Source organism: Bos grunniens, chromosome X (genome assembly GCF_055505025.1).
Source record: "Bos grunniens cultivar Pamir isolate PY7600 chromosome X, Bosgru_T2T1.0, whole genome shotgun sequence".
Classification (NCBI taxonomy): domain Eukaryota; kingdom Metazoa; phylum Chordata; class Mammalia; order Artiodactyla; family Bovidae; genus Bos; species Bos grunniens.
In genome coordinates, this window is record NC_141194.1 from 122,003,849 (window position 1) to 123,082,202 (window position 1,078,354).

At 41.0% G+C, this 1,078,354-nt stretch overlaps 4 protein-coding genes, 1 non-coding gene and 3 pseudogenes across 8 annotated transcripts; 4 read left to right on the forward strand and 4 right to left on the reverse strand.

Annotated features, from left to right (window-relative positions):
- Positions 1–9,146: 9,146 nt before the first annotated feature.
- On the reverse strand, positions 9,147–43,126 carry F9 (coagulation factor IX). The gene is made up of 8 exons (XM_086388800.1): positions 42,991–43,126; positions 36,557–36,720; positions 36,334–36,358; positions 32,036–32,149; positions 24,812–24,940; positions 22,235–22,440; positions 13,346–13,460; positions 9,147–11,215 (listed from the first exon to the last, which is right to left on the reverse strand). Exons 1-8 carry the CDS (start codon positions 43,076–43,078, stop codon positions 10,668–10,670), a joined length of 1,389 nt encoding a protein of 462 aa, XP_086244926.1. The 5' UTR covers positions 43,079–43,126; the 3' UTR covers positions 9,147–10,667.
- On the forward strand, positions 19,236–19,954 carry LOC147341278 (uncharacterized). Its single transcript, XM_086388801.1, has 2 exons — positions 19,236–19,444; positions 19,531–19,954. The coding sequence occupies exons 1-2, from the start codon at positions 19,312–19,314 to the stop codon at positions 19,815–19,817; spliced, it is 420 nt and encodes a 139-aa protein (XP_086244927.1). The 5' UTR covers positions 19,236–19,311; the 3' UTR covers positions 19,818–19,954.
- Positions 43,127–128,554: 85,428 nt separating the features above from the next.
- LOC147341279 (RNA polymerase II subunit A C-terminal domain phosphatase SSU72 pseudogene) lies at positions 128,555–129,198 on the reverse strand (annotated as a pseudogene).
- Positions 129,199–264,741: 135,543 nt separating this feature from the next.
- On the reverse strand, positions 264,742–300,875 carry LOC147341280 (uncharacterized; annotated as a pseudogene).
- Positions 300,876–318,420: 17,545 nt separating this feature from the next.
- Positions 318,421–336,984, forward strand: LOC147341281 (endoplasmic reticulum resident protein 44 pseudogene; annotated as a pseudogene).
- Positions 336,985–414,171: 77,187 nt separating this feature from the next.
- On the forward strand, positions 414,172–956,517 carry FGF13 (fibroblast growth factor 13). 4 transcript variants are annotated; one of them, XM_086386532.1, is made up of 8 exons: positions 414,172–414,265; positions 414,959–415,171; positions 540,962–541,028; positions 737,276–737,443; positions 883,711–883,821; positions 889,210–889,313; positions 953,619–953,817; positions 955,115–956,517. In XM_086386532.1, the coding sequence occupies exons 4-8, from the start codon at positions 737,314–737,316 to the stop codon at positions 955,249–955,251; spliced, it is 681 nt and encodes a 226-aa protein (XP_086242658.1). In that variant the 5' UTR covers positions 414,172–414,265; positions 414,959–415,171; positions 540,962–541,028; positions 737,276–737,313; the 3' UTR covers positions 955,252–956,517. The 4 variants fall into 4 exon arrangements, with proteins under 4 accessions (XP_086242658.1, XP_086242656.1, XP_086242659.1 ...); XM_086386530.1 differs by lacking the exon at positions 540,962–541,028; XM_086386533.1 differs by lacking the exons at positions 540,962–541,028; positions 737,276–737,443.
- On the forward strand, positions 539,298–540,687 carry LOC147341283 (RNA polymerase II subunit A C-terminal domain phosphatase SSU72-like). The gene is made up of 2 exons (XM_086386535.1): positions 539,298–540,033; positions 540,120–540,687. The coding sequence occupies exons 1-2, from the start codon at positions 539,647–539,649 to the stop codon at positions 540,438–540,440; spliced, it is 708 nt and encodes a 235-aa protein (XP_086242661.1). The 5' UTR covers positions 539,298–539,646; the 3' UTR covers positions 540,441–540,687.
- A 120,244-nt stretch (positions 956,518–1,076,761) lies between the features above and the next one.
- On the reverse strand, positions 1,076,762–1,076,896 carry LOC147341284 (small nucleolar RNA SNORA48). The gene has a single exon (XR_015160013.1). It is a non-coding gene; the product is annotated as a small nucleolar RNA SNORA48 (small nucleolar RNA).
- Between the last annotated feature and the right edge of the window lie 1,458 nt (positions 1,076,897–1,078,354).

The window sequence follows — 1,078,354 nt, forward strand, 5'->3', positions numbered from 1 at the left end:
TAACAGATAAACAGTACAAGAGTCAGATGATCCTATGCTGCCAATGACATTCACAGAATTTCCTCGGGACTGAGGTGAACTTTGTCGTTCACAGTTTGTGTCAGTCTTGCAAGAAGCCATCTTCACACCCTCCATCCCCTCAGGTGAAAAGTGCAGTGTTATTTTGTTTCCAAGTAGGGTTTTTCATGGCATGTATTCAGATTTCCATCTGAAAACCACATTATCAATTATTCTGAACATTTACAGGCAAAAATTAGGGGGGTAACTTTTCAGTAACAAAATAAAAATCCAAAGAGAGATGAGAGATAATCAGAGATTTTAAACCCCTTTGGTAATTGATAGTTTATTATTTAATTTCGTTATCTTTGTGACTTTATTATACCAAAGGGATATGTTCTGAAGGACCTCTTTTGCACTTAGACTGGTATTTAGGGTTGTCAGAGCTGTCTTTGAAAGGCCCAAAGCTAAAAATCCTGCAGTTAGGATGTGGAAGTTTACATATTATGCATTGAAATTTAGAATACATCACAGCTTTAAGTTAAATATTAGTATTTGCACAAGAGGTGTTCTTGTAACAAAGCTCTGCTTTCCGGTGTCTTTACTTGCTTTTGAATTTTTTAGAAAAATCTATTCTAGTGCAGGGTTTCATAAGTTATATTGTATTTCTTTGTGTGCCTTTTCTTTAATAATATATGTATATGTATGGATGTCCTTTTAAATATGTAAACGGTAAGATCACTTGTTTTAAAGCAGAGGCTCAGTTGTTGCATGCAATGTTGAACTTAGGCTTGGAGTATTTTGTATTATGGGCCACTGAAGTCAGTGGTTTGAAATTGCTGCCTTTTGAATCATGGATCGTGAGTTTTACTATCAAGTTGGCATATTAGGTGCATGGTTTTTGATGACTGGTTTTACAAAAAATAACACAACTATATAATACACAAATTATTTATCTTTTAAAGTAGTTTTGTGTATTATGTCAAATCATAGTTTGTTTCAATGGTATCATTTGATGTAACCATTTATATGACAAACCAGTTGTATTTTATTCAAAGGCACCTGTAAATTATAAATCTTCTAATGTCCAATTGCTAGAATTTGTGATGGCTGATTTATAACTAACTCATGAAACTGTCCATATGTTTGATATTTCACTTGATTAATGCTCCTGAAACAACAACAAAATATTAAAATACACTTACTTTGTTTGCTGATCCTGTGGCTAGAAGATAGAGTTAGGAGTGAAAACCTTCGAATAATGGTGCCCCTCTGCACAAAACATTTAATTTTCGTGGTATTAAATTAAGGATTTTAATCATTTAAGAAAATACTGAGTTCTATAGATTCAAACATACAGTATAGCCTTTTAATGTTTTAATCACTGGACAATGAATGCTATATTTGTACATGTATTTGTATATGTAACTGCACTGTATTGATTTTATTGGACTTATGTGTGTTACTATGAAACATAGCAGCAATTTCCCTTTAAGTCTTTGAATTTTAATTACATTATAAATATACTAAAAATGTTAATGTACTTGCATTAATTCCACATTAAAAATATCCAACCTTAAACTCGTATATTTTTTTCATTTAATATCATTGAAAAAGCTTTTCCTTTCTTTTTTTTTAAATTGAAGTATAGTTGACTTACAATATTGTGTTAATTACTGCTGTACAACAAAGTAATTCAGTTATATACACACACACATATATATTTTTTTCCATTATGGTTTATCTTAAGATATTGAATACAGTTCTCTGTGCTATACAGCAGAACCTTGTTTATCCATTCTATATATAAAAGCTTACATCTGCTAACCCCAACCTTGCACTCAGTCCCTCCCCCAAGTCCCTCCCTGCTTGGCACCCCCAGTCTCTTCTCTAATCCATTATTCTGTTTCTGTTTCATAGATAGGTTCATTTGTGTCATATTTTAGATTCAACATACAAGTGATGTCACGTGGTATTTGTCTTTCTCTTTCTGACTTCACTTAGTGTGATAATCTCTAGTTGCGTCCATGTTGCTGCAAATAGCATTATTTCACTCTTTTTAATTGCTAAGTAATATTCCATTGCCTATATGTACCACATCTTCTTTATCCAGTCATCTGTCAATGGACATTTAGGTTGTTTCCACGTCTTGGCTGTTGTGAATAGTGGTGCTATGAACATAGAGGTGCATGTATGTTTTTGAATTATGGTTTTGTCCTGATATGTGCCCAGAAGTGGGATTGCTGGGTCATATGCTAACCTATTTTTAGTTTTCTGAGGAACCTCCATACTGCTTTTCACAGTGGCTGTGCCAACTTATGTTCCCACCTACAGTATAGGAGGGTTTCTTTTTCTCCACACCCTCCCCAGCATTTGTTATTTGTAGACTTTCTATGATTGCCCTTCTGACTGGTGGTACCTCATTGTAGTTTTGATTTGCATTTGTCTAATAATTAGTGATGTTGAACATCTTTTTATGTGCCTGTTGGCCATCTATATTTCTTCTTTGGGGAAATGTCTATTTGGGTCTTCTGCCCATTTTTGAATTGAGTTTTTCTGGTTGTTGTTATTGTTGAGTTGTGTGAGCTGTTTGTATATGCTGGAAATTAAGCCCTTGTCTGTTGCATCGTTTGCAAATATTTTCTCCCATTCTATAGGTTGTCACCATTTTGTTTATGGTTTTCTTTGCTTCACAAAAGCTGATAAGTTTGATAGGTCCCATTTGTTTATTTATTTTTTAATTTCTATTGCCTGGAGGGAGTGACCTAAGAAAACATTGGTATGATTTGTCAGAGAATAGAAAACTCCTTTCCTTTCATTTATAGGTGATACACTAAAGACACCATAATTATTTTGAGTTACTTGCTTACCTTCACTTTTGTCATAACGTTGTAATAAATAAAACAAAGAAAATGAGCTCAATGATAGACAAAATACCATAGAACAAAGAAAACCCAGAAACAGAGTCTTATGTGTATGTTATTTGCTGTATTGATGGATGTAGCATTGCATGTGGGGAAATGAGAGACAGTTTAATACATAGTGCTAGGAAAGTTGTAAAAGCATGTTTACTTGTAGCCTTGCTTCTCTGAGAGAAACAGAGACATCTAACCAGACCTAGGGTAAAATATTTTGCTCAAAAAGTTTCTTTACCCAGATCTGTAGGATGGCAGTACATGAGGTTTCAGGGGTTAGATAGCCATAGTTGTGAGAGGGTATTTCCACACACTGAAAAAAATCTGCTTCCGTTTGATGAAGACCAAGGAAAGCTGGAAAGCATCTAGATACCCACAGTTGTTTTATGAACTATTGATTTTGCAAAGGGCTCTTAGCTGGGTTTGCTAGACTTAATCTTTTCCACAGCCCATTAGGGAGTTAGAACTTATGCATTAATATAGAAAGAGAATCAAAACCTATCACATTGGTTTGGTTGGGTTGTTTTAGTTGTTTTAATGACTATCCCATCACATATTCAGCTATTTCTTTTGGCCTTTAAATTTGTTTTTAGCTTTTTTGAGGAAGCACCAGCAGTGAACTGCTTAATCAAACATGTAATTCATCTTCAAGAACTCCCTGAAAATTAAAATGTGTGTTCAAGTTTTTATTTATGCATTGGCTGAGGAATAAGTATTGGGCTGACCAGAAAGTTTGTTCAAATTTTTCTGTAAGAACTTAAGGAAAAACTTGAACGAACTTTATGGCCAACCCAATATTATTGTTGACATTTCCACAGTTACGTATGAATCTCACAATATACAGTATGTAGTTGTTATAAAAGACTTCCCAACTTCTAGGCTATGGTATTCTCTTAAGAAGAGAGAAAATTTCAGAGTATATTTTTGAAAGTATAAGAGAGTATGAGAAATGCTCCACTTGAAGAGAAATTAGGTCAGTGATTTTGTTTGAGGTTTAGTCAGAAATCAATCCAGTTTCACTTAACAGACTTTCTCTGAGAAAAACGCTTGTTATTAGTAGGTATTAGAACACAGGAATGGTCTTCCCTTAGGAGCAGTAGACTCCAGAGTGCTCAGTGAATCAAGTCTCAAGCAATTAATTGTCAAAACAAGTCATTTTTATTACATTTCAGTACACTTACCCTTTGTTGATTTGGGATGATCAGTTTGTAGTTGGTCTTATGGGGTCTGCTCAAGGACAGCAAGCAAACCAACCAACCAATGTTACAGATAAAACTAAACCCTTAATATCATTCAAAAGGAAATTAATAGAAGTGACAATTGGATTTTTTTTTAAATTCTCTTTAGTTAAAAATGTATTTTCTATGTTAAAGCTCAAGACATAACTCAAGTCTAAAATTTTCCCTTAATAGAGTCACAGATGTAGAGAGCAAACTTAGGGTTACCAAGGGTGAAAGGGGGGAATGGGATAAACTGGGAGATAGAGATTGACATATATATACACTAATTATGTGTAAAATAAGTAACTAATAAGAACCTGCTGTATAGCACAGGGAACTCTACTCAATACTCTTTAATGGCCTATATGAGCTATATGGAAATAGAATCTTAAAAAGAGGATATATGCATATGTATAACTGATTCACTTTGCTTACTAACAACATTGTAAGGCAAGTATACTCCAGTAAAAATTAATTTAAAAATTTTAAAAGTTTTCCCTTGTACTTGATGAGAGGCTACCTTTTAATCGTTGATCACCTCATTTCACATATGTGAATTCACCATTAAATTCTGAAGTAAATGTATACAAAATAGGACTAATAATGTGTATTGAGAACAGCCCATGAAGCTGGACTTTGTGAAAAAGGTAAATGAAACTTTCCTTAAGCCCAAAGCAAATAAAATGTACACTGTTTCAAAGATACGTTTCGTCTAAGTATTCATGAGATAGACTCACTAACTCAGTTACTCCCAATATAACCAAACAAACAAAACTCAGGCTGGAGAATAAATTAAAACATCATAATAGAAAAGAGGAGCAGGGTAGAGTGAAAATCAGAAAGATCTGAAGCATGAAAAGAACGTGATGTGCTGAGAATTATCTTAGTGAATATTTTTTTTATCTCAGTTTGATAGTGAATGTGCTCTTTTACATGGCAAGCTACAAGAACAAATAAAATAAGTGAACTTTAACTTCTCAACCATAACAAAAATGACTTGGAAAAATCCTAGTGGATGTTTTGGAATCTAATATTAGAAGCTAAAGTGGTCTCTTTACTGACCTTGGGGAAGACAAAGCTACACTTATAGATTTAGAGCTAGTTTCAAAATACCTGAATTCAATGCAAAACAGCCATTTTACATATGAGAATTTGTAGCTTTAAAATCTGCTTGTGTTCCTCAAAATACCAAGTGTTGGAAAGGATGTGAAACAAGAACTCCTACATGATGTTACTGGCACATAAATTGGTACAACCCTTTGATGAACAGTTTGCTAATACCAAATAAAGTTGAAGTAAATGCTGTATAGCTTAGCAATTCCACTCTGAAGTATCTACCCCTGGGAAACACTGACACATGTGCTCAAGGAGCTCAAGACTATAACCACGGGCCTAAGGCTAATCTGTTTTACATTTCCTAGAAAGTAATGATACCGCCTCTCATAATCCTTGGAAGGATATGAATGTAGGCATTCTATTTATCTGTCTCTTTTTCTATGGCATATTCCCTGTGTTCAGGGTGAATTTCTCATTCTTACCCTAGATGACTGTGTTTTGCTTTGATGTGGTCAGTAATAGGTTGTTTTTCTGCCATTTCATTTATCCATTGGTTCATTAATTTAACAAGCATGCACTGAGTTTCTCGGGGCTTCCCAGGTGGCGCTAGTGGTCAAGAACCCGCCTGCCAATGCAGGAGACAAGAGATAGGACTTCGATCCCTACGTCAGGAAGATCCCCTGGAGGAGGGCATGGCAACCCACTTCAGTATTCTTGCCTGGAGAATCCCCATGGGCAGTCCATAGGGTTGTAGAGTTGGACATGACTGAAGTGACAATGTGCTGTTTCTCAGAGACCTAGTGTATTCTTAATTTGGCTACTTACTTTCGAGCTGAGTTTTAATATCGTGAAAATGCATGCTTATTTTTGTCATATATTCCAAGAGGAAAACAGATTTTTATATACAGATCTTCACTAAAGCATGTCATGTGTAAATCCTGGGACCCTTTTAGCTTTATGAGGTCAACACCTGAGCCACTACATGATTATTGATTTGCAGAAGCTATCTACGACAGCATGCTGGAAGCATCAGCAAGTTTTTATAGATTAGGATCTCATATTTAACATTGCGAAGAAGCAACGTTTTGAAAAGAAGTCCTTGGAATCAGTAATATCCCTGTGCCTATTTCCATCCTTCTCTAATCAAGAGGTAACTCTCTGGGACAGGGTAGGGATCAGGATGGGGGGAAAAAGAGGTCAGTCTCCTACCAGGGTGAAATGATCTGGCCAGGAGTTCAAAATATTACTTTCATTCTGTGACAGGTCCTCAGCTCTGTTCTAGAAGCAATTGCCTCTTTATCTATAACAAAGTTTCTGCCTGCTGTTTTTCCCTTCTGATAACCTTATCCCTACTAGAGGCTGAAATTAACTGGAAATCTCTAGGCAAGCCATAACCCCACAGACACAGTGGAAACAGTCTACCTTGAAAGTACTCTTTGAGAAAATGAGTAATCTGGATACTTGGCTTGGTTGGAAAGGACAGGGGTCCCAGGCCAAGTTTTTTGCCTGCTGTAACTTCAGCAGTCTCCATAGTTTCCAGAACATGATTTTTGTGGCTTTAACCATGAGATCCCCCACCCCCCACCCCCAGTTTTTATTTTGTATTAATCCACTGACCCTAACATTCTTTTTTTAATCCTGAGATTTCTAAATGGCATCAGCCTCAGATTCAAAAAGAGCCCTGAGTGCTTTGCTCAGACAGGCCTGTCAGCTGCTGAAGTCTGTTTCCCTTGTCACCCAGGACTGTATGGCATTGTTAGCACCCCAGCTTCGGCTGGCTTTTGAAGCCTTCCTTCAGCTTTCAAACAACAACTTCTGCAGTAGCCTGCTGTCTTGGCGTGCTGCCTATGTTTTACCCCACACGGTTGCAATCAATCGAGCTGAAATGTTTCCGGGATGACTGTGTGCCAGATGACAGTGATCAACTTGCTGTGGAAGTCAAATGTCACACCTGGTAGGCCCAGTTCTCTCAGCTTGGCTAAAAGCCAGACACCAGCACTGCAGGTTCACTCCACAGGTGCTGCCCTGAGTCCAGGACTGCGGTTCCAGTTTGTTATTGGACGGCCACTCTGCCTTCCCTGCTGCCCGATGGTCTTGTTGATTTGGTCACTTGTTTGTCAATTAGAGCGTCACTAATAAGAATTTCAGGCAGTGTTCAGTCCCAGGTTTGCTGAAAGGGTTTCCACCAATGCAGAATGCCCCCCGCTGCCCTAAAAACACAGACAAAGCTCTAATTAAAAGCACTTCCATGTGCTTTTCACATGTGGAAAGTACTTCCACATGTGAAGTGGAAGACCTGGGTCTGGCCTTATCTTGGCCTCAATTTCCTCATCTGTTAAATGGACAGAGTGATTTGGATGGTGTCTAAGGGCCCTTGCAGCTCCAACTTTCTTAGATTGGACTGTCAGCTTTCAGAAGTGGTTTAAGAATTATAATTAAGCAATTTTGTGAACTGGTCTGTCACAGTTCAGTAAAGTAAGGGAGAAAACCTTTCTCCCTTGGCAGAGAAAATTGGACATTTTGTTCCTGTCACCATTTAGCAACTAATATTCAAAAGAACCCAAAACAATCATACTTAAACAGCAACTTGAAATGACTGCACTACATTAACACACTTTTCTCCACTCAGCAAGAGTTCTATTTTAACCTGTCACTTCCAATATTGCAGCAGCATGTTTCAGCCCATTTAGACTAAGTAACTACAGCGATTTTGAAAGCATTAATCATTCTTATATGGCGACTGTAAATGCTCTAGGTAGAATCTAGTGAGGGCCTGGCTCCGAAGCTCTTAGGTGGGCTTAAAGGCCCCAAATGTTTACTGGCGGCAACATGCCTCAGGTGGCTCTTAAAGAATGCAGTCATTTTTGAACTCAGGGGATAAAAGACTGTGGCTCGAGACTGGTGGGCCCAGGAGCTCCTCCCTCTGCCACAGGGAAGACCAATCACAGGAAGTGTAAGACCACGTCCCCATTGCTCTCTTTGTAAAGGGTGGTCTCCATGGCAACAAGGCCAGTGGCTCTCTTTCACTGATCGCAGAGCGCTGGGGCTACAGACCTTGCTTCCTTCAAATGTGAAGTAACGCGTTTCCATACATGAATCAGTGTCCTACTGAAACCTAAGGTGGATAATCACAGTGTCTCCTCTCTCCTTTAGCCAACAATAAGCCAAATTGATTTCTTTTGTTTGTTCATGAAACCTTAATGGTAGGCATTATTTTTATTTAAGTTTGGCCTCTTCTGATACTCAATACAAGAGTAATTCCTATTGTGGGATAAACATGGATTCAGATTTAGCTAACATTTACTGAGGAACTATTGTGTAGTTGCATAGTAGACAACAAGGCAATTCACATACATTATTTTAGTTAACTCACAAACTATATAAATGTGAACTCAAATGTAATAAACACTATTGGAGGTTGGCATACAGTAATCACTCCTTGAATATTTATTGACTAAAAGAATGGAAGAACGTGAACTCACTATCACAAGGTCAACAAGGGCCCTTGGAGAGCATCCTGTCAAATCTATCATTACATAATGCAGAAGTCAAGGCACAAAATGTAGAGTGACTAGGACTTCCCTGGTGGTCTAGTGGCTAAGACTCTGTGCTCCCGATGCAGGAGACATGGGTTTGATCCCTGGTCAGGGAGTAAGACTTCACATGCTGCAACTAAGACCTGGCACAGCCAAGTAAATAAAAATCTCTTTTTAAAATGTGGAATGACTTATCCAAGGCCATATTCACAAATATTTAGACTCAGTTCTGTTCTGTGTGGATCCAGACCACTGTCCTCACCAGGACACAGCACACACTGCCTCCCATGAAAGCTGCGTGACAACAGAGCATCAAATCTCTGCTGTGTCATATGGCATTTGGATGCATTCTTTTGAGTGTCCTGCCAAATGTAGTATTTAGGAGCCCTTTCTTTGAATGATTCAACAAAAAACACTTTTTGAGGAATTGAAAACTACATTTATTGGTATTTGTATTTTAAAAACTCAAGGAAAAAAGGGATTAATGAGAGTAAGTTGAAATAAATCAGCAAGTGTGAGGCCTGGATGGGGGTAACATGTGGGCAGGGGCAGCAGCAGATTGGTTGGGTCAAAGTGGTCCAAAACATGGTGTTGTCAGTAGTTTCGCATGTAATCACATGCAGGGTAAATTATTCACATCAACCAAATTAATGAAAAGCCAAGGTGTGAATCAGAACATCAATTTAATTCACAAAGGGAAATAGTCTAATAGATCAAAATATTGATGTGATTGATTGATATATTGGTTGGTCAATAACCCTCTAGAGAATATAATATAGAAGGCCTAATTATAATAAAAAAAAAAAAAGTGGTCTGGTGAGCATGGAACCAGCAAAAGGGAGTTTGCTGGCTCATGGGAACGATACATGTCTGTAAGCCTGGTGCAGCCCTCTCCACTGTAGCGATATGCCAGTTGAGGAGGCATGATGCTCGTATTTTCTGGTCTGAGCAATTTCTTCCTTAGCCATGAACAACACTGGAGACACACCAATGAGTTTTCTTGAAGACACTATTCGCTCTACTTCCAAACTGACTGTCAACTCACCTGGCTATATGTCTGTTTTCTTGGTTATAATAACATGCCCGTTTGCCTTCATGGAACCATGTTTAGTCAAACCTCCATAACAACACAATTACAAGTCCATAGGAAACTACTCTGATGGGTCATTCCTTCCATTATGTATTATTTTAATAATGTGACTGTCTGAGAGGAACTTTTCCTCCAAGATCAGGCACCTTACTTTATCTCTGTGTGATGAAAAGGTTGCCCAAGACCAAACTGAGAGCAAGTCTGGGTTTGATAGGTGCACAGCAATAAAACAGTACAACGCTTCCTTTCCCTCCTTTAATGCCTATGTAGGGAAAAGGGGAGAGAAAGAGAAAAAGTGATTTGGGCATTAGGAGGTGGAAAGGATAAAGGATGCAGGAATAAGGATATTGAAAAAGAAGTAGTGTTTCCCATGACTTTTAATCTCTCAGCTGCTCCTGTGTTCTTCCTGGATGAATGTGGAGCTGGCCTTATGATGGACTAGACCAAATATCCTGGATACAGATCCAATAAATTTTAACTTGGTGGGGGGATGTTAGAAAGATCTGGCATGTGGAATGCTGCTAAGGACAGAGAAGCAATGAGTTGCTCCGCTGGAGAACTACAATGCCTGATGGGCAGGATGAAGAACTTAACTTCACAATTTGGTCAAGGGCTGGACCTGAAGGAATGGCCACAATTTCCCACCACAGTATGTTTCTCTAGTGATTACATTTTCTTATCTACTTATTCTAGTAAAATATGAAGTCTAGCTAGACTTCTCCCCATAAAGAGAAAAAGGAATATTCATAGAAGGTATACACTCAAATCTAAAGAGATGGGAAAGTGATTAGTTAGTAAAGGACCTTGTCCATGTTCAATTCCAAATATGTCAGCCTTGGAAATACATTTTTCTTTATGTGAGCTTTGTTTTTTCCTTAATCCAGTTGACATACCGGGACACCTTGGTATATATGCCATATTTTCCTTTCATTGCACACTCTTCACCCCAGCTAATAATTCCAGTTAAGAAACTGGTACCTTCCACTTCGGTAACATGGGGTCCCCCACTGTCTCCTTGGCATGAATCTTTACCTCCCTCATGGTAGCCAGCACAGAACATGTGACTGTAGATGCTGAACTTTGTGGATCGAAGACACGTGGCTCGGTCAACAAGTGGAACTTTCAGGTACTGAAGAATTGAGGCTGACCTCCCTCTGTTGAAGACTTTGCCCCAGCCACTCACATAACCATAACCAAATTTAAGGAAGATGTTCGTGTAGTCCCTGTCAGCAATGCAAATAGGGGTTACATAGCTATTTAGCTCTAAGGGTTCATCCAGCTCCAGGAGGGCAATGTCGTGGCTGTACTTATTAATAGATGCGTTGTAGCCGTGGTAAGGAATAGCACGGATCACATTTCGCTTTTGCTCTGTAGGTTCTGGCTTCTCGGTGTTATGCTCACCTATAGAAAATAAATGTCTTTTTGAGCCACAGTCTCTCCCACAAAGAAACACATTTTCCAAGTGTCCATCTAGCATCACTTCCTTGTGGTGGTTTAGTCACTCAGTTGTGTCTGACTCTTGGGACCCCATGGGCTAGAGATCACCAGGCTCCTCTGTACATGGGACTTCCCAGGCAAGAATACTGTAATGGGTTGCCATTTCCTTCTCCAGGGCATCTTCCTGACCCAGAGATCGAACCCCAGTCTCCTGCGCTACAGGCGGTCTCCTGCATTGCAGGTGGATTCTTTACTGACTAGGCCACCAGGGAAGCCCCTGTCCTTAGCTGGCAGCTTATATTCACCCACTGAAAATAAATTTCTCTTCAGTCACATATCACCTTTCACATAAAGAAGCAGATTCTTCAAGTGTCCACTTGGCAGCATTGAATTATCTACCAGTCAAGTGTCAAATACCTTATTCTTGTATTGTTAGGATTTTGGTAAAACTTATTTGAGGGCCAATGCATACTTTTCAGAGCAAAAAGCCATTCAGGACCATCAGATAGATGGATCTGTTTACCCATGCTGTTTATAAGTCTCATCCTGTTCACAGGTGATAATGAATTGACTTGTTATGAATTATCTTCAGTTCAGTTCAGTCACTCAGTCATGTCTGTTTGCGACCCCATGGACTGCAGCACATCAGGCTTTCCTGTCCATCACCAACTCCTGGAGCTTGCTCAAACTCATTCCCAATTTCAAGGATTTGGACTGCTTTTTTTGAGTACAGATAATACATTCATTTAGTCATTCATTCAAATGTCAATTGAGGGCAGGTTACAGCTTGTGCCAGGGGTAAGGATACAAGCACCAGTGATATGACATGGCTTTTGCAAAGGCTCAGTCTGTTGGGGAAATGGACACATCAATAGATAAGTATATTTGCACTGAGATGAGTGCTAGTAAAGGTCTGCCAAAAGAATGATGCAGAGGGATTTCCCTGATGGTCCAGTGGTCAAGAGTCCACCTTCCAATGCAGGGGGCTCGAGTTTGATCCCTGGTTGGGGAACTATCTAGGTTGGTCACAACTTCCCTTCCAATAAGTAAGTGTCTTTTAATTTCGTGGCTGCAATCACCATCTGCAGTGATTTTGGAGCCCCCCAAAATAAAGTCTGATGCTGTTTCCACTGTTTCCCCATCTATTTCCCATGAAGTGATGGTACCAGATGCCATGATCTTCGTTTTCTGAATGTTGAGCTTTAAGCCAACTTTTCTACTCTCCTCTTTCACTTTCATCAGAGGCTTTTTAGTTCCTCTTCACTTTCTGCCATAAGGCTGGTGTCATCTGCATATGTGGTGTTGGAGAAGACTCTTGAGAGTCCCTTGGACTGCAAGGAGATCCAACCAGTCCATCCTAAAGGAGATCAGTCCTGGGTGTTCACTGGAAGGACTGGTGCTGAAGCTGAAACTCCAATACTTTGGCGACCTCAGGCGAAGAGTTGACTCATTGGAAAAGACTCTGATGCTGAGAGGGATTGGGGGCAGGAGGAGAAGGGGACGACAGAAGATGAGATGGCTGGATGGCATCACTGACTCGATGGACATGAGTTTGAGTGAACTCCGGGAGTTGGTGATGGACAGGGAGGCCTGGCATGCCGTGATTCATGGGGTCGCAAAGAATCAGACATGACTGAGCGGCTGAACTGAACTGATCTGAACTGGTGAACTAAGATCCCACATGCTGTGTGGTGTGGCCAAAAAATAATAATAAAAAGTAAGGATGGAATAAGTTGGATTTTGAAAAGATGGCCTCTCTACCACTAGTTCAACTTATTTGGCAATGATCTTAATAGACTCTAGTAAAATATGATATGGGCTTCCCTGGTGGCTCAGTCGGTAAAGAATCTGCCTGCAATGCCGGAGACGGGGGTTCAATCCCTGGGTCAGGAAGATTCCCTAGAGAAGGAAATGGCAACCCACTCCAGTATTCTTGCCTGGGAAATCCTGTGGACAGAGGAGCCTGGCAGGCTACAGTCCATGGGTCACAAGAGTTGGACGTGACTTACCGACTAAACCAACACCCAAATGATTTAGCAGTCATATAGAAGATCTAGGGCTGTTGCAAACAATTACCATCCCTTGTTTATTTACCTGCAACAACAGTAATTTTAACACCAGGCTTGATGCAGTGGGCTGCAGTTACAACCCATTTTTCATTAACGATGGAACCTCCACAGAATGCAGCAATTTCACCATGCAAAAGGACCTGTGGAAACAAAATGATGAATCTTACTACATAATATATTTGATCTACAACAACAACAACAAAACACTTGTGCTGTTGAGAGGAGTGAGCAAAAAGTTGGCTTCTAGGTGCTGGCTGAAGTGGAGTGTTTCTGGCAAGTGTCAGTTTTGAAGATGTCTTAGTGTTCCTGGAGCACAATCAAAAAAGCCATTTCTGAAACTGTCTTGAAGAGAATGAGTAGTGATAGCCAGTGAGCAGTGATAGCCAGGGGGAGTGCTAGAAGAGGCAACTAGGAGGAAATAGCTTCTTTGGATGATGTGGGGTCCTTGGATTTCTTTTCCAGGCAAGTCAGGTTCTCTGATAGCATAAATTGCTTCTTGGGGATATGGCTGGTACATTCAGAAACGCACTGACTTGACTCCTGGAGATCAAGTGATTACTGTGTCTCCTGTCCATGCACGAGGAAATCTGCTTGCCATAGAGCATTTGAAAGAAAAACTACTGACTTTTCCAGGAGATCTTTTCAAGCCCTTTCTCAACAAGAATGATATGAAATGAGACTTAATGGCTGTGCTATGCCCATTCAGGCAGGGGGCAACAGCCAAACTTGTGCACTCCTTCCGGTCTCCCCCCTACTATCTCCACCTCCCCTCACTGGATCTGTAAGCTGCCCTGTCCTAAAAGATCTACTAAGCTATGTTTGATTTGGGGACAGAGATGTTTGAGCACTACCTTGAGCCTGGGTGTGATTAGATAAGAGGCCAATCCATTCTTTCATCTACACATTCATCATATAACCAGAGTGGACTACGGATATTTTCACCACCTCAATGTCTAGATCAACTTGGAGAATTTTCACTTCCTGTGTATGCAAGGGCTTTGGTCCACCTCTTCAGGAAGAAAGCTGGGAAGTGTGAACACTAGAGGGCACACTCAACATTTGGTAAACCCTTTGTGGGTACTGCTGCCCTTTTACTGAAGCACATACAGCCTCAGGCATAAGCCCATTCATAGTAAACTAGGAAAAAGGGGTGGTCACTCCTTTCCAGTGTGAGTCTGAGAAGGTCCCTGGGGGCATATTCTAGTGAAGATGCTTTTTGTCCTGAATTCTGTTTATTGAACCCTGGCTAATCCTAGACACTAAAGCACTAGCCTCCCACATGGAGACCTATGGGGCTGACTCATTGCAAGCCTCTGACCCTCTTTTCTAAACACAGGTTTCCCTCTCATTCTAGCTGTCATTTTTCATGTTGAAAAATAAAAATATAGGAAAACTCACACAACATAATAAACACCAGTTCACCCACTGTCCAGACTCAACAATGATCTTAATTTTTTTTTGAATCTGTCTTGCTCACTATGGACAAATCATTGTGCTAAGTGTTTCATGTACATTTAATACTCACAACACTTTGTGGAGTGACACATCCATACAGATGAGCAAACCGAGGTTTAGACATGCAGTTAGTTAAGATTAGTTAGTGGTGAGGCTTCTAAGCACCCAGTATTTCTCCTAGTGTGCTTGGTGGACCAATTGCATCTGGGGTGCTTATAAAATGCAGCTTTGGGAGCCCACCCAGATTTCATCAGAATATTTCCTGAGTGAGATAGGAGAAAATGCAGATCGCCAGAATATCCTTATGCATAATTAGATTCGAGAAATTCTGTTTCAGAATTTCCATGGCTTGGTGACCTTTATGTTTTAAAAGTGATTACTCCAGGAGGAGCTGGCTACATAATTTGCAGGGCTTGTTGCAAAATGAAAATGCAGGTCCCCTTGTTCAAGCTAGGAAAAATTGTCATGGAAGATACTAAAATAAAACAGTTTTGCTTGTTTTCTGTGGTCTCTCACAACCTATCATGGTGTTGTGAATTTACTATTTAAAGTTGGGCTCCCTCATGTGTGGGGTATAGCCACTGGGTGAGCACAGGCACTCACAGGTGCCCAGGGGCACTGAACAGGCATTCACAAATGCAGCTCTCAGCTGCCAGGTCCCCTCTCCCACCAGCCCTGTGCTGGTGCTCTGGTGCCATCTTCCCTTCCCACTGGTTCACTGAAGCCATCAACAGCCAATGGTGACTCCCAGGGGATTTCAACTTGCATGTCAGGATATGTTCAGTTCCTGGAATGAAGGGAGGCAAGAGGTTTGCCCCCGTTACTCCCCCTCCAAATGTGCTAGGACGCATTTCTGGCCATGTGAGATGCCATGTAGTCATGCCCCTTCCTCAAATGGCATAGAGTCTGGGCACCCAGCTTCAACTCTCTGTGTGCCTATGCTGGAGGAGGATGACAACAGTAGCTGCTGGCAGTGAGGAGGGGGCATATGGCAGTGTGCCAAAGGTTGGCGGTGGCATGGTCATTGGGCGGCTGGGGAAAGGGAAGACAGAGCTAGCCAAGGCACCAGAGGACAGAGGAGAGGGAGGTCAAGAGTCCACCCCTGCGTGGTACTGAGAGGTGAGCCTGCAATGACTTGAGGTTCCAGGTTACCAGAGCATGCATGCTCCACTGTCTCATTAAACTTGAGTTATAAAACACAAATGCAAAGCATTGAACTACAAATGCGGGACCCTTTGGAAGACAGGGCCCTGCAACTGCAGTGGTCACCAGTTCTTGAAACTGGCCCAGACCTCAGGTGAGTATCCTCACCAGGCGAATTTACACAACACTGTTCTTTACTGGGCCTCATGACTACAACTGAATACATCTGCTCAAGTGACAGGAGTTAAGCATTCTTATACAATGATATAATGGTGCTTATCCTCTATATTAGAGGCGAATTGGACATCTCTCAGCTTAATGGGCTAGTTAGGCCAGAGTGAATGATAGCCACAGCCTCAAGCACAGAGACTATGTTGTAGCTAGTCTGATTCCTGCCAAAGACTTGCTGCCTGGAGCTCCTACGCTGTTCTGGTGGATGGCTGAGAAATACAGTTGTGTCCTTTCAAGCCTGAAGAGTGTTTTGGCTTTTTTTTTTGCCCATTCCTGATTAGTATTAGAAACTTTGGTAAACATCTTTGCCAAGAAAAAGCCCTAAAATACATTTGCATTTAAAAATATTTCAAGTGACTTTGTTTTGGAATGTTTACTTGACTACTTCAGGATCACAGCTATCTAAATGTTAGCTGTTTGGGGATGAGCTGTCTGCATGGCCAAGGACAAGTTCTTACATGACATCACTTTGGAGAACAATCGGAAAAATGGGAAAGCATATGTTCTGAGCAAGGTGTCCGAGTGCTGATTTGTCAAACATTTTAATGTTTGTCATATCCTAACAGGAGCACATTTTCTCTTTCACACACACACAGATACACACCAAACACACCCACATACATCTGCAAAATACACATTCACATATCTATTGTGATGTTCTTCACTGACAATGCCAGCCTAAAGTAATAGCTGCTCCCCTGTTGTTCCTTTTTTAACCTTTTAACCCAAACTTGACCTTTCTCTGTCATTTCGGTAAACTCTTACTCTCCCTACCTAGCCACCTCTTAACAATTTTTCTTTGCATACTTGTTCTCTTATGTATAAAGAGCAAAACCATTTCTACATGATGTATGGCTTATTAAGCCTACAGGTGTGATTCACCCAGCCCTTGGCCCTACTTCATTTTTCTGAGCACAGAGGGGAGGATCACTTTTGGCTTTTAATGGTTAACTAGACTAGTATTGACATCTGCATTGCAGGCAGATGCTTTACCATCTGAGCCACCAGGGAAACCCAGTCACTGAAATAGACTTCATCAAACCATCCTAAAGAAGAATTCTCTAAATGTTCTGTCCAAAATAGTTTTGTGGGGCCAGATGAGATTACATATGTCATATTTTCATTTCTGCTAATTGGAACTGTATAATCTGAGCTAAGAAAAATAGAGGATTATCTTTTCAAGTGAAGATATATATATAGTCTTAGGAAGTTCATGTTATATCTTATCTTCCTCCCAATATCCACCCCCACCCACCCACCCAACAGGAGAAAGAGAAAGTTCCGGTGTATACAGATGGTAACTACTTGTTGTCTGCCATGGGGGTGTGTTCTAATCAAATGGAAAGAATTGGGTCTGGGTAGGTACAACCCACTCCAGTATTCTTGCCTGGAGAATCCATCCCATGGACAGAGGAACCTGGCGGGTTACAGTCCACGGGGTCACAAGAGTTGGACACAACTGAGCAACTAAATAACAACAATATAAAGGATTAAAGAAAGCTTAACCACTTGTGAAGAAAGCTGAGAATTAATGCTTTTGAACTGTGGTGTTGGAGAAGACTCTTGAGAGTCCCTTGGACTGCAAGGAGATCCAACCAGTCCATCCTAAAGGAGATCCAACCAGTCCATCCTAAAGGAGATCAGTCCTGGATGTTCTTTGGAAGGACTGATGCAAAAGCTGAAACTCCAATACTTTGGCCACCTCATGTGAAGAGTTGACTCATTGGAAAAGACTCTGATGCTGTGAGGGATTGGGGGCAGGAGGAGAAAGGGACGACAGAGGCTGAGATGGCTGGATGGCATCACCAACTCAATGGACATGAGTTTGAGTGAACTCTGGGAGTTGGTGATGGACAGGGAGGCCTGGCGTGCTGCAATTCATGGGGTCGCAAAGAGTTGGACACGACTGAGCGACTGAACTGAACTGAACTGAACCATTTGGTTTCCATTTGTATTCTGGTGTTCTCAATCTCACAGAATGATCTTCAAATGATTAAGCGTACAATGAAAAGTGAAAGTGTGAGTTTCTTGGTTGTGTCCGACTCTTTGCGACCCCATGGACTGTAGCCTGTTGGGCTCCTCTGTCCATGGGATTCTCCACACAAGAATACTGGAGTGGGTAGCCATTCCCTTCTCCAGGGAATCTTCCCCACCCAGATATCGAACACAGGTCTCCTGCATTGCAGGCACATTCTTTACCATCTGCGCCATGTAGCTCAGCTTAAACATACAATGCTGCTGCTGCTGCTAAGTCGCTTCAGTCGTGTCCGACTCTGTGTGACCCCACAGACGGCAGCCCACCAGGCTCCCCCATCCCTGGGATTCTCCAGGCAAGAACACTGGAGTGGGTTGCCATTTCCTTCTCCAATGCATGAAAGTGAAAAGTGAAAGGGAAGTCGCTCAGTCGTGTCCGACTCTTAGCGACCCCATGGACTGCAGCCCACCAGGCTCCTCCGTCCATGGGATTTTCCAGGCAAGAGTACTGGAGTGGGGTGCCATTGCCTTCTCCGATACTTATGGCTAATACGGAACCTGAGGCCCATGATAAACCGAAAGAGAAAGACCAGGCACATCCCATCCAGGACAGACAGATCGTAACTCAAAGCAGAAGAGGAGGGTGGAGCTCTTGGGGGCAGGTTCACGCATGCTCAGAATTATTGGCTGGCAGGGTCAGGTGAATAGGACCAAAAGCAAGTGAGATGTTTAGAAAGCTGAAACTCAGTGCTGCTTTCTCCAATTTCTGACTTTTAAGCTGTTGATGAAGGTAGTCTTGTAATATAGGTGTTGCGATTTCCCTGTTTTCTCTAATGTTCACATCTTTCATAGCTTCCCTTTGTAGCTCTATGAAATTCGAGTTCTGTTTTAGTCGCTCACCCTACCAAGGATATACCGACTCTAGGAAATAGCCTTTCTGTTCCCATATACTGCAGTCAACCCTCTAGCTTCCTCTCTCGGCTCCTGAGTGGCTCTGCAGAGTACCCGAGTTCTCCAGGGACCCTGAACCCAGAGCTGGGCATCTGGAAGGAAAATGCAAGTAACTGGTCTCACGCCTCTGCTTCTCTCTCAGACCCTCTGTCACTGTGATGTGGGATTAGAGGTCAGAGATCGGTCAAGTCTGCCTGCGCCTTTGACCTTGGGGGTCGGAGGTCAGAGCAGCCGGAAATGCAGGGGGTTCTGGGAAGCGCCTGTGGCCAACCCGCTGCATCTGCAGCGGCTTTGCCTCCAGTGGGCAAGTTGAACCGAAAGCCCTATAATAAGGTAAACATGCACGCGGCCGCTGACAGCCGCGCAAAAGGTGAGCTCGCTTCTTAGGGTCTCAGAGCGGGGGCGGGGAGGGGGGTGGCCACGGTCTCTAGCCTGCCCTGTCTCATCTCCCATCAGATGGACCCGGTCCCTCGATCGTCTGGGATGGCCTTGTCCCGCTGCTGCGGTTCTTGGGACAGAGCAGTGCCTCAAGTCAACAATTCGACGAGCATCTGCTCCACCAGATGTGCTCCCCAAGCTGCCTGGCTCCCGTGACTGACCCAAGTGGCCGGAACGGCCTTTCTTCACCAGGAACAGGGTCCACCTGCCTGCCTGGAACTTGCATCCATAAATCCTCCAAGAAAAAGTCGTCACCCCCTTGCTCTTGTGGCCCTTCAGCTCTCGCCAGCCAACAGCTCACCTAACCCTTTTCTTGAACAAGTTAGACGTTTCCAGTTCGTTCAAATTATTCGTTCAGATCAGATCAGATCAGTCGCTCAGTCGTGTCCGACTCTTTGCGGCCCCATGAATCGCAGCACGCCAGGCTTCCCTGTCCATCACCAACTCCCGGAGTTCACTCAGACTCACGTCCATTGAGTCAGTGATGCCATCCAGCCATCTCATCCTCTGTCGTCCCCTTCTCCTCCTGCCCCCAATCCCTCCCAGTATCAGAGTCTTTTCCAATGAGTCAACTCTTTGCATGAGGTGGCCAAAGTACTGGAGTTTCAGCTTTAGCATCAGTCCTTCCAAAGAAATCCCAGGGCTGATCTCCTTCAGAATGGGCTGGTTGGATCTCCCCGCCATCCAAGGGACTCTCAAGAGTCTTCTCCAACACCATAGTTCAAAAGCATCAATTCTTTGGTGCTCAGCCTTCTTCACAGTCCAACTCTCACATCCATACATGACCACAGGAAAAACCATAGCCTTGACTAGATGAACCTTTGCTGAACCTTTGCTGAACTCCATCTGGGCCTCTTTGCCAGACTACTTCACCCATGTGGTCGTGTGATTCCCCATCCCCTTTTACTGACACAGCAGCATTTTGAATCTTTTCTAGGTGGTGTTGCAACTACAGCTGTTGCTTACTTTCTCTTGATGCTTGGCCTTCAGCAGGGGTGTTGCAGTCAGGTCTGCAATCAAATCAGATATTTCCACCTTGTAGATTAACTGTGAAATGGTGGTAGTTGGCTCATCCATAAATGGGGAGACATTCTGTTTTTTTTTTTTTTTTACTGTTTTGTCTGTGTCTAAAAGTGAATTTAAACTTTTTTTTTTTTTTTTAAATTTCCATTTGGCTGTGCCGGGTCTTAGTTGCAGCATGCAGAATCTTTAGTTAAGTCATGTGGAATTTAGTTTCCTGACCAAGGATTGAACCTGGGCCCCCTGCATTGGGACTGTGAGTTCTTAATCACTGGACCACCGGGGATGTCCCTAAAAGTGACTTGTATATTCAGTTTATCTCCTGCTTTTGAAACCCAGTCACCATTTGTGAGAAATTGGGTGCAGTGGATGTGGAGAGAGAGCTTCTCTGGTGAGGAAGGAATCAGTGTGAAAGTGTGACAGGGTCTTTCTGGAGTATCCTAGAGAGTAGGATGGCTCTTCACATTTGGAAAAGACAAGACTGAAACCTGGTGCTTGGTACCTCTGCAGTCAGTAATCTTACTTCATAAGGATGAAATAGCGAGTAAATGCGTGTGGGGATGAGTGATCTTGAACACTCCAGATGACCTTACCTAGGCTGATAGGAAGGAGACAACAGGTGCACTCACTATTAAGTGTGCAGCAAGGAAGACATGAAAAGATTTGTAATGATGGGTCTCAAATCTAGCCCTTGGTTACCTCAAAAACATGGACAGGTGATTCTCATGTGTGTTGTCTGCAGATCACACCTGGAGAAAGGTGGGACTAGGTACCATGAGTCCACTGTTTGGTGTTTTGGACCCTAGCTGCTGGGCTTCCCTGGTGGCTCAGATGGTAAAGAATCTGCTTGAAATGCAGGATACCTGGGTTTGATCCCTGGGTCAGGAAGATCCCCTGGAGAAGGGAATGGCTACCCACTCCAGTATTCTTGCCTGGGAAATCCCATGGACAGAGGAGCCTGGTGAGCTAATGTCCACGGGGTTGCAAAGAGTCGGACACAACTGAGGCACTAACACACACACACCCTAGCTGCTATAACAAGTTTGTTTCCTTTGGACCAGTGAGTTTCCAATTGTACAGTGTGTCAGAATAACCTGAAGGGCTTGTTTGTGCTCAGATTGCTGGGCCCTACCCCCAGAGTTGCTGATTCCTGTAGGTCTGGGGCACAGCATGAAAATGTACAGTCCCAACAAGTTCCAAGGTGAATCTGATGCTACCACACCTTGAGAACTACAGCCTTGGACCAAGCCCCTACCTCTTATGCCCTGCCTGGGTCCAGTACCCCAGTTCTTGCCTTAATCCTTCCTGAGTTCTTTTAAAAATGCCTTCGAAATACTCCAGTTTCTCTGGACCTAGAGACTTTCTGACTCTGTCCAGTTCTCCCAGGGGCTGAAGCTGAAGTAGTACCCAGAGCCCCAGTACTGGTGACCTCGCTTCCAGACATCCTTGTTGCTTGTTAGAAATCCTGTTATGCCATGTCCTTGATGCCAAACTCTCCTTGGCCTTGTGTGGTAGCTGTCCCTGGATTTCTCTCTGAGCAGCTCCTCACCTATGGGAATTTCCTCATCCTACTTTGTGCTGAAACCTGCCTAAACACTTCCCTCATCCCAATAGGTCTGACTGATGTCTAGTCTCAGCCTCCCACCTGGCCCGTCCCTTTTGCACTGGGCTCCAGTTTTGACACACCATCAACACTGAGTACCTGCCAAGGGAATTGACCTCTTTCAGCATCTTCTCCACCAACCACACGACTGAACTCATCGAATGATTGGTTGCTTTGAGTGACGTTATTCCAAATTATTTCAGCTTCAGAAGAATTTTCATAGTTCGTATTGGAAAAAATAGTCTCAGCACGGGTGAGCTTCTTAGAAATATGTGAGACAGAGACTCGTCCACAGGGAAATGGCACTAGACAAATGGAAAAAAAAATTAGTACTCTAGTATTTCTCATTGGCTAGCAGACAAAAGTCTGGCCCATCCTTGTCATGTCTGAGAAGCAAGCCCATCGATAGTTTTTAAAAAATTGAATCAATGAATATAGTCTCAAACTAAGAGGTTAATTGCATTATTTCCATGGAAAAGTTTTCAAACGCTTCATGAAAAGGACATTTGGCTCAGGAATCTGTCATCTTTACAGAAACAGAAGAGGTGTTCCCAAATCAAATTTCCTAAGACTTTATCTTCCCTGGTGGCTCAGACAGTAAAGTGTCTGCCTACAATGCGGGAGACCCGGGTTCAATCCCTGGGTCGGGAAGATGTCCTGGAGAAGGAAATGGCAACCCACTCCAGTATTCTTGCCTGGAAAATCCCATGGATGGAAGAGCCTGGTAGGCTACAGTCCATGGGGTCACAAAGAATCAGACACGACTGAGAGACTTCACTTTCACTTATATGAAGTCCAATGACTTCCTGTTTCTTTATGAAAAAGTTTTGTTTCCAGGTACTGTCCTTGAATGGAAGTCTGGGGATTGGTGCCATATAACCTTGATTTTAGAATTTGGTAAATGGGATGTCTGCTCCTTATTGTTAACAAGATTTCATTTTTGAGGCCACACTGCATGGCTTTTGGGATTTTAGTTTCCTAACCAGGGATCAAACCCAGGCCTCTGGCAGTGAGAATGCAGAGTCCTGCGCACTGGACTGCCAGGGAATTTCCAGGACTTCTTTTGTAGACCAAAATGCCTTCAAAAAATCCATTGGGGAGAGGTCGTGATTTAATTACCTGGCTGTTGAGTATTAACTAAATAAATTATTAATATGATTATAACCACCACATCTACCTGGGCACTGGCTACCTTTTACCTTGGGTTGGTTTATTTCCTAAAGAAAAGAAGTCATCTACTGATACACTGGGGACAAGCAGAATGGAAATTTGTAGTCAAGCAAAATCACTTCACATTTCATTTCTCACTTTCCTTTTATCCACATTCCTTATAACAGACATTTCTATAGCAACCAGCTGTGGCAAAGTATCATGAAGACAGCATGTGGTTGGGAAAACAGGAAATTAGTTCAAAATACTTATGTATAAATATAAATCATCAACATTGGCTCAAGAAAAGGGACCATTACTATTGAAAGGCAGAAAAGTTTATTTTAGGTTTGGCTTATTTATTCTGCTAAAACTAAGGCTATATTCAGAATAACACTTAATAGTTGGAGGTGGTTCTCTGTTTTTTCTCTTTCTTATAACAGAAAAGGACTTAAAACGATTTAGCTACTATGCTGTCTGTCTACACTGGAAGTTAGGTTTCAAAGGTAAAAACAGATACACACATACTTCTCCCTAGGTAGGCTAGTTTGAAGCTGTGTATGTCAAGAACAGGTAGAAGGATGGGAGACAGGCAGGTCTTTGAAGCAGTAGACTCTTTATTTTAGTGCAGTCTATATACTCTTGTCTTCTGGTTCTTTCTTTAATCTCCTCTGCCAGGTTCATTGCTAAGACAGGTATCAAACCCAGTTACAGAGGAATGGTGTGTGATATAATGTATCAATTTAATAAGCTATCAGGCTTTGGAAATGCAAAAGAAATTATATCTAGTTTGCTTCAAAAAAGCCCTTCATTTATCAAATATAATAGATCCTGTGGAGCCTACATCAAAAAAAAAAAAAAAAAAAAATCCAAGTTTCTGCTGCCCTCATTTCCAGAGAAGAGCAGTGTGAAGAGTGGAGATGACCTCCACACACCAGTCAGCTGTCAATATGGTGGCATGGTTGACATAACTGGGAAACATTGCTTTGTCCACTGCTGTATAGATTGACTGTGCTGATCAGCTTGACGCAACTCAGAACAGATAGTTGTCAGAACTATTCTGATGCCAAGCGTGTAAACTCAGGCTGAGAATGAAGGATAGAAAATAACTTTCTCAGTGTAAACCAGCCATGCTAGGACAGATCATGCTTAAAATTCACCAGCCTTGTACTAGAAGCCTATCAGTCAAGCACATATGTATCTTCTATTTTTTTATTACAGGATTACTACATTAATTTGACTTCATGAATTATAGATATACATGCAGAAATCACACAAATCAATTGCTTCATGATATAAAGGTCAAAGAAGAAAATTGGGTGCAGAAAAGAAGATGGAAGACAATTACAGAATTTCTATTAAAAATGATGGTGCAATTTGAAAAATTAATTTGCCCATGCTACTAGTCTTTTCTGTGATTTCAAAAGGAAGTAAAAACAAGGAACGAAATTATGTAGGGTGCTAAAAGTTCAAATATGGATTTGGAAAACATATCTGCTGAACTAAAAAAACAACTTAGATTTTGACCTGCTGGTTCGCAGGACTTTTGGTCTTCTGCAAGTCGGTATCCGTCAGTACAGGAACAAACCACCTTGTTATCTGTGTCCCTTTTACAAAACTGCTTGCATCTGCCATTCTTAATGCTGCATGTTGCATCTGAAAGAAAGCAAAATCCACAGCAATAACATCAAGTAACATACAATTCTAAAAAGTACATGAAACCACTAACTCTGGTACAGGTCAAATATAAGCTGGGAGCATTCGTGGAGAGAAGTTTGTGAGCCTTGAGCTAAGAGTGGGGGGGGGGAGGATAAAATTCTTAGTATGGCATAAAAATGGTGGCAGCAATATATGTGATTTGGTATAAAACTGAAGGTGTAGATATGCTATTTTCACAAAATCATAGACTGCAGTGAAAAAAAGCTGCTTATTAGAGTATAACAGATCCCAGAAAGTACCCAGAACTTTGGTATGAGTTTTCACAAGGTGACTTCACTTGTTTAAACAGTAAACAGATCAGTACAGAGGACCTTATCAACAGCCCAGAAGCTCTCCTAATTCCCCCTTCTGGTCACTACTTCCTCCTTCCCAAAGTTACCATACTCTGACTTCTAACAAGGAATTAGTTTCACCTGTTCATGAACTTTAAGGAGACGCTCCCATTATGTACTCTTCTGTGTTCCTCAGTTAACATTTTGTTTGTGAGCTTCATCCATGTTGTTTTGTATAGTCATAGTTCATCTACATGCTGTGTAATACATTCCATTGTATGAATATTACTACCTCTGTTCACCATTTTATTGTGGATGAATATTTGAGTTTCCAGTTTTTGGCTCTTATGTTTAATGCTGTAATGAACATTCTTATACATATCTTTTGGTAACATATGTGTGCATATTTACTGGATCTGTACTCATGAGTGCAATGATTGGACCATATGTTCAGGCTTAGTAGATATTGCCAAATAGTTTTCTAAGATAATTATACAAATTTAGATTCTCACCATCAGCATATGAGAGTTCTAGTTGCTGGATATATGCATTGTTGATACCTTCTCCCACTCTGTGACTTACCTTTTCACCCTAAATAGTATATTTTGCTGAATACAAGTGCCTACTGTTAATATAGGAGAAGGAAATGACAACCCACTCCAGTATTCTTGCCTGGAGAATCCTCTGGACAGAGGAGTCTGGTGGGCTGCTGTCCATAGGGTTGCACAGAGTCGGACACGACTGAGGCGACTTAGTATGCATGCATGCATTGGAGAAGGAAATGGCAACCCACTCCAGTATTCTTGCCTGGAGAATCCCAGGGACAGAGGAGCCTGGTGGGCTGCCATCTGTGGGGTCGCACAGGGTCAGACACGACTGAAGTGACTTAGCATGCATGCATGCACTGTTAATATAATCCAGTTTTTCAAAGCAAACTTGAAGCTGGCCCTGGTGGGTATGTATCAACACAGGAGAATGAAATAAGGTCCTTTAAGGGAGCTAAATGCCAAAAACACTATGTGTTGGCAATGATAAGCAGTCTAGTGGCCCATATTTTCTTTATTCTCCTATACAATCTCCCTTATTCATATAATATATCTTTCTCTGTCTCTTGTAATGCTTTTGGTCAGAATTCTATTTTATCTGATAGTAAGATGGCTTTGCCAGTTTCTTTGTGTTAGCATTTACCTGGCAAATCTTTTTATATCCCTTTATTTTATCCTCCTGGTATAGTTTTATTTTAGGTATCTCTTTGATCAGCAGCATATAATTAGATTTTTAACTCCAGACTGAAAATTGTCATTAACTCCAATTCACATTAATTGTGATTCCTGATATATTTGGCTTGTTCCTGCCATCTTATTCTGTATTTTCAAATTCCTGTGCTTTCCCTTTGTTTCTCCAGTGCCATCTCAATAACAGGAAGTACCAGGGTTCAGGGCTTGCTAGCTGAGACCTGCTGAGTTAAGAGAAATAGGCTCTGTCCCAGGACCGATTTCTGTCTGTAGAGCAGTGCTGGAATACAGTGAATGGAAGGCACCTTCCCGTTACCTACAGGCCTAACAGCAGTAGAGCATTCAAGAGAAGTGCTTGTTTGTCAGTGCAGTTAGAATATGTGCGGCTGTGTTAGCCACCTGTTATGGGCCACCTTAGTCGCCCCCAGCTTCACCCGCGTCTGTCCCAGCCCCGTTGGTGATTTGCTCTGCGTGGACTTCCCTTGGCTTCATCTAGGTACTGCCTTGAGTGGCCTGGCTCAGATCTGTATCGTGGGCCTCTGGTCTCTTTGCTTGATGCTCCCAGATTGATGCTGAGGCCCGGGATGCCACGTGGCCTCTCAGGGCCCCAGTGTGTACAACGTGATGATGCCGGGGAGTTAATGCCGCACAGGCTGAAGTGTTGACCATCGAGAGATGTATACTGGTGGACAGATTCTTTTACTTCTCCTCTCTGAGACTGACTCTCCTGAGGCCAGCTCACGTGGCTTCTTGGAAAACAGTCCCCAGAGATCAAGCAGTTAGTTGCAGGTGAGGAGAGATGACTCCTACTCTTGGCTCTCCTTTCCTCATTTCTCACTCCCCCATCCCTTACTCTTGCCCACCTAGAATCACACCTTAACGCATAAGCTTGTGTCATAGACTCTTTTTTTTTCCCTTTAGATTTCAGGCTAACAGAACAACTGTATGGTCTGTGAGTATATTACGGATTTGTGAGTGACAGATCTAAATTTTTGAATTCCATTTTATGTAGGTAGCATAGGCTAGAGTAATGATTAGTTCATGTTCCTTACTGATCTTCAGGAAATGAGGGAAGGCAAATCAACTGTTACCAGGTAGACAAAGGAACCAGCCTAAGCTTTACCCTTTGCTGCCAATAATCCACTAAGTGCAGAAGCCAAAAAGGTGGCACTTCGTCTTTTTATTTATTTATTAAAGACCTTTCTCCTCACTAATGGTAGTTACATCGCTGGCTCTTCTCATGTTACTAGCAATCATTTTGTTGCTACAAAGCAATACTAGAGTGTGCAGCCAAATCAAATACCCCTGTAGGGAATGTTCAGTCAATATGAGAATGTTCGAAGTTCACAGAGGTGGCTGGCAGGTGCTGACCAGTTTGGACCTGGCCATGCACAACAGGAATGGGTAAAGTTGAGGTGCTTTTCCTGATTCTGCGTCCTTGGCTAAGTAACTAGACCACTCCATCCTTTTCCCCATTTGTCACTGCTCTTTGTGGCCTAGTATGTTGCTGCTGCTGCTGTCCTGTGGCTTGGTTTGTGCACACAGTGGGAAATATTGCTGTCCGACCAGCAGTCTTTTGACCTCAAGTAAAGATCTTGAGTCTGGAAAGAAAATAACAGCACAAGGAGTTCCAGTGGAGACGTCTGTAGTCCTGCACCTTGGGGACAGTCACTGTGGGACTCAGTCATCAATTGTTTCTGGAGCACTTGGACATTAGGCCCCGTGTTGGGTGTAGATTCTCCCTGGTTCTTTGGTTGGTTGGTTTAGTCACTCAGTCGTGTCTGACTCTTGCGACCCCCATGGACTGGAGCCTGCCAGGCTCCTCTGTCCATGGGATTTCCCAGGCAAGAAAGTGGAGTGGGTTGCCATTTCCCTCTCCAGGGCATCTTCCCAACCCAGGGATTGAATCCAGGTCTCCTGCATTGCAGGCAGATTCTTTACCGTTTGAGCCACCAGGGAAGCCCCTAGAATATCTGTGGATGGACATCTCACAGTGTCTGTTCTTCTCCCTCTATGTTAGCACAAACACCTCTAACTCCCTTCCTGCCTATAAGTTAGTGTGTTCTGCTTCATTTTACTCTGCCTTCATCTGCCATGATATATTCACAGACGGGAGAACCAAAACTGGGATGAACGATATTCTCTTTAACAAGTTTATCAACTAAACTCAAGGTATTTTCTTTTTTTTTCTACTCCATAGAAATACACAGTATATTAGTAGTGTCTGTGATTTACCAAAATGAAAAAAAAAAAAGTGTTTCTGTGCTTGTTTTTCTTTCCATCTCTCTTACTGTGGGGAAATGCCTCTTGTACTCTTTAGAAGGGACAGGAATGGCCGAACTCTTACGGACTTCAATTTATCTGAAAAGGACTCAGATGGGATGTGTATCTGGGGACACTCAAGTGATCTTTATTCCAGCCAGAGGGACACAGTAGCCAGTTAATTGTTCTAACTAGAAAGCATTCCCTGAATGTTTGCACCTCTCTTCCCTGGAGAGGAGTCCAATGAACAAGAGAAGAGGAAAAAGAATAAGGTCTTAACAATGGAAATTTCCTTCCCTTTCAGACACTGGGTGAGGCCAGGGACTTGGGGCACAGATACTCCATGAACTGTGCTTTTTTTCTAGTGGCTTCTAGTTCAGTTTGAAGCAACAGCTTAAATGGGAGTTTGTATATGCTTTTGCTTTCCTCTAGTGCCTGAGGTAGAGTTTTTTGAGAGAATTCCCACTTTGTTTCTAAACTAAGCAAGCTGGGAGGATTTTACTAAACCTTGGTCAGCTGGGCTCAAGATACCCTAGAGGCTAGGGTTGTTGGTGGCTGCAGTGTCTCCACAGAGCCATGACCAAACCAAAATGTGGTGAACCTGAAGGGCCTGAAAAGGTGCCCATTGTAGACTTAGCACTTTTGCTGTATGGACCATAGCTTCATGCACATAGCAAAACCTATCATAGCAGTTTGCTGCTTTTATAACTACATTCCTCTGGGCTCTCTGCCTCTTTTAAAGTGTCTTTATGTTAAAACTAAAGACATTTTTTTGTTCAATTGCTAAGTCATGTCTGACTTTTTGCGACCTCATGGACAGCAGCATGCCAGGCTTCCCTGTCCTTCACTATGTCCTGGAATTTGCTCACATGTTCATCGAGTTGGTGATGCCATCCAACCATCTCATCCTCTGTCACCCCCTTTTACTTCTGCCCTCAATCTTTCCCAGCATCAGGATCTTTTCCAGAGAGTTGGCTCTTTGCATCAGGTGGTCAAAGTATTGGCGTTTCAACATCAGTCCTTCCAATGAATATTCAGGATTGATTTCCTTTAGGATTGACTGGTTTGATCTCCTTGCTGTCCAAGGAACTCTTAAGAATCTTCTCCAGCATCACAGTTTGAAAGCATCAGTTCTTTGATGCTCAGCCTTCTTTATGGTCCAACTCTCACATTTAGGAGTATTTAACATTAAACATTATTTTCAATTTTACTTTGCCACGACATGCCCTTCATTCTTAATGGAACCCAATTGAGTCTTTCATTCCATCAGCTCTAATAATTATATTATTTAAGGTGATATTCAATCAGTTTCCATAAGCTTCCAAGTAGCAGGATCAGATTTATCTAGGTCCATCTGAATTTGAAATTGTAACCTTTCAGATGCTAGTAGCACTTCGGAGATGTTGAACCAATGAACATGCCCATAGGAAAGGGAACCCAGGCATTGGAGTGTCCCCACACTGTAAAGTCTGAGGGAGTGGGAGTCCAAGCTCAGGGTACCAGTTCACCCACCTGCATCTCCTTTTTTTCTTTCTTTTTAAATGTTTTTGCCCTGCTGCCTTTTCTTTTTCCTGTCTTCTATTCCTTTTAATCTTTTGGAACTCAAAGGAAGATGATCATTGGATTTCTCTTTAGCAATGAAAGGATTTCTGCACAGTATTAGAGACAACTTTCCCCCTTCTCTATAGGACAAGTGCAGCTGCTGCATTTCATTTTGTTTTAATGCCCTTTTCATCTGTGTCAGGTGGATTGCCATAATGCCTAAATAGAGTCCTGCTAATTTTCTACTCTTTTCCCTTAGTCATGTAGTCTGTAGTGTTGAATTCTTTCCCTAGGACTGCACCTCTATTCTTCTTGAGTTTCAGAGTAGAAAGAGAATCTGTCATTAGCACTGTATGCTTTTCACAATCACAGTACCAGTAATCCTGCATCCAGAGGTAATAAACAAATAGGTAAAGGACTTTGGGGTTTACTGTTCCAACTGCCAAAATCTCAGAAAAAAGGAAGCCTAGGCTATGCAAAGAAAAGATGCACAATGACCCTAGATTTTCTATATAACTCCAGTATATCAATTTAGTCAAATTCAGGAATGAGTTCTGAATTTTGTCAATAAATTTCACATGTGAAGTGGTTCTTATGGGTGGAGAAGAACCTATTATAAAGGAGACTTGGCCTTCCCTACCCTAATTCTGTACTTAGTTGACTTCTACTGCTTTGTTGATATTTTAGTTATGAGTTCAAATGGTTTTATTGCTCAGTTTTCTTTGCATTTTGTGGATTGCAATTAGAAGCATGGGTTTTGGTCAGATAAATTGGGAGTTCAGGTCCTGGCTGAACCGTTTACTGCTTCTGTGATTTTGAAATGTTTGAGCTGCACTTTCCTCATCTGTGTAGAATGGGGAGAATAATGGTTGTATTGAGGATGAATAAGATAGTGGAACACCACTACCAGTTCTGTGCATGCATGCGTGCTAAGTCACTTCAGTTGTGACCAACTTTTTGCGACCCTATGGACTGTGGCCCACCAGGCTCCTCTGCCCATGGGATTCTCCAGGTAAGAATACTGGATTGGACTGCCATTTCCTTCTCCAGGGGATCTTCCCAACCACAGGACTAAACCTGGGTTTCTTATGTCTCCTACATTGGCAGGCATGTTGTTTACTACTAGTGCCACCTGGGAACCTACCACTTCCTACTAGTTACCAAATACTACTGTTGCTCTTCATATGGTTTCTTGAACTCATCCTGGAAACTATGACCACAGATAAAATGAATTGATCATCTTTACAAGCTTTATAAGTATGTTTTATACAATGGAATATTATTCAACCTTCAAAAATAAGGAAATTCTGTCATATGCAACAATGTGGATGAGCCTGGAGGACATTATGGTAAATGAAACAAGGCAGTCACAGAAGGACAAATACCACATGATTCCACTTATATGATGTATCTAAAAATAGTCCAACACATAGAAGCAGAGAATACAATGGTGCTTGCTAGGAGCTGGGGGGTGGAGCAAGTGAGGAGTTGCTGTTCTCCAGGTTTCAGTTATGCAAGAGGAATAAAGTCTAGACATCTGCTATACAGAGTTAGCAATATGGTATCATAAACTTCAAAATTTGTTGAGTGTAAATCTCATGTAAAGGGTTCTTTACCATAATTTAAGAGAAAATTATGGTACATACATATTGCATTTTCCAGTTGCATCTGGTTTCAAAGGGAAATTTGGAACCACCAGTAATCCAAAGATAGTTACTTACCTAATTCACAGTTCGTTCCTTCAAATCCAGCTTGACACCAACATTCATAGGAATTAATGTCATCCTTGCACATGCCGCCATTTAAACATGGATTGGATTCACACTGATCTCCATCTTCGAGGTAGATTAAGAAGATGAATTAGCAGGTGCATTGGTTAGAATACCCAATCCTTCCTTCACAGACTCATAGAGAGGGGAGCCTAATTTTAGGGTCAGAGCAGGACTTCTGACCTGGAGATCAGCTGCTTATGGGATGCTCCTGTTTTCCTAAGTTTCTAAAAATTCTAATAAAGGTTTTTAGGCTAACATTGTTCTAGGAAATGGCCCTAAGGAAGGCATGTGGATTGTTTATGAAACTGAAGGGAGGAAGATGAGGGAGAAGAAAGTCTGAGTGTAGAGATATACTCAGCAGAAGGTAAGAGGAATTTTCAGTCCTTCTTTATAGAATGATGATGGAGTTACTTCTAAATAGAACCATGTTGTTTCAGCAATCATCTACGTGTTGTACCCAGCTTGTTCTATTGCATGTCTTGTAGAGCAAATTGAGCTAGGTAACAGCAACTCCACTCAGGGAACTGGCAGCCTTGGCATGGCACACATGCATCTACTTCCTCATCTCATCATTTCACTGTTAAGTAGCCAGTGATGGTTCCAAACAGCCCAAAAGGTGCTCGACTCCTGAAGGATTTTCTACTGTCTATGATTAGGTCCCAAATGGTTTGGTAAAGAGACAAACAGCTTTCAGTACAAAGAATTAAGAAAGAAAAGCTTCTGAAAATGTGCTATGTTTTTATATAGATTGGCTATGTTTCCTTCCTATCTTTCCTGAAGTTTCTACATTCGTAGCATTCTGGAGAACCTTTGAAGACACTGGTCATCAGAAAACAGGAGCAAGGAATAGGTAAGAGGGGAAGGGTCAGGATGAGAAGGGAACCCTTCAGTCGGATTTCTCAGAGCTCTGCCTCAACTCGTAACTCTAAGGCAGCTTCAGGGGAAAGGGGTGAAGAGAACCAAGAGGGAGGCTGGTGTGTCCTCTGAGCAGAGGAAGAGCCCTGAAGAAAGCCAGGAGCGAGATCAGTAAGGCTTGATGTGTGAGTAACCAAAGAGTAAGCTGTAAAGATGACACAAGAATAAAACAGTGAGTGAAAGGGGGCAATTCAAGAGGAATTTCTAATGGTCAGTCATATTTTAGAGCCAAGATTCCTGACTGGAGCCCTGCCTGCTGTAGGACAGCAGTAGTGTGTCTATCATGCTCACTGTCAGGAGCGTGTATCCAGGTCCCACTGGCTGAGGGCTAATAACCTTTTCTCAGAAAGAGTCCCTCTCTGGAAAATCTGCTTGTTGTAAAAATTAGACCTTGTCCCCTCTGCCCCTTGATCCAATGTGCTTTTGCACAGATACTTCAATTTGTTCCAATTCTGTGAAAACAAAATACGTTATCTCTGGTTTATTATTATTGATGTTCAGGACTGGTCTAAAAAAAACGAGCCACATTTGCACTTTATATTGCAGATGAACAGAGCTGAATTATTTAGGATGTTTCACTGAAAAGCTCTGGGCTTGCAGCCAGCTACACAGCAACTCATTTGCTGAGACATATCTTTAAAATGAGTGTCATTTTATCCTGCATTTAGTCCTCCTTTGGGTGCTTGTCTGTGTATACTTTGGGCTGAGGCAAAGCCACAGACAATAGGGGTCAAAGACAGCAAGGGAGAAGACCTTGCCAAGTGAGAGCTTCCTGTTTAAGGCTACTCAGTGGTGGTTTAATGAATGTTGCGATCTGAAGGCCGGCAAGGGCCATAGAGAAAGTGGGGGTTGGGCAGTAAAGAATTTGGCTGCTCTTCTGGGCTCCATGACTCCCCAGCTGCATGACCTTTGGCAAGTCATTTAACTTCTCTAAACCTCAGTTTCTTCTGTAAAATGAAGTTCATAATGCTTTGCTCACAGGGATGGTGTGAGGATTAAAAGTGATAGCCAGTCTGCTGGGCAGACTCTGGCTAATGTGGTTGGGCAGTTTTTCTCCTTCAGCCAAATTCTTCCCATGGTAAAATGATGGCAGAGGGTAGGGCAGGAATGAGGGACCTGCATCCCCATTGTGTGAGAAGGCCCACACAGGAGAAAACAGCAGAGGCTATTTGGGGTGCTTGGGAATCTCAACTGCAAAGTGAAAAGAAGCATGGAATTGGGTTTTCTTTTTCTTTCTTCTTGTTTTTGTCTTGTTTTTAGTAGACAAAGCAGTACTGACAGTGTAAAAAATTAATAAACAGAAACCTCAGTTAAATAGAATTGAGAGATCAGAAGGGAGAGCTCTCACGCCCAATGATGGCAGAGCCCAACAGGAAGAAGACCGACTCCATCTCTTTCTTGGCAAGGAGTCAGCCAATGACAAGCCAGGGACTCTTTGTTTACTGTACCAGGTGGCACTAGTGGTAAAGAACCCGTTTGCCAATGCAGGACATGCAGGAGACGTGGGTTCGATCCCTGGGTTAGGAAGATCCTCTGGAGGAGGGCATGGCAACCCACTCCAGTATTCTTGCCTGAAGAATCCCACGGACAGAGGAGCCTGTGGGCTACAGTCCATGGAGTCACAAAGAGTAGGACACGACTAAAGTGACTTAACACGCACTTCCTCCCCACTTCCTTTTCCCCTCTTCAAAAGAGTTCTCTGCCCTCTGTCCTCCAGGAACTTGCACATGGCTCCCAGTGGTTGAAGACCCTGAATTATGATTCTCCGCTGATCCTGAATAAACCCATCTTTGCTGTAGTCTTTTTCTTTCAGGTCAACAGCAAAATCATGCCCTTGATGCCCTTCCAGGCATCATGCCCTTCCAGGTTTCTTTACCTGAGTTACAGTAAACAACACAGCCTGTGGCCTAGAAGGCAGGGGCCCAGCTTCAAAATATGGTGTTAAAGAGGTACTGATGAAAGGCCACCTGAGGAGGGTATGGGCAATAAAGGGAACAAGAGAGTTTTTTAAATGCAGCCAGGACTATATGCGGAGGAAAAGTAGAAATTGATTTGCTTTTAAAAAAGACAAGATTCAGAGTTTTAAATAGAAATAGAGAATGAAAAGACTTGTTTGGACTAACTGTAGTGGAATACCTCAGTAGAAAGTTGGCACGGTAGCATTCATTATTAAGGACAAAGGCAGATAAAGCAAATGTAACAGAGTGGACCTCTTCTTCCCTCATGATTTAAAAACAAAGTGGAGAGATAATTAGTCACAAGAATATGAATAAGTCCATTAGTGTTCACAGAATGGAATCTGGGAAAATAGAACTGATGGAATTCAGTGAATTGGCTGTCCAGGGTAGTTTCTGTTCATGCACATGGTCTTAGGTAAGTCAAGCTGGGAAACTTAACACTGCCTCAAAATCCTGCTGCTAGATTTTAAATTAGTGTTAAAACTTAGTTGTCATTAAAGTTGTGACGTTTACTCCTTTTTCAGTTCATTCAGCAAGTATTTTCTCAGTGCTTCTGTACCAGATACTGTTTGAGATACTAAGACTGTATAAATAAACACAACAGTTGAATACACCTGCCAACATGAAGCTTTCATTCTAGCAAGGTGGGAAAAAGTAATAGTATAAGTAAGACTATTATATGATACCTCAGATGGTGAAAAGTGCTATGAAAAATAATAGAACAGGATACAGTGTCTAAAGTGATGGGGTTGTGGGGGGAGGCAGGTTGACATATTAATAGACGATCAAGGCAGGCGTCATTGAGAGAGTGATATTTGGGTAAAGACCTGAGAGGAGGTGAGGGAGTGAGCCTACAGGAACCTGGTAGAAGAATCTTCAACATGCAAGGAACAGTCAGTCTAAGACTCTAAAGTAGAAGCAGTTGTAGCACGTGCAAGGAATAGCTGCAGGGCCAGGATGGTTGGTGACCTGAGTGTGAGGGGAGAGCAGGAGGAGTGGAGGTCACAGGGTGGGGCAATCGGGAGGGCCTTGTAGGCCACCAGAAGGAGAAAGGCTTTTAAGCAGTAAACATTTAAGTCAATCAGCATTTTCTGATTCTTTACTGAGGATTGTAAACTCTCATTCAGTCCCAGATACAATTCTCTTTGGTTTCTTCCTTCTGGATTCCTGAGGTGGAACCATGTTCCTTTTGAAGCCCTAGGGAGGAGTAAGGTTTTCTGCCAGCAGATATCTCCATTATCTCGGATAGTTACCATTCAATGTTGGGTAAAAACAATTTAACTTATTTTTCTGAGCCCTTTTGACACAGAGGAAAGCAATACGTAAATCTCGAATGTTTAATATACCCGGGAGAGGATAAAATGAATTGCTTACCAACATATTGCTTCCAAAATTCAGTCTATAAAGAAAAAGAGGACAAATTAATGGTACTATTTACAGTGTTTTTGATTCCTTCTCTATTATAGTATTTATAATATATATACATGTATAGATTTTTAAAATTCTAAAGGGAAATATGGTTTTTTTTCCCTATTTTTCAAAAAGGTTTTTCTATTCTTTGTTCTGCATCTGAAGGGTATTATGTGGAAATACTCACAGTTTTCTCAGTGTTTTCAAAAACTTCTCGTGCTTCTTCAAAACTACATTTTTCTTCTTTACATTCTCTCTCAAGGTTCCCTCGAACAAACTCTTCCAATTTACCTGAATTGTACCTCTTTGGCCGATGGAGAATTTTGGTGGCATTTTCACGGTCAAGAAAAACTGAAATTTAAAAGAACTGTTTAGCTTTAGAGGAAAGAAAATATCATGAAAATTAAATACATCTCTTAAGAAAGGCTTTGTTTTTTAATCCAAGTAATCCCCAAACCAGTTTATCTTTGGGGCATGGAGCCAAAATCTATGATGTTCTCATGAAACTGTATACATATTGAGATTTAGGAATTAAAATTCAGTTTTACTTTTAGTCAAGAGAGCTCCAGTAATAAAAGGTCAGATTTTCAATCGTATTTGAATTTACTCTGGATGAAAAAGAAAGTTCTCAAGTAAGCAGTTAACTTCACACTTCGTCATCATTTGAAAATAGCTAATTGCAGATCCTTGCAAGGTGATCCATCACCCTGGCCGGGCTGTGTTTACAGGACGCAGTTGCCCAGATGACTCGGCAGCACGTTTCTTTTGGAGGAGCGGAGGCCTAAAGACAATCCCGGTGTCTCACTAGATATTAAAGAGAAACCCCTGCATTCATGTTTTTTATTTTTTCAAACTTCAGACTCACAACCCCTTAAGTTTGCATGTGTTCTAGGAATTTCAGTGACATATGTCATTCTCTCGGATTCAGGATGTGATTTATTTTAGCTTTGACTGCCTAGCCTGTAGGAACACTCCTGAACACTGGAGGATTAAGGTCTCTAACCTAATTCTCCACCCCTTCCCCCACCACCACTCTCCAATCTCAGTCTCTTCTTTCTGTTTCACTCTCTGTCTCTGTGCATGTGTCTTTTTCTAGATAGAGAGATATAGATATAGTATCTATATTTATAATTAATGACAGGAACTCAAGAAGCTGCCTAGAGTTATTCCTTTCCTTAGGAGAACATCTGATAGCATCTCAACAGGACAAGGTGTTTATAACATGAACTTTCCAGGGCATTTTGGGACTGTTTTCTTGTTAGTGCCAAAGAGGGAAAAAAAGAAAGGAGAAGAAACAACTAAAGTCCTTTATTTCCATTGCAGCTGTTTGCTTTATGGAGCCTGCTGATCCCTTGATAGTCTCTCCCTTTTCTCTCACTCCTCAAGTCCCCTTGGGCTTTACTTTCCCCCCGAATTTAGCTTAGACTTTTTCTCTTCAACTCTTCCTTTGTCAACTTTCTCTATTTCCTTCACCTCTTCTTCAGTACTTAATGCCCCACAGTCCCAACTGCTACGTCAGACAGCCAGGTGCCCTGGGAGAAAGCCACAAGCTGCCAATGGGTGCCATGGCATATTGATGCCTCCCAGCCTCCACCATGCCCTCCTCTCTGCTCCTTAGTTCTGTGCTTGGCCCTGGGCACTCCTACAGTAGCATCTGTGTCTGTATCCATTTACAGTGCGATCTAGTGGAAAAATAGGGGTTTGGAGGCAGAGCAGACACACCTGGATTTGAATCACATGTCTTACCAGTTATTGGCTATGAGACCTCAGGCAAGTCACATAATCTTTGCAGCTTAACTTTGTCAAGTGTAAACAGTAGTATCATCAGACTGTCTGCCTCCCAGCATTGCTGACAGGATCAGTGAGATCCTGTGCAGGCTGGTGTGTGGTGGTTATCTCTCTTCCTTTCTACTCCTGTGTCTGGTCTGCCTTCTTCCTTTTCTCAATTTCCTTTTTACTTAATGCACTTTTCTGTGGCTCTTTCTCTTCTTTACTCCATCTGTATAATTAAATGACTCCTGTCAAGATCAGCACTGACTTCCTAAAGGATAATTTTGAACTTCTCTATTTGCTGCCTCCTCTGAAACACTCCTAATTGTTGATCTCTCCCTTCTCAGGGTGCTCTTTCCATGAAATCACTCTCTCCTGGTTCTCCTCTTTGCACTGGCTCTTGCTTTTTTTAATTAATTATAATGAGAGGCTAATTATTTTACAATACTGTGGTGGTTTTTGCTATACATTGACATGAATCAGCCACAGGTGCACATGTGTCCCCTCATCCTGAACCCCCCCGCCACATCCCTCCCCACCCCATCAATCTGGGTTGTCCCAGAGCACCAGCTTTGACTGCCCTGCTTCATGCATCCAACTTGCACTGGTCATCTATTTTACATATGGCAATGTACATGTTTCAATGCTATTCTCTCATATCATTCCACCCTTGCCTTTTCCCACATAGTCCAAAAGTCTGTTCTTCACGTTTGTGTCTCCTTTTCTGCCCTGCATACAGGATCGTCATTACAGTCTTTCTAAATCCCATATATATGCATTAATATACAGTATTTGTCTTTCTCTTTCTGACTTTCTTCACTTTGTATAATAGGCTACAGGTTCATTCACCTCATTAGAACTCACTCAAATGCATTCCATTTTATAACTGAGTAATATTACCATTGTGTATATGAACCACAACTTCCTAATCCATTCATCTGCTGATGGATATCTAGGTTGGTTCCATGTTCTAACTATTGTAAATAGTGTTGTAATAAACGTTGTGGTACATGTGCCTCTTTCAATTCTGGTTTCCTTGGGATGTGTGCCCAGCAGCAGGACTGCTGGGTCAGATAGCAGTTCTATTCCCAGTTTTTTATGGAATCTCTACATTGTTCTCCATAATGGCTGTACCAGTTTGCATTCCCACCAACAGTGTAAGAGGGTTCCCTTTTCTCCACATGCTCTCCAGCATTTATTCTTTGTAGACTTTTTGATGATGGCCATTATGACCAGTGTGAGATGATACCTCATTGTAGTTTTGATTTGCATTTCTCTAATAATGAATGATGTTGAGCATCTTTTCATGTTTATTAGCCATCTGTAAATCTTTTTGGAGAAATGTCTGTTTAGTTCTTTTGCCCACTTTTTGATTGGGTTGTTCTGGTATTGAGTTTGATTGGGTTTTCTGGTATTGAGCTGCATGAGCTGCTTGTATATTTTGGAGATTAATTCTTTGTCAGTTGTTTCATTTGCTATTATTTTCTCCCATTCTGAAGACTGTCTTTCCACCTTGCTTATAGTTTCCTTCATTGTGCACTGACTCTTGTTATTCACCCACCACTTGAATCTATTCATTCCCCTTCTTCTGCCTGCCCCATGAGGTTCAGTGTTCTCCCAGGCTCCAGCCACCAGTTTCAGCCTTGTTCTTCTTCAATCCATACATCTTTGTCAGGGCCAGGACTGGGTGAGGTGAACAAGGCCCCTAGGACACAGAATTCAAGGAGGCATGCTTGCTCAGGGTATGCAAGTATTTTTATGCCCTTCGTGCCCTTCTTGCCTCACCCTAGTCCAGCCCTAAAGTGTTAGTCACTCAGTTGTGTCCGCCTCTTTGTGACCCTATGGACTGTGTAGCCTGTCAGACTCCTCTGTCCATGGGATTCTCCAGGCAAGAATACTGGAGTGGGTTGCCATTCCCTTTTCCAGGAAATCATCCTGACTCAGGGATCGAACCTTGGTCTCCTGCATTACAGGCAGATTCTTTACCATCTGAGGCCCCATCTGAGTCCTTTCTTGATTCAACACAATTTTCTGTGCACTTACTCCTGCCAGGCACTGTACTAGGTGCCACAAGATTCATGCTCACTCCCTGGATCCTTACACACACACGTTGTTGTAACTGCCGTGTATATGACAGTGAGTTCCAAATATCTACCTCAAGTCAGATAGATCTTTGGAATTCCAGATCATCTTTCCAACTTGAAACTGTACATCACCATGTGGCTGGTAAGACCTGATGTTTCCTTAATATTTCTGTCATGCTGGATGGACAATGTGCTCAGTGTTTGCATCCATTATTTCATTCCCTCCTCACAGCTGTTTCATGAGATAGGTGCTGTCATCTCAGGTTTATAAATCAGAAAAACAGAGGTTCAGAGGTTCAGTTACTTGCCCCAAGTAACTCATTAAAGTGTGACTGTCAGAATTTAGTCGTGGGCAGTCAGACTGCCCACAGTCCATGCTCTTAGGCACTGGGCCATATCCTAGATGCTCAAGGACGTGTTCTTTCCACTTCCTCTAAACCCTTTCCCTATCCATACCCAGATGGTTAAGTCATGTCATTTCTAGTCAATACTTCCATAGTGTCACTTGAATTCCCTTCCCTCTTCTTGTGCCTTCCCTGGATGATTGCAGTGGCCTCAAGACTGGTCTCCCTGTGTCTGGCCGTCCGTTCCTCACACAGTTCATGAGAATGTTGCCACGCCAAGCAGCCTAAGTCAGCCGTCAGTGGTATTCATGTTTACACTTCTGATAACTCCAAATTGCATTCTTTTGTCCAAACTCCTTAGTTTAGGGCCTTCCTTACCTGATGCCCTGACCCTGCCTCACCTGTCATATTCAATATTGAAAGAATACTGAGTTCCTGAAAGATATCACATTTGTTGTGAATCTAGACCTCTGCACATGAGTGCTCCTCTCTGCATAGAATGCCCTTAATCAGGCATTTTAGTAGAATGAACCTACTCATTTTTTAAGACCCGCCTCAAAATATTGTCCCTCTGTCAGTGTCCCACCATTAATATGTTCCTTTCTCTATGCCCCTTTAGTGCCTGGTATGCATCTTATCACGTATTGAAATCTCTCACCTGGCCTCAGGGTACTTTATATCAGAGAGGGAATCTGATTTATCCCCAAGCCCCTCGTACCTTGTGATGGTACCTGGCACCGTAGTAGCCACTGTGTTATGGACTGAAGCTGTCTTTCATTTTATTTCATTCATTCATTCTGAATGAAAGGCAGCTTGTAAAGTCCATACACTTTACAAAACTGAATTGGTGGCACGAAGTAGTTTTGATTGCAAAATTCTAAATTGATGCAGTAATACCTAAGGGCAGCAGCCATGAAAATGCAACATCTCTGTGAAAATCATTCATAGAACCTGCTTTTAGAAGCCAGTGACAGTTTAACAGCAGAGGAGAGCACTGCACCGACACTGTCCATCCTTAGGGAAAGCCCCCTGGTGCTCTGCTCAGGGACCTAATATCTCTGACTATGAGGACTCCACTGCCTTTCTCCTTACCATTGTCAGAGGGTCATATATTTAACCCTTCAAGCTTATTTATTCTTTTCATTATTTACCAAGTTTCTGAAATCCTAGTCCTTTTTTTTCTCTGAATCTGTCCTTTTTTCCTACATCTGAGATCTTCAAGTGTGCAGCAGCCTTCTTAAAACCTCCATCACCTCACCACTTATGTCGAAGGAAGTTTGGATCCTTTGTCCTCCTAGATCTCACACTGATGAGATGTGTATAAAGACTTAGCTTTATGTTCTACTTTGTGAATGTTACCAGCTAAATTTCTTTATTGCTTGACACTGCCCAGTTTGCTGGTTTAATTTAACCTCTGCATTCATGTGTCATTATTTCTGCATTTCAGTGTGACATCATGTCTGGAGTGGGAACCACAGGGCCAGTCTGCTTTCTGGGGATGCTTCGGGTTGGCACCCCTGATCTTGGCACTGTAGATTTGAGTATAATAGGTTGACAAGTAAGTGTGATAAATGCTTCCTGTGAGAACATGCTGTTTGTCTAAATGGGGTAGTTTCTTCTCTGTGTGCCTGCCTTTGGGGAATACATAAAGTCACTGAAGTTGTGGAAGAAAACCAAGTGATGTAAATTGCATTGACTAAATTTGTACTCTTGATGTCAATTCTTGGATTTGCTTTGATGTCCTAAGAGCTCAAGTGAGCATTGAATTTCCCCCTGTGTCAACTCCGAGATGTTTGGAATCAGACAAAATAATTTCTTTCTAACCCATGGAAAACTTCAGTGATAAATAACAACTTATTACTAGAAAGTTTGTTTGTATTCTAAGACTATCAGTTGAAGGTGTATGATTTTATAGACTTTAAAAATTAGAGGTCTGACTCATTAAACAGTTCTAAAATTTTGAACCATGTTATATGTCTTAAAATCAAACTTTTTGTGTAAGTAAAACCATTGTTTTTGCTCTGTTTCCCATTTTGCTTTCAAAGTAATGAGTAAAGAACCCACAAAATGACAATTAATTTTTCTCCAAATTCTGCTGTTTCCTTGTTAAAGCATTTTCCCCCTTTTAATTTTTTTTTAAACCAAGGAGACAACTATTGTCTAAGGAATTACATTGTCAAATCATAAGCCCAACAGTGTCCATTTAAAAAACATACTATAAATATTGTAAATCTATTTAATTTTTAAAATGAGGAAGACATAGCTACCAGAGAACCAGTACTTACTAACCCATAAGCTAACTACTAGGATCATAAATATTGTGGTCAAATCCTGTAATCATTATATAATGAAGAAGACAGCCCCAGACGTTTCTGTATCTAAAATACAAGCACATTCAATGTAACTTTATAAAGGAAACAAACCTGTACATTCAGCACTGAGTAGATATCCTAAAAGGCAGATGGTGACGAGGCCCGGTGATTCTGCCATGATCATGTTCAGGCACCACATAACCTTTGTTAGTAGATTGTGCAAGTAGCAAGGTTGACCAATTGTTCCAAAGTACAAGCTGAGCTGTATTTACTTCTGGGAAACAGCGTCTATCTCCCTCAGTGGGCTGTTTCCAACGACCTCTTGGATTAAATGGAAAGAGGAGGCAGTGGCCATCGTTAAACTTCACCTCTGATTCCATGGGCTTCTGTCACTGTGGCTGACCTGGGACTGAAGCTTGAACTGACCCATTGTTAGAATAGGGGAAGGTACAATGGCTGCTGTTGCTGTGGCAGCAGAACTCATCTTAGGATCCATTTTGTCCTTGTCAGGGAACACTAATGTCATATAGTTGAAAGGTAAAGAGATTGAAAGAATGAAGTCATTTTGTCACCCACCTTAAAACGTTTCCACTGCTTATATCTGTTGAGTCACCTGGTGGATCTTTTATCTTCCTCCTCATAATGAGGAGTTTATAAACTTCACTGTGCTGTGTACGCATATGGTGAAGCAGATGGGCTCTGTCTCAGAACATATGTATATATGTTTGAGTGTATATATGTATGCATGTATACTTATGTATAGAAAATAAATGTATAAATATTATTATATAATAGTTCATATTTATATACCACTTCACATGTAATATAAAAAATTCATAATAGTATGGCAACATTTACCTGCCATTCTTTGTGCTGCTGTTGTGATACATTTTATTTCCAAATGTTATAAACCCTATATTATTATTCTGCTTTAAGCAGTCAACAGTCTTTCAAAGAAATTTTAAAATGAGGAAAAATATATTTAGTCACATGTTTACCATTATGATATTCTTAATTTTTTTGGTAGACCCAAATTTCAATCTGCTACAATTTTTCATCATTATGAAAAATTTTCATTAACAATTTTGATAATATAGGCTATTTTATGACAAATTTTCTCAACTTTATTTGAAAATGTCTCCATTTTACCTTCATGTTTCAAATTTGGCTGCATATACAATTCTAGGTTGAAATTTTTTTTCAGCACATTAAAGAAGTTATCCTATTGCCTTCTGGCATGCATTGTTTCTGATGATAATGCAGTGAATATTCTTCTCATTTATTTTTAGCAATTTGACTACAGTGAGCCAAGGTATTCTTGGGGTTCATTGAGGTTCTTGAATCTGTGGCATTAAAATTAGGAAAATTCTTGTACCTTATTTTTTCAAAATTTTGTTTTAAAATAAAAACAGTTATAGGAAATTGCAAAATCAATACAGAGAGGTCCCATATACCTTTCCCTGTGTTTATATCTTATATAAATATAGTAGTATAATATCAAAACCAGCTAGTGGACATTGAGTGGCTTATTTTATGTATATAATTCTAAGTGATTTTATCACAGGTATAGAAGAAAACTTCTGTCATCACAAACATCTCCTTTGTGCTACCTTTTTTATGATCACACCCCTCCCCCTCCTTCCAATTATTTCTAACCCCTGGCACAACTGATCAGTTTTCAGTCTCTATAGTGAGAATGTTGTATAAATGGAATCATAGGGTATGTGACCTTCTGAGATTCGCCCTTTTCATCCAGCACAATGTCTTTGAAATCCATCTAGATTGCTGCATGTTTTAGTAGTTGTTTTTTATTGCTGAGGAGTATGGATATGTGAACCACGAACTTCCTGATGTTCAAGCTGGTTTTAGAAAAGGCAGAGGAACCAGAGATCAAATTGCCAACATCCACTGGATCATGGAAAAAGCAAGAGAGTTCCAGAAAAACATCTATTTATGCTTTATTGACTATGCCAAAGCCTTTGACTGTGTGGATCACAGTAAACTGTGGGAAATTCTGACAGAGATGGGAATACCAGACCACCTGATCTGCCTCTTGAGAAATCTGTATGCAGGTCAGGAAGCAACAGTTAGAACTGGACATGGAACAACAGAGTGGTTCCAAATAGGAAAGGGAGTACGTTAAGGTTGTATATTGTCACCCTTTTTATTTAACTTATATGCAGAGTACATCATGAGAAACACTGGGCTGGAAGAAACACAAGCTGGAATCAAGATTGCCGGGAGAAATATCAATAACCTCAGACATGCAGATGACACCACCCTTATGGCAGAAAGTGAAGAGGAACTAAAAAGCCTCTTGATGAAAGTGAAAGTGGAGAGTGAAAAAGTTGGCTTAAAGCTCAACATTCAGAAAACGAAGATCATGGCATCTGGTCCCATCACTTCATGGGAAATAGATGGAGAAACAGTGGAAACAGCGTCAGACTTTATTTTTTGGGGTTCCAAAATCACTGCAGATGGTGACTGCAGCCATGAAATTAAAAGACGCTTACTCCTTGGAAGGAAAGTTATGACCAACCTAGATAGCATATTGAAAAGCAGAGACATTACTTTGCCAACAAAGGTTCATTTAGTCAAGGCTATGGTTTTTCCTGTGGTCATGTATGGATGTGAGAGTTGGACTGTGAACAAGGCTGAGCACCAAAGAATTGATGCTTTTGAACTGTGGTGTTGGAGAAGACTCTTGAGAGTCCCTTGGACTGCAGGGAGATCCAACCAGTCCATTCTGAAGGAGATCAGCCCTGGGATTTCTTTGGAAGGAATGATGCTAAAGCTGAAACTCCAGTACTTTGGCCACCTCATGCAAAGAGTTGACTCATTGGAAAAGACTCTGATGCTGGGAGGGATTGGGGGCAAGAGGAGAAGGGGATGACAGAGGATGAGATGGCTGGATGGCATCGCTGACTCAATGGACATAAGTCTGAGAGAACTCCAAGAGTTTGTGGTGGACAGGGAGGCCTGGCATGCTGCGATTCATGGGGTCGCAAAGAGTTGGACACGACTGAGCGACTGATCTGATCTGATCTGATGGATATGCCAATTTGCTTGACTCTTCACTTACTAGGGACATTTTTATTGTTTCCAATGTTTGCTATTGCAATAATGTTTTCAACATTCATGTACAGGTTTCTATGTGGACATAACTTTTAAATTTCTCTGGGATAAAAGTGTAGGAATGCAGTTTCTGGGTCATGTGAGAGTTGAATGTTTGGTTTTTAAACAAACTGCCAAGCTGTATTCCAACATGGCAGTACCACTTTACATTCCAACCAGCAATGGATGAGTGATCCATTTTCTCTACATACTTTCAAGCATTTGGTATTATCATTTTTTATTTTATACATTCTGATAGGTGTGTATTTAGACCATTTATATTGAAGATAATTATTAATATGTTAGTACTTAAGTCTGCCATTTTATTGTTTGCTTTTTCCCCCTTCTTGTTCTTTCCTCTATTCTCTTTACATGCCTTTTTGTGGGTTACTTGAAAAAAAAATTTAGAATTCCATCTTGATTTATTTATAGAGGTTTTTAAAAAGTGTATCTTATTGTATAATTATTGTAGCTTTTGCTCTGAGTTTTACAATATACACATGTGACTTATCAGAGTCTACTGGTATCAGTATTTTAACACATAAGTATGAAGCCCTACTTTCATCCATTAATCTTCTCTACTTTTAAATATCACTGTCATGATAACCAGATAATGCTATTTTTGTTTTAATTATCAAATATCATTTATAAAACTCATGAAAGCTTCCCTCGTGGCTCAGATCATAAAGAATCCGCCTGCAGTGTGAGAGACCTGGATTTGATCCCTGGGTCGGGAAGATCCCCTGGAGGAGGGCATGGCAACCCATTCCAGTATTCTTGCCTGGAGAATCCCTGTGGACAGCAGAGCCAGGCAGGCTACAGTCCATGGGGGTTGCAAAGAGTTGGACATGACTGAGCAACTAAGCACAGCACAGCACATGAGGAGAGGGGTAGTCTACCAAATATATTCATATCTCTGCTCTTTCTGTTGCTAGATCTTCCTATCAATTCTTTTATCATTTGCTTCTCATTGAAGAATGTCCCTTAGCCATTCTTTTAAGATAAGTCTGAAAATGCTTCTATTTCCCCTTGATGGTTGAAGGATAGTTTTACTGGATATCAGATTTGTGGTGGACAGATTTTTTCCCTGTAGTACTTGAAAATGTACCATTTCCTTCTGGCTTCCATGTTTTCAAATGAGAAATCTACTGTCATTCAAACTGGTCCTCCTCTACAGGTATTGTGTCAGAGTTCTCTAGCAGCAATCAAGCTTTTGTTTTCTTTGTCTTTAGTTTTCACAGGTTTAGTTATGATGTGCTTTGGTATGGATTCTTTTGGCATTATACTGTTTGGGGTTCACTCAGCTTCTTGAATCTATAAATTTGTCTTTTTTCCAAAATTTGGAAAATTTCAGCTATTATATCTTTGATTCCACTTTCTTTTTCCTCTCCATATAGGATTCTAATGACACAAGTGTCGCATGTATTTTATTGGTCCACAGGACTCTCAGGCTCTATTAGTCTGTATTTTCTCTCTCATTAAGTACATTCTGTGAATTCACTTTCTGGTAAGCCCTCTTTTAAGTTTACTGAGTCGATCTGTCATCTCCACTCTGATTTTGAGCCTCTCCAGAGAGATTTTTTTTTAAGTTATTCTTTTCAGCTTTATATTTTCCATTTTCTTTTTTTTTTAATAAGCTTTTCCACTTTTGCCGAGATTTTCTATTTTAAAATTCTTTCTGAGATAATCTGTAGTAGATTGTTGAAACATTTTTATGATGCCAGCTTTAATATTCTTTTCAGATAATTCCAACATTGATTCATTTCAGTATTAGTGTCACTTCATCCTCTTTTCTCATTCAAATTGTGATTTTCCTGTTTCTTAGCATGATGAGTGGTTTTCAATAGTATTCTGGACATTTTGCCTATTACGTTAATAGACGCTGGGTCCTATTTAGCAGGCAGTCACTCTGACCTATGACCCAGGTCATGGGATATTTTTCTGGGCTTTGATGCCAATTCAACTTTTAGATCCTTTTGGGATTATTTTGGTAAATAAAATTCCAAGTCAGTTAATATTATGATATGGAGGCTATCTGCATGTGCCTGACCCAGTTAGCCATATCCTTTCAAAACAGAGAGCTTTCTCCAATTGATAGCAAACGGAGAAGCCAGAGATGTTCAAAGTATGTGACAGATTTGATGAAGCATTGGTGGCTTTGAAGTTGCCTGGGAGGTGATGGGACGTGTGGAAAGACCAAAGAGTGGTCTCTAGAAGCTGAGAGCCAGCAAGAAATCAGGGATTTCAGACCTATGTGAAGTGTGTTAGTTGCTTAGTCATCTCTGACTCTTTGTGAGCCTGTGGACTGTAGCCCACCAGGCTCCCCTGTCTATGGAGTTCTCCAGGCAAGAATACTGGAGTGGGTTGCCATTTCCTTCTCTCAGACCTGTAGCAAAATGGAATTCAGTTCTGTCAACACCCTTAACAAGTCTGAAAATGAGTTATTCCCCAGAACCTCCAGATATGAGCCTAGTTGTCTGACACCTTGACTTAGGCCTTAGGAGATCCTAAGCTCAGATCTTACTTGAAATCCCTTGCTCTTTCGTTTACTAAACTGTGACATAATAAATGGGTATTGTTTTAAGCCAATATGTTTGTAGCAATATGTTATGTGACAATAGAAAACTAAAACTCTATCATTAGTATTTTCATTTGTGCTAAACTTTGCTTTCTTCCTGAAGTTCTTTTTGAACTGTTGGTACCTCTGGGAGGATAAACAGATACCATCTTGAGAACATTAATTTGAGATTATAAAAGCTTTATAGTTTTAGCTTTTATATTTTACTCTGTGATATATCTTGAATAAATCTTGTATATGAAGTGAGGTTAATATTTGAGGTTAATTTTTTCTTCTTTATGAATATGGATTGCTCCAGCACTATTGATTGATAAGACTATTCTTTCCCCCTCATTTTAGCTTGCTGCCTTGGTCAGAAAACAATTAGTTCTGTTCATGTGAGTTTATTGCTGAACTCTGTGTTCTGTTCATTTTGCATACATTTTAATTTATATGAATGAGGGTATAGTAAAAGTTTTAAATTCAAATCCATCATTTTAAGATCCATTTTTGGGACTTCCCTGGTGGTCCAGTGGTTAAGACTCTATGCTTCCATTGCAGTGGCCATGGGTTCAATCCCTGGTTGGGGAGCTAAGATCCTGCATGCCACAGCCAAAAAAAAAAAAAGTTAAAAAAAGACCCATTTTTATTGCTCTGCACACATCTAGTCTGATGCTTCTAACTGCTGCCTGGTGTATATACATCATTTTTTTCCTAGCTTTCCCCCCAGTGATTGGCATTTCAGTTCAGTTCAGTTCAGTTGCTCAGTCATGTCTGACTGTTTGTGACCCCATGGACTGCAGCACACCAGGCTTCTCTGTCCATCACCAACTCCCAGAGTTTACTCAAACTCATGTCCACTGAGTCAGTGATGCCATACAAACATCTCATCCTCCGTCATCCCCTTCTCCTCCCACCTTCAATCTTTCCCAGCATCAGGGTCTTTTCAAATGAGCCAGTTCTTTGCAACAGGTGGCCAAAGTATTGGAGCTTCAGCTTCAGCTTCAGCATCAGTCCTTCCAATGAATATTCAGGACTGATTTCCTTTAGGATGGACTGGTTGGATCTCCTTGCAGTCCAAGGGACTCTCAAGAGTCTTCTCCAACACCACAGTTCAAAAGCATCAATTCTTCAGTGCTCAGTTTTCTTTATAGTCCAACTCTCACATCCATACATGACTACTGGAAAAACCATAGCCTCGACTAAACGGATCTTTGTTGACAAAATAATGTCTCTGCTTTTCAATATGCTGTCTATGTTGGTCATAACTTTCCTCCCAAGGAGTAAGTGTCTTTTAATTTCATGGCTGCAATCACCATCTGCAATGATTTTGGAGCCCAGAAAAATAAAGTCAGCCACTGTTTCCACTGTTTCCCTGTCTCTTTGCCATGAAGTGATGGGACCAGATGCCATGATCTTAGTTTTCTGAATGTTGAGTTTTAAGCCAACTTTTTCATTCTCTTTCACTTTGATCAAGAGGCTCTTTAGTTCTTCTTCACTTTCTGCCATAAGTGTTGTGTCTTCTGCATAACTGAGGTTATTGATATTTCTGCTGGCAATCTTGATTCCAGCTTGTGCTTCATCCAGCCCAGTGTTTCTCATGATGTACTCTGCGTATATGTTAAATGAGCAGTGTGACAATATACAGCCTTGATGTACTCCTTTTCCTATTTGGAACCAGTCTGTTGTTCCATGTCCAGTTCTAACTGTTGCTTCTTGACCTGCATACAGATGTCTCAGGAGGCAGGTCAGGTGGTCTGATGTTCCCATCTCTTTCAGAATTTTCCACAGTTTATTGTGATCCACAGAGTCAAAGTCTTTGGCATAGTCAATAAGGCAGTAGTTTGGCATCTAGATTGCTTAAAGCATCCTGTTTCCACAAATATTGCCACATTGGACACCTTCTTTTGAGTACTCATATGGAAAATGTGGTCATTTACTTAGGATATATATTTAGGAGCAGAATGTCTGGGTCTTGGGGTATTCCTGTTCCTGATTTGTCTAAGAACTGCCAGATTGTTCTCCAGATTGGCTGCACCAACCTACACCCCCAGAAGCAGTGCTTATAGATTTCTATATTGCACATTCATACCAATTCTTGGGATTAGCCTTGTAAAATTTTTGATAATTGAAATTGGCTAAAGTACCATCTTGTTTTATTTTTTTAAATTTTTTTGCCACTAAATCTTTCTTTTTTTATTAACATACTAAGCTCAGTTCAGTTCATTTCAGTTCAGTTCAGTCACTCAGTCGTGTCCGACTCTTTGCAACCCCCTGAACTGCAGTATGCAGGCCTCCCTGTCCATCACCAACTCCTGGAGCCTACCCAAACCCATATCCATTGAGTCAGTGATGCCATCCAACTATCTCATCCTCTGTCATCCCCTTCTCTTCCTACCCTCAATCCTTCCCAGCATCATGGTGTTTTCAAATGAGTCAACTCTTCACATCAGGTGGCCAATGTATTGGAGTTTCAGCTTCAACATCAGTCCTTCCAATGAACACACAGGACTGATCTCCTTTAGGATGGACTGGTTGGATCTCCTTGCAGTCCAAGGGACTCTCAAGAATCTTCTCCAACATCACAGTTCAAAAGCATTAATTGTTCTGCACTCAGCTTTCTTTATAGTCCAACTCTCACATCCATACACGACTACTGGAAAAACCATAGCCTTGACTAGACTAACCTTTTTTGGAAAAGTAATGTCTCTACTTTTTAATATGTTGTCTAGGTTGGTCGTAACTTTCCTTCCAAGGAGCAGGTATCTTTTAATTTCATAGCTGAAGTCACCATCTGCAGTGATTTTGGAGCCCAGAAAAATAAAGTCAGCCACTGTTTCCACTGTTTCTTCATCTATTTGCCATGAAGTGTTGGGATCAGATGCCATGATCTTAGTTTTCTGAATGTTGAGCATTAAGCCAACTTTTTCACTCTCCTCTTTCACTTTCATCAAGAGGCTCTTTAGTTCTTCACTTTCTGCCATAAGGGTGGTGTCATCTGCATATCTGAGTTATTGATATTTCTTCCGGCAATCTTGATTCCAGCTTGTGCTTCATTCAGCCCAGCGTTTCTCATAATGTACTCTGCATATAAGTTAAATAAGCAGGGTGACAATATACAGCCTTGACGTATTCCTTTTTCTACTTGGAACCAGTCTGTTGTTCCATGTCCAGTTCTAACTGTTGCTTCCTGACCTGCATACAGGTTTCTCAAGAGGCAGGTCAGGTGGTCTGGTATTCCCATCTCTTTCAGAATTTTCCACAGTTTATTGTGATCCACACAGTCAAAGGCTTTGGCATAGTCAATAAAGCAGAAATAGATGTTTTTCTGGAACTCTCTTGCTTTTTCCATGATCCAGCGGATGTTGGCAATTTGATCTCTGGTTCCTCTGCCTTTTCTAAAACCAGCTTGAATATCTGGAAGTTCACGGTTCATGTATTACTGAAGCCTGGCTTGGAGAATTTTGAGCATTACTTTACTAGTGTGTGAAATGAGTGCAATTGTGCAGTAGTTTGGAGAAGGAAATAGCAACCCACTCCAGTGTTCTTGCCTGGAGAATCCCAGGGATAGAGGAGCCTGGTGGGCTGCCATCTATGGGGTTGCACAGAGTCAGACATGACTGAAGCAACTTAGCAGCAGCAATGCAATAGTTTGAGCATTTGAACATAGATGCAAAAATCCTTAACAAAATTCTAGCAATCAGAATCCAACAACACATTAAAAAGATCATACACCATGATCAATTGGGCTTTATCCCAGGGATGCAAGGATTCTTCAATATCTGCAAATCAATCAATGTAATACACCACATTAACAAATTGAAAAATAAAAACCGTATGATTATCTCAATAGATGCAGAGAAAGCCTTTGGCAAAATTCAACATCCATTTATGATAAAAACTCTCCAGAAAGCAGGAATAGAAGGAACATACCTCAACATAATAAAAGCTATATATGACAAACCCACAGCAAACATTATCCTCAATGGTGAAAAATTGAAAGCATTTCCCCTAAAGTCAGGAACAAGGCAAGGGTGCCCACTTTCACCACTACTATTTAACATGGTTTTGAAAGTTTTGGCCACAGCAATCAGAGCAGAAAAAGAAATAAAAGGAATCCAAATTGGAAAAGAAGAAGTAAAACTCTCACTATTTGCAGATGACATGATCCTCTACATAGAAAACCCTAAAGATTCCACCAGAAAATTACTAGAAATAATCAATGACTATAGTAAAGTTGCAGGATATAAAATCAACACACAGAAATCCCTTGCATTCCTATACACTAATAATGAGAAAACAGAAAGAGAAATTAAGAAAACAATTCCATTCACCATTGCAATGGAAAGAATAAAATACTTAGGAATATATCTACCTAAAGAAACTAAAGACCTATATATAGAAAACTATAAAACACTGGTGAAAGAAATCAAAGAGGACACTAATAGATGGAGAAATATACCATGTTCATGGATTGGAAGAATCAATATAGTGAAAATGAGTATAGTACCCAAAGCAATTTATAGATTCAACGCAATCCCTATCAAGCTACCAACAGTATTCTTCATAGAGCTAGAACAAATAATTTCACAATTTGTATGGAAATACAAAAAACCTCGAATAGCCAAAGCGATCTTGAGAAAGAAGAATGGAACTGGAGGAATCAACCTACCTGACTTCAGGCTCTACTACAAAGCCACAGTTATCAAGACAGTATGGTACTGGCACAAAGACAGAAATATTGATCAATGGAATAAAGTAGAAAGCCCAGAGATAAATCCACGCACATATGGACACCTTATCTTTGACAAAGGAGGCAAGAATATACAATGGATTAAAGACAGTCTCTTTAACAAGTGGTGCTGGGAAATCTGGTCAACCACTTGTAAAAGAATGAAACTAGACCACTTTCTAACACCATACACAAAAATAAACTCAAAATGGATTAAAGATCTAAACGTAAGACCAGAAACTATAAAACTCCTAGAGGAGAACATAGACAAAACACTCTCCGACATACATCACAGCAGGATCCTCTATGACCCACCTCCCAGAATATTGGAAATAAAAGCAAAAATAAACAAATGGGACCTAATTAACCTTAAAAGCTTCTGCACATCAAAGGAAACTATTAGCAAGGTGAAAAGACAGCCTTCAGAATGGGAGAAAATAATAGCAAATGAAGCAACCGACAAACAACTAATCTCAAAAATATACAAGCAACTCCTACAGCTCAACTCCAGAAAAATAAACGACCCAATCAAAAAATGGGCCAAAGAACTAAATAGACATTTCTCCAAAGAAGACATACAGATGGCTAACAAACACATGAAAAGATGCTCAACATCACTCATTATCAGAGAAATGCAAATCAAAACCACTGTGAGGTACCATTTCACACCAGTCAGAATGGCTGCGATCCAAAAGTCTACAAATAATAAATGCTGGAGAGGGTGTGGAGAAAAGGGAACCCTCTTACACTGTTGGTGGGAATGCAAACTAGTACAGCCACTATGGAGAACAGTGTGGAGATTCCTTAAAAAACTGGAAATAGAACTGCCTTATGATCCAGCAATCCCACTCCTGGGCATACACACTGAGGAAACCAGAAGGGAAAGAGACACGTGTACCACAATGTTCATCGCAGCACTGTTTATAATAGCCAGGACATGGAAGCAACCTAGATGTCCATCAGCAGATGAATGGATAAGAAAGCAGTGGTACATATACACAATGGAGTATTACTCAGCCATTAAAAAGAATACATTTGAATCAGTTCTAATGAGGTGGATGAAACTGGAGCCTATTATACAGAGTGAAGTAAGCCAGAAGGAAAAACATAAATACAGTATACTAACGCATATATATGGAATTTAGAAAGATGGTAACAATAACCCGGTGTACGAGACAGCAAAAGAGACACTGATGTATAGATCAGTCTTATGGATTCTGTGGGAGAGGGAGAGGGTGGGAAGATTTGGGAGAATGGCATTGAAACATGTAAAATATCATGTAAGAAATGAGTTGCCAGTCCAGGTTCGATGCACGATACTGGATGCTTGGGACTAGTGCACTGGGACGACCCAGAGTGATGATATGGGGAGGGAGGAGGGAGGAGGGTTCAGGATGGGGAACACATGTATACCTGTGGCGGATTCATTTTGATATTTGGCAAAACTAATACAATTATGTAAAGTTTAAAAATAAAATAAAATTAGAAAAAAAAAAGAAAAAAAAAGATGATGCTGTGAAAGTGCTGCACTCAATATGGCAGCAAATTTGGAAAACTCAGCAGTAGCCACAGGACTGGAAAGGTCAGTTTTCATTCCAATACCAAAGAAAGGCAATAGCAAAGAATGCTCAAACCATCTTGTTTTAATTGATGTTTGCCTTACTATTATGAGTTGAACATGTTTCTGTATACTTTTCAGACTTCTAAATTTCCCCTTTTGTAAATTGCCTGCTAATGACGGTTGCCAGTTTTTCTTCTGGGGTTAATTTGAAGACTTTCCTTGAATATTCTAGAAAATTAAGATAATCCATTATCGGTTTTAGACATTATTTATAATGTTTTATAATTATATAAATTATATATAATTTTAATGTTTATATAATTATATCAGAGAAGACAATGGCACCCCACTCCAGTACTCTTGCCTGGAAAATCCCGTGGATGGAGGACGCTGGTAGGCTGCAGTCCATGGGGTCGCTAAGAGTCGGACACGACTGAGTGACTTCACTTTTACTTTTTATTTTCATGCATTGGAGAAGGAAATGGCAACCCACTCCAGTGTTCTTGCATGGAGAATCCCAGGGATGGGGGAGCCTGGTGGGCTGCCATCTAGGGGGTCGCACATAGTCGGACACAACTGAAGTAACTTAGCAGCATGTAATTATATAATGTTATATAATTTTAATTTTTCCCATTCTGTCATATGTCAAGTAACTCTGATTTTCTTATACTTTTTTGAGTAGATGTTCTCAGTTTGAATTATTAAATGCATCAGTTTTTGCTTTTATAATCTGTGATTTTAAAGTTTTGAGTATTGTTTCTCTGTCTCTTGGTCAAAAAGATATTCTCTTATATTTTTATACTAACTTTATAGTTTTATTTTTCACATCTAGGTTTATAGTCTAATCTGTAAGTCTAAAATTTGATAACAAAGTTGATGAGGGTGTGGGGAAAGAGTATTTGCATTTGCTGTTGGGGGGTATACAGAGTCTTGGAGGTCATTTAGATCTTATCAAAAACTTTACAAATTCATTCTTTTGATATAGAAATGCAGCTGATTATAAATGAACAAAAAATTTACCTCCAAATTATATTTTTAAAGTTATTATAATAGTGAAATGCTGAAAATAAGCCAAATATTCAATAATAAGAATTGTAATAATTAAATAATGGTATATTGAACTCTGACATGACACAGCTCGCCAGAAAAGCAAAAACAGTGGGCAATTGTTGTTCAATGGGTATAAAGCTTCAGTTATACATGAAAAATAAGTTCTAGAATTCTGCTGTAGATCATTATGCCTATAATAATAAATAATAAATAAAATTGCTACAAAGCTACAGTAATTAAGAAAATGTAGTAGTAGCACATGGATAGACAGATTAGTTTCCTATTACTGCTGTAACAAGTTGCTACAAATTTGGTGGCTTAATGCTTCTGAAGGGGGTCAGAAATTCAAAATCGGTCTCAGTGAGCTAAAGTCAAGGTGTTGTCAGGGCTGGTTATTTCTGGAAGTTCAGAGAGAATAGTCCCTTTTCTCTGTCTTTTTTAGCTTCCAGATGCCACCTAAATTTCTGGCTTATATCATTTCCTTATATTGTTCCAACCTCTTGCTTCCATCATTGTTTCTCCTACTGATTATGATCCTACTGCCTCTCTCTTATAAGAATTCTTGTAATTACATTGAGCTCACTGAATAATCCTGGAAAATCTCTCCATCTTGAGATTCTTATTAGTAATCACATCTGCAGTCTCTATTTTTACCAGAAGTAAAAGTTCTGTCATAGTTTCTGGGGATTAGGACCTGGGATTATTTGGGGGCCAATATTAAGCCTACCATACATATCAACGAACTAGAGAGTCCTTAGGTAAATCCTCAATTTTATGATCATTGATTTTGACAAGGGTATTGAGACAATTTGATGGGGGCAAGTAACAGTCTTTTCAACAAATGGTTTTGGGACAACTGGGTACCCATGTGAAAAAGAATGAAGTTGAAAAAAAAAAAGAGTGAAGTTGGAAAAAAAGAATGAAGTTTAATCCCTACCTCATATCATATGCAAAAATTAACTCAGAAATTGACAATAGAACTAAAACTATAAAATCTTAGAAGAAAACATATGTAAATCTTCATGATCTTGGTTTAGGCAATAGTTTCTTAGCTATGACACCTAAAGCACAAACAACCAAAGGAAAAAAATGGATAAATTGAATCTCATCAAAATTAAAAATGTCTGTGCATCAAAAGACACTACTAAAAGAGTAAAAGTATTTATATAACCCACAGAATAGGAGAAAAAAATTTGCTGATCATATATCTGATAAGAAACTTTTTAGTAGGACATATAAAGAACTCTTACAACTCAGCATTAAAAAATGCAAATAACCCAATTAAAAATTGGCAGAAGACTCCCCCCCCCCCAATTGGCAGAAGATCCAAGTAGATGTTTCTCTGAAGATACACAAATGACCAATAAGGACTTGAAAAGATGCTCAGCTTCATTAGTCATTAGGAAAAGACAAATTAAATTTACAATTAGAGACAACTTCAAACCCAATAAGATGGCTATAATAAGCAAAACAAAATAAGTTTGGTGAAGGTGTGGAGAAGCTGGAACCCTCATACATTGCTCTCTACATAATGTAATATGGTACAGCCTCCATGGAAGACAATTTTTTGGTTCCCAAAAAAGTTAAACACAGAATTACCACGCGACCCAAGAATTCTACTCCTAGGTAGAATTTCATTTAGTCAGGAAAAATGAAAATTTATGTCCACACAAAAATTTGTACATGAATTTTAATAACATTAATTTATAATAGCTAAAATGTGCCATTAGCAGATGAACGTTTAAGCGAAATGTTGTAAGTTCATACAACTGAATATTATTCAGCCATAAAATGGAAAGAATCCATACATGCTACAATATGGGTAAACCTTGGAAACATTATGCTAACTGATAGAAGCCAGTTATAAAAGGCAACGTATTAAGACTTCCCTGTTGGTTCAGTGGTTAAGACTGCAGGGGGCATGGGTTCAGTCCCTGGTCAGGGGAAGTAAGATACCACATGCTGCATAGCCAAAGATAAACAGAAAAACAATAATGGGGAAGTGTGTTTGACATGGACAGTTGCTTTCAGTTGTCAGTTGAGGGGAAAGCAGCATGTTAGTGTGATAGCATTCACATATGTGTGTTCTTATGTGTGTAAATGATGTTAACACACACATGCACACTTACAGTCACAGTGGATTACTCCAAAATTTTCAGTGTTTTTTTTTTTTCCTGGTTTTTGATTACAGGTTTTTATTTTCCTTTTTTCCTTGTTTATAATTTTTTGGAATGAGCATGTCATTTTTTAAAAAAGTTTTTGACTGCACCATGCAGCATGTGAGATCTTAGTTCCTTGGAGTCTTAACCACTGAACCTTCAGGGAAGTTCCTAAATTTATTTTTTATTTTTAAAAATTTATTTTTAATTGAAGGGTAATTACAATTTTGTGTTAGTTTCTGACATTCATCAACATGGATCAGCCATAGGGATATATATGTCTCCTCCCTCTTGAGCCTCCCTCCCACCTTCCACCCCATCCCATCCCTGTAGGTTGTCACAGAGCCCCTGTTTGAGTTCCCTGAGTCATATAGCAAATTCCTACTGGCTATCTATTGTACATGTATTAGTGTATATATTTTCATTCTACTCTCTCCATTCGTCCCACCCTCTTCTTCCTACTGCCCCCCCACGTCCATAAGTCTTTTCTTTGTCTGCATCTCCATTGCTGCCCTGCAAAGAAGTTCATCAGTACTATCTTTTTAGAATCCAATATATGCATTCATATAAAATATTCATTTTTTTTCTTTCTGACTTACTTCACTCTGTGTAATAGGCTCTAGGTTCGTTCACCTCATTAGCACTGACTCAAATGTGTTCCTTTTTATGGCTGTGTAATATTCCATTGTATATGTACCACAGCTTCTTTATCCATTCATCTGTTGATGGACATCTAGGTTCCTTCCATGTCCTAGCTATTGTAAATAGTGCTGCAATGAACACTGGGGTACATGTGTCTTTTTCAGTTATGGTTTTCTCACAGTATACGCCCACTAGTAGGATTGTTGGGTCATATGGTAGTTTTATTTCTAGTTTTTAAAGAAATCTCCATGCTGTCTTCCATAGTGGCTGTATCAATTTACCTTCCCACCAACAGTGCAAGAGGGTACCCTTTTCTCCACACCCTCTTGAACATTTATTGTTTGCAGATTTTTTGATGATGGCCATTCTGACTGGTGTGAGGTGATATCTCATTGTGGTTTTGATTTGCATTTCTCTAATAATGAGTGATATTGAGCATCTTTTCATGTGTTGATTAGCCATCTGTATGTCTTCTTTGGGGAAATGTCTGTTTAGGTCTTTTTCCCACTTTTTGATTGGGCTGTTTGTTTTTGTTATTGAGTTGCATATGCTATTTGTATATTTTGGAAATTAATCCTTTGTCAGTTGTTTCATCTGCTATTATTTTCTCTCATTCTGCCTAATTTTATTAAATAAGAAAAAAAAAAAAAGAAAACTGCTAGCACTTATGGACTCAGATACAGTGGCACTGAGGAAGGAGAAAAGTCCATTAAACTTCAGTTTTTCCCCTGAATATCTCCTCTGTTCCAGGACAAGTGGAAGGAAGGCAGAGCTTGCATCATTGATCAGAATGAATGAGCCTGTTCTTTATCCAGAGTGCAGGGGAAGAAGTGGGGGGGGGGTAATGGGCACAGTGTGGTGGCACCCCTGCTTTGTATTTTAGGTGAACTCTCAGAACAGCAGGCATATCCACAATCAAAGGTAAGCGCCCAAACACCCTAAGCTGAGTGGAAATGCGTTTAACAATGCTTATTATTTGTCTGATTGAATTCTCTACATCTTTAATTTGCATTAGTACAAGTGACCTGTTGTTTTGCATTTGCTTGAAAGTAATTTCCCTTGTATATGTTTGGTGTCCTGGAGTGGCTTGTGAGCTTTCCTGGGCATGGGATCTTGGCTTTTCTTCCTGTTCTTGCTCTCCCAGAGTCTGGTAACAGTGCTTGCACACAGCAAGGACATAGCCAGTGTGGATAAAATGGTTGTATTTGCAGAAACCAGGAGAAACTTTAATCATTAAGTAACTCTGCTATCTATTTGCAGCCGGAAAGATATTCTGTTTTATTCTAAAGCCAAAGATTTTTCTCTTTGGTAGGTGGCTCCCACCGTTAAACTGTTTTATAATTAAGAAATGAACTCCAAAAGACTGTTCTATACATCAGTGTCTCTTTTGCTGTCTCGTATACAGGGTTATTGTTACCATCTTTCTAAATTCCATATATATGCATTAGTATACTGTATTGGTGTTTTTCTTTCTGGCTTACTTCACTCTGTATAATCATGTTGATATATGGCAAAACCAATACAATGTTGTAAAGTTAAAAAATAAAATAAAAAAAAAGAAATGAACTGCTGTTTTGGCACACATTTTCAAACAAGTTTGTCTTTTTATATTGAGTACCTTTTTCTGCACCACAAATTACCACAAATTTAATGGCTTAAAAATAACACATTTATTATCTCACAGCTTTTGTGGGTCAAAAGTGTGAACATACCTTAGCCGAATCCTCTGCTTAGGGTCTTAGCCGGTTACAGTCAAGGTCTCAGCCAGACTGTGTAATTATTTAACTGGGGAAGAATCTGCTTTCAGGCTCACTTGGGTGGTTGTCAGAGTTCATTCCCTTGGTGGTGTGAGGACAGAGGGTCCCCTGGCGCTATGTTGGCTGCCCTCACTGCTAGGGGTTGCTCACAGTTTTTTGCTTTATGGGTTTCCCCAATATGGCTACTTAGTTCTTTAAGCTTGTACTGTGCCCTGGTCCTGCCTGCACTCAGGGTAAAGGGATTATATAAGAAGGTGGCCCCTAGGAGGAGGGTATCATGGGAAACCTTATGATTTACTTATCAGCCACACTTGTGATTTATTTTAAACTGTATACCAGGAATTGATGCTGTCCTAGACTAGACATTTCATGATTATTTTATGTTTTTAAAATAACTAACATGAGTATTTGACTTACTATAGCTGGACTCACTGCTAAAACACGTGCTTAGCTGGTTGTCTAAAGGAGCTCCGTTTCCGTGACTTGTCAGGGAACATTTGCTAGGAATTGCTGATGCCAAAAACCAAAACTCAGTTGTTGGTATCATATTTATGGAGAATGGCCCATAAGTTACGTCAACTACCCATTCCTAAAGAAATTCTAAAGCCTCTGTAAGCCAGACCTTTGCAGAGCTGGTCCCATTTCTCTGGCTCCCTTAGAAGTGCTTTGACCTGAAGTCATCAGCCTACAGCAAGTGATCCTATAGGAAACAGTACTAGGAAGCATGTTGCTCATGGATTGTGTAATGTAATGTCTAGTCTTAGTACCAGAAATACCTGTCCTTCTCTTGTTTGGCTTATTTCCTGGAGGCACTGTAAATCTTGTTGCTGCTTTTCTTCCTTCACACTGGCTGATTTTATGACTGGCATGCTGTTGGCAGGTGTTCTGGACTTTCAATAGGTGTTTTGTGTATTAACTTGACTCCTGACCCTGTTTTTACCTTCTACCATTTTTTTTCCCACCTTGCTCTGATTTCCTGACCTTTTACCTTCTTTTTACCTACAATTTTATCATGAAATAAAATAAATAAAAATCAGTCATATCATATAAATCCTGTTGGTAATAAGGAAGAGTATAAATATCAATAATTGGTTTGAATGCTACGGGAGTCTCAGAGTGAGCCTTGTAGTTGTGCCTATAGAAGCCAAGAGCCATTTTTCTTAAATGGAAGGGTAGGTGTTGTGCTGAAGCATTTGAATGCACTGGTGCGTTCAGTAATGACTCAGAGATAGTTCTTCTGTGACTGCCACTTGTGTTGGCTGATGGGAATACCAATCCACATGGCTAGGTGCTAGCAAGAGTTAAAAGAGGAGGCATGAGGTTTAGGTGGTGGGGATTGCTCTTACAGAGGAACTAGAATGGGTACAGTGCAGGAGGAAGGGTGAAGCAGAGATGGAGAGGCCCTAGGAGGAAAATTTATTTCATGAGAATCCTACTTGTCCTCAAGTTCAGACTTTTTGCAGGGATGGTTCTTGGGTTGCTAGGAATCATTCTTGGGTTCCCTCTCTTAATCATCCCTATCAGGCCAGGGCTCTACACCAGCTGAGACAGAACAGGTTTGGGAAGCTGTGTACAGGGGCAGTGCATGGACAGAGTATTTCTATGGAGACAGATTGGTCCACAAAGGGCACTACCCTGTAAGTTGTCAGCTTGAGCCAGAAGGGGAGATGATAGAAACATTTGGCCAGGAGGGAAGCTGGGGCTGAACGTTTGAATGGACTAGATTATCTGTCCTGTTGAAGGGATGACTTGAAATGGTTGGGGCCTAGTGGGTAAAAGAAGTCAGAGTGGGAAAAAAGGTATGGAGTGGAGGAGGGGCAGGTAGCGTGTTGAAGAAATAAGTTTGTATCCACTGGGCCCTTGCAGATTGTTGCAGGGGCCACTTGTTAAAGTTCTATACAGGCCTACACCTTGTATCTTCCTGGAAAAGGCCAGTTAGAAACTTTCTGGGAACTGGCAGTTGTGGCTTGTTGTCATTAAGATGGAGTTAGCCACTGGATTGATTTCTGACTCTGCCTGACACCTACATTGTCTCTACTTGGCCAAAAAGGAGCAGCTAAAAATGGTTTATTCAAATGTCACAATATGCTTTCTTCCAGTAACCACGACCTCCATGAAGAACTATTGAATCAGTTGTCAAGTGAGTAAAATTGAGAAATAACACATCATTCAAGTAAAAATAGCTCTATTTTCAGGACTAGTATTGGAAAAAGCTAAGATAAAAATCTCCTTTTAGCTTTCTTTCCATTCCCCGCCACACTCCACACTTCTTCCAAGATGGTTTGGTTTTTATTTTTTTTTTCCTCTACTAAACTGCTTCCTACAAATCTTGGCTTCATTTTTAGATTTAAGGAGTGATAAGGTAATGTACAGACTCATTCATTTGCCCTTTTCTTAATCCATGGGGTCGCAAAGAGTCGGACATGACTGAACTCCTTGTGTGTGTGTCTGTGTGTGTGTTAAATTTAAGTGAAGAAAGTCTAACATTACACACCTGCATGTGCCAGGAACTTCATACATGTGATCCCCCCTAAATCCTTGCAATCCATGAAGTAGGAATGATATGTTTTACATATGGGGAAATTGACACTCCATGACAGACAGGTTCTATAGGCTTGTTCAAGCTTATGCAGATATTAAGTGGAGGAGCCACAATTCAAATCCAGCACTTTCTGATCTCAAAACCCTTTTGGTTGGCTTCTATGTTGATGCCTACTTCTTAAAGTTGTGGTCAGGATTAAATAAGATAATACATGTAAGGTACCTACTTAGCAGAGCAGTATACATAAATAGATCAATAAAGGGCAGCTATTACCAGCATTACAACCACCACTATTCTGCCTTCCATATAGTTGAGGTTCCCTGGAATACAGGGTGTGTGAACAACTCCCTGCAGGGTCTGTGCATAAGTGAGACAGTTTTAACTGTATAGTGATGCTCATTTACTGAATGTGAACCATATATTAGAGCCTTTTTCAAGTTTTCTCCTTTATTATCTTTTCATCTGACAACATTGTTAAGTTGGTATTTAAAAAACTTTAAAAAAATATAGTTAATTTACAATACTGTGTCAGTTTCAGATGTACAATTATACAAGTGATTCAATTATACATATATAAACATATATATTCTTTTTTATATTCTCTTATATTTTTGCAATAGCTTCCTTTGCTATACAGTAGATACTTGTTTATCTGTTTTATATATAGTAATGTGTATCTTTTAATCCCAATCTCCTAATTTATCCATCCCCTTCTGTTCCTTTTGGTAACTACAAGTTTGTTTTCTATGTCTATTCAGAGTATATTTATATTTTGTAAATAAGTTCATTTCTGTCATTTCTTCAGATTCTACATATAAGTGATATCATATGATCTTTGTTTTAGTTCACTTAGTATGATAATCTCTAAGTCCATCCATGTTGCTGCAAATGGCATTATTTTTTCTTTTTTTATGGCTGAGTAATAGCCATGAAATGAAAAGACGCTTACTCCTTGGAAGAAAAGTTATGACCAACCTAGATAGCATATTGAAAAGCAGAGACATTACTTTGCCAACAAAGGTCCGTTTAGTCAAGGCTATGGTTTTTCCAGTGGTCATGTATGGATGTGAGTGTTGGACTGTGAAGAAAGCTGAGTGCCGAAGAGTTGATGCTTTTGAACTGTGGTGTTGGAGAAGACTCTTGAGAGTCCCTTGGACTGCAGGGAGATCCAACCAGTCCATTCTAAAGGAGTTCCACCCTGGGATTCCTTTGGAAGCAATGATGCTAAAGCTGAAACTCCAGTACTTTGGCCACCTCATGTGAAGAGTTGACTCATTGGAAAAGACTCTGATGCTGGAATGGATTGGGGGCAGGAGGAGAAGGGGACGACAGAGGATGAGATGGCTGGATGGCATCACCGACTCGATGGATGCGAGTCTGAGTGAACTCCGGGAGTTGGTGGTGGACAGGGAGGCCTGGTGTGCTGTGATTCATGGGGTCACAAAGAGTCGGACACGACTGAGCGACTGAACTGAACTGAACTGAATATTCCGTTGTGTGTGTGTGATATGTGTATATATATACATATACCACATCTTTTTTTATCCATTCCTCTGTTGACGCACATTTAGGTTGCTTCTACGTTTTGGCTATTGTAAATAGTGCTGCTATGAACATTTGGGTGCCTCTAAGTGTGTCCTTGAGGTCACAAAGAGTTGGACACAACTGGGCAACTGAACAACACAAGTGTGTGAAAGAGTGTCACTAAGTCATGTCCAACTCTTTTGTGACCCCATGGACTGGTCAGGCTCCTCTGTGCATGGAATTCTCCAGGCAAGATTACTAGAGTGGGTTGCCATTTCCTTCTCCAGAGTGTCTTCCTGACCCAAGGATTGAACCCGGGTCTCCTGCATTGCAGGTGGATTATTTACCATCTGAATTACCAAGGATATAATTATTGCTGTCAAATGGCCTCCTGGTTAGCCAGACAAACCAGTATACTTGGAAGATGAAAGCCCAAAGAGTGAGTCTGTGCAGCTGGGCAAGAGAATCTCATGCCAAGGATGCTCTCCAGAGACTTTGCTGGCAGAATTTCATCTTTTTTACTTCTCTTGGTGTCTTGCCTCACTCATAGACAAAGCTTCCAGAATTCTCTCCAAGTTTGTATCTGCTAGAACACTCTCCTGCATTTCTCGAAGAGAAGCAGCCACAAGAAACGATGGAGGGATGTCTAAAAAGTAATCGCACTGGTTTTTAGAGATGAGTTTGTGTTACAGGGGCACACAAGAAGGTCACAGAATTGTTCCAACCCCATATATCAAACCCTGCAGAGAAACAATATTAGTTTCTTCTATTCAATAGACTGCTGAGCATTCTTTCTGCCCAAAGACAGCTCTGATTGTCAGCCTCTGCCTTCTTCAGTCTCCAGCCCATGGACTCAGCCCCAATCCACCATGAGGCAGAAAGGATATTAATCATTCCATCCCTATCATCAGGTGGGGTCTGGATCTACTTTTATTGCCAGGCTTATATCCACTTTGCTTGAGATGAACCCATGCAACCAGGCCATGTGACTGGGTTGTTGCTTTGTTTTTATCCACCTGGCCCACCAGTTCTCCACGTTCCTCTAAACCATCTTCTACCAGTCTATAATCCTTGACCCACTCTTTCTCTGGAGCCTGGACCTGGCCCTTACAATCTCAGCTGCTCAGTTTCCACTTCTCAGGTGCTGATGTGTGCTGCTAGCTGCCTTGGCCTATGGAAGCTGGCCACACTTGAGAATCATAGCTCCCCACATAAGCTTTTGGGCTAAGTGTAGTGGACTGTCCACCACTCTGTTCAGAGACTAGACCTTTGCCTGTTCACAGCTTTCTTCTCCCCTCGACTAGCTCACTGCAGTGGTCCTTTTGGCTCCTGTCTGAATTTGTACTGCTTATACATCATGATACACAGACGAGTACTCAACCATCTTTGTGATGTGATGAATGTGTTGTGTTATCATGGAGAGAACTGGAAAAGAGTGATTTTTCTAACCACAGCTAGCAACTGCCTTTTTCTTTACACCTTTTGTGTGAGTTGGAACAGCTTCTCTTTCACATGCCATGTAGTGACAGCTCTCATAACTTTTGGTGTATTAGTGAACTCAAGGTATACTGTTGGGACAGAAGACACGGGTTTGAGTTTGTAGATCTGTTATTGTGTGGGACCTTGGGTATGATGCCCCACCTTGCTGGATCCTAGTTTCCTCATCTATAAAAAGTGGGGGTGATAATGGTTATATATTTCATGATATATAGTGATGAGAAGATGAAAGAATGAATGTGAAAATGTTTCATGACATACTCTTTATCCTGTAGAGGAGAACCTTGCAAGTTATGAAATTTTATGACCAGAATTTTATGTTTTGTTTCTCACATGTGAAGATGTGCATGTGGGTATCAGGACATCTAGTGGCCAAAAAGTCTGACCACCAACTGATGGATGCTTATAAGACATCCAGTGGGCTTTCATATCTTAGATTTAGCTGTGGCTCTGTGACTTAGTGCATAGAAAATCAAACATTACACATTTGATTACAGCCAAATCCATATATGAGGAGGCAGCATGTAGTAGTGAAAAGAACATGGACTTGAGACAACCTGAATTCAGATTTCAGCTTAGCTGCTTAATGGTTGGGTGAACTTGGGCATATTAATCGATCTCTTTACATCTCAGTTTCATCACAATAATACCACCCACAAATGATTGATTTTTTTAAAGATCCAATCCAACCATTTTGGTCTATTGATTGGAACATTCAGCTCACTTATACTTAATGTATTTACAAATATATTTGGGATTAAACTTATTATTTTATAGTATTGTTCTTTGTTTTCTTCTGTGCCTTTCTTTCAGTTAATTATTTTTAATCATGCTATTATTTTCCCTTTGCCACTTAGAAAGTTATATACTCTATTTATTTAGATGTTAGCCTGTAAATTAAAACATGCCTAAATAACATCGAATTCTAAAGTGAGTCTAAGCCTTTATCCTACTCCCAGATACTGTAAGAATTTTGGAACTCATTTATATTTTGTCCTCTCCTCCTCACCTCAAGCTTATATACTTTTTGGTATTAAAATCTATTGCATTTCATTTTTGTTTTTAATACCTCTAGACATTATTATTATTGCTTTTATAGTTAATGTTCATTTATATTTGCCCACATTTTTATTACTTTATTTTTCAGTCTTTTTTACACCTCAGATATTCCATCTGGTATATTTTCTTTTGACTTTAAATAAATCTTTATTAGTAAATACTTTTTAGTAAAAGTATACACTAATGCTAGATCTGACAGACTGCCTGATGAACTATGGACAGAGTTTCGTGACATTGTACAGGAGACAGGAATGAAGACCATCCCCAAGAAAAAGAAATGCAAAAAAGCAAAATGGCTGTCTGAGGAGGCCTTATAAATAGCTGTGTAAAGAAGGGAAGTGAAAAGCAAAGGAGAAAAGGAAAGATATACCCATTTGAATGCACAGTTCCAAAGAACAGCAAGGAGAGATAAAAAAGCCTTCCTCAGTGATCAATGCAAAGAAATAGAGGAAAACAATAGAATGGGAAAGACTAGAGATCTCTTCAAGAAAATTAGAGATACCAAGGGAACATTTCATGCAAAGATGGGCTCAATAAAGGACAAAAATGGTAGGGAACTAACAGAAGCAGAAGATATTAAGAAGAGGTGGCAAGAATACAAAGAAGAACTGTACAATAAAGATCTTCACGACCAAGATAATCACGATGGTGTGATCACTCACCTAGAGCCAGACATCCTGGAACGTGAAGTCAAGTGGGGCTTAAGAAGCATCACTACGAACAAAGCTAGTGGAGGTGATGGAATTCCAGTTGAGCTATTTCAAATCCTAAAAGATGATGCCGTGAAAGTGCTGCACTCAATATGCCAGCAAATTTGGAAAACTCAGCAGTGGCCACAGGACTGGAAAAGGTCAGTTTCATTCCAGTCCCAAAAAAGGCAATGCCAAAGAATGATCAAACTACCACACAATTGCACTCATCTCACACGCTAGTAAAGTAATGCTCAAAATTCTCCAAGCCAGGCTTCAGCAATACGTGAACTGTGAACTTCCAGATGTTCAAACTGGTTTTAGAAAAGGCAGAGGAACCAGAGATCAAATTGTCAACATCCACTGGATCATCAAGAAAGCAAAAGAGTTCCAGAAAAACACCTATTTCTGCTTTATTGACTATGCCAAATCCTTTGACTGTGTGGATCACAATAAACTGTGGAAAATTCTTCAAGAGATGGGAATACCAGACCACCTGACCTGCCTCTTGAGAAACCTGTATGCAGGTCAGGAAGCAACAGTTAGAACTGGACATGGAACAACAGACTGGTTCCAAATAGGAAAAGGAGTATGTCAAGGCTGTATATTGTCACCCTGCTTATTTAACTTATATGCAGAGTACATCATGAGAAACGCTGGACTGGAAGAAACACAAGCTGGAATCAAGACTGCGGGGAGAAATATCAATAACCTCAGATATGTAGATGACACTGCCCTTATGGCAGAAAGCGAAGAGGAACTAAAGAGCCTCTTGATGAAAGTGAAAGTGGAGAGTGAAAAAGTTGGCTTAAAGCTCAACATTCAGAAAACGAAGATCATGGCATCCGGTCCCATCACTTCATGGCAAATAGATGGGGAAACAGTGGAAACAGTGTCAGACTTTATTTTTGGGGGCTCCAAAATCACTGCAGGTGGTGACTGCAGCCATGAAATTAAAAGACGTTTACTCCTTGGGAGGAAAGTTATGACCAACATAGACAGCATATTGAAAATCAGAGACATTATTTTGTCAACAAAGATCCGTTTAGTCGAGGCTATGGTTTTTCCAGTAGTCATGTATGGATGTGAGAGTTGGACTATAAAGAAAACTGAGCACCTAAGTATTGATGCTTTTGAACTGTGGTGTTAGAGAAGACTCTTGAGAGTCCCTTGGACTGCAAAGAGATCCAACCAGTCCATCCTAAAGGAGATAAGTCCTGGGTGTTCTTTGGAAGGACTGATGTTGAAGCTGAAACTTCAATACTTTGGCCACCTGATGGGAAGAGCTGACTCATTTGAAGAGGCCCTGATGCTGGGAAAGATTGAAGGTGGGAGGAGAAGGGGAGGACAGAGGATGAGATGGTTGGATGGCATCACCGACTCAATGGACATGGGTTTGGGTGGACTCTGGGAGTTGGTGATGGACAGGGAGGCCTGGCGTGCTGCGGTTCATGGTGTCGCAAAGAGTTGGACTCGAATGAGTGACTGAACTGAACTGAACTGAATGCTTATTATTATTAATATTATTATTATAATTGCCTGTAGTTGTCTGTGTTTTGCATTGATTCAAAAAAAATATTTCTGTAGCCTGTAGAATTCTAGGTGGATAGTTATTTGGGGGTACTCCCTGGTGGTTCAGTGGTTAGGACCTTTCACTGCTGGGGCCAGGTGTGATCCCTGGCCCAAGAACTAACACCTTCAAGCCATGTGGTATGGACAGAAGGGAAAAAAAAATTTTGTTCAACATATTGAAATAGCCTATTGTCTTTTGTTGCTGGTTTTGAGAGGTCAGCTATCTATTTGGTTATTCCTCTGAAGTTGACTTGTCTTTTTTATCCTACTTTTAAATTCATCCTCCCACACCACACATACCTCAAATCTGTCTCTGTATAGTTTCATTACTATGTGTCTAGGCATGAATTTCTTTTCCTGTAGCCTGCTTGGAATTCACTGGACCTTTTGAATCTTAGAATTTTGTCATTATTCTGCCTATGGTGACCATGTGATATCTTCTCACAGCCAGGACTCTTCCTAGAGTGAAAGGAGGTGATATTAATTATTAAACTGGCATAACAGGCCTAAGGTACGACTATCCCAAGCAAACAGAATACATATGGTCACTATACCCCTCTCTCTCTCCAGCCATCTTATGCTTAATACAGTTTGCATGGTATTTTTTTCCCCAGTCATTTACTTTTGACCTGTCACAGTTTTATTCTTAGTTTGTATCTTGTTGGCAGTGTATAGTTCAGTTTTGCTTTTTTATCCATTCTGAGAATCGGATTTAGGCTTACCATTTTGTTGTTTCCTGTTTGTCTCGTTTCTTTTTGGCTGCTGTTTTTATCCTATTTTCCGCTTTCATGTTGATTATTTGAACATATTTTAGTATTCTATTTTATCAATTGCCTTTTTAGCTGTAATAATTTATATTAGTTTTTAGTGATTGTCTTAGCAATTAAAATATACATTCCTGAGCTTTACCAATCTATTTAGAATTAATACGATGCCATTTAATGTAAAATGTAGAAACTTTTTAACCATATAGATCCCTTTAATCCCCATTTCATCCTTTATGTTATAATTGCCATATACCACATCTACCTACATTGAAAATCAGAAAAGAAAGTGTTATACTTTTTTAAAATAATCATGTATGATTTAAAGAATTTAAGAAGTAGACCACTTCTAATGCTTTTCATTTGTTCTTGAAGATCCAGGTTTTCCCCCAGTACTGTTTCCCTTTAGTGTAAAGAACACTGCAATGTGTCCTCTTAGTTCTCCTTTTTCTACAAATTTATTTATTTTGCCTTCATTCCTAAGGGATATTTTCACTTGATATAGAATTCTGGGTGACTTTCTTCCCTCCCATCACTTTAAGCATGCTCCACCATCTTATATTCTTCATATTTTCTGATGAGAAATCTATGGTCATCCTGCTTCACTGTCATCAGATAAATGCAAATTAAAATCACAGTATGGGACCAGTAACTTCTGAAAGGGGTAACTGTTTACTTGACAAAATACAAAAGCTACCTGAGGATTCTGATGTAAAAATATAAGTAGAAAAACTGTGGAGGAGACCTGCAATTCAAAGAAGCAACGTGCCTGGGCATGAGTTTTGTGCTATTTGTTTCTGTCTTCATAGCTTTGCCCCAAGGGCAGGCACTCAGTTGTTTCCTGAGGCAGGGCAACAAAGGCAGCTTCCATTCTGATAGAAATGGTTCTGATTTCTGCCCAAGAGAACCAGGGAAAGAAATCCAGACAGTCATGACTAGAGTGTGAGGTGTAATTCCCAGAGGGGAGAGTTGGAGAAAGGGATCTCCTATTTCTGTGTATGAACACCAGGGACGTCTCAGGCTGACTCCTGAACCAGTAGTTATAGAGCAGACTTAAAGAAGCAGAGTGAAGACTTAAAGACTTAATAGTTAAACCACCACCATGCATGGGCCATGGTTATTTTGTTTGTATTATGTAATCTCCACTCAGTTGGTTTTTTTTCCTGTTTTTGATTTTTATTATTAATTTATTTCTGTTATTAATTTCTGTTTATATTTCTGTTATTAATTTCTATTCTATTTTAGTTAAAAAGCATGCTGAATGGTTTTAATATTTTATAATATGTAGAGGTTTTTTTCATGGCTTAGCATGTCAGTTCAGTTCAGTTCAGTCACTCAGTCATGTCCGACTCTTTGCAACCCCATGGACTGCAGCATGCCAGGCCTCCCTGTTCATCACCAACTCCTGGAGTTCATTCAAACTCATGTCCATTGAGTCGGTGATGCCATCCAACCATCTCATCCTCAGTCGTCCCCTTCTCCTGCCTTCAATCTTTCTCATTTTCAGTCTTTTCAAATGAGACAGCTCTTTGCATCAGGTGGCCAAAGTATTGGAGTTTCAGCTTCAACATCAGTCCTTCCAATGAACATTCAGGACTGATTTCCTTTAGGATGGACTGGTTGGATCTCCTTGCAGTCCAAGAGACTCTCAAAAGTCTTCTCCAACACCACAGTTCAAAAGCATCATTCTTCAGCGCTCAGCTTTCTTTATAGTCCAACTCTCACATCCATACATGACTAGGCTCAGCGTATAGTAGATTTTAATAACTTCCAGGTGCCCTTAAAAGAATGTGAATTCTGGCTCTTTTGGATGCAGGGATCTGTAAATGAATATTGCATCGCCTTTGTTAATTGTTCTCTTTGGAACTTTTATGTGTATACTGATAGTTTTGTCTGCCTGGTCTAACTATTAAGATTGATGGAGATGGGCAATAAGATCCTACTGTATAGCACAGGGAACTATATTCAATATCCTATGATAAGCCATAATGGAAAAGAAAATAAAAAAGAATATATATATATATATATATATATATATATATAACTGAGTTACCTTGCTTTACAGCAGAAATTAACTGTATATGAACTATACCTCAATTAAAAATATTGATGGGTAGTATTCCTTTATTATTGTGGAGTTGTCTATTTCTCATTTTAGTTTTCTCAGGATTTTTGCTATGTGTAATAAACTTAAAAGCTATATTACTATGTATATACCATTTTAGGATAGTGATATCTTATTGATTATATTGAAATCTTTGTCATCATAGAGATATTGAGGAGGTATTGACCTCTTTTTAACATTTAAAAAATCTTACTTATTTTTTAACATTAAAAAATTTTAATACAATTTTTAAAGGTTCCTTTCCATTTACAGTTATTACAATATATTGGCTATATCCCCCATGTTGTATGATACATCTTTGAGCGCGTCTTACACCCAGTAGTTTGTGCCTTCCACTCCCCCACTCCTACACTGCTCCCCACTGGTAAACACTAGTTTGTTCTCTGTATCCATGCATCTGCTTGTTTTCTGTTATGTTCACTAGTTTGTTGTATTTTTTAGATTTCACATATAGGTGATATAGTATTTGTCTTTCTCTGTCTGGCTTATTTCACTTAGCCCTCTAAGTCCATCCATGTTAGTTCATTCTTGGGTTCTTCATTCTTTCCTGCATTTCCACATTTCTGTCTGGGGTCCCTTTCTTCTGCCTCATGGACTCCCCTTATTCTTGTTGTAGTGCAGGGCTTGGAATGTTTGTATACTCCCTAGAATATTAGAGCATCTAGTCCTAGTTGTTACTGAAGCTCTCTCAGGCAGTTAAACTAGGATTTTTATAATGTATCCATATTTAATTAGTTATTGCAACAGGAGTATTTATTGCCCATGATTTATTACATTTTACCTCAAGGTTGAAGTTGTGTGATTATTTTTAATGTCTCTTTCTTGAACTCAGTTGTAAGCTATGTGAAGGTAGGAACATTGTCTGCTTTGCTGATTTGGGGTTGTCTGACATTTATAGGTTATTTGTGAATAAGTGAATGCATGATTAAGGGAGATGATGTCTATACAAATAGCTGGTTACATTGTAGGTTCTTGATAAAATTAATGGTACTTTTACTTCTTAACTCTCTGATTTCTGTCAACTGTGTATCATACTAGAGTGGAGGCTAAAATCTGTACCTATTATCAGATATTTTTGCCTGCCTTTTAATAGAGGGAGTAAGAGAAGGTGTCAGGGGAGGCTACAGAGCTGGGATGTTGAGATACAACTGGCTGACTTACTTATATAGGTTTACTGGAGCTCAGTCTTGTAGCTGACAGTATGAGGATTTGACTCATTTCATTCTATGGTTTTGAGATTTGGGTTACACCAGTGGATGATTTGTGAAGTAACCACTCTCATACTTCAGCAGCAGAAGCATCTTAAGCTGTACTTAATCTATTTATGAATTCAACTGGAGAATGTCATGATAATTACTTAGCATCCTCTGTGTGTAAGAATCTGCAAATGAGCAGAGGCACCCAGGGAAAATGAGGTGCAATTGTATAGCATAATGTGACCCCATGGATACAGGAAGCAGGGAGACTACTATTCTACTCAAGTTAGATTAATAAGGTTTTTGATATATATGAAAATAGTGTTATATAAGTATCTGGCTTTCAATATGTGTCTTAGGGCCTTGTAAAAGTTTTGCTGCTCCCCTGCATTCTAGAATCAAGAGCCATATTAGTAGGATATAGCCAATTATAAGTGAGACAGCCACTCTGGTTATCAATTGTTAGGACACAAATTGAGAGTAGAGGATTTATACTTGGTCATTTTTCAAAAAGGAGGTTCTAAGAGAAATTCATTGGCTTGTCTGAAATTCTTAAATTATTATCCTCAGAGCTGTGACATTTTTAGAAGAGGAGCATCATATTGCCTCCAAAGATAATACATCATAGCAGATGAAACATAAAAGGAATTTTTGAGTGATTCAATACAACGATGTTCTTTTGCTTTTTAAAGCATTTCATTTTCTTTAAAAGCCAAAAGTTTCTACATTTTAACAATTCCATTTGCTCTCCCATCTTGGGAATAAGGTAGAAGCCAGTTCTTCCAAGTTCTCTGAGTCATTTGGCTTATACGTGGATAGCATTTTACAATTGACAGAGCCCACTCCCATTTATTTTCATATTTGGTTTCATAGTAATCCTTTGAACTAGGCAGGGGAAAGAGATGATATCTGTCTTATAGATATGGAAACCAAGATTCTGAGTCCTGGCCAGTGTTCTTGCCTTTATTCACTCTGCCACCCCAGAAGCTGAGTTTATGTTGGATCTAACTTCATTATTATTTGTTCAACCATCAGTTGAAAGTGAGTGTTAGTCACTCAGTCATGTCTGACTCTTTGCGACCCCATGGACTGTAGCCCACCAGGCTCCTCTGTGAATGGAATTTTCCAGGCAAGAATACTGGCATGGGTAGCTATTCCCTTCTCCAGGGGACTTTCCCAACCCAGGGATTGAACCCCGGTCTACCACATTGCAGGCAGATTCTTTACCATCTGAGCCATCACTCAAACCCCTACATTTCAGCTTGTAGTATATAAGAAAGGAAACACAGATAAATTTTTGAATTCTTGCTGGATCAAAAGACCTATTTTCTCAAATATTTAATTAGATTTGTGTATAGTAACCTACCTTGAACTCTGCTTTCATCTGAGAAATACTGTCACAGTAAAATATGTCTGGGAAGAAAAATATCAAAAGTTAAAAAACATGCAGGTTGAGATGAAATGCCTGACTTAAAAAAAAAAAAAATTCTTGCAAAGATAGCTTTCCCATTCAAATGACAGAAATGAGTGGTGAGACAGGGAAAAGTCTACAGCAGAGAGGACAAACATGATTATTAATTCATTAGTAAACTGCCTTTTCCTCCTGTAGCATCTGTCATTTTCCTTCTATCAAGTCTAGTCTGTTTTTCTATTGATGATGAACTCTCAGATAAAAAAATAATCAGACTTGGTAATTCTGTTTATAACTGAGTATAGCCATTTTATGTTGCACAATGAAAAGTTTTCAGCCAGGGGTTAGATGAATCTGCCTTTTTTGTGTGGCTAATTGAATTGTCAATAGTACTTCGTCATAAGCTTTGCAAGTTATTTTTATAAAGCATTAGGCCTACAGAATTGGCCTTGGCGATGCCCCAGGGCCTGGGAGTACCTCTGCTCTGCCACTCCACCCCCATTCCTGTCCCTATTGCTTTATTGCCAACTAATGTAGGTTCTCTTTCTCTCTGTCTCTATGTATACACACACACACACACACACACACACACACACAGAGTTCCCAAATAATTGCCTGGAGTGAACATTTTATTTAGTGTTCAGTTCAGTTCAGTCACTCAGTTGTGTCCAACTCTTTGCGACCCCATGAATCACAGCACGCCAGGCCTCCCTGTCCATCACCAACTCCCAGAGTTCACACCAGACTCACGTCCATCGAGTCAGTGATGCCATCCAGACATTTCATCCTCTGTCGTCCCCTTCTCCTCCTACCCCCAATCCCTCCCAGCATCAAAGTCTTTTCCAATGAGTCAACTCTTCGCATTAGGTGTATAGCTACTTTAATACATTTACCTTATTTTTATTCTGAGTTGACTAGTTGATTTGGGATTTTAAATCATTTATTCAAAGAATATTTATTGAATACCCACTGTGTGCTAGGTACTGTTCTGTGTCCTATGGATAAAGCAGAGAACAAGACAGGAAGAAAATCTCTGATCTCATAGACTCTGCAATTCAGTGTCAGAGGAGACAGAATTAAACAGTAAAGAAAATGTAGAGTAACTCGGTGATGAATGCTGTGAGTAGAATCAGGGAGCACAAGCGGACAGGGAACACACCTGTGGTGTGTGGGAGAGGGTGCCATTTGGAATTGGGTGGCAAGAAGAGGTCTCACTGACAAGGTGCCATTTGAATGAAGATTTGAAGGAGCTGAGAGAATAATGCATGCAGACATCTGAGGAAAGAACATTCTAGGCAAAGGGAGAGCATCCAAGTGCAAAGACCCTCAGATGGACCTGTGCGTAGCTAGGTCTGTGAAATGCCAGGTGACTGGAATTGAGTAAGGGAGGTAGAACCTGGCTGGAGGCCTTAAGATGTCATGGAGGACTGTTGGGAGCCAGTAGGGAAGTGATATGATCTGACATGTGTTTAATGGATCACCATGCCCACTGTGTTGAAAACCAATGTTAAGCAGCAAGGGCAGAAGTGGACCAGTGAGGAGGCTGCTGCAGCACCCTAAGGCAGAGATGCTAGGGGCTGGAACAGGTGGCAACAGGGGCAGAGGTGAGAGATGATGGGGTTCTAAGTGTAGTCAGAAGCTATTGCCGATAGGATTTTCTTACAGAAGGCTGAGCGCTGAAGAATTGATGCTTTTGAACTGTGGTGTTGGAGAAGACTCTTGAGAGTCCCTTGGTCTGCATGGAGATCAAACCAGTCCATCCTAAAGGAATTCATCCCTGAATATTCATTGGAAGGACGAATGCTGAAGCTGAAGCTCCAATGCTTTGGCCACCTGATGCAAAGAGCTGGAAAAGGCCTCAATGGAAAAGGCCTTGATGCTGGGAAAGACTGAAGGCAGGAGGAGGAGGAGATGACAGAGGACGAGATGGTTGGATAGCATCACTGACTCGATAGACATGAGTTTGAGCAAGCTCCGGGAGTTGGTGATGGACAGGGAGGCCTGGTGTGCTGCAACCCATGGGGTCGCAAAGTGTTGGACACGACTGAATGACTGAACAACAACAGATTGTGTGTAGATATGAAAGAATGAGAGGAGTCAGGATGACTTGAAGGATTTGACCTGAACAACTAGAAGGGTGGGGTTGTTATTAACTTCAATGGGGAATATTGAGGAGGAGCAGGTTTCAGGGGAAGTCTGGGCTTTGGTTTTGGACATGTTAAACTTGAGATACCTGTTAGATATTCAGGGGGAGTTATTGAGAAGGCAGCTGGACACACCTGGGCTTCAGAAGATACATATATGTGCATTGGAGAGTTGTCTGCATAGAGAAGGAATTTAAAGACAGAGGACATGATGAGATCATGAAGGGAGTAAGTGTAGAGAAAAATGTCCAAATACTGGGCCCTGAAGTCTTTTGACATTTAAAGGTGAGATAGATGTGAAAGAGCTAGTAAAAGTGACTGAAATAGAGATGCAGGTAGGTGGTCTGAGAGACCCCAAGTGTGTGCCTGACAGTGCATGCAAATGCAGCAGTCACTTCGTCTATTAGGCCTTGCTTCCTCCCTCAGCTGGAGGGACTTCACAGAGTCAACTGTATGTAAGGGGTCTCCTCACTTATTTTTAAAGTTTAGTCAGATATAATTCCCTTGCAAGGCGGTTGGTACAAGACGGCAAAGATATTGGGCAGTCACAGATGTGTCAAAGCAAATATTGTAATGGAACCACTCTTTGTTCCAGTGAATGCAGCGTGTGACAGTGAAGACACTGTCGTATTCTGTCATCATGACGGATTAACTTAGTGCTTTGCCCATTTCTTTTTCATTTGGGGGATAGGGTGTGGTAAGAGAGAAATGGAAAGGTCAGCATGAGGCAAGAGAGACTAACCATTTGAACATTTGACATTGTTTATTCTGACATACAACAGTAGGTCACACAAAAGAGGACCCAGGAGCTGTTTTTCCCCTCTGTGACCATTAAATGTCATGTCACCAGTGACAGCATGTTGGCTGATTCCATATTCCTGTTTGTTTGAAGAGCCATTCTTGAGACATAGATTTCTTCTGAGGCAGAAGGTTAAGGCCACATGAATTGTGAATTGAATACTCAGCTCAACTTTTGGTTCTTTGCTCTTTGGCTTTTACCTTCCCTGAACTTGGCTGCCAGCATCTGTCATTTGTAAGAATCAATTTAGAAAATTGGTGAGCAGGTGTGCATTCTGAGCATCCCTTCAAGTCCCAGGTGAGCCCTCCTAGAGCACAGTGGCGCTGCAGCATCCTTGCTGGTACCTAGGAATAGGACTAATTAATTTTCAGTGCCTTTCCCCATCTGAGAATTTTGGTCAGAAAGACTAATTTCTAAAAGATGGCCTGGAGCAGATTTAAGCACAGAGCCCTTTAATTGGCGTGAGCGAGCAACAGTTGGACTTTGTGAATTGAGCTCTTCCACAGTAAGCCAGAGTGCATAGAGACAGCTCTAATTGCCTCTCAGCTCCCCAGAGGAGGAGACAAAAGAGAAAAAAGAAAGCAGAGCAGTGAATGGCCTGACCAGATTAGCCCATGGGCATTGTTTCTGCAGCCTGTTTCTGCAGGTGAACCCTACTTTGAAAATAAAATGTTAGAATTATAAACAGGCACTGTAGCAGCTGGACTACGTCATCTTTTTAAAATTTTGATGTAAAGTTTCAAAAATCTGTTTCTGTGAATCATACCTCAAAGGGAGCAGGCTTAATTTTTGGACCTGTCAGATTTTCTGAAACCTTCATTTTCTTTTTGGGATAGGCTTATCAAATTTAGGCCCCTGTAGCTTTAAATACTAAAATATTCTCTTGGTTATTACACACACACACACACACACACACAGTGTGCTGGTTTATGAGAGCTTTTTATTTCAAAGGAGAACTGTCAAATTAGTGAAAGAATAAAGAGTATAGAGTATGCACTCAATGATAAGATGTCACATTTTATACGGAAGGAATCATGCTTTTAGACAGGTAGGCTATTAATAAACTCTTTCCATAAATATATACTATGTGTATGAGTCCAAGAAAAATTGTGAAGGAGAAATACTGATAGTGCTGCCATACTTGTCTTCTATGTTGTAGTCTCTTCTTAAGGCCATTGTAGTTCATGGTTAGGAGACTAGCTGGGCACCCTGGGGGCTCTCCATCACACTCTACACCCTTGCACTGATTTGCTGGAAGATTTTGGGGAACACATTTCAGCATTCTCTAATGGGCTTTCTTCATTTACTAAAAGGAATGTGGTGAGATGACGAAAGCCATGCTTTGCCACATTCCAGGTCAGCAGTACCAGGGCTGAGTCCATGAAGCACTGCTGAAACCCCTGGAGCTCTAGGGGCTGGTGGGTCAGCAGTTTCAAAAATGCCTGTTGTGCACTGAGTTTTAGGACTTATGCCTTCTCAGGTAGCTTCAGATTCTGACAACTGGGTTGAAATACTGAAGGTTTAGGTGATAAGGCATCCTTTTTGTTCAAGCTGCCTGTTACATGATAAGATCCTTGGGGCCACCCTTCACTGCTCCTCACCCTGGCAGGACCTGAAGAGGTTTTGGAATTGTGTTCTCTGAGGGCCGCATGTCTTGGTGCCACTGTGGGCTCATCAACACCTTGGCTGGACACCTGCTTCTGTCTGGGGCCCACAGACCTCAGCCTCTTTATTTACCTCAGCCTGCTGAGTGCCAGGTGGAGTGCAGGTTAAGTAGTGTCAAGATTCGATTGTTCCTCACCAGACTGTCTTCTCATATCTATGTGTTTATTTATTTACTTAATCATTCAAACATTTTCTAGAAATAACTGTGAGATAGATCCTGTGATACTTTATATCAAGTGCGAAGCGGTAGTGGAGAATTATAGCACTACAAATAAAGCTGATCTAAGTTACAAAGCTATAATTGCAAGTTACTGAAGAAATATGAAGCAGGGTTCTGGAGACTTTGGGCTGAGGTTTAGGCTGAGATGCTAAAGGTGTCTTCAAAACTGCACACCAGTATCAGTTATTTAAATCTTTTCTCCCTTTCTCCTTTGTTTCAAAAGTGACTGGCTCCCATCTATCTGACGGTTTATGTCCCCTCCCATTTCCTGCCTGACTCTGCCCGTTGGTTATCTTCTGTCCATAGTTCTTGAAAACTTCCTTTTCTCCTGGGGTCTCTCTCTCACATGGAGGACATTCTCAGGCCTCTTCTAGCTTCCAGCCAATTCTCGTGACCTTATCAAGTCCCAGCCCTTATGCCCTTTCTGTCCACCTTCTGTAGTTACTGCTGAGCTGAAATTGTGCTTTCCATGGGTGCTGTGGGTTTAAGGGTCTCCTCCCCAAAATAGGTATGTTAAAGTCTTAACCTCAGCACCTCAGAATATGACTTGTTTTTGAAAGCTTTCTTTTTTCTTCCAGTTTTATTGAGCTATAATAGACATTCAGTACTGTATAAGTTTAAGGTATACAGCATAAAGATTTGACTCACATATGTCATGAAATGATATGACAGTAAGTTTAGAGACCATCTATCATCTCATATAGATACAAAACTAAGTAAATAGAAAAAATATTTTTCCTTGTGATGAGAACCCTTAGTATTGACTGTTAACAACTTTTGTATATAACACACAACAGTGTTAATCATCCTTATCATGTTGAGCATTATATTCATAGTATAATACTTTTTTATCTTACAACTGATAGTTACCTTTTCACTGCCTTCATCCAGTTCCCCTCTCTCTACTCCCTGTCTCTGGTCACCACAAATCTGATCTCTTTTTCTATGATTTCTCTGTTTTTGAGGCATAAGGGCTTCCCTGGTGGCTCAAGCAGTGAAGACTCTGCCTGCAATTCAGAAGACCTGGGTTTGATCCCTGGGTCAGGAAGATCTCCTGGAGAAGGGAATTTGCAACCCACTCCAGTATTCTTGCCTGGAGAATCCCATGGACAGAGGAGCCTGGTGGGCTACAGTCTGTGGAGTCGCGAAGAGTTGAACACGACCAAATGACTAACACTTTCACTTTCACTTTTGACCTACAACTCTGTTAGTTCCTGTTACACAACATAGTGACTTAATATTTCTCTAGATTTCAAAATGTGAAATAGAGTACAGGGGTGATCAAGTTAAAATGACATCATTAAGGTGGGTCCTAATCCCATATGACTGGTATCCTTATAAACAGAGGAAATTTGGCCACAGAGACAGACATGTACAGAGGAAAGACTACATGAAGATCCAGAGGAATACCATCTATAAGCCAAGGAACCCTGGAAGCTACCAGAAGTTTGGAAAGGGACATAGAAGAAATTTTCCTTCACAGCCCTCAGAAAGAACAGACCCTGCCAATGCTTTGATCTCTGACTTCCAGGTTCCAAACTATAAGACAATACATGTCTGTTGTTTAAACCACCCAGTTTGTGGCAGTTTGTTATTTGAAAGCCCCAGTGCAATGACCACAAATATGATTTCCTGATGCTCAAAGCCAAAGGCCCCTTCTTACACACTCTGATTGACCCATCTTCACTTTTTAACCCTGTTAGCCACTTTCCTTTTTAAAATTTGAGTGAGATGGAGTAAAATTTGAGAGTGAGGATGGTGAGGTGGAATAAACCAGAGCTCTAGAGTTAGGCCAAGTGTTAGTCGCCCAGCTGTGTCTGAATGTTTGTGACCCCATGGATTGTAGCCCGCCAGGCTCCTCTGTCCATGGAATTCTCCAGGCAAGAATACTGGAATGGGTTTCCATTTCCTTCTCCAAGAGTTAAGCCAAGCTGGGCTCAAATTCTTGGGTAATTTTATTCCTCTTCTCTGCACCCATGAAATAGAATTTGTATCTACCTCATATAGTAGTTGTGAGGATTACATGAGATGATGCATGTAAAATATGTCATACAACTAAAGTGAAGTGAAGTCACTCAGTCGTGCCCAACTCTTTGCGACCCCATGGATAGTAGCCTGCACCAAGCTCCTCTGTCCATGGAATTTTCAAGGCAAGAGTACTGGAGTGGATTGCCATTTCCTTCTCCAGGGAATCTTCCCAACCCAGGGATTGAACCCAGGTCTCTCACATTGTAGACAGATGCTTTATGGTCTGAGCCACCAGGGAAGTCATACAACTAAGCACAACATAAATAAAACCTAAATGTTAGCTCTATAGTCAAGCTGGGAAGAACTTAGAGGTTGAGTGGTCAGCCAGGGTACCAAGCCAGATGGTAGGACCCTGGAAGTGAGCCCCTGATGGTGATTTAGCAGGGTAGGTGTTTGTCCCTTCTCTGCACTCTGACCTTTCTACTGTACTTAGCAGGCTGGGCCCTCTCATTGGTGCATTGTTTGTCTCATTAGATTTTAAGATGATTGATGGTAGACATATTAACTATTTCAAGAATGAAGGAATGACTGAGTGGGGCAAATCTAATAGAGCATTCTTGGCCTATCCAAGGGCTCAGTGTTTGTGCTGTTGTGTCAAGGCTCATCATGGAAAGCAGTGAGCTGTGTGAGTCTGCAGGATGACAGAAGCTGCTCTTAATGAGTTGATTGTTTGGACTGAATTGTGTTTTTCTCAAGTTCTCAACAACCCCCTCTGCCAGGACTGCATAAAAAATTCTTTTTTGTAAATCACTACTGGAGCCAACCCGAATGAGTGATGAAAATGCACTTTCAACATATTGTTTGAAACTGTAGGCACGAGGGCTGTGTATTACTGTCATTTTTGTGATTTCATTATCAGAATTGTCCACTTGTGCTACACAGATGCAGAGATAACAGCAAGACTGACATTTTAGAAAAGCAGTTTGTCACTTTAAGAATGCAGAAGGCCAAACCAGAAAGAACATTCACTTCATGGGCCAAAATTCTATGGCAGTAATCCTAGAAATCACAAATGTAGGTAGATCGGAACTTGCTGGTTCCTGTGTCATTTCATAAATGTCATTCAGCTGGCTGTGTAGAAGAATGGGCTTCCTCAGCAAACACTAATTTTCTTTAATGAACAATCGAAAAGCTCTTTGTATTCCTTATTATATGAGACTCTGAGGTGGGTTTGCATTGATTTTGTTGTAATTCAAACATAAGCTTCTGTTTGACATCAATCTGAGGGCTATCTTTTCTAGCTGTTCAGGAATCTGAATAGCTTTTTCAAACAACTCCATATTTACTCAGTTTACCCACGTCCCCACCCCTACCCTCCATTTATTCTAGTCTAGAGACAAATATTTCTCAGGGCAGATGTGCTGCTAAGTCACTTCAGTCGTGTCCGACTCTGTGCGACCCCATAGACGTCAGCCCACCAGGCTCCCCCATCCCTGGGATTCTCCAGGCAAGAACACTGGAATGGGTTGCCATTTCCTTCTCCAATGCATGAAAGTGAAAAGTGAAAGGGAAGTCGCTCAGTCGTATCCGACTCTTAGCGACCCCATGGACTGCAGCCTACCAGGCTCCTCTGTCCATGGGATTTTCCAGGCAAGAGTACTGGAGTGGGGGTGCCATTGCCTTCTCCACAGGGCAGGTGTAGAGAGAAAAAAAATCATGGTAGATTTTTCTAGTGCTATTCAGGGAGCTTAAAATTAAAAAAGCTGTATTTATACTTCATTGAGTAAGAAGGTTGGCTTGGCTAAAAAAGCTGGCAAGCATTAATAAAATACAAGATTTAAAAAGAGGCAACAGTTGTGTTACCGCCCCCACCCCCTTGCAAATAAAAAACACAAGGCAGGGAGTGGCAGGAGATGAAGCTGAATAATGAGGCATTTTTCTAAGAAAAAGAAGGAGTAGTAAAGTGATTCTCAACTCTGGGCCAAATCCTTGGCCTAACCCTGGCCTGATTCAGTGCAGTCCAGTTTACACTCTACTGTAAGACTCAGAGAAGGTAGGGTGTACACAATCAGTATCCTTTTGTGTCATCCCTTTTATAGGCCCAAGTTGTCTTGAAATACCCTGACATGCATGTTCTCATCTCAGTGTTACTTATAACACTGAAAACTTGGGAACATTTCAAGCATCAAACAGAACAGAACTGTTTAATTAAACTGTGATGCAGCTAAGTGATGCCCATGTTTTAGAAAAGGAATTGAATGACATGGGATGATATTTACACTATATCAATAATTAGAGAAAAAGCAGATTATATGATAATCCAGTAGGAGCTTCATAAACTGTGTACAAATATCCAGAGAAGTCTGGAATATAATTTCTCAAATTGTTAACAATGGCTGTTTCTGGGTTGTAGAATTAAAGATGGATTTTCTTTTCCTTTGTGCTTTTAAAATGTTCTCTACGATGATAATGAATGTGTATTAACTTTATAATCAGAAAAAGAGAGGGTACCTCTTTACCCCTTGTAAATGCTGTTGTAGTGGCCTGAATGGTGGCACATCACCCACCCCCCCACCCCAATATATGTGAGTTTCCTAGTCTTTAGAGCCTGTGAACGGGACCTTATTTGGAAAGAGAGTGAAGATGTAATTAACTTAAGGGTCTCAAGATGAGATCATCTTGGACTGTTCAGGTGGGCTATAAATCCAGTGACAAGTCTCTTTATGAAAGAAAAGGAGAAGGTACAGACGCAGAGAAGAAAGCCATGAAGCTGAAGTGGAATTTGGCCATAAACGAAGGCATGCTTCCAGTCACGAGGAACCAGAAGAGGCAAGGAAGCATTCACACCTAGGTCCTACTGACACCTTGATTTTGAACTTCTAGAAATGTGAGAAAATTTCTGTTGTTTTAAGTTTGTGGTAATTTGTTACAGGAGCCATGGGAAATGAGTATGCATTACAGCAGGCCAGATAGTTTGTTGACTATTCCTTCTGCACAGATATCTCACCAGACTCCTCTCTGGCTCTCCTCAGCCCTGGACCACAGTTTTCACCATCTTCAAGGCATCATGCTGAGCTCTGTTGTCAGCTCATTGTCCATCCATGTGGCATGTCTCCTCCCTCCCTTAACTCTTCACTCTTGTTTGTGAGACCTTCCTTTGGTCACTACATACCTCCTGTGTTGTCTGGTCCAGGCTGCGAGCTTGTCCTCCAGGTGTCTCTGCCAACTGGACAGTTGTTGCTGCACATTCACAAAAGGGCCCTGGTGGCTGCTGAAGGCCTCTGTATTTTCAAAGGAGATCCATTGACTTTCACTGTCCTTTCAAATATCTGCAATGACTTCAAGAGGCACCCACATGACAGGGGCACCCAGGATACTTCGGCTACATCATCATCCAGTTAGAGGAGAAAGGGAAATTCTTTATAGCAATGTGAGGAGAAATCATTCCCAAAGTCCCTGAAGAGATTTCCCAGAGACCAGAGGTAGATAGTTTGCAGATCCTTTGTTGTTCCTGTTGGCAAAGCAAGTGAAGATAGCCCACTGGTGACTTGACTGTGTCTAACATGGCGGCTTCATCTCCCATTCCTTGCTGATGGTCCAGTAATCCCTAGGTGCCAGGTTCTCCCCTCCTGCCATTGTTCCCACTCTCAGCTCTGCCTGGGATGAGGCCCTCATCCAGCATGGTCCTCTTAGCCTGACTCATCCCCTGCCTCCTGCCCCAGTCCTTCAGATCTGGCTCTGAGCCCCACTCTCCATTTTCCAGGCCTAGCCTCTTGTGTCTCTTTAGCAGCATGGCCTCCCCTCTACCTCTGTTCCAGTATCCATGTGTGGAAATGATCTCTTTGTGGAGGTGGGATGTTTTCAAGTTCATGTTACCTGATGATATGATATCCACAAGATGAAGGAAAGAAGAAATGAAGCAAACCCTCAAGTGAATGAAATTATTGTCTGTGGCTGAATAATCTCTGTGAAGAAAAGGCTGTAGTAAATCACTGCCATGAAGATCTTTTCCCTTCTGCCCCCTGGATCCACGTGATAATTCCCTAAGCAAAGCTCTCATTTTATTTTGCAAGGGAAAAAAAAAAGAAGCTGATGAGAAAAGGTTGAACAGGGGCCTCCCAAATGTGAGAAAATGCTTGCCTCGTATGATCATAATAAAAAACGAGTTGATCTGTTTGGCTCTTTCTTCCCTACTGCACTAGGAACTACTCGAGGCAAGCAGCTTCTGGATTCCCAGCACTTAGTGCAGAGTTGCTGCCCCTTAGATATTCATGGAATGGATGAGTAAATATTTTGTTCACAGCCCTGTGCTTGTAGTTCGGGAACTGTCAAGAGAGAAGCAGAGCAAACACACTGATATAAGATCTACCGTTTGTCTGGATTAGTGTCCTGAAGCCCTTTAGACAAGACCTTCCTATCACCCATTTCAGAAGCATAAAAGATTTTCAGCAGGTGAGAATGGGGAAAAGCTGATAACGTTTTCTCTTTTCAGTCTAGAAAAAGTATCAGCAAGGAGCTTTATGCTGGGAGGTGATAAGAGATGCCACTCACAATGGGGCAGATCAATGCCCAGTCCCTCAGTGGTCAGCAAACATGGTGGTGACACAGGAGGTGGTGCTGAGAGACTAATCAACTTAGGTCCTGACATTCCTCCACCACAGGACCCAGGATTGCAGGAATAATCGATGCAAGCTATACTGCTTGTGCTAAGACAAGACAGGACAGGAATTGGTTTTCAGTTGCTGCTATCAGCCTCTAGAACACAATTGGAAGCCAGCTCCAGAGTGGTAGATTCCTTCCTGGGATGGAATAGAAGGATGATCTTCCTAGTCATGAGTCTTGGGGGCCAAGCAAAATGGTGTCTTGTAACTGAATTTCAGAAAGTTTTGCATCTGGAAGAAAAAAAGCAATCTATATCTGGGAAGGAAAGCCAGAAAATCAAGAGCTGAACAGTTAGTCAAACAGGTCACCATTTTGGAAGTGTTGTATTCTCAGCTGTAAGCCAGATGAGAATAAGGGAGCAAGCAGAGAGAACAAGGTGGCAGGGGTCAGAACTGGTGTCTAAAGTAATTTCATGAACACAGCCTTCCTCTGCATGTCCCCGCATGCTTTGTGGGGCAAGGGGCAGGCTCTTGAAGCTCTAGAATGGCTGTTTTCCCCATTTCCTGGCCCAGTCAGATTAACCCAGGGCTGACAACCATGAAAAATGGCAGGTTTGGGGCGGGAATGGGATTAGTATACCCCTGCTGAAGACAGTACCATGTTGAAGGGTTAATTTGAGGATTAATGATACGATATGCTTTGTGAAACACAGAACACTACACACTACAGGTCAACAAATATTTACTGAACTTATTGCATGTAAGACACTCTCATTAATGTAAGGATGGTATAGAGATGGGTATCAAATTCCACATTCTCCCTAAATATAGAGTGTCTTATCTTAGATGATAAAGACATGGAGAGAGATGGGAAAACACAGGTCATGTTCCAAGTACAATGCCAGGTAAAGTGGGGTGGGGACAGGAAATGAGGCAGGAAACATATGTTAGGGTAGATTCCAGTGCCAGCCACCAGCAAGTATTACTTAGAACGCTAGTTGGATAGTACTGTGTAGACGTGTGGAAGGCACTTGGGCTAATGCAGTGGTCTAGGTAGGGATGATGTGGGTCTGACTTAACTCTGGTGGCACTGGGACAAGAATAGAGACAGGACTGATGGACATTGGAGAGGTGAATTGGCTCTGATTTGGTGACTGATGGACTGTTGGGAATAAGGTAGAGAGGAAACAAAGATGACAGCAAGCTTTCAAACTCAGAGGAGTAAATGAATAGGATCACTCATAGAAGTTGAGAAAGCAGCTGGGGTCATGATTTGAAAGTGGACATTTGTTTGGTTTTGAACATGCTGGCTTTGTGCTAGTTGAACATCTGAATAAAGGTATCCCAAATACTACTGGAAATGTGAAATGAGACTAGCGCAGACCCTCTGCCATAGGTTCCCTGTGTGCTTCCTACCTGCACACCACCTTCCCTTACAGCTATGTTTGTAACAAGTTTCTGTTAGCTCTGTATGGAGAAGGACTTTGTTCAGTGTCCTTTGTTCAATAAGAAGTTATAGGTTCACAATATGGTGTTTTTTTTTTTTTAATTAGTGAGCTAGTGATTAGGAGCGAGGTCAAGGCTAAGTCTGATGGATAACAATGACCAAAGTGATCATTCAAACCACTGAAATCAGATGAAATCAGTGAAGGGGTGTTTTGGGTTGAACTGTCTCCCCAAATTCATGTGTTGAAGTCCTAGCTTCCAGTACTTTGGAATATATGCCCTTATTTGGAGATAGGGTCTTTATAGAGGTACTCAAGCTAAAATAAGGTAAAGAGGGTGGGTCCTAAACCAATATGACTAGTGTCCTTATAAAAAGGGGAAATTTGGACAGATACAGGCATGCATACATAGGGGAGGAAAAATAATTTTCCCTTTATCCTTTTAGGTTCTTGGCTAAGACCCTGTATAACAGGAGAAAAGCAAACAAGTTTAATAATGTGTATACCTCCTGTATGCATGAGAGATACCCAGGAAAACAAAGCAGTTCTCCCAGATGGCCCAAGCCATCACATTAAATACCATCTCCAGGTAAAGAGAGAAGAAAATGTTAGGGACAAGGGAATCAGTTATGAGAGGTGACCAGGAAGAGCACAGTGAACAAAGATACCGTTATCGTGCAGCTTTAAGTCCATGCCTTCTCCATAGATTTTTCTGGAAATGTGGACATTTTCCTCTTGGTATACAGGGGGAGACACACTTATAAGTGGAGGTTTCCCTTATTTCTCTTTTTGTAAATCTCTCTTACAAAACAGTAACTTCTAGTTGACTTTCAGAGCTTCTCCTGTATCTGTTATTTCTTAAAAATAACCAGTTTAAGATAATCGTCAGGTCAAAGAGACATATTTTAGGGTGACATATCTTCTTGCTTCCCTTTGCATAGAAGGAAGATGATATCACAGGGATTCAGAACATGTCTCCCCAAAATGTGCCACTTTGGCATGTGGATTATTTGGAGCCTGAAGACAATCAGGCTTCAAAAGTTTTAGGAGGAGCTTTTTACCTCCTCTGAACTACACAGTGATTCAATTATGCATATATATATATGTGTGTGTGTGTGTGTGTGTATTCTTTTTCAGATTCTTTTCCCTTCTAGGTTATTACAAAATATTGAGTATAGTTCTCTGTGCTATACAGTATGGCCTTGTTGGTTATTTTAGTGTGTACATGTTAATCCCAACCTCCTAATTTATCCCTTCCCTATGCCTTTCCCTTTGGTCACCATAGTTTGTTTTCTGTTTCTGTGGGTCTGTTTCTGTTTTCAAGCATCTGTTCTTATTGTCCAGTGAATTACCCTCCTCCTTTCTGAAACACCAGACCCCCATCCCATCTCTTAGCTCAGGATGGCATATAAGCCTCAACTGCCCAACTTGCCCTTAGGTATCATATCTTTGGGGCTCCTGTACATGAGTCATGAAATTTGTTTTTGTATGGTTAATCTATCTTATGCCAGTTTAATTATTAAACCAAGCAAAGAACCCAGAAGGGTAGAGGAACATGTTTTCTTCTCCTTCAGTATAAAGAGATATAAGGAAAAGATGGCTATTTACAAGCTAAGGAGAGAGGCCTGAAACAAATCCTTCCCACATAGCCTCAAAAGAAACCAACTCTGCCAACACATAGACCTCAGACTTCTAGCCTCCAGAGCCGTTAGGCAGATTTCTGTCCTGTCTGCCATCTTGTTCGTGGGGATTTGTTATGGTGGCTCTGGCACACTAACAGAGGGTGAACATATGTAAGGGAGAAAAGAGCAGAGGACTCAAGTTCAAAGCATAAAATCACATCTATGCAGAATGAAGGAAAACAGGAAATAGGAAGACCCAAAAATATATTGGCTATTATAAAGCTAGAAGGAGAGCAACAGTAATGTCATGTCACGGAAACTTTGGGAGGCAAGAATTTCAAAAAAGGGAGTGGCAGATAACAGTGCCAGATGTTACCAGGAACACGAATAGGACAGACTGAGGGGTTTTGTCATGAGGAGATTGTGGAGGTCTGACATGGTCTGTGGTAAGGGGCGGGGGATGATGAAGGCAGGTAATGTGTAAACAGGAGAGAGGAGTGGAGATTGTGGTACTCAGATGTGTCTGAAGAGTGGGACAGGTTGGCTGCCTCAGAGTCAGCTGGGGAGACAATAAAAAACTGGATTTTTAAGCCTCAACCCCCAAATTGTATTCAGACTCCTCGGGTGTGGGGTAGGTTTAGAACTCTGCTTTCTTAAAAGCTCTCTATGTATTTCTCATACACAGGTAGATTTCAGAACCACATGCTCGACTTTTATTGAAGGGAACTGGTAGTAAAGTAGAAGCGAGGGAGAAAAAAAGACTGTTGATCAGGATTGATTAGAAAAGATTGAACTAACAGCCCCAAACCTCAATGTTTTTAACTCTCTGTCAGTGAGGAATGCTGATTTCTTACTCCTGCTGTCTGATCATCATAAGCTAGGGGAGAGGTCTCTGTTTAAGTCAGGCTGACAAAGCCTTAATCATCTTGCTGCTATATCTTCTAGAATGTGAAGTTAGCTGCTCCTTCAAGGAAAAAGTGCATGGACATTTTATTGATATGTTTGCTCTTCTAAGCAAGTGATGTGTTAGCTCCTTTCACAATTCATTGGTCAGAATGAGTCACATGAGCTTTCCTAACCACAAGAAGTGGGCAGTATGGACTGTTACATATCTCGGAGGAGAGGAGAACTAGGTGAAGACAAGTCATGTTTGCTTGGAAAGAAGCAGAGAAGTGGAAAAGTGTTTTCCACTTGGGAGAGAACTGAGCATGTGTGTAGGGCAAGAGAAGGGTGCCAGAGGAAAGGAATTGTAAAGGGGAAAGGAGGAGGGTGAGAAAAAACAAGAATCAACAGGGTAAAGTCCTAGAAGGGGGATGGGCACAAAAGTGCCAGTTAGGGTGGGCCTCACCTTGGACAAAGGTATGTGTTTCTTCCTTAGAGTCAAACATGCCCTAAAGACAGAGAATGACACGTCTGTGTGATTTTGAGGGCATGGAAATTCTCATCATCGCTATTACCAATATTATTCTGAGACTTGACCTGTCCTTCCTTTCTCCTGTTCAGATTTCTATTTACAATTCTTTCATATGAGAGTTCAGACAGTTCCAGCATTTCCAAAATTAACCCAAGACGATTAGTCAACAGGACTGAATTAGCAGGGCATTCAAGAGTCAATTGTGTCTCTCTCATCTTAAAGGTAAAGTTGAGCATTGAATCAAAGCATATACTTCAGGGTCTCCTATGAATGGGCAGTTTGGGGCTTTTGGGGCTGCATTTTCTTGTGCAGGTTCCCAGAAAATGGGAGTGGCCATCAACAAAGCATTACAATGTGAATAGTGTGTTCCCCTACCAGCTAGGGAAATGGTCATACTATGGCTTCCCCTGTACTTAGGATTCAAAGTTGTGAAAAGCAGGATTTCCATTTGCGGACCTTGAGAGATAAGACCATGATAAACTGACTAAAGTGAAAAAAATTGTTTCTATTTTTGGAAGCCCACATCAGAGACTGATTACTTGGTGACTTCCATTCTTGCTTTTGGCTAGTTTACTTCCCTTGCCTTGCATTTCAGATGCCTCTCCTCTTGTTGTGCTCTCTATGGACATGGAGAATAATCCCTTATATACACAAAGACATTCTTATACTGCCCTATAGCCCTCATTTCAAACTCAGAACATCTTTTCTTGTTCCCATAAATGTATCCCAGTGGCTAATATGTGCCAGTTACTGTGGCTTTAAAATTAATAAGTTAATAAATCAGTCTTTGCTTTCAAAGAACTTGTAGGCAGGAAAAAATATCCCTTGGCTGAGTGCCCACCCACCCTCCGCCCCCTCCCCACCCCCCGCTGCCAAGCCAAGTGATAAATCACCAAGTAATAGGAGAAAGCAAATTTAGTGACATGTATCCCTTTAATATACATGGGAGAGACGGAGGAAAACTGAGTAACTCCTCCAAAGGCCCAAGTCACCACCTTAAATATCATCTACCATCTCCAGCTAAAGACAAAAGGTGATGTTGGTAATTGGAGTCAGTTGAGGGAGGTGACTGGGAAAAGCCCTGTAAGGCAGGGTGAGAGAGTGAGAAAGTGAAAGTTGCTCAGTTGTGTCCGACTCTTTGCAACCCCACGACTATACAGTTCATGGAATTCTCCAGGCCAGAATACTGGTGTGGGTAGCCTTTCCCTTCTCCAGGGGATCTTCCCAATCCAGGGATCGAACCCAGGTCTCCCACATTGCGGGCACATTCTGTACCAACTGAGCCACAAGGAAGCCCAAGAATACTGGAGTGGGTAGCCTATCCCTTCTCCAGGGGATCTTCCCGATCCAGGAATCGGACCGGGGTTTCCTGCAGTGCAGGTGGATTCTTTACCAACTGCGCTATCAGGGAAGCCTGTAAAGGAGGGTAAGGTTGGGCAGATTGAAGTGTCTGCCTTCTCTATTGATAAAGTTGTCTAGAGAGAGTCTTCCTCGTCTTCCTGGTTGGAGAGGGAGACACCCTTACAAATGGGGATTTACCTTGTAAATGTCTCTTACAAGAAGGTAACTTCTAGGTTTTCAGAGCTTTTACTTAAAAATAACCAGTTCTAGATAATTCTTCTGCCAAAGAATCATTTCTTTAGACTCCTGATCTAGTTAGGGGGAGACACACACACACTCTTTCTTTCTCTTTGGATTCTGACTGTTTCTTTCCTGTGGTTTAACAGAGGTAGGTTGCAGGAACAGGGGAGCACAAAGAAGGAATGAATCCCGGGGAATCCCGGGCCTGGAGCCATCAGGAAAAGCTTCGCAGAGCGGGTAACAGCTAACCTCAGTCTCAAAGTCTTGAGTCAGGATTTCTCTTCCTATGTAACCACATTGATATGCCCAAATTCTCCCATCTTTAGGTTGTACCCTGTCCTTTATAATCAACTCTAATCCTACCCGATGCAAAGTGGGCAGCCTAGAATCCCTCCAGCATTTCTGAAGCCTCTTCTCTGGGGCCATTATTGAATCCTTGATCTTTGCTGTGTGTCTTATCTCTTGAAATAAGCCTGACAGATTTTTTTTCCTGCATTTCTCCATGCAGATCCTGGACTGGGCAGGAGGCGGGGGTGGGGGGGGGGAGGGAGGGTTGCAGAGGACTTCAGTGCCTCCTTACCTTTGACTTGGGGCTGTGTGCAGCAGACTTTGCTAAAGGTTTGAAGACAGGGAAAGGGCAGGATTGAGGGGAATGCGGGCTGAAATTCAGCCCATGAGCCACTCACCAAGCTTTGTGCCCTAGCTAGGTCCTGGGAGGAAGGGTTAGTTTTTTCTATTATAACTAACCCAAACCTGTGTTATGGATTAGGTGGCATCTTTGAGGGGGATTACACTATAGTACAGCTAAACAACCTCAGATTGAAATTCCTAGAGTATTTGTCATTTCAAAATGCCCTGGTAGGATTGTCAGATGTAGCCAATAAAAAAATACAGGCTACCAGTTAAATTTGAATTTCAGATAAACAATGAATTTTTTTTTTTTTTTTACTATAACTATGTCCCAAGCAATATTTGGGACATACTTAGACTAAAAATTATTCCTTGTTCACCTGAAGTTAAAATGCAAGGTATCCAGTTAAATTTGATCTGCAAGCCCAGCTTCTGGGAGCTATTCTTGAGACCCCCATTATATGTGTGACTCAGCCTTCCATTGTGCTACATGGCCCCTGCCTCCTGCCTTCCACCTCTTTTCTTTCCCTCTTCAGTTCCTTTCTTTCTGGCCACCTGCATTTCTTCCCTTTTCTTATAGAGAGCAGATTAGCTGTTAGGCTGGTCTCAGTTCAACCCATTCAGACTCTGCCCTGGGAGCTCATCTTCATAACCAAACATAGTCTTTGTCCTAAATCAAAACAGTTTTTTTCCCAGAGAGGCATTCTGCAGCCAGCCAGCACAGGTTCCTGTTCTTTATATAGTTAAATATTGCCCAAATATGAGCACAGTTCATGAGGGAGGGCTGATTAGTTATGATAATTGGCCCATCTTTCTTATGATGAATAAACAAAGAAGTGGGACAACCTTAGCTTCAGAAGATAATCCCACTCACATAGTTTCAACCTGGCAATTGAATCCTAGAGCCCAGGCTGTTAGGACTGAGATGGTTTTAGAGACTATTTTGCAGACAGAGGAACTGAAGCCACGAGAGGGGCTGTGACTTGTTCACACAGCAGGTTCATGTTAGAGCCTGGACTTCCGCCAGATTTGCTACGCTTTGTCTCTCAGGAAGTGCAAACAATTTGGCAGAATGTGCATTTTTCAAAGACTGACCTTTCTCCCTGTGGTTGTGGTGGTTCTTCAGTTTTGTGCTAAGGTGAAGGTAACTTCACAGTTCGTTATTCAGCCTCCCTGGAGAATCTCCAGTGCTATGCTCCTTCCCAGGCCCCCAAGCCCATCTTTGCTGGAGCCCAATGGCAGCTGCAGAGGGGAGCTGGCTTCCCTCTGCCCAGCCCCTTGGTCCTGCCAAGGAGTTGGAGTTACCCATGGTGAGTTCCACAGAAAAACAACAGCAAATGCCTCTGCATCATCGGTTTCATTGCAGCGAAGAGAAAGCACTCAGCTGTCTCTTGAGTTGATGTGTAGATGTCTTCTCACTGTAAAAACATATGCCAAGTGTGAGTTCAGGGCAAAAACGATTTCTTGGCAGTGGTGCAGATGTTGCAAAGTCTCCCTCTCAGCTTTTCTTGAAGCCACTGTGTAAGGGCCAGTCCTGCTGAGAGTGTTTCCTTTTGGCCACTTTCGTTTTTCCTAAGTTTGTTGCCTTAGTAAATGTTGAACACGATTTCCTGACCTTTCTAAATTAGACCATGCTGCTTACAGGAGTCAATCAGTCACACTGCAAAATGACTCAGCCCCTTGGGTGAGGACTTGGGACATTTTTAGAGCTTCCTTGTATTAACCTCCCCCTGCTGGTGAAAGATAATCCAGGTATAGTCTGTTCAGGAGCTGAAAAATGTAAGGGGAGGGAATTTCAGTCTCACTGTAACACAGTGCCTTCCCTCCCACAAAGGTAATTCTGCCTTTTAAATACAAAAAGATAAATGAATATCTCTTCCAGCAGCCATAGTCTGATCCTTTGCAGCTAAGAAGGAACCCTAGTTCTGCACAGTGTGTTTTTATGTAACACATGTCACAAATATAATGAAGATCCATAACCCATAGACGGCATTGTCATCTTTCTTGGGCATTTATGAGGTACACCTGTGGCTGTTGGCATTCCAATGAACTCTGAAAATGGGGGAGAATAGCCTCCTTCTGGCCAACCTTTTCCACCTTCTGTTTCCTGCATTTCAGTGGCTATGAGACATGAAAATTTGACACCTGTTAGAAATGTGCCCAAACTAAGAGTTAAGAGCCCCAGAGTGAGTCACTTGCATACAGAAAGCATGAGCCCTCAGGCCCTACGGAATGAACAAACCAAAGAACCAGTGCAGTGTATTTCTTCAGTGCCCATACTTTGTAAGATAGATTTTAGCTGCTCAGAGGAATTTTCTGCATTCTTTAAATTTTAAGTGCCTTCTTCAGGGTTGAAGTTGATAGGTAGGTAGCCTTGAGATAAGTTAGGTATTAATATGCTATTCGTAATTCTGGGGATTGAATTAAGAGGGGATAACAATAGAATACTGCAGGTTATTATAGAAAACAACATTTTCTGTTATTAAAATATGTGATCTTCCCTACAAGCTTGGCTCTGCAGTGTCCATCCATAATTTATGAAAGCTCCTTTGCTAAGGAATGAATGGTGTGGGAGAATACTTTGAATGGTGATGAGAGGGTAACAGGCAGGAAGGCCAGGGGTCTCCAAACGGAAGAAATAGCCTGCAAGTGTCAGACATTTTTATCTCTCTTAAGCGGCATGAGGAAACAAACTAATGATATTTTTTTCCTTCTCTATACAAATTTAAAAAGAGGTTTCTCTTAAAATACTGTTTTGCCATAATGACACCTGGTTTCACCTGAAGTTAACTATTCTCAAACCTGGAGATAACCAATGCCTTTTTCTTATGGAAATGTTTGTCTTAAGCTATGCTAATGTACTATGCATTTACCCCAGACTCTGTCTTCAGGTCGGTTCCACCTCTTGGCTCAAAACCTACTTGACAAACCAGTATGTTATACTCAGATATTGTTCCCCTAATCTATGTAAATGGAACTATTTGTATGGTGGTCTGCCCTTCTTCAAAATTCAAGTTAATCATTTTATGGCCCAAGATAAACCATTTGGTGCCAAGATTATCCCAAAAATACATCTTACGGGTGAGGGGCCTGGTGCCATTCTGAATTTTAAGACATTCCTTTTTTTCATTAACAGACTGCTAGTGACTATATAACATCCAGCTGAAGACTAACAGGGGGGTACTCTTCTGCCCCCTTCTGATGCCTATGTCAGAAGCTTTCTCTATCTCCTTTATACTTTAATAAAACTTTATTACACAAAAGCTCTGAGCGATTAAGCCTTGTTTCTGGCCCCGGATTGAATTCTTCTCCTCCGGGGGCCAAGAATCCCGGTGTCTTTTTGTGATTCAAGAACAACCTTTTAGTGACATGCTTTATAAATGTTAAAGATCTTTTGTCTAATGCTAACATGCTTTATATATGTTAAAGATCTAGTTCTTTTGTCCGTAATAGATCTTTCCTGTTTGCCATGTCCCTTTTTTGGAACACCTGTGCTCATGCTGAAGGATGAACAGAGATGACTAAGGCACAGTTTCTCCCGTCAAGTTGCTGAGAGCCTGTGAGGGAAAAGATGCCATGGGCACAGCTAAAACTGATGAGCAGTGTGGATGGACGCTTATGAAGGCATGACACTTAACTTCATGTGTGTGAGTTTACTCATCTGTAAAATAAGGGCTTTTGATAACATGAAATGTAAAACTATCATTCTGATTTTATGATACATACTGCAAACATACTGTTCCCATGTGGCACAAGTGGTGAAGAATCCGCCTGCTGATGCAGGAGGCACAAGAGATGCTGGTTGGATCCCTGGGTCGGGAAGATCCTCTGAAGGAGGAAATGGCAACCCACTCCAGTAGTTCTTGCCTGGAGAATTCCATGGACAGAGGAGCCTGGACAGAGGATTCCATGGCAGAGCCATGCAATCCATGGGGTTGCAAAGAGTCAGACACGACTGAGCACACATGTATGTACTGCAAAGGTACACAATCCATGGAATCAATGTCCTTCCTGTGTCATTCACTGCTGTTTCTGCAGCACCTACCATAGAAGCTAGCACACAGTAGATACTCAGTTGTTTCTTGAATGACTGAATAGAGAACATGCTAAAGAAATCTGAGTAAGGAGAGCTCAGTTTTGGAGTGAGTGATCAAGAACTTTATGCAAGATATTATATTTAAAACAGACCAAAAAAAAGACATTTTCATAGGTGAAAACTTGGAATGGGGTACAGTCAAAGCCACTTTGTATCCCAGGGAAGTTGCGTGGTGTAGTGGGAAGAAATGTGAGGCTCTGAGCCTGAAGATTTGAATTCCAGTGCAAGCTCTACTGAACAAAGCTAGTGGAGGTGATGGAATTCCAGTGGAGCTATTTCAAATCCTGAAAGATGATGCTGTGAAAGTGCTGCACTCAATATGCCAGCAAATTTGGAAAACTCAGCAGTGGCCACAGGACTGGAAAAAGTCCGTTTTTGTTCCAATCCCAAAGAAAGGCAATGCCAAAGAATGCTCAACCTACTGCACAATTGCACACATCTCACAGGCTAGTAAAGTAATGCTCAAAATTCTCCAAGCCAGGCTTCAGCAATATGTGAACCGTGAACTTCCTGATGTTCAAGCTGGTTTTAGAAAAGGCAGAGGAACCAGAGATCAAATTGCCAACATCCACTGGATCATGGAAAAAGCAAGAGAGTTCCAGAAAAGCATCTATTTCTGCTTTATTGACTATGCCAAAGACTTTGACTGTGTGGATCACAATAAACTGTGGAAAATTCTGAAAGAGATGGGAATACCACACCACCTTATCTGCCTCTTGAGAAATTTGTATGCAGGTCAGGAAGCAACAGCTAGAACTGGACATGGAACAACAGACTGGTTCCAAATAGGAAAAGGAGGACGTCAAGGCTGTATATTGTCACCCTGCTTATTTAACTTATATGCAGAGTACATCATGAGAAACACTGGGCTGGAGGAAGCACAAGCTGGAATCAAGATTGCTGGGAGAAATATCAATAACCTCAGATATGCAGATGCCACCACCCTTATGGCAGAAAATGAAGAGGAACTAAAAAGCCTCTGATGAAAGTGAAAGTGGAGAGTGAAAAAGTTGGCTTAAAGCTCAACATTCAGAAAACGAAGATCATGGAATCAGGTCCCATCACTTCATGGGAAATAGATGGGGAAACAGTGGAAACAGTGTCAGACTTTATTTTTTTTGGCTCCAAAATCACTGCAGATGGTGACTGCAGCCATGAAATTAAAAGACGCTTACTCCTTGGAAGGAAAGTTATGACCAACCTAGACAGCATATTCAAAAGCAGAGACATTACTTTGCCAACAAAGTTCCATCTAGTCAAGGCTATGGTTTTTCCAGTGGTCATGTATGGATGTGAGTGTTGGACTGTGAAGAATGCTGAGCGCCGAAGAATTAATGCTTTTGAACTGTGGTGTTGGAGAAGACTCTTGAGAGTCCCTTGGACTGCAAGGAGATCCAACCAATCCATTCTGAAGGAGATGAGCCCTGGGATTTCTTTGGAAGGAATGATGCTAAAGCTGAGACTCTAGTACTTTGGCCACCTCATGCGAAGAGTTGACTCATTGGAAAAGACTTTGATGCTGGGAGGGATTGCGGGCAGGAGGAGAAGGGGACAACAGAGGATAAGATGGCTGGATGGCATCACTGACTCAATGGACGAGAGTCTGAGAGAACTCCGGGAGTTGTTGATGGACAGGGAGGCCTGGCGTGCTGCGATTCATGGGGTTGCAAAGAGTTGGACATGACTGAGCGACTGAACTGAGCTGAACTGATACTGTATTGGTGTTTTTCTTTCTGGCTTTCTTCTCTTGGTATAATAGGCTCCAGTTTCATCCACCTCATTAGAACTGATTCAAATGTATTCTTTTTAATGGCTGAGTAATGCTCCATTGTGTATATGTACCACAGCTTTCTTATCCATGCATCTGTTGATGGACATCTAGGTTGCTTCCATGTCCTGGCTATTATAAACAGTGCTGCGATGAACAATGGGGTACACCTGTCTCTTTCAATTCTGGTTTCCTCTGTGTGTATGCCCAGCAGTGGGATTGCTGGTCATAAGGCAGCTTTAGATCCAGTTTTTAAAGGAATCTCCACACAGTTCTCCATAGAGACTGTACTAGTTTGCATTCCCACCAACAGTGTAAGAGGGTTCCCTTTTCTCCAAACCCTCTCCAGCATTTATTGCTTGTAGACTTTTGGATAGCAGCCATTCTGACTGGCGTGAAATGTACCTCATAGTGGTTTTGATTTGTATTTCTCTGATAATGAGTGATGTTGAGCATCTTTTCATGTGTTTGTTAGCCATCTGTATGTCTTCTTTGGAGAAATGTCTATTTAGTTCTTTGGCCCATTTTTTGTTTGGGTCATTTATTTTTCTGGAATTGGGCTGTAGGAGTTGCTTGTATATTTTTGAGATTAGTTGTTTGTCAGTTGCTTTATTTGCTATTATTTTCTCCCATTCTGAAGGCTGTCTTTTCACCTTGCTTATAGTTTCCTTTGTTGTGCAGAAGCTTTTAAGTTTAAATAGGTCCCATTTGTTTTTATTTGCTTTTATTTCCAATATTTTGGGAGGTGGGTCATAGAGGATCCTGCTGTGATGTATGTCAGAGAGTATTTTGCCTATGTTCTCCTCTAGGAGTTTTATAGTTTCTGGTCTTACATTTCGATAGTTAATCCATTTTGAGTTTATTTTTGTGTATGGTGTTAGAAAGTGTTGTAGTTTCATTCTTTTACAAGTGGTTGACCAGTTTTCCCAGTACCACTTGTTAAAGAGATTGTCTTTAACCCATTGTATATTCTTGCCTCCTTTGTCAAAGATAAGGTGTCCATAGGTGCGTGGATTTATCTCTGGGGCTTCTATTTTGTTCCATTGATCTATATTTCTGTCTTTGTGCCAATACCATACTGTCTTGATGACTGTGGCTTTGTAGTAGAGCCTGAAGTCAGGCAGCTTGATTCCTCCAGTTCCATTCTTCTTTCTCAAGATTGCTTTAGCTCTTCGAGGTTTTTTGTATTTCCATACAAATTGTGAAATTATTTGTTCTAGCTCTGTGAAGAATACCGTTGGTAGCTTGATAGGGATTGCATTGAATCTATAAATTGCTTTGGGTAGTATACTAATTTTCACTATATTGATTCTTCCAATCCACGAACATGGTATATTTCTCCATCTATTAGTGTCCTCCTTGATTTCTTTCACCAGTGTTTATTATAGTTTTCTATATATAGGTCTTTTATTTCTTTAGGTAGATATATTCCTAAGTATTTTATTCTTTTCATTGCCATGGTGAGTGAAATTGTTTCCTTAATTTCTCTTTCTATTTTCTCATTATTAGTGTATAGGAATGCCAGGGATTTCTGTGTGTTGATTTTATATCCTACAAGTTTACTATATTCATTAAAGTCTCACTGTTTGCAGATGACATCATCCTCTACATAGAAAACCCTAAAGACTCCACCAAAAAATTACTAGAACAACCAGTCCACTCTAAAGGAGATCAGTCCTGGGTGTTCTTTGGAAGGACTGATGCTAAAGGTGAAACTCCAATACTTTGGCCACCTCATGCGAAGAGTTGACTCATTGGAAAAGACTCTGATGCTGGGAGGGATTGGGGGCAGGAGGAGAAGGGGACGACAGAGGATGAGATGGCTGGATGGCATCACTGACTCGACGGACGTGAGTTTGAGTGAACTCCGGGAGTTGGTGATGGACAGGGAGGTCTGGCATGCTGCAGTTCATGGTGTCCCAAAGAGTCAGACACGACTGAGTGACTGAACTGAGTGAGATCTCTATTCTAGTAACACTGACTTGAAGCCCTGGATCTTTCCCTGTTTATTGGCTGTTTCAAGTGCCAAGATCCTTGGGTCTCTCTCCAGAAAGCTGGAAGTCTTGGCTAATTAACACAAGTGGAAAGTACAAGAATATCCTTCATACTCACTCAGAACATGCACCTGAGTGTCTGTTGAATTGAGATTTACCACCTTTTACATCATCTATCTTATTCCATCAGAATTCATAGGAGGTAGTACTGGCTATCTGGAAGTCATTCTGGGCCTCTTATTGAAACCATTTTACCTCTCCCCATTAGAGCATTTGTTTTAGATAAGACCTTCAATCTAATTTGTTAATAGTATTATCATTCATGTAGTCAATAACATTGAATGCGCCCCTCATTGTTATTTTTCACTAATGGTAGCTCAGGGCTGTACTAAAAGTAATTATGATTATTTCCTGGTGAAGGTACATGTGAGGAGTATAACTAAGCTTTGCTGCCCAGAGGGCTGCAGCATATCAACAGGCATGTCATTAATAATTTGCTTTATGCTGCAGTTATTGAGAAGAGTTCCAAGCTAATGCTATGGATTTATTTAGTTGACTTTTGGGTCACAATGTAATCTTCTTTATCTGGTCATCAGGCATCTCATTTTTAAATCACAATTTATCTCATATGACTTATAACTGTGAATGAGAGATTCATTTGACTATTTTATATGCTAGACTTCTAAATGGAATGTGGTAGAGAGAGATTAGTTTTTTGTACCTATAGTTATTACTATGGCATGTACAGTATGGAAACTGAAATAATTAAATACTTTGCTTTGAGGAATTTGTGTTATTGTCAGAAGTTGAATGGTTTATACCCTTTGAGTTCTAGAAGGTTCTGTTATTATGTTTCTATTTGCTCTTCATATTCCTGACTGAGACTTGCCTAACCTGTGTCTTGTTTGGATTTTCATTATCAACAGATCAATTCAGTCAGTTTTAGCTAAAGTTTATTTGCCTTTCTGCCTGTGTACATAAGACTTTTAAGAACAAATTTCAAAACAGCCTAACCTCTTTTACTCCTGTTCGTTAATTTTAATTAAGCTTTTTATTTTGACATAATTGCAGATTCAGATGCAGTTGCAAGAAATAATACAGGCTACCCACTTTTTCCAAAGGTGACATCTTTCAAAAACTGTGATATGGTGTCACATGCAGGATATTGACATTGATAGAGTCAACCTACAGAAGAGTTACAACCCCACAGGGATCCCTCTTGTTACTTTTTTATAACCATGCCTACCTCCCTCCCCCATTCATTTTATCTAGAATTATTCACAGGTGTATATTACCTCAATTCTTTTTATAAGTAGGTCGAGTTCTTCCACCATCCATAAATCCTGGATTGAATGAGGTATTGGTAGAAGATGTACTCTGTAACTTTCTCATTATGTGTGTAGTGAATTGCATGTAGCAAACCTCAGGTCTGAAGTAGCAGAAAGCATTTGAGTGGAACTTCTAACTGGCTTTAGCTCATACCTTGGGGTTAGAGGAGTGAGGGGACTCTTGGAGGGACTTACTAGAGCCTCTGCCATGAGCAGGTGCTGAGGGAACAGCAGGAGAAATAGTGGGACAGGTTATGAGACAAGGCAGGGTTACAGGCTCTGTTGCTAAGGCATGGCTATCCAACAGTGAAAAATGCAGCACCCAGTGGAGTGAGTGAACTCTTCCTTGACCAAGACTTACATGAGAATCTTCAAAATTCCAATGTATATGTGTGTAAGGGTAGGAGGGGGCATGTCAGGAGTGAGTGATGATCTGAAATCAACTGAAAAATGCTTTGTTTCTCTTGGAGAAGGTTCTCAAGCAAGAGAAGGATCCACTGAGAACAGGGTTCAAAATCCTGTAGGAAGGGTTGACCATCCTGGGGTGGAGTGTGGCTTGTTTGCAAGCCTGATTACTTAGTTGCTCAGTGTCAGGATTGAACCCAGCTCTCTACATTTTAGGCAGATTCTGTACCACCTGAGCCACCAAGCCTGATAGCCCCAGTAAGAAACTGAGGCAGAAGCTCACACAAACAGACTTTACCAACTGAGAAAGCATTCCAAGAAAATCATGACTTGGAGCATTCCAGAACTTAGTTCTACTCACTGTACATTTGTCAAGTACTTGCTTTGTGCCAGTGTCTGAGCCAGACATTGAGGATATAATTCCAGTAGACTAAGGAACTGAGAGGCCAGTGGATATAGTACCAATAGACTGACCTAGGATCATTCTAGGGCAGCAACACAGTCTAGCTTCCATTTTTGGTTGTGGCTGGGGTTCTCGTAAGACTCTCTGTCCTAGTCAAGACTGGTTTTAGCATTTAGTATAGTAGCTCAGACAGTAACGCATCTGTCTGCAATGCACAAGACCCAGGTTCGATCCCTGGGTGGGGAAGATCCCCTGAAGAAGGAAATGACAGCCCACTCCAGTATTCTTGCCTGGAGAATTTCATGGACAGGGAGCCTGGTGGGCTGCAGTCCATGTGGTTGCAGACAGTCGGACATGACTGAGAGACCAACACACACATACATATTCCCTGTGTAGCTCCTTACTAGGGCTTAAAATTAATAGATAAGATATATACATATATAGATTGAGAGATAAATGGGAATGAAGCTCAGCAATTCCAGCAGAGCAGGGCTTCAGAAGGTGAGGGCCAACAATACCAATTCAGTGCTCTGTCCTTGGGGAATAACACAAAGCACATTTAACACTCAAGATATCAGTAAACAGATGGGTGCAGCTTCATGTCACTGTGAATGTTTCCAGAGCTCTGAAAAATCTATAGCTGACTGAAAAACCCTGACGAATCTTGCTTTGGATCAAAAAGCTTTCGTTAACATCTTTAATCTGTGTGATGAAATCTTGAACTATTTTTCATGCCTTTATTGTCGCTTCAACCAGTAACCAAAGTCTCAAGAGAACTCAGTGAATTAGAATGTGACCTAAAAATCAAGAGTGAAGAGTCATCAATCAATAGGGGAGATTATTTAGGAAACAGAAATGATTTGAATACCAAAGAAACATTGCTTGTTGACAGAAATATACATTTGTAACTAATGTTTCATTGGTCATGTAGGCCATGGAACACATCAAAAGTCCAAGTCAGATCAAAACGAAATTTAATTTTAGACTTCCCTCTGCCACCTTGATTTTCTAGAGCTTTGATTTAGATTCTCTGTGACCATATAAACTTTAGTGCTTTGTCTTCTTCTTGCTTTGTCTTTCCCGTCTTTGTGTTCTCTATTTTTTTTCTTCCCAGTTTTATTATAAGAATGATGTTTTCCATCTTGAAGAAGTACTCCACACTCATCTTTTCCCCCATGCTCTGTCTCTGCTAAATCAGGTTGTCAGATAGGAGAGAGGCCTTTTTCGTGAGTCCCTATTGAGACAGTCTGATGAATTTAACAATCAACCCTCAGATTTCAGTGGCTTAACACAAGAGATATTTCTTTCTTGGTCACACAAGATCCAATGTTGATGTTCCTGGTTAATTAGTTGTCCTAGGCAGCTCTCCTCTAAATGGTGACTCAAGCATGCAGCCCCATTCCATCTTCTGATGCTGTCATCTTCAACGTGAGCCTCCATGGTCACTGCAGAAGAAAAGAAAGTACAAGGAACCAAGTGACACTTGGTCCAGAAGTGGTACATTCTCTATTTGTTTCATTCCATTGGCCAAAACTTCACATGGCCCCACATAGATGAAGGAAGGACTGAGAAAAGTAGCCCGAGGCTGGGCAGTCACTTCCCAGTGACAACAGTACACTTTGGTGTTCTGCTGCCTGTTTCTGTTTCACTGTGCTTTGAGAACATTGTTCCACGAGGGTGTCCGAGCTCTCTTCTGTCTCCTAAGTGACCTGCTCCGTTCCACATTCCGACTGAACTGTGTATAATCATGAAATCTTCAAGTCTTGAGTCACCAGTTAGAAATACAGTTTTTTTTTTTTTAATTAATATATCTGGAGAAGAGTGGGTACCTCTTCATAGGCGGTGCTACAACAGCTTACCATTTATGATTTCTAGAGCCAGGAATCCCCCCATTAAAATTGGATCATCATTTAGAAAATTTAAAAAAACAGATGCAATAACTGATAATAATTTCAACTCAAGGTTTTGTTAAATATTGTGAATATAGGGAATGAACACCTTGATTTAATTTTCTTAGAAGCTGGGTTTTGATTGGTCCAGTTGAATTCCCTGAGTTCTATTCTCTTGGACTGGTTTCTGACCAGTGCAGATATGAGAGCCACTCTCACCATTCTGGTAAGGAATCCCTGTCTTAAGTGCTCTGATCTAGGGGCACCTTTCAGCATAACACATCAGCAAAAAAGCTAAGTATAGATACATATGGGTGAATACTTCTAAAGGCTAAAAATACTGTGTTGGTCCTGGCTCTCTTGATTCTATTAAGTTGCAGAGACCAAGGAATAACCTAGGGTTCTTAATCTTCTGTACTTAATTCAAGTCCTGTTATTTACACAACGATTTATTTCCTGACCAAGGCTTGCTGTTCTCCAAAGATAGGGGAATGGTTAAATAAATAATGTTTCATCTGTATGTTGGAGAATTAAAAAAGATTTAAATTTTGTCTCTTGGAATTTTTAATGACCACTGTAAATGCTCATCAGTTCAGTTCAGCTGCTCAGTTGTGTCCGATTCTTTGTGACCCCATGAATTGCAGCATGCCAGGCCTCCCTGTCTATCACGAACTCCCGGAGTTTACTCAAACTCACATCCATCAAGTCGGTGATGCCATCCAGCCATCTCATCCTCTGTTGTCTCCTTCTCCTCCTGCCCCGAATCCCTCCCAGCATCAGAGTCTTTTCCAGTGAGTCAACTCTTCGCATGAGGTGGCCAAAGTACTGGAGTTTCAGCTTTAGCATCAGTCCTTCCAAAGAACACCCAGGACTGATCTCCTTTAGGATGGATTGGTTGGATCTCCTTGCAGTCCAAGGGACTCTCAAGAGTCTTCTCCAACACCACAGTTCAAAAGCATCAATTCTTTGGCACTCAGCTTTCTTCACAGTCCAACACTCACATCCATACATGACTAGTGGAAAAACCATAGCCTTGACTAGATGAAACTTTGTTGGCAAAGTAATGTCTCTGCTTTTTAATATGCTATCTAGGTTGGTCATAACCCTCCTTCTAAGGAGTAAGAATCTTCTAATTTCATGGCTGCAATCACCATCTGCAGTGATTTTGGAGCCCCCCCCGAATAAAGTCTGACACTGTTTCCACTGTTTCCCCATCTATTTCCCATGAAGTGATGGGACCTGATTCCATGATCTTAGTTTTCTGAATGTTGAGCTTTAAAGCTCAACTTTTTCACTCTCCTCTTTCACTTTCATCAAGAGGCTTTTTAGTTCCTCTTCATTTTCTGCCATAAGGGTGGTGGCATCTGCATATCTGAGGTTATTGATATTTCTCCCGGCAATCTTGATTCCAGCTTGTGCTTCCTCCAGCCCAGCATTTCTCATGATGTACTCTGCATATAAGTTAAATAAGCAGGGTGACCATATACAGCCTTGACGTACTCCTTTTCCTATTTGGAACCAGTCTGTTGTTCCATGTCCAGTTCTAACTGTTGCTTCCTGACCTGCATACAGGTTTCTCAAGAGGCAGGTCAGGTGGTGTGGTATTCCCATCTCTTTCAGAATTTCCCACAGTTTATTGTGATCCACACAGTCAAAGGATTTGGCATAGTCAATAAAGCAGAAATAGATGTTTTTCTGGAACTCTCTTGCTTTTTCCATGATCCAGTGGATGTTGGCAATTTGATCTCTGGTTCCTCTGCCTTTTCTAAAACCAGCTTGAACATCAGGAAGTTCACCGTTCACGTATTGCTGAAGCCTGGCTTGGAGAATTTTGGGCATTACTTTACAGCATGTGAGATGAGTGCAATTGTGCGGTAGTTTGTGCATTCTTTGGCATTGCCTTTCTTAGGGATTGGAAGGAAAACTGACCTTTTCCAGTCCTGTGGCCACTGCTGAGTTTTCCAAATGTGCTGGCATATTGAGTGCAGCACTTTCACAGCATCATCTTTCAGGATTTGAAATAGCTCAACTGGAATTCCATCACCTGCACTAGCTTTGTTTTTGGTGATTCTTTCTAAGGCCCACTTAGTTTTTAAACATGTATTGCTATTGCTAAGTCACTTAAGTCGTGTCTGACTCTGTGTGACCCCATAGATGGCAGCCCACCAGGCTCCCCCGTCCCTGGGATTCTCCAGGCAACAACACTGGAGTAGGCTGCCATTTCCTTCTCCAATGCATGAAAGTGAAAAGTGAAAGGGAAGTCGCTCAGTTGTGTCCGACTCTTCGCGATCCCGTGGACTGCAGCCTACCAGGCTCCTCCGTCCGTGGGATTTTCCAGGCAAGAGTACTGGAGTGGGGTGCCATCGCCTTCTCCATTAAACATGTATAAGTGATCTCAATGTGTGTGTAAATATATGTTTAGCAAAAAGATTGGAAGAAAATATGTCATGATTTTAACTAGGATTGTCTCTGGGCAATGGGATTATAGATGATTTTCATAATCTTTGTATTTCTTTGTGTTTTCCAAAGTTTAAAAATGAGCATGAATTATTCATGAGAAGAATGTTAGTCACTACACCTGTCAATCCATTCCAGTATTAACCATTCTTGTGAAAATTACTGGAGGCTAGCAGAAAGAGGAACTTTGGCTGCCTTAAAGTAGTTGAATCCTCTATATTTAAAAAAAAAAAAAACTTTTTTGACCACATTGCATAGCTGGTGGAATCTTAGGTTCCCAACCAGGGATCAAACCTGGGGCCTTAACAGTAAGAAAGAGTGGAGCCCTAACCTCTGGAGAGCCAGGAAATTCTCAAATTCTCTATCTTTAAATGAAAAAAAAAAAAATGTAGAGTGACCTAGTATCCAAAAAAATGGTTGTGTCACTTTTTCCCGTTCCAAAATTTTTACTGGGGAAAGTTACTGGTCCTCACAGATAAAATTAAGTCATGAAATTTGAACCTCAGAGTGAAGAGCATTAGCCTTTGATTTCCTGCCTTCATAGGAGGAGCCATAATGCACTAGTTGTGTGACTTGTAGCAAGTTACTTTAAGTTTCTGAAATGTGTCCATATCTACAGACTGTAGATAATACCTGTCTTGCAAGTCACTTTTGATGATTAGAGATGATATAAGCCTAACTCACGTACTTAATCCCTCAATTGCTTAACTAGCTTAATTGCTGCTACTGCAGCATTTGCCACTACTAATTACCTTCCCCTCCACCAGCGGAAGTGGTAACACTGTACCTTGTAGCTGTGTTGAAGTTGTTGGCCAGGTTAGTTTGACTGATATAGACTAATTTCCAGTCCTACAAAGGCAAGACAAGCTTTCTCAACCTACCTGTGCTCCCCCACCCCCCAATCCAGCAACTAAGGGGTTAGGTTCTAGTGAATCAGGGAACTTGCAGTAAGTAGCTGAGCCCTGAGGTCTGTATCTTTTTAGATTGTTTGTTGCCTGTGGTGTTCTGGTTGTTAAATATTTTGAATATTATACTGGTTCTACAAGCTCCAGGAGTTGGTGATGGACAGGGAAACTTGGCGTGCTACAGTCCATGGGGTCACAAAAAGTCAGACATGACTGAGCAACTGAACTGATACTGGTTCTAAGGGAAGTCATTTATTTCCTCTGTTTCTGAAGAATAGAATACCATAATGGCCAACTGTGTTTGAATATTGAAGGCCTGGAAAGTGAAAGGAGATTTCCAGTACATGTAAATTGATGATAAAATATTACTTCTCTTTTCACTTTGTGAATTGCTTGCTCAGATGGCTCTGAGATCAGGAATGTATTGGTGAGTACAGCTGCCTTGGTCCTTGGGAAGCATCTTTATGGAGAAGGAGGACATGACTGACACCAACAGGGGAATCTTTCATTTCCAATTTCATTTTCTAAGAGATGTAAAATGAACTTCATCAAAAACAAACAAAACCAAAACCCTGAAAAGCAAACAAACAAAAACATAACTTCCATAGCCTTCTTATCTCCCTCTTCTATGGCTGGAAATTTAGGAGAGAAGCCAGAGACTGATCAACCCTGACTTGACGTGAACTTTCTGTGTGGTCAATTCTGTGTGTGATCTGGCCCCAAAGCAAGATCAATGAAGACAGCCTAACTCAAGTATTCAGTTCTTGGACTGTCACCCATATTTCTATGCATTTTAATTTGAGAGCTCTGGTATAATTGCATCAAGAAGGGAGAGATATAAATCTTGCTTGAATTAGCTGATCTGGGTGGAATATTTGCCAAAAATAATTTTAGCCTAACTCAAGCCCTTAGAGTTAAAATATCTTGATTATATAAATTTGTCTTCTGTTCTCAACCCTAGAAGGACAGTAAAGGATGAGATTGCCTTGTCTCTGCCAAGACTGAATGAAGTAGAACTCTCTTATGGATGGAATGTTTGCATCTTCTCGAAATTTGTATGTTTAAGTCCTAACCCCGTATGCGATGATATTAGGAGGTGAGGCCTTTGGGAAGTAATTAAGATTAGGTGAGGTTGTGAGGGTAGAGCCCCCATGGTAGGATTAGTTCTCTTAGAAGAAGAAGAGACACTGGAGCTTCCTCTCCCGGCCATATGAGTACATGGCGAGAAGGTGACTGTCTGCAAGTTAAGAAGGGAGCCCTTATCAAGAACCACATCTTGCAGCACCTTGCTCTTACACTTCCCAGCCTCCAGAACTGAGAAATAATGTCTGTTGTTTAAGCCCCCAGTCTACGTTATTCTGTTTTAGCAGTCTGAGCACACGAAGACAAATTCCACGACACCCAACCTTTCTGAAACATGGATTCAGTTATATTGCAGGCCAAAGTATGCACTCAGATGTAGCAGCTCTATAAGGATGTTGATAGCAGTACTCTCCTTCAAGACTAGCATTAGGGTTGTAGGTGTCCATTTTGGAGGGATACGTTTCTTGTAGGAGAATGAATTTGTATTTTACCTTGCTATATATACAGTTAGTGATGCCAGACATGGCAGGTCTGTGCTCTGAGAAGTTCTTCAGTAAGATCAGTGCATTTGGACCGTGGTTAGACTAAGCTGTTCATGATAAAAGCAGGTACTAGAGCTGAGAGTGGAGACACCATCTTTTGAGCATCTATGCCATAGAACAGCATTAGGCACTGTGGACTCTCTAGAGTGCTAGCAGCCAGAAGAGGCCCATATCCATAGCTGTTCATCCTGACAGCTGCTTAAGTGCTTCTGCTGGCCTTAAAGGTGAACTATTTCAAGCCTCTTCAGCCTAACCAGCCAGCCAGCCAGTCTGCAATTAAGATCAGATTATCTCAACTTTAGTTTCCAACACTTATGTGCTCTTTAAAACAAAGTTTGCTCTAAATTCTTAATCACAAGAGTGTATCTTGTTTTCTGACTCTTCTTTTATTATGATAGCATTGCGTTCTTGTACATGTGTCCTCTTTTTACTCCTTTACCCTCACTTTGTGCTGTTTGGGAAGGAAATAGATACAGCAATGTGAGATTTGATTCACTGCAACCGGACATCTTCCAGCATACAACATTTTCAGCTGCTCCTGGGGACTGACCGGCTCCTTCCCCATCCACTCAACTACTCCTCCATCACATTTCCGCCCATGCTCATTCTAGCCTGCTGGCCTGTGTTCCCTGATGCTGTAGCTGCTACAGTTGAAGGAGAGGACCTGTTCCACACAGAGAAACCACTCAGACACGGGTCTGCTTTCTCCCCACTCCTCGGACAAGTCTTAGTCAAATGGATTTTGGAATCAGATAGAAGTTCTTGCCTGGAGAATCCCATGGACGGAGAAGCCTGGTAGGCTGCAGTCCATGGGGTCGCACAGAGTCGGACACGACTGAAGCGACTTAGCAGCAGCAGCAGCAGAACTAAGTTCAGATCATGGTACTGTCATTTACTTACCACACAGCATAGGAAAAATCAGTTAACTGACCTGAGCCTGAGTTTTTCTCTCTGTAAAATGGGCCTGGTATCTGTATCTCAGACTTTTCTGAAGACTACATGAGTGAAATTTTAGCCACACTTAACAAGTTACCTAAGCTATAATAGATTCAAAGAAGGAGAGTTCTTATATTTGTTTTAGGCAGGAGTTGAGGCTGAACAGCTATTGGTTACCTCCACAGGACAGAAAACCAGGCAAATCAGCTATTTGATACTAAATAATTTTTTTAAAGTATCTGATTTACTAGAAAGGCTGAACTGACTAGTCAGTTTAATCAAAAGAGACGTTTTTGTGGAAAATTTCCCTAAATTAAAACAAACAATTTATTGGATTTACCAACACATCAGCATCTTTAGATTAGTGGCTTACTAAAGTGAAAGCACTCTACTTGAAATGTATTGACTATTTGGGTGTTTGGAAGTCTATTTCAAATTCAGTGAGAATAGAGGATTCATGTGGCCCTTTTCTAGACCCTGAAATGAGAAGGTGGAGGGGGTAGGTGGTAAATAAAAAATACACAATCTGGCTCTGCAGGAACTTGCAGGAAGGGTGATGAGATAGATACTTAAATCACTATAATAAGCATAATACACTCTGGTTACATTTGAAGAGCTCACAGGAGTCAGAGTTTGTTTGTTTTTTCCCCCTTCTGTAGTTGACAGAGAGAGGTGGGGTGGGGATGGCATTCTGGAAGGAGTGACTTGTAGTTTTTTTTATTTATTTAAATGTATTTATTTTAATTAGAGGCTAATTACTTTACAATATTGTATTGGTTTTGCCATACATCAACATGAATCTGAGGAGTGGGCTTTCATCTGGATTCTTTTTTAAGGTGGAAGCTCCTTGATTGTATTCTTTTATGAGATGGTTAGTCAGGCACAGCCACAAGAGGAGACAGAGAATAGGCTCAGGGAACAAAGATGATGATACTCTTAGGTGCTGGAGAGGCCGGTGGGGTGAGGGGCCACCCTGCTCCTCAGGCTCCACATATGAAAGAAAAACACGGGGTGGTTGGGAGGTGCAGAAAACAGGAGGGAGGGGAAGGTTGAGGCAAGGTGAACAGTTTGGGATGGGCTAGTTGGAAGAGTTTCCTTGGGCTCTGGGCTAGAGGGGTCGGTCCTTACTTGTTTGACACCTGGGGCTGAGTGATTAAGTCAGAGGAATATGTCTCCAGGGGTGTAGGTGCCAGACAGAAGGAGATAGTCTCTGGATTAGATGGTTTGCATATCAAAGACATACTTCTGCCTGGATACTTTATCTCTGAGAATTGGCTAGTCCCTGGAGGGGCAGGCTTTTTCCAGGCAGAAAGATTTTTTTTAGGATGTCAGAACATCATAATATACAAGAAACTTTAAATATTTATAATAGACTTCTTTAGCTGTTCCTTTGGCTTGTCCACGTTTTGACTTGGAATGTGTTGAAACCACTAGCACTCTTGGCAGGAAAACGCAGGAGGCCAATGGGTAGCAGGAGTTCTAACAAGAGAAGCAATGCTGTACTTCAATGTGGTCACAGATATTAAGGCTGATGATATACAGCCCCATGGCTGCCTCTGTCAGGATCTGGAGGGTTGGGTCAGCCCATCTCCGACAGGCCCAAGGCAGCTGTTCTGTCTAATACATCTTTGCTTGAACAACTGGATTAAGGTGATGTTTTGATATATGGCTAGTCATCTTTTATAGCCCCAAATCTCTGACACTCTTGGCTTCCTAGATGATTGTGTTCCTGCTGGCTGTGGCAGCCCTGTGAGTACAGCATGTTGAGAGTCAAAAGCACATAAATCCACTCCCCTCCCATCTCCAGGAGTGTTGTGAGACTCTGCTGAGAATAATCAGTGGTAGGATAGGTGTTTGGCTTTTGCTGGCTGTCTTTCTGATGAAGTACAGTAGGAAGGAATACTAATGACTCAACTCGCTTTTGTTTTTTTTTCCTACAGATTGGAGTGTAACAGAGAGTAAAATGTTAGCATTAAAGAAGTTTTCAAATCATATAGACCCAGATACCTCAGTGGCTTATCTTGTTAGGTACTTGTTCCTTGCTTATTAAAGTCCAGTTGGCAATAGTAGGGGTGAGACAGTATCCCACAATCAGGGACTCAGACTAACAGAGATTCTGTTCTTTTCAACACATGATTTCGTTGTATTGACATCAGCTGGCAGACAAGGAAAGAAATCACGTGGGAGATGGGTGTGACCCAGGCAGAGAGGTTGCTCACATAAATTCTACACAATTCTATTAGCCAGAACTCAGGCACATGGCACTGCCAGGATGCCGGAGGAACCAGGAAATGCACTAAGATAGAGCAGCCACTTCTCAGCATCAGCCCACTTTAGAGCAGGTACACACGATTTTCACTTTGGCAGCATTGTAACTGTAATCATTTTGTATCCTGCTTTTTCACTTCCCATATTTCATTGACCAAATACCTCATTCATGTTTTTCCATAAGATGTTATGGGAAAACCTGAACAAACATTTTGGCCAACCCAATATATTCAAACCATTCCTGTCTGCAGAGTTTGCGCAATTATTTTTAGTTGCAATATAGTACTCTGTTCTGTGGATGAATCATAATTTATCAGGCCATCCCTTATTGGATATTTAGATTATTTTTCTGGTTTTGAAGATTATACATTTTATTTCTATTAATATGAACATCCCTCTGCTTCAAGATTTATCTCTCTGTTAAATGACTTTCTTAAATTCCTATGAGTTGAATTAGTGAGTCAAAGGAAGTGGCTCTTACATAAGAGCCACTTTTAAGATGATGTTTCTGGTCAGAAGGCTACTAGCAGAGTGTGGAGATTCTAGTTCCATTTCAGTTTTATCAGGCAATGAGAATTGAAACACTACTCTTCTAATCTGCAGAGTAGCCTAGAGGAAACACAGTCTTCTTCCCCAGTTATTACTTTAAAATTATCCTTAAATATTTGAAGAACGTTTCTTGGTCAAAAGGGGATAGTCAAAAATTCCTGTCCCTGAGTGGTTGGATAAAGCATGACCCATCCACACAATGTTGTCTTAGGCAGCAGTTTAAAAAAGTGAGGGAGAGTCTAATGAACTGATTTGGAATCATTTCAAGAATATACTCTTAAATGGAAAAAGCAAAGTGCAAAAGCCTATACCCTTCATGTAAGGAAGAAAGGGATTTAAGAAAATATAGACATATCTGCTCATGTGTACAATATAAGCAGGAGGGAGGGAGAAACTGGAAACTGAACAGACTGATTACATGCAGGGTCTGGGATGGAATGAAGAGAAGGATGGCCATGAGGTAGTAGGGATGAGGGGGCAGTGACATTTCTCAGGGCTGCTCCTTTGGTACACCTTGGGTTCTTAGAACTGTGGTAATGTTCCCAATACCCTGCCAAAAATGAACTGATAATTTAAATCAACCAAGATGTGGGGAGAAGGAACTCAATTGGAATACAAACAGTATTCCAACTGTATTTCAAGACAGTATTCTTAACTTCTGTCTTGGGCACCCTTCTTCCTTTCTCATCCTGATAGAAGCTGGCTGTGAGCTGTCTGTAGAGAGATTCTTGTGGCAAGGAACTGATGTTTCCAGTTGACAGCTGTGGAGGAACTGAGGCCTGCTAGCAGCCACACGAGTGAGCTTGAGATCACTCAAGCTGGTTGACACCTTGACTGCAGCTTTGTGAGAGACCAGGAGCCAAAGGCATCTACCTAAGCTACCCAGACCCCCGACCCCACAGAACTAGTGAGAAAAATGTCTGTGGTTTTCAGTTGCCAAATTTTGGGGAAAATTTGTTATGTAGCAATAGTTAACTACTAAGATCCCCTGGAGAAGGAAATGGCAACCCACTCCAGTATACTTGCCTGGAAAATCTCATGGATAGAGGAGCCTGGTGGGCTATAGTCCATGGGGTCACAAAGAGTTGGGTACTACTGAGCGACTAACACATGTACACACACATAGTGACTTTGGAAAACAGCATTCTGACTGGTTACAGTAAGATTAAAGACAAAAAAACTGTACCCAAATACTGCATTCCTTTTGGTAACTCTTATTTGCAAGGTATTGCTTAGCAATTCTTTAACAACTTTATGTGGTCAAGATTGAACAAATCAAATGAATCTATTGTAGATAATGAGAGCCTGTTTTCTCACAGGTGGAGAAAGAAGTTACAAATAAGGAAAGAGGGAAGGCTAGAATGATTGACCTGTTAGATTGGACTTAGCATTATCAGTGTGAACTCACGATTTGATTTCTGTTCGTTTCGAAGGCAAATCATTCAATATCACAGTAATCCAAGTCTATGCCCCAATCAGTAATGCTGAAGAAGCTGAAGTTGAAAGATTCTATGAAGACCTACAAGACCTTTTAGAACTAACACCCAAAAAAGATGTCCTTTTCATTATAGGGGACTGGAATGCAAAAGTAGAAGTCAAGAAACACCTGGAGTAACAGACAAATTTGACCTTGGAATATGGAATGAAGCAGGGCAAAGACTAATAGAGTTTTGCCAAGAAAATGCACAGGTCATAGCAAACACCCTCTTCCAACAACACAAGAGAAGACTCTACACATGGACATCACCAGATGGTCAACATCAAAATCAGATTGATTATATTCTTTGCAGCCAAAGATGGAGAAGCTGTATACAGTCAACAAAAACAAGACCAGGAGCTGACTGTGGATCAGATCATGAACTCCTTATTGCCAAATTCAGACTTAAATTGAAGAAAATAGGTAAAACCACTAGACCATTCAGGTATGACCTAAATAAAATCCCTTATGATTATACACTGGAAGTGAGATATAGATTTAAGGGCCTAGATCTGATAGATATAGTGCCTGATGAACTATGGATGGAAGTTCATGACATTGTACAGGAGACAGGGATCAAGACCATCCCCATGGAAAAGCAATGCAAAAAAGCAAAATGGCTGTCTGGGGAGGCCTCACAAATAGCTGTGAAAAGAAGAGAAGTGAAAAGCAAAGGAGAAAACGAAAGATATAAGCATCTGAATGCAGAGTTCCAAAGAATAGCAAGAAGAGATAAGAAAGCCTTCTTCAGCAATCAATGCAAAGAAATAGAGGAAAACAACAGAATGGGAAAGACTAGAGATCTCTTCAAGAAAATTAGAGATACCAAGGGAACATTTCATGCAAAGATGGGCTCAATAAAGGACAGAAATGGTATGGACCAAACAGAAGCAGAAGATATCAAGAAGAAGTGGCAAGAATACACAGAAGAACTGTACAAAAAAGATCTTCACATCCCAGATAACCCTGATGGTGTGATCACTGACCTAGAGCCAGACATCCTGGAATGTGAAGTCAAGTGGGCCTTAGAAAGCATTACTACAAACAAAGCTAGTGGAGGTGATGGAATTCCAGTTGAGCTATTTCAAATCCTGAAACACGATGCTGTGAAAGTGCTGCACCCAATATGCCAGCAAATTTGGAAAGCTCAGCAGTGGCCCCAGGACTGGAAAAGGTCAGTTTTCATTCCGATCCCAAAGAAAGGCAATGCCAAAGAATGCTCAAACTACCACACAATTGCACTCATCTCACACGCTAGTAAAGTAATACTCAAAATTCTCCAAGCCAGGCTTCAGCAATACGTGAACCGTGAACTTCCTGATGTTCAAGCTGGTTTTAGAAAAGGCAGAGGAACCAGAGATCAAATTGCCAACATCTGCTGGATCATGGAAAACGCAAGAGCATTCCAGAAAAACATCTATTTCTGCTTTATTGACTATGCCAAAGCCTTTGACTGTGTGGATCACAATAAACTGTGGGAAATTCTGAAAGAGATGGGAATACCACACCACCTGACCTGCCTCTTGAGAAATCTGTATGCAGGTCAGGAAGCAACAGTTAGAACTGGACATGGAACAACAGACTGGTTCCAAATAGGAAAAGGAGTACGTCAAGGCTGTATATGGTCACCCTTTTTATTTAACTTATATGCAGAGTACATCATGAGAAACGCTGGACTGGAAGAAACACAAGCTGGAATCAAGATTGCCGGGAGAAATATCAATAACCTCAGATATGCAGATGACACCACCTTTATGGCAGAAAGTGAAGAGGAACTAAAAAGCCTCTGATGAAAGTGAAAGTGGAGAGTGAAAAAGTTGGCTTAAAGCTCAACATTCAGAAAACGAAGATCATGGCATCCAGTCCCATCACTTCATGGGAAATAGATGGGGAAACAGTGGAAACGGTGTCGGACTTTATTTTTTTTGGCTCCAAAATCACTGCAGATGGTGACTGCAGCCATGAAATTAAAAGACGCTTACTCCTTGGAAGGAAAGTTATGACCAACCTGGATAGCATATTAAAAAGCAGAGACATTACTTTGCCAACAAAGTTCCATCTAGTCAAGGCTATGATTTTTCCTGTGGTCATGTATGGATGTGAGAGTTGGACTGTGAAGAAAGCTGAGCACTGAAGAATTGATGCTTTTGAACTGTGGTGTTGGAGAAGACTCTTGAGAGTCCCTTTGACTGCAAGGAGATCCAACCAGTCCATTCTGAAGGAGATCAGCCCTGGGATTTCTTTGGAAGGAATGATGCTAAAGCTGAAACTCCAGTACTTTGGCTACCTCATGCGAAGAGTTGACTCACTGGAAAAGACTCTGCTGCTGGGAGGGATTGGGGGCAGGAGGAGAAGGGGATGACAGAGGATGAGATGGCTGGATGGCATCACTGACTCGATGGACGTGAGTCTGAGTGAACTCTGGGAGTTGGTGATGGACAGGGAGGCCTGGTGTGCTGTGATTCATGGGGTCACAAAGAGTCGGACAGAACTGAGTGACTGAACTGAACTGAACGAAGAGATAGATATAAAAGTATATTGATTTTTTTATATGTGAGTTAATATACACACCTATATCTCTAGCTTTTTTTCTCTGAAAAGACCTAGGGCTCGGGACAATCCATTAGCAGTAAGTGCACTTAGTGCCCAGACTTGATTTTGAAATAATAGTTTTCCAATAAAAGGAACCAAGGCTTCTCAGAGAAGTGACTGATTTCAGAGTTGAAACATAAAAAATATCACATTAACCTGGAGCATCTTGTGGTAAGACAATTAGAAAATGTTCACACAAAATAAGCATGTCAAAAGGAGATAGGATCCAATCTGATGAGGCTCCCAATGGCCAAATTTGGGACAAGTTGAGCAGCAAAATAAATGATGATAGTATAGTAATATTATAACCTGTAGAATGCAATAAATATCTATTTGTCCATATGTAAATGAATGAATGAATAAGTACCTGAAAGATATCTTACTTCATTTGGAGTGCTATAACAAAGTACTGTAAATTGGGTGACTTATAAACAACAGAAACTTATTTCTCACTTTTCTGGAGGCTGGAAATCCAAGGTCAGGTTGCCAGCATGGTCAAGTTCTGGTTAGGACCCACTTCTGGGTTGCACACTACTGACTTCTTGTTTCCTCTTGTCGAAGAAAGAGAGCAATAAGCTACCTCCTGACTCTTGTAAGGACCTCATGACCTCATCTAGCCCTAATTACCTCCCAAAGGCCCTACCTTCTAATATCATTACATTGGAGGGTAGGTTTACAACATATGAATTTTAGAGGGACTCAAACATTCAGTCCATAAGAGAAGATAATGGGCAGCTCTTTCTTACAGAAGAGTTCCAATTAATATGTATAGAAGGAATGAGCAAAATGCAGAATCACCATTAGGCAAACAGCACAGGGATAATTATTTACAGAAAGAGCCACCAATGGATAAAAGGAAAACAGTAGGTGGGAATTTGAGGAGAAACAAGATGTTGGCATAGTCTCAAAATATCTCAAAGATGTTTACCAATTGCAAAGAGAAAAGAATATTAATATTTCTGTGGAGAAACCAATCAAATACCACCTAAACTATCTAATCAGGATTAACATCAAGGGTAATAAGACACATGGGCCTGATGGACCTCCTGATACAATGCACTCAGGTAGGTGGGGCACAATGTGACTTCTATGGCATTCATACCAACACTATATAACCTCAGTCTTGCCATAAGGAAATACCAGCCAAACTCAAATTGAGATCCATTCTGCAAATTAACTGCTCGGTATGCTTCAAGTGTCCAGGTTATGACAGACAAATGAATTCTGAGGAACTGTTGCAGATCGGAGAGGAATACAGAGAACTAACAATTGAATGTAAGGTGGGATTGTGAAACAGATTAAGAACATTAGTGGAAAAGCTGATGAAACTTGAATGAGACATGTAGTTAATAGTATTTCATTAATGTTAATTTCCTGGTTTTGATCATTATATTGTGGTTGTTTAAGATGTTAATTAGGGGAAGCTGGATAAAGGGTAGACGTGAACTCTATTATTTTTGCCACTTTTGTGCTAGGAAAATTCCTTTTTGAAGATCTCTGTTCCTGTCCCTGGAGGGCAAAACTTGCCTGGTTTTCAAGGAGAGGGACTGGATTCCCAGTCTAATGAATGTTTCTATAGGACACATACCTTTATTAGTTATATGTTCAGTGGGTTGGGAGTTAATCTACAGATATGTAAGTCTATACATAAAATCGATCCTGTATCACTTGACTTATAACCTCAGAATTATGCTCTTTCTGCATGCTTCTAAATCTGTGTTGTCTCTCTCAGGCTCTGCTTTGGATTATGTATGACATGTGAGGTCGTTTTATATTGATAGAAGCCCTAGACAGTTACCATGTTCTCCAGCAGCCTCCAGTAGTGTATCACAGAGCTTTTGCTACCACGATCCTTTTCTCTGCACAGTTCCTAAACTTGCAGACGGTAAAAGCCTTGGTTGCCCTTTTTAACTTACAGGATAATTGATGTCTTCTGTCAGTGTTCTCTTGGCTAGGGTTTGTTTCATCACAAGCAAGAGGAGAAAGAATCACATGTTGGAAGAGTACAGGCAGCACATGCATGTTCAATAACCTAAATCAATTTGAAATTACCCTAAGTGATGACCCTGTAAAGTAGTTCTGACATGGAAGACTTACAGTGAAAGCCTCATTTTAGGGTCAAAACTAAATATTCGGCCAACTCTTTCTCCCTTTCCTGTTTATCACACAGTGATACTTTAATAGGAATGAATATTTTTTATAAAAATGAATCAGGCAAGCTATAAAAATTCAAGCAATATAACAAAGGACAAAAACATGTTTAAAAAAATCTCAAATCTCAGTGCTCAGAAATGACTGATGTTATCATACTTTGTGGCCATGATTATGGATACTGCTACTGCTACTGCTAAGTTGCTTCAGTCACGTCCAACTCTGTGCGACCCCATAGACAGCAGCCCACCAGGCTCCCCCGTCCCTGGGATTCTCAAGGCAAGAACACTGGAGTGGGTTGCCGTTTCCTTCTCCAATGCATGAAAGGGAAGTCGCTCAGTTGTGTCCGACTCTTAGCGACCTCATGGACTGCAGCCTACCAGGCTCCTCTGTCCATGGGATTTTTCCAGGCAAGAGTACTGGAGCGGGGTGCCATTGCCTTCTCCGATAAAAACAGAAGGATGAATGGATGTGTGAATGTGCAGATAAAAAAATGTAAAAGAGAGGGGCGGTCCTAAGATGGCAGAGGAATAGGATTGGGAGACCACTTTCTCCCCTACAAATTCATCAAAAGAACATTTGAACGCTGAGTAAATTCCACAAAACAACTTCTGAATGCCAGCAGAGGACATCAAGCACCCAGAAAAGCAGCCCACTGTCTTCGAAAGGAGGTAGGAAAAAATATAAAAGGCAAAAAGAAAGACAAACGAGGTAGGAACAGAGCTCCATCCCAGGAAGGGAGTCTTAAAAAAGAGAGAGTTTCCAAACACCAGGAAACACTCTCACTGCCCAGTCTGTGGCGAGCCTTGGAACCACAGAGAGCAACATAATCGGGAGGAAAAATAAATAAATAATTAAAACCCACAGATTATGTGCCCAACTGTAACTCTCAGGAGAGAAGCAGCGCAGACACCTGCATCCACCACTAGCAAGTGGGGGCTGGGCAGGGAGGCGCGGGCTGCATTGCTTAGAGTAAGGATCAGGCCTGAATGCCCCAAGGGCAGTCTGAGGAAACTAACTTGGGCTAGCAAAGCAGACTGTGGGATAGATACCACGCGAAAAGCCCTAACCTAAGACACCGCCAGGCCCAGCCCACTCACAGAACAAAGGACTGACTAGAGCTACACGAAAAGCCCTAACATAAGACACCGTCAGGCCTGCTCACAGAACAAAGGATGAGCAGAGCTAGCTGGATGCAGGCCAGCCCATCCCCCTCCAGTGACAGGCAGGTGAGAGCAGCCAGAACTGGAAGGGGGCAATCATGGCCCCAGAGAAGCATTATCTACCAAACTGCAAGCAGGCTTTGTTGCTAACCAAGACTTCTTGGGATTCTGGACGGTCAACATCTGCCTGAGAAGATGCGCCACTTGTACACCTAGAAAACTTAGCGGCAGGGATGGGGGAGGCGGTAAGTCGCAGCGACCGCGCTCGGCAAACACTTGGTCACCTGAGCTGCTCGGATCTGGGAAGGGCACAAAACGCAGGCACAACCGAGTCTGCGCTTCTGAAGACTGCCTGAGTACCTGAACCTGAGCTGCTTAGACCTGGGAAGTGCATACAACCCAGGGCCGGCCTCAGACAGTTCCCGGCAGAGCAACCTAGAGCCTAAGCAGTGTAGACAGGGAAAGCACACACGCCGTGAGCAGGAGCAAACCCAGTGTGGCCGAGACACTGCGAGCACACACCAGTGTTATTTGTTTGTAGCGTCCCTCCCTCCCCACAGCAGGACTGAACAAGTGAGCCTAAAAAAGTGTCCACCACCGCCCCCTTGTGGCAGGGTGGAAATTAGACACTGAAGAGACCAGCAAACAGAAGAAGCTAAAACAGAGGGAACCTTCTTGGAAGTGACAGGTGCAATAGATTAAAGCCCTGTAGTTAGTACCCATTACATAGGAAGGGTCCTATAGGTCTTGAGAAATATAAGCTGGATCAAGGAACTATCTGAAAATGAACTGACCCCACACTGCCCACAACACCAGGGAAAGTCCTAGATATATTTTTACTATCATTCTTTAATTAAAAAATTTTTTTTATTTTTAAGCCCTCTATTACTCCTTTAATTTTCATTTTATAACCTACTATTACTTTGCAAAGAAAAAAAGAGAGACCCTATTTTTTAAAGCAAACTACATATATATATATATTGTATAATTTTTGTGAGTTTTTTTTTCATTAATATTGTATTTTTGAAAATCCAACTTCTACTCTAGATTTTCAATCTTTGCTTTTTGGTATTTGTTATCAATTTTGTACCTTTAAGAACCCAATTTTCGGTACCCATTTTTACCTGGGAGCGAGATTACTGGCTTGACTGCTCTCTCCCACTTTGGACTCTCCCTTTTTCTCCACCAGGTCGCCTCTATCTCCTCCTTCCCCCTTCTCTTCTCTACCCAACTCTGTGAATCTCTTTGTGTGTTCTGGATGGTGGAGAACACTTAGGGAACTGATTACTGGATGGATTTGTCTCTCTCCTTTTGATTCCCTCCTTTATCCTCCTGGCCACCTCTGTCTCCTTCCTTTGTCTTCTCTTCTCTGTGTAACTCTGTGAACATCTCTGAGTGATCCCGACTGTGGAGGGCACATAAGGAAGTGATTACTGGCTAGCTTGCTCTCTCCTCTTTTGATTCCACCTCATTTCATCCTGGTCACCTCTCTCTCCCTCCTCCCTCTTCTCCATGTAACTCTGTGAACCTCTCAGTGTCCCTCACTGTGGAGAAACTTTTCATCTTTAACCTGGATGTTTTATCAACAGTGCTGTATAGATGGAGAAGTCTTGAGGCTACTGTAAAAATAAGACTGAAAACCAGAAGCAGGAGGCTTAAGTCCAAATCCTGAGAACACCAGAGAACTCCTGACTCCAGGGAACATTAATCAACAGAAGCTCATCAAACACCTCCATACCTACACTAAAACCAAGCACCACCCAAGGGCTAACAAGTTTCAGAGCAAGATATACCATGCAAATTCTCCAGCAACACAGGAACACAGCCCTGAGCTTCAATATACAAGCTGCCCAAAGGCACTCAAAACCCACTGACATCTCATAACTCATTACTGGACACTTCATTGCACTCCAGATAGAAGAAATACAGCTCCACCCACCAGAGCAGCGACACAAGCTTCCCGAACCAGGAAACCTTGACAAGCCACCCATACAAACCCACCCACAGCGAGGAAATGCCACAATAAAGAGAACTCCATAAACTGCCAGAATACATAAAGGCCACCCCAAATTCAGCAATATAAACAAGATGAAGAGACAGAGGAATACCCAGCAGGTAAAGGAATAGGATAAATGCCCACCAAACCAAACAAAAGAGGAAGAGATAGGGAATCTACCTGATAAAGAATTCCAAATAATGATAGTGAAAATGATCCAAAATCTTGAAATCAAAATGGAATTACAGATAAATAGCCTGGAGACGAGGATTGAGAAGATGCAAGAAAGGTTTAACAAGGACCTAGAAGAAACAATAAAGAGTCAATATATAATGAATAATGCAATAAATGAGATCAAAAACACTCTGGAGGTAACAAATAGTAGAATAACGGAGGCAGAAGATAGGATTAGTGAGGTAGAAGATAGAATGGTAGAAATAAACCCAATCAGAGAGGAAAAAAGAAAAACGAACTAAAAGAAATGAGGACAATTTCAGAGACCTCTGGGACAATGTTTAACACCCCAACATTCGAATCATAGGAGTCCCAGAAGAAAAAGACAAAAAGAAAGACCATGAGAAAATACTTGAGGAGATAATAGTTGAAAACTTACCCAAAATGGGGAAGGAAATAATCATCCAAGTCCAAGAAACCCAGAGAGTCCCAAACAGGATAAACCCAAGTCAAAACACCCCAAAACACATATTAAGCAAATTATTTATTACTTATTAATGCAAATAAAATGGACAACTTGGAAGAAATGGACAAATTCTTAGAAAAGTACAACTTTCCAAAATTGAACCAGGAAGAAATAGAAAATCTTAACAGACCCATCACAAGCACGGAAACTGAAACAGTAATCAGAAATCTTCCAGCAAACAAAAGCCCAGGACAAGACAGCTTCACAGCTAAATTCTACCAAAATTTTAGAGAAGAGCTAACACCTATCCTACTCAAAATCTTCCAGAAAATTGCAGAGGAAGGTAAACTTCCAAACTCATTCTATGAGGCCACCATCACCCTAATACCAAAACCTGACAAAGATCCCACAAAAAAAGAAAACTACAGGCCAATATCACTGATGAACATAGATGCAAAAATCCTTAACAAATTTCTATCAATCAGAATCCAACAACACATTAAAAAGATCATACATCATGATCAAGTGGGCTTTATCCCAGGGATGCAAGGATTCTTCAATATCCACAAATCAATCAATGTAATACACCACAGTAACAAATTGAAAAATAAAAGCCATGTGAATATCTCAATAGATGCAGAGAAAGCCTTTGACAAAATTCAACATCCATTTATGATAAAAAAAAAAAACCCTCCAGAAAGCAGGAATAGAAGGAACATAACTCAACATAATAAAAGCTATATATGACAAACCCACAGCAAACATTATCCTCAATGGTGAAAAACTGAAAGCATTTCCCCTAAAGTCAGGAACAAGGCAAGGGTGCCCACTTTCACCACTACTATTTAACATGGTTTTGAAAGTTTTGGCCACAGCAATCAGAGCAGAAAAAGAAATAAAAAGAATCCAAATTGGAAAATAAGAAGTAAAACTCTCACTGTTTACAGATGACATGATCCTCTATACAGAAAACACTAAAGACTCCCCTATAAAATTACTAGAGCTAATCAATGAATAAAGTTGCAGGATATAAAATCAACACACAGAAATCCCTTGCATTCCTATACACTAACAATGACAAAACAGAAAGAAAAATTAAGGAAACAATTCCATTCAGCATTGTAACGGAAAAAATAAAATACTTAGGAATATATCTACCTAAAGAAACAAAAGACCTATATATAGAAAACTATAAAACACTGGTGAAAGAAATCAAAGAGGACACTAATAGATGGAGAAATATACCATGTTCATGGACCAGAAAAATCAATATAGTGAAAATTAGTATACTACCCAAAGCAATGTACAGATTCAGTGCAATCCCTATCAAGCTACCAACGGTATTATTCACAGAGCTAGAACAAATAATTTTACAATTTGTATGGAAATACAAAAAACCTCGAATAGCCAAAGCAATCTTGAGAAAGAAGAATGGAACTGGAGGCATCAACCTTCCTGACTTCAGGCTCTACTACAAAGCCACAGTCTTATCAAGACAATATGGTACTGGCACAAAGACAGAAATATAGATCAATGGAAGAAACAGAAAGCCCAGAGATAAATCAACCCACCTATGGACACCTTATCTTTGACAAAGGAGGCAAATATATACAATGGAGAAAAGACAATCTCTTTAACAAGTCGTGTTGGGAAAACTGGTCAACTACTTGTAAAAGAATGAAACTAGGACACTTTCTAACACCATACACAAAATAAACTCAAAATGGATTAAAGATCTAAACTATAAAACTTCTAGAGGAGAACACAGGCAAAACACTCTCTGACATAAATCACAGCAGGATCCTCTATGACCCACCTCCCAGAATATTGGAAATAAAAGCAAAAATAAACAAATGGGACCTAATTAAACTTAAAAGCTTCTGCACAACAAAGGAAACTATGAGCAAGGTGAAAAGACAGCCTTCAGAATGGGAGAAAATAATAGCAAATAAATCAACTGACAAACAACTAATCTCAAAAATATATAAGCAATTCCTGCAGCTCAACTGCAGAAAAATAAATGACCCAATCAAAAAATGGGCCAAAGATCTAAACAGACATTTCTCCAAAGATGACATACAGATGGCTAACAAACACATGAAAAGATGCTCAACATCACTCATTATCAGAGAAATGCAAATCAAAACCACAACCAAATTCACGCCAGTCAGAATGGCTGCGATCCAAAAGTCTACAAGCAACAAATGCTGGAGAGGGTGTGGAGAAAAGGGAACTCTCTTACACTGTTGGTTGGAATGCAAACCAGTACAGCCACTATGAAGAACAGTGTGGAGATTCCTTAAAAAACTGGAAATAGAACTGCCAATAGAACTCCTTCCACCAAGGAAACCAGAATTGAAAGAAACAAATGTACCCCAGTGTTCATCGCAGCACTGTTTACAATAGCCAGGACATGGAAGCAACCTAGATGTCCATCAGGAGACGAATGGATAAGATAGCCGTGATACATATACATAATGGAGTATTACTCAGCCATTAAAAAGAATACATTTGAATCAGTTCTAATGAGATGGATGAAACTGGAAGCTATTATACAGAGTGAAGTAAGCCAGAAAGAAAAACATCAATACTAACACATATATATGGAATTTAGAAAGATGGTAACTATAACCCTATATGCGAGACAGCAAAAGAGACACAGATGTATAGAGCAGTCTTTTGGACTCTGTGGGAGAGGGCGAGGGTGGGATGATTTGGGAGAATGGCATTGAAACATGTATAATATCATATGTGAAATGAATCACCAGTCCAGGTTTAATGCATGATACAGGATGCTCAGGGCTGGTGCACTTGGATAACCCAGAGGGATGGTATGAGGAGGGAGGTGGGAGGGGGATTCAGGATGAGGAACATGTGTACACCCATGGCAGATTCATGTTGATGTATGGCAAAACCAATACAATATTGTAAAGTAATTAGCCTCCAATTAAAATAAATAAATTTATATTAAAAAATAAAGAGTGTACATACACATTCATATAATGTGCAAAGTATACCAAAATAAGATGAAAAAAGTCTATTCATCAATAATGATATCACAATAGTTTCTATAATTAGCACAGTGCTGTATCTCAACAAATGTATGTAATTGTAGGTTCCCAGAATGGACAGAAAAGATTCAAATAAACACACAATTCAGTCACATCCTATCATACATGCAGAGAGGATTTTAGATCAAACACCAGGACCCATGAATCCTACCACCTAAAATATGGCAACGGGAGCCTGGGTAGACACATGAGATGAGATCCTGATTTGATCTATGCTGGTGGCCCTTTCTCCCTTTGAAAGCTATACTGAGTTCAAGAGGATTAATCAACTGAAAAGTTACTCTTCAGAACTGCCTTCATCTTTTATGTTCTAAGATAGGGGAAAGAAAGGGAAATGAGGAGGGGAGAAAGTATTTTAAGCATCTAAGCATCACTTTCATTATTAATAGAGCCAAGGTCTGAAAATTCTACTGAATATTTAAGGAAAGACTTTTTATTCTTGCACAAGAACCAACCCAAAGTTAGGTGATTAAAAAAATAAACACTGAACCCTTTCAGTTTTCAGTGATATATAAAGAGAGGGAAGAAAAATACACAATTTGTTTCAGCGATAAACTCAGCCTCTTCATCTACAATCCTGAGTCACCTGACCCTTCTACTCTCCCCAGCAGAGAGCCACCACACTGCATACCTGAGTCACTGCCACAATAATGGATGGTATGACACCAGGCTTTTCTATAAGACAAAGAAAGATTTCTTCAAGGTAAGAACAATAACTTAGAATATTTTAAGTGAAACTGTCCAGGAGGGTCTGCCTGGTCCACTTCAGATTCATCAGACTCCAGGAGATAGGACTTAACTTTTCCAACCATCTCCTCAGGGGAACCTTCTGAACTATGTGTGGCCCACTACCCAAAGGCCCCAGGAAACCCCTTGGCATGGCAATGTCCATTTCCCTATTCTTTTGCACAAATGTAGCACACGTCCTTTTCCAGATCACTTTGTACATGCAACACTATTTTCCAGATTCATCTTTATTGATGAATGGGTGAATACCATTCAATCATTCAAAGTGCCATTGATAATACTAATTCATTCTCATATCTGGCCATTCACTTTTGATAGAGCAATACACATTCTGGTTTATGTCTTCTCACACATGCAAGGATTTCTCCCTGGTAAACATCTAGAAGAGGGACTTTGGGACCATAATAAGGCATGCACACCTTTGCTAGATATTGCTAGTGCTCTCCAAAGGAGCTGTATACAATTATATTCCCACTAGAACTTCAAGTTCCCTGCATCTTTCTGTGGAATGACCACTTGGTATGATCATGCTTTTTAATTTTTGCTAATTTGACCCTCCCTTGTGAAAGACAAGGGTCAATGTCTTTTATGTTTGCTAATTTGACCCTTGTGAAAGTTATGTTGAGTTTAACTTACCTTTTCCTCATTACTTGAGAGGTTGAGAACCTTTTCTCATTTGTGGATCAGCCGGTAAGGAATCCATCTGCAATGTAGGAGATCCAGGTTTGATACCTGGGTCAAGAAGATCCCTTGGAGAAGAAAATGACAACCCACGCCAGTATTCCTTTTGGTAATATTATTACTAATGACCATCCACATCTATTTATTGGCCAATGGCAGGATCCTTTACAAAAGTGGATCCTGTTGCTTTATTCAGGAATTCTTACATTATAAGCAGTTAGGGAAGCCGGAAAAGGGACGTTCAGTGAGAGGCAGATGTCTTGGGGGAAATGTGCTATCAACCATTTTATCTTTTTTGGTTAAAGAAAAAAAAAAAAAAAAAAAAACCACAGTCAAGATTCTACTCATAAGGGAAAGTGGGATGGGAAAAAACGTTTGTTTTGTGATCTGGCATTTCTGTATCTTCTCACTGCATACAGTACCATTTACTGGGTATTGCTAATGTCCACCAGCAGAATACCTAAAGGTAAAAACAAATATCAGGAAGGAAAAAGTACTACCAAAAGGAAACTGAAGAAAATGGCTTCATGTGGGTGGTGGGCCGGGCATCAGGCTGGGCTCAGTAGAAGCAGACGGTGTGCAGGAAGCTCCTGCCACTCTTTTCCTGGAACACCTGCAGCAGCTTGCTGATCCCATCCTCCATGTCCCCCATGAGCTGGACGCACTGGCACAGGTCGCAGATGAGGAATGCTCCCAGCGTAGCCTCTTTGTGGGTGTCCACGTTGATCACATGCACAGGCTGGCAGGTCTCCTGCTCCCCGGAATTCATAGCTTCCACTACCTGGTCATACACTCGCTCTTCACAGGAGAGGATGAGGTCAAAAGGATCTTTGCAGTCCTGGAACCTCTCTGGCCTGGGCTTGATACTCTTATTTCTTTCCAGCATCCATAGAACGCCATTCTGCATATGGAGTTCTTTGTCTTTCCTAAGAAGGTCTTTGTACATCTCGTCACACGTGGTTCTGAAATCATAAACGTTTGGCCTGTCGTGTGCTGGTCCTGGAAGCTTCACGTTTGTTCCTGTTCTTCAGGACCGGACACTGAATCCTCATTTGCTAAGGATGTCGTGCACCTCCATGCTCCGGTTCTGGTTGTTCGAGCATACCACAGTGAGGCGCAGTGACAAAGACGGCATGACTGCAGCTTCACTCACCAAGACTCCCAGCTCAGAACTTTTGCGTCTGGACTCCTGCTGCTTCCATAAAAGCAAGATGGTGGCCTTGACGCCTGGAAGTGGAAGCTGCGGCAGCGGCAAAGTAGAGTGTCAGGACTTATGGCCTGGGCACGTATAACTTGTCCTGGCAGGCTCCTCGCACAGGCCCAGATTGCTGGGTGGCAAGGTGAGCGCCACTGCGGTATTCTTGGCTTGGAAATCACATGGACAGAGGAGCCAGGGGTGCTACAGTCCATGGGGTTGCAAAAGTCAGACACGACTGAGCAACTAAACGACCACCACTACCACAGTTGAATCAGGTTATCCCTCTGTAAAATGCCTGGTCATATCCTTTGTATGTTTTTCTAATGAATATCTGTCTTATAATGATTTTTAGAGTACAGATTCTAGATATTCTATTCAGTTGCTCAGTCGTGTCCAACTCATTGCGACCCCATGGACTACAGCATGCCAGGGTTTCCTGTCCATCATCCTGTCCATCAGGAGCTTACTCAAACTCATGTCCATCGAGTTGGTGATGCCATCCAACCATATCATCATCTGGCGTCCCCTTCTCCTCTAGATATTAATGCCCCCTCTCCTTCTAGATGTTAATCCTTCCTTATTTATAAGAGCTAAAAATAGCTCCCACCAACCTGTGGCTCATTATTTAAAATTTTCTTTGTGATATACACCTCATCAACTAGTCTTTACTTTTAATGAAGGCAAATGTATCTATCTTGTATAGTTTCCATTTTGTGTTTTTAAGAAACCTTTCCCTACTTTGAGATCATTAAGGTATTCTTCGTCTTTTTCAAGATCAAATAATTCTTGCTTTTAACATTTATATCTTTAATCCATCTTGAGTTTACATTTCTGTATAGTATGCTGCTGCTGCTGCTGCTACTGCTAAGTCGCTTCAGTCGTGTCCGACTCTGTGCGACCCCAGAGACGGCAGCTCACCAGGCTCCCCAGTCCCTGGGATTCTCCAGGCAAGAACGCTGGAGTGGGTTGCCATTTCCTTTTCCAATGCATGAAAGTGAAAAGTGAAAGTGAAGTCGCTCAGTTGTGTCCAACTCTTAGCGACCCCATGGACTGCAGCCTACCAGGCTCCTCTGTCCATGGGATTTTCCAGGCAAGAGTACTGGAGTAGGGTGTCATTGCCTTCTCTGTCTGTATAGTATAGGGTAGGAATTTTTTTTACCATCTACATAGCCAATTTTCCCAGGACTATTCTATTGGTTTGTAATGTCTCCTCTGTCATAAACCAAGTCCTCATTTATGTATGAGTTTGTTTCTGAAATTTCAATTTTGTTCTATTGGTACACTTGTCTGTCCTTGTACTAATATCACACTTTTGTAATATAAGTGAATAACAATTATTAATATCTTATAGAGCTAATCTCATATTGTTTTTCTTCTGTAGAGAATCTTGACTAATCTTTACCCTCTTTCCACATAGATTTTAGGGCAAGTTTGCCAAGTTCTAGGGGAAAAAAAAACTGTTGGAGAGTTTGATTGGAATTGCACTGAACTGCAAGTTAATTTGTGGGGAATTGATTTATGTATGATATTGAATCTTCCAAACAATTTAAAAGGTATATATCTTCTATTATTTAAATTTTGTTCATTGTTTATGAAATTCAATAAAAGCTCATAATATTTCCTTAAAAGACATACATTTTATTAGGTACAGCTCCAAATTTATTATGGGTTTTTCTACTATGTAAATGGAATTTTTTATCCATTCCAATTTTGCAATTTATCTTGCAAATAAACTCTAATTCTAGTATTTATTCATAAATTACATAAATAACTAAGGAAATAGAGCTTATGTGCTTGAAAGTAGCTGACAGTCTGAGCTCACTAAAATAGAGTCAAGTTTGTCCTTTCATTAAACAAAGTGGGATAATTCCTATTATGTTCAGAGACTGTTTTAGTTAGTGTGACAGTGTTTCCATGTTTCAGAAATGATATTTTTTCCTATGAAAGCTTCCACTTTTCCTACCAGGGACTCACTCCATTATAGTAGTTATAAATACAAAGCTTTTTCTTATTCTTTACAATATGTTTTGATCCTTTATTTTCATTTAAGGTATATACTTGTTCAAAGTCATGGTTTTTTTGTCCTTAGAGGATTATTAGTTTAGAGAGCATACACACACATACACAGGCAAACATACTTTATCTGGGTTCTTTTATATATATGAAGTGTTTCTTCTTTGTTAAAAATTGAAATAGAATTGATTTACAATGTTGAGCCAATCTCTGCTGTACAGCAAAGTAACTCAGTTTTACATAAATAAATATATATATTTAAAATATTCTTTTCCATTATGATTTATCTCAGGAGAATGGATGAAGTTCTCTGTATTATACAGCAGAACCTTCTTATTTACCAGTTCTACATGTAATAGTGTATACTTACCAACCACAAATGCTGAGTCCATCCTTCTCCCCTCCTCCTCCTTGGCAACCTCAAGTCTGATCTCTATGTCCTTGAGTCTGTTCCTGTTTTATAGATAGGTTCACCTGTGTCATACTCTACATTCCACATATAAGTGACATCACATGGTATGTCTTTCTCTTTCTGACTCAGTTCACTTCATATGATAATCTCTAGTTGCATCCATGTTGTTGCAAATGACATTATTTTGGTTTATATGGTGAGTAGTAGTCCATTGTAGTAATAAAAAGTAAGTAACTTGATAGATTTCTTGCTTGAATACACTCAAGTTGAGGGAGTACATTCTATAATGAGCTGTCAAGTCCTTTACTTAGAGATAGGAACAAACTGAATTTTGAATAAGCTGGTACAGAAGCAGTAGCTATAGCAGAGTCGCTATGGACCTGTAAGAGAAACCACGGGATAGGAATATTCTCTAAATTCTTCCCAATGATCCTGTCTCCTCTTCACTTGTTCTTTGGTCTAAATTAGTTGATTTCTTTTTAAAGGGCCTAGAAGAAAGGAAGAACAAACTTCTTGATCCAAACATACTGGGGGCAGAGGGGCAAACCTTACAAAAACAACATAGGACCTGAAACAAGTGAAACATGGGAAAAGAGATACCAATATTGGGTGCCATGTTGGTTGTCAGAATTTGTCTTTATAACATTTTCTCCTTGATTCTTCCTGTTGAAGAGGATCACTATTGATTTTTATATATTGAGCCTATACCCAGAAACCTCGTGGAACCATATATTCATTTCAGTTCAGTTCAGTCGCTCAGTCGTGTCCGACTCTTTCTGACCCCATGAATCGCAGCACACCAGGCCTCCCTGTCCATCAGCAACTCCCAGAGTTCACTTAGACTTACGTCCATTGAGTCAGTGATGCCATCCAGCCATCTCATCCTCTGTCGTCCCTTTCTCCTCCTGCCCCCAATCCCTCCCAGCAGCAGAGTCTTTTCCAATGAGTCAGCTCTTTGCATGAGGCAGCCAAAGTACTGGAGTTTCAGCTTTAGCATCATTCCTTCCAAAGAACACCCAGGGCTGATCTCCTTCAGAATGGACTGGTTGGATCTCCTTGCAGTCCAAGGGACTCTCAAGAGTCTTCTCCAACAGCACAGTTCAAAGGCATCAATTCTTTGGCGCTCAGCTTTCTTCACAGTCCAACTCTTACATCCATACATGACCACAGGAAAAACCATTTAGTTATACTCATTTGTCTACATATTTTAGTACATTATCTGTGTAGACAATCATCCCATCTGTGAAAATAAAAATGTTTTCAACCCTTATATTTTTTTTTTCCCAATGAGATGTTTAAGATCTCATTTATAAAGCTGAATAAGAACAGTGACTACAGATATCCTTGTCAGTCTTGCTCCTGACTTGAAAAACATATGGACATCTTGAAGAAATGTCTAGTCTTTCCCCTTCTGTTGTTCTCTATTTCTTTGCACTGATCACTGGAGATGGCTTTCTTATTTCTCCTTGCTATTCTTTGGAACTCTGCATTCACATGGGTAGTCTTTCCTTTGCTCCTTTGCCTTTAGATTCTCTTCTTTTCTCAGCTATTTCTAAGGCCTCCTCAGACAGCCATTTTGCCTTTTTGCCTTTATTTTTTGGGGGGATGGTCCTGATCACTGCCTCCTGTACAGTGTTTCTTGTACAATGGCACTCTATCAGATCTAATCCCTCGAATCTATTTGTCACTTCCACTGTATAATCATAAGGGATTTGATTTAGATCATACCTGAATGGTCTAGTGGTTTTCCCTACTTTCTTCAATTTAAGTCTGAATTTTACATTAAGAAGTTCATGTTCTGAGCCACAGTCAGCTCCTGATCTTGTTTTTGCTGACTGTATAGAGCTTCTCCATCTTTGGCTGCAAAGAATATAATCAATCTAATTTTGGTATTGACCATCTGGTGATGTCCATGTGTAGAGTCATCTCTTGTGTTGTTGGAAGAGGGTGTTTGCTATGACCAGTGCATTCTCTTGGCAAAACTCTGTTAGCCTTTGCCCTGCTTCATTTTGTACTCCAAGGCCAAATTTGCCTTTTACTCCAGGTGTCTCTTGACTTCCTACTTTTGCACGCCAGTCCTCTATGATGAAAAGGACATCTTTGGGGGGGTGTTAGTTCTAGAAGGACTTATAGGTCTTCATAGAACTGTTCAACTTCAGCTTCTTGGGCATTAGTGGTTGGGGCATAGACTTGGATTACTGTGATATTGAATGGTTTGCCTTGGAAACAAAAAGAGCTCATTCTGCTGTTTTGAGATTGCACCCAAGTACTGCATTTTGGACTCTTGTTGACTATGAGGGCTACTCCATTTCTTCTAAGTTTTTGCCCACAGTAGTAGATACAATGGTCATCTGAAATAAATTTGACGATTCCAGTCAATTTTAGTTTACTAATTCCTAAAATGTCAGTGTTCACTCTTGCCATCTCCTGTTCACTTGTTAGCTCCCCATCATTGCCATCACCAAAGATGTCTAGGACAAAGTACTGTCCAGAGAACCTTAGCTACAACAAAGGTCAATCACATGGAACCAAGCCATTTGACAGGTTTAGGCGTGTGTCTCTTTCAATTCTGGTTTCCTCAGTGTGTATGCCCAGGATGGGGAACACATGTATACCCATGGCAGATGCATGTTGATGTATGGCAAAACCAATACAATATTGTAAAGTTAAAAAATAAATAAATAAAAAATAAAAAAGGTTTAGGCATCTAGTTTCAATGTTTTCCTACTCTCACCAGGAATGTTGCTGGAACACCTAGAATCAAAACTTTACTCACAGACTGATTTGTTCCCTACTGAATGAAGCTTGTGTAAGTTTTATGTAAGTTTACAACAGAGCTTAGTGTGATGAGCTGGCAAGAAATGTTTGCCAAGTTTCAAAGGCTTGGAGGGAAGATATCATAACCCTGAAAGGCATTTTCTTTTCAGTTTTGTTTGGAAGTGTTTTTAACTCTAAGAACAAAAGGTAGTCCTTGGACTGTCTCTTTTCCAGATAGCTGACACTACATTTCTCTACTGTTATCAGTTTCCTAAATAAGTGTAGCTGTATTTAATTACTGCTGAATACAGGGAAGACATGTGTTAGTCCTTTTGTTTAGTACTTTAGGATCAGAGGAATAACAGGTGTGGCAGTGTTTCTTCGTTCATTTAAAAGTCACCTGTATCACCAAAATGTACAACTCATCCAGCCCACCAATGTTAAGGAATTGCAATAAATACAATTCTAAAGAATTCAAAGCTAGCTCTGTCTTTCCCTCAGATATCAAATGTGGACGAATGTTTTGTTGAATAGTTGCCATCTCAAGAGAGATTATAGCAGGCAGATGATGTGAGTGAGCAAAGCATGCTCTTAAATCACTAGATATGACAGGCCCAACCTGAAGGAAAATAAGCCTGTTTAGGTTCAGAGAGGTGAAGACCTGCCCAAGGTCACACAGTACATCCATTTTTCTCTTCCACTGCTTCCATCCCAGTCTAAGTCAGCTGTGCCTGGTCTAGTCCACTACAGCAGCCTCCTAAAGACTCCCACTACCTCCAGTGGGGCTCCTGCTTTGATCCATTCTTCACCTCCTTATAGCTGGAGTCAGCTAATTAAAACATTGTCTTACTGAAAACCTGCTAATGGCTTAACATTGTTATTACAAAAATGTTTCAACACTTTCTTTTTTTTTTTTTTACCATGAACAGGTAGGCCTGGAAGGGGCTGCCCCCTTCCTATCTCTTCAGTCTCAGCTTTACTCACTCCCTCCATCATGTGCTCTGCTTCAGACATGCTGGCCTTCAGGTAATGTACTAGAACCTACTGGATTATCTCCTTATACCTGCTCATCCATCTTTGGGGAAGGTTCCTTTTATACACCCTTGCCTAAATAGCTCTTCATTCTTCATATTCATTTCTGATATCTCACCTCAAGTCTCACTTCTTTGGGTTGTGAAATTCCATCAGTGGATTTCACCAACACTCCAGGTGAGGTCAGGTCTCTCAAAACATGTACTTTTTCTTCATAGCACCCACCATGTTTGTTACGTAGTAAGTTCAATACCTCTTTGGTGAATGCGTGAAGCATCTGATTGAGGTCTGTCTTCTTGACTAGATGGGAAGCTCCAAGAGCATCACTACTGCCATCTGTTAGATGGAGGAAGTAGATACAGGACTTGGATTCAATCTCTCCTAAATCCCTCCTGTTCCCCAGACTTTACCTTCCCACTCTGCCTTACTCCTCTGCTCCTCTGCCCCCACCTGTCAGAACAGTGGCCCTCTTCCAACAGACACTGCCTAATTCCACTGGTAGCTCAAGGGGCGCTATTCCCAATTTCACCTAGTCACTCACTGGCAATTACTCCTTGTCTAGGGACAGCCTTCATCAGGGGCAGAAGCAGCAGTTACCTGCTAGTACCTCAAAAGCCATCATCAGGACATTGTTACTTCCCATTAAGGATAGCTCTCTCCATGCAGTCCTCTTTTTAAATGCCCACAGGTCCATTACAGGGAAGGTAACATTTGCCCAGTCCATCCCTCAGTCAACATGTTTGACTGCACACTCTTCACCTGACTCAGAGTTGACTGAGGTGCTCATACGGTTAAATGGAAGAAAGAACTGAAATCAGAGAGAATGGATGAGAAAGAAAAGGCTCTCAATTTGGCCACAGGCTGAATCTGACTTTCTCTTCTGGCAAATGTCCCCATGAATTTGTAATGGATAACTTCATGTTAAACAGGTACATACCTGAATATTAAATTACCTATCCCAAAACAATGGCAAATGGTATGTATGTATCTCTCCAGTTATAAGGTTGGCCAAAAAACTCATTCACATTTTTCCACAAGATGTTATGGAAAAAACAGTTTGGCCAACCCAATACCTTCATTTACATAGCTTGAATCTATAATGACAAGCAAACATTCCTCATAAGAAAAAGTGCTCTCTGATGATTATTTTGTTATTCTTGTTGTTCAGTCACTAAGTCATGTCCAGCTCTTTGTGACCCTATGGACTGCAGCCCACTATCCTTCATTATCACCTCCCCAGTAGAAAGAACATTACACTTTTCTGGTCACCTAATACCAAAGCACTCTATAGGCCATTAGTGCATTCTGGATTAGAAAACCCAAAGTGTGTAGAATGGGGATTTGTGATCTGAAAGGGAAAGTGAAAGTCGCTCAGTCATATCCAACTCTCTGCAACTCCATGAACTATATAGTCCATGGAATTCCCCAGGCCAGAATACTGGAGTAGGTAGCCTTTCCCTTCTCCAGGAGATCTTCCAAACCCAGGGATCGAACCCAGGTCTCCCACATTGCAGGTGGATTCTTTACCAACTGTGCTATCAAGGAAGCCCTTTTGTGATCTGAATGTGGCCTAATTATCACATGGTCAAACACAATCAGTGCAATCACTGGAATAAATGCAATGGTATGGAAGTGTAATTTGCACTCATGTGAATACTGAACTATTTACCTGAAGCAGCATCTGTTTTTCAAGTTCACCAGAACCAAAAAAGAAAAGGGAATGGAACCCACCATGATGGGAAGGGAAGAACCCACCATTTTTAGCAAGTACAAAGATTAATGAATTTGATTCCATACCAATCTGACTACTTCAGAGGTGAAAAAGAATCTGGACTCTGATTCTCACCTGGGAACCCAGGAGGAGAAAAATTCCCATTTTTTCCTCAGGACCCTGACCTGATCTTTTGACAACTCTGAGAACTCAAAGCCTGGAAGGTTGTGAGGTCACTTGGCCCAGGTAACAAATTGTGCCTGTGAGGTCTGCCCAGAAGTATCAGAGGAGAACTTCAGCCCATGAAGAAAACAGTGTCTGGCACAGGGGTGTTGATTTGATGACATGGAAGAGGAGAAAGAATGGTCTTTCTGAAATGTGCAGATTTGAAGAGGTGGGGTTGTGTGGAATGGCAGGATTGTTTTTCCTGTACCGCTGCACCTGAGCTGTTCTGGGGAATCGATTTCTTATGCTACAAAAGGATAGGACAGTGTGATGGTGACTGGCCCTGGGGACACAGCTTCAATTCAAGTGCATTGATTCAACAAGGATGACATTGTTTTCTAGTAGGATCCAGCTGCCCACTTGCCAGACCCCTTGGTGATCCTTATTTAAAAAGCAGGAGGCATCTCTGAAACTTTAATATGCACTTTTACAGAACAATACAGGACTAAAATGTAAAGCACATCATTTTGCTTGTGTTGTTTTTAGTATTTGATTCAAGTGCATGTAAACTGTGAACTATCTCAAATGTATGGTTCAAGCAGAGGTCACCAGGAGATGACTTAGTTGAGCTGAAGGATGTTTAAATAAATTAATGGTGTTGAGGACCACACAGTTGATAACCACCAATGATTCATTCAATTCATCATTTCAATAATTAAGATCAACTGTGAAAAAAAATTGGATCCATTCAGTGGAAAAAGAACCTGAGAGAACACACAGCCCATTCTTGACATTATAAGTGATCTCTAAGCCCAACACCACTAATGTTCCTTGAGAACTTACATGAATTGATCACAATTAGCTATTTTGCCTTCTTTACAAAGATTAGCCAAGATGGCCCTTCAACTGTGCTCAGTAATTAGCTCCCATCTTTAACTCCTACGTGCATCAAGGAAGGATGGACAGAAAATGTGACTTAGAGTCAGACAGGTCTGGATTCAAATCCTGATTTCATCGCTTATGGCTACATGACTGTGAGCAAAACATCATGAGGACGATTTCATAGACTGTCACAAGGATGGAAAGAAAGCATCAGTAAAAATGCCTGGCATATGGTATTAATAAATGCCAATGGTACCTCCACTTAAAAAGCCACTGGAACAGAATTAAAATAAAGATTATCAATGGAACATTTCTTACTGATTAGTTTAAAACAATAATGTTTGGAGAAGTGTAGGTTCCTTTAGAAATCAAACCCACCTTTGAATGCCAAGGGGAATTTTTATTCCTGTATTTAGACATACTGGGCCACCTCATTGCAGAACAGAAAGCAGAATTAGGCAACTCGATTCTTAAGAGTAGGGACCATGTTTCATGGTCTTTGTGTCCCCAGTACCTAGGCACAGTGCCAGGAACAACATCAATACTCAATATATACACACATGCCTACCTATATACATACATAGCTTTATGAAGTGGCATCATAGCACAGAATCTTAACCAGCTTCTAAAACAGATTTGAAGCAGATGCTTCACTTTTCATATTAAAAGCTATCTTTCAAGAACGTTTTAGGAGCAGAGATTCTCAGTGGGGATAGAACTCCAGATAACCTGTGAACTTCTTAAAATGGAGACGGCTAATCGCTACCTATGAGTCAATAATAGTAAGCACTCAAATAAGAGATGTATTTTTTACCTACGTACTGTCCCCTGTATGTCAACTCATTCACCCCTTTCAACAACCATATGAAGGCAGTGCTAACATTTTACCCATTTGACAATAAAGTGACGGGACTTGGAGAGGGTAAGTGATTTGCCAAAGAGCACGTGACTAGCAGGAGACAGAATCAGTATTCATACCAAAGTCCATGTGACCCCCTCCATTGACCTGATCTACCTGAACAACACCCATAAGGCTGCAGCTTGTGCATTTCTCTTTCTTTTTCTTAAAGTTTCCACAATGGCTCTGATTAATATGCCTAGTTAAGAGTCAGGTAATCAAGGAATGACTAGATAAAAAACATGCAAAGGAGGGACTTCCCTGGTAGTGCAGTGATTAAGACTTCACCTTCTAATGCAAGGGGTGCAGATTTGATTCCTGGTCAGGGAGCTAAGATCCTACATGCCTGTCAGCCAAGAAAGCAAAGCATAAAACAAGCAATACTGTAACAAATTCAATAAAGACTTTAAAAGTGGTCCACATAAAAAAAGTTTAAAAACATGCAAGAGAAAGAGAAGGAAACCAAATGGCCCAGGCCATTAGTGCAGTTCTCCAAATCCAAATAACAGTATGTGAAATAACCTATCCCTGCGACTCAAGCAGAAATTAGACCTTCACAAGGCTACAAATCACCTTTACAAGCTTTTGAACTCTTCTGCCACTATTGGCTCACTCTAAACAATCTGTCACCACACAGCGAGGCTGGCCCGGCTGTTTCCAGAAGGGCACAATTGTATGGTGTCCACCAGGCCTGATAGATGGGATTGTTAAGGACAATGACAGTTCTATGAGGTATCCTAACTTACTACCAAAGAGTAGATGTTATTAGCAGTTAATATTGTCTATTCTTTTCCCAGCTGAATTTTTAAAGACTGTGGAAAGTGATCTAAACCTCAATGCTATTGCAGAATCAAGAAGCAACTACCTCCCTAGTTCCATAATGAATGCTGATCAAATACATGTGAATTGGAAAGGTATATTTAATTTGAAGGTTTCTGTCTACATGGTCTGCTTCTATTTTCTTTGATAAGATTAGTGAACAAAGTTTAGAGGACTTTTTTTAGTTCAAACATTTTCCCATAATGGCAAATCAGTCTGCTTGGGCAAACAGAACATCAAAACGTTAACCATCAGGAGCTAACATGGGAAGTTGATCTGATTTACACATAAAAACACCTGCTAAAACTTAAATGAAACTTTATAGAGGAACAAAACTGGATAAAGGATTTTTTGCATCTTTTCAAGCAGTGACTACAATAATTGCAAGAGTATGGACAAATGGTACCAAGTCTAATCAATCTTGTATATTTCTTCTGCACTGTTGCAAAATACATTTCATACCAGGGTAGAGTAAGTACACAGCAGGCAAAATGTGGTAGCTGAAGTCAAGCATAGCTAATATGCTGCTTAGAACAGGTGAGATCTACAGAATTCCCTGATCCATCCTGATTGGCTCTGGTATAGAGGACCGATTCCTAGCATGCTTTTCTTCTATGACTTTTATGTCCATGATATATATAGGCTGCTTGGATCTAAACAGATACAGGAGATGGTAGCAGTATGTGAGCAGAAAGCTTACTCTATTTTACATGGCAGTATTATGTATGATAGTAAGGCAATTTGTCATGCCAAGACTGGTAGGTGGGAGCCAGCAGCAGGTCTCAGACTCTCCCACCAGAGTTAATAACAGCTTAGAGAAATGGGCCAGGGCAGGGGCAGGATGGTAGCATGGAGAATAACAAAATGGAAACCTGATACCCACTGAGCCAGCAACACTACAAGATGTAACAAAGTCTCAGAGATAAAGGAGGCCAGTCATCAGAATGGGCTCCTCAGGTGGCTCCATGGTAAAGAATCCACCTCCAAATACAGGAGATGTGTGTTTGATCCCTTTGTCAGGAAGGTCCCCTGGAGAAGGAAATGGCAACCCACTCCAGGATTCTTGCCTGGGAAAGCCCATGGATAGAGCAGCCTGGAAAGCTACAGTTCATGGGATAGTAAAGAGTCAGACATGACTTAATGAATAAACAAACAAAAAATAAAGTCATCAGAATATATACTAGGAGCCCAGAACAAAAGATTCTAGAACAGCTTCCCTGGAAAAAGACCATTCCTCCTCTAGCTCCATTTATTATTATTTTTCTTTTTTTTAAATTTTATTTGATTTAACTTTACAATATTGTATTGGTTTTGCCATACATCAACATGAATCTGCCACAGGTATACATGTGTTCCCCATCCTGAACCCTCCTCCCTCCTCCCTCCCCATACCATTCCTCTGGGTCGTCCCAGTGCACCAGCCCCAAGCATCCAGTATCGTGCATCGAACCTGGACTGGCAACTCGTTTCATATATGATATTATACATATTTCAATGCCATTCTCCCAAATCATCCCACCCTCTCCCTCTCCCACAGAGTCCAAAAGACTGTTCTATACATCAGTGTCTCTTTTGCTGTCTTATATACAGGGTTACTGTTACCATCTTTCTAAATACCATGTATATGCATTAGTATACTGTATTGGTGTTTTTCTTTCTGGCTTATTTCACTCTGTATAATACGCTCCAGTTTCATCCACCTCTTTAGAACTGATTCAAATGTATTCTTTTTAATTGCTGAGTAATACTCCATTGTGTATATGTACCACAGCTTTCTTATCCATTCATCTGCTGATGGACATCTAGGTTGCTTCCATGTCCTGGCTATTATAAACAGTGCTGCAATGAACATTGGGATACACATGTATCTTTCCCTTCTGGTTTCCTCAGTGTGTATGCCCAGCAGTGGGATTGCTGGGTCGTATGGCTGTTCTATTTCCAGTTTTTTAAGGAATCTCCACACTGTTCTCCATAGTGGCCGTACTAGTTTGCATTCCCACCAACAGTGTAAGAGGGTTCCCTTTTCGCCACACCCTCTCCAGCATTTATTGTTTGTAGACTTTTGGATCGCAGCCATTCTGACTGGCGTGAAATGGTACCTCATAGTGGTTTTGATTTGCATTTCTCTGATAATGAGTGATGTTGAGCATCTTTTCATGTGTTTGTTAGCCATCTGTATGTCTTCTTTGGAGAAAGGTCTATTTAGTTCTTTGGCCCATTTTTTGATTGGGTCATTTATTTTTCTGAAATTGAGCTGTAGGGGTTGCTTGTATATTTTTGAGATTAGTTGTTTGTTGCTTCATTTGCTATGATTTTCTCCCATTCTGAAGGCTGTCTTTTCACCTTGCTTATAGTTTCCTTTGTTGTGCAGAAGCTTTTAAGTTTAATTAGGTCCCATTTGTTTATTTTTGCTTTTATTTCCAATATTCTGGGAGGTGGGTCATAGAGGATCCTGCTGTGATGTATGTCGGATAGTGTTTTGCCTATGTTCTCCTCTAGGAGTTTTATAGTTTCTGGTCTTACATTTAGATAGTTAATCCATTTTGAGTTTATTTTTGTGTATGGTGTTAGAAAGTGTTCTAGTTTCATTCTTTTACAAGTGGTTGACCAGTTTTCCCAGCACCACTTATTAAAGAGATTGTCTTTAATCCATGTATATTCTTGCCTCCTTTGTCAAAGATAAGGTGCCCATAGGTGCGTGGGTTTATCTCTGGGCTTTCTATTTTGTTACATTGATCTATATTTCTGTCTTTGTGCCAGTACCATACTGTGTTGATGACTCTGGCTTTGTAGTAGAGCCTGAAGTCAGGCAGGTTGATTCCTCCAGTTCCATTCTTCTTTCTCAAGATGGCTTTGGCTATTTGAGGTTTTTTGTATTTCCATACAAATTGTGAAATTATTTGTTCTAGCTCTGTGAAGAATACCGTTGGTAGCTTGATAGGGATTGCATTGAATCTATAAGTTGCTTTGGGTAGTATACTAATTTTCACTATACTGATTCTTCCAATCCATGAACATGGTATATTTCTCCATCTATTAGTGTCCTCTTTCATTTCTTTCACCAGTGTTTTATAGTTTTCTATATATAGGTCTTTAGTTTATTTAGGTAGATATATTCCTAGGTATTTTATTCTTTTCATTGCAATGGTGAATGGAGTTGTTTCCTTAATTTCTCTTTCTATTTTCTCATTATTAGTGTATAGGAATGCAAGGGATTTCTGTGTGTTGATTTTATATCCTGCAACTTTACTATATTCATTGATTAGTTCTAGTAATTTTCTGGTGGAGTCTTTAGGGTTTTCTATGTAGAGGATTATGTCATCTTCAAACAGTGAGAGTTTTACTTCTTCTTTTCCAATTTGGATTCCTTTTATTTCTTTTTCTACTCTGATTGCTGTGGCCAAGACTTCCAAAACTATGTTGAATAGTAATTGTGAAAGTGGGCACCCTTGTCTTGTTCCTGACTTTAGAGGAAATGCTTTCAATTTTTCACCATTGAGGATAATGTTTGCTGTGGGTTAGTCATATGTAGCTTTTATTATGTTGAGGTATGTTCCTTCTATTCCTGCTTTCTGGAGGGTTTTTTTTTTTTATCATAAATGAATGTTGAATTTTGTCAAAGGCTTTCTCTGCATCTATTGAGATAATCATATGGTTTTTATTTTTCAATTTGTTAATGTGGTGTATTACATTGATTGATTTGTGGATATTGAAGAATCCTTGCATCCCTGGGATAAAGCCCACTTGGTCATGGTGTATGATCTTTTTAATGTGTTGTTGGATTCTGATTGCTAGAATTTTGTTAAGGATTTTTGCATCTATGTTCATCAGTGGTATTGGCCTGTAGTTTTCTTTTTTTGTGGCATCTTTGTCAGGTTTTGGTATTAGGGTGATGGTGGCCTCATAGAATGAGTTTGGAAGTTTACCTTCCTCTGCAATTTTCTGGAAGGTTTTGAGTAGGATAGGTGTTAGCTCTTCTCTAAATTTTTGGTAGAATTCAGCTGTGAAGCCCTCTAGGTCCTTTTAAAATTCATTGTTCGAGAGGAGTTGGGAGATAAAGCCCTCCTCACCCACATACATGCTCTCCCTACCCAGCAACTATTACATGCCTGGAGTGAGCTATGGAAGAGTTCTACTGAATGGAGACGTATAAGCAATCCAACATGCAAATGCATTGAAGTACAGTGCAGAAGGGATTAAGAGTGTAGACAGGGACTTCCCTGGTAGTCCATTGGATAAGACTCCGTGCTTCCACTGTAGGAAGCACAGGTTCGATCCTTTGTCAGGGAACTAAGATCCTGCAAGTCATGGACCAGAAAAAAAATGTGGACAATTTAATCACAGAATTAAAACCTTCTGCACAACAAAGGAAACTATAAGCAAGGTGAAAAGACAGCCTTCATAATGGGAGAAAATCATAGCAAATAAAGCAACAAACAACTAATCTCAAAAATATACAAGCAACTCCTGCAGCTCAATTCCAGAAAAATAAATGATCCAATCAAAAAATGGGCCAAAGACCTAAACAGACATTTCTCCAAAGAAGACATACAGATGGCTACCAAACACATGAAAAGACGCTCAACATCACTCATTATGAGAGAAATGCAAATCAAAACCACTATCAGGTACCATTGCACACCAGTCAGAATGGCTGCGATCCAAAAGTCTACAAGCAATAAATGCTGGAGAGGGTGTGGCGAAAAGGGAACCCTCTTACACTGTTGGCAGGAATGCAAACTAGTACAGCCACTCTGGAGAACAGTGTGGAGATTCCTTAAAAAACTGGAAATAGAACAGCCATACGACCCAGCAATCCCACTGCTGGGCATACACACAGAGGAAACCAGAATTGAAAGAAACACATGTACCCCAATGTTCATTGCAGCACTGTTTATAATAGCCAGGACATGGAAGCAACCTAGATGTCCATCAGCAGATGAATGGATAAGAAAGCTATGCTACCTCATTGTGGTTTTGATTTGCAATTCTCTGATAATGAGTGATGTTGAGCATCTTTTCATGTGTTTTTGTTAGCCATCTGTATGTCTTCTTTGGAGAAATGTCTATTTAGTTCTTTGGCCCATTTTTTGATTGGGTCGTTTACTTTTCCGGAATTGAGCTGCAGGAGTTGCTTCTATATTTTTGAGATTAGTTGTTTGTCTGTTGCTTCATTTGCTATTATTTTCTCCCATTCTGAAGGCTGTCTTTTCACCTTGCTTATAGTCTCTTTTGTTGTACAGAAGCTTACAATTTTAATTAGATCCCATTTGTTTATTTTTGCTTTTATTTCCAATATTCTGGGAGGTGGGTCATAGAGGATCCTGCTGTGATTTATGTCGGAGAGTGTTTTGCCTATGTTCTCCTCTAAGAGTTTTATAGTTTCTGATCTTATGTTTAGATCTTTAATCCCTTTTGAGTTTATTTTTGTGTATGGTGTTAGAAAGTGTTCTAGTTTCATTCTTTTACAAGTGGTTGACCAGTTTTCCCAGCACGGCTGGTTAAAGAGATTGTCTTTTCTCCATTGTATATTCATGCCTCCTTTATAAAAGATAAGGTGTCCATAGGTGTGTGGGTTTATCTTTGGGCTTTCTATTTTTTTTTTTCTAATTTTATTTTATTTTTAAACTTTACATAATTGTATTAGTTTTGCCAAATATCAAAATGAATCTGCCACAGGTATACATGTGTTCCCCATCCTGAACCCTCCTCCCTCCTCCCTCCCCATACCATCCCTCTGGGTCGTCCCAGTGCACTAGCCCCAAGCATCCAGTATCGTGCATCGAACCTGGACTGGCAACTCGTTTCTTACATGATATTTTACATGTTTCAATGCCATTCTCCCAAATATTCCCACCCTCTCCCTCTCCCACAGAGTCCATAAGACTGTTCTATACATCAGTGTCTCTTGAGCTTTCTATTTTGTTCCATTGATCTATATTTCTGTCTTTGTGCCAGTACCATACTGTGTTGATGACTGTGGCTTTGTAATAGAGCCTGAAGTCAGGCGGGTTGATGCCTCCAGTTCCATTCTTCTTTCTCAAGGTTGCTTTGGCTATTTGAGGTTTTTGTATTTCCATACAAATTGTGAAATTATTTGTTCTAGCTCTGTGAAGAATACCGTTGGTAGCTTGATAGGGATTGCATTGAATCTATAGATTGCTTTGGGTAGTATACTAATTTTCACTATATTTATTCTGCTGATCCATGAACATGGTATATTTCTCCATCTATTAGTGTCCTCTTTCATTTCTTTCACCAGTATTTTATAGTTTTCTATATATAGGTCTTTAGTTTCTTTAGGTAGATATATTCCTAAATATTTTATTCTTTTTGTTGCAATGGTGAATGGGATGTTTCCTTAATTTCTCTTTCTATATTCTCATTATTAGTGTATAGGAATGCAAGGGATTTCTGTGTGTTGATTTTATATCCTGCAACTTTACTGTATTCATTGATTAGCTATAGTAATTTTCTGGTGGAATCTTTAGGGTTTTCTATGTAGAGGATCATGTCATCTGCAAACAGTGAGAGTTTTACTTCTTCTTTTCCAATTTGGATTCCTTTTATTCCCTTTTCTGCTCTGATTGCTGTGGCCAAAACATCCAAAACTATGTTGAATAGTAGTGGTTAAAGTGGGCACCCTTGTCTTGTTCCTGATTTTAGGGGAAATGCTTTCAGTTTTTCACCATTGAGGATAATGTTTGCTGTGGGTTTGTCATATATAGCTTTTATTATGTTGAGGTATGTTCCTTCTATTCCTGCTTCCTGGAGAGTTTTTATCATAAATGGATGCTAAATTTTGTCAAAGGCTTTCTCTGCATCTATTGAGATAATCATATGTCTTTTATTTTTCAATTGGTTGATGTGGTGTATTACACTGATTGATTTGCAGATATTGAAGAATCCTTATGTGGAGAAAAGGGAACCCTCTTACACTGTTGGTGGGAATGCAAATTAGTACAGCCACTATGGAGAACAGTGTGGAGATTCCTTAAAAAACTGGAAATAGAACAGCCATACGACCCAGCAATCCCACTGCTGGGCATAAATACCGAGGAAACCAGAATTGAAAGAGACACGTGTACCCCAGTGTTCATCGCAGCACTGTTTATAATAGCCAGGACATGGAAGCAACCTAGATGTCCATCAGCAGATGAATGGATAAGAATGCTGTGGTACATATACCCAATGGAATATTACTCAGCCATTAAAAAGAATACATTTGAATCAGTTCTAATGAGGTGGTTGAATCTGGAGCTGATTATACAGAGTGAAGTAAGCCAGAAAGAAAAACACCAATACAGTATACTAATGCATATATATGGAATTTAGAAAGATGGTAATGATAATCCTGTATGCGAGACAGCAAAAGAGACACAGATGTATAGAACAGTCTTTTGGACTCTGTAGGAGGGGGGGATGATTTGGGAGAATGCCATTGAAATATGTATAATGTCATATATGAAACGAGTCACCAGTCCAGATTTGATGCAGGATACAGGATGCTTGGGGCTGGTGCACTGGGATGACCCAGAGGGATGGTATGGGGAGGGAGGTGGGAGGGGGGTTCAGGACTGGGAACACGTGTACACCCATGGTGGATTCATGTTGATGTATGGCAAAACCAATACAATATTGTAAAGTAATTAGCCTCTAATTAAAACAAATAAATAAATAAAAAGAAAGCTGTGCTATATATACACAATGGAATATTACTCAGCCATTAAAAAGAATACATTTGAATCAATTCTAATGAGGTGGAGGAAACTGGAACCTATTATACAGAGTGAAGTAAGCCAGAAAGAAAAACACCAATATAGTATACTAACGCATATACATGAAATTTAGAAAGATGGTAACAATAACCTTGTATGAGTGTCAGCCAATGAGACACAGATGTATAGAACAGTCTTTTGGACTCTGTGGGAGAGGACAAGGGCGGGATGATTTGGGAGAATGGCATTGAAACATGTATAATATCATATGTGAATTGAATCGCCAGTCCAGGTTTGATGCATGATACAGGATGCTCGGGGCTGGTGCACTGGGATGACCCAGAGGGTTGGGATGGGGAGGGAGGTGGGAGGGGGGTTCAGGATAGGGAACACGTGTTCACCAATGGTGGATTCATGTTTATGTATGGCAAAACCAATACAATATTGTAAAATAGTTAGCCTCCAATAAAATAAATAAATTTACATTAAAAAATAAAGTATAAAAAATGTAAAAGAATTGAATCGTATGGAAGCATGTTATTATTTTAATAGTAAAATATTAGATATACATTTTTTCTTAAATTTAATAAAAGAAAAATAAAATAGAACTGAATAATTCACTGAACGTTAGGTAAAAGTTTCTTTGCCCTAAGAGATGTTGGTTCCTGAAAGATTTCTTTCAGATGAACAGATTCTAAAGGTCATTATGAGACTGAACTAATATTTGTTGTAGGACTCCATAATCTAATTTTTAACATATAAGTGACCTTAAAAGACCAGCTACTTAGTTCTCTTACCACTTTTCTCACTTCCTTCCCCTCTACCTCTTGGTTTCCATTGCTTGTCTGGGTTTCGTGTTATTAGAGCTTATAATATTTACATTACTATTCTGCAATCACAATTCTCTCAGTTAAATTCTAGTTTAATTGAATTTGATGCTTACTGTCCCATTACCTTATGTTATCCTATCCTGAGTTCTTCATTAGACTCTCCTCTTGGTTGGCTGAGTTTCATTATCAAGTAGTATTTCTTTTTCAAGGAGCTCATTAGGGCTACATTTCCTGAGTGTTTAATTTATTCATGTTTGAGAATATCCGCCTATTATTTTCATACTTGAACAACTTGTCTTGGTAAAGCATTTTGGAGTCACGATTTGGTCTTTCTTCCAGCACGGAAAGTTTTCCAGGGAAGAATCTGAGGCCAGAATGTCCCCCCTTTGTGGATGACTTGCTTTTTCTGCTTGGATACCTAAATAGATTTTCCTCATGAAAAGTTAAAGTGTTAGTTGCTTAGTCATGTCCAACTCTTTGTGACCTTAACATATAAATGACCTTAAAAGACCAGCTACTTAGTTCTCTTACCACTTTTCTCACTTCCTTCCCCTCTACCTCTTGGTTTCCGTTGCTTGTCTGGGTTTCATGTTTTTCGTGGACTGTAGCCCACCAGGCTCCTCTATCCATGGAATTCTCCAGACAGGAATACTGGAGTGGGTAGCCATTTCATTCTCCAGGGGATCTTCCCAACACAGAGATCTAATCTGGGTCTCCTGCATTGCAGGCAGATTCTTTACCGTCTGAACCACCAGGGATACTTCAGGTTTAATAACTTAACCAGAATACCTACCTTTGTCCTCTCCAGTTTTTCCTGCATTAGTCCATTCTGTTTTCTTGTTATTTTTAATTTATATATTATAATGTGTATTAACATTTTATTTTTTACTTTTTTTAGCCCCCCCATCTCTGTCCTCTGATTTTATCTTATATTTTAACTCCTGTTTTATTTCCTCTTTTTTTTTTTTTTCCAGCATGAAGTCCTTCCATAAGACATTTAAACATGACTGTGTTTTCTTGTTTTGTTTTCCTTCAGACTTGCTGGGTCTTCCCTTCATTCACCTCTCTCTCTTTCCCCTCCCTTCTTCTTTGTCTGCAGTAGTACGTTTGCATAGTTGCTTTGTCACCCCTGCTTATTTTTGATGGCTTTGTCCAAACCTTCAGTCCTAACTGATGATGATCTTATCTAGGTCCGTCTGCTCTTTCCTGGTCCGTGATTGCACCCACTCTTCCAGATGACTGTTTCACACATTCTCCTCTCTCCAACACCTAACACCTCCTCCTTCAACTACTCTCTCAAATAGTGTGCTTGTTTCCTTCTCTATTGAGAAAATTGAAGCAGTCTGAAGAAAACTGCAGACTCCTACCAAAACATCTACCCACACACATTCATGTCTACTTATATTTTCAGCCTCTGTACAGTGACTACAGATGAACTTCCATTGCTTCAAAAGACACCCCTTCCAGCTCTGCATTAGATCCTATCTCCCCATTACATTCTCCAGCAATTCTACCCTCTCCTTCATGTATTTTTCCTTTTCTCTTTGATCACTTTCATCACCATAAAGACATGTTATTACTCATCTCAGTTTATGATAGTCTTCTGTTCACCCCACTCACTGCCCCATTTCCTTCCTTCAGTTTACATGAGAATACATAGAGTTGTCTACACTAGCTGTCTTCACTTCATCTCTTCCCATTCTGTCTTGAACCCACTCTAGATGAGCTTTCACTCCCACTGCTCTACTAAACTGCCCGTTTCAAGGTCATTGTGACAGACTTGTTTCAAATTCAGTGATCAATTCTGTCTTCATTTCACTTGATCTGTTAGCTGGCTTTGCCACAGTTGATCACCTCCTCCTTTTGGAAAACCTTTCTTCACTTAGCTTCTAGAACAACATAGTCTTTTTCTCCTGCTTTACTGGTCTCTCTTTCTCAGTCTCCTTTGCTTGTTCCACATCATCTTCTGACTTCTTGACTTTGGCTTGACTCAGGCTTAGGCCTTGGACCTTTTTTCTTTATTTATACTCATTCCCTTGGTAATTTATCCAGCCTCATGAATTTAAATAGCTTACATAGGCTTTCAAGACATGTATATCTCTTGCCTGAATCTGTCCATTAAACATCATCCTTGTATATCCAACTTCCTACTTGGCATACCTATTTGGTTAATAGCCATCTCAAAACTAACATGTTGTAAACAGGACTTCTAATCTTCACCCACCTTCACACCTTCTCTACTAACAGTCTTCCATAAATAATTCAACACCAATTCCATCCTTCCTTTTTATTATTAATCAGTTCAGTTCAGTTGCTTAGTCTTGTCTGACTCTTTACGACCCCATGGACTGAAGCATGCCAGGCTTCCCTGTCCATCACCATCTCCTGGAGCTCCCTCAGACTCATGTCTATCAAGTCAGTGATGCCATCCAACCATCTCATCCTCTGTCATCACCTTCTCCTCCTGCCTTCAATCTTTCCCAGCATTTGGGTCTTTTCCAATGAGTTAGTTCTTCACATCAGGTGGCCAGACTATTGGAGCTTCAGCTTCAGCATCCGTCCTTCCAATGAATAATCAGAACTGATTTCCTTTAGGATTGACTGGTTTGATCTCCTTGAAGTCCAAGGGGCTTTAAAGAGTCTTCTCCAACACCACAGTTCAAAAGCATCAATTCTTTGGCACTCAGCTTTCTTTATGGTCCAACTCTCACATCCATACATGACTACTGGAAAAACCATAGCTTTGACTACAAGGACCTTTGTTGGCAAAGTAACATCTCTGCTTTTTGATAAGCTGTCTAGGTTGGTCATAACTTTTCTTCCAAGGAGCAAGCGTCTCTTAATTTCATGGCTGCAGTCACCATCTGCAGTGATTTTAGAGCCTAAGAAAAGAAAGTCTGTCACTGTTTTCATTGTTTCCCCATCTATTTGCCATGAAGTGATAGGACCAGATGCCATGATCTTAGTTTTTTCAATGTTGAGTTTTAAGTTAGATCAGGCCACAAACCTTGGAGTTCATCTTGGTTATCCTCTGCTTCATATTTTCTTATACTCTATATCCAATCCATCAGAAAATGCTGTTCATTCTAGCCTGATTGACTCTTTTCTCCCTCCCTTCCTTTCTTTTTTCTTTCATTCTAGAATCTGACAACTTTTTATCACTTCCATTGCTATCATCCTAGTTCAAGCCACCATAATCTTTTAGCTATATTATTGCATTCAGTTCCTTACTGTTCTCCCTTCTGCCCTGCCCCAACAGTCTATTTTCTGAGCAGTTGCTTTAGTGGTACACTCCTTTACTCAAAACTGCAATGGCCCTACATGAACTGGTCCCTTGTTGCCTCTCTTAACTCATCATTGGCTTTTCTTTCCTTCCATCACTCCATGTTAGCCTCTTTAGTCTCCTCACTATTTCTCAAACATGCCAGATACACTCTTCCCCATGGCCTTTGTAGTTGGAGTTGCCGTCCACTTGGACTATGCCAGGGCTTCCCTCCTAGTTCAGTCAATAAAGAATCTGCCTGCAATGCAGAAGACCTGGGTTTATCCCTGGGTCGGGAAGATCCCCTGGAGAAGGAAATAGCAACCTACTCCAATATCCTTGCCTGGAAAATCCCATGGACAGAGGATCCTGGTGGGCTGCAATCCAAAGGGTCACAAGATTCAAGCACAACTGAGCAACTAACACTTTCACCTTCACTTTTTCTAGACGATGCTGATACAGGTTAGCAGTACCTGGTATTAGTAAGCACTCAAATGTGTTGAATTGAATTTGCTGAGGTCTCAAATTAAGCAATAGATTTTCTGAATGTAGAAGTTATAAGAGCACTCAATGGATCCAAAGGATCTCTTAATTCATTGTACTTTATTTTGGCTTCATTCTTTCCTACAACTCTTCTTTCATGTGTTCAGCAAGGAGAGGAAGTCAGAAACTAGCTCTTTGAGATTGAGACCATAACTCCTTTCCTCCTGTATGAGATCTGACCCTCTCTGCATGTTCGGCACAAAAGCCAAAGGTTTCTCTGGCTGACTTGAGCATTCTTGGGCATCTGGAAAATATGATTGTCTTCTTGCTTTCCAGTTAGAGCAACAAATTATTGCTCAGAGGGCATATTCAATCAATGTTCTATCTGGATATCCTTTGTGGAACTCATAATCAGCCATTGTGAACATTACTCAACCAAAACACTGCTTTAATTTGGAGAAGCAATGTTCAGATTGCAGTCTCCCTCATCCTGCTGGGTTAAGCCATTGCCTTTGGTCTAGCACACATGTATTTCCACTATGTTTCATTGAACAAACCCTGACTTAATTCCTGGGGAGGCACACTTGGGTGTTAACAATTAACAGCATTGCTTCCAACTAATTAAACTCATTCTTAACATTTTTTCTCAATTGACTTTTCCTCATTTAACATGTTTGTGCCTGCAGGTTTACTCTGCTAAAAAAATCGCCTTAAATTGCCAATGCCAAATCTGAAGACTACATACCTTTCTGACTGTTGGTTGCCATTTTAACACTGCAATGAAGTACAATGGGTATTTAGTTTTAAGCCTAAAATGGCATTACCTTGATGGAGAAGTTGTGTTCATTGGCAAGGAAGATTTGGAATGGCAGTGGGTCTGATTGCAGTGTACTTCCACTCTTTAGAATCTTTGTCAGGTATATATTGTGGGTGTAAGTGGAGAGACAAGTGATAAATGAGGAGGGTAAATTTGCTAGGATTTCTTGTCCTTTGAGCTTATAAAAATGGGTTTTTAAGAACACTGCTCATATTCATTAGGTCTAGGAGAAAGTAACTTTATGTCAAATAGCTATTGATATTACTTGGGAACCAAAGATATAGCTGTGGCCATTAGGACATATAAAAAATTCATTCTGCAAACACTTTTATTGGTGCAATCATCACATTTTTTTTGCCTTTTGATTTTTTGTCTTATTTGACTAACCTGTAAAAGTGTTCAGCTAGGGAGAAATCCATTTATTCTGAAGAAAGTACTTAGAGAGTTTATTTGGCAACAAGCACTGGGACTTTTAAAACTGAAAAACTGATGAAATGTTGTTACTTTCTCAGTTAATTTGTTTTCTCTCTTGCTATGTCTTAACCTCTATCTCAGAAACATTTCCTTAGTAAGCTGAAAAGGTTCTGGGACCCTATTTTTACATGGTTATATGGCATTTCATTATAGTTGTAAAGCACTGTTAGAGACTCCAAAGCATTTCACGTACACAAAAAATATTCATCTTGGAGGTTTCAAGGGAATGCTGTGGTCATATCAAATAGCAATCAGGGTAAAGAATTGTAGTGTATATCAGCAAAGATATATGGTGGGTATATCTATCTATCTATCTATCTATCTATATATCTTAGTTACTGTTATGGGTTAATTGTGTCCCCACAAATGGATGTGTTTGAATCCTAACCCCCAGTATATGTGAATGTGACCTTATTTGGAAATAGGATGTTTTCAGATGTAACCAAGTTAAGAGGAAGTCATGCTGGAGAATGTAGGGCTCTTAAAGTTCAGTATGACTGGCTTCGTTATAAAAAGAGAAGGGATGTTGGTGCATATAGAGAGAAGATGGCTATGTGAAGACAGAGGCAGGGATTGGAGGTATGCTGCCATGAACAAGGGATATCTGGGAGAGTCAAGGAAGCATCATTCGTTGGAAAGGTTGAAGGGAGCATGGCCCTGCCAACATCTTGATTTTTGACTTTTGGCCTCCATAACATATCTAATAAACTTAAGCCACCCAATTTATGGTACTTGGTTACAACAGTCCTAGGTAATGGATACATTTAATGAGAAACAGGGCCTAGCTCTTCTAAAACTGCCTACCTGGAGGCATAATTCATTGAGCAACAATGTGTATTGCTGGATAAATCTCTGGATTTTGGAACTCTGCATATGTTCCAGAAATAGAAGACAACTGTTTCTGTTTTGATGCTTCCCACCTTGCTTAGACAACAAGCAAAAAATTGTTGTGCAAATATGAAAGGGACGTCAGTGAATTTGATGTTCAAAGATAGGACCTGGTTTCCCATAGCAATGCCATCTTATAATACTGGGCATCTTGCTTTTAGTCCCCAAGTCCCCTAACCACATTGGTACCATAGCAATGATGACAGCATCTGTCTGAATGAGACAATGCAGCGCAATTGACTCAAATCACTGTGTTGCAGAAAAGGCAACATAATTAAAGTTGAAGTACCAAAGTTCCAGGATTTCCTATCATGGAAAATATAACCTTTACTTACAGGAGCAGAAAAATCAGACAGTTTAGTCAGCCCTTGGTCTCTCTTGTACTGCAGGGTTGCTTGCTAAAGTGGAGCAGGCAGAAAGGTTGTGCCGATTTTATGAGAGCTCTTTGAGATGCAAATGTCCTACCTGGCCTTCTCAGGAACCCTTGTCTCCACCATCTTTTTAAAATCCAAATTTTGGAAAAGAGGGTAACATAATTTAGAACTTGACTTGTTTTCCATAAACATTAGCAGAAAAGGGTTTAGCCATCTAGACAAGTGAGCTTGATTTACTCTGTCAGCCAGAAACCCAATTTTAATCCAGCCTCTTTTGTAGACTGACTGGTTTTACAATGTTGTGCCTGATAGGGACTTCCCAGGTGGCTCAGTTCAGTTCAGCTCAGTCATGTCCAACTCTTTGTGACCCATGGACTGCAGCACGCCAGGCTTACCTGTCCATCACCAACTCCCAGAGCTTACTTAAGCTCATGTCCATTGAGTCAGTGATGCCATCCAACCATCTCATCCTCTGTCATCCCCTTCTCCTCCCGCCTTCAATCTTTCCCAGCATCAGGGTCTTTTCAAATGAGTCAGTTCTTCCCATCAGGTGGCCAAAGTATTGGAGTTTCAGCTTCAGCATCAGTCCTTCCAATGAAAGTTCAGGAGTGATTTCCTTCAGTAGTGAAGAATCTAACTGCCAAGCAGGAGACTTGGGTTTGACACCTGGGTTGGGAAGATTCCCTGGAGGAGGAAATGGCAACCCTCTCCAGTACTCTTGTGCCAGGGTCCAGCCCCGGTGGATCCAGGGAATTCGAAGCGGGGATGGCGTCGGCGAGGATCAGGAAACAATTGCTTAATTAAATGTTAATTAAGTATATAAAGAGTAATAGAATGAGGATAGCTCAGTAAAATTCAGTGAAGAAAAGAGGCTGAAATAAGGATAGCTCAGTGAGGAAATTCAGTGGAGAAAAGAGGCTGAATAATTCAGCCAGAAGGTAAGAGAAAGAACGACATGGTGAGACCAAGTTTTGGTGAACAAGGCCCGCACTTTATTTTCCAAAGTAGTTTTTATACCTTAAGTTATGCATAGAGGATAATGGGGGAAGGGGTAGAGTCTTGCAGCAAGCCAGGCTTTCTTCCTGCAAACTTACCATATGCAAAAGCTTAGGTGATTTGCATCATCTTCTGGCCTGGAGGCCTGTTAACATTTTAAGACCTTTTCTTCAGAAAACTTATTTTTCTCTAAAGGTGGTTGGTCAGGAGCCACCCTCCAAAAGCATTAGATAAAGTTGCATTCCTACAGAGCAAAGGTGTGGTGGGCTATAACAAGAAAAAGAATTAACTCAAGGGTCCCAGGTTACAAACATTAAAGCTACTATTTACACCAATTATATTAATCAATACACTGCCAGGGACACAGCAGGTAGGGGATATGGAGACTTAGCAGCAAACATTGGCCCAACAAGTGAAAATCCCTTCACCAATACAATTTCTAATCAATCTTTTAACTGCTCAAAGGAATCTGTATTTAGACAGTTTAGAACATCTCATGCCTCTCAGTTAGGAGGCTCTGAGCAATCACATGTGGCCGGAAAAACCTATTCAGGCAGGCTAGAGGACTTCCAAGGGAGTTTGTAGGTTGAAACACTGTCACGCCCAGGAATTATTAACTGGAGCTGTAAGCTAACTCTTTTTTCAGAGAGAGGTAGTGGGGGACAGCCCCCCGTAAAGTCAGAGGTGTAGGTGAAAGCACAAAGCAGAAAGTAGGCAGACTCTGGTTTTGGGGGTAGATTGCTCGAGAATTTCCAGGGAGACTCCTGAGGCTTGATCCCGCCTTTGCGTATGCCAAGCCTCCTTCCTCATGACCTTTTCCACGGGCGGAGCTCGCTCCCCGCATCTCCCCCTTTTTTATTTCTTAAAACAGCCATATGCAGCTCAGTCGTGAGCTTCTGAATGTTCTGCCGAAGAATCCTGACAATACAAGGAAGAATGATTATGAGAAGCAAAATTAGAACTAAAGATATTAGACAGAATGTTTTTTCCAGAAGTAAAGTTAGAGAAGGTGTGAAATAAGTCATTAGCTGCTCCAGCTGTGGTAAAATCCAGTCTACAGTGTTCCAGGGTCTGTATTTGATTATGAAATTTCCCTAAGTCCAGGCCAATGTCAGAGCTGTTGCAAACACCTGAGATATGTTTTTTGATTTTTTCCCATTCATAATCTGTCTCGTTTACCTTTAAAGATGTCACGCATATCCACCGGTAATCAGCGTGGCATGACAGAGCCATTTTCACTTTTAAAGCCTGTAACTCAGTCCCAATACGCATTATTGCCTCTTCTAAGGTGTCTACTCTCATCTCCAATTTTCTATCTATAACTTCCTGTGTTGCTAGACTTAAAGAGACATTTTTAGACATAGCATCAACATATTGGGCAGTATGCACTTGTTGAGTCAATGATATTGCTGCCACAGTAACAGAAGTAATTGCTGCTATTAAAGCTGATATTCCTAAAATAAGTACCCACAAATTGTCATGATCACATTAAATCTTGTAGTTGTTGTAACACAGCAAGACTATAGTTATATAAATAAGTGGTTACATCATAAGATAAGGTGGACATTGTAACACTACCAAAGAGCAAACATTATATTGAGGATTTAAACAAAATGAGAGCATGCATTGTTCACAAGTCACTACATTGGGTCCACCAGTGAAAGTCACATGTACATTAAGTTTTCCAGAATCGTTGGTAAAGAGAAAAAACATAAGGAGAGGGTAGACAAGCCAAAACAGAATAAGTAGAATTATTTTCTGGTTGGAGTTCGCACTGCAGCAGCCCCGTCAGTCTCGCCGGGATCTCGATGTTTATCTTGCCTCCCCTTCCAGCGGGCTCCTCTTTTGTGATAGAAGCAATGGGGGAACTGGATGTCTGGGGGTCTGCAACATGGAGAATCAACCTGTCTTGGATCTAAATTGGAGAATCTGCATCCTGTGGAAAAATACAAGCACATCCTCCACCGCTAGTTAATAAGGGGTCAGGACCCTTCCATTGTCCTGAGAGAAGGTCCTTCCATTTGACTAACGGTTTTGCATTTAATTGCTCCAGGCACCAATGACGAAGCATTGCAGTAGTTCCAGCCAGATCAGTATTTAGAATATTTATTACGAAAAGAGCATGTTGCAAAATTTGATGGGGAGAACTATACTTAAACTCCCCTTCTTTTAGTTTTTGAATTTGGATTTTTAATGTTTGATGCGCTCTTTCAACAATGGCCTGTCCCTGGGGATTATAAGAGATGCCTGTATTATGTTTAATTTGAAACTTTATACAAAATTCCTGAAAAGACTTAGAAATGTAAGCAGGAGCATTGTCAGTTTTCAAAGCTTTTGGCAGACTCAAATATGAAAAACAAGTAAAGAGATGTTGTATTACATCTTTAACTGCCTCTCCGGTACAAGCAGTTGCAATAATAAAATGAGAAAAGGTATCTACAGTTACATGAACAAAGGACAGTTTTCCAAATGAAGAGATATGAGTTACATCCATTTGCCAGAGTACGTTAGGTTTGAGACCGCGAGGATTAACTCCCATAGGTAGACTATTATAAACAGTGGGGCAATATAAGCAAGAACGCACAATTTCTCGAGCAGTCTCTCTGGGAATTTGGAATTGATATCTTAAGGCAGTAGCATATTGACGATAAAGTAAGTGAGAGGCTCTGGCCTCCTCAATCACAGTAGCCACTGTATTTCTGGTTAACAAGTCAGCCAAATCATTAAAGGCATTTAAAGGGCCGGGCAATCCGGAATGAGCCCGAATGTGCCCAATGAAAAATATTTTATTTCTTTTCCAAATTTGTTGTTGTAATTTAGTTAACAAATGAAATATGGTAGTTTTATTTTCAGGCAAAACCGCAGTTTCAATGTGTGGAAACAACCTGACAATATACTGAGAATCAGAATAAAGGTTAAATTCCTCATCTGCAAACATAGCAAAAGCCTCTATGACTGCTGTTATTTCAGCTCTTTGAGATGAAGTTTCCCGTGTTTCTAAAACCTTTTGGTGATTTTTAGTAACTATGGAGGCTTTACTGTTTGCTGCCCGTCAGTAAAGTTTATCTGAGCATTTAGAATAGGAGATTGTTTACATCTGACAGGAAAAATAACTGGATGTCTGGATATAAAATTCAGCAAAACATGTGAGGGTAAATGATGCAAAATTTTGACCAAAATAGTTTCCTATAGCAATCTGCCAATTTTCATCAAACATTAGAAGAGCACCAAGTTGTTCTTTATTATATGGAATTACAATTTCTGATGGCTCTTTACCAAATAATTCAATGTTCCGCTTTTTTCCTTTAATATCAAAGTAGCTATCAATCCCGGATAAGAAGCTGCTACTTTTTTAGTTTGAGCGGGAAGATGGACCCACTCTAGGGGACCGTTTTGCTATAAAACCAATTTTTTGTCTGGTTACCCCAATTACACCTATGGGGGTTTTATGGCAAAGGAATTGTCAAACAGTTGTCAATTTAATTTTTAAAAATTTTTTTAAAATTTACATTTTAACAACATAAATTTAGAGATATGTTAATTTAGGTCTAATGTTTAGTTTAGGTCCCTGTATAAATTTAAATAATAAATGTATAACCTCCTTATCTCATTTTGATATACAGATATACCTAAATGCAAAATGTATTTATATGTATATATGGCAACAAGTATAAACTTACTGACATAATATACTTGAATTAATCTTTATAATTAATGTTAATTAATATATATTAAAACAATACAACACGTACACAGCCAATACCAACCAACACAAACCAATGTACTGTAATAATACATGTCACACATATATAATTATACAGCATACAGAACATATATCATCACAGCACATCAATCCATACCAATTAATATCAGCCACACACATTATATTACTGCAATATACATTTAATTATACAGTATATATATATAATACATATATTGATTTATATATAATTAAGTAAGTATAGATCTATAAATAGAATTAGGTATACCTTTATTATGTTTTATTTATACCCATACCTAATTAGGCAAACTGTAATTAGGCAAATATATTATGTATTTATAACAATATATAAAGTATTGTTAATTGTACCACCTGTTGATAACTAAGAAATTGAGAAAACCCTTCTCTGAGTATCTCCTATTTGAGACAGCACGTCCCTCCCCCATAGGGTAAAGGGGAGCGTAGGAACTACATACAGTTGGAAAGTTCCACAGGTATCCTCAAACTGCCAATCTAACATTTTTGAACTTTTAACGACTGTGGGGGCTTGAGGGCAAATGAAACAAAATTTGACCCCTGAAATCTATCAGGGCAACTTGCCAATTATCACTATTTCATAAAAGACTTGCAGTTGATCCTTATTGAGTGAAATTATTATATTTGCTACTTCTTTTCTAAAAAGTTCCACACTTCTTTTTTCCTCCTTTTATAATGAATTGTGCCACCAAGCGGGGATAAGATAAAACTATATTTCTTGGGGTCACTGGTAGGTGGAACCAATGGGCCTTTTTGTCACAAGCACCCTGTAGGTGTATGTTTTATGGCAAGAATAATTTAATCTCATCTTTTGGTAATATTAATCCTAATTAACTGATCATTTAAAGTCTCATACACTTCAACAAGAGCTAACTCTGTCTCATTAGTCAACTTTCTGTTAGAACTGGAATTAGGATCAATTTTTAAGCAATCAAATAAAGGCTTTAAATCTGCAGTAGTCAGTTTTAAATGAGGGCGTATCCAATTAATGTCCCCTAATAATTTTTGGAAATCATTTAAAGTTAGTAAACAATCTCTCCGCAGCTTCAAAGGGGCATTTTCTCCTCTTGCCTGGAAAATCCCATGGACAGAGGAGCCTGGAGGGCTGCAGTCCATGGGGTCACAAAGAGTTGGACACAACTGAGCAACTAACCAATGACAACTTTGCAATAAAGCAGACATTAGGGCCCTTGTCTAACTCCCTGTCTAAATAAGATTGTTGTCATTCAGTTGGCAAGTTGTGTCCGACTTTTTGCAACCCCATGGACTGCAATACGCCAGGTCTCCATGTCCCTCACCGTCTCTTGGAGTTTGCTCAGGTTCATGTGCATTGAATTGGTGATGCCATCCAACCATCTTTTCCTCTGCCACCCTCTTCTCCTTCTGCTTTCTATCTTTCCCAGCATCAGGGTCTTTTCCAGTGAGTTGGCTGTTCAAATCAGGTGGCCAAAGTACAAGAAGAAATAAAGCCATGTTTCTAAGTCCATGTTTCATAAGCCTGTATGTAACATTCATCCACAGCCTCTGTTCATTCTAAAGAATGTAGTTAATCTTTTTGGTATTGATGTTCACTTTCTGTTTAACATTAGGTCTTCTTTGCAGGAGGAATTATATGAATGGTTTTCCTAAATTACATAAAAGTTAAAATCTAGCTGTTTTGTTGTCAAGATTGGCAGGCATAAGGAAGAAAGTGTTGTAAGCATCAGCATCATCATGTTCCCAGTCATCATCAATAATCATTTATTTAGGGTCTTCTGTGTAAAAGGCAATAGGTAAACTTCTTGGGAATACGAGGAAGTGTAAGACATGTTATCCTGGCTCTCAACAACTGAGAGTCTGGTTGGAAAAGTAGAACATATAGAAATGAGGTAGCCAATGCATTATAGTTTGGCATATTAATATTTGAGCAGATGAAACATTCAATAAGTATATGAGGAGTTCATGGGACAGAGCTTTGCACTGAGTTGTAGAGGTAGCAAAGACTTCCTGTGGAGGTGGGACTTGGGGTGAATTGTAAGTAGAGTGTTTTTAAGGGGAGATGATAGGAGAGTCCATCTCCTTCCACCTGGGGAAAGTAGTGAACAAAAAACTGGATCAGAGAATGCAAGCAGCATGTTTAGGAGACCATGACTAGATTCATTTGATTAGACTGAAAAGTTCCTCAAGGGGAGCCAATGGAGGCTGGATTATGAAAGATCTTGAATGCCTGACTTGGGTCTTTGGACCTTACTGTAGGAAACTAAAAAACATGGAAACGATATTTGCAAAGCAGTATTTTCAGAGATGTGCTGAATGGTAAGAAGTAGAAAAGTTACATGACACTTTGAAAATGTAGACTATGGTACATTTTTTTCTCTACTTTTTCTATAAGTTCTGGGGGAAAATGTGTTGAAATCTCTGACTAAAATTGTGGGTTTGTGCATTTCTCCTGGATTTTGAAACTCTATTATTAGGTACATAAACAGATGGGATTGTTATGTATTTGATGAATGATCCCTTTTTTCATTAGGAAATGATATTATTTGTCTTCAGTTCAGTTCATTTGCTCAATCATGTCCGACTCTTTGCAACGCCATGGACTGCAGTACGCCAGGCTTCCCTGTCTATCACCAACTCCCGGAGTTTACTCAAACTCATGTCCATTGAGACAGTGATGCCATTCAACAATCTCATTCTCTGTTGTCCCCTTCTCCTCCTGCATTCAATCTTTCCCAGCATTGGGGTCTTTCCAAGTGAGTCAGTTCTTCCCATCAGGTGGCGAAAGTATTGGAATTTCAGCCTCAGCATCAGTTCTTCCAATGAATATTCAGGACTGATTTCCTTTAGGATGGACTGGTTGTATCTCCTTGCTGTCCAAGGGACTCTTAAGAGTCTTCTCTAACACCAAAGTTCCAAAGCATCAATTCTTTGGTGCTCTCAGATTTCTTTATGGTCCAAATCTCACATCCATACTAGACTACCGGAAAAACCACTGCTTTGACTAGATGGACCTTTGTTGGCAAAGTAGTGTCTCTGATTTTTAATAAGCTGTCTAGGTTGGTCATATCTTTTCTTCCAAGGAGCAAGCATCTTTTAATTTCATGGCCGCAGTCACCATCTGCAGTGATTTTAGAGCCCAAGAAAAGAAAGTCTGTCACTGTTTCCATTGCTTCCCCATCTATTTGCTATGAAGTGATGGGACCAGATGCCATGATCTTAGTTTTCTGAATGTTGAGCTTTAAGCCAACTTTTTCACTCTCCACTTTCACTTTCATCAAGAGGCTCTTTAGTTCTTCTTCACTTTATGCCATAAAGTGGTATTATCTGCATATCTGAGGTTATTGATATTTCTCTTGGCAATCTCGATTCCAGCCTGTGCTTCATCCAGTCCAGCGTTTCTCATGATGTACTCCGCATATAAGTTAAATAAGCAGGGTGAAAATATGAAGCCTTGACATTCTCCTTTCCTGATTTGGAACTCGTCTGTTGCTCCATGTCCAGTTCTAACTGTTGCTTCTTGACCTGCATACAGATTTCTCAAGAAGCAGGTCAGGTAGTCTGGTATTCCCATCTCTTGCAGCATTTTCCACAATTTATTGGGATCCACACAGTCAAAGTCTTTGGCATAGTCAATAAAGTTCTCGGTTCATGTACTGTTGAAGCCTGGCCTGGAAGATTTTGAGCATTACTTTGCTAGCGTGTGAGATGAGTGCAATTGAGTGGTAGTTTGAGCATTCTTTGACATTGCCTTTCTTAGGGACTGGAATGAAAACTGACCTTTTCCAGTCCTGTGGCCACTGCTGAGTTTTCCAAATTTGCTGGCATATTGAGTGAAGCACTTTCACAGCATCCTTTTAGGATTTGAAGTAGCTCAACTGGAATTCCATCACCTCCACTAGCTTTGTTCGTAGTGATGCTTCCTAAGGCCCACTTTACTTCCCATTCCAGGATGTCTGGCTCTAGGTGAGTGATCACACCATCGTGATTATCTGGGTCATGAAGAATTTTTTTGTATAGTTCTTCTGTGTATTCTTGCCACCTCTTTTTAATATCTTCTGCTTCTGTTAGGTCCATACCATTTCTGTCCTTTATTGTCCCCATCTTTGCATAAAATTTCCCATGGTATCTCTAATTTTCTTGATATCTTGGTATCTATGTCTTTGGTTGTCTTTAGTATCTTTGTCTTAGGTTCTCTTGGTATCATTGTCTTCAGTTCATTTCAGTCACTCAGTCGTGTCTGACTCTTTGCGACCCCATGAATCACAGCACGCCAGGCCTCCCTGTCCATCACCAACTCCTGGAGTTCACTCAGACTCACATTCATCGAGTCAGTGATGCCATCCAGCCATCTCATCCTCTGTCGTCCCCTTCTCCTCCTGCCCCCAATCCCTCCCAGCATCAGAGTCTTTTCCAATGAGTCAACTCTTCGCATGAGGTGGCCAAAGTACTGGAGTCTTAGCCTTAGCATCATTCCTTCCAAAGAAATCGCAGGGCTGATCTCCTTCAGAATGGACTGGTTGGATCTCCTTGCAGTCCAAGGGACTCTCAAGAGTCTTCTCCAACACCACAGTTCAAAAGCATCAATTCTTCAGTGCTCAGCCTATCCCTCCCAGCATCAGAGTCTTTTCCAATGAGTCAACTCTTCGCATGAGGTGGCCAAAGTACTGGAGTCTCAGCCTTAGCATCATTCCTTCCAAAGAAATTGCAGGGCTGATCTCCTTCAGAATGGACTGGTTGGATCTCCTTGCAGTCCAAGGGACTCTCAAGAGTTTTCTCCAACACCACAGTTCAAAAGCATCAATTCTTCGGCGCTCAGCCTATCCCTCCCAGCATCAGAGTCTTTTCCAATGAGTCAACTCTTCGCATGAGGTGGCCAAAGTACTGGAGTCTTAGCCTTAGCATCATTCCTTCCAAAGAAATTGCAGGGCTGATCTCCTTCAGAATGGACTGGTTGGATCTCCTTGCAGTCCAAGGGACTCTCAAGAGTTTTATCCAACACCACAGTTCAAAAGCATCAATTCTTCGGCGCTCAGCCTTCTTCACAGTCCAACTCTCACATCCATACATGACCACTGGAAAAACCATAGCCTCGACTAGACGGACCTTTGTTGGCAAAGTAATGTCTCTGCTTTTGAATATGCTACCTAGGTTGGTCATAACTTTCCTTCCAAGGAGTAAGCGTCTTTTAATTTCATGGCTGCAGTCACCATCTGCAGTGATTTTGGAGCCCCCAAGAATAAAGTCTGACACCGTTTCCACTGTTTCCCCATCTATTTCCCATGAAGTGATGGGACCAGATGCCATGATCTTCATTTTCTGAATGTTGAGCTTTAAGCCAACTTTTTCACTCTCCACTTTTACTTTCATCAAGAGGCTTTTGAGTTCCTCTTCACTTTCTGCCATAAGGGTGGTGTCATCTGCATATCTGAGGTTATTGATATTTCTCCCGGCAATCTTGATTCCAGCTTGTGTTTCTTCCAGTCCAGCGTTTCTCATGATGTACTCTGCATATAAGTTAAATAAGCAGGGTGACAATATACAGCCTTGACGTACTCCTTTTCCTATCTGGAACCAGTCTGTTGTTCCATGTCCAGTTCTAACTGTTGCTTCCTGACCTGCATACAGATTTCTCAAGAGGCAGGTCAGGTGATCTGGTATTCCCATCTCTTTCAGAATTTTCCACAGTTTATTGTGATCCACACAGTCAAAGGCTTTGGCATAATCAATAAAGCAGAAGTAGATGTTTTTCTGGAACTCTCTTGCTTTTTCCATGATCCAGTGGATGTTGGCAATTTGATCTCTGGTTCCTCTGCCTTTTCTAAAGCCAGCTTGAACATCAGGAAGTTCACGGTTCATGTATTGCTGAAGCCTGGCTTGGAGAATTTTGAACATTACTTTACTAGCATGTGAGATGAGTGCAATTGTGTGGTAGTTTGAGCATTCTTTGGCATTGCCTTTCTTTGGGATCAGAATGAAAACTGACATTTTCCAGTCTTAACCTTTGTCTTAGGTAATATTATTTGCTGTGAAGGCTACTTTGTCAGATAATAATATAGTCACCTCACATTTCTTTTGATGACTATTAGGATGAGATATTAGTTTTCATTATTTTAATTTTAATTGATGTGTGTTTTTATGTTTACTATGACTTATTTTAGGAAGGGTATGATTGAGTCTTGCTTTATTATCTAATTACACACACTCTCTTTCCTTATTGAGGGGAGGGATTTCAACCATTTGCATTTAATGTGATTAGCAATATGATAGGATTTAAATCTACTATCTTGCTATTTGATTTCTCTTTTCTTACCTGTTCTTTGTTCCTTCAATTCTTTTGTCTGCATTCTTTTTGATTAGCTGAATACTTTTTATGATTCCATTTTCTTACCTTAATCAATTTATTAGCTATGATTTTTGGTTTTGTTATTTAAGTGGCTAAGTTGGCTTGTAGTGTATATCTTTGATTTTTCATTCTACTTTTAAGTGATGGTATATCACTTAATGATGGCTACTCCATTTCTTCTGAGGGATTCCTGCCTGCAATAGTAGATATAATGGTCATCTGAGTTAAATTCACCCATTCCAGTCCATTTTAGTTCGCTGATTCCTAGAATGTCGACATTCACTCTTGCCATCTCTTGTTTGACCACTTCCAATTTGCCTTGATTCATGGACCTGACATTCCAGGTTCCTATGCAATATTGCTCTTTCCAGCATCGGGCCTTGCTTCTATCACCAATCACATCCACAACTGGGTATTGTTTTTGCTTTGGCTCCCTCCCTTCATTCTTTCTGGAGTTATTTCTCCACTGATCTCCAGTAGCATATGCAATATCAAAAACGACAGCATGATCTCTGTTCGTTTCCAAGGCAAACCATTCAATATCACAGTAATCCAAGTCTATGCCTCAACCAGTAACGCTGAAGAAGCTGAAGTTGAACGGTTCTATGAAGACCTACAAGACCTTTTAGAACTAACACCCAAAAAAGATGTCCTTTTCATTATAGGGGACTGGAATGCAAAAGTAGGAAGTCAAGAAACACCTGGAGCAATAGGCAAATTTGGCCTTGGAATATGGAATGAAGCAGGGCAAAGACTAATAGAGTTTTGCCAAGAAAATGCACTGGTCGTAGCAAACACCCTCTTCCAACAACACAAGAGGAGACTTTACACATGGACATCACCAGATGGTCAATACCAAAATCAGATTGATTATATTCTTTGCAGCCAAAGATGGAGAAGCTCTATACAGTCAGCAAAAACAAGACCAGGAGCTGACTGTGGCTCAGATCATGAACTCCTTATTGCCAAATTCAGACTTAAATTGAAGAAAGTAGGGAAAACCACTAGACCATTCAGGTATGACCTAAATCAAATTCCTTATGATTATACAGTGGAAGTGAGAAATAGATTTAAGGGCCTAGATCTGATAGAGAGAGTACCTGGTGAACTATGGAATGAGGTTCGTGACATTGTACAGGAGACAGGGATCAAGACCATCCCCATGGAAAAGAAATGCAAAAAAGCAAAATGGCTTTCTGGGGAGGCTTTACAAATAGCTGTGAAAAGAAGAGAAGCAAAAAGCAAAGGAGAAAAGAAAAGATATAAGCAACTGAATGCAGAGTTCCAGAGAATAGCAAGAAGAGATAAGAAAGCCTTCCTCAGCAATCAATGAAAAGAAATAGAGGAAAACAACAGAATGGGAAAGACTAGAGATCTCTTCAAGAAAATTAGAGATACCAAGGGAACATTTCATGCAAAGATGGGCTCAATAAAGGACAGAAATTATATGGACTGAACAGAAGCAGAAGATATCAAGAAGAGGTGGCAAGAATACACAGAACTGTACAAAAAAGATCTTTAGGTCCCAGATAATCATGATGGTGTCATCATTCACCTAGAGCCAGACATCCTGGAATGTGAAGTCAAGTGGGCCTTAGAAAGCATCACTACGAACAAAGCTAGTGGAGGTGATGGAATTCCAGTTGAGCTACTTCAAATCCTGAAAGACGATGCTGTGAAAGTGCTGCACTCAATGTGCCAGCAAACTTGGAAAACTCAGCTGGGGCCACAGGACTGGAAAAGGTCAGTTTTCATTCCAATCCCAAAGAAAGGCAATGCCAAAGAATGCTCAAACTACCACACAATTGCACTCATCTCACATGCTAGTAAAGTAATGTTCAAAATTCTCCAAGCCAGGCTTCAGCAATATGTGAACCGTGAACTTCCTGATGTTCAAGCTGGTTTTAGAAAAGGCAGAGGAACCAGAGATCAAATTGCCAACATCCACTGGATCATGGAAAAAGCAAGAGAGTTCCAGAAAAACATCTACTTCTGCTTTATTGATTATGCCAAAGCCTTTGACTGTGTGGATGACAATAAACTGTGGAAAATTCTGAAAGAGATAGGAATACAGACCACCTGACCTGCCTCTTGAGAAATCTGTATGCAGGTCAGGAAGCAACAGTTAGAACTGGACATGGAACAACAGACTGGTTCCAAATAGGAAAAAGAGTACGTCAAGGCTGTATATTGTCACCCTGGTTATTTAACTTATATGCAGAGTACATCATGAGAAACGCTGGACTGGAAGAAACACAAGCTGGAATCAAGATTGCTGGGAGAAATATCAATAACCTCATATATGCAGATGACACCACCTTTATGGCAGAAAGTGAAGAGGAACTCAAAAGCCTCTTGATGAAAGTGAAAGTGGAGAGTGAAAAAGTTGGCTTAAAGCTCAACATTCAAAAAACGAAGATCATGGCATCTGGTCCCATCACTTCATGGGAAATAGATGGGGAAACAGTGGAAACAGTGTCAGACTTTATTTTTTTTTTTTTGGCTCCAAAATCACTGCAGATGGTGACTGCAGCCATGAAATTAAAAGACACTTACTCCTTGGAAGGAAAGTTATGACCAACCTAGGTAGCATATTCAAAAGCAGAGATATTACTTTGCCAACAAAGGTCCGTCTAGTCGAGGCTATGGTTTTTCCTGTGGTCATGTATGGATGTGAGAGTTGGACTGTGAAGAAAGCTGAGCGCCGAAGAATTGATGCTTTTGAACTGTGGTGTTGGAGAAGACTCTTGAGAGTCCCTTGGACTGCAAAGAGATCCAACCAGTCCCTTCTGAAGGAGATCAGCCCTGGGATTTCTTTGGAAGGAACGATGCTAAGGCTGAGACTCCAGTGCTTTGGCCACCTCATGCGAAGAGTTGACTCATTGGAAAAGACTCTGATGCTGGGAGGGATTGGGGGCAGGAGGAGAAGGGGACGACAGAGAATGAGATGGCTGGATGGCATCACTGACTCGATGAATGTGAGTCTGAGTGAACTCCAGGAGTTGGTGATGGACAGGGAGCCCTGGCGTGCTGTGATTCATGGGGTCACAAAGTGTCGGACACGACTGAGCGACTGAACTGAACTGAACTGATGTCACTTCATGTGGTGGTGGTTTAGTCACTAAGTCATGTCCAATTCTTTGCAACCCCATGGACTGTAGCCCACCAGACTCCTCTATCCTTGGGATTCTCCAGGCAAGAATATTGGAGTGGGTTGCCATGCCCTCCTCCAGGGGTCTTCCCAACCCAGGGATCGAACTGAGGTCTCCTGCATTGCAGGTGGACATTGTTCTAATAATAACTTTGTAGTAATCTTTATCTTTTCTCTTGTGTATTTAATGTGTATTTTTTCCTCTGGCTGCTTTTAAGCGGTTTACTTTTGCTTTTAAAGAATTTGACTGTGATGTGCTTTACTGTTGCTTTTGCTGTGCTTCTGAAATTTGGGATTTGTTGACCTTCTTCAATCTGTTGGTTTATACTTTCCATCCAATATGAAAAATTTTCAGTCACTGTTTCTTCATATATTTCTTCTGCTCCCTTTTCTCTGCTTCAGAGATTACAGTTACATAAATATTCAGTTGCCTGGAGTTGTCCCAAAGCCCAATGATACTCTGTTCATTTTTTTTTCAATTTTTTTGATCTTTTTTTAAAAAAATTATTTTATTTTTTAATTTTAGTTTTTAACTTTACAATATTGTATTGGTTTTTGCCATTTATTTTAAATTGGAGGATAATTGCTTTACAATATTGTGTTGGCTTCTGCCATATATCAACATGTTTCATTTTTGATAGTTTTTATTTCTATTTCTCCAAATTATCTGACCTTTCTTTTTGTGATGACTAGCCTGGTGTTAATCAACTCTAGTCTATTTTTCATTGTTTTCATTTCTAGGGGTTTCACTTAGGTATTTTAAAATATCTTGTGTGTCTCCACTATCATGTTCAATATTTTCTCCAGCTTCTTAAAATATATGAAACACATGTATAACCAACACCTGTTTTGATGTACTTGTCTACTAATTCTGTCATCTGTGCCACTGGTTTTAAGTTGATTTTTAATTTTCTTGCTTTCTTGCATGCCTGATCATTTTTGATAGCAAGACTGATATTTTGAATTTTATCTTTAGAGTGCTGGATTTTAAGAAATATTTTTGAGCTTTATACTGGACCACAGTTATGTTAATCAGAAACAGTTTGATCCTTTTGGCCTTGCTTTGGTAGGCAGCATCAGAATAGCATTTAGTTCAAAGGCTTATTTTGCCGTGAAAAGTGAAAGTGAAACTCGCTCAGTCCTGTCTGACTTTTTGCGATCCCATGGACTATACAGTCCATGGAATGCTCTAGGCCAGAATACTGGGGTGGGTTGCCATTCCCTTCTCCAGGGGACCTTCCCAACCCAGAGATCGAACCCAGGTCTCCCACATTGCAGATGGATTGTTTACCAGCTGAGCCACGAGGGAAGATTTACTATTTATTTTTGCCTTACTACTGAGAAGAACCTCTCTGAGTACTCAGTGCCTCATGACTTATGAGTTGTCCACTCTGCCTTGTGGGAACACGAGCTTTTCCCATCTCTGTGCAAGAACTGAGGACTGTTTGCCTAAACGTTTTGTGTGGTTCTTTCTCTGGTAGTTTCCTCACACACATGTGCTGCTCAGTACTCAAACCGCAGATTCAGCAGATCTCCAGAGTTCTCTCTGTGCACCTTGTTTCTCTCTGTTACTCTGTCCTATGAACTCTTGCCCCCTTGGCTTCTCCAGGCTTTTATCCCTGTCTCTTCCACTCAGGGGCACCATAGGGCTCTTATTGGGTTTCCCTTCTGTGTTCAGTTCAGTTCAGTTGCTCAGTTGTGTCCGATTCTTTGCGACGCCATGGACTGCATCACGCCAGGATTCCCTGTCCTTCACTATTTCCCATAGTTGCTTAAACTCATGCCCATTGAGTTGGTAATGTCATTCAACCATCTCATCCTCTGTCGTCCTCTTCTCCTTCCGCCGTCAATCTTTCCCAGCATCAGTCTTTTCAAATGAGTCAGTTCTTCGCATCTTCTCTGCTCAGCAGCCTGGAAACTCCCTTCAGGCAATAAGCATGGGAAATTGTAGGTCTCATCTCATTTGTTTTCCATATTTCAAGGATCACTGTCTTTTATTGGATCACTTTCAATGTCTTAGAAATAGTTTTTTTTTTTTTTTTTAATATATTTTGGCCAACTTTTTAGTTGTTTCAAGTAGGGTGGCAAATCCCATTCCTGTTACTCCATCTTAGATGGATGTGGAAACCCAAGTAGTGTGAAGTAGCTAGACTAACATTTGCAAATATCCTCCATATCTGGTGCTTTGGGCAATGGAATATGGGTGATATGGACAGTGTGGAAGCTCCAAGTCTAGATCTTAGAGGCAGGGCCTGTGTCTTCTTGCCCTTTTGATAAGTTTTAGCTTCTGCTGTGAGAAGAACATGAACCAGGTAGTTGCTGCCTCTCTGACCTGGGCTCCCTTCATGAAACATGCAGCAAGCTGGTTCTTTGCCTGTGGTTTGAAACAGAATCACCCCATCTGACTGAAAACACTTATGAGTAAGAAATAAAGACTTTTTGTTACATGCTATTGAGATTTTGTGAATGCCTACTAAGTTCTTACTTGGTCTGCATAAGCAGAAAAGTTTTAGGTCAAATGAGGAAAAATCTTAACCTGAATCATAAAAACAGAGAGTCATGGTCCCTTAATCAATTCCTAGACTTGAGTCACTTTATAGATGCAAAACATCTTCAGTGAAGGAGGGGCCACTTCCCCTTGAGAAAAGAGCTGCCTGCACTGACAATAATGAATACTGTTATTGAGTAGTGGGAGAAGGTAGTTATGGATACCAGTTATGACCATGTGACCAGTTTCAGAAATGAGAACTATAATTATATGAATATTTCCTTATTTTGTTGTGCATAAATATGTGTTATATATACATATGTATATGTATTTATATACTATACATATATATACTAAGCAAATAATCTTTTCTTTCTTCCTTTTCTTATTCCTTTATCATGTAATATATATTGAATTAGTCATAGTATTTCTTATTGTCAGTTTTATAGCATAGTATTTAAGTGTCAGGATATGAAAGATAAAAGTAAGCATCCCTCAAGGACTTTAGCTCTTCTTCTGGGAAAGAGATTAGTGTATTTTCAGTTCAGTTCAGTTCAGTTCAGTCGCTCAGTTGTGTCCTACTCTTTGCGACCCCATGAACTGCAGCACGCCAGGCCTCCCTGTCCATCACCAACTCCCGGAGTTCACCCAGACTCACGTCCATCGAGTCAGTGATGCCATCCAGCCATCTCATCATCTGTTGTCCCCTTCTCCTCCTGCCCCCAATCCCTCCCAGCATCAGAGTCTTTTCCAATGAGTCAACTCTTTGCATGAGTTGGCCAAAGTACTGGAGTTTCAGCTTTAGCATCATTCCTTCCAAAGAAATCCCAGGGCTGATCTCCTTTAGGATGGACTGGTTGGATCTCCTTGCAGTCCAAGGGACTCTCAAGAGTCTTCTCCAACACCACAGTTCAAAAGCATCAATTCTTCGGCACTCAGCCTTCTTCACAGTCCAACTCTCACATCCATACATGACCACAGGAAAAACCATAGCCTTGACTAGACGGACCTTTGTTGGCAAAGTAATGTCTCTGCTTTTGAATATGCTACCTAGGTTGGTCATAACTTTCCTTCCAAGGAGTAAGCGTCTTTTAATTTCATGGCTGCAGTCACCATCTGCAGTGATTTTGGAGCCCCCAAAAATAAAGTCTGACACTGTTTCCACTGTTTCCCCATCTATATGCAAATAGTTGCATCAGTTAGATGGAGTTATGACCTTGTTATTGTCTTTACTGGAGATTAAATGTGGTTTAAGAAGCTGCCTATGGTGCCACATTGTGGAATTTGTAGGCTTGTGATGGTTAATATTATGTGTCAACCTGACTAGGCCACAAGTTATCCAAATATTTGGTTAAATTCTATTTCAAGTATGTCTGTGAGGGGGTACCTGGATGAAATTAACATTCGAGTTGGTAGACTGAGTAAAGCAGATGGGCCTCTCCAATATAGATGGGCCTTATCCATCATCCAATCCTTTGAAGGTCTGAATAGAACTGAAAGGCTGAGTAAGGGGGAATCATTCTCTCTTCTCAACTGTCTTCCAGCTTGGACACTGATCTTCTCCTGCCTATGTATTTGTACTTGGACTGGAATTTATACCATCGAGTCTACTGGTTCCTGGGTCTTCAGACTCCGACTGGAACTCCCACTATTGGCTCTCCTGGGTCTCCAGCTTGCCAACTATAGCTCTTGGGACTTTTTAGCCTCCATAATCATGTGAGTTAATCACTCATATAAATATTTTTATCCAATTTATATTAGTTCTGTTTCTTGGAAGGACCCTGACTAATATAAGTAGTAACTTGCCAAAAAGTTTAAGAAACCTTGCAGTACTTAGCTTCCATTGCTTCTTCAGTTAGTGATCTTGTGCCTGAACAAACACTCCTTTCACAGTGTTGCCCTTTTGTGACTCCAAAGTGAAAGTGAAAGTCGCTCAGTCTTGTCCGACTGCAACCCCGTGAACCATAGCCCATCAGGCTTCCCTGTCCAGGGAATTCTCCAGGCCAGAATACTGGAGTGGGTAGCCTTTCCCTTCTCCAGGGGATCTTCCCAACCCAGGGATCAAACTCAGGACTTCCACATTGCAGATGGATTCTTTACCAGCTGAACCACCAGGGAAGCCCTTTGTGACTCCAATCTGTGCTCAAATGTGTTCCTAAGATGCTTAGAGCTTGAACTTGGATGAGCTCAGCTAGAGGGCTTCTTGGATATTCAGTGAATGACTGAGAGCTAGCACTGAGGGAACTTGGGGCAGGGGCAGAGAGGAAGGGAGGAGCCAGAGGTACAGTGTGCACTGTTTTAGGGTTTTCCATGAGGTCAGGTCATGGCAGTGACCATGACATCTGGTAGCTCAAGAAGTGAAAGAGTCAGCATGAGGCCACAATCAGATAAACCACCATGGCTTAGATTTGAGGCAAAAGCCATGGCCCTCTCATCTGTCACTTCATCATTTCATTTTGGTTGGAGGGGGAAATTTGGTCCTAGGTAGAAGAGGATGCCATAAACTAGTAACTTAAAGGAAGAATTACCCTAGGGCTGCTAGGGTGCTTCATCCCCACCCAGTCTCCAGGTTTACCCCGAAACCACAGAGATCTGTCAAGGCACAGTAGGTGAGAGGAAAGTATTTGGCCTCAAAGCTTGGGAAAACCATGATATATGTTTTTCAACTCTGCTTATGACTTGGTGTATGAACTTGGGCATATCACTTAGTCTTTCTGGTATCTTGTGGTTTATGAATTCAGCTTCCTAATTCATAAAATGAGGATAATATCACTTTTTGTGTCTACCTCCCAGGGCTATCATAAGGATCAAATAAAGTGTTAGACAAGGATGTGCTTTTGACCTGTAATATGCATTGATAACGTAAGGCATTGCCCCACCACTGCCTAATCATGCATTCATTTAACAAATGTTTATTGAGGACTGACTATATAATGACACTCTTCTAGGTCCTGAGATAAAGCACTGAAAACAATATACTTTCTGTAATGGGACTTTTATTCCACTGGGTAGGAGAAAGAGAATAAACCGTATTTATGATATCATCAGGTAGTGATAGGAAGAAAAATAAAGCAGGTGAGGAAGATAGATAAAAATGGATGATAAGCCATAGCACTATTTTAGATAGAGTATGTGTGGATTAAGGGGCCTGCTGCTGCTGCTGCTGCTGCTAAGTTGCTTCAGTCGTGTCTGACTCTGTGTGACTCCATAGACAGCAGCCCACCAGGCTTCCCCGTTCCTGGGATTCTCCAGGCAAGAACACTGGAGTGGGTTGCCATTTCCTTCTCCAATGCATGAAAGTGAAAAGTGAAAATGACGTTGCTCAGTTGTGTCTGACTCTTAGCGACCCCATGGACTGCAGCCTACCAGGCTCCTCCTGTCCATGGGATTTTCCAGGCAAGAGTACTGGAGTGGGGTGCCATTGCCTTCTCCTATTCAGGGGCCTACATAATACCAACTGAGAAATTAAAGGGAAAATGAGGAAAGCATAGGGAAGATCAAAGACAAAGGAATAGCATAGTCCCTCACAAATTGCCTCCCACAGCACAATCATATTTTCATACTAGGTGAGAAAAGGTCATTGCATGTTCACACACACATAAAACGAGTTTCATGTAAAAACAAACAAAAAAGAGTTAGTTTATTTGGTGGTTTGCTTCCTGTCTTCCCAAACACAAGGACTGGTTTCAGAGTTAATAAGTACACAAGGAGGAAATTCAGAGTTTATAGAGTGATATTCCTTTGAGGGTTTGTGATCTCAAGAAGAATGCTGGGGCTTCTAAGTGGTGATGGGAGAAATCATTTAGTGAGTAAACAAAGTTGTAGCAGCGTATTACAAAACAGAGCATGTGGCAAAAAACATTTTGGCAATTGATACTGTAGAATTGCCAATTGGGAGAGCCTGTTTTTGCAACTAGTTGAAGAAGTGAGAAACCCAAATGACAAGATATCACTTTGTCTTTTGCCAAACAAATGGAGCGAGGTGGTGGATTCCCTTTAGTGAAGATGGTTGAGACTGGTGGGATGTATTATACAAACCAGACCACATAGGCCCAGCCTCCTGGGAGGATTACTTGGCTTCAGAGCCCAAGTAGTATGGAGCCTGGCATAGAGGATGCCCTCAGAACATGTCTGAGGAAGAAGTGAGGTCCAGAATCTCCTCAAGCAGCTCATTCTTTAATGATTTAGCTCTGGGAAAGCTGGCTTATGCCAGTAAAGCTCAGACTGTGAGTTAGAAAATCAACCTATTAATTAACAGGGAAAATATAAGTCAAATGATGACTCATGTTCATATTAGCACCCTCTCTCCAGGAAGGGCAGCCTTCTCCAATGCATTGGGGGTGTGCACTTGGTCAGTTATTTCATTTTTACTTTGACATAATTTAAAACATAGAAAGATATTGCAAGAATAGTGTAAGGAACTACCCTGCACCATGTATCCTTTATTCCCTCTACCCCGATCCATCAACCATTTACATTTTGCCCCATTTGTATGTACTTATCTCTTGTCTTTCTTTCTCTTTCTCTCTCTGCCTGTACACAGACACATGCACATGTATTTTCCTGAATCATATGGCAATAATTAAGAGATATGGTGCCCTGAAAATGCTTCAGGGTATATTTCCTGAAAACAAGGATAAACACAGTACCATTATCAAAATCTTCTGAAAATTTAACATTGATACAAACCAATTCTGTTTTTTAATTCATAGTCTGTTTTCACATTTATCCAGTTATCCTAATAATGTCCTGTGTAGCTATGTTTTGCCTGATCTAGATTATAATTCAGTGTCATGCATTGCACTTGCAGTCATGTGAATTTAATCTACTTTATTATTTTTAACTGAAGTACAGTGGGCAGATGACATTGTATTAGTTTCAGGCATACAACATAACGATTTGATATTTGTATATATTGTGAAATGATCAACAAGTCCAGTTAACAGCTATCACCACACATAGTTACAGAATTTTTTTTCTTGTGATGGGAACTTGAGATCTAATCCCTTAGCAAACTTCAAATATACAATACAGTATTATTAACCATAGTCATTATGGTGTACATCCTGTGCACCCTTATGACTTATTTTATAACATGAGTTTGTACCTTTTGACTCCTTTCACCCATTTTGCCTACCCTCCACCACTTGACTCTGGCAGTCACTAATCTGTTCTCTGTATCTACAAATTAGGTTTTTTGTTTTTTTTTTTAAAGATTCCACACATAAGTGAGATCATGAGGTATTTGTTTTTCACTGACTTATTTCACTTAGCATAATGCCCTCTAGGTCCCTCCAGGGCATCACAAATGGCAAGGTTTCATTCCTTTTTAATGGCTAAATAATATTCCATGTATATATACAATGCTTCTTTACAACAATATACAACAGCTTCTTTATTCATTCATCTTTTGGTGGACACTTAGGTTGTTTCCATGTCTTCTTTTTAAATTAGTGTTTTTAATTTCTTTGGATATATACCCAGGAGTGAAAATGCTTATCCTATGGTAACTCTCTTTTAACTCTATTTTTAATTTTTTGAGAAACCTCTGTACTGTTTTCCACACTGGTTGCACCAGTTTACATTCTCACCAACAGTGTAGGAGGGTTCCTTTTTGTCCATGTCCTTATCAGCACTTACTTGTTATCTGTTCTTTTTGATTCTAACAGGTGACATTTCATGTGGTTTGACTTACATTTCCCCAATGGAATTTTATCTTCTTTAATCTGGAATAGTTCTTCAGACTTTCTTTGCTACCTTGATCTTGAGATTATTGAAGAATATATGCCAGTTATTTTGTAGATTGTCCCTCAATATAAGTTTGTCCGATGTTTCTTCCTGATTAGATGCAAGGTTATGTATTTTTGGCAGAAATACCACAAGAGTGATATTATGGCTTTCTCAGTGCATCATATAATTTTGATGCTAATGTAAATGGAATTGTTTCTTTTAAAATTTCATTTTACAACTTTTTCCTTTTAGTATATAAAGATACAATTGATCTTTGTGTATTGATGTCATATCCTGACACTTCACTGAATTCACTTATGAGTTCTAGTAATTGATTTGGAAATTCTTTTTAATTATCTGTGTAAACAATGATGGCAACTGCAAATAGAGATTAATTTCTTCTATTCCAATCTTTAATTTTTTTCTTACTATATTAGATCTTCTAATACAATGTTGAATAAAAATGGCAAGAATTGAAAATTTTGCCTTATTACTAAAAACAGGGTGCAATATTAGCTGGAGGGTTTTTTAAAGATACATAATTGACCATTGAACAATGTTAGGGTTAGAGAGACAAGCCCTCTGCACAGCTGAAAATCTGCTTATAAAAGGCAGCCAGCCCTCTTTAAACACAGTTCCTCCATATCTGTGGTTTTGTATTTCCTGAAACACAGTTCCTCCATATCTGTGGTTTTGTATTTCCTGAAACACAGTTCCTCCATATCTGTGGTTTTGTATTTCCTGAAGCACAGTTCCTCCATATCTGTGGTTGTATTCAACCAACTGTGGTGGGTATAGTACTGTAGTATTTACTGTTGAAAAAAATCCAGGACTTGTGCAGTTCAAGCTCAACTGTTCAAAAATCAACTGTACTTTATAAGATCAAGGAAGCATCCTTCTATTCTATTCCTGGCTTTCTGGGAGTTGATATTATGAAAGGGTATTTAATTTTGTCAAGATACTTTCTGCATCTATTGAGATAAACGTGTTTCTTACTTTAGTCAATTAATATGTTGGTTAATGTTGGTTGATTTTGAAGTGTTACTCCAACTCTGCATTCATGGGATAAGCCCCTCATGGCCTTGATGTATTATCCCTTTTATGTCTTGACTGAATTATCTTTAGCAACATTTTGTTGGCTTCCCTGGTGGCTCAGATGGTAAAGAATCTGCCTGCAATGCGGGAGACCTGGGTTCTATCCCTGGGTTGGGAAGAGCATCTGGAGAAGGAAATGGCAACCCAGTATTCTTGTCTGGAGAATCCCCATGGACAGAGGAACCTGGCTGGCTATAGTCCATGGGGTCACAAAAGCATAGCTTTCTCTTTTTATAATGTTTTACCTGGCTTTCATATCAGGATAATGCTGACTTCACAGAAAAAATTGAAAAAGTTACTGTCTCTCCTATTTTTGAGAAGTGTTTGACTAGAAGGGGTGTTTTTTGAGACTTCCCTGGTAGTCCAGTAAGACTCTGAGCTTCTAATGCAGGGGGCCCAGGTTTGATCCTTGGTCAGGGAGCTACATCCCACATGCCTCAACTGAAAACGTCCCACATGCTACAACTAAGACCCAGTGCAGCCAAATAAATAAATGAATAAATAATTTTTTTTTTAAAGAAATGGTACTTTTTCCTTCCTTAATTTTTAGAATTCACCAGTGAAGCTATCAGGGCCTAGAGTTTTCTTTGTGAGAAAGTTCAATGTGTTAATAGATACTGTGATATTCAGATGCTATATTTCTTCTTAGATGAGCTTTATATTTCAAGAAATTTGTTAATTCTGAGATGTTGAATTTTGATGTGTAAAACTATTCATGAAAATTTCTTTTTATCATTTTAATGACTTTAGGATCTATATTGATGTCCCCTTTCTTATTCCTGATATTGGTATTTAGTGTCTTTTTTTTTTTACTTTTTCCCATATTGGTATTTTCTGAAAACATGTTTGTAGTTTTATTGATTTTTCTCTATTATTTTTCTTTTTTCTATGCAACTGACTGATTTCTGCTTTATCTGTGTTATATTTTTACTTCTTACTTTGGGTTAAAATTTGCTCTTGTTTTGTTTGTTTCTTAAGGTGGAAGTTTAGATCATTGAAATGAAATCATTCTTTTTTTACTATAAGCTTTCAATGCACCAAATTTCCCTCTAAGCACTGCTTTAGCTGCATCCCACAAAATGTAATCTTTTGTATGTTCGTTTTAATTTAATACAAAATATTTTAAAATTTCCCTTGCTCAATAAGAATCATATAGAGCCATATTTAGAAGTATTTGTTTAATTTGCAAATATTTGAAGACTTTTCAGATATCCTTTTAGTACTTATTTCTAATTAAAATTTATTGTAGTCAGAGATTCATCATATCAGTTCAATTATTGAAAATTATTTAGACTTATTTTATGGCCCATAACATAGTATATATTGGTAAATATTCCATATGCTATTGAAAATAATTTTTACTTTGTTATTTTTGGATGGAATATTCTACAAGTGTTAATTAGGTCAAGTTTATTGATGGTACTATTCAAGTATTTCATATTTTCTGTCTAATTAGTTCTATAATGATTGAGAATTTGGTGTTAAAGCATCCAACATAATTGTAGTCTGATCTGTTATTTCTTTCAGTTTTATTAGATTTTTCTCATGTATTTTGAAACTCTGTTGGCATACATATTTAGAAAAGTGAAAGTTGTTCAGTCATGTCTGACTCTTGGTGACCCCATGGACAGTAGCCTGCCAGGCTCCTATGTCCAAGGAATTCTCCAGGCAAGAATACTGGAGTGGGTTGCTGTTCCCTTCTCCAGGGGATCTTGCCAACCCAGGGATTGAACCCAGGTCTCCTGCATTGCAGGCAGCTTCTTTACCAGCTCAGCCACAAGGGAAGCCCAAGAATACTGGAGTGGGTAGCCTATCCCTTCTCCAGAGGACCTTCCCGACCCAGGAATTGAACCGGGATCTCCTGCATTGAAGGTGGATTCTTTCCAACTGAGCTATGAGGGAAGCCCCATACATATTTAGAATTGTTCTTTATTTTCAATGATTTAGCCCCCTTTTTTTTTCACTCTTGATAATATTTCTCATTCTGAGGCCTACTTTGTCCAATATTAGTATGGATAGTCCATCTTTCTTTTGATTGCTGTTTGCATGATATATCATGTTCTATCATTTTACTTTTACCCAACTGTGTCTTTACATTCAAAATGGGTTTCTTACAGAGAGCATATAATTGAATCTTGCTTTTTTATACAATATGTCCACCTTTGATTATTATTTGGTAGTTTTAGACTATTTGCATTTAATGTGTTTCATTATTTTTCAATGAGTTCTCTATAGATTACAACATGTATCTTTAATTTATCATGGTGTGCATAGAATTAATACTATGTTATTTCACATAAAATATTATACACTTTTAACTGCACAATTCCATTTTACTTCATGTCCTTTGTCCTATAGTTTTAATGTATATTACATTTATGTATGCTATAAAATTTAAGAGAAAGTTATATGGTCTTTATATTTACTAACATATCAATATTTACTAATTCAAGAGCTCTTAATTACATTCTGGAGATGTCAGTTATCATGCAGTGTCCTTTCTCTTCAGTCTGAATAACTTTCATAGGTCTAGTGGGAGCATAGTCTCAGCATTTTTTCTTTATTTTTTTTCAGTTTCATTTATTTATTTTACTTTACAATATTGTATTGGTTTTGCCATACATTGACATGAATTTGCCATGAGTGTACATGTGTTCCCCATCCTGAACCCCCCTCCCACCTCCCTCCCCATCCCATCCCTCTGGGTCATCCCAGTGCACCAGCCCTGAGCACCCTGTATCATGCATCGAACCTGGACTGGCGATTTGTTTCACATGTGATAATTTACATGTTTCAGTGCTATTCTCCCAAATCATCCCACCCTTGCCCTCTCCCACAGAGTCCAAAACACTGTTCTATACATCTGTGTCTCTTTTGCTGTCTCATATGCAGGGTTATCATTATCATCTTTCTAAATTCCATATATATGCGTTAGCATATTGTATTGGCAGAGAAGGCAGTGGCACCCCACTCCAGTACTCTTGCCTGGAAAATCCCATGGACGGGAGGAGCTTGGTAGGCTGCAGTCCATGGGGTCGTGAAGAGTCGGACATGACTGAACGACTTCACTTCCACTTTTCACTTTCATGCATTGGAGAAGGAAATGGCAACCCACTCCAGTGTTCTTGCCTGGAGAATCCCAGGAACGGGGGAGCCTGGTGGGCTGCTGTCTATGGGGTCGCACAGAGTCGGACACAACTGAAGCGACTTAGCAGCAGCAGCATACTGTATTGGTGTTTTTCTTTCTGGCTTATTTCACTCTGTATAATAGGCTCCAGTTTCATCCACCTCATTAAACTGATTCAAATGCATTCTTTTTAATGGCTGAGTAAGATTCCATTGTGTATATGTAGCACAGCTTTCTTATCCATTCGTCTGCTGATGGTCATCTAGGTTGCTTCCATGTCCTGGCTATTATAAACAGTGCTGTGATGAACATTGGGGTACACGTGTCTCTTTCAATTCTGGTTTCCTTGGTGTGTGTGCCCAGCAGTAGGATTGCTGGGTCGCATGGCAGTTCTATTTCTAGTTTTTTAAGGAATCTCCACACTGTTCTCCATAGTGGCTGTACTAGTTTACATTCCCACCAACAGTGTAAGAGGGTTCCCTTTTTACCACACCCTCTCCAGCATTTATGGCTTGTAGACTTTTGGATAGCAGCCATTCTGACTGGTGTGAAATGGTACCTCATTGTGGTTTTGATTTGCATTTCTCTCATAATGAGTGATGTTGAGCAACTTTTCATGTGTTTGTTAGCCATCTGTATGTCTTCTTTGGAGAAATGTCTGTTTAGGTCTTTGGCCCACTTTTTAATTGGGTCTTTTTTTCTGGAATTGAGCTGCAGGAGTTGCTTGTATATTTTTGAAATTAATTCTTTGTTGCTTTATTTGCTATTATTTTCTCTCATTCTGAAGGTTGTCTTTTCACCTTGCTTATGGTTTCCTTTGTTGTGCAGAAGCTCTTAATTTTAATTAGGTCCCACTTGGTTATTTTTGCTTTTATTTCCAATATTCTGGGAGGTGGGTCATAGAGGATCCTGCTGTGGTTCATGTCAGAGAGTGTTTTGCCTATGTTTTCTTCCAGGAGTTTTATAGTTTCTGGCCTTACATTTAGATCTTTAATCGATTTTGAGTTTATTTTTGTGTATGATGTTAGAAAGTGTTCTCAGTTCAGTTCAGTCGCTCAGTCATGTCCGACTCTTTGCGACCCCATGAATCACAGCACGCCAGGCCTCCCTGTCCATCACCAACTCCCGGAGTTGACTCAGACTCATGTCCATCGAGTCAGTGATGCCATCCAGCCATCTCATCCTCTGTCGTCCCCTTCTCCTCCTGCTCCCAATCCCTCCCAGCATCAGAGTCTTTTCCAATGAGTCAACTCTTCGCATGAGGTGGCCAAAGTACTGTAGTTTCAGCTTTAGCATCATTCCTTCCAAAGAAATCGCAGGGTTGATCTCCTTCAGAATGGGCTGGATGGATCTCCTTGCAGTCCAAGGGACTCTCAAGAGTCTTCTCCAACACCACAGTTCAAAAGCATCAATTCTTTGGTGCTCAGCCTTCTTCACCGTCCAACTCTCACATCCATACATGACCACAGGAAAAACCATAGCCTTGACTAGATGAACCTTTCCTTCGAAGGAGTAAGCGTCTTTTAGTTTCATGGCTGCAGTCACCATCCGCAGTGATTTTGGAGCCCAAAAATATAGTCTGGCACTGTTTCCACTGTTTCCCCCATCTATTTCCCATGAAGTGATGGGACCAGATGCCATGATCTTCGTTTTCTGAATGTTGAGCTTTAAGCCAACTTTTTCACTCTCCACTTTCACTTTCATCAAGAGGCTTTTGAGTTCCTCTTCCCTTTCTGCCATAAGGGTGGTGTCATCTGCATATCTGAGATTATTGATATTTCTCCCGGCAATCTTGATTCCAGCTTGTGTTTCTTCCAGTCCAGTGTTTCTCATGATGTACTCTGCATAGAAGTTAAATAAGCAGGGTGACCTTATACAGCCTTGACGTCCTCCTTTTCCTATTTGGAACCAGTCTGTTGTTCCATGTCCGATTCTAACTGTTGCTTCCTGACCTGCATACAAATTTCTCAAGAGGCAGATCAGGTGGTCTGGTATTCCCATCTCTTTCAGAATTTTCCACAGTTTATTGTGATCCACACAGTCAAAGGCTTTGGCATAGTCAATAAAGCAGAAATAGATGTTTTAGTTTCATTCTTTTCAAGTGTTTGAACAGTTTTCCCAGCACCACTTGTTAAACAGATTGTCTTTTCTCCATTGTATATTCTTGCCTCCTTTGTCAAAGATAAGGTGTTCATAGGTGTGTGGATTTATCTCCGGGCTTTCTATTTTGTCCATCAATCTATATTTTTGTCTTTGTTCCAGTACCATACTATCTTGATGACTGTGGCTTTATAGTAGAGCCTGAAGTCAGGCAGGCTGATTAATCCAGTTCCATTCTTCTAACTCAAGATTGCTTTGGCTATTTGAGTTTTTTTGCATTTCCATACAAATTGTGAAATTATTTGTTCTAGTTCTCTGAAAAATACCGTTGGTAGCTTGATAGGGATTGCACTGAATCTATAGATTGCTTTGGGTAGTATACTCATTTTCACAATATTTATTCTTCCAGTCCATGAACATGGTATATTTCTCCATCTATTAGTGTCCTCTTTGATTTCTTTCACCAATGTTTTATAGTTTTCTATATATAGGTCTTTTATTTCTTTAGGTAGATTTATTCCTATTTTATTCTTTTCATTGCAATGGTGAATGGAATTGTTTCCTTAATTTCTCTTTCTGTTTTGTCACTGTCAGTGTATAGGAATGCAAGGGATTTCTATGTGTTGATTTTATATCCTGTAACTTTACTGTACTCATTGATTAGCTCTAGTAATTTTCTGGTGGAGTCTTCAGGGTTTTCTATATAGAGGATCATGTCATCTGCAAACAGTGAGAGTTTTACTTCTTCTTTTCCAATCTGGATTCCTTTTATTTCTTTTTCTGCTCTGATTGCTGTGGCCAAAACTTCCAAAACTATGTTGAATAGTAGTGGTGAGAGTGGGCACCCTTGTCTTGTTCCTGACTTTAGGGGAAATGCTTTCAGTTTTTCACCACTGAGGATAATGTTTGCTGTGGGTTTGTCATATATAGCTTTTATTATGTTGAGGTATGTTCCTTCTATTCCTGCTTTCTGGAGGGTTTTTTATCATAAAAGGATGTTGAATTTTGTCAAAGGCTTTCTCTGCATCTACTGAGATAATCATATGGGTTTTATTTTTCAATTTGTTAATATGATGCATTACGTTGATTGATTTATGGATATTGAAGAATCCTTACATCCCTGGGATAAAGCCCACTTGGTCATGATGTATGAGCTTTTTAATGTGTTGTTGGATACTGACTGCTAGAACTTTGTTAAGGATTTTTGCATGTATGTTCATCAGTGATACTGGCCTGTAGTTTTCTTTTTTTGTGGCATCTTTGTCAGGTTTTGGCATTAGGGTGATGGTGGCCTCATAGAATGAGTTTGGAAGTTTACCTTCCTCTGCAATTTTCTGGAAGATTTTGAGTAAGATAGGTGTTAGCTCTTCTCTAGAATTTTGGTAGAATTCAGCTGTGAAGCTGTCTCATCCTGGGCTTTTGTTTGTTGGAAGATTTCTGATTACCGTTTCAATTTCCATGCTTGTGATGGGTCTGTTAAGATTTTCTATTTCTTCCTGGTTCAGTTTTGGAAAGTTGTACTTTTTTTAAGAATTTGTCCATTTCTTCCAGGTTGTCCATTTTATTGGCATATAGTTGCTGATAGTAGTCTCTTATGATCCTTTGTATTTCTGTGTTGTCTGTTGTGATCTCTCCATTTTCATTTCTAATTTTGTTGATTTGATTCTTCTCCCTTTATTTCTTGATGAGTCTGGCTAATGGTTTGTCAATTTTATTTAACTTCTCAAAGAACCAGCTTTTGGCTTTGTTGATTTTTGCTATGGTCTCTTTTGTTTCTTTTGCATTTATTTCTGCCCTAATTTTTGTGATTTCTTTCCTTCTACAAACCCGGGGGTTCTTCATTTGTTCCTTTTCTAGTTGCTTTAGGTGTAGAGTTAGGTTATTTATTTGACTTTTTTCTTGTTTCTTGAGGTAAGCCTGTATTGCTATGAACCTTCCCCGTAGTACTGCTTTTACAGTTTCCCATAGGTTTTGGGCTGTTGTGTTTTCATTTTCATTCATTTCTATGCATGTTTTAATTTCTTTTTTGATTTCTTCTGTGATTTGTTCGTTATTCAGCAGTGTGTTGTTCAGGCTCCATTTGTTGGAATTTTTAATAGTTTGTCTCTTGTTAGTTAGTTCACTCACTCAAACGTGTCCGACTCTTTGCGACCCCATGAATTGCAGCATGCCAGGCCTCCCTGTCCATCACCAACTCCCAGAGTTCACTCAGACTCATGTCCATCGAGTTGGTGATGCCATCCAGCCATCTCATCCTCTGTCGTCCCCTTCTCCTCCTGCCCCCAATCCCTCCCAGCATCAGAGTCTTTTCCAATGAGTCAACTCTGTGCATGAGGTGGCCGAAGTATTGGAGTTTCAGCTTCAGCATCATTCCTTCCAAAGAACACCCAGGACTGATCTCCTTTAGAATGGACTGGTTGGATCTCCTCACAATCCAAGAGACTCTCAAGAGTCTTCTCCAACACCACAGTTCAAAAGCATCAGTTCTTCAGCACTTAGCCTTCTTCACAGTCCAACTCTCACATCCATACATGACTACTGGAAAAACTATAGCCTTGACTAGATGGACCTTTGTTGGCACAGTAATGTCTCTGCTTTTTAATATGCTGTCTAGGTTGTTCATAACTTTTCTTCCAAGAAGCAAGTGTCTTTTAATTTCACTGCTGCAGTCACCATCTAGTGATTTTGGAGTCCCCCCCCCACACCAAAAAATAAAGTCAGCCACTGTTTCCACTATTTCCCCATCTATTTGCCATGAAGTGATGGGATGCCATGATCTTCATTTTCTGAATGTTGAGCTCTAAGCCAACTTTTTCACTCTCTTCGTTCACTTTCATCAAGACGTTCTTTAGTTCTTCTTCACTTTCTGCTTGCCCATGTATAATTTTACAGCATTTATAAGGTTTTTCTGAAGTATTAAGGTTAACTTTTTAAAAAATTAAGACTTTATTTTTAGAGCCATTTTAGATTCAGAGCACAGTTAAGGGAAATGTACAGAAATTTCCCATATACTCCTGCCCCCACACATGCATGCTTCCGCATTATCAACATCCCGCACCAGAGTGGTACATTTGTTGTTTAATAAATTAACCTCCATTGGAAAATCATAATCACCCAAAGGCCATAGTTTACATTATCGTTCACTCTTGGTGTTGTACGTTCTATCCATTTAGAGATGGGAATACCAGACCACCTGATCTGCCTCTTGAGAAATTTGTATGCAGGTCAGGAAGCAACAGTTAGAATCGGACATGGAACAACAGACTGGTTCCAAATAGGAAAAGGAGTTCATCAAGGCTGTATATTGTCACCCTGTTTATTTAACTTCTATGCAGAGTACATCATGAAAAACACTGAACTGGAAGAAACACAAACTGGAATCAAGATTGCCGGGAGAAATATCAGTAACCTCAGATATGCAGATGACACCACCCTTATGGCAGAAAGGGAAGAGGAACTCAAAAGCCTCTTGATGAAAGTGAAAGTGGAGAGTGAAAAAGTTGGCTTAAAGCTCAACATTCAGAAAACAAAGATCATGGCATCTGGTCCCATCACTTCATGGGAAATAGATGAGGAAACAGTGGAAACAGTGTCAGACTTTATATTTTTGGGCTCCAAAATCACTGCAGACGGTGACTGCAGCCATGAAATTAAAAGGTGCTTACTCCTTCGAAGGAAAGTTATGACCAACCTGGATAGCATATTAAAAAGCAGAGACATTACTTTGCCAACAAAGGTTCATCTAGTCAAGGCTATGGTTTTTCCTGTGGTCATGTATGGATCTGAGAGTTGGACAGTGAAGAAGGCTGAGCACCGAAGAATTGATGCTTTTGAACTGTGGTGTTAGAGAAGACTCTTGAGAGTCCCTTGGACTGCAAGGAGATCCAACCAGTCCCTTCTGAAGGAGATCAGCCCTGGAATTTCTTTGGAAGGAATGATGTTAAAGCTGAAACTCCAGTACTTTGGCCACCTCATGCGCAGAGTTGACTCACTGGAAAAGACTCTGATCCTGGGAGGGATTCGGGGCAGGAGGAGAAGGGGACGACAGAGGATGAGATGGCTGGATGGCATCACTGACTCAATGGACGTGAGTCTGAGTGAACTCTGGGAGTTGGTGATGGACAGGGAGGCCTGGCGTGCTCTGATTCATGGGGTTGCAAAGAGTCGGACACGACTGAGCGACAGATCTGATCTAATCTGATAATGGTCTTTGTCCATATGTATTGTATCTTATAGAGTTTTCTCTGCCCTAAAAATTCTTTGTGTGCTGCCTATTATCTATCCCTCCCTCCCCAACCCCTGGAAACCACTGAGATTTTTTACAGTCTCCATAGTTTTGTCTTTTCCAAAATGTTATATAGTTGGAATGATATAATATATAGACTTTTCAGATCATCTTTCACTTAGCAATATGCTTTTAAATTTCCTCTATGTCTCTCATCTTTTCATGGCTTGATGGCTCATTTCTTTTTAGTGATGAATAATATTCCATTGTCTAGATGTACCAATTGGTTTGCCTGTTGAAGGACATCTTGGTTGCTTCCAGATTTTGGCAATCATGAATAACGATGCTGTAAACATCCATGCACAGGTTTTTGTGTGGTATAAGTCTTTACTCTTTTGGGTAAATACCACGAAGCATGATTCCTGGATCATATGATGAGAGTATGTTTAGTTTTGTAAGAAACTGCCCAACAGTCTTGCAAAGTGGCTGTAGTATTTTGCATTCCTACAAACAGTGAATAAGAGTTCCTCTTGCTGCCTGTCCTGGCCAGTATTCAGTGTTGCCAGTGTTCTAGATTTTGGCCATTCTAATACGTGTGTAGTGGTATCTCATTGCTGTTTTAATTTGAATTTTCCTGATGACATGTGGTGTGGAGCATCTTTTCATATGCTTATTTGCCATCTGTATATCTTCTTTGGTGAAGTGTCTGTTAAGGTCTTTGGCCCATTTTTTAATCGGGTTGTTTATTTTCTAATTGTTGAGTTTTAAGATTTCTTGTATTTTTTGGATAACAATCCTTTATCAGATGTGTGCTTTAGAAATATTTTCTCCCAGTCTATGACTTGGCTTCTCATTTTCTTGACATTGTCTTTCCCAGAACTATTCAGCTTAACTTTTATACAAAGAACAACTCACACTTCCATTTGATTCAATTAATATTTTAATTAAACCTGTTAGTTATAATTAACCAGTAAAATTTGAATAAACAAGTTTGGGAATAAATGGAACTTATACTTAGTATGCACACAGCCTAATGGTGGAAGCAGAGCAAGTGGATGTGCTAGAGTACAGTTTATTATCCCTGGGGATTCAGTGTACCATGGCCATTGGACAGAACATTTTACAGATGGATTGAAGTACTTGATTGATTTTCCAAGTAATTGAAATGGAGATTGTTTTAAGGGAGATTGTACTTCACTTAGGAAATTTTGTAAGAGCAGAAGCATGCATGATTAAAACAGTCATGGCAAATGGATTTGAATAATCCTAAAGTGCATATTCCACCAGCGGTTGTGACCTGGTAAATTACTCTTTTACACTGTAGGAATATTTACATTTGCCAATTCTTCTGGATACCTAAGTCACCAAGATGTTGGAGACAGTCACGTTGATTAGACTGGGAAGATTTTGGACTGAAGTTGATGACAAGGGAGACAAATGTCATGAATTAGATTCTTTGGAGGAAGAATAAGATAATGTCAAATTGTGCCATGTGACACATTTGTGCTATGTGTCAAATGTGCTTTCTGAGTCTGAGGAAATAGCTTTGGGACTAACACAGATGGCGGAGAAGGAGTGGGAAGGGAATAGTATAGGTGAAGCTTTAGATCCTCTCCCCTTACTTAACTGGACCAAATGTGATTTTTGTCCATTTGTCATTTGAGCTTATGCACTGTAGAAGGAAAAAATGAAAGAAGTTTCCCAGTAATCCTAAAAGTAAAAGCATGAAGGCAGTTTCTCATTACTTCAGATGTTAATTTACAATGTCTGGAATCATGAGCAAAGTGATCTTAAAGATGTCATATACGAAGTTAATATTATCTCGTAGGTTCTGGTGAGGTATATAGAGTTGAATTCATGATTAGAATGCTGTAATAGATGCTTTATATAAAAAACTCATCTTTGTAAGGGTTAAATGTCACAAGTTCCTTACAATCTGAATCTGTAGACCAAAGGAGAAATGTAACGAAATACAACTGGGAGATGATGTTTTTGGCAGAATACTATGAAATTCTTGAATTGATACATGACTGCTTTGGATGATGCTTCATAAGACCAATAAAAACTAAGAAAAGCAAGATAGAGCAGTGATGGCACATTTCAACTGTAAGAGAGGCCACATGCAGATGGGAGACCAGTGTTCCAACTGTGTATGACATTGGGCATTTACCGTTAATGTTCTGTCCTTTTATGGTAGCAACAGACAATGGAACAAAATCAGTGATTGACGGAGCCTCAGCTTGGATATACCATACTAGAATTAAGAGAAGCAATGATAAGCATAAAAGAGAGAGGCTACCATAGTGTTGATAAAAGCAAAGAAAGGGGAGGCTGTGCACAAAAGCCTATTATAGAGTATAATTCCAAAAAGTTCAATATAAAGTTAAGTATGAATGCATGGCCCACAACTCTAGAAAGGAAGATAAAATCAGAAATCAGGAAGATTAAAGCTCTGATTTAGTTGAGAATGCCAAAAGAAAAAAAAAAAAGAGGATGTCTGAAGTGCTGAAAGGGAGAATGTAAGAGATGGATTTAATTTCCTTTTTTCTTTGGCCACACCACATGGCTTATCTTACTTATTACTTAACCTACCAGGGATCATGGAGTCCCAACCACTGGACCCCCACGGAATTCCCTGGATTTAATTCTTAAGACAAATGGCAGATGATAAAAGATTGTTCTCAGAAGGCTGATTTACTTACTTTTGTATGTTACTCCTCTCCTTTCTCTCAAGAGAAATGGCCATCAACATATTCAACGCTGCTTGAACAAATTCAACAACAATGCTTGAATACTCCTTGTTTCTTAATATCATCATAGACTTGAGAACAACCAGAGCATGGGCTGTGATTGTTCTCTGCTCTACTGCCTGCATTCTTGGCCCACCACCACCACCACTGCCATGCTTCTGCCACTGATAAGAAGGCAATAAGAAACTTGATCATCCCACTCCCACAACCAACCCTGGTGTCATTTGCTGCCAGCCGTCTGCTCTCTCTCTCACTCTATCTGACAATGGGGCTAAATGGCTTTGGTTACCTAGCAATTTAATGGTTAAAAGCAGGGGCCTTGAATCAGAAAGACCTGGACCCCGGGTCTTTACTGCCTACTATTTATATGAACTTAAAGGAAATCAGTCCTGAATATTCATTGGAATGACTGATGCTCAAGCTGAAACTCCAATACCTTGGCCACCTGATGCGAAGAACTGACTCATTTGAAAAGACCCTGACACTGGGAAAGATTGAAGGCAGGAGAAGAAGGGGATGACAGAGGATGAGATGGTTGGATGGCATCACCGACTCAATGGACATGAGTTTGAGTAAACTCCGGGAGTTGGTGATGGATAGGGAGGCCTGGCGAGCTGCAGTCCATGGGGTCGCAAAGAGTTGGACATGACTGAGCTACTGAACTGAACTGAACTGGACAGTTTCTAAACTCCATGCCTCAGTTTCCTAATCTGCCAACATATGCCCTACTTGCCAAGGTTTGTGTGAAAACTAGAATGTTTAAAAACATCTAGAGTGAAGTAAGCCAGAAAGAAAAACACCAATACAGTATACTAACGCATATATATGGAATTTAGAAAGATGGTAACAATAACCCTGTGTACGAGACAGCAAAAGAGACACTGATGTATAGAACAGTCTTGTGGACTCTGTGGGAGAGGGAGAGGGTGGGGAGATTTGGGAGAATGGCATTGAAACATGTGTAATATCATGTATGAGACGAGTCGCCAGTCCAGGTTCGATGCACGATGCTGGATGCTTGGGGCTGGTGCACTGGGACGGCCCAGAGGGAGGGTATGGGGAGGGAGGAGGGAGGAGGGTTCAGGATGGGGAGCATGGGTATACCTGTGGCGGATTCATTTCGAGGTTGGACAAAACTAATACAATATTGTAAAGTTTAAAAATAAAATAAAATTAAAAAAATAAATAAATAAACCTTTTTGCTGTGCTCAAAGACTCTGCATCACCATCCTGCTTTAAAAAAAAAAACAGAGTATAGCACTGGAACACTACATCTTTTTCCCTTTCATTTCCTTTTATAATAGTTGAAAATAACATGAGGTGCTTTGGCCGAAAATCAAGCTTGTTCTAGACCCGTGACTACCCTATAAAGCCAGAATTACACAAAGGCTCTGCAGAGCTCCACCCTCTCACCCCACGGCACAAACCCCAGTTCCTAGCTAGAGACCTAGGTCAGGAAGCATTTCTTGGTCAGCCTGCTCTCTTACCTTCTTCTAAGCAAAAGCAGGAAATCTGGAAATGAGTTTTCTAAAATAAAGCAAGGCATGTTCAGGAGATGGTTAAAATGGCAATATTTTCATACTAATTATTTTTCTAGATCACTTGAGGTGCTGGAGAAGACTCATTAGAGTCCTTTGGACAACAAGGATTTTGGCCAACTGATGGGAAGAACTGACTCATTGGAAAAGACCCTGATACTGGGAAAGATTGAGGGCAGGAGGAGAAGGGAGTGACAGAGGATGAGATGATTGGATGGCATCACCGACTCAGCGGACATGAGTTTGAGCAGACTCTGGGAGATAGTGAAGGACAGGGAAGCCTGGCATGCTGTGGTGCATGGGGTAACAGAGTCAGACACAACTGAGTGACGGAACAACAGGAACAAATGAGGATTAAAGGCATGGACATTGGATGCTCAGTGTATGGGACCATTGAATAAATTCACTCTGTTACTGTTGAAAAAAAAAAAAAACATCTAGAATAGTATCTGAGTCATAGTAGGAGCTCAGTAAATATAGATTTCCCTGTCTGATGTATCTCTGGATACTTGGTCCTTAAGAGATGGCACTGTGTTCACATAGCTGCTATTTATCTTAATTGCAGGCCCATTGCCTGGTAGGAAATTATGTCTCATGAGTCTTAGCCTGAATATCTGAAGCTTAAGTAGCCTCTGAAGCAGTTTTTCTATCATTTATTTTATTGCCACCTAAACTCAAAAGTGTGCCAGTTTAGTTCAACTTCAAAGACTGCCAAATAGACAAAGTCTTCCATTTGGAAATATATTTTTGAAGACTCAATTTAATTTAAAAATTATTGATGACCCTCTATATATTTGTCTACATTCTTTGGCATATCAGAGGGGCTGGCTGGCTGGCTGTATTCTTCACAGATGGGCTCTGCTTTAAGAAAACCTAATAAAGGAAAAAAAAACGTGAACTTACAGAATGTAACATTGTACCTTGGTTGCTTCAGGGGTTTTCAGTGAGTGAGTATGTATATAGATGTGTGATGTGTGATGTGTGATATGTGTGTGTAAGGGGCAGGTTTAAGATTATCCTGTGGGGCTTTGTGAAACTACACACATTCCTACATTCCTCCTTTCTGCTTTTACAGTTTCTTTAAATATCCTCGCAATAAGGCATCTAGATGCTCAGGGAAAAGCATGAGTAGCTTAAAAATTCCAAAAAATCATAGATGACTCTGAAACACGTGTAATGTATTTACCTTACCAACATTTTGGTTTACAAAATTACTTGTCAACAATGCCACAGGGAAGGTATATATTATGACTGCACTCATTGGGAAAACACAGCTAAATTTATGATGACTCAATTCACTCTTTAGAAACAGATCTACTGCCTAGTGCAAGGGACATGTGGAAGTGTGCTGTCAGGCCAAGCTCTCCAAAGCGTTCTTTCAGTCAGCGCCATTTCCTTACTCCTGTCAGAGAGGGGTTGGATGCTAGAGAACAAGGTAGGCACAGCAAAAGGAGATTTCTGGAAAGGGATTTTGGGTGAATATACTGATTCTACCCATACTCCACTTAGTTTCCATCCATCAAGCATAGAAAAAGGTGATACTTCACTGAAGCTGTAACATTTAAGTTAAGGCTCAAAGGAAAAGCATGTTGGGGACAAATGACAACCAGCGGAGTGGGACTGGTAGCTCCATCAGGAGCACATTACCACCTTGTCAGCTGTTCTCCAGAGAAACAGAACCACTAGAAGATGTATATCTATATAGCTATAGATATCTACACACCTATAAACTCTCTCTCTAAAGAGAGACAGACCGACTATGTACTGTGTGCTCAGTCATGTCCGACTCTTTTCGACCCCATGGACTGAAGCCACCAGGCCCCTCTGTCCATGGAATTTTCCAGGCAAGAATACTGGAGTGGATTGCCATTTCCTTCTCCAAGACAGACTATAGAAAATAGGAAAAGAAGGGAGTGAAATAAAGAACTACTTTTGAGCACTTGCCACTGTAAGGTTTGATCATATGACACTGCAGCATGGCCCTTGTTTCTAAAACAGCAGTAACATTAGTATAGCCTGTTTAAATCCAGTTAGGTACCCTCTGGCAAGCAAGAATATAGACTTAAATCAACATACATAAAAGTTCAATACATGTCCAGATAAATTTAACCAAACAACAGGGAAGGGTTCATTTGCATAAATGCTGTTAAAATAATGTGACATTACCATGGAGAAACATTAACTTAAACCTATGCCTCATGCAATATTTCACAGTCAACACAATAAAAATTCATGTCAACTATTTAGAAAATTTTAATTATGGTGGAAACAGAGAAAATGGAGCACTTATTCAGTTGTGAGAGGGAGATAATGCTTGATTAAAGGAGAAAAATGAATTACAAAGGAAAAGATAAGCAGTGTGATTATACAACAAAAATTAATAAAACTAAACCACAACAAAACCAAGATAGAAGTCAAGTGACAAGATAGAAATTACTTTTATTTTTATTTTTTGTGAGGACAGATATCAGCAGAGGTATACTAAATCATTTTTTTTAATTTTTTTTAATTTTATTTTATTTTTAAACTTTACATAATTGTATTAGTTTTGCCAAATATCAAAATGAATCTGCCACAGGTATACATGTGTTCCCCATCCTGAACCCTCCTCCCTCCTCCCTCCCCATACCATCCCTCTGGGTCGTCCCAGTGCACTAGCCCCAAGCATCCAGTATCTGGAGCTTATTATACAGAGTGAAGTAAGCCAGAAGGAAAAACATCAATACAGTATACTAACGCATATATATGGAATTTAGAAAGATGGTAACAATAACCCTGTGTATGAGAAAATTACTTTTAATACATATGATGACATTTCCAAAATATGTTGAGTTTTACAAATTTATGTTAAGTTCACTATGGACGGGCTTCCCTGGTGGATCAGAGGTTAAAGCGTCTGCCTGCAATGCGGGAGACCTGGTTCGATCCCTGGGTGGGGAAGATACCCTGGAGAAAGAAATGGCAACCCACTCCAGTACTCTTGCCTGGAGAATCCCATGGAGGGAGGAGCCTGGTAGGCTACAGTCAACGGGGTTGCAAAGACTGAGCTAGTTCACTGTCACTTTCACTTTTCACTATGGACAGTGGTCTAAGAATCCTTACATAAGATGAAACACCATTAGTAAATTAATATAGGAAACAGTATTAAGTCTTGCCAGCTATAGAAGAGGTACAAATTAAAATGATGCAATGTCACTTTATAACTCTAAAATTAGCAGCAATAAAGGAACATTAGTAAAACTAGTGATAGAACTACTGGGGAAATTGAAACATTTTTACATTTCTAGCAACACTGTAAATTATCTTAGTCAATATGATGAATAATCTGGCAGTTTTTATCAAGAGTCATAAAATGTTCCTATGTTTTTACTGAATAATCTCACTCCAGGGTATTTATTTTAAGGGTATAACTCAAAATAAGAAATGCATTATGTGTTATTTATTATCATGGAAAACTGCATACAGCCCAAACAACCATTAATAGAGGGATGGTTATAAAATCATAGTATTTCAACTTAATGGAATTGCTTGAAACCAATGAAAATGATGGATATGAAGATTATTGAGATACATGGAAAAGTATATGTAAAATTTTAAGAATGAAATAAATTAAGTTATAAGAGCCTGTATTAAGAAGGTCTGAAAGGGCTGGAGCTCTATATTCTCTATGCTTCATTAAGTTGATGCACTAGGAATCTCCTTCCATGATGGAATGTGGTATTGAAGAGAAACTCCTGGTAGTTGAATAAAATTTAAACATGTAGGAATAACAGAGATGAGGGAAAGATAAGGTCCAAATAAAAGTTGGAGAGGGAAACAGATACAGTAAGTCCCCACATCCAAACAAGTTCTGTGGATTCACAAGTCCAATTTTGTAAGTCCAACAAAGTTAACCTAGGTACCCAACTAATAGAATCAGCTATATAGTACTGTACTGTAATGGGTTTATAATGCTTTTCACTTATATAACACATTAAAAACAAACACAAAAACAAAATATTTTAATTTTACTGCACAGTACCTTGAAAAGTATAGTAGTACAGTATAACATCTGGCATACAGAGGCTGACATTAAGTGAACAGACAAAAAGAGTTACTGACTGGAGGAGGGAGAGAAGGTGGGTGGTAAACCATATGAATCCAAGGAAATGATTACTATAAAATTGAGGATAGAGGTTATATTTGGGGGGGCTGTATAAGGATTGGTAATTTGGAGGAGCTTCTGGCATGGCTAGTTTTCTAGCCTGGATGGTGCTTATGAAGGTATTATTTGTATTATAATTCCCTGAGCTCTACATTTTTTTCTGTGGTTTTATATGTCTTCATTTTAAAATAAGGTTAAAAAATGACCTATGCAAACCTATAGGTTGAAAGAGATTAGAAGAACAAAAATATGGGTTGTGGGCCTATTTCTTCAAGAAAAGTTAATAATAATGATAAAGACTAAAGATTACAAATTAACTTTCTATCCCATCCTACAGGATATTGTAATAGAAGAACTGCAAAGGAGAATCACCTCATACTATATCTAGAATTATGATTTTTTTTAAAGAGGAAATGTGTTCTAACTCTGCTATAAGTGGCATCTGTATAAGTGGGCCACTCTACTCAAAGAACATCCGTCTTTATAGCCATGAATCATGCAGGATGAATTTTTAATTTAGTCAGCCTCTATAGTCATTTTTGAAAAACTACAAACAATGGGACTTTTATTTAAGGATGTCATGTTGATTCAGGATCCTTGATGCAGAGTTTAATCTTGTCAACACCCAAGGGAGTTCCTGACACCAGTTATTGGAGATGTCCTCTCCTCAAAGTCCAGCCACCCAATACATCCTTAGCAAATGACCTCTCCTACTTTGCTAAGACTAAGTCCCTTGAATATCCTTTTTTCTCCACCTCAATTCATTGCTGCCTCTATCAGTTCAGTTCACTCAGTCCTGTCCGACTCTTTGTAACTCCATGGACTGCAGCACACCAGGCTTCCCTGCCCATCACCAACTCCTGGAGCTTACTCAAGCTCATGTCCATAAAGTCAGCAATGCCATTCAGCCATCACATCCTCTGTTGTCCCCTTCTCCTCCTGCTTTCAATCTTTCCCAGCATTAGGGTCTTTTCCAATGAGTCAGTTCTTCGCAGCAGGTGGCCAAAGTATTGGAGCTTCAGCTTCAGCATCATTATCTCCATCGAATATTCAGGACTGATTTACTTTAGGATTGACTGATTGCATCTCCTTGCAGTCCAAAGGACTCTCTCAAGAGTCTTCTCTAACACTACAGTTCAAAAGCATCAGTTCTTTGGTGCTCTCAGCTTTCTTGACAGTCTGACTCTCCATCCATACATGACTACTGGAAAAACCATAACTTTGACTAGATGGACCTTTATAGGCAAAGTGATGTCTCTGCTTTTTAATATGCTGTTTAGGTTTGTCATAGCTTTTCTTCCAAGGAGCAAGAGTCTTTTAATTTCATGGCTGCAGTCATCATCCGCAGTGATTTTGGAGCCCAAGAAAATAAATTTTCTCACTGTTTCCATTGTTTTCCCATCTATTTGCCATGATGTGATGGGACTGGATGCCGTATCTTCTTTTTTTGAATGGTGAGTTTTAAGCCAGCTTTTTCACTGTCTTCTTTCACCCTCGTCAAGAGGCTCTTTAGTTCCTCTTTGCTTTCTGCCTTAAGGGTTGTGTCATTTGCATATCTGAGATTATTGATATTTCTCCTGGTAACCTTGATTCCAGCTTGTGCTTCATCCAGCCCGGCATTTCTCTTGATGTACTCTGCACATAAGTTAAATAAGCAGGGTAACAAGATACAGCCTTGACATACTTCTTTTCCAATTTGGAACCAGTCCATTGTTCCATGTCTGGTTGTAACTGTTGCTTCTTGACCTGCATACAGATTTCTCAGGAGGCAGGTAAGGTGGTCTGGTATTCCCATCTCTTGAAGAATTTTCCACAGTTTGTTGTGATACACACAGTCAAAGGCTTTAGCATAGTCAATGAAGCAAATGTTTTTTCTGGAACTCTCTTGCGTTTCCTATGATCCAACAGATGTTGGCAATTTGATCTCTGGGTCCTCTGCCTTTTCTAAATCCAGCTTGAACATCTGAAATTTCTCAATTCATATACTGTTGAAGCCTAGCTTGGAGAATTTTGAGCATTACTTGCTTGTGTGCTAGATGAGTGCAATGTGTAGTAGTTTCAACATTCTTTGCATTGTATTTCTTTGGGATTGGAATGAAAACTGAATTTTTCCAGTCCTGTGGCCAGTGCTGAATTTTCCAAATTTGTTGGCATATTGAGTGCAGCACTTTCATAGCATCATCTTTTAGGATTCAAAATAGCTCAGCTGGAATTCTATCACCTCCACTAGCTTTGTTTGTAGTAATGCTTCCTAAGGTCCACTTGACTTCACACTCTAGGATGTCTGGCTCTAGGTGAGCGATCACACTGTCACAGTTATCTGGGTCATTAAGACCTTTTTTTAATAGTTCTTCTGTGTATTCTTACTACCTCTTCTTAATATCATCTGCTTCTGTTTAAAAATTAAACATATTTTTAATTTTTGAGTATAGTTGCTTTACAGTATTGTCTTAGTTTCTGCTGTACAACAAAATGAATCAGCTCTACATATACATATGTCCATTCTTTTTTGGATTTCCTTCCCATTTTGGTCACCACAGAGCACTGAATAGAGTTCCCTGTGCTATACAGTAGGTTCTTGTTAGTTATCTATTTTAGCACAGAGTTGGACATGACTGAAGTGACTTAGCAGCAGCAGCAGCTGTCAATCCCAATCTCCCAATTCATCCCATCCATCCCCTCCCTACCTTGGTATCTATAAGTCTTTTCTCTACATCTATGTCTCTATTTCTGCTTTCCAAATAAGTTCATCTGTATCATTTTTCTAGATTCCACATATAAGCAATATTATACAATATTTGTTTTTCTCTTTCTGACTTTCTTCACCCTGTGCGACAGTCTCCATCCACGTCTCTGCAAATGGCAAAATATTGTTCTTCTTTATGGCTGAGTAATATTACATTGTATATATGTACCACATCTTCTTTATCAGTTCCTCTATTGATGGACATTTAGGTTGCTTCCATGTCCTGGATGTTGTAAATAGTGCTGCAATGAGCATTGGGGTGCATGCATCTTTTTGAATTATGGTTTCCCCCAGATATATGCTAGGAGTGGGATTTTTGGGTCGTATAGTAGTTCTATTTTTAGTTTTTTAAGGAACCTTCATACTGTTCTCTATAGTGGCTGCACCAACTTACTTTCCCACCAACAGTTGTAGGAGAGTTCCATTTGGGATATGATATGAAGAATACCATTTGGGATATGATCCATTTGGAAGAATGGCAAACCAGCACAAACGTCCACAGCTTGTGGTATATCTGCTGTTAACTCATCACTGTTTTTTTTTTTTTTTAATTATTTTTAACAGTGTTTATTGCTCTCTTAGTATGTGCCAAAAGTAATAATACACTGGGTACTTTGAGGGATGGCAAGCACCAAGATAAGTGAGATGTAGTGCTTGCCTTCAAGAAAGTAACATTGAACTTATTTTAAGTAATATACAAGGCAATTGATAAAAGTAAGCGTGGGGTAAATGTTGGGGATCGATGGGAGCAAACAGAATGCTGAATGTGGGCAAGCAAGCACTCGCAAATTTTCCAACTTTAATGTTTGAGGCAGCATTGGTCTATTCTATACACAAGAATACTTCAGGACAGCTGGAAGAAAGAAGCAGCTCTTCTGTGCATTATTTAACCCCTCTCTCCTCAGTATTAAATATTTCTTTTTCTCCACAGACACTGAGAAGTAGCTACAAAGACATAGAAACCATGGCACCTGACCTCAAAAAGCTTACATGCCAGCTGGGAAGATGAGGCACACCTGTGGAACTAGAGACATCCTGACTGCAGGGGTGCTACATAAATAAAACTATTGGCATACCTGTTATGCTGCTGCTGCTGCTAAGTCACTTCAGTTGTGTCCGACTCTGTGACTCCATAGACGGCAGCCCACCAGGCTCCCTGTCCCTGCGATTCTCCAGGCAAGAACACTGGAGTGGGTTGCCATTTCCTTCTCCAATGAATGAAAGTGAAAAGTGAAAGTGAAGTCGCTCAGCCGTGTCTGACTCTTAACGACCCCATGAACTGCAGCCTACCAGGCTCCTCCGTCCATGGGATTTTCCAGGCAAGAGTACTGGAGTGGGTTGCCATTGCCTTCTCCATACCTTTTATGAGTTGAACACTATTCCAGGCACAAGGAGATACCAGGATGATGAAAACATATTCTTACACTTACTATGGTTAAGCCATTTTGATCTGGTTTTTATTCCTGGGACATGCCAAGCAATGAAAAACAGCTAAGATTTAGAGAGCAATGAATAAGCTTTTAGTAAAAGCCAATCTTTAGCAAGATTAATCTGAAAACTGTTTATAGTAAAGGCTGAAGAGAAACTTCAGTAAGGCATTGAAGTTGGACAAGTGAGAGTTAAGAAGGGTCTTTAGCTGCCATAGTGCCTGAATATGTGCTTTGATGTCAGATATATGTGGACTGTGTATAACACTAGCTCTGCTGTCCATGAACAGTGTGATCCTGGGCAGGTCACTAGCCTTGTCTTGAATCTCAGTCCTAGTATTATTCAGGATTTGATAGATAGATAAATAGATTGATTATAGGAATTGGCCCATGTGATTTTAGAGATCCAGATGTCCCACAGTCTTCTGTCTGCAAGTTGGAGAACCAGGAAAGTCAGTGGTGTGATTCAGCTCTGATCTGAAGGCCTGAGAACCAGGAGAGCTGATGATGGAATTTGAAGTCCAAGTCTGAAGGTCCAAGAGTCAGGAGTTCAAGAATCAAATGTTCAAAGGCAATAGAAGGTAGATGTCCCAGATTAGAGAGAACCAATTCATCCTTCCTCTACCTTTTTGTTCTATTCAAACCCTCAATAGATTGGATGATGCCCACCTATATTAAGGAGAGCAATCTTCTTTAGTCTACTGGTTAAATGCTAATCTCTTCCAGAAACACAGATGTGCCCAGAAATCATGTTTACCAGCTCTCTGAGCATCTCTTAACCCAGTCAACTGACAGACATTAGCCACAAAAGTCCACTCAGATATTATAGATGGAGAAGATGGAACAAATGGGCCAGATACTCTGAAGGTTTACTAGTGAAGACATGGCAGTTAAATAGAGGTGGGGAGCAAGGAGAAGCCCCTTCATGGATCACAGCCATGTCGTGGCAAAAGAACTTGAGTAACTCAGTGAAGCTGTGAGCCATGCCATGCAGGGCCATCCAGGACAGACAGGTCATGGTGTAGAGTTCTGACAAAATGTGGTCCACTGGAGAAGGGAATGCCAAACCACTCCAGTATTATTGCCATGAGAACCACATGAGCAGTATGAAAAGGCAAAAAGATATAACACTGAGGCCCCTAGGTCAGTGGGTGTCCAATATGCTACTGGGAAAGAGCAGAGAAATAGCTCCAGAAAGAATGAAGTGGCTTGTGACAAAGCAGAAATGATGCTCAGTAGTGGATGTGTCTGGTGGTGAAAGTAAAGTTTGATGCTATAAAGAACAATATTGCATAGGAACCTGGAATGTTAAGTCCATGAATCAAGGTAAACTGGACATGATCAAGCAGGAGGTGGCAAGAGTGAACATTGACATTTTAGGAATCAGTGAACTAAAATGGACAGGAATGGGCAAATTTAATTCAGATGACCATTATATCTACTACTGTGGGCAAGAATCACTTAGAAGAAATGGAGTAGCCACTCATAGTCAACAAAAGAGTCCAAGATGCAGCACTTGGGTGCAATCTCAAAAATGACAGGATGATCTTGATTTGTTTACGAGGCAAACCATTCAACATCACAATAATCCAAATCTATGCCCCTACCACCAATGCCAAAGCAGCTGTAGTTGACTGGGTCTATGAAGACCTACAATACTTTCTATAGCTAACACCAAAAAAGATGTCCTTTTCATCACAGGGGGTCAGGATGCAAAAGTAGGAAGTCAAGAGATACCTGGAATAACAGGCAAGTTTGGCCTCGGAGTACAATATGAAGCAGGGTAAATGCTAACAGAGTTTTGTCGAGAGAACACATCGGTCATAGCAAACACCCTTTTCCAACAACACGAGAGATGACCTTATGCATGAACATCACCAGATGGTCAATACTGAAATCAGATTGATTATGTTCTTTGTAGCCTAAGATGGAAAGCTCTATATAGTCAGCAAAAACAAGAGTGGGAGCTGACTGTGGCTCAGATAATCAGCTTCTTATTGCCAAATTCAGACTTAAATTGAAGAAATTAGGGAAAACCACTAGGCCATTCAAGTATGACCTAAATCAAATCCCTTATGATTATACAGTGGAGGCAACAAATAGATTCAAGGCATTAGATCTGGTTGACAAAGTGCCTGAAGAACTATGGACAAAGGTTTGTACCATTGTACAGGAGGTGGTGACCAAAATCATCCCAAAGAAAAATAAATGCAAGATGACAAAGTGGTTGTCTGAGAAGGCCTTAAAAATAGCTGAGGAAAGAAGAGAAGCAAAAGGCAAGGGAGAAAGGGAAAGATATGTCCAATTGAATGCAGAGGTCCAGAGAAGAGCAAGGTGAGATAACAAGCCCTTCTTCAATGAATAATGCAGAGAAGTAGAGGAAAGCAATAGAATGGGAAAGACAAGAGATCTCTTCAAGAAAATTGGAGATATCAAGGGAAATTTTCATTCAAGAATGGGCATGATAAAGGACAGAAACAGTAAGGACCAAACAGAGGCTTAAGAGATTAGGAAGAGGTGGCAAGAATACACAGAAGAACTATACAAAAATAGTCTTAATGACCCAGATAACCACGTTGGAGTGGTCACTCACCTAAAGCCAGACATCCTGGGATGCGAAGTCAAGTGTGCCTTAGGAAACATTACTATGAACAAAGCTAGTGGAGGTAATGGAATTCCAGCTGAGCTATTTCAAATCCTAAAAGATAATTTTGTGAAAGTGCTGCATTCAATATGCCAGCAAATTTGGAAACATCAGCAGTGGCCACAGGACTGGAAAGGGTGAGTTTTCATTCCAATCCCAAAGAAAGGCAACACCAAAGAATGTTAAAGTTCAGTTCAGTTCATTCACTCGGTTATGTCTGACTCTTTGTGACCCCATGGACTGCAGCATGCCAGGCCTCTCCGTTCATCACCAACTCCTGGAGTTTATTCAAGCTCATGTCCATTGAGTTGGTGATGCCATCCAACCATCTCATCCTCTGTCATCCCCTTCTCCTCCTGCCTTCAATCTTTCCCATCATCAGGGTCTTTTCAATGAGTCAGTTCTTTGCATCAGGTGGCCAAAGTATTGGAGTTTCAGCTTCAACATCAGTCCTTCCAATGAACATTCAGGACTGATTTCCTTTAGGATGGACTGGTTGGTTCTCCTTGCAGTCCAAGGGACTCTCAAGAGTCTTCTCCAACACCACAGTTCAAAAGCATCAATTCTTCGGCACTCAGCTTTCTTTATAGTCCAACTCTCACATCCATACATGACTATTGGAAAAACCATAGCCTTGACTAGATGGACCACTGTTGACAAAGTAATGTCTCTGCTTTTTAATATGCCATCTAGGTTGATCATAACTTTCCTTCCAAGGAGTGTCTTTTAATTTCATGGCTACAGTCAAAGATACCATACAATTGCACTCATTTTACATGCTAGTAAAGTAATGCTCAAAATCCTTCAAGCTAGACTTCAGCAGAATGTTAACTGAGAACTTCCAGATGTACAAGCTGGGTTTAGAAAAGGCAGAGGAACTAGAGATCAAATTGCCAACATCCTTTGGATCATATAGAATGCAAGTGAATTCTAAAAAACATCTACTTCATTGACTTCATGAAAGCTTTTGATTCTGTAGATTCCAATAAACTGGAAAATTCTTAAAGAGATGAGACTACCAGACCACTTCACTTGTCTCCTGAGAATCCTGTATGTCAAGAAGCAACAGTTCCATGTAAGGAACAACTGACTGACTTTCAAAATTGGGAATGGAATAATGCAAGACTATATATTGTCCCCCTGTTTATTTAACTTATATGCAGAGTACATCACGTGAAATGCCAGGCTAGATGAATCACAAGCTGGAATCAAATTGCAGGGAGAAATATCAATAACCTCATATATGCAGATGATACCACTCTAATGGCAGAAAGTGAAGAGGAACTAAAGAGCCTCTTGAGGGTGAAAGAGGAGAGTGAGAAGGCTTGCTTGAAATTCATTATTCAAGAAAACTAAGATCATGGCAACTGGTCCCATCACTTCAGGGCAAATAGAAGGGGAAAAGTAGAAACGGTGACAGATTTTATTATCTTGTGCTCCAAAATGACTGGATGGTGATAGCAACCCTGAAATTAAAAGAGGCTTGCTCTTTGGAAGGAAAGCTTTGACAAACTTAGATAGCATATTAAAAAAGCAGAGACATTGTTTTGCCAAAAATGTCTGTATAGTCAAAGATAGGGTTCTTCTGGTAGTCATGTATGGATGTGAGGTTTGGACCACAAAGAAGGCTGAATGCCAAAGTATTGATGCTTTCAAACTGTGGTGCTAGAGAAGACTCTTGAGAGTCTCTTGGATAGCAAGGAGATCAAACCAGTCAACTCTAAAGGAAATCACCCCCTGAATATTCGTTGGAGGGACAGATGCTGAAGCTGAAGCTCCAATACTTTGACCACCTGACATGAAAAGCCAACTCATTGGAAAAGACCCTGACACTGGGAAAGATTGAGGGCAGGAAGAGAAGGGGACAGCAGAGGATGAGGTGGTTGGATGGCATCACCAACTCAATGAACTTGAGTTTGAGGAAACTCCAGGAAATAGTAAAGGACAGGAAAGCCTGGTGTGCTACAGTCCATGGTGTCACAAAGGGTCAGACATGACTTAGCGACTAAACAACAACAACAAAGCATGGAGAAGGGAAGAATCAACGATGAGTCTTTGGGCCTGGATGACTGGGAGAATAGGGCTTCCCTGATGGTTCCATTGTAAAGAATCTGTCTGCCAATGCAGGAGAGGTGGGTTCAATCCCTGGGTTGGGAAGATCCACTGGAGGAAGAAATGGTGACCCACTTCAGTATTCTTGCCTGGAAAATCCCAGGGACAGAGGAGCCTGGCCAGTATAGTCCATGGGATGGCAAAGAGTCAAAGAAAACTGATAATGCACACACAAAGCACGCAAGTTCTGAGAATGACAATTTGTCATTCACAGAACTGAGAAGCACATCAGAGATAGGTGAAGGTGGCCAGCAGAAACCTGGAAATTTAGAACTAGGAGTCAGGAAGCCTGATTATGGATGCATGATTATGCATGATATTTTTTTCTTCACTTTCTTGGAACATTCAATAATGTAGGCAGAAATAAGAAAATCTGTAATTGAGGGCATGTGGGCTACTTTAAGAATCAGCTCAAAGGACAAAAATGAAATAGTGATTTATTTATTTATTTTTTTAATCTTCATTCAGAAAACAGTTTTATTGTCATACATAACAGTAAGAAAATCTCTATTGGAACATACACTCAGTTCAGTCTCTCAGTCATGTCTGACTCTTTGCAACCCCATGGACTGCAACATGCCAGGCCTCCCGTGGACCATGATTAACTGCAATCATCCCACTTAAGACAAATAGTGAAGTAGATACTATAAACCAGGAAGGCAGAGGTATTGAACATCAGCCTTCTTAAGTGCCTAAGATTACCTATTGCTGTTTTTCAATCTGAGAGTCCAAACTGTGTCTATCTGGTTCATCATTACATTTGCATCCTCTAGCACAAGCTTGGTACATAACAAGGGCTCAATAAATATCTGTGGGATGCATGATTATGGAATTAATATAGATCCATTAGTCCTGATGATTCTATCTTAGAGCTGTCTGTTCCTCTTCTTCCTACAGCCATTGTCCAAGCTCCAGAAATAATGAAAATTATTTCTCATCTGGTCTCTGTGGAGTCAAATAGGCCTATGTTTCTGGTCCTGGCTCAGTCACCTACAGCTGCCTGACTTGATAGAATATGGTTTTGATTGATCTTTTTTTCTTGATATGAATATTAAATATTTCTAAACTAATGAAAACATGGCCTAAAAGACACTGTGAATTGGTAAAACCCATGATTGGCACCAATGTCCTTGACAGAGTGCTACTTCTGCTTTTGTGTTTCCACAATACAGCTGATAGAGAAGAGGGAGCATTTTTTTAAAAATTTCTCAACAGAGAGGAGTAAAATGACTCCTAGTCCTTTATACATTGGATGATCTACAAATAAAGGGAAACTGTAAGTGCTCAGTGACCGAAATGAGGTCCTTTGGACTCTTGACAGTACTAGAATACTGATGGTTTTGGTGCTAGTGCAAATGAACCTCAAATATGGTTTGTAGCTATGGCAAGTGGTTTACAGTCAGGAAGCAGCCATCCTAGGAAGCTTCCAGGAAGACAGCTCTGTGACCTTGGGAAAAATCTCTTTTGCTCTGGGGACATCAGCTAACCCATCAATGTGAACTTGATTTCCAGTGTTCTTTGTGTTCTCAAATTCTGCAGCTGGTGATTCTTCACAATAAATCTACAAAAAAGCTCCCTGATTCAAATGACCTCAAATGTGACAAAACAAGACAGAGGAGCAGGCTCCCTCAGGCTGAAAGTTACATAGTACCATTCTGGCTTCATGTCTGTGCCTAAAAATGCCAGCTTCTCTGTGACCAGAATGTTGGATGGTTGTGGTACCATATTAAAGGACTGTCTCCTTATCAGGATAGAGACATGGCCTTCTGCAAAGCCTTACTACCAAACAAAATCTCCAACTGCAAGCTAAGCAGTCATTTATTCTTGAGGCCATGGCTTCAAGACATTCCACTGATGTAGTAGTATTTTGTCAGTGGCATAAAGCTATTTTCCGAACTGTTAATTAGAATAGAGGCTCTTAATAATAGACCCATTCAGTGTTAGCTGCAGGGGACTCCTAATTCATGTTGAAAATTCTGTTCCTGCTTTTAATCAAGAACTAAGCTACCCAGACTTTTTTCCCAGTTGCTACTTCACTAGGGAAAGAACAGTGCAGACTTTGGCACTTTAAGATGACTTTCAGCTTTACAAGGCATCATGGGAACTTTTTCCCCAATGACCCAGAGCATGCATCCCCAAATAATTAGAACGGGCTTGTGTATCTTGAAGCCTTATCTAATTGGTGTTCAAACCTGTTGCTGCCTCTTCTCCTTTTCCCTTATCTCTAAGGACTCCCAGAAGAGAGGAGAACATATCCATTAATCACACCTTCTCTCTCCCTGCACACACTCTCACGTGCACATGCGCACATGAAGACCCACACACAACACCTTTCATCCCCTCCAACTCCAATCCCTGCAGACACTCAGGATCACTCAGGAATAGAATTGTGTTCAATCTGGAATGGACCGGAAATATCATCTAGGCCCGCTTTCTCATTTTATAAAAATGGAGAAGCTGAGGTTCAAAGACAGGTGGTACACAGCAGAGCCAGGACTCAGATCCAGTTCTAACACCATCAGCCCCGTGTTTCCCACCAGGAGCTCAGGGTTTCAAGGAAGTGCAAAAGCACCTTGATTCAACTCTGTATATCTGCATTCACTCTCTTTGTATATGAAACATTGTGCTGAGTTCCAGATGTGTTTTTATAGGGGAATGAGCTATTATCCTGGTGCAGTGAGGGCCAATGGAGATGCATGTAAATACATCAAGGGCAAGCAGATTGCTAAGTCTTCTCATAGAGGCATCAAGTAATTTGGAGATGAGAGTCAGAAGAGATTTGTTCAAATTGAATTATTGGTTCCAGGTGCCCTTTCTGAGTTCCATGGAGAGGGTTTTCACTGTGATTTGAGAGGCTAAAGATTATATTAAACTATCAGCATTCACATTGCTCTTTCTGCCCTTGTTTAGAGAAACTTCGGAAGTGTTTCCAATTAAAATAAATACTATGTTTTTGCTTCAAAAACATCAAAAATAAAAAGAATGAAAATATGTAGGTTTGAGGAGGGCAAGAGGAAATGGGAATGGTCATACATTACTACTGACAATTATGATAAACATATAAGTATGTGTTGGGAGCTTTAAAATGTGCATATTTTCTAATCCAGTATATTTGACTTATAGAAATAACATCCTGAAGGAATGCATGAGTGTTTGTGTGCATTTAATTATGTATATAATTTGTGTCTGTGTAAAGAATGAACACAAGAAATGCTTGTTATAGTGCAAGGGAAAAAATATCAAGGGGCAAGACAATATATCTTCTATCAAAATCTTCTTTTGTGTATTTTATAGACTCACATATATCATACATAACCCAAATTTCAGCCTGGCTTGTTTCCACCAGGTGTCCAGTTTGAGGTCAGTGACATATATCACATTAAAATACAAACGCCCACAAATCCAAGTCTAAAAATAGACAAATGCTGTGAGTTTTATCCACAATTTCATGACAAGATGGGGTAGGGGAAGAGTTATTTCACATATGAAATAGTAAAACCTTCTCATTTACTTTCCCTTCAAACATTTCTCCCTTGTCAAAGTTTAATGTCCTTCTCCAGCCACTGTTCTCCCTTCCCTTTCCTCTCAAACCCCTTCAGAGACTCTCCCCTTTCCTATTGCCAATGTCTCCTCCTCCTCTTCTTACTCCTCTACCACCACCATGACCATTGCCACCACCATGCCCCTTCTGTGATGCCCTAGTTAAGCATTAACCAACAGAATGTTCTGTAATGATCAAAAGGTTCCATAAACTTCTCTGTCCAAGATAGTGGTCACTAGCCACACATGGCTCGTGAGCACTTGAAGTGGAACTGTTATGATTGAGAAAATAAGTTTATATGTTTCTTTAATTGTAATTGATTTAAGTTAACCACATGTGGCTAAGAAGCTTCTGAAATATGGCTGGTGTAACTGAGGAAATATATTTTAACTTTTATTCTAAGGTTGCTGCCAAGTCACCCCAGTTGTGTCTGACTCTGTGTGATCCCACCAACGGCAGCCCACCAGGCTCCGCTGTCCCTGGGATTCTCCAGGCAAGAACACTGGAGTGGGTTGCCATTTCCTTCTCCAATGCATGAAAGTGAAAAGTGAAAAGTGAAGTGAAGTCGCTCAGTCGTGTCCGACTCCTAGTGACCCCATGGACTGTGGCCTACCAGGCTCCTCCATCCATGGGATTTTCCAGGCAAGAGTACTGGAGTGGGGTGCCATTGGTATTTAAACTCAATTACCCATATGTGGCCATGGGCCACCATATTGGGCAGCAAAGCTCTAGTTCTTTCTTAGGCAGAAAAAAGTAGGGCACGTCTGGGTCTTTAACTTCACTTTGTTGAATACAGGAGATGTTAGGAGTGATTCAGTGACTTCCTCAGAATCTGCCTTGCTTAGGAAAAACTGGAAAGGGTGGGGAGATGGAAAATAACTAGCATTTTCTTTATTTTCATAGGTATGTACAGAAAAACCTAGAAATACGTAAATGAAATTAATGTTTAGGTTAATTTCTAGTAATTAGCTAATTGATGACTTCTTTTTAGTTTTTCTTTTTACTTTGTGTTTCCCAAGTGATGCAGTGTGGGTGTTTATTACATTTTGTTATTTAGAAAAAAATATATAACATTATTAAAATATCTCTTCTGTATGATTTTTGAAAAGCAAGTTAGAGGAGGTATCTCTTCTAAGGGTTCTGTAACCAACTCCCAGAGCAGCCTCTCGTTTGGTGAATGGGGAAGAGGCTGATAGATGTGGGTGGGGGTTTGTGTGCTGGAGTAGGGCCCGGGAACTGTGTGTGTGTGTGTGTTCTCCCAGCTGCTTCCTCACATCAAATAGCTAACCAACCAGAGCTCCAAAACCAAGCCAATTCCTGCTGTCATCATTGATGAAGCCTGTACACAGATGGAGAAGTAAATAAAAGGGAGAGGTGGTGAATTTTCTATATTTGACCCAGTTACTATTTTTGTTGAATAAGGAGAGAAAAGCTTGGGATTTCAAGCATGAAGAAATAGATCCTGATTTTGTGAGCAAAATCTTGCTGTTCTCTTTTAGCCTGTTCTGGATATGCATATCCTTCATGGAATCTGGGCAGAATTTAGCAGAATCCATTTGGACAGAGGAGCCTAGCAGGCTACAGTCCACAAGGTCACAAAGAGTCAGACATGACTGAAGTGATTTAGCACGCATGCATGTGGACTCCAAGTTGTGACCTTACAACCCAGACCAGAAGAGGGGCTGTTTGAGGTCAGCACAGCGGAGCCACCCAGAGGGTCTGAAAAAAGGCAACAGATCTGGGCTGCCCACAGGGTTAGCCTGGGGTCAGAACTTTCAGTTTAATAGAGTTGTCATGACATAGCCTGAAATGGCAACCCACTCCAGAGTTCTTGCCTGGAGAATCCCAGGGACGGGGGAGCCTGGTGGGCTGCCATCTATGGGGTTGCACAGAGTCAGACATGACTGAAGTGACTTAGCAGCAGTAGCAGCAGCAGCCTGAAAATTTGGACTCCAAAGCTGCTTAAGGAAAGGGGTCCCTTCTGGAAATGGCAGGCACCAGTAGGATCAGTGAAGTGTCTTTATGCAGTCTTATTTCTGACTTAGCCACATTCAAGCCAGCTCAATGGTCACACCTATGGCAGTATCCTGACTCTCTTCTCAGCAGCTCCTCCCCAGAAAACCATGCCAGCAAATCTCTTGTGAGCCTACCCTCTTCCTGGTACATGATAAATGTAAGGGTTCATACTATGATGCCCTCCAGGATTTCTCATGTTTATTTCATAGAGGGCTCTAGAAGGCTGAAAAGCTTTATGGGATTCAGAGGAATAAAACTAGAAAAGGAAATGGTACTGTAAGTGGGAAGTACTCAGGGGGAGGGGGGCAAATGGAATCTTTCCAGGGCTTTCCGCCCACACCCAAGCAAATATTTTGCATTCCACTTGGTTGCTGACTGAGTTTCTAGGGACTAATGTCTTCTTCAGTGAGGCAGAGAGGAGGTGAGCTACTGTATTCTGGTCCTTGTTGTGTAGCAACAGAAACCACATTTCGACTTCTGATTTTGTGTTTATTTTCACTGGTTATTTTTAGTTGGTTCAAGTCTAGAAATACTTAAAGATCACTCCTTCCTCAAATAGGTTTAGTTCTCTGAAATTGGAAAAATAAGATGCTTTCAAGTTGCAAATCATTGCATTGATGATTATAAGACATTCTTTTTATTAAACAGCCAGAGATTAAGTGAGCAGGAAATAGGCCCTCTGGAGTCCTGAGATGTTCAGTGCCTCTACTCAGCTTGATCATACTGCATTTGAATGAGTGCCCATGGAGCAGTTTCTAAAATATTTCCTTCTGGCAGATTTCAAGTGGCTTGAGAAAAGCTAATGCACATATTCCTTGTTTATTATATACAACATGGCTACCAATAAGTTCTTGACATCATCCATTTTACAAAAGGCTGTCTTAGCTCTAATATAGAAGTGCCTTGAGGATATTATTTATAGCAAATCCACACTGGGCCAGTCAGCTCTCAGTTGGCTAGAACCCAGAACCTAAGAGGCCATGGTCATAGATTCAATCTCAAATGGGCCACTTAGCTTTAAACAAAAGATGAAAGTTAATCTTTGTGTGTGTGTTTCCAAATTGCAGCTCTCTCATTGCCTTCCTAGTTGCAATGCAGTGTGTTAATGAATAAGACTGTAGCTTGATATCTGACCTGTTAGAGGATCTGTCAGAGCTTTTTCCAGTAGGAAAACAGGGCATGAATATTTAGAACTCTAGGCCACAGTAGAATACGACAGTAAGAAGATGGTGGAGTTAGAGACCAGAGATGAACCCAAGTGCAGTTCGGAGGGGCAGAGCCAGGGTCTGAAGTAGGTATGGTACCTAGAGAGCAGCAGGTCAAGGAATAGTGAGCTTATGTGAGGGAATCACCAAGGTTATATAAGGAAAGTCTGGAAAAACTTGCTGTGGTTTTGGAATGTTTCTTTATCCTTTATTTCCCAATTTTATTGAGATTTGCTATTGTTAGAATTCTATAACATCATATAATGGGATTTTTTTGGTGTATATATATGTACTGAAAAATGATTACCACAGTTGAGTCAGTTAACACATCCATCGCTCAGATAAGTTGCCATTTTTTCAGGATTGGGGAGGGGGATGTTGAGAACTTAAGATCTACTCTCCTAGCAGCTTTCAAGTATTTAATACAGTATTGTTAACCATAGTCACCATACTATGAACTGGATCCTGGAATAGTTATTTTGGTACTTCAGGACTCTGTTGGTGTCACCTCTTTTGTTAGACTTCCAGACCACCACTCCCCTTGCATCCAGGCAGAGTTTGGATTTTCTAAACTTCAACGGGCATAAAACCCTGTGATTATCTCTATTATATCACTTACAATATTATGTTTTAACCTTTCATTTGTATTTCAGCCTCTTCCATATAAACAAAGAAAAACAAAGTGTTGCTCATCATCCAGTTCTATAAGGGTTAGTTCCAGCCCCTGTAGTCACCGACTGATGTTGCACCCTGAGAGAGACAAATTCAGGATGAAAAACAGGGTACTCTGAGCTTTGGATGACGAGGCCTCATAGGTAGATGTATTTGTCTTAAGAAAAAAAAATATAATGATCCCAGATTCTATTTATATCCTCCCATGCATAGAAAAGGAATAAAATGATTAATTTGAGATATCTGTTCTCCGTGAAGAGCAATCATCTTTTACCAAGAATGTATGCTTGACTGCACCTATTCCTTAGCCAAAAATCATATTTAAACTGGCTTCTCCACTACCTCTTTGGAGCAGTTCCCTCAGAGCTGTAGTCTTCCTAGCCATAGTCCTCAGCAAGATGCTGAATAAAACTTAAACTCACAGCTCTTATTCTGTGAGTTTTTCTTTCAGTTGACATCCACTAGACAGCAAGCTTCTTTATGTTTAGATCTCTAGCACCCAGCAACTATAGGTTTAATGCATGCTTGTTGGCTAACTGAATCAGTGATCAAATGAACAGAAGAATGAAGAAACAGGGAAGAAAATGCCAAGGAAGAGATATGGGTGGGTTCTAGATATGGGTGAGTCAGTGTTTGATAGGAATAACATGCCACATTTTGGAGAGAGGGAGATATTTAGTGTATCTGGTTCCCTGAATGCACGCAGGAAAGTCAGGGTAGTGGAGACTAAAGGGGAAGTTGGGATCAGAGAGTGAAGAACCTGTGCCACCTCCTAAAGAGTTGGAATCTTATCTCTAGCAGTGGTTCTCAAACTTCAAGGTGCACAGTAATCGTCTGGAGGGTTTGATAAAACACAGATGAGTGGGCCCCATTCCTTGACTTTCTAGTCTAGGTTGGAGCTCGCAAATTTTCTTTTCTAGCAGGTTCTCAAGTGATGTTGATACTGTTGGCCTGGGATCAAAACCCTGCTCTAAGCTGTGGGCTTGGGGCTGTAAGGAGACTGATCAGAAGAAGCTCAGACCTGGAAAAAAGTACTGTGAACTGGAGGCTAGTCACAGAAGTCCATTCATTCACTCATTCATTCAGTAAGTATTTAATAAACACCAATTATGTATGTGAGCCTGGTGGACTACTGTCCACGGGGTCGCAAAGAGATGGACACAACTGAGCAACCTAAGCACATGTACTTGGCATTGTTTTGTGTTGGAGACACAATAATAAACAAAGGATTGTTAAGATAGGATTCAGGATGAGTTTCTATGCAAATTCACTTTATCCCTGAGTCATCAAAGGGGCAGACTTGGTATTCTAAAATTTTGCCTCCCTCAGGTCAAGATTAGTCTCGGATTCTGATTCTCCTGGTCGCAGTCACAAGACATTCAACTCTTGTGAGAGACAGCAAGGAGTCCTAGTACCATTTTAGGGGAGAAGTACCACAGACTATGGTGGCCCCCTGGTGGCTCAGTGGTAAAGAACCCTCCTGCCAATGCAGGAGAGGCAGATTCAATCCACGGGTTGGAAAGATCCCCTGGAGAACGAAATGGCAACTCACTCCAGTATTCTTGTCTGGGAAATCCAGATTCATGGACAGAGGAGCCTTGAGGGCTACAGTCCATGGGTTGTGAAGAGTTGGACATGACTGAGCAACTAAGCAACTACCACCACAGACTATTTTGGAACTCTAGCAGAGGAAGGCAGCCCTGTACTACTTTTTATATGAATCCTGTTTTCATAAGCTTGTCCAGATGCAAATGTTATTGGTTTCTCCTCAGTGTGGCTTCCATGTTTGAGGGTGTTGGAGGAGCCTTTGTAAAAATCTCAGTGTCTAAGCTGTCTCCTCAGTCAATTAATTCAGAATTTATAGGGCAGGATGCAGCCTAGGTACTTGGAGAAATTCCCCAGATGACTCTAATGTATAGCCAGAGTTGAGAGCCTCTTGCTGTTGAATAATCCGAATCCTTAAGAGCTGAACGTAAGCACTTGTGACCATCATAGATCACCAGAGACTTCTGTTGCTAGAGATGGAACCTCAAGGGTCAGGGTGGCAGAAATTCCAGGTGACTTCCTAGAATCTGATGAGCCACTGGAATATAATAAATCTTTTGATTTGCAGTGTGTTGTGCATAGCCATTGACAACTTGAAAAGTTTTGGAAACTATTGGTCCTTCACTAAAATCTAATTGTGTTGTTTATATTTGCTCATCACTGGTCCCCTCTCCACATTTTGTCTCTGGAGTACAATGTCATGATTAAGAGTCTATGGTTAGAGAAGAGCTGGTTTTGACCCCTGGCTCTGTCACTGTCATGTGTCCTAACTTTGTGACATTCTCTGAACCTCAGTTTCCTTACCTATAAAACAGGGGTGTGAGTACCTACCTCATGGGATTAAAAAAAATTTATTGGAGTATAGCAGTTTCACAATGTTGTCTTAGATTCTGCTGTACAGAAAAATGAATCAGCTGTATGTATACATATATTCCCTCTTTTGGGGGATTTCCTTCCCATTTAGGTCACCACAGAGCACTGAGTAGGGTCCCCTGTGCTATACAGTAGGTTCTCATCAGTTACCTACTTTATACATAGTAGTGTATATATGTCAATCCCAATCTCCTGATTCATCCCACGCCCCTTTCACCCCCCTTGGTGTCAGTACCTTTGTTCTGGACATTTATACCATTTTTCTAGATTCCACATGTGTGTTAATACACAATATTTGTTGTTCTCTTTCTGACTTGGAAAGAGAACTTTCTTTCACTTACTTCACTAGGTACTTGGAGAAATTCCCCAGATGATTCTAATGTATAGCCAGAGTTGAGAGCCTCTTGCTGTTAAATAATCTGAATCCTCAAGAGCTGAAGGTAAGCACTTGTGACCATCATAGATCACCATCATAGATCACTGACTTCACTCTGTACAGCAGTCTCTAGGTCCATCCTCATCTCTACAGACAGGGTTATTGTTGACGGTGAGGGTGAAATCAGCAAATATCTGTAAAGTATAGCTCAGTGCCTAGATCACCTAAATCTCTGGAGACGAGGTGTCACATCAGGTAGCTTCAGTGGTCACCTCAGGGTTTGGGAGGGTGGAGGAAATGGAAGAGTTTCACATTTTACTTTTTACCCTTCTGTATTAAGTTTATAGATGGAGTAATTTACCTCTGTAAGTTTTTTTTTTTTTTTAATTTTAGTTTTAAACTTTACATTTTGAAAGTGCCAAGAAAAGACAAAAGAAGCTGACCCCCTATCATGACCCCAGAGAGTCTCCAAAGAGGCTCAGAGGTCATCCAGACTGTGGCCCTAATGAGTGCAAGAATCTCTGCTACCATCACCCTCTGAGGGCTTGTTCAATTTCCACCGCACATTCTCCAGGGCAGGATTTCATGTCCATGCCATTTCATTTTTCATATAGCTCAAAATGCTGGAGAATTATCTCCTTCTATATTGAGCCCAAATCTGTCTGCCTGGGATGTCCTTCCATTAGGCCTGCCTAGTTTCACCTCATGGAGCCACTCAGAGTAAGCTAAATAGAATCTCCTGTACCTAATACTTCATGACAAGCCTTGATATATTTAAAAAGAGTTCTCCTGTCAGTTTGAAATTTGCTCTTTTCAGAAAAATCCCCAAATATTTCAGCTGTTCCTCAGAGGACATCATTTCCCCACACAGTCACAGATTGAGTTCTGTGGAAGGAGACATCGAACAGACTGGAGGGTGCAAGGTGTTTATTATGGGTCAGTGCTTACAAAGGGATTGGGGAAAAATCAGACAGGGGAGAGGAAGAAGTTGAACTCCAATTCAGGCTCAGCAAAGTGTCAGCTAACCAGGCACAGGAGCTCTAGAGAGGGAGTTGTCTGTCAGAGTTGCCCAGCAGTGGACGATATGCCCTGCCTCCCTCAGTCCTCATTGTGGGACATGTCACCTCGGGTGACAGCTCTCTGCAGTCGAGTCTGTCTGCTGACTGCACTCCTCACAACTGGGCAACAAGTCCTTCCTTGGAGAGGGATCTGAATTAGCACATTCCCACGTCTATCAGCGGAGAAGGCAATGGCACCTCATTCCAGCACTCTTGCCTGGAAAATCCCATGGATGGAGGAGCCTGGTGGGCCGCAGTCCATGGGGTCACGAAGAGTAAGACAGGACTCAGCGACTTCACTTTCACTTTTCACTTTCATGCATTGGAGAAGGAAATGGCAACCCACTCCAGTGTTCTTGCCTGGAGAATCCCAGGGACAGGGGAGCCTCGTGGGCTGCCATCTATGGGGTCACACAGAGTTGGACACGACTGAAGTGACTTAGCAGCAGCAGCAGCAGCATGTCTATCAGAGTCTATCCATTGTGCCATCTGGATTCACTTCTTCACACAAATTCAAGGGACAGATCTTCTGGGAACCAGGGGAGTCAGTGGGCCTCTCTTCCTGAGGGAAAACAGAGGAGGTGAGGAAGGTTAACTGGATGAATTGGATGAACTACAGTCCCTGCTACTACAGTTGGTCTCAGGACCGTGACTGGTACTTGGTTCTATACCCTTTGTGTGACAGCATCCTGACTGCTTCCTGGTGACCATGTCAGTTGTCCTGTCAAGACATGGTTCATTCTTGTCCAGGTGTCCCTAGTAAGAAGTCTGAAGTGCCCAGGTTGCAGCTGTGCCTTATATAATTCAATGTGATTCTTGTTGTATCCTCTGGAAGAGGTGTTCCCCTTTGGGAATCACAGCCTTGAAGCTAACAAAGCCCTGAGGTTCATGGATGGAAAGCATAGATTCTCCCAATGGGTTTTGTGAGTGATAATAAGTAAGTGGTGTGTTAGTTGGATAGGGCTGCTATAAGAAAGCACCACAGGGACTTCCCTGGTGGTCCAGTGGCTGAGGCTTTGTACTCCTAGTGCAGGGGCCCATGTTCCATCCCAGGTCAGGAAACTAGACCCCACATGGCACAACCAAAGATCCCCACAACTAATACCCAGTGCAGCCAAATAAATATTTTTTTTTTTCTTTTTAAAGAAAGCACCACAGACTGAGGGGCTTAGCAGAAATGTATTTTTTCATGGTTGTGGGGCCTAAAAATATGAGATCAAAGTGTTGGCAGGGCTGGTTCCTTCTGAAGGCCATGAGGGAAGGATCTGTTCCAGGCCTCTCTCCATGAGAAACTACTGGTCTTTCCAAGTAAGGAAAGCTCAGTGTGGTCAACATGCCTTCCAGGTGGCCAGGAGGACTCCTTAAGGCCTAGTGCCATGGCCGGGGCTCAGTGTTGGCCTCCACTGTTGCCAAGTTGAATACTGAGAGGCCACAGTAATTAGATCCATGCTTTCTGAAGTGGGAGTTCATGCTGTTGGGCCACGTGCAGGCTTCATATCTGCCACCAGAGCCACTCCACTCATGTCCCCATCAGGCCACTTTGGAGACCCCAGAAGGTTGACTGAGGTTACCTGGCTGGGTCATTCTGTCAACTTGCTTTTTCAGTGCCTCTCTCACAACAGATGCTTGCTGGCAGAGATTAAAATGGGCTACAAAGGTCTTCATATTTGGGTCCCACTCCCAGGTGCCCATCCATGTGCCTCTACTGCTGAGCTCCTTGCTCTCTGTACTCCTGTCTTTCTCCTTTATGGACCCTATCCAGCTGGCCAGACCATTCACCTCTTCTTTTTCCAGAGACAGTGGTTGCCTAGGTACATTGTCCAAAACTAGCCCATTGCAATCTCTTCCCTGCCCACTGTCTGTCAAGGCCTTCATTGAGAGAGGCCACACTAAGGTACTGTCCATGTTTCCCTGGCATCACACCCACCCACACGTAGATGCCTATGCTTCCATAAATCAAGCGCAGGCTTTTTCCTCCTCTTCCAGCTGGTGGTGTGGGATCCCGCATATGGCCTCAAATGTCAGCTCATGGAGGGCTTGGGGGCAACACTGGTGGATGCCACAAGGATCTGGGCTACTTATTTATGCATCATTCTTCTACCCTGTGGCCTTGTTCATACGTAATCCAAAATGTACTCCTTCCAGCTTCTTATGGATTATTGATTGGCTCACCTCATCTTGTGACTTGGGGCCCCTGACAGCATACAGACTATCAGGGAGATTCTGGACCCATGGACTTCTGGTGTCTAAGGGTTGGGCATTCTGTCTGTACCACTAGCAACCATGAGGAGTTTTTAAGTTTTTCAGGTCTCTCACCATGGTCTTGCACTAGAACTCCAGCAGACCGTCTTGTGGCTCTTCCCCTGGGGCTTGCCAAAATCTGTCGGTGGCCATTGTTCTCACCATGGACCCTCCAGCATCATAGCATCTGCTGAACCAAGAAGCAGCATTGCTTACACTAAAGCCTGAACCTGATGCAAAGCACTTCTGTAAGCTCAGAAGTGTCTGTAACAGCCTGAGGCCTCCTGCCCGCTAGCAACTTCCTCTCCACAGAACCCAGTCTTCAGATTCTGGTGACTATTCTAACGACTGGACCACCACTTTGTGCGCTCCACCTGTCACTAGTGAGTGGATTCTCAATGCCAGCCTGGCAGCCAGTGATTCCACTCTGGAGACCTGATTACTCCTCACGCCAACTTCCTCATTCTGGGTTTTCTGGAAGCAGACACTGAGATGGAATTTAGAGGACATGACATTTTTTAGGGACTAACACCTGTGAAAGGAAGCATGACTGAGGAGAGGAAGGAGTCCCAGTGCAAGGCAGACTTGACTGCACCTCGGCCCACCTCGCCAGGAGCTCTGGAGCCAGTGCTGCCCTTCACAGTTGCCCTGGGGTAGGTGAAAGTGTCCATGCCTTTTTACCCATCACCCTTTGCCCACTTGGCCCAGCCACCTGCTGAGGGCAGACTCAGGAAAGGCAGTATTTTGGGTCCCTCTGCTCTGCAGACCTGACCTTGGCAGAGGCAGCTCTCAGCGCTGGTGGCTGCATGTAACCATGCACCCTGCAGGGGCAGCAGGGCCTTCCTGGAAGCAGAGTCTGACCAGTGTGTGTCCCTGTCTCCACCTCCTCCACCATTTTGATTATCTGCGTCAGCACTGCTTACAGGTTGTGAACTGTCTCATGAATCAAAAGCTCCCGAGCAAAAAGCAGTCTTATTACCCCAATGATTCTGAGACCAGTACCTCATTTTCAGCAAGATCCAACACACTGGTCCATGCCCCCCAAGGTGGCATGTTCTTTCCTTTTTTTTTTTAAAGTCATCTCACATTATCCAAATATACAAAGCTGCTTTGGAGCAGAGGAGTTCAAGCCATAGGTATGAAAGCAGAGCACAGCGGGAAGAGTGTGCTGTCGGATCGGAAGGAGATGAGTGAAAATCTCTGCCCTGCTACTCACTGACTGGCCAGCATGTATTTGCTTGTGCAGAAACATTGGTGAGAGAAGGTTTGAAGTAACATAAGTTCTCTAAGCCTCTTTTGTTCTCTAGAAAATGGGAGTCATAAACACCTACCACGTGCTTGTTCTGAGATTTAAAGAAAATAAGATAATTATGAACAGTTGTTCACTGCTATGTCCCCAGCACCAAGAACATCTGGTTCTGAAGTAGCCTTCAGATGTGTGCATGAGTGTTGATGAATGAATCAAAACCTTTGGTATAGAATGAATGCTGGCTTTTGTGATTATTATGGACTAAACACTTTACATGCGCTAACTCAGGTACTCTTTGCAACAATCCTATGAGTATCTTCCATTTTACAGATGAGGTAACTGAGGCTTGGAAAGGGGAAGGTCATGTTGCCAGTAAGTTGGTGAACCAAAATGGGAGCCCAGATCTTTGTGCATCAGAAACCTGTGCTCTTTCCCACGTGCAACTTGTGGTTTTCAGCCATGTGTGTCAGCACACTGAGGTACTGATCAGGGAGTAATTTTCTGTCAGAAGAAAAGCCATGGTTGACCTTTTCAGAGCAGAGCGCTCTCATTTTCAAAGGCTGAGGTTGCTGGAAATTTGATAGTTCTTCAGGCTCTTGTGAAAATACACGCCTTACCCTGAAGGATCAATCCACTCCTCTGTCTTTTCTTTTTTTCTTTTTTTTTGCAATTTTTTTTTTCCTAATTTTATTTTATTTTTAAACTTTACATAATTGTATTAGTTTTGCCAAATATCAAAATGAATCCGCCACAGGTATACATGTGTTCCCCATCCTGAACCCTCCTCCCTCCTCCCTCCCCATACCATCCCTCTGGGTCGTCCCAGTGCACTAGCCCCAAGCATCCAGTATCGTGCATCGAACCTGGACTGGCAACTCGTTTCTTACATGATATTTTACATGTTTCAATGCCATTCTCCCAAATCTTCCCACCCTCTCCCTCTCCCACAGAGTCCATAAGACTGTTCTATACATCAGTGTCTCTTTTGCTGTCTTGTACACCGGGTTATTGTTACCATCTTTCTAAATTCCATATATATATGCGTTAGTGTACTGTATTTATGTTTTTCCTTCTGGCTTACTTCACTCTGTATAATAGGCTCCAGTTTCATCCACCTCATTAGAACTGATTCAAATGTATTCTTTTTAATGGCTGAGTAATACTCCATTGTGTATATGTACCACAGCTTTCTTATCCATTCATCTGCTGATGGACATCTAGGTTGCTTCCATGTCCTGGCTATTATAAACAGTGCTGCGATGAACATTGGGGTACACGTGTCTCTTTCCCTTCTGGTTTCCTCAGTGTGTATGCCCAGCAGTGGGATTGCTGGATCATAAGGCAGTTCTATTTCCAGTTTTTTAAGGAATCTCCACACTGTTCTCCATAGTGGCTGTACTAGTTTGCATTCCCACCAACAGTGTAAGAGGGTTCCCTTTTCTCCACACCCTCTCCAGCATTTATTGCTTGTAGACTTTTGGATGGCAGCCATTCTGACTGGTGTGAAATGGTACCTCATACTGGTTTTGATTTGCATTTCTCTTTTTCAAAGAGCAGTCTCTCAAAATATAGACTTTTGATAATAGAGCAAGAAATCAGTCAAAGGTGTAGGGAGAAGGTTTGTTCATCAGTCAAGGTTTAATCATAGCTGTGAGCCAACACTAAAATGAGTGCATATTATATAAGAGGCTTTACACACTTTAAAATGCACATCTTGCTACTGCCCCAAGTTTTGCTTGCACTCATCCTTAGCTTTCTCCTGATGCTTGCTGGTAGCTTGGGGAATGGAGTGGGCTGGGGGAAGTCTAGGCAAAATGGCCCCTCCAAAGACCATGACCCCAACCCTACCAGCATGCTCCATTCACCAAGCTCAAGTCCACTAAACACCTTCCTGTGAAACACTGATTTCAAGACACTCAAAAAGTCAGTTTGGATCTCTTCATTTTCCTTCCTCTCCTATGGCCATTGAATCCTGAATCTGGCAAAATGGCGCTCCCTCTTGCCAGGTGGAACTAGGTCATGATTAGCCTGGCCCAGGGCTCTCAAATGCACAGCCGGCCCTGGATCTTCATCTTTAATCTCAGGACCACGATGTGATGTACTTTTGATATCATAATGTCATGTTATATAATGCTCATTTTCATCTGGACTCACAGCTGAGATTAAACCTTGATTGATGAATGAAATAGCTAAAGACGATAGCTGAGTATTAAAAACCTTGAACTGGCAGCAGTATGATAGCGCACATGCTAGGAAAGTGTAAGGAGCTTTAAAAACAAGCATTTTCTGCTAATTTTAGCTTTCCTGTGCTGTAAGAAGACTCACCAGCTCTGTGGCTCCATTCTTCAGAAATAATGAGAACAGCTCTGCTCTTACTCCTGGCAGTTGAAGCTTGGGCAGGGGTGTGGATGTGCACCATATTCTTCATTTCTGCACAGAAGTGCTAACTTTTTCCAGTCAGCCAGCCAGTGTTGCATCATTAGCTCCCTGTCTGCAGGCTATATTGTCATCATCATCATCATTATCATCATAGAAAACGCTCATACCCCCAACTGAATATATTCTCCCCTAAGCCTGCTTTCTTCAGGACCTTTAACTAAAACACTTCAGAATTCTTCACTCTGACAGTTTTTTGCCATCATTCATTCAAAATTGAGTGATAGTATGTTCTTTTGAACTAGTGTATGCCTCTTTTCTTCTATTTTGACTCTCATGAAAGAGAGAAGAAATATATGTATAGATAATAAACGTACAAATAAACGTGTGTGTGCGTTAAGTCACTTAATTGTGTCTGACTTTTTGTGATCTTGTGGACTGTAGCCCACCATTCTCCTCTGTCCATGGGATTCTCCAGACAAGAATACTGGAGTGGGCTACCATGCCCTCCTCCAGGGGATCTTCCCAACCTAGGGATTAAACCCAAGTCTCTTATGTCTCCTGCATTGCAGACTGGTTCTTTACCACTAGCACCACCTGGAAAGTCCACCAAGCAAATATATATATGTATATATGTACATATATACATACATATATACATATACATATATACATATACATATATATATGTAAAACATTCACCAGCAATTCCAGTTGCCTTCACCTTCAAAAAAATTCCAGAATGTGATTACATTTATTCAGTATATATGTGTGTGTGTGTGTAATCTCTAGCCTGCACCACAGCCATAGCCTCCTAACTAGTCTCTGGTCACGCTAAGTGATCACTCCTGTCCTGTGCAATCCGTTCCTTCTCTAATAGCAGTCTGAATAATCCCTTATTAATCTAAATCAGATTGTGTCCCTCTCTGGTTCAGAAGCTTCTAACCACTTCTGATTACATCCATACCTCCTGCCACACCCGCTGAGGCCCTGCATGGTCTGGGCCCTACTGACCTCTTAAACCTCATCTCCTCTCTCCTCCTTTCTCACTCTGCTCCATCCACACAAATGAAATCAGGTAAAGTGAATGAGGTACATGAGGGGACTTTTCCTAGAGTCCTGGATATTTGGCTGAAGTGCAAAACTGGGGGCTATGGGTATTAAGTAATTTGATAACAATGGAGGCTTACAATCCTTCATCACTGACTATGTGCCAGGCATGCATCTAAGCACTTTGGCATGGATGGACTCATTTAAACACACCCCGTCATTTGGCAAAACTAATACAATTATGTAAAATTTAAAAATAAAATAAAATTAGAAAAAAAAATAAATAAAAAGAAAAATACAAAAAAATAAAAAATAAAAAGCAGAGATATTACTTTGCCAAAAAAGGCCCGCCTAGTCAAGGCTATGGTTTTTCCAGTAGTCATGTATGGATGTGAGAGGTGGACTATAAAGAAAGCTGAGCACCAAAGAATTGATGCTTTTGAACTGTGGTATTGGAGAAGACTCTTGAGAGTCCCTTGGACTGCAAGGAGATCCAACCAGTTCATTCTAAAGGAGATCAGTCCTGGGTGTTCATTGGAAGGGCTGATGGTGAAGCTGAAACTCCAATACTTTGGTCACCTGATGAGAAGAGCTGACTCATTTGAAAAGACCCTGATGCTAGGAAAGATTGAGGGCAGAAGGATAAGGGGACGACAGAGGATGAGATGGTTGGATGGCATCACCGACTCAATGGATGTGAGTTTGGGTAAACTCTGGGAGTTGGTGATGGACAGGGAGGCCTGGCGTGCTGCAGTCCATGGGGTCGCAAAGAGTCAGACACAACTGAGTGACTGAACCGAACTGAACTGATAGAACCCTGGATGGAACTCAGGAACAGAACCTGAGTCTTTTATTTATTTGTTTGACTGCATTGGGTCTTAGTTGCAGGGCACAGGCTCAGCAGTGAGATTAGCTGCTCTGTGTCATGTCAGATCTTGGCTCCCTAAGGGATAGAACCCACTTCCCCTGCATTGCAAAGCAGATTTTCAACCACTGGACCACTAGAGGTCCCTGTGCGTGCTCAGTTGCTCAGTGGTCCTGACTCTGTGACTCCATGGACTGGAGCCTGCCAGATTCCTCTGTCCATGGGATTCCCAAGCACGAATACTAGAGGTGATTGCCATTTCCTTCTCCAGGGGACCTTCCTGACCCAGGAGTTGAACCCTGGTTTCCTGCGTCTCATACATTGGCAGGAGGATTCTTTACCACTGCAGCACCTGGGAAGTCTGGAGTTAGGCACTAGTATTTTATGAAGGCTTTTTACCTGTTTTTCATAAGCAACTAAGGCTGAGAACCACTGAGCCAGACTTTTCTTGCAGGAGAACGAATACCGTATTTAAAAGGATCACTGTTAAAACCTGGGCAGGGCTCAGGGCTCAGTCTACAGAGGTGGATGAAATATCTTCAACTGTTGAAAAGCCTAGGTGACTAGGCTTGGTAGATCTTATTCACTCTCTCCAGTTTAATGTGTTTAACTGCAGTTTTTAGCAGTCTTAGGATTTTATGCTATGATTATATTAATAAGTTTGCAAGACAAGAAAAGGAACAGAAAAAAAGAATTGACAAATTGCAGAACTCCTGTTTGTTTGTTTTTTTAACTTTTCTTTCATTAACAACAAAAAAAGAGGAAGTTTTCATTTGCTGGTTCCTTTTTCACTCTTTAAAAGCCTTCTATTAATATTGTGCTATCTTTTGAGATTGCCAGTTATCGCTTGGGAACATTAGCAGTTAGAGGGAGGACCTTTGTGGAGGTCCTTCAAATACCTGAAAACAGTACCATGCTTGCCTTTCCTAAATCCTATACAGAGTGGGCAGTGAAGAGTTACAGGTCAGCCTGCTGCCCTGCTCTGGAGTTCCCAGGCAGGCAAGCCTCTGTTTCTGCAAGCTCTTTTGAGAGAACCTAGAAGTATTCTAGAGCGGGGATCCGCAACCTTCGAGACCTAATGCCTGATGATACAAGGTGGAGCTGATATAATAATAATAGACATAGAGTACACAATAAATGTAATGCACTTGAATCATCCCGAAACCATCGTCTCAACCCCAGTCTGTGGAAAAATTGTCCCTCCACAAAACCAGACCTGGTGCCAAAAAGGTTGGGTACCACTGGTCTAGAGAAAGGCTTTTCTTGGCTTACTGGGCCTGATCTTCCCAAAAGGTTCTACAAGCATAAAACATCCCTCTGACTGTGCAAAGGGTATTTATGCTCAGAGTATTCAGAGTGCATGCACAGATGGTACCAAGAGGGCCTTTAGCATTAGTGATGCTTACTAATGGCTGAGCTGCAGCCATGTTGATATCTGTCCTACAATATCTGAACAATCCTCATTTTTGTTATAATGTCACTGCTTCCTATTGAAATAAATGTTAGATAATGAAGTATGACTTCAAAAAAAAATAAATAAACACACCCCCTCGAAGCAGGTACTATTGTCATTCTTATTGTATAGAAGAGGAGACCTAAGTACAGAGATGACAGGTTGTATTGTGTTAGTCTCTCAGTTGTGTCTGACTCTTTAAGACCCTATGGGCTCTAGCCAGCCAGGCTTCTCTGTCCATGGGATTCTCTAGACAAGAATACTGGAGTGGGTTGCTGTTCCCTTCTCCAGGGGATCTTCCCAACTCAGGGATCAAACCTGGGTCTCCTGCTTTACAGGCAGATTCTTTACTGTCTGAGGCACCAGGGAAGCCCAAGTCACAACACAATGGTGAATGCTGGGGCCAACCACACACTTTCAAGGGATCAGTCAAGGAGCTACCAAAGACACCTTTCTAATACTTCTCAAAGGCAGCTAAGCTGCCCCTTTAGACACTTATCCCCACTCCATCCAACATAAAAAAGCAGCAGATGGGGGCTTTTTGAAGGTAGGGTTGCCTTGGAAGAGGGAATTTGCATTAGTCGAGAGTCGTCAGGCCAACTTGAGGACCTTTTCCTTCCCTCCTCATGGGGATCAAAGGACTCCTTCAAGCTAAATGAGATAGGACTGCTGATATGTCCTATAGGAGCAGTTGAACTGAGCTCTTTACTGGCAGGGGCTGTGTCTTTGGGGGTCTCTGGATCTGCAGTTCCTAAAACTGTGCTAGCCACAGGGTGAGAGTTCTGTGCACCAGTGAGGGACTCCTAGCTGTGCGGGAACCTTTCTTTGTATGCTTCCACTGGCTGAGGAATACCCAGAAAGGAGATGAAAGTTTTGGGCTTTGACCTTCTTATGATCTAGACAGGGAAATTGATAGCAGAGAGCAACTGGGAAAAGAAGAAGAAAAAAAGAGAGACCAGCACAAGAAGACAAAGAGAAAATTCCAGTTGCCAAGTATGAAAACTGAAGGCCATCTGGAAGGAGGGCTTCATAAAGGTTGCAGTTATTACTACCTTCATTTAGCAGATGTCAAAACAAGATACAGAAAGATGATGAAGGGCATGAATTTATGCCCATTGTGCAATCGGACATGCCAGAAAGATTCAGTCACTTTGATTTGCTGGGGCCCATCTCCCAGTCCTTATGAGTGACTGGGGCTCAAAGATATGGGATTATTATTGCAGGAAAAACCATGGAGAATCGTGACTATGTCTTATAGCTGCATCTGATTCCACTGTATTTGTTCCCATCGACTCAGAGTCATTTGAGTAATTGAGCCCAAGTTAGGGAGGCTGCCAGCGACGGGCCTGGCAGCAGGCACTGGATCTGAGAAAATGGAGTGAAGAGGTGGAGAGGGATGAACTTTCAACCAGAGCATTGGGCAAAGGGATTAGAGAGGCCTCTTTACAAATAGGGAGCAGATTTGTGCAGACTGTTGTTTATGAGTGAGGGCCTGGGAGCCATACTGTCTGGCTCCAGATTCCGGCTCTGCTTAGTGACTACAAGTAGCTTATTCATTCTGGCACCGGCATGTGGCATGTTGATTAACTCCTATACGCCTCTGTTCTTTTGTCCATAAAATAGAACTGTTAACAGTGCCTACCTCACTGGATTGTCGTGATTGTTACATGAAATAGTGTATGTAAAGTCTTTGACATTGAGCTAGTGCTTAGCAAATGTTTGCTATGATTGTTATCTCTTGCCATATTTTTTACACTGTGGTTTCAACCCATTAATAGATGAGAAAAATCATTTAAGTAGTCATGACTTGGGTATTTCTTTAATAAAATAGCATTGCATGAAAAATGAGTGCCTTGAGTGTTGTAAATGTTTCATGAAACTTTTTTAAGGGGTTTATGTGCATGTATAACATAACTGTATACACATAAATACTTATACACATGTATGGGCATATGTTAAAATATGTATATACTTATATCTGTAAATATATACATGTACTTGTACAAACCCATAAAAACACTTACTCACATGCATACACAGATTCACATAAACACTGGCATATCCATTCACAGATACAAAAGCATGCATGTGCAGACATGCACACACATGCACACCTACATATATACAGATACATATTCATGTATATACACATACATATACAAACACATAATGTCCTAATAAATGTAAACACTCTCATAACACATATAAAGCCATATATACACACATTGATGTATATATACACACAAAATGCAAATGAATACACACATATCTAGACATGCACAAACATACACACACAGATACTTGTTCACTCATGTGATGATACACACATATATGTATAGATATACATTCACACACACATACATATATACCACCTGCTCAAATACAAACACACACCCACATATACCTATATAATACATACAGTACTCTTCTGTTGGCATGAAAATCAGATTCTAGATTTCAGGTCTGCCTTTGCAGACCATGTTTAGACTAGATCAGTCCTCAGACCCTAGCACACTTGATGCCATTGGAGAAAAACATCTGATCACACTAGAAGCATTTTATCATCATTATTGGCAGATTTCAATACTGCTTTGAAACCATTTATCCATATTACCTACTCAGAAAAGACTTGTGACATCATTCATGTTCAGTTCCTTAACTTCTGGGAGGTATTTGGACTTGGGTTATATCACCAAAGCCTGATTCCATGGGACAGACCAGTGTTTCTGGGAATTGTTTCCACTGTCTAATTTTGGAACAGTTTATCCCTTACTAGAATTCAAAGAGAAGGGAAATTTGTGTGAATAAAACCAATAACAAAAGCCCCAAATTAGAGACGAGACCTTTAAGATTTAGGCAACATAAAGGAGTTTTTAAATGTGTGACTAGAAAAGATAAATTGTACTTTCAACCTCTTTCAAAAAAAATGTGCAAATGAGCAGCCTACTGTCTTCATTAAAACTTCAGAGTTCAGCCCACATGTGAACATTGAGGATTGAGAGTACCAGGTAGACCCAGTAGAGATAGCTGATAAGAAAGAAGAATGGGGATTTCCCTGATGGCGCAGTGGGCAAGAATTCACCTGCCAATGCAAGGGACATGGTTTTGATCCCTGGGTTGGGAAGATTCCACATGCTGCAAAGCAACTAAGGCTGCGAGCCACAATTACTGAGTCTGTGTGCTGCAACTACTGAAGCTTGCATGCCCTAGAGCCCATGCTCTGCAACAAGAGAAGCCACTGCAATAAGAAGCCCATGGACTACAATGAAGAGTAGCCCCCACTTGCTGCAACTGGAGAAAGCGTGCACAAAGCAATGAAGACCCAGAGCAGCTAAGAATAAAATAATTTTTAAAAAAAGAAGAATTGGGCACTCTGTTGGCATATAGCCAACTCGATTCTTTTGTCCTCTACAAAGATATCATCCCTGTGTTGAGTTCTGAAGACATAGAGAAGAGTAAAAGACAGCCTCTGACCTCTAGAAGCTCAGAATCTTAACCCACCCTTACTCTGCCAATTTTGAACTTGTTACCCTAGAGCCAATGGTAGAGATGGCTAACCATCCAACCAAATTCATGTTCCTCTTCCATTGTGTGGAGTGGTGTCCTGTTGGGAACTACATTCCTAGTCTTCATTAGAGTTTGATGGAGTCATCTGGCTAGATCTCACAAATAGCATGTGAGTAAAGAGTGTGTATCATCTCTAGGCAATCGTGCATTTTCTCCACCCAACTTTCTCTTTTCACTGTCCTGATACAAAGGAGTATAGTGATCGAGGAAGCTGCATATTGAAGATAAAGGAGCCACAGTGTATAAGGAGTCTGGGTCCCTGAGTCACTGCTTAGAAGAAAGCTGCCTGTCTAACATGAACACCTGTTTGGATTTTTAAATGCATGAGAAGTACAGTTTTATTGTGTTTGAGCCAATCACATATCTGAGTCTGCTTGCTTTATCAGTTACCTTATTCTGGGGCTTCCCAGGTGGCACCAGTGGTAAAGAATCTGCCTGCCAGTGCAGGAGACACAAGAGATGCAGGTTTGATCCCTGGGTCAGGAAGATCCCCTGGAGAAGGAAGTGGCAACCCACTCCAGTATTCTTGTCTGGAGAATCCCATGAGCAGAGGAGCCGGGTGGGCTACAGTCCATGGGGTTGCACAGAGCTGGACATGACTGAGCACACACGCACACCTTACTCTAATACAATTACCTTAGGTGAGATGCATCTTTCTTGATCTATTATTTAGATTATACACTCCCTAAGTCTGGTGGTTCTATTAGTCAATCCAGGCTGCTGTAGCAGAGTTACCATGGAATAGAAGCTTATCAGTTCAGTTCAGTTCAGTCACTCAGTCGTGTCCGACTCTTTGCGACCCCATGAATCGCAGCATGCCAGGCCTCCCTGTCCATCACCAACTCCCGGAGTTAACTCAGACTCACGTCCATCGAGTCAGTGATGCCATCCAGCCATCTCATCCTCCGTCATCCCCTTCTCCTCCTGCCCCCAATCCTTCCCAGCATCAGAGTCTTTTCCAATGAGTCAACTCTTCACATGAGGTGGCCAAAGTACTGGAGTTTCAGCTTTAGCATCATTCCTTCCAAAGAAATCCCAGGGCTGATCTCCTTCAGAATGGATTGGTTGGATCTCCTTGCAGTCCAAGGGACTCTCAAGAGTCTTCTCCAACACCACAGTTCAAAAGCATCAATTCTTTGGTGCTCAGCCTTCTTCACAGTCCAACTCTCACATCCATACATGACCACTGGAAAAACCATAGCCTTGACTAGACGGACCTTTGTTGACAAAGTAATGTCTCTGCTTTTGAACATGCTATCTAGGTTGGTCATTACTTTCCTTCCAAGGAGTAAGCGTCTTTTAATTTCATGGCTGCAGTCACCATCTGCAGTGATTTTGGAGCCCCCAAAAAATAAAGTCTGACACTGTTTCCACTGTTTCCCCATCTATTTCCCATGAAGTGATGGGACCGAATGCCATGATCTTTGTTTTCTGAATGTTGAGCTTTAAGCCAACATTTTCACTCTCCTCTTTCACTTTCATCGAGAGGCTTTTTAGTTCCTCTTGACTTTCTGCCATAAGGGTGGTGTCATCTGCATATCTGAGGCTTATGGGAAACAGAAATTTATTTCTCACAGCTCTGGAAGCTGGCAAGTCCAAGATCAATGTGCTGGGAGATGTCATGTCTGATGAGGGCCACCTCTCCGGTTCATAGATGGCCTTCTCAGTGTGTCCTCACGTGTTGGAAGGGGAGAGAGTGAACTAATCCCATTCAGGGAGCCTTCATCCTCACAACTTAATTGCTTCCCAAAGACCCCCACATTCTAATTCCATCACCTTGAGGGAGATTTCAACATATGAATTTTGAAGACAAAAATATTCTATCTGGCACTCATGAATTCACAGTAATGTGAGGTTATCTACAACCCTCTCTACTGAATTTGGCCATTAGTACTTGTGCTCTGCATGTCGTTGTTCAGTTGCTCAGTTGTGTCTGACTCTTTGCAACCCCATGGACTGTAGCACACCAGGCTTCCCTGTTCATCACCATATCCCAGAGCTTGCTCAAATTCATATCCATTGAGTCGATGATGCCACCCAACCATCTCATCCTCTTTCATCCCCTTCTCCTCCTGCCTTTGATCTTTCCCAGCATCAGGGTCTTTTCTAATGTCAGGTCTTTGCATCAGGTGGACAAAGTATTGGAGCTTCACCTTCAGCATTCGTCTTTCCAATGAATATTCAGGATTGATTTCCTTTAGAATTAACTGGTTTGATCTCTTTGCTGTCCAAGGGACTCTGAAGTGTCTTCTCCAACACCACAGTTCAAAAGCATCAATTCTTCAGCACTCAGCTTTCTGTATGGTCCAACCTCACATCCTTACATGACTACTGGAAAAACCATAGCTTTGACTAGATGGACTTTGTTGGCAAAGTGATGTCTCTGCTTTTTAATATGCTGTCTAGGTTTGTCATAGCTTTTCTTCCAAGAAGCAAGCATCTTTTAATTTCACGGCTGCAGTCACCATCTGCAAGGAGGGGAAGATTTTAATAAAGGAGAAAAGCACTTAAATTATTATTGGTCTTTAGATACTTTAGTTGGTGCCAAGCATATAAAGATTATTTTGTTTAGTAAACAATTAAGAAACACTAGGCACTGTTATAAATACTTTATAATTATTAACATTAAATTTTCTCCAACATTCTATGAGCTAGGCTCAATTATTTCCTCCACTTTACATATGAAGAAACTGAGGCACAGTGAGGTTCAATAATGTGCCCAAGGTCACATGCTAATAAGCAGCAGACTAGGGAGGAAAACCCAGGCAATTTGGCTCCAGAGCTCTTACTTTTATCCACCATAACAGATTGCCTCCCATTCATGGATGAATGATTTTCTTCCACCCTCTTCTTGGTGGGAAGCAGATCTGGTTTCCTTCCCTCAACCATAAAATAGGTAGTAGTTTTTCAAGGAGTGTTAGAGACTGTGGTTTTGCTTTGGGCAGAAGATGGCCTTCTGGCCCTGGACACTTCCTGAATTAGAAAGTAGCTGACTGCCACCTACTGCCTCCGCGATCCCATTTTGAGCATTCCTTGGAGGTTGTGCACGCATGCACACAGAGGGAGGCAGCCAGCCCCACTGAGCTGCTTTGCTTGTGAGAATTAATAGGATCACAGCACACAGTGGTATGATTGCAAATAGAAATACCGCTCTGTTCAAACAAATCTGTTTCTTGCTTCATGCCAAGAACTACAGTGGGTAAACTTGCATTCAAATTGGCCTTGATGCATGGAATGTTGTTTCTTCTATAACAAACCCTTGGCCTTGGTCATATCTCCCTAGTCCAAGATCCCAGTCAGGGAGCATTCAGGGCAGATGTGGCCCATGGCTCTGAGATGTCTGGGGTCTGCTGTGTCTTTGGGTGAGATGAGTGAGACAGGTCAATACCCCAGAAGTAGCAGGCATCTCTTGTCTTCACTGAAACTGATCAAAGTTGGGTTATTAATTCATATATACCCCTTTCCTTACTCCCTACTTAGATGTTCCTATGGGAGTTTTTAACTCTTTTCTCTATCACTTTTTATTCTTAAGGGTTGAACTCATCACTGCCTCTACTAACTTCATCCCTGTCTGTGTCTGTATCACTTATTTAAACATTTCAAGAACATAATGTTTCTACATGTTTATGTCTCTAGGTATAAAACCATGAGGACTTAGAATATCAGAGCTGGGAGCGCCCTTAGAGTTGATCTTCTCCCCAAACTCCTTCATTCTATAAACAAGGAACCTGCGGCCTAGGGGAGGGTGTGTTCCCAGAAGTGGAAGTGAATACAATGGCTGTTGAGAGTTGACCTATGACCCTAAGTCAAGGCTGTGACACTAATGAGCCACATTTACGTGGACAAGATATTGGTGTACTTTGGTGTTGGCCTCCTAAACAGTACGCTTGGCAGCAGAATCCAGACTACTGTTCAAAGGACCACATGATTTAGTGAGGGTTCTGAGCAGGTAAGAAAAAGCTGTAACCCACGCTAAAGAGAAGAAATAGTAATATATACTAAACATCAAGCCCCCTCCTCTAGGTCAGCAGTTGTGCTGTGTGCTTATGTGCTCAATTTGCGAAGCAGTAAAGGGTTAACTATCTCAGCTGTATTACCTCATCTTGAGCTCCACTGTAATCTCCCAAGGTTGGTTTTTTATCTTTATTTTACAGATGATAAACAGAAGCAGAGAGATATTAAATATCTTTCCAAGGGTCACAGAGCAAGTAGTTGCAGACTCAGGATTCATACTGAGTTGATGTCACAGTCTGTGTGTAAAACACTAAGCCACGTGACTGCTTGGCCACAGTGTGAGACTCTCAGATGCACCTGGAAGTGTACCTCGATGTCCCCCTTCACTAATCTGATAACACTTTGCCCATTTTATTTGGGAGAATCAGTAGTAGCATCTTAGAACCATGCCTTGGCTGGCAACCAGGCCTTACTATGGACCCTAGGAAGTGACAGGAGGAGAGTGGTTTTCATAGCCCATTGTCCCCAAGTAACTGATCATTTCCCCAGGTGACTCACTGTCATATGGCCTTCTGCAGTTACTCGACAAATGATGTGCACCATAAACCCCTTCACACTAAGGAGTGTGTGAGGCTGCAATGCTTGTCCCTACCAGCTAGGTCTCATCCTCTTCACTCCTTCAACCACATAATGAAGAAGAAAAATGAGAATTAAGTTTGTCTCTTCTGAATATGTTCTTGAATGAAGCTATGTTTCCTGATACTTGAGAACTGGGCAAAGTCTGGTGATAATAGCTAATATTTATACAACACATAGTATATTCAGTTGCTAACTTTAGTGCATTATATAGCCATTAATTCACTTAATCCTCACAAGGACCTTAAGAGGGCAGTTCAGTTCAGCTCAGTCGCTCAGTCGTGTCCGACTCTTCGCAACCCCATGAACCACAGCATGCCAGGCCTCCCTGTCCATCACCAACTCCCGGAGTTTACCCAAATCCATGTCCATCAAGTTGGTGATGCAATCCAACCATCTCGTCCTCTGTCATCCCCTTCTCCTCCTGCCCTCAATCTTTCCCAGCATCAGTGTCTTTTAAAATGAGTCAGCTCTTCGCATCAGGTGGCCAAAGTATTGGAGTTTCAGCTTCAACATCAGTCCTTCCAATGAACACCCAGGACTGATCTCCTTTAGGATGGACTGGTTGGATCTCTTTGCAGTCCAAGGGACTCTCAAGAGTCTTCTCCAACACCACAGTTCAAAAGCATCAATTCTTCGGCACTCAGCTTTCTTTATAGTCCAACTCTTACATCCATACATGATCACTGGAAAAACCATAGCCTTGACTGGACGACCTTTAAGAGGTCAATATACTTTTATTATTATCACCATTACCATTTTACAGATTTAGAGGGTTTCCCTAGTAGCTCAGTTAGTAAAAAATTTGCCTGCAATGCAGGAGACCCCAGTTCGATTCCTGGATTGGGAAGATCTGCTGGAGAAGGAATAGGCTACTCACTCCAGTGTTGTTGGGCTTCCCTTGTGGCTCGGCTGGTAAAGAATCCCGCCTGCAAAGCAGGAGACCTGGGTTCGATCCCTGGGTTGGGAAGATCCCCTGGAGAAGGGAAAGGCTACCCACTCCACTTTTAGAAACTGAGGCACAGAGAGGTAAGTTCACACAGCTAGGGAGTGGTGAAGTCAGCCTTGTAAACCTAAGCAGTGTGACTCTGGAGTACGTACCCATGATCATCACACTGGCGTACCTCAGGGACAGAAAATGTGGCCTAATTGTGAGCCTGCACAGCTTTTGAGGACAGGCCACCTGTGCTCTGACTCTGACTTGGTCTTGGCAGGTCATTGACAGAGACTGGAGTGTGGTGCACTGACCCTGATGTATGTATGGTTGTTTGTTCATCTGCCCTCTCTGTCCTACGACTCATTCAGGGCTACCAAGAGCAAGAACGGTCAACATCCAGGAAATTAACACTCTGAGCTTATCCTCCTTTTCCTGCAAAACCGGAAATTGATCCCTTTTCCGTAGTCAGTGGGTTCTACTCTGGCTGATTCTTTTGTAGACCAAGTCAATCAATTCACATGAAATGCAGGTAAAACTGACACTCACCTTATTATGTCTTGTCTCTGGAGAAAAGTGAGCAGACCCATTCATCAGTTGTGTAGTAGTCAAATCATCTCCAAACTGGAGTGGTCCCAAGAACCTTCAGCTAGCAAAAGTATATGATTATGTGGGTGAAGATCAGGACCCCTAGGCATTTTTGCAGTTACCACCAATTACCAAAAAATATTTGAAGCTCAGCCTCAACAAGTTCAGAGTCCAGAACCCCAATGTTTAACCATGAAGGAGAAGCCAGGGGAAAGTAGACTTTGGTATTTGTTGTCCTTACATTCCGGAGAAGGCAATGGCACCCCATTCCAGTACTCTTGCCTGGAAAATCCCATGGATGGAGGAGCCTGGTAGGCTGCAGTCCATAGGGTTGCTAAGAGTCAGACACGGCTGAGTGACTTCACTTTCACTTTTCGCTTTCATACATTGGAGAAGGAAATGGCAACCCACTCTAGTGTTCTTGCCTGGAGAATCCCAGGGATGGGGAAGCCTGGTGGGCTGCCATCTATGGGGTTGCACAGAGTCAGACACGACTGAAGTGACTTAGCAGCAGCAGTCCTTATATTCAGAAAAACTAGTGGTTTCAAATATTACAAGCTGTTATTTTTAGAGGCTCCCAAACTCTTACTCACACTAGGTTTAGAAGGCTGATCTAAAAAAAAAAAATAACAATAGCTTCTGCTTAAATTAGGTCTGTCTCAGTTTCCATGGCATCTGATCTGTTAGAATCAGTATTCTCACCTGGATCTCTGCTTAGCCTTTGGGATGGCAGTGTTTGCTTTTAGGTTTATAGGACTAGCATCACTCAGTGGATTCCATTACATTCTTGGAAACAGAGGATTTGTGGAAACTCGTTGGTGGTGCTGTATTTGATTCCTGGCATCAGTGTTTGGTCCTAGTCTTCACATGACTCTGTGGGTAGCCGGGACTTGATAGAATCATAGATGATGAATTTTCAGCAAGTTCTTGGCCTCCAGCTACATTGATCTATAGCAGCTTCTGCAGGTCATATTCCCAGGCTGACCCTAATAAGCAGATACCTCAGGGAAATAATTTCAATGCAGAGAGTATGGAAGCAACTAGGGTTTGGACAATGTGTAAATCTTCATTTTGCCCTACAAGAAACTTAACTGCAAGGGAAAAATCTTTTCATATGTCAGAGGGTCCACACTAAATTTATTTCCTCAAAAAAATAGACATACAAACAGGTAACCATACAAACAGTACCTCTGGTAGGCCTTCCTTAGAATGGGAAGAAAATATGATTAAACTGATAAGTGCAAATTTCCAAAGAAACTAGCAAGAAGGAAAGTGTAGACTTCTATGTTACAATATACATGACAGTGGGAAATGAAAGAATGTGTAGCAAGGTTAGCAGATGGAATGGCCTTAGTCCTTCTTTGGGCATATCATGTAAAAATAATATTCCATTTAGAAAATACATATGCAAGTACCATAGTTTAAAATCATTCCCAACTCTCAAAGTTTTTTATAGTGTTTTTTTTTAATAAGGTGACAATATTTAACTTCCTGTCTTCTGTTTCTTCTTAAAATTGTCTTATTTTTTAATCAGATTGCAATTGGAGCAGCATCTTTGGGAAGATCAATCTAGATAGATCTTTCCCTTTAGTGTCCTTATCTTTCAAAGGAAAAGTCTGCATGGGTACACTTCTTAGTCTGGGCTCCATGGATGGGCTTCCTGGCTGTCTCTAAACCCCAGGCAACTGTATGTAAGATTGTGTGTGTGTGTAAATACACATGTGCAGTGTTCTGAGGAAAGTGTCTATGGCTTTCCTCAGAATCTCTGATACTCACGTAACCCCAGAAAATTGAGAATTTCTGAGTTAGATCCTTTCTGAGTTCCTGTGTGACTCTAAAGTTCAAAGAGATTTGCTAAGCAGATTCATTACAGCTTGTCCTTAGCTGAGTGGAGGGTAATAGGAAATTCAACAGGTAGCCTGGTGAAGGTCATATCATATTTGCCATCGTCAAGCATAATTGAAGGTCTGACTATGTAATGAGATAATCTACTGTGTGATCTTAAATTGGAGACAGCAAAAGTAGTAAAGACTAATAATTTGCATGCCCAAATAATTTTCAGTCGTTTGAAACACTGAAAGATCTTCAAGTCCATTTTATTTTCAGTGCTGTTTATTATCATGCTAACTGCCTACTTCTCATTCTTTTTGCATTTCCATGGATATCCTGTGGACTTTCAGAGTAAGCTACCCAAATACAGAATAAACATGTGAGGGAGATGAGATGAGAATGAAGCTGACTATAATTGCAACTAGGTCAAATCTATTAATATGTGATATTTATGTCTCTGCATGGTTGAAGCTGCAAATCCTTTTGCATAACATTTCCTCTTGCTTTGATAGAAAATTTCTCACTCAAAATACTTCAAAACCAGCATTTTAATTTTTATCACCCCTGAAAATTTCATTCTTAACCAGAGAACCAAGTTATCATGCTAAAATAGATGTCATTGGATTACATCACTTGGCCTGGTGTGAAACTCTCTCTCTCTGTCTCTCTCGTTAATTTCACTGCCTATCAGAAATGCACCTGTGAAGTTGGGGGCCATTAGAGGATAGAGCTAATGAGAACCAAGGTCATGGAGTCAGTCTCTGTAAGAGTATTAACTTCGTTATGTTTCCTGGCCACGGACTGTACCCCAATCTTAGCCAGAGGACTCTTGGGGTCAAGGGAATCCAGGAAAGAGATGACTCAGTGTAAACCCATCCCCCATGACCAGAGAGACAGCTCAAAGAACACCCATTTCAGGATCTTCCAATGTCCGTGTTGGAAAGAATCTCAGGCCTCTTCTTTCCTCCCCATCTGACGTGCAGCAATTTTGTAAAAGGATTAGTCAGTCCTCTCTTGAGTACCTCCAGTGACAGAGAACTCATTGCCTTCCATTGCCAACCATTCAATCTTTTTTTAAAAATTTTATTTCATTGAAGTATAATCTATTTACAATGTGTTAATTTCTGCTATACAGCGAAGTGTTTCAGTTATATAGATATATATTCTTTTCCATTATGATTTATCACAGTATATTGACTATCATTCCCTGTGCTATACAGTAGCCAACCATTTAATCTTGAAGCAGTTCTGATGAATTCTTTCTTATGTGAATTACAACCTTCTGTCATTCTGTAAACTGGTCTGAGGCCCTCCCTGTGAGATCAAAGGAATAAGACTCCAAACCAATCCTTTACAAGTTGGAAAATAGCAAAAGAATTGAACTTAGGGCTTATGGTTGTCCCTCCACATGGCTATTCTTATTGGCTTTTGTCAGCAGAGAGAGTCCTTGGTCAGAGAAGCAAGCATTTAAGCAGAAGTTTCGATTCTTTTATATAAGGGACTTGATATAGCATTTAGGAAATGAGTTTAAATTCCCTTTCCATTTTTGAGGCCAGTTTCATATGTAGCACACACAGATGGGTGATATAGAAAAGATCACTAGAGAGCTATCCATCAGCCCTCAGCCGTCAAAAAAACTTGCAATGGGGCACTGCCTCCAAGCTGAAGATTTTGATATTTATGAGTAGTTTAGACCAATCTGTCATTGAGGGCCTATTGGAAAGACCTTTGAATGACACGATTGACTTTTACTCCCATCAGAAGACGTGTACTCACTCATTCATCCTTTCAAAAAGCACTTATTTAGGACTTTCTAAGCCCTAGATGTTAGGGATATGATAATGGTCAGCTGGGGGGTATATATGTCAAATAAGGAATCACTCAAAGTAATAGATCATTACAGACCATGATTAGTGATATAAAGGAAAGTGACAGATTATACTCAGAACATTTATCCTTCTCCAGGGGATCTTCCCAATCCAGGGATCGAACATGGCTCTCCTATATTGCAGGCAGACTCTTTACCCTCTGAGCCACCAGGGAAGCCCTTAGAACATATAACAGGTCTCACTTACTTGAGAATTTTGAAGAAGCCTTGCCTGACATTTGAGTTAATATATAAGGGGTGAATAGGAATGAATAGTAAAGGATACAGAGATGGGGGAAGCATTGCAGGCAGAGGCCCCATGGAAGAGAGGTATAAGAAGAAACAGAATATTCAAGGAACTAACAGAGGGCTGCTGTTGGTGAAATTCAGAGATGAGGATAAGATATAAGGTGAAGAGGTCTTATGATATAAGAATGGAGAGGTCATCTCTACTCTTTTCAGCAAATGCCATGAGCATTCCTCACCTTCAGTTCTTTCCTTGTTCTGGGAAAATTCTCCTGGTCATCTATCTCTTAAACAAAGCCTTACTCATCTTGTTTTCTGAACTTTGGCATCCAGAAAGTGGGGGTGAAGGCAAAGGGCTCTCATGTATATTCAACACTTGCCATTCACCAAGCTGAGTCCTTTATACGTATGATCTTTAACACCCTTATCCTAACACTGTGAGCTAGTGCCCTTTCTACCATCTTACCATGGGAGAAATTTGCTCTCAGAAATCCTGAGTCATTGGTCCAGTGTCAGATAGCTTAACTAATAAGCCCAGATGAAAATTCAGGTTTGCCTGACTCCAAAGATTCTGCTCTTTCTCATACATTGACTTGCTTGCAAGGACACATTCAAAGAAAGAGTATTCTGAACATCAAGAAAAAAATGTGTAAAACAATGTAATTAGCATTATAGATGTTGTCTCAGATGGAGCCAAAGGTCCCCATTCCAATCTCAGTGTGTTGCACCTTCATGAAATTCTTTCTAAAACTTCTTCCTCCATGTCTTTCTCTCAATTACTTACCTGCAGCACAGATGTCCCAAACTCTCTCATTTTTCATTCCCAATCTTTCCAAAACTTTCCCCAAACCTAGTCTGTGTTGCTGACGCTGGTCTTTTTTACTCTTAACTCTCATCTTCAGGATTTATTCATCTCTTTCTTACGGTACCTTTCTCCTCTGTCCAATGTTAATCCTGGTGTGGTGTCAGTGATCAGGGTGGCAGAAAAAGGATCTTTACAAATCAGGAGGAGCAGGAGATGACCTGAATGTCCAAATGGTTTAAAGTGGATAGTAGTTCATTTTTTTCCTTTACATTTATTTTTTTCTGTATCCACTTGAAAATTCTTTCAACTCTCAAGTGTTAAAGAATCTGCCTGCAATGCAGGAGACACAGGAGATGTGGGTTTGATCCCTGGGTCTGGAAGATCCCCTGGAGAAGGGAATGGCTATCCACTCTAGTTTTCTTGCCTGAAGAATTCCGTGGACAGAGGAGCCTGGTGGGCTATAGTCCATGGGGTCACAAAGAGTTGGGCACAAGTGAGCCCCGCCCCCACCACACACAAACACAATAACTGTCCAAAGTGATTCATAGTTTGCTTTCTGTTTCCTCATCTTGGGAGAGTCTGTTAGTGCCCACAGTCTTGAGCTACTCTGCACTTCCCAGCATCTCTTTTGCAGCTGGATTGGCCATGGACTAGTTCTACTCTATGGAGTTTGAGCAGAAATGATATGTGTTACTTCTGCACTGAGATGGGTGAGTATCCAGTTTGTCTTTTCCAAACTTTTTTCCCTGTTTGCTGTTTGGATAATACTAGGTGACCTTAAAGCCACCATATGGAAGCGCTCTGAGTCCTTGAGTCATTGCTTAGAAGAGAATCAATCCACATTAGACTATAATGTGAGTGAGAAATAAACTGTTGTTACATTGTTTTAGTAGTGCTAATTAAGCTAATACTTTATTTTTTAATATTTTAGTTAAAATCATCAATAAGTTCATAATTATAATGAAGTCCACCTTATCAGTCTTTTCATCTGTAGTTAGTATTCTTTATGCTCTGTTTTAAATTTTTGTCTAACTCAAGGTCATGGAGGCATTTTCTGATACTCTATTTTAGAAATTTTATTGTTTTGCCTTTTACATTTTGGTCTAACTAATATGTATATCAAGTTAATTTTTGTATAAAATTTGAGGATCATGGTTAATTTTCCATATGGATATGCAATGAACCCAGCATCACATATTGAAAAGATCATCCCTCTCTCACTGGGTTTCAGTAGCCCCTTCATTGAGTATCAGATATAGCAGATAGTCTCTAAAACGGCTTCATGGATCCCCACGTTCTTTTCTTTCTTTTTTTCTTTTTTTGGCTGCACATACAATATTGTTAAGTTTTAAAATAAAATAAAATTAAAAAAAAAAAAAGCTTATGGGATCTTAGTTCCCCTACCAGAGACTGAACCTGTGCCCTGGGCAGTGAAATCACAGAATCCTAACCACTGGAACATCAAGGAATTCCTGTGACTCACCTCTAATGAACAGATATGGCAAAAGTGACTAGAGTTCCTTCTGTGATTAGGTTACCAAAGACCATGAGTTCCATTTACCCTCGCTTTCTCTCCTTCTTCAGTAAAGAATTTCGTATTTTCCTCTTGTAATCTAGTGTGTGCTGTGCTGAGGTTGGAGGGAAGTGATGTCATAGGTCTAATGGTCTAGTTTGGTTGATATTGTGCAGAAAAAGATGACACCAGAAAGGTCCCTGACACTTGAACTGTTAGAAGGAGCCTCGCCTGGTTACCTGCAGGACAAGACATCACAAACGAGTGCTCAGGTGCAAGATAAAATCAAACCAAATTTCCAGGTGCTACACTAGGTTGGGTCAGGATGCCTTGTATGTCAGAAAGGGGAGAGCCTACCCCATCTGAGTTACATGACAGGAAGCCAAATTTATCCAGATTTTGTTATCTGGAGTTAACCTTCTGTCAGTAGTATTACCACATATAAAATTGACCTCTTTTTTCTGTTTTTATAAGATTCTGCTTAAGAAAAATCTGAGCTATAAAATTTCATTTTCCAGCAGCATCAATTTTCTGCAAGATAAGACATAAATCAAATAAATATTTCTTTGTCCCCTCCCTTTCATCCTTCTCCCATCTGGACGTAAAACATGTATTTAGAATATAAACATAAGAGATGGGTAGGCAGGGCTGTGAAAGAGTCAACATGCCTTTGGCTAGAGAGTTACTACGTTCATCCTTGGAAAAGAAGGGAAAAAGGATAAAAAGAAATGACTTGTTCAATGTCCAAATTCTTATTTTATGGATGTAAAATGTCCATGTTGCTACAGGATTTCCATGGTCTACAGCCATTCTCAGATAGTGGTCCTCTGTGCAGCTTGTTCAACAGAGTTGTACCAACCTACGGGAGGGAAGGCCAGGCTCACAGAGGGTGTTCATATAGAAGAAAGCAACACTAACGACCCACACAATTTCCTGAATTTGAGTGATATCACAGAAATCAGTTCCGTATCAGTTCCTTATCAGTTCCATAATTCTACTTAATCTATCAAGATAAGGTAATTACGTTTAATTTTGTAAGGGATACAGCAGTGACCTCCTGTTTTGGTATTAACTTTTCAATAAAGTGTTGATTATGGGCAAAAGCCAAGAACATTGATTTTCAGAGTCCAGAGAACATGCTTCTTTTCTTCTTGGTAAGTGAGCTAGTCTACTGCTGCTTCACCATTTTCTTGATTTAAGACCAAGGTTCCAGACAAAAGAGATACAAGCCACAGTGGTGGCTGGAGTGTAGTTGACTTTTTACATGGATAATTTTCAATCAAACCACAGCCTATCACTTTATTTCGCAATTTCCTGAGGTTCTAGAAACTCCGCAGTCTGCTAGTCCTGGCAGGAGGAGCAGAAGGTATTTTTAAGCTTCCATCTTGTCATTTATTCAGCTAATGTGCTTGGGCGCATCTTTATTCCTCTTCACCAGGCACGTGCAGCTGCTGACAGAGTGCCGGGGTCCCAGATTCCATCAGAGTCTGTGCAATGGGAAAGTCACATGAAAAAGAAGGGAGAGGTTCAGTTAAGTCTGTATGGGTTGGCATATGTGCTTCTTATGAAGTATTGCCAGGGAGGGAAAGCTTTAGAGAGTGACTTTGCCACTTCGCACAAAAGCAAAATAAAGCAATTTCACTTCCATTTCCTAGGAGCATGGCAAAATCCCAAGCCCCTTAGTTCCTGTCATTTATTCCTCCCTACAACTCTGTGAGGCAGATACTATTATTTTAGATAAAAAACTGGGTTAGACACAGAGTAAGAACTGGTATGAAATTCCATAGGTTGTAAGTAGTTAATCCAGGGTTCAAACCCAAGTCTATCTGATTCCAAGGTCCATTCCCACAACTCACACAACACTGATTTGTTATAGTAATAAGATGTTCAAGGGAGCGAACAATGGTGCATTTTACAATGGGAAAATATGCAGAAAAATGATAAAAATATGGAAAGATATCCAGTATATATTTTTGTCTATTTATATATTAAAAATGACCAACATTCACCTACTATGTGGCAGCCACAGTTTTAGGTGCTAGAAAATACAAATACCTTGTCCTCCCAAGGCCTGTTGCAGCAAGATTTGGCTCAAGCAATAACCTATCATCAACACTGTTATTCCTGCCCACAGTAAGTGCAGGGAACACAATAAATTGGAGCTCTGTGACTGGAGGGGATGTTTCAGCTTGAGTGGAGTAGAAGGACATCTCCAAGGAGGTGAGATCTAAGTGATGAGAAGAAGGCAGTCATTGTGCATTTCACAGTCGGGGAGGACAGCAAGTACAAGTACACAGAGAAGTGGAAAACATGTATGTCAGCTGGGATGGAAATAAGGGAATGGGGGCTCAGGCGTAACAGTGGGGGGGATACTGGGAACATCAGTGGGGGGAATGGTAGGAGATTTGAGGGGCTAGCAGGGGCCAGATCATACAGGACCCTGTAGACCACATTAAGGAGTTTAGATTTTATTTTTCAGTCCAGTTCAGTTCAGTTCAGTCACTCAGTCATGTCCAACTCTGCGACCCAATGAATTGCAGCATGCCAGGCCTCCCTGTCCATCACCAACTCCTGGAGTTCACTCAGACTCACATCCATCGAGTCGGTGATGCCATCCAGCCATCTCATCCTCTGTCGTCCCCTTCTCCTCCTGTCCTCAATCCTTCCCAGCATCAGAGTCTTTTCCAATGAGTCAACTCTTCGCATGAGGTGGCCAAAGTACTGGAGTTTCAGCTTTAGCATCATTCCTTCCAAAGAAATCCCAGGGCTGATCTCCTTCAGAATGGATTGGTTGGATCTCCTTGCAGTCCAAGGGACTCTCAAGAGTTTTCTCCAACACCACAGTTCAAAAGCATCAATTCTTCAGTGCTCAGCCTTCTTCACAGTCCAATTCTCACATCCATACATAACCACTGGAAAAACCATAGCCTTGACTAGAAGGACCTTTGTTGGCAAAGTAATGTCTCTGCTTTTGAATATGCTATCTAGGTTGGTCATAACTTTTCTTCCAAGGAGTAAGCGTCTTTTAATTTCATGGCTGCAGTCACCATCTGCAGTGATTTTGGAGCAAAAATAAATAAATAAATAAATAAATAAAGTCTGACACTGTTTCCACTGTTTCCCCATCTATTTCCCATGAAGTGATGGGACCAGATGCCATGATCTTCGTTTTCTGAATGTTGAGCTTTAAGCCAACTTTTTCACTCTCCTCTTTCACTTTCATCAAGAGGCTTTTTAGTTCCTCTTCACTTTCCGCCATAAGGGTGGTGTCATCTGCATATCTGAGGTTATTGATATTTCTCCTGGCAATCTTGATTCCAGCTTGTGCTTCTTCCAGCCCAGCATTTTTCATGATGTACTCTGCATATAAGCTTATTAGCAGGGTGACAATATACAGCCTTGACGTACTCCTTTTCCTATTTGGAACCAGTCTGTTGTTCCATGTCCAGTTCTAACTGTTGCTTCCTGACCTGAATACAAATTTCTCAAGAGTCAGGTCAGGTGGTCTGGTATTCCCATCTCTTTCAGAATTTTCCACATTTTATTGTGATCCACACAGTCAAAGGCTTTGGCATAGTCAATAAAGCAGAAATAGATGCTTTTCTGGATCTCTCTTGCTTTTTTGATGCTTTTATTGTGTTTTTAGTGTTATGGAAAACCAGTGCTGTGTTGTAAGTAGGGAAGGAATATGATCTGGTTGCTTTGTAAGGACTGAAATATGATAGTGCAAGAATGCAGCATTAGAGGAGGAGCCAAGATGGTGGAGGACTAGGACGGGGAGAACACTTTTTCCCCCACAAATTCATTAAAAGAGCATTTAAACGTCGAGTAAATTCCACAAAACAACTTCTGAATGCTGGCAGAGGACATCAGGCACCCAGAAAAGCAATCCAACTCTTCGAAAGGAGGTAGGAAAAAATATAAAAGACAAAAAAATAGACAAAAGAGGGAGGGACGGAGTTCCGTCCCGGGAAGGGAGTCTTAAAAAGAGAGAAGTTTCCAAACACCAGGAAACCTTCTCACTGCCGAATCTGTGCTGAGCTTTGGAAGCACAGAGGGCAACATAACAGGAAGAAAATATAAATAAACAATTAAAACTCGAAGATTGCAAGTCCTACGGTAACTCCCCCAGCGGAGAAGCAGCGCAGACGCCTGCACGTGCCATTAGCAAGCGGGGGCTGGGCAGGGAGGCGCAGCACGGGCTGCATCGCTTAGAGTAAGAATCTGGCCTGAATACCCTGAGCGCTATCTGAGCGAAATAATTTGGGCTAGCAAACCAGACTGGGGGATATCTACCACGCGAAAAGCCAGCCCCAACCTAAGACACTGCCAGGCCAGCGCACGGAACAAAGAATTGATCAGAGATAGCCGGCTGCAGACCTTCCCCCTCCGGTGACAGGCAGCCAGAGCCGGAAGGGGGCAATCACAGCCCCAGAGAGACATTATCTATAAAACTGTAAGCAGGCTTCTTTGCTAACTAAAACTTTTTGGGGGTCTGGACGGTTAACATCTGCCTGAGAAGGTGCGCCGGTTTTACACCCAGATAACCGAGTGGCGGGGAGGCGATAAGTCGCAGCATTGGCGCTCGCCAAACACCTTATCACTTGAGCTGCTTGGACCTGGGAAGAGCACAAAACTCAGGCCCAACTGAGTCTGTGCCTCTGAGGACTACCCGAGTGCCTGAACCTGAGCGGCTTGGACCTGGGAGGTACATGCAACCCAGGGCCAGCCTCGGATTGTTCCCAGTGGAACAACCTAGAGCCTGAGCAGTGTGGGCAGGGAGGCTACACGCGCCGTGAGCGGGGGCAGATCCAGTGTGGCTGAGGTACTGCGAGCGCACGCCAGTGTTATTTTTTTGCAGCATCCCTCCCTCCCTCCCCACAGCGTGACTGAACAAAGAGAAGAAATACAGCTCCACCCATCAGAACACTGACACAAGCTTCCCTAACCAGGAAACCTTGACAAGCCACCTGTACAAACCCACACACAGCGAGGAAAAGCCACAATAAAGAGAACTCCACAAACTGCCAGAATACAGAAAGGACACCCCAAACTCAGCAATTTAAACAAGATGAAGAGACAGAGGAATAGCCAGCAGATAAAGGAACAGGATAAATGCCCACCAAACCAAACAAAAGAGGAAGAGATAGGGAATCTACCTTATAAAGAATTCCGAATAATGATAGTGAAATTGATCCAAAATCTTGAAATTAAAATGGAATCACAGATAAATAGCTTGGAGACAAGGACTGAGAAGATGCAAGAAAGGTTTAACAAGGATCTAAAAGAAATAAAAAAGAGTCAATATATAATGAATAATGCAATAAATGAAATTAAAAACACTCTGGAGGCAACAAATAGTAGAATAACAGAGGCAGAAGATAGGATTAGTGAATTAGAAGATAGAATGGTAGAAATAAATGAATCAGAGAGAATAAAAGAAAAACGAATTAAAAGAAATGAGGACAATCTCAGAGACCTCCAGGACAATATTAAACACTACAACATTCGAATCATAGGGGTTCCAGAAGAAGAAGACAAAAAAAAAGACCATGAGAAAATACTTGAGGAGATAATAGTTGAAAACTTCCCTAAACTGGGGAAGGAAATAATCACCCAAGTCCAAGAAACCCAGAGAATCCCAAACAGGATAAACCCAAGGCGAAACACCCCAAGACACATATTAATCAAATTAACAAAGATCAAACACAAAGAACAAATATTAAAAGCAGCAAGGGAAAAACAACAAATAACACACAAGGGAATTCCCATAAGGATAACAGCTGATCTTTCAATAGAAACTCTTCAAGCCAGGAGGGAATGGCAAGACATACTTAAAATGATGAAAAAAAATAACCTACAGCCCAGATTATTGTACCCAGCAAGGATTTCATTCAAGTATGAAGGAGAAATCAAAAGCTTCTCAGACAAGCAAAAGCTGAGAGAATTCTGCACCACCAAACCAGCTCTCCAACAAATACTAAAGGATATTCTCTAGATAGGAAACACAAAAATGGTGTATAAATTCTAACCCCAAACAATAAAGTAAATGGCAACGGGATCATACTTATCAGTAATTACCTTAAACGTAAATGGGTTGAATGCCCCAACCAAAAGACAAAGACTGGCTGAATGGATACAAAAACAAGACCCCTACATATGTTGTCTACAGGAAACCCACCTCAAAACAGGGGACACATACAGACTGAAAGTGAAGGGCTGGAAAAAGATTTTCCATGCAAATAGGGACCAAAAGAAAGCAGGAGTAGCAATACTCATATCAGATAAAATAGACTTTAAAACAAAGGCTGTGAAAAGAGACAAAGAAGGTCACTACATAATGATCAAAGGATCAATCCAAGAAGAAGATATAACAATTATAAATATATATGCACCCAACATGGGAGCACCGCAGTATGTAAGACAAATGCTAACAAGTATGAAAGGAGAAATTAACAATAACACAATAATAGTGGGAGACTTTAATACCCCACTCACATCTATGGATAGATCAACTAAACAGAAAATTAACAAGGAAACACAAACTTTAAATGATACAATAGACCAGTTAGACCTAACTGATATCTATAGGACATTTCATCCCAAAACAATGAATTTCACCTTTTTCTCAAGCGCACATGGAACCTTCTCCAGGATAGATCACATCCTGGGCCATAAAGCTAGCCTTGGTAAATTCAAAAAAATAGAAATCATTCCAAGCATCTTTTCTGACCACAACGCAGTAAGATTAGATCTCAATTACAGGAGAAAAACTATTAAAAATTCCAACATATGGAGGATGAACAACACGCTGCTGAATAACCAACAAATCACAGAAGAAATCAAAAAAGAAATCAAAATTTGCATAGAAACGAATGAAAATGAAAACACAACAACCCAAAACCTGTGGGACACAGTAAAAGCAGTCCTAAGGGGAAAGTTCATAGCAATACAGGCACACCTCAAGAAACAAGAAAAAAGTCAAATAAATAACCTAACTCTACACCTAAAGCAACTAGAAAAGGAAGAAATGAAGAACCCCAGGGTTAGTAGAAGGAAAGAAATCTTAAAAATTAGAGCAGAAATAAATGCAAAAGAAACAAAAGAGACCATAGCAAAAATCAACAAAGCCAAAAGCTGGTTCTTTGAAAGGATAAATAAAATTGATAAACCATTAGCCAGACTCATCAAGAAACAAAGGGAGAAAAATCAAATCAATAAAATTAGAAACGAAAATGGAGAGATCACAACAGACAACACAGAAATACAAAGGATCATAAGAGACTATTATCAACAATTATATGCCAATAAAATGGACAACGAGGAAGAAATGGACAAATTCTTAGAAAAGTACAACTTTCCAAAACTCGACCAGGAAGAAATAGAAAACCTTAACAGACCCATCACAAGCACGGAAATTGAAACTGTAATCAAAAATCTTCCAGCAAACAAAAGCCCAGGTCCAGACGGCTTCACAGCTGAATTCTACCAAAAATTTAGAGAAGAGCTAACACCTATCCTGCTCAAACTCTTCCAGAAAATTGCAGAGGAAGGTAAACTTCCAAACTCATTCTATGAGGCCACCATCACCCTAATACCAAAACCTGACAAAGATCCCACAAAAAAAGAAAACTACAGGCCAATATCACTGATGAACATAGATGCAAAAATCCTAAACAAAATTCTAGCAATCAGAATCCAACAACATATTAAAAAGATCATACACCATGACCAAGTGGGTTTTATCCCAGGGATGCAAGGATTCTTCAATATCCGCAAATCAATCAATGTAATACACCACATTAACAAATTGAAAAACAAAAACAATATGATTATCTCAATAGATGCAGAGAAAGCCTTTGACAAAATTCAACACCCATTTATGATAAAAACTCTCCAGAAAGCAGGAATAGAAGGAACATACCTCAACATAATAAAAGCTATATATGACAAACCCACAGCAAACATTATCCTCAATGGTGAAAAATTGAAAGCATTTCCTCTAAAGTCAGGAACAAGACAAGGGTGCCCACTTTCACCATTACTATTCAACATAGTTTTGGAAGTTTTGGCCACAGCAATCAGAGTAGAAAAAGAAATAAAAGGAATCCAAATTGGAAAAGAAGAAGTAAAACTCTCACTATTTGCAGATGACATGATCCTCTACATAGAAAACCCTAAAGACTCCACCAGAAAATTACTAGAATTAATCAATGATTATAGTAAAGTTGCAGGATATAAAATCAACACACAGAAATCCCTTGCATTCCTATACACTAATAATGAGAAAACAGAAAGAGAAATTAAGGAAACAATTCCATTCACCATTGCAACGAAAAGAATAAAATACTTAGGAATATATCTACCTAAAGAAACTAAAGACCTATATATAGAAAACTATAAAACACTGGTGAAAGAAATCAAAGAGGACACTAATAGATGGAGAAATATACCATGTTCATGGATTGGAAGAATCAGTATAGTGAAAATGAGTATACAACCCAAAGCAATTTATAGATTCAATGCAATCCCTATCAAGCTACCAACAGTATTCTTCACAGAGCTAGAACAAATAATTTCACAATTTGTATGGAAATACAAAAAACCTCGAATAGCCAAAGCGATCTTGAGAAAGAAAAATGGAACTGGAGGAATCAACCTACCTGACTTCAGGCTCTACTACAGAGCCACAGTTATCAAGACAGTATGGTACTGGCACAAAGACAGAAATATAGATCAATGGAACAAAATAGAGAGCCCAGAGATAAATCCACGCACATATGGACACCTTATCTTCGACAAAGGAGGCAAGAATATACAATGGATTAAAGACAATCTCTTTAACAAGTGGTGCTGGGAAATCTGGTCAACCACTTGTAAAAGAATGAAACTAGAACACTTTCTAACACCATATACAAAAATAAACTCAAAATGGATTAAAGATCTCAACGTAAGACCAGAAACTATAAAACTCCTAGAGGAGAACATAGGCAAAACACTCTCTGACATACATCACAGCAGGATCCTCTATGACCCACCTCCCAGAATATTGGAAATAAAAGCAAAAATAAACAAATGGGACCTAATTAAACTTAAAAGCTTCTGCACATCAAAGGAAACTATTAGCAAGGTGAAAAGACAGCCTTCAGAATGGGAGAAAATAATAGCAAATGAAGCAATCGACAAACAACTAATCTCAAAAATATACAAGCAACTCCTCCAGCTCAACTCCAGAAAAATAAATGACCCAATCAAAAAATGGGCCAAAGATCTAAATAGACATTTCTCCAAAGAAGACATACAGATGGCTAACAAACACATGAAAAGATGCTCAACATCACTCATTATCAGAGAAATGCAAATCAAAACCACTATGAGATACCATTTCACACCAGTCAGAATGGCTGTGATCCAAAAGTCTAAATGCTGGAGAGGGTGTGGAGAAAAGGGAACCCTCTTACACTGTTGGTGGGAATGCAAACTAGTACAGCCACTATGGAGAACAGTGTGGAGATTCCTTAAAAAACTGGAAATAGAACTGCCTTATGATCCAGCAATCCCACTGCTGGGCATACACACTGAGGAAACCAGAAGGGAAAGAGACACGTGTACCCCAATGTTCATTGCAGCACTGTTTATAATAGCCAGGACATGGAAGCAACCTAGATGTCCATCAGCAGATGAATGGATAAGAAAGCTGTGGTACATATACACAATGGAGTATTACTCAGCCATTAAAAAGAATACATTTGAATCAGTTCTAATGAGGTGGATGAAACTGGAGCCTATTATACAGAGTGAAGTAAGCCAGAAGGACAAACACCAATACAGTATACTAACGCATATATATGGAATTTAGAAAGATGGTAACAATAACCCTGTATACGAGACAGCAAAAGAGACACTGATGTATAGAACAGGCTTATGGACTCTGTGGGAGAGGGAGAGGGTGGGGAGATTTGGGAGAATGGCATTGAAACATGTGAAATGTCATGTATGAAACGAGATGCCAGTCCAGGTTCAATGCACGATGCTGGATGCTTGGGGCTAGTGCACTGGGACGACCCAGAGGGATGGTATGGGGAGGGAGGAGGGAGGAGGGTTCAGGATGGATTTTCTTTTAAAAATAAAAAAAAATTTAAAAAAAAAAGAATGCAGCATTAAAGGCTATGGTGAGTGATGGTCAAAGGAGGTCAGCAAATACTCTTTCCTAAAAGCAATTATTGGCTTCCCTGGTGGCTCAGACAGTAAAGAATCTGCTTGCAGTCAAGGAGACCTGGATTTGATTCCTGGGTCAGGAAGATCCCCTGGAGAAGGAAATGGCAACCCACTCCAGTATTCTTGCCTGGAGAATCCCATGGACATAGGAGCCTGGTGGGCTGCAGTCCACAGGGCTGCAAAATAGTTGAGCATGACTGAGCAACTGAGTATGCATGCACAGAAGCAATTATAGCTCAGGCCCAAACTGATAAGACACCCATCTCTGGACCATGGAAATCGACAAAGAGTGTATAATAAACTTAGAATTGTTTATTATTTATTTATGAAAATGACTGAATCTCAGGTCAGAACTGTAGGAATTCAACGTTTTTAGTGTGGGGCTGCTTCTCTCCCTTCCATCTATTAGCACAGCAATTCTATTAGGGTAGGACCAGCCATACAAGCAACAACTTTGTGGTCAAATGTGGCTGAATTGGTTTGGAGTGCAGCAGGAAAAAACCCTGTACTCCTAGGACTCATAGGAAACAGAGCTGATCTTGGTGACAAATGAATGGGGGGACGACAGGACAGCCTGCCTAGCTAGACTGACAGACTAGCCTTAAACTCAACTGGAAAATCCAGGAAATGAAAAACTGTGGTGGGCTTTGCCCAACTCCCACATGTCCCTGGCAGTCTAGAAGGCCGTGCTCATGCTCAAAGCTGCCTGAATGCTAAGACAGCAGAGAGAGTCCTTGCTCCCCTTAAGTACCTGGTGAAATGCAACAGAGGAGACATGAGAGGGCCTGATAGAAAATAGAAGCTGAGACATACTTTTAAACTGCCTGAACTTTGAATGTAACATCCAACCCACACAGAAATCCATCCGAAAAGGTGGAATACTTAACCTTCTCAGGACTTTTAAGCATATGTCTAACCAGTCCTTGCCTGCTCACAAAGATATGGTGACACAGGGCTGACCCCTAAGAGACAGGCTTAAAAATTAAAAACAGAATTTTCTAAAACCTGAGCAAAGACATTAGTAGCTACATGCTTTAGAGACAACAGACTTTACACAATGAGCCTAGAAAATCCATTAACTAAGTAACTAACAAAACATGGCCAACAACAGCCTCTGGGGAATCAATCTAGAGGTCCTACACTTTTGTTGAAAAATATCCAGTTTTTAGGTAACCAACAAAGATCTCCTGTATTGCACTCCATTCAATATTCTATGATAGCCTATATAAGAAAATACTGTGAAAAAGAATGAATATATACATATGTATAACTGAATCACTTTGCTGTACACTGTAAACTAATACAACATTGTAAATCAACTATACTCCAATAAAATTTTAATTTTTAAAAGTGAAAAAAATACTCAGTTTTGAACAAAAATGGTGAGACTTTCAAAGAAACAGCAAAGTGTGACCCATATTTAGGAAAAAAAAAAAAAACAGTCAAAGAGGCTGACTCTGAGTTAGCTTAAGATGTTAGATTTAGCACCAAAGACTTCAAAGCCACTGTTATAAATATGTTCAAAGAACTAAAAGGAATGATGTCTAAATGATTAAAATATGGTATAACAAAAATAACTCATCAAACAGAGAAACGAGAATCCTCAAACAGTTGTGGTGAAGATGTAAAAGTGTTTCAGTCATTTTAGAATCAACTCATCAATTTCCTAACATATGATGCAGCAATTTCACTCCTAGAAATCTGCCAAAGATAAATGAAAAACATGTGCCCACACAAACATATAAGTTCAAATGCTCATACCTTCGTTATTCATAATGTCCCAAACTGAATATAATCCAAATGACCACGAATATGTACATAGTACATAAAATGTGGCTTAACTAGTCAATGGAATATTATTTGCAATTATTAATAAAAGGAATGAATAACTGGTATATGCAACAATATAGCGGAACCTGAAAAACATTGTGATAAGTAGAAGAAGCCAGGTATCAAAAAACTCGACATATTGTATGATTCCCTTTATTAAAATGCTATTAAAAGGCATATTTACAGAGACCTGAAGCAAATCAGTGGTTGTCTAGGGCTATGGGTGGGAGTATGGATTAGTTGTAAACATATAGGAGCAAACTGTTTGGGGTGATGGAAGTGTTCTAAAACTGAATTGTGGTTCTGGTTGCAAAACTTTGTAACTTTACAAAAAGTCATTTTTAATGCTTACAATAGATGAATTTTATATTTGTAAATTATACCACAATAGTAGTGTTAAAACTAAAATTAACATTTTTTTAAAGGCTGACAGAGGCCCCGTCTGGGAAACATCTTTGCCCTAATGCACCGGAGACTTCTCTCCCCTGCTGAGAGACACCAGAGCAGGCGGGAGGCACTGGAAAACAATCCAGACAATCGCAAACGGTCAGATCTTGGAAACCTCTTTATCTTAATAGTTAAAAAAGTCTTTACCCCTACCCAGAGACACCAGAGAGGTTGGGGACATCAATAAGTGGATCTCAACACACCCTTCCCTTCTCCTACTGGGAACACCTTGCAGCCTGACCTTATGAAACCGCCAGTCATCACTAGCAGGAAACTCAGAAAGCCCTAGGGGCACAAGATGAATGAAACAGACCAAAATAACAGGACAGAGTCTCTGAAATCAAACTGCCATTGGAACCACAGCCCACAAAATTAGGTCAAGACCTGCATACTAAACTAAAACAGGGTGAATGCCTGCTGAAATCAAAGAAGTAATAGTTCTCAGAGTCCTAACGTAATGAACAAAATGTCCAGGAAACGCTTGAAAACCACCCATCATCACAAGAACTAGAAAATCACAACTTGAGTGAGGAATAACAATTAACTGATGCCAACACTGAGATGAATCAGATGTTGGAATTATCTGACAAGGATTTCAAAGCAGCTCTCATAAAAATGCTTCTGCAATCAATTACAAATTCTCTTGAAACAAATGGAAAAATAGAAAATCTCAGCAAAAAGTAAAGTCATAAGAAAGAACCAAATGGAAATTGCAGAACTAAAAATTACAATAACTGAAATAAATAACTTGCTGAATGGGTTTAATAGTAGACTGAAGATGACAGAGGACATAAACTTGAGGACAAACTATACAAGTCACGCATTTTGAACAACAGAGATAAAATAGACTAAAAGGAAACAGACCCCGAGGGACTTGTGGGATTATAAAATATTCCAATGTTTGTATAATCAATGCCTCAGAAGGATAGGAGATAAGGAGGCTAAAAGAGTATTTCAAGAAACAATGGCTGAAAAGTTCCAATTTGGCAAAAAACACAAAGCTACAGACCCAAGAAGCTAAGTGCACCATAAATAGGAAAACCAAAGAAAGATAATAAGATATGTCATAATTAAACTTTTGAAAAATTAAGGAAAAAAACTCTCAAAAGCAGCCTGAGAGCCATGGCATATTACCTATAGGGGCACACCAATTCAAAAATGTATTTCTCATCTGAAAACACAGAGGCCAGAAGTGACACAACATTTTTCAAATGCTGAAAGAAAAGAATTATCAACAGTAAATACTGTTTCAGGTATCTTTCAAGAATGAAGAGAAAATAAAAATGTTTTCAGGCAAAGGAAAACAAAAAAAGAATTTATCACTAACAGACATACCATTAAATATTGGTTAAAGGAAATTCTTCAAAAAGAAAGATAATGATAAAAGAATGAAATTTGATGCATCAGGAATGAAGAAAGAACAATGGAAAGAACAGAAGTGTGGGCACATATACTATCTATTTCCTCAGGAGTTTTATAATTATTAGTAGTGGTGAAGTCAAATATAACATTATCTAATACTCAAAACAGTAATATTTAAAAATGAGGAGGGTAGAAAGACCTAAATGGAAGTAAGGTTTCCAAATCTTAAATGGTAAAAAGTTGATACCAGGAAACTGTTATAAGGCATATATTTATTTATTCTTTTAAATTTATTTATTTGGCTGCATTGGGTCTTAGTTGTGGCATGCAGGATCTTTAGTTGCAGTGTGTGAGATCTAGTTCCCTGACTAGGAATTGAATGTGGGCCCCCTGAATTGGGAGTGTGAAATCTTAGCCACTGAACCACCAGAGAAGTCCCTAAGGCACATATTTATATTGTGATACACCAAGCAACCACTACACTTGTGTAATGAAAACTACACAAAGAGAGACTTAAAAACACTGTGAATGCATCAAGATAGATAGTAAAAAAAATGTCTAAGCTGTCCACAGGAAGAGGAGAAAAGAACAGAGGAATGAGAATCAGAGGAATTAAATAAAGAAAACAAATAATAAATTCAAGTGCTAATATATCCATAATTACATGAAATTACACCTTTTATAAAAGGTGTAAATAAAACAATTAAAAGAAAAAAAATTAAACGAGTAAAAAAACCATGACACAAATATAAACTCCTTAGAAAAACTTTAATGCTTTTTATAGTTTCTTGAGTTTGGAACTTAGGTTATTGATTTGAGACCTGTGCTTATTTCTAATGTAAGCATTTAATGGCTTAAATTTCCTTCTCAGCACTATTTTTCAATGTCATAAGGAAATTCATTGGCATAAATAAGTTGAAAGTAAAAGAATGGGGAAATACGCAAATGCAAATATTGAAAAACCGGTGGCTATAGTAATATTTGATAACATAGACTTCTAAATTAAAAAGTTACTACAAATAAGGACATTGTTTAATAGGGTCAATCAGTCAGGAAGATATTACAGTCCTAAAAGTGTGCATACCCAAAATCAGAGTCTCAAAATACATACAGCAAAATTGATGAAGTTGAAAATAGAAATAAGCAAGTCCAGTACTACAGTTGGGAACTTTATTTATTTATATTTTTTTTAATTTTAATTGGAGGTTAATTACATTATCGTGGTGGTTTTTGCCATACATTCACGTGAATCAGCCTTGAGTGTACATGTGTTCCCCATCTTGACCCTCCCTCCAACCTCCCTCCCCATCCCATCCCTCTGAGTCATCCCAGTGCACCAGCTCTGAGCACCCTGCCTCATGCATCGAACCTGGACTGGCAATCTATTTCACATATGATAACATGCATTATTCAGTGCTATTCTCTCAAATCATCCCACCCTCACCTTCTCACACAGAGTCTAACAGTCTGTTCTCTACATCTGTGTCTCTTTTGCTGTCTCGCACATAAGGTCATCGTTACCATCTTTCTAAATTCCATATATATGCGTTAATATAGTGTATTGGTGTTTTTATTTCTGGCTTACTTTGCTCTGTATAATAGGCTCCAGTTTCATCCATCTCATTAGAACTGATTCAAATGCATTCTTTTTAATGGCTGAGTAATATTCCATTGCTTATATGTAGAACAGCTTTCTTATCCATTCATCTGCTGATGGACATCTAGGTTGCTTCTATGTCCTGGCTATTGTAAACAGTGCTGTGATGAACATTGGGGTACACATGTCTCTTTCAATTCTGTTTTCCTCGGTGTGTATGCTCAGCAGTGGGATTGCTGGGTCATATGGCAGTTCTATTTCCAGTTTTTTAAGGAATCCTCACACTGTTCTCCATAGTGGCTGTACTAGTTTGCATTCCCACCAACAGTGTAAGAGGGTTCCCTTTTCTCTACATCCTCTCCAGCATTTATTGTTTATAGACTTTAGGATAGCAGCCATTCTGACTGGCATGAGATGGTACCTCATTGTGGTTTTGATTTGCATTTCTCTGATAATGAGTGATGTTGAGCATTTTTTCATGTGTTTGTTAGCCATTTGTATGTCTTCTTTGGAGAAATATCTGTTTAGTTCTTTGGCCCATATTTTGATTGGGTCGTTTATTTTTATGAAATTGAGCTGCAGGAGTTGCTTGTATATTTTTGAGATTAATTCTTTGTCAGTTGCTTCATTTGCTATTATTTTCTCCCATTCTGAAGGCTGTCTTTTCACCTTGGTTAGAGTTTCCTGCCGGGAGCCAGTGTGAGGAACTCCACCCGTGGCAAAGGTCATAAGGAAGGAGGCTCGGAATACGCAAAGGTGGGATCGAGCCTCAGGAGTCCCCCTGGAAATTCTCAAGCATCTACCCCAAAAACCAGAGTCTGCCTACTTTACTGCTTTGTGCTCTCACCTACACCTCTGACTTTATGGGGGGCTGTCCCCCACCACCTCTCTTTGAAAAAGAGTTAACTTAGAGCTCCAGTTAATAATAATTCCTGGGCGTGACAGGAGTGCTTCAACCTACAAACTCCTCTGAAGGTTCTCTAGCCTGCCTGACAGGTTTGTCCGGCCACATGTGATTGTTCACAGCTTCCCAACTGTGAGAGGCACGAGATGCTTTAAACCTAAAAACAGGTTCTTTAGAGAAGTTAGAAAACTATTAGTATAGTATAGTGGGCTGATTAGAAATTGTACTGGTGAAAGGTTTTTTCATTTGTTGAGTCAATGTTTGCTGCTAAGTCTCCACATCCCCTGCCCTTATACACACTGATGAATATATAGAAGAAATAAGTATTAACCTTTGATATTAATCACGTTGGATCTTAGGCTAAGTAAATTCTTTTCTTAATTAAAACCCACTACACCCTCACCCTATAGGAATGCAACTTTATCTGGTACCTTCGGAAGGTGGCATCTGTTTTAAGAATAATCACCCCTGGAGAAATAAGTGTTCTGGTTGACTGACTGCTGTCACAAGGAGAGGGTCATAAATTGTTAACAGGCCCCCTGGCCAGAAGATGATGTAACACCTCTGAGACCCTTGTATACATTTGTATGAAGCACCTGACTTTAATAAAAGTCAGGACTGCTGACCCCGCATGACTTTTGTATAATATCTCAGTGTATAAAAACAGACCCTGGAAAATAAAATAAAAAATGGGATCAGTTTCTCGAAAAACTGGTCTCCTCATGTCATTCTTTCTTTCACCTTCTGGCTGAATTCCCATCTGGAACGCAGAGGCCCGCCAAGCCTACTAATTTTGCCTGGGCTTCTAAGATCTGACTGGGGAGGCCTTAGTGTCTTAGTGTCTCCTCTCCCTCGGGAGAACGGGAAGATGCCTTGGCCTACGTGGGTGGCGCAGACTTCTTGTGCTAATGTTTTATTGGTTTTCCACGTAAACCAAGTTATTCAGCCTCTTTTCTCCACTGAATTTTCCCACTGAGCTATCCCTATTTAACCACTCTTTATATCTTTAATTAACGCTTAATTGATCTATTGTTTCCTGATCTCCGAAGCCATCTCCTTCGAATTCCTGGATCCACTGGGGCTGGACCCCAGCAGTTTCCTTCATTGTGCAAAAGCTTTTAAGTTTAATTAGGTCCCACTTGTTTATTTTTTCTTATGTTTCCATTACTCAGGAAGGTGGGTCATAGAGAATCCTGCTATGATTTATGTCAGAGAGTGTTTTGCCTATGTTCTCCTCTAGGAGTTTTATAGTTTCTGGTCTTAGGTTTAGATCTTTAATCCATTTTGTGTTTATTGTTGCGTATGATGATAGAAAGTGTTCTAGTTTCATTCTATTACAAGTGCTTGACCAGTTTTACCAGCACCACTTGTTAAAGAGATTATCTTTTCTCCATTGTATATTCTTGCCTCCTTTCTCAATGATAAGGTGCCCATAGGTGTGTGGATTTATCTCTGGGCTTTCTATTTTGTTCCATTGATCTATGTTTCTGTCTTTGCGCCAGTACCATGCAGTCTTGATGACTGTTGCTTTCTAGTATAGCCTGAAGTCAGGCAGGTTGATTCCTCCAGTTCCATTCTTCTTTCTCAAGACTGCTTTGGCTTTTCGAGTTTTTTTGTATTTTCATACAAATTGTGAAATTATTAGTTCTAATTCTCTGAAAAATTCCGTTGGTAGCTTGATAGGGATTGCATTGAATCTATAGATTGCTTTGGGTCGTATACTCATTTTCACTATATTGACTCTTTTGATCCATGAACATGGTATATTTCTCCATCTATTTGTGTCCTCTTTGATTTCTTTCATCAGTGTTTTATAGTTTTCTATATATAGATCGTTTGTTTCTTTAGGTAGATTTATTCCTATGTATTTTATTCTTTTCATTGCAATGGTGAATGGAATTGTTTTCTTAATTTCTCTTTCTGTTTTCTCATTATTAGTGTATAGGAATGCAAGGGATTTCTGTGTGTTAATTTTATATCCTGCAAACTTACTGTATTCATTGATTAGCTTTAGTAATTTTCTGGTGGAGTATTTAGGGTTTTCTATGTAGAGGATCATGTCATCTGCAAACAGTGAGGGTTTTACCTTTTCTTTTCCAATCTGGATTCCTTTTATTTCTTTTTCTGCTGTGATTGCTGTGGCCAAAACTTCCAAAACTCTGTTGAATAGCAATGGTGAGAGTGGGCATCCTTGTCATGTTCCTGACTTTAGGGAAAATGTTTTCAATTTTTCACTATTGAGGATGTTTCCTGTGGGTTTATCATATATGGCTTTTATTATGTTGAGGTATGTTCCTTCTATGCTTGTTTTCTGGAGGGGTTTTTTTTTTATCATAAATGGATGTTGAATTTTGTCAAAGGCTTTCTCTGCATCTATTGAGATAATCATGTGGTTTTTATCTTTTAATTTGTTAATGTGGTGTATTACTTTGATTGATTTGCAGATACTGAAGAATCCTTGCATTCCTGGGATAAAGCCCACTTGGTAATGATGTATGATCTTTTTAATATGTTGCTGGATTCTGTTTGCTAGAATTTTGTTGAGGATTTTTGCATCTATATTGATCAGTGATATTGGCCTGTAGTTTTCTTTTTTTGTGGCATCTTTGTCAGGTTTTGGTATTGGGTGATGGTGGCTTCATAGAATGAGTTTGGAATTTGACCTTCCTCTGCAATTTTCTGGAAGAGTTTGAGTAGGATAGGTGTTAGCTCTTGTCTAAATTTTTGGTAGAATTCAGCTGTGAATCCATCTGGTTCTGGGCTTTTGTTTCTTGGAAGATTTCTGATTACAGTTTTGATTTCTGTGCTTGTGATGGGTCTGTTAAGATTTTCTATTTCTTCCTGGTTCAATTTTGGAAAGTTATAGTTTTCTAATTAAGTTAGAAGTTATACATTTCTTCCCAGTTGTCCATTTTATTGGCATATAGTTGCTGATAGTAGTCTCTTATGATCCTTTGTATTTCTATGTTGTCTGTTGTGATCTCTCCATTTTCATTTCTAATTTTGTTTATTTGATTCTTCTTCCTTTGTTTCTTGATGAGTCTGGCTAATGGTTTGTCTATTTTATTTGTCTTCTCAAAGAAACAGCTTTTAGCTTTGTTGATTTTTGCTATGGTCTCTTTTGTTTCTTTTGCATTTATTTCTGCCCTAATTTTTTGTGATTTCTTTCCTTCTACAAACCCAGGGGTTCTTCATTTCTTCCTTTTCTAGTTGTTTTAGGTGTAGTGTTAGGTTATTTATTTGATTTCTCTCCTGTTTCCTGAGGTAAGCTTGTATTGCTATGAATCTTACCCTTAGCACTGCTTTTACAGTGTCCCATAGGTTTTGGGTTGTTGTGTTTTCATTTTCATTCATTTCTATGCATATTGTGATTTCTCTTTTGATTTCTTCTGTGATTTGTTTGTTATTCAGAAGTGTGTTGTTTAGCCTCCTTAGGTTTGTATTTTTCATAGTTTTTTTTCCTGTAGTTGACATCTAATCTTACCTCATTGTGATCAGAAAAGATGCTTGAGATGATTTCAATTTTTTTGAATTTACTGAAGCTAGATTTATGGCCCAGGATGTGATGTATCCTGGAGAAGCTTCTGTGTGCACTTGAGAAAAAGGTGAAATTCATTGTTTTAGGGTGAAATGTCCTATAGATATCAATTAGGGCTAACTTGGCCATTGTATCATTTAAAGTTTGTGTCTCCTTGCTAATTTTCTGTTTAGTTGATCTATCCATAGGTGTGAGTGGGGTATTAAAGTCTCCCACTATTATTGTGTTACTGTTAATTTCCCCTTTCATATTTGTTAGCATTTGTCTTACATTTTGTGGTGCTCCTATGTTGGGTGCATATATATTTATAATTGTTATATCTTCTTGGATTTATCCTTTGATCATTATGTAATGTCCTTCTTTGTCTCTTTTCATGGCCTTTATTTCAAAGTCTATTTTATTGATATGAGTATTGCTACTCCTGCTTTCTTTTGGTCTCCATTTGTGTGAAATATCTTTTTCCAGCCTTTCACTTTCAGTCTGTATTTCCCTAGGTTTGAGGTGGGTCTCTTGTAGACAGCATGTATAGGGGTCTTGTTTTTGTATCCATTCAGCCAGTCTTTGTCTTTTGGTTGAGGCATTCAACCCATTTACATTTAAGGTAATTATTGACAAGTATGATCTCCTTGCCATTTACTTTATTGTTTTGGGTTCGAGTTTATAAACCTTTTCTGTGTTTCCTGTCTAGAGAAGATCCTTTAGCATTTGTTGGAGGGCTGGTTTGGTGGTGTTGAATTCTCTCAGCTTTTGCTTGTCTATAAAGCTTTTGATTTTTCCTTCATATTTGAATAAGATCCTTGCTGGGTACAGTAATCTGGGTTGTAGATTTTTCTCTTTCATCACTTTACGTATGTCCTGCCATTCCCTTCTGTCTTGAAGAGTTTCTATTGAAAGATCAGCTGTTATATTTATGGGGATCCCCTTGTGGGTTATTTGTTGTTTTTCTCTTGCTTCTTTTAATATTTGTTCTTTGTGTTTTATCTTCATTAATTTGATTAATATGTGTCTTGGGATGTTTTGCCTTGGGTATATCCTGTTTGGGACTCTCCGGGGTTCTTGGATTTGGGTGGCTATTTCCTTCCCCATTTTAGGGAAGTTTTCAACTATTATCTCCTCAGGTATTTTCTCATGGCCTTTCTTTTTGTCTTCTGGGACTCCTATGATTCAAACGTTGGGGCATTTAACATTGTCCCAGAGGTCTCTGAGGTTGTCCTCATTTCTTTTAATTCTTTTTTTCTTTTTTCCTCTCTGCTTCATTTATTTCCACCAATCTATCTTCAACCTCACTAATTCTATCTTCTGCCTCCATTATTCTACTGTTGGTTCCATCCAGAGTGTTTTTTACCTCATTTTTTGCATTATTCATTATATATTGACTCTTTTATTTCTTCTAGGTCCTTGTTAAACATTTCTTGCATCTTCTCAATCCTTGTCTCCAGACTATTTATCTGTAACTCCATTTTGTTTTCAAACTTTTGGATCATTTTTACTATCATTATTCTGAATTCTTTTTCAGTTAGACTCCCTATCTCTTCCTCTTTCGTTTGGTGGGCTTTTATCATGATCCTTTACCTGCTGTATATTTCTTTGCCTTTTCATCTTGTTTAGGTTGCTGTGTTTGTGGTGGCCTTTCTGTATGCTGGAAGTTTGTGGTTCCTCTTCATCGTGGAGGTTCCTCCTTGTGAGTGGGGTTGGACTTGTGGCTTGTCAAGGTTTTCTGGTGAGGGAAGCTTGCATTGGTGTTCTAGTGGGTGGAGCTGGATCTTTTCTCTCTGGAGTGCAACAAAGTGTCCAGTAGTGAGTTCTGAGGTGTCTATAGGCTTGGTGTGACTTTTGGCCACCTGTATTTTTGTGCTCAGGTTTATGCTCCTGCTTTGTTGGAGAATTAGCTTGGTATGTGTTGCTCTTAAACTTGGCTCTTGGGTGGAGCTTGGTTTCAGTGTAGTTATGGAGACTTTGGGATGAGCTTTTATTGATTAATGGTCCCTGGAGTCAGGAGTTTTCTGGTGTTCTCAAGTTTTGGATTTAGGCCTCCTGCCCCTGGCTTTCAGTCTTATTCTTATAGTAGCCTAAAGACTTCTCCATCCATACAGCACTGATGATAAAATATCTAGGTTAATGGTGAAAAGATTCTCCACAGTGAGGGACACCCAGAGATGTTCACAGAGTTACATGAGGAAGACAAGAGGGAGAAAGGAGATAGAGGTGACCAGGAAGAGAAGAGGGGGAATCAAAAGGGGAGAGATCAGCCTAGCCAGTAATCAATTCCTTATTTGCTCTCCACAGTCTGGAATACTCAGAGAGGTTCACGGAGTTGCATAGAGAAGAGAAGAGGGAGGAAGGAGATAGAGGTGACCATGAGGAGAGGAGGGGGAGTCAAAAGGAGAGAAACCAGTCTAGCCTGTGATCGGTTCCCTGTTTTCTCCACAGCCCAGAGCATCCAAAGAGATTCATAGAGTTAAGTAGGGAAGAGAAGGGGGAGGGAGGAGATAGAGGTGATCTGGGGAAGAAAAAGGAGAGTCAAAAAGGGAGAGAACAGTCAAGCCAGTAATCACACTCCTAAGTAAAAATGGGTATTGAAAACTGGACTCTTAAAAGTACAGAACTGATAACAAATACCAAAAAGCAAAGATTAAAAATCTAGAGTAGAGGTTAGACTCTCAAAAATACAATATTTAAAAAAAAAACCAAAACCACAAAAGTTAGACAAAAAAAATATGAAATTTGCTTTAAAAATAGGGTCTTTTTGTCTAGGGAATAGTAGGTTTTAACAATGAAAATTAAAGGAGTAATAAAGAACTTAAAAATAAAAAAGTTAAAATTAAAAAATGATAATAGTAAGATATATCTAGGAATTTCTCTGGAGCTGTTGAGGGCAGTGTGTGGTCAGTTCAGTTTCAGAGAGTTCCTTGTTCCACCTTACACTTCTTCTTAAGGTCTATAGGTCCCTTCCAATGTAGCCAGTGCTAACTACAGGGTTTCAATCTGTTGCACCTGTCAGTTCCAAAGCTGTTCCCTCTTCGTTTATTTTGGCTTCCTTTGTTTGCAAGTCTTTTCAGTATCTAACTTCCGCCCTGACACATTTCCGCCCCTGGTCATGTATTTAGTCTCACTTGTTCAATTGTGCTTCAGGGATTGATAAACACTGCAAACAAATATCACTGGTGTGTGTGGGGAGTGCTCACAGTGTCTGGGCCACACTGGGTTTGCCTCCGCTCACGGCAACTGTGCTTTCTCGGTCTATACTGCTCAGGCTCCAGGTTGCTCTGCTGGGGAACTGTCTAAGGCAGGCCCTGGATTGCGTGAACTTCCCAGATCTACGCCACTCAGGTTCAGGTTCCCGGGTACTCCACCAAGGCACAGATTCAGTTGGGCCTGCGTTTTGTGCCCTTCCTAGGTCCTAGCAGCTCAGGTGAACAGGTGCTTGGCAAGCGCACTCTCCCCAGGTACAGTGCATCTTATCACCTCTCCAGTCCCAGCCTCTCAGTTTCCTGGGTGAGCAGCAGGAGTGCTGTCTCAGGTGTGCCGTGTGTCTCCTCTGGAGAGCTGATCTCTGGCTGCAACCCTCCAGGAGGATGACAACTGTCCAGGATCCCAGGAAGACTTGGTTAGCAACTGGAAGCCTGCTGGCAGTTTGGTAGGGGATGCCGTCTCTGGGGCTCAGTTAGCCCCTTTCTGGCTCTGGTTGCCATCTGTCTGCCTCCCTGCCTCCAGCAGGGGATGGGCTGGTCCACTGCCAGCTAACTCTCCTCTGGTATTCGTTCAGTCCTTTGTTCTGTGAGTGGCCCGGCAGAGCCTTAGGTTAGAGCTTTTTGAGGGAAAGTTCTCTCTCTCTCTTTCCTTTTTTTTTTTTCCCCCCTCTCTGGATATCCCATGGTTTGGGTTACTATCTCATGTTAGCTCCCTCAGGTTGCCCTTGGGGCATTCAGGCCCAGTCCTTACTCTAAGCAATGCAGCCCATGCCACCCTCTTCAGCCCCCGCTTGCTGGTGGCAGATGCGAGCATCTGGGCTACTTCTCCACTGGGAGTTGCCATTAGGCAACTGTAATCTGGGTAATCTGTGGGTTTTATTTATTTATTTTCTTCCTCTCAGTTATGTTCCCCTCTGAGATTCCAAAACCCCCCACAGACCCACCGGTGAGAGGGTTTCCTGGTGTTTGGAAACTTCTCTTCTTTTAAGACTCTCTCCCCAGGACAGATATCCATCCCTAACTCTTTTGTCTCTCTTTTTATCTTTTATATTTTGTCCTACCTCCTTTCAAAGACAATGGGCTGCCTTTCTGGGTGCCTGGTGTCCTCTGCCAGAGTTCAGAAGTTGTTTTGTGGTATTTGCTCAGCATTCAAATGATCTTTCGATGAATTTGTGGGGGAGAAAGTGGTCTCCCCATCCTATTCCTCCACCATCTTAGGACCACCCACTACAGTTGGGAACTTTAAAACCTCCCCTCTCAGCAATGGATAGAACTTCCCACAGAAAATCAACAAAGATATTAAAATTTTAAACAATACTATCAATCAATCAGAATCCAGTTGACATATACAGGAAATTCCATCCAATAACAACAGAATGTACATTTTTTTTTCAAGCATATGGAAAGGGAAAGGCCCTAGGATAGATAAAATAATACTGATAAAGAATAAAGTGGGAGGAATAGCTGTACATGATAATAAGGCTTACTCTACAGTCCCTGCTTTCCTGGTCGCTCAGATAGTAAAGAATCCACCTACAGTGCAAGAGACTTGGGTTTGATCCCTGGTTCTGGAAGATCCCCTGGAGAAGGGAATGGCAACCCACTTCAGTATTCTTGCCTGGAGAATTCCATGGACAGAAGAGCCTGGTGGGCTACAGTCTATAGGGTCACAAAGAGTTGGACATGACTGAGCAACTTAACAAACATAGCTACAATAATCAAGATAGTGTAGTATTGGTGAGTGGATAGACAAACACGCTGGTCAATGAGACAGAATAAACAATCCAGAAAGAGATCAACACAAATCTCCTCAGTTGCTTTTAACAAATGTTCAAGAGTAATTCAGTGGAGGCATATCCTTCTCAGCACACAGTGCTGGAACAATTGGACATCTTCAGGCAAAAGCCAACAGCAAAAACTTTCACCTAAATCTCATACTTTATATAAAAATACCACAAAATGGGTCACAGATCTAAATGTAAAACAGAACTATAAGAGCCTGAGAAAGTACATTATTGTTGTTGTTCAGTCACTAAGTCCTGTCTGACTCTTTGCAACCCCATGGGCTGGCACGCCAGTCTCACCTGTCCTTCACTATTTCCTGAAGTTTGGTCAGATTCATGTCCATTGAGCCGGTGATGCTATCTAATCATCTCATCCTCTGCTGCCTGCTTCTCCTTTTGCCTTCAGTCTTTTCCCAGCATCAGAGTACTTTTCCAATGAGTCAGCCAAATTACTGGAGCTTCAGCTTCAGCATCAGTCCTTCCAATGAATAGTCAGGGCTGATTTCTTTTAGCATTGACTAGTTTGATCTTCTTGCTATCCAAGGGATTCTCAATTTCTGGAAATAGGCAGGGTGACAATATACAGCCTTGATGTACGCCTTTTCCAGTTTGAACCGGTCTATTGTTCCATGTCTGGTTCTAACTGTTGCTTCTTGTTTTACATACTGGTTTCTCAGGAGACAGGTAAGGTGGTCTCTTATCCCCATCTCTTGAAGAATTTTCCACAGTTTGTTGTGATCCACACAGTCAAAGGCTTTTGTGTAGTCAACAAAGCAGAAGTAGATGTTTTTCTGGACTTCTCTTGCTTTCTCCATGATCCAACTGATGTTGGCAATTTGATTCCTCTGCCTTTTCTAAACCCAGCTTGTACATCTGGAATTTCTTGGTTCACATACTGTTGAAGCCTCACTTGGAGAATTTTGAGCATTGCCTTGCTAGCATGTGAAATGAGCACAATTGTACAGTAGGGTGAACATTCTTTGGCATTGTCTTTCTTTGGGATTGGAATGAAAACTGACCTTTTCCAGTCCTGTGGCCACTTCTGAGTTTTCCAAATTTTCTGACATGTGAGTGAAGCACTTTAACAGTATCATCTTTTAGGATTTTAAATGGCTCAGTTGGAATTTGATCACCTCCACTAGCTTTGTTTATAGTAATACTCCCTAAGGCCCACTTGACTTCACACTCCAGATTGTCTGGTTCTAGGTGAGTGACCACACTACAGTGGTTATCTGGGTCATTAAGACCTTTTTTGTATAGTTCTTCTGTATATTCTTGCCACCTCTTCTTAATCTGCTTCTGTTAGGTATTTACCATTCCTGTCCTTTATTGGGCCCATCCTTGCATGAAATGTTCCCTTGATATCTCCAATTTTCTTGAAGAGATCGCCAGTCTTTCCCATTCTATTGTTTTCCTCTATTTCTTCACATTGTTCATTGTTCTTATGTCTCCTTGCTATTCTCTGGAACTCTACTTTCAGTTGGGTACATCTTTCTCTTTCTCCCTTGCCTTTTGCTGTGATCCTTTAAGGGGAGAAAGTACATAGGTGACAGTATTTAGGAACTTGGGCTAGACAAAGACTTTGTAGACTTGAAATAAAAAGCATGATCCATAAAAGGAAAAATAGAAAAAAAAATTAAAAACTTGTTCTGTGAAAGTCTGTGTGAAGACAATGAAAGATAAACTATAGATTGGGAGAAAATATGTGTAAACAACATATCTGACAAAGGACTAGTATCAAGAATATATAAAGAGCTCTCAAGACTCAGCAGTTAAAAAATCCTGTTGTAAAATGACCAAGAAACATTTCACAAAAGTGGATATACAAATAGCACAGAAGCACATGAAAAGATGTCCCACATCATTAGCCATCAAGGAAATTCAAATTAAAATCAAAATGAAACATCACAACACATCTATCAAAATGGCTAAAATAAAAACCAGTGACAACACCAAATGATGGTGAAGATCACTCTTGTATTGCTGTGTAAATGCAAATAAATGGCAGCTACTTTGGAAACTAGTTCTTTCAAAACTAAAAATATGGGATTTCGCTGGAAGTCCAGTGGTTAAGACTCTGAGCTTCCACTGCAGGATGCACGGGTTCAATCCCTGGTCAGGGAACTAAGATCCAACATGTTATGTGGTGTGTCCTCTCCCCCCAAAAAAGACTATACACCCAGTTATCATACAACCCACCAAAGGCACCCTTGGTCATTTACCCTAGAGAAATGGAAATTTATTTTCACACAAAAACCTGTACACATATGTTCATAAAACGTGTACACACATGTCCATAGCATCTTTATTCTTAATAGGCAAAAACTGGAAACAGTTCAGGTGTCCTTGAACAAGTGCTGGTTAAAGAAACTGTGGCACATCCATACCACAGACTACTACTCAGCAGCAAAAAGGACTAAACTATTGAAACACACAGCTTGAATGAACCCCTAGGAAATTATGCTGAGTGGGAGAAAAGAAGCCAATTCCAAAAAAAGTTAAAAATGCATGATTCCATTATTTTCTTCCTTTTATTTTATTTTTAAACTTTACAATATTGTATTGGTTTGGCATATATCAACATGAATCCGCCACATGTATACACGTGTTCCCCATCCTGAACCCTCCTCCCTCCTCCCTCCCCGTACCATCCCCCTGGGTCGTCCCAGTGCACCAGCCCCAAGCATCCAGTATGTGCATCGAACCTGGACTGGTGACTCGTTTCATATATGATATTATACATGTTTCAATGCCATTCTCCCAAATCATCCCACCCTCTCCCTCTCCCACAGAGTCCAAAAGACTGTTCTATACATCATTGTCTCTTTTGCTGGCATTTGGTCCCACCACTTCATGGGAAATAGATGGGGAAACAGTGGAAACAGTGTCAGACTTTATTTTTCTGGGCTCCAAAATCACTACAGACGGTGACTGCAGCCATGAAATTAAAAGACGCTTACTCCTTGGAAGGAAAGTTATGACCAACCTAGATAGCATATTGAAAAGCAGAGACATTACTTTGCCAACAAAGGTTCATCTAGTCAAGGCTATGGTTTTTCCTGTGGTCATGTATGGATGTGAGAGTTGGACTGTGAAGAAGGCTGAGCACCAAAGAATTGATGCTTTTGAACTGTGGTGTTGGAGAAGACTCTTGAGAGTCCCTTGGACTGCAAGGAGATCCAACCAGTCCATTCTGAAGGAGATCAGCCCTGGGATTTCTTTGGAAGGAATGATGCTAAAGCTGAAACTCCAGTACTTTGGCCACCTCATGCAAAGAGTTGACTCATTGGAAAAGACTCTGATGCTGGGAAGGATTGGGGGCAGGAGGAGAAGGGGACGACAGAGGATGAGATGGCTGGATGGCATCACTGACTCGATGGACGTGAGTCTGAGTCAACTCCGGGAGTTGGTGAGGGACAGGGAGGCCTGGCATGCTGCGATTCATGGGGTCACAAAGAGTCGGACATGACTGAGCGACTGATCTGATCTGATCTGATACAGGGTTATTGTTACCATCTTTCTAAATTCCATATATATGTGTTAGTATACTGTATTGGTGTTTTTCTTTCTGGCTTACTTCACTCTGTATAATAGGCTCCCGTTTCATCCACCTCATTAGAACTGATTCAAATGTATTCTTTTTAATGGCTGAGTAATACTCCATTCTATATATGTACCACAGCTTTCTTATCCATTCATCTGCTGATGGACATCTAGGTTGCTTCCATGTCCTGGCTATTTTAAACAGTGCTGTGATGAACACTGGGGTACATGCGTCTCTTTCAATTTTGCTTTCCTCAGTGTGTATGCCCAGCAGTGGGATTGCTGGGTCATAAGGCAGTTCTATTTCCAGATTTTTAAGGAAGCTTGATTCCATTTCTATAGCCCTTTTGAAATGACAAAATTTTAGAAATGAAGGACAGAGTAATGGTTGTCAGGAGTTAGGGACAGGAGAGGAGGCAGTAGGAGGAAAGTGGGTGTGATTATAAAATAGCAACAGGAGGGATCTTTCTGTCATTGGGACTATTCAGTATTTTAACTTTTGTGACAGCAAACCTACACAGGAGAAAAAAAAAGTATAGCATTAAATACAACACACACACACACACACACATGGGAACCATTATAACCAGAGAAATCAGAATAAGCTTGGTGGATTCTATTAATGTCAATATCCTGGTTTATAATTTTGTAAAATGTCTTTTGTATAAACTGAGCAAAGTGAACAAGCAGTCTCTCTGTATTTCTTACAACTGCCTGGAATCTTCAGACATCTCAATAAGAAACATACTACTGCAGAAGTTGAGAGAACAGAGGAGGAAATTGGACTTAGGTGATAATGGAGATCTTACCAGGGTGTTATTCAGTGAAAAGAAACAAGGTCCAGGGTAGACTGTGCAGCATGTTCCAGCTTATGACTTAAAAGGATGCATCTGGGACTTCCCTGGTGCTTCAGTGGCTAAGACTCTGTGCAGGGGACCTGGGTTTGATCCCTGGTTGAGGAACTAGGATCCCACATGCCACAAGTAAGAATTCACATACTGCAACTGAAGAGCCTTCATGCTGCAACTAAGCCATGGTGCAGTCAAACAAATAAATAGTTTTGTTAAAAAGATGCATCTATACATTTGTATATGAACATTGAAAATTACTGTAAGGAGATATAGGAAATTATTGAAATAGTGGCCACTGGAAAGTCTAGCATGGGAGGAGAACTATTATTTTTCAAAATAGGCCCTTTTGTGGTACTTTATTTTTCTTTTAACTATGTGCCTGTATTGCTTGTGATAATTTATACTAAAAAATGCATAGAAACTAGAATATCTTACATAGAATGTGAACTTCAGTGTTTTAGGATATGAATTTTTATACTCAGTGCTGTCATAATTATCACAGAGACTCTGTGGGGAAAAATCTCACAGGGGGCAAACAAATTTGCTAGTTTTGCTGGAGGAGGAAGCTGTCATGAAGAAATGATTGCCATTGCTCTGATACTCCTGAAGCCCTAGACTCCAGGCCAGAGCCAGTTGCAGAGGGAGCTATCACAGGGGAGTGAGGTGAGTTTTGATATGAGGTTGATGGTAGTTTTAAAAAAAAAAAAAAAGGTTCCTGAAGGCACTGTTAGTTTGGTGTCAAACTGTACGGAAGCATTGAATCCTTTGTGCTAGTGTTTTGCCATTTATCCTGATCACTCTGATCACTGACCACATTTTAAATCTGTTCATGAAAACTAACATTATAATTTAAAAGTTTATATCCTCCTAATGCTTCCTTGTAAATATCAATGAAGTTGGTAGTAGTTGGTGTCTGAGATTTCCTACAGCCCACCAGCAGGGAAGAGAGAAACTTACAGGCAAAATATAATAAATCAGCTGGGCCTAATTCTGGGTGCATCAGAACTCCTGAAAAGGCTGATCTATTCTGACTAAATGAGGAACAACCAGGAAACAAGTCTGCTGTACAATTAATTGATGTGTAAAGTCTCTGACACCTTTTGAGCTAAATGTAATCCTCAGCCATAAACAGAGGCAAGACGGCACAAACTATTTAATCTGTGGATAGCAAAGGAGTTGTTGGGGGGTGGTGATCACACTTAGGTTACCTTGGGCCAATGTGATTTTAAAAATATTTGTTTTTTGACACTAATGAAAAATCACTATTCCACAGCAACATTTTCATCATAAAACTGATCTGGTTTAGCCCCTTATTTTTACTTTTACGTCCTGCTCTATATCTTAGGAAGGTGTTGACAAGCAGCTGTTTCAAACAGCTGGGACAACTTTTAAAACAAATATCCTGGGCCTTTGGCTCCCTTTTCACATACCTCAAGGGCTGGAAGGCATCACTTTGCACGGACAGTGAAGGATCTCAAATAACTTTTGCATTTGAGCAATGAGTTGGATGATGACGGTGGTGAATTTTCACTGGTGAATGCTTAAAAGAAGGAATTTCACTAATTATACACAAACCTGTTTAGGAAATGGAAGAAGAGGTACACTTCATACATTTTTTCCTATGAAGCAGCAAAACCTTGTTGCCAGAATCTTGCAAAATGATTGATTTGAAGAGAACTACAAACCAATATATTTTGGGTACATAGTTGGAAACATCCTTAAATAAATATTCAGCTGAAACCAACAATATATTAAAAGAATAAAGGAAAAGGGGGGTGGGATATGATCATATCACTAGAGTAATGAGATTTTGACAAAATCCAATACCTGTTCATGATAAACAACAACAAAACCTCAGCAGACTGGGTACAGAAGAAAGCTTCCTCCACATGAAAAAGCTACAGTCTCATGATATTTATTGATGAGATACAAACACTTTCCCACAAATTTAGAATTAGGCAAGGATGCCCAGTCTCACTGCTTCCATTGAGCATTGTTCTGGACATCTTAACCAGTGCAATAAAGGAAAATAAATGTTAAAAAGGAAAATTTTAAAGCATCTGTATTTGCATACAATATGATTGTTTACCTAGAAAATTCCAAGGGATCTACAAAATCATGCTTCAGACTAACAAGTGAATTTACCAAACTGACATGACTCAATCTACAGCAAGGGTAGTACATATTTACAGTGGCCTGAAACATTTGGGAAAAATTTAAGAGAATAATTTTGTTTACAATAGCATCAAAAACACAATATAATTTAAAAAAAACAGACATATGTGATTTCTACTTTGAAAAGTGTAAAAATTGCTGGATAGAGACTAAATAGTGGGATTTCCCTGATTGCCCAGTAGTTAAGATTCTGAGTTTCTACTGCAGGAGGAGCAGGTTCAATCCCTAGTCTGGGAGCTAAGATCCCACACACCACTCAATATGACCAAAAATAAGAAAAAAAAAATTATTTAAGGGTGATACTAGCCTACAGATAGAAAAATAAATCAGTGCAAGAGAATAGGAATTCTAGAATTTAAACCTAAATTTCTAAATTCAATTGAATTTTGACAATGTGCCAAAGTAGTTCACTGGCAAAAATGAAGTCTTTTCAATAAATGGTACTAAAACAACTGAATAACCATATAAAAAACATACTTTACCTCTCCCTCACACCATGCAGAAAATGTAATTCAAGAGGGCTCCTAGATATAAATATAATGCTTAAATTACAAAGCTTCTAAAACGAAGCACAAATGAATATCTTTGCAATCTAGGGATACCCAATGTTTTTGATAGATATGACACAGAAATAAATATATAAGCACATACTTGGTCAACTAGACTTATTAAGAATAAAAAACTTATGTTTATTAAAAGATACCATATAGAAAATGTATAGTCAAGTCAAATGCCTGGATGAAATATTCACAAACCATATTAAGCATTAAAAAGGTGGAAAAGACTATGTTTTTCCCCCAATCCATTATTCTTTATGATAGTTCCCCAGTTTTTCTGTTTTGCCATTTATCACAATATGTAGACATCCATTTGCTTGTTTGATGTCTTGTGCACAAAAATGTAATCCCTCTGAGAAAAGGATCTTCTACCAGTTTCTGTCTCAGTGTATACAGTAAGTGCTTAAGAACATTTATTGAATAAATAAAGACTATTTATCCTTTGATCTCAGAGGGGCTGGGGTTGTCCATTCATTCACTAGATGGAGATTGGCATCATTCAAAGAGACAACTTAGCTGTGTGGGGGACACTCGAAATGTGTATCTTGCACACCTCAGGCTAAATCTGCTTTGATATTTCCAGTTATTGTTAACTTGAGATATCTCTCTTCCATACCTCTGCCTTAGAAAGTGAACTTTGATACTTGTTAGTCATCAGGAAATGGATCCAATCTTTTAAAGGCTTGTATTATTCTTTGAGTAATTCAACTATGTTAAGCTAGTTAGAATGGTCCCCATTGGAATAGTCCTAAATTTCTTGGTAAGTCTTTTGGATTAGAGTATGGCAGAGCCCAGCACTTCATCATGGGTTTAAAGTTGCTTTCACATGTTGATGAGGGTATCAAAGTATTTCAAGCTCCAGATGAAGCACTTAAGTGAATTGCACATCATCATGGTGTAGAAAGAATTGACTTTGGTGCTCATCACAGGTAGGATTTATCAACCTCATTTTACATCCTAAATGTTAGTGAAGATGGCTAACACTGAAAATACTTTGGCTATTGGTTGTTTATATGCCAGCCAGTGTTAAAATTTTGCTTTCAAATTGTCAAAGTCTATTTCCATTTATTTGCACACAAGTAAAGGGAACAGGATTTTGAAGTCAAATTGGCACCTAAATAAATGCCCCTGATAAATGCTTGCATTTGGCCAGCCTTTCTAACCACCATCTGGAAGGGGCAAAGTGGGTAATTTTCAAAGCTGTGTTTACTTTGAATAAATTTGAGAAATTCTATTTCAGCCTATTATATACTTAATAATAAAATACTGGATTAAACAAACTGAAGATTACCATTACAGAGGGTTGTTAGAGATTAGCCAACCTCAACCATGGTTTCAAAAAGTTAGAAAGGATAATAAATAGCATGCTGTGGGGTGTCGAGAGAAAGCCACTGGCTGCCTTTGAAGAGAGGATTCATCTGGGCTCTTATTTCACTGTTCAACAGCCCAGTTACCCAATCACTGGAGAGCTTCCTAACTCACATTTCATCACAACTATACATTTTTGGAATGCTTTCTATACGTCAGGTACTAGGCTACCTATTACATTTTATACATTTCCCAAACTATTTTAAGTACATTTCCTCATGCGGTGCCCATAGATGCCCATCAAAGCAAGCGTCATTAGCCCTTATTTAATAGATGAGGAATGGAGAAGGAAATGGCAACCCACCCCAGTATTCATGCCTGGAGAATCCCATGGACAGAGGGGCCTGGTGGTGTACAGTCCATGGGATCACAAAGAGTTGGACATGACTGAAGCTAATTGGCAACAGATGAGGAAATGGAGGTCCAGAGAGGGGAGCCAATGATTCCACATTGTCAATGCGTGGAAGAATCAGAGTCTAATTCTTCTGTGTGTCAGTCCAGAAGCTTGCCTTGTTTTTTCTTCCTGATACGGATACAGTAACATTAACTAAAGATGTGACAGAATGAGGTGAATGGTTAGAGACGAAAGTAGCAAGGTACATTTCAGGAACCATTATTGAAGGTAGGTGATTCCCAGGTGGCGCTCATGGTAAAGAACCCGCCTGTCAATGCAGAAGACACAAGAAATGCAGGTTCAATCCCTGGATCAGGAAGATCCCCTGGAGAAGGGAATGGCAACCCACTCCTGTATTCTTGCCTGGAGAATCCCGTGGACAGAGGAGCTTAGCAGGCTACAGTCCATAGGGTTGCAAAGAGTCAGACATGACTGAGGTGACTTAGCAGACACACACACTGAAGATAAGGACTTTCTCTGAGAATTGCCCCAGCCTACTGATTTCTCAGGGAGCCATACAGGGTGATCCTTGAGTTCTCCTTACATGCACTCCAGCTTGCCCAAGAATTTCCAAGCCTCTGACTCCCAGCCTGGGAAGGAAAAGCTTCAGAAATGAAAGGATGGTCAGCCCGTCCTTCTCTGAGTGGACTCTGTCTGCTTCTGGCCTTCAAGGCATCCGGACTATCTATGACTCTGGCTTTTTGTGCTGCAGGAAGGAAGCCCAGTGAAAGCAGAACCCATCCTCAGGGGTCAGTTGAGGCTTCTCCTGAAGAGTCAGTGCAGAGGGTATCAGAGCACTGCCATGATCACCAGTAACCTTGCCTGTACCCTCCATGTGCATGAGCTCTGTGAGAAATAGAACTGAATCTAAGTTACCATGTGTCTGGTGCCCATAATGTAGTTAGCACCCACTGAATGTTTGAATACTTAAACTGAAATATCAATCAGTAGATGACCATGAGCCCCTAGGGCTACCTGACATTCCCATCCCCAGTACCTACTTGCTGACACCTGCTCCTCCATCTCAGACAGCCCTGGAAGTCCTAGTTAAGGATATAGGCTTCAGACAAGAGAATGTGATGTTGACTCTAGTTCACTTGGTCAATTTTTGGTTTTGTTTAGTTACTCAGTCATGTCTGAGTTTGCGACCCCATGGACTGCAGCATGCCAGGCTCCCCTCTCCTTCACTATCTCCCAGAGTTCACTCAAACTCATGTCCATTGAGTCAGTGATGCCATCCAACCATCTCATCCTCTGTCATCCCCTTCTCTCCTGCCTTCAATCTTTCCCAGCATCAGGCAGGTCTTTTCTAATGAGTCAATTCTTCTCATTACGTGGCCAAAGTATTTGAGCTTCAGCATTAGTGAATATTCAGGACTGATTTCCTTTAGGATTGACTAGTTTGATGTCCTTGCAGTCCAAGAGACTTTCAAGAGTCTTCTCCAGCACCACAGTTCAAAGGCATTAATTCTTCGACACTCAGCCTTTTTTATTGTCCAGCTCTCACATCCATACTCAGTCAATATGTGTTCATTAAGAATCGTTGAGAAAAGCAGTCTTGTCTGTGCTTGCAAGTCTTTTGACTCCCCCTCCCAATTTGGCCACATAAGAATGGGCTTTGGCCTGGAACACTTCCTCCCCACACCTCATAGGAGAAATCTTCCTGTTTCAGACTTCACGTGTATTCCTTTGTTCTGTTTAGCATGGGTGTCATACAGTGCCTTGTCAACTCCACTGCACTGTCTGTTCCTAATGGGCAGGAATGGGGTCCTTAGCTTGCAGTAAGAGAGTGGTGGGTGCAGATCATCTCCCTATGGGCCAGAACCTGCTGGCCAGGAGGGACTGATGCCCACCATGGAAGCTGATGTGTCTCTTCTCCATGCCAGTGAAGCGTGGCTCCATCCTGTGCCTGTGTGAGTCATCTTGGCAGCCTCAAGCCATGGTTGACCTCCTGGGACTGTGGTTCCTGGTGGCAGGTGTCATTTCAATCTTTGCTGTCCTCCATATAGTGGGATAACAGCCCTGGAAGTGGTAACAGGTGTCACTTTCTGGCCAATTCAACAAGCCTTTCATGTTTTCCAGGTCTCATGTAACAGAGGTTCTGAGTAGGTGGAAAAATAATTAAAACCTAGTCTTTCCACCCCCAGGGGCTTCCCAGGTGGCACAGTGGTAAACAATCTGCCTGCCAATGCAGAAGACCCAGAAGATTCGGGTTTGGTCCCTGGGTTGGGGAAGATCCCCTGGAGAAGGAAATGACAACCCACTCCAATATTCTTGCCTGGAAAATCCCATGGACAGAGGAGCCTGGAGGGCTAGAGTCCGTGGGGTCACAGAGTTGGACACAACTTAGCAACTGAGCATGCATGCCTAGCTCTTCATCCTAAGAGGCTCATGATTTCTTAGGGATACAGGTACACAAAAATTACAGTTATCATGTACTAAATACCTACTATGTGCAAGGGCTGCATCTGAACCAAAACTCTTTCTCATTCCATTAAACCTAGAGTTACTTTCATCTTGGTTTTGTTGGGACAGTCCTGGTTTATTCTTGTTATTCCAGTGAAATGATTAATGGCACCCTCTTCACTCTCAAAAGTGTCTTGATTTGAACAATAAATTATATGGTCATTCGAACTAAGCCACATGGTCCCTCATATATGCTGACTCAGGAGTCTAATCAGAGTACTGTGGGACTCCTGAAGAAGAACCAGTTACATCTCCTCAGGAGTGATGTGGGAAGAGGGTCATTGGAAAGGATGGAATTTGAGGAAGACTTAAGTAGAGGTGACATCTTTTGACGTGTTTTTCCTTTTCTTTATATAAGTGTCTATGTACTTGGATGTTCAAAGACAAGATCAATGAGTTCTGGTACAAAACATAGGGATTTCCATCTAAGCATATGAGTGAAAAAATAGGACATAATGTTTATCGATCACTTATTAGGCACCAGATATTGTGCTAAGTCAGTCATGTTCACCGTCTCATTGAATCCCGACAAACCTGTGGGAACTTCCGTGGTGGCTCTGTAGGTAGAGAACCCTCCTGCAATGCGGGAGACCTGGGTTCGATCTCTGGGTTGGGAAGATCCCCTGGAGAAGGGAAAGGCTACCCACTCCAGTATTCTGGCCTGGAGAATTCCATGGGCTGTATAGTCCATGGGGTCACAAAGTGTCAGGCACGACTGAGCAACTTTCACTTCACTTCACAAATCTGTGAGATGGTGCCTGTGAATGCTAATCCCCTTTCTAAGGAAAGGAAATGAAGGTTTCTGCTGCTGCTGCTGCTGCTAAGTCGCTTCAGTCATGTCCAACTCTGTGCGACCCCATAGATGGCAGCCAACCAGGCTCCCCCGTCCCTGGGATTCTCCAGGCAAGAACACTGGAGTGGGTTGTCATTTCCTTCTCCAATGCATGAAAGTGAAAAGTGAAAGTGAAGTTGCTCAGTTGTGTCCGACTCTTATCGACCCCATGGACTGCAGCCTACCAGGCTTCTCCGTCCATGGGATTTTCCAGGCAAGAGTACTGGAGTGGGGTGCCATTGCCTTCTCCGAAATGAAGGTTAAGAGGGGCTAAATGACTTATTCAGGATCATACCACTAGGAAGTTGTGGAATCAAGATTCAGACACAGGTATTTCTAACTTCAGAGTTCCCATTACTATTTTTTTAATTGAAATATAATTGACATTTAACATTGTATAAGTTTATGGTGTAGAATGTGTTGATTTGACACATTCATGTATTGCGGTATGATTACCACCATAGCATTAACCCACACCTCTCTCAATATCACATTTTCATCATTTTTTTTTTTGTGGTGACAACACTTATGATCTAGTGTCTTAGCAGCTTGGAAGCATATAATGTTGACTGCAATCACAATGCTGTGCATTAGATCTCCAGAACTCACTCATCTTCTAATTGCAAGTTTGTACCCTTTGGCCAGCATCTCCTTAATTCCCTTATCGTCCAGCCCCTGGTAACTAATACTCTACCCTCTATTCCTGTGATTTTGGCTTTTTTAGATTCCACATACAAATGATGTCATATATTGCAGAATTTATTGCAGAATTATTCACAGTAGCCAAGATATGAAAACAACCTATGTATCCATGAACAGATGAATGGATAAAGAAGATGTGGTGTGTTTGTGTGTGTGTATTTGTGTGTATATGTGTCGCTATATATCTTTATATATATGTATATATTCTATCTGTGGGTATTACTTGGCCATGAGAAAGAATGAAATTCTGCCATTGGGGACAGCAGGGATGGAACTTGATGGCATTGTGCTAAATGAGATAAGTCAGACAGAGCTCACATTCTTAAAACCTTTACTATCCTACTTCCATACTGTTCATGGGGTTCTCAAGACAAGAATATTGGAGTGGTTTGCAATTCCTTCTCCAGTGGACCACGTTTTGTCACAACTCTTCACTATGACCCATCCATCTTGGGTGGCCCTGTGTGGTATGGCTTATAGCTTCTTTAAGTTACACAAGGCTGTGATCCTACTTCCAGATATTTCTATAACCTGGAATCAAAATTTCACTGTTGTCCATGTGCCTGTCAGTTTCAGTGGGTTGTGAGAACAGTGCTAGGGACCACCATGTACTGAGCATCCCTGATGTGCCAGGCACTGCATATAATTAATTTTGAATCCTTGTAACCACCCTGCTAAATAGATACTTCTCATTTTATGGATGAGGAATATTTCATGTTCTTTATGATGGGGAGGGATGGTAAGTGTAAGAATGCCTTTGGGTAGCATGAAGGATATGCACTGCTGGATTTCATTACACACCTCCTGAGCTGGTAAGAAAGGCAAAATCCCCTGTTCTTTTAATCAGCAGACCTCTGAGAAATAACACAGAGTGCTACTTCTTTGCTTCCTCAGAGTCATAGCCTTGTCACCCTGGGCAATTTCGTTCCTCCCTACGAGTTGGTTTCTTCATCTGTACAGTGGAGATAACTCCTACATCACAAGTTTGCCAGCAAGACTAAATGAGAAGGTGCTTGCAGACTATCTAGCCCAGCATCTCTCTGCACATGACCCTTCTGTTTCCAACAATTATTGATCTTGTCTTTCTGTGGACGGTTCACAAGTATCAGTTTCACCTTTGCAGTAGTCATGGCTGAAATTTAGCTCAACCGCTTTTCACATTAGGAATGTGTGATCTTTCTACATTAGAATTTGCATACACTGGGGAAATTAAGCTAGAAGAATTTTGTGTCTGATTTTTCCCCACCCCCCAACATTCAAGAATTCTGTTCTCTGGGTGCTTACATGAAAATGCTAGCTTCCCAAAGAATGTACATAACAGAGGATTCCAAAATTTTACCTTTTTTCTTACTTTATATTTTTCATAATACATGCACTTGGGGGAAGAGTAAAATGGTTATACATTGAATAAATTGTTCTTTCTCACCACCCTCAATCTCCTAGTCACTCATCTTAGAAGTAACCACTGTACTTATTTTGTGTTCCTTTCAAGAGAGGTACTCTGTTTGCGTATAGGCATATCTGTATACTTTTTTTTAATTTAAATTTATTTATTTTAATTGGAGGCTAATTACTTTACAATATTGTATTGGTTTTGCCATACATCAACATGAATCTGTATACTTTAATCTCCCTGATTTTTTTTCACAAACAGGATAGCATAGTCTATACACTGTTTGAACCATATTTTTGTTATTTAACAATGTGTCTTGGCAATCTTTCCATTTCAGTATGAATAGATCTCCCTCATTATTTTTAATGGCTGTGTGGTATTCAAACATATGGATACCCTATAATTTATATAAACAGCCCCAGAGTTGTTTATGGTCTTTTGCTGTTACAAATAATTTGGAAGGCATTATCTTCACTCACACATCATTGTGCACGTGCATGTAGAATCTTAAGATAAATGGCTCTTACTAGAATCACTGAATCAAAGTGTATATACATTTACAATGTTGATAAATATTGTCAAATTGTCCTTCAAAGAGGGTGCCCCAGTTTAATTACCACTAACAATGAACGAGGGTGTTTCTTTGCATCCAAGAATACACTATAGCTTATCCTTTTCAGTTCTAGTTGGAAGAGGATCATTTGTTTTAATTTAATTTTGTTTTTCTGTTGCTATGAGTTGATTGATCATCTTTTCATATATTTGAGTCATTTTTTTCTATATACATGTTCCTTACCCATTTTCTTATGGATTATTAAATTTACTTTCAGTTCAGTTCAGTCGCTCAGTCGAGTCCGACTCTTTGTGACCCCATGAATCGCAGCACGCCCGGCCTCTCTGTCCATCACTAACACCCGGAGTTCACCCAAACTCATGTGCATCGAGTCGGTGATGCCATCCAGCCATCTCATCCTCTGTCGTCCCGTTCTCCTGCCCCCAATCCCTCCCATCATCAGAGTCTTTTCCAATGAGTCAACTCTTTGCATGAGGTGGCCAAAGTATTGGAGTTTCAGCCTCACCATCAGTCCTTCCAATGAACACCCAGGACTGATCTCCTTTAGGATGGACTGGTTGGATCTCCTTGCAGTCCAAAGGACTCTCAAGAGTCTTCTCCAGCACCACAGTTCAAAAGCATCAATTCTTCAGTGCTCAGCTTTCTTCACAGTCCAACTTTCACATCCATACATGACCACAGGAAAAACCATAGCCTTGACTAGACGGACCTTTGTTGGCAAAGTTATGTCTCTACTTTTGAATATGCTATCTAGGTTGGTCATAACTTTCCTTCCAAGGAGTAAGCGTCTTTTAATTTCATGGCTACAATCACCATCTGCAGTGATTTTGGAGCCCCCAAAATAAAGTCTGACACTGTTTCCACTGTTTCCCCATCTATTTCCCATGAAGTGATGGGACCAGATGGCATGATCTTCGTTTTCTGAATGTTGAGCTTTAAGCCAACATTTTCACTCTCCTCTTTCACTTTCATCGAGAGGCTTTTTGGTTCCTCTTCACTTTCTGCCATCAGGGTGGTGTCATCTGCATATCTGAGGTTACTGATATTTCTCCCGGCAATCTTGATTCCAGCTTGTGCTTCATCCAGCCCAGCACTTCTCACGATGTACTCTGTATATATAAAACCTCTTTAAAGTTTTAGATTCTTTACCATAGACATTGAAAGTATTTTATCTGCCACTTATGTTTCAATTTTATTCATAGTATCCATGGTATTTTGATACATAGAATGTTTTATGTTTTAATGTGTTTGTCTCTTGTTTAATGGTTCTTGGTATATGTGTCATACTCACAAAACATGTCTAAGAATGTAATAAATTTTTCCTGTTTTCTTTTGTTACTTTAGTGGTAGCACTTTTTAAGAAAACATTTAGCATTTTTATCCATCTGGTATGTATTTTAGTATAAGAAATGGGGCAGATATCCAATCTACTTCTTTTTTCAAATGTGTAGCCAGTTGGTCCAATACCATTTATTGAATAATTCATTTCCCCCTGTTGATTTTAAATGCCTCCTTAATAATAAAGCAGGTTTTAAAAAGCTGTATTTTGGTCTATTTCTAGATCCTCTGTTCTGTTCTATTGATTTGTCCATTCATTTAATGGCATCAAACTGTGTTAATTACACAAGTCTTATGATATCTTAATAGGTGTTATTGCTGCCATCCTCACACAACTCTTCTTTTTCCAAAATTTCCTTGAGTTTCTTACAAGTCATGTTTCTATTTGAACTTTGACAAGAAGTTGGGCTGCTTCAAAATATAATTGTATTTGAATGTTATTTTGAATTGTTGAAATTTATAAATATTCTTGAAAGAATAGTTTCAGTAAGAAGCATTTCTGTTGTTACTTTAAATGGATTGTTTTCTGTGATTTTATTTTCTAACTGATTATCTATATATAAAGGAAATTAAGTAAAGTGAAAGTAAAGTCGCTCAGTTGTGTCTGACTCTTTGCGACCCATGGACTGTAGCCTACGAGGCTCCTCCGTCTATGGGATTTTCCAGACAAGAATACTGGAGTGGGTTGCCATTTACTTCTCCAGGAGATCTTCCCAACCCAGAGATTGAACCCAGGTCTCCCGCATTGTAGGCAGATGCTTTACCATCTGAGCCACCAGGGAAGTCCCATATATAAAGGAAAGTGGGTGTTAGCTTTATTAAAGAATCTCCTATGCAGCTATAAAAATTGTGGTGGGAAACCATGTGTACTGAGTCTACATGATGAACACTCTGATTCCAGTTTTGAAATGTAGACAAATATAGAGACTCCTAGGAAACATATTGACAAGACATGAGCCAAAATCTCAACCTTGATTATCTCAGAATGGATAATAACTCTGAATGTCTTTTGTTGTCTTCTTTGTGTTTTTCAGTGTTTCCCATATTTCTTACAGTAAGCATGTATTATTATTATATCGAGAAGAAAAAAATTTTTAAGTTGATGGCATAATTAAGAGATATAAATTTGGAGTATACTTGATAGGGAGAAAGGGAACAACATAATTAACTAACTGCTTAGGGTAGATTAACTGCTGTAGTAAACTACCCTCAAACACTCAGTGGCTAGAAACAGTAAAATTTCTTTCTTAGGATCTAACGCAGGTCCACAGAAACTGGGGCAGGGAGAGGTGAACTATTGCATATAGTTGGTTTTAGGGTCACTTCCTCTCACATTCCATTGGCCTACACTCAGTCGTATGACTATATCCAACTGCAGGCATGGCTGGGCAATGTCACCTAGCTGTGCACCTAGGAAGGAGAGAGCGTGCAGTCTGGTGAGCACTCCCAGACTGTAGTGAGCTATTGACCATTTACAGTTGCACTAGTGTTTTTGCATCATTTTCCAGGGTAATTATTTGGGTTTGGGAGTGTTTTTATCAGGGACCTTTCTTAAAGTTATTGAGAGTACCCAGATTGTACTTGAATACTGAACAAGCAGAGGTGTGCCTCCCTCCCATGCAAACCTCTTGGTATCTTATTACCCATGTTCAACCTTTATGTGCACTAAGCCACCTCCAATCTGAAGTTGAATCCTCAGACTCTGATTACCCACCTTACATCTGCTCTGGTGTGGTATCTTCAGTCATTTAACTCAGTATCTGACATCATCTATATTGGTTGCTGCTATCTCTATGTACAGTGGTTTGGTGAGCTGTCAGACACATTTCTTTCTGTATCTGAACTCACTTCATTTCCTGCTTCCTGACCTGACACTGAGTTGTGAGACTGACATCTCTAAAGGACTCTGCATCATCTTACCTATCTATGGCTGATTACTTCCTGGAGAAGAAGGGAATCATTTTCCCTGCTCTGGTTTGTGGAGAGTGATTGATGAACTACTTACTGTTCAGTGCATGTTGCTCCTTGTCCAGTGTCCTTTGGTACCCTGAGTTCATGTAAAGAAGCTGATGGATGTATGCAGTACAGCCCGACATGGCTTATCTGGAAAGGATTACACCTAGCACCATCACTTTCCCACAGAATATAAAAAATGCAGGATATGGTGAAAACATTCAGTGTGGTCACAAAGGACAATCCTTAAATAAATATCCTGGGAAGCCAAGGTCTGAATTTGCTAGCTCTGTACTCACCCTGAAAGAAACTCTTTGTTTCTTTCTCATAGGGCCTTTGGAGTATAATTCCTTTTTCACCCAGGATCAGTTTTCCATGTTGTGTTTCTATTTGCAATGCAGGAGACTGGATTCAATCCCTGGGTGGGGAAGATCCCCTGGAGAAGGGAATGGCTACCCACTCCAGTATTCTTGCTGGGAAAATTCCATGGACAGAGGAGTCCAATGAGCTACAATCCATGGGGTCACATAGAGCTGGACACAACTGAGTGACTAACTTAACTCTTTTATTTGTGTAGTTTCTGTGCTCTGCTCATCCAACAAGCTGCTAGGAAAACAAAATGCCTGGGGCCTATGACCAGCCTTAGGTATTGAAATTCAGAGCTATTTTTAAAATAACATTTTCTTTCTGATTCTAAAAGTAATACATAACAATGACTTATGCTTTTGAGTACATGCTAAGAACTCAGTACTGGGTTCTGTGCTTTGCATGCATTGACTGATTTACACAACAAATTTCTGTGGTAAATATTGTGATTTCCATTGAACTTAGAAGGAAACTGAAGTCCCAAGTAATCCAGCATCTTGTTCAGGTTCACAGAGCTGGGAAGTGGTAATGCTACAATTAGAACCTGGGTCTTCTGACACTGGAAACTTCACACTTTACTGCCACCAAATCCTACCTGTATACATAACTATTATGGCAAATTTTAAAAAGATAAAATAAAATGAAGAAAACAGCAATAAGAATAAAAAGTATCTATAGTACTTTAACTTGGAGATACATATTATATTTGGCACATTTTCTCCAAGTCTTTACCCTGGATGAGAATATAGATAAAAATTTTTTCTATATTCATGGTTTTGTATTCATGGTTTGTATGCTATTCTCATGGTTGTATTCATGGTTTTGTATGCTATTCTCAACAATTAACCTCTTATTGTGATTGTATTTCCAAGTCATTAAATTTGGTTGAAAGCATTTTCGTGGTTGCTTTCCACACAATTCTACCATAATTCATTATTCAATCTTTTATTACTGGACATTTTTCTGCTTTCAGTTTTTACTATTACAAAACCAGATAAATAGTTCTACCATGAATCAATTTGATTATATTTTGACTGATTATTTTCTTGTTATAAATTCCTAGTAGAATTACCATTTTAAATATATGTATATAAATAGATAAATAAGTGCATATATTTAAGGACCTTGACACACAGTGTCGAATATAATGGATTATTGATAGTATCTATATCCTCAGCCATAATTGACTTTAATATACTTCAAAATTTATTTTAACCATTTCTAGAGGCATCTTTTTTATACAGTAATTGAATATAAAATAGATTTAGATTATTTTTAAGTGTCCTGTCTTCTTTCTTATCTAAATTTCTATGTTTAGGGAATAAAGCAAAGATTGGACTTCAACACTACCAGTTCAGAAAAGACATGATGATCTCAGGAGACCAGAGATAGCGTGTATGGTATCTCCAGTAGTACATGGCCATCATGAGGGAAGACCTGCAGAACAGAGACAGAGGAAATTCTGTTTACTATAATGGTTTTACATGGATACAACTTTTGCAGCTACAATCCATGTGTGAGATTGGCATTGTTGAGTAAGGAAGAGAGGTAAAAATAACTTTGAGCACTTACAGCTTCTTCCAGCTTAAAAACTGAATTTAAAGTACTACACATTTGAATATGTCATGAGCTTCCCTGTGTAATACCCTTGTGACAGCCCTTTATGGCACACAGATTAACTACTATCATCCTCACTTTACAGAAGATAAGAACAGTAACAATGGAAATTTATCAAGTATGTACTAGGGGCAGGCATTGTGCTAATACTTCACATGTATTATTCCCCTTAATGTACAGAAGAACCCTGTGAGATAGGTACTATCTTTAATGGATAGGGACATTGAGACTCAGTAATTTGAAATAATTTATTTAAAGTCACAAATTTATCAAGTGGCAGAACTGAGATTCAAACCCACTTAATTTGTCTCCAGAGAAATCTCAGAGAGATTAAGTGCCTTGTTTAAAGTTTCCCAGAGTAGTACCTCACACCGATCAGAATTGGCCATCATCAAAAAGTCTACAAATAATAAATGCTGGAAAAGGTGTGGAGAAAAGGGAACCCTCTTACACTGTTGGTGGGAATATAAATTGGTGTAGCCACTATGGATGGAGAAGGCAATGGCACCCCACTCCAGTACTCTTGCCTGGAAAATCCCATGGATGGAGGAGCCTGGTGGGCTGCAGTCCATGGGGTCGATAAGAGTCGGACACGACTGAGCGACTTCACTTTCACTTTTCCCTTTCATGCATTGGAGAAGGAAATGGCAACCCACTCCAGTGTTCTTGCCTGGAGAATCCCAAGCACGGGGGAGCCTGGTGTGCTGCCGTCTATGGGGTCACACAGAGTTGGACCGACTGAAGCGACTTAGCAGCCACTCTGGATACAGTATGAAGGTTCCTTAAAAAACTAAAAATAGAGTTACCATGTGATCCAGCCATCCCATTCCTGGGCATATATTCAGAAAAGACAAAAACTCTAATTTTAAAAGATACATGCAGCCCAGTTATTCATAGCAGCACTCTATGCCAAGGCATGGAAGCAACCTAAATGTCCATTGACAGAGGACTAGATACAGAAGATGTGGTGTATGCAATGAAATACTACTCAGCCATAAAAAGATGCCACTTGCAGCAACTTGGATGGATCCAGAGATTATTATACTAAGTGAAGTAATTCAGACAGAGAAAAACAAATTTTATATGATATCACTTACATGTGAAATCTAAAAATATAATACAAATCAACTTATTTACAAGACAGAAATAGAATCACAGACATAGAAAACAAACTTGTGTTACCAAAGGGGAAAGGAGGAGGAGGGATAAATTAGGAATTTGAGATGAATATACACACTCTCCCATATATAAAATAGATAGACAATAAGGATTTACTGTATAGCACAGGGAACTATACCCAGTATCTTGTAATAAACTATAATGTAAACAATCTGAAGCCATACACCTGAAACTAACACAATATTGTAAATTGGCTATAGATAAATTTTTTTGAAAGGGAAAAAGCTGTGAAAAAAATAAAGTCCTGAAAAAATAAAGCCTCTGAGAGACTTAAGCAGTGGAACTGGAGCCCACATCCAGGCCTCAGTATTCAGCGATCTTTCCTCTACATGAAGACTTCACTGTAGCTATTTGGATTCCGTTGACAATGTCAGCCCTCATTTGAAATACCCAACACTGTTAAGAGTCTCTAAAATGCAGACCAGTTTGCTCACAGATACATGGTGACAAGCATTGTTTTTTTCCCCATGCTATTAGTGTATTCCCCTGCGTATGTTTGTACCTGTGAAGACCTGACAGTTCTTGTAAGTGCCATTTTCCCAATGAGTAGGTACAGGAACTTAGAGATAAAATGATGTAGTCAAAGTCACATAGCTGGTAATAAAAGTAGAAATCATAATACTTTATCTCCCAAAATTGTTGAGAACATTATATGCATGTTCAAAAGTGTCTATCATAAGGTAGGCATTCAATAAATAATAGTAAATATGCATAGCACTGTTGATGATAATTATCCAGTTACCATGATAGGGTAATGAGTTCTTCTGCTTTCTTAATCCTTATGTCCTCAATTAAGGACCATTGTAGTCATTCATTGTCTTACTGGACCGAACACTACCTTCAAGATTTGCAAATACTAATTCCACTTTGTATGAAGACTGTCTCTGCCGGATGTCACTGATTAGTTAGAAGAAGCTGGATAACTTTGAGATCTTCAGATTTGTACTGATGCTCCAGAGGCTTCTAAGCAGAGGCATTATTTTCGAAGTGTCAACCTCTCACATATCTTTGATAAACAGGGACACTTCTACTTTTGCACACTATTCTTGGATACAAGTCTGCTTTAACATGATAGGAAGCCACATGCTACCCTCCGCCTCTATTTTAAGTAAGAAATAGCAAAATGTTGTGGCAGTCTAGGAAACTTACCTCTGCAGAATGTGCTGACACAGTAGAATGGAATGAATGGGACCTCACGCCTAGTGTATTTCTCCACCAGCATGTTTTATTCATCCTTGCCTGGCTGTATGAATGGGCAGTTTTCCTTCCAGATGAAGAGACACTATAGTAACAGAACTATAATTTTCCAAGGAGAATTACTGGGCCCCTGTTTAGAAAGAAGAGGTCATTTCGGCGGGGAGAAATTATTAGTTTCCTGATGTGGTATTCCCTTTGCTATTAAAGTACATAGTGTGGAGATTCCAGCTGGAATTTTGCTAGGAACAATGAATGCCAAAGAGTGAGACTCTTTAGTCCTGCGTTATCAAAGCCATATGTTCTAGCAAGGCTAGACCCAGACATGGCTCTCTGTTGAAGTCCTGGCTATAATTGTACTGGGGAACACATCACTGCAGTGTGCATTAGTCTGCTCATCAAGAAATGGGAAAACAGAGCAAGCCATACCCCCTCCAAGAGGCCTAGTGAAGAAAGTAGGTTTGGGACTTCCCTGGCAGTCCAGTGGTTAAGACTTTGTGCTTCCAGTGCAGGAGGTATGGGTTCGATCTCTGGTCAGGGAACTAAGATCCCACATGCTGTGAAATGTGGCCAAAAACATAAAAATAAAAAGTTTTTAAAAATAAATAAAATGTGCTGTATGCAATTTAAGGTTTTTAAAAAAGAAAAAAAGATTTGTGTCATCAGCCTCAGACCACTGAAGGCAGTGTACTGCTAGGCCAGGGCCAGTCATTGCCATGAGAGCAGGCAGAGTATGGCAGATACAATAAATCCATTCCCACTTCCAAAATAAAACATAAGATAGAATAATTAATGGAAGACTTGATTTTTGTTGGGCATCAGTTATGTGAAAGAAAGAATCAAGCACCTCAGATGTGCTTGAATATTATAGTGGATGCTTTAGTAACCATATCACCAAACCTGAAAATAATCATATGGACTAGGCAGTATTATTATTGCACCCATTTTTAAGATAAGTAAACTGAGGCTCAGAGGAATAACTTTCTAAGAACAGATGGTAAGGAACAAAGCTGAGATGGAACCCAAGTAGTTTAATTTTAGAGCCTGTGTTCTTAATCACTAAGCCCGGTTACCAAAAAAATAGGTGTATTACTGTGAACATCAGATCAATACAGAAGTTTTACAGTGTATTCATTAGAATACCTGTGTTGAGTTCTGTGTGGAACACTCCATTAAGGAAAAAACCATCACAGCAGCCTTAAAAATTAAGTACTATTATCATGTCCATCATACAGATAGGGAAACTGGGAACACAATAACTTTAGGGTACAGAGCTGAGATGCAAACTCCAGTTTTTTTTATTTTAAAATACCAACCTATAAAGTGACTCTACAGATTAATCAAACAAGGCTTTTCCTTATTATGAATGTGTGTTCTCATAAGTGGGAAACGGACCCTGGGCATGGATCACTGTAATACCAAGTCCAATGTAAAAAATTTCATATGGGTAATGCAAAAGCAGAAGGAGAATGAAAGGGAGGGGAACAGGAGAAAGGAACAAAAGGAAGGAGGAAGGGAAGAAAGAGGGGATCCTGGGGAAAAGCAGGATACCATTTCTCTTCATGAATGGCTCTGTGGAAGAGGAGGCAGGAAGTACATCCTTCAGGGATGGATGAAACTGGACTAGACAGCTCCTCCTTGTCTTTAGAGCCTGCTGTATGTATGCCAGACCTTGCACTCGGGACTTTTCCTCCATTAAGACTTGGTCTCACAAGAACAATGTCATGAGTCCCAACTTGTAGACGAAGAAACAGAGGCTGGCAAGAGATGATATAGCCAGATGTGGTGAATGGCATGAACAAGGGCCTGGTCCAGGGAACATGAAGAAAGATGCTGTTTTTACAGAAAATGCACAGTAATACTGGAGAGGTCCACCAGACTCAGATTATGGGAGTTCTGGGACTCCATTGAATTGACAATAAAGAGTCGGTCATTTCCTGAGAAGGCAGAAAGGAGATAATGAAAGCTGTGTGTTAGGAAGATTCTCAGGCATTGGTATGCAAGGATGAATTGAGTGACAGGAAATCAGTGAGTAAAGACACTTTCTCTACTCCAAGCTCAGGACAATCAGCACAGGCCCCAGAGGCCTGAGTCTGAAGCTGAGCGCAGCCATTGATTAGCTGTGTGATCTTAGGCAAGGTGTTCCATCTCCCCTGACCCTCAACTGTCTCAGCTGTGGATGAAGATGATAATGGAAATGTATGTATCTCATAGGGAGGCTGTAAGGAGTCAACAGGACAAAATATGTGAAATACTCTGCTCAGTGCCTGGCCCGTAGTATCATGCTGTAAATGGAAGCTCTTATTTTTTTTTTTTTTTTTTTTCATGAAAAGAGAGCAAGACCAGCTTGGAGGCTGTTTTAATCCATGCATGGGATGATAAGGGACCAGCCTGAGATGATGACAAGAGAGATTCAGAAGGGGAAAATAATTATGTTAAGTGTAAGACAGTGACTAGATTGTTGAGGGGAAAACAAATCTTTCCTAAGCCAGAATATTCTGTTGTCAAATGCAAAACAGATTTGAAAATGAAAATTATCTATCATGTGCAGTGTAGTATTTGTCGGGCTTTTGTTAGACTGCAGCACATTGACTCCAATTTTGTAATATCTATATCTATCATTCTTTAAGCATTCAGCATGTTGAGTTCATATCTCTCAAAGCCTTTCCATTTTGTAACTACTGAAATGAAAGGTTTTGAGATAAAGCAAGGGATTTGAGTATATATGAAAATGAATCCTAAAATGGAAGATTGAGTTTCATGTTTATAACCTTTTATTCTGTTTCCAAAAGGCTTGCAATTTCGTCATTTCCATTCTGTTTCCTGAAATGGCATGAATGTTATAGATATTAAGTCTGGTATTCAATTAAAGGGAGGTTGTCTATTCATGTAATTGCTGTCTAGGGTAATTAGTCATTTGTCTTAGATAGCTAGAACGGAATGTGACCACCACAAACTCAGTTATTTATTTGTCAGTTATTTGATACATAAATAAGGCCCTGGAGACAATGAACTTAGGAATTCAAAACGTGGGACCTGCCTTTGGTTTTAATATTCAGCCCACAATAAAAAGTCCTAGAATGCCAACCTCCAGCTCTTTCTTAAAATAGGTTTATTGGTAGATCACTAAACATATGGTATATGCCACATAATTAATTTTATAGTAAAGTTGGTTAAAGCCTGAGTAAATGGACAATTACCCTCTCCTCTGTGAGCAGATCCATTATCATAATTGCTAATGAAACAAAATTCACATGCATACATAAGACAAAAATAACCCTTCTCTCTGATATGACACAGAAGCAAAAAGCTCAATCTGTAATATTTAACAGGAATAATTCCTTCATTTCATTCTTTATCTTACAGTGATAATCAAATCTTCTTATAAAGCCATCCTATCTTGTTTGCATTTAATTCTCCAACTTCCCTTATTTGAAATCTAAAGCTTGTGTTTAACACCAGAATATATTATTAGTTAGATTTCAAATACATAGATAAAATAGAGAGCATACAAATTTCATCAGGAGGTTTGAAAAACATAATTAATATAATAGATCATTTATAAAGTGTCTATACAGTCATAGGTTAAATATCTCTCAATGAAAAATAGGAGAGATGACACATACTTTGAAATGGCACATACTTTGGTAACTCCTCTGCTGTAGACAGTAGAATTGATGGATAATATACAGAAAAGATAAAGAAAAAGACACATGGCCTTGGATAGAAGACAGGTATCTCCATGAATCAGATGCAGAAAAGCAAAGTACAGGTGTGAGCATGGCTGAGTGTTGCTGGGGTCCTGCTCTAGTAATGGGCAGTGATGGCCAAGTGGTTAGGTGCTTGGTGAGGCATCTAAAGTGCTTCATATATAAAGGGGGATCAGGACTAACTGGGTGTTTAAAAGCAAGAACTGGAAACGGAGGACAGAACACCTTGTCTCATAAAAGGAAGCTGTGAAATGTTACCTGAGACCACATCCCTTGCAAGACGCAGGCCTTGGGAACTAGGAGGACACAGATACAGCCTCAGGACCTAGGTATAAGCCAAGTGGCCCATTTGTTCAGTGAAAGCATCTGCCAAGTCCCTAATATTACCACTGGACAGAAACTTCAGACTGACTGTAAGACCGAGTTCTAGAATAGGGATGTGGGGCTGGGTGGAGACAACTGTAAAACTGCTAGATGGGAAGAGATGAGAATAGACACAGAGTTGGAGGGGGGAAAGGCTCTAGGCTGTTGCTTTTAAGATGATGTTTGCACAGCACTGAGGATAAGTGCCTCCTTAAATTTTGTGCCCCAGCTGCCTTATTCTCCTCACCTAGGCCCTGCTGTGAATCCACAAGTTCATACAAATATCAATATAAATAAACAAATGGAGAACTTGTGAAAGTTCTTCTTTACAGGAAATTTTAATAAATATAGGTGGAATCAGAAAATCACCATTTGGTAATATCGTTAATAATGCTAAAGGTAATAGGTTAAAATTTTGGTGAGAAATGGCATATTTACATATTTTCAAAGAGTTTCCTTTTATTTTATTTTTAAACTTTACATAATTGTATTAGTTTTGCCAAAGAGTTTCTTTTATAAGATACTTAATAACAAAGAAAAACATAGTAAGGAGAAGCCTGGAAGATACCACTGTAACCAAGTGAACAGACTTTATATCACCAGTAATGGGACATAGATAACATGTGTCTCCTAAGTTGCACTGAGAAGGACACATCATTTGTGTGACATCGCTGCCATAGTTATAGAAATAACCTGAATTGTTTTTAATGAGGAAAGATCAAACAAATCCAAACTGATAGACATTCTCCAGATTAAATGGCCTGTACTCATGAAAGACAAAGAAATGCTCAGCTACTCTTCTAGATTAGATACCAAAGAAATGTGACAACTAAATGCAATACCTAATCCCAAATTAGATCCTTCTGCTATAAGGAACATTAGTTAGACAACTGGTAAGAATCCCAGGGATGGGGGAGCCTGGTGGGCTGCTGTCTATGGGGTCACACAGAGTCGGACACGACTGAAGTGACGCAGCAGCAGCAGCAGCAGCAACACATAAATAAGATCTGTAGATTATAATACTGTATCAATGCAAATTTCCTGATACTTGATAATTGTATTGTAACTGTGTAAAAGAATGACCTTGTTTTTAGAAAATACACACTAAAATATTAGGGAAAAAGAGACTTTATGTCAGCAACGTTCTTTCAAACAAACCTGTTTAGAAAAATATATAATATTGAGTTGGCCAAAAGTTCATTTGGGTTTTCCAAACTTTTTGGCCAACACATTACATACAATTGTGTGTGTGTATGTGTGTGTGTGTGTATGTATGATGGGCTTCCCACCTGGCATTAGTGGTAAAAAGCCCCCCTGCAATGCAAGAAATGCAGGAGACCTGGGTTCAATCCTGTAGTGGGAATTTCTAATACTGTACTTTCACAGCCTTGAGAAATTTCATAGAAATAGTACCTGGAAAAACAGCATATATCAAGAAACTGTGTTGATGATTATTTTTCATGTTCTTCTTAGAATAATAGCCTTGTTACAGACCCCAAGGCCAGACCCAGAGGGAGTATGACTGGGATCGTGAAAACATGGACCTTGGAACACCGGGTCAGTGTGAGGTATGAACACTGCCTACGCACTTGCTCATTGTTCCCAAGACTATCCCAGAAGGGAATGGCCTGGGGTAAAAACAAGGAGATCTGGACTATGTCAGTGTAGTGTCTTGGAAAAGATAGATCAAAGACAGTTTTGTAGTCTGCAATTAGAAATAAAGGCTGGACTCAGAATGAACTCTACACCTCAGTCCAATAGAGGCTGCAGATCCCCTGACCCATTGCACCAGATTTCGTGTTCTGTTTTCATTCTCATCGCTGGCTCCCGGACCTTTAGGGCAACATGATCCCTGGGTTGGGAAGATCCCTTGGAGGAGGGCCTGGCAACCCACTCCAGTATTCTTGCCTGGAGAATCCCATGGACAGAGGAGCCTGGTGAGCTATAGTCTATAGGGTTGCACAGAGTCAGACACGATTGAAATAACTTAGCGTGTGTGCACTCATTTATATATACATGATAACCTTTGTGGAATTTGCGTTGTGGTACATGAGAATTATTTTATTATTTTTGCAACTTTTCTGTCAGTTTTAAATTATTAAAAAATAAAAGATCTGCCAAACATTGAAATGAATCTGCCACAGGTATACCCACGCTCCCCATCCTGAACCCTTTAGTTTTGGCAAAACTAATACAATATTGTAAAGTTTAAAAATAAAATAAAATTTAAAAAAAAAAGAAAAGAAGAAGGAAAAAAAGAAAAGATCTAATGTTATCTTGCTGAAGTGATAAAGGTAATTTTACAGTCTTAACTATATTTAATCTAAAAATTAAAGCAAATTGAAAATAATTGAATTAAATGTTTAACTCAAGAAACCAGGAAAAAAAGAAAAACAAAGTATTTTAAAAAGAAGAAAACTGTAAGGAGCAGAAATTAATGAATTCAGTAGAAAACAAATCAGAGAGAGGATCAACAAATTTTAAGAATTGGTTCTTTGAGGAAAATAGGGATGAATATAGTGAGAAAATAACAACAGTAGTCAAGAAAAGACAAATAATTTTAGGAACAAAAAAGGGACTATGACAGTTGTACTAGTGAATTAGAGATTTCAGCGATAAGATAAAACTACAATCAACTTTATGCCTATAAACTTGAAATCTTGAAAGAAATGAATATTTTCCTAGAAAATGTATCAAAAGTGACTCGAAGAAAACATACCTCTGTAATGCAATAAAAATTAATGGAAGTGAATTTTCTGTACCTTAAAAAACACTAGGCTCAAGCAGTTTTATAGAAAAAAAAAATTACCAAACCTTCCAAACCCTCTTTTACAAACTGCTGCAGAGAATAGGAAAATATAAGAGAAATATCTACAAGATTTTGGAAGAACTAAGTACAGTATCTTGCTCTACCTCATATAAAAACTTCTTATAAAGCTGCATGGATATTCTCTGGTAGTCCAGTAGTTGGGCCTCCATGCTCTCACTGCCGGTGTGCATACAGGCTTAGTCATTCAGTTGTGTCTGACTCATTGTGACCCCATGGACTGTGGTGTGCCAGGGCTCCTCTGTCCATGGGATTCTCTAGGCAAGAATACTGGAGTGAGTAGCCATTCCCTTCTCCAGGGGATCTTCCCAACCCAGGGATTAAATCCCAGTCTCCTGCATTGCAGGCAGAATCTTTACTGTCTGAGCTACCAGGGAAGCCCCCTCGCTGCCAGGACTGAGTTCAACCCCTGGTCAGGGAACTAAAATCTCACAATCCATTTGGCACAGCCAAAAAACAAACAAATAAAACAAAACTTCCTTTAAAGCTACAGTTGTTAAGACACTATGCTTGGTGCAGGGAGGGACAAAAACATTGGAACAGAATAGAGAGCCCAGAAGTATATTCAGATGAGCATGGACCCTGGATATATGTCAGAGATGGGGTGTCCAATCAGCAGGGGGATGGAAGCATCCCTCAGTATATGCTTCTGGTAGAATTGGGGATAATTTGGGGGAAATAAAACTAAACGTCCGTTATATATAATGTGAAACCAAACCCAGGAGAAAATCTTCATGACCATAGAACAGGGAGTATTCTTAAACAAAACCAGACAAAACAAAAAAGCACAAATGATAAAGGAAACAACTGATACATTTGATTTTGTAATAAAAAAAAGAAACTTGCACAGAGACACCATCTAGTATCTTTAATTTATATATGTTTTATTACTTACTTTCATTGCAGGATAATTGCTTTTCAATGTTGTGTTGGTTTCTGCTGTACAACCACATGCTTCTGCTGCTGTTTTGTGACTAAGTCGTGTTTGATTCTTTGTGACCCCATGGACTGCGCCTGCCAAGCTACAATCCATGGGATTCTCCAAGCAAGAATACTGGAGTGAGTTGCCATTCCCTTCTACAGGAGATCTTCCCAACCTAGGGATCTGTAACCAGTGGCTCCTGCCATCTCTCCTGCATTGCAGACAGATTCTTCACCCCTGAGCCACCAGGAAAGCCCCTATACATCAACATGAATCAGCCATAAGTATACATATGTCCCCTCACTCTTGAACCTTCTTGCCATTCTTCACCCTATCCTACCGCTCTAGGTTGTCACAGAGCACCGAGTTGAGCTCCCTATGTTACATAGCAACTTTCCACTAGCTATCTATCCATTTAGTATCTTGAAAACATAATGTTGAGTGGAAAACCCAAATTGCCTTATTATACAGTATAACCTCATTTGTTAAGTGTTGAAAAATACATACATTGTTTATGGATGTACATGTCTGGTGATGATTAAAAATGTGCATGGGAACTTTAATACTGTGTTCCTAACTACAAGAAGAGAAAAGTAGGGACTAGATTGGGAAGAGTACAATGGGGTTCTCAACCCTATCTGAAATGGGTTTTGTTTCTTTGCCATGGCTTTTCAGGGTATTCTGTGGTTCCATACAAACTTTAGAATTGTTGCTCTATTTCTGTGAAAAATGCCATTGGAATTTTGATAGGAATTGCATTGCATCTGTATTATGGGTTGTATGAATATTTTGACAGTATTAATTTTATCAGTTCATGAGCATGGATTATCTTCACATTTATTTGTATTTTCTTCAATTTCTTTCATTAATGTCTTATAGTCAATGTACTATAGTCAACCTCAGTGTATAGGTTCTTTCACCTCCTTGGTTAAATTTATTCCTAGATATTTTATTCTTTTTGATGCAATTATAAATGGGATTGTTTTCTTAATTTCCCTGTCTGATAATTTGTTATCAGTGTATACACACACAACAGATGTTGTATGTAGATTTTTATATCCTGCAGGTTTGCTGAATTTATTTATTCTAACAGTTTTTTGGTGGAGTCTTTAGGGTTTTCCATATATAATATCATGTCATCTATAAATAGTGACAGTTTGGGCAGTTTTTTGGGGTAATTTTTCATTTTGAAATAATTTCACACTTACAGAAATAGTTACAAAGAACTCCCATTTACCCTTCCACCTTAATTTTACCACAATCATTCTATTATTAGGATCAAAAAAGCCTTGATGAATAGGAAACCAAACTATCATATAGCCTATTCTATGGTAAAACAGGACTATTTGGAAGGCAGTATATAACCGTGGTTAGGAATGTAGGCATTACATGTGACAATATGGATGGACCTTGATGGCATTATGCTAAGTAAAATAAGTCAGACAGAGAAAAAGAAATATCATATGATTTCACTCATTTGTGGAATATAGAAACAAACAAACAAAAATACATTAACAAACCAAACAAAACCAAACATGTAGATACAGAGAACAGAGTAGTGGTAACCAGAGGGGAAGGGATAGTGAAAGACAGACAAAAAGAATAAATGAATTAGAGGAATCCATTGTCTGGTGACGGATGGAAACTAAATTTTTGGTGGTGAGCATACTGTAGTGTACACAAAAGTAGAAATAGAATGTTGTACACATGAAACTTAGATAGTATTATAAAGTGATAGTATCTTAATTTTTTTAATAAAGTGTGTACCCATTGTATTTTGACAGTCCTTAATGGGACCTCAGCTTTCCCACTGACCAACTTGTGACTTTGGGTCACCCAAGTTCTTTGAGTCCATGAGGGAAAAAGTCAACACAGTGTGGCAACACTGGTCATCGATCCAGGCTTTGAATCAGCAAGCAGCCCCAACATTACTGAGTTGGGACTATCTGTAGCATTTTCGGAGATGCTTAGAGAGGCCTACCCTCCCTAAGGGGCAGAGAGATCTGGAGTCTGGCATTTTTCTCTGTGAACCAGAGTCACATGAATGAGACCCAGCTTCAGATGCCTGAGGCCAAACTTCAAATTTCCTAGATGCTTCTTTCAGAATGCATGCATGGGCACGCACAGGCACAATGCGCCACACGTGTCCTTTTGATTTGCTTGATTTTTTTCCAACTCATCAAACCTAGCTTCCTTTGCCACTTTAGTCTCTGTCTTGTTCTCTGCTGAAGCTTTTAGACATAGATGTTGTTTTCCTTCTGGGGAGGAAGAGGCCAGTAGCATTCCCCTTGATGAGTTTCTGACTGGTGCAGCAGTAAGCAGGCCTGGCGAAAGAAATCACCCACCCAGGGTGAATTTAGGGGACAAATAAGAAAGTTTTGGTGCCATAGAGCATGGAATCCCAAAAGTGGATCTGATGAGCTTTGCCAATCTTTAACAGTCTTTCTTTTCTTTCTTGGGCCACATGACATGTGAGACCTTAGTTCCCCAACCAGGGATCAAACATGTGCCCCCTGCAGTAGAAGTGCGGAGTCCTAACCACTGGACTGCCTGGGAAATCTGGACAATGATTCTTATGTGTACATGTTGCTGAGTCCTGTCCAACTCCCTGCAACCCCATGAACTGTAGCCTGCCAGACTCCTCTGTCCATGGGATTTCCCAGGCAAGAATACTGGGATGAGTTGCCATTTCCTTTTCTAGGGGATCTTCCTGACTCAGGGATTGAACCTGCCTCTCCTGCATAGGCAGGCAGGTTCTTTACCACTGAGCCACCTGGGAAGCCCAATGTTCTTATATCTGTATCTAAACGAGAGAGAGAAAAAAAAAAAAATAGACAAGATAGTGAGTTTTTTATAAAGCTAAAAGGATTCAACATAATGACCTGTTCTCTATTTTGAGATGATGCCCTTCCAAGTTTTTTTGGTGATAAAATGTCTTTTCTTGTTTGAAAGTATTGTGGTACCTTTTAAAAATGCCTTCACTAGGCAGTCAAACTTTGTAAATTCTATGTATGTCTCCAAAATGTTCATGGAAAGTGTCATTGGTCCATGCAATTCAAAAATCTGGGAACCATTGATTCAGACTGCCAAAGATGAAAAGATTCTTTGATGTTAAGGTCCCTATCCCCATTTTGCAGATAAGTCAACTGAGGGACTTGAACTCAGAGCAAGTTGGGAGCAGAACCAAAATTAGGATCACATCCCTTGGTATCCAGCACACAAAGCCTTCCTGTCCCCTGCCCTGCTGCTCCAAATGGGAAGAGGCATTGAAGAAAAAAACTCTGTTGACCTAACTATGTAACAAGTTTTTACTGTGCAGTGTTTATTTCCCGTTTCATCTTAAATTCAGGAACCAAAAGAACAGCCAAATTCCCAATGGGAAATGATGATGACTGAGTTCCCTACTTCATAATCGTTAACCCTGTCAATGTGGAGGCGGGCAATGAAGTGCTCAATTAAGGATTTTGCTGACTTGCTCACTCTTAAGTTGGAAGAAGTGCCTACCCAGAGCATTAATTTCTGATTAGCTGTTAATCCGACCAGGTTGGAAAATAAGATGGTGAACAATAAGGCTTCCTGTATCCTTTTCATATTGTTAACTAGCAACGGCTTGCAGAACTGGGTCAGTGCTATTACAGAGGGGAAACTGGAGGCTTCCGCTCTCCTTAAAGCAAGAGACAAACAAGTCAGAGTCTGGCCTGAGGAAGCTGATGGGGGGTGGGGGAGTAGGGGGGGGAACCAGTTCAAAATTAGGGCACTTGCGTAGCTCACACCAAGAATTCTAACTGCTGTGCCAGGATTCGAGGGACCCTAGAAAGAGTCATGATGAGTCACTGCCCTGGAAAAATGTCTCTCTGCCTCTGGGTTAAAGGAAGCATGGCTTTAAAAGCTTCATGATGTTTTATACTAGCATATTCATTATTTATATTTGCTGTAACAAATCACCACAAACTTAGGGGTTTAAAACAATGCAAACCCATTATCTTACATTCTGGATGTCGAGAGTAAAATGAGTCTCAATGGAATCAAATCCAGGTGTCAGCAGGGCTTCTGCAGGCTCTAGGGCAGAATCCATTCTTGCTTGTTCCAGCTTTCAGAGACTGCCCACATTCCTTGTCCCGTGGTGGCATCACTTGAACTTCCACTTCCATTGTCACATTACTGTCTCTCTTTCTCACTTTGACCCTCCTGCTTCCTTTTTTAAGTAAGAAAGAAGGATTTATTTATTTATTTATTTGGCTATACCAGATATTAGTTGTGGCATGTGGGATCTAGTTCCCTGACCAGGGATTGAACCTGGGCCTCCTGCATTGGGACCATAAAGTCTTAGCCACTGGACAACCAGGGAAGTCCTGAGTCCTTCTTTTGAGGACCCTGTGATTACATTAGTCCTACCAGGATAGTCCAGGATTACTTAAGTACTCATCTCAAGATCCCTGATTTATTAATAAAACACATCCAGGTTAAGAATCCATTTTCCAATGTGTGGGATGCAAGTTCAATCCCTGCTCAGGGAACTAGAATCCCACGTGCCAAGGGGCAACTAAGCCTCTGAGAGAGAAGCTGGCTTGCTGCAACAAAAGATCCCATATGCGTGCATGCTGTGACTAAGACTCAACTCAGCCAAATAAATAAATAAATATATTTTTTAAAAAAACACATTTGCCAATCCCTTTAGCCATTCAGGTAAATTCACAGCTTCCAGGGACTGAGATGTGGACATCATAGGGTGGGGGTGGGCTTTATTTAACTTATTACAACTAATAAAATCATTTTTTCAAGTGAAATCATGTAAGGAACCCCAATACATAAATTACATCAAAGCAGAACAGCTATACTTTAAGTCTTACTCATTTAACCTCTAGTATTTTCTAACCATGATGGTCCCAGAAGCACCCAAGGAGAACCTTATGGCTCTAGGACTGGTTTAAATACAACTGATTTATACCTGAAAGGAAGACACTATTTGGAAATACTTCAGCCCCAACATCCTTGTGTTCAGTATATTTTTCAGTGAGACCAGATGCCTCTTAATATTTGTCTGTGAACTTGACAAGAGATCTTGTTCATTTAGCTCAGCATCACCAGAATCTGAGGTGTTAGATGTTTGTTGAGTGAACGAGTGCATAATCAACTCATGGTGAATGAAAAATGCTTAGGCAGCATCCGTTTCCTGTTTCCCTGCTAACAATTATTCATGAGTCAGACCTGTACCTCAGCATTTTTGGAAACAGATCAAAATGGAATGGTGCCACCTTGCCGTCCCTCACTATATCCTGTCCCAAACCACTTGTGCACATGGATACACACTGAATTTAAGTGCTTGTCATGAGCCTTAAAAAAATGTATTATTTCAAATCTTGACCATGGACATCTTAGCTGCACATCATAGAAGTAAACAGTGGTAGTCTAATATATTCCTCTTCCTGTCTCCTAGAGCCTCATTCCCTGAGGGCAAGATTAGAAATGGAAGAAGCAGCTTAGAGATGAAGGTGTTCTGGTACCTTAAAGGCTGTTTAAGGCAGGCAACTTTACAGATAACTAAAGAAGACAAGGGATTTATCCAATATCACTTTATTTACAAGCACATTTTGTAGGATCAAAACTAGAACCAAGTCTTCTGTTTGTGAAAGCAGTGTTCCTTCCATGGTTCCACAGTTGTGCAATACTGAACAGTTCTATCTAGAAGAAGTTCAGTTCAGTTCAGTTCAGTTCAGTCGCTCAGTCATGTCCAACTCTTTGTGACCCCATGAATCGCAGCACGCCAGGCCTCCCTGTCTATCACCAACTCCCGGAGTTCACCCAAACTCGTGTGCATCGGGTCGGTGATGCCATCCAGCCATCTCATCCTCTGTCGTCCCCTTCTCCTCCTGCCCCCAATCCCTCCCAGCATGAGAGTCTTTTCCAGTGAGTCAACTTTTCACATCAGGTGTCCAAAGTATTGGAGTTTCAGCCTCAGCATCATTCCTTCCAAAGAAATCCCAGGGCTGATCTCCTTCAGAATGGACTGGTTGGATCTCCTTGCAGTCCAAGGGACTCTCAAGAGTCTTCTCCAACACCACAGTTCAAAAGCATCAATTCTTCAGTGCTCAGCCTTCTTCACAGTCCAACTCTCACATCCATACACGACCACTGGAAAAACCATAGTCTTGACTAGATGGACCTTTGTTGGCAAAGTAATGTCTCTGCATGTGAATATGCTATCTAGGTTGGTCATAACTTTCCTTCCAAAGAGTAGGCGTCTTTTAACTTCATAGCTGCAGTCACCATCTGCAGTGATTTTGGAGCCTCAAAAAATAAAGTCTGACACTGTTTCCACTGTTTCCCCATCTACTTCCCATGAAGTGATGGGACCAGATGGCATGATCTTTGTTTTCTGAATGTTGAGCTTTAAGCCAACTTTTTCACTCTCCTCTTTCACTTTCAACAAGAAGCTTTTTAGTTCCTCTTCACTTTCTGCCATAAGGGTGGTGTCATCTGCATATCTGAGGTTATTGATATTTCTCCCAGCAATCTTGATTCCAGCTTGTGCTTCTTCCAGCCAAGCATTTCTCATGATGTACTCTGCATATAAGTTAAATAAACAGGGTGACAATATACAGCCTTGACATACTCCTTTTCCTATTTGGAACCAGTCTGTTGTTCCATGTCCAGTTCTAACTGTTGCTTCCTGACCTGCATATAGGTTTCTCAAGAGGCAGGTCAGGTGGTCTGGTATTCCCATCTCTTTCAGAATTTTCCACAGTTTATTGTGATCCACACAGTCAAAGGCTTTGGCGTAGTCAATAAAGCAGAAAGAGATGTTTTTCTGGAACTCTCTTGCTTTTTCCATGACACAGAGGATGTTAGCAATTTGATCTCTGGTTCCCAAGATTTGTCTTGGGATCCACCAGTTTGCCAAACTTAGCTTTACAGAGATCAAAGATAATTGTATCACCCTTGAAACCTCAGGTTTTATAATCTTTATAGCTAACTTCTTCTTCTCTCCTATAGAGATTATAAAACCTGAGGTTTCAAGGGTAATACAATTATCTTTGATCTCTGTAAAGCTAAGTTTGGCAAACTGGTCGATCCCAAGACAAATCTAACCCTCAGACCTGCTTAATTTGTCCATAGTTTTGTTTTCATTGAATTGGTATGTGTTTAAATAGAGTAGTCACACTCCAATTTCCCAAATGTCCCCAGCACTCCTGTTATCTTACACTGAGTCCATTTCACTCATTTATGTTTTATATGTGACCTTTGCAGACATGTAAGTTTCTTTTCCAATCTGCAAATGTGGATCTACAAATTTATTTATATACTGACATTTGAGTTTTTAACCCCTGACATAAACAATCAAAATATACAAGACCTGTTCATCTTTGGAGTCAGAATTTCTAAGTGTTTTTAATACCATAAGTGATACAAAAGTCTGACAGACCATGTGTCTTGAAGACTGATGATTTAGAAAATAATCACCACAGTTAACCTGTAAATCAATCAACGCATGAGAGGGGAAAGATGCTAAAGCAGAGCGTGTCTCCTTCCCTTCCTCCAAACCAGTCATCCCTACCTCCCCACCTGGCTCTCTCTCCACCCACCCCTTTGGAATCTTTAGGTCTGACTCTTGTTGAGATTAGCCTTGGCTGACATGTGACTGTGACTTTGGCAGGCTAACCTTATAGCGTGTGAAAGAGATAATTAGAAAGCCTGTTATCACATGAACTCTTGAGCATGAGATAACTGTTCCTAGTGGAGGAAGAGCAGTGTTCCAGTACCAGTGGGGAGCTGGAATGGTCATTAGGAACTGTTGTTGGGCACAGACAATGAGATTTGGCATGGAGGCCATATTTTAGTTGGCATAGAGAGCCATAGTCTCTTCTCCAGTACACCAGAGAGCAAGTGCCAGCTAGCAGGACTGAGACTAAGCCTACCTGTGGTGGGCTTCTGGTATCCTACTTGGCATAGATTTTATAGGTTTTTCATACATAAAGCTGGCAGAGCTTGGCAAATAGGAGATGACCATTATCACCCTTCTGGGCACATCGCTGGTACCCAGTCAAAGCATATTGATTGAAAGGATTTATTGGAAGTAATTCCAATCTACCCAGTAGAAATAGAATCTGGTTTCAAGTTGTGGTTCTGGACTTGCACACCTAAAAACATTGAAACAACTTAAAAACTTTCAGCACGGTGTACCACACAGAATATTCTTGGAAACTCTCTGGTGTTATTTGGAAAATTATATCTGCTGTTTGGTCAGGTTTAAAGTTTCCTGGGCTTTGAAGTAATGTTGAATCCTAAACAGTGTGCCTTCAAAAGCTTTGACTGTTACAGGGCATTAATGTGATCTATAAACAAGAAGAGAACTGTATTTGAAAAAGGAAAAACAAGTGCCAAGTTTTTACATTATAATAGGTAGGATTCCTTCTCTGTTTCAGCAACAAATACAACTCTGAGCAAAGATATATCAGGACAAGGCATGAGCAGGGAAGCAGGACAGAACGTCGTCCTGGATATGCTCCTGATGTCCTCTGTTGGGGGACTGTCCCAATCCCCTGTTCCACAAAGATAGCATGCTACATAAGTGATAGTGGCAGAAAGGCAGTTTACACCAGAAATGTCCCCTGGGAGGCTTAGACATATAAGCTCCATGGAGAAAGAACTATGTTTATGATTCTGTTCTACCCTGTGACTTAGACAGTATGCGTGGCACATGGTTGGTGCTTATGCAGTGGAGCAAAGGGGGTCCCAATTTCAATTTCATCATCTAGATTCTGAGCAAGTTGAGAAATACACAAAACAGTAAATACGGGCTTTAAAAGATCACTTCCTTGCTCATGGAGGCCATCCTAGAAGACTGAGTTTAATGAGTAAGTGAAATGTGTCTGTTAAATGAATTGTAAAAATTAGACAGACTTGCCCACTTCAATATAAGCAGCACAGAACCAGGGCAGGCTGCCCACACAGAGGAGCAGAGAACAGCTACTCCCAGGAGTACAATTGTTCCCAAGAGAAAGGAGGACTGTGTTGAGTTGAGCTTGTCTAGTAATCTACCCAAATGTACCCATTAAATAAGTATTCATCACTTGTGATGCTCAAGAAATACTCTGTGAAGGCATACATGTATGGTACCTGTGGAAGGTGGAATGTGAACTTGAACTGCGAAAGGTCAGAAGCACCCCCTGTGATAATTTGCTATTGTTGTTTAGTCTCTCAGTTGTGTCTGACTTTTGTGACCCCATGGACTGTAGCCCTCCAGGCTTCTCTGTCCATGGGATTCTCCAGGCAAGAATACTGGAGTGGGTTGCCATTTCCTCCTCTAGGGGGACTTCCCGACCCAGGATCGAACCTGAGTCTCTTTTGTCTCCTACACTGGCAGGTTGATTCTTTACCATTGCACCACCAGGGAAGCTCCCTATGATAATTGGTATAGCCCAAAGACTGCTCTTCATTTTGGCCTGAAGAGCCCTGGGGTAGCCAGAGTGGGGTATTGGTGTAAAGACCGCTTTAGAGCTCACAGTAATTTTCTGGAGTACCAGGCTTGAGATCCTCTCACATGCAAATAAGTGCAGATAAAGGCTGCTGTGATTTCTCAAGAGGATGTCATAGGAAAATCTTTTACCCTGAGACAGGGAAAACTCAACTGACAGTCAGGGCAAAGGGTTACTGATACGGCTTAAATAAGAGGGATCAGCTAATTCTTTCTTCCCATAACAAAGTGGATAAAGAGAAAGAGATTCATTAAGCCAAAGCAAGTTTCAAGCTTTGTTTTGCTTTGGGTTATTGGTAAGACACCTGTTGATGTCACTCTCTATTTAGCCATGTTTCTCACTGAACTAATCCAAGGCAACAAAAAGAAGAGCCAAGAGGCCTCATGTTACTAGAAGGAGATCCTCAGAAGGAGGCTACTTTGTCCCTAAAGACCTCTATGATTGGGAGCCACAGGCTTGAAAGGAAAAACATTTGAATCTTCTCCATTTTTCTAAAGTACTGAGTTCATTCATTGGAAATGATTCAGAGGACTTCCTTGGTGGTCCAGTGGTTAAGAATCCATGCTTCCAATGTAGGGGGCCAAGTTCACTCCCTGGTCAGGGAACTAGATCCCACATGCTGCAACTAAGACCCGATGCAGCCAAGTATATAATAAATATATAAGTATTTTTTGAAATATTTAAATAAAAATAAATAGTTTTTAAAGTGATTAGAAGGGATTATCATTGTGTGTCCACGTTTTTGAGGTCAGAAGCCCAGCAGGTTCTGCACTGGCACTATTTTTCCTTTCAGGTAAGTTGTGTGCAAAGAGGTCACACCGTCACCCTGTGCCCTGGTATATGACCCAGATTTCTAGGTCATAGCAAAGCAGAGTTGACAATCTTAACATTCCTTCATGGTCATCTCTCACATTTAATCAAGTTCTGTTTTTGCTCACAGACTTAGATGAGACCACCCTTGTTAACTCTAAATGAAATCTGAGAATCAAATCTTCCTGGGCCTAGGATTGAAAGGTTGTTGTTGAATCACACTAATACACCGGGATTCTTGGCCCCCGGAGGAGATGAATTCAATCCGGGGCCAGAGACGAGGCTTGATCGCTCAGAGCTTTTGTGTAATAAAGTTTTATTAAAGTATAAAGGAGATAGAGAAAGCTTCTGACATAGGCATCAGAAGGGGGCAGAAAGAGTACCCGCTTGCTAGTGTTAACAATGAAGTTATATACTCTCCAGTGAATCCAAAGAATGTCTGGAGGTTGTAAAGACCTCATCAGACCTACTCCCATAATTTACATTTTAAGATAACAGAATTAGCCAGAAGGTTTAATCCAAAGACTGTCCTTAATCCAGAGACTGTCCTCAGGCAGGATACATTATTGTTATATAATCCTAAGGAATGTGGAGAAAGAAAAAAAGTTTGTCCTTTCTTCCTCCTTGAGAATTCCAGACCCCTCTCTCCTTGGGGACCCCTAGATTTCCTATCAACCTGCCTAGGAAATGACTCTCTCAGGATTTGCATCAAAAGCCTAATGATGTATGCAGTTTTCTGTCACAACCATCAGTATTCTTTTTTTTTCCTCTGACATTTCTTTAATTTCCACCAAAGTACTATGAAAAGTTCTGATTATATTTTCTGATCTTTCTTTTGGACTGTAGATAAAGAGTACAGTCAATTTTAATTTGGGGGCTGCCATTATCCAGTTCACACCTTGAATTCCAGGGCATTATTTAGTCTTCATCTCTCCACATATCTTCTCATGAGATGGTTCTCTTACTCCATGCTAGATAGCAATAGATTCAGTTTTTTTTCTTTACTTAATGACTATCAGTATCCTCTTGATCCTGCTTAAGCTTTAGAGTGAATTAAAGGGACAGCCTCAGAGAAGGCAATGGCACCCCACTCCAGTACTCTTGCCTGGAAAATCCCATGGACGGAGGAGCCTGGTAGGCTGCAGTCCATGGAGTCGCTAACAGTCGGACACGACTGAGTGACTTCACTTTTCACTTTTCACTTTCATGCATTGGAGAAGGAAATGGCAACCTGCTCCAGTATTCTTGCCTGGAGAATCCCAGGGCCTACGGAGCCTGGTGGGCTGCCGTCTATGGGGTCGCACAGAGTTGGACACGACTGAAGTGACTTAGCAGCAGCAGCAGCAGCAAAGGGACAGCCTTAGTTTTGATATTCATAAATGGGCATTAATTCCACATTTATGGAGGGCCTACTTTGTATCAGGCTCCATACTCTTTAAGCCCTTTACATACACTATCTCATTTAACACTTACAACACCCCTGTAAGGTTGATGGTATCCTCCCAATTTCCGAGATGAAGAATCATCTCATTAAAGAGATGGAATCACTTGGGCTGGTTCCACAGAGAATAGATGGTACGATTCACACCCAAGTCTTCTGAGCTGCCAAGCCTCATAAGCTCTTTCTAATCATATGTTCATCTGCTTCCAGCTACCTGTGGGCTCATCTCCAGATTAGGGGGACTGAGTCCTGCTTTATGTGATGTTTACTTTGTTTCTTCTCCCAGTTAAAATAGAAGAAGCTGCCCATCACAGTAGGATTGGGCCCCTTAATGGTAAAATATGCTCACTGATTTCCTCTTCGGGTAAGAACAGCAGGATCCTCTTTTTGTTATCTGCTTCTTTGTCTGGAAACTACCAAGTGTGAAGAGATGGAACATCATTAAACTACACTTTAAAGCTTCCTTCCATAACTGCAGAAACTAACAAACGGCCTTGTTTGGCAGAGCTTCCAGACACGAACTGAGGCTTGTACCATGACAGAACTTTGGAGCCATTTTAATCTAATCATCAACAAAGTTGTTTTTTGTTATAAATGGAGACTTTAAGCAGCTTCATCCAGGCCTCAGATCCAGAGGGATATCCACAGATCAGAGTTCAGGTCAAGTCCAGTGGCTCTAGGAGTCCTGACCACCCAACTCACCCATCCTGATTTTAGGGGGTCAGATGTCAGGGAAATAGGAGAGCAGAAGGGTTGTGATTCCTTGATATGTGGGTTAAAATGTCCCCAAAGATTGCTTTCTGAGGACACTCTTCCATACATATGCATTAACAAAACAGAAGAGTGGAGCATCTGGGGAAAATGAGCCCAGAGTTACCCAGTGGATTCCAGAGTCCTGGCAGAGTCAGCCGTCACAGTCCCAAGTGTGGCCTTCCAGTCTAGCTGACCTGAGATAAATCATCTATTATAGAGTGGCTCTCATATTACCCACTGGAGAGTTCCTGTAACTCTGGTACAAGTTGATGTTTTTATTTTTGTAAACAAGAATCTTGTACAAATATGCTCTCATTTAAAAAGAGAATGGTGAATCCTTTCGTCAGCTAAAGAGATCTTTTGTCATGCAAATAAGCTCCCTCCAATCTATCCTCATTGTTTCTGAGTTTTGTGTTTAGGATTTTCTTAAAGAGGATGTATTAGTAATGCCCCAAATCACAAATATTGTGTTTATTTATCAGCTATTCATTTGAGCACACAGCCCACCTAGAAATTCCTATCCCATTGTTTCTCTTTATCGTTAATGAATCTTGCCAAATACTGACTGTATTTTAGAGCCGCTTCACCTTGTCACATCAAGCTTTGGAGACTTTGCAGGAGATTTTCAAAACTAACAAGGACAAAATCAAGCGGATCGTGAAATAAAAGGGAAGGCAGATGTCAAGGATCAGGACAATGACACTGAGATCTTTGGTTTTGCTTTTCGTTTTTGTTTTTCCTTTGAAAAAGGAAGTAAGTGGTTGGTGCATTACAAGTAGTGGCACAATGACTTTTCTCTTCCTCAGTTCTCAGGCTGGAGTTAGGGCTCCAAAATCTTGTAAAAAGGAATCTTTCAAAATCCGAAAGCTTTGCTTTTTGTTTTTTCAACTTCAAATGTCTGATGGGTGTTGACGCCTCTTTGTTTCTTAGCTGGCTCACTTGCCAACTAATTTATCCTGTGGTTCCCTCAGGATAGCTGAGGCAGAAACCAGGCATCTGGACCAGATGCCTGATATTGAGGGTAAAGGCCTCTGAAAAAGAAAGGAGCAATTTTGAAATGAGATTGGAAGGACAGTAAGTTTGGGCTATAGCATTGATCACTCTAGCTGGGTAGTTATTGTTCAGTCACTCAGTTGTGTCTGACTCTTCGTGACCCCATGGACTGCAGTACACCAGGCTTCCCTGTCCTTCACTGTTTCCTGGAGCTTGCTCAAACTCATGTCTGTTGAGTCGGTGATGCCATTCAACCATCTCGTTCTCTGTTGCCCTCTTCTCCTGCCTTCAATCTTTCCCAGCATCAGAGTCTTTTCCAATGAGTCAGTTCTTTGCATCATGGCCAAAATATTAGAGCTTCAGCTTCAGCATCACTCCTTCCAATGAATATTCAGGATTGATTTCCTTTGGGATTGACTGGTTTGATTTCCTTGCTGTTCAAGAAACTCTCAAATGTCTTCTACAGCACCACAGTTCAAAAGCATCAATTCTTTGGCACTCAGCCTTCTTTATGGTCCAACTCTGACATCCATACATGACTACTGGAAAAACCATAGCTTTGACAATACAGACCTTTGTCAGCAAAGTGATGTCTCTGCTTTTTAATATGCTGTCTAGGCTGGTCAGGGCTTGCCTGGTAGCTCAGTGGGTAAAGAATCCACCTGCAATGTGGGAGACCTGGGTTCAATCCCTGGGTTGGGAAGATCCCTTGGAGAAGAACATGGCCAACCACTCCAGTATTCTTGCCTGGAGAATCCCCATAGAAAGAGGAGCCTGGCAGGCTACAGTACATGGGATCACAAAGAGTCGGACATGATGGAGCAACTAAGTACAGCACAGAACAGCAATAGGTTTGTCACAGCTTTTCTTCCAAGGAGCAAGTGTCTTTTAATTTCATGGCTGCAGTCACCATCCACAGTGATTTTGGAGCCCAAGAAAATAAAGTCTGTCACTGTTTCCATTGTTTCCCTGTCTATTTGCCATGAAGTGATGGGACCAGATGCCATGATCTTAGTTTTCTGAATGTTGAGTTTTAAGCCAGCTTTTTCACTCTATTTTTTCACCTTCATCAAGAGGCTCTTTAGTTCCTCTTCAATTTCTGCCCTTAGGGTGGTATCATCTGCATATCTGAGATTATTGATATTTCTCTGGGTAATCTTGATCCCAGGTTGAGCTTCATCCAGCCTGGCATTTTGCATGACCTGGGCTTGATCCCTGGGTTGGGAAGATCCCTTGGAGGGCGGCATGGCAACCCATTCCGGTATTCTTGCCTGGGAAATCCCATGGACAGAGGAACCTGGCATGGGGTAGCAAAGAGTCAGACACCACTGAGCAACTAAGCACAGCACAGCACCCTGCATAGAAGTTAAATAAGCAGGGTGACAATATACAGCCTCAACGTACTCCTTTCCCAATTTTGAACTAGTCTGTTGTTCCATGTCCAGTTCTAACTGTTGCTTCTTGACCTTCATACAAGTTTCTCAGGAGGCAGGTAAGGTGGTCTGGTATTCCCATCTCTTTCAGAATTTTCCAGTTTGTTGTGATCCACAGAGTCAAAGGCTTTAGTATAGTCAATGTAGCTGAAGTAGATTTTTTTCTGGAATTCCCTTGCTTTCTCTGTGATTCAACAGACGTTGGCAATTTGATCTCTGGTTCCTCTGCCTTTTCTAAATCTTTTGTACATCTGGAAGTTTTCAGTTCACGTACTATTGAAGCCTAGCTTAAAGGATTTCGAGCGTGACCTTGCTAGCATGTGAAATGAGTGCAACTGTGTGGTAGTTTGAACATTCTTTGGCATTGCCGTTCTTTGGGATTGGAATGAAAACTGACCTTTTCCAGTCCTGTGGTCACTGCTGAGTTTTCCAAATTTGCTGGCATATCAGGCTCCAGAAACGGTAATGGAGACCAAGTGGATTGTTCTAAGGGTGTGGCATCAAATTATAATTGGCTTTTAAAGTTATTTGTGAATTGAGCTAATGAGTTCTTCAGAGGAAGTGCCTTGCTGACTGAGAGGGTATTTTCCCCAAGTTCCTGAGTAGGTCGTGGAGCCCAGAACATCAGGCACAATTCCCTGAAGAAGTCTCTAGACTCATCACGTTTGGTCTTATCTTCCTTACCTGTAAACTATATGGCATTTTTGAGATGCCAAACTGGGTAGGTAATTTTCAGTTACGTTCCTAATAAATTCAAACACAACTAGAAAGTAAGAGGAAACCATTTTGTCCAGATGTTAAGTAGTCACTAATGGCATCTTTGAAACTAAACTTGATGAGAATCCTCAAAGGAGACATTAATGGATGAATTTGTGTACTATAAAATATAAATCCACCCTCACTTATGCTCTGCTTTCCTGTATAAGAAAATAACAACTAATTTGGAAACAAATTGAATTGTGATCCTGAATTTGGTTTAATTATGAGTCTCTGTGGTTTGAAATAACTGCTCATTTCTCAATGACATCTGCATCATCAAATTTCCTACCTAGGATGGACCTGACAATTTGTGTCTGCCACTTTAGTAATCCAGCCTGATGCTTCATTTTTGTGTATCCATATGGGGGTGAGGGAGGTGATTGGGAGGTACCTAAAAAGGAGGGTATCTGGAATACTAAAGAATAAGATGGGCTGCCTGGAGTCTAATCACATTTTGCTTTGGATAATTTGCTTGTTCATTTATTTATATAATTCTATGATTATAAAGGCGTCAGAAACACATTTGATAGTGTAGGATTGAAAAAGGCTATCATTTCTGAGCCCTTGAAAAGTGATTGTAGGAATAAATTGTAGCTAATGCCTAACTATTAGCCTTCAATAAAAGGCAAACAACATGAAGTCAGCATGAGGATCACATTAGCGATAAGTGGTAGTTAGAAAAATGATGCCTGGAACAGCAAGCAGTTGGGAGTTACCCTGAGATCTGAAGGACCAGATGAACTGTACTCAGGAAGGTTCCGCTCAGCCACTGAAGTTCTCAACACGTGGGTGGGTCTGGGAAAGGGGCAAGGGGACGTGTGAAGAATTTGAGGTTGGATTCTGCACCTTAACTATGGTCATATCATACAGTCAGCCCAAGGGGGAGCAGAGCTGATTCTTCATTGTCCCAAATCACCTCTAGTTTCCTAAATCTAATGGACATTTTCCCATCCTCATCTTACAGGGCATCTGCCCCAGAGCTACTGTTGATGACTCCCCCTTTTTAAAAATTTATTTATATTTTAATTGAAGGATAATTGCTTTACAGAATTTTGTTATTTTCTGTCAAACATCAACACGAATCAGTCATAGGTATACATATGTCCCCTCCCTCTTGAACCTCCCTCCCATCTTCCTCCCCATCCCACCCCTCTAGGTTGATACAGAGCCTGCGTTTGAGTTCCCTGAGACATAATGCTTGCCATTGGCTATCTGTTTCACATATGACAATGTAAGTTTCCATGTTGCTCTCTCCATACAGGTCTCCCTCTCATCCCCTCTCCCTGTGTCCATAAGTGTATTCTTTATGTCTATTCCTCCATTGCTCCCTTGCAAATAAATTCATTGGTACCATCTTTCTAGATTTCATATATATGTATTAGTATACAATATTTATCTTTCTCTTTCTGACTTACTTCACTCTGTATAATAGGCTCCAGGTTCATCCACCTCATTAGAACTGACTCAAATGCATTCCTTTTTATGGCTGAGTAATATTCCATTGTGTGTATGTACCACAGCTTCTTTATCCATTCATCTGTTGATGGACATCTAGGTTGCTTCCATGTTCTAGCTATTGTAAATAGTGCTGCAATGAACATTGGGATACATGTGTCTTTTTCAATTTTGGTTTCCTCAGGGTATATGCCTAGGAGTAGGGTTGCTGGGTCATATGATGGTTTTATTCCTAGTTTTTTAAGGAATCTCCACATCATCTTCCATAGTGGCTGTATCAATTAACATTCTCATCAACAGTGCAAGAGGATTCCCTTTTCTCCACACCCTCTCCAGCATTTATTGTTGGTAGACATTTTGATGATGGCCATTCTGACTGGTGTGAGGTGATATCTCATTGTAGTTTTGACGTGTATTTCTCTAATAATGAGCGATGTTGAGCATCTTTTCATGTGTTTGTTAGCCACCTGCATGTCTTCTTTGGAGAAATGTCTGTTTAGGTCTTTTTCCTACTTTTTAATTGGGTTGTTTGTTTTTCTGGTATTAAGTTGTTTGAGCTGCTTGTATATTTTGGAAATTAATCCTTTGTCAGTTGTCTCATTTGCTATTATTTTCTCCCATTCTTGAGGGTTGTCTTTTCACCTTGTTTGTAGTTTCCTTTGCTGTGCAAAAGCTTTTAAGTTTAATTAGGTCCCACTTGTTTACTTTTGTTTTTATTTCCATTACTCTAGGAGGTGGGTCATAGAGGATCTTGCTTTGATTTATGTCATCAAGTGTTCTGCCTATGTTTTCCTCTAAGAGTTTTATAGTTTCTGGTCTTACATTTAGATCTTTAATCCATTTGAGTTTATCTTTGTGTATGGTGTTAGGAAGTGTTCTAATTTCATCCTTTTACATGTAGTGTTAGTTTTCCCAACACCACTTATTGAAGAAGCTGTCTTTGCCCCATGGTATATTCTTGCCTCCTTTGTCAAAAATAAGGTACCCATAGGTGCACGGTTTTATTTCTGGGCTTTCTATCTTGTTCCATGATGACTCCCTCCTTGACACCCTCGCTTTCCTAGCTCCCAGCCTGCTTTGTTCTTCTTAGTCTTCTCAGTCTGTCCTCTCCCTGACGTTAATCTGATGGAGGTGATCAGTGTTATGTCTTCTGTCCTCCGTGCTCAATTCAGTGCCCCGCTGGGGAGCTCATTCGTGCCTCACCTTCAATTCCTGCCTCTATACTGAGCTGACAGAATTTATATTTCCAGCTTCTTTCCCCTAAGCTCCTGATCTATATATGCAGCTGTCCACTGCCCTGCTTCCCAGGCATCTCAGTTCAACTCATCTCAAAAGGAACTCCCCGTCCTTCCAGCCCACTCCACACCATCACTTCCTCTGGGGTTTCCCATCCCCGTGAATAGCTCCCAGCATCCACCAAGGGTGCCAGCCTGAGAAGGAGTCACTCCTGACCCCTCCTGCTCCCTCACACTCCACATTCAATTCATCGCATCCCCTCTTCCTGCTCTCCTCCTCTGAGTAGCTATCACCTCTTCCTGGACAATAGCATCCATGCAGGTCTCTGCGCCCTCACTCTGGTCTGCCTCCCCACAATCCATTCTCTGCATGGCAGCCAGATCTTTCAAAACCTAAGTCAGGTCATGTCGCTCTCTGGCTTAAAATCCATCAACTGTTCCCCACTGGCCTTTTTAAAAGCAAGTCTAATCCTGGACCAAAGACCTTGAGTGACATGGGCCCACTGACCTCATCACCTCATCCTGTACCATTCTTCCTTTTCCTGATTACCCCAAGCCTAACTAACAATCTATCAACTCCTTCAACTTGTCACAAGCTTTCCTTTCTTGGGGTCTTCCTTAAAGTTTCCTCTGCCTGTAAGCCTTTCTCCCACCTACCACCCTGCCTTCTGCAGTCTCTGCCTAGAAAACTTCACATCCTTTAGTTGTTGTTTAGTCACTAAGTCATGTGTGTCTCTTTCTCAGACCCCATGGACTGTAGACCACCAGGCTCCTCTGTCCATGGGATTTCCCAGGCAAGAATACTGGAGTGAATTGCCATATCCTTTAGAGCTCAGACCAAATGTTACTGCCTTCATGATCCTCCAAGCCCAGCCAAGCCTTCATTATCTACTCTCCTAGCAACCTGGTTCTTTCCTTCCCATCACCTACACACCTAGCAAGTAATTAAAACAGGAAGTATATGGTTTAAATTAGGCAATCCCTTTCACTATGTTGTAAGCACCTGATCGTCAGGGATGCTGTCTGCTTTTATATCACCAGCACCTCTCTAACACTAAGCATAGGACTTGGCACAAAATTTTACTCAATTCATAGTGGTTAAATAAATATGTGAATATTGTTATTTCTCGCCCAATTGAGTATTGTTTGTGATCACTGAGGGCCAAGCCAGCATCCAGCTTGCATACCACTGTAGTCTCTGCTCCCTGTTCCATGCCTGGCCAAGGAGCAAGTCTGGTTTAGGGATGGGCATGGCCTCACCTCAGGGACACCTGGACCTTCTGCCAAATGCCAAGCCTGTGGCAGGCCTGGCTCAGTCATCTCTGCAGGAGAAGCCACAGCTGGTGAGGAAGATCCCCCTGGAGAGGGCTCCTGGAGGCTTTTGGAGCAGGAAAAGTGAAACAAGACTGCCATTTTCCAGAGTCCTCCAGAATTAGTACCACCAGGCCCTGATGTCTCAGCAGGTAAAGAATTACCTGCAATGCAGGAGATGCAGGTTCAATCCCTGAGTTAGGAAGATCTTCTGGTAAAGAGAATGGCTACCCACTCCAGTATTCTTGCCTGGGAAATCCCAGGGACAGAGGATCCTGGGGGGCCATGGTCCATGGGGTCACAAAGAGTCTGACATGATTGAGTGAGCACTAGTAGGGAGGACCCACTGTCACAGGACCTGGTGCAAGCCAGCTTATTTTTATTTATTTATTTATTGACCATGCTGCACAGCTTGTGGGGTTTTAGTTCCCTGACCAAGGATCAAACCTGTGCTTCCTGCATTGGAAGCACACAGTCTTAACCACTGGACTGCCCAGAAATTTCTGAGCCAGCTTACAGGGCGTGCCAAGCACTGTGCTGAGAGTTTTACAGGCATTCTCTAATTTAATCCTTGAAAAACTCTGTGCAATACATAATCTTTTATAGGTGAGAAAATTGAGGCATAATGAGATTAGATAATTTTGTCAGGCTCATATAGCAGTGTCATTTTGAACTCCAGTGTAGACACTTGTTCTCTGGACATAAAATAGACTCCTGCTCATGGGGCCTTGGTGTCCCCAGGTGGACAGTGAAGAGGTTGGACAAGAGTGCCGTCAAGGGCCTTTCTTAGTGTTTCCATCTGGCAGCAACAGCTTGTTTTCCAGGGAGAAATTGCTGAACTGAGTCCCTTTCAGGGCCAGTTGTCACCTCCCGGGTCTCATTGTTCTGTGCGGTTAGTCTGTCCCCTAGATCCCTGCCACGGTACCTTGTATGAACCTCAGCTCCACTCCCACTGCGAGGAGTGGGTTGATGGTCATCTGCCGCCCTGGCCCTGCACTCATGGTTCTGCCTCACTCGCCCGCCTCCTTCCCGCCCACACACACACAAGCTGATGGAGGTCCCCTCTTCCCTTGGCAAGCCACTTGTCCTGCCTCCATTCTCCCACTCGGGGTTGCTGGGAGGTTGTCAAGGGACAACCTTGACAGGGGAGCTGACTCCCTCCAACAGTGGCCAGCGTCACATTTTACAGTCTCCTGGTAGGAATTGCTACCCTGTGTTGTGTGTGTCCTCCGTGCCAGGACATGTGCTGAATGCCATCCTCGTGTCACCACGTGGAATCCTTGCCATCACACTGTCAGAGAGAGGCCATCCTTTATACATAAGCAAACCAAACCTCAGGGAAATGACATCACAGAGCTCACCTCTAAAAAGGGGCCCCAAGCGTGGGAGGTGGGAGGGAGGTTCAAGAGGGAGGGGACTCATGTGGCTACTCATGTTGATGTATGGCAGAAACAAAAGCAATATTGTAAAGCAATTACCCTTCAATTAAAAATAAATAAGTTAAAAATAGAAAGTGGCCCCAGTGGAGGTCCAAGGCCAATCATTTTCTGCCTGTGCTGCTTTCCTGTCACTTCCTCTCCATGTGGGCTTTGGCCAGGGACCTGTCCTCCCCAAGCCTCAGTGTCCTCATGTGTGAAAGGAAGATGATGTGAGTGCCCATCTCATAGAGTTGCCAAGAGGCTCAAAACACAAGCTGTGTAGACCTAGCCCAGAGGAAGTGCTCCGTGTGTTTTAGCAATTACACGTGTGGTGGTTGTAGTTAGTGATGTAACCTTACGCCTCTAAGCTGCACCCACTGAGCTCTTCCAGCCAGCCCTCTTCCTCTGAACAGCCAGGAGGCTAGGGCGTAAGAGCCGAGCCACTTTGTGACCAGGGAACATGGTGGCTTTTCATCTCTCCACAGTCCCCTTCCCCAACCCATTCCGTCTGCCCTGGGAGAGCTGGCTTTTGAGTCATGACTCTGCCCAGGTAACGAGAATAATGAGGTGATCCACCTAGTAGGCGACCGAGCCGCTCATGCCTAATAAAAAAGACAAATTCCCGAGGCTAGGCAGCCAGTGCCTTTAAATAAAACTGAAATTCAGTGAAAGGAGAGATCTTCACAGTTGTTGAAATCATGGCCTCCTGCACCTGCAGAAGGGAATATGTGGCACTCCCAGGTTGAAATCTAGTACATGGGCTCCTAATCTCTTAGAACTGATTACTTTAATGAATTTTAAAGGTAGGGCTTTAATTAAAACAGGTCTTTGTGGACAGAAAGCATGCTATTTTGTGAGCTCGGTAAATATTGCCTTTTAAACTAGTAAGTTCAGTTACCAGAAATACTACTGCATATAAACAGTTGGTTTTTTTCATCCTGTGCTGTGGAAACATAACTAGATATTGAAGAGAGGCTGGCTGCATTTCAAAGCCTGGCATTTGGCTCTGCAAATAATAGCGACTTAAATGTACAGGACATGTTTCTCCTCTGGAGCACAAAGAACTTTCCAGCCATGATCTCATCCTGTCTTCAGACATTCCCCTCTGAGGCTGGACTGAGGAAGACAGTGTTCATGATGGCAGCATTGCCAGGCCTTTCTGACTCCCCCAGGACCCCTACTGCACCCCCCCCACCCTGTACATTACAGAGAAGAAGGAGACCACCCAAAGGAACACGACGATTTCTTCTCCCTTTCTCCTTACCCAGCTGGTAGGTACCACTCTTCTTTGTTCAGAAGAAAAATAAATAATATGAGTACTCAGGCTGACGTTATGTGCTAGGCACTGGGCTAAGCATGAACGTATTATTTCATGTAACACTCAAAACAATCCTGGGACATAGGTACTAATATTATCCGCAAAGGTTCCTCCACTTCACTCACTAACAGCCTTGCTGTGGCCTGCCAGTCCCCCCTGCAGGTCCTTCTAGCTCTCTGTTCTCATTCCCTCCCCTTTCTCCTTTGTCTGGTGGGATATCTGAGAGTCCAGGACAGGCTAGAGCAGTAGGCCCCACATTGACAAATTGCTTGCCAATATTTTTTTTTAAAAGAGACCCTCTCTTGGGCATCTTCTCTGTGCCAAATTTCATGCCAATCAATTTTACATTAACTATTTACCTTTCCCATGAGCTCTGTGAGGAAGGTATCATTATTATACTCATCTTAGTGATGAGAAAACCAAGACTTAACAGAAGCTGATATCTTCTCCCAAGACCATAGACTTGGTAAATGGCATGTCCTGGCCTTCAAACCAAACTGTCTACCTCCAGAAGCTGCTCTATTTCCATTCAACTCACTGCCTCCCAAAGTCTAGAAATCTGCCTGCAAACATATATGGAGTTCTGCACCTTTTCCCATTGCATATCTCCAATTGGTCACATTTGTAACTTCCCCTAATAGCAGCATAATTTATAGGCTGAGAGGCAGTGTGCGTGGCTTGTGTCACCTGTCATTCACCTCTAATTATGTGACTCAGCCGTTGAGTGCTTCATTGTCAGAAAGCAGATCCTTTCTGTCAGTAGAGTTCTGTCTTCATTCAAGTAACCTCTAATTTGTGAGCCGGCTCTTCCCTTTGGATTATTTAGAGAAGGTATAAGTCATGTTGTGGTCAGTTTCAGGAAACCCACTTATTTTCCTTTTGTCTTTTCTTATCTCCAGATTTATTGTAATGACTTAGGGATTTGCATTCCTAATTGAAAATCAAAGAATGGAGGACTTGACCTTGGAGGATGTTGCAGAGATCCCTAGCACTCACCAATATTCATGTTCTACTCTTCTTAGGCATGTAGTTCAACTGTTGTTCCTAGGCTCCCCTGCAATAAGGTGTGGCCATGTGACTATTCCACATAAAACAAATGTAAATGATGTGAACTTTGTCCAGAGTTGGCCCAGAACAGCTCCAGGTAATCCTCAATCCTTTTCCCATATCTCAATCAGATTGATGGAGAGAACTCTAAGCACTGGGCTTCCCAGGTGGCTCAGTGGTAAAGAATCCACCTGCAATATGGGAGACACAAGTTCGATCCCTCAGTTGGGAAGATCCCCTGGAGAAGGAAGTGGCAACCTACTCCACTATTCTTGCCTGGAAAATCCCATGGACAGAGGAGCCTGGCCGGCTACAGTCCGTGAGGTCACAAAGAGTCGGACATGACTTCATGGCTAAAACAACAAACAACAGCTCTGAGTATGGGAGGAGCCTGGATACAGGATAACAATGAGAGAGCTGCCTGACCAGGAATGCTTGCACTGGGTTATGACATGAATGGCAAACAACCCTTTTTTTGTTTTGCTACTGAATTTTTAGTTACAGAGGCTAGCTTTACTGACCTTAACTAATATAGAGGAAAGCAATAATTTCTGGATATCCAAAATACAGATGGAAAGGAAGGATGTATAATAAGCCAAGAAAAGCAGAATCACTGATGAGGAGGAATCTGATAAACAGTGAATGAATTACCTCCTTTCTCCATGTCCATATATCCTTTTATTTCTCTCATCTCCCTCCTGCAAAGGAATCAGCACAACTTTGATCAAGATCATTTCCTCCCCTATGCTGCTGCTAAGTCACTTCAGTCGTTTCTGACTCTGTGTGACCCCATAGACGGCAGCCCACCAGGCTCCCCCATCCCTGGGATTCTCCAGGCAAGAACACTGGAGTGGGTTGCCATTTCCTTCTCCAAAGCATGAAAGTGAAAAGTGAAGGGCTGATTGAAAACAGTAGACACCAATGGATGAATGGCTTCTATGTATGTGCAAACCCATTGATCAACCTCAGCATCTCACCAATTGGTGGAATATACTAGATGGAGATTTTTTGAGGAGGAGTCTAATGTGTGGAGGTCACTGCTGAGCAGAGAGAGGTCTTCCTTTCTCACCACCAGTCGTCATGGGTCTCTGGAGATCAGCTTGTCTTCCCAATCCTTTCAGTGGTGACTTTGACCCATGAGAGTCAGCACAAGCAGAATCATCCCATTGAAGAAAGGGAGTTATGCATGTTTAATACCAGAAACCCTCATGGAGCCAGGGCTTTGGGTGGGAATGCAAAGAATCTTCTATATTTTTAACAGGTGACACAGGGGCTTGTTGTAACTTTTATCCACTGTGGAGACCTTTCTGTTAGATATGGAGGAGGTCTTTAGTAGATTGTATAGATGGAGACATGGAGGCCTCAGGGGGTGGGGTGGACATGACCTGTTGAACACCTCCTGGCTGGTCAGTACCAGCAGGAGAACTAGATTAAGGCTGACTGCTCCAGATCCTTTCAAAGCAAGCTTGGGTTTAATCATTTTATAAAAATGAGAAGTAATTTTAATGTAATAAATCTTTTATAGTATGGTAGGCTTAGAGGCATATCTTCTCCCCAGCCCAGAGTAAGTTATGGAAATATAACAGGGTGAGTCATCTCTTTGTGTGTATATGTTTATTTGAAAGTATCAGAATATTATAAATGAAGTGTTTTTCTGAAATATTAACTTGGAGATTTGCCGGAAATCATGCAGTTTTTGCCTCTGCTGTGTTATGTAAAAAAAAAATGTTCCTTGATGAGTGACTAATAGCTGTGTATCTGTTTATCATTATTCAGTCATTAAACATTTACAGAGCACTTGTTGGAGAGTTGGATTAGGTGTTGTTTGGAGGGTTGTGTGGATATGTGGGCCAAAGACATGCCTTGCTCTGGGACACAAGCCCTTCAATTCTCAGTACCCCTCCCCTATATTACCCCCACAGAAGCCTTCCAGAAAGTCAGAGCAGCTCTGATCACAAAGAAAAGTTCTGCCTTTCCCCTGTCAGCACTGCTTCATCCAAGATCCATCCTTTCAGCTTCATTCTCATAGTCTCCCCTGCTTCTTAGCCTCTTTTGCTTTATTTTTTAAAGTGATTTTAATTTATTGTTATTATTTTTTGACCATGCTGTGCAGCTTACAGGATCTTAGTGCCCAGACGAGGGACTAAACCCAGATCCCTGGCAGTGAAAGCACCAAGTCCTAACCACTGGACCGCCAGGGAATTCTCTAGCCTCTTCTATTTTAAATGGTCTCTCTTGCTTTTTATTAAGCACTGAACTTTTTAATTATTCAAAAATGCCATATTCTTTGTAGAAGGTATATAAAATATAGACAAGAAAATTGAGAAAAAATTGATTAACTCCACCAACCATAAGAAACCACTCAACATTTAGTGAACATGTTTTCAGTCTTTTTTCCTATGCATAGAGAGTCACATGTGTTTTAAATTTATACACATGAAATTATATTTCAGACACTATAGCTTGCCTTTTGATCAATTGTGCAAAGATTTCCATGACCACAAATACTGCATTTTTACTTTTGGTGTCTGCAGAACATTTTACTGTAGAGAGGAACTATCATGTACTTAACCACATGTTGGTGAATATTAAATTATTTCCAATTTGTCTCTGTAATGAATTGTTTCTGTATTTATCCTTGTATACACACACGTTGTTTTCTGGTCACTAAGTTGTGTCCAACTCTTTTGTGACCCCATGGACTGTAGCCCATCAAGGTCCTTTGTCCATGGGATTTCCCAGGCAAGAATCCTGGAGTGGGTTGCCATTTCCTCCAGGGGATCTTCCTTACCCAAGGATCAAACCCATGTCTCCTACATTGGCAGGTGGATACTTTACCACTGAGCCACTAGGGAAGTCCTATATACACACATTTGTATGTTTATCTTATTATTTCCAAAGAATAAATTCCTAGAAACTGAATTTCTACATCAAGCGGTGTATACTTTTTTGAGGTTTTTAATCCTTATCTGTTTAGCCTTTGAGTCTATGTCCATAACACCCTGAACCTGCCCGATCTTGTGTCTTTAGCTTTTGATCCATCTTCTCCTAAAAATATTGCCTCCCAGATTATTCCATTTGCACTTCAGAAACCTCAGACCAAGTATTGCCCCACCAACCAAGATCTTAGGTCATACAGCCAGCCAGATATTGTCAGAGCAGAAGCTAAAACCTTAATTTTCTGACCCAGTTGACTTATAAACATTTGGGTTACCACTAAGGGACTTCCCTGGTGGCTCAGTGTTAAAGAATCTGCCTGTGAATGCAGGAGATGTGGGTTCAATCCCTTGGTTGGGACAATCCCCTGGAGAAGGAAATAGCAACCCACTCCTGTATTCTTGCCTGGGAAATCTCATGGTTAGAGGAGTCTGGTGGGCTACAGTCCATAGGGTTGCTAAAGAGTTGGACACAACTGAGCGAGTAAACAATGACAAAGGGCTAACAATGGCCACCACTAGCCCACTCTTTCTTGCCAACAATGATCTGGCTGCTTGCTGCCTGGAAGGAGAATCTGGCTTGCAATGGGCCTCTGGCTTATCTTCGCATTTTTACTCATGTCCAAATGGAAATCACATTACTTAAAATACAAACATGATTTAATGGTTTTTAAAATGTGTAGCTGTCTCCATTCTAATTGCCCATTAAGGCAAGGAACACGACTATGGAATGATAGGGAAAAATGATATGCAGATAAATGTGAAGCTGAGAGGAAAGGGATGCAAGAGACGTAGCCTAGTAGAGAAGAGCAAGGAACCATGGTTCTAAGTTTCATTCTGCCACTAAGTCTCTGGGTCATTGAGAAATCCTTTTGTAGAGGAGGGTGGACACTGATCTCTAGGCTTCCTGCCAGTTTTAGTGATCTAGGATTAAAAATCAACAGGTTTGAAGTTTACCCCTTTTCCCAGGTTTATAAAGAAGGGGGTGTTTGAGAAGTCTAATAATAGATCCAGGACCCAGGGCTTAAAGCTTAAATCAACTGGCCATGAATTTAATGAGCCTTAAAGCCCCTTTTTTCACTTTCACTTCACTTTCAAAGCCTGAATGTGACTAACTTAATGTATCTCATGGAATCTAAAATGCCATACTAGTAAGATGCTCTCTTATATACCACTAAGAAATGTTTTTTAATGCTTACCATTAAACTACGAAACAATACTGTTTTATGTTTCAATGATAACTTACATCCTAATCTCAAATCTTAAGATTATCTGGCCTTCACACTCACAGACCCCTTTACGTTGTACAGAGGAAGAAAGCCTGGAGAAGTAACATGAGTAGCCCAAAGCCACAGAGACAGTGTGGGACTAGAACCAAAAAGCAATAGAGAGAAGCACTTGCAGAATAGAGGAGTAAGGATGTCCAAAAATCATTCCTTCGTGAAAGCAGGGAAAACACTGGCAAATTTATCAAAGTCAACTTGTTCACAACTTTTTCTAGAAATTAACCAAAGGCTTCAAAAATCCATGGAGAATTTTATTCAAGAAAAATAGCTGGGCTTTGATAAGAATAGAAGACTTTGTTGTGTTTTATCTTTCCCTACTTACATCCTCCTCTCCCCAACTCAGTGGCAGCCTTGAAAACCAGTAGCCTAGGAAGAGAGCCAGTGTTAGAAGGAAAACAACAGAGCATCACACTATGGGAGGCAAAAACTAATAGAACTTCCAAGAGAAATAGATAAATCTATTATTATAGCTGAAAATTTCAACATCCCTCTCTCAGAAAAGGATAGATCCAACAGACAGAAAATCAGTAAGAACAGAGTTGAACTGAACAATACCCATCAGTCAACTGAATATAACTGATATCTCTTGACTACATCTAACAACAGCAGAATACACCTTCTTATCAAGCTAACATGGAATAGTCACCAAGATAGGCTACAATTTGGGTCATAAAACACAACTTAACAAATTTAAAAGACTAAGTCATACAATGTCTGCTTTCAGACAACAAAGGAAAATGATAATGAAGGAAGACTATGAACAACTCTAAGCCCACAGATTTGATAACCTAGATGAACTAGACCAATTCCTTGAAAGACACAATTTGCCAAAGCTCACACAAGAAGAAACAGACAACAGATATGCCTGTATGTAAAGAAACTGAATCAATAATATCCTTCCAAAATAGAAAGCATTGGTCCCAGATTGGGTTCACTGCTGAATTCTATCAATCATTTAAAAGAGAAATTATAGCAATTCTTTACAATCTCAGAGAATAGAAGCAGAGGGAATACATCGTAACTCATTTGAGGGCAGCATTGCCCTAATATCAAAACCAGACAAGACATTACAAGAAAACTGCAGACCAATATCGCTCATGAACATGGAAAAATCCTCATCAAAATATTAGCAAATTGAATCCAACAATGTATAAAAAAGATTTTATACCATGACTAATGGGATTTATCCCAGGTGTGCAAGGCTGATTCAACACTTGAAAATCAATGTAATATATCTTATCAACAGACAAAAAAGAAAAAGTATCACATGATCATATCAATAAATGCAGAAAAAGCATTTGACACATCCACACTGAACTCTTAATAAGCTGGAGTGGAACTTCTTCAACTTGATAAAGTTGAGTGAAAGTCATTATACAATTGTCCAAGCCCATAGAATATACAGCACCAAGAATGAACCCTAATATAAACTATGAACTTTGAGTGATTATGATATGTGAATGTAGGTTCATTAATTGTAACATATAAACCACTCTGGTGGGAATGTTGATAATGAGGGTAGATATGCATGTGTGGGGCAGGGGATACATGAGAAATCTCTGTACTTTCCCCTCACTTTTTCTGAAATTTCATTAAAAACTTTTAATGAAAATGATCCAGCTATATTCACTTTACAAGAGGGTCACTTTAATTAAAGAATCATTATAAGGGACAAAGTATGACACTATTCATTGATAAAAGAAGTAGTCCATTAAGAAGATCCAATAATATAAATATATACATAGCTAATAATAGAACCCCAAAATATAGGAGCCAAAAACTGACAGAAATGAAATAGAATAGATAGTTCTCCATAATATTTGAAGACTTAAATACCTCACTTTCAAAAATGAATAGAATAATGAGAAGATCAATAAAGAAATGTTACACACCAACTAGACCTAACAACACTGTATGCAATAGCAACAGACTATACATTTTTCTGATGTGCACTTGGAACACTATCTGGGAGACATAGGCCATAAATTAGGCTACAAAACAAGTCTCAGTAAATTTTAAAATATTGAAATTCTGTAAAGTAATTTCTCTAACTCAACAGAAACTAGAAATCACTAAAATAGTAAATCTGAAAAGTTCACAAATATGTGGAAATTAAACAGCACACTCTCAAACAACCAATGGATCTAATGAAATCACAAGGGAAAATGTAAAACAATTGGAGGTAAATGAAAGTGAAACGATATTATACCAAAACTTAAGGGATGCAATGAAAGCAGTGCTCAGAGGGAAATTTATGACTATAAACACCTACATTACAAAAGAAGAACGATCTCAAATCAATAATCTATATCTTTGCACCATAAAGGCAAAAAAAGAGAAAACTAAACCCTACTGTAGCAGAAGGAAGGGTTGAGTTTAAAGTAGAAAATTTTCAAAGTACACAAGAGAAAAGCAATAGAATCAATAAAACCCAAAGTTGGTTCTTCAGGAAGATCAATAAAATTGGCAAACCTCTAGCTAGACTGGCCAAGAAACACAAAAAGAAGATTCAAATTATTAAAATCAAAAATGAAGTTGACATTACTACAGACCTACAGAAATAAAAAATATTGTAAGATAGTACTGTGAACAATTGCATGCCAAAAAAATTAGATATTCTAGACGAAATGGATAAAGTCCTAGAAACAAACTACCAAACCTGACTCAAGAAGAAATAGAAAATCTAAGTAGACTCATAACAAACTGAGATTGAATCAGTAATCAAAAACCTCTCCACAAAGAAAAACCTAGGACCAGATGAATTCTACAAAATATTTTAAAAAGCACTAACACAAATTCTTCGGAAACTCTTCCAAAATATGTAATTTTGAAGGGATTGTTCCCTAATTTATTCTTTGAAACCAGCATTCTCCTATCAAGGCCAGACAAAGACCTCACAAGCAAAGAAAACTACAAATTGATATCCATTACAAATATGGATGTAAAAATCATCAGCAAATTACTAGCAACCAAATCCAGCAGTATATTAAGGGGACTCTAAACCATGAGGAGTTGCGATTTGTCTGAAGAATGCAAGGAGTTCGACATTAAGGAAAAAGAACAGTCCGTATATATTAGTCTACTAGGACTGCCTTAAAAGAATGCTACAGCCTGGGTGGCTTAAATAACAGAAATTTATTTTCTCAGATATAGAGGCTGAAAGTCCAAGATCAAGGTGCTGGTTGGTTTCTAGTGAGCCTTCTCCCTTGCTTCCTTCTTGCTGTGTCTTCACATGGCATTTCCTCTATGCTCATGCACTCCTAGGGTCTCTTCCTCTTCTTGTAGGCATACCAGTCCTATTGGATTAACACCCTGTCCTTATTACTTCATTTAATCTGATTACCTCCTTAAAGACCCTATCTTCAAATACAGTCACATTGAGGGTTTGGGCTTCAACATATGCTTTTTTTTTTTGAGGGGGACATGATTCAGTTCAGAATTTAATATACCATACTAACAGAATGAAGGAGGAGAAAACTCATATGATTATCTCAACTGAGGCAGAAAAAAGCATTTGATAAAATTAGATTTCGATATTTATGATAAGAATATTCAACAAATTAGAAATAGATGGGCGCTTCCTCAACATAATATAGTGCATTTATGAAAAACTCACAGTGAACAACATATTTAATGGTGAAAGACTGAAAACTCTCTCTGTAAGATCAGGAACAAGACATGCAACTTGCTTTCCCCAATTCTGTTCAACATTGTATAGGAAGTTCTAGCCAGAGCAATTAAGCAAGAAAAATAAAGAAAAGATATCCAAATTGAAATGAAGTAGAACTATCTCTATTTTCAGATGACATGATCGTATATATAGAAATTCCATGATATTATATATAGAATTCCTAGAGCATCCGTAAAAACTATTAGTGCTAATAAACAAATTCAAAAAATTTTCAGGATATAAGTTCAACATAAAATGATCAATTGTAACTTTATATGCTAGTAATAAATTATTCATAAAGGAATTTAAAGTAAACAGTTTCATTCACAATAGCAAGAAATTTAACCAAGGTGGTACAAGACTTATACATTGGAAATTACAAACATTGCTGAAAGAAATTAGAGTTAAATAAATGGAAAAATATCTTGTGTACATGAACTTGAAGATTTAGTATTATCACTATCTAATACTTCCTAAATTGATCTAAAGATTCAGTACAATTCCTGTCAATATCATAATAGCCCCCTTAAGTTCAGTCACACAGTCGTGTCTGACTCTTTGTGACCCTATGGACTGCCGCATGCCAGACTTCCTGTCCATCACCAACTCCTGAAGCTTGCTCAAACTCATGTCCATAGAGTCAGACGTGAAATACCCGCCTTATTTTTACATAAATGGAAAAGTTGATCCTAAAATTCATATAAAATTTCAAGGGACTCTGAGTAGCCAAAAACAGTTTTAAAGACACAAAACAAACCTGAAGGAGTGTCTCCATCCGTTCAGGCTGCTATAACAAAATACCATAGACTGAATGGCTTATAAACATCAGAAATTTATTTCTCACAGTTTTGAAGGCTAGGAAGTCCAAGAATGTAGCACAACAGATTTGTCATCTGGTGAGGACCTGCTTTCTGGTTCATATATAGCTATCTTCTCAGTGTGTCCTCATATAGCAGAAGAGACAAGGGAGCTTTTCAGGGTTTCTTTTATATGGGCACTAATCTCATTTATGAGACCTCTGCTCTCATGAGCTGATCACTTTCTAAAGACTTCACATCCAAGCACCATCACCCTAGAGGTTAGGATGTCATCATGTGATTTTGGAAGGATACAAGTATTCAGTCAATAGCAAGGAGTCACACTTCCCTGTTTTGAAACTTGACTGAAAAGATACAGTAATTTTTAAAAGTGTTGGTAGGAGCTTCCCTGGTGATCTAGTGGTTGAGAGTCTACCTGCCAATGCAGGAGGCATGGGTTCAATCCCTGGTCCAGGAAGATTCCACATACCACAGAGAGGCTAGGCCGATGTGCCACAACTACTGAACCCACACTCTAGAGCCTGCAAGCTGCAACTACTGAGTCCATGTGCTACCACTACTGAGCCCACATACTGCAACTACTGAAGCCTGCATACCTAGAGCTGTGCTCCACAAGCGAGATCACTGTAATGAGAAACCTGTGCGCCACAATGAAGAGTAGCCCCACCCCCTCGCCACAACTAAAGAAAGCCAGGGCACAGCAATAAAGACCCAGCGCAGCCAAAACTATTAAAAGAAAAAAAATGTCGATAAAGGAATAGGGATAGATACATAGATTAATGGAATAGAACTGAGAGTCTAGAAATAAATCCATATGTCTAAGGTCAATTGATTTTTCACAAGGATGCCAAGATCATTCAATGGGAAAATGACAATCTTTTAACAAGTCATCCTGGGGAAGCTGGATATGTTTATGTATTAATAAAAGAATGAAGTTGGATTCATACCTCATATCATATGCAAAGATTAACACAAAGAGGATCAAAGACCTAAATATAAGAACTAAAATTAGGAGACCCTTAGAATGAAGCATAGGGGAAGCCTTCATAAAAGTAGATTTGGGAGTGACTTCTTATATATTACACCAAAAGCACAGGCAACAAAAGAAAAAATAGATAAACTGAACATCAAAATTAAAGTCTTCTGTGCATCAAAGAAATACTATGAACAGAGTAAAAAGGCAACTCACAATGTCAGAGAAAATATTTGCAAATCAAACATTTAATAAAGGATTAATATCCTAATATCCTGAAGCTCCAATACTTTGGCTACCTGATGCAAACAGCTGACTCATTGGAAAAGACCTTGATGCTGGGAAAGATCAAAGGCAGAAGAGGTGACAGAGGATGAAATGGTTGGATGGCATCACCAATTCAATGGACATGAACTGGAGCTAACTCTGGGAGATGGTGAGGGACAGGGAAGCCTGGCGTGCTGCAGGCCATGGGATCACGAAGAGTCAGACAGGACTTAGCGACTAAACAACAACAATATCCTAATAAATTAAAAAAAACTCATAGAGCAATAACAACAACAAAAGAACTAAAAAATTGGTAAGGACTTGAATGTACATTTCTCCAAAGAAGATATAAAAGTGGGTGACAAATATATAACAGATACTCATTACCCAGATTCAATCTCTGGGTCAGGAAGATCCCCTGGAGAAGGGACTGGCTACCCACTCCAGTATTCTTGCCTGGAGAATCCCGTGGAAAGAGCAGCTAGGCAGGCTACAGTTCATGGGGTCGCAAAGAGTCAGACATGACTGAGCAACTAACACTTCACTGTCACTATTATTCTGGAGAAAGGAATGGCTACCCACTCCAGTATTCTTGCCTGGAACATTCCATGGACAGAGGAGCCTGGTGGGCTATATTAGGGAAATGCAAATCAAAACCATAATGAGATACTACTTCACACCAATTAGGTTGTGTGTGTGTGTGCGTTAGCTGTTCAGTCGTATCCGACTGTTTGCAACGCTATGGACTGTAGCCCTCCAGGCTTTTCTGTCCATGGGATTCTCCAGGCAAGAATACTGGAGTGGGTTGCCATGCCCTCCTCCAGGGGATCTTCCCGACCCAGCGATCGAACCCACAACCATTACATCTCCTGCATTGGCAGGCAGATTTTTTACCACTAGTGCCACCTGGGAAGCCAAGTGACTAGGTGGAGATGTAAATTAGCACTTCTCAGTCTATGACATGCTTTGGAAACACCTGGGATCCTGTTAAAATGCAGATTCTGATGTAGTAGATTTGGGGTGAGGTTTGAGATTCTGCATTAAAAAAAAAAAAATTAGCCATGTCACACAGCATGTGAGATCTTAGTTCCCAGACCAGAGATTGAACCCGCATCCCCTGCATTTTAGGGGGACACAGTTCTAGGGGGCAAAATCTTAACAACTGGACCACCAGGCAAGTCCTGAGATTGTGCATTTTTAGTAAGCTCCCAGGTAACACTGATGTTGCTGATCTCTGAAGAATATACTTTGAGAAAGAAGGCTGTAAAGGAATGACTGTTCACCTAGGTTGTCAGTTAAAGCCTTCATTTAGCAATTTTTTGAAGAAACAACTGTACTAGAAAGTCATAGAGGCATGGTTTGTTGGGAATAAGGCTTTGAATAAAGTTGAGTGTGTTTTTGTGTAAAATAGCAAACACTATTTAGTACGTGTCAATCACAGTGCTAAAGCATCTCATTGATTATCCCTTTCCAGTCCTTTGAACAATTCCATGAGGAAGTCACTTGTCTTTTAGACTGGGTGGCTTATAAACAAGAGAAATTTGTTTCTCACAGTTCTCAAGTCTGGGAAATCAAAGATCAAGTTGCTGGCAGATTCAGTGTCTGATGAGGGCATACTTTCTGGTTCATAAATGGCCAGCTTCTTGTGGTGTCTTCACATGGTGGAAGGAACTAGGGAGCTCTCTGGGGTCTCTTTTGTAAGAGCACCAGTCCCGATCAAGAAGGCTTCATTCTTAAGACCTAATCACCTCCCAAAGGCCCCACTGCCTAACATCATCACACTGGGAATTAAGTTTCAACATATAAATTTTAGGTGGACACATTCAGTCTATAGCAGTGCTATTATAGCTGAGGAACTGAGCACAGAGAGGTGAAGTGATTTGTCTATGTTCATGTATGTAGAACATGGCAGAGCCAGGAATTGTACACAGACAGTTGAACACCAGAGCCCTTTAACCAGGGCAGTACCCTAAACTTGCATATCAGTATCTACCTAGAACTCATACACTTCCCAATGGCAAGCTATCATTTATGTGTTTATCTGTTTATTCTTCTCTGCCTCCTATACTTAAAATCATATAAAAATGTCTTTTAGAAAATGATAGAAGAACATGCTTTCAGTGAATGCTTATTCTGTGCAGGTCTGACCAGGACCTATAACATAAAATCATCTCATTTAACTTAATTCTCACAACAGTCTTTTCAGATAGTTATTATAACCCCCTGTTTATATGTGATCACACCAGGCTTTGCATAGCTTAAGGAACATGTTCAAGATCACTAAGCTAGCACACGGTAGGAGAACCAGGGTGGAAACCCAGGTCACCAAGCCTATCAGTCTGTACTTCTTTTCATCTAACAGACTGTTTTTGCAATGATTTTCATAAACCTTGGTGTTGTACTACTCAATGAACACTTCTTGGCTTTGGGCCATCTAAGCTGTGTAGTCAAGGTTAGTATATATCATTTATGGCCTCTTTCAGGCCAGGTAGTTTCAGAGTGGTTCTTTTTTGTTTTGTTTTGTTTAGTTTTCATCTTACTTTATATGACTTCAAATTTTAATAAATAGGGTGAAGGAGAAGGAATGTAACTTCTGCTATTAATAATTTTATATTAAGCTGTAGCCAATTAATGATGTGATCATTTCAGTTGAAGAGCAAAGGGACTGAGCCACATATATACATGTATCCATTCTCTCCCAACACCTCCCCACTCCCAGTCCAGGCTCAGAATGGTTCTTTACACTATCCCAACCTCATCAGTTCCCAAGGCCAGATATCCTAGTTATCGAACTTTGGCTATAATCCTGTTCTCAAGGATCCTACTACACAGCAAATTTTCAGTGTGTGTGGTTGTGGTTATGGTGAGTGGTGATGGGGTGGTGGTGGAGGCTGGTTAAACATAAACACCCATCAGCCGTATTTGGGGCTTTCAAACTTGATAAGCCTCCACATTCTCTACACACTTTCTCAGTGGATTTGAGAATAGTTATTGTAAATGGTTGTTTTAAAAAAGTACATCTTGAACTTCACAGTGAAGTCTGAGAAGTCTAAGCAACTACATGCCACAGTGGAATCAGGTGTGCTAGATAATGGGTGGACTTGTACTCAAACTTGAGCAAAATGTTCTCATTAGGTTCTTTTAACCATTGTCAAGATGAAATGAGTTATGTTACATGAGACAGTTTAAATTCAGAGAAAAGTATACAGAGTACTTGAAGAGACACACCCATATACCATATCCAATATTAACAAATGTTAACCTTTTGCTTTAAGCTTTTTCATTTTTTTAAATAAAAAATTATATTACTGAAATTTCCAGTTGTAAAATGGTTGAATACAGTTTTCGAGTTGGGGTAAATAGACCCCTGGGAATACAGAGGTACTCTGTATCTATTTCCATATCCTCTCCTTATATATTCTTTCCTGAAATTAATCAGCCTGAGTAAAGATAGTAGAAGGTTTAATAAACTTGCCCACTGATAGATCATTAAACATAATTTTTTATGAAATATGAATAAGTGATTAGGGTATATGATTCAAAAGGAGTTCAAGCAATAGAGTGACTTTGCTATACCAAACTCCTTTTAATACTTGCTTATGTGAACAAAGTTTCCTAGCCCTCATGCATACAAAAATGTAAAAGAGGGATAGAATTGATGCTGAACCTTATCTAATTCTGTCAGAAAGTAGTATCAGTTAAGAGATACCTAAGTTAACGGAGAACCTATCCTCATCCAATGCATTCAGAAATGGATTTGCAATAAAATTTTATTTTTAATAAATTTAGTGGCTTAATAAATAGTATATGTTTTATTTAATATTATAAATAAAATGATGAATAATTAATCATTATTTAATAAAATATTTAATATTTAATGAAATAATCAAACATTTTATATTCTTTTTAAAATTGTGTAATAGTGATAATTATAATTATAATGCAGTTCAGAAGAAAGGCATATAGAACTTTGCACCAATAGAAAATTTTTAATTTCAATTTACGTATGTATTTTAATGTGACTTAATTATAGACATTCAAGTATAAAAATATATTAGGATAGAAATACTGGGGATATGGAATGGATATGTGAGGTCAAAGAAAAATAGGAACTGTGTATATTTAAAGGAGATAATACTTCAATGGTTTTTATTTTACTCACAATCTGTGGAAAATTATATTCCTTGTACTTCACACATGTAACAAAAAGAGTCAACATTAAAACATGCAAAGATTTGAAGACAAATGAAGTAAAGATTTTATTGCCTCCTTCTTTCAGAAATCATCTCAAATTAACCAGTATGAAAAGAAATCAGTATACACTCTGTAACCTACAACAAAAATGTATGAAGAAGGGGTGCCAAGTGTAACACACGCAGCTATGTAGGCAGGTGTGAAAGATACCAGGTGAGGTTAGGTGGGACAGTAAAATTCAGTTGAAGCTGGCAGAAATGATACATTGAACATTCTCTGATCAAAATGAACTATATGTAGAAAATTTAGATACAGTAACAAGAAAACACTATCACTTGAAAAATATGAATTTTAAGATCAGTAGGTCATGGAGAAGGAAATGGCAACATACTCTAGTATTCTTGCCTGGGAAATTCCATGGACAGAGGAGCTTGGCGGGCTACAGTCCATGAGATTGTGAAAGAATCCGACATGACTTAGAAACTAAACAACAACAATAGTCATACTTCCAAGGAATTTATAATTCAGTGGAGGGGGGAGAAGGTATGTGTGTAAATAATTAGAATTCCAAAGTGAGAGTGATAGGTGCCCTTAAGGTATTTGTAGAAGTGGGTTGTAGATCTTGCTTCTTCCAGTGTCCTCACCTTAGGCCTACTGATTGAGAACTGGCACTTTAGCAGTGTACCTGGCTGATTCATATATGCCCATTAAATATGAGAAGTACAGCTGTAGATTTCTGAAAAGAGGAAAATTTCTTCTCATTGGCAGAATCAGAGAAGTCTTCTTGAAGGAATAGGAGAATAGAGCCTTGAAATGTTAAACTGATGTTAAATTTTCAGTGTTAAGTGGAATGAATAAGGTAGCTTGTTCCCTTCAATAACTTAATAAATCTTTATTATGAATTGGTTACCTTCTTTTTTGGTTTTATATTTTTAAGGAGTCTTATTGTGTGACATGCTGACATGGCCAGATGTCAGAACTGGCCCTAAAGAAACTGGCAAAGCCCTTGGCCAGTTTCCATTAGGATGGCTCTTTATTATCTTAGCCAAAATAAAATCATGGTCTTTAGTGGATTCTCAGTAGCCTTCCAATTACTCCACTCAAGAGGAGAGGGACAAAAATGGGGCTTTGGAGAAGTTTCTTGTGTAATGCCATGGATCTCAGGTCTTGGTTCAGTTCTCGTAAATATTACAATGCAATTCTAACTGCTTTGATTCCCATGATGATATTGTGATCAAGATCTCTGATTCCTCTAATTCTGGGATTTTCTCATTATGTGAAACCTTGAACATTATACTTTAATGTACCTAATTTTTATTCACCTGAGTTTGTAGACATGAACATTACTAAAGTAATACAAAAAAGAAGAAAACAATGTAAAAGAAGGAAAAAAATCTTAGAAAAATATGCAAGTATTGGAGCCAAAGAAAACTGTCAGAAAGTGTCATGGAATATTGCTAGTCTAGAGCTTCGCTCTTGTCTGTCTCAGAAACCAAGACAAACGAGGTATTACTTGCATGCTTCCATGGTTCTATGGAACAAAAAGTGGTAAAAAAAAAAAAAAAGCAGATTGTTGCACACAATTTTTGAGGAAGCTTCCAATGTCATTAAGGAAGAATATACAAATGCAAATCAAGTAGTGTTTGCCAAAGTTGATTGCGATCAGCATGCTGATATAACACAGAGATACAGGATAAGCAAATACACAACCTTCAAATTGTTGCATAATGGGAAGATGATGAAGAGAAGATACAGGGGTAGTGATAAGAGAAAGAACTTGCAGATTACATCAGGCAACAAAAAAGTGACCCCTTCAAGAACTTCATGACTTAGCAGAAATCACCACTCTTGTCCGCAGCAAAAGAAATATCATTAGATATTTTGAGCAAAAAGATTCAGAAAACTATAGAGTTTTTGACAGAGTAGCAAATATTTTGCATGATGATTGTGCCGTCCTAGCTAGCTGCATTTGGGGTTGTTTCAGAACCAGAAAGATACAATGGAGACAACATAATCTACAAACCATCAGGGCTTTCTGCTCCAAATATGTTGTACTTGGAATCTATGACAAATTCTGATGAGATATATAATTGGATTCAAGATAAATGTGTTCCTCTTGTCTGAGAAATAGCATTTGAAAATGGAGAGGGATTGACAGAGGAAAGACTGCCTTTTCTGATATGGTTCCACTGTATGAAAGAAGATACAGAAAGTTTAGAAATGTTCCAGAATGAAGTAGGCCAACAATTAATAAGTGAAAACGGTACAATAAATTTTTACACGCTGATGGTGACACATTTAAACATTGTCTTCCGCACATACAGATTGCCCTGTGAAAGCTATTGACAACTTTAGGCATATGCATGTGTTTGCAGACTTCAGTAATGTAGTAACTCCTGAAAAACTCAAGCAGTTCATATTTGACTTACATTCTAGAAAACTACACAGAAAATTCCATCATGGTCCTGACCCAACTGATACAGCCTCAGGATAGGAAGTCCAAGATGTAGTAAGCAGTCCACCTGAGAGCTCCTTCCAAAGCACCCAGTGAATATAAGTATACTTTATTGAGGGATGGAGATGAGCTTTAAAAACTTTAAAAAACAACTTGCAAGCCTTTCAATTATGAAAATTATATTTTTATAATTCTATGTTTGTTTTTATTTTGAATAAATTGAAAGATTTGGGGTTTTTTAGTTAACTTATTTTTTAATTGAAGGAAAATTGCTTTACAGAATTTTGTTGTTTTCTGTCAAACCTCAACATGAATCAGCCATAGGTATACACATATCCCCTCCCTCTTGAACTTCCCTCCCATCTCCTTCCCCATTCCACCCCTCTAGGTTGACACAGAGCCCCTGTTTGAGTTTCCTGAGCCATATAGCAAATTCCCATTGATCATCTGTTTTACATATGGTAATGTAAATATCCATGTTACTTTTTCCATACATCTCACCTTCATACATCTCATCTTCAATTTTTATTTTGAATAAACTGAAAGAAGATTTTTTTTTTTAAAAATCAGTAAGTCAAATTCTATGGAAACTTCTATTGGAGTTTTGATTGCGGTTGCAATGTATTCATAGATTACTTTGAAGGAAACTGACATCTTAATTATTTTGTGTCTTCCCATCCATGCCTACTTCTTTATTTAAATCTTCTTTTAAGTGATTCTGTAAAAGTTTATATAATAATAGATTACATATAACTGTGATGTACCTCTTTTGATGTAATTTATCCCTTATATTTTATAGTTTATTTTGTCTATTTTTTCCTTATTTATAGATACATTTACTTATTTTTTTTGTTTGTCTTGATTCTTGAATCTTGCTCATATTATTTTTGGTCATTTGTCTTTAGATTTTCATGGATTTTCTAATATAACCACATCACCTGTAAATAATGAAAATTTTATTTTTCCCTTTATAATCATTTTAATTGTTTCTTATCTTCATCAGTCATGATCTCTAGTGAGTGGTGAATGCATTGAGATAATCAACTTCTTTTCCTTGTTCCTGATTCAATATCAGTGTTTCTAACATTTTGCTACATAGCATGAGGCTCACTATAGTTTTTTGTAGACATCTGTTATAAGGCTAAGAAAATTTCTTTTATTCCCATTTTGCTAAGAATTTTTAAATCATGAATTTGTGGACAATTTATTGAAATAACTTCTCTGAATTCAGTGGGATGATTTGATCTTTTCTTTGCTTTTTCTATAATTCCTCGAACAAATTCAACTTGGCTTAGTCATGATGCAATTTTTTAAAAAAAGTTTGGCCACACCACATGACATTTTAGTTCCCCAGCCAGGGACTGAACCCCCAGCCTCTGCATTGAGGGCACAGAATCTTAACCACTGGACTGCCAAGGAAATCCCTCTGATGCAGTTTTTAGAAAAACTACCTCATTGGTTGGATTCATCTGGCAGACATTTTAAGACTTTTTCATTTATAAGATTATGTTGAATTTGCCTATAATTTTACTATGTTTTTTGGTTCTTAACTTTTTTATTGGTTTATTTTGAAAATTAGGTTGTGATAGGATCGTAAAGGAATTGAGGACATTGCTTCTTTTTCTATTTATCTCAAATAGTTTTTAGAAGATAGGAGGAATTTACCTGAACATAATAAAGGCCATATAGGAAAAGTCCACAGCAAATGCTATACTCAATGGTGAAAAACTGAAAGTCTTTCCTCTAAGACCAGAAACAAGACAAGCATGCCCACTCTTACCACTTTATTCAAGTACTGGGGTCCTAGCCAGAGAAATTAGGCAAGAAAAAGATATAAAAGTCATCCTAATCAGAAAAAAGAAGCTAAATAGTTGTTTGCAGATGGCATGATTTTATGTATAGAAAACTATTTATATGTAGAAAAGATTCACAAAGAAGCTGTTAGAACAAATAAATGTATTCAGTAAATCTGAAAAATACAGATTCAACATAAAAAAATCAGTTGCATTTCTATAATCTAGCAAAAAGTTATTTGAAAATAAAATAACTTACAATAGCAAAAAGAATAAAATACTTAGGAATAGCCTTCAGCAAGAAGGTAAAAGCCATATACTAAAAGCTATAAAATATTGATGAAAGAAATTAAAGAAGACACAAATAAATGGAAAGACATCCCATGTTCATGAACTGGAAGACTCAATATTGTTAAAATGTCCATAGTATTCAAATTGACCTACAAATTAAATGTTATCCTCATCAAAATCCCAATGGCATTTTTTTTTACAAAATGAGGAAAACAATTGAAAAATTCATATGGAACCCACAAAAGATGCCAAATAACAAAGCAATCTTGAAAAGGAACAAAGCTGGAGACATTATACCTTCCTGGTTTCAAAACACATTACAAAGCTACAGTATTTAAAACAGTATAGTAATGGGATAAAGACAGGCATATAGACTAATGGAACAGAATAGCTGCTGCTGCTGCTGCTGCTAAGTCACTTCAGTCGTGTCTGACTCTGTGCAACCCCAGACACGGCAGCCCACCAGGCTCCTCTGTCCCTGGGATTCTCCAGGCAAGAACACTGGAGTGGGTTGCCATTTCCTTCTCCAGGAACAGAATAGAGGGCCCTGAATTGACCCAATAAAGTCATGGTCAACCGATCTTCAACAAGAGTGCCAAGAATCTACAATAAATAAAAGTCTCTTCAACAAACAGGAAAGTTTGGAAAGCTGTATATCTGCATTTCATACACAAGGATGAAATTGGACCCTTTCCTTACTCCATATACAAAAATCAACTAAAAATGTATTAAAGACTTAAGCATGAGACCTGAAACTACAAAACTCCTAGAAGAAAACATTGGGGAAAACCCCCCTGACATTGATTTTGGCAATGACTTCTTGGGTATGATGCACAGGCAACCAAAGCAAAAATTGACAAGTGGGAGTACATAAAAAAACCCAAATAACCTGATTTAAAAATGGGTAAAGGTCCTGAATGGACATTTTTCCAAAAAAGGCATACAGATGGCCAACACTTATATAAAAAGATGCTCAACATCACTAGTCATGAGAAAAATCAAAATAAAAACCACAGTGAGCTATCACATCACACCTGTTAGAATAGCTATTTTCAAAAAGACAAAAGATATTGTGGAGCTTACAATGAGTGATGTGGTAGGGAGGGAAGACAGATGTTTAAAAAAAGATGAAAGTTAAATGTCAGTGAGGATGTCAAGAAAAGTGTTGGTGGGAATGAATGATCCAGTAATCCAACTTCTGGATACATATCCAAAGGAAATGAAAGCTGAATCTTGAAGAGATAGCTGCACTCCCATGTTCATCACAGCATTATTTAAAATAGCCAATATATGGAAACAACAAAAATGTCTATTGACATGTGAATGGATAAAGAAAGTGTGGTATTACACACAATGGAATATTATTATTTGGCCTTTTTAAAAAGGAAAAAAGAAATCCATCTCATACAACAACATGGACCAACCTTCAGGATATTATACTAAGTAAAATAAACCGACACATAAAAACAAATACTGTGTGATCCCATTTATATAAGATATCTAAAATAGTCAAGCTCATAGAAGCAGATAGTGGAATGGTGGTTGCAAAGGGTTGGAAAGAAGAAGTAGGGAGTTACTGTTTAATGGCTTAAAGTTTTAGTTTTGTATGATGAGTAAGTTCTAGAAAGCTTTCTATAACACTGTGCCTACAGTTAATAGTTCTGTGCACTTAAAAAATTTGTTAAGGGGGTAGATCTCATGTTAAGTACTCTTACCAAACAAACAGGCAAACAAAATGGGGTAAGAGAAAACTTTTGAAGGTTATGTATGTTTATTACCTCATTTGTGGTGATGGTTTCACAAGTATATGTTTATGTCCAAACTCACCAAATTGTAAACATTAAATATATGCAGTTTTTTGAATTTCAATTATGCCTTAGTAAAGTTGTTTAAAAATATAATAAATACATACATATTATTTTATTTTTTCCTTTAAAGTTTGGTTTGGAAAATAGTCCTGAAAATTCCTTGGCTTAGTGGTTAGTTTTTTCTTTTTTTGCTACTATTGAATTTCTCTAGTACTTTTACTGTGATATTCTTCTTGATTGATTTAAGTACATTTTTAAAGGAAATTATTCATTCTATCTACATTTCCAAATGTATTGGCCTACACTCACTGTTCACAGTATTATTTTATTATCTTTAAATTTCTATAAAATCTATAGTAATGTCCTCCAATATTTATTTGTCTGTAGAGAACCAACTTCTCATGTTGTTGATCATTTCTGTTGTTTTTATTAATGTTTCTTTTTGATTTTTATTATTATCTTTCTTTTCTTTCTGCTTTAGTACTGCTTACTGTTATTTTTCTTTACTCTTTATTTGAACTTTTACCTCATTAATTTCAATTTTTTTCTATTTTCTAAATATGTATTTAAAACTATAAAATTTCCCCCAAATACTCCCCTTAAACCAAATCCCACAATTTCTATAAGTATTCCTTTCAGTGCTGTTTATTGCAAATACTGTATCCATCATGATCTCTTCTTTAATCCATATTTCATTTTTAAGTTCTTTAGAGTCCACATTTTTGCTATAATTATTGACTTCTAATTGCATTAGTTGTGGTTAAAGAAAGAAGTCTATATGGCATTGTATTCTTGGAACTGATTGAATTGGCCTTTGTGGTGAATTACTTGTATTTTTTTCTCATTTACTTACTCATTGGAGTAATTAAGGATTCCTTATTCCTTTTCTCCCCTCTCTTGGTTTGATACACATTTTGTTTCTATTCTTTTGATGGTTTTATCTTTATACTTAATACAGATTAAATTTAATCTGTATTTCTCTCCTCCTAAAAAATAAAATGCTTTTAGGGTACTTTAATTCCTTTTTTTTTTTTTTTTAAGATTTCTTTATTTATTTATTTTTGGCTGTGCTGGGTCTTGGTTGCTGCATGCAGGCTTTCTCTAGTTGTGGCGAGCCGGGGCTAATGTCTAGTTGTAGTGCATGGGCTTCTCATTGTGGTGACTTCTCTTCTTGAGGAGCATGGGCTCTAAGGCATGCAGGCTTCAATAGTTGTGGCCCACAGGCTTAGATGCTCCATGGCATGTGGGATCCTCCTGGACCAAGGACTAAACCTGTCCGCTGCATTGCAAGGCAGATTCTTAACCAGGAGACCACCAGAGAAGCCCCTGCTGCTGCTGCTGCTGCTACTGCTAAGTCGCTTCAGTCGTGTCTGACTCTGTGCAACCCCATAGACGGCAGCCCACCAGGCTCCCCCGTCCCTGGGATTCTCCAGGCAAGAACACTGGAGTGGGTTGCCATTTCCTTCTCCAATGCATGAAAGTGAAAAGTGAAAGTGTAGTCGCTCAGTCGTGTCTGACTCGTAGCGACCCCATGAACTGCAGCCCACCAGGCACCTCCTTCCATGGGATTTTCCAGGCAAGAGTACTGGAGTAGGGTGCCATTGCTTTCTCCGAGAGAAGCCCCTAGAATGTTTTAATTCTGAGCTCACATGTTCCATCTTCTATGTTACCATTGTTTAGATTTTTAGTTTCATTTTATGTTTACCATTTTTATTAGTAATTTATTAGAGAGGCAATACAGCAAACAGGTTTATGGGCACAGATTCTGTAGCCAGACTTTGTCACTTATTAGCTATGAGACAGTGAACATGTCACTTATCCTCCCTGAGTCTCAGTTTTCTCCTTTATAAAATAGGATTATATCAGTACCTATCTCTAAAGATTCTTGTGAAGTGCTAAATATAATATTTGGCTCATAGCAAGTGCTGTATAAGTATTATATAATAGTAGTAAGTAAGTAAATAAGGTTGCTCAGTCGTGCCCGACTCTTTGTGACCCCATGGACTGTAGCCCACCAGGCTCCTCTGTCCATGGGATTCTCCAGGCAAGAGTACTGGAGTGGGTTGCCATTTCCTTCTCCAGGGGAACTTCCCGACCCAGGGATCAAACCCAGGTCTCCTGCATTGCAGGCAGATGCTTTAGCCTCTGAGCCACCAGGGAAGACCACATAATAGTAGTAGATGTAATATTATTTAAGTATATTGTTTAGCACTTTATATGTTTACAGTGATTTTTGTAACTAAAACTTCCCCTCTAGTTTTATTTCCTTTTTGTGATAATGTGTCATTTAGTAGTTCTGTTAGTGATGGTCTGTGAGTAATAAACTCAGAATTTATATGCCTGTAAAAGTATTTTATGCTCCTCCAAGATGAGAGCTTAGCTGTGTAGAGCTTATTAGATTGTTATTTTCCTTCAGCACTATGAATATATTATTTTTTCTGACATCTCTTATTGGTGATTCAATATCTACAGCAACTGTGGCATTCTTTGTTTTTCCCTTCCATTTTTATTGAGATACAGTTGAAATACACTGCACTGTGGCTTTCCTTCCTTAGCAATTAATCTATCTTTTGTCTGTGGCTGCAATTTCACTACAGTCATCTAGTTGTGATTTTGTTGTAACATAACCTTCTAGGGATTCAGTTACATTATATATGCTACTTGAATCTGGGGACACTCACTTTTCTCAGTTCTGAAATTTTGGGCAAATATTATCTTGAAGATTGCATCTACACTGTCGGTTCTAGAACTCCCGGTGGCTAAGTGTTGGCTATTCTCATGCTCTTTCATGTCTCTTCACTTCACTTTCATATGTTCTTTTTATCTCTTTGTGCTGCATTTTCAGTGATGTCCTCAGCTTTATCTTCCAATTCATTTAACTCTTTTCAATGATTTCTAATATATTGTTTCATATGTTGAGTTTTTTAAATTTCAATGGTTATATTTTCCAAATTTGGAAGTTTTTATTTGGATCATTTGTAAATCCACTTATTCTTATTCATTTTCTCTCTTTTAACAAAATAATTTCAAAAAGAGCTTAAATTAAATACATTTTAAATGCCGAATTATTTCTAGTCTTGAGTCCAAAATCTCATTCACAGTGTTTTGTTTTCTTGTAAGTCTTGAATGTGAACTAGTCTTCAGAGGAAGTTATTTTAGTAGGTATCCTAGACCCTTTGGTAGCAGATGAAATCCTGTAGGTCAATTTGGCCCTTTTTTTCAGATCCCTATAGAATCTTCTTGCTTCAAACATATTTTTTTATTTCTTGCTTCAGTTTCCTGAACCATGCAAGTACCATGAATTTGAGTCTCACTTCCATGGATAATGCAGATTTGGGAACCCATTCTTGCAACTGGCTCTTTTCTTTATCCATACTGACAAGAGTATGACAAGCTATTCTGCTTCTTCCATTGGCTCCTAGGTAGAGTTTTGTGGTTCTCTGTTTCACATAAAGGACATGTTTTTTTTTGTGGGGGTGGGGAGGGGCATGTAGCTTTAGGGAGGAAGCTCAATTCTAGCTTTCTACATGGTCCTGAACCTTTATTTGCTATCCTTGAATAGATGTTAAAATACAAATACTCCAAGACCTGTCCTTGTCACCTATAAGAGCTGTTCTATGTCAATATCTGCCTGCCATTCTAACTTTTGAGTTCCTTCTTGGTTTTTATAAAGATATTTTCTCTTCCTATTTTTAATCTTGACCAGGCATTTTTAAATGATTTTGTCATATTTTATCTAACATCTATTTTGTGTTTGAGGCAGAAGGTTGCTTTTGTTTTCATTTTTACTATTGTCTCAGTACACCATCTTGACAAGGAGTACCTTCCGTTTGATATGTACAGGTACCAGCAAGCTGATAAGGGGACTTAACGGTTCACTTGATCCCAGATCAAAGCTTAAAAGATAAAAGTCCTGTTAACCTACTTTTTGCTTTATAGTATTTAGTCCTACTTATTTAAAGCTAAACTCTTATTGTATAATTTGCTTCAAAGAATTTTCCCCAAACATAAATATAGACTAATTACATTGCATTATTACTTAGATTTGAACATTTAATATAGCTTCCTCAGAGGACAATTCAAATGAAGTATGAATGTGCAAGGTTCAGAATGTAGTAAACATTATTTGAGGTTTTATTTTTTGTTGAGTTGTATGTATTCTTTATATACTTTGTATATTAACCCCTTATATTTTTTGTTGAGTTGAATGTATTCTTTATATACTTTTTATATTAACCCCTTATCAGATATATGATAAATATATTGCAAATACTTTACCCCATTCTGTAGGTTGTCTTTTCACTTTGTTGATGGTTTCTTTTGCCATATAGAACCTTTTTAGCTAAATATAGTCCACTTGTTTTTTTCTGTTTGTTTTTGCTTGTGCTTTAGGTGTGATTTTCAAAAAATCATTACTATGTCCCATGCCAAAGAGTTTTCTTCTGTTTTCTTTTAGGAGTTTCATGCTTTCATGTCTTATAGTTCAGTCTTTAATCCATTTGGAGTCAATTTTTTGAGTAGTGTAAGGTAGAGATTAACTTTGATTCTTATTCATGTACATATCAAATTTCTCCAGTATCACTTATTGAAGAGAATCTCTCTTTCCATTAAATATCCTTGGCTTACTCATCAAATATTGCTTGACTGTGTATGCTTGGGTTTATTTCTGGGATCTCAGTTCTTTTCCATTGGTCTATTAGTCTTTTGTTTGCCAATACCATACTATTTTAATTACTATAACTTTATGGTATACCTCAGCCATCAATGCAAAGAAATAGAGGCAAACAACAGAATGGGAAAGACTAGAGATCTTTTCAAGAAAATTAGAGATACCAAGGGAACATTTCATGCAAAGATGGGCTCAAAAAAGGACAGAAATGGTATGGACCTAACAGAAGCAGAAGATATTAAGAAGAAGCGGCAAGAATACACAGAAGAACTGTACAAAAAAGATCTCCACTACCCAGATAATCACGATGGTGTGATCACTGACCTAGAGCCAGACATCCTGGAATGTGAAGTCAAGCAGGCCTTAGAAAGCATCACTACGAACAAAGCTAGTGGAGGTGATGGCATTCCAGTTGAGCTATTTCAAATCCTGAAAGATGATGCTGTGGAAGGGCTACACTCAATATGCCAGCAAATTTGGAAAACTCAGCAGTGGTCACAGGACTGGAAAAGGTCAGTTTTCATTCCAATCCCAAAGAAAGGCAATGCCAAAGAATGCTCAAACTACTGCACAATTGCACTCATCTCACACGCTAGTAAAGTAATGCTCAAAATTCTCCAAGCCAGCCTTCAGCAATATGTGAACCGTGAACTTCTGATGTTCAAGCTGGTTTTAGAAAAGGCAGAGGAACAAGAGATCAAATTGCCAACATCCGCTGGATCATCCAAAAAGCAAGAGAGTTCCAGAAAAACATCTATTTCTGCTTTATTGACTATGCCAAAGCCTTTGTCTGTCTGGATCACAATAAACTGTGGAAAATTCTGAAAGAGATGGGAATACCAGACCACCTGACCTGCCTCTTGAGAAATTTGTATGCAGGTCAGGAAGCAACAGTTAGAACTGGATATGGAACAACAGACTGGTTCCAAATAGGAAAAGGAGTATGTCCAGGCTGTATATTGTCACCCTGCTTATTTAACTTATATGCAGAGTAAATCATGAGAAACACTGGGCTGGAAGAAGCACAAGCTGGAATCAAGATTGCCGGGAGAAATATCAATAACCTCAGATATGCAGATGACACCACCCTTATGGCAGAAGGTGAAGAGGAACTAAAAAGCCTCTTGATGAAGGTGAAAAAGGAGAGTGAAAAAGTTGGCTTAAAACTCAACATTCAGAAAACAAAGATCATAGCATCTGGTCCCATCACTTCATGGCAAATAGATGGGGAAACAGTGTCAGACTTTATTTTGGGGGGCTCCAAAATCACAGCAGATGGTACTGCAGCCATGAAATTAAAAGACGCTTACTCCTTGGAAGAAAAGTTATGACTAACCTACATAGCATATTGAAAAGCAGAGACATTACTTTGCCAACAAAGGTCCATCTAGTCAAGGCTATGGTTTCTCCTGTGGTCATGTATGGATGTGAGAGTTGGACTGTGAAGAAAGCTGAATGCCAAAGAATTGATGCTTTTGAACTGTGGTGTTGGAGAAGACTCTTGAGAGTCCCTTGGACTGCAAGGAGATCCAACCAGTCCATTCTGAAGGAGATCAGCCCTGGGATTTCTTTGGAAGGAATGATGCTAAAGCTGAAACTCCAGTGCTTTGGCCACCTCATGCAAAGAGTTGACTCATTGGAAAAGACTCTGATGCTGGGAGGGATTGTGGGCAGGAAGAGAAGGGGACGACAGAGGATGAGATGGCTGGATGGCATCACTGATTCGATGGACATGAGTCTGAGTGAATTCCGGGAGTTGGTGATGGACAGGGAGGACTGGAGTGCTGTGAATCATGGAGTCGCAAAGAGTCAGACACGACTGAGCAACTGAACTGAACTGAACTATGGTATACCTTGAAATTAAAAAGTGTGATGCCTCCTGCTTTGTTCTTCTGTTCTCAGAATGTCTTTTATATATGAATGGCCAACAGGTATCTGAAAAGTCACTAGTTAATAAGGAAATGCAAATTAAAACAACAGTGAGCTCTCAACCCACACCTATTAGAATGGCTATCATCAAAAATCCAGAGATAACAAATGCTGGCATGAATGTGTAGAAAAGGGCACTCTTGTATACTATTCATGAGATTGTAAGTTGGTCTAGCCACTTTGGAAAAACAGTATGGAGGTCTCCCAAGAAATTAAAAATAGATCTACCAAATAATCAACAATTCCACTTCTGGGAATATGTCAAAAGGAAATGAAAACAGTAACTCAAAAAGATGTCTGCACTGCCACATTCATAGACGCATTTTTTATAATAGTCAAAATATGGAAACAACCTTAGTACCCGTAGATAGACGAATGGATAAAGAATTTGTGATACACATGCATGCGTGCACACACACACACACACACACACACACGTAGGTACAGTGGAATATTATTCAGCCGTAAAAAATCAAGGAAGTCCGACCATTTGTGACAACATGGATGGACCTTGCAGACATGCTAGGTGAAATAAGTCAGACAGAGAAAGGCAAATCGGATATGATCTCGCTTATTTGTGGAATCTAATTTAAAAAGAAAACCAAAATCACCAAACTCACAGAAAAAGAGATCAGTTTGTAGTTACCTGAGGCAAAAAGGGGAGTGATTAAAAGGAGGAATCTAATTTAAAAAGAAAACCAAAATCACCAAACTCACAGAAAAAGAGATCAGTTTGTAGTTACCTGAGGCAAGAAGGGGAGTGATTAAAAGGAAGGTAGTCAAAAGGTACAAACTTTCGGTTATAAAATAAGTACTAGGGATGTAGTGTACAACATGATGACTATAGTTAACACTGCTGTATGATGTACAGGAAGTTGTTAAGATGGTAGATCTTAAGAATTCTCATTACAAGAAGGGTGTGTTTTTTTTGGTATTTATATGAGATGACAGATATTAACTAAACATAATGTAATCATTTCACAATATATGTAAATTAAAGCATCATCCTGTACACCTTAAACTTATACAGTAAAAAATATCAATTATTTCTCATTAAAACTGGAAGAAAATGAAGTAAAGAAGCATTAGACTTAGCCACCTCCTCTCATTGTTTTCCTGGGTTGTCTCACCACATTTGGTATTCTTGCTAAAATGTTTCTCATGACGTTTTTGACTTCTGAATTTTGCTTTTCAAAGTTTTCAAAAAGAATTAATCACATTGTTCAAATATATCAAAGATTGCAAAGAACATAACCAATCTGATTTCAGTGTTGACCATCTGGTGATGTCCATGTGTAGAGTTGTCTCTTGGGTTGTTGGGAAAGAGTGTTTGCAATGACCAGCATGTTCTCTTGACAAAACTCTGTTAGCTTTTGCTTTGCTTCATTTTGTACTCCAAGGCCAAACTTGCCTGTTATTCCAGGTATCTCTTGACTTCCTACTTTTGCATTTCAGTCTGCTAGGATGAAAAGGACATCCTTTTTGTGTTAGCTCTGGAAGGTGTTGTAGATCTTTATAGAGCCATTCAACTTCAACATCAGTGATCATGGCATAGACTTGGATTACTGCAATACTGAATGATTTGCATTGGAAACAAACCAGGATCATTTTGTCATTTTGGGGATTGCACCCAAGTACTGCATTTCAGACTCTTGTTGACTAGGAAAGCTACTCTGTTTCTTCTAGGGGATTCTTGCCCACAGCAGTAGATATAATTGTCATCTGAATTAAATTCACTCATTCCCATGCATTTTAGTTCACTGATTTCTAAGATGTTGATGTTCACTCTTGCCATCTGCTGTTTGATCATGTCCAATTTACCTTGATTCATGGACCCAAGATTCCAGATTCCTATGCAATACTGTCCTTTATAGCACTGGAGTTCACTTTCACCACCAGACACATCCCCAAGTGAGTGCATTTCTGCTTTAGCCCAGACGCTTCATTCTTTCTGAAGCTATTAGTAATCACCCTCTGCTCTTCCCCAGTAGCATATTTGACACTTTCTTACCTGGGTGGCTCTTCTTCAGGTATCATATCTTTTTGCCTTTTTATACTGTTCATGGGCTTCTTGAAGTGAGACTACTGGAATGATTGCCATTTCCTCTGCCAGTGGTCCGTGTTTTGTCAGAACTCTCCACTATGACCCATCCATCTTGGGTGGCCCTGCACAGCATGTTTCATAGCTTTATTGAATTATGTAAGCCCCTTCACCATGAGAAGGGTGTGATCCATGAAGGGGCCCTATTTAATCTGATGACTATGTAACAGGCAAAATGTACCAACATTTACCTACTGAGTACTGAATTCCATATACCTGTGCTAATTGCTTTGGCATTGCCTTTCTTTGGGATTGGAATGAAAACTGACCTTTTCCAGTCCTGTGGCCACTGCTGAGTTTTCCAAATTTGCTGGCATATTGAGTGTAGCACTTCCACAGCATCATCTTTAAGGATTTGAAAGAGCTCAACTGGAATGCCATCACCTCCACTAGCTTTGTTTGTAGTGATGCTTTCTAAGGCCCACTTGACTTCACATTCCAGGATGTCTGGCTCTAGGTGAGTGACCACATCATCATGATTATCTGGGTAGTGAAGATCTATTTTGTACACTTCTTCTGTGTATTCTTGCCACCTCTTCTTGATATCTTCTGCTTCTGTTAGGTCCATACCATTTCTGTCCCTTATTGAGCCCATCTTTGCATGAAATGTTCCCTTGGTATCTCTAATTTTCTTGAAGAGATCTCTAGTCTTTCCCATTCTATTGTTTTCCTCTATTTCTTTGCATTGATCACTGAGGAATGCTTTCTTATCTCTTCTTGCTATTCTTTGGAACTCTGCATTCAGATGCTTATATCTTTCCTTTCCTCCTTTGCTTTTTGCTTCTCTTCTTTTCACAGCTATTTGTAAGGCCTACCCAGACAGCCATTTTGCTTTTTTGCATTTCTTTTCTATGGGAATGGTCTTGATCCCTGTCTCCTGTACAATGTCACGAACCTCATTCCATAGTTCATCAGGCACTCTGTCTATCAGATCTAGGCCCTTAAATCTATTTCTCACTTCCACTGTATAATCATAAGGGATTTGATTTAGGTCATACCTGAATGGTCTAATGGTTTTCCCTACTTTCTTCAATTTAAGTCTGAATTTAGTAATAAAGAGTTCATGATCTGAGCCACAGTCAGCTCCCGGTCTTGTTTTTATTGACTGTATATAGAGTCAACAAATCCCAAAGAAAGGCAATGCCAAAGAATGCTCAAACTACCACACAATTGCACTCATCTCACACGCTAGTAAAGTAATGTTCAAAATTCTCCAAGCCAGGCTTCAGCAATACGTGAACCATGAACCTCTGATGTTCAAGCTGGTTGTAGAAAAGGCAGAGGAACCAGAGACCAAATTGCCAACATCCGCTGGATCATCCAAAAAGCAAGAGAGTTACAGAAAAACATCTATGTCTGCTTTATTGACTGTGCCAAAGCCTTTGGCTGTGTGGATCACAATAAACTGTAGAAAATTCTGAAAGAGATGGGAATACCAGACCACCTGACCTGCCTCTTGAGAAATTTGTATGCAGGTCAGGAAGCAACAGTTAGAACTGGACATGGAACAACAGACTGGTTCCAAATAGGAAAAGGAGTATGTCAAGGCTGTATATTGTCACCCTGTTTATTTAACTTATATGCAGAGTACATCATGAGAAACGCTGGGCTGGAAGAAGCACAAGCTGGAATCAAGATTGCTGGGAGAAATATCAATAACCTCAGATATGCAGATGACACCACCCTTATGGCAGAAAGTGAAGAGGAACTCAAAAGCCTCTTGATGAAAGTGAAAGAGGAGAGTGAAAAAGTTGGCTTAAAACTCAACATTCAGAAAACGAAGATCATGCCATCTGGTCCCATCACTTCATGGGAAATAGGTGGGGAAACAGTGGAAACAGTGTCAGACTTTGTATTTTTGGGCTCCAAAATCACTGCAGATGGCGACTGCAGCCATGAAATTAAAAGACGCTTACTTCTTGGAAGGAAAGTTATGACCAACCTAGATAGCATATTCAAAAGCAGAGACATTACTTTGCCAACAAAGGTCTGTCTAGTCAAGGCTATGGTTTTTCCTGTGGTCATGTATGGATGTGAGAGTTGGACTGTGAAGAAGGCTAAGCACTGAAGAATTGATGCTTTTGAACTGTGGTGTTGGAGAAGACTCTTGAGAGTCCCTTGGACTGCAAGGAGATCCAACCAGTCCATCCTAAAGGAGATCAGCCCTGGGATTTCTTTGGAAGGAATGATGCTAAAGCTGAAACTCCAGTACTTGGCCACCTCTTGCGAAGAGTTGACTCATTGGAGAAGACTCTGATGTTAGGAGGGATTGAGGGCAGGAGGAGAAGGGGATGACAGAGGATGAGATGGCTGGATGGCATCACTGAATTGATGGATGTGAGTCTGAGTGAACTCTGGGAATTGGTGATGGACAGGGAGGCTTGGCGTGCTGTGATTTATGGGGTTGCAAAGAGTCGGACACGACTGAGCAACTGAACTGAGCTGAACTGTGCTAATTGCTATCTCATAGTACTATGTGGTTTAATGTAATCTTATCAGACAAGTATTAGCATCTCCATGTCATTTCATAACACAGTGGTAAGAGTTCAGATCAAGAATCAGATTTCCAGGGTTTTAATCAGGGCTCTAGTATTCACTAGCTACATGATCTGGGACAGATCACCTGAACATTCAAAGTTTCAATGTCCCCATATCTAAAGTGTGAAACACTTCAAGCAAAAGGCCAGAATCATAGTGTACCTGTGAGGTTTAAATGAGTTAATACATATTAAGGTCTTAGCACAATGTGTGGCACATAGGTGATCAAGACTGCTGAGATGTTATTATTGCTACTAGAACAGATAATCATAAATATCTAGTCCCAGGTCACAAAGCTCTCTAATTCTCTATTTCCTATTCTTTGCCTGGTTCTGTGCTGCTTGTGATGGCAAGTCACTTCTCCTTTTTTGGTTTAAGTGAAGGTCCTCATTAAAATATATATATATATATATTTGGCTGCTCCAGGTCTTAGTTGTGGCATGCAGGCTCTTTAGTTACGACATGGAAGCTCTTAATTGTGGTATATGGGGTCTATTAATAGTTCCTTGACCAGGAATTGAACCTAGTCCCCCTGTATGGGGAGCCCAGAGTCTTGGCCACTGAGGGAAGTCCCAAGAGCGTCATTTTTAAAGTAAACATTGTGATCTCTTGCTATACTATAAATTCGTCTTTCTGTTCTAAAAACAAAAACAATGATTTCTGGAGAGATTTATATAGTCTAAGCCAAAAGTTGAGCAAAGAGCATTCTTTTCCTGGAAGCACTTAGCATGACAGCACAGATACAAGGCTGAAAGGGGGATACCAGTAAATATGGCACTGTGACCTAAAGTACAAGTATCTGCATGATTTGTGAATTATTTTGAGTTTTTCTAGTTGTTATAAGAGTATACAGCATATATGATCTGATACACTCACAAAGCTTATTACTGAGAAGCACTGGGAATGCTCTTCTGTCCAAGCCAAAGGCAAGATAAATTTGGTTCTTGGCCTTCCTCTGTATAAGGATGGGAAGAGTCATGTCTAAAGAGAGAAACAAAAGCATCAAAATCCACTCTCATGAGGAAATTTTTCTATGAAGATGATTGAGGAGCTTGTCTACACCCATTAGATCTGTTCTAACAGAAATACCATGGACTGGATGACTTAACAACAAACATTTATTTCTCACAGTTATGGAGTGTGGGAAGTCTAAGATCAAGGCACTGACAGATCAATGTTTGGTGAGTGCTCACTTCTTGGTTCATAGAAGGCCATTATCTCCATGTATCCTCACATGGTGGACAGAGAGAGCTCTGGTCTCTTCAACCCCTTACAAGGGCACTAATCTCATTTATGAGTATTTATGACATAATTACCTTCTAAAGGCCATACTTCCAAATACCATCACAGTGGAGATTTTATTTCAACGTATGAATTTTAGGGGGATACAAACAGTCTTTAGCAGAGCTCCAAGGAACAATCTTCTCTGTACAGGACAGGACACAACTTAGTGGCTGAACAACAACAACAACTTAATTCACTGTTCATTCCATCTGTTTCTTAACTGACTTCACCTCAAACCATCAGTTTATCAAATAATAGATAATATTTACTGAATCCTTACAACCTGCCAGACACTACTCTAAGTGCTTTGAATGTAGTGCTTTAATCAATATATCATTCCTCTGAGGAAGAGACTGGCATTACCCTTATTTTATTTTTCCATTCTGGGACATCTTTTCATTTACACTACTCTTATTTTAAAGGAAGGAAATAGAGGCCAAGAGAGGGTAAGTTTCCCACATTCTCTGGCTAGTAAGTCAGGATTTGGAACCCAAGCAATCTCACTCCATGGCCTGTTCTCCTAAATGCCATGCTATAAGCAGAAGATGTGTCATAATTAACTCAGTTATCAATATTTTTCACTCAATTCCATAATTATATGCTAGAGTCTTGGACCGGTTTTCTCTTTCAAATCTAGTGACTGACCAGTGTGTATTGATTTCCATAATCCTTTAACAGAGAGGGTATAATAAGTGACTTTTAGAAATAATATCAGGCAAAAGACTTTGTTGACAGTTCAGGATCTGATTTCTGCTCAGAACATTTTAACATAATAATTCTGAGATGTAAATTAGTGATTTTTTCCAATGCAGACAGTACAAGTAAAACAGAAATTATGTTTCTCAGCAGTATCTGAATTAAATATATACATGATGTGAATGCTTAAAGGATATTTTAAAATGCAAGTAGAAATTTGATCACTTAAAATATTGTTTGATTAAAACTAATCTTGGAATTAATGATGTTTTAGATTGTCATACCAACTGCACTAGGAATAAAATAAAAGAAATTTCAAAAGGCAGAATTGTATATGAATGTTAAAATACTAGTGTATCTCAAAGTATTGGGGGAAATAGGAAATGTAATTGAGATTCTAAAATGTTGAAATTACAAAGATCAAATCGAACCAAATCTCACTATACTTACATGAAAAGGTCAGGACCTAAATAAATTTTAGAGGGTTTACTTAGATGAAGATGAAAAAGATGAAGAGAAATTTAAAAAGATGATACATTTATATTATTCTGTAATATTACTTCTAAACTATACAAGAGATCTGATAGAGACCAAATTTCATATATTAAAGTATTATTTATTTTTATGATGTTAGCTATACAGCTCATGTATAAAAATGAAGAAAAGCAGATAAGTAAATAGATGAAAAAGTTTAAAATACTCACAATCCTATAATTCACAGCAAGTTGTCATGTAAACCTTGATGTTTATCTACTGCAGCTCATTATTATGCACTGTGTATAAGATAGTTTTAAATAAAGTTTACTGCATATATTATTTTTAACTTTTAAAAAGCATAAGATATTTAAAATACATTTGATAAATAATAATCTACATTGTCTTTTTTAGAGATTGAATTATTGTTGCAGTTCAGTGGCTAAATTGTGTCCTACTCTTTGTGACCCCATGAACTGAAGCATACCACTCCTCTGGCCTCCACTATCTCACAGAGTTTACTCAAATTCATATCCACTGAGTCAGTGATGCTATCTAACCAACTCATCCTCTGCTGCCCCCTTTTTTTTTTGCCTTCAATCTTTCCCTGCATCAGAGTCTTTTCCAATGAGTAGGCTTTTTGCATCAGATGGCAAAAGTATTGGAGCTTCAGCTTCAGCATCAGTCCTTCCAATGAATATTCATGGTTGATTTCCTTTAGGGTTGACTGATTTGATCTCCTTGCCGTCCAAGGGACTCTCAAGAGTTTTCTTCAGCACCACAATTAGAAAGCAACAATTCATCAGTGCTCAGCCTTCTTTATGTTCTAAGTCTCACATTGGTACTTGACTGCTGGAAAAACCATAGCTTTGACCATACGTACCTTTGTCAGCAAATTAATGTCTCTACTTTTTTAAATGCTGTCTAGGTTTGTCATAGCTTTCCTTCCAAGCAGCAAGCCTCTTTTAATTTCATGGCTGCAATCACCATCCTCAGTGATTTTGGAGCACAAGAAAGTGAAATCTGTCACTGCTTCCACTTTTTCCCCTTCTATTTATCATGAAGTGATGGGACTGGATGCCATGATCTTAGTTTTTTGAATGTTGAGTTCAAGCCAGCTTTTTTATTCTCCTCTTTTACCCTCATCAAGAGGTTCTTTAGTTCCTCTTCACTTTCTGCCATTAGAGTGGTATCATCTGCATTTCTTAGTTTTTAATATTTCTCCCAGCAATCTTGATTCCAGGTTGTAATTCATCTAGCCTTGCAATGTTTCACATGATGTACTCTATATAAAAGTTAAATAAGCAAGGTGACAATATGCAGCCTTGATGTATTCCTTTCCCTATTCTGAATCAGTCTGTTGTTCCATGTACAGTTCTAACTGTTGGTTCTTGACCCCTATACAGGTTTCTCAAGAGATGGTAAGAATTTAAAGAATTCCCATCTCTTGAAGAATTTTCCACAGTATGTTGTGATCCAGTCAAAGGCTTTAGCATAGTCAATGAAGCGGAAGTAGATGTTTTTCTGGAATTTCCTTGCTTTCTCCATGATCCAACAGATGTTGGCAATTTGATTTATGGTTCCTCTGCCTTTTCTAAACCCATCTTGTACATCTGGAAGTTCTCGGTTCACATAATGTTGAATTCTAGCTTGAAGAATTTTGAACATTTCCTTGCTAGCATGTGAAATGAGTGTAATTGTATGGTACTTTCAACACTCTCTGACATTGCCCTTTTTGGAGATTGGAATGAAAACTGACCTTGTCCAGTCCTTTTGCTACTGCTGACTTTTCTAAATTAGCTGACATATTGATGCAGCACTTTAACAGCATCATCTTTTAGGATTTGAAATAGCTCAGCTGGAATTCCATTACCACCACTAGCTTTGCTTTTAGTAATGCTTCCTAAGGCCCACTTGACTTCACAATCCAGGATGTCCAGCTCTAGGTGAGTAATTATACACTGCAGTTATCTGGGTCATTAAGACTTTTGTATAGTTCTTCTGTGTATTCTTGCCACCTCTTTTTAACCTCTTTTGCTTCTATTAGGTCCTTATCATTTCTGCCCTTTATCATGCCCATCCTTGCATGAAATGTTCCCTTGGTATATCTAATTTTCTTGAAGAGATCTCTGTCTTTGCCATTCTATTGTTTCCCCCTATTTCTTCCCATTGTTTATTAAAGAAGGTCTTCTTATCTCTACTTCCTATTCTCTGGAACTCTGCATTCAACTGGGTATATCTTTCCCTTTCTCCTTTGTGTTTTGCTTCTCTCTTTCCTCAGCTATTTGTAAGGCCTCCTCAGACAACCACTTTGCCTTTTTACATTTCTTTTTCTTTGGGATGGTTTTGGTCACTGCCTCCTGTACAATGTTATGTATGAATCTCTGTCCATAATTTTTCAGGCACACTGTCTAGAGTTTCTCCATCTTAGGCTGCAGAGAATATAATCAGTCTGATTTCGGTATTGACCATCTGGTGATGTCCGTGTCTAGAGTCATCTCTTGGGCTGTTGGAAAAGGGTGTTTGCTATGACCAACGTGTTCTTTTTGCAAAACTCTGTTAGCCTCTGTCCTGCTTCATTTTGAACTCCAAGGCCAAACTTGCCTGTTATTTCAGATATCTCTTGACTTCCTACTTTTGTATTCCAATCCTCCAATTCCAATGAGGAAAAGGAAATTTGTGTGTGGGGGGGGGTTGATGTTAATTCTATAAGGTGTTGCACATCTTCATAGAACCAGTCAACTTCAGCTTCTTTGGCATCAGTGGTTGGGACATATACTTGGTTCCACTTTTCCCCTATTTGTGATGAAGTGGTGAGACTAGATGCCATGATGTTAGTTTTTTGAATGTTGAGTTTTAAGCCAGCTTTTTCACTCTCCTCTTTCACCCTCATCAAGAAGCTCGTTGAAAAAAAAGTAGAAAAAGTAGCAGATTTTGTTTTCTTGAGCTCCAGAATCACTGTGGATGGTGACTACAGCCATGAAGTTAAAAGAGGCTTGCTCCTTGGAAGGAAAGCTCTGACAAACCTACGAGGCGTATTAAAAAGGAGAACCATCACTTTGCCAACAAAGGTCCAAATAGTCAAAGCTATGGTTTTCCAGTAGTCATGTATGGATGTGAGAGTTCGACCATAAAGAAGGCTGAGCACTGATGAATTGATTCTTTTGAACTGTTCTGTTGGAGAAGATTCTTAAGAGTCCCTCAGACAGCAAGGAGATCAAACCCGTCAATCCTAAAGAAAGTCAACCCTGAATATTCATTGGAAGGACTGATGCTGAAGCTGAAGCTCCAATACTTTGGACACCTGATGTGAAGAGCTGAAACTCATTGGAAAAGACCCTGATGCTGGGAAAGATTGAGAGCAAGAGGAGAAGGGGGTGACAGAGGATGAGATGGTTGGATGGCATCACTGACTCAATGGACATGAGTTTGAGTAAACTCTGGGAGATAGTGAAGGACAGGGAAGCCTGGTGTGCTGCAGTCCATGGGGTTGAACACGACTTAGCAACTGAATGACAACAACTGTTATGTTGAATGGTTTGCTTTGGAACGGAACCCAGATCATTCTGTTGTTTTTGAGAATGCACCCAAATACTGCATTTCAGACTCTTTTGTTGACTGTAAGTGATACTTCATTTCTTCTAAGGGATTCTTCCCCACAGCAGTAGGTATAATGGTCATCTGAATTAAATTTGCCCATCCCTGTCCATTTTAGTTGACTGATTCCTAAGATGTGGATGTTCCCTCTTGCCATCTCCTGCTTGATCACATCCAATTCACCTTTATTTATGTACCTAACATTCCAGGTTCCTATACAATATTGTTCTTTACAGCATCTGTCTTTACTTTCACCACCAGACACATCCACAACCAAGTGTTGTTTATGCTTTGGCCCAGCTGCTTCATTTTTTCTGGAGCTGTTCATAACTGCCTTCCGCTCTTTCCCAATAGCCTGTTGGACACCTTCCAACATGGGGGGCTCGTGTTTCAGTGTTGTATCTTTTTGCTTTTTCATACTATTCATGGGGTTCTCAGGGCAAGAATTGTTGTTGTTGTTTAGTCACTCAGTCATGTCCAACTCTTTGTGACCCCATGGACTGCAGCACACCAGGCTTCCCTGTCCATCACCAACTCCCAGAGCTTACTCAAACTCATGTCTATTGAGTTGGTGATGCCATCCAACCATCTCATCTTCTGTCGTCTCTTTCTCCTCCTGCCTTCAGTCTTTCCCAGCATCAGGGTTGTTTCTAATGAGGTGGCTCTTCGCATCAGGTGGCCAAAGTATTGGAGCTTCAGCTTCAGCATCAGTCCTTCCAATGAATATTCAGGACTGATTTCCTTTAGGATTGACTGGCTTGATCTCCTTGCAGTCCAACAAATTCTCAAGAGTCTTCTTCAACACCATAGTTCAAAAGCATCAATTCTTTGGTGCTCAGCCTTCTTTATGATCCAGCTCTCACATCCATACATGACTACTGGAAAAATTATAGCTTTGACTAGATGGACCTTTGTCAGCAAAGTAACATCTCTGCTTATTAATATGATGTCTAGGTTGGTCATAGCTTTTCTTCCAAGGAGCAAGTGTCTTTTAATTTCCTGGTGGCAGTCACCATCTGCAGTGATTTTGGAGCCCAAGAAAATGAAGTCTGTCACTTGTCAGGGCAAGAATACTGAAGTGGTTTGTTATTCCCTCCTCCAGTGGACCACCCTTTGTCAGAACTCTTCACTGTGCCCCATCTGTCTTGGGTGGCCCTGCATGGCATGGCTCATGGCTTCATTGAATTATGCAAGCCCCTTTGCCACAACAAGGCTATGACCCATGAAGGGAAGTGATTGGATAGCATCCCTTTATTTGAAAGAACCATGTATAATTTACCCATACCTCTATATTGGCATTTATGTAGTTTGAGGTTCATATCTATTAAAAACAATTCTACAATAAAGATTTATTTTCAGGGTACAGATCTGTATGTATTTTGGTGGTATTGTAAAAGTTAATACTTGTTTTAAAATTTCAATTCCAATTGTTCATTGCCAACATATAGAAATATATTTTTGTGAGTGAATCTTACATCTTATGACTTTGATACAAACTCACTTATTAGTTCCAGAAGCTTTGAAATTTTTTACAGTTTCCAGCATGAATGAAAATTTATTTCTCCCTTTCAAATCTCTAGTAAATGAGTATCTTCTTCTTTTGTATTTGTAGTTAGGACCTCCAGTGAAATGTTGAGAAAGAGAGATGAGACTGGACATTCCTGTCTTATTCCTAATCATAGGGGGAAAAACACATAAACTCATCATTTGACTGTGATAGAGCAATTTTTTAGAGAACATCTACTGGCTGAGGGTTTTTAAAAAATAAATACTCTATCAGTTTTAGAAATTTCTCTTTTATTCTTATTTCTTGAGGGTTTTTAACTGAATAAATGGTGAATCTTGTCAAATATTTTTGCTGCATGGAGTGAGATAATAAAAAACAATTCACTTGTTATAGTGAATTGCCTTACTCGTCTTTGAATTTTTTATTGACATATAGTTGATTTACAATGTTGTGTTAATTTCCACTGTACAGCAAAGTGATTCAGTTATACATATATACATTCTTCTTTAAAAATATTCTTTTCTATTATTATTTATCATAGTATATTGAATATAATTCTCTGTGCTATATGCTAAGACCTTGTTGTTTATCCATTCTATGTATAAAAGCTTACATCTGCTACCCCCAACCCCCTACTGCATCCCTTCATCAACCCTTTCCCCCTTGATAACCACCAGTCTTTTTCTAATGTCCATCAGTCCGTTTCTGGTTTGTAGATGGGTCCATTTGTGTCGTATTTTAGATTCCACATATAAGTGATATCATATGGTATCTATCTTTCTCTTTCTGACTTACTTCATTTAGTAAGATAATCTCTACTTGCATTCATGTTGCTGCAAATGGCGTTTCATTCTTTTTAATTACTGAGTAATATTCCATTGTATTTTTGTACCATTTCTTTATCTATTGGTCTTTGAATTTTGAACTAAACTTACTATCTTGGACCAAATTCTACTTAGGTATGATAGTTTATCTTTTATATATTGTCAGATTAAATACGTTAATATACAGTTAAGGATTTTTACATCTGTATTCAAGAGGGATATTATTTTGTAATTTTATTTTAATGCCTTTGATTTGGTATTGGGATAAAGCTGGACTTACAAACTGAATTAATTATTCCTTCCTCTTGAGTCAATAGTTTTCTTTGGGGAGGTTTTCAAACTAGGGCTAGAGTTTTCTTTGTGGTAAGGTTTTGACTATAAATTTTATTTCTTTAATAGCCATAAAAACATTCAGGTGATCTGTTTCTTCTTGAATAACTGGAGGCTTGTGATCTTCAAAGAATATCTAAGTTACTAAACTTCATCTAATTTACTAAATGTACTGGTATGAAGTTATTCATAATATAGCCTTAATATCTTTTAAATATCTTTAGAAGCTATAGCTATTACACAATCTATTTTGATGTTGAAAAGTTTGTGTTTTATCTCTTCTTTTTTGAAGTCTTGCTAGAGATTTATCAGTTTTATTCTTTTCAAGGAAACAATTTAATTGATTTTCTCTATTATTTGTTTTCTATTTGATTTATTTCTGTTCTTATATTTATCATTTCCTTCATTTTGCTTCTTTTATGTTTAATTTCTTCTACTCTTTCTAGTTTTTCAAAGTAGAACTTAGTTGATTGATTTTAGACTTTTCCTCTTTTCTAGTTTATACAATTAGTGCTATAAATTTCCCTTTTAGCACTACTTTAGCTCTACCCACACATTCTGACTATATTATGTTTTATTTTTATTCAACTCAAATTTTTTTCTGACTCTCCTTGTGACTTACCTATTGTTTCATAAGTTATTTAAAAGTATATTTCTTAATTTCCAAATATTTGGAGATATGCTAGATATCTTTCTGCTATTGGTTTCTAGTTTAATTCTTTTGTAACCAGAGAACATGGTTTGTATAATTTTAATTCTTTAAATATTTTTGGAGGACTTCCACTTTTGAGAAGATGGACATACTTTATTCTCTTTGCCCTGCTAAGTGCAACTAAAAGCCCTAGAAATTATATATAAAAGAAATGTAAGAAGACGCTGAAATGTGGAGAGACATGCAAACCATGTATGGACTTCAGGACCTGAGGTACAACATGGTACTGAGTTATCTGGGTTTTGTTTTTCCTCATACATCCCAGACTTGAAGCTGGAGAAGTCAGTAACAGAGAAATAATAATGGGCACATACCAAGAGAAAAAAAGACCCAGTAGAAGCATGCCTTCTCTAGCCAAAGGACTAGGAAAGGAGTAGCCTAGGAAGACAGAAACTTTTAGAGAATACTGCTCTCCTCCAGCACAACATCACAGATAAAACTATGAACCCACCTCCAACTCATATCAACAAAGGCAGAATGGGGAGCGTAGACCTCCGTCCTTGCAGACTGCTAGAAGGTGACCCAAAACTCACATCAAGATGATATTAGAGAAGGCCATATAGGGAGCAGTGTTCATTCCTGATGGCTAATAGTGAGCTCCACACCTCCTGGTGTCAGTCAAGTTTATTTGGGGAGCAGTAACAAAGAACTCCTACCCTTCCAAGGCAAGAAGGTATCAATGGAGGCCTCATGAGGAGCCAGAAATCCTACTCACCACTCAACATTAATGAGATACCTCCTCTTGACTGACAGCAGAGGTCAAGTAGGAAAGTTGGATTTCTAACCCCTGTTATCAGCAATGAGGCTGAGTCATCCTCCCTCTGCCAGTGTGGTGTCAGAGAAAGCCTGCTAAAGTTTAAATAAATTAGATCCAAAGCATTATAACACATTATGAAATTCTTCAGGTTTCAATAGAAAATTCAGTTCAGTCAGTCGTGTCCGACTCTTTGCGATCCCATGGACTGCAACACTCCAGGCCTCCCTGTCCATCACCAACTCCCGGAATTTACTCAAACTCATGTCCATTAAGTCAGTGATGCCATCCAACCACCACATCCTCTGTCATCCCCATCTCCTCCTGCCTTCAATCTTTCCAAGCATCAAAGTCTTTTCCAATGAGTCAGTTCTTCGCATCAGGTGGCCAAAGTATTGGAGTTTCAGCTTCAGCAGCAGTCCTCCCAATGAACACCCAGGACTGATCTCCTTCAGGATGGACTGGTTGGATCTCCTTGCAGTCCAAGGGACTCTCAAGAGTCTTCTCCAACACCACAGTTCAAAAGCATCAATTCTTTGGTGCTCAGCTTTCTTCACAGTCCACCTCTCACATCCATACGTGACTACTGGAAAAAACAGCTTTGACTACACGGACCTTTGTCAGCAAAGTAATGTTCCTGCTTTTTAATCTGCTGTCTAGGTTGGTCATAGCTTCTCTTCCAAAGAGCAAGCATCTTTTAATTTCATGGCTGTGGTCACCATCTGCAGTGATTTTGGAGCCAAAAATAAATAAAAAATAAAGTTAGCCACTGTTGCCATTGTTTCCCCATCTACTTGCCATGAAGTGATGGGACCAGATGCCATGATCTAGAATGTTAAGCTAACTTTGTCACTCTCCTCTTTCACTTTCATCAAGAGGCTCCTTAGTTCACTTTCTGCCATAAGAGTGGTGTCTTCTGCATATCTGAGGTTATTGATATTTCTCCCAGCAATCTTGATTCCAGATTGTGCTTCATTCAGTCCAGCATTTTGCAAGATGTATTCTGCATATAAGTTAAATAAGCAGGGTGATAAAATACAGCCTTGACGTACTCCTTTCCCGATTTGGAACCAGTCTGTTGTTACCTGTCCAGTTCTCACTGTTGCTTCTTGACCCACATACAGATTTCTTTGACCCTCATACAGATAAGGTGGTTTGGTATTCCCATTGCTTGAAGAATTTTCCACAGTTTATTGTGATCCACATAGTCAAAGGCTTTGGCATAGTCAATAAAGCAGAAATAGATGTTTTTATGGAACTCTCTTGCTTTTTCCATGATCCAGCAGATGTTGGCAATTTGATCTCTGGCTCCTCTGCCTTTTCTAGAACCAGTTTGAACATCAGGAAGTTCACGGTTCACGTATTGCTGAAGCCTGGCTTCAAGAATTTTGAGCATTACTTTACTAGCGTGTGAGATGAGTGCCATTATGCAGTAGTTTGAGCATTCTTTGGCATTGCCTTTCTTTGGGATTGGAATGAAAACTGACCTTTTCCAGTCCTGTGGCCACTGCTGAGTTTTCCAAATGTGCTGGCATATTGAGTGCAGCACTTTCACAGCATCATCTTTCAGGATTTGAAATAGCTCAACTGGAATTCCATCACCTCCACTAGCTTTGTTCATAGTGACGCTTTCTAAAGCCCACTTGACTTCACATTCCAGGATGTCTGGCTCTAGGTGAGTGATCACACCATTGTGATTATCTGGGTCATGAAGACTTTTTTATACAGTTCCTTTATGTATTCTTTCCACCTCTTCTTAATATCTTCTGCTTCTTTTAGGTTCCCACCATTTCTGTCCTTTGTTGAGCCCATCTTTGCATGAAATGTTCCCTTGTATCTCTAATTTTCTTGAAGAGATCTCTAGTCTTTCCCATTCTATTGTTTTCCTCTATTTCTTTGCACTGGTCACTGAGGAAGGCTTTCTTATCTCTTCTTGCTATTCTTTGGAACTCTGCATTCAAATGGGTAAATCTTTCCTTTTCTCCCTTGCCTTTAACTTCTCTTCTTTTCTCAGCTATCTGTAATGCCTCCTCAGACAACCATTTTGCTTTTTTGCATTTCTTTTTCTTAAGGATGATCTTGATTCCTGTCTCCTGTACAATGTCACGAACCTCCATCCATAGTTCTTCAGGCACTCTGTTTATCAGATCTAATTTTCTGTTTTGTACATGTAAATCTTCCTTTTACATGTACAAAAAGAAGATTTGAAACTGAGTAAAAAATGTATTCAAGAGGTTCCAATTCCAGAACTTCCCTGGTGGTCCAGTGGTTAAGACTCCATGTTTACAATTCAGGGGGCATCGGTTCAACCTCTGGTCATAGGATCCCACATGCTGAGAAGTAAAGCCACAAAATAAAAATGAAAAGAGGTGCCAATTCCAAGATGACATAGGTGTGAGAAGTATCTGATGAAAATTTAAAGGCAGCCATAATAAAAATATTTCAAGGAGCAGTTTCACTTGAAAAGAATGAAAAATAAAATAAAATAAAACTCTCAGCAAAGAAACAGACAGTTTCAACAAAGGTATAGAAGATGCACAGAAGAGCAAAACATAAACTTTGCAACTGAAAAATACAATAACTGAAATAGAAAGTTTAGTGGGTGGGTTGAATAACAAAAGGAGGAGATCGCGGGACGGATCAGTGAACTGGAAGACAGAATAATATTTATTCTATCTCAATCTGTACAGCGCTTCCCAGGTGGCTCTAGCAGAAAAGAACCTGCCTGCCAATGCAGTAGACTTAAGTGACGTGGGCCTGATCCCTGGGTTGGGAAGATCCCCTGGAGGAGGGAATGACAACCCACTCCAGTATTGTGTTTTTCTTTATATATTTTAATTGGAGGATAATTACTTTACAACACTGTCATGGCTTTTGCCATACATCAGTATGAATTTTCTTTATATATTTTAATTGGAGGATAATTACTTTACAACACTGTCATGGCTTTTGCCATACATCAGTATGAATTGGCCATACGTATACATATGTCCACTCCATCCTGAAACCCCCTCACACCTCCCTCCCCACACTGTCCCTCCAGATTTTAACCACTCCAGTATTCTTGCCTGGAGAGTCTCATGGAGTGAGGAGCCTGGTGGGCTACAGTCCATAGGGTCGCAAAGAGTTGAACATGATGAAGCAACTGAGCACACATGCATACAATTTGTACAACAAAAAATCTAGTACAAAAATGAATGGATCCTCAGAACCCCATGAAACTATAACAGAATATCTAACATTAATGTAATAAGAGTCTTGGAGGATAGGAATAAAAGCTGAAAAATACTTGAAGAATAATGGCTGAAAACTCCTCAGAGTTGGCAAAGACACACAGATTCAAGAAGCTAAACAAACTACAAAGGGGTACACTCAAAGAAAATCTATGCCAAGACACATTACAGTTAAACTTCTGCAAAATAAAGACAATCAAAAATCTTGAAAACAGTAAGAGAAAAATGACACTTTGTTTGTAGGGAGAAAACAATTGGAATAAGGGATTTCTCATCAGAATCCACAGAGCTAGAAAGGAACTGGCACAATCTTTCTCAAGTGCTGAAACAAAAAACTGTCAACTCAGAATCCTCTACCCAATGAAAATATACTTTAGAAATAAAAGAGAAATCAAAATATTCTCAGATAAAGGAATATAAGAATTTTTCAACAGCAGACCTACCCTAAAGGAAAGGCTAAAGGAAGTTCCTTCAACTAAAAGGAAATGATTTTTTTTAATTAAGTAATAAATAAATCTTGGAGCATCAGGAAGGAAGAAGGAATACACTTAGTAAAAATGCAAGTAAATAGACTTTTTTCCTGTTCTTGAGCTTTCCAAATTATGTTTGACAGTTGGAGCAAAAATTTAAACAGTGTCTCTTGTATTTCTAACTGTATGTAGAAGAACTATTTAAGGCAACTCTATCATAAATGGAAAGAGTAAAGGGATGTCAATGGAGGTACAGTTGCTATACTTCATTCAAACTAGTTTAATGATGACACCAGTAGACTGTAAAGACATTCCTGGTGGCTCAGACAGTAAAGTGTTTGCCTACAATGCAGGAGACTCGGGTTTGATCCTTGGTTCGGGAAGATCCCCTGGAGAAGGAAATGGCAATCCACTCCAGTACTCTTGCCTGGAAAATCCCATGTATGGTGGAGCCTTGTAGGCTACAGTCCATGGGGTCACAAAGAGTTGGACACGATGTATCTAGAGAAAATACTAAAAAATGCCTATACAAAGAGATCCAGTCAAAAATATTATAGATAAATCAAAGTAGAATTCCCACAGGAATGCAAGAAAAATAAAACAGAGAAAAAAAATACAGAGGATAAACAGAAAATGAAAAATAAAATGGCAGACTTAAGTGCTAGCATAGCAATAATTAAGTTAAATGTAAATGGTCTAAATCCACCAATTAAAAACATAGATTTTCACTGTAGATTTAAAAAATATGACTCAGTTATATAGTGTCTATAAAAACTCACTCTATAATTAGAAATAAGTTGAAAGTAAAAGGAAGACAAAAAGAAATCAGGAGTAGCTATATTAATATCAGAGAAAGCAGACTTCAGAGCAAATAAAGTTGCCAGAGAATGACAGAGACATTATATAATGACAAAAAGATCAATCCACCAGGAAGATCTAGGGAGGACTTCCCTGGTGGTGCAGTAGATAAGAAGCTGCTTGCCAGTGCAGGGGACATGGGTTCAATTCCTAGTCTGAGAAGATTCCATGCGTCTTGGAGCAACTAAGCCCATGCACCACAACTGTTGAGCATGTCCTCTGGAGCCCAAGGGCCGAAACTACTGAGTCCACGCGGCACAACTCCTGAGCCTGTGCTCCACATCAAGAGAAACTACCACAGTGGGAAGCATGTGCACCTCAGTGAAAGAAGAGCAGCCACTGCTCACTGCAACTAGAGAAGGCCTGCATGTAGTGGCAAAGACCCAGCACAGTCAAAAGTAAATAAATGAATAAAAGAGAAGACATAGAAACCCAAAACAGAACTGCAGGAAAAAAACCAGAGCTATAAAATTTGTGATGGAAAAAAGGAGAAATAGCCAAATCCACAGATATATTTGGTGACTTCAACATCCCTCTCTCAACAACTAGAGAGAAAATCAGGAAGAGTATAGAAGAAATCAAGAATTTTGTCAACCAACAGAATTTAATTGAGATTTATAGAACTGACAGAGCATGAGATGGTTGGATGGTATCACTGACTCAATGGACAAGAGTTTGAGCAAGCTCTGGGAGTTGGTGATGGACAGAGAAGCCTGTCGTGCTGCAGTCCATGGGGTCACAAAGAGTCGGACCAAACAACTGAACTGATAGAACACTTCCCCTCAAAACAGAATAATACCTGTTATTTTCAAAGGTCCACAAAACATTTATCAAGATAGTTCATATCTTGGGCCATAAAATGAACCTCAACAAATTTGAAAGAACTAAAATAATGCAGAATGTGTTCTCCTATTACAATGGAATCAAATTAGAAATTGATAATAGAAAAATAACAGAAAATTCTCCCAACATTTGAAAGCTAAACAATACACTTCTAAATAAACCATAGGTCAAAAAGGACATCTCAAGGAAACTTTTTAAAATACACTTTGCTGTACATCTGAAACATGTACAACATTGTAAATCAACTATTATAATAAAAAATTTTAAAAATAAAGCAATGTGAAAATAATATATTTTGTTTACCTTAATTTTTGCCATTTTCCACTTAATTTATCTTCATATATCCAAATTTCCATCTAATATCATATTCCTCTGAGTCTCTGTGTGTGCTAAGTTGCTTCAGTCATGTCTGACTCTTTGAGACCCTATGGACCATAGCCTGCCAGGCTTCTCTGTCCATGGGATTTTCCAGGCAAGAATACTGGAGTGGGTTGCCATGTCCTCCTCCAGGGGATCCTCCCAACCCAGAGATCAAACCCATGTCTCTTACATTGGCACCACTAGCACCATCTGGGAAGCCCTCCTCCGCCTTTCAGTTCAGTTCAGTTGCTCAGTCGTGTCCGACTCTGCAACCCCATGAGTCGCAGCATGCCAGGCCTCCCTGTCCATCACCAACTCCCAGAGTTTACCCAAATTCATGTCCATTGAGTTAGTGATGCCATCCAGCCATCTCATCCTCTGTCGTCCCCTTCTCTCGCCTTCAATCTTTCCCAGCATCAGGGCCTTTCCAAATGAGTCAGTTCTTCGCATCAGGTGGCCAAAATATTGCAGTTTCAGCTTCAACATCAGTCCTTCCAATGAACACTCAGGACTGATCTCCTTTAGGATGGACTGGTTGGATCTCCTTGCAGTCCAAGGGACTCTCAAAAATCTTCTCCAACACCACAGTTCAAAAGCATCAATTCTTCGGCGCTCAGCTTTCTTTATAGTCCAACTGTCACATCCATACATGACTACTGGAAAAACCATAGCCTTGACTAGATGGACCTTTGTTGGCAAAGTAATGTTTCTGCTTTTAACGTATTATTAATATTTATTTTAAAGTCTCTGTTTAAAAATTCCTACAAGTGGGTTATCTCTGAATCTAGTTCTGTTAACTATGTAATCGCCTGAAAATGTTTTTTTTTAACTTGCTTTTTTGTGTTTCTTAAAAATTTTTTTATTGAATCCTGGGCATCATGGTTAGAACATTAGCCTGCCAATGAGTACACCTCTTCTTCTGCTAGGCCACTGGGGCTTGAGTCAACTTAGTTGGGAGTTTAGCAGGGTTTGTGTTGTTTTGTTGTAGCTATCTTTACCTAAGTGTGCTACAGGCTTCAAATTTCTCCAGATCTTGGCTGTTGTTACCCTGTTCTTAGAATGGAACTTGATGCTCATGGGTTTTTCTCAATGCCTCCATTATCCACCCATAAGGGAATTACTAGGTTTTATACACTTGCCCTACAGAGGTTGACTGACTGTCCACTCTTGTTAAACTGCTATTGCTTGTTACTCGATAGTCGGCTTGTGGTAGGGGGTGGACACGTTTTCTGTTGTCTTGGTCCAGCCCCTTTCTTAGGCAAGCTCTGTGTACTTGGTCTTCAAGGGTAGTGTTTTCTCAGTGTTCTTGCCCTTCTTCCCTATGGCACCAGATTCTGCCTTGTTTTCAGCGTTGATCTGGTATAGGAGTTCCCTTCCCCTCTCCCAGATGATGTGGATCTTTGCTTGGTATCCTTGAAAGCTCCTGAGCTCGAGATGGATTCCTGCCCCTCCTTCAGGGTCAGGAGGTTTTTGCTTCTACCTTCCTCCTGAGGCAAGAGATTTCGACTTGGAACCTGGGAGCAAAAAGATATGTCACCATTCTCCCAGTCACTTAAAGCTTTTGCTTCATTAAAAAAAAAAAAAGGTTCAGGGAAATAGATGAGACTTTGTACTGGTCCCCCAGCATCAGTCATCACTTCCTGCAGGCCTCTTTCACCAAGAGGAGTTCTTTCCAGTCTCCTGCCTTCCCTTCAGTCTTTCAAGTCAACCCCCAGTGAAGGTTTGTGGAAGTGAGTGTGAGATCTGTTTATGTCTGCGCTCCTTAGCTATTTTAAACTGATGTGCTAACCCAGACTTGGCCTTTAAGAATTCGTTAAATTGTTAGCTGAGGGGACTTCCCTGCTGGTCCAGTGGTTAAGACTCCATGCTTCCAACGCAGGGGGTGTGGGTTTGATCGCTGGTCAGGGGACTAGATCTAACATGTTGCACAGCAAAGAAAAAAAAATGTTAGCTGATACCACTTGTGTTGCCAACTCCTTTTTCCCTCTGCTCTGCCAAAGATGAAATAGATCAGCTGTCTCATCTCTTCTCAGAAGGTTTGGTGATCCAAGAACTCATTTTACTTGCTTTCCCTCTGACTTCAGAGTTCTATTGGGATCAAGAAATGTTATGTTTTTATAAATTACTCAATCTTTCTCATTGTTAGGGTGGAAATCACATTCTCATGTGTCTTTCTACATCCTAAGTGGAAGTTCAGTCTCTGTGCACACATCTTTATTTCTTACTATAAATTCCTAGAAGTGCAGTTGAAACAAAGGATATGAATAAACACATTTTTAAGATTTCTTTCTACATATGGCTAAATTGCTGTTGGGAGAATTTTGAACATGTGCTTCCTTCAGCTGTTGCTATAGTAGTTCCACATTATAATTCCCATATCACAAAAAAGCTATCCATTTATTAAGGTGTGTATATGTTCGATTTAAAAGTTTCGTCTGTGGAACTAAGAAAAGATGTCTTAAAAAAAACAATTTTATAGTTCTAAACTTCTGGGAAGGACCACATGCTAGAATTGTCATCATTAAAACATTTGATAATGAGATTCTTTGAGGTCTTTGATAATCAAGTCTCCTCAGAATGTGTAAAGATCAACTTACATCAACTTCTGGCTTGTGGGAAAAAGTGCTTCCTTGAAATGCCAACATAACTGAGATGAGCTAAAGCCAAAACAGTACAGAAAGAGAGGGAGAAATAATGGAAATAACTAATTGATAGCAAGTGAAGAAGAAAGCTCAATTGGTCCCTAGATGTAACAAAGGGTTTGTCCAGAGCCCCAAGGCTACCAACTTTCAACAGGTTCTTAGTGCTATAAGTCCTTGAAGTTGAAATCATTTCCAAAAACACTGGCCCCAGATCCCTATGTGATCAGTCCTCCCCTGGTGAGATGGTCTGAATGACACAGACTCTTTTTACCCAGACCAGATGCAGGGTAAATGACTTACTCCTTTTCCTCTTTTCCTTTGGAGCCACTCTTCTTCTTTCCTTGCCATCTGAGGATAGAGGCATCTTCTGATCAGGAGATATTCTGGGGCCAGTAGAGAAATATACCTGTACCCCACCCCACCTTGCCAACACCAAGGGTTGTATGGAATGATTAGGAAGACACTGGCTTACATACTCTTCTAGCTCCTGTTACTTTGGGATAGGACTCTACTGTAGGCAAACAGACCTGAGGAGGCTGCCCAGTTAGACAGAGAATGGATGATTCAGAACAATCTGCAGGGTCCATGGCAATAAAGATTAGAGGAGGCTTGGGCATTTCAGTGGTGGGTGGCAGCAACGTCCACTCACGTCTGGGCAAATGTCACCCTACTGTGTTTCCTCCTGCCCTTCCATTTATGGAGCTGACTGTCTCTCTTTCCTCACCCTTTGTGTTATCCTTGTAATTCAGCTTAGGGGAAAGAAGTAGGATGTCCTTTGCCAAAGGACTGCAAAGAACACACAGGATGAGTTACATGGCCAGTAAATGCCAATTTGGGACTGAAACTGATCAGAGACAAGAAGCAGATCACAGATGTCTGGACCCTATGAAACCATCCGCTGCCCACCTGACATGAGGAAGGAGATAAAAAATGGGGGAGAGAGTATCCTGGATTGTTTAAATATTTACTTGAAATAGGCATTAAAAAATGACCAAAAATCAAGAAATAATAAGTTTACTTTGAACTGGTAAGGTTAAATTTTTTGTCTTCAGCATAAATAGGAGGCCTAAGGGGTCAGTTAAGCTTTAGAAATGTGAAGTTTTGTATTTATACACGTCATTGTTTCCGAAATTCATGTCTACAACACATAACTGAGAATTTTCTGTTCTCTTGACACACACTGCCATCCATCTAACAGCTGACCAAAGGTTTGTCTACTGTTTCTCTGCAAGTTGCAGATCATGATGTTACTCTGGGTTTTTTTTTTTTTAAATTTTTTTTTAAACTTTAAAATATTGTATTAGTTTTGCCAAATATCGAAATGAATCTGCCACAGGTATACCTGTGTTCCCCATCCTGAACCCTCCTCCCTCCCCCCTCCTCCCTCCCCATTACTCTGGGTTTTTAAAGCTTCAGGATTCTAAGTATGACTGTTTGGTGTGAGTTTAGTTTTATATTTTCTTCCCTGCAGCCCAAAACAGAGCTAAAAATCCCCAAAGAAGGATCCTAATTCTGCACTCTCCCTTTGGTGATGAATTTGTGGGAAAAAACCCAAGCCTGGAATTCCTGAAACATACAAATATGATCAGGGCTTGTCAATTATCTTTAGAGGATGTGTGGGCTTTGCACTCCCCATAGGTGATCCCAGGCTTTTCCCTGGTTTATCCAACCATTCTCATCCACAAGGATCATGGCTTTTTTTTTTTGGCTGAGCTTCCCAGTTTGTGAGACTTTAGTTCCCTGACCAGGGATTGAACCTGGGCCCTCGGCATTGAGAACACAGAGTCTTAACCACTGGACAGCCAAGGAATTCCCACATCTTTCATAATATACCAATATGCAAGTAAAAGATAGGCTTTTTAAATAGAGAAAACAATGGATGTTCCAAGGTAACTTTTGGAGAAAGTAGTTTGTTCTAAACCGTGTGTGACATTCCATAAGTGTTCTTGGCACCCATGTGTGCCATGCCACCATAACAGATAGCTCATATCATTCTCACAATAATTGTACAAAGTAAGTATTGTCATGCTCATTGGACATATCTTTGGGGCAGTCATTCAACCCACTGCACTGCTGAATCACCATCAGTGCCTGGATTACAGCAGGCATCAATAAAACTGTGTGATATGCTGCTGCTGCTACTGCTGCTAAGTCACTTCAGTCGTGTCCGACTCTGTGTGAGCCCATAGACGGCAGCCCACCAGGCTCCGCTGTCCCTGGGATTCTCCAGGCAAGAACACTGGAGTGGGTTGCCATTTCCTTCTCCAATGCATGAAAGTGAAAAGTGAAAGTGAAGTCGCTCAGTCCTGTCCGACTCTTCGCGACCCCATGGACTGCAGCCCACCAGGCTCCTCCGTCCATGGGATTTTCTAGGCAAAAGTACTGGAGTGGGGTGCCATTGCCTTCTCCAGTGTGATATGAGTAGATGCAAAAAAATAAAAGATATGAAGATGCAGGTGGGATCACCTCAGAAGAGAATGCTGAAAGAGAAGAGAACTTAAAGGCAGTCTGGCAGAGTGCTTACGAGCACCTAGCCCAGGGTTAGACTGCCTGGGTTTGCATCCCAGCTCTGCCATTTACTAGCTGTGTGATCTCAGGCAAGTTGCTTAAGTTCTCTGGGCCTCTGTTTCTTCAACTCTACAATAAGCATGACAATACGTACTTTGTAGAATTATTGTGAGAATGATATGAGCTATCTTGCATAAAATTCTTAGAATAGTGCCTGGCACATTGTCTAATACAACTTACTACCTCTAGCACAAAACAGAGGGCCAGTTGTGGAGAAGGTGCTCAAGAAAGGCACAGACCTCATCTTCCTGACACTCTTGACTTGGTAAAGATTTTGAGGAAAATCTCAAGATCGCTATAATATCCAGTGCATGTGCGTGTTGTTGTTTCACTTGTGTCTGACTCTTTGTGACCCTATGGACTGTAGCCCGCCAGGCTCCTCTGTCCATGGAATTCTCCAGGCAAGAATACTGGAGTGGGTTGCCATGCCCTCCTCCAGGGGATCTTCCCAACCTAGGGATCAAACCCACGTCTCTTACATCTCCTGCATTGGCAGGTGGGTTCTTTACTGCTAGCACCACCTGGGAAGCCCATAATATTCAGAAGAGTATGAAAAGTGCCTTAAAAGGGGAGAATGAAGGGTCCATCAGGATTCTGAGAGGGTACCGTAACATAAAATTAGTGGCCTTGGGAAGGCTTTTTCTATGTACTAGTGTCTGAGATGGGCTTTAATGAACCGGGTGGGTTTCCACAGTGGGCACAGGGGCAGTTCAAGTGGAGAATTTTCTTGAGTGAAGGGCTAGGGATAGGAGTGTAAGGGCATGTCTGGTACAGCTGGAACCTTGACAGTGGGTATCAGGAGAAAGAAAGAGAAACATGCAAGGGTTGATTAGGCTCAGAAGTTAGTTGAGTAGGCAGTGGGAAGGACTGGACCACTTTTTAACTGAGTAAATTACACAACCAGTGAGTATGGTTTAGGAATCCTGACCTGAATTAGTGGATTGGAGACGGGGAGAGGCAGAGGAGCTGGTTAGGATGTTAGCTCACTCTATTAGGAGAGGGCAAAGAGGCCCTAGGCAGATGGTACAGTGGACAGAAAGGAAAGCAGGACTGTGATGCATGCTGCGGAGGTTAGGTGAGTAACTTTGAGGAGCAAGGGTGGGGAAAGAACACAGATTCTAGGCTTTGCTTCTCACTTGCTGGGGGCCTTCAGACAATTCAATTCTCCGTGACTCAGCTTCCTCCTCTGTAAAATGGGGCTAGCTGCCTCAGAGAAATGTTATGAGGCCCCTAGTGCCGTGGATTAAATAGGATAGTTATGACTCTTCTTGGCATATGGGGGTGTGGATAAGGACTGTTGAATTGAAAGTGACAGAAACACCATTCAATTCAGCTTAAAACAAAAAAGGGAGGAATGTGTTGGTTCCTGCAATTAAGCTGGGGAAGGACAAGAATGGAGCTAGCCCTGGAGACAGCTGGAAAGCAGGAAGAAGAATGCTTGGACAAGCTAGTTCTGCCTTTCCACTCTCTTTTCTTCATGGGGCAGCTTCATTCTTTCCTGCTGGAGGCAGCATCCTCCATGAGGTGAGAAACTGGACTGCGGGGACCCAAGAAAACAAAGATGGTCCTCCCCTCCAGCTCCAATTTGAAAAAGCCCAGCAGAAGCCCTTGATTGGCCAGACTTATGAGTGTTATTAGGGGCTTCCCAGGTGGCGCTAGTGGTAAAGAATCTGCCTACCAGTGCAGGAGACACAGGAGATGTGGGTTCGATCCATGGGTTGGGAAGGTCCCCTGGAAGAGGAAATGGCAACCAACTCCAATATTCTTGCCTGGAGAATCTAGTGGACAGAGGAGGCTGGCGGGCTGCAGTCCATGGGGTCACAAAGAGTTGGACACGACTGAACACACACATGAGCACTATTTGGACTGACCTCCATGGGCACAGTAGGATGGGAGGTGGGGTGCTTCCTGGATCACATGTCACAGCACAAGAGGAACTGTTTCTCACAAGAGAGATGGAGCCATAAGCACAGCAGGTGAGGAGACTTCTAGAACCTGGGCAGTGACCACAATGCAGGCTCCACGGGAATTAAGGGTGAGGAAAGAATGAGACAGGCTAAAGGTTCAGGCTTGATAGTATCCTTCAAAATGAAGCACTGGAAAGGCAGGAGCTGGAGCTGGAGCTGGGGTGTTGAGGCATGTGCCCCAGGCAAGGGGGTCCCTGCCACCCTTGACCTATAGCATTTCTGGTGACATCAACTCCAGCTTCCCCTCCATCTCCAGCCCTACCCCAGTGTTGTTAACAGCTGGGCCTGACTTGAGAAGCCCTTGGTGACACGTGACTCTGTGAAGCCTGCATAGTCTACTTGCTCAGCTCCTCGTGTACGTTGGGATGTGTTAGTTCTGTCCTGAACCTCTCCATTGTCAGGAGACACTCCAAGCATGACGACAATGTGACCAAGCTGTGTGCCTTATGCCAGCTCATCCTTCTTCCCTCAGGTTGTATAATATTTTCCTCAGGAGTGTCAGGATCAGGTCAGAGCGGTGCAAGCCAGTGGCACCCCCTGGTCATTGCTGACCCTGTCCTTGGACTTCTCAGGTTGGGTAACTGCAGAGGTACTTGGATGGTGCTGACAGCACTGGTTATTATGATGAGGAGGAAGAAGAGGAAGTCTATAAGAATATGGATAATTACTTTATTTTCCATGGGACTTGTCTTCTTTTCAAAGTGAGTTCCAGTCACATACATCATCTCCCGAGATCCTTCCCACGACTCTGGGAGGCAAGGAGTTGTTGTTGTTCAGTCACTCAGTCATGTCCAACTCTTTTTCCACCCCATGGACTGTAGCCCACCAGGCTCCTCTGTCCATGGGATTTGCCAGGCAAGAATACTGGAATGTGTTGCCATTTCCTTCTCCAGGGGATCTTCCCAACCCAGGGATCAATCCCATGTCTCCTGCTTGGCAGGCAGATTCTTTGCCACTGAACCACCAGGGAAGCCCTTGGACAAGTTACTAAATCCCTCCATGTCTCAGGTTCCTCATCTCTAGGAAAAGAAGGGACTGTTAATAACGTATTTAACTGGTATGATCATTATGAATGTTACTTATTTATTTATTTGGCTGCTTTGGGTCTTAGTTGCACCAGGCTGGATCTTTCCTTGTAGTGCACAAACTCTCTAGTTGTGGCACATGTGCTTTGTTCCTCTGCAACACGTGGGATCTTAATTCCCCATCCAAGGACCGAACCTGTGTCCCCTGCATTTTAAGGCAGATTCTTAACCACTGGACCACCAGGGAAGTCCCAGTTATGGATGTTAGATGTGTTTGATTTGTCAAGCACATAGGAGAATGCCATGCCCAGGCTCAGTCCTCAATAAATGAAATTTCAGAATCTGGCGGAGATGAGTTGGAATGCACCTTCACTATGTACTAACTGTATGACCTGGGGCTAATGACTGAAGTACTCTCAGCCTCATCTGCAAAATAAAGTTGACCTGAGCATCTGCCTTCTATAGACACTGTGAGGATTAAGCGACGGAATGCAGATACAGCCACCAGCCCTGGGTCTGGCACCAGTTAGTATCGGATATATTTTTCTCCTTTACTCAAAGGTAGTGACATCATGAAAAACCAAAATCGCCAGGCTTGAAAAAGGTAGACTTTGGTCATGGAATGAAGACCTGTAGTGGATTGAATGGTGATGCACAAGAGAACATCCATGTCCTAATTCCTAAAACCCGGGAATGTGACCTGATTTGGGAAAATGGTCTTTGCGGATGTAATGAAGTTAAGGATCTCCAGATGAGATCATTCTGGGTTGCCTGGATGGTCCCTAAATGCAACAAATGTCCTCCTAAGAGAAAGGAGAGAGATTTGACACAGAGCAACACAGAGAAGGAAACGTGGGATTTCCCTGGTGGTCCAGTGGTTAAGACTCCTCACCTTCACTGCAGGGGGCGCAGGTTCAATCCTTGGTAGGGGAACTAAGATCCCACATGCTGCATGATGTGGCCAAAAACCCAAAAACAAGCAAACAAAGAGTTTGACAAGGGAATGGGAAGATGGCGGCAGAGATTGGAGTGATACCCACAGGAGCCACTGAATGCCAAGGAACGCCGGCAACCCCCAGAAGTGAGGAGAGAGGCAGTGAGTGGATTCTCCCTCAGCACCTCCAGAAGGAATCGCCCCTGCCAACGCTTTGATTTCAGACCCCCAGCCTCCAGAACTATGACAGAATACATTTCTGTTGTTTAGTGCCACCCAGCTGGTGGTACTTTGTTATAGCAGCCCTAGGAAACAAATGCAGACTCTAGAAGTTAAGAGATTAGTTGGGGTTGTGTATTTTCCTGCAGGCCTGACATAGCACCTCTAGCCCATGTCCCTGTTAGAACTGCTACTCTATATATAGCTGGAGATTTCTAGAAGCCCTAAAAGAAACATTAAAGTCCTTTCACCCCTGTATGTGAGACAGCAAAAGAGACACAGATGTATAGAAGAGTCTTTTGGACTGTGTGGGAGAGGGCCAGGGCGGGATGATATGGGAGAATGGCACTGAAACATGTAAATTATCTCATGTGAAACGAATCGCCAGTTCAGGTTTGATGCATGATACAGAGTGCTCGGGGCTGGTGCACTGGGATGACCAAGAGGGATGGGATGGGGAGGGAGGTGGGAGGGGGGTTCAGGATGGGGAACACATGTACACTCATGGAGGATTCATGTCATGTCAAACCAATACAATATTGTAAAGTAAATAAATAAATAAATAAATGAATAAAACTGAGATTAAAAAATAATAATAAAATAAAGTCCTTTCACGTAGAGAAGAGGATTCCCAAAGGGAAAGAATGGCCTCCTGGCCTAAGCAGGGATCACATCTCTAAGGTCCCCTGAGGGACTCCAGATAATCTAAGAGGCTGGCCATAAGAAGCCACTTGGGAAAATGAAGCCAGACAGACTAATCTGCATGATGGAAGAGGAAAAAAAAAACAAAAAACCAATAGACTCTGTAGGAAACAAACAAACAAAAAAAAGATCAATTTATCTCTTGGCTACACTGTCATCTCATTGCTTTCGAAAATTAAATTCCACTTAGGAGAAGGAAGGAGAATGACCATTTATTGATTGCCAAGTCCCTGTAGGTGCTTCACAGGCAATTTTGCGTTTGATCATCGCAACTACCCTGAGAGGAAGAATAGTACCATTGTTATTCTCATTTTACCAATTAGAGAGCAGAGGTTCTAAGTCTCACAGCTAGTGAGTGATGCAGTTGCATTTTAAACTCACCTGTGAAAGGGTAAAATGTGCATATAAGTAGACACATGCCCTTATCTAGAGAGATATACTTTTCATCAGATTTTCCAAGGGTATTTTTACCCCAGAAGAACTCTTGCTGAGGTCTCCTACTGTTATTTTCCTGGTCTCTTCTGAGGTGTCACCTTCTTAAGCAAGTCTTCCTTAATACTCCCCACTGAAAATAATTAAGCCAACAGACTTGACAAGGTACCCCTCCTCCATGCTTTTATGCAACTGTTCCACAGTGGTTTCCATTTAAGTTCCTACTTATCCCTCCTCTCCCCACATTGTGAGCAACTAAAGCACAGTAGTGTATTCTCTTCATCTCTGTATCACTAGCACCAAAAACAATGCTTGGCATATGGGAGGAATGTGGCAAATGTCAGATGGATAGATGGGTGGGTGGGTGGGTGGCTGAATGGACAGATGGATGGGTGGGTAGATGGATGGTTGAATTGATGAGTGAATGGGTGGGTGGGTGGGTGGATGGATGGATGAGTACATGGGTAGATGGATAGATGGATGGATGAATGGATAGATGACTGGATGGTAGTAGGACCTCTCCAAGGTCAATATCCAGGCCTCTTTCACTGTTTGAAGCTTGTGATATATTAAGAAAAGAAGAAATGCCAAAATAGGGTAGGAACACTTGTGTTATTTTTAAAAAATCATTCATATATTAACACTTTAGCATGCACTTAAAATATCATTATAGTATAACTTTGGATTATATGAGTTTTTGTCAATAAAGATCTTGGAGTAGAGTCTGATACATACCAAATACAGTATGTTTGTTGTTGTTGTTAGATGATATAAAAAGTTGAACTGAGACTCTCTGTGAATATATGGCTTAGGCCTAGTGGCTTCCTTCCCTCACAGCCCCCTACTCCACATAATCAGCCCTGGTTGGATAAGTACTAGCAGGATGATTTTTTTCTTTGAGGAACAGTTATCATTTAATCTTTTTGCCTTATCTCTGAAAACATTTATTGTAGATGCATGTTGAAAATAAGTTAATTTAGCTAGTAAAGTATACTACATTTTGTGAAAATAAAAAAGGTTTATAAACAGCTGTGTAGCAACAGAAAGAGCACTGGTCTTTCAGCCCTAATGTCTACTCCTGACTCTGTCCCTAAGATGCTGTGTGACCTCAAGTCAACTAATTTCCCCCTCTGGGCATCTGTCTCTAATTTAGTAATATGGGAGAGATAATTAGGCCAGGTGACCTCTCAGGCTCACTTGAGTTTGGGGAATACTGTTGTCTTGCTGATCGCTGAATCCAGGGTAGACAAGGCACAAGCAGGAAAGCTGGAAGAAAATGTGAGGAGCCATAGGAACTACAGACATGCTTTATTTGCTAATGGCTGATGCAGCACTGAGGCAGCCATGCTTTATTCTTTTGTGACTGACACAGACGCAAAGGCTGTTCAGGTGGTGCTTATATAGGTATTCAGAACAAAGGTGGCACGTGGCCAAGCGAGTATATCATGATGTACATGTGCATTGCTATAAATGATCTCCACTGTTATGTAACCATGCAAAGTTATTGTTTATAGAATGTGGGGTGAGAGTGAGAGAACGTGGGGCAAGAGAGCCTGACCATCACCATCTTGGCTAATTGGCACTTCTCTACAACTGTGAATCTGTCAGTCCTGGTATAGTAGGATGATCAGAGTGAGCAGACAAGTAACATCCCTAGGTTCCTGGCTAGGATAGGGTATGACTCTTTCCACTGTTCTACAAAATAAGAGGGAATAGGCCTTAGGCAGTTTCCAGTGACACCAAGAGGTCAGAAGAGCCAGCGGGATAAGGTGGTTTAGCTCTGGTTTCAGGATTTTAGGCTGTGGTTCAGCTGATGAATTAACAGATGCTTTCAGGAAGTACTTTGAAAGTACTTTGTAGGAAGTGCTTCCATGTCACCTTGGAGGATTTGGGGTAGAACAGGAGAAGAAATGGTCATTTTTGAGAATTTACTGTGAGCCAGATAGGATGCTAGGCATTTCCAAATACAGTATTACAGTATTATCTCTACTTTACAGATCATAAAACTAAAGCTCAAAGAGATGGAGTGACTTCAACAGGCTGATAGACAGCTTTTCAGTTTCTCATTCCTACTGTCTTACTCACCTTGGAATCAGAGAAGTCAGATTGTGGCTGGTGGTGCAGAAGCCCTTTCCTGGTATGATGGCTCAAGGATCTCTATTGTACAGCACTAATCATTTTAGCCTTTACAATAGCTGAGATTCTTGAAGGAGGCTGGACTAGAGTGATTGGACAGGAGAACTAAGGATACAAACAACAACCAACACTTGCTTGGCCCAAAGTATAGGTGTTTTGCCGTTCCCTAACATGTGACCAGGCTGAGGCCCTCCTTTTAGGACTAGCCCAGCAGAACATTTTTCTTCAATCCTAAGAAGAATTCTGTTGCTGCCCTAAGCATAGGGCAAAAGTCTCTGAAGACCATCACACTTCTGTCTCTCCACTGACAGGTCTCCTTCATCCTCCCCATCCAATGATGTTTCCTCACCTCCTGGTAACATCTCCTGCCTGGGCTCATTCCCCTCAAGGGGGAATGTCATTTAATTTTTTTAATTTTAATTGAAAAGTAATTGCTTTACCAAATTTTGTTGTTTTCTGCCAAATATCAACATGAATTAGCCATAGGTATACGTATGTCTCCTCCCTCTCCCCTCAAGGGTTTCGAGTGGATTATTTTTCTACAGTCTTGTCCTCCATGCACTGAATTTCTGCTGTTTTTGCCTCCTCAGCTTTCATTTCCCCATTTTTTAAAAAATATTTTTGTTGGAGCATAGTTGCTTTACAATGTTGTGCTAGTTTCTACCGTACAGCAAAGTGAATCAGCTATATGTATACATATATGCCCTCTTTTTTTTGGATTTACTTCCCATTTAGGTCATCACAGAGCACTGAGCAAAGAGCAGTACTCTTTTTTTTTTTTTATCTTATCTTTTGGCCGTGCCTCATGTGGGGTCTTAGTTCGCTAACCAGGTATTGAACCCAAGTCCCCTGCAGTGGAAGTGTGGAGTCTTAACCGCTGGACTACCATGGAAGTCCCTCTCCATCTTCTGATGACACTAATTTTTCATTGAGAAACATTAGGCCTCTATTCTCAGTCCAATTGGTTTGAGTGGGATTGACCCCTATCTATACCTCACATGCCTACTCATGTGACCTGGGCCTGGCCTACTGCTGAATTCCAAGCTTTTGGGCACAATGCTAATCCAGTCCAATGAGACTCAACCTGGAATTTGGTTTTATTGTAAAAGAGGTAGGTCTGTTTCTAGACTTGTGTCTCTGAGGTTATCAGAGAGGGACCCACCTGATGGGAGAAGCCTGTTCAAGTTGGGTTTCTATTACTTTCAATGTAAAGTCTTTACTAATACATTCAGGGAAACCCCCTCTGTCTTTCCCCCTTACCTTTCAAACCAGAAATCCATTGGCCCCTTGGTAAGGTTGCCTTGTCCTCATGCAGACTCCAGCCTGAGGGACCTGAACAGCTCCAGAATAGGCCTGCTCCTTGGATCTGGGTCTCTGCTTCTCTGGACCCCCTCACAGGGACCCGTTTTCCTCCTTTACCATATCCTTCTAACCTGGCCTCCCTGTCTCCATCCCTGACTGTTCTATTTCCATCCTCATAGGATGTTTATGACCCCAGGCTCCCAGGATGAAGGCTTGCTGCTTTCCTTGTAAATCTCATTTTTCCCAGATGACAATCTCTGTGCCTACTGAAGCAACTTCCTTGATTAAATTCTTTTTAACTGTGGATCATGTGGCTTCTGGAAGGCTAGGCCCAAGTGTTTACTACATTTGGCTTTTTGAAATTTCATATATATATATATATATATATATATATATATATATATATAATAGGCTTCCCCAACGGCTCAGTGGGTAAAGAATCCACCTGCAATACAGGAGATGCAGGAGATGTGGGTTCAGTCCCTGGGTCAGGAAGATCTCCTGGAGATGGAAATGGCTAGCCAATCCGGTATTCTTGTCTGGAGAATTCCATGGACTGAGAAGCCTGGGGTCTCAGAATCAGACACGACTGAGCAACTAAGCACACACATGCACACACGTATATATAAAACAAATGACAATGAATAAAAGCAGTACCCACCCCCCCACACACACACAATTACCTGTTTTGTAGGGTAAGTTGTGTGTTTCTGGATAGAATGTCCAGACAGCCTTAGATAGGAACTTTAGATAGTATCTGGACAGCTTGGGGAAGGTGCTGCAGTTTCCTATGTTTAATTAAAATGAATGATAGCATTTTCTATCTTTCACCACATGCTTGCTGGGTCCCTTCTCTGTGGCAAGCTGTGTGCTCAGTGCTGGGGTACCGAGGGTGAGAAAGAGGGAGAGGTAGACAAAGACATCACGGTCCCTGTCATCAGAGCACACACATTGTCCACATCTGTCAAAGACTTCATTTCCTGCTTTTGGCACAGTGTTGTTGTGAAGAACAGATGGGCTTATGGCAGGGCAGGTACTTCAGGAGTCTCTCCACATGGGAGGTGGGGGTGGCAGTGGTCCTGTGGTCTGTCTTAGCATTTCCAGGCTGATCTGGAGTATCCTTGTCTTTTACTCTGCCTGGTCCATCCTATCAAGCCATTGGACCCATCCCTGCAAGGTACCTGGAAAGAAGCTCCTGGAAAGCAGAGATCACAGAGAACACAGACCCAGCATGGTCATCTTGGAAATGGTCCCAGGAGCAGTAATGAATGGGGCACCATGACACGCCAGGTAGCTCAATTAGCTCATGGACTGAGGATGTTAACACAACTCAGCCCTCTGCCTGGTGAAGCCACTCCACCCTCGTTGAACTGCCAAGAAAGCATTGGCCACCAGATCCAAAACTAGTCTCTTGATCTTCCTTTTCTCCTAAGGATGCTCACCCCACCCTCATCCCTGCTCCTAGCATCTAGCTGCTCAGGACAAAAACTTAGGAGTCATCCCTGACTCTTCCTACTTCTTCACCCCCACTTCCACATCGGCACCTCATTCTGTTGATCATGTTTCCTAAATTCTTTTTTAAAATTTATTTATTTTAGGCTGCTCTGGATCTTCATTGCTGAGCAGGCTTTTCTATAATTGTGGTGAGAAGAGGCTATTCTTGAGTTGCAGTGTGCGGGCTTCTCATTGTGGTGGCTTCTCTTGTTGCAGAGCATGAGCTCTCGGATGCGCGGGCTTCAGTAGTTGTGGTTCCCAGGTTTTAGAGCACAGGCTTAGTAGTTGTGGTCCATGGGCTTAGTTGCTTCATGGCATGTGGTATCTTCCCTGATGAGGGATTGAACTCGTGTCTCCTGCATTGGCAGGCGAATTCTTAACCACTCACTGCACCACCAGGGAAGTCCTTTTTCCTAAATTCTTATAAAATCTGTTCACTTCTCTCCCATCCTAACCCTATTCCAGAAGAGGCCACCATTGTCTCTCATGGTCCTCTCTAATAGTCGGCCAGTGGGCCCACTGCTTCTACTCCTATCTCCACCATTACATTTCCCACCATGTTGCCAGTAGGATATTTTAAAAATGCAAATAAAAGCATATTAGCTGTTTGTTTGGAGCACTTTACTGGCTTCCCACTGCTTTCAGGGAAAAGTCCCCACTCCTTACCATGGCCCATGAGGCCTTGTGTCTAAATCTGCTTCCCCTCCTCCTCTCTTACTTCATATCCGGTTGACCTTGTGTTTCTTGATCTCAGCTGATGTAGCTCAGAAGAGGTTGAAAGTGAAAGTGAAGTCACTCAGTCATGTCCAACTCTTTGCGACCCCATGGACTGTAGCCCACCAGGCTTCTCTCTCCACGGGATTCTCCAGGCAAGAATACTGGAGTGGGTTGCCATTTCATTCTCCAGGGGATCTTCCCAACCCGGGGATCGAACCCGGGTCTCCCGCATTGCAGGCAGATGCTTTAACGTCTGAGTTGGGCGTATCATAAATGGCTATAAGTTGAGGTTTCCAGGTGATTCTGACTCTGTTACAGAAATTTTCAAGCATACACAAAACTGAAAAGTCCAGCGAACTACCTTGTACTCATTACCCAGCTCCAACAATCATCAACTCAAGGGCACTCTTGTTTCAACTGTATTCTTGCTCATTTCCTATCAGTCGTGTATTGTTTGAAGCCAGTCTCAGATATTATATCTTTCCACTTGTAAATGCTTCAAAGTGTGTCTTTAAATGGTAAGGTAATTTTATTAACGTAATTCTATCTCATTAAAAATATTAACAATTTCTTAACTATCCAACATTGAATCCATATCAAAAGTCCCCCTGGCATTTCATAAATGTGTCCCTCTGGTTGGTATATTTGATTTGGGATCCAAACAAGAATTTGGTTTATGTGTCTCTCGAATCTCTTTTCATCACAAGTTCCCCCTTCCTTCCTTGTTTCCTAGAAATTTATTTGTTGAAGAAACAAGAGACCAGAAACTTGTTCTTCTCTGTTTCTGTGATGTCTAGTGTAGTAGCTAGAAAAGTATCAAAACTTAATTGATGTCACAAGAATGAATGGATGAAGGAGTGAAGGACCAAATTCCTCAGCCTGGTACCTGGTTTGGGTGGGCTTCCACTTCTTGTCTGCCTTTGCTCATTGTTCATCCTTAAAATAGTATCCTCTTGATCAATCCCTCAGTCTCCTGGTCTGCGAAGTGGAGCTGCTAATACCTGCCTTCTGCTCCATTTCCTGGGGAGGTTGTGACAAAGGCTGGGATTTTAAAAATAAAGCCTAAAACAGCTTTGAGCAATTGGTGCTATAAATACCAGACGAGGAATTCTATTATTAAATGTCCTTTGTTCATAGAAGCTCCAGGCAGAGAGGTAAGGTTGAGAAGTGGAACCCCTTGACTTTGTCCTTCCTGCCCTGCTTCGGTGGGTGTGGCCACTAGAGAAGGCAGGGCTGGGGCACATCCTGGGGTGGGGAGCCCCAGGGCTCCCTTACAACAAGGCAGCCCTGCTCTGGCTGGGGCAGGCCTGCAATATCTTATTCCATACCGGCAAAAATAGAATAGCCAGGATAATGACAGCACTGAGACAACTGTTCCTATTTGGAAGAGTGTCAGAAGGATGTTGCTACAGGTGGGGGTACATGTCGGCCCCTGAGAGTGAAGTCCCGCCAGGAAGGGGCCAGGCCCCCAAGGTGCCCAGCTGAGGTTTGGGCTGGACACCTGCCAGTGCCTGTGGCCACAGGGTCTGATCAGGTCACTGGTGACAATGGAGAGCTTCTTGCCTGGAAATTGTATACGTGTTTATTAGTCAGTTAGTTTTCATTTCAAACAAAAAGATCAGAGAAGCTCTGATGAGTGGCCAGAAACTACTACAGAGAAGTGAATAGCCAGTGAGGTCAAGTTTTAGGCTCCCCTGCTTGGGAGAAAATTGTCTTCTGAAGCCAGCAGCCAGGTGGTATTGTTTGGGCCCATGCAAGCAGCCAGGAAACAAAAGGAAGGCTTGCCCTTTGGGGCATTTTTCACTGAACCTGCACTAGGCTATATTTGGTACTTCCGCCCCTATTCAGCCCCACCCCTTTTACTGGCACTTGTGGAGGCCAATACCTCTGGTCTACAACACGAGGACTCAGCGCATAGGGTGTGGGCTGTGGGAATTACAAAAATGACAACAGAACATCGGAGCCTGCAAAATGAGCAAATCACTAGGAATTTTAAAAGTAAATTTAAAAGTAATGAGGGCCTAAAAGTACCCATATGTGAAGTGGGAAGTTTTAAGTTTCAGCCTTTTCTGAGCTTTCTGTGTGCCCAAAAGAGGAGCTTATTTTGGAAGTGGAAGAAGTATGTGTTTTTTTTTTTTTTTCCTCATCAACTCAGAAGTGGTTGAACTGATTTAGCTCAAACTATAAAAAGATGAACACCAAATGCGGCCTGCTACAAGATTTCTGTGTGGAATAGAGTGGAAGCAACTAGAGGGGTAAGACCGTGAAAATCTAGTGCCTGGAAGTCATATGGTTCCAGCTGATTTTTCAGATGTCTGGAAGCTGTGTGAGGTGAGGGGTTCTGAGTCTAATAGGCAACGAATTCTAATTTGAAATGAAGCCCTCTTTTCTGATAAGAGTTTACCAGAAGCTTTTGGAAATGTGAAATTATTTTTCTAAATATTTTCATCTTATTTTATTTAAGCCACCAGCACATTTAAGCTTTTCATATGTGTTTAGCCCAGGTGCTGCTAGTGGTAAAGAACCCACTTGACAATGCAGGAGACATAAGAGACCCGAGTTTGATCCCTGGGTGGGGATGATCCCCTGGAGAAGGGAATGGCAACCCACTCCAGTATTCTTGCCTGGAGAATCCCATGGACAGAAGAGCCTGGCGGGCTACGGTCCATAGCGTCGCAAAGAGTTGGACACAACTGAAGCGAATTAGCACACACACAATGAATTTAACCATGTATTGACCAATTAAAGAAGGGAGTGGTCTAAAGTGGTTAAAAACACAAATTTCGGAGATAGGTAGACCTAGGTTTATACCCTGACTCTTCCATTTACTTGCTGTTTGAGCTTGCTACTGAGCTTTACTGCTCTTTCTGGAGAATCGGATAAATTTACCTCAGAAGATTGTGGTAGGGTAGACAAGATGATGAACATGAAGTGGAATGGTGCCTGACACATAATGACTCCTCCCAAATAGTGGTTATAGTTGTATTAATAGTAATATTTATGAAATTGGGGGTTGCCCAAGGGCTTTTCTTCATGCTCTTTTCTACCAAATCATGTAGCTCACTGTTCTTCAAACAAATTTTATGATGACCAGCAGTAAGAAATACATTTTATGGAGTGATTGATACACATACCCATAGAAGAAGCAAGTTTCACAGAACAATATTCCCCTTTACTACGTGGAATGTGTTCTATGATATTCTAGTCTAAATACCTATTCTACTCTGTTTGTTTTATTTCTTTTCATTCTTAAATACTGATTACAGCCTGGTAAATAGCTTTTACTACTGTATAATGGGTCATGGCCCACAGTTTGTAAAACGCTCACCTAGATGGATCTGGGAAATGCAGTTAGCACACTCAGGATCTGTCTTCTTCTGAATTAACACCTCGGCCAAGGTTTGGATCCAAAATAAATCTTCCCCATTAGAACTCCCTCTGAGAACAATGACAGCTGCAAAGTGACTAGACACCAGCCCTCATACTTTCACCTCTGGCCTGACTCCTGGATCATGGCATTGTTTTCTAGACCCTTCTAACAACAAGTCCGGACCAAGATCGGGTTTGGCCTGCAGGACCTGCCATGCATTTGAGAATGCGAGTGTGTGTGTATGTGCATGTTTATGTGTGTGTATGTGAGAGAGAGTGTTTGTAGGAATCGGGGAAGAGAGGAAGGACTGCCAACTTCTCAATTTTTCCTGCTGATGTCATCTACCTCTTAGGTTTCTGCCAGGTTGGAGGGGAATGCCCACTCCCTCCGGAGATGCCTGAGACGGCGAGAAGGAGCCACAGCGCCCACAGTCGCCAGCTCTTGGCTCCACCTCCCAGGTTTGTTTCCTTCGCCTTGACAGAGCCTTGGTCCAGTAAGATGATCTGACCACAGCTGGTCTCCTACACTTAGAACAAGTTGGAAGCAAGAGAACTTGGGGAAGGAATTTGGTTTCACTAAAAATAGCTGCTGTATAGACCCTGTGACTTACCACTCCTCACAACAGTCTGCTATGCACCGCATGGGGTCCTCTAACCCCTGCCATCACTTTGGATGATTTGCCTGTTCTGCCCGGAGCCCTTGAACCCACGAGGGGCTTAGGGAGCTGGGAGTGCTTTGGCTCAGATGCAGACTCTTGGAAATCTCAGACCTGCATGGTGATGATACGATCAAGAAGCTTCCTCCCCCGTGGGAGCGCGTGACCGTTGGCACTCATAACAACAGGTCCCTTTAAGAGTTTGGTCCATGGTGGGATCCAGCTTCTTCCTCACCACTGGGCCCATTGCATCTCCACTTCTAAGGTAAGTGAAACCAAAGTCTTTGGGGGAAAAGCCACTGGAATTGTGATACTCTTGGGTAACCTCGACCCAGTTTTCCTCCGCCTGGGCCAGGGAAGCAAATGTCAGGGCAGGACGTACCTTAGGAAAAAAAGTCTGAGTCCATGCTCCCAATCATGGTACTGTTTGGCAATTCTTTCCCTTCTTTGTCCCCTCCTGCCCAAAAGCCAAGATATTAGCCGGCAGGAAAGCAGCTCAAATGTTAGATTTAACCCTTTCTTGACTTCTCAACTTAGAGTTGCCTTTTTTTAAAGTTGCCTTGTGCTTTCTGCCCTGTTACTAACACTGAGAATTTGAACTTGGCCCAGGGCACTGGTTATCTGTGTTTGTCTTTTCTGCTGGTACAGTGACAGAGAGTGACACAGAGCTGCCTAGAGCAGGGATTCCTGTGGCTCAGGCAGGCCCTGTGACAGAGGGAATCCACCCCAGGTGCACAAAAGACTTGCTTGGATTCCCTTTCCTCCCTGCAAAACCCCGGTCAGGGCACATCTCTGATTTCCAGCTTGTTTATAGCTACAGGCCTTGGGGAAGGAGTTGGAATTGAGGGGAGCTGGAAAATTCTGAGGGTGAGGTTAGGAGACCTCTGAGAGAAAAAGAAGTTGCCTTGGCGGTTGGAAGGTTAAGCACTAACAATTTCTTGCTTAAGGTTAACTTTTGAGCATTTGCTATGCAAAGTACTATGCCAACATTCCAGCTTGCCAAACCAAGGTGTTTTTATGAAAACGAAGAGACACTTTAGTAACAGATATGCTTACTTTAAATGAAAACTACAATCTTAAAATATTACATGGCTGGCAGAGACAAATCTTTTGACTCAGAATCATCATTTGTGTACATTTTGTAGAAGAATGGATTACGGACGGACACTTGAACATTATATCCCTACCTTTTTTTTTCCTTTTACCCATCTTTGGGGTAGATGAGTGTCTAAATATCATAAATTTGAAATCTTAAACCTAGGGAATGCCCTAGCAGTCCAGTGGTTAGGACTCTGTGCTCTTACTGCCAAAGGCCTAGGTTCAATCCTTGGTCAGGGAACTAGGATCCCACAAGTCACATGGCACGGCCAAAAAAACCCCCCTTAAACTTAGAGGAAACATCTTGGAAGTCATCTTGTCTGATCCTTAGAGGGGCATGAATTAGGTTGAGTGACCACCTAGTCTGTACCTAGATTGTTGCCTCAGCTTTCCCTGTGACCTCCACATGGATACATGGTGGATATTTCCATTTTGAAGCCACGGTTCTATTGACATCACATCTTACTAGTACTTTCTCCTTTCCAATAATACTTTAAGGTTTATTCATGTTGCTTCAAAGCCAGATGAAACTAGAATGTTTTGAAGTATTTTCCCCATGTTGAATTTGTGTAACCATATGGCATCATTAATGCCAGATGCTGGTCTTACCACCCAAATGTGTTGTCACATTTCATCGAAAGTCGTCAGGGGTTTTGCATTCAAATTGGGTATTCATTTTACTGAAACACTCTAGAGAAGGTGATTTGCTGGATGTTGCCTCTAAATAGTGCACTTGTCTAGCACTTTGAACAAATGACTCCTCTAAGAAAATCGCCATGAACAAACAACTTTTCAGGAATGCATTTGTCAGTAAAGCAATGCTTCTCATATTCTACTTTATGAACCAATGCCAGGTTGGCTGCCCAGGAATCACCTGGAAAGATTGTTTAAAAATATAGTTTCTGGGCTGCATCCTTGGAAATTCAGATTCAAAAGGTCTGGGAGTAGAGTCCCAGAACCTGGACTTTTTAGCAAGCCATCCTGATCATTCTGATACATGGCCAGATTTTGGAGGCTCTGTGAAAGTCAAGGTTGCCCTGCTTTTGTTTCTTTGTCCCACATCTCTTAATGGTTTTCTGTTGCCTTCAGGAAAAAGTTCATACTTCATTTGGCATTCCCCAGGCCCTCCATGTTCTAGCCCTAACCCACCTTTCCAATCGGATTCCTTGTTTTTCCTCTTCACATCCACTCCCAGTCAAATTGAATTGGCCACTCTTCATTTTACTTCCATGCCTGGGCACTTAACTAATGCCTTTGACTGCTGCATCCTTCCTTACATCTCTGCACACCCAAATCTGCCCTATTTCTCGTGGTCTAGGCTTCACTGTACGTAAGAAGGACTCCGAGGGCGTCTTTAAAATACCAAGTCCTAAATCTCACTTCTGGAGATTCTGATTCAGCAGGCCTGGAGTGCTCAGGAGCCTCAGAGGGTCTGATGCTGGCACGCTTTCAGAGACATTACATCTAGCTCAAATGTCATCTCTTTATAAAACCATTGCTCAAAGCTTTCATGCTTCTCCACTCCAAATCCTAAAGCATTTTGTTTATAGATCATAATTTAATACTTCACTCTTTACCTTTTATTTGAATCATTCCTGTACATCATAATTTCTCTCACTCAACAGACATTCACTGAGTGCCTAATATAAAGGTATATCTTTCCTCGAGAACCCACGCTCCTTGGGAGAAAGGATCTGTGTCCGTTTGTCCATGTGAACACCCTGAGCCTGAGTGTGCAGAGTCAGTGGACATCATGAAGTTTAAATCACTCTGCAGTAGATGAAGCAAGGCAAGAAACCATCCCAAGGATAAAGCTTTATTTTCCCTCAGAAATGTGAGTGTAAGGCAGACCCTTTCTGTCTCTATGCCCAAAATCTGAGATGTATGCACCAGAAAGGGATCTGAGAAGACTTCTGGGGTTGGAAAATCTCAGAGCAAAATGATGACTGGGTTCCAGGAAGTCTCTTGGCTTAGGTAGCATGGAAAAGCACCTGGCATTTCTAAATACAGTAGTTCTGCCATAAGGGAGGGACGAGCAGAGGAGGGGCAGGAGACACTGGGTGATGGAGATCTGCAGGGACTTCACTGGGGGTACACTTCCCTTCTGTCCTTCACCTGGTGTAACAACTGCAGCTCCTCTAGAATCATCCATTATTGAAATTCTGTGGCTCTTTAATTATTTGGAGTTTACCTAAACACATACTAATATGTAATTGTGTAAAAATAATATATAATTATGTAAAAATACATAACCCACATTACTAGCCTTGTAGGTATCATTCTATATTTCTATTCTCATATAATTATATAAAACATGCATATGTACACATAAATACATTTTTGTTATAGATTATTTTACAAAAGTTATGTCATGTTACTTAAACATTCTTGCATCTTATTCTTCTTGCCATGTACTAGCTGTGTGACTTTAGGTTCTCTGGTCTTCAGTTTCCTCATCTGTAAAATGAAGATAATAATAGTACTTACCGCTTAGGGTTATTATGAGTATTCATGGAGTTAAAATACATAAAGCACTTAAAATAGAGCTATATAGGAGTGCTTATTATTAGCATTATTGCTATTATTCTCATTCAACAAAACATACAAGTCATCTGCAGTTGCTGGACTTCATTCTTTTTAATGGTTGCACAGAATTTTGTGATGGAGAACAATTTCTCTATCCATTTGACTTTTAGTGGACATTCACTTTGCTTCCTTTTTTTTTTTTTTTTTTTGGTCACAAGAAAGCAACATTGCAACCTTCCTATATGTAACCTTTTGCTTTGTTGTTCAGTCACTCAGTTGTGTCTGACTCTTTGCGACCCCATGGACTGCAGCACACCAGGCTTCCCTGTCCTTCACCATCTCCCAGAGCTTACTCAAACTCATGTCCATTGAGTCAGTGATGCCATCCAAACATCTCATCCTCTGTCATCCCCTTCTCCTCCTGCTTTCAATCTTTCCCAGCATCAGGGTCTTTTCTAATTAGTCGACTCTTCACATGAGGTGGCCAAAGTATTGAAGCTTCAGCTTTAGCATCAGTCCTTCCAATGAACGTTTAGCACTGATTTCATTTGGGATTGACTGATTTGATCTCAAACCAGACCCTTAACCTGCACTTTTTTTTCTTACTCTGGGACAGATTCCCAGGAATGGAATAGCTAGGTTAAAAAGTGCATGTATATTGTTTTAAATTTCATTAAAGGTCACCATGTTGCTTTCTAAAAAGCATGTAACAAGTACACAATTACATCAGTAAAGTATGGGTGTACACCATTTCAGGCAATCCCATCAATTGTTGATCTTTCTGCTGTTTTTAAGTTTTAACAGTTGTATGAAAAAGATCATCTCATTGTTATTTTAACTTGAGTTTCTATGGCTACTCATGAGTCTGAGTATCTTTTGAAAAAATTGTTGGCCATTTGGATTCACTTCTTAGTGGCTTTTCATATCATTTGCTTATTTTTTGAATGGGTTGATTCTCCTTGTCAGCTTCTAAAAACTCCTCCTATGTTATTGCTATAAGCCCCTCATCTATTACCTGTGTGCAGCTTTGTGTCCAGTTTCTTGTTTTATTGATTTTACTTATTGGGCCTTGTGCCAAAATTTTGAAAAAAAAAAAATATATATATAGTTAAATTTCTTTTATAACTTCTGAGTTTTAAGGATTGGTTAAGAGAGTTTTCCCACTCCTAGCAAATTTGGAAAACTCAGCAGTGGCCACAGGACGGGAAAAGGTCAGTTTTCACTCCAATCCCAAAGAAAGGCAATGCCAAAGAATGCTCAAACTACCGCACAATTGCACTCATCTCACATGCTAGTAAAGTGATGCTTAAAATTCTCCAAGCAATACATGAACCGTGAACTGCCAGTTGTTCAAGCTGGTTTTAGAAAAGGCAGAAGAACCAGAGATCAAATTGCCAACATCCGCTGGATCATCTCAAAAGCAAGAAAGTTCCAGAAAAACATCTATTTCTGCTTTACTGACTATGCCAAAGCCTTTGACTGTATGGATCACAATAAACTGGGAAAATTCTGAATGAGATGGGAATACCAAACCACCTGACCTGCCTCTTGAAAAACCTATATGCAGGTCAGGAAGCAACAGTTAGAACTGGACATGGAACAACAGACTGTTTCCAAATAGGAAAAGGAGTATGTCAAGGCTGTATATTGTCAGCCTGCTTATTTAACTTATATGCAGAGTACATCATGAGAAATGCTGGGCTGGAAGAAGCACAAGCTGGAATCAAGATTGCCGGGAGAAAAAAAAAAAAAGATTGCCAGGAGAAATATCAATAACCTCAGATATGCAGATGACACCACCCTTATGGCAGAAAGTGAAGAGGAACTCAAGAGCCTCTTGATGAAAGTGAAAGAGGAAAGTGAAAAAGTTGGCTTAAAGCTCAACATTCAGAAAACAAAGATCATGGCATCCGGTCCCATCACTTCATGGGAAATTGATGGGGAAACAGTGGAAACAGTGTCAGACTTTATTTTTTGGGGCTCCAAAATCACTGCAGATGGTGATTGCAGCCATGAAATTAAAAGACGCTTATTCCTTGGAAGGAAAGTTATGACCAACCTAGATAGCATATTAAAAAGCAGAGATATTACTTCGCCAACAAAGGTCCGTCTAGTCAAGGCTATGGTTATTCCAGTGGTCATGTGTGGATGTGAAAGTTGGACTGTGAAGAAAGCTGAGTGCTGAAGAATTGATGCTTTTGAATTGTGGTGTTGGAGAAGACTTTTGAGAGTCCCTTGGACTGCAAGGAGATCCAACCAGTCCATCCTAAAGGAGATCAGTCCTGGGTGTTCTTTGGAAGGACTGATGCTAAAGCTGAAACTCCAATACTTTGGCCACCTCATGCGGAGAGTTGACTCATTGGAAAAGACCCTGATGCTGGGAGGGATTTGGGGCAGGAGGAGAAGGGGACGACAGAGGATGAGATGGCTGGATGGCATCACCGACTTGATGGACATGAGTTTGAGTGAACTCCGGGAGTTGGTGATGGACAGGGAGGCCTGGCGTGCTATGATTCATGGTGTCGCAAAGAGTGGGACATGACTGAGTACTGAACTGAACTGAACTAAGAGAGTTTTCCTACTCCTAGGTTGCACATATAGTTTCCTAGATTTTCTTGCAAGACTTTTACTGTTTTTATATTTAAATATGTCCTTACCTGGAAACTATTAATTTTTGGTATAAAATATAAGTCCAGTTTTTTTCCCAAATATTTAGTTTTATTTATTTGGCTGTGCCAGGTCTTAGTTGCAGCATGCAGAATCTTTTTTTTTTTTAATTGTGGCATGTGAGATCTAGTTCCCCAACCAGGAATCGAACACAGGTCCCCTGCATTGGGAGCATGGAGTCATAGCCACCGGACCACCAGGGAAGTCCCAAAGTCTAATGGTTTATTCTTCCAAATTAATAACTAGTTCCATCTCTATTGTTCACTAACAATCCATCTTTTTTCCACTAAAATGAAATACTTTTGCCATGTATTAAATGATTATGTACGGGACTTAATTCTTTATTCTCTACTTGATTCCTCTGTTCTAATTGCCTGTTATTCCCATGCCACTACCATGTTTTGACTTCATTATGTTGACATTAAGGTATATCTGATATCTGGTTAAAATATTTTTCTCTAATTATTCTTATTTTTCATGGCTATTCTAAGGTTTATATTTTTCCATACAAATATTAAGGTTATGTATACACATCTTCCTCAACTTATGATGAGGTTGCTAAGTTGCTTCAGTCATGCCCGACTGTGCAAGCCTATGGACTGCAACCTGCCAGGCTCTTCTGTCCATGGGATTCTCCAGGCAAGAGTACTGGAATGGGTTGCCATTTCCTACCAGCGGATCTTCCCGAACCAAGGATTGAACTTATGTCTTCTACATCTACCTGCATTTGCAGTTGGGTTATTTACCACTAGCACCACCTGGGAAACTCTATGATGGGATTCAGTTCAGTTCAGTTGCTCAGTCGTGTCAGACTCTTTGTGAACCCATGGACTGTAGCACTCCAGGCTTCTCTGTCCATCACCAACTCCCGGAACTTGCTCAAACTCATGTCCGTTGAGTCAGTGATGCCATCCAACCATCTCATCCTCTGTCGTCCCCTTCTCTTCCTGCCTTCAATCTTTCCCAGCATCAGGGTCTTTTCCAATGAGTCAGTTCTTCACATCAGGTGGCCAAAGTTTTGTAGCTTCAGCTTCAGCATCAGTCCTTCCAGTGAATATTCAGGACTGATCTCCTTTAGGATGGACTGGTTTGATCTCCTTGCAGTCCGAGAGACTCTCAACAGTCTTCTCTAAAACCACAGTTCAAAAGCATCAATTCTTCGGTGCTCAGCTTTCTTTACGGTCCCACTCTCACACCCGTACGTGACTACTGGAAAAACCATAGCTTTGACTAGATGGACCTTTGTCAGCAAAATTCCCTTGTGGCTCAGCTAGTAAAGAATCCACCTGCAATGCAGGAGACCTGGGTTCAATCCCTGGGTTGGGAAGATCCCCTGAGAAGGAAAAGGCTACCCACTCCAATGTTCTGGCCTGTAGAATTCCATGGACTGTATAGTCCATGGGGTCACAAAGAGTCAGACGCAACTGAGTGACTTTCAAAAAAAAGAAGGAACCTGGAACATTGATTCAACAAAAAGAGAGAGGCGACCCTCCTCTCTTGATTGTCCATGGGCGAGGAGCTGCATTATGGGGTTATATCCTGATAAATCCATTCTAAGTTGAAAATATCCTGTTAAAAATGCATTTAATACACCTAACCCTTCATAGTATCATAACCCAGTCTACTTTAAACATGTTCAGAATACTTACATTAGCTTATAGTTGGACAAAATCCTCTAACACAAAACCTATTTTATAATAAATTGTGGAATATCTCAGGGCTTCCCAGGTGGCTCAATGGTAAATAATCTGCCTGCCAATACAGGAGCTGCAAGAGACAGGGATTTGATCCCCGGGTCCAGAAGATCCCCTGGAGTAGGAAATGGCAACCCACTCCAGTATCCTTGCTTGGGAAATAGAGGAACCTGGTGGGCTACAGTCCAGGGGGCTGCAAAGAGTATACTGGGTGACTGAGCACATACACAAATTTGATATCTCATGTAATTTATTGAATACTGTAGGGAAAGTGAACAACAGAGTGGTTGTATGAGTACAGAATGGCTGTAAACATGGATTATTCATGCTTGTGATCATCTGACTGACTGGGAGCTGCAGTGGGGGCTGGTGCCCAGCATCACTAGAGAGTATGGGACCACATAGTTCTAGCCCGTGAAAAGATCAAAATTTGAATTACAATTTCCAGTGAATATATATTACTTTTGCACCATTGTATGATCAATAACTCATAAGTCGAAGCATCATAAATGGGGGACCATCTGCAAAAATAAATTCCCTCTCTTTTACTTGAAAAATCATGTTGGAAATCTAAACTGGAATTTTAAAATGAACATTGGTTTTGTGAAAATTGACATTTTATGATATAAAATCTTATAATTCTTTAATTCATTCCCTTTTTCAAGATTTTGTTTTATGTCCTTCAGTCAGCTATTGTAATTTTCTTCCTACTGGCCTGATGTTTTTCTTGTTATATAGGTTTTTTTCATTATTACAAATATAATTTTTCTCATTTTCATATCTTGGTGTTGATTGCTTGAATAGAGAAATGCTATCTGTTTTGTATAGTAACCTTGTATTCTTTACCATACCAAATTCTCTAAATAAGTCTCACAGATTTTATCAGAGTGTTCTGTTTGGGTAGCTGTACAAATATACCCCTAGCAGACAAAGAAATAGATGTCTTTTCTGATATTTGTTAGTTCTTTCCCTCTTTTTTTGGTCTTTTTTATAAGCTAGAATCCCCAAGGCAATGTTGAATAGTAATGAGGATAAGAAGCATTCTTGTCGACTTCTGAATTTTATTTGAAGAGGTCAGTGTTTTGCAATTTGAGATAATATTTGGCATCCATTTTTGGTAAACAATCTGTATTATTTTAAGAAATTTCCTTCTAATCCTGTTTCACTTAGAAATGTATTAAGAGTGCAGCTGAGTTTTATCAGTTGACTTTGAAGCCTTTCTTGATACCATTATTAAACCAGTTTTCTTTTTTAATTTACTAATGTAATGAATTATGTTGATAGATTTGTTGATACTGAACCTCCTTTGCATGTCCAAATGTAATACTGTGTATCAGTAATTTCTGTGAAACAAACCAGCCAAAATCTCAGTGGCTTCAAAAACAACAATCATTTCTTCCTGTTCATGGTTTCTTCAGGCTAGTTGGAGTCTAATTAGTCTAGTCTGGGCTCAACCAAGTGGCTCTGCTTGTCGCTTGCAGGTCTGTTGGTCTAATGGGGCTGCTTTGCTTCAGGGAGTGGTGGCTGGAGCAGCTTTGCCCCAGGTGACTCTTATCCTCCTCCTGGGGAAAGCAGGCAGCCCAGGCTATTTCAAAGTGACTGCAGACGCACAAGAAGGGAGACAGAAGTGCATAAGGCCTCTTGAAGTGTAGGCTGGGGACTGGTACCCTTGGACCTCATTTTATTCCCTCAAAGCCATTTGGCTTCCCTGGTGGCTCAGTGGTAAAGAATCCACCTGCTAATGCAGGAAAGGCAGGATTGATCCCGGGGTTGGGAAGATCCCCTGGAGAAGGAAATGGCAACTCACTCCAGTGTTCTTGCCTGGGAAATACCATGGATAGAGGAGCCTGGTGGGCTACAGTCCATGGGGTTGCAAAGAGTCGAACATGACTGAGTGACTGAACAACAACAAAGTTAAGGTGCGGGGAAATATATACCATGTTGATGGCAGAAACTCCAAAATCAAATGAAAAAATTCTTGGACACAAGGAGGGGGCGAAGAATTATGGCCCTCGCTAGCCATAACTTTACTGAAAGATTGTTGGATTATATTTGCAAGTGTTGTATTCAAAATGTCAGCATCTACATTTTAAAAGTGTTTATGGATTTCTTCTTGGTAGCCTCCTTTGTAGATTTGGTTATTTAATTTAATTGGCTTCCTAGAAAAGAATTAAGGGGGTTCCCATTAACCTACTCTGTAGATGGCCCCAGCAGCTTTCTCCACTGAAGAAACCAGTGGCTACAGGAGTGCAAGGCACAAACCTAGACCACCCCCCCCACAGCTGACCCATGCCACTATGTGTGCTCTCAGGGCTAGACCCTCCAGCTGTGCTCTTGCACACTGCTGGCCTGAAACCCATCACCAGCCTTCACTGCCATGTGTGCATCTGTGTTGACATCCTACAGCCATGAAAGTGTATGCTGATAGCCAAGGCCCCTGCAGCTGCTTGTGGGCCTGGATCTGGCCCTTTCTCCTATCACTAACCTGTACCACTAAGCTCACCTGCAGCTAGGCCCAGCATTTATGCACCTGTACACCTCCAATTTGGTTTCCACTGCTGTGCATCAAAAATAATAAAATACTTAGTAATAAATTTAACCAAAAATCTATTTACAAAGCTAAAAGACATTGATGAAAGAAACTCAAAATGATAAAAATAAATAGAATGATATTCTACATTCATGAATCAGAGGAGTTAATATTACTAAAATGTCCCTACTACACAAAGCCATTCATTGCACCCTCTATCAAAATTCCAATAGCACTTATACAAGAAATGTAAAAAAATCCTGAAATTCATATGGCACCACAAAAGACCATGAATACACAGAGAAATCTTGAGCTAGAAAAGAGCTGGAGTCCTCACTCTTGTTGATTTCAAACTATATTACAAAACTATAATGATCAAAACACTATGGCATTGGCATGATCAAGGAAACAGACTTGAGAGGCCACTAAGGAGACTAGAATATTCAGTGGAGAATGGATAGTCTCTTCAATAAACAGTATTGGGAAAACTGGATACCCATATGCAAAAGAATGAAATTGGACCTCTATCTTACACCACTTACAAAATGTTAACTCACAATGGTTTAAGAACTTAATTGTAAGACCTGAAACTGTAAAATTCAAGAAATCTCCTAGACCTTGGTTGCTGCTACTGCTGCTATTAAGTCACTTCAGTCGTGTCTGACTCTGTGTGATCCCGTAGACGGCAGCCCACCAGGCTCTGCTGTCCCTGGGAGTCTCCAGGCAAGAACGCTGGAGTGGGTTGCCATTTCCTTCTCCAATGCATGAAAGTGAAAAGTGAAAGTGAAGTCGCTCAGTCCTGTCCGATTCTTCACAACCCCATGGACTGCAGCCTACCAGGCTCCTCCATCCATAGGATTTTCCAGGCAAGAGTACTGGAGTGGGGTGCCATTGCCTTCTCCGAGACCTTGGTTATGGCAATGATTTTTTGGGTATGGCACCAAAAGCATAGGCAACACATGCAAAAATTAACCAGTGGAATCATATTAAACCAAAAAGCTTCTGCATAGCAAAAGAAATAATCAACAAAATGAAAAGACAACCTATGGAATGGGAGGAAGTACTTCCAAATCATGTATCTGATAAGGATTAATATACAAAATCTATAAAGAACTCATACAACTCAGTAGTGAAAACACCCAAACAATCCAATTGAAAAATAAGCAAAACACCTGAATGGACATTTTTTTCACAGAAGACATACAAGTGGGCAACAGGTATAGGAGGAGGTGCGTGAAGTCACTAAACATCAGGGAAATCCAAATCAAAACCAAAATGAGATGTCACCTCACATCTGTGTGATTGACTACCATCAAATAAACAATAGATAACTAATGCTGGTAAGGATATAGAGAAAAGGGAACTCTGGTGCATTGTTATAGGAATATAAATTGGTACAGCCACTATAGAAAACAGTATGGAAGTTCCTCAAAACAATTAAAAAGAAACTGCCATATGATCTAGCAATTGACTTCTGGGTCTATATCTGAAGGAGATGAAATTACTATCTTGAAGCGATATCTGCATTTCCATGTTCATTCCAGTATTATTCACAATAGGCAGGACATGGAAATAACTCACGTGTTCACTAATGGATGAATGGATAAAGAAGATGTGGTATATATATATACACACACACAATGGAATATAATTTGGCCATAAAAAGAAGGAAACCCTGCCATTTGTGACAAGATGGAAGAACCTTGATGGCATTATGCTAAGTGAAATAAGTCAGGTAGAGAAAGATATGGCATCTGGTCCCATTACTTCATGGCAAATATATGGGGATAAAGTGGAAACGGTGGCAGAATTTATTTTCTTGGGCTCCAAAATCACTGTGGATGGTGACTGTGGCCAGGAAATTAAAAAACAATTGCTCCAGCCTTGTGGACTCTGTGGGAGAGGGAGAGGGTGGGATGATTTGGGAGAATTACATTGAAACATGTATAATATCATATATGAAACGAGTCACCAGTCCAGGTTTGATGCACGATACTGGATGCTTGGGGCTGGTGCACTGGGATGACCCAGAGGGATGGTATGGGGAAGGAGGAGGGTTCAGGATGGGGAACACATGTATACCTGTGGCGGATTCATTTTGATATATGGCAAAACCAATACAATATTGTAAAGTTAAAAAATTAAATTAAATTAAATTTAAAAAAAAACAATTGCTCTTTGGAAGAAAAGCTATGACAAACTTAGAGTATTAAAAAGCAGAGACATCATTTCACCGACAAAAGTCTGTATAGTTAAAGCTCTGGTTTTTCCAGTAGTCATGTACAGATATGAGAGTTGGACCTTAAAGAAGGCTGAGCACTGAAGAACTGATACTTTTGAATTGTGGTGCTTGGAAGATTCTTGAGAGTCCCTTGAGCAAAGAGATCAAACCAGTCAATACTAAAAGAAATCAACCCTGAATATTCATTGGAAGGACTGAGGAGGAAGCTGAAGCTCCAATATTTTGGCCACCTGATGGGAAGAGCTAACTCATTGGAAGAGAGTTAGCTCTTCCCATCAGGTGGCCAAAATTGGAAGAGACTCTGATGCTGGGAAAGATTGAGGGCAAGAGAAGGGGAAAACCGAGCATGAGATGGTTGGATGGCATCACTGATTCAATGGACATGAGTTTGAGCAAACTCCAGGAGATAGTGTAGGACAGGGAAGTCTGGTGTGCTGCAGTCCATGGGGTTGCAAAGAGTAAGACACAACTTAGCAACTGTACAACAACAAACAACAATAGAGAAAGACAAACACTATGTGATCTCTCACTCTCTCACACACACATATGCACACACAGAGAACTTACACAATGTTATTTGTCAATTATATCTCAATAAAGCTGAGGGAAAAAGAATTGAAGAGCTTTCCTTCTATTTTATGGCCTGGAATAATTCCAATCATATTAACATTACTTGCTTTAAAAAAAAAAAAAAGTTGAATTGAAACAAATGAACCACTCTTTTGTGATGACTTTTTCAGTGGTAGATATTTATTCACTTTTTCCATCTCCTTTTTTGATAATTAACTTATTCAACACTTCTTGTTCAGTTAATTTTGGCTCCTGAAGAACCATGCTTTTTTCCTAAATTTTCAAATTTGCTGCTATAGAGTTTAATGTAGTGTCATTTATAATTATTTAAATCTTTTATGTATACTTTTCCAATTCCAATGTTGTCAATATTTATTCTCCCTTTTTCCTTAATGAGGCTTACAAGAAGGTTACCTGTTTTGCATGTCTTTTCAAAGAACAAGTTTTGGTTATCTCATTAATTCCACTTTTTTTTTTTTTTTGCTGCTAAAAAGACTTTTCCTAGTTTTTGCATATTTGTTTAATTTCTGGTTCTTTCCCACATATCTTGAGATGAATACTAAGTTCCTTTATGTTTGCATCTTTGTTTGTTAATACTGAGATTGAAGAAGATAATTATTTTTCTGAATAAGGTATTTACTGTGCCAAGTAGATTTTAGAATAAAGTGTTCTTTTAAATTGCTTTCTAGATAGTTTGTAATTTCACTTTTTATCCAGTGGTATTCTAGGAGTGTATTTCTTAATTTCCCAAACAGTTATTCTTTGCATCTTTTACATTATGTAAATTTTATAGCTGTTATGCTCAGAAAAATCTATTGTATTTTAAAAATATTACTGCCTTTCCTCTGTGTCTTCCCTCTTCTTCTAGAAGACTATTCGTCAAGATCTACAACTCTCATATTTTCCTTCATGATTCCATGTCTTGGTATTTTTGACTTCGTGCTCTGTGATTCTTCTTTCACTTTCTCTTACAGGTGACTATTGGGTCTCAGCAGTGATCATCCTCTCCTTCAATTCATCCCTGAACTGTAGTTGGGGAATTGCATTTTGTAGTTCCAGAAAGTCTCTTTTTAGTTACACCTGAATCTCTGTATGAGTTCTTCTTTTGTTGTTATAGCTGTTGTGGTTGTTCAAGTTGGCATCTGTCTATCTCCCAATCGGTTAATTTCTTTAGACATGCATTGCTTCATCAACCTGCCACTGGGTGCAGGTTGGGTATAAAGGATTTATTTGTTCACTCATAGCAGTCAGCTCATGGTGGAAGGGGGTCTCTGAGAGTCCCACAGAGGCTAGGAGGTCCTTAAGTGGTGAGAAACTAAGTACCTGAAGAAAGCTGCCCTCTTCCCAGGTCTCCTTGCAGAGTCCCCCTCTGCTCTTTCATTCCTTTTTGGTCTCTAGGAGGCCTAGGTGTGAAAGTGAAAGTCGCTCAGTCCTGTCTGACTCTTTGCAACCTCATGGACTATACAGTCCATGGAATTCTCCAGGCCAGAATACTGGAGTGGGTAGCCTTTCCCTTTTCCAGGGGATCTTCCCAACCGAGGGATCGAACCCAGGTCTCCCGCATTGCAGGTGGATTCTTTACCATCTGAGCCACCAGGGAAGCCCAAGAATACTGAAGTGGGTAACCTATCCCTTCTCCATTAGATCTTCCCAACCCAGGAATCAAACCAGGGTCTCCTGCATTACAGTAGGATTCTTTACCAGCTGAGCTACTAGGGAAGCCTTAGGAGGCCTAGGAGACCAGGAATATAGGTCTGATACTGTTTCCTGATCTCCTTGCACCAGGCTTTCCTGGGGCTGCATCCAGCTTTGCTTAGCAATCAAAGGATTTTGCTGAGACTCCCACAATGCCTAGGGCTTCGCTCATATTTGGTAGCTTTTTGGTTAAGGAGAGCCAGGCAGCCTGGAGTTAAGGATGGAAACAACTCATGCTTAGGTCGCTATCTTCTCAGGATCTTCTGTGGTTTCTAAAGAAAAAGAAGAAAGCCTTTTATATGATTGGACCTTAGTTACACTGAGTCCCAGAGAGTTGCTCTTTAATAACACAGGGCTGACAATGAGGCTCGGAGTGGAACCTATATCAGTTTGGGGGCAATCGTGAAAATAGAACTGAAATGTCACAGTAAGAAGGGATCTATCTATCTATTTATGTATACATATTTATAAAAAGTGGGAGTAGCTAGGAGAGTGAAGGTCCAGAAGGTTCATGCCAGAGGATCAAATGTCTCTAGTAACTGCAGCTCGCCTGCAATACAGGAGACCCCGGTTGGATTCCTGGGTTGGGAAGATCCGCTGGAGAAGGCATAGGCTACCCACTCCAGTTTTCTTGGGCTTCTGTGGTGGCTCAGCTGGTAAAGAATCTGCCCTCAATGCGGGAGACCTGAGTTCGATCCCGGGGTTGGGAAGATCCCCTGGAGAAGGGAAAGGCTACCCACTCCAGTATTCTGGCCTGGAGTCCATGGAGTTGCAAAGAGTCAGACACGACTAAGCAACTTTCACTTTCACAAAGTATTGGAGGGGGTGAGGAAGCCAGAACTCACTGGAATTCTGAGAAGTTACCAGGTCTCAATGCAAAAGGTGACCTGGAAGTGGAAGCTCAGAGAGAAAGATGTGTGAAGTCACACTGAATGTCACAGCGTCCCGAGAATGGTGACTTTGCTTCATTCCCACCTTCTAAGTCTGTTTCTCTCAGTGGCAAACTCTACCCTGGAACCACACAGTGAAGGGGCTTCTGGGTAACCTAGTTACTGGCCTTGGTCAGGAGTGACAGTGGTCGCTGAGCTGACAACAGACAGTTGAGCTCAGTATTCCAGCAGGAAGAGCAAAGAGGAGCAGGGTAGGACTGTGGCTGTAGAGAAGTGGCCTCTGCAGACTCCTCTGCCTTTGGCCCCAGTGCCGTAGCCCTCTTGACTGCATGCTTTGATCTGTCTCTCAGAGACATCCTCTCTATTAACACCAAAGCCACAGCATCACACACTTACTGGTCGTGAATTCTTCCAGAATCCTGTGGCCCATGCTAACCGGGGCAAGGCTGGTATGTGAGCCTTTCAACTATGTCAGCATCTGTCAGTGCAAAGTGCCCAGGCTTTTGCAACAGAAAGACCTGTGTTCAAATCCCTCTACTGCTATCTACTACCTGGGCAGGTAAATTACTCTTTCTCAGCCCTTTTCATTATCTCTAAATGAAGGGTAACAATCTCTAACTTTTAAGACAGTTACAAGTATGAAATGACAACTTATGTAAAGCACCATCTATTAATTACCGCTCCTCATTTGGTCACTGCCTTAACAATGCTTCTAGTGCTTGCCTACAGAGAAGAAAAATGATGCTGTTACTTCTTTCCTTGTAGTAAGTGGGGACCACAAAGGGGCTCCTCTTTTGCTGGCTGAGTGGCAGGGAGGCAGATCTCCTTTCGTTGATCTGAGAGGCTCTCTCGAGAAGAAGACACAGTAAATCTTGACTTTTCAGTCTGGGTAAGGTACACAGAAGGTAGGCTTTATGTAATAGAGTGGAATGAATACGGAGAAGAAAGTAATAGGGAGCAGTCAGGCTAGACCCTGGGAGTAGGAGAGGAGGGTGAGAACATGGAAAGGAAAATAGCACTGGAGGCTGCATTGGCAGAAGTGGAATGCAGCAGAATAAAGTATTTCAGGGGTAGGACTCCCCTGGTGGTCCAATGGTTAAGACAGCAAGTTTCCAATGCAGGGAATGTGGGATTGATCCTTGGTCTGGTCGGGGAGCTAAGATCCCACATGCCACGTGGTGTGGCCAATGATAAATAAGTAATAAAAAACAAATAAAATCCCCTACATATAAAGATATGTACATGCGTGTATGCTAAGTCGTTTCAGTCGTGTCTGACTCTTTGCGACTCTATGGACCATAGCCTGCCAGGCTCTTCTGTCCCTGAGATTCTCCAGGCAAGACTACTGGAGTGGGTTGCCATGCCCTCCTCCAAAGGATCTTCCTGACCCAGGGATAGAACCCGCATCTTCTAAGTCTCCTGCCTTGGTGGGCTCTTTACCACTAGTGCCACCTGGGAAGCCCAAAGACACTGAATGTACACATTCATTAAAAAAAAAGAATTGCAGGACTGGGAAACTGAGTCCAGTGCATCCCTTAGAGAACATAGCCACAGACTGGCAGGTAGTTATACCCACAGGGTGATGGGTACCAGCACACCCCAGCTATGTGCTAGGTGCAAGTCCATCCTGTGGCAGGTAAAAATCACACCAACTGGGTACAGTTTCACGGAAGGAGAGTGCAGGTACAACTGTCTCATCATTAGAAACTCAGCTTGGTATTTCTGAACCATCTGCAAGTTATCCCTCTATCCCTAAAATGTAACTGTTCTAGACTGTACCAGCAGTGTATCAGAACTCTGTGGGCAGGTATAAATTCAAGCCCAAACTCCGGTGCTCCAAAGAGGGTTCTAAGCAACTTTCCAGGAAAATGGAAGTTGGAGGCAAACAGCACTAGCCACACAGTGATGGTCACTTAAACCACCAGAAGAAGAGAAAGATTCTCAGGATCTCTCTTTAACAAAAGCCTGGGCAGTCAGACAGCATTGGAGAGAAAAGGAAAGAGGAGTCACAGGCTGTGATCTCTGAAGGCAGATAGGGTTTGTGCCAGAAAATGCTCACTCGGGTTCAACAAGTTTTAAAGGAAGAGGGAGGAGGTGGGATCAGGCAGAGGGAGAAGTTGATCTTGATGCAAGTGCCTCAAAGCCTCAGCCACCAGGTGGGGAGCTGTGGCATGAGAGGCCATCTGCCAGAGAACCTACATTGAGCCCAGATGGCCAGGCCTTGCCATTCAGATGTGGGCCATCCCCGGAAGGACAGGATTTCCAGTGAGGGTCAGGGCTGTGCAGCAGAGGCAGACCCTGAAGGAAGTGACCTCTGAGGCTGCCCCCTGACTCACCCCCTCACAGCTGGCTAGGAAGCCCTTCCGGGAAAGGGAATCCCTCCCATGGACACACTTCCCTGTCAACCACATGGCAGTCAGGTATTGACAGGAAATGCATGAAAGCCCAATCTGCCCTGAGATCTCTATTCTCATTCTAATACTTGTATTTATTTAAAAATTGTAACGTTTTAAAATTATTTTAAAATTTGTAACATTTGTAAATTATTTTTATTTATTTATGTATTTGGCTGTGCTAGGTCTTAGCTGCAGCACAAGAGATCTTTAGATGTGGCATGTGAACTCTTAGCTGGGGACATGGGGTCTAGTTGCCTGAGCGGGGACTGAACCCAGACCATCTGAATTAGGAATGAGAAGTTCCAATGGACCACCAGGGAAGTCCCTGGCTTTATTTTTGAATAAAGAGACATTTTAGAGCCACCAATGATGTTGTAACATTTATAAAATATGGAGTGTCACAGAGTAGAAAGAGTTGGGCCTTTGGAGACAGAAGGTCCTACTTGAGTCTCAATTCTGGGTGTACCTTTTTACTTCAATCTTGGGTCAGTTGTTTCACCTCTCCAAGCTTGTTTTCTCTCGAAAATGGAGATAATCATAGTCACTAATTCAGAGGGTTGCTGTAAGTATAAAATTTGGATAAATATTTAGTACAGAGCTGGAAACCCAGTCAGTTAAATCACTGGTGATACAATGATGAAGTTATTTCCTGTGCCTTGGATGTGCCAGGTACTATGTAAACCATGGAGTGGGCATGGGGGCAGTTAGGAGAGTTTAACCCAGTCCTTGTCATCTAGGAATTTACAGTTTCCTTGAAGATTCAAGATATGGGCAAATGGGAGTAAGTAGTAGTATTGTGCTAACAACTTACTACCATATCCAAGAATTTTGTAAGAAATATCTTTTTTCTGCCTGACATGTTTTCTGTTAGTATTGCCATGTAACCAGTAGAATGGAGGCAAGAACAAGATTTGACAATCTTCTGGAAGCTGACCTTGGTCAAAGTCTCTTGTATGTTATTTACCGAGAGAGATGATGGCTAGGTCTTCTGATTCGGATGGAGAAAATGCCAGGAGCATGCTGTGGGGAAAAGGCCACCTTTGATGACCCATTCCTCTTGACTTGGGAGATTCTGAAGGCTGTGGACTGATAGGGATTCCGGCTGGGGACCCGATGCTGCCCAGTGATGTCCCTCGTATGAGAGCAAGAGTGAAATCCTTGAACAAGTTCTCCCTCATTGTTTCCTCCTTCACTGGAGAAGAAAGTGACAGAACATTTTAAGATGTTCATTCCTGACAGGCATCCCAACATTGCAGTTGCTGCTGCTGCTGCTAAGTCACTTCAGTCGTGTCCAACTCTGTGCGACCCCATAGACGGCAGCCCATCAGGCTCCCCTGTCCCTGGGATTCTCCAGGCAAGAACACTGGAGTGGGTTGCCATTTCTTTCTCCAATGCATGAAAGTGAAAAGTGAAAGTGAAGTCACTCAGTCATGTCTGACTCTTAGAGACCCCATGGACTGCAGCCTACCAGGCTCCTCCATCCATGGGATTTTCCAGGCAAGAGTACTGGAGTGGGTTGCTGTTGCCTTCTCTGAACATTGCAGTACAATGTTCTAAATGTTCAAGTTCAAGGGAGACAGAAGATCGTGCATACTCGGTATAGATTGGAAAGGTCTTAGTGTTAAACTGTTTTTGGATAAATCATTGACATCTCTCTGTCTTGTAACCTTTCCCTACTTTCAATTCTACTCACAGTTCTGTAGGTCAGAAATTTGGACCAGGCACTGCAAAGATAGCTCTTTTCTGCTGCATGAATTCTGGAGCCTTGCAGCTGAATGGCTGAGCGCTGGCTGGATGGCTTGACTGGGGTCATGTGTCTGGAGCCCCGTGCCCGCCATCAGCTGGATTCCTCAGTTCTTCTTCACGGGGTCTCTTTGCCTGTTTGGGCTTCCTCGCCATGTGGGTGTCAAAGCATCTGCCTTCTTATGTGGTGGTTGGCTTCCCCCAGAAAGAAAGTAGAGCTATCAAGTCTCCTAAAGTTTGGCCAGGAACTGACACGGCATCACTTTGGCCACATCCTGTTGGTAAAAACAAGTCACAGGATTTAACAAGACATTATCTCTAGACGGTGGCATAGCATATATGTATAGGATTAGGAGAAACTGTTTGTCGCTAATATTTCAGTTACTATTTCTGCACAGCTTAGTACCCTCAAATGTAGCAGCTAAAAAATCCATTTAATTTTGCTCATAAAATTATGGGTCAAGAGTCTGAGAAGGGTGCCATTGAATAGTTCAGCACTTAGGGGTCTTTCACAAGGTTGTCATCAGAGGTCACCAGGACCTGCAGTAATTTGGTGGTTTGACTGGGCTGGACATCCAAGATGGCTCGGTTGCTCGATGGGCAGCCAGCACTAGTTGTCGTCTGGGAGCTCAGGTAGCACTGTAAGCTGAAAAGCCTAGATGTCACCTCTCCCCTGTGGTAGTCTGAGGGTAAGCTGACATCATGCTGGGTGGTTGGCTTTTCTGAGAGCAAATGTCCTAAGAGGGCCAGGCAGGAGCTGCATGGCCTTTTCTGCTGCTGCTGCTGCTGCTAAGTTGCTTCAGTCGTGTCCGACTCTGTGCGACCCCATAGACGGTAGCCCACAAGGTTCCCCGGTCCCTGGGATTCTCCAGGCAAGAACACTGGAGTGGGTTGCCATTTCCTTCTCCAATGCATGAAAGTGAGAAGTGAAAGTGAAGTCGCTCAGTCGTGTCCAACTCTTAGTGACCCCATGGACTGCAGCCTACCAGGCTCCTCCATCCATGGGATTTTCCAGGCAAGAGTACTGGGGTGCCATTGCCTTCTCTGCATAGCCTTTTCTAACCTAGCCTAAAATGAATACAGCATCGCTTCCACCATTGAAGCGGTTACAAGGCCCCTAGAATCAAGGAGAGTACTCATGGTGTCCACTTCACAATGGCCATGCCACAGTCACCATCTTTGGAGGCTATTTTGTGCTGTGCTAAGGTGCTTCAGTCATGTCTGATTCTTTGCAACCCTATGGACTGTAGCCCACCAGGCTCCTCTGTCCATGGGTTTCTCTAGGTGAGAATACTGGAGTGGATTGCCATGCCTTCCTCCAGGGGATCTTCCCAACCTAGGGGTCGAACCTGTGTCTCTTGTTTCCTGCATTGGCAGGAAGATTCTTTACCACTAGCACCACATGGGAAACCCTTGGAGGTTATTTACCCAGCTCTTTTAAAAAAAAATTTATTGGAGGCTTCTGTGGTGGTTCAGTGGTAAAGAATCCGCCTGCCACTGCAGGAGATATAGCTTTGATCTCTGGGTCAGGAAGATCCCCTGGAGGAGGAAATTGCAACCCACTCCAATATTCTTGCCAGGAGAATCCCATGGACAGAGGAGCCTGGTGGGCTACAGTCCATGGGGTTGCAAAGAGTCAAACACAACTGAAGTGACTTAGCACTTAGCATAGTTGATTTAAATGTTGTGTTAGTTTCACATGTGCAGCAAAGTGAATCAGTTATACATATACCTATATCCACTCTTTTTAGATTCTTTTCCCATATAAGCTATTACAGAGTATTGGTTAGAGTTCTCTGTGCTATACAATAGATTCCTACTATATTTTACCCAACTCTAATGTTACAGAAATCCACCAACTTACCTATGATCTTGCTAGAAAGCAACCTTAAGTTATGACATGGACAAACACTGTAGGGTTTGCATCAGAAATGAATCCTTTTAGAGCTCTATCATTTGTTTCTCAAACAAAATTCCTGAGATGTGAACTTAAAAATTAAAGGGACTTCCACCTCTCAGATCTTGGCCCAGTGGGCCTTTCTTTATCTCAAGTATTCTGGCTGGAAGTATAGCTTTTGCCAGGCTGCCTCCTTCTGAACTGGCTTTCTGCTGTGAAGTGTTTTCACAAACGAAAAACACATTTGGTCCAGTGAGATGCAGTATTGTCACTGAAGCATCTAATTTGGTGGTTTCTGATGACAATGGCTCTATACTCAGCTAGTCCAAACCTGTCAGGAAGAAGCCCTAAGTGCGTCTGTCCTCCATGGCCCCACTCACCCTAAGCTTACCCTTCTGCGCAGACAATGGAACCGTGTGGCATCTTGCCCAGAAGCATTGCTCAGAGCTGCTGGAGGACGAGCAAACCTGGAATCCAGAGGCTGGTATCTTGAGGCATTTGGGAACTGGCATGAAACAGACACCAGGGAGGTGATAGGGCCAAAAGGATGAGATGCTCAGTAACTTTTCCACTTTCCTATCAAAGATTCATACTTGGTCCCACCCTCCAGAAAACAACCTGGCCCTCTTTAGGGGTGTGGCCATGTAGGCTTTTGTTTTGGAATATTGCTTTATTTCCAGGGCTGAATTACTTGACTCTACAGGGTAACCCCTGTGCCCCATGTTGTATTAAATGTATAGAATTCTCTCTCATAGGAGGGGCAGAGGACAGAAGGGACCATTTTACTGTGGTGACAAGTCAGGAGAAATGAAGGGATCAGATAGCGCCAACTGCTAGACTGAAAGTGAAAGAACTTTCACCCCAGGAGAACAGGGCAGAAGGATCTGGGAGGGGCAAAGAAGTGCTACAAACTAAGCCCAGGTTTCATTGAGATGCTTTAACACTAGTGTCTATTTGGTGGTGGGGAAAAGACCACCCTCTGAATGCCCTCTGATAGCATCACCTACTCAATGGACATGAATTTGAGCAATCTCCAGGAGATGGTGAAGGACAGGAAAGCCTGGTGTGTTGCAGTCCATTGGGTCACAAAGAGTTGAACATGACTGAGCGACTGAACAACAACTGAATCCCCTCATGTGGATGTCAGATCTTCCTGCAGCAGATCATCCCAAATTACCAAGGAGCTTGGGGGCTGGACACAGCAGTATGGATTTTTCTGAGCCACTACCATTTTGTTCATATGAAACATCTCACGGGGCTTGGAAAAAGGGAAAGCCTCCATGCCTTTCACAGAAGAGGCTTCTGTGACCTCCCTAGCAGAATCTCCAGAAGCTTTATTTAGAGGAGATAACTTGCCCTGGTCCTTAAATATTCATGATCCTTGGTCTCTCGCATGAATATCTTTATGATGTCATTGATTTGCCCCCAAATGAACACACATCACTGTATTGTTCTTTCATGAAATGTCTAGTTTCTTTATCTTCTGATTATTTCTTTTGCAGAGTGGTTTGGAGTGAAGAAACACACTTTTTTTTTGGTCTGTTTGCATAGACAGGCAGACTCCACTCATGCTCCCAAGCAGATGTCTCTTCAATTCACCACAATCATATAAACTCACCTAGGTTTACTACTGCTACTAAGTCGCTTCAGTAGTGTCCAACTCCGTGCAACCCCACAGACGGGAGCCCACCAGGCTCCTCTGTCCCTGGGATTCTCCATGCAAGAACACTGGAGTGGGTTGCCATTTCCTTCCCCAATGCATGCATGCATGCTAAGTCGCTTCAGTCGTGTTTAACTCTGTACGACCCTATGGACAGCAGCCCACCAGGCTTCTCTGTCCACAGGATTCTCTAGGCAAGAATACTGGAGTGGGTTGCCATTTCCTTCTCCACACCTAGGTTTAGTCATATGTTAACTATTATTGTCCTTCAAGGAACAGGGTGATATCTGGCTTCCAGCTTGAAGTTACCTGTGCCAGAGGTGTCATTGGTAATAGGGCTTGGGGGTGGGGGAGTCTTCTCTGTGCAGAGAACTTTCTGGAAATTTTAGTGTGTCAGGAAAGCTTAGATACTCAGGATGCACACCATGCTTAATAACCCCCGGGACAGAGACTGACCCTTTTCCCCAAAGAGGGTCTTGTTGCTTACTGGAGTTATGTAGACAAAGTAAATGTTACATGCACACAAAAGAAGAGTGTGTGTGTGTGTGTGTGTGTGTGTGTGTGTATGTGTGTGTGTGTGTGTTGAACATGCTGAGTTAAGGGAGTTTGAAAAGACTGAGGGGTTTCATGCTTGGCAGATTTCAGTGAAAATCTGCTTCCTCCCCTCCTTTTAAGATGCTGATAGGAGTGTTGAGATACCGTGTTGTCTAATAGAAGAGCACAGAAAAGACAGAGACCCACCTGGTTTCCTATTTGCTCTCCTAGTTTTTTATCCAGGCTCCACCACTAGGAGGTGTGACCTCTGAGAAAGTTACTTAACCTCTCTGAGCCTCAGTTTCCTCATTTGTAAAATGGAAATAACACTTCCTAGGCTTGTTGTGAAGATGAAATAAGATAATGATGTAAAGCATTTAGCCCGCTGCCTGGCACAGGGTAGTTACTAAATCCATAGTAACTGACTATTATTGGGTGTAAACTGAAGACTCAACCCCTCTCTCCTTCATCTTTCTTCTAAATTCACCCAGGTTTCCATCCCTTTTGAATTCCGGTCAGTTGAAGAGAAATTCCTTCTTTCCCAGAGTACTGATATTAATGATCTAAACTTGGGTTGGATAATCACATTGTGTCATCAACTTCCAGATTATTAGATATTATTTACAAGAAAAATAGGCCTGGAGTTCCTTCCAGACCAAGGACAGAAGCTGCAAATTGAATTTAGAGGCTTGCCGACCTTTAGACCCGGGGCTGGAGGCAGGGGCAACCCACTCTCCTGGTCTTGAAAGACACAGCAGGCTCTCGTAATTGAGTTACCGCCTGGGATTCAGTAAGACTAATCCATCTATATAATTTCTTCGCCTGGTTTAATGACATTAACGAAACCGAATTAAGGAGCGGGTGGAGTTGGATGGGACGAGGGGAAACGGATTTTCTGTATGGTAGTCGCTGCCGCGTCTCTGCCGCCAGGCTGGAGCCTATGGTCTGATTAATGGACCGCTCTGAGGACCAAGTCCTGCCAGCGGCCACCCCGGTCCCATGCCCTTCCGGGTATCCACGTGCCGAGAACAGAGCCATCGTGCGCAAAGGGTTTCCCAGGATGTCCCAGGGCTACCCTGTCCCCCTTCCCTATTCCTGGCTCTCTCATCTTCCCCATCACCCCTCTCTTGTACAATTTTTGCTGTTTCCCTTTAGTTCAGATCTTCATGGACCGTCCCTCTTTGGTCACTAGCGTGCTCCAGGCGACAGGCCGATCTGCTAATCCCTCTCCAGCACCGGCCCCCAGTCCCACCTCACTCGGTTTATCCGGGGTTGGCCATTCCGCGTGGTGGGCACTCTGCGCTTAGGTTGCCAACCAGAGCGCCCAGCCCTAGGAGGAGGGGCCTGTGTGCGGGGGGTGGGGGTGGGAGGCGGCCGCGGCCGCTGTCAGTTTCACTCTCTGCCCTACTGACACCCAGATCCTAGCGCGCCCTCTTCACGGAGAGTCCAGCTGGCTCAACTTGGGCAACTGGCCGGAGGCGAGGAGTCGCCGACTCCCGAACTGAGATTCCATCGCTCGGTGCAGGCACTTGCCAACAGCGGAGTCCCCAAAGTGTAGGTGGTGACCAGCGCGGGCCCCGGCAGCGCTGCGGGGAAGGCGGGCGCCCAGATCAGAGGGTGGAGGGTAACGGGGGACGGGGTAGGTGGGGGACGGGGGGCCCCGGGCTTCGATCTCGGCGGCCGACAGTGCGAGTCCGCCCTGGCGGCGCCCGCGGGTCCTGCCCGCTCCGAAGGGGCCGGAGGACGCCCGGCCGACACGCTTGCCGGCGCTCCGCTGGCCTCGCGGGGCTTTGGCCACCCCGCGGCTGACGTCGGCGCGCCCCTGCCGAGCTATCCTTTTACTACAGCCCGCCGGCGGCTTTGTGCCGGCCCCGCCCTCACCGGCCCCCGCCCCCCGCGAGCCCGTACCTTGTGGTCTATATAGAAGGCGCTGCCGCGCCGATTCTCGGCTCTCCGGGACCGAGAGTTCTTTGGAAGCAGAGCGCGAGCGAGGGAGCGGGCGAGCTCCTAGGGGGTGTGGGTGTAGGGAGAGAGAGAGCAGGTAAGGGCCGTCGCATCCCGCTCCTCTGCCCGCCAGCAACTCGGGACCCCCTTTTGGCAAAATCATAGGAACCTGGAACGTTGGTTCAACAAAAAGAGACAGGCGACGACCCTCCCTTTCTCGATTGTCCGCGGGCGAAGAGCTGCGCGGCTCTGCGGTGTAACAGGCTCACACGTTGCTCATCACATGTTCAAACATTTCCCTTTCGGGGAGCCTCGTTATTTTTAAGTGAATATTTTCGTCTTTGTTTTGATGTGGTTTTTTTTTTTTTTTAACCTTCCTCGGGGTTTTATTTTGATGGAGTTGGCGGCCCGCAGCATATGGGGAGAGTAGGGGAAGCGGCCCGCTGGCGCGCGGGTAGCCCACCCCCAGGCAACTCCCCGGGAGGCCCGCGCTGGCCCGGCGAGCGGCCGGCGCGGAGCCCAGGGAGGCCCGCGGCGGCCGAGCCGGGGAGTCCCGGCCGCACGTCTCGACGGCCCCGGGGGTGGCGAGCGCGGCTCTCCGCGGGCGGGCGGGTGGGCAGGAGTGGCGGGCGCGGGGCGCGGGGGGAGCGCCGCGCCGCTTTGTCTCTGCACTTCTGGAGCCAGGCGCGCGGCTCCTCCCGCGGCCGGCCGCTCGGGCTCGCGGTGGCGGCGGCGGCGGCGGCGGCGGCTCCTCCTTCACCCCTCTCCTTTCCTCCCCGCTCTCTCGTAGGCAGAGGCGGCGGTGGCAGAGCTGGGGAACAGCGGATTCCGCCCGGAGCCACACCGAGGGGAGCTTGCGGTCGCGACTTGCCGCCCTAAGCACTGTCCCAAGTCCGGCCCGCTCGGCGAGGACTTCCGTCTCCTGGCCGAACCCTGTCAAGCAAGCTGGGATCTATGAGTGGAAAGGTGACCAAGCCCAAAGAGGAGAAAGATGCTTCTAAGGGTAAGCCCGCCCGCCGAGTCCGCCTGCTTCCCTTCCCTTGGTTTCCCTCGCCCGCTCGCGTGCGCGCCGCCCTCCGGCGGCTCCCGGCCTCCCTCCCAGAGCCTAAGCTGCTGGTGACCTCTGCGACCCCGGGCGAGAAAGGGGCGGGAGGGGGCCCGGGCCGCTGGGGTGGGGGTGGGGGGCTCTGAATTTGCACCACTTTCCCTCCTTCTTCGTGGGATTGTCGCCCCGCGAGTGCCAGCAGCCTCTTCACTCCCCCCTCCGGACGCACCGGGGTGGCGCTGCGGGCAGACGGAGCTGCTGCAGCCCGGAGCGCCGGGAACAGCGCTGCCTGCCACCGGCCGGCCGCCTCTCGGTGCGAGTGCCTGTGTGTTGCGTGTGCGCGAGTGTGCATCTGTGTGCTGCGCGGGTGCCACACGGTGACATACTCAGGAAGGAATCTGCCCCACTCTTAGAACCGGTGCTCCGATCCACCTTTCCGCCCCCCCCTCCCCGCCCCCAATGCAAACAAAGAGCCTGGCCGCGACACGCACCCCCTTCCCCCCACGCTCCTTTTCCCCTCACGCCCCCTGCTCCCCAACTCTCCCCGTCCCCTCCCCAGAAGGCAGGAGCTTGTCACCTTCCCTACGCCGCGTGCAAAAGTGAGCAATCCCGGTGCCCCGGCGCCGCCCGCGCTGCGCCTCGGCAGCGCCGCCTCGCCGAGCCCCGAGAGAACAAAGGCTCTGGTCCCTCGGCCACTAGTGCCCGGTGGGAGCGGGCCTCCGCGGGAGGGGAGAGCTCCGTCCCTCCACTCTGGGGGGTGTTCAACCACCTGGCCCGCGGCGCCCGGCCGCCGGTCCCCGCCCCCCCCCGCCACGAGAGCGCTTCTCGGCCTGGGGCCTCCCACCGGCGGGCTGGGGAGGCGCAGCAGAACAGGGCGCAGGCCGGGGAGAACTCAGGAGCAGGAAGGGGCGTCCGCCCGAACTCCCACCCGTCCTAGCCGTGGCCTTGCTAAGGGCCCAGCTTAGCTCCCGATTGTAAACCCGAGACAGCATCCTGGAAGCCCCGGGTGCGGAGAGGGGCACAGAGAGGGGGGTGGGGTGGGGTGTGGTAGAGCCGTGGGGAACGGCAGGTGCCTGAGGTGCAAGTGTCCGGAAGGGCCCCGGAGCGGACGCCGGAGTGGGCTGGACCGGCCCGAGGGCCCCAGGCTCGCCGAGCCGCAGCGACCCACGCCGGGTCCACGCGGCTGCAGAAGTTGGGGCTGCCGCGGGGGGAGCCCCAGCCTTTGTTCACGGGCCCCGATTCCTCCTGGAGCCCTGGGGCTCCCTTCCCTCCCACTCCTTCCCTTCTTCCTTTTTCTCTTCTCCTCCTTCTCGCCTCTCCCCATCTCTCCGGAGCTTTCTTTCCGGGGAGATTCTAGGGCAGCGTCAGCCCTCCCCCGCGGAAAGTTGTCAAAGTCTTCAGCTCAGGGCCTTTATCCCTTGTTTCTAAATGGAGCCGCTTCTCCCAACTAGGCAAAGCGTCGACGAGAGGCTCTAGAAGTTTGAGGTGGGGAGGTTTAGATCCGTGGTGCTAAGGGTCAGTGTTGCCATCGGCCTGCCTCAAGGCTCGAGGTCACCCCCTTCGGACCTACTGATGCCCGCTGGCTGTTTGAAGCGCACAGATTAATTGAACCGGTCACCCAGAAAGTAGAACTCCTGCTACACTTTTCCAGAGCTTTACTCATTGTTGTGCGTTTTAAACAGGTATTCGTGTGATAAGAGAAAGTGACTTCAGGGTCGTTAGACTGTTTTGTTTGCCCTCGAGGGGCCCGGAAAAGTAAATGCAATTGAAGATGGTACCACCAAAATGACTTAGGCAAGGGATTCCTCTTCTGCATCTGGGTGTATTTCAAGTTTGTTTCTGAACTTTGGTCCTTGATTTCCATCAGGTGATTACCTAAGGCTTATTTCAGGCTACCTTTGGGCATCCTGAAACCAAATTCATTCACAGAAAATGAGATGCTGCTCTAGGAATATAATTTGTAACTGTCCAGAAGGGGAGTAACAAGTCTGGAAACATTATTGGCCCAAGTTTCTGTAACCCAATAATGAAAATTTTTACTAGGCATATGTCATAACATTTTCTTATGTTGATTCACTTGAAACGGAATACCTCTCTGTAGGAACTGTGTAATTAGCATTTGGAATTATGGCTGTAATTAGAATAAATTAGTGTAATTTTACAAGACAACTTTTAAGAAGAGAGTTTACTTCCCCAAGGAGATGGGACTCTTATGACTGTGAACAGAGTTTCTAGACTTTTTAAAACATAGGTAGTAGATAATTAGTAAGTTATTTTGTGCTCCTTAATGAAATGTGGCTTTCAGAGCATCTAAATTGCTCTTTGTCTTTTTAAATGATGTTTTTCAACTCACTGAGGTTAACACCAGTGATGGACAGTGATCTTTTCTGTAACCTTTTTCAGTAAGGTAGGCAGACAAGATAGACTCTTGGAGGTAGGAGGGGAATCTTGATTGCATTTGAAAGTATTAAAATGGCCTCTTGTGCAGCAAATCATCTTTTGTGTATTTATTTAGGCTTTGCACAAACTTTTAAATTGGCAGATGAATATATAGTCTGGGGCATTCAGCTCCTGAACAGGAGGACCTAGTTCTGTTTCAGGGAAAAAGAAAGCATAACATTTGTTTAAGTACATACTTGCTTAGCTTTGATTCACTCTTCTCTACCTTGTCACATAAGATCTTTTCAGCAGTTCTCTGTTGGAAAAGTACTCAGGGAAGGCTGTGTCTGGTTTATGGCAACCGTGTTCCTGTGGCTTTTGGAAAATGTGTGGCCTCTAACAGATAAATGCAGATCATTTGTGGATTGAGTGAAAGTGCTAGCCAGTTGTGGATTTCAAAACTGTTATTTGGTTTGGGCCATCCCTGGTGGTCCAGTGGTTAAGACTTCACCCTTCCACCGTAGGGGGCATGAGAGTGGAAGCATGAGTTCAATCCCCAGTCTGGGAGCTAAGATCCCGCGTGCTATAAGATGTGGCCAAAACCACTGAAACTGTCATTTGGTTTGTACTTGGAGTTTGGGTTTAGTTGGCTTTGTCTGTGTTTTGTCAGCAACCCCTTCCCTTGTGCTTAGCCAGAGAGCCATCATTTCTAGACAAGTTTCAAGGCCATGTGGGCTGTGGGTTGTGGGTTGGCTGAGACGGCCAGCACTCACATCAGGCTGGGTTCCTACTGGCTGCTGGGCAGTGCGGGACAATTCCAAGCATAGTCCGAGAGGCCAGCCACTTGCACAGCTGTTGCTCTCAGATTATGGTGCCCACATGCATTCACAGGGACAGCTCATTTTCAGCTCACTTCCTGGCCTTTTCCAGTAGCCCTTCCAACCTTACCTAAGAAAGGCCATTGCAGTCAGGCAGCCAGCATCTCACATCTTGAACTCTGAAGGCCATTCCTAAAGCTCATCTTGGTCTTGGTGGATTACTGCGATTTCTTCCGTCAAGTGTCTTTCTTGGGCTTGGGCCAGGCCAACCAGCTGTTGAGAGGTATTTCACCCATAAGAAATCATGATGCTGGTGACCTCTTATTAAAAACTAGCAATCATAACCTCCCTATTACTCATGAAGGGACTTCTTTTTTCACCTGGTGAATCAGTCACTGTGGACCAGTGTGGTTTGAGGGTCATCAGCCCCAGGTCGTTTCCTGTGTCTAAGATGGTAATGACAGCTTCAGTGAGGGGTTGTGACCAGGGAGATCTCTGATCAGAATTGTTAGTATGTTCCTGGGGATAGGTGCAAGAGATAAGTGAACTAGATCCTCTTCATTCTTATTTCCAGTGCTGTGCCTCTTCTTAACCCACAGGCTAGAGCAGGAGGGGGATATGGGTTGGGGGTGCTGTATCTTCTCTCTTAGTTCTGCTTCCTCTAAGTCTCTTTCCAGTACAGTTCAAGTCCTTTCAGAGGGTTCAGATGCATCCTCGGGCTGGCAATGTGAGGGAGGTTAGAGTGGGAAAGCATGTTGCCTGAGTAATGAGAAGCAGAAAGTGAGCTGTAGGGTTGAGATCCACGCCTAGTGCTGGGCCATGTAGAGTGGCCCTGAGCACTGGACCAGAGCTGGTGAGAGAACTGGAATCAGGGTCTGGGTGGTAAGCTGGAGAGCTGATCTGTGTGTGAGGCAGTCACTAGGGAGACAAAACTGTTAACATTCCAGGTCTTTTTGCAGCTGTGCTATTTTATGTTCAAATCAACTACTCATTCTGGGAATTACAATCAACATAGAACAACCAGAATGTGTTGCAGCTCCTCGAATATATCCAATAAAAGGGCTTTCTAGTGTCTGCTTCATTATGGCTCGTATTTTTGGAGTTGAGAATTTGAAAGGAATAGAAGATAATTGCCAAGATTAAACAATTCAAGGAGGGGGAGAAAACCTCCCATGAATTAAAGTGTGGCGAGTGAAGGGGATCCTCCATGTTTATTACCTTGCTAAGCTTAACATGATCTTTGGAAGGTGAAGATTAGGCACATAAGTATACTCTTAGCCATTAGTAGAGAAGACAAACGTCTGCAGAAATCACTGTGTCTAGTCACCGGTTTATGTTTCCCTATCCAGAAGCATCCAGAAAACACATTCACAGTAGATTTGTTGCCCAGGCTGAGGAGCGGACTTTAGGCTCATCATCCTATGCAGTGTGGTTTAATCTAGTTGGTCCTCACCAGCTCAACAGGTAGCTTATCTGTGATAGACCAGTTCTATGAACTTATTTGAATCAGAATTCTGACATTTTTAAACATGGCACTTCGTCACTTTGTTGAATGCCATATCCTGATGAAACATTTCTTAGGGGTGTGGATTTCTGGGTAAATGGCACTAATTTCCTAAAGAAAGTGAAATACTATATAGTAATCATTCTGACCCCCACTCCAGCCTGCAGTTCTAATTTCTAATTGGATGGCCATTTGTTTTTCTCTAAAGCCCTGTTTTCCAGGATATTAATCCTAAAGATGAGGCTTTTATATTAGAAAATAGAGATGTTCTTGATTCTTGGGGCACGACGGAAATGTGAAGGGCTGTTTTATTAGGGATCTGAGTTTGTAATAAACATTAAGCCTAAATTACAATTACTGTAGGTTGAGTTTACTGTCAGACAGTTCTCAGGCCCTACTCATGCCTCTGCCCTTGTAAATTACTTTTCGCATTGCTTTTCAAATGGAAATAGTATTAGTGTCACTGGCTAATGACCGTCCCCACAGGCAGTGGGCAGAGGGTAGTAGGTGTCCATGCTGAGTCTTTAAAACCCTGGCAGCACCCTTGGCTTCTGTGGGTGTAAGGTTTAGGTGGACAGTCTAGGGGGTGCATCAGGGCTGGACTGAGCTGAGGCGTTTGCTTGACCTGACTGCTCACAGCCTTCTGCAGAGACTTAAGATTTGTTCTGGACAATCACTATTGCCCAGAGGCATTCTCAGGTATATATGTCTGTCCTTTCTGGACCCTGTCAGTGGGGTCTGAGAAGAAAGAAAAAAAAAATCTTCTGGTAAAAGGCAGGCCTGGTCAGAGGCCAAAGTATAAAAGAGTTATTTTTAAAAAATGGTATGAACCCAATTTCCTTTTGTGTAATTAAAGATTATATACAATAACATGTACAGATCTTAAGTGTACATCTCAATAGATTTTGACAAATGATTACACCCACATAATAGAATATTTTCATCACCCCAGAAAGTTTTCTTGTGTTCCTTTCTAATCATTCCCCCTTAGAAGGCAACTACTATTTTGATTTCTGTCATCACCTTTTAGTTTTCCCTTTATTGATCTCACAGAATGCCACTTGTGGTTCCTGAGACCTAGAAACCTCTCCAGGCAGTGGGCTTCCTGTCCCGGTTGACACCCCTTCTCCTTGTCTTGTCCTCTGGTTTCTTGGAAGACCCCCACCCTAGAACAGGGTCTTGTCCTTACCTGGCCCAAAAGGAGTATTTGTTGAATGATCTAGGCAAGGTAGGAAATTCATTTAAGCCTGGGTGTCTATTCATCATTTAATAATAATGATCGTAGTTATTATCATTACCATTACAGTAGCTTCTGAATTATGGACCATTTACTATTTACTAGGCTTGCATGATTTATATTATATATATATATATATATATATAATTTAATTCTCATGGCAGTCAAATGAAGTGGCAAATAGTATTTATAGATGTTAGAGATGAGAAAATTGAAGTTTAGGGAGATCATGTAGCTTGTGTGAGCTCACACAGCTAGTGGGACCCAAATTACTGGCACAGTACCTGGCACTGAACAAAGGATTGCCAGAGGCAGTGCCTCTTAACACCAAGGAATTAATGTCAATGGGTGAGTTTTTGACATCTACACAGGATGGAGAAGTTATTTTGGTTGGGGTCTTAAAATACAATGTAACAGGAGCAGGACCCTGTGGGGTCTGCCCCTGACAGACCCCTCCCCCATAGCCTCTGTGGTAGTTCCTCTCTGAAGTACCCAGATAATAGTATCTCATGCATATTTCCTGAATTTTTCAGATGCTAAAACCCACCACCAAATGGAAGAAGTTAACTACTTGATGATCAGGTGCAAGTACCCCCCAGACCTTTGGCACCTAAGGACTGATAAAGTTAATCGCCCTGTTACCTCACCACCAAGAGAATTATGCTAGAGCTGATCACCTCCCCCAACCCACCCTCACCTGGGCTTTAAGGATGCTTAGCTGAAACCCTTTGGGGAGTTTGGGATTCTCTGCTTCAGACTCCAACGTTGGGCACACGAACTTGGCATTCGGTAACAATAGTTTTTTTGAGCACTGACCATATGCCAGGGATTGACATGAAATCGTTCAAGCTATCCAGGATTGATATACATAACACTGCCTTTCTAGGCAACACAGTTGATTCTTTTCTAATCCAGGTTTGCACAGGGACAAAATTACTTGCCAACTATCAACACAGACATGACTAGGAAGAGTTTGCCTATACTGGCACGATTGCTACAGGGCTGTGGTCTTTGTGCACCCAAAGAAATTTCTGAACAGATTTCTTGAGTGACTTATCCATCCCAGGCACTGTACTGAGAGAAACCTAGTCCTACCTTAAGCCTTAGGGGTACCCTTGTGCCCTTTTCCTTCCTCCTTGGCCTTGGGCATTCTGACTTGTAATTTCTGAAGTGCAGCTCCCCTCAGTTGGCCATGACTCTTATTTTTCAAGATCTAAGCATCTGTCAGTTTGAAAATAATGGTGTTTTTTTTCCCCCTTAGAACTGTGTCTGAGAGCTTATTTCACCTGTGTTCTAAGGCTACTCTTACTCGTAATTCAGGACTGGGTAAAAGTCCTAATTATTTATTTGTTTTTCCCATCAGAATCATCTGTCTCATTTCCCTTCTCTTTCTCTCTCAACCCCACCCCCTCCTCCCTTTCTCTCTCTGCCTCCTCCCCCTCCCTTTTCTGCACACCCCCACTCCTTTTCTTGTGAACAGACGTCAGTGGTTTTCATTAACTGTCTGGATTTTCTCCTGTAATAGCTATATTAACTTCAATTAAAGAAATCCTTACCCCCCTCAAAGAGTTGCTTCATGGAAGAAGCTTTTCATTACTTATTATGTAACTCATTTTAAATGGAAAAATAAAGTGCGAGCTTTATTTCTTATCTGTTTATGTTGCCTTTAGTTAGAGAATACTTCCAAAAATATATCTTGTTAACAGAGATGCACGCCTTGAACGAGCATATTAATTATAGTTCTCCAAGTTAGGACTCATGTAATGTTTCTCTTGTGCTGCAGAACCTATGTTTTAACAGCCGTAATTAACAGTGATGAGTCTATTGCAAGGTTATAGGTAAGTTTAATAACAAACGTGACACCCAGTTTTTAAAAAAAGAAAATCCCTCAAAATTACGGAGGTAGCATTTCTTCTGCTCTTGCGCTGGGGGTTAGTAAACAGATCGAGTTCTTAAAATATTTATCCTGCTGTTAAAAGTAGAAGTAAACAACCTAAAGAAGGCAGGCTGAGCGCAGTTCTTGAATATGCCTATGGATATTTTCAGAGTCTTCTTTCAACCACGACTTTGAAAGTATTGTGAATTGACCTGCTTCTTTTGCCTTTGATTCTCCGTGCGTGAGCTCGCCTCTCCCCCTGTTGCGGGGCGGGGTGTGTGGGGGGGTGGTTATTGAACGTTAAGACTTATACAAGAGCTCTCGGATTTGCGCGTGGTTTTTGGAGCCTGGGAAACAATGTGAACCGTTCTCCTGGAAACGGGGCCGGCTCTCCTCGCGGCTCTCGCTCCCGGGAGCGTTGGTTTTCCTACTGGCTGGGACCCGACTTTGAGGCGAGCGCCGAACGGCCCGGTGAACCGGCGACCCTCGGTCGCCGCGGATCCGACCGGCGGGTTTATTACCAACCTGTGTGCTCATGAACCTCGTGATGCGGCAGCTGCCGAAAAAAGAAACACGGAAAAGTTGTGTCACCGAAAGTGAAAACTTGGCGAAGAAAAAGTGCTCGGCGCCCGGCATGTTTTGTAACTGCAGTTTTGTAACTGCTCTGCGGCCGACAGCGGCGGCGGGCAGCGGAGGGCTGCGCCCACCGGCCCCGGGTGCTCGCGTGGGGACACCACCCCGCGAGCGCCGCCGGGGCTGGGCGCCAGGGCCGGCGGGGCGGGCGGCTGAGCGCCGGGCGAAGGGGGCGGGCGGCCCTGGGCCTGGAGGTCTAAACCGCGGGTTCTGTGCAGCTGATGGGAGGCGGGCGGGAGGGGCCGGAGGAAGAAGGTCCCGCCCCCAACCATCGAGGGGGTTCCTTGCTCTGCCTGTACCTGACCTACCGGCTGTGCCCCTCAAAGGCGGATACCCGTCCAAGCCTGGAAGTCTGGACTTGGCCCAACACAAGGGCTTTGCTTCCTCTGTCTTCTGGTCAATGCTAATTCGGTTTCAGCTGTTCAGAAAAACCTAGGCTGCGTCTTGAACAGAACGCCCTGGACCATGTCGAGTTTGCTTTTATATGGTTTATGTTTCCGTTGCGTTGGTTCTTTTCAGATTACAGAATAATGCATGTGATTCGGAAAATCATAAAAGCATAGAGAAGAAAATATCCCCCCAAAGGTTGCACTCCTAGGTTCTTTTTGAGATTTTTCCTTCCAGTCTTATTTCTCTGATTTCATCTTTAAGTATATGTGTGGGATCACATAGTAAATACTATCACATGCTTTTTTTTTTTTTTAACTTCAACACCCTGTTAGAATGTTTTCCGATGTCATTAAATAATCTTCCATAGTATCATTTTTGGTGTGTGCAGTGGTTGTGGATTTGGGGGTGACAAAGGAAAGATGGTGATTTTGTCCCTGTGGTTGTGAAAAGTTTTTCTCTACTGCCTTAAGATCTTTCTCACTGGGCTCCTCTACAAACATCATTCGTGTTTGGGTGCACTTTTAAAGATACATATATGCATGTATAGGGCTTCCCCGGTGGCTCGGATGGTAAGCAATTGGCCTGCAATGCAGGAGACCCAGGTTCAATCCCTGGGTCTAGGAGATCCCCTGGAGGAGGGCATGGTAACCCACTCCAGTATTCTTGCCTGGAGAATCCCACGGACAGAGGAAGCCTGGCGGGCTACAGTCCGTAAGGTCACAAAGAGATGGTCAGGACTGAAGTAATCTAGCATGCACACATATGCATGTATAAATCTATAAATATAAAATTAAACGCATGTAGACAAATACGTATATGTCTAAATAAACGCAAACACAATTATGCTTAGAATACATCCTGAAAGAATATATATCAAAAGGAATCTTGGGGTGATTGGCTTATAGAAGATGTATAGAGGATGTGTATGTATATTTGTGTCTTCTATTTTCTCTACAATGGATGTATATAATGATCATAATGAAATAATGAAAATGGACATTATATATTACTTATAGATTGTCTTCAAACTGACTTTTCTGCTTCAGCTCTTACCATTCCTTTTTTTTTTTTTTTTTGCTTACCGTTTCCTGACCTGGAATGCTCTATTATTTCAACATTTTGTGATCCTTTATGTCCAAGCTTAACCCACATCATCCAGGAAGCATCTCTTCCACCCTTGTTACAAAGAACTGCACTGGACTTCTCAGTTACCCATTTGGCAGTGTCCGTGGATAAATCTCATGATTAACTTTTCATCTATTTAGGTGTTTTATCTCCCCAGCTAGATTTTAACCTCCTCAAGGGCCTTTGTCACCAAAGAGATACTGAATGAATGTGTTACTTAACCATCAAGCTCAGCATCCTTCCTAGATTTCTTTAAATGCTTTTGTACCTTTGAAACTCCAAACCATATTAGAAGCCCTTAGGATGACGGCAACAATCTATCTGGATTTAATACTGCTAATTTAATTAGGGGTATAACTTCCAATTTCCAGTGGGCCATCTTCTATGTAAAAGTGGCTGCATGGTTAAAAGCATGGATTATAGAGACTTGTGTTCACATGTATGTTCCTCTGCTTAGTTGCTATGTGACATTTGGCAAAGAGGCTTTCTAAGCCTCTCTACAATGGAGATAATTATATTTATCTCATATGCTTATTTTAAAGATAGAATGAGATAATGTATGAAAAACATACATGGAATTTGGTCAGTGGTGATATTGATAGTATTGTTAAAATAGTAGTGATCTTCATATTGATTATTCAAGTTAGAGGGTTTTTGTTAAAGAGCTTGTTGGCCATAGAAACAAATCTGCAGAGTCACACATCTGTCTGACAGTCATACTCTGATTTAATGGATTTTAGTTATATAGTTACTAGGCTCCTGAACCATGGGTTCCTGGACCCTCCCAGATATCAAAATCTGTGGATGATCAAGTCTCTTACATAATAGCTTATTTGAATATAACCTATGCATATCCCCCATACTTTAGCTCATCTCTAGATTACTTCTAATACCTAATGCAAATGTAAATGCCCTGTAAACAGTTGTAAATACAGTGTGAATGTTATGTAAATAGTTGCTGGCCTATGGCAAATTCAAGTTTCGCTTTTTGAAACTTTCTGGAATTAAAAAAAATTTTTTTGGATCCACATTTGGTTGAATTCATAGATGCAGAATCTGTGTATACAGAGTGCCTACTGTGCTAATTCATGTATTAATTAATTCATTACTTTACTCAATAGATACTTGTTGAAACTCCTATGACAGCAGTGAGCAGAACAGATAATTACCCCTGCCTTCATGGAGGGCTTCCCAGGTGGCACAGTGGTAAAGAATCTGCCTGCAATTCAGGAGATGCAGGTTCGATTCCTGGGTGGGGAAGATCCCTTGGAGAGGGAAATGGCAATGCACTCCAGTATTCTTGCCTGGGAAATCCCACGGACAGAGGAGCCTGGCAGGCTACAGTCCATGGGGTCGCAAAGCATTGACTAAGACAGCATGGACGCATGCCTTCATGGAGCTGATGTTTTAAAGGAACTGGATTTTTCATGCACAAAACACTGTCCGATGTTGGCGGTGTGTAAAATGACCTGGTGCCCATCATAGCCATCTGGGCCCTGGCCAATCCACACTACCAAGGAGGAAGCTTGGATGGAGTTGGACATAGGTCATTCATTCATCTTTCATCCAGGGACCACTAGAGCTGAGGTTCTTGAAACTGCTTGAATGTCAGCAACACCTCCCACTGCATACATCCCCACCATGAGAATTTGACTTAGTAGATCTAAGTATGGGGCTTGTGAACCCATATGGTTTATAAAACTTAAGTGATTCTAATGCACAGCCAATTAAGGGGTTACTGCACCTGAGCAATGTTTCTCAAGGTTGCTGGAAGTTAACAGTCACCTGTAGGGTTTGTTCCCCCCTGGCCTGCTGAACCACAACTTTAGGAAGAGGGTTTGGTAACGTGAATTGTAAATAAGCATCTAAGTGATTCCTGTCATTGGGCAAGTTGGTGGGGCATTGTCCTAGAGACATCAAAGGACCCCTGGAAATAGTGTGTAAATGTGCATGTTTCAGGTGGTAGCATCCATAGTTTTCAGCAGATTCTCAGAGGGGTCAGTATCTCCAAAAACAGCCCTGAGCTCTGTCCTCAGCTCTGTCCCCTCCATGAACTGTGTGCCTTGAGTCCTTGGTTTTCTCTATCCTATTCACTCTTCATAGTCTAATGTTCTGTTTGGAAGTTTCCTTTCTCCATTCTTGCTTCTCTTTTCTCTTTTTGCCAGGCTGGCCTCCAGTCTTTCTCTTGCTCCTCTAGAATTTTAAAGACTGGGCCCTTTCAGAGAGGGAGGGAGGGAAAAGCCTGGAGGGAGCTTTGGGGACATGAGAACGGTGGAGATCAAGGCTGAAATACTTTGACCCTTTTAATGGCTGCACCTCAGTGGGTCTTAATATAGTGGGATAAGGGCCTGAAGTGGGACTTCTAAGATAACCCTTTGCCAGTCTGGAGTAGGTGGGCAAAGGAATTTGCCCTTCTTGGTGCCATTTTCCTGCCTGTATCAGGCAGAAGGTGGAGTAGAGTAGGAGGGTGAGAGTTAAGCTAGATCTAGATGCACCCCACTTCTCCTCCCCCAGGTACCAAGCAGTGTCACTGTCACTGGTTCATGACCAATCAAGTGCATTGACCTATTACTGCTGCTTACTTTGAGTTATAAATAGTTTTTATTCCCCCTGTGGAATTGGGGGTTCAGGCTGTATAGAATGACCCGATTTGTATCACAAGAGTCATTGGGACTTTGACAGATTTCACCATTTTAAAAAACACAGCTTTTTGCCTCCACCCCACTGGACATAAAAGCAACCTTTGAATTTATGGAACAAAGAACATGTCTTTAAAGGGCAGCGGGCACAGAGAGGGAGGAAAGGGAAGTAAGACAGTTCACCCTCTTTTCTGAGGCCATTGTCTCCAGACAAGTGACAACACTGAATACCTTGAAAAATCTTGTGTTGATTTTTAGTACGGAGGCATCTTCCTAGGATCTGGAAAATCCAGGTAAAAGACAATAAACTTGTTCTCCTGTCTTTGGGCCAGAAGTTGACTTGCTTCATTTGCATGGCTGGAGGAGATGAGAGCACTTGCTCTACTGAGAGTGAAATTTTGACCAGGGCAGCATATTAATAGAGATGAAGCTCAGTTTCTGAAAGCCTGATATATACAGATGGGACTCAAATGGTGAGTGGGCAGGTCATTGCAATATTGAAGGAATTATTGTTTTATGAAAAGGTTTTCTTTTCATAGCATCATCTCTGGTGTATCTGAATGTTTCTTTAGGGATCAAGTATTACTTGATTAAAAATAAAGAAATAATAAGCCAAGGCTAGAGGTCTTTTGTTGAAGAATTTGAGTTTCCTGCAATTCTCATTATAAGTTACTGCTCACAGTGACTGTTTCAGCTTCCCAGGTTCTTTTTGAAAATGTTGATTGATTTTTACTTTTTTACTGTGGGAAAATAGTGATTTTTTTTGTAAGTGTACAGTTCTGTGTGGCATCATGTGCATTCAAATTGCTCTGTGACCATCACCACCGTACTTCCAAGGTTTTTAATGAGAGATTATAATGGTTGGTGCATGCGTGCGTGCTAGGTCACTTCAGTTGTGTCCGACTCTGTGCGACCCTATGGACTGTAGCCCGCCAGGCTCCTCTGTCCATGGGATTCTCCAGGCAAGAATACTGGAGTGGGTTGTCATTTCCGTCTCCAGGGGGATCTTCCCAGCCCAGGGATCAACCTCGCATTCTTTACGTCTCCTGCATTGGCAAGCAGGTTCTTTACCACTAGCGCGCCACCTGGGAAGCCCCTATAATGGTTGGAAGGGACCATAATAGCCATTTGGTTCAACCTTCCCATTACAAAGAAGAGGGAATCGGGCCCACGGAGAGACAGTGATCTGCCTAAAGCCATAAAGCAAGTTATGGACAGGGGCCTAGCCCAGTGCATTCGTGTGTGACCACACTGAAGGTAAAGGTGGTCTCAGACTCTACTGAATCAAGGATCGGCATAAATATTTAGGATGTTTCCCTGATTTTTTTTTAAAATCAAGTAAGCAATCAATCACTATGATTTAGAGCCATAAATCAAAAGGCCATCTAGTCCCAATTGCTAATTTAAAATATTGGCTCTATTTGCTATTTCTAGATCCACATTCAACTATTTAATACAAAAAGGTGCTAACATTCTAATTTCCAAAATTCAGACAAATTCTCCCCCAGCCTTCCTTCCACTGACTCCAAGACATTCCATGGTTGAAACCAGGTCCTTTGTGGGTGGCTGTTATTAATAAGCTTTCTTTGGGATGTTTACAGTAACTGCTGTGACCTAAATAAGATTGCTTGTATTGTTTTCCCCCAACAAAGCCAAGAACAGTTTTTAAAAGTGTGTTAATCTCTCATACCATTGTATTTACCTGTGACTAACAGAACCAAAGCATTATGTTTTTTTTTTTTTTCCTGTTTATTACATTAGATGATGGAACTCCATCCACTACATTAGATGGAGTGGATGGGTCAGATGGAATAGAGTGTTTCTACACAAGTTAAACTGTTTGGGGCCTTTGTATACCATAACCACTTTTTCTTGGAGTGGAGTGTCAAGACAGTGTACCCTGTAGCATTATAGCATGATCTTTGTAAAAATTTTATTTCAAATTGTGGTACAATACACATAATAGAAAAAAAACCATCTTAGCCATTTTTAAGTGTACAGTTCAGTAGTGCTAAGTATATTCACATTATTGTGCAAACAATCTCTAAGATGTTTTTATCCTGAAAAACTGAAATAATACTGATTAAACAAAAACTCCCCATCCTTACTCCCCCCAGCCCCTGGAAACCATCTTTCTGCTTTCTATTTATATGAGTTTGACTATTTTAGATAGTATGTATCTTTTTGTGACTGGCTTATTTCACGTAAGATAATGTCCTCAAGGAGCATCCATGTTGTGGGGTGTGTCAGAATGTCCTCTTAAAAGGCTGAATAATACTCCATTGTGCATTTTATTAGGATTCTCCAGAGAAACAGAACCAACAGGATATCTGTACATTAGACAGTGATGGAGGATATTTATTATAGAAATAGGTTCATGTGGTTATGGTGGCCAAGAAGTCCCACAATCTACCATCTGTAAGATGGAGAACCAAGAAAGCCAATGGTATAATTCAGTCTGAGTACAAAGGTTTGAGAACCAAGGGAGCTGATGATGTAACTCCTAGTCCAAGATGGAAGCTGGTGTGGTGGTGGTCTAAGTCCTGAACTTTGAAGGTCTGAGAACCAGGAGCTCAGATGTCCAAGGACAGGAAAGGGAGGACCTCCCAGCTCCAGAAGAGAGAGAATTTGCCTTTCCCTCACCCTTTTGTCATATTGGGGGCACTCAAGGGATCCGATGATGCCTGCCCACATTAGTGAGGGGAATCTTATGAACTCAATCTGATTCAAATGCTAATCTCATTCAGAGGCACCCTCATAGACACACCCCAAAATAATGCTTTACCAGCTAACTGGGCATCTCATAGCCCAGCCAAGTTAACACATAAAATCAACCATCACATATGTATGTACCACATCTTCTTTTTCCATGTTGTCTGCTGAAGGACATTTGGGTTGCTTCTACCTTTTGGCTAATGCTGCTGTGAACATGGGTGTTCATCTTTTGTTGTTGTTGTTTACCTGACGGGAGAAGTCTTTTTTTTTTTTTTGTGGTGGGGAGGGGTTCTCCACCACATGGCCTGGGTGATCTTACCCAGGTGATCTTTCCCCAACCGAGGATTAACCTGAAAGCACCGAGTCCTAACCACTGCACTGCCAGGGAATTCCCAGGAAATGTTGTTTTGACATACTCGATTTGTTTCTTCAATCTTAGTCCTAGGTCATCAAAGTAACATGTTGAATAAAGTGAAGAAAGAGCCCAAACCATCAGGGGTCCTGAGGATGGAGGTGTTAATCCAAATGGCTTGCAAGTTTGAGAACTATGAGAGGAGAGATTGGGGCTTTTCTTGGCCTCTTCTGTCTATTTATTGTTTATGGTGTGGATTTTTTGTGCAGTGATGTTTTGGTAGAAATAATGGGGTTTCTCTGTGATGGCCTCCATGACCCCTCATCTCTGCATTGGGAGTGGACTATGCCTTCCAGTGACCTTTTGCAGTTTATCTCCATTTCCTTTTTGCTTTGTTGTATGTCTCTCCCACTATACTGTAAACTTCTTGAACTCAGAGACCCTGTCATTCATCTCTGGATGCCCAGTACCTAGGACAGAGCCTGGCCCACAAAGAAAAAACAGTGAATGCTTATTTGAATAGAAATTTGACTCTTTCTGTCATTTGGAAAAACTTTAACTTCCTAGTTAGTCTTGGAACAATTTGACATTTTTATTTGTTTTTCTCTGTTTCTTTGATGTGTGAGACATGTCTTCTGTTCAGGAGCCCAAATCAGGTTTAACTATGTGGCAATTAAGTTTTTTTCTTTTCTTCTCGATCCTTTGTGGGGAGTGTGAGAGACAGTTGCTAAATATTTGGCATGAAGTAGAGGAAATATCCAGGCAAGGACTTAAGTGTTGACCACCACGCCACCCCTCTGGGGCTCTTCCCTGGCTTTTAAGGGCCCTCATGGCTCAGACGGTAAAGAATCTGCTTGCAATGCAGGAGACCTGGGTTCGATCCCAGGGTAAGGAAGATCCCCTGGCGAAGGGAATGTCTACTCACTCCAGTATTCTGGACTGGAGAATTCCATGGACAGAGGAGCCTGGCGGGCTACAGTCCATGGGGTCGCAAAGAGTCAGACACGACTGAGTGACTAACACATCATCGGCAGCCCCTTTGAGCATCTTCACTGTGCATCCTCTCTCCTCCTAGCCCCTCCAAAGATGGTTTGTATAGGTCTTGCATGTGGCTTGGATTGGGCAGCCAGTGTCGTCCGTGCTGTGTTTATAACCAGGGCACAGATTTCCCACTCTATATATTGGCTCCTAAGCCTTGTTTTTCATGCCTCCTGCCATCTTCAAAACTCTCCCAAGCATCTTTATATGTTTCCTGAAATAGAAATGTCCCCAAGTGGACTCCAGTTTCTAATAAAGGCCCTGAAAGTGAAAGTGCAAGTCACTCAGTCAAGTCTGAATCTTTCTCCCCAGGCCAGAATACCAGAGTGGGTAGCCTTTCCCTTCTGCAGGGGATCTTCTCTACCCAGGGATCAAACCCAGGTCTCCCACACTGCAGGCAGAGTCTTTACCAGCTGAGCCACCAGGGAAGCCCAGGAATACTGGAGTGGGTAGCCTATCCCTTCACCAGCAGATCTTCCCGATCTAGGAATCAAACCGAGGTCTCCTGCATGGCAGGTAGATTCTTTACCAGCTGAGCTACCAGGGAAGCCCTAGCTCTGTTTAATATATTCTGTTGTGAAGGCCCTACATTTTTTTTAATATATTCTGTTGCCCATTGATGAGCAGAGAGCGTGCAGATACACTTATCGTCAGGTGATAGACAATGCTTTAGAAACACATGCCTGAGAATCTGGCCACCATTCATTCAGAGAGCACCAGCCATATGGCAGGCTCAGTGCCAGGCACTGCGGAGACACTGAGAAGGCAGAGAGTCGCTGTTGTCGCTCCCTTGGAGCTGACAATGGGAAGGATGGAGAGCTGGGGAAAAAGCTTGAAGAAAGGGTACTGACCTTGTTGAGTGGTAATTAATGGTGGGGACAATACCCTGATACCTGCAGGTGAGCAAGGGCTCCTGAGTTGATGAGAAGGAAGAAGAATGTCCTGGAAAGCGGGAGTACTACATGCAGATGCTGGCAGACAGTGAGAACAGGGCTTACCTTGAGAACTGAGAAGTGATGGAAGTTCAGGGTTCCTGGATCAGCAAGTCAACCTAGTGTCAAGCCAGGCCTTGCATGTGCCGAGTTACGTTGCTCACGTGGCCGTGGACATTCTTATTGATGTCCACCTCTTAAGAAGCAATTTCAAAAATATCATTTCTCTCTGCATTCACAAGCAGGTTCCCTGATTGGAAGAAATATATGAAAAGACAAATCACATAGAAGTCAAGCAGGCTCATGATAACAATATATGTGTTTAAATGCCTATTGTGAACAAACTTAAGGGATACAATCTTTTTAAATGAATAAAACTTGCTAGATTTCAAAGTAGAAGCTTGTTGGTTGTTGGTAATGTTGGGTTTTTTTTTCCACCACCAAAATTTTGTTTCCATGGGTCACCATATGGTTGATCCTTTTGCATACTTTTGCCTGCCACTCCCCTCTCTGATAACTGCTCTTCTGTTCTTTATATCTATGTGTTACTGTTTAGTTTGTTCATTATTTTATTTTTTGTTGTTGATTATTTTTTTAGATTCCACAGATGATGGATATCATGTGGTATGTCTCTGACTTATTTCACTTATCATAATGCCCTCAAAGTCTTTCCATGTTGTCACACAGAAAGATTTTATCATTTTTATGTCTGGATAGTATTCCATTGTATATGTATCACATTTTTCTTCATTTATCTGTTGATAGTCACTTAGGTTGCTTCCATATCTTGGCAATTGTACATAATGCTGCTATGAACATCAGATCAGGTCAGATCAGATCAGTCGCTCAGTCGTATCTGACTCTTTGCGACCCCATGAATCGCAGCACGCCAGGCCTCCCTATCCATCACCAACTCCCGGAGTTCACTCAGACTCACGTCCATCGAGTCAGTGATGCCATCCAGCCATCTCATCCTCTGTCATCCCCTTCTCCTCTTGCCCCCAATCCCTCCCAGCATCAGAGTCTTTTCCAATGAGTCAACTCTTCGCATGAGATGGCCAAAGTACTGGAGTTTCAGCTTTAGCATCATTCCTTCCAAAGAAATCCCAGGGCTGATCTCCTTTAGAATGGGACTGGATGGATCTCCTTGCAGTCCAAGGGACTCTGTGCATATATCTTTTTGGATTAGTGTTTTGTATTCTTTGGATACCCAGAAGTGGAATTGCTGGATCCTATAGTAATTTTATTTTTAATTTTTGAGGAATCTCCATATTGTCTTCCATAGTGGCTGTACCAATTTACATTCCCACCAGCAGTGCACAAGGGTTCCCTTTTCTCCACATCTTCTCCAACTCTTGTTATTTTTTGTCTTTTTTATAGTGGCCATTCTGTGAAGTGTGAGGTGATATCTCATTGTGATTTAATTTATTCTGTGCTGCTAAGATCAGAGGCCTTGGAGTTTTTTGAATCCTTGTCTCAGTGATTAGAGATTCATATATGTGTTTGCAGTTATTTAAAAAATTGATAACAGGAGTGAGAACCTCCAAGCTATCCAGAATATGGATTGTTTAGCAGTCAGATACTACCAGCCCAGAAAGCAGCTTAATTGACTTTATTCATACAAACTTTATTAGTACAAACTAATATGGCTAGTATCAATAGGTTATGATTTTTTATTAAGTCAAAAAAGACCTTTGGTATTTAACAAATAACATCATTCTTGAGAGTTTGGAGTATGGCCAGGCAGGAGGCAACTCATTTCTGACTCCAACTTACATCCACGGTGACTCTTAACTTTGACTTCAGCAGTTGCAGAAAAGTAAATATACTTTCACAAATCTTACAGAAGCTGCCACATAGAAATTTCAGGAGAGTTCCATGTATTTCACTTATCCATTCATTGAATGTGTGTTGGGTGCCATCTCTGTGTCAGGCTTGATTCTAGGTGCTGGTGATACAAAGGTGAACAAGCTACAGATAATCTCTTGCACTCATAGGGCTAACAGTCTAGTGGGGAAGATACACAAGGCCAAAGTCGATCAAGATAAACACAGCATGAGCAGTGCTGTAATAGGAGAAGCCCAGGGAGCAGTGCAAGCCCAGAGCAGGGCAGCTAACTCAGCTTGGAAAGGGCAGGGATGGCTTTCTGAGGAAGGAGACCGTTAACTGGGATCAGAAAAATGTGTGATGAGTTGGCTGGGCAGAGAAGAGGGGAAAGAGAATTTCAAGCAACAAGAACAGCACATCTGAAGACAAAAAAGGGAGGGGATGGAGGGAAGGGAGAGGGGGAAGGAAAAAAAGAGGGATTGCAAATGTAAGTGTGAATAACTGAATAACATTCATTATGACTAGAGAGGCATGGGGTGTACCTGGAAATGTAGGCAGGGCCAGTGCAGAAGGCATTGAGGGCTTTATCAGGATGAGGAGTTTGAATGTCATTTTTCAATGCACTGGGAAACCTTAGGAGGGTTGCATGGTGGAGAGCCTTGTGACCTGATATGTATTTTGAAAAGCTCTGGCTGCCTGGGAAAGCAGCGGGAAGCTGATGCAGTGGTCCCAGCTTAGACTCAGTAAGGTAGGAATGAAAATGGACAATGTCTAAAGGTCTGAGGGCACTCTTCAAGGTGGGGAGGAGATTGGGTTTAATGTTAACAGTAATGAGTGGTCTGTTTACATCTCACTTAATTAAGGGGGCGAGAGGAGTCCAGAATGATAACCCTCATATTTCTGGAATCCACTTCCATCTCTAGCACTTAGGAAGTATGTGATTGGACAGCATCACTTCTCTCTGGATCTACTTCTCTTCATCTCTTTAAGTTTCCCCAATGTGACTGCAGAACTGTTTTCAACTGTGATTGATAATGACCCTAATATCATATCATTTACTTCTAAGGTATATAGTAGACCCTCATCAACGTTGGGCAAATAAATGAACTGACATTGGTCAGCCATCCCTCATTTCTTATGCAGGCTCAGTTTCTGCTTAGGTGCATGTTAGCATGTTTGGTCTCTCTTATCTACAGCGTACTGATGTAAATATTATTTTAAGATGAGGACTAGACCAGTCAAAAGTGGAACTCAAACCTTAGAGGATATGTGTCATAATGTTCCTCATATTGCACTGAGACCTGAGAACTGCTTTGCTGGCATTATTTATTACCTGTTTTACTGTTAGCCTTTTTTGGCCTCACTGCATGGCATGCCAAACTTCCCTGACCAGGGATTGAACCTGCACTCCCTACAGTGGAAGCATGGAGTCTTAACCACTGGACCGCCAGGGAATTCCTTGCTTTGCAATTATCTTGCCTTTCTTTATTTAATGAAAGAGAAAATCACTTCAGAACTTCATATCAACATTCATGTCTGTAACATGTAGAGGATAATGCTAGATCCTGACTTAAGATTTAAGGATGCTGTAATTAACAAGAAAATAGCTTTTGAGCATCTAGTGTTTATAATAGACCATTCCCCTAAGAACTTAAGGGTGGTTGTTATTGTGGGTGGGCTAAGACAGAGAAGCCTCTGAAGAGCTGTTTCAGAGAATCTGTGTCCTGGCTGTGGTATATATACTTACTGTAGTGATGGTGTGGGCTGGACCGGGCCAGTGGGCTATAACTGTGCTAGGAATCCCCCTGCTTATTCCAGAGGAGAGACTTCGCTCTGCAGTCTCACACAACATGGTCTTGTTTCAGAAATGCCAGATGTAAAACCAAAGCTACAACTGGTAAGAAGCTCATCCCAGGTCAAGGGAAATATATGGGCATTGGTAATACTATTGACAAAGGCTAAATTTTAAGGTCAATACTGTGAAGTCACTCTGCTGTGGAATCAGGGGATTGGTGTCTTCTGAAGAGAAGAAAGAAAGTCTCATATCAGATAGTGGATTGAAAGAAATACTTGCTTATGGACAAGTCTCCAAGTATATAAAGTGAGATGAACTTCTAGCGAAACAAAATTTTATAGAGTTCATGGATTTTGTGATTTTTTCCATAATGAATAAATACAATCTTTTACTATTTTCTTATTGTTTTTAGAAAATAGCTATTGGGACTTCCCTGGTGGTCCAGTGGTTAAGACTCTGAGCTCCCAGTGCAGGGGGTGTGGGTTTGATCCCTGGTCTTGGAATTAAGATTACACATGCTGCATAGTTCAGCCAAAAAATAAGATAAAATACATATTAAAAATAAATAAATACAATCTATCCATTAAAAAAGGAATTTTATTTAAGAAAGAAAATAGGTATTGTCAGCCCCTGGAGGAGGGCATGGCAACCCACTCCAGTATCCTTACCTGGAGAATCCCATGGACAGAAGAGCCCGGCAGGCTACAGGCCATGGGCTCGCACAGAGTTGGACATGACTGAGCAACTAAGCAAGCACACACACACACACACACACACACACACACACACACGCAGAGGTATTGCCAGAGCGGTTGAACAAGTGTCACAATGTGCTCAGCATACCCTGGCCCTGTGGCTGGTCCAGGCTTGGCCCCTGTGAGATATGAATTCTGTATCACTGAGTCTCATTTAATGAGTTTTCCTCCAGTACCAAACAAAGTTAGTACAGGTACTGCCCAGGACCAGTTTCACCTGTGCGTGAACTAGAGCTAAATGGTTTACATTAAGGCTCTAATGGTGAGAGTTGTCCCAATAAAGTGTCCTGGAACATGTGTCTTGAGTGCTTCCTTTGAAGAAGACGGTCCTGCTAAGTCAGAAATGCTTAGTTGAAGAAATAAAGAAGTGTGTTCTTTCTGAAGTAAGGGTTCAAGTTGGTATGGAAAAATTTTGTTTAACTTGGAAAGCAAGGATTTTCTGTATGACATTCATCCACCAAATGCATATTGAGTATGTGCTGTGTGCTAGGCAGTGTTCAGGCGGAAGTGATGGAGCACCAACTAGAACTGAGATCCCCACCCTCCTGGGCTTACATTGCTGTGTGCATGTGCGTGTATGTATATGTGTATGTGTGTGTTGGGGGGACATACAACACACAGAATGGTGGCAGTCGGAGTTTTTTTTTTTTTTTTTTTTTTACCGAGGTCCTTTCTGCATTCCTGGATACATTCTGGGAGGCAGAATTTCAAATGTAGTCTACAGTTAATTTGAGTCTTTAAAGTACACAAAGAGCTTTTTAAATTGCAGTCTCTAAAGTGTGTGTATGTGCATACATATAATAGCCACAAGGATTAAATTGGTCCGTACCGGTTTCTACATCTGCTTTGGTGTTGAAAACCACTTGCTGATTTGCAGATGCAAGCATGCCAAGTTTTCGTTTCTGCAGAAGAATGCCTGAACCATTCTGATATCTTGGAAGAAGAGCATCTCCTGGTCTGGAGATCAGCTGGACTCTTTGACTTCTCAAGTTCGGAGGGAGTGGCAGCCGTGAGAGCAGCTGCTCCTGAGGACCTGAAAGGGGCGGGGGGAGCAGTGTTGGGCCACTTGCCTGGAGTAGTGACTGGAACAGAGGTTCTTGGTCAGTATTCACTGTGGGTTAATGTTGGGACTAGTCAGTGCAGATTTTTTCTTCCTCTCTCCACAGTGCTGTGCTTAACCCTTGCTGCTGGCAAGTAGATTAGGAGGGAGGACCCAGTAGGTCTAGAGAGGGGAGTTGATCCTACCGTGGGAAGACCACCAACCCAAAGTGAGAAGTGGTTGCTCCAGCCTCTCTTGAACAAGATCTGGGCGTATGATATTTGTTGAGCATGACCCGCCTGCTGATGTGTGTGATGAGACGGAGCAGGGAATGGGTGTACAGGTTCAGGCTGCAGATCAACCAAGTGTTCATTAGTTATATAAAGATTCGAATGGGATGGGGGTAGGGAGGAGGGAATGCAGTGTGTTTGTGGAAAGAAGACAGGAAATGAGTGCCATTGGGTGAGCCTCTTTGCCTCCCTGGGTCTTAGTTTCCTGAGCCTGTACAATGAGAATAATAATAAGATGCACCTACCAAACTTCATTGGAGAATAAAACGAGATGTGCATGCATGCAGGTGAATGAGATGTGGCACGTGAATGCAGGTGTAGCACTGTAGCTGTTAAGTGTGCCTTTAGAACTGGTTTTTCCCTACAAGGCCTTTATTGGTGGAATATTGTTCAGCCATACAAATGACACGTGGCCTTTTGTTGGGAAATGCCCCCAAATTAGCGTTATTCACATTTGAAGTCATCTGTTGGCTTCCTAAGTGTTCATCTCCCAGATAATTTCATTTTAACACCTTCTCCACTGCACCCCAAGGGAACCAGTGGACAATTTACTGTTGACAAATAAAAGATAATGTACTGTGAAAATGACAGGTACAGATCAGCAGGAGAACTGTCATTCAGTGATGGAAATATTATAGAACATTTAATACTATATGTACTAGAACAATATGCAATTTTGAAGAAGCAACCTTATGACATTTCAATTTATTTTACAGAAAAGATTGATGGTCCTGTTGATGTCCAGAGTTGGGATGTTTTTCACTGAGGATAATTTAGCATATTTAGCATTTGCCTTCCAGTGTGGCCTTTCAGGCCTGACCCTTTGATACTTAGGCAAAGGTTCCCCCTAAGACTGCTCACCAGAGTTACTTTTGCCATGTGGACCTTTAACATCTCATAATAAAGAGATAATAGGTTACAGTGGTGAAGTGTCCAGAGCTTGTGCCTTAGTTTTCTCATCTATAAAATGGGAATAACAATAATACCTACTTCATTGGGTTGTTGTGTGGATTAAATCATTTAATTTATATAACACTAAGAATAGTGACACACATATAGTGAGCACTATATAAATGTTTGCTACTATTGTTATTGTCATGATAAACTCTCATCACTGAGATTAGATTGGCTTAGAGGGTTTCTGTCTAAAGGAAAAGTCTCAATAAAGTCTGGATTGTGTTAGAGAGGGAAGAGGAGATGGTAATGAAATTGCATTCAGTAAGTAACCAACAACATCTGCCACAAAAGTTCTTCCCCATCTCACCCACTGGGCAAAGCCCTTCAGGTCCCTTCAAGGCCCACTTCAAACATCCACCCTCCCTACCTTCTCCCTAAACCAAGCAGATGATTCCCACTGCAATTGCAGCACTTTATCCAACAGATGATGTCGTTTATCACACTGTGTTCTATTACCTGTTAATGGTCTGTCTCCCTCACAGGCCATGGGTTCTGGGAGAGGGGGGACTGGTATAATCAGAGCATAGTACCCTGGTGCACAGCAGATGCTCAGTTTGAGCTTGTGGATTAGCAGATGGGAGCTGGGAAGGCCATTTCTCTTTCAGGGCTGCCCTTCTTTATGGTTGCTGCCTTCAAGATTAGACAAGAGCAAGTGCCAAGTGCCTGCGATCTGCTGTGGGGCCAGAGCCCAGTGTCTAAAGAAGGCCGGACCTAAAGAAGGCCATTGGCGTGACCAAGGTGGGCGGCGGGGCCATTGCTGGGGCAGAAGGGCAAAGAAGAGGCAGCTGGAATGACAGTCCATCTCTGCCTTCCTGGGGTGGGGGTAGGGGTGCTTTCTCTGAGCCCCCTAGCTTGACTGAGTTCATCTAGGGCAGGGCTGGTCTCTCTATGGCCTTCTCAGGAGCCCCCAGACAGACTAGCTACTGCTCCTCCAATGTGTTCATAAGGGGTTTTATTGCATAATAGGGCTTCTCTTGTGGCTCAGCTGGTAACGAATCTGCCTGCAATATGGGAGACCTGGGTTTGATCCCTGGGTTGGGAAGATCCCCTGGAAAAGGGAAAGGCTACCCACTCCAGTATTCTGGCCTGGAGAATCCCATGGACTGTATATATAGTCCATGGAGTCACAAAGAGTCGGACAGGACTGAACAACTTTCACTATTGCGTAATAAATAACTAATAATAGTACATCAGCCATGGTGTGTTTGCCTGTCTATTCCTCCCTAGACTGTGAGCCACAAGACGGCAGGGACTCTGTTGGTTCCGAGGAGCAGCCTGGGGTCAGTGGTTGTTGGGCAAGTCAAAAACAGAATCGCTTTATCTTTCTGCTGCTACTTGAGCAGTCTGCCTGAATACTGTGGAAAAGCATATCCCATTATTTATCAGCCATCTTTGCTGTTTTAACTTGCAGAAAACTGTGGAACCATTCTCTCTCTCGTTGGGCACCTGGTGATAGGAGGGCTTCAGTGAATGCTTGGTGAATTGAATGGTACTTGAAAGCAGCACAGCCAAAGAGTTCTATTTTCTAGGTGACCCTGGGGGCAGGAATACACAGCAGCAGTCTTTTACATAGTAGTCTCTTGGGGAGGGGTCAGTGTGCCAGGCTGTGCAGTTTAGAAGGGGTCAGGGCGGTGACCACACTGGGTCACACAGTCATCAGCTAAATCAGGCGGCCTCATTGTACACCATCTTTGAGTACATCTGAGTTGCATGTCCAGCCCATTGTAAGGCTGATGCACATATGGTGGCCATATCTTGTTTGAGATCCTCTACTTGAGAAATTAAGGAAGCATATGGTATCTGCTAGAATGAGATTCCTCATCCAAGAGAAACAGAACTAAGAAACAAATTTAAACCCTAGTAGTTCAGAAAACTCAATTTCTGGATAGTAGAATTTTCACAGTGACCATCCAGGCTTGGAGCAATTTGTGCATGGAATGCCCTTAGGGAATGTGAGTTCTAGATCATCTTTTAGCTAAGTGCCCAGCACTGGTGCCAGTCTTTGTAAGGAATTTCCACTGTTGATAAGACCTGGTCTTTGTCCCCAAAGAGGTTGCATTCTCATTGACCTTGGGAGGTTATGTCTGAAATGAAAACAGTGAGCAGCTTGGAAGACTAGAAACCATAAAGCCCAGCTGTCCATTTTGTACCCGGAGGTGGGAAGGTGGGAAGCCTCTGTGAAGGAGAGAGACTGGGAGGAGAGCAATCAGGGGAGAAGAAAGTGCAGTCCAGGTAGGGGCAAGGGGGAGACAGGGATGGAAGTAAAAATGATTGTGAATTGCTGATGGGTCCAGCCTGAAGGGAGCTTCATTCATTCCTCAGGTATAATTCACTTGATCAGGTGCTTTGAGCTCGGCTCTGTGCTGCATGCAAGAGAACAGAGACACGTGGGATGTTGTCACTGCAGGTACCTATGGGGATGCCCAAGGAGTGTGTCCCTTTACTCATCAGCCATTCATGCTTTCATCAGGCATCTCATAAAGGTCTCATTTGCGTCTCACTCCAGTGCTGGCTGCTGGGCATACAAAAATAAATCCAACCAAAGAAGTCCAGGACCCTTCTGTCTTCTAGCTGGACACATATTAAAGCATACAATCAGCCATTTACCATTTGCCAAGTGCTTTTTCACAGAAGAGGCAGGTTGCACACCTCAGAGCAATCCTGTGAGGTTGTTCCCATTATCCTGTCTCCTGGATTAGAAAACTAAAGTGCAGAGACATTAATCGATTTGCCTGTGTTCATGCTATTAGGAAGCAGCTGAGCTAGAACACAAACCCACTTCTGGATGTTTTTCTTTATGTCCTGGAATTGCAGGACTGCCTGACTCGGAACTGTATGAGCAGAAATAGAGTTTGAAATCTGATGGTCTGTGGAAAGAGGTGCATCTTTTCCTAAAGAAATGAAAGAATGATTTCTCTGAATGGGAAAATTGCTGCCAACTTAGATAAAGTTATGAAAAGTTTGAAGACATGTAATGGGAGGGGACCACGTCTGGGTGCATCACTTCACTAGTCCACTATGAGATGCTCCACCTGGGTCTGCTGTCATTTCCTGCTGTTCTTTCTTGCCTAGGAGCTCAGATGCAGAGGACTGACTCCTGAGGACCAAGGTAGTCTTAATATTTGGAGAGGACTTTGAATAAAAATGAGAACTTACCAGGCCCTTGAGAAATTTGTATGCAGGTCAGGAAGCAACAGTTAGAACTGGACATGGAACAACAGACTGGTTCCAAATAGGAAAAGGAGTACGTCAAGGCTGTATATTGTCACCCTATTTATTTAACTTATATGCAGAGTACATCATGAGAAATGCTGGACTGGAAGAAACACAAGCTGGAATCAAGATTGCTGGGAGAAATATCAATAACCTCAGATATGCAGATGACACCACCCTTATGGCAGAAAGTGAAGAGGAAATAAAAAGCCTCTTGATGAAAGTGAAAGTGGAGAGTGAAAAAGTTGGCTTAAAGCTCAACATTCAGAAAACGAAGATCATGGCATCCGGTCCCATCACTTCATGGGAAATCGATGGGGAAACAGTGGAAACAGTGTCAGACTTTATTTTTCTGGGCTCCAAAATCACTGCAGATGGTGACTGCAGACCTTACTCTTGGACACTTACTCCTTGGAAGGAAAGTCATGACCAACCTAGACAGCATATTGAAAAGCAGAGACATTACTTTGCCAACAAAGGTTCATCTAGTCAAGGCTATGGTTTTTCCTGTGGTCATGTATGGATGTGAGAGTTGGACTGTGAAGAAGGCTGAGTGCCGAAGAATTGATGCTTTTGAAGTGTGGTGTTGGAGAACACTCTTGAGAGTCCCTTGGACTGCAAGGAGATCCAACCAGTCCATTCTGAAGGAGATCAGCCCTGGGATTTCTTTGGAGGGAATGATGCTAAAGCTGAAAGCCCAGTACTTTGGCCACCTCCTGCGAAGAGTTGACTCATTGGAAAAGACTCTGATGCTGGGAGGGATTGGGGGCAAGAGGAGAAGGGGACGACAGAGGATGAGATGGCTGGATGGCATCACTGACTCGGTGGACGTGAGTCTGGGTGAACTCCGGGAGTTGGTGATGGATAGGGAGGCCTGGCGTGCTGCGATTCATGGGGTCGCAAAGAGTCGGACATGACTGAGGGACTGATCTGATCTGATCTGACCAGGCCCTAACCCTCATCCTTCCATTCAAAACTCTTCCCATTCACACTGCTCTTAGAGTCACTATGATCCATTTCTTTCCCAAATGACCAATGGTAGGCTGCCAACAGGCAAATCAGTTAGCATCATGGAATACTGACCATAGAGTTAAATGTTCTGAAAGTAAAACTATTGTGAAAAAGTTGCTTGTGGTATCTTTCGCTTGCATGTGTCAATTCTAGATCTTGTTGGCTTGCAATTTATAAATGTATTTTTAAAAGAAAGACTCTGTTAGGTGGTTTGTGTGATAGATTTCTCTTTCTCTTTCCTCCTTTACTTCCATTACCTCCCTTCTTTCTATTCTTTTTTCCTTCCTTCCTTCCTTCCACTAAGTCAATAATTTTAATATAAGGAAATATATATAGGATTTAGGAGAAGGAAATGGCAACCCACTCCAATATTCTTGCCTGGAGAATTCCATGGACAGAGGAGCCTGGTGAGCTACAGTCCATGGGGTCACAAAGAGTCGGACATGACTGAAGTGACTTAGCACATATAGGATTTAGATCATCAGTGTGCAATTTAATTCCTCATTCTTTGCTGCAATCAGAGGACAAAGTAGGGAGATAACTGGAATGGGTTTGTGGCCAAGAATGAAAGGCATGATTATAGACCTGACGACCAAATTACGCAGATTGAGACCACATGAAACACATGGTATACTGTTTCTGTGGCATGGTTCACTTGATCTTTCTCTAAAGCACTTAGATCTGAAGCTGACTGGAAAAATTGTATATCTGGTAATGACATTCTGGACCTGGCCACCTTGAGGTTTTCATGAAGAATGTCAAACTTTGCAATAGGGTGCAAATTCCTGTTGTGACAAGATGGTGTGGAGTGTGGGCCTATGGCTCTCCATTTTTGATGGGCTGGTTGGCATGTTGTCTTGAAAATACCTGTATAGAACTCGGCCACATTCTCTCTGGGCCTGTTAGAGCCAAAGAATTAGAAATGTGGATGGGTGTGGAAGTCTCCCCTGGCAGTCTGGTGTCAGTGGTGTACCCCATCCTTTCTTTCTCTTTTCCTTGTCATCATCCTAAGCTTGGTGACCACAGAGATCAGCCCAGCTCTCTACAGTTGAAGGGACTGAGGCTGGGAGAAGATGAAGGACTCGCCCAAGGTTTTGTGGTGTAGCAGAATAGAGCTTCTGGAATTGCTTTCCAACACTCATATCACTTGCTCTTTAAAACAGTTGGATGAGGTAGGTGGGGCAGGTTGTTTTGTTCCATTGTACACAGGAGATATTGGAGAGCCAGGGAAGTTACACTGCTTGTTAATGGTCCAAGAGATAGTCAGGAGCATTGCTGGGACTAAAGCCTAAATCTTCTGATTTCTAGTAGGACACCATCATGCCTCTGAATCCTTTTCTTTCAGAGCAGACATTTCCATTGTGTTGAGTTTGGCAAAGGTACTTCCTACATTGTTTTTTGACACTAGTATTCACTGGCTCTTGCAAATTGCCTTAGATTGGTTGTTATCTATTTAAATTGGTAAGTGTTTTGTTTCTCTGCTTTAGTCTATTCGGGCTGCTGTGAACACAGTGCCACAGACTGGTGGCTTATAAACAATAGACATTTATATCTCACAGTCTTGGAGACTGGAAGCCAAAGATCAGGGTGCCTGCACAGTTGGGTGAGCGCCTTCTTCCGGTTGCAGATGCTTTGCATTGTACTCACAGGGCAGAAGGGGCGAGGGAGCTTTCTGGTGTCTCTTTTATAAGTAAAGGCACTGACATCATTCATGAGGGCTGCCCTCATGACCTAATCACTTTACAAGTGCTTCACCTATGACTGTCACCTTAGGGGTATTTGATGACAGCAGAAAAACACACAACTTGTAAGTGTGTTTTATGTGGGGACCTTATTGAGGCTGAAACCCAGGGAGACCGTCTCTCAGAGACCTTGAGGAATGCTCTGAGGAGGTAAGGGAGGAGCCAGGATATATAGGAGTTTTTGTTGGGGAACAAGAAATCTTTCAGTTGGAATTCAAAACATTAGGCTAATCACAAAAAACAGATATCTCAAGTGAATGACTTTAGTGCTTTTCTATGTAGGAGAAGTTGCAAGTGTGGGCTCATTGAAATTATTCTTTAGAATATGCATCTTAACCTTCTAGGGCCAGTATCCTGGCTTTTTCTCCATCTGCAATTCCCCTCAGGGCTCACCATGGGTGGACGGGGGGAGGTGGTTTCAGTCAGTGGCTGGTGGGTTGGTTACTGGCAGCATTCTTTGTTAACTGGAAAGGCAGGCAATGTTTTTTGGCCCCAGCATTAAGTTGTGAACATATGAGTTTTGGAGGGGACACAAATATTCAGACCATTGTTGTCATTTAAGCACTCAGCCGTATCCAACTCTTTGTGACCCCGTGGACTGCAGCACACCAGGCTTCCCTGTCCTTCACCATCTCCCGGAGCTTGCTCAAATTCACATCCATTGAGTCAGTGATGCCATCCAACCGTCTCGTCCTCTGTTGTCCCCCTCTCCTCCTGCCCTCAGTCTTTCCCAGCATCAGGGTCTTCAGACCATAGCAATAATTATATCATTATCTGAGGACTAGGGATAGATAGATTTTATACCTTTTTTGAATCCCCCTTATACCTGTGCACACTTGATGAATATTTGTTGATAGACTGATAGTAGAATTCAACGGGGGACTGGTGTATGTCTAACATAAATCTGGAAATTAACATGTCTTTTGATTCTTGGCGCAGGATAAAAAAAAAAATCATGGGTAATAAAATTTGCAAGTCTCCTAGCCTAATCAGGTGTTATGTAAAATATGTATCATGATTTGAGAAAATCTGTCTACCAGCAGATTCTGACTGCTGGAACATGAATATACAGGTTAATTTTTGGTTGTGCCATTCTGGCAATAGGACTGGTGGAACACCATGTACATTATTCACAGAGCTTTCTGGTGTCTGCCAATAGTGAACATGTTGATCCTGTTTCTCCTTAAAAGATTTCTGTCTTATGGGCTTTGTGCAGAAGTCTCACTGAGTAACAATCTACTCCATAAACCAGAACCTTGAAAACCAAGAATGGATCAAATACCTGGTTTGTGCTAAGAGCCAAGAAAGCGGAAGCCAGATTAAGCAAGGGTGAAAAATGGAGAGAGGGCAGGAGGAAGGAAGACATGGCAAGTGTAAGCTATGTGAGCAGGAGTCTGGCACAGGCTCCATGTGGAATCAGGACAAGGCTGCTGTGGGCCTGGCAGACTGTCCTTCCCCCACATGACCTGCTGGACAGAAAGTAGTTCCTATGCTGAAACTGCCCCTCAGCCTGCTGCACAACTAGCCCAAGAACCATCAGATTAATCAGAGAACTTTCTGCTCAAATTAAATTTGGGTCCTGATATTAAAGGCCTTCCCAGGTAGCTCAGTGGTTTAGAATCTGCCTGCCAAGCAGTAGACATAGGTTAGATCCCTGGGTCGGGAAGATTCCCCCCCCTGGAGAAGAGAATGGCAACTGACTCCAGTATTTTTGCCTGGGAAATCCCAGGGACAGAGAGGAGCCTGACACTAGAGTCCGTGGGGTCGCGAACAGTCAGACACAACTTAGCGACTGAAGAGCAAAGTAAAATAACCACTTCAAAACCATTTCCACTGTTTATGAAAGTGTATAGGATATTTATGGACCAGTAGGGAATTTAATACCAGTAAAATACAAGTGCAGAGTCATATCTGAGTTTTTATGTTGGGATCATATCTTGATTGAAGCTAGTTTTAAACAACTCTAAATAAATTAAGACCCACTGGGGGCAAAACACATCTTAGATATACCTAAAGTTTCAGCTTTTTTTTGGACAGGAAAGAGAGTACCAGTCAAATTGAACATTTACAAAGGAAAATAATAGAACAATGCATATTCGTCACTCTTTGAAAAGTTTATGAATCAGCGGCATGTCAAAACAATATCATAATCCCAATGTAGGGAAGATAATGCATTGCTTTCTTGAATAAAGTCATTAGCATTCTAACTTATTCATTCATTTGGAAATCACATATTGACAAGGAAATACTTAGCGTGATATTTCACAGGACTGGGACAGGGCCTTAGGCCTACCTGGGAAGCTGTTGAATAATGGGCTTTATATTTTAGAACAAAGCTTTGAGGAAAGTCCCTGGTGGTCCAGTGGTTAGGACTCTGCACTGTCATTGTCCGGGGCCCAAGTTTGATCCCTGATTAGGGAACTAAAATCTTCCCAGAAGCCGTGCTCTATGGCCAAAAAACAAACAAACAAACTGAAGAAGAAGAAAAAAAAATAGCTTGGATTTAGATATAAAGTTGAATTTTTTCTGTTTACGAAGTAACAGTCATTATGAAAGAGCATAAGGAGACCAGCAGGTAGACAAGACAGCAAGGCAGAGCTTGGATTGGGACATGGGATCTGTAGATACCCCGTTCCTGCTGCAGGTACGTTATCATCTATCTGGGGGCTAGGTTAGAACCTCAGATAGAACCTTCCTAGGCCTTCTCCTCACAGTTTCTTGCACTTATTTCTTTCACAAGCTTTTTCCACATCCTTTGGGGACTCTGTTGTACGAGCTAGGAGAAATTAGGCATCTAATAATAGTTTTCTTAAGGAGGAGAAAGGAGCACAGTCTAGAATTTGCATTTTCACACATTTCTAATACGGATTCTTCTTTTAAAAACAGCCCCGAGAGTGGATCCTTATTCTTTCATCAAGCTTGCACTGGGCACCCACTGTCAGCTCCAGGGACACAAAGATGAATGGGACGCACCCTGCGTTTTGGATAGCTCCCAATCTAGTAGGCCCCATGGGATGAGACACACATAATAAAGACACCATGGGGGCCCGTGGGGATTCAGGGCAGAAGGAAACTGGTTCCTGCTGGGGGCTCCTGGCAGAGGGGCACTGGGAGCTGGTCCTGACAGCTTGGTGGGAGCTGGGGGAAGGCAGAGGGGGCTGTCAAAGGGTTGAGAAAGCATGTGACGTGGTGGCTGACAGTGAGAGGTCGATTTGTCTTGGAGGGTGTGGAAAGGCAAAGGTATAGAAAGGGAAATGATGGGAGGTGTGGTTAGTGATGTCACCTGAAGTCAGATTGGTCAGGACAGCCTTGAATGTCAGGCCAGAGTCTTTGGGACTGTATTTATAGGCAATGCTAAGACATGTCCAGAGGATTAGCTAGGCAGCTGCACAGACAGCTGTTTACAGCATCTTATGGCAAGAAACAGCATAGGAATGAGTGTGAGATGGTTGGGAGCACAGAGGAGGGAACCACTAAGCTGCTGAGGAGTGGAAGCAGAGGCATGGTCCTCCAGGCATTATCCAGGTGGTGACATTTAACTTGAGCCCTGAGGGATGGATATGAGTTTCCCGGGTAAGGAGTTGGGGAATGGGATGCCAGGCAGAAGGAACAGCACCTGCAAAGTCTGTGAGAGCATGCCATGCTGGGGACTGGAGACGACTTGTGGGTAGCCATATGGGAAGAGGGCAGAGAGCAGATGGCAACAGACTGGGTAGGCCTTGGTGACCTGCTTGCACTGAAAGGCCAAGTTCAGAAAGGAGGTGTGATCAGACTTGTGGTTTAGAGACAGCACCCTCGCCATGATAGAGGTCGCTTTGGCTCAGATGACAAAAGCTTGGCTTTCTGGCAGGGAATGGCTATGGGCTCCAAACACATAAACAGTGTTTTGGGGCTTAGAGTCCAGGATAGAAGAAGTGGACTGAAAGGATTTAGGGGAATGGCTTTTATACTTAATTAGCACTGTAGTTGTAGCAATAGGAGTCTGGTTTCAAAGGAAATCTTATAGGAACCCCTCCCTGCCGCCCGGTAAGGGAAACTGGCCTTTTGCAGGTGGGTCTGGGGACAGGCAGCCAGGTCGCTTTCAGAGGCTCTTACCGCTCCTGCTGGCTCTCTGGCCAGGTGTTTGGGGTATTTTTGAACACCCAGGATCACCATAAATCCCAAAGCATTCCCAACAATTTTCCCACTCCCATCAGGCTGAATTTGTGAAAAGTGTCTTGGAGATCTAGGAAGAAAGCAGGGGTAAAAGACGCCTCTAGGCCAGAGAGGAACAAGGCAAACAGGGGGTAGGGCCTGGGTCTGGGGGTGAGTGGGACTGAAGTCCAGACAGTGCTCTTTCACATGGGAGCCTTTTTCTAATTCACACCAGGAAGCTGCATATTTGGAAAGACAGTGTGAGGAGAGGGTGAGAAGCCAGAGAGAATTTAAGAGTTGGAATTGGATTCAAGTCCCTGCCCCACCCTTACCAGATGTGTGATCTTGCATAACTTCCCTAATCTCTTGGAGTGTCAAGTTCATTATCAGCCAAACACAAAATAATACTACTATCTCCTTCAGAGGGATTTTATGAAGATGGAAGCAGATAATTTGTGTCAAGTGCCAGCCACGTATTAAGTGACAGAAGGATTTTGGCTATTAATGTCCTTATTTGAAATCAGAAGAACATCTACTCAATGACAACAGTGGCTTTAGACTTCAGATACAGATAAATTTCTCTTTACTAAGAAAGAGCTCCTCTCAGTTCAATGACATGAACATCATTTATTTTTAATTGTGTCTCACTAGGGGAATTCAAAGAATTAACACCAGCCCTGGTTTTAAAAAAAATTAGGAGGAAATATTTCAGATATAAAAATGGTATGAAGAATGATCGAGGGAGGGACTTCCATGGTTGTGCCGTGGATAAGAATCCACCTGGCAGTGCAGGGAATTCGGATTCGATCCCTGGTCCAGGAAGATCCCACATACTGAGGGGCAACTAATTCCCTGAATTAACTACTGAAGCCTGTGTGCTCTAGAGCCCATGCTTCACAACAAGAGAAGCCTGAGCACCGCAACTAGAGAAAAGCCAATGCAACAGTGAAGACTCAGCACAGCCAAAATAAATAAATAAAAACTTTAAAAAAAAGAATATTCAGGTGAACACTGATGGATCCACCAGTCAAGGTAACAAATATGACTGATGATACAGTCAAAGCCCCTTGTATATACTTCATTGGTCATATTCCCCTCTCCCCTGCCTGAAGTCATCAGGATGCTGAATTTGGCATAAAGACTTGCACTCATGTTTTTATGTTGCTATTACATTTGGAACTGTCTGCAGTCCATGGGGTTGCTAAGAGTCGGACATGACTGAGCAACTTCACTTTCACTTTCCACTTTCATGCATTGGAGAAGGAAATGGCAACCCACTCCAGTGTTCTTGCCTGGAGAATCCTATGGACGGAGAAGCCTGGTGGGCTGCAGTCTATGGGGTCGCACAGAGTTGGACACGACTGAAGCGACTTAGCAGCAGCAGCAGAAAGAAGATATTTCTTTTCCATTATTTCTACTTTATGTGGACATCCTCTACATCACTCTTCTGCAGCTCAGTTTTTCCTCCTAACATTTATATTAATATATGCTTGTTGTGGTACATGAGGTAGGGAAGTAAAACTGTTATTTATTATGGAGAAGAGTGTTACATTTCATTGTAAAATAAAAAGAGTTAATATTTTTAAAATACTAAGGGTATTTGAAATTGAATTTCTATAGGCTCTAGGCAGCAAGTGACTGAGTTTGGGAAATTTGAGCTGATAGACCTCCAGACAAATCATAAGTATAGGGTGCCAATTTATGCATCTTACTAAACCTTGATTTGATGGTGAGATAGATGAAACTTCCAGAATTTTGTTTACCCAACACTCACCTGGACTTAGAGACTTGTCATTTTGACTATTAAGTATGAAACTTTCATGAAGAATTGTTGTTTACATGTAGTCTGAAATGGAACACCACATCTGTAAACTGTGTTCTCACATTTATTCATTAGAGCGTGAAATAGTATTTTGGTTTTCATTTTGAACTCTAGAGTCTTATGTGTGTGAAGTCTTCTCTTTAAGTGTAATTGCATGGTTTTTGAAAGGATAGGTATTTGTAGTTTATATTCTGGTAAAGCGGAATTGTTATTACTTGCAAATGATTACTCCACAGCTTTTACACTTTATTCTTTGAGATAACACCTATGTTTTTTTTTTAAAGCAGTTTATGACTTGCACATACTAACTTTGTCCCTCATTCTTGCTAAGTGGAATTTGTCTGATTTTGTGATTTTGTCTGATGAATGATGCCCTGTTCATCTTCTGGATCAAACATGTGGCTGATCAAAGCAGATATCACTTAACGGGCTCTGAAATGGCCAGCTGAGATGTCGTAGACATATGTGGTCAGACGCCAGAAACATAGGTGGTCAGAATGTTTATCATTATGTATGATGCATGAGAGGTCACGGCCAGTTGAGGTTTTGACATCTCATCATGTATTTGGTGTAATCCCTTTGTTGGATGTGGCTTATCTGGGACACTGATATTACCTCATTCCTGAGTGAGATGTCCTCCTTCAGGTGCTGCCAACATTCATATCTCAGATACTGATAATAGAAAGTTGCCCAGAGAGAGATGAGATGATTGACGTTGACTGAACTGCTACTCTGCTGTAATTAATACACTGTTGACATACTGGCTTGACGTGTGTGCACGCGAGTACATGTGTGAGTGTAATCGCTGACTTGACTTTTGCTTCTCTTCATCTCTGGAATTAGAATATATTTTCTCTTAATGTTTAGATTAAACCTGCCATTTTATCATAAGCATTTTATCATCTGCCAGTTACTCTGCCAGGTACAGAATGTTTAGAGATGATTTTACCCTCAAAGAGCTCACAGTCCAGTAAGGCAGATAGACTGTACCCTTTGCAAGTTCTTTAATTGAGTTATGTCCAGTGTATTAGGTCTATGGGGTTGCACAGAGTCGGACACGACTGAAGCGACTTAGCAGCAGCAGCAGCATTAGAGGAACACCAGAGGTGGTTGTTGTTCAGTCGCTCAGTTGTGTCTGACTCTTTCTGGCCCCATGGACTGCAGCACACCAGGCTTCCCTGTCCTTCACCATTTCCTGGAGCTTGCTCAAACTCATGTCCATTGAGTTGGTGATGCCATCCAACCATCTCATCCTCTGTCATCCCCTTCTCCTCGTGTCTTCAGTCTTTCCCTGCATCAGGATCTTTTCCAATGAGTCGGCTTTTCACATCAGGTGGCTAAAGTATTGGAGTTTCAGCTTTAGCATTAGTCTTTTCAATGAATATTCAGGGTTGATTTCCTTTAGGCTTGACTGGTTTGATCTCTTTGCTGCCCAAGGGACTCTCAAGAGTCTTCTCCAACACGAGACGAAGAAAGTGTTAATGTATGAAGGATAATGGCTCAAAGGAACCGTCTCCGAGGAGGTGATATTGGAGATAGGAGTCTTGGTGGATGAGTACGTTTTCAAATTGAAATGCAAGGGCGGGTGTATCACTTGCCAAGATGCAGAATCAGAAAAGAGGATGGAGTTTGGGAAGCGTGTGTGGGAAGTGGTAAGAGGGAGGATGGAAATGTAGGCCTGAGTCAGATTATAAAGGATTGCATGTGCCACCCAGGGTGCTTGGCCATTTTCTCTTAGGTACCAGAGAATTGGTAGCATTTTCTCCAGGGAAGTGGAACGTTCAGATTGGCTTTTAGGATGAGCTCTCCTGTGGCTCTTTGGAGGAACTCAAGCTGAGTGTGTGGTGGAAGGGGGAGCCTCATTATGATCTGATCTAATGCAGAGAGCTTGGGGCTACATCAGAAAGACCTGGGTTTCAGTCCTTGTTCTGTTACTTAGTAGCTGTGTGACATTAGTTAAAGGATGTAGCTTCTCTAGGCTTCAGCTGCTCAGCAGTGAGACAGGATTGACAGTTCCTACCTTTCAGGGCTGTTGTGAGAACTCAGCACCAGACATACACCACCTATATCACATGCTGCTCTTGTGACAGATGCTCAGGAAATGCTACTTCCCTCCCTATTCTCTTCTTATATTTGCATTCCTGTCCTTCAAACAATGCCTGAAATAGTCTACTTTGCTCTGAGATTTTCCCAATAGGGATGTGTTTTCCTCCGATGGCTTTGTGGGGTTTACTTAGTTCACCTAGCTTTTGACTCCTCACTTCAATTTGACATTAAGCAACAGCTTAAGGACTTGGTTCTTTATCCTTACCTTCACTGACTGTGACCCACAAAACTCAGAGGTGTTGGCAGTGGTATACCTTATCTGGCCTTAGATTTTAAAGTTTGTTCATCATGAAGATGTACAGTACTGTCTGCCACCAAGACATTGTTTGATGGCTCTATCTATCATGTAAAATGCTGAATTTAACCAGGAAATGCTGTCCCATTGGATCCAAACCATACTTAGCCACTGTCCTAAAGATGCAGTGGTTTACATGCTATAAATTGTCTGTATGTATAATTTCATTTCAACATTCCTCTTGCTGAGAGTCTTTGATGTCCAAGCCTTTGGGCCAAGTGAGGAGTTAGGAGTTGATTGTCATCTGTCTAGCCAATGCCTTTCCAGCACTTGCCTTCTGTGGAGTAGAGAGGCCATTCATCCAACTATGTGATGGAAAGTGGAATTGATTGAGAGATAAATGAAGGAGCCAATGAGCTAGAAATGATTGCTGTTGGAAAGCAAAGGAGGGGAACATTCATCAGGAAGGCATCAGAGAAGTGCTTCCTGGAGGAGGTAGCTTTTGGCCAGAACCAAGGAAGTCAAGTAAGGGATCTGTAGGTGGAGATGGCAAGGGAAAGGGTCTGATTCCAGGTGGAAGCAACCATGTGAGCAAAGACATGGTGTATAGCTGAAGACGAACATGTTGTTGATTGTGGCTGGAGGGTAGATGTATTTGGAGATGAGGCTGAATAAAGTGGGAAAGGTCCTTGATGGCCTTGACTGCCAGGTTTGGCAGCATATACCTGACATTGAGGAGTCCTAGTCATTATTTACGGATTGTTTTGTTGTTTTTTAAAATCATGTGCTGGTTGTAGGAAACCTGAAAAATATAGAAACAAATGCAGAAACATGCAAAGAAGACCGCATAACTCACACAAGGAAAAAAAGTACTCAATTATTTTGGTGAATTTCTCTTCAGTCTTTATTCAATGGGGATCACACTGTTTAGAGCTGTGTGTGCTGTGCTTAGTCACTCAGTCATGTGTGACTCTTTGCAACCCCATGGACTATAGCCCAGCAGGCTCCTCTGTCCATGGAGATTCTCCAAGCAAGAGTACTGGAGTGGGTTGCCATGCTGTCCTCCAGGGGATCTTCCGGACCCAGGGATCGAAGTCTGGTCTCCCGCATTGCAGGCAGATTTTTTACCATCTGAGCCACCAGGGAAGCCCAAGAATACTGGCATGGGTAGCCTATCCCTTCTCCAGGGGAACTTCCTGAACCGGGAATCAAACCAGGGTCTCCTGCAGTGCACGTGAATTCTTTACCAGCTGAGTTACTAGGGAAGCCCATTTAGAGCTAGCTATATTTCTTACATTTTTTCACCTATCATATTGTGAACATTTTTTGATGTGATTGAAACGTCCTTAACACATCATTTGTCATGACTGCATACTGTTCAATCATAAGGATGTATCAGTATTATATTTTATCTAATCATTCTTCTCTTGTTCACTGTTGAAGAAGTTTATAATTCTCTGTATGTGGGCTGTGATGAATGGCCTTGTTAATCTTTGTATTGTCACTTAAGGTTTGGAGGAAAGGGAGTGATATGATCCCATTTAAGTGTTAGGATGATCATTCTGAGGGTACTATGAAAAATAGATTAAAGGCATGTGAGAAATTTGAAGCAGGGAGAAAGGGGAAGTGGGAGAATATTCCATTAGTGCAGGTAAGACAAGATGAGAGATACACTAAGCAGGTGGCAATGAGAATGGAGAGGAAGTGACATATGAGAAAGACTCTAGGCAGGCAAATGAACAGGAAGTAGGATTTATTGTTTAGCAAAGTATAGCATCAGCATCACCATTTTGTGAAAAATGATTCAGAGTCCCCCTCCTCTGGGTTGCTGACTAAAACCTTCTGGGGGTGGGCTCTGATTTCCAAGAGGCTCTCCTGATTATTCTTGTGTGCCCTAAAGTTTGAGAACCGAGGTCTGTGGGATGTAGGGTTTGAGGGCCTTCATTTCTTACTGGCCAGAGGCCACTGTCAGTTCCTTGCCACATGGGCCTTCCCAACATGGCTGTTTCCTCAAAGCCAGAAAGGGGGAGAGTGTCTTTGCACAGGTAATGGGATGGATGTGATTTGTGTCCATGATTACATTGTACTGGAATGCAATCTATCCTCAAAGGGGTGTGAATGGTATGAGGACGTGACCCTGGAGCCTGGGCTGATGGGAGCCATCTTAGCGTCTGCCCCTTGCAGCCTGTGATAGGAGCAGAAAAATGGTGACTTCAGTTTCCCATGTGTGACCTTTAAGATCAGAGATGGATTTATCATGAATGTAAAGAAGTTTTAGCTTTGGGGCCTTGTACTTCCATGGCCCCTTGCAAGGCCATATGGCTCATTTTGTACCCACTATTTCATGTTCTGTTTCTAAAAAGAGTTTCTTGAATTGTATAAACTTCAGGCCTCACAAATCTGCCCCTGCCGGTAGGACAGGTCAGCTCGGCAGTTGGCTGCTTGGGTCTGGAGCTCAACAGAAAGTTCAGTCAGCGCCCTGAGCATGAGTAACCTAGGGTGAAGCTCTCCATTGCCACCCAACACAGCAGGTCCCTGGAGCCCTGTTGCAGGTGATATTTTTGCTCTCATTGGAGAAGACTCTGCTGCCCAGAGCTCACCCTGATGGACAACCCCTAGCTGGGGCTTGCATAGCTTTGGCCAAGCAGCTGTCAGCAGGAGATGGTCATTAACACGGGTAATCCCTGAATGATTATCTGAAGCACTTTCTGAAGAGTGGAGGTGACCAGTTCCATAAGACTGCTTTTGTATCAGGTCCAGCATTCTTTGGGAGCTCATGCTAAGGAAGGAGGAGAAAATAGAACTCTCAGACAGGCATTCATCATGCCCTCTGCTCTCCACCTGTAATCCACTTGGTGTCCATTGGCAGGGCAAACGCGCCTCTGAAGACGCCTGGGTCCAGGCTCCTATGTGATGGCCAGTAAGAGCCATTGAAAGTTTCTGCTTTTCTTTCTGTTTCCAGGACTTTCCAAGTCCCTGCCCTAGAATAGGGAGTCAGGGAGTGCCCCATTAGCTGTCATCTCCTGAAGATAACTCAGTGGAGGATAGCCTGACAAGTCACACAAGTTGTTTCCCTACACTTTCCTGCCATCCAAATGCTGGAGAGTTGGGAGATTCTTTGCCTCAGGTGGGGAGTTGAGGAGCTTTCCATCTAGTAGGTTCTTCTTGGCCATTATTGGTCTGCCAGGATCCTCCGTAGAGACTCAGAGCTGAACTAGACTCTAAAGTATTTGCAGCACTGGGTCCCAACCTATGATCCCTGGGCCCTGAGGATGTGGGGGTAGCATTCATTCTTCAGATACTGAATATGCACAGCTAGTATTAGCTATTGACTAAATGATTAACATGGTCTGTATCTGTGCTTGTGCTTATCAATGACTGTGCTTACTATTGTGATGGCAAGTTAAGAACATAGGCTCTAAAATCTGCTTGGTTTGAGATCCTCCATCTAAAACACACAAGCTATGTGATGTGTGATGATGCTGGACATATTGGTTAATTTCTCCCAACCTCAGCTTCGTTATCTGGAAAGTGGACATATAATGGTGTATACTGCTGAAGGTTGTTGTCAAGCTTATGTTAGATAATCCCCCAAAGGGCTTAGAACACTGCCTGGTATGAAATAAGTGACATATGTATTAACTTTTATTATTAATAACATACAAATTAAAAGAATTACTGAATGCAGTCTAGCTGTTTCTGGTTCAGTGTTTTCTCAGTCAAAAGATATTGAAAGTCCAATTGCTGTCATGCTCCTTAAATGAGTACTGAGCTGGGAATGGATGGAGCCTAGGGCTCCTAACTACAGTTGCCTCATCACTTTTGCTATTGTGGATCCTTTTTCTTTGTCTCTTAAAGCCTTGGTTAATGACAGTAAATTGGAAATTGTGCTGTTCTGTTCAGGGCCTATTGTCATTTAGTAGCCATCCTGTGATATTGAGGCACTGTCTAATTAACAAGTAGTGATTGTCTGGGCATTCTCCCAGAGCTCATTCTTCCAGAAGAGCTGTTGTTCATGATCTCTTGTTTCCATGGTCATGTTGTAGATTCATCCAGCCCTTTCCTGAGACAATGGATATGTTGTCTTGGATACCTCTCTGTTGCTGATTTGGGGTTAGTAAATTCATTTCTTCATTGATGGTTTTGGAGTGGTTGAGTTATTGCAACCTTTGTGAGCAGCACAAAATGTTCTGAATAGAAAAATCTCATGGTGACTCTAAGCAGGACTATTTTTGGCCCCCTTGTCTACTCCTGCACATGGGCTCTTTTCTGCATAGCCAGAAGCCCATTTCAATAGCAGTTGTCCTAAGAAGTCCTCTTATTACCAGGAACCAAGGTCATACCAACCAAAGATAGTCAAGGGGCAGCAGATCTTAGGTAAAATGAGAAGACCTTTTCTGTGTTAGTCTTACCTTAAGGTGGTTCCTGTGCACACTTTTTAGGACTATGGCAACCCACTCCAGTATTCTTGCCTGTGAAATCCCATGGACAGAGGAGCCTGGAGGGCTGCAGTCCATGGGGTCACAAAGCCAGACATGACTTAGCAACTTACCACAACAAATAAGTATAAAAAATCCGGTGGCTTGAAACAACAGAAATCTATTGTTGCATGGTTCTGGAAGCCAAAAGTCTAAAATCAAGATGTTGGTAAGGCTGTGCTCCATTTGAAGACTCTAGGAAGAATCCTTGCTTGCATCGTTTAGCCTCTATTGTGGCTGGCAATCCTTGGCATTCCAAGCTAGGCTCCTGTCTTCCCAAGGCTTCCTCCTCAGTGTCCCCTCTTTCTTTGTGTCCAAATTTTTCTCTTGTTTTAAGGATACCAGTTATTGGGTTAGGGCCCCCCTTAATGCACTGTGAGCTCTTCTTACCTGATTACACCTGCAAAGACTCTTTGCAAATAAGGTCATGTTCACTGGTCTTGAGGTGTCTTAGTGTGCTCAGGCTGCCCTAACAGAATAACATAGACTGGTGGCTTAACAACAAGCATTTATTTCTCATGTTTCAGGTTGGCAGTCTGAGATCAGGGTGTCATCATGGTCAGGTTCTTGATAAGGGCCTTCCTTGTGCTTTATAGGCGGCCATAATACTTGATAAAGATGTTGGCAGTTGTGGTTGAAAATGTTCATGTGGCAACAGTTCAGTTTAGTTCAGTTCAGTCGCTTAGTCGTGTCCAACTCTTTGTGACCCCATGAATCACAGCACACCAGGCCTCCCTGTCTATCACCAACTCCCGGAGTTCACCCAAACTCATGTCCATCAAGTCGGTGATGCCATCCAGCCATCACATCCTCTGTCGTCCCCTTCTCCTCCTGCCCCCAATCCCTCCCAGCATCAGAGTCTTTTCCAATGAGTCAACTCTTCGCATGAGGTGGCCAAGGTATTGGAGTTTCAGCTTTAGCATCAGTCCTTCCAAAGAACACCCAGGACTGATCTCCTTTAGGATGGACTGGTTGGATCTCCTTGTAGTCCAAGGGACTCTCAAGAGTCTTCTCCAACACCACAGTTCAAAAGCATCAGTTCTTCGGCACTCAGCTTTCTTCACAGTCCAACTCTCACATCCATACATGACCACAGGAAAAACCATAGCCTTGACTAGACGGATCTTTGTTGGCAAAGTAATGTCTCTGCTTTTCAATATGCTATCTAGGTTGGTTATAACTTTCCTTCCACGGAGTAAGCGTCTTTTAATTTCATGGCTGCAATCACCATCTGCAGTGACTTTGGAGCCCAAAAAAATAAAGTCAGCCACTGTTTCCACTGTTTCCCCATCTATTTGCCATGAAGTGATGGGACTGGATGACATGATCTTAGTTTTCTGAATGTTGAGTTTTAAGCCAACTTTTTCACTCTCCTCTTTCACTTTCATCAAGAGACTTTTGAGTTCCTCTTCACTTTCTGCCATAAGGGTGGTGTCATCTGCATATCTGAGGTTATTGATATTTCTCCCGGTGATCTTGATTCCAGCTTGTGCTTCCTCCAGCCCAGCGTTTCTCATGATGCACTCTGCATATAAGTTAAATAAACAGGGTGACAATATACAGCCTTGACGTACTCCTTTTCCTATTTGGAACCAGTCTGTTGTTCTATGTCCAGTTCTAACTGTTGCTTCCTGACCTGCATATAGGTTTCTCAAGAGGCAGGTCAGGTGGTCTGGATTCCCATCTCTTGAAGAATTTTCCACAGTTTATTGTTATCCACACGGTCAAAGGCTTTGGCATAGTTGATAAAGCAGAAATAGATGTTTTTCTGGAACTCTCTTTCTTTTTCCATGATCCAGCGGATGTTGGCAATTTGATCTCTGGTTCCTCTGCCTTTTCTAAAACCAGCTTCAACATCTGGAAGTTCACAGTTCACATATTGCTGAAGTCTGGCTTGGAGAATTTTGAACATTACTTTACTAGCGTGTGAGATGAGTGCAACAGTACATGGAGGCAAATTCTTATAAAATCAGAGGGAGCTGGGAAAGTGGAAGCCAAATTTAGTCCTGCCAATAATTGGAGTTCTTGCCTGAATAGGGAAGGGAGGGAGATTGCTAATTGACTGCCAGGAGCACTGATAGGCTCCCAATGTCTCGTCCACCCATTCTAGGTCAAGCTAATATTTTTCTGAGCTATTAACTTGAACTAGGCCGTGTAGAGTCATTGACCAGAAGAGTAGGTACCATCCCTATAGAGCTCATGGTTACTTGAGGGCTAAACAATGTTAGACATGGACTTCTGTGGTGGTCCAGTGGTTAAAACTTGGCACTTTCACTGCAGAGGGCATGGGTTTGATCCCTGGTCAGGGAACTAAATCACTTAAGCCACGTGGTGTAAACAATAACAACAAAAAAAAGAATAACAAATGCTAGTCACAGTTGTCTGTCAATTTACCTGAGGGCTGTGAGAAAAGGACACAACAATGGGCAAAGGCCGAGGAGCTGAGACCCACAAGATGAGTAGAGTGATCCAGAAAAGGAAGAGAGGACAGGCGATGGGAGCACTGGAGTGTGCCCGACAAAGGGAAGCTTTCATGAGCAAGGCAGCACTATGTGGCAAGAATGGAGAGAAACCCAGTTTGGTGGAAGAGCAGGGTAATGGGAAGGGGGCATCGTGAATAGCTTTGGGGGCTTTCTTTCAGGGACTTAAATATTTTTCCCCTCTGACCAGCGAGAAGTCATTTCCACGGTGGTCTGGGCATGGAGTAAGTGCTTAGGGTAGGGACTCCAACGCATTAATGAGAATGAGCAGAGCTTTATTCTGGATAAAGAAGGCTTCAGGGTGTTTCCATCTGAGTTCAGCTACCTTTCCAGTTCTTTCCTTTCCGTCTGTATTAGTTTGAAATTAGCTCCAGCCTCTGTCTCAGACCTAGGAGCTAGAGCGTTCCTCTTATAGTTTGCAGGTTTTAGCTTGTGGTGCAAGGCCTTTGTCTTGTGAGTGTGTGTACAGGTACCTGTGCACTGGCCCCCGCAGGAGCACTTACAACCGGGCATTGTTTTTTAAACTGAATTGACCCAGTAATTGCTCCAGGGCCTCTTCCATTTTTTTGTAATAGTTCACTTGGGCTTAGAGTTTTTGTGGATCTGCTTTTACCTTCTACATATGATTTGAGCTCTGGTTTCCTCTTTTCTTGTGGATCTGATCCCACATGCTTTCCATCTTCAGGGAATTGGTCAAATTCTGGTACACAGAGCATTCTCTTGTTTCCCAACTTTGTAGATGGTGTTGCAATTAATTCCTGTTAAGGCAATGTAGATTAGTTTATCTCAGTGTTTTTCAAGCCTTTGCTTTTATATTATTACTCGCCTAAAAATCCTTTATAGCAAGGGTCCCCAAACTCTGGGATCTAATGCCTGATGATCTGAGGTGGAGTTTATGTAATAATAGTAGAAAGAAAGTGCATAACAAGTAAAAAAGGCTTCCTAGGTGGCCCAGATGGTAAAGAATCTGCCTGCAATACAGGAGACCCTGGTTCAATCCCTGGGTTGGGAAGATCCCCTGAAGGAGGAAATGGCAATCCACTCCAGTATTCTTGCTTGGAAAATCTCCATGGACAGAGGAACCTGGAAGGATACGTTCCATGGGGTCTCGAGGAGTCAGCCATGGCTTCGTGACTGAAAAACAACAACTGCAAATGGATTTGGCCTACATTGTGGCCTAGATGAGGGCTAAATCCAAAAGTAAGAAAGAACATGAGCTATTTAATAAGAATCCCAAGCCACCACCTCCGAAATAAGTCTTCTTCTCTATGGGAACCCCAGGGAGGACGTTAGTGTGGATGGCTGAGTTTGAGTGTTTGCCATTTAGATAGCAAAAGAGGTTTTTTAAAAAAATTTTAATTGAAGTATAGTTGATTTACAATGTTGTATTATGTACTGCTGAACAGCAAAGTGATTTAGTTATATATATATAAACATTATTATTTTAAAATATTCTTTTCCATTATGGCTTATCACAGGATGTTGAATATAGTTCCCTGTGCTATACAGTATATCCTTGTTGTTGTTCCATTCTATATGTAATAGTTTGCATCTGGTAAGCCGAACCTTCCATTCCATCCCTCCCTCAACCCCCTCCCCCCTGGCAACCACCAGTCTGTCCTCTCTGTCCGTGATTCTGTTTCTAGTTCAAATAAATAAGTTCATTTGCATCATATTTTAGAGTCCATGTATAAGGCATATCATATATTTGTCTCTGTCTGACTTACTTCACTTAGTATGATCATGTCTGGGCCCAGCCATGTTGGTACAAATGGCATTATTTCATGTCTTTATGACTGAGTAATATTCCATTTGTATATATGTGCTTCATCTTCTTTACCCATTCATCTGTTGATGAATGTTTAGGTTGTTTCCCTGTCTTGGCTATTATAAATAGTGTGGTAGCAAAATAATTTTAATGTGAAATGTTTGAGTAGATATCTTTCTGAAGTGTCCTACTTGCTGCTTTGGTTTTTTGAAGGAAATACTCCTGAATGTAAACTACGTTTTTTGGAAGACTCAAAACCTTACTAATGAGAATCAAATCTTAAGGTGTGGGGAACATTTTGGATTTCACCAGTGGCTTAGTGGTAAAGATGTAATGCAGAAGATACAGGAGACCCAGGTTCCATCCCTGGGTCAGGAAGATCCTCTGGAAGAGGAAATGGCTACCCACTTTAGTATTATTGGGCTTTCCTGGTGACTCAGACGGTAAAGAATCTGCCTGCCAATGCAGGAGATGTGGGTTCAATCCCTTAGTCGGGAAGATCCCCTGGAGAAGGAAATGGCAACCCACTCCAGTATTCTTGCCTGGAGAATCCCATGGACAGAGGAGCCTTGCGGGCTACAGTCCATGGGGTCGCAAAGAGTCAGACACGACTGAGCAACTGAGGAGCATTTTATCCTGCACCAAGTGACTGATCTGAGACTACTCTTTGAGTTCTTGGGCTGATGTTTCTGAGTTTTGTATTTTTTTTTAGTCCCCTTTCCTGGTAGGGAAGTTGTTCCCTGTCACTTTGAGTTGTTAGTGGTACGCTCTTGGTACTTGGTCACCTACCTCCCTCTTGATGGTTCTTGGACGTTCAGATGGGAGTTGGTTGTGCACCCTTTAATAACTTTCTGAAAAGTAGGAAAAAGGAAGTTCTCCGTGTGGAGTTGAGGAGCTATTCTGTGAATAAATTTCTAGAACTTTGTATCTATGTGTGTGTGAACGTACCCTTGGTGCTCTAAGAGACCTCTTTTGCCCCTCTTCCTGTTATCATCTGAGTTCTGGATATGAAAAATGCACAGATCATTTTTGCGCTGGATAAACAAGGAGTTGGTGTTGTGCTCTCAGAAGAGTTTGGGGAAAGTGTTCATATGAAGAAGTTTCTCTGTGTCTCAGTGGATTGTCTCAGATTCCTTTTGTGGGGACTCACACTTGAATCAGGGACTGCAGATCTCCAATTCATAGAGAAAATAACCCATGGGAGATCCAAGTTGTTTTGTACATGATGACCTGTACCTGCTCAAATAATCTTATTAAGTAGCACTATCTAACAGTGTTTCTAAGATGTGTAATTAACATTGGTTTGGAAAATGTAATTATTTGAATAGGAATTTTGACCCAGATACTTAGCTGCTATTCTTAGGATATTTTAAACTTAAACATACTTTGCTTTCACCAAACATGCTAACCAGATATAATATTAGTAGCTCTTGTTAAGTATGAGCACATAAAGTTTCCAGCGTTTGTAGAGTTCTTGTTTATTGACCCTGTGTCCATTTAAAAAGTATTCTCAATGTAACACACCATGTGGTCCCCTTTTTGATGTCAATTCCATGTTTCTAATTTAATTTTAAGTGTTTAATTTTATGGATTACAAGAGTGTGCATTATGTAGGCAGGTCTAGAAACCAAAAATCTTTGAAATATTGCAAAGTAATGATGCATTAGGTACCACCATTTGAAGAAGCAAACATCCTGAAAGAATAGAGGAAGAACAAAGAATAGAAGAAAGGCAGAGAGAGAAAAAGAATCCTCAAGGGAAATCATAGAGTTTTGTAAATACATCACCAAATCACTGAGACTGACAGCAGAAAAGGTCAAAGCCATTTTAACTTGGCAGGAGACGAAGTCCAGTTGCCTTTGAGAAGTAATGATGTTTTGAGTAACTCGAAATTGTACTTAAGGTTTGAAATTTGGGACAAAAGGGAATCACAGCAGGACTAGAGGCCTGCCACCTTTTTGTTGGGCAGATCCCTGTGTTCTGGCAAGGACTTTACTTGTGTTCAGCGCTTTAATGAACACATCCCCATGAATGTCCCAGACATTCCCTAGATATCCAAGTATTTGGGGGCCTGCTATGCGCTGACATGGAAAACTACCATTGGGGCTCACTCCTCCCAGCTCCCAGCTCCTGTGCGTTTTGTCGAACATTCCTGTCCTCTTGGTGTTAAAGATGGACATACCTACCATATTATTTTGATTTCGGTTTTTCAACAGTTTGTGACCTTTTCCCATTGTATTTGAGCAGTGGCCACTGACGTTAGAAAGCCCAGTTACATTGCAACATTCTGGAGCAGAGCTGATTTGGGAAGGCATTTTTAGGGTAATTAGATTCAGAGTCATTCTTTCCCTTCTATTCCTTCGAAAAAAGCTGGCCTTTGGATTTATTGTGTAGGCTGCATGCAGCAAACATATTCTCTCCCTGGGAAATTCTATCCCCCTCACTGAGAAATTTTAGCATGAAATTATAGTCCCTAAATGTAAGGAGGCGATTCCTGGATAGCATCTGAAGTTTCCCTCTGAATCGGCAGGTGTGTGTACTGTGTGGTGCTGACCACGTGGGTGGGGGGTGCAGGGAACAAGGAAACAGGGAGGCGCAGGAGTTGTGGGAGGAAAGCTGGAGCTGAGGAGGAAAACAGTCATTACCCGTGACTGTCATTTCCCTGTAGGCCTCTCACATCTGATAAGTGTGGAAGGAAAAACCTTCCCACAAGCCATGGCACTCACACACTCTCTGTGTACTGAGTGGAATTGAGTCCCCCTAAAATTTATGTCTACACTGAACCCCAGAATGTGACCTTAATTGGAAATAGAATCTTTGCAGTTGTAATCAAGTTGAGATGAGCTTCTACAGAATTTGGGTGAGCCCTTTCATCAGGGATGGATATCCTTATAAGAAGAAAGATTTGGAGACAGAGACATAGAGGGCCAAGTGAAGATGAGGGCAGAGATTGGAGTGATGCAGCTACAAGCCAAGGAATGCTGAGGATTGCTAGCAACCACCAGCAGCCAGAAGAACCTTTGGAGGAAGCATGGCCTTCCTGCTGCCTTGATTTTGGACTTCTAGTCTCCAGAACTGTGAGAGAATAGATTTCTATTGTTTTAAGCAACCCAATTAGTTGTATTTTGTTACCGTAACGCTAGGTACCCAATTCTACACATGAACACCATCAGAAGGTCAGTCCCGAAATCAGATTGATTGTATTATTTGCAGCTGAAGATGGAGAAGCTCTATACAATCAGCAAAAACAAGACTGGGAGCTGACTGTGGCTCAGATCATGAACTCCTTATTGCCAAATTCAGACTTAAATTGAAAAAAGTAGGGAAAACCACTAGAACATTTGCTGCCGCTGCTGCTGCTAAGGTGCTTCAGTCGTGTTGGACTCTGTGCGACCCTGTAGAGGGCAGCTCACCAGGCTCCCCCGTCCCTGGGATTCTCCAGGCAAGAACACTAGAGTGAGTTGCCATTTCCTTCTCCAATGCATGAAAGTGAAAAGTGAAAGTGAAGTCACTCAGTCATGTCTGACTCCTATCGACCCCATGGACTGCAGCCTACCAGGCTCCCTCATCCATGGAATTTTCCAGGCAAGAGTACTGGAGTGGGTTGCCATTATGGCCTAAATCAAATCCCTTATGATTATACAGTGAAAGTGACAAATAGATCCAAGGGATTAGATCTGATAGACAGAGTGCCTGAAGAACTATAGATGGAGGTTCCTAACATTGTACAGGAGGCTGTGATCAAAACCACCCCGAAGAAAAGGAAATGCAAAAAGGCAAAATGGTCGTCTGAGGAGGCCTTAGAAATAGCTAAGAGAAGCAAAAGGCAAAGGAGAAAAGGAAAGATATATCCATCTGAATGCAGAGTTCCCAAGAATAGCAAGGAGAGCTAAGAAAGCCTTCCTAAGTGATCAATGCAAAGAAATAAAGGAAAACAATAGAATGGGAAAGACTAGAGAGCTCTTCAAGAAAATTAGAGATATCAAGGGAACATTTCATGCTAAGATAGGCACAATAAAGGACAGAAATGGCATGGATGTAACAGAAGTAGATGATATTAAGAAGAGGTGGCAAGAATACACAGAAGAACTATACAAAAAAGATCTTCATGACCCAGATAACTACAATGGTGTGATCACTCACCTAGAGCCAGACATCCTGGAATGTGAAGTCAAGTGGGGCTTAGGAAGCATCACTACGAACAAAACTAGTGGAGGTGATGGAATTCCAGTTGAGCTATTTCAAATCCTAAAAGATGATGCTGTGAACGTACTGCATTCAATATGACAGCAAATTTGGAAAGCTCAGCAGCAGCCACAGGACTGGAGAAAGTCAGTTTTCATTCCAATCCCAAAGAAAGGCAGTGCCAAAGAATGTTCAAACTATTGTACAATTGCACTCATCTCACACACTAGCAAAGTAATGCTCAAAATTCTCCAAGCAAGGCTTCAACAGTACGTGAATCGAGAATTTCCAGCTGGATTTAGAAAAGGCAGAGGAACCAGAAATCAAATTGGCAACATCTGTTGGATCATAGAAGAAGCAAGAGAATTCCAGAAAAAACATCTACTTCTGTTTCACTGAATATGCTAAAGCCTTTGACTGTAGAGCACAACAAACTGTGGAAAATTCTTCAAGAGATGGGAATACCAGACCACCTTACCTGCCTCCTGAGAAATCTGTATGCAGGTCAAGAAACAACAGTTAGAACTGGACATGGAACAATGGACTGGTTTCAAATTGGAAAAGGAATACATCAAGGCTGTATATTGTCACCCTGCTTATTTAACTTGTATGCAGAGTACATCATGCAAAATGCTGGGCTGGATGAAGCACAAGCTGGAATCAAGAGAAATATCAATAACCTCAGATATGCAGATGACACCCCCTTATGGCAGAAAGTGAAGGGGAACTAAAGAGCCTCTTGATGAATGTGAAAGAGAGTAAAAAAGTTGGCTTAAAACTCAACATTCAAAAAATGAAGATCATGGATTCCAGTCCCATCACTTCATAACAAATAGATGGGGAAACAATGGAAACAGTGACAGACTTTATCTTTTGGGTTCCAAAATCACTGCACTGTAACTGCAACCACAAAATTAAAAGATGCTTGTTCCTTGGAAGAAAAGCTATGATCAACATAGACAGCATATTAAAAAGCAGAGGTATTACTTTGCCAGCAAAGGTCCATCTAGTCAAAGCTATGTTTTTTCCAGTAGTCATGTATGGATGTGAGAGTTGGACCATAAGGAAAGCTAAGCATGGAATAATTGATGCTTTTGAACTGTGGTGTTGGAGAAAACTCTTGAGAGTCCCTTGGACTGCAAGGAGATCCAGCAAGTCTATCCTAAAGGAAATCAGTCCTGAATATTCATTGGAAGGATTGATGCTGAAGTTGAAGCTCCAATACTTTGGCTACCTGATATGAAGAACTGACTCATTGGAAAAGACCCTGATGCTGAGAAAGACCGAAGGCAAGAGATGAAGGGGACGACAGAGGATGAGAGGGTTGGATGGTATCACCAACTCGATGGACCTGAGTCTGAGCAAACTCTGGGAGTTGGTGATGGACAGGGAAGCCTGGCGTGATGCTGTCTGTGGGGTTGCAAAAAGTTGGACATGACTGAGCGACTGAACTGAACTGAAACCCAGGAAACTGAGACACTGTACATAAGGAGTTAAGATAACCCGGAAGGGTGGGTGCTCTTAGATTCCTTTTGTAGACTGAGAAGCCGAATCTTACTGAGGTAGTCCTTTGTCACTTGTAGCACAGATCTTTTGTGAGTCAGGCTGGGCACTTGGAAAATTATAGATGGCCAACTGTGGCCCTCGCCTCCCGGGAGCTTGCTGAGTTATGGGCATGGAATGGTGACCACTTCTGTATTGTGGGGGGACCCCTAGAAATGGAGATGGATCTTCCTCCCAGGCTCTGTAACACAAGGCTGCTTGTGCTGGGCAGCCTTCATCTGCTTATAGCCTTTTTGATCCCCCTTAAGTGTCTCTTATTGATTCAAAGAAGGTTAAGAGGTGACAAGTCAATGTGAGGAAATCCAGATCTATATGTGCTCCCAGCTACTCTCAACTGATTCTTTCTGGACCCAGACAAGTGGAGGAGTCAGTAGCTTAATTTTCCTGTAAGAAATTGTCAGGATCTAGGCATGCTTCTTGGGCTAGTGACAGCTGATGAGGATTTTGAGTAAGCTCTCTAGTGGGTGGAGGGATGGAGGCAGAAAGTAAAGGCATCAGTGAGGAGGACATTTCAGGGTGAGGAAGAGGTGAGAGCAAAGGTAGAAAGGTGTGAGTGTGGGACCCGGGGTGCATCTAGCAAGGGCTGGGGACCACATTAGTAACACACAGCAGGAGTGTGTGTTACTTGTGTGGCTTTGTGGAGAGTGGAGGGAGAGAAGAAGAGAGGAAGGTCGAGGCCATTATGGACAGTATTTCTTTTTCTTCCACCTTTCCCCTATTTTTAAATGCTTTATTGCAGTATAATTGACATACAACTAACAGCAAAGCTTTCAAATGCACAGTTTGATAAGTTTTGATGTATGTATACACTGTGGAAGCATCACTACCATCAAGATAACGAACCTATACATCACTCCCCACAGTTTTCCTGTGCCTTTTTATAATCCTTCTCTGACACTGATGCTCATACATCTGTCCCTTGGAAGCCACGGATGAGAATTTCTTAAAGTGTGGTCCAAGGATCCCTGGGAGTCCCTAACTCCCTTTGAGGGAGCCTGCAAAGTCTTACCTTTTCTAATTACATATCTGTGTAAGACTGGAGTTTTTTCCTGTATCTGAGCTAAAACATCCTATTGCAACAAATCAAATGCAGAAGAAGACATGAAAATAAAAAAATAGAAACAGTGTTGTTTTCACCTGCATTTTTAGTTGTTTTGGAAAATATGGTTATGTTCTATGAAGTGGTTATTTTAATGAAAATATGATATTTATAGTGTATAGTGTTATTTGCTCAGTCATATCCAACTCTTTGTGACCCCATGAACTGTAGTCCACTGGGCTTCTCTGTCCTAGAATTCTCCAGGCAAGAATACTGGAGTGGGTTGCCATTCCCTTCTCCAAGGCATCTTCCAACCCAGGGATTGAACCCTGGTCTTGCATTGATAGTTGGATTCTTTACCACTGAGCCACCTGGAATGTAGCTGTTCCAAACTACTGGGCCTATTATTTGGACATGAGTAACAGAGTCAGTAACCCAGATTGCCAATAAGTGTCCAAACATAAATGTCCTTAGAGACCCTTGGCTTTCTTTTCAAAATCTTCATAGCATGGTTCTCAGAGGCAAAAATGTTTCCATTGGCCTGTTAATCTCATGGGTTCCTTGTATTGTTTATCCTGCTTGTCAAATTTAGAGGGAATGCAAATGTTTGCATCGCTTTGCTCTGTTTTTGACAGTGTGTTATTACAATATTTTTATTTTGAATGGCATTAGATGATTGTCCAAATGCCCAGACATCCTTCTTTTCATTAAAGAATGTCTATCAGGACCTCTCATTGCCAATATCTCTTTAGCCTTTAGCACATGTTGTTTGTGGATGATGACAACAGCTATCACCACAAAGAAAATAACATTTGATGAGTGCCTGTTCTCTTCTTTTCATATATTAGTGCATTTCATCCTCATAAAACCTATCAGGGAAGTACTGTTTTTATTCTATTCTACAGATGGGAGAAACCAAGGTTCAGAGAGGTTATACCACTTGCCCAATAGCTTCACATAGCTTGAAAGTGACCGAGTAAGGAGTTGAACCCAGGCAGACTGGTGCCAAAGTCCTCTCTCTCTTTTTAAAAAAAAATATATATTTATTTTTTAATTGAAGGATAATTGCTTTACAGAATTATGTTGGTTTCTTCCAACCATCAACATGAATCAACCATAGATCTACACATATGTCCCCTCTCTCTTGAACCTCCCTCCTACCTCTCTCCTGTCTCTCTCTCCTGTTTTTTTTTTTTTTTTTTTGATGGCTGTACTGTGCAGCTTGTGGGATCTTAGTTCCTTGATGGGTTTGAACCTGAGCCCATGGCAGTGAAAGCATGGAGTCTTAACCACTGGACCACCAGGGAATTCCCCCAAGTCTCCTTTCTTAACCCTTATACTATACCTAAAAACCAAAAGCCACTTCGTCTCCCAGACTGTTAAGAACTAAAGGGATTGACTGTTTAGTGGCAGATTTTTGAAGAATCACGTATTTAATTAAAGTTTTCTTGGAGAGAGTACTTTGTTGTTCTCCGGTAGTTTACACCTTGTCTATTTTTATTGTCTGTGGTGCCATTTATAATGTTTTTATGTGTTGGTATTTTTATCTTTCTGTTGGCTGTCATTTTATCTACAGGACCTATAGCTGATTATCTGTGCTATTTTCTCACTTGACAACAAAAATATTGACAATAAACATCTCAGTCATTGCTTGCAGCTTAGAAGAAAAAACACGTGATGAAACACATTTATCGAAACTCAGTTGTGGAACCTGTCTTCATATGCAGGTGACAGCTGCACTTGCAAAGAGCTGTTGTTTCTGGCAGCAATTTAGATCTTATAGAAGGAAAGAGGTGGTCTTGCTCAGCCTGTGGGCTTCTCAGACAGAGCCTGTACATAAGTGCTTGAGCCCTGCAAAGTCTTAATTTGGCCTTGAGCTCCAGGGACCTCTTCTTCCCATTTGCAGACTTATCAGTGTATCAGTCCCAGGGGCGCTAAACCCATGGCCTTACATCTCAGAAGCTAACATGATTTGAGCTGTGTTATCAGCTTTTAGTAGCTTGTTAAATAGTTACCTTGCACCTACTGTGTGTTTATTAGGCACCAGAGTACGAATGCACTAGAGATGGTCTCCATCTTCATGGTTTATTTAGGGAAATAGAACATTGAAGAGCTAAATATGTTGTTGTTCAGTTGCTCAGTCGTGTCTGACCCTTTGTGACCCCATGGACTGCAGCACACCAGGCTTCCCTGTCCTTCACTGTCTCCCAGAGCTTGCTCAAACTCCTGTCCATTGAGTTAATAAGAGAAGTGGGAGAGGGCTGTGAAGGAGACTCAGAAAATTGAGAGGCTTGTCCTTGTCTAGGGATTCTAAGGAGGCTTCCCCAAGTTAAGTGACATTTCAGCTGGAAAGGGAAGAGTGTGGAAAAGTTAATAGAGGATGAGAAATGAAGAAAGCATTGCAGGGGGAGGGACCAGTAGAGGTGAAGGCCCATGAGTGGGAGAAACAGAGAGCATGGTAGAAAACCAGGGCTGGAGCTGAGAGAGTAAGTGGAGAGTGGTGGGAGACGATGTTGGATTTGAACCTTTTCTACCCCAATGGGAAGTCATTAAAAGATTCAAAGCTTGGGCTAACATGATCCAGTTTGTATTCCATTTTGAAAAGGTCACTCCAGTTGTTCTTTATTCCACAAATAAGTATTACTATTTTTGTTTTTTTTTCTGGCTGTGCTGTTTGGCATGCAGGATCTTAGTCCTCTGACCAGGGATCAAACCTGCACCCCTTGCATTGGAAGCGCAGAATTTAACCACTGGACCACCAGGAAGTCCCCACAAATAATTATTGAGCATTTACTACATTCCAGCCATTGTTCTGGGTTCAAAGGCTTCCCTGGTGGCTCAGCAGTAAAGAATCTGCCTGCCGATACAGGAAACATGGATTTGATCCCTGGGTCAGGAAGATCCACTGGAACAGGAAATGGCAACCCACCCCAATATTCCTGCCTGGAAAATCCCATGGACAGAGGAGCTTGGCGGGCTACAGTCCATGGAGTTGCCAAGTATCGGACACAACTGAGTGACTAAACAACAAGGAATAAGACAGACCAAAAAAAAAAAAAAAAAATCCCTACCCTTGTGTAACTTACATTCTAGTTGGGTGGAGGGAACTAGTAAAGAAACCAACAGATAAACATGAAGCATATCAGATGGTGATGAGTGCCATGGGGGAAGCAGCTGTGGTCTGGGGGGAAGGATGTCAATTTATATGGCATGGGAAGGGAAGACATTGACAGAGGCATTTCAGTAACGGCCTGAAGGAGGTGAGAGATGTTTGTGTGAGAGAGAAGAGTGTTCCAGGTAGTGAAGAGCAAGGTGCACAGGCCTAAGGAGGGACGAGAATTGGTATGTTTAAGGTTCAGTGACAAGACTGATATGGCTGGTCTGCAGTGGACAAGGGAGAGTGGTGGGTGCCAGAATTTGCAAGACGGTGGACAATCTTGGCCAATGTAAGGATGCCCTGCTTTCATGCTGAATGAAATGGGGTGCCACTGGACGGATGACACCATGAGCATATGTTTTGACAGGTTTAGTCTGACGACTGCCCACCCCTACATTCCCCAGGTGCCCTGTTGAAATAGACTGTAAGGGACTAAGGTGGAAACAAAGAGATGATGACTGGGACACGGGGTGTGTACACAGGAGGGAAGCTCAGAATGACTAAGTCCAGATCTGAAGAAGGATGAGAGGAGAAGCAGGGAGACCCATTAGCAAGCTGTGCACTAGACTTGTTGGGAGACTGAGAGGAAGCTGAATGGGGGCCTTAGGGAGGGAGAGGGGTGGGCAGATCTGAACTATAGCTAGAACGAGCAGAGAGCCTGCCCACAGGACATGCTGATGGGTGATGTGGGATGTAAGGATGACAGACAAGTCCAGGATGACTCCTGGGCTTCTGATTGGAGTCACTGAGTGACATCATTTCTGGGAACACTAGACACAGGGCACTGAGTGAGGTGGGTCAGTGATTCCAGTCTGATTGAACTGAGGTTGAGTTGCAGATACCTCTGGAGCCTGCAAAGAAAGCAGAAGAATAGACCACTGGAAATATAAGTTTGGCTTTCAGAAGTCTGACCTGCAGAGTTCCTAGTGGTCCAGTGGTTTGGACTTGACGCTCTCACTGCCAGTGACCAAGGGTTCGATTCCTGGTCAGGAACTTAGGATCCCAAAGTTGTGAGTTTAGCCCACCCACGCCGCCCCCCCCCCGCCACTGGCAAAAAAAAGTGTGGCCCAGGCTGGAGATGTAGTTTGGGCGGTTGACCATGAGGAAGATCGGAATGGTGATGGGCAAACTGAGCCTTAGTCGGGTCAGTAACTTTCTCAAGGCCAAACACTAAGTCAGTGGTAAAGCTGGGATTCAGATTCACTTCTACTTGACTACAAAACCAAAGTTCTTAACCATAGCACTCACTGCCTTTGAGAAGCAGGTATGAATGTAGAGAAGGCCCCCTGAAGAAGCATGGCAGCAGGATTCAGCCAGTCTGCCCCAACCTCCCACCCCAGCAGCTCTTTCTGCACTAAGAACAGAATAGTCTGGCCACAGCAAAGCCACAGGGGTTCCAAGAGAGTTGGCTGATCACAGTCCCCCAGGCATCTTCAGAAGGACAACTCCCTCCACATAGACCCAAGTGCATGGCTACCCAAATTCACTACACTCACATCTTGGAGATAAACACTGCAGGTTTCCCTGGTGGCTCAGATGGTAAAGAATCTGCTTGCAATGCAGGAGACCCAGGTTTGATCTCCAGGTTGGAAAGGTCCCCTGAAGAAGGAAATGGAAACCCACTCTAGTATTTTTACCTGGAGAATCCCATGGACAGAGGAGCCTTGGTGGGCTACAGTCCATGGGGTTGCAGAGAGTCAGACACGATTGAGTGACTAACACTGCAGGGAAACTACAGTCCATAGTGGAGAGGGATGATGTCTCCCCAGGCCTCAGAATGTTCTGCCTGGGATTTCAATAACTAGCATTCTGATTAGAGGGAACTAAGGTTTTGCCAACATCCGTTGGATCGTGGAAAAAGCAAGAGAGTTCCAGAAAAACATCTATTTCTGCTCTATTGACTATGCCAAAGCCTTTGACTGTGTGGATCACAATAAACTGTGGAAAATTCTGAAAGAGATGGGAATACCAGACCACCTGACCTGCCTCTTGAGAAACCTGTGTGCAGGTCAGGAAGCAACAGTTGGAAGTGGACATAAAACAACAGACTGGTTCCAAATAGGAAAAGGAGTATGTCAAGGCTGTATATTGTCACCCTGCTTATTTAACTTATATGCAGAGTACATCATGAGAAATGCTGGACTGGAAGAAGCACAAGCTGGAATCAAGATTGCCAGGAGAAATATCAATAACCTCAGATATGCAGATGACACCACCCTTATGGCAGAAAGTGAAGAGGAACTCAAAAGCCTCTTGATGAAAGTGAAAGAGGAGAGTGAAAAAGTTGACTTAAAGCTCAACATTCAGAAAACAAAGATCATGGCATCTGGTCCCATCACTTCATGGCAAATAGATGGGGAAACAGTGGAAACAGTGGCTGACTTTATTTTTTTGGGCTCCAAAATCACTGCAGATGGTGACTGTAGCCATGACATTAAAAGACGCTTACTCCTTGGAAGGAAAGTTATGACCAACCTAGATAACATATTCAAAAGCAGAGACATTACTTTGCCAACAAAGGTCCATCTAGTTAAGGCTATGGTTTTTCCTGTGGTCATGTATGGATGTGAGAGTTGGACTGTGAAGAAGGCTGAGTGCTAAAGAATTGATGCTTTTGAACTGTGGTGTTGGAGAAGACTCTTGAGAGTCCCTTGGACTGCAAGGAGATCCAACCAGTCCATTCTGAAGGAGATCAGCCCTGGGATTTCTTTGGAAGGAATGATGCTAAAGCTGAAACTCCAGTACTTTGGCCACCTCATGCAAAGAGTTGACTCATTGGAAAAGACTCTGATGCTGGGAGGGATTGGGGGCAGGAGGAGAAGGGGACGACAGAGGATGAGATGGCTGGATGGCATCATGAACTCGATGGACGTGAGTCTGAGTGAACTCCGGGAGTTGGTGATGGACAGGGAGGCCTGGCGTGCCGTGATTCATGGGGTCGCAAAGAGTCGGATACGACTGAGCGACTCAACTGAACTGAACTGAACTGAAAGTTCAAGGATGTCAAGTAACTTGCCAGTATCACCCTGTAGTGTGTGTGACAGTGTGGGCTCTGACCCATGGCATCTGATTCCAAAGCCTGAGCTTGACCATTCCAAGCCACATTTGTCACTAACTGGTATCAACCCATCAGCATACTACCAAGCTAGTTAGGCAGAGATTTACTGAGCATCTGACTGTCTACAAAGAATGTTACAGAACACCCAGGAGTCCACAAAAATAGGCATGAGCTATGTGTCCTCGTTTACATACAAAACCACTTGCTTGAAATGGTCAGATCACCCAAAATACAACAAAATGTTAGCACACCTTTTATTACTTTTATTGAAGTATAGTTGATTTACAATGTTGTATTTCTGCTGTGCAGCAAAGTGATTCAGTTATACATGTATATGTATTCTTTTACAAAATAATTCTTTTCCATTATGGTTTATCATTGGGCACCGAATATAGTTCCCTGGTTTCTACAATAGGACCTTGTTGTTTATCCATTCTATATATAATAGTTTACATCTGCTAATCCCAAACTTCCAATCCAACCCTCTCCCACCCCCTTTTTCCTCTTGGCAACCAGAAGTGAAAGTCGCTCAGTTGTGTCTTACTCTTTGCAGCCCCATGGATTATAGTGTCCATGGGATTCTCCAGGCCAGAATTTTGGAGTGTATAGCCGTTCCCTTCTTTAGCAGATCTTCCCAACCCAGGAATCGAACCAGGATCTCCTGTCTTGCAGGTGGATTCTTTACCAGCTGAGGTACCAGGGAAGCACACAAACTCTGTTCTTTATGTCTTTTGAGTCTTTTTCTGTTTTGTAGATAAGTTCATTTGTATCATATTTTAGATTCCACATATAAGTGATATCCTATGATATTGGTTTTTCTGTCTGACTTACACTTACTTCACTTAGTATGATAATCTCTAAGTCCATCCATGTTGCTGTAAATGGTGTTATTTCATTCTTTTATGTCGCTGAGTGGTATTCCATACTTTTGGAAAGATAGCTTACTGCATATCCAGGCCACCTGAAATGACTTTTAAGCAATGTGGGGCCAAGAAGAGGAATGACTAAAAATAATGCATGTTGCTTAGCCCAGTGTCTGGTGCACCCAGTAAGTGCTTCATAAATGTTGGCTGTTATTGTTATTATTGTTGATACTGATTCTAGTAGGTGCTTTCAACTGCATTGATAGAGGACAATCCCTAGTCAATCTGAGGAGAGGGGAACAAGGGACCACTGACTTTGAAGCCTTCCTCTGTGACACAGGCTTTAAGAATGGTGACTGGACCTGTTGGTCTCTCTATTTTCAGGGCCCATGCTAGTGATTGGCCAGAGCAGGCACTGAATACAAGGCAAAGAACTTGAACTAGGTCTGTTAAACTTGTTCTACAGTGATTTGAAAGATGTTTCCTAAACACACATACACCATACTAGCTCATGAGATGAGATGAGAGAGCTGGCCTGCTGTTGCCAGCTCCCAGTAGCTCCATCAGTGGGTACTGCTAGGGTTGGCACATCAGAACATTTGGGGAGGAAAGATGGCTATTTCCAACTCCCCATCCCTGGGCCAGGTCCCAGATGGCATCCTTTGGTGGGCTTCTGTCAGCGTAGCCCCACGTGCTCCTTCCCATTTATGATTTTGTTTTGTATCCTTTCATCATAATAAATCACAGCTACAAGAGCAGTAATATGTCGAGTCAATTGAGTCTTTGGGCAAATTGTTCAACCTGGGCGTGGTCTTGAGGACTGCAGCACATAGATATAAGTATAAATGTAAGACGCATTCTTTGCCCTCAGAAAGCTCACACTTTAGCTTGAAAGCCTAACATGTAAGTAATTACAAATAGTGAGTGAGGTTAGTGCAGGGTGGCTGGGGCAGCCCTAAGAAGGGACACTTCACCCTAGCCCTGGGGGGCTGGGAGAACTTTTTTGAGTTGAATTTTGAAGGGTAATTAGAAATTAGCTATGTGAAGCAAGAGGAAAAGGCCCCTGTTGAAGTCTAACATGCTTTTCTAAATCATTTTAGAATTGAATCACTCCTTTTCTAAAAAGTTTATTGGCTTTTTACTCTGCTCATTCATGAAAACACGGTTTGAAGGCTGACTGGCCTAAATTACTCTGGGATGTATATTGGAGCTCCAAGAATGAACAGGAATGGTCCCTGCTTTCAAGGAGGGTCTGGCAGTGTCTGGGTTGAGAGGTTGGGTTTTCAGAAGGTGATGGGAACAATCATGAAACCACCTAAGCTATCCTGGGTGTGGGGACTCAAGTAAACATGCCCCGAGAGGCAGTGTCTAGGTGGAAGGACAGGTTGTTTCACCTGGAACAGGAGAAAGGCACTCCAAGAAGAAGAAACAACATCCTGTGGCAAGAGAGACCATGATATCTTCTGAAAATAATAGTAGTTTAGTGTGTCTGGAGAGTAGCAGATGAAGGGGAGGTAGCCAGGAGCTATATTTTGACAGACAGTAAAGTTAAATAAACTCGGGGAAACAGAAGGAAAAAAGTGAGGAATGGCAGAGAAATTGGAGTAGGTCATGAAGAATTGTTGATCCGTGTGGATCCATGATGGATGTTCCATCATGTTGTTCTGGGATTGTGGGATTATCAGATGGGAGAGATGTATGGAAAAGGAGGCACAGAAGTTAAGGATATTGGCAAAAGGGTAACTGAAGTCAGGGAATTATGGTATCTATGATGGATGCAGGAGTGGCTTAGTAGACATCCTGGAACCTTAATAATCATGTGACCTCCACTTTCTATGTAAGTCCTGAAAGAGTGAGTGTCACAGGCAGAGAAAACCAGTGAGCAGAAAACAAGCAGTTTGAACTTAAGATATCAGAGTTGAGTTGTTTCAGGCGATTGTAAATTCTAGGGGTCACCATGGATACATGGAGGTGATCTTTGGAGATGGGAGAGAAGAAACTGAAGGCCAGTGGTTGTATATGTCATCCTCATGAACATTGAGGTCATATAGGATGAAGGTGGAATGTGCAGTGGAGAGGAAGCCTGGGAGCCAGGTGCCAAAGCCCCCAGTAAATGTGAGAAGGTGCTCAGGGGGCCTGAGGTGACAGTGATGGGGAGAGTACACTATCATTGTTTGGTTGTGAACCTCAAGGGAGAAGGGACATGTTTCTTATAATATGAACTTGCTCTTCTTCCTTTGCCTCGAAAAGCTCAATTTAACTGGGGGGCAGTTTCTGCTTTGATCCTAAGGGATAGACATCCTTTGAAATTTGTTGAATATTTAACAGTGCATTCTTCTACCTACCTGCTCAAACATTTGCTTTGCCCCAGCCTCCTGGGGAGAAGATTTTTCTCATGGTCCTGGAAGAACTATCCCAGCTTGACTTCACTGAACCTCCTGTTGGGATATATTTGTGTGCTTGCCTGGGGAACTGGTTTCCAAAGGCCAGGCAATCCTGTCTTTGTATAGCTGCTATTGTTATTTATCAACAGTGTTTCCCAACGTATATTCCATGAAAATACTAGTGCTTCAAGATGCTTAGCAATGGTGCATTCCATGGTCAGATACTGGGGAACCTAAATCCCTTTTTTGGAGATTCATAAGCTCTACTGCTCTGGGAAGACCCTAAAAAATTTTGCAGAAAGGAAATCTCTGTGTGAGCTAGCATTTCCCAGTATATATAATCCCCGAAGCCCTTTTCCCATTTAATCCCCATCAATAGGCAATGAATACACATTGGAAAGTGCTGGCCAATTATCAGAAAATAAGTATGTAGATTTTTCCCTCCTGACCAATAGCCATCTATCTTGAAGAAGTGAATATTGCAACGGTGGTGTATTTTGATCCTACTTAAATGAGATTTCACTGTGTTCCCAAGTTTAAATATCATGAATTACTACATTTGGTTAGAACTAACACATTATGATATTTTGTTTAGACTAGCTGTCATTCTTATGTTAAGTGGCAGCATTAGGGAATTAACTAACAGCATTTCATTTTCCTTTGGAAGAATGCCCATAACTAAGATTAGAATCTAAAAAAGAAAATGCACACTTTTCAGAGTCCTCTTGCTCTTATTTTAATTAAAAATGACAGCATAAATTTCAAACTAATCACATTATTTACTCTTAAAGTAGTGATAAAATTTCTTTGCAAATGCATGCGGATCATTCATAAAAAGCAATGATATGCCTCGACTTAGATACATACTTTATAAAAAGACAAAAGTACTACAAAAAACACTTCATGAAGCTGTAATGAAGTGAAAAACAAACAAGGGAAATTAACAACATACTCTTAAATAATAGCGTGATTCTGAGAGAAGTGCAGAACCCAATAACCCAGACTTTTTAATGAGCAAAACAAACATAAATATGAACATATCAAAATAATGTGGGATGTTGCCAACATGGTGCTTAGAGGAAGATGCATTATCCTAGGTGTTTATATTACTAAGAAAGGAAACACAAAACATAATGAACTAAGCTTGCACCTTGATGTTTTTGAACAGGAGCAATGTCAGAAGCCACAAAGAGTAGGCAGAAGGAAGTAATCAACATAAAGCAGAAATAAATAAACTGGAGAAAAAGCTGATATACCCTAAGCTGATTTTTTTGGGGGAAAAAAAGAACGATGGTTTGCCTATCTAAAAAAGAGAAAATATAGATTCATTAAATTAGAAATGAGACAGGAGATCTGACAACAAATGTAAAAGATTTAGAATTTTGCAGAGAAACAGCACACTTCACTGTATGCTGATAAAACAGATAAATGAGAGGGAATGAATTACTCCTTGCAAACAGAAAGCATGACTGCACCTGTTGCAGAAGAAGAAACAAGTCATTCAAGTCTTACCATCACTTACACACACTATGGGATATTTGGATCCAATACATTGATAGAAGGACCCAAACTTTGAAAGCCATGATAGTTTTTGAATGCCTTCTATGGACTAGATCATTTGTATACAGACACACAAGTATCTGTAAGTTCCAGTCTATACAATGTACAATGATTATACATGGGAGCTAGTAATACTAGTTTACAGATCTTATAATAGTAATGGGTCTGAGTCACCCAGCAAGTAAGTGGTAAAGCTCGGATTTGAACTCAGATTCATTTGGCTCCCTAATATAGGGAAAGTTTATAATCTTTCTCTATATTATACTTTCTACAGCTATAAAAAATTTCTGTCCCCTAAATTGTTTTAAAATGTTGAGTTGATGCTGCCTTAACTCAATTACCAATTTACTTTTTGAGAAAATATGACTTCAGTCTTCAAACTAGGAAAGAGTAACAAGAAGGAAAATTACACTTATGGATATTTATTATTTATTCAATAATTATAAACAAATGTGTATGTGTGTGTGTTTGTGCTCAGTCACATCCAACTCTTTGAGACCCTATGGGTTGTAACCCCCCAGGCTTCTCTGCTCATGGAATTTTCCAGGCAAAAATACTGAAGTGGGTTACCATTTCCTACTCCAGGGATCTTCCCAACATAGGGACTGAACCTGCATCTCTGAGTCTCCTACATTGGCAGGTGCATTCTTTACCACTGTGCCACCTGGGAAGCCCATAAACAGAAGTAATTCTTAGAAATTGATCTCTGACCAAATGAGATTTAATCCAGGAGCACAGGATAAGATGATAAAATGAAAATTACTGTGACAATTCAACTTATTAACATAAAAACATTGTTAAAATAATATCTCAATAGATGGTGAAATGGCATCAACTATTCTTGAACAATCTATTTGGTGACTGGAAAATAATATGATTTCTATATATTTCAAAAAAAGACATAACAGTTCTTTTCATAAAGAACAGAGTTCCCATAAAAATAGAAAAAATTATAGGTGATGAATGTAGGACTAAAGTCCTACCATATTTTAACATTGTACTAGAAATGTGAGCCATAGTCATTGGTAAGGAAAAAGAAATTAGATGAGTACCACCAGCAAAGGAAGATACACCTTTCTTGAATGGGCTAGCACTCACTGCATACAAGGCATTGTGACAGTTACTGGGGATATACCCTGGAAAGACTGTGTATATCTTTAACATATATGGTCATTACACCTAGGTGGTATAAATGAGGTCAAGAACATCTTGAAATTCAAGGCAGATAAACACAAATAGTCATGTTTCTAGTTGCAAACAACTGAAGAATATAATGAGGGAGAGAATCATTTGCATTGGAGACAAAATACATTAAATACTGGGGCATTAATTTAACTGGGGATATGAGATTTATTTAAATAAAATTATACAATCCTAAAGGGAGGAATAAAAGGCATTAAATCAATGAAGGAGAGATACCTCGCTCCAGTTGAAAAGACAACATATGGGAAAGATTACAGTATCCCCTGAGTTAATACAGAGTGTCAGTGCATGCCAATTAAAGACCTGGTGGGATACTTTATGAGATGCGACAGATTGCTAGCAAAATTCATCTAGAAAAATAAGCAGGCAGAAATACTAAAGAGTTTTAAAATTAATCATTTGAAGTTATACTTTGTGTCATATATTCAATATTTGTGCATCTCTTTTTCCATATCCATCCAGTTCCAGCCCTGCACCTAACTCATCAGTTCAGTTCAGTTCAGTTGCTCAGTTGTGTCTGACTCTTTGCGACCCCATGAACCGCAGTATGCCAGGCCTCCCTGTCCATCACCAACTCCCAGAGTCCACCCAAACCCATGTCCATTGAGTCAGTGATGCCATCCAACCATCTCGTCCTCTGTTGTCCCCTTCTCCTCCTGCCCTCAATCTTTCCCAGCATCAGGGTCTTTTCCAATGAGTCAGCTCTTCGCATCAGGTGGCCAAGGTATTGGAATTTCAGCTTCAACATCAGTCCTTCCAATGAACACCCAGGACTGATCTCCTTTAGGATGGACTGGTTGGATCTTCTTGCAGTCCAAGGGACTCTCAAGAGTCTTCTCCAACACCACAGTTCAAAAGCATCAATTCTTCAGAGCTCAGCTTTCTTTATTTTTTTTTTAATTTTATTTTATTTTTAAACTTTACAATATTGTATTAGTTTTGCCAAATATCAAAATGAATCCACCACAGGTATACCTGTGTTCCCCATCCTGAACCCTCCTCCCTCCTCCCTCCCCATACCCTCCCTCTGGGTCGTCCCAGTGCACCAGCCCCAAGCATCCAGTATCATGCATCGAACCTGGACTGGCAACTCGTTTCATACATGATATTATACATGTTTCAATGCCATTCTCCCAAATCTCCCCACCCTCTCCCTCTCCCACAGAGTCCATAAGACTGATCTATACATCAGTGTCTCTTTTGCTGTCTCGTACACAGGGTTATTGTTACCATCTTTCTAAATTCCATATATATGTGTTAGTATACTGTATTGGTGTTTTTCTTTCTGGCTTACTTCACTCTGTATAATAGGTTCCAGTTTCATCCATCTCATTAGAACTGATTCAAATGTATTCTTTTTAATGGCTGAGTAATACTCCATTGTGTATATGTACCACAGCTTTCTTATCCATTCATCTGCTGATGGACATCTAGGTTGCTTCCATGTCCTGGCTATTATAAACAGTGCTGCGATGAACATTGGGGTACACGTGTCTCTTTCCCTTCTGGTTTCCTCAGTGTGTATGCCCAGCAGTGGGATTGCTGGATCATAAGGCAGTTCTATTTCCAGTTTTTTAAGGAATCTCCACACTGTTCTCCATAGTGGCTGTACTAGTTTGCATTCCCACCAACAGTGTAAGAGAGTTCCCTTTTCTCCACACCCTCTCCAGCATTTATTGCTTGTAGACTTTTTGATAGCAGCCATTCTGACTGGCGTGAAATGGTACCTCATAGTGGTTTTGATTTGCATTTCTCTGATAATGAGTGATGTTGAGCATCTTTTCATGTGTTTGTTAGCCATCTGTATGTCTTCTTTGGAGAAATGTCTATTGGCTCAGCTTTCTTTATAGTCCAACTCTCACATCCATACATGACCACTGGAAAAACCATAGCCTTGACTAGACAGACCTTTGTTGGCAAAGTGATGTCTCTGCTTGTGAATATACTCTCTAGGTTGGTCATAACTTTCCTTCCAAGGAGTAAGCGTCTTTTAATGTCATGGCTGCAATCACCATCTGCAGTGATTTTGGAGCCCAGAAAAATGAAGTCAGCCACTGTTTCCACTGTTTCCCCATCTATTTGCCATGAAGTGATGGGACCAGATGCTATGATCTTAGTTTTCTGAATGCTGAGCTTTAAGCCAACGTTTTCACTCTCCTTTTTCACCTTCATCAAGAAGCTTTTTAGTTCCTCTTCACTTTCTGCCATAAGGGTGGTGTCATCTGCATATCTAAGGTGATTGATATTTCTCCCGGCAATCTTGATTCCAGCTTGTGCTTCCTCCAGCCCAGTGTTTCTCATGATGCACTCTGCATATAAGTTAAATAAGTAGGGTGACTTATTTTTCTCCTTTTCCTATTTGGAACCAGTCTCATAAAAGGTTCTTTAGTAATACTAGTAGAAAGAAGAAAGGGTGAGATCCTTATTGTAGGGCTTTGAATATAAACTAGGGACTGATTGCTTTCTCCAAGGTGTTAGAGAGCTGAAGAGATGGCAACACTGGGGATGTGGCCTCATCTTAAAGCAAGCAAGGCAGGAGTGGTTGTGGTCAGAATTCCAGGATCTTGTTGTAACCATGCTGCCATTTTCATAGCAGAAGAAGGGCCTGCCTGCTAGCTCTCTGCCCAGGCCCTTTGTCAGTATGACATTTGGGAGCCCTCATTCATCAGGCACCATCTTCATAAGGAAACCTGAGAAGTTTGAACAAGAGCACCAGTCTGGATCTCATTGCTTTCCACTACAGCTCTGGGGTCTGGCCACCCTACTTTTCAGATGCCAGACATTTTCTCCATTTTTTGAGCCCCATCTCTGGTGTGAAATCTTTCTCAAATGGCCCTAACAAAAATGCTTCTCCCTGCCCTGCACTTTTGCTCAGTAGGACACAATTGAGTGACTAACACTTTCACCTTATACTATATTAAGTGCCCAGTCCATTCACTCTAGCAGGATTTATTTAGTACCATTTCCAGGTCACGCCCTGGGTGTTGGGTGTTCAGGCGCCATGGTTCCTGCTCCTGGGGAGGTCGATGTCTTGGTTTTCAGGCAGATAATTCCATCCCCGTGTGATGAGTGCTTCACAGGGAAAATAAATCGAGGGCATAGTTGGGGTCAGGTACATACAAGAGGGAGGTTCCAATTCCCTTGGACCACTGGCAGGGTAAAAAGGTCTGGGAAGGCTTCCTGACTCAGAGGACGAGAGTTGAATGTTAAAAGATGAGTAGGATTTATCCATGTAGAAGAGAAAGGGGAGGACATTCTAAGGCAGGGATCTGCAAACAGGCCTGAACTTGGCTATTCCAACCAAGGCTAACTGCCAGTGTGTAGGTACACTTACTGTGTTTGATGTTTGGAGGCTCACAGGGGAGAAGTGACTTGTTAAAGGCCACTGGGGCATAAGAGGCTGGTCCTAGCACTCGGACCTATTGTTAACTCTCTGCCCTTGACCTTTTATCTACTGAACCACCCCTTTGTAAGGCCTTGGCTCTGTGGCAGCTGTGGGCCCTTCGGCTATACATCTTCATTGAAACCATCTCCCCTAACACAGGACTGGGCAGTGAGCTGGTGCCTGTACATGTTTGCATAATTGATCTACATAGGATTCAGTTAGGGAGAAGGACATGAAAACCCACTCCTGTGTTCTTGCCTGGAAAATCCTGTGGACAGAGGAGCCTGGAGGGCTGCTGTCCATAGGGTTGCACAGAGTTGGACATGACTGAAGCAACTTAGCAGCAGCAGCAGGATTCAGTTAAGGGCTATGGGTTGTTCCAAGTTATGTGTCTAATAGAGCTAGCATCAAATTCTTTTGCTCGTTCCATAATTTTAATTGATACAACTTCCTGCTCTTAAAAATGAAGACATTCAACTCTGTGGAACCACATCATAAACATAGGAAGTCTTCCAGATTATGTTGGAGCTTCTTCGAAGGGAAAAAATAGTTTTCATTCTTAACTAATTATTTTTTAAATGAATGGCAGGTGGAACACTACAAAATCCGTAATTTTGGAAGCTGAAAAAAGAACTGAACATCTTTTACTTGCCAAAAGATTTTTTTTCTTTACTAGTGTTAGTGACAGCAGTTTTTTTTTTTTTTCTGAATTAGATTGAAGACATTTGTGAAATAATCAGTCCTAACTATGAATATTCCCATAGGAAGGCTGTTTCTAAGGAGACTTAAAAATACCCCTGAAATCAGATGTGTGACAATTTCTATTTCCGTGACTTCTCCCCTCACTTCCGTAATGGATTTCAATTGGTTGAGTCCTTGTTCCATGTTATGACCATTTTGGCCTCATAATTTTGAAAAAAAGGTGTTTTCTTTCCCTCTTTCTCACAGACAGTAGCATAAAACATATTATGTGATTTTGGTACTTTGGTTCTCAGGTTTTGGAACCTGAGAACGTGTTCCCTGTCCATGCAGCAGGGTTGGGTCTTGGTAATAGTGATTTTGATAGGGGGAAAGGATCTTGGTCCTTGTCTTCTTTGAAGAAAGAATTTAACAAAGGGACCATGACTGCAAAGCAGGCACAGAGCTTATTAGAAGTACAGTACATGTGGGTGAGCATATGGGCAAATTTGCAGAGTGAGTTGGGCCCTATTGGGGTAGCTGAGGTTTTTAATATGGGGTTAATCTTCTGGGATTTGGATGAGGGTGACTTCCCTTTTCCCTCTCCTATGTTCATGTCATCTGTAATTGCTTATTTGGGTTTCCACCAGACGTCATAAGTGAAACCCACGAGAGGTCAAAAACCGCAATGCTAATGATATTACAATGTGATTATGTTACTACAGGATGACTTGAGACTCCTCCTGCACATGTACGGGACTTGGGAAAGTTCTCCAACACAAAAGTGGAGGCTGTGATGGACTGGCTGGTTTTTCATCCAGTTAGGGCATGTCATTCCCATTGGTCCTTTATCTCGAAGATACCAAAGGGTCAGCATGCAGCTGGGACCTATCTCTCTCCTACCTCAGTAGTACTCCTCCACCCTCCAGAGGATCCATGAAAGAAGTTCCATTTGGAATTCAGGCTGACTGTGCTGACTGCCAGCTCACTGTCAGCCTGCTGGCCACCCCCCAGCTCCAGTTCACTCCGCAGGTACCACTTGTCTTTTCTGACTTGATTGTGGTAATAACAGCAAGTTCTTCATGAACACCAGCTATGGACTCGGCTCCATGCAGATATGCTATGCTCTCAGTTAATCCTAATGGAAACCTTGTGAAGATCTTGCTGTTATTCCCCTTTTCCAGATGAGGAAACTGAGACCCAGGAGGTGAGGGGGAACTGGCCAGGGTTACTCAGAGAGGAAGCGGCAGAGCTCTGATTGAACACCAGAACTTGTGCTTGCATGTCTGACTACACTTGATTAAAACAAATCCTGGGAACCATTAAACAGTCATAGAGTGGTGACTGGCTTGCTGGTAATTACACAGATTTTGATGGAGCCACTTCTGGAGTCCAGATTTTCCAAAATATAGGCTTATGCTCTTGCTTTGATCTCATATAGTTGCTTACTTTACAAATGATGCAGAGATGTTGGTCTCAAGAAAACACCCTAAACATCTAAAATCCTGTCTGATTTTTTTTTTTTTTGTGAAGGATGAAAATTGGTAACTCATTCTGTGACAGGCTCTATGGATGAGGCATAGAAGGAAATGTAATAAATTATAGTGATGTCAGAATTGTAACATTGGAGGCCCTTAGGGGATATAGAAACAACAATAAATGATTATATGCTTCTCCCCGTACCACTCACTACTATAAAATGGTACTACTGCATGCAGAGAGTCATCCTTACTTGTCAGGAGAGTGCCACCTGAAATTACTAGTGAGTAGGTTATAATTGCACGTTTGTCATTTAAAAATGAGTAATACGCTTGTCATTTTTCCCTGCCTCCTCTGCCTTCATTAGTCATCTGTATTTCAATAGTGAGCTTGGTTGTCAGTTTGGGCCTGACTTCACTCTGGGGCCAGGGAGTCAGGGGGTTTAGGTCCTCCTACTGGTCTTCAGCCCACAGGGCCTGAAGGACTGGGAGACCCAGGCTCTGCAGCCACCCTTAAGGCATGTTCTGCAGCAACTCAGGTCAGGATGCAAGTAGACCTCCTGGCTTTCCTCATAGCTCAGTTGATAAAGAATCTGCCTACAATTCAGGAGACCCCGGTTGGATTCCTGGGTCGGGAAGATCCCCTGGAGAAGGGATAGGCTACCCACTCCAGTGTTCTTGGGTTTCTCTGGTGGCTCAGCTGGTAAAGAATCCACCTGCAATGGGGGAGACCTGGGTTCGATCCCTGGGTTGGGAAGATACCCTGGAGAAGGGAACGGCTACCCACTCCAGTATTCTGGCCGGGGGAATTCCATGGACTGTATAGTCCATGGGGTCCTAAAAAGTCGGACAAGACTGAGTGACTTTCACTTTCAGACCTCCTGGGGACCTGTAGCAATGTAGCTTGAAGACCAGAAATGCTTTTTCTTTAGCTAGAACCTGTTGTTTTTGGTTTTTCAGTTCATGGTGTTCAGTAGAGGCTATATAGCTCAGGGGGACCCAAGGGAAGTTCAGATGGGCAGACCTGTGGTGGTTATGAACATAGATTTTGCTTCCCAATCCAGATCCTCTTCTTACTGGCTGTGTAACTTCAGGCAAGTTAATTAACATCTCTGAACCTCAATTTCCTTATCTAATTGGAGGAATCCCCTGGTAGTCCAGTGGTTAGGACTCCGAACTTCTATTACAGGGGGCAAGGGTTCAATCCCTGGTTGAACTAAGATCCTGCAAGCCTCACAGCACAGCCCCCATCCCCCCCAAAAAAAAAGACATTACAATGAGAGATGATGGTACCTGCCTCCAAGGACTGCTCTGCAGATTAAATGAGTTAGTGCCCAAGAGGTGGTCTTTGTAATACAGAGTTCAGGAAGCCGAAGTGGGAGCCAGACTAGTTTTGGGGGCATTTGGCAAGTGTCTTAACCTCTTTGTGCTTCACTTACCACTATAAATCAGAAATGACAATGATCATACGGTAGTTGATAGGATTACTTGTGCTAACCTGTGTCAGGGTAGTTAAAGAGTTCCTGCCACTTGGAAGGACTGCTTAAATGTCTGCGGTTATTACCATCGATCATTTCTATCAGTAGCCACAGGCACTGTGGTGTCCAAGAGGGCAGACCCCATGTGCTTCAGAGTTCAGATGAACAAGGGAGCTCAGAGAGCTGGGGGCTCCAGAAGCATCACAGAGACTGAGGGTGTGACTGGGCCATGCGGGCTGCCAGAAATAGGTGCGGATCCCTGCTCAGCCACTGGTTAATTGAGTGACCTTGGGCAGTTTACATCACCTCTCTTTGCCTCATTTTCTCTGACTGCAAAATGGGGATGCTAATAATGAGGATTAAGTAAAGTCATACATGTAAAGTGCCGGGCATGTGGTTAGTACTCAATAAACGAAGATGCTGTTTACTAATTATTCCTCATATTTGCAATGAATTCAAGGAGTGACTCCTCTTATTGTCAGATGGAGTGTAAGCTGCCAGTGTGAGAGATGAGCAAGGACTTGGGTTCTTGAAATCCACGTGGTGAAAAGCTTCCTGGGAGGGCTGCTGGTGGTGAGCAGACCAATTCGGATGCCTTAGCAGCTTCCTCTAGTGGGAGATGTGGTTTAAACTAGGGAGTGAAAGGCATTGGATGCCTAGGTATGGAATCTGGTTTTTATTTCACTGACAAGAGAGACTGTGAAGATCATTGAGAAAGGGGGCATCCAGGGAGGGGTTCAGGAATATTCTCTTGTTTTGCCTAAATATCAAAAGTTCTAGAACTAGAGTGAGTCTGAGGCTCCTTTCCTGTCTGTCTCGTCCTTTGTGGATTTTCCCTGTTTCCCAGTATATACACTTCTGTAAATGGGCAACAGCTGCTTACCCTGGGCCAAGCAGAATGCCTGCTACCTCCTCCAAGACGCCTTCACTGATTCTCCCAGCAGCTGTACATATTCCTCTCCTGCTGTAGCCTCCCACAGCACTTGTAGCCTCCAGAGATTCTTACCCCAGCTTATCTGGTGGAAATTGTTGCCTTCCCCACCCCCCTACCAGCCTGGAGAGCCTCCAGGGGACCTAGACTGGACTGTGCTTTGTTTTTCTCTCGACTGCCTTGGTCCCCTCCTCCCAGCCCCAGCTTAATGGTTTGTACAAAGGAGATGATATGAAGAGGATGGGATGCATGAGGAAACAGGAAGGAGGATGCTTCATTGAGCAAATGAGTGGGCAGTAATTGAGGGAAGAGTGCAGGGAGCACTTGGTTTGCATCCTGAGCAGCAGGGAGGCATCACCTCAGACATCCGTGGGATGTCATATATGTGGGGGTGGGGGAGGGATGGAGTGGGGGTGGGAGAGGGATGGGATGGAGTCCCCATAAGCACAGCTTATGGCTGTGCTTCTCCATCTGAAAAATGAGAGTAAGAGGACTTAATTCACAGTTGTATACCTTTCTGGATAGTTATGGGCTTCTTGGAAAAGGGAATAAGCATGTACTTCAGTTTATCTGAGACTACCTGGGGGATCGAAGCAGTGGTTTTCACACTTCACAGTAGCAGGACTCGTTATTCCAAATGACATTTTAAATGATGACAGATAGATAGTTGGATAGAAAGATAGATGTATAGATGATAGATAAGAATGACCTTTAGACAAGACACACTCCTCTGGACCTTGGTCTCCTCTGGACTGTGAGGGATGGAGTTTAGTCCAGATTTCTCAACCACTGACATTTTGGACTGGATGATTCTTTGCTGTGTGGGACTGGCCTGTGCATTGTAGAATGTTCAGCAGCATCACTGGCCTCTACTCCCTGGATACCAGTAGCAACCCCTCCCCCTCAGCCTGTTACAACAAACACAAATGTCTTTAGACGCTACCAAATGTCCCCAGGGGCCAAAACCATCATCAATTAACAACCACTGGGCTCTGTGGTCTCTGGTGCTCTTGTTCTTTTTTTTTTCCAAACATTTTTAATGGTTACTCCTACTAGGTCTTTAGTGCATCTTTTAAATTCTCTGTTAATGGTGCCTGTTACAATCATTCTTCGCTTCCCTTTAGTAGTCCTTATAGTTTGGTTGACTTCCCTTTTACTTTTCACCTTCACGCATTGGAGAAGGAAATGGCAACCCACTCCAGTGTTCTTGCCTGGAGAATCTCAGGGATGGGGGAGCCTGGTGGGCTTCCGTCTATGGGGTCACACAGAGTCGGACACGACTGTAGTGACTTAGCAGCAGCAGCAGCAGCATAGTTTGGTTATTCTTTGTCTAATACTGTGGCTGATATTTTTATTGTCCAGTTTGGTAGCATATCTCATAGCAAAATTGTTGGCTTTGCTTTCTCATTAGCAGTACCTGGGGAAGTCCAGCCATCAGTAATCAGGTGGTTGCCATGGCGGAGGAAGGAACATGGTCACTCTGTACCATTCTCCCTCCTGCTGGATGTTCTTCAATTTGGCTTTTCCTGTCCTCACTAACATTCCCCCTGGTGTTCTTTTCTCTTCTCGGTTAACTAGACACAGTGTAAAGTGGAACTTTTTCCACTACCCTTTTTTCTTTCTTTACCCATTAGAAATAACACGATCCAACCTCCAGAATGACTTCTTTTTCTTTAGGTCGCTTTAGGCCACTTTCACTGTAAGGCCATTAAAATCAGCTTTTAGCTTTGCAATGGAAAGGGGCGTTTGCCATTTTTATGTTAGTGTTCATATTCTTTTTAAGATTCAAGAGAATGCCAGGATAATATTCATGGGAAGAATTTAACTACCAGAATAGACAGATCTGCAGTAGAATTATTATAGTCTGTCATATATTAATTACTCCAAACAAGTTGGTGTTTTTGGATAAATGAGAAGTATTTGTTTCTATATTTTCTTGATCCAGGAGGAAAAATACCAGTATGGAAAAAAAGAGTATGTTATAAATGAGCAAAATAAATTAAGGTTATTAATCTTAATGCCACAATATGAGCATCCCACTATTTTGGAGCTTGTACATTTTTAATGAAAATTAGCAGTTATCACTTATCATATATTCCTTGTCAAGATTTCAGAGTAGCCCACAACCAGAATATTTCTGCTTTTGTTAGTTTGCTGTTGAAATTGAGAGTTTTGAATGAAGTACTACAGGATGAACATTGTCTTCATTTTTTAAAACTTTTTATTTTGTATTGGAGTCTATGGGGTTGCACAGAGTCGGACATGACTGAAGTGACTTAGCAGCAGCAGCATAGCCAATTAGCAATGTTGTTGTGATAGTTTCAGGTGAACAATGAAGGGACTCAGTCATGCACATACATGTATCCCTTCTCCCTCAAACACCCCTCCCACCAAGGTTGCCACATAACACTGAGCAAAGTTCCACGTGCTATACAATAGATACCTGTTGGTTATCCATTTTAAATATAGCAGCGTGTACACGACAGTCCCAAATTCTCTATCCCTTCCCTCCCAACAACCATAAGTTCGATTTCTAAGTCTGTGAGTCTCCTTCTGTTTTGTAAGTACATTCATTTGTATCATTTCTTTCTAGTTTCCACATATAAGGGATGTCATATGGTATTTCTCCTCTGTCTGACTTCCTTCACTCAGTATGACACTCTCTAGGTACATCCATGTTGCTGCAAATGGCATTATTTCATTCTTTTTAATGGCTGAGTAATATTCCTTTGTATATATGTACCACATCTTCTTCATCCATTCCTCTGTGGATGAACATTTAGGTTGCTTCCGTGTCTTGGCTGTTGTAAACAGTGTTGGAGTGAACATGGGGTGCATATATTATGTCTTTTTAGATCGTGTTTTTCTCTGGATATATGCCCAGGAGTGGGATTGTAGGGTCATATGGCCCTCCATACTGTTCTCCATAGTGGCTGTACCAACTTACACACCCACTAACAACACAGGAGGTGGGAACACCTCTCTTTTGTCCTTTGCATAGAACCTGGCACCCAGTAGGTGTTCCATAAACATTTGTTGAATTGTATTAACAGAAGTGATCTTGGGGATCTCTGCATTTCCTCATTGAGTTAGAGGACCCTTTGTGATTTTTAAAAATGGGACTGACCTGGTGTGCCCACTACATATCATATTATATTCAAGCTCTTTGAATCATGTACTTGAAAAATATTTATCAGGCTCCTGCTATATGCCAGGCACATGCCAGAGTTGGTTAACAAAACAGACATAGTCACACAGTTGACATTCTAGTTGGGAAGACAGACAAGCAACAATAACAAAATCACAAAGAAATAATAAAATATATAAATATATATTTCATAATATATAATAAATGTATAACATATGGGCTTCCCTAGTGGCTCAGATAGTAAAGAATCTGCCTGCAATGTGAAGACTTGGATTTGATCCCTGGGTCAGGAATATCCCCTAGAGGAGGGCATGGCAACCCACTCCAGTATTCTTGCCTGGAAACTCCCATGGACTGAGCCTGGTGCACTATAGTCCATGGAGTTGGAAAGAGTCAGACATGACTGAGTGACTAACACTTTCACTTTCATAACATATGCTATAATAAATATATAAATTAGATATAAATATATAGAAATAATGTATAATAATAAATAATAAAATGTCAGGAAATGCTATGAAAGAAACAAATATTTGAGCTGAGAACTTAGGAAAGTCATTCAACACCAGATAACGGTAACTTGTCAGAACAGCAGCTTAAACTTGTTTCTTTCACTTGAAATAAATATGGAGGTGAGCATTCCAGGGAAGATATAATGGTTCCATGCTGCCATCAGAACACCAACACCTTCCAGCTTTCTGCTTCTCCAGCTCCTCTGGATTTAGAATTAATTTAGTAACCCTCTGGATTTAGTAACTCATTCTTAAGGTTACTTCTTGATTCAAGATGCAGGAAGGAGGCAGAGAAGGCCAAAGGGCCTGCCTCCCTGCTGAATCAGTCCTTTGGAAGAGCAGTCCTTGGAAGCCCTACCCAGCAACTCTCTCTCTCTCTCTTTTTTTTAATGTCAATTGAGAATGGGACCCATGTGCTGTCTCTTAGCTGGACATGTGGCCACACTGAATAAAATGAGGGTTTTGTTAGTAAGAAGCAAGAGAGAATGCATGTTAGATAGTCAACTGGCAAGATATGCAACAGACTGGAAAGGTGAGAAGAAGGTTGCCACATGAAAAGTTGGAACATTCACTGAGATGGGAGAGGCTGAGAGGAACAGGTTTGGGAGAAAGGCAAGAATTCAGTTTGGGCCACATTAAGTTTGAGATGCCATGAGGTTTGCCATGGAGTTGTCAGGTGGACACAGCACTAAGTTCCATGCTGCCATATGCAACTACTTTACTTCTTGTGGAAGTCCCCAGGAATTCATCGAGGAAGGACTTATGGTTGAAAGCGGGTGTACAGAGACTTAACTCTAAGACCTATTTATATAATATACACACTTTTAACTTAAGTTGTATTTTATGGAATTTGCTAAAAATGGCAATGTTTTCTAAAGATTGTCCCTCCCTTCCTTCCTTCCAGAACTATCTAATGAACACATTATGCTGTGAGTAAAAGCACCACTCTAGGTACTGGTGGTATATGTTAAAAACAAAATGAACATCCTTGTCCTCATATAGGGCATTCTAGTGAGACAGACAACAAATAACATAAATATAAGTAGATTATATAAGTCATGCTTTACTGGAGACTGAGAAAACATCATGGGCTATGACATTATGGATCCACTATTGTTATGGATTTTTACTGTGCTCAGTTTCTCTACTGCTGCCTCCTTGAACTCTTGCATCAGTTTTGTGAGATAGACTTCATTTTCCCCCATGAACAGATGAGGAGACAGAGGATCAGAGTTTGGGCAAGCAAGTTCAAACACTTGCTTACCTGTCACCTTGTCTAGACATGCTTCCTGTTTAAGTGTCTGTCTGGAGGAGGACATGGCAACACACTCCAGTATTCTTGCTTGGGAAATCCCATGGACAGCAGAGCCTGGTGGGCTACAGTCCATGGGGGTTGCAAAGAGTCATACACTACTGAGCCACTGAACACAGCACACTCTTCTGGGAGATGATGCTACCTTCATGGGCAGGGGCCAACTGGTCTGAGTTAGTAGCCGCATCCCCTGGCCCATGATCTAGCATTTAATCAGCATCCAGTAAATGTCCAAGTTGTTGAACAGAACTGACTGGAGCTCATATACCTAGCATTTAATTGTCAGAGCCAGGATTTGAATCCATCTAGGCCTGTTGGACTCCAAGCCCATGTTCTTTTGTACTATGAACAGTTGCCTCTGATACATCTATTTTGTACATCTAGATTTTATTTTGTTTATTCCTCCACACTGCCTTGGAGTGTTAATAAAATATCACTGTACATCAACATTTTAGATAATTGTGTTTTCTAAAACAGACCAAGTTCCCTTTCTTGCTTCATGGAGTTGGTTTGCTGCCGCCGCTGCTGCTAAGTCGCTTCAGTCATGTCCGACTCTGTGCGACCCCGTAGATGGCAGCCCATCAGGCTCCCCTGTCCCTGGGATTCTCCAGGCAAGAACACTGGAGTGGGTTGCCATTTCCTTCTCCAATGCATGAAAGTGAAAAGTGAAAGTGAAGTCGCTCAGTCATGTCCAACTCTTAGCGATCCCATGGACTGCAGCCCACTAGGCTCCTCCATCCATGGGACTCTCCAGGCAAGAGTACTGGAGTGGGGTGCCATTGCCTTCTCTGTTGGTTTGCTGCTGCTGCTGCTGCTAAATCGCTTCAGTCGTGTCCGACTCTGTGCGACCCCATAGACGGCAGCCCACCAGGCCCCGCCGTCCCTGGGATTCTCCAGGCAAGAACACTGGAGTGGGTTCTCTGTTGGTTTACTTCAAACTAAAACAATTCAGACTCTCCAAAGCAAATAATTCTACACAGAGGGCATTCTTTCTGTGGTGGTGAATTTCCTCTCCTTCCTTCAGCATGTCAGCTTCCAGTCATCTGGGCCCTGAGGCCTTGGATGCAGCTCTGAGCTCTCTGCTGTTCTCTGACAAGTTCATGATTAAGTCACTTGGTGACTTGCTATACAAGGCTGTAAGACTTTAATTATTTAAATTAAGTGGGTGTTAAGAGAATCCAAAGTCAGTTTTGCTTTGCCCAGAGACATCAGAGAATCCAGAATATTAGAGCCAGAGGGGCCCTTAGGCAGCCCTGGTTCAGTCCCCCTCATTTTCCAGGAAGGGGAAATGGAGATTCAGAGGAGCAGAGGCTCTTGGGCAAAGCAAGTGATTAGTGGCCCTGCCATCTGACTCCTGCTCCGTGCTCTTTCTATTCTCTCATCCTGCCACTTAGGCAGCAGCTCAAAAGCATTTCTCACCAAGAACAAGGAATTGTGAATGGACTCAAAAGTGAAGAGATGATTTGTTCAAACTGAACTGAACCATGTATTTCAAATAATAAGCCCAATATAGTCAACCTCTAACTTGGTTTGAAGTAGCAACATCTGCTGCTATTGAGTCATTGTACTTTTTAGTCGTATTTTTCTACTTCCATGTTCCTGCTACCATTACAGAATGCACAGAGAGGCAAATATACTTTTCTTTTTTGATTCCTGAAAAAACATGGATGATTCTAATATAATAGCAGTGTGATGCAAGCAACAAAATGTAAAATTGGCATCCAGTGGCCTGACTTTGAATCATGGCTTCACAACCTACTAACTTTATGAGCCTTTGGTAAGAACTTTCTTGGAGCTGATGGTGAATCTGGCAGTTGTAGGTTCATACCCTCAAAGGATGTGACAAGGGCTACTCGGGAGGGAGGTGATGGCATGCTCTGGAGCTCTAGAATATGACTGGATGCCACCAGGTCTCTATGGCTGAATGTAGACAATGATTATGATAATTTGGAGCAATGTTTTAAGACACAGCCCTCAGATAAACTTGTCTCTAGTTGGCATTAAATGTGAACATTTCCTTTTGCTTTCATGATGTTTTACTGCTATTCAAGAAGCCACTTTAATTTTTTTTTCCTGGAAGAAGATCTGGACTAAATGAAATCTATACACAGGCACACACACTACCACTACATGATTAAGTAATTAATTCATGACATGCATATTGTGCTTACTATGTGCAAGGTACTAATGTCAGCCCTAGGGGTGCATTTTAATAGAATGACAATGAAAGATAGATGAAGAATGGAAAGTGGAAAATAAGCAGAATAAATGAAAAGAAGGATTGTGGTGACGATGGTTGCCATATATCTGGTGCTCATGGTGGACCAGCCATTGGCAAGAAATATTGGGTTGGCCAAAGAAGTTCGTTTGGGTTTTTCCATATGATGTTTCAGAAAAATCGTAGGGAACCTTTTGGCCAACCTGATATAAATGCCTTGTCTCAACAGATGCTCACAGCTGGTCTACAGAGTAGGTAGTATTATCATCTACCTCTTACAGTGAAGAAACTGAGGCCCAGGAAGTTTGAATTTACTAGCAAGTAGTGAAACTTGAACTCGGTTGTGCCTGGCTCCAGGACCCAAGTTCTTGGTGGTCTTTTGTGGGGATTAAAATGGCAGAATAGTGACTACTAATGGCTAAAAACTCGTTGGGGTGACAACAATATTTTAAAATTAGGCTGTGGTGAGAGTTGCCCAATTCTGTGAATTAATTAAAAAAATAATAATTGAATTGCACACTTTAAATGGGTGATTTGTGTGATGTGTATATTATGTCTCAAAGCAGTTATTTAAAAAAGGCAGGGTAACTTAGCAATTAATGTTAATTGATTGCTATCTACATGTTGGCCATTGTTTAATATTAGCTGTTCTCTGTGCTCACTCTTGGCAGTCCTGAGTCTTTTATTTTAAATGTACTCTTCATTTGGGGTGTTCTGTTTTGTTTCTCTTATGTAAACTTCCCTCATTTATGACAAGTAGCAGTGTGTGTGTTTTTTTCTAGAAATAGATAGCATTCATAAACTGAAACAGTTTCATTGGGGAAATTTTCTGTGGTACTGCGACAGAACGGTCTTGGCAGAAATACTGGAATCCTATAAAATAGAGTTAATATTGATATACTTTAATCAAAAATTTCTGTTTACAAGCAATAAAGCCACTCATTGTTAGGCAGCCTTGGTTCTATCCTTAGCCTTTCTGCTAAAAACATCTTCATCTTTGGAGGATGACTCCATAACCATACATCAAGATTTTTTTCTCGGCTACTAAAAGAGAACTCTTTTTTAAAAAGTAAATTTTATTAATGAATAATTGATGTACATTGAAAGGGTCCAATGTAATGAGTTTATATATATTGTAGAATGATTACCAAGGTTAAGATAATTAATGCATTTATCACCCTACCGAGGTAACTCCTGCATGTGCGTATGTGTATGTTGAGAACTCTTAAGACCTACTCTCAGCAACTTGAGTATACAATTCCATATTATAATCATAGCCACCATGTTCTGCATTAGATCCTCAGAGCTTACTCTTCTTATACCTGGAAATGTGTATTCTTCACGTTCTTCACCTTCTTTCCTGCTTCTCCCAGTTCCTGGCAATCAGCATTCTCTTCTCTGTTTCTCTGAAATTGGCCTTTTTTTTTTTTTTTTTTTTTAAAGAGGGCTCTCTTGGGTCATAATAGCACTGAGCATCCACCAGCCTTGCCTCCCTAGGGTGGTGCACAGTTATTCCCAGGCCTGTCTGATGTCTGACACCATGATCACGGATGGGGCTCATCCCGTGGCTTCAGTCACTAGAGCCAGCCCTTGCCAGCCTAGCTGAGGTTGTCCGCCCTTGTGGGAGGCACCTGGTCCCCCAGCTCCCTGGACTGCATTGTACACATACCTGCTCTGCACCTGCGCCCAGGCTCTTCCTACTAGCTGGGACATGCTCACTCTCTCTCTTCTCTCCAGCTGTGCCTTTTGAGATCATCCTTGTCTGTACCAGCCAGCCTTCTTCTGAAAGCCACCAAAGCTACTCTTGCTGTCTTAGGAAGATAAGGATTTTCATGCTGTCAATCAGGCACTGACAAAATCGCTGGGATGCATGGTCCTAAGGTCTCTAGACTGGGTCTCCAGGAGTAACACCCAGAGCATCATCATAGAACTAGTCCACCCCAGGGACATAGGGACGCGGGAGGCTGGAGAACTGGACTTCAGGACATGTACATGGTTAATGGGTGGCCCAGGGCAAGGAGGCCCTCACACAGCCACTACATCTGTTCACCCAGCCAGCAAATGAGGGCTGCTGGACCGTTGCTGTGACACGATCCACATCTCCATGACTTTGCTTGCCAGAAGTATAAATAAACCACAAAACAGAAACCAAAACCCAGCCATAAATGTAGGAAAATGGCATTTGCCTCTAAGTCTTTGAAACTCTCCAAGCGAGGCTTCAACGGTACGTGAACCAAGAACTTCCAGATGTTCAAGCTGGATTTAGAAAAGGCAGAGGAACCAGAGATCAAATTGCCAACATCCGTTGGATTATAGAAAAAGCAAGAGAGCTCCAGAAAAACATCTACTTCTGCTTTATTGACTATGCCAAAGCCTTTGACTGTGGATCACAACAAGCTGTGGAAAATTCTTCAAGAGATGGAAATACCAGACCTCCTGACCTGCCTCCTGAGAAATCTGTATGCAGGTCAAGAAGCAACAGTTAGAACCAGACGTGGAACAAGGGACTGGTTCCAAATTGGGAAAGGAGTACGTCAAAGCTGTATATTGTCACCCTGCTTATTTAACTTATATGCAGAGTACATCATGCAAAATGCTGGGCTAGATGAATCACAAGCTGAAATCAAGATTTCTGGGAGAAATATCAATAACTTCAGATATGCAGATGACACCAACCTTATGGCAAAAAGCAAAGAGGAACTGAAGAACCTCTTGATGAAAGTGAAAGAGAGTGAAAATAACTGGCTTAAAACATTCAAAAAAATGAAGATCATGGCATCTGGTCCCATCACTTCATGGCAAATTGATGGGGAAACAATGGAAACGGTGACAGACTTTATTTTCTTGGGCTCCAAAATCACTGCAGATGGTGACTGCAGCCATGAAATTAAAAGACACTTGCTCCTTGGAAGAAAGGTTATGACCAACCTAGGCAGCATATTTAAAAGCAGGAACATCACTTTGCTGAGAATGCTTCATCTAGTCAAAGCTATATTTTTTCCAGTAGTCATGTATGGATGTGAGAGTTGGTCCATAAAAAAAGCAGAGCACCGAAGAATTGATGCTTTTGAACTGTGATGTTGGAGAAGACTCTTGAGAGTCCCTTGGACTGGATGAAGATCCAACCAGTCCATCCTAAAGGGAATCAGTCCTGAATATTCATTGGAAGGACTGATACTGAAGCTGAAGCTCCAATACTTTGGCCCCCTGATATGAAGTACTGCCTCATTGGAAAAGACCCTGATGCTGGGAAAGATTAAAGGCAGGAGGAGAAAGGGACGACAGAGGATGAGATGGTTGAATGGCATCACTGACATGATGGACATGAGTTTGAGTAAATTCCGGGAGTTGGTGATGGACAGGGAAGCCTGATGTACTGCAGTCCGTGGGGTTGCAAAGATTCGGACATGACTGAGTGACTGAACTGCATTGAATTTTTGAAATACAGGAGTATATAAAAATAAATACATAAATTAATGTATATTTGTATGCGTGTGTGTGTACTAAGTCACTTCAGTCACGTCTGACTCTTTGTGACCCCATGGACTGTAGCCCACCAGGCTCCTCTGTCCATGGGATTCTCCAGGCAAGAATACTGGAGTGGGTTGCCATGCCCTTCTCTAGGAAATCTTCCCAACCCCAGGATCAAACCCCAGGACCTCTAGGCTCCTTGCAGCTTGGGAGAGAGCTTTTTAAGTTGATTTGCCAGGGTGGCTGCACAAAGAGCTGCCATTATAGTTCTCTAACTGTGCACCAGTATTCCATAATGGGAAAAAAAATTATTAAGAATAATTATCAGGTGTATAGGACTTTAGAGTTTTCATGGCCTTTCCACTTTCATACTGTCATTTACTTTCCACAGTTGTCTAGATGGTTACGACAGGGATTGTTGTTTCATTTTAAGATGAGAAAACTGAGGCCCAGAGTGACCAGCTTGGAGGTGGCAGAGCTAAGACCAGAATCTACATTTCCTTGCCTATTGCCATTTCTCTATAGCATTTTCATTAATTGTGATAATATTATGTATTCAGTAAAATGATGGCCCTTTCTCTTCCTCCTTTCTCCTCCTTCTCCTCTCCTTCCTCTCCTCTTTCTTGTCCACTCCTCCACCAACTCCCCTCCCTCATCTCCTCTTCTTTGACTCTGTATCCTTATAGCAGTTGATAGTTTATAATTTGAGATAATGAATATCTGTTCATGAATGAACTCTTCATGGTTTTCATGTACTGAAACCCCCAGAAGAGGCACAAAATTATCCCTATTGCATCTAGGAAACTATCTTTCTCCCTTCATCCTTTTCTCCCTCCATCTTTCTCTGATTCTTTAGTTCATTCTATAAATATTTATTTTAAACTCTTTTTCCCAAGAGTCACTGGAGATTCAGCCTTAGCCCTAGCAGATGGCCTGAGAGGCCAGCTTTCATAACCTGATCCTTTTTCTTTTAACAGTGAAGGATAAATATTTCACGATCAGCATATTTTATCGATGACCTAAGGCTTTCTGATGACTTTCCATCTGTGGGACCTAGTTTATTTTGTTGCCTTCGCTTTTTAAGAGGTTTCTGGTATGTAATATATTCCTGACAGATAACCAGTTGCTTTTGTTTGAAGGAAAGTCATCTTAGAGGAGCAAGTTATGATTTGCTTTTCTCCTGCAACCCTAATTTTACATGTTATAAAATAACATCTAGTAGCATTATTATAAGGGACCAGGTGCTCCTTATGACAGTGGCTGGCATGGGCCCCCGTTTTTCATCCTTTGTTATACTTGTCAATTCCCTTGTCCACACCTGTCCCCTCACTCTCCTGCCTATCCCTTAAGGGTAGGACTGTGGCTTAATCACTTTTATATCCCCAGGGTCTGATTCTTATTAAAAGTAGAATAATAATGAAAATGTAACATGGCCTCTGCACACAGGATAATTTACAAGCTTCTGAAGCCTTCTGGAAATATCCTGAGGCCTGAGTCCCTCCTCTCTTCAGCGGGTGTGATAGTGATATGACAGAGTTACTGCTCTGGGACACTAGTCGACCTGCCCTAAGCTTCTTCACAGTCTCCTTGGTCTCCTCCCTGTCGTTCAGGGCAGTGCTGGCATCAGCAAATCCAGGTTCCTTCCCACGTGGCAGCAAAGAGTTTACAATCTTTTTTATTAAGAATGTCAAAGTCCTCTTTTAATTGTATGTAGCAGCTTTCACATATTTTCCTTAGTAAATTTGGAGTGCTAACTCCATCTTAGAAGTTAGTCCTCTTTGCTCATATTAATATATTCTTTGAGCCTGAGCCCAGTCAGTTTAGTTCAGTCGCTCAGTCCTGTCCAACTCTTTGTGACCCAGTGGACTGTAACACACCAGTCTTCCCTGTCCATCACCAACTTCTGGATCTTACTCAAACTCATGTCCACTGAGCCAGTGATGCCATCCAACCATCTCATCCTTTGTCCTCCCTTTCTGCTCCCACCTTCAATCTTTCCTGGCATCAGGGTCTTTTCCAATGAGTCAGTTCTTTGCACCAGGTGTCCAAAGTACTGGAGTTTCAGCTTCAGCATCAGTCCTTCGTTTATTTATCAGAGCCCAATAAAATCATTCATTTAAATGTTTAAGTCAGCTCCTAGAAACACTGTGGGTTTTCCTAGTGGCTCACATGCTAGTAAACTAATGCTCAAAATTCCCCAAGCCAGGCTTCAACAGTACATGAACCATGAACTTCCAGATGTTTATGCTGGATTTAGAAAAGGCAGAGGAACCAGAGATCAAATTGCCAGCATCTATTGGATCACTGAAAAAGCAAGAGTTCCAGAAAAACATATACTTCTGCTTTATTGATTACGCCAAAGCCTTTGACTGTGCGGATCACAACAAACTGTGGAAAATTCTTCAAGAGATGGGAATACCAGACCACCTGATCTGACTCTTGAGAAATCTGTATGCAGGTCAGTAAACAACAATTAGAACTGGACATGGAACAAGGGACTGGTTCCAAATCGGGAAAGGAGTACGTCAAGGCTGTATAGTGTCACCCTGCTTATTTAACTTATATGCAGAGTACATCATGAGAAACGCTGGGCTGGATGAAGCATAAGCTGGAATCAAGATTGCCGGGAGAAATATCAATAACCATAGATATGCAGATGACACAACCCTTATGACAGAAAGCGAAGAAGAGCTGAAGAGCCTCTTGATGAAAGTGAAAGAGGAGAGTGAAAAAGTTGGTTTAAAACTCAACATTCAGAAAACTAAGATCATGGCATCTGGTCCTATCACTTCATGGGGAAACAATGGAAACAGTGACAGACTTTAATTTTTTTTTTTGGGGGGGGGCTCCAAAAATCACTGCAGATGGTGACCATAGCCATGAAATTAAAAGATGCTTACTCCTTGGAAGAAAAGTTATGACCAACCTAGACAGCATATTTAAAAGCAGAGACATTACTTTGTCAACAAAGGTCTGTCTAGTCAAAGCCATGGTTTTTCCAGTGGTCATGTATGGATGTGAGATTTGGACCATAAAGAAAACTGAGTGCCGAAGAATTGATGCTTTTGAACCGTGGTGTTAGAGAAGACTTTTGAGAGTCTCTTGGGCAGCAAGGAGATCAATCCAGTCAATTGTAAAGGAAATCAGTCCTGAATATTCATTGGAAGAACTGATGCTAAAGCTGAAGCTCCAATACTTTGGCTACCTGATGTGAAGAGCTGCCTCACTGGCAAAGACCCTGATGTCAGGAAAGATTGAAGGCAGGAAGATAAGGGCATGACAGAGGATGAGCTGGCTGGATGGCATCACTGTCTTGATGGGCATGAGTCTGTGCAAGCTCGGGGAGTTGGTGTTGGATAGGAAAGCCTGTCATGCTGCAGTACATGGGGTTGCAAAGAGTTGGACACAACTGAGCCACTGAAGTGAACTGAACTGAATTGTCTCCATTGCAACTACCCAACTCGAGTTTAGTACAAAAAAGGCCATAGACTATATAGAAACACTGTTTTATAGTTACCGTTGTAGTTACAAAACAGGCAGCCAGCTGGATTTGGTTTTTAAGCTATAGTTGGCTGACCTCTGACATTAACAATCCTGACCCTATAGCAAGGAGTGTGCATTGGTGTGCTTATGAGTGCTTTGGGAAATGTATTCTTCTGTCAGGCAGGCAGAAAAGAGCCAAACCCAAGTTAGGATAGAAGAACTGACTCATTGGAAAAGACCCTGATGCTGGGAAAGATTGAAGGCAGGAGGAGAAGGGGACGACAGAGGATGAGATGGTTGGATGCCATCACCGACTCAATGGACACAAGTTTGAGTAGGCTCTAGGAGTTGGTGATGGACAGGGAAGCCTGGCATGCTGCAGTACATGGGGTTGCAAAGAGTCGGATCGATTGAGTGATTGAAGTGAACTGAAGTTAGGGTAAAGCAATCCGGTGTTGCCCAGTGACCCTGGTTACCCTTGGGTTTGCCAAAGGCCACATTTCTCAAAGGGTATTCCTTACTGTCTGATGGCTATTAAGTTTCACTTTTCTTTTTGGAAACCCAGCTTAAGAGGTATTTTGAGAAATGAAGTTTCATCAGCTAATGTGTATCTCAGTGGTAAGGACAAGAAGCCCTAAGGTCAGCCTCACCCTAGACACTTCAAACTCCTCTGAACTTTAACCACCCTCCCTGATCCGATATTGTTATCCCTGTTTAGTTACAAATATGTCTGAAAGATGATGACCATGGTGATTGATATTTATTGAGGACCTTGTACTTGTCAGGCAATTTACTTGACATTAGTACATTTTCATCATTGAGTTCTCACAACGACTTGATGAGGCAGATACTTTCATTTCCCCCATTTTGCTGATGAGAAAATTGAGGCTCAGACAGGTTCATTGATTTGGTCAAGGTCAAGTAGCAAGCAAGTGGCAGAAGCAGATTGCAAACTCAGGCCACGTGATGATAAAGTCTGTTCTTTCTTCTGTCTCCTTCCCAGATTCTCAAGGGCACAGGGAGCCTACCTTTCTTTCCTTTTTTTTGGCCATGCCACCTGGCATGAGGGATGTTAGTTCCCCGAAGAGGGACTGAACCTGCGCCCCCTGCATTGGATGTGTGTACTCTTATACCCTGGACCTCCAGGGAATTCCCCAGCCTGCTTTTCAAAGTACAGGCAGACCTCAGAGATATCACAGGTTCAGTTCCAGACCTCTGCAATAAATCGAATACTGCAGTAAAGCAAGTCACATGAGTTTCTGGGTTCCCTATTATATATGAAGGTTATGTTTACACTATACTATAGTCTGTTAAATAGCAACCCACTCCATATTCTTCCCTGAAGAATCCCATGGACAGAGGAGCATGGCAGGCTATAGTCATAGGGTCACAAAGAGTCGGACATGACTGAAGCAACTTAGCACAAGAACATAGTCTATGGACATAACTTAATTAAAAATACTTAATTGCTAAAAAAAAATGCTAACCATCCTCTGAGCCTTCAGTGAATCCTCTTTTTAAAATGGTAACATCAAAGATTGCTGACTGCAGGTCACCAAAACAAATATAATAATAATGAAAAGGCTTGAACTATTGCAAGTATTACCAAAAGTGAAATAGAGACAGAAATGGTGTTGAAAAAATGGTGCTGATAAACTTGATTGAAGTAGGGTTTCTGGGGTTGCCAGAATCCTTCAGTTTGTGAAATAGTGCACCATCAGGGAAGCACAATATAGCAAAGTGCAGTAATGAAGTCTGCCTTTAGCCACAGTCTCCCTCTGCCTCTGAATCAGAGAATGTTCTCTAATTCCTTCATCTCCCATGTTGCTCTTGCCTGTCTTTCAGCCTCATTCTCGGGCCTGCACTTGGACTGCTGCAGTGGCTTCTGACTGGCCTCTCTTGAAAACAGCTCTATTGAGATGTAATTCACATGCCAGACAAGTTACTTACAGTCAATGTTAGAACATGTTTGTCACCTCACATTTCAGTTCAGTTCAGTTGCTCAGTCATGTCCGACTCTTCGCGACCGCATGAATCGCAGCACACCAGGCCTCCCTGTCCATCACCGACTCCTGGAGTTCACTCAGACTCACGTCCATCGAGTTGGTGGTGCCATCCAGCCATCTCATCCTCTGTTAACCCCCTCTTCTCCTCCCCCCAATCCCTCCCAGCATCAGAGTCTTTTCCAATGAGTCAACTCTTCTCATGAGGTGGCCAAAGTACTGGAGTTTCAGCTTTAGCATCATTCCTTCCAATGAACACCCAGGACTGATCTTCTTTAGGATGGACTGGTTGGATCTCCTTGCAGTCCAAGGGACTCTCAAGAGTCTTCTCCAACACCACAGTTCAAAAGCATCAATTCTTCGGCACTCAGCCTTCTTCACAGTCCAACTCTCACATCCATACATGACCACTGGAAAAACCATAGCCTTGACTCGACGGACAAGGAAGCCCCCAACCCTTTAGCTGTCACTGCCACTATCCTCCTGTCTACTCCCCTCACAACCTTCAGCTCTAAGCATCCATTGATCTCCTTTCTGTCTATAGATTTTCTTATTCTGGACTTTCATATAAATGGAATCATGTATTAATAGTATGTGGACTTTGGTAATTGAGTCCTTTCACTTAGCCCCATGTTTTCAAGGTACATTCAAGTTGTTGCATATATCATATCTCCATTCCTTTTTTAATGGACAGATTATATTCCATTGCATGGAGAGACCATGTTTGTTTATCCCTTCATCAGTTGATTAGATGGACATTTGTGTTGTTTCCATCTTTTGGATGTTATGAACTATTTGGCCTCTTGAATGGCTTATTCTTCACAGCACTCTCAGTTTAATTTTCCTAAAGAGCAGCTCTCAGTCATGTCACCCCTCTGATGGAAAGTCATCATGGATTTCACACTGCCTCTAAGACATCATTTGGGTTTTCCTGTGGGAAAGTGCCTGGTGTGGAGTGGGCACTTATGCTGGGAAGGAATGGTGGGGAACTGTGCTTTGTGGAGCATGGAGCCCTCCCACATGGATGGAGCCTTCTGCCAGCTCTCCCTTTCCACCAGCCAGAGCTCTCATGTCTCTTCTCCTCATTTGGTCCTCAGCATGTGCTGTTGCACCATTGGGAGGGAGATGCTTCTGTATGTTTCTCATTTCCTTTGCTGGACTGGGAACCCCTTGAGGTCAGGGAGCAAGGCTGACACATAATTAGGATCATGAGTGGACTCATCAGAGCTGTCATTTTGTTCGATGCATTGTATGTGGCAGGTCCTTTACTGGGTCCTTTCTTTTGTTAACTAACCAGGTGAATTATCGGGGAGGTGCTATTATTCCAATTTCATAGATGAGGAAACAGACTGTGAGAATTTCAGGAACTTGAATTTGGCGACTCAGTAAGTAAATGATAGAGCTCAGGTCCATTGGACTCTAGAGTTTGAAATCTTACAATGCCCTGCTGACAAGGGCTTCTATTTCTCTTCCTGCCGCTTCTCCTCCTCCTCCTTTATCGTCATAAATCATCACTCTCACTTTGTAGATGAGGACATTAAGGCTCAGACAGATAAGTGACTTCTCCTGTGTCAAGTCTTAGGAAATGATGAAGCAAGAACTTTAAAATTAGAACTTTTGTCTAAGCCCATTGGTATTTTCCCCCGCTGTACCATTGTATTTTTAGTGTATGTTGGGGCCTCAGCAAGCTATTTGATGGTGATAATTATGATGCTGTAAAACAGTTAGGAGGGGAAGATGGACTTACATAAACAACTAGAGGAGCTGAAATATACTATATCATGGTGAATATTATAAATGCCATAGAAATTTGAGAAGAGAAAAATTACAACAGCATCCTAGATGAGGGATACTGATACTAGACCTTGAAGGAGGGGTGAGTTTAGTGAGGCAGAGAGAAGAGAAGAGGAGAGGGCAAGAGATGAAAATCTTCCTATGGGGCCATTCTCCACACTGACCCAAATTCTCCCACACTCTGGGCACTGGTCTTACACCACTGGGACAGCTGTGAGAAAGGAATAAATAGCTTCATAATATGGAAATGGGCATGTGGCTTTGTCTTATGCTTATATGTCTCAAGGGCTTCCCTGGTGGGTCAGACAGTAAAGATGTCAGGAAGCATTTAACAGGAGGCTTCCTGTGTGCTGTTTTGGATCTGTCAGGAATTCTCTGTTCCTTATTAATTCCTGAATATTCAGGAATTAAGAGGAGAGGCAAGTTTCTCCCTGGACTGAGGAATCCAGGCATTTCCTTTGTTAGTTTTTCTATACAGTGATAAGTACCCTCTTCCTTCTTGTGAACCATACAGTAAAAGTGATTGTTTACAACTCTGTCTCTCTTTAATATGGATCGCCTATGTTTTGTAAGTCTGGAATTTTAATCTTTATCTTTGCTGAAAATAACTACAGTATATATGCCCACACCATGTTGATTAAAACACCTTTGCTCCATCAGAGCTCTGGTCCCCGTGTCTTTCTTTCTCTTTCTCTCTCTCTCTCTCAGGCTATTTCTTTGGAGCACAGAGGCCCTCTGAGTTCACTTTCCTGCCCGGGCTTCTAAGACCCTCTCAAGAAAGCGCTCTGCACCTTCCCCCCATCTAGAAGGTGCCTGAGACTTCTGTGAACAGAGCAAGCCCCATGCCAGGGGCTTTATTGGCTTTCTGTGTAAACCGAGGAATATCAGCCTCTTTCTCTCCTTTACTTTCTTTTCATGGACTCTGGACCACCAGGTTCCTGCCCATTAAAGGACCTCAACATAAAGAGTATGCCTGCAATGCAGGAGACCTGGGTGCCATCCCTGGGTTGGGAAAATCCTCTGGAGAAGAGCATGGCAACCCACTCCAGTATTCTTGCCTGGAGAATTTCATGGGCAGAGGAGCCTGGTGGGCTCCAGTCCATGGGATTGCAAAGAGTTGGATACAATTGAGCAACTAACACTATATGTCTCAAATGGACAGGAAAGGACATTATACATTTGGATGATGTCTGTCAAAATTACTTGAAGATCTATGTTTAAAATAAATTTGTTGTGCTGATCATACAATTCCATTTTCAAGGACTGATTTGTAGAAGGGGTCACAGAAGCACCTGTCTGTATGTCAAAGCATGACATGCACACAAAGATGGCATTCAGCATGCTTGTGACTTACAAGTCAGCCCTCCTTCTAGGGCATCACCCTAAGCCAAAGTTCTCCAGTTTCCTTGGTTTAGTTCCATCTTGTGAAACATGGAAACCGACAGCATAGGCCTGAACTATTTTTTAAATGGATACCCTGTTTTATTTATTTATTTGATAGCCATACCACGGGGACTCTGTTCCCTGACCAGGGATCGAACTCAAGCCCCCTGCAGTAGAACCATGGAGCCCTAATTACTGGACTGCCAGGGAATCCCCCAAGCCTGAACTATTGAATCAATCCAAGTTCTGAATAGTCCAGTGTGATAAGAAAGCATCATGCTATGGAATGCCTTGGCTGCTTTCTTCCAGGTGGTCCCCCAGGAGACAGCAAGGGAGGCAGACAGACAGACTGTGTTAGATGCCTGAGTCTCTAACAAGGGCAGCCTGGACTGGGGTGTGAGTCTGCAGTTACTTTGGACTCTGTCTTGCATTTTTCGCAAAAGCTTTTCTCTGACCTCAGAACAATTCAGTTGTAAACTTGAGTTGTAAAGCCTGAAGAATCAATACCTTTCTTATTCTTCACTTCTGTTTCCATAGCACTTTTGCTTCATCATCTTCTGAAACTGTTCTGTGCTTACAGTGTTGCTGAATTGTTTCTGTCTGGTGGTCTACTTAGATATTAAATTTTTAAAATTTGCATCTACTTTCATTTACTGCAGTTTTAAAGGGAATAGATGGAGGCCATACTGTATTTCTTTTTCATTGCAGAGGTATTTTATCTTTATTCTGAAGATTTTATCCTTCCTCAAATTCTGTTTTTTTTTTTTTTTAATTCCTCAAGTAGAATAGCTTACCCAATCCACTGAATATTCTTTTTTTTTTTTCAAAATTGAAAACCTGTTTCTCACTTAAAAATATGTTATCATGTCTGATTAAAATCCACAAACACCAGAACATGTTCCAAATAAATGTTGTCGTTGGAATAGCAGTAAAATAAATCGAACTAGTTTTTAGGTATTTGCAGCAGAGAATTCAATAGCTTTTGGCTTCAACGATGATTAAAAAGTACATTTATTGATTTCTAACCAAACCACAATATTAATAATCTTTGGAGGCATAGTGGACTATTGGCTTCTTGTCAGAATGGCTTTGAGGAGAAGATGGCCTTGGGTTCTAATGCCAGCTTCTCAGCAGAGATCAGAGTTGGGTGTCTGAGTTCAGTGCATTTATGGTTTGGCAGCAAAGTTTCCCCAATCTTGAGGGACTTGTTCAGTTTGAGGGGGCATGAGTCATGTTCTGGAAACAGGACAGACACAAAATATCTCAACCTTACAGAAGATTTCTCCTCTTGCTCCATCTTTTTGTTTGTGTCTTCCTGAGATGCTTCACCATGGCAACTACCTTTCTTGGCTTGTGGTATTGTGGGGAAAGAGCACAGGATGGGTGGCAGTGCATCCATTTCTTCCACTCGGACCAAAGAAGATGGCACACACATGAAGTTAGCCATGCCTCTGTCTTGCCCCAGGACTTGGCTTCTGAGCTTCTACTTTTCAAGGAAGTGGAAATTATTATGAAGATTCTCACCTTTCTTGGCTAGTGGAGGAATCCTATTGTTTGCAGGTGTTGGTACTTTTCTTTCTTTCTTTTTTCTTTTTGTTTTTTGGTGTGGACCATTTTAAAAATCTTTATTTAATGTGTTACAGTATTGCTTCTGTTTTATGTTTTGGGTTTTTGGCCATGAGGCCTGTGAGATCTTTAACTCCCTGAGCAGGGATCGAACCCACACCCCTGCACTGGAAGGTGAAGTCTTAACTACTAGGCTACCAGGGAAGTACCTGTACTTTTCAAAGGGGAAAAAAAAAGTCTTCCCTTCCTCTTCTTTGTGTTACAGCTCCCCTGAAGGCATCTTGGTCCTGGAGCGCTGGGTCTTGGGGTAGTGTCTGCCTTCCCTGCCTTTTGGTGTTTGATCTTCTGATCTAATTCCTGGTGTTGTTCACTGTTAGTGTTGTTCAGGGCCCCCCACTCTTGTTCTTCTCTGCTTCTTCACATCCTTTGCCCTCCCTGCCTCTTTCCTTTCCTTCCTCTCTTCATTCCTTTCTTCTGTTGCTCCCTCTCACTCCCTTCTTCCATCTCTCCATTCCTTTCACTTTTAGGTGCAAGTGTGTCCTCACTGAGGTACCTATCAGGGAGCTTTCCATCACATCCTTAATCTTTCACTTGTTTTTCCTTTGTACATGGTCTATTGAACCTGATGAAGCCGTGTTCTGAGCTGAGGCCATTTGCTCTCCAAACTCGGCTCAAATGCAGTCTTCTGCTGCCTCGTGATGCCCCAAAGAGGTTGTTTTGTCTCCCTGGTGGCTGCTGAGTGTGTGTGTGTGTGTGTGTGTGTGTTTGGCCATTAAGGGGCAGGAGGACCCACAGATTATTTTGGGAGTACAGAGAGGCCCTTTTCACACTCACACCTGCCACTCAGTTGCCACCAGTACTTCTGGTTATGGTTCTGGATTTCATGGACTTACTGGTCTAGGATTTTGTCATCTGTATGATCCAGACATCTTCTAATATAGTAGTTTTCACACTTTCTTTTTTTTTTTTTTTTGCTTTATATTCTCTGGTGTGCGTGAGTGCTCAGTTGTGTCTGATTTTTTGTGACCCTTTGGACTGTAGCCCACCAGGCTTCTCTGTCCATGGGATTCTCCAGGCAAGAATCCTGGAGTGGGTTGCCATTTCCTTCTCCAGGAGATCTTCCCGACCCAGGGATCTAACCCCCATCTCTTGCATCTCCTGCATTAGCAGGTGGATTCTTTACCACTGCGCCACCTGGGAAAGCCTTTGTATTCTTTTAACAGGTATAAAAAATCTTCTCTGAAATCTTAATGCAAAGTCTAATATTTCCAACAGGTCAAATAGGAGCTCCTGTGACTGAATGTGGTGGGGAGATCAGTGCTTGCCTTCCTCCTCCCTGGCCTCAGGAACAGCCAAGGGATCGTGCAGAAGAGGGCTGTGGGTCCTTGGAACAGAGTTTGATGTACTTACTCCTGGGTTGGTCCCCTTCCCTTTCAGTTCATAGGTGAGATCCAGAGATAGGGACAGGGGAGAGGGCATGGCCTAGAAAGGCTCAAGGACAGGAAGTTGAACAGTTGGGTGATTAGAGCCCAGTTCTTGGTCCTAAAGTGTTCTCACCTCTGTCCTGTGGGTCTTGGGGCTTAGGATGTGAAATCGTGGTTCTCTTTGAGACAGAAAGGATCCTCTCCACCACTGCTCCCCACAGCCAAAAGCCCCAAACAAAACCAGACACAGACAGCAATTTGGCAGGTTACCATGCCTTTGACAGAAATCAGTTAAGTAAGATTTGTTCTTATCTTATTATCAGGTTGTTGTTCCCAACTTTTATTCTAAGAGAGGCTGGATCACTCAGACCCACCCAGTAAATGCAGATTGACTCCATCCATGTGGCCATGTCATTGGAAGGGCAGGGTTAAGATGGGCTGTGCTCCCAGGCAGGGAGATGGCAAAGAGCTGAGGTGAGGACACCCTGCCTGTTGTAGCCCTGGGGACAGCTCCACTGTCTGCTGTTAGGGGCACAGAGTTGGGCTGTCAGGAAAGGGGCTCTGGGACAAAGGTTGTTCACAAAAGGGAGGTCTCTTTGACAGGGAGGTGGGAGGGGGCCTCTGTGCCTTTTTCAGAGCCTTCTTACTCTCACCATCCTCCCCTGAGCTCTGGGTCAATGTCGAGGCTTCCTCTAAGCTCTCATGCTCGGTTCTCACGGTCCCTGCCTTCTTTTAAGCTCTCCTCTCTCTCATCTGGACTGTCATGAGAGCACAGCACTGATCTTTTTACCTCCAAAACTCTGTTTCTTTTTTAAAAGTTTACAGTGAAATACACATGCTGAAGAGTACATATAATAGATGGCTGAAGATAAAAAGGATTATAATGGAAAAATCAGACAAACCCCCATATGTCCATCCTATAGCCTGGGAAATAGAATACTGCTACCTGTACTTTCCCTGGAGGAGAGCACAGCAACCCACTCTAGCATTCTTGTCTGGAGAATCCCATGGGCAGAGGAGTCTGGCGGGCTACAGTCCATGGGGTCGTCGGACATGACTGAAGTGACTTAGCACACACTTGTACTTTAGAAGTCTGCATCTAATAGCCTCGCTAAATTCCCTTAATCGTATTCTAATAATTCCTAAGATTCTTGTATTCTGTGTAGTCAATCATATCTGCAAATATTGATGGTATTACTTCTTCCTTCCTAATCCTTTGGCTGTCTTTTCTATTGCTTTGTCTTACCTCACTGGTTAGGACCTGTAGTGCAGTGTTGAATCAAAGTGATGCAGTGGACATTTTTCTTTTGTTTCTGACCTTAAATAGAATGCTTATAATATTTTGCCATTGAGTTATGATACTTCCAAAATATTTTGGAAAATATATTTTATGGATAGTTCTACTAAATTTGCAAGAAACGCATAATTACAATCTTATACAAACACTTCAGAGAGAAGATGGGAATATTTCCCAACTCATTTTATAAAGCAACTCTCATCTTGGCACCAAAATCTATCAGGTGGGAGAAATTTTATCAGGTTAGAGAAATCACCACCTATAGTTAGCTAATATAGGTGCCATCCATTTATGGCAAATGGATTTTGACTTTTATCAAATACATTTTCTGTATCTTTTGAGGTGATCATATAGCATAGTTCTTTTCCTTTCTCCTTTAATCCTTTAAAGCAATGCATGGCTTTACCCTCATAAAATTTTTAATGTTAAAACAAACTCAAATTATTGGAATTAACCCAACTTGATCCTAATTTTTGTTTTTGTACATTGCTAGATTTCACTTGGTAATATTTTGTTTAGCATTTTTACTTTTATGTTCATAAGTTAGGCTAGCATGCATTTTTCCTTTCTTTTATTCTTGTCTATTTTTGGTGCCAAGATGAGAGTTGCCTTATAAAATGAGTTGGGAAATATTCTCATCTTCTCTCTGAAGTATTTGTATAAGATTGGAATTATGTGTTTCTTGCAAATTTAGTAGAACTACCTATAAACGGCCCCCCTGCACGGGTCTGGCATTGATTTAATGGGATGCTTTAAAAAAATTTAATGGTTATAAGACCATTCTGGAGTCAATTTTAAAATTTATTTTTCTATTAATTTGGGTATTTCATTGAAATTTTCAAATTTATGTCTGTAAAGTTGCTCATAACATTATCTAAAAATTTTTTTCTTTGCTGCATCTGCAGTTATGCCCATTTTAAGTCTTAATATTGTTTATTTATGCCTCTTCTTCCATTATGACTCCATTTTATTTCGAAGTTCACGTGATCACCAAAATAGTACTAGTAATATAGTTTTCTTCTGTACTTACCAACTGCAGAAGGACTTTCAAAGCATTTTATGATCTATTCCCAGCCTAGCTTTCCAGTTTTAACAAAAACAATGTTCTTACTCATTACTCTGATTTCCAGCCACACTGGACTACTGTCTTTCCTCTGGTACGTTCTTTTTTTTTTTTTTTTTTTTAGTTTTGGCTTTTACATTAATTATTTTTTAAGATTTTTCCTTTATTTTTAATTGGAATGTAATGGCATTACAATGTTGTGTTAGCCATAATTATATATATAGCCCCTCCCTCTTGAGCCTCCCTCCCCCTTCCCATCCCACCCCTCTAGGTCATCACAGAATGCCAGGGTGAGCTCCCTGTACAATATAGCAGCTTCCCACTAACTATCTATTTTACACAGAGTAGTGTATATATGTCAGTGTTACTCTCTTAATTCATCCCACCATCTCCTTCCCCCACTGTGTCTCCAAGTCTGTTCTCTATATCTACATCTCTATTCCTGCCCTGTAAATAGGTTCATCAGTACCATTTTTCTAGATTCCACATATATGTATTAATGTAGGATGTTTGTGTTCTTACAACAACTTCCATTAACCAGTACCTTCACACCGTTTTGACCTCCATCTTCATCCTTAGAAATGTTCATTGTTTCTTAAGGCTTATCTCAAATTCTACCTGTTCCATGCAGCTTTCCCCTATTTTCCTCCAAACAGAATAAATGTCTTCTTCTCCTGCGATCCTATTCCCCACCCCTACCAAATTCTCCATAGCAGGTATCATGGTCTGATCATATTTAAAGAGTTGCTTCCATGTCTGCAAAGTTCTGTAGCTATCAAGCCTCTTGAAGGCAAGACTGTGTCTTATGCTTGTCTGCATGCTAAGCACCAGTAGGGGACCATTGAGACTGTTCAATTCAGTTGAACTGAATGAAAACTGAGTGGAATTGAACAGGCATTCACTCTTCCTCTAGCAAAATGTAGAATTACAAAAATGTAGGCCACACATTGTAATTTGGGGTAATGTGAAGATGTTCTGAACCTGGGGTAATATGAAGATGTCCTTACCTCTTTCATGAACTGGCTGAAGTCTGAAAGTCCATCATTTGCATTTCATTTATTTGTCTTAATGTGTTCTCTCTTTGCTAAAAAAACTACCCTATGAGACTTCCCTTGTGGTCTAGTGGTTAAGACTCTGTGCTTCCAATGGAGGGAGCATGGGTTCTATCCCTGGTCAGGGAACTAAGATCCCACATGCTATGCAGCCAAATAAATAAATAAATAAATAAATAAAATGCTACCCTATCTGGGGAAGCATAGGAGACCTTATTAGGTATTGACATCTGACCCCTCAGAATTTTCCCTGGTCCCTACCAAGGGAGTGGATTTGTCCTGGAAAACCCCATGGACAGAGGAGCCTGGTGGGCTATAGTCCATGGGGTCACAAAGAGTCAGACACAACTAAACAATGGACATTTCCTCAGAGCAGATATATTGATGGAATGTAAATAAGAAACATCTCTTGGGGGAACAAAGATGATGAAAGGGATGGCTCGATAAACTGATATTTACTGTCCTTTATTTGGGATATACTCTATTTCAATATTGTGTTAGTTTCAGGTGTACATCACAGTGATTCAGTTATATATACATATTCTTCAGATTCTCTTCCCTTATAGGTGTTTACAAAATATTGAGTGTAGTTCTCTGTGCTATTCAGTAGGTCCTTATTGTTTATTTTGTATATAGTAGTATGTATCTGTTAACCCCAAACTCCTAATTTATCCCTCCCCAACCCCATTTCCCTTTGGTAATCCTAAATTTGTTTTCTTTGTCTGTGAGTCTCTTTCTGTTTTGGAAATAAGTTCATTTGTATCTCTCTCTTTTTAGATTGCACATATAAATAATATCATATGGTGTTTGTCTTTGTCTGACTTACTTCACACAGTATGATAATCTCTAGGTCCATCCATGTTGGTGTAAATGACATTATTTCATCCATTTTGTGACCAAGTGATATTCCATTATATATATATGTTCCACATCTTCTTTATTCATGCATCTGTCAATGGACATTGAGGTGGGACAACCTTATTTCTGAAGAGTGTATCGGGTTTGCTACTTTTTTCTTTTTGTTCTTCTTTCTTTTTGTGACTCCACCAGTTTATCTTTAAAGTCTAAGAATGTTACATTACCAATAGGCATCAGATCACCAAAACCTCAAAGTGGAATATTCACATTTTAATTATTTGTTCACTCACAGAAGGATTTGTCCCATCAGCACATCTCCAGGGTGATCAGAATTCTCTATTTCTTGTATTTGGAAAGAGCTGATGTGCACTTTCTTATTGTACAAGTTTTAAGATCCCTTGGTGAAGAGACAAGATAGCAGTTGGTGCTACTTTTTCCTTCATTCATATCCTTACGTTAGGCTGATGTACTCCCTCTACCAACCTGTGCAGAATGATCTTGGTCAAGTTATCTCATCTTTCTGTAAAGGAGGAGCTGTCTGACACTTGTAACACATGTGGAATTAGCACGGGAGAACTTTGAAGGCAAGAAAGCACGTGGATGTGTCAGCTGGGGTATGATTGGGACAACAACTCTTCCCAGTCCACTGGAACCATGCGTTCTACCTAGTGTGTTGCAAAAGGCTGACCAGCTCATTAATTTTACATCTCATTTCATAGGAGAGACTTTGCTTGTAGTAGGTTCTGGTGACTAGTACTGCACAGTGTTTGTAGCCTACCCCAGTGCTCATCCTCGAAAGACCTGATTGTCCTTGGCCCTGCTGATGACTCCAAGTTCTTGCTTGCTTAACGTTATCCCATTTTTAGTCTTGGGGAGAGCTGTGAAACAGATTTAGTTAGAGGAAGATTTGAGATGTGTTCTACTGGTAGAACAAGGCTTTATCGAGTATTATGTCGCCTTGATCCTAAGATCAGTAACTCATCTTAGGGAAGAAGACTGAATCCACCTAGTTAATTTTCAGCAGAAATCATGGGAAGATGATGCAAATAGCTTCATGTAGATCAAACATAAACATGCAGTGCTGAGGACTGGTTTCTCTGGTGGAGCTTTGGGAATTCTTGCCCAGTGCCTCTCAGCTACTTTGGCAGAGTTTTAGTTGGTAAATATTGACTTCTGAATGGATGTATCTAACTGCCAAGTAGCTTTTTTTGTGTTACCTCTGATCTCAGTGTGAGTGGGGTCGATGGGAGTTGATGCCTGTGTAGTTTGAGGATTGGTGCTGTGAAAAGCCCTAGCGAGGAGCCAGGACCCAGAAAAACTGTGGTCATAGACTATGGGGTGCAGTAGTTGATGTGATCACAGTAAGGGCTGTTGTCTGGAACTGGCTGGATTCTGTCTATATATCCCACCCCCAAAAGCCTCCCTGAAAAGAGGCAAAAGTTTAGATTCTGAGGATGGAGAAAAGTGCTCACTTGTGCCAGAGTTTGGCCAGACACATCCCAGAGGAGAGTGACTGGGTATTCAGAAACTCTTTAGTTAGCCCTGTCCCTTCAGGGGACGAGAGCCTCTAAGGAATAAGGTGTGGGGACTGCTTCCTACTTCAGATCCCTTCAGTGCCCCTCAACCATTTAGTGCAGACCTAGAGGAAGGAAAGGAAAAGTATCACTTGGAACCACCTCTCTGCACGTCTGTTGCAGGCAGTACCCTTTGTGCTGCGGTGACAAACATCCTTCTAATTGTTCTCCAGCATCCCATGTCTCTTCCCTCTGGCCTCTTCTCCCTCCATCCTGTACCCTAAAGCAGTGCCAGGTACGTCCTTCTAAGGCCCTCTTTGAATCACCTTCACCTGTCATGCAGACTCCAGCTGCTAAGGAACTGTCTCCTCTCCTCAGCTCCAAGCTTCCCAAGCTACTGAGCAGCCATGTGCTCCTCTGTTCTCCTTCATGTGTACTCATTTCCAGCCAAATTGGAGCCCTCAGTGCTTCCTGACCACTGTGACATTTTCTGCCTCTGCTACAGCTGTTTACTTAAATATATTTCTCCATCTCGTCATTTTACCTGTCATTTGTCAACGTCTTCTACTTTACTAAGCTTTCCTTGACACCCTTCCCCCAAGTGGAAAGCAGTTTTGAACTCTCATAGCCTGGTGATTGAACTTCGTCTTGGCTTGAGTTCATGTTGCTTGTGACTTGTCTGTCTCCCTCTGTGTACAGGCAGCGCCTTGAGGGCAAGGCCCTGTGCTGGATTTATTGTCACATTCTGCCCTGGGTTCCTTACAGAGCCCTTGGTAACTATTGGACTTACCCCCCACCGCCCCCACCGCCACATACTCTGAAAAGCTTGCAAAGCCCCTAATTATTCTGTGGGAGGCAGTGAAAATGGATTTTTCCACTTAATCACGTCTTCAGCTTTCTGGTCCACCGATCAGGGAGGTTGTAAGATTTGATTTTTTTTTTTTTTTTTTTTTTTTAAGGTTTTGACTAGCTCTAGTATTCTATCATGGGCTTCCCGGATAGCTTAGCTGGTAAAGAATCCACCTGCAATGCAGGAGACCCCACTTTGATTCCTGGGTCAGGAAGTTCCCCTAGAGAAGGGATAGGCTACCCACTCCAGTATTCTTGCCTGGGAAATCCCATGGACAGAGGAGCCTGGCGGGCTATAGTCCATGGGGTCGCAAAGAGTCAGACACGGCTGAGCAACTAAGCACAGCACACTATTCTATCACCCTGCTTTCCAGGAAGAGTTTGTACAACTGGGTTTTCTTCTTAAGTAGAAACTCTATGACCCAACTTTCCAAGAACGGTTTGTGTAAGTGGGTTTTCTTATGGTTTCAGATGGTTGCCTCTGGAGCACAGACTTGCGTTAGATTTTGCTGTCATGGATAAGGACAGAGACCAAGGATAGCTTCTGTTTCTTCTGCCTTCTGGGACCCCAATTCTCCCAATATTTCTGATTCCTATCTCTTTTGTGACCCTGGATACCAAGTCAGTGTTTTAGGGTTGTGCAGAATCTGCCTAGTGCAGGTTTAACATTGCGTGTGATGCTTGGTGCATTGTAAGAATGCAGTGAGGCCTTGCTGTCTTCATTATTGTGATTCATAGTCACTTTCCAATAAAAGAGACTTGAGTTCACATCCTGGTTTTGTCACTTACTGATGATGTGACTAGCAATGTCACTTTCTTGATCTATAGGAACCTCTACTGGGGACTTCTGCAGATACATTGGTAGTATCAACTAAGTTACCTCATGGTAAACTGCCCAGCATAGTCATGGTACTTGACACATCATAGCTCAAAAGTGTATTTATTATGATGTTGATGATGAAGATGATGCTGTGCATTATAGTATAGAAGGTTAATAAATTCATCCAAAAGCCGATTTTCCCTGATAGCTCAGTTGGTAAGAATCTACCTGCAGTGCAAGAGACCCTGGTTTGATTCTTGAGTCGGGAAGATTCCCTGGAGAAGGGATAGGCTACCCACTCCAGTATTCTTGGGCTTCCCTTGTGGCTCAGCTGGTTAAGAATCTGCCCGCAATGCGAGAGACCTGGGTTCAATACTTGGGTTGGGAAGATCCCCTGGAGAAGGGAAAGGCTACCCACTCCAGTATTCTGGCTGGGAGAATTCCATGGACTATATAGTCCATGGGGTTGCAAAGAGTCAGACATGACGAGTGACTTTAACTATATTCAGAGAGCTGTGAAAACACCTTATTGATATGGGGACAAAGATGATGTTACTGATATTCATTGAGCACTGTCTCTGCTGTGGGCAACTTGAAGGACTCCACAGGTATCATTTCATTAAATCCGTAACTACAAGCTTAGGAGATAAGCACTACCATTATCCTTATTTTACAGATGAGGAGCGTAAGCCATATAGAATTTGGGGAATTTACAGAATATCATCCTAGGATTTGAATCCAGATGAAGAAACTGTGGCATATAAGATTAGTTAGTGGCAAAATTCAAATTTGTGTCCACATGTTTTGTCTCCAAACACTATCATTTCCATCAGATCATAACCCTTGAATAGCAGTAATTACATGGGGGTCTACATGGATATGAACAGGGCATCTAAAGTGTTGCTTTTGTCCTTTCATAAGAGTGTAGTTAGGTACCATATAGTTGTGGCCACAAAGAAGTTCAGATATATAAAAAATTTGGTAATGATGACACTGTTTTTGATTCAATATATTTATTTTACAAAGCTTAAGGAAGCTTACTATTTTTGTAGTCCAGGAGTTCTCAGCTTTGAATTATTCTTTGCAGTAAATTTTAGAGTGCACTAGCAGGGTCCATGGGCTACCAGCTGCCCTGGATGCCAGCCCTTTCATGAGTGCTTCAGCCACCCGTCCTCATCTGCTCCACTGCCTGACTTCCTCTACAACACACACATACACAAACAGAGTTTATTCTCAGGGTTGTATTTTAATCTGGGTACTCCCCACTGGAGTGTGTTCCTCGCATGTATGTTATACTGTGGGGAAAAAAAATCACAATCTTCTCATTTTATTCCTGGATTGGAGGCTCTGAGAGGTGACATATCATTTACATTCCCTTTGCTTTACATCTACTTAGTGGTCAAATTTAATGTTGGGGGTTGTTTGTTTTGGGAGTTTTTCAAGTAATACTGAATGAATCCCACTGTGGCTGGCATTGTTGAATCCATTTAGGAAAACTCTGTAGGTTATTCTCTTGCCTCAGAAACCCTACCACGAAGAATTCTCTGCCAGTCCAGTGGTTAGGACTCTGTGCTCTCACTGCCAAGGTCCTGGGTTTGATCCTTGGTCCAGGAACTAAAATCCTCTAAGCCTTGGGGTGCAGCCAAGGTAGGGAAAACCCATCATAAAATTGGCTTTCATTCTAAGTTGATTATGTGCACTGATGGGGATGTTAACCAAATAGGATTTCCTTCCCCTTCCTTCCTGCTCCAGTTACTTCTTAACACATCATCATTGGCTCTCTGAGAAACAGGAAAGGAGTTGAGATCTTTTGTCTTTTTTGTTTGGAAGTCTAAGGAGTGATACTGAATAAACACACAGGGCTTCACAGGTTGGGTGTGCAGTGGATAGACTGCTGGAAAGTGGGATCCAGATTCAATTCACAACACTGTTTCCAACTGCTCAGAATGCCTGAAGTGTACAGCAAGTTTTTGGAACCTAACATTTTGCAGCAAAGGGCACTCTTCAGCTCAGACTCCAGTGTTGAATGCAGGTGTTGCAAAACTGCAAATTGGTGACATGTAACTTAACAAAATGCCCAGATCTTTGCTGTCGCCATCATGCCAGTGGTTCTTTGATTCCAAGTAGCGGGTCACTGGCAACCATGCAATCCAGCTACAGAGAGACACATTCAAGAAGCATTTGATCATAAACCTTCTCAGATATTAATCTGTGCAAAATACAAGGAAGGTGTAATTTTCTTGGCTCTGGATGGAAAGATTTCTTTATCCTTCAAGTAAACAATCTCGCTGTGATTTGGAGTCAGGGCAGTGTGAGAGGTGCGGACGCAGAAACCGCTGTGTTAATGATCGTGTTTTTGAGACCCAGATGAAACCTAGATCTCCAGCATTCCCAGGGATAAAGTCGTAGGGCCAAGAGGGTGTGGCACATTACTGAGTTAATCCACACCCTATCACCTGCTTCTCACAACTGAAATAGAATGAGTTTGCTCAATATAGTTATCAAAACGTATGACCAATATACTGAACACTGAAGGAATTGGGGTGCAGAAAACAAATTCTGGGAAATGACATGAGGCTGATAATTTGATTAAAGAGTAAATATGTAAATTTGCTGAGAATAAACGCAAATTGAGTGAAAAGAAAGAGTAAAAACTAGTTGTAAATATCCTCCACCAACTTGGCCTTATTCTGTTTTAAACCATCACTTCCAAACAGCTTCTTCAGTGTACCTTTCGGTAAACCGTACCAGGGTGACTGACCATCCCAGTTCACCCCAGACTTCCCCAGCTGTGGCATGAAAGTCCTGCATTCTGGGGAACCCCTCAATTAGAGGAACATCAGAACGATGGACACCCTCTCTGACCCTGAATTTCATTGCTCTGTAAATGCAAACCTTATTTTAATCCTCAAGAAAATGTCTGCTTCTTTCAGTTGACTTCCACAAATTCCAAATAAAAATAGAATTTAATTATAACGAATAAAATATCAACATAAGACTAAAAAAAAAAAAAGAGTAAATATGTATTTTTAAAAAAATATAAAGAGGACCAGGTAATTGAATGAAGAAAAGACTAGAAGTGGATTATTCTGGACGGAACCCTGGACTAGGACACTTCTGATTTTGTAAATTACTTATGTGTTCCAGTTCTCTCTTTTCTAGCCTCAGTTACCTATTCTGTAAAACAAAGTGGCTGAACTGTCCTTCAGTTCTAATAGCTTATGATTATGGTAATGACATGATGAAAATGGCATATTGGTTCATAATATGCATCTCCTAGAAACAAAGGAAAAACATTTCTATTAAAATTTTGATCTCGGTGTGCAAACCGTTTATGTATTGAACACACAAAAATTCTAAGAGGTGAATTTTCCACATCCATATTGAAATTACCAATACTCAGTATTCATGGATTAAGTTTTGTTTTTATTTTATTGAAGTGAAATTCACAAACATAACAATTGTTGTTGTTTAATCACTAAGTCGTGTCTGACTGTTGACACCCCATGGACTATAGCCCACCAGGCTCCTCTCTCCATGGGATTTCGCAGGCAAGAATACTGGAGTGGGATGCAGTTTCCTTCTCCAGGGTGTCTACCCGACCCAGGGATCAAACCCGAGTCTCCTGCATTGACAGGTGGATTCTTTACCACTGAGCTACCAGAGAAGCACCAACATACAAGTAGCCATTTTTAAATGTACAATCCAGTAGCATTTAGTATACCCGCAATGTTGTGCAACCATTAACTCTTATCTAGTTCCAAACCATGTTCATCACACCAAAAGGAAGCACATTCTCTTCCCCTCTCTTCCCAGAGTAGCATTTTAATTTTAATTAAAATGTACCTTCAAAGCAATTTCAAAGATGGCTTGATGTTGGGGCAGATGCACTAGAGAAAGCAAGACATATTTCTGCCTTCATCTCTCTCACAGAGGAAGTATGGGGGCCACAAGTAGGTGCGTGTCTGATTCCCTGGAGGCCCGGGCCTTCCACAAACAGGCAAATCAGCCTCTGAAACCAAATGATGGATAGTTTGGGAGCCTTATGATTAAGGACCCTATTTTTCATGGTGTTGAATAAACACGTTTCTTGTTTAAAAAGAAAAATTTAACAATCCTCCACCCCTGAAAGTTCCAGTAAAAGTCTAAAGAGAAAGTGAAAGTCACCTAAATTCCTATTATGCAGAAAGAACCCTTTTGATGTGTAAAGTCTCTGAGAATTTTTCTAGGCATTGTAACATATGTACCACATACTTGCAAAGTGAGATCAGGTGGGATACTTATTATTCTTTCATTCCCAAGTTAAAATCTATTTGTTGAAATTCACACAAGATAGGTTTATAATGTATAACTTTGAGCATCTGTTTCTTAGCTCCCCTTTTTTCCCCATTTGACAGCATATTTTGGACGTATTTTTCTGTCCATACATATACTTTTGGAGCATCAATTTCATTGTGACCTGGTAGTTGATTATATGTGTATATTCCAGTCTCAACTAGGCTCCTGTTTTGGACATTTGTCATTTTGGGCATTAGGGCCATTTCCAGGTATCAGCTACTGTAACGATGCTGTGACCTCTACCTGAATTTGCACCTCCATCAATGACTGGTTCCTTTGGACAAATGTGAGTCCGTGCTGTTTGATGATGATGGGGATGTCATATCCAGAAGCAAAGGCTAATGTTTAGTTGCTCACTTTGTAGTCAGCACTTTGGCAAACACACTTTATGGGCTCTTTTTATTTCCCACAGCATGCCTATATCCATGGTTTCATAATACTATCCGTGGCTAGTAGCTCATATTTATTCTTTCTGTTTGTATGGGACACTATACTGTGTGCTTGAGTCAGAGATATCTTAGTTGATCTTATTTCTTATGTACTATTATTGTCTCCACTTTAGAGACGGGGAGAGTCAGGAGGCCCAGAGAAATTATGTAGATTGCCCAACGTGTGATAAGTGGTTGGAGCCAAAATTTTATTTTGGTCTTTTGGATTCCAGCTCCAGTACACCATGATGTCTCTTTGAATTATAAGATATTCCAAAGCTATATATGGGCAAGCGATTGAAATTCCACACCAGTTAACTTGGAAAGATTGAACAGTAAGGAAACAACATGGTATTCACAGACTGTGTCTCCTCTCTTCCTAGTCTGGGCTGCCTGCCTCTGGGGCTGCCAGTCTCCGGTTGATTTTTCCATGTGGTCCGTAAGAACTGTAAGTGTGCTGCCTGCTATGCTGGATCCTTTCCCAAAGTAAGACTAGAGTGGCCTGTTCCGGAGGCAGCTAGGTGTGGTTTCTGAAAGGTCAAAAGGGACCAGGAGCCGAGATTGGGAGAGGTCTCATGAATGTAAACAGTCACCGTAAATTAGGATCTGGGGTCACTTGCTCAAATGAATTCATCATTAAAGAGACAATAAACAGTATTAAAGAAAGGACAAATTGGCTGATCTTCATTGGACTGGCTCATTCTGTGCTGAGGAACAAATGCTAGTTTGTGCTGTTTATTTCTCAGGAAAATGGAGCTGTGAAATGAGACGTAGCATCCCAATCCTCTAGGAGAATGTTTTCCTGGGAAGAAAGCTGGAATCTGTGAAGGTGAAAGTCACTCCATCGTGTCCGACTCTTTGTGACCCCATGGACTATACAGTCCATGGAATTCTCCAGGCCAGAATACTGGAGTGGGTAGCCTTTCCCTTCTCCAGGGTTATCTTCCCAACCCAGGGATTGAACCCAGGTCTCCCACATTGCGGGAGGATTCTTTACTAGCTGAGCCATCAGGGAAGCCCAAGAATACTGGAGTGGGTAGCCTGTCCCTTCTCCAGGGGATATTTCTGACCCAGGAATCAAACTGGGGTCTCCTGTATTGCAGGTGGATTCTTTACCAACTGAGCTACCAGAGAAGCCCTTGGGATCTGTGGGAAGGCAGCTAAGGCTCCATTGAGGGAGTTTCTGCCTGTTTTCAGGGACATGTGCTGAAGTTCCAAACTCTGTACTAGTTGGCCTTGGTGCTTGGTGGCTCCACAGACCCATGTTATGGAGCCGAGCTGGTGACTGGAAAGATTATGATTTTACAGAGGTCAGAACTGTGAGGGTCCTTGGAGATGCCAGCTTCCAGCATTGAATGGTGAGAAAAACCAAAATTCCCATGAGCAAAGGGACTTGTCCAACTTGCCTAAGCTGGTGACTGCCAGAGTCTAGTAGCACCTTTGCAGTCTTCAAGTTAAGTTAATATTTATCACTGACATGTAAAACTAAATTATTTCTCTACCTTCTCTCTTTCCTTCTCCACCTCTTCTAGCTTCTCCACTCCTCTTCCCTGCCTCCAGTGTCCCTTTTGCTTCTTCCACCTCCTCATTCATCTCCATCTCCTCCATCTTCTTAATAACCTCCCTGATGCATATCATGCATGTACTGTAAGTAACCAGCCCCTTACACCCCTTATCGTCTATGATCCTTCATCCACGTTGGCCACGGTGCCCAGAAACTGAGCATCTTCTGCATAGAAGGTACAAAGCAGAGGCGCCCTCTATGTCCAGGCTGGCTGGCTTCCTGAGCATTGTGCAGATGGCATAGACAAGTAATAGACTTCCTCTCTGGGATACTTTCTGTAGATGTTTGAGGGTTGGACTTCCTTGGCATAGTCTCAGGCTCAATGGCAAGGAAGGAAGGAAGTTAAGAAGGTTTCCTGTCATTGGATCTGGATCCTAAATAGACCTTTGCTTGGCAAGCCTACTTCCCATATTGCCTGGATGGCTCTGCTCTGTGGGTAGGGCCTCACTCACTGGCACTCTTTAGCCATGACCGGGTTCAATGCAGGCATCCTTATTCACATGGATGTCCATGACATGCCTCCTCGAAGAGCATCAACTTTTAATAACACATCCCCCTGGGACAATAGATTCCTATCCTAGGGATTTTGGTGGGGGAAGTGTTCATGGGGGAGAGAGAAGGAGAGAACCCTAAGCATTCAATAGAGAATTTCAAACACAGTGAAAAATTCATGTTTTTCTTTCATTCATTCTTTTTTCCCCATTCATTCCACACAGATATATTCACTGAGTGCTTAATATGTGCCTGGCACTCCTTTTGGCCACAGGATACAACGTTTTCCTTAAGGAGCTTATATTCTAATGGGGGTGGTCAGATAGTAAACAAAAAGACCAATAGTATATTATCAAGTAATGACTCTGATATCATAATATGGGGAAGAATAAAGCAGATGCATTAGCTTCCTACTATTGTTATAAGGTTGTCCTTCAGAGCAGACCCTTCGTCCACAGTTAGCAGCAAACAGCCAGAACTGGTGGGTACAGATGCCAGTAGGTGGGTAGATAGGGTGGTGGGAGGATGTGGAATTTCTCCTAATTGCTTCTTCTGAAGAAGCTGAAATCAGAAGCTAGGTCATCAGCTGAGAGTGAGGAGGAATAAAGAGTTAGCAGTGTGAGCAGAGAGGAGGCATATGAAAGAATTAGGGAAAGCAGACAAATGAACAGGGTAGGGGGTGCAATGGAGCAGGACGCTATGGTCCTTGCCCACCTCCATGTCCTCTACCTGCCTTTTGTCTATGGAAAACTTTAGTCAAAGAATAAGTTTAATCAGAGAAATGAGAAATGCAGGAAAAAAAGGAAAATAGTCAAAAGAAACCAAGTAATAATAATGTAGTTATTAAGCATAGTCAAGGACCTTTAGTTTTTTTCTCAAGGGCTATAGATAATATTCTGAGCCACATCCTGTGAGCTATCTTATAGATACTAAAACCCCAGGTGGAGAAGTTAACTATATGATAACTTCAGACATGTACAGAAAACAGACTGTACCCATGACATAAGTTGCTAAAATTCTGAAAACTGGCCTCAAGAAATGGGAACAAACAGACTCTGGAACTAATGATTAACTGTACCTAAAACAACCAAGGTGATGCTGATCAGACCACCAATGACCAGTTTGAAGATGACTGTCAGAGCTGATGGTACTGTTTCTATATGTAGCCCTCTCCTTGTGGCTACAAAAACTCCTGCTCCACTCGTTGCTGGTGCAAAGTTGGGGCTGGCAGGGCAGGGGGTGGGTAGTCAGCCTTTGGACAGATGTCTGCCACCCTCCCCCCTCAGTTGCTGGCATCTGAAATACAGCAACCTTTCCTTTCCACCAACCTGGCCTGTTTTTGGCTTTTGAGCGGCCAGCAGCCGGACCCTACACACTCTTTCGGTAACAGGAGTGGAGTGGGGTGGCAGGCAGCACTGAAGACTCACACTTGAGCTTTGAGGGTATCAGTTTAAAGGGGAATGGACAGCAAGGCAGATGGTGATCCACCTGTGAGCAGGTGTGGAGTCATTAAAGAGCTGGATTTAATCTGAGTTGGGTGTTGTCAAGAGTGCAGGACAGAGAGGAGCCTGGGTAGGGGGAGATGGAATTGAGGCTGGATACCAACTTCCTCCTGGATTTTAATGTTTTTCGTTACCTTTTCACATCCTCCCTCATTTCATAACTTGGCAGATAACACTTCTGCACAGGTATGAAATATGTCCTCCCTAGCTACAAATAGATATGGGACAGAGAGAGACAGAGAATGGCAGAGCTCCAGAAGAAGCACAGGTATGCAAGCAAGAGAGACTGGCACTGGGCTTGTTGAATATTTAATTTTAAAAAACTTCATAACAGGTATGTTAGGAAAAAACTCGTTATGATTCTCCTTTTTATGATCTTTTGAGTTAGCAGTCTATTCATTTTGGGCTACATAAAAGCCTTCTGGTCATTTGTTAATAATGATAATAGCAATTACTGACTTTTATTGAGTACTTGCCATGCTGAAGACACTTCACTAAGTGCTTTAGATGCACTGAGTCATTTAATCCTCTCAACAGTCATAGGGTGAAGTAGGTGACATTAGTTGATTTATTCACTAGGACACAGCTAGCAGCTTCAGACCTGGCTTCTGAACTCAGAACTTTGTGATTAAACTGTCCACAATTTTTTTGGTCCATGACTTGCAGGATCTTAGTTCCCTGACAAAGGATCAAACCTGTGCTTCCTGCAGTGGAAGCACGGAGTCCTATCCATTGGACTGTCAGGGAAGTCCCTGTCTACACTCTTAATCCCTTCTGCACTGTGCTTCAGTGCATTTGCTTGTTGGATTACTTATATGTCTCCATTCAGTAGAACTCTTCCATAGCTCACTCCAGGCATGTAATAGCTGCTGGGTAGGGAGACCATGTGTTTGGGTGGGGAGGGCTTCAGCTCCCAACTCCTCTTGAACAATGGATTTTAAAAGGAGCTAGAGGAGGAATGGCCTTTGTCCAGGAAAGCTGTTCTAGAGTCTTGTGTTCTGGACTCCTAGTATATATTCTGATGACTTTATTTTTTGTTTGTTTATTCACTAAGTCATGTCTGACTCTTTACTATCCCATGGACTGTAGCTTTCCAAGCTCTTCTGTCCATGGGATGTCCCAGGCAAGAATCCTGGAGTGGGTTGCCATTTCCTTCTCCAGGGACCTTCCCGACCAAGGGATCAAACACACATCTCCTGTATTTGCAGGTGGATTCTTTACCATGGAGCCATCTGAGAAGCCCATTCTGATGACTGGCCTCCTTTATCTCTGAGACTTTGTTACATCTTGTGGTGTTGCTGGCTCAGTGGGTGTCAGGTTACCATTTTGTTCTTCTCCATGCTATCATCCTGCCCCTGCCCTGGCCCATTTCTCTAAGCTGTTGTTAACTCTGGTGGGAGAGTCTGAGACCTGCTGCTGGCTCCCACCTACCAGTCTTGGCATGACAAATTGCCTTACTATCATACATAATACTGCCATGTAAAATAGAGTAGGCTTTCTGCTCACATACTGCTACCATCTCCTGTATCTGTTTAGATCCAAGCAGCCTATATATATCATGGACATAAAAGTCATAGAAGAAAAGCATGCTAGGAATCAGTTCTCTATACCAGAGCCAATCAGGATGGATCAGGGAATTCTGTAGATCTCACCTGTTCTAAGCAGCATATTAGCTATGCTTGACTTCAGCTACCACATTTTGCCTGCTGTGTACTTACTCTACCCTGGTATGAAATGTATTTTGCAACAGTGCAGAAGATATACAAGATTAATTAGACTTGGTACTATTTGTCCATACTCTTGCAGTTATTGTAGTCACTGCTTGAAAAGATGCAAACAATCCTTTATCCAGTTTTCTTCCTCTATAAAGTTTCATTTAAGTTTTAGCAGGTGTTTTTATGTGTAAATCGGATCAACTTCCCATGTTAGCTCCTGATGGTTAATGTTTTGATGTTCTGTTTGCCCAAGCAGACTGATTTGCCATTATGGGAAAATGTTTGAACTAAAAAAAGTCCTCTAAACTTTGTTCACTAATCTTATCAAAGAAAATAGAAGCAGACCATGTAGACAGAAACCTGCAAATTAAATATACCTTTCCAATTCACATGTATTTGATCAGCATTCGTTATGGAACTAGGGAGGTAGTTGCTTCTTGATTCTGCAATAACACTGAGGTTTACATCACTTTCCACAGTCTTTAAAAATTCAGCTGGGAAAAGAATAGACAATATTAACTGCTAATAACATCTACTCTTTGGTAGTAAGTTAGGATACCTCATAGAACATGCCATTGTCCTTAACAATCCCATCTATCAGGCCTGGTGGACTGATGACTTTATTTTTTGTTTGTTTATTCACTAAGTCATGTCTGACTCATACAATGTGCCCTTCTGGAAACAGCCGGGCCATCCTTGCTATGTGGTGACAGATTGTTTAGGGTGAGCCAATAGTGGCGGAAGAGTTCAAAAGCTTGTAAAGGTGATTTGTAGCCTTGTGAAGGTCTAATCTCTGCTTGAGTCTCAGGGATAGGTTATTTCACATACTGCTATTTGGATTTGGAGAACTGTCCTAATGGTCTGGGCCATTTGGTTTCCTTTTCTTTCTCTTGCATGTTTTTAAATTTTTTTTTTTTAATGTGGACCACTTTTAAAGTCTGGACAAGGAAATGGCAACCCACTCCAGTATTCTTGCCTGGAAAATCACACGGACCGAGGAGCTTGATAGGCTACAGTCCGTGGGGTCTCAAAGAGTCGGACACGACTAAGCGACTTCACTTCACTTTTAAAGTCTTTATTGAATTTGTTACAGTTTTGCTTGTTTTATGCTTTGATTTCCTGGCTGACAGGCATGTAGGATCTTAGCTCCCTGACCAGGAATCAGATCTGCACCCCTGGCATTGGAAGGTTAAGTCTTAATCACTGCACTACCAGGGAAGTCCCTCCTTTGCATGTTTTTTATCTAGTCATTCCTTGATTACCTGACTATTAACTAGGCATATCAATCAGAGCCATTGTGGAAACTTTAAGAAAAAGAAAGAGAAATGCACAAGCTGCAGCCTTATGGGTGTTGTTCAGGTAGATCAGGTAGATGGAGGCGGTCACATGGACTTTGGTGCTAGTCACGTGCTCTTTGGCAAATCACTTACCCTCTCCGAGTCCCGTCACTTTGTTGTCAAATGGGTAAAATGTTAGCACTGCCTTCATATGGTTGTTGAAAGGAGTGAATGAGTTTATGTACAGGGGACAGTACGTAGGTAAAAAATACATCTCCTATTTGAGTGCTTACTATTATTGACTCACAGGTAGTGATTAGGCATCTCCATTTTAAGAAGTTCACAGGTTATCTGGAGTTCTATCCCCACTGAGAATCTGTCTCCTAAAACGTTTTTAAAATATAGCTTTTAAAATGAAAAGTGAAGCATCTGCTTCAAATCTGTTTTAAAGGCTGGTTAAGATTCCATGCTATGATGCCACTTCATAAAGCTATGTATGTATATATGTAGGCATGTGTGTATATATTGAGTATTGATGCTGTTCCTGGCACTGTGCCTAGGTACTGGAGACCCAAAGACCATGAAACATGGTCCCTACTCTTAAGAGTTGAGTTGCCTAATACTGCTTTCTGTTCTGCAATGAGGTGGCCCAGTATGTCTAGATACAGGAGTAAAAATTCCCCGTGGCATTCAAAGGTGGGTTTGATTTCTAAAGGAACCTACACTTCTGCAAACATTATTGTTTTAAACTAATCAGTAAGAAATGTTGCATTGATAATCTTTATTTTAATTCTGTTCCAGTGGCTTTTTAAGTGGAGGTACCATTGGCATTTATTAATACCATATGCCAGGCATTTTTACTGATGCTTTCTTTCCATCCTTGTGACAGTCTATGAAACCGTCCTCATGATGTTTTGCTCACAGTCATGTAGCCATAAGCGGTGAAATCAGGATTTGAGTCCAGACCTGTCTGACTCTAAGTCACATTTTCTGTCCATCCTTCCTTGATGCACGTAGGAGTTAAAGATGGGAGCTAATTACTGAGCACAGTTGAAGGGCCATCTTGGCTAATCTTTGTAAAGAAGGCAAAATAGCTAATTGTGATCAATTCATGTAAGTTCTCAAGGAACATTAGTGGTGTTGGGCTTAGAGATCACTTATAATGTCAGGAATGGGCTGTGTGTTCTCTCAGGTTCTTTTTCCACTGAATGGATCCAATGTTTTTCACAGTTGATCTTAATTATTGAAATGATGAATTGAATGAATCATTGGTGGTTATCAACTGTGTGGTCCTCAACACCATTAATTTATTTAAACATCCTTCAGCTCAACTAAGTCATCTCCTGGTGACCTCTGCTTGAACCATACATTTGAGATAGTTCACAGTTTACATGCACTTGAATCAAATACTAAAAACAACACAGGCAAAATGATGTGCTTTACATTTTAGTCCTGTATTGTTTCGTAAAAGTGCATATTAAAGTTTCAGAGATGCCTCCTGCTTTTTAAATAAGGATCACCAAGGGGTCTGGCAAGTGGGCAGCTGGATCCTACTAGAAAACAATGCCATCCTTGTTGAATCAATGCACTTGAATTGAAGCTGTGTCCCCAGGGCCAGTCAGCATCACACTGTCCTATCCTTTTGTAGCATAAGAAATCGATTCCCCAGAACAGCTCAGGTGCAGCGGTAGAGGAAAAACAATCCTGCCATTCCACACAACCCCACCTCTTCAAATCTGCACATTTCAGAAAGACCATTCTTTCTCCTCTTCCATGTCGTCAAATCAACACCCCTGTGCCAGACACTGTTTTCTTCATGGGCTGAGGTCATCCTCTGATACTTCTGGGCAGACCTCACAAGCACAATTTGTTACCTGGGCCAAATGACCTCACCACCTTCCAGGCTTTGAGTTTTCAGAGTTGTCAAAAGATCAGGTCAGGGCCCTGAGGAAAAAGTGGAAATTTTTCTCCTCCCAGGTTCCCAGGTGAGAATCAGAGTCCAGATTCTTTTTCACCTCTGAAGTAGTCAGATTGGTGTGGAATCAAACTCATCAATCTCTGTACTTGCCGAAGATGGTGGATTCTTCCCTTCCCACCATGGTGGGTTCCGTTCCCTTTCCTTTTTTGGTTCTGGTGAACTTGAAAAACAGATGCTGCTTCAGGTAAATACTTCGGTATCCACATGAGTGCAAATTACGCTTCCATACCATTACATTTATTCCAGTGATTGCACTGATTGTGTTTGACCATGTGATAATTAGGCCACATTCAAATCACAAAAGGGCTTCCTTGACAGCACAGTTCGTAAAGAATCCACCTGCAATGTGGGAGACCTGGGTTCCATCCTTGGGTTGGGAAGATGCCCTGGAGAAGGGAAAGGCTACCCACTCCAGTATTCTGGCCTGGGGAATTCCATGGACTATATAGTTCATGGAGTTGCAGAGAGTTGGATATGACTGAGCGACTTTCACTTTCCCTTTCAGATCACAAATCCCCATTCTACACACTTTGGGTTTTCTAATCCAGAATGCACTAATGGCCTATAGAGTGCTTTGGTATTAGGTGACCAGAAAAGTGTAATGTTCTTTCTACTGGGGAGGTGATAATGAAGGATAGTGGGCTGCAGTCCATAGGGTCACAAAGAGCTGGACATGACTTAGTGACTGAACAACAAGAATAACAAAATAATCATCAGAGAGCACTTTTTCTTACGAGGAATGTTTGCTTGTCATTATAGATTCAAGCTATGTAAATGAAGGTATTGGGTTGGCCAAACTGTTTTTTCCATAACATCTTATGGAAAAATGTGAATGAGTTTTTTGGCCAACCTTATAACTGGAGAGATACATACATACCATTTGCCGTTGTTTTGGGATAGGTAATTTAATATTCAGGTATGTACCTGTTTAACATGAAGTTATCCATTACAAATTCATGGGGACATTTGCCAGAAGAGAAAGTCAGATTCAGCCTGTGGCCAAATTGAGAGCCTTTTCTTTCTCATCCATTCTCTCTGATTTCAGTTCTTTCTTCCATTTAATCATATGAGCACCTCAATCAACTCTGAGCCAGGTGAAGAGTGTGCAGTCAAACATGTTGACTGAGGGTTGGACTGGGCAAATGTTACCTTCCCTGTAATGGACCTGTGGGCATTTAAAAAGAGGACTGCATGGAGAGAGCTATCCTTAATGGGAAGTAACAATGTCCTGATGACGGTTTTTGAGGTACTAACGGGTAACTGCTGCTTCTGCCCCTGATGAAGGCTGTCCCTAGACAAGGAGTAATTGCCAGTGAGTGACTAGGTGAAACTGGGAATAGCGCCCCTTGAGCTACCAGTGGAATTAGGCAGTGTCTGTTGGAAGAGGGCCACTGTTCTGACAGGTGGGGGCAGAGGAGCAGAGGAGTAAGGCAGAGTGGGAAGGTAAAGTCTGGGGAACAGGAGGGATTTAGGAGAGATTGAATCCAAGTCCTGTATCTACTTCCTCCATCTAACAGATGGCAGTAGTGATGCTCTTGGAGCTTCCCATCTAGTCAAGAAGACAGACCTCAATCAGATGCTTCACGCATTCACCAAAGAGGTATTGAACTTACTACGTAACAAACATGGTGGGTGCTATGAAGAAAAAGTACATGTTTTGAGAGACCTGACCTCACCTGGAGTGTTGGTGAAATCCACTGATGGAATTTCACAACCCAAAGAAGTGAGACTTGAGGTGAGATATCAGAAATGAATATGAAGAATGAAGAGCTATTTAGGCAAGGGTGTATAAAAGGAACCTTCCCCAAAGATGGATGAGCAGGTATAAGGAGATAATCCAGTAGGTTCTAGTACATTACCTGAAGGCCAGCATGTCTGAAGCAGAGCACATGATGGAGGGAGTGAGTAAAGCTGAGACTGAAGAGATAGGAAGGGGGCAGCCCCTTCCAGGCCTACCTGTTCATGGTGAAAAAAAAAGAAAGTGTTGAAACATTTTTGTAATAACAATGTTAAGCCAATAGCAGGTTTTCAGTAAGATAATGTTTTAATTAGCTGACTCCAGCTATAAGGAGGTGAAGAATGGATCAAAGCGGGAGCCCCACTGGAGGTAGTGGGAGTCTTTCGGAGGCTGCTGCAGTGGACTAGACCAGGCACAGCTGACTTAGACTGGGATGGAAGCAGTGGAAGAGAAAAATGGATGTACTGTGTGACCTTGGGCAGGTCTTCACCTCTCTGAACCTAAACAGGCTTATTTTCCTTCAGGTCGGGCCTGTCATATCTAGTGATTTAAGAGCACGCTTTGCTCTCTCACATCATCTGCCTGCTATAACCTCTTTTGAGATGGCAACTATTCAACAAAACATTTGTCCACATTTGATATCTGAGGGAAAGACAGAGCTAGCTTTCAATTCTTTAGAATTGTATTTATTGCAATTCCTTAAGGTTGGTGGGCTGGATGAGATGTACATTTTGGTGATACAGGTGACTTTGAAATGAGTGAAGAAACACTGCCACACCTGTTATTCCTCTGATCCTAAAGTACTGAACAAAAGGACTAACACATGTCTTCCCTGTATTCAGCAGTAATTAAATACAGCTACACTTATTTAGGAAACTGATAACAGTAGAGAAATGTAGTGTCAGCTATCTGGAAAAGAGACAGTCCAAGGACTACCTTTTGTTCTTAGAGTTAAAAACACTTCCAAACAAAACTAAAAAGAAAATGCCTTTCAGGGTTATGATATCTTTCCTCCAAGCCTTTGAAACTTGGCAAACATTTCTTGCCAGCTCATCACACTAAGCTCTGATGTAAACTTACACAAAACTTACACAAGCTTCATTCAGTAGGGAACAAATGGCTCTGTGAGTAAAGTTTTTGATTCTAGGTGTTCCAGCAGCATTTCTGGTAAGAGTAGGAAAACATCGAAACTAGATGCCTAAACCTTTCAAATGGCTTGGTTCCATGTGATTGACCTTTGTTGTAGCTAAGGTTCTCTGGACAGTACTTTGTCCTAGACATCTTTGGTGATGGCAATGATGGGGAGCTAACAAGTGAACAGGAGATGGCAAGAGTGAACATTGACATTTTAGGAATCAGTAAACTAAAATAGACTGGAATAGTTGAGTTTATTTCAGATGACCATTGTATCTACTACTGTGGGCAAGAATCCCTTAGAAGAAATGGAGTAGCCCTCATAGTCAACAAGAGTCCAAAATGCAGTACTTGGGTGCAATCTCAAAACAACAGAACGAGCTCTGTTTGTTTCCAAGGCAAACCATTCAGTATCACAGTAATCCAAGTCTATGCCCCAGCCACTAATGCCAAAGAAGCTGAAGTTTGAGGGTTCTATGAAGACCTATAAGACCTTCTAGAACTAACACCCCCCCAAAGATGTCCTTTTCATCATAGAGGACTGGCATGCAAAAGTAGGAAGTCAAGAGATACCTGGAGTAAAAGGCAAATTTGGCCTCGGAGTACAAAATGAAGCAGGGCAAAGGCTAATAGAGTTTTGCCAAGAGAATGCACTGGTCATAGCAAACACCGTCTTCCATCAACACAAGAGAGGACTCTACACATGGACATCACCAGATGGTCAATACCGAAATTAGATTGATTATATTCTTTGTAGCCGAAGATGGAGAAGCTCTATACAATCAGCAAAAACAAGACCAGGAGCTGACTGTGGCTCAGAACATGAACTTCTTACTGTAAACTTCAGACTTAAGTTGAAGAAAGTAGGGAAAACCACTAGACCATTCGGGTATGACCTAAATCAAATCCCTTTCTATTATACAGTGGAAGTGACAAATAGATTCAAGGGATTAGATCTGATAGCATGCCATTGTACAGGAAACCCTGTACAGGAGGCAGTGATCAAGACTATCCCCCCAAAAAAGAAATGCAAAAAGGCAAAATGACTGTCTGAGGAGGCCTTAGAAATAGCTGAGAAAAGAAGAGAATCTAAAGGCAAAGGAGAAAAGGAAAGATGTACCCATGCGAATGCAGAGTTCCAAAGAATAGCAAGGAAAGATAAGAAAGCCATCTCCAGTGGTCAGTGCAAAGAAATAGAGAACAACAGAAGGGGAAAGACTAGAGATTTCTTCAAGATGTCCATATGGTTTTCAAGTCAGGAGCAAGACTGACAAGGATATCTGTAGTCACTGTTTTTATTCAGCTTTATAAATGAGATCCTAACCATCTCATTGAGAAAAGAAAAATATAAGGGTTGAAAACATTTTTATTTTCACAGATTGGATGATTGTCTACACAGATAATGTACTAAAATATGTAGACAAATGAGTATAACTAATATAAGGTTTCACAAGCTTTCTGGGTATAGGCTCAATATATAAAAATTAATAGTGATCCTCTTCAACAGGAAGAATCAAGGAGAAAACGTTCTAAAGACAAATTCTGACAACTAACATGGCACCCAATATTGGTATCTCTTTTCCCATGTTTCACTTGTTTCAGGTCCTATGTTGTTTTTGTAAGGTTTGCCCCTCTGCCCCCAGTATGTTTGGATCAAGAAGTTTGTTCTTCCTTTCTTCTAGGCCCTCTAAAAAGAAATTAACTAATTTAGACCAAAGAACAAGTGAAGAGGAGACAGGATCATTGGGAAGAATTTAGAGAATATTCCTATCCAGTGGTTTCTCTTACAGGTCCATAGTGACTCTGCTATAGCTACTTCTTCTGCACCAGCTTAATCAAAATTCAGTTTGTTCCTATCTCTAAGTAAAGGACTTGACAGCTCATTAGAGAATGTACTCCCTCAACTTGAGTGTATTCAAGCAAGAAATCTATCAAGTTGCTTTCTTTTTATTACTACAGTGGACTACTACTCACCATATAAACCAAATTAATGCCATTTGCAATAACATGGATGCAACTAGAGATTATCATACGAAGTGAACTGAGTCAGAAAGAGAAAGACATACCATGTGATGTCACTTATATGTGGAATGTAGAGTATGACACAGGTGAACCTATCTATAAAACAGGAACAGACTCAAGGACATAGAGATCAGACTTGAGGTTGCCAAAGAGGAGGAGGGGAGAAGGATGGACTCGGCATTTGTGGTTGGTAAGTATACACTATTACATGTAGAACTGGTAAATAAGAAGGTTCTGCTGTATAGTACAGAGAACTTCATCCATTCTCCTGAGATAAATCATAATGGAAAAGAATATTTTAAATATATATATATATATATATATGTAAAACTGAGTTACTTTGCTGTACAGCGGAGATTGGCTCAACATTGTAAATCAATTCTACTTCAATTTTTAAAAAAGAAGAAACACTTCATATATATAAAAGAACCCAGATAAAGTATGTTTGCCTGTGTATGTGTGTGTATGCTCTCTAAACTAATAATCCTCTAAGGACAAAAAAACCATGACTTTGAACAAGTATATACCTTAAATGAAAATAAAGGATCAAAACATATTGTAAAGAATAAGAAGAAAAAGCTTTGTATTTATAACTACTATAATGGAGTGAGTCCCTGGTAGGAAAAGTGGAAGCTTTCATAGGAAAAAATATCATTTCTGAAACATGGAAACATGTCACACTAACTAAAACACAGTCTCTGAACATAATAGGAATTATCCCACTTTGTTTAATGAAAGGACAAAATTGACTCTATTTTAGTGAGCTCAGGGTGTCAGCTACTTTCAAGCACACAAGCTCTGTTTCCTTAGTTATTTATGTAATTTATGAATAAATACTAGAATTAGAGTTTATTTGCAAGGTAAATTGCAAAACTGGAATGGAAAAAAATTCCATTCACATAGTAGCAAAACCCATAATAAATTTGGAGCTGTACCTAACAAAATGTATGTCTTTTAAGGAAATATTATGAACTTTTATTGAGTTCCATAAACAATTAACAAAATTTAAATAATAGAAGATATATACCTTTTAAATTGTTTAGAAGATTCAATATCATACATAAATCAATTCTCCACAAATTAACTTGCAGTTCAGTGCAATTTCAATCAAACTCTCCAACAGTTTTTTTTTTCCCCTAGAACTTGGCAAACTTGCCCTAAAATCTATGTGGAAAGAGGGTAAAGATTAGTCAAGAGTCTCTACAGCAGAAAAACAATATGAGACTAGCTCTATAAGATATTAAGAATTGTTATTCACTTATATTAACAAAAATGTGATATTAGTACAAGGACAGACAAGTGTACCAATAGAACAAAATTGAAATTCCAGAAGCAAACTCGTACATATATGAGGACTTGGTTTATGACAGAGGAGACATTACAAACCAATAGAATAGTCCTGGGAAAATTGGCTATGTAGATGGTAAAAAAAAATTCCTACCCTATACTATACAGAAATGTAAACTCAAGATGGATTTAAGATATAAAAGTTAAAAGCAAGAATTATTTGATCCTGAAAACGACAAAGACTACCTTAATGATCTCAAAGTAGGGAAAGGTTTCTTAAAAGCACAAAATGGAAACTATACAAGATAGATACATTTGCCTTCATTAAATGTAAAGACTAGTTGATGAAGTATGCACCACAAAGAAAATTTTAAATAATGAGCCACAGGTTGGTGGGAGCTATTTTTAGCTCTTACAAATAAGGAAGGATTAACATCTAGAAGGAGAGGGGACATTAATATCTAGAGGAGAAGGGGACGCCACATGATGATATGGTTGGATGGCATCACCAACTCGATGGACATGAGTTTGAGTGAGCTCTGGAGTTGATGATGGGCAGGAAAGCCTGGCGTGCTACAGTCCATGGGGTCACAATGAGTCGGACACGACTGAGCAACGGAACGGAATATCTAGAAGCTGTACTCTAAAAATCATTATGAGAAAGACAGATATTCATTAGAAAAACGTACAAAGGATATGACCAGGCATTTTACAGAGGGATAACCTGATTCAACTGTGGTAGTGCTGGTGGTTTAGTTGCTTAGTCGTGTCTGCCTTTTGCGACCCCGCAGGCCGTAGCACCCCTGGCTCCTCTGTCTATGTGATTTCCGAACCAAGAATACCGCAGTGGCACTCATCTTGCCGCCCAGCAATCTTGGCCTGCGCTAGGAGCCTGCCAGGACACGTTATAAGTGCCCACACCATAAGTCCTGACACACTATGTTGCCGGTGCCGCAGCTTCTGCTTCCAGGCATTGAGGCCACCACCTTGCTTTTGTGGAAGCGGCAGGAGTCCAGAAGCGAAATTTCTGAGCTGAGAGTCTCGGTGAGTGCAGCCGCAGTCATGCCGTTTTTGCCACTGCGCCTCGCTGTGGTATGCTCGAGCAACCAGAACCGGAGCATGGAGGCGCACAACATCCTCAGCAAACGAGGATTCAGCATCCTGTCCTTTGGAACAGGAACAAACATGAAGCTTCCAGGACCAGCACGCGACAGGCCAAACGTTTATGATTTCAGAGCCATGTATGACGATGTGTACAAAGACCTCCTTAGGAAAGACAAAGAACTCTATATGCAGAATGGCGTTTTACGGATGCTGGAAAGAAATATGGAGAAGGAAATGGCAACCCACTCCAGTATTCTTGCCTGGAGAATCCCATGGATGGAGGAGCTTGGTGGGCTACAGTCCATGGGTCGCAAATCAAGCCCAGGCCAGAGAGGTTCCAGGAATGCAAAGATCTGTTTGACCTCATCCTCACCTGTGAAGAGCGAGTGTATGACCAGGTGGTGGAAGATATGAATTCCGGGGAGCAGGAGACCTGCCAGCCTGTGCATGTGATCAACGTGAACATCCTGGACACCAACAAGGAGGCTACGCTTGGAGCGTTCCTCATCTGCGACCTGTGCCAGTGCGTCCAGCTCATGGGGGACATGGAGGACGGAATCGGCGAGCTGCTGCAGGCATTCGAGGAAAAGAGCGGCAGGAGCTTCCTGCACACTGTCTGCTTCTACTGAGCCCAGCCTGATGTCCGGCCCACTGCCCACTTGAAGCCATTTTCTTGAGTTTCCTTTTGGTAGTACTTTTTCCTTCCTGATACTTGTTTTTACCTTTAGGTATTCTGCTGGTGGACGTTAGCAATACCTAGTAAACGGTACTGTATGCAGTGAGAAGATATGGAAATGCCAGATCACAAAACAAACGTTTTTCCCATCCCACTTCCCCTTATGAGTAGAATCTTGACTGTAGTTTTTTTCTTTAACCAAAAAAGCTAAAACGGTTGATAGCACATTTCCCCCAAGATATCTGCCTCTCACTGAGCGTCCCTTTCCCGGCTTCCCTAACTGCTTAGAATGTAAGAATTCCTGAATAAAGCAACAGGATCCACTTTTGAAAAGGATCCTGCCATTGGCCAATAAATAGATGTGGATGGTCATTAGTAATAATATTACCAAAAGGAATACTGGAGTGGGTTGTCATTTTCTTCTCCAAGAATCTTCTTGACCCAGGTATCGAACCTAGATCTCCTACATTGCAGGTGGATTCTTTACCGGCTGATCCACAAATGAGAAAAGGTTCTCAACCTCCCAAGTAATGAGGAAAAGGTAAGTTAAATTCAACATAACTTTCACAAGGGTCAAATTAGCAAACATAAAAGACATTGACCCTTGTCTTTCACAAGGGAGGGTCAAATTAGCAAAAATTAAAAAGCATGATCATGCCAAGTGGTCATTCCACAGAAAGATGCAGGGAACTTGAAGTTCTGGTGGGAATATAATTGTATACAGCTCCTTTGGAGAGCACTAGCAATATCTAGCAAAGGTGTGCATGCCTTATTATGGTCCCAAAGTCCCTCTTCTAGATGTTTACCAGGGAGAAATCCTTGCATGTGTGAGAAGACATAAACCAGAATGTGTATTGCTCTATCAAAAGTGAATGGCCAGATATGAGAATGAATTAGTATTATCAATGGCACTTTGAATGATTGAATGGTATTCACCCATTCATCAATAAAGATGAATCTGGAAAATAGTGATGCATGTACAAAGTGATCTGGAAAAGGACGTGTGCTACATTTGTGCAAAAGAATAGGGAAATGGACATTGCCATGCCAAGGGGTTTCCTGGGGCCTTTGGGTAGTGGGCCACACATAGTTCAGAAGGTTCCCCTGAGGAGATGGTTGGAAAAGTTAAGTCCTATCTCCTGGAGTCTGATCAATCTGAAGTGGACCAGGCAGACCCTCCTGGACAGTTTCACTTAAAATATTCTAAGTTATTGTTCTTACCTTGAAGAAATCTTTCTTTGTCTTATAGAAAAGCCTGGTGTCATACCATCCATTATTGTGGCAGTGACTCAGGTATGCAGTGTGGTGGTTCTCTGCTGGGGAGAGTAGAAGGGTCAGGTGACTCAGGATTTTAGATGAAGAGGCTGAGTTTATCGTTGAAACAAATTGTGTATTTTCTTCCCTCTCTTTATGCATCACTGAAAACTGAAAGGGTTCAGTGATTATTTTTTTAATCACCTAACTTTGGGTTGTTTTTTGTGCAAGATTAAAAAGTCTTTCCTTAAATATTCAGTAGAATTTTCAGACCTTGGCTGTATTAATAATGAAAGTGATGCTTAGATGCTTAAAATACTTTCTCCCCTCCTCATTTCCCTTTCTTTCCCCTATCTTAGAACATAAAAGATGAAGGCAGTTCTGAGGAGTAACTTTTCAGTTGATTAATCCTCTTGAACTCAGTATAGCTTTCAAAGGGAGAAAGGGCCACCAGCATAGATCAAATCAGGACCTCATCTCATGTGTCTACCCAGCCTCCCATTGCCATATTTTAGGTGGTAGGATTCATGGGTCCAGGTGTTTGATCTAAAATCCTCTCTGCATGTACGATAGGATGTGACTGAATTGTGTGTTTATTTGAATCTTCCTGTCCATTCTGGGAACCTGCAATTACATGTGTTGAGATACAGCATTGTGCTAATTACAGAAACTACTGTGATATCATTATTGATGAATAGACTTTTTTCATCTTATTTTGGTATACTTTGCACATTATATGAGTGTGTATACACACTCTTTTTTTAATATAAATTTACTTACTTTAATCGGAAGCTAATTACTTTACAATATTGTATTGGTTTTGCCATACATCAACATGAATCCACCACATGTGTACATGTGTTCCCCATCGTGAAAGCCCCTCCCACCTCCCTCCCCATACCATCCCTCTGGTCATCCCAGTGCACCAGCCCTGAGCATCCTATATCATGCATCGAACCTGGACTGGCGATTAGTTTCACATATGATATTATACATGTTTAAATGCCATTCTCCCAAATCATCCCACCCTCACCCTCTCCCACAGTGTCCAAAAGACTGTTCTATACATCTGTGTCTCTTTTGCTGTCTCACATACAGGGTTATCATTACCATCTTTCTAAATTCCATATATATGTGTTAGTATACTGTATTGGTGTTTTTCTTTCTGGCTTACTTCACTCTGTATAGTAGGCTCCAGTTTCATTCACCTCATTAAAGCTGATTCAAATTTATTCCTTTTAATGGCTGAGTAATACTCCATTGTGTATATGTACCACAGCTTTCTTATCCATTCGTCTGCTGATGGACATCTAGGTTGCTTCCATGTCCTGGCTATTATAAACAGTGCTGCAGTGAACATTGGGGTATACGTGTCTCTTTCAGTTCTGGTTTCCTTGGTATGTATGCCCAGCAATGGGATTGCTGGGTCATATGGCAGTTCTATTTCCAGTTTTTTAAGGAATCTCCACACTGTTCTCCATAGTGGCTGTACTAGTTTGCATTCCCACCAACAGTGTAAGAGGGTTCCCTTTTCTCCACACCCTCTCCAGCATTTATTGCTTGTAGACTTTTTGATAGCAGCCATTCTGACTGGCGTCAAATGGTACCTCACTGTGGTTTTGATTTGCATTTCTCTGATAATGAGTGATGTTGAGCATCTTTTCATGTGTTTGTTAGCCATCTGTATGTCTTCTTTGGAGAAATGTCTGTTTAGCTCTTTGGCCCATTTTTTGATTGGGTCATTTATTTTTCTGGAATTGAGCTGCAGGAGTTGCTTGTATATTTTTGAGATTAATTCTTTGTCAGTTGCTTCATTTGCTATTATTTTCTCCCATTCTGAAGGCTATCTTTTCACCTTGCTTATAGTTTCCTTTGTTGTGCAGAAGCTTCTAATTTTAATTAGATCCATTTGTTTATTTTTGCTTTTTTCCCCGAATATTCTGGGAGGTGGGTCATAGAGGATCCTGCTGTGATTTATGTTGGAGAGTGTTTTGCCTATGTTCTCCTCTAGGAGTTTTATAGTTTCTGGTCTTAGGTTTAGATCTTTAATCCATTTAGAGTTTATTTTTGTGTATGGTGTTAGAAAGTGTTGTAGTTTCATTCTTTTACAAGTGGTTGACCAGTTTTCCCAGCATCACTTGTTAAAGAGATTGTCTTTTCTCCATTGTACATTCTTGCCTCCTTTGTCAAAGATAAGGTGTCCATAGGAGTGTGGATTTATCTCTGGGCTTTCTATTTTGTTCCATTGATCTATATTTCTGTCTTTGTGCCAGTACCGTACTGTCTTGATGACTGTGGCTCTGTAGTAGAGCCTGAAGTCAGGCAGGTTGATTCCTTCAGTTCCATTCTTCTTTCTCAAGATTGCTTTGGGTATTCGAGGTTTTTTGTATTTCCATACAAATTGTGAAAGTATTTGTTCTAGCTCTGTGAAGAATACCGTTGGTAGCTTGATAGGGATTGCATTGAATCTATAGATTGCTTTGGGTAGTATACTCATTTTCACTATATTGATTCTTCCGATCCATGAACAGGGTATATTTTTCCATCTATTAGTGTCCTCTTTGATTTCTTTCACCAGTGTTTTATAGTTTTCTATATATAGGTCTTTTGTTTCTTTAGGTAGATATATTTCTAAGTATTTTATTCTTTTCGTTGCAGTGGTGAATGGAATTGTTTCCTTAATTTTTCTTTCTGTTTTGTCATTGTTAGTGTATAGGAATGCAAGGGATTTCTGTGTGTTGATTTTATATCCTGCAACTTTACTATATTCATTGATTAGCCCTAGTAATTTTCTGGTGGAATCTTTAGGGTTTTCTATGTAGAGGATCATGTCATCTGCAAACAGTGAGAGTTTTACTTCTTCTTTTCCAATCTGGATTCCTTTTATTTTTCTGCTGTGATTGCTGTGGCCAAAACTTCCAAAACTCTGTTGAATAGTAGTGATGAGAGTGGGCACCCTTTTCTTGTTCCTGACTTTAGAGGAAATGCTTTCAATTTTTTACTGCTGAGGATAATGTTTTCTGTGGGTTTGTCATATATAGCTTTTATTATGTTGACATATGTTCCTTCTATTCCTGCTTTCTGGAGGGTTTTTATCATAAATGGAAGTTGAATTTTGTCAAAGGCTTTCTCTGCATCTATTGAGATAATCATATGGCTTTTATTTTTCAATTTGTTAATGTGGTGTACTACATTGATTGATTTGCGGATATTGAAGAATCCTTGCATCCCTGGGATCAAGCCCACGTGGTCATGATGTATGATCTTTTTAATGTGTTTTTGGATTCTGATTGCTAGACTTTTGTTAAGGATATTTGCATCTATGTTCATCAGTATTATTGGCCTGTAGTTTTCTTTTTTTGTGGCATCTTTGTCAGGTTTTGGTATTAGGATGATGGTGGCCTCATAGAATGAGTTTGGAAGTTTACCTTCCTCTGCAATTTTCTGAAAGAGTTTGTGTAGGATAGGTATTGGCTCTTCTCTGAATTTTTGGTAGAATTCAGCTGTGAAGCCGTCTGGACCTGGGCTTTTGTTTGCTGGAAGATTTCTGATTGCAGTTTCAATTTCCATGCTTGTGATGGGTCTGTTAAGATTTTCTGTTTCTTCCTGGTTCAGTTTGGAAAGTTGTACTTTTCTAAGAATTTGTCCATTTCTTCCAAGTTGTCCATGTTATTGGCATATAATTGCTGATAGTAGTCTCTTACGATCCTTTGTATTTCTGTGTTGTCTGTTGTAATCTCTCCATTTTCATTTCTAATTTTATTTATATGACTTTTCTCCCTTTGTTTCTTGATGAGTCTGGCTAATGGTTTGTCAATTTTATTTATCCTTTCAAAGAACCAGCTTTTGGCTTTGTTGATATTTGCTATGGTCTCTTTTTTTCTTTTGCATTTGTTTCTGCCCTAATTTTTAAGATTTCTTTCCTTCTACTAACCCTGGGGTTCTTCGTTTCTTCCTTTTCTAGTTACTTTAGGTGTAGAGTTAGGTTATTTACTTGACTTTTTCTTGTTTCTTGAGGTATGCCTGTATTGCTATGAACCTTCCCCTTAGCACTGCTTTTACAGCGTCCCACAGGTTTTGGATTGTTGTGTTTTCATTTTCATTTGTTTCTATGCATATGTTGATTTCTTTTTTTATTTCTTCTGTGATTTGTTGGTTATTCACTGGCAAGTTGTTCAGCGTCCATATGTTGGAATTTTTAATGGTTTTTCTCCTGTAATTGAGATCTAATCTTACTGCATTGTGGTCAGAAAAGATGCTTGAAATGATTTCAGTTTTTTTGAATTCACCAAGGCTAGATTTATGGCCCAGGATGTGATCTATCCTGGAGAAGGTTCCGTGTGCACTTTAGAAAAAGGTGAAATTCATTGTTTTGGGGTGAAATGTCCTATAGGTATCAATTAGGTCTAACTGGTCTATTGTATCATTTTAAGTTTGTGTTTCCTTGTTAATTTTCTGTTTAGTTGATCTATCCATAGGTGTGAGTGGGGTATTAAAGTCTCCCACTACTATTGTGTTATTGTTAAGTTCCCCTTTCATACTTGTTAGCATTTGTCTTACATATTGTGGTGCTCCTATGTTGGGTGCACATATATTTATGATTGTTATATCTTCTTTGATTGATCCTTTGATCATTATGTAGTGTCCTTCTTTGTCTCTTTTCACAGATTTTGTTTTAAAGTCTTTTTTATCCGATATGAGTATTGCTACTCCTGCTTTCTTTTGGTCTCTATTTATGTGGAATATCTTTTTCTAGCCCTTCACTTTCAGTCAGTATGTGTCCCTTGTTTTAAAGTGGGTCTCTTGTAGACAACATATATAGGGGTCTTGTTTTTGTATCCATTCAGCCAGTCTTTGTCTTTTGGTTGGGGCATTCAACCCATTTACATTTAAGGTAATTATTGATAAGTATGATCCCATTGCCATTTGCTTTATTACTTTGGGTTCGAGTTTATACACCCTTTTTGTGTTTCCTGTCTAGAGAAGATCCTTTAGCATTCGTTGGAGAGTTGGTTTGGTGGTGCTGAATTCTCTCAGCTTTTTCTTGTCTGTAAAGCTTTTGATTTCTCCTTCATATTTGAATGAGATCCTTGCTGGGTCCAGTAATCTGGGCTGTAGGTTATTTTCTTTCATCACTTTAAGTATGTCCTGCCATTCCCTCCTGGCCTGAAGAGTTTCTATTGAAAGATCAGCTGGTATCCTTATGGGAATCCCCTTGTGTGTTATTTGTTGTTTTTAGCTTGCTGCTTTTAATATTTGTTCTTTGTGTTTGATCTTTGTTAATTTGATTAATATGTGTCTTGAGGTGTTTCACCTTGTGTTTATCCTGTTTGGGACTCTCTGGGTTGTTGGAATTGGGTGATTATTTCCTTCCCCATTTTAGGGAAGTTTTCAACTATTATCTCCTCAAATATTTTCTCATGGTCTTTCTTTTTTTCTTCTTTTTCTGGGAGTCCTATGATTTGAATGTTGGGGTGTTTAATATTGTCCCAGAGGTCTCTGAGATTGTCCTCATTTTTGAAAATTCATTTTTTTCCCTCTCTGATTCATTTATTTTTACCACTCTATCTTTTACCTCACTAATCCTATTTTCTGACTCCCTTATTCTACTATTTGTTCCCTCAAGAGTGTTTTTTATCTCATTTATTGCATTATTCATTGTATACTGACTCTTTTTTTATTTCTTCTAGGTCCTTGTTAAACCTTTCTTGCATTTTCTCAATCCTTGTCTCCAGGTTATTTATCTGTGATTCCATTTGGTTTTCAAGATTTTGGATTATTTTCACTATCATTATTCGGAATTCTTTATCAGGTAGATTCCCTATCTCCTCCTCTTTTGTTTGGTTTGTTGGCCATTTATCCTGTTCCTTTTAATTCAGTTGAGTCGCTCAGTCCTATCCGACTCTTTGCGTACCCATGAATCGCAGCACACCAGGCCTCTCTATCCATCACCAATGCCTGCAGTTCACTCATACTCACATTCACAGAGTCAGTGATACCATCCAGCCATCACATCCTCTGTCGTCCCCTTGTCCTCCTGCCCCCAATCCCTCCCAGCATCAGAGTCTTTTCCAATGAGTCAACTCTTCGCATGAGGTGGCCAAACTACTGGAGTTTCAGCTTTAGCATCATTCCTTCCAAAGAAATCCCAGGGCTGATCTCCTTCAGAATGGACTGGTTGGATCTCCTTGCAGTCCAAGGGACTCTCAAGAGTCTTCTCCAACACCACAGTTCAAAAGCATCAATTCTTCAGTGCTCAGCTTTCTTCACAGTCCAACTCTAACATCCATAAATGACCCCTGGAAAAACCATAGCCTTGACTAGACGGACCTTTGTTGGCAAAGTAATGTCTCTGCTTTTGAATATGCTGTCTAGGTTGGTCATAACTTTCCTTCCACGGAGTAAGCGTCTTTTAATTTCATGGCTGCAGTCACCATCTGCAGTGATTTTGGAGCCCAAAACAATAAAGTCTGACACTGTTTCCACTGTTTCCCCATCTATTTCCCATGAAGTGATGGAACCAGAGGCCATGATATTCGTTTTCTGAATGTTGAGCTTTAAGCCAACTTTTTCACTCTCGTCTTTCACTTTCATCAAGAGGCTTTTGAGTTCCTCTTCACTTTCTGCCATAAGAGTGGTGTCATCTGCCTATTGGAGGTTGTTGATATTTCTCCTGGCAATCTTGATTCCAGCTTGTACTTCTTCCAGCCCAGCATTTCTCATGATGTACTCTGCATATAAGTTAAATAAGCAGGCTGACAATATACAGCCTTGACATACTTCTTTTCCTATTTGGAACCAGTCTGTTGTTCCATGTCCAGTTCTAACTGTTGCTTCCTGACCTGCATACAGGTTTTTCAAGAGGCAGGTCAGGTGGTCTGGTATTCCCATCTCTTTCAGAATTTTCCACAGTTTATTGTCATCCACACAGTCAAAGGCTTTGGCATAGTCAATAAATCAGAAATAGATATTTTTCTTGAACTCTCTTGCTTTTTCCATGATCCAGCGGATGTTGGAAATTTGATCTCTGGTTCCTCTGTCTTTTCTAAAACCAGCTTGAACATCAGGAAGTTCACGGTTGATGTATTGCTGAAGCCTGGCTTGGAGAATTTTGAACATTACTTTACTAGCATGTGAGATGAGTGCAATTGTGCGGTAGTTTGAGCATTCTTTGGCATTGCCTTTCTATGGGATTGGGATGAAAAACTGACTTTTTCCAGTCCTGTGGCCACTGCTGAGTTTTCCAAATTTGCTGGCATATTGAGTGCAGCACTTTCACAGCATCATCTTTCAGGATTTGAAAGAGCTCAACTGGAATTCCATCACCTCCACTAGCTTTGTTCGTAGTGATGCTTTCTAAGGCCCACTTGACTTCACATTCCAGGATGTCTGGCTCTAGGTGAGTGATCACACCATCGTGATTATCTTGGTCATAAAGATCTTTTTTGTACAGTTCTTCTGTGTATTCCTGCCACCTCTTTTTAATATCTTCTGCTTCTGTTAGGTCCATACCATTTCTGTCATTTATGGAGCCCATCTTTCCATGAAATGTTCCCTTGGTATCTCCAATTTTCTTGAAGAGATCTCTAGTCTTTCCCTTTCTATTGTTTTCCTCTATTTTTTTGCATTGATCGCTGAGGAAGGCTTTCTTATCTCTTCTTGCTGTTCTTTGGAACTCTGCTTTACCTACTGGATATTCCTCTGTCTCTTCATCTTGTTTATATTGCTGTGTTTGGGGTGACCTTTCTGTATTCTGGTAGTTTGTGGAGTTCTCTTTATTGTGGAGTTTCCTCACTGTGGGTGGGGTTTTATGGGTGGCTTGTCAAGGTTTCCTGGTTAGGGAAGCTTGTGTCGATGTTCTAGTGGGTGGAGCTGGATTTCTTCTCTCTAGCATGCAATGAAGTGTCTAGTAATGAGTTATGAGATGTCAGTGGGTTTGGAGTGACTTTGGGAGGCCTATTATATATTGAAGCTCAGGGTTGTGTTCCTGTGTTGCTGGAGAATTTGCATGGTATGTCTTTCTCAGGAACTTGTTGGCCCTTGGGTGGTGCTTGGTTTCAGTGTAGGTATGGAGGTGTTTGATGAGCTCCTATTGATTAATGTTCCCTGGAGTCAGGCATTCTCTGGTGTTCTCAGGATTTGGTCTTAAGCCTCTTGCTTCTGGTTTTCAGTCTTATTTTTACAATAGCCTCAAGACTTCTCCATCTATACAGCACCATTGATAAAACATCTAGGTTAAAGATGAAAAGTTTCTCCACAGTGAGGGACACCCAGAGAAGTTCACAGAGTTACACAGAGAAGAGAAGAGGGAGGAGGGAGATAGAAGTGACCCGAATGAGATGAGTTGAAATCAAAACAGGAGAGAGCAGGCTAGCCAGTAATCACTTCCTTATGTGCACTCCACAGTCTGGACTGCTCAGAGATGTTCACGGAGTTATACAGAGAAGAGAAGAGGGAGGAAGGAGAGCGAGGTGGCCAGGAGGATAAAGGGGTAAATCAAAGGGAGAGAGATAGATCCAGCCAGTAATCCGTTCTCTTAGTGTTCTCCACTGTCTGGAATACACAAAGAGATTCACAGAGTTGGGTAGTGAAGAGAAGGGGGAAGGAGGAGATAGAGGTGACCTGGTGGAGAAAAAGCAGCGTCCAAAGTGGAAGAGAACAGTCAAGCCAGTAATCTCGCTCCCAAGTAAAAATGGGTACGAAGATTGGGTTCTTAAAGGTACAAAATTGATAACAAATACCAAAAAGCAATGATTAAAAATCTAAAGTAGAGGTTGGATTTTCAAAAATACAATATTAAAAGAAAAAAAAAAAAAACAAAGTCACAAAAATTACAAAATATATATATGTGAAGTTTGCTTTAAAAAATAGGGTCTCTCTTTTTTTTTTTTTTTTGAAAAGTAATAGAAAGTTATAAAAATGAAAAGTAAAGTAGTAATAGAGGGCTTAAATATTTTAAAAAATTAAAAAAATAAAGAATGATAGTAAAAATAGTAAAAATATATGTAGGAGTTTCTCTAGTGCTGTTGTGGCAGTCTGGGGTCAGTTCATTTTCGGATAGTTCCTTACTGATACTGCTGCTAAGTCACTTCAGTCGTGTCCGACTCTGTGTGACCCCATAGACAGCAGCCCACCAGGCTCCCCCGTCCCTGGGATTCTCCAGGCAAGAACACTGGAGTGGGTTGCCATCTCCTTCTCCAATGCATCAAAGTGAAAAGTGAAAGTGAAGTCGCTCAGTCTTGTCTGACCCTCAGCGTTCCCATGGACTGCAGGCTACCAGGCTCCTCTGTCCATGGGATTTTCCAGGCAAGAGTACTGGAGTATTGTGCCATTGCCTTCTCTGGGATAGTTCCTTGATCTGGCTTATATTTTTCAAGATCTATAGGCCCCTTCCTTTGTAGTTGGTACTAACTACAGGGTTTTAATCTATTGCACCTGTCACTTCCAAGGAGGTTCCCTCTAGTTTAGCTTCTTCTGTTTGCTGGTCTCTTCAGTGTCTAATTTCCGCCCTGACACAAGGGGGCTGTGGTGAACACTTTTTTAGGCTCACTTGTTCAGTCGTGCTGTGGGGAGGGAGGGACGCTGCAAACAAATAACACTAGCGTGTGCTCTCAGTGTCTCGGCCACACTGGGTTTGTCCCGTCTCATGGCATGTGTGCTTTCCCTGTCTACACTGCTTAAGCTCTAGGTTGTTCTGCCAGGAACTGTCTGAGGCCGGCCCTGGGTTGTTTGCACTTCTCAGGTCTGAGCTGCTCAGGTTCAGGTACTCAGGTAGTCCTCATGGGTGCAGACTCGGTTGGGCCTGCGTTTTGTGCCCTTCCCAGATCCGAGCAGCTCAGGTGACCAGGTGTTCGCCAAGCACGGTCGCTGCAACTTATCGCCTCCCCCATCCCTGCCACTTGGTTTTCTGGGTGTACAACCGGCACACCTTTGACCATCCAGAATCCCAAGAAGTCTTAGTTAGCAATGAAGCCTGCTTGCAGCTTGGTAGATAATGCCTCTCTGGGGCCGCAATTGCCCCCTTCCGGCTCTGCCTGCCATCGCCTGCCTGTCACCAGGCAGGGGGATGGGCCAGGCTAGCTCTGCTCAGTCCTTTGTTCTGTGAGCAGGCCTGATGGTGTCTTAGGTTAGGGCTTTTCACGTAGCTCTAGTCAGTCCTTTGTTCTGTGAGCGGGCCTGGCGGTGTCTCAGGTTAGGGCTTTTTGCGTGGTAGCTATCCCACAGTCTGGTTTGCTAGCCCAAGTTAGGTCCCTCAGATTGCCCTCGGGGCATTCATGCCCGGCCCTTACTCTAAGCAATGCAGCCCACGCCTCCCTGCCCAGTCCCCGCATACTAGCAGCAGGTGCAGGCGTCTGCACTGATTCTCCGCTGGGGGAGTTACCGTTGGACATGTAATCTGTGGGTTCTAATTATTTATTTATTTTTCCTCCCGATTATGTTGCCCTCTGTGGTTCCAAGGCACGCCACAGACTCGGCAGTGAGAGTGTTTCCTGGTGTTTGGAAACTTCTCTCTTTTTTAAGACTCCCTTCCCGGGACGGAACTCCATCCCTACCTCTTTCGCCTCTCTTTTTGTCTTCTATATTTTTTCCTACCTCCTTTAGAAGACAATGGTCTGCTTTTCTGGGTGCCTGATGTTCTCTGCCAGCATTCAGAAGTTGTTTTGTGGAATTTACTCAGAGTTCAAATGTTCTTTTGATGAATTTGTGGGGGAGAAAGGGATCGCCCCATCCTATTCCTCTGCCGTCTTAGGACCACCCTCCTCTCTTGTTAATATCACTAGACGAATGCTCAAATCAGCAAGTAATAAAGGAGATTGGACCCAGTCCACTACTTGAGAAAAGTCACTTTCGTCATTTATATGAACAGATCCATGGTTGGAGTTTTAAAACTCTCTATAAGCATCAAAAAGATCTTTGATCTTAGATGCAATTCTAGAATTCTCAATCACCTTAGTGATGTTCTTGGGGAAATTCCACGAGGGCATGGGCTTTGTCTGTCTTGTTCACTGTGGTAGGGCCCAGTGCAATGCTAGGCACATGGTAGGACTTCAGTATTTTTTAAATGAATGGGTGGATGGATAGATGGGTGGATAGATTAATGGATGGTTGAAAAGAAGGAAGAGAGGAAGGACAGAGGGTGGCAGAAATCTGCTTTGAGGACTTCCATGTGGAAGGTGTTCACTTTGTCGGAACATTGACTTTTATATTTAAAACGTCTGACCTCTTACTTCAGATACCCAGAGTGGCAGCCACAGGATACTTGCTATTTATGATTTTTTTAAATGTTTGAAGCCCATTCCAGGCAGTAAGGAAAGAAGAGCACATCAAAGCTGCCCTGCTCCTTTTTTGGCTTTGAGTTGAAACGTAGCATTCAAGATGATACAGGTATTTGATTGTGTAGAGTTAATAATCCCCCAGAAGGTAGAAACAGCTGAAGTATAAATAGCTTCTTTGAATTTTTTTAGTAAACTAATTTAGGAGAATGGCTTCATACAAAAAAGTGCACAAATCCAAAATGAACAGCTCAGTAAATGTTTACAAATTGAACAAACTGTTGTAACTAGCACCCAGATCAAGAAAGGCAACATTACAAGCACTCTAGAGGTCATTCTTCTGCCCTGTTCCAGAGTTTACTCCTCACTACATGGGTAACCACTATAATTTCAAACACCATAGCTTGGATTTTCCTATTCCAGATATATGTGTGAATGGCTTATTTCACTGACTGTTATGTTTTCAAGGTTTATTCATATTGTCACATATATCAATTCTCATTTATTCATATTGCTGGGTAACATTCCACTGTGTTGTATTTCTGTAAGATTACAGAAAAACCTGAACGAACTTTTTGGCCAACCCAGTATGTATACACTAATTCAGATGTATGTTTTTACTTCTTGGCTATTGTAAACAAAGTTGCTATGAACATTTGGGTACAAGCTTTAGTGTGGACGTATATTTTCAGTTCTCTTGGGTAAATGTCTAGTACTTGCATTGCTGGGCCCTGTAGTAACTGCAGGCTTAACTTTTTTATCAACTGCCAAACTTTTCAAAGTGACTATTCCATTTTATGTTCCTGTTAGTAGCTTGTAAGAATTCTATCTGCTCCAGATCCTTCCCAACCCTTGGTATAGTCAATCTTAATTTTTAACCATTCTGATGGGAAATCTATATTTTCTTCTCCATAGGTTTTGATGTCTTGTTATACTCGGAACATAATTCGAAAGCTGACTTCTATAGATTACCTAATCTTTAGGTCATTTCCAAGCAAAGGCATTAATTGAAACAACTAACCTTTTCCTCTCTTTTCTGAAATATGTGAAAAAAGCCTTCAAGGTTTGGCTCAGTTTCTTCTTCTACCAGAAAGCCTTTCCTGAGTCCTCTTCACCCAATCTACATGTGCTGACTTCCCCCTGAAGGCTCATTTCCTTTTTGTGTCTTTCAGCAGAGCCCCAACACAAAGTAGGTACCTAAATACACCTTTGTTGAGTGACTGTATTGTACTAGTAGACTCTATTCTACTGGGTTGGCCAAGAAGTAATTTTGAACCTGGCCAAATGAACTTCTTAGCCAACCCAACACACCCAATTATCTCAAAGAATCTTTGTGACAGAGTTCTAGAAGGGACTTAAATGTCATCTGCCCAATCTTATCACTTTATTGGTAAGAAACTTGAAATTCAGAATGATGAATGGGCATAGCCAGACAATCAGAGCCTAATGGGAATGCCTCCTGACTCCTATTCCAGGGTTCTTTCTACCTACCCAGACAAGCTCCTTCCTGCATCTTTGCTTCCCTTCTGCCATTAATTCTCAGAGATAGAAATTAATCTTCGGCAGGAAAAAACCCTGTACATTTCCAGGGCTTAAATTGAAAGTCAAAGAAACAAACCTCTTATGATCATGGAAACTGCATTATCCAGCATTGAAAACTACCGTCAGTTAAACCAGAGAAAGGAAACTTAAAGTGACTTTTCAGCAAATACAGTTTTTAATGATACACATATAATATCTTGTTTTGTTTTGTACTCTGATCATGATTAAGAATTTCAAATAGCTCAGGAAGAATTAAGAAGATTTACACCCATATTATTACTCATAACCATTTAGAGCAAAGAAAGAAATCTTTTTAAAAGATGTTTATTGCTTTCATACCAAATGAGAATCTGAATTAAAATGATTCCCAGCACAATCTTTTGAGTTTAAAATACATTCAGCAGTTTTCAAAATCCCTTGTAATAACAACAATGCTCTGTAATTTCATGGAGTTTGTAGTTTTTCAAAGGAGATTAGGGGAAGATGCTGTAAACATGAACTTCCTAATCTCCGTCATGCAGTGACTGCCCTGGGCCAATCTTTTTAACAGCTGCTCCTCAGATGGAGAGTTTAACACTCTGCCTGGGTGTCCAGGTTTCAAGATTTGACTCCGTGGTTCACTGCAAATTTACTTCAAATGTAAGAACCTTGGTTCTTCAGTAATTATCTGACCCTCAGTTCCTGGACTGTAAAATGTGATGATCTTGTACCCATTTCAGAGAAATAATGTATGGCAAGCACCTTGTTCTTGGTAGATCTTCTTCGTATGGTAGCTACTGTTAGATCCCTGCTGGAGAAGGCTATGGAGTAGGAAAAGAGCGCTTTATGGATTCCCTAACCCCAAATATCCCAAACTCATTCATTCACTTATTAATTTTTTGAGAATAGATTGACAGCTTTCTATTCCTGTAGTGGGGGTGAGGGGCATGCATATGAATTTCCCACATTTAAGCATGTCACATTATGTATTGTTTTTAGCTCATTGATTTCTGTAAATAACAATTATTACCAGTGCTAAGCTCTAACATACTAAAGGCTAACAATGTTGGAAAGAATATTTCAATCAAAAAACCAGTATATCACATATCATAAAAAGACAAGAACTGATGGATGAGCTAAAGTATCTCCTCCTGTCTAAGTAAATGTTAGAAATAAGCTTCAGGGACTTATGATTTATACTAGCTCCTGGATCTGGAAGACCTCATTGCTTGATTAATGGTCTAAAACAGGCAAAAAAATATAGGCTTTTTTGTTTTGTTTTGTTTTTGGTTTTGTTTTTAAGCCAGGAACACTTTCAGAATGGGTCTGAAATCAGTCATGTGCTTAATCTGGAACTCTCAGAAAACAGTGCTAACTTCTGTTTTCTGAAGCAAATGCAGAGCAAGAGAAGCTGCCAGGAAGGCTGCAAGGGCTGGAATATGCCCTTTGACCCGGAGTCAAGAGACCTTGTCTCTCACTCCAGATCAGTCACTGCTTTAGACTGGGACCCTGCACTTGTCACCTTGATGTTGTGAGATTCACAAGCTCACCTTGATGTTGTGGAAATTCTCTATCCAGGCAAAACTCTTAATTAAAAAGTACATCCTGTAGATTTATAGGGTTCCACAGAGGTGCTTCAGGGATCACTGAAGGAGGCATTCTGAGATCTTAGTCCTCACCCCCAAGCCAAGTTCAGGGTTGCATTTGAATAAAGGGTTCCATTCCAAGTCCTGAGTAAAGCTGCTGGCCACTAGGCTAAGTGATCCTCAGAGTTCTTTGGTTCTAAGTAACCAACGTGGTTCTGAGTAACCAAAGTGGACATCTGATTTTAAAATTACTGATACGTTAGCCAGCCCTTAGCCTACAATGAGGGTGACAATCGGTTTACCTACCGTACTACCCAGGTACATCCCAGACCTAGATTGTTTGATTTTGTGATGATTCAGAATCATCACAGGAAGGTTGAATTAGACAGTGTCATCTTACTCTCATTTTTATCTCTATGTGGTATATTTCATGGGGTTTAAGTATACTTCATGGGTCTCTGACAACTAGAAAGTTCAATTGATCCATCAGTGCCTTTCGTCAGCTATGCTGACCATCAGTAAATTTATTGAAGCAGACAGTGAACAATTTGAATTTGGGGCAGTGTTTCTCACACTTACATAGACGATGTCATAAGGAAGAGCCAGCAACAAGATGTGTGTGTGAGTGTTGGCCAATTGTTTTTATAGACGTATAGTAAAGGCTGATGTATTTGAGGCATCAAGTTATTTCAGGCAGTCTCCATTCACTGTGACTGAAAATGGTTCTTTGAAGCAATTCTATTTCCAAGCGACTAAAAAACACAGCCATGAAAGCAGAAATCTAGATTCTGTCAGGATACACCCAGCATCTCCAAGAAAATAAACTGGAAGTGTATTGCACATTCCAGTTTAAAATGTGGCCTCCCTCTGAGTGACAGTGGTGCTATTAATGTGCTTTTACTTTGTGGCACTATTGATGCTTTTATGTGCATTTCTCTGTTTATTTTCAGTGTGTTTATCCATTTACCTCTTAACTGCTTCATTTTTGCTTCACCTTCTTCCTCTCTAGGCTCCAGTGCTTTTGAAACTTGACTGCATCCATGGATTCTTGGAATCTGAAATAAGTGGCAGGGTGCCTGTTGCTACAGAGCCAGGTTCTGTGGGAGACACTGCCTGTAATACAGGGATGATGAGCTGCTCTTGTTAGTATGTTACTGCATTTTGTAGGGTTATGTTTTGAGGGATTTTCACTCTAGGTGAGGCACTTGTTTAAGACTAGTGAAAGAATCAACGATTGAATCCAAGATGGAGGTTGGGGAGAAGACTTGAAGGGCATGGATCCTCTTAAGTCCTTCTTTGGCACGTCTAATCTTCCTATATCGTGTTGATTTGTTCACATATATCTCTTCTTTATTAAAGTGATTGCTGTGAGAGCAGGTTTTGGACTCTTCTGGGATTTCTGGGGTTTAGCACACTGCCTATAGAATTGGCTATGTGCATTATAGTCAGTGCATGAGAAAAGGAGATTAGAGCCATAAATTGGGAGGGACTGTCCTAGAAAAGCAAAATGTGGTGAAGATATAGTACTGTGTATTATTTGATATTTTCATTGATCTCAAGGATGAGGAAAATTTTAATGATTGAGCTTTGAACTGCAAGAGGTAAAGATTTGACTCTCTCCCAAATATTCATTCCAGTCTTACTCCAAAGGTACCCAGATTGTTCTCTTGACTATCCAATACACAAATGCACTTATCCCAGAAATCAAAAGAAATGCCATGGAATTCCAAAACTTACTGCCATCTGTGCCACAAATGGCCGAATTATGAGAAGTCGTTTAGTCAGCAAGATAGAAATAGCATCTGCCTAGGCAGACAACAAACTCAGACATCTTTCCTCTGAGATCCAGCTGCCATTTTGACTGATGGCAAGCTCCCAGCCCCCCCAAATCCTAGAATTGCAGAGCAGAGGCACTCTACCCAAGTCAGAGACTAGAAAAGGCAGGGGTTGCACCTAAGCCACTTTTTTGACACTCTTAAACAAATAGATTCCTATTAATTCATTCATCTCTTGGACTCAGGTCGACAGATAAGTAGAGAAGTGAGAGAGAAGTATGAGTGACACTTTAAAAAATTGAGTTTATTCCAAGAATGCAAGACTGGTTCAACAATTGGAAATCTACCAGTATGACACATTTGAAGCAGAAAAACCATGTCATTGATAGATACAGAAAAAAGAAAGTATTTTTGAGTTTTAAAAATCATGAATGAATGCTCAATTTTAAGTAAGATAAGAATAGAAAGCTACTTATTTAACATGATGTTATATATTTATTATAAACCAATAATAAACATCATGATAAATGGAGAAATACAAATGGCATTTCCATAAAAAACAGGAATAAGACAGGGATTCCCACATCATTGAAACTATTCAACATTGTTTTAGAGATAATCGTAGTATTATATATCAAGGAAAAGAAATTAGCTTTATAGACAGGAAAAGTGACAATTATTTGAATACAATATCAGTATATATCTATGAAAACCAGAAGATTAGATGATAAAATCTCTAGAATGAACAAGAATTTAATATGGTGACTTGATGCAAAATAACTATAAAAATCAATTGATTTTTACCTATAATAGCACCAACTAGGTAGAAATAAGACAAAATCCTATTTACAGTAAGATGTAACTAAATCATCTAGGAACAAAATTAATTAGAAAGATTCAATCTATGTAAAAAGCTGTAACATTTTATGTAATGGCAGAATGCAATATTTATTCAAATGAGAGATATACCATGCCCCTGTATGGAAAGAATTATTATCTTAAATACTTAGGATTTTTTTTAACTTGAGGTGATGATTCTGGAATTCATGTGGAAGAATAAATATACTAGCATTGATAAGGAAATCTTGGAGGGAAAAAAAGTGTGAGGGGTAAGTTCTCTTGTCAGAAAAGAACAAATCAGTATGATATTGACCCAAATTTGACAAAGAAACGAACAGATTGAAAGGTTGTTGCTGAACAAAAAGATGCCAGGATTCTTGGCCTCCAGAGGAGAAGAATTCAATCCGGGGCCAGAGACAAGGCTTGATCGCTCAGAGCTTTTGTGTAATAAAGGTTTATTAAAGTATAAAGGAGATAGAGAAAGCTTCTGACATAGGCATCAGAAGGGGGCAGAAAGAGTACCCCCCTGCTAGTCTTCAGCTGGATGTTATATAGTTACTAGCAGTAGTTAATGAAAGAAAGGAATGTCTTAAAACTCAGAATGGCACCAGGCCCCTCATCCATAAGATGCATTTTGGGATAATCTTGGCACCAGATGATTCATCTGGGGCCATAAAATGATTTACTTGAATCTTATAGAAGGGCAGATTACCATACAAATAGTTTAGTTTACATAGATTAGGGGAACAATATCTGAGTATAACATACTAGTTTGTCAAGTAGGTTCTGAGCCATTAGGTGGAACTGACTTGAAGACAGAGTTTGGGGTAAATGCATAGTACCTTAACATAGCTTAAGACAAACATTTCCATAAGAAAAAGGCATTGGTTAACTCAAGGTTTGTTAACTTCAGGTGAAACCAGGTATCATTATGGCAACACAGTATTTTAAGAGAAACCTCCTTTTAAATTTGTATAGAGAAGGAAAAAAATATCACTAGTTTGTTTCCTCCTGCCGCTTAAGAGAGAGAAAAATGTCTGACACTTGCAGCCTATTTCCTCCTTTTGGAGACCCCAGGCCTTCCTGCCTGTTATCCTCTCAAGATCAGGCGGAAGTTATAGATACAAGTAAATATGTGTGTGCATGTGACAGGTTGCTTCAGTCATTTCCTAACTCTTTGCGACCCCATGGACTGTAACCTGCCAGGTTCCTCTGTCCATGGGATTCTCCAGACAAGAATACTGGAGTGAGTTGCCATTTTCTTCTCCAGGGGATCTTCCTGACCCAGAGATCAAACCTACTTCTCCTAAGTCTCGTGCATTGGCAGGTGGGTTCTTTACCACAAGTTATATATGGGAGCCTGCTAATGCTAAAGGACTTACTGAAGTCAAAAGGAAAGACTGGCTTTTTGTTTTTATTTTTTATTTAAAAAGTCTAATTATTTTGTAATTTAGGGAGATAAAGTTTACATACCATATAATTCACCAATTTAAAGTATATAGTTTTGTGGTTTTGTTAGTAAGTCTATATAGAGTTGTGCTACTACATCACAGTCAAGTTTAACAAGAAACCCCATACCCCTTAGCAATTAGTCTTCCCAACCCGCACCGCCCCCCCCCCCAGATTTAGATAACCCCTGTTCTACTTTGTATCTCTTACTGATTTGCATTTTCTAGACATTTCATTCTTATGAATGAAATAATATGATTTTTTGTGTCTGCCTTCACTTAACATAATGCTTTCAAGGTTTATTCACATGGTAGTGTTGTAGGAAAGGGGACCACTTTCGGGGCCTGAAACTGGGCTCTTGTCTAACACTCAGAAATGAATTGTCTGAGGAGACACATCTGCTGACAAAACAAGAGATTTTATTGGGAAAGGGCACCCGGGTGGAGAGCAGTAGGGTAAGGGAACCCAGGAGAACAACTCTGCCACAGGGGTTTTATGGTGATGGGATTAGTTTCTGGGTTGTCCTTAGCCAATTATTTTGACTCAGAGTCCTTTCTGGTGGTGCACGCCTTGTTCAGCCAAGATGGATGTCAGAGAGAAGGATTCTGGGAGGTGGTCGGACATGTGCTGTCTCCTTTTGATCTTTCCCAAATTCTTCCCGTTGGTGGTGGCTTATTAGTTCCAGGTTCCTTAGCAGGACTTCCTGTCATAAAACAACTCATGCAACTATGGCGGTTTCGATCAGTATGCTTCCCCTAACAACTCCCCCCAAGAGACTTCATACTCACGATACTTCTTGGGAATTGGGGTGGAGGTCTCTTTTTTTTGTATCTTCTTTTTGCTGTGCATGGGCGCTGGCCTGCCTAGCAGAGCATAAGTCTCTCTCTACCTGATCTAAGTCAAGGTATTTTTTTGCCTGAAACCAGCATTCACCCTTGTAATAACAGCAATTTAGTTTGAAACTGTTGGCTCCTCTCAGAGATGAAATAGAAAAGGGTCAAACAGGAGACCTAACAGGATGGTCATCACTGGTCCCCAGAAACAGGAGGCAACATTTGGGGTGAGGGCTGTAGGGTTTGTGACTTTTTTTTTTTTTTTTGATTGGTTGGTGGTGAAGAAACAGAGCTGTGCTCCAGGAACCTTGTGTTTAGTCTGAAGGTACCATCTTCCACCTGGGTGGGGGGTTCAAGTTCTGTAGAACTAAAAGACATTGTTATGCATATTTCTTTGAGTAGGAACCAGGACCTGTCTCAAGGCTGTACCACCATTTGATTGTTTCTCCTCTGTTTCTGTATCCCCTCCCTTCCCTGATTAGCAATTGTTTGAATCCACCCTTTGGAACTCAGGGAAGGTCAAGGAGGCTGAATGAAGCCTATATCTTACAGATAAGAAATGGAGAACACACAACAGATCTGTACCCCAGAGCTCCACAGAGCCCTGCTCAGTTTTAATTTAGGGAACAGGGTAACTATGACTGTGATAACTTTCTGTCAAAATGGGGCATAGGACTACCTCAGCTTGGAGAATAGACACTGAATTGGAAGTATTTCTGAGTTTCAAGTCCTAGATCTGAGCCTTGTGTGATTAAAATCTCAATCTCTTGGTCTGCCATTTTGTTGTAACAGACCCAATAAGAAGTAGCTGGAGGAGGGATAACTGGAATTTTAATAGACAAAATAAATCTCATTTTCTTTAGAAGAATAGGCCTGAAACCCAGTCTGGACCTGGCACTTTGGGGAGACTTGTAGCCAGGTAGCCAGTTGCCTAGTTTTATGCAGATGACACCACTCTTATGGCAGAAAGTGAAGAGGAACTCAAAAGCCTCTTGATGAAAGTGAAAGTGGAGAGTGAAAAAGTTGGCTTAAAGTTCAACATTCAGAAAACGAAGATCATGGCATCCGGTCCCATCACTTAATGGGAAATCGATGGGGAAACAGTGGGAACAGTGTCAGACTTTATTTTTCTGGGCTCCAAAATCACTGCAGATGGTGACTGCAGCCATGAAATTAAAAGACGCTTACTCCTTGGAAGGAAGGTTATGACCAACCTAGATAGCATATTCAAAAGCAGAGACATTACTTTGCCAACAAAGGTCCATCTAGTCAAGGCTATGGTTTTTCCTGTGGTCATGTATGGATGTGAGACTTGGACTGTGAAGAAGGCTCAGTGCCGAAGAACTGATGCTTTTGAACTGTGGTGTTGGAGAAGACTCTTGAGAGTCCCTTGGACTGCAAGGAGATCCAACAAGTCCATTCTGAAGGAGATCAGCCCTGGGATTTCTTTGGAAGGAATGATGCTAAAGCTGAAACTCCAGTACTTTGGCCACCTCATGAGAAGAGTTGACTCATTGGAAAAGACTCTGATGCTGGGAGGGATTGGGGGCAGGAGGAGAAGGGGAAGACAGAGGATGAGATGGCTGGATGGCATCACTGACTTGATGGGCGTGAGTCTGAGTGAACTCCGGGAGTTGGTGATGGACAGGGAGGCCTGGCGTGCTGCGATTCATGGGGTCGCAAAGAGTCGGACACGACTGAGCGACTGATCTGATCTGATAAAAAGTAAGGTTGCAGTTACTAGCTTCCAGCAGACATTGTTTTGAGAATGGTGGCATCTAAGCCTGAAATGACTCAGAAAACTCGTGTTTAGCAATACAACGTCCAATCTGAAATTATACCCATAGTATCACCTGTGGGTGATCATTTAGCTTGTTGATATGTCACAATAGGCATAAATACCAAGGCTCAAGGTCTAGTGAAAGTCAGCTCCGCCATCTTGGACCTAGTTGACTCTAACCAGTTTTCTTATGGCTGTGTCATTTCTAACAAAATCCATTTATCTAACTAACTGTGATCTAATTTTAGAAAATCTTGATCATGTATAACTCTTTTTAGTATTTTTTCATACCTTTTTTTTCTTACTGAAAACATACTTTCTACTTTTCTTTAGCGACCAGTAACTAACTTTTATATTAACCTTTTATAGATTGGTGAGCATAAATACCAATGATAATTTCTAAAACCCTTGCTTTCTTAGAACATTTTAGGATGGCACCAAACATTATTCATTTATAGTCTCAATCTCTTTAGTTTCTCTGTAAAAGGAAATTAGTGTTTATTAGTAAATGTTTCAAAATCTTATTTTATTTGGAAATGATCTAACTATTCAATAGACTTCCAACACTTAGCACAATCCTTGGAAACTTAAGTTATGCCAATCTGGAGAGACTATTTTAGACAGATATTTCTAAAGAATAATTATTCTTAATAGAGTTTATATTAAAGCTCATATCTCATTTACATTTTTTTAGAAGCTTCTTCACTCTAGGTAATTTCCTTGTTGACAAACTTGTAACAGATATAATATTTAACTTATATTAAACCTAGATACAATGAAAATATTTTACTTAATGTTAATTACTCTAAGACATGTCTATATTAGATAGGCCAGCAAACAAACATTAATATCAGGTATTTAATACTGAATATTTCCCAGTTCACATGAACCTGGAATTTATTGGAATTTATTTATCAAATAGAATTTATTTGATTTGTAAGTGCTTGCCTTTTTTTAAAGCCAATTAAATAGAGCTCATTTACAAATTAACCTCAAAAATATTACCCAGAGACAAAGACATATCAAGACATATTTAGATAGACACAGTGCAAGATCTAGCTTCATTTTCTAAGTTTAGTCATGAATTAGATATTACAATATAAAATTTACTAATTTATAAAAAAACAGTTGAAATAAATAAAAATTTTAAAGTGTTTTTCCCTCAGTCTCAGAAGTTAGAGATGGTCTAGATAAGTGTTCCTGAGAGCCCTGGTCTCAAGGCACAGGGAAAGAAAATCAAGTTCTAACAAAATGGTGGCAGGTCTAAACCAAATGGTGGCCAGACAAAGCAAAATGGCCATCAAAAATCACAGCACAGAACAGGGTTAAAACACACACATAAAAACCTAGCAGTCTTCATCAGACACTCCTTTAAATACAAGAATACAGTCTCTCAGAAAACCTCTCCTATAGAAACACAACTTCAGATCCAAGTACTAACAGAGTAAGGAAAATATCTCAGGTCTTTAAAGATTTCAAAGGGAGGAAAGGAAGCCAGGTTGAAAGAAGAAGGGGGAGGAGGTGGGAGAGGAGGGCAAAAGGGGTAGCCTTACAGATGTCTCCTGCCACCTGCAGATACTCAGGTGTTATAGGACTTTACCCTGGGCCTCCAGAGAAGGGAGGACTGGAACTCGGCCCTACCAGAAATCAGACCAGACCAGAACCAGAATTCGAGTTCTCTGCCAAGAGGAAGTGATCAGTCTCTGATCCTTAGCTCAGGCTGAGGCCCTTCGACCAGATTCCTGCATCCAGGACCAGGGGACTAGAAAAACGGGGAAGGATAGGAAGTATTAAGGAGAGGAAAGAGAGAGGGAAGGGGAGAGAGGTCAATAAAGTCTCTTGTTCCTTACCAGTCGGGGCACTCTGGCCACTTGTCCACGTCAGGAGGAGACCAGAGACCAAAGGGTCCCAGTTGTGGCCGCTGGGTCTGGTCTGTTGGCAGGCAAGCTGGCCCCTGAGTACCCCGAGTGGTCAGGATGTCAGTCTCAGTGAAGAAGAGTCCCACCAGAGTCGCCATTTATTGTAGGAAAGGGCACCCCTTCCAGGGCCCGAAAGTGGGCTCTTGTCTAACACTCAGAAATGAATTGTCCGAGGAGACACATCTGCTGACAAAACAAGAGATTTTATTGGGAAAAGGCACCCAGGTGGACAGCAGTAAGGTAAGGGAACCCAGGAGAATAGCTCTGCCACATGGCTTGCAGTCTCGGGTTTTATGGTGATGGGATTAGTTTCTGGGTTGTCCTTAGCCAGTCATTCTGACTCAGAGTCCTTCCTGGTGGTGCACGCCTTGTTCAGCCAAGATGGATGTCAGCAAGAAGGATTCTGGGAGGTGGTCGGACATGTGCTGTCTCCTTTTGATCTTTCCCAAATTCTTCCCGTTGGTGATGACTTATTAGTTCCATGTTCCTTAGCAGGACTTGCAGTCGTAAAACAACTTGTGCAAATGGTTACTATGGTGCCTGGCCAGGGTGGGAGGTTTCAATCAGGATGCTTCCCCTAACAATAGTATATATCAGTACTTCATTCCATTTTATGATTAAATATTACTCCATTTTAAGGACACGTCACATAATTTTTCCCTTCAATAATTGATGGACATTTCGGTTGTTTCCACTTTGTGCAACTGTGAATAATGCTGCTATGTATTTTGGTGTAGAAGTTTTTTGTTTGGACATACATTCTCATTCCACTTGAGTAAGTCAGTTCAGTTCAGTCACTCAGTCGTGGCCGACTCTTTGTGACACCATGGACTGCAGCACACCAGGCCTCACTGTCCATCGCCAATTCCCGGGGTTTACTCAAACTCATGTCCATTGAGTCAGTGATGCCATCCAGCCATCTCATCCTCTGTCATCCCCTTCTCCTCCTGCCTTCAATGTTTCCAAGCATCAGGGTCTTTTCAAATGAGTCAACTCTTTGCATCAGGTGGCCAAAGTACTGGAGTTTCAGCTTCAGCATCAATCCTTCCAATGAGTATTCAGGGCTGATTTCGTTTAGGATGGACTGGTTGGATCTCCTTCCAGTCCAAGAGACTCAAGAGTGTTCTCCAACACTACAGGTCAAAAGCATCAATTCTTTGGTGCTCAGCTTTCTTTATAGTCCAACTGCTCACATCCATACAAGACTACTGGAAAAATCATAGCTTTGACTAGACAGATCTTTGTTGGCAAAGTAATGTCTCTGCTTTTCAATATGCTGTCTAGGTTGGTCATCATTTTTCTTCCAAGGAGCAAGCATCTTTTAATTTCATGGCTGCAGTCACCATCTGCAGTGGTTTTGGAGCCCAAAAAATTAAAGTCTGTCACTGTTTCCACTGTTTCCCCATCTATTTGCCATGAAGTGATGGGACCGGATGCCATGATCTTAGTTATCTGAATGTTGAGTTTTAAGCCAACTTTTTCACTCTCCTCTTTCACCTTCATCAAGAGGCTCTTTACTTCTTCTTCACTTTCTGCCATAATGGTGGCATCATCTGCATATCTGAGGTTATTGATACTTCTCCTGGCTATCTTGATTCCAGCTTGTGCTTTATCCAGCCCAGCATTTCTCATGGTATACTCTTCATATAAGTTAAATAAGCACAGTGACAATATAGAATCTTGACGTACTCCTTTTCCTATTTGGAACCAGTCTGTTGTTTTATGTCCAGTTCTAACTGTTGCTTCCTGACCTGCATACAGGTTTCTCAAGAGGCAGCTCAGGTGATCTAGTATTCCTATCTCTTTCAGAATTTTCCACAGTTTGTTGTGATCCACACAGTCAAAGGCTTTTGCATAGTCAATAGAGCAGAAATAGACATTTTTCTGGAACTCTCTTGCCTCTAATGATCCAACGGATGTTGGCTATTTGATCTCTGGTTCCTCTACCTTTTCTATATCTAGCTTGAACATCTGAAATTTCATGGTTCACATACTGTTGAAGCCTGCCTTGGAGAATTTTGAGCATTACTTTACTAGCATGTGAGATGAGTGCAATTGTGTGGGAGTTCAAGCATTCTTTGGCATTGCCTTTCTTTGGGACTGGAATGAAAACTTATCTTTTCTAGTCCTGTGGCCATTGCTGAGTTTTCCAAATTTGTTGACATATTGAGTGCAGCACTTTCACAGCATCATCTTTTAGGATTTGAAATAATTCAACTGGAATTCCATCACCTCCACTAGCTTTGTTCATAGTGATGCTTCCTAAGGCCCACTTGACTTTGCTTTCCAGGATATCTGGCTCTAGGTTGGTGATCACACCATTGTGATTATTTGGGTCATGAAGATTTTTTTGTATAGTTTTTCTGTGTATTCTTGCCACCTCTTCTTAGTATCATCTGCTTCTTTTGGGTCCATACCACTTCTGTCCTTTATTGTGCCAAATTGTGAGATCATATGGTAACTCTGACTAACCTTTTGAGGAACTACCTTGTGTATAGCCTTTTAATTTTTGTGGTTATGTTAGTAATCATGTATGTTCAATGGCATTAACTTCTTTTTTTCTTTTATAAATCTCAGAATAGTTTATTTCCTTCCTATTTGTAGCCTTTTCTTTTTAAAAATTATTATTTATCCAGCTTTATTGAGATATAATTGACATACAGCAGTATATGAGTTTAAAATGTGCAGCATAATGATTTAACTTACATACAAGTTTTTAAATATATGGTGTTAGAAGAAAATAAAAATAGAACCTCTTCACAGCTACAAAGATATATTCTAGATGTACTAAAGGTGAAATGTAAAAAGAAAACTACTGAAGTATTAAAAAGCAGTATAAGAGAATATGTATATGACTTTCGGGTGATGCTCCTTCTCTTTAAAGACAAAACAAATCTACAGACTTTATTACATAAAAATGATCACTTGGGAGAAAATATTTGCATATATCTGGCAGAAAACTTTGATATTGCTAATACATAAAATATGCCCACATTCATAACAAAAAGGAACTACCTAATGGATACATAAACAAAGGATTTGAAATGGTAATTTAATATGCAGTTAATGTTTAAATTTCATAGGTTGTTCCATAGTATCATAGTACCAGTTGTGTCTGACTTATTGCTACCCCATGGAGTATACAGTCCATGGAATTCTCCAGGCCAGAGTGGGTAGCTGTTCCCTTCTTCCCAACCCAGGGATCAAACCCAGATCTCCTGCATTGCAGGCTGTTTCTTTACCAGCTGAGCCACAAGGGAAGCCCTGAACCAGTAATTTAAAGGAGAAAGTACAGATTTGTTGAAGCATTTATTTGGAATATTAAAAAACTGAAAGGAATCTGAGTGAACATCCATAGGGAAAATACAAAATTGAACAGGTTCTCAATTTTGCTAATCATCAGGTAATACCACATTAAAACTTGTTGTCATTTTATTTGACACTAGTCCAAATAAAACAGATCAATAACTGACATTTGTCAAGTGTGTGGGGCAAAAGTACTCCCCTGCTGTCCTGCTGGGGGTGCAACTGACTTTAACTTGTTGAGAGAAGAATGTGGCAGTATTTATTAGCATATAAATGTGGATACTCTTTGATCCAGCAATCCCATTTCTAGAATTTATCTAATAGATGAAAGGTCATTCCATAAATATATATTTACAGGAAAATTTGTAGAAGCAATTACATGTCCTTCTATAAATGAATAATTGAATAAATTGTGATAGTTCTCTACTTTGGAGTAATATGCATCTAGAAAAAGAATTCTATATACCTGTCTCGCTATCTATAAACTTGAAAGACTATCACTGTATATAATTGAATAAAACAAGCTAATTTTACAGTTGCATATATAGTATGATCCCATTTGTTTAAAAAGCAAGCCTAAATATGGGCACGTATAATTTTGTTTGTTTATATGGAAAAATAAACAGAAAACTGTTGATGGTGGTCACATCAGGGCCTGGTATTAGGTGAGTCATGGGAATGTTATCATGCTGACTTAGTTACTTTTGTATTATTAGAGAAGTCACAGTGAGCCAAAGAGAGGAATTATTTCATTAAAGCTAAAAAACTTTGAAATGTAAATAATGCCCATTCAAGGACATTGAAAAGCAATTCCATTAAAGAGAATGTAAACTAATATGCACAAAGCATGCAGTGTATAAAGATCTGTGAATACATTTTCTAATTCAAACCTCTAATTGATGTTAGAGTAAGAAGATGCTGTATCTCCATGTTACAGGTGAGAAACTGAAATGAAGCTCCGTGAGTTTGACTAAATTGCTTGGTGTTATGCAGAACTGACATTTGAAACCCAGTTCTGATGGGCTCAAAAATTAGTATTAAACCCTGAACTATCCAGAACCTGGGAAGATGTGTTAAAAGTGATGAGTTCTTGGGTCATTAAGAAAATATACCCAGACATTATTGGCATACTGATTGTGTATGTGCATTATAGTTCAAAGAAGAGTTTGAGTAGCCAGGGAATCCAGTCTCTTGATTTCATCTTGAACACTCATTTAGCAGAGTAACCATGGGCATGCCTTTCAGATCTCATGAAGTGGATACATGAGCAACTTGAATGACTGAAGTAAGAGAATGATGATTGAGAGCTTTGTGTTCACATTGTGGCAGACGAGTTTCCTTCCTTGCTGTGTTCTCTGAACAGATGCTCAGCCTTTCTTTGTAGACCTGGAAGGATGAGCAGTAGTGGAGCGGGTGCTTATAGCCCCATCTCTATCTTTAATCCTCTACTGTTCAATCTTGAATTGGATGAGGTCATAGGAACCACACTTGTCAGGTTTTTCAGTTCTGTTTATGAAGGTGGGGGATGCCAGTAAATAACTTACCATTATTTCCAAGTTAAGAATTAGTTGAGAAATAAAATTCAAAAGGCAGACAGATGGAAGCAGAATGCTAGCAATATTACCAATAAAGCTGATGGGAGAAACTGGCTTTAGATCTATTACTGAGAAGTGTTTTGCTAACAGTTGTACCTCCACCCCACTCCCTTACGCTCCTCATGTCCAGACACTGGGACAGCAAACCTGAAGGAAAGGTTAGGCCCATAGGATAACCCTAACCCCACATTTACCCAGGATGCTGATTCTGAGCAGAAAGGTACAGAAAAGACTGAATCTCCAGTACTTATGCACTTTGAAAGAATTTTGGTAAAATATACATGACATAAAATGTATCTTTTAAAACATTTTAAAGTGTACAATTTACAATGTTGTGCAACTATCCATCTCTGTCAATTCCAAAATATTTTCATCACCCCAAAAGGAAACCTCATACCCATTAAGCCAGTACCCCTTTATTCCTTCCTTCCAACACCTGGCATCCACTAATCTATTTTCTTTCTATGAATTTGCCTGTTCTGGCAATTTGAGGAATCATACAATATGGTGCTCTCTGTGTCTGGCTTCTTTAACTTAGCATAATGTTTTCAAGGATTCACTTGTGTTGTAGCATGTATTGCTATTTCATTGGTTTCTATGGCTGAAAAATTTACCAGTGTATAATCATACTACATGCTTCCTAGATAGCTCAGCTGGTAAATAATCCACATGCAAAGGAGGAGACCCTGGTTTGATTCCTGGGTCAAAAAGATACCCCGGAGAAGAAAATGGCACTTTCCATTTATGTTTCCAAGAATACCACTCCAGTATTTTTGCCTGGAGAATCCCCATGGACAGAGGAGCCTGGCAGGCTACAGTCCATGAGCCCTCAAAAGTCAGACATGACTGAGCGACTAAGGACAGCACAACACAGACATACTACATTTGGTTATTCATTTATCCACTGATGGAGATTTGGGTTATTTTTACCTTTTGGCTATTGTGAATAGTGCTGCTATGATCTTTTATTTTCAAGAATTTGTTTGAATACCTGCTCTTGATTCTTTGGGAGTAGATTACCAGAGAGTAGAATCTCTGATGATATGGCAATTTTATGTTTAACTTGTTGAGAATCCCCCATACTGTTTTCTACACTTGTGGCTTTTCAATATTAATGAGCTCTTCCTGACTACGCAGTGTAGCCCAATGCATGTGCATTACCAGTTAGGTAACTTACTCCTCTTCTTCAGTTCAGTTCAGTTCAGTTGCTCAGTCATGTCCGACTCTTCGCGACCCCATGAATCACAGCACGCCAGGCCTCCCTGTCCATCACCAACTCCCGGAGTTCACTCAGACTCACGTCCATCGAGCCAGTGATGCCATCCAGCCATCTCATCCTCTGTCTTCCCCTTCTTCTCCTGCCCCCAATCCCTCCCAGCATCAGAGTCTTTTCCAGTGAGTCAACTCTTCTCATGAGGTGGCCAAAGTACTGGAGTTTCAGCTTTAGCATCATTCCCTCCAAAGAAATCCCAGGGCTGATCTCTTTCAGAATGGACTGGTTGGATCTCCTTGCAGTCCAAGGGACTCTCAAGAGTCTTCTCCAACACCACAGTTCAAAAGCATCAGTTCTTCGGCACTGAGCCTTCTTCACAGTCCAAGTCTCACATCCATACATGACCACAGGAAAAACCATAGCCTTGACTAGATGGACCTTTGTTGGCAAAGTAATGTCTCTGCTTTTGAATATGCTATCTAGGTTGGTCATAACCTTCCTTCGAAGGAGTAAGCGTCTTTTAATTTCATGGCTGCACTCACCATCTGCAGTGATTTTGGAGCCCAGAAAAATAAAGTCTGACACTGTTCCCACTGTTTCCCCATCGATTTCCCATGAAGTGATGGGACCGGATGCCATGATCTTCGTTTTCTGAATGTTGAGCTTTAAGCCAACTTTGTCACTCTCCACTTTCACTTTCATCAAGAGGCTTTTTATTTCCTCTTCACTTTCTGCCATAAGGGTGGTGTCATCTGCATATCTGAGGTTATTGATATTTCTCCCCTCAATCTTGATTCCAGCTTGTGCTTCTTCCAGCCCAGCATTTCTCATGATGTACTCTGCATAGAAGTTAAGTAAGCTGGGTGACAGTATACAGCCTTGACGTACTCCTTTTCCTATTTAGAACCAGTCTGTTGTTCCATGTCCAGTTCTAACTGTTGTTTCCTGACCTGCATACAGATTTCTCAAGAGGTAGGTCAGGTGGTCTGGTATTCCCATCTCTTTCAGAATTTTCCACAGTTTATTGTGATCCACACAGTCAAAGGCTTTGGCATAGTCAATAAAGCAGAAATAGATGTTTTTCTTGAACTCTCTTGCTTTTTCCATGATCCAGCGGATGTTGGCAATTTGATCTCTTGTTCCTCTGCCTTTTCTAAAACCAACTTGAACATCAGGAAGTTCACAGAGTAGGGTAAGTCACAGGTGGGTAATAGCCAGAGCTATTACTCCAGCTGAAGTTCCTTCATGTATACACATCAGATGGGAGAATGTAGCACACATCCCCAAAGATGACACACAGCTGAGAGGAATAACTGATACAAGCTAATTGAGGACCAGGGAATAATGTGCCAGGGAGTGTAACAAGCGTTGTAAAGATAAAGAAACAAGGAAATTTTTCATTCTTCCATAGGCTCAGATTGTAAAAGCTGTATGTAGATTTTTAGAAATGAAATAATGCACTAATCAGAATCTGTAATACATTAAAAAAATCTAACTGTCTGAAATTCAGATTTAACATTATAATGGTGATGTCTTTCAACGATAAGTGAACTCACTCTTTCATTACATCAGTTCTTAAAATATTTAAAGGGCCATGTCTAAAAAATTACACATAATTCAGTTGAGATGAGCACTGCACAAAATTGAATAAATTACAGTGGATCATCTATCTATTAAAAATAATGTTTAAGTTAAGAAATCAAAAGGAATCATTAGCTGTACTTTATTATTAAAATCAAGTATTTTTACATATGTAGATGTTACTAGGTAGGTGACATACACTGCAGCAATTATATTTGACAGTTTCAGTTTACAGTTGAGAATTGACCATCATTGTGTAATACATACATGGTTCCGTCCCTAAACTCTCAAGTTCAGGTACCCACAATGAGCTGATTATATCTTCACTGACTGCATTAAACCACTGCCTGGGATATTATAGGACCATCGCTCTCCATTCTTGGAATGACTTGTGGCCCAATTGACTCATTTATTATGGGTCTGCCTCCACATACCCAAACCTGTGTTCTACATGATTGGTTGCTGCATTATTATGTACCACAGAGAGTATCCATCTCTTGCTAAGAATAACAGCACTTTTATATAGATAGAGCATAGCTCAGGCTTTTCAAATGGAAACAGACACAAGTAAGAGTGTTTACATTATCTCTGTGTGTAAATTTCGTTTAAACTCTTAGGTACTATAGATGTGCCCATTCTTCTAGCTAATGGCTAAATGCCCAGTATGGTCAAATACTATGATGGAATATTCTGATAGATCAGCAGTTTTACTCATGTGCTCAAATCATTCAGGCCATTTCCTCTCCATGACAGGCTACTAAACACATAAACAGTTTTTGACAGAAGAATGGGCATCATTTTCTCTGTAGAGAAAAGCTGCTTTTGTGCTTTGCTACTAAGATTTTAAAAAATCACACTAGTGCATTTTCTATGTTGTTCTTCCACAATCATTGAGTATTATGATTTGTTTTTGTTTTTTTTTTTTTTAAACCAAATCCACCTAAAACCAAGTTCCTGGGTGAATTTATGATTAACTTCTTTATCCAAAACTTTATTCCTTTTCTTGTCCCACCCCTTTTCCTCTTAGGGCTGAGGAATATTGAAAAAAAAAAAAAAAAGAGGGTTGGAAACCAAGCAGGACCTTGTGGGACGTTCTCAGAGAAACCCCTCTATGTTTCCTGCTTCTTGTTTGGCCCTCCCGGCTTTGCAAGTAGCAGACTCAAGCAGTAATGATGAGAACAATACAGTCATAGGACTCCTAGTTCCTCCTGGATGAATATAGTTGATAATCTGATGTATTATCTCTGAGTCTTTCTGCATTAACTAAAACCTCCACCAACGTGGAGGACATGACTACATGTTGACCACAAGCTCATAGACCCCAGACCAGTTAGAAGCAGAAAGTTGAGATTCCCAAAATATCACCCTGTTACCTCACCACCAGTCAATGAAGAGAATGTTGACAAGCTGATCACACACCCCTGACCGTCATAATGTTGCCTTTAAAAACCCTTGCCTGAAAGCCGTCAGAAAGTTTGGGTCTCCTGCTGCCCATTGTCTTCACTTGGTGCTCTGCAAATAAAAACTGTACTTTCCTTTACCAAAAGTCAGTTTTAGTAGATTGGCTTTGCTACATGTCAGGTGGGTAAACCTGACTTAGGTTAGTAACATTTTGTTCAAATGCTTGCTTTCACATTAAATAAAAAATCCAAATTGGTGTGGTTAGTGTGATGAAAAAATATCCATTAAGGTTAGTTGAAGAAGTTAGGAACAATTGCAGCTAGAATACAAAATCAAAGTTACCCAAGCAACTGAGTGCTATTAACATATTGGGGTTTACTTGAAAGAGCAAAGCTAAAAGGTGACCATTCACAGTGCTGAAAATACACTAAGTGCTTAGTCAGTGTGAGTTAAATGGATGAATAGATGTAATTAATTTAAAAGGAAGGTCATCCAGGATATAATTTGAGGTGTCAGTGGGAGAAGTCTGTCCTACTGAAGAGACTCAGATGGAAATTCTGTTCCAACCAGCTCACCATATATGAGCATCAGTGCTTTTCTATACACGTTCTAATCCTAGCTAATCCTCTCAAGAGTGCAATCTTATTCACTTAAATGTGTTATAATAGAAAACAGATCCACTTATTCTGTTCCACATAATAGGAGATTTAAAAGAAACCTTTGTTGTGTCAGCATACACGTTGTATCGTGTATACACTTACTGAAGGTTGTCTGAGCTTCTGTTTTGTTAGTCAAGTCTTGATCTCCCCTCCCAGTCCCCCAACCCTTCCAAGGGTTTGATTCTTAAGTGTCCTTTAATATTGCCAATCTAATCTACGTTCTCTTCCCTGCTGTTGAACACCTCTGTTGCCCTCCATTTCTAAATTTCTAGCCCCTCACACGAGAAATGCTTCAGTTACCTGAATTCCGTATTTTGTGAGTCTCTTAGTTAACCCATGGAGAAGGCAATGGCAAGCCACTCCAGTACTCTTGCCTGGAAAGTCCCATGGATGGAAGAGCCTGGTGGGCTGTAGTCCATGGGGTCATGAAGAGTCAGACACAACTGAGCAACTTCCGTTTCACTTTTCACTTTCATGCATTGGAGAAGGAAATGGCAACCCACTCCAGTGTTCTTTCCTGGAGAATCCCAGGGACGGGGGAGCCTGGTGGGCTGCCGTCTATGGGGTTGCACAGAGTTGGACATGACTGAAGCGACTTAGCAGCGGCAGCAGTAGTTAACCCATATGACTGGAGAGTGTCTGCAACTGCCTTGGTAGGTTGATTTCCTACAGTGTTCAGATGGGGCTATTATGTGGCCAGGCTTTGGAGTAGGATGACAGGGCATTCAACTTCTCTGTGCCTCCATTTGTCACCAATGAAAAGAGAACAATGAAATACCTGCCTTTTAGGGCTCTTATGAGAAGGAAATGGGATAAACACTTGAAACACCTAGTGCTTCCACTGCACACAGTAGACTTAATTAATGTAACAAAAGATGATGGTGAACACTGGGGTTCCTCACAGAAAAGTTCTCCCAAGTCACCCTGTTAAATAAACTACACTGGGAAAGTATCCCATTGATCTCATTTGTTTGAAAATGTAAATAGTCAGCCTTTTGGAAAAATGTTGGCACATCCCTAGTCTTCGGACATGGCTCACATTCTTCTCTTTCCCTCAGATTGCAAAGGGTCACTCGGAAATTGAATCTCCACGTAATCTCTGTGCCTGTGATGTCATCTAGGAGGGTCAGGAGAATTGTGTAATGCATTCCTAAAACATGGACGTAGTACCTGTGATGTGACCATTGCTGTTGTAGGGATATAGAGTGATGGAGCTTCTATCCCTGTTCAGTTGAAATCCCTTAGGATAGCCAGGGCTGCTTTTCCAGGCTCCTTGATTAGCTCAGCCCTCTTCCATTTTCTTTCAAACTACCTTCATGTTGCCTTTCCAATGTTTGGCTCCTTATCCTTGATGGAGATGATAGGAGTGAAGTGAGAGCTGAATATCTTTGCCTTTCCCCACCTCTGGTTACAGCATGCTGTTGTTCCCAAGAATAAGCCTAGCATTTCCTCTTCATCCTCTCTGGGAAATAATGGGTAAGTCATTTCTAGGTAGCCTCTCCTGATTCTAGGTGTTAGGTTTTCTAGCTGTTCTGAAGGCACTAGCACTTCTTGGTGCAAAGGACGTGGCTTTGGGAGTCAGACCCAACTGGACTCATCTCACCTCCACTGTTTCCCAGCTGTGTGATCTCCCATAAGTCGTTTCACCTCTCTGAGCTTTAGTTTTCCTTGTTGTTAATGAAGGCTAATGATTACCACTTTCTTGGGTTGTTGTGAGCATTAAAATGAGAGAATGTCCATAAAGCACTTTGTACAGGCCTGGCACACAGTAAGTGCTCAATAAACATTCAGTTCAGTCGCTCAGTCATGTCTGACTCTTTGCGACCCCATGAACTCCAGCAGGTCAGGCCTCCCTGTCCATCACCAACTCCCAGAGTCTGCCCAAACCCACCCAAATGCCCATTGAGTCGGTGATGCCATCCAGCCAGCTCATCCTCTGTCGTCCTCTTCTCCTCCTGCCCTCAATCTTTCCCAGTATCAGGGTCTTTTCCAATGAGTCAGCTCTTTGCACCAGGTGGCCAAAGTATTGGAGTTTCAGCTTCAACATCAGTCCTTCCAATGAACACCCAGAAATGATCTTTAGGATGGACTGGTTGGATCTCCTTGCAGTCCAAGGGACTCTCAAGAGTCTTCTCCAACACCACAGTTCAAAAGCAACAATTCTTCTGTGCTCAGCTTTCTTTATAGTCCAACTCTCACATCCATACATGACCACTGGAAAAAACATAGCCTTGACTAGATGGACCTTTGTTGACAAAGTAATGTCTCTGCTTTTTAATATGCTGTCTAGGTTGGTCATAACTTTCCTTCCAAGGAGTAAGCATCTTTTAATTTCATGGCTGCAATCACCATCTGTGGTGATTTTGGAGCCAAAAATATAAATTCAGCCACTGTTTCCACTGTTTCTTCATCTATTTGCCATGAAGTGATGGGTCCGGATGCCATGATCTTAGTATTCTGAATGTTGAGCTTTAAGCCAGCTTTTTCACTCTCCTCTTTCACTTTCATCAATAGGTTCTTTAGTTCCTCTTCACTTTCTGCCATAAGGGTGGTGTCATCTGCATATCTGAGATTATTGATATTTCTTCTGGCAATCTTGATTCCAGCTTGTGCTTCCTCCAGCCCATTGTTTCTCATGATGTACTCTGCATAGAAGTTAAATAAGCAGGCTGACAATATACAGCCTTGACATACTCCTTTTCCTATTTGGAACCAGTCTGTTGTTCCATGTCCAGTTCTAACTGTTGCTTCCTGACCTGCATACAGGTTTCTCAAGAGGCAGGTCAGGTGGTCTGGTACTCCTATCTCTTTCAGAATTTTCCAGTTTAATGTGATCCACACAGTCAAAGGCTTTGGCATAGTCAATAAAGCAGAAATAGGTGTTTTTCTGGAACTCTCTTGCTTTTTCAATGATCCATCAGATGTTGGCAATTTGATCTCTGGTTCCTCTGCCTTTTCTAAAACCAGCTTGAACATCTGGAAGTTCACGGTTGATGTATTGCTGAAGCCTGACTTGGAGAATTTTAAGCATCACTTTACTAGCGAGCGAGATGAGTGCAATTGTGCGGTAGTTTGAGCAATCTTTGGCATTGCCTTTCTCTGGGATTGGAATGAAAACTGACCTTTTTGAGTCCTGTGGCCACTGCTGAGTTTTCCAAATATGCTGACATATGGAGTGCAGCACTTTCACAGCATCATCTTTCAGGATTTGAAAGAGTTCAACTGGAATTCCATCACCTCCACTAGCTTTGTTCGTAGTGATGCTTCCTAAGGCCTACTTGACTTCACATTCCAGGATGTCTGGCTCTAGGTGAGTGATCACACCATCGTGATTATCTTGGTCATGAAGATCTTTTTTGTACAGTTCTGTGTATTCTTGCCACCTCTTCTTAATATCGTCTGCTTCTGTTAGGTCCCTACCATTTCTGTCCTTTATTATCCAATAAACATTAGCTATTACTAGAAAGAGCCACACAGTAAAGGATGCCTGGTTTCAAATGTCCATTCCAAGCTTACTAGCTGATTCATTTATTTCAGCAAATTATTTACTTTCACCGAGGATTGGCTTCCTTTTCTGCAAAATGGAGTTTAATATCTACTTATCTATTCACATGATTTTTCTATGGATTAAGCGAAATAAAAATTTCAGCAACAGTATGTAGAACATATTCTTCTGTTCTTCTGACTTCGTTCACTAATGGATATTTTGCAAGGTCTTGTGCTCAGCCCTGGGGGTACAGTGGAGAGAAAGATAGACATCCCATGCTCTTCTGGAGAATAATTATTTAATTAAATAAGCACAAATTATGAAAATGTTATGAAGGAAACAAACAGTGCTATTACAGTGACTAATAGTTGTTTACTTTTAAATAGAAGGATCAAGGACAACTTCTTTTAAGAGATGACATCTAAACTGAAATCTCAGTGTGGAGATCTCAATGCTGAGAAGGAACTACAAATGGAAAAGCATTCCGGCCAGAGGGAACACCATGTAGAATGGTGTGGGAAGAGGATGGCCTGTTCATTCAACCAAAAGAAGCCCAATGTCCTGAATATTTTGAAAGAATATACCTATACTGTATTTAGAACAGTAATCAAGGGCTGTAGACATCATCAAATATTCTAGTAAGGTCAAGGGAGTAAAGGCAGGCAAGAAGGTTTATAGAAGGTGATCCTGGTAAGCTTTCTATAAACGTCATTTTGTTATTTTTATCAGTTAAGGTTCCTGCAGGGAACAAGTGGTATATCCAAGGGAGTAATTAGAAGATAATTTAATAACGGGTCTATTTATTAATATGAAACTGTGGTCAGGGCATCAACCCTCATCTAAACCCATGGTTGTTTGCAAGGCAGTGTTTCAAGCTGAGCCTCCAGAGACCAAAGGTTTGTAGGTTTTTAAAAATTTTTTTACAGGAGGTGATGAGTTTTCTTCAACCAGAGAAGTTCTGCCTTTATCTATTTTGTAAATATTTAACTTCTGGGTCAGATTTACACACACACACACACACAATATCCTGGGGTGGAAAAAAAATGTTTGAAAATACTGGTGGACAGTATTTTCTACCAGTAAAATACTGCACAGTAGAGTTCTCCATGGGTGGTCCAGAGCCTAGTGCTGAAGTACCTTCAGCCACAGTAGATGATAAGAAGAAGCAGAGACTCTGGGGTGATCAAGCAGCATGGAACTCAGACAAAGGGAGGAAGAACAGACTTTTGGGAGACCCTTGAGGCCTGGACTTCCAGATTCCAAGCAGAGGGTGGCCTTGAGAAGCTGCAGAATGATATGTATATGACAGCATCTGGAGTGGTATTTGATTTTTAAAGTGGATTATAAGAATTTGAGCTCCATCACCCAGGAGGCTTAATCATATTTGTGAAGCCAGGATGTTTCTGTTGCATTGGTAAAGGTCAAAATCAATACAGTTCTCAAATCTTCCCCTATTTCACAGGTCTGGTGTGCTGTTATTCCACAGATCACTAGTGAATTTCTCTGTGATCCTTAAGTATTTACTTGACATAAAAATGACTTTTAAGGTTTACTTTCCAGTCCCTTGGCAAACGAAGGACATTTCATATCTCTAGTACTTTAACTATACCATCTGGAATTATTGCACATTAAGCTGTTGCTTTGCCTGACTGCTGAGAAATGTTCCTGAGTTTCAGAAGGGCTTCTTTTTGGTGGGTAGTGGGTGAAGAAACTAATTTTTCTGTCTGCTTCTCTAGAAAGGCTCTTCCTGAATGAAGTGAGTACATCAGAGAATGGTGTCCATGAAATACAGCTCAAGCCTCCTAAACACACCTTTAAAAAAAATTATTTATTTATTTATGTTTGTGTTGGGACTTGATTGCTGTGCACACTTTCTCTAGTTGTGGCGAGTGGTGACTGCTCTGTAGTTGCGGTGCACAGGTTTCTCATTGTGGCGGCTTCTCCTGTTGCAGTGCACAGGTTGTGGGGTGTGCGGGCTTCAGTAGTTGGGGCTTGAAGGCTCAGGAGTTGGGGCTCCTGGGCTCTAGAGCACAGACTCAGTAGTTGTGGTGCACCAGCTTAGTTGCTCTGTGGCATGTGGGATCTTCCCAGACTAGAGACTGAATCTGTATCGCCTATGTTGGCAGGTGGATTCTTTATCACTGAGCCACTAAGGAAGCCCAGCTTAACTTCTTTGAATCGTACTTCAGAATTAGGCTCTGGACTGCCCATGGAGGGTTCTACTGGAACTCATCAGAAGCCTGTCATCGTGTTGATGGGAGGGATTGGTATTGAAAGCACTGTCTGCAGTTTCCCATTCTCTACCCTTTAGAAGAACTCACCCAAGGGAAGATGCTGTCTGTTCTCACTACCAGGAAAGGCTCTGTTTCTCATGAGCAACTAACATGTTTTCTAACTTAGGAGTATTTGGAATTTTGTTATTTGAATGGTCAGATCCACTGAATAATACTACCATAGCTGCATATTAGAAATATTCATGCCTGGTGAGGCATATCCACTCTCAGGCAAGGATAATTTTTCAAAAGTCACCTTCCCTCCTAGTGATTCCTTTGAGCAGCCAAGATTGAGGATCACAATTACAACTAATTGCTTCTATGCTTTTGGTGACTGGAAAACTCAAGATCCAGTTTGGGACATTTTCTATCAGCTCTATAGGACTTTATGATATGCAGTGGTGAGTACACTTATGGTCTAGACTTGACGTTAGTGATGTATTGATTTACCCTTCCTCCTAACTTCTTTACCTATTTTTAAAATTAATTTATTTATTTTAATTGGAGGCTAATTACTTTACAATATTGTAGTGGTTTTTGCTATACATTGACATGAATCAGCCATGGATGTACATGTGTTCCCCATCCTGAACCCCCTTCCCACCTCCCTCCCCATCCCATCCCTCTGGGTCATCCCAGTGCACCGGCCCTGAGCACCCTGTCTCATGCACGGAACCTGGACTGGTGATCTGTTTCACATATGACAATATGCATGTTTCAATGCTATCCTCTCAAATCATCCCACCCTCACCTTCTCCCACAGAGTCCAAAAGTCTTCTTTACATCTGTGTCTCTTTTGCTGTCTTGTATATAGGGTCATCGTTACCATCTTTCTAAATTCCATACGTATGTGTTAGTATACAGTAATGCTGTTTTTATTTCTGACTTACTTCACTGTGTATAATAGGCTCCAGTTTCATCCACCTCATTAGAACTGATTCAAATATATTCTTTTTAATGGCTGAGTAATACTCCATTGTGTATATGTACCACAGCCTTCTTATCCATTCATCTGCCGATGGACATCTAGGTTGCTTCCATGTCCTAGCTTTTGTAAACAGTGCTGTGATGAACATTGGGGTACACATGTCTCTTTCTTTACCTATTTTTATAAATCACATTGCCATTATGTATTTTGGGGGGCTGTTTTGAGTGACCTTTGAAATGAGGCAGAAGATGTATTGGTAGGTAAGAGATGATGGAAAGACAGACAAGTGCCATACTGTGTTTATAATGGGTCTGTTCACTGCTGTGGGATATTTTCACACATTAGACACCACAAATGCCACTGCACTTGCCATTCTTCATGCAGATACAACAGAATACATGGTCCTTAGTAATATTATTATAAATCATGCCCTTATATCTCTTACTTTTTAACTGAAAAGAGGAACATTAGCAGTCTTTTAAAACATTGAAACAAATAAATTTAAGACATATTTTTAATTCCATCTGCTACACATGCACAATATGACAAAAACATTTATTTTTTTCAGAAACCCAGTCTCTCCTCAGAGGGCTTTTCTTTAAGCACAGTAAATATAGGGAGTAGAAAAATCAACAAAACAAATATTTATGAAGAATAAGTCCAGTCTTCAATGGCACTTGAAATTCCACAATTGCCACCCATGCATTATGGTGAGTAAACAATAAGTCATTGGCTTTCATTCCTTCTCAGGGTACTCCAGAAACCATGACCTACAAGGCCTTCTAAGAATGGGCCCCTGTTTACCTCTTTAGCTCTCAAACCATTAACCTGCCCTGCCAACATTAGTGATAATGTACTTCTTTCAGTTTCTAGAGCATTCTCTTGCCTCTGATCCTTCACACTTTCTATTCCATCTGTCAGGATCATATTCTCTTCCTCCTTCCCCCATTCACCTAGCTAATTCCCCTTCATTCTTTGCATGTTTCAACTTAGATGTTTCTTCTTATTAGAAATTCTCCCTGAGGTCCAGACCTGTTTCCTGTTGTAATTACTTTTTCTGTTGGACAATTTCTCCCCCTGAAGGGTGATCACAGCATTAACTTCCTTCTCCCCTTCTAGAATATAGGCTCCAGGACACTGTCTGTCACTGCATTTCTAGCACTTACCACAGTGACTAGCATAGAGTAAGTACTCAGTACGTGGAATTTGCTATGGTGATTATAAAGTGTGTATTTCCATATTTGAAAGGCACTTGGTAAATGTTGATGGTGCTTCTAGGAGTCTTGTTTGGAGTGAGACAGCCATGATTGTTCAGGGAGAGAAGATGATGTTCGTGCAGTGTGTGGACTCTATAGCTGAACATTCCTGGCCCCTGCTCTGTAGACAGTTATGAGGGGTAATAAGACTTGCAGCAAGGGAGAGAAATCAGCTCTCCTGAAACTGATTTTCACTTTTAGTTAGCACTTGCTCTATGCAAGGAAAGGTCATATCAGTTGGGAGCTTAACTGTTTCCAAGATGACTGCCTATTTCAGCAACTCAAAAGGGGCTTCTGGAGCTTTGCCTGGGCTGCAGTCATTTTGTCCTGAAGTGGAGCATGCCTGAAATATGACAGTTGAGAGTAGAAGCACAGGAGTGGGTGACATGAAATGCCTTGTGCATTTCTATTGTTTTTTTTTTTTTTTTAACTGCACCTCATGACATATGAAATGTTTGTTCCCTGACCAGGGATCGAACCCACACCCTCTGTAGTGGAAGCATGGAGTCTTAACCCCTGGCCTGCCAGGAAGTTTCCTACCTAGATTTTTTTTTTTTTTTTTGCCAATAAGATTTTATCTATTCCCCTATGAGAAAGCAGGTGTGTGTATTGGAAAGTGCTTTGAACTTGGAACCAAAATTCCTCACCTTTCTATTTCCTAACATGGTTACTTTGGACAACTTGGTTGATCACTCTTACCCTTGATTTCCTCTCTTCTAAAATGGGACCTCATGAAGTAATGTAAGCCTCATGACCTCTGGATAAAATCACCTAGAAGGCGATTACTAAAGGCTTGTTAAATCCAAGTGTCCAAGAAAGATATGCCCCCATTGGGATGAATAAGTTTGAATGTTCTGGCTTTTCTTTATCAAAGTTTGTGCATGAATTTAAGCATTTTTATTGTTACTATTAATATTTATTTACACAGTACCCTGCCTCAAAAAAGATACAGAAAAAGGAATATCATGTAACTTACATTTCCAAATAAAATTGATTTGTTTAATAAAGCAGTAGCTGTCAGAAACTCCAATTTTGCTCTGCTTTGATGTAATCCATATGCAAACTGGAAGTTTTCCTACAGAGCTGAGGGGAAAACGGAGACCCACAAATCTCTCCAAATTAGCCCTTGAATATCAACCACATTTCTTTTTGAGCATAATCAGATACTCTGACTATGGCCTTCTAATTATTTCACCAGGCGGGGAAAGGAGAGCTAACAAATAAGGCCGATTCTTCCTTGGCACCACAAAATTCAAAAAAAGAACAAAAAGCCCATTGAAGTTCTCCTCTGTTCCTTTGAAATGTGTGCAATCTGCCTCCTGAGACTGCAAGGTTATTGAGTGGAGGCAGAAAGGTGGCAGAGAAACGAGTAAAGAAAGATCCATCCATCCCAGTAGTCATGACTCCTCCGTCATTCAGACCCCAGCAGAGTAGGCAGCAGTGAGCCGCAAAGTGCAGACAGAAGCTCCCACCTGCTGCTGTCCATGTATCCAAACTCCTTAGGCTCCTTGCTAGCTTGACTGGTGCCTTCCTTCCTGCCTGTGCTTCCTGGCAACCAAGCCAAGTCCTCCTTTGTGGCTCTGAGGGTTCTTCTCTTTCCTTCTTGGACTGTCTCTTATGCATTCACTGGCAGTTCCTAACAACTTCAGGTGTCACCTATCTGGGAACACATAAGAAGCTCATTTGGTAGTTGGATACAACCCAGAGACCTAGGGTTACAGGGAAGTGTAGCAAGAAGTGGGCTCTGAGAGCCCACGTTCAGGACTATGCATGCATGCATGCTAAGTTGCTTTAGTTGTGTCTGACTCTTTGCGAGTTGAACCATAGCCCTCCAGGCTCCTCTGTCCATGGGATTCTCCAGGCAAGAATGCTGTAGTGAGTTGCCATTTCCTCTTTCAGGGGATCTTCCCAACCCAGGAATCGAACCCACATCTCTTATATCTCCTGAATTGGCAGGCGGGTTCTTTACCACTAGCACCACCTGAGAAGCCAGTTCAAAACTATACTTGGTTTCAAATTCTGCTTCCAAGACCCTTGAGGTAAACTCTGGAGAAGTATCCAAGTATTGGAAAGAGCCATTTCCGGAGAGAATGGTTGCTTCATTATTTCACAAGTAGAGATGCTGGCTGGCCAGAGGGGTGGAGTGGCATAGTGGAAGAAAGCATCAGACTTGGCATCAGGCAGATTTGGCTTTAGATCCTTTTGTTGCCAATTCCTATGTATTTCCTTGGGCAAATCACTCAATTGATCTGAGCCTCAATTTACTTATCTGTAAAATAGGAATAATGCTACTGCCTACTTTATAATGACCTCATGGGATTGTAGTGAGCAGTTGTGAGAAATAATGCATGCAGATTATTTTTCATGGTATAGAGTAGTTGGTCAGAAGGTCAGCTCCCTAAACCTTACTGCGGAAAGGACACCTGCCCTGTGTGTTGGGTTGGGTGTTCTGTCAGGTCCCTTGTGATTCTGGTTTATCTTTTCCACTATTTTTGTTGAATAATCCAGTAACTGTTATCTTCTTGCTTTGGATTTACCCTCAAGCAGGCTTTGTGACTAGAATCTTGAGCAAGGATTGCTTTTCACCTCAAAGGTCAGCAGCTTTACAAAATGTCTTTAAACTACCTTCAGCTTCTTTGAAGAGATTTTTACATCTTTATTATAAAGTGGCTCTGTGTGTCCCTTAGTGAGGTGAGGAGGCTTTAACCAAACATGCTCTGTAGCTAGATGATCTCGAGAAACACACATTTATGAGGAGATAGTGAAAGCTTAGAGTTTGTGATCTAGTTTGGCTTTAGACCTTTAAAGAGGTCAGCCGAGCACTGTTCCAAAAACTTGCTCTTCCAAATGGATACCTTTTGACATGCTTCTATCAGCTGGTTTCCAAAGATAGCATCCAAATGAACAATACTTCCTTGTATGTAGGGCCTCTGTTTGAACCAGGGCTGGCCTTTGCCCATTAGAATGTGGTGGGAGTGACACTGATGACCCTGTAGACTAGATCATAAGAAGCTTTGGAGCAACATTGGTCTGAATCTCTTGGAATGCTCATCCTGCTAGAAGCCACATTCCAGGTAAGAAATTCATGCTAGAGAAAGCTTAGATGTTCAGAGTCCACATGAAGAGAGAAATGTCTGACCAGCCACCAGTTGTTCCTACCATCCCAGCTGAGGGTGCCCGACCTGTTAATGAAAAAGCCTTCTTGGACATCCAGCCCAGGTGAAACTTTGAAGGACATCAACCTTAATCTGACTGTAGCTGCCAGAGAGACCCCAAGTAAGAACTGTTCACTTAGCCAAATCAATCTACAGAACTATGAGATTAATAAATTGTTTGGAGACACTAGTTTGCATCTTTATTTTTTAACTTTTATTGGAGTATAGTTGCTTTATAACGTTGGGTTAGTTTCTGCTGCACAGCAAAGTGAATCAGTTATAGGTGTATATATATATATCCCCTCTTTTTTGGATTTCCTTCCCATTTAGGTTACTACAGAGCATTGAATAGAGTTCCCTGAACTCTACAGTGGGTTCTCATTAGCTGTCTATTCTATACACAGTAGTGTATATATGTCAATCTCAATTTCCCAATTCATCCTACCCCCTCCCCTGCTTGGTAACCATAAGCTTTTTCTCTACATTTGTAACTCTTATTTTTGTTTTGACAATAAGTTCATTTGTACCGTTTTTCTAGATTCCACATATTAGTAATGTTATACAATATTTGTTTTTCTCTTTCTGACTTACTTCACTCTGTATGACAGTCTCTAGGTCCATCCTCATCTCTGCAAATGGCATTATTTCATTATTATTGATAGCTGAGTGATACTCCATTGTACATATGTACCACATCTTCATTCATTCTTCTATTGATGGACATTTACAGTGAATATGTGAAGCTGCCAGCAGAGTATCTAATCAGATTGTCTAGTAGTTGGAGAATCTAGTACCATTATTGCAGGACCTGTGGCTTCCTAGTAAGAGGGTCCATGTTGGTTTCCATTGACTCAAGTTGATGAGCCTTAACCCTCATCTAGAAAGTCACTTGTCATTGGGTTAAGACCACTAGGGCAAGAATACAACTTATATCTCTCTCACTGGACTCCTTGGTATTCAAGTTCATCCCTTCTTTCTTATTTGTAAGACAAGCTCTATAGAGGATTTTGTGCAATTGTTTCCCCAATTTCTTTCCAGGATGACCTTATGCACTCTTCAAAACTAGAGTTGGCAGAGTAGAGCCCACAGGGATACCACTAAGTATTTTTGTAAGTAAAGTTGTATCGAAACTTGCCCATTTATTTATATATACTCTTTTGCTGGTTTTTCACTAGGATGGAAGAGTTGAATAGTTGTGACAGATGGTATGGTGTGCAAAGCCAGAAATATTTACTATCTGACCTTTACAGAAAAAGTTTCCATAACCCTTTGCCAATCCTTTGCCAACCCTTGTCTAATTGAGCTAATTGGTTGATGGTATTTAAGATTATGTGCAGTATTATATGTAGACTGAATCTGACAACCTGACTTCATGATGATTTCCTTCTAATGTAATCTTTTCTGTGGACCACTAAGCAGGTAAATTCTGCCTCAGCTAATGTGTATTATCCTATGAGGTGTATATTTTGTCTCCAGTTTACAGATCAGGAAATTGCTGATTTGGAAAGAAAGGATAATTTAATTAAAGTCATATAACTACTAACACTACAAACAAAGCTAGTGGAGGTGATGGAATTCCAGTTGAGCTATTTCAAATCCTAAAAGATGATGCTGTGAAAGTGCTGCACTCAATATGCCAGCATATTTGGAAAACTCAGCAGTGGCCACAGGACTCAAAAAGGTCAGTTTTTATTCCAATGCCTAAGAAAGGCAGTGGCAAAGAATGCTCAAACTACCGCACAATTGCACTCATCTCACACGCTGGTAAAGTAATGCTCAAAATTCTCCAAGGCAGGCTTCAACGGTATGTGAACTGTGAACTTCCAGATGTTCAAGCTGGTTTTAGAAAAGGCAGAGGAACCAGAGATGAAATTGACAACATCTGCTGGATCATTGAAAAAGAAAGAGAGTTCCAGAAAAACATCTCTTTCTGCTTTATTGACAATGTCAAAACCGTTGACTGTGTGGATCACAACAAATTGTGGAAAATTCTGAAAGAGATGGGATTACCAGACCACCTGACCTGCCTCTTGAGAAATCTGTATGCAGGTCAGGAAGCAACAGTTAGAACTGGACATGAAACAACAGACTGGTTCCAAATAGGAAAAGGAGTACGTCAAGGCTGTATATGGTCACCCTGCTTATTTAACTTATATGCAGAGTACATCATGAGAAACGATGGGCTGGATGAAATACAAGCTGGAATCAAGATTTCCAGGAGAAATATCAATAACCTCAGATATGCAGATGACACCACCCTTATGACAGAAATTGAAGAAGAAGTAAAGAGCCTCTTGATGAAAGTGAAAGAGAATAATGAAAAAGTTGGCTTAAAGCTCAACATTCAGAAAACTAAGATCATGGCATCTGGTCCCGTCACTTCATGGCAAATAGATGGGGAAACAGTGTCAGACTTTATTTTTTTAGGCTCCAAAATCACTGCAGATGGTGACTGCAGCCATGAAATTAAAAGACGCTTACTCCTTGGAAGGAAAACTATGACCAACCTAGACAGCATATTAAAAAGCAGAGATACTTTGTCAACAAAGGTCCATCTAGTCAAAGCTATGGTTTTTCCAGTAGTCAGGTATGGATGTGAGAGTTGGGCAATAAAGAAAACTGAGCTCCAAAGAATTGATGCTTTTGAGCTGTGGTGTTGGAGAAGACTCTTGAGAGTCCCTTGGACTACAAGGAGATCCAATCAGTCCATCTTAAAGGAGATCAGTCCTGGGTGTTCATTGGAAGGACTGATGTTGAAGGTGAATCTCCAATACTTTGGCCATCTGATGCAAAGAGCTGACTCATTTGAAAAGACCCTGATGCTGGAAACGATTGAGGGCAGGAGGAGAAGGGGATGACAGAGGATGAGATGGTTGGATGGCATCACCAACTCAATGGACATGAGTTTGAGTAAACTCCGGGAGTTGGTGATGGACAGGGAGGCCTGGAGTGCTGCAGTTCATGGGGTCGCAAAGAGTCAGACACGACTGAGCAAATGAACTGAATTGAACTGCTAACATGATTGAACTAGGATACGCACCCAGTCCAAAGGCTCCAATACTTGTTTTTTTCTCCTACACCAGTGCTTTCCAAATTTGTGTGTATGTGTGAGCGTGCGCACGTGCTTATGTGTTTGGCAGCAGAACCTTCTTTTTCTCAAAAAATGCCTTGTAATTGCCTGATGTATATAAAACAGGTTAAAACAGAACTTCTTTGGTCAAAGTACTCTATGATCACCCCCCTCCTCCTTGTAGCATACACACATGCAAACACATACACACTTCAGTCTTAACCTAAATATAGCATGGACTTTCTCAGGACCTGTAGCAAGAGGTGGAATGGCATGAGATTTGGGCCATCATCATTCTATCTTTGTCTTTTTCATAGCACAGATGTCTGATTGCTCTTTTGCCTCAAAGTCAGGGATTCCCAAGGCATTCTGTAGAATTGCAAACAAAAAAATTCAAGGATTACTATATTTAGTTATATGACTGCTTTAACCACTGCCAGGCTTCCAATCTCTCTAGCCAATCAAAAGTAAATTGAGTACTATTATTTTTTTTTAAATCTTATTTTTATCTTGGTTATATCCATATGATGGAATTTTATATATAATATTAAAATTACATTATAAAACTGTTTAATAATGTGGAATCTATAGGATAATGCAGGTCAAAATAGCTCTGTATACATTGTGATCTCAGTTCTGCATGATGTCTTTGATTGGCAATATGTGTATTAACTCACTCACCCTAGTCAAATAAAATTGGCAGGACCCATAACCTCTGGGTGGAGGGGTTCTCTATGATGGTTATCATCTGCCTTTCATCCATTCTTTCGAAAGCATGTAGAAACAAGTCAATTTGCCGAATAAATGTATCTGCATGTACTGTGTGATGACAGTTTCTGATGTTGTTTCAAAAACTGAAGAAGAAATAACTGGCCTGGAAGAATAGATTTCCATGTTGATATCCGAGTTTTTCCTCTCTGTGTCCTGCATTGTCCTTTCACTCCTTGTCTGTCTGCATTCTTACGCCTCTTTATTTACAGTGACATTAAAGAAAGGGTACAAAAGGCCCTTGGCCTTTTGTTTAGCATGTTTAAAGATGTATCTCTGTTTATGGCTGTCAGTATTGAGTGAAAACTTGACTTGAAATAAACCTGTTCATATTTTGAACAAAAGAAGCACAGATGTTAATTGGCATCCTGTGTTTTAACTGTCATCATCAGTGTGTTCCTTTGGATTGTAAACTGAATCCATGCAGCAACCACAAAGTGTGAGTGAAATTATATTTAGGCAGATGAAGAGCTTGAGACACTTACAAATGACTCTTTAGGACTCAAGAAAGATAATACATGTGACACACTATATTCCTTTGCACTGAAAGTTTCCTACATCACACTGTGTGTTTAGTATGTAGGGAAGTTTTTAAACATATTTTTAGGAAAATGTAAAAGAAAAAGTTGTATCCTATTACAGGGAAGTGTTATATATTAATGCCACTCTCGAATTAAGAAAGATCAGTGTCTTGTAAAAATTTCTGTATTGGTTAGATTATGGTGTCAGTACATTTTATAAGGTCTAAGGAAACTTACGTAAGAACAAATATTTTCCCAATACAATCAAATGCCACTTTGAATAAGGGGCATGGTAGAAGAGATGCAATGGATATGTGTAATGTGTGCTAAATTCGTGATTGCCTTGGGCACTGCTAAAGCCACACTGGGTAATTTCACTTGACAGCCAAAAAAGAGGAGCTAAAGAAATGTGGCAGTTTCACCTCCTGTGTCTATTCACAAACTCCCATGGTGACCTCATTAATCTGGGGGGAGGGGGGCAGAGCACTCAAAGACTGACTGCATAATGCCAGAATGACTGCTTGCAAAAATCAAATTCCAGTCCATCTGCCACTGGTTTTCTTGATGCTGGTGTTTGGCAGCTTTTGAAATGGGTGGGCCGAGGTATGCCGGGTCATAGCAGGGGGAGGAGAATGTTGACAGCATACTGGTTGGAGCAGCAGCAAATGTGTTCCGTGCCTGCCTTGCCTGCCATCCAGGGCAGCTCAGACTCCAGCTCTCCCAGCTTTCTGCTGCTACTGGTTCTCATCATGGTGCTGACAGGAATCATGGAGAGAAGACTGGAAGCCCACTGGGCCTCCCACCAGAGATGGTGGCCTGCCGTGTCAGCACATGCATACTTGGTTACATAGGCTAGGGGATCATAATCCCTGGACTTGCTCCGAGTACCCCAGACAATTTGTTGGATTGATGCTTTACTTGCCTTTACTAACTTTGTGTTTTTGCAACCAATCAATTGTTTACTGCCCAAGGTCACTCACTGACTCTAGATGTGGATTCAGCAAACATCTATCATGCCACTTGCTGTGTACTGGATATGGTTCTGGTCTCTCCTGCCCCTTTATCTCATTTAATCCTCATTACATTTTGAGGGTAATATTAGTATTCTCATTTTTAAATGATTAAACCAGGACCTTTTGTGCTAACCCATGCTATGGCTCTCCTCACTTTAGGGGGAAATATACTAATGTTTTTATACATAATATTGTGTAATGTGAGATAAAGATGATAAAGCCATCCTCTTTCAAAAGATATATCTCATCGCTAAAATTTTACATTTGGCATTGACTGTTATAACAAGGACATACTACTGGTGAAGTGATGTGAGGGCTGGGAAGTTGTGGTGGTGGGCATTGAAATACAATGAGTCCCATCTAGTCTACACGTGTTGGGTCCAGTCCTGAATCCCACGGCAGACATTACAAGGAGGCCATGAGTCAGATAGGTGCAGGCAGAACTAGAATCCATTGTCATGGACACCAAAGGAGGAGGAAGTGTTTCCACCATGGTCTTTCTGCCACCACTCCAAATTTCAAACCCTAATCCAGTATTACAAACTTGCACAAAGATGGAGCAAATGTTTCAACACTGTGTTAGTGTACAGGAGGTCTAGAAAGAGAAAGCTTGCAAAGAGCCCAAGGATTTTGCTTTTGGAGGTTAGTGCTGACCTTCCCAAGGGCCCCTTCTATGAAGTTGGAAGAGCAAGATGCAAATGAATGAGGGATCCGTAGAAAATGAAGGAAAAGAATATCATGAATAGTTTGGGACTTCTAGTGGTTTTGATGGGGCAGGAAGGGGTGAAGGGACTAGTTTCTTGGGGACACATCCTAACAGAAGGGTACTTTTGAAAATTGTAAGCTATGAAAAGACTCCAACATAACTGGAGTATGAAAGGAAAAGGTCATGGAGAGAATGGTTTAGATATAGGATGAAACTTGAATACCAGTGTCTGAGAGATGACAGGAGAGGGTATGGAGCAAGACCCAGGGGAAGGATTGGCCTTAAACTGGATGATGGTCCTTACAGTCTTTGTGGTTTTTTTGGATGAGTCATGTGGCACACGAGGTTTTAGTTCCCTGCCTGGGGATCAAACCCAGGCCGTTGGCAATGAAAGCACCGAGTCCTAACCACTGAACCGGAAGGAAATTCCCACCAGTTCTCATTTTTGAGGGAAAAAAATGAGGAAGGATGTGATTTGTGAATGTTTATGTTGGAGCTGGAAAAAGTGAAGAAGATTATAGCCAAAAACCTCAGCTGTGTTAGTGAAGCAGGGGGCAAGCCAGAGATTGAGATTGGAAGGTAGCAGGAGCTTTTGAAGCAAGGTAGTGAAGGCTTAACATGGTCGTTGGGGAAGATAGAGTATGGACTGAATAAAAGTATAAAGGGGGTGTTGCTGAAAATCCAGCAAAGGTTGGAGATCATGAGTTTGTAATGTTGCCAAACTGCCCAGTTTGCATGAGTTTCTCTTGCTTAGTGAATCAGCAAGGGTAGATTGTAATATTGGGTTAGGGTTTGGAATTTGGAATGGTGGCAGAAGGACCATGAGGGAAAGAATCTGTGGGGGCTGGAGGACAAGTAGCTTCAATTTTTAGCCGTCAGATCCAGGCCGGGTAAGGATGGAAGTGAAGAGATAAGTCTGTGGATGCAAAGGCAATGCAGATCTCTAAAGGATCATGTCAGGACTTAACGGTAGTGGAGGAGGCAGTACACCATGAACTAAAATCATCTTGAATAGGTTATGAATGGGGAAAGTTATTAGGAGGCATAAAGTGGTAGATAGCTAAGAGGCAAGCATTTAAGAGACCAGAGGTTTTTATATGAGAATTTGAGAATAATGAGCATGGTGTTGGGTTACTAAATAACAGGTTCAGATCTCCATTATTCCCACTTTGTGAAATATGAAGAGTAACCAGTCTTCACTCGAAAGTCTGTTGGGAAGACAGTGTCATCAGAAGATAGTTAGGGTTCAATAAAAGTAGGAGCTGGAGGAGCATTCTGTCAAGCTTCAGCAAATAACCCGATTTCTCTTTTCATGGAATCAGAACACACAATGATGGATAAGGGCAGCATTGGAAGCTTGAAGCAGAGAGAAGCACCACAGTGGGGTGAGAATGAGACTGCAAATGATGTGTATGGGATGGAAGAGCCATTGAGATTGGCGCTGGCCTCAGGTTGGTGCCTGAAGCCAATGAGAAGCTTTATGGAACTTCTTTCAGCCCTTTGAGTTGTAGAGAAATGAGTCATGAGTGAGAGGTCCTGGTGTCCAAAGTTTGAGGTTAGATAAGGACCCCAAACTTGAGAGCTTAGTACTTTGTCAATATGTCTTACCTGTCTAACAGTTTGCTTCAATGCAGATTCATCTTTGACGAGTGATATCTTAAGGACACTATTCATTCCTTAATACTCTTATCTTCTGCTTTCTTTTAATACATTTTGTTCATTTGTTTGTGCCCCTGCCTTATTTCAGGGAGGCTGTAAGGCAGGTAATTCAGTATTGTTGGTTTCCTTGTGAGAAGTATCAATGAAGTTGACTGGGAATGTATCTTTAGTTAATTTGGGAAAGCTTTTGAGGGGGTCAGTCTGCCCTTTTCCCATCCAATTTTTGGATATTCTGTGACCTGAAAATATCCCCATAAGCATAGGAAGTGAATGTAATATTCAAATTATTAACTTTGCAATAGTGTTTATAAAATGGCTTCCAGAGAAATTTCTGGTTCAAATGATGTTGGGGGCAGTAAGTGTGAATTTCACTGAGTACTGCTTTCGTACTTCTTAGTGGTATGGGTGTATGATGGTTTTCTGTGGGTTCACTGATATCGTGGACAGAAGAGCCAGCCCATCAGGGAAGACAAAATGTTTTTTCTTCGTGATACTAAGCCCAACATGTTTAAAACCAGTAGAAACATTTAGAAACCCTTCAGAAGTCTTATAGAACTACCTCTCTGGGATAGATGCAGGTAAAAGATTAAGTTCTTTTTCTTGATTATGAAAATAACACATATTCATTGTAAAAAAATATTAAAAACAAAGAATATTGTAAAACAAAGAAAAAATCTTGTGTAACTCACCAGCTAGAGATATCCATTGTTAACATTTTCATACATATTATTCAGTCATTTTTATTTCTGTATCCTTTTTAGTAAAAATCAGATCATTGTTACATATTTTCCATTGTTTTTCCTTTATTGTCTTATGATCATGATCAGATGCCATGGAAACTTTTTGACAATATGGCATTCAATGTAGTATTCCATTGGTTTACTGTATTTATTTAACTTGTTGCATCATGCTATTTACCTGGATTTTGTTTGTCTATTTGTAGTTATAAATCATGTAGGTATGAACATCCTAGGGAAGAAATAATTCTTACACACATTCATGATTACTTAAATGCATTCTTAGAAATATAATAGCTAGATTAAAATGAATCCCTCCTCCCTCTTTCCTTCTTCTGTCTCCCTCCTCCTATCTTCTTTCTTTTTCTTCCTGTATTCCTGTTGGCCTTCCTTTCATCCTTTTTTTTAATGTTACAGTTTGCACTTGAGAACTAATGTATCCTTGTGATGTTGGGGTGGTGGGTTTGTTATCAGATATATGTTACTGATTTAGACCAGAGGTTAACAAATTCCATCCAATGGGTCAAATCCAGCTTGCTTCCTGTTTTTATATGGCTTAAAGATGCTCCTTGATTAGGGAGAATGATTCTTATAATCTAACAATACTTCTTTTATTTTTTTAAATTATTAAAAAAACATATAAAGAAGAATGATGTCCTGTGATATATGAAATTTAGATTTCATTGTCCATGAAGAAAGTCTGGAGTATAGCCATTGTATGTGGCTCCTTTCATGCATATACTATGGATGAGTTGGGTGGTTGCAACTAAGATTATATGACCCCCCATGCTAGAAATATTTACGATCAGGTCTTTCGTAGGGAAAGGTTCATGATCCCTAATTCAGGTCAGAGGATTTTATAAAGCAATTATAGGTAAACAACCAATCCTTTATTTTAATTCCAGAATAATTTGTTTATATGCTCCATTTATATTGTAAATCTGTGCCCCTGTTTCTTCATCTATAGAATGAGGATAATAATAATGACAATCTCATGCAGGTTTTGTAGAGAATGATTTAATACATTTGAAATGCTTGGAATAATGCCTGACTTAGAACTGATAAGCACTGTCACTGGAGAGCTTGCAAAGTGTTCCATTGGAGGGTGTGCCATTTATTTCCAAGGAAAGAAGTCCAAGATTGCTTTTGGTGAATTTCACATCTGTTCCACACTTTTGTGCCTTCTAAGATCATTGCTGATGCTCCCTCATGTGACTGGGGTGGGAATTGTTCTCCCTGAGCAAGCATCTTTGGGTTGCTGGCCTTGGTAGAGATAATTTAGGTGGTTGAATGGGGTTGGACTACTGCTAGAAAGTCACCATTGGCAGTGTGGGAATTACAAATGTGCATACAATCAGCGATTTATAGAAAATGAGGACAGTGAAGGAAATGACAAGAACTGATTTGGATAAAGAGTATATCAAGAAACAGAAGAGGTGCTTGACAGTGGAGGCAGACAAAAGGGGGATTATTGGAATGTGCTGAGTTTAAACTTTAGCTCGGTTTAGGACAATCATTTTTAAAATGGTTGTATATTGTAAGCTTCAAAAAAGAATGCAGCAAAAAATATATGGAAACTAGACCAAGTGGGCTTCCCTGGTGGCACTAGTGGTAAAGAATCTGCCTGCAATGCAGGAAACTTAAGAGACACAGGTTAGATCCTTGGGTGGGGAATATCCCCTGGAGAAGGAAATGGCAACCCACTCCAGTATTGTCGCCTGTAAAATCCCATGGACAGAGGAGCCTGGTGAGCTACAGTCTGTGGAGTCACAAAGAGTTGGACACAATTGAAGAGACTGAGCATGAGACTTTACAAGTACATTGTGGTGAGAAATGACTTTAGAACCCAGGGTTGCCATTTAACCAAAGTTTGGTTATTATCCTTTTTATATAACTTTTTAGGTCCATTCTGCCTTCTTTCCATATCTATCTATCTATCTATCTATCTATCTATATATATATTTTTTTTTAACTTCTCTCCCATCTTAGAGTCTTTCCTACTAAGACTAATTCATTGGTCTTGCTTCCCATTCCTCCTCTTGCTCCTGTCTCATCCCTGCATTGGAAATCTTTTGATTTCTCCATCAATTATCTCCACTATGTCTCTTCATCTTCAGACATTCCACGTGATATTTTCTACAGAATCTTTATCACAGGGTCTTCTTTGGTATTTGGAGGAATAAAAGGTAGGAATTCTAACATGGGTGAAAGAGACCACTCACTGCTGTCTGCTAACACAATCAATTTTCAATTATCCAGATAAATGAAATACAAAGTTAATATGGTGACTATTTTTTAAAGTATTCACCTTTTAAGTACATATCATGCTTACTCTATACAACATATTTTAAATACTGTTAAATTTTTTTGGGATCTGTGAATTATTTAAATTGCTATTTCAATTTCCAAACACACAAGTCTCTCTCCCTCTCTCTTCCTTTTTTTTTACCATTTTTTGGTTGGATCTTGGGATTTTGAAAGGAGCTTGTTTTCTTTTTTAAAGCATTTCTTTGGAATTTTTGAGAGTTGCTTTATAGCTAGTTTGTGATCAGATTTCCTTAACATCCTGCATGTGCTTGAGAGGAATATGTATTCTCTAATCATTGAGTGTAGGGCTGTATTCAGTTCAATTAGATCAAGCTTGTTAATTATGTGGTTACAATCTTCTATGACTGTATTAATTTTTTGCCTGATAGATCTGTCACTTTCTGAGAGATGTTTGTTAAAACTCTTCTGCTATAATTGCTGATTCAGTGACTTTTCCTTGTAAGTATGACATTTTTGTGTCACTTATTTTTACAGTTATATTGATATATTTGATATATTTGATATGTAATGATTATATAATAAGCCTCTTTAATTCTAATAAAATTAATAAAATAAAACCTTAAATAAGTTCTTAACTTTTAGAACAACTCTACTTTTTATGAAATGGATTCCTAAATATTTACTTACTGAAGTATGTCTTAATTTTTTTTAACTTATGAAAATAATGCCTGGTTGTTGTTGTTCAGTCCCTCAGTCGTGTCCAACTCTTGGACTGCAGCATGCCAGGCTTCCCTGTCCTTCAATATCTCCCAGAGTTTGCTTAGACTCATGTCCATTAAGTCAGTGATGCCTTCCAACCATCTTATCCTCTGTTGCCCCCTTTTCCTTCTGTCTCAGCCTTTCTCAGCATCAGGCTGTTCACATCAAGCAGCCAAAGTATTGGAGCTTTAGTTTCAGCATCAGTCCTTCCAATGAATATTCAGGAGTGACTTCCTTTAGGATTGACTGGTTGATCTCCTTACTGGTTATTGTGGGAATTATAATTAGTATTGATTTCTTTTATCTTTGTATACATTTAAACTACAATCCATCACCAAGTCATAATCACCGCCAACTTTTGAACATAGTTTTCCATTCATCTCTATGTATATTTTTTCTAGTTGAGATCTTATATAAAAAGCATTATTATATCTTGACTTTTTAAATTTCAGTTTACCATAAACATTTTCTCATATTATTATAAGCTCCTATTAGATATCATATTGCTATATCTTTAACCACCAAGGGAATTAAAATGGATTCTAGGATACAATCAAATATACCTAAAATCACAAAGAGAACAGAACCAAATTGTGAAGTACAGAAATTAAAGAATATGATTTGAACATCAATCGTCTTATTTAAAACAGTTTAGAAATTTTGAATTATAGAATTTCATTGATGGTGGCATCAATTTTTCCCTTGAGGGAAAAAATAGAAAAGGTGGTTGGTATGTATGTGCCTGCATGCTCAGATGTGTCCGACTCATTGCAACCCTACGGACTGTAGCCCACCAGGTTCCTCTGTCCATGGGATTCTCCAGGCAAGAACATTGGAATGGGTTGCCATCTCCTCCAGGGGATCTTCCTGACCCACATATCCTGCATCTCCTGCATTGCAGGCAGATTCTTAACTCACTAAGCCATTGAGGTGGAATTTAAGATTAACATTGCCCTCTTCTTCAATGCTAAGTTATCTCCATTTAATGAAGATATTAGAGCAGGCATGAACTAGGACCCTAATACAGAATAGATGATGGAGGGTAAAGCAGGTTATCAGTAATGTAAATGAAGATCCATCAGCTTCACTCTGTAGAGAAAGGGTGATTCATTAAAGAAGATGGGACCAAATTGGGGCACCTAGATTGTCAAAAGAGTTGCTACTCCCCTTGCCAAAGAGAGATGCTTATACCTGTGTTTTCGCCACACTGAGAAAAGGAAGAAGAAAGGGAATTATTATGTCTCCATGGGTCATGCTGTCTCAATGACAAAACCCTCCTGAGAAGGGAAGTGAAAACCATTAGGCTGATTCTGCCTGTGAATTTGTAATTCTAAGTAAGTGTATACCATCAAGTTTTATCCTTCATACAAAGCTATGAGAAAATACTAAAAATTATATTGATATTATCTAGGAAGGAGCCAAGGCTTAAGGAAGCTAAGAGATTTCCTATGTCCATAATACTATAGATCTTACGGCATCTAGTTTGACAGTTTTTCCATTACTCTATATTGCTTCTCTAGGCTAAACAACATAGTTTTCAAGGATGGTAACAATGGTTGCTATTCCTTTTATTCCACAACTTTTGGACCCTTATGGTGATAGTTTTTCCTAGAGAAATTCTGTAGTACTAAATATCAGAAGGAAAAAACCCATATGTCCTCAGGGAAGACCAACCTGATGGTTGTATAATAACTGACCTCTTCTTTTGTAGACTGAATTCCTGTGGAATTTTGCTTATACAGATACACACCATATTTATCCAAATATGGATCTCTTTTCACTGGTTTTGCCTGGTATATGCTCAGCTTTTTCTTCAGCTCAGGAAAGTGATCCTCAGCTTGTGGGATGTTAGTTCCCCGACCAGGGATTGAACCTGAGGCCCCAGCAGTGATAGCTTGGAATGCCAACCACTGGACCACCAGGGAATTCTCCAGAATGTGAATGTTTGGTTTTATTTTCTATAGTATTAGTTTGGCTCTTTACTTACTGTGTCTCACTTGACCTACCTTTCCCTCCACTTTTTACCCATTTTAGCAAATGGAACCTTCATCCACCCTGTTGCTCAAGCTCTGCGTCTCTGAAATCCTGTAAGCCTTTCCTATCAAATTCCAAAGTATGTGTTGTGTGTCTGTGTGTGTAGGTATAGCACATATATGTGTGTGTATATTAAATATGTCATACATTATATATACACACATACATATTATATATGATATATATGCTACATACATAAAAATCCCTCTCTCATCTATCTTCTGGAATTAAATAAGCAGTTATTTAAGACTAAGTCACTTAAAAGAATGCTGAATTATTTACCACAGAGGTCAGCTTTGAATTTTTGATGTGAGGGAAGTAAATGAATTATTTTGGAAAAGACATAAAATGTGACTGCCTGAAAAGAATTAGTGCATTTGCATCTTCCTTAAAAACACAGAAATGAACATTAAGACATGAGCAGACCTGTGTGATGTGGGAGAAAGCTACTGTCCCTTGAGTGGCCCATTTCTTTTTGGATCTCCATGCAAAAGGCCAAGTGGAGACATGCTGGGACCAGGGAGGCTTGAGCAACCTAGATAGGACATCGGTCGGGAAGCCATGTGACTGGCCCCGAGGCACCTCACAGACTGTCATCCCAAGTACTGTTATGGAGCCAAATGCTGAAGCGAATAAAATATGTTCTAGTTATGCTTGGGAGACCTCCCAAGCCCAGCTGTCTCACTTGCCTCCTCCCTTTGCTTTTATTTTTTTATTGCCATGATGATGTTTAGAGGGGAAAGGCAAAAGGAGAGGAGAGGGCTGGGCCAACACCATCAATGAGTTATATCATATGTTACCTTTTTATTTGCACCTGTAAAAGTTTAGATTCCTTACCCACTCCATGTTTACCTAACAACTTCAGGGCCTGTGATGAATAAGTAGGAGTCATGATCTTTTATTGACCTTGGGAAAATCGCTTCAGACTTCCTGAACATCAACTTCCACTTTTACCAAAATAGAGCTAGGGATAATAATACCTTTCTGACCCTTTCTACATATTGCTTGTTATCAAAATATAAAGCACCAAAGTTACTTTTCACCACCAAGATGATGTTTTGTAAACTCTTTCAGGAATTCAGCCAATTGATGTTTACAATGAGACTAAAATTTTTAGCTGTTGTAAAAGAGAAAAGTTAACAAAAATGAAATATTTTCTGCATATTAAAATAGAGATTTTTTTCTTCCCAAACCATGATGTTGTTGGTAAGGGGACAGAGAAGAAGTGGGTACTTTCATAGCCTTCTAGCAAGTGTTGAGATAATATGCTTTTCCTGAGCGTACAACTTGGCAGTATGTATCAGAATCTTACACAGTTATGAAGCCTTTGATCCAGCAGTTCCACTTCTGGGGGTTTATTTGAAATAACAGGTCAGAGATGTGCATAGGCCATTTTTTTCAAGGAAGTTTGTTCACGGTTATTTCTCAGAGCAAAATGGTAGATATAATCTCTTGTCCAGTAACAGACAGTTAGTTAAGGAAATGGAAGACATAATTAAGTATAATGCAGTTGTTAAAATGTGTACTGTGAAAGATTATTTACTGATATAGGGAAATATTCTCAAAGGTGAGGATCCTTATTTATAAATCTTTCAGCACATTATAACATTGTTTATAGGAATGATAGCAGAGCAAACCATAGAATATCCAACAATAGAGAGGTAGTGAGTACTATAATACATGCTGTGATGTATGCATGATTAAAACCCCTAAATTTCCTCTATTTCCTAAAAAAAGTCTAGTCTCTAAGTATATTAATGCAAATGCTAAGTGAAAGAAAACACTGCATATTCAGTATAATGCATATGTCTGTATATACACATTATATATATATATAGGAAAACACAAGAGAAAAATATCTTGAAATGATGTTAGCCTTTCCAGTAAAAGAAGTGTTTAAAATGTTTTTATTTTCTAAATTTGAAATGAAATCTACAAAGTAAACTGGTATTTGGAATTTTAAAAGGTATAAGAGTTATATGTATTGAATGTTTATATTACCCCAAAATTATACATTGAAGCCTTAATCCCTGAAATGATGGCATTTGGAGGTGGAGGAAGGTAATTAGGATTAGATGAGGTTGTGAGGATGGAGCCCCCTTGATGAAATTAGTATCCTTATAAGAAGAGGAAGAGACTAGAGCTTTCTCTCTCTGTCTGCCAGGTGAGGACAGTGAGAAGGCAGCCGTTGGCGTGCTAGGAAAAGAGGTCTCACAGGAATACGACCATGCTAGCACCTGGACCTCAGGACTTAGCCTCTAGGACAGGGAATGTCTGTTGCTTAAGGCACCAGTCTGTGATATTTTGTTATAGCAGCCTGAACAGCCTAAGACAGATAATAACAGAACTGGAGGAGCTGCTTCCTACTTTGGGGATCCAGTAGACTGATATAACAGGAAAATCATGATGTCTCTGATCACTGGAAATAGTTTCAGTGATTTAAAATGTATTGATCCTGAGAGGAAAGATTGGGTCAACTGGCATGATAATAAAAATAATGAAAATGGTAGTTATTACTTATTAAGTATCTACTCAGTGTATGACATTGTGAGTGACTTTTTTACAACTTTAACTCATGTAATCCTTATAATAACACAATATCCCATTTAATCTTTATTGCACTGTATGGCAGGGTGGGAGTTAATTTGGCAGACGCAGACAGTAAGCCTCTGAGAGATTGACAGTCAAGATCATGTAGCTATGATGTGCAAAAGAAGGAGATTTTTGTTCCCAGGTCTCCTTGTTTGCTGATCACCATGCCAGGAATTTCTAGCAGGGATGTTATTCACCTCTGGTGGTTAACCAGTAATTGGAGTTTAAACCTGAGTGTTCTAATGTTCTAGCAGCACATTTTCTTTAAGCAGAAATGAGAAAAGCTGCTTTATTTCTTTAGTTGTTCACTTTGGATGAAATAGATCAAAAGTCAAGGAGGGACTTTTAACTTTAATTTTGAAATAATTTTAGCATTTCTGAAAAGTGACAAAATTAACAGAGAGTTCCCATACACTTTTGATTGAAGTTCCTCTGATCTTAACTTCTTGTGTTATTATAATATAATTATTTAAATGAGGAGACAAACTTTGATATAATACTGTTAACTATACTATATAGACTTTATTTAGATTTCTCCAGTTATTCTACTGTTGTCCCTTTGCTGGTCAAGGATCCCACCCAGGATGTCACATAGCATTTAGTGACCCTGTGTCCTTAGTCTCTTTTGGTCTGTGATAGTCTTCAGTCTTTTGTGTCTTTCTTGTCTTTTGTGTCCTTGACACTTTTGAGGAGTACTGCTTAGTTTTCTTTCTTTTTTTATTCTTTTTGCAGAATGTTCCTCAACATTGGTTTAAGTCTCCCCTGATTAGATTCAAAATCTGAATTTTGGGGAGAAATAGCACAGGAGCAATATTCATGCCCTTCCCAGTGGGTCACATCAGGAGGCATGTGACATCACCCTGTCTCCTCACTGGTGATATTAACTCTAATCAGTTGGTTGATATAGGTCACCAGGTCATTCCATTGTGAAGATGCTAATTTTATCTTTGTATTAATTAGTATTTTATGGAGAAATGTAAATATGTGGTTTTTAACCATAATTTTACCACCCCTCGATATTTCTTGATGGCAACAATAATTTTTGTGGTGATCATAACCTTTCTTCTGTTTATTAATTCTTCTGTAAAGAGGATCTGCCATTTTCCATTGTTTCTTTATTTACTTATTTATTCATATTGGTATGTACTCAATGATACTTATTTCCTTCCCAGATGACGCTAGTGGTAAAGAATCTGCCTCCCAATGCAGGAGACGTAAGAGACCTGCATTTGATCCCTGGGTGGGGAAGATCCCCTGGAGGAGGTCATGGCATTCCACTCCAGGATTCTTGCCCTGAGGATCCCACGGGTGAGGAGCCTGGTGGGCTGCAGTCCATAGGGTTGCAGAGTCTGACATGACCAAAGTAACTTAGCGTGCACACACATACTCAAGGATATTTATGTTATTGTATGCATGGAACTCCATTACTATCACCATTTAATTAAGCTTATATCTCACACCATATGAAAGAATAAACTCCAAATCAAACAGGCAAATAAATGTAAAAAATGAAAGGATATAAACATTAGAAAAAAATGTGGGTGAATACCTTTTAAACTGTGTTGTATCAAAATGCTTCCTAACCATCACTCAAATTCCAGATGGAAACATAATCAAATACATGAAACGTGGATGATTATATGAAATTAAAACCAATTGCACTATAAGACACTGTAAACATAGTCAACAGAAAACTGACACAATATGAAGAAAACATTTGTACTGTACCACAAAAGGTGAATATGCTATGCTATGCTAAATCACTTCAGTCATGTCTGACTCTGTGCAACCCCATAGACGGCAGCCCACCAGGCTCCCCTGTCCCTGGGATTCTCCAGGCAAGAATATTGGAGTGGGTTGCCATTTCCTTCTCCAATGCATGAAAGTGAAAAGTGAAAGGGAAGTTGCTCTGTCGTGTCCGACTCTTAGAGACCTCATGGACTGCAGCCTACCAGGCTCCTCCATCCATGGGATTTTCCAGGCAAGAGTACTGGAGTGGGGTGCCATTGCCTTCTCCGAAAGGTGAATATACTTAATAAATAAAGAAATGGTAACATGAGAACTAAATTACTAAAAGCCTTACGGAAACATGGGGAAAAAACCATGAAGAGACAACTTACCAAAAAAATTGATATAAAGGTGACCCTTAACCATCAGAAAAATGTTCCAGCTCACTCATATTGAGAGAAATGCAAATCAAAGCCACACCAAATGCCATTTCCCAACGGTCAGAATGGTAAAAATTTTAAAGTAGGCCAATATGTGCCAATAGGTACTCTCATTCATTACTGCTGGGCATGGAAACCAGTACAAAAAGGGACATTTAGAGCTACCTGGTCCAGAGATGATAGAGGAGTTCAAACCAGAAATGTGTTTATTTTCTGGTGACATTTAGGAGTAGGCTGGTTTACAGTGTTCCTGAAGGTCACTGGTAGTATAAGTTGTGAAAGATTGTTCAACAATTTATAGGTACTTGTAATTGTTTCCCACCTGCTTCCCTCCTCACCCCCTTTTTATCAGTATCATGAAACAAGCACCCTTGTGACTGGGAAGCCATCTCCATGGTTGTTGATTTTGCTGCTTCTGCTTCTACTCCCCATTACACTCCTACAGCTGATGCAGCTAGAGTCAAAAAGGCCAGAACTGCTAAGACCCTTAGAGATGTTCGAACCCATCCCTGAATGATTTACAAGAAGGAATGAGGCCCAGAGAGGGTCAGTGATTTTCCCAGGGTCACAAAGTGAGCCAAACCTGGAATTAAAGGGTCCTGACCAGAATGGATTGATACTTTTGAACTGTGGTGTTGGAGAAGACTCTTGAGAGTCCCTTGGACTGCACGGAGATCCAACCAGTCCATCGTAAAGGAAATCAGTCCTGAATATTCATTGGAAGGACTGATGCTGGAGCTGAAACTCCAATACTTTGATCACCTGATCCGATGAACCGAGTCATTTGAAAAGACCCTAATGCTGTGAAAGATTGCAGGCAGGAAGAGAAGGGGACGACAGAGGATGAGATGATTGTATGGCATCCCCAACATGATGGACAGGAATGAGTTTAAGTAAACTCCAGGAGTTGGTGATGGACAGGGAGGCCTAGTGTGCTGCAGTCCATGGGGTCCCAAAGAATCAGACATGACTGAGTGAACTGAACTGACCAGAATATTCCATTTTGTCTTGCAATGTGCATGTAGAGTACCAGACACACAGTAGGCAAGCAGGCTGTGAGAGCAAGAATAACCAATTCAGTTTCATTCCCTGAGTGGAACTTGCCTTCTAAGTATACCAAATTTGAGGGAAGGTGTATATATCATATTTTTGATCCTCCCAGTATCCTTGGGCAGCAACAGTTCATTAGCAATGACAACCGTCACATCAAGGAAAGGCACCTAGTGGTGAGTTTGTGTTGATTTCTAAATTATGAGCCAGCACCAGATGGCTGAGTCCCTGCTTGAGTACCAGTTGGCCTGCATTGGGCCTCGAGTCTTCCATTTCAAAGGCTTGCAGTTTGAGCAGCACAAAAAGACCCTTAAGGAAGGAGCTAATGGGACTTGGGTCTGCCTGAACTCCACTAGGGAAACCTTGAGCCCTGGCTGGTGACCGCCTCCTTCCCAGGCAGGGATACTGTTCTCCCAGAGGCAGTCAGCCTTGAGCTTTGCTCAGTCACAGAAGCATAGCCTAGTGGAGATGCTGGTGAGATTCAAAGCCAAGTCCTTCTGAATTGTAACGCCTCTGTTTTTCAGTACTTACCCAGACAGCTGAAAGAGTTGAGAGACTATGCAATCCAGACCATACCCTTCACAGATAGAGAAGAATTTAGAGATAAGCATGTGGTCACACTGTACACACAGATCCCAGCATAGAATGCAGGAGTGATCATCAATCCAGGGCTCTTTGTAACATCAAAAAGGCTCACTCCAAATGTACCATACAGTGCATTTCTGGAGAAGAAAGGGAAACCTGTAATTTCTCAAATGAGGAAGTCTCCTGGCTTGGACACATACTTTCCAGAGAGGTTTTTTCTTAAAAACATTTTTTTATGGAGGATAGTTTCTTTACAATGTTGTTTTAGTTTCTGCTGTACATAAAGTGAATCAGCTATATGTATACATATATACCCTCCTTTTTGGATTTCCTTCCCATTTTGTCTAGATTCCTTTTAGATGCCAAAAACTTACTCCCAGCATTAGTTGATTTTACAAAGTCTTTCACAAGCTCTGCTTAGAAATCTGTGCCAAGGCTTCATTTAATTCAAGGCTGTGGAAACTGTAGCTTATTTGGGGATTTTGGGCTTTCCTGGTAGCTCAGAATGTAAAGATTCTGCCTACAATGCAGGAGCCCTGGGTTGGGAAGATTCCTGCAGAATGAAATGGCAACCCACTCCAGTATTTTTGCCTGGAGATTCCCATGGACAGAGGAGCCTGGTGGGCTACCGTCCATGGGGTCACAAAGAGTCTGACACAACTGAGTGACTAACACTTTCATTTTCTTCACCTTGAATTTGGGGATTTAATGTGACTTAAGGCATGAACATGCTTTTGGGATGGGCGAGTCCTGGTTCTTTTCCTGGTATTTCCCATGGTAGTTATATTACTCTAGGTGGGACATTTAACCCCACCTAGATGGCACCCCACTGCAGTACTCTTGCTTGGAAAATCCCATGGATGGAGGAGCCTGGTAGGCTGCAGTCCAGGAGGTCTCTAAGAGTCAGACACGACAGAGCGACTTCCCTTTCACTTTTCACTGTCATACATTGGAGAAGGCAATGGCAACCCACTCCAGTGTTCTTGCCTGGAGAATCCCAGGGACGGGGGAGCTTGGTGGGCTGCCGTCTATGGGGTTGCACAGAGTCAGACACGACTGAAGCGACTTAGCAGCAGCAGCAGATGAATATCCTGCTTTTTCCCCACAGAATAATAAATGGTGAGTATTTTTCCATGTCATTATTCTTTTACATCATTATTAGTACATCTGCATAATATTCATTTTGTGACTCAACTATAAAATTTAAATATCAAATATGGCTAGATAAATCTTCTGTTTCTCTTAATGGTGATGATGCTCCTTCTAGCTCTGCCTCTGCAGGACCCCCTAATTTTGAATGCTATTTTCAGATGGTATTTCACTATGCCAGATATCTTTAACAATACCGGGAGGTTTCTTTAGCTTAGCAGTATTTTGTATTTCTAAATACAAAAAATCACTAAGAAGAGTTACCATGTGACAGGTCTTTTCTAAGGAAATACTTTGGGTTAGGATATTTTCAAGGTAGGTATCAGCAGCTGTCCACTCCAGATCAAGAAAGACTCAAGGGGGTACTTGTGTAAAGTGTGGCTGTGATCAGCATAGCCTCTTGGTGTTCTGGATAGGACAACTCAACAGTAAAATAAAATCCTGGAACACCGAGTCAGTTGACTCAGTAAATGGGTTTCTTCCATATTGACGGAGTGACATCTAGGAAGTACAGTTTTCACTTTGATATAGTTTGTAATGAGTCCTTCCTGATTGTTAAGCACAAGTACCATTTCTCACTTAGTTCCTCTTGTCCTCATTCGTGGTTGGATTTATTAAAAAGATATCATCAGCATCAAGGAGGAAATGGCAACCCACTCCAGCATTCTTGTCTGGAAAATCTCATGGACAGAGGAGCCTGGTGGGCTACAGTCCATGGGGTCACAAAGAGTCGGACATGACTTAGCAATTCAACAACAACAACAACAAAGGAAATATATGCACATATCCTGGAAATGGCTGAAGAGAACACAAAGTAATAATGAGGAACTAATAGTTTAAGAGGAAGAGAATAAGGGTTTTTACTCTTTTCCCTATAAGTTGTATCCTTTCCTGTCACTCACAGAGCAATCAAACCTGTGCTGTCCGTCCAAAACAAGTTCTTTGCGACTCTTTGCGACCCCATGGACTGTAGCCCCCCAGGGTCCTCTGTCCATGAGATTTTCCAGGCAAGAATGCTGGAGTGGGTTGCCATTTCCTCCTCCAGGCACTATGTTGTAGATAGAATGCTTGAACTTACTCATTTTGAATAAAATGAAGTTCTTCGTTCCAGACTAGAGGTTTGGGCACGCGTGTGATGGGTATGTTGCAATTATATATATTAATGTTTGCATACTCCTTAAAGCATACCACTTCTGACTGCTGTTAACAGAGCAGAGCTCTGTTGAATGACAGTATTTATTGGGAACCTTTTAGGAAAATCCTAATAAATGTTGCTACATTTCCAATCCGTGTGCTTCCCTCCACATTTATGCACCATCGTTCGGAGACTAGCTGAGGAGCCTTTTGTTACATCTCATCATTATAGAGCATCAGTTCAGTTCAGTTCAGTCGCTCAGTTGTACCCAACTCTTTGGGACCCCCTGGACTGCAGTATGCCAGGCCTCCCTGCCCATCACCAACTCCCAGTGTTTACCCAAACTCATGTCCATTGAGTCGGTGATGCCATCCAGCCATTTCATCATCTGTCATCCCCTTCTCTCACCTTCAATCTTTCCCAACATCAGGGTCTTCTCCAGTGAGTCAGCTCTTTGCATCAGGTGGCCAAAGTATTGGAGTTTCAGCTTCAGCATCAGTCCTTCCAATGAATATTCAGGACTGATTTCCTTTACGATGGACTGGTTGGATCTCCGTGCAGTCCAAGGGACTCTCAAGAGTCTTCTCCAACACCACAGTTCAAAAGCATCAATTCTTTGGCACTCAGCTTTCTTTATAGTCCAACTCTCACATCCATATATGACTACTAGAAAAATGGTAGCCTTGACTAGACAGACCTTTGTTGGCAAAGTAATATCTCTGCTTTTTAATATGCTGTTGAGGTTGGTCATAGCTTTTTTTCCAAGGTGTAAGCGTCTTTTAATTTCATGGCTGCAATCACCATCTGCAGTGATTTTGGAGCCCCCCAAAATAAAATCTGTCACTGTTACCACTGTTTCTCCATCTATTTGCCATGAAGTGGTGGGGCCAGATACCATGATCTTTGTTTTCTGAATGTTGAGCTTTAAGCCAACTTTTTCACTCTCCTCTTGCACTTTCATCAAGAGGCTCTTTACTTCTTCTTCACTTTCTACCATAAGGGTGGTGTCATCTGCATATCTGAGGTTATTCATATTTCTCCCAGCAATCTTGATTCCAGCTTGTGCTTCTTCCAGCCCAGCGTTTCTCATGATGTACTTTGCATATAAGTTAAATAAGCACAATGACAATATACAGCCTTGATGTACTCCTTTCCCGATTTGGGACCAGTCTGTTGTTCCATGTCCAGTTCTAACTGTTGCTTCCTGACCTGCATGCAGATTTCTCAAGAGGCAGATCCCATCTCTTTCAGAATTTTCCACATTTGTTGTGATTCACACAGTCAAGGCTTTGACATCATCAATAAAGCAGAAATAGATGTTTTTCGGGAACTCTCTTGCTTTTTCAATGATCCAGTAGATGTTGGCAATTTGATCTCTGGTTGCTCTGCGTTTTCTAAAACGAGCTTGACCATCTGGAAGTTCGTGGTTCATGTACTGATGAAGCCTACCTTGGAAAATTTTGAGCATTACTTTACTAGTGTGTGAGATGAGTGCAATTGTGCTATAGTTTGAGCATTCTTTGGCATTGCCTTTCTGAGGGATTGGAATGAAAACTGACCTTTTCCAGTCCTATGGCCACTGCTGAGTTTTCCAAATTTGTAGACATATTGAGTGCAGCACTTTCACAGCATCATCTTTTAGGATTTGAAATAGCTCAACTGGAATTCCATCACCTCCACTAGCTTTGTTCGTAGTGATGCTTTCTAAGGCCCGTTTGACTTTGCATTCCAGGATATCTGGCTCTAGGTGAGTGAACACACCATCATGATTATCTGGGTCATGAAGATCTTTTTTGTACAGTTCTTCTGTGTATTCTTGCCACCTCTTCTTAAAATCTTCTGCTTCTGTTGGGTCCATACCATTTCTGTCTTTTATTGAGCCCATCTTCGCATGAAATGTTCCCTTAGTATCTCTAATTTTCTTGAAGAGATCTCTAGTCTTTCCCATTCTGTTGTTTTCCTCTATTTCTTTGCACTGATTGCTGAGGAAGGCTTTCTTATCTCTCCTTGCTATTCTTTGGAACTCTGCATTCAAATGGGTATAGCTTTCCTTTTCTCCTTTGCTTTTCCCTTCTCTTCTTTTCTCAGCTATTACTAAGGCCTCCTCAGACAGCCATTTTGCTTTTTTGCATTTCTTTTTCTTGGGGATGGTTTTCATCCCTGTCTCCTGTACAGTGTCACAAAGCTCCATCCATAGTTCATTAGGCACTCTATCAGATCTAGTCCCTTAAATCTATTTCTCACTTTCACTGTATAATCATAAGGGATTTGATTTAGGTCATACCTGAATGTCTAGTGGTTTTCCCTACTTTCTTCAATTTAAGTCTGAATTTGGCAATAAGGAGTTCATGATCTGAGCCACAGTCAGCTCCCAGTCTTGTTTTTGTTGACTGTATAGAGCTTCTGCATCTTTGGCTACAAAGAATATAATCAGTCTTATTTTGGTGTTGACCATATGGTGATGTCCATGTATAGAGTCTTCTCTTGTGTTGTTGGAAGAGGGTGTTTGCTATGAACAGGGTGTTCTCTTGGCAGAACTCTATTAGCCTTTGCTCTTTTTCATTCCGTACTCCAAGGCCAAATTTGCCTGTTACCCCAGGTGTTTCTTGACTTTCTACTTTTGCATTCCAATCCCCTATAATGAAAATGACATCTTTTTTGGGTGCCCATTCAATTATTCATTCAACACATATTATGAAGCCTCTGGTCTGTGCCTATTCACCTTAATGTGAACTAGAAATCTGGTTTGCTGACTTAGCTGACAAATTAGTCTGCTATAGAATTTAAGGCCCTTTGAGGGTCATTAGCATAGGACTAGTTGATGCCAAGAGCAGAGGACATTCACAGCAGAGGAGGGTATGAAGGGAGAAGGAAAAGGGTTAATGAAGGAGGTTTGGGGTATGTAGATAAAAGAGCTCACTGGAAGGACACACAATGAATTACATGGAAAATGTTTCTGCTTCCTGTTCCTAACTAGGAAACAGGTGAAAACCATAGCGGGGGGGGGGGGGGGGGGGCGGGGAGAGATTGGGTTTTGTAAGTCAAAGTAATTTTTTTTATCTATAGCAATTAAACTGTGCTATTTTCATTGTTATAATGAGAAGATTTATCCTATCTAAAAAGGTCTTACAAGTTACTCATAAAATCATAAAGATTACATTTGTGTCCCCTCAACAACACTGACAGAGAAGGCAATGGCACCCCACTCCAGTACTCTTGCCTGGAAAATCTCATGGATGGAGGAAACTGGTGGGCTACAGTCCATGAGGTCGCTAAGAGTTGGACACGACTGAGCGACTTCACTTTCACTTTTCACTTTCATGCATTGGAGAAGGGAATGGCAACCCACTCCAATGTTCTTGCCTGGAGAATCCCAGGGACGGGGAGGCCTGGTGGGCTGCTGTCTGTGGGGTGGCACAGAGTCAGACACGACTGAAGAGACATAGCAGCAGCAGCAGCAACAACACTGAAAGTGATGCAGCAAATTCAACATCCATAGAAATCAAATCACAGAGACGGAGCTTTGGATGAAGTGGAAAAGAATAGCTTTGTTGCTTTGCCAGGCACAGGGGGACACAGTGGGCTCATGCCTCAAAAATTCTATGTCCCATCCTGAGGTCATTTGGTGAGAAGTTTTATAGCCATGGTTCAAGGGTGGGGTTGCTGATAAGGATCAAGGTGGGTGCAGTGTCTGCACTTGTTTAATCTGGCCTCAAGTGGTCTCCTGATGAGTTTCTCTGTTCCTTTAATCTGGCCTTTGGAACTCAAGGAAGGTCATAGAGGCTGGAGTCTATTCCCTACAAACAGGTGATGGGAGAAACAGAAAGGCTTCCATGTCCAGGAACCCCGACAGAGTCTTGGTCTGTTTCAAAAGTGAAGTCACAAATAAATAGAACAAGCCTTATATATACTTAGTTTAGGGCTTCCGTGGTGGCTCAGACAATAAAGAATCCACCTGCAATGCAGGAGACCAGGGTTAGATTTCTGGGTTGGGAAGATCCCCTGGAGAAGAGAATGGTTACCCAATCCAGTATTCTTGCCTGGAGAACTGCATGGACGGAGGAGCCTGGTGGGCTACAGTCCGTGGGGATGCAAAGAGTTAAACACGACTAGCGAATACACACTCACACATCCTTAGTTTATCCCCAAAATGTGGTACATTTATTTTATAGCCAAAATCTGATTAGTAGTTATTAAGAAAACAAATATTAACCTACCCACCCTCCCTGAGAAACTTCCAATATAAGTCCAATAGTTCACCCCTTGCCCCCAATATATCTGACTACTATTGCCATCAGCTAAATGCTTATGGGAGAAGGCAATGGCACCCCACTCCAGTACTCTTGCCTGGAAAATCACATGGATGGAGGAACCTGGAAAGCTGTGGTCCATGAGGTCACTGAGGGTCGGACACAACTGAGCGACTTCACTTTCACTTTTCACTTTCATGCATTAGAGAAGGAAATGGCAACCCACTCCAATGTTCTTGCCTGGAGAATCCCAGGGACGGGGGAGCCTGGTGGGCTGCAGTCTAAGGGGTCGCACAGAGTCGGACACGGCTGACGTGACTTAGCAGCAGCAGCAATATGCTAATAGGAACAATTATTTTACACATTCTTTGGAACATGCAGGCCAATCAGAAGTCATTTTGGTCACTGTTGAGATTACTGAACTTAGTGGACACCAGCCAAATCTTTGCTTTAGCAGAAAATTATCCAATGTTGAATTTCAAAATTTGATTAAATGAATTTATGTCCTGAGCTCCATTTGCTGTACTGCACATCTGGAGCTATATGCAAGGTTTGCATCTTGCGTTTTGCTGCTGAGGCTGGTTTTGGCAGTCCTGGCAGGGTATTCAGAAGAATCCATGGGCTTACCAGTAGATGAAGAGTAGAGTCCATCAGCTAAACAGCTAGGGCAAGAGGAAGGATGGGGCAGAGCAGTCAGTGACACTGTGAAAATAAGAATATTGATATAATTCAAACCCAAGAAAAACAGAGGATTCGTACTTTGCTACTGAACCTACTGCTCCCTTTGTGGATGTCTCACGACATTCATGTGCTACCCCAGAGACACCGTCTTCCTGGAGAACCTTTTCAGCCTCTTGTGAGTTATCTCTGGTTCCTTGGAATGTAGGGGTCATCTCTCCTGTAGTGTGGCTAGGCCATTTCATTTAGTACCTGCCTCCAGAAGGACACAGACATTGGAAAAAACTGTGCTGCTCGCTTTTTTTGTTCTTGAGAGGTTTTTGAAGTTTTGTTCATGTAAAATATTTGTCAGACAGCAACACTAATAGTGTTTAAGACTTGACTTGAAGAGATGGAAGATAATAGGTGATTTCCATGCTTCCTTCCTGTGACTGTTTTGATATACTTTTCATAATATCATGTGACAAGAAAATCGAATGTTACATATTCCTATTTTTTAAATGTATGCAGTGGGAAAATAGGACTGTATTACAGAAATTAACTCTAGCACCTGTTTACCTGGTATGTCAGCCTTTTCTTCAAAAAATATTTTCTTTATGTGGGAAAATGTGCCGTTGTCCCTCTCTGTGTGGGCAACACATTCTTGATGATGCATTGATTAACTGGATTTGCTAGCTCAATTGAAGAGGAGTTCGGCTTCAAGGGCGTGGTGCAGAAGAAGAATTTCAGGGTGGCACCATGAAGGATCATGGCACGTACTTGAAGTCTTTGTCTCTACCATTCCCTTATTTTTTGATCTTGGGTTTGTCCTGGGTCTCAGTTTCCTCATAAGTAAAATGAGATAAATGATGCTGCTGCTGCTAAGCTGCTTCAGTCGTGTCTGACTCTGTGTGACCCCAGAGACAGCAGCCCACCAGGCTTCCCCATCCCTGGGATTCTCCAGGCGAGAGTACTGGAGTGGGTTGCCATTGCCTTCTCCGATAAATGATGCTAGATGAGCTCAAAGTGCTACTTTGGTCATAATTACCATTCTCTGTGCTCTAACAGGGCAAAAAAATAGAAACAAACACTCCCACCACTGGGAAGTTTCCTTACCCATTGGCAGAAACACATGATGGTTAAGGGCTTGGGCTCTGGAGCTAGCCTGGTGGTTCTGAATCTTACCTCTGTCACTTATAAGCTGTGTGACCTTAGGTGAGTGCTTCCAGGGTTCTACGCTTCAGTTTTCTCAACTGTCAAATGGGCATAAAAAAAGTTCCTTGTTATCTGTTTAAGGGTAAAATAATTTAAGGTTTGTAAAGCCTGAAGACTAAAGAGACCATTATAAACAAGAAGCTAAAACTTTTTTAGAGAGTTAAGCTATATGGTATCTAAACAGAGCACATAATGCAGCAGTCTTTTTCTCTCTCAAAAAACTCTGTAGAAAAAAAAAATGCCTTGTCTAACTTTATGACCAGAGGGAGTTTTACTTATCAGAAGGATAAGAGTCTCACCTTATGAGATTATTCTAATGCTAATCACTTTATTGAAGAAATGCTGTTCTAATCTAGTTCTTATTTATTTTCAAACAACAAGAGTTTGCTGAATAATCATTCCATTTCTTAAGACTCAGTTCAGTTCAGTTCAGTCACTCAGTCCTGTTCAACTATTTGCGACCCCATGGACTGCAGTACACCAAGCCTCCCTGTCCATCACCAACTCTTTGCATCAGGTGGCCAAAGTATTGGAGTTTCAGCTTTAGCAACAGTCCTTCCAATGAATATTCAGGACTGATTTCCTTTAGGATGAACTGGTTGGATCTCCTTGCAGTCCAAGGGACTCTCAAGAGTCTTCTCCAACACCACAGTTCAAAAGCATCAATTCTTTGGCACTCAGCCTTCTTCACAGTCCAACTCTCACATCCATACATGACTACTGGAAAAACCAAAGCTTTGAGTAGACAGACCTTTGTTGGCAAAGTAATGTCTCTGCTTTTTAATATGCTGTCTATGTTGGTCATAGCCTTTCTTCCAAGGAGCAAGCATCTTTTAATTTCATGGCTGCAGTCACCCTCTGCAGTGATTTTGGAGCCCCCAAAATAAAGTCAGCCACTGTTTCCACTGTTTCCCCATCTACTTGCCATGAAGTGATGGGACCAGATGCCATGATCCTAGTTTTCTGAATGTTGAGCTTTAATCTAACCTTTTCATGCTCCTCTTTCACTTTAATCAAGAGGCTCTTTAGTTCTTCTTCATTTTCTGTCATAAGGGTGGTGTCATCTGGATATCTGAGGTTATTGATATTTCTCCCAGCAATCTTGATTCCAGCTTGTGCTTCATCCAGCCCAGTGTTTCTCCTGATGTACTCTGCAGATAAGTTAAATAAGCAAGTTGAACAGGTCTATGAAGACCTACAAGACCTTTTAGAACTAACACTGGAAAAAGGTGTCTTTTTCATTATAGGGGACTAGAATGCAAAAGTAGGAGGTCAGGAAACAAGTGGAGTAACAGGCCTATTTGGCTTTGGAGTACAGAATGAAGCAGGGCAAAGGCTAATAGAATTCTGCCAAGAGAACACACTGGTCATAGCAAACACCCTCTTCCAACAACACAAGAGAAGACTCTGTACATGGACATCACCAGATGGTCAACACCGAAATAAGACTGATTATATTCTTTGCAGCCAAAGAGGCAGAAGCTCTTTACAGTCAGCAAAAACAAGACTGGGAGCTGACTGTGGCTCAGATCATGAACTCCTTACTGCCAAATGCAGACTTAATTGAAGAAAGTAAGGAAAACCACTAGACCATTCAGGTATGACCTAAATCAAATCCCTTATGATTATACAGTGAAAATGAGAAATAGATTTAAGGGGCTAGATCTGATAGACAGAGTGCCTGATGATCTATGGGCGAAGCTTCGTGACATTGTACAGGAGACAGGAATCAAGACCATCCCCAATAAAAAGAAATGCAAAAAGGCAAAATGGCTGTCTGAGGAGGCCTTACAAATAGATGTGAAAAGAAGAGAAGGGAAAAGCAAAGGAGAAAAGGAAAGATATACCCATTTGAATGCAGAGTTCCAAAGAATAGCAAGGAGAGATAGAAAGCCTTCTTCAGTGATCAGTGCAAAGAAATAGAGGAAAACGATAGAATGGGAAAGACTCTTTAAGACTAGTGTTTGGTAAATTGGCACCCATACTTGGTAATCACTCAAATTTGTAGATAACTATTTTCCTCAGACTTGTGAAGGGTCAAGGTCCTTTTGATTGCTTTTGGCCCCAGGCATTTCCTCTCAGCTGAAAGCAGGCACTCTTGGATCCTTGCAAAGTGCCTTGCCTATTTTGCTCAGTCCCACTTGTCCAGAGTAACCTTGGCCAAAGCCTAGAGGCACTTTCTAGGTCTTTCAGCCTCTTTGACTTCCCTGGTGGCTCAGATGGTAAAGAATCTGCCTACAGTGCAGGGGACCCAGGTTTGATCTGTGGGCCAGGAAGATCCCCTGGAGGAGGGCATGGAAACCCACTCCAGTATTCTTGCCTGGAGAATCCCATGGACAGGGGAGCCTGGTGGGCTACAGTCCATACAGTCCATGGGGTCACAAAGAGTCAGACACGACTGAGTAACTAACACTTTCACTTCACTTTCTTTCAGCCTCTTTGGCTACTAGCATTTCCTATCTTCTAAACTGTAGCTGTGGAAAATTCTGAAAGAGATGGGAATACTAGACCACCTGACCTGCCTCTTGAGAAACCTGTATGCAGATCAGGAAGCAACAGTTAGAACTGGACATGGAACAACAGACTGGTTCCAAATAGGAAAAGGAGTACATCAAGGCTGTATATGGTCACTCTGCTTATTTAACTTATAAGCAGAGTACATCATGAGAAACGCTAGGCTGGAAGAAGCACAAGCTGGAATCAAGATTGCTGGGAGAAATATGAATAACCTCAGATACGCAGATGATACCACCCTTATGGTAGAAAGTGAAGAGGAACTAAAAAGCCTCTTGATGAAAGTGAAAGAGGAGAGTGAAAAAGTTGGCTTAAAGCTCAACATTCAGAAAACGAAGATCATGGCATCTGGTCCCATCACTTCATGGGAAATAGATGGGGAAACACTGTCAGACTTTATTTTGGGGAACCCCAAAATCACTGCAGATGGTGAGTGCAGCCATGAAATTAAAAGACACTTACTCCTTGGAAGGAAAGTTATGACCAACCTAGATAGCATATTGAAAAGCAGAGACATCACTTTGCCAACAAAGGTCTGTCTAGTCAAGGCTATGGTTTTTCCAGTGGTCATGTATGGATGTGAGAGTTGGATTGTGAAGAAAGCTGAGCACCGAAGAACTGATGCTTTTGAACTGTGGTGTTGGAGAAGACTCTTGAGAGTCCCTTGGACTGCAAGGAGATCCAACCAGTCCATTCTAAAGGAGATCAGTCCTGGGTGTTCTTTGGAAGGACTGATGCTAAAGCTGAAACTCCAATACTTTGGCCACCTCATGCAAAGAGTTGACTCACTGGAAAAGACTCTGATGCTGGGAGGGATTGGGGGCAGGAGGAGAAGGAGACGACAGAGGATGAGATGGCTGGATGGCATCACTGACTCGATAGACGTGAGTCTGAGTGAACTCCGGGAGTTGGTGATGGACAGGGAGGCCTGGCATGCTGCGATTCATGGCGTGGCAATGAGTCGGACACGACTGAACGACTGAACTGAACTGAAACTGTAGCCAGAGGAGAGGAGAGCAGCTGTTAACTGAGTCACTTTTATTTTTCCCTCTCTGTAAGAGAAAACCATGGCTGGGGAGGTGTTGTTGCAGGAAACTGCATCCAGTTTACCAGAAATACTGAATGGAAAGGCTATGGGCTGAGAGACAGCCAACCTGAGCTCTGCTCCATCCCAGCCACTATTCACTGTCCTGTCCCCTTTCCATGTCTCAGGATAAGTCTGTGATTCTGGGAACCTTGTCAGTTTGGCTCGGTGCACATGTGCTCATACACACACACACGCTCACACACACACACACACACACACACACACACGCTCACACACACACACACAGCCTCCCCCAACTACCCCCCAAACCAGGTACATCACTTCTTGTCTGTGAGCTTGTGAAACATGCCATTCCTCCTGAAGTCTGCTGTCAGCTAGACCTGGCATCAACCTTCTCCTCCATGCAGTCCTACTGGAAGATGTGAGTGTTTTTCTTCCTTACCAGGAGTGTGGTGAGGAGAAGTGTGCTAAAGTCCAGGTGCACTGTTTGAGCTCTCTGGGAAGAAGCTGCTGTCTAACTAAAAAGCACTCATATGATTAGGTCCAATGCCATTAATATTTCCCCAAACTGCCTTTATCCTATTAGTGTCTGTAGGTAATTGTTGTGGCTGGGGAATGTCTCCAGTCGTGCTTTCATTTTTATGAGAACTGATGATGGTATTGCTTCGATTGCTGTTAAAGAAAAAAGTTACAAAAATTAAAAAAAGAAAAAACCTACAGCAAGCTGACACAGAAGCTTAGGACATGACACTTTTAACTTGATTCTGAAACAAAGCAAAAAACCACAAAGAAATGCCGTGGTCCCTTCTGACTCAGGTCTTCCTGGCCACCTACCCGTCAAATTTCCTCATTTTTTCAACAGTGAAACTGTGGGTCCAAGAGAAACACAACAGAATTTTCCCAAAGACTCTGAGCCAGCTGGCAGCAGAGCTGGGGTGAAGACCATGGCCTTCTGGTCCCTGGGTCCTGCTTTCCCCACTCCAGCCTGAGCTGATCTCTGCTAGGCCCCTGGATCATAAAGATGAAACTTTTTCTTGTATTAGTATAAGTCTCTGAAGGTGTGTAATTGATTCTGTGTGGTTGAAATCATGATTTCCTCAACCTTTCTTGTACAGTTTCTTTGGTGGCTGCATTTCAGTGTCTTCCTGGGTTCTATGCACAAATCTGTGAATGGAATGCAGAATCCACGTCCCTCTGCTATCAATAATTTGTTTCCCATTGAAAAATACACATTCTGAGTTTGAATTTTATCCTCTTTGGTTTTCCCCTGGTGTAGGTGTGTCCTGACTGTATGGACAGGCTAGACAAGGATTGTAATATTACTTAAGGGAAATGTTAATGGTGGTGTTAAAGCAGAGAAAATGGGCTTGAAATTTAAGGGGAAAAAAAGATGTGTAATTACTAGCACAACTATTTCTCTTTGCTCAAATCAGATTTATGGATGCTGATAACACCCAACTCAGATGATTTTCCGCTGACCTGCTAATCTCCCATCTCTGGTCCTACTCGCATTCTCAACCTTAGAGCATCTTCCCCTAGCCTTGATTACATCCTTAGACGTTTCTACCCCCATAAGTCATTGCCTCCACTGCTGACTACACTCCCATCCTCACACTCCCCAAAGTGTTCACAGCCAATAGTACTGAACACTGAGTGCTCTTCCAAGCCTTGTCAAAGTGCTCAGCTCTGATCATTGATCCTTGATCCTTACTATCTATTGGTGACTGATTCTGGAAGCCAGATCTAAGGCAAGGGTTGGGAGAAAAAGAGTTAAATGAGTAGTTGTATGGGAGGGAGAGAGAAGTCAGGAGTGAGGAGGGGATGAAGTGTGCTGATAACATGGGGGACTTCCTGATGTAGCTCCTGAGCCTCACATGAATGCCCTGTGCTTTTGGATGAAGACTGGGGATAAACTGAGTGAAGCATGTAGGCTATTCTTGATTCCTTGCTGGGGAGCAGGTAGGTTATTGGACTATGTCGTCCGAACCTTAAAGGAAGGGCTGATTGAAAATTCTCTGGAACCCTGTGTGGGTGAATACTGGTAATGTGAAGATTTGGTCTGTGAACTCTTCAAAGGAATGTGTCCTACCTATCCTCACAGTCTTTCCTTCAATCCTAGCGTCCTGGCACACATGTAGCATATAGTTTTTGGTCAAAGTAGAAATATTTTTTCAGGATAATTCTCTAATTCCTAATTCTTACCTGCCTCATTTCTCAACACCATAAGCCTCCTCTCTGCTGTTCCTGTACATACATACACACACACACCAGCATGTATACCTCCATTCCAACTGTGAATGGGCCACATGCTTTGAGATGCTTTTGCCTTTGCACCTTCTGTTTCTCTTTCTAGCATGTGCTTTCCCTCTACCTTATTCAGTCTTTCAGTCTTAGCACAGGCATTATTTTGTCCACAATGTTTGTCTTGCTAACCCACAAAACCCCCTCCCCACTACGGCCCTTCCAGATGTCCCTTCTGTATGTTGTCATAGCATTCCACTCTTACGGCATCATTGTCATAGAAGTGAAATAAACAAAAATTGACAGTTTTGTTTGTGATCTCATCCCATATTGAACCAGGAGCTTTCAAGGGGCAGAGGCTGCATCTTACTCAGCTCTTTCTATCACTGGTCCTTAACCCAAGGCCTTGCACATACTAGGTTTTCAATATGTTTCCTGAATATGTGAATGGAAAATGTCTTCCCTCTTATCTTGCCTGCTCCTTTCAACACTTTCATTTACCTCTTCCATTCTTTTTGTCTCTAAGCTGAATACACAGATCATGAAGTCCCCAAGATTAATGAGCATTGACAAGCAAACCCTATTCATTCTTATCATCTAGGAAACAAAAGATACCAGTATCTCTCCTAACCATGAATTTCTCCCATGCTTTCCTTCCATTAAAAACACAAAAAATACTTCAGGAAACATATCCCTGGTGCTGACTACCACTACTAATCTCTAGAGATTAGTAACATTTATCAACCAGCTGTTTCATGGGAAGAGCTTTAGCAATTGTTCTGCATTTTGTAGCTAATTGTAGGAACAAAGTGGCTACTCATGCAAAATTTATTTTTTAAAAGAAAACATTCTCTCCCTAATCAAGTCCACATGGGAAAGGCAATATCAAATTATTACTGATCAGCATTCATGAGCCAGGAGAGAGATGAAGTAGTAGATTCTTTTTGATTCCTTGTTAAAAAGTTGAAAGGTAAGATGTTCCATGTTGCAAGGAAATTTGCAGAATCCAGTGATTCAAATGTTGGAGAATTAAAGTGAAGGAAGACTTTGCTGAGGGATTAAAAAGAATGGATAAGAAGTACTTTCTGAACATTAGAGAAACCCAGACTAGTAGAGGTGTAAAGGTTTTTATTTTATTTTTTAAATTAATTAATTAATTAATTTTACTTTACAATATTGTATTGGTTTTGCCATACATTGACATGAATCCACCATGGGTGTACGTGTGTTCCCCATCCTGAACACCCCTCCCACCTCCCTCCCCATTCCATCCCTCTAAGTCATCCCAGTGCAACAGCCCCGAGCACCCTGTATCATGCATTGAACCTGGACTGGCGATTCGTTTCACACATGATATTTTACATGTTTCAATGCCATTCTCCCATATCATCCCACCCTCGCCCTCTCCCACAGAATCCAAAAGACTTTTCAATACATCTGTGTCTCTTTTGCTGTCTTGCATACAGGGTTATCGTTACCTTCTTTCTAAATTCTATGTATATGCGTTAGTATACTGTATTGGTGTTTTTCTTTCTGGCTTACTCCACTCTGTATAATAGGCTCCAATTTCATCCACCTCATTAGAACTGATTCAAATGCATTCTTTTTAGTGGCTGAGTAATACTCCATTGTGTATATGTACCACAGCTTTCTTATACATTTATCTGCTGATGGACATCTAGGTTGCTTCCATGTCCTGGCTATTATAAACAGTGCTGCAATGAACATTGGGGTACACGTGTCTCTTTCAATTCTGGTTTCCTCAGTGTGTATGCCCAGCAGTGGGATTGCTGGGTCATATGGCAGTTCTATTTCCAGTTTTTTAAGGAATCTCCACACTGTTCGCCATAGTGGCTGTACTAGTTTGCATTCCCACCAACAGGGTAAGAGGGTTCCCTTTTCTCCACACTCTCTCCAGAATTTATTGCTTGTAGACTTTTGGATAGCAGCCATTCTGACTGGCATGAAATGGTACCTCATTGTGGCTTTGATTTGCATTTCTCTGATAACGAGTGATGTTGAGCATCTTTTCATATGTTTGTTAGCCATCTGTATGTCTTCTTTGGAGAGATGTCTGTTTAGTTCTTTGGCCCATTTTTTGATTGGGTCTTTTATTTTTCTGGAATTGAGCTGCAGGAATTGCTTGTATATTTTTGAGATTAATTCTTTGTCAGTTGCTTCATTTGCTATTATTTTCTCCCATTCTGAAGGCTGTCTTTTCACCTTGCTTATAGTTTCCTTTGTTGTGCAGAAGCTTTTAATTAGGTCCCATTTGTTTATTTTTGCTTTTATTTCCAATATTCTGGGAGGTGGTCATAGAGGATCCTGCTGTGGTTTATGTCGGAGAGTGTTTTGCCTATGTTTTCCTCTAGGAGTTTAATAGTTTCTGGTCTTACCTTTAGATCTTTAATCCATTTAGAGTTTATTTTTGTGTATGGTGTTAGAAAGTGTTCTAGTTTCATTCTTTTACAAGTGGTTGACCAGTTTTCCCAAATTGTTAAAGATAAGGTGTCGATAGGTGCATGGATTTATCTCTGGGCTTTCTATTTTGTTCCAATGATCTATATTTCTGTCTTTGTGCCAGTACCATACTGTCTTGATGACTGTGGCTTTGTAGTAGAGCCTGAAGTCAGACAGGTTGATGCTTCCAGTTCCATTCTTCTAACTCAAGATTGCTTTGGCTATTCGAGGATTTTTGTATTTCCATACAAATTGTGAAATTATTTGTTTTAGTTCTCTGAAAAATACCATTGGTAGCTTGATAGGGATTGCATTGAATCTATAGATTGGTTTGGGTAGTATACTCATTTTCACTATATTGATTCTTTGATCCATGAACACGGTCTATTTCTCTATCTATTTGTGTCCTCTTTGATTTCTTTCACCTGTGTTTTATAGTTTTATATATATATATAAATCTTTTGTTTCTTTAGGTAGATATATTCCTAAGTATTTTATTCTTTTCGTTGCAGTGGTGAATGAAATTGTTTCCTTAATTTCTCTTTCTGTTTTCTCATTGTTAGTGCATAGAAATGCAAGGGATTTCTGTGTGTTGATTTTATATTCTGCAACTTTACTATATTCATTGATTAGCTCTAGTAATTTTCTGGTGCAGTTTTTAGGGTTTTCTACGTAGAGGATCATGTCATCTGCAAACAGTGAGAGTTTGACTTCTTCTTTTCCAATCTGGATTCCTTTTATTTCCTTTTTCTGCTCTGATTACTGTGGCCAAAACTTCCAAAACTATGTTGAATAGTAGTGGTGAAAGTGGACACCCTTGTCTTGTTCCTGCCTTTAGGGGAAATGCTTTCATTTTTTCACCATTGAGGATAATGTTTGCTGTGGGTTTGTCATATATAGCTTTTACTATGTTGAGGTATGTTCCTTCTATTCCTGCTTTCTGGAGGTTTTTGATCATAAATGGAAGTTGAATTTTCTCAAAGGCTCTCTCTGCATCTATTTAGATAATCATATGGTTTTTATTTTTCAATTTGTTAATGTAGTGTATTACATTGATTGATTTGTGGATATTGAAGAATCCTTGTATCCCTGGGATCAAGCCCACTTGGTCATGATGTATGATCTTTTTAATATGTTGTTGGATTTTGTTTGCTACAATTTTGTTAAGGGTTTTTGCATCTATGTTCATCAGTGATATTGGCTTGTAGCCTTCTTTTTTTGTGGCATCTTTGTCAGGTTTTGATATTAGGGTGATGGTGGCCTCATAGAATGAATTTGGAAATTTACCTTCCTCTGCAATTTTCTGGAAGAGTTTGAGTAGGATAGGTGTTAGTTCTTCTCTAAATTTTTGGTAGAATTCATCTGTGAAGCTGTCTGGACCTCAGCTTTTCTTTGTTGGCAGATTTCTGATTACGGTTTCAATTTCCGTGCTTGTGATAGGCCTGTTAAGATTTTCTATTTCTTCCTGATTCAGTTTTGGAAAGTTACACTTTTCTAAGAATTTGTCCATTTCTTCCAAGTTGTCCATTTTATTGGAATATAGTTGCTGATAATAGTCTCTTATGATCCTTTGTATTTCTGTATTTTCTGTTGTGATCTCTCCATTTTCATTTCTAATTTTGTTAATTTGATTTTTCTCCCTTTGTTTCTTGATGAGTCTGGCTAATGGCTGGTCAATTTTATTTATCTTCTCAAAGAACCAGCTTTTGGTTTTGTTGATTTTTGCTATAGTCTCTTTTGTTACTTTTAAATTTATTTCTGCCTTAATTTTTAAGATCTCTTTCCTTCTACTAACCCTGGGGTTCTTCATTTCTTCCTTTTCTAGTCATTTTAGGTGTAGAGTTAGGTTATTTATTTGACTTTTTTCTTGAGGTAAGCCTGTATTGCTATGAACCTTCCCCTTAGCACTGCTTTTACAGTGTCCCATAGGTTTTGGGTTGTTGTGTTTTCATTTTCATTCATTTCTATGCATATTTTGATTTCTTTTTTGATTTCTTCTGTGATTTGTTGGTTATTCAGCAGCGTGTTGTTCAGCCTCCATATGTTGGGATTTTTAATAGTTTCTCTCCTGTAATGGACATCTAGTCTTACTGCATTGTGGTCAGAAAAGATGCTTGGAATGATTTCATTTTTTTTGAGTTTACCAAGGCTAGATTTATGGCCCAGGATGTGATCTATCCTCGAGAAGGTTCCGTGTGCACTTGAGAAAAAGGTGAAATTCATTGTTTTGGGATGAAATGTCCTATAGATATCAATTAGGTCTAATGGTCTATTGTATCATTTAAAGTTTGTGTTTCCGTGTTAATTTTCTGTTTAGTTGATCTATCCATAGGTGTGAGTGGGGTATTAAAGTCTCCCACTGTTATTGTGTTATTGTTAATTTCCCCTTTCATACTTGTTAGCATTTGTCTTACATATTGTGGTGCTCCTATGTTGGGTGCATATATATTTATGATTGTTATATCTTCTTGGATTGATCCTTTGATTATTATGTAGTGTCCATTTTTGTGTCTTTTGACAGGCTTTGTTTTACAGTCTATTTTATCTGATATGAGTATTGCTACTCCTGCTTTCTTTTGGTCTCTATTTGCACAGAATATCTTTTTCCAGCCCTTCACTTTCAGTCTGTATGTGTCCCTTGTTTCAAGATGGGTCTCTTGTAGACAACATATATAGGGGTCTTGTTTTTGTATCCATTCAGCCAGTCTTTGTCTTTTGGTTGGGGCATTCAACCCATTTACATTTAAGGTAATTATTAATAAGTATTATCCCATTGCCATTTACTTTATTGTTTTGGGTTCGAGTTTATACACCCTTTTTGTGTTTCCTGTCTAGACAAGATCCTTTAGCGTTTGTTGGAGAGCTGGTTTGGTGGTGCTGAATTCTCTCAGCTTTTTCTTGTCTGTAAAGCTTTTGATTTCTCCTTCATATTTGAATGAGATCCTTGCTGGGTTCAGTAATCTTGGCTGTAGGTTATTTTCTTTCATCACTTTAAGCATGTCCTGCCATTCCTGCCGGGGTCCAGCCCCAGCAGGATCCAAGGATACCCTCAGGATGAATGGCATCAGTGAGAGAGAAAGTAAAGGAGAGAGAAAGAGGCTGATATTCCTTGGTTTACACAGAAAGCCAATAAAGCCCCTGACATGGGACTTGCTCTGTTCACGGAGGCCTCAGGTGCCCTCTCGATGGGGCAAAGATTGTCCGGGCAAAAAAGTTAACTCAGAGGGCCTCTGTGCTCCAGGGGATCAGCCTGAAAAAAGAAGAGAGAGAGAGAGAGAGAGAGAGAAAGAAAGAATGAATGACATGGGGAGACCAAGCTCTGATGAAGCCGGGTCTGCAGCTTTATTTTCAAAAGGGGCTTTTATACCCTGAGTTACACATTTCCAGAAGTGAAAGATACAAAGTCATGCTGAGTCAGCTCAACATTACATCAGTTTTACCTTTATCAAAACCAAGACATTTTCTGCATAGCTCTTCATAAACAAGGGTCTTATGTTATGTACATCATCTTCTGGCCCTGTGGCCTGTTAACATTTTGCAACTCTTTCTTGATAAAGGTTCATATATGATCAGTCGCTCAGTCGTGTCCGATTCTTTGTGACCCCATGAATCGCAGCACGCCAGGCCTCCCTGTCCATCACCAACTCCCGGAGTTCACTCAGACTCATGTCCATCGAGTCAAGGATGGTAGTTATTTGTTTGTACCTGGTCTGATATTTCTTGCAGGTAAAGCAGATAAGGTTACTACTTAACAAGCCTTCATGCAAAATCCATAATTTAACAAGCCTGTTTCATGATAAGTAGAAAATACACTTTACTGTGGGGCCAATACCTCATGGTAGCTGTCTGTTTTTTGAATAGCTTATTATTTACCTCATTTTGTTAGTCTCTTGGATTAAATTGTAAGGTTTCAAGAGCATAAAGTCTGTCTTTCATTCATTACTTTATCTCAAAGTCCCTTAAAACAGTCAGTAACCTATATGTCTCTGGGGTCAAACTGCCTTGATTAAAATATTGGTTCTGCTATCTGCCAACAATATGACTTTGGGCAAAATATTAACCTCTCAATACTTCAGTTTCCCCATCTGTAAAATAGGTTATAAAGATTGAGTATATGCTCTAAGTCAAGTGCTTGAAATTATACCTGGTATATTTATAATACTATTCAATAAATGTTAGTTATTGTTGTCATTCTTGGTGATTGAAACCTTCAAATAATCTTACATTAAGAGAATTAGGAGAGCTAGCCTATGAAGATGAAGAAAGTTGGAAAAGTACATTAAATTCATCCAAAGGCAAAAAGCAGATAGAATGCAGGTCTGCAGAAAGGGAGGATCCAGATAGTGTTATGGAAGGTCATCAAGTCACAGATAAAATCATAGTTTAGGAAAATGCTGTCTAATTGAAATTTCTATGGTGACAGAAGTGTCCTGTATTACACTGTCTGATGTGGTAGCTGCTAGTCACATATGGCTTTTGAACACATCAGATGTGGGTAATCCTAGTGAGGAAATTGCATTTTGCATTTTATGTAATATTAATTAGTTTATAATTAAATTTCAGTAGCCACATGTAGCTGATGACTACCATCATTTTGGCCAGTACAGGTTCAAGATATCAGCCTTATCTTTGTCAGTCACTGTAAATCTCTGAGTAGGAAGCCAGCTTCAACTGGTTATGAGGACAGCAAAAGTGAAACTGACTTGAGAGTGAGTGGTGTGTGGTTGGGAGCAGGGACTTGGAATTGCTTCCAAGTGGGATTCATATGGATCTCATCTGGCTCTGTCCCTCCTCTGTTATTACCTCTCCTTCTCCTTCTAGTTCTGTTCTCCTTTCTCCCCTTTCTTCTGTACCCCTTCCATTATCCCTTCTTCATTCCCTATGTCCGTGCTCTTTAGCCAAATATATTATGAGACCTGTGCACAGGTATGTAAGTCCCAACCAATTAAGGTCAATGAAATATCCACAAGAACATGTTTTAAGACATGTGTGGGTCAATGGCCAATTCCTTAGGACTGGAAGCCCACTGGGAGGAAGTCAGAAGCTGTGGCAAATAGAGAACTTTTCCCCACACCATTTTCATGTTTAGTGTCACCCTCCATTGATTTAGTATTGATTCCATTCGTCTTTTAAGTAGTAGATCATAGAAGATTTTGTGGGTTGTCAGTGGAGCCTCCCACTGTTTTCCCCTGAACTAGATACAGATGATATTTCAATACCTTCCTCATCTTAGAAAGACAAATACCATATGACATCACTTATATGTGGAATCTAAAATATGGCACAAATGAACTTACCCATGAAACAGAAACAGACTCATAGACATAGAGAAAAGACTTGTCATTGTTGATCAGGGAGTAGAGAAAGGATGGACTGGAAGTTTGGGATTAGCAGCTGCAAACTATTATATATAGAATAGATAAACAACAAGTTCCTACTGTATAGCTCTTAAGAGGTCCCTCCTCTGTAGTCAATATCTGGCGATAAACCATAATGGAAAAGCATATGCAAAAGAATATATGAATATATGTATAACCAAATTGCTTAGCTGTACAGCAGAAATTAACACAATATTGTGAATCAATTATATGTCAATAAAAAAATGCAAAAAAAAACTTACTCGTCTTAGAACATATTCTATTTTGAAAGCTTAATGAGTCCTTTAAGGGAAAGATGAACACTTAATATGTCAAGAAAGCAAATTGCAATGATGATATTTGGAAGGTGAAGAGGTGCTAGCCAGGACATGTGAATCGAGAATCTCACACATTGTTATCCAAGCAGTGTTTGGGTCCAGTGTTCTCCATGGGAACAAACTTCCAGACCTTCTAGAACAACTCCTTTCTGTGTTTCTCATATACAGGTTAAAACAGTTCATTGTTAGCATTTTCTTTAAGATTTGCTTTTATGTGGACCATTTCTAAAGTCTATTGAATTTAAGAATATTGCTTGTTTTATGTTTTAATTTTTGGCCGCAAGGCCTGTGGGATCTTACCTCCATGAACAGGGATCTAACCTGCACCCCGTGTAGGAAGGAAGGTAATGTTTTAACCACTGAACCACCAAGGAAGTCCCATTGTTAGTATTTTTAATATTTTAAATCTGCACTGAGTCATAGTTAGGATCTTAAATAGTTTGAATATTTGCTGTTGTAAAAGCAGCTATTTTGCAGAGCACCGGAAAACCTCTTTTTATTTGTGGAACCCATCCATATTAAAATGATCACTTCAGCAGCTTTCTGTGGAGAAAATGGTAGTTCTGACCTTTTATTCCATTTGACCATGGAGAAGAGGACTATAATTTCAACAATAAAATCCCCAAAGTGTTCTTGTGCCCATTTTCTTTCTGCAAAATGTCATTCTGTCTGTCTGCTAGTAATGCACTTTAATGCATTTTCAGTGACCTTTCCCCCGCAACACCACAGGAAGTTCTCAAAAATACTTTTCATTTTTCTTTAAAATAGAACTAACCATTGTAAGTTCTTACACAGATACTTAGAGAAAATGTTTATAAGTGTAATTCATTTGAAAAGCAAAAAAGTGGGCCTTCCCCAGAAGCTTTTTAGGGTCCTGTGTCTAACTCAAGTAATACACTGTTCGAAGGCCAGGCTGCAAATAGCAATTGCCAGTGAATGGCCATGAATACAAGTCCAGATTTCAAAAACAAATTTTGAGAAGCATCCAATGAACAGGGAAACAGAATCTAGTCTGGCAGGTCCCAGATCTCATTTTGGGACAGCTCCCTCCAATCCCATTTTCCTATAGTGGGCAAAGTTGTGCCTTTCCAGTATATCCTCCACACTGCTGCATGTGTACACTTACTCAAGTATAGTACAGTGGTCTTGCCCATTGCTGTTCTTGGACCTCTGCACCACCTGATGCCTGCCAGATGTAGTCTTTTACTGTCCCAAAGTCAAAAAGTCCTTCATGACTTTGCTCTTACCCTTAATTCCAGCCTCTCTTCTCATGGGTCTGCTCTCCTGCAGCCCCAGTCACTGTTTTCAGCTCTCTTGTCACCTGCCATCATTTTTTGCCACCTCCCTTTGTCCACACCATTCTATCTTCAGCATCCTTTTGCTCCTCTGGATCTGTCAGGCAAAGAATGATCCATTCCTGTCATCCCAGTTCAAATCCTTCCTTATCCAAGGAACCTCCCCAGAATCCCCAAACATGCTGAAGGCCCTTTTCTGTGCAGTCCTCTGGCACGTTGAAACTGGTGTAGTAGAAGAGCTCAGATTCAGAAACGCTGAGTTCGAATCCCAGCTCTGCCATTTGCAAGGTGTGTGATCTTGGACAAGACATTGAACTTCACTTTCTGAGGCCGTGCCTTCTACTGGCACACAGAGACAGTATCTTACCTCCTCTGCACATGTCACAGGCTGGCTGTGACCCTCAAAGGAGATAACACACCCAAAGTATGCAGTGAAATGCCACAAACATGGGCAGTACTGGTCTTCTCGTGGTTGTTCTTCCATGAAAAAGGGAGCTTTGAAATAATCATTCTGGAAAAAAAAAAAAAGAAAAAAAAAAGAAATAATCATTCTGAAAGGTGCTGAGGGAAGATGTTTTTCACCCAATCCCTGGGCATGACCATCAGCTTGGCCCAGAAACTGTAGTCTTTCAGCCTCTAAACTCTACTTTCCAGATAGCCCCTGGCACCAGAAGAGGTGTGGAAACTTTTAGTCACTCTTCATGTTCGGATTTTTGGGTTTGAGAATCAAGAGCAGCTGTGGTCACAGCACTTGCTCGCACTGTTGAGGTCTATAGGGACAGCGATGCATCTGATTCAGCTTCATGTCTTCTACAGAGCCTGCCACCACGCTGATGCCACAATGGAGGATGTGTGCACATCCTCACCCTCCTTTAGTGAGCTGTGATGAATGGTAAAAATATACAGTGTAATACATGTAAATGAAATCCTCGCTATTAGTTTCCCAAGCCCATATCATGCAGATCTGATCTGTTAGACTTTTCCTACAGTATTGAGGGGTTCTCCTAACTTGCACTAAATATTTAAGAGATAAAGACTTAGAAGTGGAGATAGTGACTCACTGAAAAGAATGGGGTCTCAGAATGGTGACTTGGCAGCACTGTAGAGATGGGGCTTATGCACGGTGGCAGTCTTGCTTGAGCCCTTGTTCTCAGGGTTGGGGAATTCGTTGCAGGCTAGATTATAAAATGAACCAAATATTAATAGCACCACCCAGAGAGATCCACTGTCTATGCCATGAATACGAGTCCACGCTTTGAAAACAAATTTTTTTTGTTGTTTTTACAGCGAAAGCAATGCAGCTGACGAACAGTGATGCAAAATCTAATCCAGCTCTCCAATCCCATTTTCCCTATAGAGGGCTAAGGTCCACTATCTGTGCCACTCGTACTCTTTTCACCAACTCATCCTGTACCCAGCAACTGATTGTAGAGAGTTACAGGATTTGCAGCAATTGATTGTAGAGAGCACCCAAGTTCTGTAAGCACTATAGTCAGCTTTTCATATTCTTCCAGTCTTTACTCAATCCCATCTTCTTCAGTACTGCACGCACTCAACCCTTGGCCTCTTGAGCCCTATTCCACTGAGCTAATCTATTTATGGGGTTTTGATTCATGGGGGCTAGCAAATTCCCCATGACATTTTTCACAGAACTAGAACAAATAATCCAAAAGAGAAAGGTACGTTTAAAAGTTCTCATCTGCCCATTCCCAAGTGAACTTGTTAGTTGCTAGTAGATATCACAGGCCCACTGGGTGCTTTGTGCAGTCAGAGATGTCTATCTCTGTCTCACTGATAGCAGGGGAAGAAGAAGAAACATGCCTTCTGTCTGAAGGTGGGTGGGCTACAGAAGTAGTGCCAATTTAGATGCTCCCACAATCTTCCATGAAAGTCTTTGACCCTTCTTGTTCAAGAACATTTCCACTCAGACCCAATACACCTTTAGGAAACAATATGGCAGAGTAGACACACTTTAGGCCATGGGGGCAAAGAGCATATAAACCCCAGTGGCATCTCTTCCTAGCTGCCTGAAGTCAGTGTAAAATGGGACTCATGCCTGCCCTCCTTCCCTCTCTTGTTTCAATTATTTTAAGAAAATTCAGCCATGTGTCATGCACTGTGCTGAAGAGTATGGTGTAAAGGTGAATAAAACACTTACCCAGCACTCAAGAAACTTATAAACAGATTTCACCTACCTTCCTGTTGGTTCAGCCTGTTCTGAGAATTTAAGGAGAGTGGAGGATGTATTAAGTTGGCCAAAAAATTCGTTTGGGTTTTTCCACTAAGATCATATGAAAAAGCCATACTTTTTTGGCCAACACAATAAAAGTGGTCAAAATATAGTCAGTGCTCACACAGCATGGCCATCCTTTCCTTGTCTCCATTTTGTTGTTATGGCATTTGGTATACTTAGGTGTGCACATATGCACCCAGATCTCTGTGACTTTCATTTCTTTTAGTCCAAGATTGTTGCCATTTGCATACATAATCCTTAAGGCAGGTGCATCAACCAGTCAAAAATGGTCTCAAGGGACTTCCCTGGTAGTCCAGTGGTTAAGACTGCACATTCCCAGTGCAGGGGGCCTGGGTTTGATTCTTGGTCAGGGAACTATATCACCACATGCTGCAACTAAGACCCAGTGCAGTCAAATAAATAAATATATTTTTTTAAATGGGCTTCATCACTTTGCTTGAGTAACTTGACTGCCAGCAAAGCAGGACTGATGAACACATAGTCACTGAATCAGGTGGCTTTCAGGATTTCCTTTGGTGTTAGAATTTCAAATTGAGTTTCCTGCTCCTGTGGTTAGTTGTGTATTGGAGGCACTGACAAGCTATTAGCTTTCCAATTTGTTGTAATGATTTGGTGATTAAAAGACATCCCTAATATAGTGTGTTTGGGGTTCAGAAGTGAATGCTCTTGTAAGAAAATGATGCTAGTAATGAAAACTGTACTGTGCTATTTTGTGACAAGTTTCAAAATTATGACATCCCACAAACTCATTTTATTTTCCAGGCATTGTAGAAGTTCTCTTGCCATAGTGCAATTATCTGTCATAATTGATCATGTTCCTCTACACACTGCCCTACACCATGTAGGTCAAGCCTTTGTGATTCCACTGAAGAAGTTAGGAAGCTGGAAGTCTGCCTAGATGTTTCCTTCTGTGTCACCACCCTCCCCCAAATCTGTTCCATTGCAAAGTTCTTGAGTTTATTCCTTAAATAGACGTCATCTCCATCCCCACTCAGTTCAGTTCAGTTCAGTTCAGTCGCTCAGTCATGTCTGACTCTTTGTGACCCCATGAATCACAGCACACCAGGCCTCCCTGTCCATCACCAACTCCCGGAGTTTACCCAAACTCATGTCCATCGAGTCGGTGATGCCATCCAACAATCTTATCCTCTGTCGTCCCCTTCTCCTCCTGCCCCCAATCCCTCCCAGCATCAGAGTCTTTTCCAATGAGTCAACTCTTCACATGAGGTGGCCAAAGTATTGGAGTTTCAGCTTCAGCATCAGTCCTTCCAATGAACACTCAGGACTGATCTCCTTCAGAATGGACTGGTTGGATCTCCTTGCAGTCCAAGGAACTCTCAAGAGTCTTCTCCAACACCATAGTTCAAAAACATCACTTCTTCAGTGCTTAGCTTTCTTCACAGTCCAACTCTCACATCCATACATGACCACTGGAAAAACCATAGCCTTGACTAGATGGACCTTTGTTGGTAAAGTAGTGTCTCTGCTTTTGAATATGCTATCTAGGTTGGTCATAACTTTCCTTCCAAAGAGTAAGCATCTTTTAATTTCATGGCTGCACCATGTTCTCTTGATCTCAAACATCAGTGACACCAATAACTCAGAAGTCCTCTTCACCTCCAGTCAGTCCCCCTCCACCTTCCCCCACATCCCAACCTTTCCTTCAGAAGCCATTGACTGGCTCACAGGTGACCGTGGCACTTTCCTGTTAAGCATCTTCAGTGGCTCCATATTGCTTATACAGAATAAAGCCTGAACTGCTTGGCATGATATGCAGCACTCTGCCCAGTTTGTCTCCACTTTATGTAGCCTCTACTCTCATCATCCCTGTTTCTTTCCCAGTCATACCAAAAAAAGTTCTAGAATAGAGCACCATTCATTCATTCAGTGGCTATTTATAGCTAGACACTGGGTATACCACTGTGAACAAACAGAACCAAGGTCCTGTGTTCATAGATTTTCTATTCTAGAGGGGGAAACAAAAAACACACACAGTATTTGTGCAACTTTGTCTCCATATGCCCATTTCTCCACCTGAAGAAATTTCCTTGCCTTCTACATCTACCTCATTCCCCTTTCAGGAATTAGCTTTTAAACATTTTGTCTAAGCTTTTAAACATTTTGCTTTCCACTTTTTTCTCTGTGCTTTGGCATATTTTGAGGATAGCATTTGTTTTTCTCTCATTTCTTATTGTTTGCATGTCATATCCAGACCTTCTGATGCTCTCTGTTTACTTGGATAGTATCTTTATCTCTTTGTCTTCAGAGTCCCCAACACTGTGCTAACACTTAATCAGGGCTCCGAAAAGGTGTTCGGTCCACAAAAGAATTAAAGGAAGTAAGGAAACTCATTTACTTCCAATTCTTTTTAGCTTGAAAAACTTTTAACTAGTTTTAAATTATGACCCACTGGGGTTGCTTAGACAAGAAAATGCCACTGAATTTGACAACTGATGGTGTTTCCTATAAAGTATAGAAGGAACAAGTATTCTCCCTGTGATTTGGTTTATAAGTCATTGTCTCATCAACTTTATATTAAACTAAGAAATTAAATGAAATATTCCTCACACAGGTAAATTAATCTTTGCCTTCATATCCTCTTGCTGTGTAATCATTGTCAGAGTTTACAAGAGGTAGAAAAACAGGAATCACAAAGAAATGATTGAAAGATTGATACATCAAAATTAATTTAAAAAACTTCTATTCATCCAAATACCAAAAATTAAAACAGCTCTTCTTTAACACTCACTTGTATTGGCTACGACTTTAACGAGACTTCTGATCTTTAGCCGTCTCTTCAGGGTGTGTGTTCTTTACTTGTTTTAATGCTCTGCTGCCGCCATCTTGAAATTCTTAATTTTAGAACACGATACCCCATCCTCTCTTATCTTGTACTCAGCCCCCTAAATCATGTAGTTAGCACAGAGTCCCTTGAATCATTCCAGAACCTTCATGCTTCCAGTGACAATTTTTACATCAGGCCCACTTTTATGATGTAGGAAAATACCTTGTCAGCAATATTGGACCTCAAGGTGAATACAGAAAGTCACCTACACATTGATACCTTGGTCGTGTACCATATAATCCTGGTATTCATTCATTTATTCCTTCATTAATTTAATGAAAATGATTCTGTGTCTATGCTTTGTGCCAAGCATAAAGGCTGAGAGCAGCTTCTCAACAAGTATATATTTGCCAAATATATGTATGAATCAGTTCAGTTTAGTTGCTCAGTTGTGTCCAACTCTTTGTGACCCCATGCACTGCAGCACGCCAGGCTTTCCTGTCCATCACTAACTCCTGGAGCTTACTCAAACTCATGTCCATTGAGTGGGTGATGCCATCCAACCATCTCATCCTCTGTCATCCCCTTCTGCTCTTGCCTTCAATCTTTCCCAGCATCAGGGTCTTTTCAAATGAGTCAGTTCTTCACATCAGGGGGCCAAAGTATTGGAGTTTCAGCTTCAGCATCTGTCCTTCCAATGTATATTCAGGACTGATTTCCTTTAGGATTGACTGGTTGGATCTCCTTGCAGTCCAAGAGATTCTCAAGAGTGTTCTCCAACACCACATTTCAAAAGCATCAGTTCCTCAGTGCTCAGCTTTCTTTATAGTCCACCTCTCATATCCGTGTAGGACTACTGGAAAAACCATAGCTTTGACTATGGTTTTGACTCTGGACCTTTGTTGGCAAAGTAATGTCTCTGCTTCTTAATATGCTGTCTAGGTTGGTCATAGCTTTTCTTGCAAGGAGCATGCATCTTTTAATTTCATGGCTGCAGCACCATCTGCAGTGATTTTGGAGCCCATATATATGAATATGTGGTATTATTTCTATCCCCATCTTACAGATGATGAAACAAAGGCATGGCTGGTTGATCCTGACCAAAGTCAAAGAGGTGTTAGGTGGTAAAATAGAAACAACTTTCTAGTTATCCATATTGCTTTTCTAGACATGTAGAGGTGTGCGCATGCTCAGTCACTAAGTTGTGTCCTCTTTGCGACCCCATGGACTGCAGCCCTCCAGACACTTCTGTCCGTGGGATTTCCCAGGCAAGAATAATGGAGTGGGTTGCCGTGTTTAGAAATGAGACATATAAGACCAGCTAAATAAGGATTTTCTAGAAGTGAAACACCAACTATGAAGATTCTTTTTGATTTGTTTTCTCTTTATTCTCATGTGGTATGCAGTGTAACAAGGGAGGTCAGATAACTGCAGAGCAGGTAAATCCAGCAACCCAAGGTAGTGTGAGTCAAGTACCAAGAGAGTTTGTGTAGGTGTGGGCTGCTGTGGCAAGGTGGGGACACAGAGAAAGCTCCAGGCATGCGCTAGGCCAAGCCATGAGAGTCACCCAGGCACATCACCCCACGAAGGTAGTTCCATGTGGGTTGGCTAGCCAGTGCCAAGGGAACCATAATCTCTATGGCAAATGTCCCAGGACACTCATTAACTCATCCCCAGGTAATTTGTTCTCCAAACTGCTACACTCCAGTCTGCAACCACAGCCATGCTGAGAGTCGTCCAGCAAAGGAGTGGTCAGAGGACCTGGCCCAGAGTGCAGTCTTGTCAGATGCCCAGAAAGTTAGAGTAGGGATCTCATGTCATATGAAAAAGGACTTTGGGGGCCTAAAAGTGTTTAATATTCCTATCAGTGATTGGTTGGGGAGAGTCTCTTAACTCATCAGCAAGTATTTATTGAGTGACTACTATGTGCCAAAGAAGTCAAATGGAGATTGTGTTTCTGGCAGCTGGACTGTTAACTCCCATCTGTATTCTTGGTCTTGAGTTGGACATCAGTCTGATGTGGAAGTACAAAGTAAATCTGTTTCTGTGCCTGCTCATTCTTTATCCACCTTTCCACTACATAGTTCCCAGCAGTTGTGCCAAGCCTTTCTGAATGCCAGGAAATCAGCTATGCATTTTGAGAGTGTCTTATGGAAGTAGGAATTGTTTCTCCTCACTGTAATGGGTTTTAATGAGCTTGGACAATGCTCTCAGTCTCATCTATGGAGAGACTCTATTGTGATGATTTCTCTAATTCTGATGGGCTAGCTTAGATGTGAACTGATCTCTTGCTTTCTTTTCCTTTTGATTTCTTCTTTCTTTTTAGATGTATCCTAATGTCCTCATTTATACCCAATCCAGATTTATAGTGCAATGGATTTCTATGGTGTGGAGCCTTCTAAACATTCTGCAATTCTGCTAGGAGGGCTCATGCATACCTTTGAGAATCTGATGCAAACTATTAACCCTTTCCCACAGAGAAGTGCACTTGTGTATGAATGTGTATAATTCAGCATCCAGGTAAGAGATGTCTCAAGGGCATAGCCTGTCCATAGATGCTGCCTCATAGCACATGGAGACCATAGAATTTCTGCAGGGTCAGCCCTACAGATCATTGAGTTAACTGGTTTTCAAAATTATTTTAACCACGGAGCCCTCTGGTTGAAGGCAGCCTGAGTAATTCTCACCTGTATCTCCCCCAAAGTGCTTCCTGAGGGGGTTCTGAGAAATGAAACCCAGTGTTCTAGTCCAGCCCCTTCATTCCTTCACATGGGAATATTGATTCAAAGAGAGTAGAAATGATTTAACAGAAAGTCATACATTCTCTCAGGGGTAGAGCTGAGACCTGCAGAACAGAGCCTCGGTCTTCCCTCATTTCTCTTGTGATTGCAAAACTCCCACCATCCATACCACATTAGTGTTGCAGAGAACCTACACATACCATGGTTTAAACTCACATATAATCATCACTGTTGAAGTCAGAGGAAACAGAAATACACAAATGACTTGCATGCGGTTGGCCATCAAAGCCGTCTTCATTCTGTCTCATTTCTGCTTGTTCTCTTGCCTTTGTGACCTGCATCCATTTTCCAGCTCGTATGTTATTAGAATACACAGCACAGTCAAAAGTATCCTGGTTGTCCTCCACAAAGTGCCATCCTGTTGGCTTTCCACAAACACTCTGCTGTAATTCGTAAGGAAGCAGCAGCCAGCTGTGGCCCTGGCACAGTGTCCACTTGGCTTCAGGCCACCAGCTGAACAATCCAGGCTATTCTTGGGCTGGTCTCCTCCTCAGTCTTCCAAGCTACTTTGTCACTGTCAGGAAAGCCAACTGAGCCCCAGCTGCAGTCTGTAGACTTGTGGACCTGACAATGGGCAAGCCATGCCGAGTCTGTCTGGGTCTCCTCTGTTGTGCATCGGTCCATGGTGAAGACAGCTGCTTCCAGGTACATAAGTCGAGAGAGAAATGACAAAGTCAAGAAGGCAAGCAGGCAGTTCACAGACACCATTGTTGGGGTAAGGGATGAGCTAGTCTCCAGACTTCCTGATCCACATTTCTTTGGGTGGAATTTCTCTGCGCTACATACATTGAAAGCAAAGATAGCCCATCTGCCAGGCCAGAGATCCATTTATACATCACTTCAGCCTATCTAGGGGACTGAGGACTAGTGGAAGGTGTTCCCAGCCAGGAGAGTGGCATGGTGGAGTGGTTAAGAACACACACTTTGGATCCAGTCAGATAAGAGTTTGAATCATGACCCTGCCACTTACTGTCTGTGTGGCCTTGGCTAAGTTCACTTTCTTGAGCCTCCACTCCCTCATCTGTCAAGATGCAGAACATAATATCTACATTAGAAGAGAGTTCTAAGGCATAAGAGACAAACTGAGCACAACGGTATGTGGGATTTGGTTCCCTGACCAAGGATGGAATGCAGGCCCCCTGCATTGGGAGAGTAGAGTCCCAGCCACTGGACCACCAGGGAAGCCCCCAGACTTCATATTCTGAGTGTCTCATTCTCCACCAATCCTCTATATCCCAATTGTGAGGAGTGACTATCATCATTATCTTGAGTTTTTGTTTTGTTTTGTTTCTAAAGTACAGATGCTCAGGTGGCCCTCCCAAGCTGTCTGAGTGAGGAGATCCAGAGTGTGCTCTGCACGAATGTAGATGATACGTCAGGTCCCCCCAGTGATTCTGATGAGTCGTCAGGCATGGGGACCCCTGATTCTGGAGAGTTCTACAGTATTTCCCTTCCCCAACTTCCTTTGGTCTCAGAACTTCTTACCTTCACAAAACTCTCTCCTCATTAATCGGGCCCACACACATGGTGGTTTTCACACAGAACATCAAAGAGTATTTACAGTTTGTCTAGAGGACCTCAAAATGAGATTTTTTCCCCCCATGGTGATTTCTTTTTGTTCCTGCTTTTATGACTTGAGATCAGATTCTAGGGGATGGAATACTAGAAGACAATGAACTTCAAGGGATCTTTCTTATGGCTTCCCCAATGATCACTCAGATCATTTTGAAGATGCATTTTTCTATTTTATGACTCCAGCTGCAGTAATGAAGTTTACCAATTCATGTAATGGAGTGGAAGTATCTCAGGTTTCATCATAATAAGAGCTACTAGATAATTTTTAAATGTCAGTTGCTACCTGTGTTTCCATAATCCTTATGATAATCCTTGATATAGGCAGTAATCTTTTTCCCAATTTTAAAACAAAGATAAAGTTTGGATACCTGCATATGTGCATGCTGAGTCACTTCAGTCATGTCGACTCTTTGCGACCCCGTGGACTGTAGTCTGCCAGGCTCCTCTATCCATGGGATTCTCTAGGCAAGAATACTGGAGTGGGTTGCCATGCCCTCCTCTAAGGGGTCCTCCCAACCCAAGGCTCTAACCTACATGTCTTATGTCTCCTGCATTAGCAGGCGAATTCTTTACCACTAGCGCCACCTGGGAAGCCCCTATCTAAAGCCACACAGCTAATAACAGATCTTCATTTAGTGAATGGGGATGAGCATAATCTTTTGAAATTGCAAACTGGATCACCTTCCTCGCTCTCTTAAATTCCTTCAGTGATTTATTCTTTACCCTTAGCACAGTTTCCAAAACAACTTTGTGAGGGTAGTGATTTCTGTCAGTTTTCGTCACTACTATATCCCCAATAATGAGAACAGTGCCTGGCGTATAAAAGGAACTCAATAAGTAAAAACTTATGGAATAAGTTTAATAATGGGACCCGGATTCAACTCAAGACTATCTGATTTCAGTGCTCACTTTTAAGTAATACTTTTTTTCGGTTAACAAGCATTTATTTTATACTGAAGTATAGTTGATTTACCATGTTTCAGCAAACTGATTCACATGTATGTAATATTTCATATTCTATTGTAAGTGATGACAAGATATTGAGTATAGTTTGCTGTTCCATACAGTAGTTCCTTATTATCTCTTTTTATATATAGTAGTGTGTATTTCAGTAATTCTTATACAGACACATCTTTAACTTCATGGGATGTACCAAGATTTAGTGTACGATTTTATAAACTTTAACAAATATTTGCAATTGTGCCATCTGCAATGCTATCAACATATAAAACATCACCCTAGAAGCTTCCCCTTTGTCACTTCCCAGGTAACTTCTCCACCCACTCTGGAGACAAAGGCTATTCTGTTTCTATTTTCATCATAGTTTACTTTTGTGTTTTCTAGAATTTTGCATAAATGTAATCATACATTATGAAGTCCCTTGTATCTGTTTTTTTTTTTTTTCACTCAGCATGATGGTTTTAAGATCTATGTTGCTAATTATTAAGTAGCCTACCAATGTATGAATGGCTTCCCAAGTGGCGCTAGTATTAAAGAACCTGCCTGCCAATGCACAGCACATAAGAGACGTGGGTTCCATCCCTGGGTCAGGAAGGTCCCCTGAAAGAGGGCATGGCAACCCACTCCAGTATTCTGCCTGGAGAATCCCATGGCCAGAGAAACCTGGTGGCTATAGTCCATAGGGTCAGAAACTGTCAGACATGACTGAAGTGACTTAGCATGGACTATGAATGTAGCGCAGTTTATTATTCTCTTGTTGATGGACATTTGGGTTGTTTTCAGTTTTTAGTTTTACAGATTTTTACCTGAACATTTGTGTTCAGGTCTTTTGTAAATATGCTTTAATTTCTCTTCAGCATTTATCTGGATAAGCATTTCCTAGGTGATATGGAAAGAGTTTGTTTAATATTTCAAGAAAACTCCAAGCATAGTTTCAAATAGATTGCCACCAGCAATGTATGAGAATTGTGGTTAATTTATATCCTTGACAGCACTTTGATATTTGAAGTCTTTTTAATTTTAGCTACTCTAGTGGGTGTGCTATGGTATCATTATGGTTTTAATTTGTATTTCCCTGATATGTGCCTGGTGAGCACTGCTTCATGTCTGTTTGGCCATTCACGTGTTTTCCTTGTGAAATGTGTTAAAGTTTTCACTTTTTTTTTTTTAAGTATTTCTGTTGTTTATTTCTTTTTATTCTTATTCATTTATTTTCATTCACTGGGTTTTAAGTATCATGCCCTGGGCCCCCTGCATTGGGAGCAGGGAATCTTAGCCACTGGACCACTAGGAAGGTCTCTGGTCTCAAGCCAATATATTTTATTGGCTTGTTCATATTTTGACCATTGAATTATGGAAGTCCTTTATATGTTCTGGATACAAGTTATTTATCAGGTAAGTGTTTTATGAATATTTTTTCCCAGATTGTGGCTCAGTTATTCTTCTTCTACTCTTTTGATATATAGGATATTTTAATAAAATGAAGTCTAATTTATCAATTTTTTTTCTTTTATGGCTCATATTGTCTCTGTCCTAAGAAATATTTCTTAGTCCCAAGTCTGTGAAGATAATCTTCTGTAAAGCCTCTGTTTTACACTGTAACATGCACCCTCTCCTTGACCTTAGTTTTATAGTGGGTGCATTACTTCATCAGATCATTTTTTATCAGAAGGAGCTGATGGGAGGCACTGTATAGACGGCTTTGACGTTTGACAGATGTGAATTCAAACCCTGGTTCTAATACTTATTAGCAGTAATACTTAGCTTGGGCAAGTTACTTGATCTTTCTCTGTGTTGTTTTTTTATTTGTATAAAGGGAATAATACCTCCTGCTTATCCTACAAGGAAGTGATAGTTATCAAATGAATAACTGTATGATCACTTCTTTTTCTCCTAACTTTTTAGTTTTTATGAGAGTATATCTGATTAATAATGTTGTGATAGTTTCAGGTGGACAACTGAGCAACTCAGCCATACATATACATGTATCTATTCTCCCTCAAACTCCCCTCCCATCCAGGCTGCCACATAGCATTGAGGAGAGTTCCCTGTGCTATACAGTAGGTCCTTGTGCGTTATCAGTTTTAAATATAACAGTGAATAATTGTATGATCACTTCTTAACATAAGGCACACCACATAGTAAGTCCTCAACCAATGGTATTTGCTGTAGATAGAATGATTTCCATTCAAATTATATCTATCTCACCACTAGCTCTAAATGCTAGAGGCCAATAAAGATAGACTTGCCTTTTTTACCCGCTCACCAGACTTCAAACAGAATCACTGAACATAGAAATGACCCATCGAGAAGAAACCAACTACAGCTATGAACAGAGTTATTTATATGTGTCTAAAATCATTTTTACACTTTTGATTAATGTGAATAACAGAATCTCCCAGTGCTGATATGACAGATATGATTACACAACTCCCTGGCAGAGAGGACAATTTTATTGAAAACTGAAATTGTATGAAAGAGCAGATGCAATGCTTTTCTAGAAATGCAACGTGCTGGTTAAATGTGGTTAAAGGCAGATGTTTAGAGGGTTTTAAAGTTACTGTTGTACAGTGAAAAAAGAAGGGAGATGAAGGGAGATGAAACAAACAAGGAACTTGAATTCTTGGCCCTGTCGCTTGACTGTTGTGAACTGTTAGGAACCTCACTTCTATCATCTGTAAAACTGAGTTTAAGTACTGAGAAATATTTTGTGAGTGTTACATAGAATGTGAGTACAAACTATGGCACATAGTAGGCCCTTGAAAATGGTACTTATTGGTTAGCCTCATTCTTTTGTGACTTGTATTATTACTTTTATATGTAATATCAAACAAAGGCGAACTATTGAGTCTCAAATGAATTACATCCTAAAGGAGGAAAGCAATATTTTTAATGAATTTCACCTCTGTGTTTTGGAATTATATTCCCAAAATACACCTGTTTGATATGCGAGGCCATTTGCAGCTCACTCACTGATACGGTGCATTCCTGAATCATAGTGAAGCATCCCTGGCTATTTGTCATGTTGAAATGATGGCAACACACGTTCCAATGATCTTGTGTAATGAAGAAGAATGTGGCTTTTGCTCCACACATTTCCCCCTTTAATACTTTAAACATCTTCCTGTAGTCGTGGGGAGAGGGAGGAGAGGATTGTACATATAAATTGCTATTGCTACTGCTGCTGCTTTCAGAATGAAAACACACACCCACCAAACACAGAAGGCTATTGGCTGAGCATTCTTTCTGTGTTTTGAAGGCAACAAAGACTTTAATCACGCCTTGAAGTGACATCTGCTCATGTCCTCCCCACGGGACTCACTCTAGGTCTGTGCTGGTCTCAACCTATCACTATAGCTCTACCTCTTTTCGTGCCAAAGCAAACCAGTTACCATTCTCCAAACAACTTCCGTGTTTTACTGTTTCTGCACCTTTGTGTGTGCTGTTTCTTCCTGCAGACTTGAGAAGCTTTTCCTCTCCTATCTGTCTGCTAAATGTGTATCATCCGTTCTGAGTAATGTTCCCCTAAAATGCATGTCCATCTGGAACCTCAGAATGTGATCTCATTTGAAAATAGGTTCTCTGCAGATGCAATTAGTGAAGATGAGGTCAAACTGAAATAGGGTGGACCCTAATCCAATGACTGGTGTCCCTATAAGAAGTCACTGAAAATCAAAATCTTAAAAAAGTAAATAAAAGGAAAAAAAAGCAAAATAATGTATAAATCAATAATAAAAGTTGTTGAAAACATAGAGTCACAGACTTATGTGGACAAAGCCATGTGAAGTTGAAGGCAGGGGTTGAAGTGATGGAGCTAAAAGCGAAGGCCAGCCAAGGATTGTTGCAACCACCAGAGGATAGGAAGAGGCAGGGAAAGATTACTCCCTAGAGCCTTTAGAAGGAGAATGGACCTTGATTTTGGGCTTCACCCTCCAGAACTGTGAAAGAATACATTTCTGTTGTTTTAACCTACCTAGTTTGTGGTAATTTGCCATGGTAGCCCTTAGGCTTTTTCAAGGTCAAGCTGAAATGTGACATCTTCCAAGATCTCCTCAACTAGATGTAATTTCCCCCTCTTGACTTCTGTAGCAAGGCTGTAGTATAAAGATCTCATTCTTTGGTGCCAGAAAAATCTTGGCTCTCATTATGGCCCAGCTACTAACAAAATTTTGTCATCTGTCCACTGGAATTAATAATGTCTATCTAATAGGATTATTATGTCCTTAAATATGATTTTCCCCTTTTTTGTTTATCAGTTCACCCATTCTGCCTCATATTGCAGTAATTTTGTAGTAAGAGCAATAGTTCTCTTATTACTGGTTCCAGTGCTGGAGGGAGCATAGGTAGGCATGTAGTCAACTTCATCTCATACCAGACAAAATATAGCCCCCTCCAGTGGTAGAGACAATCAGTTTTCCAGGAGTCTCCCTTTCCTAGCTGTGTTAGGAGTCCAGTTTTCGACAGTGGAAGTTCTTGCTGTAAGTTTGTTGATTGACTTAAAAAAGACAAATGGGGAAGTCTGCTTTTAACTCTTATGCACCAGAGTTGTAAGATCCAGGGTGGATTTTGTCTCAGTGTCTAAATGTGGAGCAAGTAAGAGCCCTCTACTGATTGTCCAGCTCCTGTAGAAGGCACTGGAACATCGTGACACTTGATAAAACCAAATGTTTATCAAGCTCCTGCAAAGCTGGTCTCTCTTCCTCCAGGACATCCTCTCAAAGGCCTCATCCTTGGAGGATTTCTCTGTTGTTTTACTCCTGGAGTCTTGACTGCCACGCCCAAGTTGGGCACTCAATGGTGCTCCTTGTCTGCAATTCTTTTTGACTGTCTGTACCCTCAGTCACCACCCTCACCAAGCTTTTTGAAAATGTCAAGAATAATATCATCCCCTACTTTTAGTCCCAATCCCCTTTTTGAAAGCTTTTCTATAAGACTGCACTGAAGTGTGTATGGGTATTGACTGGTACTCCAGTTAGCGTTGACAGAGTTAATAAACCCAAATGCCTGCCCTCTCTGTCTGGTAAGCCCTTGTATTAATATGCTAGGCTGATAAAAAAAAATGACCATGAGTGGTTTGAACAACAGACCTTTTTACCCTCACAGTTCTGGGGGCTAGAAGCCCAAGATCAAGGCATCAGCAGGGTTGATTTCATCATGAGGCCTCTCTCCTTGCCTCATAGATGGCCATGGCTGTGTCCTCATGTCGTCTTTCCTCTTTGTGAGTACATATCTGAGTTCAAATTTCCTCTTATAAGGATGCCAGTCATACTGGATTAAGGCCTCACTATGCGTGTGTGTGCTAAGTCGCTTCAGCCATGTCCAACTCTTTAGGACCCCATGGACTCTAGCCCATCAGGCTCCCTTGTCCATGGGATTTCCCAGGCAAGAATACTGGAGTGGGTTGCCATTTCCTTCTCCATGGGATCTTACTGACCCAGGAATCAAACCTGGGTCTCCTGCATTGCAAGTGGATTCTTTACCACTGAGGCATTGGGGAAGCCATAAGGCCTCACTCTAATGATTTCATTTTATCTCAGTTACCATATCCAAATATAGTCACATTCTTACAGAGGGTTAGAACATGAGCATCTGAATTTTGGATGAACAGAAAGCCTAGACAGACCTGTAGTTGTCTTATGATCATGATCAAAATGATTTGAAATCATTTTTTGATGAATTTATTATTTAGTTTTTCTTCTCCAAATATAACATCTTTAAGCGTTCATGATGTTTAGATTCATGGTGTTCATTATACATATAGAAATTACTCCAGCACAATTTATAGGTCTTCCTCACCAGGAGAGGCAAATAATTGACAGAAGTTAGCACTTGTGAACATCTTACATGTGCCAAGCACTGTAATGGTATTTTTAATTTACTCCTGACAGTCACTCAGATGTGGAAATTAAGATTCTGAGAGGCTAAAATGATTTGGTCAAAGACACACAACTACTAAGTCCTAGACTTGGGATTTAACTGTAAACCCATCTGATTTTAGAGCCATGTCCTTTCTACATGCATCCCTTATCTAGAATTGGAAAATAAGTTTCCTCTTTCCCATTTCAAGCTCTTGCACTAAAGTGAAAAAAAAAAAAAAACATAGAGTTTCTAGAAGTTTCCAGTCATCATTTATTCATCCTTCCATTGATCATCTATGCATACTTGACTGTGCATTCTTTATAGTATTATATCACTTGCTGTTTGCTTGTTTCTTTTTTAAAGATTGCCATGCAAATTGCACAACTGAAGAATTAGGAAATGGTGACAGTAAAGTGGTTAATTATAAAGTGGGATGGGGGAGGGACTTCCCTGGTGGTGCAGAGGACCCTTCCATCTCTAATCTGGGAAGATTCCACATGCCGCATAGCAGCTAAGCCCGTGTGTCCCAATTACTGAGCTCATGTGCCCTGGAGCCCATTATCTGAATTGAGAAGCCACCACAGTGAGAAACCTTCACACTGTAGCAAAGAGTAGCCCCCCAGTCACAGCAAGTAGAGAAAGCCCATATACGTAGCAAGGATGACCCAACACAGCCAAAAAATAAAACTAACTAAGCAAATACAATTTAAAAAATAAGTTGGAAAAAAGAACTGAGGAGAGGTGATGTTGCAGGGAGCTCTTTCAGACATGCTGGTATAATAAAGGGATTCAGATTTGTCCTATGGCCTCTGCAATCAAGCTCCACTTCACAGCACATGGGCTTGCACTACCAAAAAGTGGTCTGTTGGTGTGCATTGTCTCCTATGCAGTTTTCTTCCCACACTCTGAAAGTGGTCAGAGATCACACGGGAAAGTCAGGAGCATCCCAGTTCTCCAGACATTTTCTGTGATCATGACATATTTTGTGATACTGTTTCTACCCAGAAAATGGTTCAGCTCTTAAGTATGAATTCTTTGCAGAGAAAGAGGGTGTTGGCAGTTCAAGTGACAGGTAAAAAACATTTGAGAGGATTGGAGGACCAGTTAAAAATGATGATGTCTGTGATAGCAGCCATGCTTTCCACTGTGAAATTCTTTATGGTGTATATGGATCTTCTATATCTCATTTGATTTTCACAAAAATACATTGAAGTAATCAGGCAGACACTGTTATATCTTCTTTCCAGAAGTGGAAATTGTCATTCAAATAGGTTAAATGGAAGCAGAACAGAATCCCAGGTCTTTTGATCACCCCTGACTTTCTCGCTAAATTACTCTTTAGAAGTCCAACTCACTGAGTTCATTCACTTCCAACTGTTGAATGCTTTATCCTCCTGGAACAATTTGTAAGTAGAATTGGGACCATAAATAATTGCTTATTAGTTTCAATTGCCCCGTGGATGCCAATAAAGATGCAGGGGTTCTTTTCTCTCCAGGCTCTATGAAGCCAAACATTTACTAAATTCAGGCCATATTTCAGTCTTCCTTCCATTGCTCTGGCTGCTAATAATTCATAACAAATAGTCACCATGTATGGAATATTAGCCATTCGTCAGGTGCTGCCTTTGCACTGGGATCTGATCTTCACCAGAACTCTGCAAGAGAGGTATTATACCCACCTGACAGATGGGGAAACCAAGGCTTGGCACTCTTAAGTAACCTTCCCAAGGTTACACAGAACGTAAGTGGCAGAGCCGGAATTTGAAGTCATTGAATCTGGTGGCTGACCATTGCTTTTAAAGACTCTACCTCTTTACCTGGGGGAAAGTCCATTCCTCAGTAAATTGATTGAAAAAAATAAATAGTAATCTTAGATAAATGCAATGGAATATGCACCTGGAAGGTGGAATTGTCATCTTACTGCATCATCCAGTTAGGTAATAGTCTTCTATTGTTGCCTAGGAATCTCATGATGTCAACCAAGATTCTCTGGGTGTAACCCGCACTCACTCTGCCCACATAGAGGATACTGTCTTTGCTTATTCTTGATATAAAATAATTTCTGACCTCATCTCTCTCTACTCCACCAGATCTGTTCAATGCATTCCACATATTAGTTTGGTTCCTATGTAATCACTTAATTGAAAACATACTCACCAACAGACGTCTCAGTTCCTAGATCCTTTCTGGATAAAGGGTTAATCACTTCTATTGGCAAGTGGTGTCAAGAAGCATCCTAATGAAGAGCCCTGGGAAGGCAGATCCTTTCTACTAGGAACAATCCCCGCTGTGCATAGAGCTGGCAAGAACCCTGAACTGAACTGGCTTCTTTGGGACTCCACTGTTTGAATGATCTGTAGCCATGTATCTCTTTTGTCATGACCTGTGATTTGTCCTCATCACACGAGCTGGCAGAGGCTAGGGGAGAGCTACTCATCACACGAGTTGCTGGGGGAGCAGAGGATTGGTCCTTACACAAATCATCTTCATGACTTAACAGGACTTTGATTCAGATGGCTCAGTGCATGTCCCAGAGATGTCTCCTCTTGCAGTAGTGAAGAATGGATGTAAAGATGTAAAGACTGAAAGTCCAAGCCTTCCCTGATGCTCCCCGTCCATCCTCAGTGTCTGCATTTCTGAACATGGTAGCTACCTTTTCCTGGGCTGTTCCTTGCAGGTGCAATCTTGACTTCTCAGAATGGGTGGCCTCTGTACACTTATTACCTCATCTCAGCCCTCCAGCCACTAACACGAGCAGCATCCTTAGAGCGTCAGTGATGAATACCTTCCATCGGAGGCCAAACCGGGAAAAGGAAGACTGTATGGCATAAATAGTAGACACATTCAGTACATAGGACCAGAAGGAAGGAAAGAAGGGACAGATGGTTTTCAAAATTAAAATGGCTTTATTAATCCCATGGTGGCAGTGGGATGGTGGGAAATGTTTATTCTTCAAATTTTAGATTACCCCTTTCCCAAATAGAATAATACCAGTGAGAAAATTGCCACTGATTTTCAGTCACTAAAAAATTTAATATCTAAGCATATTTGAGAAAAAGCAACACAGAAGCTGCTTTTTAATCTTTCATCCTGAAATTAGCCTGCCTGGCTCTAAGATGTAGCCTGTGGTCTATTGGCTATTCAGGAGTGCTTTAGAGGATGTTCAGGCTGGAAGGGCCCTTGGAGATGATCTAGTCTAGTGATTCCAGAACTTTTCATCACCAAGGGCATCTTTAATTAACTTCCCTATGCCTTCTATGTTTTGAAATATCTGACCTACTAAATAAATACTGAATAAATTCTACTAAATACAAACTTTGTCAGCAAAGTAGTGTCTCTGCTTTTTAATATGCTGTCTAGGTCTGTCATAACTTTCCTTCCAAGGAGCAAGCATCTTTTAATTTCATGGCTGCAGTCACCATCTGCAGTGATTTTGAAGCCCAAGAAAAAAAAAGTCTGTCACTGATTCCATTGTTTCCCCATTTATTTGCCATGAAGTGATGGGACTGGATGCCATGATCTTAGTTTTCTGTTGAGTTTCAAGCTAGCTTTTTTCACTCTCCTCTTTCACTTTCATCAAGAGGATTTTTAGTTCCTCTTCACTTTCTGCCATAAGGGTTGTGTCATCTGCATATCTGAGGTTACTGATATTTCTTCCAGCAATCTTGATTCCAGCTTGTGCTTCATCCAGTCCAGCATTTCACATGATGTACTCTGCATATAAGTTAAATAAGCAGGGTGACAATATACAGCCTTGACATACTCCCTTCCCTATTTGAAACCAGTCCTTTGTTCCATGTCCAGTTCTAACTGTTGTTTCTTGACCTGCATTCAGTTTTCTCAAGAGGCAGGCAACGTGGTCTGGTATTCCCATCTCTTTAAGAATTTTCCAGTTTATTGTGATCCACACAGCTTTAGCATAGTCAATGAAGCAGAAGTAGATGTTTTTCTGGAATTCTCTTGCTTTCTCTATGATCCTGCAGATGTTGGCAATTTGATCTCTAGTTCCTCTGCCTTTTCTAAATCCAGCTTGCACATCTGGAAGTTCTCAGTTCGCATACTGTTGAAGCCCGGCTTGGAGAATTTTCAGCATTGTTTTTCTAGCATGTGAGATGAGTGCAGTTGGCGGTAGTTTGAAAATTCTTTGGCATTGCCTTTCTTTGGGATTGGAATGAAAACTGACCTTTTCCAGTCCTGTGGCCACTGCTGAACTTTCCAAATTTGCTGGCATATTGAGTGCAGCTCTTTCAGAGCATCACCTCCACTATCTTTGTTCGTAGTGATGCTTCCTAAGGCCCACTTGACTTCGCACTCCAGGATGTCTGGTTCTAGGTGAGTGATCACACCGTCGTTGGTTATCTGGGCTTAGGTTTAAGCCATTTCCCTTAGGCTTAATGAAATGCTGAACATAGTTTATAGGCACCCATCATGACCTTATAATCCTTGTGAAGAACCATTCATCTTTTTTCCAATGAGTCAGATGAGAAGACTAAAATTTAGTAACAAGAGTGATTGGCCCAAGGTCACACATGCCTTAATGGCTAGGAGGACCAGAACTCCTGTCCCTCAGTCTCCATCCTCTTTCGCCACAGCCTCAGTTTTCATGTGCTTTCAGTCTAAGAGCTTAATTAGCATTGCTTCCTATTCTTTGTTGAAAGGGGCTTCTTAATGAGGAGATAGGGAGGAGAAAACTGCAAATTAGCTTTGATTAATTTTGAGGATGGCGTTGTTGAGTACAGAGATTTTGGATAAGAGGGTACCACAGAAGCTGGAGTGGGAGTATAGTTTTATGGAAAATGTGTAGTCTTTGGTGTCAAATTTACATGGATTCAATGCCTAGCTCTGCCACTTAGTGGCTGTGTGACCATAGGTCAGTTCCTTATTACTCTGAACGTCTGCGTCTGGCACATGTGGACATTCCACAAGTATTTGTTTGTTGAACCAGTGGAATGGACACCATGATGCTTACCTCATGGGGCTCTGTGTGGACTGAATGAAATGATGTAAATGTATACCCTGTAATGTGTCTAATACCTAGGAAATGGGAAAAATAAAAATCCAGCCTCCTTTCTGTGAATGACCTCAGGCATCTCCCTATAGACTATCTCAGGCACTGTTGCTCTTGAAAAGTTCATTTAGGCAGTCAGTATATGTCAATCCTTTGGACACTGTCCCAGAGGGCTTAAAAGGATCTGAGTTATTCTCAGTAGTGAAGTTCTCTCTCCTGTCTTCCTCCCCTTTTCAGTGATAGTCTTTGCTAAAACGATTAGAATTTGAATACGAATACCCCATGATGGGGCTTCCAAGGTCTCACTAGTGGTAAAGAACCCATCTGCCAATGCAGGACACATAAGAGAAGTGGGTTCGATCTTGGGTCAGAAAGATCCCCTGAAGAAGGGAAGGCTACCCATTCCAGTATTCTTGCCTGGAGAATTCCGTGGACCGAAGAGCCTGATGAGCTACAGTCCATGGGGTTGCAAAGAGTCAGACACAACTGAAGTAACTTAGCACGCTTGCACTTCTAGTTTGAGCCATAATGAAGATCCACTTAGGCGTCTGACTTTTTCTTTCTTTTACTCCGATGGCTCTGTGACTGTTCATATACCTTGTAGTTAACCAGGCTGTTTTGGACATATACCTACTGCCCAGTAGGTCAGATAATAAAGCTTCAGCAGTACGTACTTTATGTGATTTTCATTAGAAGCTATATTTGGTAAGTTCATACTCTCTTAGTTTAGTGAAATGTTGAGACAAAGCCTTAATGGTAGGGCTTATGTTCCCACATGTAAGGAGACAGTCACGTTGACCAGAATGAGCTATGCACAGCATACACAAAAAGAGCTGGCCAGGCCCTACTACACATTCCAGCCGGGGTCACAGGAGGCATCTGTAGTCCCTCATCACTCACTGGCCATGGAATGTGGAGGTGAGCCAATAACACCCTCATGCACAGCTCCAGAGCCCATTTTGATGCCCCAGAGAGGACCAGGTGGCCTAGCGTTTGATCAACTGTCCCCTCTCATGACTGCAGGGATGCAAAAAAAAAAAAAAAAAAAAAAAACCCACCCAAACCCACAAAATCCCATAGTGTGATTATTACAAAGGGTTTAGAGTCAATGTGAGAGAATAGGTGAGATTTACCTCCCCCACACTGGACTTTTATGTCAAGTTGATATAAATTTCATGAGCTATGTAGAATCTTGGCTGGTCTCATGTTTGCAGAAACTGTCAGACTCAAATAAAAATTTTTCATCTTGTAAATGACCTGGAGCAGTCTTGAAGATGAAAAGTTGTATGTTTGAAAGGCAGAACAAGCAAACAAAATACTTGAAGAGCACCATGTACAGTGAAGCCGTATAATGAGAAATTTGACGCGGTTTTGTTTTTCTTGCAGTAGTGTGTGTGTGTGTGTGTTTTTTCTTTTTCCCCCATTGTGAACTAAGGAGATGGAAAATACCATTGAGACCAGTTAAGAGTGGATTGATAATTAACTGTCCAGACATTTGTCTTGTGAGGTACAATGCTGAGACAGTTCTTTCTATGGATTGGAAGAATTAGCTCTGAAACAGGCAAATGAAAGGGACTATTTCTTCATACTGGCTTTTCTGAGGAAGCCAGGGGTAAAGACCAAAGAGGACATTATCTCATTGCTCAAATGACTAGGTGTTTTGGACCCAGAACTGTGGCTGATTCACAGCTGACCCGAGGTCAAGGCTCCTAGGTTGCCTCCAAAATGTCCCTTTCTTTGCCCAAGTGGTATGTGGAGGTGTGTGTGTGTCCTTTTTGGGGCACGTTTCTCAGTGGAAGTAGAAACTTATTTACCTCCTTATTGACTACTTGTTGACTCTGGCTTATTGACTACTTATTGACTCTGGCTTATTGACTATTGAGTCTGAAACTACTTATTGACTCTGGCAGGCATTTTGCTCCTGAGGAGCGGGTGCAGGTGTGGGGTGTGCTGGGGTCTTAGCTTGAATATTTACTACATATATAGCCTGGGGCAGATGGCTTATCTTCACAGCCTCAATTGGCTCATCTAAGAAATGCAGAGAATAATAATACCAACTTCTAAGGGTTGTCTCATGGGTGAAATGAGATATTATTTGTAAAGCCCTTTCTCCCCATGCCAGGCACATAAGGAAGCAGCTGGTCAATGAAAGCTAGATGAGAATCACAAGGTTTGGCAGGGAAAAGACTGACTGGGCTTGGAGACTATTGTTTTGGATGTGCCATTGGTGAGGATACTTCATTCTTTGGGCCAGTGAGTTACTCAGAGAAGAGTCCTGACAGATGGCTACAGGATGCAGGTTAGAGCTCAGTCTAGTGCTCCTTAGTTTCAGGCATTGGTATTAAGGGACAGGTGGTTAAAGACCTGAGGGACTTCCCTGGGTGTCCAGTGGCTGAGACTTCACCTTTCAATGCAGGGCGTGTGTGTTCGATCCCTACCAGCTTTGGCAATCTCAACAGGAGGCCAAGCTAGGTCCAGATTCATTATTTCCTGGCACTCTCTCAACCAAGCATGCAAATCTTCATCAGACTTTTGGGTTTTGTTTTAGGAAATACTCTAAATTGGTCTTCCCTTGTGGCTCAGCTGGTAAAGAATCCACAATATGGGAGACCTGGGTTTGATCTCTGGGTTAGGAAGATCCCCTGGAGAAGGGAAAGGCTACCCACTCCAGTATTTTGGCCTGGAGAATTCCATGGACTGTATAATTCATGGGGTCACAAAGAGTTGGACACAACTGAGAGACTTTAACTTTCACTTTAAATACCAGCCTTTCTTCTCCTTTAAAAGCAAAGTATAATGAAAATTATACTTAAGCCACTCCCCTCCCCACCCCACCCCCATCCCCTGCCTGCCCATGGTTTGGGAAACCTCAGCAAATGACTCTCAGTGCCTGGTGGACAAGCTTCTCATTGGAGCCTCTCTGGCATTTCCCTTGCTCTGAACCCCAGCCCACAGGAGAAGGAGCAGGCCAGAAAAGACTGCATTGTGTTCTGCATGAGAAACTTACCTAGGCATCTAGGAATAGGACCTAATTTAGACATTAGACAGTTTCTTAGAAGTACGTCAACGTGAGTCGCTCAGTCGTGTCTGACTTTTTGTGACCCTATGGACTATACAGTCCATGGAATTCTCTAGGCCAGAATATTAGAGTTGGTAGCCTTTCCTTTCTCCAGGAGATCTTCCCAATCCAGGAACTGAACCCAGGTCTCCCACATTGCATGTGGAGTCTTTACCAGCTGAGCCACAAGGGAAGCCCAAGAATAGTGGAGTGGGTAACCTATCTCTTCTCCAGGGGATCTTCCCAACCCAGGAATCAAACCGGGGTCTCCTGCATTGCAGGTGGATTTTTTACCAATTGAGCTATCAGGGAAGCCCCGAAGTACATCAAGCTCAGCCTCAAATCAGAGCATCTCTTGGGGAGAAATGTGTATTTGAACGTTTCATTAAAAAATTTCTCATTGAATCCCAAAGTATTTTGTTGCAATTCCTACTTGATCCCTTCCAAATTCTCCCTAACTCTTTTTTGATTTCAGTGATTTGATTAATAATGGATGGAATGGAGTGGGCAAGATTGTGCCAGGCTCTCATCTGTGGACAGAGGGCAGCACAGGTAGAGAAGCCCTGCCTCTCTGGGGCTGTGGAAGCCAGCAGTGCTTAGGCTAAGAGCTTGCCACCTAGCCTCCTTTTTCTGGACACCTGTTATTTGCATCCTCGAACTGCTGTGATCTGGCTAGGAGAAAGGCCTTTTTAAGTAGTGGGCAGGAAATGAACTACTAAAAAGATTTGGCAAGGAGATTACATTTCCATGAAGGTATCTGTACTGCCACCCACCCTTGCTCTTTGCCCATTCTCTTCTCATCACCTTCTAGTCCTCCCTCCATTGAGACTACTCTTGTCCAGTTCACCAGTGACCTCCTGTGTTGCCCAATAAAATGATCTTCTCTTTTGTCATGTCATTTGATTTCTTAATTGCATCTACCACCGACTATTCTTTATTTTTGGTTTATTTGATTCTGCCTTCTCCTCTTTCTCCTTCCTCAGTGGATACTCTTTCTACGCCTCCCTTACAGGCTTGTCCTCCTGTAACTGATCTTTAAATGGGAGGGTTCCTTAGAGCTTGTTTCTGGGCTTCTCCTCTTGCCCATCTCCACATACCCTGCCCCACCATCTCATTTACTCTTGGTGCTTTAATGTTTTATGCAGTTGACTGCCATATTTCCTTCCCCCACTCTTCATGCTTTCTACCAAGTGTGTTGGGCTACACTCTCTACAACAGAAGACTGAATTAGGGCTAACTGTGAAGCACACTGATGGTTTAATGTCATTTTCTCTTGGTCCATCTCATGTCCATCGAGTTGGTGATGCCATCCAACCATCTCATCCTCTCTCGTCCCCTTCTCCTCCTGCCTTCAATCTTTCCCAGTGTCACGGTCTTTTCCAATGAGTCAGTTCTTTGGTGGCCAAAGTATTGGAGCTTCAGCTTCAGCATCAGTCCTTCTGATGCATATTCAGGACTGATTTCCTTTAGGATGGACTGGTTTGATCTCCTTGTAGTCCAATTGGAGGGACTCTCAAGACTCTTTTCCAGCACCACAGTTCGAAAGCATCAGTTCTTCGGCACTCAGCTGAATCAGCAGAAAGACTGTCTTTGCAAGTATTTCTTAAACCCTCAGCTCAGCCAGGGACTGCAAATGTACCTGCTGCAGATCCAGAAGATGCACACACCACTTGGCTCCATTCATCTCAATTATGTGACATTATTAAAAAGCCAAAACTATGGTGATGTAAAACAAAGCAGTTGTGAGGAGTTAGGAGTAGGGGGGCAGGTGTGACTTAGAAGAGGTAGCATGAGGTTGGAGTGTTTGGAGTGATAGTGATGATAGGTCTGCAAATGTATGCATGTGATGAAACTCAGAACTATAACTAACAAAAGGCAATTGTACTGTATGTTCTTTTGTATCAGCAGAATTTCAGAAAGAACGAAGGCCACCTACATTGTTTTTATTTCTCACCCATTAGTGTCCCTGCCCAAAAACTCGGGCACTCTTAGCCTTAGATGACTTGGCAGGTTTGGAAGAAAGCTAGTAAGAGAAACATAGTTTGAACTTGGCCCATGATTCTTTTCAAGTCATGAGAAGCTAATTTATCCTCCCATGTACCATCTCTGTTGAAAAGTGCCACATGGGCAATGAGGGATAACGCAGGGTGCTAGGGCATGCTCCCATGAAGTAGTGGGAAGCTGGGTGAAAGAGAATTTTTGCCCAAGTTACAGCCCGAAATCCTCAAACGGTCTACTTTGCAGCTTTCTGTGAGTGTTTGATGTGACTTCAGTTCCTGTTTGTACTTGTAGCCCAGAGCAGGCAGACCGAGACTTCTGTAGACTCCAAGCCCTTGATGGTGGTGGTGTGTGTGGGGTCACCCCCCAAGCTTCCAGGACAGAGTAATGACTCTGGAACCTTCAGTTCAGGTGCTGTAGGGCAGAAGGACCACTCGTTTCTGCCAGACTGGGGAGCTGCCCTTTTCCCCTCTCCCTCTCTTGTATCTCGTCCTGAAGTCTTGGGTATGTTCTAGTCCAGGACAAGAGGAAAAGAGAAGGAATGATTTGTCACCACTTACACTGTAACTGGACTAACTTCAGTAAAAGGCATAGTATTTTTTCCCCCCAAAATTCCTCTTCTTACTTACTGCTGGGCTTTTGGCAAGGCATTTAACCTTCTTTGATTCTTTCCTCATCTGGGACACGTGGATAGCTACATCTGTTTTGCTTAACTTCCAGAATGACCATTTGGATCAAAAGTCAAGGAGTTGGGCACATTTTTGTGATGATAAGGGTGAGCTGAATAGGATTTATAATGGACTAGCTTGGACACTTACCATTTCTTCCCATGGGATGGTGTGTTGTGATTTCCAACTTACTAAGCTACCCAATTACAAATACATTTTTTGCAGCCTCTAGCACATTTCATTCAGCTTATTTTCAAAGTCGTGAGTGAAGAGCCATGCTCAGTGAGCAGAGCACTTCTGAAATAAAATACAAATTCCCATCAATGTTTTCTGACATGTTAGACAGGATGCCAAATTGTTAATGTGATGCAGAATAATTAGGCAGCATTGAAAAGCAATTTTTATCATGCCTGTAATTCATTCATACTTGCCCACAATCAAACCAAGCATCTTTTGAGGTGTGTTAATTTGGGGGAAGAATGACCTAGATCCTTCATCCTTAAGCTTTTGAGGATGAGGCATCTTCTTTTGTGGCTATGGGCCCACTCCCTCCTGTCCTCTGAACTCCTCTGACATTTTGCTGGGACCACTGTTAAAGCTATTGCCACATTTTTCCTATATCATCATTGCTTCTTTATTTGCCACATCCTTGAATGGTCTAGAAGCCCCTCCAGGGCCAGCACAGTGTGTGCGTACTGCCTTGTGCATGGCTTGTATCTAGATTTAGCTCTTGAGTTGAAAGTGAAAAGCAAAAGATGCTACCTTGAATTCTAAGAAGACAGTCTGGGGTTTTGTTTTGCTTTTTCATTTAGGAAAGCAAAACAAAATGTGTTGATTACTGAAATAGTGGTTAGCAAAACAGAGAAAAGGAAAATTAGCTGCAATCCACCCCTTAGGTCAACAGGCTCATCACTTATTCCAGCTTCCTGTGTTCAGTTGCTGTGAATGGTGGTTGATGGTTTGTGTGGTGAATCTCAAGATGTTATGGCTTGGCCAGTGCCCTCAGCCACCTCACAGAGTGATGGGGAAGACAGATACAGGAACCTCGTCCTATAGGCATTTGGGAGCCAGTACTAGTCTTGAGCAGGACTTTGAGAAGGTGAAAATATTTCAGGGGTGGATATTTATCCATTAGTCATGCGCAGGATGGTGTGAAGAAAGCGTGGCCTCAAGTCTGGAGGTGAGTAAGGAAGCCATTGCTAAGAGGCCACACATTTTGCCATTTGGCCTGAAGATTAAAATGATGTCACTCAACCAGAGGGACATCCCTCCCAAGTTACTCACTCTGGGAACTTCCAAGAGTGAGACTTGGAGGGGAACCTTGCCATCTTCACAGTGACTGAGCACAAAGGGACTGAGAGGAGCCCTTCACTGTAAGGGCGGTGGGCCATGTTTTCTCTCTCTCTCCCCCGACTGGCTGAGCTCCCAGGCCATGCTGCAGAACTGAGCCCTAGGGGACTTACCTTTAACCCACAAAGCAGGCACTAGGGGTTCGTATTAAGAAATATCTTGGAGCATCTTCTCCAAGTCTTCCCCTGTGACTCTGTAAGAAATTTAGATTTTCCTAAGAACTAAGATGCTCTGGGTCAGAATGGTCTAGATCGCAAGACATTTCAAGCTAGAAGAGCCTTGGAGACCTTTCATTTTATAGATGAGTTAGGGAGACCTGGAAAGGTCATATTTGTCCAAGTGTCATGCTTGCCCACTTTGCCTTAAGTGGCAAAGGTGGCCCCAGATTTCTCTCCTGAATCCTTCCACCACGACCCAGCCACTAAATACATGTTGCTTCCAGGATAGAAAAGATGGCTCAGCCTCTGCAAACCAAGGCCTTTATAGCTGGGACACCTGCAACAGAACCCAGACTCCAAGGACTCTGGTTGATTGTTGGACACAGTGCTGCAATTTCAAAACAGTCAAGAAGCAAATAGACTCAAAACTTATAACAATCAATCCCATTACTCCCCTTTTAGACACCCCCCCTATTTTCTGCTGGGGTTATTTTTGAGATTATTTCAGGAATACGCTTTGGTTTTAATGGCACCATAAACTGTGATCTGGGATGGAAGGATGGGATTAGTGGGCTTGTTTTACTGTAAAAGGTACTAAGCTCTTCTGACTTTGCACCTGGTACCACTTCGCAGTGATATTTAGGTTTAAAAGGCCACTATTGAGGGTGACAAGTTTACTGTTAGAACCAACCCCAAGAACAAGAAGTGGCTAGAGACTGCCTTCAGGAGGGGTGAGCTACCCAAAGTTTGAAGGAGGAGTGATCTTTCTAATGATAGGGTTAGTTTGCTGCTGGTTTTTCATTCTCTGTGGTTACCCACACCCTTAGGGCTTCCCTGGTGGCTCAGTTGATAAAGAATCTGCCTTCACTGAGGGAGCCCTGGGTTCGATCCCTGGGTTGGGAAGATCCCCTGAAGAAGGGAATGACAACCACTCCAGTATTCTTGCCTGGAAAACTCCATGGACAGAGGAGCCTAGCAGCCTATAGTCCATATGGTCACAAAGAGTCAGACACGACTTAATGACTAACACTTTACTTTTAACCCACACGCTTAGGAAGTGGACATGGGAAAATATGAGCTACATTTTTTATTAACTGAGTTCCAGTCATTCTTTTCTATTCATATGCTTGTTTTTATTTGAACCCACAAACCTCTTTCTGTATGCTGTAAATTGCCCTTTGTCACATTCTTACTACACTTATATACATTTAGGATCCTCTTGGCTTCCCTGGTGGCTCAGCTGGTAAAGAATCCACCTGAAATATGGGAGACCCGGGTTCAGTCCCGGAGTTGAGAAGATCCCCTAGACAAGGGAATGAGGAGAGCACATGTGAGTTTTTGGAAAACAGTAAATTCTCCCTTCTGTGTATCCTTGGGTAAAATTGGAAACATGCAGGCTTCTGTGTATCGATTTACAGAAGCTCATGACTCTATTCAGATGCTGTGACATTAGGTCTGTTGGAGACCAGGAGCCGTTTGGCCACAGAGAATGTTTTCAGGTTTGGAGGAAAAGTTAACCCTGAAAGTAGATAATGTGACATGTTCTATTTTTAATGAGTTTATTTTCCTGGTTCAGGTTAGAGGTGTTGGTTCATCATTTTGATTCTTGACAAAGGATTCTGCTTCGACTCTCAGCTCCCTGGTGGGTTACGTTTTCACAAAAAACATCTGCACTACAGCAAAGGGATCTGTGCTATCCTCGACAGTGTTCACTAGAAGGTTACCCCATGAATATCTGTAACTGGAAGCAGCCTTGTCAGTCTTTACTCCCAGCTGTAGATAGGTCGGCAGCCTGGCTAGGGGAAATTCAGAGTTATTAAAAAAGAATCCTTTGCTATCAGTCAGGAACTAAGTGTGGGGGAGCAAATGGGCTGTATTCAATGCTCAGCTATTTCTTCTAGTATCTTCCCCAACATATACTCACTATTGCTAAGCATTGTGGGTACTTAGGGAACAAATAGTCCCAAAGATTGGCCTTGTGGGGAGGGGAACATGACTGGAATTCTGATTAAGGGAAAACTTCCTTTTTGACTTATAATTCCTAAGAAATTTATTTCAGAAGAGAATCAATCTTAGATGGTTTTTCCCCCTCATTTCAACTGTCCTTTCTTTTCATTTTCGGTGGTTCTTGCAGACAAGCAATTACTACATGGAGGATATGTGTGTACCTCGGTGACCCAAGTTGCTAGGGAGACATCAAGTGTCTCAGGCCAGAGCAGTTGGGGGAGATTTGGGGTATCTTTGCAACCCTTGACTTTTCAACTTCAATTATAAATCCATTTGGTCGAGTTGTGGTTTAAGCTGTGTGTAGGCTTTCAGTAAACAGCTGCAGTACACAAGCAGCCTGGCCCTATTTGTTATCATCTCTACTAAGCTGCTGAGATAAATGCATGGGGAGGGTGATTTAGCAAGTGAAAGCCTGTCGAGTTTTAGTGTAGGTTCTTAGGTTCATGAAGAAAAATGACGCTTGGCACATGACTATTTTTGATTTTAAAGGGGAAAAAAAAAGATGAAAAGACTTTCAGATCTGTTCTCCTAAGTAGCATCAGAAAATTTTTTTTCATTTATCTTTGTTCCTGCCTTTTCTGTGGATTTAGAGCAGTCTTTTGAGGGGGAAATTTGCCCCATTCAGAAAGCAATAGATCATGTTTTCCATTCTATATGCATTTTACTATCCATCTACCTTGTTTCAGTGAACATTAAAATCAACCAAACCCTACAATCTAAATTTTGTTTTCTCGATGTAAATGAACACAGTAGTTCTTAGTTGAATTCAAGCAGCTTTCATGTAGAAACATTATTATGGCACAAAAGCAGCAGGAAAAAAAAAATCAGACACTGTAGCACAACACATGTTTCACTGGGCCCTTGACAAATATGTTGGCCTGAGAGTAACCAAACTATATTCTCTCAGACTCATTAACTCTTTCGGGACACTTGCTACTAAGCACCCAGTATCCTGCTGGCTTGAAGCTGTGACTTTGAAGACTATTAGTTTCCTGCCAAAGACTGTCTCAGAGTCAGAAAAAGGCAAATTTAGAATACACGCTGCATTTGTTAGGCAAATATTTATTTAATCTATGCTCTGACCAGTGATAGGGACTGTCACACGCTTGTGCACAACACACATGTAGGCACACACAGCTATGATAGGGAAATAAGAGTTCGTGACAGCATGTGACTGAGGATCAGGGTGAATAATGTGGACCACAGTTGATACAGAGTAGTTCAGGAAAAGTAAGTAGGTCATCACTGTGAATTCAGGGAGCCAGGGAAGGGCCACTGGCAAAATGGAGCTTGAACTTGACTAAGAAGAACTGGGAGATCATTGAGTCATGAAATTGCCCAAGTAAGGCAATTAGTTGTTGAGGGCCTCTTACTTGGTGGACACCAGGGGCAAAGTGAAGAATAAGCCAGGCATCGTCTAGGCTTTCATGAAGCTTAACCTGTAGTCTGAAGATTATTATTTTAGTTGTATTTTACTGTCTGGGCTATTACTGTGAATAAGTTCAGAATCCATTTGAACAGCCTGAATAAAAGAGGCAATCTGACTGGAGGAGTCTGTGAGTGCAGTCTGACCTGGGTCATGTGGCGGGATTCAAGAACAGGAAGGTCAAGAACTCAGATTACTTGTCTCATCATCTTGGGTCAAATAGACACTGACTGTGGCTTTTAGCACTGTTTCAAGTTCATCTCTTTTCTCCTTTTCCCTACACCACACATACACACACACACACAGAAGTTTTGTTATCTTCTAGTTTCATGCACTTATGGTTGTATCAGCCTCAACTTTAAATCTGCTTTCTATTCCAAGTTCAAGGATCCAACAGAGACTGACCAGAACTCCTGTGTTTCATTGCCATGTTGTACATTCCAATCCAATCAGCTGTGCCTCATGGGGTAAGTCATATAGCTTTGAGGAGAGTGCAGGAGAAATGATTGTTACTTCAGGTACAGACAGTTGTTGGGAGAAAGGAGAAGAGCACGTGCAGAGGATTAATATTTGACCCAAATATGGTGTATTTGATAAACAGTGGGGTATCACTGAGAACCAGGCGTACCATGGTAGGAAGTGGTGTGAATGTAGACCAGAGAGGTCAGTAGGTGGGCCTGTGTTTTAGGAGAGCATTTAGGTAAGGAAGAGGAAAAGTCCTGGGGTGTCATTGGTATTGAGGTATATTCTGACTGCCCAACTCCTGGAGAAACAGGTGAGAAAAGTCTTGCCCTGGATGGGGACTTGGGGGACTGGAATAAGAATTTTCTGAGATTGATTTTCTGGGTTTTTTATTTTGAAGCTGCTTCAGATTCCTCTGTGAGAGGAGCTTTGGTGATTTTTATCTCTCCTGGGAAGTAAGCTGCCCTCTGGGGGTCAGGAGAATCCTGGGAGGTGAGGGCACCCTTGGGTCTGGCCTGACTTCCTGAGAGTCCAGTGTTAAACACTTTCCCCAGAGAAAACTGTGTCCTTCAAAGGCAGAAATGGGAGAGATTGAAAAATCTCCTCCACCTTAGATTAATGCAATATACATGTGTAATACACATGCCCCTTTTCTTGGAGGATCCCACAACCCCACCTAGACAGGCTTCATTTTTTAATAATACCTATTACCCAACTTTAAATATTTAAATTATTTATTTACTTTTAAGCAGTTCTAAAATAACCATTTATTAAAATTTAATATAGAAATTAGAGTCTTTGCATCCTCTGGGAGATTCAGGAAAGTATACAAACTGTCTGTCACACCAATCACCTGAAGAAGATCAAGTTGGCATGTTGTTGCATTCTTTCCAGTATTTTGTATATGTTGTGTATTATTTAAAATAAAATTAGAAAAATGTGGTACCTAGAGGTTATTTTTTTCTTTTTGAAGAATAAAGTTGATCAAAATTTTATTTCACTTCACCCCAAAGGGATTGTAAGTATGAAATTTTGTAAGCTCAGCTATCATGCATTTCTTTTTTTTTCTTAATGTTTTTATTGGAGTAGAGTTGATTTACAATGTTGTGTTTGTTTTTTCTATACAGCAAAGTAAGTCAGTTATACATACACATAGACTCTTTAAAAAAAAAAAAAAAAACACTTCTGTGGTACTAGAGAAGACTCTTGAGAGTCCCTTGGACAGCAAGGAGATCAAACCAGTCAATTCCAAAGGAAGTCAACCCTGAATATTCATTGGAAGGACTGATGCTGAAGCTGAAGCTTCAACACTTTGGCCACCTGATGCAAAGATTCAAGTCATGTGAAAAAACCCTGATACTGGGAAGGATTGAAGTCAGGAGGAGAAGGGGACGACAGAGGACAAGATGGTTGGATGGCATCACCCAACTCGATGGACATGAGTTTGAGCAAGCTCTGGGAGACAGGAAAAGGATAGGGAAGCCTGGCATGCTGCAGTCCATGGGGTCGCAAAGAGTCAGAAATGACTGTGCAACTGAATAACGGCAACAACAGCTGACTAACAAAAAGTGTTGTGATAGTTTCAGGTGAATAGCAAAGTGACTCAGCCCACATACACTCTTTTTCTTTTAGACTCTATTCCCATATCCGTCATTACAGAGTATTGAATAGAGTTCCCTGTGCTATAGAGCACGTTCTTATTAGTTATCTATTTTATATATAGATATAAATGGGCTTCCTGATGGCTCAGATGGTAAAGAATCCGCCTGCAAAGTGGGAGACCATCCCTAATTGGGAAGATCCCCTAGAGGAGGGTATGGCAACCCACTCCAGTGTTCTTGCCTGGAGAGTCCTTATGGACAGAGGAGCCTGGCAGGCTACAGTCCATGGTGTTGTAAAGAGTTGAAAATGACTGAGCAACTAAGCACAGTACACATTTTATATATAGTAGTGTATATATGTCAATCACAGTCTCCCAGTTTATATGCACCCCTATTCCCCCTGGTAACCACAAGTTTGTTTTCTATAACTCAACTCCTGTTTTGCAAATGGGTTCATTTGTACCATTTCTTTAGATTCCACATATAAGTGATACCGCGTATTTGTTGTTCTCTGTCTGACTTACTTCACTCAGTATGCAATCTGTAGGTCTGTCCATGTCATTGCAAATGGCATTCTTTTTGCAAATTCATTCTGTTTATGACTCAGTAACATTGGTACATAGAGTTTTGTGTCCATTTTCTCCCCTTAGCATTATATAATGAACATTTCCTCATATCACTAAATATTCCTAGCGGTTAAATAGTTGTATAGATACACGCTTAAATATGCACTTATTTGGGCAAATTTGATTGTCAGCCTCTCACCTTCCCAAATAACAATGCAAATAAATATCTTTGTGTGTAAGCACTTCACTATCTCTCTTACTCCAGCTTTCAAAAATTGAAATTACTAGGGGAAAGGATGTGAAGGGTCTTGTTACAGAGTTCCAAAGGGTTTGCTAGAAAGAGTACTGGTACATATACTTGCATGGGCAGTTACATAAGAGATGTTGACAAGCCTATCCTCTCTGGCACTAAGCAATCGTATGGCTTGTATTCCACATTGGAGAGCTGGAAAGCTCATCCAGGGCCTCACCCTTGACATTAACTTCTTTAATGGTTCTCAATACATATCAGGCACAACACACGTTTGTTGAATAAGCCACCACCAACAGGGAAGGTGGTAAGATACATTAGGGTGATATATGATTTGCTCCAGGCCTGTGGGGATGTCAAAAGGAAATTAATTTAAGCCTCTGTAGGAGAAAGTGGTAGAGAGGTAGGATTGAGAATGAAGGGCTAGTGAGCAAGGATGCTGTTAAGTGCTTTGGAACTTAAGCATATTGTGTTAGGTAGAGCAAGTTGTTAAAAATACAGTATGGTCTACTCCATTCAGCAAAGCACAGGTAACTGCAAAGGAGATTGTCTGTTATTTCAGTGGAAGCATCAATAGGTTAAACCTTGGACCCTGTGGAATAGGTCTGAGGATCCCCAGGCCTAAGATGAAGTAAGAACTGGAGAGGTGACAGGATGATCTGGTTGTAATAATAAAAGTCAGATTTTTGTATTCATTTTTTCCAGTCATCCATTAGCAAATAGTTTTTGAATTGGTGATATTTTCTTAGTGGGGATGTAGCTATGAACATAGCATTGAATCTTCCATTCTGGTACTTCCTTCAAATGTATTGGGGGAGGAAGCTGGTAAAAGGTTTTCACTCTAGGCCTAAAGCAATCACCTTGGCTTTCTAAGAGGCTGACTGAGCGAGGCTCACTCTTCTCTGGCCTCCTTGCTGCTCTTCAAATACATGAGTCATGCTCCCACCTCAGTGCCTTTGCACTGGCTGTTCCTTTAGTGTGGCATGAGTCTTTCTCAGATACCCACTGGACCAAATCGTTCATCTCGTTTAAGCCTTTGCTCATCTCTTACATCATCAATGAGGCCTACATTGACCACCCTATTTAATTTATGACATTTATTATTTATTTTAAACCCCAGCTCTGGCACTCCTATTTCCCCTTACTCTGCTCACATTCCCCCATGTTCATCAAATTGCACTATATTTTTTATTATACTGTAAAAGCATCAGACTCAATTTAGCAACTAACAGTAACTTAATTTGTTATTCTGATTATTTGTTGTCTGCCCCACCCCCTCATTTTTGCAAAAGCAAGAATCTTTGTCTGTTTTGGTCCTGCTATATTGCTGGAGCCTAAACAGTATCTTGCCCTCAGTAGGAGATCGTTATATATTTCTGGAATGAAAACCTGATTATGTGATTGGCAGCATGACATTGAAGCGGATGTTCACAAAAGCAAGGGAGAACATTCTGCATTGCCTGGGCTCTGGACTCCAGATGGCAGTCTAAAGAAACACCCTACCCTTCCTTGGGTGGCGGGTAGTGAGATCAGCAGGAGAGACAGGACAAAACATCATGGGGAATATTTGGGGTTAGAGTGCCTTAAGCGACTCTGTCATGGTAACAGTAATGCTGGCCATTACTCTGTCATGGTAACAGTAATCTCAGCTCTTTAAGTCAAGGACCTTATCCAGATGTTGAAACCAGATTTCCATGGCTGCTGCTCCTACTGTTACTGCAGTTTCTGCCCCTCCTTGACTGCCTACCACTGTGATCTATGGTCTCAGCAAACAGATGCTCACTGCCACTTATCATTTGCAGGACATGTCCCATGGCCCAACTCAGGCCTGCCTTCAATGCACGGACAAGGAGGATTATAAGAAGATTCACTGGGGGTAGACTGGGAAGTAGTGCCACAGCCTCCGTATGTACAAGTGTGGGCCTGGGAAATGTGAGGGCATTTCTGAGCAAGTTCAGAATCTTGATTGAATCTCAGGGCTGTTACTCATCCATTTTATGGTGCCAGTAATGGGCTGCTGGGAGAACCACAGCTGTTTTGTGCTGAGTCATCCACTTGTATTTGTACTTTGCCTTCCATGGAGGAATCCAAGGTTGCTCTACAATGACTTGGTTAAAATTAGCCCTGTCAGAGAGCTCCTTAAAGAGTCTTGTGAAAAGTCTTCCAAAATAAATCAACATGGGGTTTAGTCATTCCCCTTGCGCCTTTCTTCAGCTGGAAATGATTTTAATGGAAAGATGAGTCTGTAAGATCTTTGTGGCTGCCATTTTTGAAAATATAGGTTGTAATAAGGCAGGGGCTTAAGATAGAATGGGTCAGATAGGGGTAGAGAGTCAAAGGCCTGCTGTGTCACGAACTTGCTGTGTGACCTTGCATGAGTTCCATAACCTCTCTGATGTTCCTATGTCCCACATGTAAAAGGTGGGACTAACAACATGTCCTTTGCCAAGAGTCAGTAGATATGTAATTAAGTGGAATAATGTATGTGAAGTATACTTTCTGGTGTCTATAGGCCCTGAACAAAAAGGAGCAGAAATGATACTGGTAACTGCTTTCCATATATCCTTCAAATAAATATGTCCCATATCCAGCTCATCACTCCCTCCCCTACTGTTCTTATTGAGAACTGCTGCTCCTCCACATCCCTGTAGCTCTCGGGAGCAGCATTTGTCCCAATTCCTTGATGAGTAATCTCTTCCTGTCCATCACTTCTGATACTCTGGCTCTGCCCCTCATCACTTCGTACAGGGACTGTTTTACCCATTCTCTCTCTTGATTTCCCCCATCCACCTGGAAGTTCACCTAGTAGGATGGAACAGCCCTTGATCTGCTCACAGCTGTTGGCACAGGCTGTCACAGAATAGGTGCTCAGTAAAGACTGGCTAGAATTAAAATCTCTGCGAATCTGTGACAAGGTGTCCTGAAGGTGGGTTAAATGACATTTTCACTATCTTTTTTTTAAAAAAAAATATTGATTTATTTGTTTGGCTGCACCGGGTCTTAGTTGTGGCACTCAGGATTGTCTATCTTTGTTGCGCCATGCAGACTCTTGGTTTTTGTATGTGAAATTTAGCTCCCTGGCCAGGGATGGAACCTATGCCCTTTGCATTGGGAGTATAGCATCTTAGCCCTGAACCACCAGAAAGGTCCCATTGTCACTATCTGAAGTGACTCTGTTTATTTCTTTATTTGCACACCTATATGTCCTTGCTCCTTCACAGTTGCCCTTGTTACTCCTGTGACATGTTGGGAAAGGCTCGATGCCCAGACAGTTCATCGTTCACCAAGTCATGCCTTCCAGACAGCAAGATCCTTGCCTTTCTTACTATTCACGACTGTGTCCCAAGCCCAGAGCCTAGTGTTCTGTGATCATCTTTTCCAAATGTGAGCAAATCATGCCTGAAAATGAAGGCAACACACAGAAAAGCAAAGCTAAGAGATGGAGAGGCCAAGCACTGCTCCCATTGTCCAAATCCTCAGATCTTGTCACGCTTAAAGCCAACACATAACCTTTGACCTCCCATTTGTGAGCCAATAAATCCCTATTGTTACTGAAGCTCATTTGACTGAGACGTCTGCCACTTGCTATCAAAAGAGGATTGACTAACACCGTTTCTCTCCTGTACCTCCTACAGCTTCAGGAAAATCAAAAGGAACTTTTCATCAGCAAAAGGTCATAAATTCTGGTATTAAAAGTTTCTTTTTATGCCTTGATCAATTCAGCAGTGCAGAAATAATGATGCCACTCGAGACAGAAGGCCTCTGTAATGGGCTAAGGAGCACCTAAAGTAGTGTTGAGGGTGGGTACTCTCCAGAAAGGAAGTGACACTTAAGTTGACATCTGAATGAGAAATAGTCAGATATGTGCTTATCTAGAGAAAGAACATTCCAGGTAGAGGAGAGAGCAAGTGTTAGATTGGCCATAAAGTTTATTGGATTGTATGGAAAAATCTGAACAAACTTTTTGGCAAATCCAATGCATAGTCCCAGAGACTGGAAAGGGCTTACTCTTTGTTTTAGAACTCTCCAGAAGGTCCACGTGGCTAGAGCTTTGTGGCACAGGAGACAGATGGGAGATGAAAGGTAGCCAAGTGTCACTGGTATCTTTTAGGGGAAGGCATGATGTAGGCAAGGGGAGTAGTCTTGGAATCTCCCTCTGTCTGACACAAGGTCAGAGGGAAAAAATGAGCAACAGCAAAGACAGTGCAGGCTTGCAGTCATTCAGTCACCTCACAGGGGAGCTTGCCTGGCTGGCACTGTGTCGTTCAGTGTGGCTATACAAGATGGTACTTGGAAGGCTGTAGGAGGGAAGCCACTGTTCTACTACCAACCTAGAAAAGCCAGTGAATCAGCCTTCTGTTTTGATCATATAGTTAAATATATTCTGTTTGATAGGAAGTTAGCAGAACTGGGAATAAATGGCTCAGGTTTGAGACATAAATTACCCTCTCACATTCACCAGGGCTTAATTTAGCGATTGCTTCCTCATTGCTCTAGATGGCCCAGCAGTACACCCTATCTGGGCGTGAGCACCTTACTCTCGGAATTTTGCTTGGTTTCCACAGGGGAGCCCCATAAAATATGAACTCATAACATTAATAAATTGGATATTAGGAAGCTCATCATGATTCCAACATGCTGGTGATGTAATAGTATGTGAATATTATAGAAGTATATCCTTCTTTCTAAATCTCGGGACAGTATGCTTGTGAAATACAATGAAATCCTGTTTGTTCTCTGGCTCTGAAAGCATCCTTAAGTCATTAATGTGCACATGTTTTGAATAAAGAAACTGCCATTTTAGGAGATTCGATAATGCACTTGAATTCATCTCAATTCAACAAACATAGATGCCATGCTTGTACGGATTTACAGTCTAGAAAGAAGATTCTGCTCCCATTGTGAACAATAATTGGATGAAAGGGAAGAGATGAAGCAGGGGGTCCTTTGAAGGACATTACTGGCACACTCTGGGGAAGAAAAGATACGAGAATGAGCTATGAAAGTTACAGAGGAGATGGTACGTGGGCAGATACAGACATCTGGGGGCTACACTATCAGGACTTGGGGACAGATTCAATGTTGGGAAATAGGGTGATATGCAGATCAAATGTTATGTCTATGGAATCACCAGACAGGAGCTAACCGACTAGAACAATGTTGGTGCTTCAGATAGAATTGGGAATTCTTGAGGAAGTCTAGTTTGGAGTGATGCTGCCCAGTAGACATCTGGAAGGCAGGTCTAGAGCTGCACATCAAGTTAAGTCCTGAAGATTTATGATAGTTTTGGAGATTATCCCCCACCCCCTGAAGATGATTGTGAAAGCCTTGGAAATGGATGACTGCCTCCAGTAAGGAAGAGTAGCATGAGAAGAGAATTACCACAGATGGAGGCCTGCAGAGTCCCATGTAAACCACCCTGCAGTCACCCATAATGCCTTGCCCCATTCAGTAATTAGAACCATTGGGTCCATCTTGATTTGGGATTCAAGCCTTATACTATAGAAAAGAGGGATTTATGGGAACATTCAATTTCTACCACTGGGAGCCTGTTTGATGGTTGGATGGTGGACCCCAGACATTGAGAATAAACATTGCATCCACTGAGGATTCAGTTACAAATCCCTAAATTAACATATAAACATTTTCAGAAATGGGAAGTGATTTTTTCTTGAGGTTTATGTGGGTGCATAGCCAGCAGCAATATCAGCTATTGACACCCTGACCTGTAGACCGAGATGAAGCATAGTCGGGCAGAGGTTTTGTATCTTTTTTTAATTCCATGAGGAGAACCTAGGTGGCTAATTTCATTGACTGTTTCATGTATGTAAATTTTATCTCCCCAATTTTTAGTTCCTTGAAGCATGGATTCAGCCTCATAATTTGTGGATCTCCCTACAGTTCCTAAAATAGTGCAGGCCTAGTATAACATGCAACCCACTCCAGTGTTTTTGCCTGGAGAATCCCAGGGATGGGGGAGCCTGGTGGCTGCCGTCTATGGGGTCACACAGAGTTGGACACGACTGAAGTGACTTGGAGCAGCAGCAGCTCAAATGCATTCAAATACTTTTTGTGGAAAAATTACATCACAACAAGTAGAATTTTCAGGCTAGATAGAAAAAGCCCTGAAACACGGTCAAGTCTGTTTACATGCCTGTGTGCACTGCTGCAATCAAGTTGTCCCATAAATATTGACTTTCTTCTTATAAATCACAAGCTATCTTTCTTAGGCTTAGGCACAAAGTCATATGGAGAAATCATTGCTTCAAGGGCTCTTTATGGCTGGAAGTCAGAAATACCAAGGGAACTAGTAGTAATAGAGACAAAAGGAAGCACTGTTAAGACTCACCCTAAGGAGCTTGGTAATAGCATTTCTTATAATACATATCCCATCAACATTGTTACTCAAAAGCAGGGCCACTTTGGAGTTAGAATTAATACCATATGAAGTAATAAGTTTGCAAAGAACTTGATAAATGTCCATAGCATCATCACTTGGGTTCACAGTAAAAACAAGGACTTTAGGAGTTCACAGTGCACAGATTGTGCCTGGTAGGAATGATGAGTGGATGCATGTTCTAACCCATTTCACTTTTTTATGACCTCTTAATTGCATCAGTAGTTTCTTTCTGATATAAGTAATACTTAATGGGGTTGGGTGGTGTTGAATATAGATCTGACACCATACTAATTGTTTTAACTGAGATTATTTCACTGAATCCTTAAAATAACCCTATGAAGTAGGGTTTTATCTTTTTATCATTAAAATCAGTGCCAGTTCTTTTACACATAGTTGGGTAGAGTTGCACTGAGTTCATGGAACCTTGCCAAGGACTGTTGAAACCTTTGTTGATGGCTATGAAATAGAGACGAGAGAAGACCAAAAAGAGCTTGAGCATTTTTGCAGCGGCTCTTCTCACCACCTCCTCAAGTTCTACCTTTCTCTGTGGTTAAAACATTGACCGATAGTCCTAAAACTTGGGCAGACTTGGTAGCACATTGGGTATCCTCGTGTACCTTTTCTGTTATAACATTTTATGGAATTGTCTAAAGGACACTATGATTTGACGTTACTCAAGTCAAGACCTTGAACAGTAAACTTATCCATGTAAGAAAGCCTCCCTAGGTTAAATCGAATCATCTTTGGCTTACTTTGTGGTGATTTGTCCAATTAATTTCAGCTGAGGCTCTAGAAAAAAGGAACAACCTTATCATCATCATTATGATCATTTCATACCAGCCATTAATCACATTCATACTATGCCAGGCACATTATAGCCATTATTTTAATTAATTTTACAAAAAGAAATCTGTATAAGGCAGGGATTATTGTGCTGACTTTATAAAAGAGGAAACTGATATTCTGAGAGCTAAGCAATTTTCTCATGATTGCACAGCTAGTATGCAATAGATATATGATTTGAAATGAGTTATGCTTTAGCTGGGCTCCCCAGGTGATTCAAGTGGTAAAGAATCTGCCTGCCAACACAGGAGACCAAGGTCTGATCCTCTAGGTCAGGAAGATCCCCTGGAGACAGGAATGGCTACCCATTCCAGTTTGCTTGCCTGAGAAATTCCATGGACAGAGGAGCCTGGCGGGCTGCAGTCCATGGGGTCACAAAGAGCCAGAGAAGACTGAGCACACACGCAACAACAAAAGCGCTTTCGTCACTTTCCACAAGACCTCCCAGTGTCACTCTATGGCCACATCCATCCCCTCTCCTGAATCTCTGATAACTTACCTGTTTGCTCTTTAACCTGTTTTTTTTTTTTTTTTTTTTCTATTTTTCTTTATTATGATGATCACAAAAGAATTCCAACATAGACTATTGGGATAGAAAATAATATTACTTCCTCTTCAGTGCCTGCCAAAAAGATCAAATAAAAGTTAATATTTTGCCTCATGTCTACCCATACTTTTAATTTTTAAAAAAAATTTAATTTGAAATAATGGTAGATTCACCAGAGCACCCTGCCCCATCTTCTTCCAGTGTTAACATATTACCCAACTGTAGTGCAGTGTCAAAACCACTGACAGTCCTTAGCACTTATTCAGATTTCTCCTGTTGTATGTACACTTGTGTGTTGTTCTATGGAGTTTCATCATGTATACAGCATGTGTAACCACCACCACAGTTAACATACCCCACTGTACACAAGATGTCCCTGATTTACTCCTTTATAGCCAGACCCATCTCCTCTCACCCTTCCTAATCTCTGGCTACTACCTGTTTTCCATTATTCTAATTATTGCAAATTATTGCATGTAGCATGCTGTATAGTATGGATGGACCACGGTTTAACCAGTTACCCATTGAAGAACATTTGTATAATTTATAGTTTTTGAAAATACGTCTTCCTTTCTCTGGGATAAATGCCTGAGGGTGCCATTGCTGGGCCTCATGGTGTAATACATTTTTAGTTTGGGAAGACACTGCCAAAATATTTTCAGGGAAGCTGTCCCTTTTCCTTCTCGTTAATTTACATTTTCAAGATGATGTTTGATGTAGAACATCTTTTTATATGGTCTTTGACCATTAGATCTTTTACTTGAAATTCCTATCATTTGCTTATTTTTTTCTAATGATCTTTTTGGCCCTTACTGATTTGTTGCAGTTCTTCATTTATTGTTGATTTTAATCCTTTTGTTGGTGAAATATATTGCACATGTTTGCCAGCTTGTGACCTATTGGGTTAATTTGCTTATGATGTCTTTTTTTATGCTACATTTAAATTTTGCATGTAGTCACATTCATCATTCTTTCCCTTTATGGTTTGTGGGTTTTGTGGTCTTGAATATGAAATCGGTTTATAGTTTATTCATAGTTAAGACTTCATAGAGACTCAAACAGTCTCTTTGCTCTTAATTTATACCCAGTATTACCATTCCTGCTGATCTGATTTTGAAATACTTTGCACACCAGTACGTTGGATTGAGTCAGGGAAATTCTAGAGACAGTTGTTAGTCTCATAGCAGCAAATAATGGTGATTTTCTGGTCATCTCAGTTCTTTGTACTTTCTGCCCACCACTCATTCATTCCTATTCATCCTTCAGGACCCAACTTCATATCTACACTTCTGGGAAGATTTTGTTGATGATTTACAAGTCTGTTTTCCCAAATCTCACATTGCCCTGTTCTCCCCTCGTTGTAGTGCTTTTCACACTGCTGTGTACCTGCATGTTTACACCCCAGGTCCCCAACATGGCTTTGGCTAAATGAGATAAGAGAGGATTACCAGTCTGTTTAATAGTTGTATCTCTCCTTGCAGTGTTTGAACCTGTGGTGAGTGACTAGTGACCTTGATGGAATGTGGGGATGTGGGAGATCCGTGGAGAATAAGCCGACATCAGACCTCCTGAATCACAGTGACCCAGTGTGCATGGCGCAGAGGAAATTCTGTTGTTATCCAGAGCTCCCTTCCTCACGGGGAATGTCAACTGCCCAGGGCTCTGTGGGCTGACACTTCAAGTAGAGAATACAGTCCAGGGGTCACAGGCTACAGTGTGGGGTTTCATACTCAAGGCTGTGGGAGGAGGGGCTTGGTAGTGGAAGGGATAGGTTTGGCCAAACAGAGTGAAGAAAAGTCAAGGGCCAATTTCCTGAAGAGCAGGTATGACCAAGCCTCAAAGTCAAGAACCAAGAGCTACAAGGAAGTTACATGAAAGCACAGTTGGTAGAGAGTCTTACATTGTTTTTCCTCCTCTATTTAAGGAAGCAGAGAAGTGTGTCAACTGTTCGGGAAAGCTTTTTGCTCCAAGATGATCAAACTCTTTGGTGGTCTCGCTCCTCTCCCCCATCAGATATAGAAACACAGATATGTGTTCATTCCAAGGGAGATGGGCTAGCCAGCCCTGAAACAATTCCTGGCTGTTCCTTTTTTTCAGAGGAAATCATCATGTACTTTCCTTTTGGACTCAGTGTAGCTCCTGAAAATTGTTCCATGGGCAACTGAGGAGAAAATAGGGCCTCTTTTCCGGCAGCCCCTGCTGCTCCCAGGCTCCGACTGCCTTCAGGAAGCGAGAAGGCTCTTTTTAATTAGAGCTGAAAGCCTAATCTTCTGTCAGGGTAACCTGTTGCAGCCAAAATAGACACTACCGGATGCTGCCTGGAACAAAATCTGCCACAGCCAGGCAACTGAAGAGGAAAAGGGAAAATAAAGAGCAAACTTGGGGAAAGCATGAAACAGGGTGAACAGTTTCATCATCTGTACTGAACTGTAAGCAGTTGTCCAAAAGCGAACTATCATTTCGAATGTGTGGTAGGTTAGAGGAAAGGACATTCCCTTAGGTTAGACTTGCTGCTCACCAGGTTAAATGAAGGGTAGGAGAGGCACACAGGTCAACATGCATTTACCTCAGTCCTCAGCTGCTTCGTTATTCAGGATAATGCCGCTCCTTTTAAATTTTCTCTTTAATCTTACCTAATTCATAGCGATCTTTGTGGCCACTACGACATCATACTTAGGATCAGCTTCAAAAAGAATCTTTCATATTTCCATTTCCCCTCCTCCCCTCTTTCACTCTTGCTCGCACCTTATTATTATTATTATTATTTTTTTTAATAAAGGGATTGTCTGGTTTGTAAAAAGAGCTTTGGTCCATCAGCCAGGTCATGTTGGCTGTGGTCATGACTCTAGTATCGAACTTAAGCACATCTCTTCTCCTTTGAGGTGTTCATTGAGTCCATCTACACAAAGAGAGACTTCAGAGACTTGCTGTCAAGTTTCTCCTGTTTCTACTTAGATTCAGTTCAATTCAGTTCAGTCGCTCAGTCGTATCCAACTCTTTGCGACTCCATTAATCGTAGCACGCCTGGCCTCCCTGTCCATCACCAACTCCCGGAGTTCACTCAGACTCACGTCCATTGAGTCAGTGATGCCATCCAGCCATCTCATCCTCTGTCGTCCCCTTCTCCTCCTGCCCCCAATCCCTCCCATACTTATATTGGTCCCATTGATATATGACCACCACTTGGTTGGATATTGATGTGAGGCCTGAACAGCCAGCAGTCATGTGATCATTCCAGCTGAAGCAACTTTCTGAAAGCAATCAGTTTGTCAAATAGGAGTGAATGTCTTCTGCCTGCCTCATATTAATATTTCTATTCATGATATCTCTGAGCACATCAGAGGTGGGAGTTGATAATCAATGTGATTAGCTGAATGCAGCCCTTTTCTGACTTACTGCTGCCCTCTTCTGATGGTGCTCTATCAGAATGTAGATCTTTCCTGTGCATCATAATCAAAAGGCCCCTGCAAATTTCACCACCTTCTTTATGAAGTGTGTTTCCTCTGTCATCCAGTTTCCCCAGATCAGAGATTTCAAATGTGTTCATCTCCCTTGCCAACCTCAGTCATTTGGTGAAAGATGTAAAGAGTCTGTTCAGACACGTTGTGTGAACGGTTTGGCCACTATAGACTTAGAATTGTCAGTTTGGCCAATCTGTTAGGAATTGGCCCTCCCAGGCCTGGCATGAGATTTTCAAGTCATCTCCTGCTGTCTTCCAATTGACTCACTGGGGATTATAGAGCAGATGTTGCTCTGTGATCATTAGGCCTCTCAAGGCCCTGGAGGCACCCTTTGTGCAACACCAGCAGGACCAATTGAGGAAACATGACCCAAACATCATAGAGCCGCTTGCTGTTCACTTTGCAGCTTCTTATGATCCAGGACAAAAAATGTTACTATAGCAGTACTTGCTATGAAATGGCGAAGTATGATTAGTGATGGTGTTAGAACCAGAAAGAAATTGGAGAAACCAGGACAGCCAACATGTTACCTTATCTCTCATTTGTTCTATGCATACTACATGCCAAGTGTTTTTAAAGGCACTTCACTTCCTATCTAATCCTTAGTGTGATGGAGGTATTGAAGGTTTAAGTAGTTTTCCAAAATTCACATGAGAAGTAACGAAGTACCTCCCTGAAGCCTGGGTGGAAACTGATGAGAGTGATGAAGAGATGGCCATGAACTCATCAATTTAAACCCTTGAAGATCTGGAAGTCCGCATGTGTAGATTCCTTCCAACAGTAGAAGATAATCAATAAAGATGAGGCACAGTAGTGAGGCAGATGGAGAGGTAGATGATTCACCTTGATTTGTGATAAAGCTGTTTAGAGATTTCAACATAGGTCCATCACCAAGCAGACCAGAACATCTTTTTCTTTAAGCCAGCAGATTGCAAGGAGAAAGAGGGAGCTGAGCTAAATATGCCCAGTTCTTCCTTCGTCCAAACTCATAAAATAGACTGGTCACAGCTTCACAGGGATGAGTGAGTGAGCTGGCTGCAAGAGGGCATGTTATAACTGCGTTATAGTACAGGCAGCCCTCCTCATGGAATCATGAAGGTGCCCAAAGAAATTTGTCCTGAGAGACACAGGAATGCACTGTTGAATGACTGGGATCAGTCCCAGGGAAGCCTAGTTCTCCAGACCAGAGCCAAGAAGTATAGTCCCTGGTTTGGGAATCTTCTAGAGTGGCCCATCAGGTGGATTAAGCAAGAAGTCTTACCAATAACTCCTAATTCATGACTGTGAGTAGTAGCTGAAGATTACACCTTTCACTGAGCATCTTGGCCAGCTCCCCAAGTGTCCCTCCTCATCATAGATAGCAACATCCTCGAGATGCCTTAGAAATGCCCTAGGCCCCTCCTCCAGGGCTGAGCCAGGGCCAGCAAGCATCCCAACTCCTGCTCTTGTGGATGTAAAGTGCACATCCAAACAGTCCTTGGAAAGAGCACTAGCTTTCACTTGAGGGCAGGAAGGCTGCTGTGCCCAGACCTGTTGGCTTTCCCTCAGAGTCTACCGTGTAGCCATGGCAGCAGGGCTTGGGGAGAGGTGGTCATGGAACTGGGGATTAGAATGATAGAGGTCTTAACTCACTTCTTCCAGAATTGAGTTTAGGTGAGTTATTTCAGAGGTGCTTCCAGGAAGCACCTTGATAGGTGGAAGGGGGAAGCAAGGACTGTAGGCCAATATATACGCAGTACATGATGTAGTAAGTTTCCAATGTGGGCAGCTAGGGTCTAGTCACAGAGTTGGGCAGAACATTCCTTAGACTTGAAGAAAGTGGAGCATTTATTCATGGACCCATATCTGTTAAGGGACTACTACTGGAAACGTCAGCTCACTTATTGTTGCTCAGTCACTAAGTTGTGTCCAACTCTTTGTGACCCCATGAACTGCGCACGCCAGGCTTCCTTGTCCTTCTCTATTTCCCAGAGTTTGCTCAAACTCATATCCATAGAGTCAGCTCCCTGAAACTTCCTAACTCCCTAGCCTCCCTCATGCCCAGGATGAGCAAGTTCCTCTGGCCTCTGGCAGGCAGAATTGCAGATTCTCCCAGTAGAAAGCCCTCCATGTGTCTAGGAACTGGAAGTGCCAAGGGAACATGGGTGGGCTGCAGAGAGTGTGGCACCTGCTATGATGCCTGAAAGCATTTTTTTAAGAAGATGAACTAAGTAAGCCCTTACTTGGAGCAGTTTGCCCTTTCTTCCCCAGGGGGTTTGCCCCCACACTCTCTCCAGCTGAGCATGAGTTGTGTTGGGTTTTTTTTTTTTTTGGGTCCAAATAAGAAAAATAATTTTTTCCTTCTTTCTTTTATTTTTCTGTTTGTAAGGCAAGAAAGGTCCAAGAGAAGCACAGAAACAGTAGCAAGGTCTTGACTTGACAAAAGCTTTGGAAACCATTAGTGAGTTTCGAAGCTGTCAGCATGCTGTCAGGCAGATAGGTTTTCAAAAAAAAGGGCAGAGGTAAGTTAGAAATTGTATTCTGAACCATGGATGCTCTCCAGCCCTGCTTCTAGGGAATTGAGAAGGAAGGCAGGTTGAGGGGTGAGGCTGTATTCACTGGGAATGGGAAAAGGAAGAGGCAGAGGCCAGGAAATCAGCCTAGATTGCAGTGTGGTTTAACTGCAAAATCATGGTAGGAGAAGGAGTCAAGGAAATGAGGTGGGGCTGAAAGGACTGGAAGGGTATTTGTGTGAAAGACAGTGGCTGCTTAGAGGGCAGAAAGTGGGATGAACCCTCGGGTTCAAGGCCCCTTTGCCTGGGTCTGAGTAGTTTCTTGGTCATCAGCTGCTTGCTGCTTAGGGGAAGCAATCGGAGGTGCCAGTGGGCAGGTCTCTCCTGAGGAGCCCTAAGATTAGGGTCACAGAGAGAACTGATGATTGACTTGTAATCAGTGAATGAAATTTGTCAAAGGCATATGTAAATTTTCCAAGACTTTTTGTATTTTCTTTATTTTTAAGGCCCGGAACAGGAGGAATTATCTCAGTGGGCGCCTTGCACTCATTAATGAGGCATTAGCTCACCTGGTTCAAGCACAGTACAAATCATGCTAACAGGAGGGCAGGGAGAGCCTTCCCTCAGGGGTTGGTGTGGATTGAATCCTGGGGTGGAGGCATGTTGTTTCCATTAAGTGCTTTATTCCTGTTTTATCTTTCCACCAAAACCCCCAAACAAGCTGTTGATTTCTTTCAGTCATTAAGGATAGACAAAACTGGTCAAGTCAGATTATTTTTTTAAGGATGATTTAAAATGCTAGTTGCACAATGTGATGGTTGTTTTCTCGTTGTTCGTTTTCTTTTTCTTTCCTGCCCTGTTTATGGCTGTAATTTGGAATAATTCAATTCATCATATTTTCACAGGTCTAACAGTACCCCAAGTATTTTGGGGGTTTCTAAATGGTAGAGGCTTTTCCTGCCCGGGTGCACAAGAAGGAAATCAGAACAAGGACCTGTCCCTAAAAGGGAATGATGTTTTCTTTGGTTACTTTAACAGTGTTTGCTCTTTATTGCTTTAGAATCATAACCTGGGTTGGAATGAGTTGTCTTTGCCAGGGGCTTCCTTTCTCTTCATACCAGAATAATAGAGGAGTGAAAGCACATTCTGAGGGAACGTCAGGGCCAAACGTAGGGCTCACCCAAACAGTCTGGACTGTCTCTTCCAGGGGCTTGTACAAGCCTATGTGAAGAGTTCATCTTCCCTAGATGCAGTATGACAACTAGCCCCACACTCCCCCAACCCCCACTGCCATTTTAAATAGGGACTTCAGTGGAAGGCCGGACGGAGTCTGGGTGTGAGACTTCAAATCTGACACCTTTCTAGTGGCATAAACCCATGAGATGTAACCATAGCTGCATAACAGCATCATCTGGAATCCTGTTAAGGCAGATTCCTGGGCAGTATTGCCAAGATTTTGAGACAGTGCATGTTGGGTGGGGTCTGGGTGTCTGTGATCTTTAATCTGTTCCTTTTGGTCAGTTTGTGTCAATCCCTTACTCTAAGTCAATTAAATAATAGTATGTTGATAAAAGAGTCTTCTAACTCTAATTCAGTGACATGTTGCTTCCTTTCCTTTGTATGGGCAGCGGGCTTGTTGATTAATATGCCTACAGAGTCCAAGTCTCCGAAGTCAGTGTTCTGTTCTCAAATCTGCCTCTGATTTGAAGGATGACCTTTAACATCATGGTGCTTGAGTCTCTCCCTGTCTTCTATGTGGACCTAACCACTCCTGTTTAGCATGCTGGATATAAAAGGAAAAGGACTGTGAAAAGTTCAAAATGTAAACTGCAATGGAAATATGATAGTGTCAATAAAGCACATATACTCAGCAGAGGAAGGGAAAGACAGATCTAGGATGAAACTATCCTTTTGTCAGTCTTGCATTAATCAATCTCTGTTATCATTTTAAATAGAGTGATTTCAAAGGAGTTACAGATTTCAGGACTGAATTTGCCTGGCTTCAGTTCAGTCACCTAGTCATGTCTGACTCTTTGCACCCCCATGGACTGCAGCACACCAGGCTTCCCTGTTCATCACCAACTCCCAGAGCTTGCTCAAACTCATGTCCATCGAGTCGATCATGCCATCCAACCATCTCATCCTCTGTCATCCCCTTCTCTTCCTACCTTCAATCATTCCCAGCATCAGGGTCTTTTCAAATGAATCAGTGGACCAAAGTATTGGAGTTTTAGTTTCAGTATCAGTCCTTCCAATGAATATTCAGGACTGATTTCCTTTAGGATTGACCAGTTTGATCTCCTTGTAGTCCAAGGGACTCTCAAGAGTCTTCTCCAACAACACAGTTCAAAAGCATCAATTCTTTGGCACTCAGCTTACTTTATAGTCTATCTGTTACATCCATACATGACTACTGGTAAAACCGTAGCTTTGACTAGGCAGACTTTTGTCAGCAAAATAATGTCTCTGCTTTTTAATATGCTGTCTAGGTTGGCCATAGTTTTTCTTCCAAGGAGCAAGCATCTTTTAATTTCATGGCTGCAATCACAATCTGCAGTGGTTTTGGAGCCCAAGAAAATTAAGTCTGTCACTGTTTCCATTGTTTCTCCATCTATTTGCCATGAAGAGATGGGATGAGATGCCATGATCTTAGTTTTCTGAATGTGAAGTTTTAAGGCAACTTTTTCACTCTCCTCTTTCACTTTCATCAAGAGGCTCTTTAGTTCTTCTTTGCTTTCTGCCATAAGGGTGGTGTCATCTGCATATCTGAGGTTATTGATATTTCTGCCTGCAATCTTGATTCCAGCTTGTGTTTCATCCAGCCCAGCATTTTGCATAATGTACTCTGCATATAAGTTAAATAAGTGGAGTGACAATATACAGCCTTGATGTACTTCTTTCCCTATTTGGAACCAGTCTGTTGTCCCATGTCCAGTTCTAACAGTTGCTTCTTGACCTGCATACAGATTTCTCAGGAGGCAGGTCAGATGGTCTGGTATTCCCATCTCTTTCGGAATTTTCCACGGTTTGTTGTGATCCACACAGTCAAAGGCTTTGGTGTAATCAATAAAGCAGAAGTAGATGTTCTTCTGGAACTCTGTTGCTTTTTCTGTGATCCAACGGATGTTGGCGATTTGATCTCTGGTTCCTCTGTCTTTTCTAAATCCAGCTTGAACATCTGGAAATTCATGGTTCATGTACTTTTGAAGCCTGACTTGGAGAATTTTGAGCATTACTTTGCTGGTGTGTGAGATGAGTGCAATCATGCGGTAGTTTGAACATTCTTTGGCATTGCCCTTTTTCGAGATTGGAATGAAAATTGACCTTTTCCAGTCCTGTGGCCACTGCTGAGTTTTCCAGATTTGCTCGCCTATTGAGTGCAGCACTTTAACAGCATCATCTTTTAGGATTTGATATAGCTTATCTGGAATTCCATCACCTCCACTAGCTTTGTTTGTAATGATGCTTCCTGAAGCCCACTTGACTTTGCATTCCAGGATGTCTGGCTCTAGGTGAGTGATCACACCATCATGGTTATCCAGGTCATGAAGATCTTATTTGTATAGTTCTTCTGTGTATTCTTGCCACCTCTTCTTAATATCTTCTGCTTCTGTTAGGTCCATACCATTTCTGTCCTTTATTTTGCCCATATTTGCATGAAATGTTCTGTTGGTGTCTCTAATTTTCTTGAAGAGATCACTAGTCTTTCCCATTCTGTTGTTTTCCTCTATTTCTTTGCACTGATCACTGAGGAGGGCTTTCTTTTCTCTCCTTGATGTTCTTTGGAACTGTGCATTCAAATGGATATATCTTTCCTTTTCTCCTTTGCCTATTGCATCTCTTTTCTCAGCTATTTGTAAGGCCTCCTCAGACAACCATTTTGCCTTTTTGTTTTTCTTTTTCTTGGGGATAGTCTTGATCAGTGCCTTGATCACTTGATCACTGCCTCCTGCCTCCCGCCTGGGTTACTGTTTTTTTATGTGGACTCCAAACATTGTTTTAAAATGTTGTCCTGTCACTTAGGGGATATACATGAAGATCAATCTTTAGGCGAGGAAGGAGCTGTTTGCTCAGGGACCTGGGAGGTTCATTTTTTTCTTCCTTTTCTCAGGAAGGGGAGGAGCTGTGAGGATCTGTGTCGGGCACATATGTATCCATTCAAGTTGTGGAATGGCTCCTGGGTACCTTGCAGGGACAGGAGTCTTTTTCTGGTTGTTTCTTATTCAGACTGTTTTAGGGCCTGTGGATGTGAGAAATATGGAGCCCCTGCTTTGACCCATTCATGGTAATGATTGGGAAGTTTGGGAGAGAGGTAAATTATTAACTGACTGAGATACCAGATAAAATATTTACCATGGAGATTCAGAGCAATGTGAGGTCCCAGTGTGTTAGAAAAATGAGCAAATACTTCACAGAGGGAAATATGATTTTAGATGGCCTTTGAAAAACATGCAGGATTCAACCAGACAAAGACATTCCCACTAAAGGAAAGAGATAAAACAATGACCTGATGGTAGCACAGGCAAGATATGTTTAAAATTGTTGTGAAAAACTCACTGAAAGATTTTTCAGATTGTCCTGGAAAGAGAGTAATTTACCCTTTCTTGGCAAAAGCAGGGTTCTTTTTTTTAAATCAATCCATTTATTTTTGGCTGCCTCAGGTTTTATTTGTGGCACATGGGCTCTTCATTGCAGTGGCCGAGTTTCTCTCTAGTTGTGGCGTGAGCTTAGTTGCCCCACAGCGTGTGGGATCTTAGTCCCATGACCAAGGATTGAACCTGCAACCCCTGTGGTAGAAGGCAGATTCTTAACCAGTCGACCCCCATGGAAGTCCCTAGGGATTCTTTTTACTGTTTAATCTGTCAGGGATTTTATAGACACCCTGACATTGCAACCCTCCTCTTATATATAAAACAGGCCTAGGATGCCAGTGCTTGTTAGCTATGGGAACACAGGACCAAATAGCTGCATCCCTTTAGGCCTGGAGGCTAACTGTGGGATCCTGCTTAGGATTCAGCACTGGAATATGTTACTGAAAGAGGCCAAGAGGCTTAGGAAAGACAAGCAACCTGCCTCTTTTATGGGTCAATGAAGAAACCTGGGCTTTGGAATCAAATTGACCCGAATTTCAATCCCTGTCCTGCTACTTCCTTGCCAGCATTATCCTAGGCAATCAATAAATGTAACTGGCACAGTGTCCCTGTTGCAGCTGGTACATTGTAAATGGTCAGTAAAAAAACTGCCTGAGTCCCGCATGCAGAGGCCAAGTTTTAAAGAAGGATGGTAGATGCTCATCTGCATTTCCATAGGGTCCCTGCTCCTGTTTTATAACCTATTATGTCTCCTTCACATCTTAGCTATTCACTTGGCTTTAGACGTGGTTAAGTTTGCTCTGTGAAGTGTTTGCCATTTGGCAGAAAGAAAGACCATTCCTATAGAATTGGCAATGGCTTCCTCATTTGAGGATTCTTTCAGCTAATTCTCCCATCTTGCTTTGCTCTGATACTCTGCCTCTACTTGAACTTTTTAATCTTGCTGGCTTTGTCCTATCTGCCTTCGACTGTGACCCCAATCCCACTGAGGTAGCAATGTCACCGCTAGACTTCACTTCCTTAATGTCTTCTCACGTGGACTCCAGTCTTTGTCCGGGGCATGTATTGCCAGCCAGTCTTATGGATTTCTGTGGGTGGTCAAAGGTCACCAACCTTTTCATGACTGGTAGCCTTGGGCACAAGCTTGGGACCAGCCTGAGTGCTTGAACTGGCCTCCTCAACCCTGGCCTTCCCTAACAGATGATGCCCCTTAGGCAACGGATGGAGGACCTGGGAGTCATAGCTCAGTCTTGGTGCTACATCCTCTGGAAAAGCTGGTGCTCCAGAGTGGCTCCCTTGGGCCAACCTGACACTGTTAGCCTGCCCTGAACTGTCCATGGGGCTTCTGAGCAGCTTCTAGACTCCATGATAAGTTGGGAAGTTGGTGGTATAAGAGCTATAAATATAATGCCTTAGCTTTATTTAACCTAATGTTTACCCAGATTGTGAGATCATAGTACACTGTGCTCGGGTACACCCCGAGTCATGTACAAACCCACCAAACACCTATGAACATACCTAGAAAATATTGATAGTTTCTTTACACTTCTGGAAAATGTCCTACTTTAGTCTTCATAAACATACTACAAGATCGATTTATTATGTTCATTTTATTGATGCAGAAAATGGAGTATTGGAGATCCAAAGACTTATCCGGTGTCACCTAGTGAGCCAGTTGTAGAGCTGCTCACACCCATTGCTCCCATTGTACACAAAGCCCTGCTGTTGGCTCTTGGGATAGAAACATCATGTGAGCACAACACTGAGAAACCATCCCCTTGCAGAGGTTGCCCATGTCCATCACAAGCCCATGTTCATGCCCTGCATTGTAGACATTGGATTGGCTCTACTTGTAGACTGAGTTGAACAGGAACCATAAAACAAGGTTGGGAAGCATGTCGCTCAGTGTTAACCCCAGGGGCTTTCCATGGGGCCTACTGTCATCTTCACCTCTCCTCAGCCTTGGAGGAATTCTGAAATGGGAGGAGCACTGATCACGGCATAATTACCACCTGCTCTACTTGAGGACGTTGCCAGCATCTTCCACACCCACTCCTGAGCCTCGAGTTCCTGGTGGGAGGGATGGTAGAGGCTTTTGCAGTGCCAGTTGTTCTCTTCATGGCCCAGGGACCAGGGAAACAGCACAACTACAACAGCAGAATCCTTCTTGCTAGAGGATGTGATCGTCCTGAGTCACAAAGAAAACCAGATAGAGACAACTAGAAACTCAGTGATGAACCCCAATCCCCAGCAAACACTTGCCCACTTTTTTGAGGGGATAAAATTCCTAAATGGTATTTAACATGGCTGAGCAGACAGGGGTTCAGGTGTTGGTACTCTATATGTTTCTTAGAGCCTGTTTCATCATCCATAAGCAGGGCATAATTAATAACAATACTGTTCCCGTTTACCAGGGTGGTTTTCAGGATTAAATGAGATAATTGATGTGCTTTGTTATTTATGTTTCTGAGGAACACTCAAAAGCAGGATCTGAAATAAAGAAATGGCTTCAGCCGAAGGCAGACGTTATGAATAGTTTGTTATTAATCCCACACTTCAAGATCAAGATCAGGATGACTGTGACTCACAAGCAAATGCAGAAAAATACTCACACCTGCTCGCTCTCGGGCTGAGTGTCATTACCCTGCAGAGAGGATTCACTCCACAGCACAAGACAACTTTGGTCAGGGTGACTTGAAATAGTGGTCATGTCCCAGCTCTTTAAAGTGCCTAAATGTACTAGTATTAAAAAATAAATGTGTTTGCAGCACTGAATGTTAAAACTACCGTCTCCTCCTCCTGCCCCTGCCTCTCTTCACAGATGGGAAAGCAAAGGACCTAAAGAAGAGACTGTACCTGGCTCCAAAGTGACACAAATCATAAGAATGAGATTCTAACGCTGATCTTTTATCTTCTGTGACGTCGGTGTTCTGATTTGTCATGCTTATTAGATAAAATTTGAAAAGTAGGGAAAATGGTAAGGAAGAGACCACCTGTGCAGATAACTCCACTCTGACCATTTTGGTGTATTTCCTTCCTGTCTTCTCTCAGCGCATTTTCTTCCATTTACCTAGAGACACGGTAAAACCCAGGGCTTCTAAGCTCACACTCAATGCTGTCACTGGCATAGCAGGCCACCTTTCTAATCACTATCGTTATTTGATATATGATCAATAAAAGTTACATTTTTTTTCTAATTTTATTTTATTTTTAAACTTTACATAATTGTATTAGTTTTGCCAAATATCAAAATGAATCTGCCACAGGTATACATGTGTTCCCCATCCTAAAAGTTACATTGTTAATCCTCAAAGCTAAGGAAAGCTGCCCATGACCCCCCAGATGTATGTGGCTCATTTAGAAAACAGGTGTAATAATGACATCAGATCCTCAGGATGGCCCACAATAGGAAGCCAAGATTTGTTTTGTTTTTTAATTTATTTGACTATACTGGGATCTTTGTTCATGTGCAGGATCTAGTTCCCTGACCAAGGATCGAACATTGGGCCCCCTGGGTTGGGAGCATAAAGCTTTGATCACTGGACCACCAGGGAAGTTCCCAGGAAGCCACCTTGGTGCTAGACTTTCAGAGGACTCTCCTGAGCCCCTCACTACCACCCCCACCCTACCCAGCGTGCCCTCCCTGGTGTGGCCCTTGTCAGAACCAGATGCACGCAGCCTGTGTTCACCCAAGCTGGAATCCGAGCCGAAAATGAAGACGTCGCATGAGATGCTTCCCACAGTCCTGTTCCCTTTAGGAATGCAATGCCTGAGCCACGGGGCACTTTGACTCAGCTTCTGTGCTCTGTGCCAAGGCTGAATGACTAGAACTCCAGCTGCAGCCTGCACTTTAAAGCTCCGTTCTCGTCCCAACCCACAATCTTGTTATCCAGGCTGTCAGAGGAGGGGAAGGAGGAGCTGGGGGAGATGTGACTCAGGGGGCCTGAGACAGGTCAGAATGCCCTTCCAGTTGATCTGCTTTCATGAAAGTGATGTGGAACCATCCTGTGCCCTGAGAGAGTGTAGGAGAATCCATACACCCCCCGCCATTACTCCTCTCATGCCCCCTTAGTTCAGCTGAGAAGCTCCCCTGAGGCTTTTCCTAACAGCAGCATCTGAATCCTGTACACCTGGCCATCTGCCCACAATTCCTTGGGGAGACAGGAGCTCACTCCTGTCCTGGCAGACTTGAATAATAGAAGATGCAGATCAGAGCTGGGCAGCGTCTTTGTTACACAGCACCTTACTGAAGTAGCCAGCTATTTTTAGAAGAGAGGGAAAGGTAGCAGCTTGGCCTTTAGGGATGGACAGGAATAACAATCTGGCGAACCTGAACATTCAAGTTTTTGTAGCTGGGCTGCAAATGAGCCTTTCTTCCCTAACTCCTTGCAATGCCATCAGTGACACCACACGTCCCTGGGCAGGCCACACATGAATGCTTCAAACAGGAGATGGGAACAGAGGGCCAAGGGAGTCTGCTCCACTGAGTACCTGGGTGATAGAACTGACAAACAAAATAAGGTGCCCCAGTCACTGAGAAGATTGAAACCTCGGGTCTCTGCTCTGGTGTCACCCTCACTGAGGTCTCCCTGTAACTTATCACAAGCAGGCCCTGACACTGACACTCCCTTTTAGCCTGTGTTATTGTTCTTCCCTGCACACATCACTACCTGACATTATGCCCTGTTTATTCCTTTGTTTATTCCTTTATTATGCTCTGTTTATTCCTTTTTCCATCATTTGTCTTACTCGGTAGAATGTAAGGTCCAAGAGAACTTGAAGTTGGGTTTTCTTACTGCTGTGTCCCCAGGGCCTCGAACAGGGCCTGGCCAATGGCAGAACACCAGGAAATAGATATGAAATAAACCAGTGTATTCTTGGAATGTATGAACCTAGTATGAACCAGGCAAGGAGCAGACCAATTCCCACAAAGACAACAACAACAGCAGTTGATGTCTTGAAGGCTGTGATGAACTCCCTGAATGTTCTCAGAGTTCTGCATTCTCCATGTTGTCCTTAACCCCATTTTGCAGTGAAGGAAAAACTAGACTTTAGGGGTTAACAGGTGACTTGTTTCTGTGACCCTGAGGTCACCATGCTAATAAATGGCAGAACCAGGATTTGATCTCCAGCCTGGGGGCCGTCTTTTCAGATATACCAGACTGAGCATTTACTTGATAATCTTTTGAATTGAGTTAGTTGGAGCTTCTTTCCATGATTCTTACTCAGCTTGATCAAGCAGTTGCTTCACGAAAATGACTACATGAGGTGGATGTGTCATTTGCATGTACTAAACCTATGAGATCCTTGAATTTGCCATCATAAACCCAAAGTAGCAGAGCATTCTTTGTCACAGTGATGGCTCAGTAGTGAAGCCATACCATACAGGTAGTTGGAGTTCCTTTCCTTGACAATTTGGAAGTAAAGATGAACTGCCATTCTGACATGTCCCATTTGTTGAGTTTCACTTGCTGAAGACATATGGCTAGGAAAAAACTATTTATTGACAAAGTATTTTACAAAGCCAGAGCATGTTAGGGCCTCTTAGTTACTTTTTTCATCAGCTTTTTAAAATGAAATTGCAATTTTCTTGTACCCTCCCTCCCAAAAGAAAATGCAACAAAAATGTCAGACCAAAACACCACATCAAGGACCAGAAGCCTACTGGGCTCCCCAAGGCTAGGGTATGTTTCTTTGTGTACCCCACAGTCCTCAAGGCCCCTGCAGAGGCTCATTTCCTTCTGGGGGCTCCCAGGTACCATCAAGGCACTGACTCAGGGTGTGCCTAGAGTGTCATTTTCCTCCTGATCATGGCTTATCCACATCATAGCAACTGGTGTATTCCATTGTCACATCATTATCTTGTGTCTATGAAAACTCAGGTCTCTATCATATTTGTATTATAATCAGCCAATTAAAGAGTCCTATTAATTCCTCTTTAAGGAGGCCTCCATATGAGTGAGTGAGAGACTCTGTGTTTCTTTGGAAGATTCAAGAGATCCCCTCTTGTTTCCAAGGCAAGCTTCAGCACCATTGACTCTGTGGATTCTGTGTTTGGTCACTACCCCTATCCTAAGAATCCCAGGGTTTATGGAAAATGTGGGCCACCCAACCCCATCTCGACCTATGTTCCTTTTTAATGTTCAAACTACTAACAGATTTCCTGAGCTATTCTAATTTCTTTCCTTCTAGGTGAGTCACACTTGTACTTAGGTCTATTAGGAATTCACTGAGATTTCAAAGCATTAATATTCTTCAATATTTCATATTGATTTGTAGTGAATGAGTAAATCCCTAATAGGAGTACAGACTCCTGGCACTTGGATTTCTAACACATTAGAGAACAATCTATTTTTCACCCAAGTTTCACTTTTCAATTTATGCCGTCAGCTCGAGTCATCAATTGTCAAGGGAGAAAAGTTGCCCGTGTGATTTGTTCTCTTGGGATACACATGTCTCTGCTCCCAACTAGCCCAGGAGTTCGCACCCTGGCTGTATATTAGAATCACCTGGAAGGGTTTCTTCACATTAAAAATGTTCAGGCTTTACAGTGGGTCATGTAAATCAGAATTTCTGGGCTTAGAGCTGAAGGGATTTCTTATGTACCTAAGTTCAAGAACCACTGAATCATATAGCTTATATTAAATGGCTCTGTTTTCCCACTGCCTGACACCGGGTAGAGAACCTTCCAGGTACTAGTCACATGTATGTGGAGAGACCATAAAGAAAGCTGAATGCCAAAGAATTGATCCTTTTGAACTGTGGTGCTGGAGAAGACTCTTGAGAGTCCCTTGGACAGCAAGGAAATCAAACTAGTCAGTCCTCAAGGAAATCAACCTTGAATATTTATTGGAAGCACAGATGCTGGAAACTCCCAATAATTTGGCTGCCTGATGCAAACAGCCGACTCATTCAAAAATACCCTGATGCTGGGAAAGATTTCCATTTTATGAAACTAAGCTACAAACCCTGTGAAAATAGGTACTTTAACTACTTTAGGAAAATTCTCAGCCTGACCTGCAAATGGCTCCTCTAAGGCTCCCAGGGGCTGGGTTCTAACCCTTGAAACAGCCTCACCAGTAGAAATGGCTTCTCTAGACTAGGTTGATTGCTTTTCAGCTGAAAGAGTCGACTTTTATAGGTCCCTACTCATTTTGCCATTTAAATTTTTTATAGACTTGTCAGTTTTCTTGTCTTCTGTTCTACAATAATATTTTCCAGCAGTATATCAAATTTGACCATTGGCATATTCAGTAATGGAATCTGGAGAACCAGTTTTATTGATGTCCTAGAAGCTTATATGCAAGGGATAGTCATCTGTGCTTGGTAACTAGTATTTTTAATCCTTTGTTTTTAATTGTTAAGCGGCTTTTAATCTGGTTGGGAATGGCAACTCTTCCACTGGTTTCTAGATCTTTTTTTTCTCTTTTTTCTTTTCACCATTCCTAGAAACCATACTGGATCTCAGTTTCTCTAAGATTAAACTTCATTTAAACCCTTTTCTTAGTATAACAGATCATGAAATGTTGACTCTGTCTAACCCAGATCTCTGGACTCGAGTATTTCTCATCAAAAACTACTTTTTTTTCCCCCTGTAAGACTCAACATTTTTTGTCCATTGATCTATTTGATATGAAAGTCAGTGTGATTTTTGAAACCACGAATTTTTAATCAAATGTGGTGATGGGTCCCTCAGAGACAACTATCAAAGATTTTATGGTTTTAATTAAGCTTTTAGGTTATGCTGCATGCAATTTGTGTTTTGCTTTCAATACAGAGGCCATTATCAAATACATGCAGAATTCCTCAATAGATTTCAAAAAGATTTCCTTGTATAAATGTATTTATCATATTTAAATGTTTCTACCAAGCTATTTCTTAGGCAGGGTTTTCATCTCCTTGATTTCCTAGTCTTCCGCTTCCTGCTTGTTTTTGAACTGACAGAAAGATGGGAAAGAATCAGAGATCTAACTTAAATTTTTTTCCATTTTCTTAAAAACATATAAAGTAAATGGTTAATAAGCTATATGTTCATCCACCTCATTAGAACTTACTCAAATGCATTCCTTTTCATGGCTAAGTAATATTTCATTGTGTATATGTACCACAACTTCCTTATCCATTCATCTACTGATGGACATCTAGATTGCCTCCTTGTCCTAGCTATTAAAACAGTGCTGCAGTGAACACTGAGGTATATGTGTCTTTTTCAATCTTGGTTTCCTCAGGGTTTATGCCCAGTAGTGGGATTGCTGTGTTGTACAGTAGTTTTATTCCTTGTTTTTTTTTTTTTTTTTTTTTTTTAAGGAGTCTCCATACTGTTCTCCCCAGTGGTTGCCTCTGGCCAATTCATACTAATGTATGGGAAAAGCCATCATAATATTGTAAAGTAATTATCCTCCAATTAAAATAAATATAAAAATTTTTAAAAAAAGAGAAAAAGATGTAAATGGATAGAAGGTCGAAATGATTAGTTACAATGATATTGTGAGAGTATCTGTGGAAAGGAAAAGTTGCCAGAGTGATGGAATTCTGTTAGAAAAGGAGGTATGGTCTCCTTCAGAGAACAAGGAGAGACCAGCCAAACCTGAGATGGGGTTCCTCACAATAAAGGAAAACACTGCATTGGCTTTCCAGCAGATTGGCCACCTTAAGAACATTTGTGTGTATAATACACGACAGGTACCCCATTTACCCCTTGGTAAAGCTATCAAAATAATGACTGTCTAGTGCCCTGCTCTAGCAGCCCGACAGAAATAGCTAACATCCTTATATCTGCAGCTTGGCAGGCTGAGATAGTTGGATGGTGTCCAGACATCAGGGAAAGTACTGAACTGGCCCAAAAGTTCGTTTGGTTTTTTTATGTACCATCTTGCCAAAAAACCCAAATGAACTTTTGGGCCAACTCCCTAGATTTTAGAGTCTGTAGTACAATGAACACTTGGAACCACGCTCAAACCTCCATTAGTGTCGGTTTCTGATATTTTATTGCTTTTTTTTGTTGAATGTTAAGAGACTCAAGGTTATCTTTACAAATCTTAAACTATTCACTTTCTCCCAAGAATTGTAAAGAACCTAAAGTGTTTTATCTTTGATCTCTCAATTACCATGTACTAAATTACTGTCTAGTTGTATTTAGAACCACCTTGTTTTCACACTCCCTCCATTAGCTATTATTTTCCTTTATTATTTCGTTAGTGTTGAATTAGATTCATTAGCAACTTTTTTGCTTGCCATTTCATTCTTACATTCTACTGCTTTCATTTAGATTCAGTTGCCTTGTTTTCAAACTATAGAATATCCTTGTACTAAAGCAAAACACTCAGTTTTTCTCTGAAGATGTTGAAATTTTTTTTTCATTCTTTTCATCATAGGTTAGCTGGGTAGAGGTGTCTTTGTCCCCACTGCCAAGTATAGCACTTTCAGAACACTTCTCTATTTATTGCTGTGGAAAAGTGTTGTCAATCCAATTGTCTTTCTTTTGTAGGTAATCTTTTGTTTTTCTTTAGTCTCTTCAAATATTTTTTATTTTTCTTCCACCCCTACAGTTTCACTAAGCATATGTAGGGTAAGATTTGTTTTTATTTAGCCTTCCTGTAACTGAGTGTGTTATTTAAACTTGAGGATTCATGTCTTTTTCTGCAATTCTTGGATATGATTGTCATGTATCTTAAAATATTTCCTCTCCCCTGTCTTACTTTGGTTGGTATTTCTCATTTCACTTTTCATGTCTATTAACCTTGTCTTCATCAGTTTCATCTGTTTCTCTCTGTGTGTACTGCAGTCTGGATTTCTTTTCTCAGAAAGCTTCCTGTTCACCAGTTTTTCAGATCTGTGTGGATCTGCAAGGGATTCAAAATTTCATTTTCATGATTCCTGACACCCTCAAACTAATAGGAAATTCATCCAGAGTAAGAAATTCAGCCAGGAGGTCACTCTCCCTGCTTGTGGTGTGTGTTTTAAGAGGACAGACACTGACCATTGATTTTTTTTTCCCCAATAAATGTTTCAAGATTTCACATTTATTCAATTTCACAATAAATGTCTTGTGAAAGTCGTTGAATGAATCAATGAACCCATTCCCCTATGGAAATGCAAAAATTCCAGCCAATGACCTCTTAGAGCTTACACTTTAAGAGAGAAGTCATCAATCACATCACTCTGTCATGAGTTTACATGTTCAAGATATGGTTGGAGCCAGAGGAAGGAATGGCAGCCCAGGAAATATTTCAGAGGCAGCTATGTTCGTACTGGGCTTTGCAGGATCTTTAAGAGTTTGCCATGGGCACAAGGCACGGTAAGGAGAGAGGAATTACTGTGTAGTCAAAGGCTCAGAGATTACCAAGCCCCTAGGACTCTTGGAGATGGGCATATTGATGTCTTCTGATGAGGGAAAAGCCTTGGGCATAAAGGGAATATGTCCCCGCTGCCCTGGCCCCTTCTGCAGGCAGCTCTGCCTCCAGCACACCGAGCTTGCCACTCTCCCACGCAGCTTTCCTGGTGACATACAACAAGGGGACGAGCAGAATAGCCAGCAGGCTTCAAGCCTGTGGTGGAATGAGCAGGCCCCACTAAGATTCCAGCCAACAGTTCCACCTTCTGTGTCATGATTTTATCAATTATATCAGTCCAGATGCTGAATCCTGAAACTTGGGAGGAAAGAGAAATTACCAACTTCACCAGTAAAATGAGAAGCAAATCTGGCCTGCCTTTACACACAGTCACCCTGTTTATGTGCCAGATGATGCGCTGCGAGTTCGGCAGTGCACAAGCCAAAGTGAAGAGACACACCATCAACATGTAACCCGATATAGAGCTACTATCATATAGTCATAAATGTGCTGGGGAAAAGACATAGAGTGAACGGGGAGAGAGGAAGCTGGGTGAGAGTTTCTTTAGTTTTTTTTTTTGTTGTTGTTGTTGTTGTTTTTAAGTCAGGTAAGACAGACCTGAATAATGAGCAATGAGTGGGCAAGCAAAGGGTTGAAGAGTGTTCCAGGCAGAGGGCAGAGGAGGTGCAAAGCCGCCAAGGCAGGAACAAGTGGATTAGGTCCAAAGGGCAGAAAAGAGCCTTGAAGCCGGGGGAGAGTCAGAGGAGATAAAGCCAGCAAGGTGGGCACGAGCCATGTCACCTAGGGCTGGGCAAGGCATCCTGAGGGAGTTGCATTTTCTTGTAAACAACATGAGAAAAATGCTTTAAGCAGAGCAACAGCACTACCAGATTTTGGTTTCTAAGAGATTTCTCTGGAGATTATATGAATAATTCAGTGGAAAAGGGCAAGTTTGGAGATAAATTAGGACCCTGCTGTAGGAGTAGAGGTGTGCAATGGTAGCTTGGCCTGAGATGGTGGAGTGTGGATGGTGAGAGTAATTGAATTGGGGATCCATTTTTGGGACAGAATCCATTGGACCTGGTGATGGGTTAGAATTCAAGGTGTGGGAAAGAGAGGAAACCCAGGTTTTATACTGAGTTACTAGATGGTGAAGATTGGTAAGAGGAAGAGAGGGGCAGGGATGAGTATCTAGGGTTCAAGTTTTTTGTTGTTGTTGTTTTTGAGACATTTTAACTTTATTTTATTTTTAAACTTTACAATATTGTATTGGTTTTGCCAAATATCGAAATGAATCCGCCACAGGTACACATGTGTTCCCCATCCTGAACCCTCCTCCCTCGTCCCTCCCCATACCATCCCTCTGGGTTGTCCCAGTGCACCAGCCCCAAGCATCCAGCATCGTGCATCGAACCTGGACTGGTGACTCGTTTCATATATGATATTATATGTATTTCAATACCATTCTCCCAAATAATCCCACCCTCTCCCTCTCCCTCTCCCTCTCCCTCTCCCACAGAGTCCAAAAGACTGTTCTATACATCAGTGTCTCTTTTGCTGTCTCGTATACAGGGTTGTTACCATCTTTCTAAATTCCATATATATGCGTTAGTATACTGTATTGGTGTTTTTCTTTCTGGCTTACTTCACTCTGTGTAATAGGCTCCAGTTTCATCCACCTCATTAGAACTGATTCAAATGTATTCTTTTTAATGGCTGAGTAATACTCCATTGTGTATATGTACCACAGCTTTCTTATCCATTCATCTGCTGATGGACATCTAGGTTGCTTCCATGTCCTGGCTATTATAAACAGTGCTGCGATGAACATTGGGGTACACGTGTCTCTTTCCCTTCTGGTTTCCTCAGTGTGTATGCCCAGCAGTGGGATTGCTGGATCATAAGGTAGTTCTATTTCCAGTTTTTTAAGGAATCTCCACACTGTTCTCCATAGTGGCTGTACTAGTTTGCATTCCCACCAACAGTGTAAGAGGGTTCTCTTTTCTCCACACCCTCTCCAGCATTTATTGCTTGTAGACTTTTGGATTGCAGCCATTCTGACTGGCGTGAAATGGCACCTCATAGTGGTTTTGATTTGCATTTCTCTAATAATGAGTGATGTTGAGCATCTTTTCATGTGTTTGTTAACTGTCTGTATGTCTTTTTTGGAGAAATGTCTATTTAGTTCTTTGGCCCATTTTTTGATTGGGTCGTTTATTTTTCTGGAATTGAGCTGTAGGAGTTGCTTGTATATTTTTGAGACTAGTTGTTTGTCAGTTGCTTCATTTGCTATTATTTTCTCCCATTCTGAAGGCTGTCTTTTCACCTTGCTAATAGTTTCCTTTGTTGTGCAGAAGCTTTTAAGTTTCATTAGGTCCCATTTGTTTATTTTGGCTTTTATTTCCAATATTCTGGGAGGTGGGTCCTAGAGGATCCTGCTGTGGTTTATGTCGGAGAGTGTTTTGCCTATGTTCTCCTCTAGGAGTTTTATAGTTTCTGGTCTTACGTTTAGATCTTTAATCCATTTCGAGTTTATTTTTGTGTATGGTGTTAGAAAGTGCTCTAGTTTCATTCTTTTACAAGTGGTTGAGCAGTTTTCCCAGCACCACTTGTTAAAGAGATTGTTTTTAATCCATTGTATATTCTTGCCTCCCTTGTCAAAGATAAGGTGTCCATATGTGCATGGATTTATTTCTGGGCTTTCTATTTTGTTCCATTGATCTATATTTCTGTCTTTGTGCCAATACCATACTGTCTTGATGACTGTGGCTTTGTAGTAGAGCCTGAAGTCAGGTAGGTTGATTCCTCCAGTTCCATTCTTCTTTCTCAAGATAGCTTTGGCTATTCGAGGTTTTTTGTATTTCCATACAAATTGTGAAATTATTTGTTCTAGCTCTGTGAAAAATACCGTTGGTAGCTTGATAGGGATTGCATTGAATCTATAAATTGCTTTGGGTAGTATACTCATTTTCACTATATTGATTCTTCCAATCCATGAATATGGTATATTTCTCCATCTGTTAGTGTCCTCTCTGATTTCTTTCACCAGTGTTTTATAGTTTTCTATATATAGGTCTTTAGTTTCTTTAGGTAGATATATTCCTAAGTATTTTATTCTTTCCATTGCAATGGTGAATGGAATTGTTTCCTTAATTTCTCTTTCTGTTTTCTCATTATTAGTGTATAGGAATGCAAGGGATTTCTGTGTGTTGATTTTATATCCTGCGACTTTACTATAATCATTGATTAGTTCTAGTAATTTTCTGGTGGAGTCTTTAGGGTTTTCTATGTAGAGGATCATGTCATCTGCAAACAGTGAGAGAGTTTTTAAATGGCTAAGGGGAGTGGCTAAAAATGGCGATATTGTATAAGGACATGTTAGGAAGGAGTTAGGATATGGTCCCCCGCCCCCTGTGGAAGCCTAAATGGAGCTTTGGGCCGTAGTAAATAAGATGATTAGCTTGTGGAATTTTGAATGAAGCTGGGCATCCATTGGGGGTCCTGAAATGTTGACAGATGTATAGTCAAAATGGTTCTGACTCCTGTGAGCAAAAAGAACCTTGCTGACTTCCCAGGCCTGATGAGACCTATGACTGTGTACAGTCTAAGTTCTTATTCTTTTTCTCATCTCCCATTTTCTTTCTCTGAAACTTCAACACTTCCATGATGATAAACCCAGGGCATATGCAGATAGACCCACACACGAGGATACTGACGCATTCCTACATATGCATAATTGTGTTATTTCCCAAATTCTTGCAAAGAGTGGGTGACCTCACTTAATGGAGCTGGCCTCACTCTCTGTTTCATGCTTCTAATTGCAGGCAATTTCCTGGGGCTTTGACAGCTCAGTTCAGTTCAGTTGCTCAGTTGTGTTTGACACTTTGTGACCCCATGGACTGCAGCACACTAGGCTTTCCTGTCCATCACCAACTCCCAGAGCCTGCTCAAACTCATGTCCATAGAGTCGCTGATGCCATCCAACCATCTCAACCTCTGTCATCCCCTTCTCCTCCTGCCTTCAATATTTCCCAGCATCAAGGTCTTTTCCAGTGAGTCAGTTCTTCACATCAGAGTGCCAAAGTATTGGAGTTTCAGCTTCAACATCAGTCCTTCTAATGAATGTTCAGGACTGATTTCCTTTAAGATGGACTGGTTGGATCTCCTTGCAGTCCAAGGGACTCTCAAGAGTCTTCTCCAACACCACTATTCAAAAGCATCAATTCTTCAGTGCTCAGCTTTCTTTAATGTCCAACTCTCTCATCCATACATGACTACTGGAAAAATTATAGCTTTGACTAGATGGACCTTTGTTGGCAAAGTAATGTCTCTGCTTTTTAATATGCTGTCTAGGTTTGTCATAGCTTTTCTTGTAAGGAGCAAGCATCTTTTAATTTCTTGGCTGCAGTCACCATTTGCAGTGATTTTGGAGCCCAAGGAAATAGTTGTTCATTTATCCAGGAGAATCTTAGAATAAGAGAGAGTGTTGCATCTGAGTCTTGATTCAGTGGACCTGACTTTTGGAGTTGTGATGGTGTGGGAAGGGAGGCTGAACACACCAGCATTTAGGCAAATGCCAGAAAGATCTTTGCTCAGTGAGAGGAAATGTTCCAGGCTTTTCAGTGGCACAGTCTCCTCCTGACCCCTCAAAGTGTACATGAGCAAGAAAGCAGGGATGAATAGAAGAGCACCAGTGAGAAGTCACCAAAGAGATTCGCTCAATTATTTCTCTCAGACTGCTCTCTGCATCTGGAAGACAGCTTCTCTCCTTTCTATCTATAAAATTGCTCTGATGTTTTATGAAGATGGGAAAAGATTCTCTTTTTCATTCTGAGTGTCCTCCTCCCCAACAAACTTGGGGCATATCATTATCTCTCAGTACATTTCAACCTTCTATTGAAAAAAAGCTATGAATGCTTTGAAACAGGAGTAGGACACAGGAAATGGGAGTGATCTGACGTGTTGACTGAAGGTGACCTAAGTCCTGTGTTTCTCCCTCAAAGAAGCGAGGTATGAGGTGGGTGCTGGGTGCTTCAAGGTTAGGAAGTATGATGAAACCATGACTGTAGTTCACCCCATGTGTACTGAGCACTACTAGATACTTCCCAGGTGGTGTTAGTGATAAAGAAGCCACCTGCCCATGAAGGAGACATAACAGACTCTAATTTAATCCCTGGGTTGGGCATATCCCCTGGAGAAGGGAATGGAAACTCACTTCAGTATTCCTGCCTGGAGAATCCCCATGGACAGAGGAGCCTGGCAGGCTACAGTCCATAGGATCGCAAAGAGTCAAACAGGACTGAAGTGACTTAGCACGCACACGAGATACTTGGTGTTTAATAGAGTGCCAGTGTGCACCCCTAGTGGATCTTCAAGAAATATTTATGGACCAAGTGGTCTAAGGTTTGTCCCATGAGAGTTGCTGATGATGGAGATGTGAACTAATCAGGTCCCACATGCCCCTAAACAAATGACAGAATTTAGATTGTTAAAAGGTGTGCAGTAGAATAAACCGGGGCTTGGACTCCCTCCCTTATGCCTCCTCTGTCTCCAGCTCCACTAGGAAATCTTCATTTGTGTTGTTACAGTTAACGTCAGAAGCATTTTTGCACAGCAGCACAAATATGCCTCTTGTAGCTGGAGAAAGGTCCTGTAGCATTTATTCAGGCAAGTGGGATTTCACTTCAGAGGCAGCTGACAGTGTGGCTGAGGTTTGTACATGTGGAACAATTTGTCAGCAGGCCTATCGAAAGTCTGAGAGGGTGTTCCCTGATCCTGCGGATGTTTGAAAGAGTCCTGTGAATGTTTGGCCTCATCAAGAAAAAAGAGAACCCAGGGCTCTTGGGTTACTTTATGACAGAAGGAAGGATCCTGGTTCAGATCTCAATTTGGACCAGCGCCCTGGCCCTCAAGTGCATTCAAGTTGCAAGCTGCTCTGGCTGACCTCACGGGCCCTGGATGTGAGGAGAGTGTGGAAACCCATCCACCCAAGTGGTTTGGTGGGGTGAACTCTCTGGGCTCATATCCAGGTTAATCAGCAAGTATGCCCGGCCTCAGTGGTTCTCCTGAAAGTCTTCTGGAAGCAGGACAGTGGAAATAGTGCTGACCCAACAGACAGAGGATGAGATTGTTGGATGGCATCACCAACTCAATCAACATATGAGTTTGAGCAAACTCTGGGAGATAGTGAAGGACAGGGAAGCCTGGCGTGCTGCAGTCCATTGGGTTTCAAAGAGTCGGACATGACTTAGAAACTGAACAACAGACAGAGATGTGGCATCTACTGTGGCTTGTTCTGCTGCTTTGCTCCTGAGTTTCCCTTCTAGATTTCTTAACAACTGTGCCTTATGTCATGTGGACTTAGTGCCTGCTCACTGGAGAAGGAACCATTCCAAGCCTGGGGGATCCATGTTCACTTGCCAAGCAAGGCTTATGTCTGTTCAACACCCCCCTCACCACAGCTTTTGATTAGATCATGTTTTTAAATGCTTATCATTATCTACTATTGTTGATATTATCTCATTGTTCTTCCATCCCATCTGCTAATGAAGTGCTGTTGGAGGGATATTGTAGGAGTCATTCAGACAGAGATGGCAGAGAAAGGGTTGAGGAAGGCATTCCAGGCAGGGCGAATTTTTAAGGTCACTGAGGCTTTAGGAACTAGGCATCATGCTGAAGTTTACATGTCTAGTGAGTAGCAGAGCAGAGCCCAGATTTAACTCTGTGTGTCTAATTAGGTCCAAAACCTGTGCATCTGCACATAAGCGCCTCCTGAAGGCCAGCCTGAGGAGTTTGGCCATATCATGTAAAAAGTGGGCTACCTTACAAAGGTTATGGAGAAGACTTATGTGAAGAAAGCAGTGTTCTAGGAAGATAAATTTAGTGACCATGTGCTAGCTGGATAAGCAATGTGAGAGGCTAGAAATAGGAGACCAGTTGCAGGACAGTGTAAAAGCCTAGTCATAAACGATTTAGGACCCATTTACTGTTTGCTGAGCTACTGCTGTTTACTTCCCCCATCGTAATTTTGATCAGAGTTGTATTTTTCAAAGTTGGTCTTTGCCCGCTAATCTGTAAGCTTGCTTACAATGGAGACTGTATCTCTCTTATTCACTGCTTTATCTTCACTGCCCACACAGTTCCAGGCATGTAATAAATACACAATAAATACCCATTGTTTGGATGAATGAATGTGAATGAAGGACAATGAAACAAGATTTGAAATAGTTCACCTGAGGTAATGTAGATAAACATTGAAAACAGTAGCAGAACGATGGTAACAGCTATCATTTCAGGAGGAGCTCTTGAGCTAAGCAAGTATTTTAACTAAATTTCCTCAATTCATCTTTATAGCCACTATGGAAAATAGGTCCTGCTATCAACCCTAGTTTATAGCTAAGGAGATCCCTTTAAGCAGGTGTAGAATGGAGCATGGTGACTGTAATTAACAATACCCGATGGTATATTTGAATGTTGGTTAGAGAGTAGATGTCAAATGTTCTTGTCAGTCATACAAAAAAGGGTAACTGGCAGTCATAGAAACGTTAACTATTCTTATTGTGGCAGTCATTTCACAATATGTATGTGCTTAAAATCATCACATTGGACATCTTAAACTTACACAGTATTATTCATCAATGGTATCTCAAGGAAGATGAAAAAGAAGGCATAGAATGGCTGGCCACATCACCAGAGAAAACGGAGCCAGCATGTGAATTGAAACTACGTCTGAGCTGAGTAGTGTTGAGAAATTGGGAGAACATGAAGACTGAAGCTGGAAAGTAAGGCAAGGGAGACTCTCCTCTTTCCCTTTTGGCTTATTGGTCTGTGATTTGAAAGATTTTGGTTTTAGATGTCTTTTGAGGTACCAGCAGTACAGCCCAGTACAGATGAGATTCCCAGCGGATGATACCGAAATGGGCTTAGATGAGACTTCAGGCTAGGGGTAGAAATTCAGCAGCCAGCAGCAGCACCAGCAGCAGGCAGGCAACAGGTGAGACCCAGAGAGCCTTTTCAAGACAGAGAATGTAGAATGTTAAACCCACAGGCCCAAAGCCTCCACCTGGGTTGTTAACCGAACTCAGTAGACTAGCTGATGAAGAGGAGCTGACAAAGGGTGTGTCTTCCCCAAGATCAGGTGCCTTGAGTAGCCTACATGGAGACCCCAGAGCAGTTGGAGGAGAACCTGGCAGGCAGACATTCATCTCTCCCCTGGCTGGGCTTCTGGGTAGGGAGCAGGCCCCACAGTCTTGATTGCCAGGGTTGAAGCAGAGACCCTGGGAGATTTTTCTCCTAACAGTTCTTCTAAAGGGAAATTCTGTGACAGAGCTACTAACACTTCCAAAATAAGTTTTCACGTTTAGGGGAACCAGGAGAAGTCTGGAGCATCCATACAGAGCTGAATGGGGACTTCTGTGTTCCCTTCAGACTGTGTACTTACTGGGCTCCTTGAAGGGGCAAGATGAACTGCAGCCTTGGGAGCTCAGTGAGGGGGAGTTGGAAGAAGGAATGGTTTTTATCTGTGTTTCATGTTACCTAGAGGTCACATGGCCATTGAGTGTCCTGGCAGAAGTCCTGAGAGAGGGATTCACGCATTGTCCTTGCTACCATTAGGCATGTATGAACATCCTGATGCTATTGCTACTGAGAGAATTACTGAATCGTGATTTCTCTGTGCTCTTGGTTTTTGAAACTTACAAAAATAATCTTGCAGTCTTCCTGGATGCTGCATCCATCCATCAGAGAACAGAATTGCCCATCCCCACAGCACTGGTGCCTGCCCCGCCATCCACTTGGGCAATATGGCCCTGCGTGCTTACTCTTGGCTCCACTCTTAAGATTTTTTTGCTTTATGTTTTGAGTGGTTCCTGGGCTTGGATTTTCATGATGAAATTAACTAGAATGTGTCCCTAGAAGAATCACTTCTTCAGTCTGTTTCCTGCAAGCCACTTAGGACACATAATAGAAGGGATCCAAGAAGCTGATGATCATGCTAGCTGGACCATTACATTCCGTAGACTGAGACAGAAATAGATGCTTTCAAGTTGCTAATAGCTTACCAACTGCTTATGTAGCTATATTCATGGTGAGCTCTCCTCACTGTGGTTCCACTGCCCGGAGGAAGGAAGAAAAAGCCCAGGGCTCACTGAAACTCACAGTGGGCAAAATAGTAGTGCAGTTCCACACAAATGACCCTTTCGCTTCCAAATATGAACCCACCATCTCACTCTGCCCATCTCTGCTCTTCAGTGGTGGGCAATCCAAGGGAACATACTCCACACTCACCTTAGCCTGCAACACCATCAGCCACCTGGTTGCCTAAAATCAGAGTCTGCCTGGACTTGGGATGTCGGCATTGGCAGAGAGTATAGGGCCGCATTATCATCTGAGAGGCATATGAGCCATCATGGCTTAGCTTCCCAGCACCTAGTTGTTCTTCCACGGTGACTGAAAAGAATACTGATCCACAGAGTCCAAGAGAGATAGTCCTGTGCTCTTTGTTCCCTGGATCTTTTCTGTTTTACTTCTACCGTCTTACGTGTATGCTAGGTGGCTTCATCTTCTCTGAGGGGTGACAAGTAGATCCAGGGCTGTTAAAAAGAAACAAACATGATATTGGACTAAACACAGATGCACACACAGCTGCTGGAATCTCAGCAGTGGTCAGACGTACCCTAAGAATCTGAGCCAAAGTGGCTCTGGCCATGTTTCCTGCCCAGGAGCCATATTCATTTGGCAAAGTGGTGGGAGTGTTTTGAGGCTGTCTGCCATTTTGTGCGTAGGTGCCAGTGTTGTAAAACACTCTGCATTGAGTGGGACATCCTGCTCCACTGGGAAGTATCCAAGCCCTAATGCCATACAGTTGTCCCTAGTGGGAGACTCTGGAGCAGAAACTGGTGAGGGGGTACAGGCAAGTTTTATGGAATTTTTAAAGTTATGAGAGATTTCAGAGAAGTGGCTAAAGTAGTGCTTCTCAAAGTATAGTCTCTATATCATCTGTGTCAGAATTGCCAGGAGTACTTATTAAAAACATTCTCAACCCCACTCAAGACCTGGGAAAACAAGAAGAGGCTGAGGGCTAAACTGATTGACATATAAAGTCATCTAGAAAGTCAGCTATCCCCACTGAGGAAATCACAATTGGAAGTAAGGTTGGGCAATAGAAAGAGGTATTTAGGGTAAATTTAGGGAGATAGAAGGGGCTTCCCTCATAGCTAAGTCGGTAAAGAATCTGCCTGCAATGCAGGAGACTCAGGTTTGATCCCTGGGTCGGGAATATCCCCCACGAAGGAAATGGCAACCCACTCCAGTTTCTTGCCTGGAAAATCCCATGGACAGAGGAGCCAGGCTACAGTTCATGGGGTCAGATACTTAGTGACTAAACCCCCACTTCCAGGGAGATAGAAAGAATCCTTATTTATTCTACTTTGAAAATATTTAGAATCTCATTGTTTTTAAACAAGAGTCTGGTCTCAAAGGCCTTAAAAAGTCAATTTACAAAATATAGCAGGATACAAGAAGCTTGGGGCTGGTGCACTGGGATGACCCAGAGGGATGGTATGGGGAAGGAGGTGGGAGGGGGGTTCAGGATGGGGAACACGTGTACACCCGTGGTGGATGCATGTTGATGTATGGCAAAACCAATACAATATTGTAAAGTAAAAAAGTAAATTTTTCTTAAAATTTATATTCTACATTTTCTTAGGCCCTGGATGTATAACCAGAGATTTTACATAACTTCTTATATAACATTTTTAGTTCATTATTAAAACAAAAACTTTTTTTAAATGATGTTTTTAGAGAAAAATTAAAAATTAAATTAAGCAGGTTGAATATATTCAATTTGCAAAACTTACTGGACACTTACTATGTTGTGTAAGATATGTGTGAGACATGATAATCACAATGTAAATAACATACACAAATATTAACTAATTATTCCAGTGTAATAAATATCTAAAATCTAAAAAAAAAATACAGTCTACAAAGAGTCAATAACCTATGAGAAGTTCCTTTTCTAGTAATCAAGGAAACTCAAATTAATAAAATATCTATTTTATATTTATCATATTGGCAAAGATGATTTCTTCGTTTATCTGTATTTTACTGGTAGTACGGGTTTTTGAAGAAAATTATGTCAAGACTGGCATTCAAGTACATTGCTGTTGGAAATGTACGTCCAAATGATCTTTTTAGAAATCACTTTGACCAGATGTATCCAAAGCCTTAAAATGCACATATCCTTTCAAGTTGTAATTCTACATCTAGAACAAAGACTAAGTTATTTTACTGTTATTTGTGGTATTTTGTTTACAAATCATATCTTCTTATTTATTACAACAGAAATGGAAAAAAAACTAAATGTTTAACATTAGAAAATAGTTTGATAGCATATTACATGGTCATTTACATTTCAATCATATGATAAACTTTAACAACGTGGATAGTGCCCATTGTAGATTGAGATATCAAAGTTTTAACTATAATCATATGGGGAAAATTAACAATATGTAGAAAAAAGAACTGGAGGAAAAAAATGCCAAGATGTTAATAATCTCTAATTGACTGGTTTTTGTGTAGTTGTTTACTTCCTTATGCTTTTCCCAATTTCCCACAATGGGCATGTGAAACTTTAAAGAGCAGAAGTAAGTTAATTTAAATATATCTGTGGTAAAAGATCCCCTAGAGGAGGGCATGGCAACCCACTCCAGTATTCTTGCTTGGAGAATCTCACGGACAGAGGAGCTTGGCAGGCTACTGTCTCTAGGGTTGCAAAGAGTCAGACAGAAGTGACTCAGCACGTGGTAGAAACTATAGGCAGGAAAGAATGAAAGTCCTTTCCAATTACCCTTCAGTAGTGTGAGGTGGGATGGGGATCGTGGATTTCATTTAACATAATCTGATCAGCTCTGACCACCAGCTTATACCAATACAGCACTATCTAAAAAGGAAATTTGTTAGTGCTCACTTTCCCTTCTTGGGTACATTCCATTACTGGTTTCATATTGATTTAGCACATGTCATTCCTGATGGAAAGGTGGTTGGAATGGAGTATACTTGGGTGGTAGTGGTAGTTAGGGCTTTTTTAAATTTTAATTTACATTTCATGAATATAAAATAAATTGGATTGACCACAACATTTCAGTAAGGCATCAGGAACTTTGCACATGAATATCACTCTTTTGTTTACTTTTTTTTCTGAATATGCCATTTGCATTCTATTCCCTTGAGTTATTTATTGTTTGTAGCCCTCATAGAATTGCTAGATTAAATTTCTCCAGTGCTATTTGTGAATACTGTACAGACGCAATAAAATACTTATGGAGTCATGTTGGCAGGAAGAGCTTGGATTTCCAATAAAGAAAAACCAACTAAAAGTATTCAGTAAATTCAAAACCACCAAGACCACAGTAATTCCAATTGGAAGCTGAGCTTTAAAATGTGAACCATCAATAGAGAGTACATTTAGAAGACACTGACTGCACATTTATATAGTATGGCTTTACAAATTCCCAGGAAAATTGGAGTGAGTTTCTGTAAATAACAGGACTTGGTACACTAGAGAGTTACCAAAGTAAACAGGCTGTAGGTAGTGTGTCATAACATGTGCTTTACTCATTTCTTTCACTAAAGGGAGTTAGATTCTAATTATTTGTGAAACTGTCACTACATCCTTAATAATAACAAGCAGGTCTTATAATCAAATACCTCTTTGACTCTGCTGTGAACATGGGACTCATAAGTAGGCTACAGAAACCCAAATGTGGTTTTCCTTCTTGCTTTTTTTTTTTAGTGAACTATTGAGTCTGAGGATTAGTCAGAAGGACCTGGAAGAAGATTCTTCCAATCAAATATGTAAAATTACTAAGAAGTTTCTATGCTACACTAAATATAATTTAGATGGTAATGGGACAGCAAGGGAGCCAACTTCAAACACATATTCACCCCCTGATTGTGGTGGAGACTAAACAACAGGCATTGCTGCCTTTGCTTGAGGAAGTGAAAGACACAATTCAGGCTAAACTGACCAGATCACTGTCACAGTCAGTGGCTTACCAGCCTTCCTGCTGGATTGAACTGATAGTCTTTTATTTTGCAGTGATGTGACAGTCACTGGCACTGCTTAGACTGTCACTGTTATAATATAGTCTCGGCCATAGCTGCAATTTATAATTATATGATATTCACTTTGATTTTCACAGACCCGTTTTTCTTGTGAAATATTCCTGGAATATTCACATCATTTGAAAATTTCTCCTTAGAATAATTATGTAAATATGCAGGGAATATAGTATAGGACCTGAGTCTTCTCTCCATACCCCTTGGGTCCCAGTGCATTTCAGAATATGGAACTGTTTTGGAAAACAAAAGTGAAAGCCGTTCAGTCGTGTCCAACTCTTTGCGACCCCATGTTCTATAGAATCCATGGAATTCTCCAGGCCAGAACACTGGAGTGGGTTGCCTTTCCCTTCTCCAGGGGATCATCCCAACCCAGGGATCAAACCCAGGTCTCCCACATTGCAGGTGGATTCTTTACCAGCTGAGCCACCGGGGAAGCCCAAGAATACTGGAGTGGGTAGCCTATCCCTTCTCCAGGGGATCTTCCAGACCCAGGAATCAAACCGGGGTTTCCTGCATTGCAGGTGGATTCTTTACCAGCTGAGCTACCAGGGAAGCCCAAAACAATAAATCTTATATATATATAAAAATAAAAGGTAACAACTAATATTATGAAATAGAAGCTATTCCTAGCATCCTGACCCCACACCCAACTCAGTCACTTCCTGTGGGTTTCTTGTGCCTAGGCCTTTTTATTAGCTCATGTTGTTCTCTGGTCCAAAATGCTCTCCGTCCTCTGCTTTACTTATTCTTAAGCATTCTTCAGCTCTACTTCTTCCATGAAGCCTTCTGTTACACCTGCTGTTTATAGTGATCCTTGCTCTGCTGACCTCCTGTAGGTCTTGTCCTCAGTGCCATCAATCCCTACTTATTCTCTGCTACATGTGATACATATATATGTGTGTGTAAATATATATATATATATATATATATATATATATATATATATATATAATACTCACATGCATTATTTGCTTTTGGATAGGCAGTGTATCTGTACCACTCCAAATTGCCGTCTTGCTCATTTTATAAGGTTGAGAGAGGTTAAGTAACATGCCCAAGGCTACATAGTTCATTAGTGGTAAAACTGAGATTGAAACTCAGTTCTCATATGAATTCACAGTCTATATTCTTTCAGTTCAGTTCAGTTCAGTTCAGTTCAGTCACTCAGTCATGGCCAACTCTTTGCGACCCCATGAATGGCAGCACGCCAGGCCTCCCTGTCCATCACCAACTCCCAGAGTCCACCCAAACTCATGTCCATCGAGTTGATGATGCCATCAGTCATCTCATCCTCTGTCGTCCCCTTCTCCTCCTGCCCTCAATCCCTTCCAACATCAAAGTCTTTTCCAGTGAGTCAACTCTTATTCTTTACTCCTACATTATTGGATATTAATCTATGCCTTAAAAGAACTAACACTCTAAATGGGAAAATAAGAGTCTGACATCATGTATCTTCTTTTTTAATGACTGAATGTTTGTGGCCCCTGGAAATTCATGTGTCCTAATGGTATTAGGAGGTAAGGCCTATCAGTATCTTATATGCCACTTGGCACAGTGCTTGACACATAACAGGCACTACAAAAATATTTGTAGATTGAACAAGTTGTGGACTGATCTCAGACCCTCACTGTGCTGAAATATCTATGTATTGATAAAATAAGTTCCAAAGATAGAGGTTGGATTACCTGTTTCCATCATGTGAAAAATGAGTGGATTACCAATACATACTAATATTCAGTCTCTTCCTCCACTCTGAGCCCCCAAAGCCCAATTTTTGCCTTAGCACCATGGCAGACTTTTCTCTATTCTAGCCTTGATATACAATTATAAACAAGGATACCACCATAATAACTCTGTTCCCTGGCATATGAATGAGAATGATTTTTCTTGGAGTTCTCTATGCCTGCTGCTTGAAATTCTTTTGTCATTTCCTTAATGGCCCTGTTCAAGAGAACTGGGCTGCCAGATATGTTGTGAAAGCCACAGGTATTGTCTTCTCTGTCACCAGGGAGATTTGATGGGTTTTCCTTTTGTGTGGTTCTAAGGAGATACCCTTCTAATCTTGGAGAGACTGCCTTTTGTTACCCTTGGGATTTGTCATGGTGGCATCAAATCAAAGGGCTTTTGTAGTGTTGGGAGGAAAAACAAACATTCTTGCTGAGAGGCACCTTTGAGACCATCTGTTCGAAATTCCCATCTAAAGGGAGGGACTGTGTTTGCCTTGTTTCAGTTTGTATCCCCAGTGTATAGCAATATGCTTGGCAAAGAGTAGGTATGTGATAGACGTCTACTGATCAAATGAATATTTTGCAAGTGGAAGACTGTAAAAACTTTATGTTGGCCTATTTTGATTTGTCCATTCTCCTCTGTACTCCAGCAAAGAAAGTGTTTTCTTTCTACCTGTTCCCCCATCCTGGATTATTCAGCCCTGTTCTCTAGCCCCACACATCCATAATTTTCCCTATTAAAGTACTTGCTATACAGTAATGTGTCTGGCTTTCTGCCCTTCCTCTCATTCCTGTGGTTCTGTGTTTGTGTTGTACTCTCAAGTAATGAGAATAGAGCTGAGCTGATGCTTGATGCTCAGAAAATATTAGTTGGATTAATGACTTTAATGCCCATGGTGGACAGCAAAAACAATGACAGTGCCATGCATCACATTTGTATAACACAGGATTTTTTGTGGACAAAGACATCTGAAGAATGGTGGCATTCATGGGACTGCTGCCACGAGAATGATTGGTCATAAACTTTCTCCATTTGGAATATAGGAACAGTAATAATAGTGAAATCCCTGGAAGGTTGTAGAAGTTCAGTAGGAATATACTGTACAGGGAGCTAGCTCATGACTTCTGTAGTTGCAGGAGAAATTTGCTTCCTCCCCACCCCCATTACTATGAGCAGGCAGAAGGATGGGGAAGAAGGAAAAATGGCCCTGCCTTGGGAAGCAAGCACAGCTGACTCCTTCCCTTTCCCTTCCTCTTTCCCTTCTCACCATTTTTGCTAAGCCAAACAATGTGCTAAAAGCCCGCCATCAGCCTGAGATGAAGACCTGCTGAACACAGGCCTTAGAGGATCAAAACAGTTGAGGACTCAGCCAGGTTCCACGCAAGCTGGAGAAATGAGAGTCCAGGGGCCTGAATGAATGCTAGAGTAGAAGAAATGATGTGGGTCCAAGGACAAGAAAGCTTACCCTGATTATGGGGAGGTAGATGGGTGCCCGCAGAGGTTGTGTGATGGCTTTCTCAGTTTCCGTATCTAAGAATTTGTTATAGTATATTTTCCGATTAAATAGTAGGGCTTGCAAAGTGATCCTCCTAAGGGCATTGCAATGGACCGATCCACTCAATGTAAGTGGTCTTAAACTAACAATGTGAAGGTTGTAGAAAAGTGTCTGGCAGAAAGGATTATTATTACTGCTTCTCATTTGTTCATTTAATCATCTCTTCATGCATTCATCCAACAACTATTTAATAAGCTGTTCATGTAGATTAACAATTGACCAAAGAAGAGGAAATATAGTGGTGTGCATGGAAGATATTGGGCCCTGCCCTGGTGGTGTTTACAATCTAATGGGAAGAATGAAATCATCAGGCAAGTATAATTAGAGTTCCGTGAAGGACATATGGGAAGGGCTCTAATAGCAGGAGCATTATGAAGAGTCAGAGAAAGGATTCTCTTTTGAGCTGAGAATTGATGGGTGAATAGGTACTAACCAGTAGAGAATAGATGGAGGAAGGGAATCATGAGAGATCAGGCAGAGGAAGCCAAGGCGGGCATTGTTCAGTGGGTGAAATGGAAGGAAAGGGGAGGGAAAGGGAAGGAAAAGGGAAGGAAAGGCTACTTGTGAGAGTCACTGCCCAGTTTCCAAACAAACTTGAGACAGACCTACTGGTATTATCCCTTTGAACACACAGAAAAATTAAACCTCAGACATATTCATGTCTTTAATTGATTTAATGAGTCATTATCAAAGCCCTACTAGATTCAAGTCAATGAGCTAGAGCTGGATGAACATTTAGATATGGTTACTTCCCTCCAGGAGCTTGACTTTCTAGTATAGAAATGGAGTGAATTAGCCTCGACCACAGTTGCTAGTAAGATGGAGGGCTGAAACTTGAGGTCTTTTGACTCCAAGCCCAGCACTCCATGTTGTTATGTTGTGCTTCTAGAAGGAAGAGGCCTTGTCAGTCACATCCTTGAAGACTTGGCTCAATGAGGCAACTGAGCTTTTGTTCTAGCAGCTGGGGATGTCTTCCTTAGTGCTCACTGAGGACACTGGGACCTGGACACGTAAAACATAAAGTTGAAACTAAAACAGAAAAACACAGCTCATCTGTGTAACAACCACAGCTGCACCTTTTGGAGTTAATTCTGTGGGCTGAACATTTTTCACATGTCATGCAGCTCATCCTGACAACAACCCTGTAAATGTGGTTCATACTCACACTCAGTTGTTTGGTTAGTAATTCACTGGTACAGTATGCAAAGCTACATGGTCCAGTTCCATAGCCTGTGCTCTTATTCTCATTCCATTTAGTCTTCCACAGATCAGCTGCTTCACTCTCCTTAAATGTTTCTCCTCGGACCCAGACAGTTGCCCCCCTGTGGAGATCAGACCCCTGCTTCAGTTCCCACCCTCGCTGAGGGCAGGTCCAGTCCTATTAACACTCCGGGTTTTCCCCCCAGTTCCTTTGTCCTACCGACTTTTGCATGGGGAAATAGACGGGGAAACAGGGGAAACAGTGTCAGACTTTATTTTGGGGGGCTCCAAAATCACTGCAGATGGTGACTGCAGCCATGAAATTAAAAGACGCTTACTCCTTGGAAGGAAAGTTATGACCAACCTAGATAGCATATTCAAAAGCAGAGACATTACTTTGCCAACAAAGGTCCGTCTAGTCAAGGCTATGGTTTTTCCCGTGGTCATGTATGGATGTGAGAGTTGGACTGTGAAGAAGGCTGAGCGCTAAAGAATTGATGCTTTTGAACTGTGGTGTTGGAGAAGACTCTTGAGAGTCCCTTGGACTGCAAGGAGATCCAACCAGTCCATTCTGAAGGAGATCAGCCCTGGGATTTCTTTGGAAGGAATGATGCTAAAGCTGAAACTCCAGTAGTTTGGCCACCTCATGCGAAGAGTTGACTCATTGGAAAAGACTCTGATTCTAGGAAGGATTGGGGGCAGGAGGAGAAGGGGACGACAGAGGATGAGATGGCTGGATGGCATCACTGACTCGATGGACATGAGTCTGGGTGAACTCCGGGAGTTGGTGATGGACAGGGAGGCCTGGCGTGCTGTGATTCATGGGGTTGCAAAGAGTCGGACACGACTGAGTGACTGAACTGAATTGAACTGATATATTCTTTTCTGATGGTCAGGTACTCTTGTCCGCTCTCAGCTGGTGTTCTGCAAGCACATCTGTGTCTGAAGGAGTATTCCTGATGTATCCGTGGAGAGAGATGTACTCCACATCCACCTCCTCCTGTGCCAGCTTGTTCTCCTGCTAGCCTGTGCTGTTAACCACCATGCCACCCTGGAGCTGTCTGTTGGACTAGAATGGAATCAGTGACATTATCCCAGAGACAATGGGACATCCTGAAACAAAGGCTCTTCCTGGCAGGACTCCTCAGTTCAGTTCAGTTTAGTTGCTCAGTTGTGTCTGACTCTTTGCGACCCCACGAACTGTAGCACACCAGGCTTCCCTGTGCATCACCAACTCTCGGAGCTTACTCAAACTCATGTCCATAGAGTTGGTGATGCCATCCAACCATCTCATCCTCTGTCATCCCCTTCTCCAGCCTTCAATCTTTCTCAGCATTAGGGTCTTTTCAAATCAGTCAGTTCTTCTAACTGTTGCTTCTTAACCTGCATGCAGATTTCAGGTGGTCTAGTATTCCCATCTCGTTTAGAATTTCCACAGTTTGTTGTGATCCACATGGTCAAAGGCTTTGGTGTAATCAATAAAGCAGAAGTAGATGTTTTTTCTAGAACTCTCTCGCATTTTTGAAGACCCAACAGATGTTGGCAATTTTATCTCTGGTTCCTCTGCCTTTTCTAAAACCAGCTTGAACATCTGGGAGTTCACAGTTCATGTACTGTTGAAGCCTGGCTTGGAGAATTTTGAGCATTACTTTACCAGCGTGTGAGATGAGTGCAATTGTGCGGTAGATTGAGCATTCTTTGGCATTGCCTTTCTTTGGGATTGGAATGAAAACTGACCTTTTCCAGTCCTGTGGCCACTGCTGAGTTTTCCAAATTTGCTGGCATATTGAGTGCAGCACTTTCACAGCATCATCTTTCAGGATTTGAAATAGCTTAACTGGAATTCCATCACCTCCACTAGCTTTGTTTGTAGTGATGCTTTCTAAGGCCCACTTGACTTCACATTCCAGGATGTCTGGCTCTAGGTCAGTGATCACACCATTGTGATTATCTTGGTCGTGAAGATCTTTTTTGCACAGTTCTTTTGTGTATTCTTGCCACCTCTTCTTAATATCTTCTGCTTCTGTTTGGTCCATACCATTTCTGTCCTTTATCGAGCCCATCTTTGCATGAAATGTTCCCTTGGTATCTCTAATTTATTTGAAGAGATCTCTAGTCTTTCCCATTCTGTTGTTTTCCTCTATTTCTTTTAGGCGTCTTCAAATTTTTCTTTAAACATTATCCTTTGTGTGCGTGCACACTAAGTTGCTTCAGTTGTGTTCGACTTTTTGCAATCCTATGGATTGTCATCCGCCAGGCTCCTCTGTCTATGGGATTCTCCAGGCAAGAATACTGGAATGGATTGCCATGCCTTCCTCCAGGGGATTTTCCTGAGCCACAGATTTAAGCTGTGTCTCTTATGTCTCCTGCATTGGCAGGTGGGCTCTTTACCACTAGCGCCACCTGGGAAATCTAATTACCCTTTACGCTGAATAAATATATATGGACAACCACTAAAAAAGTAAAGGATTTCTATTGTACCGTTAAAAAAATAGGTACTGTGTATGCAAGTGTACTATGATATAGTGAGATTTCTTTTTCATTCCATGTCTCCCACAAAACCTCATTTATTAAGTATTGATTTTTTAGTCACAAACAGTATATTATATATTATATGCTGTTGCTAAGTCGCTTCAGTCATGTCCAACTCTGTGCAACCCCATAGACGGCAGCCCATCAGGCTCCCCCATCCCTGGGATTCTCTAGGCAAGAACACTGGAGTGGGTTGCCATTTCCTTCTCCAATGCATGAAAGTGAAAAGTGAAAGTGAAGTCGCTCAGTTGTGCCCGACTCTTAGTGACCCCATGGACTGCAGCCTACCAGGCTCCTCCATCCATGGGATTTTCCAGGCAAGAGTACTGGAGTGGGGTGCCATTGCCTTCTCCAATATAGTATATAAGGGGTACAAAAAGTAGCACATATTATTTTGTAGGTCTTTTAAAACAAGTGACTTATATGGAAAGCTTTATTTGATAGATGATATTTAGATTTTTGTTCAAATACAGCTTATTGGTGTGAGAGTGACAGCTTAGAAACCTTTTAGGATATATGACACACCTTTACTCCACTGGGATTTTGTCTACTCAGTAAGTGTCACTGGATTCTTTCTTGAGGTGTTTTGTTCTTCATGATTGGCAGAATTGGGCACTTTATGGACTTTCAATTTCAAAACAAACATGGCTCATCACCAGTGTAGAAGTGATGACTGTGGTTGATTTGGTGAACATTTAAAAATATGAAGTGGAAATAAACATGACTATTCCTATAAATGTTTTTTAAAAAGCAAACCTAATGCGCTGGAAATGGTGTAGATGAAATAGAGGGGAATGATGAGAACATTGGAAATAGAGTCTCATTAGCTCAAGCTGAGGGGAGAGGGCTTTAAAATGAAGGAGCTATTCATTTACTTATTCAATCAATATTTAATGAGCCAGGCATTGTTGTAGGTACTGGAGAAACAGTAGTGAATTAAAAAAAAAAAAAAACACAAAAATTCCAGCCTTGTTGGAGCTGACATTCAAGGGGGGGAAGAAGATAAATAAACATAAATAAAGCATATTTTATGTCAGATGGTGATACGTTGTATAGAGAAAAATAAGACAATGAAGAGTGATGGGGTTGCTCATGTATGTGTTAGAGAAGCCTCAACCAAGAAGATGCTATCTGCACACAGAGAGCTCCAGGCTGAGGGAGAGCCAGTGCAGAGACCCTAAGATGAGGGCATGGTCAACGACCAATCTGGTTGGTGTGGAATGAGGAAGCAGAGAGTGGTGGGAGGTGAGGATACACAGGTTCCCAGGGAGCTCATTGGCCCAAGGTGAGAAGCTTTGTTTACAAGGTGTCTGGTTGTTGTTTGGCTAGTGTAATGGACAGTGTTGGTGAGCTGCCCACCTTCCCTTTCCCAGTTGTTGGGGATTTTGGTTGCTGAGGTTCCTCATTGCCCCCTTCTCTATAGCAAAAGGCCTCTTGCCTACGAGGGTGTCCTCCTCATATCTGAGGGAAGCCCATGGCAAATGACTTGTTCAACTCCATTGCCTGAAGATGGAGAGTGAAAAAGTTGGCTTAAAATTCAACATTCAGGAAACTATGATCATGCCTTCTGATCCCATCACTTCATGGCAAATACATGGTGAAACAATGGAAACTGTGACAGACTTTACTTTTTTGGGCTCCAAAATCACTGCAGATGGTGACTGCAGCCATGAAATTAAAAGATGCTTGTACCTTGGAAGAAAAGTTATGACCAACCTAGATAGCATATTAAAATCAAAGACATTACTTTGACAACAAAGGTCCATCTAGTCAAAGCTATGTTTTTTCCAGTAATCATGTATGGATGTGAGAGTTGGACTATAAAGAAAGCTGAGCACTGAAGAATTGATGCTTTTGAACTGTGGTGTTGGAGAAGACTCTTGAGAATCCCTTGGACAGCAGGGAGATCCAACCAGTCCATCCTAAAGAAAATCAGTCCTGAATATTCATTGGAAGGGCTGATGCTGAAGCTGAAACTCCAATACTTTGGCCCCCTAATGTGAAGAACTGACTCATTTGAAAAGACCCTGATGCTGGGAAAGATTGAAGGCAAGAGGAGAAGGGGATGACAGAGGATGAGATGGTTGGATGGCATCACTGACTCGATGGATATGAGTTTTGAGTAAACTCTGGGAGTTGGTGAAGGACAGGGAAGTCTGGTGTGCTACAGTCTTTGGGGTCGCAAAGAGTCAGACATGACTGAGCAACTGAACTGTAACTGTAACTATTGCCTGAAGATGGGACCAATGCTATGGTGCCATTTGTGGTCCAGTGGACCTTGTGGGATCAGGTGAAAGCTAGCTTCAAACTGAGACCACAGCCTCCCTTGGTGAGCGCCCTGCAACCCCCACTCCCCACCTCCACCCCACACCCCTGCCCTCTCCTGCCTGCTCCCTTCTTACTAAAGAATCCCTGTCCTGGGATCTGAACTGAAGACAAGCAGCCTTCAGGAACACAGTTCTGGAAAGTTACTCTGCTCTATTTTTGTCCTCAAAACCACAGCTTCTTTCCCCTTTCTAAAGTAGACAGAGGGAATAAAAGGCTACACAGTTAGACAAAAGGTGTCTAAAGCATGCGTGTTTCTCAGGAACAGACATGTCTTATATTCACTCACACACAATTGCCGGGTTACAGGAAGGAAGTCAATCTGTATTGACTATGATTCCAAATAACTAGAATAAGGCACCTCAAGGGACCCTCCCGTGGTTTCACTGCCTGATGTAATCACAAGTCAGTCACTGTAACACAAGCGCATCAAGACCCAAGTGAAAAATGCCCTCCTCCACTGAGAAGCAGAACCCAGGCCCGGGTGTCAGGGGTGGCACCTCTCCTGCCAGCCTGCTCAAGGACCTCTCTCCTGGCTCCTGAAGGCAGTGGAAGGCAGTGGTGACTGGCTTGAGAAATCTGCCTCACTGTCCGTGGTATGTGGTTCAATAATAGATAGCCCAAAGTCGGCCTTTGAGGAGAAAAATTGCATATATTAGTTTGCTTTCATTGTGTTGTTGAAAGTTGGTTGTCTTCAATTTGGTTCCCTGGAAGCAAATCCAGGGCCTGGGATTCTTTGAGGAGAAAGGAAAGGGCAGGGGAGGGTGCTCACCAAGCAAGGCTGTGCTCTCAGCCAGAGAGTAGCTGTAACCTGACCCCGTGTATTCTGGCCCCTGTGCTCAGCTCTCTCTAACCCCATCAGAGCCAACTGGAGTCCAACTGGTGTCAGCCGCCCTGTCTCCCTCCTTAGTTAATCCTACCCTGTGCAGTTGTTCCCATTCTGCACATGAAGCAGGAAAGATTCAGAGACTTAAGTGACCTGCCCAAGATCACAAAGCTAGTGAGTGCCAGAGTCAGAGATAGACCGCATGTCTTCTAATTGCAGGGGCTTCCCAAGTGGATCAGTGGTGAGAAGCTGCCTGCAGTGCAGGAGACATAGATTTGATCCCTGGGTTGGGACAATCCTCTGGAGGAGGAAATGGCAACCCACTCCAGTATTCTTGCCTGGAGAATCCCATGGACAGAGGAGCCTGGTGGGCTACAGTCCATGGGGTCGTCAAGAGTCAGATACAACTGAGCATGCATGCACACTGCTTACCTCTGTGCCTTTGGGGTGGTATGAGAAGGCAGTGACTTTTTGTCATTCTGCTTGTTAATATGGTCATTCTACTTACTGGTGATCTGGAGATGGCATTGCCTTGTACATTTTAAAGGCAGATCTTTGTTTCCTCCAAGTAATGTGGTCTCCTCATGGAAGCCTCCTCTTGGCTGCCGGTGATTCCCGTGGAGTGGTTCTTGTAAGCTTCCCGCTTTTGGACTCTGGATTGGCTGGTTTGTTTCTGGAGCCTCATTTGACATCACTTTTCATCACTTGGTTCGCCACCTGTGCCCTCAGGGATTGCCTCTGCCTATGTAGCTGAGCTCCATCTACCAACCCTCCTCAGTATGTTTGGATCAGCTTGCTTTCGCTTCAACCAGAAGGTCACAGTTTTAGACAGCAGAGGACAAGTGCTGAGGTGAGTGAGAGGTACGATGAAACTGGGTCCTGTGGAGAAGATGGATGGCCATGAGTTTTGTGGCAGAAAATAGAACTCTGTCAATGATTCAAACCATCCAAGGTGGGGGGGCAGGGTCCTCGCTTACCATTTTTTCCTAAAGTTAGCCAAAAGGAAGCAATTCAGTTATCATCGTGGACTGAGCCCATATTCTGAGTCTCCTGAGAAACTTCCTAGGGACATTGTTCTGTAGAATGTTCATGACCTGTCTTTGTGGCTGGAAAAGCCCAAGGTAGGGCGAATTCTCGGAAATGGAGAGTGAGGTTTAACAGCTAGACTTTCAGAGACATTGTATGGCCTCTATTTCTGGTAGTTGTGCTGGCTTCTGTGGAGTCATCTCTCTTCTGTCACTCCATTCTCCTTAGGCCCCATGGGGGTATCTAGGGTGACATGCTTGACCAGGCAGGGCCTAAAACTCTCACCTCACATTTACCCACGCTGTGCGTGAAGTGGCCAAGCTGAGTCACTACAGGCCCTGAGGTGAAGTGGAGTGTGTGAGAGAAGCTCTACCCACCTCTCCATCGTTTCCAGGGCACCTGCTAGGTTGGCACTAGGCCCCATTCAACAGGAGAAAGGAAGCCAGGCCTGGCCAAAAAAGCTTTTCTAAACTAACCCTCTGGGCTTGGGCAGTCCTGTAGGGCTGGCTGAGAGGGCTTCCTCCACCCCTCACACTCCAAATGCTGAGTGACGTTTGCATCTCTATGTGATGGCATTGATACATGGGGTTTATCTACACCTGCCTGTATTTAGATTCATACCAAACTCAGTGGGCACAACTACTTAATAATTTTCTTGCCAAAACATGGAAAGGTTTAGGAGTCTGTGGCCTTTTAATTCAATGAGGAAAAGCACTATGATTTTCTCCAGCAACTGAGTATGAGGAAATGTGACTCCATCTTTGTGTTTATCTCTGGAAGTATTGTTCAGGCTGTTTTGGGGGGACACCGTTGTACTCTTGTTGTTGTTGCTGCTGAATTTCACTTCAAGAAGGAAAATTGTAAAAGTTGTCTGGAGTAATTTGCTCCCAAGGGGCCATGCTGGCAACCCTTAATTGGATAATCCTTCCTTCTCAGGGCTGCTTCTAAGTTCGCCACTGGCCCTCAATGGGCCTAGGGTCCCAAGTCTTCAGCTTGTTCATGTTGTGCATGTACGATGCTTAGCATCATGCGTCTCAGAAAGAAAGTCTCTGTTATCAGATCAACACCCCCATTATCATGTCAACATACCCCACACACATACACCTTCTCTCTCTGGGGAGCTGGGTAAGATGAGACAAAAAAGAAAAAAGCTGAGAGTGATTCATTTATTTATTAACTTCATGTAAACGTTCATTGGTTTGGTCATAGCTATGTGCTTCAGACAGAGTATAGCACAGATCTGATACATAGTAGATGCTGAGTAAATGGATATACTAATGAAATTATGAAATTTATCTGTATGTTAGATGTCAGTTTTAGGATCAGCAACTTCGTTGTGTTCCTAATTCTGGCGTATATTCTCTGGGTAACCTTAAGCAAATAATTCTTGGAGCCTCACCTTCCCTCACTGTAGCAATCAGAATTGTTAGGAAGGTGTACATTACACCAAATTGGGGACTACGTGGGAATGTGATTTTTAAAGGGACAACATATCAAGCTGGTAACTGTTCTACTGGTCACACACAACATTAAGTTCGTGTATCCTCTGTACCATGATAACAACCGTCAGTGTTTTTTACTCACTGCATTAAAACATTTTGATAGCACATAAGAGAAATGATGCTGATCATTGGCAAATTTCATTTAGGATAATCACTTCTGATTAGGGAGAGGTGATCACCTTTGATCAGAATTATATTGAAGTGTTGATTTTAACCTTTTCCAGTGTGCATACACACAGGGATATAAAATATGGAATGAAATACAAAATAATTTGCCATCAAGCAAAAATTCATTCTGTCATAACACTGAAGGAGTTGGAGGAACGATTGTAACTCTGCAGACCCATGTACTTGCCCAGGGCACTTGGGACTCATGCAGAGTGATGGAGAAAACACTGAAACATCTAATAAACAGTTTTTAGATTCATGGTTGGGCTAGATCAGTTTCCAGTATGGAAAAAGAAGAAGTGAAATAAGTGATTTATCAATTGCAAGGAAGAAAAAGGACTGGGAGATGAAGATGGGCAGCTCAAGTCCTGCAATCTTCTTCTATTTTTGTTGTTGTTGTTGTTAAAGCATGAATGGGCTTTTCCAAATCTAGCAATCTGGCAACACACAGGGCAACACATTGATAAAAATTATCATATAAGAAGAGTGCATTCACAATGTTTGACCAACTACCTAGGGACCCTATGGCTCTGTCAAGGTGTCACATAAGATGAACCATTAGAGTGTTCTTCAATAATTGCAAATTCTTTTCCCTGACAAATGGGTCTAATCCAATTATCATGGCAGCAGGACTCAACTAGTTCCTGCTTTACCCCAGAAGTGAGGGGCATTCCTCTGACTGTTTCCTACAACCACTGGTGGAGGAAACTGTTTGGCGTTTTAGGCAGCATGCTTCTAGGGAGCTTCTGGAAGAAGAGATGTAAACTGGACTTGCTTAAGGGCTGAGAAGCAAAGATGAAGCCAAGAGCAGCAGCAGGAGGCCTTCCCTGGCTAGAGGTTCCCAGCTTGGCATGCCTGGTGCCTCTTCTTCACTTTGCAGTTCCTCCATTCTCCCACTAGTACTCGAAGTGTTAGTCTTGTTTGGTGGAATCTTTGACATACTGACAGAGAAAATACATTGAGAGAAGAGAGAGAAGCATGGTGTCAAGGCTCAAGAGAATCTATTTCTCAAGAATGTTGTTTTGCAAACTGTCCATTCTCATCTCCATCACTCATTAATACTGTCCTGCTGTGTGAATGTTTGCTGGGTACCTATTGGATCCCAGTCTACACAGACGCATTTAGTACAATGAAGTCATGCAGAAGAGGGTTCAGTGTGAGGAGAGGTCTCTCCTATGCTGAGAGAATAGAGTTAGCTCATCCATAATAAATATTTTCCCTTTGGGAAGTATATATTCCACAGAATTACCATTTTCAAAGGGTATCTATATGAAGCACCATCATTTGTGGCTGCATAGTGTTAGCTGTTAGACATAACTTCTGTTCATAAAAGTTTGTATTCCTAGAGTATGTACCCAGAATACAACCACTTCTTCATGCCTATACCACTAAGTCCTAACTTCTCTCAACCTTTGCATGGATCATAGCAGTAGCCTCCTAACCAGTTTCTTGTCTTCACTCCTGAAGTCTGTTCTCTACATAGCAACAAGAATGAGCTTTGGCTCACATAAGCCAGGTCTGATCACTCTTCTGCCTGAGTCCACCCAATGGCTCCCTGCCACCCAGAATTGAAGCCAGAGATACTACAATGGCCTGGTGAGTGGGCTTCTATTTACTTTTTTGAACTCATCTCCTCCCACTCTACCCTTTAGTCTCTCACTTCCAACCACATTTTTTGTCCATCTTCATTTTCTTTAAAAGGAAAAAAAAAAAAAAAGACCCAGAAGAGCAAGTCCTACTTCTTCCCTCAGGATCTGTGATTTTGATCCCTTTACTGGGCACACTCTTCTGGGTCTCTCTCCATGGCACTTCATTCAGTCCTCTGCTCTGTTTTCACCCTGGATTGCTCTCAAGGACAGCTCACTGATGTATCAGGAGCTTAACTTGTCAGTGTTTATTTCTCAACTATGTGAGTCTTCCGAGGATTTCAAGCACATTCCTTCCTGTGAGTGACTCAGAGACCCTTGGAAGTCTCATCTTCCTGATTTCTTTACTCTCTGTTTACCCCTCAGCTCCACTCCAGAGGTGTAAACTCCATGAGGGCAAGGGTTTTTCTCTACATTTGTTTTCCTTTCTGCTGTGTACTGTATACATTCAATGGTGCCTGGCATATGGTAGGTTCTCAATAAATAGAAGGCAATGGCAACCCACTCCAGTACTTTCGCCTGGAAAATCCCGTGGATGGAGGAGCCTGATAGGCTGCAGTCCATGGGGTCGCTAAGGGTCGGACACGACAGAAGAGACTTAGCAGCAGCAATAAATAGTTTTTGAAAGAATATTGAAAGGTAGTATTATGGGAGGCAATGGAAAAGCAAAAGGCCAAAGGAAACTTCTTTGTGCATATGTTTTCTTCTCAGGCTGAAGATAATGAAGGTATGTCAGTTCCACATATTGATATTTGATTATTGTTATTAAAATACCTTTAGAAAGCTTATGGGATATAGAACCTAGTTAGGTTTTCAGCATTTAAACATTGAATATTTTCTTAGTTTTCTGCTGACCTAACAATATACCACAATCTGGGTGGCTTAATCACTGCAAATTTGTTAATCTTGCTGTACTGAAGCTCAGAAGCAAGTCTTGGCTTGCTTTGGGTGTATTTCTTCCTGGAGGCTTTAGAAAAGCATCCATTCCCTTTTCGTGTTGGTTTTTAGCAGGATGCAGTTCCTGGTAGGATGGAGATGCCCATCTTCTTGCTAGCTGTCAACTGAAGGCCGTCTCCAGCTGCCAGAAGCTATGTATATTCTGGCCCAGGCCTCCTTCAGGCCACTTTTGAAAGCCAGCAACAGCCTGTTGAGTCTTTTCACACTTTTAATCTGACCTGTGTCTTCTTCCTTTTCATCTCTGTGACCAAATCATCTCCCTTTTGATTTCAAGAGTACACAGAAATTACACTGGACCCACCTGGGTAATCCTTCTAAATGACAGTTTATGAGCAACCTTACATCTGCAATCTTCAAGTAACATATGCCCAGGTTCCAGGGACTAGGAGGTGGGCATCTTTCAAGGGCCATCATTCTGCCTACCACAGATATATAATTGAGTATACAGTACGACACAGTGAGTAAAAGTATAGGCCCTGGAGACATGAAGTCCTGGGTTTGAATCCCAGGTCTCATCTTGCTTCTGGGTTCCTCTCTGTTATCTCTCTGACATTCATTTAGGTTCCTCTGTGCCAATTGGGGACGGTAATGTCACCTGCCTTATGAGGTTTTTACAGATATTGAAAATATATAAAAGTGCATTTATACACACAAGACACTCCACTTTACTCCTTTTAAAAATATAATGTGAGTATCGAATGGGCAAACAAGAAGGTTCTACTGTATAGCACAGGCAGCTATATTCAACATCTGGTGATAAACCATAATGCAAAAGAATATCAAAAGAATGACTCTTTGTTGTCCAGCAGAAAGTAACACAACATTATAAATTGACTATACTTCAATAACAAAAGAAAGAAAAGTGCAAGTTTGAAATTTTGTAAGAATTGGAAAAAAAAAGTGAGTATTCCCAGTGTCTTAAATGGGAGCACTAAATCTAGCCTTAAGCCCACCTCAGAAGACCTTACCTTTAATAGGATTAAGAGAAAAATAGGATTAAAGAGTGCTCTTTGGCTAAAACCTCACTTAACCAGCTGGGTTTGTAGGGAATGAGGGGGAAGTTTAAGTGTTTATGATTCATTTACACCTAAATCATTAAATGCTATTTTAAGGACATTTGATGGTTCGAAGCTTTTCAAACAGTCATAATGCCTCTTTCTCAAACAGAAATGCTGCCAAGAGTAAACAAACTCAAATACCATTTGCTTTGCAATTTTTCATAAACAAATTTAGAGTGGGTTCTAACCTGGCACACTATATTCTTCCTTCTGTCATCCACACAGGGACAGCCCTCCTGAGAAGAAACAACAGCTCGGTTTGTTTAATGGGGAGTTAGAAACTATGGCGGACCTGAGTGCAGAGAAAAGCACTCATGTTACTTAAATATTTCTGTTTGAGAATTCTCTTCTGGATTTCTGCCACTGGATTTGGGAATTTTGTTCTGAAGCTTTCCATTGGCTAAAAAATGTCCCTTTTTTAATTATGTAAGGGCAAGGAATTCTTCCACAGGATATAGGTGAAGACTACATTTCCTGGAGGTTTTAAAAAACCATTTGAGCTTGTAACTTGATGAATTTGATATTGCAGCCAAATTGAGCTGTCATTAGAAAAATTTATAATGGAATTTTGTTGATTAACAGTGTTGTGTTAGCTTTAGGTGTACAGCACAGTGATTCAGTTGTGTTGTTGTTGTGTGTTAGTCACTCAGTCATCTGACTCTTTGCAACCCATGGACTGTACCCGCTGGGCTCCTCTGCCCATGGAATTTTCCAGGTAAAAATACTGGAGTGGATAGCCATTCTCTTCTCCAGGGCATCTTCCCAACACAAGGATCGAACTGGAGTCTCCCGTGTTGCAGGCAGATTCTTTACTGTCTGATCCACCAGGGAAGCCTGATTCATATATATATATATATGTGTGTGTATGTATACACATATACATATATCTATTCTTTTAAAATTTCTTTTAGGTTATTACAAAGTATTGAGCAGAGTTCCTTCTGCTATACAGTAGGTCCTTGATGATTATCAATTTTAAATATACCAGTTTGTACATATCAATCCTAAATTCCCAGTCTATCCCCCTCCTCACTCTTCTCTAGTAACCATAAATTTGTCCTGTAATTCTGTGAGTCTGTTCTGTTTTGTAAATAAGTTCATTTGTATCATTTTTTGAACTGTGTTTTGATGAGCTTGAGTGCAGCTTGTGACTAACTTGAAATGGAAGGATTTAACCAGTGCATAGTTTAAATGAGACAAGACTTGAGATGGCTCACGTCTTGATTAATTGAAAGAACCTTTTCTGATGTCTTTTCAGCGGCCTTCTTTCCCCCTTTAGTACTTCTCAATCAACGATACAGCCACACTTCACAGAATGCCAGGGAGCACAAAGCCATAATAACATAAGCCTAGTTTATAGTTTTTGAGAAATGCTTTTTATAGATCAGCCCATACGTTGATTTTTGCTTCATGGTTCCTGCCCAAGGGTCAGTCAAGATGAGCTGCTAATGTACTTGAGTGAATTTTCTTCAGTGTTGCTGGGGTTGGAAGGAGACATCAGTAAGTGACAGAAGCACATATGGCCCATAGAACAGTGGCAGGAAGAGGAAGTAAGAGAACTCTGATTGCTTGAAAGGATTGTAATGGGTTGGCCAAAAAGATCATTCAGGTTTTCTTATGCTGTTATGGAAAATGCAAATGAACTTCTTGGAGAACCTGATATTTTATAACTAGTTAAGTAAAATCTGTTTGCTGCTTACCTTTTGGGGGGATATGGAGAGGTAGAGGTGAGGTTGACAGCACTTGATCATATAATTTTTACAGTATAATTTTCCAGTCACTATCACCAGGGCTGAGGGATTTCTGGCTGTTAGCATAGCCTGTGAGGTGGGGCTCTTGAGACATCTCAGAAGACATGGGGCAACCATGAGATTTGAATCAGAGCTTAGCTTTCAAAACAGGAGAGAAAAGTATGAAGGAAATAGCAATCATGCATAGTTCAGGGATCTTCTAGCATGCCATATGAAGAAGTATGGTCACCATGAACACAGTTGCTAGTAAGATGGGTGTAATGCTTGAGAGTGCACTTTCTAGTATGTAGGTGAGGAAACCTCATTCCTCTGAGATTTAATGCTCTAAAAATAGAAAAAACTGCTAGGGAAAAAATAGGCTTTCTTTAGCAACGTAGCCTATGATGTTACCAAAGAAAGGTCTTAAGAGCAAAGTCTGAGAAAATATCAGGAGACAAAGTTTCCGTGAGTAACTATGACATCATTTTGTGAGCCTAGCCGGAGCTCTTGTACTAATAGTTATTAAAAATAAAGGCATGTCTCTAGCCTCAGACACATACATAGACACACACTCACACACACGGGGCAGAGCTGGCTGGGCCAGCATGCTGTGGCAGTCCCCTTAGTTTACTGTCTCTGAAAAGAAAGACTCCTTGTTAAATGGTGCCAGTGATCTCCATCATTATTCATGGAGGAAGAGGCAAAATTTGGTGGAAAAGCCACACCTAGAATCAATCTGTAAGTAATCTTTAAAGACTGCCTAGTTGTTTCAGTCCCTAGGACATCATGACCAGAAGCGTGCTGTGTCAGAAAACAAAGTAAGTGAAAGCAAATAAAATTTTTCCATGAACCCAGTCATAATGAAACATTTTCAAGAAATTCCAGTTGGCAATCTGGAAGAGATAACCATTTGTCATTCATTTTCTTACTCTGTGAGCAGTATAACATCTTTTTTTCCTACGAGTCATTCTCCCTACTTTGGTTATAAAATTAACATGAGGGTCATGTGAAAGCTTTGTCTGTCCAGCTAGAAAATAGATGGCTGTTTCCCCCCCACCCCCCGCCTTGGGAAAGACAGCTTCACGTTAAATTGGATTCAGCCTCAGTTAATGTTCAGGGAGTACTTAATACATATGGAGTACATATCAAGGGCGAGGCATTGTGCTGGACAGTTTCACTTAAGCATCTCTTTTACTTTTTAAAACAACCTTGTTAGGAGTTCTATGTTGATTTAGTTGGGTCATGTATCAGATCAGATCAGGTCAGATCAGTAGCTCAGTCGTGTCCGACTCTTTGCGACCCCATGAATCACAGCACGCCAGGCCTCCCTGTCCATCACCAACTCCCGGAGTTCACTCAGACTCATGTCCATCGAGTCAGTGATGCCATCCAGCCATCTCATCCTCTGTTGTCCCCTTCTCCTCTTGCCCCCAATCCCTCCCAGCATCAGGGTCTTTTCCAATGAGTCAACTCTTTGCATGAGGTGGCCAAACTACTGGAGTTTCAGCTTTAACATCATTCCTTCCAAAGAAATCCCAGGGCTGATCTCCTTCAGAATGCACTGGTTGGATCTCCTTGCAGTCAAAGGGACTCTCAAGAGTCTTCTCCAACACCACAGTTCAAAAGCATCAATTCTTGGGTGCTCAGCCTTCTTCACAGTCCAACTCTCACATCCATACATGACCACAGGAAAAACCATAGCCTTGACTAGACGGACCTTTGTTGGCAAAGTAATGTCTCTGCTTTTGAATATGCTATCTAGGTTGGTCATAACTTTCCTTCCAAGGAGTAAGCGTCTTTTAATTTCATGGCTACAGTCATCATCTGAAGTGATTCTGGAGCCCAGAAAAATAAAGTCTGACACTGTTTCCACTGTTTCCCCATCTATTTCCCATGAAGTGATGGGACCGGATGCCATGATCTTCGTTTTCTGAATGTTGAGCTTTAAGCCAACTTTTTCACTCTCCACTTTCACCTTCATCAAGAGGCTTTTTAGTTCCTCTTCACTTTCTGCCATAAGGGTGGTGTCATCTGCATATCTGAGGTTATTGAGATTTCTCCCGGCAATCTTGATTCCAGCTTGTGTTTCTTCCAGTCCAGCGTTTCTCATGATGTACTCTGCATATAAGTTAAATAAGCAGGGTGACAATATACAGCCTTGACATACTCCTTTTCCTATTTGGAACCAGTCTGTTGTTCCATGTCCAGTTCTATCTGTTGCTTCCTGACCTGCATACAAATTTCTCAAGAGGCAGGTCAGGTGGTCTGGTATTCCCATCTCTTTCAGAATTTTCCACAGTTTATTGTGATCCACACAGTCAAAGGCTTTGGCATAGTCAATAAAGCAGAAATAGATGTTTTTCTGGAACTCTCTTGCTTTTTCCATGATCCAGGGGATGTTGGCAATTTGATCCCTGGGTCATGTATAAAAGGTAGGAAATTGATGCTTGGTTATGCAGTAGGAGGCAGAGGTCTCTCAAGTCCTCTGCTTTTTCCTCTATCCTGTGGTTGGGTTTCCAGGAATATACATAAAATTGCCACCCAAATAGTTGTTTGGACTCAAGGGACAAGGGAGTGAACTAATCCTGAGGGCAGACTCCAGGACTATCTGCCAGCCCCTGTTCTAGGTACATCTCAGTCTTTAGTATGCATTGAAGTCACCTTAGAATCTTATGAAAACACAGATTCTGACTCTATTGGACTAGACTTGGCAGGGATGAGGGACTACATGCCTAACAAGCTTACAGGTATTACCCATGATGCTGGTCCAGGGTCCTCTCTTCCAAATAGTGATCAACCTGTTTGTTGGATTCAGAGGAGACAGAACTTGCTGAACACACTGTTGAGACCACTTCTGGTCTCAGAACTGGAATTTAATTTTTTTTTTTTAATTGAAGTCTAGTTGATTTACAATGTGTTAATTTCTGCTGTTCATCAAAGTAATTCAGATATATATATATATATATATCCGAATATATATATTCTTTTTCACATTATTTTCCATTATGGTTTATTCCAGGATATTGGATATAGTTCCCTGTGCTATACAGTAGAACCTTGTTTCTCCATCCTATATATTGGATTAGCCAAGACCTTCATTTGGGAGGGTACAAAAAACCCAACTGAGCTTTTTGGCCACCCCAATATAATAGTTCACACCTGCTAATCCCAGTTTATACCTGCTGACTAACTGGAAAAGACCTTGATGCTGGGAAAGATTGAAGGCAGGAGAAGGGGACGACAGAGGATGAATGGTTGAATGGCATGACCAAATCGAAGGACATGAGTTTGAGCAAGCTCTGGGAGTTGGTGATGGACAGAGAAGCCTGGTGTTCTGCAGTCCATGGGGTCACTAAGAGTTGGACACAACTGAGCGACTGAACTGAACTGAATCCCAAACAGACTTGCAGTTGCCAAGGGGGAGATACTGGTAAAGGGGAAAACTGAGAGTTGGGGGTTTGAACTGGAATTTGAACCAGTACCAGTGGATTATGAGGCCTTTGCCAGTACATTCTTCTTCATTCCCTAAGGCTTTCTCCTTGAGTGAGCCATTTGTATTCCATATTTATTGGAATTTATTGTGTTCTACATTTATTTGTCCAATCATTAAGGGGCTTAGAACTCGAAATTCCCAGTATCTTCTAGAGCGCTTCCTTTTTTGTTCAGGAAGACATCTTTGCAGTTAATTGTGCTCACATTTGCAGCTTCAATTTTTCTCTTGCTCCTTTGGTTAGGCACACTGGTTCACCATCCTAACTGCACCTGAGAACTACCTGGGGAGCTTTACTGCCAAGGTCCATACCCTTCTCCAGGACCAATTAAAGAGACTTTCTGGAGGTCGGGCCCAGGCATGGGTGTGTTATAAAAGATCCCTGAAGCAGTTCTGATTTTGTAGCTAGGGTGGAGAGCCCCTAAATTACAGGGCTCAAGGATGCAATTTATGGAAAATGTATTCCAACCCCCCTTTTGTGATGTCATAAAAGAAGGACTAGTGTATTTACTGGACCGGTCACCAACAAGGTTCCCGATGAATCCTTGGTACAATTTTATTTCCTGACCATGAGCTGGTGCTGCACTGTGGTTCAAATTGCATCACATGGAAAGTTTGCAGTGACTCTGTGCAGACCCTGAGGGTGAGGAGTCTATGTGCAGAGCTGATCAGCATGAATCCAGAGTTGTGACATGCAGCATCACCAACTGGCTTCAGGGCCAAGACACCTGCTATCACCAGCCCAAGACATTGACCTTGAGGGGTTCTAATAAGCAGAGAGCTTGCTTTGATTCCCTTCAACAAAACTGGCTAGTGAGGAGATTGTCATCTTGAAAGACAAGAACCTAGGGTACTGTGGGTTGATGCTGTGGTAGAATTATGCACCAACCACCATGGATGTTCAGAGTACAATAGACTGACTGTGGGGAGATAGGAGCTGCTGTAGAGTTTTACACAGTGAACAGTACCAGTGCCCAAGAGGACATGGCCACTCTGGCCTGAGGTGTGCAAAGAAATGGAAATACAGTTGATTCTTGAACAACGTGGGTTTGAACTACCAGGGTCCACTTACACACAAGAGTTTTTTCAGTAGTTCCTACTACAGGACTGCATGAGCCGTGGTTGAATGAATCTGCAGATGTGGAACCTTGCCAATGTAGGAACTGCAGATAGGGAGGGACCAGTATAAGTTATATGTGGATTGTCAACTGTAAGGAAGCTTGACAACCCCTAACCCTGTGCCTTGTTCAAGGGTGAACTGTAGCAAGATAATCAGAGGCCAGAGCTGCCCCCGCTCCAAGGGAGAGAGAGGAATTTTCACTGGAGAAAGCAAGAAAAGGCTTACAACAGTCATTCTTAACTCCAGTTATGCAGTTGAATCACCAGCGAGTTTGGAAACCCACCAGCACTCCAGCCACAGGCTGGAGAGTCCAGTGTAATTGATCTGGGGTGGTACCATGAGAACTTCAGTTTTTAGAAGTTCCACACATGATACTAGTGCTCAACCCTAGCTGAGAACCAATGGTGTAGACTATGTTTGTACCACGTGGAGGAGGATGCAGACAGCAGAGGTAGCTGGAACAGGTAAAACACACACCTAGGCAGTCATCCCCCCGCCCCTATGTGATCCTTGAGCAGCATCAGAGCACTTGGGAACTTGTTCATGCCCACCCCAGACCAACTCCATCACAAACTCTAGGCGAAGGTACCTAGCAACCTGTGTCTTAACAAACCTTCCAGGAGACTAGGATGGATACTTCAGTTTGACTTGGACTTGAACAGGTGCATGGGGGAGAAGAATGCGATGACATCAGGCTAGAAAACTTGGAAGTAATGGGCAGGTGCCAGCCCTGCAGACAGTATATTGAGGTGAATTTACAGCACCCAGTGTTCTCAGGTCAGGTCGAGTGTATGTCTAGGCATTTCTTTCTCACATGCTTTAAATGGTGGTGGGGACAAAATCCATGCCATTTCAACTGTGCACAGAACCTCTGCACACAATCTGTTCTGCTAGAGGGAGCTGCCACTTTTCTGCATGAAGGACTCATTTCTGTCTTGAGGGACGGGCTGCATATTCCCTGATGTTGTGTGCACATGTGCGTGTGCTCAGTCACATCTGACTCTTTGCAATCCTGTGAACTTTAGCCCACTAGGCTCCTCTGCCCATGATATTTTCCAGGCAAGAATACTGGAATGGGTAGCCGTTCCCTTCTCCAGGGGAATCTTCCCGACCCAGGGATCAAACCCAGGTCTCCTGCATTTCAGGCTGATTCTTTTACACTGCACCACCTTGAAAACCCATATTTCCTGGTGATGTGGGTCCTTTGATGATGAGAAGGCCGACCTTCAGGAAAGCTACCTTAGATAAGGCCTCAGAGAGTTGCCCACCTTCTCTTCTTGCTTCTTGTCTCCATTTGAGGTGGGTCTTTGGTACGCTGTGCCCCATCTATTATGCATTCTCAGCACGTGCCTGGACATACTCCCCTAACGTTGTGCAATGCCATCGATGCTGCCCAGTGGCATCCCTCACTAGAGAAGGCCTTTGCCATGAGCCGAGTAAGGACTTCACTGGTGTGCAGCTATAGTGGTTTCCATCTTGTTGAGGGCTTTCTTTACCTGAATGACTGATGTGCTCACTAGTGTATCTTTCTCACTATTTGGTCTGAACCAAACTCCCCTGAATAGAACATCTGAGTCCTTGCTAGATGCTAAGCATCTCTGAGGTAGAGGTCAGGGATGCTATTATGCATCTTGCAGCGCATAGAACAGCCTCTTAGAACAAGGAATTATCCAGCCCCAGATGTCAAAGTGCTAATGTTGAGAAAGCCTGGCCTGGTCCACATCACTTATTATTGTTTTGTTTTTTTTAATATTTTTTCACACTCTTTGGCATGTGGGATCTTGCACAGATCAAACCCACATCCCCTGAAGTGGAAATTTGGAACCCCAACCACTGGACTACCAGGGAAGTCCCCATGTCACTTACTTTTGAAATGAGAAAACTGAGACTCAGAGATGTGATGTGCCATTCCAAAGGTCACCCAGGAATTTAGCTGTTTCTCAAGGGTGGGGATCCTGGTACAGTGCTCAACGGGCTCCATCTCTGTCATATATGGTCTTTCTTCCACTGCAGCCACTCTGGTGCCTGCCAGGTACCATGCAATGTGCTGAACTCTTTCCATTTCTGATCCTTTCTTCTTAGTACACACCTTCAAGGTAGGCAGGACTCTCCCTAGAAGGGACTCAGTTTGTGCGTGCAAAGTTACCATGCGCAAAGCACTGTAGGTGGGCCATTAGGAAAGCAAAGATGATACCAAAAGAGACATGGTTCTGGTCTTCTAGGAGCTCCCATTCAAGCTGTGGAGGAAAGACACATCTAAGAAAATAATTATCAATCTCACTTTTCACTAAAAGCTTATGATGATGTCTAGAAAGCTATCTCAACAAATGACAGGATAAATTTCTTAAAGTGTTATATGGACATGAAGAGTTGTTGTTGTTGTTGTTGTTGTTGTTATTGTTCAGTCACTGAATCATATTTGACTCTTTGTGACCCGATGGACTGTAGCATGCCAGGCTACTCTGTCCTCCACTATCTCTTGGAGTTTGCTCAAATTCACATCCATTGAGTCAGAGATGCTATCTAACCAACTCATGAAGAGTTAGAATGAGCTATTTACCTTTGCTTTGAAATAAGGCTGGGTGAAGGTGGGCATCTTTCATTTGATTCATAAGAATTCTTTGAGTGTGTTTTATAACTGACTCCACCTATAGAATGACAAATAAGACAAATAGTGTTTCTGCATCAGATATCCTATATTCATGTGGGAAGAGTCAGAGGAGAGGCATGTGCATAAATACCTACATAATTACAGATTGTGATGAGTGCAAACCTATTTAACATGGCTAAAAAGAAATCTCAGAAGAGGTGGCATTTGAGTAGAGCCAATGGGGGTGTCATATTGAATAGCAGGTACAATACAAGGTCTTCAGGCATATTTTAGATACTATGTAAATCTAGTGTGTGGAGGAAGATGGACATGTGATAGAATTTTGGAGGTGGGTGGCCACCATGATAGTGACTTTGAATTTTTTCCTTCCATGAAAGTAGCAAAACAGCCTGAAGAAACAAAATTGAAGGAAAACTGGATAGTGCTTAGGAGGCTGCATGAAGTTGGGGAAGATTGCAAAGGGGAAGGTAACTGAAATGTCTAGAAATATTTTCAGTTGTTTCTATTTTGGCCAAACCAAATGACCATTAGTATTGATTAATGCAATTCAGTGAATTATCTGAATAACTCATTGACTTCCCCAATGGCTTAGCAGGCAAAGAATCCACCTGCACTGCAGGAGACACAGGAGATGCAGGTTCAATCCCTTGGTTGGGAAGATCTCCTGAAGGAGGAAATCGCAACCCACTCCAGTGTTCTTGCCTGGAAAATTCCATGAACAGAAGAGCTTGGCGGGCCACAGTCCAAAGGAACACAAAGAGTCGGACATGACTGTGCTTGAGCACAGATGGAGACAGAGAATTCATTGACATTTAAACTTGCCATTGATAGTATCCAGTGTGGCAGTAAAGCTTATGTAAGTATTCAATAGATGGAGCTTCCCAGGTGGTGCTAGTGGTAAAGAACCTGCCTGCCAGTGCAGGAGACCTAAGAGACTCGGGTTTGAACCCTGGGTCAGGAAGATCCCCTGGAGAAGGGAATGGCAAGCCACTCCAGTATTCTTGCCTGGAGAATCCCATGGACAGAGGAGCCTGGCAGGCTACGGTCCATAGGGTCACACAGCGTGGGACACGCTGTGTGAAGTGACCTAGCAGGCACACACGCATCCAATAGATAGTGAGTTAGAAAGCAAAATGGAGGACTTGAGTTAATTCATTTGTGGCTGAATTTACTTTTCTGCTTGACAGGTGCTCAGTGACAAGGAAGAATAATCACTCTAATTACTCTGTTTCCTACTGACTTTTTCATTATTCGAGGACATTTGATAATCTGTGTATTTTCCCTTATTTTTACTTTCACAGATGCTTTCAAGCATTTGCTTTTTGGAGTCACTAATATATGTCCAATAACTTTGACTGGTAGTCCCATGGCTGTGTTCATTGCTGTTGCCCTGGTGATCTCAGATTTTCTTTGATTTCAAATCATGTATCATTCATTAAGTATGTTGAGTCGTCTTTCCAAAGAGTTCACTGAAAGGCAAAAAACAGTGTCATCAAATAACTGAGGGCTTATTAACTGCTTCCAGCTTGAAATCAGCACACCTTACAAGTCACAGTGGCCTGGCCAGGGGCCAGATGCCTTTGTGGCATTGTCTGAGTAGTTTCCCAGGTTGTTTCTGGTTGCTTTTCTGTCTTTAAATAAAGACAATAAACCTCGTTGGAGACAGAGATAATATTTGAAGCTAAGGTATACAAAAGATCCTGTTTAAATATATCAGTTTGTACAAAGAAAAGCGACCAGAAACTACTTAAGACTTTCTGGTAAACACCCTAAAATCCTGGCTTCTAGGCTGGGCTTTTCCAATAGCTTTGTGGCTTGTCAATTCCCCTTCCTGAGCTTTATTTTCCTTATGTTTTAAGACAAAGGGGTTGCATTAAGTTATCTCTAAAGAAATTCTGTTTGCAATGACTTGGAAGAGTGTAGTGTTTGTGATACTACTAAATATTTGGGTAGGTATTTTATCTAGCCAATATTATATTTATTGATTAAAGTACAGGGTAAAATTAGAAATTGAGTTTCTAAACATAGAAAGAATAAGTGATTGTTAACTTCTTTAATTAAAAATGCATTTAAGACATATATTACATTGGAATTAGTTTTGCTGAAGCCGAAGCTCCAGTATCTTGGTCATCTGATGTGAATAGTCAACTCATTGGAAAAGTCCCTGCTGCTGGGAACAATTGAGGGCAGAAGGAGAAGAGGGTGTCAGAGGATGAGATGGATGGATGGCATCACTGATGCAATGAACATGAACTTGGACAAACTTTAGGAGATGTTGAGGGACAGGGAGGCCTGGCATGTTGCAGTCCATGGGGTTGCAAAGAGTCAGACATGACAGAGCCACTGAGCAACCATGACAAACGTTTTCATTTTATCACAGATGGTTTGCTACAGATCAATGCATTATGTCCGGTTTGAAATGGGAACACTATTTCTGTGAACATGGGTAACATAGACCAGGTCACTGGCTTTAGATATAAACTCTCTTCCCTTCCTATGACTGTCCCCACTCGTGACCATGGCCTTGACCCTGAGAATTGCTGAGAAGCCTGGAGGAGAATGAGGGTGGTTTACTGCCAATCCAGGACTGTTACTGGGAAACCAACCCTGGATGTAGGCTTGCCCACCTAATGGTTAGTCAATAAACACCTTGTATAATGGGAACAAGGTCTTCCATAAATTGTGCTCTTAACTATCCTGCCACCAGTAGAGTCACTTATTGTCACCCTGTGTCTGAGTATGCCACCTGTCAGTGTCTGCATGTCTGTGGGTGTGTGAATTTGCATGTGTGCACTTCTCTCATCCAACTCTCTACCACTCTTGTGGGACTTTGGAATTCTGAGTAGGTGGCCTATGTGATCAAGGTCAAGGGCACTGGCTATGTGGGTGTCATTTCCCGGCAGAGGCCTACTCCTTGGCTGCTACTGTCATGGGGCTCGTGGCCTTTCTCAATACCTGGGTCCTGCAGTTCAGAAATCAACCATGAGCTACTTTTACCATCTTACCTGTCTGAAAGAGTCAAATTGAAGCTCTGAAACTGGAAGAGGTTTAGTGTAAATCTATTGTCTGCCTAATCACTGGAGTCTTTCATGCAAACTTCAAGATTGGATAAACATTACTGAGAAGAAGAGCAGGAGTCACTGCATAAATGTGGACAAATAGTTTCAATGAACAAAAGCAAGAGTGGTTTTCAGAGGCTGGAATGGTGTGCAAGAAGGAATGCACTAGAAGTGGGGGAATAGCAGAAATCCTAGGATTAAGCCAGGGGAAGGTAGATTCCATTCTTTTTTCCTGTTTCGATGAGCTGACTTATTTGCAAGTCTCCTCTCCCTTTTCTAGAGTTTGTGCCCTTTGGACACATTGTCTCCTCATCCTTTTTTTAAGGTAGTAGAATTAAGGTACTCACCTGCCTTAGTGCTGGGATCTTATGGGAAGTTCCCTGTCACTCCTGCTGTTAATTGCACATACAGTCACTGTTCTACCTGAAGGAGCCCTAGGAATAAATTAATACAACAGTTTTAATCTTTCATCAAAATGAATTTACATTCAAAGATTTTATAGACTGAAATGAGGTGTTTCCTGTAGATTGCCACTTCTGGTTAAAAAGTCAAAAATATTTTTAGGTCTTGTGTCAAAATGACACCAAGGTATGCTAATAGATTTAATATTTTTTTCTGTTTTTCCTGAATTGATTTATGTTTGGGGCATTTGAGTAGAGACAGCCTGGATGCAAAGCTAAGCCATTAACTCCCAGATGTTCACAATTTCCAAGGAAATGTTCTTTGCCTGCGGTCATTACTCAGATGGCTCCTTAAATGCTCTCATCTTGGCATCTTTTTCACTTGCTAAATTCAATTTGAGGAAAGAATAGGAGAGAGAGAATTTTGTGGAAAGCAATTATGTTGCACTTTTGTGACTTTCCTGCTTTCCCCATGATGATGAATTTGGGGTCTGGTTCTTATATCAGTCAGTGGGGCTCTTTCATTAGAATTTTGTTGTATGTTACAGATACTAGTTGTATCTAATTAAACAATAATGATGGAAGTACAAGGCTTTTTGTGGGAATTAATGACCAGCTGGTTAAAGCTGATGGCTAAAGAGTCAGCCAAAGGCTTTTGTGCCATTAATCTCCAGAGATGCCCATTTGTGATGTCATTTTTGGTATCGAAAAATGAAAATGGAAAACAATTTACTGGTGTTTATCATGTACTTCTGAACAATAAGCTCTCTATGTATTATCCAAAAGTTGTTCTTTTCTTTTTAATCCTCCAATTCTCTTCTGATCTTAAAATGTGTTTCTTATATACAATGCATGAAAATGGGATTTCTCAGCTTCTGTATAATCATGGGGTTTTTTTTGTTTTGTTTTGTTTTGTTTTTGAGTTCTAAGTTTCGGAGGTTTTCCTTAAATATTTTGTATGGTCAAACTAGAACTTACCTTCATCTGTGATGCTAGAATTTGATACATGTATATATTATCATAACTATCTGCTCATGGCAGGAAATGGTTGCCAATGGTCTGAATAGCAGCTGTTGCTACCAAAGATGTGCATTCAGCAACCAGATTCTAAGAAGTTGCAGTCACATTCCTAGTAGATGAAGGGAACTCTCTTTCAGAAAAGGCTGTGGTGGTCTGTCTATGTAATATTTTTGATTACTACTGCTGAGCACTAGAGGAAAATAGAAAGAGAAGTGACTAAAATATTCATCACCTTCTTGCATAATTTAATTACTTATAAAGGAAGACAACAACTCCACACACAGCCAGTCTATCAAGAACTTGTTCTCAACTCATAATACTAATTTCCAGGTTATGCTGGTTTTCATGCCATCTTCATTCCAATGTGAAAGAAAGTTCTTAAAAGTCTGTTAAGATCCTAGCCAGTGAGCTGAGAATGTTGTGCCAAATGTGGAAGCATGAGATCCCATCCACTGTCAGCCATAAGCTGGTGATATTTTACAAGCATCATAGAATTGTTCTCCCCATAGGAAGTTTGCAGCTGGTACCCAGTGTTTCTCAAGGCATGTTAAGAGTTATGCATTTGAGGTAGTAGGATGAGTCAGTCCATTGTTAATCATAACTTTAGGGGTACTGACTCACTCCTGGTAAAATGGGATGACCTCACTGGAAAAGTGTGAAAAAAAAATCCATTCTGAGGTCAATGCCCTGTTTCTGCAGACCCAGATCAAATTTGCACACTCTTTGGTGGGTAGTTATCAGGAAAAACAATGTTGCAGTGGACCAGGTGAAAGCAGACACCTTGTTTTAGCAGGGAACAAACACTAGAAATTCACTGTATTCCTTAGGAAAATGCACAAAGGGCCTAGAAATCTGAGAGGGGCCTCATATCTGAGGCCAAAAGTGAATCAGGCCCTGCAGTGCTACAATTCAAGGTAGGTCTTTGATCCAGTGTTGATTATTAGGCTCTTGACTGGAATATGTTCACTTTATTAGGGGATTTCGAATATGTGAAGGTTACTTGTCATGGCCCCAGTTCTCTTTGGGAAACACAAAGTGAATTCTTTTGTCCAACTCTGTACATAGTGCATGAAAGCCAGGCCCTCACCAGGAGCAGACCCAGGAAGAAAATGTAAACGAATACACTGAAAATTTTGTGGAAATTAGCCATTTTCGCCTGTAAATATTTATATTGTACCTCAAGTTGAAACATGTCGCTTTCCACAGTGTTTATTTAGATACAATATGGTTATTGGTATTAACATGTTTTATTGCTCATCCCGACGATCTAACCCTTAAATGCTCAGTATATTGTGATGGCCACAAAGTTCATCTGGGTTTTTCTCACCTTTGGCTGGAAAAAAATCCGATGGAACTTTTTGGCCAACTCAGTACTAGCTATCAAGGTATGTATAGCTGAGTAAACGATTCATATTAGCAAACTAAGCCCCTCAAAAGAAAACCCCCAAGCAATGCAATGCTTTTCTTGGAAACTTTTCATGGGACTGTTGTTTCTATAGTCTCCCCCGGGAGTAGAGTTGATGTAAGACGTTTCCCTGCTTTCCTGAAGCTCTAACTTGAGTTCATTTTGTTATGTGGTGACCACAGTTCTGGATGACGCCCCCCCTGGCACACAGGAATACATTATGTTACGGCAAGATTCCATCCAATCTGCGGAATTAAAGAAAAAAGAGTCCCCCTTTCGTGCTAAGTGTCACGAAATCTTCTGCTGCCCGCTGAAGCAAGTCCACCACAAAGAACACACAGAGCCCGAAGGTTTGTGCACGACGGACGCGTGTCTTGCTTGTTTCCTCTCATTCTTCTTTCTTTCTCTTTCTTTCTGACTGTGCATTGCCCTCTGGTGTGCTGTGTGTTGTGCGGCTCCTGACATCGTTCCGAGGCCCCGTAAGCTAGCCAGTGAGTGTCTTATGCAGCCTCAGATGGGACGCTGTATAATACAGTCAGCTCTGGCCCAGCGCGCAGCATCTTCCTGCTTCTCGCAGCTGACACGTGTTCAGCTGGTGTCATGACACTGCCCCGTTTTGGCTGCTAAAGTTGCTTGCTCCCGTAGCCAACATCTGGCCGAGTCTGGTCCCATCACCTCGCCTTCCTGAAGCAGCAGTCGGCTGAGGAATGGCCCTTCCAAAATGAAATCATCAGACGATGGTTCCAAATTTTCTCCCTCTTCTCCACTCCATAAAGCCTCCTGCCTTGTGTTCGAAGAATGCTCATGGTCTACTCAGTTGGCTGAAGCAGGCCCAGATTCCCCTGTCATGCACGCCTGGTGCGCTTTGCCATAGTGAAATGCATGCCTCAAGGAAACGATGAGTAGTTTGTTTTTCTTTGCAGCTCAAGTACAGGTTTGGAAAACTCTACTCGCTGGTACTTGAACTGAGGTCAATAAGGTATTCATTGCAATCCGTACTACAAATGTATCTCAAAAGTTCCTTGTCTCTGCAGAAAGCGTATGCATTCATTTTTTCCCCAACTTTTTGGCATATATCAAATACGATCAGTTTTCACATCACAAATGTGGTAAACGTTTTGCCATCTGTGTATGTTTTGATTTCCAAAATGACAATGGAGAGGTATACTGTGTATGCTAATTAAGTACTTATTGTATAACAACTTGAGTTCCCTCCCAGATCAAATGCCATCCATGCAGTTTAGCAATGAATGATGTCAGAGGTGACAGAATTCAACCAGTCCTTTGGCAGTCGGTATACACTTTTGCATAACTGTTTCTGGTACGATTTCTAGAAATGCCCTTGTTCCTATTTCAAGTTGCCCTTTTGGCAACATTATGGGGTTTCCAGTACAACTGTCTTTCTGTTGCACAGGTCTGTTCAAAGTTTGGTGTTTGAGGAAATTATTCCCAATTGACTCCAATCTGTAGTTTTGGAAGCAGATTTTCATATCTCAAAGTCTCCCCCTTTTCTGCCCTTCCACGCAGAGCTTCAAATGTTCTTTGGCAGAAAATGACGAGTGTACATTTTCTATGCTTAACTCTATTTGACCTGTAGAATACAGCATTTGTATTTGTTTTCTACTTCATACTTTGGTATGCAAGCTGTCCACTTTGCATAGGAGTTCTGATGTGAACAGTTATTCATCTGGAAATATAAATGGTGGCCCTTTACGAGTAAGACAAAATTTTGGTGGTTTTGTAGAGAAGATACTAACTTGATTTTATGCTTCACTGAAACAAAAAATTTCAGCCAGTGATGTTTGTGTACCGTATATATATTTGCATGCACAAAACAGTACCTATATTATAGAAATACACTATTTCTTATATAATTATATTCTTACAAATGTGTGTGTCTGTATTAACAGATACTATACTTTTTTTTTCTAATTGTACATTATCCTGAAACACAAAGATTGGTTTGAGTAAGTATAATAAGCCATTTAAGAAGCAGTTGGTTAAATTTAGTCAAGAATTTGGTTAGAAACTTACCTCAAATTGTTTTAACAATTCTCAGATTCAAAAAAAGACAGTTGAATAACTAAATTTAAGACCCACCCATTCTCTTATTGTATATAGTTTAGACAGGATCTATTAGTTTTCAAAATATCTGGAATGTATCATGAATACTATTATGAATGTTTTCAAATATGAAGAATTCTTTACAGAATGGGTATCAGTTGAGCTCTCTTATACAAGGTTTGGATACTTTTTATTTTGGCTGTCCTTGTGTTAAATGTGGCTGTCATCCTTTCTCTTGTGTGCTTTGATGATGGGCATTGTCTTCTTTCAGATTGAAGATTTTCCTTAGTCTTGCCGTCCTGCCAGGTCCTCTGGAATAGTGAAGCTAATACTTCCCTCTTCATTTGTAAGAATTATTTATAAATAGTATTAGACACATGAGAGGTTTTCTGGGATGACATTGTGATACTATTTACAATTTTACTTCATCACCTTTAAACAAGGACTCCGAAGCTAATGGTGATCCCAAACATTGCAATGAATATACTTGATCTCTGTACAAATTAACAGGATCCCGAAGACCTTAGATGGGGGTGAAAGAAAACATGCCACGGAAGAGACCTTGGATAAATAAGGAAACAATGCTATGAAATTAACATGCTTACTTCATGTAGGATCTCGAAGGCCAGAAACTCGTCATTGCTGGGAGGTGAAGTAACTGTGGGTTTAGAATGGTTCAGTGGTCATTCTGGCCACCTGGAAGATTTTTGCAAGACTGATTTTTAAGTGTTGTAAGGTCCTGTCTTCAGTTCTCTCTTCCGGTTGCTATAACATTTTATTATAATGAGTATAAATAAGAGATCTCTTTATTAAAAATGGATAGAATCTCAATTCTCAACTATGTCCATACCTTGAAACATTTTATTCTCATGTGAGGCATTTTGAAGAGAGAGGTCCTTTCATGGCCTCTCTTCCAAAGCATGAAACATTAATTGACCTTGACTGTGGATGCCCACCATTTCCACTGCAGGTGAAGTCAGTGGGCAGCATGGTTAGCCTGATTGATCTGTGCAATGCCAAGCTGCTCATGTGACCTCTTCTAATGAGACTGTGTGTGTGTGGAGCCCTCAAGTAAAGAATGAAACATTCATTGAAATTTGGCCAGGGTAGTGGTGGGGGATGGTGGTGGTGGTAGAATATAAATTAGAGTTGGAAAAGTCTTACAAATGATTAAATTAAGTCAAAGAGGTTTATATATATTATGATAAAGCTGGAATTAGTTTTCTGCTTCTTTACTGAATTGATAAAATCTGTCAACTATTTTGCATTATTATAGACAAAGTCTTGGTGTTTCTTTTGGTTGGTGATGTTTTTGTAAAGGCCAAGTTATTTCCATAATTTATAATCACCTGAGATTTGGTACAGATAGCAATTGTTCACCACCGTCTGTCTTTTGAAAGACATTTTTGCATTGTTTCCAAGGCCTTCAGAATTCATGTAAAATAATACACAGAAGGCCTGAAATACCTCATTGGCTTTTCAGGATATCCTTAGGACAGATTACACTTTGCCAGAAACAGGTTTCTATTTCTGAACAGCCGATTCCAAAATAAATGCTTTAGTCTGTTTCCAAATACTTGTGATTTTCAGTGATGTGATTATTTCCATAAAAACCACTTATGATGTAATCTTATACTGGAATTTGGCTGAAGAAGCACACACAAGTGTTTGAGAGTCTAATTTTGGCCCAGGACCAGCTATGGTCTTTGTTATAAGAAAGCCACTTGGAGAGCTGAGATGTTTACCAAAATCTTTTTTTTACTGTCCCAGGAGCCTTTTGGCAAAAGAAAGTATAATCATTACAGCTTTATTCTTTCCCTCATTTTTTCTTTCATTGTCATGTCTGCCCCAATAAAATCACTGATTTAGAGTACCTTCTGAATGCCTATCTATTACCAGTATAGTTGTTGCTTCCTAAATTCGAGTCACTGGTCTGTTACTGATGCTTGAAGATTGTTCAGAAGAATCACATCAAGGTATACAGGCTTACAAGTAGATAATGTTGAAAATCGGCAGAGAGAAATAAATCACAGATTACCTGCACATACTTGTGGGATTGAAAATCTGATTACAATAGCAAATTTGAAGGAGTTCAGGCAACATAGGAAAATATCACAAAGTTCAATGATTTGTCACCATCTTAATCAAATGTCTGGCCTCCTTCCTACAGTCCTGTTTTCATGTGAATTTTTTTTAAAGTTATATAAATATATATATATATTTAATATATATTTAATATATATTATTAATATATATTATTAATATAAATATATATTATTTAATATATATTTAATATAATATATATATATATTCCACTCCCCTTAGGACATCTGTAACCTTTTTATCCAGAGAGGCATCCAAGCATAGTGACTTTGGTTGGAGGAGAAGAGAGTCTGTGCTCTAGACCGGTGATGAAGTATGGCAGCTTTCACCAACCAAAAGAAAGCAAAATTATGTGCCAAATGTTAAGGGGGCATATTTGTAACAAGTACAATGTCTGTTACTCTGATAATGCCTTGGTTTCCTTATCCCAGAGAGAGAATATGTCACCATAAATATCAGTCTTGCCTAAATGGTAGGAGAGAAAGGAGGTAGAAGAATATTTAGGAAAGTGTCAAGAGAATTGTTTTTATTTTCATCCTCACCTTTTCTTCAACTCTGATGTCTCCTGTTGTGTGTCTTCCTCATATTCCTACTAATTTGCCTTTTGAGAAGAATGGGTCTAATACTATTTGAATTCATAGTTCAATAAAACTAAATCACCTCTGATGCTTGATATTGGAAAATGTCTTGACTGGCAGAAACGGTATAATTGGGTTCAATATCTGTCCCCTTGAATGTAAGAATTTAGGGCTATTCCTATTTGATTAGAAAAACATGGGGCCATATGTTTATGTGACTCTGAAGCAATAAAAGATTTTATTCTGAATCTTTAAATTTCAAAATAACTCATTTGTGGTCACTTTTCCTTTGATTTATGATGTGAAGGATGACAAAACAACTCAGAGAGGTTTCTTTGCTCATTGAAGCCAATGGCAGCTTAATTGCAGTCACAAGAAAAGTTAAAATATTGGTCCATATCAAAATCAAATTAAAAGCCCCAAATTTGAAAGCCTTGTTGTTTAGTAATGAATAAACATTATCCTTTCCCCATATACTGATCAAGTGTATTTCTCTTGGTTGCTTGTCAGCTATTTCTTAGAAGACAACTTGTTATCTCCTAACAAGATTGGGAAGCTAGTAATGGCACTGAAACACAGTCTCTCTTCTCTCCTATTTCCCCTCCTTATGGCAGCAAGCACAGCATTAAGTCATGTTTGGGGGATAGTTTCTACTCTCTGGAAAACTCATAATTTGATCAAGGAAGTATACATAACAGCCAATAATTCAATTTCAGGTCAGGATGGGCATTTATTATTCTCTTATTAGATGCATGCATCTCAACTCAGTCTCCAGGCTGGCTTTTCCGGTAGAAACAAACAACCACTCATGATTTGATGATTCACTTTTTAAAGCAACAGGCCTTCCTTCTCCCTCGAGCCTCGGTGTTCCTGTCGAGGCAGTGGTGAGGGTTCCTAAGAAGTAATCTCTCCTTCAGGACTCTCTTGACTGAAGTTTTCCTCACTTAACATTGGAAGCAGATATTTCTCCTTTGTGAAACCAACACAGATGGTCCACTTTAAGTATTTATATTTAAAGGAACACTGCCCTGGGAACGTGCCCAGAAAGGTCTACTGGATGAACAATGGTGGTGATTTTGATTTTAAAACAAAGTCAAAATCTAGATGCTGATCCTTGAAAAAAATCTGGAAGGTCTCCATCCATGCAGCACTGCCCTCTTCAAAGCTGTTCCATCAAGGTTTGTGTTGCCAGCATGCTTCTGGTGCTCTGATGTCTCAGCAACACCTTTTGGGTTTTTCCTTTCCACAGTCGGTTAATAAACCACTGAAGCAAATCTGCATTTCTGACCTGGCATGGTATGACTGTAGGTAGACTGTGGACCATCCCCAGAAAGGCATAGCCTGGATGACTTTGAGCTGTTTTACCAAGTCAAGCCCAACCCTAAGGTCTAGGGGTCCGCCTTTGCAGAGATGCACCACATGGGCTGCTGTGTCAGCTCCAATTTTCACTCTTTTGTTTTAAATGATAACTTGCTTGCCTGGTTGAAGAGAATGTAGAATTAACTATACTCTCTTTTGCAGGTTCTTAAATAATAACTGTATCACTATTTTCCAAATTATGTTTTATGAACTACTAATCATATGGCTTTGTGAAAAGAAAGATTCTGTGATCCCATACGTGTTTGTTGAATTCCATATCTCTCTTAGAGAGTCATCCTGCATAGGAGAGTAATTTGTCTCACTTTGGGCAGTTAAGTGGTAAACCGCATCTTTCAGGTACCAAATCATTTTTGTTCGTAATACATAGTAACATCCTAAAAGTATGCTTTGGGAAATGCCTTGGTGGCTCCACTAAGCAGTGTGTTCCCATCAAAGCTCAGCTTTGACAAGTAACACACTTTTAAAGATGAATGCCGGTCCCTTTTTCTCTGACCCCCACCTGCTATCTTTAGGAAAGTGCTACTCCAAGTGTGGTCCATGGTTCAGGACTGGGTCTGAAATTGTTTGTTACCAGTCAGTGATAAGATGACGAGCTTGTGCCAGAATGTAAGTCAATGCACTGTTTGTTTTATCAAGAAAGTATTGCTGTCTTTCTGCGTGTAAATCAATGAAGTTAGAGCACTCCTTCACACCCTGCACAAAAATAAATTCAAAATGGCTTAAAGACTTAAATATAAGACATGACACAACAAAGTTCCCAGTATGGAACATAGGCCAAACATTCTGACATAAATTGTAGTAATGTTTTCTTAGGTCAGTCTACCAAGGCAGTAGATATAAAAGCAAAAATAAACGGAACCTAACTGAAATGGCAACCCACTCCAGTGTTCTTGCCTGGAGAATCCCAGGGATGAGGGAGCCTGGTGGGCTGCCGTCTATGGGGTTGCACAGAGTCGGACACGACTGAAGCGACTTAGCAGCAGCAGCAATCAAACTTAGAAGCCTTTGCATAGCAAAGGAAACCATAAACAAAGTAAAAATGTAACCTAAAGGCTGGGAGAAATTATTTGCAAACAATGCAACTTACAAGGGCTGGATAAAGAAGATGTGGTATATATGTATACAATAGAATACTACTCAGCCATAAAAAGGAATGAAAATGTGCCATTTGCAGCAGCATAGATGCACCTAGAGATTATCATCCTAAGTGAAGGAAGTCAGAAAAAGACAAATATCGTATGATATCACTTATATGTGGAATCTAAATTATGATGCACGTGAATGTATGTACAAAACAGAAACGGACCCATAGACATAGAAAACAAACTTAAGGTTACTAAAGGGGAAGGATGGGGTGGGATAAATTAGGACTTTGGGATTTGTAGCTGCAAACTATTATATATAGAATGGATAAAAATCAAGATCTTACTGTATAGCACAAGGAACTATATTAAATATCTTGCAATAAATCATAATGGAAAGAATATGAAAAAGTATATGTATATATAGGTGTGTGTGTATATACATGCATACGTGCATACTTAATCACTCAGTTGTGTCCACTTCTTTGCTACCCATGGACTGTAGCCTGCCAGATTCCTCTGTCCATGGAATTTTCCAGGCAAGAATACTAGAGTAGGTTGCCATTTCCTCATCCAGGGGATCTTCCGGACCCAGGGATGGAATCTGCATCTCCTGCATTGGCAGGCAGACTCTTTATCACTGAGTCACCTGGGAAGCCCATGTATATACATACATACATACACACATACACACATATACATATATATGTATGTATACATACATACATATACATATATATGTATATATACATACATACATATACATATATATACATACATATATATTTATAAAACTGAATCACTTTCCTGTACATTAGAAACTAACACAACATTGTAAATCAACTATACATCAACTAAAGAAAGTATTGTTATCTTGCTGTGAAAAATAGTGTCAGCTGAACTAAACAGAAATGTGCCTAATGACAAGTTCATGGGTCAGCACTAAGGCTGTGGACCCTACTTTCAGTAATATTGCTTAGATTATTTCAGTGATTCTCAACCTTGACTCCACCCTTGAATTATCTGAGGACCTTTTAAATAATAGTGATGCCTGAACCCAACATCAGACCAAAATCAAGTAACTAAACAATAACTTGTCCAAATGAAAACCCTGCAAGGTCTCTTGTGGCTGATTCTTGATGTGTGTGTGTGTGTGTGTGTGTGTGTTTTAATTTGAAAAGTTCCTAGGTGATTCTAATGTACTAGCAGGGTTGGACTCGCTGCCTCAGAACAGAATTACCTTGGCATAGGTCATTTGTATGATGTCAGCTGTCAATTCACAATTCTTATCATGCTAGTTGCATGAGCCTGTTGAGGAGGTGCCCTGTGATTAGAGGGCACGCTGGACAGGCAGCACTTATATGACCTTTAGAGCTTGTGGCCATGTAAGGCATCCGTCCTTCCCACTACACACACACACACTCACTCTCTCTCTCACACACACACACACTCTTACCTTTTTGAAGTTCTCTTGCCTCTGCCTCTCTGAGCTTTTAGAAATATAATCCAGCTTTTCCATAGGAGCGTGGTAACCTGCCACCTTGTGACCAACATCCTTTTTTGCAAGTAGTAGTGGAAATACTTGTTCTGCTCTCTGTGATGCAGCTTGCAAATGTGGGAGGAAGAGTTTCTTGGGACCTCCTGTGATCTCACTTAAAGAAGAAAATGGAGAATTAGCAGAGCATATCACCGTGCCAGAAAAGGTCATCTACGTGCTTCTTGACTTGCTTCCTGCTGCTCTAGGGTAAGATTGCAGAAGTGGATACCAGCTGCTCCTGATCTGGGTATCTCTCCCTCAGGCTGTCATCACTGGGGCATTACCCTTTTATTATCTAAACATCATCGCCAGCTCCCTCAGCATAATGTTATTACAGCAGCATGTACGTGAAGAATGACTTTGCCATGATTGGGAGACTTTCAGTGTTATCTGTGTTTATCAATCATTCCTAGCACTCTAAGTTACATTCATTCAGGTATTCATTTGTTATACGCTACAGTATTTCTCTGTGTGCTTGATATGCAGCTTAGATAATGCCCATGGGAAAGTGTGGAACAAGAGATATTACATCCTGCATTTTATCAAACACTTACCCTTGTCTTGCTTCGCAGCCAATATCCACACTCACTCCAACACATCAAAATCACATGTTCACTTCCACTCATGTGCTAGCCTATTGCTACTTAGAAGCCCTGGCTATTTTAAGATGTATATTTTCAGAACAGCTCCAGGTCAACCTTCAAGCATATCCAGCTTTGGAAGCAACTCGTATACATTGTCTGGAAAACCGCATCTCCACGGAGGAAGGCAAAGAGAGCCCAGTTTCACTGAGTTAACATGTACATGCAGCAAGCACTGTGCAAAGGTCCTGGGAGGTAGGATCACAAAACTTTGTAAGGTAGGGGCTGCTCCCAACCTTTCACAGATGAGCACACTAAAATATGGGAACGCTAATTCACTTCTCCAACGAATGACTGGACTTGATTTGAGTGTGACTTTTCTGGCCTCCAAAGCCCATGTCCTTTATCTTCCATGACTTCTGCATATGCTCAGCTTTACCCTATACGTGAGTTTGCTGTCTAAAAGCAGTTTAATTGCTGAAACATGTTAGTTTTCAAGAGAAAAATGTTGTCTGCACTCCATTCTCATCTTTGCTATTGCAGGACATTGTCACAGGCAGAAGGGACTTGGGAGGTACTGGTTAATTCTGGGGCCTAGAGTTAGGTGGTGGAGAAGGCAATGGCAACCCACTCCAGTACTCTTGCCTGGAGAATCCCAGGGACGGGGGAGGCTGGTGGGCTGCCGTCTGTGGAGTCACACAGAGTCGGACACGACTGAAGCGACTTAGCAGCAGCAGCAGAGTTAGGTGGAATGGGGCACTCAGAAGGAGGAAGTGAAATGACCCTCACCGTCAAGGAGGTGATGACCTGTCCAGGACACGCAAAGGCAGAGTGGAGTGATTATGAAAACTACATTCCATCTGAGTGCAATAGAAGGTTCCCTTAATAAATAACAGAAACTGGTCACTTGCCTCATCTTCTTTCATTATGCCAGAGGATGCTCATCACCTATAATAGCATAAATGAGGAAAGGTCATTTCTAATAATTAAAAAGCAGATTCTATTGCTTAATTTTTTTCTCAGTTCATTAAAATTCCACCCTGAATGGGAATGTTATTAAGACCCGCTCTGAGTATTTCCCCTTTTCTATTGGATTAGGTTTTTCCTAGAGGTTTAGAAATTAGCCATGAGTTACTTGTTGGAACCCTACTCTATAGTTTATGGTAAATAATAATGAAAGCAATAACTGACAAATATCCAGAATTTACTATGTGCCAAGTGCTTTGCCTAACTTTATCTTAAGTCTTTCAAAGATTCTTAGAAGTATGTAGGATATTTTTTTTCCCCTCTCCTCTTGATGGATGAAGAAACAGAGATGGAGAGACATGAAATAACCTGTTCAAGGTCACCTGACTGAGACATGGTAGAGCCAATGCTCCACTGCAGCTTGTCTCACTCCAAAGACTGTGGTCTCTCCAGCACAGGAGAGTGTGTCTCATAATGAGACCAGCCCTAGAAAAAGCTCCCCTTCCATTCTCCATTCCCCCCAGTACCATCTTATGGAGACACATTGCCAGGTATACTAAGGTCCACAGGCGTGGGCGGACCATTGGTCTGCTGTGAGAAAAATGATGGAATCAAAAGGTAGCTTGTTCTTCAGAGAAAAGGTAAACGGTGAGGGTGAACTTCAGCATGTTTACAGGGCAGATTCTCATCATATATGACTGTTGAAATGCTGTACAATCTACAATGTAAGAACTGCGATTGACTCACTGTGCTGGTGTGCAGTATTCAGCTACAGGCCAGTTCTTAATCACCTCAGGCCAGTTGACCTTCTACCTTAAAACCTTTGCTCACAAAACACCTGCTGACCTTAAATCCCTGAATGACACAACCTTCATGACCTAGTGAGGACTGACTTAAAGGCACATGAAGAGAAGTCTCACCCAACTAGGTTGGGTCGCTGTCAAGAGATTATTCTATGTGAATTTCACAATGAATGAAATTGTATAAAGTGGTCCACTTCTCTCTGGAAGCACAGAGAAGGAGGTCTCCGGAATTTGTGTGGACTGCTCTGTGCATGACATTCTGTACTGTGCTTTGGTTAGATGCTCAGCTCTCAAATTTTTTAGCATCTTTTCTGTGCCAGGCACTTCAGATTCATTTTTACTAATCTTCCCAACCCATGAGGTAGGTATAAGTCTTGAAGGACACGATGGGGATACTGGTGTGTAGAGATGGGAAATAACTTTTTCAGCATCATTCAGATAATAATGCCCTAATTGAGATTTGAAGCAAGTCTTTTCATCCCGGAAGCCTGATCTCCTTTACCACACTGTGCTGCCTCAGCTCATCCTATACTGTGATACCTGACTCCCTCTTCTAAGTGTAAGAGCTCAGCACCATCTTATCCATCTTATTTTTCTTGTTTTCCTTTTTTAATTGGCATATGGTTGATTTAAAATATTGTGTTAATTTCAGGTGTACATCAAAGTGATTCAGTTATATACATATATTCAATATATTTTTCTGATTGTTTTTCTTTATGGCTTATGTCGGGTTATTGAATATAGTTCCCGGTGCTTTATGTGTTTTATATATAGTGCTGTGTATATGTTAATCCCAAACTCCTAACTTACTCCTCCCCCTTTGGTTACCATAAGTGTGTTTTCTATGTTTGTGAGTCTCTTTCTGTTTCATAGATAAGGTTATTCATATCTTATTTTATATTCCACATGTACGTGATATCATATGGTACTTATCTTTATCTGAGTTGCTTAGTATATTCATCTCTAAGGTCCATCCATGTTGAAGAGCTCAGCACCATCTTATCCACTGCTGGTGAGAGATACGGTTTAGAAAAAGACTATATTAATCTCTCTCATGTCTCAGCACAGTGTACATACCCAGTGCATCCCCTGGGAGACTTCCCTTGTGGGTTTCCCCACATCCTGGTAGGAACATCGGTATAAGCAGTAGGCAAGGGGTTAAACAGTCATCCCTGAGATTTGTCACGTGTTCTTCTCCCTTGTTCCCTAGATGAACAAAGTGCAGGTCATTCTTCCTGCATTGCTTTCTTAAGTGGAATAATGCTTCTAATTCATAGTTTTCCTCATTGAACCACTACACCTTGAATCCACCGTAACTGATTGTGCTATGAGCTGCTCTCTAAGAAAAGGAAAGCCGTGATGCAGAGTTCTGGGCGCACCAAGATTCTGAGGCAGGGTCCGTACCAGTACAAAACTCCCAAACTCCCAGCTTTGGGCACTCCCAATGAGAGCTCCGAGGTTCCACACATGCTCTGGATTCTTTGTGCACTTCGGAATGCAGTGATCTTGTGCACTAAGGGTGGACCCCTTTTTGGCATAGCCCGTCTTTAATGTGAGTTGGTTTTAGCAACACATGTTCATATTGAGATTATTTGCTCCTTCTCCTTTCTCTTGGTGTGAGTGCATTTCCCCAGGTCTTATGTGTGGTCCTCCACTGGGGACTTCAATGGAGCAGGAACTTCTTCAGTTTAATTCTCCCAGAGACCCAACATTACCCACCCAGCTCTGTGGATTCTGCCCCTTCCAAAAACACAGAACCCTGAGACAAGTGAAGTGTGCCCCTTGTGGTCGCAAGTCAGCATTCAGAGAAGAGGTAAACACACACACACACACACACACACACACACACACACACACACACATATACATGTATGCACACCACTAGTGAAAATACTTTTTTGAGGAAAAACACTTACAAGCAAGGAGGTAGTAGAGCTCCCATGGTCCCTCTCTTGGGGCCCTTTCTAGAATACTTCCAGCCCACGAAGCTCAGCCTAGTCACAGTCTTCTATGGGATAATGTGGGCTCAAGCAGTCCATCCACACAGGGAGCACATTTATCTCACAGGCTGCCTCAAGCTGTGAACTAAATCTACTTCTTTTCATGCAATAAGGAAGGAATAAAGGGCATTTCAAAAATTAGGGAGTTATAGAAGCTGCCAGCCAATAACTTTTCTGTTTGGTTCCCTCCTCAACCATTTCCCCTCTGTAATCCCTTGATTTTTCTCTCTGAGAAGGTAGCATTTTGGATTTATGCTAGAAGATTCATGAACCGATTCAGTCAATTTCTAATTGGCATGCATGGTTAGCTGTTCACTTAGTGGATAATTGGTTAAATATACCCAGAATATTTAGTGGGAGGGAACAAAAATCCCCAAAGCAAATCAGAATAGTTCACAAGCCTTTTATTCTAGGGTAGCATTTTGTTTGGGAGCAGTTATTGGTGTCTTAAAAGAGATCTGTCTCCTTTACCAATTAGACTCCATTTAAACATACACCCTTTATTTCATACCTAATAAGTAGAGCTTTATTACATAGAGACCACAGGCCTAGCACAGTGTCCATCAAGAAATAATAAATATTTATAATTATTCCAATAACAAATTTTGGTACTCTGAGTTCAACCTGCCATTTACCATAATTCTAGGCAGAAATGACTAATGATCCTTTTATTCACTGTTAACAGAATCTGATGTATTTATCAATAGGTATTTATTGTCTTGTACAAACCAGGTACTGTGCCGGTTATTAGGCATACCACCAACAAGAGGTACAATCTGTGCCCTTGAGGAGGCAAGACTGACGTGAATGGCAGATCTTGAACCATCAGTTAGCTCTTGTTGTTTTTTAAGTCACCCTAAAAAATTTTGGCTTGAAATTTATTCTTTCTCATAGTCTGTAGTTATTCTTTCTCATAGTCTGTAGCTGGTGAGACAGGTTCTAGGGTGGACTTGTCTAAGACAGCTCAGCTTTCTTCTACCCGTCTTTTGCTGAAGTCCCATGAATCCATTTTTATATTTCATTCATGTAACCCTTATCCTACCCTGGTGGCTCAGACAGTTGAGAATCTGCCTGTAATACAGGAGACCTAGGTTCATTCTCTGGGTCAAGAAGATCCCCTGGAGGAGGGCATGGCAACCCACTCCAGTATTCTCACCTGATAAATCCCATGGACAGAGAAGCCCAGCAGAGAGTCCATGGGCTCCAAAAGAGTCAGACACAACTAAGCAACTATCACTTTCAACCCTTATTGAGCAACATTTCTGAGTTCAAAACACTAGTGGGCCTGCATTTAAATTGCTCAGGAATAAGTTATAGGCTGGTGACAGACATTACCAGCCTGTGGGTGGTGTGAAAAGCATCAGACCAGAGGAGATCATCTTTGGAGGGAGGAGAGGCAGAGAAGGTGATCTGGAAGAGAAAGGACTCCTCAGGAGTGAGAGAAGGAGAAGCAGGAAAAGAAGGTACTAAGGAAGCCAAAGCGGGACTGAGCTTCAGGATATAATTAGTAGAGCTGATTGCAGGAAGGAGATAGTAATTTAATGCAAGCTTCTCATATGTCCCTCATAACATCTGGACTTTGTAGCCCAATTGATTTCAATGTCAAAACATGTCTCCCCACTTCGTATACCTTCTTATATGTCCTGGAAATAACTGGCATGAATTATTGAGGCAAGTTTGGTTTGAATGACCCTTGATAGAGGGAGTGATGAGGAATCACAGACTCTTTAAGCGCTAAAGAAAGAGTCGATCTTTGTAAAGATGTCACTGATTTTTCTTCTCAGCTCATCTCAAGTTTAAGTCTTTGCCAGGACTGATTTATTCTTTTGTTGTTTGTCCTTTTAAATATAGTTAAGCTTTCTCAATAATTTTTAATAGCCTAAAAATATTGGACCACTGGGAATTCAAATTAAAAGTAAATTACCTCTTGAGTTCAGTATTTTCAATCTGACATACTTTGAAGTTGTATTAATGTGCTGCAATCCAGGATGCTGTTACATGAGTTTTCAATAAGGCAAGTTTTCTGCCAACTTTACAAACATGTGCACTCTTGCTAGACTATGGAAATTGATTCCTTGTCTAACAGTGAAAATCTCTTCCTATATCAGAGCTTGGATATAAAAAGCATAGGTACACAGTTTTTGCAGTGAAGAACTGTTGAGTTGACAATATGATATAGAGTCCATATAATTGAGCTGAGTTTTCATCTAGGATTTACAAATTTACATTGCAAGGAAATGTTAACTTACTGTGCAAAACTGGATGAAAGTCCTCTGTACAGGGTGTCCCCTTGTCCAAGGTCAAATCCCTCTTCCTTAGTGGCCTCAATAAAGTAAAAACGCTTTGTTTTTTTTCAGAATTAGAAAATAAAAAATTAGTTATTTTTTCATAAAGTTGTTCAGGGATTTTGTGGGAAACTTATTTTTAAAGAAATTCTTGTACTTGGATTACCCCTTAAATAAAACTACATTATGCTTTACTCATTTTTAAACTAAGGCCAGAAGCTACAGCTTCTAAACTCTTGGCTCAGTACCCTTCTTCCCAAGACAGCAAAATGTCATGGTAGATGAGAATGTATTCATTCACCCACCTCTAATGACATTTTCCCCCTTTGCCTAGCCAGTACTACTCTCCTGTGTCTCAATTAGATCTTTGCTGAAACAGTATCCTTTACCTTAAAATGTAGGTTGGGATCTTGATAGTGGAACATGAAAACTAATCAAGGAGAGTGTATATTCCTTTGGCTTGAGAAGCTTTTTGATATCCTGTCATCCTTTCTCATCTGTCTGCTGGCCTCAAGAAAGAGCTTTGAAAAGGAAGAAATAGTATCTCTACAGGTAGGGGGAAGAGGTTTAGATTGAACACAAAATCTGAACTTCGTCTTCTCTCCTGTTGCATTCTGTTGCTGCTGGGGGTAGAGGAGTGGACATGGGGAAAATCAGAAATGGACTGGTGTCCCTAGAGTGTCCCCAGCGGGTGGGGGAGGCATTGTCTTTATGTAATTGTTCCTGATTTGTTTGTACATAGAGGAGTTTATCACATCAACCAACACAATCGGATACTTGATAATGAATAACATTGGGTTACAAATGACACCAAATTAACATGGGAAACATAAGTGAGAACTAAAACCCAGGGAGCATATTTATTTGTGCTTCTTTCCTGCTGTAAAAATCAGTTTATATATCTTTTTTTCCCCCCTTCAGTTGGTCAGTTCAAGGCCCCATGTTGGGCTAGACTAAGGTTTCTCAACCTCAGCACTACTGACCATTGGGTCTAGGTTATTTGTTGTCAGAGGTTGTCCTAAACCTGGTGGGATGAGCAGATGCCTGGACTCTATGCACATGATAGTAGTAGCAACCCCTCAGCTGGCCCCTGCCCCACTGAGTGGTGATAACAAACAGACATCTTCACACATGGCCACATGTCTCATGAAAGTCATCACCCAGCAACGCACCCCTTGGCTATATCATAACTATGCCAATAAGAAAGCTATGGTCTGAAAGTTACTGTTTCTTTGAGACATTCATAATGCTTCTGTTTAATCACCACCAGTGTCCTATTTCCTTGGATTATTAAAGTCATAATTTCAATTTAATCCAAATTCTGCCTCCTAATTCTTCCCTCATCCTTCCAAAAGCTTTTTTTCCCATTAATTTAATATTTGGGTTTTTTCCCATGGTTGGCTTACCAGCTTATAAACACAAGGTTTTTTCCTTTATTACATTTTTTAAAAACTTATTTGTATTGGGTATAGCCAATTAACAAACAATGTTGTGAAAGTTTCAGGTGAAGAGCGAAGGGACTTAGCCATACGTATACCTATATCAACTCTCTCCCAAAAGTATAGTTGATACATGATGTTGTATTAGTTTTAGATGTACAGCAAAGTGATTCAGTTATACATATTTGTATAAACCTATCTTTTTTAAGATTCTTTTCCATTATAGGTTGTTACTAGATATTCAGTATTGTTCCCTGTACTATATATTATGCCCTTGTTGGTTATCTATTTCATATATGCTGTACTGTGCTCTGCTTTGTCGTTTAGTCGTGTCCGACCCTTTGTGATCCCATGGACTATAGTCCGCCAGGCTTCTTTGTCCATGGGGATTTTCCAGGGAAGAATACTGGAGTGGGTTGCCATGCCCTCCTCTAGGGGATCATCCCAACCCAGGGATCGAACCCAGGTCTCCCTCATTGCAGGTGGATTCTTTATCATCTGAGCCACCATAGTAGTTTATATATGTTAATTCTGAACATCCAATTGATCCCTCCCTGCCAAAAGCTTTTAAAGTTATACTTTTGAACTGTTGGAAAAGACTCTTGAAAGTCCCTTGGACTGCAAGGAAATCCAACCAGTTCATCCTAAAGGAAATCAGTCTTGAATATTCATTGGAAGGACTGATGCTGAAGCTGAAACTCCAATACTTTGCCCACCTGATGCAAAGAACTGACTCACTGGAAAGACCCTGATGCTGGGAAAGATTGAAGGTGGGAGGAGAAGGGGATGAAAGAGGATGAGATGGTTGGATGGCATCACCGAATCAATGGACGTGAGTTTAAGTAAACTCCAGGAACTGGTGATGGACAGAGAAGCCTGTCATGCTGCAATCCATGGGGTCACAAAGAGTCAGATGTGACTGAACTGAACTGAAACTATTTATGAGACTTTCCAACACAGAAGATGATTGGATAGAAGAAAGCTGAGGGCTGTGATTCAGTGAGTCTTTTCCTAGTCATTGTTTTCCCCTTGTGTCTACTGTAGGAGATCTGGAGAAGCAGGGCAGAGTTCCTTGCTTCTAGGAGCTTCGTAGCAAACTCTCACCCATGAAAAGTTTTAAATAGCATCAGTCTGTTTGGGGCCAGGGCCGAGGCTCAAGTACAATCTTGTTCAGGAAGCTCTTTTCATTGCAGTCCTTCGAGAAATCTTCCCTTAGTTCACTCTTTTTCTTTAGCAGAGCTGATGATGACCAGAGAGGAATGTGTTCTTCAGTGTTTTCTTTTGCCTGTCTCCATATCTAGTTCAAAATTCAAAAGCTTAGAGAATTAAATCTAACCAGTGAGAATGAACTCAAACTGCCTTGGTACCTACCTTTATGCCAGGCACTGGACTAGTTGCTTCCTTCAGAGTGTTTAGTTCTGAAAACACCCCTAAAAATGAATTATCACTTTTCCCTACATTCTTAGTTCCTTTATACCACTAATAAGCACGTGAAATGGCAACCCACTCCAGTGTTCTTGCCTGGAGAATCCCAGGGACAGGGGAGCCTGGTGGGTTGCCATCTATGGGGTCGCACAGAGTCGGACACAACTGAAGCGACTTAGCAGCAGCAGCAAGTAATAGTTTAAGGGACAAACAGGAATTCAACTCATCTAACTTCAGAGAAGTCAGTCCTCTAAAAGACGAAGAACGAAATTAAATTTACCTCAGCTAATTTAATAGATTTTTATTTAGTTTTTTTTTTTCAAAAGCAGTTGCAATTTTTCTGGTTCCTGTTTTTTAGCTTTGCTTTTATTCCCTTATCAAGGTAAAAGGCTCTCAGGGAGTTATATAACTTGAACAAGGTCCATTCCATCTTTGGGTCTCCATATGCTTGTGTTTAAATGGGGGGGGGATGGATTGATGGGGGACTGATTGACTTCTTGTTTTAAATGTCTCAGTGGTTCAAATAAGACTCTATCTGTTGCTAGGTTTCCTAACAACGTTATGCACAGTCCAAATGGAAGGAAATTGGACTGATAGATGTGGTTGAAGTCTGACTTCATGTAAGTGTCACATGTTTTCTTCATTCAGCTGGATAGTTCAATGTTCAAAAGCTCCAGGGCTTCATAGCCAAATGATGTCGGCCATGGGCATCTCCTTTTCCAGATTCTTGCTGAAACTGGCAATCTTGATTCTGGGCAGCTTTAAGGGAAGAAAAGGCCCAGGCATGGGCTGGTGTTGGGGTGGAGAGAAGAAAAGTAACCTTTTCTGAGTACTTCACTGTCTGCATTTCAAACATGTGTTAGTATGAGCCAATGAGCTAAGTAACATGCCCAATATCACACTATTAGAAAATGGGGGAATTGAGTTTCAGACTCAGATTGCCTTGCCTAAGCTGTACTTTACTTTCTCTGCAGCAGAGGCTCTCGGGACTGCTTTGAGGAGGATTAAGAGTTAAGCATGCTTTCCCTTGATGACCTTAACTCTTCATGCTTCTAAACTTGACTTCAAGGATCTGATGCTGTCATATTCGTGGTGTGCAGAACCTCCATTTAGTACCCATTGATGGAGAAGTTCTTTGGAGCTAGGAGGATTCCCTTAGCACAGAAAGTCAGAGCTAGGGGTGAGAGAGATCGATCGGCTGCTTGGTTAGACTGGCACCCTAACCACTGCACTTCAGTCCTCTTATTTCCTGACTCGGGATCCTAGATGTCAATCTTCGCATCCCTCCTCTGCTTACTGCCCCTCATCTTGGGACTCTACCACTTACTCTCATGTTCACTTCCTTCTGTGGGAAGTTGAATTAACAACCCACATCCTCCTGGAATCTAAACTGTTTCTGGGTGATGTTAGATAGAAGGCTGTGGGATATTTACTCAACTCACTAAAAGTGTGAAAGTGAAAGTCACTCAGTCGTGTTTGACTCTTTGTGACCCCATGGACTATACAGTCCATGGAATTCTCCAGGCCAGAATACTGGAGTGGGTAGAGAAGATCCCCTTCTCTAGGAGATCTTCCCAACCCAGGGATTGAACCCAGGTCTCCCACATTGCAGACAGATTCTTTACCAGCTGAGCCACCGGGAAAGCCATAAAAGAGTATAGTTTTCCAAATTACCCAATTTGCTTTTAGGTGGTAGCTTGTTGTTCACAGAATCAGCTCCATTCTCCTATGAGCACTGCAGCTACTCTAAAAGTCCTCCACCTACTTTGGATGCTGATGCTTTGGATGATAGAGGAGCTTAACAAATGGTTAGGAAAATGGAGTGATGTGCCAGTTTGAAGAAAAGTGGGGGAACCTTTTGGAATATCACATCAAGCAGGGCTTCTAGCTCATGTCTCCTCACCTCCTGTCCATCACACCTGACCTTGGACAAGAGGCAGTGATTACTGTAGACACCATTTATTTGAAGACCCAGTCTATGTTAAGTACATATAGAGTTTCTCTAATCTCTATATAAATCTTGTAATGTAATTATTTTATCCCCATTTCATACATGAAGTAACTGAGACTCAGAGAGTTTGGACAGGACTTGGAACCTCAGTTCAGTTCAGTTCAGTCACTCAGTCATGTCTGACTCTTTGCGACCCCATGAATCGCAGCATGCCAGGCCTCCCTGTCCATCACCAACTCCTGGAGTTCACCCAAACTTAAATCCATTGAGTCGGTGATGCCATCCAGCCATCCCATCCTCTGTCGTCCCCTTGTCCTTCTGCCTCCAATCCCTCTCAGCATCAGAGTCTTTTCCAATGAGTCAACTCTTCATATGAGGTGGCCAAAGTACTGGAGTTTCAGCTTTAGCATCATTCCTTCCAAAGAAATCCCAGGGCTGATATCCTTTAGAATGGACTGGTTGGATCTCCTTGCAGTCCAAGGGACTCTCAAGAGTCTTCTCCAACACCACAGTTCAAAAGCATCAATTCTTCGGCGTTCAGCTTTCTTCACAGTCCAACTCTCACATCCATATGTGTCCACTGGAAAAACCATAGCCTTGACTAGACGGACCTTTGTTGGCAAACTGAGGCTCAGAGAGTTTGGACAGGACTTGGAACCTAGGAGGTGTTAAAAACATAGTTTGGTTTGAATTTTGAACTCTTAAGTTATACAAACCAGCCTTTGGATAGATTGACTCCTCCATCTAGGGTATTCCCTAGGTTGATGACTTGAACTGTTGCTTAAGATGTAACTAAATTTCAGTTTATCATCTCTGTGCACAAAATAATTTATTCTAGAATAATAGCTCCCCTAGAAACATAAAACACTGCTTTGGTAAATCTCTTGTTAGCCATAAAAATGGTAGCTGTGTAAATGTATATTCAACTGTATTTGTCCTTAAAGAGAAAACCTGGCTTATCGAGTATCTTTATTTCTGAACTTTATTCTTTAACTTGAAGTCTTTCACTTTTCTTTTAATATGGACAACAGAGCCCAAAGCTGTAAATTTGAAGTTGATCAAGTTCAAAAGTCTTCAAAACCTTGCTCAAATCCAGTCCTTCCTCTTGCCTCCCTAGATCTACTCCCAACACTCTCACCCTGAGACTCTTTTGGAATCACAGCTTGTTGTCAAGTCCTTTATCACTGCCTGCCTGATGTTAAACTTCATCTTCCCATAGCCTGCAGGACCCACATCTTCCGAGCACACTATAGGTGTCTAATACAAGTGCCTTAGTTGAAGATGCAACAATTCCATTTTAGAAATGAGGCTGCGTGGCATATCAAGAAAATAGGAACCTCCTTTACCTCTTAATGCACAAAAGAATACTTCTCAGAATTGGAAAATACTGCATGTTACACATCGCTGTTAAGGGCATGTTTGTCTTACTAGTGAGAGGCTTTCACAGATCGTGTTGCACAATAAAGTCTGTCTCTTGAGTGTTGTTTTACCTTAATGAAAATTTTCAAATGCAGAGTGAACCATAGATTCGTTACTTGATCAAGGCAATTAGCCTCCACATAGAATTTGCTGGCAGGTTATTTCAGGTTAAAAACATTTGTGTTGCTGATTGTATTTTTAATCCTGAGCTGTGAGAATCCATTCTTACATATAATTTTCTCTTGCTGCCTTCTGCTGGGTGCAATTAACTGCAGCATAAACTGCTATATGATATGCTGCCGGTCCTTCAGAAAACTGTCTTCATCAATGTGTTCATGAGAGACAGCTAGTGAATGGAAAGAACAGCAAAACCCGGGTTTCAATTCTACCCCTGACACTCACTGGGTCATTAGGTCAAACAAGGGTAAAATTAGAGACAATAACATGGTTGAAATTTATAGGGCTGTCTTGATGACTGATTGACCTAGTGCCTGATACATAAAAAGTGATCAATAAAGGTGAACTATTTTTATCACTCTTGATGATGAAGATGTAGCTGAGGATGAAGATGTAGATGTAGTGAGGATTTTAACTCATCAGGCCACCCTTAAGCCTATCCAGCCATTGTTATATATAAACAAGCCTTTGGAGTCCTCATCAGTTTATAGCCACGGTTCCAAGGTACTTACTGTGACCCATCTTGTGCAATGCATTCAGACTGCTGCCTGTGTATCACTTATTCTGTCCCTGGCACTTAATAAGGAGAAGGCAATGGCACCCCACTCCAGTACTGAGGACCCTGGTAGGCCGCAGTCCATGGGGTTGCTGAGTCAGACACGACTGAGCGACTTCACTTTCACTTCTCACTTTTATGCACTGGAGAAGGAAATGGCAACCCACTCCAGTGTTCTTGCCTGGAGAATCCCAGGGACTGGGGAGCCTTGTGGGCTGCTGTCTATGGGGTCGCACAAAGTCGGACACGACTGAAGCGACTTAGCAGCAGCAGCAGCAGCAGGCACTTAATAAATGCTAGTTATTCTTATTGTGGTTAAAATTGTCTTTAAGGCAGCATTTCTAAATATGTTACCCAAAGGAAATGCTCCCCTAGGATGGGTCCCAAGAGTACAAATTGTTTGAGAAACAGCTGCTTGCCATCTTCCTGCCCTGGAGATTTGCACTGCACATTAGGATATTAAAGACTCTGAAGAATCCTATATCATTCTTCTTTTATGTGTATGAGATTGTTTTTTGTAGTTACAAAACACCTCCCCATAATAAAATCTCTCCTGTTCTTGCTGTCTTCATTTTTACATCTTATCACTCTCCCACTCTCTTTCCACTTCAGGGAAGTCCCTGAATAGACAAAGGCTATGAAGTATCTGTCACTGTGATCAGGCCACCAGGATCTGTTTTTTAGAAGTTTCCAAGTGGTTGGTATTGAATGCCATTTTCTAGCTCATATACAAGTTCTCACAATACCATGCCATGCTCTAGGAGTTGCCAGATATTTCCTTGGATATCAGCTAAATATAATCTCATATAGAGGAGATTATGTGCCATATATACACCACCATGGTAAAATTCCATGTGTCTGAAGCTTTATGGCTTGCAATTGACTTTCAGTTCAGTTCGCTTCAGTCGCTTAGTTGTGTCCAACTCTTGCAACCCCATGAATTGCAGCACGCCAGGACTCCTTGTCCATCACGACTCCCAGAGTTCACCCAAACTCATGTCCATCGAGTCAGTGATGCCATCCAGCCATCCCATCCTCTGTTGTCCCCTTCTCCTCCTGCCCCCAATCCCTCCCAGCATCAGGGTCTTTTCCATTGAATCAACTCTTCGCATGAGGTGACCAAAGTACTAGAGTTTCAGCTTTAGCTTCAGTCCTTCCAATGAACACCCAGAACTGATCTCCTTTAGGATGGACTGGTTGGAACTCCTTGCAGCCCAAGGGACTCTCAAGAGTCTTCTCCAACACCACAGTTCAAAAGCATCAATTCTTTGGTGCTCAGCCTTCTTCACAGTCCAACTCTCACATCCATACATGACCACTGGAAAAACCATAGCCTTGACTAGACGGACCTTTGTTGGCAAAGTGATGTCTCTGCTTTTGAATATGCTATCTAGGTTGGTCATAACTTCCTTCCAAGGAGTAAACGTCTTTTAATTTCATGGCTGCAATCACCATCTGCAGTGATTTTGGAGCCCCCCAAAATAAAGTCTAACACTGTTTCCACTGTTTCCCCATCTATTTCCCATGAAGTGATCGGACCAGATGCCATGATCTTCGTTTTCTGAATGTTGAGCTTTAAGCCAACTTTTTCACTCTCCTCTTTCACTTTCATCAGGAGGCTCTTTAGTTCCTCTTCACTTTCTGCCATAAGGGTGGTGTCATCTACATATCTGAGGTTATTGATATTTCTCCCGGCAATCTTGATTCCAGCTTGTGCTTCTTCCAGCCCAGCATTTCTCATGATGTACTCTGCGTATAAGTTAAATAAGCAGAGTGACAATATACAGCCTTGACATACTCTTTTTCCTATTTGGAACCAGTATGTTCCATGTCCAGTTCTAACTGTTGCTTCCTGACCTGCATACAGGTTTCTCAAGAGGCAGGTCAGGTGGTCTTGTATTCCCATCTCTTTCAGAATTTTCCACAGTTTATTGTGATCCACCCAGTCAAAGGCTTTGGCGTAGTCAATAAAGAGAAATAGATGTTTTTCTGGAACTCTCTTGCTTTTTCCATGATCCAGCAGATGTTGGCAATTTGATCTCTGGTTCCTCTGCCTTTTCTAAAACCAGCTTGAACATCTGAAAGTTCACGATTCACATATTGCTGAAGCCCAGCTTGGAGAATTTTGAGCATTATTTTACTAGTGTGTGAGATGAGTGCAATTGTGCGGTAGTTTGAACATTCTTTGGCATTGCCTTTCTTTGGGATTGGAATGAAAACTGACCTTTTCCAGTCCTGTGGCCACTGCTGAGTTTTCCAAATTTGCTGGCATATTGAGTGCAGCACTTTCACAGCATCATCTTTCAGGATTTGAAAGAGCTCAACTGGAATTCCATCACCTCCACTAGCTTTGTTCGTAGTGATGCTTCCTAAGGCCCACTTGATTCACATTCCAGGATATCTGGTGATTATCTGGGTTGTGAAGATCTTTTTTGTACAGTTCTTCTTTGTATTCTTGCCACCTTTTCTTAATATCTTCTGCTTCTGTTCGGTCCATACCATTTCTGTCCTTTATCGAGCCCATATTTGCATGAAATGTTCCCTTGGTATCTCTAATTTTCTTGAAGAGATCTCTAGTCTTTCCCATTCTGTTGTTTTCCTCTATTTCTTTGCATTGACTGCTGAGGAAGGCTTTCTTAACTCTCCTTGCTATTCTTTGGAACTCTTTATTCAGATGCTTATATCTTTCCTTTGCTCCTTTGCTTTTCACCTCTCTTCTTCTCACAGATATTTGTAAGCCCTCCTCAGACAGCCATTTTGCTTTTTTGCATTTCTTTTCCATGGGGATGGTCTTGATCCCTGTCTCCTGTACAATAGTTCATCAGGCACTCTGTCTATCAGATCTAGTCACTTAAATCTATTTCTCACTTCCACTGTATAATCATAAGGGATTTGATTTAGGTCATACCTGAATGGTCTAGTGGTTTTCCCTACTTTCTTCAATTTAAGTCTAAATTTGGCAATAAGGAGTTCATGATCTGAGCCACAGTCAGCTCCCAGTCTTGTTTTTTCTGACTGCGTAGAGCTTCTCCAGCTTTAGCTGCAAAGAATATAATCAATCTGATTTCGGTGTTGAGCATCTGGTGATGTCCATGTGTAGAGTCTATGTATTAATACACCAGTGTACCAGCTTACTCCTTGGAAGAAAAGTTATGACCAACCTAGATAGCGTATTCAAAAGCAGAGACATTACTTTGCCAACAAAGGTCCATCTAGTCAAGGCTATGGTTTTTCCAGTGGTCATGTATGGATGTGAGAGTTGGACTGTGAAGAAAGCTGAGTGCCCAAGAATTGATGCTTTTGAACTGTGTTGCTGGAGAGGACTCTTGAGAGTCCCTTGAACTGCAAGGAGATCCAACCAGTCCATTCTGAAGGAGATCAGCCCTGGGATTTCTTTGGAAGGAATAATGCTAAAGCTGAAAGTCCAGTACTTTGGCCACCTCATGTGAAGAGTTGACTCATTGGAAAGGACTCTGATTCTGGGAGGGATTGGGAGCAGGAGGAGAAGGGGATGACAGAGGATAAGATGGATGGATGGCATCACCGACTCAATGGACATGAGTTTGAGTGATGTCCCGGAGTTGGTGATGGACATGGAGGCCTGGCGTGCTGCGATTCATGGGGTTGCAGAGTCGGACACGACTGAGCAACTGAACTGAACTGAACTGTACCAGTTTCGGGCCATAATATCCATCTTGGAATAAAAGTTGCTTAAGCTATAAAGCTGTGGAGCTAGGGTCTCTTGGGTCATAAGTAAATCCCACTTTAAGTATTACTATTTGAGCATTTAAATTTATAAAAGAGGTAAAATGGGACCACTTGTTCCTTTTACTAATGGATCCACTGCAAGATTGCTTTGTAAAGCTTTTTGAAAGTATTTTTACTTTTTGAAAGTATTTTTAAATGAGCATTGATTTATCCACAACTTTCTAAGATCAAACCATTTTATTAGACAAACTGAGGGGTAGATGCCTTGGGCTATGTGGTTTGATTCTTTCCTGTCACAGCATCCTTTGGATCTAATTTTTTTGTTGGCAGATCATGAAGGGGCTTTCATGACTAGAATATTTTGTGAACTATTACCATTCAGGTCTTTCTTTTTACCACTTGAGAAATTTGTTCTTTCTTTTTACCACTTGAGAAATTTGTACTTTAGTCTTGTGTTTTTATGTTCTCTATTCTTAGGAAAGGCACTGTGCTTTGGTTTTATTCTGGATGGATTTTGTTTGAATGCTATAAATGGCTTGTAGGGAAATGGTTAGGCATTTAAAGGACGTGCTGACTTGTAGATCACCCGGGTACCATTAATATAATGTAGACATACATTGTCTAATGGTATTCATTTAGCCTAATAGAGATAAGAGATTTTCAGAAATAGTTAACTCATTCCTAAGGGCACCTAATGCTTTGGGCAAATCATCCTGAAACTCTGAAGACTTATAATACCAAGGTTCAGTGGGAAATGGCATAGGCAAACACTTAAGGAAGGACAGGTGTCTAGAAAGGATCTTGATAAACCAGGAAGCTGAACTGACAGAGACTGAAAGGATATGTGGACTTCCTGGGTGGTGCTAGTGGTAAAGAATCCACTTGCCAGTGCAAGAGATGTAAGAGAAATAGGTTTGATCCCTGGGTGGGGAAGATCCCCTGGAGGTGGAAATGGCAACCCTCTCCAGTATTCTTGCCTGGAGAATCTCATGGAAAGACGAGCCTGGTGGGCTACAGTCCATGGGGCCACAAAGAGTCAGACACAACTGAAGTGACTTAGCATAAAAGAATATATTGCTCTTCAACCAGCAAAAATTTTTCATCAAATGCTACTGCCATAAATGCCCTTAACCACACGATGAGAAACCAACATTGTGGGTCAGATTTTCTAGACGCCCACCCAGGTTGGCCTAGTGTAGCCAAACTCTTTCTTCATTCCCCAAGGAGTTAAAAACTTCCTGTTTAAGAAGCCAAGCGGTGAACAGTCCTCATGTGAATTTGACTACCATCACAGAATCAAGTACACTGCAGAGCTTTGGACACTATTGGTGGGAACCCTTGAATTCAACTTTTGTCAGACTGCCTCTGAAAAATGTCATCTTACCTTCGTATGCTCAGAGTATGCCTCCCCAACAGTAATATCTATTGCCTACATTTTTACTGTGTACCATATGCCAATCACTGCACTTTACATCCATGATTTCCTTTCATTCTCACTTTACAGATGAGGAAACAGAGACCTGGAAAAGTTATAATGGACAGGGACTCAAACTTGGACAGTGTCCAGAGGTCAAGTTCTTAACCACAGCAGTCCATTTTGAAGTGGTTTTCATGTTTTATGATGCGGCCTGGAAGGACAAAAGACTAGTTCCTTTTGCCTTTGAAACAAAAGCAAGCGGAAGCACTGAATAATTTTTATGTAGCTACACAATATGGAGCACCGCTCTGTGCCAGATGCCATGCTATAGCTTTACATGCATTATCTTTGTAATCCTCCCAACAGTATCATGTGTTTGATATTATTATTTACCCCTAATTTTGAGATGTAAGAATGGAGACTTGGTGCATGAATTTGAATTTATGTGCCCCAGGTCAACTAGCTAGTAAATTGTGGAGCTGGGATTTGAACCCTGATCTGACTCCAAAGAGTATTACCCTTAACTTCTGTGTATATATTGCTCCTAATGAGCAACCCATAAGCCCACCAAAACAATCACTTTCACTACCACATTTATCACTCTTAACTGAGATCCTGAAGTGATGGGTAAAAGAGGAGATGAGTGAATTGACAAGCCCGATCTCCCATGGTCTTTTTCAGTGGACCAAAAATCATCCTCTTTAAAGGAAGGCTTTCCTCAACTACTTCAGCTAGTGTGCTATCTGCATAAGAAATAGATTGGGAGCTGCCTGTGTGTTGGAGGAAATGCACAAAAGGAGAAAATGTTTGAGCCCAAATTGAGTAGGGTGTATAATTCCCTTACAGCAAGAGGTAATAGTCTGCTTACCGAAGCAGAATGACAACATTTCTTTTCCTTAGGGATTGTAAAGCTCCAGGATAAGAGAAGGAAAGGATGTGAGTTAGAGGTTTTTTAACATGGAAAATCCTAATCACTTCTGATCCTGTCTCTTTCAAAGCCACATGTTACCATATTATGGACTCTTAGGCAGAGTATGGGCAATACCTTGTATTAATGACCAAGATCTTTGATGCAGATCCACTTTTAAGAGGTACTTTTTATCACTAAGAATAAGTTTTTATTATGTGTCTTCTATTATCTCTTAAAATTTGACCTTCATAAAGTCAGTTTTTACAAAAAAGTAGCATCACTGGTCATTTTTAAATTTTTTTGGATTATTTATACTCTGGTACATAATAAGAGAAGAATTTCACCTATTAATTCTTTACACTGGAAAGTGAGTAGAAAAAGAGCATCCAGGATACACAGCCTTGGCAGTGACATCATTGGGTCAGTTATGTATCATATTGTCTCCCATTTTCATCTCCCACAGCGGATGTCCTTAACATGCCACGGGTCTCAGGCCACTGCCCCATCTGAAGTCTACTGTATCACTCTCCAGAGAAACACACACACACACACACACACACAGATAATAAGAATTGGCTTGTGTGATATGAAAGCCAGGACTCATAATCTGCCATCTATTTACAGGCTGCAGAACCACGCAAGCTCATGGTGTAATTCAGACCACACTTGAATGCCTAAGAACCAGGGGAACCAATGGTAGAAGTCTCAATCTGGGTGCAAAGGCCCAAAATCAGTGTGCATGGGGGGTGCTGTAGGTCCCTGTTAGACTCGAAGGCTTGAGAACCATGCGCCAGCATAGGAGGGCCGGAGAAGACTCATATCCCAGCATCCGAGAGCACACTTGCCCTTCCTTGGCCTGTTTGCTCTATTCGGGCCCTTGATGGATTGGATGATGCCAATGGACATTGGGGAGGGCAATCTTCTTTACTCAGTTTGTTGATTCACAAGCTAATGTCTTCCAGAAACACTTTTACAGATGCACTTAGGAATCAGGTTTTACCAGCAATCTGAGAATCCCTTAGCCCAGTCAAATTGACACATAAAGTTAACCATCTCAATTACTTAGCAGAGGAACTCTGAACACTGCAGAAGAAACTCCAGGTGAATCCCCTTAGCTTCCCTCCTCTGCACCTTCAAACTTGTAAGCAAATCTAGAATCCGGTGCTCAAAAACGGTGACCTTTGTAGTCATGATATTGTTTATTGTACTTATAGTAGTAGTAGAAATAATCATATGGGGAACTGAACTGAAATGTCTTCAGATCAGATCAGAGCAGATCAGTCACTCAGTCGTGTCCGACTCTTTGCGACCCCATGAATCGCAGCACGCCAGGCCTCCCTGTCCATCACCAACTCCCGGAGTTCACTGAGACTCACGTCCATCGAGTCAGTGATGCCATCCAGCCATCTCATCCTCTGTTGTCCCCTTCTCCTCTTGGCCCCAATCCCTCCCAGCATCAGAGTCTTTTCCAATGAGTCAACTCTTCGCATGAGGTGGCCAAAGTACTGGAGTTTCAGCTTTAGCATCATTCCTTCCAAAGAAATCCCAGGGCTGATCTCCTTCAGAATGGACTGGTTGGATCTCCTTGCAGTCAAAGGGACTCTCAAGAGTCTTCTCCAACACCACAGTTCAAAAACATCAATACTTCGGTGCTCAGCCTTCTTCACAGTCCAACTCTCACATCCATACATGACCACAGGAAAAACCATAGCCTTGACTAGACGAACCTTTGTTGGCAAAGTAATGTCTCTGCTTTTGAATATGCTATCTAGGTTGGTCATAACTTTCCTTCCAAGCAGTAAGTGTCTTTTAATTTCATGGCTGCAGTCACCATCTGCAGTGATTTTGGAGCCCTCCAAATAAAGTCTGACACTGTTTCCACTGTTTCCCCATCTATTTCCCATGAAGTGATGGGACTGGATGCCATGATCTTCGTTTTCTGAATGTTGAGCTTTAAGCCAACTTTTTCACTCTCCACTTTCACTTTCTTCAAGAGGCTCTTTAGTTCCTCTTCACTTTCTGCCATAAGGGTGGTGTCATCTGCATATCTGAGATTATTGATATTTCTCCCGGCAATCTTGATTCCAGCTTGTGCTTCTTCCAGCCCAGCGTTTCTCATGATGTACTCTGCATAGAAGTTAAATAAACAGGGTGACAATATACAGCCTTGACGAACTCTTTTTCCTATTTGGAACCAGTCTGTTGTTCCAGGTGCCCTTTATTTCTCCAAATATAAGTTTGGATTCTGTAATCTCCTGTCCCATCCTTTGTAACAGTGTTTAATATATTTCAAATGTATCCTAACTCTTTCCCAGTTTCATTTCCTTTCAGCATCCCCCACCCTTGTTCCAGGCCTGCTGGCCTACTTCCTATTCCCCAGTCATGCTGAGAACTTTCATTCCTCATGATTCTGTTCATGTTGTTCATTCTACTTTCTCTGCCTTTCGCTTTTCTCCCCAAGTCCTAGAATGGTGCACTTTGATCAGTAATGTTTTCATCATTCTCATAGTATGGGCAGAGTTGGTCATCCCATAGTTTTACATGTACTGTCCCACATGGTATGTTCATTATTGACCTCCTTTTCCATCCTGCCCCACTTGGAACTCTTCATGGACTAGGGTAAGTTAAGCTTCGTATATCCAATGCCTGGGTACTTAGTACAGGCTACTATGGCCTCGTGACACTGCCCACCAGTTGGTCACTTCAACCAATTTATTTTTATCACATTATTGGAGATTGTTCTTTTTGTACTTTCAAAGGTATTAAATAGCAATGCTCCTTTCTTAAGCATTCTAAAGATAGAAAATTAATACAATATTCGGTTCCATCCTTTCTGTTCCCATCAATGCTATAAAGTCAAAACTTTTAACTTCTTGATTAAAAGGGGGAGGTAGCCTCTTAAAAAATAATTGGCTCTTGTAAGCAGAATCCCTTCTCAGCTACTCTTCTTTCACCTTCCCGAGGGCATGAATGATTTTAGTGATTTCTCATCCATTTGAAAGACAAAGCTGCCATCTTCCCTGTTCAGTGTGTATGAGGCCGCTTAGCAAAGTCAGTAATTATCATCAACTTCCTCCTTCTAGGATGCAAAGTTTGCCTTCAGCACTTAGCAAGTGTTTCAGACAAGAAGAGAATCTGATTGGCTCAGGGTCAATCCCATTGCGAGGGTCAGGATTTGGGTGCTGGTAGGCAAGACATTGATTGAGGAAGGAGGAAGCAGTCAGAGCTCCCTTGGCCAAGGGACTGGATTGTTACTTACTTTAGAAATTCACAATCTTGTGACAGCTGGTTGTTTGTTTGTATCTTGGGCATTGGCTACAGATATGCTAAAGACCTTTGCTTTTCCTATGAAGAGATCAGACTCCTTCTTCCACAAGTGAGTTTTCTTTATTCTTTTCTTCTTGGCAACCTCAGGTTTAGAAGTGACCTAAAAAGTCAGTTTATCCAAATATGTCTGTCTTCTTTGATCTTTGTTTGAATCATTTCAATGCTGTCTACATGTCTGTCTTGAACAAAGTGATTAGGATATCTAGGTTAGCCATTGACCAGTTTTTTCTTGCCGTTTTTTACTTTTTTACCTTCAGTTCAGTTCAGTCACTCAGTCGTGTCTGACTCTTTGTGATCCCATGGACTGCAGCACACTAGGCTTCCCCGTCCATCACCAACTCCCGGAGCTTACTCAAACTCATGTCCATCAAGTCGGTGATGCCATCCAATCATCTCATCTTCTGTTGTCCCCTTCTCCTCCCACCTTCAATCTTTCCCAGCATCAGGGTCTTTTCAAATGAATCAGTTCATTGCATCAGGTGGCCAAATTATTGGAGTTTCAGCTTCAGAATCAGTCCTTCCAATGAATATTCAGGACTGAGTTTGAGCAGCTCTAGGAGATGGTGAAGGACAGGGAAGCTTGGCATGCTGCAGCCCATGGGGGTTCCAAAGAGTTGGACACAACTTAGCAGTTGAATAACGAACAATGTTTAGCAGAGTCCTTCATCTCTTGCCCTTGGCATGCAGGTAATAGGCCACCCCTTTCCCCAGTGTGCCCCTGATGTAAGAGGTGACTTTGTGGGGGGGAAACACTCCCTGTTAAGACCCACTGATTTAAAACAGTTTTCAGTTTTGAACACAACTGTGCTCATTCATTTATGCATTGTCCATTGCTGTCTTCTTGCTCCAGTGATAGTGTTTCTTCAGCTCTCTACTTTATTTAGTTTATTGCAATTGTTTGTTGCAGTAAAGAATGAATGACCCACAAAGGCTAAAATATTTATTATATGGTGTTTTGCAGGAAAACTTTCCCTACCTCTGTCCTATAGCTTGGGGGTTCTGTGTTCGTCATCTTCCTTGTCCTAGGACAGCACCAGACACGTGGCAAGTCCTCTGTAAATGTTTCTGTGATTGAACAGTAAATTAATTGAATGAAATTGAATTACTGAGTTGAGTGAAAGTTGATGTTTTTGTCTGAAATTGAGAAGATTTTTGAGGATAGAAAATCCTTTCTGCTACCTGTTCAGAATTCTTTACAGTATCTACCCAATTGTCACTTTATAACTGTTTGCTTGAATAAAGCAATTTTTCTTTTACCTCCTTCATTCTTTTTTTAAAAATATGATGTACCACCTACCATTCGTACTTCAGTTTCTATTTGATTTAACTTGTTTCCCAAGGACACAAAGTGATTAATCCTTATAAGTTGAGTGCCTCCAACACAGAGAAGTGGCAGAAGCTGTGAATTCAAGTCTTGGCTTGATCTTCGGCCTAACTGACTACTTTGGATAAGACACTTCACCTGACTTGTTAGTGTTCTTTTCTGAGTCTTTAGTGTAAATTATATTATTCCACCTTCAAGTTATTACTTGAAATATGTGTGAATATAATATGTAGTTTTGTAATGAATATTCTTAACATGAGATAGATTTTTTTTTAATAAAAGAAGCTATTTTTCTTTGTAGACAATCAAGAACTGAGCAGAATATGCACAAGTTTACACATTACTTAGAGTCAGCCTCCATTATTAAAAGTTTCCCGTTTGGGGGATGAAATTGTTGGTCATCGATAACACTTTCATAATTCTGTAGTAACACCAAAAAAAAACCCCACATGTTCATCACTTCTCATATTGCATTGTAAAACTAGAATTCTGAAAGCCAACATTGGAGACAGTTTCCCATTTGAGCTCTATGAATGAAGAACTAGACATCTTGTTGAAAGTTCTGGAGGCTTTATGACATGAGGACAAAGATGGAGGGGCCGGCATTCCATTTCTAGGATGACTTTCCACTTGAGAATGACTAGAGACATTCATGATCCACACCAACCCTCACACCTAGTCTTATAGTTGCATCTTCTAGTTTGCTTTTTCAGAATTCTTACGTTAATGAGAGATTTCACTTATTGAGCTCAACTGTATACTGTTAACAAAAAATTAATCAGTCAACCTAAGAAAGGAATGGAAAATTTTATTGGAGCTAAATTTGAGGATTATAACCTGGGAAGAGCATCTCAGAAAGCTCTGAGAACTGTCCTGCAGGTTAGAAGTCAAGGCACAGTCACAGAAGTTTTTTTCAGACAGAGGACTGTACAATAAATGATGTATTATTGACAGTTTACATACTCCATATCTAAGCACCATCGTGGTGAGTCATGCGGCCCCTTACAAGATCAAGAAGGAATATTATCTATAAGGAGTTGTCTTGTTGCTGCTAGGAGACTGTTGCTCTTTATGGTTGAACAGGTATAACTCCCAATGGGGGAGGTTTGCTTGATGCATAATTCAGATACACAATGCACGGTAGGGGTAGAGGGGAGACCAAAGACCACGGAAGAATTTTTATGTTTAATTTTTTTCTTGCCTTGCCATATAATATGAATTTTGTTTCACAATATCATCTATATTTCTTGTTCATATAACTCATTTCTTATCCTCATAACCCCGTGAGGTAGGTGCTTTTATTCTTAACTTACAGATAAGAATACTGCACCTCGAAAAGACTAAATGCCTTGCACTCAGGTCACATAACAAGTAAATGGCAGATCTGGGAGTTGAACCCAAGTCTCTGGTGCCCATGGTCTGAACCACTTACAGAAACTGTGGTATTTTCTGGCATGAACAATATTAGGCTTTTTGTAACAACATCCCTATACTGTGCTTTGAAATATTCTGCCTTTTTCATATAGAGGATGAATCCTAGAGTGTAAAGGGACTCAAGAAGTCATCTAATTTAACCCGGAGAGGTTAAACAACTTGCCCACATGACCTCATCTATATTCCTGGTCAATTTTAATATTCAGGAGATGCAGGTTCGATCCCTGGGTCGGGAAGATCCCCTGGAGAAGAAGATGGCAACCCTGTCCGATGTTCTAGCCTGGAGAACCCCTTGGACAGAGGAGCCTGGCTGGCTACTGTCTAAGGGGTCACAAAGAGTCCATCACAACTGAACGACTGAGCATGCACTACAAAAGTACCCCAAGATGATTTTTTTTTTATTCCAAATCTGTGGTAAATCTAGCCAGGGATACCAGCACACATGAAATTGGCTCTTTCAGAGTTCTGCTGCTGACAGTCTGGGCTACTGTGAGGAACTCTCTAGATCTCCCTTAGCCTGAATTTCTTATCTGTAATCTGAAGAACTTGGGCTAGGTGAAATCTAAGGTCCTTTCTGGCCCATAGTTTATGATTTTGAGTGATTAGGAGGTGCCAGGACCTATTCAAGGAGACAGATTTTGGTTCAATAGAAGAAATTGTTTCAACTGGACATTACCTTCCTAAAATGAATTGGGATACCCTAAGACATGGGGAATTTCCAGTTTTTTAAACTTTTAATTGGAGGATCATTGCTTTACAATGTTGTGTTGGTTTCTGCTACACAACAGTGTGAATCTAACATGAAAGTAAAAGTGTTAGTCACTCAGTCATGTCCAGCTCTTTGTGACCCCATGGACTGTAGCCCACCAGGCTCCTCTGTCCATGGGATTCTCCAGGCAAGAATACTGAGGTGGGTTGCCATTCCCTTCTCCATGGGATCTTCCTGACCCAGCAATTGAACCCTGGTCTCCTGCATTGCAGGCGGATTCTTTACCATCTGAGCCACCAGGTAAGCCCTGCTGTCCCCTCTGTCTTGAACCTGCCTTCCACTGCCAATCCCATCCCACCCTTCTAGGTTGTCACAGAGTGATAATTTCCATATTTAAGTAGAAATGGACAACGACTTGTTAGGAATGTTGTAGATGTTATTCAAACATTATAGTAATGATTGGATTACAATTATAATTGAGGTTATCTCTGTACTTCACACTCTATGAGAAACAGGTACTTTGAAATTTCTAAGCATAACCAGACAATCTCACCCTGTGGTCAACCATGAACTCATTCAGCAACTGGTTATTGGTTACCTTAGAAGTTTCCAGCTATTGTACTAGAACTGGGGACGTCAGGATTTAGGACATGGCCTCTGTCTTAAATGTCATACACCAGGGTCAGCAAATTATGGCCCTCAGATCAAATCCCATCCATCATCTCTTTTTGTGAATAAAATTTTATTCGAATAGAGCCAACGCCCCTCATTTTCATGTTGTCTCTGGCTACTTTTGCACTACTATAGCCGAATTGAATAGTTGCCACCCAGGCTGTGTAGCCCACAAAACCTATTTGATTCTTTCCAGCAGAAGTTTGCCAAAGCTCCTTGTAGACAAACATGTACATCTTTAATTTTAATCCACTGGCCTAAGTACAAAACGGGAGGAGGCACAAAGGCAACACATATAATTACATCTTGAAGGATCAGAAAATTTTCAAAGGAATTAAACCACATAATCATGCCATCTTTGAGTGGGAAGAAACCTTTGTGGTTCTAACTGTCCTAATTTCCCATCCAGTCCTCTACATATTTCCTCTACAGTATCTCTCATACCCGGACATTTCTTTAGGGAGGAAAATATACCTGCTCCCTACAGAGAAGTGGCAAAATCTTATAAAATTCAGCCTGCCAATGTATGCAGAAGACAGAAATCCATAGGTGGCCTATGGATTCTAAAGGGAATTAAGAACCAGTTTTCTTCAGGTTGCTCTTTTAATTTCAAATGAAGCAAGTTCAGAATCTCTATGGACCCTTGCTGAGGACATTGAACTGTAGGTAAATAAGGGAATAAGGACCAGCGGACTATCTTCCTTTCCATAGGTAAGAATGAAAATCCAGCGTTTGCAGTCATTCTCTAACCACCCTGGCCTGTGTCCTAGTAACCAGACTGAAATGTACTCAATGACCAGCTTTAGGGAGACATGGAAGAATAAGCAGAATGACCTCCATCACTTCTACAGTAATGTGACATAGGACCTCCTGGAGTACTCTCCATGCAGTAGGAATTCTCAAGATGAATGGTGTTGACTGATTGGCTGACTTTTTACAAAATTTATTGTCAGTCTGGGGAGAACTACAACAGTGTGATTAATGATTTGTTAAATATTCTGTTCTCTTACACATTTAAAGCCTTGATTCTCTATTTTGAAAATGCAATGTGAGATGGATACTATGAAAAAGGAGGTCTGAAAATTCTTCTGATAAATTTATGAAGGCTTCTTTAGAGGAAAAAGAATCTTTTCTCTTACTTCTGACATGATTTTGGACTTAAAGAGAAATCACAAGAACGGAAGTGTATAGTATATCACTGTTTTCCTATTTTTGCCATTGCAGTGCTGTGATAAACAATCTTGTACATACATATTTTCATATTATTAAAGATAGATGTTCAGAGTAAATCATGGTAAGTGGGATTGCTGAGTCAAAAGGTAAGTACATATATAATTTGGTTAAATAGTGCCAAATTCCCTTCCCAAGAACTGAACCAGTTTACATTCGCACCAACAGTATATGAGAGTGCCTGTTTCTCCACAGCCACACCTTCAAAGAGTGCTGTAGTCTTTCATTTTTGCCAATCTGATAGGTGAGAAATGGATTATTAATGTAATTTTCACTAACATATCATTTATTATGAGTGAGGGTGATTTTTTGTGATAAGCTTAAAGACCATTTTTATATCTAGTTTGGTGTGAGTTATTCATATTTTTGGCCATTTCTCTATCTGGGATTTATGTTTTATTTTCCTTTAAATTTTAAGAAGTATTTTGCATTAGAGATATTAGACATTTATGTGTCATACATGTTACAGATATTTTTCCTGGTTTGTCAGTTACCTTTTTGTTCTGTTTATGGTATTTATTGATGTGCATTCATTTAAAAAGTTATTATTATAAGGTGAGATTTGAAAGTCATGTGTTTTACTGTATCTGGATTTGGATTTCTAGTTAAAAAATCTATTACTACATCCAGATTAAAGAGGAATTCACCCATATTTTCTTCTAGTGCTTGTATGGTTTCACTTTACATTAGATCCCTGATCCATTTAGAATTTGTTCTTAGGTATTGTGTGATGTGTGGATCTAATTTTCTTTTTCCAATTGGTTAACCTTTTTCCCTGTGCCATCTATCAAAAAAGTTTATCTTTCTCTGCTTATTCAAGATATGATCTTTCTCATATACTAAAGTTCCATATTTACTTGAACTTATTTCTAAACTTTCTATTTTTTCCCCCTGATCTCTAAATAATGTGCTAGTACCCCTGGAGAAGGAAATGGCAACCCAATCCAGTACTCTTGCCTGGAAAATTCCGTGGACTGAGGAGCCTGGTAGGCTACAGTCCATGGGGTTGCAAAGAGTCGGACACGACTGAGTGACTTCACTTTCACTTTCACCACACCTGTTCAGTTATAGAGGCTTTGTAGTATGTTTTAATTTCTGGTAGGACTGATACCTGCTCATAGTTTTTCAGTTTTGTATTTCCATGATTTGTTAATTTTTCCATGTGAGGGTCAGTGACAGTTCATCTAACTATTTAAAAACTTGCCATCTTAAGTAGTTTTATGTTAAATTTATAATTTAACACTATAAGTTAGACTTATAAATTAAGTGACATCTTTATACTATCAAGTCATCCTATCAAAAAACAAGGAATGTCTGTTCATTTCTTCAACTCCGAATGGCACAACAGCAGAAGCTGAGAGCTCAGTTAGGAGGATGTGAGCACAGTATAGCCAGGAGATGATGGTGGTTTGGTGTAGACTCTAGATTTACCCTGGAGATGATGAAAGTGGTTGAATTTGAAATAGATTTTATAGGTAGAATGAGTGAGATTTACTGATGGATTGAATATAGAAGATGATGGAGAGACAAGAATAAAGGATTAATTTTAAGTTTGGGAGCTCAACAACTGAGTGGTGCTGCTATCTATCGAGATAGGGAATACTGGGGAAAAATCAGGATGGAGTCGTGGTGGGGTTAGAAATCTCGTGTCCTTCTATGATCGTGTCAGTTTTGAGATGTCCGCTAAACATGGAAGTGAAGACAGTCAGTGTGCCGATGGCTTTATGAATGTGGTAATAAAGAAACAAGTCAGTACCAAAGCTATTGATTGCTCACAGCTCTTGGCTAGGTGGTTGATTTCTAGAAGTTGGGCCTAGAGCTAAGTGATTATTATATATTATATAGTGTCTGTCCTAAAGGACCCTCTAGTCTGGTTTGGGAGGCAGAAAATCATCTTAGAATAACTCATTAAGCAAAAGTACACAATTGGAATGAAATGTGATAGAAATGGTCAGTGCAAAAGAAGGCCTGAGAAATGAGAGATCAGATCTTTGAAGACTGCAGTGGACGAAGGCTTCCCGCACGAGGTGGCATTTGCTCTGGGCCCTCAATGCTATGCCCAGGGAGAGAGAAAGGTTGTAAACATTCAAAGGTCTTCTAAAATATAGTGTGGCCTTCATTCTTTGTGAGGGTATGCTTTGACGTGGCTTGATTTGATGACTTTGACATTTCCTCAGAGTACCCTGGGTGCTGTGCTCCATTTGGCTTTGGGGTGGAAATGCCCCAGTTTTGCCAAAGTCTTTGCTCCTGCTTAAGGGATGTGGACAGTGGAGTGCAGCAGGGCACGTGACTTCCAGAGACTCTCAGTTCTCTGTTCCCTTCGTGGCCTGTCTTGAGCACCAGAGACAACCACCTCCCCCTGGGATTACACTCTCTGCTGGACCAGGACGCAGAGTAATTTCCACAGAGTAGTATCAACTCGGTTTCCCAGGTAGAAAAGCTTTGGAAGGAAGTACAGGTGTGCCAATGGGACAGCACATGGGGAGGAAAGCACTTTCCACACTTAGACGTGTTGACAGGGCCAGCCCTGTGCACTCTGAGTATAGCCAGCAGGTGGTGTGTTTCTGCTAAGGCAGCTGCCACCAATAGCTACGCTATTCCAGGAAGCCGCCATAATCTGATCATAGCTCATGCTCATTTCATCTTGTGATACATTCTTTCAAGTCAATCTATTGTTGTCCAGCTCCAAATTCCCGCCACATATCCTCCCCCTCAGTTTGAACTCGGCTTCCCTTCTCTACCCTTGCTGCAGGCATGTCCTAGGGCACTAGTTTTCAAACTCTGCCTTTCAGAATCCTAGGATTCTGAACTCTGGCATATTAGGAGAGAGAGGATGAAGTTAGCAGGCAGATGTATTCAGGATGAGACTAAGGGCCCCCTCCCCATACCAGCTGCCAGCTCCGTGATTACATTTCTAAGAGGTTTATCTATGGTTTCATTCACATAAAGTTTGAAGTTCGCTATTCTAAATGTGCCAAGTCACTTCAGTCGTATCCAACCCTTTGCGACTGTAGCCCTCCAGGCTTCTCTGTCCATGGGATTTTCCACTCTTGATTTAACTATATTCCTTTGTTCAGTTGGGCAATCTTCTTCAGAATTGTTTTCTTACTTCTAGTCAACCGAAGAACATGTTAATTTTAATGATTGGGTAGGTCATCTAGCAAGAAAAATGTGAGTGTTAAGGGGAGAATAAACCCTCAATAGTCACAACAATGACTATAGTAAGATGAGCAGGAGAAGTAGAGATCCAATATTCACCATAGAATGAAATAATTAATAGAGTATTTGGAGGAAAGTATTGTTATTTAAGGATCTTTTTTCATTATCTTTTTTTCTATTTACTCATTAATAGCTGTTTATTGAGTACCCACTATGTGCCAAGCACTGTGCTTCATCTGGGAGTCACAGAAATGGGCAAAGTTCACAGACTTTTTTATTCTGATCATCAACCAGCCCAGATTTCTAATAGTGCCCCCACATTCCCCTTGCCCTGGAGGATTAGCAGTGCTTAGGCCCTAACACTTGCAGAATTAAACTTGCTCTACACATTTCTGAATCATGAAATTTTAATTTGTTTTTCATTCCAACCATTGAGCATAGGACTAATTAGATTGTTGCCCCTAACGGATTCCTCCACCCCTATGCCCCTACTTTAGATTGCTGGATCACAAATCCAGTCAAATATTGCATTTTAAAAAATGCATCCAGCCATTCAATTAGCCAAAAAGCATCAGACATTTTAATATTTAAATTTCTTCTTCAGTGTACGTGTGTGCTTATGTTTATCACATATTTTATGCTGTTATATCAATTCACTTTATTTCACATGGAATGTATCAAGTATCTGAAAATATAGTGAAGAATTTCGAAAGATTTTAAGGACAGGAGGTAAAGAGGTTTCCTGAGACAGCAAGATCTGAAAATAACTTGGCATCTGATATTACTTTGTATATTTATTTCCCCAGAGTCACCATATATGGTTTTTGTTATCCACATCCAAGTGTGTTTATTTAAACTTAAATGTATAGGAAACTATACGTATACTAATTCGTTTTTATATAACATACAGAAACCCACATCAGCTTGACATCTAACATTAATTTTGCTCATACTTGAAATATCTGCCTTTCCATTTCATTGGTATCAACAAGTAATTATTATGAGTCTTTCTTTTTACTCTAAAATGATTCATGATAACTTTAGGTAGTATGACGTGTTTGTTAACCTTTCCCAGGTGGTGCTAGTAGCAAAAAGCCCGCTTGACAATGCAGGAGATGTAAGAGATGAGGGTTAAATCCCTAGGTGGGGAAGATCCCCTGGAGGAAGGCATGGCAACCCACTCCAGTATTCTTTCCTGGAGAATCCCATGGACAGAGGAACCTGATAGCCAGGCTCTGGTCCATAGGGTCGCAAAGAGTCAGGCATGACTGAATTAACTTAGCACACACTCTAATATTAAGTTTCTATTTCAATATTTCTTCCAATCCTCTGTCTCCTACCTGCCCTTTCAACTCTTTGAAGGGTTTATGGAGATTTGTGTTCACTTTCTCTAGTGCTTGGATTGCCTCTGAACCACCCTTCTTGCTTTCAGCAGTCGCAGTTATGCAGCTAAGATACGTCATGCCTTGACATCTAAATGGAGGAAACTTCAAACCCTAGTGATTTGGATTGGGAAGTTTGCAATGAAGGCAGAAATGCTAATTAGGAGGTAGATACACTGTAGCAAGAAATAGAGGGTAGACCTAAAGGAAGGTAATTGCATTTAGAGTTGAGCAAATGTAGGAGTAAGTTGGTAAACAGGTCCAGGAGAAACTGGTGCTGTCCTGGTTGTATGGCTCAGAGAGAGGGAAGAAAAAGTGATGAGCTTAAGGCTTCAAGCCTTGGTCCCTTGACAAATGGGACCTTTCACAGAAAGACAGCAGAAGGAAGAGTTGATTTAAGATGTTGAGTTCTGTTTCAAAAAGATGACTCTTAGGTGCAGGTGCAACCTTGCATTGCAGAATTGATGCTTTGGATACAGGCCAAAATTGCAGAATTGTGTGAGGAGAACACAGAGTAGATGAGACCACTAGGGAACATAGGTAAAAAGAGAGGGCAAAGAGTCAGAGATGGCTCCCCTGTGAATACCTGGTTGTAGGGCAGAGGAAAAAAAAGACAAAAGAGAAGCTAGTAAAGGAGTACAGGGAGCAATGGTCAGAAAAGTAAGATGAGCACCAGGACAGCACAGTGTCACAGAAACCAAGGGAAGAGAGTGGTGGCCAACAATGTTGTGTTCTTCAAAAGATCCAAGAGGGTGTAAGCTGACACAAAGCCACTGGGTTTGGTGCTTGCATCTCCCATTCTCTTGTTTTATTATAACAAAAGCTAATCAAAGCCATGGCCACCACCAAGTCCTTAATAATGATATAAGAACCTCAGTGGATCTGTAATTAAAAGACTTTGGAGAAGTCAAGTGATCCGATTTTACTTCCTTAATTTATTCATTCAGCAAACCTTTATTGAACTTTTCTAGGTGCCAGGCATCATGCAAGATGTTTTGTCTCTATTGCCAGTATCAGTTATAATATTAGCAGTGCCCTTCCCATGCCTTAGAGCTAGGTCTTCACGCAGTAATAGCTCCTCATTTCATCTTTAAACATGTTCTGATTTGGACAATAAATTTGTCTGGTCTAGTCTGGTTCTATAAGTCTTTTTGCCTCTACAAAGGCTTTCTGAACTCGATTGGAATAGGACCCTTATGTGTGCCATGTCTATGAAAAGAATCATTCCCTGTGTGTCTTTACAACGCAGGTTGTATATTCCCAAACATAAGTCAAAACATGTGTAACGTGTCTTACAACAAGAATGTTTGTGTTCCTGAGGCTTTACCTGCTCAAAACCTGCCATTCATGTGTTATCTGCCAAGACCCCTTGACAGCCATTCAGTTTGGATGGATCTTGATGATTCAGAGTGGGTCTGTCAGTTACTGACAGAAATAACTCATGGTACAAACCAGCCTAGATTCATTGTATTTATTTTAGGACTCCGGCATCTTTGCCAGATCCTATTGTGTGAAAAATAAGTGGGGAAGGCAAAACTGACTTGGCTAAACCAAAATTCCTCCAGTGTACAAATGACGATTAGGGCGTTTTTAGTGGTTCATAAAGGGTGCTAGCTACAGGCACTTGGAAATCGAGGCTGTGCTTATTTCTCACATTTATAAATAACTTAAACCTATGTAGGAGTTAATTAATTTGGCTCCATTCCACCTACATTTTAGCTTCTTAAGGGAATAACTTGATCCTTCCTACACCCTGTGTTTGTAGTTGTAAAGAGAATTCCCAATAGAATGAAGAAAACCGCACTTGGATTGTCTGAGTTTCATTTCCCGTGCACTTCTGGAAAGAAACTCTAAGATATCAAGCCCAGCAGAAAATGTCAGAATACCTCTTCAGTTGAGGACAGACACATGCATGGCTGGAATTATTTATCATTCTGGTTTTTTCTCCTTTAAATGACTGATCCACTACCGCAGAGTTAAGTTGTGACTTGGTAGAATGGAGAAATTTTGCTTACTTCAGGCTGTGCTCTTCTTTCCCTGCTGAATATTTTAAAACAAAATTATTGCCTTTTGAGCAACAGGTCAGTTTCTTCACCTCTGAGGCTTCCCATGATTAATTAAGAAGTTACAGGAGTTTTCTCAGTTGTCAGAATCCCAGAACGAGGAACACTGAACAGTAGGAATAAAAGAGACCACTTGTCATGCTGACAGATCTCACTGCTAACACCTCTAAAAGAATCTGACACACAAGGCTCCAGGTAAGGCCCGAGAGCTGAGCATAACAGATGAAAATGAATTCAGTCATTTGATGTCACAATGGAAATAAAGTTTGACTTCATAGAAAGTAATTATTCCTAATGCCATGTCCCTTGCATCATCCACTCTTTCCAGCCACTCAAATGACTGCCAGCACAAAATGTCATGACTGAATCTAGCCCGGTAGCTGTGGTGGTAGCTTGTATGGTATTGTTGATTTCATTTTTAAAAATGTAAACTCTGTGAATCGTTCTTTTAATAAATGTGACCAAAATTTTAATCTACGTTACCAATACATAATGGTTGGGAACAGTCACCTAGCTCACCCAGGGAATTCAGCTACAAGATCTGAGAAACAAAAAGCAGATAAAGTGAGGAACCATCTGCTCTTTCAGAGCTGTGATGTCCATCCATTTGTTGTTGTTGTTCAGTTACTAAGTCATGTCCATCTCTTTGCAACCCCATGGACTGCAGCACGCCAGGGTTCCCTGTCCTTCACTATCTCCCAGAGTTTGCTCATTTCTATTGAGTCGATGATGCCATCCAACCATCTCATCCTCTGTCGTAGCCTTCTCCCACCTTCAATCTTTCCCATCATCAGGGTCTTTTCCAATGAGTCAGTTCTTCACATCAAGTGGCCAAAGTATTGGAGCTTCAGCATCAGTCCTTCCAATGAATATTCAGGACTGATTTCCTTTAGGATTGACTGGTTTGATCTCCTTGAAGTCCAAGGGAAATGTCCATTGCATTTCACCATTTGAGACTTGAGTTCAGTATGGAAGGGAGGCTCTTGCTTTGAGCCATCATCTTACATTTAGGTTAGAGCAGTGGACATGAGGATAGATCTTGCTTCTTACTCTTGTTTTTAAAAAATTAATTAATTGTTTATTTAATTGGAGGATAATTGCTTTACCATATGCTGATTTCTGCCATACATTGAATCAGTCAAAATTATACATATATCCATGCCCTCTTGGGCCTTCCTCCTCTCGCAGAACCCTGCCCCTCTAGGTCACCCCAGAATGCCAGGCTGGGCTCCCTGTGTTATATAGCAGCTTCCCCGTATCTCTGCACTTCACACATGATAGTGTATATATGCTAATGCTCCTCTCTCAATTCATCCTTCTCTCCCTTGCCTCTTACTCTTGAAGCAGCTCAAGGAAAGAATGGCAGAGACAGCGCTGCAGGCTGAGGTCTCATGACTGAAGAGAACACCGACCACCACTCAATGTGCCCTTGTTTGGTGTTTCATAGAAACTTGTGCTATTTAACTCAATCCTGACAATATCTCAGTGAAAAACTTTCTAGTCACTGTCAGCTCAATGACTCTGTTACCTTGAACAGGACCAGAACTCAAATCCAATGTTTTAGAGCACAGTCTGTACTCATTTCTCCACATTGTGCAGCTTCAGATGAAGTTTAAAGGCAGGACCGGTTGTCCTAATTGAAGCCTCACTGATGCCCTCGTGTTTCTGGTTAGTACATCTTGTACAGTATTGATTTCTTGTTTGTAAGAATCCTTAGCTTGCATGCCTATCAAGATTTTCATGGTGCTCGTATTAATGCAGGTGTTTCCAATCACAGTGCCTTTGCTAGGCCCCAGTCACCATCCACTTTGATCACCACCATCCACCAGTCCGAGAAGTTTTCCCTGTACCCTGCATTCTAAGCATCCTGAATTTCCTGGTTGGGAGTTTCTCATGATCAAAATACTCAGTCCTAGAGGTAGACAGAGCTGTCCTTGTATGTATCTCCAGACGGAAGCACCTCAAACCACACTCAGGGTGTGCATTACTTTCCCGTGGCAGCCATCACACATGACTGCAAACTTGGTGACTTAACAGAACTTTCTTCTCTCACATTTCTGGAAACTGGAAGTCCCAAGTCAAGTTTTGGCAGGGCCACACTATGCCCACAGGCGTTCGGGAAGAATCTGCTCCTTGCCTCTTCTAGTTTGGGGTGGCTTTGGGCATCCATTGATGTTCCTTGGTTTGTAACTTCATCACTTTAATGTCTGCCTCCATATTTTTTTAATATTTGTTATTTATTTATTTATTTGGCTGTGCTGGATCTTAGCTGTGGCACACGGGATCTTTGATCTCTGTTGAGACGAGCAGGATCTTTAGTTGTGGCATGTGGGATCTAGTTCTCTGACCAGGGATTGAACCCCCTGCATTGGTGGCGTGGAGTCTTGGCCAATGGACCATTGGGGAAGTCCCTGCCTCCATCTTCTTATCACCTCCTTTTCTACCCTTGTCTTTCTTTTATAAGAACATTTGTAATTGGATTTAGGGTCCCCCCCACCTAGATAATTGAAGATGATCTCATCTCAAGGTCTTTAATTTAATCACAGATGTAAGGACTTCTTTTTTTAAATATGATATTATTCACAGGTTCAGGGATTAGGATATGTACCTATCTTTTGGGGGAATCAACATTCAACTTACCACAGGAATCTCAACATCCCCCCACAGCGCTCTGAACCACAGGGAATCAGGTTGCCCAGGGCCAAAATGAGCCATGAGGAATAGGGAAATGACCTTTTTAAATATGGCCACTTACCCATAGTGTCCTCCAGGCCCCAGGTTGTCCTGACACCCCATGTGATGAGTCTCAGGTCAACTGAGGTGCAACATGGACGTAGGGAGGTATAAGAGACAGCATGAACTTGGGAAGCTGACAGAACTGAGTTTGAAGTTACTGCAGTACTTTCTTGTAATGAGACCTTGAACAAGTTAATTGACCTTCTCAGGGACTCAGTTTACTCACCTGTAAAACAGAAATGAGATAAAGAAGTCCATTTTGGTCAGAGGCTCCTGTCAGAGAGAAACAAATGCCTGGGTTTTGAGGAAAGAAAGACATGGGTCTGTTTCCTGTCTCTGCCACCCCCACTAACCACTTGCCAGTTTGGGCAAGATACTGAAAATCTCTTAATGTTCAGTTTCTTCATCCACACAGTAGGGTTTAATATCCCTTATCCTACAGAGATGTTAAAATGTAATAGTAAAAGTTATAGGAAATACCGTTTGTGTCAATGCATGTTAATTATATTATTATTGATTATTGTTGTTGTCATTAGCTACAACTAATGAGAAGGCAGAATCTACACCAGATGTCCTACTGTGCACAGGAGACATGCTCTTATAGAGAAGGTTGAACTTTTAGAAGGAGAAAGACGGTGTGATTGTGAGAAACTAGAAACTTCACTCAACCTGTTGTTATTTTATTCAGTTGCTCTCTCATGTCCGACTCTTTGTGACCCCATGGACTGCAGCATGCCAGGCTTCCGTGTCCTTCACCATCTCCCAGAGCCTGCTCAAACTCATGTCCATTGAATCGGTGTTGCCATCCAACCATCTCATCCTTTGTTGTCCCTTCTAGTCCCACCTTCAATCTTTCCCAGCATCAGGGTCTTTTCAAATGAGTCAGCTTTTCACATCAGGTGGCCAAAGTATTGGAGTTTCAGCTTCACCATCAGTCCTTCCAATGAATATTTGGGACTGATTTCCTTTAGGATGGACTGGTTGGATCTCCTTGCAGTCCAATGGACTCTCAAGAGTCTTCTCCAAAACCACAGTTCAAAAGCATCAGTTCTTCTGCACTCAGCTTTTTTATAGTCCAACTCTCATATCCATACATGACTACTGGAAAAACCATAGCTTTGACTAGACGGACCTTTGCTGGGAAAGTAATGACTCTGCTTTTTAATACACTGTCTAGGTTATGCCCCTGAAAATTAATTCCATGGGATATTTCTTAAGTCATCGTCACTCTTGGGTGAAATTGCATAAATTTGAAGAGTTTAGAAAGGAATGGAGGAGCTGAGGGTGAATTAAGTTTTAATGAGCCAACATTTTAACTATGGTGAACATTTTGATATCAAGACCACAGATCAAAGCTAATGTCTTTCCTGTCAAAATTCATAGATTTTAAATATGTCCTGGGGATAAGTTGAGAAATGTAGACAACTAACAAATGAACCCTTTTTAATTGCATTTCACTTTTCAAGCCGAATGCTCACGGAGATTTTTTCTTGTTTTACTGGCGAATTCCAATTAGGGTCATTAGAGTGACAAAACCAGCTTGACTGTTCATAAATATCTTGCTTTGTACAGAAGTTAAAGTATTGCTGCTGACATCAAGATAATACAATTCAGACCACCGAGGGAGCCTTCCAGGACAACAGTCCACATTAGCCTGGTTCCTGCCTCCTTTGATTGCAGTTAAGTAGAAAACATCTGCTAAGTCTTTCAACATCAGTTCAAATGCATTACCACAATCTATGGTAGAGGCAAATGACTTCCCTATAGAGAGCAGCCAATGAACAGTAACAAACAGAAGGAAGGCCTTGACATCATTCTAGCCATAGAGTCTAGGAAGTACAACTTTCCTGCATGTGCAAATCTAGGCTTTGAGGATCCATTTTTGTGCTTTGTTTATTCAATAGACAAGTGATTAAGTTCTGATGACCCTTGAACAACTCGGGGCTTAGGAATGCTGACCCTGCTAGAGTCGAAATGCTGCCCAGCAGTTGACACTTGGCCGGCTGTATCCGTGGTTCTGCATCTGCAGGTTCAACCAGTCATGTAGCATGTGCTGTACTATGTGTTCAGTGAAAAGAAAAATTCATGTGTAAGTGGGCCTGTGCCATTCACACTCGTGTTGTTCAAGGGTCAACTGTACTTTGCCTTGTGCAATACAGAGATAAGGAGGACTCAGCCTTAATGGGGAATTAAAAAGTTATTGTGACACTGCTGCTCATTTTCAGAAGGGTCAGGGCAGAGGGCTTGAGGAAGACTTATGACCCCAGAGGAGAAGCCATACCAGCTACACTTGAGAGGATGGAAAGAGAACTAAGCCTGGATATCAGAGGCAAAGGACAAAGGCATAGAGATGTGAAAACAAGCAAACAAAAAAAGAGCATTAAGGTGGGTGAATTGGAAAAGGGCTAGCTCTTTGGGTCTGAACCTATACAGGAAGTGTTTCAGCATAGATTCACCAGTAACAGAGAATGGACAGGAGACAGGAGAGGAAAAGGGGGTATGGAGGCAGAAAAGCTGTGAAGCCTTACTTAGGCACTGGGAGGGCAGCTCGGGTTTGCACAGTGTACTTTCTCTGAGCAGCAAAATCTGGGCCACTGGAGACCACACATCCCTGGAGCTCCCATCTGGCAGATTAAGAACTTATTCAAATATCAATTAATCGTTCCTCATTTAATTTCTTTTAAAACATTTTCACAGTGCAAATAATGAGGAAAAATCTTCTGCTTTGAAAAGTCAAGCAGGACCCACCACTTTAAAGAAATTAGTTTCAAACTGTTGCAAACTGGAAGCTAGTAAGTGGGTAGATATTGGCAGTTTGGTTCAGGAGCTTAAGATTTCTCTGTCTCACAAAAGAAAGCGAAAGTGAGAGTTGCTCAGTCACATCCAACTCTTTGCAACCCCATGGACTATACAGTCCATGGAATTCTCCAGGCCAGAATATTGGAGTGGGTAGCCTTTCCCTTCTCCAGGGAATCTTCCCTACCCAGGGATCGAACCCAGGTCTCCTGCATTGCAGGCAGATTCTTTCCAGTTGAGCCACAATGGAAGCCCTGTCTCACAAAAGAAAGACTAAATAAACCATGAACTTTTTCCAAGGAAAAAGAGGCAAGTCCCAACGATTTTTTATTATTTCTTATATATATTACATTTCCTCTCTTTGATCTGGTGCTAGTAGAATTGCAGCTTGAAAGCTAGCAGTTGATTGTGGAATCTTAGTGTTAACATGGACCGTTGCAGGTATATTGAGGCTCCAAGAGGGTATGTGGCTTGCCCAGAGTCACACAGCTAGTTAGTGGCGTATCTAGCTGGACCAGAAAGCCAAGGTTTTCATTATGTTTCTTTCAGTCGGTGCTGCCCTCTGACCGCCATAATGAATGATTGTTCACTAGCTGGTGAGAAAGACAGTAGTGGATGAAGTAAAGAGATAGATGGTGGAATTAGAACAAACTCGGATGCAGGTAGTTTTCTGGCTCACTGTAACACCTTCTCTGGCCCACTGAAACCAGCCCACTTGAAGCAGGGTCTTCAGATTAGGGAAATATGGAAATCAGTCCCCCTGGGAAGACCCTGGATGTGCCAGACTAATTGACCCATGCTTGCTAAAGAACTGCCAAAGGCTTTTAATTTCCTGCAAATAAAACAGTCTTCTCCAATGCAGATATGGAGTGGGTGTTTATATGTTAGTTCCCTTGCCTTCTCCCCCAATTTTTTTTTCTGAAAAGTGGAGGCTGAAATCCCTCTGTGACTTTTTGCACAGGACTGCTTGGGAAAGTAGGTAGGAAAAAGAGTTTAGATTTTATTCTAAATCTCTCAGGTAGTTCCTGGTTGATTTTAAGTAGGGAAATGAATGATTTGATTTTTAACCATGTTTTAAAATTGAAGTATAGTTAATTTACAGTGTTGTGTTAGTTCTGATGCACAGCAAAGTTATACATATATATTCTTTTTTAGATTCTTTTCCATTATATTAATAGATTATTACAAGATATTGGATATAATTCCTTGTGCTATGCAGTAGGTCCTTGTTGGTTGTCTCTTTTATATATAGTAGTGTGTACATGTCCATCCCAAGCTCCTCATCCCTTCCTATCCCACTATCCACTTTGGAAACCATAACTTTGTTTTCTATGTCTGTGAGTCTATTTCTGTTCTGTAAAAATGTTTATATTTTTAGATTTCACATATAAGTGGTACGATATTTGTCTTTCTCTTTCTGACTTACTTCACTTACTATGATAATCTCTAGGCTCTGGGTCCATCCATGTTGTTTCAAATTACATTATTTCATTCTATTTTATGGCTGAGTAATATCCCTTTATACACACACACACACACACACACACACACCACATCTTCTTTATTAACACTTAGTTTGCTTCCATGTATTCACTATTATAAATAATACTGCTATGAACACTGGGGTGTATGTATCTTTTTGAATTGGAGTTTTCTCCAGATATATACCCAGAAGTGAGATTGCTGGTTCATATGGTATTTCTCTGTTGTTTTTTAAGAAATCCGCATATTATTTTCCATAGTGGTTGCATGAGTTTACATTCCCACCAACAGTGTAGGAGGGTTCCCATTTCTCCACACCAACTCCAGAATTTATTGTCAACTTTTTAATGATGACCATTCTGACCAGTGTGAGGAGTAGTTTTGATGTGCAATTCTTTAATACTTAGCAATATTGAGCATCTTTTCATGTACCTATTGGCCATCTATATGTCTTCTTTGGAGAAATGTATATTTAGGTCTTCTGCCCATTTTTTGACTGGGTTGATTTTTGTTGTTGTTATTACATTGTATGAGCTGTTTATATAGTTTGGAAATTCATTTCTTCTCTTTTTTTCCTCTTTCTGTTCAGTAATAGTGATTTCTACTACTCTTTCTTCCAGCTCACTGTCTCATTTAGTCTACTGATGATTCCTTCTTATGTGTTTTTCATTTCAGTTACTGTATTCTTTAATTCCTTTGGTTGTTCTTTGTATTTTCTAATTCTTTGTTAAAAAGTACTAATTTCTTGCTCTTTGCATCCATTCTCATGCCAAATTATTTGAACATCTTTATGAGCTGATGCTTTCAAACTGTGCTGCTGGAGAAGACTCTTGAGAGTCCCTTGGACTGCAAGGAGATCAAACCAGTCAATCCTAAAGGAAATCAACCCTGAATATTCATTGGAAGGACTGATGCTGATGCTGAAGCTGAATCTCCAATACTTTGGCCATGTGATGTGCAGAGCTGACTTACTGGAAAAGACCCTGATGCTGGGAAAGACTGAAGGCAAATAAAGAAGAAGGTGGCAGAGCATGAGATGGTTAGATGGCATTACCAATGCAATGGACATGAATCTGAGCAAACTCAGTGCACTCCCCTCTCATCACCCAAGGGCCAGGGGTCATCTGGTTCCCATGTTAGTGTCTGGTCTGCATTTGCAGATTTAGTCTGCAGGCTGCAGGACCATAGTTTTCTTGCTCATGGTGTCTGCTGCCTGGTGGGTGAGGCTGGTCTAGAGGCTTGTGCAGGCTTCTTGGTGGAAGGAGCTGGTTCCTGCCCACTGATGGTTAGAGCTGCTTCTTGACCCTCTGGTGAGTAAGGCCATGTTTAGGGGCATGTCTAGAGACAGCTGTGGGCTCAGGAAGTCTTTAGGCAACCTCTCTGCTGACAGGTGGGTATGTGTTCACCAACCAGTTAGCTGTTTTGCCTGAGACATCCCAGAGGTGGATCCTATAGGTTATTGGATTAGGCCAGGTCTCAGTGCAAGATGCCAGCCTCTAGGAGAGTTCATGCTGATGAATAATCCCAGGGATGTCTACCCCGAGTGTGTATGTCTCCAGGTGAGCCATAGGCTGCTCTCCTGGCCCTGTCTCCCTAGGATACCCTCCAAGACCAGCAAGTAGATCTGGTTCAGGCACCTATGAAATTGCTGCTTTTGCCTTAGTCCTGGTGCACGTGAAATTTTGTGTGCACTCTTTAAGAGTGAAGTATCTATTTCTCCCAATTCTGTTGAACTCCTGCAGTTAAGCCCCACTGGTCTTCAAAGCCAAATGCTCTGGTGGCTCCTCTTCATGGTGCCTGACCCCCAGGCTGCAGCAGGGAGGAGCGGGGGGCGGCACTCATGTGGGGCTCTGAACTCACTCTCCTGTGGGAGAACCTCTGTGATATAATTATTCTCCAGGTTGTGGGTCACCCACCCAGTGAGTATGGGATTTGATTCTATTGCAAGTCTGCCCCTCCTACCTTCCTCAATGCGGTTTGGTTCCTTCTTTATGTCTTTTCTTGTAGATTTCAGACTTTTTCAACAATGGCTATTCTGCAGATTGTTGTTCTTTTGGTGTGTTTGTGAGAGGAGGTAAGCTTAGAGTTCTTATACTCTGTCATCTTTGCCACTCTCTCTTTTTCAAGGATTTTTAAGTTTATTACAGGGCAGAGACTGATGATTAGAATCTGCTGTGAGATCCAGTGCTGGTTGATGAATTGCTGGAGACTCAGTGCAGGCAAGTCTGAGCATTATAAAATCCAGGAGGATCCCATCAGAGGGGCCACTCCGTAAAATGCAAGATTTACCTCAAAGAGCTCAATCATATTCCCACAGTAAATATAAAAGAAAAATCCCCTTGGGCATCATAGAAGGTAAAGGGACCATTTTTGGAAATTTGATTTATTTTTTTAAAAAAAATGATTACTCTGGTGTGACTGGAGAATGGATGGCAGGGAGTTATAAAAGCTAAGTAAAATACATCAGAAGCAATTGCTTTAGGCCAAATGGGAATGCTGGATTAGATCAGAATGGTAATATTAGTGACGGATGGAAGTAGACAGATTCAGGATACATTTTTGGAGGTAGAGTATGAAGGATTTTTGGATGATTTGAACATGTGGTGAGAAAAAGAATGAAATCAATCTTAGACTTTTTTATGTAAGCAACTGGGAGAGTTGGGAGAGTGGACTTGTGCAGGAAGAATCATGAGTTTGCATCTAACCATGTTGATTTTGAGGTACCTATTGGACATCCAAATGGTGATGTCAGGTGGGCAACTGGATATTAGTGGAAATGTAAGCTTGGGAGTCATCAGCACATACACAGTATTTAAAGCTATAGGACTGAATGAGGTCACTTAGGGTGAGAAGAAAAGGAGGCTACAAAATAGATTGAGGAGAGGCCAGTGAGATAGAAATAGAACCAGGAGAGTGCAGTGTTCTCGAAGCCCAGGGAAGAACAGAGTTTAAAATGGATGGAATAGTCAGATGTGTCAAGTCTTACTGAAAGTCAAATAAATTAAGATCAGAGAAGAGAGCACTGACTTTGATGACATGAAGGTCATTGATATCTTTTCCAAAAACAAATGTTATCAAAAGTTTCTGTAGCTTGGGTGGTGGAGACGGAAACTAGATTAAAGTGAGTTGAGGAAAAAAATGAGAGATGAAAAGTGAAAATGGTGACTATAGACCATTTATACGAGAGATATGGTTGTGAAGTGGATCAGAAATGAGGTGGCAGGTGGAATGCAGATGTGAGGTAAACGGATTAAAAAAAAGTGGATAATGGCTAGGGCATACCTGTTTGCTGATGAAGATGATCAGAGAGATGGGGAGAATTTTGAGATATGAGAAAGAAAAGGAGTAAATAACAGGAGGAAGGGGACCCCTGTGAAGGATGGAGGGGATGGGATGGACACTGAACACAAGTGGAGTGGTTACCCCCAGAGAGAGGCGCGGACATTTCCCTATAGGGCGCCTGCTTTGTCAAGTGAATGAGGCAAAAACATCATTTGTGAGTGAAAGTTTAGATGTTGGATTTGTTTGTAGCTTTGAAGAGGGAGAGAAAGCTGTGAAATAGTTGTTTTGGATAGTAGGAATGTGAACATTAAAGTAAGAGGTGGGATGTTCAGGCAACATAGAGGGCTCATTTGAAATTTATGACCTTGACTTTAAAATGAAGCCTGCCAACACGACTGTGATTATTCAGACAGTGTTCAGCTGCTAAAATACAGGGATGTAGTAGGCAGAGACGATGGCTCACTGAAATTGGGACTTTGCAAGGCAGATGTGACAGAGAAAGAGAAATTACTGAGGCAAGTTTGTTTCTAAGAGAGTGAATATAATGCTGGATTGTTAAGTTGAAGATCTGGATAGAGTGAATTGAAGAAACAGGATTGATGATTAAATGTGAGAAGTTGTTGAGTACTTTGCAGTACCTTGCGGGACTTGATGAAGTTAATTACTGAATGAGATAGTATGGCAGGTGATCTGATAGGAAGAGAATAGGCAGATAAAGAGGATCCCAAAGAGGAGATTAAGGAGTGATCCCTGATGTAGGAAATGGAAAGAATGATTCCAGAAGGAAGGAGCAGTCAGTAGGGTGAGACATCAAGTGAGATAGGGATAGAGTGACAAGAGCCATTTCAGTGGAATGATAGGATCCATTGTGGTGGACTGAGAACTGATTGTGAAGGGAAACTAAAAAAATAGGTGGTTCCTACAGACGAATGGAGCCTTAAGTGATCGAGCAACATGCTTATTTTTTTTTAATGGAAATTGCTATTGATATAATTGTAAATTGACATGCAGTTGCAAGAAATAAACAGATTTTTTGAGGGACCTGCCTAGTTTCCCCCAGTGGTGAAAGAAAAAAAGTGAAGTTGCTAACTTGTGTCCAACTCTTGGCGACCCCATGGACTGTAGCCCACCAGGCTCCTCTGTCCATGGAATTTTCCAGGCAAGGATACTGGAGTGTGGTGCCATTCCCTTCTCTAGGGGAGCTTCCAGACCCAGGGATCGAACCCAGGTCTCCCACACTGCAGGCAGACTCTTTACCATCTAAGCCACCAGGAAAGCCCTATGGTAATGGTAATATCCTGCAATAAGACAGTACAATATCCCACCCTGGACATTGACACTGATATAAGATGCCAATCTTCCCTAGATTTCCCCTAGCACCACCTGCACTTGCGTGAGTGTATACATATTAAATTGTATACAATCTTATCACCTGTGCAGTTGTATGTGCATCAGCACTCATAGGACTACATGTGCTTCCAACACCACAGGGATCCCTCATGTTGCTCTTTTATAACCACATCCACTACTCTCCTATATCCCTCTCACCACCCCTCCCCCATCTGCTTGCAATCACTAATGTTTTCTATTCCTATAATTTTGTCATTTCTTGAATGCTATATACACGGAATCACCCAGTATGTAAACTTTAGGAATTGGCTTTTCTCATTCAGCATAATTCCCTAGAGATTCATCCAAGTACTCTAAGTATCAATAGTTTATTCCTTTTTATTCTTGAGTTCCATGGTACAGACATGCCACACTTAGCTTAACCATTTGCCCATCAAAGAACGTCTGAGCTGTTGCTGCTTTTTGGAACTTACATGTAAAGCTGCTGTAGACATATGTGTACAGGTTTTTGGGTAAAGATAGGTCTTCATTTCTCTGGGATAAATACTCAGGAGTGAAATTGCTAGGTCATATGATAGTTGTATGTTTAATTTTTTAAGGGACTTTCAAACCATTTTTCAGAGTAGCTGTATCTGTTTACATTCTTACCTGCAGTAGATGAGTGATCCAATTTTTAGGCATCATCACCAGAATTTTATGATATTATTTTTTTTGTTTTAGCCACACTGCTAAGTGCACAGTGGTATCATATAGTGCATTTAACTTGTGTTTCCCTGATAGCCAATTATTTTGAACCGTTTTTAATGTGCTTATTGGCCATCTATATATCCACTTTAATGAAGTATCTGTACTTTCGTTGATTTTTTAATTGGATTTTTTATTTTTACTGTTGTGCTTTGACAGTTCTATAATTATAGATAATTTAGATACTGTCAATCAGGTATGTGGTTTGCAAATAACTTTTTCCCAGACTGTAGCTTGTGTTTTCATTCTCTTCACATGGCCTTTCTCAGAGAAAAGAATTTTCTTTCAGTACTTGAAAGGTTGTGCCACTTCCTCCTGTTCTTCGTGGTTTCAGATGAGAAATCTGCTGGCATTTGAATTGGTATTCTCTCTGGGTAATGTGTTGTTTTTGTATGGCCGCTTTCAGGAATTTTTTTGTCTTTATTCATCAGAAGTTTAATTACAACGTCTTGGCATGCATTTCTTTGTATTTATACTATTTGGAGTTCGCTCAGCTTGTTGAATCTATAGGTCTACATCTTTCACCAAACTTCAGAAGTTTTTAGCTCTTATTTTCTACTTTTTTTTTTTTTCAGTTCAGTCTTTTTTCTCTTCCTCTTGGAGGTCCATGATGTGAATATTGGATCTTTTGTTGTTTCACAGATCTCTGAGGTTCTGTTCATGTTTTTTTTTTTTTTTTTTACAGTTTGTTTAATTGCTGTTCACAGACGCTTGTGTGAATTCATTTGACCCATTCTCAACTTCACTGATTCTGTCCTCTGGTCATCACTGCACTATCATTATATCCAGTGATTTTAAGTTTATATTCTTGTATTTTTCATTTTTATAATATCCATTTTGTTCTTTTTAGTAATTTCTATTCCTTTCTGAGATTCTGTATTTTTTTGTTTCAAGAGAATTTCTAATTGCTGTTTAAGCATTTTTATGATGGCTGCTTTAAAATCTTTGTTAGATAATTCCAATATGAAAGTCATCTGTTGAGATTAGTTGATTACATTTTTAAAAATTCAGGTTGTGATTTATGACAGGTGATTGTTAATTGTGTCCTGGACATTTTGGCAAATATGTTAGGCAAATAGAGGAGGTGCAGATTAGGTAAACTTATCGGTTTCATAGCAGAAATTTGAGGGCATTCTTATCTGATGGACATAGTATTTTTTCTGTGAAACAGAGAGACAGCATAAGAGCCCAGACACTGGAGTTTGCCATTCTTGGCTACGAACTCCAGCTGTGCTTCTTACCTGCTATTTGACCTTTGGCAAATCACATAATCCTTATATGCCTCAGTTTCCCATGGGAGGGAAAAAACAATAGTGTATATCCTCAGAGGGATGTTATGATGATACATTGAAGTGCATTAATATTTGTGAAGTGCTTAGAATCAGGTGTTACATAAATATTTGGTACATAAAACTTTCTCATAGGGTTCTTGTATTAAATGAAATAAATTTGCTAAGCCCTTTGCTTATCAAGTTGCTTGGTATTCAACATTTAATAAATATTAGTATCATTTTCAAACGTGTTCTTTTCAGCCTTTGGCTCTTCCCTTGAAGTAAAAATCATTGATCAAAATTTGCCAAACTCAACTCAGTCCTGTGCCTTTGGTAGAGAGGGTCCAGGCCATAAGCATCTGGAACCAAAGTAGGTAGGAATAGTGGGGATTTAACAACTGAGTATGAGGAACTCTAAGATGTAGTTCGAGCATCTTCGTCCCTGGGAAGCTTTAGGTGAGTGCCTGGGGCCAACTGAGCTCCCAACCCCCACCCCAACCTCCCTGCCATTCTGCTGCAGAGCTGTTTGCCTGCAGTGCTCTCTGCAACTTTCTGCCCTTCTTTTCCTTAAACCTTAGTGCTCTCAGGGTCATGGTCAGCAGTAAGAAAAGGTTCCAACCTCTTCACGTCATAGTATGGCCTCCGTGTTACAACATACACCCTCTCCCAAAGTAACATGTAAAGTCCCTGAGAAAATTATCGTTTTGAAGTATCTGAAATATGTTCATAGGAGCAGTCAGGTACATCAACTTGAAAAAAAAAAGAAAACCCTCATGGTGGTTCTGTTTTGCAACAGTGGAAAAATTATAAAATCTTTCATCACAATAGAAAGGGAATACAAAGAAGAATTAGGAGTGCCATCTTGTGGCGTGAGCTGTTATTACTACTTAGCTACAAAAAGCCACTGATGGGAGCTGTGTGTTTTATGTCCTCAAGAACCAGCCTGAAAGAAACGCTTAAAAATTATTTCCTGAATAAATAAATGCAAGAAGGGGATAGGGATGAAGTGGAAATTTGCTTTGGAAAGTTACGCTGGACGTCATTTTGATAAAACATCTGATGTCCTGTCCTTTGTTGGCTTGGAAATGGTGTTGTTGGAGACATTGTTGCATGCATGCTAAGTCACTTCAGTAGTTTCCAATTCTTTGCAACCCACCAGGCTCCTCTGTCCATAGGATTCTCCAAGCAAGAATACTGGAGTGGGTTGTCATACCCTCCTCTGGGGTATCTTCCTGACCAAGGGATTGAACCCAACTCTCCTAAAGTCTCCTGCATTGACAGGTGGGTTCTTTACTACTAGCGCCACCTGGGAAGACCCTTGAGGCATTATTATGTACCTGCAATAGAGAAAATGAGGAATAAGATATTTGCATGAATAAATCAAGGACTACCAATTTTTCCATAATCTGGCTTGTCTGTGGTAGATGAGTAGAACTATCTGATGGTATTATTCTCTTTCTGTAGGTATCAATGTGCTACAAATTAATAAAGCTTTGAAAAAGCATGAAAAATAGGTTAGCTTCAGAGCTGGTAGGTGTTGTCTGTGTTCCAGAAGGTTGAACTAGATGAAACTGACAATGAATTGTTTTGACCTGTAACGATGTCACCTTCATATGGATTGGATTAATATTTCAAATTAGTTCACTTAACAAATTTCTCTTGGACGTGTGAAAGTGAAAGTCATTCAGTCATGTCCGACTCTTTGCAACTCCATGGACTGTAGTCCGTGGAATTCTCCAGGCCAGAATACTGGAGTGGGTAGCCTGTCCTTTCTCCAGGGGATCTTCCCAACCCAGGGATCGAACCCAGGTCTCCCGCATTGCAGGCGGATTCATTACCAGCTGAGCCACCAGGGAAGCTCTTTAGACATATATGGGCCTAGATATTGTGCAAGGCCCTGGAGCATACAAAGACAGATGAGACATGAGTCTTGACTTCAAGTATTTTACCATTCAGTGGGGGAAAAGGACACTTAGATTCAGTTCAGTTCAGTTCAGTTGCTCAGTTGCTCAGTGTCTGACTCTTTGCAACCCCATGAACCTCAGCACACCAGGCCTCCCTGTCCATCACCAACTCCCGGAGTCCACCCAAACCCATGTCCATTGAGTCAGTGATGCCATCCAACCATCTCATCTTCTGTCGTCCACTTCTCCTCCTGCCCTCAATCTTTCCCAGCATCAGGGTCTTTTCAAATGAGTCAGCTCTTCACATCAGGTGGACAAAGTATTGGAGTTTCAGCTTCAAAATCAGTCCTTCCAATGAATATTCAGGAATGATCTCCTTTAAGATGGGCTGGTTGGATCTCCTTGTAGTCCAAGGGACTCTCAAGAGTGTTCTCCAACACCACTATTCAAAAGCATCAATTCCTCAGCACTCAGCTTTTTTATAGTCCAACTCTCACATCCGTACATGACCGCTGGAAAAACCATAGCCTTGACTAGACAGACCTTTGTTGACAAAGTGATGTCTCTGCTTTTTAATATGCTGTCGAGGTTGGTTATAACTTTCCTTCCAAGGAGTATGCATCTTTTAATTTCATGGCTGCAATCACCATCTGCAGTGATTTTGGAGCCCCCAAAAATAAAGTCAGCCACTGTTTCCACTTTTTCCCCATCTGTTTGCCATGAAGTGATGGGACCGGATGACATGATCTTAGTTTTCTGAATGTTGAGCTTTAAGCCAACTTTTTCACTCTCCTTTTTCACTTTCATCAAGAGGGCCTTTAGTTCTTCTTCACTTTCTGCCATAAGAGTGGTGTCATCTGCATATCTGAGGTTATTGGTTTTTCTCCTGGCAATCTTGATTCCAGCCTGTGCTTCCTCCAGCCCAGCATTTCTCATGGTGTACTCTGCATGTAAGTTAAATAAGCAGGGTGACAATATACAGCCTTGACATACTCCTTTTCCTATTTGGAACCAGTCTGTTGTTCCATGTCCAGTTCTAACTGTTGCTTCCTGACCTGAATACAGGTTTCTCAAGAGGCAGGTCAGGTGGTCTGGTATTCCCATCTCTTTCAGAATTTTTCACAGTTTGTTGTGATCCACACAGTCAAAGGCTTTTGCATAGTCAATAGAGCAGAAATAGATGTTTCTCTGGAACTCTTGCTTTTTCGATGATCCAGCAGATGTTGGCAATTTGATCCTGGTTCTTCTGCCTTTTCTAAAACCAGCTTGAACATCTTAGATTACATGCCTCTTATTCTACTCATTTCTGTTAAGTGCCAACAGCATTGTTGTTGCTGTTGTTGTTGTTCAGTCACTCAGTCGTGTTCAACTCTTTGTGACCCCATGGACTGCAGCAAGCCACACTTTACTGTCCTTTACGATCTCCCAGAGATTGCTCAAACTCATGTCCAATGAGGCAGTGATGTCATCCAACCATCTCATCCTCTGTTATCCCCTTCTCCTCTTTTCTCCTCCTTCTCCAGTCTTTCCCAGCATCAAGGTCTTTTCCAGTGAGTTGGCTCTTCGCATCAGGTGGGCAAAATATTGGAGCTTCAGCTTCAGTATCAGTCCTTCCAATGAATATTCGGGACTGATTTCCTTTAGGATGGACTGATTTGATCTCCTTGCAGTCCAAGGGACTTTCAAGAGTCTTCTCCAGCACCACAGTTCGAAAGCATCAGTTCTTTGGTGCTCAGCCTTCTTTATGGTCCAACTCTCACATCCTGTACATAACAGTGTTAGGGTAAGCCAAAATCTGTGCATGGGCTACGAGAGCTGTAGGAACACCTAACAATTTGGTGTGGTGGATAAGAGCACAGACTCTGGCTCCAACCTGTCTGAATTTGAATCCTAGTTGTTTTTGAATCCTAGTTTTGAATCCTACTTACCAATTGAATGACTTTGGGCAAGGTCCTAAACTTCTTAATACCTCAGTTTCCTCATCTATAAATTGGGAGAATACAGTGCTTCCTTCATATGAATGAAGGCAGGATTAAATGAGTTAATATATACAAAACACTTAGCCTAGCTTTTAGTAAGTGCTGTGTAAGTTTTAGCTCTCCACATCATCATCTCTATTGCTACAGAGAAAATATTTGAAGTGTATTTTGTAAGATGACCTAAATTTCACAATTAATTTTTTCAGTTTTTAAATTTAAAAATAAGTTACGTATTGAGGTCCTACTTTCCTTAGTTCCTGCAAAGAATAAGTAGAAACCGTTATCTCCTCCTTTCTATGAAATCATCATCTCCTTCAAGTCAGGGCCTGAGGCAAAAGCTAGAGCAAAGGAACAGGACGATGAAAGGACAGAGTATAGTAGCGCTGGTGTCACTGGACTGTATGGTACATGCGGGGCTGGGAAAAGAGTGAGCCAAGGCCTCGATATTCGAATCTATTCATGTACACACTTGTAAAGGTAAAAACCCCTTCTGCGTTGGCTTGAACAAAATCAGCTGAAAAGTCTGGAAAGAATGTTAACAGATTAAAGGCAAGGGTGTGTCCCACTGTTGGCATATAGTACCTTAAATGTGTGGTCTTTGGATGGATGCTGAATGGTCTGTGTTCTCAAGTGAAATCACCCCTCCATGAAATATTTTCTATTAAATTGCTTGCTGCTGCTGCGTCGCTTCAGTCGTGTCCAACTCTATGTGACCCCATAGACGGCAGCCCCCCAGGCTCCCCCGTCCCTGGGATTCTCCAGGCAAGAACACTGGAGTGGGTTGCCATTTCCTTCTCCAATGCATGAAAGTGAAAAGTGAAAGTGAAGTTGCTCAGTCGTGTCTGACTCCTAGCGACCCATGGACTGCAGCCTACCAGGCTCCTCCATTGGGGGCCATAGCAAAAGTTCAGAAGAACTACAGAAATGACCTTAATTACCCAGATAACCACGATGGTGTGATCACTCACCTAGAGCCAGACATCCTGGAATTCAAAGTCAAGTGGGCCTTAGGAAGCATCACTATGAACAATGCTAGCGGAGGTGATAGAATTCCAGATAAGTTATTCGAATCCTAAAAGATGATGTTGTGAAAGTGCTGCACTCAATATTCTAGCAAATTTGGAAAATTCAGCAGTGGCCACAGGACTGGAAAAGATCAGTTTTTATTCCAATCCAAAAGAAAGGCAAAGCCAAAGAATGTTCAAACTACTGCACAATTGCACTCATCTCACACGCTAGCAAAGTAATGCTGAAAATTCTCCAAGCTAGGCTCCAACAGTATGTGAACCAAGAACTTCCAGATGTTCAAGCTGGGTTTAGAAAAGGCAGAGGAACCAGAGATCAAATTGCAAATATCTGTTGGATCATAGAAAAAGCAAGAGAGTTCCAGAAAAAACAGCTGCTTCATTGATGATGCCAAAGCTTTTGACCGTGTGGATCACAACACACTGGAAAATTCTTCAAGAGATGGGAATACCAGACCACCTCACCTGCCTCTTGAGAAATCTGTATGCAGGTCAGGAAGCAACAGTTAGAACTGGACATGGAACAAAGAACTGGTTCCAAATAGGGAAAGGAGTATGTCAAGGCTGTATATTGTCATTTCGCTTATTTAACTTATATGCAGAGTACATCATGTGAAATGCTGGGCTGGAAGAAGCACAAGCTGAAATCAAGATTTCTGGGAGAAATATCAAAACCTCAGATACACAGATGACACCACCCTTATGGCAGAAAGTGAAGAGGAACTAAAGAGCCTCTTGATGAAAGTGAAAGAGGAAAGTGAAAGCACTGGCTTAAAACTCAACATACAAAAAACTAAGATCATGTTATCTGGTCCCATCACTTCATGGCAAACAGACAGGGAAACAATGGAAACAGTGACAGACTTTCTTTTCTTGGGCTCCAAAATCCCTGCAGATGGTGATTGCAGCCATGAAATTAAAAGACGCTTGCTCCTTGGAAGAAAAGCTATGACCAACCTCAGCAGCATATTAAAAAGCAGAGACATTATTTTGCCAACAAAGGTTCGTCTAGTCAAGGCTGTGGATTTTCCAGTAGTCATATATGGATGTGAGAGTTGCACCATAAAGAAAGCTGAGCACTGAAGGATTGGTGCTTTTGAATTGTGGTGTTGGAGAAGACTTTTGAGAGTCCCTTGGACTGCAAGGAGATCCATCCAGTCAATCCTAAAGGAAGTCAGTCCTGAATATTCATTGGAAGGACTGATGGTGAAACTGAAACTCCAATACTTTGGCCACCTGATGCGAAGAACTGACTCCTTGGAAAAGACCCTGATGTTGAGAAAGACTGAAGGCAGGATGCGAAGGGGATGACAGAGGATGAGATGGTGGTTGGATGGCATCACCAACTCAATGGACATGAGTTTGAGTAAGCTTTGGGAGTTGGTGATGGACAGGGAAGCCTGGCGTGCTGCTGTCCATGGGATTGCAGAGTCGGACTCAACTGAGTGACTGAGCTGAACTGAACATAGCAAAATTATTGACAGCTAAGAGGTAAGATTATAAGCATTAACTGTTCCTTAATATGAACAGTCCAAATTTTATTTTGTTTGTAATGCCTTAGTCAACACACAATATGTTATAGCTTGATTTTACAAAAAGTGGATATTGTTCATCATTTGATTGTTTAGTATTTCAAAATTGTTGGGTTACTGGGAAGTTGTTATTGGCATTTAATATTTCATAAAATATGCCAGTGGGAACAATGGCATGTTTGATCCCCCCTCCATTGCCACCTACTTGGTCTCTGAAACTTGGGGAACCCATCTGCTTTTACCATTAATAAGTCAAACCTTACTCCTCTGTCCTGTAGGGGCCCAGTGAGACCAGGATTTCTCTGGAAGGCCCTCATGTGACCTCACTGGAAGAGACAGCATTATGCATTAGGACTAATTCCCAGGCACTGTACAGACTATGGGAAGCACAGGCCATAAGGATGGACTAACTAGTTCCATGGTTCTATTTGTAGTAACTTGCTTCCTGGAACCCTGATCCCTCTTTAAATTTTATGAGACTACTATCATTTGCTTTTGCTGAGTATCAACTGATCATCTCTTTCGTTTTTTAGTGAGGCCATTTTTTTTTTTTTGAGCTAAATATAGACCAGCCATCACCTTCAACTTACAATGACACAGCAGTTAGCTCAGTGCAGAAATAGTCTTCTATGCTGCCATGGTTTGAGTACACTATATATATGTTCATATCTAGCTTTGCCAGCAAGACTCCATGAATGACATTTTGTGTAGATTTGTGTTAGGGACAAATAGTATGAGAGGTAACACTGACCTAACACAAGATCTAATTGCAGTTAGAGTACTTCGTGGATTTTAAGTTTCCAAAGCTGTTAAATAGGTCACAGAGGTAAAAGGAAAAGTGGCCAAAACCATAGTGGATCAATTTGTAATAGAACTGGAGATTCTCATTTGTGATCCAGCTAGCAGAACATGCCTTTGAGGACAAAATGAGTCCTAATCTCTGGCCATCTTTCCATCTTTGCAGCTCACTCACGAAACTAGCAAAGTTTGCTCAAATGCCAATGTTAAGCATGGCTGAAAAAGGCATGGAGTTAATGGACTGACACAGAGAATAAATAATAACTAAAAATAAACAGTATCAAAATTCTGTCAGGATAAAATCTTTGCTCTTTGTGAAAGTGAAAGTGTTAGTTGCTAAGTCATGTCCAACTCTTTGCGACCCCATGGACTGTAGCCTACCAGGTTCCTCTGTCTATGGAATTCTCCAGGCAAGAATACTGGAATGGGTTGCCATGCCCTTCTCCAAGGGTCTTCCTGACCCAGGGATCGAACCCAGGTCTCCTGCATTGCAAGCAAATTCTTTACCATCTGAGCCAAGGGTGCTATAATTTGAGAGTACAAATTCAGCACTGATGGTGAGATGTAAATTTTCGAGTTCCCTATGCTTGCCTTTCCCCTAAAAGTTAGTCCTTTGTTCTAGACAATCTTGTTACAGTTTGAAAGAAGGGAAGACTATAGAATATTTCTCCAGATTTAGAAATAATGCCAAACAGTAGACATGATAGTAATGTTAGCAGCTCCAATTTTTGGAACGTCTACTCTGGTTACATGCTTAAAATGTGTTAGGCTTAGTTCTTCTAAATTCCTGAGGCATAGTACTTTTATTCTCCTTGTAATAGTTGATAAACTTCCCTTTTAAAAAATTATCGATGTATGTTTTCTCTGAAAGCACAAAGTCAAAACCTAACCAATCAATAGCAAAAATGAAGGCTCTCTCCACTTTTCACTTTAAATGGATCTGTTACCACAGCCTCCACAGATTTTAGCAACCCAACCTCGATGTTGCTAAGCCACCTGTTGTGAAGAGCTGACTCATTTGAAAAGACTCCAATGCTGGGAAAGATCGAAGGCAAGAAGAGAAGGGGAAGACAGAGGATGAGATGGTTGGATGGCATCACCAACTCAATGGACATGAGTTTGAGTAAACTCCGGGAATTGGTGATGGACAGGGAGGCCTGGCGTGCTGCAGTCCATGTTGGACTGACTAAGAGTCGGACACGACTAAGCGACTGAACTGAACTGAACCTAGATGTTCTAAACCCTTTCAAACTGAGTTTGCTCACTTTCTTTCAGAGAGATAAACTTCTTTCTCTTCTAGAATCATGACAGCCTCCGTTCTCCCTGTCTTCACCATGAATGTCAGGAAAGAATGAGAGATTGTTCCCAAGCTTATCTATTAATTACTGCCTCCAATGCCCTGGACTTTTTTTTTTTTTTTGAAGGTGTAGTCATAGGACAGTTTGACTATCCCATAGCTGTTCTTACAAAGGCATCACATGTGCAATTGCTAATAAAAATAAATGATGTCGAGGGAAATTTGAATTTCAGATGAACAACAACAATATCTGAAACATTGCATGGGTCATACTTATACAAAAAACAAATTTACTGTTATCTGAAATTCAAATTTCACTGGGCATCCTATATTTTATCTGGCAATTCTCAGTGTTGTTTATCATTTCCAAGTTATATAAATAAAATGCAGCTGCTGCTGCTAAGTTACTTCAGTTGTGTCCGACTCTATGCGACCCCATAGACGGCAGCCCACCAGGCTCCCCCGTCCCTGGGATTCTCCAGGCAAGAACACTGGAGTGGGTTGCCATTTCCTTCTCCAATGCATGAAAGTGAAAAGTGAAAGTGAAGTCACTCAGTCGTGTCCGACTCTTAGCGACCCCATGGACTGCAGCCTATCAGGCTCCTCCGCCCATGGGATTTTCCAGGCAAGAGTACTGGAGTGAGGTGCCATTGCCTTCTCCATCATACAGTCCCTTCTGAGAGCCAAACTCAAGTTAAGTTCTGGGAATACAGAGATGGATGGTGCATAGTCACTTCCTTCTGGGATGGCAGCGTCTGGTCAAGGACCAGGAAGTCAAGAGATCATAATGATCTGTGCCATGAAACAGGGTGTGCCCTGTGCATGGTGAGCATCCCAAGAAAGGTGGACACTTTCAGCCTGGCGGCATGAGCTAAGCAGCCCTTCTCAGAGAAATTGTGGCTGGATAAGAATCCACATGGAAGAACAGAGTTAGTGAGGCAGACACGGGTTGAGGAAAGAGAAAAGACGTTCCAGGCGGAGGAGGGTAAAGCAGATGCAGAGGTGTGAGATCGCATGCCAGGCTTTGGAAATTCTAGATACTCATTTCAGCTGTAATGAGAGTGGGGAATTAGCACGTTCCAAATCATCATCTCTACGGAGAGTGGATTTGGGAAACACTGGATTAAACTGTGCCCTGGAGGGTGATTTGGTTCTTTGCTCTATTTCTCTCAGTGCCTAGAACAGTGACTGATAAATACTAAGCACTCAATACGCGTTTCATTAAAGGAATGAACCAACAAGTGATTGGCAGGACTTGTCAGAACCTTTAGTAGGCTAATGTATGTTACAGATGTCAAAAGAGGGGTATAGTATGCAGTTGCCACCTTTGACCACATAACTTTTTTTTCACCGAATATTACATTTTCAGAGTCTGTTGTTGTTTTGGAGTACGTTTGACAAAATCATGTTCTAAAGAAGACCTGCAAATGAATAGCTACATGAATGAATATGGAGTGAGAGAAATCCAGTATAAGATTTCAGGGATTACATTTAGGGACAATGATGTTCAACTTTCTCAGTAACTGGATGGTTGGTTGCAGGTGGGCAGCACGGGTCACCAGATGCAAAGAGAGCTGACCCTAGTCTCAGGGGGTTTTGCAAGGCCTTTTCAGGGACAATAACTCATACTTTTTCCTTTTCTTTATTTACAAGTCAGATTATACTCCAACTAATCAGGATAATACCCAGCTTCCCTAAGGAGCAAATGTTCCCACAGCAATGCTAATCTCTGAAACAGTTGTCTCAAAATGATCACAGTTAGCATTTGTCAAGTGCTAACTTTGCATCACACATTTTCTACATTTTGTCTCCTTGATTTTCCATGGCAGTCACAGGCATGATGATGCTACAATAATGATTACTTACTGAGTGTTTAAATCTGTGTCAGGCACTGGTCTAAGCAAATGTTACAAACATTATGTCATTCATGCTTCATAACAACTTGATCTATTTCAAATAAAACTGAGGCACAGAGAGGTTTGGTAACTTGTGCCAGGTCACACAGCTAGTAAGTGTCAGAGCAAGGACTTGAACCTGAATCTATCTTACACTAAAGCCCACATGCTTAACCGCCCCACCACACTGCTATCAGAGCTACTGTATATGGTTCCTTTCAGTGTATAACTAAAGAGGAGTTGAATCCAACTCCTGTGTCCACAAAGACACAGGAGAAGAAGATTATCTTGAAGAATAAAATCCTAACCTCAGTAACTACCGTGAAATAGTATCCATTTATGACTGCATGCCAAGTAGCCATGGCTTGAGTATGTCTCATTGCTCTCTGTGACAGAGAAGCTTGCTGACAGTGTTATTGGACGAGAACAGTCAGCTGAGCTGTGCTCCTTGCTGAGTCATACCTGTCAGCTGACGCAAGATGTTGGCTCCCGCAGTGTCACACAATTAGACACCACCTGGGACAGAACCAAACCAAGCAAGTCAGGGCACCACCATGCCGGACCCCAAACTGCGCGGTCCTTCCTACACTTCCCACAGGAGTTCGAGGCTTCCACGAATCTGCTTCATGCCTTTTTTCACATAGACCAAAATAAAAGGAAGTGGGCTGACAGGGAGAATCAATAAGATGTCACCTCCTAGGCTGTTGGCACGGAGACTGGCCACTAGCAAGATTTTTTTTAAACTATCCTACCTACTCTTGCTTTCTGAACATAAAAGCACTTATTCCCAACATTGCCTAGTCTTGTAGATGAGTTAGTATGAATGGCATGTTTCAACAGTTTGTAGTAAAGTATTTGCATATACAGAAGATTGCACATATAATTAATGATTAAGGTTTATACACTGAGCACACTTAAGTAATGACCACCTAGATGAAAGCATTACCAGCATTCCAAGAAGCATCACTCTGGTCCTTAACTTCTAAGGGAAACCTCTATCCTGTTTGTGAACAGCATAGATGTTAAAAGAAACTAAATGTCAGACAGGAAATGTGGACCATCTGATTCCAGACATTTTATTTTATTTTATATACATCAGGTGATGCATGCCTAAAAACTACAAAACTTTCCAAATTCCATAGAGAGAAGAAAGTTTCTAGTTTTAAAGAAGTGTTTGATGGTGTCTGAAGATAAAATGATAGATACCTAAATGTGCATGGATGCTCATTTGTGTCCAACTCTTTGCAACCCCATGTACTGTAGCCCTCCAGGCTCCTCTGTCCATGGAATTTCCCAGGCAAGAATACTGGAGTGGGTTGCCATTCTCTTCTCCAGGGGACCTTCCTGACCCAGGGATCAAATCTGCATCTCCTGTGTTGGCAGGTGAATTCTTTACCACTGAGCCACCAGGGAAGCCCTTAGATACCTAAATAGCCAGGCCTGAAAGGATGGCCATGGTGGTGGAGAGGGGCGGTGGGTGATGCCAGGTTTCAGTGACAGTATTCCTCATGGGGCTGATGGCAGTTGTGAACTTAAAGGGCTAAGGACCAAGTCCCAAACATCTGTGGCTTTGCAGTCCCCCCATAGGCCCCTTTTCTGGCAGGTATTTCCACAGAGGAGGCTGCCAGTGAGGAAGCTTAGTTGGTTAGCTAGTGTGGGTCTTAAATGCAACCAGGTGTTATGGGACCAAGATGTCCCTTGGCTGTGCTAATACAATCACTGCCAGGCTCTGCACTATATCTCAAGTTTATGATGCTCCAAATTCCCTTGGCAATTATTATCCCTTTGCACTAATGAGGAAACTGATGGTCAATAAGGTTAAATGTCCTGGCCAAGGTCATACAATTTGTAAATAACTGGACCAGGATGTCTGTGTCTGTTTTGACTACAACTTCTGCTTGTAGCCTTCCTACTCCAAGCTTGAAACACCCCTTAGCTTTCCAAAGAGTTGCTTTCTTGGGGAATTCTTGACTGTGACCCCCAAATTTAAAGTTGATGCCTTGGATTTCTGCTCTTTGGGGGATGGTTAAGAAGGAATTTTCAGGGCATCAGAATGATCATTGATCACATTATTTACTACTGATGATACCGAAGAAAGATGAAAGTATCCGTTAGGACTTCACTTCTCAAAGTCTGGTTCGTGAACCCATAGCCTGAAAGGATCCCTAGCCTTCTGTGTGAGAATTTGCATTTTACCGAGATATCCCGGGGATTTGTACCCACATGAAAGGTTGAGAAGCATAGTTGAATGCCCAAACACCACATTCTGTGTACTCTGCTCAAAGTGGATTTATAGGGAGCTTATATCTGTCTTGGGTAAAAGACTTGGAAAATAGGAGTGAGATTTTACTGTCATTTCAAGAGGTAGAAAAGGAAGCTGCCTTCTCACTGAGGCAGTGGGAAGATGCAAGAAATTATAACAGAAACAACCTCCCTCGTTCACTTTACAGGAACGTGCTGTCATTAGCATTGATTGGATTTACAGTATTCACACACCTGCTGGGGAAAACAGACACCTTAATTTGTTGCAGTGTAAGGAAACATCAGCCATCTCAGCTCTGCCTTTTCAGACATTATAAATCACATGCAATGTCAGAAAGCTATTTAAATTCCTTTAACATGGCCTGCATTATTTGGGTTTGAATAGCATTCTGGCTAGCAACAGAAAAAAGAGATTTGCCCTGAAATTATGTCATCGGGAGGTTGAAACTGTTACGCTGAAAGGACCTGCTACTTGGACCTGCTATCCAAGTTCTTGCAGATGTTAGCCTTCAGGAACTTTTGCTCTGTGAGATGATGAAGTTGATATCCTCTAAAATAAAATACATCCCAGAGTCATTCATTCATTTATCCAATAAGTGTTTATTCTTCATCACCCACTATGTAGTGGGCACAAATCTAGATACTAGACAAAATGGTGACCAGACCCTTGTTCTCATGGATGAGACAGACATTTGACAATTAATACCCACTTTACACTTTTAAAAATGTATGTACTGGTGTCAAATGCTAGTCCATAGAGGCACAGGATGCTGTTGGGAGGGTGGTGTTCCATAAACCAGTTGTGTGGATACAGGGGTAGGGTTAGGAAGAACTTTCTGGAGAAATGACATTCAAACTAAGGTCTGAAGAATGAATAAGAGAAGAATCAAGATGCCAGAGTCGTTGGTCATGGATCTCATTTCCTCCCACAAATACATCAAAAATACATCAACGAGTGGAGCAGTTCTCATAGAACACCTACCAAAAACCAGCAGAAGTCCTCAAATACCTAAAAGGACAAGACAGATGAAAGATAGGTAAAGGAGGCAAGAGTAGAGTGGGGGAGGGCATTTCACTCCCACCTGGGGAAATAGCACATGCAGAGTCCCTTAGGTAGGGAAGAACATGGAACATTCAAGGATCTGAAACAGGTCCATGAAGGCTTAAGAGCAGACAGAGAAAGAAGAATTGAATATAAGCCAGATCATGCAGGGTCTTGATAGCCATCTTGGGAGAGGTGATGCTATCTCTGGGGCAATGGGGAGACTTGGAAGGGTTTTTAGTAGCCTCAAAGAGATTATAACTCATTCCAGGTCTCACAGATGCTAGAGGCAGAGTGGGAATTCAAATCCAAGCCCATCTAACTCCTGAACCAGCTCTCTTAACCATGACAGCATGGCTTTTGTCTATTTTCATGCAGCTGTTTTTTTTCTGAAATCGCCTTCAAGCCATCTCTAACTCATATTCTATTCCTTGTTTTGTCTCTTGGGTTCTTTCTGCCATATGACAATTGGGCATGGGATCAGGGTACCTGGCATGGTACCACTGAGACTAGGGAATCTGATTTTCCATGTCAAATAAGCTGGTGGAGTGTATACTAGAGGACAGGATCATATAATCCCACCTGGACAAAGGCAGTACATGTACTTAGTTTCTGTAAGGGGAAGCCATGCTTAATAGATCTGACAGTTTTGAAAGGGTGACGAAGCAAGTGAACAGAGGAGAGACAGTACATATAATAATCATCACACTGGCATGTGAGGCACTTTTACTTTTGCGTTTAAAAAGCACTTTGGGCTAGCTAATTGTTTCAGAGTCCAAACTCATAAAGCTTGGCCAGTCAACTGAGAGACAAACTGTTGGGTCAAGGAGTGGTGGTTTTATTAGGAAAGCCAGCAGGCTGAGAAGATGGTGGACTAATGTCCTAAAGAACTGTCTTGCCTGGGTTTGGATGCTAGTTTCTTTATTGTACAAAGAAGAGCAGGTGAGAAGTTAAAGTAAAAAATTCACTAAGTTGTTGCAAATATTTCCTAGTTCCCACCAAAATATTTCTTAGGTCCTGCCAGACTCCAGAAAAGATATTTTAATTTCTTCTTTCCTGCAGCCATTCATAGGCCTATTCAGAATGTTTCCTGTGAGCTAAATAAAGATATTTTAGCTTAATGTTCCAGGCATAGGAGTCAGGGTCCTGAGAGATTGACTATTATGCCTCCTTTAAGCTACCGGCAACATCCCTTTAGTCATTAACTTGTAGCAAAAGCAATAGGGTACAAAGGTTCAAATGAAAGAAATAGATCCAATATGGAGTCAGACTTGTTCTTCCCTGTTACATAATTGGAGCTTTCCAGGTGGTTCAGTGCTAAGGAATCTGCCTGCCAATGCAGAAGAGATGGCTTTGATCCCTGGGTCAGGAAAATCCCCTGGAGAAGGAAATGGCAGCCTGCTCCAGTATTCTTGCCTGGAAAATCCCATGGACAGAGGAACCTGGTGGGCTGCAGTCCATGAAGTCACAGAGTCAGACATGACTGAGTGAGTGAGCACATAGGCAGGCACATGAGACATAGTTATTCTCACACTGGACTGCTATGTACACTAAATGGGGTGACATATTATTAATTCATTTTGCCGATAAGGAAAGAGGCTCAGCAAGGTCCCAGGATTTCTCCAGTTTACATATTAAGCAAGTGGTGGAACTAATATCCAAAGGAAGATCCCCATACCTCTTACATTCGTAACTACTTTTTTTTTTTTTTTTTTGCCATTCAGTGGCTTAGTACATGTTTATTGTATTGAGTAGATCCTTGCCATTATTGTGAAGGAACTGATTGAAAAGAGGAGAAATAGCCATCTCTCACAGGCCCCAGATTTCCTTCCAGTCTCTGTGTTGCCTTTTGAATTCCCAAGAAGGTGCATTTAAACCCATCATCTAATTTGATCCCTACAAAAGTCTTAAGATAAAGGTACAGTTAATAGCATTTTATAAAAGAGATTATCGGAACACTAAGAAAGAGGTTGAAAAACTTTTTCCATAAAGGGCTAGGCAGTAGTATTTTAGGCTTTGCAGCCTCTGCTCCAATGATTCAATTTTGCCACTGTAGTTACAAGGCAGCCACAGACAATATGGATGGCCATGGCCTTGTTCCAAGAAAACTTTGCTTAAGGACCTTGGACTTTGTGTCACATAATTTTCATGTATCATGCAACATTATTCTTCTTTTGATTTTTTTCAACAATATAAAAATGGAAAAAACAGTCTTAGCTTGTAGCTGGGCCAAAACAGATGACAGTGGGCTGTGTGTGACCTTTGGGCCATAGTTGGCCAACTTCAACACTAAGAGGACCAGCAGCAGGCCTAAGGGTGCCCACCTAGGAACTGTTATACCACTTTTTAAAAGTTGAGTGTTTCCCTCAGCAAGGTATAGAGGTTTTCCCTATACTTGAATTTTATTTCAGGTGGAACAACAGAATTTGATTTTATTTCACTAGTGTATCAAAGGGTTAATTACACCTGCTTTTATCTGGAAAAGCTGCCATGATTCCAGTGACCCAGGTTCAGGGTTGACATGCTTTCTAATCATAGTTGGTTCCTGTGCTGCTGGGCTGTCCAGGTGGGGCCTGGATCTGAGGCTTCCTGGGCAGAGGAAGGGGTTTCTCAGCTCATGGTACAAGCTACAAACACAGCAAATGCTACTCAAGCAGGGGGAAAGAGGCTCGTTTGGGACAACTGGATCCAAAGAAGTGATGGTGTCTTTCTTTTCTCTGTGCCTTGGGCACGGCGTGGGAAGCAAGGTAGCTGACTGGTAACCACTTGCTTCTTTCTAAAGAGCCACCAGCTGACAGTGTGAGCACTTACTATGCTTCTGCTTCCCCAATTCAGCCACTTCTCCAGCTGTTTTTTCTCTGCCCAATACATAAATGCAAGCGTGACATGTTGTCCCATGGTTGAGGATGTATTCTTAGCACTGGATGGAGCTCAGAACTGCAATTTACCATGTGGGCAAAGCATGCAAGGCCTTGTTTGACAGCTGATGAATTCACAGCAGGGAGGGGGTGGTCCACCCAAGGAAGAATGCCAACTCTTCAGTGTCCTCCAAAGTCGCTCCTTATGTTAAGGTTCATGATTTAGGATCAAGGATAATACTATGATTAAGGATGCTAACTAACTGTTACCAGAACATTCAGTTCCCAAATCAATGTTGACTTTAAGGTCTTAGCATCCAATTATCATTCTTGCTGTACAGGAGACACCATCTTACAGATACAACATCCATGCTTTTGTGCACAAGCAAATGTAGTAGATGTGACATGGAAGGATTGCAGATACTCATGGAGTGAACCATGTATCTGTCCCCAAACCAGCAAAGATACACAGGTTCCCAGCTAGAAGTCTAGGTATTAAGGACAATGTCGAATAGGGGAAGCACTTCAGACTTGTAAGATGTATGTAAGTATATGTATGAACAAGATATAACATATACTGCATATATGATATGTGTAATGTATATTTATATTATATAGCTAGGTAGACTGACTATAACTAGAGAAAGTAGAGCCCTCTGCTTGACTCAAAGCAAGTTTGGGGAAAAAATAGGTTTATGTTTATGTATATATCCATATGTACATTATGGATATATACATATATGTTAATGTATATACATTATATAAAATATATATGTGTGCTTAATCACTCAGTCACGTCTCTTTGCAACCCAATGGACTGTAGCCTACCAGGCTCCTCTGTCCATGGGGATTCTCCAGGCAAGAATACTGGAGTGGGTTGCCATGCCCTTCTCCAGGGGATCTTCCCAACCCAGGGATCAAACCTAGGTCTCCTGCATTGCAGATGGATTCTTTACCATTTGGGCCACCAGGGAAACCCTAAAATATATATACAATGTAATATATATACATCTATATTTTATATTATATATACATGTACATATTTTTTCCAGGCTGTCTGTAAGCCAAGCAGGGATTCCATTGTCTCTAGTTATGATGAGATAGAATTAAAAACTCAGTCATTTTGGGAAATATTTCTCTATAAATCCAGAATACCTTCCAGGGCTCTCTAGTTGGCTATGAAAACAATTCTATTAACTTGTGAGTAGCCATACAAGGCTTAGAAACCCAGAGTCTGAGAGTACTCCAGAACTGAATGTACAGGATGAGGCCTGGTAGCCAGTTCTGCTACTAAAGGTGTATTGATTTGGGGGACCTCATTAAGTGGCCCTCATTTTGGACCTGGGATCCAGAGTTCCTGGACCTTCTTATGAAGGGCATGTTTAAGCCAGATTAGGGAACTCAGTTAGCTTGTGATCCAGGTCCATATTAGCTATCATTATTACCACTATTCTATGCCAGACAGTTGCATTAGGTACAGTTTTATGCATTAGTTCACTTCAGTTCAGTTCAGTCACTCAATCGTGTCTGACTCTTTACGACCCCATGGACTGCAGCACGCCAAGCCTCTCTGTCCATCACCAACTCCCGGAGCTTACTCAAGCTCATATCCATTGAGTCGGTGATGCCATCCAAACATCTCATCCTCTGTCGTCCCCTTCTCCTCCTACCTTCAATCTTTCCCAGCATCAGGGTCTTTTCCAGTGAGTCGGTCCTTCGCATCAGGTGGCCATAGTATTTCACTAATCCTCACAATAAGTACAGGAAGTAAGTGCTATGATTGTCATCCCCATTTTACAGTGAAGAAACAGGCACTAAAAGGTTAAGTAACTTGCCCCCATTCACATCTAATAAGAGGTAGAGTCAAGATTCATACCCAGACAGTGTGACTTCAGATATTACCAAGATCTTAACCCAGTCCCCACACTACCTCCTCAGAGGACAAAATCTGAGCTCTTCCTGTCCTGCAGGTGGTGAAGGAATGGGATACATTTGGAGAAGAATGTAGGTTCTGGATTTCATCAGCCAGCTAAGTCATTTGCTCTTCACCTGAATTCCAAAATCCTAGTTCTCATAAGAATGGATGAAAGTCAAAGTAATTCACTATCCTTTGTTCGGGCTTCCCTGGTGACCCAGATGGTAAAGAATCTGCCTGCAATGCGAGAGATCTGGGTTTGATCCCTGGGTGAGGTAGATCCCCTGGAGGAGGAAATGGCAACCCACTCCAGTATTTTCATCTGGAAAATCCCATGGACAGAGGAGCCTGGTGGGCTACAGTCCATAGGGTCGTAAAGAATCAGACACAACTGAGTGACTAACACACCACTCCCCTGACGCTTATTTATTTATATTTATCCTTTGTTCAGACTCTCATTTCACAAGTATTTGTTGTATGTGCTGGGCCTGTAAGTAGAGATTTTACTGGAAGTAACATTGATGAAACTCTTCCATGTACACTTGGTTATCAAGTCAAAGGACATGGAAAAGTCATAAACATGCAAGTGTTACCTGTAGACATGTGACCAAATGAGACTTCCACACATGAGTGTCTAGAGCTGGGCTATCCAAAAAGATAGGCATGTAGGCACATGTGGCTAGTTAAGTTTAAGTTATCTGTAATTAAATGAAGTTAAAAATTCAGTTCTTCAATCCCACTTGCTACACTTAATTGCTCAATGGCCATATCTAACTTGTGGCTACCATACTGGACAGCAAAGATTTAGAATATTTCCATCACTGCAGAAAGTTCCATTAGACAGCACTGATCTAAAGAGAAAAGAAGGAAGGAGAAGAGTAGTGTTCACAGAATCTTGAGTACCACCAACAATGAGGAGTTTGAAGTAGAAAATGGAGCCCTTAAGGAGACAGGAGAGGAGATGGAGAAGCTGGAAAGATAAACTGGATAATGTGGGGTCAGGAAAGCCAAGAGTGGGGGAATATCCAAGAACCAAGTGTGGTTCTTAATGTCAGGTGTTGGCAAACAGATCTTTTGAACTTAAGAGTTGAAAAATACCGTCTGGATTTGATAAATAGGAGGAAACTTGGTGCCACCTTAGTGAGCACTGATGGTGGGGCAGCTTTATCACAAACATCGTGCTGGACAGTGGAACGATCCACCACTGCTCTCAAGTCCCGTGAGGCAGACATCACACTATTCATTTTTGAGAACCCGACTTACCACCAGCTTTAACAGTGTAGAGGGCAGCGTGCCTCCTGGCTAGCCTGCTGCCTCAGTGGCCCTTTCTAAGCTTTCAGCCTTGAATATCTCCAAAGCTGTTCCAGGAGTGGTGAAGTGCTCACAGCTCTAGAGGAGCAGTCCTATTTCATTCAAAAGTTATGACCGAGTTTGATAATGAGAGTAAAAAATCATGTCTGTGACCTTTGTCACAGGCATAAGTCATCATTAATAAGAACTGAATGGCAGGTGAAGGAGGACCAGGTGGCATGGCAGAGAATATTAAACCTCAAGGGCCATAAAAAGCATGAGCAAGGGCCCTTCAAGTAGACTTAAATGAACCCTCTGGGGTTCTTTCTGGCACACTTAACATGGTAATTCTGCTGAGATCAGAGCCAGAGAGGAACATAAATCTGCATGTTCAGGATTTTGACCCACAGTCTGATAGTGCGATGCGTGTCCAGACATGTGTTCTTAGAAGCTGAAAGAAAGCTGAGCTTTCATGTTGACCTGTCCTTGTTCCATTGTCCCAGCTTTTTCTTTCTTGTAGCTTTCTAGGCACATTTTACGGTGGAGTGTGAGAGGGCTGGGGTTCACACAGTTTAGATATGGGTTCTAATCCAGCCTTGCTGTTGACTTAGTGACCTCAGTGCTGAAGTCCCACTGGAGGCCCTGACAGTAACTGAACTGGAGACCGGGATGTGGTGGGGTGGCATGGTAGCCCTCAGACTTCTCATCTGCAATGAGTTGTCTGTTAATTTCTTTTCTTTTGGCCACACTTTCCAAGACCTTTCCCCACCCACATTGGCAGTGGGAGGAGTGTTCTGGAATCTCGGTTCTCTAAGGGGGCTGCAACCTTGACATGCCAAGCTAACACCAGGGTAGGCTTGAGATGGCTGCCTGCTCCCTCTTTGCAAGAATCAACACTGGAATGGGATGGTTAATGTAAAGAAACCACTGTCAGACACTTGCAAAGGGTTTTCTAATCCTTGCCTTTCTCTTTCGGCACAAGTGTGCACACATATGCACACGCACACAGCTGCTCAAACCCTAGAGCAGTGCCTTGCTGCTTGTTCAGCCCAGGATGGACACAAGGAATTGCTGAAGGAGGGCAGATGTGTGACAAGAACTATGATGTCAGAAACTTTGATCTGGATTAAATGTGCATTGTTTATCCTCTCTTACACAAGCATCTCTAAGATTAATAATGGTTGCTGAGGTAGGCAGAGTTTCAGGGACCTGACCATTCCTTTAATTATAACCATTATCTCCCCACTTCTCCCCACCCACCTTCACATGTCCCAACAAGGCACACAGAGTTCCTAGCCCAGTTCCTAGCACACAGCAAGGACTCATCAAAGGCCAGGTTTATTCATGAAGTAACTGTGCTGATCATTGTTATGAGAAGAAGGGGAATACAGGATCCTAACTTTCAGAATTAGCCGGAACAATTGCCATTTATTGAAGTCCTGTTAGATTTCAGCTGCTTTATTAGAATCATCTCCCCTTAGCCTCCTGATAATCTTGCAGAGCTCCAGTTTACAGAGGAAGAACTGAAGTTTAGAGAGGTGACATAATTGCTCCAAGTCCCATCTCTCCTAACTGGTGGAGTCGGTCCAGGTCTCAGATTCTGGAGGTTGTACCCTTTCCTCTTATACACATCACACTCAAGAAGTAGGACAGAGAAGACAATGAGGAAGCCAGGATCAGGCCCCAGAGTGAGGCCAGCAGGGCTGCAGAGAGTAGTGTAAAAGGTCATCCTGTTCCCCTGGTGACCTCAGGCTTGGGATCAGTGAGCTAGGCCATTGTAACCGCTCCACACGCTTTCTTTCTCCTCAGCCCATATGCGAACTTCACTCTCCCTTTGTTCACTAATCCAGAGAACAGCATACTTGAGGTGTCTGCGGGAGCCATGCCCTGCTTTGCTTACTATTAATAGCTCTCTCTCAGCCAGTTGCCATAAATGGCATTTTACAGGAAAGATGACCAGTTTGAAATAAGCCCTAAGGAGCTGTCAGGGCACCAATATTCACTTGGTGTTTGCAGGGTTCCCCATCTATTGCAAAAACTTAGGTGTGTTGAGATCCTGAAGCAAAAGTGGGTCCATCAGTTTCATGATGTCATCCCCAGTCTTATTCTGGGTGTCTATGGTTAAGCAGACATTTGCATCTTTACCTATGAATCGAAAGCCAACAGTGACTTTGACCAACCAGCAGTGAAAACTGAGTGCAGGCAGCATGCGGTAAACCTGTCTACCCTCTCATCACGAAAGGGCTATGATGTGCTCTTGGCTATGGATTGGCCTTCAAGAGTTAATGTGCAGCCAGGAGACCTGCCTGCTGTTCCCGCTGGCCTGCCAGCACAGTTGTATTAAAGTGAAGTAGGTGCAGACCATCCTAAGATGATTCAAAAGGAGGGGGGGGGGCCTCAATTTATTCACATGAGCTGCTTTCATTATTTTCCATTAGTATATAGCCAAATCATTGATTGTGGATCTATTATTTACTTAGCATAAATGAAATGACTGTTATAGAAGATAGAATGCATATATTGATTTTGGCTGCGTCCTTTAACAAGGATAAATGATTTTACTTCAGAGAGTTTTTGTAATCAAAACTTGCTTCAAGAGCTGCAGGACCACAATGCTTCAGGGCCAGCTGCAGTTTAAGGAGGGAACATGTGATATGCCAAGGGATTTACATTTCCTGTGTGAGAGGAGGGTAAGTCCTGTTCATCTCAACCTTTCTCTGGTGATAACTGAGAAGGGAGAGTCTAAGAGCCAAGAAATCAGAGCCAAAGTGTTACATGGTATCTGCCTTTGAAGCTGCATTTGCAGGGACAGCACAAGAACAGTATAGCCCACTGGAGTCTTTAACTGACCTGGTTCAAATCTCGCCCGACTACTTTTTAGATGCGTGGTGCTGGGCAAGTCCATTAACCTGTCTTTTTATGATGTCAGAAATGGGTGGGGTAATGGGACCAACTTCACGACTTTGCCAAAGCCATTGAATGAGCTCTTCTGGGTAAAGTACCTTGCCCAAAATCTGGTGGAGGGCAGGTCCTCAAATCTGCTTTGTCCACTCCCCACCCCTTGTCTGTTTTCTCAGGCTTCCACATCTCCTTGCCCATCTGTCCCTGCAGTGCTCAGTACCTGTCTTCCTCAGCAGTCTGAGCATTTCAAGGTCAGGGATTACCCATTTGGCCCTTTCTGGTGGCCTTCGGCCTCCGTTCCTTTGACAACTCACTTTTGACTCACACTCATTTCTAGGCATAGAAGAGTTCACAGAGAGTGGTGGCTGGCTCCTCGTCATGCTTGCCTGACATTTTCATGATGACTGAAAGCAATCACAAGACAGTTATTTTTAGATTTTCTCAGAAACCTAGTGAGGTGCCACACTGGATTGAAATTCACCTCTACATGTATATTCAGCACCTACTAAGTTAAAAGAGTTGGGAAGCAACTTGGGAGAATGTCCAGTGACACATAGGATAGGTGAGGTACAAAGGCTGGGGGAGGGGGTGAGGAGTGGGATTGTGTTGGCAAGGAGAGCCCTGAGGTAGCAGTGATCAGCATACAGAAAATGTAACATGACCTGCCAGTCAAACCATGATGTCACACTTGTTCCTAAGGGAGCACGGGATTAGGTGCCAAGCCAGTAAGTGCCACGCTCAGTATATACACAGGGTTATTTCTCCTGTCTCTGTCCTACCCTTATTCACCCCCGGCTCCCATCTCACAGCTTCTCACATACAGCTCTGTTATAGGATGCTCATCATAACACATTATTGTGATTGAGGGGAAGGGAAAGGTTATGGTGTCCAAAGAAGCCTTCATGGATGACAGGGGTTTCATTCAGCCTAGTAGTAGATAAAGGATTGGCATTAGACAAAGGGAAGGAGGACATTCCAGATGGAGTCTACGGTGGGAACACAAGCCTGGAGCCAGAAATCTGCGTGGTACATTGCCTCGAGGCAGTGGAGAGGAGGGATGTGGGGAGAGGCGGGAATGGGCAGGACTATCAAATCACCAGGATGACTGGAATGGGAAATGTGCAACGCACACTGAGTGATGCGATGGTCTAATTGTCCCCCAGGCAGCCTGGCATTCATGGACACTGTGCTCCACTAAAGTGCTGGGATTGGAGGTGGGTGGGCGGGGTGTGGAAATTAACCAAGAGGAAGAAATCCTATAAGCTTTGTTAGGGCTCCCCACCCCAGTTAGGAACATATGGCCCTGGCAAGTGTCCTTGCTTGATTTGGACCCATTCCTTATCCTACCCTGGCTGTCAGTTGTTAGGGAAAAAGGAAAAAGGCAGCTGTCCTGCCTGAAGGAGCAATCATTAGCTAATGCTGCCATCTCCAGGAATCTGCTTGCTAATGACCAGCACTCAGTAGCCTGCATCAGACTTTCTGCCATCACAGGCTCCTCCCCAAACCCTACTCCAGCCTCCACCGGCTGGCTTGGCTTCTCCAGCCTGAAATTTGACTGGGCAACGGGAGAGAGGGATGAGCTGCCCAGAGCTCCCAGAATCTCTGACTGCCAGCTGCCTTCTGTTTTCCCTGGTCTGACACGGATGCGTAGCAAAAGTTGTCATCTGAAGGATGACATTTGTATTCGTTTGCCAGAGCTGCCATAACAAAGTACCACCGAATGCGTGACTTGAACCATAAAAATTTATTTTCTCACAGTTCTCAAGTCTAAGATCAAGGGGTCAGCAGGGATGGTTTCTTTGAAGACCTCTGTCCTTGACTTGCAGATGGCCACCTTCTAATGTCCGCACGTGCACTTGCCTCTTTGTGTGTCCATCTCTGGTTCTCTTTGTGTGTCCAAATCTCCACTTCTGTGGACACCTTTGTTTGGACTATCACTGTTGTTGTTTGGTCGCTAAGTCATGTCCGACCCTTTTGCCACCCCATGGACTGTAGCCCACCAGGTTCCTCTGTCCATGGAATTCACCAGGCAAGAATACTGGAGTGGGTTGCCATTCCCTTCTCCAGGGGATCTTCCCGACCCATGGATCGAACCCACGTCACCTGCAGCTCCTGCATTAGTAGGTAGATTGTTTACCACTGAGCCACCTGGGAAGCCCCTACTGCTTTCCTTTAATATAATTATCTCTGTAAAGGCTGTATCTCCAAATAGTCACATTTTGAGGTGCTGAGGCAATTAGGACTTCAACATAGGAATCTGGGGTATAAGTTTAACCCCCCATATATTCCTCATACAGAAGACTTTGGATAAGCTCTTTCCCTCTCCTGACCTTTATGATAAATGAGTTAGAGCTACCGGCTTAGAAATCTTCTCCACAAATAACTGATTCTATGAAGTATGGGTAAGTTTTTCAGAAAAGAAATACAAATTTGTGATGATTCGCTAACAAATGGATTTTCACAGTCCAGACTAATTTCTTATTCTGAGAGCAAACTAATGTAGCAATTTCATTATAGAGTTTGAACTTGATATATATCTTCATTAATTTGTTTATTAAATAACTACATTTGAGTGCCTTATATATATCAGGTGCTATGCTAAAGGCAAGAGAAAAAACCTGAATCTATTAGATTGTATTTTCTAATTAGCTCTGTTACAATTTTAGACAAATATTCCATAAGAAATTGTTGGACACTGAGGTATAAAAATCAGAACTAATATTGGGTTTAACCATCTTTCTGCCTTTAACAATGAGTTTGTACATGTAGTCTTAAGGTATTAATTTTCAATACATAGTTCTCTAATTTATGTATTCTTTCATTAACTCGTGTGTTCCACAAATTTTCAGTTCAGTTCAGTCACTCTGTTGTGTCCAACTCTTTGAGACCCCATGGACTGAAACACGCCAGGCTTCCCTGTCCATCACCAACTCCCGGAGCTTGCTCAGACATGTCCATCAAGTCAGTGATGCCATCAAACCATCTCATCCTCTGTCATACCCTTCTCCTCCTGCCTTCAGTCTTTCCCAACATCAGGATCTTTTCCAAGGAGTCAGTTCTTCACATCAGGTGGCCAAAGTATTGGAGTTTCAGCTTCAGAATCAGTCCTTCCAATGAATATTCAGGACTGATTTCCTTTAGGACTGACTAGTTGGATCTCCTTGCAGTCCAAGGGACTCTCAAGAGTCTTCTCCAACACCACAGTTCAAAAGCATCAGTTCTTCAGTGCTCAGCTTTCTTTATGGTCCAACTCTCACATCCATACATGACCACTGGAAAAACCATAGCTTTGACTAGACGTGCCTTTGTCAGCAAAGTAATGTCTTTGCTTTTTAATCTGCTGTCTAGGTTGGTCATAGCTGTTCTTCCAAGGAGCAAGTGCCTTTTAATTTCATGGCTGCAGTCACCATCTGCAGTGATTTTGGAGCCCAAGAAAAGAAAGTCTGTCACTGTTTCCATTTTTTCCCCTATTTGCCATGAAGTGATGGGACTGGATGCCATGATCTTTGTTTTTTGAATGCTGAGTTTTAAGGCAGCTTTTACACTTTCACTTTCATCAAGAGGCTCTTTAGTTCTTCACTTTCTGCCATATCAGGTTGGACAAAAAGTTCATTCAGGTTTTTCGTAACATCTTACTGAAAACCCAGAACAAACCTTTTGGCCAACCCAATATTTTAAATATTCACAGTCAGTGTGCCAGGCACTGTGCTAGGTGCTGCTGATACTGTGGTAAATGAAACCAGCAAGGTTACTGCCCCATGGAGCTGACAGTCTCAGGTGGATCTGAGGCGATTTTATTTATTTCATGAAATGTGATGAGTATATAGTAGAAGATGTGTTAGGAGTTGCCCAGACTACTCCCAAGCTCAGTAATTCACTAGAAGGACTCACAGGGTTTAGCATACGGTCTTGCTCCTGTTTGTGATTTATTACAGCAAAAGGATATACACCAAAGCCAGCTTGAGGATAAGGTACATGGGAAGAAATCTGGAGGAAACCAGGCGCAAGTCTCCAAGGGTCCTTGCCAAGAGGACATGCTTGTTTCCCCAGCAAGAAGCATGACAACACATGGGAAAGGTTGTCTATCCAGGAATCTCATTAGAGACCCAGGACTCAGGGTTTCTACTGAGGGCTAGTCACATAGGCACCATCTATCTGCCTGATACATGCCAAAATCCCAGATACCTAGAGGAAAAATGGATAGGTATTCAGCAAGAACTACCTTGTTTGTACAGAATTGTTTAAATGCACCAAGTCACGTTTATCATTTCATGCAAGTTTCATATCATTTTAGGGAACTGTTTGCCAGCCTAGTTCCAGACACCAGGCAAGGGGCCAGCTGTGCAAGGCCTTTTTAAGGACAGTAGTGTCAGGGCAGTTAAGTTGGTGAAGTAATGTGTGTGTGCGGTGGGAACCAAGGAGTTAATTTTCTGGAAATGAGCATTCTAACTGATTGAAGGCAGAGGAGAGAGAGTCAGATTAATCTAGTGGACAGTCTTGTATCCATTCATTCATTCAAAACAATATTTATTGACTGCTTACCATGTGCCAGCTATTATATAAAGCATAGTACACACAGGGAGCCAAACCAATGTTCCTGTCCTCAGAGAGCCTCCGTTTTAGTGCCTCTTACCCACATATGCTGAATTATACCATATCCATTTTACTGGAAACTCTCTCTCTAGTTTTAAATAGACCGTGAACATGTAGATCTACTTGGCATGCTCCTTCATTAGAAGAAACACAGAGGATAACTTCTATCCAAAATTCGAGCTAGTCCTGTGTGTAAGTAACACATACATAGTAAATGCTGATAAAATGGATTTTTAAGCGGAAGCCAGTTGTTACTACTATAATCAAAGACTTTGGCATTATTTCAGTTGTAAGTCTCAGAATCTGAATCCATTTATGTGTTGGCTGCATGATTTTGTTGGTGGTGATGGTAATAGTGGTGATAACAAGAGGGAGGAATAATCTGTTAGCTATTGAGAGAGCAGCAAGACACAACCAGTCCAGAAAACATTCATCAGCTTTAGTCAAACAAAAGAGCACAGTTAGAAGTCTAGTGTCTGATCAGTTTTGATTAAGTTCACAAGAATACTGCTACTTGATAGGCTGAAGTATTCTTATTCATTGTCTAGCCCAGCCAGCCAGTCAGCCATCTCAATCCTGTCACCCTATTGTACCACTGAGAGTGGTTCTCAGCTCAACTTGAGACATTTTATGAAAGAAAAATTTGCTTTCATTAAGTCTTAGACTCAAACATTGCTCAGTTTTGGCCATACAAACTAGAAAGATCAAGATGGTTATAAGCTTCATTGTCTCATCTCACAAGTTCCAGGAGTCTGATAGTTTGGCATTGTTGATTCTTAGTTGAATTGGGCTCTCTTGAAACTCTTATCATACTGGCAGGGCAGATGCTTGGTAATTCAGACACATTCTTATCTTTGCACTCTAAAAATTCAAAGAGTAGCTCATAGCCATCAAAAGGGAAACCACTTCTGCACCTGTGACTTCATGTCTATCAGTAAAATTAATTCCTGTGTATTTGCTCTATTCATATCTGACAATTAAAACTTGAGCCCCTGACAAGGCCTTCTTTTTTGTTGTTGGTGGTGGCCACATGACTCAGAGAAAGGGAAAAAATAATACCCAGATAAGTAAAGCTTTATCTAGCATTTAACTTTTGGAAAAGACAAAAACTGAAGATATGCTAACATACAAGTTGAATTCCTTAGTGCCTAGAATAGTTCTTAGAATAAACAATGCTCTCAAAGATTTGATGAATGTCTGAGACAATGGAGGATTCAACATATTAAAGAAAAGTAGCGCTTAGAGAATGTGGGAAAATGAAGCTAACCTGTAATGTGGTCAGTTATCTGGGTATGTATTTCAAATTTTAAAATTCTTTTCATGTTTCAACTATAAAAAATCATCATCACTAAAAATGAGTAATGGAAGGTGCTGATTCAAACACAGATACCCCTGATATTTTTCTGACAATGAGAAATAGCCTCTGAGGATAAATGTCTGGAAAATAAATTGTTCACAAAACTATATTTTAAATTAAATCCATGGTCTGTGCTTTCGTCCAAACAGTACAAAGGATTTGTGTACTTCATAGTGGTATAAAATAGACTCAGGTACATGGGTTCAGGAGACAGACAGCGTTACGTGTAATTTATACGAGATCAGGGCTAGTGAGGTTTTTGTTTATCACTGTCTGTACACCCGGTCATCTACAAACCTCTTGATCACACACCTCTACCTGAGTGTACATATTTATTTGTGTGCAATTATGTATATGTAAACTTTTACTAATAGATTTAAATTATATTCTAAAATAAACATAAGCATACAAATAAAAAAAGATGAAAGAAGTAAGTGTCTTTGGAGTTCCAATCTGTTCTTCCCATATCTGATTGCTTTGCCCATCCCTGAGACTCATGTATCTGACTTGGGAGAACACTTTTCTAGAGTGAGGTCCATCATAGGAGGTGCTCGACTCTTTTCTTTATTTAATTATTTATTTATTTGGCTGTGCCAGGTCTTAGTTGTGGCATGCGGAATCTAGTTCCCTGACCAATTCCCTGATCGAACGCGGGCCTCCTGCATGGGGAGCTCAAGAGTCTTAGCCACGGGACGACCAGGGAAGTCCTTTAATTCTTCTTAATAGTATTTGTTGAATTATTAAATGTGTTCAAATGTAAGTTCTTCTACTGCCTGAGCAGGTTCTACTTTCCATATACTGGGCTTTTGTCATCTATAAAATAGACTAAGTTAATAATGGCTAAACTCATTTAATTGTGGATCTTGGATGTTAGGCTTTTGATTTTAATTTTTTATTTCAGCCCCTCTTGAAGATGGCAAACAATGGGCTGAAACAAAAAATTGAAATTAAGAGCTTAATGTTTAGAATTTGGAGGAAATTCAAGTGAGCTCTCAGGTGATGTTTTATGCGTTTGTAACATTTATACTTCTACAAGTATCAGAGCTTCAAATTGCACAAAGACTTCAGGAGGATATCCTGTATCTTTATAGACCTGGCCACCTCTTTTTAAAATAGTCCTTTGCCTGGTGGGGCTGTTTATCTGCTTGAGCACCAAAGTTTCTTTTTTCTAGATTTGGTAAAGGAATTATGAACAATAGCATAATTCTTCTGTAACAAATTGAAAGGAATTGGACCCTAATAGTACTCTAGCCTGGAAAATCCCATGGGCAGAGGAGCCTGGTAGGCTGCAGTCCATGGGGTCACTGAGTCGGACACGACTGAGCGACTTCACTTTCACTTTTCACTTTCATGCGTTGGAGAAGGAAATGGCAACCCACTCCAGTGTTCTTGCCTGGAGAATCCCAGGGACAGGGGGGCCTGGTGGCCTGCCATCTCTGGGGTCGCACAGAGTCGGACACAACTGAAGCGACTTAGCAACAGCAGCAGCAGCAGCAATAATGGCTGCATTTTGAGATAATCATGAAGAGTAAATGTAAATAATAGTTGCTATGTTGATGATGATGACGATAATGATAACAGTGGCAAACACTGTTAACTGCTCCCTTCTCAGATGAAGGTAATTAGGCTCCACCCTTACGACACCATTACTTTTGACCATGGATACCCTTCACATATTCCACTTGATAGGATGTGTTATTTAATAGGGTTTGATGTAGGGTCTGTTCCTACTGGAAAATTCTGTTGCTGCTTATGGGTGTAATTTCCTGCTAATGGATTTACAAAAGAGTGAAAAGGGAAGAGGTGGTTACTCTCTTTAAGCTCATCTCGAAAGGTGATGCCTTTCAACAATATGTTACTGAAACGGAATAAAAGATGCTAGCAGAAAGATACTATTTCCTCTCCTTCACTCCCTCCTCTTCCTCTATTATAAATGTTAGCATTTCTCAAGATTTCGTCCTCAGCCTCCTCCTCATCTCCTTCTATGCATCCTTCCCAGGGCATCACATCTTATCTACTCTACCCGCCAAGACTTCAGTTACCGTCTCTTTGCTCTTCACTCCAGAATCAGGTCCCTCTTCCGTGAAATGATTAGTTGGCAAAGAATCAGAAAATATTTGGCTTGTAGTGCCAGTTGTCACTCACTTTTTGAATGATATTGGGTGAGTTTACTTTCCTCACCTGTAAAAATAGGCTATTGGGAAAATGAACTCTGAGGCTCCCTATCTTTTCTTTTTACCGTGCCTCATTGCTGATGGGACCTTAGTTCCCTGACCAGGGACTGAACCCGGGCCCTGAGCAGTGAAAGTGTGGAGTCCTAATCACTGGACCACCAGGGAATTCCCCCCACAGTTCCCTATCTTGATGAACAACAACACCTCAACCATCCAGTTGCCCAAGTCAAAAACCCTAGATGTCCATCAGCAGATGAATGGATAAGCAAGCTGTGGTACATATACACAATGGAGTATTACTCAGCCATTAAAAAGAATACATTTGCATCAGTTCTAATGAGGTGGATGAAACTGGAGCCTATTATACAGAGTGAAGTAAGCCAGAAGGACAAACACCAATACAGTATACTAACGTATATATATGGAATTTAGAAAGATCGTAATGATAACCCTGTATACGAGACAGCAAAAGAGACACTGATGTATAGAACAGGCTTATGGACTCTGTGGGAGAGGGAGAGGGTGGCAAGATTTGGGAGAATGGCATTGAAACATGTGAAATGTCATGTATGAAACAAGATGCCAGTCCAGGTTCAATGCACGATGCTGGATGCTTGGGACTGGTGCACTGGGACGACCCAGAGGGATGGTATGGGGAGGGAGGAGGGAGGAGTATTTTAATAATTAAAGAAAAAAAAAAAAAACCCTAGAGTATTCTTTGACATTTGCCTCTTCTTTGCCTTCCATCTCCAGTCCGTAATCATGTTCTATGCATTCTACATCCACAGTGGCTTTGAAGTCTGCTTTTTCTCTGTTCACCATGTCATTGCCTCAATTTAGGCTCTTGACATTGCTTCTGGGATAACTGACATCTCAGATGTCATCCTCCTCCTCTAGTCCTGTACTTGCAGCCACCACACAGTCTTCACACTGCAGCCACTGAGCTCTTTCTAAAATGCCAACTGGGTCAGGTCCCTCACTGAAAATGCATATTTCCCCCCGGGCACATAAGATGGTGGCAAGCCTTTCCATGGTCCACGAGGTGCCACACGATCCAGCCTTCTAGCAACTTTCACGACTTCATGTCTCATCCCACCCCTGCAGATCTGTGTGCCAAGCATTCCAAGCTGGATGCGTCTCTCAACTGGTCTGATTGTCTCAAGCCTGTCTTTGTATTTGTTCCCTCTGCCAGGAATTCTTAGCCCCTCCCAACTCACTTGGCTAATGAGCACTGGCCTTCAAAACTCTGCCACCACCACCTGCTCTGAGAAGGTGCTTCCCTGACCACCCCTCACCCCACAGCTGGGTTTGGTAGATGCCCCACTCTGTGCTTTCATAACGTCTTGTGCCACATCCCTGTTGTTATGCTGACTACCTTGTAAGGTTATTAATTATATGTGTGTTTGTTGCTCTCTCCTGGGAGCTAAGAGCTCATTTAGCATAGAAACTTTGTATGATTCTTCTGGGTTCTGCCCCTTTCTAGAACAGTTCCTGTTTTCACCTGATTGCATCTTGTTTCAGATTAATATCCCCTTTTCTGGATGCCTTCCCTGATTCCCAAACTCGGACCAATGTCTTCGACGTCCCTGCCCTGTAACCCTGAACTTCTCTCCTCTTTAAATGTTTACTTCTCTGTCTCGTCCACTATATGCAGAATCCCTTGAGATTTTATTCAACATGGTGTTTCCGACCCCAGCCTCCTGTTACAGTCAAGCACAGAGCCAGGTACAGATTACTCATTCATTAAACGTTTGCTGATTTCACTTTGCATTTGGACATTGTGATTTTGCCTCATTTCTATTTCATTTAAATGACATTCCTGTTTGTGTACCACTCCTGGTTGCATCTTTTCCAAGCGTTATACAGTTTTACAGATTTGGACTCTTTTGTCCTCTAGGTGGGGTTGTTTGGAAAAGAAATGCAAAGTTATGTATACTTTAGAAGAAGGAGGTACTGTATTAGTCAGCTCGGGCTGACAAAGCAAAATACTAGAAACAGCGTGACTCAAACACTGGACATTTCTTTTCCCAAAGTTCTAGGGGCAAGAAGTCCAGGATCAAGGTGCTGTAAGGGTTAGTTTGTGGTAAAGCCTCTTTCCCGGCTTGTAGATGGCTAACTACTCATGGTGCTCTTCTATAGTCCTGGGGGCGGGGGAGTGGGAAAGAAAGAGAGAGATTTTCTGAGTGCTCTAGTGTCTCTTCCTCTTCTTATAAGGACTCCAGTCCCTTCAAATTAGGACCCTACCATTATGATGTCATTTAGCCTAATTAACCCCCTAAGGGGGCTTCCTTGGTGGCTCAGGGATAAAGAATCCTCCAGCAATGCAGGAGCTGCAGGAGACATGGGTTTGATTCCTGGTTCAAGAAGATTCCCCTGGAGAAGGGAATGGCTACCCACTCCAGTATTCTTGGTTGGAGAATCCCCATGGACAGAGGTGCCCTTGTGGGCTACAGTCCATAGGGTCGCAAAGAGTCAGACACGACTGAAGCGACTTAGCATGCATGCATGCACCCCTCTAAAGGCCCTATAGCCAAATTGGGGGCTAGGGCTTCAACCTCTGAATCTGGAGGGGAACACACAATTCAGTGCATAAGAGAACCACATCCCAAGGTTATCAACATTTTGTGCCATTCCATTAAATACTATATTCATGTTAGAACAAAAGCAGCAGGGTTGGTTGTAACCCCAACTTATGGTGAGACTTCCTGAGTCTCTGTTCTCTCATGTGTCAAAGGAGGGGACTTCCGCTGCGGAAGTGATATGGGGGCAACTGAGCCCACAGGAAACCCTCGGGCTGGAGAAATGATACTTGAGTTCTTTCCCTTTTTCTGGCACTTCATTACCTCAGAAGCCTAGAGTCACCGTGGCTGGCCCACAAGCGCCCTCCTTCTAGGTCAAGTGGACTGCCTTCTTCAAGGGCTTCAGTTTTCTGGGTACCAGGTTTTCGAAACTTCCTTCAGGGAGCCCTCGCCTGGAAACCAGAAATTCCAGAAGTAGTGGAGGCAGCGCCATCCGGGTGGTTTTCTGACCTCTTGACTCTGGGGTCATCTGATACACAGGTGGAGAACACAACACCCACCTAAGATCAGGACCTTGGAACCATTCCACGGGCGCCCTGAGTGATTCTGCCCTGGCTAAAGAGGCTCATGCCGAGGAGACCTTAGCTCGGCATGTCCTCAGTGGTTTTTCACTAAATACTAGTATTAAGGAACATTAGTAGTTATTGTGGGAAATAAAGGATTCTGGGAACAAATTAGTATGTTTAACCCAGAGTTTCTCACAGATAATAGGTTTCTTTATTGTAGGCTTTATGAGAACCTTCAGCCATCCAAATGTATAATACAGAGCTCCAAGAGCAGGGCGTGGTGAACAGCCTTTCCCAAACTAACTGATCACGGGGCCTTTCAGTCAGAAAATCTTGGTCAGATTAGTGTTTCCAAGGACTCACTCTTAGGAATGCTTACTCTGGGACAGTCCTGTAAAAAGCCATGTGGGAGGTGCACTTTGACCCAAGCAATTCCTCCAGGCCTAACCGTGCTGTCTCTCTCTCTGCTTGGGCTCCCAGCAATTGCCAAGTCCTCTTGTCCTCCCATCCTGACTTGGCCTTTGCCTGTTCACCTGCCTCTTTCTTGGCTGACTTAGAAATCCCATAGGATTCTGCTGCCAGCCTTCTTTCCAGGCTCTGTGCTTTCCAGTAAGAATTGGCAGGTACACAGACCAGGCCCTCTGGACCAAGAGAGTCTGGCTTGATCTCAATTCTCCCTGTGCAGTTTAGACTCTGTCTTGGTCAGGAGGGATACAGACTGCTGAAATCATTAGATACCTTTCAAATAGAGGGTTTCCTGAGACCCAAGGCAGGTATTTAATACTATGGGACTCGCATAATAGGCATCTTACAAAAGACTCATTTGCCTGGGAACACTGAACAGGGAAGGGGAAGGGGAAATACAGTAAGGTTTTTTTTTACATTTTTAAAAATTTTAACAGAGCCAGAATGGATCAGAATTTTGCTTAGTTTTCATGTTACATAATGCTAAGAAAAACACAAAAATATAATCTCTAAATTTAAGTCTCTTTAGATTTATTTATTTCTAATTGAGGGATATATCAACTGCTTATTATCAGGGCTTCCAAGGTGGTGCTAGTGGTAAAGAATCCTCCTGCAATATAGGAGATACAGGAGATGCGGGTTCAACCCCTGGATGGAAGATCCCCTGGAGAGGGAATGGCCACCCACTCCAGTACACTTGCCTGGAAAATTCCATGGACAGAGGAGCCTGGCAGACTCCATGGGGTCTCAAGAGTCGGACACAACTGAACTACTGAACACACACACAGACACACTTACACACATATTATGTGCCAGTCACTGTAGTGAGTACTTTATATACATCACCAAACTGAGTTCTCACAACCACCCTAACAGATAGCTACAATTATTCCATCCGTTTTCCAGAGGAGGAAGTTGGAAGTCAGAGAGGTGAGGAAATAGGCCCAAGGAAGCTCAGAGACAGGACTCAAGCCTCCGTCTGTGTGGCCCTGGAGCCCATGCTTTTCACCACTTTCTGTTGCTTCTCTAGTCACTCATGTGCCTGACACTCGAGCCAAATGGAACCATTGGAGTTTGGAGCAGAGAAAGGTTTGTTGCAGGTCCGAACAAGGAGAAAGGAGGGGCTCATGCTCACAAAGCCCAATCTCCCTGATGGTTTTGCTAGGGAAGAGTTTTTATAGGCAAAATTTGGAGGAGGTGGTGGGAAGCACTGCAGGATGTGTGGCCTTCCTCTGATTGGTTAGTAGTGAGGTAAGAGGATGGTGTTTTCAGAATCTCAATCATCAACCTTCTGATTCCAACCCATCTGGGGTCCACATGAGTGTGCTCAGCCTGAAGTTACCAACCTCCATCTGGGTGAGGACCCTGCTTCCATAGAAGAACTCAAAGATAGATATCAGATTGTTATGCACACCCTCAGAAGGAGCCAGGACCCTGCTCCATGCCTGCATTGTTGCTTGTTCCTGCATTCCCTCACTCCCTTAATGATAAGTGTTTGAATCTGCCCTGTGGAACTCAGGGAAGGACTGGAAGGCTGAACCGTTTTTCCTACAAACAAGAGAGGCTTTTCTACCCAGGAGGACCCCCACAGGGTCCTGCTCAGTTTCAATCCCCTGCCCCCTTTTTTTTATTCTGCTCCATCTTGAGAGGAAAAGGAGTAAGACAAGAAAGGGCATAACGTTTTTGGTAGAGAGGTTAATCTCGGCAGAAGAGTTGGCTTTGGGGGGACTCAGTTTTACTTCCTTGTGAATCTCCAGATGGGATGGAGCCCATTTGCCTGGTGTCCAAATCAAAGAGCAGCTTAGGTGACTATTTGAAGTCATCAGTGCCTGCCCCTCCCCCAACCCAAGAATCAGTTGTGTAGTGAAGAGAACTAGGGTTTTTTGTGGGGGAGGTGGGGCAGCGTAGTGATGGTGGGGTCTTCAGAAGGAACCTATGACCCCCTCATTATTTCTCACTGTGTCACTTACCAGAGCTCTCTGTTTCATTCCTCTCCCACCCCCAAGGCTGCAGCCCATGTTACCTGTGTGAGAGCACTTTTAAACCTTTCTAGTATGAAACCAAATTGCCCTTGGGGTGAAGTCCAAATTCCTAAAACTGCCTGCTTCTTCAGTTTATGCCTCCGAAACCCTCTGTTCTTCACTGCCCATCCTTAGCCTGTGGTGATGCTAAATGACTTCACCTTCAGGAGTGTCCCATGTGGGTTCAGCTTGCTCTGTCTACTTTTTTGGCCTAGAATACCTATTTCTCTTACCTACCCCATCTGCCTTGCGAACAACTATTCAACTTTCAGTGCACAGGTCAACTGTCTCCTTCTTTATGAAGCCTTTTTGGTTTTTGCTCACCGTCTTTGAGTCTTAACCTGGCCTGGTTCACTTTTGAAGATGGTTTCCCAAGGGACCTCTCAGCTCTGGACAAGCTCCTCCCCAGCAGGGACCCGGGCTTCTTTATTCCAGTGTCTCAAGCAGCCAGAACAGACTTAGCACATAATAAGCACTCAGGAAATGTTTGCTGAATGAAAGGTAGTTTCCCTAAAATAAGAAATTGACATTCATTTAAAATTCTGCCAAGATAATTTTCAGAATAAGAGAACTAAACAAACTATAATTTATTCCTATGGTATTGAGATATGAATCTAAAAAAGTCAAAATTTTTAATTTCTACCTCCATAAAATCTTAAGAGGAAAATAAAAATCATTGAAGCAGGATTAGCACACAACTGAAATATGCTAGCTCTCCACCAGAGGGTGCTATGAACATAAAGGGAAGCCGTTCTTTAGTTTGTTCTCCCTCAGAGACAAAGTGCAGAAACCAAATAACTTTTCTGTTTTCCCTGCATTGCGTACAATATGGGGAGAAATTAATAACTCTCCCACGATGCTTGAAAATCATGTATGTCTGGAACAAGTCTTCCTGCTAATAAGATGCGCATTTGTGCCTGCCTGCTGGCACACATGCACGCACACACACACACACCTTTAGAACCTTTAAAAGATCAAGCATCAAGTTTACAAATGTATGAATTGTTGTATATCTTGAACTTGTTCATCGACACATTCGGGTGTTATTTACTATGACATGAGAAGCAAAATCAAGCAGAAGAAAACATGTGCTATGTTGCTTTTAACCTTGACGTAGAATATTCTAGACCAGTCCAAATATCAGAGATGGGGTATCATCCAGCTCTTGCTCCTAAGAGCACAAAGACAAAGCAGTACCAGCTTGTGCGCACTAGTTCACTTTTGATTCTTACAAGACTGTAACAGGGGAACACACACAACACGATCAATATTTGGGGAGCTGTAGTTTGTATAACCAGTGACTTAGGCCAATCAAACCTTGTTTTCAACATCATCGCTCCAGTTTCTGCCTTCAGCATAGCCCTGTTGGCCCTGGATGCTGAGTGATATTTGTAAACTGTATTCATGTTTAGCATCCTTTTATATTCCCCGAGCTCCAGGTATATGTGTATTTCCCATCTGTGTCTCCTGCACATGCCAAAGGTGCACTGTAAGGACTCAGTCAGTGTTCATGGATTGCTTGCTTATTGATCAGTTTCTGTAAAAATGCTGCCAAAAATGTCAGGAAGGATAGCGACGAGACTACAGGCGATACGAGTAAATGGGCCAGAAGGGACTGAGGGGAAGAGAAAAAGACTCGCTTCATCGACCACTCAGTGTGCTGGGCACCACCCTACCCACTTTCTGTGAATTTCTCGTCTAATTCTTACAGAAGCCCAAGGAAGAAATCATTACCACTGTGATCCCATCACTTAGCTTTTTGCACAGTTGTGACTATTACATTAAAATACTCAATTAAGCAGCATTCCTGGGAGTGGCCAAGGTTTCATGTGTGCCTTTTGTACCTTTGGATTTGAGCCGTGGGCAGAATAAATAGTGAACTGTTACTGAAGCTGACTCCTGTATTCCCAGGGGTAGGGGTGATGTGGATCTCCCTGGCTGCTCCTCTGCCTCTGCTGCACTCAGAGAAATTGACAGGGAGATGCAGCCCTCAGCAATGGACAGAAGTGAAGCTGTTCCTATCTTTTGACTGAAGTGGGGGGGGGTGCCTGTTGGGCATTTCCTTTCCTCCCTGGGACTCTTTAGTATCATCAGAAATGAAAGACATGGGCAGTGCTGATGGATGTCGAGCAGTTGGATTCACTGGAGAATGCTTTATAGAGGAGGAGGGATTTGCCATCATGATAACTCTGCCTCAGGAGAAACCATAAAGGGTATCCAGTTTAACCACCAAGCAAGCTTTTGAGACCCTTGATAGGATTCCAGCCACTTGCCCGCTGTGTGATCTTGGGCAAGGAACTTCACCTCTCTTAGCCTTCATTGTCTCATCTACAAAAACAAAGAGCAGAACAAAGACCTTACAGGGTCATCATGAGGATTCAATGAGATAACATGCACTCCTGAAACCTACTAGGTACTCAGTACTTTTCATTTTTATTTTTTAGAGCAGTTTTAGATTCACAGCAAAATTGAGGGGAAGGTACACTGATGTCCCCTAGGAGACGTCCATTTGAAAGGTTACACTATACCCCTGTCCCCTTCCACACACAGTCTCCCCCATCATCCACATCCCCTACCAGGGTGGTGCATTTGTTGCAGTTGATGGAATGAGAGTGACATCCTAGTCACCCAAAGTCCATAGCTTACCCTAAGGTTCACTCTTGGTCTTGGGCTTTCAGTGTGTCTGGACAAATGTATAATGACATCCATCCATCGTGGTATCATGCAGAGTATTTTAACTGCCCTAAAAATCCTCTGTGCTCTGCCTATTCATCCATTCCTCCTCATGATCCCTTGCAATGACTTTACTGTTACCATATTTTGCCTTTCTCAGTATGTCATCTGGTTGGAATCACACAGTATGTGCTCTTTTTTCATTGGCTGCTTTCACTCAGTCGTATGCATTGGAGGTTCTTCCATGTCCCTTAGTGGCTGGATAGCTCATTTCTCTCCATTTGTTACTATGTGCTAAATCACTTCAGTCGTGTCCAACTCTGTGATCCCCATGGACTATGGCCTGCCAGGCTCCTCTTTCTATGAGATTCTCCAGGAAAGAATACTGGAGAGGGTTGCCAAGCCCTCCTCCAGGGGATCTTCCCAATCCTGGAATCGAACCCAGGATCTCTTACATATCCTGCATTGGGAGGCAGGTTCTTTACCACTAGTGCCACTTGGGAAGCCCCTTAGTGTTGAATAATATTTCATTGTCTGGATGTACCACAGTTTATTTATCTGTTCACCAACTGAAGGACATCCTAGTTGCTTCCAAGTTTTGGGCAATGAGGAATAAAGCCACTATAAACATTTGCATGCAGGTTTTGGTGTAGGCATAAAATTTCAAGTCACTGGTACTTTTCAATGGAAAATGTGTCCATCCTTACTCCTATAAATTCCTCTCTCCCATAACTTTTTCCCAACGTGAGGGATCCATGCAGCCTAGATGCCCAATTTGCAGCAAAACCGTCTTATTAATTAGCCAGGAAGCTGCAGTGCAAGTGAACAATGTACTACAAATCTGTTTACATCGACTTTTGCAGACATTTTAAAACAATTAAACTGTCAAGGGGGCCTGGAGACAGCCTTGCATTTTAATGGGAAATGATTAAATATCAGGCATTATTGCTTTGGATGTGGATGTGTCTGGGCTCTAAGAGGAGGGCAGAGTATTGATCAGGGCCTCCAGGAAGGCAGGATGCTTACTCGGGCTACTGGGCCACAGGCTGATGAAAGCTTGAAGATCTGAACTTCTAGGGCTGAGATGAAAGGCCACTCACTGGAGCTGACTAGATTTGTCAGCTTCTGTCTAGTGGGGCTCTGCCTGTAGGGCAGACAGTAGATTGTGACTTTGGAGGGGTACTGTTGGTCAATGGGCGGAAAGAGAGGTGCTGAAGAGGGTGATGGACACAGCACTGCATGCTGACCCCAGTATCAATCCCACCCGGATGAAATCCTTGTAAGGGAAGTGAAGGCACCCTGGCAACCCCTGTGTAAGCTGACAAATGCAAAACTGTCCTACAGCAGGTGAATGTTTGTCCCAGTGATGATAGCTGTGCAGGCTCAGGCTCCTAGTGTGTTCACCATTTAGGATACCCTATTTTCTGTTGATTTCATTTGTTCACGGGCACTTGTCAGCTCACATGGGGACCCTTGCCCTCAGGCCCACTTACAGGCCAAAAAATGTAAACAGCTGAATGCAATCAAGTCGAATAGTCCAATGATAGATGTTTGTGTTGGGCACAGTGAAGGGACCAAGGAGGCCATGGTCAGCTGAGAAGTGTGGAGAGGCTGGAGGAAAAACCTTCCTAGGAGATGTCCATTTGAAAGGTTAACAGGCAGACAGAAGGCACCCAAGGCTGGGAGATCTTGAACAGACCTGCTGAGGTGTGAAAGAACCTGGTACTAGTTCTGAGAACTCAATTAGTCTGGCATGTGGGGTTGGGAGTGGTACCAATAGGCTGGCTCAGCCCAAACCTGTCCCCCTTACTACTTTTGAAAGGGTGGGAGGACCTTAGCACTAAGGTTCAGAAACTGTAATCAACCAAGAAGTGATGAAAATGTTGAAGTCCATCCTACCTATGGCAAAATAGACTAGCATCCCTTATACTTTTCTGTCGCTTGAAATCCTTCCATTGGTCCCAGAGTATGCCAGTGAAAGAACAAGGCTCTTTCTTTCAAAGTGAAAACACCTTTGTGAGATTTGTCATTTATTCATGAATTGATGTGAATCCATTTAATCGGATTGCTTTCCTCCATAATGCCTGACCAAGACCAGTCACATTGAGGACTAGGAGGCTGGGGAGACCTGGAATGCAATAGAAGCAAGGGCCTGGAGTACGGAGGGGGCTGCCACGCCTAGTAGGGGACTCCTCCTGCAGTGGACTTCTAGCAGCTGGCGAAGGCTTGCAGTAGCTGACAACTAGTTTGGGAGAAAGGAGTGCAGAAATAAATTTCACCTGCCTTGCAGTTTGGCTCCAAGTCAGCCCTCACTTTATTTCTGTACCGTCTAGACAGTCGAAGACTGAGCTGCTCTCATCCCAGTGCACTGACCGGTGCAGCCCCTGTCCGACCAGAGGAAACTATAGCGCAGCTACAGGGAAGATCCGAGTCTCTTGATGAGACCCAGTAAGACCACTCAGATGGAGATGACTTAATTTCGTCCCTTGAGAAATGCCTTTTTAATAAGAGTTCTTCCACTGGCCGAGAGAGACTGCTTCTGTATTAGGGTTTTCTATTTTTGTTTGAAGGAAGCTGGCATCTGTCCTGTGTAAGGAGTTCACTGAAGCCTCAATTCTTCCATTAGCCATTTGGGGTTGCAAACAGGGATCCAGGCCTGTGCAGCTGTGTGTCTGGTGCTAGAACACAAGCTCAGCTTCCCAGTCCCAGGGCCGTGGGGAAGACCCCATGGCCACACTCTGAAGCTGACCATCTGCCCCTCTAAGCAGGACTGACGAATGGCTGGCAAGGTTCAGGACTGGCTACCTAATTTGCAGGGCCTGGTGCAAAATGAAAATGTTAAAAAATTCTCTTTGTTCCAAAATTATTGAAGATTAAAAACAAACAAACAAAAAACCCCAAAAACAGTGACAACAAAGCTTATGAAACCAGGACACTGTCCCCTGCTGAGGAACAGCTCCTTGGCTCCTGTGGGTTCTAAGGGCTCCTGGTGTTCAGGCCCCCTGGCTGTGAGCAGTGGATGGGGGCGGGGAGAGGATGCTTGATTTGAGGGCAGAACAAATTTTCTCCATCCTCTGCCTACTGCTGAAATCCTGTCCTTACAGCTAAACCAATTTCGCTGGAGGCTGGATCCCTTTGGGAGGGGCTCCCGTCTGCAGCTGTTGTCTGTTACACTCTTCATGTTGGATGGAAAAGTGGAGGGAGAGAGCACAAGGCAATTTTGAGTATGCAGAGACGCTTAAGGGAAAAAAAAAATTATGTAAGTTTATGGAATGCTTTTGGGTATACATAATCTTCCTTTCCATATAGCACTGAGGATGGGTGATGGGTTCAATAAATATAGCTCCTGGTGGGTGTCAGTAATTCTTCAATATTCATTGATAGTGACGATATTCAGACCTTGAGACAGATTTCCTTTCTTTCTGACTCAAGGGAAATTTTCCCAGAGCCACACAGAAGGAGAATCCAATCTGTTCAATAGGAAAGACTCATTTGCTCCCGGAATAACTTAATTTCCATTTCCATTTGAATTTTTAACCAAAATAGTGGATCTTCCATAAGGCAGAAATAAAAAGAATGACAATTTGGTTTGGGGTTTCACTTTTCCTTAAAATTTTGATTCCTATATTAACACTGTTGAGTGCTTCAGTAACGTGTGTGGCATAATGTTAAAATAGACTGTGTTTCTTGCTTTTTGTTATAATTAGCTAAAAGCCTCATCATTGGCTGCTAGTAGAGTCTGAATTTTTTAACAAAGGACCTCAATATGAAAATGCATTTTTTGGCAAGAAACTCAAAAATCAGGTAAAGTGTCAACATTTGACAAGGAATTGTGACAGGAGATTCTTATCCATGTTTATTTTGCTTGTAGCCTTTTTGATTCATCAGTAATTCAATTTCAAAATAAAGGACACATTTTCCACATCCCAAAAGGTATCAGGGAGCCTTTCAGACAATAAGATTTCTGACTGTGGGAGAAACGTCTACCAAAGAAAGCAGCTTGCTCCAAAAACTCATCTAATGTGCTGAGGGATCCTGTTACAGACCATTTTTCGTAATTCTAGAAGGCAAAATAAAATTTTATGCTTGGAAATAATAAGTTTAAGCAAATAGTATGGGCAAAGCTTATATCTGAGTCCAAGCAATGGTCTGATTATTGCCAGAACAATACTGCTGCATGATGAATCATTAATGATCTGTGAGAGTCATAATGGTCTGTCACTAATGCCCATTAATGATCTCTCTATACCGCGAGTATGGGCTTGATGTTTCTGGCCAGTACCTTGGAGAATACTTTAGATGTGCCCTAAACTTTCTCTGATCTCCTTTCTCTCTGTCTGCTCCAAATGTAGACAGCAATTGTCTGGGGTAGGACCAGCTTATAAAGAAGCATGGCTTTGTTAAGGAAGTCGTATTCAGGTAAGATTTATTTAAGCAATGTTTTTGAAGGACAGATTTGAGAACTTATCCTGGACATTAATGCCTTTGTGGAAATTAGCAGAGTTATGCCGGAGATCTTTCTGTTGAGATCTCTTGTGTCCGGATGGGACAGCGGCTGTTCAGTTTCCCCATTCTCCATGATGGGTGGCTGTTGAACATAGACTCTTTGAGAAATGCTTCCTTTGTTTTGTTGTGTTTTTTCCTAAGGAATTTTAGATCTTAATTGTTAGAGAAGAGAAATGTTTGTGTCCGGAAAGCCCTGTTTGTATTTAGAAAACTGTGACACAAGCTGGTTCAAGAGAGATTTCCTAACTCTCGATTTGCCTTTATTCTGTGTAGGTAGCACAAGGCATTCATTTGAATTTCTAAAGGAAGAAAGGGGAATAAATAATTATCATCAGCTTGAAATGTATTTTGCTTTTAGCTTAGGAAAGGAAGGAAAGAGAAGGCAACATAGAGCTAAGGCGGGGGGGGGGGGGAGTTCGACACAGTCACATATTAATTCTGAGAATCTTATTAGGTGTATCTTCAGGGAAATCACAGAAGATAGGCACTCCATATCTAAGTGAAACTAAAAGAAGATCCGTTCCTCCATGGCGGCCAGGGAGATGCGGCAGATAGCTAATGGAACCAACGCCCAAGAGCCTCCGGCTCACGGAGGAAAACAAGATGAGACAAGGTTGCCTAAGTGGCCACTTTCCAGCCTCTGAAAATAACATGACAGGGATTCTTGGGGAGGGTTTCAGTCACTCTGCTGGCTACTTTTTGATGAGAAATATGAACATGTAACTAAATGGAAAATGACATCTTTACTTTGGAAACTTTGGCCAGTCTTCATATTATTTGAACGAAGTAGCCTTATCAAGCAAACATTTCCATTGCAACCCTTTGCACTTTCTTGATCATTGAACTCACGAGGACCAGGGAGACTGCTCACCCTTCTAAATATTTCATTTTGCTAGGATGTTTAGTCCAAATGAGTGATTACTCTTTGCAATTTTTGTTTCTTCAAAATCTTTTCCTCCCTGTTCAAAAACTACTGAGTAGCATGTGTTTACTCAACAGAATTAACTGGGATTGATAGATTTTTCCCTTCTGAGAACTTCATAAGATCTCCCCAACTACTTGGAGTGGTCCTGGAGCATCCCAAGATGAAGGTTAGGATTGATCTGTCATGTTGCATGGGCCTTGCTTATTTGGTTATTTTCAATTGATCTCCTCATGAAAAGGAGAACAAAGCTCATCTGAGCATTAGGGCATCCTGGGCAGTATTAGTGATGGAGATCATTATAGACTTTGTGAGGTCAGTTCAACATTTCATTTTCTGATTATTTTCACAACTCATGCTTCTAATAAACCCACCAAAGTTTCTACCTTTCAGATGGGAAATGGCTTGTAATCATCCTTAAAGGGACTATGGACTCCATGCCCCTTAGAATACATGTGGCAGAAACCTTTAAACTTATTGCTGTGCTTGTAAAATATTTGAGTAGAAAGCATGCATTAATTCTTTGCTGAGTAAGGTCTGTGCCATAAGTAATTCTTACCAGACAATTATTTCATTGACAAGTGCATAGATTAATTGGAAGTGATCAGATTGCCATCTAAGCTGTTTGGTTAGATTCAAGCACAAACTAACTTTATGCTTACAAAAGACTTCTAGATTGATTGATGAAATGCTATAAATAGATGTGTCTGTTTTAAATAGATGTATGTTCATGGCAAACCAAGGCCCTTTGCAGAAATGAGTGCAAACTTGGGGACAGATTGGCAGTCACCGAGGATGCTGCAGTGTCTCTTTGAAAGGAAAGAAAGTACCTGATGTGATATAGGGTAAGCTCTGAGTCCATGGTAACACAGTGCAAAGGAGACCAGGAGAAAGGATTTTGCAACCGAAGAATGACAAATCTCAAGAAAGGTCAAGTAGTTATCTTTTAGTGTTTAGACAGGAAAATACTTCTCTTGTACAGATGAGACTTGTCTTCAGCCACCACACCCACAAGCTCTTGAGCTCTTTAAAGAATTCATTTCAATGGCTCTTAAGGCAAAAACATTCACCCTAAATTCTCCCTCCTCTAGTTGAGTCTGGTGCCTCTTTTTTGGTCCTCAGGGAACCCAGAAAACAGACTGTAGCTGTGTTCTGTGTAACCCTTCACAACACAGAAGGGCTTCCCTGGTGGCTCAGATGGTAAGGAATCTGCCTGCAATGCAGGAGACCTGGGTTTGATCCCTGGGTCGGGAAGATCCCCTGGAGGAGGAAATGGCAACCCACTCCAGTATTCTTGCCTGGAGAATCCCCGTGGACAGAGGAGCCTCACAGGCTATAGTCCATGGGGTCGCAAAGAGCCGGACACGACTGAGCGACTAACCTTTCCTTTCCTTTCACAACACAGAAGCCCTCCTGATCATGCTAATTGAAGTTAAAGATGCTAAGAGTCTTTAGCCTCCTAAAAGTCTTAATGTCTAACCAGTCCTGCCTTACCTCACCCATTTATTTCTCTAAGTCCTTATATCTTTGTTGTACTGCTTTCTGCTTGTCCCTGTGACAATTTTTTCAGCGTTTCAAAGTCCTTTCATATCCATTTCTTTTTCTGGCTGTTGTGGGCCTTCTATTCATGGCTATGCCTACATCTGCCTAATCATCCACATATCATGTTGACTGAGAATTTCCAGAATTTAGAACACATGAAGACAGATTCCCCCTTCTTTAGGAACTATAGGAGACAGTGTATTTGTTTTGTCTTTAGGCACTACAGGAAACAGTGTATTTGTTTTGTTTTCTTATCGATAGGCATTTAGGAAATGGTATATGTATTCATTGTTTTTTAATCAAAGATGACTTAAGTCTATTTTTCAGGGGATGCAAATGTGTACTTTCAGCTGTTCCATAGATCACTCATTTCAATCATGGAGGCCACTGTTACTTGGGCAGTGCTTCAAAGTGCCTTCTTATGATACACAGCTCTGACTAGCTGGCCGTGGATCTGGGGCTTAGAAGATACTCAGGGTTTTTTGAGTGAATGAATATCTTGACAATGGTTGCATAGAGAGCACTCCAGAATATTTCAATCTAGTTGCTTTGGACAAATGAGTAAAAAATCTAAACTGATCTTGTAAAACTGGCCAGAAAGAATATCTTCAAATCATGTCTTTAGAATGTATCGTGGAAGTGTGTATTTGCCTTTGCCTTTCACTTTAGAAACTGGAAGTTTGGGGTTGTGAATACTGTTAGAAGTGAAGAGATCTTGAGAAGAAAAGGAGAGTATTCACAGGAAGCAAGTGTCTTTGGGGTAGTAAAAGTTTGATAAGTTCCTCTTGGAAGGCCAGTGATGTGGGAGAAAGATGAATATGCCATAATGTTTCTTTTAATTCCTGCAGTGCCACTGGATGTGGCCCGTGACTTAAAGGATATCTCAATTTACAGAACAAGTGTGTCTTGCTTTATACAATTAAACTGCTTCCAGAAAATTATGTGTACATCAAGTACCATTTGAAATCCAAATGGAGTGTGTAGTAAGGAAACGAGCCTTGTGAATGTTTTTGTAAGTGAAGACTTTTTTAAAAATAGATATATTTAAAAAATTACCCTTTAATCTATCCACTGGAAAGTCTGAGTTTTGCCTACAAGAATTAAAACATAACAACATTCTGTTGAGAAGGAATTCTTTGACCAGGGCTTGCTAAACTGTTTTAATAGGGCCTCCTTTGGGAGAGGCGGAGAAGGCAATGGCACCCCACTCCAGTACTTTTGCCTGGAAAATCCCATGGACAGAGAGGCCTGGTAGGCTGCAGTCCATGGGGTCGCTAGAGTCGGACACGACTGAGCGACTTCACTTTCACTTTTCACTTTCATGCATTGGAGAAGGAAATGGCAACCCACTCCAGTGTTCTTGCCTGGAGAATCCCAGGGACAGGGGAGCCTGGTGGGCTGCCGTCTATGGGGTCGCACAGAGTCGGACGCGATGAAGCGACTTAGCAGCAGCATTTGGAAGAATGTTAAAAATGGTTTCATTTAAGTCTGGTTACTTTATCTTGCAATTTCTTGTATAATTTATTAATTTCTTTGGATTTAGCAGCTATTATCTGACATGACATGATACTACTTCCTTCTAAAATAGAATTTTGAAAAAGTTTCATTCAAAGGGAGTTGTAAATAACAGGTATGATCATTTGTATATTTAAAGACAATATGTGCTTCTCTCCTGGGCGTAAAGCTTTAATCTGTTACCTGTGCCAATTTCCCATGTCTAGTTCAACATGTAGCTTCAGTGTCCAAATATTAACCCTTTCCCAACATACTCCATCCTGTACTCTGTTCTTAGAGGACCAAGACTGCTGATTCAGGATCCTTGCCTTACATGATAAAATGAATGTTGTCTAGGCATATACTAGGGCTCCAGAGGAGTCAGATTTGGGATATCTACTGGGACTCTTGGGCTTCCCAGGTGGTGCTAGCGGTAAAGAACCCGCCTGCCAATGCAGGAGACATAAGAGACACGGATTTGATACCTGGATCTGGAAGATCCTCTGGAGAAGGAAATGGCAGCCCACTACAGTATCCTTGCCAGGAGAATCTCATGGACCAAGGAGCCAGTTGGGCTACGGTTGACAGGGTCACAAAGAGTCAGACATGACTGACGCAACTTAGCATGCAAACACGCACTGGGACTTTTTCTTTGGTTGGTTATGTGTGTGCATTGCTGGCATTCTTTGTACTATTTACTGTTCACTAGAGGGCTTAACTGCATGCTTGAGCAAGAAGATATTTTTCCAGCTCCAATACTAGCTAGTATAAGGTATCATGACAAGGTCTTCAAATTCCACATTCATCATGTTGCTTCTCTCAAGAAAAACACTCACTGGATTCATTCTGTATGCCAACCAGTTGGAAGCAGAGGGTGGTTGGCTTTATTCTGTAAGCAGAGCCCACAACAGGCTGGCGCAGCATACCTTTCTAGTCCTATCTCCTTTCTTCCCCAAAAGAACGGCTTCAGTCAGTCCTGTTGTCTCCATTACACCAAGAGGAATTTGTCCAGTTCATTAAAGTGTTCTCTCTGCAGCAGCCTCTCTGTGATGTTCTACTTGCTGAAGAAGGTGCCAAAATGAAAGAGCCATAGGGCCTGCCTTCCAGGAAGGCACAGTCTGGTTGCCCAGCTAATACCAGACCCATAACAAGTGCTGTAATGGAAATACAAAAGCCACAGGGGGTCGGGACTAGGAGAGCTGCCTTCTGCTGGCTGGTTTTTGGGATCGCCTCACTGAGGAGGTGTTATTTAACCAGAGACTTAAACATGTGTGAGACTTTGGTTCGTGTCCTCTGAGCTGCCCTTCCAAAGCTCTCCCCAGACAAATAAGATTTCTTGGCCCCTAGAGCTCTCATAGGACTTACTGGCTAAACCAATCATATGACACTCGTTCTAAACTCCTTCATTTGTATTGAACTTTGTGCTCATTTCCCCACTGGATTTTAAACTCCTTGGAGGCAGGGCTCCTATTGAATCTTTTTTTTTATTATTAGTATTATTCCTCTAATCTATATTTGCGTGTGTGCTAAGTCACTTCAATCGTGTCTGACTCTATGCAACACTATGGACTGTAGCCCGCCAGGCTCCTCTGTCCATGAAATTCTCCAGGCAAGAATACTGGAGTGAGTTGCCATGCCCTCCTCCCGGGGATCTTATGACCCAGGGATCGAACCTGGGTCTCATGTCTACCTGCATTGGCAGGCAGGTTCTTTACCACTAGCGCCACCTGGGAAGCTCCCCCCCCCCACCCCGCACTGCCCCCAGTTGATAGCACAGGACTAAACACAATAGTAACTTAAAAATATCATTTATATGAAATAAAAAAGCACAAACTTTTGTTTGCATCCTGAGAACTCCCTGATTTCTTAGTTGGTTGACAAACGAGCTACATAGTAAAATATCGAGATATAACACAACTACTCAAGTTCACTATAGCTGAGCCAGCCTGGACTGCAGAAAAATTGTGATGCTTCCTTTTAACCTCTTTCATTCACTCAACAGCTATGCACTGAGAGCCTGCTGTGTTACAGGCGCTGTGCTGGCTTCTGGATGGACAGTGCAAACCACAGGATATATATAGTCTAGAAGCAGTTCAAAAAGCCTTTTTGGTCCCTTTCCCCTAATCACATCATGATCCTGCTGTATAGATCTTAACACTCGAAAAACAACTATATCAGGCTCTTAGTATTTTCTGTTCCATATCATTTCATTCTCTTAAATATGTGATCTGCTTGGTCCTTGTTCTTGGTCAGCAGTTTCATTCTTCCTCCTCATTAAGAAAAAGAGGCTGTATACCTGTGGCGGATTCATTTTGATATTTGGCAAAACTAATACAATTATGTAAAGTTTAAAAATAAAATAAAATTTAAAAAAAAAGAAAAAGAGGCTGAAGTTATCACCCTAATGGTTAGACTGTGTGACCAAGAGAAAACAGCTACTATTTGTTACATATCAACTATGAGCCAGCCTCCAGCTTAAATATTGTACGTGGATAACTCTCATTCTTACAACTACCCTGCCAGGCAGGTGAATATCTTAATTTTACTGCTGGGGGAACTGAGGCTCAGAGAGATTAAATAATCATACTGAGCTCCCATTTTATGAACGCTGAAGCCAGTCTTTAATATAGGTCCATGTCATGCCATATTGGGCTTCCCTGGTGGCTCAGTGCTAAACAATCTGCCTGCAGTGCAGGAGACCTGGGTTCAGTCCCTGAGTTGGGAAGATCTCCTGGAGAAGGAAATGGCAACCCATTCCAGTATTCTTACCTGGAAAATCCCATAGACAGAGGAGCCTGGAGGACTACAGTCCGTGGGGTCACAAAAGAGTTGGACACAACTTAGCAACTAAACAACAGCAAATACCATACTGTCCAAGGTATAATGAATTTTGAGCAAATATTGGTTTCTTGATTGGCTGAATGTTACTATTCTGATTTCAAGATCTTTATATATTTAAAATACCAATGTCAAAGGTTGATAGTCTTAGGTTGCTAGCAATCCCCAGTCTGTATCTTTCTGTTCCCTTAACAATTCTATGACTGCTTTATGTATCATAGAAGCAAATTATTGTTTTGATACAATAGAACTCATTCTTCTGAAACATTCTTTACATGAATACCAATTGACAGTTCATCTCAATAACAGGAAGATGTAGAATCTCAGTTAATGTTATAGTTTCTGTCAAATACTCAAAGTTTTCAAGCCTCCAACTAAAAATTACAACATCAATTCATCTCAATAAAATAAAATAATCTGATTCATAGTTTCATAGACATATGAAAACTGACTCATAACACTCATCACTTGTGAAAAGATCCAAGATCACATTTCAAGCCTTAGCTTCAGTGTTGTCTAACTACACTATTTCTCTATGATAAACTTCTGGATTCTGGGCTGAAAATCTTGGAACCCAGCTGTTTCACAATGTCAGGGTGTGCCATCAGTATCCTCTGTGAAAGTGGTTCAAGTTGGTGATTCCCAGCTGATTTGGTTGGAACCCAGGAATCTACTGAAAAACTGATGCTTTTAAACTGTGGTGTTGGAGAAGACTCTTGAGAGTCCCTTGGGCTGCAAGGAGATCCAACCAGTTCATCCTAAAGGAAATCAGTCCTGAATATTCATTGGAAGGACTGATGCTGAAGCTGAAACTCCAATACTTTGGCCACCTGATGCAAAGAACTGACTCATTGGAAAAGACCCTGATGCTGGGAAAGATTGAAGGCGTGAGAAGAAGGGGACGACAGAGGATGAGATGATTGGATGGCATCACCAACTCAATGGATATGAGTTTGAGTAAACTCCAGGAATTGGTAATGGACAGTGAGGCCTGGTGTGCTGCAGTCCATGGGGTCTCAAAAGTCAGACACAACTGAGCAACTGAACTGAACTGAACAAGAATCTACATTGGAACAAGGATTCCATGTCATTCTGGAACAGGAAGATGACACATACCACACTCAGAGAAATCCTTCTGGAACTGTTCTTCTCCATTCACTATTCTCTTCCCAGTCTTCATTGTTGTCCTTCCCTCACCAGCCTCCCACATCCACACACAAGAATTTGAGTGTATATTACTTTTTAAAGTCTTTTTTTTTTTTTCTATTTAGATATAATTTACATACAGTGACGTTCTCAGATCTTAAGTAGACATAGATAGTGTCACCAGTTTTGAAAAAAACGCTTTCACTCATGTAATCTATACTCAAGATAGAGAACATATCCATCACCCCAGAAAGTCTCCTTATTTCCCTTCCTAGTCAACACCCCAGAAGCAATCCCTGAACTTATTTCTATCATCATGGGTTAGATTTTTGCTACTTTAGAACTTCCTATCAATGGAAACATTATAGTAGGTGCTTTTTTTTTCTGTGTGTATCAGTAAGTCGTGATACTTTCTTGCTGAGAAGTATTCCATTGCCCGAATATATCAGTTTGTTTACCTAATCTGTCACTGAGGGACATCTAGACTGTTGCCAGATGTTGCCTACAATGAGTAAAGCAATTCTTAGAAATTTTTCTATGGACATACATTTTCATTTTTTTGGGACAAACACCTAGCACTTGCCTATTAAGATTGATATAAGTTTAATTTTTAAGCTACTGCTAAACAGTTTCCCATCATTTTTATATTCCTGCCAAGGAGAACTCTGATTGTTCCCCATAATCACCAACATTTGGGGTTGACAGTTGTTTTTTATACACACATCATAGTCTTTTATACACACATCATAGTCTTGTGTGTATACTGTGGGATTACATTTTGGTTTTAATTTACATCTGGCTGATAACGAAGGATGTTGAGTACTTCTTCATGTGCTTGGTGGCTCTTCGTAAATCTTTTTTACTGAAGTATCTGTTCAAGTGTTCTGCCTGTTTTTCACTGAGTTTTTGGTCTTTTTTATTGAATTGTCCACAACAGTCTCTCATTATCCTTTTAATGGCTGTAGTATCTCTAATGATCTCATTTCCATTTATTATATTCACAGTTTGTTTGTTTGTTTTCTTTTTCTTGATCTGTATTGGTGGTGGTGGTGGTTCAGTTGTTAAGTCGTGTCCAATTCTTACGACCCCATGGACTGTAGCCTGCCAGGCTCCTCTGTTTATGAGATTGTCCAGGCAAGAGTAATGGAGTGTGTAGCCATTTCCTTCTCAGGGGATCTTCCCATCCCAGGAATCAAACCTAGGTCTCCTTCATTGCAGGCAGATTCTTTACCAACTTGAGCTACAAGGGAAGTCCTTTGATCTGTAATGCTAGTGGTTTAAAATTTTATTACTCATTCAAAGAATCATCTTTTGGCTTTGGTGATTATCTGTTCTATGTGTCACTGATAACCCCATTTTTATCATGTCCTTCCTACGTATACATTTGGGATTTAGTTTGTTCTGCTCTTTCTGACTTCTTTTTTTGAATTTATTTTTGTTGGTTTATACTTGATTTGGGATTCCCAGGTGGCACTATTGGTAAACAACTCACCTGCCACTGCAGGAGACATAATAGACAATAGACGTGGGCTCAGTCCTTGCATCGGGAAGATCCCCTGGAGAAGGGAATGGCTACCCACTCCAGTATTCGTGTCTGGAGAATCCCATAGACAGAGGAGTCTGGCGGGCTACAGTCCACAGGGTTGTAAAGAGTCGGACAGGACTGAAGCAACTTAGCATGCACGCATACTTGATTTACAATGTTGTGTTACTTTCAGATGTACAGCAAAGTGAATCAGTTATACATATACACATAGCCACCCTTTTTTAGATCCTATTCCCTTATAGTTCATTACAGAGTATTGAATAGAGTTTCCTGTGCTATACAATAAGTTTTTTTTTCTGGCTTCTTAAGGTGGAAATATAAATCATTTATTGTACAACTTTCTTCTTTTTGAGTAAAGTCATTTAAAGCAGCTATACATTTCCCTACAAGGACTGCTTTAGACTCGTTTCGCTTTTTGATCTATTGTATTTCATTATCACTCACTTCAAAGTATTTTCTTTTGTTAATTAATTTTTATTGGAATAAAGTTGCTTTATATTTTTTACTTTATTTTTTAATTGGAGGAAATTTTCTTTACAAAGTTGTGTTGGTTTCTGCCGTGCATCGATGCAAATCTGCCATAATTATATGTATATCCCCTCCTTCAGTATTTTCTAACTTCCACTTTAAATTTTTCTTTTGTGTATGCATGCTACTTCACTTCAGTCATATCTGACTCTTTGTGACCCTATGGACTGTAGCCCACCAGGTTCCTCTGTTCATGGGATTCCCCAGGCAAGAATACTGGAGTGGGTAGCCATTCCCTCCTCCAGGGGATCTTCCTGACCCAGGGATTGAACCTAGGTCTCCTGCATTGGCAGGTGGGTTCTTTACCACCAGTGCCAGCTGGAAAACCCAAATTTTTATTTTACCTGTGGCTTATTTATTAATAAATATGTAATATTGGATTTCCAAATTTGAGGGCAGAGTCTAGTGTATATTCTTGGTGTGGATTTTAAACTTGATATGGTTGCAATCAGATATATCTGTTTGATTTCAGACATTTATTTAAACTATTTAGAGGGCTGAGCTCTACTTGGTGTACTTGGGCTGTACTTGGTGCCCTTGAGGAGAATGTGCTTCCTGCTATTGGTTACAGTAGTGTTCTGAAGTTTATATAAGGGCAAATTGATTGATAGTGTTGTTCAATTCTATACTATGATTTTTTGGTCTAGATATTTTATCAGTGCAATAGAGATGAGTATTGAAACCTCTGACCATGATTGTGGGTTTATCTGTATTTTTCTTTTATTCTTATCAATTTTTGCTTCATGTATGTAATAATGCCTTTGTTAGGTGCAAACACATAAGAATTTATATTCTTGATAAGCTGACCATTGTATAAATAATGTAATTTCCTTCTTCATCTCTGATGATATTCAACTCCACGAAGCCTACCTTATCTAGTACAGCCACACTATCAATGTTAGGCTCAGTTTTGCAGTACATATATTTTCCACCCTTTGACATTCATCCTCTTTGTGTCTTTATGTTTACAGTGTGTTTTGTAAAGCAGTATATAACTGAGTCATTATTTTTCTTCCTTTTATTTAGGGTTTTTAGACTGTTTATATCATAATTGGGCTTCCCTGGTGGCTCAGACTGTAAAGAATCCACCTGCAATGTATTCCAGTATTCTTCTGGAATACCGATTCCAGTATTCTGACTTGGAGATTCCTATGAACAGAGAAACCTGAGAGGGGTTGCAAAGAGCTGGATACGACTGAGCAACTAACACTTTCATTTTTCATATTACAATTATGTATGTTTCAATTTAAAGTTTCCATTTGGGTGCTTCCCTGTTCCTTTATTCCAGACTTTTTGGGGTGAATCAAAACAAAATCTTTTTTTGGTTGCACTGTGCATCATGTTGGGATCTTAGTTCCTTGAACAGGGATCAAACCCCCATCTTCATCATTAGAAGTACAGAATCTTAACTACTGGGCCATCAGGGAATTCCCTCATATATTTTTTTATATTTCATTCTTTGAATTATTTTTAGCATTTTCACAAGATTACAGTATGCATCTTTGGTGGTGGTTTAGCCGCTAAGTCATGTCCGACTCTTTGCGACCCCACGGACTGTAGCCTGCCAGACTTCTCTGTCCATGGGATTTTCCAGGCAAGAATACTGGAATCGGTTGCCATTTCCTTCTCCAGGGGATTTTTACTACCCAGGGATCGAACTTGGGTCTCCTGCATTGCAGGCGGATTCTTTACCAACTGAGCTACCAGGGAAACCATTCAGTATGCATCTTTATCTCTGCTATTTTCAATATATGTTCTATTATTTCACATAGACTATAAGAAGCTTGCAGAATTATTCTTCCAGTTATCCCACTCACAGCCTTTATGATCATTTTCTCATGTTTTATTCTATGTGTTCTAACCTCCCCCTTGTTATGTTACTATTATTTTTACCATAAACAGTAGTCTTTGATATGATTTCTACACACACACATACACACACACACACACACATATTTACTGTTTTTTAAAATAATGATTCTTTATATTTACCAGTATATTTACTTCTTCAGGCATTTTTTATTTCTTCCAACAGAATTAGATTTCTAGGTGGTATAATTTTGCTTCAGTAAAAAGAGCTTATTTTGAGTATTTCTTACAGCATATTTCTGCTGAATAAAAATTCTTCTTTTCAGCTTCCTTTTTTCCTGAAAATTTCTTTATTTCACTTTCATCTTTGAAAAATATTTTTGCTGGATATGTAATTCAGGTTTGACGGGTTTTATTCTTCTCCCAGCAAGGAGACAAAATGCTATTCCATTGTCTTCAGTCTCATGGTTTCTGATGAGACATTACATATTATTCTTATCATTGTTCCCCTGTATGTAGTATTTCTGATTTTTCTTGATGCCTTCAAGATTGTCTTTTTATCTTAGTATGTTTAGTAGTTTGATTCTAATATGCCTAGCTGGTTTTTGTTTGTTGTATTAATCCTGATTGGTATTCTCTGAGCTCCTTGGATAGTAAAGATGTCTTTCCATAAATTTTGAAAAATTGTTGGCCATTATCCCCTTCTGTATTTTTTCTGCTCATTTCTCTCTTCTCCTCCAGGGACTTTAATTACTTGTATGTCAGATGGTTTGCTATTGTGCCACAGATATCAGATGCTCTGTTCCTTTTTTTGCTGCTTTATTTCTTTTTGTTTCTTTTTAGATACTTCTTATTTACATGTATCCAAGTCACAAATTTTATTCTCTGCTGTAGCCAGTCAACTGATAACCCCTCAAAACAAATTCATCATCTCTGATAGTTTACATTTTATTTTCAGCTTTTCCATCTTTCTCTATTCATAGTTTCCATCTCAATGCTGAAATTCTATATCCATTTATGCATGTTACTCACCTTTCCACTATATCTTTTGAAAATGTGTATCATAGTCATTTTAGCATCTTGTTTGATAATTCCTTCATCCTAGATCATCTCTGGGATTGGTTCTATAGTCTCTTTATCGCTTGAGAAAGAGATATTTTCTTCCTTTTTTGTAAGTTTTTTATTTGTTTCTGTAATTTCCTCTTGATTACAAGTCACTATTTGTAAAAGAAGAGAAACTGAGTTAAATTATATCAGTGTACAAAAATGGGAATGCCTTTTCTTCTATTAGGCCATTAGTATTGCTTTGGGGTCAGTCTATTGTTAGATTGATCTGGAGCTGAGCTTTGTTGTTGCTTTAGTTTTATTCAATTCACAATAGGCTTCACTTTATTTAAGAGCAGGATTACAGCTTTTTCTTCAGCAGGGCTTTTGGTCTGAGTACCTGGATCCTTTGTTTCTGTTCTCCTTCCTTATCCCCATGCTTCAGCGGGCTCTGTAAACTGGAACTATGGCAGATGGGGGTGTTCTCTCTTTATTCTCCTGCCCATCACAGCAGTAGAGGGCCACTGGCTGGTACTCAGTGTTTTCCAGGTCCTCAGTGCCTGTGAGGTTTCTCTCGGTTATTTTTTTCTTCTTTTTTGGTCATGGTGTGTGGCATGTGGAATCGTAGTTCACTGATCAGGGATCGAACCCATGCGTCCTGCAATGTAAGCACAGAGTCTTAAACACTGGGCCACCAGGGAAGTCCCCTCTGTCAATTATTTTCCCTGCCCTTCCTGCAGTGCGTACCTCGGATTGAGGAGCAAGGGATATCTCCCTCTGCTTTTCCGCTCCTCCTCCAATGGCAGATGACTGCTGTCTCCTATTCATTGTAAATAAAGGCTAGAATATGGCAAGAATTGTAACTCCTACTTTCTGAGTTTTGTGTGCCATGATACCTTAGATCCGTAAGTACCATTATTGCAGAAGCAATAGCGCCAATATAATGCTCATAAAATATCCACTAACCACATAATATTCCAAAATTCTGTGTATGCTTGACTACATGATAATTATGCATATGACCTGATTAAACCTGTTCTCCAATTTGGAGGTCAGAGTTTGTTCATGGTAAATTTTTCATGAGAGGTTTTTGTAGAGTCAAGGGACTATGGCTCATTGGGAATGGGAGAAGGGAAAAATGTTACCTCTTGTCTCCCCATATTTAAATGCTGGATAAGAAATTATCTTCCCTCTGAAACTTTGTGTAACCTGGAGTAAGTTATAATCCACAGAGCCAAAACAGGAAAACTACAAAAATTGTATCAGCTTAAAGTATAAGCAACTAAGCCACTGCATGATGGATTATGATTCATAAAAGGCTTTTATTTAATATAAACGCATTCATATTTTGCTGCTTATAAGGTTCCTCAACAGTATGAATTCACACATTTTTCTTCAGTTTTTGCTAAGTATGGCTTTAGGAAGGATAATATAATACTAAAATACTGAAAGAGTAAAAGTCCGTTCTATTTAAAATATAAGTTTTCCTGTCTGTCTTCTTTTTCATATTTAGTTTTATAACCTTTCTGAACTTGGGAGACTATTTTTTTACACAAAATTGAAATAAGGAGTTATATAAAAGTAATATCCAATGGGAAAAGCATAAACACTGCAGAACTTCTATATTTTTCCAGCCCTTCCTTTGTTGTTCACTGTAATTCCTCTTGGAGCATTCTTTGTGGACCATGTTTCCAAGCATCTAAGGACAAGGAAATATTAACTGTTGGCTTTGTTTCTCATTTTACTAGGTATGTTTTCTTACTAAATCACAAAAATGCATTGGCTTCCTTGATAGCCTGTGTATTTCTAGGGTACATCAAGAAGAACTATTTGCCCAGAGAATTCAATCGGGTGAATTTGTTCCACGGGGATTTCTTCCAAGCATCTCATTGTATTTCATCATGTAACAAGTGATGTGATTATGGGCTTTAGTCAGAATGTTGTTTTGCTCACTTAAGATTCATTCTCAGGAAGGTTGAGCAAATTTGAATTTCATATGAAAGCTTTCTTTGTGTGCTTCAGTAACTCTTTCCCTTTATGGAAGAGAAAATCTTCTTGTTGGAGGGATCTACAGATCTCCGTGCCTGTGGGGCCTGGACCAGCAGCAGGGGGCCTCCACCCAAGGCTACTGCTTCCTGAGCCTCATTAAGGGCATCCTCTGCAGATTTTCTAGGGAGAACGTTGGTGTTGCAGTTATCCAACCCTTCCAGAAATTTGACACTGAGCAAAATTTGCCTTCATCTCCCACTAGAAAGACTGAGTCTAAAAAAAGAAAAAAACTAAACTAAAAACCAGGAATCTCATTCTTGCTAAGAAACAGCACAGTAGAGAGTGGGCAAAACACGGATTACAGAGACAGCCTCTAGCCCTCCCTCGCTCTGTGATATTGTGCAAGTTACCCAGGCTTTCTGAGCATCACTTTCCACAACTGTGAAAAACTGAAGTAAACATAATACCTTCCTTGCAAGGTTATCATAAGGATGAGGGATAAGGTTTGTAATGAGTGTAGTGCTTCGTAGGCACCTAATAAATATGAGTTGTTATTATGGCAGCAACACATAGGGTTAAGAGCAGAGACTCTGGAACCAGACTGTTAGGGTCCAAACCCTGTGCCTGATGTATATATACTAGCTGCTACTTAGGCAAGTTGTTTTAACTCCTCATACCTCAGTTTTATCATCCCCCAAATTAGGGAGAATGATAGTACCCGCACTAGTCATTTCTGTTGATCTGTGGCAGATGGGAAATTCTGGCTGTTTTTGTCAAGGTATGTATGTAGATAAAGTTGAGTTTAATAATATGTCTCAACGAGAAGAATGATAGAAACAGCAACTACAGTTTATTCTGTGTATGCTGTATACCAAGAACATGCTAAGCTCTTTACCAATGCTTTGCTAAACATGCTGTTTACCAATATTAATCCTTTTAGCTCTCACAATTCCCCTAGGAGATAGGTACTAATAGTAATATTTATCTTACAGTTGAGAAAACTGAGGAACAGAGAGGTTCATCAGTGTTCTAAGGTCACGCAGCTCACCTGGATTCACACCTACGTTTTCTAGTGGCAGAGTTTGTGCTCTTAATCACTCTGCCATTGCGCTCGCCATCTTCTATATTAAGTGGAGAGCCTGTCCCGGGGCTTCAGGCTTCTTGTGCTTCATGACTTTTTCATTTTGATGAAGCAACTGTATATGATGGACAAATAATTTTATGGCAAATGAGATAAACTCCCATGATCATTGTTTTCCTGATTAGTGGTGGGTTAATTACATTTAAAGAGGTTTTTTTGTATATAGGTCACTTGTTTTCTAGATGAGGAAATAGAAGCCTTGAGTGTAGACAGTTTTCCAAAAATCTCAAGACAAGTTATGAGGAGAACCCAGGATTCTTATTTTCATCATTCCATCAAGCCTGTAGTTGAAAAAGAAGAAATGATAGTTGACCTTGGACACAACTAAATACCAGTTCTAATTATCATGTGCAAACCCACAACAAATGGTGCCTTATTACAACCCAGGTCTCCTGCATTGCGGGCAGATTCTTTACCAGCTGAGCTGCAAGAGAAGCCCAGGAATACTGGAGTGGGTAGCCTGTCCCTTCTTCAGCAGATCTTCCCGACCCAGGAATAGAACCAGGGTCTCCTGCATTGCAGGCTGATTCTTTACCAACTGAGCTATCAGGGCTCCTTCTTATTTCTGCAAATGCCAAGTCATGCTTTGTCCATTACCAATAATGTCAATATTTTTGCGGGGAGGAGAAAACAAGCTTCAAGCTTCCCAGGCACGTAAAAGGAAGTACCAGTGGAAAGGCATGCCAAAACAAATATCCTTAGGAAAGAAGCTATTATATTATCCGCACTCTTTGCCTTCAATGGCATTTCCTCTGCTGCAATCACAAACACCATCTGCAGCCCGCTCCTCTGAAGAGGGGAAAACTTGAAATGCGTAATGTCTGATGCTTGCTAGCTGAGAAATCTCCTGGTACAACTTAGGAAGAACAAGGGTGCAGTTTCTGATTCAGTAAGAGGGAAAGGAGCACTCTCCTTGGCTGTGTCAACCTCTCGTGCTCTGGGGGTGAGATGCCAGTCACTGTACCCTCTGGTACATCAGCATGTCATGGCTTCACTTGTCTTTACTTGACGCTTTTCTATCGGTGACAGAGGGTATGCCTGCTTTTCCAAACAGACTTGGCAGCTTTCTTCTCTCCGCCCTGTGCGTGCAGCGTCATTTGTGTACTCAAGATGGTCCCCTTAACTCAAGAAAGTATAAAATTGGGGGAAAAAGGAGTGAAAAAATAGGTCTTATTTTAGACACATCTTTTCCATCCCCATCAATTCCTACTACTTATTTCCTCATAGTTCAGATTACAGAGAAATTCTATTCAGACTAGAAGGCCTGTAAAATGTTTCCCAAATCAAAGCGAGAAACAAACCACAATTTGTAAAACATATTGAACTATGATTCAGAAATAGATCAACTGAAGCAAGCCATGAGGTACAAGGAAAACTCAAACTGTTTCTTTATAAACTTAATTTTTTTTGAATTTTAGATTTGCAGAAATATTGCAAAGATGATACAGAGAGTTCCCACTTACCCTGCATCCAGTTTTCCCTATTTTTTTTTTTTTTTTAGACTGTGCCTTTTGCAGGATCTTAGCTCCCCTACCAAGGATTGAACTTGGATCCTAGCAGTGAAAACACTGGGTCCTAACCACTGGACAGCTGGGGTATTCCTACAGTTTCCCTTAATGTTAGCATCTTAATTTACTATGATACATCTGTGAAAACTAAGAAACTAACACTATACATTACTATAAGTAAATTCCAGATTTTATTTGGATTTCACCAGTTTCTCCACTAATGCCCTTATTCCTTTCCAGGATCCCATCCAGGATATCATACCTCATTTAATTGTCACGTCTTCATCTCTTGTGGGTGTCCTCTCAGTCATGTCTGACTCTCTGCAACCCCATGTGCTGTAGCCCACCAGGCTACATGGGATTTTCCAGGCAAGAATACTGGAGCAGATAGCCATTCCCTTCTCCAGGGGATCGTCCCAACTCAGGGATTAAACCTAGGTCTCCTGCATTGCGCAGTCAGATTCTTTAACATCTGAGCCACCGGGGAAACCCTAAGAGATGAAAAGAGCTTCATCTCTTCTGGTCTGTGACAGTTGCTTCGTGTCTCTCTCTCTCTTTTTTTTAACCTTGGATGTTTTAACACTAACTCCACGTAGCTCCTGTATCTAAGACAACTCCACTGAGTATCCCAGAAACTCACCTAGTTTACAAGTTCTGATCTGGATTTATAAGGACTGAACTTAACAAAATTCTGCTTTAAAACTGCCTTATGACCAATCCCAGCCTCTGGAACCCTTGTAACTCTCACTTTTAAGCCACTACTGAGCCTCTGACAAGAGGGTACAGCATGTTTTTAAAACCAGTGGCCTTCACTGGTGGTCTTTGTGTTGGATTTGACAAAGGGATTCATAACAATTTAATTCAATCATCCAGTAAAATGCAAGAATTCTTTCTACAACACCTGATAAGTCTCTATCAGGCCTGTGTGAACCCCACCACCCATATATAAACACTGCAATAACAGGACACTAATTACCTCCCCAAAGAATCCATTTTCTCCATTTTTGGACAGTCCCTATTTGTTAGAAATGGCTTCATTAAAGTGAGCCCTGACCTATTGCCTTGCAGTTTTTCTTCACTGACACTATTGCTGTCTTCTACAGAGTTAAGTTTCCCCATCTATTTCCCATAAAGTGATGGGCCCAGATGCCATGATCTTAGTTTTCTGAATGTTGAGCTTTAAGCCAACTTTTTCACTTTCCTCTTTCACTTTCATCAAGAGGCTTTTTAGTTTCTCTTCACTTTCTGCCATAAGCAAGTAAGCTCCGTCTTAAGTTAAATATGGGATGGCAAGTCCCACTCCAGGGGAATGGCGGCAGTCAGACACACTTGGGTGGTCCAGCTTCATTCAGATACTGTCACTCGGTAGGTGTCTGAATTTGGGTGTGTGATTCAACAGCTCTGCTCTGGGCCTCATAGAATTATTATGAAAATGAATGAAGTAACACATATGACAGCACCTGGCACACTGCCAGGCACAGAGAAGACTCTTAATACATGAGAGTTGGTCAGGATGATCAACTGCTGAATACCCAGAATGAAATGTACCATTTATGTTGCACTGGGTTGACCCAAAAGTTTGTTCAGGTTTTTTGGGCAAAATCTTATGGAAGAATCCAAATGAACTTTTGGGCCAACCCAGTATTGTGTTATTACATTCTTTGCTCTTCCTCACAGCAGTGAATTCTAACTTTCTCTTCTTATTAACTGATTTCAAAGACATAAGTTTATTTTCCTGTGACTTTTTTCCCTCAAGGTTTAATTAAGCTATTACTGAACAGAACTGAAGTGTTAAATAACCTGAGAGGATCAGTTCCTAACATTCATGAATATGGTATATTGCCAACGTAAGAGATTAGTCATGGTAGTGGATGGGAGAATTTGGAAAGGATTAGCAAATACCCCTGCTAATCAACAAAATATGCAAATGAAGCCCCTTCTTGTGGCATTGATCTCAGTCTCCATGGCAACACCAGAGTTATCTGTGTACATGGGAAGAAGTAATTTCAAAGCTGCAAAGTATGATAGCACTGTGAGGAGCATCAAAGGGGAAAAAGATCACTGAAAAGTATTCCCACTTCTTGAAGAAATTCATACAACTTTCTGTAAGTTTTTATTTTCCCTGGGCCTCTACTGCGTGTGTGTGCCTGTGTGTGTGCGTGCTAAGTCGCTTCAGTCATGTCCGACTTTGTGTGACCCTGGGACCGTAGCCTACCCGGCCCCTCTGTCCATGGAATTCTCCAGGCAAGAATACTGGAGTGGGTTGTCATTTCCTATTCCAGGGGATATTCCTGACCCAGGGACTGAACCTGTGGATCCTGTGGTTCCTCCATTGGCAGGTGGGTTCTTTCCCACTCACCACCTGGGAAGCCTGAGCCTCTACTACTGGAATGTTAATTGATGTTATAAACAGAAAACAACAACAAACGGGAGTAGAAAAAGGTCAGAAGGGACCCACAAAATCTATAATCCATCGTTTTGACCTAACAACTATAAATTAAGATTATTTGCATGTCTCTGTGTAGCAGGATTATCTGGGTTAGGAACCTAGTTCCAGCAATCATCAGCTATATATACCTTTAGGCAAAATCTTAACCTCTTCATACCTCATTGTCCTTATCTGTAACGTGGTGATAATAATAGTTCCTACCAAGTAGGTTTGCTATGATCATTGAGTAAGTCAACACATGTAAAGTGGTAGAACAGGGCCTGGTCCAGACTAAGTGCTCCAAAAAATGCTAGCTGCTATTATTATTATTATCACGCCTCATCATTATTCTTGCTAGTTGGTCATGCTTCTGGAAGAGGGACTACCTTTCAATTTTATATCCTGTGAGGAAAATACAGAGCGAGAAAGGTTATATTTTCCATTTTCTAATTTTGTTTGTACTGAAAAAGAGACTTGAAATGTCAGCCCTGAAGAGGTTTTATAGGTATTATAATTTTCAATTTCAATAAAACACTTAGGAAAATGGTAACTGTGACTCTGGTTGAGGCGTGAGATCCAAGTAAGGCCACATCATTGTTTAAACTTTCATCAAAATCTAGGAGCAGGTGGATGTCCTTAAAATGGGATGTGATCAAAATTGAATTCATTTACTTCAGAAACCAAGTCACCTTTTGATCTAAATGTGTGTGTGTGTATATATATTAAAACAAATGCAGGCCCTTGTACCCTCATAGGCCAATTTTTCTTTGTGGTCTCAGCTCATTTCACCTTGCCTCTGTGTGTTGGTTGCTTAAATTTCTAGTCCAAGCAGGATAATTTCAGGAATTCAAGTTTGGGTTTAGTTTTCAGTGCTTACATTTGATGTGAGATTATTCTAATAGATACTGGGCTACTTGCTTTGTGAGGTTAAAAAAAAATTTTTTTTTTTACTGCAAACAAAGCTCCTGCTGATCACTACCCAGTGGTTCAAAAGCTTTCGGAGGCAGCCTAATGGAACTAAAAGAGAGGAGTCTAGGAGTCTGAAACCTGAGGTTTGAAACCCTGCTGGCCTCTGCTACATCTGACTCTTCTTCCTTCACTCTGCTGCCTTTAATTTTCCTGGATACCTTTTGTAAGTAACTACACTGCCTCTTTGGAATGAGGTAGGGCTTAAAACGATCAGTCAGTAAATGAGGTATGTGATGGTAGGCAAACCGTGACCCCTTGGTGAGAAAACAGTTTTCTGGTCTGTAAAATGGAGCCAACTGAAATCTCCTCTGGCTTCATCAGCTGTTCTCAAGCATATCAAATAAGACAATGGTTGTAAGAGGGCTCTGTCAGACCTTAACAGGTTGTATACTTCTGAAGAATTATTTTAATATCAAATATAACAATATATGGGTCAATCTAATTACCAACATGATTTAACTTCCCCTTTCACAAGGATCCAATGGTTCCCGGCTTATAGTTTGATGCGTGAACTGTATAGTTCTTCTAGGTTAAAACATGGCTACCTTCTAACATGCATTTGTATATGAACCTACTCATTAAAATAGTCCTGTCTGCATTTCAGTGCTCCAGATGCCTACTTTCTAAACAGAGAAACAGAGAGTTAGCTAACTCATGGAGCCAGGAAACTGTCATTTATGGAGTCCCTCCTCTGTCTAGCTGTGGGTATCCAGAGATGAAGTCCCAGCCCCTGCCGTGGGAGCTCCCTGCTTGGTAGGCATGACGGACAAGTAGACAGTAAATGAACAGTGTAAATGCCATAATAGCTATCTGTGTAGGGTGCTATGGAGCAGAGAAGAAGAAACTGTCTTTACAGGGAGATCGTGGAGGAAGGTTTCCCAGAGGAGATCATGCCTGAAATAAATCTGGAGGTTTGCTAGTGAGGTAGATAGAATTGTCAAAGCTGTAGCAGTTGGAGTGGCTAAAGGGATGGAAAGGATGCCTTGGGGAAGGGAAGTCCTTTGGTATGGCTGAAATGCAATGTGTCTGAGGAAGGACGTAAGGGTGCCAAGGAAGTCTAGGGCCCAATAATGGAAGGCTTGTGAGTGGCGAGCCACTGAGAGTTGTTAACAGGGCATGCATGATCAGATTTTTCTGTTAACATTAGAGCAGTTAGCCGAGTATTTTGGTCACAGTCCAGAGAGGAGGCTATGGTGAAATTCAAGGAAGAAATAACACTGAAATAGGTGAAATATTAACAAGAGGAATTTAGAAAAGTAGTAAGAATATAGAACCTGCAGTACTTGATTACTCATTGGATGTGAGGTGGGAGAGGGAAGGACTCAGGATAATACCCAAGTTTCTGGCTCAGTTGAGATGGTGAATGAATCCAGAAAGAAGTAGGCTACAAGAAACAAACTCAATAGCCACATGGAGTAAGAGAAGAGGAACCAGTCTGGGGGAGATGAGTTCAATTTGAGATTTGTTTAGTTTGAGGTCCTGAGTGGCATTTGGGGAGAACTATCCATGTATTGAGTTCAGACGAGTTATCTGAGCTGATGAAATTATAGGGGTCAAGAAAGGTTTCCCCAACTCTCATAGATTTCAGACCCAGCCTCAACCTTGGCTAGGTCTGAACAACAAAGACAAATTCAAAGAAAAGCATTCAGAATTACTTAGCATCAGGTTTACATGGCATTGTTGTTGTTGTTATTCAGTCGCTCAGTCTGACTCTTTGCAATCCCATGGGCTGCAGCATGTCAGGCTTCCCTGTCCTTCACTATCTCCCAAAGTTTGCTCAAACTCATGTCCATCCATCTCATCCTCTGCCACCCCCTTCTCCTCCTGCCCTCAACCTTTCCCAGCATCAGGGTTTTTCCATTGAGTCAAATCTTTGTGCTAGGTGGCCGAAGGATTGGAATTTCAGTTTCAGCATCTGCCCATCCAATGAATATTCACAGTTGATTTCCTTTAGAATTGACTGGTTTTATCTGCCTGCAGTCCAAGGGACTCTCAAGAGTCTTCTCCAGCACCACAATTCAAAAGCATCAGTTCTTCAATGCTCAGCCTTCTTCATGGTCCAACTCTCACATCCATACATAACTACTGGAAAAACCATACCTTTGACTAGGCGGACCTTTGTTGGCAAAGTGATCTCTGCTTTTCAATATGCTGTCTAGGTTTGTCATAGCTTTTCTTCCAAGGAGCAAGCGTCTTTTAATTATGCGTCATAAGAGTCTTCATAAGGTAATGCAGACTAGAAGAAACAATTAGAAGTGAGTATTTTTATGCTAGTTTTCCTGAAGAATGGGCAGCCATGTAGAAATGTAATAGACCAATGGGTACGAGGTAAGTGCATAAACTTGAGGAAACTGAGCAAGGCCTTTGGAGACAACGATGTTTCTTTCCTCTGGGTACAATAAGGGCACTTGGTGAAAGTGAAAGTCGCTCAGTCCTGTCTGACTCTTTGTGACCGCTTGAACTATACAGTCCATAGAATTCTCCAGGCCAGAATACTGGGGTGGGTAGCCTTTCCCTTCTCCAGGGGATCTTCCCTACCCAGGGATTGAACCCAGGTCTCCCGCATTGCAGGCGGATTCTTTACCAGCTGAGCCACCAGGGAAGCCCAAGAATACTGGAGTGGGTAGCCTATCCCTTCTCCAGGGATCTTCCCAACCCAGGAGTCAAACCGGAGTCTCCTGCATTGCAGGTGGATTCTTTACCAACTAAGCTATCAGGGAAGCCTCTTACATGAGGATTTTATGACCTGCTTCTGACAAGGGAGGATGAAAGGTCAGTGACTTACCTGCTTTTACTGTTTTCTCTAACTCCTTCAGCTTAACATTTTCAATGTGCCCAAGTGTCCTATTTAGGGGCAGCATGTCCTCAACTCCATCAAAAGCAGTAGAAATTTCTGGATTTGTTACAGTAGGAAAGGTAGTTATTTTCTACACTATTCATAAGGCTGAATTCCTACCATATACCAAGCATCAGCTAAACCAGTTCTCCTTTTAGAGGCCTTCCCTGACCTTCCAATCTCAACTAGCTTCTTTGGTATTACTCTCGAAGAGTTTTCTGTTCTTTTGCTTTATAGCAGGGATCTCAATTTCTAGCTAGTTATTTATGTTTGAGAGCCCAATCTCTGGCTATCCATGTGAGCCCAATCACATCTGCCTTGTTTACTCCTGAATACCTGCAACTCAGCACGGCACATAGTAAGTGCTCCAAGAACATTCATCAAATGGATGAATGAAGAGTAAATACCTTAAAGAAGACAATAAGGGAGAAAATTAGAGGACCTCGGGCAGAATCCTGTGGAACTCAAATGCTCAGTAAGAGGAAAAGGAGACTGAGAATGAGCAATCAAATATAGATAGGAGGAAAACCAGGAGAACAGGGTCTCAGAGAAGCCTATGGAAGAATGTCAAGAAGAGAATGATCACTGGCATCCAATGCTGCTAAAGAGCTGTGCAAAGTAATGACCGAGAAGCAGTCATTGGATGTAAAAATAAGAAGGTTATTGATGATCTTACTAAAAACAATTTTAGTGTTATGATGGAAATAAAGTTTGAATCGAGGTTTCTAGTCAATATGTTGAACTATTAGAGAAGCCCCTGTCCTTCCTTAAAAATGTATAAGGAGCAGATAAAATCTAAGCATGTCTTTGACAATTCGAAAGTTCTAAATCCAAAAGAAAATTTCTAGGTGATAGAAACAAAGCAGAAATTCAAAGCCAAAGCAAACTGCAACAGTTGAAGCTAAATGGCCATCAAGAGTATTAGACCTGGATATATATCTTGGAGCTTAAGGTGAAGCCATGGTAAAGAATCTGCCTGCAATGCAGGAGACCCGGGTTCAGTCCCCGGATCAGGAAGATCCCTCTGGAGAAGGGAATAGCAACCCACTCCAGTATTCTTGCCTGGATAATTCCTGAGAATTCCAGAGAAGCCTAGTGGGCTATAGTCCATGGGGTCACAATGAGTCAGACACAACTGAGTGATTAACACACTCAGGTGAAGCCACAGCCCTGATATAGAGCCTTGAGTTCCCTTCATAAACCTAGGAGCCAAAAGTCCATCCGGCTCATGATGAATCAGGACTCAAGGCCTGGGATGCAGAATATAGGTGGAGTGTCCTCTCTGGGCCTAGAATGTAAAAAATCAAAGCCCCACATCTTAATTTTTACTAACAAGCTGGGAAATTTAAAAACTGACTTTGATCCAGTGAAACCCAGAGAATGCTGGCAGAGAAAGAACACAAAATTGTAGAGATAGATAACTCTGCTTTCCAGGGTTCACATAGGACTTCTACAGAAAGGAACTCTCCTGCTGAAGGTGAGCCCCTCAGATTTCCAGAGAAAGAAGGGAAATAAGTCATTGCAGGGGTGATCAGAAGTGACAATAAACAGGGTAATCTATATTCCAGAAAAGTTGTATAATAAGGCAATATGGGAGAGACTTTAACATAAGCATCTTCAAAATGCTCAATAGGATAAAGGAAGGAATAGAATCCATAAAGTATAAACAGCACATTATCAAAAAATAGCAGACATATTAGAAAAGATGAAACAGACATTATAAAAATTATATATATGTGTGTGTATATATATATATACACATATATGTACAGTAAGCCCCCTACATATGAACAAGTGCTGTTCTGAGAGTGCATTCATAAGTCCAGTTTATTTGTAAGTCCAACAGAGTTAGTCTATGTCTGCAACTAACATAAGCAGTTACATAGTACTGTACTGTAATAGGTTTATAATACTTGACACACAAATAATACATAAAAAACAAACAAAAAGTAAAACATTTTTAATCTTATAGTACAGTACCTTGAAAAGTACAGTAGTACCAGCTGCATCACTGCTGCTTCTATGCTTGCTTCTGGACATGGGGCTTGAAATAAAGATACGGTACTATTGTGCTCTATATGCTACTGTGCAGTAAAGTACACAAAAGTCCAACCACTTGTACAGGATGCATGCATGCGACAATGTATGCCAGACATGTGAACTAACTTTCATGATTGGACCAGGAATGCACATTTGCACCTTTGAAAATTCTCAGCTTGAAGGACTTACTATATACATATGCTTGTATGTATATATATATATAATTTTTAATATGCTCTATATATTTTAAGTTACATAATGTATAATACAGTATTTGTGTGTGCATTGATGGAATAAAAACAAAATCAATCAATAGACTAAATCCAACTAGAGAAGGGATAGGTCAAGCGCCCCTGATTCTACAAAGTTAAATAGTTGGGATTAGGAAAGAGAAGGAAGAAAGGGAATGTAGGAGAGAATGAAGTCTCACGTACACCTAACAGAAGTTTCAGAAGAAGAATAGCAATTTAAAGGGAAACATTAGATGAAGAGTTGATGGCTAAATTTCCAGAATTGAACCAAAACTATTGAACAATTGAAGGAGCATAAGAAGAGGAATGCAATGAAGAGGAATATTTTAAATATATTCAAATACCAACCAAATACTAGTTGTCCTCTAAAAGGGGTATTGAAATCTATAGGGAAGAATTGCTAAGAATACACACACACACACACACACACACAATTTTATATGATAAAATTAGAGTGAATGGTGAATGTGAAGAAGGTAAGTGTGTTGGTAAAGACCACATTTTTTCATGAATCCTGGCCAGGAAGGGTAAAAAACTTGAACGAGAGCTGAATGAGCTTGTGTGACATGGAAATTTATGCAACATGAATAGCAAAAGCAACACAGTGAGCTTATGTGTACACTCACATGCACACATATTCATAGAGCTAGTAGAATAAAATGGCAGGGGACTTTGAAGTATAGTTGATTTATGATGTGTTAGTTTCTGCTGTACACCAAAGTGATTCAGTTATGCACATATGTGTGTGTGTATTCTTTTTCATATTCTTTCCCATTATGGTTTATCACAAGACATTGAATATAGTGCCCTATGATATGTAGTAAGACCTTGTTTATCCATTCCATATGTAATAGTTTGCATTAGCTAGTCCCAAACTTAAAATCACAGTGAAAAGTGAAAGTGTTTAGTCCCTCAGTTCGGTCCAACTTGTGGCGACCCCATGGAGCGTAGCCCGCCAGGCTCCTATGTCCATGGAATTCTCCAGGCAAGAATACTAGAATGGGTTGCCGTTCCCCTCTCCAGGGGCTTTTCCTGACCCAGGGATCAAATCCAGGTCTCCTGCATTGCAAGCAGATTCTTTACCATCTGAGCCACCAATTGCAGGGGACTTTTATTTTATTTTATACTGATTTTTTACTAATTTATTTATTTTGAATTTATATTTACTAATGTCGCTAAGTCGTGTCCAGCTCTTGCAACCCCATGGACTGTAGCCTGCCAGGCTCCTCTGTCCATGGGATTCTCTAGGCAAGATTACTGGTGTGGGTTGCCATTTTCTTTTCCAGGGGATTTTCCCAACCCAAGAATCCAACCCGGGTCTTTTGCACTGCAGGCAAAGTCTTTACCAACTGAGCTATAAGGGAAGCCAATTTAGATTGGATTCTGTCAGCCAGGATGTATGAATGTGTGTGTGTGTGTGTGTGTGTTGATTTGCTACTGATGTATATTTGCTACATCATCAATTATTTTTCAACTGTAAAAGATTTATTTAACATCATCTTTCCTACAACTTTTGAAAAGCAAAAGAAAAAATGGTGAGAAGGACTGAAAGGACAGTTTTAAAGTGAATACATCAGCATTATGAAGAATTCCTTACATTTTCATGTTTTTCCTCATTCATCTCAAGTAGGTGAAGTTTTCACCGTGGAGTGTGAGACCACAAATCGGTGTTTAGGAACTACTGCTTTAGATGCTGCCTTTAAGGGCGTATGAAAGTTTTATCACTTTAGATAGTAACATCACAGAAGATAATTTTATAAATTCAGAAAACACTGAAGCACCATTAAAATATGACTTTAGTCATGACCTCGTGCATTGGGGACTTTTAAATTGAGGGATTCTCCAAAGCTCTTAGTTCCCTTGAAGCCATTCAGGCAGCCTGTTCTGTCATTTAAAATGTCACCACTAGAGGTGCTCTTTTGTATTGATAGTATAATACTGCCTCCATAAAATCCTTATTAGAATGAGCCACTTGCCAGAGACGGGGGTCATGAGAACATTACTAGTAATCATTAATCCAGCACTGATGAGAGGAGCTGCTTTATTGGAAAGCGGTGACCCAGGGATGTGATACGGGAAAGGACAATATTAATGAAGGAATAGAATTAGGACAACCCGGATCCTAAAGTCTTATCTGTAAGAGCTGGCTCTTGTGGAACCTCTAAAGGACGGCGGGCATGTGGGCTGAGATGTTGGCAGTAAAGCATTGTCTGCAGCCTGTCTGGAGTGTACACACACGCACGCATACATGTACATACAGTATGTTGTCTTGGTTCTTACCGTGAAATGAGGCAGTTGTTTCCCTTGACAATTCTAAGTAGATTTTTTTCAGACCAAAGTATACCAAGATTATGATAGAGAAAGTAGGCACTGGTATTTTAGCAGCAGGAAGAGGAATGACTCAGTAGGAAGATTTTGTTCTAATATGTTTACAATATACTCAAACAGTAACCAAATAATAGTTGTCCCTCTCCAATAGGAATATTGACATCTACCAAAGAAATTAGTAGGATTATCTGGTTGGGACAGTCATTTCCCTATAATCTTTAATTCACTAGCTTACAGTTTTATCATCATCATCATAACATTATTTAATAACTGCCCACACTTAAATCTCTGGTCATTAAGCTAACCCGTTATTGCAGGAGGAGAATGTGTGACTCACTGTGGTATACGTGCCAATTTAATTTTCATTTTGATTGGCATCTTTCCAAGGGGATTACTTCTACTAAACCCTCTGCTGATGGAAGTTGTAAATCGATAAACTACTGTACACTTAAACATTACCATTGACAATATTGTGTGGAATACAATCAGTGGGAAAGGGAAGACAGTTGTTTACAAGCAAGAAATAAACAACTCACAAACGTCTATCAGAACCTCCACATAACACATTTTATTTTTCCCGATCCCCAGAATGCCTAATAACCATACCTATAATCAATATTTCACAGAAAAGTACACTTCTGAAGAATGCTTACAATAAGGGATCAACTTGTTGCCAAGTGATTCAAAGTGTAGGGGTATAAAAATTCAAGATTGTGCTCTTTAACAAGTGGTGCTGGGAAAACTGGTTAACCACTTGTAAAAGAATGAAACTAAAACACTTTCTAACACCATACACAACAATTAACTCAAAATGATTAAAGATCTAAATGTAAGACCAGAAACAATAAAACTCCTAGAGGAAAACATGGGCAAAACACTCTCCGACATAAATCATAGCAGGATCCTCTATGACCCACCTCCCAGAGTATTGGAAATAAAAGCAAAAATAAACAAATGGGACCTAATTAAACTTAAAAGCTTCTGCACAACGAAGGAAACTATAAGCAAGGTGAAAAGACAGCCTTCGGAATGGGAGAAAATAATAGCAAACGAAGCAACTGCCAAAGAATTAATCTCCAAAATATACAAGCAACTCCTACAGCTCAATTCCAGAAAAATAAACGACCCAATCAAAAAATGGCCAAAGAACTAAACAGACATTTCTCCAAAGAAGACATACATATGGCTAACAAACACATGAAAAGATGCTCAACATCACTCATTATCAGAGAAATGCAAATCAAAACCACAATGAGGTACCATTTCATGCCAGTCAGAATGGCTGCTATCCAAAAGTCTACAAGCAATAAATGCTGGAGAGGGTGTGGAGAAAAGGGAACTCTCTTACACTGTTGGTGGGAATGCAAACTAGTACAGCCACTATGGAGAACAGTGTGAAGATTCCTTAAAAAACTGGAAATATAACTCCCATAGACCCAGCAATCCTACTGCTGGGCATACACACCAAGGAAACCAGAATTGAAAGAGACACGTGTACCCCAATGTTCATTGCAGCACTGTTTATAATAGCCAGGACATGGAAGCAACCTAGATGCCCATCAGCAGATGAATGGATAAGAAAGCTGTGGTACATATACACAATGCAATATTACTCAGCCATTAAAAAGAATGCATTTGAATCAGTTCTAATAAGGTGGATGAAACTGGAGCCTATTATACAGAGTGAAGTAAGTCAGAAAGAAAAACACCAATATAGTATATTAACGCATATATATGGAATTTAGAAAGATGGTAACGATGACCCTATATGCGAGACAGCAAAAGAGACACAGATGTAAAGAACAGACTTTTGGACTCTATGGGAGAAGGCGAGGGTGGGATGATTTGAGAGAATAACATTGAAACATGTATATGATCATATGTGAAATAGATCACCAGTCCAGGTTCGATGCATGAGACAGGGTGCTCAGGGCTGGTGCACTGTGATGACCCTGAGGGATGAGATGGGGAGGGAGGTGGGAGGGGGTTCAGGATGGGGAACACATGTACATCCATGGCTGATTCATGTGAATATATGGCAAAAACCACTACAATATTGTAAAGTAATTAGCCTCCAATTAAAATAAATAAATAAAAATTTTTAAAAATTCAAGATTGTGTAAATCCTCTCACCTCAGGGTAAGTAATATATCCTGATAAGAATTCAGCACCAAGAGTCAGTTTAACCCAGGTATGAAGTCTGGCTTTACCCAGTTTTGTTCCCCAACTCCCTAGCTCTTTCTCATCCTTCAGAATTCATCCTCCAAGATGTTTGTTTTTTTTTTTTTTTTTTTTTTTTTTCCTGAAGCTGACCTCTACTGCCCAGAGTCAGCTGTGCCTTCTTTTGTGTACTCCCAACACTTTGGACATTTGGTCCCACTCTTACTGTGCTTAATAACATTTGGTTTTAGTCTATTTATTTCTCTTTCTCCTCCACTTGAGGCCAAGGACAGTCTCTGGAGAGACAATAGAGCCCTTTTAAGATCATGGGATATAAGTCAGAATGCATGGATTTGAATCCATCACTTCCTACCTGAATGAACTCAGTAACCTCTCTTTTCCTCAGTTTTTTCATCTGTAGAATGAGGATAAGCTCAGAAGGTTGCTGTAAGTATTAAGTGAGTAAATAAGTACAAGGTACTTAGATAATGCCAGGGATATAGTTCAGTTCAGTTCAGTTGCTCACTCGTGTCTGACTTTTTGTGACCCCATGGACTGCAGCACACCAGGCTTCCCTGTCCTTCGCTATCTCCTGGAGTTTACACAAACTCATGCCCATCGAGTCGGTGATGCCATCCAACCATCTCATCCTCTGTCGTCCCCTTCTCCTCCTGCCTTCAATCTTTCCCAGCATCAGGGTCTTCTCTAATGAGTCAGCTCTTCGCATCAGGTGGCCAAAGTATTGGAGCTTCAGCTCCATCATCAGTCCTTCCAATGAATATTCAGGATTGATTTCCTTTAGGATGGACTGGTTTGATATAGTTGGTGCTCAGTAAATTGTTGTCATTTAGTGGCTAAGTCATGTCTGACTCTTTTGCAACCCCATGTAGCCTACCAGACTTCTCTGTCCATGGGATTTCCCAGACAAGAATACTGGAGTAGGTTGCCATTTCCTCCTCCAGGGGATCTTCCTGACCCAGGGATGTAGCTGTTTTTACCTTTGCATCTTTCAGGTACCTTTGCATCCCTTCAGGGTGTAGCTCGGTACATGGCAAATGGTTCTCAGTAAATTTTAAACCAAGGAATGAACAATTTGGTCCAGGACAAATTAATTTCACTTATCTCAGATCGCTTCTGTAAAATGAGATGGTTAATTGAGCATCAAGGCCCCTGTTATGAAATGAGGTTCTAAAGTTACTTGAGGTCTTCAGTGGTTACAGGAGAAATTAGTAAATAATTTCAATCTCTTGATTGTTTGTCAGAAGGGAAATGTTAGAGCAAATTAGTTAGAATGGATCTAGAGGAACCCCTGATTGCAAAAGAATAGTCATGGGCGTCAGAGCATGGAAGTGAATACATTGTGTGTAATATTTTTCTCTCTTTTGGCTGAACTCAAGCTTCCTGTAGCTGAAAGCAGATGGCACAAAAAAGCTTACAGTGTGCAAAGCCAGTTCCAGTTTTCCCTGTAAAAAAAGAACTGAGCGAATTGGGAGTCACTTTAACTTCTCATCACTGCTACGAAGGGGTGAAGACCAAGTTCAGGATATGTTATGTATCATAGCATTCCAAACCTCAGATGATGTGAGTCAGACCAGGTCCTGTGCTCAAAGTACTCCCTGGGCTGAGAAACGCAGAATAACATCAAGCAGTGATTTGTAATCATTTAATTTATTTATTTTTGGCTGAGCTGGGTCTTTGTTGCTGTGGTGGGCTTTCTCTAGTTGTGGAGAGAGGGGGCTACTTTGTCACTGTGGTGCATGGGCTCCTGGTTGTGGTGGCTTCTCTTGGTGCAGAGCGCATGCTCAGTAGTTGCAGCTTGTGGGCTCATGAGCGAGACCAGGGATTGAACCTGTGTCCCCTGCATTTGCAGGTGGATTCTTTAACCACTGGACCACCAGGGAAGTCCTAATCATTGAATTTTAGTGAGAAAGGTAGTGAAGTTTTCTTTAAATATCACTCTGCTGCTGCTACTGCTGCTAAGTCGCTTTAGTCGTGTCCGACTCTGTGCGACCCCATGGACTGCAGCCCACCAGGCTTCTCCGTCCATGGGATTCTCCAGGCAAGAACACTGGAGTGGGTTGCCATTTCCTTCTCCAATGCAGGAAAGTGAAAAGTGAAAGTGAAGTCGCTCAGTTGTGTCCGACCCTTAGCGACCCCATGGACTGCAGCCTACCAGGCTCCTCCATCCATGGGATTTTCCAGGCAACAGTACTGGAGTGGGGTGCCATTGCCTTCTCTAAATATCACTCTAAGAAACTATTATTCAAAGTGTATGGACTATGCTAATAATTGTGCATAGGTCATATCTATTCTTGTTTGTTTCATAATTCACTTTTGTTTAAAAAAGAAAAAAACATGTGAGTTGAAAATCATGCTATATTTCATCTTTTCCTGTTACCCAAGCCAGAAGATAGTCATATCAAGCACCACTGTTCAGCAACCTAAATTTCAAACCCAATGCCAAGAAGAAAAGGTCTGGCCTTGTAAACATAACGTTGTATTGTCTGAGAATCCTTAGTTTAAATATAAGCTCTGCCACCTATGTACAGGCCGGGAAACCATAGATGCAAGTCTCACTAGACTTTCCTTTCTCATCTGTAAGTGGCAGTTTTGATAACACTTTACAAGTTCTCGTAGGGATTAAGAAAAATGCTGATGTCACATCACTTGTTGTTGTTATTCAGTTGCTCAGTCATGTTCAACTCTCTGAGACCACATGAACTGCAGCACGCCAGGCTTTCCTGTCCTTCACTATCTCCCTGAGTCTGCTCAGTCTCATGTCCATTGAGTCAGTGATGCCATCCAACCATCTCACCCACTGTTGTCCCCTTCTCCTCTTGCTTTCAATCTGTCCCAGCATCAGGGTCTTTTCCAGTGAGTCGGCTCTTCGCATCAGGTGGCCACAGTATTGAAGCTTCAGCTTCAGCATCAGCCCTTCTAATTCAGGGTTGATTTCCTTTAGGATTGACAGGTTTCATTTCCTTGTTGTCCAAGGGACTCTCAAGAGTCTTCTGTAGCACCACACTTCGAAAGCATCAGTTCTTCGGCACTCAGCCAGCCTTCTTTATGGTCCAACTCTCACACCCATACATGATTACTGAAAAAACCATAGCTTTGACTATATGGACCTTTGTAAGCAAAGTGATGTCTCTGCTTTTTAATACACTGTCTAGATTTGTCATAGCTTTTCTTCCAAGGAGCAAGTGTCTTTTAATTTTGTGGCTGCAGTCACCATCTGCAGTCATTTTGGAGGCCAAGAAAATGAAATCTGACACTGTTTCCACTTTTTGCCCATCTGTTTGTCATCCGCTTAACAAGTTGTTTATCCAATTATAACGACAGTATTTATTGTTATCACCATTTTAAACCCCAATTTAGGGGGAAAAAAACAACCCAAAACCAAAAAACGAATGAACAACAACTAAAGCAGTGTGGAGGGTTTAAAAATCCTCTAAGGCATCTGAATGGTTCTCAGGTGGATCACTGACCTGGCTTTTGTCCCCTTCTTAGAATCTGATGGATACCATCTCCCCCAAATTCAGTCAGTTCTCCTGCCCACGTTCTGGCTGCTATCTACAAAGAGATGTGTTAAGACTTAATCGTGAGAGAGCACTGAAGTAGTTTCTCATTACCTCTCTGCTCTTGTAAAAGATGGCAACTCTTGATAGGAACTTGATGGAAACAATATCATTGGCAAATAGGAAATCCATCCAGAGTTCCTTATCAATTCAGTTCAGTCCCTCAGTTATGTCTGACTCTTTGTGACCCCATGGAGTGCAGCACACCAGGCTTCTCTGTCCATCACCAACTCTCAGAGCTTACTCAAACTCACGTCCATCGAGTCGGTGATGCCATCCAACCATCTCATCCTCTGTCGTCCCCTTCTCCTCCCGCCTTCAATCTTTCCCAGCATCAGGGTCTTTTCCAATGAGTCAGTTCTTCGCATCAGGTGGCCAAAGTATTGGAGTTTCAGCTTCAGCATCTGTCCTCCCAATGAATATTCAGAACTGATTTCCTTTAGGATTGACTGGTTTGATCTCCCTGCAGTCCAAGGGACTCTAAGAGTCTTCTCCAACACCACAGTTTGAAAGCATCCATTCTTCAGAGATCAGCTTTCTTTATAGTCCAACTCTCACATCCATACTGACTACTGGAAAAACCATAGCTTTGACTAGACTAGACAAAACCATAGCTTTAACTAGACTAGAGTTCCTTATGTTGGTTGTGAATCCTGCCCCACCCTCCCAACCCACCCTAACCATAGCTTTGACTAGACTAGCCAAAACCATAGCTTTAACTAGACTAGAGTTCCTTATGTTGGTTGTGAATCCTGCCCCACCCTCCCACCCCACCCCAACCCCAACTTTCCCTAACAGGGAAAGTTAGATCTTTTGCAAACACTGAATTCCCTTCCTTGCATCTGGAGTTTAGATCACTTTGCTCCAGAAATCCTATTTCCTGAAACAGCTTAGATCCAGAAAAATGACTGATGGTTGGCTTCTGGCTCAAATCCTCCCATTATTTTTCCCCCTAGCTTTTCATTTAGATTACTTAGTTCACTGGGCAAGAAATGAACCCTGTGCTACAGATATTTTGCCTCTGAGTTTTGTACATTTCTTGTCTGCCCTAAGTGTTTCATCATAGAAACATCTCATTTATATTTGTTAGTCACCAGTCAGTTCATAAAATAGCAACTATTCCTTCAAGATCTTCAAATATGGTTGAACAAAACTAAATTGATTTCAGAGAAGCTGGTGTCGTTGCTGGCTGGGGACACTGTATCACCACTGGGGCAAACCATTTGGTTGAGAATAGATGTATTGTATCTGCCAAGTATTAACCACACGTTGCATGAGAGAAACTTTAGAAAATGGATGTGACTGCTTTGACCCGAGTGCTCCAAGTTCACTCAATATAGTCTTCCAAAGGCAAAGCTACTAGGAGTCTCCAAGCTCCATCAGACAGGACCATACGCTTTCTCAGTAACGGTGTTGCTACCCTTTTCCTCATGACTCCTTCTTGGTTGCAGGTCATGAGTATGTGAATAATGTGTGCGTTCATGTTCAGTCACTAAGTCACGTCCAACTTCTTGTGATCTCCTTGACTGTAGCCCACCAGGCTTCTCTGTCCATGGGATTTCCCTGGCAGGAATACTGGAATAGGTTGTCATTTCCTTCTCCAGGGGATCTTCTTGACTCAGAGAAGGAACCCACATCTACTGCTTGGCAAGTGTATTCTTTACCGCTGTGCCAACTGGGAAGACCATGTGAATAGAGTATAGTTTTAAATCACAGAATGAGAGCCTTGAGCCCACATATCCACTAAGGTAGAAAAGGTTTCTATTGGAGTCACAAAATCTTCTATCAAAAAATCTGCCAATTTTTAACTATGTTATTGGACACCCTTGCTGAAAAGAGTGTTTTCCTTGTACAAAACTTCAATCCCCACATATTGAAGCTTAAGCTCATTTTCTTGTGATCCTTCCTCTCTCGTAATCCTCAGGGAAGAAAGGTCCATTTCAGTCATCCGGTATTTTTCTCCAGGTCTTCTTAATTAAAAATGACTAAGCAGATATTCAATAAAGGACAGAATGGTATGGACCTAACAGAAGCAGAAGATATTAAGAAGAGGTGGCAAGAATACACAGAAGAACTGTACAAAAAAGATTTTTATGACCAAGATAATCACAATGGTGTGATCACTCACCTAGAGCCAGACATCCTGGAATGTGAAGTCAAGTGGCCTTAGGAAGCATCACTATGAACAAAGCTAGTGGAGGTGGTGGAATTCCAGTTGAGCTATTTCAAATCCTGAAAGATGATGCTGTGAAAGTGCTGCACTCAATATGCCAGCAAATTTGGAAAACTCAGCAGTGGCCACAGGACTGGAAAAGGTCAGTTTTCATTCCAATCCCAAAGAAAGGCAATGCCAAAGAATGCTCAAACTACCGCACAATTGCACTCATCTCACATGCTAGTAAAGTAATGCTCAAAATTCTCCAAGCCAGGCTTCAGCAATACGTGAACCATGAACATGTAGATGTTCAAGCTGGTTTTAGAAAAGGCAGAGGAACCAGAGATCAAATTGCCAACATCCGCTGGATCATGGAAAAAGCAAGAGAGTTCCAGAAAAACATCTATTTCTACTTTATGGACTATGCCAAAGCCTTTGACTGTGTGGATCACAATAAACCGTGGAAAATTCTGAAGGAGATGGAAATACCAGACCACCTGACCTGCCTCTTGAGAAACCTATATGCAAGTCATGAAAAAACAGTTAGAACTGGACATGGAACAACAGACTGGTTCCAAATAGGAAAAGGAGTACATCAAGGCTGTATATTGTCACCCTGATTATTTAACTTATATGCAGAGTACATCATGAGAAACACTGGGCTGGAAGAAGCACAAGCTGGAATCAAGATTGCTGGGAGAAATATTAATAAACTCAGATATGTAGATGACACCACCCTTATGGCAGAAAGTGAAGAGGAACTCAAAAGCCTCTTGATGAAAGTGAAAGAGGAGAGTGAAAAAGTTGGCTTAAAGCTCAACATTCAGAAAACGAAGATCATGGCATCTGGTCCCATCACTTCATATGAAATAGATGGGGAAACAGTGGAAATAGTGTCAGATTTTATTTTGGGGGGCTCCAAAATCACTGCAGATGGTGATTTCAGACATGAAATTAAAAGACACTTACTCCTTGGAAGGAAAGTTATGACCAACCTAGATAGCATATTCAAAAGCAGAGACATTACTTTGCCAACAAAGGTCCTTCTAGTCAAGGCTATGATTTTTCCAGTGGTCATGTATGGATGTGAGAGGTGGACTGTGAAGAAAGCTGAGCACCGAAGAATTGATGCTTTTGAACTGTGGTGTTGGAGAAGACTCTTGAGAGTCCCTTGGACTGCAAGGAGATCTAACCAGTCCATCCTAAAGGAAATCAGTCCTGGGTGTTCATTGGAAGGACTGATGCTGAAGCTGAAACTCCAATACGCTTTGGCCACCTCATGCGAAAAGTTGACTCATTGGAAAAGACTCTGATGCTGGGAGGGATTGGGGGCAGGAGGAGAAGGGGACGACAGAGGATAAGATGGCTGGATGGCATCATCGACTCGATGGACATGAGTTTGAGTGAACTCTGGGAGTTGGTGATGGACAGGGAGGCCTGGCGTGTTGCGATTCATGGGATCCCAAAGAGTCAGACTCGACTGAGCGACTGAACTGAAGCAGATATTCAGAGGCCTTGAACCCTTGATGTTGCTGCTGTTATGGCTAATTAAATGTGAAAGAGTGGAATTCATAGGTATGATTAATTCCATCAGGATACTTTATGGTTTTAAAGTTCATAAATTATGAAACAATGAAATTTTTATGGGTTATAGGATTTTTCTTCATAAGGATCAGAATCAATTATTGTGTTCCCCACAGATTTTATTTATCTATTTTTTGATTTAAATATAAACCAGAGGTAGATTCAGTACGTTCTACAGCTTAAGTATTTAGAGAATGATCTCAGAAATAGGATGCAATGAAGACCAACCCAACTAGTCTAGAGCAGCAGAAGCCTAGGGTTCCCTGGCTTTTCATTCTGAATGGGGATCAGGAGAGCCAATCAGTTGCCAAAAAATTGATTCTGTAGACCTTTTGTTTCCAAAACAGAATTCCCCCAAATGATCTGACTAGGAGAGACTCTATGCCAGCTAGTAAATGTGTCAGGTTATGTTACAGAATACAGTAGTCACTCTTTCTGTCTCTAGAATTCCAATGTGACATTGACGAGATTCCCTTAAATCATATTTTTCTTTCTGCTTGGAGTTATGTGGCAAGAGCTTTTGCTAATGGCTTTTCTCTAATCTCCTCATTTGTATTTCTATCCAGTCGTTTCTCTGGGCTTTTGGATATAATTAAATAGACCACAAAAAGTGGTACTTGCTACCCAGTCTCTTCAATATCCCCTCTGCTGCCCTAGTCAGTTACTGGCAAGATTCCAGTGTTGCTTGGCCCTGGTACACTTGAATCCACCTCCCACTCCCAGCCCCCTCCCTTTGAGTTCATCATCAGTCCTTGACCTGGTAACTTGTCACTTAGATGTTTTGATGGACTGTTAGCGAAGGTGCAGAGCCAACCAGCAAGAGGCTCTGATTATGTTTATCTTCACGGAGGAAGGGTGTTTGAAATCTTTTCTGAGTTTCAGAAAGACAGCCAATTCCTTCCTGCTCAGAAAGTACTGAGGCTGCTTCTGATTAGGCTGTCTCAATTCTCTCGTTTTTACTCATCACAGTCACATCTGTTCGGGTTTCTGTCTCTCTCCTGGAGGTGCCTCTTGAGAGCAGGTCCCCTCAGCTTCTTTCCAGCTCCTCTGAGTCCTGCCAAAAGAGACTGGCAGACCACGATCAGACTTCCCTGCTCCAATAGTTCACATACCTCTCCCTGAAAAGAATACCAAAGCCTGCTTCTCAAGTGAACCCAGGAGGAATGGAGCCAAAGAGACTTTCAGATTTTTCTTTGAGATTCCCATGTAGAGTTTATATTCTAATGGGATGGGGAGAGAAAGGGCAGAGGGCAAGTATGAGGAGGGCATGATGAAAAGGTGGGAGGAATAGGGGCACAGGCGCAAAAATCATAGGCTCCCAGAGTCAAGAAGACTTTCTAGAACATCTCATCCCAAGGTTTTCAAATGCTTTGTTGTCAGCAGTGTCATCATTTTTATTTTTATTTTTTTGTAAGTAATCATACGTACAAGTTCCAGTATATAAAAGTGAGGAAAGTGGAAGTGCTACGATTGAAACACAGGTAAGGGAACTTACATCCTTCTACTCTTTGGGTTCTGCAGGATACAACTGGAAAGCCATCTATCATGTTTCAAGGATGCTTTTAAAGATGGGAAAACTGAAGCCCCAACAGGGGCATTGACATGATAAAGGTCACACAGTGGTAGAGATTCAGACCTGTGCCCCCTGTCACTCAGGCTAGAACTCTTTGTGAGTTGACTTGGAGAAAGGAGCCAAGAATTCTTTCTTCCTGAGTCAGATGAAGGAGAGAGCCTGGTGGAAAGTGCAGTGAGTATCAAAGGTCTGGGAGGAGTTGCGGTGAATAGGGCCACCTAGCATAGAGGAGTTGTGAGCCTTGGAGTTAAGCAGGAAGAGTTGAAACTCTAGATCTGTAGGAGATCTGGGAAGTTCCCCAACAAGGGTGCAGGGTGAACCGGTAGGAACAGAGCAAGACAGGAGAAAAGGGCACATTGGAAGTGAGTGTCAAAGGAAAGGGCTTCCCAGGTGGCTCAGTGGTAAAGAATCCACCTACTAATGCAGGAGATTCAAGAGATGTGGATTTGATCCCTGGGTTGGGAAGATCCCCTGGAAGAGGAAATGGCAACCCACTCCAGTATTCTTGCCTGGAGAACCCCATGGACAGAGGAGCCTGGCAGGCTACAGTCCATGGGGTCACAGAAAGTCAGACACGACTGAGCAACTGAGCATGCATGTACACTAAAGGAAAGTCCTTGATTCATCCTTCCACTGAAATGCCACACTGCTGGTCTGGGGTGGCAGTGAGACAGAAAGGAAAGGCAAAATATGCTTCTCTAGGGTGACCTGCAAGTCTTTCTTTCATTACTGCCTTCTCAAGATGAATGAGTTTTTAGCACAGGTCTCCTCTGAGGGTTTCATTGTTGGGTTAACACACTTCTCTGAGAGCACCTGAGAAAGACACAGGAGAGTCAGGAAAGAATGAAAAGCTCTGTTCCATTAATGGTTAAAGTGATTGTACAACACAATTTGGACCCAAAGTGCAAACAGGTTTCCTTCAGTCCCTCCCCCCCGACCACTTCCCCCAACACCCTCCTCCCTTGCCATGATCCCTCTCCAGTGACAGCCCTCAGATTCTCTTATGGAAGAGAGAGCACGCATGTGGTCTGTAGACAGATCACAAAGAGTTAGAGACCCCTATGTCTGGTCTTACCCATCACATGTCATTTGTTTTCCTGTCCATGGAGTTGAAAGGATAAAGGGAGGATTAAAATCAGCAGAAGTACATTTTATGGGCTGACAGGGACATGGGACAGGGAGAGACTCTGGTTCCCCTTATACCTTAAAGATATATATAAATACCTAGAGAATCATCCGGTTGTCAGCTTTGACCCAGTGGTTTCATGTGTTCATAGCATAGAGTTTAATTCTCTAATTAATATGTTTTAAAAAAGCCTGGGGTGGTGGGTACGAGTCAGGAAAAGAGTTGATATATTTACCTGTTTGTGTTTGAGTCTTTGTAATGGTGCGCTGCTTCTCTTCATTATATATCCCTGAAGTCTTCTCTACATCTGTTTACCTCAAATCCCGCCTGCAAATACCTTGTGAGTGACATTCAGACAAGCAAACAGTGAATGCTGACCTGGTGGAGAAGCAGTGGGAAGAGCCTGGGAAAGCCTTCATTATTTTCTCAGTACCATTCCCTTATTCTTCCCAAGTTCTGTCCCTTGTCTGAATCAGGACTCTGTTTTTCTTTAGCTTTGTCATGCCTGCTTTGGTGCAGGGTCCCAAGAAAGAAACAAGAGGGAAAAAAGGTGGGTTTGTGGTGGTAGTGGGGGGGGGGTGGATTCTTGAAGGCAGTACACAGCAGAAGGTAAAAGTATGCACAATGAGTAGGAACCTCTTAACTGTCCATCCCACACCCCAAATATTTGGTCCTGGTCAGAGCTGCTTTCAACCCCTCTTTTGGGGAGATTATTTCCCTTCATTGTAGTTGGGATTTAAATCAAATACCTTCTGAGCCAGGAAACATCTTTGTACCCTTCAGAATCAGTATCAGTCAGTCACTTGTCAATTATTTTTAATAAACTTTTCTTGAGCTTAAACTATGTGACAGGAAACGTGCCAGGGGATGGGAATATAGTGGTGACCAAAACCCAGTCCCAATTTTTAAGGCGTTCAGAGTCCCAGGATTTTTTCCCCATGAATTAAAGTCTAAAGATACTTCAGTGGACTTGAGATGCTAAAATTCTTCTACCTTGTCCTCCTTTTTCTCTTGGGAAAACGCAAAGCACAAAAGAGCAGTAGACTAACCTGCAAGAAATTTCAGACTGTTGGGCATCATTGTCCCGTGTCTATCCATTTCAGTCACTGCAACCTTCAGGCCAGTGCACTTCAGCAGACACAGTTGTGCTTACCGTAGAGCAAGAGACACTTCAAGATTGGGGAAAGGTGGAAGGGAGGTGGCAGCAGCTTACCCGGTGGAGCAGTGAAATGTACAGAAGGTTCAAGAGCTTTAACTCTGACGGGCTAAAAGTAAGAAGCCTGAAAGATTTCAGTTTCTTAGTTGAGGCTCAGGCCCAAGAGCTCAGGAAAGGACCAGAGCCTGGGCATTTGGTTTTGCATCTACAGCAGTTCTGAAAAGAGCTGGAGGTCTAGTCGACAGAGCAGTAGTGATAGCTCCATGTCAGAGCCGACCTACTGTTGAGGGGCTTCCTTTCTGGCATAGAAATCAAGTAAGAGATGGGGCAGAACTTGTGAATTGAGTGAGGCGAGCAAAAAGCCACACTTGATTCCTGAATTGGAGGGAGGCAGGCTGCCTGAGCTTGAGGAGCAGGGGAAATTAAAAAAAAAAAAAAAAAGAAGTTAGGATACTGGAGACGCGCCAGAGCTTAAAGAAAGGCTCAGCTCTGCATTTCTCAGATACTGCTTCTGTACACGACTTCTTTGCGTGGATCCCAAAGCCGAACTGAACAGTGAGGGGGCGCAGAGGGAAAACGGGGTTCGGAAGGCACAAACTGGCCTGAAATGAAAAGTCAGCAAAAACCACTGGGTGGCAGCGTGGTGTGCGGGCGCAGCTCTGCAGTGCCTGCTGCTTCTGCTGCTGCCGCGGGGGGAGGCTGAACCAGTCTGCGAGCCCCGGCCTGGCTCCTGAATGGCTACAAGTGTCGCCATGCGAAAAACCTCAGCGAGTGTGTTAGGAGGGGAGTGCGTGTTGTGAGTCCCAGCCTGGGGCAAGGGGCTGGCGAACTTCCGTTGGGCTCCAGCCCGGGCGTCATGGGGCCAACTCAGAATTACCCAGTAACAGAACATCCCACTCCGCCATCCCCCATCTCCAAGCAACCCCCACCTCCCTCCCCGCTCCTCCAACCCAACTGCCTCATCCCGGTGTCTCCTCCATCACTGTTTCCGCCCGAGGCTCCTCTAGGGAAGAGGAGGGGAGGAGGGTTTGGGAGATGGGGCAGTGCCGGAGCCCCGACAGGTGTTAGCCCGAGCGGCCCGCCGGGGACTTGGGGGGATGGGGCGGGTGGGGGCGGCCGGCGGCGGGGCGCCAGCGGGCTGGGCTCCGGGAGGGAGGGGCCACCGGGGGAGGGGGCCGCGGGAGGCCGTCGCGCTCTTCCGGAGGGTGCCTGCGGCGACAGGATTCCTATACTGAGTCGGTGCCGCGCCCAGAGCAGCAGCGGCGGCAGCGGCGGCAGCGAAGATGCGAGGCCATTACCTGTTTGAGCCGCGTCGGAAAGCTGGCACGGGCCAACTTTTCCCGATCGGCGGGCCAAGAAGTTGCAAGGACTAGTGGGAGGCTCGGAGGGGCCAGGGCGAGGGCGCGCCCCCCCAACCCCACCCCCCCCTACCCCGCACGGTTCCTCCATCCCCCCCTCCCTGCCGCCGCCCGCGCTCCCGGCCTCTCTCTCCCGCCCGCGCTCCCTCCCTCCGCCCGCCTCCCTCCTCCGGCCCCCTCCGCGCGGCACCGGGCGGGGGGTGCCGCCAAACTCCGACCCGAGCCACTTGGACTCGCACAGTGTCCTCCGGGCGCAGGGGCCGAGCGCACGCACTAGCGCCGCTCTGCCGCCACCGCCTGCCAGCCAGTCTCGCCCGCGATCCCGGCCCTGGGCTGTGGCGTCGGCTCGGACCCAGGCAAGGCGGCCGCCCGCGCGGGAGCCGGACCACCGCCGGAGGAGCTCGGCCGGGATGCTGAGCCCCCTCCTCGGCTGAAGCCCGAGCGCCGAGAAGCCCGGGCAAGCGCCGGCTCCGGAGACTAAGGCGGCGGAGGCGCGAGACCGACCGGGCGAGCGGCGGAGGCGCGGGAGGAGGAGGCGAACCCGGAGAGGAGCCGCGAAAGAAGTGGTGGTGGTGGGCGTCGTGGCCATGGCGGCGGCTATCGCCAGCTCGCTCATCCGGCAGAAGCGACAAGCCCGCGAGCGCGAGAAATCGAACGCCTGCAAATGTGTCAGCAGCCCCAGCAAAGGCAAGACCAGCTGCGACAAAAACAAGTTAAACGTCTTTTCCCGGGTCAAACTCTTCGGCTCCAAGAAGAGGCGCAGAAGGAGACCAGGTTGGAAGGGGGCTCTTGGCTGGCTCTTTTTTTTTTTTTTCCTCTCTCCGTACTTTACGAGTGTGGAGGGGGCTGGGGGGCGTGGATGGAAACGGAGGTGAGTTTGTCGGTGGCCCATCTAGTGCGGATGTGGCCACCTAGCTGGTGTGCGTGCGTGGGAAGCGATCCCTCTCTCGCCTCCTTCGTAACAGTAACAGACTTGCTGCATTGCAACTGCCGTGGGACAGGCGCAGAGCTGGGGGGCATACCCTGCCCAGCGGGCGCGCCATCAGCTTCCAGACAGGCCACATGTGTGCAAGCTCGGGCGCTCTGGGCAGCCGTGTGTATGGCGTGTTTTGCAGGCGCGGAGCTGGGCAGACCCCTGCCCACCCCTTCCTCCAGGGAGGGGAATCCCTCCCTGGCCTTCATCCCCGAAGCGCTGACCCTTCCCCTCCCAGCTTCTACCCCCAAGGACCCTGGGCTTCCGCTGTCTAGGCATTCTGTTTCTTTGGTCACTTTTAAGCTTACTGGGACAGACTTGTGGTGTAGCTTTGAAATATTTGCTGGAGAGGAGGGGGTGGATTCCTAGAACCTGTGGCCGAGAGCTTAGTGATCTGGTTCGACTAGTCAAATTGGTTGGTTACTTGCTCCTAAAATGCAGGATTGAAGAGAGAATTTAACCAGATCGTGGGTCCTTTTGAACCAATTCAGTGAGAAGAGCAGCGCGGTGTTCCGGCGCCAGGGGAAATTCACACAGCTCGAGGTGTCGGGTTGCGTCAAGGTTTACCTTCAGGCGAAGAAGCAGCTTCTTGGGCTCTTCTTAACCAAATGGATCCTTTACTCAATTTTCTTACTTGTACTAGATACATATTACAGAATTTCTGACGTATCAGTCTGTTATTTCGCTATTTGTGCGTTCTACACATCCTGGAATGAACATGCAGACATACATTTTCTGCTTGCTCGAAGTTTTTAAGGAATGGGCTGTAAATTAGGCTTGCTTTGAAACAGGTTTAAGCGGTGGCAAAGCATGATTATGTGGTCTGAATAATGACATAAATATCATTTCAGTGCAGGTGTCTGTATTCAATAAAAGCAAATTTTGGATAGCATGGCGGTTATTGATAAATGAGGTGCTTCATTAATCTATGGTGATTCATAATTGAAAATTATCTTGAGAGCACATATTTTGGATAATTACATTTCTGATACTAAATTTGAAAATAAGTATGAACTAATTTTCTTTCCTCCCCACCAACAAAACCCCGGCTCTTTGCACGCATTTTCCCCTAAGGAGAATTAATATGTTTGTTTTATTCTCCCTCTCTCCCCTCCTTTTTTGTATGGCGGCTCAATTTTCTAAATAGAAATCCTTTGATGGGGTTCCAGGTTGTTTATGCATTTTTAACCTTCTTAGAATGGAGGGGATGCTTTATTCCAATTGCGGTAATTCTGAGGGAAACTTTTGCTGGTGTGTTTTTGGTCCCTGCTTGGAAAACCACTCTAAATCTCATCTTAGTGTTTCTCTTTTTCCTTCCGCATGAGAAGTGGCACATTGTTAAAAGGCAGAATATGCTACTTGCCAAGCCATTTTGAATGCTCAATGAGATGAAGTGCCACTCTGTAAGCCAAAGGACACGCCATCAGAAACTGTCTCTGCTGTCAGTAGCTTTAGGGCTTTACCAATGTTACCAGGTGGCAGTCAAATGTTTCTTCAGTCTGAAGGTTGGTTCTGAAACTTGCAGTTTGTTTGCTTGTTTTCCTTTTTTCAGAGGACTCTTTATAAAAAGTGCCGTTTGACCTTTTTCCACTAAAATTTGTAAATGGAATTCGAATTCTAAGTCTTTTCAACCATATGTGCACAACTTATCAATTGACCCCAACCATCTTTCTCTTTGCAGAGCCTCAGCTTAAGGGTATAGTTACCAAACTATACAGTCGACAAGGTTACCACTTGCAGCTGCAGGCAGATGGAACTATTGATGGCACCAAAGATGAGGACAGCACTTACAGTAAGTGACTGCAAAATAAATAATAGTATATCCCAGCATATTGTTGACACTTTCTTTCTTTCTTTAAGTAAACAACCCTGCTTAATCCCGAAGTGAATCCAAAATAGAGTCAGCACTATATAATCCCATTTCAGCAGGTTAGCCTAAAGGAAGGGGAACATAAAAATATCTAAAATAGTGAACGGTAGCAAATAATGTTGACACCATCTGAAGAACAATCCAAATGTCATCTCCATGGTAATCTGGATAGATTTATGGCTGTCCTTTGGATTTTATTACTTTTTTCCCACAGAAAATTTACTCACCCCCACACTGATCCTGAAATAGCACAGTTATCTCTACTCTTAAGCACCGGTCTCATCCCAAGAGAGAAGAGTGGTTTCATGTCAGGAGAATTCATCATTACAAGCTTTCACTTCTGTTCCCCCTGCCCTACACACACTGATAATTCTCAGACTAATTGGGATTTTAACATTGAGATACTTCCACAGGTGGGTAAAGAGATTTCTTTGAGCATGCTATTTTTAATCATGGTTTAAGTCAAGACCAAATTGGAGACCATCATGGTGAACTTAAAAGAGAAACACATCAAAAAGAAAGTTAGTTTTATTTCCAGTTACTGAAGGATAATGATTCCAAGATGTTATATAACCTTTTGTGATAGGCTTTATTTATTTGGAGTCATAAATGCATGAACTCCTTAATAGTGACACCCTCTTCAATGATAATAATTGGTGGGTTTTTTTTTTTTTTTGCAATTAGAAGATTGCTGTAGACATATTCAATATTTCATGAGGCTAAATCACCTAGTTCTCACAATTCCTTCCCAATTTTCCATAATTTATATTTCATTTCCCTCAGACTTCATGAATCTCCCAGAAATTGTGCCATTGCCAAGAAAGGCCCATCTGAAAGCTAACAAGTTCTCTGCAGCATTTTCAGAGGTACAGGGCTAGAGAGAGCAAAGCCATAGACAAGGGTTCCAATGTTGAATGTTAAAAGAGTTTCACATCTTTTAAGAAAGCTTCCTGGGCTGATTGATGACCAAGGCAAGACCTCAAGAGGAAGTCACCTTTAATTACCTTTAAAGAAAGCTCTGTGGGTACCTAGGATGAAAAAGTTCCATACATAAACGATTTTATCGTTCTTCACTGTTTTGCAAAATGCTGTTACTGTCGCAGTTCTACAATGAGTATGCTAGATGTTCTTTCAGGTATAGTCTTGTATTTGAAAAAATGAGTCAAGGCTAATTAGAGGGTTTTACTGTTCCCCTGTAACAGACGTGAGTCCATCATAAAACATTCCCATGAATTGCTACAGTCCATGCGGTCGCAAAGAGTTGGACCCAACTTCACGACTGAACAACAACAAAGCTGCTCCTCTTTCCAAAGTGCCTCAGCAAAACGGATTCGTTGGGCATTACTGAGAGGAAGTTGATGATCAGCTGCTAATGACCCCCACCCAGTCAGGTTTTCCCTCAGTTACTTTTAACATTTTCTGCAGATTAGTGCAGAAATCAGTGGAAAAGTTTATTTTGGGTCCAATGTTCACATGCCTTTCCTGAAAAGGAAAAAAAACCCGGACGATTCATTTATTGTATAAGCAGTGATACGGCACACACCTCAAGATCACAGTGTATGTAGTCATTGTAGAGTACTATACACACACACATATATCTACACATAGACACATACGTATACACACACACACGTGTGTATGTAAATAAAGCTCCATTTCTTAACTGTGGACTCAGGTAGTCAGTTTTACTTTTCAGTTCCTGCATATGCATAGCTCCTGGTTGTCTTATAACTGACTGATATGCATGGCATTTCTGCATACTAATGATATTGTTGGGCCTTAAAAGAGCCAGAATCTGTGTTTAGGCAGAATGAAATAATGAGAGGTGAGTCAGCCAAGGGTGAGTGTTACCATAAGATGAAGCACACAAATGAAAAGTGTCTCAAAAGAAATAGCAAGCCTTTGGGGCTTGACTCTGCCCCAGCTGCCAAGTATGATCAGAGGCCGGCGGGCTAGCTTGTCTTCCCACTTGAGTATATTGTAGGGTGTAAGTCATCAGGAAACAAGAATACTTAATGGTTAAAGTGATCATTAAAATGATCATCATTAAAATGGAAGTCTAACTATGTAGATGTATTCTTTTCTTCCCCCTAAAGCCAAGCAATTTTCTTGGCATTCATTATTTATTTTGTTAATATACTATTTCCTTAATATGCATCCTTGTTATTTATGTTTATATTTTTCTTAATTTTTAGGGTTTTTCATCATATTTTTTTCTCACTTGGTTCACCTTGGTTGATTTTATGATATTTTAATTCTGACATGATAAGCCAGATCATGATAAAACAAATCAATTCACACTTACCAAGATACATCTATTTCTGAAAACATATATTTGGTATTATGCATTTAAGCTAACCTTAGGTAGCTTTATTACAATGGTAAATATCAGTCCAGTAAAATCTCACCATGAACAAATCAGCCATTGTAAATTATGTATTGCCCCCTGAAAAGGAAAAGATGATAGACATTTCATGAGAGCAGTTTTATTATATCTGCCTTGGACTCAGTGAGGGCCATGTTAGAATAGGCAACTTTCCTTTCAAACCTCCAGTAGTGTTACCAATTTAATGGGTCAAGTCTTTCTGATCAACATTAATATATACTTTTTAAATTGCTCCCTTTGAGAAGTTGATCTTAACCCAACTGATAAACAAAAAGATGGCCTCCTTTTTGTATTAAGCAAACACTGAGTGCCAACTCTGTGCACATCTCTAAGAAAAATGGGTCTTTCAATGTACAAGGAGTTTGTTTTTATGTAGATACAACAGGAGACAAGAAATGGGGCCCTTTTATTTCTTCCTCAAAATTTTGACAGAAATGGAAGAAGAGAGATCAGATGTTTAATGAATGTGTTTTAGATACACACATAAATGAATGTGTTTTAGATACACACATAAAATCCATTGTTTTCTTCTCATGCTTAGCATATTTTCATCCTAATCAAAATAATATCCTAAGTCCATGAAGAAGTACTCCAGATTTAGAGAAACAGAGGCATATTGGAGCATACTTAATCTGTGCAAGATCACCCTTGATGTAATAATTTCTTTGCATTTTTATCTGGAAAGACTGTCCCTTTAGACAGACAAGCCTGTTTATGATCTTAATTGATCATAAATTCATCTTAATGATCTTAAATGTTTATGATATTAAATGTCTAAAGAAAAACAGTTGGACTGGTATCACCAGTCACTCTCCACTTTTGCTGTTTTCTTCATTTTTTTATTTTAGCGTGGTATTTTTTATTTTTGAATCGGGCATCACAGATATCTATGGTACATAGTGAAAAATCCGTGTGCCACTGTATAGTTCATACCATTATTCAGGGATAGATAATCCTGGGCATGGGTTACTCATATTCTTTGCTTCTCTTCCTTCTACTGCTATCTGATGTTTGAGAATTAAACATTTTATTGCCCATTAAAACACACGTCAGAGTAGTTGGGGCACATGGTGAAAATCAAATATTTCTCTCTTTCTTTCTCTTTTTTTTTTTTTGCTTGTTACCACCTGTATTCAGGGAACTAAGAAGGTTCAGAATATTGTAAACAATGGAGTTCTAGAAACAATTCTAAATATCCTTTATTACCTGTCATCGATCATCATCTATTAGTTTGATTAAACTAGGACTCCAGCATACGCTGGTGTTATAGTTGTCTAGTGCTATGCCTTTTAAGCCAAACCCATAAGGAGGTTTTTGTTTGATTTCATTTGATTTCTTAGATATCAGAATTTTAAACCTCTGAACTATTATGTAATGGGATCGTGATCTATTACATTTCAAAAATATAATATCATGATTTCACCATACAGATTGCTAGCAGTCCACAAATGTGTGTTGAGCACCTGCCGTGAGCAAGGTGCCATCACAGAAAGAGATGGAACAAATACATGACATGCTGAACAAGATCAGACTTCATTCCTGGGCACTGCATGGTCAAATATAGCATGAGATCCTAGTTTGCAATCTGTGCAATTCCTTTCCTTCACCTCACATAACAGAAGGGCACAGCTTTTAATATGATGAGTATTGAATGAAGTGCCATCAGCAGCATGTGGCAGGAACACTTGCATTTTGCACCATACAATCTGTCCTAGCTCCTCTGTGGTAACACCCTGATTTTAAGGGAAAGGTACATTGTAGGCTCACCAAGGAATATTGAGTTCTTCATTAATATTTCTCATCTCTATAACTCCACCTACTGCAGTAGAATATATATACATCAAGATAAGAGATCTGAGAAAAAATATTCCTTCCCACGGGGTGACTACGTTCTTGCTCACAGAAATGATAGCAGACCGATTTATCATCCTCCATAAACTTACACACCAAAGCAAAAATCGTCAACATTGGTCTAGGACTCTTGAGAGAAAGGTGCACAGGCTATTTTCAAAAGATGTGTGTGGCAAGCACTATGTTTTAAAAATGTACTGTTTTATTTTTATTCCTGGTGTAGGAGGGAATAGACAGCTGGTAGGGGGAAGACACCCACTGGTTTTCTCCAGTGAGTGGTGTGTGATTGTGAGGACAGCCGGGATGTAAGTTTCACGCAATCAGACCTTCAAATGGAGAAATGAAGTCCTCTTTGGCACCAGCCAGCTGCCCACTTACAACTATTTAGGAAAAAAAATTAAATAAAACTCTCAAGTTCGTTGTTTTTATTCCTATAACCTTTGCTCCCAGAGACTAAAAGCTAAGACCCCTCTGAACCCCATCTTAAAAAAATGTTCTTTAAGAAATACTACTCTGGGAACATGAGATTCCAAAATGTGACTTTTTTTTTTTCAAGTCCTGGATTTCTTTTTTTTTTTACTGTGTCAGAAATAATACAGATAATTTAGGTGAAAGAGTTGGACTACTGTCTTTTCTAAGATTCTAGGAATCTCTCCCCAACTGGTAGATCATATCTGTGTCTGTGAATCTCAGCAGTTGTCTAAGAGAGCAGTTTAAAACCTTGGTTTGTTGAAGATAAAGTTATTTAATATGTAAACTAATTCCTGGAACTGGATCACTTCAGAAGCATCAAGATTCCCCACCTCCAACACTGTACAAACCATGGAATTACCTTCCATTTTCTCCAGGGTGTTTGAAAATTACATCCCCATTATGTGACTACAACCATGAATTGAGGGTACTGAAAGGTAGAAGAGGCTTTATCATCCATATCTATCTATCCATATGTACGTATATGAATGTTCTTACCAAGCAGACTTTACTTTTGAAAGACCAGAGAGCCCTGCTGGAAACATTGAAAAGCTATGGAATTCGATATTGTAACCTTGTTTTCACATTGTTTTTGGCTGCAGCTCTGTTTAACCTCATCCCTGTGGGTCTTCGAGTGGTGGCTATTCAAGGAGTTCAAACCAAGCTGTATTTGGCAATGAACAGCGAGGGATACCTGTACACCTCGGTAAGTCTTTCACTGTGCTCATGTTTTGATTATTCTAGTTTTCATCTGATATGAAGGGAAATTGCTACATATGTGTTATCACTGCAGGTTTGTGTAATTCAAGGAGGAGTGTTCTGGATGGAAATATTAAAAAAGACAAATTAATTTCCAATGAAAGTATATGTATTACTAATTAATCATTTGAAGCTAACATTTTTGATAGAAAATTCAAAGACTCACTAAGCATTTTTGCATAAATTGGCATTTGGGTTGTTATTTTCAACCCAAATGTCTATCTTGCAGACTTGCTTTGCAACTGTGGGAAGCAAAGCCATTTGTACAACTCAGTTCAACATATATCTATCCATGTTTACTCCTAAGGAAATTAATGAGACCACTTCCTCAAATCAACTCTAGGACACAAAGAACAGTTTCAGAAGTGTTTCTTTATCTTACCTTTCAGTTCTATTAGGTCATGTTTGCTATCTCTAAGTACTATTTTTCCATCAAGTACACTCTTCTTACATACAAATTCCAGCTTGGCTTTTTCTTAGAAGTTTGTGATGAATGGAGTAAAAAGTGTAACTTTTCTCAAGAAATTTATAAGCAATGTAGACAACAGTTCAGCTAGGAACCTGGGGCCACATTAAGCTTTTTAAAATTTTATATTTAAATATAGGCAAAAATGGTACAGTGCCAGGGTTAGGATTTTACTGTTAGCAGTAGATCTAGTTACTGATTAGAGGAAACCACTTAATATATGGATTTTTCAAATCTTTGTTTTGAATTTCATACAGTCTAAGAAAAGGATAAGATGTTAAAAATGGAGAAAATTGCTTGTCAGACTTTCTTCTAGATAGCCTTGAAGCAGTCTATTACCATAACTAAAGATATCTATTCCTCAAAGTGCAAAAGTGGTTACCTTTAAACACTCTTGCTCTGGCCTGTCCCTTAAATTTATTTCAAAGCCAGGAATGTAGAAAGATTCTTAGAAATGATGAAAGCAAAGCATAACTCTGTTTTTCAGAGGCTAGGATGGGAAAGAGGGGAGGGAGAAGAGTAGAACCAAAGGGCTCATTCATTTGGTAAACTGGGGTAGAACATTTCAGATTTTACAATAAAAGATTAGCAGCATAATCTTCAAATATCAGTCCCTATCAGCATTCCCATCAGGCCATTTCTACTGTCTTATTGTTAAATAAATGCAGGGGTTTTATCCTTTTTACAAATGCAAGATTTGAATGTATCTCAAACTAAATGAGATCTTTCAGTTTATTAAATACATGGCTAAGCAGGGCTTCCCTGGTGGCACAGATGGTAAAGAATCTGCCTGCAGTACAAAAGACCCAGGTTCTATCCCTGGGTCGGGAAGATGTCCTGGAGAAGGGAATGGCAACCCACTCCAGTATTCTTGCCTGGAGAATTCCATGGACAGAGGAGCCTGGCGGGCTATAGTCAATGGAGTAGCAAAGAGTCAGATGTGACTGAGTGACGAACACTCACATACACACACGTTATTAAAAACAATAGGAAAAGGGATTTGTTTTCAGATTTGTGCATTGAGGTAAGGTAATTTAACAATGAAGTATTTTAATTAACTTTATTTAGATCAACAGACTACCTCACCAGGACCAGATGCAAAGGTAGGTTTTTCATAAAAGAAATGATTGCTTTCTGCAACTCCTGTGCAGGCATGGGAACTAAATGGAATACATGGGGCATACTTTTGAGAAGGTAAATAGCAGATGACATAGGAAGTCATTACTAGTAACGCATCCAGAATTTCCCTGAGTTGTGGTCACCATTGAGGTGCCCTGATGAGAGGATTGGGTTGGTTTTTTTTTTTTTTTTTTTTTTAATCTGGCAATAGTAAATGTTTTTAAACAGTTTGGAAATAATACTTAAGTTAGAATGAGAAAATGTCATGTAAGTTAGTTAGTATGACACATGCTCCTACTTAAGAAAATTAGGGCAAGAGTATTACATGGAAGGAATTGATGTCAAAACTCATACCCTACCATTCAAGTTGACCATTATTCTAGCAAATGGTAAATGTCAATGTGAGCTCATTTCTAAGGAAGGCCTTCCAGGGGACTCAGCATTGTAGATGGATGGGCTTCCTTTCTTTGGTAGGCAGGCCAATCTATAGCAAATATGGGTCTCTTTGTACACATATCCCATTAAGGAAAAGAAATCTTAAATATTTCCTATTAAAGAAAAGAAGCTATATTTTGGTTAAGGAGGAGAGATGTCTGATTGATAATCCTGGAGTTCAGAGGAAAAAGATATCCAAATTCATCTCCTCCAGGAAAGAATTGGAATCTTCTCCAGGATAAATCTTCTGATTCTTCCCATTACTTCTTACTGATTGTGACTTGGAGTCCCATCACCACATTGATCACCATCCTTAGTGGGTGATTCATTTATTATCATCTTATTTAAAGTGTAGCACTCCGACTCTGAGGATATTGCCTGTCTTAGTGATTTTAGCACCACAAGACCAAAAAGCCAAATGACATCTTATCTCGTCAAGAAGAATGGGTAACTAAAGAGAAAGGATCACTAGTCCCTTACGTAAAATCATGGCACTTTTACTCCTGAAATATGGCAGGCAGTTTTGTTAGAGAAAATAGGATTGGACAGTGACCCGAGGAGGAAGCGAAAAGAGGAACAGGAAACAGAGGCTACTGCTATGGCAAGGAAAAAAATCTGTTAGGAAGTTATCAAAAATATCTTGGTGAGGGCTGAGTAAAGTCTGCCTTAAAACATTTGCAGTGGCAGGGGCTAAAAGGAGATGGATTCAGGAGGTATTTCAGAGGTAGAATCATGAGCATTTGGTGGCTGTTTGGATTTGGAGGGAAAACAGGAGCACCATGTATGGTTGAACATATATAGTTGCCATCCACTGCACAGATAGAAGTGAAATATCTTCAGGTAGACGTTGTTTAAAATGTGCACAGTATTATTAGGGTCCCTGAAAGAGAGTGAGAATTATATCTTTGGCAGTTGAGTTGATGGTGAGCGATTAACCAAGATGGAGAATAAAAGAAAAACAATAGTAGGAAAAAAAGGATACCCAAGTACAGGTTGGCATAGGTATTTGAATATATGACCCTAGAGCTTGAGAAAGAGGTGTGAGCTAGGGATAAAATGTGAGAGTTATCACATGTAGGTGGTGGCTGTTGCCATGAGAATAGCTGAGGAATACATAGCATGAGAAGCAAAAAAAGAGTTTGTCAAATAATATTAGGCAATAATAGCATGGAAGCCCTGCAACAGAAGAACAAATTGTGACAGATGCCATAGCATTGTAAAAAACAAGTGGGGAGAGGGTTTTTGGAAGAGTCAACAATGTCAGATGCTTCAAAGAAAACAAATAAAACAAGAACTAGAAATTTACCATATGAAGGTCTTGAGCATTCTTGATAAGAGCACCTTGAGTGGAGTAGTAGAGACAGAAGCTAGACTGCAGTGACTTGAAGAGTGAATGGGAAGAGACAGGACAGGCAGTAGCTGTAGAATGTCTAAGGGAAGGGGAGACATGAGTGAGTATTTAGAGGAGGACACGGAATTGAAGAAGGCTTTGAGGGTTCTTTGCCTAAGACTCTTAAATATATTTGTTAGCTGAAGGTCAAGAGCCAGTAGAGATGGAGATGTTGAAGACATAGGAGATGGGATCCTTAGGGTCTCAAAGGAGTCAGAGAGAGAGTGATGGAATTGAATATGTGAGAAGATCAGATTCACCTTGAGATGCTGCTTCTACAGTAAATCGATGAGGACAGATGTCAACATAGGTGCACTGAATCTGCAGGTGATGGACAAGGAAGTTGAAGAATTTCCAGCTGGATGATTGAAGCAAGATAAAGAGTAATCAGCTAAAAATCAGGCATAAGGATGACACAGGGTGAAGGTTTGCAACAGTGGTTTTAGAAAAAGGGAGAGGAAAGAGACAGTCTAATGACCAGGGGTGGATAAACTGGCCCACAGGCCAAATCAGGCCCACCACCTATTTTTGTAAATAAAGTTTTACTGGGACACAGTCACGCCCATTCAAAAGTTTTGCAATACAAAGGCAGAGTTGAATAGTTGCCCCACAAAGCCTAAATTATTTATTATCTTGTCCTTTATAACGGAGAAGGCAATGGCACCCCACTCCAGTACTTTTGCCTGGAAAATCCTGTGGACGGAGGAGCCTGGTGGGCTGCAGTCCATGGGGTCACTAGAGTCGGACACGACTGAGCTACTTCACTTTCACTTTTCACTTTCATGCATTGGAGAAGGAAATGGCAACCCACTCCAGTGTTCTTGCCTGGAGAATCCCAGGGACGGGGGAGCCTGGTGGGCTGCCATCTATGGGGTCGCACAGAGTCGGCCATGACTGAAGCGACTTAGCAGCAGCAGCAGCAGCAGCAGTCCTTTATTAAAAAAAATGGTTTTTGACCCCTGGTTGGATGATAGTTCACAATCTTAGTTACCTATTAGGATTACCTGAGGACATTTAAGAAAATTCCATTCTGTGTGCTAAATAGGAACCAATAATATCAAAATATCTGAGGGGGGAGTCTGTGTAGGAATAGTTTCTAAGGCTCCCCAGCTGATTCTAATGTGTAGCCTGGGTTGAAAACCACTAATAAGACAAGTAAGGAAAATGATTGCTGAGTAGCACTGAGAACCACCTCCACCCCCAGTGAAGTTGGAAACCATGCATTTATAGACACTCTGTCCCATATCTGAAATTTCTGAAACTGATCTTTTTCTGTTCTTGCAAACAAATTGCTTTTACATTTCTGAAGGACTATTTCTTGAGATGAAAGAAAATGCTGATCCTTGGAAGAGCTTTCTTATTTTATTTTCTTTTCTGTTTCCTGTCTTCTTTTGCATTTCTGCTTCTACATCCCTTGAGTTCTTTCAAATTCAATTTTACACTTTTGCCCTTTCTTACTCCCCTTTGGCCATTAAACAAAGAAACAATACCTCCATGTTGTTATTGCTACAGAGAGCAATTTGCTTTCCATGATTAATCTCAGGATTTTTGCACCTTTTCCCCCCTCCCTCCCTTTTTTCCTTGTTGCCATGGGGGCAGACTTGATGTAGGCTCAAGTGGCAGTGAGAAACCATCTGTGGCACAGAGAATCATAATTAGCCATTATTTCATAACATATTTACTTTTGTCCGTGATATAACTAAGTCTTTCTAGAACTGTAAGGAAATTATTATTCATTGTGTATAGAGAACTTTGTTCATACCTTTGATTTTTCTTTACCAAGAATAATGAAAAAAAAAAGAATAATGAGTTGTACAGAAGCTTTTGAGAGTTCTTCAAAACTTACTCATATAAAGCTATTTGTTATACATATTTCAAAGTTGCTTGAAATAAACATTAACTAAAGGAAATCAAGTCTTAAATGTAAAAGTGTTATTAATGTCCTAGTATCTATTTTAATAGAGGAATAATAACAGATATTAGAAACAAGATAGTAAAGATTCAAAGCCGAGCCCAAAGCATTATCTTTTGATTTTGAAATGTTCCAGAACTTAGTAACAGCATTTTTCCCTGCCTAATTATTTATCATTCATCAACACTTGTTTTCCATTTCCAAAGTACACAGTGTTGCTTGGGTTACTGTAGGGGTAGCTAAAATGTGTAGATAAGTAGAAATCCTTTGACAGGAAAAACTTTTCTATTCATATATTTCTAGAGAGGACTTTTAAGAGTGATTTTAACTGCTGTTTTATGGTCCTGGGCAAACTAGATGCAAGACCAGAAAGCAGGTCTCCCTGAGTGTTAGCTTGATGCAATGGGAATGAAGCAGTGTGTGTTACTGATCCCGTGGGCCCAGGCAGACTTGGGATCTGAATTAAGGGGACATTTTCCTTCTCTATTGAATTATTTTTACCTAGTTTAAACTTAGCAAGTTTCTTCTCCCATCACAGATGTTAATTTTGATGATCCATTCAAGATGTTGACTGACTTTCCACTGTATAGTTCTTGCTTTTTAAATTTATTTTGTGGCAACTAGCAAACAATCCATTGGGAGACACTTTGAGTAAATACTTGCTCTCGAGAATGCAGTTTTTAACATGATATTTTCAGGTATCCCAAATCTCTTTAGAAAAATAGGATAATTAGTCATAAACTGAGAAATGACCATTGGTTTTTTTTTTTTTTTTTTAGATAGACCATACAAGTTTACTATAAGCTAATTTGAGGTTGAGAAAATTTAATAAATTTTCCCCAAAATGAACAAGTGTCATAAAAAATGCAATTCAACAACAAAAATTTCCTGGGTTCAGCATTCTAGTCACTAAGCTTAAATTCCATTATTTAATGGAAATTTAAATTGTCCAGGTAAATTAAAATGCATTCTGATACATGTTTTGATTTCATACTGTATATAGGGGGATTGTTTATATTAAGAGGCCTCAGATGTTCAGGACATTTAGCTGTCATCTGAGAACTTACTCTTTTACAGATTTGTTTAGTTTCTCTGATTTTAGTATGTGACAATTTAAGATCTAATTTTCAGTGATATGGCTTCACAGCTCAAGCCCATATTCTAATACAGAAAGGATGTTAAAGTTTAGATGAATTCATCGATCAGTTCACAGTGATGAAGGTACTCCCAGCAAACATTTGTAGCATGTAAAATGTTTGAGTTATGTCAAATCTGTATATCAGCAAGTTTGTATAATTTAATTTCTGGGGTTATTATGACAGACTTTTCAATTTAATAGAATTAAGTGAAAGGGCACTGGTTTAAACATTACTGCTCTTTAGGGAAGTGGGATTAACTCAGTTATAAAAGAAAATACATTTCAAATGAACATGAGCACTATCATATCCAATGCAGAAGAAAATGATCATTATGGATTTTGCATATAGCCAGTAGCCATCATGTATAGCGCTCCCTACAAAACAAGTAGACACAAATTTTACCTTCTAATTAAAACATTAGTTTATGTTTAGTGTTTATGATTCAAAAACTTAGATTCCAAATTTTGGTACCTACCTCTAGAAAAGGCTTCTCTGGTGGCTCAGGTGGTAAAGAACCCTCCTACAATGTGGGAGACCTGGGTTCGATCCCTGGTTTGGGAAGATCCCCTGGAGAAGGGAAGGGCTACCCACTCTAGTATTTTGGCCTGGAGAATTCCATGGACTGTATAGTTCATGGGGTCACAAAGAGTCGGACACAACTGAGCAACTTTCACTCACTCACATCTAGAAAACTTTTTTGTTTCCACGGGCTGTGGGATTAAACATTTTTGATTGACATTTTCAGTTCAGACTAATGGTTGTAAGGGTAATTATACGCATACATCCCTATTTCTGAGTGGTATCAATAAAATGGGAAATGTAAACAATGGGATGATTTTACAGGAAGAAAGGCAAAGAAAACAAGCACATTTTATTTGTTAATGAATGACTCTGCTAGCTCAAGGAGACAAATTTTATGTTTTGAAGAGGCTTGCAGTTATTATATTGGTACTATTGAACTAGAGGTCATTATAATTATTGTAGTGAAAAATATACCAAAGTATCTGTATTCATCTTAGGTATTCCTTCAGAATACCGGTGAATCAGCATAATTTTCAAACCCAAAACACATTTCCTAAGTCACAGATTATTTCACATGTTTAGTTCTCTTTGCAGTTAATGGAAATTTCATTCAAATGTGAAAGAAAATCTAGCTTGGCATTATTTGAATGTGAAATTAGATGATTCTGGTTGGTTGTGCCTTCAAAGTCAAGGGCCTTCTCTCTTTTCTCCCTAAAAAAGAAATAACCAAACTGGGAAATTATTCAGGGTGAAGCTCTTCATTTCTTAGGTGGAGAAAATGACTGAGGATAGTACTTTCTCAGAAATCAAGGAAACAATAGTAGTTGTAGCTAAATAGAATAAGATTGGCTCTCAATTCTATTTTTGAGGCCAAGTTGAAAAAATAATCCAAATGAAAGGTCATTGGGATACATATTTAAAAGAGTGTCTCATGGCTTTAACTCAGAAGCTAAATTCATATTTTTAGGGAAAAAAGCCAGTCTGTTGGAGCTAATAAATAAAATAACTGGCAAGAATAACAAAGAAGAATTTTAGCAAGTAAAACTAGATGTAAGGAGGTAATACACACACATGTACACATATGCATACACGCACAACACATGAAAGATAATGAAAGAAACCAATTTTATGTTCATAGCTCTGTTGCTATTACAGGATGAATTATTATGGAATTCCTAAAATAATTCAGTTTTAAATACATACCCTGCACCAAATGTGTAATACCTTTAGAGATTGCTCTAGCAACATATTTGATAACGCTTAATAGCTTTATAAAACAGAGCAAATAAGACTTTTTAGCTATATTTTATGTAATCATTCAGTGAATCTCATGGCTTGGTATAGGCATTGTTTTTAGTCCCTGTTTTCTTGTTTGTATAGTTTTTTTAGTATAATGTTAATCTACAGTGTGATAGGAAAACACAGAGCTTATCAAGACCCTTTTTCTTATTATCCTTTTTTCCATGAAAGCTATATTTAAGAATAGTTTGCCTAATAAATCCTATGCTCATTAAGGAATAACTGGTTTTATTTTTCTCCACCTCCCTCTTAGTCAGAGAGCAATGCCCAGCAAAAATTACCTTTTAAATAAATATTTATTAAATTAGTAAAGATGTATATAATAAAGAATAAGGACAAAGCACATTATTTCTGTCAAGCCTTTGGAATATTTAAAATAAGTTAAAAGGGCCAATTTTAACCTTCCATCCTTCCTTGCAAGTGTTAACATTTCAAGATTATATAAGAAAGTGAATTACTGAGACATGAGAAAAAAAAAATTGAAGGCAACAGCACTGGTTTCAATGGTTACACTGCTTAAAGGGAATTGTGACTTCTGAACAGGGAAACTTTAAATGAAAGCGTTTCTCTGATCATTATAATAGCTGTAACCAAGGTTAATAACTGGCAAGCCCCTGACTAATACATTTAATATGTTTTGCCCAGGCTGAATGTGTGAATAGATAACACGTCTGTACTAAAATTCTGATTAAGTTATTCATCAGATTCTCTGATGCTAACTGCTTTTGACAGTCTTGGAAGTGAAAGTACTGGAAAAGCCTCAATTGATTTCTTAAAAAGATTTAACATATAGCCAGTAGCCATGTTACATCTCCTTCCATAAGGGCCTCAGATGTTATAGGAATTCTGGCTCAGCATAAAACAAGTAGCTAGAATGAGAGATGATGTCCATTTTTTACGTGAGAAAAAAAATTGTTGTAGAGATTTGGAAAAGTCAAATGTAAGTAACCACCCCAAGGTGTTAGGACATAGATTGTAAAAATACAAAGGATGAAAAGATGCCTAACAGAGGGAGGGTATGAATCATCCCATGACACTGTCATAATTGACAAAGAGACACTAGAAAATGACAGTGATAGCTTTCAGAAATGAGATGTCAACAGGTATACTCCTTTGTGTATAGCAAATAGCATAACAGAAAATCCTGTGCATAACAAACCCATTGCTATAATCTGGCCCCCAAATCAGCAAGGCTACAACAACAAAAGTGTTTGCTTGTTGGTTTGATTAAAAAATTCTCAAAAGTATTATATACAGTATTCCCTGGTCCCTGCCCACATCATCATAAGGATGATTTACCGTAATACAAGTGTTAATACTTTGCAGACTCTTTCCACTGAAGAAGTTATAGGCAAAGCCTAGGAGAGATCAGAAGCTGAGTATTTTTATACTGTGTCATATATCTTATTTAATTTTTTAAATTTTATTTTATATTAGAGTATAGTTAATTTATATACTTTCTAGATTAGCTATTATTAATAGTTAATTCATAACCTTTAACATACAAATGTGCTGAAACCTCCCTCCATTCCTCCAGTCTCAGAAAGCCCAGTCACACATCTGGGCCTGAAATAGCCCAAGAGCTTTATCAACCAATCAACGACCAGATATCTGTGCAACATCCTCAGATACTAGGCAGCCCTGTGATCACGTTGATTTCTACTGACGATGGCTGGAGTTTATAGTGCACATAAGGAGATTTGTCCTAAGTTCCGAGCCCTAATCGTTAACAGTTGATCTACTGCTGGAGGGATCAACATAACCTGTTTCTCCCCTAGTTGGGCAGCCTCGTGTGTGTGTGTGTGTGTGTGTGTGTGTGTGTGTGTGTGTGTGTGTTAGTCGCTCAGTCGTGTCCGACTCTTTGCAACCCCATGGACTGTAGCCCACCAGGCTCCTTTGTCCATGGGATTCTCCAGGCAAGAATACTGGAGTGGGTTGCCATTTCCTGGCAATGATATTTTTAATCTAGAATTCACTGTAAGAAATTCCATATAGGGAAACAATTTGAATGTCCTTGGGGATGGGGGTGGGGGAGGGTGCATCATTGTGGAAATTTACCAGTTGCGTTAAATATATATTGATATGGTCACTGAGTAAGAGGGGTCTCAGAGCAAGAGGAAATTGTAGGGTCAAAATCTGGCTCCATTTCCTCATTTGCCATGAAGATCACTGGTAGGAAATGACCACTTTTTTTCTGACTAGGTGGGTGGTTAGATAGGTATTTAACACTAGAGACAGCAAATGGATAAAAAGCACATTTATTGAAGCTGTTTGTTATATTTACATTCGTAATATCCTCACCAGCAAGGGAAGTCACCTAGCCCACTGACTTTGTTTCTTTCTTCTCTTCTATTCCCAGAGAGTCATTTGCTCAGACCAAAAAAGTTCTGATTCCAGTAGGGCAGTCCATGAAACAAAGCATTTGCATGTCACAAGGGTATTTGAATCTAACAATTCTTAAATTTCGCATAAGATAATAGGCTCAGGAAACACTTTAAGTGCCAGTGTCTTTGATCTAGGCATGAGACTTTATTCAAACCAATAATTAACCTAGAGAAAAGAGGTCAAGGGAACCGTGATGGCTGGTTTTGCTCAGTGCTTTTCTTTGCTCTGGACCATGGCCTGATTTTTGTTCACACTTGGGGCACACAGATCAGTGTTTTATTTTCCATGGTTTGGAAGCTTTTTTGGTATGCCCTCTCTCCAGAGTCGGGGTGCGGGGGGGGTGGGTGCTTTTTTATCTCCGTAATTCATCTTTCACCATCCCTCAAACAGCAGCTTTCTTGAACCTCTCAAGCCTTGGTGAGACTAGTGGATTTTGACCTCAAGGTTGAGGGGTAGGGTGTGTTTTGTTTGTCTTTTACTGTCTGTGGAGATATTCATCTATTTGCATGGTTCTTGCTGTCAAAGAGGTAAGGGCTCTGGTCTCCTAGCTGTCACTTTCGTGTGGATGCAGAGAGGAAGTTTGACAACCAGCCGGCGGGATGGTAGTACTGTTTTTGTAATTGTGTACCATCATAATATCAAAAGATGGAAGCAAACTGGTGAGGAGTGATAGTATTAAAGAAGTAGAAGAATTCCAGATGGTTTTGAAACAATTCTGGACTAGATTTGTTTCAGAACTTTCTGTCAGTCGAGACACCTCAGTCTTGTCAGTTTCAGGGACCCAAAATGAAAAAGGAAACTTTACTCTTTCTTCCACAAGATTATAAGTGGTCTGAAATTCCAACTAGGCTATAAGGGTGACGCTCCACCTTCTGGGTTCAACAGTCCGGGTGACCTGGCCCAGGCCCCATAATCCCTGTTGCCACCATAGTGGTAAAGATATGCCATGAAATGACAGGAATTCAGTGAGTCAGTAGAGGAGATTATATGATGGCAGATCTTTTCAAATACGTTTGCCATCATTGCCTTTTTTCCCCATTTGTGCTAATAATTCATACAGGTAGCTCTGCAAACAGGTTTTAAATGGTTCTATCACTCACCTAAAGCTCAGATTCTCTTGTTATTTTGCTTAGAATTTTCTGTCAGAATATTTGACACTGTGTTTTTTATGGCAAATATAGAAGCATTTATACAATAGTCTTTTTATATGGTCGATCTTCTTTTTGGAAGAGGGAAATACTTGGCATTTTTGTCTGGATAATTGTGAGCTGCCTGAGTTTAAAAATTGGAACCATAATGAGAGTTGATTGGTGCTGTGATAGGGTGGTTATTGTAACTGACTAAATGCTGATATAAAAAAGCCTGCTGAAAGAAGATGGACAATTAGTTGATTTGGAGTTTTGCTTTGCTTTAACCACCGGTGCCTAATTGAGTGTTTATTATTATTGTTATTTCCTGGAGTATTGTTATGCGTCATTGAATGGTGACTTGAGTCATCCTTTGAGAGGCTTTGCTGCTGCTGCTAAGTCACTTCAGTCGTGTCTGACTCTGTGCGACCCCAGAGACAGCAGCTCACCAGCCTCCCCCGTCCCTGGGATTCTCCAGGCCAGAACACTGGAGTGGGTTGCCATTTCCTTCTCCAATGCATGAAAGTGAAAACTGAAAGTGAAGCCTCTCAGTCGTGTCTGACTCCTAGCGACCCCATGGACTGCAGCCTACCAGGCTCCTCCGTCCATGGTATTTTCCAGGCAAGAGTACTGGAGTGGGGTGCCATTGCCTTCTCTGTTGAGAGGTTTTACAAACATGCAATTCTAGCCTGTTTCTATGCATACCTGCCTAATACTCAAGTCTAGGTGTCATTTGCATAATTTCCTTAAATCATTTCTTTAATATGATATAATTTTCTTAGCTAGCAGTATATAGAGTTCATCAAATCTAGAATTCAGTAATCTGAAAAGTTCTCCCAAGACCTCACTGTCATTTGTATAGAGATCCCTCTGTATGAAATGTGTCATAAGAGTATGAGATTGCGACCCACTGATTTATTGAGTACATAGCATCTATTGGGCTTCCCTCGTAGCTCAAACGGTAAAGAATTTGCCTGCAATGCAGGAGACCCAGGTTCAGTCCCTGCATTGGGATGATCCCCTGGAGAAGGAAATGGCAACCCATTCCAGTATTTTTGCCTGGAGAATCCCATGGACAGAAGAGCCTGACAGGCTGCAGTCCATGGGGTCACAAAGAGTCGGACACGATTGAGCAACTTTCACTTCTAGCGTCTATTAATAGTTAAATCCTGATTTTTAAATGGCTCGGTACTCCCTTAACCTGAGGGATGTCAAACTTCATCTGGTTCCCAGTTCAGGGAAATGAAAATAGGACCCACTGAAAAAACCTGGAAAGTCTCATCAGCAAGTTGCTCATTTATGGCACATTAGTTAATTACTTCACAAATTGTTCATCGTGTTCCCATTTCACATTTGTAAGCACACTTTCTGAGTGTTACCAACTTTTAATTTCTTGGAATCAATGACTATTTCATAAGTTATGTATTAGCATATGGTATCACCCAGTCGAGTGGCTACACTGCATTTTCAAACATTTGTTGGAGCATTAAGGGGAAATCTAAGCCAACCAGGGTCACTTTTGCATAATTAATGTATTTTCTCTTAGAATTTAAGGGAAAACTTTGTTCTTAAAAGTTAGCAGCAAGACATTAAAAACAATAACATTTTTCATGGGGAGTTTATCTAAATACAGCAGTAATAGAGGAAATTTGTCTTTTGTATGAGATTTTATTAAACCTTTATTTGTTGTTATTCTTGCCACCAAATCCATTTCCATTTTGTCATGGACCAGTGTTTCATTTGATATATTGAGGAAATTAATCATTCAGGAAGCCATATACAGAGCCACTTTACCAGAATCCATGATGAGTCAAAGTTCATGGGAGACCCTTGATATAAATGTACTCTTTCTGTAAAGGATGATCCTGTTGAGAGAGTTTAGCTTGTGTCATGCGAAAGAAAGTTTGCTGTAAAAGAAGTTTTTATTCTAAGTTTTTCTTATCTCTAGGATTCTAAGGTTAGATTTATAGAGAGAACCCAATGTAGTAATAATATCAAAAACACATAATATCAAATATGGTGATTTCCTCTTTCTTAGCCCTATTGCTTACATCATAGTATGTGTGTGTAACAAATGATCCAAAAAAAAAAGTACTGCTTTTGGATCACCATGTTGTACTGCTGAATTAAACGCAAAGTCAAAATAAGTATATTTTGTGACAATAAACCCAAAATTAGTAATGTGAAATTCATCCTTTTGTCCAATAAAATCTGTTTGATCATTATGGCCTAGAGTCACACTGAAAGAATTCTTCATTATTCCAGAAGTTGCAGGTATGTACCTAATGTTTATATGTGAGGCAGTGTTGGCCAAGAAAAATTCAGTGCCTTTCTTGCAACATACATGAACTTTTCTCTAGTTGTTTCATGCATCTTGATCTTCTGTGGAATTTCAGCATCACCACCTCTGATGTGATCTCATGGCAGATTCACATATCTTCCAGAGGTCTTAGAACGTTTTTTTTTGCTACTATGATACTAACTGTAGTCCCCAAAGCAATCATGTAACTTCTGTGGTCATCCCACTTAATTCAACGGCAAATTGTTCCTCCAGACAGTTTTATTGTCTCTGTGGTTGCTCAAAGAAGCTTCCTTACCAACTCAATTTTAATTCCTGCTTTCAATTGAAAATTTCTTTTATAAGGATACCCAGTAGTTCATTTTGCCTTCAGGTATGACATTCTGAATTCAAATGAGATAGACACTCTTGTTTGTTTTTGCTTTATCATTTGCTTTGTCTACAGTCATTCCCTCCTCTCCTGAATTACTCATGGAAGAACTTCCAGTCTTCAAATTTTTATTTAGCAAAAGTCCCTTGATAGAAGCTGGATTACATGTCCTTAAGGCCCTACTCTGTTTGGCTTCATTAAGCCAATTGTAAATACAGAGATTAAAGAAGTATGTGACAGTATCAGACAATTACCCTGCAGCATTACAACCTTAGAAATGCCTGCATAAACATCACAGGGCCTCACTTTATGTTTCAGAGCAGACTGTATGTCATATTTTCATGTACCTCTTTTATTCCCCAGGTGTTTCTTGTGTGTAAATCGAGCATCCTCAAACCTTATTTTAAGCTATTTGTGGGTAAGAATGGCGTGCCCTCCTTTTATATCCCCCCTCCATACCAAATTCGTTATTAAATATCTCATACATACTCTACTAATATTAAATAAATGATAGAAGATGATAGAACATTTTGCTGTGTTAGAGGCCAACGAATGAGAGAAATGAAATTATTTCTTTCATTTCCATAATAAGAGATGGCTGAATCAAGAACACCACAGTTTAGAAAGGAACCATTTGGAGAGCCAGACTACACGTGGGCTTCCCCCCTTCCTCATGGAGGCTTGAGTGTTTACCAAGTCTCTGTCACCATTGCAAGATAGTGATGAATAAAATGCCACTTGATAAATCATGTCCTCTCTTATACATGAGAAACACTGTTGAATAGGTAGTAATGTCACAATTGTCCAGGGAATCCCAAGGTGGGCACCCTGAGCTAGAAAGCTGAGAATGCAGCTTCTAAGTCCAGTTTAGATAAAAGTATAAACTCAGGTAGCTCCCTTCCTTGGGCTTCCCAGATGGCTCTAGTGGTAAAGAACCCACTTGCCAATGCAGATGATGCAAGGGACTCGGATTCGATCCTTGGATCGGGAAGATCTCCTAGAGAAGGAAATGGCAACCCACTCCAGTATTCTTGCCTGGAGAATCCCATGGACAGAGGAGCCTGGCGGGCTGCAGTCCATGGGGTTGCAAAGAGTTGGATACAACTGAAGTGACTTAGCACACACGCACGCAGCTCCCTTCCTTATACTAAATGAGATAATTACCTCTGATCCCTCTGACCCCTAGAATCTATTTTGCAAGTCCTAAATACCTGAACTTTGTATCCGTCATGAAGTTTTTTCATAAAATCTCCAGCAATAAAGTTGAATAGCATGCAGATCTAATGAGAGCTCCTTGGTACTGGTTGACCAAGGACCATCTTTGAAATAGCTGGGTTGTATCTGGGGAAAAGAACAATTAACTTTCTACTCATGATCAAAAAATTGTTACTGGTTTCTAATGAATCTTTCATGATAACTTATCTTCTTTGTCTCTGCTTTTGATGATCTGGTTTATTTATATAAAAGTACCATTAGGATTCCACTGGGGATATGATTGGACTTGACCAATAAAGGATGACTGTGTCTTCTAATTGCCTCTGCTTAATGGTCCTGCTCTTCACCCCGCTCGACTGTGGAAAATGTCACATTTCCATGGTCTGTGACTCATAAATGAACGTGTGAATGGTGTCAAAATATGGCAGTTTGCTGTATGTAAAGGGAGGTAGACAGCTTTTGAAAATGGTAAGGTACATAACTAGATATTTCTTGACTGAGAACATTTCTCATTTGGGCTTAGAAATAGGCTTTTTTGCTGCACTCAGTTATCACATCACCTAATGAAGGGCTCACTTGCCTCGTCTGTATTCCTGCCCACTGGTAAACTTGTTTGTTTCCTGACCCAGGAAACAAATCAAGTGGACTCCAAGCTTGACTCTCATTACCGCATACAATGGGAGAAAATACATGATTTCCTTCTTCTGTTAATATCAGGTTTTTCTTTGTGCTAGTTTGCTTAGTTTCCCCCATAGTGCAGTCTTCCAAACATTTGTTATTTTCTCTTTTCATGCAATTTGAATTAATGTGGGTAATTTTGGTAGTTAGAGGCTTTCCTCTCTCAGATGGTAATTATCCATTCTATAGTTTCATTCCAAACCCAGTAGAACAGTATTTGAAAACTTGATATTTATCAAAAGGGATCTCTGGGCATAACTGAATATGCACAGTTTAACAAATATATAATCAGAGGTTAAATTAAACCAAATTTACCCACAGAGTTACCCTAGTTGCTTATGTATTATGTTAACAGATTTTGTTAGTGTTACTCCAGAATATCAGCAAACGTCTGATATATTAATGGGAATTTTCTCTCCTCTATGAATTTATCAAAGCATGATTCCCTAGAATATATATTGCTTTTTCTGGCAAGAAAACATGTTTGAGATTTCTTTGGAGGAATTGATAGCAGATAACCCATTCAAGCTTTGTTGATCTGAAGGGAGAGAAAGGTCTAGTGTACCAGATTTGACTTAAGTTTTGCTTATCTATTCCTTTATATCGAATTTCATAGAGAATCAAAAATGCTGGCCTTTGGTATTTCTGAAAATTAAACCCAAGGAGTTCTGTTGTATTTCCTCATCAATGAGCCAGGAAAAGCTGTTGCATAGTTTATCTCCTTTCTTTCATCAATCTCTACATGACAGTGAAATTAAAGATAACTTTTAGAGGACACAGAATCTGTCATAAAATTCCTGTTTCTGCACAAATCATTTCATTATAGAGAAACAGTAAGATTAATTTTCCCACATTGTTTCTTTGTAAATAGATTTGAGGATTGAGATGTATAGGATTCTGTCAGGAACTAGGAGGATTCTGAGCACATTTAACCTGTAGAACTATGCTGAGGAGTTCGTGATGTAGGGTTGGCCAAAAAGTTTGAGCTTTCCCAAAACAACTTGTGGAAAACCCCAAATGAACTTTTTGGCCAACCCAATAGCTTTCTACTCTTGTGAGCTTTTTCGTATCTTAGAGAGACAGCCACCAGAGTGGTACAGTCTTTAGGGGTAGTGTAAATATTCCTTCGGAGAAGGCAATGGCACCCCACTCCAGTACACTTGCCTGGAAAATCCCATGGATGGAGGAGCCTGGTGGGCTGCAGTCCATGGGGTCGCTAGGAGTCAGCCACGACTGAGCGACTTCACTTTCTCTTTTCACTTTCATGCATTGGAGAAGGAAATGGCAACCCACTCCGGTGTTCTTGCCTAGAGAATCCCAGGGACGGGGGAGCCTGGTGTGCTGCCATCTCTGGGGTCACACAGAGTCGGACACGACTGAAGTGACTTAGCATAGCAAATATTCCTTAGGCACGGCAATTCTTCAGGTTCTCCATCTCATAATACATTCGTAGGAATATAGGGGAAAGAATTATCCTTATTCCCCATGTTTGTAGGATCGCAGAAAGTAGTGGACTAGGAGAACCCTCAACTGAGACACAATACCTACATCATAAGCATGTCCACCCTTCACTGTCACTTGCCCACTTTGTGATCTATTGCAGATTCCTCATCTAAAACATGGAGTATTACATATTTCTGGGCTTCATGAAGATTACTTCTGTGAATTGTTTGACATATATAGATGCTCAATGAATCTTTGCATCCCCATCACTGTGGTTGATTGAACATTGAACTTAAGGCATCCTTCTATGTAACAAAAGTTTCAGAGACTTTTCATGAGGCTCATGCAACTGTAGAATCTAAAATTAAATTTTAGCTTACAAGTGCAGCTTATGAAGGAGCAATCCATTTTTTGAGTATTTTCTGAAACACTTTTATGAAGAAAACCATCTCTTATGGGTGCATTGTTATCCTGTTTTACTTGGTTGAGTGTATTTCTTTGCTCATTATGAGCTGAAAGCTCTTCTAAGTTAAATGAACTGAAGAATATCAGTGGGCCGGGGGTGGGGGTGAAACACTACACTCATGCAAGTTCATGTTTGTTTAAGTCTGGAATCATTTCTGAGCTCAGAATTTCCGTGGCTCACCTATCTATCAAGAAAAACATAGGGTCCAGTCATAAATGTGCATGAATAGGGCATGGTGATAGGCTTGCAGTCAGAGCTTTCCTCTTTCTAGGTTTGATGATGTGAAAGGTATATGCCATTTATCAAAAGGAGCAAAGAGCACATGAAAGATACTAAGAGAAAAGTTGACATGTCAGAATCTCACAGCTTCGTTACCCACTTCACAGGATAATGTATTTGGAACGCTGCTTTACTTCCTAAGATACCATCCCATAGTTCATCAGCAGCTCTGCTCTTGTTTTGCAGAGATGTTCTATCAGTGCATGAATCTAACAGACCGTGCATGGTGTAGTGACATATGAGAAGCTCTCTGGGAAAGAATCAACTAAATCTGAAGGAAGAGCTATTTGAAATGTTAATCATATTCCCCAACCTTTTAAATTTCTGATTGGCTGATGTATGAGTAGGAGTTCATAATTTTTCTGAATTCCGTGTAAGGAAATCACGACCGTCTCTACAAAGGTGGTCTACTCAAATTCAGTTAATATACCATTTTCCCTTTGCAGCCTACGTTTTTTTTATAAACAGGGAGACTGAGGGTCCAGTTAGCCTTTCTGAATTCATTGATACGTACTGGGGAAGAAAACATGTATTCATAAAAATAAATCATTACTAGACATTTAACTGGGTTTTCTAAGTGCATTAATCCCATCCATGTTTTAACATGCTTTGGGGACTGGAATAGCCCCATCAACCTCACCTTTGCCGGTTTCAGCTCACCCTGGCTTATTAGGCTCCCGGGCTAACAAATCTTATAAGGACCAAACAGCTGCAGGTTCACTGAAGTATGAGTTTTTCAGCTTTCTCTTTCTTATGTTTTTTTCTGCTGTCTGTAATCTTTGATCACCCCCCAGTACGTCTATACTAAGCCATTCTGCTACAGATTGAAGATATTTCTATTCATTCAAAACAAGTATTTCTCATTTAGAGCAAAACCTTTCATTAATAGTAATGATGCTTTAGTAACTGGCATGTATTTTCTCCATAATTTAACAGGAACCTGAATTATTGCAAACTGCTAAGATTAAAAAGGTTCAAGAACAAAAATAAAATCTCTTTGAGGACTCAGGCCTCAACTCTTGGGCTCTCATTCCCTATAAAAGAGGCACATACCTCCAAAGATTCAAAAGTAGTTATTACTGCATGGTACAATCATACATGATTCTTATTTTTATACTTTTATCAAAGCTTCTAAAATTAATTATATTACCTGTATAAAAGATAAGAAAGTGAAACAGTGTTCTTTGGACAGTGTCTAACTTACCTCAACTTTTCAGTCCCTTTTGTCTGTGTGTTGATTTAATATGTGACATTGTCACTAAGGTGCATATTAGATGATCAGAAGTCAGCAAGTCACAAATTGATATGAAACTGATTATTTGTGAAAATGACAAGGGTTTGGGGCAGTCTTCGGAACTATAACCATGGGAACTCCCAAATGTTTGTTCTCTATTATTAGTTTATCTTGGACTGTGCATCACTTTTTAGTTTTCCCTTAATTGAAGAGGAGCTAAGAGGCATCTTTCTTGTGTTTCATTATCATTCTTTTCAACACTACTGTCCATTGCCCCTTGACAGACACTCTCCAACATTACTCTTGTAAATCTTGATGATTTCAGTATCCATGTAGATGGCTTTCAGGTGCTCTGACCTCTCAGTTCTTTGAATTTTTCTTCTCCAGTGATCTTATCCATCCTACCTCAGCCATCCACTCTGAAGGAAAACAGTAGATGGTCATTCAAAGTAACCTTTATCCCCATTGTAATTTCAAGCATCGTGTTCTTTGACTATCACTTTCTGCCTGTACAGTTCATTCCTTCTAGTTCCCGGATTCAGAGTGTCCATTTCCTCACTTAGCTTCTTCCCCTACTTAGGTGACAACAATCCATCATGCTAATCACTCTTGGTTACACTATCTATTGAATTCAATTCCTCCCACTCGTTGTTCATCAACTGGCAACATCCCCACCCTAGTTAAATTCACATCTTTGCCAATTTGACACCTGCACAAGTGTGGCTGGAGGAAAACACAGTGCTGCTATCTGATTTCACTTTAATGATTTCACTGATCATTGGTGGACCATCAATGCTTCCCGGTAAGCCTGCTACACAGATGAATTGCTGACTTGACTTTGTTTTCTCATCTGTAATATGGGGATAGTAGTAGGAAACTAAGCCATAGGGTTGAGAGATTTAAATATGTTGGCATATATAAAGCCATCTTCCTCTACCTCATTCTCCTTATTAGTATTAATATTATTAGAATTTTCCTAGTTGAATTACTTTTATACCAACGTACTTGATTGTTTCATACTTCTTTCTCCTGAAATCCTGAATGTCTCCTCCCGCTCTTCAGGCTAAGATTCTTGTTTTACAAAGAAAATAGAAAATAAAATTTCCCTTGTACTTCCACCAGTTTATCTCTTACCCGCTTATACCTATGCCTACCTACTCTGCCTTTCCCCCCTGTTATTATGTCACTTTTCCTTGCTCCTATAGAAAGCCAGCCCTTACAGTCTTCCACTGGATTCAACCCCACATCTTTCAAGATGATCAGTTCAGAAATGATCACCCGTCCCTCCTATGTCATCATATTTTCCTCCGTAACATATAATCCCCATCAGCATACAAACATGCTCCTATTTTTCCCATTTAAATAAGAAAAATCTCCCTTGATTATACATCCCTCACTAGGTACCAGTCCATTTATTAGTTTCTTGTTACAGCACAACCCCTCAAAGAATTGTATGCTCATCTGCCCTCATCTTCTCTCATTCTTCCTTAAACCTAACCAATCTGGCTTTTGCCCTCTACACACCCCCGCACCCCACCCATCATAGTATTCCACCCAATTACTCTTCAAAATCACCAGTTACCTCCACATCTCACTGGGCCTCCAGAACACCACACTCTCTTGGTTTTTCTCCTCTCTCACTGGCCAATCCTTCTGTTTCCTGTGCTGGTTCTTTCTTAACTTCTTCAAGTTTAGATTTTGGTGGGCCCAGGTACTTGGCTCTTGGATGTGTTCTTTATCTATATTTATTCTCTTGAGAACCACTCTCATGACTTGAAAATACTATCTGTATATGAATGTGTTAATCGTTCAGTCACGTCCGACTCTTTGCAACCCCATGGACTGTAGCCCACCAGGCTCCTCTGTCCATGGGGATTCTCCAGACAAGAATACTGGAGTGGGTTGCCATGCCCTCCTCCAGGGAATCTTCCCAACCCAGGGATCGAACCCAGATCTCCCACATTGCAGGCAGATTCTTTACCATCTGAGCCACCAGGGAAGCCCATCTGTATATGGGTGACTCCCCAAATCCTCCAGCCTGGACCTCTTATCTAAAATCCAGAACTGTATTTCCAATTGCTTCTTTGACATCTCCATTTTGGGGCCTAATCAGCACCCTTGTCCAAATAGAAATATTTATAACCCTTCCCCAGATTTGCTTTACCCTACAAGCTTCTCCATTTCCATAAATGGCAACCTCATCCTTCCAGTTGCTTGGGTCAATGTCCTTGGGGTTGTCTTGCATCTTTTCTTCTCTAACATTACACACCCAGTGCAGCAGCAAAGCTTGACTTTTCCTTCAAAATATATGCAACGTGAGAACCAAACCAGTTCTCATCACTTCCATTTCTACCTTCTCGGTTCCCCCTCTCATACCTGGATTTTGGCAACAACCTCCTAGGTAATCTTCCTTCTTACATTCCATGCCTCCCTGCTCTATTTTACCATCATCCTTTTTACATATAAGTCAGATGGTGTAATAGCTCCTTTGCCCAGATTCTTCCAACGGCTTCCTCAGAGCATGCTTCAAAGTCCTTACTATGGATGGTCAGACCCTCTGTGACATGGTCCCCCAGCTCTCTGACTGCACCCTCCGCATTTTCACTGGCTTCTCACTCACCACTCGCTAGCTCAAGTCACATTGGCTTTCATGCTGTTCCTTTCGCACATCATGAGAAGCCTGCTCTGCTTCAGCGCCTTCTCAGTGGCCGTTCCTTCTGACTGGACTCCTCTTCCCCAGATAGCCCCACTGCTCGTCTCTGCTTTCAGGTCCCTGTTCAGATATCACCTTACCAAAGAAGCTTCCATAATTTAAACTAGTACTTTGTCCTCCTGATTCTCCATCTCCCACTGTCCATAATATATACAGATATAAATTGATCCAATCAGAACAAATACGTTGAATGTATGTTTGTTGAATAAAATGTTTATTGGTATGATGTTTGTATCTATATCCTAGAACATAAATTATCTGCAGGCAAGAATTTTGTTTTGTTCACTGTTTCTGTTGAATGAATAGATATGTACATGTTTATTTATTTTGTCTCTCTACTAGAATGTCAGCTCCTTGAGGGCAGGGTCTTTATTTTGTTCAGTAACCTCTTCTTGGTGCCTGGAACAGTGCAGTGGGTGCTCAATAAATAGCTGTTGAAATATTTAGTTGATTCATTAGGACAGGCTTAAAATAAGTTCCGGGAGTAATGCTTAAACTCATATTGGTGTAGTTGATACATATCCAAGTTCTGTATGAGGAAAACATATTAATAAAAATTGACTGTGTTTGTAAGATTCATAATTTTATCCTACTCCATTATATAGAAATGATGATTTATTTTTAAAAACTATTAAGTATAAATTTGAAAACCATAGGTTTTTCTGGCTAAGAGTATACCACCATATGAAGTAGAGATGTCATTCAGCCTAATTTAAATTGAACTTCTATAGTCCAACCATTGACTCCTTTCTCATTTGTTACAGATTTGTTGCTAGGAAGCACTATGGGTATTTTAAGTATATATTTATTTCCACTAAGAATTATGTAATCAGTTTTAATATCTTTTAGTATCCTTTATAACGATGTAGATTAATAATGGAAATGATGGTGGTGGTGGTATGTGTGTGTGTGCACGCCACAGCTAAGGAACAACTTTGAGACTTGCTGTTCAGTTCACACACACACACACATAAAACCCACTCACTACTAAAAAAGAATTACGAAGTGGGTCAGTCTTATAAAGTATTTTTTAAAGAGATGCAATAACACCTGTTCCCTAGATTAATTCAAACTATGCTTATTCCTTTTTTGGTAAAGGTCCTGAGATGACCTGATTTAAGGAAATTATGTATAATTAATGTCTCAGTTGTTCACATGTGAATTAAAGTAATTTGAGGACTCTAGAAAAGTTTGTTCATACATACTTTGTTTCTTCTATTTTTCATTTTATATGAAAGTAAAGAGAAGTTAAACATTACCCCGAATTCACCAACCAGAGATTTCAGTGTCCGTCACCCATATGCTTCTCTATGTATATACACATATATGTACTTTGTTGTACATAAATGTGATAATTCTGTATGTGCTACTCTGTAACTTGCATTTTTTTCACTTACATCTTGTGCACATACTTTGTCAATAAATGTGCATCCACATCATCATTTTAAAAGGCTGGTAATATTCTATTGTATATATGTACCATAACTTGCTTATCCAATTCTCTGTTGATGAATGTTTAGAGTGTTTTCTTTTTTATTGTTGTTATAAAACAATGCTGTGGTAGACATTTTTATGCCTACATTTTTAATAAATATTTTTAAGTTTCTTCCTCAGTCCCATTATTTTGTACCCATGTCTAAATGGATCGCTAAACAAAAATAAGTTTCTCTCCATTCTGTTTTTAATTATTGTAAATTTCAAAGTAGTGAAATTTGAATAAATGAGATTTGACTCTGTACTTTGCCCCACAACCTTCTCTCAGAGTATATTCAAAGGGAGTGAAAGGGCTCATTAACAGATAGAGCTATTTGAGTTAAAGATCAAATTTGTTGAACATTTTCACTTAAATATACCAATCTTATCTTCTTGACATTTTTTGTTATATTTGATGCTGACAATAAAAACTTTGGGATAAGCTATAATTTCTGCATCCATGCATATTCAGGTCTGAAAATGAAAGAAGAATATGACAGGTTTGCATGTAGCAACTTGCCACCCACACAGTTCTTTTCCTTTCTGATTCTGACACTTCAGCCTTTGAAACAGTTCCCATGAGCAATACTGAGATTCAGACTATTTAGATCTAAAGGAAAAAACACAAGATCTTCCACCACTTGTATCTAGCACCTGGAAACCTCTTTGAATAAGTGCTGAAATGTACATCATGCTGTTATTTGTTATGCACACAGGAGAAATCCTAAAGGTATTTTAGGCAGAAGTAGGAGGCTGAGTCTAGAGATAGTAAGGACAGCATGGGGCCCAAGGTTGGGGAGGGAGCCCCAAGCCACATTATTAAAGTGACATGGTTTCCATATATTCTTGTCAGTGTGCAAGTAGATTGCATGTTGCATGTCACTTTCATGCAAAAGTATCATTCTCAGCTTTTAGAAGCCTGATACGACAAGAAAAGGGAGAGACCTCTTTGTTGAAAAAATGTCTAGGTTTAGCATCAGGTGAAGGGGTTATTGGTGGTTTTCTGAAGTAGACTAGATCCTTTTAACATTACTTTTTTCCTGTGCCATATAGAACAAACCTGAGTCCATAGGTGTACCTTTCCTTCCTCACCATCCAAACACACTGCAATAGTGACAGGATTTTTTTTGCCCTTCATCAAAAAGTCTTAATACTGTGAAGGATCTTACAGGTCCTTCCGTTCAACCTCCCTCTCCCAAAAGACGGCCTTTTCTTCCATTTTAGGGCTAAGACCTCTGTCTTTCCCCTTTTTTAAAAAATATTTGTGTGTGTGTGTGTATATATGTATGTGTATATATATATATATATATATTTAACTTTACAATATTGTATTGGGGTTAGGGTTAGGGTTAGGATGATTGTATCATTTCCCAAAGCCATGGAGACCTAGATCGGTATTTTGTTTCCCATACTGTATTTTAACTGTCTCCTTGACTATCAGCTTTTTACCATTAGCATACAGATAATTGTCAGGACTCCCATTCTCAAAAGTCCCTCCTGGGACTCTTTTCCCCTCTCAAACTGCTTCTTTTCCTTGATAGCCAAGAGCCAACCTAATCTATCTTTGATTGGTCTATTTTCTCAACTACTCATTAATTCCTCGATCGTTTTTACTTTCTCTTCTGCGCTTATTACTGTCCTTAAACTCCTACTGCTGACGTCACCAGTGACCACCAAACTAAATCCACTGTTCTCTTCAGACCTCACCTGACTTCTTCCTGTAGCAGTGGACTAGGTTCATCACCTCCTCCTCACTGGCACAAACTCTTCTCTTTGGCTTTCCCAACACTGCTTTCTCTCTATTTTTCTTTTGATTCTTCCCTTTCTTTTGTCTCTTAAATGTTGATACCTTTCCTAACCCCCAGGTTTCCACCTCAGTGGCTGTCTTCTTTTCTACACATATTCTCAGATTATTAAATCTCCTCACAGGCTACAGTTACCATTCCTATGCAGAAACCGCTTCCCTCTTGACAAGGGACTGGCTACTACATCTCAACATCTGTCTACTACTAATGAATCTTCAGACTCAAGATAGCAAATAGTGGAATCATGGTTCTCTGTCTCCAAAATAGAATAATCCTACTTCTCACTCTCTGGCAACAGCTTTTTGATGTCCTAGGTTTAAGGAGGCTGCAGCATCATTAATAAATGACACTTAATATTTGCCTTCAGGATGCTTACAGAGGTTAAGAGGGAGGGCTCTGTCAGACGTGGATTGGAAACCCAGCTCAGCTGCTTATAAGGTTTGTGATTTGGGATAAAGGAGTTAATCTTTCTGTCCCTCTACCCCCCATTTCTCAAATGGGGGTAATAGTAGTATAGATTTCATGGAGTCCTTAAGAGGATTAAATGCGATGACACACACACAGTGTTTTACAGTGTTAAAAGCACAAGAGTTCATAAATATTTGATCTTATTATTTGCTGTTATGGTCTATACAGTGACATGCTGACTTCAGCCTATAATTCTCGGAAGACTGAGGATCTTATCTATTATATTGTCAGATTGTGCCTTTTTTCTAAGACTGAATTAATAAGATTCATGGAAAATCCAAAAGTATGGTTATTCCCAGGGGACAAACTGTTCCGCAAGGTCACGCTACCCTCCTCAGCCAGTGCTCATCACTGCAGCGGGACGGTTCCACAGGAAAGGGTAACTCAACGAGCCATCCATTCCCACCTAAAATCACAGCTGAAGAGAGAAAATCTGAAGTGGAACGTTGACGCAGCTGCTGTTGGGAGACCCTGGTCTGCACTCTGTCTGTATGCTTACTGAAGGGAGCGCAGGGCAGGGTTTCCCATACAGAGGGCACAGGCAACCACTGCATGGCAAAAGTGGATCAGAACTCAATTTTAAAGCCAATTCACCGGAATCTACCTCCACTGCTCCAATGCTTCATGAAAATCCAGCTGGTCTGCTCGTAAGAAGTGCCACCTGATAAGTCTCTTTAGTAATTGTTGAAATGTCCTTGTAAGTCTCTTATAGTCTTACGTGGAACAAGACTTTTAACTTTCTAATTGAGTCTTCCCTTTCCCTCTCTCTTTGTTCATCTCTCTCTCCCTTTCTCCTTCTCCCTCTCTCTAAAGGAATACTGATTTTGAGGATATTAATTTCCTGTTTAACAGTGTAATTTGTGCTTGTAGAAAAATTGGAAAATACAAAGAACTATCCATTTTAAGACCCCCCTAAGCAGTGACAACCAATATTAATATTCTGTTATAGATCCTTACAGTGGCCAGTGACTGTCTGTTTCTCTCTCTAATGTTTTATATATATATATATATATATATAAACACATATATTGGAGAAGGTGATGGCACCCCAGTCCAGTACTCTTGCCTGGAAAATCCCATGGACGGAGGAGCCTGGTAGGCTGCAGTCCATGGGGTCACGAAGAGTCGGACACAACTGAGCGACTTCACTTTCACTTCTCACTTTCATGCATTGGAGCAGGAAATGGCAACCCACTCCAGTGTTCTTGCCTGGAGAATCCCAGGGACGGGGGAGCCTGGTGGGCTGCCGTCTATGGGGTTGCACAGAGTTGGATACGACTGAAGTGACTTAGCAGCAGCAGCAACACACACACACACACACATATATATATATAAAATCATGTTTGATACACATTTGATACACACACACACACACACACACACACAGAACATGGGCTTCCCAGGTAGCTCAGTAGTGAAAAACCTGCCTGCCAATGCAGGAGATGAGGGTTCAATCCCTGGGTCGTGAAGATCCCCTGGAGAAGGAAATGGCATCCCACTCTAGTATTCTTGCCTGGGAAATCCCATGGACAGAGGAGCCTAGTGGGCTAGAGTCCATGGGGTCGCAAAAGAGTCAAACACCACTTAGTGACTAAACTACAACAACATAAATAATATGTTTGAAACCTTTTATTATTATCATAAATATTCCCTCCTATATTAAGATATTCCACATCATTATTTGAATGGCTGAACACTAATAGTGTACTTAGATTGTTTTCTGTTTCTTCAGTTTTGTTTTTTGAAATGCCTAAATGTGTGCAACCTCTGTGTCTAGATCAGGGCATTTGAATCCTTGAAAAAGTGGGAGGAAACAGAATAGTTAATAATGGTCTTTGACTTACAAATTGTGTATTGTTGTGTATCCTGGTCATGTATAATACGGGTAATTGACCTATGTCTAACATTTTCAAGTGTATAGTGTTTTTGTGTTCATTTCTTTGTTTGATCCCTGCAACCACCTTGTGCGATCCCAAGGGTTATTATTATGTCTTCACAGATAAGGACACTCATGTTCAGAGAGATGAACTGATTTGACAAAGGACACGCAGTTCAGAAATAAGTGGCAGAATTGAAGTTGAACTCAAGTCTTTTCATTACAAGCCAGTCTCTTTCCAGTCCATTTTGCCCTGTTCCAACTTCTCCACTTAAGTTCAGGGCTTCTTACTCACATTTCTTATTCAAATGTTCTCTTCTTACACATTTTTCTGTGTGTTTTTTTTTAATATAAATTTATTTATTTTAATTGGAGGTTAATTACTTTACAATATTGTACTGGTTTTGCCATACATCAACATGAATCTGCCACAAGTATACACATGTTCCCCCTCCATCCTCCCTCCCCGTACCATCCCTCTGGGTCATCCCAGTGCACCAGCCCCAAGCATCCAGTATCATGCATCGAACCTGGACTGGCGATTTGTTTCATATATGATATTATACATGTTTCAATGCCATTCTCCCAAATCATCCCACCCTCTCCCTCTCCCACAGAGTCCAAAAGACTGTTCTATACATCAGTGTCTCTTTTGCTGTTTTGCTTACAGGGTTATCATTACCATCTTTCTAAATTCCACATATATGCGTTAGTATACTGTATTGGTGTTTTTCTTTCTGGCTTACTTCACTCTGTATAATAGGCTTCAGTTTTATCCACCTCATTAGAACTGATTCAAATGTATTCTTTTTAATGGCTGAGTAATACTCCATTGTCTACATGTACCACAGCTTTCTTATCCATTTTTTTGGTCATGACTTAGGTACATGTAGTTTTCCCACCAATTTCCTCATTAGCAAAAAATGAATATGGCTAGATCCTAACAATAAAAACACATTTTTTTCCTTTCAGAAATGCCAATGTGCTGTGTATTAATTATACTTGGTGAAAAAACTCTTAGATGCTGGACTTTTACTGATAATGTTTATGAAGTACCTTATATAGCAACTTGGGCTCTTCTCAGAAAGAAGGAAATCCTTTCTTTTCCCTTAACAGTTTAGGCAGGCTGGCCTGCAGTCATTCAGAGTTGGAACATCTTGATTTGAAAATGCAGATGGTCAGGTTAAGAAATACAGTGTAAATGCTGGGGAATTAAAGCATAGGATAAAAACTCCCTATCATGATATGAGATAGGAAACATGTTAAAATAAAGACACTGGCTAAGGAGTGTGGGTCAGAATAGCCCACCCTGTAGCCAGCCTTGAAGTTGATATGTTTCATCTAGTCTTCTCATTTAGTTAGGCTCCCAGGACACAGTGGAGCAGGAGTAAGAAGTATGTGTGTGTGTGTTTCTCAGAGACCAAGAATGAGAGTGAGGTTCTATGTGCTTATACCCGGGATGGGGCCCCTCCTCACCTGATTACCTGGGAAACTGATGACAAAGTACCTCCAGTCCCTTGTCTGCCCTAATTTAGTTGATGACATTACTGTTCCTTGCTTTTTTTTCTTTTCTTTTCAGCAGATTGCTTTTTTTTTTTTTAATTTAAAAGTAGCACCTTTTGATGCTCTGCTTTATCCTGGTGCCTATTAAGAAAGTGGTCAGGCACACACTTTGGCCATCTGTTTTATATGAAGGTAAAGACTTGCTTTTCTTTCAAGAATTAAGTGTCATTTACATCTCAGCCAACTCCCTGCACGTAATGAGCACTTACAGAATACTGAAAACAATCTACCGCAAAATAATCTGCATATTCTTCATAAACAGGAACGAGATGCTTTTCACAATGTCCCTTTGCTCAGAATTAATGTCTGATTAGCTGTAGTATGCTAGGTGCTTAAGATACTTTTCCCAAAGGCCCAGCCAGAAGGGCGCATTGTAGATACATAGATTCTAAGAGTTTATGAAATCTGCCAAAATTATGTTCCCTGTGTCTCCTTAAAATGCACGGGTATCACTCACTCACTATTCCCTCAAACCAAGCAGGAACAATTGCAGTAAGTATAATGGCTGTTCGGCGCACAGGGATGAAATGATCTTAATTGCACAGTTGGATCAAAAATAACTTGAAACCACAGGAGCCCTGGCTTGAACTGAACCCCACAATCAATGTGATGCTTGAAGGAGAATTAACACACGTTCCCAGACCTCATCGGACCAAGGAGAAGCAGACAGCTTGGCTTTGAAAGAATGAATTAGCTATCAACGAAGGAATTTTAGACTTATTAAAGCCTGGATCTTGACTCGGAGTGACCTCTGATAACTCTGACCTAAAGAATATTCTCCAGGAGGGAAGGGACTAGAAGAGCACACTCCAGGGCACTGAAAACCCCCTTTCGTACAAACAGAGATCTTGGTTGTACCCCCTCATTTTCAGGGAGCTCAGTGGACCCAGCATGTCCTTGAGTGTGGTGGTCAATGAACAGCTAAATTTAAGAACAACAAGGAAGTAAACCGATAGGGCAGTAGTGAGGAAGGTAGAAAAGGGTGAGAAGAGAACCTCTTTCATATACTTAAATTTCTTTGAACTTCTCACTAGCAAACTAGTTGCTGTATATTGCCGGGCTTCCTGGAGAGGCTCAGGGTTTTCATCTCTTTCTCTCTTTCCCTGTTTCTTGGTCCTCCTGCCCCTGCTTTTAAAAAGAGAATTTTTCTTGGCCCTATGTGGGAAACCCTCTGGCATTTTCTAAACTGCCTAGTGTTCTAGAACCAGCCATCTGTGGAAATTTTTTTTCTTAAGTTAATTTTTTAATTAGTTCCTTTTCTCTCTCACTCTTACACACATACTCAGACTAGTGTTGAGGATTAATGAGCAACTAACCTCTTGGAACAACTTCCTTTTTACAGCTGAACTTTTTTGCTTGACTTTTCTGAATAATTTCTCCTAAAACATCTTAAATGAGGTCATCTCACAGAAACAAAGGAGTGATGTGTCTTTTCATAGCCTGTACAGGTATTGAGTATAACATTTCAAAACTGACTTGTAATTTGGAATAACTGAGCTTCATAACAGCCCTGGCCCAAAAAATGAAGTATGTAAGGTGGGCTTTCACATTATTGTCCTCAAAAGAATGTGCTAACCAAAGTTTCCTTGCAATCTGTGTAGGGAGCTTCATGTCATAATAATTTTCAGACTTCACTGCATCAATCAAACAGATTGTTCTTATAGTGGTACTTCCCAGGGAATTCGCCAGCTGGGAGTTTGTACCATTGAGCCAAAACAGGCCACTGGAATGGGCCATAGTCTTTACTTATTCATTTATGGAGCCATTTAAGACAACACTCTTGCAACAGCTGCTCGTTTGTAAGAGCAGCCTTGGGGGGAGCGGGGAGTGGTGCTAAATTTAAGAGACCTAAATGGGACTAGTAGACATCAAATGACAAAGAATACCAAAGAGACAGGTGACTCACAGAAGATAACTGTGGTACTCTCTGTAGGGCTTCCCCACAGTGACTCTGAAATAACTGAAGTTTCAGCAGCAACGATTTGGTGAAGTACAAAGCACTGAAAATATAGAAACGGAATGTGCGTGCGCCTCCCCCCACCCCACTACACACACACCAGCTCTATCTTATTTCTGATATAAATTTGGATTTTAAGTAGTTTGCCAGTTTGCTTTCTAATAAGTGAAACATGTGCTGGTTTATTTGCATGTCTGTGGCTAAGGTTATCCACGACCATATGTCCATTCGTTTACTATATGCTTACATATTGGAGAGTAAGGGAGAGTAGTTGAGAATGACTCATTTGGGACTAGATACAGAATTCGGATGTAACTCAAATATTGCCATTCTCAAGATTTTAATGGATGTCTCTACCTAAGGCTTGAGCTTGAAAACGGCTCTGCTGGTTTCTGGTGTAGATTTACTGTGTACTCGTTCATAAAGGAGCTTCTCTGGTGGCTCAGTGGTAAAGAATCTGCCTGCAATGCAGGAGACTAGGGTTCGACCCCTGGGTCAGGAAGATCCCTTAAAGGAGGGCATGGCAACCCACGCCCAGTATTCTTGCCTGGAAAATCCCATGGACAGAGGAACCTGGCGGGATACAGTCCTTGGGGTTGTGAAAGAATCGTTCATAAAGGACATCAATGCTCTGTAGATTTTGTTCCGGGAGGGGGGTTCAGGATTGGGAACACGTGTACACCCGTGGAGGATTCATGTTGATGTATGGCAAAACCAATACAATATTGTAAAATAATTAGCCTCTAATTAAAATAAATAAATTTAAATTTAAAAAAAAGAACATAAAAATAACAACAACAAAAAAAGATTCTTTATTGAACTTTCAACTATCTGGGTAGAAATAATCAAGGCAATGTTAACTGCTCTATGGATTTTGTAGAGCAGTTCGGTTCAGAATTGATTAGAACCAGTTAGGATGTGGAAAACTGTGGTTTGTACATGTAGAAGATTTTAAATTCCAGGCCATCTCAGCCTTCAACTTCCCAGTTCTTCCTCCATATCTGAGGAGGTTCAGAGAATATACAACCATTTTAATATTCACATAAGCTTTCCTGGTAGCTCAGCTGGTAAAGAATCTGTCTGTAATGCAGGAGACCCCTGTTCAATTTCCGGGTCAGGAAGATCCCTTTGGAGAAGGGGGTAAGCTACCCACTCCAGTATTCTTGGGCTTCCTTGGTGGCTGAGACTGTAAAGAATCCACCTGCAATGTGGGAGACCTGGGTTCGATCCGTGGATTGGGAAGATCCCCGTGGAGGAGGGCATGGCAACCCACTCCAGTATTCTTGCCTGGAGAATCCCCGTGGACAGATAAACCTGGCAGGCTATAGTTCATGGGGTCGCAAAGAGTCAGACATGACTAAGTGACTAAGCACAGCACAAGCAAAATATAATCAGGAAGACAAACTTCTGCCCCGAACATCACGTTGCCCAATACAGAATTCCAGGAGGAACACGTTTGAGGTCAATCTGTTTTCTTGGATAACTTATGCTGATTTTTTTTCCTTTCCATTAGTCGAGTATCTAGCTTTGGGAAGTGGTAGAGGCGTTGGTCCTCTCCAAACTGGAGCTCCTTTCTACAGGTAGTGTAGAAACCCTAAATAAGACTTTTGCAGCAGACAATGAAAAAAGAATGTTCATAGCAGCACTGTTTATAATAGCCAGGACATGGAAGCAACCTAGATGTCCATCAGCAGATGAATGGATAAGAAAGCTATGGTACATATACACAATGGAGTATTACTCAGCCATTAAAAAGAAAACATTTGCATCAGTTCTAATGAGGTGGATGAAACTGGAGCCTATTATACAGAGTGAAGTAAGCCAGAAAGAAAAACACCAATACAGTATAATAACGCATATATATGGAATTTAGAAAGATGGTAACAATAACCCTGTGTACGAAACAGCAAAAGAGACACTGATGTATAGAACAGTCTTATGGACTCTATGGGAGAGAGAGAGGGTGGGAAGATTTGGGAGAATGGCATTGAAACATGTAAAATATCATGTATGAAACGAGATGCCAGTCCAGGTTCGATGCACGATACTGGATGCTTGGGGCTAGTGCACTGGGACGACCCAGAGGGATGGTATGGGGAGGGAGGAGGGAGGAGGGTTCAGGATGGGGAACACATGTATACCTGTGGCGGATTCATTTTGATATTTGGCAAAACTAATACAATTATGTAAAGTTTAAAAATAAAATAAAATTAAAAAAAAAAAAGAAAATGTGAACACCCAGAGCCTTCTGGAGCAAAGGGACCACGTCTGTCAGGTGACAACCACCCAGTAACTACTCAGTGGCCATCAGTATCTCTGCCCCACAGCCCACACATTCTCTGGACTTCGAGAGGATGGAAGCAAGCTGAAAGCCATTCCCTCCTTCTTAATGATTATCCATTAATACACCATGTTTTTTAATTGCAGAATAGATTAGAAACAATTACCAAATGAAAAACTGAAGAGGCCTTTGCTGCTTTTAGCCTTCAGAAGTAACTTTTGAATGGAATCAAAATGTTCTTTTCAGAGTCAGATGTATCATTTTACCTGGATTACATTTTATTCCTCTGTCATGGATACATGCTTTTTTCTATCTAAAAATGGAATTTTCCTGGATGTGGATTCAATCTGTGTATTGCTGATTGCTGCAATTTATTTTTGGATAATGCTTTTCAGAAAGCATTATTTAGTAAGCTAATTTTTTCATGCTGAACAATGTATATATTAAAATCATAGTTACAGCATATTCCAAAGGTCTCTTTTCATTCAGCAAGGATATGGAACCGTATTGATAACTGCTAAGACAGTTTAATCATTCATTGTTAACTGGGAACATTTTCAATTTTATTGTAGTTGTCATTGCCTATCATGGTACTCTTGTATAAAAAGAAACTGTTTTATAGGGGAAAATAATAAAATTAAAGAAACAATGGATCTAATTTTTGTCAGTGCTCAGGAAGTGAATCATTCAGTGCCAGGCCTGTAGAAATCAGGCAACATCATTAGAGCTTCATGAATTTCAACTTTGCTAATGTGGAATTTTTTTTGTATTTCTTACTTGGACATGGATGAGGCTTTATATAAATGCAAATTCCCTAATTTCTTATATTGAAGACTTTGTTTATTTGCATTTTTATCCTACCTCCTCCAAAGAGAAGGAAAACTTGGTTAATATGCAAGTTAGAATTTTTATTGAGGCTTGTGTTTTCTTCTTTCCAAAGACTAGGGTGATAAAGAAAGTTCAAACTGCCTGATGAAATTTGCATCACATTTAAAGAAAGAGCGTTTAGCAAGAGAGATTTTGTCATGAACATTTTCACAGCTTGATTCTATTTCTCATTATATCTCAATTATCAAATCAAATCAAATGAAGCCATTCCTATAGAATGAAACACATGAAGATGGCAAACTACCCATGAATATGAATAAAGAAATATCCATCTTCAACTGTTCCTATATTTTTATCTCACCTAATCTAGCAATTCTTTCCATCTCATTTTTTTTAACTGAAGTAATCTCAGGCTAATAAATTAAATTACTATCTAATATTATTGCTGAAAACAGAAGGCTATATGAGGAAGAAGGAAAACCTTCTGACTTGATCGTGCTGCCTCCTGGAGTCCTGGTTATGGAAAGCGTCAAATATAGCTCAGTAATGCGGCAGCAGCAACATCACCAGAGTTCACAGTGAAATATTTTCATTCATCCCCATTGGAACGCCAGAGTGCCAAGTGGACTCAGCATTAGAGCTTAGAAGTCTAGAACCTCTGTTGTAGATTTCTCAGTCAAGAAAGAGACTCAAAGTTTAGATTTAGGCAAGAGGTACAAAGCAAAATGATTTCATATCCACAAATGCCAGTTGTAGAGGAGCACCAAGTGTCTGAAAAGGCGAGATTTGAGGGTTATACTGCTTCTAACAAACTTTCCCAAGCTCTTATTTATTCAGTGTGCAATAGAAAGAGAAGGCTGAGTAAGACAGCTATGATAGGGACTGGGACAAGGAAGAACAATGACTTATACTAGCCAAGCAGCCTTGTAGTTTGAGTGATTGGTCATCCATTGATCAGCTCTAACTCCTCCAAAGAATGGGTAGTAGTAGTAATAGGCTTCTGGAAAGACAGCACAGTGCAGATATTCAAAAGGAACAGAACTCCTCAAATGTGTTTCTGTTGGATCCTGGGACTGTACGTGATGGCATTTGTTGCAGAAATTGTTCTTCTCAGTTACATTTTATTGGGCAGATAGATACTAAAGTGAGCATGTATTCCCTATGTAACTCCCCCAAATGTAATAAATTTCAAATCACATATTCTAAAAATGAAGACTATCTTACATAGATAGAGCAGTATTCAAATCAAATGTATTCCATAGAGTACTTCTAGGAAGGGTGCTTCAAATCATTGGCTTGCCTTGCTAGAAAAGGTATAAATTATTTAAACAAAATATCCAAGTGGATTAAAAAAAGACTATGAGGCTGCCATCATTTATTTGCAACCCACAGGATTTTCAGGGAAGGCTACTGATTTCACTTTTAAAGGAGTGGGTTTAAACAGTGATCTCCTTTAACAAATTAAATTGGAAATCCAGTTAAATTTTGTTTCCCCTGACCAACGTTTAGTTAATAACCTATGTGATGCCTTTGTTTAGACATGACTACTCCAGTTCAGTTCAGTCACTCAGTCACGTACAACTCTTTGCGACCCCATGAATCGCAGCACGCCAGGCCTCCCTGTCCATCACCAACTCCCAGAGTTCACCCAGACTCACGTCCATCGAGTCAGTGATGCCATCCAGCCATCTCATCCTCTGTCGTCCCCTTCTCCTCCTGCCCCCAATCCCTCCCAGCATCAGGGTTCTTTCCAATGAGTCAACTCTTTGCATGAGGTGGCCAAAGTACTGGAGTTTCAGCTTTAGCATCATTCCCTCCAAAGAAATCCCAGGGCTGATCTCCTTCAGAATGGACTGGTTGGATCTCCTTGCAGTCCAAGGGACTCTCAAGAGTCTTCTCCAACACCACAGTTCAAAAGCATCAATTCTTCCCCGCTCAGCCTTCTTCACAGTCCAACTCTCACATCCATACATGACCACAGGAAAAACCATAGCCTTGACTAGACAGACCTTTGCTGGCAAAGTGATTTCTCTGCTTTTGAACATGCTATCTAGGTTGGTCATAACTTTCCTTCCAAGGAGTAAGCGTCTTTTAATTTCATGGCTGCAGTCACCATCTGCAGTGATTTTGGAGCCCCCAAAAATAAAGTCTGACACTGTTTCCACTGTTTCCCCATCTATTTGCCATGAAGTGATGGGACCAGATGCCATGATCTTCATTTTCTGAATGTTGAGCTTTAAGCCAACTTTTTCACTCTCCTCTTTCACCTTCATCAAGAGGCTTTTTAGTTCCTTTTCACTTTCTGCCATAAGGATGGTGTCATCTGCATATCTGAGGTTATTGATATTTCTCCTGGCAATCTTGATTCCAGCTTGTGTTTCTTCCAGTCCAGCATTTCTCATGACATACTCCTTTTCCTATTTGGAACCAGTCTGTTGTTCCACGTCCAGTTCTAACTGTTGCTTCCTGACCTGCATACAGATTTCTCAAAAGGCAGGTCAGGTGGTCTGGTATTCCCATGTCTTTCAGAATTTTCCACAGTTTATTGTGATCCACACAGTCAAAGGCTTTGGCATAGTCAATAAAGCAGAAATAGATGCTTTTCTGGAACTCTCTTGCTTTTTCCATGATCCAGCAGATGTTGGCAATTTGATCTCTGGTTCCTCTGCCTTTTCTAAAACCAGCTTGAACATCTGCATGTTCACAGTTCACATATTGCTGAAGCCTGGCTTGGAGAATTTTGAGCATTACTTTACTAGCATGTGAGATGAGTGCAATTGTGCGGTAGTTTGAGCATTCTTTGGCATTGCCTTTCTTTGAGATTGGAATGAAAACTGACCTTTTCCAGTCCTGTGGCCACTGCTGAGTTTTCCAAATTTGCTGGCATATTGAGTGCAGCACTTTCACAGCATCATCTTTCAGGATTTGAAAGAGCTCAACTGGAATTCCATCACTTCCACTAGCTTTGTTCGTAGTGATGCTTTCTAAGGCCCACTTGACTTCACATTCCAGGATGTCTGGCTCTAGGTGAGTGATCACACCATCATGATTATTTGAGTCTTGAAGATCTTTTTTGTATAGTTCTTCTATGTATTCTTGCCACCTCTTCTTGATATCTTCTGCTTCTGTTAGGTCCATACCATTTCTGTCCTTTATCGAGCCCATCTTTGCATGAAATGTTCCCTTGGTACCCCTAATTTTCTTGAAGACTTTCCCATTCTGTTGTTTTCCTCTATTTCTTTGCATTGATCGCTGAGGAAGGCTTTCTTATCTCTTCTTGCTATTCTTTGCAACTCTGCATTCAGATGCTTATATCTTTCCTTTTCTCCTTTGCTTTTCGCTTCTCTTCTTTGCACAGCTATTTGTAAGGCCTCCCCAGACAGCCATCTTGCTTTTTTGCATTTCTTTTCCGTGGGGATGGTCTTGATCCCTGTCTCCTGTACAATGTCATGAACTTCCATCCATAGTTCATCAGGCACTCTTATCTATCAGATCTAGTCCCTTAAATCTATTTCTCACTCCCACTGTATAATCATCAGGGATTTGATTCAGGTCATACCTGAATGGTCTAGTGGTTTTCCCTACTTTCTTCTATTTAAGTCTGAATTTGGTAATAAGGAGTTCATGATCTGAGCCACAGTCAGCTCCTGGTCTTGTTTTTGCTGACTGTATAGAGCTTCTCCATCTTTGGCTGCAAAAAATATAATCAATATGATTTCGGTATTGACCATCTGGTGATGTCCATGTGTAGAGTCTTCTCTTGTGTTGTTGGAAGAGGGTGTTTGCTATGACCAGTGCATTTTTTTGGAAAAACTCTATTAGTCTTTGCCCTGCTTCATTCCATATTCCAAGGCCAAATTTGCCTGTTCCCCCAGGTGTTTCTTGACTTCCTACTTTTGCATTCCAGTCCCCTATAATGAAAAGGACATCTTTTGAGGGTGTTAGTTCTAAAAGGTCTTGTAGGTCTTCATAGAACCATTCAACTTCAGCTTCTTCAGCGTTACTGGTTGGGGCATAGACTTGGATTACCGTGATATTGAATGGTTTGCCTTGGAAACGAACAGAGATCATTCTGTTGTTTTTGAGATTGCATCCAAGTACTGCATTTTGGACTCTTTTGTTGACCATGATGGCTACTCCATTTCTTCTAAGGGATTCCTGCCCGCAGTAGTAGATATAATGGTCATCTACTAATGACTACTCCAAGCATGGATCAAATTAACAAAAGTATATGGCCAATGGAAACAAGAAGAATTGTTAAGTCTATAATGTTAGTTTTACATTTATTTTTTTAAAATCACCCTATGAAACATTTTTAGGTCACTGATTTAGAAGGTATTAATGCAATGGTGAAGATCAGTCTCTCATCTTTTCTTTTCAAGTCAGTACACATGTCCTTCACGTGTCAGAAGGATTAGAAAGATAAGACCAATTTTCTGGATTATTTAAGATGGATAGAAAAAGCAAGCTGGCATTTCATCATCAGTCTGAATTAAGATCCTATATTTTTACTTAGCATTGAAGTGTGATGTCGTTGAAACTACTTTCAATGTGAGGTATTTGTCAGAATATGCAGGAGATGGGGGCTTCCACTTTTAAACCTGACTTCCTCTTTAAGGATAGTTACGTGAAAAACACCAAGCTGTTTATGTGGCCTTGTAGAAATACTATACATCATCCCTTTAACGTGTAAATTACAAAGATCAGTATCATTCTTTCCATTATATAAACTAGGAAACCCGAGGTTCGAAATACTTGTCAGACATAAGTAAGTGAAATCAAGTGACAGAGCCCAGGGTCTTTTCCCAACAGAACTCCTTGATCTAAAAGAATGTAACTGGAGTTGCATAAGCTACTCCATACACTTGAATGCACAGACATTTTTCAGACAAACTGGAAAGTTCTTTTCTGTAATACTTTCTAAGAATGATGATTCTTCTATAGTATGTCAATTGAATTTCAAATCTGTCATAATTGTTAACTTTTGAATCATCTACCTAGCCAAAATAAATCAAAAAATTAATTTTAAAAACAGTTAGAATAATTGGATTAGCTCGGTGCTTTCATCTAAGTAGCCATACAAAAGGAAATGAGCTTTTTAAGGATTAGTTTCCCGCATGTGCTGTGTATCCTAGCTGATAGCTGTTGTAGTGAAGGCAATTTCTGTTCATAATTGCTGGTTGTATTTGCTCACACCTTTCTTTAAAGGAAACTTGTCTGTTTTGGCAGGCTCCCATTTTTTGCTCATTCTGAAAATGACTTGGGAAAATTGCTTGAGTGCAGAAAATTTATTTTTCCTTCTTAGAAAAAAACATCCCTCCCTTCTGAACACAAATACTGTAGCCTGGTGAAATCTAACTCTTCAGCTTCCCTAGGTGGCTTTGTCTCAGTGAGGTTTTGTAGTCACAAGTGGAACTTATTACACAGTCTGCATCATGCTGATCCTCGAGAAAATAAACCAACCAGTTAGGCATAATAAATATTTTACTCTCAGCTCATTTTAAAAACCTGAAGCAAATCAATAAGGTGAGGTCTTCATTAAATTCTTCTGCTCTCTTCTCTAGAAATTGAAGAAGAAACAAGATCATCAAAAAGCTAGAGACATCAAATAGTTCAGGCTGTGATTAGTGGCATCAGAGTGGTAATCATAGTGGGGGTTGGTGATTTCTTTCAGCAGGTGAAATACTAGGAAATAAACTGAATTTCTGTTGTGAATTCCCAGAGTAAACCTTCATAAAGCCCAGTCATTAAAGATTTGACTTCTTTAAGCATATAGCCACAGCCATAAAGTGAAAACTTAATTTAAAAAGTAGCTCATGTCACTCTAGCATCACATGTAATACAATTGTATCAATATAACACTGGGTCCAAGTTTTGAAATGTTTTCAAATAGATTGTGCATACACATGTGGCTTGAGTGAAAGCCTACTACCGGCTTTTTAGGGGTTAAGGCAAATGTCCGTCTTTAAATCAGCTCTTTCTGGTGCCTGCTAGAGATAAATCTCGGAGAAGCCAATGGCACCCCACTCCAGTACTCTTGCCTGGAAAATCCCATGGACAGAGGAGCCTGGTAGGCTGCAGTCCATGGGGTCGCTAAGAGTCGGAAATGACTTGAGTGACTTCACTTTCACTTTTCACTTTCATGCATTGGAGAAGGAAATGGCAACCCACTCCAGTGTTCTTGCCTGGAGAATCCCAGGGACGGGGGAGCCTGGTGGGCTGCCTTCTATGGGGTTGCACAGAGTCGGACACGACTGAAGCGACTTAGCAGCAGCAGCAGCAGAGATAAATCTGTGTTAGGTTCTAGTAAGATCATTGAAGAATATGGCGTGGTAGTAATATTGTAATAGTAGATGGAGTCATATAGATGCCTAATCTGTCAGTTAGTGATTTTTAATGGGTTGTGTTTATTCATAATAAATGTGACCCTAGGGGGTCAAAGTTAAAAGCAAAGATTCAACTAAGTCTTTTCATTCATTCCTAAGAATCTAGTACAGTACCCTGCCCATTGGCCATCCATTAACCTAAGCCAGTTAATTAGCTTTGTTTTTGTTAAGACTGGTTTCCTATAATTCCTTAAGAACAAGGCTTCTTTCAGGGGGAACAATAGAAATAAGTCATTTTACCAATAATTGGGAATGGAGCTCACAGTGCACACGGGTGATCTATAAATGCCATCATTTCTGAAAAGCTTCAACAGGGGTCATTAAATACTCCATTGTCAGTCAGGTTAGGCCTTAGCAATGCCCATAGCTGGCACTTTCTTCCTTTCTATGTATGGCATGTCCATGGTTAAGATGCCCTGCCATGTTCCCAAATTAGGCTTGCCCAGCCGTCTCTGTTTTCCTGGACATTGTATCTGTTTTTTCTCCACCTGTCATTTTTCTTACACTTTAGTAGTGCCTCCATGGAGGATGGCAGAGAAGGCTGTGTTTCCTATACCCCCGTCATTTTTAAAAACCATTTTTACCCTCCAGCATTCAGCTAGTGACCTGCTGGCATCTGCCAGAAGAGGTACCAGTGTTAGACCCACTGGCAATGTGGAATCACTATTCCAAGTGTGGTCATTCACCGGCTGTCATGAGAATCCCAAGGTATGATGCTCAATCCCTCCAACAAGCTCAGGTGAACTCCTTGGTAACCAAGAAATCGTGCTGCAGGATGGTTCTTATTCTCTATTGCTGTTAGCTGTGAGAAGCCACTGCAGGCTAGAGAAAGCCTTCTTAGAAAACTTCCCAAGGCAACTCAGCTCTTTTCCCTCCCAACATCTATGGGGTTTCCAAATGAGATTCCCTCCTGTTGAGTTGGAGGAGCCCTATACATGTTATCAAATATTCAGGGTTGTGACTGAGCCTCTCTAGTGGCCCTTAGGATAAAATGGCTGTTGAACCTGGGTCTGAGAGGCTTTTGCCGAACCGCAGCTCCTTCCCTGACTGGATAGCTGACAGTGTGTCCTCCAAGATCCCATAGGGCGCTATGGTTATTCCTACTTCAGTACTCACCTTGCCAGCAGTACTTGAGCATTTCTCTCTCTTGTTTCTTTAACTGGACTGTAAACTCCATAAACAACCATGTCTCATCCACTGCTGCAGCCCTAGTGCTTAGCTTAGTGTCTCAACTTTTCATGCACATTGTACATGTTCAGTAAATGTTTGCTGAATGAATGCATATTAATTATAGTTATTCTCATTGGATACTAAGTAATGGTGATGGACAGGGAGGCCTGGCGTGCTGCAGTTCATGGGGTCGCAAAGAGTCGGACATGACTGAAGGACTGAACTGAAGTAAGTAATTATCCTTTCACCGTCATTAAGTAATATTGATACTGATTGGCTACAATCTGGTTAAAGGAGCAGCCTCTAAAAGGCATTTCCCCTCTCGGGTAACCCTCACACTTGCAGATCAACCCTGGTAGCCCCTTCTTAGGCTATCTTAACCCTCTTTTTTTCACTTTTTCCACCTGCTATTGATTGTCTCACCAAATTATACACCTAATCTGAGCTCCTTTTTGTTTTCCTTTAGCTAGTTAGTAAGGATATATTTCTTGCTCTTTTTAGATCTTTAGTCCTTCTGCTTCTCTCATAATAGCTTCCTGTAGTATACCTATTTCCATCCATCCATTATCCATCCATCCAAGCAGTAATCCAGTGATTTCCTGATACTTGGCAAACACAGTCCCTGCTTTCTCTGAGCTTAGAGTTAATTGGAAGAAACAGACTTTAAACTGTTAACAGGTCCCTTTTTCACAAATACCTGAGCACTAGCAGATGAAGACTATCATGATAGATCACCATTGCAGTGCAGCATTGAACGGTATTTTTAAATGTGGATGTTAACAAAACAAGAAAGGCCTAGGAACTAGGATGTAGGCAAGAAGGTGCACTTAGATGCATTTTTAGTAGTCACCATCCAAATTAAGCTCTTGGAATTCATTGCCTGGCAACAGGAGAAGTGGCTTCACTCCTGAAAAGCTGAGAAAGAGCAGAGGAGTGGCAGAGCATGCCAGAGAAACCCCCCAGGGATTTCTTAGCCAGATGTTTAACAACTCATTGTTTCAGTTCTGGGAGGAAGACAATCCTAACCTCTGCTCGAAGGATGACTGATTAAGGATAGAAAGAAAAACAGACTTTACCCCAGAAATGACTTTACTGAATTTTAGTACGTGCCACCACCCTATTTTCTGAGCCAAACACCTAAACCAACCCCTCCGCCCCCAACCCCGGAAGCAGAATTGATGCAGACTACAGACGCCAGTTGATTGTCAGTCCCACTGTGACTTGTGCAGAGAAGTGACATGACTTGGTTAGCAGCTTTCACTGCCCCGATGTTTTATTCAAGCACAAAGTAATTGTGCTTTATATGAATGCCAGTGTCCCACAGTAGTGCCTTTCATTCCTGAATTTAAAACATTCGCTTTAGAAAATTCTCTTCCTTATTAAGGGAGTCCTGTGAAAATCTTAACCTATTTAATCCTCCCAACAACCCTATGAAGAAACTTATTTTCCCCCATTTAAAGATGAAGAAACTAAGGCCAGAGGTCATAGTAGTTACCCAAATTTACCTAATTAGACAGAGCTGGGTTCTAATTTGTGCTCTGCCACTGTTTGACTTGAAAACCTAGTTTCTCAACCAGGGCACAAAGTTGCCTTAATATAGAACATTCAATGAAGAAGAAAAGACTGGAAAGGACAACAGTTCTGGGCTGGTCTTTGCCATCAGCCTTTAGTTAAGATTGTTTATCCACTTTTCCTTTTCCCAGTGTGTCAAAATCAACAAGCCAAGACGTTTGACTGAAGTCAGCATATCTTAAAAACCAATTTCCATAAAAAGAACTGCTAGAGGCTTAATATGTATGTTGCTTTATTTTATAAGGTTCCAGTATCTAGTCCATTAGTTTATATCCAAAAGAGACTATCTCCCAGGGAATACAGCCAAACCTCTTCATTACACCTGGATCACGGCCCTGAACTTCTGCTACTGGCAGAACCATCCCAGGCATTTGGTTAGATAAAGTTCCTTCTGAGTCCATGTTAAACCAGGCACATTGCAGCGGCGTCCTGATGTTCACACTTGCTTCACATAGTCACGCTCGTCCAGTGAGTGAAACAGTGGCCTGATTTGCATTTATTGCTATTGACAGATTTTGAGGTTTATTTGTGCAAAGTGGGTCCAAATAGAAACCATTCTTTTTTCCTTCTCCTTCACCTAATGCTTCCTTTCAAATTCTTCCTGTCTCTAAACAACATCTAAAGTATGGCACGCCAAAGTGGTTTTCCTGTTCCCTTGTACTTAATTAGCAAGTTGTGGCATTTCTTTCTTCTTCAACATTCCTCTTTCTTCAGAAATTCTTATCTTTGTTTTGGTCAGTGGCAGACAAAATGTGGTCCACGGCAAGGACATGAGATGTGGTCCCTTCTACACTGCACCTGTTCAGCCCGAGACGCCTGGGCTCTGTGCAGAGCAATGGAAGCACAAGTCACACCAGGTGTCAAACCCCCATGAAAACACATCAGAGTGAAGCACTGGGCCCCTGACTAAACTCCTCTTGATATTTTACTGTTCTAATCTGTATTTGATGTATTCTAAATACATTAAATTTTTTTGAAATTTTTGATGAAATCATCAAAAATAATAGCATCTTCTTGAAAGACATATTCTTCATTTATTCTTTTGTTCAGTACAATGAACTGACATTTCTAATATGTTGAGAAGATTGCACTTTCATATATTACTGAGATAAGCCCTTGAAATTTACTAGCCATCAGGATTTGCTGCTTTTAATGATTAATTACCTATTGGCATACTTTTCAAAGGTATTATTCTTTTTAGCTATTTCCTTTCATCTTGACCTACCCTTTTTTTATGAATAGCCTTTCATGTATAGCTCAAAAGAGTGTTAGCAAAGGTTTATTCTGTTTATCTACGTAGAGATGCTTGTTTATAATTATAATGCAGCTCATAACCACAGTGAAAATGAAAGCCCTGATAACTGTACCTCAAAGGAGCTGAAACATCATTTTATGACAAATCTAATTCCTTAATACTTATGCAGAGACCTTCCTTTCAACTTTTCAGGCCACCAGAATTCATCCATCTATTCACTCAGCACATTTCTATGGCATGAATACAGAGCTTGATGCACTGTTCCAGGTTCTAGAATACAACAATGAACAAAACATAGTCCCTGTCCTCATGGAGCTTATGTTCTAGAGGGGTTAGACAGACAGCAAATATAAACAAATTCATATATAATTTGCTTTGGAGAATGAACAAGCAGGGTTTGAGGGACAAGGGTGTGCTGAGAGATAGGGACAACTTTCATGCAGAGTCGTCAGGGAAAGCCTTTCTGTTAAGGTGATTTGATGGACGGGAAGGAAGGGTTCAGATGAGTGTCTAAAGGAAAAAAATTATTGATAGACGTATCAGCAAATTCAAAGGCCCTTAGGTGAAAATAGGGCTTCCCTGGTGGTTCAGATGGTAAGGAATCAGCCTGCAATGCAGGAGACCTGGGTTCCATCGCTGGGTCAGGAAGATCCCCTGGAGAAGGGCATGACGACCCATTCCAGTATTCTTGCCTGGAGAATCCCCATGGGCAGAGAAGCCTGGAGGGCTATAGTCTATGGGGTCGCAAAGTAGGTGAGAATATGGTTGGCATATTCATGGGACAAGCTAGGAAGCCAGTGTGACTGACATAAAGTGGAAACAAAGAAACAAACAAACAAAAAATGGGCAAGTGAGAGATGAGAATGGATAAGTAGCCAGGATCAGATAACGGATGATTTTATTGTCCAAGGTAAGGACTTTGCTTTTGACTCTAAGTGAGAAGGGAAGTCATTGGAGCGTGTTGAGTAGTGGAGTGACACGATTTGCCTTATGCTGTAAATTAATGTTTTACCACAAGGATGGCTTTTCTGGCATTAGTGACCAGCTAAGACAATTAGAGGATGCTCTGGAGGAATCTATGATCTCCCCCCGGTGCTCACAGACTCTGTTCTGCAGCTACAGATTGAACCTCAAACTTTAACCAAAAATCATGGGCATTTGCTCCGAGGGTCAAAATACAGGTGGCAAGAATGTGTTCTTAGCCCAGGCAATCTCATCCATACCGTAAGGAGGGGAAAAAAAAAAAAAAGAGTACATTCCTTTAACTCAGCCGTCAGCAGTGCAGGAAAAACAACTCCTACTGAAGTGAGTCAGTGCATCTTCACAAACGAAAGCAAGTGTATTATGCCTTAAATGATGGCTCAGTGGCCTCAAGGAAGTAACACACCTTCCTGAGCACCTAATTTACTACCAGGCTGTGACTCAGGCTCAGGGAAAAATCAATCCTATTATTGCTCATTCAAAATACAATAAGCAACTGTGGATACTCATTGAGACTATTTAGAAGAACAGAGAGTTAATGTTGCTAAAAAGACAAAATGTAATCTGCTGTTCTCACACGGACTTGGTGTGTACATCTGTCCTTCCTTGACGGGTTGCTCTGTGCACCCCATCTCTGCTTTCTCATTGGAGCCACATGCGTGATTTGAGGTGTTGGTGCAAAGGTAAACACCAAAGTGCTGATGGTTTCACATCTGTTTGATCTGTCACGCCTGTTTCTTTCTAATGCTAGAACAATTGCAAAGATTGTGACAACTGGGCAAGGCCTATGGAGTCACCCCAAAGCTCTGAGACTTGAAACTCTGCTAGTGTTTACTCAAAGGAGTATTTGTACTGTCTTTTTTTTTTTTTTTTTTTTTTTTGCTCTGCTGGGTCATAGTTGTGGCATGCGGGATCTAGTTGCCTGACCAGGGATGGAACCTAGGTCTCCTACATTGGGAGCTCAGAGTCCTAGCTACTCTACCTCCAGGGAAGTCCCTGTACTGTCCTTTATTCTGGTCACTTAGCTTACAGCCTACCTGTTCGTGCCTTTTCCTTATGATTTTTCCACAAATACCTTGCTTCTGAAACCATTCTTTCAATAGATCAGAATTGCAGAAAGTATAACTTCAGCGACACCAAAATGTGTTTACAGCATATTGTTGCTGGCGGTTAGAGTACTAGTAACCTCGCCCTGCAGGAAGGTGTTTTAACGACGGAACCTTGTTATCTTATATTGGCATATGATGCCAATATAAGATAACTTATATATGCCAATATAATATCACTTGCAGTTGGTTACTAGGTTAAATTGACTCGAGTTTGGCTAATCATAGAATGTAGGGGTTCTATGTTCCTTGAGGTAGTATCACAGTGGCAACTTTGATCGTTCTGGTGTGATTCTGAAGGATTTGTTTTTACATATGGCATCCGGTCCCACCACTTCATGGGAAATAGATGGGAAAACAGTGGAAACAGTGTCAGACTTTATTTTTCTGGGCTCCAAAATCACTGCAGATGGTGACTGCAGCCATGAAATTAAAAGACGCTTACTCCTTGGAAGGAAAGTTATGACCAACCTAGAGAGCATGTTCAAAAGCAGAGAAATCACTTTGCCAGCAAAGGTCTGTCTAGTCAAGGCTATGGTTTTTCCTGTGGTCATGTATGGATGTGAGAGTTGGACTGTGAAGAAGGCTGAGCGCCGAAGAATTGATGCTTTTGAACTGTGGTGTTGGAGAAGACTCTTGAGAGTCCCTTGGACTGCAAGGAGATCCAACCAGTCCATTCTGAAGGAGATCAACCCTGGAATTTCTTTGGAAGGAATGATGCTAAAGCTGAAACTCCAGTACTTTGGCCACCTCATGTGAAGAGTTGACTCATTGGAAAAGACTCTGATGCTGGGAGGGATTGGGAGCAGGAGGAGAAGAGGACGACAGAGGATGAGATGGCTGGATGGCATCACTGACTCGATGGACGTGAGTGTGGGTGAACTCCGGGAGTTGGTGATGGACAGGGAGGCCTGGCGTGCTGCGATTCATGGGGTCGCAAAGAGTCGGACACGACTGAGCGACTGATCTGATCTGATCAGCTATTGCCATTCTAATCTGTACCTTGACCCCGGATCGCCACAATTTTTGAGCAATTGGTAACTCCTTAGCTGCTGCTGCTGCTGCTGACAGTAGAACATTTAACTATAACAGATTAAATGACTAAATGAATCTTTTGCAAATGAAATAAATGCTGAATCAGGTTGTCATAGTGGGAAGAATGCACAGTAGGTCTGTATCTTGCTTGACCACTGTAGACTACAGAACTCAATTTTGACCTGTTGTCTCTCACCATAAGAACACACCTTGGGGCACTGTATGAGTTCTGATTGCAGCTCCAAAAGTCCTCTTTGGACAACTGTTGGGGGACAGCAGCTGCTCTGCCAAAAGTGCTAAAGCACCATGAGTATCGGCATCTAGTTTAGGAAAAACAGTGCACATGGTAGGCACTCAAACAGTCTTCATTGACTTGAAGGCATGTAACTCCCATAAAATGATATGTAAGACAATTCATCTTCATACATTGTATAAAGATGTTGCTCAGAGCTCTGACTCACTAGGTGAATCATACATTGGGATTTGGTATACACATCAATTCCTTGCCAGGGCCAGCACTTTTACCTGCTTTACCTGGAGAATAGTAACAAATGGCTTGGCACATGTGAACGTGCTTTGTTTGATATGAACCAGCACATGTTATCGAATGTATTCTAGCCTTTCCTGAACAATTGGCGTTTGAGAGTCAACCAAAGAACAAGGGTGGGCTTTTTCCAGTAGTGGGCTTCAGAACAGAGAGGAAATGGATCCATGACAGGCCCAAATTGAATGTTGAACCCACACAACCCGCTCCCTAGAGACATTACTTGAGCAGAAAAGGATGTACATCTGGTACACCCTATCTCCCTTCCAGTCCTCAATGGTTTATTGTCATCAGAAGTCAGCATTTAACTGGTTCTACTGGAAGCTTGGTGAGGGAATTTCCTTCTGAGGACTGTGATCTCCTCTTTCTCTTGGGGAAGGAGTGTCATTTGCAACCTCCTGATGCAGAGGGATATGGTAGGGTAACATTGTGTGGCTACATCCCAAATGTATTCTTTCTACAGGTTTAAGAAAAAAAAGAGACATAATCCAAGTGCTGATGTGATTCATGAATAGAAGATGCAGCTCCTAATGATTTGATGATATGATTTATTGTGTCCCATTCGCATGCACTTAGAAGAACCTATGTATGGAATCAATAGGAGCCATAAAACTAAATCCAAATATATTGCGACCATTTAAAGTTTTAGCCCCCTTGATTATCTTTAATATATACAGCAGATTTGCCAGTATAGATTTTTCATCACCAGCCATCTGGTAAAAATTAGTATGAGATAAATAATTTAGCTTCCTTCTGTTCAGATACAATTTCATTACCCTTTTCCTCAATACTGTGAAAAGTCTTCAGAAATAGTCAGTTGTAAAGTGCTTTTGCATTCTGGCTGAAGCTGAGCCTGGAGGTTCCTGACATGCTGACATTTGACTCTCTTTTCTCTTTGTGCCGTGAAAGGAAGAGCTACCGGTTATTACCAAGTGGCCTCCAGAAAATTTCATACCTGGGGGCAGCCCCTGCTAAGTCACAGGGTGCAGAACCGAGACACAAGGTAGCTGGGATGTTCCAGAAGTGCAAGACATTTTCTTTGAATTTAAAAAATAAGAATAATGCAGAGCCTAAGAAACCCAGGAGAGATTAGTTATATATTCCCTGTGACGCAGTAATTCTCTCTAATCACAGTGAATATCCCAGCCTCTAAAGCATACTAATTGGTTTGGAGGAGATATTTTTCCATTCATAAGAAAAAGCTCTGCTCCTTTTGGTCCTGGCCTTATTTCTCCAATCTGGCTGGAGTTGAGGAATCTTATGCTAGAATTGTAGGAACACATGTGTGAGATTATGGAGGGCCTTGAACGCCAGGCCAGGGAGTTTTGGATTTTATCCTGTAGGCAGCAGGGAGCCATTAAAAGATTTTAAACAGGAGGAATGTAAAAAATAGGACTTGATTTGGATTCGTGTTTAGTATAAAAGTGCAATGATAAGATATATTAAGGGAGTGTTATGGTTCTGTTCACAGCATGAATATAACTGGGGAATTCATCTCTACTAGCTGTCTAGTTCAGCTTTTACAGCATGCAAATTTTCAGGGCCAGCTGTAAGAGCTTGATGGTAAAAGAACAAAGTAAGAATTGATAATGTAAATACAATTGTAAAGAAAGGGACTTTAGTGGTCAAGATCACTGATAACAGAATAATAAGCATTGTAAAGGGTGACTGTAGAATTATTTGTTATTTTGTTGGAGTTCTTTGAAATCACTTCTATGCTATATAATTACCTTAAGTTTTAAGTGTTCCCTGCAGGGATAATTTATGTATTTTGCATTATCATGCAAATGCTTTAACAGTCTACACTGTTGAAAATGAAAGCTGAAAATTATTCCAAATAGATGATGGTTGTGCAAAGCTTATGCAATATTAATCATCTTGATATATTCTCATAGTTTATATTGTATCCTTGCCTTGTGTTTTCAACTCTGGTAATACTTAGGTAACAAATATTTGAAAATTGGAATTTCATATTTTGATAAAGAACTGTATTTATTTCAAAATTGAATGACATCAAAACCCTTTTAAAAAATGAATCTAAAAATGCTGCAGTATTTCAGGAAATCCAGAACAGACCAAATTTAATTTAATCTAAGCTACTGAAAGCTCATTTATAAATTGTAGCTGGATACTCGGTCTAAACACTGTTGTAAAGCGTTCGTTTTCCACCGTGGTTTCTCTCAAACAATAGTATCAGGTGATGAGGAGCATAAACAGCATCACAGGTGACAAGAGTTTGGTCATAAATAGGGAACTGTTGTCTTGTTTACTGCGCCATAGTTACACATCTGAACATTACGTCCCTCTTATGAAAATATAATTCACTTTATGATAACAACATTCATATATCAAAGTGTCTTATTTTAATGAACTTTATACTAATCCTGAGTTTCTCCAAAGACCTGGACTTCCTTTTTCTTTTCCTTCAGAGATGGATGTGCTTTCCACAGAGGAAAATCTCTAGGAAGAAATAGGTTTATTTGTTTATCAGGCTCCTCTATAGATGATGACTTTACAGAAGAACAACCTGCCCTGGGTGACTTCTCAGATTTTACCCTGAGGTCTGAGCACAACCTGGAATTTGGACAGGAGACAGATTTTCTCCAACAAGAGAGATGGCTCACTTTCTCACCCTCTCCATGTACGGTGGGGGTGGGTGGAGTCCGGATGGGGAACGGCAGGCATTTCTCAAAGGCCTCAGGATTATAGAACTGGGAAAAAGAAGAACTTGCCACCTTGACTTTTTCTCTTCTCACTTCTTGTCTTTCTCTGTCTCTTTGTCTGCCCCACTCCCGCTTCTCTTTTTATGTCTGTCTGTCTCTTGAGAGGGCTTCCCTGGTGGCTCAGATGGTAAAGCGTCTGCTTGCAATGCAGGAGACCAGGGTTCGATTCCTGGGTCAGGAAGATCCCCTGGAGAAGGAAATGGCAATCCACTCCAGCACTCTTGCCTGGAAAATCCCGTGGACAGAGGAGTCTGATAGGCTACAGTCCATGGGGTCGCAAAGACATACAGACACAGGACTCCGATCAGGCTGATTTCTATTTTGCTATATCAGTTACCCACCTCTTAGCAGCAGCAGCAGCAGTAGCACCTAAAGAGGCAGAAGGCTAATGTCAGTAAAAGTTCTCTGGGGTCATCCCCTAAGAACTCTTGAGTGTAGAGAGGTCCCTGAAAAGAAAAGAAAAGCAGCACTCAAATGTACTGAAATTCAGACATGAATATTTTGCCATAGAAGAATCAAGTTTTCATGGCATAAACTAAGAGAATGTTCCATGGACACATTACTTAAGATTCATGGAATGTTGCCTGGCAGGACTGACTTGTGCTCTGAGTTAAAGCTATTCCTTTCCTCTGCAGCCCAGGGCCAGTTAGCACTGCTGGGTCCTCGGTGTTTTTCAGCTCTGGAAACATCTTAGAGATCAAGTTGCCTGAAAATAAGGGTCTCTCGCACGTCAACATGGCTTCCCAGGTGGCTCAGTGGTAAGGATCCATCTGTCAATGCAAGAAATGTGGGTTCAATCCCTGGTTTGGGAAGATCCCCTGGAGAAGGAAATGGCTCCAGTATTTTTGCCTGAAGAATTCTATGGATGGAGGAGCCTGGTAGGCTACAGTTGCAGAGAGACAGGACTGAGTGACTGAGCACACACATACACACACGCATGTCAACACCGGCTACCTTAAACAGATTCCTGCTTCCTCTAGAAGGAGTTGCCTCCCTGCTCTGGATTCATTCTCTAAATGAAAGTGTGAAAGCCAGATTCCAATGCATTAATATCTCTGGTTTCATTTCTTCAACTGTAAAAAAAAAAAAAGTCTACCAAATCCATTGTAATCATTACCTTTCTTATTGTCATCATTATAAAAATGTCCCTTATCTGTCACTCGAATGTCATTAACTATTGAAGCATTTGTAGGAAACTGTTAAAGTAGTTGCTGCTTAAACATAAGGAGCTATTAGAGTTTTCAGGATTGTTGTTATTAGTAACCTACATGATGAAAGTAGAACTAGCAAAACAGTGGTTTAGAACAAAAGAAATGGAATAGTCATGTTGCACTTTTGTGGCATGGTAATTAAAATGAGATGTGTAAATATCACTTGGCCCATTAATACTGGATTATTTCACAAATCTCTTTAATATCATGCAGGTTCACTGATACACATTACAGTAATTCAAATTTTGGAATCTTAGGATATTTTAAGCCCCAAATGAAAGATGAGTGCATTGCCACCCTTGCAAAGGAATCACTAACGAGAGGAGTTCTCACCCATATAGTTCATGTGTAACTTGAAGCTCTGTGAACTGGCAAGGCACTTCTCTACTCCCTGATCAGTTTGAAGTTGGGATGGTCGTGGGGAGGAGACTGCATTGACCTGTCTATCACACGAACAGGAAAGTAAGGCAAGGCCAAGGACCCTATAGTCTGTGAGCACCCCCATGTGTGCTGGCTGCTTTCCGTGCTCTCTGCAGTCCTCCCTGGGAGGCACGTGTTGCTATTCTCCTCTTAGCAATTCAGGATCGGAGCCCAGGTCAGCTGCCCGAAGTCAGAAATCTGGAAAGTTGATGTGGCAGGTTCGAAGCTCTGTGGTGTTCAGAGAGCCAGGACACACGAATCGGAGGAAAGACTGACCCTTCAGCCAACACTGGAACTATTCATTTAGAGGAGAACTGACATCACAGCACTTGTCTAGACAGTGACTGTTGGGGTGAAAGGGTGCACTTGCAGTGGAGTTCATAAGGGAGTGGCTTAGTAAGGGCTTCTTTCCTGTGGTTTTTCTCCCTTGTGAGGTGGGAGAACTCCTCTCTCAGGCCACAGGGAGGTCATTCCATTCTGAAGCTCATACAGAGACCTGCTTTTGAGATTAAATTAGATCATTATATAGGCAAAGGGACTTCCCACAGTGCTCGGTGCACCGTAGGCTCTCAGTAAGGAATAGGTGAGAATGGATTCTTCCATCTGAGTCTTCGGTTAGTGAATAATCATACCACTCAGACTCGTGGTAAGTGACTGTCACAGGCATCCTTTCATTATCTCCTTTCAAGGGGTAAATGTTAGTGGAAATGCGTTCTCTACGTGGAAACAGGACTCTGTACAATTTCCTATCCCCAGAAGTCGTTTGCAGGTGTTATGCGATGTGGTTGTCCCATAGCCTTCTATGACATCTTTCTCATCCTTGGTTTATAGATGAGGCCTTTGCACCTTGCCCTGTGACTCCAGGTTTTCTGGTTTGCAGTGGAAAGCACATATTAGTGACTTCCTTCTGAGCAGAGGCATTGCTTTGCTACCTGTGCAAGAGAAAAGATAAGAAGTCTTCTCTGAAAGTCTTTGAAGAAGTAGACTTCTGGCTATTGTAAATGACTCTGTTCTGCAGAGATAGACCCTATCAAATCTAACTCAACCACTATCCAACACAAATCAGAATTACCACCCTCACAGTGGCCAGATGCACCCACCTGGGTACAATTTTAGTTTTAATAGGCCACCTACCTTGCCAGAGTTTTTTCAGTTGATCTATGCAGAAAGAACCTTTCTTCTTTGCATGACAGTTTGTTGGATGTCTAGGGAAAGTTTTCACAGTTCCCAGGCTTTGAACATTTGGGCAGAAGCTTAGAAGAGCTATCTAAAATACAACCTAAAAGTTTATTCGCTTGGTGACTACAAATTCTTCCAAAGTCATTCTCTTGCTGATGGGTTTAGATCCTGCTCTGAAGACTCCCCAGTGGCTCAAATGGTAAAGAATCTGCCTGCAATGCTGGAGACCTGGGTTTGATCCCTGGGTCAGGAAGATCCCCAGGAGAAGGGAACGGCAAGCCACTCCAGTATTCCTGCCTGGAGAATCCCATGGACAGAGGAGCCTGGTGGGCTACAGTCCATAGGGGTCACAAAGAGTCAGACATGACTGAGTGACTAGCACTTTCACTTTTCTTTCTGAAGTTCTTCTACAGAAGAATCCTGCCACAAATTAGAAAGCATCACAGTAATGGAGAATAGCTAGCTAATAGTCACAGATTAATTCCAGTAACCAGCCAAAAGACAGGAAAGTTTATTTTTAGAGATCATATCTGATATTTGATTCCCCTTTCAAAGCACATAGTTCAGCCCTGCTTATAAGAAAAACCAACACTGCGCGTTAATACACATCATAGACAAAAAAAAGTTGGAGAAAGTTACTTTAGAGAAGTGTTCTTCACTTGAAAAAAAATGCTTTTCCATGCACAGATTTTTGTTCAGCAGTAAGATTTAATCTAGTAAGATTTTTAAAGAAAGTGTGATGGCCACATAGTCTCTGTAATATCTTATGTAAAATGAAATCTCTCTTCTGCTCCCTAATTGGATTCCTAGCCAATCTGTATTCTTCTGCAAGGCTTGGACCAGACTGACACTGTCTTGGACCAATCACACAGCCCTGGAGATGTGTGGCCTATCCCACTTCTTCATCACAAACCTCAGCAAGTTACTTCCATTTCAGAATGTATCTGCTGACCAGGTTTGGAGCTGAGTGAGGCCTTAGGGTCTTTTTTTTCTTTTCTTTTTTTTTAAAAGAATCATTTATTTTTAACCACAACAAAAATCACCCTTCTTAGGCTCTGTAAGGGATGCAGTGTTTTTGTTTTGATTCCTGCTTTATTCTAGCTTATTTCTGTGTATTTTATAAAACGAATTGTAAAATTCAATATTTCATGAGACTGTTCTACAGAAATAGATGAAAATCTAGAACAAGCCAATACAAAGGACTCAGTGAACCCCAGGGCCAAAATGTGGTCATATCTGCATCCTAATTCTGTTTATACAAGCCATTGCTTGACAATCTCGTTAAAATTTCTTTTTTTTTTTTTCATTTTTGTTTGTTAAGAGTTGAAGAAAGGCAATACCGGGGTGCCCTATTTTGTGGACTCAACATAAGGTCAATGAAAATGTCTATTAGATACCTTGGAATACAAAAATGCTACTGAGAAGTTTCACTATAACCATATGAGGAGAAATAGTCCCATGTACATATTCTTAATTATGATTTGTTGCATTGCAAACAGTTGCCAGTTAGCACGTGTACTTTGAAGTCATTTTGTGACGTGGTATTTCATGAAGCCTATTTTTCAGTACTTCATCTCTTTAGTGCTGTGGCTTGAAGCACTGCAGCCTTTTCAGCCGACTGCAGACCAAAATGACAAATGGAAGGAAGCAAAACAGTTTTGGGGGAGCCAAGCTTGGAGGAGAACGCTAAACACTGAGTGTCATTCACGTGCAGTCCTCATTTGGGGCAGAATTTATCTCCTTCCATGGCAATAAAACAAATATAGGCAGATCCTTTCTTTAGAAATTGATTCCAGAGTGCAGAAGAACCTTGAAAAGAAGAGAGAATGTATTTATTTTACCTTGGTTTTCTGGGCATGTATTATCAGAAGTAATCACACATTTCATGTTTATGGGGCTTTACAATTCTCAGAGCTTCTTTCACATACATCATCTCATTGCCTCCTCGTCCAACCATCCAGTACGATCAGCAGGACTGGTCCCCACCCCACCTCCTCACCTTTTTACAGAAATCAAGTGAACAGAATTCAGTTGCAGTCTTTAGCTGTTTGCAGAGCCAAAGACCAAGAGTATGACTTTAATGCCTATATTTTGGTTACCAGAAAATCTCTTTATTCTTGGAGCTTCAGCTTCGGTTTTGTCTTTATTAGTCCCTCTTCTCTTCCTTCCTCTCTGTCTCCCTCCCTCCGTCCTTCCCTTTCTCTCCTCCCTCTGCAGTTTTTTAAATTGAATTTATCTGTAGGCTGCTTTCCTCCTTTTATCACCTACTCTTTCTGCCCTGGCAGGCAAGTTCTGACTTGTCAGTCTCTCCTCTCAAACAGCCCTCTATTCATATCCCACCACGTTTAACCCTTTTTTGGACCTGTATAAGCTATCTCCCAAGTCCTCTTCCTATGAAATCCCATTCTTTTCTTTGTTTATTTCATTAGATATATATTGATCATTGACTCTAAGCCAGGCCCCATGCTCGGAGCTGCCCTCAAGTATTCCACAGTCCAGGGAATATTTGAGTGAACAAACCAAACTCTGTTTATCATGAATTAATAATTTTGTTTAGCTACAGTGAACTGGCTAAGTATTGATTCCTTCTTCTCCAACCTCTCCCTTCCCGTGCTTTGATCTTAGTAATAATGAAGTTCATTCACATCAAATATACCCTGAGAGAGAACATCAAAGTCCTGAATATAATAATTAATCCTGGATTTTGAAATCACCGATAGAAGGGAAGCTTATATAGAGAATATAGGTAGTTACGGGGTCACCCGCTATGGGTATGATTTATATTTTAGATTCTATTTTGTTTTATTTTTTTAAACAGAGTTGAAAATCTAATGTTAATCTGCATATTATTTTCATTAGGCTGGGGAATAATTGACACACACAAGTCAGACCTGTTTGTATAAGCTGCTAACTTTAAATCTAGAAAATAATTGTCATCAGAACATGGCTGAGAATCAGAAGAGTGACCCTTGCTCTTGGCAGTAATTGTTAAATTAATTGGATCGTCAGGCTACTGAAAATGTGGCCAGAAGAGAGAAGGAAGTGAGAGAAGTAAAGGGCGAGATAGATTAGTTATGTTTCTAGAACTTGCTGAAAAGAAGAAATTATGTTTTATTGAGTTCATTTTTAAAAGTTTCTTTAAATGCTCACTCATCGACTTATACACTGTTTTTCTGTGTTCTATGATGCCAATAAAAATGTGACATGTGAATAGAGCAAAATGTATGGAGACACATTCATCTCTACCAGGATTTGTGCAGTTCACATAGTGTCTACATGTGCGAAAACTTATATTCAGTGTTCATGCTTTGTTCAACAGCCTAGGACCTCTGTGTTGCCATTTTATATATGGACAACCTAAGGAGACTCTGCTGGTCTCTTGAGATCCAAGGAAATCAGCACTGCCCTTTTAAAAAAGATTTCTTTTGAGAGAAATGTGTTCAAAGCATTCACGATATTCCTAAATCCTCAAAGCCTGCTAAGGACATCACTTCAGTCATGTCCGACTCTGTGCGACCCGATAGACGGAAGCCCACCAGGCTCCCCCATCCCTGGGATTCTCCAGGCAAGAACACTGGAGTGCGTTGCCATTTCCTTCTCCAGTGCATGAAAGTGAAAAGTGAAAGTGAAGTCACTCAGTCGTGTCCGTCTCCTCGCGACCTCATGGACTGCAGCCCACCAGGCTCCTCCACCCATGGGATTTTCCAGGCAAGAGTACTGGAGTGGGTGCCATTGCCTTCTCCCCCTCAAAGCCTAGTGAGGTACAAACTCAAGTAGAACACTGCCACCCTGTCGGTTGGTAGCATAGCTGCAAGTACAAAAGCTGGGGGCAAAAGTATGAAAACGCTGCTATTACGGTGTGTGTTTGCCAAATGACTTTTTTTTTTTAATGTGGACCATTTTTAAAGTCTTTATTGAATTTGTTAGAATATTGCTTCTGTTTTATGTTTTGGTTATTTGGCTGGTGGGATCTTAGCTCCCCAACTAGGGATCGAATGCATACCTGTCAGATTGGAAAGTGAAGCCTTAACCACTGGACCACCACAGAAGCCCACCCCCCACCCCCACAATGACTTCTTTTAATCAAGAAGGCACTTAGCCATGGGTGTGTGCACTGTGGTATTGTGGACGTGTTTAGCATGTGGAGATGATGTACATGATATACAGATGGTTTTGAGCTCTTGCCATTTGGGTTATGGCTCTACTGGAGGAGGGCATGGCAACCCACTCCAGTATTCTTGCCTGGAGAATTCCACGGATAGTGGAGCCTGGCAGGCTACAGTCCATGGGATTGCTAAGAGTCGGACATGACCGAATGACTAACACTTTGACTTTCTTGAGGATATAGCTTCACATCCCCTGCGGAGTGATGAGGCCCTTAGTAGGCTCCCTTCAGGGAAGCTACCATCACAGCCCATGCTTCTTCTGACCTGGCCCCAGCTCCAAGAGGCCAGAGAGCTATTTTATCCCCTCCATCCTGTGCCCTTGGTGCCAGAGGCAACTCAAGGCACCAGGGTAAATTGCTATCCCAGGTCCAGAGCCTTTCTTCTGGGACAGAGTTGCTTTCTAGCACACCATTGGATCTGGGGGGCTCTTTGTGTATATCCTGCATTATTGATTGCATGAATGCCTTATTCACTTGATTGTTAAAGTCTGTGTGGAAGTCTAATATGCCCCACTGAGGGCAGCTGACCATCACCATCTGTAGCTCTAAGTATTCTCTAATATGCTCTATTGACCTGATGTTGAGGGTTTCAGATGTTTTCATCTTGTTAGTGGTAAACCTTCAAAGACCTATATTGCCCTTAATAGTGAATTAATTGGTTAAAAATAATTGTACTGTTAGGTTTTGCTCCTGGATCTGTTCATTCTGCAAATGTAGATTTTTCATTCTTTACTCAAAATATAATCACTGTCATTAACTGGTATGGATTCTGTGGATAAAAAAGTTAGGTAATCACTGAGGAAAAAACTAACCTTGAACTTTAAGGGGAATAGAGAGGATGATTACAGAAAAGAGTTGAGAAAGATTGAATTTTTTTTCAGAGTTATTCCTCTGAACCTTACTAACATTATTCCTCTGAAATAAGTATAGATATGCAAGAGAGGTAAACAACTTTTAAGAGAAATCAATGCATGAAAGGTTAGAAGACATAAAGCACCTTTTCTTTTGTACTCATGCCAAGTAATTTCTTCGTGGCTGTGCAGGGAATGCTTGACATCTTTTTAATTCATTTATTATGATAGCCAGTATTTATCTAATGCCTATTCAATACAGAGTACAGTGAGTGCTGCCTCTATTTCATGCCTACTAAGTGTCAAGGCCACTGTGGTACCTTTTTTCCCAGACCAATAATAATCATCTCCAGATCAATCAAAGACTGATTGCTTGCCAGAGGTCTACTTGGTATTCTGTGAATAAGGCTTCTCTGGTTAGGGTTCAATCCGATTTCTATTATTTCTGTGAACCGCTGCTGAGACACAGAGATGTAGCTCTACCCCTCTTCCCTTTGGTGGCCCTTCCTGTGTTGGGTGGGATGTTCACATCTTTCCACATTTGATAAAAATCAAGCCTCTTCTGCCTACTCATTTCAGCACTGGATAAAATGACAGTGTCACACACCGAGAACAGAACACTGCTTTGGTTGCTTCAACATTCTTTTTTTGGCCTCATTTTCCTCCCTCTCTACTGAGTTCTTGAGTCCAAATTTAGTGGTGATGACTAAGAAATTGCCAGGATGTGACAGAGCATTCAGTTCATTGAGTCCTTCCTTGTCATTTTCCAATAGTTGTAACAATTGCCAAGTTGTTTTTTTTTTCCTCCGCATGTTGGAGGTGCCAGTATCTGTGTAGTATCTGTTATTCTGAACAGATTTGAAGTCACACAAACAGGATTTGTCCCTGAAATGACAGCCTCCATCTACATACAGCTGATTTCATTCTGTGGTATTCAGGAAATTCCCTGCAGACTTCTTACTGGGTTGATACTTTTGAATCCCGGTGTTTCCAATACGTCAATCTGAACCTCTGCAATGCAAATCCTGTAAACCATCGGTCCCCAATCTTTTTGGCACCAGGGACTGGTTTCGTGGAAGAGAGTTTTTTCCAAAGACAGGGCTGGGGAGGGAGCGGGGCATGGTTTCAGGATGATTCTCTTAAGAAGTGCACAACCTCGGTCCTTTGCATGCGCACTTCACAGTAGTCTTCGCCCCCCTATGACAATCTAATGTCACTGCTGATCTGACAGGAGGCAGAGCTCAGGCAGTAATGTGAGTAATGGGGAGTGGCTGTAAATACAGATGAAGCTTCGCTTGCTCACCTCCTTCTCTGCAGCCCAATTCCTAACAGACCACAGAGTAGTGCTGGTCTGTGGCCCAGGTGTTGGGGACCCCTGCTGTAAACAATAACTGGATGGTTTACTGTGTTCAGTAAACTAGGCAATATGATCAGTCACTGATGGCTGAAAGGCAGATTCAGAAATAAAAGACAAGTTCCTTGTCTTCCAGAGCCAAGCATGCACATGTCCGAGTCACGGGGCCATGCCAGAGATGGAGATAAGAGTTCCTGGGAACACAAATATATGTGTCATCGGTTCTGATTTCAGTCAGTTCAGTTCAGTCGCTCAGTTGTGTCTGACTCTTTGCAATCCCATGAATTGCAGCACACCAGGCCTCCCTGTCCATCACCAACTCCCGGAGTTCACTCAGACTCATGTCCATCGAGTCAGTGATGCCATCCAGTCGTCTCATCCTCTGTCGTCCCCTTCTCCTCCTGCCCCCAATCCCTCTCAGCATCAGAGTCTTTTCCAATGAGTTAACTCTTCACATGAGGTGGCCAAAGTACTGAAGTTTCAGCTTTAGCATCATTCCTTCCAATGAACACCCAGGACTGATTTCTTTGAGAATGGACTGGTTGGATCTCCTTGCAGTCCAAGGGACTCTCAAGAGTCTTCTCCAACACCACAGTTCAAAAGCATCAATTCTTCAGCACTCAGCTTTCTTCACAGTCCAACTCTCACATCCATACATGACCACTGGGAAAACCACAGCCTTGACTAGATGGACCTTTGTTGGCAAAGTAATGTCTCTGCTTTTGAATATGCTTTCTAGGTTGGTCATAACTTTCCTTCCAAGGAGTAAGCGTCTTTTAATTTCATGGCTGCAGTCACCATCTGCAGTGATTTTGGAGCCCAGAAAAATAAAGTCTGACACTGTTTCCACTGTTTCCCCATCTATTTCCCATGAAGTGATGGGACCAGATGCCATGATCTTCGTTTTCTGAATGTTGAGCTTTAAGCCAACTTTTTCACTCTCCTCTTTCACTTTCATCAAGAGGCTTTTTAGTTCCTCTTCACTTTCTGCCATAAGGGTGGTGTCATCTGCATATCTGAGGTTATTGATATTTCTCCCGGCAATCTTGATTCCAGCTTGTGCTTCTTCCAGCCCAGCGTTTCTCATGATGTACTCTGCATAGAAGTTAAATAAGCAGGGTGACAATATACAGCCTTGACGTACTCCTTTTCCTATTTGGAACCAGTCTGTTGTTCCATGTCCAGTTCTAACTGTTGCTTCCTGACCTGCATACAAATTTCTCAAGAGGCAGGTCAGGTGGTCTGGTATTCCCATCTCTTTCAGAATTTTCCACAGTTTATTGTGATCCACACAGTCAAAGGCTTTGGCATAGTCAGTAAAGCAGAAATAGATGTTTTTCTGGAACTCTCTTGCTTTTTCCATGATCCAGCGGATGTTGGCAATTTGATCTCTGGTTCCTCTGCCTTTTCTAAAACCAGCTTGAACATCTGGAAGTTCACAGTTCATGTATTGCTGAAGCCTGGCTTGGAGAATTTTGAGCATTACTTTACTAGCATGTGAGATGAGTGCAATTGTGCGGCAGTTTGAGCATTCTTTGGCATTGCCTTTCTTTGGGATTGGAATGAAAACTGACCTTTTCCAGTCCTGTGGCCACTGCTGAGTTTTCCAAATGTGCTGGCATATTGAGTGCAGCACTTTCACAGCATCATCTTTCAGGATTTGAAATAGCTCAACTGGAATTGCATCACCTCCTCTAGCTTTGTTTAGGAGAGGTCATATATGATTTCAGGGGCAGTCATATTTGAGCTCAACCTTGAGGAATGACAGGAAAGCCAGTTGGTAGAGAGATCCAGGAAATGACATGAATGGGGTCTATAAAGGCACAAAGGCACAGACTGAAGGCATGGTAATGACTACATTGTGGAGAATTTTAAATGCCACATGGAGTTGTCATTTTACTCTAGGCAAGGCTAAACCAACATTCTATGCAATCGTGCTCATCCCTGGAGAACACGTGGAGACTATTTTAGTCATATTTCTTTGTAGGCATACCTTGGCTTTCCCTGTGTTGAGAATTCTACAAAGAGGAGTGTTCACAGCCCATAAATAGAACGCTTTGGTTCCTACCCTGTGATAGTTGCCTTCAAAGTACATTGCTTCTTGAGTAGGTTGAATTTGTGTGAGTCTTCTGAGTCTCTACTAAGTATGCCCCTAGGCTGAAATTATCCCAAAAGATGACTCTGTTCCAGGCGCTCTGGAAGCCAGATGGAAGAACCAGTGAAATTACTGAGTGAAACAGATTTTGTGGATTTCCAGAAAAAAGAAAAGTGTTCAATTATTTAACATTAAGAAAAAAAGCTGCCTCATTTGAGGAATCTGTCTCTCTTCGCTGAAGTGATTCTCTGATACTGTTGCTCAGATAGTATACTTTGCTTGGAATGCTACCTAACATGAAAATGAAGGTAAGTATCGTTCACAAAGGACAGGTGTCCGGAGAGATTGCAATATTTTGTTGCAAGGTGGGTTTTTTTTTTTTTCAGGTTTTATCAAAACTTATTCCTGATAAGATCCCAGCAAAATAGCAAGAATCAAAGGGCATCCTTGGTGTCACTGTCATAGGAAACTCACTTAGCATTTTCCTCATTATCTTGGACTCCAAGTGGACCCACTGCCACCCTGCAGATTATTTAGAGGTTAAAATATGCTGTTCATTTCATTGTCTACAAATGGATATTTTACATAGCTATTTATTGTATAATGCACATATTGCAAAGCTTAAAAGAAGGTTTTCTGGTTTTGTTTGTTTTCAGAAACAGTCTGTTGGGTCAGGAACCTTTCATTTGTATGGGGAAGTCCAAAGAAAACATGGTCACGTACATGGCAGAAAATCACATTGTCAGGTTCAAAATCCCCTGGGGTGCTCTCCCATGTCTGCTCTCTCATGTCTGCAAGTAAATTCCTTGCTTCTATATTGATTTGTGTGAAATGTTACTGTAAGGCAAGGATGGGGTGATGAGGGACTTTTTTTTTTTCTGTTTTTAAGTCAAGGTCCAATGATCTGAAAATTTCAGTTTAGTTTATCTAAAAGTGAAAGTTAGTCTTTCTTAGTAGCATCTCTTTAAAAATCTAGGCATTCAGCATTGTAACACTGTAACACAGATTTCAGCCTGGGGTGATTGAAAATTATAGCATATAGTAACTGGACAATCTATGAAAATTAAGTATAAGGATGAGATGTTTATTTCTCAAATTTAATCTTGAAAGGAACAAAGCTCCATGTGACAGTGTTATGCTTGTCTCTTCAATCTTTGGCTCCTCTATTTGTCCAATACATTACACTTATGTGACTGGTTCTCAGTTTTCCATTACCTTATTACAAAGAGAGCTAATTATTGATCAGTAGCCCTTGCAGTTAGGGCTTTTTATAAAGCATCACATGAAATGTTATATATAGTCTCAGTTTCCAATGATAATAGTTTCTGCTGTTAAAATAGAATGCCAGTCTTAACAAGCTTTAACAAAGTATGTCCTAAACTCCTGAAGGGCAATACCATATGGTTCTCCATGAAATTCATAGCTGTAAATATTGAGCTTTTGTTTATTTACTTTTCTTGTAGGAACATTTCACACCTGAGTGCAAATTCAAAGAATCAGTGTTTGAAAATTATTACGTGACATATTCATCGATGATATACCGTCAGCAGCAGTCAGGCCGAGGGTGGTATCTGGGTCTGAACAAAGAAGGAGAGATCATGAAAGGAAACCATGTAAAGAAGAACAAGCCTGCAGCTCACTTTCTGCCCAAACCACTGAAAGGTAAACTCGAGAGTATACCAGCTGTGGATGAAATGAGTATCGGTATGGAAATTAATCCTTTATTTTGAAAGTGGAACCTAATCCTTCCATCCTGAGGCATTTATACAAAAATTTGGTAAAATTTTACACTTAAAAAGAACATTAAAGCGTAGATGGGAACATCTAATCTCCTGATGGGAGTTGACCAAAAAGTGTATTTTGGCCAAATCCAAATGAACTTTTGGCCAACCCAATATATCTACATGTGGTAACACCTTACTTATGTGGAAATAGCTTAATTGCTAACTCCCGGACAGCCAAGAACCTCAAGATAGGCCAAAATAGTTAGAAATACAGATGCTCAAATGCGTGCACACTTAACACTTATTGGAAACCTCCTTGGGCCCAACAATGTTGTCCCAACAGTTTTCCTTCACAGTTTTGTTTTTCGGTCATTATTAGAAGCCTGGTGGCAAGTGAGAGGGCTTCCATCGTGGCTCAATTGGTAAAGAATTTGCCTCCAATGCAGGAGATGTGGGTTTGATCCCTGGATTGGGAAGATTCCCCTGGAGGAGTGCATGGTCACCTACTCCAGTATTCTTGCCTGGAGAATTCTATGGACAGAGGAGCCTGGTGGGCTGCAGTCCATGGGGTCACAAAGAGTTGGACACGAATGAGAAACTAACACACACACACACACACAGAGAGAGCAAGTGAGAAAGTTTGAGGGATAGGAATGGGCTACAGGAAGTAGGGATGACAGAAGGAGTGAGACACAGTGGAAAGGGGATAGAAAATCCAGACAAAGCAGAGCAAGCCCTTCAAGAGGTTACTGGCTCGAGGTTAGAAGAGCAGTTTACCAGAGGGGCAGTCTGCCCAGTCAAGTCACCACAGCGCCCTTTGACAGCACATTTTCTGGAGCCAGATTACTTGAATCCTCCTGCAATGCAGGAGACCTGGGTTCAATCTCTAGGTTGGGAAGGTCCTCTGGAGAAGGGAAAGGCTACCTGCTCCAGTATTCTGTCCTAGATGATTCCATGGACTGTGTAGTCCATGGGGTTGCAAAGGGCCAGACACGACTGAGTGACTTTCACTTTCACTTTTCATATAAAACCATCAGTGATGGAAATAAGGCATTAGAATTCTCTACACACCTCTGTACCAAGACTGGCTTTTGCTTCATCTGGTCCAAAGACTCTACTGAGTCTTTGAAAGCAGCATTTCTCAGGTTTGGCCTCCAGCAGAGAGGCCCAGGGGGTAGAAGGAAAGCTGAGGGCCAGTGCAATGGCCTCTGACGCCATGTCTCTATGCTTTGTAGTGGCCATGTACAAGGAGCCGTCTCTGCATGACCTCACGGAGTTCTCCCGATCTGGAAGTGGGACCCCGACCAAGAGCAGAAGTGTCTCCGGCGTGCTGAACGGAGGCAAGTCTATGAGCCACAACGAATCAACGTAGCCAGTGAGGGCAAAACAAGGGCTCTGTAACAGAACCTTACCTCCAGGTGCTGTTGAATTCTAGCAGTCCTTCACCCGAAAGTTGAGATTTGTCAATGACGTTTACCAAACAAACAAGGCAGAGTTCACTATTCTAATCTGCCATCAAACCTTCTCATCCATCCAAAAGCCCCATAATTTAGATCAAGCTTGTGCAAAAAAACAGTGCCGAGCCTGATCAGTGAACTAAATCTGGGAGAAGGACTGCCCAATTTTCTCATGATCTCACCTCTGCTTAGGGGAAGACAAACCAAAAACATTTCACAGCACTAATGCTGATTAAGAAAAATTTGCTCTCCAACCAAGACAATTGAAAAGACCATCATTGTTCTTCAAAAACAAACAAAAAAGAAAACAGAACAAAATTAACTGCTTCCGTGTTTTGTAGGGGCAAACAAAATTCTGTGAACTGTGTTGTTTTCTTGGCTTAATGTTTTCTATCTATGCTTGATTCATACGTATTCTTTACGTTGCAGTTTTATGATTTCTGAAATTCAATGGTTCTATTGACTCTCTGTCACTTAATCCAACTCAACCAAATTCAGGGTTGAAGCTGAATTGGCATCTCAGGCTCAAGGTTCTTATGATTTTACCATTTTTTCCCCTTTAGATTCATAGTATTCTGGTCAAGTTCTTGTGCTGTACTTTGTGCGTAGAAATTGTGTTGTGTTGTGTTGTCAACCCCAGTCAGTAAAGATTACTTAAAACTAAAGATTATCCTCAAGTGTAGTTTTCTCTTAATTCCATTTGTGTTATCATGTTAAACTATTATTGTGGCTTCTTATGTAAAGACAGTAACTGTGGAACTGTGACGTTGTCTTTTGTGTTGTTAAAATAAGAAATGTCTTATCTGTATACGTATGAGTCCCTCTGTCATTGTATTTGGCACGTGAATATTGTGTACAAGGAAATGTTAAGACTGGTTACCCCTAAACAACATATACTTATACCTGCTTCTGGAAAAGTGTTTAAGACTTAGCTAGGTTTCCATTTAGATCTTCATATCTGTTGCATGGAAGAAAGTTGGAATCTTGGCATAGAGTTGCATGATATGTAAGATTTTGTGCATTAATAATTGTTAAAATCTGTGTTCCAAAAGTGGACATAGCATGTACAGGCAGTTTTCTGTCCTGTGCACAAAACAGTTTAAAAAAAAAGTTGTTTAATATTTGTTGTTGTATACCCAGATACGCACCGAATAAACTCTTTATATTCATTCAAAGAAAAATCCTTTAACGTGTATTTACTGTGTCCATTATGTGCCGTGAATTGTGGTAGAAACTGGAGTTACACACTGAATTATGTACATCTGATCACCGCCTTCAGATAATCTACAGTCTAGAGATTTATATTCGCATGAATACTCTTAAAAGTGTAATTGTTATACTTGAACTGCAGGCTGGAACAGAAGAATTTTCATTCCCATTCAGTGATGAACTGTAAAAAAGGATCTATATTCTAGTACCCTGCTGTTCACACTGTCATCTCCCCCTCTCTGATGCTCATTTCTTTCCATAGAGGAAAGGCACGGGACTAAATATCTCAAGTCTTTTCCATCTCTGAGAACTGAACATAGCTATTTTCTTTTTTTATTAAAATTTCAAACCATAAATTAAAAATAGAATGTTACAGTGAATGCTGGTAAACCTACACCTGTGTTCAAATATTCACATACTACTATACTGTACATCTATCCATCCATCACTCCATCTTATTTGTGATACGTTTCAAAATCAACTACAGATATCTGTACACTTCCTCATAATTTGGTATGCATTTCAGTAACTAGAGTTTGGTGTCCATTTGCAGTATTTTGCATCATATACAACTTACAATAAAGTGCACATAGAGTGTCTTTGTTGAGTTGACAGATGCATACATTTGGGTCACCATAAACATTGTCAGTGTTGATGACTTTTCACTATCTCCCCAAAGCTGCCATCCCCTGGTCATGATGCTTCAGGAGTCGACCATGTAGGAAGGTGAGAGTGGAGGAACAGGTGAAACATAATTGGCATCCGTCAAATAAAGTTCCTGGGGCCCCAAGCAGCATGCTTTTGCACAAAGGAAGGCTCTTGATTCCTAAGACATCAGGGCCGGATTCAGCAGGAGCTCCTAGCCTAGGCCAACCCAGCCCAGTTCAGTCACCTTGTGATCCTGTCTTAAGCCCTCATCGTGCCAGAGCTCTTGGGTCCAGCTACATGAAAGATGCTGCCTGCCCAGTTTGGACAGGAGCCTGGGTACCCTATGCCATAACCAGACTCACTCAGCCTTGCCCCCCTCTATTCAGTCTTCCTAATTTTCAATCCATAGAGAAAAGTACTGCATTGTCTCAGTCTTGCTCCAAGGACTTTAAAATTTGATTATTGACGAGTTTCCTTGCAGCTTTTCCTTTTTCATTGCTCAAGAATAGCATAGGTCTGTTGGTAACAAACAAGTCAGTACTTTGGAGTCTTAGGAAAGCCTGGCATAAATTAGAAGTGGCCAAAATGCCCAGGAATAATCCTTTTTTCCCAGCATTCTCTATGAGCTGACTCACGTTGTTTTTAACCGAAGGTGATCTTTAAATAAGTCAATAATTAAACTGACCTCCAAAAATACCTCACCACAAACAGCCATACTTTCACATACCTTCATTACACACACATTCACACACACACACATAAACACCAGAAACGTTTCTCGTGGTTGGAAACATTAGCTGTGCCAAATGTTTGATGAAATAAGTTTTGGAAAAACACCACAAGGACTATTGGCTCGCAGATATGTGTCCACATTGTAGACACCTAGAGGGCTTGTAAGATACAGATGGCTGGACCCCACCTCCAGTGTTTCTGATTGAGTAGGTCTGGAGTGGACTCAAGCCTTCAGATCTTTAAGTTCCCAGGTAAGGCTGCTGCTCCTGGGGAACCATACTTTGAGAACCACTGGCACACACAGTATCCTTCAGGATTGAAACTGTGTATTAGAACATTGAATTCTAGAAAGTTCTGTGTTAAGGAAGCCTGCTTAACTGAGAACTGCTAGGGTGAACTGCTGCTTCTTTGACCATGGAGGCAGTTTCACAGAGCCCATATTAACCCTGCAGTAGAGCAATGGTACTCAGGCCTTTGGGGATACCAGAACCACCCAGGTATTTGGCCTACTTCCACAGTTTTAGGCCAGGCCTAGGAATGTCCTAAATTGGGCGCCCACCACAGTCTGAGACCACTGCTCTGTGGCTTGCACTCAGTCTCAGGTAGTCACACTCTCTGTTAGTGTATATCCACAGAGTATATACAGAGAAGTGTATATCTTCTTGTCGAATTGAGTCTAGGAAACAATATGGAAAACAACAACCAATACCCTTCTTCAAGCTTCTTGAAAAACAAATGCTAAAGTTTTCCTCGAAGAGTTGCCCTTGTACCTGGAGGGAACACGAATCCTTAAAGGACTGAGCAGGGAAGTGATCTGTAGCCCTTATCCTCACCTTCCTCACTGGCCTGGTCCTAAGCCAATCAAGTTCACTGAGTGAGGGAGTGATAGTCACTCAGTCTTGTCAGACTCTTTGTGACCCCATGGACTGTAGCCCGCCAGGCTCCTCTGTCCATGGAATTCTCCAGGCAAGAATACAGGAGTGGGTTGTCATTTCCTTCTTCCAAGTTCACTGAAGAACTTGTCAAAGGAGCCAGCAACATGTATCCAAATTTTCCAAACAGCCATAATCCAAGTGAACACAGTGGAGGAAATGAATATCCAATAGGATCATCTCTTCATCTACACTGACTGATTATTATTAATAACCAGTCTGTGGAGAAGGCATGGCGGAATCCAGGGCTGATGACCATTTTGAATAAATGTCATCCAGGTGCCTTAGAAACCTCATTTAGTTGAGGTGTGTTATTCATGAGATAAATTGAAATGTGCCCTCACTGGCACATCATATTCCTACCAACAGTCTTTCCAAGGCAATCTAGACTTCTACTATCATGCTTCTCAAACTCTTCCAACCTCTAGTTAAAGCCATTTCCACATTTTAGATCTTGATTATAGCAGCACCCTATTATAGTACCAGAATCTGTACAGGAATGTGGTAGTGGCAAAATGGATGACCATTTCCAATCAAAACCAAGTGGAGAGCTGTAACTAGGGTAGGCATTTGTGCCCCAAATTATTAACTTTATTGACAATGACAACTTATCATACCTTTCATCACGCTATATGCCAAAACATGTGGTCCCAGGGTTTGGCTTGATGCATTTAGCTATCCTGGAATGAAGCCACCTGGCCACCATGCTAACTTTTTCTGACACCTTGGGTGTGCCCTTTACCCCTAATGAATGGGAATGCTACAAGCAGGTACATGCAACAGAGTGTGCCTTAAATTCTGGATTCCTATTTAGCTCTAAATGAGAAAAAAAAAGGGGGGGGGAATCCACACTTTGAGAAAGGGGACGACAGAGAATGAGATGGCTGGATGGCATCACTGACTCGATGGACATGAGTCTCAGTGAACTCCGGGAGTTGGTGATGGACAGGGAGGCCTGGCATGCTGCGATTCATGGGGTCGCAAAGAGTCGGACACGACTGAGCGACTGATCTGATCTGATCTTTTATGAATCATCACATCCTGGACCTTTTTAATCTCTAAACATTGTGCTACTTTTTAGAGGTTAGTTTGAATTTGCTACACAGAGAGCAATATTCTATGCCAAATAAGTCAGCCCTTTTGCTAATACACATGAATACAAATGTCTGGTATTTTCTTCATCACACTTACTCTAATAAAAAAAAATTAAGGAAAGTACAGGGCATCTTCCGGGGATGTTTCCACTTCTACGTGGGCATTCTTGAAGAGATTTGTAACAGCTGCAATTCTGTCATTATGCATGCAGTCTTTCTAGAACACCCAATATGGCTGGTTTTCAATATGAGGATTCCAAACGAATTTACCAAATATCAATGCAATCTCTTCTTTTCTATTAATTTTGTTTCACACACTCTGCCTCTCTGTCTCTCATCAGTCACTTCACACACACACTCACACACACACACATACATAGATGTGACCCCAAAGATTCTCAGAAATGCTCTGTTTCTCTCGGAGGATAACATATGTCTATTCCATAGGGACACTGGGACAGCCAAGTTTAAAAAACCAGGACTCAAGACAGAGATGGCCAACAGGTACCTGAAAAGATGCTCCACATCACTAGTCATGAGGGAAATACAAATCAAAATCACAGTGAGATACCTAACCGCACACCTGTCAGAACAGTTGTTACAAAAAGGACATGAAATAATAAGCATTGGTGAGACTGGAGAAGCAGGAGCCCTCCTACACTGTTGGTGGGAATGTAAATTGGTGTAGCCTCTATGGAAAACAATATGGAGACTCCTCAAGATATAGAACTACCATATGATCCAACAATTCCATTTCTCCATATTTGCTTAAAGGAAACAAAAACACTAATTTTAAAGAATCTGAAAAAGAATATATACATATATATACACATATATATATACAGATGTATATATATATAACTGAATCACTTTGCTACAATAGGAAACCAACACAACATTGTAAATCAACTACAGTTCAATTCAAAAAAGAATGTAAATAAGATATCCTAAAAAAAGATATGTGCACCCTTAAGTTTATTGCAGCATTATTTACAGTAGCCAAAATATGGAAGCAACCTAAGTGCCTATTGGTAGATGAATGGGTAGAGAGGATGTGGCATATAAATATACAGTGCAATAGTACTCGGCCATGAAAAAAATGAAATCTTGCCATTTGTGACAACATGGAAAAAGCAAACAAAACAAAAATAGACTCATAGGTACAGACAGCACACTGGTGGTTACCAGAGGGGAAGGAGGTGGGGGTTGTGCAAAATAGATGCCAGGGATTAAGAGGTACAAACTTTCAGTTGTAAAATAAACAAGTCATGGGGATGTAATGTCCAGCACAATGAATAGAGTTAATAATACTTTAATAATTGCGTGTGGGGACAGATAGTAACTAAATTCATTATGATCATAGTGATCATAATGTGTAAAAATTTCAAGTCACTATATTGTACATCTGAAGCTAACATAATATTATAAGTCAACTATACTTCAAAAAAATACTAGGAAGAATAAAATCAGATTTTAAAAAATAGTGCCCCCTGGCTTCTGAAGCTGTCCTGCCAGCTATGACACTTCTTTTCACTAAGGAGAATTGTTCAGATTTGTCCCCACAACATGTTAGCATGTCTGTACATTCTGTACTCTAAATAATTGTGTGCTCTCCATTTGTTTTCAATTCTGCAAAGTTAACACTTAGAGTAAAAGAAATGTACAAGGGTAATGATTGAGTAAAAACTCAGCTCCTTGGAGTCAATTTCTCAGCTTGTTGGCTCAGTGGATATTTTTTACCTTATAAGCCTTCAGTGCACCGCAGCACATGACTGAGGTCTGGAGAAAGCATGCAGGCAAGGATAAATGGATTGACACTGAGTGAATCTTGCAGAAAAAAAGATATTTTAGGGTTTGAGCAGTGGGGACATTTTCCTTCCTTATTAGGATTAGTAAAGTGGAACTCCAACTGGAAATAACTATGCAGTTTTACATTCTTCATATATGTAAACCTCTGCATCACTAATACCCTCGTATAATACAAACCGGATGGTTCCAACCCAAGTGTTCTTTTCTTCTTTAAAAGTTGCAAAACTAGGATCAATTAGTTCTCAAAGACTGGCTGTACTACAGTTTTCCCTTTAATATAAAACAGCTGAACAAAACAGCTTACACAACATTTGAGTTTCCTGGGTCTTAGGGACATTTCAAAGTACATCATCATTACGTTCACCAATGTGCTGTATGCCAAATCCACACAAAACACTTCCCTATGGTGTGTGTATGTAGTGGGTAGGGCACTAAATAGAGTCCTGCTACCTACTCTTATGGAAGTTTCAGTGAGGAGATATCCAAATATCCTTGAAGTCACCCATATCAAGTAGAATATCATGTGACTAAACCACGCTAGAAACCAAATACACAGGTTCTGCTTTCCAGAAACTCTCAGTCTAAAATAGTCAACAGACGTGCAACTATCAACTTTAGTCAGATTAGGACAAACACTGTAATACATATAATCAAGGTGTCAGGAAAACACAGCGGTGGAAGAAAATTGATTAGAGAAATTGAAAAAGTTTCAAAGAGGAGTTCATCTGAGTGGAGTCTTAAAAGACAAATAGGACTTCAACAGTTAGAAAGGTAATATAGATGACTCTAGGACCAAAAACCAATATAAGCAAAACATAGAGTCATTAAAAAGCATTGAATGTCCAGAAAACATTAATTAGACTAGTGTAGCTGGACAAGAGGAGGCAGAGCCCCTGCTATGCATGCAAGAGATGCTTGGGAAGAGAATAACCTCCCCACCATGCTTCATTCCATTATGTCTCATTGCCGGAAAGAGACTGTGAGCCACCTAGGTCTGGATTATTGGCATGTATAATATAAGTTTTGAAGCCTAGTTGCTCTATATGTTTTGTAAAAACCCAGTGAGTAAATGGCTCTCTTCAGTAGACAAAGATCAAAGATAATGATCTATGAGCAAAGTATGAATCACAATCTTGCCTATTAGACTGGAGTGGATGGGTCTTACTAATTTTCCCTTCTCATCTATTGAACAATCTGTTCTTTGCCAGCTTTCAAAAAGAATTTGTCAAGCAATATGGGTTGTTTGACCAGTACAATCACATAGAGAAAGAAAAGCCGCAGCAAGATAATGAAAGGAAAACTTTCTTCCAGCAAATTCCTTCCATCTAAATGTACATTTTAAAGATTTTTTTCCTTTGAATAAAGTTTATTTGGAGTTTTCAGGTTTCCAAAGTTAAAATAACATCTCTGCCTCCATCTGTATACTCCATCACATACAGGCCCCCACACATGCCATGGGTGAGCTTGCACACACAAACACACACACAATATTTGTATACTTCTTTGGGAAGGAGAGCTAAAGTTTTCATATAATGTAACATAAAAAGTTCTTAAGAATAAAATTAATTTGGCTTGACAAACATAATCACCATGGAACCCAAACTCTTGTAATATAGAGTGTTTCCAGCACCACAACCAGTTTTCTTATGCCCCTTCCCAGTCAATTCCCACCCACCACCCAAAGGCAACCAGCAGTCTGATTTTTTTCACCTTAGATCACTTGTTCCCGTTTTAGAACTTATTATAAATATTATTATACATATGTGGTCTTTGTGTAAGATTTGTTTTGCGCAGGATAATGTTTCTGAGATCCATACATGTTGTTGTGTGTTATCTGTATTTCATCCTGTTTATTGCAGAGTGTTGTTGTTTAGTCGCTAAGTCACTTTGTGACCCCATGAACTGTAGCCCGGTAGGCACCTCTGTGTGTGGGATTCTTCAGGCAAGAATACTGGAGGGGGTTGCCATTTCCTTCTCCAGGGGATCTTCCTGACCCAGGGATCGAACCCAGGTCTCCTGTATTGTCAGGCAGATTCTTTACCACTGAACCACCCAGGAACATAATTTGGCTATACCCACAGTTGGCTTACCCATTTCCAGTTGGCAACACCTGGGCTGTTTCCAAATTTGGGCTGTTGGAAGAGAGCTGCTATAAACAGCTTCATATGCAGGTTTTTGTGGAAACAGGCACATAAGTAAATACCAAGGTGTAGATCTTCTGTTCTCCTGGAGTAGGTGTATGGTTCATTTTATGCATCTGTCAGAACTTTCTCCAAAGTAGTACTTTTTTTACACTCCTACCAGCAGAGTATAAAATCTCCAGTTGCTCCAAATCCTTGTCAGCATTTGTGTCTTCATTCTTTTTCATTTTAACCATTCTGGTATGTGTGTAGTGGTTATCTCATTTGGCTTTAATCTGCATTTCCCTGATGATTAGTGATGTCTACCACATTTTCATGCGCTTATTGGCCATTCGTGTATCTTCCTTTGCGACATGTCTGCTCCCATGATTTGCCCATTTATATCACACTGTCTTTTTATTATTGATCTGTAGGAGTTCTTTATATAACCCAGATACTAGTTCTTTGTCAGATACGTGATTTGTGAATATTCTCTTCCACTTTATGGCCTTTTTATTGATTGTTTTAATGATGTCTTTTAGTGAGCAGACATTTTAATTTTGATAAAATCTAATTTATAAATTATTTTCTTGCATTATTATTGATTTTTATGTCTTATCGTTAGCTTTTATGTTTTATATATATGATCCAGCTCGAACTAACTTTTGTGTACAGTATAAGGTCCTAGTTGAGGTTAATTTTAAAATGCGAATATCCAGCCCTGCTGGTTGAAAAGACTTTTATTTCCACATTAGGTTGCTTGGTGTTTTTGACAAGAAATCAAATAAACACGTATATGTGTGAGTCTATTTCCAGACTCTCTATTCTGTCCTACTGGTATATTTATTGATTCTTATGTCATTACTACACAGTCTGCTGCTACAGCTGCTAAGTCGCTTCAGTCGTGTCCGACTCTGTGCGACCCCATAGACGGCAGCCCACCAGGCTCCCCTGTCCCTGGGATTCTCCAGGCAAGAACACTGGAGTGGGTTGCCATTTCCTTCTCCAATGCATGAAAGTGAAAAGTGAAAGGGAAGTTGCTCAGTTGTGTCCAACTCTTAGTGACCCCATGGACTGCAGCCTACCAGGCTCCTCCATCCATGGGATTTTCCAGGCAAGAGTACTGGAGTGGAGTGCCACTGCCTTCTCCAACTACACAGTCTAAATTACTTTAACTCTCTCATAGGTCTTGAAGTCTGGTAAGAATTCCTTCCACTTTCTTCTTTTCTGGATAGCTTTTGAACATTCTAGGTCCTTCTCTGGGGAGCTGGATATGTCCCACAAGGCTTCCTCTTTAATCTGCCCTTCTACTTTTCCATCCCCTCCAAGTGCTCACCTGATCTCATGTTTTCATTCATCATTGCTAACTAATGAATCTCCAAATCAAATCGTAATCTCTGGCTAAGTCCAATTCATGCTCCAAGCCCATGTAGACATTCCCCTAAAGCTTAGCTATTTCTCCACATCAGCAACGAATTGAACTCACTAGGCTTTCCCCCAAGCTGGCCCAAATGAGAAGTAAGATCACTCTTACCAGCTTCAAGCTCAGAAATACAAGGTCTTTGAATTGTCTCTTCATCTCCCATGGCTAATCACTGACGGTTACAAATATTTGTTTTTATTTTCTATTTTTTTTAAACCATTCTCAGAACCACCTTCTCTGGAACATTCCACCTGAATTAATGCTATTGTCTCCCACTACCTCCACTTCATATCCCAGTTAGATAAACTTCCTAAAAATCCTTTGGGCCATATTGTTTCCTTATTTGATAATGTCTGATCAATTTCAAACCTCTGCATTTGGTCCTTGGAGGCTCTTCCACATGTGTATGCATGCTCAGTCACCTCAGTCGTGTCTGACTCTTTGTAACCCCATGGACTGTTGCCACCCCCCCTCCACCCTCCTCACCAGGCTCCTGTGTCCATAGGATTCTCCAGGCAAGAATACTGGAGTGGGTTGCCATGCCCTCCTCCAGGGGGTTTCCTCCAACTCTCTCACTTCCTCTCCTAGCAGACTTTATAAATAAATGTGCTATCTGGTAGTTATTTGAGCCTTTCTTTTTTTCAATTAATTAATTTATTTTAATTGGAGGCTAATTACAATATTGTAGTGGTTTTTTGCCGTACATTGACATGAATCAGTCTATTTGAGCATTTCAACAATATTTTTCTAACTACATAAAATCCAGCCTTTCCAGTGTAGCTGTAAAAATTTTTCTCAGGTCAGAAGCAAAAAAAAATTACTTAGTCACCATGCCATATTAAATGTTTTCACTTTTCAATAGTCATTTTGGCATAAACTTCAATTATTTAACTATCTCACCTTTTAAAATATTCTTGCATCTATTGATGAATAAAGCTCTGAGAGCCACCTTAGATTGCTTCATTGTTCTAGCACTTGCTACTCAGCATTGGCTATGTAGTTCATCAAAACCTCAGGTCCTCTGCAACCTGACCAACGATGCTAAACAGGAATGCTTTTGAATTGTGTTCCTAGACACTTCTGTAGGGAGCACAATTTAGGCATTTTTTCTTTTGCTCTAATGACAAGGCAGGTATTTTCAGAATGTACATTAGGAAATACTGACACTTCTTTTCATATTTAATACATGACTAATCTCCCACTACATCCCTCAGTCTAGGCTCCAGATCATTCCAACTCATTGTTTCCTAAAGAAATGCCTATCATTGTAGAAAGAAGCCGAGTGTGGTTTTCATTTTGTTAGACTTTGGGAGATAGGCACTCCAATTCTAGCCATCTCACTCACCTGCTTGATGAGGTAGGATGAGTCACTTCTCCTCTCTCCGGTTTTTCATTTGGAAAACGTGGGGTTCAGAATCAATGTTGAAGGTTATTTCAGTTACCCCCGTCTAAGATCATATTTAAGGTCTGAATGTGTCCCTCCAAATTTCATACATTGAAATCTTAATACCCAATGTAATGGTATTAGGAGGTGAGGCCTTTGGAAGGGGCTTAGGTCCTGAAGGTGGATGCCTATTGAGTAAAGTTAGTGTTTTATAGAAGTGACAGGGACCCATCACCCCCTCCCCCACAGGAGGACACAACAAGAAGTCTGTACCCTGGTAGAGGGCCCTCACCGTCAGTGCTGGCACCCTGACTCTTGGACTTTCAGCCCCCAGAAATAAATTTCTGTGTTTATAAACCACCTAGTCTGTGGTATTTTTGTTATAGCAGCCAGAATGGACTAAGATAAAGGCCTTCTGGGTGCCTGGGTGTGAAGTCCTTCCCTCAAAATATAGAACGTAGGAAATTTCCAGTCTATTCAAACATTAAGTTGGCCCTGGTTCTAGAACTATTGTATCACTGGACCATATTTGGACCCCAAAACTTGAAAGTAAAACTTACAGAAATGGTCAAGAGAATGAAATATGCTACCCTTACTATCAAGTCTGGGGACCCCAAAACACACATTTTCCAAGTATGATGACCTCATCTATCACATTTATTCATTTATCATAAGTGTATTAGGTTCTTACTAAGGTCCAGGCCTTGTGTATGCACTTAGAATATAAGGATGAAATAAATTCGATCCTTGTCCTGGGAAAGAATATAGTCTAAAGAGGAAGATAGGACATCTACAAATAAACTACCCTATTGACTGGAATGCTAGGTATAATCTTTACAAAGTGTCCAAGGACCACATTCTGCTAAGTTAGCAACATCATAGCAAATAGAGTTTCTGCCACCAATTAGGAAACTAGAGTCAGTTCAGTCCCTTGGACTGTAGGGTTTTTTAAGGAAAACTCATTGCCTTTTCTTCCCTGGCATTGCTAGTGTGAGAACATATCAAGGATTTTACATTTTCTAAGAACCAGAATTGTTCTTGCAGTATAAAATATAAATATAGTGAGAAAATGCCCTAAACCTAAAACTAACCTTAGTGAGGTTGAGAGACTGTCATTTTGAAATCCACTATGAAAAGATTCACAGGGTAAAATTTTAACAACAAACAAACATAAATAAGCAAACCTATACTCTCATAACTCTCCTCAATTACTGCATTATCCTTGTACTTTACTCTCTGATCCCCAGAAGGTGGTGTTTCTGAGCCTTTCTTTTTTGCCATGACATTCACGCAAATGGACCTATTGTGATTCGTTTCAATTTCTAGATTACTGGCTTTGACTCCTCACCTCTTCTCTTCACTTGAGGAAAGCTATCAAAATGTAGGTGAGTGCAACATAACAACTGTAGGACTAAGCACAAGTCTTCCCTGACTGGCTTCTTTATATTTTTGTCTTGAAATTATGATAGATTCACGGAAGATGCAAAGAGTACAGAGAACTTTGTGTTCTCTTTACCTACTTCTCCTAAAGGGAACTATCCTAGGATATCCAAACAAGGAAATTGACACTGGTACAATCTACGGAGCTTATTCAGATTTCATCAGTTTTACAATGTGTGTGAGGGTCCCTGTAATTTTATCACATTTATGGATTTATGTAACTACCACAATGATCATGATATGGAGCTGTTTCATCACTGCTAAGATCCCACATATTGTTCTTTTATAGTCACATCCATTTCCCTCTCATCTTTCCCATCCATAAAAGCTAGTAACCACTAATCTGTTCTCCATGTCTACAATTTTGTTATTTCAAGAACGTTATATAAATGTCATCATACATAATACAACACTTTGAGATTTGTTTTTCCCACTCAAGCAAATTCCCCTGAGATTCATCCATGTTGTTACATGTATCAATAGTGTATCCTTTTTATTGTTGCATAGTATTCCTTGGTATGGATGTGCCACAGTTGATCTAATTATCAACTTGTTGAACTACATTTGTATTGCTTCCAGTTTTCAGCTATTACAAATAAAGTTGTTATGAACATTCATATACAAGACTTTTTATGGAAATTAGTTTTTATTTCTCTGGGATAAATGCACAAGAGTATAATTGCTGGATCATATAATAATTGGTTTTGTAAGAAACTGACAAATTGCTTTCCACATGGCTGTATCATTATAGATTCCACCATGAACATATAGTGATCCAAGCTCTCTACAACTTCACCAGCAATTGTCAACATTCTGTTTTATTTTAGTCAATCTGATAGATGCATGTCATGTATCACCATGATTTTAATTGCATTTTCCAAGTGGCTAATGATATTGAACATTTTTTCATGTTTTAATTTTCCTCTTTTGTGAAATTTCTGTTCATAGCTTTTATCTATTTTCTTTTAAATTTTTAAAAATTTTCCACACAGTTTTATGAGTTTGTTATGTACCCTAAGTATGAATCCCTTGGCAGAAATACAGTTTCCAAATTATCTTCCAGTGATTGAGTATTAAAAGTATATAATTAGGGAAGACCTTTGGGAATGGTAGTCAGGACCTATGAAAATAGTTTCCTTCATAAAAGCCATGAGAACACTGGCAAAAATTTTAAATCAGCCTTTTGAGAACCCTAGAAATTAACCAGACCACATAAATAACTCTCACAACTTGACAATAAAAAGACAATAACCCACTTGAAAATGGTTTCATGATTTGAATAGTCATTTCTCTGAAGACTACATAAAAATAGCCAATAAGTACATAAAATGATGCTCAACATTGTTAGTCATTTAGATAATTCAAATCACAACCACAATGAAATTGCTGTAAACACACCCAGTAAAATGGGAATTTTTTTTAAAAAACACATTAGTGAGAATATGATGAAACTGGAATCTTCATACACCAGTGGTGGAAATGTAAAGTGGTGCAGCCACTTTGGAAAAAAGTCTGACAATTCCTCAGAAAACTAAACATAGAGTTACCATATGACACAGCAATTCCATTCCTAGGTATAGATATAAGAACTTTTTATTGAAGTATAGTGGATTTATGTTTCAGGAGTACAGTAGAGTGATTCAGTTTTATACATATACATATATATATATATATATATATATTCTTTTTCAGATTTTTTCCCATTATAGGTTATTATAAGATATTGAATATAGTTCCTTGTGCTATACAGTAGGTCCTTATTGGTTATCTATTTTATACATAGTAGCTCACAAAAACTTATACATGAGTATTCACAGTAGCATTATTCACATAACTAAAAAATGGAAATAACCCAAATGTTCCACCAACTGATGACTGGATAAACAAAATGTGGTATGTCTATACAATGGAATATTATCCAGCCACAAAAGGAGCTGCTGCTGCTGCTGCTAAGTCACTTCAGTCGTGTCCGACTCTGTGCGACCCCAGAGACGGCAGCCCACCAGGATCCCCCATCCCTGGGATTCTCCAGGCAAGAACACTGGAGTGGGTTGCCATTTCCTTCTCCAATGCATGAAAGTGAAAAGTGAAAGTGAAGTCGCTCAGTCTTGTCCGACTCTAGCTACCCCATGGACTATAGCCCACCAGGCTCCTCTGTCCATGGGATTTTCCAGGCAAAAGTACTGGAGTGGGATGCCACTGCCTTCTCCATAAAAGGAGCTAAGTACAGACATATCTACAACATGAATGAACCTTGAAACATTATGCTAAGTGAAAGAAGGAAGACACAAAAGGACACATATTTGTATGACTTCATTTATATGAAATGTCCAGAGTAGGCAAATTGATAGAGACAGAAAGTCAATTAGTAGTTGCCATTTGCTGGTGAAAAGGAAGATTAAGAATTATAATCAGTATGGGGTTTCCTTCTGAAGTGTTGAAATATTCTGGAATCCATGGAGCTGTTCGTATAATTTGTGAATATAATGAAAACCACTAAATTGTACACTTTTTTTAACTTTAAAAAGTACATAATTGGGAATTTCCTGGTGGTCCAGTGGCTAGGACTCTGTGCTTTCACTGCCAAGGGCCCGGGTTCAATCCACGGTTGGGGAACTAAGATCCCACAAGCCACATGGAGTGACAAAAAATAAAAATAAAATAAAAAGAACATAATTAGCAAACTTTGGTCATTGAACTAGTATTAGTAACAAAATATGTTTCATATGTTTCAAAGCATATGTCAGGTCAATGCAATTGAGACCCACACCTCTAGAGAACACAGAAAGACAGCACTTCCTAAAGGCTCTGCCAGAAAAATGGACTTCACCTTTGCAGAGTTCTTTGGTTCCTCTCTGCTATTTCATGTGCTGGGGTGTCATTCTGATGATGTAGAACTCCTTATCCCTGGATTTCTTTATATATTAAATAAGGATCATAATAGTGCCTTTCTTATAGATTTCTTACGAAATTTAAATTAAAGAGCGTAGAACAGGGCCTGGTACATGGTAAATAAGAAATGTTCACTATATTACGTAACATGAAAATAGAGGTATAAAACAAAAAGCAGGGCTCAAATAACAGCTTAATGTTTTTGTCATTATTATTGCTGCTGCTGCTACATCACCCCTTTTGGACACTGAGGGGCATATTACGTTGTCTATTGGTCTCTGTTGAACAACTTCCTACACAAATGAGTATGTCATTATGAGAAAAGAATGATCATTTTCTTCCTTTAATTATAAAATATGTAATATATGGTAGAAAATTTGAGACCTATAGAAAGGCATAAACTTTCTGAAACTATAAAAATCACCAAATGAAAAATAAATAACCACTATATACCTGTGTGTAAAAATACATGTACCTGTGTGTAAAAATACATGTACTTGTGTGTGTATATGTATATGTATACATATATAAAACAGATGTAGCAGAATGTCAGAGACAGCAGGAACCTCAGTTTAGTATCTGCTGTTTCATATTTTAAAAACATGCCATCTTCTGTCCTGTCTCTTACGTGCTTATTCCTGAGGTTCACAGTACAGATATTGGATAGTTTACTATTCTAATGTATAATTTGGTTGAGCACTTCACCCTAATCCAAACATTTATTTTTACAGATGAGGAAATGGAGAAATTGAAAATTTAAATCCCTCGACCTTGGTCACAGACTTCATAAGTGACCCTCCTGGTCCCAGACTAGTGCACTTCAGACTGTACCTCACTGATTGGACTTGGGCACATTAGATTCAGTGGCAAAAGTCATGTTGCAGTACATCTGTATTTGGAACTGAGAAATTTAATTTCCCTTCTGAATGTTTATGTGTGTTCATAAGTTCCAGGTGAACTTCAGGAACTCTGTGTAAGATGTGTGTACGCATGCTCAGTTGTGTCTGACTCTTTGTGACCCTATGAAGCATAGCTTGCCAGGCTCCTCTGTCCATGGAATTTCCCAGGCGAGAATACTGGAGTGGGTTGTTGTTTCCTTTTTCAAGGGATCTTCCCCCAACCCAGGGATCAAACCCACGTCTCTTGCATCTGCTGCATTGGCAGGTGGGTTCTTTACCACTGGCACCACCTGGGAAACCCTGTGTAACATGGGACTTGACTAAAATCCAAATATCCACCTATGGAATAAGCAAAAGAATTGAAAGGATGGCAGGGGATCTATTTCCTCTTTGGAAACCAGGTAAGAGTGTTATTTACCTGTCAACTTTTAAGAAATATTTTCTAAATATTAAGAACAAATTTGCTTCTAAATATTGAAGAAAAGTGCCAATGCCAGTCTTACCTCTTTTTGGAAACAGCATCAGAGAATTATGGTCACATGGAGAGGGCATCAAAAAGGCAACAACTGAAGCTAACCTGGCCTCTGTACCCCGGCACCAAGTTAAATCCCTGAGACAAGAGTTTTGGATGAAGTAGGAAAGAATAGCTTTATTGCTTTGCAAGGCAAAAGGGAACACAGCAGGCTAATGCCCTCAAAACTGTGTGTCCCAACCTGGAGGGGGTAGTTTTATAGTAATCATTCAAAGAGCACATGATCAGCTCATGGACATTATTCTGATTTGTTGGTGGTGAGATAAGTGAACATTAGCATCATCAACTTCTAGTTCCAACCAGTCTGGGGTCTACATGCTCCTGGGCATCATATTATTAACTTTTCCCACGTGGTGAGGATTTCAGTATCTGCAAAACAGCTTGAAGGGGAACCAGGACACTGCCCCGAGGCTGCACTATTGTTTCTTGACTATTCCTCCCTTATCTCTGCATCCTCTCCCTTACCTCAGTTCAGTTCGGTTCAGTCGCCCAGTCATGTCAGACTCTTTGCAACCCCATGGACTGCAGCACTCCAGGCTTCCCTGTCCATCAACAACTCCCGGAGTTTACTCAAACTCATGTCCATTGAGTCGGTGATGACATCCAGTCATCTCATCCTCTGTCGTCCCCTTCTCCTCCCGCCTTTAATCTTTCCCAGCATCATGGTCTTTTCAAATGAGTCAGCTCTATGCATCAGGTGGCCAAAGTATTGGAGTTTCAGCTTCAACATCAGTCCTTCCAATGAATTTTCGGGACTGATTTCCCTTAGGATTGACTGGTTTGGGCTTCTTGTATTACAAGTGACTCTCAAGAGTCTTCTCCAACACCACAGTTCAAAAGCATCAATTCTTCGCCACTCAGCTTTCTTTATAGTCCAACTCTCACATCCATACATGACTACTGGAAAAACCACAGCCTTGACAAGATGGACCTTTGCTGGCAAAGTAATGTCTCTGCTTTTTAATATGCTGTCTAATTTGGTCATAACTTTTCTTCCAAGGAGTAACCATCTTTTAATTTCATGGCTGCACTCACCATCTGCAGTGATTTTGGAGCCCCCAAAAAATAAAGTCTGACACTGTTTCCACTGTTTTTCCATCTATTTGCCATGAAGTGATGGGACCAGATGCCATGATCTTAGTTTTCTGAATGTTGAGTTTTAAGCCAACTTTTTCACTCTCCTCTTTCACTTTCATCAAGAGGCTCTTTAGTTCTTCTTTGCTTTCTGCCATAGGGTGGTGTCATCTGCATATCTGGGGTTATTGATATTTCTCCCAGCGATCTTGATTCCAGCCTGTGCTTCATCCAGTCCAGCGTTTCTCATGATGTACTCTGCATATAAGTTAAATAAACAGGATGACAATATACAGCCTTGACATATTCCTTTTCCTATTTGGAACCAGTCTGTTGTTCCCTGTCCAGTTCTAACTGTTGCTTCCTGACCTGCATACAGATTTCTCAAGGGGCAGGTCAGGTCGTCTGCTATTCCCATCTCTTTAAGAATTTTCCAGTTTGTGGTAATGCATATAGTCAAAGGCTTTGGAATAGTCAATAAAGCAGAAATAGATGTTTTTCTGGAACTCTCTTACTTTTTTGATGATCCAGTGGATGTTGGCAATTTGATCTCTGGTTCCTCTGCCTTTTCTAAAACCAGCTTGAACATCAGGAAGTTCACAGTTTGCATATTGTTGAAGCCTGGCTTGGAGAATTTTGAGCATTACTTCACTAGTGTGTGAGATGAGTGCAATTGTGCAGTAGTTTGAGCACTCTTTGGCATTGCCTTTCTTTGGGAGTGGAATGAAAACTGACCTTTTCCAGTCCTGTGGCCACTGCTGAGTTTTCCAAGTTTGTTGGCATATTGAGTGCAGCACTTTCACAGCATCATCTTTTAGGATTTGAAATAGCTCAACTGGAATTCCATCACCTCCACTAGCTTTGTTTGTAGTGATGCTTCCTAAGGCCCACTTGACTTCACATTCCAGGATGTCTGGCTCTAGGTCAGTGATCACACCATCGTGATTATCTGGGTCATGAAGATCTTTTTTGTATAGTTCTTCTGTGTATTCTTGCCACCTCTTCTAAATATCTTCTGCTTCTGTTAGGTCCATACCATTTCTGTTTTATTGAGCCCATCTTTGCATGAAACGTTCCCTTGGTGTCTCTAATTTTCTTGAAGAGATCTCTAGTCTTTCCCATTCTATTGTTTTCCTCTATTTCTTTGCACTGATCACTGAGGAAGGCTTTCTTATCTCTCCTTGCTGTTCTTTGGAACTCTCCATTCAAATGGGTATATCTTTCCTTTTCTCCTTTGCTTTTCACTTCTCTTCTTTTCACAGCTATTTGTAAGGCCTCCCCAGACAGCCATTTTGCTTTTTTGCATTTCTTTTTCTTGAAGATGGTCTTGATCCCTGTCTCCTGTACAATGTCACAAACCTCTGTCCATAGTTCATCAGGCACTCTGTCTATCAGATCTAGTCCCTTAAATCTATTTCTCACTTCCACTGTATAATCATAAGGGATTTGATTTAGGTCATACCTGAATGGTCTAGTCGTTTTCCCTACTTTCTTCAATTTAAGTCTGAATTTGGCAATAAGGATTTCATGATCTGAGCCACAGTCAGCTCCTGGTCTTGTATTTACTGACTGTATAGAGCTTCTCCAATTTTGGCTGCAAAGAATATAATCAATCTGATTTCGGTGTTGACCATCTGGTGATGTCCATGTGTAGAGTCTTCTCTTGTGTTGTTGGAAGAGGTTGTTTGCTATGACCAGTGCATTGTCTTGGCAAAACTCCACTAGCCTTTGACCTGCTTTGTTCTGTACTCCGAGGCCAAGTTTGCCTGTCACTCCAGGGTTTTCTTGGCTTCCTACTTTTGCAGTCCAGTCCCCTATAATGAAAAGGAAATCTTTTTTGGGTGTTAATTCTAGAAGGTCTTGTAGGTCTTCATAGCACCATTCAACTTCAGCTTCTTCAGCATCACTGTTTGGGTCATAGAGTTGGATTACTGTGATATTGAGTGCTTTGCCTTGGAAACAAACAGAGATCATTCTGTCATTTTTGAGATTGCATCCAAGTACTGCATTTTGGACTCTTTTGTTTACTATGATGGCTACTCCATTTCTTCTAAGGGATTCTCGCCCAAAGTAGTAAATATAATAGTCATCTGAGTTAAATTTACCCATTGCAGTCCATTTTAATTTGCTGATTCCTAAAATGTCAATGTTCACTCTTGCCATCTCTTGTTTGACCACTTCCAGTTTGCCTTGATTCATGGACCTAACATTCCAGGTTCCTATGCAATATTGCTCTTTACAGCATCGGAACTTGCTTCCATCACCAGTCACTTCCACAACTGGGTGTTGTTTTTGCTTTGTCTCTGTCTCTTCATTCTTTCTGGAGTTATTTCTCCACTGATCTTCAGTAGCATATTGGGCACCTACCGACCTGAGGAGTTCCTCTTTCAGTGTCCTATCTTTTTGCCTTTTCATACTGTTCATGGGGTTCTCAAGGCTATAAGAATACTGAAGTGGTTTGCCATTCCCTTCTCCAGTGGACCACATTTTTCATGACCCATTTACACTTTGTATCTTTCTGCCTGAAATATGGATATGAGGGTTGGAGGTCAAATAGCCACCTTGCAACCAGGAGAGGGAAAGTCACAATACGAAGATAGAAAAAGCTCAGATTTTGATGATACCCCTGAGTACATCACTGAAATAAACTCGTCTTTTTAGACACTGTTAGTCTGTTTTCTCATACACATAGACAAATGTGAGTGGATTTTCCCTAATTAGCAACTATTTGAACTGCCTATGGGAACTCTCAGGGAGAGCTGTAGAAGCTGAATGAAACCTATTTCCTGTAATCAAGAAATGGGAGGGGAGGAGTGTGCACGGGTTGGACAGAAAGGCTTTTGGGCCCAGGAGCCCCACAGGATCCTCCTCTGTATCACAACAACCACCTCATTTGGAAAGGCAAGGGCTGCAGGCAGGAAAGAAACTTAGGGAAGATGAGAAACAAGCCTCCTTGAGCTCCCTTTGCCAACAAAGAGCTAGAATATCAACAGACAAATACCCGGGAAAGCTCCGGGAGGCACAGAGCTACCAGGAACAGATAGATAGCCAGCTGTACAGATGGCTACATTTCTGACAACAGCCCTGGGAAGAAGGCCAGACAAAGCCATCAAAGAACTGAAATGGAGGCTAGGTTAAAAGATATCTAAGTATATAAAGCTGTCCCACTGCTCAATGGCTTTACCAAAGAGAAGGAAGATATTACAGAGAGATGAAAATCTCTTTTCTGGGACTTGCCAAAGCACCAACTCCTTCTCCACACTCCTCCACCACAGAGTTTTTTTTTTTTTTTTCCACAGAGTTTTTTTAAACATATATCAGTCTGTCTTCTTGAATAGCAAACTGGTAAAAAGTAAATGTGCTAAAGGAAAATCCACTCACATTTGTCTGTGTGTATGAGAAAACAGACAAGTAGTGTCTAAAAAGATGAGTATATTTCAGTGATGTACTCAGGGATGTCATCAAAATCTGAGCTTTTTCTATCTTCTTAGTGTGGGACTTAGTGTGGGACTTTCCCCCTTCTGGCTGCAAGGTGGCTATTTGATCTCCAAGCCTCACATCCAAATTTCAGGCAGGAAGATACAAAGTGTCAATGAGTCATGCCAACTTAGTAGGCTCCATATAAAAAGTTTTCAGCAGGCCTTATTCCTCTCCCTCCCCACATTTGCTTGTATTTCATTGGCTGGGGATTGTGTCACATGACCTTACTCAGCTGCAAGGAAGTCTGGGAAGGAAGGCAAGGTAAAGGGTATTATAAATTTCTTTGGAATGTCATGTCACTGTGTTGGTCACACTTTGGAAATGGGGAAATAGTGATCATGGACGACCTCTCCTCTTTCAAGAGAAAGGACATACTTTTAAAAATAATTTATGGAAGGGAAGAAAAATAAATTTTAGGTAACATTTTAATGGGTATTATTAGAAATGGAGAGTATAAAATAAGAAATTAAATCTGAGAGTATGAAAAAGGAAAGTTACAGAAAGTCTTTGGCTAAGAGAATGAGAAAATCAAAAGAATTTGGAATAATGGAAACATATAAGGAAAATTATAATTCACCAAAAGAAATTAAAATCTTTAGAAGAAGTGACAAAGATCAGAACACTACAGTGATATTGAGGTTCTGCCAGTTAAAAAGATGATTATAAAAAGGAAAGGAAGGATGGGTATGAGGGATCAGGCAAATGCAGACCATTCATGCTCTTGTACAAGGAACCAGAACAAGATGAGAAACCAAAATAAGCAAGATATAAGAAGGAAAATATTTCTGAAGAAGTAAAGATCTGGATCTGCACACCAAGAAAATTTTCTAAGAAAAATTAATACAAATATGGAGAAAAATTGGGCAAAACTTTTCATTTTTATGATCGAGAAAACAAATGTAGGAAAAAAAAAAAAGTAAATTTGCAGAGGAGGAAAAATCAGATTGGCCTCAGACATCTGAGGTTAATGGAAGATAACAGAGCATGGTTGGAAGAAAACTTTCCAAAATATTTTTTGCTTCAGCAAGTTCCAAGAAATTCTCCAAGTTCCAAGAAAAGGCTTTGTTTTGGGTTTATGTTTGTTTGATCAAAGAATTTTACAAAATGCTGCAGGTATGTGTCTGCTTGGGTGGTTCAGTAAAGCACATTTGATATATTTTTAAATTTTGAGAATTTGTGTGACAAAATTTTAACTCCATACCTCCCCAAATTTATTTGACCCTTTTTTCATGTAATAATGATGATATTCCACATTTATAGAATGGGTTTGGGGAAATTTCAGACCTTGTTTTGAAGGTAATGTTTTAAGTCAAATATTATCAAGTCAGGTAAGTTATTATTGTCATCTTCCCTGTAGTTCAAATGGTAAAGAATCTGCCTGCAGAGCAGGAGATGTGGGTTTGATCTCTGGGCCGGGAAGATCCTCTGGAGAAGGGAATGGCAATCCACTCCAGTATTCTTGCCTGGAGAAGCTCATGGACAGAAGAGCGTGGCAGGCTACGGTCCATAGTGTTGCAAAGAGTTGGACGTGACTTAGCATATTACAGATAAAATTTCTGAGCTTTGGCATAAATTTTAAAAAACAAAAATAGCCTTTCTGTTCATCAGCCAAAGTAATACACATCAAAATCAATAGCCCCTGGGCATCCCTGGTAGTCCAGTGGCTAAGACTCCAGACTCCCAAAGTAAGGGGCCAGAGTTCCATCCTTGGTAAGGAAACTAGACCCCATAGAAAGAAAGATAGAAAGTGAAGTCACTCAGTTGTGTCTGATCTTTGCGATCCCATGGACTGTAGCCTATCAGGCTCCTCTGTCCATGGGATTTTCCGTGCAAGAATACTGGAGTGGGTTGCCATTTCTTTCTCCAGGGGAATCTTTCCGACCCAGGAATCAAACCCAGGTCTCCTGTATTGCAGGCAGACACTTTACCATCTGAGCCACCAGGGAAGCCCTAGTGCTGCACCTAAAAGATCCTGTGTGCCACAACTGTGGCACAGCACAGTCAAATAAATAAACTGTTGCTGTTGTTCAGTTGCTCAGTCGTGTCTGACACTTTGTGACCCCATGGACTCCAGGCTTCTCTGTCCTCCTCCATCTCCAGGAGCTTGGTCAAACTCATGTCCATTGAGTCAGTGATGCCATCCAACCATCTCTTCCTCTGTCGCCCCTTTCTCCTCCTGCCCTGAATCTTTCCCAGCATCAGGGCATTTTCCAAACAAATAAATACTTAAAAGTAAATGAATAGCCCCCAGAATGGAATGTATGACTTCTGAAATCCGTTAAATACTTTGGTAAAAGCCAAAGGTCTACAAGGTTCTACACATTCTGCCATCCTTTTTACTTCTCTGACCTCGTCTCGTAATTCTCTCCCTCTTGCTCACTCTGCTCCAGGTACACTGGCCTCCTTACTTTTCAGACTCATTTCTGATTTAGAGCTGTACTTTTCACATGCTGTCCTATCTGGAACATTGTTTACCCAGATCAGGATCTGCATGGCTGACTCTCTACCTTCTTTCAAATCTCTTCTCAAAGTCACTTTATCAGAGCATCCTTTCTGAACCACCCTACTTAAAATTGCAACCTCTCTTTTTACCGTCAGTATTCAATATCCTCTTTCCCTGCTGATTTTTCTTCATAACACTTATCACCACCTGATATATTATAGAAGGTTTGGTTCGATCATTATCTTTTTTCTGCTATGAGGGTAGAGTCATCGTCTGTCTTATTTTGTAGCTGGAGACATATCCCCAGTGTGAAGAACAATGTCTAGCCCAGAGTAGGTACTGAATAAATATGTGTTGAAAGGAGGGATGAGTAAATCATTATTTTCAAGTGACATTATAATTAACATGGAAATAAAAGAGAGAAAAAAACTGATAAATTGTTAAGAAAAATAAAAGGTGATCTGTTTTGAGTAACAGAGGAAAATGAAGAAGGACTTGAAAGAAATGAAAGTTAATGAAAGATAGAGAGGAATGAGGCAGAAAAATGAATAGGAATAAAATATTAGAAAGGAGAGGAACTGCAATGGGCAAATCATTAGTGAGAGGCTATAGTGATTGTATTTTTGCAAGATAAGAATGTGAGCTTTATTGTTTTGGCCAGTGGCTGGGGAGCTACAGACTTTACAGGTGTGTATATTCAATCCAGGGCTATTGCAGTCGGTTCTGTTTAATTTTGGAGCAAGAAGAACTTGCAATCTTCAGAAAGCACATGGACAGTGGATAAATACTCTCTGTGTTACATTTTAACCACATGCTTGTTTTCACCCTAAGTATTATAGCTTGAAAATTTCCCTAGGAAATTGAGCCATAAATAATGGGCTAGGGGCTTCCCTGGTGGCCTAGTAGTTCAGAATCCACCTGCCAATGCAGGGGACACAGGTTCAATCCCCGATCTGAGAAGATTCCATTGAGGGAGGAAAGGAACAGGCTGAGCTGACTCCATCTTTAAGAAGAAGGAAACTCCATCTTGCACTTTCAGTGAACTTTGGACCATGTGCCCGGTAGCCATGGGGATAACATACCTACGGCCGAGCTGGCCTCCCGGACTGATAAACACTAGATTCCATACCAAGATTTCCCATCACCAAAAAGAATGTAATAATCCCCTATGTAGTCAATCACATTTGTAATCTTTATGGCACCCATTGGTGTAGGCTACAATATATAACCAACTGACCCTTCTGATTATGAATCATGGCTGTAACCTGATTGTATCTCCCTTTAACACTTTCCAGGCTAGGTTTAAGGAATTTGAGGATGTGGGTTTGAGCAGTACACTTAAAGTATATAAGGTTTCCACAAAAGTTGGTCGGGGTCCCTGGCTAAAGAGGAAACTCTGCCTCGGACCTGCCAGTGAAATAAACTGCACTCCACTATCCACGTTGTCCTTCTGAGTGAGTTTTTTTCGTAGAGCGTTTGGCTATAATACCATGGAGCAACTAAGCCTGTGTGCTGCAACTACTGAAGCCCACACCCCTAGAGCGGGTGCTTCAACAAGAGAGGCCTGCACACCACAATTAGAAAGTAGCTCCTGCTCGCCGCAACTAGAGAAAGCCTGCAGGCAGCAGCAAAGACCAAGCATAACCAAACATAAATAAATGGATAATGGGCTAGGTTTTGCTGCTTACTTTTCCATATGAGTAAGTACTTTCACATTTTCTTAGCTTTCCTTAAATAGACATCACGAATAACACAATCTAGAATAAGACCTGACTAGACTGAGGTAGCCAACAATGCAAAGTTTCAGAGAAGGAACGTTCTAACGTTCTAGTCAAAATAATAGCAATTAAGTGACATCAGTGGGAATGATGGAATAAGAAACTTCGTAAACCCTATCCTCCATAAAATCAATGAAAAGATTGTCGTTGACAGAATCAACTGTTTTGGAACTCTGAAAATTAACCAAAGGCTCAGAACAATCTGGGAGCATCTATTCAAGAAAAATAGTTGAGTCTTGGTAAGGACAGGGAGCTTTACAGCATTTTAATTTCCCCTTTTCCCAAGCTCCTTTTCCCTGCTCTACAGAAGCTGAACAAGCCTGGCAGCCATTGGAGGGGACAGAATGGCATTGGACCCCTGTGAAAGGTCATTCACAGTACTTTACCTGGTGGCTCCTTAGTAGATAACATTCCCAAAGCTTATCTTTATCCAACCTGACTCAAAATGAACCCAGTGCTAACTACCTTTTTCTTGAAGGTCTTTGACAAAAACAATTGCAGCAGTTGTTTAAAATTACAGCTGTTTGAGGGGGTAGATAAATAGCTGGGGCAAACCAGAGGCTAACCAAAATGCTTAAAAGGAAGTCTTGGACATGTGTTGTACATAGAATGCTTCAGAAAGCTCTGATTTCTGGAAATCTGGAAGACTAAGCACAGGTATAGGGGTGTGTGCATCCCCAGGGCTTTGTGAATGTTCAAGGAAGATCTGAGAAGGTCCTGAGCTCTCACCTTGAGCTGAACTTAAAGTCTTTGCAAGAAGAAAATAAAGACTAGAGTTGGAAACGATCAAGTTGGCCAGAAAGTTGGTTCAGATTTTTCTGTTGCATCTTAAGGAAAAACGCAAATGAACTTTTGGGCCAACCCAGTATGTATTGAAGTGTGGATGGCATGCCCAAGCTTGAGAACAGAGCCCTTCAGCAAACACTGGAAAACTTTTTGTTCCAAGCATTTAGGAAATCTTTGTCTAACCATTAGTCCAACCATCAGACTCTCTAACTGAGCAGAGTGATCACACACAATAAATGATTTCCTTACAGTACACACAGACTTTAGAGAATTAGTTTCAGAAGGTGACTAAACCAGCAAACAACAGTAGCAGAAAGAGCAACCCCTAAGGAAAAGGAGGAGGACTTTGATTTCCAGCTTTGACACGTTATATTATGTAAAATGCCCAATTTTGAACAAAAGAAATGTGAGCCATGCAAAGAAGCAAAAGGTATAGCCCACAAATGGCAAGAGAAGTCGTCAATAGAAAATGTCCCTGAAGAAACATAGTTGTTGCACTTAGGTAGAGTTTAAATCAACTGTCTTCAGTATGCTCAAGATCTAAAGGAAAGTGTGGACAAAGAACAAAGGACACCAGGAGACCTATGTATCACCAGATAGAAAACATCCATAAAGAGATAGGCATTCGAAATGTACAGCTGTAAACGTCCCTTTAAATACTTCTTTAGGTTCATCTCGAGTTTTGGTGAGTTGCACCAAAATGCTAATAGTAAGAGCAGGGGTTGAGTTTGGGATGTATTTGAAGGTGGAGTACACTGAACTTGCTGAAACATTGATTCTGGGTCTGAAGAGAAGGAGATAAGCCATGAAAGCACTTAAGATCTTTACTTATGCAATCTGGCTGATGGACATGCTCTTCAATAAGATGGGAAACACTGGGGATATTAATTTTGTGGGTAGAAATCAAGGGTCTTGTTTGGGACATTTTAAGATTTAGATGCTTATGAGATATAAATCTGGATGAAATCTAGATGTGATGCATGTGTGTGTGCTAAGTTGCTTAAGTTGTGTCCAACTCTTTGTGACCCTATGGGCTGTAGCCCACCAGGCTTCTCTGTCCATGAAATTCTCTAGGCAAGAATACTGGAGTGGGTTGACATGTCCTCCTCCAGGGGATCTTCCTGACCCGGGGATCAAACCTGCATCTTTTGTGTCTCCTGCATTGGCACGTGGGTTCTTTATCATTAGCGCCACCTGGGAAGCTCTAAGATACGAGAATTTTTAAAATTAATTTTTATTGGAGTATAGTTGCTTTGCAATGTTGTGTTAGTTTTTACTGTATAGCAAAATGCATCAGCTATACATATACATTTATACCCTCTTTTTTTGGGTTTCCTTCCCAAGATGAGATAGGATTTAGAGATTGGATAAAAGATGAGGGAAAACTAACAAACGAGGTTGACATGGAAAAGCCAGTAGGGTATCAGGAGAACCAAGGGACTAGAGAATCCTAAAAGTTAAGTGAAGAGACTGTTTCAAGAAGAAGACAGTGATGAACTGGGCCAAATATTGTTGATGAATCCTTAATAAAAGGAATGAAAATGGATCACTAAATTTGACAAGGTGAAAGTTGTTTCAATGGGGTGGATGGGGGTAAAAACCGAACTGGTATGGGAGGTGAGAAAATGAAGATAGTAAGTGTAGGCTACTCTTTTGAAGAGTTGAGCTAGAAAGGGAAGCAGAGGACTATGGGAATATCTAGGGGAGTATGGTAATCAGATCTAAACTGCTTTCCCATGATTCCCTGTGTGAGTACCAGAACTCCTCTGGAGTTCTGGCTGAATTTAGTGACTCACTTCTAAGAATAGAATGCGGCAGAAGTTATGGGGTGTCACTTCTGGGAGATTAATTTACATCAAGGCTGTAGCTTCTCTCTCTTTCTCTCTGAACACTGGTGCCTGGGGAGGCAAGCTGCCATTCCAACTCGATGGAGAGGACCAGGTGGTATGGTCAGGAACTGAGGACCTCAGTCCAAGTGCCCACGAGAAAATGAAGCCGACCAGCAACTTAGTGACTAAGCATGAAGGAGAACCTTTCAGCTCCAGGAGACTTGGGACTATAGCCTTGGCCGACAGCTTGATGACAGCCTCCTGAGAGAACCTGATCTAAAGCCACCAACTTATTTGCTCCCAATTTCCTGATCCACAGGAACTGTGAGATAATCCCTATTGTTTTCAGCTGCCACGTTTGGGGGACTTTGTTACATGGCAACAGATAACAACTTTGGGGGTGGAGGAGTGGGGAGGATGAATGTATGTTTCCCAGTGTAAGAAGGGTTTCCTTTTTAACGGAGACCTTTTATAGCATGTTTCTTTTTTCTGTTTGTCACAGATCATTCTCATCAGCATACAGTGATGCAGTAGAGAGGGATGCTAATTAAAATCCTTGGGTAGGGATCCTGGACTAAGGCAGAAAGGTTGCTGTTACATAGGAAAAAAAAGATGAGGCACTGTGTTTGTGTATAATGTAGTGGGGTTAGTGGGCTTGGCAGTGGGAGGATGTGTAAATTCTCTTCTGATTGCTTCTGTTTTCTCGGTAAAAGAAGGAAGGTCACCACCTCAGAATGAAGAGAGACAGTGAAACTAAATTAGTGATATGCAGACTGAGGGACTTCACTTTCACGCATTGGAGAAGGAAATAGCAACCCACTCCAGTGTTCTTGCTTGGAGAGTCCCAGGGACAGAGGAGCCTGTTGGGCTGCCATCTATGGGGTCTCACAGAGTCAGACATGACTGAAGCGACTTAGCAGCAGCAGCAGCATAACAATTAACCTATGGTGGAAAGGCAGTTCATAGAATTTGTGAACAATAAAACCATTGCCAGTACAGAGTAACTATGATTTCTTTCAGCTGTTGTCAAAATGCTCCTTCCTTCAAGCTTTTAGATTGTGCATCCCTCTCCCTAAACTGCATAAAGATCTAATAAATATAACTTTTACCACAGTCAAATAGAATGGCCACAGAAATTCCCAGGAAGTTTTCTTTGCAACATCTATCAGTGAGGACTATATACACAGACAATAAGGAGAAGACGCATTTGAGGATGTCAGAGAGGAGCTTTGTCTTTCAGAGATCACACTATTGAGGCAAACTCTGGGACTGGGACTAGGATCCCATGAGCTATGAAATTTAGGTCCACTCATGTCTGGTCAGGGTAATTTGAGCTAAGTAATCTGGCATCAATCAGAACTAGAGAACAGGAATTGGCTGGGTAGTCAGCTAAGAATTATCAGGGGTTACAAAATAATGAAAGAATTAGAAATCCACAGATACCAAAACAAAACCGTCTAAGAAGGTACATATATAGTGAGGCTTGGAATTGGCATTCTGATAGTCCCATCATTGCTAAATGAATAAATAAAACATGCCTCCATTCCAATCCACTGAGAAGTGCTCAGAGCATGATTTAAAGTAATTGAGCAGTAATACAGTGAACCTGTACTGCAAATAGAAAGCTTCCAAGTGTAATCAGTTTCAGTGTCCAAGGTCTAACTACCATCCCTGAAAAGTTGACTATGAGATTCACTTTAACTTTGCAGGTGCTGATGGGAAACATTTCAGATATGTCTGCATATTTGGAAGAAAGTTTGAAGTGGATAATCATAATAACAGCAGTTTCATACTTGAGCTGACTTTCACACATGAACCAAAAATTTATTTTCTCTCCTAAGCTAAATCATAGATCAAGCCCAATGACGGAAGGATCTTCTGACTCCATCTGACATTTATTTTTACCCTTTTCTACATGGTGCATTGGGAAATCTTTGCACTTATATATAGCATGAGGTATCTGAAGTCCACATCTAAATAGTGGACATGATTCCCAAAAACATGATTTTGGTCCCCCAAAGTAGAAGTAAAAGGAGTACCTGATTACCTGTTCATCTGGTCTGTAACTAGATCCCACATGCCACAGCTAAAAGTTTGCCTGCCATTAAGTAAAAGTCCCTGCTTGCCGCAACGAAGATCAAAGATCCTGTGTGTCGCACTAAGACCCGGTGTGGCCAAAAAAATAAATATATTTTTTAAATATTGTGAATACTTATGTACATAAAGGTCTGCAAGATAGATCAAAAAGATCCACATAAAATAGAAAACAGTGTGTTCCTAGAATTTATTATTATTCTATTAATATTAGAATAATATTCTATTAAAATCCTATTAATGATATTCTTTTAATATTCAGGGGTTTTTTTCTGTGTGGGATAGTGTATATAATCTGATTGCAAAATTTGTCATGTCATATTTTTTTATTTTGCTGATATTTTCAAAACAGAGAATGAAAGGTAATTCCCTACTCCCCTTCCCTCCCCCTCTTCACCCTTACCCCAGGGTAGTGAGGGCTTTTGGTCCTGCAAGTCTGGTTCCCTTGGCCCAGGTAAGTCTTCATTTAGTTAGTTAGTTTTGTGTATACTAATATAAGGGCTTCCCTGGTGGCTCAGACGGTAAAGAATCTGCCTGTTATGCAGGAGACACGAGTTAGATTCCTGGGTTGGGAAGATCCCCTGGAGAAGAGAATGGCAACCCATTCTAGTATTCTTGCCTGGAGAATTCCGCGGACAAAGGAACCTGGTGGGGTATAGTCCATGGAGTTGCAGAGTTAGACACAACTGACTAACTAACATACACATGCAGACACACACATATACTAATATAAATCTTAGGAGCACAGAACTGTAGTGGTAATAATCTTCAGATCATTACTATTGGGCTATTCATGGGCACTTGGGCTTCCATGGTAGCTCAGCTGGTAAAGAATCAGCCTGCAATACAGGAGACCTGGGTTCGATTCCTAGGTTGGGAAGATCCCCTGGAGAAGGGAATGGTTACCCATTCCAGTATACTTGAGCTTCCCTGGTGGCTCAGTTGGTAAAGAATCTGCCTGCAATGTGGGAGACCTGGGCTTGATCCCTGGGTTGGGAAGATCCCCTGGGAGAATGGAAAGGCTACCCACTCCAGTATTCTGGCCTGGAGGATTCTGGACTATACAGTCTATTGGGTCACAAAGAGTCGGACACACTGAGCAACTTTCACTTTCAAAACATTATTATTATTATTTCCCCCTCAGTCCTATCCCTTTACTCCAATATAAAAAAGAAAATAGAGTGGGAAAATATTTATAAGTACACATTTAATCATATGAATGATCAAGGAAAGGCAATTTGAGAAAGAAGTTGTAAAAAATTCAGTGAGTCCTAATGTTGGCTTCAGTGTGGCAGAACCAGTATTATCATATGTAGAAAATTTAACTGAAAATTTTAGAGCTCTCTTGGAAAGCAATTATAAAATATGCAATAAAATATTTATACCTTTTGACTAATTAATTCCACTTCTGGGAGTTATGCTTAGGAAATTTTTCGAAATATAGTAAATGTTATATGGATGAAAGTACTCCATATAGCAATACCTAAAACAGCCATCCTAAATGCCTGGCAACAGGGAAATGGGTAAAGAAAGTATGATGCATCCTTCTATTAGGATATTATGCATTCATTAAAATGATAAGTATAAAGGATAGATACTAGTACTTGAAAATATTTTGGCTTAAAATCAATATGATTCAAGCTATAAAAAAGAGATTCATGGAAAACTGTAAGAAAAAATACAAAAATGTTAGTAGTTATATTAGAGGGGAAAGGAGATTATGTATTTACAAAATCCCACCCTCCCCCCTATCTTTGGCTTCTCTTTCCATGGTTTCAGTTACTCACAGTCAACCATGGTCCAAAAAGATTAAATGGAAAATCCCAGAAATAAGCAATTCATGACTTTTAAATTGAGTGCCATCTAGCAGTGTGATGAAACTTCCTGTGGTCCACTCACTCCTGGCCGGTGATTCATCCCTTTGTGTGGCTTACCTGCCTGTGTATGCTCCCCACCCTGTTAGTATAGGAAAATCATAGTGTTAACATATAGAGAGTTCAGCACAATGTGCAGTTTCAGGCATCCCCTGGGGATCTTGGAACGTATTCCTCATGGATAAGGGAGAACAACTGTACATGAATAAATGTAAGGAGTTTCTAACCTTGGTCCAAAATATATACAAAATTTGGAAACACATCTGAATCTGAGAAGACTTTCTTGTTTCTAAGATACTAGGCTATAATTTTAAAATTAGAGGACCATTTCTTAATGTATCCAGAACTTCTGGGCTTGTGTCATTACAGAGCAATTATTTTCAATCCTGGCTATTCATAAGAATGATCTGGGGAGTTTTCCCAAAAATGCTGATGCCCAGGCCCACCTCCAGAGGTTCTGATTAAATTGGTCTAGAGTGGACCTGAAATATCAAGGGTTTTGTTTGTGATATTTGTTTTGCTTTCCACTTTCTAGATGATACTATATAGCCAGGATCGAGATCCCCAGTCTCAAATTCTGAAAGCCCCTTTTCTTACAGAGTTTCAACAGTTACCACATCTCAGCTGCACTTAAAAAGGCATAAGATTTTTTCTTTTAATTAGTTAATTAATGTTTATGTTTGGCTGTGCTAGGTCTTCCTTGCCGCTCCCGGACCTTCTCTAGTTACAGAGAGTGGGGGCTACTCTTCGTCACAGTGCACGGGCTCCTCATTGCAGTGGCTTCTCTTGTGGAGTACGGAATCTAGGCGTGTGGGCTTCAGTAGTTGCGGCTCACGGGTTTTAGTGTGCAGGCTCGGTAGTCGTGACACACAGGCTTTATTTGCTCAGCAGCCTATGGAATCTTCCTGGACCAGGCATCGAACTCATGTCCCCTGCATTGGCAGGTGGGTTCTTATCCACTGTGCCACCAGGGAAGTCCCAAAAGGCATAAGATTTTTAAGAAGAAAAATCTCAATCTGATGTGAATTTAAGTGAACCAATTTAACATCCTTTCTTCAAATTACACTCCTCCCTTAAAAATCTCATAAATAATAAAAACAGTGCCTTTACAGGATATGGGCTTCCTTTGTGGCTCAGCTGGTAAAAGAATTCGCCTACAATGCAGGAGACCTGGGTTCGATCCCTGGGTTGGGAAGATCCCCTGGAGGAGGGAAAAGCTACCCAGTCCAGTATTCTGGCCTGGAGAATTCCATGGACTATAAAATCCATGGGGTCACAAAGAGTCGGACATGACTGAGTGACTTTCACTTTACAGGATATAGGTGATAGACTGAATATTTGCACATTAAAAAAAAAAAGACTTAGGTATACTAAAAACCTGGGCTTCCCCAGTGGCTTAGTGGTACAGAATCCGCCTGCCAATGCAAGAGACATAAGAGACAGGTGTTCAATCCCTGGATTGGGAATATCCCCTGTAGGAGGGCATGGCAACCCACTCCAGTATTCTTGCTTGGAGAATCCCATGGACAGAGGAGCCTGGCTGGCTATAGTCCACAGGGTCGCAAAGAGTCAGATCAGACATTTCTGAAATGACTGAGCATGTACACATACTAAAAGCCTATTTAAGTCCACAGTTTAAATGTAGAAGTAGTGCCTGCTTGGACTCCCTTAATAGATATTTGGTATCTGCACTTGTCATTCTTCTTTGGCTGCCCTCTTTAGATGACCAAAGGCTGGGACTTCCTGGTGGTCCAGTGGTTAAGAATACACTTTCCAACGCAGGCGGATTCAATCCCTGGTTGGGGAATTAAGATCCCACATTCCGTGGGGCAACTAAGCCTGAGCACTGCAACTACTGAGCCTGAGCACCTCAACTAGAGAGTCCTGCCTCCCACAACTAAGACCCAGTGCAGAAAAAAGTAAAATAAATAAATAAATACTAAAAATTAAAAAAAGATGAGCAAAAGCTACAAGCAAGGGGCCAGGATTGTGATGGACTATGAAACTATGCAAGATATGGGGATGAATGATTTCAAGAAGAAAAGACACAAAAGTACACAATAAAAAAGTACCCAATAGCTTTCTTCAAATACTTGCAGGGTTGTTACATGGAAGACAGACTGAGCAATGTCTGGATGTCTGGAATTTAGAGATTAGATTAGTTCCATATGGTCCTACATTCAAATACTAGGATGAATGGTTGAAGATAGATTTGGGGCTCAGCACAGACTTGAACTATTTAATAGGCTTGTTTAAAAGAGCACTGGACTGCATCAGGAAACTGTGAGACACCCATCATTGAAAGGGTTCAAGAAGAGGGCTGAAGATGCCCCAGTGGCTCAGACCATAAAGAATCTGCCTTGCAATGCTGGAGACCCGGGTTCGATCCCTGGATCATGACAATGCCCTGGAGAAAGGAATGGCAACTCACTCCAGCATTCTTCCCTGGAAAATCCCATGGACAGAGGAGCCTGGTGGGCTGCTGTCCATGAGGTCACAAAGAGTCGGAGACAACTGAATGACTAACACTTTCACTTTCAAAAAGAAGGAAACAATTATTCAACATGGATGTTCTATTGAAAACACACACTATACAGAGGATTCTGAAATGTAAATATAAATATTTTCTAATGTTCCTTTCAAACTTGAAAAGTTCTATGAATTGTTAATACTCCAAATTACCCTCCTTCCCAACTTAAGCTTCAGCCTATGTGGTTTTTGTATATTAAATTTCACTTCTATATCAAAAAGAAAAAAACACAAAATAGTGGTCCATAGTTCAACATCACTTTTTAGTAAATCTGTTGGGCTTTCCTTTTCAGTATTAAGTCACAGGGAAGGTTTATCTTTGTGTAAGTTTACATCAGGCAGAAATATGTTGCCAGATACCAGTCTCTGCATCTCCATGGCACTGCTGGTTATTACCTGTCCAACAGCCGTGCTCCTCTGCCACCTTGCTAACAGAACTCTGACTTTGTTCAGGATAGTAGCAACATGCCAAAGCTGCTCCAATCTAAACCAAGCATGGTAACCCCATTGCTCTCTTGCCAGTGATTGGTTTCCAGTTGAACATGTGACCCAATTTTGTCTTAAAAAAAAGTAAGAGGAATTCTTCCAAGGGGAGAATTCTGTGCTTCTGTGAAAGGTTTCCTCTCTGAAGAAGAACAGAGGATGCAAAAAGAGAAAGTATCTTCTTCCCACTTTTTGACAGGTCCTCTGACAATGTGATCCTTTGAGCTGTGATAGCTATCTTGCAACCATGAGGGGGAAGCCAAAATAATTGCAGAGAAATCAACGGAGACTCCTGCATTATAGACCCCAGCAGAAGGCTAACTATGGAGCTCTATCAAGTGAGACAATAAATCCCTATTGTTTTAAGTCATTTTTAGTCAGGTTACTTGCAACCTACATATCCTAGTTAGGGTCCCAGAAGAATTCAAGTTGAATGAACTGCAGAAACTATGTGACAAACACACACACACACACATATATATATATGGGAGAAACTTCTATACTTGGATGGTAGCATAATTAATTAGCCATAGTGGAATGTAGATTTTGTCTGTCAATATCTATGTCTATTTATCTATTTTTCTATCATCTATCTACCTATCTATAATTTGGTAGCTATAGCAACAAAGTTAAGAGAAACAGCCTTTCTCAGTGTAAACAGTCTGGCTTAATGATCAATTTGAGTCATTTTTAGCACTCATCCCTGATTGTCTCAGCCATAAACCTGCTGTGTGATCTTCATCCAATCACCTGCGAGTTAAAATTGCATTGGCCAATAGTAATTACAGAAAAACCTGAACAGTTTGGCCAACCCAATACATGAACACTATGTTACAAGAGGAGGAATCACTGACCTTGAGTAAGAAATCCAAGGCCGTGTGGCTAGAAACTGGTGAGGGCAGCAAGGGATAAAATCAAACCTCATGGGATCTGATCCCTAAACCCTTGTTTCTAATAAGGACACCATACTATCCCCCATACTGAAAGGTAGCATGATAAAGGTAAGGAATGAGAGATATGATCAATAAATATGAGACAAGGAGGATGTTCTAAGCTTGGTAGAACCAGTGGCAGTGATTAAAATGGGTTTCCCTGGAGTTCCAAGTATCAGAAAAGCAAAGCTTCTAAATAGAGCCAACACACTAGGTCCAAGACTTGCAATTAAGTGAGAGAGCAGTAAAGAGGATGTTGCAGGGAGGAAGCCAACTCTGACTCTATGTTGGAAACTGTTTCTATGACTTGCTTTTATTATTATAATCATACTCAATGGTTGGTCTGGAGGACCCTGCTCCCCTCAGTCAGTTCAGTTCAGTCGCTCAGTCGTGTCTGACTCTTTGCAACCCCATGAATCGCAACACACCAGGCCTCCCTGTCCATCACCAACTCCCGGAGTTTACTCAAACGCATGTCCATTGATTGAGTCAGTGATGCCATCCAACCATCTCATCTTCTGTCGTCCCCTTCTCCTCCTGCCTTCCATCTTTCCCAACATCAGGGTCTTTTCAAATGAGTCAGCTCTGCACATTAGGTGACCAAAGTATTGGAGTTTCAGCATCAGTCCTTCCAATGAATATTCAGGACTGATTTCCTTTAGGATGGACTGGTTGGATCTCCTTGCAGTCCAAGGGACTCTCAAGAGTCTTCTCCAACACCACTGTTCAAAAGCATCAATTCTTCGGTGCTCAGCTTCTTTATAGTCCGACTCTCACACTCATACATGACTACTGGAAAAACCATAGCTTTAACTAGATGGACTTTTGTCCCTGCTATGACTAGACAGACCTGCTCCCTTGCTTGACTGTAAAGTGCCTTTGTTCAGCTCCTGGAGAGATAGTTTGTCCCTGCCCACCTGTGAATAAAAGAGATTAACACACACCTTCTGAAGGCTGGCCATTCCCTTGGAGATGTTTTGCAAAACTGAAGACTCTTTCACTTTACTTCCCCACTGCATCTCCCTCTCTATTCTGCTTTTTGACTTTAGTTCCTCATTGCTTCTCTCTCTCAGATCAGAGATAACAACCTGGCATCCAGACCCCAATAAGATGGTATTTTGAGGCACTAGCTTGCCATCTTCTCAGTCTGCTGGCTCTTCCTTGCCTCAACACCTTGTCTCTCGGATTCATTGGCCTATTGTGCGGTGAGCAGAGTGAGCTTGGACTTAATAACAAGGAAACACAATGTCTTATGAAAGAGTGAAAATGCCTTTTTCTTCAACTTTCATGGATTTCTACTCATCACTAGAAACAGTTGTTTCAGTGTGCTAAATGGGAGTAGTAACCTGGTTCCTCTCACTCTGTCATATTTAAAAAGCCAACTTTTGATGAGAAAATGATGGACTGTTTTTTCTCCTTCTCCCTAGAATCCTCTGACTTCTTGCCTTTTCTATTTAGAATTCCAAATATTTCAGGAATAGTTTTGCAATAACAATTTTTTGCGAACTCTTTTTGAACTGAAGGAGGAAACAGAGCTGGACTCCATCTTAGGCCAGGCTGTAAACATTAGGCTACATGCATGGTCATCCTCCCAGTGGACGCTGAACTTTGTACCCAGTGTCTATAGAAATGGCATACCAATGGAAAACCAGACCCCAGGATAAAAGAGCCTCAGGACTTGTACTTGGACTCTCCGTTGCCTAAAAGAATATGCTAATTACCTCTGTAACAGAACAAAGTGGTAAATTCCATTATGTTTATCAGGATATGACCACAGGCCTACTGATAAATATCCACTGTTTATCTCATCTCGTGACACATGAATCATGGGTTAACTTTGATCGTATCTCTCTTTTACCTTGTCCAGACTAGTTTCAAGGAATCTGGGGAGGTGGGTTTGAGCAAGTACACTTAGGGTTTATAAGGTTTTCACAAAAACTGGTTGGGGTCCTTGGCTAAGAGGAGACTCTGCCTTGGCCCCACCGGTGTAACAAACTGCACTCCACTATCTGCATTGTCCTTCTGAGTGAGTTTGTTTCCCGGAACGCATAGCTACAACAGAACATTTTAGAAATACTCATTTAGTTATGGGTTATGGTAAAGTTCATTTAAAGAATACCATTCAATTCCTTGGTGCGAATTGCCTAACACCAATATCAATGATATTGCCTAGAAAGTGAAACATTTTACTTGCATGTAGAAGAAAAGCCATTTAGGTAGGTTGTAGGTAGGAGTGAAGGTGTGTAGGTGCTAGGGTTAATGCATTTTCATGTGCCCGATGGACAGTGAGGCCAAACTGAAAATTCAGAGTTTGGAGCAGAGAAAGGTTTACTGCAGAGCCATGCAAGGAGACAGGTGACTCATGCCCTAAAAAGCCCCAACTCACTGAAGGGTTTTGGCAAAGCACTGTTAAAAGCCCCGTGAGAGAGTGGGGTTGCAGGGTCTGCTATCAGCTTGTGCGCCAGTCTCTGAACGGCCGATGGTGAGGTCACAGGGGTTAACATTATCAGTCCTTAGGGTCCAGGAGGCTTGGGGCTATGTGCTCATGGCCATCAAGTAGTTAAACATCTTCCATTTGTTGGAGATGGGGAGGTTTTTACATCTTCAAAGCAACTCAGGAAAGGTGCATCAAATTCTATTATAGGTATTTCAGATAGGAGCTAAAGCAGAGGATATGGGGGAAGGCCATACTAGTCTCTGCTACCAAACTTAACTCAGTGAATAAGTTGGGAAAAATAACACAGCCTCTCTGAGCCTCTGGATCCTCACATGGAAAATGAGGGTGCTAATACATGTGCTATGAACTTTTCGGTGCTGTTCTAAGACCATGAGAAGCCATAGATTTGAAATTCTTTTGAAAGCATAAAGGCATTCTATACACAGTATTTTTTTATTGTTATTCATCTAAACATTCAGAAATATCAAATTTTCATTAATCCAAACTGGCCTCTTAAATATTTCAGGTATGTGTGTATTCAAGATGAAATCGAACGGAACTGTGTATTGCTTTGAAGTCACAGCTGCATTTTTTTTTTGGCGGGGGGAGGGGGCTTCACTGATAGCTCAGTTGGTAAAGAATCTGCCTGCTTGCAATGCAGGAGACCCTGGTTCCATTCCTGTATCAGGAAGATACAGGAAGGAGAGATAGGCTACCCACTCCAGTATTCCTGGGCTTCCCTTGTGACTAAGCTGGTAAAGAATCGGCCTGCAGTGCGGAAGACCTGGGTTCGATCCCTGAGTTGGGAAGATCCCCTGGAGAAGGGAAAGGCAACCCACTCCAGTATTCTGGCCTGGAGAATTTTACAGTGAACTTTCACTTTTAGCTTTCTTTCAGCTGCATTTTCAGGCTGAGAGATGGGGAAGGAAATGGGGGTGGCAGTGCTTATAGAATTGGAGGCAATAAATACCTTCTGAATAGGAGAGACTATATGGAAAAATGAGTCATCATTAGACAACTAGTGCATTCCCGGGGAAGTCTATTAGTAACTATTCTCTAAAAGCCCACAAGGAAACCCTAGAAGGGTGTGTATCAGAATGACAATAATGTATTCACATAATTTTGCAGAAAATCATGATGGTGTCAGAAAGAGATGCTCTTTTTCTTTAGTTTCATCTCCATTAGAGACAGAGCCAGTCGGATTCCATGAAGCTGAGATTTATCTGCTGCTTAGGTGCCTAACAAGACACTAAATGCCAGAAAGATTTTTGTGAAAGAATTACGAAATCCTTTTTAGTTTCTGCTAGCTAACGTCAAAGCTTAGGCAGAATAGGCCTTAGGGAGTGTGAAGGATTGACAGGTCTATAGCGGCAGTGCAGGGGTTCAGGGAGTCTGTTTCATTAAAAACTGGCTTATTAGTAAAAGCACCACCACTCTTATAACTTGACCATGTATTTACATTAGTTGATACCTTTGCTCATGGTCAGCCCATTAGCCTTGATTAGCATAAAGGAATCTCAATAAAAATTTGCTTAACTGTAGAGTGACTCACTCCTAATGGTTGTGATTTTATGCAATTACCAAATAGGCATTTGAGAAAATTTCTGAGCCCAATTTAGAGCTAAGGGATAGTAGAAGCAGTAGATGCTCTGATTCTTCTTTCTTCACAGAGAGAAAATAGTTGCTCCACAAATGAGCACAGGATTTTACCATCATGGGATTTTGCAATGGTGTCCTCTGTAGGCTGGGTATTGTACATTTCATTGTCTTATAAAAATGCTGGAAAGAGTGATTTTAAGACTCTGGTGTATGATCCTAGGTTACATATTTAGTCTTAGAAAATCTTAGTTTTCTCTTCTGTAAAATTTGGAATTAGGTTTAGATAATATCCAGACATTCTCCAAGCTAAAAAAAAGAATGTGATACTGGCTTTCAGGACTGTTCAGGTTTGTGAAGTTGGGTAAGAATAATTCAGAGACACACAGAAAACTGAATCACAACTCCTCTCTAGAGTGACATCATTATTTTTGAATGATAGTTTTTACATTTTTCCATTTGCTCCATTTCAAACATAAAACCGCATAACTTAACGATACATTTGAATGATACATACATAACACACATAAGGTATTGGAATTAAAAGCAAATATGTAAATCAAAAGAAGTTTATTTGGGTTGGCCCCAAAAATGATTCAGGTTTTCCCATAGCATCTTTTGGGAAAACCCGAGCTAACTTTTTGGTGAACCCCAAATTTTGACATGTTCAAGCAAATTATATTAAGAGAAACTTTCAGTGACCTTCTAAGAATGATTCACTTCCCAATCTCTATAAGAGCCACATGTAACCAGACATCCTATCCATCCATTTTACTACCACTTTAGCCAAACATTTTAGAGTGGTGTTTTCTTAAATTTTATTTTTAAATTAATTTTATTGGAGTGTAGTTGCTTTACAATGTTGTGTTGATTTCTTCTGTACAGCAAAGTGAATCAGCTGTATATATACATATATCCCCTGTTTTTCGGATTTCCTTTCCATTTAGGTCACCACAGAGTACTGAGTAGAGTTCCTTGTGCTATACAATAGGTTCTCATTAGTTATCTATTTTATACACAGTATTGATAGTGTACATATGTCAATCTCAATCTCCCAATTCATCCCACGCCCTCCTTCCCCCCTTGGTGTCCATATGTTTGTTCTTTACAAGGAGTGGTGTTTTAATTTATTATAAGTAATTTTAAATAGCCAAAACGTTTTAACACTCATTCAGGATTTTAAAAATCATATTCTGTGAAAAAAATTTTCAAATTTTATTTTACATTTATTTGAATCTTCAGTCTTTATGCTGCTGCTGCTGCTAAGTCGCTTCAGTCGTGTCCGACTCTGTGCGACCCCATAGATGGCAGCCCACCAGGCTCCCCCATCCCTGGGATTCTCCAGGCAAGAACACTGGAGTGGGTTGCCATTTCCTTCTGCAATGCATGAAAGTGAAAAGTGAAAGTGAAGTTGCTCAGTCGTGTCTGACTCTTAGTGACCCCATGGATTGCAGCCTACCAGGCTCCTGCATCCATGGGATTTTCCAGGCAAGAGTACTGAAGTGGGGTGCCATTGCCAGTCTTTATACAACCCTGCAAAAAGAAATCTTCATATAATTTTAAAAACAAGAAATAAAACACACTAGCATCAAGAGATGGCAACCCACCCCAGTGTTCTTGCCTGGAGAATCCCGAGGACGGGGGAGCCTGGTGGGCTGCCGTCTATGGGGTCGCACAGAGTTGGACACGACTGAAGTGACTTAGCAGCAGCAGCAGCAGCATAAAGATAAACACAATATAAAATCTACAGTGGGGATACACTTTTCCATACATTATAAAGCTTGAAAGCAAATATTTTCATTGCAAAGTGAAAAGACTTTGTAGTTTCATTATGAAGGAACAATGGTCAGAGTGATTTTATTAACACATGCTATGTCAAACGTGGGATCTCTGTACAGTTATTTTTTTCATGCAGTTGCCTTAATTTCCCTATAGGTGTAATCTAACTTTCAGGGTGATTTTACCCAAAATATAGTAACAACTACAAGGTGATTCCCATAGACCAAGAGGGCAGAACTGATTCTGTGTGTGCTTGCTAAGTCACTTCAGTCACTTCAGTCTGTGTGACCCCATGGACTGTAGCCCGCCAGGCTCCTCTGTCCATGGGATTCTCCAGACAAGAATCCAGGAGTGGGTTGCCATTCCCTTCTCCAGGGGATCTTCCTGACCCAGGGATTGAACCCATGTCTCCTGTGTATCCTGCATTGGCAGGTGGATTCTTACCAGTGAGCCACCTGGGAAGCCCCAGAACTGATTCTACGGCCTTATATATTCTATAACATTTGGGCTCCTAACAATATTTCAGAAAAGACCTCAGAGTCACGATTCAGAAATCCAGAGCCAAAGCAACCTTAGCCTCCAGAGACGATCTTCGGAAATGACCAGACTCTGTTGCTCCCAGAATGTTGAGGCAGGTTGGAAAAGGTTGAGCACAGGTTGGAAAAGAATTTCCAGACAAGGGCATTTCAGAAAGGTGTGAGTTTATTAAGAACAAATAGCAGAGATAAAATGGGCTCTGAGAAGGCAGTGGGCCAACCTCCTGACAGACCAGGGAAAGCTGAAAGCGTTCATGGGTCAGTAACCAATCTTTATAACCTCAAGACAGGGACAATTCCTGCTGGAAAGTTTGCATTAGGTGACTGGTTGGGGCGCTATAAGGTGTTTACTGGAGTGCACGTTTTTGCCTAATTGGGAATCAGGAAGCTTGTTAGTAATTATCAGGGGGCTTTTGGCAATGGGTACAAAGCGGGTCAGTCAGCTTTGGAGGTGACCTTGGTTTTGGGCTCCGCTTCTGTGGTCTTGGTGCAAGGCTTGCACCTGTGGCCTTGGAGGCAGGACTCAACACAGAGCCAATTCCCTGCCTGTCACACTCCTTCCTTCTGCTTCTGGGGCAAGCTGCCGATCCTCTGTTTCAGAGATCTGGGATAAACACACAAAAATGAGACCATTTTCCCTTGTATGTCAGGAATCCATGCCCACCTCCCTAGAGTGACAATGAAGTGGGAGGAATTACTGATCTCTATGAAGCAATAACATAAAAGGAAAAAAAGGCCCAGGTGAGATACCATCATACCATACATGATAAGAGAATGGTAGCTCAAAATAGAGAATTTTTCTGATACATTCAGTTTTAAAAGGGTTTCAGGAGAGCATGTCTGTTGCAGCCGCATAGTTTCCCTCTAAAATGCCGATGAAGGCACATAAAAATGAAAGCTCGGCAGCAGTGAAAAGTCAGATTGAGAGACAACTGACTGACAGACTCTGGGAAGAATTTTTATGATTATAAGACTGACTGAGTGACTTCCCTGGTGGTCCAGTGGTTAAGACTCGACACTCTCAAGGCAGGGGGTCTGGGTTCCATCCCTGGTTGGGGGACTAAGTCCTTCAAATGGCATAGCCAAACAAACAAACAAACAAAAAAAAGACTGATTGAGCTCAGAAAAAAAAGATCACTTCCCCATTAGTGCCCACTTCTCCCTGTCTCCCCATGTAGCAGAGCAGCCTGGTCTCTCATTTACTACTTGGTGCTCAGCACAGAAATTCCAGGTCTGTACAGACCTGAAAATTGGGACAAGCAAGTGTTTGTCTATTGTAAGACCCCTGTGCTTTGAAGTGACCAATAAACTATTCCACAATACCAGACCTCTTTACTTAATAAATAAAATAATATTTACTTGGATTTATATTTACAAAAGGGATATGTGTTCTCAGTGGAATTTTTTAAAAAAAGAATAAAGTGATTCTTAATGTCGCTATCCAGCATATTAAAAAGCAGAAACATTACTTTGTCAACAAAGGTTCGTCTAGTCAAGGCTATGGTTTTTCCAGTAGTCATGTACGGATGTGAGAGTTGGACTATAAAGAAAGCTGAGTGCCAAAGAATTGATGTTTTTAAACAGTGGTGTTGGAGAAGACTCTTGAGAGTCCCTTGGACTGCAAGGAGATCCAACCAGTCCATCCTAAAGGAGATCAGTCCTGAGTGTTCATTGGAAGGACTGATGTTGAAGCTGAAACTCTAATATTTTGGCCACTTGATGTGGAGAGCTGAGTCATTTGAAAAGACCCTGATGCTGGGAAAGATTGAAGGCAGGAAGAGAAGGGGACAACAGGATAATATGGTTGGATGGCATCACCGACTCAATGGACATGAATTTGGGTAAACTCCAGAAGTTGGTGATGGACAGGGAGGCCTGGAATGCTGCGGTTCATGGGGTCGCAAAGAGTCAGACACGACTGAGCGACTGAACTGAACTGAACATCACTGTCCAGAGATAACTATTATTTGCTTGAGACTGGATGGTTCAGTGCCTAAGTCATGTCTGACTCTTTGTTACCCCATGGACTGTAGCCTGCCAGGCTCCTCTGTCCATGGGATTTTCCAGGCAAGAATACTGGAGTGGGTTGACATTTCCTTCTCCACTGAGAATGGAACAGTTCAGTTTAGTCACTCAGTTGTGTCTGACTCTTTGTGACCCCATGGACTACAGCACGCCAGGCTTCCCTGTCCATCACCAGCTCATGGAGCTTGTTCAAACTCATGTCCATTGAGTCAGTGATGCCATCCAACCATGGATAGCCTTTCATTTTTATGTATTACTTTATTTTTACAAAAATAAGAAGATGGTAGATAAATAAGATTTTGTAACTTGTTTTTAAATTTAAAATGACATAATTCATGTAGTTAAATTGTTTAGAACCTGAATGTTAATAAATATGTATATACATACTGAATAAATATACCCCATTATTATATATAATATTGTATGTATTATATTCCATTATTCCCTTCAGTGCATGCGCCCCACATATTTTTAACCAGTCTTCCACTGTTGGACATTAAGGATGTTTACTGTTTTTCTCTATTGTTAATAATATTCTGTTGAACACGTGTAGGTTTTAATATATATCCATGTATATTTTTCTTAGGATGCGGTTTTTAGAAATGGAATTTCTGGGTCAAAAGAAATGTTTAGTTTTTCATTTTAAACAATATTCAGATGTATTAAACAAATTTTTAAAAGTATACTGGGACTTCCCTGGCAATTCAGTGGTTAGGACTCCATGCTTCCACTACAAAGGGCTGGGGTTCCATCCCTGGTTGGGGAATTAAGATCCTGCAAGCCATGGGTATGGCCAAAAAAAAAATGTATAGAACGTTTAATCTTCTTCAGCTTTAAGGTTTATGTTGCTCCTGATTTTGGCATGTAATTGAACTTTCCAATCTGCTCACACTTGCTGAATTGATTCCACTATGAACTCTAAGATGTCATTTTCCTCTTGCAAATTTTTCTTTGCTTCTTCTAACATTTATGATGTTTCTTCTTGAAAATGGTGAAAGCATCACCAATGGGATAAGGTGTCATTAGGCCGTCATCCACCAGCCTGATGTCATCACAAGCATCTTCTACATTTTGGAATTGTTTCTTTACCCCTTCTTTTTCTTCCTTTAGTTCTGGGCTTTAGTCAGTCTGCGCAAATGTATTATCTCTTGTTGATCTTCAAAAGTAATAGTGACATCTTTTGTAAGGTCCAGTGAACTAGTAGCACTCACTCCATGAATCTGTGAAGATTAAATGTGATAATCCAGGTGAAGTGCCCATCTTGATGATCAATGCAGTCAAAGGGACCTTTGGCTTTGCAGATCCTAAGGGCAAGAATTGTGGGGTCCTTGGTTGTGGGGTCCTCAGACTCCCCAGGAGTACTCTCAGCCAAAGAAAAGGTGATCTAAGGCCCACTGAGAGTCTTGGCACTGGTGCTCCATTTTGGTTGACTGGGGACCTCATCCCACACTGGGCCTCAGCTGCGTATCGTTAGCATCCCATGCCCCCCAGCACCCCGTGGCCAAACCCCAGGCTCTGCCTAAGAGCCCAGGACACCAAGTTCTTCATTCCCCCAGGAATGCTTATTTTTAATCCCTTTGAGGTATAATGCCAAACAGCCACAAGAAAGATGATACCATTTATTAGCAGTGTCTGAGGGTGCCTGGGTTCATGGGTTACCACTAATCCTGAATATCATTATCTCTTTTTATCTCCTAGGTGAAAACTTTTCTGTTTAAATTTTGTTCGTTTCATTACTGTTTGGTGTTGACTGTTTGGCATACATTTATTAGTCATTAGTGTGAACAGTATTTGCATACCTTTTGCCCATTTTTCTGCTACCAGGTGTTTATTTTAGTTCTCTTAGTATGTATTGTCTCTTCATCTGTGTGTCTATTAATCTTTTGTCTGTTATATGGATTGCAAATTTTTTTCCAGTTTATAATTCACCTTTTAATTTTGTTTATGATGTTTTTCTGCTATTTAGAAGTTTTAAAATGTTCCTATAAGCTGTGTATGACTTGCTTTCCTCCCTTGAACCTGATATGACCAAAATGGAATCCTTGATCTAAGTTGGGTTAATTTGACTTTTTCCCCCAAGAACTTGACTTTGAAACACTGAGACACTGGGTCACTTACATGATTGAAGAAGGCACTTAGAATAGAATGCTGGCATGGAGTTGCCACCATGATATTTCCACAGCCTCACGAAAGTAACTGATATGGAAGAGGGAAATCTAAAGGATTTCAGAGAAGGCCACTTTGTCACTATAAGAATTAAACATATGTATAGAGAAAAGACAAAAGAGTGAAATGACAGGAGCGATTTTGGACTGGAGGATACCAGACCTCAGACTGAACTGAGGTCTGAAGTAAGGTTCTATACTGAAAATAAGGGAATTGGTTGCAAGTTTTCATATTGAACACTGAGAGCCCACAACCCTATTTTCTCTGTTGGCTCCCAAAACAGGGGCCCTAAAGATTAGAGATGGGAGAAATCTTCTCTGTGAAAACTGGCCCTAAACAAAATGCTGCACACACACACACACACATGCAAGCACGTACATTTAGGTGTCTCCCACTGAAAGAAGTTCCTGATTTATGATGTATTTCACATACAGAAAATCTTATTTCCCAAATATAGAAATTCCAGTGAGATTTTTAGTAACTCAATAATAAATATGAATGGATAGCAAATAATCACACATATTTAAGCAAAGACTGCAATATTAAGTGATTCCTGGGTTGGGAAGTTCCCCTGGAGAAGGGATAGGCTACCCATTTCAGTATTCTTGGGCCACTTGGTGGCTCAGATGGTAAAGAATCCACCTGCAGTGTGGGAGAACTGGGTTTGATCCCTGGGTCGTCGGGAAGATCCCCTGGAGGAGGGCATGGCAAACCTTTCCAGTATTCTTGCCTGGAGAATCCCCATAGACAGAGGAGCCTTGCGAGCTACAGTCCATGGGGTTGCAAAGAGTCGGACACAACTGAATGACTAAGCACTAATATTAACAATAGAGTTCAAAATGAACAAAAGTAAAGAACTTGGAGGAAATAGAGATGATGCAAGGAATAAAAATAAAACTTTAAATGACACTGTAATTTATATCCTGAGAATCAGAGAAAATCCCATCACTGAACATGAACAGGATGCTATTTTAAAGGAATATTCTGAAAACAAGGTAGAGCTCTTGGAAATTAAATATGTAATTGCTGATGTGAAAATTTAATGAAAGATTGGAAGATAAATTTGAGCAAATCTCAGTGAAATAGAAGAAAAAGGGGAAAAGGGAATAAAGGGAATACAAGGGAATAAAGACAAAAAAATTAGACAATCATTACAAGAAGCCAAACATCCTACTAACTAAAGTTTTAGAAATAAAGAATAGTGAAGTCATAGACAAGGAAATTATAAAGTGTATGACACAACTTCCTGGAACTGAAGGATATAAGTTTCTAGATCAAAGAACCCACTAAGTGTTCAGCACAATAAATTGGAAAAATTATCCATACTAGGTACATCATCATGAAATTATACAAAACCAAAGCTAAAGATTGAATGCTAAATGTTCCACGGAGAAAAAAAATTGGTCACATATAAGAGAACAGGAATCAAAATGGCATTGAGCTCCTTAAAAATAACAGTAGAACTAGGAAACAATGGAGATGGTATCCACTTTTAAAATTGGCAGCTAGACAATCAGAATAATCTATAGCGTACATCTAAAAAGTCGGATGCAATATAAAAGTCATATTAATGAAGCACAAAAGAACTAGAGAAAAATCCATATTCTAGGAGAAGAGGAGAATGAAGAGGGAATCCCAACATTCAGAGTGACTTTGGTTCTGAGCGTATTTTCTACTCTGAAAGAAACAGCCATAAAATTGATCTGCATTTTGGGTAATACCCTGGGATGAGGAGAAAGAAAGTGAAAGAGTCATGTCAGACTCTTTGCAACCCCGTGGACAGTAGTCCACCAGGTTCCTCTATACATGTGATTCTCCAGGCAAGAATGCTGGAGCAGGCTGCCATTTCCTTCTCCAAGGGATCTTCCTGACCCAGGGATTGAACTTGGGTCTCCTGCATTGCAGGCAGATTCTTTACCATCTGAGCCACCCAAGGCCTATGGGATGAGGAGGAGGATGATCAAATCCCAGGATCCTCCTAGGGGGAAAGATTGAATAAATTACCACCCACTCTAATTCTTGGGTTAAAAGTGAATTAGAAGTAAATTGGACCATAAATGGTCCTGGGTGGTCTGCACAAACCTTAAATATCTATTAAGGTGTTCCTGGAAAAGCAGTGCCCACAGGCTCCTGCTGTAAGCAAACAAAAAGTCTTCCATAGGAGAAAGCTATCATTCTAGGCTTCATGTAATTCCTGCTAACAACATTTCTTATCAAATATTGAGAAAACAGGCAACTGTAACTAGATACATAAGGAAACAGGACACTAAGAACAGGAATCAACAGAAACCACAGGCAATAGAAACATATCACATGTGATAGGCAAAATTCTATGAACACAGCCCCTTAGAGGTCCCCCAAATTCTGTCCCCAGCTATTCAATCAAACATTAATCTAGGTGCTGCTGTAGAGGGATTTTGCAGATATAATTAAGGTCTTAAATCAGTTGACTTTAAGAGAGGGAGATTATCCTCTGTGGGCCTGAATTAATCAGACCCACAGAGGACAATTTATAGGACTCTTTCTGTTGAAGGGATTTGAAGCATGCATGAGCGGGATTTGGCACAGGGAAAATCTCTGTTGCTGGCTTTGAAGGTGAAGAAAGCCACATGGCCAGGAATGCACAGTATCTGGGAACAAGTGTGCCCCCCAGCTGACAGTAAACACTAAATGAGCCAACTCAATCCTATACAACAGCAAGAAATGTAATTCTGCCGCAACAACGTCAACTTGGAAGAGACTCTCAGCTGCAGATGAGAATGCAGCCTGCCCAGATCCTTGATTTTAGCTTTGTGAAACACCAAGCAAAGAATTCTGCCTGAATTTCTGACAGGCAGAACTGTGGGCTAGTAATTGGTTGTGGATTTAAGTGACTAAATTTGCAGTAATTTGTTATGCAACAATAGGAAAATCATAATCAAGAAAGACCTGAGAAATTGGAACAATCTGTAATCAACTATAAAAGAGCTATGCTTGCTGTATTTAAAGAAATAAAAGAAAAGCTTTAAAAGATCAGCACGAAACATGAAGCCATGAAATTTGTCACAGAGTTCTACAGTCATCCATGGTAGAGTGATCAAGATGGGATTTACTCTTCTGGCTTAAGCAACTAGAAAACTGGATAAAATAAACGAATCAGCTTTTCAGGCTGGACAACAGGAAGCATAGGACTATTATCACAAGGAGAAAAGAAATAAATGAGGTGATCCCTCAAATTGCTCCAACGTATGGCTGGGAGGTTTTTCTAAGCTACAATGCAGAGGGAAGTGGGAGCCAAACACAGCCTTGTGGTGTTGCTGAATTGAAAAGCTAAAGAACAAGATTCAGGGAGGCCAGTGCAGCTGGTAATCATGGGATAGAGTAGCAGAGAGGAGAAAGCTGCAGAAAGAAAACTCCAGAGATCTGTAAAGGTGTTCCCTTGAGCTCTCAGCTTATTATTCCTGTGCATGCATGAGAGGAAACTACCAGGCACAGGAAATAGAATCACGTAAAGCACTAGGCTGAACAATTTCCAAAGCTCCCGTAGGGATGGGAATATTCTGTGCTCTCACCAGCCAGAGTGAAAAACTTTATCACACAAAGGACATAGGTTAGAGTTGTCAGGAAGATAGTACCATGGTAGAGGAGATATATTAGCTCTTGAGTCAGGGACACTCCAAGAAGGCTTAAAGGCTCCTTGACATTGGTCTTGGCAGTTATTTTTTTTTATATGACAGCAAAAGTGCAAGCAACAAATGCAAAAATGAACAAATGGGATGACATAAAACTAAAGAGCTTCTAGGAAAAAAAAAGAAACAATCAGCAAAATGAAAAGGCAACCTATGGAATGGGAGAAAAATATTTGCAAACCATCTATTTGATAAGGGGTTAATATCCAAAATATGGAAGGAACTCATACAACTCAACAACAAAAACAAAAAAACCCCAATGAATCTGATTTTAAATGGGCAAAGGACTCAAATAAATGTTTTTCTAAAGAAGATGTACAAATGGCTGACGAGTATGTGAAAAGTTGTTCAACATCACTAATATTCAGGGAAATGCAAATCAACACAATGAGGTATGACCTTATACCCATTTGAGTGGCTATTGTCAAAAGGCAAAATGTAAGTGCTGATGAAGCTGTGGATGTGAAGAAAAGGGAACCCTTCAACACTGTTGGTGGAAATGTAAATTTGCACAGCCACTATGGGAAACAGTATGGAGATTCCTCAAAAAAACTAAAAATAAATATACCATATGATCCAGCAATCCCAATTCCAGGTGTACACCTTAAGGATATGAAACCACTATCTGAAAGAGATATCCATACCCCCATGTTCATTGCAGCATTATTCACAATAGCCAAAACTTACAAACAACCTAAATGTCCCCTGATGGATGAATGGATAAGTAGAATGTGAGATATACAAAATGTGAGACACACACATACACACAAGAATATTATTCAACCATGAAAAAGAAGGAAATCCTGCTATTTGTGACAACATGATGGACCTAGAGGGCATTTTGCCAAGAGAAATAAGACAAAGAAGGACAAATACTGTGTAGTCTTACTAATATGCAGAATCTAAAACGCTGAACTTATAGAGAATAGAGTGGTGGTTGCAGGAGCTAGAGGGTAGGGGAAATGGGAAGATGTTGGTCAAAGGGTACAAACTCTCAACTAAATAAAATATGAATAGCTCTGGTGATCTGATATACAGAATGGTGACTATAATTAGCAATACTGTATTATATACTTGAGAATTGCTGAGACTAGATTGTAAATATTCTCCCCACAGAAAATAAGTGTGTAATTATATGAGGGGATGGAGGTGTTAACCTTATTGTGATATCTTGCAATATATATGTGTATCAAGTCATCACATTGTAAACCTTGAACTCACATATGTTATGTGTCAATAATATCTCAATAAAGCTGTGGGGGGGAATGTAAAAAATATAGTTTAAACAGACAAACAAAACAACATATGCTGTCTACAAAAGATGAATTTTAAATGAATATTCACAAATAGGCTGAAAGTTAAAAGATGGAAAACAATATATAAATAATACTATAAGAAATCGGGATTGATTATACCAATAAAATTCAAGACAGTTTTATTAGTGAGAAAGATGGGCATTTCTTAATGATAATAGACAATATCTTAGGAGAAAATAAGAATTCTAACTCTGTATATGCCTAAAATACAGCCAAAATGTCATTAAAACAAATTTGACTATATTAGAGAAGAAGATAAACCCCAAAACATAATCAGAGATAAATACCCTGTCTCAATAATTGATAGAGCTAAATGAAAAATAACTAAACATATAGAAGATTTGTAGAATGCTATCAACCACTTCAACCTAGTTGGCATTTATAAAATGTAACATCAAACAACTGCAGAGTATGCATCCTTTTTAAATAACATGAAATGTGTACTAAGATACACATATACAAGGATATCAATCAAGTTTCAATAAATTTCAGAAGTTTTTTTTGTAAGTTTATTTTTCTGATTACAGTGAAATTAGGTATCCATTGCAATAATAAAACTAGAAGAGCCCTAATTATTTGGAAATAAAGCAACATATTTCTAAATAATTCACAGTACAAATAAGAAATCAAAAGGTAGATAAGGTAGTTCACAGTACAAATAAGAAATCAAAAGGTAGATAAGGTAGTTCACAGTACAAATAAGAAAATAGATAAGGTAGTTCACAGTACAAATAAGAAATCAAAAGGTAGATAAGGTAGTTCACAGTACAAATAAGAAATCAAAAGGTAGATAAAGGTAGTTCAAATGGAAAGAAAATGAAAATACAAAACAACAAAGTTTGTGATTGGCAGCTAAAGCATGCTTGGAAGGAAATTTATAATAAATGTTTATATAACAGAGAAAGAATGAGTAAAAATAATTGTTACATTTCTATCTTATGATCCTAGAAAAATAATACCAAACTGAATCCAGTTAGTAGAATGAAAAAAAATTATAAAGAGCAGACATCAATGAAATAAAAAATGTAAAAACAACACAAAAAGCTTACTAAGTCAAATGTTAGTTTTTGAAGAGGTTAATAAAATTGATGAAACCCTAGGAAGACTGACTTAAAAAAAAAAACAGAATTAAAGCAAATAATTAGTACTAGGAATGAAGGAGCAGATATCCCCATCGGTTCTACAGATGTCAAAAGGGAAATGTTATGCCAGTACATTAGACAAGTGAGAAAAAAATGCACTTGAAAAATAAGACAATCAAAACTGATACAAGATGAAATAGAAAATCTGAATGCCTTATACCTGTCAAAGCAATTGAACTTATTAGAAACATCTACACAAACAAAACCCATCTCAGATTATCTCACTGGTAAATTCTATTGAACATATCAAAAAGAAATAAGAACAATTTTATACAAAGTCTTTCAGAAAATAGAATAACCCTGATACCAAAACTTGTTAAAGGCATTCCACCAGGAGGACAAATCCAAAAATTTGTATCAAATATTAGCAATTGTATCTAATACGTAAAATAGAAAATACATTTTGACTGAGTGTGATTATCCTAGCCTAGAAGGTAAAAATAGTCCATGTAATTTACATGTAATAACAGAAAATAAGATTAAATGTTGAAAAATTATATTTCATAAAAATTAAAAATGTCTCCTCTTCACAAGATACCATTAAGGAAATGAAGAGGCAAAAGATAAGCTGGGTACTATGTCTGTCATAGTCCCCAGGTTTCCTGTAAAAACTGCAAGCATAGCTGAAGAATAATTCCTTAAAGGCATTGGAGTATTTCTCTGATTCTCTCTCACCTATGTGACTCCCCAAAGGGCTTTCTAACCTGAGCTCCTACATGCTCAGCCTCCAAACTTTACTGCAGAAATCAAAGCGTGTTCGAAAGACCTCAGAAGCCTGCCTCCTTCCAAGACTCATAACCAACCCCTACTTCTGGGTCATTGCATGGACTGGAAGGCCTGATGACCCGGCCACAGGGAGTTGCTAACCCTGGCATGGTTTACCCACCTACTATGGCTTCTTGAGACTATTAATATCCTTTGTTGTGCTGCTCAGTGAAGCATCCAGGAGATTATGTTTTGTGCTACAAGCAACAACTATAGGTTCAAAAAGCAGTTTCTAAAACTTTGGACACGACTGAGCGACTAAGCACAGCACAGCACAGCACAGAACAGCTATCTAGCCAACATGCTATGATCTTAGTATAGTAATTAATTCCCTGGCATAACCCACCATAGAGGCACTCTCTGTAGGCTGAAGGACAATGTAATATGAGAAACCAATGCCCTAGACAAACAGATACTTCATTTTGGGGTGGGGTGGTGGTAGTAATCTTAAAGGTGAATCTCCATAGGCAGTTACTGGGGACGGGGCTGTTTGTCAATTGCAACGAAGAGCAGAGGAAGAGCTGGCTTTGGCTGATGCTAGGAGAGCTTCATGGGTCTCTGTAACAAATCACAAGTTTGTAGCATGAACATTTGGACAATGAAATCATGTGGCAAGAAAGATTTCTTGGATCTATAACAAGCACATACTGCAAAGAGCTGTGAAGTCAGCCCCAATACTCTTATTCTCAGGGTACTACTATGTAACAGGCAAAGGCCAAGGTGGGGCCTTCTGCTGTACAAATGGTGGAAAGCAGAGAGAAAGTAGGTCACCAGGCAGTGGGCAACCAAGAGGAAATCTGTGTCTGGACTGTCTAGTTCTCTGTTCTAACTCTGACATCTTCAAGGCACTCTTTCATCTCTCTACAAGGTTTAGCAGGGTATGGTTTTCAGAGCCAGTGGCCGCAGCATCCAGCCAGGTATCATGTAAGGACCAGATCTAGCTGCGTCTTAGGGAAGCAGGCCTAAACACGTGGTATTTATGGAAGAAGTTGAATGTACTCATGAAAGGTACTCTGTGCTGGGCACTGTGCTAAACTGCAGTTTACAGGCAAAAATTGTCTTAATTCTTGTGAAAACCCACAGATGGAAGAACTCATTATTCCCATTTTACAGATGAGAAACTGATGTTCAGAGGAAATAAATGAATGTCTGAGATCACACGGCCTGTCAGTGGTGAACTGCTGTCTTGAACTCAGTCCATCTTTCTGTTGTTCTGGTTATCTGGATGGCCTCTTACCACCCCTCTATGAAAAGAGCAAAGGGTGGTCTTTGAGCATCCAATGGACAAGCAAAAACCTCAAATGTTGACACTCACAAAGGAGGGTGAATAATTATAATTCATAAAAATTAATCTCAGATTTCCACTATGACACCATGACAACAGTTTTGAACTTAATACAGTGCATGAATGTGTCTATAAGAACTGTATTTTCTTTTCCTTTTTAAATTTCAATATAGCTGATTTATAATGTGTTAATTTCTGCTGCACAACAAAGCGATTCAGTTGTGTGTGTGTGTGTGTGTGTGTGTGTGTGTGTGTGTGTGTATATATATATATATATATGAAAGCAATCACTGGAGACTATCTGCCTCTTGTTGGCTTACAAAATCAAATATCCCAGGAATTGTTTCTTCTTAGAGGAAACCATGAATGTGCCAGCATCAATAGAATTTATGAATTTTATGATGAATGTAAAAAAAGATATAACATTAAACTATGGAAAACTTTCACAGACTGTTTTAACTGTTTACTGATAGCAGCCATCGTGGTTGAGAAAATATTCTGCTGTCATGGAGGTTTATCACCAGATTGTCAATCTACGGAGCGGATTCAGCAAATTATGCGAACAACTGATATACCAGATCAAGGTTTTCTTTGTGATCTTTTGTGGTCTGACCCAGATAAAGTTGTCTTAGGCTGGGGTGAAAATGACAGAGGAGTGTTCTTCACATTTGGTGCAGAAGTGGTTGCAAAATTTCTCCATAAGCATGACTTGGATCATATACATATGTATATATTCTTTTTTTTTTTTAATATTCTTTATTGTGTGCTCAAATAAATATTTTTTTTGTTATTCTTTATTTTTTTTTTTACTTTACAATATTGTATTGGTTTTGCCATACATCAACATGCATCCACCACGGGTGTACACATGTTCCCCATCCTGAACCCCCCTCCCACCTCCCTCCCTGTACCATCCCTCTGGGTCATCCCAGTGCACCAGCCCTGAGCATCCCATTATGGTTTATCACAGGATATTGAACACAGTTCCCTGTGCTATAGAATAGGACCTTGTTTCTTATCCATTCACTATTTAATAATTTGTATCTGCTTACCCCAAACTCCCAATCCTTCCCCTCTCCATCTCCCTATGCATTTTTTTTTAGCTCATTACTTGGAACAGAATTTATGCATGGAATATATTTATACTTTTAAAAACTTTATTCAGCTACTTAAAACTTTACGGTGTCCTATAAAATATATGATCATTAGATTCATTGGTATTTCATCGAAAATGAGATTGATAATCGTATTTAAAATGAAACACATTAACAAATCAATTCATGGGGAATTCCCTGGTGATCCAGTGGTTAGGACGCGGCACTTTCACTGCCAGGGCTTGAGTTCAATCTATGGTTGGGGAACTAAGATCCCATAAGTCGTGCAGCACACAAAAAGTTTGAAAAAAGAAATAAATCGTTTCATTAATATTTAATAATCATTAGGAGCTGCTTGAATTGCCTGCCTTAAGGCCAGAGAGTGGCTTATATGTAATATTCCTATTTATGCTTTTGTAAGAGAGGATAAAAGGATACATTCTGTAGGAAGCATCATGCCACTATGTAACTAATAATCGCTGCTTCAAGTCTATTTTTGGGAATGAAGTCAGGTATAGATAATAAATGAAATCAATATGACCATAATTTCCTCTGTATACCTGTTTAATCTTTCTTCTATCCCACCTCACTCTTCCTGTAAAAGTCTCTGCTCCATTAAGTTCATGCCAATTGCTGTTCAGCCCTCTCCTTCCCATCCCCACTGAAATCTCCTTCTGACCTGTAGACATTCCCCTTTTTGAATGAAGCTTCCCTGGTGGCTCAGATGGCAAAGAATCTGCCTGCAAGGCGGGAGACCTGGGTTCCATCCCTGGGTCAGGAAGATCCCCTGGAGAAGAATATGGCTACCCACTCCAGTATTCTTGCCTGGAGAATTCCATGGACAGAGGAACCTGGAGGGCTACAGTCTATGGGGTTCCAAAGTCACACATGAATGAGCAACCAACACTTTCTGTACCCCTCCCCAGTCATCATGTTCAGCTCCACCTCAGCTACCACCATCACTCTGGGAAGTCAACATGCCCAGAATGCCCCCAGCCAACTTTCTGGTCTCAAACCCTTACTTCCTCAGAGCCAATGAGGAAGTCCTCTTTCCCCCCTCCCCCAACTCAACCTGGTACTTACCCTACCCCCCACCAGGGCAATCCCCACAAAGTTATCATGAGAAACCACTCCTCTGTAATGCATTTCAAGCCCCCCAACACTGACCACTTCCTCTATCCCTCCAGCTCTCTGTGGACTCATCTCTTGGACGCCTCACAGATACCTTCAACTCAACAGGATTACAACTGAGAGAAGCCAGAAGCACACCCATATATTTAAGTTCATTAATAACATGTGCAAGTGTTAACAGCACAGGGCTTCTTGGGCCTTGGGAGATTTTGGCGATGAATAGGCCAGTGTGGACTCTCTCCAGATTCTGGGACTCAGGTATCAGCAGTCCTTCCCACATCAGAACATTTCATGAACCTGAGATTTGGCGTCCTTGTCAAAGACATGTTGGAGCTGTGGGTGGTTGTGCTTCGCCCTGTGAATCTTGCAGTTGCTCTGGGTCTCATCGCTCACCAGCTTCAGAACGTTGGAAGACACGTTTTTGAGAATGGCAGAGAGGTAAATTTGGGTGGTCAAGTTCTGGTTATGGGCATCCTGGTTTCCCTGGAGGTGGTGATCCACATGGCTCTTGGAGAACTGCAGCTTAGTTTTCATGGTGCAGGGGACTGTACGCTTCCTAAGCCCATCGGAGCTGTGATAGCTTCTATTTCCAGACATGATGTTTTGCTCTATTGACCTAGCTTAACTGTTTAGCTGGTCTGAGCCTTTCAAGACACCAGTCACCCGTGCTCATTCCTGCCAGCTCTGTCCCCCTGTGCTCCAGCTGCCAACTGGTCAGGGAGTAGCCTTTGTGACACCATAGACATCAGAATGTCATTGGTACCCACTGGGCTCTGATCAGTCCTCAGCCTAGAAATGTACATATTAGGTTATCCTAACTGGATAATTAGTGTTATCCAGTTATGTATGACTGGATCAGAATGTAACACTGACATGCCCTTCAGAATGGCTGATAATATTTAATGTGGATGAGGATGTAGAGCAACTAGAACTCTCCTACATAGCTGGTGATGTGGAAAACAGTTACAACCACTATGGGGAAAAGTCCAACAGTTTCTTATAAAACTAACTAATATACACCTACTTGATGATCCAGCCATTCTTCTGGGTATTTATTCAAGAAAAATAAAATTATATTTACACACACACACAATGTGCACTAGATTGTTTACATCCCTTTTATTCATAAAATCCCAAACTGGAAATAACTCAGGTGTTCACTAACAGAAAAATGGATAAATAAACCATGATATCTTCATACATTCTGCAAAACAAAACCCAAAATTAGAACTACTGAAACACACAATCACAAGGATGGATTTCATAGATACTGTGCTGAATGTAGAACCCAGACACAAAAGAATACATACTATATATATATATATATATATATATATGTTTATGTACATGAAATGTTGTATATATGTTTCAGTTCAGTTCAGTTCAACTGCTCAGTCATGTCCGACTCTTTGCAACCCCATGAACCACAGCATGCTAGGCCTCCCTGTCCATCACCAACTTCCAGAGTTTACCCAAACTCATGTCCATTGAGTCGGTGATATCATCAAACCATCTCATCCTCTGTCATCCCCTTCTTCTCCTGCCTGCAATCTTTCCCAACATCAGGGTCATTTGAAATGAGTCAGTTCTTCGCATTAGGTGGCCAAAATATTGGAGTTTCAGCTTCAACATTGGTCCTTCCAATGAACACCCAGGACTGATTTCCATTAGGATGGACTGGTTGGATCTCCTTGCAGTCCAAGGGACTCTCAAGAGTCTTCTCCAACACCACAGTTCAAAAGCATCAATTCTTCGGTGCTCAGCTTTCTTTATAGTCCAACTCTCACATCCATACATGACCACTGGAAAAACCATAGCCTTGACTAGACGGACCTTTGCTGACAAAGTAATGTTTCTGCTTTTTAATATGCTATCTAGGTTGGTTATAACTTTCCTTCCAAGGAGCAAGTGTCCTTTAATTTCATGGCTGCAATCACCATCTGCAGTGATTTTGGAGCACAAAAAAAAAAAGTCAGCCACTGTTTCCACTTTTTCCCCATCTATTTGCCATAAGTGATGGGACCAGGTGCCATGATCTTAGTTTTCTGAATGTTGCACTTTAAGCCAACTTTTTCTTTTGTTTTCTGTTTTCTTTTTTTGAGATTTTATTTTATTTATTTATTTTTAATATAAATTTATTTATTTTAATTGGAGGCTAATTACTTTACAATATTGTATTGGTTTTGCCATACATTGACATGAATCTGCCACAGTTGTACATGTGTTCCCTATCCTGAACCACCCTCCCACCTCCCTCCCCATCCCATCCCTCTGGGTCATCCCAGTGCACCAGCCTTGAGCATCCTGTATCATGCATCGAACCTGGACTGGCGATTCATTTCACATATGATAATATACATGTTTCAATGCCATTCTCCCAAATCATCCCACCCTCGCCCTCTCCCACAGAGTCCAAAAGACTGTTCTATACATCTGTGTCTCTTTTGCTGTCCAACTTTTCCACGCTCCTCTTTCACTTTCATCAAGAGGCTCTTCAGTTCTTCTTCATTTTCTGCCATAAGGGTGGTGTCATCTGTATATCTGAGGTTACTGATATTTCTCCCAGCAATCTTGATTCCAGCTTGTGTTTCATTCAGCCCAGCAGTTCTCATGATGCGTTCTGCATATAAGTTAAATAAGCACGGTGACAATATACAGCCTTGATGTACTCCTTTTCCTATTTGGAACCAGTCTGTTGTTCCATGTCCAGTTCTAACTGTTGCTTCCTGATCTGTATACAGTTTATGTACATGTATTTGTATATGTATATGAAGTTCTAGGTGAGTCAAAATTCTGGTTGCCTTTAAGGTGGAGGAGGGGCAGAATTGATTGTAAAGGGAACTCTCTGGATATGGGTGTAGATTACATGGATATATCAATTTTTTCAAAATTGTGCAGTTGAAATATGTGTATTTTAATGTATGTCATTCTTAACGATAAAAGAAATATACAAATGTTACAATCAAGTCTCTTGGAAATTGGGCAGGAGATATAGATGAAACAAAAATGGTAGAATGTTGACAGTTGTGGAAGCTAGATGATGGGTACATGAGGTTTCATGATTTTATTTAGATTATTTTGTTTTTTGTTTGAAATTTTCTGTAATTAAATTAAAGAAACAGAGGTTGAAAGAATGAAAGAAAAAAGGTAGTCATTATTAATCCATCATGGTGTCCTCATCTTAGAATCCTTTTTAGTCTGTTACACACACACACACACACACAGAGATAACCAGAACAACTTACTCCTATATATTAAAGTATTTAATTTCAGGTGGTAGGATTTGAGAGATTTTTACCTTCTTTCTATTTTTCTGTACCTTCCAAATATATAATTATGAATATGCATTTCTTTTATAATCAGAAAAGTAAACTATATGAAAATTTGAAAATATAATTTTCATTGAGTTTCTCCTGTATTGTTACTATGGTTTCAAAAATTCAACAGACTTTACCACATTATCACTCTCAGGAAAAGCAATGCTGCTAATCATATTATTTGTTAGCAAAAAAAGCTTTTGCCAAGGTATGAGCCTCCAGGGTACTTTTTTTGTGAAGATAAAAATGCAATACTGCACAGGAGATCTGCTTATTAGACATTGGGCATGCTCTCTGTAGAACCAAAATAACTTCAGAAATTTCCTGCCAAATTCACAGCTAAACTGTTATGCAAATGTAACTACATCTAAATTAAAAGTGTTGAAATGATACAGCCAACAGACTTTGAAGTATGATTGCTTTTGGTGGTGTAGGCAGAAAGGTTGAGATGTTTTCAAGTAAACAAGCTGTATCACACTTTATTTTGTTTCCTGTTTGGTTGGGGATTTATAGTGTATGAGAAAGAAAAAGTGATAAGTGAAAATAAAACAGAGTGAAACCTTCATAGAGCAAAACAAAAAACTGGACATGAACTTAATTGCAGGTACAGTCTGTAAAAGCCTTAGAACCTTACACAAAAAAGGGATGATAGACTTTGTACTGTATATGTTGCAGTCTTACTATTTAGCTTTCTGTTTATATCTTGCCTCTCCAACTTGATCTTATTTATTTATTTTCAAGCTTTTTATTTTGTATTGGGGTATAACCAATTAACATGTATACCTGTGGCAGATTCATTTTGATATTTGGCAAAACTAATACAATTATGTAAAGTTTAAAAATAAAATAAAAAATTCAAAAAGTGAAAAAAAAAATAATATACTGATTGCAACCAATTTAAGGAACAACCTTTTGAAAGCCACCTGTGCTTATATTTATCAAGTGCTTTGAAAATATTGAGGAAATAAAATGAATATGTAAATAAAAAAAAAAAACCAATGTTGTGTTAGTTTCAGATAGTTTGAGCAGTGAAGGGACTCAGTCATACATAACCGTGGATCCATTCTTCCCCAAACTCTCCTCTTACCCAGGTAGCCACATAACATTGAGCAGAGTTCCCTGTGCTCTATAGTAGGACCTTCTCCCCAACTTAATTTTAACATAGATAGCTCCCAAGAGTGGAGAATCTATTTTTCACTTTTGGTTACTTGTCATTGGGCTATACACTCTAAGAGGGCACACTCCATCTTCTCCATAGTTATACTCTTAGAGCCTAGTTCACTACCTGAGACATGCTAGGCATTCAATATTTGTTGAATAAATGAACAACTACTCCCAATAGCATGTTATCTGGTGCCTTGTCCATAGTGGACATTGAGTAGATATGTGTATTGAAGTAGTTATCCGTTAATCCATTTATTCACGCCATGAATATTATTGAGTGCCTGCTATGTGAGAGGCACTCTTCAAAGTGCTGAGGACAGGACGTTGAGCAAAACAACATTCCTGCTCCCACAGCACTTACATTCTAATGAAAAAATGACTATCTAGACAACATAACAGAATGTGATTTTTAGTCTTCATTGACATAAATGACAACTTCTCTCCATTTTCAATGTTACCATATTAAACAACTCTTGGGTGCATTGGGCCAGCATTTCACTTCTAGGGCACTTCACGTTGCTAGGTGAATGTGATTAAGAGTGGTTAAAGGTGACGTGTATAAGCACACAAAATTATTGCAATTGGAGGACTTTCCAAGATAACACATGAAAATCATTACAGAATATACCGTTCTTAAAGACTGCATGCTATAAACAACGAGAGAGATGGTTTCCAAAAGAAACAAAGATGCCTTTTATTGACAAAAGATGAATTGTTCCACTATGACTCTCCTCTTTCTAATTTCCTGGCTAGTCAAGAATCAGTCAATACTCCTTAGACAGTACCCATTTAAGGCTCTGACAAGTGTTATTTTTTTAGAGGCCATTCTTTAAGCCTTTCATTAATGAAAAGCAGTAGTGTAGCATCTATCGCCACTTCTGTTTCCTGGCCTTGCTCAGTCTGGGCCTGATATTACAAACAGCTGAAATCAGTACATTGCGATATTATGCAAATGTGCCCTGGCAGACTGAGCTAAGAATAGTGTGTGCATTGGGCTAGTTCACTTTATTTGGTTTATGGATGAATTTGGCATTTTTAAATTACAGAATTGTACAGACACTTTAAAAATCTCTGCATTAGCAGTGTCTTTCCTTATGAAGGTTAAATAAACCCAAATCTGTGGAACAACCTTAAACTTGCTGAGTTTAAAACTAGGAATTCAGAGAGAAAGAAAGAAGAGGGCATTGCATTGGGAAAGCAGATATTAGTGTGTTTCATGATGTCCTTTTGGATGAGTTACAGAGGTGTGGGCTGCATGCCCAGTAGAGCTTGGTGGATTCAGCCATGGTCGATTCACTGTAGCCAAAAGGTGCTCATTAGAGCTCATTGCAATCCTGAAGGGAACTTTCTAGTATCATACAGAAGAGCTGGAAATTTGGTCTTGACCTGTTCCACAATTTTTCAGTGACTTGGAGGAGGACATCCATAACATAGGTATAAAATCTGCTTATCACAAGAATTTGGTAGGGACAGTGAATGTATTTTTAAGACATAATCAGGAGCTTTAAAATCTATCCCAGCTAGATACTTCCTCTGAATCTAAAAGCTGAACCTTGATTGATATAAATAAATATAAAATTTTATATTTATGTTGATAAAAGGCTTTTTCATTTTAAGGGAATTTTTAGTCAAATATCAGGGAATACTTCTCATTTCCAGGCTCTAAATTAACTGATTATTTTCATAAGGCAGCCAGCGAAAGATTTTGAACTCAAAAAATACAAAAAGAATTTTTCAACAAAATATGATGGGGATAATATTAAAGAACAATCAGTTTTTACCTATAATGATTTTTCAATCCTAGTTGCAATGTTTCTTCCTTTAAAAAAGTCTGAAGAGTATAAACGCCACCCTTCTTCACTTTCTCAGGAGAACCAAGCTCCTTTCGCATCACCTGTTTAGTGCATCTTAGGGGAGTGTACGTCTGACTCGTACAACCAAGATGATTGATAATCGTAATGTCTAATCCTGAGTTTTCCTTTCTCATTTGGGACAGCAAGAAGTGGGCTTCTTCTATACCTAAGGGCTTCTCTTGTGGCTCAGCTGGTAAAGAATCTGCCTGCAGTGTGGGAGGCCTGGGTTCGATTCCTGGGTTGGGAAGAACCCTTGGAGAAGGGAAACACTACCCACTCCAGTATTCTGGCCTGGAGAATTCCATAGTCAATGGGGTCACAAAGAGTTGGACATGACTGAGCGACTTTCACTTTCTATACTTAAAATTACAAAAGAGCCAACATACATATTGTCTTAGGACAGAAAGCAAGATGTAGAATTTTTTGAAGAGCACCTCGCGGTTTGTTCCCTTCCCTTGTAAAGCATGCAATACATCAATTATTTGGGAAAAGAAGGGCCAAGTACTGATACCACTCTGTAGGAATACAAATGAGAGTTTATTAAACCCACTTTAAAAAAAAAGAGGATTGTCACATGGAGAATTGCAAAAAGCTCCTGGCTTGGAAGGACAGGACTTTTCAAGTGATTCCTGGCACTGTACTGAAAGGAGCATAGTCGGGGAGAAAAAATCTCAGAGGTTTTTCATTTACTGAAAGTAGAAATGAGTGGAGTATAAAACATAACTTCCCCAAAGCTAGTGTAGCCTTGGTTTTATTAAACAAAGTAAAATGTCCAAGAAAAAGAGTTAACAGCTCAGCTTTGTTATATGCTAGTCAGACCATCCTTGTATGTGTTCTGTTCTTTTAAAATATTTATTTGGCTGTGCAGGGTCTGAGTTGCGGCACCTGGGATCTTTAGTTGTGGCACGCAGTATCTTCAGTTACAGCATGCAAACTCTTAGTTGCAGCATGTGGGATCTAGTTCCCTGACCAAGGATTGAACCCAGGCCCCCTGTATTGGGAGTGCAGAGTCTTAACCACTGGACCACCAGGCAAGTCTCTGTATTCTGTTCTGACACTGTAGTTTGAGAGAGATTCACAAACAGAAGTATATCCAAACACTGCTGTCTTTAGAGAGGATGGCAATTCTGGAAGCTACATGATATGGGGAGTGGAAGAAGGACCTGGGAAGTTTAATCAAGAGAAGAAATGACTAAGGGAGGACACCATAGTGAACTTCAGTTGTGGGAGGCCTTATGGCCAAGGATAAATGGAATCTTTCTCTGACGTCTACAGATTTAGAGCAGGACTGAGGAAGGAGGCAATGTTTGGCTCAATTTGGGAGAGATCCATGTAGCAGAACTCATCAAAAATGGAATGGACCATCCACAGAGACAAAAATGTCCCTACCAGTGGGATGTGTTTGAAGAGGGAATCTCAACATTATGTGGGGCTGGAGCAAAATGGGCCTGTGGTCTCCACCATTCCTAATATTCTGAACTTGTGCAATGACATCAGAGGTCTAGTTCTGAACACTGAAAGAATCTTCTGTTCTTGCCTAGCACCTCTTTCTTAATCAGTTAATAAGGTCCTGTACAGTGTGTCTTGCATCATTCTTGTATTATTTTATAGTGATCTGAACATTACAATATTCTCCTAATTGAAAAGACACATAAAAATTAACATGTGCACATTCTTTGGGGAAGGTGGTTTACAAATTGGCTTACAACAATGGTTAAACATTTTCCATCTCTGTACGGTGGTGTCTTTGCTGTGTAAATTTGTCATAAGATCCATCAACATGTATACGTATGGCTGAGTCTCTTTGCTGTTCACCTGAAACTACCACAACACTGTTAGTTGGCTATATCCCAATACAAAATGTTTATTGTGTTAAAAAATGAATAAATAAATAAAAATTAAACAAAGAGGTGACTTAACCTTCCTACTCCTTTTATCCGGGGTGCTGTGGGTTTACTCTGACCAATAGAATGTGGCAGAATTATTATCATGTGGCTTCTGAGTCTAGGCCATAAGAAGCTTTTCAGTGTCTGTTCTCACTTGCTTCTATCGCTCCAACCTTGTATTTCATCCGGGGTTAATTTTGAGGATGAGATACCACATGGAGACTGAGATTATGTGGTGAGAAAGAGGGGCCCAGCCATCACAGCCCTTTGTAGTGGAGCCCCCAATAGGGGAGAGGGGCATCTAGGACCAGCCAACCCACCAAGAGACTGAACATGCCTGAGTGGGTCCATCTGGCATCATGGGGAAGAGAGGTGAGCCATGGCCCCTGAGCTCTGTCCAAGGTGCCAACCCAGGAAATCATGAACAAATGAATGGCTGGTGTTTGACAGAGCAGTGTGTTATGCAACAATAGAAACCGATATGTGCTTTTACTCTGCTAATTTTGTTTCTAAGAATAACCCTATGCATGACATATGTACACATATGGCCACTAGAGTGTTTCTAATAAGGAACAAAACAGAAAAAATAAAAGAGAAAGAACTGGTTTACAAAGCATAGCATATCCATGTAATGGAATACTCAATAGCACTGAAAAGGAATCAGGTGGTTCTCTATTTATACGTGTGGAAAGGTGTCTAAGGTATATTGTTAAATGAAAAAGCCATGTTCACGACAGTGTGAACAGTTAACCTCATTTATCCAAATAGACAAGTCTAGGCATAGGCATCATGGGAAAAGACCCTCATGCTGGGAAAGACTGAAGGCAAAAGTAGAAGACAGCGGCAGAGGATGAGATGGTTAGATAGCATCACTGACTCAAAGGACACAAATCTGAGCAAACTCCAGGAAGTAGTGGAGGACAGAGGAGCCTGGCTCCTGCAGTGCATGGGATCACAAAGAATCAAACATGACTTAGAAACTGAACAATAACAGGCATAAGTGTACATGTTGTAGACACATAGTAACCATCCAGAAGGATGCACAAGAAGTTAATGGTTTAGCTAAGGAGCTGGGCTGGAAATAGAGACCTTTATACTCTCTATTCCTTTATATACTGTCTTATAAGTGTATATTACTTAAACAAGTTAGTTAAAATCAAATTGCCAACATCCGCTGGATCATAGAAAAAGCAAGAGAGTTTGAGAAAAACATCTGCTTCATTGACTATGCTAAAGCTTTTGACTGTGTGGATCACAACAAAGTGTGGAAAATTCTTAAAGAGATGGGAATTCCAGACCACCTTACCTGCCTCCTGAGAAATCCATATGAGGGTCAAGAAGCCAGAATTAGAACTGGACATGGAATAACAGACTGGTTTCAAATTGGGAAAGGAGTACATCAAGGCTGTATATTATCACCCTGCTTATTTAACTTCTATGCAGAGTACATCATGGGAAATTCTGGGCTGGATGAAGCACAAGCTGGAATCAAGATTGCTGGGAGAAATATCAATAACCTCAGATAATCAGATGACACCATCCTTATGGCAGAAAGTGAAGAGGAACTAAAGAGCCTCTTGATGAAAGTGAAAGAGGAGAGTAAAAAAGGTGGTTTAAAACAACATTCAAAAAACAAAGATCATGGCATCTGGTCCCATCACTTCATGGCAAGTAGACGGGGAAACAATGGAAACTGTGGCAAACTTTATTTTCTTGGGCTCCAATTTCACTGCTGATGGTGACTGCAGCCATGAAATTAAAAGATGTTTGCTCCGTGGAAGAGAAGCTATGACCACCCTAGACAGCATATTAAAAAGCATTACTAAAAGAGACATTACTTTGCCGACAAAAGGTCCATCTAGTCAAAGCTGTGGTTTTTCCAGTAGTCATGTATGGATGTGAGAGTTGGACTATAAAGAAAGCTGAATGCTGAAGAATTGATGCTTTTGAACTGAGATGTTGGAGAAGACTCTTGAAAGTCCCTTGGACTGCAAGGAGATCAAACCAGTCAATCCTAAAGGAAATCAGTCCTGAATATTCATTGGAAGGACTGATGCTAAAGCTGAAACTCCAATATTGTGGCTACCTGATGTGAAGAACTGACTCACTGGAAAAGACTGAAGAATGTAGGAGAAGGGGACAAAAGAGGATGAGGTGGTTGGATGGCATCACCAACTCGATGGACATGAGTTTGAACAAACTCCAGGAGTGGGTGATGGACAGGGAAGCCTGGCATGCTGCAGTCCGTGGGGTTGCAGAGTCGGACACAACTGAGTGACTCTTTGCAACACATTCTGTGTAGTATCACCACGATAGTATAATTGTAATACCCTTTTTATGATGTCACTCCTCTGTTTACTGAGTCTCAATAACTCCCCACTGCTTAGCAATGGTCTTCAACATGAGGGATGTTCTATTTATATATTTAAGCTCATACAGTCAGAAAGAAAAAAAGCTCTATTACTTTTGAATATCTGCAAATGCATTGGCACACTCCCTTGGTATTTACGTGACCATCTATTGCATGAGGGAGACAAGCGGTCCCAAGGAATGTGGGGAGTTCCACCCCACAAAGGGCTTACGGTGATGCCATAGCTCATCCTTTCAGTTTCCCCTGATATCAACTAGTTACAGTTTCTGTGAACCCAGAAAGCCAACTTACAGATTTTCAAAAATCTAGCTGGAAGTAAAGAAACCTTTGAAAAATTGATGTCACTTAAAAATATCCCTTCAAAGAAACTCAGCTTTGGGGCTCTTATGAATAACATAAGCAGAAATTAATGACAAATAATTGGCTGATCTGACCCACTTCCAATTCCCGGTACAAGTGCTTGGCAATATTACAAGGTAAAAACAGTGATCATCACACAGATGTGACAGAGTTAGCAAAAAAAAAGGTGAACTCCAGAGTTTCAAATGTATAAAATCATGTGATACTCAGTCCAATACTTTACCCAAGTTCATTTAACAGTGATGAAAGTTTGCAGCCCCTGCTGAAGATTCTCACTTATTCCCACACCACTTGAAACACTTTTGTTCATTTGCCATGACAAAATGACTGAAATAACATGTGAAGGAAGCATGATAATAAAACAGAAATGTATTCTTTGTCAGAAAATACTGTTGGAGGATGCATAAAAATTATTGTGGCAGCATAGTAACATGAAGGATTCTCAAAATCATTATGCTGAAAAAATAACTTTGTTTGCTTAAGTTTACTTTGAGTTGCTTTTCTATTACTTGAAACTGAGTCTTACTATACTATCTACCAATATCCAAATTTGACAGATCCAAATAGTAAACCAGAGGTCAAGGTCACACTGAAATTATTTTTTAATCCAGAAGATAAAATGGAACAGGAACTGACAATGTTTAAGCTACTACAGAAGCATAAAAATTAACTACGTGGTAGAAAAATATAGGAAAAAGCCTTAATGCTTATCAGCAAAGAACTGGTTGTATAACACCTGGTTCAGCCATATATGAAAATCTGTATCTGTCAAAATGAATAGAATATATTTATTATGTATGGGCATGGAAAAAAAGAAAGAATCTACATATAGGGGTACATCTTGTATAATTCCATGGATATGAAACTAGAAATTATAGAAAATGAAATTTGGTAGAAATTCTAGAAAATTCAGACAAAATCTTTGGTGGTGGCCTGTGGCCAGGATCAGAAGTAGGGATGGATTGCAAAGGGTTGCAAGAGATCTCTTGGAGCTGATAGAAATGGTCTGTATCTTGGTTATGGCAGTGGTTCCCTGGCTGTATGCATCTATTAATATCTAAATTTGTACATTGGGGATGGGAGGGGGCTTTGAGGGAGAATGGATATATGTATATGTATGGCTGAGTCCCTTCGTTGTTCACCTGAAGCTATTACAACATTGTTGATCAGCTGTATCCCAATACAAAATAAAAAGTTGGAAAAAAATTTGTCCATTGAATGAATTTAGTTTATTGTATGTAAATCATATACAATTAAAGTTAACTAAAAATAAATATCAAAAAACATACTAAATTACATGAGAGGAACACTAAGCAATGTGCTAAAAACTGAAGATACAGTGTTGAACAGGAAAATGCCCTGGTCTTTCAAATTGATTGCAGGTTATACAGGCAGGTGGCTAGAAGCAAAATAATCACAGAGTTACTCCAGAAAAGGACTATGAAGGAAAGTGGAGATTCTAGGAGAGCCTATACTGAAAGAACTTGCCTTAGCTTGTGAAGTCAGGGAAGAAAGGTGGAAAAGGTCCAAACAGATGGAGAACCACGAACTTCCACGAACTTCGTAAGCCTGATCTCTCATTTGGCATATGGCCAAACTTTTAGTTTTGTCATAAAGAGATATCTTTACTCCCTAACTAATCAAACTGAATGTGGAAGTCACATTACAAATTTCTTTGTATCCCCTTTTATAGCACCTGGAGAGCAGGATACCAGTTGACTAATTTGCCTGCATGCCACAGAGAACAGACGTATCCAGTGTCCCTCCTAAGAGAGCCAGTGGCCAAGGGAGAAAACAGACCAAATGCTTGGCAATCTGCCCTCATCTCTCCCATCCCTTTTGGAGGCCATATGCCCCATGGCTCTGGCTGGCTGTCCCCTAGTCTGCTCTTCAGACACGTTGTTTGGGGGAAATTTTAAGGTATCTCAGCCTTGTTCCCCCAGGCATTTTCACTTTAGTTTTTCACTTCATAAATTTAATTTGTGCTTTAAAATCCACCTTTTGCCTTCTAACTCAATCAAATGATTCAGTCGTTTGACAGCCATGGCAAGGCCCAAGAAATATGTATCAATCAGTTGAAATGTCAACCTCAGCTCATAAAAGGGCTCACTCCATTGTCCAAGAGCACGAATTCAGTGTCTATCTGAAACTGAGCTGAAAATAACTCTCCCAAAGTTGTGCTGTGGGTGCCATCTTTAAACAGCCCAGATTTAACTGTTACCACATATAGCCTTTAACAGCCAGTATTTTGGATTGTAACGGCTAGTCTGCATGTCATCTGTCTCAACATGCTGTTTCCGGTCACTGTTTGGTCAGGTTGCTCTATTGTGTGAAAATTGGCCATTAGCATGGCTAAAAATAGAGAATTGACTCTTCCACAGATACGTGACTTTAGAGGTATAGGGATATGAAAATGGTTGATATGCTAGAACAAAGAGAACATCTCAGAAGACTTAAAGAATCTCCCAGAAAGTGCTGCTTTTTTCCCCTCAAAAGCTACAAGCAAACCGCCAAGCCACAAATGGAATTACCCTCAGCATGACCATTGATTATTTTATAGACGACTCATTCAACTAAAAGGCTTTTGGTGGCAGCTCTACTAACTAAGCATTGTTCTTTACAAAAAGAAAATTAAGGAAAAACGATGGAATATTTTGTGAAGCATAATATTTATGTAAACTGTGGGTGATGGTTATTTCTGATGTAAACAAGGGCATGAAAACTAAGAAAGGGATTGAATTAGTGTATGGAACATAGTTCTACACTAAACGTTAGGAATCCTTGTCCCTTAAAATAGAGCATCCCTTCACTTCAAAGCCACTGTGCTTTAGAATACTGACAGAACATGTTCAAAGTTAATATAGAGGGAAACCATAGACCTCCAGAACTTCAAATCAAGGAGCACTGCACCACCAAAACTGCATCGATGAATCATGTTATGAGGTGTAGCGTAGGCTGTGACAGATTGGCTATTATTCATGTCACTGTGCTGTATTAGTCTCGATATTGAAAAGAAGACATGAAATATAAAAGCAGCCCTTTCTGTATGTAAGAAACCGGAGTGATGGTGTAATGGGAGAAATTGTAAGTAAAAAAAATGGCAACAGCCAGTTAGCATGAATAATTAACTTTTCTAGGACACTCCAGGAGCCATAGGAAACTAGAATTTGCTGATATACCTTTATGTTTTAAATAATTATTTTCTTAGCTACGTTGTAAAATGTCAAAAGGTTTATTCCTTTCAAAATATTACTTATTTGTCCTTATTGTTTCAATAAGGATAATTTTCTTTGCTTGCAAAGTGTCTCATCTTCTGTGATCTTGTTTAGTCCTTTTAACAGCCCTAAGAAACTGGCAGGCAAGATGCTACTTTATAGATGAAGAAGAGAAATTGCAAACTTGTCCAGTGTCATTAGCTAGTATATGGCTGAGCAGGGACTCAGATTCACATCTGCTGACTCCAAATCACTTTGCTGATTGGCTCCTTTCTCCCTTGCTCCTTAAAAAAAAAAAAAAAAAAACTTTAATATAGTTATCAAAATGCATTGGCCTTGATTCCTGGATTTTGGAAACTTTCAAAAGCATTTGGTACATAGGTTTGGTTTTGTAGCTGCAGCATGGTCAATATTAAACCAGGCAGAGTGTCTGTACTCTGTTCTTGGACAACTGAAGCCTAGGGTGTTGTACCTGTATTGTAATCCCAAAGGCATAGGGATTTGGCTGTTGGTGTCCAGAGTGTTGAAAGACAGTATCCAGGGTGGAAACCAAAATTGAAGCCAGATAAAAGGAAGAGGAGAGTGAAAAAGTTGACTTAAAGCTCAACATTCAGGAAACTAAGATCATGGCATCCAGTCCCATCACTTCATGGCAAATAGATGGGGAAACAGTGGAAATAGTGGCTGACTATTTTTGGGGGCTCCAAAATCAATGCAGATGGTGATTGCAGCCATGAAATTAAAAGACGCTTACTCATTGGAAGGTAAGTCATGACCAACCTATACAGCATATTAAAAAGCAGAAACATTACTTTGTCTACAAAGGTCCATCTAGTCAAGGCTATGGTTTTTCCAGTAGTCATGTATGAATGTGAGAGTTGGACTATAAAGAAAGCTGAGCACTGAAGAATGGATGCTTTTGAACTGTGGTGTTGGAGAAGACTCTTGAGAGTCCCTTGGACTGCAAGGAGATCCAACCAGATGTTGAAGCTGAAACTCCAATATTTTGGCCACCTTATGCGAAGAGCGAACTCATTTGAAAAGACCCTGGTGCTGGAAAAGATTGCAGGCAGGAGGAGAAGGGGATGACAGGATGAGATGGTTGGATGGTATCACCGACTCAATGGACATGAGTTTGGGTGGATTCCAGGAGTTGGTGATGGACAGGGAGGCCTGGCGTGCTGCAGTTCATGGGGTCGCAAAGAGTCGGACACGACTGAGCAACTGAACTGAACTGAAACATACAATTCAAACAAGGATTCTAAATAAGAGTGTAAAGAAGATGGGGAGAATCCAAGAATGAAGAAGTGGGACCTGCAATATAGCTCCAGAGCATAATGGATGGTGGGGAGCAGAAAGCAAGGCTTAGGGGAATTTACTAAGCCTCTTTTCAGTGCACAAGTAGCTCTGGCAATGAGTGAGAAAAGAGTTTGTAAGGGTGTCATGATGGCTCAGATATGCAGATTAAACCTATAAATGATCTCAGAATGAGAGCTGTTCCCTCGCTGTGATTAAGAGAAATCTAAAAAAATAATAATAATAAAATAAAATAAAAGAATGAGAGCTGTCAAGACTCCTATTTCTTTCTTTCTGGAATCCAAAGGGTCAATGATTAGATGCTTGATTTTATTTAATAATGTGTGACTTTAAAAACTCAGTATATTTCCAAATTATTATTTATTTAACATTTGTATCCAGGCGATAGTGAAGGACAGGACAGCCTGATGTGCTGCAGCCCATGGGGTCGCAAAGAATCCGACATGACTGAGCTAGTGAACTGATACTGATAGATTAATTGTACATCAGCCAGTCCTTTAAAGAATCATTCTATCTTTCCCATAATTTGATATTATGTAAAACTACCACAACAATGCAACATCTGAGACACAGTTAAAAATTGATTACAACCATAAAAGAGATTAATTGACCAGGCTAATAAAAAGAACACTTTACATATAGGAGAATAAAGCCATATCCTTTCCAGTGATTGCTGTTGTTGCTGTCATTCAGTCTCTAAGTCATGTCCAGCTCTTTGTGACCCTATGGACTGTAGAATGTCAGGCTTCCCTGTCCTTCAATATCTCCTGGAGTTTGTTCAGATTCACATCCATTGAGTTGGTGATGCTATCTGACCATCTCATCCTCTGTTGCCTCTTCTCCTCCTGCCATCAATCTTTCCCAGGATCAGGGTCTTTTCCAATGAGTTGGCTCTTTGTATCAGGTGTTCAAAGTATTGGAGCTTCAGCTTCAGCATCAGTCCTTCCAATCAATATTCAGAGAAATCAACCCTTTAATTTCCTTTTAGGATTGACTGGTTTGATCTCCTTGCAGCCCAAGTGACTCTCAAGAGTCTTCTCCAGCACTGCAGTTCGAAAGCATCAATTCTTCAGTGCTCAGCCTTCTTTATGGTCCAACACTCACATCTGTGCATGACTACTGGAAAAATCATAGCTTTGACTATACTGACCTTTGTAGCCAAAGCAATGTCATCTGTATATCTGAGGTTATTGATATTTCACCTGGCAATCTTGATTCCAGCTTGTGAATCATCCAGCCTAGCATTTAACACGATGTATTCTGCATAGAATTTAAATAAGCAGGATGACAATATACAGCCTTGACCTACTCCTTTCCAATGTTGAAGCAGTCCATTTCCCATGTCTGGTTCTAACTGTTGCTTCTTGACCTGCATACAGGTTTCTCAGGAGGAAAATAAGGTGATCTGGCATTCCCATCTCTTTAAGAATTTTCCACAGTTTGTTGTGATCCACACAGTCAAAGGCTTTAGCATAGTCAATGAAGCAGAAGTAGATGTTTTTCTGGAATTCCTTTGCTTTCTCCTTGATCCAATGGCAATTTTTAAAATTTTATTTTACTTTTTAACTTTACAATATTGTATTGGTTTTGCCATATATCAACATGAATTCACCACAGGTATACATGTGTTCCCCATCCTGAACCCTCCTTCCTCCTCCCTCCCCATACCATCCCTATGGGTCATCCCAGTGAGCCAGCCCCAAGCATCCAGTATCGTGTGTTGAACCTGGACTGGTGACTCATTTCATATATGATATTACACATGTTTCCAATGGCAATTTGATCTCTGGTTCCTCTTCCTTTTCTAAATTCTGCTTGTATATCTGGAAGTTCTCAGTTCACATACTGCTGAAGGATTTTGTACTTAAAGGATTTTGAGCATAACCTTACTAGTATGTGAAATGAGCACAATTGTACAGTAGTCTGAATATTCTTGGGATTGGAATGAAAACTGACCTTTTCCAGTCCTGTGTCCACTGTTGAGTTTTCCAAATTTGCTGACACATTGAGTGCAGAACTGTAATAGCATCATCTTTTAGGATTTGAAATAGCTCAGCTGGAATTCTATCACCTCAACTAGCTTTGTTCCTAGAAATGCTCCCTAAGGCCTACTTAACTTCACATTTCAGGATGTCTGGCTCTAGGTGAGTGACCACACCATTCTGGCTCTAGGTGAGTGACCACACCATGCTGGCTATCTGGGTCATTGAGACCTTTTTGTATAGTTCTTCTGTGTATTCTTGCCACCTGTTCTTAATCTCTTCTATTTAGGTCCTTGACATTTCTGTCCTTTATTGTGCCCTTTATTGTGGGCAATGTTCCCTTGGTATCCCTAATTTTGTTGAAGAGATATCTAGTCTTTCCCATTCTATTGTTTTCCTCTTTTTCTTTGCATTGTTCACATAAGAAAGCTGTCTTATCTTTCCTTACCATTCTCTGAAACTGCACTCAGTTGGGTATATCGTTCCCTTTCTCCCTTGCCTTTTGCTTCTCTTCTTTTCTCAGTTATTTGTAAGGCCTCCTCAGATAAACACTTTGCCTTCTTACATTTCTTTCTCTTGGGGATGGTTTTGGTCATCACCTACTGTACAATGTCACGAACTTCCGTCCATAGTTCTTCAGCTGCTCTGTCTACTAGATCTAATCCCTTGAATCTATTCATCACTTTCACTGTATAATCATAAGGGATTTGATTTAGGTCTTACCTGAATTGTTTAGTGGTTTTCCCTACTTCCTTCAATTTAAGCCTGGATTTTGCAATAAAGAGCTTATGATCTGAGCCACAGTCATCTCTAAGTCTTGTTTCTGCTGACTGTATAGAGCTTTTCCATCTTAAGTTGCAAAGAATATAATCAATCTGATTTTGGTATTGACCATCCAGTGATGTCCATGTGTAGAGTCCAGTGACTGTGGACTTCTAAAGAACATACTTGACAATTGACAAAATACAAAGTGTAATTCAAATATACTGACTGGCATTTTGATATCTATTTCTAGGAAGTCTTAATTTTGTGGGCTCTGCAGAGTAGAGGGAATTACAGAGAAGTTACAAGTGTATTCAATTTGATGTGTGAAAACATTTTAGTAATCCCTATGAATAGATCATCATGAATTTAAAGAAGAGAATTTGAATTCAGTTCATTTATAAAGTTCAGTAAGAATGTGGTAGGATCTTCTTAGTGGAACCATATTGACTGAACCAAAATTACACTTTTCCAATGACTCAGGATGTTTGGCCATACTATTTTTGGCCAGAATGACTGTTTTCCATTAAGTGCCTGTGCCAAGCTATTTCCAAGATGCACTCTGTTTAGCTGTTAGCCCTGAGCATACATGACCTCAGTGCTGTGATTTAAGTGACAAGATCGAGGGAATAAAATGAGTCTGCTGAAAAGGGAGGAATACAAATAAGAAGGTCTAAATGACATTTTCTGTTCTAACTATGAGAACCAGGGACTCAAATCATGACCCATCTATAATGTAAAAGTTCATTTCCAGAAAAAAAAGAAGTAATGGTAGTAATGAAAGTAATTCAATTACAGAACTAAGTATTAGGTTAAACCATATAGAATAACCAACTGATAATCATTGTTTACCTAGAGAAACTGATTTCTTATGGTATGCCATGACATTACCATAATCATAGCTCAGTGTATTGTATCAAGTATGTATTGATCCAATTCACCTCAAACAAGGGCTGACACTCTGCCAGGATTTGTAGGAACATAGCAACTAGAAGGAAAACCTCATAAGAGCAAGTGGAGATTGAAGGGAACACAATGCAAGGAAGAGTGATTCCAGAGGGAATAAACAAAGTCTTCATGGAGGAGTTGAACTGACCTTGAGTTTTGATCAAAGACAAGAACAGACTGCAGATACAGGGGGGCAACGTTTGCAAAGAGTAATGCACTGGGATCATCTCTAGAATAGAGAGCTATTAAGTAGGTCGATCCTATTTCCAAGGTCCATAGGAAGCTCAGGCCATGTGGCTGAGGATATGGAATAACATGGTAACTAGTTTAGATTTTATTCTGTGGATCTAGTAAAGGTGTTTAGCAGGTGAATGTCATGATCACAGCTGTGTATTCAAAATTCATCCTGATGACATGGAGAAAAGGGAACCCTCCTACACTGTTGATAGGAATATAAACTAGTACAGCCTACTATGGAGAATAGTATGGAGATTCCTTAAAAACCTAAAAATTGAAATACCATATAATCCAGCAATCCCACTCTTGGGCATTTATCTGGGAAAGATGAAAACTCTAATTTGGAAAGATACATGCATCTCAATGTTCATAGTAACACTATTTATAGTAGCCAAGACATGGAAGAAACCTAAATGGTCATTGACAGAGGAATAGATAAAGAAGATGTGTGTATAGGATGGAATATTACTCAGCCATAAAAAGAATAAAATAATGCCATTTGCAGCACCATGGATGGACCTAGAGATCATCATACTAAGTGAAGTAAGTCAGACAGAGATGACTCATATGATATCACTTATATGCGGAATCTAAAAAAAATGGATACAAATGAACTTATTTATGAAACGGAAACAGACTCAAGAAACATAGAAAATAAACATTTGGTTACCAAAGGGGAGAGAGGTTAGGGGAGGGACAAATAAAGAGTTTGGGATTAGCAGATACAAAATACAAACTACTATATATAAAACAGATAAACAACAAGAATTTACTGTATAACACAGGGAACTATATTCAATGTTTTGTAATAACCTATAATGGAAATAATCTGAAAAAATAGAAAACTGAATCACTTTAGTACATACCCGAAGCTAACAAAATATTGTAAATCCACTATACTTCAATTAAAAAAAAACCAAAGGACACACCCTGGTGATAACATGAAGGATGGAATGGAGGGAAATGAGAATAGAAACAGAAAGATGACTTAGGGGACTTTTGTCATAATGTTAGGAAAGAATGAGGGCTTGAATTAAGTTAGCTTGACCACAGAGTAGAGGTCAGACGCCATCCATATTATGGTTTTACAATTAATAGGACTTGGTGATTACCTACATAAGATGTGGTTTAAGATAACAGAGATTAACTGTGTGAAAGTCACTCAGTCTTATCCAACTCTTTGCGACCCCACGGACTGTAGCCCACCAGGCTCCTGTGTCCATAGAATTGTCCAGGCAAGAAGAATACAGGAGTGGGTTGCATTTCCTTCTCCAGGGTATCTTCCCGATCCAGGGATCAAACCCAGGTCTCCTGCATTGTAGGCAGATTCTTTACCATCTGAGCCACCAGGGAAACCCTCACTATGTAGTACCATTAAACAAAATGAGGAAATCCGGAGAAGCAGCTTATTGGACAGGAGTTTGTTAGTCACTCTGTATCCGACTTTTTGCTACCCTGTGGAGTGTAGCCCACTAGGCTCCTTTGTCCATGGGATTTTCCAGGCAAGAATACTGGAGTGGGTTTGCCATCTCCTTCTCCAGAAAAAAGGCTTCTTTGACCAGGAATCGAACCCAGGCCACAGAGGTGAGAGCGCCGAATCGTAACCACTAGACCACCAGGGAGCGTCAAGTGATGAGTTTAATTTAAAAAAAAAATTTTAGTTTAGGGAGTCTAAGGAACATTTACCTGAAAATATCCATCCAGGAGTTGGTAAGGTTAGATCTGACACCTAGATGAAAGATGAGTGCTAGACATGGAATAGAGAAAAGGAGAGATGAGCAGGCTTGGAGGGAAGAACCAAAGAACAGTAATGGAATCAAAGAACCTGTAGGGATGAATTTGACTTAAGGTGGTGGGGAGATGTTTCTTTCTCTAAAATACAGAAAGAAAATGAGGAAGTAAGTGAACCGAGAGATGACTTCAGAAGTGGAAGAGAAAGACCTCGAGTGAACCAGCAAAGACTGCTTTGATTGTCTTGAATCTTCTCCATAAAGTTTGAATGGAGAGTAAGAAGAGTTAAGGAAGGATTAGGGATTTAACATGTGTAGGAAATGTTCAGAAAAGTCTTTGCATGAAAGGCATGCAAAGTATCGTCACTCTTAACATGTCATACTAAGAAACTGATAAGAAATATTCAAATAGCTTTATCTGGGAAGCAGTTCAACTTGTTAACAAACACTGCCAATATATATCTTCTAATAAAAAAAGTCACTATAACATGACAGAACTGAGGAAAATAAATAACCTGTTCATATGTAACTAATTTAATTTATATGTCAAGTGATTTTTGAGTGGTATCTCTAAACTTTTTTACCTTTAAAAACATTCTTTTTCATGATGCCTGGTCACTACAAGACCTTTTAGAAATAACACCCAAAAAAGATGTCCTTTTCATTATAGGGGACTGGAATGCAAAAGAAGGAAGTCAAGAAACACCTGGAGTAACAGGCAAATTTGGCCTTGGAATACGGAATGAAGCAGGGCAAAGACTAATAGAGTTTTGCCAAGAAAATGCACTGGTCATAACAAACACCCTCTTCCAACAACACAAGAGAAGACTCTATACATGGACATCACCAGATGGTCAGCACCGAAATCAGATTGATTATATTCTTCACAGCCAAAGATGGAGAAGCTCTATACAGTCAGCAAAAACAAGACCAGGAGCTGACTGTGGCTCAGACCATGAACTCCTTATTGCCAAATTCAGACTTAAATTGAAGAAAATAGGGAAAACCACTAGACCATTCAGGTATGACCTGAGTCAAATCCCTTATGATTATACAGTGGAAGTGAGAAATAGATATAAGGGACTAGATCTGATAGATAAGAGTGCCTGATGAATTATGGAATGAGGTTCGTGACATTGTACAGAAGACAGGGATCAAGACCATCCCCATGGAAAAGAAATGCAAAAAAGCAAAATGGCTGTCTGGGGAGGCCTTACAAATAGCTGTGAAAAGAAGAGAAGTGAAAAGCAAAGGAGAAAAGGAAAGATATAAAGATCTGAATGCAGAGTTCCAAAGAATAGCAAGGAGAGATAAGAAAGCCTTCCTCAGTGATCAATGCAAAGAAATAGAGGAGAACTACAGAATGGGAAAGACTAGAGATCTCTTCAAGAAAAGTAGAGATACCAAGGGAACATTTCATGCAAAGATGGGCTCGATAAAGGACAGAAATGGTATGGACCTAACAGAGGCAGAAGATATTAAGAAGAGATGGCAAGAATTCACAGAAGAACTGTACAAAAAAGATCTTCACTACTCAGATAATCACGATGGTGTGATCACTGACCTAGAGCCAGACATCCTGGAATGTGAAGTCAAGTGGGCCTTGGAAAGCATCACTACGAACAAAGCTAGTGGAGGTGATGGAATTCCAGTTGAGCTATTTCAAATCCTGAAAGATGATGCTGTGAAAGTGCTGCACTCAATATGCCAGCAAATTTGGAAAACTCAGCAGTGGCCACAGGACTGGGAAAGGTCAGTTTTCATTCCACTCCCAAAGAAAGGCAATGCCAAAGAATGCTCAAACTACTGCACAATTGCACTCATCTCACACGCTAGTAAAGTAATGCTCAAAATTCTCCAAGCCAGGCTTCAGCAATATGTGAACCGTGAACTTCCTGATGTTCAAGCTGGTTTTAGAAAAGGCAGGGGAACCAGAGATCAAATTGCCAACATCTGCTGGATCATGGAAAAAGCAAGAGAGTTCCAGAAAAGCATCTATTTCTGCTTTATTGACTATGCCAAAGCCTTTGACTGTGTGGATCACAATAAACTGTGGAAAATTCTGAAAGAGACGGGAATACCAGACCACCTGATCTGCCTCTTGAGAAATTTGTATGCAGGTAAGGAAGCAACAGTTAGAACTGGACACGGAACAACAGACTGGTTCCAAATAGGAAAAGGAGTTCATCAAGGCTGTATACTGTCACCCTGTTTATTTAACTTATATGCAGAGTACATTGAGAAACGCTGGAGTGGAAGAAACACAAGCTGGAATCAATATTGCCAGGAGAAATATCAATAACCTCAGATATGCAGATGACACCACCCTTATGGCAGAAAGTGAAAAGGAACTAAAAAGCCTCTTGATGAAAGTGAAAGTGGAGAGTGAAAAAGTTGGCTTAAAGCTCAACATTCAGAAAATGAAGATCATGGCATCCGGTCCCGTCACTTCATGGCAAATAGATGGGGAAACAGTGGAAACAGTGTCAGACTTTATTTTGGGGGGCTCCAAAATCACTGCAGATGGTGATTGCAGCCATGAAATTAAAAGATGCTTACTCCTTGGAAGGAAAGTTAGGTCCAACCTAGATAGCATATTAAAAAGCAGAGACATTACTTTGCCAACAAAGGTCCATCTAATCAAGGCTATGGTTTTTCCAGCCTTGGAATGGATGTGAGAGTTGGACTGTGAAGAAGGCTGAGTGCCGAAGAATTGATGCTTTTGAACTGTGGTGTTGGAGAAGACTCTTGAGAGTCCCTTGGACAGCAAGGAGATCCAACCAGTCCATTCTGAAGGAGATCAGCCCTGGGATTTCTTTGGAGGGAATGATGCTAAAGCTGAAACTCCAGTACTTTGGCCACCTCATGGGAAGAGTTGACTCATTGGAAAAGACTCTGATGCTGAGAGGGATTGGGGTCAGGAGGAGAAGGGGACGACAGAGGATGAGATGGCTGGATGGCATCACTGACTCGATGGACGTGAATCTGAGTGAACTCCAGGAGTTGGTGATGGACAGGGAGGCCTGGCGTCCTGTGAATCATGGGGTCGCAAAGAGTCGGACACGACTGAGCGACTGATCTGATCTGATCTGAATATATATCTTCTAATAAAAAGTCACTATAACATGACAGAACTGAGGAAAATAAATAATCTGTTCATATGTAACTAATTTAATTTACATGTCAAGTGATTTTTGAGTGGTATCTCTAAACTTTTCTACCTTTAAAAACATTCTTTTTCATGATGCCTGGTTGATTTTTCATGTTTTCACACATCATGTGATTTTTTCCATCCATCTTTTCTTATACTATTTATGATGCAATTAAAACATAAATTCTTTCCAGATTTTAATCATTTAAAAAACTGACCATACTTCACTTTTATTACAAAAACTTACAATATTACTCTTTTCTTGATTACCACATGCTCGAGAACCCATACTATTGCTTTTAAGTTGTATGGCTGTAATGGAGCATTAAAAACAGTAACCAAATTTTGTTGGTAGTTGGATTGCTCCTTCACCCTTAAATGATCTGTCACAGAATTTTTGAAGAGTCTGTTGAAGTTACCCAGCTTCCTGCATTAATTTGAACTAATTGAGGTTTAGAAAAGAGTGGCATGTTTCTTACTTCCCTATCATTGCTGCAGAGGAGGAATTTGTTAAGACTTTGACACTTCACCATAGGGCAATATTCAACTCATGTTGCCATGGTTACTTTTGGTCAATTTAAAAAAATACAGAAATCACAATTTGTGCCAATGAATAATATTATCAGTCACTGACAGAATCAACAGTTTCCTGCTGCTCTTTTTTTCTTTCTGAGTGAATTCTTGCACCCAGTAAGTATTAACTAAATAGTTATTGAATGGTGCAGACAGCTAAGAAAACCAATTCAGTGGATTAAAATAATACATTTACTCTGGTAATAATAGATCGTAAAGGCTTGAGTCTGAAGAGGAATTCAGAGATCATTTAGTCTGAATCTTCTCATTTCACAGATGGGAATAAATGATTCACAGGTGTAGAAAAGGACTGCTTAACGTCACACAGATAGTAAGTGATCAGAATACATAAACACGATTCTTTCTCATATAGCAAAATGAGGATGGATTTTTATTTTTCAGAAAAGCTATGGAAATACATGAAAAAAAGCTAAGATCTTCCTTATCAGTGATTTAATTGATCATCACTGGGATATATAGCAGTGAGCTCTAGGAGTTCTGTGATGAATTTCAGAGAGAGACAATGTAAGTCATATCTGAGGAACTGCAAATATTGGCCTACAGTCCATCTAATCAGCATGGCTATCTTACTGATGGAGATATATTAAAGCTGTGCTTATGAAGTAACATACTAAGATATAAGTCCTTTGGGGGGAGATGCTGTGTCATCTATTCAGTATAAATGCGTACATATGAATCTGAAGAAGACACCATTCTTGTTCTCAAGGAGCATTTTGTATACCCCTCCATACTGAATACAGTGAATTTCCTGGCTTATTAATTGACATGGTGCTCCTCTATCCCTTCTCCCCAAATGACTGCTGTGGTTCGCAGTAGGATGGGTCTGTGTGGCAGGTTTGGATCCTGGTTTGCATAGAGGAAGTGTGCCTCAAATCACATATTCATTTGGTACTTTAGAGCTTACGCATTTGACTTTTGTGTGTTAAGACAAGAGAGGACACAAGCAACTGCCAAGAAGAGGGCACAAGAGGTCCTTGTGGACTCTTCTAACACACTGGATTCAAGGCAGTCAGTTCAGTTCAGTTCAGTCACTCAGTCATATCCGACTCTTTGTGACCCCATGGACTGCAGCATGCCAGGCTTCCCTGTCCATCACCAACTCCCAGAGCTTGCTCAAACTCGTGTCCATTGAGCCAGTGATGCCATCCAGCCATCTCATCCTCTGTTCAAGGCGGTGGTTTCAACAAAATAATTTGAAAAGGAATTTAGAAGCCAAAGAGTTCAGGTGTACTTCCCATGGTAGTCTGAGATGAGAACAGTAATTTTCAAAAGTTTTTAAGGAGGGGAACCTTTTATTTTTTCAAACAAAATTTTGTATTAAAAAGTTCAATAATCATATAAAACATATAAGAGCAGAAATGCTCTGAATGAGTCTGGAGTAGGGGGCTTGGACCCTCACCAGCTAGGCTTACTCTTTCCTCCTCTTATTTTATCAATGAAGAAAGAGAATTCCAGATAAGTAAAAACGAATTTGCCCTAAAATTAATTGTTAATAAGTGATACAACCAGAACTGGATCCCAGATCTATTTCTACTCCACCATATTGCCTCAAGAGTATTGAATTTACTTGGGATCTAGGCTATCATAGACTCATTGGAAGGCATGAAAGAAGCTAAAGATGCAAAGTTCTCCTTGAAGGAATTTACAATCATAGTATAAAGATGAAACAAAATTGTATTTATTTGGAAAATGTCTGCTGAACATTTGCTACTTTTGATGCACTAGGAGTTTAAAGGCTAGTAAGAGCACAGCCTCTCAAGAAGCCCATAGAATTAATTAATGGAGAAAGTGATTGGCTGAATAATGGCCCCCAAAGACATCCAGGTCCTAATCCCTGAAACCTGTGAATGTTACCTTATATAGTAACAAGGGCTTTGCAGATGTGATTAAGTTAAGAATCTTGAGATGGGGAGATTATCCTGGTTTATCCAGATGGACCCTGAATATAATTACAAATGTCCTTACAAGAGGGAGGAGGCAGAGGCAGATTCTACTATAGAAGAGAAAAGACGATGTGACAACCTCAGCAGAGAGAGAGATATTTGAAGTTGTTGGGCTTTGAAACATGAAGGAAGGGGTCATGAGCCAATGAATTTGAGAAATTCAGAAGATCTCTAGAAACTGAAAAAGGAGAGGAAACGTTTTGTCCCCTAGAGCCTCCAGAGGTTTCAGCCTAGTGAAATTGATTTTAGACTTCCGGCCTCCAGAGAGTCCAGTTCAGAGAATATATCCATGTTGTTTTAAGCCTTCAAGTTTGTGATAATTTGTTAGAGCAGCAATAGAAAATTATTACAAGGAGATAGTCACATAACCAGAGAATAAAGTGAAATGGGAATGCTCACTTTGTCAGCACGTATATTAAGCCTGGAGTGATAAAGTGATAAAGGGAACGGTAGCATGAAACAAAAACATGAAATATCTCACAGTAGGGAAAGAATAACCATTCAATCCTTTGTTCAGAAAAATTGACTACTCACATGAAAATTGAGCAAATGTAGGTTTCTCTTTCATACAAAAATCAGTTGTAGGTGGCTTAAAAGTCTAATGTGAAGAACCAAAATTTTACTGATCTTCTACAAGAAAATTCAGGAAAAGATCTTAATGACTTTAGAGTAGAGAAATAGTTTTTAAAGAAGACAAAGAAAACATGCACAAAGAATAACTTGACACATAACCCCTGTAAAAAAAAAATGGCACAAAATTTTTTTTTAAGTAAAAAGACATACCATACATTAGGAGAAAATATTTGCAATGTACATAACTGAAAACAGAATTAGCACCCAGAATATGTAAAGAAATCCTACAAATCAGTAAGGAAAATGTCACTTCAAGAGAAATTATGATGACATTAGTCTAGTTCATGATTTGATGACTCCACAGAGAGGGGACTGAAGGAATGAAAATTCTACCGTCCATTCAATTTCCTTCTAATGTTCTCCATGTGAAACCAAATAGAAGTCAAAGACAAGGGAACTCTTGGCTGTCATGCATAGAGTTCAACCCTTGAAACTAACACAACATTGCAAATCAACTATACTTAAAAAAGAAAAGAAAAAAAAGAATGCATTTTAGTCAGTAGGACTTTAAGTTTTATTCATTTAGAAACTACAATTTCTCTCAGGAAAATTTATGCTCAGTTCACAAAGAACTGCTCAAGGTAAAGGAATTTGTTATGCTATGGCTGTCTTCCCTTAAATTTGTATTGTGCTCTGCTGCTTACAAAGCCTATAAATCCTCATAGTCCTGAGAGGTGGAAGGGCAGGCAGCTATACCCCCATTTTACCAGGACAAGTCCAAGCCTAAAAGAGGTACAATGACTTGCCCATGGTTACCCATTGAGTGATGGGGACAGGCCTAGAACTTATTCTTTCAAAATTTTAAGTTCAAAATGTAGTCAACTACCCTCTGCCTGTTTCACATTCTCACAGCTGAAGTTAGATCAACACTTGGAACACCTTCTCTTACATAAACACAAATCTACAGAAGAGCCTTTTAGCAAATTTGAATGGGATGAGAGTGCTCACAGACACATTGCTAATAATTTATTTGTACAAGGCAATGATTTATTGCAGTGGGGCAAACTGCCCAATCCCTTAGGAACAGTAAGTAATTGGGATATTCCAATAGGGCTTCCTATGTATAATGTTTTTCAAAGTACACAATCTGATTAAAAGTGTATTCTTCTAGTAATAAATAGCTCCAAGGTTACATTTCTTCTATGAGACAAGAAATTCTATAAATGAAGTCAATGAAATAAAGCTGATGTGTTCTGTTAATAAAGTGATCATGAAAATTGTCCTTTGGCCACTAGGCTATAGAGTTTTTTAATAGAGACTGGAAAAACACTGTTAGAAATGTGTCTAATTTACACTTCTACTTTTCTCCCAGCAGCAGGTCAGTAAGCCTATGTAAGAGTCCACAGAAGGGACAAAAGGTGATCTCAGTGCAGTTGCAGATGATCGACTGGTTTAAAAAGATTAATTTATTGGATTTTATACTCAGAGATATTCATATAGCCCAAATGCAGTTAGTGCATTGAATGAGAACTGGCACTGAAACATATCAATGTTTACTTTTGGAAACCCCCTCTGACCTGACTTTTTTTTCTCTTGATATTATGGGGACAAACAAAGGTATGACTTATCTTCTGCCTTCAAGAAATTTACAGTTGCATTTGGAATCAGTAAAACATTGTGACACAGTTAATTATGAGGTATAGACTGCAAGCACTGTTTGGAAGACAGTAATTGCAATACCTAGCAGATAGTTATTACTCAATAAAACTTGATAGAATAACATCTGGAGAAACTTTGTCCTTGTGGTTGCTTTCTTTCTAAAACATTTTAGGCATATTGTGAAACCACTGTTTTCCTGAGATGGTTTGAGCCCCACGCTATGTGAAAGGCAGCAAAGTGCAGAATGACTCCTGGACTGATTAATCAACCAACCAAGGGGGTTGCTTCTGAAGCCACTGATTTGCAAAGAAGATGCAATTTAGTTTAAACTACATATACCTTGAGCTGAGAAAAGTTTAAATTGATAAAAATGGCTTGTTTAAAAATTTCAAAACAGTATTTTGTAACTTGTATTATTTCTCAAGTAACAAAGAGATGAGACTTCATCCACTCGTTTACATGTACCCCCCCCATGAAGCATTTAACCATGATTTTAAATACAACTGGAAATATTTTATAATTAGGACAAGATCTAAAAAAAAGTCTCATAAGAAAAAATAATAAAGCTAGTGTTTAGGACTAAGAAAACCAAAGCAGTATGCAGTAATTGGATGAACTCAAAGAAAAAGAACAAAGGATAAGCAATAACATATTAAATTATTGTTAATTGGAAAAGCCAAGATGTTCCTCCAGGCAGAAATCAGTAATTAGAATGTGGTGAAGCTCATTATCATCATCTGGGTTGGAAATAAAAAGTAGATTGCATCTCCTCCCTACTCACGTTGCTCTCAGTCAACATTGTGATATTTCCGCTGGTGAGATAAAGCCAGGAAAGAGGTAAACAACCCTTTTATCCCTGAGAGATGGAGTACATCTGCAGGTTTCTGAGGTCCTTCTGTCTTCCATCAGCACCTATGAGCTCAGGGCCACCCCCACACAGCGGGAAGTATGAAACAAGGCAGAGAGCAGGCCGCCTTAGGAAGAGGCTTCCACTCTTGCAGGTCTCAATGATGTACTGATTTCTGATAGTTGGAACATTAACTAAACCCATCAGTGTTGATCTCCCCACCTTAGTTCATCTCCTTACTCCCATGGCCTCTCCAGTCTTGAATAACAAACCTACCAGCTTCTACCTGGCCTGCCTATTTCATTGTCTGTGCCTCTAGGGTCCTAAGAGTCTAGGGATTCTTCCTCTTAGCCCAAAGCTCCGGATTCCCCAACCTATCTTGGGCTTCAGTATGAAAATTCATCCACCCACACCAAGAAGCAGGCCTGATATTTGTGTTTCTCCAAATGTGCTTCATGCTGCTACTGCTATGTCACTTCAGTCGTGTCCAACTCTGTGCGACCCCATAGACGGCAGCCCACCAGACTCCTCCGTCCCTGGGATTCTCCAGGCAAGAACACTGGAGTGGGTTGCCATTTCCTTCTCCAATGCATGAAAGTGAAAAGTGAAAGTGAAGTCGCTCAGTCGTGTCTGACCCTCAGCGACCCCATGGACTGCAGCCTTCCAGGCTCCTCCATCCATGGGATTTTCCAGGCAAGAGTACTGGAGTGGGGTGCCATTGCCTTCTCCGAATGTGCTTCATAGACCACCAGAATCAGCAAGGCCTTAGGGTGGGCATGAAGCTTGTTCAGTCACAGATCTGGGAGCTCAGCTCAGATCTACCGAAATCCATGAGGGGAACTGGAGCTCGGAAACTGTCATTTAAATCAGTCCTCTTGGAGATTTTCACCAACATGAATATTTAAGAACCAGTCCTTGTTGCTTGCTGTTCCTTTCCTTGGATGTGTCTTTCCATGAATCCACATCTAGCTTACTTTTGTTCCAGAGGCTTTTCCAGGTCCCTCAAGAGAAAGATGCCCTGCCACCATCCTCAATCATTCTCTTGTCATTCTCTTTTATTTTCTTCATTGGAGTTAACACAAGGGAAATGAGAATGCAAACTCCACACAAGTAAGACTCTGATCTTTCTTTATTTTTTTCTTCTGATCTTTCTTTCATTGCACTTTCTTCCTGTGCTGAGGATAGTGCCTGACATATAATAGGTAGATTCTCAGTAAATATTTGTTGAATTAATCACTGATCTAGTGGAAACACTCAGATATTGGAATGCCATGGTATATTAGATCAGTGAGAACGGGGAAGCTATTTGCCTACTCAAGACCTTACTTTGCATAAAGCCAGATGTGGAAATACACAAAATTAAATCTGAAGCAGTTAGGTATGTGCATTTTGAATATGCCACAATGCTTGTGTCATATCCCTACAACTTTACAGTGATTAAGCTTTATAAAATTGAAATCTTTGAAGAAGTAGTTGTTTGAATAAACACTTTTTCTAGATAGGCAAAGATTAACCCTTCGGTGTCAGAAAAGTGTTAATGGTTTACTGACATTGTTTCTATAAGTTTTTAATGTATTGGCAATATTACAATTTATTAAAAATCGGTATTTGGTCATTCATATGACCAAAATATATTTATCATATATATTTGGTTATTGCCCATATTTCCTGGCTTACAGTTCCACAGGCTCTAGAAATTTCCTAAGAAGACTTTAAAAGTGTCTTTCGTTATATTTCCTCATAACTCAGTTGGTAAAGAATACGCCTGCAATGCGGGAGATATGGGTTCAGTCCCTGGGTTGGGAAGATCCCCTGGACAAGGGAAAGGCTACCCACTCCAGTATTCTGGCCTGGAGAATTCCATGAACTATATAGTCCATGGGGCCCCTAAGAGTTGGGCATGACTGAGCCACTTCCACTTTCACTTTTGTTATATTAATGAGATGACTTTTGTAAAGCTTGTAAGGATGGGGGCTGGTTGCCAGAGGAATCAACCTCCTGAATGGAGGGCTGGAAATCTCAGTCCCAGCCCTACAGCTCCAAGGACGGGAGGTGGGGGAGGTTGAGTTCAATCACCCGTGACTACTGGGTTAGTCAATCATGCATATGTAAAAGAAGCCTCCATAAAAAGCCCAAAAGACAGGGTTTGGGTGAATTTGGGTGAATTCACCAGTATGGTGAATTCGTGGAGATTTGGGTAGAGTGGTGCTCCTGGAGAGGGCGTGGAAGTTTTGCAGCCTTTCCTCATATCATGCCCAATGCATCTCCTCCATCTGGCTGTACCTGAGTTATACCTTTTTATAATAAACAGGTGATCTAGATAGTAAAATGTTTCTGGAAATTCTGTGAGCTGCTCTAGCTAATTAATCAAACCCAAGGAGGAGGCTGTGGAACCTCTAATTCATAGCCAGTTGGTCAGAAGTACAGGTAAATACCTGGATTGAGGCTGGTGTCTGAAACCCAAGGTGGAGGCTGTTGGGAAGCCCCACTTTGTAGTCAGTTGGTCAGAAACACAGGTGACAACCTAGACTTGGGACTGGTATCTGAAGTTGGAAAGGGCAGTGAGTGGAGGACAGTCTTGTAGGACTGAGCCCTTAACCTGTGGCATCTAATGCTGTATCTCTGGTAGAAATGGTGTCAGAATCAAGTTAAATTCTCAGGCATCCTGGTGATATCCCTTCATTGCTGTGGGGGAAACCCCTCTGCCTGCCTCCCTGCCACACACATTGGAAATTGAGTCTTAGAACACCAGAAGCGTATTTCTTGGCCTTAAAAAATATGTTAAGGGCAGGGAACCAGGCATATGACTTTGGTTCACTTGAGCAAAGATTCCCAGGCATTCCGATGTCAGGGATTCATTAAGGATGAACTGAAGCCCAGTTCTCTGCATGTGTAGACACTGCAGTCCCTTGAGTTAAAAAATTTATTCTGGCACTTTATCAATGATTTTCTGAGCATTTGGGCTCCTATGGTGGTTCTTTTGAAGAAATGGACCTTGTTTCATTGAAATCAAGCAATTCAAATGATTATCAATCATTTTTTTAGCCACTCTATTTTGGTTTATTAATACTATCATGGGGGTTAAGACCTTCAAAGTAGGCCTTGTTTCACCCATGCATTTGAATATACCACCTAATTAAAAGTTACAGTCTTATATTATTATCTCTATTCTGACAGATGAGCAACAAAAGCTCAGGAAATTTAAATAACTCATCTAAAGTCCAAACAGGTGTGTGAGTATGTGTATACTGATCTTCCTGAAATTGATTACTTGTCTGTCCAGATGAGTAGAACAGGTTTTGTAGCTTTATCTCTTTTATTCAATCTATTTTTATTTTTGTCTTTCCTCTAGAGATGACCATGTGTATGTATGCTAAGTCACTTCAGTCGTGTCCGACTCTTTGAGACTGTATGTACTCAGCTCGCCAGGCTCCTCTGTCCATGGGATTCTCCAGGCAAGTGGGTTGCCATGCCCTCCTCCAGGGGATCTTCCCAACCCAGGGATCAAACCCACATCTCCTAAGGTTCCAGCATTGCAGGCAGATTCTTCACCACTGAGCCACAAGGGGAGCCTGATTACCATAAATATCTTTCAATTTTAACAGTCTACTTAGAGCTAATATTTTGTTGCCTCATGGAATATATAGAAACCTTGAGTCGTATAGGTCCACTTTCTCCTTTTCTCATTTATGCTACTTTTTTGTCACGTTCAATGTATAGTTCTACCCAAGACACCGTATTGTCTGTGAGAAAAGTTGAAATTTCATGGTACATCTTAAAGAAAAATCATTTCAAAATCACTTGAAAAGTGATTTTATAGGTTCCCAATGCTAGTAGAAGGAGATCAGCCCTGGGTGTTCTTTGGAAGGAATGATGCTAAAGCTGAAACTCCAGTACTTTGGCCACCTCATGCAAAGAGTTGACTCATTGGAAAAGACTCTGATGCTGGGAGGGATTGGGGGCAGGAGGAGAAGGGGACAACAGAGGATGAGATGGCTGGATGGCATCACTGACTCAATGGATGTGAGTCTGAGTGGACTCCGGGAGTTGGTGATGGACAGGGAGGCCTGGCATGCTGCGATCCATGGGGTTGCAAAGAGTCGGACACGTCTGAGTGACTGAACTGAACTGAACTGAATGCTAGTAGACTACATATTAACAGAGTGGATCTAAGAGAGGCAGGAATCACAGGATCATAGAATATCAGACCTGGAAGGAATCTTAAAAATCCTATCGTCTTTCCCCAGAGGAGCACTACTGGTATTTTGACAGGGACAATTCTTGCTCATGCAGTTACCTGCTAAATGCCAAAAAATAATGTCCCCATGCATCTCCAAAGTCCCAACTGGGTGTATTATACAACCCTCAGTTAAGAACCATTATGAATTGAGAGAGTAGCATTGATTATATACACTACCATGTGTAAAATAAATAGCTAGTGGGAAGCCACTGTATAACATAAGGAGCTCAGCTCAGTGCTCTGTAATGACCTGGAGGGAGGGAGGTTCAAGAAGGAGAGAATATATGTATACATACAGCTGATTCACGCTGTTGTACAGAAACTAACAGAACATTGTAAAACAGTTATCCTCCAATTAAAAAATTATTTAAGGGAAAAAAAGAACCATTGCTCTGTAATGACCTATAAGGGAAAAGAATCTAAAAATAGGATATGTGTATATGTATAACTGAATCACTTTGTTGTACACTTGAAACTAATATAACATTGTAAATCAAGTATACTCCAATAAAATTTTTTTTAAAAAGAACCATTGTTACTAAAGTGTTAGTCTCTCAGTTGTGTCCAACCCTTTGCGATCCCATGGACTGTAGCCTGCCAATCTCCTCTGTCCATGGGATTTTTCAGGCAAGAATACTGGAGTGGGTTGCCATTTCCTTCTCCAGGGGATCTTCCCAACCCAGGGATTGACCCAGGTCTCCAACATTGCAGGCACATTTTTTACTGTCTGAGCCACCAGGGAAGCCCAATTGTTACAAAATGACCTCATTATCCAGATGGAGAAACTGAAATTCAGAGAGGATAGGTAACTGGCTTAGAGTTGAACACCAATTTTTTTTCAATAGAACTATGACTAAATCCTGGTTCACATTTCTATTCTCTTTTAACTCTATCATGCTCTATCTGAGATTGGGGATGAAAAATATGTTAACTGTAACAACCATTAACTAAACTGAGGAATAGTTTTATTTTGGGGGGTCCTAAATTAGAATTATCTGTTGGAAAAATCACCTTAAAGAAATTAAGAGTTGGGGATTCTGGGTATGACTCTAGTATAAATTTCATGGGCTTTCTATAGCCTTTTAACCACTGAATAAGAGTTGCATTTCCTCTTATTCTCTCTGCTAGACTGATTTAGCCACATTTATCTGCCTACAATGAGGGAGGCCCAGGTTCAATCCCTGGGCCAGGAAGATCTCCTGGAGAAGGAAATGGCAACCCACTCCAGTATTCTTGCCTGGAAAATCCCATGGATGGAAGAGCCTGGCAGGCTACAGTCCACGGGGTAACAAAGAGTCGGACACGACTGAGCGACTTCACTTTCTTTCACTTTCATAAAATGCTCCATGTAAAACCTTCACAGGCAAAAGGCCCAATATAATTTCAGTAGAATAATTAGTGTTTTATTTTGGTTCTTTATAAATAGGTATACCTTTCTATTTTTAAATTCTGAAAAACTCAGCATTTTTTTCTAGAGTTTAGTGAGTATGAATATAATCTTCTGCTGTGTACTGTCATAAGCATAACGACTCAAACGGCTCCTAAAAGCAGCTTGAAAACTCATTCCCCCGTGCTACCACCCACACACAACTCAGCTTGTCCCAACATTCCCAGTGGGAGGTGGGTACTTGGTCTGTACAAGATCTGAACCTGCTTCACATCAGTCATGTGGTGAGCAGGGCAGGAGGCGTGGCTGTGGAATAACCACTGAGAAGACGAGCCTGTGGTTCAGAAGTCCTGGGAAAAGATAGAACACCAAGTCTTGAGCAGGAAAAGGCTAAATATGTACCAGACACCTAGATTATGTTTCTTCCTTTGGGCAAGAAGAAGTTTAGATGGGGCTGAAAACAAAGCCACAGGCAAATATATGAATAGAAATATTTAGCAGATGGATGGGGCAGAGGGGGTTCTGAGTGGGTGTTGGCAAAGATTGTCAGAGTTCCTGGATTCTATCCAACCAAACCGATGCTGCTTAAGTATGGAAGACTTTCTTTGTTAGCATTAGTTAGTAACTGATAGGGAAATTTTTCACTAGGGTATTTCATCACTAGGTTGCATTCGATTATTTATTCTTTTTTATATGGTGGTTTAGTTGCTCAGTCATGTCCAACTCTTTGCAACCCCATGGACTGTAGCCCACCAGGCTCCTCCATCCATGGGGATTCTCCAGACAAGAGTACTGGAGTGGGGTGCCATTTCCTTCTCTAGGGGATCTTCCCAACCCAGGAATCGAACCCCAGTCTCCTGCATTGCAGGCAGATTTTTTTTTTTTAATCAACTGAGCTACAAGGGAGATTCTTTTTATATAACAAATATTTATTTAATACCTACTGTAAGTCTAGTGTTGTTCTAAATTGATGTAGTGAGAATGACACTATATAATCTCAAATGTGGACTCTAAAAATAAACCTAATTCATAGATATAGAGAATAGATTGGTGGGTGCCAGAGGCAGGGTTGTGGGAGGGTGGGCAAAATGGGTAAGGAAGTCCAAAGGTACAAACTTCCAGTTACGAAATAAAGAAGTCATGAGCATGTAATGTACAGCATGATGACTATAGCTAATAATACTGTACTGCATATTTTAAAGTTAAGAGGGTCGATCTGAAATGTTTTCATCGCAAAAAAAAAATTGTAGCTACGTATGGGTGATGGATGTTAACTCAATGTTTATTGTGATTATTCTGCAATGTATACAAGTATTGAATCATTATGTTGTACACCTGAAGCTAATGTAATGTTGTATGTCAATTATATCAATTAGAAAAACTGCTCCAGGCACTCTAGGGATGAAAAGAAAGAGGAAAAGAAAAATAGAGAAGACCTTACCCCTTTGAAGCTAACCCCCTCAGTGGGGGTGGTATACAGACAATATATAGACAATAAGAGGGATAGTAAGCACAGGTGAGGAGGGTTGGGGAATCTTCTCTGATAAAAAATGGTATGAGCAGAGATATGAAAGAAATGAGAGAGACGGTAATGAGAATACCTGGGAGAAGATGGGTCCAAGCAAAGGCAACAGCAAGTTTAAAGCCTGAAGGCTGAGGGAAGCCTAGTATGTTCCAGGAATAGGAAAGAAACAAGGTGGCAGCAAAGGAATAAGAGAGTGGGGTGTGTTAAGAGATGAGGAATACTACCAGTACCGTGAGTGCTAAGTTGCTTCAGTCATGTCCAACTCTTCATGATCCCATGGACTGTAGCCCACCAGGCTCCTCTGTCCATGGGATTCTCCAGGCAAGAATACTGGAGTGGGTTCCCATTTCCTTCTCCAGGGGATCTTCCCAACCCAGGGATTGATCCTGCATCTCCTGTGTCTCCTGGATTGGCAGGCAGGTTCTTTACCACTAGCACCACCTGGGAAGCCCCGCCAGTACCATGCCTCCTGTTTAATTAAAAATGTATGGTGAGATTGTGTGACTTTGCAAGAAGACAGAGAGGCTATGGATGAAACATTTTCTCATTGTTTTAGATCATTTTTTGTGTCCCTTTCTTTCCCAGTACTGACCCTCTGTTCTGTTTAGCCCTGTCTTCATCCACATCTCTCTGTTTATGCTTTCTCCTCTTCTAGAGAATTGAACCTAGCTGATATAGCTAAATCCAGAAGCTAGAGCAGGCATTTGTGGGGAAAAAATGCCAGTTCAGAGTACTGAGATTTTCAGGTGGCTGCACTGCATCCTCAAAGGCAGGCTCAGGATTGTCATAAGAGTTATGGGGAGAAAAGTTAACTTGTCCCCAGAAAATAAGTCCAGCCTGCTCAACTCCTGAGTCCTACCTCTTGTAGACTCTACTAATCTTTTCCTATTAACTGTGATCTTAAACTGTTCCACATAAAGATGGGTGTCTGCCATGACAGTCTGCTTAAAGATGACCATCTCTTCTCCTGCCATTCCAGAAACTAACTTCTGGCCATGATCCTCTGATTTTATTCCTCTCCAGTGGCTTGAGAACCTTCAGAGTTGAGCAATGCTTTAGTGTGCCATTATCATTGTATTCCATATATGCTATGTGTAAAGTAAATTACAGCAGTCCACGTGAAATAGGGTGATGGCTTAGACTAGGGGAAAAGCTATAGGAAGGGAGATATGTGGACAGGTTTAAGAAATCTTTAGCTGAGGATCTTGACAGGACTTGGAGATAGATTAAATGCAGATGTTGTAGAAGAAGGAGGTATTATAGCTGACATATAGGTTTCTGACTTACAGAACTGAATAGAAACTCTTCACTGGGGCATGGAGTATTGAAAGAGGACCTAGCTGGTGGGGGAAGATCATAAGGAAAAACTGAGTTTGGAATGTCTTTGAAAAATTGGATATCAAATAGACAGAGGAACAGGTGGATTTCTGGAAGTCAGAAGAGAGATTTACCTTGGAAATATAAATTTTGGAAGTTTTCAACATGTAGTTATTAAATATCTTTAGGTATCGAGGGAAGTCTCGAAAAAAAGAATATAGTATGAGAAGTGATGTCCCCATAACTGAACCACAATGCACGCCATTATTTTGAAGTCAGTTGTGGAGGAAGGACCAAAAAAGGACACTGAGTGGGATGGAAGGAAAACCAGGAGAACATGTGGTCACTCTCAGTCCCTGGTATTCTGATTTGCTTTCTTGAATGAGAAGAAAAGGGATGCAGTTATGATGACTGCCCTGAGACTTTCTCAGAAGAATGGGGTAAGCATATTCATGCCTTCCATTCTATGTACCATGGGAGAAGCAAGTTGAGAATTGCTGCATTGAATCATACTATCTTACAGTAGCCAGATAAATATGAAGTCTTTTTATTTTTTTAAAAATTATTTATTTGGCTGTGCAGAGTCTTAGTTGGGGCATGTGGCATCTTTAGTTGCTGCATGTGATCTCTTATTTGCGGCATGTGGGATCTAGTTCCCTGACCAGGGGTCGAACCCAGGCCCCCTGCATTGGGAGTGGACTTTTAGTCACTGGACTACCAGGGACGTCCCTAAAGTCTTTTTAAAAATGTCTTTAACTAGAGCCAGGAAACTTCAAGAATATTAAGACAAAAATGTTTTTTAAAGTTAAAGAAGAGTAACTTTGGAGGATGAGTTGATGGTGGTGGTATTGTAATGACACTGGTGAGACACATGAAACCCAAGTTGTTTGAAAACAACTTATTCCTTGCAAATTATCTCATTACTATTTTAAACTGCTTTCATGTTGATGGTTAATATTTTGTATTAACTATATTAAATAATATAATTTTAAATAATATAGTTTATTCTTAAATCCCTTTAATTCCTGGAAATATTTTAGCCTATAGAGCAAAAACATTCTGCTGATCTCAGCCATAACTGGCCAATACGTGTCACTGCAGAGACTGCAGGTAACAGCTTGTAGGGAGGACAGTACTACTGAACCAAATGCAGTAGTCTGGGTGGGAACAGTGAAAATGCTTTTATGGCTCACACTTAGCAGGAAGTAATGGGCTAATATCATAAAAAAAATGCTGAGAATGCATTTTGGGGGGCTTTTGGCTGCTAATCAGCTGGGGCAGCCAATGGTCTTTGATAGAGAGCCACTCTAATTTCTGTGGTAGCTGGGACTACAGACACTTTGTAATGAAGAAAATTACCAGTTCCTGTTCCTAAGGACAGAGTAGTGCCAAAGATGGAAATTTCATTTTGTATCCAAGAAAGGAGGGTGAATTGGAGTTAAGAAGGGAAGGGAGAGAGATTGGTTTCTTGGTGCATGGCCAAGAAATAGTTCATTCCTGACATGAGCATCATGTACAGAAATTGTCTAGGATAATGTCTGGTTCTCACTGAATGTTTAGTAAATGTTTGTTGGAGTTGATCTTCTCTTTAACTCTTTCCCTGACATGGAATAATTATAATTAACTCATTATTCTGATCAGCATCTGGCATCCTGATACTAGATCATTAAATGAAATAAACAGAAACTGAAGAAGTGGTTAAATGTTAACCCTTAATTCTGTATTGCATTGTGTGCTTGTGGTTTATCTTACACCAATAACTTAGTTCTTCACAAGTCTTCTGACCATTCTTCAATACTTCTTAGTAGGCATTGAGTAGGAGTGGCCTGTCAGGAGAGGGTTATTGACCAGGTGACATTGAACAGCTGTTTATCTTTACTGAGATAAGGGCAAGAGAAAACAGATTTCCACTGTATAAGCACCTCCTGTGATATCAGATAAAACTCAACTATATAATCATTTGAAACTGACACAATATACCCAGATTAAACTTCCAAAAGCGTAGCTCTAATTTTATAATTCTGTACTCAAAAATGTTGGATGGCTCCCCATTGGCTGGTGAATAAAATTAATCCCTTAATCTGGCACTCTATGGTGTATATTCTACCTTTCAAGGTTATATCCTGTTCTCCTTCACAGATCCTGAAACTTGATCTAAGCTATTCTTCACATGTTTCCTTGTCTTTCCATCCAAGGATTTCCCCTTATGCTATGCTTTCTAATATGTATGTCTTCCCTCACATTCAGATTCATTCAAATTTTATCCATCCTTTATGTTAGATTGGGTTCAGATGTTATGCTCTTCAATAAATCATCCTTTATTCTTTCAGAATAATCATTCTCCTTTCTCCAGAAACTTTGATGAGGCTTTATGGTGCTGACAGAGATAGGCTGACCATCTCTTTCTTGAAATTCTCAAACCCCCAAAGCTATGAAAATAAAAATAATTTCAAAATTCATTAAAAAATCAGATCTGACCTGAACTCATTTGGTAGTAAAATTCAACCTGAAGTGATGTGAGACTCTCTCTAGTCTTTATTTATCTCATCTAATAAGCATTTATTTCAGTTCAGAAATAGAAATGTATTTGATAATGCACTACTCTCTCAAATCCCTCTGTGTTATTTAATCACTGGCAGGTAAAGAAGCTGTCTGCCAATGCAGGAGACATAGGAGACTCAGGTTCGATCCCCGAGTTGGGAAGATCTCCTGGAGGAGGAGATGGCAACACACTCCACTATTTTTTGCCTAAAAAATCCCATGGACAGAGGAGCCTGGTGGGCTAGAGTCCGTGGGGTCACAAAAGAATTGGCCATGACTCAGCAACTGAGCATGCACACATGCCTGGTATACTACTTGTACTTGAATACTACTTGTATATGAATCTTATGTCCTAAGTCTGAAAATGTATGAATCCTGAAATACATCTGTTTCCAAGATTCTTGGAGAGGAATTGTAAACTTGATTAGATTTATATACAGTTGTCTTTTTTTATTCTGCCTTATATCTAGACAACCATTCTATTCTGAGAGAACCTGCCATCATGTGAGTCAGTGGGAATTAGGGCTCCATCTCCATCATGAATTTTGAAGTCACCTGGTACTTCAACCTCATCTCCCCTGGTATTTGGTCACAGATGTATAACCTAAGCTTCACCATTTGAACGTTCCCTCCTGGGACTTGGAATTCTGAGAGCGATGCAAAGGAACAGAGAGATTTAGAGATTATTCCTTGAGGCGGTAGTTAAGTGACCTGTGGCAGTGATGCCATCACCAGCTGTTCCTGTAAAGTGACTTTGGCTGTATTTCTTGTTGCCTAGTTACCTTTGGTTATTGATTATTTTTTTCCCTAGTTTTCTTTTTTTTAAATTTATTTATTTTAATTGAAGACTTATTACTTTACAATATGGTAGTGGTTTTTGCCATACATTGACATGAATCAGCCATGGGTGTACATGTGTTCCCCATCCTGAACTTCCCCTCCCAGCTCCCTGCCCATACCATCCCTCAGGGTTATCCCAGTGCACCAGCCCTGAGCACCCTGTCTCATGCATCGAACCTGGACTGGCGATCTATTTCACATATGACAATATTCATGTTTCAATGCTATTCTCTCAAATCATCCCACCCTTGCCTTTTCCCACAGAGTCCAAAAGTCTGTTGTTTATATCTGTGTCTCTTTTGCTGTCTCACATATAGGATCATTGTTACCATCTTTCTAAATTCCATATATATGCATTAATATACCATATTGGTGTTTTTCTTTCTGACTTACTTCACTCTGTATAATAGGCTCCAGTTTCATCCACCTCATTAGAACTGATTCAAATGCATTTTTTAATAACTGATTAACATTCCATTGTGTATATGTGCCACAAATTTCTTATCTATTCGTCTGCCAGTGGACATCTAGGTTGCTTCCATGTCCTGGCTATCGTAAACAGTGCTGTGATGAACATTGGGGTACATGTGTCTCTTTCAGTTCTGGTTTCCTCAATGTGTATGCCCAGCAGTGGGATTGCTGGGTTGTATGCACCCCCACTCCTGTAGTCTTGCCTGGAAAATCCCATGGACAGAGGAGCCTGGTAGGCTGCAGTCCATGGGGTCTCTAAGAGTCGGACACGACTGAGCGACTTCACTTTCACTTTTCACTTTCCTGCATTGGAGAAGGAAATGGTAACCCACTCCAGTGTTCTTGCCTGGAGAATCCCAGGGATGGGGGAGCCTGGTGGACTGCCATCTATGGGGTCGCACAGAGTCGGACACGACTGAAGTGACTCAGCAGCAGCAGCAGCATGGGGGTTCTATTTCCAGTTTTTCAAGGAATCTCCACACTGTTCTCCATAGTGGCTGTACTAGTTTGCATTCCCACCAACAGTGTAAGAGGGTTCCCTTTTATCCCCACCCTCTCCAGAATTTATTGTTTGTAGACTTTTTGATAGCAGACATTCTGACTGGTGTGAAATGGTACCTCATTGTGGTTTTGATTTGCATTTCTCTGATAATGAGTGATGTTGAGCATTTTTTCATGTGTTTGTTAGCCATCTATATGTCTTCTTTAGAGAAATGTCTGTTTAGTTCTTTGGCCCATTTTTTGACTGGGTCATTTATTTTTCTGGAATTGAGCTGCAGGAGTTGCTTGTATATTTTTGAGATTAATTCTTTATCAGTTGCTTTGTTTGCTATTATTTTCTCCCATTCTGAAGGCTGTCTTTTCACCTTGCTTATAGTTTCCTTCATTGTGCAAAAGCTTTTAAGTTTAATTAGGTCCCATTTTTTTATTTTTCCTTTTACTTCCATTACTCAGGGAGGTGGGTCATAGAGGATCCTGCTGTGATTTATGTCAGAGAGTGTTTTGCCTATGTTTTCCTCTAGGAGTCTTAGAGTTTCTGGTCTTACATTTAGATCGTTAATCCATTTTTGAGTTAATTGTTGTGTATGGTGTTAGAAAGTGTTCTAGTTTCACTCTTTTACAGGTGGTTGACCAGTTTTCCCAGCACCACTTGTTAAAGAGATTGTCTTTTCTCCATTGTATATTCTTGCCTCCTTTGTCAAAGATAAGGTGTCCATAGGTGCATGTATTTATCTCTGGGCTTCCTATTTTGTTCCACTGATCTATATATTGGTCTTTGTGCCAGTACCATACTGTCTTACTGACTATAGCCTTGTAGTATAGTCTGAAGTCAGGCAGGTTGATTCCTCCAGTTCTGTTCTTCTTTCTCAAGATTGATTTGGCTATTTGAAGTTTTTTGTAATTCCATACAAATTGTGAAATTATTTTTTCTAGTTCTCTGAAAAATACCATTGGTAGCTTGATAGGGATTGCACTGAATCTATAGATTACTTTGGGTAGTATACTCATTTTCACTATGTTGATTCTTCCAATCCATGAACGTGGTATATTTCTCCATCTATTTGTGTCATCTTTGATTTATTTAATCAGTGTTTTATAGTTTTTTATATATAGGTCTTTTGTGTCTTTAGGTAGATTTATTCCTCAGTATTTTATTCTTTTTGTTACAATGGGGAATGGAATTGTTTCCTTAATTTCTCTTTCTATTTTCTCATTGTTAGTGTATAGGAATGCAAGGGATTTCTGTGTGTTAATTTTATATCCTGCAACTTTATATTGATTAGCTCTAGTAATTTTCTGGTGGTGTATTTATGGTTTTCTATATAGAAGATCATGTCAGCTGCAAACAGTGAGAGTTTTACTTCTTCTTTTCCAATTTGGATTTCTTTTACTTCTGTTTTTTTTCTGATTGCTGTGGCTAAAACTTCCAAAACTGTAGTGGTGAGAGTGGGCACCCTTGTCTTGCTCCTGACTTTAGGGGAAATGCTTTCAGTGTTTCACCATTGAGAATAATGTTTGCTGTGGGTTTATTATATATGGCATTTGTTATGTTGAGGTATGTTCCTTCTATGCCTGCTTTCTGGAGGGTTTTTATCATAAATGAACGTTGAATTTTGTCAAAGACTTTCTCTGTATCTATTAAGATAATTATATGGTTTTTATCTTTCAATTTGTTTATGTGGTGTATAACACTGATTGATTTGCAAATATTGAAGAATTCTTGCATCTCTGGGATAAAGCCCACTTGGTCATGATATATGATCTTTTTATTATGTTGTTGGATTCTGTTTATTATAATTTCGTTAAGGATTTTTGCATCTGTGTTCATCACTGATATTGGCCTGTAGTTTTCTTTTTTTGTGTGGCATCTTTGTCTGGTTTTGGTATTAGGGTGATTGTGGCCTCATAGAATGAGTTTGGAAGTTTACCTTCCTCTGCAATTTTCTGGAAGAGTTTGAGTAGGATAGGTGTTAGCTCTTCTCTAAATTTTTGGTAGAATTTAGCTGTGAAGCCGTCTGGTCCTGGGCTTTTGTTTGTTGGAAGATTTTTTATTACAGTTTCGATTTCCATGCTTGTGATGGGTCTGTTAAGATTTTCTATTTCTTTGGGTTCAGTTTTGGAAAATTATACTTTTCTAAGAATTCATCCATTTCTTCCAGGTTGTCCATTTTATTGGCATATAGTTGCTGATAGTAGTCTCTTATGATCCTTTGTGTTTCTGTGTTGTCTGTTGTGATTTCTCCATTTTCATTTCTAATTTTGTTGATTTGATTCTTCTCCCTTTTTTTCTTGATGAGTCTGGCTAATGGTTTGTCTATTTTATTTATATTCTCAAAAAACCAGCTTTTAGTTTTGTTGGATTTTGCTATAGTCTCCTTTGTTTCTTTTTCATTTATTTCTGCCTTGCTGCTGCTGCTGCTAAGTTGCTTCAGTCGTGTCCGACTCTGTGCGACCCTGTAGAAGCCAGCCTATGAGGCTCCTCTGTCCTTGGGATTCTCCAGGCAAGAACACTGGAATGGGTTGCCATTTCCTTCTCCAATGCAGGAAAGTGAAAAGTGAAAGTGAAGTCACTCAGTCGTGTCCGACTCTTAGTGACCCCATGGACTGCAGCCTACCAGGCTCCTCCATCCATGGGAGTTTCCAGGCAAGAGTACTGGGGTGGGGTGCCATCGCCTTCTCCATTTCTGCCTTAATTTTTATGATTTTTTTCCTTCTATTAACCCTGCGGTTCTTCACTTCTTCTTTTTCTAGTTGCTTTAGGTGTAGAGTTAGGTAATTTATTTTATTTTTCTCTTGTTTCTTGAGGTAAGCTTGTATTGCTATGAACCTTACCCTTAGCACTGCTTTTACTGAATCCCATAGGTTTTGGGTTGTTGTGTTTTCATTTTCATTTGTTTCTATGCATATTTTGATTTCTTTTTTGATTTCTTCTGTGATTTGTTGGTTATTCAGAATCATGTTGTTTAGCCTCCATATATTTGTATTTTTTAAGCCTAATTTGCCAGATATCCTGTTGATTCTGTGAACTATCCAATATCCTTTCAATAAACTTCTCCCCTTAAGTTAGCCAGTTAGTTTTTGTTATTTGTCTCTAAAAATCCTAACTGATTTTAGACTGTCTTTTCTTTCAACCTTTATCTTAGTTATTTCAGGCTTCTATAAACAAAGTACCATAGACTGGGTAGTTTACAAACACAACAGAAGTTTATTTCTCACATTTCTGGAGACTGGCTTTCCTGGTGGCTCATATAGTGTAGAATCTGCAGGCAATGCAGGAGATCCAGCTTCTATCCCTGAGTTGAGATCCCCTGGAGGAGGAAATGGCAACTCAATCCAGTATTCTAGCTTGGAGAATTCCATGGGCAGAGGAGCCTGGTGGGCTATAGTCCATGAGGTCACAGAGTTGGACATGACTGAGCAACTAACACTGTCACTTCACTTTTCTGGATACTGAAAGTTCCATGTCATGGTGTCAGTATGGTCAGGTTCTGAGGAGGACTCTCTTCCAGGCTATAGATTGCTGACTTCTCCTTGTATCTTCACAGTGTTGGAAAGGAAGTTAGCTATATCTCTGGCCTCTTCCTATATGGGCACTAATCCCCTTCATGAGAGCTCCACCCTCATGATTGCATCTAAACCTAGTGCAACCCCAATTACTTTCCAAAGACTCCATCTAATAAACATCACATTGGGATTGGTGTTTCAGCATATGAAGTTGGGGGGCACAAGCATTGAATTCATAACACCACTCTCATCTAGATTTTTATCTTTGTGTACTCAAAACACCTAGTAACAACAGATAATTGATAACTTTTACATATGGCACTGGTCATACTGGTAGTTTAGAAAGATCACTCTTTTTGATGATGTATAGAAAATGGGGTAGAAGAGGAAAGATTGGAGTATTCCAGTTGGGAGGTAATACTGTCGTGATTAATGTAGTAGATATGGAGATGGTGGGAAATTTTATGGATTTGAGCAATGTTTTAGGAAATAGGTCAGGATTTGATGATTGATTGATTGTGGTGGGAAGTGAATAGGGAGGAGGACAATGACTACCAAATATCTGTTTTGCATCATCAGTTGGATAATGGTGCCATTCAAAGAGTCAAGGAACATAGGAACAATAGCAGTTTGGGGGTGATAAGGGAGAGAATTGGGTCAGCTGGCAATGTATTGAGTTTCAGGACCAATGGACAGGTCCTGTAGAGAATGACTGGTGGGTCTAAAGGTCAATCAGAGTCAGAGATTAGGCATCACCACAATATTGATGGTACTTAAATCCATGGGAGTAAATGAAACCTCACAAAAGGCTAGTATAGATTGGGAAGCTACCTAGGACAGAGCACTGAGGAATATGAAAGTGATCAACTAAAGCCGAGGGAGCCATCAAAGGGGGAACAAGAGAGGAAGGACCACTCCACTGTAAATTGTGTCTGTAACAACCAATAACACATGATCTTTGTCTTCAAAGGTTGCAGGAAAGGGAAGAACAAACACATCAGTGTTTGCAACACAATGTGACAGGTATTAAATCAGAGGTATATTCGTGCAGAAGAGGTGAGTATAAGGAGAAGCCTAGTAATGAATGGGACACATCCATTATTCTGAAGTGTAGTTGACCAATTATCTGTATGGCATAATGTATTCATGGGTATATTCACGTCGGTCACATGACCGACAGACTACATATTTAATATTAAGCTTCCTTTGATTGAATTTCCTTTCAGCACCTCTTTTGCCTGCTAAGCAAGATTTCTCTAGTATTTCTTTCAATCTGCTTTGTGGTGGTAACTACTTACAGGTCAACAGAGATTCTTTTTTGCCAGTGGAAAAAGTCCGTGGGTCTAGTTAAAAATAGTCAAATATCTGACAATTTCTTTTAAAACTTTCTAGATAATTTTATTTAGTATGATTACAATTGGAAGAGAGATATTTTCATTGAATCTGGATGTGGCTGAAAGTGACTGAGTATGAAGTGAGTCAACCATCTTTATCTTCTTGGCTTGTACTTAGCCATTGATTTTTTTTCTTTCCAGCAGGAAATATTTTAAAGCACAAAGAACTCAGTAGTGAAAAGAAGCCCCCTGGTTTCTAATTCTACCTCTGCCACTAGTTAAATGTGTAACCTAGAAAAGTCACTTTTGCACTCTGGGCCTTGGTTGCTACTTCTTGACAAAGGAGTTGCTATCTGTCCCAGGCACCTCACAGAATTGTTGTGGGAATCAAGTGATAAATCGATGCAAAACTCCTTGGATAACATAATGGTGCTTGTGGAAGACACCAGTCCTTTCCCAGCTTTCCATGTGATCCCATAAACAACCTAGTATCCTTTTAGTTATGTTGGAACAATGTGAAACCTCTGCTAATGAACTGAGTGGGTGTGACATGTAACTGCTAAGTCAAAGCATTAAGAGTTCATAGGCTATCTCCAAGCTCTCTATTCCCCTTCTTTAGAAGCCATGGAGATTATATGTTCTGAGGACAGAAGGAGCCTCAGTCTCCGAGTCACTAAATTGTGGAAAACCCCACTTCCCAAATGCTCCCCAATTGACTTTGCATTAGTGAGATATGTTTGGTTCTTTAGTCTCTGTGATTTGGGGGCTATGTGTGGTTGAAACATATCTAAGCCTCTTCTGGTGAACAGTGTCACAACCTAAGGCATGATGATGTTAGATTTTCTGTGGAAGTCTGTGGGAAACTAGAGATGTGCAACTTTAAACAGCTTTTGATGGTAGTTCCTGCAAGAGAAATGATAGGCTTTATTGTTTCTTTAGCAAAAACCCTTCATTTCCCATTGTCTTTCCAAACCATCTCAAAATTCAGTATTGCAACCAAGATACCAGTGCTGCCATTGGTCCTATTTTGACCCTAAGGCTGAGAGCTCACTCCTGCCACTGTTTCCTCCCTTTTAGATTATTCAGACCAACCAAAAGAATGACAACTAGGTAAAGACAATAGAAGCCTGGTAACTGCTCTACCAGGGTGAGTCCAACAGAGGTAGAGTGGGATAGGATAGGGAGATCTCGCTTCGTAAGGATATTTTTGTACAGGAAAACCCCCTTTCATTTCCTCTGATTATTTTCTCCTTGTCTGCTTCCTATTATTCTGCCTTCTATTTATTTTTTACTCATGAGCTTCTCTTATTTTAAGAGAGAGGGAGTGGCCACTCTGTGCTCAGGGCTGTAAGACATACAGAGCAGTTTAAGATACGCTTGCCTTTAAGGGATTTATAACACATTGGGGAAATGAGCTTTCCACACAGCAATCGAAACCAGTGCAAAATTATGGAATTCAGTGCTAAACTGAGAGACACAAATTGGAAACGCTGTAGCAGATAGCAGAGAGGGAGAACAATGGAGGTCATTTGGGGCGAGAGAGAACTCGGAAAGTGAGGGCTGGGATAGGAGGCTGTTGCCATAATCCAAGAGTGAGCAGATAAATCTTTGGAAATTGGCATAGAGAAGGGGAAGGGGCTTCCCAGGTGGCACTAGTGGTAAAGAGCATGCCTGGCAATGCAGGAGACTTAAGAGACACAGGTTCGATCCCTGGGTCAAGAAGATCCCCTGGAGGAGAGCATGGCAACAGACTCCAGTATTCTTGCCAGGGGAATCCCATGGACAGAGAAGCCTGGTGGGCTATGGTCCATAAGATCGCAAAGAATTGGACACAACTGAAGCAGCTTAGCATGTACGCATGCATAGAGAAGGACATGTTTGGATGAAATGCATGCATTTGTTTTTTTTTTTTAATTTAATTTTATTTTTAAACTTTACAATATTGTATTGGTTTTGCAAATATCGAAATGAATCCACCACAGGTATACCCGCGTTCCCCATCCTGAACCCTCCACCCTCCTCCCTCCCCTCCCCTCCCTCTGGGTCGTCCCAGTGCACCAGCCCCAAGCCTCCAGTACCGTGCATCGAACCTGGACTGGCAACTCGTTTCATACATGATATTATACATGTTTCAATGCTATTTTCCCAAATCTCCCCACCCTCTCCTTCTCTCACAGAGTCCATAAGACTGATCTATACATCGGTGTCTCTTTTGCTGTCTCGTACACAGGGTTACAGATGGCTAACAAACACATGAAAAGTTGCTCAACATCACTCATTATCAGAGAAATGCAAATCAAAACCACTATGAGGTACCATTTCATGCCAGTCAGAATGGCTGCGATCCAAAAGTCTACAAGCAATAAATGCTGGAGAGGGTGTGGAGAAAAGGGAACTCTCTTACACTGTTGGTGGGAATGCAAACTAGTACAGCCACTATGGAGAACAGTGTGGAGATTCCTTAAAAAACTGGAAATAGAACTGCCTTATGATCCAGCAATCCCACTGCTGGGCATACACACTGAAGAAACCAGAAGGGAAAGAGACACGTGTACCCCAATGTTCATCGCAGCACTGTTTATAATAGCCAGGACATGGAAGCAACCTAGATGCCCATCAGCAGATGAATGGATAAGAAAGCTGTGGTACATATACACAATGGAGTACTACTCAGCCATTAAAAAGAATACATTTGAATCAGTTCTAATGAGATGGATGAAACTGGATCCTATTATACAGAGTGAAGTAAGCCAGAAAGAAAAACACCAATACAGTATACTAACGCATATATATGGAATTTAGAAAGATGGTAACAATAACCCTGTGTACGAGACAGCAAAAGAGACACTGATATATAGATCATTCTTATGGACTCTGTGGGAGAGGGAGAGGGTCGGGAGATTTGGGAGAATAGCATTAAAACATGTATAATATCATGTATGAAAAGAGTTGCCAGTCCAGGTTAGATGCACGATACTGGATGCTTGGGGCTGGTGCACTGGGACGACCCAGAGGGAGGGTATGGGGAGGGAGGAGGGAGGAGGGTTCAGGATGGGGAACACAGGTACACCTGTGGTGGATTCATTTTGATATTTGGCAAAACTAATACAATATTGTAAAGTTTAAAAATAAAATACAGTAAAAAAAATTTAATGTAATTGAAGGACAAAGGCTCTTCTGTCAACAAAAGCCTTGTTATCCATAAAATGAGGAAGTTGGACTACTTGATCACAAAAGCAATTCTTGTTCTGACTTTCTATAAATATGGATCCAAATCTACAATCATAGAATATTTTGAAGTTACAAAGCATTGCTGCTAGTTTGTATGGATTCCCACATAGCTTTTGGTAATAGCCACTTTTAAAAGACCATTAATATTTGAATTACCACAATCACTAATTGGAGGTAGTTTTTCGCTAAAATTCTGAGGTCATTTTAGAAATCAAAATGATTCTATCGGAGAGATAAGGCTTACTTCCAGCAGAATGGTAACAAGAGTGTGGAGGCCATCAACAGAAATAAAGAGAAAAGCTGGTCATTAATAAGCCACAATAGCCCTAAAGATTATGGGAGGAGAACCCTGGCCTAGCAAATTACCATGTTTAGCTCTAGGTTGAGATATAGTATTTTGTAAAATTTTTCATATGGCCGAATTTGTTTATAGTTATCCTCATAGTCCAACTGCAACATTTCTTAGATCGCAAGTCCTTTTGTAATTCGTTTTCAAAACTCCAGGCAGTATATGTGGAATGAATTTCCTAGGAAATGCCCTTGGAGTTGTTTCTCTAACGGTGGACGTGGAAATACCCTGATTGCTTCACTTCTGCCTGATGCCTGCCTCACAATGCAATGACTTAGGATTAAGTGGCTATTGAATCAGACCAAAAGACTTGGTTTGCTTACTCAGTTTCTAATCAACAAGTTAGCTGGGCATAGGTCAAATAAGGATTGGCTGTCTGAAATATGAAATCTCTTCTAGGAAACCTGCTAGGTGTCAGATGTTTTCTATATATTTATTTAATGACCACTTTATAGACAGGAATGCAGGCAAGACATCTGCCAGATTGAATTCACTGTAGTAGTGAATATGTGATGAGACCAATAAGATACTTTTGCTATTTACCATTGACTAAAGCTTAGTTCCTTTAGTTAATACTGCTTTATTGATTTTGCGATTATTTTTTGAAACAGTATGTGTTTAATATCAGTATTTAATTTATTTCCACAAAATGCAAAGTTCACCCTGAGAAGAAACTGAATGTTAGCTAAAACTAACACAGATCAAGTATCTCCGTACTAAGAAAATACCTCCTGGACGAAGGGGAAGCTTTGCGATTCAGCCAGTAAATCCTGCTTCCTAAGCTATAGTGTGCATAAGGCTTTCCCACACATCTCCTGTTGCTACGGAAACCTCTTTCAGTGTCTGAGCTCTAAACAGCTGACTCATTTCAAAGTCTGGCTCTCAAACCTCTCAGCTCACAGCTTAGAGAGACAAATGGAAACAAAGAAAAACAAAGAAACAATGAAATATCAATATATACTATTTCATTTTAAAAGTAAGTAAATTATGTGTCTTAACATATAGGCAAAAGGCAAAGTAATGCAAATCCCCAGTTGCTACAGACTGCAGAAAAGATATTTCAGAAGCATCCACAATCCATGGCCTGTAAAAGGGGCTTTCTATCCTTTGGACTTAGTGACAAAGAGTAAAACTGAAGCTGAAAGAGAGATCCTCAGTGACTCCCTTATACCAAAACAGTCCAACCAGATACACATGAAAACACAAGCAAACAGAATGATCAGCAAAGCAGTTAGCATGGAGGGGGAGGGCAGAGAGAGAAGGGGGAGGGCAGAGGTAACTTCAGTTCAGTTCAGTTCAGTCGCTCAGTTGTGTCCGACTCTTTGAGACTGAACTGAACTGAACTGAACTGAAGTTACCTCTGCCCTCCCCCTTCTCTTAGAAAACATCAAAGTAGTCTTAGGAAGTGTCAAAACAAAGCTTAAGAATGTCCTAAAGGAAACTTCCTACTTTGGTCTCCATCTTTGGTTCTATTAAGTCAACTTATTCAAGGAATACACAGATGCACATTTATTAAATGGGCAGATGCCACAAATCTAGGAGTTGGATTTCAGTCCAGAGAACTTCATAACATTCCTTTGGAATTTCAGACTGAGGAAATAAATGTCTGAACACGCTCATTGGTGCCAACTGGCCCAGAGTGTATGCTGGAATTTTGTATACTTTTTACATTTACAGCTAGTAATTGTCACAGATAATAATGGAACTTTCTAAGCAGTCTGAATGCCTTTAAAAGTGATTTAGTTTTTGTGTTTTGTTTTCTAGTTTTTGGCCCCACCTTACAGCATGTGGGATCTTAGCTCCCTGACCAGGGATCGAACCCACATCCCCTGCAGTGGAAGAGCGGAGTCTTAACCACTGGACCTCCAGAGAAGTCCCAAAAGTGGTTTAGTCCCCAAGTGATTTTGTAAAGTGAAAATCAACTTTAGTTTGGTAGTGAGAAACCAACCTTTGAAGACCCAGTATGGTATGGATTAGGGGAAAATGTTACTATCTGAGCATGCCTTCACATTTTAGTGTGGGGAGAATTGCTTAGTTTCTATGATATTATTGATATTGTCTCTATTATCCTGTGTCCCTGAAAGAACTGATCAGAATATAGCTCAAGTGAATATTTAAGCATCTCTTTGTTTTATTTACCACTACAAATTATTACTGTGATTTTACTGTGGGGAAAAAGCAAATCAATAATACATATTATTAAAATAATATCTTGGTGGAAAGATGTGGAAAGAACCATTACTCAATGCATATTGAGTCTGCAAAATATCTCAAGCATTGCTCCCAAACAGGCAGAGTGTGGAAAGCAGTAAAGCAAGGCTTGTGTTTAATAAAAGTTATGACTCTTGAGGAGTCATTTTGTGTGTGTCCAAGCACATGCAGGATAATTGGCATGTCCAGTTTATTGTGGTACTTTCTACTCAATTCATTCGATGCATTGCAGTTAAATTAATGGATTCAGTTGATGAGCCTTGAAAGCCTAACTAGGCTGGTAAATCAAGGGAATGCTGTTGAACCAATATGTCTGAAATTCAAGGGGGAAAAAAAACTGGTAGGTGGAATCAAATATGTTCACATTCTAAACTCTAGAATCTGGGAAGATGTTAATTTACATAGCAAAAGGGACTTTTCAGGTGTGATTAAATTAAAGAAATGCAATGGAGAGATTAAGGTGAAATATCCAGATGGGCTCAAGGTAGTCAGTCTTATAAAAGGAAGGTAGTACAATTAGGGTCAGGGAAAGGGAAGCTGTGATGGTGGAGGTATAGGTTGGAATAATGCTCTGAAGGTTGAAGAAGGGACTTTGAGGCAAGGGATGCCAGTCTTCTCTGAAACCTGGAGAAGGCAAGGAGTTTTAGTCTCCCCTGGAATCTCTAAAAGGAACACAGCCCTGCCAATACCTTTTCAGCTGAGTCATGCCCACTTCAGACTTCTGCTTTTCAGAATTTTAAGATAATAAATTCTTGTTGCTTTAAGCCTCTAAGTTCATAGCAATTTGTTACAGCAGCCATAGTAACTAATACTTATACTCATTAAATTAGGCAAAGAGTTTAACTATAACTTTAGAAACAAGAGGGAAAAACATGGACTAGATGATAAGATAGGTAAGAGGCATCATACTTGGTGAAAATGTACACAAATATGAATGGAGCAATGTTTATGCGGCTAGAGAATGCCTTCACATGGTTTGTGCTTGGCCTTGGGTCTTTCATCAGTTTCTCTGAAGCAATAGTTAGAACCGGACATGTAACAATGGACTGGTTCCAAATTGGGAAAGGAGTACGTCAAGGCTGTGTATTGTCACCCTGCTTATTTAACTTATATGCAGAGTACATCATGAGAAACACTGGGCTGGAGGAAGCACAAGCTGGAATCAAGATTGCTCTGAGAAATATCAATAACCTCAAATATGCAGATGACACCACCCTTACAGCAGAAAGTGAAGAGGAACTAAAGACCCTTTTGATGAAAGTGAAAGAGGAGAGTGAAAAAGCTGGCTTAAAATTCCACATTCAAAAAACTAAGATCATGGCATCCGGTCCCATCACTTCATGGCAAATGGATGGGGAAACAATGGAAACAGTGGCAGACTTTATTTTCTTGGGCTCCAAAATCCCTGCAGATGGTGACTGCAGCCATGAAAGTAAAGGACGCTTGCTCCTTGGAGGAAAAGCTATGGCAAACATAGACAGCATATTAAAAAGCAGAGACATTACTTTGCCAACAAAGGTCCATCTAGTCAAAGTTATGGTTTTTCCAGTAGTCATTTATGGATGTAAGAATTGGACCATAAAGAAAGCTGAGCACTCAAGAAGTGATGCTTTTGAACTGTGGTGTTGGAGAAGACTCTTGAGAGTCCCTTGGACAGCAAGGAGATCAAACCAGTCAATCCCAAAGAAAATGAGTCCTGAATATTCATTGGAAGGACAGATGCTGAAGCTGAAACTCCAATACTGTGGCCACCTGATATGAAGAACTGACTCATTGGAAAAGACCCTGATGCTGGGCAAGATCATATCAAGATTGAAACCAGTACAGATAATCATAATGTGTCCCTCCGCTCGATCCCCACTATTAACAGTAAAGCATTCTTCCTAATATATTAGTGATAAACAAACAAACTTCATAAAGGAAACATTTTTTCACTCATATGGTACCCTTTCAAGACATAAGGTCTAAAAAAATAATGTTTAAAATACTTTTAGTTCTATAAAACAAGAGTGAAGCAAAAAGTGGGAAGAAGTTCTATAAGAAGTACTGTGGAGGAGTTAGAAGAAAAAAATATTAAAAAAAAATAATCTGAATAGACACAGATAGCTAATAGGTACATGAAAAACTGCTCAGCACCACTAATTATTAGACAAATGCAAATCAAAATTACAATGAGGTATAACCTCACACTGGTTAGAATGGCTATTATTTTAAAAAAGAAAACAAAAACAAGAAATAACAAGCGTTAGTAAGGATGTGGAGAAAAGAAAATCATGCACTATTGGTGGGAATGTAAATTAGTGCAACTACTGTGGAAAACAGTATGGCGGGTCCTCAAAAAGCTAAAAATAGAACTACCATCTGATCCAGCAATCGCACAATACCTAGAAAGTATTAAATCTGAAGAAAATGAAAATACTCATTTGAAAACATATATGCCACCCTATGTTCGTTGCAGGTTATTTACAAATGCCAAGATATGTAAATAACCTAAGTGTCTAGCAATGGATGAATGGATAATGAAGTTGTGGTATACATACAATGAAATATTATTAAGCCATAAAAAGAATGAAATCTTGCCATCATTTGTGACAACAAGGATAGACCTATAATCTTTAGAGGACAGATTTAGGACCTACCACAGCTCCCCAATATTAGAATTGGTGACCTTTCCTCATTTCTGCAGTGTAGCGGTTGTCACGTTTGCCTCACATGCAAAAGGTTCCCGGTTTGAAACCAGGTGGAAACAGACTTACTCTTTGGGCTTCCCTGGTGGTTCAGATAGTAAAGAATCTGCCTGCATTATGGGAGACCCGGGTTTGATCCCTGGGTTGGGAAGATCCCCTGGAGAAGAGAATGGCAACCTACCCCAGTATTCTTGCCTGGAAAATCCCATGGACAGAGGTGAAGAGTCGGACATGACTGAGCAACTAACACACTTTTTTTCACTCCTAGTCACTGCAAATATTTGAATGAAAATGAAAAAAACATATGTTAAGAATCTCAAAGAGGGATTCCTACACAGAAAAGAATGTAGGACTTGATAAACTTTAAAACAGTATTCAACACAGATTCTGTGGCTTAAATCTAGGAAGGTAAATTGACATAAGGCAAAGCAATATGTTGATTATTTAATTTCATAACTGCTCAGAGAGGGAGGAATTCATGTTACACTGTTCCCTTTAAAGAAGATTTTAGGATGTGAACTGTGAACCAGGCAGTGAAATTAGAAATGGTTACTTTGACAATGATAAAAAGTAACTATATATTTTCATAAATAAATGTGTTTTAATGTACATATACAAAGATATATGTTTGTGTGCATGTGTATGTATGTATGTACATAGTATGTATCTGAATTATATATATTATTGTTGTTGTTTAGTTGTTAAGTTGTGTCTGACTCTTTGTGATCCCATGGACTATAAGCTCGCCAGGCTCCTCTGTCCATGAGATTTCCCAGGCAAGAATACTAGAGTGGGTTGCCATTCCCTCCTCCAGGGGATTTTCCCAACCTAGTGACTGAACTTGTCTCCTGTGTCTTGTCCTTGGCAGGTGGATTCATAGATATATATATACATTCTTAAATATAGACTTTGAAAATTGTCTCTCTGGAAAATGTTAAGCACCTTCTCTGAGTTTCAGTTTCCTCAATGATAAAATGAGAATGACCATATATCTAGTTTATAGGATTTCTGTGAAAAGTATATGAAATAACATTTAAATTGTTTAATTCTGTGTCTGATACATTAGGGTCTCAATAATCCACCTATATGCTTATTATTTGTATATATATATCTTAGAGCGTTGTTAGGCAACGAAAGACTCTGTTTTATTTAGCATATAAATGTTCTTTCCAAGTTAAAGTGTTCTTCATATGAAATTAATTTTTCACCCTCTCCTTATTCTATACATTGCCATTTAAATGAACAAGCTCCTTTGCTACCTAAAGCTACAACCAATGTTGTTACAGAGTAGAAGTTTTAAACTGGATGAAAGGCCAGAAATTCCCTTTTATAAACGCTGACATTGGCTCAGATAAGTCATCTTGCTGTTGATGTTTGGTTATATCTTGTGATGGGAATGATATATGCATTCCACAAAAATATGGACTGTTATCTTTTTCTATAAGTTGGCCTATTTCTAGCTCATGTTACATTGAGGTATATTAAATATGAGATAATTCCACAAACAAGATAAACAGGAACTCCACCACATGGTCTGCAGTAGGTATTAATACAGTGTCCTGCCATGATTGTATATTCATTGTACTGAATCTTTTTATGGCACATGGATGAGCCAGGTTTAGAAAGAACTACATACAGTGGCAATTGTCCTTCAAGAAGATTTTTAATTGTACCAACTGCAAGAATGAATGCTCTTAATTGGTTCTCTGTTTTGTTTTTTATAGTTTTAGCTCTGTGCTAACAATTCCCAAGTCTACGCTGCCAAAATAGAACACTCCTCTGATACCTGCTGCTCATTTCCATTTGGTTGGAATTTAGCCAACCAGCTAAATAGAAAAAGAAAGAAAGAAAGTGAAATCGCTCAGTCGTGTCTGACTCTTTGCGACTCCATGGACTGTAGCCTACCAGGTTCTTCTGTCCATGGGATTTTCCAGGCAAGAGTACTTCAGTGGGTTGCCATTTCCTTCTCCAGGATATCTTCCTGACCCAGAGATTGAACCTGGGTCTCCCGCATTATAGGCAGATGCTTTACCATCTGAGCCACCAGAGAAGTCCAACCAACTAAATAAACATGCCCAAAATATAACCTGTCATCTTCCTTAAAAGTTCTGCCCTTTCTCCTACATTTTCCATGTCATACATCGTGTCACTAGACAGGATCTGTGAAGTCAGTCTAGACTCCCCCTCTCTTTCCTCACCCGCTTTGGTCAACTACCCAAACTTCTGGACTTTACTCCCAGAAGTTACTTCCAGCACCTAATCTCCATCTCCCCCAACCACTACACTAGTTTAAGCTCATAATCTCTATGGGATCAACCTTACATTAGTCTATTTAATAATTTCCCTGTCGCTACCCTTATTTGCTTCAATGGATGCTCCATATGTTACCAGAAGAACCCATCTAAAAGAGGAGCTTGGCTGTATGATTCTTCTGCTAAAAACTTTTCAATAGCTTACTACTGTTGTCAAAACTAAGTACAAGTTGTCTGACTTGGCGAACCTGGTTTTTGATGACTGACATCTATCTTTCCAGCCCTATCTTTCACAACCTCTGACTTCCACTTGACCTTCCAGTGACATAGAAATGCATTCAATTCATGTAGAGTTGCCAAATTTAGAAAATAAAAATATAGGACACTTAATTAAATTTGAGTTTCAGATAAACACAATGGGTGCTTTTTTAGTATGAGTGTATCCCAATGTAACGTGCTGTTTCTTACCTTTTCCTTAGTCCATGCTATCACATCTCCCTTTAATGCACTTGCCAATTTTAAGGTTCAACTCAATTACTACCTTTTGGAGTCCATCTGTCCTCCACACTCCCTCCCACCAATCCTGAATGAATCAAATATCTCTCTTATCAGCACATACTATAATTGTAATTTTTTGAGTCTTCCTCTATCAGTGAGAATCCTTGAGGACAGGGAGAATATCTCATGTGTCTCTGTATTGTCACTGCCCAGTTTGATGATAGATACATAGTAGATACTTGGTAAATATTTGGTGAATAAATGATTCTCCTGATACTAATGGTTGGATTTTCTCTTTACACCCAATGGAAAGAATATTTTTACCACTGCACAAAAGAAAATAAGAAGAAAACCCAGGGTGGGATGGGATGGGAGGTGGGAGGTTGGAGGGAGGTTAAAGAGGGAGGGGACATATATATACCTATGGCTGATTGATGTTGATATAGGGCAGAAATCAATACAATAATATAAAGCAATTATCCTACAATTAAAAATAAATACATTTAAATTAAAAAAGAAAACCCTTTCTAAATTAGAGCCCCAAATTCAAAGTTGATAGAACAATATATTTTCCCTTAGAGATTGAAAAGTTAAATATAACAGAAGCAAATTTTCCTTTAAAAAAAATTTGAAACCTATTATATTTCATGAATTTTCAGCAGCTTCTTTGACCTCAAAACTATACGATGTAGTGGCTCATATCATTTGATTTTTTACTTATGTTCCCATATATCTTTTAACATGTATTTTTCCGTATTTCCAAGATCTACGGCCACTGGAAGCTGACGGATATAATCCCAGCTAACAACCTAAGAAGGGACTCACACTAACACTTTAATAAGGTATTCAGGACAAGTTCATTTGCCTGTTGCCTGCATTTTACTTCACTAAGCATAAGCTTTTACTTAGCACTTGAAAATGAATGTGTTTGAGTATCCATCAAAAAGTGAGTCAGCTGCAAATTTGATATTCAACTCTATGCTTGTGGAGAAGACAGGTAAACACATTAATCAATGAGTAAGCAAAGGTTAGTCATAGCGAGAATCTGAACTCTAGGATGAAATTTCTGCTCCCAGTCTACCTTGTTTTCAAAGCATACTCTTTTGTAGTTCATTAAATTCTGCAACGATTCTTCAGTGGTATAATATTCTCTAGGTTTAGTCATAGAAATTGCATCAAAATTTGCTTTGTACTGTACTCAAGACATCTTGCTGCTAGGTCTGGCTGCTGAACAAATACCTGAAAATGGAAGGATCTTGGGTTTCATGGGTTACTTAAAGACATATGGATGAGACTTTAGGGTGGGAGGGTTAGTGTGCTGGGGATGGTGAAACAAAGTACCACAAACTGGGTAAAATGGGTGTTTTGAAACCATAGATATTGGTTGTCTCTCAGTTCTGGAGGCTAGAAATCTGAAATCATGGCATCGGCAGGGTTGGTTCCTTAGAAGGGTTCTCAGGGAGTTTCTGTTCCGTGCTCCTTTCCTAGCTTCTGGTGGCGGCCAGCAATCCTTTGCACACCCTGGCTTGTAGATACCTCATTGCAATGTCTGCCTCCACCTCTATGTGGTGTTTGTCCTGTGTCTGTGTCTGCACATCATTTCCTTTTTCTGTAAGGACACCAGGCATACTGGATTCGAGCCCACAATAATAACTTGATTACATCTGCAAAGAACTTATTTTCAAATAAAGTCAGTTTCACAGATACTGAGAATTAGAACTTCGTAACACATTGTGCATGCGTGTGCATGCATGCTCAGTTGTACCCAACTTTTCACTATCCCATGGACTATTGCCCACCAGGCTCCTCTGTTCATGGGATTTCCCAGGCAAGAATATTCGAGTGGCTAGCCACTCCCTTTTCTAGGGGATCTTCCTGACCCAGGGATCAAACTCACGTCTCCTACATCTCCTGCATTGGCAGGCAAATTCTTTACCTCTAACACCACCTGGGAAGTCCTCAACATGTGTTTTTTTTGTTTTTTTTTTTCTGAGGGGGCACACAATTCAACCCACAACAATCTTCTTTTGCACACCCCCCAGTTCATGTACTTCTCATGTACAAAATACATTAACCCCATCCCAACATCCCCTAAAGTCTTAACCCGTTCCAGCACCAACTTTAAGTCCAAAATATCATCTAAGTATTATCAACGGAAGTCCTAAATCTTATCCTATACATCATTTAAATAAGTTATAGGTGAGATTCAGAATATGGTCCATCTTGGGGCAAAATTATTCTTCATCTATATACCTGTGAAACCTGGAAAAGAAATTTGCTTCAAATGTATAATTATAGAACAGCCTTAAGATAGACATGCTAGGGACTTCTTGGTGGTCCAGTGGTTGGGACACTACACTTCCATCACAGGGGGTATGAGTTCTATTCCTGGTTGGGGAACTAGGATCATGCATGCTATAGGGCATGGCCAAATAAATAAATAAAAGTTAGACGTCCTATTCTAAAAGGGAGAAATTGGAGGGAAAAAAAGGTGTCAGTCTAAAGTAAGTTCACAATAGGGTAGATTTCACTAGGTTCCAGGGCCTAGGAATAAATCTCTGTGACTTGGTGCTCTTCTCTCTTAGCCCTGGGAAGCAGCCTTACCTTCTGGAAACAAAGAGGCAAGTCTTCCCCCTCTGCCTGTAGTCTTTCTGGCCTTTGCATCCATGGCTCTGCCCTTAGAGTCATGCTTCCTTCAGTTTCTCCCACCTCTGTCCTTCCAATCTAGGCTAACAATGCCATGTTGGTATACTTCTCAAAAACCTGCCTTCCATGAATGTCAAGGGAATTCACATCATTTGACATGGGGTTTGCCCAGAGCCTTCTGAGATCACCATATTCCTGTTGCTGACTTTTGCTGAGATGGTTGATTGGATCCACAAGGCACACACCTAAGTGATGTAGCCAATAGTTGTTCAGCCACACCTTTGACCTTATTTCCAGTCTATCTACATAGACTGAGAATTTTCCTAATCATTAAGTGTTGGTTGCTTTTTGCTTAATAATTTATTCCTTAATTTATATCTTTACTCTCATCTTTTAATAAAAGCAGTACAAAGAAAACAAGTTGTATCTTCCACACTTTGAAAAACTTCTCAGTGAAATATCTAAGTTTATGGTTTTTAAGTTTTACATTTCACCCAACAGCAAAACATAATTCAAACAAATTTTCTGCCACTCTATAATGTGGATTGCTTTTCCTTCAATGCTCAATAACGCATTTATTTCTTTCTAAGGCCTCACCAGAAGTGCTTTTATTTTTTTAACATATTTTTATTTATATATTCATGGCTGTGCTAGGTCTTCATTGCTGCACATGGGCTTTCTCTAGTTGTAGTGATCGGGGACTGCTCTCTGGTGGTGGTGCACAGGCTTCTCTCTGTGATGGCTTCTCCTGTTGCGGAGTACAGGCTCTAGGCACATGGGCTCAGCAGTTGTCGTACTTGGGTCCAGCTGCTCCACGGCAAGTGGGATCTTCTTGGACCAGGGATCCAACTAGTGTCTCCTGCATTGCAAGGTGCATTCCTAACTACCGGACCACCAAGGAAGCCCCCAATAACATTAATATGCCTGTAATATTCATATTTTTACCATCCTCTCTTAACGGTAATCCAAGCTTTTTTTGATCAACACTTAAGAATTCTAGCCTCTTCCCATTATCCAATTCCAAATCTGCTTCTATACTTTAGATATTTGTTACAGTAGCAACCAAAATCTGTATTAGTTTTCTAGGACTGCAGAAACAAAGCACTACAAACTGCTGCTGCTGCTGCTAGTTGCTTCAGTCGTGTCCGACTCTGTGTGACCCCATAGACAGCAGCCCACAGGCTCCTCTGTCCCTGGGATTCTCCAGGCAAGAATACTGGAGTGGGTTGCCATTTCCTCCTCCAATGCATGCATGCATGCTAAATCGCTTCAGTCGTGTTAGACTCTGTGCGACCCCATGGACAGCAACCCACCAGGCTCCTCTGTCCATGGAATTCTCCAGGCAAGAGTACCGGAGTGGGTTGCCAAACTGGATAGCTAAAAGCAACAGAAGTGTATTGTCTCATAATTCTGGAGCTCAGAAGTCTGAAATCAAGATGTCAGCACTGTTGGGTTGCTTCTGAATGTTCTAGGGAGAATCTGTTTCATGCTCTGCTCTAGCTTCCGGTGATACTTGCAAACTTCAGTGTTCTACGGGTCATAGGCACATCACTTGAATCTCTTTTTGTCTTCACATGGCATTCTCTTCGTGTGTCTATGTCTTCACATTGTTTTTCCTCTCTTATGAGGACACCAAGCATATTGGTTTAGGGTCCACCCTAATGACTTGGTTACATCTGGAAAGACACTTACTCCAAATAAGGTCACAGTTTCTGGGGGTTAGGACGTCAACATATCCTTTGTGGTACACAAACCCCACACAGGGAGGAATCTCTCAACGTTCTGAAATTATAGAAAAAAATATGATTTTGTCTATAATTTTGGACAAAAATTATAGACAAAATTTTATGCACTTAGGAGGGAATTTTCTTGACAAAATTTCTCATTTCCCTTACTTTCATCAGATTCTGAAAAGGATCCATACCCCAAAACATTAAGAGCCACAGTGACAATGAAAACAATGTTGAAGGGAAGGACACAAAGGGTCTTGGTCACAAAAGTTCTGTAGTGTTTTTTGAAAGTGACTATGTGACTTCAGGAGAAGGCAATGGCACCCCACTCCAGTACTCTTGCCTGGAAAATCCCATGGATGGAGGGGCCTGGTTGGCTGCAGTCCATGGGGTCGCTAAGAGTCGGACACGACTGAGCGGCTTCACTTTCACTTTTCACTTTCCTGCATTGGAGAAGAAAATGGAAACCCACTCCAGTGTTCTTGCCTAGAGAATCCCAGGGATGGGAGAGCCTGGTGGGCTGCCATCTATGGGGTCGCACAGAGTCAGACACGACTGAAGCGACTTAGCAGCAGCAGTAGCATGTGACTTCAGGATGAATATTGTGTTTCTGATTCATGACTCAACAGTCTCTCTACCACTGACTCTCTGTGAACAGCCAAGTAGGGCAAAGTGAAAGGCCAACCAGACTCTTTTAACTTCAAGGCATGACTTCAAGTGCTTTGTCCTTCTCCTATTCATGGCAAGCAATTATTCCTATTTCCTTATATATCTTCAAGAAATTATTCCAACTTCCTGACTTCATAATACAGATGTTGTAACATTTAACTATTGAAAAAATAAAAATCTTTAAAATTGCAGCATCTTCACTGAATAGAATGAAATCCTTTCTTTTCCCATGTGTCCAGGGCATGAGCCAAGCATGGGCACAAGCAAAAAGCCAAGTTGGGATAAACAAGGAGTTGTTTTGTTCCTGGTTAATATGAGACAGGCACCACCAACCAGGTGCCACTCTCCCCAGGTCAGGGATACACATGCTGTTTTATGAGCTCAGCCCAACTTCATCTTGTTTACCTTGTAAGTCACACATGCTGGGTGACAATTGTTCCACTTTCACAGAATTGGTAAGTTCCAAGAGATTTGTTAAACTAAATGCTTTGGTTTAAAAGATCATGAGACCTTATAAAAATATATAGCAACCAGACATCTAGATATATGATTCAGATAATTAGGCAGAGATTTATAAGATTCTGATTTAATACTAATTATGTCTCATGATAATTACATTTTAGGTTCCAAGTAGCAATTACTTATAGTTTGAAATGCATATATTAAATGCAAATATCTACTCCACTAACAACAATTTTAGCCCAAAATGAGCAATTTAACTGACTTGGCCATGGTAATGGTTAAATCAGTCATTCATGTAGATAGTTAAAGTATGTGCTAATTAGATGACTAACTAGTGAATTTGTTAGTACATTTAAATTGGCATTTAAATTCAAAGTGACTTGAATACTTAGAGAAATGATCTTTCAGGAGCAGAGAGAAATTCAATACATGTAACAGCATGATATGGCATAGTTGGTGAGAATGAGTAGCTGACCCTTAGCTACCTCCCTACTTCCTGCCTCCAATCCATTCTATCCTTCAAGATTGTCTTTCCTCAAGCATAGCTCTGATCATATCAGCACACCTTTCAAAAATCATTAATGGTTTCCCATTGGTCAGCACATTATGTAGAAACTCCTCACTGTAGCATTTAAGGCCTCGACATTTATTTTATTTTATATCATCAAGATCCCCAGATATTTGGAAATTAAACAATACAATTAGTAAACCATGGATCAAAAGAAATTATTGAAGGAAACTGGAAAATATTTTGAACTGAATGAAAATGTAAATACACCATATCACAATTTTGGGGACTTAGCTAAAGAAGTACTAAGTGGGAAATTTATGTCATTAAATGCTTATATTAGAAAGGAAGAAAAGACTCAATTTGATAATATCTGCTCCTAATGTAAGAAATTATAAAAGTAAATTAAAACCAAAGCAAGAAGAATGATAATATCACTAATAGTATAGATACAAGCAGAAATCAATGAAATTGAAATTAGAAAAATAATAAATAGCATCAATGGAACAAAACAAGGGAGCTGAAATATCTAAGAACTTTTTTTAAAAAGACTGTTATAAAACAATGGCTTTGAACACTGTCTTCATCAGCTTAGGCTCCTATAAGAAGATACCATAAACGGAGTGACTTATCAACAACAGAACTTTATGTCTATTAGTTCTGAAGGCTAGAAGGATGAGATCATGGTGTCAGCATGGTTGGGTTCTGATGAAAGCCCTCTTCCAGGTTGCAGACTGTTAACTTCTCAGTATCCTTATTTGAACTGTGGTGTTAGAGAAGACTCTTGAGAGTCCCTTGGGCTGCAAGGAGATCCAACCAGTCCATCCTAGAGGAAATCAGTTCTGAATAT

Bases quoted from the DNA above. Each gene is read 5' to 3' on its own strand.
- LOC147341278 (XM_086388801.1), top strand. From the start codon at position 19,312: ATGCAGGGGGTTCTGGGAAGCGCCTGTGGCCAACCCGCTGCATCTGCA. The intron at 19,445-19,530 runs GTGAGCTCGCTT...ATCTCCCATCAG, and splicing joins CGCTGACAGCCGCGCAAAAG to ATGGACCCGGTCCCTCGATC.
- F9 (XM_086388800.1), bottom strand. From the start codon at position 43,078: ATGTGGTGCCTGAACATGATCATGGCAGAATCACCGGGCCTCGTCACC. The intron at 36,359-36,556 runs GTGAGTATTTCC...TTTTCTTTATAG, and splicing joins TTGAAAACACTGAGAAAACT to ACTGAATTTTGGAAGCAATA. The intron at 24,941-32,035 runs GTAAGTAACTAT...GCTTTCTTTCAG, and splicing joins AGGAACGAACTGTGAATTAG to ATGCAACATGCAGCATTAAG.
- FGF13 (XM_086386530.1), top strand. From the start codon at position 415,123: ATGAGTGGAAAGGTGACCAAGCCCAAAGAGGAGAAAGATGCTTCTAAG. The intron at 415,172-737,275 runs GTAAGCCCGCCC...TGGTGACCACAG, and splicing joins GGAGAAAGATGCTTCTAAGG to TTCTGGATGACGCCCCCCCT. The intron at 737,444-883,710 runs GTTTGTGCACGA...TTCTCTTTGCAG, and splicing joins AGAACACACAGAGCCCGAAG to AGCCTCAGCTTAAGGGTATA.
- LOC147341283 (XM_086386535.1), top strand. From the start codon at position 539,647: ATGTTGCCGGTGCCGCAGCTTCTGCTTCCAGGCATTGAGGCCACCACC. The intron at 540,034-540,119 runs ATGGAGAAGGAA...ACAGTCCATGGG, and splicing joins TACGGATGCTGGAAAGAAAT to TCGCAAATCAAGCCCAGGCC.